At 39.2% G+C, this 1,153,433-nt stretch overlaps 17 protein-coding genes across 28 annotated transcripts; 14 read left to right on the forward strand and 3 right to left on the reverse strand.

Moving 5' to 3' along the window:
* Nucleotides 1-273: 273 nt before the first annotated feature.
* On the reverse strand, nucleotides 274-36,290 carry LOC121504619 (equilibrative nucleoside transporter 2). Of its 4 annotated transcripts, XM_041779569.1 has the most exons (15): nucleotides 34,942-35,169; nucleotides 19,928-20,023; nucleotides 16,312-16,368; nucleotides 15,856-15,937; nucleotides 13,852-13,997; nucleotides 10,395-10,534; nucleotides 10,159-10,293; nucleotides 9,846-9,943; nucleotides 8,305-8,374; nucleotides 6,995-7,024; nucleotides 6,014-6,192; nucleotides 4,159-4,264; nucleotides 3,748-3,833; nucleotides 3,310-3,509; nucleotides 274-3,120 (listed from the first exon to the last, which is right to left on the reverse strand). In XM_041779569.1, exons 3-15 carry the CDS (start codon nucleotides 16,341-16,343, stop codon nucleotides 3,009-3,011), a joined length of 1,416 nt encoding a protein of 471 aa, XP_041635503.1. In that variant the 5' UTR covers nucleotides 16,344-16,368; nucleotides 19,928-20,023; nucleotides 34,942-35,169; the 3' UTR covers nucleotides 274-3,008. The 4 variants fall into 4 exon arrangements, with proteins under 4 accessions (XP_041635503.1, XP_041635499.1, XP_041635502.1 ...); XM_041779565.1 differs by lacking the exons at nucleotides 19,928-20,023; nucleotides 34,942-35,169 and adding an exon at nucleotides 36,177-36,290; XM_041779568.1 differs by lacking the exon at nucleotides 19,928-20,023 and having other exon boundaries at nucleotides 34,942-35,168.
* Nucleotides 36,291-40,148: 3,858 nt separating this feature from the next.
* On the forward strand, nucleotides 40,149-67,623 carry LOC121504981. Its single transcript, XM_041780095.1, has 4 exons — nucleotides 40,149-40,218; nucleotides 64,480-64,863; nucleotides 65,256-65,372; nucleotides 67,484-67,623. Exons 1-4 carry the CDS (start codon nucleotides 40,161-40,163, stop codon nucleotides 67,621-67,623), a joined length of 699 nt encoding a protein of 232 aa, XP_041636029.1. The 5' UTR covers nucleotides 40,149-40,160.
* A 1,721-nt stretch (nucleotides 67,624-69,344) lies between these two features.
* LOC121504774 lies at nucleotides 69,345-83,486 on the forward strand. The gene is made up of 5 exons (XM_041779834.1): nucleotides 69,345-69,519; nucleotides 73,752-74,102; nucleotides 74,206-74,313; nucleotides 80,523-80,629; nucleotides 83,334-83,486. Exons 1-5 carry the CDS (start codon nucleotides 69,462-69,464, stop codon nucleotides 83,406-83,408), a joined length of 699 nt encoding a protein of 232 aa, XP_041635768.1. The 5' UTR covers nucleotides 69,345-69,461; the 3' UTR covers nucleotides 83,409-83,486.
* A 5,937-nt stretch (nucleotides 83,487-89,423) lies between these two features.
* On the forward strand, nucleotides 89,424-93,894 carry LOC121504888 (protein S100-P-like). The gene is made up of 2 exons (XM_041779974.1): nucleotides 89,424-89,626; nucleotides 93,655-93,894. Exons 1-2 carry the CDS (start codon nucleotides 89,489-89,491, stop codon nucleotides 93,793-93,795), a joined length of 279 nt encoding a protein of 92 aa, XP_041635908.1. The 5' UTR covers nucleotides 89,424-89,488; the 3' UTR covers nucleotides 93,796-93,894.
* Nucleotides 93,895-109,472: 15,578 nt separating this feature from the next.
* Nucleotides 109,473-111,817, forward strand: LOC121505001 (protein S100-A1-like). The gene is made up of 2 exons (XM_041780115.1): nucleotides 109,473-109,651; nucleotides 111,557-111,817. Exons 1-2 carry the CDS (start codon nucleotides 109,505-109,507, stop codon nucleotides 111,713-111,715), a joined length of 306 nt encoding a protein of 101 aa, XP_041636049.1. The 5' UTR covers nucleotides 109,473-109,504; the 3' UTR covers nucleotides 111,716-111,817.
* Nucleotides 111,818-116,736: 4,919 nt separating this feature from the next.
* Nucleotides 116,737-117,566, forward strand: LOC121505058 (protein S100-A1-like). The gene is made up of 2 exons (XM_041780184.1): nucleotides 116,737-116,976; nucleotides 117,292-117,566. The coding sequence occupies exons 1-2, from the start codon at nucleotides 116,830-116,832 to the stop codon at nucleotides 117,448-117,450; spliced, it is 306 nt and encodes a 101-aa protein (XP_041636118.1). The 5' UTR covers nucleotides 116,737-116,829; the 3' UTR covers nucleotides 117,451-117,566.
* Nucleotides 117,567-126,950: 9,384 nt separating this feature from the next.
* Nucleotides 126,951-138,249, forward strand: LOC121504738 (protein S100-A1-like). Its single transcript, XM_041779787.1, has 3 exons — nucleotides 126,951-127,149; nucleotides 137,532-137,660; nucleotides 137,975-138,249. Exons 1-3 carry the CDS (start codon nucleotides 126,991-126,993, stop codon nucleotides 138,131-138,133), a joined length of 447 nt encoding a protein of 148 aa, XP_041635721.1. The 5' UTR covers nucleotides 126,951-126,990; the 3' UTR covers nucleotides 138,134-138,249.
* Nucleotides 130,353-132,498, forward strand: LOC121504739 (protein S100-A11-like). Its single transcript, XM_041779788.1, has 2 exons — nucleotides 130,353-130,871; nucleotides 132,243-132,498. Exons 1-2 carry the CDS (start codon nucleotides 130,725-130,727, stop codon nucleotides 132,396-132,398), a joined length of 303 nt encoding a protein of 100 aa, XP_041635722.1. The 5' UTR covers nucleotides 130,353-130,724; the 3' UTR covers nucleotides 132,399-132,498.
* Nucleotides 138,250-142,220: 3,971 nt separating the features above from the next.
* Nucleotides 142,221-143,033, forward strand: LOC121505033 (protein S100-P-like). Its single transcript, XM_041780153.1, has 2 exons — nucleotides 142,221-142,462; nucleotides 142,802-143,033. Exons 1-2 carry the CDS (start codon nucleotides 142,304-142,306, stop codon nucleotides 142,940-142,942), a joined length of 300 nt encoding a protein of 99 aa, XP_041636087.1. The 5' UTR covers nucleotides 142,221-142,303; the 3' UTR covers nucleotides 142,943-143,033.
* Nucleotides 143,034-172,575: 29,542 nt separating this feature from the next.
* Nucleotides 172,576-204,893, forward strand: kiaa0232 (KIAA0232 ortholog). Its single transcript, XM_041778951.1, has 8 exons — nucleotides 172,576-172,807; nucleotides 175,892-176,446; nucleotides 178,733-178,873; nucleotides 186,006-186,075; nucleotides 186,187-186,271; nucleotides 189,556-192,937; nucleotides 195,828-195,936; nucleotides 198,395-204,893. Exons 2-8 carry the CDS (start codon nucleotides 176,210-176,212, stop codon nucleotides 198,409-198,411), a joined length of 4,041 nt encoding a protein of 1,346 aa, XP_041634885.1. The 5' UTR covers nucleotides 172,576-172,807; nucleotides 175,892-176,209; the 3' UTR covers nucleotides 198,412-204,893.
* Nucleotides 198,402-272,692, forward strand: tbc1d14 (TBC1 domain family, member 14). Of its 3 annotated transcripts, XM_041778953.1 has the most exons (15): nucleotides 208,329-208,383; nucleotides 208,529-208,856; nucleotides 217,114-217,864; nucleotides 231,084-231,207; nucleotides 250,543-250,667; nucleotides 251,678-251,760; nucleotides 252,592-252,709; nucleotides 252,940-253,046; nucleotides 256,089-256,169; nucleotides 257,286-257,374; nucleotides 258,917-258,988; nucleotides 263,091-263,219; nucleotides 263,587-263,696; nucleotides 264,377-264,635; nucleotides 265,876-272,692. In XM_041778953.1, the coding sequence occupies exons 2-15, from the start codon at nucleotides 208,808-208,810 to the stop codon at nucleotides 265,930-265,932; spliced, it is 2,154 nt and encodes a 717-aa protein (XP_041634887.1). In that variant the 5' UTR covers nucleotides 208,329-208,383; nucleotides 208,529-208,807; the 3' UTR covers nucleotides 265,933-272,692. The 3 variants fall into 3 exon arrangements, with proteins under 3 accessions (XP_041634888.1, XP_041634887.1, XP_041634886.1); XM_041778954.1 differs by lacking the exons at nucleotides 208,329-208,383; nucleotides 208,529-208,856 and adding an exon at nucleotides 198,402-198,522; XM_041778952.1 differs by having other exon boundaries at nucleotides 208,372-208,856.
* A 1,508-nt stretch (nucleotides 272,693-274,200) lies between these two features.
* ccl36.1 (chemokine (C-C motif) ligand 36, duplicate 1) lies at nucleotides 274,201-276,661 on the forward strand. The gene is made up of 3 exons (XM_041779804.1): nucleotides 274,201-274,359; nucleotides 274,430-274,541; nucleotides 276,227-276,661. Exons 1-3 carry the CDS (start codon nucleotides 274,290-274,292, stop codon nucleotides 276,315-276,317), a joined length of 273 nt encoding a protein of 90 aa, XP_041635738.1. The 5' UTR covers nucleotides 274,201-274,289; the 3' UTR covers nucleotides 276,318-276,661.
* A 28,797-nt stretch (nucleotides 276,662-305,458) lies between these two features.
* On the forward strand, nucleotides 305,459-315,709 carry LOC121504887. The gene is made up of 7 exons (XM_041779973.1): nucleotides 305,459-305,558; nucleotides 305,762-305,865; nucleotides 307,909-308,023; nucleotides 309,884-309,958; nucleotides 312,208-312,335; nucleotides 314,037-314,145; nucleotides 315,165-315,709. Exons 1-7 carry the CDS (start codon nucleotides 305,524-305,526, stop codon nucleotides 315,247-315,249), a joined length of 651 nt encoding a protein of 216 aa, XP_041635907.1. The 5' UTR covers nucleotides 305,459-305,523; the 3' UTR covers nucleotides 315,250-315,709.
* Nucleotides 315,710-317,167: 1,458 nt separating this feature from the next.
* On the reverse strand, nucleotides 317,168-322,877 carry ccdc96 (coiled-coil domain containing 96). 2 transcript variants are annotated; one of them, XM_041779581.1, is made up of 4 exons: nucleotides 322,747-322,877; nucleotides 320,290-320,994; nucleotides 317,683-318,027; nucleotides 317,168-317,598 (listed from the first exon to the last, which is right to left on the reverse strand). In XM_041779581.1, exons 2-4 carry the CDS (start codon nucleotides 320,992-320,994, stop codon nucleotides 317,281-317,283), a joined length of 1,368 nt encoding a protein of 455 aa, XP_041635515.1. In that variant the 5' UTR covers nucleotides 322,747-322,877; the 3' UTR covers nucleotides 317,168-317,280. The 2 variants fall into 2 exon arrangements, with proteins under 2 accessions (XP_041635515.1, XP_041635516.1); XM_041779582.1 differs by lacking the exon at nucleotides 322,747-322,877 and adding an exon at nucleotides 322,463-322,598.
* On the forward strand, nucleotides 322,473-331,213 carry tada2b (transcriptional adaptor 2B). Its single transcript, XM_041779580.1, has 2 exons — nucleotides 322,473-322,962; nucleotides 323,822-331,213. Exons 1-2 carry the CDS (start codon nucleotides 322,513-322,515, stop codon nucleotides 325,028-325,030), a joined length of 1,659 nt encoding a protein of 552 aa, XP_041635514.1. The 5' UTR covers nucleotides 322,473-322,512; the 3' UTR covers nucleotides 325,031-331,213.
* Nucleotides 331,214-332,676: 1,463 nt separating this feature from the next.
* Nucleotides 332,677-339,438, reverse strand: grpel1 (GrpE-like 1, mitochondrial). The gene is made up of 4 exons (XM_041778803.1): nucleotides 339,313-339,438; nucleotides 336,390-336,537; nucleotides 334,855-334,936; nucleotides 332,677-333,867 (listed from the first exon to the last, which is right to left on the reverse strand). The coding sequence occupies exons 1-4, from the start codon at nucleotides 339,378-339,380 to the stop codon at nucleotides 333,521-333,523; spliced, it is 645 nt and encodes a 214-aa protein (XP_041634737.1). The 5' UTR covers nucleotides 339,381-339,438; the 3' UTR covers nucleotides 332,677-333,520.
* A 25,147-nt stretch (nucleotides 339,439-364,585) lies between these two features.
* Nucleotides 364,586-908,011, forward strand: sorcs2 (sortilin-related VPS10 domain containing receptor 2). Of its 6 annotated transcripts, none has more exons than XM_041779627.1 (28): nucleotides 364,586-364,979; nucleotides 526,437-526,504; nucleotides 633,773-633,872; nucleotides 807,372-807,536; nucleotides 810,647-810,720; nucleotides 821,625-821,689; nucleotides 828,718-828,836; nucleotides 835,714-835,803; nucleotides 851,110-851,289; nucleotides 854,677-854,823; nucleotides 859,996-860,098; nucleotides 864,801-864,877; nucleotides 865,093-865,184; nucleotides 877,624-877,731; nucleotides 886,544-886,664; nucleotides 886,766-886,899; nucleotides 886,997-887,116; nucleotides 889,058-889,229; nucleotides 889,310-889,496; nucleotides 890,432-890,565; nucleotides 892,594-892,717; nucleotides 893,952-894,064; nucleotides 895,378-895,500; nucleotides 895,817-895,916; nucleotides 896,017-896,064; nucleotides 897,981-898,083; nucleotides 900,378-900,583; nucleotides 903,090-908,011. In XM_041779627.1, exons 1-28 carry the CDS (start codon nucleotides 364,632-364,634, stop codon nucleotides 903,152-903,154), a joined length of 3,486 nt encoding a protein of 1,161 aa, XP_041635561.1. In that variant the 5' UTR covers nucleotides 364,586-364,631; the 3' UTR covers nucleotides 903,155-908,011. The 6 variants fall into 6 exon arrangements, with proteins under 6 accessions (XP_041635561.1, XP_041635562.1, XP_041635565.1 ...); XM_041779628.1 differs by having other exon boundaries at nucleotides 900,378-900,571; XM_041779631.1 differs by having other exon boundaries at nucleotides 900,423-900,583.
* The last annotated feature ends 245,422 nt before the right edge of the window (nucleotides 908,012-1,153,433 follow it).

The raw sequence follows: 1,153,433 nt of genomic DNA on the forward strand, positions 1-1,153,433 counted from the left end.
ACTCTGGATGGGGAGTGATGCAGGCTGCAGACGTTTTCAAGATGCTATGCTTGATCAGAAATGTCCTTAAGAAATGTTAGAAGTAAAGGCCTTTGCACACTGAGTCTGATTTTTTTTAAAAAAAAACAAAAAAACAAAAAACAAAACAAAAAACAACAACAACAAAAAAAAAACGATCTCTTGTTGCTCTAATTATGTTTGCACACTGATGCAGACAACTTTTTTTGGAAAAGGTTACATTTTTGTGATTTTTTTACATCAGTCCAAGTCATTTAGATGGTGATTGATGATTTAAAACAGCGCCTGCTGCTTCCTTCTCTCTTGCACGCTCATTTTAGTGTTGTTTTAGTTTAGTTTGTTGTTGAAGCTGCTGACAAAAACAGCTGATCAGGAGATGACAATACACTTGAGGGGAAGGAACACATAGCCCAAAGTTTCACTGATAAATAGTGCCAAACACAGACTTTCTCTGGGAAATAAAACCCTTCTAAATGTTTCAATGTATTTTACAACTGAGCCAGCATTTTCACATAAATCTCAACTTTACCCATCTGTAGCACCCAACTCTGTTGGTGCCACTGGCACTCTCTCCTTAAAGGGGCAGTGCTCACTGATACCTCTGGAGGCTAATGCCACTAAAAATGCCAAATACCTTTTAAAATGAAACTCCAAAAAAAGAAAAAATTAAGACCAAACTTGCTGCTGCAACAAGCCACCAGAAGCAAACACTGGGTGATTTTTTGTCTGAGCTTGAAGGAAACTGTAAATAAACATCTGCACACTGTCCACATTGCATAAATATACTGGAAATGTTTATGTTTTTTCCTGCTGTAAGAGAGTACTCTTGTAGATTTGGATGTCAGCATATCTGTAGTTTTAAAGCCCAATACTACTGCTGGTTGGTGCATGTCTCCCCCCTAATATCTGTCCCCCTATTTTCTGTGTCTTAAACGCTCCTATCAAAAAAGGTCCCTAAACAATCTTAAAAACAAAATAAATAAGATTTCCCACTTTTGATACTACTGGTAGTTAAAGTAACAAGTTTAAGAACACTTGGTATGAAAAGTATTCACAACTTTGATCTCAGAAATGTCAGTTTTCCAGCTGGTGAACTTCAACCAGCAGGGGGCAGCAGCAGCCTTCATGATGCAAAAACAACAGAAGCTGAAGTTGAGATTGAACCAGACAAAGGAGAAAAACTGGACTGGCAAACTAACCTATGAGGGAGGACGAGCTGAGCAACTAAAGAGACTCAAAGGAATGTGTAACACCACTCCCTGTAGTCCTTTGGTATCCCTCTGTGGTGGTTTGAGGTGATTTTGCGGTCGTTTCTATGCTCATTGATGTTTGTTTTATGGTCCCTTTGAACCCTTTCACCACTTGGACCAGTGCTTGTTCCCAGTTTACCCATTCAGCGATCCATCCGTGCGTGTTTAACAGCTCATTAACTTTTGGAGTGTACTTTACAGTTGAATCAGAACAAAGATGTTTCTGTCTGTCCTGCTTGTGTAACACAGAGCAGATTTAGCAGGAAATCTAAGGAATAATAAGAAAAATCTCACTAATATAAAACTAAGAGTAGATCCAATGTAACCGTTCAAGCTTTCAGTCAAATCAAATAAAAATAATCCTCTATGAGAAAGCAAAAACACAAAGTAAGAACTGCTATGTTAGATGTTTTCTAGAATGCAGCATATGAAAATGCACAACAGAGTTTAAAGGCCACATTAAAGACAGAAAAAAATCAGAGATAATTGAAAAATATAATGAAAATGAAGCCATCATTTTATCAAAGTGGAGCTGTAACATTAAGGCTGAAATAAGTCTGAGTTTTATGAAAATTTAGGTCCTGTAGTATAAGAATAAAGTCATGATATTTTGAAATCTGAGGCATGATTTCATAAGTCCAGATTGTACACTATGATTAGCCTGTATATCATTTATAAGGGTGCACTAAAATGAGGTTTCTCTGTGACTTTTAAAAAACTTTTGCCTGAATATTTATTACTTTAGGGACACAAAAGTAGCTTAAGAATTAAGAAAACTTATATTTCCACACACTTTTAATGCTTGGCATAGTTGTAAACGGCTCAAAACATGACCTTCTTGTAGCATTTCTCAATGCAGAAATCCCTACTTGCCCCCCAAGAGCATGTTCTTGGATGTTGATCTGCAAAGGGATGGTTCTGAAGTTGACTGTTCTCATGTTCTTCCTCTGTTTTGGATCGATCTGCTCTATGTGGATGGAATCATTTTGACAGCAGAGAGAGCTGAATATTCAGAGGTTATGAAGAAAGACAGGGGAGGGAGATGCAGCAAACATGCACCCAAGCTTTGCAAACTGCACTCTATCACTGCAATTTTACTGTCCAGCAGTTGTATACCCCACAAAGGCAGATATATAGCTAGCAGACCTCAGTCCTAGTTTCTCTTAAGAATAAAGACTTTGCTCCCTAATAGGACTTTATGCTCTTACAATATTAAGACTTTACTCCTCAAAATTAGGACCTCTTCCTCAGAATATTATGGCTTTTTTACTCCTAAAAAAAAACAATTATCAAAACCTCAGATATTCTTTCTTCAATGTGGCCCTTACACTCTGTTTTTGAAAGTATCAGTCTATGTCAGGTTTCCCTTTTTTCTACACAGTCGGCTGAGGAGGATCCATGTCCAACATAAATAATCCTATAAAACATCAAAGGTCCAAACAGAAAAATCAATCCTTTAACCAGAGAGGAAATCCTTCCTAAAGTGCCTCCTGAGGTCAGCAGCAGGTCACATGACCATCCCGAGAAATAAACAACATCCTGTCAGTCTTTAATGGCCACTGATAATTCACGAGCTGCCCTTTCACAGCGTTAGTCACTGCTGCGCACACACAGCACCTGACGAAGTCGTGGAATAAAAAGGAGGTCATAGAGGAGAGGCGGTGTCAGATTTCTCCCTCAGGTGTGTGTGGAGGTACTCTACCGTGTCTATGGAGTGTCTAAATGTGTGTTTGGGTAAAATTAGACTAGAGCTCTGAGAGGGAAGGACACTGCAGCTCCAATGGAAAGACCCAGAGCTAAGAAGAATGTCATCAGAGCACCTGCAGTCTCTCCGTCTTTCGGCTCCACCAACCTGATGAGAGAATGGCAGATATGTGAGGTTAAATAGATCAAACCAAGTATACACATGTGCATTTTAAAAACTTTGAATATCATGAAAGATTTTCAATTTTCAACCCCAATTCTAAAAAAGTTGGGCTGTAAATAAAAACAGAATGATGACATCCATCACCAGCCATCAAACCTGGTTTTATGTACTCACTGTGGAGCGTAGGACATGGAGAGGCAGACGAAGTATCCGCTGGACAGAGAGAAGAGACACATGATGGCGGTGAACGCAGCATCGTGGTGAAAGTAGACGGGCAGGTAGGAGCGACTCTGGACGTTACAGAGCATGAGCAGAGGGATGAAGATGACTCGGGAGATGACCAGCATCGGGAACAGGCGGGACTCTTTAGACGGCTGCAGGAGGAATGGATTAACAATATTTAGATGTTATTGATCCTTCCTTCTGGCTTGTTATGACTGCAGTAACACTATGTTAATATTTTATCCCAAATGATGACCGTTTCTTTTTAAATTAGGGGTTAAATGAAGTTGTTTCAAACCAGACCATGCTTTCTCTGTAATGGTTGCTTGGATCAGCACTCTAATCAGAGAGAAACATTGCTCTGTACAATCAATATCATTCATCACTCACCCAGCGTAACCACGTGGTGATGGTCCGACCGAGCCAGTCGTTGATGTTGAAAATCAAGAAGCAGCACGTGGAGATGAAGAAACGCTCTGAGGAGAAACAAGAGGGAGGATTCATGAAAAAACATGAGAAGTTTATGAGACAAACAGTCTGTTTTGCCTTGATGACATAGATGTTTGTTGTTTTTTAAAGGCCTCGAGACATGAAGTCATCATCATGGGAAAACCAGCTTTCCTGAGGATATTTTGTATCTAAGATAACTGGATAAATGAGCTAAGATGTCAAGAAAACAACCAGAATTTACTCCTTACCTGGCAGAACAGGGCTAAAAACCACTGTATTTAACTGCATCTATTTAGTGAGTATTTGTTGATTTCAGCTGTTTAGTTTAGTTGAGGTGAAGGTGGATCTTACCCCATTTGGTATCTGGAAAAGACGTTCTGACGTCCACCGTGACAGCAGGGAAGACGGACAGAGTGACCGTGAACACAAACGTCACACAGAACGCCATCACCCAGATCTGAAAATCAGAAAACAGAAGAAACATAACACACATTTTCATTGACTTAACCAAATTTTAGGGCAAACATGCTGTCGATTGGTCGGTAAGTTGGCCATTGAGCTCTTGTAAGACAGCGGACAGCGAAGAGAAATACAATGTTATTTCCTGATTCGTTTTGCTGTGTTTATGCACAAAAGAACTTGGAGACACATCGACAACTCCACACACATGTACAGGAAGGATGCACAGGTTTGCAATGAGGTGGTGCTGCAAGAGTCTCTTCTTCTCCCTGTTTCACAGCCCTTAAGCCCGCTGCCTGTGTTTCATAAAGTCTCTTTATCACAGGTAAAAATCTGTTACAGATCGAGAGCAGAGAAAAGAGACAGTAGTGTCTAATCTGGCCGTTTTTTTTTTACATCTCAGTCAATGAAACACTGTAGACTGTCTGAGCAGTAATTATAGTTGGATATTACACAGCAGGGTCTGAAACAAGCAAGTCCTGTTCATTGTTATCATTATAGAAGACAACAAAACCATTGCCTTAAGTTATATTGTATATAATACCGAGAAGTTATTGTGCTGTGATCATGGAAATCATATAAATATAGGCCAGTCCATGCAGGTCAGATCAGAGTCAGTTGTTATTTCAGTAGAACAAAATGAGGTTGAAATAAATTATCACGATGCAAAAAGCTTGTTATGATTATTTTTAAGTGATTTCAAAACTGGGGGTCACAAAACATTGAGAAGGGGGTCGCAAAAGGCCTTCCAAATAACAAAAAAATGTTTTTAAATGATTTCAAATGGCATATTTTACCCAGAGCTGCATAAATATAGTCCGAGTAAGTTAAAATAAAAGAGTCATCTGCTGAGATGAATGCTAAAATAAAAGAAATCTTAAAATGTAATCCTTAAAATGTGGGTTGGTCTGCATACATCTCTCCATTAAGGTGCATGGCTGTACACAACATCATGTGCTTTAACCACCTCCAAGGAGAGTGGGAATCCCTGGTCTCCAGCACAGGGGTCACAGGCTAAAGAGTTTGGAAACCCCTTATTTAGACCAGTCGATCTCAACTGGTTAGCCTCAGCACCCACCTTTATTTCCTTAATGAGAGATGGCAACCCAAGTTTATTATAGTTTTCGATCGATTAGACAAATTTAATGAAAAATAATTGCAGCCTGGATCTTAAACAGCACAAAACGTGAAATATCAAAGAGAGAGGGCCAATCAAGCATGCTTTGTAAGTTTAAATGTCTTTATGGTACAATTTTTTTGAACTGACTAAAAAGGGCTCCACATCCCACTTTGTTTTTTCCTGACCCTCCAGTTGAGAACCCCTGATCTAGACTAATTGTTCCCAGACTTTTCAGCCTGTGACCCCCAAAATAACAGTGCTAGAGACTGGGACCCCCACCATCTCTTAAGGAGGTAAAAAAAAAACAACAAAAAAAAAACAATGTTGCAGAAGACATCATAAACATATTTACATTTTTAGGAGTTTTTGTACACATTGCTTACAATTCAATACAAATATCCCTAATAGCTACAGGTTTCTTTTAAATTGATCTCATTTTAGGGAAATCTGTATAATGATAGATGATTTACACAACTTAAAATCATTTTAAATTTCTCTTTGTATTTTTGGCACGCACTTCTCGGCCCCTTGTTAGTGTCTTTCGACCTCCCCAGGGGTCCAGACCCCCACTTTGGGAATCCTGATCTAGACTACCATACTTCAAAGAAGTTAAATTAGATGAATCACCTTTTTGAAGACCTCCATGACCGAGGCCTTGGGTGGTTCCTTATCCTGATCTGGCTCCATGGACAGGAAGGCGTGTTTGGTGGCGTCTGAGTTTGGGTCCGTCTCCACTTCGTCTGCGCTGCAGGCAGCTGAGCCGTTAGCGTGGCCGTTCAGCTTTCCGTTCTCTGTTGTGCCGCTCTCTGGATGGAAATAAATGATACCATATGAACTGCATACATTAGAGGATCTGCTTTTAGCTTTTATGTTTGAATAAAACCATTTGTAATTGCACAAAGTTTAAAATCAAAATCAAGACCTGGCAAAAAGTAACAATATTTTCAACCACAAATGCAAACATTTTGACGATCCTGTTAACCACTTTCTATTTCTAATGGAAAGACATACAAAGATGCTGCAGTGTTTTCAAAAAGCATGGCTGAGTCACAGTTGTTAGTGCAGGAACTGTAAATATGAGAAAGCAGAAAACCAAGCTAACAGTAGATCAACAAAATCTCAGTCAAGCAAATGTTTCAGCGATGGGACCAGGTGACATATAAACCAGAGACCAGTTAGCTTGCCCTTTAGTGTCCTTATTAAGATACATTAGATCAAACCTTCATTATCAGAGTTTTATAGGCATGCTCTAAATCAGATGAAGGCAATTATTTTATAATCACAACTGAGTGAAATGCAAACAAATGGGAAAGCAATAAATCTGAATTTCACAAATGTATGCGGTGGCATGTGTAGCACGTGTGTTATGAATGACTGTTCAAGTCTCCTGCAGACCAGAACTAATGTGCATGAGACGTGAAAGATGCAGAACACAAACATGTGAACATGGTGGATTTATGTGGAGACTCAGGAGTAAGCATGACACATGTAGCTTTAAGGATCTGCATTTTTATGAACTTTTTATTGCCTATTTATTTATTTTGTTTCACTCATTCTGAAAGTTTAATGTTTATTATTTTTAGTTTTTATATTGCTTTTGCGTCTTACCTTTGTTATATCTCACTACGGTTTTAGATCCTGAAAATGAAGTCATAAAAAAAATGTATGAAACAGATGTATGCACACAGTGGTTCAGAATATTGCTCCATAACAGACAAATGCAGCTTTAAATGAAAAAAGGGTCAGGGTGTCAGACTAGATGATGATGCAAGAAAAAGTCTGACATGCTAGTCTTGTTGAATTGTGGTTGTGGGGGATCTTGGATGAGCTGTTGATTATGTCACGCTTACAAGAGCATCTGTGGTTTCTGATGCTCATAATCAGGCCCGAAGTTTTACGGTGAGCTACGATGGTGCAGTCAGGCCAAAATCTGACTGAACATATGTAGTCTGAGCCGGCCTTTAATACGACAGGTCGGGATGGGCTTGGAGAGAATGTGCACGGCCTTAGGTAGGGTCGTGCAGGAATCTTTGGGCCTAATCCAAGCTTTAAACTGCATTTACATTAATCTCTTCAACAGCTGCCATTGTTAACAGGCTTGCAGTCACTACCGCCTCTTTCTCCTCAGATGACGCTGATTGGTCTGGTCAGTTATATGGCTCTGGTGAGTGAAAGTACAGTGGGGGTCAAGAAGAAGGGCTGGGTTGGTTTCTGTGGTAGTGTGAGTGGTAAAAATCTTCAAAGTAAGCCCAATGATCTGGACCTGAAATGTACTGCAGAGTGGAAATTTGTACAAAGTTGAAAGAAAAGTGCTCTTGATATATCACGTTAAAAAGAATGACCCTGACTGTGGATTGCACAGGATTATGACCCAAAAACATAATGCCTCAGGATAGCAATCACAGTTCACATTTAAGGCCACTTTCTCTTATTTACAGTGGAGTATTTCCATATACAAGGTTTTGTTTGATGCAACCTTTAAGGAAATATTTCAAGTTTGACACACAGTTTCGTGAATTATAGAGTTACTGACTGCGACTCTTTGGGCTTTGTCACAGTCAGAGATTGGGAGCGTGTGTATGTGTTTTTTCAAACAGGCTCTGTCTTTGTCCCGGGCCTGTCAGGACTCTAACGAGATAAATGGAGGGGTCAACTCACTTAACGGGATAGTGTTCCTCCAAATTGATTTGATTTAACTGGACAGAGAGGCGGAGAATCAGCTAACTCAGAGGAAAAACAGACGATCACTCACTGCCACACGAGACTTTATTCATCTTATTTCTACAGATATAGAGAGCGGGTTTGCAGTTTCTAGAAAATGTTTAACCATGATTAATGATTTAATGATTCTTTAAGAAGTTTAAGGATTAAAGGACTACTGGAGTGAAGAGGAGTTTGCTGGAGTAAAAAAATCTCACCTTTCAGAAGCTCGTCTCTGGTTTCTGCCTCATATTTGCTGCTTTTGTTTAGATAATGTTGAGCAAATTCCTGCAGAGAAATAACAAAAACAAAATAGACTTCATTTCCAGCTGAAGCAGACTCAGATGTGTTTTTTAAGTTTTTTGGCAGCGATGGATGCAAGCTGAATAAAGGCAATGCTTTATGACTTCTGCTAGCTGTATCCCAAATTACCTAACCACCTATTCCACCTTCATTGTGATGTTAAATTAAAAACAATAGATTATTCCTAGAGTTTGGTCAAAAACTTCAAAAACAAAATAGCATGAAGAAGTTGTGAATTTTGGAAAAAAGTTCTAAAAAGGTGCTCTTAAACAGGGAACAGAGGAAATGTAAAAATATACAGACACAGACAAACCACTTTAAGAAATAGAGCAAATTTCCTGCATGTTTAATGTCATAAAAACCAAGCTAGAGCTCTGTTAATACCCTTTTCCTCATGTTTTCTTTCTGATAAAATCAAGATGTTTGGTGTTATCTTAAGTTCTTTGTTTTGGCTCATGCAAGCACATTAACCAGGATGCGGCAGATCAGTTGATAAACACAGAGGAGACCCTGGGGAGAGAAAGAGAGTGTGTGGCTCCGTTTCATAAATATCAACTGGAAATAGCAAACCTTTGTAAAATTTTAATATGGGGTCCTGGATTCACTTTGTGCTGCATGGCTACTGGAGATAAGAGGACAAGCCCAAACCCTGAAAAACCCATGCATCATCATCCACTGGACTTGCTGATGTGAGGCTTGCATGCAGCTGCCATGGAAACTTATTCATGAAGCTCCTGCTGCACAGTTTTAGTGCTTACATTAATGCCAGTGGAAGTTCAGAAGTCTTTAGCAACGGAATCAGCAGAGTGCTGGAGGCTCTTAGCAGTTGTTGATCCCTGCTGTGATTTCAAGTGGTCTTCTGCTTCATGACCAAGTTGCCGTTGTTCCTAAACACTTCCACTTTCTATTATATCACTTACAGTTGACTGGATTATCCAGCAGGGATTGAATTTCAGTTGCAAAGGTTGCATCCATTGCAGTACCATGCTAGAAGTCCCTGAGCTCTTCCGAACAACCCATTTAGGATCATGATTGGAAACTGCATGGCTAGGTGTTGAATTTTATTCACCTGTGACAGCAGGTCTGATGGAAACACCTGAGTTCAGTAACTAATAGGAGTGGACAAATACTTCTGTACATATAGTGTATCAAGCATGTTTTATACTTATGAATTTTGACCAGGGGGCTCAGATTTGATTGGGAGCAGTAAAATGATAATTTTGGCGCCTTCTGAGGATTATTTAAACAAAAAATTGTTGGCATCAAGCCTCAGATTAGGCTATGCTCCTCACAACTACTGAGGGCAAACTGGGCTCAAAAAGGAGTAGAAAACTATCCACCGTGTAGTCAGCCTTAATAGTCAGGGTCTAACAGTGAGAGGAAGATACTGTAGGCTCTAGGTGAAATATACTGGATTGTGGGTAATGCAGTCCAGCAGAGCTGTGATTAGACTAACCAGGCGAGGGAGCAGCATGTAGCTGAAGAGCGTCAACAGCGTCCCCACACACGGCGTGATGAAGTAACCCAGCGCTGCTGTTTCAGAATCAGCATCACCTGAGAGACAAAAACACAAATTATCTCATTACGATGAATAAAAACAGTAAGAGAGGAAACAACATGAGGAGTGTGTTTAAATGGAACAGAGGGAGCTGTGTAGCTGGTGGTGTCATGCTGATTTGCTTCAACATTCAATCTCAATGTGTTCTGTTTCCAGGCAACAAGGGATTTAGAACACAGCGGTGATGTGTGTAAGAGTGTGGGTGGCTTACTGCCGATGGCTATTAGCATGGCGATGGCAGCGAAGGTGCCGGCAAGGCCTTGTCCGCTCATGAAGATGGCGCTGTACCTCTGAGGCAGCAGACCGACCAGACCGAACAGACTGCCCTGCAGAACAGCTCCAAATGCTGCACAGAAAAAAAAAAACAAACATTTTATCTATAGATTTATCACGTTCACTGCTCTCTGCCTGTTTCTGTCAGGCTTTTACTCACACACTCAGACTTACAGTTGATGAACCATATCGTTGCCATGGTGATGGAGAAGAAGCCATCTTTCTCCATTGGCACTTTGACCAGCACTGCCGTGAAGATGAAAAGCAGAAGGATAAAAACCAGGCTTCCTGCGATACGGATCCCCTCTGATATCCTGGAACAACAAAACATGTTACATCAGTGATATTCCTTCATACTGGATCAGAAGACTTTGGCTAAACCCTAACCTCCACTCTCAGAGACATATACGTATGTTCCCACTAAGTGTGAAAGAGTTTAGAGCCGTCCCACTCTGAATTTATCAAGTGCTTGAGGGGTCTAATGTTTCACACACTGTAAGTTGTGATAAACTGGTACACGGAAATCATTTCCTTCCAAATAGCTTGATCAGTCAGTGAACATGTGCCGATCCATACTCGAGACTGATCTATACAGCTGTGTCAATGCTTTCCTGTGTTTACAGCCTGCACTGCCTCCAGTCCCATTGTGCACAGCATGGAGGAAGATAACAAAGGCTCACCAGTTTGGATTATTAAAGCAACAAGCTACCTCACAGACACCCAGAGCTGTGACTTTACCACACAGTGCTACAGGCTAGCTGCTCGATTCTATCTGCCACTGAGGAAATACTTTGTCAGTTTTCTAAAGTGCATGTTGTTTTAAGAGACATTGTTAGCAGCATGTAAAACCTTGGACAACAATCACAGCAACAGCTGCTTTGTGCACTGTGGAGCTAAAAGAGAGTTAATGGTGACAGCAGAGGGCGAGTGATGATATCAAAGGGTACAGAGATCGTGGGACAGACTCTAATTGCAATTTTTATTGTTGACTCTACAAAGTCAGGAAATCCTGATGTTGCACACACGATTCCCAGTCTCGTGTTCAAAATATAAGAAAAAAATCTAACAGTGGTATCTGGGCTTGAATAGATGGATTAGTGCATCACTAACTGCAAGCTTGGTGAGGATGAATGAGATCTTCCAGTCCTCCACCATCAAATGTAAACAAATGTACCTGTATTGCAACAGTTGTAAATAAAATTCGCCTGGTGGTCATATGCCTCCAAGTATACAATTGTCAGACAGTAAAAGCATGGAGTCAGGTCAAGAAAAAAGGTTGTAGATGCTTTTTAACTTGTACCACCAACATGTATTCAATTTATCCTTGAGCCAGAGTGTACATTTGCATATAGTTTTAGGAAAAGCTCTTGTTGAGAACTCAGAATAGTCCTGACAAAAAGGTAACGGCATTGAAACTAAGGCCTTGTTTACATGAAAACGTTCTGTTCTGTTTTCTTTTTCAAATATTTCCAGGTTTAGACGGCAACGTTTTGAAAATGTGCACATGAGACTGCAGGAAACACAAAAATGCTGTAGTAAGGTGATTTACTGCACAATAAATCTGTCTCTACAGCAAGATTACTGCACATTCACTGTTTTTGTTGTCATGATAATGTGTGACATTTTTATCACACACAGTGACATGAGAGTAATTCATCAGTAAATCATCTTCATCACCATCGTAGCGCGCCAGCAAAATTTCACGCCACATACAAACACAAAAATGCTTTCCTATACCAGTCTTGTTATAATGACAGTATGTGCTAATACTATTTAATTTTCCACAGACAAATTTGTCTCCTCCAGCCTTTAATTTCTCATGGATTTTCTCAGAAAGTGCAGTGCCTCCTGCTTAAAGTGCAGCAGAAAAAGGAGAGCCTTTTCAGAGCGATATTTCTATTTCCCCTTTTTCAACTTTATCTACTTCTTGGAAGTGACTACAATTATCTTTTTCAACCTTAACACAGAACCTTCAATCCCGTTTCCTCATCAGCTGTGCACTGATGTGCAGCCAGTGGAGACAGGAGAGTCTACGGGCCGTGTTAAAACTTTAAGAAGAAAGAATAAATTTCCAACAAGCAGACATATTTGAAAAAATTGGAGACAGCATTATTATTCTGAAAAGGCTCTCCTTTCTCCAGCTGTGCTTATGAGCAGGAAGTGCTGTGCTCTATGAAAAAAAAAACATGAGAAATTGACAGCTGTAGGAGCAGAAATTGTAGAAAATTAATTATTCTCAGCAGATATTTTTTTATAAGACTGGCTAGCAAAGAATTTTTGTTTTTATGAGTCGTGAAATTTCTCTGCTGCGCTACGATGGTGATGACAGTGATTATCATGATGATTGATAAAAAAAGGTAGCTGTAATCATTTCCTTAATTAAAAGCAAGGCTTTATCTAACAAAACTGCATTGATAGCCCTCCAAACGAGAGTAATGTTTCCCCTTTTCGCATTAATCTGTTTGCACTGTTCTTAATCCAGCTGTCTGTGACTTGACAACCTGAATCACAGGTAACTACATAAGACAGCTCGGTTCAGAGTGCTGCGACACCTGTGCTTGACAACTGACTGCAGCCATGGTGTGCATGTCCATTTTCAGAATGTGTTGTTTTCCATGTATAGGAGGAGATGGAGACCGGGGCATTTTGAAAAACCTTCCACTCTGGAGCCCGTTTCCAGTTTGTTTCATATTCAGGAAGCTAAAACGTTATTCTCGTGTAAACAGACAGCCAAAACAGGCCCTAAAATCCAGGTGTGGTGAAGTTAGATGTTGAGGCTCTACATCTGCTTTAAAGTAAATAAGGCCACGCTCTACCTCATTCAACAGAATGCTACTGACTTTATCACTATGTGCATAAAGACTGATAAGAAGCTAATAAAGTTACAGTAGCTGCATGCTTTCAAGGTCATCTGAGTTTGATTTTTTATATTGTCCTCTCATGCCTCAATAGCAGAAGGCAGAAGAATAATCATATCAATGTTCAAATATTTTCTGAATAGCTCACTGACAAACAACTCCTCTTCAATATTCCTGAGCCAAGAATAAGCTTAATAAAGGATTGCCAGCTGTACTTTCATCTATATATCTTCTTATAGAGATAAATACATCACTATTAGATTGAGGTTGATGGGAGGTTGTATATCATCGGCAGCCAGTAAACCTCCACCTGGACAAAATGAAGCCTACTGATTTCTTTTTCTTTTTTTTTTTTTTAAAGGTTTTTTTTTGTGGGCATTTTTGTGCCTTTATTTGATAGAGGAAGATAGTGGATAGAGTCAGAAACAGGGACAAGAGCAGGGGAGAGACATGCGGTAAAGGGCCTCAGGCTGGATTCGAACCCGGGCCGTCCGCGTACATGGGGCGTGCCTTAACCACTCGGCCACCTGCGCCCAAGCTTGCTGATTTCTAATTAACACCTCAGTTCCACAAATGTAGATCAGAACACCTCCCATGCTGACAACCCCGCCCCCCCATGTTCAGATTCTGAGTCTGTAAATAGAGATTATGGGCTGACTGACATTCCTCTGTGTTTTTGATAATAAAACCTTGGTTTTTCATGAAGTGTTTGGCACATTCCCAGTGCTAACAATAACACACTGTCATGCTGTTTTAACTCTGCGGTCTCTGACCTCTGGTAGAGGAAGGAGTTGAGCAGTGTGAACAGCAGCAGGGGCAGCTGGGACAGCAGGGTCATCCAGTTGTTAAAGTAGTACTCCTTCCCGACCACCACGGTGCCGTTGCTCCACTCTGTTGTGTTCAGGCGAGCTTGGAAATACTACAAATAAAGAAGACACAAGACAGATGTTAGATTATCACCAACAGATGATCCTGCACCCCAAAAATAAATATACGTACTTAATTTACACAAACATAAGTAACATCTATCAAAAGTGGTCTAAAAACGCTAGAGGAGAAAGAAATAGATTTTCTATTGTTCTGAATTGAATGTAAAGAAGTTAATCTTGTGAGTGCAGGAAATGGACTCTGTCCCTGTATGAGATTTTCCATATTAAAGGCTAATAGGATGAGTCAAGTTTAAGCCACCTTTCTATGTAAATACCTACTGTCCTCCTTTTCAACATACAGTATATATTCCCACAGTGTTTCCTACCCAAAGATCACACATACATGTAATTACAGCCACCTAAGTATATTTGTCGACCATTTTCCGCTATTTTTGTATCATATATAAAATTATCTTCTATGCACAAGAGAGCGGCATCCACTAATGCCTGTTAATGCAAGCCCTGTGCTCTAGAATGATGATTGCAATATGTACATAGAACCTGTCTCACAAAGTGAAGTAGGGTAAAAGACCTCAAAAAGCAACATATTATGGTACCAGCTCTAGCATGATGTGTTGCAAATCTCCAGGAAATCATGGTGAGTGCCATTATTCACAAATGGGGACAATTTGGAGCAGTGGAGAACCTTCCCAGAAGTTGCCAGCTGACCAAAATAACCCGAAGAGAACATCAAAGACTCATCCAGGAGGTCACAAAAGAACCCAGAACAACATCAGAACACCTGCAGGCCTCACTGTATTCAGTTCAGGTCAGTGTTCATGACTCAATAAAAAAGAGATGGGGAAAAAATGGCATCCATGGGAGAGTTCCAAGGCCAAAACCACTGCTGACCAGAAAAACACTGCAAAAGCTCATCTCACGTTTGACTAAAAACATCCTGATGATCCCCAAGACATTTGGGGAAATATTCTGTGGACTGACGAGACAAAAGTTGAACTTTCCTGTTCTATCCGGAGTAAAACTAACAGTATTTCATCAAACCATCAGTCCAACATGGTGGTGGAAGTGAGATTGTCTGGGGTTGCTTTGCTGCTTCAGGACCAGGATCACTTGCTGTAACTGATGGAACCATGAATTCTGCACTCTACCAGAAAATTAGTATGGTTATTTTACCAAGAATAAGATGGAATGTCTTTGTTTTCTGTTCCCTCATGATCCAATTTAAGAATGAGCACCCTTTCCAGGAAACTTACTCTAAACTCTGAATTATCATTATTTTATAAAGCCTCCAACAACACAGTGCCATTTTTCATAACTGAGTCATCACTGCCCACTATTTGTCTGTTGTTTGACACATTTCCTTTTACAGCTCTAGTTTTATCAGGAAGCAGCTTAAAATAGCTCTGACTAAAGTGTCGAAGCCTTCAGTGGGACTGGAAGTGCTCATGAGGCCCTACAGACGTCGGTAACATGTTAGTGAAATAAAATCTTTCCCTCCCGGCACGTGAACAGGTTGTTTACACACTTACTGATTCACATAGTTATCCGAAGTCTCATGATGGATCGGGGGGATTTAAGAGGTTCACCTAAGAGCTGTGATCTTTTTAATCCCTGACTACATACCATAGGTTTTAATACATATAGGCTTCAATGGTATAAATGGCTTATTGTCACTTGGACTCATATCATCCGTCCAGCATGTGATCATATAAGAACCTTAAGCTGCAGTGCTTGAGCAACAACTTTCTTGAAGTCGAGTCTAAGACTAATCAGAGAGAAAATGATGAGATACTACTGTCCTAACTGACCCATTTTTATGAAATAGAAGAGCTGAGACGTGTCAGATCTACCACCTTTAAAGGGGCTAAATAATAATCAAAGTTTTACCAGTGAGGCGGTCATGAAGAAGTTCCATGGTAGCAGCGTTCCCAGCCCCAGGATGAAGAAAATGACCCCCACCATGCAGCCCCTGTGGACGGTAAACAAAGGGTGTTATTAGAAATGGGATTTACTGAATAAAACAGGATGCTGCTAAGCAGTATTAAAGTGCACTCATTAAAACCAGCAGGATTTGGTGTCTGAATTTCAACCCAGACTGAATACGCAGGAGTTTAACTTGAATAGAAGACAACAAAGGGGGCTGAAAAGATAGCCAGAGGATGTTTAAAGTCATCCTAAATAATGAGGAGCTTTCAAATGCTGCATCATCGCACGTTTTTGACAACATTAGGTAAAAAACAAAGAGAAACTGTGGTCGTGAGCAAAACCAAGCTGAGGAACTTTGGTCGAGAGCAAACAGCAGGAAGTGAAAGTTTCATGTTTTTTTGCTGATTTTTAACTCACCGGTCCCGCGGAGCATCTGTTCGTTCCTTCATCCTGATGGAGGAAGTTCTCTCAAAACTGAAAAGGCGACAGAAAAAGAAGAAAGGTCAGACACATCTACCAACATGAGCTGTAAGAACTCGTTTACATTATTATTATAAAGCGGCCATGAGAAGGCGGATGAAGACAGTCCAAAAGGATGTTAAGGAAAGACAAGGGCTTATTATTGTCTGGGAATCAAGGAAGTGAGATAAAGTCTCTAACCCTGCACAGCTGGTTTGTTGTTATATATTAACATATAAGTTTTCAATTTCACATAAGCCTCTAAAATCATGTAGTCAAACAAAAGCAGCCACAAGGAATTAGAGAAGTGAACATATCTAACTATCTAGCAAAATTCAAAGACTTCCCACACAGTCCTAGGAAATGAAGCAGGTCCCACCATGCCCTTGGGCAGAGTGTTTAGCTGTGTTTGGATGTTGCCTGCTGAAAAATGATCCCTGCTGGGGTTCTTCTGCTCATGTTTCTAGTGGATTGTTGTTGATGTGAGACACATTTGCACCATGAGTGAAGTTATCCACAGAGTTAGGGTTGCTGCCTGGGACTTTACTAAGGATGAATAGTGTGTATTCTTCATCAGTAAGCATTGCCTTGCTATGAGGCTGACTCTCTGCTCTGTTCTTGCAGAGAGCTTTTTTCTTTTCAAATGTTACTGCAGCCTTCTAAAGTCTCTGAACATCTACTTAAACAATTTAACTGTATGCTTCAAGAGACAAAAAAAAACCTAAAACATTATGACCTAAGGTTAGATTTACACTTCATATTTGACATTACAACTCCTTTAACAAGTTAAAAAGGATCTTACAAAGCAGGGGTTTCCAAACTATGGCCTGGGGCCAAATGCGGCCCACCGTCCACTTTTGATTGGCCTGCAGCAAACTTAGAAAATAGAGTGAAATATGGTCCACATGAGAACATGAAGCTTTTGCTTGGCTGTATTGCACTTCTTTTCTACTTCTTATAAAGTTATGGATGGATTTTGATGAAATTTTCAGGAGACATCAGAAATGGCATAAAGAAGAACTGATTAGATTTTGGGAGTGATCTGGATCATCGTTTGGATCCATGAATTTTTTTTAAAGGATTCTTTACTATTGGGAGACAGGGCTAATGGCGGAGGTCTGTGCTTTTCTAGTTGGATTTGCCATTCTTTCCCAAATAATCTGAGCCAACATCAAAACAGCACCAAACAACAGTTGCTAGAAAGTTTGCACATCTCTCGAAATTGTTCATTTTTGCAATGTAAAAATGGAGCTAATAATTTCAAAACTTTTTTAGATTTTGTAGAATGTTACCAAAATTTACAATTCCATTGAAAAAAACTTGAAAAAAAAACAACAAAAACCTGGATGCATAAATATGCACACCTCTAGACTAATTTCTTCAATAAAACACCTTTCCTAGTCTGTGAGAGTAACCTGAGAGGACACGGTAAAGTCTGTCCAGTTTTACTTACAAAGTTCTCAAATCCATCAGATTAAGGGGTATTTCCTGTGCACAGCCCCCTTAAGGTCACCTCAAAGGATTTTAGCAGGATTCAGGTCTGGGGTCTGCCTGTGCCATCCTAAAACTCAGATAAAGCCTCCTTTTGTAGATTTGATGTATGCTTTGGGGCATTTTCACACCAACAGGAGAAACTCTAGCAGATACTTGAAGTTTTTACACCAAAACTGACAGGTATTTGGAGCTATTTATTTTCCCCCTACCCTTGACTAAGCCTCAGTTTGATCCTCACAGTGTGAAATAAGATGTTAATCTGGATGTATCAGGGGACTATGGCTTCAATTGAGTGTGAGAGATATTCAGGCTAGAAACCAGATAAATAAACTGCCTTTATTTGTGCTTTTGCAGTGTTATTGTTCTATCATGTGTTATAACTGACCCCAGTACTCATGAATCGTCCCCCTGCGGCTGGGAAAAAATGCTGCCCCTCTTTAATGTGTACATTAGTCTGGAATTTCAGTCCACTTCCTGTGTACACACAAACACTAAAAACACACTGTGAAAGGGCAAAAACCAAACCCACAGAGTCACCACCACCACTGAGAAAGTCCAGACCTGCCCCACAACAACGTTGCTTGTTTTGTCTCGTTCTGAGAACTTAAAATACAGCTGTAAACACTGAAGCAATTGTGCAAAGTTCCGGCAGTGGAGTGAGAGAAAAGTAAGAGTTTGTTTTGCAGCTTTAGAGAAGGATGTGGCCTCTCTGACCAATCCTTGTTCCACAGACGTGGACTTCTTTAAATGGATGTGTTTTTGGTTACCGTTTGCTCCACTTCCCTGAAACTTGACATCAGACACCAGTGTATTGCTACAAAAAAAGGAGGTGTGATATTTTCTGCAAAAGCAGAAGTGTCATCACCAAAGCTGCCAAAATTTAACACCATCTTTAAAACAATACAACCTCCATTACTTTCTCCACTGAGCAGACACCGCTCCAATCAGGTTTGCTGATGCTATAATCTGTGATTCAGTCTCTCGGATCTAACTGAGAAAAGCAAAAAACATGCAGCACCCTTATTAAACAGTATAAGTGATGAATCATCCACATCGGTTTCCTGTTACACAGATCAGGCGTGGTATCGATGACTGCTTGTGAAGCACTGGCACACAGTGAATGCGCAGCACTGCCCTCCTGGTAGAGACTGAATGATTGTGCAGAGACTTAAGAAATGAATCACTTTTGAATTAAATAAATGTGAGTCAATGAGAGAAAACATATCATTTCCCCAACATGCAGCAGGCTAACTTACTGTCTTTTTGAATGTTGCAGAGCTGCAAGTTTTAGCTGGTGTTGTGGAGAATTTGTGGTTTGAATTGGGAAAATACTGGCTTCATGACAATCTTGGAGCATTTTCGAAAAGCATGCAACACAAGCAACCAACAGTCCAGTGTTAATTTCGTCGACTAAAGCTATGACTAAAAATGTCCATCAACAGCCTTTTTCCCATGACAAAAACTACACTAAGACCAACAAAAATAGATCTGTGATGACTAAAACTAGGGCTGGCAGCTTCCATTAGATTGGTCAGTTGTTTGGTCGAAAAGCTTTTGTCCAACAAAAATCACCCTGGTCGGCGAGCCGTGCGACTAAAAGTAAAGATTAAAATGTTTTTGAGTTTTGGTTGACTAAAACTAAAAAGGGTATGTAAAGCCAGATTATGTAATAGCGCTGCATTATGAAATAACCCTAACCACAGGACTTAGTGTGGGCTCCAAGGTATGCCCTACTCAACTACCTTGCCCTAACTCTAACCACTCAGTGACCTAGAAAAGGCGGCATTATTATATGATGGATGGAAAATGTATTACATCATTACATAATGCGGCGCTACAGGGTAGAAATGACTAAAATGCGACTAAAACTAAAAGACATTTAATCTAAAGACTAAAACTAAGACTAAAATTAAAAATAGCTGACAAAATTAACACTGCAACAGTGACAAATTAAGCTAACTGCAACTGTTTCCAATTAGAACGCCCTAACAGCTCGTGAGCAAGGCAGCGTGAAGCAGCACGATTTGACAAGCCAGTTTCAACTCAATGCTACAATTCTATGCTCACATTTACATCATACCTGTTAACACTTTTTTACTGGGTCTTTCCTGTATTTTTCGGTGGTCTCCAGCCCACCTTTCATTTTGTCAACTCCCAGGAAATTGTCATGACCATACTGTAAGAAAAAAAAATTACACATCAATAGGTATGTTTTGCGTGTTTGCCAAATCGTCGGTGAATAATTCCAATCCACAATCACAAAAAAGAAAATGTTTTCCCCCCATTTGAGCTAAGTGATGTGGTATAAAATGTGCATTTTTTTGCGCTTTATGGTAACGGTGTTAAAAATGGTATCTAAAAAGATTAAAGGAGATGATGCACGTTCAGTTTCATTTCTCTTCTGCTGATGTGAGTCAAGATTCTTCTGACAACACCATATTTCCTGATGTGGTCATTCACAATAAAAGCACTTAAATAAAAGAACAAAAACAGACTTTTACTGTGAAGAATTTACAGTAAATAGTTTTTTTTTAGACTCGCAACATTTTGTTAAAGGTATGAATGAAGTGCTTGACAGTGTGTACATGCTCTGCTCTCAGTGAGCAGCATGCACACCAGCAAGCACTTAAAAATGTGATTTTAAAACACCTGCTGGTAATACTGTATACTTGTGCTGAGCATTTGTGAAAATAATCTAATCGAAATTTTTTCCTGCAATATTGCAATTTGATATGCGATTATTTAGGTTCCTAATTTTATGTGTTGTTCAACAAACAAACAAGAAATCACTCTATATTATAACAAGCAAACTATTAGATAAGTTAAACTAGAGATAAACAACTGAGAAAAAGTTATCCTATTGCGATTTTGGCCTGTATAGCCAATTTGATATCAATTGCTATATTGAAGGGGATGATCAGGATTTTTGTAAAAAAAAAAAAAAAAAGACACTTGAATGTTTGAATGATGTGTAGAGCATAACAAAGACTGTATCAAACTGGTTATTTTGACACTTTTCAGGTCAAAAAAGTATTGCACCGTCTGCAATTTGAAAATCGCAGCATGCCAAATTGCGATTTAATCTAATTTGCCATTAGTTGCCAAGCCCTACTGTACACTCTGTTAAGATTTGGGGAGGGTATGACGGCATTGAATAGTGAATATTGCCCTATCCAAGTGATAATTTTACACTTTTTGTGATTTAATATAATCTTGATTTTGATAAATGGAGGAGTTGGAGCAAAGTTTAATTCCAATGGATGTTCTTGGGATGTAAAGCCTCATAACAAGAGTGGGGGTTGTACAAAAAGAGCAGCTGTCCTGCTTTCAGACAGCTTCAGACAGCTTATATTTTTATTTACACACGGATAGAAATACAGACACGGTCAGCACATTAAGGTGAAAGGCCAGTATGAAATGACAGTATCGATAGTATTTACCAGCCAACACTACTCCTCATTTTTAATTTGTAGTTAAACCATTTGAATATAAAGCAATCCCTCTATTAGGCAAAAATCTGGATAGAAGTTAACTTCTCTCCATCATTAATGCCACTAAAATGAAAATCCACGTGGAAGGCACAAGCCAGATGTTTAGGCTATCATTTACAAAAAATGAAATCAACTAGAAAAAAATGTTCTCCTGGTTGACCTTTGACCCTGCCCTCCTGTGTTTTGAAACCTTAACGTTAGCAGACGTGGTTGATGTGGATGAGGAAAAAAAAACAAGGAAGAGCTACAAGGTGCTGTGAGAGTTACACGGTTGTTTTTCCTTCATTTTCTCACTCAACCGAGCATGGCAGCTTGTTTCATGCCCATCAAATGCAAATCAGTACAAAACACCACAATTTTGTGCAAACACACATTTTTAAAATAAAAGCACTAGATATTATGACTTTACTGGAAAAAATGAGATTTGCAGGGCAGGAATGACATTTTTCCCAGCTGTCGTGCTGACAGCAAGCATCGGATGCACAGTGATATCCAAAGCTTGCATTCTGTCAGGACACGCTCCTGTTTAATCACATACATGCTGGGTTTTAGCACACTTTCACTCATTACAAGAGGACACTGTTTTCTTTTTGGTGAGACGCTTGGTTACACCGTAAACAGGACACCATGCTCCTTCATGCTGTTCAAAGTAAATCAGCATGGTCAGAAGTCATTACAGTATGACTAGAGAGCATGTTTAAAGCAGCAGAGCAGAGCTCATTAAATTTAGCTGGTAAATCATGGACATAGGCAGCATGATGTGGACAAACAGGTCATAAAAATGATTTGTTTCATTATTAAAAAACAACCCCAGCAGGTTGAGAGGGGATAATAGGACGGCCACAGAGCCTGGAAAGAAATCAATTATATAAAGGTCGTCTGCTGCTTCAAAGATTTCCTTATATAGCTGTGATCGAATAAGAGACAAACAGTCCCAAGAGAATTAATATCACAGCAAGTGTTTTCCCTGCAGACTGTCCAAGGACAAAAACATGTATTTTTACATACAGATGTCTTTTAGAAACAAAAGGCTTAGTTTGTGAGTTTGCTACATAAATAAGACACGCTGCAGTCAACAGAGAAGCCAGGGGTCATCTGTGGTCAGGTTTCCAAACTGACATAACTCTCTCCCTCTTACTGAACCATCTAAGCTACTTAAAACATGACCGATGTGCTCATTTCTTTTCAAAAAAATACAGGGCCACACTTCAGACTCTCTCAGATTTTAAGCTGTAGGGACCCTGAAAAACACAACAAAGCCACAGCTTCTGAAACTAAATGCTATGAGCACAATAGTGAGGTAAAATCAGTAACTCTGCTATTAATTCTGCCTTTTGTTCAGGATTTATTGAGAACAGAAATGCTGTTTTCACAGACCTGTGTTTACAGAATACAAAGAGGAAAAAACAGTAATAAAAGAACAGTGCCATTTGTCACTGGTCCAAAAATAGCAGCAGTGGTGTGAGTTACTCCTCCTGTGAGGTGCTTGGTGTGAATGTCCTCCTTAGTGCTTTTCCTCTATGTTACACTGGTTTGACTTGCCTCCACTCATTTTTCCTGTTTCTGCACTGGAGATCATACCCGGTACCTGGTGCTTGTTTTGGTATCAATGTTAGTGTCAAACCATGGCCTTTAGTCAGCCAAGGAAAAATCAAAATTACACCCGCACACCGCCCAATGAAAAAAAAGAAAAAAGAAAGAGAGAACCTTCCATGGTGTGTTCCTCATTATATTAATATAACAAGTTTTATGAAGCATTACTAACTATTTTATCCACATCATGGTGTACTAAAATAATAGCTGACTCAGAGCTGATCAGCATGACCCTGTCTTTAATCATATAATACCCCTGATCGCAGCATGATAACTTTCCGGCATCATATAGCCTTCCAAACAGCCTCAGATCATTGTGTGTATTCATCTACAAACAATTACCGGAATTCTGTCTCCTATATTTTTGTGTTGAGGAGGTTTAAGATGTTGTTTGTTCCCAAGTGAAAGATGGCTGCACACAAAAACACAAGCAGTCAAATCTACGTTGATGCTCTAAAGTGTCCTCTCTCAGTGGCATAACAAGTGCACAAAAAAAATCTTCCATCCTTCGCCTAAATCAGTTCAGGGGTCGTATTTTCAATCTCATCAGGTGTCTCCTCTTTCTTTCTTTCTTTACAATAATTGCTGCTCACTCGTCATAAGCTTCAAGTCCAAAATAATAAACTCAGGATTTTAGTAATGGTGTCATGAATACAAACAAGAAGAGAACATGGCTGCAGGAATGGAAACTGGTGATACTGTTAGCATAGAAATAGACTACCTAGTATGCAAGTAAAGGTAGAAATCAGGAACAAGGAGCGCTATAGCAACGGATTTGCGCTTGTTCAGTTAAAAGTTTGTTAAAAGTAATGAAAAGTGTTTTTTAAAGATGAGATAAAGGTTGTTATTGTTTCAATAAATTAATAGTCATTCATACATATGAAAATCAAGACCCATCCCTATTCAACAGGACTACAATATGGTGCATTTACAATGTAATACACTTTGAATTTTGCACATATCCTGCACTATAACGTCAGTATTCAGTGTTTCTGTCCTGGGCACTCAGTTTCCACATCACTCTTGTTTGAATTACACACCTCGAGACAATAAAGGCTTCCAGACAAGCACTGTTAAAAAAAGCCAGGCTTGTGGACACAGCTTGATAAAACTAATATTTACATTAAAGTAAGCACAGAGAAATGTTACCTCCTGCTGCACATGAATGTAAAAACAGCCTTATAGTAACAAACTGAGCCTACTTTGTTCTTCCAAGCAAAGCTCAAACATCCAACAACATATAGAGCACACTTCTGTTTGTTGTCTCTTCGATATAAGAAATGCCTGAGGTGGGCAGAGTAACTGGGCTCATTGTTTCATTAAAAACATCATCATGGGCACTGAGACAGATTGTGAGAAAAAATGTCTGTCCTGAATGAACTCTGGGGCAAGAATTTCAAATAAACACACTCTTCAGACGGCTCTCCACTTCTTATGCAAAAGCTCTTCAGAGAAGTTTACCCAGGAGCTTTATTATGGAGCAAACTATCCCAACATATAATCAAGGCTTTTCTCAGCTATGAGAAGTGGTTATGACAGAGCTGCTCGTCTGCAGACGCTGGTTTGTTTAGCTTGTAGCATCCAAAGAAGGCGAGGGGGTTAAACAGCTTGCCAAACACTACGCTATGAATGTACCACTGTGGTCCCACTAATACAGAGAAACGCATTTGTGTCTTACGTCCTGAACGAGGAAAACCTTCATACATTTCTGCGTAGTTCATAACCAAAGTTCAATCTTGCTCAATCCTCTCTGATTCATATTTTACATTTCCACTTATTGGAAGTACTGGACTGTTTGAGTTACTTAAGCAATTACACACTCATGGATTTGGTTTCTCAGTAACAGAATCTAATCTCCTAAATCGTTTTTAATCTCATAAATCAATGGTATTAAATCAGACTTTCTTTGCTTGGCATGTCAACTGAGGGAACTTAAAATCTGATCACACTTCAAGCTTTTTCCTGGCTCAGTATGAGGCGGTGGCGGTAGTAGCGCTAATTTAGAGAATTTTAAAGGTCACATATTTTACCCTTTAAAGACAAGTTTATATTCGTCTCAGAGGTCCCCAAAACATGTCTGTGAAATTAGTTGCTGAAAAACAAGCAAGAAGAACAAGCTGTTTCTGTGTCTGTGGCTTTAAATGTTAATGAGCTGTCTGACTCCGCCTGTCTCAGGAAATGGATGTGGCTCTCCTGATTCTCCTCTCAGCTGCCAGCTAAGAGGAGGATCAGGAGAAAAGGGTGGAACTTTCTCCCAAGTGGGGAGGGCCAACCGAACCTGGGGGGCGGGGCTAACTCCCCACATGACATCATGAGGGGAAAATGTGAGAACAGCTTGTTTTAGCACACATTTTCTGAAAGGTGAAGAAAAAGAGTGGGAGGGAATGGATGTTTTTTTTATTCTTGGGGGGATTGTGGACCAGCCAGGGGCACATATTTTGCTAGAAAAGCCTGAAAAGGTGTACTTTGCATGATATGTAACCGTAATTATTGAAATTTTTAGGTTACTGCCCAAATATCAAACTTATTCCCATATATGTATATCTCATCAAATGCACAAATACTGCATTCAAAGTCAACTCATTATTTTTTTAATTTTTCTTCTGCAACAACCTGTCAGCCAATGCATGAAATATTTCAATATTTCACATTTTATAGTAAGCATCACCAGGTAAGGAAGGGTCTTGAGGTCTTCTGGATATTTCAAGCACTTTTAACACTTTTTCGTCTACCTGCATTCACCATGATAAAATGACGTTTTAGTTGTGTCCTTTGTGTTTTTAAATCTATTTTAGTGTTCATCAGGCATTTTACACAGTAATATTCATTTTAAAACTCAGACTATGAACAGAGTTCACACAGCTGTAGCTTTATACAAGCAGCCTGTAAATATGCAAAATGATTTGACAGAAATAACTAAAGAGGCTTAACCCAACAATAGGATTAATATCTGTCATAAATTATCATGCAGTGAGGAAGTGGCCTTATTTTATTTAATATAATTTCTATTTTTAATCATATCAAGTGTTGGGAAAATGCTCATCGACAGACACAGAGTGATGACATTGGCGTCACACACCTGCCTGCTGCACACTGAACCAGATACAGAGAGCTGCATGCAAGTTTTATGTAAATAATGAATGCAAATCAATGACCATGCTGTCTATAACATAAAAAAAACAACCCACATCCTTATTGTCTTTCTTATCTTTTATTTCAAAAGGGAAAAATGAACATCCAGTTTATCTAATGTAATGAAAGTATCTTAACTACAGTAAGAGAAAAGAAATAAAGTGAAACGGTTGATGTCTCATACATCTGTCCCGGTGGAATCAATGAAGCTTGAGTTTTGTTTATTTAGGTTGTTGGGAGGCAAGAGCAGATAAAAGTAGGTTTATGTAAACAACATTAATACAGGCTAAGTTAAAGAATATAGGCAAAAAAAAAAATATTTATATATTTTTTGAAAGACAACAAGGAGACTTTTCAGTGGGTTAATATTGCGATTTAAAAATCATCAGGTTTCTTTGTAGGCCTGAACAATTAGCAAAAACAATCTAAATGCATTTATTTCCCAATTACTGTGATTGCAATTCAATATGTAATTATTCTTGGGTTAATCTTATGTATTTTTCAACAAATTCAAGCAATAAGTAATTCCATAAATAAGACCATGTGTATTGAAAACAAAGACACTAATTCTAAAGCAAGTTATCCATAGTAACAGGAAACTCACCATGGGGGGGTCAACAAGCTTTAAACTATAAAGGAGGCGGCTGGGGTGGAGGAGGTGAGGCTGGCTCCCAGCCGATTGCAGCTGGGGTGTGACATTTGTGAAGTAACGCTAGATTCATCAGTTTTAGATAGAATGGGCTACCTATTTTTGCTCGTACTGCAAACATGATGTCATTTACTTTGTTTTAGGGAATTATCATTTTTATGTCACTCATTTTGATTAAGAAAAATGTACATAAAACACAAAAAGGAGGATTTTTGTAAGCCATTATAAAGAAACTGACACTTGAATGTTTGCATAATGTGGATAAAACCTCTACTGCTGCAAAAAAGATTTTTTTAAACTGTTATTTTGACACACTTTAAGTTGAAGAAATGGTGCAACTTCTGTGATTTGAAAATTGCGGCAGGCCATATTGTGATTTAATCTAATTTGCAATTATTTTCCCAGCCCTATTTCTTTGTGAGGACAAATGTCATGACTGTTGTTAACCTTGCAAAGCAGATGGATACGCCCGTTTCTGTGTTTCTCACTGGTGAATCCATGTTGCAAAGCTCCCATCTGAACCGTTTGGGCCCGGTTAGAAAGTGACAGGACCAATCAGTGACGAGGGGCAGTACTTTCAGGCGAAGCAGAGTCGTGACGTAAACAAGCAGCAGCAAGAGCTGGTGCAGTTCTGGAGGAAGAGATTAGCGTGGATGCTGCTAAAGCGCTAGTTTTATCAGAACTTGACAACATGTCTTTGTTAAAAGAAGAACAAAGAACAGCAGTGAGTTGTTTCCTTTTCAAAAACGACAAAAGGCGAGTACTTACATGTCTATAGTCGCCATGATTTGCATTATTCTTCAGTAGCTGCGCAGCCCGATAGCAGCTACGTCACGTTTTGTTGCTCTGATTGGCCCGTAGAGATGTGACAGAAAGTTCATCCAATCACATTCTGAGTTTTTTTAAAATCCTCTGCCTTTTCTTAAATGTTTCCTATTGAAGCTTTCCCAAATGGATGTATGAAACAAATCCATCTGGTGTGTCAGGTTATACTGTTGTTAAAATTAAACTAAATGTGCAGGCCTAGGAGGCACCTTTTGTACTGTAAACACCTTCATGTGTTGTGTAGACTCTGGTTGAATCAAATGCTTTATCAAGCAGTTTTATGAATTCTAAAACTCGTGTTCTACAGTGAAGAATATTTCTGTTTTATATACAAACAAATACACAGCCACTCTACTGTAGTTAGAGATGTGAAATTCATCGACTGCTGCCCTAGGAAAATGGCATTCAATGCACATGTCTGAATGTGATTCTGATGAGGGCTGGTGGTATAAAATAAGGCGTGGTGGCTACCACCTAATTTTAAATGCATGAAAGGCTTTACTTTATACTTAGAGGAGAACACTGGCATACAAACCACAGAAAATGATCAGAAACACTGAGTTATTTCCTATAATGACATTCGCGTGCAGACTATAACAGCCACAAGTGCCCTTTAACCACCTGTCAGGCAAACAGCTGAATAATAACCTAAGTAAGTATAATTCCAGTATCAGACATGAAAACAAACACTTCAGGTTGCAGCATTGGAGTTGTGAAAGCTATGAAAAATCTGTAGATTTTCTAAAGCAGACTTAATTTATTAATGTTGTTTACAAAACAGGAGTGGATTTAAACCAGAAACGTCTTTATAAAGACCTTATCAAAACCTTTGGACATTGGTAACGGGTTATGGTTGTCAAGATTTCATAAACTTTTGATTCCTCATGTTTTAAAACAATACAAACTCCATTTTTATAATGACTAATAGAATCCAAAAGTACAGCAGACTGCAGATCTTATGTCACGATTTAACCCAAAGCTGCCACTAAAACAAGAGACAGCAGTCATAGTGCATTCTCCATTTCTCAAGTCCTTTTGGTGTTTCATTTTTCTTATTTCTCTTAAAAACAGACACAAAGTTGCCACCTATACTTGCCTCAAGACACACTGTTTTGGAACAATGCCATTGGGCAATTCACTCAAACTACTCCTACTCCTAGTCCCTTGTCTATATGCACATAAGAAGGCATGGGCAGATCTCACAGCTCTGTACACTTTGTGCATACACTACAGTAGTGCTGGGCAATAAATCAATTAAATCATGTTTTTGGGAAATAAAGATTTTTTACTTTGTTAGTTCTGGCAACCCTGAAAACATAATGATCCATTTTTTTCCTTACATATTGCTAATGTGTAACCACAGTGCTCTCAAATAAAGAAAAACATCCTGCTCAGTTTTAATGATCATATTCATTTCGAATACTTTCAGTAGAAATTGAAATTAAAAGTAGTTTTGGTCTGCTTGCCAACATATTTTTTCTTTTAAAAAAACTGGTTCTGTAGCAGAGATGACAAGAAATCAAATACAGAAATCAATATTCCTACGATGCTCTTATTTACTTGCATACATCATGGAGAGACTTTAGCATTAGGGTAAGCGCACCCATCAAGCCCAGGCACCATTTAAGCCCACTTGCACCTTTAAGTCAATTTTAAAAAAAAGAGGGGCCTGTATAATGCTATACATTATTTTGTCCAATCACATAATTTCTTGATTATATGTCAGTTTTTGTTTGGCACCAATCACATTTGTGGTCATGAATAAGGCTCGTCTATATTCATGCAGTCTCAAAGAGGATCAGATAAAGTTGCCTCAAAACTTTGGTGTTTTGGGACCCCTCAGAAAGAACCTCTTCTCAACCATTTTCAGCCACTGACTTGTTAAGTACATCCATATTATGTAATTTGAGAAATTATTAATTTGTTTTTGTGTATAAACAAGTAGTTTTTGTCATTTCTTACTATTTAGTTTTATGTGAAAAGATGAGTCAAGCTAGCTAGCGTAGTGAGCGAATCACTAGTCAATACATGTAGCCCTACTGATAGATACACTGCTTAAGGATTAAAAATGGTAACTACACAAACTAAGTGTTTTCTGATTCATTTTACATACATCTTCAAATTAAGACACAAAAAGGGTTTGGGTGGGTGAAATATTTTCAGAAAATGTCTTTTTTCCAAGGTGGGCTTAAATGGTACAGTGACCCAAAAAACAGCAAGTGTAAGCAAACTTTGAACAAGAATTCCTTGATAATTCAGAAAGTTTGGCAAAAGAGGGATAACTGTGATGGAAAGTTTTAGAGCATATTTAGGCTACAGGCATTTCTTTATACATTTGTTTCATTTTGGTGAGAACAAACTATCTTTATTTCCCTGGTAGTCACTGTAGAACCATTTAAGCCCAGTGTGCTCCATTTAAGCCCATCTTATGTGTTTCAATTGGAAATAATGAAATTTTGAGGTTTGATAGCTTTTCACTGTAATCCTGTGTTGGATGTTGTCATACCTCACTAACTTCATTAACACGAGTACATCACAGATCACACACTGCCCAGAAGAATTGTTATGTCAGTTAATTTTACATAATAATTTCATTAAAGTGAGAAAAATGCCAACAAAAAGGAAGAATTACAGCAACTGTCCTAAAATCATCAATGTTACAAGCCAAACGTTAAATCCAAGTTCAATAAGATATTGTTGATGCACTGTAATGGCATTTAATACTTTTAAAAACAAATACTTTTTTTTTTATTTTGTCAATACTCAATCAAATTTTGTCAATATTAAACAAAATGTTCAATGAAATGTTAAATACTGAAGCCAATGAAAATTATTTTTAGGCCTGCTTAGTCATGTTTGTGGTGGTCCATTTTTACAAACCAAACATTAAATCCAAGTTCAAAAAATAAATTGTGTTTAACATGTATAACATGTTACTGAATTAATATGTGTTTACTACCTGAAAAATATAATTAATTTTTATATTTCTGTCATTAAATGTGGTTGTGGGCTTATTTGGAACACTGATACTGAAGTACCACTTAAGCCCATGCCAGACTTTTGACTTTATTCATAAAATTTCTTTAATTTGTTGTTTAAAATATGTATAAGTAAATAAATACACTTTCAAATGAGAGATTAATCCTTCATTTTAACAAATGATCATATTTATAAACCATCTTTTTATCTATAAAAAATACGTGAGCTTAGATTCTGGTGGGCTTAATGGGTACACTTACCCTACTTCCTGTCTGCTTCTTAAGCAGATAAAAACTTTCAGAGTCTAAATGTTTGTGTAAATAACCCTCAATAGTGCACTTTAAAGACAAGTTTACAGCTCACACTTTGACCTTTACATTCAGTTCAATTTTGTTACAAATAAACATTAAAAAACATTATTATTATTATTATTATTATTATTATTGTTGTTGTTGATAAAAGTGAAAGAAACCCATTTGAGTGTTTTTCTTTTTCATTTGAAGAAAAAAAAAGATTAAAATCATAAATCCAGTTTGATGTGAAAAAATCGGAGATTCCATTTTTTAACCATATCACCCAGCCCTACACTACTCTATACTTTTGGCACAAATGCAATGCAAGCCATGAGGGTAGTGCATCTTAACGTGAAAGACTCTGCCATTTAAAACAGACTACTGCTGAAAAGCCTTACAATAGACTATGCGTAAAAGGGAAACTGGTTAATATTTGAGTATTTACAGTAGGTCCAGCCACAGGGAGACAGAGCATTCATGCCACTGATACCTACGTTTTGACATGTTTTACTCAGCACTCAGTTGATGTTTATTTATGATGCCAAAGATCTCAACAATCATCCTAAACCTCACGTGCAGGGCAGACCTTGCAGCAAGCTGCTGCAGGAAATGACAAAAACAAAGGCACGCGAAGCTTCAGTTTCAATGGAGACATTTTCAGTGTTTTTGTTGCCAGGCAACCAGAGCACTTGGCAGCAAGAAAGATGCACTCATGAGTTATATCTTGGACTCGTAGTGTTTTTCACAATAAAGTTGACAACCTATGTTGAAACCTATGAATACAACAAAGATGGATAGCTCAGGACACCTTTGAGAGAAAGAATGGAAAATTTCTGTCAAGAAAAACCCAAAAAAGGTGAAAAGAATATCTCAGTCTCAACTACAACTACTGGATAGCTTTAACAGCTAACAACAACTGCCAGTAACTGCGACACAACACTGCCAGATCGACAGGAGACTACTGAATGCTAGCTACTGAGATAGCATGGGGCGGTGCATACAAACACAGCAGCCCGGTACTCGATTACTAGCAGCAAAACAAAGCCCTAAACTTACACCAGAAATGACAGCCCGCCCACTGAGTTTGCATCTTTCCCGATGGAGATATCTGGAGAACGGGGCACTCGGAGACTGAAAGGAGGATGACGCGGAGCAGCACGACAGCCAGTGGGGAGGAGGCAGAGACAGGGCAAACAAGCTGGGCTGCAGGCTAGGCTAAGAGCAGTCCCACACAAACCTGCCCTACCAAGCATCTTTATCCCTGGTGCCCGCTCCGTCGCCAGCAGGATGGACGACGTGAGGCTGCGGATTTCTAACCACCGCTTACACAGCCGTGTTTGCTGCTACAGAGGAGACTGCCAAACGTAATTTCGTTGCATTTTTAAAACGCAATGACAATAAACATCTATTTATCTATCCATCCATCTATCCATCCATCCATCCATCTATCATAAATCAATTTGTGAAAGCACTGGAGGGATGTACCAGCAGATTTCTCTCCCTTTCTCACTCTCAGCCTCTCTTGCACACACCCACTATAGCTGTCATGCATGGATTTACTTTAAAAAGGGGGAATTATAATTAGGCTGCCTTTAATATACCTGCATCAGAGGGTCATGTTTTCCGTTTACTGCAGCATCTGTCCCCTGAGATAGCATTTCCACACCTGTCCTGGCTGTTAGCCCTTAAAAAGGTGTCAGATGAACCCTAGAGGGCCTCTGATTCACTGCTGTGACAAATACTAATCATCCTTACAGTTAGACAAGCCAAGCATGTGCTCATCAGATGCTCGAGGCCATGCAGGAGGCAACAGCAGGAAAACAAGCATAGATACTAGTGTTCTACATGCAGCTCACCTATTTATATGGAGTTTAGAAATAATTGGTGCCTAAATGAAGCCTGGATGCTTCTATGGTAGAAGCCTTTAAGACTAAGGCGGCAGTCAAAATCATTCAGAAATATAAACCCACTAACAACAAGGGGAATCTCCAAAGGGTGCCAAGAAAACAAAAACTATTTAACATAGTTTTATTGATCTTTCACTGGGATATCTTAAGACTTTTGCAGACTTATAGTTGATCATATTAAGAATTTTTTTTTACATTTTTGACATTATTTTCTTGATAAGGGAGGACAATGCAGACCCTAATGATCACCCTATATCCAAACTATCCTGTATGTCAACAATCTCAGCATCAATAGTGAACAAAAAAACATTTCTTTCAAATTATTCTGTCCTAAGTCCTCATCTTTCAGGTTTCAGATTCATGCAACGCGCCACCTCTGCTGTTACAGCCAGTGTCAGTGATATAGTTGCTAATATGGACAAGAAGAGGCACTGTGCCACTGTTTTTATTCACTTCTTATGCCAACAAAAAGTAATACTAGCTTCGACTCATGACCTGCAAATGTTCCAGAACTACCTGTGTGATAGATTACAGTGTGTGAAAGCTGAAAACATTCAGTAGGAGTTTTTACTGTTGACAAAAAGCGTTCCACAGGGCTCAGTTCATACCAGTTATAGTGTCTCCCTTTTCAATGATTGTAATATCTACTTCTATGCTGATGATATGATTTACATTAAGCAACAGTGCACTGCAAAGCGGCTTTTTATTTGCAAAATCCTGCAAAGTGTTGACAAGTTTTGGTCCGAGCCTCAGCTCCGACGCCTTCTCCTCCAACCATTCCTCAGTAAACTTGCATTCACCTTTCATTTAGCTACATCAGGGGTGTAATACAGTTTGTAAACTTTTATGATGGTTAAGATATGCTTAGTGATTGGGTATGCTTAAATGGCTAAATGGCCCTTGCTACTACTGATTCTGCCCCTAAACACTGCTATTATACTGCTATTTACTGTTGTGATCCATCAGGGCATTATAAATCAAATTTTGTTATTATTTTGGTTGCCAATATGTTTTCCATTTACAGCGTTGTCTTCATTTAAAACTCAAATCAATTAATTCTTCTTGTCATGTTTCATGTCAATGTTTGTTTACAGAATTAACATGATAGCCCTGCAGGCCATGGCGAGTTCCATCAGAAAAAATAAATGTAGAAACAAAAGTAAAGAAAAAAAAATAGCCTACAATCTCTTTGGAAATTTAAAGAAAATTACAAAATTTAAGAACGTATGATCTAGCATCCAAGACTTTCAAGGTTATCTTTAAAAGACTTAATTTTTGCGCAAGTGATTTATCAACTTGTAATGTTTTTAGGACACCGCATACACGATGTTGTGATTGTTCCTTTATTATTTGTGCTAATGAGTGTAATTGTAACTTTATTATGTAACCCTACATTGCTGTGAATGAGGAAAAACCTTAATGATTGTTGAGCTTTAAATAAAGGTTGATGATGATAACAGTGACAACAAGAGGAAACGATTTTGCTGTTGTAGCCCAATATAAGAGCTCATAACGAAGTAATTGTTGGGAAGTAAACTAATAAATAATTTAGCAGCTATAGCAGATTAATGAGTAGATACACGACTAGTTTGGCACAGTATACAAGTAAAAAGGCAGTTATTGCACAGTAGTTTATACTTTGTGCAATGAATGAACTCTGACCTGTTTCTTATTATTTCCAGAGCATGTTCTCCTTTAACTGAGAACTGTTTGTGTAATATTTTCCAACTACTCTACCACCAAACATCTAAGGTTTGGTGGTAGAGTAAAAAAAACAAAACAAAACAAAACAACATTAAAATGTTGCTAGGAGTGGCACGATACAAAACATTAAAAAGGACGATTCCGTAAAAAATAGGTTAAGCCCATGACCATATGTTGCATTTCAGCTCACGACACACTTGTTCCTTTTTGTAAATAAGCAGAAAAAGGCTATAAAATCGACATAAACAAATCCAGTTATTTTACCTCCATGTCGGTAACAGAAGCCACGGTACCTGGAGCACGTTTCTAACACATTAGGTCATTTTGATGCCTTCGTCTGAACGCTGCCAGAGGCAGAGGAGGAAACCAGGGCTGTTTGTCCATCATCACTACTACCACAATGAAGTCAAGACCGTAATTTTCGTTTCAAAATACAGCTGAAAATGATTAAACCAACGAAAATAATCACGTCCATCCGTTGAGATGACACCACTGCTAGCTAACATGAAATGAAGACTCACCTTGGATAAACGTTGGTCTCGTCACTGTGTTTTCATGATGTTCCAACGGTCAATTTAAGCACTTGTGATGTGGAAAATGAGAAAAAAAAGGTTGAAACGAATACTAAATCCTGACATTAACTGTATTTGTCGTCCATACACGTGGCAGTGTCTGGACAAGTGTACAATCGGCTACGGTACTTAATCAAATACAAGCTGGTGTCGGTAGGCTTCAACATTGCTAACCTCACTTCCGGTGCGTCTTCCCTCCTGTCTCGCGGGTTTTTTGAAATTACGCAAGCAGGTGGCGGGAATAGCCTCCTCAATTTCCTTTCGTCTACTCCAGTGTCACTGTTGTGGCTCTTTTGTGGCTCTAGTGGCTTGTACTTGGAAAATGCCCCTCATGAAAACCTTACTTAAATATCACTGATGCTTGAGAAAAGGGACAAAAAAGGGTTTCAGCCGTGACATGGCACTTTTGTTTAACTACATTAATTTGAAGTGAATATTTGTGGAGGTTGAGGTTTTCAGTTGCCTGAAGAAACAGTTGTTATACAACTGTTTTAAAATGTCTTTGACAATCACATCGGGATTTTTCAACTCCATCAGACGCACTGTTAAGCTATCTTTTTGACTAAATTTGTTATAATTGCATACAGATTAGAATAAATTGTCAGAGGATAATGCATATTTTAAGTTGACAAAAGTCGGCCGGAGCTGACAGTGGAAATAAAAAAGTGATGGCTTTGTCAGTTTTTAACCCAAGTAATTTTCTGAAATGGCTAGATACAGACAAATGATGGAAATGTATTGTAACGGCCCATGTGAATTTTTTGGTATAGTGCGCCCTCTGCTGGTAGACCTGTGACCTCTTAGTTTTACACACTGGAACTGCAAATGATGGTTTCTCTGTGCTGAATGTTGGATATAGACAGCTGAAAATCAGCATTTAAATAAGACTGTAGTGAACAAATTTACAATTTCTTAAAAAATAATGAATTTGTAATGAAAAAAGTACCGTTAGATGAAAGCTGTGTCCTAAAATAAAATGCTAACAAATGTTTGGCACTGTATTTATTTCGTGGCTTACACCAGAACCACAAAATTAACAATGAGCTAACAGATAAAAGATGCAGGAATCCCTCAAAACACCTGAATTCTCTCTGGTAAAATAACTGATAGCTTCAAATGAAGTGTGGTGGTTTTAAGAAGAGTGATGTAACAGCTGATATAAGTTAGAAAATTAAGCTTCTTACCTCAACAAAAAGTCTTCCTCTGTAGGTATCCTTTCTGTTACATTTCCAGACACCTCAGACAACAATCTGAACATATCAGAGGGAAAAAGGAGCATTTTTAAAGGACGCACTTTGAACGGCCGCATTGCCCCTGGAGGATTACCTTAGTGCTGTTAGCTGTTTCACAGTTCAGCTGAAGTAATCTACTGGAGCAGCTCCAAAACATTTCCCCTATTAATCACACCCAAAGTATGCTGAAAATACAGCCAAGGTCTAAAAATACCAGGAACACCTTTTGGCAGTTTTAACTCATACAAGTAATCACACCTGACTTTAGATGCTGGTAGGCAAGAGTCAGCCTGTAGAGGGAGCTAGAGAGTGGAGATGCAGACATGAAGCCTGTTATTAAGTCAGGATTTTCAAGTGATGAGGTTATTTAATGAATTGACGATTTCCTGAGAGGATGTAGGAAGATGCATGGGCCTAAGCTGACCAGTCAGGATGGGAGGTTAGAGTTTTTCTGGTTAAAGTAGGACACAAAGCATTTACAGCAAGATGACATGTTGTCCATCTGAAAGAACTTTGGATGTCACTGTATCATGCTCTGTCCACAGAAAGGGAACCTGAGAAGACACCTTGCAACATTTTGTCCACAAGGAGGGCACCTTAGAGGGACATTCTTGTGTTTTTGTCCACTGGAAGGGCATCTCTGACTGCTCTCTATCACCTTTTGTACACCATGAGTGCAACCAAGAGGGCACTTTGCCATGTCTGATATGGCACAGGTGTGCACCTTAGAGGGTGCTGTATCACCTTAAGGCCACTAGAAGGGCATCCTTGAGGTCTCTTCATTATGTTTGTCCACCTGAGGGGGATCTAGGGGGCACTTAAGCACATTTTGTCCACTGTAACAGCACCCTAGAGGTCACTTTTTCATGTTTTGTTCACAAGAATGGCACATTTGAGGTCACTTTACTATATTTTGTCCAAAGGATGAGCCCAGTAGATAGTACATTATTTAGTTTTGTTGACAGAAAGGACACTTTGGATTCACTTTACCATGCTTTGTCTACAGACAGGGCATCATAGAGGGTACTTTATCAAAATTTGTCCACAGGAAGAGCACATTAGAGGGTATTTTATCATGTTTTGTCTGCTGGCAAGACGTCTTGGAAGGCTCTTTATCACCTTTTGTCCACTGGAACACATTTCATATTTTGTCTGCAGGATGGACACATTTGAGGTCACTTTACCATGTTTTGTCCACAGAAAGAGCACCTTTGAGGGAGTTCTACCACAAGTGGTGGATTGCTTTCACAATGTGCTGTGTGAAAGTAGCACGTGAAGTATGTTTTAACATGAAAACTGTCAGATTTGATCTTTTCATTGCCTTTACAGCTGCTGAAAAATTTGCACTGACATAAAAATGTTATAGTACTTGTGTGTTCAAGGAGAGCTTGTCCTTTAACATGTAATTATGAGACTGCAACATTTGGACAATAGCTCTGTTTTTCAGTAGCTGTTGTAAATCTAACTGCTGTTTTCCCTTTACAATGATTAAACATTCAACTTTAACTGTGGTCCTGAAGACAGACAGCTCTCCTCCTCCCAGAGCTATTGTCTAAACCTCACTTGGTTTTTGTGCGCTCTGCCTTACATGATGGAGTTATGTCAGAGAAGAACAGAAAGTACCTCCTACAAACCACCAAACCTGAAAATGTCACAACCACAAACTCACATAGCTTTTTGCAGCCGGAGACCTTCTTGTTTGTGATCTGCTATACTCACAGAGATCTGCTGAATTAAAGTAGAATTCGCCTAATATAAGACATTTTCAGGCTTTTTGAAGGGCTTGGACCTGCTGTCCAGGCCAGTAGTTCTTCCTGGTAACTATTATGGACAGATTATAAACCCTGATTCCAAAAAAGTTGGAGCGCTGCTTTAAACGTAAATTAAAAAAAAAAAGAAAATACAACGATTCATACATTTCATAAAGCATTTTATTCATTAAAGAATATAAAGAACATATTAGATGTTGAAACTGAGACATATTACTATTTCATGAAAAATACTAGCTCATTTTGAATTTGATGGCAGTAACACATCTCAAAAAAGTTGGGACGGGGTAACAAATGCTGTAAAAGTAATTGGCACTAATGACACAGTGGGAGGAGCATTTGCAACTAATTAGCTTAATAAGCATCAGGTCAGTAACATGACTGGGTTTAATAGGAGCATTTTAGAGAGGCAAAAACCTCTGTGTACAATGGACAAAGCTAAAAGTCAATATTGGATATCTGTGATCCTTGGGCCTATGATTCTGTACTAGATATCTCTGCATGTGCTCAAGAACACTTCCAGAAATCACTGTCTGTCAACAAAGTTGGCCATACTATCCACAAATGGCAGCTAAAGCTGGATCATGCAAAGATGAAGCCATATGTGAATGTGTGAATCCAGAAATACTACTGTCTCCTCTCTTAAAACGGATTAAGGCAAAATGGAAAACTGTTCTGTGGTCAGAAGAATCAATATACGAAATTCTTCTCTGAAACCATGAATGCCATGTCTTGCGTACTGAAGAGGAAAGAAACCGTCCAGCTTGTTATCACTTCAAAAGCCTGCATTTCTGATGGTTGAGGGTTACATTAGTGCCTATGGCTTTGGCAGCTTACACATCTGAAAATGCGCGATCACTGCTGAAAAGTAAATAGAGGATTTAGAGCAGCATATTCTCCCATGCAGACAACATCTCTTTCTGGGAAGGCCATCATTATTTCAGCAAGGCAATGCTTAACCAGATACCAAATCCATCACAACAGCATGGCTTCACAATGGAAGAGTCCAGGCCAAACTATAGTCTGGACCTTTCAGCAATAGATAACATTTAGGGAATCAGAAAAGGACAAAATCCAGCAAAGTAGACCCAGAGACTGTTGAGAAGCTAGAACCATACATCAGACAAGAATGGGACAACATTCCTCTCCCAAACTGCAGCAGCATGTCTCCTCACTTCACAGATGTTTATTATTACAAGAAGAGGGGATGCTACACTGTGGTGAATATGGCTCTGTCCCTACTTTTCTGAGATGTGCTGCTGCTATCAAATTCAAAATGAACTAATGTTTTTCATGAAATGGTAAAATGTCTCAGTTTTACATCTGATATGTTGTTAATGTTCTACCTGTTTTATTTACATTTTACAATGTGACCCAACTTTTTTTGGAATTGGGGATGTATTAAAATATGGACAATGAACAGCTTATTAACTACAAACTGAGAACTGGGTGGCAGTCAGATGACAATCTGTCACATCCACTTTTAACCACTTCTCTCCCTCATTGTGGAAAACTAACCAATGAAAGCAGACGCCAGTTTACTGGTGAGCAAAAACACTTCATGGTGTGCAATTTATAATTTACAGTCTTCAGTTCAAAACAAGAAACAAACTGCTGAGTTGGTGTTCTAAACAGGTCTCCACCTGGAAATGCCGGGGGAAGGCTTGAGTGATTGAACTCATGATGTCTGAGAATAATCTTAGTCCTTTGCAGGTAGGCAGCACAAAATCATGCATGAGTTACAGCAACAGAACGGCAACTTCTAGAGGCTGTTGCTTCTGCAGCGGTCTTTCCTGTGACATCCAGTGAGAACAATAAACAAGTCCTGTCACCATTACGGCAGCCACCACAACAAGAGAGGTCTCTTTATTTTTTGGCTTTGGAAACTGTTGCAAACATTTAAGGTATTTTAAGAATACAAATGGAAATATACAAATAACACTAGTGTAGTCATTTTAAAAATGAATATGAACATTTTAGTGCAGAAAGTCAACATGCTGTGATATACTTGGCTGCTGTAACCACAATGACACTTCCTGCAGAGCTCTAAGTTGACTAACAGTTCAAACTGAATATAAGGGGTTGGTCTGTGACACAATCATCGAGTGTTTGCAGTGAGGGGTTTGACGTGGAAGAGTTGAGAATCATTGTTCAGAGGTGTGAAACGATGACGCTTTTACTCAGTCTGTTTCTTCTGTTGTGTTTATGTACCTGCTCCTCTTGGGGTAAGTAAAAGCTTCATATAGTCTATTATTGTTTATCTATACATGTTTATCTAGATATTAAAATAAAATTTACCAAGAGAATTTTTGGTCAAACGATTCAAATTAGATTGAAAAATGACTGCTGGACCACCAGCTTCAATAAAACAACAATAAGAACAAATCCAGTGTTTGTCACTGATACTATTAGCCCAGGATATATCAGTGCATTTATAGTGTTGCCCCAGCTGCCCCTATCAAGCCATAATCAAATAAGCTTGTTTCTTAAAAAATCCTTAATGCCATCTCTGAGACCAATCTTGAAGAACAGATCATTTCCTCTACCAGTACGATATACAGTGCTTAACAAATTTATTAGACCACCTGTCATATTTGTCTCAGAGACCATCCAGCATCATGAAATGCTTTAATGCGAACTCTTTCATTTTCAGTGAGCTCTCCACGTTTTACCATTATGAACAGGAATGAGGAATTTCAAACTGAATAAATAACTATAATTTGACATATTAATCAAGAAATAATAATGTGCTTTACTATTTTTTCAGTTTTTTCAGTAAATTTGAAAATTCATGGACAACAATAGCAATTATATTTTAGCATTGAAAATATCATTTGGGTTAAAGAGCCTCTACATATTGGTGTATTAACCATTGCAGAAACATAAAAAATGATTTTGGTAATTACCAATGCTGTTAATTTAGGGCAGCTGTGGCATAAACCTTACTTTGGTTAGGGTTAGGGGGGGTCTAAGAAATTTGTTAAGCACTGTCAGAGGAGAGCACCACTGCCTATACCACAGCACAAACAAATGACTAAATCCAAAACTTTACTTTTCTGTGTACTCAGTATGAATTGAATGAGAAAAACCTAAATCTGGCCACAGAACACCTTCAGAACATATTTATTAAATTGACAAAAGAATCTAAATTTAAAATAGTACAAACACGTAAACAAAAAGTAAAACACAAGCAACGTTGGTTTGACAGAGAATGTGCAACATCTAGACAGAACTTAAGAGCATTGTCAAACAAAAAACACAGGAACCCAAATGACCAAGAGGCTAGACTGGGATATCTCTTGGCCCTAAAACAATACAAGAAACTTCTCCATAACAAAAAAGTAAGACACATGGAAGAAAAATTAGACTGGATTGAGAAGGCCATAGATGATAACAGCTTTTGGAATCTGTGGAAAACATTTCAGAAAAGGTTGAACACAGAGCCTAATGCAATTCAAGACAGCAGTACCTGGAAAAACTACTTTGAAGGCCTGTATAAAAGTCCAGAATGTAAGGGCTTGAATCCCACTCAGATCTCAATACTGGATAAACCTAAAGAATTAGAGAGGGCTGTTAAAAACAACCAGTGTGCCCTCGACTATCCCATCACATCAAAAGAATTACAAGACAAACTCAAAGCCATTAAAAATGGTACGGCTTGTGGTATAGACAGTATAAGCTCGGGAATGTTAAAACACAGTAATGCCACAGTAATACAAGGCTAGTTATGATAAGTTAACTCAAGAAATACAAAAAGACATTGAGAGATGGTCGACTTTACCACTGGATCTTAACTCAAGAACTGAAACCATTAAAACAAATGTGCAACCTAGGCTTCTTTATCTATTCCAAGCTTTACCAGTAGAGGTCACTCAAGCTCAGTTTACCATATGGGACTGGATTAGTGTATATCCAGGTTTATTTGGGGAGGAAAAAAGCCTAGGATCAGGCATCAAACTCTACAGCTACCAAAAGATAGAGGAGGCATGGGTTTACCAAGACTAAAAGAATACTTTTATGTGTCCCACTTGAGATATGTCTTATGTTGGATCAAATCAGACTATGTAGCAAAGTGGAAAGATACTGAAAATAAATTTGGTGAATATCCAATTCAATGCATTATTGGAGATAAAGACATTTATAAGAAAATCAGAAACAATATAGACTCTGTAACACTGTTTTCCCTGAATTTATGGTTCAAAATAATGAAAACTGACAAATTAAAAAAGAAAATAAATATGTTAAAATGGGTAGCATTTGATACTGAGTTCAGACCATCCAGCTATGATAAAGGCTTTAAACAGTGGCTCAACAAAGGAATCACAGCATGGTACACTATAGAGAAGTATGGGGAGTTGTTAAGCTTTCAGAACTTACAAGAGAAGTTTAAATTGGACAAACATTAATTTTTCAGGTATTTACAGTTAAGAGATTATTTCAGGAAGGAAATAAAAAGAGACCCCCCCAGGGAAGTGAATGGTGTGATCATGCTAATACTACAACTACATAAGGGAATTAAAATAAGAGTTATTTCTGCATCGTATCAGTTGCTCATTTTAATCAAAAACTCAACTCAGTATATCAAAGAAAAATGGGAATCAGAATCCCATTTATATAATATATAAATATAGAATATATAAATATTTCAGATGATGACTGGTATGACATGTGGAAAACACACCAAACATCCACCAATTCACGGACACGGAGGAAGTTTTCTAGGAAAAACTTGATTCGTTTTTTTCATTACTCCCAAGTTAAAAAGCAAACACTCCAATAAAAGTTTGCCATGCTGGAGATCTTGTGGAGCTATAGATGTTGATCACTCACACATATTTTGGAAATGCCATAAGATTCTGTTTTTTTGGAAAGCTGTACATAGAACCCTACTAGAAATATTAGGATAGAGTATTCCTGTGAGTTTTCTGCTACTCTATATGTGTCATTTTAACTCACCTGAGGGAACTGTACAAACAAAGGACACATACTTGGTAAAAATATTGTTGATAGCTGCAAAAAAATCTATAACAAGAAAGTGGGGCAGAGCAGACTCACCTACCCAAGACCAATGGCTTGAGACAGTGGAAAAAATCTTCATAATGGAAAAACGGATGCATTGTTTGAGATTACAGGAAGCACAAATGGATGAGAAGTGGGAGAAGTGGACATTATTCAAGACAAAATACAACAACATTACAACAGAAAAGAAAAGGGACGAATAACTTTGATGTTGATTTTGATGGAACAGACATACTGCTACTGGAAACTGAACTCCCAACAGTGTCTATAATGTTATAGATTCATCTGTGTTAACTATTTATTTGATGTAAAGCCAACGTGTTCATCAGTAAGCTGTATATACTAGGGCATCTCAAAAAATTAGAATATCATGAAAAAGTTCAATATTTTTGTCACTCATTTCTGAAAGTGAAACCCATATATGATACCCTTGTCCCTCCCTTTAAACCATCCCAGATGTAGACCCTTTCATCCTCTCAGATATTCTTCTCAAACAGTATCAACATTACAGTATGTTGCTTATATCAGTTTGCATGTTTGTTTACAAAACGCAAAAGCACAAAAATAATAGGTAATAATTCTCAGATCATAGGAGTTGAGAATTACCAACGCTTGACCGGTCACCAATTAGAATATATTTTGAATAATATACCCTTCATAATTTGAGTTGCTGTTTAAGAAGTGATGTTTCCTCATTATTACTCTTTTTGTGACCATACATAAAGATAGAAAGATTTTCTTATATTTTACTGGAATATCGTTACAGCCGTGCAGATCGCCCAGTATACATGTCTGGGGTGTGAGTGGTATGTCTATATTTGATTGGATCACTGCTTGTTTAATTATGCCAAGCCAAATGTCTTTAATTTTACTACAGTCCCATAGCAGATGCATTAGCGTTCCCTCAGCAGAACCACTTTTAATACAATTACTGCTTTCAAGAATACCCATCTTCTGCAGCTGTGTTGGGGTGTAGTAGAGCCTGTTCAAGATTTTAAATTGCTGTAATTTGTTCTTTGTATACCGGAATGGTTGTCTTGCATTATTCAAAACGTCTCCCCATGATAAATTATCTTTAGGAATGTTTAGATCTCTGCCCCATTTCAGTCTAATGATCTCAAAATGATCTGCACTGCTGTCATTTAATATCTCCATGAACCTTCTGACAGTGCCTTTTTTTAACTGGTCATGGTTAAGGAGTTCATCTTCAAAGCTGTGTGTATAAGAACTTAATTTTTCTATTGGAATTTTTTCTTTGATTGCATGCTGTAGAGAGATGTAATTTAGATATTCACTTTTTGGGATGTAGTATTGCGTGGTTAGTTCATCAAAGGGTTTGAAACAGTTGTTGGAAAGTATGTGACAAAGTTTTGTGACCTTTTTTTCTTTCCATCTTCTCCAATTGATGACCTTTTTATTTATTGTTATATTAGGATTTTGCCATAGTGGTTGGTTCACTGATGTTGTTGTGTTAATTCCAATTATTTTTGTACATGATTTAAGAACGTTAAATGATGCTTCTAATGGACTATCCATGAGTTGCTTTGGATAAGATAAAACAGAGCTTTTGTACCAATGTTGAAGTTTTGCAGTATACTTTTCTCCATCTGTTTCCAATCCTTGCTTACAGATGGATTAAGTAGTTCACTGACATGTTGGCAGCCAAAGGACAGGTAATAGTAAAGGAAATTGGGGAGCTGTAAACCACCATTCATGTATGCATTAGACATTCTTTGATAGGAACACCTGACCTTTTCCCCATGCCATATAAAGGTGGAAATAGTCTTGTGCAGGTGGTCAAACCAGCTTTTATGTATTATGACGGGCAACATTCTTAACACATAATTAACAGTCGGAAGGATATTCATCTTTACAATATTGACACGGCCCCATAGAGATATGGGAAGATTAGACCATCGCTCTATTTTTGACATTATTTTCTTCCATATTTCTTTAAGGTTGATATCTCTTGTTAGCTGACAGCTGGTAGTAATTTTGAGACCCAAATATGTTATTTCTGTTGTCTTCCATTTTATTTTTATATTCTGTACACACGTGTGCCTGCATTGTTTGTTCAGTGGCAAAAGCTCACATTTACCCCAGTTTACTTTGTAACCTGAAAAGCAGCTGTAGTTACTGATAACCTTGTTTAGGTGACTAAGGGAAGAATCCACGTCTGATAAATAGAGTATGATGTCATCACAGTACAGTGATACCTTCTGCATTACATTACCGATTTCTATACCCTTAATCTTTTCTTCAGATCTTATTTTTTCTGCCAGCGGCTCAATAATTAGATTGAATAAAAGCCCAGAAATGGGACACCCCTGTTTTGCTCCTCGATGTAAGATGAAGGAGTCTGAGATGAAATCGTTGGTTCTTATGGATGTTGTTTGTCCTATTTATAAAAACGGGGACAAACACAACCCCGGTAATTACAGAGGAATCTGTGTTAACAGTAACCTCAGCAAACTATTCTGTAGCATCTTTAACTTCAGGATACTGTTATACCTTATTGAGCATAATGTCCTGTAAAAAAGCCAAATTGGCTTCTTACCCAACCATCAGACCTCTGACCATATTTATACCTCACACACCCTCATCCAAAATCACATTCATAAACAACAAAAAAGGAAATATTTGCCTGTTTTGTAGACCTCAGAAAGGCATTTGACACAATTTGGCACAATGGTCTGTTCTATCAACTTATTCAGTGTGGGACTGGAGGCAAAGTATAGGACCTAATCAAATCTAAATACTCCAACAACAAATGCTGTGTAAAACTGGGAAATAAAAGAACAGAATTCTTTTAACAAGAAAGAGGAATACATCAGGGATGTAACTTATCCCCTACCCTTGTCAACATCTATATTAACAATCTTGCCACTGCTTTAGAAAAGTCATGTAGCCCCAGATTGAACCTTCAAGGCAAAGAAATCAAATTTCACATGTATGCAGATGACCTGGTTCTGCTGTCTCCAACAGAATATGGACTACAGCAGAATCTCTCACTGTTAGAGAGGTTCTGTCAAGACTGGGCCCTTGACATAAATTTACAAGAAACAAAAATCATAATATTTCAGAAAAAGGCCAGATCCCAAGAATCAAAACATAATTTTACAATCAGTAAAATCCAAAATAGTAATACGTAATAGTATAGTCAATAACTTTGTGGGTTTTTTCTGAAAATATTTTTTTTTACCATCAGTTGTGTTATTGTGATTGTCATCATTTGTTTTATTTTGCTTTGGCAACAAAGGTTTTAACCATCCATGCCATTAAAGCATATTTTGAACTCTGAACTACTGTTAAACTTTAATCACACTGAAGGTAGAAAAGGTGTACAGGTATGCTCAGCAAACACTGTTTGGATAATTATGGTCTTTAAACAGTAGGAATAATTTTTACAGTCGAGTCCTATCTCATAAGTTTGGATGGTTAGATTATGTCCTGTCGCCTTCTGTTTTCAATTCTTACTGCCAGAATTTTCAACGCCCTGTCGTGTCTCCGTGTACACCGCATTTCACATTCTTATGCAAATAATATTTTTCTCAGATTTTCCTTAATAGTCAATCCATGAGAGTCAGCATAATTTTTGATTCATCAGCCGTTACAGCATGATTCAAATTTGATTGAACAAACATCCCCATGATAATGATTTTTTTATATTAAAAAAATCTGTAAATGCACTGTTCCACATTATTATGCAAAGCAGAGTTTTATAACATTTTATAGGTTGTAAAGAACTGGAAATGGTCATTTGTTGAATTTGCAGCATTAGGAGGTCATATTTACTGAAATCAAAGCTATTTCAATCAAAAACATCTTAACAGGCCAAGTTCCATGTTAACATAGGAGCCCTTCTTTAGTATAACTTTCACAATTCTTGCATCCATTGAACTTGTGAGTTTTTGGAGAGTTTCTGCTTGAATTTCTTTGCAGGATATCAGAATATCCTCCCAGAGCTGCTGTTTTGATGTGAACTGCCTCCCACGCTCATAGATCTTTAGCTTGAGGATGCTCCAGAGGTTCTCAATAGGGTTAAGGTCAGAGGAGGATAGGGCCACACCATGAGTTTCTCTCTTTTTATGCCCATAGTAGCCAATGACACAGAGGGATTCTTTGCAGCATGAGATGGTGCATTGTCATGCATGAAGAATTGATCATTTTGCTACGGAAGGCACTGTTCTTCTTTTTGTACCATGGAAGAAAATGGTCGGTCAGAAACTCTATATACTTTGCCAATGCTATTTTCACACCTTCAGGGACTCTAAAGGGGTCTTCCAGCTCTCTCCCCATGACTCCGGCCCAAAACAGGACTCCGCCCCCTCCTTGCTGATGTCACGGTCTTATTGGGACATGGTGGCCATCCACCAACCATCCACTACTCCTCCATCTGGACCATCCAGGGTTGCACGGCACTCATCAGTGAATAAGACTGTTTGAAAATGAGTCTTCATGTATCTCTGGGCCCACTGCAACAGTTTCTGCTTGTGAGTATTGGATAGGGGTGGCTGAATAGTAGGTTTATGCACGACTGGATAGAATCCTTCACCTTGAGGTTGGTGGGACTCCAGAGGCACCAGCAGCTTCAAATACCTGTTTGCTGCTTTGTAATGGTATTTTAGCAGCTGCTCTCTTAATCCGATGAATTTGTCTGGCAGGAACCTTCCTCATTATGCCTTCATCTGCAGGAACCCGTCTGTGCTCTAAATCAGCCACAAATTTCTTCACAGTACGATGATCACACTAAAGTTTTCGTGAAATATCTATGCTCGGTCTCTGGCACCTATATTTTGGGGGTCACGGGCTGAAAAGTATGAGAACCACTGCACTATAGCACAATCACAAACACCTAATTTTATCGTGTTTCATCAGGCAGTCTTGTTGTAACCCAGTCTCAGGACGTCTCCAGCATGGTGGGGGGTAGACTGATCATCTCCTGCTGCTGGAAGGGGGAGTTTGACAGAGGGTCATGTAACTGGATGAAAGATTAAACAAGTGAAGAGGGAGCTTGATCCTGATCACCCTCTCAGCTGGCACCTGAGAGGAGGATCGTACTTTCTTCCAAGTGGGAAGGGCAAACAGAACCTGGGGGAAGTGCTAACTCCCCACATGACATCAGGGGGGTTAGGGTAAGGGTTAGGGTAAGGGAATTTCAGCACACATTTTCTGAAAAGTGGAGGAGGGGTTCTGGTACTTGAGGGGATTGTAGACAGGCCAGGGGCACATATTTTTGTTAGAAAGGCCTGAGAAAAGGGATTTTTGCAAAATATATCCCCTTTAATTGGCCAGTAAAGTTGAACTGTCGGCTGCTGAGTAATGTGAGTGGCACCTCAAAAAACAGTACATGCTATGGGCGTTTTAGCGCTCAGGACACTGCAAACACAATATTTTGATTTGTACTGAAATTGAGCACTGCTAGCACTAAAAACAGCAGCTGTGGACAGAGTGTCTTATAAAGCCCAAGGATGACGATGACCATTAAAGTGCCAACTCCAAAGCCTCCAAAGCCAGATTTATACTTCTGTTCAAAGCTACAACACAGCACACACTGTAGATCTATGTAGTCTTATGCAGAAACATACTTACCCTATGTATCAAGTGAACTGCAAGCCCTATGATTTTTCTGTTAGGTGGTACAGCAGTTTTGCATTACAAAATAACTCATGTTGCTGAATTTCCCCTGTCCTCTCTCTTAAGTGATCCAGCTGTTAAGGTAGAGGAGAGGGTCTGAATATCCTCAGGTGTCTCATTTATTACCCACGCCAATGAAATCGGCAGGAGGTTATGTAAAGGGTTCCGTATCTTTGTTTGTTTGTTTGTTTGTTTGTTTGTGTACAAGATAACTCGAGAACGGAAAGTCGGATCTTCACCAAACTTTCAGGGAATATTGAGATAGTGACAGGGAAGAATCGATTAGATTTTGGTGATGATCCGCTTCGAATTTTGAACACCATAGTAATCAATGGGAGCGTGAGTTCCTCGGTGGCGCTGCTTAGGCGTGGGTCTGCCGCCTCAGATGGCCATTCTAGTTTTATCTGCAATAACTGCAGAAAAATCCACTGCCGCTCAATGTCTATCAGCTCAATTTCTAGCTCAATCTGCTCAGTTTTTAGATGCCATGTCAAACACAAGCAGAAAAACATGGTATTTCTGGCACAACCTCATCACTTTCCAGGGTACATGGTGGATGAAAAGAATCTTGAACGAAACAGACAGAAACCGTTTACACTTAAAAAGTCGATCTCTAAAGCTCTCTCTATGTAGCGCAGTCTGTGGTACATAAATTCAATGCAGAAGTCAGATAAGCCTCAACTTTTGCTCTATCAAGGTCAGTAGTTCTCAGCTGCTCCAGCCTCAGGACCCACAACCACTTCCTTAACAAAGAACCATGACCCAAATTTACAAAAACTTTCCATCGTTCAAATTTATAAAATCAGAAAAAACTTTGGACGATACAACTGAGACCAACAACAGGAAAAACCAAAACTAGAACCAAACATGGACTTTATTACAGCAGCCCTGCATACCCACGTGGTCCTGTATGCGTGCTGGGGATCCAAACATTTTCTACACAGCTCATCCACTGGGGTCGTAGGGGCTAGAGCCTATCCCAGCTGTCATTGGGCAAGAGGGGGGTGAACCCTGGACTAGTGTTAATGTCATCATCTAAAACTATGACTAAAAATGTTTGTCGAAAGCCTTTTTTCCATGACAAAAAATAGACTAAAACTAACAAAAATAGATCTATGATGACTAAAACGGACAAAAACTACGTTTAGTTTTTGTCAGGATGACTAAAACTAGACTAAAATGTAATTCAGTTTTCAGTGGACATTCAAATCTGTGATATTTCTCCACTGTGGGTAAATCAGTCAAAAATACAATACATCTGTATCTCTTCTGTCTCTCAGCTGTAGAAAGCAGGGACCCCAGATTTGACAGGGTGCAGAGAACACACTACTATGATTTGGTACCAGATTTAAGCAAGAAAAGAAGTGCTTGGACTAAAAGTAAAGACTAAAATGTGAGGACATTTTATGGACCAAAACTAGACTAAAACTAAAATGCATTTTATTTAAAGACTAAAACTAAGACTAAGATTAAAAATAGCTGCCAAAAATAACATTGGGCTGGACTAGTCGCCAGACAATTGCAGGGCTGACATATAAAGACGGACAACCAGTCACTCTCACCTATGGGCAATTTAGAGTCACCAATTCACCTAACGAGCACATCTTTGGTGGTGAGAGGAAGCCGGAGTACCTGGAGAGAACCCAAGGGGAGAACATGCAAACTCCACACAGAAAGACCCTGACCAGGAAGCAAACCATGAACCTTTTTGCTGTGAGCCAACAGCGCTAACCGCAGCCCAAGAACAAACAGACTAAATTAAAAGAATGATATGATTAGTTAAGTTTGCAAAGCTAAAAGGTGGCCATAATGTTAGTGGAAATATGTTAACATACGTGACCAAAGCCATATAAAGTTCCTGCAAGTCGGCATTCTGGTGGTTGAGAAAAATGGATACAAAGTTGTTTTCTTCAAAATGATCACTTTTTGTTTTTTTCTCATTTTATGCAAGTTTGACATTTAAACCACTCATTGGATGAAAAAAGTAACACAAATGTGATATTTAAAAGCGTTAATTTTGTGTTTTAAAATGCCCTATTCTCGCAGTTGCTGCAAGGATATTGAGGGGAGGGGAAAGCGAAACTGCTGGGTGATAATATTGGTATTGTTCCCAGTTTCACCCATTGAGATCGACAATAACAAACACCACATGGCTCAAACGCCACCCCCCTCGGCACGTAACTACAGCTGTTTCTAGTTATCACCTTTAACAACAAGCCTCAAGATGCACCCTGCAGCGAAGAAAAGTAGAAGAGACAATGAAGAAGCAGCAAGAATTATCAACAGACTTCAGACAACTTCAAGATCACTCGACAGGGCAAGTTTGATGATGGCGGATTTCCTATGGGAATATTTTGATGAGCGTCACCAGTCCGATTCAGAAGCTTGGTTTGGGTGGACTTTATGTAAATGTGGCTCTATTGTTCATGCCCATCTCCCGGCCTGCCTGAAGGTAGGAGAAGTCCTGAAACTTTGAGCCTGTTTTTCTCAGAACAAACAGAAACTAGAGGTTAACATTCATATGAGCTTATCTTTGTAAAATATGATCAGATTAAGGTGTATGATACACCATTAGAAAGCCTGGAATCTACGCTTTCATAATGTGTAAAAAAATCCAAAATGACCTCAGACGACTTGCAGGACTTTTTACCAGCTTTGGTCACATATGGAAGGATTTTTGATACAGGAACTTAAAGTTCAAATACTCTCTAATTAAGTTGAGGTTGTGCAGAAAAAATGATGCCAAACTTGAGCATGGTAAACATTTTCTAAGCGCTTTATATTGTCATAAGAAAAATATTAACAAATAGACTCATAAGGGTAAAAGGGCTGATGTTGCTGTAACACTATAAAAGTCAACAACTGATTTCTCTCTATCTTTATTATCACTGGATTTAAATGATGAATTAATTAAAAAAAGGTCGGAAAGCAAATGTCTAGAAAAAATAATGGATAAAACAGACTTTACAGTTTACAATGACGGTTACAATGACCTCTGTGTGACTTACAGTTTACAGCAACACTGATATTTTGTGGAAAAAGTACTAACTTTTAGTCCATACTTTTTTCTTTGTAGGTTATGATCCAGAAAGTATCACGATAAAATTGTGGATTGGTATCATACATTTCATAATTTCACTGGCTATCCTCATTTGCTACTGCATCAAGAAGTGTGGACCCGAAGATGAGCAGCAAACACAAGGTAGCCTACAATACAGTGCTCACTTCACAATACAGCAGCTAAATGTTTATATATTATTTACTGATAACTGAATTTATGTCTCAGATGCCTTTGGGAATGAAATCCCTTTCACCCAAATAGGGGGAGAAGAGGAAGAGGGAAGAGAAGAAGAGGAAATATGAGAAGACGGCGATGTCGAGGAGAAAATAGAAGAACATAAGGAATAAGAAAGAAAATAACAGACACACATCTGTAACTCCTGCATTTCTCAAACAAATGGAAAAATCTCACCAATAACTGACCTAATATTAGTCAACATGTATACTTGCACTGTTAAAGGCTTATCACGTTTACTGTCTGCTTTCACACTCTGCTGATTTCATACAACTATTACTTTCTATTCTGTTAGAGGACAACAATCACCATGGCCTTTTTATAAATGTTGAACATGTTCTGTATGGATTCAGTAGACATGAATGTGTTTATGGTGATGTTGCAGTGGTTCATTCAGTGGGGGAGCATAGTCAACATTAAAGCTTGGACCTCCTCTTGTTGTCATTCAGTTTTTATTGTTTAACTCAGTCACTGAAATGATTCATAATGTAGTGAAGTACAATACTTCCTTTAAAAGTATAGTTATCTGGATAGACAGACTTAATGTGCATAAAACAAACAATAATCAGTACAAAAATGAATGAATCTCAGGGCAAAAACATAGAAAAAGTTTTAATCAGTGCAAAAATGAAACAAACTCTGGGCTAAATTGTAGAAAAAAAATTAATCATAGTGCAAAAATGTACAGAAAACATACATTAATCTATGCAAAATGTGCAAACAAGGGGAAACCTCTTGTCCTGAAAAATGAAGGCAGGAGCGCAAAAAAATTGCAATACTTGAGACTGGCTGCAGAAACACCAGAAGTCCCGTACACAACACATGTTAGAAGCCAGTTTTTACACTAGAAATAAAGTGGTTTACAGCCTGGTTCAAAAAAAACAAAATGTGTCTCATTAGCTAATGTTTTCATGTGCTCTCACTGAATTTTTGATTTGTTTTGTACTACAAGTGTTTCAATTATATTTAGGAAAAACCTCACTGTGCGCTGATTGGTGCGTCTCATTTGATTGACAGATAGCTTGATGGGCAGACGCTACCTCCAGAAAGCTGGCTTTAGAACTAGCTTAGCTGACAGGAAGTTGAGTCTGCTGTTATGATGCCACAGATTGGCTTCAATTTTGTAATTAAACAGCTGACATCGCACGGGCTTTGCCCAATTCTTTCTAAGGTCTATCGGTGCAAAAAAAAAACATTGGTTTTACTTCATTTCGAACTCTCGTTCTTTACTCGTAAAACGTGGGTTGGGACCAAAAATGGGCAAACAAATTGATCACATCGCAAAATATGCAAAAAACAAAAAAAAAGTCAGCGCAAAAAGTTGCAAGAAATATACATTAACCTGTGAAAAATGTGCAGCAAAGAAAAAAAAAAATCACAGGGCAAAATGTGAAGAAAAAAAATTAAATACGATGCAAAAATTAACATAAAAACATATCAAAAGCTGCAAATATGCACAAAGACAAACATAAATCAATTTGCAAAAACATACAAAAATACATTAATCAGTGCAAAAATACGCAAACACAAAAATAAATCCCAGTGCACAAATGTGTACAAAAACATAAATTACAGTGAAAAAACTGCAAAAAACATGCATCAATAACCATGTGAAAATATTCAAAAATATATGCGGCAGAGCAAAACATGGGCAAAAAACATTGATCACAGTGCAAAATGTGCAAAATCATTCATTAACTACAGAGCAAAAATGTGCAAAAAACATCAATCACTGCAAAAATGGATAAAAAAAAGTCCAAATGGTTTAAAGAGAGAAGTTACAGGATAAATTTCCCATCAAAGAGGCTTTGAATTTCTTGGTATAGAGCGCCCTCTGCTGGTGTAACTGTACTGGGCTTAATGATAATTTCTTTGTTGAAAATCATCATTTAAATACGACAATTACTTTATTTCTCTAAAAGATATTTAAGTTACAATGACAAAATGCTGTTTTGATAGTAGTTGGTGAATGACTGAATGATTGTTTTATCTGTTTCAAACGTTTTAAAAGCAGCCACCTGCTTGTATAAGTGCACTTTATAAAACAGGATGATTTTAGCCATTAAGAACCTGGTTTAAGAGTTTATTTTATGGCTGCAGATAGTAGTGGCTCTCTGGCTAGCAAAGCCAGCTCTGTTTTGTTTTTAGCTTCAGGAGCTAACCTGTTGAAAACTTTTTGACCGTTTATAAAATGTTCGGTTTTCCATTTTTGTGACAGAAATGAAGAAAAGATAGGTTAAAAAAAAAAAAGTTTCTTACCTTAACAAAAAGTCTTCCTCTGTAGGTATCCTTTCTGTTACATTTCCAGACACCTCAGACAACAATCTGAACATATCAGAGGGAAAAAGGAGCATTTTTAAAGGACGCACTTTGAACGGCCGCATTGCCCCTGGAGGATTACCTTAGTGCTGTTAGCTGTTTCACAGTTCAGCTGAAGTAATCTACTGGAGCAGCTCCAAAACATTTCCCCTATTAATCACACCCAAGTATGCTGAAAATACAGCCAAGGTCTAAAAATACAAGGAACACCTTTTGTGAGTTTTAACTCATACAAGTAATCACACCTGACTTTAGATGCTGGTAGGCAAGAGTCAGCCTGTAGAGGGAGCTAGAGAGCAGAGATGCAGACATGAAGCCTGATATTAAGTCAGGATTTTCAAGTGATGAGGTTATTTAATGAATTGACGGTTCAGTTCAATAGAGGAGGGTTAGAGAGATGTCACATAAAGTGGATAAAACGGGGATTTACAACCCGAATTCCAAAAAAGTTGGGACGCTGTATAAAATGTAAATTAAAACAGTATGCAATGACTATCAAATCTCATAAGCCAATATTTTATTCCCAAAAGAACATGAACAACTAATCAGATGTTTAACAGAGAAATTTTCACATGTCCCAAAAAGATATCAGCTCATTTTGAATTTGATAGCAGCAACACATCTAAAAAAAAAAAAAAAAAAAAGTACAGAGGGGACCATGTTTACAATTGTGTTCTTCTTTTAACAACAGTCTGTAAACATCTGGTGAGTGAGGAGACCAGTTGCTGTTGTTTGGGAGAGGAATGTTGTCCTATTCTTGTCTGATGTAGGATTCTAGCTGCACAAGAGACCTCACTCCTATTTGCTGGATTTTTCCTTTTTTAAGATGCTCCAAATGTTTTTTTATATTCTACAGGGGGGTCAGTTCAGCAGCCGGACTCTTCTACTGTGAAGCCATGCTGTTGTGATGGTTGTGGTATGGGGTTTAGGGTTGTCATCAAGGTCTTCCCTGAAAGAGACATTGTCTGGATGAGAGCATATTTCACTCTAAAACTTCTATCTACTTTCCAGCATAGATAGTTCCTTTCCAGATGTGTAAGCTGCCCACGCTACAGGCACTTCTACTTCAGCATTTCTACACGCATTCTTCTTTGCAAGATACAGCTTTAACTGTCATTCATGGATGGCCAACTGTGTTGACAGACACTGTTATCTGGAAGTGTTCTTGAGTCCATGCAGTGATTTCCAGTACAGAATCATGCCTGGTTTTAATGCAGTGGCCCCTGAGGGCCCCAACATCACCAGCTTCCTATACTGACCTTCAGCCTTGTCCCTTGCTCACAGAATTCTCCAGATTCTTGAAATCTTTTGATGATATTATGCACTGTAGATGGTGGGATATTTAAAGTCTTCACAATTTCACAGTGAGGAACATTTTTCTGAAACGGTTCCACAATTGTGAGACACATTTTTTTCACAGACTCATAAACTTTTGCCCATCTTTTCCTCTTATAGACACTGCCCATCTAAAATGCACCTTTTATACCCAGTCATGTAACTGATCTGTTAACCTAATTTGTAACAAAATTCTCCTCTGGCTGTTCTTCATTTGAATCCCTTAATTCCCAGTCATTTTTTTTGTCCCGTCCCTACTTTTATGAGACATATAAAGGCCATCAAATTCAAAATGAGCTAATATTTTTCATTTCTCAGTTTCCACATCTGATGTTGTTTATGATCTACTGTGAGTAAAATATGGGTTTATTAGCTTTGATAATCATTGTATTCTGCTTCTAATTACATTTTATACAGTGCCCTAACTTTTTTGGAATTGGGGTTATACCTGCTGATGTCTAAAGGTTGAGAGTGGATTAACGTGTGTTCATTGAATTTGCAGTTCCTGAAAATGTTGTATTGAAATAAACACATGATGTGTCAGGGTTTCTTCATAGAACAGCTTGTCCTTAAACGTGTCAGAATGAAACCACAACAGCTTTAAGCCTCACACACTGAGCTGATTCTAGAGAACAGCTGCTGGCTAGTAGAAGCTGTTGTTTTCCCTGTACACTTATTAAACATCAAACTTTAACGTTGGTCCTCCACACATGACGACAGAGCAGCTCTCCTCCTCTCAGAGCTATATTGGTCTTGTAGTTCTCATTTAGTTGTTGTGTACTCTGCTCTGGACGATGGTGTGATGAGAAAAACAGGATGTAACTCAACCACAAACCACCAAACTTTAAGTCATCAAACGAGGTCTACTTTGAGACATGCTATACTGAGCAAAGATTGACCTACAAACAGACATAGAGTCAAGAATTGATGGAGCTTTTGTGATTGCAAATTTTAGATTAAATCTGATGTACGTGCATATTAAATGGGTTTAAATCAAAGAATATTTCCATTCATGGAAAGTTTCTTTGATATGAAAACATTTTAGGGCTTTTTGAGGGGCTTGGACCTGCTGTTAGCCCCCCTGTACGGTCCAGTTAAGTTCTTCCACACTGAGCTCATCAAACCATGTCTTTATAATCCTTGCTTTGTGCACTGAGGTACAGTCTTGTTGTTATAGAAAAGGACCTTCCCCAAACTGTTGCCACAAAGTTGGAAGCATAACAATGTCCAGCAATGTCAGCCCAAACCCTGAAAAACAGCCCCATACCGTTATCCCTCCTCCACCAAACTTCACAGCTGGAACAATGGCAGGTAACGTTCTCCCAGCATCCTCCAAACCACGACTCACTGATCTGACTGCCAACCAGAGGAGCGTGATTGGTCACTCCACAGTCCCATTAGTATGCTTAATTTATACACCTGTGACAGCAGGTCTAATTGAATCACCGGAAATTGATCATTTACAGGTGTGGCCAGATACTTTTGTTGATAAAGTGTACCAGGATCGAGAAGGTGGTTCACGCATTGAGGCCTTGCCATTGCTTGCTGGCCTGGGTTGGCCTGTGCAAACTCCCCTTATGTGGGAATCTCAACTGCATTATGAGGCAGCCGTAGCTCAGACAGGACTTGCACTGTGAACCAGAGGATTGTCATGAACAAAATCAGAGTGCAAGTATGTAGAGATGAGTGTCAAAATCCAATACCAAGAAAAACCCATTCCCTTCTCCCTTCCTTTGTTCTTTTGGCTTCTTCTTAGGGGATGTATTTGAATATCTACATTTTTGAGCCATCTTTTGTTCAGTTCGGTTCAATTAGCTTTACTGGCATGGAACACATCAACAGTTTCATCACCAAAGCAGTGTACAAATTTATAATGATAATGACATCGACATCTTGGTTTAACTTTAAATTGTAATTAAAAACATTGACATTATGTTTTTTAATATGCAGAAAGTCTGTGTCATCGTGGTGGTGTGATTAAGGATCTCCCTTGGTCACAACAGCTCACATAATGTGCTGCAACATTTCCATGTCAATCTTCACCCAGCAGATATGGACGCTTCTGTTCATTGTTCATCATGAATAGTTTTTGCTTGCTGGTGAAAAAGTAGATAGAACTTGGTTGATGTTATTGTATAAAGGACAGGTTGATAAAAAGTCCAGCGCTGTTTCCACCTCCTGTTGGCTGCAGTGGGTACACAGTCTTTCCTCTTTAAGGATCCAGCTTTGTCTATGGCAGGGGTTCTCCAACTTTTCAGCTGGCACCCCAAAATAAAGGTGCCAGAGACCGGGAACCTGCACCGTAACTGAAGGTGGTTGAACAGCCGTGCACAATCAAGAATAGTCATATGCAGACAAAGCTGCCCATAAAGGGGGATAAAGGGGAGAGCTTTCTGGGGCCATGGAGTCAACAAAAATGTTCCATTGTAATATTTTTTACTTGAATAATAACCACAAAGCAAAAATATGGTCTTTTTTTAATTCATTCATGCTGTGGTCTGTAGTCATCTCAAAAATGTAAATCCCTTTTTTAAAATCAGGAATAAAATGGGTTAAAAAGGGCAAAAAAATGGTGGAAAAGATGGTGAAATTAATTATCAGTTGATACATGCACAGTTCCCATAGCGAGGAAATGTCACACATCAAACCACTACCCAAAGTTCAGTGTGCCAAAGAACACAAAGATTTCAGACCCATAGCATTAACCTCAGTTATCATGAAGGCTCTAGAGAGAATCTTGTTACATCATTTACAGAAATCTATAAATGACAAACCCATTCCAGTTGCTTATAAAATAGGTTGTGGCACAGACGATGCTGTTGCTGCACTTACCCACATTATCTCCAAACACCTGGATAAACCCAATAACTATGCAAGAGTTCTCTTTCTAGATTTTTCATCTGCCTTCAGTACAATTCAACCGGAGATTTTAATCTCTAAACTACTCCATCAGGGAGTTAACCCATATTTGATTCACTAGTATGCATCTTTCCTCCTCAACAGAGTCCAGTTGGTCATGGTAAATAAAACCCTCTCCTCTGCTATCACAACCAATGTCAGGGCCCCCCAGGGCTGTGTGAGTTCAGCTCTTCTCTTCACGTTATACACAGACGATTGCCATTCATCTTCAAATAATCAATTTGTAATCAAGTATTCAGACGATACTGTCTTGTTAACACGGCTGAATAACTCAGACAACCTGGGCTTGCATCAACAGGGTGTGGACAAGGTTGTGACATGGAGCAAAAATAACGCTCTGGAAATAAACACCAAAATAACGAAGGAAGTAGTTTTCAGCTCAAAACCCATACCTGCAGCTCCCATTGTCATTAATAATGTCTGCATAAAACAGGTGGAGTCATTTGAATATTTGGACGTCATGATCGACTCATCATTATCATGGAAACATCACATTGACTTCATCTGTAAAAAGACCAAACAAAGAATATGTTTCCTCTGTTGCCTCAGATCATTCAGGGCCTTCTGTTCTTCAACTCTGTCGTCCTTAGTGTCCTGCAGTACTGTAATGCCGTATGGTACGGCTGCCTCAAAGTCACTGCAAAATCTGGACTGAGACACTTGATTAAAATCTGTTCAAAGATTGTGGGCCAACCTCTGGACGCACTGTTTGAAGCTGCCTATCAAAATAACACCATGCGATTGGCTAAGAACATCATCTCTGACCCCTGCCATGTTTTAAACAAAGAATATGTGCTGTTACCATCGGGGTGTCGGTACTCTGTGCCACGCTTTAACAGGGTCAGATTCAAACAGTCCTTCATACATCAGTCCATCCTAAAGCTAAACAAGGAGCTTAATCCACAAAATCACACAAAATCAATGAGGTCTTAATTGGAGTAGACAGTTCTTTGTTAATTGTCCTTGTTGAATGTTATATGTATGTCTGTATTGTCCCTTGAATTGTGTATAACGGAGCTGCTGTTTTGATGCAAAACAAACTTCAGATCTTGCATCTGACAATAAAGTATTATCAAATCAAAGCAAATCAAATCAAATGACATTTTAAAAGTAGCAGAAATTGGTAAAAAGTGGCAAAAATAGGGAAAAGCTGCAAAAAGGCATAAAAAGTGGTAAAAAGGGTCAACAGTGTTGATATTGGCTTAAAAGTGGCAGAAATGGGTGGAAAAGTTGATGAAATGGAATTAAAAAGTGGGAAAAGTTGGTCTAAACTGGCAAAATGGGTGAACTAAGGCAGAGAGTTAGGCAGAAAGTGGCAAAAATGTGTGAAACTGGCAAAAATCTGCATAAAATGTGGTGGAAAGGGGTTAAAAGTGCAATAATGGGTCAACAGAGGCAGAAATAGGTGCAAGAAGTGGTGGAACGGGTTTAAAACTGACAAAAATGCCTTAAAAATTGTATAAATTGGTGGTAAAAATAGGTTAAAAAAAGAAGCAAAAAGTGGCAAATAATAGTGGCAAAATTGGGTGGGAAAGTAGTTAAAAATTGGCAAAAATACATACTTGCATACTTTCAACATTAGAACCCAGTATCAGTTTGACACCATTTTCAGCATTTATATCTTCAACAAATCATAACTAGGGGGCTGTCCATTCTCTGGCTTTGTCCGGGGCCTGTCCACCTGTGTGCAGACTTACATTTCACAGATTTTTTTAACACTAGTTTAATTTCAGCATTAATCTCACCAAATGACCACATTTTTATTGACGTTTAACTAATTATATGCATGTATTTTCATAAAAATGGGTAAAATCTAGTTTGAAATAACTTGAAAAAATATTCTTAGTTTTTTAAAGGCATCTGGCAACACTCTCTCTGTGTCTCATGACCCCCAAAGGGGTCCCACTGGTCTATGACATTTTGTTTCTATGGTGAGGTTTTGTTGAGTCTGTATGTAGACAAACATTTCCTCGGCTGTGGAGTATTCTAACTTTTCCCTATTATGGGACAAATAGCATTCCAGTTTGCTTTGATTTTTGAGTTATATAGTTTTTTGTTGTTGTTGTTGAATAATTTGGTTTAAGCTGGTTGGTTTTGAGTCTGAGGACTCTGCAGGTGAACAGAGTCTCTGTACCAGCTGCCTGGAGAGGCTCCCTTTCTTTTAGACAAGTATAAAATTTAAATGCTCTCTTCTGTATTTTGATGAGTAAAGGATCTAGTTCAGGTTCTGCTCTGCATGCAGTATTTGGTGTTTTCCGTTGGACACGGAGGATGGGTTTACAGAATCTCAATCTGATGTTCATCCCATTTTGTAAAGTCTTGCTGGTGAGAGGACAACAGGACTGGGCAACCATAGAGAGAAATGGGCTTGATGGGTCAAATGGGGTGTTCACAACTTAGAACACATGTTTTTATCCAGGCGTCATTTAGGAAGGATCATGACATTTGGAGAAAATCCAAACAACACCCAGCCCTAACGATGCGTAAGATGTTAAAAAAAGCAGAGCACAAAGATTTGCATCATCTTACACAGCTTCCTTTGTTTCTATCTTTCTTTCTGTGCAGACCTTCAGAGTCTGAACTAGGGGCTGGTTTGTGAAATGTGGTTGCAGTGAGGCGTTTGGTGTTGAACAGATGAGTTTTAGTACTCAGAGGTGTGAAAGGATGAGCAGTCTGGTAATTCTTATGTGTTTTTGTGCCTGCTCCACCTGGGGTGAGTAAAATAAGATTAATCTGATAATATAAAGTTATACGACAGCATTCTTGACCTTGTCATTGAAACTATGGTCTTAAAACAGTAGGACAGGGTTTTATGGTAGAATCCTCCGGCTAATCGCGTTTGGATTACGGATAAATTTGGCCTCAATGGTTCTTAAATTACCATGAGTTGTGAACTTCTCAGGAGACTTGGGAGCACCTCTTCTAGATAAATCTATCATCCATGTTGAAATCTGGCATTCATTGTTCCAAATGTTTTTGGTAAAATATAATTCAACATTGGATTTTGTGCAGAGTTTACCTGACTCCTGTCAGACGTGCAGATGTCTAAAAACTTTTCTGAATTGTGTTGGTGTGGTTGAGGTTATTGGTGATATTATTATGGAAACTTCTGTCCATTAGAGCCATTTGTTACATTTTATTTTTCAGTCACTTTGGTTGTGTTACTGCAAATGGCATGATTTTTGTCTGAATGTTTTATAGTACAACGTCTTCAAAAAACATTCACAAAAACACAATATGTATGTAACATAATGGGTTAAAGCTTCAGTATGAAGAATTTCTGCACAGAAGCATTTATATTAATATAAAAAGTAACTATTCCTATGTTGTATTTTTAACTGAGGTCTTACAGTATCCCAGATATTTCCTAATGTTTTCAAAGACAAAGAAATTATTCATTCTTACAGTTGTGACAGGATGTGTCTTATCATGGCTATCGCTCAGAGTTAAATCACCCAAATTGACCTCAGCATCATGGAAACCCCCATACTCAACATTTCCCATCAATAGGGACCTTTACAGCTACCCACCTTTGCAATACTACTTCTAGTTTTGAATCGAGCACTCTGTTCACTGCTTTTATTTGCTGTTATTTGTCGGTTGGCAGTGCTGTGTAAACATGTTTGAATATGTTTCTGTCTCTGTGCAGCCAAACCGTGTGATACTTTGTTAAACTTCCATGATAAAGTGCACGCTCTAAAACTTTGTAAATAGGTCTGAAAGCAGAGCTTTATGCTCCTCTTACAATGTTGTAGGCCAATCACTGGCACACTGACACGCTGAACCGTCATGCAGTTATTTGGGGAAACACACGCTTTCCATGAAAATTGGTCTTTCTGCATTAAGCATCTAATAATAAGGAAGGTAACAGCACAACGTAAGAAGAGAACAGATTAGCCTACTGTCTGTGAGAGCTGATAGAGATGCGCTGCAGTTTTTATGGCACACAAAATTTCCAGAGATCAGGAACCAATTCCACCTCTGTATGACTTTAAAATAAATAATGTGTAAATAAGGCAGGTCAATATTGCGTTGACATTACTGTTACTAAGCCATAACCAGGAGCTAAATCAGTGTGAGGCTCTTTTATCCATGTGTGGCATCGTTATCATGACATTATCATGGTGGTTTTCTTACAGTTTTCTTTTGTTCAGGGAGGAAACTTTGTCATGTTGGTGCTGAAGTGAACGCATTAATATTAACATTCTTTGAATTAAATGCACTGTCTGTCATTCTTAATATTAAACATGGAGTGTCAGAATCTCTGCAGGTGGGACTTAGATAAGAGTCCTTCCCAGTACTTAAGTTTCTCAAAATGAGGGAGGAATGCATGAATATCACTTCCAGTGTAAACACAGAAGTGCAATTTCAAAATAAGAGGTAAACAGGAAGATGGGCAGACCTGAATGGCGCTGGTCTTTACTCGCCATATTGTTATGGTTTGGGCTTAGAATTTTATGTACTGTGCCTTTAAATCTGTTTATCAACTTCAGTCTTGATCAAAACGACCAAACATGTCAACGTTTTTAGGACTTTAATGCTCTAAATGCTGGTTTAAATTCTTAATGATGAGAGGTTTTTTTCCCTTTACAATACCAAACTAGAATGGCCGTCTGAGGCGGCAGACCCACGCCTAAGCAGCGCCACCGAGGAACTCACACTCCCATTGATTACTATGGTGTTCAAAATTTCGAAGTCCGAGAAAAACCAAACAGGTGCACGGATCATCACCAAAATCTAATCGATTCTTCCCTGTCACTATCCCAATATTCCCTGAAAGTTTGGTGAAGATCCGACCTTCCATTCTCAAGTTATCGTGTACACATACAAACAAAGAAACAAAGAAACAAACACACAAAGATACAGAGCCCTCTACATAACCCCCTGCTGATTTTATCGGTGTGGGTAAAATGAAAATGTTTACATTTTCAATGATTTGTTGCTGTTTTTCTTTTACATTACAGCCTCAGAATTGTCAAAGCTGAGCAAAATAAGTTATTTATTATTATTTTATTTTATTATTAGCTTTTGTGCAGTTTCCAATTTAAAACGTGCCATCCTTATTAGTAGTTATTATCATCATAATTTTAAATCAATAAAAATATATATTGATTATCCACATGTAACTTGCATATTGATTTTCAAAAATGTTTTTTTTTCTTCTTAGCTCCTACAGAACGTTATCTAGTGAGCCTGGAACTTGGTTTATCCAAGGCACTCTGATGTCAATAAAAATCCTTCATTAAACAAATTCCTGTTTAATGAAGGATTTTTATTGACATCAGAGTGCCTTGGATCTTCAGTTTTGACTGCCATCCATATTATAGACTTTTATTGACAAGTATACAGGCAGGTCATTGCTCCCCTTTTTTGAAAACAATTTTCTCATCCATTTCCTTAAGAGCATCTGATTCTTATGACACAGCGTTGGATACTTTGACCCCATATAGCACTCACCCACCCCCTTTTTTTCTACGATATTTTGAAGACTTTTGTCACAGAATGTTTTTTTTTTTTACTTTTTGGTCCCCAAGAGATGAGAGACCAAATTTATTAAAGAAAAAACAAAATCTTGGTCATTATTTTTGCTGTCTGTCACACATAAAGTCTTTGAGTTTTAATTTCTGTATAGTCCCTGACCGGGACGTGAACCTGGGCAGGACAGATTACCCCAAATTGCTCCCACCACTGCATCAGTGGTGTGAGGATTTGTATGCACGAGTAGTTCACAATGATGGCCAGTTTGAGTATTCAGACAAGAAAATCATTACACAAGCTCAGGTCAGTTTAACATTTCCCATAACACAATCAAGAACACACCGGTCTCTTTAAGGGATTTATCTGACACTCATGTTGTAACCAAATCTCCAGACGTCTCCATCATGAAGGGAGCTGCTTATGCTGACGTGTGCCTTGTGTGCTGATGAACGGCTGTATCATGTGTTTTTCTGCTTCTTCATAGGTGTTTCATTTGACACGCTTGTTGTGAAACAAACTCCTGATGTTTCCATCACTGTGGGAAAACCAGTGAACATCTCCTGCTGCTGGAACGGGGAGTTTGACAGAGGCAGAATTAACTGGACGAAAAATCAAATTACTGTTAAGAGGGAGCATTTCTCATATAGTATTAATACCCAAGGATCTCAGCCAAAGAAAACATCAGACTGCTCATACTTGACCTTTCAGTACATCACAAGAGCTGACTCTGGAAGATACATCTGCAGTCTGACGGTGGAGTTACCTGTTTTGTTAAGGGTTGAAGGTGATGGGACTGTAATCACAGTTACAGCCAATAAGAACAGATACGAAAACACAAATGCCAAGAAACACAACGCCATAGTTGAAGGTAAGTTATCAATCCTTACTGCTCAAATACCCCAAAAATTCAACTTTAACCACTGATAGTATGAAAAATAGACATAGTCTTAGTGATGCCATCCACTTGAGTCTGAAGAGGAGTTGGGGCCTGAAAAGCACTTTTAGCACTGGTAGTGCTGAGTTTCAGAGCACTTTCTACCAGCTTTTACAGTTTCTAGGTTACAGAAGTTGTCTTTATCATGTCAGGTTATTATTTTATCTTGATAAAATCACAAAAGAATGTTGATTATTTAGGTCCATACCCTCTAGCGAATCATATTGCTGCTTCAGTGTGACTAACTATTTACATCAAAACTGAAACTCGCCAGAAAAGGTGCAAACTTTCACTCCATGCTGTTTTATCTGTTGGTTATGTTTCAGAGTCTCAAAGCGAGGAAGTGTGGGTTCATCTCCTGAGGTGTCTCCCTCTCCTGACTCTCATCATTTCCCTCTCCTGCATCATCAAGTGGGAATCCAACACTCAGCATCAGACACAAGGTAGAGTCAGGCCTGCCCACTGATTGGGCTGGGCCCCTGAAAAAACAATGAATAGTTCCTCCCCTGTTATGAATTGTGAATGATGTCAGTGTTTGTGTGTTGAATAAGGAGCATTTGTGCTGATTTTGAAGTTGTATTAGGTCACTTTTAACAACTCCCCCCCCCAACTTTGCCACTTTTAACCAGTTCTAGCCACTTTCTGCCAATTATGATCATTTTTTACCACTTTATTTCCACTTTAAACCCATTTTCACCACTTCTTTTGACACTTTTAGTCCATTTTGGCAATTTTCTGTCTCTTTTGATCCATTTTTTCACCAAATTTTTTCCTCTTGTAATATTTTTTTGTACTTTTAATTTACTTTTTTTTTTTTGCCTCTTTTGCCACTTAAATAAAAAAGAAATTAATTGGGTTTTCAGAGAGATGCAATGTTTACATTGCTTGCACTCATAAGTGATTTTGTTAAACAAAAAAAAAAAAAAAACATGTATTATAACAAAACAGCAATTAGAGCAAAAAGGAGATGAAGAGTCAGTCATACACACAAAAAAGCAAAACTAAATGAAATAAAGTTAAAAAATCAATAATACATATTTTTACAGGTCAACAAGATTTAAAAAAGTGTACATTCCAAAAAACCTCTGGGCCCCACACAACCCCCACACCAGCTCTTGCACTAGCAACCTAGGACCAACCTCAGTTACATCCTGTCTGAAATGGGTTGTAAATACACATTCCCCGTATAATACCCATATAAAATCTTTATCTGTTCAGCTATAAGGCTGGTGAGGGAACACCAAATAGTGCAGGAAAGCAGTGAGGGCCAATCATCACATATTTCTGCTCTTTTGCCACTTTTAAGAAGTTTTCAGTTTTTCCAACCCACTCATGCCACTTTTAACATATTATTTTAATGCATTTTCACCACTTTTATTGTAATTTTGAATCCTTCTTTATGACTTTTTTTTGCATTTTTTAAACAATTTTCACCACTGATTTGCATTTGACCACACTTTTTGCCACTATTTTTTCACCACCGCTTTTCACCACTTCCCCCACCTATTATGCAATTTTTAACCCATTTTCACCGCTTCTTTTGGCACCTTACCCATATGCCACTCTAACTTATTGTTTCCACTGCTTTACCCCTTCTAATACTTTTTCACCACTTTTATGTCACTTTTGAAAACTTGTTGCCACCTTTATTCCATTTTTGCTACTTTTTTTTGCCACTTTTCATCCATTTTAGCTACTCTGATACTTTTGATCTTTTTTTTTTTTTTTTTTTTTACCTTAGTTCTGCATTTAACCAATTACACCACTTTTTGCCACTTTAAACAGCTTTTCACAATTTTTTCCCAACCCATTTCTGCCACTTTTAACTTATTATTGGTGCTGCTTTTGCCTCTTCTAAATGCATTTTCACCACTTTTTAAAAAAAAACTTTCAATACATTTTCTCCACATTTTTGGACTTTTAAACCCTTTTTTACCATTGTTTTTGCATCTAACCCATGAAGCTATTTTTGTCCATTTTAACAGCTTTTTACTACTTTCCATCACCCACTCATTCCACTTTTAAACCATTTTCACCATTTCTTTTAACACTTCTAACGCACTTTCTCCCTTTTTAACTCATTTTAGCCTTTTTAATCCATCAAACCACTTTTTTGGCCCCTTTTAATCAATTTTTCCTTTTTTAAAAACATGTGGCTGCCATTATTCCATTTTTACCACTTTTTTAGGTCATTTTTTCAAAACTTGTTGCTTCCATTATTCCATTTTTGCTACCTTTTGCCAATTTTAACCCATTTTGGCCACTTTCTGCCACCTTTAATTAATTTTCACCACTCTTTGTCACACATTTCCACTATTTATTCATTTTTGCCCCTTTTTGCCACTTTGTAAGGAAAAAAGCTCTTTTAAAGGTAATTCTGTTTCAGGAAAAAGGGGGTTACATCTTGAAAGGGCTTTATTGATTAAAAAATCATTTATGATTCTTAGCTAAAGCTCATTTGCTAAGAATGATTATTATTTAGGCAAACAACAATGCAGTATCTACACAGTGAATAACTGTTTATTATGAATTGATAAGTAAATGTGTGCTTCAGATGCTCCTGGGAATACTATCCCTTTAACACAAAGAGTTGAAGAGGAAGAAGAAGAAGAAGAAAGAGAAGAGGAGGAAATACAACGAGAGGGCGACGATGCTGAAGAGAAAATAGAAGAAAATAAGGAATCAGACAGTTAAAGTGAGAAAGACACATATTCCTGGCACAAGTAGAAATATCTATCTTGTAACTTATCTAATATTTGCTGAGATGTGTAGTAAAAAGCTCTCACAATTGACTGATGTCTGCTGGGTTTATATCAGTGATACAGATCTTTACTCTAGAGATCACAAATGTTTGTCAAATGTGGTAAAGAGTTCATGATGTATGGAGGCCTTAAGTGGACTTACTTCCATAATTTTTTTCTTTTTGCCATGATAGGAAAAATGTGGTTGTTTTTTTTGGGACCTTGACTATTTATCACGTTTCATATTCTGAAGCTTAACTGTTAAACAACTAAAGATGTGCATCAGGCTTAAATAGGTCAAGATTCCACTCTCAGTACTTCAGTTATTAGTGTCTCCAATCTCCAGTCACTTACAGAGTGTTAGCGATGGTGATGTAACATAGAGATAAACATGCGCCTGCCCCAACTTTTTTGGAACAGGTTGCAGGCTTCAAATTTGCAATGTCTATGTATTAAAAAAAAAAAATCTAGTTTTTCAGTAAAAAGTATACACGCCTGTGTCTGGAAGGTCCAGTCACTGGTTTATCAGTATTCCTGGCAGCCATTACACCATGTAGACAAAGGAACACTCCAAGCAACACAGAGAAAAGAATAAATCAGTGGATGGATCCAAGGAACTTAATAAGATTTATTTTCCAGCGAGACAATGAGCCAAAGCACACAGAGAAATCTACACAGAAATGGTTTAAAGACAACAAGGTCAATATTCAGGGGTGGCTGAGTCAAATCCAAGACCTCAATCCCAACCAATACCCATGCAACCTGAGCAGTTATGTAAGAAGAAGAAAAATGGAGTAAAATTACCCGGATGTGCAAGCCTGACTGAGACCTATCCACACAGACTCAGAGCTGTGATTGCAGCCAAAGCTGCATCTACTAAATACTGAGGGGTTGAATATTTATACAATCACTCATTTCACATTACATCTTCTTATTTATTTGGCATTACTGTGTATAAATCAGTTTCACCTTGACAGGAAAGAGGCACATTTTTTTTTTATGAAAAAGCCAAATTATACTGACCATGACTGATTTATTAAACCAATAAAGAAGTAGTAGTCTTCAGATCACTCCATGCTGTTTTAATTCACATTTTACATAATGTCCCAATTATTTTGGAGTTTAGGTTTGTAGATCAAACTATTTACTTGACCTACGTTAAAAGCTGGCCCTTGTCCAGATGTAGTTGATGGTCCCTGTGATGGGTTTCTGTGTTGTTGGTCTGTTACAGCCCTGATGTTTAGAGTGTAGCACCCTTTGGTGGTAGTTTAAAAAAAGCATTAAATCACAATGCAACAGTGTTAATCTTTTATTACTTCCAATTTACATTAAAATTAGACAAAAAAAAAAAAAAAAAGGATATTGAAATTTCAGACTCTTTAAGGAAAATCTTAATATATAAACCAACCATATATAATAAACATTTTAGATACTCATGATTTAACTAACTTTATAGAAGACAATTATATACACCTCAGTGCAAACATAACCTTCTTTTCAGTTATGTTAATCTTTCTGAGTGTGGGATGACAGAGACTAAACGGTGTGAAAGGGGACGATTTCAAAGTGTGAATTTCACCCACTTATAGAGAACTTCGGGTTGCCTCCCATGTGAAGGAGGAAGGAACACATGGTGTGGTTTTCACACTTTTCTGCAAAACATAAAGAGGAACACAGAAGAAAGGATGATGCCCGTTGTGCGTCTGTGTTTGTCTGTGCGTGTGTGTGTGGGAAGGGGTTAAAGCAGAGGGGAAGACGAGTCAGCAGTCAGATGTGAATCAGAGAGAAAAGATGAAGCTTCTGCTCAGCAGTCTGCTGCTCGCCTCCTTCTGCACGCTGTCATCCTGGAGTAAGTACACAGCAATCAATCAGTGTGTAACAGCTGTTAGAGACAGGTTTACATTTCTGTAGAAAACTTCTGTTCATGCTCACACTCTTTGGTGTAAAACAAACAGAATTATAGAGAGGCTAAAAATGGCCACGTGAAGTTGATTCAGTTTCAGAGTGATTTATATGAGTCAGGTATTTTGAAATCAACAAAAATCTATAGAGTATAAAATCATTAAATTGTTGGAGTTAGCGCCTGTCCACCTTTACGATCCCAGTATCCTTTGATTCAGCGATTCTCAACAGGTGGGTCAGGACCTAAAAGTGGGTCACGACTAGGTCTCCGAAAACAAAAATAGTAGCAAAAGTCCTGAGGTCCTTATTGGACATGCATCAATACCTTTTATTTTACCCTGTTTTATTGTGAAATTGGGTAAACTTAAATGTTTGATCAATATTTCAACTAGTTTATCACATTTTCTTGTAATAAATGACTACTATTCACATGATAATGAAGTAACTTCTCAAGTTCTCTGGAAAATTGGCAAAAATTGTCACACAATAATGAGGAAAGAGGGTATAAAATTGTCAGTTTTGTCTCTTTTCTTTCTTATATCAGGTTTTGTCCCAATAATGCTCCAAACTGCAACATATTCAATTAACTAAACATATGTTGTTGAAATTTTTTTAGAAACTTGGGTCACGATCTGTTGTACGACTGACTGGTGGGTCCTGAGGCCGGACTAGTTGAGAACCACTGCTTTAAATCAGTCCAAAACAGCAAGTTTTAAAGGTTTAAACTATTTTATAACCCTAACCCTAAGAAAATGAATAAACCAAAAATAATGATTATATTAAAGTGTTTAAATGTGGATTGTCTGATTTGAATCTGGTTTTCTGTCCAGGAGTTTCTATTTTTAACACAAACACTGATTAAAATGTATACTGGGGCTGTCAAGATTAATTGAGAAAATTGTGAGTAATCAACACCCACAACTGGTACGCTAATCTTTTTAATCACAATGACTCTCAGGCTTTGTAGTAACTTCTCCCTGCAGCCACAGTGATTTAAAATCAGTCTACCACTGCTCCTAAAAAACTCAGTCTGAAGTCAGGTGAACACTGAGTTAATCATACATTTTTTTACTGTCCCCTTATTCACAGTATGATCCACAACAAATTCTTCTTATGTGGTCGAGTTCATGTCAGGATTTTAGATCTCCCTATAGACACAGGTCTATGTCCAAACAGGAAGTCAATTACCCTTAGTGTCTGACAAACAACTCTGAGTGCAAAATAATGGACATCTAATATGCAATTAAAAGGGTGCTATTGATTGCATTTAACTACAGAAATTATACTTTTAATCGCGATTAAAAATAAATGACCTAATTTAAGCATATCATACTAAAGTCTATTAAAGCCAGTGCTTTCTTTTTTTGGTCAACAGTCATGATTTAGTAATTTGGTGTAATAAAGAAATATTACTTAGAAACTGATAGTAGGATGTGAGCAGCGGTTTTGGTCTAAAGCTTATTTATTTTATTTCAAATCCTTTTTCAGTGTGTGGAAATGTGCTTTGTGAAAGAGGAGCAGAAAGGAGAAAATGTTTCTCGGCCGTCTAATCGGTGGTTTCAGGGCGCCACTTTAGCGGGTAGAGCAGACGGCCCGTGTGGAAGCCTCAGCGCTCGGGTCATCGGGGTCAATTTCTGATCCTGGCGCTGTCTTCCCTCACTCTCTCCCCTCATATTTTCTGTATTTCTGCAACTATCCTCTCTAAAAGAGGACTAAAAAACAAAACAAAACAAAACAAAAAAAAAACAAAAAACCCAAAACAAAACATAAACAATGTGAGATTTTATGCTTGGAATTTATTTTTGTTCTTTGAGAAAAAAATACAATTAAAATAAATAAATACATAAGTAAATAAATAAATTATATATATGGTCAATGACATACAAAGCTTCATTTAATTCAAAATAAAAAGACTAAATACATGTGTATGAAATAAAATGAAGAAATTCATGACAATATAAAATTTTGCAGTTTTATTTCTGTTATACCACATTTTGTCTCACATTGAAAGTGCACCCACTCATCTAAGCAAAACTGTTATTAATAATAATTAAAAAAATCTGTGATACCTCATTTACCTCATTAGAAGTAAAGTAAATATTCTTAGAGCTTTAAATAATATTGTTTAGTTCATATATTAAACATACTGGTTGCACCACCTGACATTTGTAACTCATTCAAATTAACAGGTAAATACTTTGACCCATATTGTTATGTTTGTTCTTGTTAGAAAGTGGACATATTGTTTCATAATAAATTCAAGACTTAATTTTTTAGCAGTTTTCCACTGGTTCTATCAAGTGAAAGGACAAGTGTTTCCGCCCACCTGTGACTGAAAGTATGTGAAAAGAATCTAAACCGTTTCACTCTGCAATGAGTATCAGATTGAGTCAAAGAAAGATCAATTATGCTACGAACTAATGAAGAACTACAAAATTCCAAGACAAAAGTTTTTAGATGATCTTACTGACTTTTAAACAGTAAACTTTAATAACATTTTCAATGTCAAAGATTTCAACTAAAAGATCATGTCAAAAGACTTCAGTTTGAATTTCTCACAATTAAAATGTTATTTTCAACAGTGTCAGTAGTCTGTGTATTCACTCATACAGTCACACCACCTCACATTTTTTGGGTTTGGAATGCAAAACTATGAAATGAATCATATCAGTAAAATATACTGAAAACATACCCAAACAGCAGGATTCATAAAACAAACTGATACATGCCATTAACTAGTTTATTCTTATCGAAAGGAAAATGATGGATTTAGACACAAAAGCATGCATGTAATTGAGCCATAAATATGAAAGAAAAGTCAGAGGAAACTGCGAAAATAAATAAATAAATACATAAATAAATAAATGCTGGAATGCTAAATACACCTGTGTCTTTGTTTGGAATATGTTTTTATTTGAACCAGAACGTTTCACTGTCTCTGTTTTTTTAACAGACAAATGTATGAAAAACAATGAACTTGCAACTTTTGAATAACTGTATTATCTAAAAAAAGAAACAAAAACTAATATTACAACACCCAGAGCAAAAAATATATCATAAAATAAATAAAATGAAAAAAAAAATTCATGCTAGCATACAACAGCAACATGCATTATTTAATGAAAGTACAAAAATGTTTGATTTTGAAAAGATAATGATTTCAACCACTTAGCAAACTCAGTTGTTCTAAATGACATCTATACTAATAACAGGATTATTTATAAAGAGTACTCAGATGTATATCACAGTATATAACAGATGTCACTTAACTGTGAGTTAGTAGTAAAGGATAGCTAAAGTTCAATTTTTAAAATGTCATTAAAAGGAACAATTTTCATTGGTTACTACAGAAATTCTGAGATTGATCTTGAGGTAAATCTTTTGACAGTCCTAACTCTGATTTTAGCATACACCAACAAAAGACTGTCTGCTAAAATTTTGATGATAGAATAATGGTCAAATTTGTAAAATCAGTTATAATTTCATCTCGTATGAGTCAGTAATCTGAGTGTTTTGTATGGACATACAGTATATATATACACACACCCACACACACCTATATGTGTGCGTGTGTATATACATATATATCTCCAAACACACACCCACACACACACACACACATATATATATCTATAAAAGCATGCAAGCCTTTATTATAGTCATTTTTATCAATTCTTTGGTCATAAAAAGTCATTAAGAGTGTATTGTGTATTCTTTAAGGCTGGATAAATGTCAATATTCAATTTGAATACATAATGATTTTAACAAACAGAGATGTGCATAAGCTTAAGGCATGTCTAAGGCAGGCTGGGCTCAGGCTCAGGTCTAAGGATTCATCACAGGCCGGATGTGCTAAAATTCGGGGCTGGAGACGGGGGGGACCAAGCTCGACACGTGAAGGTCAAACTGTTGACTTTTTTTGTCTGGGTCCTTTCACCCCTAGTGATACATCGGCAGGCTCCGGCTTTTTCTGGACGAAAAATGCACGACCGGGGTTGTGTCAATCCTCCTTCAGTGGTTACTCACCACCTTACTTCAGCCTCAGTTTTGGGTCGAAACATGCCAAAAAGTTCTGCACAGTCTTTTAAAGGGATAAATGTGACCACATGTACAGAAATTGTGCATGTTATAAGTGTATACTAATATGACTGCACCCTGTATTTTTCTGCTTCTTCGTAGGTGTTTCGTCAGACGCTGTTGTTGTGAATCAAACTCCTGATGTTTCCGTCACTGTGGGAGAAGCAGTGAACATCTCCTGCTGCTGGAATGGGGAGTTTGACAGAGGCAGAATTAACTGGACAAAAAATCAAATTACTGTTAAGAGGGATCGTTTCTCATATAGTAATAATACCCAAGGATCTCAGCCAAAGAAAACATCAGGCTGCTCATACTTGTCCTTTCAGAACATCACAAGAGCTGACTCTGGAAGCTACGTCTGCAATCTGACGGTGGAGTTACCTGTTTTGTTAAGGGTTGAAGGTGGTGGAACTGTAATCACAGTTACAGTTACTAATAACAGTACTAAAGAAGGTAAATGCATAAACATCAGTGTCTGACACTTTTACATGAGCATTCAACCAAGATCCTGATTTTTATTTTCTGTTCATTTTTTTCATTGGAAACCAAATTGCAGGTTCAACCAGCGACTCTCCACCGTCTCCTGTGATCATTTCTCTGGCTGTTGTCGCTCCTCTGCTCCTCATTGCTCTCTTATGTGTCTGCATGCTGCGTAGGAAGCAAGGTAAAAGACAAACTGGATCAGTTATACTAAAGAGCTGTGTTTATTCACAAGCAGGTTTACACTGTGATGGGATTTGTCTAGGCATTTTGGTGTACAACGGCACAAAACACCACAAAGAGACTAGTCGAAAAAAAAACTTTAAAGAGCTTTCTACAGATGAGAAACTCACAGAATAAGATAGAAATATCAACAACTTATAAAAGGAGCAATAAGAGATAAATAATGAATGTCAAGCGTAAAAGAAGAGATGTACAGGATGATTGTAAATTCACATATCTTGCAGAAATTTTCTTATTGTAATTACAATAAATATTTTTCAGATTTCTATGTGTTTAAACAAAGAGGTAGGACAGTTGGAAAACTGTGACAAAAGACTAGGGAATTACAGTCACCTGGGTGCATGGGGCACGGCCCCACTGCTGGGCCTTTTACGCCCCTGAAACCTTTTCACATCTTTTACTTAAAAAAACTACAGCCCTTTCATTTATAATGTGTGAAAAGGCAATTATAAGGTGGTTTTATACAGGAATAGCTAAGATATTCTGTGATAAAATATGTCTGATCTTTATTTGAGTGGGAATTATGGAGGACCCGGGGTTGAACCTTGTGGTACACCAAGTCAGTGGAAAATAGCAAGACATTGCTTGCTATTTCATGAACTAATGACCTCTGGAGGACTTCTGCAGATTCTAGACATCTAAAACTATGATTAAGGATGGGTTTGAGTACCTTTACTTTGAAATAGGACAATATATCTTGCCCTAACTCCATCTCAGGTACTGTTTTTAGTCCTATAACTCCCCCTTGTCCTCCAGCTAACCTGATTTTTCCCTGCCATGCTTCCACTAGGCCTAATTCTACTGTTTTTGCTCCTATTGCTAAAATGTTTTTTCAATACCTGTATTAATTCACAATAGGCGTAGGACACCTGTCAATTACAGATGCCCCTCCCCCAGACAAGATAACCTAATAACCATACGATGCAAATCTAACCTGCCCAAATTAGTTTCCCCAAGCACTTTTGCCCTTTTTAACTGTCATTCTCTTTTAAACAAAGCTTTTATTCTGAATGATTTTGCCACCTCTAACGACTTAGATATATTCTGTCTTGCTGAAACCTGGCTCAAACCAGGGGACTCCTGCCCCCAAGTGGAGCTCTGCCCCCCATGCTATAACTTTCTCAGTGCTCCTAGAACTACAGGCCGTGCTGGAGGCATCATAGTGGTTTATAAGAACCACCTCAAGTGTGTCCCTTTTAATGCTGGTTCCTTTCTAACCTTTGAATTACTTTCTTTTAAAATTGATAGTGAAGTCCCAGTATGTTGTATAGTCATCTACCGGCCTCCTAGTTCTGCCTCAGGTTTTCTGAGTGAATTCACACTCTTACTCTCCACTGTTGTTCTTAAATTTGATAAAATTATTATTGTATTTCAGTCCACAACACCTTCCCAGAAACAAACAAGGCAGTCGCGCATCTTCAGTGAGCACTCTGCAGCTCGATTCTCGGCCATCGTCACTGAAAAAGCAGTTCTCAAACATTAATGACACTGTTAATTGGTTTAATGATCAATGTTCTTTAGCCCTTGATGCCATTGTCCGGTTGAAAATCAAACAAGTGCTCCCTACCACTTTAACTCCCTGGATAGATGACTCCATCAGAAGCCACAGAAAAGAATGTAGGAGAGCTGAGCGAAGATGGAGAAAAACAAAGCTTACTGTTCATTACCTTCACATGAAGGAATTATTAACAATACTGAATCAGCTTATTAAAGATGCAAGATCTGCCTATTTTTCCAATCTAATCAATAATAAACACAATCCTAAATTTTTGTTTCATACTGTTAATCGGCTACTGAATCCTGCTCTTCCTGGTTTCACTGCTTCCTCCTCTGATGACTGTGAAAAGTTTTTAGATTTCTTTGTTAACAAAATCACTACTCTGAGAGCAAATCTCAACCCTGTTCATAATCCCTCTAACCAAGTTAGCTGCCCGGTTCGTCTCTCAGAGTTCAGCCCAATCACCATGTATGACCTCTCCAACATTGTCACTCACATGCGCCCATCTTCTGACCCATTGATATAATCCCCACTAAATTTCTGAAAGATGTCCTCCCTGCACTTTACCCCTGTCTTCTCACCATCATGTACCAGTCTCTCTCTTTAGGCTGCATTCTGGATTATTTCAAATTAGCCAGTGTCTCTCCTCTCCTTAAAAAGCCCTCCTTAGATTCCTCAGACTTCTCTAACTATAGACCAATCTCTAAACTCCCATTTATCTACAAAATCCTCGAGAAAGTTGTCTCTCAGCAGCTTCTCCAAGTTGCAGAAGGTCACAGCATCTTTGACAAGTTTCAATCCGGGTTTCGTCAAAAATATAGCACTGAAACGGCACTCCTAAAAGTCTCTAATGACATTTTAATGCGGGCTGACAATGGGGAATTTTCAATCTTGGCTCTGTTAGACCTGCCAGCAGCCTTTGACACAAATGATCCTGTAATTTTAATTGACCGTCTAGCAAAGTGTGTTGGCATCGCAGGTACAGTTCTTAAATGGTTCACCTCGTACCTGTCTGACAGATATTTTAATGTGTATATTGATAAATTTAAGTCTTCCTCAGCCCCCTTGCAATGTGGAGTGCCACTAGGGTCAATTCTAGGCCCAATCCTGTTTTCCTTTTATATGTTACCTTTGGGTGACTTGCTCCAGTCCACCAGTAACACCTCTTACCACTGTTACGCTGATGATACTCAGCTATATTTTTCATTTAAACCCAACCACCCCAACAACCTCTCTGTCCTTCATGACTGCCTTTCTTCTGTTGCTAACTGGATGTCTCAGAATTTTCTCAGTCTCAACACAGATAAAACTGAAATTCTTGTAATTGGCCCTGACCTTTTTTATAAGGAAGTAACCCACTACATGGGACCCCTGGCCACCAACATCAAGTCCTCTGCTAAGAATCTTGGTGTTGTATTTGACAGCCACTTAAAGTTTGACTCTCAGATTACTAAAATAGTACAATCCTGCTTCTTTCATCTCAGAAACATTGCAAAAATCAAACACATATTATCAGCAAATCATATTGAAATTTTAATCTACACCCTGATTTCTTCCTGGTTAGATTACTGTAACTCTCTCTTCTCTGCATTAATCAGTCCTCCATTTCATGTCTTCAGTCTGTACAAAACGCAGCAGCGAGGTTATTAACACACACTAGTCGTCATGCCCATATCACTCCAGTTCTTGCATCTCTTCATTGGCTTCCAGTTACTTTTAGGATCAATTTCAAAATTTTATTAATCACATACAAGGCTCTGCGTGGACTAGCTCCTACATATATAAATGATCTAGTGAGTCCCTATTCCAACAGTCGCCACCTTTGATCATCTGATCAGGGTCTTTTAACAGTCTCCCGTTCAAATTTAAAAACTAGAGGTGATCGTGCATTTGCAGTGGCAGCTCCTAAACTCTGGAACAGCCTTCCTGGTAACATCAGGTCTGCTGAATCTTTTTAAAAAATCTTTACCCCTCTCTGTTTTACTTTTGTGTGTATGTACATGTGTTACAATTAGGGCTGGGTATTGCCACTGGTTTCCTGAATCGATTCGATTCCAATTCTCAAGGCCCCGATTCGATTCGATTCTTGATTCGATTCGATTCAGTATTGATTCATGCAGAGATATTTTAGTAAAAACTCCCATGTTGCTTCTACATTTAAGAGATTCTCAGAGAACTTTAGTTGAAAATAGTATAAAGAATCTTCCAACTAGGCACATTCTTACAAATTTCAGGGTTTGCATCAAAAATTGACCCTTAACTATTAGTATTTACATCACTATTTTACCTCCATGTGGCCCATCCTGGATATGGTCTTTTTTGTTCAGTTTGCCTCTGTCTTTGTAGCTTTTAAATCCATAATGCAGTCAGGTTTGGAGGTTCCTGCAGTGGAGCAGAGCTGTCAGGCTCCATCATGTTTGTTTTTACAGAGATAAGTCAATTATTGCAAGTCCAAGTTGAAACTCTTGTTGTTCAAGAATAAAAATAAGTAAATATGATTGATTATTTTTTACTAATTATTTTACTAAAAACTATTACTAGTAGTGATAGTCACATTTTGGGATCTAGTGCTGAAATGTTTGTCTGTCTGCTGTCTGTGAGGTGTGTTCTATAGACACATGCCTGTGCTCTTTAATTTAAAGACCCACAGCGCTTATAAAAAGAAATATGCATCATGTTATCTAGCATATTATGTACATTGTATGTTGTTGTGAATGTTAAATTATGCTAACTTGATAGAAAATCTACATGAGATGCGAGTTTGTTACTCATGTCTTTCTAAATGACTGAGCGCTCCATCATTTCTGTGCTGTAAACAGCGGGGTCATGCGTATATTTGCGCATGAAAATGAGGAATAGGGGGTCGTAAAATTAAGCACACTGTACGGAGGGGCGCATACGGGGGTTTCACAAATCATTCGGGGTTTCCTCCTCTTAAACGTAGCATCCCAGACGATCACTATTGTGTGTGTGAGTCTGAGCGGTCTGTAGCAGCAGAGGCTGCTGCAGAGGCCAGATTTTGGGCGTGAGATTTAAACCTTGAATTAGAGTCTAAACGTTTTTAGAAGCGGGTGCTGATCAACTTTCAGGCTGCGTGAGTGACGTAAGTCTGAGACTGGTAGCGCGAGGAGTCGACTGGAAAGGAAAAAAGGCACATATAAAAAGACTGATTTTTGGATTTTATGGATGGATATTGGACTTAAAAAAAAAAAGAGAATCGATCTGATTCGGAGAATCGATCTTTTGAACCCAGCCCTAGTTACAATTGTGTTGTTTGTGTTACTTATTGGGGGTATGTTTGTTATGTAGCTTGCTTATCTGTTTGCCTCTTTGGGTTTTGTAAAGCACTTTGTAACTGTGTGTTTCAAAAAAAGTGCTATATGAATAAAGTTAACATTATTATTATTATTATATTGTTTATTGTAGCTGTATAGTTTTTGTAAATAGCACTTTCAGCATTAATGCTCATGTATGATATGCAAGTGGATACTCTATGTATGTACATTTTCAGGAAGCTTGCAGATATGCACCAACAGGCAGATCCAGAAAAGATCCAGAAAAGAATTGCATCGCTTTTTGCACATTATTTAGCTCCAAAAGTGGCAAAAAGACTGCACCAGATCCACAGAGCACACGCAAAGGAGAAATCATGCTAACTGCACACAGCAGCATGGCCCCATGTACATGTATGTGAGTAGTAGGAGGAACAAGCGCAAAATTGCTCCAATTCACCCTCATTATAACTAGCACCCAATCCATGAATAAACACAACATTGGTCCTGGTATGATTTGATTTACCTGTAAAAGGGTGTAAAGAACACTGTAAAGCCTATAAAGTTCTCATCCTGCAGGCACTGTCAGCTCTAAATTTAGAGTAAACATCAGTAGGGTTTATTAGATTTATTCCAGTAAAGCGGCTGCCTTATAAAACTGAGTTAAATAAACTAAATATTCATCAAATTCCCCCCAAAATAAATTACAAATAAATTCCTCCTAATTACACTGAAAATTCCCCCCCCAAACCCCCCCCCCAAAAAAAGAAAATTTCAAAGACAATTCTCAGGACATCCCAGGCAGGTAACTCAGACTTTTATGGAAATTCTGGTCAATCATTTAAAGAAATTCTAATAGGAGAATTTAAACTATGTTGTAGGAAAGCCAAAATGTAACAATGTCCTGTTCACACAGGGTCTCAGGAGGTTAAGGGCTCTTCTATACAGGCAAAGTTGAAAATATTCAGGGACAAAACATGCCAAGCTATTGTTTTTATGGGGTATATAGGGGACCAAGGGTTGAACCCTGTGGTACACCACAATCAAGTCAATGGAAAATAGTGAGGAATGCTTGCTATTTGATGAACTTGTGACCTTCTTGGGGAACTAATGCATATTCTAGTTATCTTAAACTATGACAAATGATAAGTTGCAGTACGTTTACTTCAATATGACACAACATGTTTTTGAAGTCTGGTTGTTTAAAAGTAGCATGTTTAGCATAAATGCTCATTTATATGATTAGTTCCACAGAGATACATTTTCTGTACTTTATGTTCATGTTGTTTGCGTTCCTGCACATTTTCTGGAGGCAGGATGTATGTGGATTGTAAGGAAAATTTGTTTAAAACAGCTCTATTTTTCTATTTTGTGTGATAGGTTCAGCTAAAGCAGCGAGGGTGATCTACGAGGTTCCTCACATCGACTCTGACGTGCCAGACATGGACAAACACAGCACCAGCTCCTCCAGAGGCTCCTCTCAGTGGGTGAGTCCATCAGACTTTTACCTACTTTATGAGGTGGTCTACTTCATTAACAGGAGAAATATGAATAAATCCTGCCAGTTGACCCACATAGATTTTACACACTGTTTTAATAATGTTTTATACCACAGGTTCTAAATATGGTGTGAGAAGGAAAGTGTGAGACAGAATGGGTGGCATGTGGTTTAATGGTGTGAAATATTTGCACCTACTTAATTTTATTTAGTAGTAAACGATCCCTGGTAACCAATCTAATAGTCATAAAAATGTTATTTTCGGGTTGCTGAGTGCATCCAGAGAAGTGCCAGGCATCAATTTTACTTTTTTAACATAAAATGTCATTCATGAAAAGGTTTTATATCAAACATTCAAAGATGAGATGTGATAGCATGTGGGTTTGCACACACAGGATCACAATATTTGTTCTTATCATGTTTGTTAATTTATGGGCCTGTAAATTAAAGATGGAACAAAACATGCTTTCTTCTGTCATTAGTTAAAAAAAATGCAAAGACATACATCTTAATGTTCAAACTGATAAACATGACCTTTTAAAGAATATATAACACTCTGTAAGCATCTGGAGACTTAAGCCACTAACTGTTGGAGTATAAAGGAGGAATTTGAGCCTAATTAAAGGGAAACTACTTAAGGAGGTTGTTCCACATTATTCAGCAAGTCACAGGTTTCATGCAATGTGGAAAAAGAAATATTGTTCTACAGATTGAAAGCGTGAAATAGTGCAATTTCTTACAAAAGGTATGAAAACACTGAATATTTCTGGGAGGCAAATTCATTGTATCACGAGAGCAGCTGTGAAAAATCCACTGATGTGAAACAAACAGGTATTTGAAGCTGCTGGTACCTCTGGAGTCACAAGAACCTCTGATGAATGCCATGCTACACTGGATGGTCCAGATGGATGGGGTTCTGGATGGTTGGTGGATGGCCACCGTGTCCCATCAAGGCTGCGATGTCAGCAAGGAGGTGGTGGAGTGAGGTTTTATGCTGGAGTCATAAGAAGTGAGTTGGCAGGCCCCTTTAAGGTGCCTGAAAGTATCAAAATGACCTCAGCAAAAAATGTGGAGTTCCTAACTGCCCATTTCCTGCCGTGGTATAAAAAGAAGAACCGTGCCTTTCAGAGTAAAACCATTTTCATGCAAGATGATGCACCATCTCATGCTGCAAAAAATCCCACTGAGGTCTTGGCTGCTATGGTCATAAAGGAGGGAAAAATCATGGCGTGGCCACTGTCATACCCTCATTTCAACCCTATTGAGAACCTGTGGAGCATTCTTAAAAGGAAGCTCTATGAGGGTGGACAGCAGTTTACCTCAAAACAGCAGCACTGGGAGGCAAATCTGAAATACAGACAGAAACTAGACATGGACTTAAAAGTTCAATGGAGGACAGAGTTGTTAAGGTGATGTCGAAGACGGGCTCCTGTGTTTATATGGCACTTGATCTATAAAGATGTTTTTGATTGAAATAGCTTTGATTTGAGAAAAATTACCTCCAAAAGCAAAAAATTACAACAGATTTCTATTTTCAATACTTTAGAAACTGTTTTGAAACTCTGTTTTACATAATAATTTTGAACACTGCATTTCAAGTTATTTTGCAGAAAATGCTGTCATGTTTGGTGATTTTGTTGAATAAATCCAGATTGCAATTTAATTGTGAGGACTAAAAAAACCCATTGACTGTCAAAGTACATAGACTATTTAGGAAAAAAAGAATAAAAACAGTATGTGCATAGTAATTTGGAACATGCTGTGGCTGTGAAAAGGGTGCTTTATAAATGAATGTCATTAATAAAGTCATCTTTAATGTTTTTTAAATCAAATATATTTAAGGCAGAAAATTAAAAAAACATAGTATGAAGGAAATTTTGCAACCCTGTTAGTGTAGTGCAACTTCTGGTCGGATGTGTGCTTGTTGGATGTGAAACTTTGGAAAAGTTGACCATGATCCTAAAAAAATATAAGCTGCAGTTATATTGCTAGTGTGAGAGTTTGAATTGACTGGCTACAGACTTGCAAGGGAATTACAGCAAAAATGCATCTAGCATGCACTGTTCCTCAGAGAGTATGTAGGGTTTTATCTGCAATTTCTGACAATAACTGAAGATTTTCAAATATTTGGTGTCTAAGACTTTAAATGCCATTGCTGTGGAATATTACAAGCTTCTATAAGGTGTGACTTTTACTAGAAGCATATGAAAGTGTATAATTCTGGTGATGTGGCAACAATTTATCATTTCTTGACAGCCTTTGTGGGGAGAGGCTTTAGAGTGGCTTCCATTTGTGGAAAACAGTCTGTAAACCACAGGTCAGACTAGTATAAAAAATCCAAAAGCTACCGGCATCTCAAAGATCATTTAATGGAGACGTCTGTGATAAATGGAGTCACATGAAACATGACTGTTTCACTATTTTCAATCTTCAGCCCTTAGAATTATGCTGAAATTTGAAAATTGTCAGTTTGAAACACGAAACTTCAAGTATTGAGACATCTGATGAAATATAACCCACATCCTGTCAGTGACTAAATGTGCCTGTTGTCATGCCTACTGTGACTTATTTTCAGGCCATCTCTTTGCAGCCCTCAGCGTCTTTAATACTAGACACCTCACACATTAATAAACTGCATTTAAACATTAAAAAGCACATGTGTAATAACTGCTTTTCTCTCCTGTGTGTTTCAGTGTCAGGTTCCAGTGTACGAATCCTTCGATTACTTTGAGCGTGGAACTGAACAACAGAACAAAGAAAGCAGATAACGATCAGTTGTTTTCTGTCTCCTTCATTTCAGCATGTGAATACTGTAAATTAATCCATTCTTCTTTAACTGGACTGTATATGACTGTTAATATTTCATAATAAATCACTCATTTACATCATTGTGGTCCGTTATTTTCATTGATGAAATATTGCATACATACGTCTACTATAAGAACATGAGCTGCTTAAACTTTGTCTCTATTGCCACAGGTGACTTAAAGGTCTGTGTGTGCATGATACTGATTTAGTGCAGGTTTCACAATGACTTCTGATCACAGCGAAGGCGCTGGGTGGAAACTGTGGTGTCAAGAGGCCTCTGCATAATAGGTCAAAGGCAGGAAGTGGAAAAAGCACCATTGACAGCACTCTGTCCTTGCTATGTACATTTTCTTAACCTCAAACAAAACTCATGCAGAACATTGTCTTTATTCATGCTATTTCTTCATTTTTTAGAATCCCTTGGCAATGCTGGTAAAACACTAACATACTAACATATGCTAGTCCTTCAAATGTCAGTGCAGTCGAGAAATCAAATGCCACTGTAACCTGAAGTTTCCTCAAAGCAGGTGCCACACAGTCTGGAGGAAATAACAGCCTTTCAAATCAATCTTGGGGTTTCTACAGTATCCACTGCATGCCTACATGATGCATGATAGAAGGCCTCGCAGCTGACAATGCATATCAGAGCAAAACAAAGCCACGAGGTCAGAGGAACTGCCTGCAGAGATCAGAGACAGGATGATTGGGTAATCTACAAAATAAATTCTGCTGCACTGAAGGTTCCCAAGAACACAGTGGCCTTCATAATTCTCAAATTTTTTTGCACTGAGGACTCTTTCAAGAGCTGGTCGCTGGGCCAAACTGAGAATGTAAAGAAGGCCCTTAGTAAGAGAGATGACCAAAGGAAGCCTGTGCTTGAGTTTTGTGCAGACTCCATGTGGGCTTTCAGAAGCTTCCACCCAGCCACTCTGCTATGAAGCCCAGGGGTTTCATTTCTAAATGTTGCGTACGCACAAAGTAGGGTCTGAAGTTTGCACACGCCACTTTCCATGCAAAGTATGCAGACCTGACAGTGCTATGTGCAGACCTGTAAGCCAACTCTGACCCATGCGTACGAACGTTTTGGAGGCAGAGAGAGATTGGTGACACACGGTGAGGTGGAGAGTTGGAGCCAGTTAATATATTTATATGTCTGCAACAGTCCACTATCTACATCATCATTAGCAGACAGTTTAATATTTTACATGCCTAGTGAGACATGTTTTTCTTCTTAATCTCTAAGTCTGTTAATATTTATCTTTTAAAAGCCTACCATACATTTTATTATCAAACTCCCACCATCATTCCCCCTGATGAAGGTGGCCAAACCTTAACTTTATCATTTGAGGTAGAAATCCAAACACGAAGAACGGGAAAATAATGTGGATCATAGCGCCAATACTAATATCTATGTGTTATATTATCCTTGTAATCTCAGTGTGAGTTTAGTTTGAATAATTTTCACTTTGCTGCAAAACACACGGACAAAACAGAGACACGGTGTCTGCTTCACACGGATTCCTCTATGCCCTCTCGACACTGTGCACAGCTGTCACACATCAGAAAATTCTAATTATTAGTCATAGTTCAAGCTGAGCTTGCCAGAATTAAACAAAAGTGAATAAAAAAAATACTTTTTACATCAATCAAACTTTAATTCATTTATGTCCTGTAGTGATCATTAAAAGTTCTTTTATAATATCCAAAACTGGAGAAGACATCTGACATGTGAAGACTAAGTGTGGGCCCAAAACAGATTAAAACTGCAGCAATGCTTTCCAACCAATTTTGCCAATTTTAACACATTTTTGCAACTCAAAACCCATTTTTTGTGCATTTGTATCCCTATCCACCACTTGTTTTGCCACTTCTAAACCAAATCTTGTAACTTTCTGCCTATTGTTGGCTCTGTTGACACACTATTGCCACTATTAATCCCTTTAAGCAGTTTTTAGGCCACATTTCACAATTTGATAGGCCCATTTTTGCCAGTTCCTGACTTTTTCTGCCTCAGCTAACCCTTTTTTTGCCAGTTTATATCAATTTTCATCCCATTTCACCAAATTTCCACCTATTTTTGCCACTTTAACGCCATTTCAGCCATTTTTGAATCCCTTTTACCACTTCATATGCCCGTTTTTGCCACTTTGACCCATTTTTTGCCACTTTTATGTAATTTTTGGCATTTCTAAACCATTTCTGCTACTTTTAAAATCTATTTTCATGACTTTTCCCACCATTTTTGCCATTGGTAACCAGTTTTAGCTATTTTTAACATATTTTAATTCTGCTTTTAACAAAAGGATTTACATTTTTTAAGAAGGCTACTTACTACGCAGATGAATTAAAATGTGTTTCTTTGATAAGACTAATTATTCAGGTTAAATATAAAATACCACAGTTTAACTTTACAATGGACCATGATTTTGCTGGCCCCTAGTTTAGCTGTGCCCCAGAAAGCTCTCCCATTTTTCCCCCCAATTGGCGGCCTTGTCCTCGCATGACTATTCTTGAATGTGCATGGCTGTGTTCAGCCACCTTCAGGTACAGTGGGGTCCCTAGTCACTAGCACCGTTATTTATTTTTTACCTACTTTTATTTTATTTTGGGGGTTGCGGGCTGAAAAGGTTGACAACCACTGGTCTAATTGTCCTTTCATTCACAAGTACCTCCGTTTCAGTGTCAGAAGGTAGACTTCTTTGACTTCCTTCTGGTTGCCTTTGCGGTTCAACGGCAAAAACCTTTGATTTACCAGGACATCAAAAGGCATTTTCATTCCTAAGCAGCTTTGCATTCACTGTTTAATGTTGAATGCAGGCGTGTAAAGTTCGGAACAGGAAGCAGATTTACGTGCATGGATTTGCAGGTGGACCAGGATTTATAAAGATCGAGTAGCTAAGGAAGTGCTCGGGCACAGTTTTATAAATCTGAATCATTTTGGGCAGACACCATTTCTGAGGCTTTGGCTCAGGTACGTTTTTAGTCTGAACTCTACGCACTGTTTTATAAATGAGACCCCAGATCAGTGGAGGTTGTCGGGTTGACGGTTGTCCTTCTGGAACTTTGTCCCATCTCCACACAGGACCTCTGGAGCTCAGTCAGAGGGACCATCAGGCCCTACCTAGGTCACCTCTCTTACTAAGACCCATGGTTGCTCAGTTTGGCCGGGTTTCCAGCTCTTGGAAGAGGCCTAGTTGTGCCGAATTTCTTCAGTTTTAGAGTTCTGGAGGCCACTGTGCTCTTGGGAACCTTTGGTGCATCAGAACTTTTTTGTAGCCTTCCTCAGATCTGTGCCTGTCAACAATCCTGTCTCTGGGCAGGAAGCAGACCCAGTGCAGGACTCTGATAATTAGCCTAGCAAACATCGCCCATCTTGGACTAAATGAGGCTTGTATAAAGTTTGTTCTGCTCATACCCTGCCCTCTCCTGATAACTTGGGTTTGCATCCATCCACGCTAATGTTTTAGCTTTAGTTCTTTGCTACAAATTATTTGCTTAATTGCCAGTATCTCCACAAGGTAACCTTTGTAACAGATACATTTGATCATTAATAATCTTTGGCGACATCTAAGTCTTTGCATACATCATTAAATATGAGTCTGATGGGCACCGAGTGAGTCAGCTGATAAGAGGACAAAAGGCCACAGAAATGCTCCCACACCTACATTATGAAACAAAAGTGTGTGCCAGCAACGTGCTTAAGATGTGAACCACACAACAGCATGATTCTGCTACTTTCTACATGTTAACACAGTCTTTGGAAACCTCATATACAGACACTTTTGTGTCTCATAGATAAGAAGATAAGTCTGCCTGAAATCTGATGTAGCACACCAGCAGCAACAAAACAACTTTATGACCACACTTGCTCTCTACACCCCTTTTCAAGGAAACTAAAGCAGATTAGTGGAACCGGAAAAACAAACAGACATGTACGAACGTCTACCTCTAGTGGTTACTGTCCATTCTCACTGCAGCGCTTCAACCGCTGACCACAACAGACCCAGATGACAGTAGGTTAAGGTTTGTGTGACTCAGTGGTGAAACACGAAGTAAAGATGAGCACCACAGACAGCAATGTGTTTCAGATGTTTGAAAGTCCTTCCAGAATTTTCTTATCTCTTTTACTGTTTTTGGAGGCCAGAAATACCTGATATGGTGGCAGGTTTTAAAAACTAGATGCCCTTATGCCTTTACAGCTTTACTAACAATTGCTTGTGTTCTGTTGTCTCTTATCTTCATGTTACCCCCAATTTGCCCTGGTTAGTTACCTCCAGCCTTAGCTATAGCCGGTGCAGCCATCCATCAGTCTTCTTCGCATATCTGGGGTCGTGGCTAGCATGTTCTTGCACATACTTCACTGTGGGAGACCTTCACTGCTTGACAGGTCTAATGACTCAAATGAAGCATGGAGGAGGAGCTGGGGTGGAGGAGGGTTGCAAAAAGCAGATGTCAGAGGGAGCAGAGAAGCAAAGCCAGGCTGGAGCAGTTTTAATATGGCAGCATGAATGCTATTATCCAGTAGATCAGTGGTTCTCAACCTTGGGGTCCGGACCCCCTTGAGGATCGTGAGACATTGAGAAGGGGTCTCCAGTTGCCCTAAACAAACTAAGAATATTTTTAAATTACACTGTTGCCACTTTACACCAATTTTGTCAAATTTTCCCCCCTTTTCATCATTTTTTTCCCACGAATTTTAACACGTTTGCCATTAAATGCCTATTTTTGTCAGTTTTAAACTCTTTTCACCACTTTTTTTCTCTGCTTTTGCCACTTCAAACAATTTTTGCCACTTATGCTTAGTGTTGCCTTTATTGCTACTATTAATCCATTTAAACCACTTTTTACACCCAGCTTTTCCCATTTTAACCCCATTTCACCATTTTATATCAAGTTTTTGCTAGTTTAACCAACTTCTTCCAGTATCTGCCCCTTTTTTTTCTCATTTACCCTTTTTTGCCAGTTTGTATCAATTTTTCATCCCATTTCACCAAATTTCCACCTATTTTTGCAAATTTAAAGCAACTTAAGCCACATTTTAATTTCTTTAACCATCATTTATGCCTATTTTTTGCCACTTTAACCCACTTTTAGCTTTTTTTTTGCCATTTTTGTCTAACTTTTGCCACTTCTTACTCATTTCCCATTTTTTTGCCATTATTAACCAATTGTAGCAAATTTTATACCATTTTAATTCAGGTTAATTTCACATTAAATATATGTTATGGATATCACAGCTTGAATTTAAAATGGACCGTTGTTTTGCTGACCTCCATGGGCCCCCAATTTGGCTGGGCACCAGAAAGCTCTCTCCCATTTATCACCCCTTTAGTAGCAGTCTTGTCTGCACTATTTCAAATTGTGCATGGCTGTGTTCAACCACCTTCAGGTACAGTAGGGGTCCCCAGACTCTGGCACCTTTATTTTGGGATTTGTGGGCTGAAAAGGTTGAGAACCACTGCAATGGATGATGAGGGCATGCGTAAGATCAGCTGATCTCAATGACACTGCAGCACTTGACTCCGTGGCCTGCCTGATCTAATGCTATGTGCTTGATTTTTTTTGCTTTTGTATCATCACAACTTGATTGCAACTTTACTTACAGCTTCAACAAATGAGCAGTGAGCAGGAAAGAGCAGAAAGCTTGTTCAGTATTTCACTTGCTGAGAAGTTTCCTGAGTATCTCCTACCACTTTCACACATCAGCTCACCCAGAAAATGTTCTCTTTTTTGTGTAGCCTATGTGTAAAAACCATACTGGAGCGTATGGCCTTTTGTGTTTGCAAAGACCTCCTCTTAAATCAACAATTTTTTGTCGTTTTTATGGATTACACTGTAATATTTACAATGGGCGCTACAGGTCTAAGGTCATGTCGACAGAGTCTGAGCCACCACCCTTATTTTGTCCCAACCCTTTTGTTTAAACAGCATAAAAAGAGTTGCGTGCCCCCTCTCTCTTACACCGTCTACTGCTCTGTAGATCCATCTTTTCTCGTAAAGTTGTCTTACTGCTATATCAACCGCCTTTAAAGCTGCAATCATGTCCAGCCTGGAGACTGCGATGGCCATCCTGATGAAGACCTTTGATACCTATGCTGCTGCTGAGGGCCGGAAGGATTCGCTGAGCAAAGCCGAAGTCAAGACTCTGCTGGAGAAAGAGATGCCTGGACTGCTGCAGGTACTGAGGATAATAAATGCATTAGGGTTGTCATGATGGTGATAATGTTATGAATAACTCTAATGAGCCCTAGGTTTATGATAAAGCGTAATTTCTTATTTTGTAAACACCACACAAAGGCAGGCAGACTGCTGCACACATTTGTGCATTTTTTTACTGTACATTTCATAACTGCTTATGGTAGTTGGTTCAAAATACAACTGAAAATGTGTAGCCCACTTTTGCTACTTTTTAGCCACTTTTCACCATGTTCCCTCCCATTTTTGTTGTATTTTGCCCTTCTTTGGCATCTTTTAATGTTCCATTCACAGGTGGAAAAAACTACCAAAATATTGTGCTCAAGAAAAAGTAGAGTTACTCTGGTTAAAACTTACTTGAGTAGATGTAAAAGTACTGGTCTATAAGTCTACTCAAGTAAAAGTAAAAAGTATCATACAGAATCATAAGCCTAGTTTGAAAGGTGTGCGAGGGCAGAATGTTTTAAAGGACAAAATCAAAATTCAGAGGACCAAATGATCAATTAGCAGAAGGGGGTGCTGGGACATTGCCATTAAATTGATGCATAAATGCATTCAGAGTCAAAGTGTGATCATCCCTGTTAAGTTTGGTGATGATTGACAGAAGCACTGCAGACTTATGTAGAACCAAAGAAGCTGGCACACTTCAAATAATATGGAAAGAGGTTTTTCAACTTTCACTGCCCCGCCCTACGATGAAAACCCCCAATATGCACAACTTTAGATCTCCATCTTGTCTAGAATAAGCACACAAAATTTGGAGACGATCTGGTGAAATCTGTAGGTGGAGATCCTTCAGACGTGACAATAGTGATGCTGCCTAAAAGAGCCAAAATATGACCTTTAACTGTCGGTAGTGATGGGAATTTAGGCTCTTTTCTGTGATCCAGATCATTTGGTTCAGCTCAGCAAGAGGAGCTGGCACTTTCGGCTCCAAAAAGGCGCTTTACTAGGGTACTAGATATGTTCATTTGACCTGTCAGTTTTGGCAATGTCATGACATATGATAAATATTTGTGCTGGTATGTTAGTTTTTGTTTTTTTTTTAAGATTTATTTTTGGGCTTTTACGTGCCTTTATTAGAGAGAGGACAGTGGACAGAGTTGGACATAGGGAGGAGAGCAGGGAGAGACATGCAGGAAATAGTGCCACGGGCCGAACTCGACCCCGGGTCGCCTGTGTACATGGTGTGCGCCTTAACCACTTGACTACTGGCGCGCCCCATGTTAGTCTTCTTTTAATTGAAGAAAATATAATGCTGTTATTTTCTGAAATATTCTGTCCCCCAACACCTTGCGGGCCAAATGAAATCTGCTCACTGGCTGGGCTGTATGAAACACCTGATATAAAACATTAATATTATACCATCAAGCTTGTGTCTCCAGTGTGAGATGTGCCCGTGAATGTGTATGCAGAAATATCATTCCTGCTAATCAATCACATCACAGCCAATCACGAACAATGTAAAAGTAAGAATTGCGTAAAATAATGAAAAAAAAAGTTTTAATGATATAAAACAGCTATCAAAGGGGATCCGGCTCTTCTCGTTCACAGAAAAGAGTAGGCTCTTTGAACCAGCCCGTTCACCACTGACCCATCACTTTTTGTAGTGTGTTTGCTGTATATATTAGAGGATGGTCCCAGGTGACTTTTTATTTTGTCTAGATCTGATACATACTTTACATGTACCGATTTTAATGCATGTTGCTCTTATCCAGTCCTCTATGTCTCACTTTGGGCCCCTGTAGAGCCCTTGTGCAATGGACTTGCACAATGGAAGGTTTTCTGGAAGGTTTTTTGGGACTTTTTAGGCACGTCAAGTCCCTCAAATCAAGCCACAAAGTGTCTGAAATATAATATCTAACAACACCAAAAGATACAATAGGGTCCTTGCACTGAGGTCAGTGCTCAGGCTCTAAATATGGACCTCCAACTGGGTTGTTTATTAAGTGGTGCAGGGATGAGTCCTGAAACGCAGAAGTAAGTTACTATATTAGCACTTCCAGTTCCCTCGTCTAAGAGTCTATGGGACTTTAGAATGATTTTTTGGTTAAATGCCTGAAATAAGGTCTGTGGTGAACACAAGCTCAAGGGAGTTTAATGTTTTAACCTACAACATAAAATACATCTGAAACATACCCCACCTTTGAATTGTGTCTCTTTTCACGTTTTAATAAAGGCAGTTGCTAAAAGACAGCTAACAAGGACTACAGCGTTTGTTGGGAAGACCATACGTCATCATCGAAAGTACGGTAACTTAGCATGCCGCTCACTTGTATCTGCGGGTGATGACGTTAAATTCAGTTGCCCTTGTTGTAGTTCAGTATAGCATGACATTAGCTTTTTACTTTTGTCAGATTAACCAACCAGATATGATGCTTATATTATCAATTTATGAAGATTATTTTATGAACAAAAAGTGTAAGTCTCATAAACTTTTATTGGACATAGAGCTTTTTTCAGCAGTAATCCAAAAACCCCCTGAAAAATCCCATAGACTTGACGCCGAGGGAACCCATGCGATGTTAACTTCCGGGTTTGCCTACAAAATTACGTCACGACTGCACCACTCTATTTTAAGGTGTGACCTAACCTAAAGTGCAACCCAACAGCTGTTTTGTGAGGAAATATGGAACCGTTCTCTCCCTATATGCATGTACTGTCATGTGTTGTAAAAGCCAAACGGTTGGTTGTTTTTATGCTGCTGGCAGAAATTTATGACCTCCATTTTAGCATTTATTTTCACACTCAGCACTCAATAATGTTTTTAAAAATGTAACATAAGTACAATACTTCACTCAAAATATACTTAAGTAAAAGTAGTGATTTTTATAAACTACTTAAAAAAGTACTAGTACACAAAAAAGCTACTTAATTACTGTAATTTAAGTAAATATAATTAGTTACTTTCCACTACCCTTCTACTTTATTCTCTGGCATCATGACGTAGCGATAAAAGTCTGACATTATTTTCCAAATATTTGAGTCAATTTGCCTATGCACATTGTTGACATTTGCAAAAAAGGAATTTTGTTTCAGGAAAAAGGGGTTTGCATTTTAATTATGCTATATTGCACTACAGCGAAAATAACATTTATTGTTGTTGCTTTTATAAGAGTGGTTATTATTCAGGTTAAAAAAAAATTCAGGAAAATGTGCAGAGCCTGCTAAAACTTTCAGAGCCCAGTCAGCAGAAAAAAGAGCAATATTTGGAGAAATTATGAATAATATTTGGCAAAGATCCGTATGAGCTAGCTTCCGTATCTTGAAAACAACCGGCAGTTCTGCCCTCTACATCCTTTCCCATCATAGTGAACTACCTCGTTTTTTTTGACAAGCCCATACACAGCTGAAGACTGTAGGTGTGACAGAAGTTTGGAGGCTTACAACCAGGGCGAGGGAGACACGCTATCAGGTCATCAAGCCAAGATGATGCTCTAGTGCTGCTAAAGTCAGCTGAATTAGTGATTACACTGAGAAAAGTTACAATGCAAGTTTCCTACGTGCAATTACTCTGCATGTAGCACATTTGAAATAATTCATTTTTCTGTTTTTAAAAAATCATGACACAAAACTGGCAATCAAAGGGTTAAAATCTTTAAAATATTTAATACCTATAATTAGGTCAGTAGAAGGTGAAAAAATAGCTCAATAAAAGTAGAATAAACTTAGTGTATAATATTTTAAATAGCTACCTTTTTGCTCTTAGCAGCTTGAGTGTGACTAATGATGAAACGATCCCTGGGAAAACACCGTAGAGATTTTCTACTCTGTAACTGTGCCAATGTCTGTTAACCTTGTTGTAAAGTTTAACCATGTTTTTTGTCTTCTTGCTGCCTGTTAATTGCATTTTAAATGCTAATCTACACTTAATATCAAGTTAAAGTCATGTCTGAAACCAAAAAGCTTTTTCAAACGTAGACAAATACAGCTGTGAAAGACAAACACGAGTCTTCACCACTCCACGTACGACTGTCATAGCGCGCTCTTTTTTGGTTTGTTTGTGTGCAGGCGGCGAAAAACCAGTCTGAGGTGGACAAGCTGATCAAAGGTCTGGATCTTAACGGAGACTCTGAGGTCGACTTCAGTGAATTTGTGGTGTTGGTTGCTGCTGTGACTTGCGCCTGCCATGACCGCCGTTCTTGTAAATGAGAACACCCCAAAGTGGGGACGAATGGCACCAACAGTGGGATGAAGTCCCTGCAGTGACTGTCCTGTTTAACATCTGAAATAAATTATTTTCTAACCATTTACCTGCCTGTGAAGTTGTTTTCTAACCCACACGAAATCACGATGGGCAAAAAGTTACATAAAGATCCCTCCTGTTGCAGGAATCTGTCAGCGAAAAACAATGAATAATGAATGGAGTTTTCCAGAAGCCGGTCTGACGAGGAGGTCGAAACCCAGCCAACTATCTGAGGTTTTGGTCTGATTGATGCCAGCCCCACCTTGAACTAAAATGTTTTACTGTACGAATACACCCTGTATAACAATGTTCTCAGACACCTGGATTTAAACTGTATGACTGCCTCCTGACATGTTATCTCTAAGAGACCTCAAATAGCTTTACAATGAGCAGTGTGTTCACAGGTGTGAGCATTTTTAAACTGAATAATGTGGAAAATTCTGCACATTTATGCACTCAGTAGTCAGTGGAAGCTCCTTCTGCACAGATGAATGTGGCACTCATGGGCTGATGTTAAGGTCCAGTTTTCTCTAATAGCAGCCTTCAACTCTTCTGTATTGTTGAGTCTGGTGTACAGTGTACATTTTAGGACATCCTCAGGTCTCAGAATGAGGTATCAGTCATCAGGAAAACCTCTGTCATTTATCAGACCAAACAGACTCATTTGTCAAACTAAACGGCCTCATTACTCAGGAAAACCTCCGTCAGATTAAACGACCTCACTTGTCAAATCAAATGCCGTCAGATTAAACGGCATCATTTGTCAGATCAAACTCCGTTTTGCCTGATGACTTTTATTTTGAAACCTGAGGCTGTTTCCATTTTAACCCATTTCACCACAAATCATTTGCCAGTTTTTTCCTATTTTCATTGTTGTTTACCACTTTCAACCCATTTCTGCCCCTTTTGAGCCACTATTAACCGAATTGTTCTACTTTTTTGCCACTTTAAACACATTTTTTTGCCATCGATGACCCATTTTGGCCAATGTGACTTTTCACCATTTTCATTTCTTGTTCTCTTCTCTAAGCATTTTTACATTTATCCCATTTTTCAGCCATTTTTGCCACTTTACATCTATTTCACCAGATTTACGTTACTTTTAACCCATTTTTGACAAGTGTTTTTTTAAACCACTTTCAATCGATTTTTGCAACTTTAGCCATTATTTCTCCAATTTTATTCCTTTGTTGCTACTTTTTAAACCTTGTCATTATTAACCCATCCCACCAATCTTTGCCACTTTTAACACCTTTTCACCACTTTTGTAGCCACTTATGATGCATTTATGCCCCCCTAAAAAAACTTTTAGCCCATTTTAGCCACTTCTATGCAACTTTGACCCTTTATTCCAGTTTTGCAATACTTAACCCATCACAACAACACATTAAAACCCCAAACCAGGTTTTGCTAGTTTTTTAACCACTTTAAGCCAATTTTTACCTCCACCAAGGAGGTTATGTGATCAGGTGGGTTTGTTCGTTTGTTTGTTAGTTTGTTTGTTAGCAACGTAACTCAAAAAGTCATGGACAGATTTTCAGGAAATTTTCAGGAAATGTCAGAAATGCCATAAGGAAGAACTGATTCGATTTTGGGACTGATCCGGATCACATTCTGGATCCAGGAATTTTTTTAAAGGATTCTTTACCATTGGGGGATAGGGCTAATGGCCAAGGTCTGCGCTGTTACCACTTCACACCAGGAGATGGCGGACATGAGTAACTTCAATCCCAGCAGCATGTTTTTAGTGTGTTTCTATTCAAAGTTCTGGAGTTAATAGAGTTTGAAAGACGCATGCCCGGTCGAGGAGACGAGTGGGAGCTTAACAGAGAGAAAGACAGCGAATTATAGCAAGAATACTCACAATGCTGGGAGGAATAGAGGAATATTCCCCCTCTGCCATGACTTTCAGTCGTCCGGTGAGACCATGGGTGAGACTGTCAGTGCATCTGTTGGCTAGGCAGGCAATGCTTCCACCCTGACAGTCCACACGTAGCGAAGCCAATGCTTTCCTTCACCGTGTTTCCACTCCACCGGGGAAGGAGTAATCGGCAAATTAGATTTTGGGACTGATCTGGATTACTGTCTGGATCCAGGAATGTTTTAAAAGGATTCTTCACTATTGGGAGATTGGGCTAATGGCAGAGGTCTGCACTCTCTGGGTGCCTTTTTAGTTAGAACTTTTAACACCTTTAACACCTTTTTTTATTGCCACTTTTAACCCTATTTCTGCCCCTTTGAGACACTATTAACCAAATTTCAGTACTTTTTTGCCAATATTACTGTTTTTTTGTACACTTTTTTTCACTTGTAACCCATTTTCACAACATTTTTCAGCCATTTAACCCTTTTTTCCACATATTTCATCACTTCCAACTGATTTTGGCTACTTTCAGCCACTTTTTACTCAATTTTATGCCTTTTCCTACTTTTTAAACCTTGTTGCCATTATTAAACTATTTTGCCAATCTTTGCCAAGTTTAACCCATTTTCCCCACTTTTGTAGTCACTCCTAATGCATTTCTGCAATTTTTACCTCAAAACTTTTAGCCAATTTTTGCCACTACTTTGCAGCTTTAACCCATTTTTCCAATTTTACCATTTAATCCCATTACCATGCCCCATACACCCAATTTCACTACTTTTTGTTTAACATCTTGTAACCATTAATAACCTGTTTCACCAATCTTTGCCACTTTCAGCACATTTTCACCACTTTTAAAGTTACTGTCAGTGTAGTTCTGCTGTTTTTTCAATATCTTAGACAATGGATGGATGGATAATTACAGAAAAGATCAAACTATCAAGAAACCTGTTTGTTACCACTGAAAAAAACCCTGGCTTCTTGTCCTTATCATAAATTGAAGGCAAACTCATACAAACTTTATAAAGTGTACAAAAACATTGGTAACAATTTGATCTGCTTAAGTTGCCAATATATTCAACACTCTTTAATACCCTGTGTTCCTGATCTTCAGCCCTATTTTTAACCATGAGAGACAGTGTGCAGCAGTTTGCCTGCATTTGTTGATCATTTTTAAAATAAATTGTTTAATATTGGGTGTTTAGGACTTCTAATTTTATTGTTGTGGTTTCAAACAGCTATCAGTATTATTTGTTTTTTTCTAAGACAGCCTGATCTAGGCATACAGTGCCTATAAAAAAGAATTCACCCCCATGGATGTTTAACACTTTCATACACTTTCAAGTCATTATTTAGTAGATTCACCTTTGGCTGCAATCACAGCACTGAGTCAGACAGGGGACAGTCCTTTTCAAGTCCAGCCATGAATTCTCTATTGGACTGAGGTCTGAGCTTTGACCTGCGAACATTCACCTTGTTGTCTTTAAAGTATTCCTGTGTAACTTTCACTCTATGCCTCCAGTCATTGTCCTGGAAAATAAATCTTCTCCTAAGTTGTAGTTCTTGAGCAGACTGAATTAGATTGTCTTCCAGGATTTTCCTTTATTTGCTGCATTCATTTTACAAGCCTTCCAGAGCTGGCTGCTGAGAAGCATCCCCACAGCATGATGCTGCCACCACCGTGCTTCACAGTGGGGATGGTGTGTTTGTGGTGTGCAGCGTTTGGCATCATGTCTGGTGACCAAAAAGCACCATTTTGGTCTCACCAGACCAAAGAACTCTCTTCCACTTGACTATGGAGTCTCCCATGTGCCTTTTGGTGAACTCTAGTCCAGATTTAGTCTGAGTTTCTTCAACAGTTTCTTTCTCTTTGCCACCCTCTCAAGCTTGAAGAACATTTGTTGTCTGCAGAGTCTCTCCCATCTCAGCTGCTGAAGCTTGTAACTCTGTCAGAGTAGTCATAGGTGTCTTGGTGGCCTCTCTCACAAGTCTCCTTCTTGCACGGTCACTTGATTTGTGAGGACGGCCTGATTTACACATGTGCCATATTCATGTTGGATTTAACTGAACTCTGGGGAATGTTCAGTGCCTTGGATTTTTTTTTGGTATCCATGTCCTGACTTCTGCTTTTCCATACCATTCTATCTGAGTTGCTTGGAAAGTTCTTTTTTTTATGGTGTAATGGTAGCCAGGAATACTGGTTAACCAGTGACTGGACTTTCTAGACACAGGTGTCTTTATACTACAATCACTTGAGGCACATTCACTGTACTAAACATTACATTTTTTTATTCAATTGAAATTACTTTGTAAGAATCTGTTTTCACATTGACATTAAAGAGATTTTTTAAAAAGCCAAGTTATATAGACTACGATTGGTTTATAAAATCAATAAAAGGGGTGCATACTCTTTATAGGCAGTGTAAAGTTGACAGTGTTTGATGCCGTGGCTCTTAAAGGGCACGGCTGTGCCACAGACAAGTTGTTGTTCATGCAAAACAACAAACCAGTTCAACCAGACAAGATAATAAAAAAAAAATATTCACAGACGTGCTCAGTCATATTACTCTTATAGCTCACACCCTGATGCAGCAGAGCATCAGCCAGCAACCACAACTGACGCTGTGACCGTGGACCGAATTGTTTCAAGGCAGCAACACAAAAAGAAAATAAAAGAAAAGAAAAGAAAAAAAAAGAAACGGATAAAGGCTAACAGCTGCAGGAATAATAATAGTTTCCTTTTAAATCAGGGGTGTCAAACTCAATCACTGCAGGGGTCAGGATCTCAATTTAGGTTTAACCTGAGGGCCTAACAGGGTCAAGATTTAACCCAAAACTGTCAACTGTGTTTCACAGGTAATGAATTATAGAGAAAATGAAATGGTGATGATAAACAATTTTAAGATTTCTAAAAAAAAAATGTTAAAATGATTAAATATCACAGCATCAGTGTTACTGTGTGTCCATGTCAGATAAATAAATCAATCAATCAATAAATACATGACTTAAAGGCTCAAAATCTGAGATAAACAGTCAATTTTATAAGTCCTAAAGGTCAAAATACAAAAATAAAAGTCCAAAAAAGGTTTTAAAAGGCAAATATATGAGATAGAGAGTTAAATCATGAGTTTAAAAGTCAAGATATGAGATAAAATACAACATTATGACTCTACAAGGTCAAAATATGAGAAAAAATTCTGGATCAGGAGTTTAAAAAGTGAAAATCTGGGATTAAAGTCAAAGTTAGGAGTTTTAAAGGTCACCATATGATTTAAAATGAAAAAATGTGAACCTAAAAGGTCACAAAATGAGAGAAAAAGTCAAAATTATAAATGTAAAAGGTCAAATTTTGAAATAAAACATCAAATTCCTAAATTTAAGTCATAATCTTGGGATGCAAAATGAAATATGAAATGAAAACACAAATTAGTTTCTTTCCCTCATTCCTGACTTTTTATTTAACTATTTCTTCTCTCTACTTTTTCAGATTTTTATGACTTAACAAGTTGTTAAATTAGTCTTTGTCAGTTTATTTTGAAGATTATGTTTATTTTGAAGTAGGCTACTTTTTATTTCAATTACAACAAAAGATTTCAAATAATATTTTGTCTTGTGCAAAAAAGAACAAATTAGTTGTGCATTTTTTCTCTTCTTGAAAACTCTTACTTCACCATGTCCCTCTCCCTGGTAACTGCAGTCAGTTATTCTAAATATTCAGTAGAGACTAGCAGCATAGAAAACATCACCATGTGTCATAGATTCTTTTGTTTTTGCTTGCTCTTGTGATAAACCCAGTAAAAACTAAAGAAGACATTGTTTTTGTGTGATTGATTTATTTTGTAGAAATAAGTTGAGTATTCCACTACTATGTGAATGTGAGGGTATTAAAATAAATTGATTATTAAGTCAGAGGTGGAGGGTTTGAAGCATTTTTTATGAATAAATTAAGAGAAGCGCCTTTATTTCTCACTTGAGCCCCTGCCCCCCAAAAGAGGACAGGAGAAGTTGGACACTTAATATTCTCTGGTGAAGATTTGTCAGAATGAGAATAAGAGATGTTCTTGTAATCTGCTGTAGCTTTTTCTAATAAAGAGCCGATTAACAGCATTTTAATTTTAGCATAAACTTGATATCCATTAAGAAAATAAAAATCTAAGAGTCTTGACTCTTAGATGACTGTCTCTAACAGTCTGACCCGTATCTCAGTAGTGTGCTGTTTCATATGTACAGGAAGAGGTGTTTTATTAAGAGGAGAGCTGATATTGATCATATTGGTAAGCTTAACATTTGATTGTGAAAGAACACAGCAACCACTTTGAAAGCAGATGAAATAAAATGCCCCACATAAAATGGCACAATGGGCTACATAGTTAAAATAACAAAACCATCCAGTCTAGCAAGGAACTGTCCCATCCTTCATGTTACTGTTTGTATTACCTACACCACATCTATAACCCACATTGAATGTTGTGAAATTCGCTGCAAAAATCTGGATAGCTGTGGTAACCAATGGGCAGCTTTAGTACCCATCCACATGTGTGGGACTGTGGTCTGTGGAGGAAATCTGTGGTTTCTATTAACTCAATTAGTATGGCCTTATCCAGGAGATCAGATCCTGTACAGAACTGCAGGAAAAGCTAAAGATTGTTGCAATCATTTTCCCCTGTGTACCTTTTCAGGTTACAAGAAATTGTTGACTGGGCTGCTGTCCTGTTTTCTTTTTGGTGCACTGATAAAGTCGCAGAATTTTGACCTCGCTTTCGTTATACAACTTGTCTACTGTTTTGGACACATCAACATGTATCTGTGAGCTCTCCATATGAGTTGAATAGTGTGAAAGACTTTGTTTTTTTTGTTGTTTTTTTTTTGAATGGCCGTTGGGGAAAAAAAAGATTTTCAGCCACAACTATGATATTTGCCACTGTTTCATCTTTATCGATAGAGAGATGCCTCATTCCTCCACCACTTACAGACTTCGTCTGTTTGTACCTTTCCTCTTCCTCGTCAAAATCCATCCAGCCAACCTCAATTCATCTCACTTTCCATTTGGAATTTGTATTTCCTGCCCACTTCGATGATCTCTTTTTTGGAGGTATTCCCTCAGTGCCAGAAAGTCTTTGTTTTAGCCTTGAAAGTATGGATTCTTTCCTGGATGGTGATTTTTGTGACAGTGCTGCTTGTCTGCAGAAGGCCACAGTGGAGACTCTATCTCCAACTTTGGGGATGAACTTCGCCAGGTCACTGTCTGTCATTAACGGAATGACAGCCTCATCAATCTGAAAAAATAAAAGATACTCCAAGTCAATAAATAAATGAATTAATACATACAAATGCATATTATAGAATGCCAATGGATATTTAAAGAAAGATAAGAATATAACTATATTGTCGGTAGCCTTAACAAGTAGTTTATTTTCCAGATTCTTGATCTATAATTCCAAATGACCTATTGCCCCATGTCCCTACTAATATTATTACTGTTGCTTCAATTACAGTGTAAATTAATATATTTATTTTACCACTTGGAGCACTCTCAATGCCTATTAATTTCTGGTGACAGCTGTACAATATAGAGCTCTGAAACTTTAACCCTTTAAAGCCTGAAAACACAAATTATAGCCAGAAAATTCTAATTTTTTGGAGCTGAAATGTTCATTTCACTTTCTACTGAAATCCAAAATAATCCAAATTTTTATAAAATGTAACATATACAGTGCTTAACAAATTTGTTAGACCACCTGTCATATTTGTCTCAGAGACCATCCAGCATCATGAAGTGCTTTAATGCTGACTCTTCCATTTTCAGTGAGCTCTCCACGTTTTACCATTTTGAACAGGAATGAGGAATTTCAAACTGAATTCACCCAAATTTGAGCCGGCTCACTGGGCTTCTCTGAGAAGTCAGAAATGAATCAAGCATAACATTCAACCACTAAAACTCATTTTTCTCTTCAGGAATGCAAATAAATAACTATAATTTGACAGATTAATCAAAAAATATTAATGTGCTTTACTATTTGTTCATTTTTTTTGTAAATCAGTAAATTTGAAAATTCATGGATAACAATAATAATTATATTTTAGCATTAAAAATATCCTCTGGGTTAAGGAGCTTCTACATATTGGTTTATTAACAATTGCAGAAAAATAAAAAGTGATTTTGGTAATTACCAATGCTGTTAATTTAGGGCAGCTGTGGCATAAACCTTACTTTGGTTAGGGTTAGGGTGGTCTAATAAATTTGTTAAGCACTGTATATTTTTTGTATCTCATTTGATACATTAGGTGTTTTTGGCAACTGATAATCCACTTGAGGACATTTTTATCATTTAGCAGATTGTATTCAGATGTTTTTTTTTCAGTAATTTGTTGATCATATTGATTAGATAGAAGTATCATAAAGGTATGTATCAAATATAATACAGTAGGATTTGAAGGGTTAAACTTCATGCAGCTGATTTAAACATTACACTGAAGATTGATTTTTATTGATCAAATATTATCTGTGGTAATAATAGATTGAGCAATTTTCTAATCAGTGTTCTATTAGCTGTAATATACCAGCAGTGTAAAACGGACTTCAGCAAATCAGGACCAAGCATTAAAACATCATCAAAGTGTTAACATAATGGTTTAAAGAAATAGCACATTTCATATGCAGGCAAACGTCAGACTGATCAATACTGTAATGAACTTTCAATCTACTGTGATTTTATTGAAGGACAAATGTCAAGAAAACTCTACAGACACCTTCAGTAGTTCAGTCAGAGCAACAACAACAACCTGCAAATCAATACAAACTACATTCTGATCACTGATAGGCTATAGCAAACCTGGGCAAATTATGGCCCGCGGGCCACATCCGGCCCTTTGTGCCTCCCTGTCCGGCCCGCATGAGTCCAATCATAAATTATAACACATAGGTTATTTAAAAAATATTTATGCCATGCATGCAATACAACTGTGTTGCTTTTATTTTGAAAAGTGTTACGTTCATATTACTTCCGTATGGACGCACATGTGTGCATGAGCTGTGAGTGAAGGAGAACAGAGACAAGTGATGCTAGCTAGGTTACCCTCAAGATGTCAGCTCACGCCAAGAAGAGAAAAGTTGACAACGAATGCCGTGTTTTCAACAAGACATGGACTGCCAAGTACTTCTTTACAGAAGTCAAAGGTAAAGCCGTGTGCTTAATTATTAGTTTAAGGTTGCTGTGTTAAAAGATTACAAACTGAATCACCACTACATGACCAAACATGAGGATAAATACAGAAATCTGTCTGATGAAGCCCGCGCAAAGGAGTCTGATGCTCTGGTAACAAAACTGCAAACCCAACAAGGACTTTTTACAAAACGTTGCACACCCAGAGATGAAGCCGTCAGGACAAGTTTTGTAATTTTTTACAAAATCGCTAGAAAAAGTAAGGCCTTTTCTGATGGAGAGTTTATTAAGGAGTGCTTACTGAACTCTGTTGCACTGATATGCCTGGAGAAAAAGGGAGCATTTGAGAACGTGCCACTCTCCCAACGTACTGTAACGAGGAGGGTTGAGGACATCGCTGGAAACTTGGAGCTTCAGCTGAAGAACAGAGGAGCTGACTTTGACTATTTTTCTCTGGCTTTGGATGAGAGCTGCAACTCGCCCAGCTACTCATCTTCTTACGTGGGATAACTGCAGACTTTCAAATCCTGGAGGAGCTGGCAGTCATGCAGTCAATGAAAGGGACAACCACTGGGAGTGACTTGTTCACAGAGGTGAATGCATGTTTGGACAAGTTAGGACTGAAATGGGACAAGCTGGCAGGTGTGACAGTGGACGGTTGTACACATCTAACAGGGAAAAATATTTGACTTTTGAAGAGGATGCAGGATAAAGTGACAGAAATGAACCCTGTGCAGAAATTGACATTTTTGCGTTGTATTATACATCAGGAAGTGTTGTTTAAGTCAGTGTTAAAAATGAACTATATTGTTGATGCTGTAACTAAAATAGTTATCTTCATCAGAGCAAGCATTAAATCACAGACAGTTTGTTGCACTTTTGGAGGAAAATGAGACATAAGCTATACTGCGCCGTCAGGTGGCTCAGCCTGGGCAAAGTACTGAAAAGTGTCTGGGACCTGAGAGACCAGATTCAGGATTTCTGTGTGAAGAAGACATGACATCCCACAGCTTTCAGATGAAGACTGGGTGGCAGACCTTGGATTTGCTGTGGATGTGACTGCACTAATGAATGAACTAAATATCAAACTGCAATATAAGGGCCTTTTTGTGCATGAAATGTACAGTGCAGTGAAGGCTTTCATGAGAAAGTTGCAGCTTCTCTCAAGCCAAGTGGAGGACAACATTCTCACCCACTTGCAAACACTAAAGGAAGCCACAAGATCAGCTGATCACCTCCACAAGTATTCATCCATGTTAGAAGCACTGCATGGAGAGTTTTCAAGGTGATTTCAAGATTTCAAAACAGTTGAGAGTGAAATGCACATGGTTTCTTCTCCCTTCACCTGCAGTGTGGATAATGCACCAAGTGATGTTCAGATGGAACTCACTGACCTGCAGTCTGACACACTTCTGGCAGAGCACTTCAGGTCAGTCTCACTGCTGGATTTTTACTCTTCCCTCAAAGAGGAGAACTTTCCACACCTGAGGAAACATGCACAGAAGATTCTAGTTCTCTTTGGATCTACCTACATATGTGAACAGACATTCTCAGTGATAAAGTACATGTAATTACTTTGTATGTAGCACATTTGAAATAATCGATTTTTCTGTTTTCATTAAAAAAAGAAAAAATAAGCATGTGGCATCATGACACTAACTGGCATTCAAAGGGTTAAAATCTTTAAAACGTGATAATATTTAATATCTATAATTAGGTCAGTAACAGGAGAAAAACTAGCTCAGTGAAAGTAGAATAAACTATTAGCGATAATATTTTAAATAGCTTTATTTAAATAGCTAGTTTTTGCTCTTAGCAGCTTGAGTGACTAATGATGAAACGATCCCTGGGAAAACACCGTAGAGATTTTCTACTCTGTAACTGTGCCAATGTCTGTTAACATTGTTGTAAAGTTTTATTTTTTGTCTTCTTGCTGCCTGCAAATTGAATTTTAAATGCTAACCTACACTTAATATCAAGTTAAAGTCATGTCTGAAACCAAAAAGCTTTTTCAAACGTTGACAAATACAGCTGTGAAAGACAAACACGAGTCTTCACCACTCCACGTACGACTGTCATAGCTCGCTCTTTTTTTGGTTTATTTGTGTGCAGGCGGCCAAGAACCAGTCTGAGGTGGACAAGCTGATCAAAGGTCTGGATCTCAACGGAGACTCTGAGGTCGACTTCAGTCAATTATTTGTGCTGGTTGCTGCTGTGACTTGCGCCTGCCATGACCGCCATTCTTGTAAATAAGAACACCCCAAGGTGGAGACGAATGGCACCAACAGTGGGATGAAGTCCCTGCAGTGACTGTCCTGTTTAACATCTGAAATAGAGGATTTACCAACCATTTACCTGTCTGTGAAGTTTTTTTAACTCACTTGAAATCACGAGTAGCAAAAAGTTACATAAAGATTCCTCCTGTTGCAGGAATCTGTCAGCGAAAAACAATGAATAATGAATGGAGTTTTCCAAAGCTGGTCTGACGAGGAGGTCGAAACCCAGCCAACTATCTGAGGTTTGGTCTGATTGATGCCAGCCCCACCTTGAACTAGAATGTTTTACTGTACGAATACTCCCTGTAAAACAACGTTCTCAGACACCTGGATTTAAACTGTATGACTGTCTCCTGACATATGTAATGTTTAAGAGACCTCAGATAGCTTTACAATGAGTGGTGTGTTCACAGATGGGGTGCATGTTAACCCTCTGCATACTTTTCTCAGCAGCAGACCTGCTTCAGGTCACACAGATATGGTAAATCATATCAAATAATAGCAGCCTTCAGCTCATCACTATTGTTGGTGTGTCTCATCTTCCTCTTTGGGTTCAGGTCAGACCAGTAGGCTGGCCAATCAAACTCAGTAATGCCATGGTCAGGTGCCAAGTCCTGCTTGAAAAGAAAGTCAGCTTCTCAGCAGATGGAAGCACAAAGCACTCTAAAATCTCCCAGTAGACAACAAGCTTCAATATTTAAGTCAGTCGTCTTCCCCATGACTGTGGTTGCGTGTACTGAACCGTGCACAGGCCTGCCAACAGAACTAGTCAGACCCCTGAAACCCCAGTGAATGGCCCCTCATGTCACTGCATGAGTGTTTTATCAGTGACATTGGTGCTAGCATCCTGGCTAACATCTCCGTCATTGTGGTGCTGAAAAGGATTCCAAGTATAATTGAGTTCTGGGGTTAAAATAAATCGTGGCCCTTTTCAAACACATTTTCACCACTTTTTCTGCCCATTTTGCCATTTATAGCCCAGCAGTGCTCATTTTTTACAATTTTTTAACCTATTACACCTCAAGTCTTTTGCCAATTTTCCCTCCATTTTAATCCATTTTTACCACTTTCAACCCATTTCTGCCCCTTTTGAGCCACCATTAACCAAATTTCACTACCTTTTTTGCCACTGATTACGTATTTTGGCCAATTTTTGTGACTTTTAGCCATTTTCATGTCTTGTTTAGCCACTTTGACACCTATTAGCCACTTTTGAGCCATTTTTAACTGTTTTTTTAACCACTAATAACCCATTTTAAGCAACTTTGCCACTAAAAGCACAGTTATGTCCTTTTCAACTTCGAACTTATTTCTTAGCATTTTTACTTTTATCCCATTTTTAAGCCATTTTTGCCACTTTACGCCCATTTCACCAGATTTTATTGACTTGTAACCCATTTTTATCACAGTTTTTTTACTACTTTCAATTGATTTTTGCTACTTTCAGCCATAATTCCCCAAATTTTATTCCTTTGTTACTACTTTTAAAACCTTGTTGCCATTATTAACCCATTCCACCAATCTTTGCCACCTTTAACCCATTTTCACCACTTTTGGAGCCACTCTTAATGCATTTCTGTCATTTTCACCCCCAAAACGTTTAGCCCATTTAAGCCACATCTTTGCAATTTTGACCTTTTATCCAACTTTGCAATATTTACCCCATCACAACAACATGATACCACCTTAAACCAGGTTTTACTAGTTTTTTAATCACTTTTAACACCTTTTTTTTGCCACTTTCAACCCTATTTCTGCCCCTTTGAGACACCATTAACCAAATTTCACTTTTTTTTTTTTTTGCCACTGACCCATTTTAGCCAATCTTTGCAACTTTTAACCATTTCCCCAATTTGTTTAGCCACTTTAAACATTTTTTTTTTTGCTGCTGTGACCCATATTTATTGCCACTTTTTTACAACTTGTAACCACCTTCATTCACATGTTTTAAAGCTTTTAGCACCTATTTGCCACGTTTTCCTAATTTTTAACCATGTTTTGCCACTTTAAGCCCGTGATTTGTATTTTTGTCACTATTAAGCCAATTTTACAGCTTTTTGTTTAACACGGTGTAACCAAATTTGCCATTTAATCCCATTACCATGCCCCATAAACCCAATTTCACTACTTTTTGTTTAACACCTTGTAACCATTAATAACCTGTTCCACCAGTCTTTTAACCCATTTTAACCACTTTTAAAGTTATTCTTAATGTAGTTCTGCTATTTTTTTCAATATCTTAGACAATGGATAAATAGATAATTACAGAAAAGATCAAACTATATAGAAATCTGTTTGTTACCACTGCAAAAAAAAAACAAAAAACAAAAAACAAACAAAAAAAAAACTGTGGCTCCTTGTCCCTGTCATAAATTTAAGGCAAACTCATACAAACTTTATAAAGTATACAAAAAAATATTTTTTTAAATAAATTGCTTAATATTGGGTGTTTAGGACTTCTAATTTTATTGTCGTGGTTTCAAAAAGCTCTCAGTATTATTATTTTTTTTCTAAGATGGCCTGATGTAGGCGTACGGTGCCTATAAAAAAAGAAATCACCCCCATGGATGTTTTACACTTTCATAGATTAAATTTTTTAACAAAGTGACATTACTTTGTAGGAATCTGTTTCCACATTGACATTAAAGAGATTTTTTTTTAAGTCAAGTTATATAGACTGTGATTGGTTTATAAAATCAATAAAAGGGTCAAATATCCAAGGGGTGCATACTCGTCATGACAGTGTAATGTTGACAGTGTTTGACTGTAATTCTTCCCCTCCCAGGAATACATTTGTGCCACAAAGAAGTTGTTGTTCATACACAGCAAACCAGTTCAACCAGACGAAGTAAAAAAAAATATTCACAGACGTGCTCAGTCATATTTCTCTCATGGCTCACACCCTAATGCAGCAGAGCAACAGCCAGCAACCACAACTGACACTGTGACCGTGGACCGAATTGTTTCAAGGCAGCAACACACACACACACACACACACACACCCACACACCCCCCTACACACCCACACACACACCCACACCCACACACACACCCACACACACACACACACACAAACAGATAAAGGCTAACAGCTGCAGGAATAATAATAGTTTCCTTTAAAATCAGGGGTGTCAAACTCAATCACAGCAGGGGCCGAGATCTCAATTTAGGTTTAACCTGAGGGCCTAACAGGATCAAGATTTAACCCAAACTGTCAACTGTGTTTCACAGGTAATGAATAATAGAGAAAATGAAATGGTGATGATAAAGAATTTTAAGATTTCTATAAAAAACAAAACAAAAACAAACAAACAAACAAAAAAAACAGTCAAAATGATTAAATATCACAGCATCAGTGTTACTGTGTGTCCATGTCAAATAAATAAATGAATTAAAGGCTTAAAATCTCAGATAAAAAGTCAACTTTCTAAGTCCTAGAGGTCAAGATACAAAATTAAAAGTCAAAATAAGGTTTTGAAAGGCAAATCTATGAGTTTCAAGGTCAAGATATGAGATAAAATACAAAATTAAGAGTTTAAAAGGTCAAAAAAGAAGATAAAATCCAAAATTGTGATTCTAAAAGGTCAAAATATGAGATAAAATTCTAAATCAGGAGTTTAAAAAGTGAAAATATTGGATTAAAGTCAAAGTTAGGACTTTTAAAGGTCACAATATGTTTTAAAATGAAAAAATTGTGAACCTACAAGGTCAAAATGTGAGAGAAAAAGTCAAAATTATGACTTTAAAAGGTCAAAATATAAAATAAAACGTCAAATTCTTAAATTGAAGTCATAATCTTGGGATACAAAATGAAATATGAAATGAAAACACAAATTAGTTTCTTTCCCTTATTCCTGACTTTTTATCTAACTATTTTTACTCTCTACTTTTTTAGATTTTTATGACTTAAGTTTTTTTTTTTTTTCAATCTTCAAGGTTAAATTTACATTTTTAAACTGGAGGAAATCTGCAGACCTCATCTACTTCTAATTAAAATATGAAAGGATCTTGTGGACCAGGTAAAACGGCAACCAGGGCCACATTTGGACCCCGGGCCTTGAGTTTGTCACCTGTGTTTTAAATGAACAAACCTCAGTTGCATAATGAAATGAGCCACCCTTCTATAAATAAGACCACACCTTGTTGATTGTGTAAGGAGCTTGATGGGCATTGTATGCCTAAAGTAATATGGACACACTTCAAGCCAACACCAACATCAAACAGGCCGCTACCACCCAGCCTTTTCAGAGGAGGACCAGAATTGTCCCCAAACCTGTTTTATCAAAGGGTATTAAAAGAGTCTCCTGCCTCTGCCAGCCACTAAATCTCCTTTGCTCCTGAACAGTGACTATCTCCTACTCTCTCATCAAACATGGACCCAATGAGGGACCCGAGTGCGATGGAATTTTCTGTTGCCTGCATTGTTGGGATCTTCAATCGTTATTCTGGTGGCGCTGAGAGTCTCACCAAGTGTCAGGCCAAGGACCTGCTAAAGGCAGAGATGCCCGAGTTGGTCGAGGTATGATACAACCTTAGGGATTACAAGCCGTAATAATTTAAGTCATATTCCATGTCAAACTTAGAACAAGCAATTTTCATTCTTTTTGTGCTTTACTCAAAACCGTACTTGTTTTTGGTTGTTGCAAACCTCTGAACATGTTTACAGTCAAGCTTTTTAGAGGCACTGATGTTCTCTTATGGTAGATTTTATACACAACAAAAGCTTGAAATGTATTCAAAAAGTCGCATCAGGTTGAATTAAAAAAATGTGTGGAGCTTTAACTCCATGGGGCAGATCCACTAGGATCAAGCTCTGTGCTTGTGGAACAGGACCGGACTCATTTTCAGCTCCGGAGTTATGTGTAAATGGGACATGGAGCTATTTTTGCACCATCGCATGCATTTTGTGTGCAGTTTCCCATTTACATGTGCTCTGTAGATGTGGTGCAGTGTTTTTTTTCTGGCGACCCACTTTTTACAAGGTTCAAGCCATCGTGACCCAACACCGTTGTTTTCCACAGAAGGCTGGTGCTTGCTCTAATTACGTTAATTCATGACTCTGTTTTACAATCAGGAAGAAGCCACTTTACCTTTGTTACAAAGACTTTCTTCAAATGCTTGACCCCTTGGACTAGCGGTGAGATATATAGATGTTTACTAAGTACTCTTTTGGTATCGATCCCTGTAGCAAAGTATCGATACCAAATGAGTACTACAAAATACGTCTCGCCACCGCTTCTCCGGCGAGTGCCTCCCTGCCTCTCTCTCCTCAAGACTGTTTTGGCTTTACTGCCAGTCCAAATTGGAGACCAATCAAACATGCCTTACCTGCTCGCCCGTGTCACATGGCCTCAAGGCCCAATCTGACATGTCGATCCTGCCGCACCATGTGACTTTGAGAACCAATCATTAACAGGTTTCTGCAACTCCACTCACTCGCATATGAAGTCATTTTAAAGTCTGTGATGTGAACCTGGCTGTCTTTCTCACTCAGTGTGGTCCCTAAGTAAATTTCAAAATTGTAAGAAAACATTAAAAAAAACCGAGACCACATGCCAATACCATAAAATGTAAAAAGACCAAATTGTAGAAACATAACAAGATAAATATTTCTATGAAAATCTTTGATGACTTGTATTTCTTACATTTTTGTTTCAAACTAGTGGGTATAGATGGCTAATACAGCCCTTCCATCTTAATTTAAAAACAAAAAAAAAAAGAAGAAATTTGTTATGTTGTGGAGAATTTAATTCTATATACAAGTTTGTGCTATGATTATAGTTTATTTACTTAATTAATTAATTAATTAATTAATTAATTTTTGCTTAACCATTTTAATTTAATTAAAAATTCCCCTAAATGAATTTCTGAATGATCTGAATATGCCTTTTTAACTGCCTGAAATGTGTAACTTTTGACAGTATGCAAGTCCAGTATTTTATTCTTTCTTTAAAAGTATCGGTATCTGTATCAGTATTGATAAAATTACATCAAAAAGTATCTGTATTTTATCGAATTAAAAAACATTGGTATCGTCAGTCTCTACCTAGGACCCTCAGTAGTTGTCTGGTCTGGAACAAAGAGTTCCTCTTTTATTAAGCAAGTATCAGTAACTGTGACTTCAGCTCTTCGGCCTTTCAGTGGCTGGTAGAGCCTTATTTTGTCTTTTATTATAGTGGGGAGGGTGAGTATTAAAGGGTAGAGCGCCCCATGTGGCTATAATGTGTACTGCAAAAGTAAATGTCCCATTGAATACTGTAGTAAAGATATTATGCAAACTAAAAAAAAACTTCCACCGCCCAACTTTGGGACTGAATGCAGATCTGCCCCCATAAGTCTCAAACGCACAACTGAAAAGAGACAAAATGAGCATTCTCTGTTTTACCAGGACTAACATTGACATTTATTTGTGATTGTTCTGCAGGCGGCCGACAGTCGAGAAGGGTTTGACGCTTTGTTTGATTCATTGGATTGTAACGACGATGGTAAAATCTGCTTCCCTGAGTTCATCCAGATGGTGGGGTTCATGGCCACTGCCTTTAATGAGATGTTCATCAGGATGCAACAACAGTGCGGGAAGTGAAGGAGGACAACACCCTGGGGTGGAGTCGGATGGCTCCAGCAGAGAGACGACATCCCTGCAGTGGCTTCTTTGTTTACTAGATAAATAAAGTAATACTCTCCATTTACATGCCTGAGGAGTTTTTTTTTGGTAAGACATGACATTTTGGGTTGAGAAGAGAAATGAAGATAATCTGGTTCTGAGTCTAAAATGTATCAATTAAGAACAATTTAGGACTTTTGACAGTGAACCTGTGACCTCTTTGGGTAATGACCAATGCTGGGGCTGACATGTTTCATAGTAATCTGTTAGAGCAGGGGTTTCTCAACCTTTTCAGCCTTTGACCCCCAAAATAAAGGTGCTGGTGACCAGGGACCCCCAATGTACCTGAAGGTGGTTGAACACAGCCATGAACATTCAAGAATAGTCATGTGGAGACAAGGCTGCCTGTTATGGGGGAAAATGGAAGAGCTTTCTGGGGCCCAGCCAAACTAGGGGCCATCAAAATCATGGTCCATTGTAAAGTTAAACTGTGGTATTTTATATTTAACCTGAATTATTAACCACTCTTATCAAAGAAATGCATTTTAATTCATTTGTGTTGAAAGTAGCCCTCTTAAAGATGTAAATCCTTTTGTTAAAAACAGAATTAAAATATGCTAAAATGGCTAAAATAAGTTGATAATTGCAAAAAATGGTGGGAAAGGTGATGAAATTAGATTTTAAAAGTAGCAGAAATGGGGTAGAAAAGTCAAAAATTACATAAAAGTTGCAAAAAATTGAAAAAATGGGTTAAAGTGGCAAAAAGAGGCATATTAAGTGGTAAAAGGGGATTCAAAAATGGCTGAAATGGCGTTAAAGTGGCAAAACAGGTGGAAATTTGGTGAAATGGGATGAAAATTGATATAAACAAAAAAGGCAGAAATAGCCAGAAACTGGCAAAAAATGGGCAAATCAAATTGTGAAATGTGGCTTAAAAAGTAGTTAAAGGGGTTAATAGTGGTGATAATGGGTCAACAGAGCCAACAATTGGCAGAGAGTTGCAAGATTTGAGTTGCAAGTGGTGGAAAGAGTTTAAAATGGGCAAAAAATGGGTTTTAAGTTGCAAAAATTTGTTAAGATTGGCAAAATTGGTGGGAAAAAGTGATAAAAATGGGTTAAAATTAAGCAAAATTGGTGTCAAGTGGCAGTAGTGTAATCCAAAAATGTTCTGGAGACACTGGGAGGGTGTCTCCAGATGCCTTATGGGGTCTCGACCTCAACGTTGAGAATCTCTGTGTTAGAGTACTCAGATTATTTTTTTTTGGTTCTATTGTTGAAATGGAGCATGTTAGTTTTACAATTCAAGTAATCCTAGTTACTTTTCATAAAATTTATGTCTCATTAACAAATAATATAAAAAGAACTTCACACTCTGAAAGCAAATTACTACATTCAAGTCTTATCTGAAGCTAAAGGTAATGGTAAGATAATCTGGAGACAACTAAATAGTCTAATTAAACCAAAGGCTACCACTTCTTCCAATAAATATGAACTGAAAATAGGAGAAAATATCACCTCTGATCAGGCAAAAGTTGCCAATAAATTCAATGATTTCTTTATCCAGTCTGTTAAAGAGCTTGCCATGAATTTCTCTCAGATAAACTGTGATCCGAGTAGTACAGTGTTTAATGATGATGATGTCAACTCATTTCAGCTCAAGGAAGTTGACCAATCAACGGTCTTAAAAGCAATTAATAATTTAAACACCACCTTCTCTAAGGATATATAACCTGGACACATCATTTCTAAAAAACTATGGTAATATTTTGGTTCAGCCTCTTACTTACCTTATCAATGTTTTTATTAATACCAGCTTATTCCCTGCTGGATGGAAAAATGCTTTAGTCAAACAGTCAAACCTATTTTAAAATCTGGGGATGCTGAAGAGATGGATAACTACAGACCAATTAGTCTTCTTCCAGTCATGTCAGAGAAGATAGTCTCTGATCAACTACTACACTATTTAGAGACAAATCATTATTTACATCCTCTCCAGTTTGGTTTTAGACATTATCACTCAACAGAGTCAGCTAGCTGTTTGTTATTGGAAAACATTAAACAGTCTCTGTATAAAGGAAATGTAGTAGGTGCAGTGTTCCTGGATTTAAAGAAAGCATTCGACACTGTGAACCATGACATTTCTAAACTGTCCTTGTTTAATTTTTCTAAAAGGTCTGTTTCATGGTTCAACTCATATTTAAAAGGTCGTCAACAATGTGTTGGGATTAATAACACAAGGTCTGTTTTTTTTACAAAACTGAAACAGGAATTCCACAAGGAAGTGTCTTAGGCCCTATCCTTTTCAGTTTGTATATTAACGACTTGCCAAACGTCTGTCCTGATGTACACAGTTATCTATGTGTCTGGTAAAACCTGTGGTGCCGCTGCTGATGAATTAACTAAAAACTTACAAAAAATATCAACTTGGCTAAACACCTCTTGCTTGACACTAAATACAAATAAAACACAATCAATCAGTTTTTCCATCAGATAGTTGCCTGATACAGAAACACTGAATGTTGAAATCAAAGGTGAGAGTATTGAACAGGTAACAGAGGTGAGGTATCTGGGGATTATTTTAGACTCTCAGTTGAATTTAAAAAGCCATGTTAAAAAAATCTGCCAAACCATTAGGGCTAATCTCTGTTGTTTTAGGATGATAAGAAACTGCTTGACAAGTAATTGTGCTTTTATATTTTTTAATTCGATGGTACTTTCACACCTTTCTTATGGTTTAACAGCCTGACAACAAATCAGTCAGTGATCAAACCCTTAGAGTGTCTCTACAACCGAGCTCTGAACATCCTGGATAAAAAAACAAATTAGACACCATCACTGTCATGTTTTAAACAAATACAAGATCTTAAGTTTTAGTAATTTTATTAATTTCCACAACGTAAAGTTTGTGTTTAAATGCTGAAATGGACCTGCTCCTCCACCTTTCTGCACATATATAAGGAGACTACAGAGCTGCAGCAGACCCACCAGAGCAGCATCAAATGGAAACTGTGTCATTTCATTTTGCAAAACATCATTTGCTCAGACTGCATTCCCTGTGAAAGGAGTGAAATCCTGGAATTTTCTACCTGAACACCTGAAATGTATCACAAACTTACCCACCTTTAAGAGAGCTACCAAATCCTGGTTATTTCAGCAACAGAGCTGCTCTCACATTTGATTTTCTGTAACATTGTCACTGTTTAATGTGTTTTTTTACTGTCTCTATTGTACCCAGCCATTTTTTCCCTTTTTAATCAACTGTTTTAGCTTTTTATTCTTACAAAAGTCCTTGTAGGGACAGGTGTTGCAAATTAGCATTCGCTACAAACACTATGATACTTGCATGGGGTGCCTGTTCTCAGTTGCCTATGTTTATTGTATCTGTCACTATTAAATAAACCTTAAAAAAAAAAAATAATAAAACACCCATCTAAAAGGTGTGGAGTACAAAACATTAAATGATGCAATTCTAGACAGTGATGTTAATCCCTGGTGGTAACCATGACAACCAGTGGAATAAGAAAAGTTTCTGTTATTTGATCCATTCTGTTGTACTATAGAAACATTCACGATGGTGGTGTAAATGGACAGTACCCCCACTTATGAAAGAGTAAAGCTGGTTAATTTTGTATCTTATATACTTTTATATATAAAAACCTGAACTTTAAGTGATCAAATTACATGTGAGATTTCCATGTATTTCTATTACAGTAGTTCAAGGTAAAATACTACATTAACGTAATTTTTAGAATTATTCAAACTTGTGTATAAAGGTTAAAGTCTTAATTTTATCACTAAATGTAAACTTGAGTTGGTCTTTCACATAAACTGTATTTGTTAATTTAAATACACATTAAGTTAGTTTTATCTTCTCTGAGCAGGAAGAAACCAGAACCCTTCTTGTTGTGAGGCGTCAGCAGCAACCCCTGTCCCACTGTGTGGCCCATACATTAATATTCATCTCTAACTGTCAGTGAGGTTTTTTTTCCTGGTTAAATGAAGGTTGAAAAATAGGTATAATGAATATAAATATAAATAAATAAATAAATGTATATGGATGTAATGGACCTGCCCCTGGCCGGCACCTGACAACCTGGGCTGTGCACGGGGATCTCAGTTTAATATAAATGTATTTCTGCAGATTTTTGTCTCATAATGATCTCAAGCTAGACTTCTACATGACAACTGAAACTTTATTGTCCTTTCCAATCAAACATAAACACTGACTTCAAAACTTAAAGTGTCTTTATGGGTGTAGCACAAGGGGGGAATGGGTAAACAACACCGCTAACCCCTGCACCGCCGTGCTGCTCCTGGCTGCCAAATAATGCAAGTAAATTTAATTTAACCATTGCAAAAATATTGCTCATAAATGTGGAAATCTTGGTTAAAAAATAAATTAGAATTCATAGATATTTGTAAAAATGATGCAACATTTGTTGCTTGGCTAGGCGCTTAAAGGGGGCTCTGTGTAATATCCTTTCTGGGGGCCAAAAATCACTAACTATTTTATACGTTATAAAGCAGAACAGACTGAAATGAAACGCGTACATCCATGTCCTTTTAAAGTTTTGGCCTGTCTCTGTGTTCAGTCATATATTTTGTTTCATCAAAGGTCCAAACTGTCATATTTTTCATCTTATTCTTTTTTTTTTTTTTAAGGGAAATTTGGGTCACAGTTCACATCACAGAAGTGGTTTGTCTGGACCAGATGAGAACCACTACTGCAGGCTGCAGCTTATGCCAGATCAACTAAACTGACTAAATTTGCAGTCTCCAAAACTGCATGGAAAATCATGGAAAATTTGCATGTGAAATACTCCCAAAACAGCAAAACATTTTGTATTACCCCCTCATAATCTGGAGCACCTTGTTGATTATGTAAAGAGGCATAATGGGCGTTGTAGGTCTGATGTAGTGATGACTCACTTTAAGCCAACACCAACATCAAACAGGCTGGTACCACCCAGCCTTTTCAGAAGAGAATCACAATTCTTCCCTAACCCCTCTTATCCAAGGGTATAAAAAGAGTTGCCTGCCACTAAACCTCCTTTGTTACTGAACAGTGACTATCTCCTACTCTCTCATCAACCATGGACTCACCGCCGCAGATGTCTGCATTGGATGGAGCAGTCTGCCTGATGGTTATGACCTTTCAGAAACACCTTAAAGAAGGGGACAGTCTCACCAAGTGTCAGGCCAAGCAACTGATCATGGAGGAGATGCCAGGACTCATCCAGGTAGGATACAACCCAGTGAATGAAAAAGCTGTGATAATTTAAGTCATGTTGTGCTAACTGTCAAACTCAGAACAAGCATGTTTAAAATCAAGCTTTTCAGCTGCACTGATGTTCTCTAATGGTAGATTTTGTGGGAAGAAAAAGCTTTGAATTTACTTAAAAAATGCCCCCTATTGTCACTAGTGGCTAAATTCACCAGCTATTTGGAGCCTGAACAAAAAAAAATGTCTAAAATGAAAGACTGAAAAGAGGCAAAAGAGCATTCTCTATTTTACAAAGTATATATTTATATTTTTATTTTTGATTGTTTTGCAGGCGTTAGAGTGTCAAGGAGGGTTTGAGGCAAATTTCAATAAATTGGATTTGAACGACGACGGTAAAATCTCCTTCTCTGAGTTCGCCATGATGGTGGGCGGCATGGCCTGTGCCTGCAATAAGGAGCTCACCCGCATGAACCAGCAACAACAGCTCTAAAACTGAAGGAGGACAACCGCACCCTGGGGTGGAGGCGGATGGCGCCTGCAGAGACAACATCCCTGCAGTGGCTTCTTTGTTCACTAGATAAATAAAGTTAATACTCATCATTTTAATGCCTAAGGAGTTTTTTTTGTTCAGACATGACATTTTGGTTGAAAGACATATGAAAAGAACCTGTTTCTGGATGTAAAATGTATCAATTAAGAACAATTTAGAACTTTTCACTGTTAAATTTAAAACCTTTGACCTCTTTGGGTTATGACACTGAACATGTGGAAATCCTTTGTTAGTAAATATGGGACTTCATGTATATTTAAGTTCTACATAATTGAAATTGCTCCAGTAGATGTACTGTTATGGCTGAAAATGAATCACACAGAAAATGCATTCGCTAGAAGTATCAAGGAACGAGACACAGAATGCTTGACACAACTGCAGGACACAGCAAGGTTCAGGCAAAATCAGAGTTTTAATGGGAAAAACAGGGTCGGTACACGGGTAGGCAGTTAAACTCCAGCAGAGGTACAAAATCGGCAGGCTAAGGCAAAGGTCCAAAGAACGAAAACAAGGTCGAGACGAGAAAGCTAAGATAATGAAAACAAAGCGCTGGGACGAGGACTATGAAGTGCAACGAACTAGCAGAGAACAGGTGAAAACCGGGTGCTAACATACTGTGGCTAATGAGTGCTAATGGTAAACAGCTGTGGTGATACGTGACAGAGGAAGCAAAACTGACGTGCAGACAAAGGGGTGCGTGATCACCAAAATAAAACCGGAAGTACTGAAACCGAGATGTAAGTGTGCAGAAAGTGACAGAAATTAAAGAAAGCAGAGGAAGACGGAGAGAGTGACCAGACAGAAATAGAGCACCAAGTGACAGACAGCAGACATGACAGTACCCCCCCCTTTAAGGGCCGGCTCCTGAAGGCCCAGGTGCATCAGGGTTGGCTGCGTGAAAATCATGAATGAGAGAGGGGTCGACAATGAAACGGGAAGGAATCCAGGATCGCTCCTCCGGCCCGTATCCCTCCCAGTCGACTAGATATTGGACCCCCCGGCCTCGACGGCGGGCAGATAAGATTTTATTTACTGTGAAGACAGGACCGCCATCGACGAACCGGGGGGGTGGAGGGGGCTTGGCCGGAGGGCAAAGCTGGCTGGTGTGAACAGGCTTGAGGTTGCTGACATGGAAAGTAGGATGTACCCGCATGGACCTTGGTAACCTGAGGCGAACAGAGACAGGATTGATTACTTTAGATATGGGGAATGGCCCAATGAACCTGGGAGCGAGCTTGCGTGACTCGACCCTGAGGGGCAGGTTTCTAGTGGACAGCCAGACTCTTTGACCCGGTGTGTAATTGGGGGCTGTCGACCTCTTGCGATCCGCTGTGGCCTTATAAATGGTTGACTGCTTCAGGAGGTTCCTGCGAGCTCGCTCCCAGGTTTTCCTACATCGCCGAACCAAGGCCAATGCGGACGGGACAGAAGAATCACGATCTGAGGAGGGAAACAGAGAGAAGGGATGACCATGGACGACATGAAAAGGAGAGAAACCTGATGAGGCAGATGGAAGTGAGTTGTGTGCCATTTCTACCCATAACAACTGCTCAGACCAAGCTTCCGGCTGTTGAGAAGCTGTGATTCTCAGTCCCTTTTCCAATTCTTGATTAAGTCTCTCAGTTTGTCCATTAGATTGGGGGTGAAACCCGGAAGATAGGCTGACGGTGGCCCCTAGCATATCACAGAATCCCCGCCAGAACAGTGAAATAAACTGAGGCCCTCTGTCGGAGACAACATCAACTGGGAAACCATGGATCCTAAACACATTTCTCATAAGGACCTCGGCCGTTTCCTTGGCCGAGGGGAGCTTGGGAAGAGGGATGAAATGCACCATCTTGGAAAACCTATCTACCACTGTGAGCACCACCGTATTACCCTTAGAGGGAGGTAATCCAGTGACAAAGTCTAAGGAAATGTGTGACCAGGGACGTTTAGGAACCGACAGGGGCATGAGTTCCCCCTGTGGTCGTTGATTAGACACCTTATTCCTAGCACAGACATGACAGGCGTTCACATATTCAGCAATGTCATCTTTCATCTTGGGCCACCAAAAGTGCTGTTGCACCACATGCAGGGTCTTTTGAATCCCTGGGTGACAGACAACTTTATTGGTATGAGCCCAGTTTATCACCTCCTCTAAGCTCACGCACACCACAATGAACCATATCAGGACACTCATCAGGAATATCAAAATCAACAAGGGCGGCTTTAACCTTGTCCTCTATCTCCCAAGAAATGGCAGAGACAAAACATGATTCAGGTAGGATGGTTTTGGGTGTCAAATTAGAATTTCCCGGGTCAAATATGCATGAAAGAGAATCGGGTTTCTGATTTTTAGAACCAGGACGATAAGAGAGGACAAAATTAAATCTGCTGAAAAACAATGACCAGCGAGCTTGTCTGGAGTTCAATCTTTTAGCAGTCTTCAAATATTCTAAGTTTTTATGGTCTGTCCATACCTGTATGGGCAGTTGAGCTCCCTCGAGCCAGTGTCTCCACTCCTCCATGGCCACTTTCACCGCCAGCAGTTCCCGGTCTCCAATGTCATAATTACGCTCAGCACTGGTGAGCTTCTTGGATAGGAAAGCACATGGATGTAGCTTACCATCCTTGGGGTTAATTTGAGAGAGGACCGCCCCAATCCCTATGACTGAGGCGTCAACTTCCATGATGAACTGCTGGTGGGGGTCAGGGAGGGTGAGCACAGGGGCTGAGGTGAAGCTCTTCTTGAGCTGTTCAAAAGCTCTCTGACAGTCTGTGGACCACAAGAAAGGTTTATGAGGAGAGGTGAGATCATGCAATGGGGCAGCAATGGTACTGTAGTTGCGGATAAACTTTCTGTAGAAGTTAGCAAACCCCAAAAACCGTTGGATTTCTTTACGTGAAAGTGGTGTGGCCCAATCAGCTACGGCCGACACTTTAGCAGAATCCATCTGGACCTCCCCCTCAGCCAGCACAAACCCCAGGAAGGACACTGAAGGTTTGTGAAACTCGCATTTCTCAGCTTTGACGTACAGCTGGTTATCTAATAACTGTTGCAGTACCTCTCTGACATGATGAGTATGAGTTTCTTCATCGGGGGAGAACACCAGGATGTCATCTAAATAAACAAAGACAAACACATTTAACATATCTCTCAAAACATCATTGACCAGATTTTGAAAAATGGCAGGGGCATTGGTTAATCCAAAAGGCATTACCAAATACTCATAGTGTCCAGTGGGTGTGTTGAAAGCAGTTTTCCACTCATCCCCCTCTCTTATTCGTACCAGGTGATAGGCATTTCTCAGGTCCAGCTTGGTAAATACTTTAGCTCCTTCCAGGAGCTCAAAGGCTGTGGAGATGAGGGGGAGAGGGTATCTGTTCTTGACTGTGATGTTGTTCAGGCCTCGGTAATCGATGCAGGGACGGAGAGATTTGTCCTTCTTTTCGACAAAGAAGAAGCCCGCTCCAGCGGGTGATGATGATGGTCGGATTATCCCTGCACTGAGAGAATCTGTGATGTATTCCTCCATGGCTTGACGTTCCGGAGAGGAGAGAGAGAACAGTCTTCCCCGGGGAGGGGTGGCACCAGGTACTAGGTCTATGCTGCAGTCATAGGGTCTATGAGGAGGCAGAGACTTAGCTTTGGCCTTGCTAAAGACAGCAGCTAAATCATGATAACAGGGAGGCACCCCGGACAGATCAGGATTATCATAGTTAGAGGTATTTTGTGAGACAAAACAGGACTCAGTACAGTCTTTACCCCAGGAAGTAACATGTCCCTTAATCCAGTCAAAGTCTGGGTTGTGCTTGGTGAGCCAGGGGTGCCCTAAAATAACCCGGTGAGACATGGCTGGGAACACATGAAAGCTGATGAACTCAGTATGACTATCGGGGAAAGTAAGTTCAACAGACTGAGTACGGTGAGTTATCTTGCCGAGCGGACTGCCGTCAACGGCGTTCACCTCTAGGGGGCGCGGCATTCTGTGTTGGCTCAACCCTAGACTCCTGACGAGAGAGAAGTTTATAAGATTAGCATCAGAGCCTGAGTCAATGAAGATGGATACAGGTACGGAGGCTATGTCAGATTTTAGGCTAGCTTTAACTTCATAATGGGCGGGATTATTAAGAACGATGTTCTGTCTCACCCTTAGTTGAGTGTCGATGCCGTATTTAGTCTCCTTAACATGGCACGTCGCGACTTGATGTCCAAGTTGTCCACAATAGAAGCACCGGCCGTCTCGTAGACGGCGCAGGCGCTCCTCGTGAGGGAGGCAAGTGTGACCCAGCTGCATAGGTTCCTCAGACATGGTGGGAGGAGAGACAGCTGTAGTGACTGGAGGTCGAAACCTGTTGGGTCGGTCTGACGGTTCGGTCCTCCACCCCCGTGGAGGCGACGTCCGGCGGAGTTGACGGCCCCGATCTTGATCCCGCTCAGTCAGCCTCATGTCAATCCTGGTAGCAATAGTGATGAGCTCATCAAGATCCTCCGGAAGGTCCATAGCTACTAACTGATCCTTAATTTTGTCTGACAGTCCTTGAAAAAATGCATCAGCAAGTGCAGCATTATTCCAGTCACTCTCTATGGCTAGAGTACGAAAGTCAATAGCATAGTCGACCACCTTGCGTTTACCTTGCCTTAGCTTGATGATGGACCGGGCGGCTTCTCGGCCTGGCGTGGTATGTTGGAAAACCCGCTCCAGAGCCTTGGTGAACTCAAACAGCGATGAGCAGATGTGAGAACGGCGAGTCCACTCGGCGGTGGCCCAAGCCTCAGCACGTCCCGACAGGTGTGAAATAATAAAGGCAATCTTGGAACGCTCAGTGATAAAGGCAGCAGCCTGTAGTTCAAAATGCAGTTCACACTGAGTTAAAAAAGGCTTGATATCACCTGATTCTCCGTTGAAACGCTGCGGACGTGAGAGCTGGGGACATGATATTGCAGGTATTCCTGACGGCGGCGACTCGGCGGCCATTACGGGTGGCGGCGCGTCAGCTGTGACGTTCGGCGCAGCCGCGGTGGAGACTGCTCCTTCTAGCTTTTGGAGAAGCATGCTAACCTGTGAGCCCAACTCTAACATCATTGAGTCTTGTCTCTTGGCAAGATCACTCAGACCTGAGCACAAGGACGCTAGCTGCTCTTCTTGCTGAGCCAGCCTTTGTCCCTGAGCTCGGAGGGCTTGGCGAACCGGATCCGTGTCTGCTGCGTCCATTCTGGCTAGTTCTTTCTATCAAGGAACGAGACACAGAATGCTGGACACAACTGCAGGACACAGCAAGGTTCAGGCAAAATCAGAGTTTTAATGGGAAAAACAGGGTCGGTACACGGGTAGGCAGTTAAACTCCAGCAGAGGTACAAAATCGGCAGGCTAAGGCAAAGGTCCAAAGAACGAAAACAAGGTCGAGACGAGAAAGCTAAGATAATGAAAACAAAGCGCTGGGACGAGGACTATGAAGTGCAACGAACTAGCAGAGAACAGGTGAAAACCGGGTGCTAACATACTGTGGCTAATGAGTGCTAATGGTAAACAGCTGTGGTGATACGTGACAGAGGAAGCAAAACTGACGTGCAGACAAAGGGGTGCGTGATCACCAAAATAAAACCGGAAGTACTGAAACCGAGATGTAAGTGTGCAGAAAGTGACAGAAATTAAAGAAAGCAGAGGAAGACGGAGAGAGTGACCAGACAGAAATAGAGCACCAAGTGACAGACAGCAGACATGACAAGAAGGGCTTATTTAAACACTGCAGGGTTCAAGTTTGATCCTGAATGTCTGGGAGGATCCCAGAGAGACATTCTAGTGAAAGGTGTGGTTGGGAACCTTGGCTGGGTGCAGAAGTTCTTGTCAGACCGGTGTGTGAGACTATGAGCACATGCACACATTTGCAGGTGGGACGGCTAGCATGCTCATGTTCTTTTCTGGGGCCCAGAGTTAAAAACGAGCGCATGAAGGTTGGCAAAGACATGAGCCATTCTGAATTTAAGCTAGGATTAGAGCCCATGCCCCGCCTTATGACTCATATTAAAAAAACATGACTGTCAACCACTGACTGTATCACGGCACATACAGGTCACCAGGTGTGCTGTAGGAAATTATCCAATTTGACCTCTTAAAAAAATGATTGCAGGAAATGATTGATATAACCTAAGACCTGAGCTTTTTTTGTAATGCATTTTTAGTTTCTCCCACTAATTTGTGATAACTGGGACCTGATAGGGATAAAACCTAAGCCTTGTCTTCGTACGGGAAGTAGTTCTCAGCAAAAAAACAAAAAACGTCTGCATATGAGGACAATAAAAGCCTTTGACTTGTGGGAAGTCATTTTAACAAATGTGTTTTTAAAGCATTGAAGCTGCTCCAAAACAGCAAAACACATCTCCAGATGACCCCGATTCTGCAGAAACACACCGCTGAGTCGGCCATTTTGGCTGTGCAGGCCAGAAGGTGGGGGAGCTGTCCAGTGAGGTGTCAGTCATTAAGTGACGTATGGTATGGTCATTTTTCTGATGGCGGACCACATGGACGTGTTAAATATTCACCAGAAGTTCTGGAGGTCTTGAAAAAACGTTTTCAAAATTATCACAATTATTACAAAAGATCCTCACATTCCCCAAACGGTTCCATGACATTTCTGCGAAAAAAACTTTAAAAAAAATGGAAAAGCCCACAAAAACTTAAATGTACCCCAAACATGAGATATACACATAAATTCCCCCCAAAAACCTTAAAAATTTATGGAAAATAGCCCAGAACCCACCAAAAATATTTCCATCAAAATCCCTAACAATTTCAAAGGGTATTACCCCAAAATTTCCAATAAACTTCTCCTCAACATTATGAATGAATTCCTCCAAAGACCCTAGGAAAATTATGGAAAATTTGCATGGAAAATATTCCACAAAACAGCAAAACTGTTTCTCTAACATTTCCATGAAAATTAAGAAAATATTTAAAAGTTCTTTCCCTCCAAATTCCAAGAATTTTACCCTGAATAAAAGGAAAATTTCCATGGAAAATATTCCAAAAACTCCCAAAATGTTTAAATAATTAAACATGTTACTCAATAAACTGGAGTGATATGGAATCGAGGGAAAGTATCAGACTGTGTGGGGAGCTATCTGAACAACAGGAAACAGTTTGGGAAGATGGGTGGCCATTGTTTCAAATGTTTGAACATTACTTGTGGTGTCCCCCAGGGGTCAGTGTTAGGCCCCAAGCGGTTTCTTCTTTATGTCAACGACCTATCAAAAGTATCAACGGTATGGAAAATGGTCTTGTTTGCTGATGATACCAACATTTTTAGTTGTGGAAATGATCCGAAACATTTATTAAATGTAATAACTGCAGAACACAAGTTAAAAATATGGTTTGATAGAAATAAGTTATCTTTTAATTTACATAAAACAAAAATAATACTGTTTGGGAACTGCAGGTCTAACTTACGAAATCCAGATCCAGATAGATGGGGTTAATATTGAAAGAGTAAATGAAATCAAATTTCTTGGGGTGAAAATAGACGAACAAATCAACTGAAAATCACATATTAAACACGTACAATCCAAAGTGTCAAGAAGCGAAGCAATAATAAACAGAGCCAGACAAGTTTTTGATCACAAATCACTCGACATTCCATACTGTTCTCCAGTTTTACCGTATCTGAATTACTGTGGTAAGGCCTGGGGCAATAATTATAAAAGTACAACATATCCATCATTCATTCTGCAGAAGAGTGCTATACACATCATACATAAAGCTGGATATCGGGATCACATCAATTCACAATTCTTACAGTCAAAAATACTCAAATTCACAGATCTTTTTACAATTTTAAACAGCCCACATACTATTCAAAGCAAAAAAAAAAAAAAGTATTACCATGAAATATTCAACAATTGTTCACTGAAAGGGAAGGGGGTTATAATTTAAGGGGAAATTTTTATTTTAAAACAAGGAGTGTGCGCACAATGAGAAAAAGTTTTAGTATGTCTGCCTGTGGTGTGAGACTGTGGAACAGTTTAAATGTGGAGCTAAAGGAATGTCCAAACATAAATCAGTTCAAAAAGCAGTATAAGGGGCTGATTCTCACCAGGTAGAGGGATGAGGAAAGGGTTTGATTATCACCAGGTGCTTACAGCTTATTTATCTGTTTTGGTTTCTATTCTTTCTTGTTGATCTTAAGGTTAAGTGTAGTTTGTGTTGTATTTCCCTGGAAATACCTGTTTAAATTCCTAAAATATCATCTTTTGGTAGTTTTAACATGTATGAATGGGGTAAAATATGTATTATTATTTGATACAGATAAACCTATCTGTGATTATTTTCGTTACAGTCTAATAAACAGTTATATTTTTGTACTAAGAAGCTCATATAAGAGGTCATATCTTGATACAGAAAGATTTTTGCCACAACTTAAAGATTGTTGCTAGAAGTAGTTTATATTGTGTAGAAAGATATTATTGTTGAAATCAATTTGAACTGTTCTAATTTATTAAGACGGGTGGGATTAAGTAAGATTGCACTGCTTCCCACTCCTTTTCAAACATGTAATCTATCATTAAGTGTTATTGTAATTGTTTTGTTTCATCTCTTTCTTCAAAATTTGTATGTGTCCTCTGAAGGTACATGACCATTTTTCATTATTGTGCTTTTTACATGTTCGAAATAAACTTCACTAAGTAACTACATTTTCCCTAAATTGTTATCCCCCCCAAGATCAATGAAAAAATTACATATATTTAATACATGTATACAGACTCACAAAAGCATCCATAAAAGCTTCAGCACTCAGACTCTTCTATTGTGAAGCCATGCTGTTGTGATGGATGTGGTATGTGGTTTAGCATTGTCTTGCTGAAACTGTCAAGGTCTTTCCTGACAGTGACGTCTGGATGTTGCTCTAAACCTCTCTGCTTTTCAGCATTGGTTGTTACTTTCCAGATGTGTAATTTCCCACACCATAGACACTAAAGCAACTCCATACCAAGCTGGATGGTGCCTCTATAGCCTTTTCTCTGAGTTGCTTTGAGTGTTCTTTTGTCTTTGTGGTGTAATGGTAGCCAGGAATACTGATGAACCAGTGACTGGACCTTCCAGACACAGGTGTCTATATACTACAATCACTGAGACATTCACTGATCCCCATTTCAGTCGCTTGTAGACAAGATCATGTTGATGTGCTGAAGTTCAAACAGAGCATCAGAACTGGTGAAAAAGGTGAATCTGAACATGGCATCAAAAGCCCCTGACAAAGACCTCTCCCTCCATAAACAAGCCCACTCTCATGGATTAGACTGTAATGTGTAGTAATGGGCGTGGCAGACATGTTGACAGTTGGAGCAAACACCTAAATTAATCTTGTTCGTCTCAAATGTGTCATCATTGTTCCCAAACCTGTTCTACCAGCTGCATAAAGAGAGAGTTACCTGCCACTACCTTACACTCCGTCTACAGCTTTGTCCACCTGCGTTCGTCTTCCATCCTTCTCTCTACAACCATGCAAGAGAAAGACGTTTGCATATCCAGTCTGAAGGCAGCTGTGTGCCTCCTGGTCGGGACCTTTAACAAATATGCCGGCACTGATGGATGTGCTGAGTCCTTGAACTTTGCTGAGTTCAAGGCATTGGTGCAGAATGAACTGCCTGAGCTGCTCGAGGTAATGTACACTCTTTGAGATTGTGGTGTGATAAAGCTGGAAAGAGTTTAAAATGGCCAAAAAAAATGGGTTTTCAGTTGCAAAAATTTGTTAAAATTGGCAAAATTGGTGGGAAGAAGTGATAAAAATGGGTAAAAATTAGGCAAAATTGGTGTAAAATGGCAGCAGTGTAATCCAAAAATGTTCATTTTTTAAGGCATCTGGAGACACCCTCCCAGTGTCTCACGACCCCCAATGGGGTCTCGACCCCAACGTTGAGAATCCCTGTGTTAGAGTACTCAGATTACTTTTTTTTGGTTCTATTGTTGAAATACAGCATGTTAGTTTTACAATTCAAGTAATCCTGGTTACATTTCATAAATTTTTTGTCTCATTAACAAATAATATGAAAAGAACTTCACACTCTGAAAGCAAATTACTACATCCAAGTCTTATCTGAAGCTAAAGGTAATGGTAAGATAATCTGGAGACAACTAAATAGTCTAATTAAACCAAAGGCTACCAATTCTTCCAATAAATATGAACTGAAAATAGGAGAACACTATTAAGCCAATTTTACAACTTTTTGTTCCACACAGTGTAACCATTAGTAACCTGCTCCACCAATCTTTTAACACATTTTCACCACTTTTAAAGTTACTCTTAATGTAGTTCTGCTATTTTTTAAATAGAAAAATAGATATTTACAAAAAAGATCCAACTATATAGAAACCTGTTTGTTACCACTGGAAAAAAACAAACAAACAAACAAACAAACAAACAAAAAAAACTGTCTCCTTGTCCTTATCATAAATTGAAGGCAAACTCACACAAACTTTATAAAGTGTACAAAAATCATTTTAAAATAAATTGCTTAATATTGGGAATTTAGGACTTCTAATTTTATTGCCGTAGTTTCAAACAGCTATCAGTATTATTATTTTTTTTCTAGGACGGCCTGATCTAGGCATACAGTGCCAATAAAAAAGAATTCACCCCCATGGATGTTTTACTCTTTCATAGATTACATATTCAATCATGGTCAATATAATTTGGCCTTACAATTTGGATGTAAAAACACTTTTATATCGCAGTGAAAACAGATTTCAGTGACTGCATAAATATTTGGCCTCTCCAAGTCATTATTTAGTAGATTCACCTTTGGCTGCAATCACAGCACTGAGTCTGTGTGGATAGGTCTCAATCAGGCTTGCACATCTGGACGCAGTAATTTTACTCCATTCTTCTTTGCAAAACTGCTCAAGCTCTGTCAGGTTGCACAGAGGACAGTCCTTTTCAAGTCCAGCCACAAATTCTCTATTGGATTGAGGTCTGAGCTTTGACTCGGCCACTCCACAATATTCCCCTTGTTGTCTTTTTTATTTATGGTGAAATGGTAGCCAGGAATACTGGTTAAACAGTGACTGGACCTTCCAGACACAGGTGTTTTATATTACAATCACTTGAGACGCATTCACTGCACTTAATATTACATTTTTTTAACAAATTGACATTACTTTGTAGGAATCTGTTTCCACATTGACATGAAAGAGATTTTTTAAAGTCAAGTTATATAGACTGTGATTGGTTTATAAAATCAATAAAAGGGTCAAATATCCAAGGGGTGCATACTCGTCATAGGCAGTGTAATGTTGACAGTGTTTGACTGTAATTCTTCCCCTCCCAGGAATACAGTTGTGCCACAAAGAAGTTGTTGTTCATGCACAGTAAACCAGTTCAACCAGACGAAATAAAAAAAATATCCACAGACGTGCTCAGTCATATTCCTCTCATGGCTCACACCCTGATGCAGCAGAGCAACTGCCAGCAACCACAACTGACGCTGTGACCCTGGACTGAAATGTTTTAAGGCAGCAAGACACACACACACACACCCACACACACACCCACACACACAACAGATAAAGGCTAACAGCTGCAGGAATAATAATAGTGTGGTGTTTTTACTTTGAAATTCTAGTATTATTTTGGCAACTTCTGGTTTCCGGAGCCTTTGTTACTGGCGCTAACTTGACTCTGCTCTTCCTGAGGCCTTCACCCCCTCCCCCTCCTGGTGCTGTGGAAAGCCCACACCTGCAGCGAGTTATTCATCCTCCGCTGACTACCTAAGACCGGCTGCAGCTCTCAACAGCGCCTGAGTTTTGCCAACCCTACCTAGTGGTAACGCCGACTCGAGCCTCACTCACAGAACTTACGAGTAACATTTGAAAATTTTCCAGTGCTTGATTTTTGACCTTATTTCTAACGTGTCTCTCCTTCTCCTTTCCAGTGCCTCACTCCCGCTCACAGCCGCCAGCCCTAGCACTCTCTTTACACTGCCTAATATTCCCCTGGACCTCTGGATTCCCCTGTGCACAATACAACTGTTAAAACTGCTCTACCACCTCTGCTTCTGGGTTCAACCACACCAATCCACACAACAAATAGTTTCCTTTTTAATCAGGGGTGTCAAACTCAATCACAGCAGGGGCCGAGATCTCAATTTAGGTTTAACCTGAGGGCCTAACAGGGTCAAGATTTAACCCAAAACTGTCAACTGTGTTTCACAGGTAATGAATTATAGGGAAAATGAAATGGTGATGATAAAGAATTTTAAGATTTCTAAAAAAAAAAAAAGTCAAAATGATTAAATATCACAGCATCAATGTTACTGTGTGTCCATGTCAAATAAATAAATGAATTAAAGGCTTAAAATCTCAGATAAAAAGTCAACTTTATAAGTCCTAGAGGTCAAGACACAAAATTAAAAGTCAAAATAAAGTTTTGAAAGGCAAATCTATGAGTTTCAAGGTCAAGACATGAGATAAAAAACAAAATTAAGAGTTTAAAAGGTCAAAAAAGAAGATAAAATCCTAAATTGTGATTCTAAAAGGTCACAATATGAGATAAAATTCTAAATCAGGAGTTTAAAAAGTGAAAATATTGGATTAATCTCAAAGTTAGGACTTTAAAAGGTCACAATATGTTTTGAAATGAAAAATTGTGAACCTACAAGGTCACAATGTGAGAGAAAAAGTCAAAATTATGACTTTAAAAGGTCAAAATATGAAATAAAACGTCAAATTCCTAAGTTGAAGTCATAAACTTGGGATACAAAATGAAATATGAAATAAAAACACAAATTAGTTTCTTTGCCTTATTCCTGACTTTTTATCTAACTATTTCTACTCTCTACTTTTTCAGATTTTTATGACTTAAGTTTTTCTTTCTTTTTTTTTGTCTTTTTTTTTTTTAATCTTCAAGGTTAAATTTACATTTTTAAACTGGAGGAAATCTGCAGACCTCATCCACTTCTAATTAAAATATAAAATGATCTTGCGGGCCGAGTAAAACTGCACGCTGGGCCGCATTCAGTCCCCGGGCCTTGAGTTTGACACCCGTGTTTTAAATGAACAAATGAATCTATCTCTATCTCTGTCTCTATAAATCAGACCACACCTTGTTGACTGTGTAAGGAGCTTGATGGGCGTTGTACGTCTAAAGTAATGTGGGTATTAAAAGAGTCTCCTGCCTCTGCCAGCCACTAAATCTCCTTCGTTCCTGAACAGTGACTATCTCCTACTCTCTCATCAAACATGGACCCAGCGAGGGACCCGACTGCGATGGAACTGGCTGTCGCCTGCATTGTTGGGGTCTTCAATCTTCACTCTGGTGGCGCTGAGAGTCTCACCAAGTGTCAGGCCAAGGACCTGCTAAAGGCAGAGATGCCCGAGTTGGTCAAGGTATGATACAACCTTGGGGATTAATAGCTGTAATAATTTAAGTCATATTCCATGTCAAACTTAGAACAGGCAGTTTTCATTCTTTTTGTGCTTTACTCAAAACCGTACTTGTTTTTGGTTGTTGCAAACCTCTGAACATGTTTAAAATCAAGCTTTTCAGAGGCACTGATGTTCTCTTATGGTAGATTTTATACACAATAAAAGCTTGAAATGTATTCAAAAAGTCTTATCAGGTTGAATTAAAAAAATGTGTGGAGCTTTAACTCCATGGGGCAGATCCACTAGGATCAAGCTCTGTGCTTGTAGCACAGGACCAGAGTGGGACTCATTTTCAGCCCAGGAGTTATGTGTAAATGGGACATGGAGCTATTTTTGCACCATCGCATGCATTTTGTGTGCAGTTTTCCATTTACATGTGCTCTGCAGATGTGGTGCAGTGTTTTTTTCTGGCGACCCACTTTTTACAAGGTTCAAGCCATCGTGACCCAACACCGTTGTTTTCCACACAAGGCTGGTGCTCGCTCTAATTACGTTAATTCCTGACTCAATCTTGTCCTGATCTGTTTTACAATCAGGAAGAAGCCACTCTACCTTCGTTACAAAGACTTTCTTCAAATGCTTGACCCCTTGGACTAGCGGTGAGATATATCGATATTTACTAAGTACTCTTTTGGTATTGATCCCTGTAACAAAGTATCTATACCAAATGAGTACTACAAAATACGTCTCACCACCGCTTCTCCAGCGAGTGCCTCCCTGCCTCTCTCTCCTCAAGACTGTTTGGCTTTACTGCCAGTCCAATTTGGAGACCAATCATCTTAATTTAAAAAAAGAGAAGAAATTTGTTATGTTGTGGATAATTTAATTCTAGTATGCAATGCAGTATGCAAGTCCAATATTTTATTCTTTCTTCAAAAGTATCAGTATTGGTATCAGTATTGATAAAATTACATCAAAAATTTCTGTATTTAAACATTGGTATCGTCAGTCTCTACCTGGGACCCTCAGTAGTTGTCTGGTCTGGAACAAAGACTTCTTCTTTTATTAAGCAAGTATCAGTAACTGTGACTTCAGCTCTTCGGCCTTTCAGTGGCTGGTAGAGCCTTATTTTGTCTTTTATTATAGTGGGGAGGGTGAGTATAAAAGGATAGAGCGCCCCATGTGGCTATAATGTGTACTGCAAAAGTAAATGTCCCATTGAATACTGTAGTAAAGATATTATGCAAACTAAAAAAACTTCCACGGCCCAACTTTGGGACTGAATGCAGATCTGCCCCAATAAGTCTCAAACACACAACTGAAAAGAGACAAAACGAGCATTCTCTGTTTTACCAGGACTAACATTTACATTTATTTGTGATTTTTCCTCAGGCAGCAGACCGTCAAGTAGGGTTTGACTGTTTGTTTGATAAACTGGATTCTAACAGCGATGGCAAAATCTGCTTCTCTGAGTTCATCCATATAGTGGGGGGCATGGCCACTTCCTTCAATGAGATGTTCAAAAGCATGCAACAGTGCCAAAAGTGAAGGAGGACAACACCCTGGGGTGGAGTCGGATGGCTCCAGCAGAGACGACATCCCTGCAGTGGCTTCTTTGTTTACTAGATAAATAAAGTAATACTCTCCATTTACATGCCTGAGGAGTTTTTTTTGATAAGACATGACATTTTGGGTAAAGAAGAGAAATGAAGAGAATCTGTTCCTGAATCTAAAATGTATCAATTAAGAAGAATTTCGAACTTTTCACTGCGAACCTTTGACCTCTTTGGGTAATGACCAATGCTGGGGCTGACACGTTTCATAGTTAATCTGTTAGAGCAGGGGTTCTCAACCTTTTCAGCCTGTGACCCCTAAAATAAAGGTGACAGTGACTGGTGACCCCCACTGTACCTGAAGGTGGATGAACACAGCCATGAACATTCAAGAATAGTCATGTGGAGACAAAGCTGCCTGTTATGGGGGAAAATGGAAGAGCTTTCTGGGGTCCAGCCAAACTGGGGGCCATCAAAATCATGGTCCAGTGTAAAGTTAAACTGTGGTATTTTATATTTAACCTGAATAATAACCACTCTTATCAAAGAAATGCATTTTAATTCATTAGTGTTGAAAGTAGCCCTCTTAAAGATGTTAATCCTTTTGTTAAAAACAGAATTAAATACGCTAAAAATAGCTAAAATGGGTTGATAATGGCTAAAAATGGTGGGAAAGGTGATGAAATTCGATTTTAAAAGTAGCAGAAATGGGGTAGAAAAGTCAAAAATTACATAAAAGTTGCAAAAAATTGAAAAAATGGGTTAAAGTGGCAAAAAGAGGCCTATTAAGTGGTAAAAGGGGATTCAAAAATTGCTGAAATGGCTTTAAAGTGGCAGAAACAGGTGGAAATTTGGTGAAATGGGATGAAAATTAATATAAACAAAAAGGCAGAAATAGCCAGAAACTGGCAAAAAATGGGCAAATCAAATTGTGAAACGTGGCTTAAAAAGTAGTTCAAGGGTTTAATAGTGGCGATAATGTGTCAACAGAGCCAACAATAGGCAGAGAGTTGCAAGATTTGAGTTTAAAGTGGTGGAAAGAGTTTAAAATGGCCAAAAAAAAAGGGTTTTCAGTTGCAAAAATGTGTTAAAATTGGCAAAATTGGTGGGAAGAAGTGATAAAAATGGGTAAAAATTAGGCAAAATTGGTGTAAAATGGCAGCAGTGTAATCCAAAAATGTTCATTTTTTAAGGCATCTGGAGACACCCTCCCAGTGTCTCACGACCCCCAATGGGGTCTCGACCCCAACGTTGAGAATCCCTGTGTTAGAGTACTCAGATTACTTTTTTTTTTTGGTTCTATTTTTGAAATGCAGCATGTTAGTTTTACAATTCAAGTAATCCTGGTTACATTTCATAAAATTTATGTCTCATTAACAAATAATATGAAAAGAACTTCACACTCTGAAAGCAAATTACTACATCCAAGTCTTATCTGAAGCTAAAGGTAATGGTAAGATAATCTGGAGACAACTAAATAGTCTAATTAAACCAAAGGCTACCAATTCTTCCAATAAATATGAACTGAAAATAGGAGAAAATATCACCTCTGATCAGGCAAAAGTCACCAATAAAACCAATGATTTCTTTATCCAGAGCTTGCCATGAATTTCTCTCAGATAAACAGTAATCTGAGTAGTACAGTGTTTAATGATGATGTCAACTCATTTCAGCTCAAAGAAGTTGACCAATCAACGGTCTTAAAAGCAATTAATAATCTAAACACCACCTTCTCTAAGGATATATAACCTGGACACATCATTTCTAAAAAACTATGGTAATATTTTGATTCAGCCTTTCACTCACCTTATCAATGTTTCTATTAATACCATCTTTTTCCCTGATGGATTGAAAAATGCTTTAGTCAAACAGTCAAACCTATTTTAAAATCTGGGGATGCTAAAGAGATGAATAACTACAGACCAATTAGTCTTCTTCCAGTCATGTCAAGAGAAGATAGTCTCTGATCAACTACTACACTATTTAGAGACAAATCATTATTTACATCCTCTCCAGTTTGGTTTTAGACATTATCACTCAACAGAGTCAGCTAGCTGTTTGTTATTGGAAAACATTAAACAGTCTCTGTATAAAGGAAATGTAGTAGGTGCAGTGTTCCTGGATTTAAAGAAGGCATTCGACACTGTGAACCATGACATTTCTAAACTGTCCTTGTTTAATTTTTCTAAAAGGTCTGTTTCATGGTTCAACTCATATTTAAAAGGTCGTCAACAATGTGTTGGGATTAATAACACAAGGTCTGTTTTTTTTACAAAACTGAAACAGGAATTCCACAAGGAAGTGTCTTAGGCCCTATCCTTTTCAGTTTGTATATTAACGACTTGCCAAACGTCTGTCCTGATGTACACAGTTATCTATGTGTCCGGTAAAACCTGTGGTGCCGCTGCTGATGAATTAACTAAAAACTTACAAAAAATATCAACTTGGCTAAACACCTCTAGCTTGAAACTAAATACAAATAAAACACAGTCAATCTGTTTTCCCTTCAAACAGTTGCCTGATACAGAAACACTGAATGTTGAAATCAAAGGTGAGAGTATTGAACAGGTAACAGAGGTGAGGTATCTGGGGATTATTTTAGACTCTCAGTTGAATTTAAAAAGCCATGTTAAAAAAAATCTGCCAAACCATTAGGGCTAATCTCTGTTGTTTTAGGGTGATAAGAAACTGCTTGACAAGTAATTGTGCTTTTATGTTTTTAAATTCGATGGTACTTTCACACCTTTCTTATGGTTTAACAGCCTGACAACAAATCAGTCAGTGATCAAACCCTTAGAGTGTCTCTACAACCGAGCTCTGAACATCCTGGATAAAAAACAAATTAGACACCATCACTGCCATGTTTTAAACAAATACAAGATCTCAAGTTTTAGAAATTTTATTAATTTCCACAACGTAAAGTTTGTGTTTAAATGCTTGAATGGACCTGCTCCTCCACCTTTCTGCACATATATAAGGAGACTACAGAGCTGCAGCAGACCCACCAGAGCAGCATCAGATGGAAACTGTCTCATTTCATTTTGCAAAGCATCATTTGCTCAGACTGCATTCCCTGTGAAAGGAGTGAAATTCTGGAATTTTCTATTTGAACACCTGAAATGTATCACAAACTTACCCACCTTTAAGAGAGCTACCAAATGCTGGTTATTTCAGCAACAGAGCTGCTCTCACATTTGAGTTTCTGTAACATTGTCACTGTTTAATGTGTTTTTTACTGTCTCTATTGTACCCAGTTGTTTTTTCCCTTTTTAATCAACTGTTTTAGCTTTTTTATTCTTACAAAAGTCCTTGTAGGGACAGGTGTTGCAAATTAGCATTCGCTACAAACACTATGATACTTGCATGGGGTGCCTGTTCTCAGTTGCCTATGTTTATTGTATCTGTCACTATTAAATAAACCTTAAATAAATAAATAAATAAAACACCCATCTAAAAGGTGTAGAGTACAAAACATTAAATGATGCAATTCTAGACAGTGATGTTAATCCCTGGTGGTAACCATGACAACCAGTGGAATAAGAAAAGTTTCTGTTATTTGATCCATTCTGTTGTACTATAGAAACATTCACGATGGCGGTGTAAATGGACAGTACCCCCGCTTATGAAAGAGTAAAGCTGGTTAATTTTGTATCTTATATACTTTTATATATAAAAACCTGAACTTTAAGTGATCAAATTACATGTGAGATTTCCATGTATTTCTATTACAGTAGTTCAAGGTAAAATACTACATTAACGTAATTTTTAGAATTATTCAAACTTGTGTATAAAGGTTAAAGTCTTAATTTTATCACTAAATGTAAACTTGAGCTGGTCTTTCACATAAACTGTATTTGTTAATTTGAATACACATTAAGTTAGTTTTATCTTCTCTGAGCAGGAAGAAACCAGAACCCTTCTTGTTGTGAGGCGTCAGCAGCAACCCCTGTCCCACTGTGTGGCCCATACATTAATATTCATCTCTAACTGTCAGTGATGTTTTTTTCCTGGTTAAATGAAGGTTGAAAAATAGGTATAATGAATATAAATATAAATAAATAAATAAATGTATATGGATGTAATGGACCTGCCCCTGGCCGGCACCTGACAACCTGGGCTGTGCACGGGGATCTCAGTTTAATATAAATGTATTTCTGCTGATTTTTGTCTCATAATGATCTCAAGCTAGACTTCTACATGACAACTGAAACTTTATTGTCCTTTCCAATCAAACATAAACACTGACTTCAAAACTTAAAGTGTCTTTATGGGTGTAGCACAAGGGGGGAATGGGTAAACAACACCGCTAACCCCTGCACCGCCGTGCTGCTCCTGGCTGCCAAATAATGCAAGTTTAATTTAACCATTGCAAAAATATTGCTCATAAATGTGGAAATCTTGGTTAAAAAATAAATTAGAATTCATAGATATTTGTAAAAATGATGCAACATTTGTTGCTTGGCTAGGCGCTTAAAGGGGGCTCTGTGTAATATCCTTTCTGGGGGCCAAAAATCACTAACTATTTTATACGTTATAAAGCAGAACAGACTGAAATGAAACGTGTACATCCATGTCCTTTTAAAGTTTTGGCCTGTCTCTGTGTTCAGTCATATATTTTGTTTCATCAAAGGTCCAAACTGTCATATTTTTCATCTTATTCTTTTTTTTTTTTTTTTAAGGGAAATTTGGGTCACAGTTCACATCACAGAAGTGGTTTGTCTGGACCAGATGAGAACCACTACTGCAGGCTGCAGCTTATGCCAGATCAACTAAACTGACTAAATTTGCAGTCTCCAAAACTGCATGGAAAATCATGGAAAATTTGCATGTGAAATACTCCCAAAACAGCAAAACATTTTGTATTACCCCCTCATAATCTGGAGCACCTTGTTGATTATGTAAAGAGGCATAATGGGCATTGTAGGTCTGATGTAGTGATGACTCACTTTAAGCCAACACCAACATCAAACAGGCTGGTACCACCCAGCCTTTTCAGAAGAGAATCACAATTCTTCCCTAACCCCTCTTATCCAAGGGTATAAAAAGAGTTGCCTGCCACTAAACCTCCTTTGTTGCTGAACAGTGACTATCTCCTACTCTCTCATCAACCATGGACTCACCGCCGCAGATGTCTGCATTGGATGGAGCAGTCTGCCTGATGGTTATGACCTTTCAGAAACACCTTAAAGAAGGGGACAGTCTCACCAAGTGTCAGGCCAAGCAACTGATCATGGAGGAGATGCCAGGACTCATCCAGGTAGGAAACAACCCAGTGAATGAAAAAGCTGTGATAACTTAAGTCATGTTGTGCTAACTGTCAAACTCAGAACAAGCATGTTTAAAATCAAGCTTTTCAGCTGCACTGATGTTCTCTAATGGTAGATTTTGTGGGAAGAAAAAGCTTTGACTTTATTAAAAAAATGCCCCCTATTGTCACTAGTGGCTAAATTCACCAGCTATTTGGAGCCTGAACAAAAAAAATGTCTAAAATGAAAGACTGAAAAGAGGCAAAAGAGCATTCTCTATTTTACAAAGTATATATTTATATTTTTATTTTTGATTGTTTTGCAGGCGTTAGAGTGTCAAGGAGGGTTTGAGGCAAATTTCAATAAATTGGATTTGAACGACGACGGTAAAATCTCCTTCTCTGAGTTCGCCATGATGGTGGGCGGCATGGCCTGTGCCTGCAATAAGGAGCTCACCCGCATGAACCAGCAACAACAGCTCTAAAACTGAAGGAGGACAACCGCACCCTGGGGTGGAGGCGGATGGCGCCTGCAGAGACAACATCCCTGCAGTGGCTTCTTTGTTCACTAGATAAATAAAGTTAATACTCATCATTTTAATGCCTAAGGAGTTTTTTTTGTTCAGACATGACATTTTGGTTGAAAGACATATGAAAAGAACCTGTTTCTGGATGTAAAATGTATCAATTAAGAACAATTTAGAACTTTTCACTGTTAAATTTAAAACCTTTGACCTCTTTGGGTTATGACACTGAACATGTGGAAATCCTTTGTTAGTAAATATGGGACTTCATGTATATTTAAGTTCTACATAATTGAAATTGCTCCAGTAGATGTACTGTTATGGCTGAAAATGAATCACACAGAAAATGCATTCGCTAGAAGGGCTTATTTAAACACTGCAGGGTTCAAGTTTGATCCTGAATGTCTGGGAGGATCCCAGAGAGACATTCTAGTGAAAGGTGTGGTTGGGAACCTTGGCTGGGTGCAGAAGTTCTTGTCAGACCGGTGTGTGAGACTATGAGCACATGCACACATTTGCAGGTGGGACGGCTAGCATGCTCATGTTCTTTTCTGGGGCCCAGAGTTAAAAACGAGCGCATGAAGGTTGGCAAAGACATGAGCCATTCTGAATTTAAGCTAGGATTAGAGCCCATGCCCCGCCTTATGACTCATATTAAAAAAACATGACTGTCAACCACTGACTGTATCACGGCACACACAGGTCACCAGGTGTGCTGTAGGAAATTATCCAATTTGACCTCTTAAAAAAATGATTGCAGGAAATGATTGATTTAACCTAAGACCTGAGCTTTTTTTGTAATGCATTTTTAGTTTCTCCCACTAATTTGTGATAACTGGGACCTGATAGGGATAAAACCTAAGCCTTGTCTTCGTACGGGAAGTAGTTCTCAGCAAAAAAACAAAAAACGTCTGCATATGAGGACAATAAAAGCCTTTGACTTGTGGGAAGTCATTTTAACAAATGTGTTTTTAAAGCATTGAAGCTGCTCCAAAACAGCAAAACACATCTCCAGATGACCCCGATTCTGCAGAAACACACCGCTGAGTCGGCCATTTTGGCTGTGCAGGCCAGAAGGTGGGGGAGCCGTCCAGTGAGGTGTCAGTCATTAAGTGACGTATGGTATGGTCATTTTTCTGATGGTGGACCACATGGACGTGTTAAATATTCACCAGAAGTTCTGGAGGTCTTGAAAAAACGTTTTCAAAATTATCACAATTATTACAAAAGATCCTCACATTCCCCAAACGGTTCCATGACATTTCTGCGAAAATTTTTTTTTAAAAAAATGGAAAAGCCCACAAAAACTTAAATGTACCCCAAACATGAGATATACACATAAATTCCCCCCAAAAACCTTGAAAATTTATGGAAAATAGCCCAGAACCCACCAAAAATATTTCCATGAAAATCCCTAACAATTTCAAAGGGTATTACCCCAAAATTTCCAATAAACTTCTCCTCAACATTATGAATGAATTCCTCCAAAGACCCTAGGAAAATTATGGAAAATTTGCATGGAAAATATTCCACAAAACAGCAAAACTGTTTCTCTAACATTTCCATGAAAATTAAGAAAATATTTAAAAGTTCTTTCCCTCCAAATTCCAAGAATTTTACCCTTAATAAAAGGAAAATTTCCATGGAAAATATTCCAAAAACTCCCAAAATGTTTAAATAATTAAACATGTTACTCAATAAACTGGAGTGATATGGAATCGAGGGAAAGTATCAGACTGTGTGGGGAGCTATCTGAACAACAGGAAACAGTTTGGGAAGATGGGTGGCCATTGTTTCAAATGTTTGAACATTACTTGTGGTGTCCCCCAGGGGTCAGTGTTAGGCCCCAAGCGGTTTCTTCTTTATGTCAATGACCTATCAAAAGTATCAACGGTATGGAAAATGGTCTTGTTTGCTGATGATACCAACATTTTTAGTTGTGGAAATGATCCGAAACATTTATTAAATGTAATAACTGCAGAACACAAGTTAAAAATATGGTTTGATAGAAATAAGTTATCTTTTAATTTACATAAAACAAAAATAATACTGTTTGGGAACTGCAGGTCTAACTTACGAAATCCAGATCCAGATAGATGGGGTTAATATTGAAAGAGTAAATGAAATCAAATTTCTTGGGGTGAAAATAGACGAACAAATCAACTGAAAATCACATATTAAACACGTACAATCCAAAGTGTCAAGAAGCGAAGCAATAATAAACAGAGCCAAACAGGTTTTTGATCACAAATCACTCGACATTCCATACTGTTCTCCAGTTTTACCGTATCTGAATTACTGTGGTAAGGCCTGGGGCAATAATTATAAAAGTACAACATATCCATCATTCATTCTGCAGAAGAGTGCTATACACATCATACATAAAGCTGGATATCGGGATCACATCAATTCACAATTCTTACAGTCAGAAATACTCAAATTCACAGATCTTTTTACAATTTTAAACAGCCCACATACTATTCAAAGCAAAAAAAAAAAAAAATGTATTACCATGAAATATTCAACAATTGTTCACTGAAAGGGAAGGGGGTTATAATTTAAGGGGAAATTTTTATTTTAAAACAAGGAGTGTGCGCACAATGAGAAAAAGTTTTAGTATGTCTGCCTGTGGTGTGAGACTGTGGAACAGTTTAAATGTGGAGCTAAAGGAATGTCCAAACATAAATCAGTTCAAAAAGCAGTATAAGGGGCTGATTCTCACCAGGTAGAGGGATGAGGAAAGGGTTTGATTATCACCAGGTGCTTACAGCTTATTTATCTGTTTTGGTTTTTATTCTTTCTTGTTGATCTTAAGGTTAAGTGTAGTTTGTGTTGTATTTCCCTGGAAATACCTGTTTAAATTCCTAAAATATCATCTTTTGGTAGTTTTAACATGTATGAATGGGGTAAAATATGTATTATTATTTGATACAGATAAACCTATCTGTGATTATTTTCGTTACAGTCTAATAAACAGTTATATTTTTGTACTAAGAAGCTCATATAAGAGGTCATATCTTGATACAGAAAGATTTTTGCCACAACTTAAAGATTGTTGCTAGAAGTAGTTTATATTGTGTAGAAAGATATTATTGTTGAAATCAATTTGAACTGTTCTAATTTATTAAGACGGGTGGGATTAAGTAAGATTGCACTGCTTCCCACTCCTTTTCAAACATGTAATCTATCATTAAGTGTTATTGTAATTGTTTTGTTTCATCTCTCTCTTCAAAATTTGTATGTGTCCTCTGAAGGTACATGACCATTTTTCATTATTGTGCTTTTTACATGTTCGAAATAAACTTCACTAAGTAACTACATTTTTCCCTAAATTGTTATCCCCCCCAAGATCAATGAAAAAATTACATATATTTAATACATGTATACAGACTCACAAAAGCATCCATAAAAGCTTCAGCACTCAGACTCTTCTATTGTGAAGCCATGCTGTTGTGATGGATGTGGTATGTGGTTTAGCATTGTCTTGCTGAAACTGTCAAGGCCTTTCCTGACAGTGACGTCTGGATGTTGCTCTAAAACCTCTCTACTTTTCAGCATTGGTTGTTACTTTCCAGATGTGTAATTTCCCACACCATAGACACTAAAGCAACTCCATACCAAGCTGGATGGTGCCTCTATAGCCTTTTCTCTGAGTTGCTTTGAGTGTTCTTTTGTCTTCGTGGTGTAATGGTAGCCAGGAATACTGATGAACCAGTGACTGGACCTTCCAGACACAGGTGTCTATATACTACAATCACTGAGACATTCACTGATCCCCATTTCAGTCGCTTGTAGACAAGATCATGTTGATGTGCTGAAGTTCAAACAGAGCATCAGAACTGGTGAAAAAGGTGAATCTGAACATGGCATCAAAAGCCCCTGACAAAGACCTCTCCCTCCATAAACAAGCCCACTCTCATGGATTAGACTGTAATGTGTAGTAATGGGCGTGGCAGACATGTTGACAGTTGGAGCAAACACCTAAATTAATCTTGTTCGTCTCAAATGTGTCATCATTGTTCCCAAACCTGTTCTACCAGCTGCATAAAGAGAGAGTTACCTGCCACTACCTTACACTCCGTCTACAGCTCTGTCCACCTGCGTTCGTCTTCCATCCTCCTCTCTACAACCATGCAAGAGAAAGACGTTTGCATATCCAGTCTGAAGGCAGCTGTGTGCCTCCTGGTCGGGACCTTTAACAAATATGCCGGCGCTGATGGATGTGCTGAGTCCTTGAACTTTGCTGAGTTCAAGGCATTGGTGCAGAATGAACTGCCTGAGCTGCTCGAGGTAATGTACACTCTTTGAGATTGTGGTGTGATAAAGCTTTGACATGATTGCTAAAGTGTGCTGTTCATGAGTGTACCACTATATCTGAACACATGTTTGTAATTCCTGCTTTTTGTGGGTCTTTTTAAGTTTGCCGATGTTCTGTACGGTTTGTTTAGGGAGATTTTGTGTGACTAAATGTTCAAATATTTCTAAAAGACCCACCCATTCTTACTTCCTGCTTCAGCATGAAGTTATTTTTTATTTCTATCTCCAAATGGCAATGTAGAACAAGGAAAAAGAATGACTTGAAACTTCCACGAACATGATTTAAAATGGCTTAAATGTTGTTTCGAACAGAACCCAAACTGCCAAAAAGAAATGGACGAGGTGTTCAGCAAGATGGACAGCAATGGAGACAAGGCCGTTGACTTCCAGGAGTATGTGACGACTGTAGCTGCTCTAGCATGCATCTTCCATGAGCTCTGCCCCAAGGTGTGAGCCGCCGCACTCTTGGGTGGGGTTATAAAAGGCAGACAAAGAGATAAACTCCATGTGATGATTGTTTTAACGACTGCAATAAAAGAGCTTAACAACAGTTGCATGTCTGAGGTGTTTCCATTACATGAACTCATGAGTGATGAAGGGGCATTCACGCCCAAGTAAAAAACTTGAACATTATTACACAGGAGGCGACACATTACCTAAATAAACAGCAGGTATGTTTAGTTCATGCTGTCATGACATACTTCTATGCTCTTTTGACTGCAGAAACTCTCCCTATGAATCTTTTAAGGAAGGAATCAGTGTCTAAATTTAGCCCTGGACTAGATCTAAACTTTTGAAACCTGCTCAGGTGGTCATCTTTTCCAGGCCCAGGGTCTATGGGAAATAGAGAAGAACATCCTACTGGAGTGAGCTGTTACTCTTGTTTTCTCAGAGTTGTGCCTGCTGCTGTCAGCACAACTGAAGCTAAATTGCCCTCTATGTTTTAATGTAAAAACTCCAATTCCAAAAAAGTTGGGACGCTGTGTAAAATGCAGAAAAAAAAAACACAATGCGATGATCGTCAACTGTCAGACCTATATTTCATTCACTTTAGAACAGAAACAACATATCAAATGTTGAAACTGAGACATTTTAACATTCATTTTAAAAGTACAGCTTTATTAGGATTTGATGGCAGCAACACATCTCAAGAAAGTAGGGACAGGGCCATGTTTATCTTGGTGTAGCATCTCCTCTCATTTTAATAACAGTCAGTTATCGTCTGGGGAGTGAGGAGGAATGTTGTCCCATTCTTGTCCGATGAAGGATTCCAGCTGCTCTTGGGTCTTCTTCTATGATGCTACAAATATTTTCTTTTGGTGAAAGGTCTGGACTGCAGGCACCTGGACTCTTCTACTGTGAAGCCATGCTGTTGTGATGGATGTGGTATGTGGTTTAGCATCATCATGCTGAAATAGTCAAGGTCTTCCATGAAAGAATATTGCTCTAAAACCTCTATCTACTTGTCAGCATTGATAGTGCTTTTCCAGATTTGTAAGTTGACCATGCCATAGGCAGTAACGCAACCTCATACCATCAGAGATGCAGGCTTTAGAACTGTGCCAGGATAATAAGCTGGATGGTAAGAAAAAACAGTCTGCACATCAAAAAGCTCCCACTTTCAGTCAGGTGATTATTGTGTGGTAAATTTGCTAAATTTGGTCATAGTTAGCTTTGGAGGCACCTCTTAAAGAAAAAAATCAATATGACAGTTTTTTTTTACCGTAAATCCTTATTTTTGGGATATAAATTTTTGGGCTTGCATTAATCACGATTAACTACAATCTACAATTAGTGCAGTGTTTTTTACAATTGCGATTAATCACATGCTTTTTTGGGTGACTTTTAACAAACTTTGGCTAAGTCACTGCAGCCTCTACCTGCAGTCACAGTGATGTGAAATGAGTCCATCACTGTTCCCTAACATCTCAGCAGACAAGTCACCCCAGGGGACAAGTCAGAGTCATCTGAACTGTCAGAATTTTGTGCTGTTCTCTTATTGGCAGAAGTACAAAGAGAGCATTAGTTCAGCTTAAATGGTCATTGACCCAAAGTTTATTAAGGATTACATATAAAGTTTACAAAATGTCACTGGTATTATGAAACCATCACCTATTTACTGTTGACTTATTTCCTTTCAAATCCATAACAAACTCCTTTATCCATGGTTAAGTTCATGTTTAAGTCTTCAGTCTAACCACTGAGCAGGTCTGTATCCTAACAGGAAGTTACACTTAGTTTAAGACAGTAGAAAATCCAAAAATGACACAAAAACAGTTCTAAATGCAAAATAGAGAAACTTTAGAGTGGGATTCAAAGGGTGGGATTAATCGTGATTAACTACAGATATCCTGAGATTTATCTCAATTAAAAATTGTAACCTTTAGACAGCCCCTGTATGTTACTGTATGTCTCCATTACATGCAAAGATGGCATGTGTGCATCACATGTGGACAGTCAGGATTACATGAAGATCTTCTTGTTTCTATTTCTAATGTATGTCTTGTGTACTTTTGTATATATATATATATATATATATATATATATATATATATATATAGTGGGAATATGCACTGGCACTGAATTAAACAGATATATTTCTCTTATTTGTCTGACTTGTATATCAGGTTGGCTTTGCAAACATGTTGTTGTTGGGTTTACCATACTCATAGGATCCTCTGTTTATGTACTTTTGGTGTTTCAAATTGAAATAGTTATGTTGGGATAGCTGATGTTTGTGTTCATGTATTTGTGTAAATGCATTTACAAGTCTGAAGAAGAGCATGCTGGCTCAAAACACTGCTTGATTTTAAATAAATGCTTGAAATGGGAACTACTTGGACATTTTTCCTTCTCTTTAAGTTCTTTTTGGATCCAGCATCCAGTTTACTGATGTGCCTGTCTTATTTTGATTTTCTGACAAGGTGGGGTTCCTCTCCTCTTACGTCTGTAGCACAGGGAATCCATGGTAACTAAAAAGAATTTAACATTTGGATTAATGTGACCACAGAACAGTTTTCCATTTGGCCTCAGCCCATTTTAAATGAGTTTTAGTCCAGTTTTTCACAGATGAGTAACCTGCTGAATTATTACAACCTGTTTTTTTTGTTATTAATGTCTTGCATTCTTCAGCCAGAGACTTGTAAATATTTTTTATTGATTAGTATAAATTTAGGGGATTTGGGTGGTATCCTCACACCTAAATGTGTCAGATATTAGCAAGACATAAACTGAACTACCAACTGAATCACCAACTATACATTAGGCTTCTTCTTCCTTTTTGTCAGTGTGTTTCTTATTTGTTTTTGTTTTACTGTTTATTTTCTCTGTGTTTGTCTTTTGCTCATGCACTGTAATGTTATACAACTTCTTTAAAAAAAAAGGCCATTTAATGCAAGTATGAGGGCATGAGGCTGCAGGGCTGTGTGCAAACACAGAAGGCACCTACAAAAGTCAAAGGAGAAGCAAGAAAGAGAAGAAGAGTCGTGGGAAAAGATGCCAAATTACAAAAACTGAAATGATCACACACTGGGCGCCAGTTTAGAAATACTGAAGTAGCTCTAAAGAGGATGTAGTGCTGCTCTTAATGAAATCCAAACAGGTTTAATGACATGAAATTCAGTAAAGAATACTAAATATAAGCTACACACTACTTACACCACTGTCGTTATTTATCTAACGTTCATTTGTATAGCAGCATGTATGAAGCAGATAAACCATTGCCACACACTACTTTATTATAGCCAGAGCTAATTTGCAGGGCCCGTCCCTAGCTGGACCTTTAAAATTCCAGAACAAATACAAACAAAATGACCTCAGTGTTAAAGTACTAAACACAGAATACACAAAATGCATAATCTCACAACGACACAAAACAAGAAAGAAGTACAAGATCATCGATGACTAGAGGACTAGGACCTCCTTAAACCTCAGGGGTCCACAATCAGGCCGGCGTAGTGTCATCATTTGCTATTTTGTCACATGATAGCATGCAAACAAAGCTTCATTTTGCACCGCAAACACCTTGTGCAGCAAGTGTGGTTTTGCTGATACTTTCGTCTGTATCATCTGCATACATAGAACACCTGCTGCTACACATGACTGTGGGAACTCACTGATATACAGAGGCGTGTCAGGAACAGAGCCCTTCAGAAGGATCATTTCTCATTATCGATGATTATTCATTGTTTGTGGTCTAAGACACTGGTTCCCAACCTGGGGTCTGGGAGGCTTGATAAAGCAGTTATTAAGTAGTTTATACAACAGTCTTTTGATAAGGCCTTTTTAGGGTTTTACCAGTGAAACTATTACAATCTATGTTGATTTTTGACAGCAGTGTGTCACTTTTTCTTCTCTCTAAGGTCCTGGGGGTGCTTCACTTTTGTTAGGCACATACACCGAAGTATGAAAGTTTCTGACTGACCACTTTCTTCCATGGTACAAAAAGAAGAACTGTGGCTTCTGTAGCGAAACTATCTTCATGCATGACAATGTTGACCTGACACGCCAGATGGCATTTATTTCACACATCCATCTGGAAAACCTTTGATATACAGCGTTTGGGAAAGGGCAGAGCCTTTGAAAAAAACTTGGAGGGTGATTGGATGAACATTCTGTCTGTCACATCTTTACAGGTCAATCAGAGCAACAAAACACGTGACGTCGTTGCGGCTACTGAGGAGTAAACTCCATAGAGAACTGCATAACGTGAACCATGGCGACTGTAGACACTTCAGTACACGACTTTTGTCGTTTTTGAGAAGAAAACAAGTCAATGCTGTTTTTTGTTCTTCTTCTAATGAAGAAATGTCATCAGGTTCTGATAAAACTGGCGCTTTAGCAGCATCCACGCTAATGTCTTTCACCATAACTACACCAGCCTCTTGTTGCTGCTTGTTTACGTCATGACTCCACCACGCCCGAAAGCATAGACATGACATACGTATATTATGTCAATGCCCGAAAGTACTGCTCCTCATCGCTGACTGGTCCTGTCATTTTTCAACCAGGCCCAAACAGTTCAGACGGGAGCTTTGCAAGATGGATTTGCCAGTGTGAAACATGGAAACCATGCAAGGTTATGACAATGCTCCATCTCATGCCGCGAAGAATATCTCTGTGTCATTGGCTGCTATTAGCATAAAAGGAGAGAAACTCATGGTGAGGCCCCCATCCTCCTTTGACCTCAACCCTGTTGAGAACCTTTGGAGCATCCTCAAGGGGAAAGGGGTGGGAGACAGTTCACATCAAAACAGCAGCTCTGGGAGGCTATTCTGGCATCCTGCAAAGAAATTCAAGCAGAAACTTTCCAAAAACTCACAAGTTCAATGGATGCAAGAATTGTGAAGGTGATATCAAAGAAGGGCTCCAATGTTAACATGGAACTTGGCCTGTTAAGATGTTTTTGATTGAAATAGCTTTGATTTCAGTAAATATGACCTCCTAATGCTGCAAATTCAACAAATGACCATTTTCAGGTCTTTATGACTTATAAAATGTTTTGAAACTCTGTTGTGCATAATAATGTGGAACAGTGAGGGTAATTTCTAATTTTTGAAAAAGTTATCATTGGAAAGGCTGTTCAATAAAAGTTGAGTTATGCTCTAATAGTTGATGACTTGAAAATTATATTGACTGTCATTTGCATTGACTAGTTAGGAAAATCAGAGAAAAACGTCATTTGCATAGTAATTTGTATGTGAATAATTTGGAGGGGTCCAAGGAAAAATGGTTGGGAAACACTGGTCTAGGAGACAGGATTGAAGTCATTGTAGAGCTCCAACAGAGAAGTTAAATTTTGACATTCTATGGAGCAGAATATCTCGATTTGGATATTGAAAGTCTTTTAAAAGTCAAGAAATACATCCCTTACCACCTCATCTTTATCTGGAGAGGATTTAAGCTGATCTGTAAAAAAGCAGTATGCAGTCTCAGTTGATCAAAGCTGAGTGTACACTGTATGAATTTCATCTGATTCAACCATGAATTTCAAGTTGCATGACTCCCTTGGAAGTTGCACCGTCTTTTAGTCAGATCGTTGCGTTGTGCATGGAGGATACAACATCAAACCACGACCTGGCTACGCCCCGACCAGCCGGGATTTATGACGTTAGATATTTTGGTGTTACAGCTCCACACACTGCCCCACAGTGAGAGCAGAACCACGAGCAGAATCCTCAACTTGGGGGCATTTTTTTCCTGTGTAAAGTGTACAAGTGGACTTCCAGCTGATACGAGTGGTGATGCTGTTTGTGTGGGATAAAGAGAGATATAGTTGAAGAGACAGGGACTTTTTCAAAGGGATTGCCACAGATTTCTGTCACAATCCATCCCAACTTCAAGTGTGAGCAGAAGAATAACTGCAATAATATGACAGTTAAACAGATGAAGTAACCAGAGGTGAATTGCTTCTGCAGTCATTGCACATGGACATTTCATACCATAAGTGTTGAAGCATGGAAAATGTTCTGCAGATAGTCTGATAACCTCGGTCATGTTGAAACAATGCCTCAGCTTCCTGTTGAACTAAAGGGGCTTCCATATGAGAATACACAAACCACACTATCAGTTTTAAATCAAGATAAATGCTTCTCATTTCTTTGCAACAGGAGAGGACACTTGCAAATGTTCAAGTGAGGTGGTCAGAGCTGTGGCTTTGTATCTGATGTAAGAGTGTGAGCCACGTACGCACTGAGCACGTCACCACTTCACAAACATTGCCTCACAGACATCTCGGCAGTCACACGCAGGGGCTGTAACTGTTTGTAACTCCTGTAGGCGGGAAGCACAACACAATGAGGATTAGATACAGACAGATGAAAGATAAGGGACTGAGCAACAGGTCTGCAGAGAGAAGTAGACAAAAAGCATGGCTGGTGGTGTTTTTACGGCCTTCAGCTTAAAGAAAGTTTAACATACAAAAACATAAGTCAGACCAATCATGAGGCCCAGTTATGACATGAAATCGCACCATTCTTACCCATTAATCACACGCCATAGTACAGCTCAGAGATTACAGCGAGGTTACAGCATCACAAAAACAAACAGAGGGATTTAAAAACTCAGAAACACCAGAGTGGAAACTTGTGGAAGCGGCTCGTTTGCTAATCCGAGCTGCTCCATAATCCACCTCTGCGTCTTTAGGTCAGGTCAGCGGTCGATTAGCCCACCAACAGGGAGCGGTGTCCCAGTGACACACTTTCACCAGGAGGGCCAGTTATGCAACATTAGAAGGACTCTGCTGCCCTCTAGTGGCTGCAGGGAGTCCATCACATAAACCTGACGTTATCAGCACCTTTGCCTGTGTCATCAGCACAGCAGGTGCAGAGATGAAGTTCAGTCATAAATAAAGAGTCACTGTTTGAGCCTCTGCTGTATTTTTTTTATTGAAGTTTAAGTGTCTGCAGGATGAGCTCAAGGCCTTCTTGTCCTCTCAGCGCTGGTTGTGAAACTCTGCCGTGTAATCGGCTTGTACGGTCATCTCTCTCTCTCTCCCTCTCGCTCTCAGATTGTGGCATTATGTAGGCTTACAGGGATTAGGTGGAGGAGGATGGAGCTCTGGAGTCAGGAGATACAGGTGGAAGAAAAAGGGTTGTGGGACTGAGAAGTATTTAGTATATCATGGCTCATGTATGCCACATTTTATCACTGAGTCAATGTTATGGGCATCAAATTGTGTTAGTGGAGCAGAAAGTGAAATAAAAAAAATTTGTAGCTTTACAAAGTGACAAATACATTTTTTAAACCCCCTAAAAACATATAAAAGCACACATTTTCAAAGTAAAGTTTGTATTTTCCATGAACAAAGCCTAAAACAACATATTAAAGATACTTGTCCATTTACTTACTTGAACGTTTACTTGTACATTTTTTCATCAGGCCCAACCATGATTGTAAGTCCTGTTACCACTGCATTTATTGTCATATCAAGGCTACAAATCCAAATTTTACAAAGTTGGGACACTGTGTAGAATGTAAACAAAACAGAAAACAAAAAAAAAAAACATTTCCTACCTATATTTATTTGAATACAGCATAAAGACATGATATTTGATGTTTAAGCAGACAAAAATGTATTGTTTTTGGGAATAAACCCATATTCTCAGTGACTTTAACATCTTCCAAAAACGTTAGAACAGGACCATCTTCTTGTCCATCCTCACTTCATTGATAACTGTCGCCACAGTCACGCCGAAGGCATGAACAAACTGCAGCCTATCATTCGCTCTGCAGAGAAGGTGATTTGGCTGGAATCTCTCCACGACCTGGACTCTGAGGTGTGCAGGTAAAATAGCAGCCTACCCTGGACTTCATGAGGCCCCTCCCCTCTGGCAGGAGGCTGAGATCCATTGAGACCAAAACCTCCCACTAATAGTGATAATAAAATACAAGAAGTAAAAAAATGGGATGCTGGGTAATTATAGGTCAGTCCAACATGTAGCATACTTAAAGCTTGAGTATGTAACATTCGATGACAACCGAGTAGAATCAACGCTACTCCCCCTCCCTTCCTGTTCTTCCCCCTGTTTGAGCTCCGTAGCTCCACCTCTCTACTCACATACCTCCTTGCGAATGTGCATGTCCGCTGAATCGAATGCTGACAGTGGCAAAGCTCTCGAGTGATTTTGCTCCGCTTTTCCACTGAAATCAATGGCCGGATTACAGGCAAGAAAACAGTTTGTTTCAGTATGAACAAATTCTACATAAGACTGAACACCGCCGGTTACTCCGCCAATGTATCAACTTCTCACTGAGCTGAGAGGCGGAAGCGCACCTACTATAGCGGCCAATAGGAACGCTCCCTCTGACCTTAGCCTTGATTGCTGCAAGTACTAGCCTCCTCATTGGCTGGAACATCGTCCCTTGCTGGTTTTCTTCAAGTGAGAGTGCAGTGCGAGGAGGCGTTGCAGAACTGTGTTATTGTGTAGACAGATGGCTTCAATAAAAAGACCCTGACAGGCTGTGTTGTTTTTGTGGGCATTAGACACTAAAAATAATTCACTTACTACAGCTTAAAAGTCTTGAATTATATCAAAAGTTTCTTTATTGTTTTAAAACACTCCAGAGAAGCAGTTACCATGTTAATCTATAAATCATGACTCACTCTATAATGAAGAAAACTATATATCTATAAAGAGAGAAAAATTTTCCTTGCATCATAATGTAACAACAGATGTAAAATGTAATAATTTATTACAATATGCACAAATAGTTGTTCCATAATGCACTTAGCATTTTGTTACATTAAAGATCAGTCATTACATTATGAGTTTTTATTACATGTTTTTGTTACATAAGGCATTTTTGTTGTGTTTGAACATTGAAATGTTGTTACGTTATTACAATGTTATGTTTTTACGTTGTTATGTTGTAAAGTTGCTATGTTATTTTAGTGTTACATAGTTACAGTGTTTCAATGTTACATTGTTGCATTGTTATATTGTTACAAAGATAGTTTCAAATTGCTACATTGTTAAATAGTTTAGTTGTTATATTGTTGTGTTGTTACATTGTTATGTTATTATGTTTTTACAATGTTGCAATGTTACAATGTAACTTTACAACGCTACATTGTTATGTTGTTACAATGTTACCTTGTCATGTTACATGGTGATGTTGTTACAGTGTTATGTTGTGTAATATTGTTACATGTTACAATGTAACAATGTTACTTTGTGCCATTGTTACAATGCTACATTGTTACAATCTTAAACTGTTAGGTTACTTTGTAACATTGTTACATTGTTGCATTGTCACATTTTAACATAGTTACAGTTACATTGTTACATTGTTTCATTGTTATAATGTTATATTGTTACGCTGTTACAATGTGATTGGTTACAGTGGTTACACTGTTTCAATGTAGCATTTTTACACTTTGACATTGTTACGCTGTTACAATGTTACATTTCTACATTGTTACAATATGACATTGTTACAATATTACATTTTTACATTGTTACGATGTTTTGCTGTTACAATGAACACTTAAAAAATTTAACAACACAACAATGTCACAGTGTAATAATGTTACAATGTGAAATTGTTGCACTCTGTGACATTTTTGCAATGTTACATTGTTACAATATGACATTGTTCTGTTGTTACAATATGATATTGTTACAATGTGACATTGATTCACTGTGGCATTGATACATTGTTGCAATGTCACAATGTTAAGTTGATACGTTGTTACATTGTTACTTCATCAGTTCTTACAGGCCTTAAGAAGAAAAGAACCATCCAGATGGTTTTCAATGCAAAGTTATACAGCCAGCATCTGTGATGGTGTGGGGGTGTCTTAGTGCCTATTGTATGGGTCACTTGCACATCTGTGAAGGCAGCATTGACCCCTTAACGCCTGTTGTCGCATATTTGATACATACTTGTATGATACCTCTACCTAATCAATATGCTCAATAAATTACTCCAAAAAACTTATGAATGCAATTTGATAAATGATAAAAATGCCCTCAAGTGGATTATCAGTTACCAGAAACACCTAGTGAATAACATGAGATACAAAAAATATAACTGTAAAATTTAATGGAAATTTTGATTTTTTTTTTTTTCAATTTCAGTAGAAAGTTAAATGAACATTTCAGTTCCAAAGAAATAGAATTTTCTGGCTATAATTTGTGTTTTGAGGGGTTAAGGGGTTAATCCTGTAAGGTTTTGGAGCACATAGCTTCAATCCAGCTAACATGCTTCAGGGACATCCCCACTTATTTCAGTAAGACAATTGCTGGCCCTCACAGTCCAGGATCCTCCCTCTGTAGGAAGGATCTTTCTGAGTCGGAGACAAGAGTCCTCCCTGCCAACCATTAAACAAACATTTGGAACAGTTTAGCAAGTGTGCATGATTGCTCCTGTCCCACCTTTTTTGGAACATGCTGCAGGCATCAGACTCAGGATGTGTGTAGAATTCCAGGAAAACCAAAAAGTTTTTCAGTTTGATCGATAAATATCTCTTTTTTTTTTTGTGGTGTAATGGTTGAATATTTATTTTTTAAAAAAGGGTTTAAAATCAGTGTAGTGTTTTTAATGACATTTTATATAATGTCCCAACTTTTTTAAAAATTTGGGGAAAAATATCACTTTTTTGACACAAAGCATTAAGTTTTAGTAAATCAAATATTTGTTAAACCTATGAATTAAAGTTTCAGATTACTGCAGAATGATTCTGGACCAAAGGTTTTTCCTCAGGCCTCAGACTATTTGAATGTTGGATGTTTATGATCTGAAGTTCAGCTCGGCCCATGTGAGGAGGTAGCGCTCTCATGAATACCTCGTACTGTGTTCAAGCTGCACGTCTCTGGTCATATGAGCAGCCGGGGTGTCTGGCTCATCTCGTGGACTGATGATAAACACACTGCCACTCTTTGTCTCAGATCTTAAACTCACTGGGTTTTCTAGTCCCAGGAGGCATCATCAGGTTTCACTGTCGGGGCGTTACAACTCGCTAATTGACTTTTTACTTTTTGAGTTATTGGTTTAATGAATATTCATAATGTCGGCTGGTCAGTGGTGAAAACAGCTGGACTGGCACATGCCCCTTAGAGCACTGAGGAAACTTAAGTGAAGGAAAGTTATACGCAGTTAGTTTAATTAACAAAATGCAACATTTTAAAAAGTTGATCTATTATGACTTTCAATAGGAAGTATGGCATCTATCTCATTAACACAGAGCTCTCAGCTCTCAGCTCTCAGCGCTATGTCATGGATGTTTCAGACTAGTGTGTTCTTGATGCAGATGTAACTTAAGCAGCAGGCAGTGGTTTTCTCTGTATAACCTTTTAATGCCTTTATTTATAAAGGAGGACAGTGGATAGAGTCAGAAACAGGGATGAGACACACCAGACTTGAACCCAAGCCGCCTGTGTACATGAGGTGCACCTTAAACCACTAGGCCATTGGTTGATACTGACTGCAAAAAGTGGCAAATATAAGAGCAGCAAGAATGAGAAAAAGGTGGCAGAGAGGGAAAAAGTGACAAAAAACTAGATTAAAAGTGGCAAAATCGATGACAAAAATGAGTGACATGTGGCAAAAACAGCTGAAAATTGGTCTCAAAAGGGTTAAAAATTGGGTAAATCAAGCAACAGTGGTGTAAAGTCCCCCCTAAAAATGCAAACATGGCCAAAAAGAACGACAAAAATGCGTCACACATGGGTAGAAAAGTGGCAAAATTGGATTTAAAAGAGCAAAAAAATTGATAGAATGTTGCACAGTGGCAAGAATGGATTGGAAGTCCTTAAAAAGTGGTCAGAAAGTGGCATAAAGAAGTGAAAATTGGCAAAAACAAATTGGCTCAAAGAGAAAAAAGCAACAAAAATGTAAAAAACAAAGATGTAAAAGAAGTAACAAAAATGGGTTACCTGTCATAAGAAATGGGTAAAATGTGGCAAAACTGGTTGAAAAGTCCATGTTAAGTGGCAAATGGTCAAAATTTGGAAAAAAAAGAGCAAAATATGGGTGAAATGTGGCTAAAAAGTGACAATCATTGGTCAAGATGTGGCCTAAAATGGTGAAAAGCAGCTAAAATGGGTAGAAAGTGGCAAAAAGATGATGCCAAAATGTTTGGAGAAAGTTATAAAATGGGTTAAAAAGTTCAGAGAATAAACCATTTCAGTGTCAGAATCCAATAATAGCTCCACGCTCTCTTCAGCTGTTAGCCAGGATGCTAGCACCTATGCTACTGATCCAGCACACACGCACTGACATCATAAATAATCAGAACCAGAGAGGGCCAACTCTGCGGGCGGGCCTGGTGAGGTGCCCTGATACTCTGCCTCCCACTACTCCCTCATTTTCATGGGGACAGAGGAAAGAGAAATGTTCCTCCCAAATCTCCCTGCATCTCCCAGCTGTTAGCACCCTTTAACTGCCCTGACAAATGCTGGGCTTCAAACCTACCTCCTATAAATTTCCCTCCCTCTGACCTGCAATGCTCTCCTCCTCATTATGTCTCCCTTTCTTCGGCTCCTGTTGCTAAACTCTTTATATGCCACCATGCATACCGGCCACATCTCACATCCTGTAAAGATTGTTTAATGAATGAAACCAAACTCGCCTCTGGCACTTTTTACTGGTCATACAAATCCTCCTGATCATGTTGGTATGTGCTCATAATGTGATCTTTGTCAACGTGAAACTAAGAGTGAAACCGACTTTATGATCACATGGACGATTTGATTTAGTTTGATAGGCTTCAAGAGTGTGAAATGTCCCTTTAAATGTCAGCAGTCAAAGCCATGTGAGACGCCTGACTCCACCACAAATAGATGCTGAGTCACTCTTTATTATTACACATGACTGGAATAAGTGGAGTGTTAATCATGCTTATAAAAGGGAGGAGGACACGTTGATGAATCTTTTTAAATATCCAAAAAAACCCGTCTCCCAAGATGGACCTGTTGACTGTGAATGGACTGAAGTTTGTGTACGGGCTCACAAACAGTTGTGAGGGATTAAACAACATAACAGGGAGTTCCTGTCATACCACACATTCCTTTGAACTTAGTGTCACAGAGGCCGTGTCAGCCCAACAGGATGCTGCTGCTGCTGTGTCTGCTCTGAAGACTAAAGTCCCGTCTGCTCGGTTGGATCCTGATTTGTGAGCCCCCACATGCCTCTGCAGACAGTTTGTGTGATAAGATTTGTTGCGTTGTCTTTATCAACATGACCGAGGAGCTCTGAGGTCAGATAGTGGCAGAAAGAAAAAACAAACAGGTCTCACTGGTGGCAGACGGTGTCGGCTCAGTGACTCCTGACCTGCACACGTGATGACGGGATTATGAGGCCAAAGGAGATGTGCAGGTTTGGCTCTAGTTTATATGCTCTGACCTGAGCTGCTTTCACATCAATGCAAAACAACTGGAAATTTTCCAAACGGACAATTTGTTCACCCTGACTTTAGACAAAACTTCTCCTACCAGTGTCTATGCAAAGATTCTGTTTGAGCTCAGGTGGAGTCTGTAAAAATGCAGCAGGAATTATTCGGAAAAATGAGGCATGGGCGAGAAACAGATGCAGTTCTCATGCACATACTGTAGATAAGCTGCTTCATATGTTTACCTCTAAAACCTGTGTCCAGTATGAGCCATGATTTTACTTCATCTGATGGTGCACGCCCTCTTTTACTGGCTCAGTTTCTGAAAGAGAAGGAAGCACACTGAGAGGAATGGTCGTATAGATCGGTGGTTCTCCACTGGTCTGGCATCAGAGCCCATTTTTCTAAAGAAAAATAAAGCATTTTGGACTTAAGATGGAAGGGCACACTAGAGCAGTGGTTCTCAACCTTGGGGTCAGGACCCTCTTGGGGGTCGCAAGACACCAAGAGGGGGTCTCCAGATGCCCTGAAAAAATAAAGAAATTTTTTTAAATTACACTGTTGCCCCTTTGCACCAATTTGACCAAATTTGAACACCTTATCATTATTTTTTTCACACACATTTTTGCCATTTAACACTTATTTTACCCATTTTAAACCCTTTCCACCACTTTTTTTCTGCCAGTTTTTGCCTCTATTGACCAATTATTGCCACTATTAACCACTTTCAACACCAAGTTTTTCCCGTTTTAACCACATTTCACTACTTGATATACTAATTCTTGCCAGTTTAACCAACTTTTGTCAATATCTGCCTGCTTTTTCTTTCTCAGTTAACCCTTTTATGCCAGTTCATTTTTTCATCTCATTTCACCAAATTTCCACCCATTTTTCCACCCTTTTACCACTATTTATGCCTAATTTTGCCACTTTAACCTTTTTTTGCCATTTTTATCTAATTTTTGCCACTTCTAACCCATTTCTGCTACTTTAAAATTCCAATTTCACCACCTTTTCCACCGTTTTTTTTGCCATTATTAACCTATTTGAGCTATTTTTTACCCGTGTTAACTCTTTTTTCAACAAAAGGGATTTACATTTTTAACAGGGTTACTACAACACGATGATTTAAAAAAATATACTTGTTTTTTGATAAGAGTGGTTATTTTTTCAGGTTAAATATAAGATATGGATACCACAGCTTAACTTTACAATGGACCATGGTTTTGCTGACCTCCATGGGCTCCCAGTTTGGCTTTGCACCATAATGCTCTCCCATTTATCCCCCCTTATGGGTGGCCTTTTCTGCACATGAGTATTCTTAATTGTGCATGGCTGTATTCAACCACCTTCAGGTGCAGTGGGGTCCCCAGGCTCTGGCACCTTTATTTTAGCGGTCACAGGCTGAAAAGGTTGAGAACCCCTGCACTAGAGGGTTGTAACGGTTTTGATCACTCTCTGTGTATCTAAGACAGTGGTTCTCAAATGGTGTGGCAAGGCACACTGTTTTGCCTTGAGGCAAATTTAGGTGTGCCTTCAGAATTAGTGCAATTTTTCTTTACTACTATGCAACAAATGACGCCTGATGTTAGTTAATACAAGGCATGGTAGTCATACACCCAGCTGTGATCAGCTGATCCTATTTATTGCCTCCTAGCTCCCACAGCCAATCACATCTCTTTCTCTCAGCATAGTGGTGTGTTTCAACATTATGCCCATCTCACTAATCCCTGCGTGCATTAATTCTGCTGCTGCAGCTGCTGGCAAACCTTCACCTCCTCCACCCCAGCCTCCTCCCTTATAGATTAAGGCTTGTTGTACCCTCATATTCAGATTCATGCTTGGGGGTTTCTAGCCATGCACTCCCTGGAAAATCAAAGCAAGCTGCTTGACTAACCCAGAGAGCATCTTTTGTGCAGAGCCTGCTCCACCAAGTAAAACTGCATGTCCATTTTGCACTAAAATGATTGAATTGGTGCTTTACCAAGTTTTAAAGAGGCTATTTTGTATGGTGTACCTTGAGATTTTGGCTGGATCTAAGATGTGCCTTGGGCAAAATAAGTGTGAAAACCACTGATCTAATATTACTCTCGGATGTACACTCAGTGGCCACTTTATTAGGTACACCTGTAGAATTGCTTGTTAACACAAATAGCTAATCAGCCAATCACATGGCAGCAACTCAGTATATTTAGGTGTGTGCACATGGCCAAGACGACTTCAAACCGAGCATCAGAATGAGGAAGATTTAAGTGACTTTGAATGTTGCATGGTTGTTGGTGCTAACGGCAATCAGTAGAGTTGTCTGCCAAAACCACAATTAGAAAGTTTCTTGGTAGCATCCACAGTCAGGCAGGAGTTAACCAGTCTTTGTTTACTTCCTGTTTTTTCCTGCAAGGAAATCCCACAATTAAAGAACATTTTCCTTATGCGTCTGCTCATAAATGTCCCCATATGAACATGCATCAAACTTGAAGTAATTATGCAACAATGAAACGAGCTGAGCAAACAAACCACAGGTGTGTGAAGACCCTATGATGTGATAAAATCAGATTATGTAACCTGATCTAAAACTGGATGTACTCACACGGGACTGTTACTAATAACACAATACGACTCAGATGTTAACAATAGTTGATGGAAACACCTGTAAAGAAGAAGTAGAAACCATGTCTCAGTTTCCTTCAATCAGAAAAGCTCTCATAATCTGGGTAAATCTGCTTTATTCCAATCTTAAAGTCAACCTACAATATGTTCCTCAGTTTAAAGGACAGAACCAGGATGACTTTGTGAACTTGCTGAACCTGTCAGTGCGCGTTCACCGTCTGCAGACAGCAGACAGGTTAACAGCTCGCTGTGAGGCCGACTTATTTGCATTGAGAGCACATTCATGCCTGTGCAGCGCTGATAACAGGCTCTGTGTGGACGGACTGTGACCGCATGATGTAATCCACATTTCGCTGCTTTTACAGACACTTGTCTGTGACGTCAGTCAAACTCAGTAGCTCTGCACCGTCCTGTCACGCAAACAGGCCGGCTCTCTGTCTCCTTATTCACACACGCCCCACACACAAAAACTCACAGTGAAACACATGACAAGGAGACTTTGTCCTCCTGTACCGTCAGCAGAACCGCAGAAGTCCATCAGCACACACACATTTACACACCGTAGGAGTCAGACAGCATATCTGAACTAAACTAACACTACTTACATCCAAAGAGATCCTTCAGTACACATGAAGGCTCAGTTATATCACGCTGTGTTCACTGATATACATACAACCCCAATTCCAAAAAAGTTGGGGCGCTGTTTGAAATGAAAATAATAACAGAATGCGATAATTGTCAAATCTCATAAACCCATATTTTATTCAAATAGAAAACAAACAGAGACCGTTGCTGTTGTTTGGGAGAGGAATGTTGTCCCATTCTTTTCTGATTCTGATCAACAGCCCTGGCTCTTCTTTGCTGCATTTTTCCTTTTATGATGTTTTCTATTGGTGAAAGGTCTTTACTTCAGTCAGGACTCTTCTACTGTGAAGCTATGCATCTCTGATGGATGTGACAACCCCATACCATCAGAGATTCAGGCTTTTGAACTGTGCACTGGTAATAAGCTGGTCAATCATTTCTAAAAAAAGAATCTACAAGTATGATCCATATGACCACAGAACAGTTTTCCATTTTGCTTCAGTCCATTTTAAATTAGCTTTGGTCTAGAGAAGACAGCACCATTTCTGGATCCAGTTCACATATGGTGTCGTTTTTGTATGATCCAGCTTTAACTGTCATTTGTGGGTGGCACGGCCAACTGTGTTGACAGACATTGAAATGTGGAAGTTTTCTTGAGCCCATTCAGTAATTTCCAGTACAGAATCATGCCTGTTTTTATGCAGTGACTGCTGAGGGCCCAAAGATCATGAGCATCTTATACTGACCTTCAGTCTTGTCCTTTGTTCACAGAGATTTCTCCAGAATCTCTGAATCTTTTGATGATATTATGGACTGTAGATGGTGGGAAATTCATTGTTCTTGTTAAGGAACACTTATCTGAAATTGTTCCACCGTTTTCAGACACTGTTTTTGCAGATTAGGGAACCTGTGCCCATCTTTACTTGGGAGAACTTCAACCTCTCTCATGCTAATTAACAAAAGTAGTTGCAAAGTGCTCCTCCAGCTGTGTTTCATTAATACCACTTCCTTTACCAGCCTTTTGTTGCCCTGTCCCCACTTTTTTGAGATTTCCTGTTGCAATCAAAATTCAAACTAATTCACGTGATATGTTGGTGATGTTCTATAGTGATTCAAGTATGGGAGATTTAACAATCATAGCATTCTTTTTGTTTACGTTTTACACAGCGCCCCAACTTTTTTGGAATTGTGGTTGTAGTATCACACCAGAAAGGTTGTGGCTGATTTTAACACTGTCAAAGAAGCATAAAGCTTCTCTATAGGTGTTTACACGTGTATTTAAACACCAGCTCTGCCGTCTTTACGTCCTGAGACTTTCAGTCAGACATTAATGTCTCTGTTTCCTCTGAAGATTGGGCGTGTTTCATTTAAATAAGATTCTTCACTCTCTGATCTGTTTGTAAGCTTTTACATGAGTTATTGTCTTCATCTGCCTTTTTAAATGTCGACATAACTTCCAACCCCTTTAGTAACATCAGGGTGAAGTGTCAGATAGCTTTGTGAGGCTCTGGTTTTAAGCTCCGATGTCAGTCCTAGCACAGTGTTTAAATACAGCTTTAATACCCTCAGGTTATGTATAGACGTGATTTTGTGTGATTAAACTGTAGGAAGAGAACAATGGCTGTGAGCCATCAGACTGATTGATCTCCTCTGACCCGCTGATTGATTGCTCAGATCAAGAGATAACTGTGTCACAGAGAAAACATCGCTTCCCATAATGCACTTCTTTCTTCTTCTGATCAAAGACAAAGAGGATCATACGTGTGAGCACTGAAGATGACCTTTAGATGAACAAGTGTATCAAACAGATTTCACAGAAGAACTCAGTGAACGGTTTGTGCTGCTTCAGTGCTGGTTTAAAGCTTCACGACTGGTACAAGCTCACTGAACTTGTTTTAAGATGGTAATGAACCTGTAACAGGTTTGTTTTAATCCAAACTAGATGAAAACATCCATAAAATGTGGAATATAAATCACTTTGGTATATATAGAGTGATGTGTTTTAGGGGAGTTTTCCAGAGGGAAAAAATGCAGTCCAAAGTCCACAGTGGGAAGTTTCTATCTCTCTTTTAGGACCGTCTGTTTTCACTATGGATAGCTAGCACTCCATGTACACGGCGTTCCAAATTCTTATGCAAATGAAATTTTTCTCAGATTTCTGAAATAGTTGATGCAAGTGACAGTCAGTATGATTTTGAAGTCATCAACTGTTGGAGCATAATTCAAATTTCACTGAGCAAACCTCCCAATATACAGTGCTTAACAAATTTATTAGACCACCCTAACCCTAACCAAAGTAAGGTTTATGCCACAGCTGCCCTAAAATAACAGCATTGATAATTACCAAAATCATTTTTTTATGTTTCTGCAATGGTTAATACGCCAATATGTAGAAGCTCTTTAACCCAAATGATATGTTTTTAATGCTAAAATATAATTATTATTGCATCCATGAATTTTCAAATTTATGATCACGATTAAGTTTTCAGGAAATATCTAACATTATCATTCCTTGTCCAAGTCAATGCACTATTTGAAGCTTTTTAGCAGCAGAGATCCTTTTTCTTTTCCATATTGCTAAAACCTGTGGCCTGCTTAATAATGTGGAACCTCCTTCTTAAGTAGTTTTTCTTTAATTGAGCTCATCTGGCAAACTAATTTTCACAGGTGTTTGAGAATGATTTCAGTGATCCAAAGAGCCCTGAGACACAACACCATCCATGAGTTTAATTGAAAAACAAAAAATTGAATGCTTATGACACTAAAGTCCAATTTACATAACAATTTGGAACATGGTGTACACTCTAGATGCAATGTTGAGAACATGCTCCAAAAAGGTTGAGACAGGAGCAAAAGAAGACTGGGGAAGTCGTGGAGGACTTAAAAAACAGTTTTATGTATGTTTTGCATCAGTTTATGTGGGACCACAGATCAAAATTGGTGACTCACTTAATCTGGTGCAACCATGTTTTCATTTATGATCACTGTCATTGCACACTGTCTGCTGATAGAAAAATAAACCAGACTGTTAAACTGAAAGGAGCACTCCTAAAAGGCTCACTCAATGATGAGGTTAGGTTCTCAACTTTGCCAAAGACTCTGTTCCTCAATGTTCCTCAATGAACAACTGCAAGGAATTTAGAGATGTCATCGTCTACACTCCTTAACATCATCAAAGATTCCGAGAATTTGGAGAAGTCTCTGCATGGAAGCAGCAGGTGAAGCTGGAGAAACATGACAGCAGAACCAGCTCCCCCCAAGGTTGCATTCTTTCTCCTCTGCTCTTCTCCCTGTATACCAACAGCTGCACCTCCAGTCACCCATCCACCAAGCTCCAAGAAGATATGACCCTCATCACACTCATCTCTGGTGGGGATGAGTTCACCTAGATAGGAGGTGGACCATTTGGTGACCTGGTGCAGCCAGAACAACTGACAGTGCTGGCTGTAGACTTCAGGAAGGACACTGCCGCCCACACTCCTGCCCTAATTACCCTCTGTGACTCCTCAGTTTCCACTGTGGACTTTTTCTGCTTCCTGGGGACCCTCATCACCCTTTATCTATCAGTTGGATAAAGGTTGAAAATGATGTTCGCATAATGTTCCAACTTTTTTTGAATGGGGCGTGTGCTTAACACTATCAAAATGCATGTTCACCAGCACACAGAGCTTCACCACTTCCTTTTTTTCTCTGTAGAGTTTTATCTCTGCAAGACACAGCATGACTCCAGTGAATAATAAAACAGAAGAGGTGAACTGGTGTGTTAGGCTCATGTATGTAATACAATCAGAGCAGCCGATCCACAGTTTGTTTTCATTCTCTGTCTGAATAGCCTGGGGTCAGGTATGGTATCCTGGCTGGGAGCCAGTCAAAGCATTGCGCAACAGTAATTTCAGGAAACAACATCAAGTGGCTGTCACAACAGTCTGTGTGAGCGCGCTCACAAAAAACATGCAGCCAGGCGTGCACGCGGCATCCAGACAGAGAGCAGACGGAGGTAAACAGCTCTGCAGACAAGAAACAAGAAGTCATGTGGCCTTGTTTTGGAGGCGGGGTTTGTTTCATCCACACATGACCCTGATTGGTCCCTTTGTCTAATGCTTCGAGCTGTGATTGGTCCTTTCAAGGGCAAGAATTTAAACTCTGTAGAGGGATTACAGTGGTGAGAAGTGTGTCAACATAACAGAGGGACAGAGAGGTTGGAAATATGAACCAGCCAGAGCTTCCTGGGAGGATTTCTGTCATGTGACTGTCTACTGATGATGAAAAAACTTCATGGTGCAATGATGAAGATTATCTTTATTTACCGACATGAAGTCCGGGTGTTGAATGGCTTCCAGCAAGTCTTAACAAACCAGTTCAACAAGACAAGAATAGAATAATTACATAATAACCAGGTATTTAATCTAAAAGAAGACCTGATCTTACCCTGAAAAATGTATAAAACAGGAGTTTAAAGTTCACAGAAAGTGACTCAAAACTTCACCCTATGTGACAGGGTCTAATATGCACCAGTCAAAATTAAACAAAACTACCCAACAACTATCTGATTCACAATTATCTCAGCACACTTTCCTTTTTTTTTTTCTTTTTTTTTTCTTTTTGCATTCTCCATAACCATTCTGCTCATTCATTCTCCTAGTTTGAGCAGTTTAAACTCTCCGTTTTGGTGTCCTCACTAGCTGTGATTCAATCGTTCTATCCACCTTATTCCTAGCCCCCATGATTCTTTGCATGAAATATTTGCACAACTTCCAGTCCTCGTTCGTCTGTTTCACCTCAAACGGGATAATATTATTATTTCTCCCCTCTCTACTAAAGAGTACAAAGTGATGACAATATTAGACAAGCTAACTTTATTAGCTTGAAGTTAAGAGTTGCTTGTTGGCTGTTTTGGTTGTTAAAGTGAGCTGTAACTCTTTTTAAGCTTCCCTCATGACTCAATTGAGCTCGCTATTAATGCAACTTAAATACCATATACAGCTAAATCTTTATCTGTTTAAAAGCACCAAAAACATTACTTTACATTCCTAGATCCTGCCTGATAACACTTTGGTATTTTTTTTAAAGGTTCTGCCGTCCCACAACTCAAAAAAGTAGGGACAAGGCCATGTCTACCATTCTGTAGCATCCCCTCTTTAAACATGCGAGAAGTAAGGAGATCAGTTGATGGAGTTTTGGGAGAGGTATAGTATTGGCACCCCTGGAATTTTTTCCAGAAAATACACCATTTCTCCCAGAAATTGTTGCAATTACAAATGTTTTTGGTATACATGTGTTTATTTCCTTTATGTGCATTGGAACAACATGAAATATCTGAAGAAAAAAGACAAAATTGACATAATTTTACTCAAAACTCAAAAAATGTGCCAGACAAAATTGTTGGCACCCTCAACTTAATATTTGGTTGCACACCCTTGGGAAAAAATAACTGAAACCAATCACTTCCTATAACCATCAACAAGCTTCTTACACCTCTCAACTGGAATTTTGGACCACTCTTCTTTTGCAAACTGCTCCAGGTCTCTCAGATTTGAAGGGTGCTTCTTCCAAAAGCAATTTTGAGATCTCTCCACAGGTGTTCAATGGGATTTAGATCCGGACTCATTGCTGGCCACTTCAGAACTCTCCAGCGCTTTGTCTCCAACCATTTCTTGGTGCTTGTTGAGGTATGTTTGGGGTCATTGTCCTGCAGGAACACCCATGACCTCTGACGCAGACCCAGCTTTCTGACACTAGTCCCTACATTGTGGCCCAAAATCTTTTGATAGTCTCAGATTTCATGATTCCTTGCACACAGTCAAGGCACCCAGTGCCAGAGGCAGCAAAACAACCCCAAAACATCTTTGAACCTCCACCATGTTTGACTGTAGATACTGTGTTCTTTTCTTTGTAGGCCTCATCCTATTTTCTGTAAACAGTAAAATGACGTGCTTTTCCAAAAAGCTCTACCTTAGTCTCATCTGTCCACAAAATGTTCTCCCAGAAGGATTGAGGCTTACTCAGGTACATTCTTGCAAACTCCAGTCTGGCTTTTTTATATCTATTTGTCAGCAGTGGGGTTCTCCTCGGTCTCCTGCCGTAGCGCTTCATCTCATTCAGATGACCATGTATGGTCAGAGCTGACACTTTTGCACCCTGAGTCTGCAGGACAGCCTGAATCTGTGTGGAAGTTGACTGAGGATGTTTATCCACTATTCCAACTATTATTCGTTGCATTCCTTTGTCAATTTTTCTCTTCTGTCCACGTCCGGGGAGATTAGCCACAGTTCCATGGGTTATAAACTTCTTGATTATATTACACACAGTGGACAAAGAAATTTCAAGATCTCTGGAGATGGTCTTGTAACCTTGAGAGTGTTCATATTTTTCTACAATTTTGCTTCTCAAGTCCTTAGACAATTCTGGGCTCCTCTTTCTCTTCTCCATGCTTGGTGTGACACATACAGGCACACAACACAAAGGCTGAGTCAACTTTTATACATTCTAACTGGCTTCAGCTGTGATTTCTAGATTGCCAGCACCTGTTACTGCCACAGGTGAGTTTAAATGAACATCACATGCTTGAAATAAAATGATTTACCCACAGTTTTAAAAGGGTGCCAATAATTTTTTATGGCCCATTTTTGAGTTTGTGTAAAATTATGTCAATTTTGGATTTTCTCTTCTGTTTTTTGTGTTGTTCCAATGCACATAAAGGAAACAAACATGTGTATACCAAAAACATTTGTAACTGCAACAGTTTCTGGGAGAAATGGTTTATTTTCAAAAAAATTCCAAGGGTGCCAATACTTTTGTCCATGACTGTAGATGCTCAACAGTTCTGGGTCTTCTTAGCGTGAATTTTTCTACTGTGAAGCCATGCTGTTGTGACGGATGTGGTATGTGGTTTAGCATCTTGCTGAAATAGTCATGGCCTTCTCTGAAAGAGACGTCTGGATGCGTGCATATGTTGTTCTAAAACCTCGATCTACCTTTCAGCATTGATAGTACCTTCCCAGATGTGTAAACTGCCCACACCATAGGCACTAATGCAACCCCATACCATCAGAGATGTGGGTTTTGAACTGTGAACTGATAACAAGCTGGATGATCCCTCCCCTCTAGGGACATACATTGATTCCAAAAAGAGTTTCAGATTTGGATATATGTGCCCATAGAACAGTTTTCCATTTTGCCTTAGACTGGTGAACCTCTGCCCTTCTGTACATCTGAGAGACTCTGCCTCTTTAATACGCTCCGTATTTTTCCAGATGTGAAAGCTGCCCACACCATCTGCACTAATGCAACCCCATACCATCAGAGATGCCGGCTTTTGGAGTGATAACAGCTGGACGATCCTTCTCCTCTTTGGTCCACAGGACTCAGCATTTATGATTTCGAGGAAGAATTTCTTATTTTGATTCATGTGACCACAGAACAGTTTTCCATTTTGTCTCAGTCCATTTTAAACAAGCAGATTGGTGAATCTCTGCCCATCTTTACTTCTGAGATGCTCTGCCACTTTAACATGTTCCTTTTACACCCAGTCATTTTACTGACTTGTTGCCAGTTAAATTACAAAATGCTGCTCCAGCTGTTTTTCCATTAGCACCATTTACTTTTTTAACCATATGTTGCCGTCCCAATTTTTGAGATGTGTTGCTGCCATAAAATTCAAAATGAGCTTTATGAAATGATAAATGTCTCAGTTTCAGCATCTTGTATGTTTTTTATGTTTTATTGTGGATATAATATGGGTTTATAAGATTTGCATTCTGTTTTTACTTAGATTTTGCACAGCTGCAGCGCCCCAACTTTTTTGGAACTGGGATTATAGCTTGCCTTCTCTGTTAACCTTATAGTGGATCTTCAGCTGGAAATGGTTGGTGACCACTGGTGTAGCTGGTGTAATGGAAATGGGGCACCCAGATTTACTAAAACACAAGTTTAAAGGCAGATTAATTTCATTAAGAGTTTAAGAAGGGCTTTTCACACAGTGGTAATGGATTTAAACAGAGCTAGTTAACACAGTGCCGGGGCTTCAGCTGTTTTTACTGAGGTACGTTTACAAAAAAACCATCTGTTAGAGGATGTGTGCCTCAGATGGACTCAGAAGTTGTGTATTCTTCCACTTTTGTTTGCATGTTTTGGTTGATATATAGAAGACTGGTGGCAGGAAAATAAAATACCAGCAGCATTTTTGTGATCTGTAAAAGCATTTTTAAACTTTCACACTCATGTTTTTGTCCTTGTGAGCCAAAAGCATGAAAAATTAACACTGCTAGCCTCCGTCTGAAATGGTCCTGAGGTTACGTCAGGACACAGGGACAATGTAAACACCAGAGCATGCCACATGTCTTATGTTATCTAGCTCCAGTGAGCAATAAAGGATTTACCTCAGTGACCCACCCTCCACGTGATGGACCAGCCCGACCTCAGACAGCCCCGTGAACTCCAGGTAAAGGTGTAAGACTAAAGCTTTGTGGGAGACATTTCACTTTCACATCCACGCAGTGAAATCAGCCGTAGGCCTCTTATCCCTCTCCCCTCCCCCATTTTCCCTTCAACCCCCTTCCTGAGAGAGGATTACAGGGCATCTTTTAACCATGCCATCTGCTCCAAATTGACTCTCAATTAATGCCGGCAAACGAGAGAGCTGTCCGAGCAGAGAGCGGGGCAGATTGATGTAGATGGTGATCGAGGAGTCAGAGCATGTTGTGGTGGCTGGGGTTCAAATAAGGACATAAAATCCAGCAAAACAGGCCGGGGACTGGCTCGCTTCAACATTAAATCAAAACGACAGGGTGGTATTGATTTAGTTTTCACCAGAGGAGATTACATTTATCACGACAAATTAGGTTACTGCATCAAAAGTCAAGAATTTCACTTTTCAAAACTGCCTTATATAAATTTTATAAGAGATATTAGCAGTTTAATATACTACTCAGTCTTAACATAGCTGACATTTCACAGCAAAAAAGATTGTTACTACCAGTGCTTGCATCGCAAATTATTTTTTATAGTACATAAATAACATTTAAAACCCAAATTATAATTTCAGGAATCTGAGAAGGAATAAAAGCTTTGTCTCTGAATGAAAAGTGGCATAAAAATTTGTTTTGATTTTTTCTTTTTCTTTAGGTGTCTGTTCTTGTATTTATGGTAAATCCTACTACCAGTACATTAAAGTTAAATTAATAAATACTGTCTGGAGCTTAAACTGAAGTCAGTGTTAAAAAAAACTTACTGAATGGTATCAACCCCATTTCCAAAAAAGTTGGGGCACTGTGTAAAATGTAAATACAAACAACACAGTGATTTGTAAGCCTCATAAACCCATGTTTTATCCACAATAGAACATAAACAACACATCAGGTGTTGAAGCTGAGATATTTCACCATTTCATGAAGCTCATTTTGAATTTTATGGTACCTCAAAAAAGTTGGGTCAGAGCTATGTTTACCAGCTTAAACAGTCTGTAAACATCTGGGAAGTAAGTAGACCAGTTCCTGTTGTTTGGGAGATGAATGTTGTCCCATTCTTATCTGATTTAGTATTCTAGCTGCACACAACAGTCCTTGGACCTCTTTGCTGGATTTTTCCTTTTACAATGCTCCAAATGTTTTCTATTCTGCAGGCAAGCCAGTTAAGCACCTGGACTCCTCTAATGTGAAACCATACTATTGTGATGGTTGCGGTGTGTGGTTTAGCGTTGTCATCAAGGTCTTCCCTAGAAGAGATGATGTCTGGACAGGAGCATATGCTGATCTAAAATCTCTATCTACTCTTCAGCAGCCTCCCACGCCATAGGCACGAGTGCAACCCCATACCATCAGAGATGCAGGCTTTAGAACTGTGCACGAGCCTGGTGGTCCCTTTCCACTTTAGCCCACAGGACAAGATGGTGTTCAAAGAGAATTTCAAATTTTGATTCATCTGACCACAGAACAGTTTTCCATTTTGTCTCAGTCCATTGTAAATGAGCTTTGGACCAGAGAAGACAGTGGCATTTCTAGATCCTGTTCACATATGGCTTCTTCTTTACATTACCTAGCTTTAGCTGTCATTTGTGGATGGCAAATGTGGATGGAAGTATGTTGACAGACAGTGATGTCTGGAAGTGTTCCTGAGCCCATGCAGTGGTTTCCTGTTCAGAATCCTGCCTGTTTTTAAAGCAAGGCCGCTTGACGGCCTGGAGCATCCGATCCTGACCTTTGGCCTTGTCCCTTTCACAGAGATTTGATGATGTCATGGACTGGAGATGGTGGGATATCTGAAGTCTTCACAATTGTACACTGAGGAAAAGAAGTTTTTGAAATTGCTCTACAATTTTAGATGCAGTACTTTGCAGATTGGGGAACCTCTGCCTCCTTAAAATGTTCCTTTTATACCCATCCATGGTACTGATATATTGCCAATTAACCTGATAAGTTGCAAAATGCTCCTCCAGCAGTTTTCCCATTTGTACCACTTACTTTTTAAACCTTTTGTTGCCCCATCCCAACTTTTTTGAGATGTGCTGCTGTCATCAAATTCAAAATGAGCATCATAAATTATTAAAATGCTACAGTTTCAGCATTTGATATATTGTTTATATTCTATTGTGACTAAAATATGGGTTTATGAGAATTGCAAATCACTGCATTTCTTTTGTATTTACATTTTACACAGCGCCCCAACTTTTTGGGACTTTAATATGTATACTTCTTTCATTTAAAGTGCTACAATTTAAAACCAAATGTGAAACGTTTTCCTGAATTTCTCCATGGTGATAAAGTTTCCCCATGGTTTCCCTCTCTGACTAAATGATGCTCTGTCAGTGTTGGTTTACAGTGTTTATTCAGTGTATTGATAATGAAAACCCACAAACCACTTCCTCATTGATCAGATCTCACTGTTCCAGAGGGTCAATTTATGTTTAGCCTTTGGCTGCTCCGCTCTGACTCCTGATAAAAGCAGAGCTCAATATTGGCCTGCAGACTGGCCCTGAGGGACTCTGGGAACTGTAGTAAAGTCACAGGTATTGGCCTTACAACACATCAGCTGTTGAATACACACACTGTGCCTCATTCACACTGCATACACACCCCTCACACACCCTCCCGCTCTTTTGTTTTTCCTCTCACACACACGTGGACAGACTTCATGCCGGCTACACAGCCAGCAGTGCAAACAGCTGGTCAATAGGCCTCGCCTCATCTCGTCCCAGAGGTCGTAACCCTTGGGCTAAAGGGCAGATAAAGTGTGCCGCTCTATAGAGCGCTGATTGGGGGCAGGTGGTCGGGCTAAATAATAGGCCCCACCCCCAACATGCATGTGGTAAATGGTAAGAGAGAGGCTTTGAGAGTCAGGGAGAGGTGGCGGGTTCATGTTGCAGTATACTCGAGGATTAGTGGGACTATAAATAGAGCAGGTAATGGAAACACCAAAGTTGTAGTAATGTAAGAAGTTAATAGAGGTAGTACAGTAGGAGCAGCACTCACAGTAATGATACTGAGACTATAAAGCTGCAGGAATACTCAGCTGTGGCCCAGTAGAAGATCATTATGTAGAAAACCAGATTTTTACTTTGTAGTGTGGACAGAGAAGCTGCTTGTAAATGCACTGAAGATTTTTAGGGCTCAGCAAAATATGGGAATATTAAAGGAGGCAGATCTTTTACTATGCATTTAAAACAAAGTCTAAATAAAAAGGATAAAGTCAAACTTTCAAGAAAATAAAGAAAAACATCAAAACACAAGTTTTGTGCATAAAGTTGAAAAAAGTAAAAAGACTTAAAATGCTGTGGAAAAAAAGTATTTACCCACTTAGGGCCATTTTGGTAGGCTGGCCACTCCTGGAAAGATCCCCACTATTCCAAGTTTTCTCCAGTTGTAGATAATGGCTCTCACCGTAATTTGCTGGAGATGTGCAACACATAATGCTAAAGATGGTGACACAATGTGTTGTTTTTTTGAGCTCTTTTAGCCTACTTCACTTTGTCAGACAGGCTCTATTTAAGGGATTGCTGGAGTCAAAAGGTCTGGCAGTAATCAGGTCTGGATGTGGCAAGTGAAATTTAACTCAGCTTTCCAAAAAAATCTGGTTAATCACAGTTTATTCTTTATTTAACAAGGGGGAAATGACTTTTTCTCATAGGACTAAATAGGTTTGGGTGGCTGTCTTCACCTAATAAATGAAAATATAGTTTAAAAACTGCATTTTGGGTCTACTCAGGTTGTCTTTGTCTAATATCAAAATTTTACTGAGGATAAAAATTTAAAAACAGAAGGGAAAAGTACACAAAACTCAAAGGATCAATCATAAATTCTATATTCAATAGAGAGGTGGAAATAATATTTCAAGAACAAAGTGAAAACCTTGAGAATCAAGCCATTTTGAAAACAAAAATCCTAATAATAATAATGAAATATCAGAAAAAATGTCAAAATTAGTGAAAAAATAAAGTATAACTCATGGATAAAGTCAAAATGTCACAGATCAGGTTACAACATTCAAATTAAAGTCAAAATTTTGTGTAAATAATTCATTACTCTCAAAATTATGTTTCAACTTTATTCATGGAAAACACTTATTAAGCTTCAATTTAGTTATATAATATATAAGTCACATAGGGGCAAGTTCTGAGGAGCTGTACTAACTGGTAATGTTCATAGAAAATGTATTAAATCAAAGCAAAAAAACTGTGCTCTGTACATAAAAATCGCTTTGCCTCATGCTTCTAAATTCACATTTGTTAAAAATGTTCCATTTAGAATGAATTGTGTTTCTTCTAGGCCTGTTTGATAACGTTTAATTGTGTGACTTATGAATTATCAAAACGAAGACTCAAAATGAATAACATGTTTTATTTCAAGTGATGTTTTTAACCTTATTCATATATCTAATTATCTTACTTTAGTTTGAGTTTAAATGACAGAGCACTAGTTGTGCTTCTGATGCAATACCCCGTGCGGAGGCATCAAATCTACGCGAGTAGGACGGCAGAGGTTTGACTTGTTGCCTAGATACGAACGCGGAGGGTGGCGCATTCAAGGAGTCCTCGACTAAGTGAAACTGGATTTTATATCGGCCATTGTGGTTCTCTGTGAGTATCGTTATGGATGAATGACCTTCCTCCCGCTTGAGCCAAAATGTCCACGGTTGCCTGACGCTGTTGAAGAAGCAGTGGATGTGAAAACAGCGCCATTTCTGTCGGCGTCCATGATACGCTATGCTACCGCAGCGGATTCCAGAGCTCGAGCTCGGATCGGCAGCGGGAGAGAAATAGCCGCTCCCCTTTCGCTGCTCCTCTTTACTTCAGCGCACGGCAGGTAAGGAAACTAGCGAAGTTATTGTGAGTTTTTGTTTAGTGCTGTTCTGTTTCTATCTGTCTGTGATGCGTTTTGTGTTCTGTCGGCTTACTCTTTGGCTGTATGACGATATGGCGTACATTTTTGAAGGGAAAACGTCTGGTAGCCTGCCGGGGCAGCTGCTCCTCCTCCCCCTCGGTCACAACAACAAGCCGAGTCGAAAGCTAACGTTAGCCGACCCGTGTTATAAATTTGCTCGAACGTTTTAAACCGTTACCTTGCAGTGACAGTTTTGGTCTAACGTTTGTAACACTGAAAGTTAAGACTCGGCCTAACGTTCCCGAGTTGCTGTTAGCCACCGTTTAGAAGCAACCGCCGGTGTATCGCTTGAAAGAGTGACCGTGTTAACTGGTGACTGTAAGCCGAATGCGTCGAACGAACGGAGATAACATAAAATGTCCTCCCGAATGCCTCTTAAATTTAGATTTAGCTACATCCTACTAATTATTTTGACATTAACATCATAGTAAATTACTATTGAGGGTTTTTTTGTACTCGTTCCGCCTTCAACATCTGTAACTACGAAAAAACAGAGGCAGTCGGCTGAAAGTCACCAGTTAACACAGTCACTTGCTAAACCGTAACACCATTCACCTGCCAGACACCAGTGCCAATCTAACGTTTACTTCACGGAAACATAAGGACGTCAAGCTCTAATTAATTCAAGCAGCAGCTCTTGTCTGATTTGTATTGGGTTGTCAGTAGGCACAAAACATTAAGAAACTGCAAAATGTCAGGAGACGATTAGCTTTCAGTGGCTAACTTGGCTAACTTAGCTGATTAGCTAAAGGTCGGTGGTCCTGCTAACCTTGTCGTTTGACTGCAAAGTGAAGCTAGCTTATCGGCTTTAACACTAAAAGTCACTGCAATGGCAGTTGAGACGGACGCTTTGGCTGTTTGTGTGCTTCGTTAACATAACAATTACATTAATACTCGATTTTCAAAAATGTCCCCGGCTGTCTTGTGCTGCAGTCGATTGTCCAGCTATGTAATGCCTGTAAACCGTACATATTTGCACAGCGTTACATCACACCTTAAGTTATGTAGGCTACTCGCCACCAACGCTGCTTGAACGTCATTATTCTGCTTTCTTTTATGCCGTGGTTGCATTAAGTAATTGATTTCAGGATGAAGTTGTGATCAGTGCAGTCACGAGCTAGCAGCCGGGGCTACTGGGCATACAAGAAACAGCTGGGTTGTAGATACTGGTCAGCCATATTTTGCATTTATCAGTGACGCTAGCTAACATTTCAGCGCTAGTACACCTTCCTTTATTTATTGGACATAGTGTTCCGCGAAAACATGACAGCTAAATTGGTATGGTTGCATACTGCAAAGCTTCTTATCTTGCCCTTTTGACGTCTCTTTCTGGTAACCTATAATGTGCCACTGTTGAGTGACGACCGGGCCAGCCAATCAGATCGGTGCAGCCTCCATTTGCTCCTCACGTCGGTTCACTAATCCACTGCTGCCATATGACACACATGCACTTGACAGCAAGCGTTCCCCTGCCCCTTGACTGCACGCCTGTAAGGATTATACTGTAGCCTGTGTTTATTGCTTTTTATGAGACTAATCTGATTTTATTTAGATAATATGCGAAACTATGGCGCTGTTATTCGAGATGGTCAAAGATTAACACCATAAAGCAATAATGAGCAAAGTGAAACTTCCTGTTGTAGTCCTTTTGCAAAGCCTTACAATCATTTGGAAAGTTCAAAATAAGGTAGGGACAAGTGCTACTGGATTATTGCTAATATCTGATATTTCCAAACTAATTTTTGCTGTTACTGATACCAGTATACACACATTTTAAATTAGCTTATAAAGAACACCAAGTCTATCTTGTGCTAGAATTTTTCTGTCTTTTCTATTGTGTAAATCCATCAGCCTTTGACTTTTCAAAATAATTATACATGTTATCCTTTATTTGAACACAGGCTAATGAATATTATTTTTTTCTTAACATGTAAACTGTATGTAAAACAAATCTTCAACATGGGTTGCTCAGTACTGTATTTTGCTGATATCTAATGTGACAATATTTACAAATATTAAATATATTTACAAAAATGTACTTACTTGGTTATCAAGGACAATTCAGAGAGTAATGAAAGTTTTGAAGTTTGTATTTTACTAAAAACATAAAAATATCAAGAAGTATAAAACAAACAAAACCTAAAGTTTCTGGAGGGCTGCTTTGAAAACAATGGTACTTCTAAGAAGTACAGTAGTGGCACTAGTGAAAACTGTTTGACTTTTCTGCTGGTATTTTTGTAGACATTTCAAGTACTTCATATTTAAAAAATAACTGCAGCCTTTGACATGATGATTTTGATTACATTATTTCTGCAGCACTAGCTGATATCAGTATTCGAAAGTAGTTCAGACCTAAGGCTTGAGTCATTATAAGGCAGAATTTAAAGTTTAGGCATGAACAAGTTGACAAAGTTAAGTCCTTAAAACAAACTTTGAAGTTTCAGGAATGAGGATGAACAAAGTAAAAGACTTCAGCTGATGTTGGTCCAACTTAAAACTTAACATATTTATTTGTTCAAATGGCCAATAGTAATATTTACTATATATGTTTTAAATATCAGCAGAAATTTTCGTATCTTTTGATACAATAATAAACATTTAAGTTACTACCAGCCCATACTAAGGATGCATGGTGTTTTTTTTTTCCCCCATTATCGAATATGCTGATATTTGCAGACTAATCTGAGCCAATGCAGATATTCATAAAAATACGAATATTTAAATTTAGTTCAGAACTTAAACTTCATCCATTAAAATCCACAATTTAATATTTGAGGATGAACACACTTTCAAATTTTTGTCCGTAAAGCAGACATTAAAGTGTAATGAATGTTGATAAATTAAAAAAAAAAAAAAAAATATATATATATACTTTTTTGGTCCAGCCTAACTACTTACTTTTAGAAATTAAGTCTGAAGATATTATCCTTCAATACCAATATAATGCTGATAATATTATGCATTACTAATCAGTATTTTTCATTTTCCTGGCTTGCTCTGTTTCAGGTTGTGCCGGTGAAGTAAGACGTAGCCCCAGTATGGACCCTTCCAACTAAGACGCAAACACACTGTGTGTTTTGCTCAACAGCATAAGCCATGCCTGACGAGTAACCCCCCCTTTTTTTGCTAAAAGCAATAAAAAAAAAAAACATCCTACATGCCTCCCCATGTAGAGCCCCTTCAGTGCGTCCTGCTGGAGTGACTGCCCCCCTCTTCCCAAGGTTCTGCCTCGTCCTCTCTTTGTACCCTTCTCCACGGACCACCCTTCAGTAACTACCAAACATGATGCTGCTCCACCTGAGAATGGCCTACACCTGAGGTCCCATGCGTCCAGTGAGCACCGATTCAGACGGTCCTGCTCCTCCTGAAAACCTCTCTTGCCCCTACCCCCTCGTGGGCCCCCTGCCTGCCTCAGAGATGTCCCTGCTCCAGTCCCTGGGTCCAGTGCAAAGCTGGCTCGGCCAGGAGCTTGAGAAGTGCGGGATTGATGCCATGATTTACACCCGCTACGTGCTCAGCCTTCTCCTGCATGACAGCTATGACTATGACTTGCAGGACCAGGTGAGCTTTTATTTTCAGTCAAATACAAAGATGAGGAAACATTTTATTTGTTGTGTTACTCTAAAAGGGAAGTGATTGTGTGAATGCAATGATATTATGTACACCAGTTTGCCAGGAGAGGTTGAGAATGCAGCTTTCTCTGACATCATGACACTTGTACCTGTAAATAGTTCTTATTTTTTATTTGAATAATTGTTACAAGGGCTTTGAGCATTAACACCCTAATAACAGTAGATTAAGCTTAAAATCAGAGCATTGACTCATTTAAAACGGTGTGCCATATTGTCCTTTTAGGGGCGCCATAGTCAACCAATCATCTTCTGCTGGATAATTCTCACTGTAGCATGTTCTAGCTTCCACAGTGATGTCAAATAAGGACACTGTTGTTTCTGTGAAAGTGTCATTTCACAAAAAAATGCAGAAATCTGAATGGACAAGTCAAAAGAAATCTTCAGCTTATAATACCAGATATTTCCCTATCTAAATTAATCAGAGATCATTGGCTGCCATTGAATCATTTTGTACATGCACTTCTGCATACTTATTAATATTTTAAAAGTGTTAAACAGTATATTTTACAGAGTTAGCTGCCTCCTACCTTAAAGGCAGGTTTTTAGACCACACAGGTGTCAGTGCAGGACTGATTTTGATCATATTTTGTGCCTTTGATTTAAAGTAGGGGGCTGAAGTAAAGTACAGAAATCCATGATGTATTTGTTTTTTTAGGAAGTGAATGTGTTGGTACTGGATTAGATATACATCTCTTTTACTTCATTTGATTCCTTAATCAACACACTGACAATATTCTTAATGCCAGAATTGACTTAAACTTTTTTTTTTTTTTTAAATATAGAATAGTTTTTAAATGTGCAACAAAAAATGGTTCCTTGCAATTTGTTTATAATACCAGTGTTGCAAATGAGCAAGTACAAAGAACAATCTGATACCAGAGGAGTTCGTAACAAAAGACATACTTATTATTTATAAATGGCATATGAGTGTAATCTGTACTGTATAGTCTGGTTTAAGTTAAGCCCCTTTTATGATGGGAATAAATACAAAATGAAAATGACACCCAAAGGACTTTCTTTTACTATCAAGACTGATGGTCTGAACAGGAAAAAGCAACGTATATGTAGGAATGAATAACAGTAGTCTTGTCTAGATCTTTTTTGCGCATATTACCCCCTCAAAGTGCTTTGGAGTGACAAGACTATGTCTTATGTAATTATTGGTTTTATTGCCTTCTCTGTTTGTTTTGGAATGAACAAAACCTCTGCAGTTAATTTAGCTCCTGTTTCAAAATTGATAAGCACTAGACACCTTTGTTAAAAAAACAAAAACAAACCAAAAAAAAAAAACAAGAAAAAGTTGTGCAACCACCATTGCTGACCGCTGAAATTAGTTCCTTTTCGTCAAAAACAAATAAATACATGCATGGTGGATGCGAAAGTCATTGATAAACAAATTGCACAACTTTGCTTTACCTAACTGTTCTGGAGTGGTGAAGAAGAATTGATTTCAACTAATTGGATTGACTGGTGTATTGTCTGGCACACTTGGCAGTCCTCCATATAGGGCTGCATTGGAAGCGTTGTTTTTCTTGTATCGAAGTCACAGGTTACAGAATTACAGCATAGAGATGCTTGTACACATTATTCACACAGCCATAAGTCTAAACTAAGCAAGTGTATTTGTCTTATTTCCAGTCAGAGTTTCTAATTACATTTATTTCAAGCCACATTCGTCTGGAAAATTTAGACAAACATCTAATTTCAGCATATAACACAAAAATAAGACCCGAGTTGTTTTAACAAGTAAAAATATCTGCCTGCTGGACAAGCATATCTTACTTATGTCTTGAAATAAGATGTAGAAACAAATGTCAGTAGAATATCTCAGTATAGACCTTCGTCAGGCAAACCTGCATAATGACAGTATAGTACAAAACGTTGCAAATTAATTACTTTTCTCAGGTTAGACGGTGTTTGAGCATTACCTTTGAATTTTTGTATGGGACATGTTTCTCTCCAACAAATCTATTTTAGGAATAAATGTCCAAAGCAGTTTTTTTTTTGGTTCTATATCAGAAAAAGAAACTTTATCCGGGCTTGTTAGATGGATGTTCTCAAATATAAATAGTTATATATTTTGGAGAAGAAATTGGATTAATACACTTTATTTGATTTGAGTTTTTGCAGTATGTGTATTCCATATTAACTCCTTTTTTACCGCTCAAGATTTTTTTGTTCTAATGTGACTTCTGTTTTGTTTTGTTCCAAAAAGGAAAATGACATCTTCTTGGGCTGGGAGAAGGGAACTGGGAAGAAATGGGGCAAGAGTAAGAAGAAAGGAGGGACAGACCTGAGTCTTGAGGAAATGAAGAAGCAAGCTGCTGTGCAATGCCTCCGCTCTGCATCTGATGAAGTAAGTGTGACTGTTGTAATCATGCCATTCTCATTGAGTAATTTTTAATTTTCTTTTTCTTAATTGTAGATTAAAACATTTCCACACTTTCAAGGCAGAATCTCTTGTGTATGCTTTTGAAAAACTTATGAATGAAAACTCTTCAACACAGAAACAATGAAGTTGTAATTGGTCTTCTTATGATAGGAAGTTGTTACTGTAGTATTCTGCGTTGCTTGTTTTGGTGCACTCATGCAGATATGATTGCATAAATCACGGTGAATAGACGCTGAATGAAGCTATACTGGTGTAAAAGGCCAAACCATTGAGCATGGGAAGATCCTCATTGTCACTATGATGTCACCTCATTTCAGGGACTTCAGTTAGTCTTTATAGGAAAGGTTATGTCGAGGTCAGTTGTTTAAAGTTATTTCATTCAGGGTTCCCACGTGTCCTGGAAAACCTGGAACACAGTTGACTAATTTCCAGTCGTAGGAAACTCATGAAAATGAGAGAAAAAGCAAAATGTCTTGGATGTTTATTTAAACATTTTCCTGATTTAACATCAGAGTTTCCTAAAAATGTATAGCTGTAGTGGGATTTCCATTCTCCAGTGTTATGTCTGGTTGGGGCATAAAACACATGACTCAAATGCTGGAAAAAGCGCTTTGAATACCACCAAAAAAGTCTGGATGTTTTGAGGAGTTTGAAAAATGGGCATATTGATAAAATGAAATGCATCTTCTTGCAGTTGCAACACATTTAGTGAATAAACAGTGACAACTCTGGATTAATATATCAAAAAGCACAGAGGGATTCAGACCAGAGGAAACAATTCTAGAAAAAGTTGTTCAAACTCTCCATTTCTGTACATAAAATCTTCCTTTGTTTTGTTTATCCCCTCACTCTCTTCCACCACAGTCTTTGAATCATAATGCTGTGCAGTTTTGAGCCCTCTTCACCTACTGCTTGGTTTTTGACATTTGATACTCAGACAACAAGGGTAGATGGAACTGGCATAAATTTGCATTTTAGTTTGCAGAAATAATAGAAAAATATGTTAAATTTTGCATTAAATTTGTGTGGAACACCCAGGATTATCATCTGAAAGTCTAAATTATGTCAAGGAACATGTCAAACAGTTACGGTACTCTGTGGACTTGAGCATTAAGAATATTCCACACACTGTAAACACCATCAGATCAAATCATACTGAGGCATCGGCAGGCTGGATTGCATTAAGTTAATTAAGCTGCAACAGTTGACTAAAACTTCAAATACTGTAACAAAGCATTTGTTTTAAATGTATAAATATGAGTCACTGCTGGCTACTGTAGTTTTTATTCCATTTATGGATTAAAAGCGTTTCCTCATTTTATTTAAAACTTTAAAAGGAGATGAGAAAAGTGCTACATTAAATAGTTTTTATTCAGTTTAGCATTATTAAACTAAATCTAAAGAGAGGAATAATTCTAAATTCCTGTTCCTGTTTGGTTTGGTTGCCTAAGGTAATGTGCTAGTGACCTTGTTATGCATGCAAAAATGCAAAGTTTGTTATGAATCTGGTTCACAGTGCTGGTTTCACATGTGTTTTAGGTATTGTTGGTAGAGTTTAATGAATGAGACACCATGGTTGAAACCATGAATGGCAACCAAACTCTGAGTGATTCAAACACCAGCAGCATGGTGAACAGTACAGCCCAATCCCAATGTCTACACTCACACACTCACTGACTTTGAGGCGCGTTCCCGCTAAAGCCTGATTTATCCTTCTGCATTGACCATTCAAAGTTCTGTGTCGAGGGAACGTGTCGCTCTGCAATTCACCGCAGGGAAGACGTTTGTGGAGGTGGTCTGTACGACCACTAAACGAGTCAAGGCTGAGAACTGCTGGAGATGACGTTTTGACCGATCACAGCCCTTGTGGCCTGCATTGCCGTGACGTGTAGTTAGGATTTTTTGAAGGTGCTCGTCAGGCTACAGCGTAGGGGTCTGTGTCAACGCAGAGGGCTACACATAGCTATGCCGTCGACGCGACACAGAAGCATAAATCAGGCTTAAGTCTGTGAGGGCTTACTGCTGTCCCACTGTCAAATCATAAAATGCGTGAGGGATCTCTTGCTGACTTTTTGAGCCCCTCATGCACCCGTTCCGTGAGTGGGCATCTGTGCAGACTTAGCGTGAGGGAATTACCCATAGTTCATTGCATTGTGACGTATGACAGGGATTCTTGGGGGACGCCTGCAGGTAAACGCTACAAAATTGAAGTGAAAAGAGCAGAATTGTAAAGAAAAAAACATGGAAGGTGCAAAAGGGGTGGACGTTGCAAAATAGAAGTATTTTTCCTGTAAGTATATAATATAAAACAGCATTCATCCACTGAGAAAAGAGATATAGAGGTGAGGCATGCTTGTTTTTATCTTTGTTTTAAGCTCTGCAAGATGCCGACTGTCAACAAAAAACAAAGGGCTGTCCAACTCCTGTTCCGATCACTTGTAGCCCTTGCAGCCTCACTCACTCAACCACTTTCCAGGTGCAGTTAGTTAAGTCAATGAGGGCTCAGGGCTCAGGGTTTAGGGAGGAGATTGAGATTCAGCCTACCTTTCTCTCTCTCTGTTGCTAGCCATTGCCTCCACATAGTGCTGCACTGTTCCAGTAAAAAGGAACTTCCCCCCGACATTAAATATGTAACTTTTGTAGTGATGTCTCGTAGCGCTGTTAAAGACCACGTAACATTACTATTTCAATATTTTACAATACGATTTTTTCCGATATCACAAAATCTGCCACGATACAATTTCGATTCGATACGGGGCCCAGGATCGATATCAGGCAATTTTGTGCAAAAATTTGACACAGTTACAGAAAAAAAGCTGTTTCTGCTGTTTAAATTATTGACAGGTCTCTGTATTTAATAAAAATATGTCTTTAAAAAAAACAACAAAGACCTGATTACCTCTAAATTAGGAACACAACTATGCACATTTGTGTTAAAACATGTTGATTTAAAACGGCAAACATTTTCAGTACCAAACATTTTATTACCTCACATCCCCAGATCCCTCTAAAGCACAAATAGCTATGGACTTTTTCTGCAACCCTTTATAAGAATGATCAAAATGTTTGGCCTGTGTTCCCATTTTAAATTTTTTTCTTAAACTTATTTACACACATGTGGACTTCAACAGATATTTCTTCTTTATATCAGCCCTTCGTACTTTACACGTGGGCCTGTTAATGTGAAAGATAAGTTCATTTAGTTTATTCACCTTATGAGATTTAAATGAGGTAAAATATTGGGCATATGATGTTATATAATGATTATTTATCATTTTTTTATCTATTGCAACCTTGATTTTAATAAATGGAAAGGTTAGACAGAATATTAGAGGAAAGTTTTATTATAAAAGGCATTCCTGTGATGCTTTATAACAAGAGCAGGAGGTGGGGGTATACAGACAACAGCTGTCCTGCTTGAACCACGTTAAGTTTGGACAGCTTATATTTTCATTATAAATCTAACATGAGACAGTGATGTGAATAAGTGTATCAAAGGAGATATGCAGCAGCGGACTTTTTCCCTTCTGTGTATCTGCGGTCTGCTGCAGACAGCACTCGCTTCCTCAGTCATAACAGGTGGAGTGTTTTTATCCGTGAACGATCTCATACGGCGGTTATATACAGATACAGACGTGGATGTAGTTGGCAAACTAAGGGGAGAGATCGTCCTGCAGTAGCGTCTGTCTGAAATATATCCTCACAGCGGAGAGAGGAGGGGATGTCCTCTTTACCTCAGTCGCGAAACTTTAAGCCACGGCTGCTACTTAGTTAGCTTGCGGCTAGCTGGTCGAGGACGCTACCTGTGGCAGAAACTGTCAACAGGCATGCGGGGGGAATTTAAAAATAAAAGCGTAGCTTGAAGCATCCATTTAGATCGATGTTTTGACTTTCCATTGATCTGATTGGATCATCAATCAAACAATCGATATATCGATATACATCGATCAGTCGTTACACCCCTAATATTTGTACTTACAGCCAGTATATTGGTTGTAAAAATTGACTGAAACGATTCTGCCAATACCAACATCACGCTGATAACATCTTGCACACCTAGTTGTAGTAAACCGTTAGAAGTCGTTGGCCATTAATACTCCCATCAAAGCTCAACTCTAACTTTAGAGCCAGACTTAAGGTTTTAATCAAAGTACTGATAATTTCCAAGAAAGGAAAAGACTGATGTACGCCGTTTTACTTTTAAGATCAAGAACGTGTGCCAACACAGTGTAGTTAATGTAATAAGTGTTTATTCCTCATCTTTTTTGTTTAATATCCACCATCACATAAAGCAAAAACATTTTGTATCTGCCTAACTGATGAAATAATATGTAGAACTCAATAACAAGATGAGTGACAGCTGTAGCCCATGGCTCCCTAGCAATTTCTTTTATGTTATAGAGAAAAATGGGAGGAAAAATTTGGTTATGAATGCCCAAACCATTATTGTAACATGTTTGCATATTAGTAGAATTAAATCCTATCTTCAGATGTATTTGAGTCATTCGGTGATCAATTTGTCATCATTTATAAGGATGTAGGAGTTTGTAGTAGCCATGGAGTGTACATTTTTTGAATTAGACTTCCATAGAAAGAAATATTGGTATGGACACAATGGGTGCTGTAATACAAGCTTAACTGTCACTGAAAATTTCCAGAAAACAGTGGCAACAGTGTTGTCCTTCCTTATAGTTCATGACCCTTTGACATATTTTATTGCATAACTTTATGTTGTAGGAAAAGCTTCTTAGAGATTTGCTGATAAATTCATCTGATGCCAGCAGTAGTAAGGGAGGTTTGCTTTAGTGAGAATGAAACTGACTGAACACATTAGCCATTGGGAGGGCAGGAGGAAGGGTCTGCAAGGCAAGAGGAGGAGGAAGAGGAGGAGGAGGAGGAGGAGTGTGGAGCTCCTCTCTGGGGTCTGGACTGCAGTCTATTTTTTAACCAGCACACGCTGCACTGGATTGCAGCAGTGAGCAGCAGAGTTGGTCGGCTGTCAGCTGACCAGCATTAGCACAATGATGCAAGAGGAAACACAGGGCTGGAGAGAACTTTGCTTTGCTGTTTGTCAGGTGGCATGGTAAGAATTAACATTTTCTGGAGAAGTGAGCAGGAAGTGAACGAGTTAATGAGCCTGGCAGGGCTGGCACTAGGACACTGTGTTGGATTTGTTTAAGGCGATTCTCTTCAGTTCCTACGTAGTCTAAGCTAGCATTCTAGACATGTTTGACTTGTTTGGAACCTTTGTTTATGTCATTCATCTATCAAATTTCTCTATTTGAGAATTCACTGAGCTAAACAAGATGTGTTGTAAGGCAGTAACTTTATCTTTTGCTCTGCTTTTTTCATTTGTTTATATTTTAAAGGCATTTCTGCACCATGGCTAAATTTAGCACTGTCATAGACAAGCTTACCTGAGCTCTTTCAAATCAGCTGGCCGGACTTTTGTCAGCCCTGTGCCTTTCGTTCTTTCTTTGGCATCATACTCAGGGTCATATAGGCTTTTGGGAACTCTGCATTCCTACCTGGAACTGTTATGTTAATTCCCTGTTAGACAATGAAACATTTGCTGATAAGTCTGCCTCTATTCACTTTTGATTAGATCACCACAAGTGTCTACAATTGTTTTGATGCAAATTGGCCCTTATAATATCAGTTTCAGTCATATCAGCCCAACAAAACACATACACTGTGACTGACTCTCAGTACTTATCTATTCTAGACATTTAAAAAAAAAACTAATTATGATATAATTGCTATTAATTTCAAAATTTCTTCTGTGTTGGTGCAAAATGTAAACAGACTGGGAGTAAATAAGGTTTATCTTTTTAGATGTAGGCCCTAAGGATGTGAATGATTAGCTGGCCAACTATTCAGTGGAATAATTTCCAGAATTGTTTGAGCTCCAAGTTGTGTTCCTTTTTACCTGCTTGTGTCAAAAGGGGATCTTGGGTCCATTTCATAAAGCAGGTTTAGTAAAAATCTTGAGTCTGTTAACCCTTAAGAAGATTCTGTTTCATTTCAGAATTCTTTGATTCATTCATTCTGTATCTAGCAAGTTGATCACATTTATTCTAAATATAAATCTTAATATATGTGTAAAGATACTAAACTGCATTAAACATGCATTTTCTTTTTTTCTTTGAACATGATATGCTATAGACAGCAAGCATAGATGACAAGGCATCTATATAGTTACATTTATATTGGTGAATTTAAATTTAAAAAGGATGAATAAACTGACCAGGATAAAGGTGAAAGAGTAGCTATTTGTGTTTTAAACAACATTATGCTGAAGATTAAACTAGTGCACAAGTTGTGCAAATTTCAAAAAAAATCTTCGAGCTTCAAGAATAATGGGCAATGTCCAGATTTCTTTCATCAAAATGATTTATTCTGAATGTCAAATGTCTGTATGCTTTACGAGTTATCATAATCTTAAGTAACACAAAGCTAAGGTGTTTTTGTAAACATTTTAATAGAATGTATTCAGACTGTCAGATCAAATGAGGCATTAACCTATTTGAAATCAATAAGTATGACTAATGAAAAAGCCTAAATTTAAACCTATTTAGGTCTGATGTAGACTATCATACTTCAAAATAACAGATCTAACCATCGACTAAAATTATAACTTTATTAATTTATCACTTTAATCTTGTTCATTTACAACTTAAATCTAAGAATATAAGACTTAAATAAATGTGTGACAAAAAAATCTTTTGGTATTATTGTTTTTATCTCTAGTTTCTCTAGTTCTAGTTTGAGAAGATAAAGTACATGGACCTTTTGTTGTTACCTGTTGTGCTGTCATGGTGAATCATTGTGTCTGGGCTCCATTGATGATGACTTGTCATGGTCGTGTTTCACTCTGAGCTCTGCATGATCTGACTCAGAATTTATTGAACAAACCCAAATTTGCTGTTCTGAAACTGATAACTCAGGGAATTTCATCTGAGGATAGGTCAACTCAGAGCTCAGGGTTAGTATCTGAGTTTGTTGAACTTCCCACATGAAATGGGCTCCTTGACACCAGCAATCAGAATATTGATTTGTGATCCTCAAAGGTCTTTTTTCCCCCCTTTCTATGCAGAACTCTGGAATTGAGAGCCTGGTTGAAGAGCTTTGCTCTAAACTTAAGGACATCCAAAACAAACAGAAAGGTATGGTTGGCAGTCTGTATTTTCAGATTTAGAATGATTTATGATGACAAATAAAGAGTGAAACTTGTTTAACAGCTCTGCTCTAAAAGTGTTGTTATATCAACTTTACAGAGGAAAAACAGATTCAGAAGAAATCTGATGGCGCCCAGTCTCCAGAACGAGCTGAGTCCCCCTCTTCAAAGGACCAGGTGGAAATGTAAGTCCAGTTGTCTCAATACCTGAATTAGTGTTGATACAGTACTAGTGACTATGGATACACAAAACTGGAATTTTGCTGAAATGCGGATGTTTACAAATTAATTTTAGCCAATACTGATATTGACATAGCCATGTAGTCAAACTTACAACTTCAATCCATCAAACCCACTATGGATTTAGAAGATGAATAAAGAAACAAACCTCAGTCCATAGTGCTCACTTTAACATAGGAATAAGAAAGAAAAAAAAAAAGACTTAAACTGATGTAGGCCTGCCTCAAACTCCACAAACATATCCATGTGTACAGCTGATATTTACAGAAGACATTTTTCATATCTGCCAATACTGAGCATGCTGATGAAGCTCACCCCACTAGTTACTGTCAAATAATGTTGATGCATCTTATGCATCCTCCTAGACACTCAAAACTGGTTAATAAAGTTTTATGTTTTCTGCACATAAGATGGCCACTGAGCATGGTCAAAATTTAGACAGTTTTATTGTAATAAAACACAATATAATAATGTTTTACCAAATATGGCACATACCCAAAATAAAATATTTTCCTCTGAATCATCTTTAATCATTTAAAAGAAGTATTTACAGTGATTCCGGTGTTTTCTAATTTCCTTATTTTGGACATTTTTTGAGCATCAGTGTTCTTACAGGGATGTGGAACTCAGTTAAAGGCCACTGGGTGGGTACTTATGCCCAGCTCAGACCTAAGAGTCACAATGAGGCTGGTTGAAACTTGAAACTACTTGTGACCAGCTCTCCTGCGATGCTCTAATAGCTAAGCAGTTCACAAAGCTGCGACTTTAGGAGACAAATCATGTCAATAGCAACGACTTTCACAGTCACTTAGTTTAAAGTGAATATCTCTTATATTACTGCACAAAAACTCTGTCTCTATAAGAGAGGCAGTACTGCATAGTCACCATTTTTCCGTGCATTTTTCTTGTCAAAATGTTAGGAACATTTGTAACATATACAGGTGCAGGAGAGTAATTCTGACTAAACCCCCCTTGTCATCACAATTGTTAACCTAACACGCCAGATGGATCCGTTTCACACATCCATCTGGTAAACCTTCCATTGATGGTGTTTGGGAAAGGGCAGAACCTTGGAAAAAAAAAATACTCTGAGGTTGATTGGATGAACATTCTGTCTGTCACATCTTCACGGGCCAATCAGAGCAACAAAACGTGATGTCCCTTCGCCACTACCAAGGAGTAAACTCCAAAGAGAACTGCATAACGCGAACCATGGCGACTGCAGACATGTCAGTACACAACTTTAGTCATTTTTGAAAAGAAAACAACTCACTGCTGTTCTTTGTTCCTCTTTTAACAAAGAAATGTCATCAAGTTCTGATTAAACCGACGCTGTAGCAGCATCCATGCTTAGCTTTTTTGCCTCTTGCACCGGCCTCTTGTTGCTGATGGCTGATTGGTCCTTTCACTTTTTAACCGGGCCCACACTGTTCAGATAGGAGCTTTGCAAGAATGATTCGCCAGTGAGAAACACAGAAAAGGGCAAATCTATCTGCTTTGCAAGGTTTCACAGTCATAGTACAGCAGTGAAATTTCATGGCATATAAACAGAAAAATGCTTTACTAGCTCAGTCTTGTTATAACAAAGATATCCACTGAGAATAAATTTTCCACCAAAACATGTCTGCAAGTGGTAAAACAAGAGCCTTTTCAAAACTTTCTAATTTCTATTTCCCTTTGCACATTATCTGCTTTTTGGACATGATTATATATATATCTTTTTACATGTTTTCACAAGGAAACTTCAGCCCGTTAACACTCCTATCTCCTGAAGCAGTTAATGGAGGAGATAGGAGTGTTTAGGGGCTGAAGTTTCTGTGGAGGAAAAACAAAGGTAGATGTATTATCTCCAAAATTTATTGCATGACTTAATCTTACAAAATTAGCACTTACAGCATTTTAAAACAAACATCTTGCAACTATCTGTCTGCAACTTAACAAGCTGAATTGCAGGCAACTGCATCAGACGGCTTGGTCCAAGCTGTGATGGCAGTGACTTTTGCCTGTGACAAAACTGATTCTTTGTGGTACAAATATTTAGTCTGAACTGGACTTTACAGAAAAATGTTTATGAACAGGAAACATCCTCGCTCTTTTTCTGACACTGACACTAACATGTGGATCCTTATGAGAGACTAAAGGGATTTTACAAAGCTTATTTGCAGTCTGATGAATGAAACAGTTACTGGTGATGTCTGTGAAGCAGAGCAGAAGCAGGCAGGAAGAAGCGCCTCTTCAGCAGCAAAATCCTGACATTTCTGTTTGCTACTGGGCTGGGGATGTTTCTGATTTCTTTTGCACACAAGTACTGCGAAACAATTAAAAATAGCATCAAATTTCTCTGTATCACTGCTTTGTTTTTCAGTTGTGATGCTCCTTCTCTCTTTATTCTCTCTCTTTATTGTCCAACACTACAGTACACTTCCTGACAGCATCTTCAGGTTGAAAATATGAATGTACAGGGCTTAACAAATTTATTAGACCACCACCCAAAGAAGGTTTATGCCACAGCTGCATCATGAAGTGCTTTGATGCGGACTTTTTCATTTTCAGTGAGCTCTCGACGTTTTACCATTTTGAACAGGAATGAGGAATACCAAACTAAATTCACCTTTTTATACCCAAATTTGAGCCAGCTCACTGGGCTTCTCTGAGAAGTCAGAAATTAATTAAGCATAATATTCAACCACTAAAACTAATTTTTCTATTCAGGAATGCAAGTAAATAACTATAATTTGACATATTAATCAAGAAATAATATGCTTTACTATTTTTCATTTTTTTTGTATATCAGTAAATTTGAAAATTCATGGATAACAATTATAATTATATTTTAGCATTAAAAATATCAGTTGGGTTAAAGAGCTTCTACATATTAGTGTATTAACCTCTGCAGAAACATCACAAATGGTTTTGGTAATTACCAATGCTGTTAATTTAGTGCAGCTGTGGCATAAACCTTACTTTGGGTGGTGGTCTAATAGATTTGTTAAGTACTGTATATCTGCTTTTTTCCATAACCTTGGTACATTTTGGTTGTATCAAATGTAACTATAATAGATACTGTGGTATTAAAGCATGTTGTATTAAAAAGATTGACGTATTTAGGTTTTGACAACTTTAAATGTAAGTTAGTGTTTTCAAGTGACTGCAGAACACACCTATAATTTGCTTATCACTGCTGAATGTACTCATGTTATTCTTTTGCCTTTCTTTTCTATTACTGCAGGTATTATGAAGCCTTCCCTCCTTTGTCAGAGAAACCTGTTTGTCTCCAAGAGATCATGACGGTGTGGAACAAGGCTAAGGCTTGCGCTTACTCAAGTTCATCATCTTCGGCAGCCCCACAGACCAGCACAGACACCTCCTCCCCTAAAGATTGCAACAGCGAGGGCGAGGCTGCAAAGGAACGAAACCCAGAGGCGTGTGGTACCATCACTACAGTGACCAATGAGAGAGGCCAGCAACGACGAAGCAAGAAGGAGAAAGAAAACAGATACCATGGTGGAGCAGCAGCAGAGGAGAAGTCGACCGTCCACTCAAAGAGACAGACCAGACACAGATCTGAGGGCAAATACAGACCCAGATCTTGGTCGTCTGGCTCCAGCGAGGCGGGCTCAAGCTCAAGTGGGAACCAGGGTGACTCCAAGTCATCCAGAAGCAAGGCAGTTAGAATACGGCACAAATCCAGGGAGGCTGTGAAGAACAAGAGAGCACGCAACAGTGGGCAAGTGAAGCTTCAGGTGAAGGTCATCGACAAAGAGGAGCGAAGAAACGCAGGAGGGAGCAGTAGCAGCGCCACAGGAGGAGCTGCCAAGCAACCACAGCTTTACAAAAAGGGGAAGCGACCGCTGAAGGAGATTCGTAAAGATCCAGGCTGGAAGGAAGCGAAAGAGTCCGGAGTTGAGGCCAGAAACAAAAAAGAGTACATGGAAGAGCCACTTTGGTACACTGAGCCCATCACAGAGTATTTTGTACCTTTCAGCAGCAGACAAAGCAAGCTGGAAACGAAATATCGAAGCAAGGTCGACTCTCCTGATGGCTTTGCTTTGGCAGCCGACATGGAGAGGCTGCCGGAGAGAATCCAGGGAATCTGCATTGCCAACGAGAGCTACCAGAGAGCGTACCTAGCAGCAGGCTCGTTTGTGGATGGGCACTTTGTGGAAGGGCCTGGCGAGGCAGAAGACGAACCTGCTGAACTCACTGGGACCTCAAGCTGCCCTCAGCCCGAGGATAGTAGAGATTTAGATGACAAGCATCTGTCTGAATTCACTCACTTCTATGAAGTGGATATTTATCAATCCATACTGGATACTAGTGCCTCAGACTCGATACAAGAGAGTCGGATCCTAAGCATGATTCGACAGAAAAGCAAAGAGCAAAGAGACGTTGAGGCAGAATGTTGTTTAGTGTTAGATGGCCTTGAGCAGCAAGGGAAAAGTGCAATACGGGCAGACTCACAGGAAGCTTCGGGATCTGTTGGATTCTTAATGGAGGATCTTGAAACCATGGCTCAAGTGTGGGGATGTTATTCGCCATCTACTTCAGAAGATATAGATGGAGAAAGCTTTGTAGGAGACTCTCCCATCCGGCTCTCTCCCCTCCTCGATAGTGTTTCATTCACACTGAGCAAACTATCGGGGCATCTGGAGGAGCCGCCTGTTCCTGAAGCCACCCGTGAACCATCTGGTTTGAACTCATCCTGCTTCTCACTTTTCGAGCTGCAGTATGACAGCCCCACTTTTCCTTTTCCCCGCGACTCACTCACCGTTGGTCATGAAAACAACACAGATTCTAGTAGCTGTCTCGACCCCCATTCTAATAAACAGTCTCGTTTGCTAATATGGACCAAAAATAGTGCCTTTGATGAAACTGAACACTGTTCGAACCTTTCGACAAGAACTTGCAGTCCGTGGTCACATTCAGAGGAGACTCGTTCAGACAACGAGCAAGGAAATGTTCCAACAGAGGATGCTGCTCATATTGGCAACGAAGAGATTGATTGTATAATCCCTCCGCTCTCTGGTACATATCTGGAGGACGAAATCTTGGAGTTTTTGCAAGAAGACTCGGGGCGCAAGTGTGAGGAGGTCAGTGTTAAAACAACAACCAATCAGACCTTCATCAAAAAGTCAAAATTGGAGTCCATTTGTGGGATAGCATTAGAAGAAGACGAGAGTAAACAGTACAGCACTGGCATGTTTTCGGACAACACAAACCAACACAGTGATGACTACAGCTCAGGGATAATAAAGGACATTTGGACTGCAATAGGAGACGACAAATCTGTAATGTCGAGGCAAGGAGCAGAGAAACCAAGGGAGGGGCTATTTTCAGATGAACCAGGCGGTTATTGCTGCAGCTGTCTGGAGGTGCAGGCAAAAGGAGGTCCAATTCAAGGACCTCAGAAAAAAGCAGTGCAGCGGTCAGAGTATCACTTGTGGGAAGGCAAGAAAGAAGAGCAAGACTTAGCCAAAAACAAACTCTGCAAGGTGGATGCTGCCGGGGATTATATGACTCCGTCCAAGCCCTGGGACTTAAACTCTGACAAGGAGAATACATCGTTCATCCTGGGAGGGGTTTATGGAGAGCTGAAGACACTAACTGGCGATAAGAATTGGGCTGTTGTGCCGCCAAGCGACAGCCAAGAAAGCTTGCTAACATGTGCTGCTGCAGCTGCTTCTGCTTCTAGCTCAGACATGCTCACCATCACTGGCACAGATGTGTTCATGAACACTGGCAGCTGCTTTGCTCCTGGACACAAGCCCTTGTGGAGGCCTCTTGTGTCCTTCGGGCAGACTGACCAGGCTATCAGAGGAGGCGGGGATGGATTGAATAAGGGATTTTCTTTCATCTTCCATGAAGATTTGCTCGGATCTTACGGAGGCTTGCACAGTGAGGAGCAAGGTTTGGAATATCCGTTCACATCCTTCAACCTGAACAATCCCTTCTCCCAAGTCCTCCATGTTGAGTGTTCCTTTGAGCCTGAAGACATGGCATCGTTCAGTCCGGGGTTCAAGCCCAAATCGATTCTTTGCTCGGACTCTGAGAACGAAGCCTTTCACCCTAGAATATACGGCATCAACAGGACGCAGTACAGGGCCATCCGCATTTCCCCCAGGACTCATTTCCGACCAATATCGGCCTCCGAGTTGTCTCCTGGTGGAGTGAGCGATTCTGAGGCTGAGACTGACAAAGAGGAGATGAGTTTTCCCGTCCTGGCGCCGGTGGACGTCTTTGATGATCCTCAGGCTGACCTCAAACCTCTTGAGGAGGATGCAGAATGTGAGGGCCCTTATTATGGGAAGTCAGAACTGGAATCTGGTAAATTCTTACCCAGATTAAAGAAGTCTGGCATGGAGAAGAGTGCCCAGACCTCTTTGGATTCACAGGAGGGTTCCAGTACCCTTCTGCCAATCGCTGAGCAAGAGATTTGCTTAGACTGCAAAACGGCAGCGGCTGCTTCAACTGCAGGTGGAGAGACGGGTGTCTCAGTCTGCAAGATTCAAAAGGAGGAATCTTCAGGAGAAAAACAGTCCTGCTTATGTGCACCAGCAGGTCAGATCCCCAAGTATGGGATCACTTATGACTTTGTTGGAGAAATGCCAGAGGTGAGGATTTCCTAGAAATGATATTTTTAGGCTGGCCACACACTAGACAATTTTAAGTTTAAGAATGTGAGACCATAGACAGGACATAAGGACAGTTTCAACATATTTTTAACACTATAGTCCTGTGAACAGGACTAGAAATTTATGTGATCAAATGCGAATTTAGTGAAAAAATAAATCTAGAAGATGTCTGGCTTCAACAGTTAGCTGTCCTGGCATGCCTTCTTTTTTGCTCTGAAAAATTGTGCAGTGTTTATTTTGTCGACTAAAACTATGAATAAAAATATTAGTTTGCTACATTATTTTTTAGTGAAGGAGACTAGTCTAAGACTAGTGAAAAAACTATAGACGAAGAAAACTAAACATACTTTTATCAGAGACTAAAATGTTTGTGCTGATAATCCTCCACCGTGTGTGTAATCGTTAAACACAAAGTGATTAGGTAGAGAGCATTTAAGGTATGTTGGTATTTTATCTATTTATTTTAAATCAGTTTAAGTATTGATAATGCATTAGTGTGTTATATATTTATTGTAATTTTACAATATGGCTTATTTAATAGGTCAAAGAAAATGGTAAAGACTAAAATGCAAGGAAAATTTTGTTGACTAATGCTAGGGTAAATGTTTTTGATAGGGGTACACAATATTGGGTTATGCTGATATGCGTAAAACTTAAGTCCTTAAAACACACAATTTTAAGTTCAAGGATGAACAAATAAACAAATTTCAGTCATTAAAGCACCTTAAAGTCTAGGTAATGTTGATGAGTGGGAAAAAAAAGCCTCAGCCTATAGTATGTCTGATATAGACACATTTTTAGTCAGAATATGTTCGTAAATATGAGCAGAAATGTTCATACCTGTAAATGCTGATAATTCACATTTTAGGCTAATATCTGCTGATACCAATAACATGCCTTTAATATCATGCAGCCCTAGTTTTTTAGTTTTTCATTGACCAAAATTAGACTAAAAATTTCTGGAGTTTAAATTAAAATCAAACTAAAACATGAATGTTTTAATCTAAAGACTGCTAAATTTAAAATAGCTGCCAAAATAACACTGCAATTAAAGCACATGTGTTGTTGCCATGGTCCCACAATCTTGTTTTTGAACAAAGTTGTCTTGGAGATTAGATCTGTTTATGTTTACTTCCATGTTTGTGAGCTTTAGAAATATGCAATATCCTTTTGCCTCTCAGTGTTCTCACTCTTATTGGCTATTGCTGGTAGTCAGTTGTAGTCTGATCTGGAATCATAACTATCAAACATGTTTGATATTGTAATTAATGATTATTTGAATGATAATTAATCTTTCTGATTATTTTTATTTCCATCCCTTTATTCACAATCAGAGCACAGTAATACCAGAGCAATTGGAATTATATAATATTATGAATAAATTATTTATAACCTGTTACCCAATGGACTAGCCACAGTCTGTTTTATGGAATCTCCCTAAGGGAAAAATAGTCTTCAGTGTGCAGATAGTGTTTAGCTGTGTTGCTCTATTAGTCCTGTCTGTTTTGCACTGCATCATTTGTGCATCTGTTAACTCTAATACGGTAGTTGATCTCTCAGAATGGAGTGATGAGATACTTAAAGCCCTCAAGTTGGGCTGGTCTCCTCTGCCTGTCACCTGTTGCTCCCTTAATAAGAAAACTCTGCAGTCAAACCAGTGCTCCACATGGTTTATCTGCTTAATGTTGCACTACCAGTTTTCTTCACATGCGTGGTTATGACCTAAAAAAATGGACAGAGGTTACAAAATGGTGCTATCCCATGCTGGTGGGGGTTGTATTTTTTCTGAACAGTGAAGGTGAAGCAGCCCAAGCAATATAAAGCAAATAGGGATGAATTTTCAATCATGTTAGGTCTTGTGCTATGTGTGACTGTGGTAGTCACTGCACCTGTGGTAATGATATCCCATGTCTTAGCACTTTGTACTGGTATCAAAGTTGCCCTGGTATATAAGCCGTAGCCAACTTTCTAAAGGTTTATTTTATGTCTTTATTTAAAGAGAAGGAGGGTGCATAGAGTCGGGCAAGACTTGAACCACTTAGGTCATCTGCTCTCCCAATAGCAAACTTTTGAGATCTTAAAACAAGTATGAAAAGTGGGGCTTACCAGATTTCATGGTAAATGACTGCTTAAGTGACGATGGGCTTTGCTACATCAAACGTTTTTTGTAAAGGGAAGCCTTTAGCTATCAAAAGTTATTGATATTCTGACCTAAGGCAGACATTGGTTATTCATTGCTTGGCCAAATTATGGTTAGAAGTTGGTTAAAGCTTGTTGTCTTGTTGGCTCTTATTCACCTGCTCCAAGCACACCTCTCCTCTGAGCTGCTTGAATTGTGACGGACATATGAGCCACACAGTGGAGGAAAAATATGGATTTTGAATGTTCAGTTCATCAGAGTTTTTATGACAAAGTTCTTCCCATAGGTCAGCAGTGTCTTGTCTCTGTGATGGGAACATGGTCATAGATGAACATTTCTCCCTCATGTTTCCTGTAAATCATAAAACTCTTTAACAAGTGAAAGTACATTTTGACTGTGTGTGACATAAACAGCTCTGCAGTAGAGGAGGTGACATGATAATCCTGCACCAAATCAGTAAATTCATTGCCAATACTTTTATCAATTTATGGATTTGCTGTTGCTGCCCTATTTGATAATGATGATCCCACAGTTGGACAGAGAATCAGGCCTAAAATCGTCTAGTGTGTAGCCAGTCTTACATGTCAATTTAATGTGATCACTCTGAGAGAGAATGTAATAAATTGTTGACCTGTGTTTCATAATCTGCTCTGAGCTGTCAGATGAGTTCCACCTGAGATGTGTCAACGTTTACTGAAACTCTAACCACTTCTCGTTTGTCTTGTTTAGTTCCCTCTGTTAAATGTAAGTGGACAGGGAGGAACTAGCAACCAGCAGGATGAGTGCTGGTGGCAGAACACACTCTGTTCCCCCCTTTTCCCTGGATCTCAGTGTACAGGTAAAACACAGAGTTAACTTTTACTCTGAATTCATTGTGTTTCTGTTACTCTAAGTCTTTGGTGTTTATGAAAGGGGTGATAACATCTACTGATGTGTAATAAGAGAGTTTAATAAACACAATCATAATCGGACAGGAAGACACTTTACTATTCAGATCTGCTCAGACATCTTGAAGAGGCAGAAAACTGGTGTGAAAGTGAAAAACAATAGCATAGAAAATAATCCTTTTTAGTTGAAAAAGTTTTTACAAAAGGAAACATTATCTTGGGACCTTTCTTGTCTCAGAAACTTCTTCATCTGGTCATTAAAAACACAACTAAGCAGGACAACATTTGAATAATAAGAGAAAAAATAGTCCCATTATAAAAGAAAAAGGATGTAGAGTTTTTAGCTTAGATGGTTTAGGCCACACAAAAAAGGAAACCAGGAAGGAAATGAGAACGAGTCATATTTCCTCTGCAGGACCAAGAGCATGGCTGTCTTTTCTTTGGTATTTACTTCATACTGAAACAACTTGACTGAGATGAGTTTATCTGGTCACCTGAAACATTGGAGAATTTGGATCCCTGGGATTTAAAAATTGCAGCTTACATGGTTTATTATCAGCTCTTCGACTTCAATTCATGAACTATGTTCACTTAAAAATACAGTCCAATAAACATCAGCCATTCTCAAAGACCAAGACTCAAATTAAGAACAACAGGATCAAAAACAGCAAAAATGAACAAATGACTTCCAAGATTATAAGCAAATGGAGCCCATGGTAGAAATGACTGTTTAAACTGAAGAGCGTGGCTGGATATTCAGTTTTACTGGCTTCTCTACCGTGGACTCTTATCTACTAATAATCTGGCAAGTTATTTGTTTATTTTTAGCTGTTTTAATTCCTATCTCTTCATCATGAAGAGCACATAATTCTGGTTAAAATATCTATTATGTTTTAGCCTGTCATTGGTTAGAATATTTAGACATTTAATCCCTCTCTTTAAGAACAACAGGTGTTTCAGCATCCATGGTGGTCTCCCACTTCCCTGGTGCATTTCATTGTGTGACTCTGGAGTTTTTAACAACCTGTTTAGATCCAACACTCTACAATAACAAACTAAATAACAGGTCCAGGCAGCACTAGACCAGTATCTCCTGTTTCTTTCAAGGTAAATTTGCATTTTTTTAGTGGAGTATGATGGTTTCAAGGCGAGCTGTTTCAGGGTTAGGTTTCTACTCCCTTGAAAGGTTGGATTGCAGGTTGTCTGAGAGTTGCAATCTACTTTACAAAACTTTAGGTATTTGATGCCAAGTTTTATTAACCTACTTTGACCTAAGGTCACCTCCAAAAAACACCCTCAGAGTAGTGTTTAAATGCAGAGTTCCATTGTTTACTAAAATTGTTATTTCTCAGCTTCAGCAGTTAGATACGTTACAAAAAAAACATAAGAAAGCTTAATACGTTGACTTTAACTGTAAATAACGGCCTCTGACCCAAGGTTCATTAGCATTTTTTTTTGTATCAATTAAGCGAATCAAAATTGTAAACACCTCCTCTTCAGACACCTCCCTTATTCAGTGAGACTCTACAGGTGGATCTCCACTGACACCATAATTCTGGTTGTTTTCAAATGTATTGTTTTTCTTGTCTGATTTGCTGTTGTGTGGTCTGGCAAAATACTGCTGGGGTCAGCCTCTATGTAAATCCACTTGGTGATCAACCATCATTTGTGTCACAGCTTGACTTAAAATCTTCTTTATCCATCAACTTTTCCTCATGAAAACTCAAGAGACTAAACCCAAAACATGTTTTATCTGATTGAGCTAAAGGTTTAGGTTCACCAGTATACTTACACCTAAATCCAGCCTTAAAGGTGTATAAAAACACAAGCAAATGGTCTAAAAGGGTGGGCAAGTTAAAGTTAAAATACTGTGATTACAAGAGCCTGGAGCCTGTAAACGATATTTTACACTAAAATGGTGTTTTTAGTGGTTTTATTTGCACGATTTAAAATAGGATAAACTAAACAACAATGAGTGCATCATGTTATGTGGTTCTATGATTGCGGAAAACTAAAATCATAATCGCAAATTGGCATCAGAAAGGCAAGGAAAGATGCTGTGGGACCCAGGGCAATACAACGCTGTTGATGCAGACGCTGTGGAAATGGCCAAAGTTTAACCTCCTTGAATGTTGTCATATTGTAAAATACTAGCAACCAGTAAGTATGACCTTGTTGGGTGCTTACATGAACAAAGTTCAAATGGCAATTATATATCTAACCTGTCAGTGACAATGAAACCAAAAGCAGAAATATCTGAGCTTCATAGACTCCTGTATGTGCTTAAAAGCTTCAAAAAACATCAGACACAGGAGCCAAAGGAAACAGCAGATACAGTGAGGAGTTAGTTGTAACATGGATGCGCACGTGTGCAACAATCTAACTATTTGCATGACTTCTTTTTTCCAGGGAGCAGCAACATTTGAATACTCCAGTTTTGCAGAGGACACCTGTCGTGGAGGGGGCCCTCCTCTCCTTTTGTGACTGGACCTCTACCAGCAAAGATTCAGGGTCATCTCAGAGCTGGAAAACCTAACGTAGGCTCATTTTCTGAGAACACCCAACCAAAACACCCCACACATAACCCTGCTGGTTTTCATTTACTAACTTAAAAACCTTGTGTAATCAATCAGATCAACAAAAAGTGAGTGAAAATAGGAAAACTCAAAAAATATGTTCTGTCTTTGAGTGATGCCATGTGCGGAAATGCATTTTAGGCGTTTTTAGAATTTGTTTCATTTGATTCTTCTGTACACTGGTCCTCATTCGAGTCTCACCATTGGGTAGTTGGGACAATCTTTTGTTCTATCCTTGTCAGTTTTGTTCCCACCATTTTTGCTTTTTGAACTAGGATACTGGTAGTTGTTGGTGTCTGAATGGTTGTGCATGTGTGTTCGTCCAGCCAGTCTCACTCCTCCTTTTCTGATGTTGTGTGAAAAATGACTGCTATCGCATCCTCTACTTTCCATCTTTGTGTTCAGAAAGATTATACAAGGATGTTGAGGTTTCTGAGTTGTGTAAGAGTTTGAGAGTTTAATTTAAATAGTTTGTTTGGACGACTTTCTGAATGTGAAGTAGAGAATGTGTGCAGCTTTCTTCTAAATATCCCCAAACATCCCCTCCATGTGTGAAAAGTTATCATAAATGAGTCTGATTTTTGAATGGTGATAGTCTTGCAGAAGCTAGTAGTAGACTTAGTATGGTTTGTGAGGCTAAAATAAAAAGAAAAAATCTTTTAAAAATAAAAAAACAGGAAATCAAAAATGAGTTTTGTTGGAAAAAATACTAATAATCTACTTGAAATGCAATGCTGTAAAAGAACCGAGGGGAAAAAAGAAAAAAAGTTTGTGTTTTGCGGTAAAGCCCCATCATGAAAAGACAAAACTACAGCCATTTCTGCAGACACCTTTGTTGCAACTGAACTGTTTTATTTTTTGTAATAATTTCTATGGTACAAACTATTGGTGCTATAAATATGTTCAATTTGAAGTTGCAGTTCCATAAATACGGCTGTGATGGGTAGGAAGCTTAGTTTTGTTTGTAGTCCACAAAGTCAGACTCCATGAATATCTTTTTGCGAAAAAAATTGTGAAAAGAAGAAAAAAGTTTCTTGCTAAATGTGGCTTGGTTTTTTTATTTTAACGTAACCTCTCAGTTGTCAGGCCTGTAACGACAAAAATTGCAGGTGTTTTAATCTCAATTTTCTACGCACCTTTTCAGTTGGTTGTCACTGAGCAGGAAGGACAAAATCAGCATCGATAGATGGTAAATTGACCCTTTGTTTGCCCCGGCCTCCTTTGTTACTGTTACTAAGTTAGACAGATTTTGTTGCATGGCTGTTTAATAATTTGATTCTTTTGTAAACCTTAGTGAAAGGTAAAAGATGCAGTAGGGTGTCTGAAGATGACTCAGAATCTCTGCAAACTTGTTAAAATTGTTGAAAATATTAATGATGTCTGATGCAAGAGATGTCGACTGACGTTGTCTTGGAGATCCACAAGTTTTTGTTTTGCAAAAGTGATAAACCAGATGTTCCACATCCTTTGCTGGCATTATCAAGTTAATCTTAGCTGATTTCATACAGCTATTTAAGTGTAGTTAAAATCTAAAACCTCAGTCCTTAGAGATCACATGAGATGCATAAATCACCTTAAAACACACTTTAAAGTGTAAGGAATTATGATGAATTAAGAAGAAGACTTCAGCTGATGTAGGTCTGTTGGTCTAGCCTAAGACTCCACAAACTTATTTGTTTTATGGCCAGGATTTACAGATGATATAGGCAGATTTTTAAAGTAAAAAGTGTGTTATAAATATTGGCAAAAATGCTCCCATCTGCAGATACTGATGTTCTACCCCCATTAGGCACCATCCAAGAGTTGATTTACTGCTAGTATCGGGGAAAAACACGGAACAATACCCAACCCTAATGCAATAATATTGCGTACTAAAAACTGTAAACATTACAGGTTGTTTGTAGATTGCATCTCATTATAGCAGAGAGCTCCAGGTGGGGGTAGGAATCTATTGTTGCATAGAGAAGCGCTATCAAAACGCGAAACCTGCCTGTTGGTTACGGCTTGGAGACCGCTGCTTTTGCGTCATGAAAAAGTGACACATTTTTTTATACGCTGACTTTTGGGCTTCATTGTGGTCACATGACTGCAAGCAACCTGTAAAGATGAACTGTGGCTATTTCCAAAGACTGCTGTGCAGTCAAGTTTTGTGTTGTTGACAAAATGGGATTCTGTTCCGAGCCCAAACTGCTCAGTGTTTCATGGCATAAATTTGATTGGTTGAAAATGTTCAGGACTTTGGGTTGGGTTGCTTTGGTGTAAATCCTAAAGCTAGACTAGTAAAGACGCACCGCCCCCGATCATACTTTTGCCTGTCATATTCAATTTTATAACACTGGTTTGTCTTTGGTAGATATCGATATGAAATCCACAGTTAGGAAGCAGGATGGAAAATACTCCTGGATTATGATGTGACTATCTTCAGTCGCTCTTCCAGACACCCTGAGCAGACCCTTTCACCTGTTCAAATAACAAAATTAAGGTCAAAATTTTACTGTGACAGAAAGAAAAGACATGACCTGGATGAAAGCTTGTCTAACTGAAAGTAGTAACAGTTGCTTTGAGAGGGGGCTCTCTGATTGGTTGTTCAGCGGACCAATCAGAGAGCCAACAAAGGGTCGATTACTCATGCTGCACCAAACATAAAGCTAAACAAGTTGTGGGGTGATGGTCAAACCAAAAACATGATCAGCATAATTACACTAAGGTACAATGCTTTTCTTTCCATATGAGGCGTGTCTTTTATTTTTTAGGTTTACGATATATCGTGTTGAAATATTGAGTAACGTCTCACTGTGTGAGTGTGCGCGTTTGTTGGCTACAGAACTTGTGAAGGTTCAGAATGAGTGGAACTAGAACTTTATCTCAGAGAAATGTGAATGTGTGCAGAGACGTACATTCACTAAATGCAAATGCATCAAAAACATCCCCTTAAATATAAACCGTTGACGAATTGAGTACTAAATACTTGCTGTGTTTCAGTTCTTATGACCTGTGCTTTCATTAATACAGGAATTTGAAGCTCCTGAAGATGCAAATGTTAGAGATCGACTGATATGGGATGATATGGTTTTCCAGTTTTCCAGTATGTGTAGAATTTATTTCCAAAAAATGACAAGTGTGAAAATTTAAAAGAAAGCTGTCATTGGGTAGATAAGCAGCAGAGCAATACTACATCTGTAGCAGTGGCTAAAATTCAATTTAAGAACATCAAAGGTTAATTTTTGCACCACCTTCTACCACAGAAAAAAAGTCCTTTAAAAACTATTGTGGATGTTATAACCTGGAAAGATGAAAATCTGGCCCTCAACTAATCTTTTGTCAGCTATTTCTTTTTTTTGCACATGCCCTAAACAACCTATCATGGAAACCCTCATCACATTTTCTTTTTGCTCACTGCAGCTTAAAGGCATTTATTCATAAATGCCTATCCACCTTATTCATAGCCCCCATGATACTTAGTGGTCCCCTCTGTCTAACAGGGATTTGGTATAACAGAAGCTAATTCTGATTATGTGAGCGATTTAGAGATTAAGACTTGTAAGTAATCTGTTACACTTGAAACACGGTAATATTATTATTCCTCCACCTTCTACTGGAGAGGACAAAATGAGGTAAATGCCTTCAATAAGGTGAATTTAGTTAACTTTATTAGCTTCATATCAGTGTTTGCATAGTAATAGGGACAGTTTTCTTGAAGGAGGTGGGACTAGGGATGAGTATCGAAATCCGATACCATCATAGTACCAGTTTCAGATACCAACCCTAATGAATTACAAGTCAGATTTTGGTGCTTCATTTCGGTAGCTCACCACTCCAAAGGAAGGCATGAAAGATGTTATTGGAAGAATTTACACCCGTTTCCTTTACTTGTTTGTGAAATTGGCGTCTTATTTTTGAATCATGGACGATGCAGAGATGACTTTTAAAACACTCTTCTCTTAAAAGTTTTGGTTCAAGCACCCTTTAGGCACCGGTAACTTTGAATATTAAAAACTCAAACGATAGCCAGCCCTAGGTGGGACATGGCCTTATCCTCTTTAAAGCTTTTGATTCTAGACTGGATCGGCATCAGGATCCAAGACCTCCTCGAGAGAACCCGTGACCCAAATTTTCGAAAAATGTGCAACCACTCAAGTTTATTTATGAAAAATTGTTGCTGTTTGGACCTTAAATGGGGAAAAAAACCAGAACAAAGAGACAAGACAGGAGTAACAAGTTTAGGAAGTACATCATTACAGAAGGACATGCATGCATACATGTTATTTTACTCCATTTTCCCAAGACAGCACTAAAAATTGGTTATTTCTCAAGTATTTTTTCATTATCTTGGTAAAACCAGTTGTGTTATACAGAGGAAAAAAGACAAGAGATCTAAAGAAAGATACAGAAGTTTACTTGTCATCATAGGAAAACTTAAAAAAATATGTGTGTAAATTTACTGTATGTCCACTTAAGCATTTTTACTGACACACATTTGTGAGACACTGTTTGGCCCCTAACCACTGCTTTAACGAAGATGAGCCCATTCAGAGCTCTCTTTCGTTTGTTGGGTTCTTCACCAGCTAGTCCCTCTTTAAATGTGTGAATAATATTAATATCCATGATTGACTTGGTCGGCTCTTCTGTTCACTACTTCTAAAATTCCCTATCAATAATGAATATTTAAATAATGACATCCCTGATGCATTCAGGAGTAACGAACATGTGTAAAACACTGTTGTTAGAGAAGGATATTCAACTATAAATGCACAAACAGGGCAACGGGAACCAGAACCTGGGCTAAATTGAGGATTTGTGCTTTTCAGAACCTCAGAGTCACTCTCCTCTGTGATTAACGTGTTTTTGCCGCTATCGTTACTTCACCAGACGTTCCAACCACTGTCATACCATGCACTTTTTCAGGTTTTTTTTCACAAGTAAAGCTTTACTGACTTAACTTTTTATTACATTTATATTGATTCTGAAACCACGTTTGCATTAAGGCCATTTCACATTACATTACGGCATTGCATTGCAGAAGTGCGAGAGAGCAGCAAGAGCTTCAGAAACCTCTATTACTACCTCTGATGACGTTTTCTTCTCTAAAACTGTTAAATCAGTCGGCCTCTAACAGATGCATCATTGAATTTTTTTATCTACCCAATATTTTAGTGGCTTCAATTTTCAGTAAAAGTATAGACGTTAGCCGAGCGACTAACTCGTGACTCTAGCTGACAACTGAAGCACAGATCGCTGAAATCGTCTTCTTTGGTTTAAATAAAGCTAAGTCAGCAGCGAGCAGACGCTGTAATGCACTGTCGCAGGTGAAGGTGTCTCTGTCACAGGCATGGCTTTACAAACAGCTTCCTTGTTTAAAAAAAAAAAAAAATGCAACGATTGTATGTCCAGGTTCGTTCGATCCAACGCTGACTGACCCCCAAGTAGCGGAACGAGAGGTACTCCAACTTCAGGGTCTTTGTCACCTTTCTTTGACCGTCATCAGACACTCAGGAATTTTTTAATACTGCTTCATTTTAACACTCAGACCTGTGACAGTGCATCGATGCATTAATGTAAAACCTTTCTTTGATTGTAGGGCAGAAATTATTGAAGCAAACCACACACGTGGCTGTCATTGGTTTATAGTTCACGGGGAGGAAAAACAAACAGAATAAGCCATCGTGGGTTGCATAAGCAATGCTGAGGGTTACACAAGAGGTCCTATGCAATACCTTGGCGCATGTAAACATTCAAGAGTATATGGAGAAGAGGCATTCAGTTAATTTTGCATGTTTGATTTGGAGTGAGGGATACGAGAGAAAAAACAAAGGAATGTCTCTAAAAATGCAGCATGCAAACATCACACTCCATCTTTCTGTTGGGTTAACTGAAATATTTTACTTTAAAATACAAGAGGTTAAATCAGATCGAAAGAATGTTTCGACTGTGTGAATCTGTGAGTGAATGTGTCACAAAAAAGCACTTAGGAGTTGAAAGGAATGCATCACACCTTTCTCCATTTGATTCTTCCATTTTGATAGGCTGTGTGTTTAAAAATTAAAAACAATGACGAGAAAATGCATTCAGTGAGGGGTCTATATGCATTTGGAACGACACAGAAAGCAGAGTTTCAGTTGGTCTGAAGAACATATCCAGCACTGAAAAACTTCCTCGTCTTTTCATTCCCACCCAGACGCCCCTCCACCCTCCCCCTCCTCTCCTCCACGGTCCTGAATCCCCCGCCTGTCCCCAGTAGCTCTGTTGTTCTGATTTCATGTACACCCTGAGTAAATTATTTTGTTTCATTGTGGATTTTCTTAACATCTAATAAAGGAATAAACCAAACCTCACACGCTGGACTTCACTGGCTTTTTCTTTTGGCTTCTTTACTTCAGGGTGGGCAGCCGCAGCCATGTGGCCTCTCTCTGAGCGGAGTCCATGTTGGATATCAAAAAACTTTGCTTTTCTTTGCAAATACAAAAGCAGTGATTTTTAAAGTATTCATTTAAATGCCCAGGAATGAAAATGCAAGATGCAACCCCCTTCTTCACTTAAAGTGTCCTTCAGGTCTAGTTTAGTTTTTAAAAAATGTGACCAGAAAAAACTGACATCAAAAGTATCTGCAGTGAAAACATGGAAATCACAAATCAGACTTTTTTCCCCCATAATTTCACTTTTTTGCAGAAAAACTAAAAAAACTGTTCTTGAAAAACTCTTAAGTGCATATGAAAAATACTTAAAAATGTGAATATTATGTATTTTGCATTAAATAAGTCACTACAGTCATCTTTAAGTCTTTTTCCGATTAAATGAAAGATCATCTGACCCCTCCTTCACTCAGAGTAGTACCCAAGTCAGTTTTAGATGTCAAAAACATGTAAACATGATGACAACCTAATAACAAATTTGACATCAAAATGTGAAAATCAAAAGTTTACTATAATAAAAACGTTCAATTCTGTTTTTTTTTTTTTTTTTATTGTTAATTACTGCGCAAACAAGTAGAAACAAATAATGATCTGGAAAACCTGATTAAAAAAGCTACCATCAAAGCATGAAAAACACCCATAATTAAAATGATTGATTTTACTCTATGTTCACTGCTTTTTTTTTTTTTTTTTGCAAAAATTAAGAAATGCATAAAGAAGATATGCATGAAATGTACTATGGAAACATTAATATTCTGTATATTGTATCGAAGAAGTAGCATAAATCAGCTTCAATTTTCTTTGGATGTTTAAATTTTCATTGTGTGGCACCCTTATTTAACCAAAATGCCCTGAAGTCTATTTTTAGATTTCAAAAATCCTGGTCATAAATCTGTCATGAAAACAAAAAAAAATCTTGAATTTCCCATGATAAAATCATAAAATTGTTGCATATGTGCACATCTTTACAAAAAACAAAAACAAAACAAAAAAAAAAAAAAAAAAAGAAAGTAAATAAAAGTTTTTTAAAAACTCTTAAGTGCATAAGAAAAATATACCTAAAAACATGACTTTTTTGTACATTGCATTGAAGAAGAAGCTTCAATCAGCTTAACTGTCTTGAACTGATTAAATTAAGCAGCATGTGCACCCCTACTTCACTTAAAGTAATCCTCAAATCCATTTTAGGAATAAAACATGTAAACATGAGGAAACTCTGACTAAACTCTGCCATGAAAACATAAAATGTTTTCCCATTATAAAAATGTTTCATCCTGCTTTATGTTCTTTTTTGCAAAAAAAAAAAAAGCAAATAATTTTAAATGCATAAGAAAGAAAATTCAAAATAACTGAAAACATAAATATTAAGTATTTTTTATTGAGTAGCTTTGATCAACTATAACTGTCTTAAAATTGATCACTGAGTTTAAAAATATGATCATTTGATAAATGAAGAACATCATGAAGACTGTCATGCAGATTTCAACTCTTTATCGCTTCAGCAGGGGAATAAAATACAATCTAAGTGGCCCTCTGAGGAATCACAGTTGTCCATCCCTGCTCTTCTTAGTTTTACATCATGTTGGCACTAGAGGGCAGTGTGAGGAAGCTTTCTGTCATCACATCATTATGAGTCAGGATTGTGTTGGTTTTAAAGGTTATTTTTTATATTTAATAAAAGAAAATACTGACTAAAAGTCTTACTTTTTAGGGTAGGTATCCAAACACCAGTTTATCGCTAGGGTCTGCCTATGATATGGCATCCCAAAGACAATTGATAGGTTTGATTTGATGTTAAAATCAATAATATTTCATATAAAAACACAGCTGGCCCATTTTACAATGTGGTATATCTTAAAAGTGGGCATCTTGATACTCTAGATCTTATAATTATGAAATAAACGTACATTTCTTTTACACAGGAGTCAATCTTTCCAATCTAAGATCCATGGACATCATCAGAGTACTCAATATCCACATAATCTCCCAGAGAGGAAAAGAAACAACTCATTTTAGAGGAAAAAAATGACTCATAGTCAATTTACAGTCAATTTAATTTAATATCACCCCTATTTAAGGTCATACAGACTTCAGTGTACCAAAGTGAGAAAAGTAAAAGAATTAAACATACAGTGCCTATGTCCCAAATGCTCCACATCACCACAAACACACCATCCCCACTGTGAAGCAAGGTGGTGGCAGCATCATGCTGTGGGGATGCTTCTTGGCAGCCTTAGGCGGCTTGTAAAGATAGAGGGTAAAATGAATGTTGCAAAATGTTAGATGATCCTGGAGAACAATCTTATTTAGTCTGCAAGAGAACTACGGCTTGGGAGAGGATTTATTTTCCAGTAAGACAATGAGCTGAAGCACACAGAAAGCTTCACAGTAATGGTTTAAAGACAACAAGGGGAATGTTTTGGAGAGTCAAACCCAGACCTCAACAGAGGATTTGTGGCTGGACTTGAAAAGGACTGTTCACACCTGATCCATGTGCAACCTGACAGCTTAAGCAGTTTTGCAAAGGAGAATGGGTTAAAGTTGCAGTGTACAGAGGTGCAAGCCTGACTGAGACCTATCCACACAGACTCAGTGCTGTGATTGTAGTCAAAGTTTACTCTACTAAATACTGACTTGGAAGTTGGTGAATATTTTTCTGCACTTATTTTACATTGCATGTTTTTGTTTGACAGTACTAGAAATCTTATCCATACTTCTGCCCCCCCCCCCCAAAAAAGCAACTTCTGCTCAAATATAATACACATATCATTATATTTTCTTCTCTTCTGCATGGCATATCCAATAGACAGACTGATTCCCCCCTCAAAAAAAAAAAAAAAACTATTCCGTTTAGGTTCCCTGAAGCAATTAAAGTAAAATTGAAAATCAGGCATAATTCATCATTAAATTAATATTGTATTTCGATATGTAAACGTTTAAAAATTCAAAATAGGAAAAAACATGTGTTGTCTTATGAATCATGGTTTAATTTTTTTACCTTCTTGTATTTAACTGTTATAATTAACCACTGTGTTTGGCCGGAAGTCTCCTCAAACATCATAGTTGTTTTGATACCAAGTTTTTATTTTCTTTACGGAACTTAAAGACGATTGTTCCTGATATTTGCGAATAAAATAAGAATTTATTTGCTTGATTCAAAGAACTAAACTTTATTATAAAAATAATCACTCTTAACAGTAAAGATGATACAGTTAATTCTCCAAAATCTGTGATTTTTATCCTAACGTCTACGTAACGTCAGCGTCTCTTACAGGCTGCGTGGTCGATTAATAATGCCTTTATGTTCAGACAACAAACAGGTGAATCCATCGGCGGTGAACAGTCTTGACTCGATTACTCCGCACTCACGGCATAACTTTGTTTTAAAATGGCGGCGGAAGCGTCGAGCCAGGTATGAAATGTGAACGATGCCGACTTAACTTATGCACCCTGCCTGTTTTAATGCCTTGAATAGTGTTAGAGAAGTGTTTTACCCCCTGATGTGACGCTGTAGGATTAAAATATGTATCTCTTACGTTAACTTATTGTTGTTGCAGTTGAGGAAGCGCCGTTGAAATCAGAGAGTTGGCCGCGTCATCAGCAGCAAGTGCAGTTCAGAGTTAGTCCAGTCTGACGTCCGCCTGCGTTAACCGGACTTTAAAGGTGGAAAATTCCGCTCTCATCCTGACTAATGGCTTAAATACGGTGCTACTTGTGCTCACGGAGCTCCGTTGAGGAGGCAGGGAGGTGATGGTGGTTCGGCTCTAAACTCACAGCATCATCATGGACCAGCGGAGGCTACCTGCCGCCCACCTGTAGCATCAACCGGCGGCAGCATGGCGAACACGAGCCACAGCACCGAGGACCCAGGAGATGGACGCTGTGGTGGGTTATTATGACATGCTGACACTGGTTTATTGTATATTTAACTCAGTAAACCCACATATAAAAGGAATTGTCTATGAGCAGCTCCCCATCCCGGCCAAACCCGGTCTAAAAAATCTCTCAATGAACTCATCCCTGAATAATGTCACTGTACACAGCTTATGAACGGTAATGTGTGTCATTTATCAAACATTTAAAACTAGCCTTCAGTTCGGCTGGGACTTATCCCACAATAGTAGCATAATAATTAAAACAAACCAGCCTTAAATATAAATTATTATTAGATTAATCAATGTTCATATGGCCCCAGCCATCACATCTTTAAACAGCTAGCCAGTGATGTCATGTTTATTGATCATTTAAGATCTGTCTTAAATTCAGTAGAAATGTAGTAAACCAAATACTTATAACAAAACATTTAAATTATTTAATCAAACCAGCCTGCTTTAAATGACTCTGTAAGTTAAAAACAGCCTTGAATATTGTTGGATAACAAATAAACAATGGCAAATGCACTCTGGGAATACTTAAAAACTCATGCAAGAGTATTAGGGCCAATATGTTTTAAAAGGTAAACTAATATTTTTTAAATAATTAAGTTATTTACTTGGGATCCAGTCACAAGTCAGAAATCTAACAAATAAAGTCAGAATTCTGAGATTAAAGTCAGAAATGTGAGGAATAATAGATATTCTCAGATTAAAGTCAGACATTTATGGAATAAAGTCAGAATTCTGAGATTAAAGTCTGAAACTAAAGGAATAATGTCAGAATTCTCAGATTAAAGTCCGAAATTAAAGGAATAAAGTCAGAATTCTCAGATTAAAGTCAGAATTATTTCATAAATGTCAGGATTCTGACTTTAAAGGCAGAATTTAATGCCTGATTTTGACAAAAAAAAATACACAAATAAAAAACAGAACTTTAACCTTGAAGTTATAAATATGACTTTTATTTTATAATTCTGATCTTAAATTCTGACTTAAAATTCAGAATTAAAGTCAGGATTTTGAAAAAAAAACAGAGAATTCAGGGATTAATGTCTAAATTATTTCTTTAATCTCAGAACTCTGAATTGAAAATCAGAATTTTCAGTCAAATTTTTGGCAAAAAGTCTGAATTATTATCTTAAAGACAGACTTAAATCGGAATTCAGAGATTAAAGTCAGAATTAATTCTTTGATCTCAGAATTCTCAATTTTAAAGTCTGGATTCAAAGTCACATTTTTGACAAAACAACAGAGATTAAAGTCAGAATTCTGACTTAAATGTCCTTAAATCTATTTATTTAATTATTTAAACTTCACAATTAAAGTCAGAACACTGAGATTAAAATATTCTTTCTTTAATACCAGATCTCTGGTGTGAAAAATCAGATTTGAAAGTCAGATTTTTTTCAAAAGTCAGAATTATTGGCCTGAAGACTGAATCCTGAGATTCAGGTCAGAATTCTGTCTGGGAAAAAAATTGGAGAAAGAAAATTTGAGTAAAAACTAAGAATTCTGAGTAAAAAGTCAGAATTGTAAGAATCCTGACTTTTTTTTCTCTCAGGATTTGAAAAAAATATTGTGTTAGAAAAATAATGATGTGTCCAAATTCTCTACTGGGAAATTTTGTGTTTTATTAATTCTATGAAAATAAGTAGTAAATAAATTGGATGATGAACCTCAGTATAAAAACTGAATTTAGTGATTTCTTAGGTAGTTGAAAAGTGTTTAAAAATAAGCATTTAACCATAGATCAAATTTAACCACTTAAATAGTCTGAGGCATCATTATGCTAAAATAAAGCTAGCCGCATTCCGTGGAGACGTTGAACCCTTTTATTTGTGTCAGTAGAATACAACAAATGTAGCGTACGTTTCTTATTCCACATTTACAATTAACAAGCAGAGATCAAATCGATCCTCAACAATCTTTTCATTTCTCAGCAGCATCCTGCTCAACTAATTTCTATCATTTTTTTTTTATTTGTTTCGCATTTAAAACATGAAACTTGTCCTGTAGCATGCTTTAAAAAATACATCTGACCTGGAATGAGGCTCAAAATTGTGTGTAGGCCATGAAACCAGGGCCTACTTAGATATTTCTCATGTCATGTGTCTTGTATTATGTGCATTCCACCAAGCAGTCCAGTGTTCTGCTGATGAAGGCTTTTTGAACCAAGGGGAACAGCTTCTTTCATGGCAGAATAGGAGCAGTTTGCTTACTTACCTTATATGTTTTGTTTCCTTTTGTTCCTTTCTGCTATTAAAAATGATAATAATAATTTGATGACTCATAGAGGGAGATTTTCACTTGCACTTTGAATGGGTGGTGCAAGCAAAAAAGCCTCGGTGGGGTTTGATAGGACTTAGGAGAACAAGAGCATGTGTGACTTTGTTGGTGTGGCTTTGTGGTTCATTGCAAATGTTTTTACTACAGAGTGTTTAAAAACCGGATGTGTGGCTTTGCAGGTTCATATTAATATCACACTTTAAACCAGTTTCTCAGCAGGGCAGTGTAGTGATAATAAGTCTTTTGTACAGATTCCATCATGCATTAACCTGACATGCCAGATGAATGTGTTTCACACATCCATCTGGGAAAGCTTCTCTTCTGTCTGTCACATCTCTACGGGCCAATCAGAGCAACAAAACACGTGAGATAGCAGCTATCAAGCTGCGTGTGCGCAGCTACTTACATATAACGCGAAACATGGCGACTATAGACATGTAAGTGCTCGACTTTTGTTGTTTTTGAAAAGAAAAAAACTCACTGCTGTTCTTTGTTCTTCTTTTAACAAAGAATTGTTGTCAAGTTCTGATAAAACTTATGCTTTAGCAGCATCCACGCTAATCTCTTCCTCCATAACTGCACCAGCTCTTGCTGCTGCTTGTTTAAGTCACGACTCTGCTGCGCCTGACAGTACTGCCCCTTGTCGCTGATTGGTCCTGTCACTTTCTAACCGGGCCCAAATGGTTCAGATGGGAGCTTTGCAAGATGGATTCGCCAGTGAAAAACAAGGATGTGGGCCTATCCATCTGCTTTGCAAGGTTAATCATGCATTGGTTACCTCAGGAATGTCGCCAGTGTAGGGTTGCCAAAAAGTGGATTTGTTGCTCTTTCTTCTAAATTTTAAGAAGTATTTTGAGCTCTGAATATCAGGGCTGCATTGGGAGCACAACATTAAAAAGGTGTGAGAAGATTCATGTTGGTTTTTACAACAAAAAAGACCAGGAACACTCAGCCCAACAGTTGGATGAATTTCTTCTTTACAGTAGAGCCAAAAAAAGATTGACAGGAAATTAACTGACTTTGTTGCATGAAAATGTAAAGAAATTCTGATGTACAGCGGGCATCTAGGATGAGACAAAACACATACTCTGTTCTTTGCAAACAAAGTAAGCTTTCTTTTAATAGAGCACTTCTCCCTGCACAGATTAAGCAAACCCAACCTACTACAATGGAGAAATGTGGATTTTGAATGTCCAGCAGTCCAGCACTCACATTTTAGTCCCATTGATTCAAACTACTTATTTTTCTTCATGATTTTTTTTATGAAGCGGTATCTATTTTAATCTAGTCTTAGTCTCATCTTCCACATGGATAAAGTAAGTTGGAAGTTTTTTAGTCATAACTGATGAAATCAACACTGGCTGAGTGCTTAGCATACATGTGTTTCAACTATTATCCAGGAGCCAAATGCATCCTGCAGTCCACTTTTGATTGGTCAGCAGGAAAATCTTAAAAAACAAACAAACAAACAAAAAACCTAATATGGCCCACATTAGAACATGAAGCATGTGCTTGACTATATTGTACTTCTTAGTTTCAAGACAAGGTGGTGCTCCCATGCTAGCTCCGCAAACAAACATTTTGACAAATATACATTACTGAAAAAAAAGGTCAGCCTCTTCAAAACATCCAGCCTAGATTTTTGAAATTGGGTAGGTATGTGCATCATATCCGGACCTACAGAAAGCCTCTTGGACCCATGTTGCTAATCAACAGGAAGTCCACCATTTTAGTTTTCAGGTAAAATCTGGAACTCGGTAGCACTCTTGAAGGGTCCTGTTATGATTAACTTTTTCAAGGGCGTTCATGAGAAGAGCCCAAAATTTGATGTGCTACCACAGGAGTCTGTTACAAAAAAAAAAGTTCAGCTTGTGTACAAAACCATTCAAAGAGAATGTCGTGGTATATCCTTAAAGTCTGATGTCTCGCCATGGCACTGAAGGTCAAAAAACAATGACAAATAACCCTAACCCTAGTGGCCCCATGGTACGATATTATCACAATGCTTGGGTCATGATTTGATATTATTGCAATTTTGCAATACATTGAGTATTGGAAAACCATATATTACCATCCATTGCTATCTACTCAGTTTTTACAGCTGATCTTTTAAGCTGACTGTTGAAATGTCTGTCAAAGTGCCACCTATTGTGAAGGCCTATTATAAGCTGCCTTAATGATTTAGTCAGTTACTCTGTTGTTAAAACTGGGTGGTCTCTCTCCAAAGTTTTGTGGTAAATACTTTCTGATGGGCATCAGTGCTGCAGCCTATTTTGTGGCATGCCAAACACCGACATGCAGGAAGGTGCGAAGGCCTGTTCAGTTCTGCTTATATCTCAGATTAATGTGTTTTTTTGTTTTTGTTTTTAATGGAAACTTAAGGAAATCAAAATGATAAAGATATCTAGATTCATAATGCTCTAATGGATTATGGCAGAATACAGTACTACCAATGGCGTTCCAGGGTGGAGCTGGTGATAGCCAGTGCCCCTGAAAATCTGTATGTGGCTCTCATAGGAAACATTTTGGGCACCCTTGGCAAGCATGTTTGAATTCAGCGTGTCTGTTGGCAGCCCTTAACATCTATTCATTTTAATGGATTAGATAGGAATTATTGTCTGCTATCTAAACATCAATGACTTGAATTCTGGTCCTTTTGCAGTGGGGGCTCTTTCAAACCCTCTAAACCCCCCTGGTTATGAGCTTGTACCTGTAGTTGTAGATTATTTCCACAGTGGCACAGGATCAACCTGTTGCTGTGTTTTGGGACAAAGTCTAGCAGCCGGGCTCACATGACGTCCTGTAGGTCAGGGTTTAGAGCCCGGCGAAGAAGCTGGCTTTGTGCTCCAATGCTTAGAAATAACATTCAGCTTGACCTCAGGAGTTCATTTATTTACCTCCTTACATACAGCATGAACCGGTCAGTATGGAACAAGGATTCAGGATGTTAAATCATGATCCAGAACATCACCAATGAGAATTAGGAGTTTGATTATTGGAGCCTGAGAGCTGAGACTCACTACCTTTAGCTTAGCTCCCCAGCTGCTGTGGCCCCGTTCACATTACAGCCTAGACTCCAGTTACAGCCTGGTCACTGAGGGATTCATTTTCACCCAGAGAGTCTTCCACACCTTTTCTCTCTGATGTCAAAACAAGGAAACTAGGGATGCACCATATTATCGGTAGATGTTGGCTTAAAAAACAAAGTATGGGGGCTAGTGGTTAGGTTGCACCCCATGTACGTGGGCAGCCTGAGTTCAAGTCTAGCCTGAGGCTCTGTTCATTCTCCTATGTTTCAATTTTGTTTCTGGACCAATCCACTGCCATATCTCTGTGATAAAGGCAAAAGCCCCTGTGTAAATCTAAAAACAAGTGAATTGTCAGCATCGCCAATCTATCTGCCAAAATTTACAGCTTATATTTTGGCTTTAAAAATCTGCATATCATTTTTAAATATTGTTCGTATGAATAAATAAGTTAGTGGAATTTTTGGCTTGGCCAACTGCTCTATGTCATCTGAAGTCTTTTTCATTATCATTCAGTTTTTGGCTTGGCCAACTGCTCTATGTCATCTGAAGTCTTTTTCTCTTTCATTATCATTCTTCACACTTTAAAGTGTGCAATTTAAGGACTGAAGTTTGGGTCTGAACTACATTAAAAAAATGTATAGGCTAAAAGTAATTTGTAAATATCAGCATATCTGATATCTGTAAAAATCCAATATTGTGCATCCCTAAACAGATGCATTCTTTGTTATTTTAATGATTGATATGGAAAATACTAGTACATTAAAAATGTACAATACTGGAAAAACTGACACTGACATTTTTTTCTTTCTGCAGTATAAAATGTGACCAATCCTACTGGTCCAACACACATACAGTGCTGTTTGAAAGTTTATGAACCCTCCAAACATGGTCATTATTTCTTGAAAAAATAATAAAAATAACCTTATAATATGACCATCCAAATCCCAATTTGTAAAGCAGACCTTCAAAATAAGGGACACAGAAAAGAAGATTTTCTTCTTGTTTTCCTTTTTGCCGCTACTACTACAACCAAACATCTTCTGTAACCACTAACTGATGTCTCACTTTGCTTTTGGGGATTTTTGCCCATTCCTCTCAGCAGAACTCAGCCAGATGAGAGGAGTTGGATGGACGTCTGGCATGCACCCGCCATGTCAGATCTTGCTATAGCATTTTCATGCGAGGTCTGGACTTTGACTGGGCCAATCCAGAGTGCAACTCTAATTTCTCTTAAGCCATTCTTTGGTAATTTGCTGGAATGTTTTGTGTGTCGTTCTCTTGTTGCATAACCCATTTCTGTCCCAGTGCTGGCCGGCAGGAGATTCTGGTCAAGATTTTGTTTGAATTTGTAGGGAATTCAGGGTTCCCTGAATAATATGGAGTCGTCCATGTCCAAGCCCAGACCTTCACATTTCTACCATCATGCTTTACTGTGGGAGAAGGTTCTTTTCTTGATATGTGGCATTAGCTTTTCTTCAAACATGGCTCCTGTGATTGTGGCCAGATAATTCAAATTGTTCCCATGCTCTCTGGAAAAGTTTAAAGGGAAACTTAGTTTTTTCTCTTGGGAGCGGAGGCTTCTTGTTTGAAACTCTTCCATGTAGGGCTGAATGACTTTGGAAAATAATCTAGTTGTGATTTTTTCTCCAATATAGCGATTGTGATTTGATATGCGATTATTCCTTAACTTGTTTTTTTCCCTAAACAAAGGCTGAACAATTATTTAAAAATATCTAAATCTGATGATTTTGACTCGTACTGCAAATTGGATATGAATTGTTGCATCAAAGGGTTTTTGCTATTCTCATATTGAATAAGAAATAAGTACAAAAATGAAGAAGGTAGGATTTTTTTGTAGACCATCCAAAAAAATGGCACCGGAATGATTACATGATATGTCATTCATAACATCTCTGCTGCAAAAAAAAAAAAAAAAAAAAAAGTTTAAAAATGCTTTTTAAAACAAATTTCAGGTCAAAGAAACATTGCACCTTCTCCATTTGAAAATTGCAGCAGGCTATATTGTGATTTAATCTAATTTTTGATTAATTGACCAGCCCTACTCCCATGAATGCTGTGTCTATTCGTTTTCGCCTGATTGTAGATGCATGTACATTTATCCCAGAGGCTGCCAGAGGGGTCTGCAACTCTCTGGAGGTGATGTGTGTGTCTTAACTGGTTTATCTTTTTTCTGGCGCTTCTTGGTGAAAGTTTTGATGAATGTCCACTTCTGGGCAGAGCTGTGGTGATGCTGAGTACCCTCCACTTGTAAATGGTTTGTCTTCAAGTGGATGGATGGAGCTGGAATCTTTTGGAGATGGTCTTCTAGCTTTCACCAGACTGATGGGCTGTCACCACTTTCTTCCTGATGTCCTTGGATCTCTCCTTCCCTTTGGCATTGTTGATCTGTGTGCTTTACGCCTTGGCATGACAGTGGTTTGGTTGTTTTTCTCTGTCTTTCAATCAGTGCTGCTCAAAACCTTTCCTAAGGATGTGCAGTTTGATTGGTCTACATAATTGATTACTTGCGTCCACATGTTTTTCATTGGAGTCTATTACCAATTTACCAATTCAGCTGTGGTTCACTTGTACATACTATAATTCCAGTTCACATAGTCTGCTGGCTGCAGACACATGGAATTGATAAACATTAACCTGACATTTCATATACTGTATAAAACTGGAGATAATAAATCAGAAAATAATGGTAAAAAAAACCCCAGAAAAATCTTAAATACTCCAGGGGTTCACAAGCTTTCAAGCTGCACCTTGATTGGAGTCCACCTGTGGTATGTTAAATTGATTGGACGTGATTTGGAAAGGCACACACCTCCCTATAGGAGGCCTCACTGCTGACAGTTATTCATGTCACTCTGCAGAGATGACGGTATAAATTTGTGTTTTGTACTGGTACTGGATGCAAACAAACTCAGTCTTCTGTTCTTTTTGTAGGTGTTTCTGGAGGAACCATAGTGGAGAACGGTTGCATAGTCAAAGACCTGTCTGCCTCAGACCTCCATGATCATATGAACCATCACTGCCATGTTCCCATCATGCACAGCGAGCCCATCATTCCCACCTTCACGCCAACCTGCTCCTCCACCCCCATCTACTACAGCAGCCCCCAGAAGAGCTGCTCCGACCTGAACCAGGACTGTCACAGCTTGTCCTCTCAGGACTCAGGGATCCCGACTCTGGAGATCAACCCCCCAGAGCCGATCCTCCACGCCAGTCATCGCCCTGGAGATGGTGCCCTTATCTTGGACTCCCCCCATGACTCACCTGCAACTCTGCCGTTGGACGATGATTCTTCTGACAACACCATCCGCAAATCCTCCACCTTTCCCCGCAGCGGCTACGACTCCATCCGCCTCTTCAGCCCCGCCCTCAGATTATCCACCAACACGGGCATGAGCATTGGGGGTGGAGCCTTGAACCGCAGTGATGACATCTCGGTGTGTAGTGTGTCGAGCATGAGCACCGAGCTCTCTGTCTCCAATGAAGACATCCTGGATTTCACTGTAACCTCAGACTCTAGCGCCATTGTTACTTTAGAGACGGACATCAGCCATGACGCTCACTTCTCAGACGTGACCCTGTCATCGCCCCAGGGGAACCTCAGAGACTTCTGGAGTCCAGGTTTTTCAGGACAGGACGAGGGCAGGCAGAAGAAACTGGGACCTTTGGCGAGTTTATTCAACAGGTGAGTCTATTCTCAAGAGGTACTTTTATTTAGTCTAAGATCAAGCCAAAATTTCAAGGCACACCAAATCCATATCTATACAAAATTGCCTATTTAAAACATGTTCTAGTAAATCGAGCTTATAGCATTAGTTCAACTGATCTCAAGCAAGCCTTCAGCAGCTGATAGCCAGCTGATTTTAAGCACGCTATTTGCTAATCGCACTCATGCTGCCATTCTTAAATTGCTCTAACCTGGCTATGCTTTGCTGCTCCCTCTCCAAGCCATTTTTTACAACCCTCCTCCACCCTAGCTCCTCCTTCCCAGAACAGTCACATATAAATAACAGCATTAAGTGCAAACTTACAACTGCCAATAAAGAAAAACTTTTTATGACTGTAAATCATATGTGTTTCTTGACAAAGTGGTCCTGACTGAACTTAAGTTATTGTATAGTTGCAGTAATTATGTATGGTTGTACAAATTGCTATGACACACTAAGACTTGGCTCAAGGCACACCAGTGTACCTTGCCACACCATGTGAGAACCCCTGGGCTAAACTATTTAATGCAGTGCACGCTTCATATCAAAACAAACTAGCATGCAGAGAAAGTATCTATTGCCAGCATGACTGAAAGCAAAGATGCTGAATTTTTTCAGGTTTCTTCAAACATGTAAGCCATTCAATATGCAAGCCGTGCAAAAAACAAGGTAAAATACTGCAGCAAGACACGTGACAAGAAACCAGGCCTATTAGCAATAAGCATCAATAGTTAGCCCCACTACATTGGGACGGTTTTTGCTATCTCATCCTACACTTAATGATGCTGCAGTCGCAAAAGATTTCTAAATGGCAACGCTTTTATACTTGATTTGCAAAGACATAAGCCATGCAGCATACCTGATAGTCAAGGTTTTAGTCAGCTGCTTATTGACAGTAAGTAACACTGTTTAATCCCTATTTGTGAGTTCATTCCTAAAACTGCAGCAGCCGTGTTTATGCACATGTAAAGCAATAAAACATTCAGGTAAATACAAGTGGGTTTGCGGTAAAGTGAACTAAAATACTGGTTATGCATTAATGTGTAACATCAGACTGTTTTTTTCCTTCTCATCACTGATTCCCAGCAGCAGAATTTCACAGCACATACAAACAGAAAAAGCTTTGTGAGCTCAGTCTTGTTATGACTAAGATATCAGCTGAGAATATATACGTATATGTTTATTTTTTCCTGACATATTGAGCTCCTACAGCCTTGATTTCTCATGGTTCAGCTCATATAGTGTAGCTGAAAGAGGAGGCCAAAGTGTTTACAGGCTGATGTTTCAGTACCAAAAGTTAAACAGAACCAAAAAAAAAAAAAAGATTCAGTCATTTCCAAAATTCACAACATGACTTTATCTTTTAAAGAAACTACTTGGAAAAAATATTTGTTGGTTTTAGTAGCCTTTGCACCCAACCCTGTGCCCAAATGTAGGTGGAGGCCCACAAGGTGGTAGCTCCATGTTCTGTCTAAGGGCTGAGCCCAACTGGGCACCATACAGGGAAGCCAGAGGGCTCCCACCCCCACATCTAGCTCCAAGGGGATACTTTGGTTTCCCTTATCCAGGTGAGGCACCTCTAATCCAAAAGTGCCAGTCCAGCGGGTTTTGTTGAACTGCGTAGGCCGGACCCTCTCCAGTGTCCAATTTGCCTTGGGAGACCCTACCAGGTCTAATGCCTCTTACAACATAGCACCTGGGTTCATAGGGTCACACAAACCCCTCCATCACAATAAGACTTGCCAAGCTTAATCACAAACACCATCAGAGGGTTTGTTTCCATCAACAGCAATTTTCTGAAATGCTCTTGTCACATCTTGAGCTTATAAATGTTTATGATCCAAAATCAACATGCAAATGGCATTTTGGCCTCTTTATCATGATGAGAGGCATAGTGGCTTGTGGTTTGTTTTCTCCTCAGTGTGAAAAGGATATGTTTTCTCAGCGTTCCTCGTTGTTCAGGTCAGGTCTTCTATGGTAGCACATGCCAGTTCAGTACTCCGTTGCATCAAACTCACTCTTGTACTGCTCTGGCCTCCTGATGACAATCGCCCAGACCTGCTCCAGATGTATGCCCCACCTCTCTAGGTATCCTTCCAGCTGACCCCTAAACATCAGTCTTGTTAATGATACCCAAAGATGCAGCGATTTATCCTCATTGATGCTGCCCGCATTTGTAAAAAAAAACAAAACAAAACAACAATTCTCTTAAAAGAAAACGTAAAAAAGAAAAAAATACTTTCAAAAGCTCTGAAAATGAAAGTAGAATATACACTGTTGTAATCTCTCAATGGGAAATGTAATTTTTACACTGTCACTGTCCGTGCTACATCCTCATTGGCTCAAACACATGCAAATGCAAACTGCAGTGATGGAGACATGACTGTCTGAGCTGTTGGGATGTTTTGCTTAAGGACACCTCAGCAGTACTCAGGAAGTGAGCTGGCCCTTTCTAGCTAGTGGACCAGTTTCCAGACCCTCAGATTCCCAATTTGAAGTCACAGACTGAGCTACTCCTGCCCTGCTATATTTGTTCTCATTTACACACACAGACCTCTCTCCTAATACTCATTTACATTCATGAGTAATGGCCATTACTTGGTTGTTTTAACTAGTGATAATGTGTTTATAGAGAAAGATATGAGCACATAGAGTGGTTAAAGTTCAGTATAGCCAGTGAAAAGTTCTATTATCTGGTACCAAATTTAGTTTTAAACTTATGAAACACATAGAGACAAAGACGTTTAAGTTTCCTTTAATGAACCGTGAAAAGTTTTACAGCAGCTCATCAACCTGTCACATTTGTAATTTCAAACCAACCGCTGGGAGGAAATTCATTAACAGCTGACACATGCTGTGTTGTTTTATGACACGTGTGTTTTTATGTGGATAGGTGTGTTACTGGACCAGACTCAAGATTTTAACAAGGCAGTAAGGGCTGCTTTTACAATGAGATGATGAAACCTGTTATTGTAATGGAAAAGCAGAGCTGTAAATGATAGAAACGAGCTGTAAAACCATCTACAGCCACATGTTTATTGCTTAATTCTTCCTCAGATAAATAAAGCATGAAATATATTAATGCCACGTCGAACTACATGCTGCGTAGTCACATTTATGATGCACACAGTGGTTGCTGATAATACCTGGCAGTCCACAATAGTCTTGGATTTTCATTAATGTTCCAGATTAAAAGCCACAATCAAAGCAAAACCACAGCTATGAGAGTGGAAAGCTCTGACAAACTGTTCATAAAGTGACTGTTACTACAGACTCACGGACAGATCTCTCCATGGAGTTGTATGCTATAATACATTGTCTCTCCATTCAACAGATCAGAGTTTGTCCAACAGATCACCTCTTCCGTCCAACTAACCACACTGAATACCAGCAACTACTTGGAGCTAAAGTCCTGACAGCAATGATTGAGTAAAATTTGGCTCCTTGTTGACATTTCCTTTATATTATTGCAGCTTTGGCTGTCTGGCTTTGGTTAAACTCAGTATTAACCCTTTTTTTAAATTTTTGAAGTTGTTTAAGCCCACAGTCAGAATGTCATCTAAACTGTAGTCACCTGCCACTAGAAGCTACTATAGTTGCTCTTAAAGGGGACCTATTATGCAAAAATCACTTTTTCAGGCTTTTCTAACAAAAATATTTACCCCCGGTCTGTCCACAGTCCCCTCAAATACCAGAAAAATCCATCCTCTTCCACCCTCTCTTTCTCCACCTTTCAGAAAATGTTTGCTGAAACAAGCAGATCTCAGATTTTCCCCTGATGATGTCATGTTGGGAGTTATCTGGCCCCAAGATTTGGTTGGCCCTCCCTGCTTGGAAGAAAGTTCTGCCCTCCTCTCATGATCCTCCTTTGAGCTGCCAGCTGAGAGGAAGATCAGGATAGCAACATCCATTTAGTCACATCCATTTCCTGAGAGGGGCGTGGTCAGGGGCGGAGTCAGACAGCTCATTCATATTTAAAGCCACAGATGCAGCGCTTTCTAAGAAGGGCTGAAACAGAGGGGTTTTTTAGACATTAAAAAATCCATCCTGGAGTGTTTTTTAAGCAACAAACTTCACAGGCATGTTTTGCGGACCTCTGAGACCAATATCAGCTTGTCTTAAAAGGGCAAAATATGTCCCCTTTAATGACTTCTGCCTTTCCTTTTATTGCAATGTAAAAAATTGCTAACTGCCAGCACTGATGGGGTTTTGTTGGAACAGTGCAGTTTAAAACTATGTTGATCTAGAAAAAGAGGATAAAAAAATGTTATACTCACATATCTGAAGCACTGAGTGACAGCATTTGGCTCAGGAATGTGGACGTTACTCTAAAAAGAGGATCATAGTGTTAACGTGGCAGAATTAGCCGTATTTAGTGACAAAACCTCACACTGTTTTCAGGATGTTTACTTGACTTTGGAGTCGGCTGGCGGATGAAATTATATTTTTCGTTAAACCCTTAAAGAGTGTTAAAGCCAGTGCTGCTTTTTGAAATCATTACTATTACGATTGTTTTTGTCTTTCTTTGAACTTTTTTAAAATCAGGTTAATTTTGTTCTTTAACTGGCTTACAAAATTATTCAGTGTATTATAATTATTATCTGGTCGGATCTTGATTGAAAATTATTGCAAAAAAAACCAACAACTTTTAAATATAGTATTACATTGCCATTTATATTTAGTGTCCATTTTTGGTCACAAACACTTTGGGTGTAACAAATTAAAATCTTTATATTTAGAAAAAAATAATAAATATAAATCAATGTTGTTACTCATTTTTAAGAAATTCAAGGTTGTGATAATCTTCACAGAAATGTACTTTGCATGTAGTATATGAAGATTAGCCTAATACTTTTTGTGTTTCTTTTATATTATTATTTTTGCTTTGGTCCCCAAGAGCCTCAATGTAACTATTTGTTTACACTACCCCAGGGTAAATCAGATGGGGAATTATTAGCTTCAAGCTTGCAACAGCCTTCCTTTCTTTGCTTTTCTCACCTTTTTGTGTATATGAGTGCTCACTCATATATAAATTGTCAACACGTGTAAAGGTGCCATGATCGGTACAGCATTACTTCTGTTGGTAGCTCTGGAGGGATTAAAAACCATACTGCTCTACTTTCATGATGACTGTTGAAAGTGTTACAGCTGGATTACAAAAGCTGACATTGCTTAAAGTCGCTTTACAAACCTTTCTTAGGCAAACATCCCTGAAACTCTCCAGCTTTTTGCCCTACATTTAATAAAAAAAATGCCTTTACATCTCTGCATTTCCTGCTTTTTTGTTGTGCTAAGGTGATCAGTGACACTCGTTAACACCTCGCACTTTGATTGGGTTATCTTATCCCTCCAAAGCTGTCACTCAAAAAGAATAACAGTAGCCGTTCTCACTCATTTAAACTTTCTTTTCACCTTTTCCCTTGATAGTGTAAGTTTTACATAAACCTCACTTCTTCTTTTCACCCTTCAGTCTTGTTATCTTGCTTGGCTATCTCTCCTCCCTCACATGCAGAAGTTACTCATTCCCTCAGTGCCCGTCAGACTTCTTCTCCTCCCATCTGTGAAGTCTGGCCTTTCTGTGACTCTTCCTTTCACAGTTTCACTCTGCCTTTACATTCAGCTGACTCCTTCTACCTCCCTGGATCTAAACTGTCACATCTATGGACCTGAATGTGGACTGAAGGAGAGCTGCCGCTTCTTTAGGGTTTTATTGTTCTTCATTGTTTAACCTTTAAATCAGAGTTTTAGGATGGCAGCCCCATCTCTCCTTCTGTACATTGACAGGTAAGATAACAGACATCATTGGCGTTAAAATAGTGCTTTGGTTCCTTTGTATATTTCGTTTTTACTCACTAGAAAAAAAACCACGAGTTTGAGCTTTTACTCCAAACATCCTTGTCTTTGAATGAAGTCTTAAAAACAGCTCTAGACCTGCTTGCTGGGTCTGTTATGATGCCAGAGAAACTCAGTGAATGCTCTTCTTGCTCTAGCTTGTTTGGTATTTGTATGCCGGGTTTCCTCATTGTTGTCTGAAGCACATTTGAACCACAGAGACTCCTTATCACCTTTCTACACACACACACACGAGTCGCCACAAATGTTTGGAAATCCTAAATATTCTTCCTAGACTTGAACTGAGCATCCTAACAAGCCCTTCTGCCAGCCCTCTTGGATTTTCAAGCTTTTCCACTTGAGCAGCCGACCGGAGCTGCAGCCATTCAGCCGTCACGTTGAGGCACATTCGGCTGCACTGAATGCAAATCATGCTCTTTGTTTGGTGGCTGTTTGTTTGTTGGCATACAGGGAAACTAAAAATATGTTCTGATGAACTCTACAGTAAACTCTGATGTTTGAGGTGTGACTAGTTTGGTCTCTGCAGTGAAGCCTAATCTCTGCACGCTAATCTATGCAGGATTGTTTTTATGGAGGTGCAGAGGTCACTTGAGTTCATCTTTCCTCTGCAGTTCAGAGAGAGGTTAAACATTATCTTTTCACCTCAGCTAAGCCCTGCTGTGCAAATATTTTTATTTGATAATTTTATGTTTTATTATATGGACAGAAATCCAGTCATTCACCAAAGTATTAGCTTTATATAACAGGAAGAAAAGGATGAAGTCATGATTTTATCAGGGAAAAATGGCTCGATATTAAAAGTTTTGAGCACTGATTTCATAAGATATAAGCAGGATTATTATGAAGATAAAGGTTTAAAACTATAGACCTTCTGCATTAAAAAATGGTGTAATGTGCTAGAATTTAATTTTACTACATTTTTTTATTAATGCAACAGTTTTACATCATTATATAACTAGCAAAATACATGAATTAAATATGATCATGTATTAATTTAAACATGCATGGTTCGATATTGACTGCATATGTTTAATTATGAATATAGATTTAGCACTCATCCTTAATGAACCTTTTCTAGTTACACCATAATGCGTGTCATTTCTAATAAAAGCCCCATCTGAACCAGGGATTTCATCCAGTTAATGTGTTTGTAGCTTATATTTAACATCCCCTACTGGTGTTAGAAATGGCGTTAAATCTTCCTCTTTTGGTGCCGTTTGGAGCAGCACTACATCTACATGAGAACTACTGAAGTATTTCAGAGTATTGTGATTGTTTCTAAAGTTAGTTTTTAAAGTGATGTCCTACTTTTTCTCCTTTGACTTGTGCACCTTCTGTGTTTGCACACTGCCCTGCACTCTTATGCCCTTATATGGGCATTAAAGGGTTGTTTCGCAGTGCTAATTTGGAGAGCACCTGGTATTCATCAATTACTTAAGAACGTGTAATGAATCCCACTTATGGTGGGACAAACATAAGTAAAAGTCCTTGAAAGATATTGGTGAATGAAGACCTATGATAGTGATCATCAACTGGTGGCGTGAGGGCCACATCAGTCCCCCCAAAGCTTCCCATCCAGCCCCCTAGAACATCTTTGTATTAAGAATAAGTTAGGGGGAGAAAAGATGACGTGGTTTATAGGGTGTCTGTTGTCTTAAGATACCTACAGCTATTAAATCAACCCCTCCAAAAAATAACTTTAATATTCAACTGTTGAAAATCGTAATGCCTCCCTGCTGGAGGCAGAGTGTTTTTGGGTCTATCTGTCTGATCAGGCCATCACTGTTAAACACGATTTCTCAGGAACACTATGAAGGGTTTTCTGCACATTTTGCACAGTTGTTCTGACCTAAGGATAAGGGTTGAACAGATTATCTACCTTTACTATTGGTGCTGATATTTGGCATTTGGCCGATTATCAGGATCTGCATTTTATTTCACTGATAATCAATAAAACCACTGAATTAAAAAGTGTACTACTTTGGCTCCACTGTAAGCTGTGCCTTTCCCTTTGGTTTGATTTTCATTCTCCACAGTCTCACCACATGCCCTGTAATAAAATATGATTGGCTTTATGTCACATTAGTACTAGCCAATCGCCATTCAAGCCTGGGTACCACTGACACAGTGAGCCTCTGACATCACTTCCTGTTTCCCTGCTTCTACTGTGCTGCTCTGTGTTGTTTCTCAAGCTAATAAAACCAGGGCTCAATTGTTTATTTTCCTTTGTTTTTTTTGATCATGCAGTTTTTTCTTTTGCCACTTTTTAAATCATATCAGTGCATATCAGTTCCAAATATCCCTTTTATCTTTTCTCATCGTAGGTTGTTTTTCTGTTTTGTGGCTGTAATATTTTCTCTACACCTGTGATTTTACAACTTTTTCCTCTTGATGCGAGGATTCTGATTTCTGATTTTCTTCTCTTACATGGCCCTAATATTTGTAAATAATGCATACATTTTATCATTCATTATTTAATGAATAATTCCCTGATTTGATCTGGTAATTCTAGTCTGAAAAAAGCTTTTCAGGGCTTTCTTTGATTGTTTCTGGCGATATAAATAAGTTAGCTTGGTAGTGTAGGAGATGGAAGCACGTGCATGCGTGTCTGTGATACAGATCTTAAAGATCAGCATTGTTATCTACAGCGTTTTTCACTGATTATCAGCTATATGGAGCCTGATCTGATGTTTTTACATCAGCTGTCACGTGTTTTTAACTCAAACAGCACAGCAAAGAGAACCTGGGCACTGACTGTATAAACTCTGCTTTTCTTTTTTTTTAACCCTTTCTGTGAATGCAGGGAAATCTAATATTCAGCATAAATAGCTGATAAATAATAAACTAACAAGCTTCTATTACATGTCAGCTTTCAGTGAGTATTGAAAAACATATTTTATATTACTGTAAGTTTATCAAAAGCTCAAATGAGGGAGGAATGTTCTTTGAAAACAACTAATTTAGACAAAATAAGGTAGCCCTCATGCACTAAAACAGTAGTTCTCGATGCCTCAGGACCCTCCTGGAACTCCTCAATGAGAAATCTTGACCCAGATTTTCAATATCACTCAACCAATCAGATTGATGCATAGAAAAAAAAAAATAAAGTTTGGACTTCAAACAGCACAAACACCATGGAATAAAGAGACAGAGCAAATCAAACATGTTTTAAAAGTATCTCAATGTCTTTTTGGCAAGGCTGGACACAAATTTGCGACCCACTGAAAATGTCTCTGCGGCCAACCTTTAGGTCCTGACCTGCCAGCTCAGAACAAGTGCACAAAAACAACAAACATGAGTCATAATACCAGAATTTAAAGTTTATTATGATACGAGCAAAAATAAAATGATCGGTACTTGTTTTGATTCCACAACAACAACAAAAAAGTAAGTCTCATTTACACAATGCTGTGTCATTTTTAGGGCGAAACTGAACCTCAGGCCTCAGGTGAAAACCTCTTTATATGTGGATGTAGTAGTACTGATCTACTACAGCTACTGCCCTCTACAGGTTAAAATCATCTACTTCAAAAGTTTTTTTTTTTTAATTCCTACTGGCTGGTCAGATGCTCTGTGACCTAAATACGTAGCGGAGCTCAGCAGTCACCACCCACTTTTCTCCTGAACGTTCAGTTCACTCTTAGCAGCCCACAGCTATAATATGAGGCTTCAGCAAGAGATGTTGCTTTGACACTTGAGGATTATGGGTAATGTCATCAAAAGATGTTGATAAAATAAAAGGTTGTTTCTCGTGCTTGACCATACATCGCTACCTCATTTAAACCATATCTGTGGAAAAAGGATCGTTAAGCTCACTGGTCCTGGCTGAGCATGTAAAGGCAGGATTATCCAATCAGAGTCGTCGCTGTGGCACTCTAGGATTGTGGGTATTGTAGTATTGTTGACTGAGATAGCTCGTTGTAAGTGTACTTTAAATAGCTCTGACATTGCGGCTAAAAATCAAACCTGAAACTCAGCATGGACTGAATGATGCAGTGGCTGATTAGGGACGGTAGAAGGAGGGAGTGGGTGTGGCTTATCCTCCCTAACTCCCAGTCCTGTCCATGATGATCTAAAGGCTTGTTTAGATGCACCTCAGCTGATTCTCTGGGTTAGTCACTCTTTAATCACCAAAAATGCAGAGAAACTCTTAGATACAGGCTAAATTTCAGTTCCTGTCTCTTCTGTTTAGTAGGGCTGAAAGTTGTTTTTTACTGGACCTCTGTATTTCTACAGTGTGTTAATAAAGATAACAGAGAAGGCATTGTTGTAAAACTTAATATTTTATCAGAGGATATTGTTAGAGCTAAAAAATGTCCTCTTAACAGCAATAATGCAAAAAGATTACAGAGAGGGATACAAAATGTGATTTACGTGTGAGTCGTTTATTTTCCCATCATGCGTTGCACAGCACATTTATGGTGAAGCATGCAGATTGCGTTTATTTGAATAGATTTATGTATATAGTGTGCATTAATGGGCTTTGTTTTACACAAAATAATGTCATTTTGAGTTCCTTTAATTGATTTTAATTGCGAAGCCTCATCTATTTAGGGTTTTTTATTTACCTTAAAGGGAATATTAATCACAGAGCAGCAGGCTGCTTTTCACCACCTGTATTTGCTCTCGCAACATGACGTGGCATTTCATTTCTGTGTTGTCATTCCACTTCTTCATTAGAGCCTCAGGTCGACCACAGAATGAGGAAATGCCTTCCTCTGCATGATCTGTGAGTGCAACAGTATCTGTGGAGTGGAAAATATGCAGCATTGATGTGAAACGTGCAGCGGCGAGAGAAACAACACAGAGGTGTTAACAGAGTAGAGTAAATGATGTTGGAGGTGTGGCCATACACAGCTTTGTGAATTTAGATTTGTCTCTGTAAAGACTTCAGTATAAAGAAAAAGGTTGTTTAAAGGTGTCAAAGTTAACAGATGAACTGTCTGTGAGATGTAGTTAATGTTTCACAATGCGAGTCAGCACAGTGATCAGCTGATCACGGTCTTAAACTTTGACCCGTTACACTTACTGTTGTCTATAGGATATTGCATAATTAGACTCTAAAAAGCTTAAAAGCAATAAATGGCAGTTATTCTAATGGTCAGTGGTATAAAGAAGTAGCAGTGCTTTAAAAAAAAAAAGAAAAAAATAATAATCATCAAATCACGCAAGAATCAACCTACCATTGTCGTTCTTACAAACTTTGAAATGTTAAAGTAAAGATGCAAGAACTTGCAACCATATATTTAAAGTGCAGACACAAGTAAGCTGTAATCTCTACTGGTAAAGTGCCTATCAAAAGTATTCACCCCCCTGATTTTATGAATCAATCATGCTCAATATAATTTGGCTTTTTAACAACAAACAATGGGATTTCCCTAGATTTTTCTACATTCATTTTACCCTCTACCTTTACAAGCCTTCCAGGGCTGGCTGCCAAGAAGCATCCCCGCAGCATGATGCTGCCACCACCGTGCTTTACAGTAGGGATGATGTGTTTGGCGTCTTCTCTGATGACCAAAAAGCTCCATTTTGGTCTCATCAGACCAAAGAACTCTCTTCCACTTGACCATGGAGTCTCCCACGTGCCTTTTGGCAAACTCTAGCCCAGGTTTGATCTTTCTCTCTGCCACTCCCCCATAAAGCTTTGACTGGTGAAGAACCCAGCAACAGTTTTATGCAGAGTCTCTCCCATCTCAGCTGCTGAAGCTTGTAACTCCTTTAAACTAGTCATAGGTGTCTTGGTGGCCTCTCTCAGAAGTCTCCTTCTTGCTTGGTCACTCAGTTTGTGAGGATGGCCTGATCTAGGCAGATTTCCACATGTGCCATATTCCTTCTTTTTCTTGATGATGGATTTAACTGAACTCCAGGAATGTTCAGTGCCTTTCTATATCCATCGCCTGACCTGCTTTTCAATAACCTTTTCTCTGAGTTGCTTGGAGTGTTCTTTTGTCTTCATGGTGTAATGGTAGCCATGAATACTGATCAACCATTGACTGGACCTTCCATACTCAGTCTTTATACTACAATCACTTGAGACATATTCCCCATTTCACTAACTGTGACACTACTAGCACCACTTGGCTGTCATGGGTCTTTACTCTTCTACCTGAACAGATTGTAACAGCATCACTGTTAAGGTTTTTGTTACTACTAATTGAAAAAGTTCTAAGTGAGATCAGCAGATGGCGGAACACTTGATGACGACCATCTCCCAAACACAGCATCCTGCAGCAGGCACAACCCACTATCAGCAAATTTATCCTCTAGTCTTTAGCCTGTGGCTGTTTACTCTTTCCTGTCATCACCTCCCTGAGGGCGAGCAGAGAGACGTGCATCAGTCAGTGTGTCAAAGATCACATTGGAAGAGAACTTAAACCTCTGCAGGGTCTACAGAGTAAAAGATAGGAGGTATAAGCCAACTTATTTTAACTCAATACACACCAAGATGAAGCCGTCTCCTCATAGTGTGACTCAGTTCAGACAACAGCAGGATATTATAGACTCTCTGATGCTACAGCTCTTAACAATGCATGTTTATGTCACATGACCTGACCAGAAGAGGCTTTTATCTGACCAGCTATTCATGTCTTTGCATGGCTCCCCTCTATTCATGCTTGAATTAAAGCCCCAGCTAACAGCTCCTTGAAAACAAATGAATCCAATTACTGGTTTAAAGGTACAGAGAGCCCTGCTGCACTGTTGTATTTAAACGCTAGGTGATTTTAAACATTTGAAATTTTTAGTTATAGGTGCAGAACAAAGAGTCTGGTGGTAAAATGTTTTATTCTTCTTTCTAGCAGCTATAATGCTTCACATTTGCTGTATTTAGCCTGCTGTTTAATATGTTCTTTGTTCTATTTTTCTTATTATCTTTCCACTAGACTCTGATGAGAAAACGAGGATTTAACCAGAAAAATGCAAAGTTTGTTTACACCGCTATCTGCCACAAAGCCAGCCTTGAATTTCACGGGACATTGTACTTGCTTGACCAAAAATATGTGCAAAAACGGATAAAAAAAGGTTCTGTCCTTCCCAAACCTCATCTATGGGGTGTTGGCATGTCAGTTTCTTTTCAGCTATCCTGCTTAATAAAGGCAAAAAACCATACAAACTAGTATATATATATTTTTAAATAGCATTATTGTCTGCTTTGGGATATCATTGTAAGCTAGGGATATAACAGGCAACCTGTTTGTCTTAAAAATAAAGTGTAAGTGCAGCTCTACAGGGCACCGATGCAACCTGATAAACATGGCAATCAGTGCTCGATTTCCTGCCAGTCCTCCTCATTATAATGACTCCATTTCTGTGTTTTAAAATCCCTCTTTATGTGTCTCTCAGGAGCCTCTTTGCCAGAAGGGTGAAGGACAGTCAGCCTGTGGAGCAGAGAGATCCGGGCTGGAAGCTGTTTGGAAAAGTCCCACCTCGGGAAACTCCCACTAAGGACCCCAAGAGAATACAGAAGGTAGAACCCTTGTTTTTATGGACTGTAGTGTTTTAAATAGGCTGGTTTCACATAGGTGCAGGGGTTTCTGCCTTAAAATCTTCCCTCTGTGCTCCCTAAAGCAAACCTCATCTGTTTACTCTGTGACATCTGAAGCTCCGCTCGGCTGTGTTTGTGTTGAACTCTGGGACAAATATTAGTCGAATGAGCCAACAAGAGATTTGTGTTTGTTTACTGACCTTCTGTTTGGTTTTCAGTGTAGTTTGTCAGAGATGATCCCAGACACTGTTGCCCTCCTGACTCAATTTAACCCGTACGTTAGTCGACTCTGATTATGAAATGGGTTAAATGTTTGGATGTTTTGGGCCTTTAACAAAGAATAAATGATACAAAATGTCTAAGATTAGATGCAATTTATCACCCAGAAGATTAAATTTGAAGAGCAGGAACTACTACAATCTCCTGAATCACTTGTTTTTAATCTTAATAGGAATGGGTGTTTGACCTGAATGTCTTATTTTTGTTTTTCTGGCCTAATCGTGGTCTGCCAGCTGTGGTTTGTGTTGCTGCAACCTCTGCTGCCTGACCCACATCTGAAACACCTGTACAGGAGCTGCGGATGGTTTTGGTTTGTTGAGCAATAAATGAGAGCATAGTAAACAAAAACAGGAGCTGTGTAATGAAGAAATGACTCATTAATCTATTAAAACATGCTTATCTTTTCTGGGCTTTACGCCAGGACTTTCTGTATTTAGATCAGAGAGTTTTCCAGATTTAAACACAATTTTCTGACCTGAAGAGATCCATAAGGGCAGTCTGTTTATTTGCTGTGCTGTTCATTTTTTATACAGTGTGTTCAGCAGTGTAGTTGTGCCTACAGGGTTGATGTATTTTTGATTTATGCCGCATGTTTTTTATGGCTCATCCTGAAAAGATAAACTCCCTGTGTTTGGCTGCTCTTGCATGTAGCTTATCTGACATTCAGCCTTTTATATTTGCACATTGACTTCCGACTCATGCTTCTTGACTTGAGGTAGTAAGCATCATAAAACAACCCAGATTCAAAAAAGTTGGGCCGCTGTGTAAAATGTAAATAAAAATGTAAACCCACATTTTATGGGTGCGATGTCAGTGTACTTTGGATTATTTTTTGATCGATCACAGAACAGTTTTCCAGTTTGCCTCAGTCCATTTGAACCATCTGACAACAGCTCTGTCGTATTTGACAAGACGCAAATGTTATTACTTCTGCCAAGGAGTTTATGTGATCGGGTGGGTTTGTTCGTTTGTTTGTTTGTTAGCAAAAAAACTCAAAAAGTTATGAAGAGATTGTGATGAAATTTTCAGGAAATGTCAGAAATAGCATAAGGAAGAACTGGTAAGATTTTGGGAGTGATCCTGATCACTGTCTGGATCCAGGAATTTTTTAAAAGGATTCTGTACTATTGGGAGATAGGGCTATTGGCGGAGGTCTGCGCTGTTACCACTTTACACCAGGAGATGGCGGACATGAGTAACTTCAATCCCAGCAGCATTTTTGGGTGTGTTTCTATTCAAAGTTTTGGAGTTTATAGAGTTTGAAAGACACACGCCTGGTCCAGGAGACGAGTCGGAGCATAGCAGAGAGAAAGACAGCGAATTGTAGAGAGAATACTCACAATGCTGGGAGGAATAGAGGAATATTCCCCCTCTGTCATGACTTCCAGTCGTCCAGTGAGACCATGGGTGAGACTGTCAGTGTGTCTGTTGGCACCAGCAGACAATGCTTCCGCCATGACAGTCCACCCGTAGCGAAGCCAATGCTTTGCTTCACCTCGTGTCCACCCAACCGGGGAGGGAGTAATCGGCAAATGCCGTGGTGGGGGGCATATGGGGACAGACCCAGGAATTTTTTAAAGGATTCTTCACTATTGGGAGATAGGGCTAATGGCGGAGGTCTGCACTCTCCGAGTGCTTTTCTAGTTCAGAGTTAAATAACTATTGAACCAGAAATTGTAGACACTTCCTTGTTTTTCCTCTGAAATCCTAGAGTAGTAGTAGATGGCAGCATTTCTGGATCATGCTCACATATGGCTTCTCCTTGCAGCTTTAGCCTGCATTGTGGATGGGATTGGAAACTGTTGACAGACAGTGATCTCTGGATGTGTGCCTGAGCCCATGCAGAGATTTCCAGTACAGAAGCATGCCTGTTTTAAATTTTGTGCTGGTCTTGTGCACAGAGATTTCTCCAGATTCTCATAAAGTCCCTGTAAAGAAGAATCTGAATTTTTTCTGTAAACACATAAAATATATTGAAATTTGGTTGCTTGTAAAAACAAGCCTGAAACTGTGTCTCACTGAATAATGAATTTGTTTTCTAAAGATTTATTTTTGGGCCTTTAGTGCCTTTATTCGACAGAGGAGGACGGTGGACAAAGGTGGAAATAGGCCGAGGGTGGGGAGAGACCTGATGCAAAGGGCCACAGACGTACATGAGTCGTGCCTTAGACCGCTAGGCCATCTGCACGCCCACTGAATATTGAATTTGATCAGTGAGAAAAATCTACGTCATGTTCATTTTCAGGTTCATTTAATGTGGGCTGAATTTGTGGGCTGATGACGTAGTCAGCCCGTGTATAACCCCACCCCTACAGCACACAGCAATATAAAAGCACTGCTAGCATCTTTGGTTCTCCTGCTGGATTTCAAGTAGCATTTATGATAGCATGACAGACTGCCACCAATGCATCCTTCCTTGATGTAGAAATATGTGAAGCAGCTTCATTTTATTTTCAAGATTTTCAGTAAATAAGGAGCTAAGAGGCAAATGGATTGATTTTATTTTTTTTTTTTTGAGGAGGCATCATGACAGAGTGCGGATTAACAAGGGCATCCGCATCTGCAGTAGCCACTTCTCTCAGGACAGTTTCATAAACCTGCATTGGAGAAATATGGGTTTTATTTATAAATGGACTTTTCATGATTTTAAAATGGATTTTTCAAAACTTTGGGATGATTTTCATTAGTCATATTTGGCCTAGTGGTTAATGATACTCCCCTCTGCCATACAACAAACAAAAAAGAAAGATTTGTTTTTGCTTTACAGCAGGGGCCATCAACTCCACTCACACAAGGGCCAGCTTTTTCTTGACAGACACTGTGGGGGCTGGACAGTGAAATAAACTAATCTAAAATCAATGGTTCCATCGAATTAACATCCTTGTAAAATATTTTCTTTTTTTCTTTTAAAAATGAATGGAACTTTAAGCTTGTGAGGCAATATACTTATCACCTCTTATATACCTTTCACCTATACTGAAGCTAGCCACAAGGGGGCGATTGAGATATTTTAGCTACATACTTATGGAGCCCTCTTGATGTCTATCATTGAATGTGATGCTAATATGCTGTGTCCTGATAGATCAAATGCACATGCAGGAAATAGATCTTTAGTGTAGATTCTCAAAAAGGAAAATTGCACTCTCAAAGAGCCTTTAAAACTGCAGCTTTAATCAAGACAGGAATAAGTATTTTCTTACCATGCCAAATTACAGCAGGACAATACCTATTTGCTTCTTGTTTGAAAAGTTGCTAAGTTGAAGGTTTTATTTAAAATTTAAGAGAAAAAGTTAAACGCTAGCATGAAGTATTTTTCCTTCTCAAATTTTTGGAATTTAATTTTCTTCCGGAGGCCGGATGGGAAGCCATTGGGGGCCTGATGTGGCCTCCAGACCTCCAGACCTCCAGTTGATGATCACTGCTTTACAGAGTCTTTAATCTTTAGGTGACATTATTGACTGTAGATGGTTGGGTACTCGAAGTCTTTGCAGTTTTATGTTGAAGAACATTTTCCTGAATTTTTTCCACAATTTTCAGGCACAGTTTTTGCATATTGGTGAACCTCTGCCCATCTTTACTTCTGAGAGACTCTGCCTCTCTAAAATGCTTCTTTTATACCCAGTGTTATTTCTGATCTGTTAGCTTAATTTGTTGCAAAATGCTCCTTCAGCTGATTTTCATTAGTACCACTTACTTTCCAGCCTTTTGTTGTACCGTCCCTACTATTTTAAGACGTGTTGTTGCAGTCAAATTCAAAATGAGGCTATATTTTTCATGAAATGGTAAATTGTCTCATTTTCAATATCTGATATGTTGTTTATATTTTATTATGAATAAAATTTGGGTTTATGAGATTTAAAAATGATTGCATTCTGCTTTTATGTACATTTTACACAACTTTTTTGATGGACAGCACATAATGCAAACATAGAGCTTGATTTATACTGCTAAATAGATGACTTTATCTCCATGTAACTGACTCTGAAGCGTTTAAAGCAGACTCTAAGCTGAGGCCAGAATGCGGCCTTGAGCCTGTGCTTCAGTGTTTGTGTTGCTCGATGAGCTGAAACTCGAAATGTCAAGGTCTTTGAGAGCACTCTGGTAGATAGCCAGCTGGTGCATGAGTGCTCTTATTTTCCCACCAACATGCAATCTGCAGACAGAGACAATTTACAAGTTAAGGAGCACGACAGCTCTCTGCTGGTAAAACAAACCAAAGAACAAGATGGCAGCAGGCTGTAATTAGAGCCTGTGGAAACCTGTTATTGTGCCGCTAATGACCCCTGGAGAGTCTGCTCTGTGCTTTGGTGCTGTGTTTAAAAAACTTGCTTCATACAGCTTACATATCTGCTCTTAAACATGGCAAACTATGGCTTTTAATAGCTCGTTTTATGTTGAATTTGTACACCCAGGATTGTAGAGTCGGTTAGGTGTGGGTGCAGAAACAAACCCTGGTGCACACACCCACACACACTCCGTATCTTGAGTCCATCTCCTGTGTTTGTAACCGTATATCAGACCTCAGGAGTCGACTAACAAGGCTCGCCTTTCAACCTTTTGTCTCCCCTCTGCACAGCTCTTTAAAGGAGCGGTCCGTAAACCCCATTAGTGTGTGTGGAAAGCTTTATTTGTTTAGGTTATTGTTCAGCTGCTACGAGACAAAGTGTGCTATTTCCACCTGCAACCTTTCCCCTTTCACAGGAACGCTGTGGATCCAGTTTATAATGTAATTTACACCATTCTGTGCTGCTGGGAGTCTGGGGACTCAGACGTATCTGCAGGCCTCTCTTTAATGTGTGTAGTAGTAGCTGGGGTAAATCACACAGCGGCAGCCTCGACATGTTGTAGAAAGTGGGATGTGAAATTAAAACTGGCAAAAGTTCCCAGGAGAGGCTTTAATTTTAATGGCAAGTCATTAAAACCCTGAAATAAATGAGGTGTTTAAAAAGCCAATTCATCATGGTTTGCATAAATGGAGCTTGCAGCTGTAATTAAATTTAAACCTGTTTATATGTGATTACATGAATGAAGTACCACTCAGGGTTGAAATGTGTCTTTTGGCTCAAAATTGGACACAGATATTAAAACTGAAATTGAGTTTGATGATATTAATGAAGACAATAGAGCAGGGTTCATCAACTATATTTGTACAAGGGCCAGATTTTTCCTTGATGAATGCTTTGGGGGCCGGACTTTCAAATAAACTTAAATTAAGAGACATTTTGGTCTGATTAAAATCCTTAAAACCATGTTTTATTTTATTTCGAATGTATGCAATTTTCAGCCTCTAAAAGTAAGATCAGTCCTTATACAGCAGTGGTTCCCAGCCTTTTTCCCTTAGGGCCCCTCCTACCTGTATTTAAGAAAACCTGAGCCCCCCCAGGACTGACTGAAAAAAAAAAAAGTGATCCCTTGTGGCCAAAAGTAACATTAATTATTTTACCCAAAAAACATTGTATGAATTATTTATGTTATATGTCCGTTAATATGTGCAAATCTAATTTTAACAACCTCAGGGCAGACAGTGCCCTGAGATCTCTGGTGCCCCCCCTAAGGGGGTCCTGGACCCCAGGTTGGGAACCAAGGCTATACGGCATCCAGCCACAGGGGGGCTATTGAGATATTTTAGCTGGATGCATCAGGGCTGTTATGTTCTCCATTACTGAGTTTGACGCTAATATGATGCGCCCTGATTGGAGGAAAAACCTATGCAAGAAAAACAGAGGGGAACAGAGTATGTGTTTTATCTCATCCCAGGTGTGCCAAAAATCAAGCGTACAGCTTTAATTCAGGCAGGTCACTGAGTCAAGCGCTGTATAGTCAAGATCAGCTGATCTCATGCAAGCGCTCATCAGCTGACTTGCATTTGATTTGCTCTAAGTGCCCTATTTTGGGTATTTGCACTCATGCTGCCATATATATTCTGCTCTAACCTAGCTATGCTTTGTTGCTTCCTCTGCAAGCCACTTTTTGCAACCCTCCTCCACCCAAGCTCCTTCTTTATTCTGTTGTAGTTTATGCCTGATCTGCTCTGTTTTTTTTTGCTGCTTCTCAGGCATCATCAGGCTTTCCTTGTTTGCACAGGAAAGTCAGGAATGTGTGCCAATCTTGCTTGGTGGATCCTGGAACAGCCACACTGCCAAACAATAACAACATTAAGTGCAAATTAATAAGTGTTGTGTATTTCTTCACAAAAAGTTCCTGACTGAAGTAATTTAAACTATTATAAAAGACCCGAAGAAAACTTGTTGAAATGTTCCTCAGAAAGTATTCGAATTGTAACAGGCAGATCATAAAATCATAGGCAAGTTTGATAAATAAGCAGTTTGAATGGCATAGAAATGATTAGCAGAGATTTTTGTCATAAAATCTTTTAAAACATGTTTTGAAAAGCTTGCACAGTGCTGACAGGAGTCAGAGAGCAGAAAGCTGAAACCTGATCCATTGCTCTGAGGTTGATTAGAACGTCTGCCAGGACTCAGCAGAGCGCAGAGCTTCTCTCAGTGCAGCGATGGTGACTAATAACACACGGCGGTGCTGATTTGCTGACACACAGACAGAGCTGATGCAGAGCAGCGTCACTGCTCAGAGAGAGAGAGATAGAGGGGGGTTGAAGTGATAGAGGGGTATCATGCTGCTGCTGCATCCTCTCCAACGCCGGGTGTGTCCCTCCTTCGGCAACCTGTCTGTCCCTCTGCCCTCCTTTTTCACCTCCTCCTCCTCCTCGTCTTCTTGCTCCTGGGTGCCCGGTTGCCAGGAGGAGTGAGCAGCAATGACGCTAGGCTAAGGTTTTGGAAACCAACCCCCCTCCTCCTCCTGCATCCCACCGGAGGACTGCTGGTCTGTAAGGAACTGCAGCGTTCATGGTGAGTGAGCATTCGGAAAGCGGGTGACCCAGTGTCTCTCTCCTCGTCTGTCTGGCAGAATCAGAGGGCATCGGTAGTCGGAGCGTGAAAGAGAGGCAGTGGAGGAAGAGGACAGCTCGGGTTTCACATAATCGCCTCTTTCAGCTTGTTGTAGCTCTGCGCTTTGTACCGAGTTCATCATAGTCAGGTTGTCTCTAGAAATCTGATTTGGCTTAAGCTTGTGCCGATAGCCTAAATTCCACCTCGACACATCTCGATTGCGTGCAGCTCGACAAACTTAGTGCAACAGAAGCACGTGCAGCAGTGTGACAACGATGTCTCCTTCTATTTTGGCTTTTTGAGGCATGTCAAGGGATTTCCTCCTTCAGATATCTCTGCAGCAGTTAAAGAGACACAGCTCAGTAGACAGACTGTCTCAGTGGGACTCATTTTTCAGGATTATACCAGAGCCTTTCCAGCTCCTCTGTTTCTCTGGATATTGCTCCTTTCCTTTATTTAATTTAAACAAAGATCGACAAGTCTAACTGAGACTCCCATGTGGCTTTAATTGAAAAGTTGTCGTGCTTTCTGACTAAAAATAAGTCAATAAGAATTGAGTTATTGTGTGAAATTCATTCAGTAGTGTTTAATTACCTTAGCAGTATTGAATCGGACCATGAAAGGGTGTCAGTCCCTTTTTCTATCACTGTGAGTAACCAGAGATAACAGTGTGACTAAAGAATCGATATAGCCTACATTCAGTGGATTTGCTTCATTGTGTGGTTAATCTTTAAATAGGCACAGCACAAGACATTGTGATTGAACTTTCAGAGATACACTTGATGCTTCCAACATGAAAATATCAGCATAAATCTGTGCAATGGGCAGAAATGAAGAGTAATCTGATGTCAGATGCTCTTATGAGTATGTTAAAAGCTGCACCAAACTAGTCTAAAAGAAGCATGGTTAGATATAAGGTCAATAATTTGATTTTAATAACAGTTGTCTCATTTTAGCCCCTTTTAAACAAGCACTTCACCACTGAATATCATGTTGGGGTGGGTATGCATTAGCAGTGTTCCCCCTACCACTCATTCTCAATCCAGTTCCTTTAAGATAAGAGCTGAAAAATACAATATTTATGGTATTTTTACCATACAAACCCAGTCCCAAAAAAGTTGGGGCACTGTGTAAAATGTGAATAAAAACAGAATGCAATCCTGAAACTGAAACATCTTAACGTTTCAGGAAAAATATAATCTCATATTTAATTTGATGGCAGCAACAACTCTCCAAAAACTGTGTAGCACCCACTCTTCTTTTAACAACGGTCTGTAAATGTCTAGGAAGTGAGGAGACCAGCCGCATGGTTGAGGAATGTTGTCCCATTCTTGTGTGGTGTAGGATTCTCGCTGCTCAACAGTCCTGGGTCTTCTTTGACAAATTCTCCCTTTTATAATGCTCCAGATGTTTTTGATTGGGGAAAAGTCTGGACTGCAGGCAGGCCAGTTCAGCACCTAAGCACTGTGAAGCCATGCTGTTGTGATGGATGTGGTATGTCAGGGGTGTCCAAATTTTTTCCACTGAGGGCTGCATACGAAAATATATAAGGATGTTGGGGCCACTTTTACATGCCTCACCTTGAGGATAGTACAATGAATGATTGGGTATGCTTAAATGGCCAGTTAATGGCTGACAAGGCAAATAGCCAATTATTTTAAGGATTTTAGGGAGGACTAGATGTGTAAGCTGCCTCCGCCATTGGCACCAGAGCTGCAGGCTTTAGAACTGTGCCAGGATAACAAGGTGGATGGTCCCTTTCTTCTTCAGTCCTCTGGATGTGGCATCTTTGTTTTACAAAAATAATTTCAAGTTTTGATTCATTTAACCACAGAACAGTTTTCCATTTTGCCTCAGTCCATTTTAAATGGCCCAGAGAAGACGGCAGCCTTTCATCATCCTGTTCACATGTGGCTTCTTCTTTGCGTGATACAGCTTTAACTCGAATTTATGGAAGGCACAGCTAACTGTGTTGACAGACAGTAATTTCTAACAGACTATAATACTGACCTCTTTCCTTGTACCTTTCACACAGAGACGACCAGATTCTCTGAATCTGTTAATATTATGGACTGTAGATGGTGGAATATTCAAAGTCTTTACAGTTTTATGTTGAGGGCCATTTCTGAAATTGTTCCACAATTTTTAGATGCATTTTTGCACACTCAGCCTCTTTTAAAAGCTCCTTATATACCCAGTCATGTAACCGATCTGTTGCCAATTTACCTAATTAGTTGCAAAATGCTCCTCCAGCTGATTTTCCATTAATACTACCTACTTTTCAAGACTTTTGTTGCCCTGTCCCTACTTTTTGGGATGTTACTGCCATCAATTTCAAAATGAGCTAATAACTCAACATCTGATATGTTGTGCCCGTTGTGAACTAAATATGGGTTTATGAGATTTGACAATCACTGCTTTCTGTTTTTATTTACATTTTACACCGCAACCCAACTTTTTGGATATAATAAAAGTTGGCTGCACCAGCTGAGACCCTGGCAGGACTGGAGGGTTTGGCAAAACTTTTTAACCGCTTTTCTTCTTATTATGAGAAATGTAATGATCCATCAGTGTGGATCAGTGCATTGATTGGCCACTAATTATCCAGTCAAATTGATAGAAAGTAAAAACATGAAGCTACAATCTAATCTTTTAGCTATGCTTTTATTTTGAAATTTCTGTGACAGTTTCTGCCCAGCTGTCTTCCTAAAGTTTCAAACAAACTAGCGGTAAATAGAGAACTTCTAACAGCAGAGAACCAAGATTAAAAAGACAAAGACGATATCCACTCCTCTCTCAGATTCGTGGGTATACTTGGAAATATTATGTTTGTTTAGCAGAATTCCTGTCTTCTTGATGTTTCATGCCTCTCACTTTGGTCAAATCCCCATAAATGCCTACCTGGCAACACAAACAAGCAGCTCTAGTGATCTAAATTTGAATAAAACCTCTCAATAATGACTCAAACTGCTCCTATTGCTCTGCTTCTGAGGTGAAACTTCCAACTTTCTGCGTGTTTCCTTGTAGCTTACAGGATAGCAGTCATACCCCATGATTACCTGCTGCCACAGCAACCAGCTTTGTCACGCTGGCTCTCAGTAAAGTTCTCCAGTTTCCTGGCGGTGATGTAAGAGCTCTCTGCGTGCCTCGCTTCATGGACTGACGGCCAGTGGAGCCTGCTGCTAATGGCCAACATGATGTAAAGCTATAGATGCAACAAAGGAAGCACTCTGAGGATGCCAGGTTGCGTGTAGCAGCGCACAATGTGGTCTTAAAAAAGTCTCTTTTTACTAAATTGTGGATTGATGCATATTCATAGCGTGCAAAAAGACGAAAAATGGGCCAGAGAAGAGAAATTGCAGTTAAACTGTGCTCCGGTGCTGCTTTAGATAGTTACCTTAATGCATCATATCTGCATGAAAACACTTCCTGCTCTCTCAATAATGCAGGCAGTGAGATGAAAGGCCACAGCGGGGTGTTTATTCTTGTTTCACTGCATGCCAAACTCTGCTTTTAACTGGAAACAGCTTCAGGCAGCCCTGAGGTGTTTTCCAGAGCCCCTCTAGCGCTGAATAAAATGTGACTGAGTGTGACGGCTCTGTGCGGTCTGCAGATGGCAGGTATGTTTGTCTAATGGGTTACTTGTTTGTTAATCAGATCTGTTACTCATGGATCCATTGTGTAAGGTGATATTTATAAATAAGGTTAACTCTAAAGAGCCTCCATCACTTTCACACAACTTTTAGAAATCTGCAAGTTCAGATGTAGGCCTGGAAAATATGGCTTCAATATATCCTGCTGAGGTGTGGCGATCTGCTGCTAACTAAAGCATATTTTAATACAAGCATTCAAGAAAATAACAATACAGACTTTTATTGAGATGAACTTGGCTGAAATAGCGAGTACTGGTAAGTTTATGCAGCTACTGTATGTTTAGAGCTGCGTCTCTGACCTCCTTGGAATGCCAAGCCAGTTATTGCTATTTTTGGTCTGCCTGTATTTTTTATGCCAAAATGCCTGTGGAGTCTCAACCCCATTAAGCACAATCAATTTATAGAAATCTATATTTTCAGGACAAGCTGGACTATCAGAATATGTGGGCTGCTTGGATGTCAGATGAATGTATCAACAGTTATAGGACCAGCGAGACCAAGAAAAATAACAGAAACTGAATCTCATAGAACTGTATACAAATTACACCTAGACTAATCATGATTTTAACCATGATTTCCAGCTGGCCCTGATTGGTCATTAATGCAAAAAAAAAAAAAAAAAGGAGAAATTAGGGCAACATGATAGGCCAACAGGTTAACAGGAAGTTATTGTCTTTTACTTCTGGTGTCAAAATGGAACAATGATGGCAAGACTGCTTAGTTTTTCATTATGAAAAATGAAAAATCAGTCATATTATGATGGATTTAGCAATGTAGATTTGTAGCATGACAGTTTTAAGTAAATGCCACGCTTTGTGCCTGGATTAAAAATGTTCCGGAAGTGATATAAATGCCAGGAGCACTCTGTAGATCAGCAAAAAAGGTACGCTTCTGATCACAAGTTACAACATAGAGATCCTTCTTATGGTTCCTGAGATATTCTAAACAAAGGATGCGCTACTGCTTTGGATCCTCGGCAATCCCACAGGGTTTGGAGGGCTTCTTTGACCCATCAGCAGGGAGAATAACTCTTTTATCTGCAACATCAAGGCTAAATGCTCATAAGTTTGGAAAATGTAGGACACAGCGATGTTGCATCGGCCCTGATCATTTTATGTTTTGTTTGTGTTGCATCATGGATGCTGATTTTCCCCAATGTCAACACTGATTCAGCCCAGAAAGAAGAGCTAAAATATTTAGGGTCCCCATGAGTGTGTGACACCCTAGTTGCAGATATTTAAGGCTAATATTTGATTTGTGCTGCTGATACGTATGCTTGATATAAAGGCAGATATATTATCGTGCATATATTATGGTAATCAAAGAGATTATGTGGCTCTTTTTTAACACACCAGGATAAAGTATCACCATTTTACCGCCAAACCTCACAAGACGTCTTTTATAGCAGCTCAAGTTGTTCAAGAGTTACTGAATAACCCCTCATATTACCAGTTAATCCAGGCTGAACTTTGTTGTTGATCAAACCAGACTCTTCTGTTGTTTTCATGAGTGAATTGAAGATAAATTGGACCTAAACTCTCGCTGTCATGGCCAAACTGAACAAAGCTCCACGAGGAAGAGTTTCGCTCTGCTTCCTGCCACCTACACCTCTCTGTCAAGCCTCACACACCTCCCCCTGTCTCGTGTTTCACCTTGTTGCTAACACCTGCAGCCGTTGAATAGATGCCAAATCGCTCTCCTCATCTTGTCTCTGCAGTATCAGCCCATTCTCAGGGTGAAGATGTCCGCTTTTCCCTTTAAGTACCCTGCAGCTGTTCCTCTGTATAAGGAAACCCTGTGCATTTTTATTGAGTCTTAGTTAAACATGCATGCCTACATTCATTGTGTTGAATTTTCTTGGAGATTTTTAAATGCCTCACAAAAAAGCCTTGGATTTGAACAGAAGGCCCACAGGCAAACAAAACCATGAAGCTTTTAGCTTCACAAACACAAATGCTTTTTTTTTGTTTACCAGAGTATTTAAGCTGACGTCTTAACTGACACGGACTTAAACATGAGAGGCTTTTTTAGCTTTGTTTGCACAAGTGTCATCTTATTTGCACTTGTAATTAAATGCCTGTAAAAGGGGTTTAAAAAGCTTTGAAACCTCCTTTAAAAAAAGAACAAAAGCCTGGTAAAGCCAGCACTTATAAAAGTGGTGATTTGCCCCCCAGTGTGGCTCTCCTCTCTCTCCTAGGAGTCCAATCTTACCCATGAAGCCCCTTGTCCCTCTGCAGTGGTGGCTGAGGAATAGTTTTCCATCAGCACTTTGAACTTCCGGCCTCACTTTCCCCATGTTTCATTTCTACATCACATTAATTCCCAAGAGATGCTTCAGGCTTTCTAATCTCAGACTTTTCCATCTCCTCTCCTCTTTACACCACTCTGCTCTCACCTCTGTTTTCTTTCCTTTCATCCTGTTTGAACTCTAGCTGCTTCCGTTCAAGGTGAAAATAAGACCGTATCCTGCTGTGACTTTGAAACATGGTCGCCTTTTTCAGGACCTTTTTGCAGTCTTTGCAGTCCCTCGTAACGTAGGCTCAATACAGTAAGTGACACCTAAAAGAATGGATCTTGAGGTTAAAGCCTAAGATGTTATACTTGGAGCCATAATCCAAACCTACATTCCTCTCCACAAAGCCTCCACATTGCAACAGTAAGAATTGTGTTTTTAACATAAGACCAAAGGGGTCCTGGTCTTTATCTGCAGACCTTTTTTCACCATACAAGTTGAAACAGGTTGTTTGCAGCCACATGATCCTGATAATGTGTGAAAGGTCAGATGGGATGCAGGAAGTGGAGAAACGTTTACATAGTCCTGTATGTAAGTTTAAGGCACGTAGGGCACCAAGGATTCATCTGGGGGCCTGATGTGCCACAGCCCAGAGCTGGAGAGAGGGAAGGCCGCTCTGCAGCCAAGGTCACGCTCAACAACATTCCTTTTGTTAGGTACTTTTCACCCCTTGTACTACACCCAGACACCATCTGTGGTTTTTCGGGCCCTTGAGACATCTACAGCACAGCCAGGGGCTTGTGGCGACCCTACTACTCGCCCGGACGATACCTTTGGCCGTGCTTGCTCACCACATCCACCCTTTATTCTGCCCTTTGACTTATTTTTGCACAGATTATCTTCCCGTGCCCCTGGCTAAATGCAAGGACAATTAGAGTACACCAGGGCTGCATCAGTCTTTGGAAAGGCGGATTTACTTGTTATTGCACACCAATAAAGCCTCAATTTTTGGCCCAAACATACCCAGAAGTTCTGCACAGTGTGCACTGGTTATGTTCTTGTACTGAGGTAAGAGTTCCTTTTAACAGCTTTTCTCCCTCATTCTGGCTTGAACATGCTTTTAACTGAAACAGTTTCATACTATTAACCAAATTACCCCCTTGGCTCTTTTTTTGAACTGCACAAGCTAGCTCATGTTTGAGTGCCAGTTTCTTTGCTCCCATTTTTGCCATACTTTAATCCAGGTTTGAAAGTTAAACTGTTACCAAATGAAGAGCTGTTTTGGAGCCACAAGACTGGCTCTGAGCCATATGATTCAAATCACTAAAAAGAGATGGATTTCCCATCATAAGGCTGGAAGGACATCAGCTGAACCAACGGTTGAAAACAACCATACATGGTGTGTGGCACCATTCATCCAGGCTTTAGTCAGAGGCTTTTATTCCATGTTTGCCGCAGTTTCTCTGTTGAACTTTTTAAAACTTTTTGCCTGAAGGTGTCCATACTTTTAGAACCCAAAAGTAGAAAAAAACAGCACAAAATGTTTGCATTTTGATAGCACTTCTTTATTCGTAAATTTACATCTTCTTACCCCTATCTCTTCTTCACTGTTATATCAACCTGCAAACAGCCTACAGGGGTAGAGCAGCAACTCCTGTGCTCTAAAAAAACTAAAATTATTAACTTTTAATAAAGTCTTTTGATTTCCAGCAAAATAGAGCTGGGCTATGTGGCCTAAAATTCATATCACTACAATTTTTTTTTGTCCCTTCGCAGTGATAGTATTATATCACGGTATTATGAAAAAAAAGAGATGAAGCATTTTAAAAGCATGTTCTGGTGCTATAACCCTCTTCTCCTCCTCAGATCAGCTCATGTCTGAGCATAAGATCACAAAAAATGATTTTATAAGTCTCCTTGTCTTCACTTCTTTCAAGCTGCACCTGTAGTTTTAAGTTTCATTTCTCTCCTGCTGTGGTGTATACTAAAAGAACCACATTTTCTGATGTGATAAAAGCACTCAAGGTGAACTACAACTGCAGGCTTTTATTGTGAGGAATTTGTTGAAAGTACCATGTTTATTATTGATTTAACTTTGCGTTAGCTGCAGTGCTAGCTGCAGTGTTTGCAGCTGCTTCTCAGACTTCATTGAGCCCACGTCTTTTAATCAGCATGGACTTAAAGTAAGCAAGTAATGATTTAAAATACAGCTTTAAACTGGTTTTTAAGGCCTTTGTTATACGAGTTTTGTCTTAAGCCAGCTTCTATTAAGGCCCCAGACAGGCCGAGAGACGCTTTCCAAAGTGAGGACACTAGCTGTGTGTTGCTGTTATTACAGATGTCAAACTTGGAGAAGATAGACGCACGCTTTACCTCATTACTGTGCTTCACATTAATGACACGGACACAAAGGTGGCATTTAGCTGGTTACCTGGCTGCTCTTTAGTATCAGAGTGAAACCTGCAGATGATGGACTCAGATGGAGCTGTTGTCTGTCACATATCACTCTGCTATGGTAACAGCAGCATCAGCCGTGCCTTGTGTGTTCACCACATCACAACACATGCATTTAAATGCAAATTGGTTGAGCAAAAATCCAGAGATTTTACCAGTGAAAGTATTGATACCAGTTTTTCACCCACCACTACAGCGAAGTAATATCTAGTTTTGGTCAAAGTGTCTTACTCTCTGACCAAAGACTGTGGGGTTTTTTTTGTCCTCATGGATCTTTGCTGTAATGTTCTCAGACACCGGAAAAAATCTGAGCATGCCAGTTCCAACAGTGTTGAAGTTGGCAGCTGGGACATTCTATTGATGAGAAGAGGGCGGGAACTTAGCAGTAATGTACACATCAGAACTTGGAAAGGGTTCAAGTTTATCAAGATGTTTCACATATCTACCTGCTTATTTCTAAAGCCAAGGTAATCATACCTTTGGTTTATAATTAGTTGACATTTCCATTCAATGTTTACCTCCCAGACAAACAGAAAGTAAGCATGTTCTACACGGGATCTATGCAATAGCTAATACCTCGACAAATGTTACATGTTGTACCATATGTTGAGGTATTAACTTTCGTCTTTTTCCATTGTAGCATGCTGACTTCAGCACAGCATTGCAGAGCTGCTATCATCTGTTCCTGCTACTATTCTTTTTGTTTTATGTCTCTTTTATTGAATTTTTACAAAACTTCACTCCCTGAACTGCTCCATTACTCAGGGTTACTGCTGTGATCATTAATTCATGCTGACTTTATGTCTTTTTATGCCCCCCCACACACTTTTGTTCTGCACTCCTCCTCAAGCACAAAATTGAATCTGATTCAATTACCTTTATTTGTCCCTGAGGACTAAGAGGAAGGACGCTCTGCTACAGGAGGCGGCGACACGGCGGCAGATTAATAACACGAGCTGCGTCTCTCACATGCTCACTCCTGCTGCATGAATACATCTCCAGTCTTTATTGTGGCCTGTGCAGATCAATGTGGACCTCCATGTAGCAGCAGCAGCTTTAAGCTGATTGCCTGCAGCGTGCATTATTAAAAAACACCAGAGGCCATCTTGGTTGCTCGTATTGCACTTGCCCTATTTACAGTAACTTCCTAATTAACTATTTAGACAATGAAGCATCTTCTCTGAACTCTGTGTTCTATAAGCTCCCTCTCTCTGCTACAATCTAACACACTGAACCTGTTAGTCAGCTGAGGGTTGACCTTTTGTTAAACTGCTCTGAGGCCTGAGCTCTAACTCGTCACATGACCTCCTCTTCTGTAGGTCTGTTTAACACTCCCAGAGGTGCAGCAGTCATTAGACACCAGCTGACAAACTCTCACAGGCCAAAAGAGCAGCATCACACTGCTGTCAAGTCATTTCTAAGGGTTTCTGTGTGACTTAAAGGAGTATTCTGGTGTTTATAGATGTAGAGATCTGTTGGTTTTTAAAGGAATGAAATGCACCAACTGTTTTGGAAGTCCTTCTCTAGATTCATGAGTTCAAAGGCACAAAATAGATTATCATTTCTGTAGAGTAAATTAACTAGAAATTCTTGTTTTTGCCATTTATGGTCTTAGATTTTAACTTTAACTTTTGACACATCAAGTAGGGCTGAAGATCAGAGGCCAGCTCTGTAAGGTCTCAATGCAAAATTTAGCATGTTGGCTTATCAATGCTACTATCAAGTCTTTTAGGTTCTGTGACTTTACAAATTTTTAATGCATAACAGAAGCAAAAACTATCAATTTTTGCATATGCTTGCATAAGCATATGAGTATTGTGCATTAGAATAAACCAAATTGCAGTACCTTCAACTGTCACCTTTGGAAAAAAAATAAAATAACACTAGCTCTGTCTGAGTAAATGCATACATCTTTATTAAAAGAGGTCCATAATTAGTGCATGCCTTTTTTGAAATTGCCGTCAATTGCATGCTTTATTGTCCCTTTAGGGTACTTCAGGTCAGCGCCTCCCTGCAGCCACAGTGATGTAAAATCAGTCCACCACTGCTCCTTAATGTCTAATTTACCTTTCAAACCTCACAGACAGCTCAGAGATCCAGGCAGAAGTCATCTCTGAACCTTCTGTTATCCAATACTTACCTTTTTATTTTTCCATTATTTCCTTTTCAATCCAAAACATGTTCCTTTTCCATGGTTAAGGTTATGTTATAATCTCAAAATACACCAGCACTAACTGAAGTGCCTAAACAATCATTGCCTTTTATTTTCTTTGAACAAGCCATCGCAGTGATTTATGCTACTGCTCTATTCCTAGTGTGGCTGGAGTGTTTCCCTGAGAGAACAGCTGTTTTGTCCATCTCAGCTGCTGTAGTAGCAGCTCTGCTTGACAGCACAAAAAAAAGACATTTAACACCATCTTTTGTAAAGGTGAAATTTTAACTGGATATTTTAATTTGGTTTTGGCACTTCCTGCCCTGTTTGATCTCCTCTGGCTGAATTTATGCACAGGTCTCACGCATAAATTTGTCTCTGGTCCGTTGCCGTGCTGGAGTGGAGACGGACCAAACACTTACCTGGTGGAATTCACCTCTTACTGTCAGTCTCATTGTGCTATCGTATAGTGTATAAGGGACACGACTGTCCACCACAGCTGCAATCGACTGGTCGGATAGTTTTCTGGCATGTTTGTGATTTTTGTCTAATTCAGCCACAAATTTTGAGTCACACTTTGAAATCGGGCCGACTTGCTCCCGACTGATCAGATTGATTTCTGGCGTGTTTGATATTTTGGTCATACAACTCCAGACACTTCACAGTAAGAGCAGAAACGCAAGCAGAGTAAACAACTCTGGGGGAATGTTTTCCTTTCTAAACTGTCAGACAACATCCTAAATTACCATGACAACAGCTGGAATGACTTCCTGATGCACCCCTGCTATGATGAAGGAAACACGAGCAGGAATTATTCCAACCCGCGAACCTGCAGTTGACATGAATGGTGATGCTGTTTGTGTGTGATAGAGAAAGATAGCGGGAGAGAGAGAGTGGATATGACTGGAAACACTTCACCCTCAGTGTATGAGACTTTTTTTTAAAAGGAAACAAGACAGCCTACAGTGTGAGCACTTAGGATGCTGTCTAACTGTCAGACAGCATCTTAAATCACCATGGCCACAGTCAGAATGCTTTCTTGATGTGCATTCACCTGGACCACAAATGAGCAGGAAATTGGCCTACCTGTGGGGCTCCAGCTGACACTGAGTATTTGTTGTTATTCAGCTGCTTGTTGTGTTTGCTGGCAATGCTGGGAGAAAAGAACAGTTTTGTCAGAGTTTGTAGAAGTTTAGGTGAGAAAACAAGACAGTAGATCTGACTTCAACATCGTCTATGAGACTTTGAGAGGTGGAAAGAGTACAAGACTATTGCACTCAAGTAAAAGTGCTCTTCCGTTGGTTAGAGTTTATTCAGGTAGAAGTGAAAGTACAGTAAAATCTGATATTTTTTTTATTGATGTGCAATAAAGAACTACACAGTGACAGCTATCTGAATGTGGAGACTTTTCACAGCAAACTCCATTGACATTTGTGTGAACAACTGCAAGCACCAAATCCCCCTTTTTGCTCATCCTTTCTCCACTTTGAATGTATGCAAATGTTTCAGCACTCTTGTTGCCAGCAGCGTTTTGAGAATAAATATAGTCTGTAGCAGCTGTTTTCTCTGTAAAGATGTTTTAATTGAATCTACTTTCTGAGGCTCTGTTTGTAAATCGTGCTTTCTTTCTTCGTTTTTCAGGAATATGAAACAAAGAGTGCCAGAGCTGGACCCGGCAACCCGACGTCTCCCAGGAAGAGTGTGAGGAAAAACTTGGACTTTGAGCCGCTCTCCACCACCGCGCTTATACTGGAGGACAGACCTGCGTATGTAAACAGAAACATGGTGTGGGTCTATAGGGTGGGATTTTTGCTCCATATCGCCCCATCCTACATGCCTCATTCTCTCTGAGTATCATAGTAGTTTTCTTTGAGGCAATAAAGCCTCCTCTGTTGTCTTTTTATCTCTTCATTCCTTCTTTATCAGCTCTGCTCTCTTCCTCTACCGGGTCATTAGACTCCATTCAGTATTGTTCCAGCTCCCTCTGTGTCTCTGCTTGTTAGTCGCTGAAAGAGAAGTGCTGTTGAAAGTTTAATAGCTCTCCTCCAGCTTAGCTCTATTGCACAGCTTCTTTAAGGTTTTACCTCCACAAAACCTCCGCTGGAGAGCAAGCTGGATGAAAACAGTAGGATGATTTTAGACAGATTCACTGTTTGAACACAAACTGCTTTTTTACTGCTTAGTTCTGCATGTGATCCCTCTTCAATGTCTCCCCCTGCTGGTGAAAATGTTTAGAAATCTCCACACTTACAGGCTCATGGTGATTTACCTTCCATAAATCATTTCTTACATGTTGAGCTTAGTGTATTTGAACTAGAATTTATACAGCTTCTGGCAGGCGGTATTCCTCTCTCCCTGCATGCTTGTTTGCTGCTGTGTTTAGCTTTTTTGTTTCCATTCTGTCCAGTAGAAATGGACAACCTTAGCATAGTAATTGACTTTCTTTATTCTGACTTGATCTCATCTTGTTTTTGAAAAAACAAAAAAAATCCAGCCAAAGGCCAAGTCATGCACATCCTTAGCCTTCACGGATATCTTTAGACATAGATACTTTATTTAATAACTGATTGAAAAATTACAATTGTTCCAATAAAATAAGAAGAGCCACGAAATGTGCAGCCAATAAGTTGTGTTTTCTGTTTAAAACTGTATTTTAAGTTCAGGTACTCCCTTTTTCCTTCAGTGTTTGTTTTCTTCTCCTTATGCCACATTAATAATGTAAGTTAATCTCACACAACTCATGGATGTTAACCCTTTCTCTGCATGTCTGTTTCAGTAATCTGCCTGCGAAGCCAGCAGAGGAGGCCCAGAAGCACAGACAGCAGTATGAGGAGATGGTGGCCCAGGCCAAGAAGAGAGGTGAGAACATCTGAATGATGTAGTAACGGCATCACAATTTTAAATTTCAATATAATACCAGTTTAAATCTAACACTACTGATACAATTTTGATACCACACCAACAAAAATAATCTTCTGGACACTAAAAACGAATGACTTAAGTTATTTTTAGCATTTCCAACCTGCATATAAGAAAGGTTCATTTAAAATGAACACATAATAAAGGCAAAATAAATTAGATTTTCCCAAAAGTGAATAAATAACATTTTAGCTTATGAGATGCAACAACATTAGAATTTTATATTACAATAATCATGACCTAAAATATCACAGTAATCAGTATTATCACTGGGTTGTTACAAGTCACTGGAAATCTACAAAAGTACAAATTCATCATTTCAAATCATCTCATCATGTTTGTTATTCAAAACACTTTAAATCTTATCAAGGATAGAGGCTAGGACAGAGGGCCAAGCAGAGAAAGACACATCTTCAGCATCTGAATCTTTAACATGTCTGTGCAGAGATTCTGGTGTGTTCCTACTTCTTTAGACAATCAGGAAATAAAATCTCTCTTCGTATCACCACTCTGTTTAGTCCAAAGCTGCAAAGCTGCTCTCCTTCTGTGCTCATGGTGTTGAAATACTAATGTGTATTTTTTTTCTTCTTTTGGTACTATTAAACTGAAAATTAACAGAAGAAGAGACGTAGACTACCTTATATTTGAAAACTATTCATATTTTCCTGTGAGGCATGCATGCGCCCTGGTGTCTCTTCAGTTTTGTTTCCTTTTTGGTGTTTTTCCTCTTTTACCATCTAACCTCCTCTCTCTCTTCTCTTCAATCTGCAGAGATGAAGGAGGCTCAGAAGAGAAAGAAGCAGCTAGAGGATCGCTGTAAACTGGAGGAGAGCATCGGCACAGCCGCCCAGACCTGGAACCTGGAGATCTTACCCAACTGGAGCACAATGTAAGTTTATAGGACTAAGAAATGATAATAAATACTTAGGATTCCCCATTTGAGCTCTTTTGCTGCAAATGCAAATGACAAAACCAATCATCTATGAATGAGATCAGCATTATGCTGTTAAATTTGAACACAACTTGATGGTGTTTATTTTCAGTTCATCTGCCATTGGTTTCCCTTGAAACATTATTTAGAAACTCACAGAGCTTTCTGTCTTTCTCACCCTCCTGCAGGTGTACCTCCCGACGGGTCAGAGATCTGTGGTGGCAGGGCATCCCACCCAGCGTCAGAGGGAAGGTGTGGAGTCTGGCAGTGGGCAACGAGCTTAACATCACACATGGTACGTTCAGGGAGTTTCAGAAAACACGCATGTTTTATTAGTAATGAGGAGCTGGTCATATAAAGGTGTGAGTGTACCATAAATACAGGTAAATGACCTGATAAAGCCCCCTTGTAGCTGCCTAAATTATCATAAATATACATGACATGCCATGTCCCATAAATACAAATAGATATGAATTTATGTCAGTGTCGCTATAACTGATAATTAAAAATTAACAGCAGACAGATCCATTCAAACGTTAGCATGGTCTGATGATTCCCTGCAGCTCTAGAGGAAGTGTGCAGCATTGCAATGAGTTCTGAGGTCTGAATGGAGATTACGTTCACACGCTCACTAAGGAACTTCAGAATCTCTCGGCTAAAGCTCCTCGGGGCGTCCTGCTGATAAGCTCTCCCTGGTTGACTGCTGAGCTGGCTGGCTTTGTACTGCTCAGCCTTTTAAATGGAGCTCAGAGCTGTGCATTATCGCTCTGCAGCTCTCTGCTTTAAAGTCGTCTCCTCTTAAAGTAGCGGCTCAGTTACAGATTAACCTCGTTTTAATTAAAGATGGTTTATTAATGCATCTAATACTGCTGCTAATATTTCTACCAATGCTTATGTAAGTACCAAGGCCTTGATTGCTAGTTTTTCTACATGAACAGCTGAATTACTTCTATATTCATTTTTTAAATTTAGCCTTTATTTCACCAGGTAGTCCCTTTAGATTAAGATCTCTTTTTTGAGGGAGATGTGGCCAACAGAACACCTGTTCCAACAAGAGAAACATCAAAACGTGAAAGACAAAGAAAATAATAAAACCAGCTTAATGATGAAACTTTAAACCATTTAGTTTTAAGGCTGTCTAAAAAACACACTCTTAGATTTTAGTATTGTTTGAAAACAGCCTCCAAAAACCTGTGGCTTTTTGTTGGTATTTCAGCATTTACTAAAATCTTTCTCGGTCTCTGTGACAAAAACAGACATAAAATAAAACCGCTTAAAAGCCTAAAAATGTGACTCTAATGTAAATTTATGCATATGCCCAATGGCTGGGCAATTTGGCCAAAAAACTAAACAGAAATTAAAGACTCAAAAATGTTTATGTGTAACACACAGTCAACAATCATTTTGTCAAAAGTCTTAAAAATATTCCCAGTAGTAGTAGTATTCCCAAAAGGTCCTTGCGCTTTTTGATAAAGTCTTCTTTTGAAACATTGTTCAAAGCAGTTCCTGTCTGCAGAGACACAGAGGGACACGTCACAGGCTCTCTGTCTCTCTTTCTCTCTATGATGAGCTGTTCAGGCCGTCTTCTACATGCACAGTTTGGCAAAGCATGACGCAACGACAGAACAGCCTGCTACTGGTCGTCACAGCCATTGTGATAACTAATATAGTAGATAGCACTAGCCGCTAGCAACAGAAATTCAATTTAATTCAAACAACTTTATTTATTCATTAGGAACTTCATTTGTGTAAATGATTGATAATTGATTAAAAATTTGATCTAGAAAAAAGCCATTCAGCATCAGAGTTACTGGTGTGGATTTAATAAAAAAAAAACAAACAAAAGCCTCCATAGGGCAACAAAGGCAGGGATAGTATTTTACAGAAATAGTGGTCTGACATTAAAAAATCAACATTTTAACTTTATAGCAAAACTCAGACGAGCTGTGAGACGCGTCACTGCATGCATTATAGACGTATTAAAAAATGGTATATGGATAAATTGATTTCAACAAAGAAAAATCATCTGAAAAACCACAAAACCAGTCTCTGATGCTAGAGGAGAGACAGGTAGAGCTAGCATGCTATAGTCAGAGTTTCTAAGGTTCTCAAACATGAAAGTGTATCAATAAAAAGGAAACGTTTAATAATCACCTTTTGCACTGTTATCAAAATAATCCCCTCATTTTGGTAAAACCTGTAGATTATACTTTTTAATCTTTGGTTTCCTGTAAGGTTAGCTTCAGTTTATCTTTATTTTTTATATGTTAAAGCAGTGAACAGTCCATGCGATCTGTGTTTTGTAGGAAACTACTCATTTTACAATGAACATGAGAAAAACAAAAAAATCAAGCTGACATGATGTGAGCTTCATAAAGGAAATATATATCTTCTGTTGTTAATCAATAATCTTTGATTTCAAACTGAATTTACACCACAGATTGTTTCATAGAAATTCACCAAAATGCAGAAAATTAAGTGTATTCTCAAAATTTCCTGGGAGATGACCCGCAGACCCTTTAACTGACCACTTGGATTAGACAAACCTTTCACTGATTTGAAACATGAGTCTGAGCCTTTAAACAAGACAAGTTTACATCTCCCACTTTGACCTTTAAAGGAACATCCAGTTCGATTTTGTTACCTATTGTTGATAAGAATAAAATAAAAACCTGATCGATACGTTTTTTTCATTTGAAAACTAACAAAAAATTAGTTAGTTATTAAGCATTAAGTAATGCTTCATAATCATTTTACAGAAACAACCACAGTCAATTTAATCTACTTAATTTGTGTTGAAAATAAAACTTATTAAAGATTACCATACACTCGAATGTTAGCTTCATCTTTTTTTGGCAACTTAGTTTCTTTTCCTTCATTGTAGATTTTCAGGTTTTCTTCATATTTGCAGTTAATCATGTTTGAATTAACTCATGGGCCAAATAGAGAGAGACTTTTGGCTGCATGTGGCCCACAAGCCACCTGTTTCCCACCCTTTCTTTATAAGACAAGACAACTGATGCAGAGCTTTCCGTTCTGTCTCAGTAATCCCATTATTTCAGTCCTGTTTCTCATCACTAGAGGGCAACAATGGGTCAAAGCAGAACTGTGAGCTGTAAATGCACTGCAGCAAAATCAGAAAGGCTTTTCTTAAACACAGAGGCAGATTTGTTTCCTTTAATCACACCCAGAGCTGCAGAGAAAAGCACGGAGCGGTAACCTTTAATCACCTGAAGTGTTTTCCGTCCACTCATCATGTCCTCCTCTCTCAGAGCCTCAGTGAACCTCCTTTCTCTCTCATATTGACTCGTCTCTGTGCTGTTATGTGTCCCTGCAGAGCTGTATAACATCTGTCTGGCTCGAGCTAAAGAGAAGTGGAAGACGATGCCAGCGCCGTCCTCAGACACTGAAACTGAAGGTAGACACTGAACAGGAAGTTTGGTCATCGACATACTGACAAGTTAATCCTGTCCAAATTAATAGAATAATTGGTATTTAGATTAAAGATTATTCTGCCACTTACTTTTCTATATATTTTAAAGGCTAATTTCAGTATTTTGCCCTTGGCACTGTTATTTTACAAACCCATTTCCAAAAAAAGTTTGGACAAAATTTAAATAAAGATTTTGATGAATTTCAAAACACTGAAACCCTATTTTTTTGACGACAACAAATACAATGTTGTAACTGACAAATGTTGATTTTGGAAAAGCTGATGCCAGCAACATGTCAGGTTATAAGAGCTGCGGCTGTGCTCCTGCAGTACCTGGCGTGCTTTTCCAGGCCTAATCCAGCTCACCACACACTGAGGCCAGGCTTGTTAGAGGCCATGTGGAGGGGTCAGCTGGGAAGATACCTGGAGAGTTTGGGCACGGGCCTGGACAGGGCCATGGTTGATGGGGCGAAGTGTTGAACTTCTAATCTTCCTACAAAAGCACACATAAACCAACACAGCCCCGTGAACACATGACATAGTCTCATGACACATTTAAATTTTGACAAAATTAATAAAACTTGAAGTCTGATGTTTTTATCTGTTGTGACTCTTCTTCTCCTTTCCCACGCTTTAGAAGGAGAGTCCGTAAGCAGAGACATGATCAGAGATATTTCATTAAAGAACCATTGTTGATGTGAATTAAATCAAGACCAGGATCCTGAACTTTTCTAAACAAAGTTTGCTGGAACACATTGATACGTTGAACATTATAGAAAAAGATGATTTTCTTTTTCCATCTCATTTAGCTCACAGTATTCAGATTCTTTCTTCCTCACTCCACACCTCCATACCTGCCAGTTTCAATGTTTAGTGGTTATGTACTACATTTTAACTGTGCAAACAGGGATCTGTGGCTTTTTGGCAAGTTATATTTAACATATGTCATTGGAGAAGCTATCTTTAATAAGTTAGTAAGATTTGATAGTCCTGTTATTTAAGTTTGTCATTTTTAAAAGATATCTATCCTTTTTGTTTGAATTTGGTGCCTTTTTCTATCTACTATACCCAATAAACCCTTTTCCGTTCTCCTTTTCTCAGATGCTGGTTCATCGGACCGAGAGTCGAGTCTGGAGCTGATAAAGTTGGACATCTCAAGAACGTTCCCACATTTGTGTATCTTCCAGCAGGTTGGTTATAAAAGACCTTTACAGCTGAAGTGTTTTAGATCACCTTAAATTGTTTTTTGTTACTGTGTGATCTTGACTGTCATTGTGAGAAACATCAGGGCTGTTACTTTAATTGGTTTAATGAATTGTATCAAAGTGAAATAACTGACCCTTCGCTAAGCCTCTCCCTAAAACGGCCACTGTCCAATCTTAGGTTAGCAACAGTAACCATACACAGGAGGCCTGACACGCTTTCAGCAGACACTAGTGTACCGGAGCAGTGAGCTTATGGACCTCCAAATCTTTACAGTGGGGTGAATTTTTGATCTCACAAAGCCCAAAAACGAGAGGAGAGATATAAGATATGAATAAAAAAAAATTAGGTGGCGTGAACAGCAACTTAGTTTAGGTAACAAATGGCTAACGTTAACACACATATATTAAGAGCTAACTCATCATTAGCTTTAAATGTAATCTTAAGTTACTCTGCCGTACAGTTTTGTTTCATTGTTTTGTCCCGAGGGGTCATAGATTTCGGTCCGAGTTCTGACCCGAGTCACAGACCGTAAAAACTGAGCCTGATGGTAAACCAGAGCCTTCTTTGCCTTGCTAGCCTGCCTGTTTACACAGATACATATGATTAGACTGTGAAAATGACTATAAGAAGTCATTTTTTCATCTATATGTATGTAAGTTGTTTAAACAAACGTAATAAAAACAATCTGTTACAACGCACACGCTGCTGCATTTAACACATAAACACTAGCCCGTTAGCTCCTACCATATAACAGCCAAATAACATCCTCTGGAGAAAACAAACTATTACAACAAATAGCTAACCTGCAGTCCATTCTCATCAGACACCCCATTAAAACTCAGCATTTCAGTAAAACTGGGGTCTTACCGTCATATTCTTCAACTGCAGCTGCTTTTTACTCAAAACTATGAAATCCAACCATGGTGGTTTATGTGGAGAAGAGCAAGATACAAGTCCACTGTGGATACTTCTGTGCTGTCCTCTAATCGATGGATCGGCTGACAGTGGCTGCTTTGTGTTTACGTTGCTAATCTGTCTGCAGTCCTCCAGGTTTCAGCTTCATTATTTCCTCCTTTATATAAATCAAAATCCATCCATACTGTTATTTTCCTGCTTAGTTGTCAGTAGTTTTTACATCACCCAAGATAGTTTGCATGATGTCCCCAGTCTCGATCTCATCAACATTTGCCGCCTTATTAACCATGTGCTAGCTTATGTGTTAGGTATTTAGCCTATCTGCTCTCACTCTGTCAACTAATTACATCATGATGTAGCTTTCAAGCTATTTGTGGACATTTCTGTCTGACATTTTCAAACACTTTTAGCTACAAATTCAATAGTATTTCCTTCAGAATACCCTCTATTTACACAGTGAAAAACGAGGTATTCAGCACAGCAGATGTGAAAGCTTACCCGGCGTAGCAACAGTAACTAAGGGGGCAGGGCTTAGTGAAGGGTCAGTTGGGAATCATGCCTTTTTGGCTTGCTTGTTTGACTGTCTTTGTTATTTCTCTGTTTATTATCAGGGCGGGCCATATCATGATGTTCTGCACAGCATTCTGGGAGCATACACGTGTTACCGGCCAGATGTTGGCTACGTAAGTCAAAGTCACAAACACGCTCATGTAAAACATAGCATTAAAGCTTATGAGAGAGTGGTGAAAAATGTATTCTCTAAAGTATCAAGCCTTTTTCATTGGATTATTTCAAAAATTGACCTTTAGCTTGCATCAGAGTAATACCCATTTATCTAAAAAAAGAACATGTAAATGAGTTATCAATCATGCTATGCTTCAATAATGCTTCTGTAATGCTTAATAAAGTCTTTATATTGTAGTGTTTCAAATTCAAGTTTGTTCGCTAATGTTAGATTGCCCCCTTGTGGACAGAATTGATATTAAAAAGCATGCTTAAAGTCACATCAGCTAAACCTGGAAGTTTATTTTAGTCCAATTCTAACAGATAAAATAAAAACAGATTATGATGAAGAATGTCGGCCGTATCGTTCACGAGTAAGCAGACGGCAGAGTTGTACAGTAGTACGTCTCATTTATCATAAAGGTTAAAAGTGACACAGTACATACTTTAATCCCCCACAGAACACCTCCACAGTTTATTATTAACACTTGAAACCAAAGCTTGACGATGGTGTGGATGACTAACAGCTTCTAGTATCTAATTTCCACCTAGGTGTAAGAGTAAAACCTCTGAGTCTGCAGTGAAGGAACAACAGGTGATTTTTAACCTGCTATGTTTGAATGATGGAGGATTGAGGATTTTGTTGCGTCTCTTCTTTACTTGGTTTGTAGTAGAAATGGGCAGTTATATGATAAAACAGTATCCCAGGTTATTTAAATATAGCCACAGCACATACTAAGGGTTTGAACAGAGGGAATGCACGCAGCTGCAGGTGAATAAATGAAATATAGGTTTAAAATTATCATTGTGGTTCGCTGTTGTAAATTTACACCTGTTTCAAAACTGCTGCAGACACCTAAAGACGCCTCAAACCAGCTAAATGTTCTCTACATCTCTACAGCGCAATGCGGAGTGGTTTTAGCGAAACTTTCCCACTGTGTGTAGGTTTGATTTCCCAGTTTGTAAACCTCAGTGTATTTTTCCCTTTATGCAGCCTCCTCTTCCTCCAAGCAGAGTCACTAATCTTGTTGCTCATATTTGCAAACCACCCCAGACTCACATTGTGCATCCAAATCCTTTTTATGGTGCTGAAAATCTTATAAAATATGAAAAAATTTCAAACCAAGCCTTTGAGATTGCAGTAAAAGTGTGAAAGTCTCTTATTTAAAAAACTTTTTCAGTTAAATAAAGCTTATGTTGTCACCCCTGTACCTCCTAACAGCCACACCGCGCTCAAAATATGCTGCGGTTAGCCCCACGCTCTCTCTGCTAAGGTAGAAATGACTCTGACTTCCTGTACTGACCCCAACCCAGAGCTGTTAATCACACGATACATGCAATCATCAGTATTTGCAGGGTTTTTCTGCATGTGAATGCAGAAACATTTTGTCTCTTTGTGCCCAAATGACAGCTGGGGAAGTGTAATTAGGTCAGGCTAAAAGAGAATACACACTTCATGAACGGTCAAAGGATGAGGATGAGGTTGAAATTTCTAGAGTTAAAAAAAAGTTGGGCCTGATGTTTAAATACAAGTTTTGAGTTGACTTCATTCTTGACATTTTGAATTGTTGTCAGCTTTTACTTAATCCTTGACGTTTAAACTTTTTCGCAGCATTCCAACTTTTTGTCATTTTGTCTTTTAATTGAAACATTTCAGATTTCTTTGTCACGTTCTCAAGCTTTTTCTTGACATACAAGCTATCCTGCCTTTATTTCATTGAATCTCTGTGAAAGGCGTTTCAATAGAATAATTAAAAGTCGTGTGAGTCCTGAACCACTGAGCTGTAGTAAGAAAATGAAAGATCTGCCACAGACATCATGTTGTGATCTGTGTTTTGATCTTTTCTGGGTTTTATTTACTGTTTTTATCACTTTTTTATTTTCTTAAATGTTTCTATTGTGTACTTTTCCCCTTTATCATTGTGTTTTGATTTCCTGCGTGAAGAACCTTGAACTTCCTTGTTGCTGAAATATGCTACACGAATAAATGTACCTGGCCTTGTCAACATTTTTGCAACTTAATTTCTAAACATTTAGTTTCAACTTTTATTCAACATTTTGATTTTTTGTTCCGTCATGTCAGCTCTCTCATGTCATTTCAACATTTTCTGTATCTATTGAAACTTATTTCAAAGTTTTAACCCTTTAACCAAACATTTCAATTTTGGTTCTTAACATTCAACATTTTTCTCAATATTTCAACTTTTTCTTAACATTTTAATGTTTTACTTTAACATTACAACTTTTGTCCTTGACCTCCAACATTTGTCTCAACAGTCTAACATTGTCTTTATACTATTTTTTCTCAACATTTTAACCTTTTAACTGGACATTTCATCTTTTGTCCTTAAAGTTTAACATTTTTTTCAACATTTAAATGTTTTTTAATCCCTTTCAACTTTTTTCAACATTCCAACCTTTTAAATCAATGTTTCAAGTTTTCTTTTTTAAATTTCTTAACATTTCAATCTTTTACCCCAACATTTTAATTTTCATCCTTATGCTTTCAACTTTTTCTGAACATTCTAACATTTTTTCATTTTCTATTCCAACTTTTCTCAACATTTTTATTTTTTAATTCAATGTTTCAACTTTTGTCCTTTACCTTTCAACTTTTTACTCAGCATTCGAACATTTTCTTTATGTATTTTAACTTTTCTCAACATTTTAATCTTTTAACCCAAAACTTCAACTATTATCCTTAACTTTTCAACTTTTTCTCTACATTTCCTCTTTTCTCACCACTTGAATGTTTTTCTTACCATTTTGACCTCTTCCCTCAATATTTCAACCTTCTTCCTCACCATTTTTACCTTTTTGTCAACGTTTTAACTTTTATTCACAGCCTGCAAAATGTCTTGCATAACATTCAAACTTTTAGTCAAAAAATTTGGCATAAAGTGTTTCAACCTTTCTTTTACACATTCAACTAATCTCAACATTTTTCTTCTATCAAATTTGTATGGGCTTTTAGACTTTTTCTTCATTTAAAATTCTCCTTGACATTTTGACTTTTAGTCTCGACATATCAGTCTCTCTTGCCTTTTTACATTTTCTCAAAATTTAGATTTTTTTTGCCACTTTTGTGAACTTTTCAACCTCTTGACTCAACATTTAAATTTATTTATATACAGTTCAGCTTTTCTTTGGATTTAGATTATTTCTTTTCATTTACACTTTAATATTTTAACTTTCTTTCTCTACATTTTAACTGTATTTCAGCCAATCACTTAATCTTTGTTTCTATGGTGCCAGTTCATAACCAATGTTATCTTGAGACGGCAGGTCTTTTTTTGACCATTTAGATTTTTTTCCCTTAAACTCATATTTTCATTATGCGGTTTCATCTTTTCTCAAAACTTCGATTTACTTTCTCGAAACTTTAACTTGTCCTTAAACTCCTTAAACATTTTTAAAGAAAATCTCATTTAGACTTTCATTCTCACTATTTTGCCTTTTTCTCCCCATTTTGGATTTTCTTGTTTTTATATTTTCTTTCTAGATATTAAAGCTTTTCCTCAACAGTTTGACTTTTTCTTCAAGTTTAGACGTATGTCAACTTTCTTCTCATTATTTATTTTTTTCCTCGAAATTTTGGCATTTTAGTCACTCTTTTTTGACATTTCAGCTTTTTCCCCCTCAGGATTGTAACTTTTATTAAGCTATAGATTTGACTTTGCTTTTCATCTGTATTTTTTGTAACCATTAAAACAAAAAAAAAATCCAGATCAGATTAACTTTTTCTCAACATTTCAGCCCCTGACATTTGGACTTTTCTTAAGGTTCATAATGAAGGAAATTTTTTATATCCCTTACGCAAATACTCTCCCTTTGACTGCTGATTTCCATATTAAATTAGATCAGCGTTAGTTTAACAAAAGAGAGTAGCATCTTACTTTTAGTGGAGGTCAGTTTGTAATTTTTAGTCATTTTTTGTGCTCAAATTAAGAGATGGAAGAAGAAGTAGAATTATGGACAGTTTATACTGAAACTCAGCTCTAGCTGTTAACAGTGCTGTATCACAAATTTTCTTTGTTTTTGTGTATTTTTTTGTGTGCATAGGTGCAGGGAATGTCGTTTATTGCAGCGGTCCTCATCCTGAATCTGGACACAGCCGACGCCTTCATAGCTTTTGCCAACCTGCTCAACAAGCCGTGTCAGATGGCCTTCTTCAGAGTCGACCACAGCCTTGTCAGTAAACTCACAAACTCTGTGCACACAAAAATGAAATAAAGAGGTCAAACCACAAATACAACCACTAGAGAAGATGTAGTATGATCCTCCAAATATGTTGCACATTTAGATACTGTATATAGGTTATTTCTTCCTGTATAAAATCAGGACAAAAGGGCTCCTGTTAATCCTTTAAACTAGGCTTTGACCAGGATGCATCTTGAGTTGACACAATACCAGGATTTTGACACCATACTAGCTATTATTCATAGTCAATAACCACAGTAATCCGTGGTCCATCTCTACAGATGACTCACTGACCTGCTGATCTAACACAGTGTGGTTTTTGAGTGTTTTTCTCTGAAGACCTCCCCTCTCTCCACAGATGTTGACATACTTCTCTGCATTTGAAGTGTTCTTTGAAGAAAACCTACCAAAGCTCTTTGCACATTTCAAGAAAAACAACTTGACCCCTGATATTTATTTAATCGACTGGTGAGTCTCGGCTTTATTTCCTCACTTCTTCTGCTCTGCCACACTTTAAAAGCCCTTATTCGAACCATGATGTCAGTTGACAGCTTCTTTTCTCTCCATCCTGTGTCACATGTCGTCGTGTGGAAACACGCAGCTCACATGAGCCTGTCTCACTTTCAGTCTGGTTTATTTCTGAGAAAACAGGATGGGCTGGTGGTGAGGGGGGGGCCTGTGTTGGTGGTCTCTGCCCACTTACAGATGAGACTTCTACTTTTCTATTTCTCACCTTTATCACTCGTACTACACCCAGGAAATCAGTGGATCGAGCAGCTGATGTATTTTTAGGCTAATCAGGCCCACTTTTATCTTGTGTTCTTGTTAAAACTGACAGATATTCACAACGGCATCCAAAATACTTTAAATGACATTTTTTTCATCAGCATCCTTTTTTGTTTGATTTTGCATTAACTAGAAAACTATATACTTTTGCAATTTTTAATATTTGAATACTTTTTTTGATACCAAACATAAATGATACCACCTTCATTATTTTGAAGAATAATTGGATTAAAAAATGCCAAACTTTCAAACAAAGAAAACGTATTTACTTGCAAAATGTTATTTTTCTATTTAGCTTACACATTGTATAGGAGTTTGCTTTCATACTGTAGTTGTAATAAAAATATTTCCCTGTACTGTAGGATCTTTACGCTGTACAGTAAGTCTCTACCGTTGGACCTGGCGTGTCGGGTATGGGACGTGTTCTGCAGAGATGGCGAGGAGTTCTTGTTCCGCACGGCGCTCGGCCTGCTGCGTCTCTACCAGGACGTCCTGACCACCATGGACTTCATCCACATGGCTCAGTTTCTCACCCGCCTGCCCGACCTCATCCCGGCAGAGCAGCTCTTCCAGCACATCGCCTCCATCCACATGACCAGCCGCAACAGGAAGTGGGGGCAGGTAAGATGTGATGTGTAGAGCGAAACATCTCTGCTGCAAGTGAATAATATGAAACGGGTGTTTTGGCTCACATTTCAGGCTACAGAAATATTGTACCTTCTGCAGTTTGACAGTTGCAGTAGGCCATGTTTGCTATTGTAATCTACAACCCAAATTCCAAAAAAGTTGGGACACTGTGTAAGCTGTAGATAAAAGCAGTGATTTCCAAATCTCATAAACTCATATTGTATTCACAACAGAGATTAAACAACTCACCAGATTATAAACTGAGAAATTTTACCATCTAACATAAAAGATTAGCTAATTTTGAATTTGGTGGTAGCAACACATCTAAAGATGGGATGGAAAAGTAGGCAGGGCTAAGGGAAACCAGCTTGTGGAGCATTTTTCAACTAATTAGGTTAATTAGCAACAGGTCAGTAACAGACTGGATATAAAAGGAGCATTTGCAAGATGCAGAGTCCTTTAGAAGTAAGGTGGGCTTTTCCTCTGGAAGCCCTCTGTTTTGCCATTTTAATGCCTTTGTAGCCCTTACTGAGGCTTTTCTAGCAAGCCTAGAACTTGGGTGACTTTCTGGGGTCTTCAGAGATTAAATCCACACCAGTAACTCAGACACTGAACACAATATTTTTAATCCATATCTGCCACTAGTTTGGCATTAGCCACCATAACGTTTTCCCAAAATGAATGTTGCATGTGTTGTGACAACCAATGGCAGGCTGTTCCTTTGTCATGTCACGCTTTGTTAAACTGCATGTGTATACACTTAAAAACAGGTTTAGAGCTTGACGGTGCACCACAGGGTTGAAGTTTTACAAGCTTTTTAAGACAAAAAGTCCAGGAGAGACAAAATGGTTAAAAACAGCTCAGGGATCAGAGAGTTTAAAACAGGCATGATTCTGTACTGGAAATCCCTGCATAGGCTCAGGAACACTTCCAGAAATCATTATCTGTTGACAAAGTTGGCTGTGCCATCAACAAATGACAGTTAAAGGAGCCATATGTTGCAGGATCCAGGTATACCAGCATTTTCTCTGGTCCAAAGCTCATTTAAAGTGGACTGAGGCAAAATGGAAAACTGTTCTGTGGTCAGGTGAATCAAAATTTGAAATTGAGATGTTCAGCCAAGGGTGGCAAAGTGTGTGTCGTTAGATCCAGTTTTAATTGAAAGTGAGCCCCAGTCTGAAGCCTGTTTAAATTCTCAGATCATGTATTCACCCCTTCCTTCATCCTTCCTCAGGTCCTGCAGGCGTTACAGAAGGATCAGGAGCGGTGTAGCCCGGTGCTGAAGCGCTGAGCAGAAGCCAGAGCAGAACCATCGCACACCAACGGACTCTACAAGTAAAACTTACCAGGTTAGACCAACCTGAGAGAGCCCGAGAGATGATCTGTGCTCTAACTAGACCCAGGACCCTGTAGGACGGGGTCTGTCAGCAACAAGGAGGGTGTGACGAGGAATCCGAGGCCTTATTTATCTCCCATCAACCCCTGCTCTGCTCAGAGACCCAGCAGAGGAGCTGAAAGTGTAGCTGGAGGAGGATGAATGTAACACACTCCCACTCTCATGAAAACCAACCTCCTCGACTTAGATTTAACTCTCTGCTTAGAACACTTTCTAACTACAACCTGACTCCCTTTTTCTTTATATTTGGTGAATTCTACACCAAAAAACACCCACATGAGTCGCAGTCTCTAAAATCTGCGAGATCTAAGGATGACTGTGTTAAAGTGAAACCTCAGTTTGTCTCTTTCTGTCTCTGTTTGTCCTGATTTTGTCTTTTCTGCACCTTTTTTTCCTGAAAACTTCAGGCATTCCTTCATTACTTTGATTGCTTTTATCTCTGTTTTTCTGGTCTGTACAGATGTGTTTCCTCATCCGATCCAAGAAATCATCTGAGTTAAAATCCATGAAAATGCACATTTCTTCTCTTGAAGACAAGCTTAGTCTCTCTGAGAGCACCTCATTGTTACATTTAATTTAATCCCTCTAAGAAGAGATTTAAAGCTGCCTGTAAAATGTCTTACAGAGTATTTATGTCGATGAAACTGGAGTTTATAATCTAGTGTTGCTGTTGAAATGGATGCGCCTTGCTTGTTCTTTCTTCAAGCTTCGTATCGGCGTTTTTATTTTTCCCGGTGATCAGTGTGAGCGTGCTGTCTTTAAACTCTGTGTTTATTTAATATTTATCTAGCAGGACGTGTTCCAGTCTAATGAAGGCTCCTATACTTGATTTCAACATGCAGGCATAGACGTACGTTTGCAGCGTTATTCGTGCACTTACAGTTTAATCTGAAGGATAAAAGTGTCCACTAGAGGCAAATAACTTGACATGAAAATGTCCAAGGAGCAGCAGCTTTTGATCCCACAGCAACAAAAATACAAGTCTTATGTCTGAAAAATTTTGTAATTTTTAGTTTTTAGGTACCAAATCTTGCAAAAAATCTCCACAAATTGAAGCATTGCTACAGTAGTTGTGCAGTTTAGACAGTCTGGGGATGTTGTTGATGGATTAATTCTTGTCTTACCACCTCTCTTATAAATTAAATGTAGTTTTGCTAAGGCTTTAGCACTTTTCGATGCTGTTGTAAGAGATCTAGCCTAAAAACTGGTACCATCTGAATGCAATGGGCAGTTTCATGCACATAAAATAATCGCGGGATTAGTTTGATGCTGCAGAAAACTTAAAATCATGATGTTTTGCAGAATTTTCAAAACTGTCAACCAAAGTTTGATTCGGAGTGAATCCAAAGCACAAAATATATGTACAAATTTGACATTGCTTCACCCATTGAATGCCAGGCTGTCAGTTGAAATCAAATTGCAAATTTGCACCTGTGGCAAAAGTCTATGATGTATGAAAGCCCTGAGCAGACAAACATCAATGCATTTTACTTAACTCAGTGCTGTGATAATGAAAAAAAATTGTTTTTTCCCTTGAGATCTAGCATATTTTTCTTACAGTGGGATAATGAAAGTGCTTTTCCATGATTATGTGATAATTTCTCAAAATCTCGAGATAAAAAACAAAATGTATGCTATCCCTAGAAAACAGACTAAAGTCCAGACTGAAAGGTTTTTTTATTCTATACTACTGAATGGTTGAAAATTTCAGAAATTTGGGTTGAAATTTCTCATTTAGGAGGTCGAGGAGACCAGTTGAAAAGCTCTAGTTTTTTTCTCTAAATGGGACCATAATTTACAAAATGCAAAAATCGCTGTATAGGTTCTTTGCACATGGCATCACGCAGCAGTAGAAAACTCCCTTGGGGGGTCAAGTTGTGATTTCTGCATTGATAAAACACCAACAAATAGTCCATGTTTTGAGCTGTTTGTGACTGTAAAATGTTCAAAATGTGGAAATATGGACATTCTTGAGTCTTCAGCTACTTTTGTGTCCTGACTGTAGTGAAATATTCAGGCAAACAAAAGAAAAGTTTTTAAAAAGTCACAAACAGCAGCAGGCAGGAATTAAAAAAAAAACCTCTGTCTAAAGCTTGGACGAACAGTAACACACAGCACTCTCATATGGTCTGTTTCAACAAAGTGGTGTAGTTTGGTTCTGTCCAGTTTTGTAACAGTTTGGCACATTTGAATTTGTTTCCTCAGCTGCAATCTCACCAACCTCAGGTCTCACTCGCTGTGACAGAAAATCTCTTTTGAGAGATCCAGATCATTTGACTTGGCTAAAGGAGAGCTGGTTGTTTGGCTCACAGACGGCTCTGCATTTGGTTCCAGTTTGGCTTTTTTAAATGTGGATTAAATAATGGAGGAAAGGAAACTGGAACTCAAACGGGAGCTGTTTTGTACAATAGGCTCGTTAGTGAATGGTACATCACTCAGTCACTCACCCCACAAGGTTTACTCAGGTTTATGTTTGTGACAAAATTAGGGTTTTTATATGCTAAAGGCGCTCTGCTAGCCTCTTAGCTCAGTACAAGACTCCTCTAGACTCTTGTCTCCCTTCGTCTGACTAGATGATGCTAGACACTAGGAGGCCTGCAGGGCTGAGTAACTGGTGATAATGATCGCCACCATGCCCGGTAAATCAGTAAAACTGTGGAAAACTGTTTTGTAGTGTTGGAATTGTACTAATGCCCATAGAAATGTTCTGACGATAAAAGCAGCATAGATATCTATTTAGAGCTGCGGAGTGCAGACCTTACTCTGTTCCCATTCATTCCTAATGGCTGTCCCCCACTGCCTGACCCACAACGGACATTTGGGATCCGTGTTTCGGCCATCATACCAGGCGCATATGTGCTTCATGTTTGTCCCGTCTCTCTGCTGTCAAAGCCCTGCCATTCTTTTTAAATTTAACCCCAATAAAACTCCCTCCAAAGACGTGCTAAGCAAGGCTTTTGCTTTGAAAAGCACAAACATGAAGTGCTTCTAGTTTAGTAGAAGTTTAGTGAACAGCTTTATTAAACAGATGCATTTTAGCTTGGGGCCTTCATCAGGGTCGTCAAGAAACAAGCTGCAAGCATTTTCTACCATGTGCATGTACATACTTGCCACAACAAGATAGATATGGCTCTGTATTTATCATTGTCCTGCCACAAGTCACAAATAGACGAGCCCCCTATTCTCCAGATTCTCCACCTGTGAGAGATGCATTTCAGATAAGATAGCATTTGATGTCCCTTGTAGGGAAATTCATATTATATATAATCTGATTCACTTTACTGACTCAGTAGCCATGGCTTTATAGCTCATATGTCTGCATGCTCTCAACTCATGACTAAGAGAGGAAGTGGTCTTTCTGAAGCAAATTACCTACAACCTTTACTACATTGATTCACTGACCGGACAGAGTTGCTACATCTATTTGTTATGCATAAATTTTTATCTCAGTACATGGCTTGTGTGTCTAAATAATCAGATTTGTTTTAGTTATAACCTTGAGAGGAAGTGGGCTTTCAAAAAGCAAATTACCAGTGTCATTGAACAACCTTTTCTGCCTTTGTACATCATAGATGCAGCTGTAGCTGACTGATGTTTTTGTGAAGCAACCAAACCACAAAACCTAAGTTCGCTCTGTTTTTATCAGTATGCATCTTTCCCCTTCATCTCACCGCAAAGTGTGAAAATATACAGATCGGAGGCAACAGAAGGTGTGTTAACGATATAAACGATACATCAGATCATTAATGAGTTCATCAAACCCTGAAACAATCATTCTTCTCATTATTTAAATATCCCCTTGCGTCAGGATTGTATTTGTGTGGGTTGGCTGCTTTATTTGTCCTCTCTTTAAACGTTTTAGTTCAATACAAACAGGCAGCATCATCAGTGTCTTTTAAATGGGCTTTGATTGATCAGTAGATTATCTGATAGTGAAAATGTCTTGATTGTTGTCAATTGATTGTTGTTGTTGTTGTTGCCGGTCAGTTCCTTAAAGTGTAACCTGGTTAAGTCTCAAGCTTTGTGGCTTCTGTTCTCAGAAGTTATTGGAGGCTGCATTCACAATGTGGTTTTTATGTTGCTCCATCCTGGCCAGTTGTGGGTGGGGACTGTCCTTAAAACAATATCAGAGTGACATTTCAAAGCCAACATCATTACTGGGTTAAAGGGGATTTAGTTCCATTTAAACATGGCCACTTTCTTAATCATTTAAAGGTCCAAGTTAAGAGAATTTGTAAAAATGTGAAGGTCCCACTCACATGAGGTAATCCAAGCAAACTAGAGCCCTAAGTCCAGTGAGTTTGACTAATGTGAGTGCTCTGTAACACAGCTAAGCATCACTTTGGCCATGCTTTTGAAAAAGACGTGACGTATCATTGATGTGACTTTCTCTAAAACAAAGGTTGAGACCAGTGTTGAGAAGCACTATCAAAATGCGGAAGTTTGGTGCTTCTTTTTATTGCTGTTTTTGTTAAACCGTCCGAATAGGAAAAAACAATTGGAGGTAATTTTGAGTCCTAAAAGTAGTGACACATTAAGCTCAGAAAACTAGGAACAGAGGTGGATTAAAAGCCACCGTCCTAAAGCCTGGCGGAAAAGTCAGACAACACTCTCAAGCAGTCTGGTTTGGTTCAGCACAGTTTGGATGATAAACTCTGATCTTGCTTGCTTGCTCCAAAGCTTTCGTGCATCGTTTGTCAAGCTGCTAACAGGGGGGTGGGCCAACCACGACCTGCCTACAGCCCAACCAGCTGACACGACTGGTCTGATGGATTTCTGGCATGTTTGATATTTTGGTCATACAGCTCCACACACTCCTACAGTTAGAGCAGAATCCTCAACTTAGGAGCATTTTTGTCCTTTGGAAACTGTCCGACAGCATTTGAAATCCCCATGAAAACAGCAGGAATTACTTCAGAATTTTTATCGCCTGTACTCGCCTTCACTTGTACAGTGTGAGCACATAAATCATAAGTGATGGTTGTACATCAAAGGGATTCAGTCACACAGTATGAGCTGATAATCCACCGTGACTGTTATAGAGTCTTTTGGCTCCCAAACAGCTCTTCATTTGGCACCAGTTTGGCTTTTAGATATTGATTAAATAATGACAAAAATGGAGGAAAGGAAACTGGCACTCAAACAGGAGCCAGCTCCTTTGGTTCACAGAAGAGTTGGCTTTTTATGACAAAACAAGGGAGAAAAGCTGTTTAAAGGTGCAGCTAGCCTCCTAGCTCAGTACAAGACAACTCAAGACTCTTCTCTACCTTTTGGCTGGATATGGTGATGTTGATCACCTCTAAGCCAGGCAATTCAGTTAACGTGGGGGAAAATCACTCTTTTTTTTGCAAATCTTAGGGTTTGAACCCAATGTAGGTACATTTTCGCAGCTTTCAGATCCATTTAGAGCTTTAACTCACTAACTTTCCTCCATTCCTATTGATTCATACCTGGTGTTCTTCACTTCCTGCCCCTATCTGACATCATGTGACTGCAAACAATGTGTAAGCATCAGGCCAATCAGCCTTGGTACAAAAAAAAAAAAAAGTTGTCTGCTGCTGCGGGTCAGTCATCCTTTTCTACTGGAATCAGCCGTGGTAAAATGCCCCAAACTTTGGAATAAGTCTGTTGGTCAAAATAGTAGTGCTGTGTTGAAATTTGTGTAGAAATGAGCAGGATTGAAGTTAGATAGCTATCTAATCAGGAGAGGTTTGTTTGCACTATGATGCGTTTAATGTCGTCTCGGTAAAATGATGGTTAGTTGAAGGTAAAGAGAACTGTTGAAGTCTTCATGAAAGGGAGGTCAGGGTGAGAAGCTTTAGTAAATCTGGTGGTTTGAAGAGGAAATGTCTTTTATATCTATGGAAAGTTTAAAAACTTTTCTAAATTAGAAAATTATCAGGAGCGATATTTATAAGGACCCAGGACAAGGAGAATCAATAAGGGTGTGAATGTTTAGAAAAATGAACAATCCCTGTCCCTACATGAGTGCTTTCTTTTTCTCTCGACCCCTCTGAGGCACAAATGAAGTTTTAAAACAGGAAGTGCTTGTTTTTAGTGAATCCTCACCTCAGCTGCGTCTGTTTCAGTGTCTGCACCGTCTCTGCAGCCTCTCTGATCGCTCTTCTCAATGCACTCCTCCCTCCCCACCTCCATGTGGTGACGCACCGCAGGACTGCAATAAGCTTTTTGCACATTCATGGCAGCCTTTCAGTCGTGCCTCGCATCATCACTTTAAGTAATTGCTGGCAGGTTTAAACGGGTCTGTCTTTTATTTTGATCAGCTGATAATTCTAACTGGATTATGTGGGTTTTTTGTGTTTAATTTCCAGTGTGATACCTGTCTGGTAGTTGTTACATTAAAGGCTGGCCTGTGTATTAATCCTCCCGACACTACATGCATCCTTCACTGGAAACACTGTACGACCCATTCACACTGAATTTGACTATTAAATGTAGTTTGTTTGATTTTGCTGTATCTGTGTAGTCCTCTTGGTTTGTTTTGCATCGTCTGTTTTGTGTTCCCTGAAGAGACCCTACTGTAGAGGACTGATAGACAAACATGGGGTCAGCGGAGGGTTACCATGCAGCTGTATCTCACTTGAAATGTATATAAACTATGGTTTTAATAAAATAAAGAGCTGTACATATTCAACAGAGGAGCAGCTGTCTTTGTTTACATCATATCAAAGCTGTCTCTAACTTGCTACAGGATGCCTACAGTTCCCAGAAGGTCTTGGATGGAGCAGTTTCTGTTTAACTTCCATCCACTTTCTTCAGCTTTTCTAGGGTTGGATCACGATGGCACGGCTGACCTAGATGTTTTCCGGCTCCTCCTAATGGATCCCTGAGGTGTTTCCAGGCCAGATTGGATGCTCCAGTGAGCTCTGGTGGCCTCCTGTAAGTAGGACATGCCTGAAAGACTTCCAAAGCCAGTTCCAAAAAAAGTTGTTTAAAATTAAAAAAAAAAAAACAACACAATAATTTGCAAATCCATATTTTATTTACAATAAAACAAACAATGTATCAGATGCTGAGACATTTCAACATTTAATGAAAAAATATGACCTCTTTTTGAATTTCATGGCAGCAACACATCTCAAAAAGTAGGAACGGAGCAGCACAAGGCTGGAAAAAGTAATTGGGCTTAAGGAATAATAGCTGAAGGAGCAGTTTGTAACTAATTAGGTTAATTGGGAACAGGTCAGTAACATGACTGGGTATAAAAGGAGCATTTTAGTTGAGCAATTTCCTCAAAAACTATCTAAAAATTGTGGAACAATATCCGATTTTTTTTTTTTTTTTCCAACATAAAATTGCAAAGACTGAATATCCCACCATCTGCGGTCCATAATATCATCAAAATATTCTGAGAATCTGGAGAAATATCTTGCCACAAGGGACAAGGCTTAAGTTCAGAGTCAGGGGCTTATGATCTTGGGGTCCTCGGGGGCTACTGCATTAAAAACAAGCATGATTCTGCACTGGAAATCACTGCAAGGGTTCAGGAACACAGTTGGCCGTAGCATCCACAAATGACAGTTAAAGCTGGATCATGCAAAGAAGCCGTATGTGAACACAGTCCAGAAACACTGCCATGTTCTCAGGGCCAAAGCTCATTTAAAATGAACTGAGGCAAAATGGAAAACTCTTCTGTGGTCAGACGAATCAAAATTTGAATTTTTTTTCATGAACCCCGTGTCCTGTGAACTTAAGAGGAGAGGGACCATCCAGCTTGTTACCCTGGCCCAGTTCAGAAACCTGCATCTCTGATGGTATTAGTAGCATTAGCAGGTCTGCTAACACCAATCTTATATAGGCTATATCCTTTACCAAACATTATAGTTCATGTGCAAACTGTTGAGGGTCTTATGCACAGGCAGAAAGTGTAGTTTTAAGGATAAATCATGTGTATTGTAATTGCAAGTCAGTTTATAATCATAGGTTCTGGTTGGGGGCAGATGAGCTATTACACAGGGTTTTTTTTACAGCATCATCCTCTGAGCTACATCTCTCTAACCACAGCTGCATTTCCTGCATCTACCACTCAACCTTTCTTAAAGCCGAGTGGAAAGTTTTTGTAATCGGCAACTTCACAAACCACCACCTCCCCCTCCACACCAGTAACACCTTTTTTTTTTTTTTAATCTTGATAAGTAACCATCACAGCCAGTCGTGTTTAGATCCCTGTTGTTGCAGGTAAAGAGCAGCCGAGATCTTCATCACATCCAGGAATCTAGTAAATCTTCATCATGAGGAGCGCTCACATCCTCCTGTTGTGCATGCTGGGAGCTGCTCTGCTCTCCTCCGTCCTCAGCAGCAGTAAGAACAAATATTTATTTTTGTCATTGTTAGATGATCTGATCAGTTGTAACCTTGTTTTTTCCTTCAGATGCCATCACCCCTGATAACTGCTGCTTCCAGTTCTACCCCAAACGACTGGACAAAAAGCTGGTCCGTGAATACTCTGTGACTGATGAGCGCTGTCCCAAGAGAGGAATCATGTAGGTGTCCAACGTTTTCTTGTTTATGAATTAAATAATCATAGGATTAAAAAAAAATCTTTTTACTTCATTTTATTCTATTTCTATCGAGGGTGTTTAAATTTTCCCGTTACTCCCTTTCCTTGTACTAATCCTTTTTTTGCTTTATAAGGTTTACTTTATTATAGTTACAGACCTCTATTCTGTTTATTGTGTGTATTTTCATGCCTTCTTTGTGTTTTGATGTTCACATTTTAAACCACTTAGAGCTGTGTGCTTTAAAAATGTTTTCGACTGTTAGTATTCTTTAATTATTTTGACAGTATCACTGCAGCTCTTTTAGGTCCTAACTGTAAATAATACAAACATATCATGGCTGTCAAAAAATACATATTTAACTGTGGTTAGTTTTGATGAATTTGGATTAACTTCCTTTTTGGCCCATTTTGAAATTCCACCTTCTTGCATTAAAACTGTTTTTGTTTGGGATGAATGTCTGGAATTTTGTAGAAGTTTAAGTAAATAGCTTAAAATGTTGGGACTTTGCTTTGAAAAAAAAAATCGAGAATTTTCCTGATATTTTGAGGGATATGTTTGTTTCTCTTGGAGAGAGTAGGAATTTCATTTAAAAAAAAATTGGGAAATTTCCTTCAAAATTTTTCTGTAATTTTTGTAAAAACTGTAGGTTTTTTTTTTTTTTTTTTTTTTTTTTTTTAGATATTTTGGGGAATTTGTCTGGAATTTTTTTGACTTTTTTAAGGATTTGGAGATAGTTCTCTGTAACTATGGCAGAGCGGATCAGCTGTTCCTCCGCCACTCAGACGCAGAATTTATGGCACAGTATCCCGTTTTCTTTTGGAGTTCTCCAGGTAGCAAAACCGGGTTTCTCAAAAACAGGATATCCGGTTTCTGAAGATGTATACATGCACAAAGACATACCAGGATACTCAGAGAACCAGAGAGAAAACGGGATACTCAGCCCATGTAAACACACTCAATGATGACAGCCCCTATTGTCAGAAGTCCCGCCCCTTCCTGTTTTGATTGGCAGGTGAGGGAGAAGTGGCAGTGAAGAGCACAGCACTGTTCCAAAAATTTGACTGTTTGAGCGCTTTATAAACACTGAGGCCGTTTTTAAAACTTGGAAATTCTAGTTGGATACTTTATTGCAAATGCACCCTGAACTCGGATTCTGACTCAGAAACTCGAAGCAACTTCAGTACCCCAAGTTACAAACTCAAAGTAATTGGGTGTGATAAATAAAGGGGCATTAATCTGGATTAACTGTATAAAGCCTGGGAAAAAATGGTTTTGGTCGGAAACTTGAATAAACTTAGTTTTTAGGATGAAAGCTTTTTCCTCTAATGTCGATTAGAGGGAATCATGACCTTCTTATTTTCCAACACAAGCTTTCTGCTGTTGTCTTGATTTTCCACTAAATAACAGAAAAGTTTAGATATCAGTATCTGACCCTGAAGGAGTATTGATAAATGTTTTGGTGGTCCCTGATCACACTTTACATCATACTGCAGTCTTTAATAACTCTCATCCCTACTCCCAAATACACAGATGGATGAAATAACAGAATGATGAGTAAGGTCGGCATCAGCTGCCTTAAAAGAATGATTTAAAAAATAATTATTTCATGGCTTAAATCTTGTTAAGAATCAGCTCTTATATTTGAATTTTCCCTTTTTCTCTTCCAGTCTGGTTTTGAAGAAGGGCCGCAGAGTCTGTGTGGATCTCAGTGCCCCCTGGGTTGAGGGCATCATGAGGCACGTGGACGAAAACTACTAAACAAAAACCTCCTTTTCATCAGCCTGAGGCGTCTGTTTCTACATCACCCATTAACAATACTGTTCCTATAACAGCGGTATTAATGTGAAAGCATTTTATTCAATATTAAGTTTAGTTTTAACTCTGAATGGATCATTAACAAGCATATTCCTCATCTTTTTCATTTCTCTTAAAAGATTTTTTATTCCACACCATATTCCAAATATTTCAATAAAAAGATCTGTCTTAAAAAGGCCTCTTTTTGTTTCTTTCTTGAACTGGTTGGAGGCCACATGTGTGCAGTTCTCAGTTTCAACGTCTGACATGTTTATGTTCTATTGTGAATAAAATATAGGTTTATGAGATTTGTGAATCATTGCATTTATTTTTTTTTCACATTTTACGGAATTGGGGTGTTTCACTAAGAAATACTCCTAACAGGGAAAGTTGTTTAAATTGAATCTGCTTCCTGAAAAAAAAACTTATCTGGAAAACAGTAGATTGAATTATGACCTTGATAGTTACAATTCAAGGTCAGGGAGGCACTGATGAAGTTAAACACCACACACCGGGGGACTGGTTGGACTAATGAGCATTTGCAACAAACCTAGATTTGGCACATGCCCTCTGATTGTCAGAGGGGTACATTTGGGATAAAGTCAGGCTTAAAGGGATACTTCAACATTTTGGCAAATTTGCCCCTTGCCATAATCCCTATAGTCTTAGTAAAAGGTTTGTTACCTTCAGTTGTCGGTGCTATTTTTAGATCGGCCGCTGCCGAGTTCGGACCTGCTGTGCCAACTCAGTTTAAGCAGACGGTATTCCAGCTTTCCCTCATTAAACTCATCAAATACACAATCCAACAACTCCAAAACACTCTCATGGACATGTTGTGACCTGCACATTCACCACGCTATGAAATAATAACGTATAATTATGTAACATTACGACACATAAGGCAAATACTCGGAACTATTTTTGAGTGAACCACCAGGCGGAGTGACACAGTGCAGCAGCCGTGTCTGGAGTGTAGTTCTGGCTTTGCATTTAACTTTAAAACATCTCCGTCTTGCAATATTCCATGATTATTTCATAGTGTGGTGAATGTGCAGGTCACAACGTGTCCATGAGAGCATTTTGGAGTTGTTGGATTGTGTATTTGATGAGTTTGATGAGGGAAAGCCGGAATACCATCTGCTTACATTGAGTTGGCACAGCAGGTCCGAACTCGGCAGTGGCCGATCTAAAAACAGCTTGCACCGACAACTGAAGGTAACGAACCCATTACTAAGACTACAGGGATTATGGCAATGGGCGAATTTGCCAAAATGTTGAAGTACCCCTTTAAAGTTGTGCAAAGTGTGGCCAACCTAAAGGAGTTCAAGTTTCTTGGGAAGTTCATCAAGAGGGAGCGTGAAATGTAGCATTAAGATAGCTGGATTAGGGCAGCATCAGCAGTGCTGTAGATGTAGCTGAGCTTAAAGGCTTTAAATTTACCAGATGATCTACATTTGAACCTTCAATGATTATCTTTAGCCTTCACATTGAAAGAAGTCAGCTGGGATGGTACAGGTATCTAGACACTGCCTTTTTGAAGTCTTCAAGGTATTTCTACTGGCAGGAGACCTCCAGAACTTGCTGGAGCATCCAATCTGGCCAGGGAACACCTCAGGGATCCATTAGGAGGAACTGGAAAACATTGCTGGAGAAAGGAACCTGCCCCTGAGGGTGCAAAGATCATCAGCATCCAGTTTTGACCTCCAGCCTTGTCCCTTGGTCACAGAGATTTCTCCAGATTCTCCAAATCTTGTGATGATATTACAGACTGTAGATGGTGGGATATTTAAAGTCTTCAATTTAACTTTGAGGAACATCTTTCTGAAATTATTCCATAATTTTTAGACACAGTTTTTAGCAGATTGGTGAATATCTGCCCATCTTTACTTCTGAGAGACTCTGCCTCCTTAAAATGCTCCTTTTATACCAGTCATGTTACTGACCTGTTGCAAATGCATCTAATAAGCTGCAAAGCTTTTACTTTTCCAGCATTTTGTTGCCCTGTTCCATGTGTTGCTGCCATTAAATTCAAAATGAGCTTCATGAAATGGTAAAATGTCTCAGCTTCATCATCTGATATGCTCTATTGTGAATAAAATACGGGTTTATGAGATTTGAAAGTCATTGTCTTTATTTACATTCTACACAGCGTCCCAACTCTTTTGGAAATGGGGTTGTAAAAACAACAGATGATGTCATGCAGAGGCCTCGTGTAATTGTTGTCTGATATCTTCGACTGCCTCGACTGAAACTTAACATAATATCACTAAATCCAACATTCTTTTCCCTGAAGCAGATAAACACTGTTTAAGATGAACACAGCATTAAAATAACATGTAATTATGTATCACTCTATGACTTAACTAACAGATGCAGAGCTCTTTTTACAGAAATTGAACTTTAAACTTTGCATTTTGTTATATTTATATATTAGATCAGCACAAGTTTGAGTTTTAAGATGAGCTCGATTGTTTGATCTTGATTAAATATGTGCGTCATTAATCGTAGATCTCTGTATATTTTGTGGTTTAAAGATAAATCAAGCATTGCTTCAAACATGTGCAATGCTAAGCCTTTTCCCTCTCAGATGTTTTTATTGATTATGTAGCATTTACCCTTTTCTCTGGATGGAGCTCAGTCAGCCTGCAGAGACGCTGACATGCAGCGGACCGTGCAGGTCGCCGTGGCTCTACTGAACATCATATGGATCCTTTTCTTCCTAACAGCAGATCCTTCTAAGACACGCTGAAGAAAATTTAGATTTTATTATTGTTATCTTTATGTCAGTGCTAAATAAACCACCAGTAATATCAGTAATAAGTGCTTATTTGTTGTTAACATTGTGGTGTGTGTGTGTGTTTGCAGTGCCTGTGCAGAGGAGAAGTTCAGATGAGGATGTCGGGGTGTTTGGAGAGTTTTGCATTCAGCTTCCAAAAGTCGACATCTCCTTTAATAAAAGCAACAACACCAACTCATCTGCTGGTAAAAGTCTTTAATTCTATCCACAGACACTAAACTACTAAATAAAAGGTTTTTATTCAGTTAAACTGATTTTTAATTACATATTTTTGTTTTCTAGAAACTCTGATTTCCTGGATGACGGCCCCTGCAGAAGCAGAAACTCACATCCTATAAGTGAACTAGTTCAGCTTTAACATTGTAGGTATCTCCTGGTGGTTTATCGTTAAAGCGATAGTCTGAGCAGAGCTGGCTGGGCTCCTAAAAACCAGAGAATGGACCCTCCATGGTTGGGATTTATTGATATCAGTGCATGTGTGCTGAATCAGTAGAACTGGTGCTCATGTTACTCTGGTTTCTTCATGTCACGTCATTATGGAGCAGAAGAGTGTCAAGATATCATTGGCTTCTGATTTTTAACCACCTTTCACAATTTTCCATCCTATTTGCTTCTTTTTAACTCATATTTGCTGCTTTTATCAAACTTTGAATATTTGAATTGTTTGTTTGTTTTTTTGCCACTGTTGTTCCATGGTGCCACTTTTTAATCACTTCTCACCATTTTCCTCCCATTTTGCCACTTTAGTTTTCCTCTTTTGACCTGTTTTGCTAATTTTAACTCATTTTTACCTCTCTTAAACCACTTTTCACCATTTTACGACTATTTTTCCCCTTTTTTTGCTTCTTTTAGAACCATATTTGCTGCTTTTACCCAACTTTTTTGCCTTTTTCAATCATTTTCAGACATTGTTTGACCTATTTAACCCTTTAAAAGCTAGTGCGTCGCCGATGACATGCTGTTGAAGCACATTTTGCATGACCATAATTGTATGACTGTTTAGGTTATCAGAAAAATTCACAAAAAAACACTGCTGCTGCGGGCTCTGGGTCTGCACATTGCGGCTCAGATGCGGCCGGTGCTGCAGCTGCCTCTGCTCCACCGGTTGCTGCTGTTTCCACCTCCTCGGCGGCAGCTGCCTCTGCCCCCTCTCCACCCGCTACTGCTGCCTGCTCTCCATCCCTGTTGGTCTCATCGCTACCTGCCAACCCCACTGCTGTCTCCCCCGCGCCCGCCGTAAGCAGTCCCACTTAAGTGTTTTTATTTCTGGCCCCACCCCCACCTGTGACCGAGGTGTGGGGCGTTTCAGCAGGCTGCTAAGCCTTAACACTTGGCTCTCCTCTGCCTGTGGCTCCCATAACATAGGTTTCATTTATAACTTTGACTCCCTGTGGCAGAGAAGGCATCTCTTCGGGGCTGACGGGCTACATCTGAACAGCTCCGGCAGCCGTCTGCTGTCCTCCAATCTGGCTTACAGCATCCAACATGCCCGCTCGTCAGCCCCCTCTCACTGCCATGATCCCACACCTGCTGACCGGTTAATTAGAGATTGATGCCCCCCGGTCCTAGTCCCCATAATTTCAGTTCTTCTTTTAGCAATAACATACAGTTTACTGGACTTGGACCCTCTAACTCTCCTAAACAATCACCTATTTCTGTCATTATTACCCCTAGAGAGCACACCGACTACCACCATTTTAAACCATCCTCAGGCGCAAATCTGCATAATCTTAAACCCATACTCCCATGTAGCCCCCTGGCTCATTCCCCCCAACCATTACAAACAACACTGAATATGGCACTTTTAAATGTTAGATCTCTTTTAAACAAGTCTTTTCTTATTAACGACTTGATTTTAGATAATATTGGTTTTATGTTTTTAACTGAAACCTGGCTCAGCACTGATGCACCTGTAGCCCTTATTGAAGCCTCCCCCCCTAATTACAATTTTTTATATTCTTTTAGACAAGGAAAAAGAGGTGGGGGGACAGCCACAATTCTTTTAGCATGATATGGTTTTAAAGAAATTGTATTTAATGAATATACATCTTTTGAGCATCATTCCTTTGTTTTTAGCAGTCCTCCTATTCTATGTTTAACCATCTACAGACCACCTAAACATTGTGCCTCCTTTATGACAGAATTGCTCTCTTTTATCCACTCCAAATATGACAGAATTATTATTTTAGGTGATTTTAATCTTCATGTAGACTCTTTTAGCTTGGAGTTTTTAAACCTTCTTAACTGTATGAATTTTAATCAACATGTAACACAGCCCACCCACAACAGAGGTCACATTTTAGATCTAGTTATTCCTTATGGCCTGTCAGCATCTGTGACCTCTGTTGTGGACGTGGGCTTGTCTGACCATTTTTGTGTCTTTTTTAATGTGAATGATTTTAAGCAGCAGGAAATACCAGTGCGTACTGTCAGGAAGCGCTATCTTACTGCTGAAGTGGCTGCAGATTTTATTGGCATTTTAACTGATATCCCCCCAAATGTTTTACTGTCCTCTTGTAATTTTATTGTGAACAATTTTAACAGTAAACTTAGGTGAGCTCTGGACACTGTGGCACCAATAAAAATTAAAAATGTCTCATCCAACCCAAAGCCCCCATGGAGAAACAATAATATTACCAATCTGAAAAGAAACTGCAGAAAAGCAGAACGGAGGTGGCAAAAAACAAGCTGCAAGTTAATTATGAAATATTCCGTGCACAATTAAACATCTACCACAAAGCAGTTAAACAAGCAAGAAGGGAACATTTTTCTAAACTAATTCATGACAACCAAAATAATCCAAAAATTCTGTTTACAACAATAGACCGTTTAATCAACCCTGTTTTTAACCAATTTTACGACCCAGATTTGTCATGTGAAGACTCTGCAGTCTACTTCAGACGTAAAATAGATTTTATCAGATCAAACCTTTTACTTTCTCTGCCTTTTAATTTTAGCTCATCCAAGTCTATGCTTTTAAATGAGGAAACACTGGAGAGTTTTGTCTTGGTTGATGCTGAGATGCTTGATAAAGTTTTTAAACAACTCAAGCCAACTACCTGCCTTTTAAACCCCATCTCAGCATCCCTTTTTAAAAACTCTTTTGACTTTTTAAAACATGACATTCTTACCATTTTAAATTATTCTCTTCAGACAGGTGTATTCCCCTCTGCTTTTAAAACTTAACGACCTCAGGTCCAACATGGATAAGAAATTACCTTCTGTTTTAGTTTTATTGGACCTGAGTGCAGCTTTTGATACAGTCCACCATGACATTCTTTTAAACAGACCATGATTTTATTGGCATCTCTGGCACTTCTTTTAACTGGTTTAAATCTCATCTTACTGACAGAAAGTTTTATATGAATCTTGGGGAGCGCTCTTCCAAATTTTATGACATCAAGTGTGGTGTTCCCCAAGGTTCAATTTTAGACCCTACTCTTTTTAACCTTTATATGCTATCTCTAGGAAATGTCATCAGCAGGCACGGCATCAACTTCCACAGCTATGTTGACGACCCTCGTTGCCATGTCTCCTGATGACACAGGGCCTCTTGATGCCCTATTTAACTGTATTTTAGATATTAAATCATGGATGGCAGAAAACTTTTTACAGCTCAACCGGACAAAACCCAGGTTTTAGTCATTGGTGCAGGGGACAAGAGAGAGAAACTGGCCAGCAAACTCAAGGCACTAAAAATTTAAGTTGTCAATTTAACAGGCTAAAAATTTAAGGGTTTTATTTGACTCAGATCTTAGTTTAGAACCACAGAACCTCGCGATATCACCAAGAAAGCATTTTATCGTTTAAAGAATTTAGCCAGAGTGCAACCGTTTCTCTCTCAAGCCAATGCAGAGACATTATTCCATGCTTTTATTTCCTGTAGAATTGATTATTGTAATACTCTCCTTTCTGGTCTCCCCAGAAAGAATATCTCATATCTTCAGCTCCTCCAGAACTCAGCTGCTAGAATGCTGACAGGGACCAGAAAGAGAGATCACTTTGATTGGTTTTTAAAATCTGAAAAAAAGAAGACTGATTCTTTTATATTTTATTGATAATGATTTCTGCAGATTTCAGCAATATGGATTCAAAATAAAGGTCCTATTTTGCCATTTTTAACCAATTTGGGCCATTTTTGCCTACACTTTGCCTCATTTTGCCACATTTATGCCACTTTTCACCCATCCTGATTTTAATGCACATCATGGCTTAGCTAGGAGGTCTGACATTACTTTCTGTAATCGGTCAGTGTGTTCATACACATTGTTAACATTACCAATAAAAAGTTTTTTTTTAATGGAAAAGGGAAAATGCTAATTGTACTAGAGCATTAATAAAATTATTTTTTTGTTGCCTTGATAAGAGTGGTTATTATTCAGGTTGAAAATAATGATGGTGTTACGTTTCCCCCCAAAGAAATCACAAATTTTATAAGAAAGGTTGCTAATGGGGAAACTAACAAAAAACTGCATGGACAAATCAGAATGGGTCTTGGGTTTCTGAAAGGTGGCAGGGGATTGTTTCTCCACACTGCTACCAACTAAGTCAAAAATAATAGAAGAACTAAAAAACTGCCCCCAAGTAAAGATTGGTGGGAGTCATTTTCAAATAAGGGGTAAGTGAAATAAACATATTTTTTAATTTTCCCCCTCACACACAAACAAAAAGGCCCTGAAACAAAGTTTTCTCTTGTCTTTAAATTCAAAAACAAACAGAGAGCCAACTAATGGTGTTGACCCTCACACACTCATAACCCAACCCAAACTGAGCAGCAGCCTGCTCCCTATATAGCCTCCCAGCCCTGCTGATTACCAGCAGCTCTTAGCTGGGAGCAGACACCTCTGGTGCACCAAGTTTGCCTAAACAAGCAGAGTGAATTTTCACTGAGTTTTTGTGGGAAAAAAAAATCATCCAGTTTCTTAAAAATTTAAGAATTCATAACACCTCCCCCCTAAAAGACAACAAATCTAACAGATTTTTAAGATGAGACGGTCAGTCTTCCAACTGAGCTGGACCGCAGTTATCTCGACATTTCTGATGAAGTGTTTCCTCTCGTGGCCACCGTGGTGGAGGAAGACGAGTACAACCTTGACTCTGAGCCTTCGCCTTCTCCCAGTGAGTCTTCTTCTTAAACCCTTATAGATGATGTGAAATAAAAAGTTAGACTAAGGGTGTTCATGTCAAAAAAAATGACATTAAAAACAATATACATCAATGTTTTTTAACTTCTTTTGAATCATTTCTTTCTCCTCGTTCACACAGCTCTTAACGGACAGGAGGTAGAGATAGAGACCTGCGTCAGACTGCTAACACCCTACCTGCCCATTCCCCCTGATTTCCTGATCATTAACACCTGCTGGTGCGGTGTGTGTCATCCCTCTCTCTCACCGCACAACATGCACGTCCAATTCCTCCTAAAGTCTGACCCTCCATGTAATGCACAGAATGACAGAAGCTGTGTTCAGAATTATTTTCCTGATCATTGTTCGTGAGTGCCAAAGAGCGCAGCGCTCCATCAGCTCTCTCTGAGAGTTCGTTTTTACTCTGTTTGCCTCTCTGTTCCTGTCCTTGTCCGTAAATTAAACGCTTTATAAAAAGAGGCCAATTTTTATGGATAGAAGGAATTTCCCCTCAAATATCAGACTGATGGTTCAGTATCTCTGTGCCAGTGTCCTTTCCTGTGCGTCATGACGCGCATCAGAGCAGTGGAGACGCTGATACTGTCTGCAGCGCTATGAGGAGCGTTAAAGCTTCTGTGCGCACTTAAAGAAATTAGACTGTGCCTTGTTTACTAACATAAACAGTTTTAGTGCAAAAATTAAATTCAGACCTGATCCCAACACAGCCATCTAACTCAGATCTTTTAGTAGAGCTAACAGGATCATTCTGGTTAAAAGCTGCTGCAGGTGCTCTTGAAATATGTCTGTAATTAATTATTTCCTAAAGTGTTTATAACCCTAAGTTCCTGACACTGTTTTGGCATTATGACAATGTAAATCCTGTGTGGTGGATAAGTTTATCAGTCAGAGGTGGAGCCATGGGGGGGCTTGTGGGGTCTATGCCCCTAATGTTAACCCAGAAGCCCTGAATCTTTACCTCTGGTGAAAGTATGTTATCTCTGATAACTGATGAATGTAAAAAGAACTATCTTGGATTTTGATAACAGATTGACCCTGCTGATCACAACGTGGAAATTTCACTCTTGTTGCCAAACTGAAAAAACCCAAATCAGATGTTTTTTTTTTTTTGAATTTGAAAAGCTTAAAAGCACGATCTACAACATAAATAAAGTTAATGACAAATTTGATTAATTGTCCCATTACTATTTATATTTTTATCAATATCGTGATAATATCGTTATCGTGACATTTTTTGCCCACGACAATCATGAAGTGAAAATCTGATATCGTGACAGCCCTAATATATATATATATATATATATATATATATATTTACTGTCGGCTTGGTTTCTACTGTCTCGGTTTTGGGTCAGGTCTGGAAATAAAAATGTGTCCTCTCTTCCATTTAGTGCAGACTTGTGTGTATCGATGTATCACAGAATATCAGATTTATGCGTTTTGCTGCTGTTAATGCAGCAAAATAATGTTAAAGAAAATGTCTGATAGTTGTTTTAAATGGCCGGAATTCTTGAGGACTGCCCGTTGTTTTGACCTGGGACAAAAAAGTCTAGTGGAAACGCTGTGTTATACATATGACCATGTATGTGTTTCCATACATACATAACGATTAATCAATTAATTGATCGTTAACATTATCGATGCTCGAGGTTGGCAGGTTTCTTCCAAATGCCCATCCCTACTACAGACAGGAGAGTATTTAGGCTTTGTGACAATGCATAGTATTCACAGACATTTTTCTTTCCACAGAATTACAAAACCATCAGCGACAGACTCTGCTTCTGGATCCAGGATGATTCAAATGCTTAAGAGAGTCCACGGGATTTCAAAGATTTTGAGCCAGACCTCGCCGACATGTAACGCCTTTAATATAAAAATAAAGCAAAGAGTAGATTTAGGATTTCAGATCATCAAACAGATCTCAGACAAAGACAACCCAAGTAAATACAAAGTGTAGTTTTTAAATGATGATTTCATTTATTAAGGGAAAAACAATCCAAACCTACTTGGCCCTATGAGGAACCACACATGCCCCCTAAACCTGATAACTGGTTGTTCCACTTCTGGCAGCAACAACTGCAATCAGGTGTTTGCAGTAACTGTTGATGAGTCTTTTCTTTTAAGGCCATGCCACAGTATCTCTAAAACATTATTTATTTTTAAGCCAGTCAGTCAACAATGTTTTTCTGGGTTTTTTGTGACCTTCTGGATGAGTCCTCAATGTGCTCTTGGAGTCATTTTGGTAGGCTGGCCACTCCTGAGAAGGATTACCATGGTTTCAGGTTTTCTCCACTTGTGGATAATGGCTCTCAAGTGAGTCATCCAGGTCTTTTTATTGTTCTGGGTTTTTAGTGGCCTCCTGGATGAGTCCTCAATGTGCTCTTGGAGTCATTTTGGTATGCTGACCACTCCTGAGAAGGTTTACCATAGTTCCAAGTTTTCTCCACTTGTGGGTTATGGCTCTCATTGTGGGTCCGTGGCGTCCTAAAGCATTAGAAATGTCTTTGTAACCCTTTCCAGACATGTCAAAGTCTACAATACATTGTTATTGGAGGAAGAACTACATAAACATTAAATAAAAGGGCATTTTAATGTTAGTTTGGTTGAATATATAAAAATATAAGTTTTATATTTCTCTGTACATTTTTGGCATGACTAAATGTTTAGACAAAACTTCTGATAGGGGCTCACATTAAAAGAGTTTGTTAGCTACACCTGATAAATTAATTGGAGACAACAGAAAAACATTTGCTATTTCTGTTCATCACGTCTCAGTGGCCAAAGTTTATCAAAGTGACCAATGCCCAGTACCAATGTTAAATCAATGCATCCTGCATTCCATTGTAGCTTATTGTCTGCAGCACTGGGGATAAATGTCTCCATGGTTAATATGTAAACTTAGCACAAAAAGTACAGAAATTTGTGTTTGGTAGATTATTTCTTTGTTGTAACAATGCTTCTTGGCAATAAATCTTAAACCGTTGTCAGTTGCACACTGTTGCTATCCAAATGTATTTAACAGAGAATAAAAAAGACACCTATTAAGCTCTAATGCAGTGTGTGTTGTGTGACAGTAAATCACACCTTCTATTTGTGATAACCTCTTTGGTTTTGTGGTGAAATGGTGAGTCACACAACCCTTCATCATGGAAAAACACCTATGGACAGATCAGACTTTGTGTTTTAGCTGTGGTTTTATGTTCTGCAGCACAGACGTGTCCCTCACAGACAGTCCATCAGAAACTCCCAAAGTACATCTGTCAAGAGAAACATGCATTGGGTTGCAAAGATCATCGTTGCTCTCCTGAACGTTGTGTGGGTTTTCTTCTTTTTGCAACCAGATCCTTTTTCAGGTAAGAAGTCATAGCAGCTGGAAACTTAAACTTTTTAGAACTGTTTAAACTGCAAGATGTGCCAGAAAATCATGATTATGTACCTCCTTACAGCCCTGATGTTTGTTTGATTTACTGGAGCAGTTTTTCATGACTTTGCCAAATTTGTGCAAGAAACTTTGAATTAGATCTGAGCATTTTTTGTGAGATGCCCAGAAATCTGTGATATCCTGAGACCCTTGTGCTGGATCTGACAAACTTCTGTGTACTGATAAGTGAATCTCCAAAGACCTGGTAAATTTTTGTGAGATGCCAAAACATTTTAAAGTCCAGGAATCTTGCAAAGGTTTTATATGGACTTATGAGACCAGAGAAACTTTTACATAGCTGGGAAACTTTTAAGAGACCTGATACAAGAAGCTTAAAGACCCTGTAAAGTGATAATAAATCTGTTTTTTGATTTGTTGTATGACAGGCCAGTGTGTTATGAACAGAGGTTGTGCTTGACTTTTTTGGCTTGTCTGTCATTTTGACAGAAAGGGTCGCAAAAATTCTGTCATACCATTTTATAATTTTCTCTTTAATATCTGTAATACAATAAAATTTAATACAACTTTATTAGTTGTGTTTAATTAATGAAGACCCCTTTCCCAACTCATACTTAAAGAACAATCTTTGATGTTATGCATTTTTAATGGAATTGAGAGAAAGATGAACACAGTAGCACAGCGTTTACTCCTCATCATTTTATGCAGTGATGGTGGAGCACAATCTCTGTTTTCAAGCAAGCAACTATGAACTGCGCCATTTAAAATATCCCGTACAGTTTTAAGAATATTTTCAATATCAAGATGTTGTAGTTTGATGACCATACAGTCATGGATGAAAGTATTGGCACCCCTGGAATTTTTCCAGAAAATACACCATTTCTCCCAGAAAATTGTTGTAATTACAAATACTTTCGGTATACACATGTTTATTTCATTTATGTGCACTGGAACAACACAAAAAAGTAGAAGAAAAAAGCCAAGTTACAAGATAAGTTGTTAAAAGGCTGCTCTGTGGAGCTGTGCGCATTTTTGTCTGCTCCATGGGAGTCGTAATCCGAAAAAAAACGTCATGCACTCAGACCTTGCACACTGAGTCAGGTGGGTTAGTATTTACCTTGACTGCGAAAATTCATAGAACGTGGCAAATAGTTTTGCACTGCAAGCCTGTGTCTCTGTCACTCCTTTAAAGTCCAGCTGGATCCATTCATCCTGACCGAGAGCTTTATGCAGCACAAGGCCATGTGTCATGGCACTAAGACAAGTTGGAGAGATGGACAATAACTTTTTAATTCTGTCTCTGTTATGACCTGTGGGTAGGCTACAAACGTATGCCTTTATCTGTTATATTTCAGTGGTTGATATCCACATAATACACAAACTACGGTGTTTAAAGTGAGGTTTCAGTGTGAGAGAGGGAGAAAGATGGGGAGTTGTTGGGCGGGGGTGAGTTAGCAAGAACGAATAAAGCAACAGGTGTTGATCTCAATCATCATCATTCACCCATCTTTCTTATATTTATATATATATGGTTGATATCCACATAATAAATAAACAAACTTTGGTGTTTGAAGTGAGGCTTCAGTGCAAGAGAGAGAGAGAAAGGGAAGGGCGGGCGGTGGTGAGCAAGCAAGGACGATTCAGCAGGAATTGGTCTGAATTATCAATCACCCATTTAATTGACTTGGACTTGGAAATTTCACATAAAATCCAACCTATTAAAAAAACAAAAACGAAAAATGAAAATTTCGGCGGCAGTGTGCAGACATGATTATAACAACATGAAACGGGCTCATTGTGCAAAGGCTGTTCACTCTGCATGCCGACCTGTATTCATCTGTGACATATGAGACACCTGCAGGCCTCTCAGTGTTGTCAGCATGGAGACCGATGCGCTTTCACTAATCTGCGGTGTCGAGGTCAGTGAGAGAGCCCACTGGCTACAAGATTTTTAATAGACTCAATAACCTCCTTGATAGTCCATGTGTGTAAAATGGAAACGGTCTATGCATCTGTCTCTGTGTGTGCCCTGAAATGCAGGCTCATCCTCACCATTTCAGTCCATCAAAATGACGGACAGCCTTCAAAATTCTCCATCATCCTCCAAAAAAATCTGTCGATGACGGAGAACTTTTGGTTAACACGACCTCTGGTTATGAACCACCAGGCCATATTTCGATGAAATAAAGCATCTCTAAGTTTAGAAAATTAAGCTTCAAATCATCAGAAAAGGCAGTAAAATCTGCTCTAGGATGGTGTGGGCGTGTCTGTTGAATGAGCTGAAGCCACGCCCACTCGCAAAAAATACTTTCTCATATTTCAAAAAATGCTTCTACCTGAATAGATGAATACTGTCTGCTGTGCTGGAACTGTTAGACCTCAGTAACAGCTACCAGAGAAACAATCACATTTATGTCATGAAAGACAGTTTAGCCTGAAAGGGGACATATTTTACCCTTTTTTAGTTTATATATTTCTCAGAGGTCACCAAAACATGCCTGTGAAGTTTTTTGCTAAAAAAAACACAACAGTAACAGATTTTGAATGTCTAAAAAGCCCTCTGTCTCAGCCCTCTCAGAACGAGCGGTTTCTGTGTCGGTGGCTTTGAATGGTAATTAGCTGTCTGACTCCACCCCTGACCACATCCCTCTCAGGAAACGGATGCAGCACTTTTCTGATACTTCAGGGTGGACAGACCAGGGACAAATATTTGTGTTAGAAAAGCCTGAAAAAGTGATTTTTGCATAATATGCCCCCTTTAAACCTTTTTTGTTGCCAGATTACAGTGAGAAATTTGTGCAAAATTCTGAGGAATTGTTGTGGGAGTGTGTAGAAGTATGGTTCAGTTCTTTTTTCACAAATGTTAATCATTCTGATTGGATCTCATATTACTGTTATGCTGATGACACACAAATATACCTGTCATTTAGATCAGATAATGTAAGTTACCTGAACAGTCACTGAATACAGGCAGGACAGAGCTGATGTTATCTTACTCTGATCACACAACAAGCAAATTAGAGCCATTCATTTGGTACTGGAATTCTCCCATAGATTAACCTTGCATAGCAGATGGATATGCCTTTGCCTTTTCTCAAATGTTTCCTATTGAATCTTTCCCAGATAGATGTGTGAAACAAATCCATCTGGCTTGTCAGGTTACCCATAGATTACATTTTTGCCCAATCTCTTTCTTATTGTTGAATCATGAACTCTGACCTTAACTGAGTCAAGTGAGACCTGCAGGTCTTAAGAGGTTGCTCTGGGTTTTTTTGGGTCCTCCTCTATGAGTTGTCAATGTGCTAAATTTAGATTGATTGAGTTCGACTCAAGTAGAAGAGTTAAGTTGCTTTTTTCTTTCCAGTGTTTGTGCAGAAAAGAAGTGCTGATGAAGAGATGATGTTTGTAGAGTTCTGTCTTCACCCACGGTCTAATATAGACAGGAAATCAACTCATTCAGTCATCAACACCTCAAATAAAACCAATGACACCATCAACACAACAGATGCAGGTAGGTCTTAGTGCTTGTATTTTTGGAGATAATTTGACTCAGTAATTTTCACTAAACACAGCATCCCTTCCCTTCTGCCCATCGTTTTCTGAAACCAAATCACGTGTTATGTTTTTTTTTAAAACGTGAAAGATACATGGGTCTGTTGAGCTTTACTTTTCAATGTCTCTGTGCAGAAGGTAAGTTCCACATACAGCCAGTATCGTTGTCTTCTTCTACAACTCACTTGTATTATCAAGTATTGACAATATGTGTAGCTCACAGGTCTAAACATTACCTTGGCAACCCCAAGTGGCTTAGCATATTAACTACTCCTATCACTACAACATGGTGTAGTTCTTAAGTTTTTTATTAAAGAAAATATTTAACCCATGTCTCATTTCCCTCTTCCATTTAATTATTATTGATAATTGCAGTAGTATATATCAGTTGCAAAGTGGCAAAATACATTTTTGCTCCCAGATTGTGTGCTCTTTTAGAAAAATGTTTAGCCAATGTGGCAGGAAAAACCTCGATCAGAATTCTGACTTTAATCTCAGAGTAAGAAAATAGAATCTCTTTCTTTAAAAAGATATGCAGTGCTTAACAAATTTTATTTTATTCATTTATTTATCCTTTATTTTAACAGGGAGGACCCACTGAGACCGAGCTCTCAAATTTATTAGACCACCACCCAAAGTAAGGTTTATGCCACAGCTTCCCTAAATTAACAGCACTGGTAATTACCAAAATCATTTTTTATGTTTCTGCAATGGTTAATACACCAATATGTAGAGGCTCTTTAACCCAAATGATATTTTTAATGCTGTAATTATTATTGTTATCCATGAATTTTCAGATTTACTGATTTACAAAAAAAAAGAAAAAATAGTAAAGCACATTATTATTTCTTGATTAATATGTCAAATTATAGTTATTTACTTGCATTCCTGAACAGAAAAATTAGTTTTAGTGGTTGAATGTTATGCTTGATTAATTTTTTTCTGACTTCTCAGAGAAGCCCAGTAAGCCGGTTCAAATTTGGGTATAAAATGGTGAATTAAGTTTGAAATCCCTCATTCCTGTTCAAAATGCTAAAATGTGGAGAGCTCACTGAAAAAGAAAGAGTCCACATTAAAGTTTAAAAAAAATTAGGTTTTCTCGTTTTTATGATAGGTGGTCTAATAAATTTTTTAAGCACTATATATATATATATATATATATATATATCCGTCTTAATGCAGAGTGTACAGCTCAGTGTAATGTGTAAATGAAGAGTGGGATTACAGGAATATAAAGTTGTTGTCCATGTGCTGGTCTCCAGGTGTCTCTGCTTCAATCTTTTTTTAACAGCAGGAATGGAGAGGAATTTTTCGATGCCTGACGTTTACTCCATCAAGAAGGCCAAACTTCATCCAGACTGTCAGTGCAACAATTCGCATATGCTACAGGAAGATTCTATGTTTTTGTCTGTAGACTTCAGACCTCCAGCACCAGGATGTAAACCCATGCTAATGTAAGTCAGGAGATGTTATTTGGTCCTTTAATTAGCAGCCTAATGCTATCAGCTGTTTTAGTGGTAGTAGTAAGAAGACTAGAAGGGTAGAAGGCTGGTAATCACAACATTGTTTGTACAAGCAGCATTTCTAGTGTCATTGAATCTCATGTTTTCTTTTGGTTTAGGTTAAAGTTCACTGATATGGAAGTGTGTAAGGATGTAGTGGACATCTTTGCTCCCGTTTCTCTTAATAATATGTAAGTTTGGGATTTTTTGACTATTATATAAACACTACATTGCAAAAATGTCATTACTTTTTTCCTCCCACATTTAGACCCCTGGATGAGACAACTCCAGCCAGTCCTGATGAGCTGGAAGTGACATTGTCAGATGTTACTACAGACTCTGAGTTGACTGGAACCAGGATCTCAGTGGCTCCTGACCCGGATGAGACAACTCCATCCAGTCCTAATGAGCCAGGAGTAACATTGTCAGATGCTACTACCGACTCTGGGTTGACTGGAACCAGGATCCCAGTGGCCCCTGACCCGGATGAGACAACTCCATCCAGTCCTAATGAGCCAGGAGTAACATTGTCAGATGTTACTACCTACCCTGGGTTGATTAAAGCCAGCATCTCAGCAGCTTCTCTTTCCACAAACATCCATCATCCACCAGTCATAGTCCATAACGAGAATTATGAGAACAAACCAAAGAACAGTGGAAGACGTGAGTCAGTGTCCCCAACATGGCTGCATCTCCAAAAACATCATCTTCATTTCTACTCCCTGAATTGGTTTAGCGCAGTGATTGCTAAATTTTAATTGCCTGAGGCACACCTAAGATCAAGACAAAATCTCAAAGCTCACCATGTCTTGTATTGGTACAAATAAACCTCTTTATAAAATGTTAAAACAACTTCAGTTGTTGTATATTGTAGTAACAGTGTTATTGTAGTAACAAGATTGCAGTGTTAATTTTGAGAGCTATTTTTAATTTTAATCTCAGTCTTAGTCTTTAGATTAAATGCCTTTCAGTTTTAGTCACATTTTAATAATTCCTACCATTATAGTTTCAGTCTTGTCTTAGTCCTCTAAAGTCCTCACATTTAAGTCTTTACTTTTAGTCCAAACATTTATTCTCTTGCCTGAATCAGGTACCCAATCATGGTAGTGTGTTCTAGCGCTCTGTCAAACCTGGGGTCCCTGCTTTCTACAGCTGAGAGGCAGAACAGATACAGATGCTTTGTATTTTGACAGATTTACCCACAGTGGAGAAATATCATGGACTTTGAATGTTAAACAAAAAACTAAATGATATTTTAGTCTAGTTTTTGCCATCCTGACAAGAACTAAACTTACTTTTAGTCAGTTTTAGTTATCAAAGATCTGTTTTAGTTGCTCTTAGTCTGGTCTTTCACATGAAAAAAGCTGTCACTGAACCTTTTTAGTCATAGCTTTAGTCAATTAAATTAACACTGCACCAGCGTGGCTTGCCACACCATTGAAAAGAGACTGAGTTAAAATTGCTAATTCATATTTTTCTACTATAACGTATTTTATGCAAGTCTTAAAGGGAGTTGTTACTTAATTGTTTTTGATTTGATTTAAAAAAGTGGGTGGGTGGGGCGTGGATGCGCCGCGCTGTGCCGGACTGCGCCGTGGACGAAAATTGCAAAATGCCCTGGACACACCCCGTTGGCGTGGCGCAGGTGCGGAGCAGGGCAGGTGCACTGCGCCTACGCCTGGTCTACGAAAATAGAGTCCTATATGTCAGCTCTGTGATTGACTGGTGACCAGTCCAGGGTGTACCCTACCTCTTGCCCAGTGACAGCTGGAATTGGTTCCAGCTCCTCGCAACCCCAAACGGGATAAGCGGATGGATTGATGGACATTGTTCCACCAATTATAGAGATACAAGCATAAAGCTAATTTGTATTTTGGTAAAAACTGCACTGATACTAACCTTGCAAAGCAGATGGATTCAACTGTTTCTGTGTTTCTCACTGGTGAATCCATCTTGCAAAGGTCCCATCTGAACTGTTCAGGCCTGGCTAGAAAGTGACAGGACCAATCAGCGACAAGGGGCAGTACTTTCGGGTGCGGCAATCTAAGCTAACAGTGACAAGAGGCCGGTGCAATTATGGCGCACCACATTAGCGTGGATGCTGCTAAAGCACCAGTTTTATCAGAACTTGACAACAATTCTTTGTTAAAAGAAGAACAAAGAATAGCAGTGAGTTCTTTTCTTTTCAAAAATAAAAAACAGTAACAGTCTAAAGGTGCCATGGTTTGCCTTATGCAGTTCTCTATGGAGTTTACACCTTGGTAGCTGCTATGACATCACGTGTTTTGTTGCTCTGATTGGCCTGTAAAGATGTGACAGATAATCTTTTTTCAAAGGCTCTGCCCTTTCCCAAACACTGTCTATGGGAGGTGTACCAGATAGATGTGTGAAACACATCCATCTGGCGTGTCAGGTTACACTGATGCCATTTTGCTTTATGTAAGCTTTGATCTGCAAAACCTTTTAGTTGTGTAGTACACAGTATTCCTCTCATTTGTAGTGTCTTGCATGAAAATAAAATGTTATGCAGTTTGTATATTTGTATTTCCATGGTGCATGACTGGAGATTCAGATTTCAGTGTGTCCTCTAGTTCTCTGACTTTGTTACCTGATAAAGATGTTTCAGAATGTTTTATTATTCATGCTCTTAGTTAAATGGAGAAGATTCTCATAATGGTCTTTGATTGGGTCTTCCATGCCCTGCATGTGTGGCTTAACAATGGTGGGATAGAGCAGAGGAAGTAAGGAGTAGAGGTTATTCTAATGTCAAACAAATATATATGAATTTGTAATCTTAATTGGATTATCCAATCATTTGTAACTATGTGGCTTTTTTTCTTCAGATGCCCTCACCCCTGATAACTGCTGCTTCCAGTTCTACCCCAAACGACTGGACAAAAAGCTGGTCCGTGAATACTTTGTGACTGATGAGCGCTGTCCCAGGAGAGGAGTCATGTAGGTGTTCAACGTACTATTTCAGATTTATTCTGCACTTAAAATGCACTGTTTGAGAAGAGTGTCTTGTCAAGTTTACTTTAAGTTTTCTTGTTTATGAATTAAATATTTGTAGGATTAAAAAAAATCTTCTTTTTACTTCGTCTTATTCTATTTCTATTGAGCGTGTTTAAATTTTCCCATTTCTCTCTTTCCTTGTACTATTCTCTTTTTTGCTTTGTATAAGGTTTACTTTATTATTACAGACCTCTATTGTGTTAATTGTGTGTATTTTCATGCCTTCTTTGTTTTTATATTCCACATATCAAACCACTTAGAACTGCTTTTTTGTGTTAAGCTGCTTTGAAAATGTTTTCGACTGTTAGTATTCTCTAATTATAATTTCAGTATCACTGCAGCTCTTTTAGGTCCTAACTGTAAATAATACAAACATATCATGACTGTCAAAAAAAATACATATTTAACTGTGATTAATCTTGATGAATTTGGATTAACCTCCTTTTTGGCCCATTTTGAAATTCCACTTTCTTGCATTAAAACTGTTTTTGTTTGGGATGAATGTCTGGAATTTCGTAGAAGTTTAAGTAAATTGCTTAAAATGTTGGGACTTTGCTTTGCAAAAAAAAAAAAAAAAAAAAAATCAGGAATTTTCATGATATTTTCCTCTGCCACTCTGACGCAGAATTTATGGCACAGTATCCCATTTTCTTTTGGAGTTCTCCAGGTAGCAAAACCGGGTTTCTCAAAACCGTGATATCCCAGTTTCTGAAGGTGTATACATGCACAAAGAGATACCAGGATACTCAGAGAACCAGAGAGAAAACGGGATACTCAGCCCATGTAAACACACTCAATGACGACAGCTGCAGACCTGAAAACTACCCTTGAAAAAGACGAGTCAGATCGATTTCTCTTCCCCTATTGTCAGAAGACCCGCCCCTTCTTGTTTTGATTGGCAGGTGAGGGAGAAGTGGCAGTGACGAGCACAGCACTGTTCCAAAAGTTTGACTGTTTGAGCGCTTTATAAACACTGAGGCCGTTTTTAAAACTTGGAAATTCTAGTTGGATACTTTATTGCAAATGCACCCTGAACTCGGATTCTGACTCAGAAACTCGAAGCAACTTCAGTACCCCAAGTTACAAACTCAAAGTAATTGGGTGTGATAAATAAAGGGGCATTAATCTGGATTAGCTCTACAAAGTCTGAGAAAAAATGGTTTTGGTCGGAAACTTGAATAGACTTGGTTTTTAGGATGAAAGGTTTACCCTCAAATATCGATTAGAGGGAATCATGACCTTCTTATTTTACAACACAAGCTTTTTGCCGTTGTCTTGATTTTCCACTAAATAACAGAAAAGTTTGGATATCAGTAACTGACCCTGAAGGAGTATTGATAAATGATTTGGTGGTCCCTGATCACACTTTACATCATACTGCAGTCTTTAATAACTCTCATCCCTACTCCCAAATACACGGATGGATGAAATAACAGAATGATGAGTAAAGTCAAAGTCAAAGTCAAAGTGTCTTTATTGGTCTCCCGTAACGTCGGCATCAGCTGCCTTAAAAGAATGATATCAAAGATAATTGTGTCATGGCTTAAATCTTGTTAAGAATCAGCTCTTATATTTGAATTTTCCCTTTTTACCTTCCAGTTTGGTTTTGAAGAAGGGCCACAGAGTCTGTGTGGATCTCAGTGCCCCCTGGGTCATAGGCGTCATGATGCACATGGACAAAAACTACTAAACAAAAACCTCCTTTTCATCAGCCTGAGGTGTCAGTTTCTACATCACCCATTAACAATACTGTTCCTATAACAGCGGTATTAATGTGAAAGCATTTTATTCAACATTAAGTTTAGTTTTAACTCTGAATGGATCATTAACAAGCATTTTCTTTGCCTTTTTAATTTCTATTTAAAAGGTTTTGATTTCATGCAATATTCCAAATATTTCAGTAAAAAGTTCCCTCTTGAATATGTCTATTTTTTCTGTCTTTAACTGGTTGGAGGCCACATGTGTGCAAGTCAGTTCATGATTTATACAACTCTGATTCCAAAAAAGTTGGGGCACTGTGTTAAATGTAAATAAAAACAACACAATGATTGTCAAATATCATAAACCCATATGTTATTCACTATAGGACATAAACAACAAATAAGATGATGAAACTGAGACATTTTACCATTTCATAAACAGTATTAGCTCATTTTGAATTTGTTAACATCTCAAAAAAGTAGGGACAGGGCCATGTTTACCATTGTGTAGCATCCCCTCTTCCTTTAACAACAGTCTAGAAATCTGGGAAGTGAGGAGACTTGTTTAAGTAGCACTCTCTTAACAATGCAAATGCAGAGATTTTAGCATTTCTTTGTTCCCCATAATCATATAGTATTAAGGGAATATTTACCAAATATTCTTTTAACATAGTGCACACCCCTGGATCATGTGGGCAACACAGAGACACACAGCTGGCACACATACACACACACACAGCGCTGACGCGCTGATCCTTCATGGTCAGAGAGGAGCTTTAAGAGGAGAAAGTTCTGCTGTTTATCCTCCAGTATTCTGAAACTTTTACCCTCAAAAAATAGAAGACTGAGGTCTACACCACTGACATGATTTTTTGGGTTCCTTTTAAGCTTTAGATGGGCGTGTTTATCAAGTTTTTATCCATGATTTGTGCTCTCTATGTGCTTTTTCTATACTCAGCTTTTCAAAATTGTTTAAATAAAAAAAATTCAGTCCTGATATGTCTGTTCTCCATTCTTTACTGGGTGATTTCTCAGGAGTCAGCTTTGTGCTGAACAGTTAGAGACAGTGAGGTAGAGGTCTTAATTCAAATATATTCAACAAAAGGCCTTCACTGATAGAAGGAGCATTTGTTGCTCTTAAACCTCAATCTATTTACTTTTAGCTTTGATAGTTCCCTTCCAGATGTGCTGTAGACCTCTACAATGGGGTGACCTTGATCATGGGGCAGCAAGTGATTAGTTTGTGGTGTATAAAATTTTAATCTATCATCTCCAGAAATGTTTTTATTTTAATTATCTTTTTATTTTTTATAATTTTTGATCATTCTGATTCTGGCCTGGGTAATGACTGCTACTTCCCATTCAATGGTCGCCTCCACAGAGGTCTACAGCCAGATCCTCTTTAAAGGAATTTCAAAATTTGATTATCTGGCCACACAACAGTTTTACACTTTGCCTTGTGTTGTGTGAGTAGGTGTGGTTGAACCCAGAAGCAGAGGCGGTAGAGCAGTTTTAACAGTTGTATTGTGCACAGGGGAATCCAGAGGTCCAGGGGAATATTAGGCAGTGTAAGGAGAGTGCTGGGGCTGGCGGCTGTGAGCGGGAGTGAGGCACTGGAAAGGAGAAGGAGAGACACGTTAAAAACAAAGTCAAAATATAAGCACTGAAAAATTCTCAAAAGGTTACTTGTGAATCTGCGAGTGAGGCTCAAGTCGGCATTACCACTAAGGAAGGTTGGCAAAACTCAGGCGCTGTTGAGAGCTGCAGCTGGTCTTAAGTAGTCAGCGGAGGATGATTAACTCGCTGCAGGTGTGGGCTCTCCACAGCACTGGGAGGGGAGGGGGTGAAGGCCTCAGGAAAAGCAGAGTCAAGTTAGCGCCAGTAACAAAGGCTCCGGAAACCAGAAGTTGCCAAAATAAAAGTAACATTTCAAAGTAAAGACACCACACCTTGGTTCATTTCTTGAATTTGAATTTTTATTAAGAACAGAGCCATAACATTCCACATCACAACTTTGCCACAAAACACTTCCTGCTCCTATTTTTGTACAGAAAAACAAACCTAAACAAAACTAAAGCTAAAAAGGATGTATGCAACACAACAACAACAACAACAACAATAATAATAATAATAATAATAATAATAATAATAATAATAATAATAATAATAAATAAATAAATAAATAAATAAATAAATAAATAATCCGATCCAAGTCCTCAGCCCTTGGCACATTTTCACAAATAGCACACCAAATAAAGATGATTAAAAAACAAACAAACAAACAAAAAACAATAGAACACAATTTAATTAAATTAAATCTTTTTTTAATAAAAACAAATATTTCGACATCAGACAACTATGTACACTTGAGTAGCTCAACAAAAAATTTGAGGTGAGAGTGACATAATTTTATCATCTGTGATCAGTTAAAGTAGGATTCAGTGTGTAGATATATCTAGTCCAAGGTGTCGAACAACTTACAAATGTCTCTTGTTCGAGTCTAAGCCTGAAAGTGAGTTTCTCCATTATGAAAATATCATGGATCACATCAAACTAGTTCTCAACTGTGGGTTCTACTGTTGACATCCATTTTCTCATGAGAGCTTTTTTACTTGCTAACATTAAAATATTAAACAGATATTTATTTAAAAACCCTCAATAGTCTCAGGTCTTAGGCCCAGGCACAGAGTGACAAAATTATAAGGAATCTGCACTTTAAATGCTTTTTCCATTATACTCCTGATTTGATTCCAGTCATTCGCCTCAGTCCATTTTAAATGAGCTTTGGCCCAGAGAAGATGGTGGCATTTCTGGATCCTGTCTATGGCTTCTTCTTGCATTTGTGGGTGGCACAGCCTTCAGTGTAGACAGACAGTGATTTCTGGTAGTGTTCCTGAGCCCATGCAGTGATTTCCAGGGCAGAATCGTGTCTGTTTTCAATGCAGTGCTGCCTGAGAATCCAGTATCAACCTTTGACCTTGGCCCTTGTGCACAGAGATTCTTCCAGATTCTCTGAATCTTTTGATGATATCATGGAGTGTAAATGGCGTCATATTCAAAGACTTTGCAATAGTACATTAAGCAACCTTTTTTCTGAAATTGCTCAGTTTAGACAGTTTTTTGCAGATTGGTGAACCTCTACCCATCTTCATTTCTGAAACACTCCACCCTTAAAAAAGTTCCTTTTATACCCAGTCATGTGACTGACCTGAGATTTGAGATGTGTTACTGCCATCAAATTCAAAATGAGCTAATATTTTATCTATATCCAAGGGGGCAAAGGGTGTACCAGATGCAACCTTCAGACCAAGACTGAGATGACCGTGACCTGGATGAGTGAAAACACAGAAGTATGGAGATTTTATTATCAAAGATCTGTTTTTAGCTCATCCCGTCTTCATCACAGAAAAAAGCGTTGCTGACTAAAATCTTTGCTCATATTTTAGTCATGAACCTTTTTTTTCATGACGAAGACAGGATGAACAGATTACTTCCAAGGAGTTGGCCTGGTATTGCAACACCCTTTCAGCACGTTCTTCCTTCCTTTGCAGCTTAAAGATCAGATTATGAACTTCCTGTGAGGTATTAAGGTTAAAGTTGTCCGGCCATATTTTACTAAAGCTACCTGGAGGCGTCTTAGAAGTACAGATTCAAGATGGGCCTCTTCTTCATCAGTCAGCTACTTTTGACGACTCTTCTTCTTCAAACGACCGTAGAAAGTAAGTCCAGAGGCTGAGTTCTGACATTTATATTTTTCTAATATGGGAGTTTGCAGGGATAACTACAAATCTGTCTTTAGTTTGGGTGAAAAAGGACTGGAGTTTTAGAGGTCTTAAAGTTTAAATACTTGTTTTCTCCAGATGCAGAGTCAACACTTGAGCCAGACGATTCTTTGTATTACGGCGAGTTCTGCCTTCATACTTCTAACCCCCATTGGACCACATCAGCTACCCAGCAACCCACAGAGTCCAACAGCGGGAAACCCAAATCCTCAAAAGAGAAGCCAAACAAGGAATCAACCCAACCTTTGGGTGATGCTCCAGATGCTTCGTACAATACGTCCACTCAGTCAACCACACAGCCCTCCTCTGAATCCACCAAACAGCCGACCCAAGAACCACTAGAGGAAGTTGTTATGGAGGAAATCAGAAACATAGCGATGGCTCCTCTGGGACTGGGTGAGACTTTTCCATCTATTTTGGGCTGTATTTTAGCTTGCTTTAATGATTATTGCTTTTTCATTCCTGGTTTTTATCCTTGCATGATCTTGTCACAATGCTGTATGACTGCAACTTCCTGTGAAATTTTATTCATAAAACTTGTGTTATTTTAAACCCAAGAGCAGTTTAGGTGAAAAAGACAAGCGAGAAGTTAATGGATAAACAGACTGCATACAAAATGTAGTTTCTAAACGAAGGTTTTTATTATTAAGAGGGAAAAAGTCCAAGCTTATCGGGTCCTATGTGGAACTGCCAGACCTGCTTAATAAAGAAATCCCTTAAATAGAACCTGACTGACAAAGTGAAGTCGACTAAAAGGTCTCAAAAAGCAACACATCATGGCACCATATGTAGAAATTACAGTCTCTGACATCTCACAGTCTGGAATGGGTTACACAGTCAGTTAGAAGGCTTTAGGACTATAGTGAACCACAGTGATAGCCATTATCCACAAATGGGGAAAACTTAAGAAGTGGTGATCCTTCCCAGGAGTGGCCAGCCTACTAAAATGACTTCAAGAACGCATCAGTGACTCATCCAGGAGGTCACAAAAAACCCAGAACAACATCTAAAGACCTGCAGGCCTTGCTTGAGAGCTATTATCCACAACTGAGGAAAACATTTTGCCCAGTCTCTTTCCTATTGTTGAGACATTAACACTGACCTTAACTGAGTCAAGTGAGGCCTGCAGGTCTTTTGATGTTCTGGGTTCTTTTGGAACCTCCTGGATTAGTCTTTGGTGTGCTCTTGGGGTCATTTTGTTTGGTCAGACACTCCTTGGGAGGTTTGCCGTTGTTTCAAGTTTACCCCATTTGTGGATAATGGCTCTCACTTTTTTTTTTTTTTTTGCTGGAGTCCCAAAGGCTTATAAGTGCCTTTATAACCCTTTCCAGACTGATGGATGCAAAATAGCTGCAGTTTGTCTTTTTTCAGGTAATCTTTGACTGATATAGATTTTTTTTGATGATCTTTAATATTTATTGTGATAAATATGCAAAAAAATACAAAATGAGGAAGGAGGCAAATAGTTTCGACAGTGCTGTACAACATGTTTAAAAGACTCTAATGTTGATTTATAAAATGAAGATGCAGGGCTCCTTTTAAGGACGTTGCTGTTTGCCTGTTTTCTCCTTTAAGTCTTTCCTTGTCGCTGTGAGAAGATTGAGAGGAGTGTTGATGCTGGCATTGACCAGTTTAAGGGCATGCTGATCCTGACTGCCACAGAAATGTGCAGCAAACGTCAATTCATGTAAGTAAGAGTGACATTTAAAGTGAAATTGTTGAATATTTTCTCACACCATTGGTCAAATGTTTTTGCAACATGTACAGTGCGTTCACTGGCTAACCATCCAGTGAGAAAATACTCATGCACCTCACAATGAAAGGATATACCAGTCCTATTCCCGCCCTCTTTTACTGTGAAGCCATGCCGTTGTAACTTGTGAAAATCCGAATCCTGTATGCACCTCGAAGTGTTAATGGTGCCTTCACAAATGTGCAAGTGGCCCATGCCATGGGCACCAATACACCCCCACACCATCACAGATGCTGGCTTTTGAATTTTGCATTGATAACAATCTGGGTGGTCCTTTTCCTTTCTTCTAATTTTAAAGTAATTTTTTGGATAAATTAAATGTGCAGCTGATTTCCTTTCATGATGAAGGGAACTTTTCCTCTCTTTTTAATGTTTTGCAGTGGGATTAAAACAGATGGACAGGAAGTCTGTGTGTCAAAATCAATCGCAAAGGCTTTCTTAAGAAACAACCTGTAAGTACTTCTGAACTTCTGCTCTTTTACCTAGGACCCTGTGGTGATTTTTTTTTATTGGTGATAATGTGCACAAAGTATGCAAACACAAAACAGCAATATTAAACATTGAACAAGAACGCAACCTGACAAAAAACAAACAAACACACAAATAAAAAAGACCATACAGCTGTATGTCTTTAGCGTTAAATAATATGTGATGTGGTAGGGAGTCCTAGAAACAATAAAAAACAATCAAAAATATCGTCATCTTGTTAATTTCTCAATGTTTTACATTAGACGGCACAAATGGATGAATAATAACAGTAGATTAAAAAATTAGAAAGATGCAAGAAAAACACAAAAACAAAAAGACACACCTGTAATGACCAAGGATGTTATTGTATTATAATAATAATCACACTTATAGTGCTAATAGTAGAACTAGTAATAATAATAATGACATGACTACTACCACCACCACTACTACTACTACTGCTAAAAATAATAATAATGATAAAATAATAATATTGTTAACAATGGATGACAAAAAAGAGAAAACCTAGCTAGTGGTGATAATCATCCTCATCCTCCTCCTCATCATCATCATTATCATAATCATAATCTGCATCATCATGACAATCAGAGCAACAAAAAGGTAATTATAAAGTCAGTTGAGTTAATTTCCCAATGTTGTTGATGGCACTAATAATCACAGTTGTTATGGTAACAACAGTTAATAATACAAAAATAATAATAATCATTGTTATAATCATCTCACCTCAATAATAATAATAATAATAATAATAATAATAATAATAATAATAATATTATAGTAGTAGTAGTAGTAGTAGAAGAAGTAGTACTATTAGTAGTAGTATAACTACAGCTACAACTTTGATCATTACAGGTGTTTTTTTTTTTGTTTAGTTTTGTTTACTTCTGCATCTTTCTCTTTATTCAGTATTTACCTATATGTGCCATCCAAAATATAAGGAAATTATTGCTTTATTATCTTCATACTCGTTGCTGTGTTGATGATGATAATAATGATGACGATGATGGTGATGATTATTATTTAACATATATATTATGCTGACATTATGAAGGCAATATGATAATGATTATGCTGATTCTTATTATTGTTATAGCTGTTACAGTTGTCACTGAGGTGATATGATAACGATGATTATTATTAGTATTATAGGCTTATTGTGTTTAGCATTGCTGCTGTCATGTAGCCCCTCCATGTGTTCCACCAGAAATGTCAGTAAATGCTTTACAACAACAGAGGTCCCCGGGTAAAACTTATCCTGTGCAAACAGGATGTCAGCTTGATAACCTGTAGTTGAAATGGACATTAGCAGTCCATCTACATTGGAAATGCCATTGCAGTCATTTAACCTGTACACACTTTTATACCTCATTAGTGCTGACTCTTGACATTGAAAACTCAGCTCTAAATAGTATATCTGCTTATGTGGAAATGTTTGAGTCAGCAAGTTCTAATCTGATAAAAGCATTTCCTGACTGATGAGCGGACGTGTCGTTAATCTTTTCCTGTAAGTTCACTTGTTGACACGAGCATTTTTCTCCTCCAACCCACAGTCGCAGACCTGAAAAACCACCAATAGACAGTATCTCTGGGTCTTCAGCCCCGCTGGATATAAACACACAGGAACCCATAACCGTCACACCATCTCTGGCTGAAATGACTCAATCCACTGATCTAAATCCACAAGATTTAGAAAACGAATATTATTATAAAACTGCTGATCCGGTCTTAGATGTACATCCCCCACATGGTAAGGACCCAGCGCCTGTAAGGCCTTTGTGAGTAATCGTACCCAAGCCTGTAGCAAGTCAGTGGAAGCTTTCAGAGGTGGAATTGTACACAGCTATTATACTCAAAAGTAAAGTTACACTGGTTAAAGTTTACTTTAGTTAAAACCCACTCAAAACTAAAAAGTAGTTAGTAGTTAGTGTAAAGTTTACTCTGAGTCTGGATGATAATACTGTTTCCTGTTGTGTGGCTCCACAGTGAGTGTTGAGTGTTTATCCTGCCTGAACCAGACTGATCTGAACAAAGGTGACCTATGGTTTTGGGATTCCCTGGATGTGATGATGGAACAAGATTCCTGCCCTGCTTCTATCCAGTAACAGTTTATACGTCTTGACTTGACTATTGCACTCCTAAAAGGACAGTTTAATAACTTGATCAGTATCTTTTGTTTTCAATGTGTTTAAAACAACCCAGGGAGTTTTATTAGAGCTTCCAGTGGACAGGAAGTGGAAGGTTGAACGATGATCTCTCACCTGTTAAAGGAAATAACCTTCAGTCCTCTGCTTCTGAACACAGTGTCACCCTGAAAAATGGCAGTTCTTCCTGTTTGACCTCAGTGGAGCAGCTCTTTGAGATAGCGCTGACAGAACTGCATGAAGAAGGCAGTCCGACTGATGTTGGTTTGTATAAATCTCTTCTCCACTGAATGTTATTCCTTCACTCAGATACGTCATCAGATGCCTTCTTACCAGCAGTCCAAAAACCAAACAGTATTCATAAAGAGTGAAAGAACGAAGCAAGATTTCTAAATTCTGCTGGGAAATGACTAAACAGTTATTACAGAATTTAATGGGTCCCTGAAAACCCCAGAGAACAGGTCCTGCCTGGCTGTTATTGATGATCAGTGCACTGGGTGTGGAGCTGGAATCCTGGTTAACAGGATGTTGGTATTATTGTTTTATGCTACTTTTTAACCCCTTTTCATCACGCCTTCTGCCTGTTTTTGCTGCTGCATGTTGCCCCTTTTGCCCCATTTTCTACCTATTGCCAATTGTTGCTTCTGTTTTGCCTCTTTCTTTCATTGCTTTGTTGCCACTTTTTACACATTTTTTTTTTTTTAACCACACTTTTGCCAGCTTTGTGCCCAATTCAACACTTTTTCTTTTTGGCCACTTTTAACCATTTTTGCAGCTTTTTCCCCATTATTGCCACTCGCTCTCATTTTTGCCCTTTCATTGCACTTTTGCCTCTTTAGCCTGCTTTTGACCCTAACTTTAATGAATTTTTACAAAATTATTGGCACTTTCTTGATTCTTTTGTCCACTTTTACCACCGTTTTAGCCACTTTTAATCAATTTTTCACCTTTTGCCCATTTTAGCTTCTGCTTTGCCACTTCTTCTGATCACATTTGTTGTTTTTTTTTTGCTACTTTTTCCCATTTTGTCCCTTTTGTTGCCACTTCTAACCCTTTTTGTTGCTTTTAAACAATTTTTTCCTTCTATTTTGCAACTTCTTTTGGCACTGTTAGTGCACTTTCACAAACTTTTTGTTCAATTTGACACCTTTTGCCTCTTTAAACACTTTTTTTTGCCACTTTTAACCATTATTGCCACTCTTTCACATTTTTGCCTTTATTTTGCCACTTCTTTTTATAACTGTCATTGCAGTTCTACTTTTGACCCTGATTTTAGCCAGTTTTTACCCTCTTTGCTGGCTTTTGCCCATTTTTGCTGTTTTTCATGCCCATTATTACAACTTTTCTCTCATTTTGCATCTGTTTTGGCACTTCTCTTTGGTACTTTCATTGCATTTTGCCCCCTTTTAGTCCCCCTTGCTTATTTTTGCCACTTTTTTGCCACTTTAACTCATATTTGCTGATTTTTTTTCCCTAATTTTTTCACTATTTTTCTGCTTTAACTCATTTCTGCTACTTTCATCTATTCTTGACACTTCTTTTTTTTTTTTTTTTTTTTTTTTTTTTTTACAAATTCTTGCTGGATTTACCCTTTTGCCACTTTTTTGCCACTCAAAGCCTATTCATTCATGGTAACTAGTTTTTTTGTACCTTTTTTGCCACTTTGTTTTGAGACATTCATTGCACTTTTGCCAGTTTTTGCTTATTTTTATTCTTATTTTGGCTTTAACCCATTTTGCAGCATTCCTCCCATTTTTGATACTTTTTGCCCCTTTAAAACATTTTTTTCTGGGGGTTTTCTTGCCTCTTTTTCCCATTTTTTTTTTTATCTTGGCACTTCTTGTGGCACTTGTGGCCCTTTTTTTTTTTTTCTTTTAGCTGTTTTCGTTTCTGTTTTGCCAAATCTTTTTTGGCAGTTTATTGAACTTTTGCTGCTTTTTCCCCACTTGGATCACTTTTTTTTTTTCTTTTTTTACTTTTAACCTTTATGCTGTTTTTCACCTATTTTTGCTGCTTTTGCATTATGCTTTTTTTTTTTTTTTGCCTCTTTTCAGAATTATTCAGTCATTTCCATCAAAGTGTCTCAGTTTTTTTCTACTTGGTTTTCTGGCATCCTGATGATTGTGCATTATAACTTAGCTATGAAGTCTGACGTTACTTTCCTAATGGTTTAACATCACTTATAAAAGGGTCATTGAGGTGTACATTTTGAAACTGTGACCCCAGAGAGCTCTCCCCTTTATCCTCCTTTATGGGTGGCCTTGAAGCATCGGCATCTAAACTGTTAAAACTTCCCTCCTTTTAAAGCCACTGATGGATGTCGCTGCAAAGAGACGGAGAAGAAACTTCCAGATGAAACCTCACCCGTCACAAGAGCAAGGATCTGGCGTTCCAGCGACACCTGTAATTCAACTCAGATTATGTAGGTGTGAAGATTTGTGTTTAAGTGTGTTTGTGTGTGTTACTCATTATTTGGGAGAGTGTGAGAGGCTGGCCACATCTCTGCTGGATAAAGTCAGAATTCTGAGATTAAAGTGACTCCTTCTGAGTAGTCATAGGTGGCCTCTCTCTCTAGTCTCCTTCTTGCACGCTCACTCAGTTTGTGAGGACGGCCCGATCTAGGCAGATTTGCACATGTGCCATATTCCTTTCATTTCTTGATGATGGATTTAACTAAACTCCAGGGATGTTCAGTAGCTCTGAAATGCTTTTGTATCCATACCCTGACTTATTATTTTTAATCACTTTCTCTCTGAGTTGCTTTGAGTGTTCTTTTGTCTTCATGGTGTAATGGTAGCCAGGAATACTGATCAACCAGTGACTGGACCTTCCAGATACATCTGTTTGGCTCCTTCACTGCCTTGGTTGGTTAGTTGAGCTGATGGTCAGTCCTAGCTTGGATAATGTTAAAGGGATATTTCAGTATTTTTTTAAGTAGGGTTGTCTGAGGTACTTGACAATAATTGTGGCTTTATGCTGCAGTGATTTCAGAGAGTGTTGTCCCAAATTTTGCAAGCTGAAGATAGGCCAGATAACAATGCTGGATCACCTGTACACTATTATGAAATTTTTTGAGGTGTTTTACTTTCCACCCAGAAAGCCTGTGTGTTTGCACAGCTTTAGCTACTGGCTTTGTGTTCTTCTGCAGAACACAGAGGTTTTCTGGGCGAATAATAAAACACTTCATAATATTTTCAATATAGAATACAATTCAGTCAACATTGGGTTTTTTTTGGCCCATTTCACCTCAAACTAGTTGAATTATGCAGTGAAACTGTACCCATATGTGACCAAAGCTGGTAAAAACTCCTGCAAGTTGTCTGAGATCATTTTTGAGTTTTTTACACATTATGAAATCATAGATTCCAAGCTTTCAAATGGTGTATCACACACCCTAATCTGAGCATATTTTACAAAGATATGCTCATTTGAATGTTAACTTCTAGTTTCTGTTTGTTCTGAGAAAACCAGGTTCAAAGTTTCAGGACTGCTCCTACCTTCAAGCAGGCCAGGTAATGGGCGTGAACAATAGAGCCACATTTACATAAAGTCCACCCAAACCAAGCTTCTGAATTGGACTGGTGACGCTCATCAAAATATTCCCATAGGAAATCCGCCTTCATCAAACTTTCACTGTCGAGTGATCCTGAAGTCATCCCAAGTCTGTTGATAATTCTTGATGCTTCTTCATCGTCTCTTCTACTTTTCTTCGCTGCAGGGTGCATCTTGAGGCTTGCTGTTAAAGGTGATAACTAGAAACAGCTGTAGTTACGTGCCGAGGGGGCTGGCGTTTGAGCCATGTGGTGTTTGTTATTGTCGATCTCAATGGGTGAAACTGGGAACAATACCAGGCTGAGTGGCCAATTATCACCCAGCAGTTTCGCTTTCCCCTCCCCTCAATCTCCCTGCAGAACTACGTAAAGAGGGCATTTTTAAACACAAAATAAACGCTTTTAAATATCACATTTGTGTTACTTTTTTCATCGAATGAGTAGTTTAAATGTCGGGCTTGCATAAAAAGAGAAAAAATGAAAAATGATCATTTTGAAGAAAACGACTTTGTATCTACTTTTTCTCAACCACCGGAATGGCGACTTGCAGGAACTTTATCTGGCTTCGGTCACATATGCTATGCTGTATAGCCTAGCTTCTCCAAATGCATGCAGACATAAAAGTAGCAATCCCTGAGATTTTGGGAATGAGTGATTTAGAGTAAAAAATGTATTAAAATGGCAGTCAAGTTTCTGTGATGCAAACTAAACTTACGCTTTTGCTTTTCCAGAGAGACACTGATGGACGGCAGAGAAGTGTGTGTGAATGAAACCAGCTATTTAGAGTACTTGGACTTCAGTCATTCGTAAGTAAAGCACCTCTAACACAGATCATACTTATGTAGACTTGATTTAAATTATCACACATTATGTGATTTTACTTTGACCTGACATTTTTTAAAACAAGTCATCTGGTTTAGGAGTCATCCGTCATGTTTGGTGCAATTCTCTTTCATGCTCACTCAGTCACTGTGATCAGTGCAGAAAGTATTCAGACCTCCCTCACTTTTTTCAATTTTGTTACCTTGCAGCCAGAAGCAATAAAAAACATTTTTATTCTCACGAATCTATGTTTAGTACCCCATCACATCAAAGTGGAAACAGAGTTTTAGAAATTTTTGCAAAGATATGGAAAAAAAAGAAAAATCACATTGGCATAGATATCCTGACCATGTGCAAAAACACTAAATTTAGCTCAGGTTCCTCCCATTTCTCTAGATCCATCGCTGCAGCTTCCACTGATCTGGGCTTTATGGCAGTGTGAACTCATGGAAGTCTCTCCTCAATGTTAAACACATAAAAGCCTGCCTGATGTTTGCAAAAAGCTCCAAATGAAAGTCAGGCAGGCTGTAATGTGTTTTGCACTGAGGAGAGCCCACATTACCTGTCAACAATCCTGCTCTTTTGACCTCATGGCTTGGGTTTTGCTCATATATGCACTGTCAGCTGTAAGGCCTTCTATAGAGAGGTGTGTGCTCTAATCAGTTTAATTTACCACAGGTGGACTCCAGTCAAGGTGTAGAAACAGATCCAGAGAAATGGGAGGAACCTGAGCTAACTTGAAGTGTTTTTCAAAGGGCCTGAATACTTAAAATAATTTGATATTTTAGGTTTTTTTTCCCCATATATCAATCATTCTCTTCTGCTTCTCCGAGTTTGAGCCACTTTGCCAAAGTAGGTCAACCCAGATGTCTCTCTCCCCCCAGCAATGTTTTCTAGTTCCTCCTGGGGGATTCTGAGTCACTCCCAGGCCAGATCAGATATAAAAATCCCTCCAGCGAGTTCTGGATCTGTCCCGAGGTCTCCTCTCAATTGGAAGACCTCCACAGGAAGGCACCCAGGAAGCATCCTGATTAGATACCCAAACCTCTTCAGCTGGGTCCTTTTGATGGAAAGAGCCCAGAAACCCTCCTAAGAAATCTCATTTCAACCACGTGAACCTGCAATCTCATTCTTTCTGTCATTACCCAAAGTCCATGACCACAGGTGAGGATTGGGACATAGATCGACCAGTAAATCAAAAGTTTTGCCTTTCAGCTCAGCTCCCTCTTTGTCACAACGTTACGGTACAACGCCTGCAAAACTGCTGACGCTGAAATCTGCCTGTCAGTCTCTTGGAGGTGCTTATTCTCATACCAACCGCTTTGCACTCAGCCACAAACCGTCCCTGCTGGAGGTTCCCAGCCAAGGAAGCCGACAGAACCACATCATCTGCAAATAGCAGAGATGATACTGATGCCAACACGCAATGGGAATGTGTCCCTCCGTGTCCCACTGAGGATCAGCACCTCATTGTGGTGGAGGGATTTGTGTGTCCTAGTGAACCCAGGAGCTACGTTGCTGGGGGAATTAGCCCCTGGTAGCATTTCCCAAGGCAAATTGGTCCCGGGGAAGTGCCCAGATGAAGAGTGATTCAAGACAGCCCTCATGATTTGGAGCCTACAGTCTGGGGTTACCTCCCTCAGAATAGTGAGACCCCCTGGAGCCCAATCCAGGCTTCATTCCATGGGTCCCGGACGGGCTTAGCCTGACAAGACATGAAACCACTACCAGGCAGGCAAAGGCGAGGCCTAGGACTACTGATGCCCAGCAGCATAGACTGGTTTTGGGTTATTTTTCATAGACTTGTAAACGTTTCTAAATTTCTGTTTTCACTTTGCCATGATCGGGTACTGAGTGTAGATTAAATTAGAAAAACTAGTTTTAACAGACTGTAGCATCAGGATATAACATAACAAAATCTAAAAAAGTGAAGGGGGTCTGAATACTTTCCTAAGGACCTGTATATGCATATGGGGACTGTGTAGTTAAAGGTGGTAAACATGCTTGAATAGTCCTTGTAAATACTAGGAAATATAACCCTGGCATTGCCACTGCCGAGTAAACTATCTGGGATTTGAGCCTTTCAATTATGAAATGAAGAAAAGACATTTCTTTGGTAGCTTGTCAGATGATGGTAATTTCATTGCTGGTGTCTTGGCTCTAAAGGAACATATTTAGCATTTCCTTTAAGCTGATTATTTTTTTTTTTTTTGATAAATGTCTCATTCAACAGCAAAATCAGCACCCCCATTGAACATGGAACAGCCGGGGTGAGGATTGACATTCTTCCTGGGGAGAAACAGCAACCTACACAACTTGAGGATCGATCTTTATTGATCAGGGGAACAGAGGAAGAACGTTGTGAGTTTCAGCTTGTGCAGAGCAACATAACATCGCATTTATCCTCAAAACACACCAATTTACCTTTCTCAAACAGGGACAGGGACATGGACAGTAACACCAAATCCCAGGGTATTTGAAAATATCCACAGTATTGCTTGAATTACCGTCGTAAAGACAGTTCTGTGTCATGAGCGAGTATTTATGCCTTAAGAATGTGTCTGTCTCTAGCAGCAGCACCACTACCTGAGTGCTAAATGCTTTCAAAGTGATGACAGAACTCCTGTTAATGATGGAGCACCAATCTGTCAAACACTTAAGCAAGAATGAAAAGGACTCGCTCATATAAACTTGAATGTTACTGCGTTTGCCCCTGTTCTAATCCTCTCTAAACTTAAAAACATTTTAATTTCTCTTTCTAGTAGTAGATCAGTGATATATATTAAATAACATTTACAGTTTATTTCTGATTAAAAACACAGGAAACATTTGCAATGATTTTCTAATCTCATAAAGCAGCAGCACATCTTAAAAAAGAGAGTGCGTAGACATTGAATATCCCACCATCTAAAGTCCATAACATCACCAGAAGCTTCAGAGAATCTGGAGAAATCTTTTTGCTCAAGGGGCAAAGCTGAAGGTCAATATTTGAGGAAAATTTTCAGTTTCTGTCAACACAGTTGGCTGTGAAACACCACTAACTTCTCTGGGCCAGAGCTCATTTAAAATGGACTGAGGCTACATAGAAAACTGTTCTGTGGCCAGAAAATCCAAATTTGAAATTCTTTATGAAAACCACGGACACTGTGTCCTGTAGACCAAAGAGGAGAGGGATCACCCAGCTTGTTACTAGCACAGTTCTAAAGCCTGCATTTTTGATGGTATGGGGTTGCATTAGTGCCCATGGCAAGGGCAGTTGAGCAGCTTGAATCCTACATCAGCCAAGAATGGAAAAACATTCCTCACCCAAACCTCCAGCAGCTGGTCTCCTCACTTCTCAGATATAATAGAAGAGGGGAAGCTACACAGTAAACATGACCCTGTCCCTTCTTTTTTGAGATGTGTCACTGCCATCGATTTTACAATGAGCTTCATAAAATATGGGTTTATGAGATTTGACAATTGTATTTTCATTGACATTTTGCCTGCCACAGTGCCTGGAATCAGTTATGCTGTGTAAGAGATGTTCTTCAAATCAGTGTTAATTTTGTCGACTAAAACTATGACAAAAACTATACGTCCACAACCTTTATTCCATGACAAAAACTAGACTAAAACTAACAAAAATAGATCTGTGATGACTAAAACTAATGACTAAAACTAGACTAAAATATAATTTTGTTTTCGTCGGACATTTGATATTTCTGCACTGTGGGTAAATCTGTCAGAAATTTGGGACCCTAGGTTTAATATAAAACACACTACCGTGATTTGATACCAAATTTAGGCATGAAAATAAATGCTTGGACTAAAAGTTCAGCCTTAAATGTGAGGACTTTTTATGGACTTAAACTAGACTAAAATGTTTTGGGTTTTCATCGACTAAAACTAGACTAAAACTAAAAAGGGTAGAAATGACTAAAGCTAAAATGCATTTCATTTAAACACTGAACTAAAATTAAAAATAGCTGCCAAAATTAACACTGCTTCAACTCTTGTGATCAGATTAAAAAGATGTATTTAGTCTTTACCTACTCTAAAGGTTGTTGTCTGGCTTCACAGACGATATCGTTTGCCTTGGCTGTGTTTCCCCTGACTGGAACGACTTTGACCCGCAGGATGTTGAAAGTTTGGTGATGACAACAACTCCTGGCTGTCCGGCTCTGGTTGTGTAAGTTTCTGACCGTTCAAACTTTTTTTTTTACACTGAACGTAAACTTCTGTCTTTCTGACTGTCAGACTAATATGGAAGCCCATTTCTGTCACTTTAAAAAGAAAAATGTGGAAGTTGGGCAATTTGGGAAAAAAAAGAAGGATCGTAAGTCATAATTATGACAGAAACCTTTTGATAGACTTTTTCCCTCATATTTTTATCTCATAATTTCGATTTTTTTTAACATAATTATGATTTTTTTTCTAATAATTTTCATCATGTAATTTAATCTTTTAACGTCATAATTTTGACTTTTTATCTCATTATTAGGACTTTTATGTCATAAAAAATTTTTATCTCATAATTGTGACTTTTTATCTGATAATTTTGACTTATTTCAAAATCATGACATAATTTTAACTTTTTATCTGATAACTATAACTTATCTCATAATTATATGACTTTAATCTCATGATTATGACTCATTATCTAATAATTTTGACTTTTCATCTCATAATTTGACTTATTATCAAGTTATTATTACTTTCTATTTCATAATTATAACTTTTTATCTAATAATTTTTCATTTTAATCTCTTTATTTTGACTTTTTCTGAACTCATTTTTATGACTTTAAAAAATTCTAATTTTTAGAATCATAATTTTGACTTTTCATCTCATAATTATCACTTTTAATGTCAAAATAATGTCTTTATCTAATAATTTAGACTTTTTATGCCATAATTTTGACTTTTTATGTCATATTTTTGTTTTTGATATCATAATTGACTTTTTATCCCGTATTTTTTACTTTTTATCTCATGATTCCAAATTTTTATCTCATAATTTTGACTTTTTATCTCACAATTTCCATTTTTTTCTCATAATTTTGACTTTTTAATTTATAGTTATGACTTTTTTTCCAAGAATTGCCTTACTTTCATGCTTTTTCTATTTACTTGGCAGAAATGGGCTTCCATACACCCCAGATTCAAAAGAAGCTTTCCTGAAAATTTATATCTATCCTGTGATTCACAGAGTCAAAAGGAAAACAAAACACGGCTTCTGCGTTGTCTCATCTGATTCTATGTTTGAGGTTCTGCTGGAGAAACTGGACATCTAAGCCAAACACAGCGAGCCAGACGGCGTTCTCTGATTTCTCTTTGATTCTACAGGAGGATTACAGGAATTAATTTTTGAGACAAAATATAATCAAGTTTGGAGTATTTTAATTGTAAGCCTTTGCTTTTCTTTGCACTGAGATATACAACCCAAATTCCAAAAAAGTTGGGGCGCTGCTTAAATCATTTAAACTCACATTTTATTCACAATTGAACAATATCAGATGCTGAAACTGAGACATTTACTATTTCACAAAAGTATTAGCTCATGCTGAATTTGATGGAATTGGTTCTTTGCAGATGACATCATGCAGCAGCAGAGAACTCCTCTTGGGGGTCAGGTAGTGATTTCTGCATGGATAAAATGACCCCCAAAAGACCATGTTTTGAGCTGTTTTTGACTATGCCAAGCATTCAAAGTGTAACAATATAAAAATTCTTAATTCTGAAGCTACTATTATGTCATGAAAGTTGTGAACTATTAAGACAAAAAAAAATAAAGTTTTTAAAAATGTAACTCTGATCTTACCTGTGTTTCTCAGCTGATGCCTGAACCTCCAGCCTTGCTTGTTGTGACAGGAAATCCGTCTTTTTTTAAAGTTGCAAATCCTTTTTTTTTTGACTCCCAAACTGCTCTTCATATGTTACCATTTTTTTTTTAAAATGTGGATTAAAAAACAGGAGCTAGCTGACTGCAGCTAACATAAAAGAGTTACTTTGTAGCACAGGCTCGCTGACTCTGTTGCTTACCTCACAAGGTTTATTTAGTTGATAGTAGATTGCTGTTTCAATTAAAAGCATGTTTGTGACAAAACAAGACTCCTCTAGATGCCAGGAGGTCTGCAGGCCTAAGTAATTTGTGTCATCCACACCAGGTAAATCAGTTAAACTGTGGTAAAAATATATATTTTTTGTAACATGTAGGGCTCATATTTACTGGTTGTAGAAATTTTATGATGGTAATAACAGCCTAGAGGTCCGTTTAGAGCTTTAAAGTACTAACTTTCCTCTGTTTCCATTCACTCCTAATGGCTGTCGCCCACTTCCTGACCCCAAACGGACATTCAGGATCACATGGTTGTCACTGGCTTTTAAATACATATAAGGATTAATAATAAGAAGTTAGGTGAACAAATTACTTAATATTTGAGATTTTTGCATGTTGTACTTTGAAAGAGTTGTTTTAAATCTGTCAAATTTATTAAAAAGAAAACTAAAATTAAAGAGAGAATGCTCTTTGACTGTTCAACCTTGTCATGGTTTTTTAAAAAATTGATTTTTATGGTCTTGGCTTGACTCAGTCTCAATCTTGACTTGGTCTTGACCTTCAAAAGTCTTGGTCTTGTCTTGGTATGGTGAACTCTGGTCTTGGGCAAGTCTTGGTTTGGGATAGTGTGGTCTTGAGTACAACACTACCACTTCCAGCATGAATGAGGAAGTGCACTTTCAAGCGCATTTCTCCTTCATTATGAGATATCTATGAATGAAAACACAAGTTAAATTTGCTGTTTTGAAAACATACTTCATGAGCCGCCATTTTTATGGAACATTGAGTCCTCAGTTCAAAATAAATAAACAATGCAGCTGAGCGGAGTGGGTTTGTACTCATCCTGTTGTGTGATTGTTTTGAGTGAGAGCCCACTGGTGTCAGAATTTCTCATTACTGTGTATTTAAGTTGCGCAATTGGTTATCTAAAGCTATCAAGATTAATTGCAGTAATCAGTTAACTAAGAATCAGAAATTAGTGCATAATCACGCTTTAGTGTCCTTTTCAGCATACCTTGGTTAAGCCATGTAAACATCTCCCTGCCAGTAATGTTAAATAAGTCTAACACCACTCTTAAATATAATATTTTTCTCAAGTGAAAAGTCATCTGCACCTTGTGATATCAAACATTTTCTTTTTACTGTCCCCTTTATTTACTTTTCAATCCATAGCAACTTTCTCTTTCTGTGGTTGAATTCATGACCAATAAAAAGCAGCTTTGCATACAATCAGGAAACAGTGAAATTATCACATTTACTCGTCCCCTCATTGGTCGATTTGTCTCCAGCGTTTTCCTCCACCTGCCACAGACAGTCTTAGCTTTAGTCCCTCGAGTTTTTCCTCCAGGAGGTCTGAAGCCTCTACAGTGTCTTCAAAGTCCAGCAGCAGGGCCCTGTTCCCCCGCAGCCCACAGCGCTCCTTCAGCCTCAGGTTTTCTATCTGCAGATTGTTTCGAGCCTTCTTCATCCTGGTCAGGAGCTCCCTCTTCCTGGCCAGTGTGGCTTCCACCTCAGCCAACTGCTCTTTCTTGGTCTGGACCTCCATCTGGCTCCAGGACAGCTTCTCCTTCACACTGGACAGCACCTGAAAGCGCAGAGGAGAACTACATCATGGCCCTCTTTTTCAAAGCAAAAGAGAGAATAACTCCCCATATATGACTCCTCCTACCTCCAAGCTGCTGCTGATCTTTTTCTGCATCTTCACTGATTCCTCATTCTGCTTTTCAGTCCGTCTCCTCTGCTCCAGCTGTTGGGCCTGCAGACGCTCAAACTGGAGCTGGAGCGGGTCCCTCTGCTCGTCTTCATGACGTAGCTCCGCCTCCAGTCGGTTAACCTTAACCCTGAGATTGAGGTGCTTCAGACGCAGCTTGATAAGCTCATCCTGATGGAGCTGCTCGGCTGCAAGACTTGACTCCACTTTAGCCTGAGCGGCTTGTTTACCAAGGAGCCGGCTCAGAACGGAGACTGCAACGTCCTGCTTCAGTGCCATGAATGCTCGCCATTCATTTTTCACCTGAGAACAAAGATAAGACACATTTTAAACAAGCCAGATCATTAAAACTCACTGGTTCTCACATTTTAAACATAAAATAAAGCTATTTAAAGATTTTTGGTTGAGTGTTAAAAGAAAATGACTTTATGAGGATTTCTGACCTCATGTAACTAATATTGAATTACTTTTCAGAAGAAAAATCTTGAAATTTTGGAGAGTTAAAAGCATATTTCTTGTACTGACAGCATAATTCAGCCTGTTTTTTTAAGATTTATTTTAGTTCCTTGTTGGGTAACTTTCTTTAAAAGTAATACTCGTGGCTTTTTAACCAGATATTAAAACACTTGGTTGCTTTTCAATTGTTTTTACCTTTCTGACTTACTGAGAAAGGCACAAAAATACCTTTGCAGCTGTACTGTCCTCAGTTTTCACAAATGGCAACAGACCACTCTTCTATTTCTTCTTCTTCTCCCAAAGACATCAAAACATTTTGGCATGTCAATTTTATCCAGGTTTTTCAGCAACACTATGAAAGATTTTGATTTCAAGCACTTTGGCGCTCTCTGGAGGTCTTAGAGTGCAACTGCACAGTGGTGAAACAAAGCTGTCAAGTTCCCCCAATAACACGGGTGGACTCAGAGGGGGGCAAGGGGGGCAGTCGCCCCTCCTAATGAGGAAATGTCTAAAAATGGATGAGTGCCCTCTTAATCAGTGGTTCCCTACCTGGGGTCTGGGACCCCCTAGGGTTATCAACTCCATTTGCACAAGGGCCAGGTTTGTCCTTGATGGATACTTTGGGGGCGGGACTTTCAAATGAGCTTAATTAAGAGACATTTTGGTCTGATTAACACACTTAAAAAATGTTTTATTTTATTTCAAATGTATGCCATCTTAGAGTAAGATCAGTCGCTAAACCATAGCCAGCCACAAGGGGGCAATTGAGATACTTTAGCTGAATGCATTGTGGCTGTTATGTTCTCCATTACTGAGTTTGATATGGTGTGCTCTGATTGAAGGAAAACCTGTGCAAGAAAAAGATCTTTAGTTTTGATTCTCAGGCAGGAAAAGGTTGAAAGAAAATCATAGTTTTAACCAAGAATTTACTTAAAGTATGTGTAAGCATGCATCATAATTTGTAGAAATGGGTGACAGGTGGATTTCTAGCAAACATTTAACCAATTCAGACAATTTTTATCAATCTTGATTATTTTGGTGCTTTTGTAGCACTTAGGGGTCCACAATCCTGCCGGCGTGATTTCATCATGCGCTACTTTTGTCATATGACAGCATGAAAACAAAGCAACATTTTGCATTGCAATCACTTTGTGTGGAAAGCATGACATTCAGGCTTTCTTTCACTTTTTGTTTGATGTCAATAGGCCGAGTAAAACAGGAAATACGATCATTCTAATGTGATATAAAATTAATGTCACACATAGGGGATAGTGGACCATGATGTACAGGATTGACAATATTTTGTTTTTCATAATTTCAGCAAATTGTTACTCCTTTTTAAAAATGGCAATATATTGTTTTAAATAACAATGTTTAAAAACCCATTTTTGTGGGGTGTTGTGTTTTTGGAGGTCCTATACAGTAAATTGAATTAAAAAAAAAATAGTTTTCATTTTATAAAGTTGAGGTGGTGCCTAAAAAATAGACAGAACATGAGCATGGTATACATTTTCTGAGTGGTTTATTTTGTCAAAAGAAAATTAACAAAATGGCAAAAATCACCAGTGGACCTCTGCAGGAGAATTTAAAAAAGATACCTTATATACATCAACCTATTTTTCTCTGCATATTTCTGAATTCAACAATGTTGTAGAGGCCGGATGGGAGGATATGGGGGTATGATGTGGCCCCCTGGCCTCCAGTTGATGATCTCTGCCCTGGGGGCTTTGTAAAGTGTAAGGATTATACTCATTGTACATAGACCACCTGATTTTAAAAAGCAAGGGGGATACCTGGCTCCTTTTAGCTAAAGGCTAGTGTGTGGACTGGTGCTTTAAAGGTAGAGGTAATCCCCTTTTGGCAAGAGAACTGGGACCTGCTGCCAAGGTTACTTAGTGCAGAAAGCAGGCGACTGGCACTCTGAAAGTTACTCTACTTTTAGATTAACTTTGAATCAATTATTTCAAGGTGGAAAATTGAGACACAACTACATATGCTTGTATGATGAACTATGAATTACTAAGTGTGTCCTGTTCCATATAAAAATGAACAAGAAAAGACTTAAACCAGGATCAGGCTCAAAACCAGAGTACTAACGAGCACACCAACCTTGTCCAGCTTCTCCTGGGACTGTACCCTCAGCTCCTCCTCCTGCTGCTCAGCAATCTCTGTTTCTGTGTTTATCTGCTGCTTCAGCTCCGTCAGCATGTCCATGTACCTCTCATACTCCTGCAACAGCTCCGGTACCTGCTTCTCTGTCTCCACCTGAACATCGACCCCACCTTTCTTGCGGAAATACTCCACCAGCTTCCCCTGCAGCTGCCTGCTGCGCTGGATTGCCTTATCTCTCTGCTCACACAGCTCTTGGAGGAGTTTAGTGTACTCTTCATAGCTGATTTCTTCTGCAGGAGTGTGCTCCTCTTCTTCAGCCTTGACTTCCTCCTCATGTGGACTGGCCGTCTCTTTATCAGGGGTCTCCAGATGCAGTCTGGGAGGTCCATCTTCGCCAGTACTGTTATTATCAAAAACAACACTCTCTTCGTGTGCTGTTTGATTTTCATTGGCAGAGCCTATCTCAACATCTAAGTCATTTCTCAGGTTTTCTTCTGATCCAGAGGCAGCTGTGTCTTCACCATCTGCTCTCACACTTTCTAAGATTTCTTCATCAGGATCTGAAGCCACTGTGTCAGCCAGGATGGTTTCACTGCCATTATCAGTGGTAGGGACAGTCTCCTGGTTGGTTAAGTCTGCTGACACCACTGTTTCTGCATCATTCTTTACATAGTTGCCTTCATTTTCTGGCTGTACGTCCATCTTTTATGAAGAAAAAAAAAGAGATTAATGATAATTTTATCTACAGATGGATGAAGCTACATCTCCTTAAGCTTAAATGTATTCAACCTGGGTAGTCAGCATTAATTGCAATGTATTCTGAGATCCATAACTGGTGCATGAATGGCATTAATTAAAAGTGATATCCTGACAGGGCTGACATACAGAGACAAACAAGCAGGCATGCTTACACTCACAACTATGGGCAATTTAGAGTCAACAGTTAGTGGAACAAGCATGTCTTAGGTCTGAATACATAAATGTAGTGAGCATGCAAACTCTACACAGAACCAGGACCTTTCCTGCTGTGAGACAACAGTACTAATCTTGCATTGCCCTACAGCCCCATCCCCTAAATGCCTGTTATTAAATACTTAAGCAACAAATAATGCACAATTTATGTTCTCTTTCCTGTTTCCCTCTTATTAAAATGTTTTGAGCCTTTGTTTTTTTAATATCAATGTGGTAGGTGGGCCCACTGTACTAAGACAGTAATGTCTGTGTTTATATCCATACAGCAGTTTTATTCAGTCGGCTCCAGAGCTGAACGGTGCTCGTTCTGGGAGGTGAATGTAATAAAGTGGGCTAATGCTAAGATCCAGTGTGTATGCATTGTTGTTATAAAGCAAAGCCTTTCAGGGGCCCTGCTATTTCTATAAACCCTGTTTTAAGCCATTTTAAATTCAATTTTGAATTAAAAATACAACAGATTTATCAGAATTTTGCAATTTAATGCTGTTCCTCCTTTAGGAAATACCTAGAACATCTAATTGTTCTAAAACTTATTCTGTTGAAGATTAATACTTTAGGATTCATACATCTGCCTCCTAAAAGGATCAGAAACTGTCTGATTAGTATTAAATTAATGTATGAGAAGGAATCTAGTGTTCATATTTAGAATTGGTAATATTTATGTTAAACAAAAACATAAACTGTAAGATACACGCTCCCAGGCTTTTTAAATTTGGGACTTCTGAGATAACACAGAGGGCTAATTCCCTTTAAGCCACTCCTGGTCCCTCCTAGAATGTAGAGCACTTTGGAAACCTCAATCTGAGTTATTGTTGCCAATGTTTTTGTGCAATTTAAACAGTGGGCTGGAGTTTGTCTTATTTTTTCCGTAATTAATCATAATTAATGAAAAATAACCCAATATTGAGTGTCTTTGGCTTCTTTTTTTCTTGCTGTTGTATCAAACAGGTTTCAGTATTGCTTGACTTTGACTACAATCATATAAAAGTTTATAATTCTGGCATTGTGACAACTATTTGTTAGTATTAATGCAATTCAAAAAGCTCAACTAAATTAAAAACAAGTAATAAATCTTAAATGGACATTAGAAAACGACTAAAAAGAGAGACGGAACAACAGAGAGGGACATAAAGCGCTTATTTGTAAAAGCTGACGTAAGCTAAAGTTGAACGTGTAGGAAAAAAAGGGTAAAAATTACCTGAGACCGTTTTAATTTCAAAGATTTTGGCTCGTGCCCTTCTTTAGTCAATGAAACTGTTCCGTTTTGTTTCAGTTGTCCTGGTAACAGGGAGCGAGAGCCAATCAGAGGCGTCCCGACCCTCGCTCATTAATATTAACCAGCAGGATGTGAGTAGGTCGTGCGGCGGTGCTCCCTGTGCGCAGGCGCGGAGTTCTGCCTCCAACAACAAGAAGCAGGAGCCAGGCAACATGGCCGACCTGGGGAAGAAGTACTGCGTTAACTGCCTCGCAGAGGTTACAAACCTGCGGCTTCGTTGCACCGACTGCCCGGACATCGAGCTGTGCCCGGAGTGCTTCTCTGCGGGAGCAGAACTCGGGAATCACCGCAGATGGCACGGCTACCAGCAGGTCGACGGCGGGCGGTTCTCCCTCTGGGGTCCCGAGGCAGAGGGAGGATGGACCAGCAGGGAAGAGCAGTCGCTGCTCGATGCCATCGAGCAGTATGGATTTGGAAACTGGGTACATCACTTTTTAAGTTAATTTACTTAGTTTATCAACACAGCACACACATTCAACTAACAGGGGTTTAGTTTAAGGTTGAAATGTGTAAATTCCAGAGTTAAAAGTGAACAGTTAGTGGTATCAACGGTAATGACCCTTATAAAATCTATCAACGTCGTACCGCCGCGACGACCGAGCACGAGCGATATAACTGAAGAGATTCAGTCAGAAAAGAAGAGTGCCACTTTATTTTAAATATATATAAAACCTTAGATTAGGCAAAGAGTCTTGCATAAAGAATAGGAGTTAGTAAGTAGAGACGTAAATATAAGAGGTAAGTAAACTACTATTAGTCCTTGAAAGGTTGGAATTATTTTTCATAGTTTCCTGTTTTGTTTTTGTTAACTGAGTGTTTGTTACTTATCTGATGAAGGTGGAAAACTTTCCCCAGCTACCTTTCAGTATGCATGATTTTACACAAACTATATAAATAACTTGAAATAATGACTTGATTCAAATGTCTGTAAATTTACACAGAAAACATCCTGACTTGCTGGGTCCCTTAAAGCTGCAGGTTTTCCTGAATAAGTGAAGGAACAGGGAGACCTCCCAAGTTTGCATTCACACATGCAGTTTGCCCAGATAAATTCTTGAAAATTTCAGGAGTTGTGTACAAGTGGGAATAGGACTCAAGAAAAGCTGGGCTAATGATAAAATCCCTGTTAAAAAATAGTGAGAATGCTCGTTATTTCACATATTGCTCGTTATTCTGTTCACCTCATTTCATATTGATTGCAGGATTATCTGCCATGTAGTCTGTATTTTTTCATCTTTTTTCATTAGACCTCCTCTTATTCATGACCTTTTTGTTTTTTAGGAGGATATGGCTGCTCATGTTGGAGCATCCAGAACTCCTCAGGAAGTCATGGAGCATTACGTCACCATGTACATCCATGGAAACCTGGGTAAGGCGTGCATCCCCGACAGTATTCCCAACAGGGTGACGGATCATACCTGTCCGAGTGGGGGGCCTCTATCACCCAGCCTCACCACCCCGCTCCCTCCACTCGATATCAGCCTGGCTGAGCAGCAACAGCTGGGCTACATGCCGCTCCGTGACGACTACGAGATCGAGTATGACCAAGATGCAGAGAAGCTGATCAGCGGGCTGTCGGTGAACTATGATGACGAGGACGTGGAGATTGAAATGAAACGGGCTCATGTTGACATGTACGTACGCAAGCTTCGAGAACGGCAGCGACGCAAGAACATCGCACGAGACTACAACCTGGTGCCTGGATTCCTGGGCCGAGACAAGAAAGACAAGGAGAAAGAGAAACCAGGAACACTGGGGGTGATCGGCACTGCTGCTGGAGTGGGCGGGGTGGGAGCTGGCAGTGGCACAGCTGGATCAGGATCCACGACATCAGCAGGATCAGGGCCTGTTCCGAGTACGCCTAAAAGGAAGATCACCAAGGAGGAGAAGGAGCAGAGGGTGAGGCTTAGAGGGCTCTGCCAGTTCATGGCCCATCGAGAGTTTGAAGAATTCTTTGAGAACATGCATAAAGAGCGAGCGCTGAGGGCGAAGGTGCGTGAGCTGCAGCGCTACCGACGGAATGGCATCACCCGCCTGGAGGAGTCGACAGAATATGAAGCGGCGCGCCACAAACGAGAGAAACGCAAAGAGAACAAAAGTGTTGTCACTTCCAAACGTGGCAGCGGAGGAGGGGGTGGGTTGGGCTCTGGGATCGGACTTGGAGGAACTGGGGGTGGTGGAGGTGTCGCTGGAGGAATGGGCGTTGGCGGTGGAATCAAAGAAGAGAGCAAAGATGGCGAGTTTTCAGCGATTGAGAACCTCACTGGCTTCGAGCTGCTGTCAGACAGAGAGAAGGTTTTATGTAACTCCTTGAACCTCAGCCCAGCACGCTACCTGACTGTCAAAACCATCATCATCAAAGACCACCTGCAGAAAAGGCAGGGCATCCCCGCTAAGAGCCGGCTGCCCAGCTACCTGGACAAGGTGCTGAAGAAGAGAATCCTCACCTTCCTCACAGAGAGCGGCTGGATATCCAGAGACGCCTCTTAGCTAACATCTCTGGACGGTATGAGCTGATGATCCACTCCACAGGGAGGACAAAACTGCTGTCACTCACCTTTTTTTTTTAAAGGTGAACTTGTAAATATGTACATGACAAGAAAAGAGGATGCCCCACTGGAAAACATATTTTCATACTAGGGCTGGGAACAAAATGAAGCTTATATTTCTAAGTTGGAATGGGACAACACTGTGGGTTTAAAGTACTTTGTCTTTGCAAACAAGCGTTAATAAGTACTTTGTAAATTTGAGTGTTATTACATCAGATTTATTGAAGATATCTTTGGGGAAAGACAGAAACAGGACTAAAGTTGGATAAAAAAAAATGCTGGAGATGTTGAAGGCATATAGTAGGTGAAAATTTCACAGAATGGCTCTCCACTTAGCAACTTGAATCACCCAACTTTTTAAACAAAACAAAAAAATCTCAAAAAAGTGTCTAAAGCACAGCTCAGAAAGCAGCTTAAAGCCTCCCAGTTTACTCTGCTGCAACTAAAGGAGACGATGCATTGTTTCCATTGCAACAACTCTCACAGTTGGTCAATCCAAAGCAACTCATTTATGAAGTTACCACACATTAAATCTATCTCTACAAGACGGACAGTATTTTGATTTAAATATTACTTCCTGCATTTTTATCACATTGATAATGCATACATATATTACATGTATAATTCCCCCTCATCTCCTACTCATATGTCATTACCATCCTAGCATGGCAGCCAAATTTTGCAGCACATATAAACACAAAAATTCTTTACTTGCTCAGTCTTGTTATAAGTATGTTTTCACTGACAAATTTAGCTCCTTAGCCTTGAATCTCTCATGTATTAGCTCATACAGTGCTGCCTACCTGCTTACATGCACAGCTGATGTTAGGTATAGGTGTTTTTATTTTGCAGAAATTTCAGTTTGGAAAGGTTTAAAAAAAAAAAGTATAATCATTCCTAGAATTAATTGTATGACTACCCAACATAATAATCTATTTTGAAAAAATATTTTTTTGGCATTTATAGATTTTTAAAACCAGACTTCCATTTATTCAAAATTTTCAGCTTGTAACATCCTGCAACCTTGTGTCTGCAACTTACAAACTCAGCAGCAGGCAACATCATCAGACAGTTTGATTTTAACTGCAAAGGCTTGGTTCAGACAGTTGCAACATTAAGAAACAGTCTTTGTGAACCCTGAATCTTTCTTAATAGTGAATGCAACATTAGGTGATTTGACTGTTATTGCATCAGATTTATTGGAGGTATTTTTGGAGAAAAAGAAACTGAAATGAACTGAAAATGTCAAAGCCGTATGCTGGGTAAAAAATTAACATAATGGCTCCCCTAGGTAATAGAATTAATGTGTACACTGTAGATGATTTTAAAGATCCGTCAAAATTTTGCATATTATTTGAAGCAGAAATTTCCTCCAAGATTCAGCAGCTTAAATCGCCTAGTATTTCAAATCAAAAATCCTTTTCTTTTTTCATTTGAGAAAAGGAAAAGCAACATTTTAAAACCATGATGCAGCTTTGTAAAAGCCAGACTAAAACATAATAGGGATGTGCAATGAGTTTCCCATTTCAAACAGTCAGTTTATTCAAAAAAACTGCAGATTTTTGTGACCATCATATCAGTTTAAAAACACTTTTTTTTTTTTTTTCACATAATTTTTACCGACCCTTTGTTGTGGTTTATTATCATGTCCATATGGTGGCTGTAGAACTTCTGAAAACTTTTTGCCAACCACCATTTCATAAGAAAAGAAGAACACAACACAACTATAGTGTAACAAATCTAAGAGGTGCTAAGCTTGTAAGACATGCTACTTTTCCTTCTTTTAACTTAAGAAATGGGCGATTTCACTTAACTTTGAGATGACCAATTAAACCATCTATTTAGCCTTGTGTTGTCAAGTTAAATAGATTGTTTCTTTAGTTAAGATTTGCCAAACATAGTGCTAAATCTGTTGTGCATTACGTGTTAGCATCAAGCAAACAAAGCCAGATCTCCATCATGGTCTATCCCCTAGAAATTGTAAAAAAAAAAAAAAAAATGCCCATGACAGTAGAAGAGAAATTGCCCTTGAAATGCACACAAATTAAACTTGAAAGCAGCAGTTCAAACTAGACTGACAAAACCCACAATTTCCACAGGGCCCATGTCTGCAGCGCCCTGCTCCAACCAACAGTGTTCACCTTCCCTGTTTAGAGCTGCAACTGGATCACAAAATCACAAGTACACATTGCAATAAAGAAAACAATAAACAGCATGTTTCATTACCGTAAAGGGTTGATTTGCTGTTTGATTGTACACTGTGTTGACTATATATTGAAATGGTGATGGGATAGACAGTGGGCAGCCTGTATATGGTGTTATATTTTAAGACTAAGAGGATGCTTTGTGCGTTTCCGTGATTGTTTTCCTGCTTGGGTTGATCTGCTCTGTGCTGATTGACGTGCCATGACAGCTCTGCTGAAAATAGACTCTTGCACAAAGCAGAGCAGAAACCAGATGACAGATCACTGAAAGATTGACTAGAACAGGCGTGGTCTGTGCCGGGGTGCACAGGGCAGACGGAGCGCTGCAAAAACGGGCTACGTGGAAATTAGGGATCAAGCCTGACACACACTAAAAGATTTTTAAAGCTATGACTGATTTTGAAATTATGAGAGACCCCCATAGGCCAATAATGACGCTCCTCTAGTTGGTGGTGTGCGATGAGATGATCAACAAATCATACACTTAACAGATTATTTTCACTGACGAGTTACCACTTTAAAATCTTGCACTGTCAAATGTGACTTTAGGGTAAATAAGCTAAATGTGGCTAGCTGTTTGCTACCTGCTACAAGTCTATCTAGCTTTATGTTTCATATTTTCTATTGCCATTGTGGCTGTGTTTGTTGTGCTTCCTCATTTGCTCAGTTTGCTTCCTGATTGGCTTTGGCTGTGAATATTTAGAAGCGGCTCCAATCAAATTGTAGAAACTGCAAAAGTCAAGAAGTTGCTCCTTCATTTCTGACGTCCATCTAACTTTTGCATCTCATGTTTTCTATTGTCGCCGGCTGGGTTTGTTCTGCTTCCTCCCTCGCTCAGTTTGCTTCCTGATTGACTATGGCTATGAGTGTGCGTCCGTTCAGTATTAACATGCGGCTCCAGTCATCTTCCATGCATATCAGAGAGGAAAGAAATCACTGTTAACACTCCTCACCCCACAGGAAAATCTGGCAAGATAATCTGTAGAACCTTCCAGTAATGGGGTCTTTGCAGACTTTGGTAAGAAGGGGGAAATCTTCCCAAAAATTGGCACAATAATGTTGTTATCTGCTTAAGATGATTTAGCAAACAACATGAGAAGTAGCTAAGGGAATGACAGCTGTTGATTGTGGACTGTCATTTTAAATTCATGAGTTTGAATTCACCATGTCTTTTTTTGGGGGTCCAACCATGTTAAGAAGCAGCCAAACCTCTTCTTTTTACTTATTGTCCTTCTAGATGCAAACTATGTTAATAAAACTAGAGCTGAGGTTTAACAAGGAGAATTAGACTAGTAATTTACCTATACAGAACTTCACAGATGGTCTTTCTAACAGATACCTGCCCTCATTCAGAGTCGATGATTTTTGTCAGTAACCCCACATTTGTCTTGAAGGCAGCTGTGGTGACTCATTTTCATTTTCTTCCTTTTTTTTCTCTGAGCGGAGCTGTGGCCGCAGAGCTATTTAAATGTAAATGAAGTTATTGAGTCGGCTGTTATTTCTCAGCAGGAGCAGGGGCTCTACAATCATAAAGGAGAGAGGCGTGTGAATATGGGTTTTACCTAAGCTGGAATATGTCCTAGATTCATATTTGTGCCTCATTAATTTGACTGAAACTGCTGGAAAATTTGACCTTTTTTTTAGTTAACATGCATAATAACTAGTGATAGTGAACATCTCTCTTACTGTCAAGAAAGCCTGTGAAAGGACTGAAACCAGCACTAATCTTTACATGTGTAGCATGTTTTCAAAAGCTGAAAGCAGATACATGAACACGTGCATTTAGATATTTCCAAAGTGAATGTTTCTGCTACTATATTGCACGGAAAATATGTATAACCTTGGCTGCAAATTGTCCTCAAATGCACTTTTATTCCCATTTGAGCCATTTTTTATTCAAGAACCGGATGAGCAACCCACCAAGCTATGAAAAATAGATCATTTGCATGCAGTGACACTTTCTTTATGAAGGGCTAAGTCTTCTGAGTGCTGCACACATGGTAAGAATATTAAATTTTTCCGTTATGGATTGGTGATACACCTTTAAGTTTTCATGGGATTTGCAGACAGTAAGAAAAACTTGCAGTTTTCAAATTAAAAAAGGACTTAATTTGGCTGATTTTCTGCTTAAGATTAGTGTTTGGCATTCTTGCGCCACCATTATAGGATGTCAAGGCTCAACTTCACTTTTATGCTTTTGGGTTTTTTATTCTGCTCATCTGAATGTTTTAGCTTGACTTTTCTTCAATATCTTCTCTGTATTTTGTACGAAATTGAGACATTTTGCACCCAAAATGTTCCCTTGTTGTAGACATCAGGCCTGATTTACCAAGAGTGGACTGCAGTAGCTATTTGCTTCACAATTTGTGTTTAATTTCCTCCTGCTGTCTACATCATCTCAAGGTCTAATTCACAAAACAAACAGTGCAATGATCAGATGCAAAAAAATGCCCCTAAATGTGTCTTGCTCCGTGTAGTTTGAATGTTTAGAGAAGCTATCTGCATCTTTACTCTGCATAGAGCTGAGAGCGGACTTTTTGACTGTATAGTGGGGCTAAACCTGAAAATAAAAGCCATGTTATGTTTGTCACAGCAAGGAGTGAAGAGGGTTTGAGAGCGAGTTTGATTCTTATGTTGGGCATTCTACTCCAAATGATGATGCTCTCTGATCGCTCTGTGGTCGGTAGTGTCTTGATGTATTTTTAGCACCAGCACAATTAGAACCTTGCTAGAGGTGATACCAGAACAGCACCAGGTATCATCCTTGAGAGAAAATCAACAAAAAAAGAAACAAAAAGAGTCCAGATGAGTAGAGCCAGTTAGTGGATAAGCACCTTTCGAGGATGCTTTTAAGCATTTGACAGTATCTTATGAAACAAGTATGTTTTTTATTTTCTGCACAGGTTTAGCAGGTGCAAAAGCCTTGCAGTTGTGTTATGAATCAGACCCCCAGTCTCCAGAATTAGCATCGTGGTGGAAAAATGGAGAAGGATACAAAGATGTAGAACAGCACTTAATACTGACTGTATTTTTTTTCTCTTTGTCAAAATGTTTTAGGCAAATTGAAGCTGAATTCTTATGTTATAAATGGAAAACCTGGTAGATTTCCAGGATTTCAGACTGTAGAGCACATTGGCTAGAAATACAAAGAAGCAAATTCCCAAGTTGATATCTCAAAATGTTCAGTTCTGTCTTTTAAACACTCAAGTCAGCCACCTCTGCTTCATGCTGCTGTTTCTTTTATTAGTGCTGCTGTGTCAAAAACAATAGTGTTCATGTTCTGAATAGCCCGTTAGTAAAGACTATAATGCACCAGACAGCTTATCTTCCATTTTAGAGGAAGTATGAGCATGAATGAAGTATTGTACAGTAGAAAAAGTATTTTTTAGATCATATACCAGCGTACTAAGCCCAAATCTAAACCAGAGAGTTCTAGAAAGATGACTTTTGTCATCAAATTTAACCAAACAACTCAAAACTGTCCTTTAAATCTGCCGTCTCTCTGTTGGTTGAATGTAGGCTAATGGATAAATTTTGAATTCTCTGATAGGCTTTTTGTCTGCATGTACCAAATGTTCTACATTGTTCCAAAATGGTGTGTTTTGGTGTAAAAGAACAGAAAATACAGCTTTTTCTATTTTTCCCCTGGTGTGGGACTGTTTTTTTTCTAAGGGGAGGGCTTGGTTTATAATGCCACAAATTGTAAATAGTTTTGTAAGATAAATCAGGGGGAAAAAATTGAACTGACATGTGAAATGTACAGTATTTTGTGTCACAGATTTTTTTTATATAGCTTTTGTAATAAAATAGATTTTGGATTACAAAAAGGCGTTTTCCTGGGTGTTGTGATGGCATGCTGATGACTGTTTTGTTGTGCTGTTACTTTGTTGATGCAGATAAGGTATGGAGATGTATTAAAAGTGCAGATACTTTAACCTTTAAGTCGTCCTTTTTTCTTCTTTTAATTATTCGAGGCTCTTTAAAGCCTTGCTGGGTAAAACTAGCCCAGTCAAAATTAAAATTCAGCTTCAAGTGACAAAGAAAGGGCTTGTTGGTCAGGTCTGAGGAGTTCCACCAGAGCAGCATGTCAATGAGGCTTCATCACCAACAACGCTTTCATTCATGCTTTATAAGATGCAGAATAAACCTTTGTCCTTTCAGTTTTTATATGTAGAAATTATGTTTCGTGGTGTTTTTACAAAGAAACATCCAAAACTAAATCTGATTTAAATGCTGTGTACTGGAGGTGTCATCAGAGTTTAATTTGAATTAATCAATGTGCCTTCTTCTCTCCCAAATAATTATTGATGACTAATGTGCATTTATAGGCTTTGCAAGAGCAGACCAAGATGGTTCAATTACTTATTTAAAATATGGTTGATTTTAAGATAGGGCTGATTCTTACATTTCCCTATTTTGCATTTTAAACAATTCTTCTATTTTCTTAAACAAAGGGTAGTCAGCTCCTGTTCTGGACCTGCCTTTATTTTGAAAGAAAAAGAATTTTTGGGTGGATTGAGGATTATGGCATAAACTTAACCACTGAAAAACTTTTAAGGATGATAAAACTTTACATGGATTGAAAAGGATAAAAGGGATAAAAGGGTGAGTGTTTGGTAACACAAGGTTCAGCTGGCTTTTTACTTGTCTGAGTTTTACCCTCTACCTTTACAAACCTTCCAGGGCTGACTGCCAAGAAGCACCCCCGCAACATGATGCTGCCACTACTACTGTGCTTCACAGAAGGGATGGTGTGTTTGGCATCTTCTCTGATGGCCATAAAGCTCCATTTTGGTTTATCAGACCAAAGCACTTTCTTCCACTTGACCATGGAGTCTCCCACATGCCTTTGGGCTGACGCTAGTCCAGATTTAATTTTTTTTCCTTCAACAGTGTCTTTCTCTTTGCCACTCTCCCAGAAAGCTTTGACTGAACCCACGCCTCAGTTGTATTCAGAGAGGTTGTAGGTGTCTTGGTGGCCTCTCTCACTATTCTCCTTCTTGCACGCTCATTTGGTTTGTGAGCTGATCAAGGCAGATTTACACATGCCCCATATTCCTTCCCCCATTTCTTCATGGTGGATTTAACTTATCTCTGGGGGATGTTCAGTGCCTTTGTTGTTTCATCCATTTTGACTTATACTTTTTCTTATTAACGTTTTCTCTAAGTTGCTTGGAGAGTTCTTTAGTCTTCATGGTGTAATGGTAGCCAGGAATACTGATCAACCAGTGACCAGACCTTCCAGACACAGGTGTCTGTTGATTTCTAAAGTCAGTAAAAGGCTGAAACATCCAAGGGTTTTAGTACTGTGGTCGCAGGAAAATACCGCAGTTCATATTCAACACTGTAGATGTGTAAAAAAAAAACAAAGCTTAGTCAGAGGTACTTTTCAAACTTGGTCTCTTTATTCTGATGCTGTGAGACTGGACAAATGTCCATACACATTCTCACGTTTTATCACAGCACTGTCAGTCCTGCAGAGCTGAAAGGTGATGATGTACTGAGAGAAGCAAACTTACCGGAGCCTTACTGGTTTGAATCTTAGAGCCTTTAAAAATGCCAAGTCAGTACAGTAACATTTCAGACTTCTCTCCAGATCTTAAGGACCTGTTTCCTTAATTACTCACAAAACATGAGTTTATTAATTTAAGATTATTAGGGTTTTAGATAAAAACTGGGAATGATACCAGCAGATGAGAATTAGCAGGACTTGATTTGTGGATGGATTTTAACTTCGCATTACTTCTCCCTCTATTCTAGGTAATTTAGCAACTCTGTAAGGCTGGCTACACACTAGATGATTACAAATCTTGGTGTGTGATTTCGACAGTTTCTTTGTGCTGTTTTCTTGACTTTAGAGTAGTTAACTTCATACAGATATAATCTACATTTAATCATGTGTGAAATTATTCTCCTAGAAACATGACTAGTGTGTAGCCAGCATGAGAAGCCCCGCCCACTTCCCCTCTGGTATTTATTTTAAACCTTATGTTTCTGTCTCTGAAGTGACTGACTGAAATGTTGTGCCTCTTAAAAACCAGTGGAGATCCAGGTACAAAGTCCAGTTCAGTTTGGGTCCTGTCACTGTGAGGTACCTCAAGGTGGGCTGATGTGAGAAAGGAATTGTGGGAAAAGGTGCGACATCGGTGCCTTGACCAGTCTGCCGTACCCGAGCTCATCCATCGCTCAGGCAACAAAAACAAATCCCACTTTGTCAGTTACATTTTCTAGGGGGCTTTGGCCACGCCCACCAACGCTGGCCTGAGGGTGCGACCATGAAGCTTGTAGCCCACTTTGGTTACTACGGCGACGCTGCCTGGTTCTTTACCCTCGACGGGGGCGTGGAAAAGCGCCTCGTGCTCGTAGGGGTCGAACTTCTGGCCGTCTGGGTTGAGTTTGACCAGGCCGTGTTTGGTGAACACCTTCTGGATCTGGACCTCCGTCATCACCAGGCCGTCATACAGGTTCTTCAGGTGAGGGTTCTGACTCGTCACCTCCTCCTTCGGGACGCTCTCTGTGGCTTTTTCCAAGATGTCCGCCACCTCGAGCAGGTCTTTACAGAACCCCTGGATCCCTGGGTATATTCAACATATAAGTACAATGTTACATCAGATTTACTCACTTAAATTCTAGCAGTTTTTCTACCGTGTTGATTTAACAGCCAAAGATTCACAATGAGATGCATTACAACTTGTGACTGCTTACAATGAGCCACTCTACAAGCCTGCTACTTCAAACTGCTGCTGGGGATGATGTATTGTTTACATCACAGCAACTCTGTGCTTCAGTCTCCACTTCTGCTTTTCATGCCCATCTTACTGCCATTTATGACTTCTAGCATATGTCATAAATGAGGAAAGTGATGGTGGCAAAATTGCATTGCTTTTGCCCAAAAAAAGCAAAACAATAAGAGGGTCCAGACTTTAAAGAGTTCAGGGATGCTTCAGCAGAATACCAGGGAGCTTGAAACACAAGAGTTTGGTCATTTAGAGGAATTAGTGTTGCTTCTATAAAGAAAAGAAAGTCGCTGACGGCTGGTGATTAGGAACGGATATCAAAATCTTGGTGTGTAAAAACCTGTTCTGTATTTTAAAAACCGGGTTGCGTTAGCCAAGTGGTTCCCAACCTTTTTTCATTTTTCTTCCAGGATTCTGCAGCACTGGACTGATCAAATTTTCAGAAGAAAGTTGGAATAATTGGCCAAACTAAAAGGCTGACCAAAATGTTTAAGACTTGGTTGATTTTGCATTTATAATTACAGCAGTGACACAGCAACTGCCTAGGGGGACTGATGTTTATTTATAAGAGCCACAAAATGTTTGTCAGAATATTTAAATCTTTATTTAAATATTTAGCATGGGAAGCACATTTCTAAGATCAAGTATTTCATGGCAATCGTCAGCCTAAATTGGCCCTTTGCTGTCATCTAGTGGTGGAAATGTGGAACTGCCAGATACTTGCTTACCGCCCAGAGTGATTTTCCTCAAGGATATGTCCTTGGCGAGTGATGTTAGTTGTGATGTAAATGTTAAAATATGAGAAAAGCAAATTTAGTTCTTACCGTATAATTTAGCGTCCTCTATCATCTTCTGACTCCTCGTCCTGAGGTTTTCTGTGTCTGCCAAAGCCCGCTTGTACTTCTCCTGAGGACAGAAACAGGACCAACAGGCTTAAAACACAAACATCACATCATGAATCTCCAAGCAGCAAACTAAAATTAACTATCATGTACTTTAAGTCTTCAAGTTAGGATAAAAATCCCTTATTCTAAGTAAACAGGTCAGTGTTGTTAGGCTATATCTTCAGTTAGTTTTTGATTCAATCGAAGGTGAAAGAACTTGACCATGATGTTAGATGGAGACTAGTAGTGATGCCAGTCAGATATGTCGTCTCTAAAAGCCCCCTAAGCTTGGATGTCACCCCCAGCTCTGACTCCAAATGTCAATTACATGCAGCAAAAGCCTGCAGTTATAAAACAAAAACAATTTCTATGAACATAGTCCTGCTACAATAGATCAAAAACTTATCATGTACTTAAAAATGCACCCTATAGAACTTTAAATGTACACTGTACTGGCAGGGGCCAGGTCAAATGAGTGTTGAGGGTTTTAAAAGTGCCAAGACTTTAAATTTGAGGCAATTCAGTAAAATTCAACAACACTGACACCTGTTTCGATTCTAGTTTGATTTAAAAAATAGAAGCCCTTGACATCCAATATTGGGTCATTTTTTTGTTTCGGATTGGTAAAAACTGCAAACAACTTTTGCACACAGTCTATATTAAACAAAATATTGACAATATTTCTGTATGGTAGCATTACTTATGTTTAAGTGCAGTTTAGACAGTACTTATCTACACTGTGAGTCCAAATCACACTGAAGTTAAAAGCTGTGATATTTACACTTCTATGAAGTTTCACTTTTACTTAAAAACATCCTAGAGTGCCAAAGACTTAACTGATTGATAAAGACATGTTATATCTCATTGTGTATGGAAGTGCAGAGATATGCGCTTCATTATGGCACTGTTGTAGAAAAGCACTATGAATTGATTTATTTCTCTCTTATTCACCTATTAAATTAATAAGATGCAGTGTTTTTATACTACTGATAGTTAAAAGAACAGAGAATATACACATTTAAAACATGTGGGATTGAAAACTATCACACATCTTAATAGTCTCTGGATCTCTCTCTCCTGAAACAGCTGCGCTCCAGGCTTAAAGCTGATGCATGCTGCAGGAAGAGAGGCAATGCTGGCTTTCCTTTCACTCAAATTGGCAGTGGTAAAGTATTAAAATGATGTATTGCTACAAAACAAAAGGCTAATTATTTAGTTATTTATTTGTGGCTGCCAACTGTTAGTCAAGGCTGTAGTTGTTAGCTTTGTCTTGTTTCAGAGTTAGGTCCTGGTCTACAATGTGGAGTAAGGGAAGTATTTAGCCTGCAGAACCTAATCAGAAACCAAGTGGGGATTTCTGCATTGTTTGCACAGACTTAATTTCAACTTGTGAAAACAAGAAGTAGCCATGGTGTAGGTGTTGAAATAACTGTAGCAGGGATGCCATCTAGAAGCGAGCCTGTCTGCACTCTTACTGTCATGTCTTTGAGCTGTTCCTCCAGCTGGGTCTTCTCCTCCAGTAGAGCTTTCTCTGCTGAGCTCTGCTCCGGTTTCTCAGCCTCCTCCTCCGGCCCGTGACCGTTCTTCTGCTGCGTGGCTGTGCATAACAACCTCGGAGATGCTCTGGATGAGAGGGATCAAATTATTACAAAATTATGTTGCTTAAATATTAGGAGCCTGATTCTTCTGATGATCCCTGACATCAGGGGGGTGTTTGTCTATCTGAGGGTTGCCACAATACCTGTTTTTTCCAATCTAATCAAATATTGATAACTTTCAGAATACTGCTGCAAGAGAAACACAATTAAGCAGTCAAATTTGGGTATTTTCTTGTTCTAATAATCAAAAAGTGGTGGCAGATTCTTGCAAACTGTCCAAATTGAACAAAAAGGCCAGGAAAGTTTCAGTATCACCAATGCATTTGTGCAATTTAGGCGGTGCTACTTCTGTCTGCTAACTTTTGTGGTGCGACCCAGGCAGAACCAAAATGCAGGGATGCTTGATTTTGGATTTTTGTTAATATTTCCAAACTCATTTTAGCAGATACAGATATATTGATACACATTTTTCTAAATTGTAGAGAACGCCAAATGTCTCTTGTGCAAAGAGATTCGTTCTGATGCCTTTAGGATGTTGTGAACTGTCGTAAATGTCATTATATGATTACTGCTAATTTGAATACAGTATAATTACACTGGTTTAAACCATTTAAAATAGTTTAATTATGTATTCCAATGAAAGCAATATAATGTTGTTAATTCTCTCTAGCCTACAGAGAAGTGTGGACACAAGACACCAGACAATTAATTTACTGTCATATGGAGCTTAACAAGATTAGATGTTCTTTAGTAGTAATAGAGGCATTAACCTCCTGAGACTTATTTGGGGTCTGTAGGACATTGTAAGTTTAAAGCTCAGCCTTGTCTTTAGACAGGAATAAGTTAGGTTTTTTAAAAAGGTATATTTTGGATCTTTTAATGCCTTTATTTTATTGAGGAGGGCAGTTGATACAGTCAGACACAGGGATGAGAGAGTGGGGGAGAGGCATGCTGGAAAGAGGCCACAGGCTGTCCACATACATGAGGAACGGCCTAACAGCAACAAGCCCCAGGAATTCTTTTTGACGAAAAACTATGTCCAAAAATCTCCCAAAGATCCTGTTTCTGCAGAAAATACAGAAGTGGGTTGGTTTAAGATGTGTGTCGAGAAGTTGGTCAGTTGTAGGGGGTCTTCACTCAGTAAGAAATGGTGTCAGTAATTGAGAGGTATGGTGGAGTTGTTTATTTTTTGATGATGGACCTCAAGGTCTTGTTAAGGCAAAGCATGAACAAAATTTCCACTTGGATTTCTGAATTTCTTGGAAATTTATTTTTGATTCCAAAATCCACACAATGTAAAATTTCAAAGAAATAAGCTAAAATTACTGCGGAAATACATCAACATATTTTTAAAGTATCCCATAAAGTGACCAAAATTTGGTCATTCAATTTCTTCCCCTAGATAATCAAGAATTTCCAAAAAGTTTTAAAGCAAATCCCCTAAAATTTCTCATCAAACTCCCAAAAAGTTACAAATGCAGTCCCTGAAATTTCAGAAAGCTAATGGAAAATTCCCGCAAATATCCCAAAAAGCCCTGAAATTTAATTAAAATTTCCAAGAAAATATAAAAAATAAAAAAAACACCTCTGAACTATTCTATACTGAAAAGAATTTCAAAGCTAATCCCTAAAAATAAAATTAAACTTCATGAAGAAAATAAGCATTTTCCAAATCCAATCCAAATTTATTTAAATATCCATGATAATACCAAACATCTCCTAAATCTACACTTTTGAAAAATTCCCAAACTCAAATAAATTACCAAAAAATCCGAAACTTCTGTTGAAACACTCCAGAAGATACATACATAGATATTTCCAGTGAAAAAAACTTGAAAACTCCCAAGCAAATTCCTCCAATAAATCTAAACAAATCCCCTGTAATTTCCAGGAAAATCCATAGCATATTTTCTTAATATTTGAAGCAAATTGCTTCAACTTAAAAGGACATTCTGGACAGTTATCTCAATAATTCAAAAAGCAGAACTTGTCACTAAATGGTAGGACAAATGTATGTTTCCATATGTACTGGGTCTTGGAGGTTAAATTGGTAGATTAATGAACATGGTTTGGTTTAGGCTTATTCTACCGTGGTAAAAATTGAGAAAATAACGGACTTAAGGCCCACAGTAACTATAAAATTCGCTTAAACTGATAAAAGAGAAGCATACGTTAACGTTTACACAAACAAATTCTCAGTAACTGATCGCACAGTATACTTAAAGGATCACTATCAGGTCATTTGGCTAAGCTAATTTGCCGGTGTAACAGTTTAAACAGTGACCGTGCTAACCTGCGACTTTCATCCGGATGCGACTGGTTGTCGTAGAGTGGTCGTAGCGAATTCGTCTTCCCTTTTTACTTAACAGGCACAATTATTGTCTTTATGTTTTGTATTGAAATATTTGAGAGATATGCGTCCATTAGGACACTTAATATCATAAACATCTGTTGTAACTGGCGCATCCGGATGAAAGTCGCCAGTTAACATAGTCACCAAATTGAAGCATTACACCAGAATGTCATGACATTTCATCATTGTTATAAACAGTGGCACACAAACAATGACATACGGTTAAACGCTGGTTATGCTTCCGCTTGAGCCACATTAACTTATAAAAACACCTAAATAATCAGGTAACAGCTGTATTTTTCACATAAAGGTCAAGCTATCGATGCTAACTCGCTAGCTTCTAACGTTATTGTGCCGGTTTAACAGACACCTGCAGCAAACACTCGCATCTAGCATGACCGTACAAGGCTTTCTTTCATATAAAGGGTTGGCAGCGTAATATATTACCTTATGAGTGCAGGTGAAGCTACTAGAGAGTAGCTCTGTCTCACTGCTCGTACACACCAGCTCGCCATTTCTCTCTGTAGTAGTGCAGGGAAAACCTACTTGTAACACACGCTGACGGAACGCTCAACCTGCTGTCATTGCTGTGGAGTCTGAGCCAATCAGAGAGCAGTAAGAAGAACGCCTCTCGCGTTCGACCAATCATATTTAACGAGGAGTTTGACGACTTCTTAAAGTTTGGTTGAGGTAAAGTTAAAGGTGAAACGTGCCCACGTGAGCAAGGACAGTTTTTAAACAAGCTTATCCAACAGGAGGTTACTCAACTTACATGTTTTTGGTATCAAACGATATAACTGCTTTTATATTTAAGTGGTAGTTGACGAAAATACCTAATCACTTCAACCAGTACGTACAACTTTTTCAGTGTTAAACCCCCATAACAGAGTATAAAAGCTACTTCAACTAAATATGGCCAGTGATCATGATAAAAAGGCTGAAATTGCCTGCCTGTAATCTGACTAGCAAAGAGCAACATGTGGAGTTCTGCTTCTTGCCTGCTGACTTATGTAAGCCAAGTGTTAATCCTCTGCACAAATGCACTTTTGTTTTATGCAGCTCCTTCTTTACCATTTTTATCCATATCTCTAACTAGTTTGGTGATGGGCAGCTCTTTGAGAACTGGTTTGGTTGTCATTGCTCCAAGCTTATTACAACCATAAAAAGGGCAAACAAAGCCCACAGTAGAACAGTTGAGATGGATTTAACACCTTTTAAAACATTTTAAGGGATTTTACACACAAACCACAGAGCTAAACTTTTAATATACCATTAAATCTGTAGCCAGGTTGGTTATGACCTAAGTGTGAAAATAAAGGACTAAGCTATTCAGCCCAGGGACAGGGACAGGCCCCCAAGGTCATTTTTAGTGGCTCTTTAAGTAGGCCACTTTTGTTGAAAGATGATCCACACACGTTTTTTTTTATGAACTAATTGAATAGCCCTGGTATAGGATGTGATTTTTTGTCATTTTGGTTCTATTTACCAACATAATAGATTTTAAATGGTGCTGCACAGTTCATTTAACTGCACACAATGTCAGGCCGTGCAATTACGTGATCACATAAATGGCTGCAGTTTTTTGTCTTCAGATTTACTTGAAAAGTCTGCAAAAGTGTTTGCATAAAGTTTGCAATAGTGCCACTGTAACACTTTGTTGAAGTACTTTTATTTTCAAATAGGAAAAACTTTATAGCCTCTGGTAATATGCAAGGACATCCAGAGCTTGACTGGGGTTGTGTCGATCCTGACTCAGGTGGGTCTACTCACCACATCTAAACCTTACTTTAGCCTCAGTTTATGGCACAAACACCCCTTAAAGTTCTGCAAGGTGCTGCACACTGATCAGGCATATCACGACCCCTGACAGGTGAGGAGAATAACGGTGATTATCTCTTTCAATGACGAAATATGTAGTTCTGATCAAACTAATAAAGTGAAGGCAAATTTATTCAAATAAGACCGTTAAAAACAACAACAAAGAGATAAAATCTCCACCTATGAAACTATGAAACACACCAGCTGGTCTCTCTCTACATGGGTGTAATATCATTGAATGTAGAGTTCAGGATGTGTGAAATTCTGATGCTCTGCTTTTGTATCTCTTCACAGGGGCTGAAGAAAACCAGATCAACATTAAGCCTCCATGTGAAGGCTCTCTGATGGAAAACAGGCAAGCAGCAATGCAAGGGAGGTATAGAAAGCAAAATGCCTCCTCAATCAAAATTATTCAACCCCCATTACAATTTATGTTTTTTGTGAAAATGTACAGACTTTCTGCTTTTTGCAATAAACAAATCAAACAAAAGGAACTAAAATAGCTCAACACAACTAATGCTTCAAGTGGTTTCTCCAAATCCAACTGAAAATGGTGCTCATAATGACTTCTCCAGTCTTAAAACTATTCAACCCCTTTGTGGTAAGCATCTTTAGTACTTAGTAGCAGAGGTGGAAAAAGTACCAGACTATTGCACTCAAGTAAAAATAGAGTTACTCTGGTTAAAATTTACATAAGTGGAAGTAAATGTACTGGTCTACTCAATCTAATCAAGTAAAAGAAAAAAGTAAGTCATTTAAAATTTACTCTAAGTACTGAGTACTGGGTAGATACTTTTGATACCTAAGGGGCTTCCCACCCCAGCACATGTCAATAGAGGTTTTTGTGATCCATATGCAGATCAAGGATCCTAGGTTGAAAGCTGTACAAGGGCAGGATGTTTAAAGATGTCTTAAAGGACCAAATCAAAAATCTGCGGAGGAAATAATCAATTAGCAGAAGGGGGTGCTGTGACATAGTGATGAAACTGATGTATATATGTATTCAGAGTCAAAGTGTGATCATCCCTGTTAAGTTTGGTGATGACTGACAAAAACACTGTACAGTTATATAGAATCAAAATAGCTGGCACACTTAAAAAAAAGATGGATATAAGGTTTTTGGGCCCTGTTCACAGCCCTGCCCTATGGTGAAAACTCACAGTCTGTACAAGTTTAGAGTTCCACCGTGTCTTAAATAAGCACAAAAAATTTGGAGACAATCTGATGAAATATGTAGGTAGTGATCCTTCAGATGTGACAACAGTGATGCTGCCGAAAACAGCCAAAATATGACCTTTAACTGTTTTTAGTGCAATTCCTGTAAATATTAGAGGATGGTCCCAGGTGACTTTCTATTTTGTCTAGATCTGATACAGATGTGAAGTGATTTTCATGTATGTTGCTCTTACCCAGTTCCCTATGTCACACTGGGGGCCAGTTCCACCAAAACACAAACATTTTCCCTTGGGAACAATTTTTTTCCAGTGTCTGAAAAATAATATCTAAGAACGCCCACAGATGCAAAAGGGTGCTCGCTGCGAGATCAGTGCTCAGGCCCTAAATATGGATCTCCAACCAGGTTGTTTACCATGAGGTGTGACCTAACCTAAAGTACAATGCAACAGCTGTTTTGGGAAAAAACATGGAATCATTCTCTTGCCATGTTTATATTCTGACCGTCGTGTGTTGTGAAGCCACAAGACTGGACTCAAGACTCTTATATTTTACTCAGTACTCCATGCTTTTTAAAAATGTAATTAAGTACAATACTTCACTCAAAACACACACACAAGTACAAGTAAAAGTAGTGATTTCAAAACTACTCAAAAAATTACAGTAATTTGAGTAAGTGTAATCAGTTACTTTCCACCCTTGCTTATTAGAGCGCCCTTTTGCTTTGATGACACTGCAAACAAGATGCATATCCAGACTCCAGCTTCTGCCAGTGTTCCTGAGGAATCTTAGCCCAGTCCTCATGTGCAATGGCCTCCAGTTCAGTCATATTCTTGGGTCTGCATGCTGCAACCACCTTCTTCAAATCCCTCAAGAGATTTTAGATGAGGTTCAAGTCAGGCAACTGTGATGGCCATTGGAGGATCTTCCAGGACTTCCTCTGTAACCAAGCCTTTGTGGAATTTGAGGTATGCTTGGGATCATTGTCCTGTTGGAAGGTCCAAGCTTTAGTTTCCTCACAGAAGGCATGACGTTTCCTACTAGGATTTCCTGATATTTCAGTGAATCCATGTTACCTTCCACATGCTGAAGATTTCCAGTGCCAGAGGATGCAAAGCAGCCCCAGAGCATCACCCAGCCACCAGCGTATTCTTCATTCTTCTTCCCCCAGACATACCGCCGATCCATCGAGCCAGAAAGTTCCAGTTTTGTGTCATCGCTCCACAGAATAGGATCTCAAAACCTCTGTGGCTTATTTAAATGATCTTGAGCATATTGGAGCTGACTTTTCTTGGCTTTTGGGTCAGTAGCGGTGTGCGTCTTGGAGTTCTGGCATGGAAACCGTGCACGCTCAGTACACCTCTTACTCTACTCACTGAAACCTGAAATGTGTTTGTTTGGTTGCAAGAATGTTTTTGTGCAGCTCAGTCAGCTGCAGGTTTTTGATGGGTATATTCCTCTTCTATGGACTTTTCTTATTAAATAGATGGATTTCTTTAAAGATTCAGAACTGTTTGACACTATTGATCTCTAAAATAAACAGATTGTGTCATTGTAAAAAACACAAAGTATCAAAAATGATACAATTTTGGAAGCCTTACTGCAAATGCAGAAGTGGACCTCTCCTTTTTTGAGAGGCGAGCAAGTAAAATAAAGAGTATTAGTTTGACATGTCAGTTATTAAATCTCAGTTTGATTCTGCTTTCCCCAGTCCCGTTGGAGGAACACTCCTCAGGGGGTTAATAAGCAGAGCAGACAGGTTGGCTCGGCGTCATTAGGAGGAGGTTTGTCTGGTGAGGTGAAACACAGATCTGTCATGTTCCTGCTTTGATGAGGCCGCTCTCTGTCAGACTTTGATGTCCGTCAGTAATGAAGCTTTTTAAAGACGTCTGAACAGGAGAGACTCTCAGCAGTACGCTGCTTATCAAGCAGCTCTGATGCTTTGATAAAAACAGACTTGTCTATGTCTACATCTCTTTTTTAACAAAGGTTCTTATGATGTAAGAGGTTATTTAACCCTTTTTCCAACATAAACAGGCTTTAAACAGGCTAATGATGTCCGTGACATGTCTTTGTCTTTATTTAAGAAATGTCTCTTCCTATGTGAGTATATTTATAAAGAACTTTCAGGCATGTTAGAGGCTGAAGTAAGGCATAGATGTGGCGAGTAAGCCACATCAGGCAGGTAGTAGGGTTGCCACGAGCCCCTGGTCATGCTGTGGATGTCCCAAAGGCCCAAAAACTACTAGAGGTCTCCAGGAGCATTCAGGGGTTAAAAGGTCCTGTCAAAGAGATGCTGTTGAGCTTGACCTTGGCTGCTGAGCCACACACGTGCTGACATGTGTCAGGCTTGACGATGCGATGCTTCCAGCTGTGTGGCAACAGTTTAGAGAAGGCCCTTTTTAAATCCAACACGACTGTTACCCAGGCAACAGAGACAGGACTATAAGGACATGGTTCGATGAGAGATGGACGGAGAGAACTTATCAATAATTGAGCTTCTACTTTTTTTTTTTTTACCTTTTTTGTACATTTTTATTTATTTATTATAAAAACTGTCACTAAGTTGAATTAGTGGAGGCCAACTCAATTTCAACTGATGCTAGCTCATCGAACCTCTATGTGGGGTGCACATTTAAACACATGGATCCAGAAATCAGATTAACCATTTATTGAAGATGAATGGATGGATGGATGGATGATTTTCTGTACAAAACAGATATAACAAATCAAAACATTGCCACGCACATATCATGATTAAATTAAGGCTAACAGGGATCAACTTACAATAATTTATGCATCCAATATGTTACACAAGGAGTGAGGAATTGCTTCAGCTTCCTGCTAAACAAACATAAATTAGTGCACTGTGTCAAAATAAACTATTCTCTTTAAACTTAGGTAGGAAATGTACTCACTCATATGTGTCCTTTAAAGTAGACTAACAATTCTAAATCTCTAGGTCTTCTTTATGGTTTCAGTGGTCAAACTTCTACCTTTGGTGAAAGTGACAATCATAATTAAAAGGATGCACTTATTTGGCAAACAAAATAAAAAGTGGGATAATTAATCGAACAAACTTACTTAAGTGCTGTGGGCGCATGGACAGAGCAGGCTCAGACAGTAACCACACCCATCTCTTATATAACCTCTTGAGGCTCCTCCTCCCTGCTCTGCCATAATTGTCTCAGTAGGACTGAGGATTTTAGATTTTTAACATTTATTTTACTTTATTTATTTAATTATTTTACTTCTTAACTCATAATTATTATATCATTATTTCATCATTCAGAATTTTTTTTTCCATTTTTCTCATAATTTGACTTTTTAACTCATAATTATGACATTTTATCCCATTTTTTATTCTGATTTCAAAATTATGACTTACTGTGTCATAATTATGACTTTTAATCTCCAAATATCTACTTCTTAATCAATTTTTTTGTTTCATCTCAATATTTTTCCTTTTTTACTCAAAAATCTCAATTGTTTTATTTATTTCATAATTATGACATATTTATATTTGATAATGTTGACTTCAATCTGATATTTTGACTTTTTTATATAATGTATATTTTATATATTTTAATTGTTAATAATAATAATAATAATAATTAATTGTGATTGTTTCTGTTAGCTTAATTTTTCCTTTTATTTCATAATTTGGATTTTTTTTCCCCCATAATAATTTCTTGCTATGTCTGGATTTTTTTTTTTTTTACTTTTTAAAAAATTGTGATTTTTTTGTACCACAATTTTGACTTTTTATCTCGTTATTTAATTTTAAATTTTATTTTACATTTTTTTTTCATCATTCTGACTTTTCATCACACTCATATGACTTTTAACCTCTTTTTTAAATCCTTTGTATTTGATAGTGTTGACTCCTTATCTCATAATTCTGACTTTTCATCTCACTATTTTGACTGTAGTTTTTTTTTCACTACACTACTCTTACATTTTTCTTTCTCAAGTGTCAGAAATGGACAAAGATGGTCACCAGCATCAACGGTGCTGTACATCACTTTGAAAAATCACTAGAAAGAAAAGTTCTGAAATTAATTGCAAAACTACAATAAAATTATAACTTTAAAAAAAATCTACATACTGAGATATTTCATGAGTTTGGTGTGGAAGAACTTGACTGGCCCTGATCTAGACCCCATGGAGCATCTTTAGGATGAGCTGGAACAGAGATTGTGAGCCAGGCCTTCTAATCCAGCATCAGTATCTGACCTCATGAATGCTCTACAGGATGAACGGGTGCTTTGGCCTTGTCCCTTGTGCACAGAGATTTCTCCAGATTCTCTGAATCTCTTGATGATATTACAGACTGGAGATGGTTGGATATTTGAAGTATAGCAAATTCACATTGAGGATTTTTTTTCTGAAATTGTTCAACAACTTTAAGACTCAGTTTTTTCACAGATTACCTCTCTAAAATGCTCCTTTTATACCCGGTCAGGTAACTGACTTTTGCAGATTAGCTTGTAATGCAGGGGTCATCAACTACATTTGTACAAGGCCCAGCTTATGTCTATGCAGACACTGTGAGGGTTGATGCATTAAATGAACTAAATAAAAGAAACATTTCTGTCTAAATATTTATATTTTCTTTGTAATGTATCTTATTTTTAGCCTTTAGCGCTGAACTCAGTCCCTATTCACACAGTTAAATCTCTATACTGCAGTGAGCCACAAGGGGGCGATTGAGATATATAAGCCGCATGTTTCTGGGGCTGCCATGTAGTTTGATGTGAATACGCTGTGTCCTCATTGGTGGAAAACACATGAAGGAAAAATATAACTGTTAGATTTACGCAGAAATCTGCTGCTTTAATCAAGAATGGACTTTTGAGTAAGTTTGTCATCTTATCTGCTAATAATAGTTAATCATTTTTGTAAAACTGATCAAACTTTAAGCCAATCTTTTAAAAAGTGTTTCAATCTCACTTATAATTGGAGTTACTTTAATATCTGTAGGGATCATGAAAGGAAAGAAAGAAAAGACACCCTAAATACAGAAATATATTTAATCCCTCAGCACTTCTCCTCAGTTGATTTGAGCTTCTGGGGGCCAGATTGGAAGCTGTGGGGAGCTGATGTGGCCCCCAGTTGATCATCAGTGCTAAAAATGCTTCTCCAGCTGTTTTTCAATGGTACCATTTACTTTTCCAGCCTTTTGTTGCCCTACTTTTTTGAGATGTGTTGCTGCCATCAGACTTAAAATGAGCTAATAATTTTTCATGAAATAGTAAAACATCTCAGTTTCATCATCTGATGTGTTGTTTTTGTTCTATTGTGAATAAAATATGGGTTTGTGAGATTTGGCAATCATTGCATTGTTTTGATTTACGTTTTTCACAGCGCCCCAGCTTTTTTGGAATCAGGGTCCACCTCTTGCACGTGCCTCGCTGTCTTCATCAGCAGACATGGTTTATTCCAGTCTTCCTGACATTAAACAGCCTTTATAAAGAGCATGTTTTTGTCTTTGTTGGCTTAAAGATGACTTTATTAGTTTTGTTGTTACCCTTGTAAATATTTGCTTTATAAAATGTTCCAGTGATGACTTAATTAGCTGTTTTTGATTATTTTTGTGTATCATTTTGCCTTTAGTTGCTCCCTATAATTAGAATATTAGATGTAAAAATAGCCTGAATCTGCATTTTTCATCTGTGATGTCTCTTTTAACTAGAGGAATATGTTTGATAATCCTCTCTCCTCTCTCTGATCCATTTTTCATCCCCTCTCCCGTGTCTTCTCCTCTCTAAAGTTTGACTGGGAGGCCATGATGAGTATGTTTGTTTGGGGCTTATCTGGGTTAAGGATTTAGTCCTTATGAATAGTCATTGTGAGCTCCCAGCCTTGGGGATGTGGCGGCAGATAGAGCTGTCTGTTTGTTTACCAGAGAAGCTGGAACGGCTCGGTGCCATGTAAAGGCAGAAACGAGGAGGAGGAGGGCAGACAGAAGTGAGTGAAGGACACCCACACTGATGACTGATGGAGGAGGAGAACACCAGAGCACGCAGGAATAAAAGCCTCAAATCAAAGCCGCTGATAGAGAAGAAAGGTTGAGAGCCGTGGATGTTTTTATTCAGAGAAATGCAGCAGACAACATAGTCAAGGTTGTTCAATAATTCATGTTGGGGGATCTTCTCCTGTTCGACTAACAAGACCTTCAGAGTATCACCAAGAGGATGTTTGTTTACATGGATCAGATTCAGAGCAGGGAGACGGCTCACTGGGGTCAGCTGATTGCCACAGACACATCAATGGCTGTGACACACAGACCGCCAGCGGGGGGCGTCCTAACACTTGTTTCAGAGAGTGGCCTTGGAGTTTAATGGCTCATATGTGAGATGAAGAACAAACAGAGCTGTGAGTGGAGGATCCTTTAGTTTAAAAACATCCATCAGAGAGAAAAAAACACACAAAAGAAGTCTTCCTTTTTTTTCTCTGAGATTCATGCAGACACAACAGGAAACAACGAGAGAGAGAGGGATAACAGAGAGGCTCGGTCACCTATGGGAGAGCATTTCTGACTCTTTATAAAGAATATGAAAGCTAGGTACTTATTGATAAGACAAATAACCACAGAGTAAGTTACACTTATAGAAAAATAATGTCAGAATGATGGTAAAAAAAATCTAAATCTTGAGATAGTAAGTCATTATTACAAGAAAAATTTTGAAGACGAAAGTCAAAATTATACATCGGTCATAATTATGGCCTTCTAGGCCACCTGTCTAAAATTTGATTATTTTGAATTTTAATATCATAATTATGACTTTAAATCTCATGATTTGTCTAAATCTTGTGATTTTGACATTAAATTGAATGACTTTAACTTTCATTTTCATAATTTTGATTTTTGATCCCATAACTTTGATCTGTTATCTCATATTTTTATTTCAGCCTCATAAGTTTGACTTTAAATCTCATATTGTCATTATTAAATCAATTATTTTAATATTCTGATTTTAAATCTCATAATTTTGATCTTGAATCTCATAACTTTGACTATAAATCTCACAATTTAGATTTATAATCAAATAATCTGATTTTTGATCACATGATTTTGATTTTCTCATCATTTTTACTTCCAAACTCCTGATTTTGCTTTTTGATCACATAATTTTGATGTTGGATCTCATTATTTTTTACTTTAAAACTCATGATGTTGATTTCTTGATCACATAATTTAGATTTTTATTCTTATGATTTTTACTTCCAAACTTATGATTTTGATTTTTGATCACATGATTTTGTTTTTGTACCTTCTGATTTGTACTTTCAACCTCATGATTTTGATTTTTAATCACATAATTTGGATTTTGGATGTCATAATTTTTAAGTTCAAACTCATGATTTTAAATTCTTAATCACATAATTCTGATTTTTATTCTTATGATTTTTACTTCCAAACTCATGATTTTGGATCTCATTATATTTAACTTAAAACTTATGATTTTGCTTTATGATCAAATAATTTTGATTTTGGATGTCATTATTTTTACATTAAAACTCATGATCTTCATTTCTTAATCACATAATTTTATTTTTATTCTTATGATTTTGACTTCCAAACTTATAATTTTGATTTTTGATCACATGATTTTGATTTTGAATCAGATGATTTTGATTTTGGACCCTCTGATTTTATTTTCAAACTCATGATTTTGAATTTTAATTACATAATTTTTATTTTCAATCTCATAGTTACACTTTAATGTCATAATTTTGATTTACTAGCTCACAATCATGACCTTGTATCTCATTACAATCACTTTTAATTTCTTAATTATGATTTTAAAATAAAATAATTTGGACTTTTTATCTCATAAGTTCACTTTTAATCTTGTACTAAGGACTTTCTATCTCATAATTTTGATATTAAATCTCATAGTTATGACCTTCTTTCTCAGAATTTTGACTATCTAATGATTATGACATTAAATCTAGTGATAACAACTTTTTGTTTCAAAATAACGAATTTATTTTATCATTTTGACTCTAAATCATGTTGTTTTTCTTCTTAGCTCATTTGCTTGACTTTTTAATCTCAATGTGACTTTTTGTGTTATAGTTCTGGACTAATACTCATGATTTTGATCTTTTGTTCTCACAATTAGGCCCATAATGCTCTCTTCTTGGCTACTAATTTTATATTTTAACTCATAATTTGCCTTTTTGAGTCAAAATTCTGACATTTTCTCTAATGATTATGAACTTTTTTCTCATTTCACTTCTTTGTCTTGTAATTTTGACTTACCTCTTTAAAGTCGAGGTGCTGTGTAACATGGGGCCCTCAGGCAGCACTGCATTAAAAACAGTCATGATTCTGTACTGAAAATTACTGCATGGACTCAGGAACACTTCCAGAAATCATTATCTGTCGACACAGTTGGTTGTGCCACACAAATACAAGTTAAAGCTGGATCATGCAAATAAGAAGTCGTATATGAACATGATTAAACCACCACCATATAAACTAAAGAGGAGACTAAAGAGGAGAGGGACCATCCAGCTTGTCATTCTGGCACAGTTCTAAAGCCTGCATCTCTGATGGTATGGGGTTGCGTTAGTGTCTCTGGCGTGGTCAGCTTACACATCTGGAAAGACTCTATCAATGCTGACATGTAGATAGAGGTTTTCAGAGCAACATATGCTTCCAACCGGACAATGTCTTGCATATTTCAACAAGACAATGCTAAACCACACACCTCATCCATCACAACAGCATGGCTTCACAGGAGAAGAGTCTGGGTAAAATGATCTAATATTTTTTTAAGAAGTGGTAAAATGTCTCAGTTTTACATTCAGAGCACATGTCTGCTGTAGATCTGGTTTTTACTCCAAGGAGCCGCCTATATGGAAGGTTGTCTATTATTCAATATAATTCAATCTACAGAGTACGTGAGGAAAAAGAGTAATGAGAGGGAAACATGCAGGAAGATCTGTTCCTATGCATTCTCTTATTGGACTAATTTTTGACAAATTAAAATAAAGATTAAGTGCAGAACATCTCAGGGGAATGTGAAGCGTGTTTGGTGTTGTTGAAAAGATGTAAGATAATAAACAGAATCAATCAGGAGTAAAGCCATGGCTCTGACGGGTATCACCACTGTAGAGGACGCAGACAGCTGCTGAGAGTCCGTCTCCTGCAGCTCTCCTGCGGCTCCCTAAAACTAATTCACATTAATCTTCATAACACCCAATTATCCGTGAAAATTTCATGACGAAGAAAGCCACGTTCAGCAGCAGCATGCTAACGAGCCGGACCCCCCCGCCATCCAAGGTTTACCTCCCTCTGTGCTGTCTCTGTTTCAGATGATGCAAGAGCGGCTTTATTCATCAGTTTCTCTCATCTGCACGCTCACAAACACAGACTCATATAAACAAGAAGGTGCCACGAGCAGACACCGAGAAGGGCCATGAAATATTTACTGAATTTAGTTTTCAGGGGAGGTCATGCTGAGGAGATGTTCTCTGAAATCTAACTCTGATTTTTAAATATTCTCACTAAAGGACTCTATAGGGTTCACTCCTTATATCTCACAGGAAGAAATACAGTGCAATCATTCTCTTTCGATAAAATAATGGTGACTCTTTATGCACATACATGACAACTGTAGATGTAGAATATGTGGTCCTCCTCCACCACAGTCCGTGTGAAAATCAGTTCATTGTGAATAATCATGGCCACATCTGAGGCACCTTACAACCGCCTAATGGAAAGTTTAGATTTGAACATTTCCAGACTATCCTGTCTGATGAACCTTAAAGAATCTTTGGCAAATTTCAAATCAGAAAGAACTAAGCCTACATCCGCCTAGCTTCAGAGCAACTTATAGCACAATATCTATCACACTGGTCATATCTACATTTGACAAGAAGTGACATTGCGCAGCACTTCCCCTGTTCCCTGATCCATTATCCAGTCCATAACTGAGGAGCGTAGGGGTTAAGATGCACCCTTGCCTCAGCCAACTTGGAAGAAGTCAGAGGTGGAGCCACAACACTCCACAGCTCTGTCTGTACCAGAATATAAGGCAGATATCAGCTGGATGTGGCATCCCGAGGAGTTGAATGCCTTCAAGAAATCAACATTGGCTTCAAACAACCCTTGAATTCCTATAAAGTGCTCAGTGAGGGCCCGAAGTGCCAGGATGCGGTCTACCATAGACCTCTTAGGTGTAAAGCCCGATTCCTCAGGCAACTAGTCTTGGAGCAGCAGATTACAGATCCGGTTCATTCTTCATGTAACACTGGCTTTGTTTCTTCTTTGAACGGTAGTTGTGCTCAACTGCATGCTGATGACTCTTTTGTGTATAGTTTGGCATACTTTGTACATTTAGCCATCAAAAGCTGGTAGCTTGCTCTAAATTTGCTCCCAGATTCTTTAAGAAACCACAATTCTTGATAACTGGTTGTACTAAACTGCCCATAGGTGTAAGTTTGAATATTTTTCTCAACATGTAAACCCTGTAAATAACTGGCAGCAAGTCCTGGATGAACCCTGTCTACCAGGGCTTAGCTCTGATTGATGGATGGATGGATGGATGGATGGATGGATGGATGGATGGATGGACCCAATCTACCTGGGATTGGCTCTGATGGATGGATGGATAGATAGATGGATGCATAATGGATGGATGGATGGATGGCAGAATGGGTGGATGGATGGTTGATGGATGGATGGATGGATGGATGGATGGATGGATGGATGGATGGATGGATGGATGCATAATGGATGGATGGATGGCAGAATGGGTGGATGGATGGTTGATGGATGGATGGATTGATTGACCCCGTCTACCTGGGATTGGCTCAGATGAATGGATGAATGGATGGATGGATTGACCACTTTTACCTGTGATTGGCTGCATGGATGGATGGATGGAGGATGGATGGATCGATTGATCCACCCTTTCTTAACCCTTCCTGGGATTGGCTCTGATAGATGGATGGATGGATGGATTGATGGGTAAATGGATGGATGGATGGATGGCTGGATGGATGGATGGATGGATGGATCATACTTACCTTGGATTTGCTCTGATGGATGGATAGATGGATGGATTGATGGGTAAATGGATGGATGGATGGATGGACCCTATCTACCTGCGATTGGCTTGGATGGATGGATGAGTGGATGGATGGATCGACCCCTTTTACCTGTGATTTGCTGCATGGATGGATGGATACTAAGTAAGAGTAGCCAGATGTTTCTTGCACGCAGGTCGCCACTTCAAAGCAGATAGGCAGCATCAGATCAGGGTGCAGCTACTGTGGGCTTGCAGCACAGTGATTAAGTGAAGAAGTCTATTGTAGCTTATCCAGGCAGATCAGCAAAGACCTGTTTTCAAGTAGACCAACTCCGCTGGAGCCTGCGCATGTTCTCTTTAAGCTCGGCCAGCTCCATTAACTTTATTCGTGGGCCTGAGCCTGAGCCCACATTTTTGATTAGTTGGATTTTTAATTAAAGTTTAAATTACGATTCTGAGTTGTTTTAACAACAGAAATCTGTTCTGATGAACGTCATTGAGGCGTTACAGACGGGACCTGTCTATTGATGATAAACAGAGCAGTGAGGATGAGGAGCAGATGCACACTGAGGGCAGGGAGCTTTCTGGAGATCATAAGTCAGTTAATAGACAGTACACATTATTCATCACTCACTCCATTGGTAAACAGAGCTGCATTAGAACAGATAATTGACTGAGGCATTTTCTATTTTCTTCGTCCTGTGCATAATTGTATAATTGGGTCACTTTTAACAGCTTTTCTCCCTTATTATGCAAAAACATACATTTAAAGAAAACAGTTATATGTTTATTCAGTAAAACACTTGGAGTTTAATTTTTACAGAAAAGAACTTGTAAATTCAAGAAACATGCCTAATTGACTTGGGCAGCATGTCTTGTAATTTGTGCAGGAGGAATAGACATAAATAAAACAGACAAATACAGGAAGATCAAGGGTCTGATGGGACATTTTTGACTCCCCTTGAACTGGACCAGCTTCTGCCCAGGGGAAGGGGAAGAGATCTTGGCCTGACCTGGCTCCATCCTGTGGGCTACGTCAGACCAGACTTGGGCTTGGGCATCTCAGGAATCTAATGCCAAGTGGGTGAAAATATAATTTTAAGAGATAATCTGAGGCATAAACAGATCCCCTGATCTTACAGCTTCAATCCCACCTAAACACAGTTTAATGGATGTTCCACCGTCATAATGAGACGTCCAATGATTGACCTCACTGAACTCCTCAGGAGTAATTACCTCAGTTCAGCTTCCTTTAACCACTCATACACGCTCACCCTCCCCACTTTCACTCACCCTTCAAGTAGTCCATATCTCCTCTTCCACGGTCTAAAAGGTGTGACCGTGTATTAGGGACCACACGTGGCCGTCCCTTCGCTTCGTCCCCCAGCAGACGGGCCCTCGTGCGCCCCCAGTCACACTCTGTCACCACAGATTAAATCAGGGAGGTTGATGTCTCACCCTGGCTGATAGAAACACTCTCCAACACTAAGACGTGAGGATCTCTGAGTGCCACTGGTGCATGAAGAACAATGCTGCAGTCATGCTCGCAAATGTGCACAGATATTTTCATGTTTAGGACTTCATGCATGGCGACATGTACAAGGTAAAGTATGTTACATTTGTGCATGTTCATGGATGATAGGTTGATATAGATAAAAGCTTTGCTTTAGGCACAGAAAATGATCCACACGTTCCTTTATTTAGTCTGATGTCATAGTCGGTCTTAGTGCACACGACTTTTATATGGCTTGAGTCTTTTGATTTTATGAGCTTTTAACATCTTTTATGTTTGATGGTCCGTTGAGTCTGTTTGTCGCCTGTCGTAAACTCCGTTTCTCCTCCGTTGTTAATCTCTGCTGGTGTTCTGAAGTTGCATTGACGTCCACTGTGTAGCAGCATCCAATCAGAGAGTGATATCCAATAAGGGGGCGTGTCTTTGAGTAAAAAGAGTTCCGGGAAGCCTGCTCTTATGTGTTTCTGCTTCAGACCAGTAAGGGTCTTTGGGACGGTTAGATCTGAAACTACTTCTGGTTTGATTAAGACCGAGGACCGATGAATAAGCAACAATGCCTGTCAATCATGCTTTAGAAGCTTCCAAAGCCATGACATCATCATCTGGGCTTTCCCAACTTGTTTAAAGGCATAGTGATCTATTATGTTAACCTCTGACTTTGAAAAAAGTCATTAAAAAAATCTCAATCTCATTATTCTGGCATTTACCGAAGAGAGATAATTTTGGTAATCCTAACTGACCTAAAACAGAAAAAGTTCAGTCTGATTTCATGTCAAACAGTGAGGAAAAAAAGGTTATGTTCTTTTTATACAGTGTATACAGTCTGAGTAGGGGTTCATGTGCTCTTCGTCCAAGTCTCTGAGGAGGACCATGTGTGAAAATACTCTGATTTGGGTTTGGACTCTGCTATTAAAATCCTTCTAATAAAATCCTAAAGGAGTGCTGACTCGTCAGTTTTTGTATGTGTAATGAAAGTGGCCTCATTGAAAATAGACTCGGCACGAGTGGAGCACTATGCCCACTCTCACAGAAATACAAAATTGACAAAGCCTGAGATCTGCTGGAAAGCTGCACAGACAGACCTTGTAGAAACTGCATGTAACACTTGCAGGGCTGTTTAACAGAACTTAATAAGACCTCCTAAAAGCCATCAGACCATTACACTCTGAGGCAGCCTAACTTTGAAATTGTTGAAGAAAATGATGTCCATATCTGTATTTCTGAGCTGTATCTCTACAAATAGTTCCGTTTCAATTACAGCGCTGCCTGACTGGAGGTGGTTAAATCCTCTGACACAGCATTTAAACCGTGACAGCTCGATATAACTCTCCATTAAAACTCAGGACAACAAGTTCTTCAGCAATACGCTGATACAATCTTTCTTCCACACTTTAAAAGGCTTCAGCTCCGTTAACTTCCAGCATCTTTAAAGCCTCTTCACCGCAGCTATAAACACGAGAGCAGTTTTATACCGCCTGAGTTGGATGTAAATTTTGTGCTTTGGGGATGGAGATACATTTCCATTTGTCAGATTTCCCAAGAGAGCCAGGCCACTTTCCAACATCCTTCCCGCCCACAACTCTCACTTAATCAAACGCACCCTCCCCCGGGGTTTCATTTTCAACAGAGCTAAACATCCAAACGTGGCACCAGAGTCTCGTGGCGCTTCCCCCTCCCCACTACAAACCCTGCAGACCCAAGGTAGAAAATGCTTCCTGCTGCAGCCACAATGATTAGAGCACGTTTGTTTACCGTGCTTTCTTACGGGAGGGAGAGGGGATGAAGGTAGAGAGGGGTGGGTGGGGAAGTCAGTGCAGGGGCTGGCATGCTCATCTGTGGGGACGGGGGGAAATTACACGCTGTCATATCAAGAAATGTAGCAGGGAATTATAACTCCATCAGGTTATTTCATGCTCAAGGTTAGTCCAGTGTCTGCAGGTTGGGCCAGGGGAAGAAGACGCCATCTTGAGTTGATATCCTTACATGACCCGGGACCAGAAAGATTCAGCCAATACCAAAACCTAGGGATACTCGCACTCTTCTTTTATCAGAATGCCCTACAACTTCATCACCCAGAAGGATGTAGCAACAATAGCCAAAGGAAGCTGATCTGAATGGAAGCACATCAAACTTTGACAAACTTTTTTATCGAGTATGCAGCACTATAAGAAGTCAAAACAGAAAAGTTGACTCGGTCCATCAAATCTCAACAATATTTTTCTTCTTGTACCTTCAGGGCCTCCATACACATTCAGCAGTGCCTTTATGGTGTGAAGATGAGACAGGCTGTTAGGTTCACTCTGCTCCAAGCGTTTTGATATAATTCAGCTGTTTTCATGGCCGGCATGAATCACCGGTGGACTCAGAGGAGGGGGGAGTCTTATTGGTTGTAAAAACACTCGAGAGAAAGACGCAGTGCTCTCTTTGGTGCCCTCTAGGGGACAAATTTGACCAAATGCCCTCTTGGATGCTGTGCTAGTGGACTTCATTTGATATAGTGGCTCTTTAGTGCCTTCTGAGTTGCCAATTTGACAAAGTGCCAACTTTGGTGCCATATTAGTGGATGCAATTTGACTTCATATCCTCTTTGGTGCCCTGTCAGTGGAAAAATGTTGACCAAATGCCCTCTTAGGTGCCATGCTAGTGGACTTCATTTGACATAGTGCCTGCTTTGGTGCCATTTTAGTAAACTAAATTTGATGAAGTGTCCACTTTAGTGCTATATCAATGGACAAAATTTGACTGAATACCCTCCTGGGTGCCCTGTTAGTGGACTTTATTAGACATAGTGTGCTCTTTGGTGCCCTGTAATTGGATATATCTGACCAAATACCCTCACTAACACAGAGTCATCAAATTTAACAAAGTGCTTACTTTGGTGCCGTTTTGGTAAACATAATCTGACGAAATACTCTCTTTGGTGGACAAAATTGAACAAAATGCTATATGGGTTACCTCAGTGGCCAAAACCTTACTCAGATGATCTTAGGTTGTGCCTTCTTTTATGACCCGAAATTGGGCAAAGTTTGACAAAGTGCTCTCCTTGGTGCCCTGTAAGTGCACAGATTGGACAGAATGCCCTATTTGATAGTCTCTAGGGGACAAAATATGACAACATGCCTTCTCTGGTGTCCTCTAAGTGGATGAAATGTGACAAAGTTCCTTTCTTTGGTGCACTGAGAAGGGCCTTTTCTAGAAAAAAGTTCTGTCTAATCTCACAAATTTGACAAAATTTCTCCTTTAGTACACTGTGAGTGGACTTAATTTGACAGAACAGCCTCTTTTTTGCCATTTAAATATACAAAATGTGATCAAATGTTCCTTTGGAGCCCCATTAGTTAACAAATTAGTTTAAAGGCCCTCTTATGTGCCTTTTCAGTGGACAAAATTCCCTCTATTGCATATGTAGTAAAAAACTGTAATCTTCTTGGTAGTAGATTAATCTCAGTGATGTCCTGCCTTGTGCTTTTTATGCGAAATAAATGCTAAATAGTTAATTTTTTTGTTTTATTTGTGGCGTAGCCGTTTTAGTTATATTGTAAAAATATCTGATCTCAGCTAGGTCTTATTAATATTTCACTATAAAAGTATTCATACTTTTGAAAGCTGTCGCCTCATGCACAGCCTACAGCAGGTGCCCCTTTCCTAATTTTCGCCCCTGTCCCTCAAAAACCCTGAGCTGCCACTGGCATGAATCCTTGAGACAATCAGGAGAGCTTTAGAAGGATGCAGTTTGCATTATCTGTTCATTCAAATATCCGTTCAGATCTGTTGTTAAGATTTTATCCACTCTCGGCTCCTGTACCTCTCTTTCTCCTGAACACCCACCTGCACCGGGCTATGAAATATTTAAAGTTTAGGAGGTGTAATTACAGGCAGCATCCTGGCTGTCAGGGTCATGGAGGGTGCACTCTCTGCCATCATCTCTCTCTCTCTCTCATGCATGAAGACATTAAGCAGAATATAGGACTGCTTTCAAGATCACAGGTTAATTTTTAATTTAAAGTCCTGCCACATCAGCCTGGCTGTGTTTTGATCTGTGACTTCTGTAGCATCACATGTAGGTACAGTTTTCATTTTCATACATATTATTCATGTTGGCTGAATTATTTAGTGTTTTCCAGGCGCATGCATTATTTACAATGTTTTCTGCTGAATTATTTTGTCAAAAAATGACAAAATATTTTAAAAATAGCTCAAAAATAATCATTTGACGCATCTCCTTTCATTCCTAACCCAGTTGTGGATCTTAGCTTTGCCTGGAGGGGTTTCTCCCTGCCAAGTAAAGTCCCTAAACTTCATTAAAAGTCAAGTTTGTTGATTTTAGAGAAGCTGTAAAGAAGTCAGAGAGGGAAGCATGTACTAGAAATCAGTATGATGTCACTGTGAGAGTCTTTTCTTGTCTTTCCCGTCACTCTGCTGCACCTCCTGCCCTCACAGCCATCAAATATTCAAACCGTCTCTGCTCTCGTTCTGCCGCTCTGGACACCCGAGTGCACCGATCTCAGAGCAGCTGAACCGACAGCGTCAGGCTCCCTCCATTTATTCCCGAACGAACAACAACAGAAGGACTGTGACGTGTAAATAATTAAGAGAGATCACCTTTCAAACACTGATACAGCTCGCAGGTCATAAAACCACAACTGTCCTTTAAGGAGATGATCTGCTGCAATAATAATGGCCAACCTTGTCTGCTCTGCACACCTGCAGACATCTGCTTTTATATCATTAGATTGTACATGCAGAGGGATTTCATGATCTAACATGAAAGTTTGACCAGTGGAAATTTATTTCTGTCAATCTGTTCAGTTCAATAAAGTTGAAATGTCCAAAAGGGAGGCCACTGCATGGTAGTGACATATCAGCACAACAAGGGACAGAGCCAAAGGTCAAAGTTGGTTGCTTGGAATCTTGGGGCCCTTGGACAGCCTTTAGAAGAAGCCATATGTGAACATGATCCAGAAATGGCGCCATCTTTCTACTAAAATGGATTGAGGCCAAATGGAAAACTGTTCTGTGGCCACATGAATCAAAACTGGAAATTCTTTTTGAAAACCACAGACAGGAAGAGGGTGCACAGTTCAAAAGCCTGCATCTCTGATGGTATGGGGTTGCAGATGTTGGGACGGTTTGTGGCTGAGGGGGAAGTGGCTGGTCGAAAAATTAGCACCTCCAAACCCAAGGCCATGGTTAAAAAACAGTGGATTTGTCCCTCTGGGTGAGGAGGTGGAGAAGTTCAAGTATCTCAGGGTCTTGTTCACAAGAATGGACCATGAAATTGACAGGCAGATTGATGCAGCGTTGGCAGAACTGCAGACATTGTACCAGACAGATGTGGTGAAGAGGGAAGGCAAATCTTTCAATTCCAACCCTCACTTATGTTCATGGGCAATGTCTGAAAGAATGAAATTGCAGGAATAAGCGGTGGAAATGAGATTCCTCAGGAGGTTGTCCGGACTCAGAAGCTCAGACATACAGGCATGTCTTCCGGGCATGTCCAACTGGAAGGAGACCCCAGGGCAGACCCAGAACTTTCTGGAGGGATTATATAGCCCATCTGGCTTGGGAATGCCTCGGAATCCACCAGGAGGAACTGGAAAACATTGCTTTGGAGTGGGACGCCTGTGTTGACTTGCTTTGGTGGCTGCCACCTCAACCCAGCCCTGGATTAGTGGAAGAAGCTGGATGGTTGGTGAACTGGCCTGAAATGGCTTAAAAATGGCTAAAATTGGTTAATGATGGGAAAAATGGTAGAAAAGGTGGTGAAATTGGAATTTTAAAGAACATAAATGGGTTAAAAGTGGCAAAATTTTATAAAAGTGGGAAAAGATAACCAAAAATAAGTTAAAGTGTCAAAAACAGGCACAGAAAGTGGTAAAAGGGGATTAAGAAGTGGCTGAAATGGCCTTGAAGGGCAAAAAATGGGTGGAAATTAGAATGGGATGAAAAAATGATATAAACTGGCAAAAATTGGTTAATAGTGGTAAAATGGGCAAATGGGGTGTAAAAAGTGATTGATAGAGGCAATAATGGGTCAATAGAGGCAACAACAGGCAGTGAGTGGCAAGAACTGGTTCAGAAGAGGCAAAATAGGCAGGGAAAAGTGATGTTAAAAATGGCAAAAACGTGCTAAAATGGGCAAAATTGGTGTTAAAAGTGACGAAAAAGTGTTAACATTTGGTAAAATCGGTGTGAAGTGGCAACAGTGTAATTTAACAAATATTCTTGTTTTTTAATGCATCTGGTGACCCCCTCTTAGTGTTTCAGGACCCTCCAAGGGGGTCCCAGCCCCAAGACTGAGAACCACTGGCCTATGGTGTGGACAGCTTATACATCTGGGAAGGCACTGTCAATGCTGGAGGTTTTAGAGCAGCATATGCTCCCATCCAGACGTCTCTTTCAGGAAAGGCCTTGACTATTTCAGCAAGACATTGCTAAACCACATCCATCACAACAGCATGGCTTCACAGTAAAAGAGTCTGGGTGCTGAACTGGAAAAATCCAGCCCCAGGACTGTTGAGCAGGCAGAATCCTGCAGCAGACAAGAATGGGATAATATTCCTCTCCAGAAACTCCAGCAACTGGTCAACTTCCCAGACGTTTACGTTAACAGACGAGAGTTTGCTACACAGTGGTAAACATGGCCCTGTCCCTACTTTTTTGAGATGTGTTGCAGCCATGAGGTAGTATTTTTAATGAATGGTAAAATGTCTGGTAAGATGAATGGTAAAAGTTTCACATGAACCCAAACAACCTCAAAATATGAAGTTATTTTTTCCAATAAAATTAAGATTTTTTTTTTTTTAAAGAATTATAAGACTTTACTCCAACAATCAAAGATTTTTTCTATAACGTGGCACTTATTCTCCATCATAGACATTAAATGTGTACATTTTTGCTGATTTAAGGCTTTATTCCCACTAGAGATGCCTATTGAATTGGTTTTATATTTTTCAGTCTGTTCATAACTGTATGATGATTTCCAATCTATGAATCCTCACATTGTGTGCTTCAGTTTTCCTTACTAGAGGAAATGACTGAATAAGGATGACTTTAGTGCTTCTTTTATGAGGTTATGCTGCCACCTGGAGGTGGTGCTGTTTTCCACCTACTCTATTAGTGAGTCCAGGTTAATCCTGTTTGCTACGTAGATCTCTTTCTCTACCTGCTGCACCTTTATGATCGTTAAATGCTAAAAAAAAAATAGTCATCACAGGTGCGTTGTGCTCACAGGTAAATGTCTGGAGGAAATAAAGGTAAATCCTGGTTATTTGACCTGACAGTAACATCCAGCCCCCTCCAGTCCTGTCCCATTGAGTGAAGTTAATCCAGCCTCTAACTATAATTGGATAGGAGGATGAGCACACAGGAGAGCGATTACTTAGCCAGTGACCTTTGACCTAGAGTCCAGCTGGTCAGCCACACGCAGACACAGAGGAGGAGGAGAGAGCCCACAGCATGCAGATCAGCCTCAGTTTTGTTGTCTTCCCCTAAATGACGTGTTTTTAACCACTTCTGGTAGTTTTTATCTCCTAAATTGGGAGCAAAGATCAAATTAGAAATGCAAGAATTAATTTAAAAGTTGAAACAAAAACAAACCCAGGGAGAGTCTGAGCAGCAGTGGCCTCAGAGCTGATTGACTGCAGAGTGACCGGAAAGATTTATGAATTATCCTCAGGTCATTGTTCCTCTGGCTTAGACTGATAAAGACTTGAACTTGAGCGTATTACTACTCACTGGTTAGTTGCTGAGGCTTCTGCAGTGTTGTCTTGTTATGTTTCTTGTTATGTTCTGAGCTAATGCTCCTTTTCTTGGGTTAAATGATCCAGGTTTCACTTTTGGCATCAGCAGGCTGTTCACTCTGACAACAACAAAGCGTGTTAAGTCTGTCAGTGCCACTCTCACTGTAATAAGCTCCAAAACGCTCAAACACAGCCAACTATAGATTAACAACATGGGCAGAGCTAGGGCTGGGTGACATGGCTGAAGCCCCAAAAGTTTTCCCAAAGCCCCAAATCACTCAGGGTGGTCAGAGTGTGATGCTGCTAATTCTAATAAGAGATTATTGCAAACAAAAACACCAGAACATTTAGAATATATCACCCTGGTTTATAAATAGCAGTCAACTTTTGGAGTTTAGGCCCCAGTAAAGGAGCCTTCCTACATACGTATTTCCTGCTAACTTTCAAACATTTTTGTCCATCTTGATTCATTTTGCCTTATATTTTACCAATTTTTGGCCTTTCTTGATAAATTTTATCACCATTTGATGGCTTTTCATCGACTTTTCTGTCCATTTATATGACTTATAACCTTCTTTATACACTTTGAAACACTTTTTGCCAATTTTTACCCATTTCAGTCCAATTTCCTTTGTTCATTTTTTTTTTTTTTTTTTGCATCTTCCAACCAATTTTTTTTAACCATTTCTATCCCATTTTAAATCCATTAACACCAATTTTGCTAGCTTTCAACCATTTTGCCCATTTAAATTCACTTGACCTCTTTTCTAACCAGTTTTTACCACTTTTAACCAATTTAGCCAATTTTCACCATTTTGCCACTTTTTACCTGAATTAACCTATTTCCTGCTAAATTTCAACCAATTTTGTCCATCTTAATTCGTTTAGCCATATATTTTACCCATTTTTGCCTTTTTTGACAATTTTTCCACTATTTTACTTCTTTTCATTGCCTTTTCTGTCTCTTTATGCCACTTATAAACCATTTTTGCTGCTCTCAACCCATTTTAATCCCAGTTTCTGTCCCTTTCTTTGGAATTATTGCCATTAACATTTTTTTTCTTGCCAAAGTTCAACAATTTTGTCAATTTTTAACCCATTTTGCCCAAATTACAATATTTTTTCCAACCTTTTTAACCATTTTTCTGCCAATTTTTTCTAATCTCGCCCTCCTTTTAACATGATTTTGCAATTTTTGACAAATTTGTATTAACCCATTTTCATAGCCTTTTCTTTTTTATTCCACTTGAAACCAATTTTACCAATTTTGCCCATTTTTACCGATTTTGTCCCTTTAATTCCAGTTTCTGCCGCTCTTAATCTTTTTTGTGCCATTTTCATCCATTTTACCTTTTTAATCAGTTTTTTGAATGACTTTAAACCCGTTTCTACCTTTTTTTTTTTTTTTTTACCCATTTCACCTCTATTTAAACCCCATAAATCACTTTTTCCACCCATTTCTGCCCTTTATAACCAATTTCTGCTGCTGTTTTTGGCACTTATTTAATATGATTTTCCTTTAAAGTTGTCTCACTTTCTTCCACTTTTTTTCTGGCATCCTGACCCAAACTATCACAGCTTTATTTGATAATGGACCATGAGTTTGCCAACCTTGGGCCCCCAGTTTGGCAGGACCCCAGGAAGCTCTGCCCTTAACCCCACATTATGGGTGGCCTTGATGTTAATAAACAAATAAATATATTTTTAAATGCTCACTAGTTGTTGTAAAACTGGGTTGGCATTAATGAAATTTAGGATGAACCCTGTTTTATTTACCTCCCTGGGCCCCGGCAAGCTCGCCCCCCCCCCCCAGCTGGCCCTGTTTTAAGGTTGCTTGAAACCAGTGTGTGTAGCCCTTACTATCAAAGATGACTGCCGCAAGATCATCCTAGGTTTGGGTAAATCCCTGCATATTTAACACTCTTTGCTCCGCCCCTGCTAATTATATATATTTACCTTAATTAGTGGTTGAACTAAGAATGAAGAAACTATTTTAATCAGTCAGACTAAAGCAGAGGATCAGCTGAAGATAAGAGTGGAATTATGTCTGAAAGTTTCAGTTAATTCTCTCCAAACAGCTCTCCCTGAGGTCTGAGAATGATGGAGAGACAGTCAGAACTGTAAAGCCTCCTTTAATCTGCAGGCTCCTGAGGGCCCCTCACAACAACAGTATTAGACACTGGTGCGTCTGTGGCGTGCGTCATATGTCACATTTAGACTGTGGATTCATCGTGTGGTGGCACTGGAGATTGTTGCAGCTGAAGGCCAGCAGATGGCACCACTGCGCCGTCCTGTGGATCCCTTTGGCACAGGGACGCGTCCACGTTGTTCCCACTGTTTGCCTTGCTCTTCCTCCCCTCCCTCTCTCTCTCTCTCCCTCTCTCGGCGTACAGTATACACCTATCTATCTTCCGGAGCATCAGCACTCTCTCCATCAGTTCCCGCGATTCGAGCGCTACTACGGCGCAAAGCATGGCATCTCTGCGCCCCGAGAACCCGCTCTCCTCCGCTGCGCACCTCTGCGTCTTTCTGCTGACCGCCTCGGCCTGGATGGCACTGCCGGGACCCAGCGGAGCTTTAACCCGGCGCGGCGGGGAGGAGGAGGACCGTGTGTTGGACATGGGCGGCGGTGGACGAGGCTCCCCGCCGGGCTTACCGAGGGATGTTGACGAGGAATCCGTCAGCGTGGAGAGCTCGGGCCGCTTCAGGAGGGCTCTGTCCCGGGATAAACAAATGTCTCTGCTCAGCAGTTCGTTCGTGCTCAAAGGGGATGCGACCCACAACCAGGCGATGGTCCACTGGACAGGAGAGAACAGCAGCGTAAGTACCCGATCCCCGTCCCGTCTCGAGCCGCTGTCTGCACCACACATCCCCTTTGTCACCTTCCTCCACCCATCACTCAAAACACAGCACCACAAAGTAGTTATTGTCTAGGCAGGGGGCTGCTGCTGCTCGCGGAGGAGGAGGCGTGAAGGTTTTACGCATCCAGGTGGTCCAGCTGTACGCGCCGTGGATGCTGTCAGACTCCGGGCTTTGTTCAGAGATCAGGAGTCTTCTGACATTTTCACGCACAAGGATGCACGCTGAGTAGTCTGGTGTGACATCACATAGTGGCTCAGGTTCACGAGCACCTTTGTTGTGGTCAACCTGCACGCGCTGCGCAGTGAAACTTTGAAAAAAGCTCTTTTGCTGAACTTTCCTTCATGTTTGATAGGGATGCGCTAAACTGGATTTTACTGATACCCTACAGGCAGATATTTCCAAGCATTTTTTTTTATATTGAGTCATTTTTGTGGATTTCTGTCATCACTTGCTCTCTTCAAATGAATTTAAAGCCAACGCATGATGCATCTTTGTAACCCTGAAGATGCTACCCAGGAGAAATGATGGCCATATCATTTTGAAAGGAGAAATTGGCTACAAATTAGTTTTAACTGGTCCAGTGCCTTCATTTTTGTGGTAATATTTGGGTTATCGGGTCAGGCCCTTTGGGTGATGGGAAAGGCCATTTCATTTTGTGGATTTATGTTACTGTAATTGCTTAAGATGCATTTTACTGGGCACTTCTGCCATCAGCAGCAAGCAAAACAAAACTGAAGATGCTGCCTATCTATTTCAGGAGAGTAGACGGTTCTTATCATGTTCAGGGGAGGAATGGTCTGTACTAATGCGGTCAAAAATCCTGTTTTTGTCCAGTAAGATGTTGGGTATTTTATCAGTAAATGTGGGTTATCGGTACAGGTCATTTTTGGAGGTAAAGGTATGCTGCTGTATGAGCCTACAGTGCATTTTACTTGGCCTTTATAGTTAGCAGCAGGCAAAACACAAACATGCAGCAAAATCCAGGCTATGTGCAAAGTTGTTTTTAATGATGGCTCTGAAAGATTCAAAAAGCATCTCTATTGAAGTTTCTTTCATTTATAGTGATGTACAATACTGGATGTTCACTTATACACCACATGCACCTTGATTTGTCCATTCCAAGTTCTCTCTATTTATGGATAATGGCTCTCAAGTGAGGCCTCTGGGTCTGTATGTTTTCTGGGTTCTTTTTTGACCTTCTGGATGAGTCGTTGATGCGCTCGTGGAGCAATTTTTGTAGCCCTGCCATTCCTGGAAAGGTTCACTTTGGTTCCAAGTTTTCTCCAGTTGTGGATAATGGCTCTCAAGTGAGGCATCAAGGTTTTTACATTGTTCTGGGTTCTTTTGTGACCTCCTGGATGAGTTGCCAATGCACTCTTGGAGTCATTTTGTTAGGCCTGCCCTTCCTGAGAAGGTTCACTGTGGTTCCAAGTTTTCTCCACTTGTGGGCAATGACTCTTAAGTGAGACATCCAGGTCTCTACATTGTTTTCGTTCTTTTGTGACCTCCTGGATGAGTTGTTGATGCACTCTTGCAGCAATTTTGGTAGTTTTCCCACTCCTGGGAAGGTTCAACACAGTTCCAAGTTTTCTCTATTTGTGGACAATGGCTCTCAAGCGAGGCATCCAGGTTTTTAAGTGTTGTTCTGTGTTCTTCCGTGTCTTCCTAGATGAGTCACAGATGCACTGTGTTAATTTGGCTGGCCACTCCTGGGAAGGTTCACCTTTTTTCCATTTGTGGACAATGGCTCTTAAGTGAGGCCTCTAGGTTTTTCTGGGTTCTTTTGTGACCTCTTAGGTGAGTCGTTGCGCTCTTGGAGCAATTTTTGTTGGCCTGCCACTCCTGGGAAGGTTCACCGTGGTCCCAAGTTTTCTCCATTTGTGGACAATGGCTCTCACGTGAGGCATCCAGGTCTGTAGATGTTGTTCTGGGTTTTTTTGTGTCCTCCTGAATGAGTCACCAGTGCACTCTTGGAGTCATTCTTCTAGGCCTGCCACTCCTGGGAAGGTTCACAATGGTTCCAAGTTTTCTCCGTTTGTGGATAATGGCTCTCAAGTGAGGCATCCAGGTTTTTCAATTTTGTTCTGGGTTCTTCTGAGTCCTCCTGGATGAGTCATAGATGCCCTCGGAGTAAATTTGGCCGGCCACTCCAGAGCAGTTCAAGTTTTTTCTATTTGTGGATAATGGCTCTCACCATGTTTGTCTGGACTCCTAACGCCTTAGAAATCAATTCGTAACCCTTTTCAGACAAATAAATGCCAGTGACTTTAGAAGGCAATGACTTTTTCCACATAGAGCCATTAAGTTTGGAAGGCTTTTAATAAATAAAATCATCATTTAAAAAACTGTATTTACTGGGGTTATCTTTAGCTTATGTATAAAAATTATATTTCTGATTTTTATTTCAAGAGTGACAAATATGCAACAAAATAGAAGAGAAATCAGGAAGGGTCTAATCCTTTTTCACAGCCCTGTATTTTGGTTTTAAGGGTTCTGCACACATTAAAAAGCCCCTTTACTGAACTTCTCTTCATACTAAATAGCATTTTAATGAACACAGGCCTCCTTTGACTCAAGCAACCCCTTTTAATAATCAATTAGTGACCTGGGAAAGGTCCTCTGACCCCACTTTGAGGACCACAATAATAAGCACTCATGTGCTAACCTCGGTGAGCGTTAGCATGCAGGAGCAGTCCGAGGACGCGCCTGTGAGCGCACAGCGTGGAGACGAGGAGCGCCCACTAAGCAGACGAGCCGCTGTGCGTGATTTAGTCACACAAAGCCATGACTGAAATATTGATGGAGCCTTTTTGTCCATGAATTTTGCAGCGCCTTGTTTATTTGGCTGCTCGTGTGGCTGCTTGTTACGCCTTATCTGTCACTGTCTGCTGCTGAAGTAGTGGCACTAAAGTCGATTTCAGACAGATGTTGTACCAGTTTCACTCAGAAAGAAGTCCCACTGGGATTGAGCTGTACTGTTAGAGGAGATGAAAATAGATCATACATCCAGTAAAATCATTGTTCTTAATCCTGAGACACTGAAAGAAGCCTTAAAGAACAGCTTCATGTGTATTTGAGTGATTTCATTAGAGATTAAAGTGGATAAAGTCCATTTACTGTATAAATATGGTTGTAATTCGTCCTTAGGGCCAGGTCAAGTGAGCTCAGCCCGGCTGTGTAAACAGCAGCCGTCTTTGTGATGGTATTGACAGAAGCAGGGGGGTTGGCGGCTGTTTGACTGGTGGTGTCTGGTGGGGACATCACTTGCAATCAGAGGCTTTCTGTCAGCGTTACACATGGCTGTTTTTATTGGCTGTGGCTGCAGGCAACGCTGGAATAAAGAAATTATAATGTGACTGTATGTGTAGCAGCCGGCAGACCTCACATTTGTTGGAGTTTTGTCACAAATTGGAGGGTAAATAATGTCAACAGAGGCATTCACAGGCAGCGTATTGGTTTATTGACTACATTTTAAGACGCTCAGGGCACTTTCACACATTATGGTGGAAAAAGTTGAGTTTAAAAAGCCTCACTAAAGTTTCTTCATGCTCCTTCAAGAAAAGCAAAAGACCTGCTTGTTTGAACCCACATTACTTTTAAAACACTGTTAAGGAGTTTGTAAGTGACTATTATGAACTTTGAAGCTTAACAATTGCACTCATTTTATCCTTTTCTTTTACAGAACCATTTTTGTGCAAACACAAATCAGCCCAGAGCCTCTGAGTGGGTGTTTTCTCATGGCAGCAGCTGATTGACGTCTAATAGCTGGAGATGCTAGAAATAGGCAACAAAAATTACAGTTATGATAAAGTAATTTTTCCCATTTTCTAACCACGCTCATGTGGCGTTACTCATGTTCTGTGATGATTTAAATGAGCTGGATCGACTCTTGCATGCTGAACATGGAAGCACATTAGCATGGCTTGTTACGGGCAACAGTTATTCCCTCCCCTTTCACTTTTTGGTCATGCTGTTATTAAAAACCCCCCCCCCCCCCCCCCCCCCGCTAAGTAATTCACAGTTTTTCCATGGCTGTTCCTCTGGTTTTCTAACAAAAGGTTGGATTGCTTTAGCAGTCTTGGGTCCATTTGTGGTGACAGAAAATGGTTTAAGAATGAAAGAATTTGTGGTTGAAATTTACCTAACCTGGCTGAAATGTTAAGAGCCACCAATTACAGATGACCTTCCAGAAATTTGATGTTGGATCAAACCTTTATAGAAGAGGAAATACAGCGTTGGTCCAAAGATTTGGTATTATCTCAGTTTTTTACAATTATTTTTTCTGTTACCTGGTTCCAGAGTGGCTCTACTGTAAGATGGCTGCTGTTCCTGGATGAGTCGTTAATGAACCCTTGGAGTAATTTAGTTAGGCTGGCCGATCCTGGGAAGGTTCACCACATTACCAAGTTTTCTCTATTTGTGGATAATGGCTCTCAAGTGAGGCATCCAGATCTTCAGATGTTGTTCTGGGGTCTTTTGTGACCTCTTGGATGAGTCATTGGTGCACTCTTGGAGTCACTTTGGTAGATGTGCCACTCCTGGGAAGCTTCGCCACAGTTCCAAGTTTTTTCCATTCGTGGATAATGGCTCTCAAGTCAGGCATCCATGTGTTTAAATTGTTCTGGGTTCTTTTGTGACCTCCTGAATGAGTCACCAATGCACCCTTGGAGTAATTTGGTAGGCTGTTCGCTCCTGGGAAGGTTTACCACAATACCAAGTTATCTCCATTTGTGGATAATGGCTCTCAAGTGAGGCATCCAGGTCTTTAGATGTTGTTGCGGGTTCTTTTGTGACCTCCTGGATGAGTTGTTGATGCGCTCTTGGAGTCATTTCGGTTGACCTGCCACTCCGGGAAAGGTTTGCCAAAGTTGCAAGTTTTCTCTATTTGTGGACAATGGCTCTCAACTGAGGCAACCAGGTCTTTAGATTTTGTCCTGGCTTCTTTTGTGACCCCATGGATGACTCATTAATGCACTTTTGGAGTAATTTTTTACCTGCCACACCTGGGAAGGTTCCAAGTTTTCTCCGTTTGTCGACAATGGCTCTTAAGTGAGACATCCAGGTCTTAGATGTTGACCTGCACAGCAGGTACATGAGTTTGGTTGTCAGTAATGCCTCAACGGTTGATCCTTCAAAGTGTAAGGTCCCTCTTTAGGATGAGGACTGATGAATAATGGGATTGCAGTACTTTGGCATTTAGGTCTGTACATATAAGCCATAAAAAGTGACATTCTCGTTGTGAACTTTCTCCATCTACACCTCCTTTTTGTGTTTAATCGAGGCGTAGGGCCTCCATGGATCTTTGCCCGAGGCTCTGCCAGTCTGGGAGCTCTGAGTCGGACTCACCTTCAGTCGCCTCGGCGTGGGTTTGTACTCTGAAAGGTCATTTAGACGCAGTCCATCCCAGCCTAATAAACACAGACAAATGGTGCCATTCAATTTCCCCTCAGCTGACATTTATGAGCGCTGTGCAGATTGATGGCAGAGAAAAATGAATCTCTGCCTCCCCTCTTGTTCCACTAATTCCATTAGAGGTTTGAAAAGTAAGATGCTGCTGAAAGGGTCAATGGTGTGGAGGACTTTAGTTGTCAAATATGTCTTAAAGATGGGTGATTTTCTCTGAAAACCTTTAGGCTAATCACCACATCGTTTCACTCAGACTTCACAGCTTTTGTTTCTGCTCTCCTGCTGATTTTTGTCTCTTTTTTTGGGATGCAAATGTTTTGACAAGAGGATGCATTCTTCTTTAAGCATCATTATTAGAAGCTTTGTTATTGAAAACAGCTCTTGTGTGCTGTCATCTGTCCCTGAAGCAGCAACAATCACTTTTCTTCTCTAGGCCTTGATTGGACGATTTATGTCTGAGGACTCTCCCTGGGGTGTTTCCAGGAGAGTCCTTGAAGAGCAGAGATAGGTGCTGGAGTAGGAGCAGATTCAGGATATTTAAGGTAAACAGAAAAATAAATGCATGTGGGATAAATAAGAATGCATTCCCTTCAGGTGCTGGAGTATAAACATTGTAAAAATCCAATATTATGGAGGTTAAAGGCCCCAGCTTAGGCTGTTTGATCGTATTTATGAAGCTGAGAATATCAATGCTGAAAGAAAGTCTAAAAAGTGACTCAAAAACGAGGAAGGATGATTTCTGTATCACTCAACGTGTCATCCAGATCATTTATGTGTCTTTAATCATACACAGAGAAGTTTTTCTCTTGTTTAGTAAAAGTCAAAGAGGGATGAAGACAGCAGGTTTGTTTATCAGAGCGTAGATATGAAGGATCTTCCTCATCCATGCGAGACTGTTCAAGAATTCAAGACTTCTCTATTCTTCTTTTTGCTTCTTCAGACTTTTTTTTTTTATAGCTAATGATGCACAGAGGCTTTCAAAGAAAGTGCATAACCTTCAGCAGCGATTACAGCCTTGAGTCTTTTCACTATGATGCTATAGCTCTGGACACCTGGAGGGATTTTCTGTCGTTCTTCTTTTCCTCTCAAGCTCAGTTGGGCTGGATGGGGATCGTTGTGGACAGCCATTTTCATGTCTCTCCAGATATGCTTTGGCTGGGCCCCTCTAGACTCTGGCTCCGTTCTAGAGTCTCAGAACTTTGGTGCTTTCCTGGCGAACCAGTCTGCATTCACACCAGCTTAAGAAGAACCAAAGTGGGAGGACAGGTAAAAGTAAACACAAAACTGACAAAATGGGGGTTTAGCATTGAATACCTGCAAGCTCGGCAAACTTGCTTCTCCTTGTACGACTCTCCAGCTTCACCTGGAGTTCTGTCAATGCCCAAACCTTTTTGTCTCTTCAGCAGACCACTTTTTCTCCATTTTCCTCTCGTCTTCACAACCTAGAGCATGACACGCCCACTGATGAAGTCACAGTTTGGCAAGAAAGAACCAATTGATTTTGGTTCCAGCTGAGAAAAAATTAGCTTCGGGAACCAGCAAGGAACTGTGCGCCAGTCTAAAAGGCCTAACAGAGTTGTCCCTAAGTCACTCCTGTGTTGTCTTAGCTGTGTGCTTAGGGTCTTTTTCATGAGGTCCTGAGTGCTGCGGAACAGATTTTTATTGAGAATATTTCTGTCCTGTGCTTACTAGTCTCCTAGTCCCTGCTGCAAAAAAGAAAAAAAACACCCCCACAGCATGATGCTGCCTCCACCAAGCTTCACTGTTGGAAGGGTATTGGGCGGGTGATGAGCAGTTCCCGGTTTCCTCTTGACTTGACTCAACTTGGGCTGCACAGCGTTTAGTGCTGTTTCACAGTTGCATTCATGATGTCGGGCTGTTGCATAAAGGCTGGTATTATTTTTCTATTAGGTAGTGCTTGAAAGATTTACAAAAATGCCTGCAAACAGCCTTTTAAGTTTACAGTAGTACCACTGAATTTGTACTTTTTAATCATAGCTTTATTTTTAATAAATTTCTTTTTTAATATTCAGCAATTTTGAAAGCAGTACTGTAAAAATGTATTTTTTATGCTCTGTAATATCTTTATATTGTGAGTCAATGCAATGGCAAGTAGCATTATTATCCACTTTAGATTCTTTGCAGATGATGTCACACAGCAGCAGAGAACTCCCTTGGGGGGCAAGATGTGGTTTCTGCATGGAGAAACTACCAAAAAGGCCATGTTTGAGATGTTAACAGCTATGTCAAGCATTCAAAGTGCAAAAATATAAACATTCTTTTTGTGTCCCAAAAGTAGTGAAATATTCAGGCAAAAAAAAAAAAGGAGAAACAAAGCCTGATGTATGCCCTCAGCTGATGTCCATCCAGTCTCACTCGTGACTGGAAATCCAGATCATTTGTTTGTTTTGCTGGATCTATTTGGCTTATTAAACGTGGATTGAGCGACAACAGAGGAAAGGAAACTGGCACTCAAACGGGAGCTAGCTACCGGCGTTCACATTAAAGAGACGATTCGTCGAACAGGCTTAATCATTCTCATCATTACTTGGGCTCTTACCCCATGAGGTTTACTCGATGACAGTCTATCACTGTTTCAATTAAAAGCATGTTTGGGACAAAATGGGGATTTTTTAATATGTTAAAGGGGCTCAGCTAGCCTCTTAGCTCAGTTGACTCCTCAAGACTAAAATCAATTTACTGTAAATTGTAGGGATCTCACTCGGTGTATGTAGAAAGTTTCTGATAATGATTGCAGTGTACAGATCCATTAGAACTCCAAACCCTCGTCTGTTCCCATTCATTACTTACAGCCTTCCCCCACTTCCTGGATCATGTGACTGCAAACAACCTTTAAGTGCAACTGCAGGTTATTGACAAGTCACGCAGCACTACTTTATTCCTCTCTCTGTCTGTGCCAATGATACTGATAGTGATTCTAAAATATAGACAGGATTCTTCTAAGTGTCGCCTTTCCAGACAGCCAAAGATGATGCCTGTATGTTGAAGCACTTAGAAGTAGCAGCGTTTCTACTGTAGGTGTATGACCATGGTTGTCATAGTCCTTTTTGGAGTCAAATGCTGGGTTCTACAGTTAATGAAAGGCAATGCAACTGCACATTTTGTTGTTCCATGCATGCGTTTTGGGGAAAAGCATCACTGTGTGCAGCTAGCTGGCTAAACAGTTAAAGTTGGATCCCTTAGTCTAATTATTTGCAGTTTTGATCTAGTAAAGTGGATGAAGTAGTCAGGTGCTAACTTATTTACCAAGACTAAACCGAATGACACCATCAGATGTAATCTTGTTTGATAAACTCATCCAGGGAAATCCTTTAGAGAAGCTAAGCTGCATTAGTCTGACTTTGTTTTCGTTATGATTTCAAACGTCTGATTGCCCGTTCTCCTCCGGGACGGTCTGAAATGTTGAACCGACAGTTACATCATCGGGACCGCTTCAAACATCCTGTAACAGAACTACTCAGAACGGATTAAACATGCAGAGTATGTTCAGCTGATTTAAAGATTGCAGCTCTGAGGACATGACCTGATAGTAGGATGTTATTTATTATGAAGAAGAGGATGTAGGATCGTTGTTCATGGACGTAGGAATAAAGAACGCCATCCTGTAAGGGGACCCAGGATCTCAGCCTTGTGAATAAAGAGAGCCTCCTCTGCTGAAAGCTTTCTTTTGTTGCCGTCTCTCTCTGAGTTGTTGATCCGCCTGAGGGGACTCTGAGATGTGTACTCTCTATTTCTGTCTCCTCTCTGATACTGTGCCTGTGTTTCTGCAAGGAAACAGCCCCTACATTTAATAGCATTTGTCTATTTTGTGTGTATCGATTGTTTCAGACTGTACTCAGCGCACACACCTCTTTAAATTTCTAAGTGCGCGCTCGCCTCTCCCTGCTGGCCCGTCCCACAGTAGCCTAAGTGATTAATGAGCAGCAAAAGGGCCGCTGACAGTCCAAACTCTCGCCTCGCCTTCCACCCCTCCAAAGGGGAATTGTGGGTAATTCCTGCCACTTCCTGGTTTAAGAGCCCTCCTGGGTGGGAGTACATTTAAGCAGAAGAACACTGGATTTATGGACTTATGAATGTTGAAGGATTTAGAGCATAAAAACAACATGAAAGTGCATCACTTCATCCGCCACGTGTGCATGGATTAGTGGGTCTGACCTTGGTGGAAGACAAGAGGCTGATAGAAAACCAGACAGCTTAACTCAACCAAAGAGAAGGTAATAGCACTTAGTTTGTGGGGTTAACTCAATATTTATGTACAATAACAAGATTAATGTGCAGCACTGGAGCACAGGGACTGGCTGGAACTTGATCTGAGTCCTAAATCTGGGGTCAGGATTTGATTTAGCATCAATTTTTGATGAAAACTAATTCCTAACTCACAGCACATCAACTATTTCTAATGAAGAGGTGATTATTTCAGTGTCTGCTCCAGTCTGCTGTCCACTACGGAGCTGGAGATTAACATTTGACACTATAAAGCCTAATAAAGAATGTTGATGATCATGTATTTTAACCTACTTTTGTTGCATTTTTATCAGCTGATTTTAGGCTGAATAAAAGCAATGGTTTGTCTTTCTGCGACATATGTCCAGCATGCATTGGGGCAGTTTTTAGCTTAGTGCAAAGCAGTCAGGATGAGGGTCAGCACCTCCAAGTCCAAGACCGTTGTTCTCTGATGGAAAACGGTGGATAGCTCTGCCTTGGGTGAAGAACTTCAAGTATCTCAGGGTCTTGTTCAGGAGTGACAGGCTGGTTGGTGCATCAGCAGTATTGCAGGTGGACAGTTGTGATGAAGAGGGAGCAGAGCCAGCTTTCGATTGACCAGTTGATCTTCATTTCAACCCTCACCTATGGTTGTGAACTCTTGGTAGTGACCGAAACAATGCAAACATTCTACAACCCATCGCTGAGGGAAGCATGCAGTAACATCGTAATCAAGATAAATCTCCAAAGCAAGCTCTCTAAACAACAACACGCCATTATTTTCACAGAACGGTCATGGAGACCTGAAAATCACACTTTGACACATACTTTGTTGCATTTTGGTATCAGGCCTTCAACAGGAAGTTGTGTAGTCCGTTAAAGCACCCTCTGATGTTTTTCGGCATCAAGTCTTCATTAGAAAGTCATGTTGACCTCAAAAACAGACTTTGATGTATTTCTCACTGCATACACACCCCTACATAAATCTTGCCCAGTGCATACTAAAGCGAGCCTGTTGGAGTGATTTCATGAAGATAGCGATTATTTACATGTGGATAAATGAAGCTTAGCGTTAGTTCATGCAGGTCACGGTAGTCGTACGCCCCACTGTGATCAGCTGACGGCCAACTGATCCCAATTTTCACCTTCCAGCTTCGACAACCAGTCACAGCTCTTTCTCTCAACACAGTGGTCCATTTAAAATGACATACCTCCCACTGATCCCTGCTTGCATTAATGCTGATACATCACACTGCTGCTGCTGGCAAAGCTTCACCTCCTCCACCCCAGCTTCCTCTAACTAGTACTGCACAATTTGGCAATAAGGTGCATTTGTGATTATGATATAACAGAAATGGTATGTGTCTACTTGCTTTGTAAGCAAGGAAAATGCAAAGAATAATGATAGTCAAAGGGAACATATTGTACCCTTTTAAGACAAGTTTAGATTGGTCTCAGAGGTCCTCAAAACACACCTGTGAAATTTCATGCTGAAAAAACACTTTGATATTGGATTTTTGTACGTCTAAAAATCCCTCTGTTTCAGCCCTGCTCAGTAAGAGCTGTTTCTCTGTCAGTGGCTTTAAATGTTACTGAACTGTCTGGCTCCGCCCCTCTCAGGAAGGGGATGTGGCTCTGGAGAGGAGAGGAACTTTCTTCCATGCAGGGAGGGCCAATATTCTTCGTGGGATTGTGGACAGGCCAGTCGCACATGATTTTGTTAGAAAAGCCTCAAAAAGGAGATTTTGATTGGCCAGGTAACCTTTGTAAAAGAGATCTTGATCTCAATGGGTCTTTATCTGGTTAAATAAAGGTTGAATAAAATAAATAGATTTTTGCACAATATGTCTACTTTAAGATGTGTTTATCCCAACTTACAAGATTTAAATATTCAGTAGTATGAAAAATACAAACATGAAATTTTTACAGCACTGCTTTCAGAATAACTGAATATTCTTCCTCCATTGAAAAATAAAAAGGCAATTCTACAAAGTGTAATAGCAGCACTGTTGTAACTTAATAGCTTTTTTGCAAACCTTTCAGGTTATCAAATGCTTGCAGGGATTTTGATTCTTTGTGAAAATTTCACCAAAAAGCATTTGAATTGAAAATAAATCCAGAAACAGTAAAAGACGGATGTCATCCTGACACTCCAAACATCTGCACCTATAGTTTTCTCTGTCAGCCTGCTCTCCAGCAGCTCTTCATCCATCTATACGGTATTTACTCCATCTGTGTGCATTTGGGTGTCAGACAGCACACGCCACATCACGCAACGCTCCACCAGACGGCTCTTGTACACTGATCTGATGGCGGCAGTTAACACCGCTGACTCTGAAAACCTCTGCCAATTAAGTTTGTCCTTGTTATTCGCTGACATCATCAGTCTCACTGTATTTGTCCTGGCCTACCTATACGCCTCACCTTCCTCTTTACACTTCATTTCTCGTCCCATTTGTGATGAATATTAGGTGTTACAACCTTCTACCCTCACTCCGTCCCCTCAGGTCACACCACCTCCACATCCCAGCATCGTATCACACAATTAGGCGGAGGGATTATCCGCCTGCAGCCTACATCTAATCTAAACACAGCATTGGCTGAATTTAAATTGAGTGTTTAGAGGGAACCATAATGTTTTATAATCAGCCTTTGTTTGCATGAATCAATCCTGCCTCATGCAGGTGTGTACACACACATGTATGAGCCGTAACAATAGCCACCCTCTCTCTCTCTCTCTTTCTGCAGTCACACAGACTATCTAGGTCTCCAGGGTCCTGACTTAATGTGAAAGGCATTTGTTCACGCTTCACATACTGAGCAGACAGTTCATTTGGCCCCTGGTTGTTCTGCACTGGAAAATTGTTTGCACATGTGAGGGGAGCCTTTCTCCTCGTTTATCTTGTCCGTCCTCGTTCATCCTGCTTAAAAAGACACTCCAAAACCCACACTGTAAATCATCAGGCTTGTTTGCTCTCTCCTCCTACATCTCTCCTTAATCTGAATCCCGGCCCTGATTTAAGATTACAGCGTACCGATGACACCAGGACAGATTTTAGCAGCATCTCCCCATGACATCAGGACCGGTGACTTCCTTTCAGGGATTATAATGATTGATGCCTGCCACTCTAGATTTATCACCGTCATCTGCTGACATTAATGGAAATGCAGATTTAACAGGAAAGTAATTTACATTTTTTAATATGACAGGTCTCTGGGGATTACACTCTTTTTTTTTTTTTTTTTTCAATTTGGTCATTGAAATGTATTTTTTTTAGTTCCTCATCATATGTGTTTTCCAACAAACACAAGTAATGAATCATTTTACATTAACTCCAACATACAGGGCTTAATGATTTTGAAAAAGATATCTAATTTTGATTATTTCGACTCACTGCAAATTTGAAATGGATTGTACTGAAGTACCTGTACCTGACACGCCAGATGGGTTTGTTTCACACATCCATCTTGGAAAGCTTCAATAGGAAACGTTTGAGAAAAGACAGAGGCTTTGAAAAAACTCCAACACAAGACAAAAATCCCAAAAGAAATTATGAAAATTTCATGCTGTCTCGTGAAAAAGGAGTAAAATAAAATGCATGCATGTGTGTCCTTCTGTAATGATATGCTTTTAAACACACGCACACACACACACACCCACACACACACCCCCACACACACACACACACACACCCACACACACATATATATATATATGTTAAGACTAGTTTCACTAAAAAGACCACTTTTTTCTTATTTTTGTGAAAGAGAGTCTGTCAAGCAAAAAAGTGATTTAAATGTTATAATTTTGCCTTCAATGACATAAAAGACATCTGAAAATTTTATTACAAATGTTATTTTAATGTAAAATAAATAACAATGCTTCCAGTCACTGTCATGCCATTCACACTCTGGAACCTGCATGTGACCCCCCCATACGCCCACATCCTCTCCTGCTTGCGTGTCCCCTGGCACTACCTGTAACTTATAGAAGTAATATAATAGCTATATAATATGTTTTATATATATAATATATAATCTATAATATAGAATTTTTTTGTTTGTACCTCTTTTCTGCCAACAGACGGTGTTGTAGAACTGCATCGGTCTTGCTCTTCTCTCAAGTCTGCTTCTGAAATCACAGGAGCACATGAGTGATGGTTTCATTCGATAAATTTGGCTGAATAAACAGTGGGTTCCTAATGTTAACTTACCTCCATCGCTCTGGGATGGAGAACAAGATCCGCTCTGCTGGGTTGGAAAAGTCAGTCTCTGAAGTGTAGTCTCTGTATGTATCAAGCTGGCGAGAGGCTGCCATATTTCTCCGACGCACGGAGGAGACCTCGCCACATTCTTTAGCATCTTGGCTGGCATAGGCAGATGAATGAAAGCGCCAATCCCTGGATTCGCTGTCGTTAAGTTCAGTGTCGGTTTCGGTGAGTAAGTGATTTCTCAAGCAAAAGTTGAATATTTCTTCCAGCCTCAAAGTTAGAACTTTTAGCTTAGATTACCTCCGTAACGATTGCTCTGCTCTTTGACCCAAGGGTCTCCACCTCTGATCTCTGTGGCTTTGAACTACCGTCTCTTCCGACTGTAGTGTTCCGACTACGTATCCCAGAAGCCCTAAAATTACTCACAGGGAGCATGAGAGCACCCCCTTGTGGCAGCCGCCGAAAAAACACTTTGACGTACAGTGCTTAACAAATTTATTAGACCACCTGTCATATTTGTCTCAGAGACCATCCAGCATCATGAAGTACTTTAATGCGGACTCTTTCATTTTCAGTGAGCTCTCCACGTTTTACCATTTTGAACAGGAATGAGGAATTTCAAACTGAATTCAATCAAATTTGAGCCGGCTCACTGGGCTTCTCTGAGAAGTCAGAAATTAATCAAGCATAACATTCAACCACTCAAACTCATTTTTCTGTTCAGGAATGCAAGTAAATACCTATAATCTGACATATTAATCAAGAAATATTAATGTGCTTTACTATTTTTTCAGTTTTTTTGTAAAATATCATTTGGGTTAAAGAGCTTCTAAATATTGGTGTATTAACCATTGCAGAAACATAAAAAGTGATTTTGCTAATTACCAATGCTGTTAATTTAGGGCAGCTGTGGCATAAACCTCACTTTGGTTAGGGTTAGGGTGGTCTAATAAATTTGTTAAGCACTGTATATATACGTCAATGGCACTCAATGAGTTAATGTTAAAATTTACATGGGCATGAAAAAGTCAGTCAACTTTCAGAGCTCAAATCTGATCAAACATGGCAGGATAATCGCTGACAGTTGTGTTTGTGAGTCTTGTGTCTGATCTGTGGGCACAGAAACAATAGAGAGACATAAAAGCTCCGGGGATGATTGAGCTCATCTGCGATAAGATCTTCATCCAACTCCTTTCTCTGGTTTGGCCTCAACGTTGGCATTCGACCACCCTTTGACTTGGCGGTGAGCAGCATTTCCTGCTTTGGTAGGGTGGTTGCTGTGCTAACAAGACCTTGGGAAAATGGATGTAGCAGTATGCTACAGTAGCTTCCAGTCTAATTAGAGTTTAGTGACGCCGGTGGATGCTGAGTTTGTCTGGCAGCAGGTCTGCTGGTTGTTTCTCTGCAGATGAAGTCGACATTTTTAAAGGCTCAGTGTAAGCCTGTTTGTGTACGTCTGGTTGTGATTGGGATGGCGCTGGGGGGTACGGGTTACCAAGCGACAACCAAAACAAGGACTTGGCAGAGCGTGACGCAGAAGAAAGCCCGTCATCTGTTTAAACATCCCGGGAATTCTCTAAACTTTCTTCCCTTTGTTACGCTGCAAAAACATCCCCAGCGTGTGCTCATTGTTTTACCAGTTCTGTCCCCTCTAACCGTCCTCCCTGATGTTTTGTGTTCCGCCTCGTCTTCTGAAGCAGTTTGGCAGAAAGTTCCTGCTCCTGTTGCCTCGGTGACAGACACAGGAATCTGGTTGGGCCTTCCAGTGGTTTGGTTCCTGATCTGAATTCAGAGCAGCCCCTTTCTCTCAGGTCCTCCGGTGTAAATACGTCACTCTTTGTCAGATTGTCAGGAGGGAAGATGACAGTCGACTTTTCCAGAACAAAGGAATAAATTAAGTCAACTCAGATTTATTTTTATGGCACATGAGCTGACCAGAGGATTTATAGATGGAGGCAAAAACCATAGAGATGTGTACTATTAATACAACTCTGATTCCAAAAATGTTGGGACGCCATGTAAAATGTAAATAAAAAAAGAGTGCAGTGACTGTAAAATCTCAGATCATACCATTTCAAGAAAAAATTATCTCAATTTGAATTTGATGGCAGCAACACATCTCAAATAAGTAGGGACAGGGCCATGTTTACCATTGTGTAGCATCCCTTCTTCTCTTAACAGCCTGTGAACGTCTGGAGAGTGAGGAGTTTTGGTAGAGGGATGTTGTACGGGGGTTGAATAATTTTATTGCAACTGTAACTTTTTAGGTACAAATCCACAGAATGTATGTGAAACCACACATCCTAACTTAAACATGTACTCACCCATGATAGAAAATCCTTGAATAATGCAGAAATGAACAGAAAATCAACACCAGAAAGGCAAGATAGCCTCTTTGAGTCAAATGCCATAGTATGTGGATTTTGGGGTTGGAGAAATTCTACCTGTTACTTCGTTGGACTTACATTTTATTTTATTTTTTAGATTTTTATGGCTTTATTGATAGGTTAGGACAGTGGACAGAATCGGAAACATGGCTGAGAGAGCTAGGGAGAGACATGGGGGAAAGTGACACAGGCTGGATTCGAACCCAGACCGACCACGTACATGGGGCGCGCCTTAAACCACAAGGCCACCTGCATCCCAGGACCTGCATGTCTGAATGCATTTAAAAAGTCCAGTTTTAGTTTGACTTACATAATTAATGACTTAATGACTGACAGCTTAACCTGGCAAAGCAGATGGATACCCCCATTTCCTTGTTTTTCACTGGCGAATCCATCTTGCAAAGCTCCCATCTGAACCATTTGGGCCCGGTTTGAAAGTGACAGGCCCAATCAGCGACGAGGGGCAGTACTTTCAAGCACAGCAGAGTCGTGACGTAAACAAGCAGCAGCAAGAGCTGGTGCAGTTATGGAGGAAGAGATTAGCGTGGATGCTGCTAAAGCGTGAGTTTTATCAGAACGTGACAACATTTCTTCATTAGAAAAAGAGCAAAGAACAGCAATGAGTTGTTTTCTTCTCAAAAACGACAAAAGTCAAGTACTTACATGTCTATAGTCGCCATGTTTTGTGTTATTCCTCAGTAGCTGCGCACACACAGCTCTATAGCTGCTACGTCATGTGTTTTGTTGCTCTGATTGGCCCGTAGAGAAGTGACAGACAGAACGTTCATCCAATCATACTGTGAGTTTTTTTCAAAGCCTCTGCCTTTTCTTAAATGTTTCCTATTGAAGCTTTTCCCAGATGGATGTGTGAAACATATCCATCTGGTGTGTCAGGTTACTGACAGCTTCCTTCGTATCAAACCCTGGACTTTCCCCAAACTCTTTACTCAGAACAAAAATCTTTTATATCCAAAATAAATGTGATGATTCATTGATTCAATTTACTCTACCAAATATAAAAACCACTACCTGGTTTATGTTTTTGACTTCTTGCACCACAAATATCCAAATATCTTAAACTACCATCATATTTAATCCACTGAAACCTTTGGCAAGCTTGCCACACAAATTCCAAACATGAAACTTAAATGTGAATTGCTTGTTGAATCCTCTCCTAACTCCAGGTTTCTCCGAACCTTAGAATAACTTCGCTGAGAAGAGTTCACCTGACAGTAACATATGTACGCGCATATCTTCTGGCAGTCCTCCCCTCAGTGAAGCCTTTGTATGTGTTGTATGTTGCGCTGCGTGTGAGGGGGTGGTGTGAAATGCGTTCCCGCCTCGCCTGCAGCTACTATAGGAGCAAAGCAGCAGCTCTGCCTATGGAGCCCCTGGGAGAGTGGTGAAATACGGCCCAGCAGGGATTCCTCGGTTTTTCACCTTCACAGGAACACATTTAGAGATTGGATCTTCTTCTCTTGTGGCTAAGCCGTCCCTGCTTTCTATCAACCCCCCTCTCATGCGAACCCCCGCCTCACATGGGGTATTTTCAGTTTCAGTCTTAAGCCAACTGAACAAAACCAGCGTGAAGCCTTCCATACGAGGCAGGTGTCAGAACAGAGGGACAGATCCAGACTGTGTGAGTCCTTGTTTATGATTGGAGGAAGAAGAAACAAAAATACACTAAAAACACAGGAAGGGGCTGAGAAGGATATTATTTATCATGCTGGAAAATCTATTTAAGGACTTAACTAAAGATTGAAGAGTCAAAATTAGATGTTTGATCAGACAATGAGACAATTACCGCTGATTCTGGATCAGTTATCAGGACTTTATCGTATATACATTTAGAGAAATGTAACTTTTGAAATTTTAATTTCATGGAAGTTGTGGCATATTTTTGTACATTTTTGAGAAAATTCACTGAAATTATTTTGGATGTATGGGGCATTTTTATGTAGTTGTAATATGATGGAATTGTATTTACATTTTTTGGAGGTATTTGCTTTGAAATCTTCAAGTTTTCACAAGGAAACAGGAAATGTATTTTTCAATGGAATTAAGGAATTTGTTGGGATGTTTTGGGGAATTTTCCATGATTTTCATCTAATCTTAGGGTATACGTATTTCTGTGTTTTGGGGGATTTGCTTTGAGATTTATTTAAACAACATGTAATTTTTGGGGATATCTTTATAGTAATTTAGGCTTTATAATAAAGTTTCACTGAAAGATTTGAGAAATATGTGAAGACATTTTGAGAAACTTATGAAGAATACTTCTCATAAATTTTAAGGTAGTTTCTTTGAAATTTTCTGGAATTTGTGTTGATATTGGACATAAAATTTTGGTCAAAATGAATCCCTTCAAAGCCAAGGCTTAGCTTTTAATCTTATCCGATCCTACTTTTTCTAAATAAGTGTGAGAAAGTAAAACTGTATTCCCAACAAAAAGTGAGGTCTCAGGAGGTTGATGACCAAAACTTAAATTCAAACAGTAACAAAAAACAAAATCTGCTGGACTCTGTTGGTCCATGATTGCTCCGGGCCAAAATCTCTCCACTATTACTGTCTGATTTCCACTGAAACTTGATACTAATATGTACAGTGAATTTAGAATGAGTCCTTGATAGTTTGGTGATCCTTTATCCTATAATCTAGTAACCTGGCACGCCTGATGGATTTGTTTCACACATCTCATAGACCTCATGGAAAACCTCTCATAGACAGTGTTTGGGAAAGGGCAGACCCTTTGAACAAAAACTGGGAGGGTGATTGGATGAATGTTCTGTCTGTCACATCTTTATGGGCCAATCAGAGCAACAAAACATGAGACATAGCCGCTGAGGAACAAACTCCACAGAGAACTGCAAAACGCAAACCATGTACCACCTGTAGACAGGTCTACAGGACTTTTGTCATTTTTGAAAAGAGAGCAATTCACTGCTGTTTCTTCTTCTAACAAATAAATTGTGTCAGGTTCTGATGAAACTGGCACTTTAGCAGCATCCACGCTGACGTCTTCCGCCATAATTACTCTGGTCTCCTGTCGCTGTTCATATACGTCACGACTCCGCCGTGCCTGAAAGTACTGTGATGCTGTGACGCTGATTGGTCCTGTCACTTTCTAACGTGGCCCAAACGGTTCAGACGGGAGCTTTGCAAGATGGATACGCCAGTAAGAAGCACAGAAACGGGCAAATCAATCTGCTTTGCGAGGTAAATAATCCAGACCAGTTGTACTAAATGTGGGGGTCGCAAGATGCCTTAAAAAAAGTTAAGAATAATTTTTAAAAGTTTTTTTCCCACCAAATTTTGATACTTTTATTTGCCACTTCTCATCAGTTTTAAATTCTAAACCAATTCCTGCCACTTTCCACCTTTTGTTGCCTATGTTTACCCATTTTTGCCACTATTAACCTCCTTTTCAACTTTTTTTTGCTCATTTTAACCACATTTGACTATTTGTTATACCCATTCTTGCCAGTTAAACCCATTAACCCATTAACCTCTTTTTGCCGGTTTATAACACTTTTTCCCACTTTTAAATCCAATTTCACCTTTTCTTTTTTTTTTTTTTTACCACTTTTATCTATTTTTTTTTACTACTTATAACCCATTTCTGCTACTTTCAAAATCCTATTTCACCACCTTTTTTCTTTTGCCATATTTTACCCATTTAGATTCTGTTTTTAGGAAAATTGATTTACATTTTTAAGATGGCTATGCACTGTGGCACAAATTGATGAGAGTGTTTATTATTCAGATTAAATGTAAAATATGGATATTACAGCTTAACTCTACAGTGGACCATGGTTTTGCTGACCTCCATGGCCCCCAGTTTCGCCGGGTCCCAGAAGGCTCTCTGCTTTACCCCCCCCCTCGTCGACAGCCTTATCTCCACATGACTATTCTTGAATGTTCATGGCTATGTTCAACCACCCTCAGGTACAGTGGGGGGTCCCCGGTCTGTGGCACCTTTATTTTGGGGGTTGAAAAGGTTGAGGACCCCTGATCTAGACTAACTGGTCTCAATAAATCCTTCAGAAAGCTGAAGACATTTTCTTTAGCTTAATGCAAAAATCATGTTCCAATCTTCATATCATCTTCTCTCTCATTTTTTATGCACAATCAATATTGGTACAAAAACTTCTCCTGAACTGCAGCCTGAAAACAAATAATCTGTTTTATGTGCTACATCCTTTTCATCCCTTATTTGCATTTCATATTTCCCATAATGCCGGAGTTTTATTCCTCTCTAAAGAAACTTTTACAAATGTATTCTCATCTCTGCACGCCTGCAGCCTTTGCTATCTTTAGAGATGATTTTAAAAATCCATACCAAACAGCTCACAGTCCTTACCTGCATATTAAAAACCACATAATTATGGCCTTGGTTTGCATTCAGCTCTATTTTTAGCCTTCTTCTTGTTGACTGACACCTCGTCTTTGTAAGTCTCTCCCTTTCTGCTGCAGGAGACTGAAATCACCTGACGCCGCCGCCGCTGTGACAAGCAGCACTCCAAACAATAATTCAATTTGTCGCTGCTTTGCATCTTTATTCTTGCTCACAGGCACGCATCTCCTTTCAGTAACACTAAAGTAAAGCAGAGACAGAGGGCGAGAGGCATAAACGGAGACAGAGAGAGAGGGATGGAGGGACCCGAGTATGTTTCATTGTTCCAGAGTCAGATCGCAGCGCACGGCCTCGTCGTTCCCGTGTTAGACCAGGGCTGTTTCTGACAGTTCATTTGTTAAAAACCACCCATGCTGAGTTGAGATGAAAGAGGCCTCAGAGTAGAGTTATTGCTTTTTCATTCTCCTCCCTTCTTTCCTTTTCCTTCCTCCCACACACTCACCCGCTCCGTCACCTGCTCCCCCGACACACCGGTGCTCTAATTGCTATCAACATGACTCACAACATTTTTTTTCTTTTCTCTACAAGGACAGGAACTATTACTGGCAAGCTTCACGTCTGTCAACACATGCTAATTCTTGTTTTTCTGCTTCCAGACGTAGGTGTGTGTAGGTGTGTGTGAGGTTGGCATGAGCTCGCCATTCCTGGTGAAACTTTGGTGGCAGAGGCGCCTTCAGACAGCAGACGGAGTTGGTTTGAGTTTGAGCTCCAAGAAAAACTCCAGCGGGCTGGGAACAGAGAATAAATGCAGCTTTTAGAGAACAGGAGTCTGGAAATAACTGAACATTTCTGCTTTTTAACATTTTAACTCTGAAATCACTTTCACTTGCACTGAGCTGAATTGGTTCAATGCAGAATATTCACTCCTTTCAAAAAGAGCCTCTACAGAATCCTCAAATCCAGTTTGACTAAACAAACTGGAAGATGGTGAGCAAATCCTGTTCAAACTGGCTTCAAGTGAAAACAACTTGTAAGCAGAGCATTCTTAATTTTTCTGAGAAAAACGAAGCTTTTCAAATCTTGCATCACTTCAACACAATCCAGGGGTTCCCTTAGAGCAGATGCATCACAGAAAGCAAAGAGCTGTTAATCTATAAATTTATTAGTTACATTTACTTCTCACCTCTCTCTTTGGACAGTCTTTAAGGGCAAAGACTCTGAAACCATTGCTTTTAATCACAAAGACTCACATTTCAAACGTTGATCTACACCAGCGTTACTCAACCCTGCTCGACCAAAGAGCCAAACTGTTGCAGGAGTCACAATCTAAGAGATGAAAAGTGGCGAAAAACGGTTAAAATGGCAATAAAAATGAGTTAAAGGTGGCAAAAATTGCCAAAAAAGCAGCAAAAAGTGGTAAAAATGGGTGAAAAGGGGCAAAATAAGCATAGAATTATAAAAACTGTGAGATAAAGGGGCAAAAATGGTCAGAAATGGTCAAAATTTGAAAATAGTGGCATTTAATTGCAAAAAAAGCAGCTAAAATGGGTGAAATGTGGAGCCTTGCAAAGCAGATGGATACGCCTGTTTCCGTGTTTTTCATTGGTGAATCCATCTTGCAAAGCTCCCGTCTGAAACGTTTGGGCTTGGTTAGAAAGTGACAGGACCAATCAGCGATGAGGGGCAGTACTTTCGGGCGTGGCGGAGTCTTGACGTAAGCAAGCAGCAACAAGAGACTGGTGCAGATATGGCGGAAGAGATTAGCGTGGATGCTGCTAAAGCACCAGTTTTATCAGAACTTGACAACATTTCTTTGTTAAAAGAAGAACAAAAAACAGCAGTGAGTTGTTTCCTTTTCAAAAACGACAAAAGTCGTGTACTGACATGTCTACAGTCACCGTGGTTCGTGTTATGCAGCTATCTATGGAGTTTATTCCTCAGTAGCTGTGCTCGCACACCTCCATAGTGGCTACAACGTCACATGTTTTGCTGCTCTGATTGGCCCGTAGAGATGTGACAGACAGAACGTTCATCCAATCACCCTACAAGTATTTTTTCAACAGCTCTGCCCTTTCCCAAACGCTGTATATTGGAGGTTTTCAATCCATCTGGCATGTCAGGTTATGAAATGTGGCAAAAAGAGGGAAAAACGTTGCATTTAATGGCAAAAGTCAGCTTAAATGGGCTAAAAACGTGGCAATAAAGGGGGAAAATTGCACGTGGCGATTTGGACAACAAAACAGCAAAAAGTAGCAGAAATGTATAAAAAGGGACAAAAGGTTGGAAAATGTCAGAAGTTGATGAGAAGTGACACAAAAAATAAGTTAAAGGTGGCAAAAAATGCTCAAAAAGTAGCAACAATATGAAAAAGTGTCATTTTAAATCAAAAGGCAGCCAAAATGTGTCATGATGGGGTACTGAGTGTAGATTAATGACAACAACAATTGAAAAAAGTTCTGGGGGGGCTGAAAACCATCTTTTCTGGCTGAAGCGCCTTTAAAATGAACTGAGGCAAAATGGAAAACTGTTCTGTGGTCGCATGAATCAAAATTTGGTATTCTTTTTGGATCTGTGGTCCAAGGCGAAGGACCATCCAGCTTGTTATCAGTTCAAAAGCCTGCATCTCTGATGGTATGGGGTTGCATTAGTGCCGATGGCGTGGGCAGCTTAAACATCTGGAAAGGAACTATCAGTGCTGAAATATCTGATATGTTGTTTATGTTCCATGTTGATTAAGTGAGATCTTTAAGTCATTTTAGTCTGCTTTATTTACATTTTACTACTTACTTTTTTGGAATTGGGGTTGTAAACACTTACTCCTTACTATAATATGACGAGTTATAGCTTCCCTTGGCTTCACCTTTCCTGTGATTGTTATCAAAGAGAGAGCCACACCCCCCTGTGTGAGAGAGGGGGTTTTAATGCATGTACTTATGTATTTATACTGATAAATTTTTATCCACCAATGGGAGGCTTTAGGAAGGTTTGTGATCCTCTGATTTTATGGTCCACTCCTTTGTTGTTGATGCTTGTCTGACTCTCCTCTTGTTTCTTGGTGGTCATACTTCAGAGAATAAAACTTCTTCAGAGAATGAGTCATTTGATCTTCCGGCCTCCTCTGAGGCTAGACCAGCCTGTTTGTTTTCACTATCAAAACTTTTTTTTTCTCCCCCCGCCGATAAAGAAAGACAGGTGTGGGAATGAAGGAGTGTCGGAGCCTCTTTGGAATAACGTGTGTAAACAACACTCAGGTAATGAGATTCTCCTCTCCGCTTCTATCATGAGCCACTCCACAGCTGAGGAGGACAAACAAACCACCATCCCTACGCTGCCTTTCATGCACACATACACTCTTCCTCCACTCCTCTTCTGCCATCTCTCCTCTGTGAGTTTGGACAGGCTGTTTGTATGCAAATACGCCGCTTGGAAGACGCTCATTCGAGAAAACCCAGCAGAGGTTTAGAGCTTGCGTGCCGAGGTGAACAAAACTCCAGCAGGGCAGTAGAAGAGGCTTGTTTGCTCTTTTTTAAAATTGATTGTGCGTATGAAACAACAGGCCCGACTGGTTCTCTCCCTTCTTTCTGTGGTTAATCCCCTTTTTCATTATCATCCTTTTCTTTTCGTTCGCCTCTGAAAAACAGCTTAACGCCAAACACTGCAAAACGCTCGCCCATTTCCGGGGTTGTGGTGTTCCCTTTTCTTTCCATGGGAAAAGATCTGTAAAGCTGCTTTTGCTAAGAAGTGCGTGTTGTTATGTGGGATGATTGTGCATCATTGTTGGACATGTCAGCGCCTTTGTGATGTAATGCACAAAGACTTTTACAGTGTAATGTAGCTGCAGTCTGAATAATACCATCAACCAGGCTGCTCTGCTTTGTGTGAGGGTCCCTCATCACCCTGATGGGTTTATTTCTGCTTTTGAAGCCAGCTTATTGAAAATAGCCCTCACACAACAGCCTGATCAGGTACATTACCCCCTACATGATACTGACTGTAAACCAGACTGGATTATTCAGGACCCAGATTTAAGATTAGACCTGAAACTCATTTAATTCATGATGTACAGAATCAAAAATTAGCTTTTCAAAGTTGTTTTGTTTCGGTTAGAGAGCACTTGGGATCCACAGTATTGCCTGTTTAGTACAGATATGTGCAACCTCAGTTCCAAAAAAGTTAGGACACTTCGTAAAACAAATAAAATGAAAATGCAATGATCGCCAAATCTCATAAACTTTAAATTTATTCACAATAGAACATAAACAACATATCAGATGTTGAAACCAGTACAAGAAATTATTCGCTCATATTAAATTTGATGGCAGCAACATATCTCAAATATACATGCATACTTACCATTGTGTAGCATCCCCTCTTCTTTTAACAATTAACATCTTGGGGGAGGAATGTTGTCCCATTCTTGTCACATGTAGGATTCTAGCTGCTCAACAGTCCTGAGTCTTTTTTGTTGGATTTTTCCCATCATGATGTTCCAAATGTGTTCTACTGGTGAATAGTCTGGACTGCAGGTGGGCCAGTTCAGGACCTGGACTCCTCGACTGTGAAGCCATGCTGTTGTGATAGAGGTGGTATGTGGTTTAGCATTGTCTTGCTAAAATAGTCAAGGCCTTCCCTGAAAGAAACATTGTCTACATGGGAGCCTCTGTCGCTCTTATACTTCTATCTGCTTTAAGCATTGATAGTGTCTTTCCAGATGTCCACACCATAGGCATTACGCATGGGCTAGGCCAGGGCGATATGGCCTAAAAATCATATCACAGTATTTTTCTTGCCTTTGATGATAATGGTATTATATCACGATATTACAAAATTAAAAAGATAAATCTTTTTAATCCAAATTCAAGTGTTATTAACCCCTTTCTTCCCTTAAAACAAGCCTTTGATGGCATACTCAATTTATCTTCAAGTATATGAACACAGAAAACATGTTTTTGTTTTTTTAAGTCTCTCTAGGTTTACTTCTGTCTATCTGCACTCTAAATTTCTCATTTCATCTCTAACCTGATGAGGTGTGTTAAGCTGCTAATGACTTGAACAGGTTTCCTAGTGAAGGTGTTCACAATAAAAGTGTTTCAGAAAAATAACAGCCGCGGTCTTTTATTTTGAAGAGCTTGACGGAAGTATTGTGTTTAGTATTGAGTTAGCTTAGCTTTGGCTGCCATACTGGAGAATACGGCTAGTTTACAGCAGCTTTTCTGACCTCTTTTAACATTGCAGCCTGGATCTTTGACTCACTGTGGACTTAGAAAAGAAAGTCATAAGTTAAAATAGACTTTTAAACGGTTTTTTATGCCCCAGGCAGGCTGACAGAGACAGCACACTGACTTAGCTGCGGTATAGCCGTCAGACTTTGAGAGGAAAAAACACGTGTTTTTGCCTGCTAACGCACACTGAGGCAGATACGATGACGTCATTAACAAGCATTACGGCGATTGGTCAGTAGAGTCCAAATCTCTACCGTTGGCCAGATTTATATAATTTATACCATCAACCGCATATACCACGCACCCCTAGCCTGGGCACAACCTTAAGCCTGAGTAAGAGCCAGGAGTTATGACCAGCTTAAAGTTCTACCCTGCACATCAACTGGACTTAAGCTCTGTTTGAGTTACGCCTGGGTGTAACTTCTACACCCAAGGATGGAATAGGCGTAACTTTAAAAAATCTGACTTAGATAATGGATTGTGAATGGTAGGCACTCAACCATGGCCATTAAACGAGGGAAACACAATGGAAGCGCTCTTTGTTAACTGATTTTTCCATAGATAGGCTGTAAGTGAATCTGTAAGTGAATACAGACAGTCAGCTGATATAAAAGCTTAATTTTAGCAGACTAGCTCTGTTTGATTACAGAATAATATCCTCTCAATCAAGGGTTCTCAACCTTTTTAACCCACAACCCCAAAATAAAGGTCCTAGAGACCAGGGACCCCCACTGTACCTGAAGGTGGTTAAAGACAACCATGAACATTCAAGAATAGTCATGTAGAGGCAAGGCCGTTCATAAAGGGGGATAAATGGGAGAGCTTTCTGGGACCCCGCCAAATAGCCTTCTTAAAAATGTAAATCCCTTTGTCCAAAAATGAATGAAAATGGTATAAAACTTGCGAAAATGTGTCAACAATGGGACAAAATATTGAAAGAGGTGGTGAAGTTGAATTTTAAAAGTAACAGAAATGGGTTAGAAGTGGCACAAATGGGCGTTAATTTTGGTGAAAGGGAGTTAAAATGTGACTGAAATGGCTTTAAATTGGCCAAAATCTGTGAAATGGGAATGGAAAAGTGATATAAATTGTTCAAAAAAGGGTTAACTGAGAAAGAAAAAAAAATAGGCAGATATTGGCAGAAATTAGTTAAACTACCAAAAGTGGGCATATCAAATGATGAAATGTGGTTAAAATGGGAAAAATTGGGTGTAAAATGGGGTTAATAGTGGCAATAATGGGTCAACAGAGGCAACAATAAGCTGAAGTTGCAAGAATTGGTTTAGAGGTGGCTGAAATAAAGGAGTAGAAACAGTTTAAAACTGACAAAAATAGGTGTTAAATGGCAAAAATGTGTTAAAATTGGTGGGAAAAAATGATGAAAAGGGGTAAGAAAATATGACACAATTGATGTAAAGTGGCAACAGTGTAATTTGAAAAAATATTCTTCGTTTTTTAGGGCATCTGGAGACCCCCTCTCAGTGTCTCGGGACCCCCAGGAGGGTCCCGACCCCAAGGTTGAGAACCACTGCTCTAAATAGCCTATGAGATGTGTCACTGAGGCGATGCAAAGCGGAGCTGTTCCTGCCCTGCAGGTGTTGAATCCTTCGCTGTGTACCAACTTTTCTCCCTCATTAGGCTGCTAAAATCATCAGTTTAAAGAAAACAGTGATGTAGTATTCAGTGAATAAAAGTGAGGTGCTGAGCACGAGGGGCATTTTAGTTGCAGCGTGAGGGAAGTGTGTTTCTTGGCAACTTTCACCTCTTGACAAACATTCACGTGAACATGCGTAATGAGAATGATGTAGCTACAACTTTTCTATGCTGTGCTTGCACTTGGTGTAAAGTTGAACCTAGAAGTCGGTTGTAGCTCCGTCAGATGTAGGAGATACGACAGACTTAGGTTATGATCAGCAGGGGCACTCAACCCTAGACATCCAAATTTGAAATCTGATTTGGAAACTGCAAATGCCGCGTTCTGTGGACTTAAGAGGGAGAGAGACCATCAAGGTTGTTATTAGTGCATAGTTACAAATTGCTCCTACAGCTTTTACTTTTCCAGCCTTTTGTTGCCTCATGCCTGCTTTTTTGAGATGTGTTGCTGCCATCATATTAAAAGTGAGCTATTATTTCTCATGAAATAGTAAAATGTCTCTGTTTCTGATGTGTTGTTTATGTTATATTGTGAATAAAATCTGGGTTTATGATACTTGACGATTGTTATTTTCTGTTTTTATTTACATTTTACACCGCGTCCCACTTTTTTTGGAATCAGGGCTGTAATTTAAGATCTGACCCTTGTATTTGATGTCCTCCTATAATGATTTTATCTTGAGACCCCTTGGAGCACATACAGACATCCACAGCCAAAACAACTTGCTTTCAAGGAACAGAAGACGAATCTGATTCTGGTTCATTCTGACTGAGCTGTGGGTTTTTGCAGCTCGTCTTCTTCAGACTGAAGTCTGCAAAGCTGCTTTTTGAGTGACATCATCCGTAAGATATTTGGTCACTGTCAGACGTGACCTTGTTTCTGCACCCGGAGGCCTGAGCACAGTAAAGTCCGGCTCAGACTGAGCGCCATCAGAACAGGAAGTTCTTTAGCACACGTCTGATGACAGCTGTATCCTTGGTGATGTAACACGACACTGCGCCTCTCTTTGATGCGAGCGTGCATATATGTATTTATATGCACGTGCATGTGTGTGTGGGTGATGCCGTTTCTCTGTGTCCGTCTCTGTTAGTCCCATTCCAGTGGCCCATGGAAAGAGGACATTCTTTTCTGCAGCGTTACAGCCTTGTTAAACCCTTTCCCCTGGCTTCCTTCGCTGGTAAACCTCATCTCTCTCACAGCCAATTTCTCTGCCGTTCCTCCTCTCTCAGCTCTCCAGTGAAAAGCAGTCACTCAGCAGCCATTCAGGAGGAAAGAACACAGTGTTTGATTGGTGTTTGTTAACTCTTTCAGGCTACTTTTCATCGGCAGTGTTTGCAGACTTCATCTCTGCGCAGGTTAAGCTGCTCTGTTGGGGACTGGATTGTCAAATGGAAAGATAAAGTGAACTTTTCTCCCTTTCTCGCACTAATAAATCCTTTTACTGGAACTGGCCTCCAACATGGCAGCCTCCTGCCAAAAAGCTGCCCTTATTTCCCAGTCAACTGCCGCCACCGGCCCAACTCTCAGCATGTCTTGACACACTGGGTGGGGAGTATGTACGTTAAAGAAAAAAAAAGGGGGTGTTATGGTTCTGGCCTGCGTCTCTTTCCACATCCGTCACAATGGCTGCCAAAATCCCCATGACCTCATTCTCATTAGCACGGCTTCAACTACAAAAGAGTGAGGCTGCGGCTCACCGGCGAGGAGCACCGGTTCTGAATGGACGACGCTCGCTGCATTTTTAAAAAGGGTTAGGGTTTGGAGATTGTTGCTCGCCCCGGAAAGCGTGCACACAAAGTCTGCTGGCGTGTAAACATGGCGGATAATTATGCAAGCAGGTCTGTCGTCTTAGCGTGAGCCACAGGACTCCTCTAAGGTCTCTCGAATTAATTAGCTGTGGACGCTTTCAACGCGACGGAGAAGTGGTGCACCTTGGAGGAATGCAGTTGTGTGGAATGTTTTTAACTTGGTTTTCTTGTTTTAATTAACAAGTTGTGGCTCAAGGCTGACAGCGGGGAGGTTGAGTCAAGGTTTAGAGACAAATAAGTTTGTAGAAAAGCACTCTTTATATTTGGGTTTTCAGATTTTTTAAGTTCAACCATTCATAAATCCTGGCACCTTTCAGAAGCTGCACCAGATTAACTCCTCCTCTTTTGTGCAGCTGTTTTTTTTTTTTTTTTTTTTTGCACTTTTGTTTCAGCAACAGTTGTAATAAGAAAATAGAGTGGACCTTTTCCGACTTGGATGCACTACCTATAAGAATTCATACCTATAAGAGAGAAACTGAGGGAGACGGCAACTCCTTTTTCCTCCTCTTTTTTTTAATCTTAAAAATATACAAGGATGCTGGCATTTAGTGCATCTCCATTTCTCTCTGAAAATCACCAGCTACCATAATCACTCATTAAGCCAAAACACCAGGACAGTTACGCTCATGCTTCTCATACTGACCTGATGTTACAATTAATTGTTGATCTCTGCTCTAGTGATGCACAAAATCATTGACATAGTATTGGTTGAAGCAGATATGGAGGTTTCTGCAGACATTTATAAGCAAGGATGCCGTGAAGGTTAACAAAATATTAAGAAGCTTATGGAACATTGTTGTATTTTCTCTGTAATTGGACACATGACCTGTGTGGGGTTCATCCACTGAAAGGCCAGCTTGGAGGACACTTTGTCCCATTTTGTCCCATGCACATGAAGTCTAGAGGGCCTTTGTCACATGTTGCCCCATGTACATGGAACTTCAGGGCACTTTGTCATGTTTTTTCCCATGTGCATGAAGTCTAGAGTACACTGTATCACATTTAATCCCATGGACATGGAGCCGAGACAGCAGTTTGCCCTATTTTGTCCCATGTACATTGAGCCTAGAGGACACTTTGTCACATTTTGTCCCATGTACATTGGACCTAGAGGACACCTTGTCCCATTTTGTCCCATGTACATGGAACCCAGTGGGCACTCTTAATTTCACCAAGATTTTTTTTCGCTTGTTGCGTTTTATCTAGGGTACCTTGGATGGCACTTTTTAATATTTCATGTTCTACGTATAGGGGTATCCATGGACACTTTTCCTGCAATTCTAAGAACATAATGGCACCTCTTTGCTTTAAAGTGCTGTCTACAAACTGAAGTTTTAGGTCTGAACAACAGCTTTTTGTTGTGATTGCAACAAGTATGCAAACTTGTTGTTTAATTAGCTGTACATAGTTGTTTATATAGATATTAGTATTGACTTAAATGAGTTTGGAAATGAAAGTATATTGGACATCAGCAAAAAAATCCAATTTTGCATCTCAAGTTAATTAGTTGTGTTTTGATCATGGATTTAGTAACCGTCTTTCTTATTACATGTTTGTAGTTTACATCCCACACATCAGGAAGCTTTACATAGTCTGAGCTCTGTGGTGTGCCCTCTAGTGGTGGCAGTAACATGCATTGTCAAACAAAGGGTTAAATTGTCAGTATAATTATGGCCTTAGGTCTGCTGATGATTACATGTTTGGCAGACGAACAAATAGAGAAACAGAAATCTTTCCTGGTTCTGTGTATAAATGATTGTTATGAAACCTCTTCAGTTTAATAAAAAGCCTTTTAATGCCGTTGTTTTTGTTTCTTCCAAAGATCTCTAGTAAACTAATATTTTCCCTTTCTCACAGAGTTTCTCCATCATTCTAAAGGGAGAAACGCTGATAGATGTAAACTTTAACTTGACTGCCTGGTAAAAGCACAGAACTGAGAGGCTGTAATTTGAGTTTCTTATGCCTTTTGGAATTACTAAATTAGAGCCAGAATCTTCTTACAGTTTGCGTGTTTCTAACCTTAGGAGACAGTAAAGATGAAAAGAAAATCATCAGGGCTGCTGCCGGGGAGAGAGGAGATAAAATGGCAAAATGAAGGATGATGAAAAGGTTCCCCTCTTCAAAATCTCCCTCCCGGAGAGGGGATTATCTCTCTGGAAATATCTTCATCTTCAAGGCTCCTCTGTTTCTATCTCTATCTCTTTTACTTTACGTGTGCGGTGGAGGTGGGTGGGAGGGGAAGATGTCTGCATTTCCCGTCTGATTTTACGCTCCAAGACGTGAAGGCTTACCTGGGAGGCATCTTAACAAGAGGTGAGATCAGACCTGCTTCACCTGAACTTTGACCCCTGCCAGATGCCGTGTCTGCTTTGTTAAAGAGGAGCGGCTTCATTGGCGTATTCAGGCCATCACCACTGGGAAGAGTGGAAACACAGGGAGGGAAAACAAGCAATGCACTGTGGGGAATTTTGGAGGGAACGACCTTATTATGCGGGTGACGCTTGCTGCGTGAAATGCTGATTGGCTTCAATTAGCCTGTTGGCACCTGCACAACATGTGTGTCCCAATGGTGCGAGCTCCATTAGTGCCATGATGATTCCTTATCTGCCGGTTATTACCATGAGAGAGAGAGAGACGGGATGAGAGCGTGATGTAAATGATGCTGAAGTGGGTGAACACCTGTGTCCATTCCATGGCACTGAATGATAATCAGGGTGAGAGACGAGGCAACCAAACTGTCATGGAAATAGTCTAATTATCATTGAAAATAATTAAAAGGCACCAAAATGCTAAATATTCATTTTAGTTTAATATCTGTATGTGCTCCAGCAAACAACAATCACTTAATTTTAAGTGATTATTCCCTTCTTTGTTTATATTAAAATAAGATTTTATACTTATCCAACACACGAGGCCGACCATAAGGGGGGATGAAGGGAGAGCTTTCTGGGTCCCTGCCAAATAGAGGGGCCCATGGAGGTCAGCAAAACCATGGTCCATTCTAACGTTAATCTGTCATAACAATATTTACGTTTTAACCTGAATAATATCCACTCATATCAAAGCAACAAAGAATTTCATTTATTTATGCTGTTGTACAATAAAATGTAAACCCCTTGTCTTAAAATAGAATAACCTGAGAAGAAGTAGAAGTAGAAGAAACTGAGACAGATCTTTTCGGAAAAAAATAAAATAACTGTGAAAAGAGACAAAAATGGGGGAAAAGTGGCAAAAAGTGGCTGAAACAGGTGAAAAGTGGCTAAAATTGGGTAAGGTGGCAAAAAGAAATGGAAAAAAATGCATGAAAAGTGGCAAAAATGGGAGGAAAGTAGCAGAAATTGGTAAAATAGCAAAGGGTGGCCAGCACAGTCAAAAATTTGTAAAAAAATTTTGCAAAAGTGGGTAAATTTGGACAAAAAGTGGCCAAGACAACAATGCAAAAATGGGCAAAATGTTGTTAAAACGGATGTAAAGTGGCCAAAATGGGGTGAGCTGGCAAAAAATGGGAAAAAGTGGTACAGTTGGAGGATAAGGGGTTGAAACTGGTCAAAGTAGCAAAAAGGAGGCTTATATAGGAAAAGGAGTAGCAAAAAGATGTGCCCAAACGGACTGAAATTTCTTGCCCGAAAATCATGTTTAAATATCGATATCCGTATCGGCTAAAATGAATCTGTAAATGTTGACATATCGGATATCGGCAAAAATCCCATATCGTGCATCCCTATTATTTGACATAGTTTTCAGTGATTTTTAGTGTGTTTAATTTCAAACTTGATGAAATGATCTGTAATAATGAATCTGCACCTTTTTGGATTTTTTGCAAATCACCACAATACTACGATAATGCTGATAACCGTGATATTTTACATCATGATTATCCTGATCTCCAGGTATGATATGCTTCTTTTGCTATGTCTGACAGGACATCTTTGACACCCCTCGAGTCCTAGCCTAGGGATTCTGGCCTAGCCCTATTCCAGGCTGCAGGCCGCATTGGGCCATCAGGATTCTGGGTTTTGTTGCTAAGTTAAAGGTCATTTGGAAAGGTTGTGCATGTTAAGTCTAGGGCTTAAATGGACATCGAAGAAACTACTGGCTTTTTTTTACACCACCTGGGCTTGATGCTTGCTACTTTCTTTTGCATGGCTTCTTCCTGTCCCAACTACCAATTTTTAAGTTAATAGATTAAATAACAACAAAAAGGTTTGTATTTTTTGTTGCACATTTCGAAAGTCCTTGGCTGTAGCTATGTTTTGTGTTGTTGACCTGTCTAAGAATGAATATTAATGTTAATTTTAATTTTGCAGCTGATTTATTTCCCAGTTGCAGGATGTGTCACATAAGGATTCAGAATATGGTTGAATCATGCATCAGTGATGAAGGCTGAATTCATAGAATATCTGCACTGCAGGACTGGAGGCAGAGCAGGTAGCCTCCCTGTTGTCACCAGTGGTGCACACAGAGTTAATCTGCGGCACAATGGCATTGAAATGCAGATGAATTTCCCACACAGCGCAGGGACAGGTAGAGCAGATAAGTCTGAGCTGTATCGCTCCAGTGTGGACTGGAAATACTCATACCTTAACTATTTCTCCCAACACCGACCCCTCCTCACATTCCTACATTTCCGCTCTGCTCCGACCTCTATTGTAAAAGACGTCCCCGCTTGCTTTTTCAATTTGAGACACAATTCGGCGGGCGAGATAGAGCCCTGTGTCAGGGTACAAATCACTGCAGTGTGTCGGAGAAATTGAATTTCCCATGAATACATGATTGGCTGCGATGTGGTCCCCGGCATGCGCGGCAGCTAATCCTTTGGAGTTGGTGAAGGTGGAGGTGGGTGAGCGGGCGCACACATGCACAGAAACACACGTATGTGAAGCTACACTTCTGAGAAAGAGAACCCCAGAGAGCAACAATCACAGAGTCGCAGCAGGCGGCCGCCAGCTGCCTGTTTGTGTGTGACTTCAGAGCACGCTGCGCTCACATGTCGGCGCGATTACAACCTGCTGCTTCTGTATGTGTTTACTCCTATTCCTTTCTGTGTGGATTTTGTATGCTGTTGCCCTTTTCCCTGCTCAGACCACTCATAGGCCGCTGTAGTGTAACGGTGCAAAACTCCAGTGTCACGCCCATCATCTGCTCTCATCACAAGAGTCTCTTGAATTCATCCCCCTCTGTGTTTCACATCTCCTTGGTCATTCATGCTCCACACAGCGAGCTGAGATAATTTCCACATTTTAGGAAACGCTTATGAGTGTACATTCAGGCAAGCTAATGCTCGCATGTCAGACAATGGCTGGTGGGTGAGTCACTCAAGAACATCTGATTGCACAGATGCAAAAACAGCAAACACAAGGAGAGAGCAGTTATTTACCTCAGAAACCACCGGAACCATTAAAGGATCTCTTCAATCTATCGGCTGCAGATATCTCAAACATTAAGGTGCTGCAAATCATGTAAAAGTTCTCTAGTTGTGCATAACCATTAACTTTGTCACCTTTTAATCCACTCTAAGAAAAGTGATGCAGACACTAGAAACAAATAGTCTCCGTGGGGATGCATCTTTACAACACCTGTATTAAAACACATTTTTTGACATTTTGGGATTATCCCAGAATAGCCACTGGATGTTAAAGCCACAATAAAACATAAGAAATCTCTAAATGGACTGATTATATTCAAGCCCATGAACTAGGCCAAATTTTTCAACATGTGACCCTGAAAATAAGAACATAACAAAAGAAAACTACAGCCTAAAAACCAGGAAATTCTTTAGTGTAGTAAGTTATAGTAGGAAAAGCTACACTGTGTGGGCATGGTACACTTATTAACCTCCTGTGACTCGAGCTTTTGTTTGGAAAGCATTTTTAATTTCTCACACGTATTTGAGATAAATAGGCTATGATAAGTTAGAACATCAGCCTTGTCTTTGAACAGGATTTTTTTTGTAGATTTTCTTTTTTAAGTCCTAACAGTTCCCCTAAAATATCAAAGAAATAACCTAAAATCTCTATGTTGTTCTCAAATTTTAAAAATGTCCCATCAATAGTACCCCAAAGTTTCTTTAAACAGTCCTTAAATCTTTCAGTGAAACTTTATCGTAAAGCCTAAATGTTCTGAGAAAAAAATTTCATCTAATTTGCTAAAAAGCTTCTAGCAAACTCCACAAATATCAAAGCAAATGTCCCCTAATATTTTTTACATAAAAATAATATTTAAATAATACATTCCCAAAAATTTAACGAAATGAACTGTCTAAATAAATACCTGAAAATTCAAATGACAACCCTTTCCCCTGAATTCCCAGTCCAAATCCCAAATTCCCATGAAAATGCCCCCCAAAATTACAGCAATTGACCAAAATCTTCCAATGAAACTCTCCAAAATATACCAACATATCCTCATAATTTACTTGAAAATATTTGATAATTTTCCGACAGATTCTCCAGAATATCCAAACCGCTAATCCTCCAATCATTTCAAGCAAATTTATGAAACCTAATTGGACTTTCTGGACGATTATCTGAAAAATTCTAATAACAATAATTATTACTGTGTTGTAGGAAAGCCAAGATAAAATGTCCTCATATGAGCATTCAGAATCTTCTAAAGGAGATTAATGCAGAGATGAAGTCTGTGCATCTATAAAGAACTACAATTCTCTACATTATTGTTGTCATGAGAAAATATTTTTATTTCCTCATAAATCTCGCCTCATGTAGCCACTCCCCACTCTTTATCTGGTATATTTCCATGGTTGATATCTGCACGATGCAAGGACAAATCACGGTGGTTAAAGTGAGGGTTCAGTGCAAGAGAGGGGGAGAGAAATGGAGGAGGACTTGGACTGATGCAAAAATCTGCATAAAATAGAACCTGTTAACAAAAAATGGAGATGGAGGCTTTCCTGCCTCCTAAATAGAAAGCCTCTGCTTCTTGACATCATTTAGTTGCAATACAGCTTTTGTTGGTATGTTTATGTCACATGTAGGTTGTGTTTTTTTTTTTTTGTGGGCACCCTCATGATCAAGCAGATCAATGTCAAGCTATCCACCCATACATTTACTTTGAAGTGTTGTAGAAGGAAATGGAAAGGGAAGAGGACAGAAATGGCTACAGCCTTTAAAATCCCTAATGGTTTTGCTATAGCTTGCTTTGCAAAGAACTAACCACTTTCCTGAATGGTGCTGATGTTTCTGTTCACAGTTAGCATAAGAATTAACTGAACTGAGGGAGGTTCATTACAGTTTAAAAGAGCATTATAGACTAGGGTTTCAGGCCTGTGTTTATAAAAAATGATAGGTAATTAGTTTAACCAATTTGAAAAACTCATGCTGGCTAATTTGATAAACGATTTCAACCGTTAAACCATGCACATCCAAGACAGGATTGATCCATGCTTTCATATTGGTAACACCAATTTCTGACTCTGTCTCTGCTGAAGTTTCTAGTTTTGGGCTTGTGTGAATTGTAGCCTCAGTTTTCCATTCTTAGCTGACAGGGGTGTTAACCCGTGTGATTTTCTGCTGCTGTAGACCATTCCCTAAAGATGGCTATGCTTCTGAAATACTCAGACCAGCCCATCTAGTACCAACAACCACGTTCATTGTTGTGATTGGTTGATAAGCTTTTTATGTAAACAAGCAATTGAACAGGTGTACCTAATAAAGTGGCTGGTGAGTGTATTTCATATTCATCAGAGAAAGCTCCCATACAAAGTGTCTGGAAAGGGCAGGACTTAATGAAGTAGCAGACATGGATTACTCTGTAAACTCAGCAGTGTTGTTTACCAACAGTGCTTGTTGGTGGATCAAACTCATGCCAAGGCCGGTGGCTCTTTGCTGTTGTTTTAATGAGTTAATGCTTCACCATTAGTTGTCATTACAAGCTTACAATACAACGATACCTCGCTCATTACTACCACCTCGTTCTCCTCAAATGGCGCTGATTGGTCAGGTCAGTTCTTAGATCCGGCCCAGTCCTTTCAGACTGGAGCTTTGCAAGACGACAGACATGGAAGCTGGACAATCCTTCTGCTTTGTAAGGATATGAATTAATCATGGATTCAGCTAACAGTCAAGATCAGGCAAACATCCTGGACTCTCATTATTCTATTCTGACTTTTTAAACCTGTTTGTGACTTTAAAGTCACTTGCTGGGCCTTCATTGGTGCCGTCTCCTTCATGTCAACATCTCTAACCAGTGTTCATCAACCAGCTCATAAATCCCACTTCCTGTACTCTGATCGTTTACTCGTGTCTTTCAGTAAAGCAAATGTTTTCAAACGTCGACCCTGGGGTTTAAATCAGACGTCTGCTCTCTGCCAGATTTAATATGTATGAAGAGAGCGGCTCTGCATGTTGCTGCAGTCAGCTCTGCTTAGGCATCGCCCTCAGCAGCTTCCAACGCCAATCATCATCATGCAGGACGAGTAGACTGACCGTTTGCCCACGGCAGACTTGTTTACCAGGCAATACTTGACGGAGCGGAATATCAAATCGGAATGAAGGCTGCTGATTCCCTCCTGAGCGGAAATTTAGGAATATATTAGTTAACACCATGAATCTTTTATCATATGGAGAGGTTTGTAGGAAGATTTTTCACCACATCTTTTTGTGCTGAAGTGCTAATTTTCAAAGTAGCAGGGATATAGGAAATTTAAATATCCAAATTGTTTTCTGCCTTCTTCCTCTCCCTCCCAGAATCAGGTCATTTAAAATGCAAAGGAAACGGTGCAGTTGCAGCGCTTCCTCGCAGGGATTTTCCCCCTCATTTCGATCATGTGCAGTGAACCTCCGCCAGGGTGAAACTTAATATATTTCCGCAGGGGAGCCAGTTAAAGGAGTTTGAAAAACTTAGTGTCAGTGTGTTTGTGTGTTCGCCGCTCAAAGGTAATTGGGCTTGATTGGCTGAGCGGACGGACAGGGGAAACTGTCCAGAGCCTGGGAAATTCTGCGTTTGGATGTAGCTGCCAAGGAAAACCAAAACTGAAAAATGAACTGGCCTTAGGAAACCCGCAGAGCATCCTATCATTATTCCTCCACAGGAATTTTAAAACATTAGTAGGAGGAAAAATCCAAACAGGACATTCCATATCATCGAGGATTTAGTAAAAGCGCCTCATTTAGCTTCCTTCCTCATCGCCCATCCTTCTGTCTGCTTTTTTCGCTGTAGTGGGCTTTGCTTCCCGAGCTGAGAAATTTATCAAGTTTTATGATTAATTTTCAACCCAGATAGGGTGAGACAGTATTGATTATATCATTAATGTTGTTTCAGCAGAGAGATAAATGCCAGGTATCATGCTCAGTGAAGACAGTTTGCAGTAAGAACAACCAACATTAATATGCCTATTGACCACAGTATTTAAAATGTTTAGAGTTATTGAAGATGGATATTTATTACTGTTTTACACGGCAACAAAGGAGTAGTTCTAGACACCCAGCATTGGGCGATTCATTGTTTATGAGTCCTACGAGTTGTGCAAAATAGCAGAAATTCAGTAACAATATTTGGGGAAATGGCTGGATTGAGCCTGGAGCAAAGGTTCCCTTGCCATGTCCACCCACTTTTCTCACTATAGATCGTTCGTAGTCATGTGATCCCAATGATGCGTACATTTAAGAGAAGAAGGATGGGGAGTGGAGGAGCGTTATTGCATTAAAGCTAAAGGTTGTTTGCATTCACATGATCCTGAGTGTCCTTTGGCATAGACATAATATACATAGACGCCTCATTGACTGTGTTTGCCCGCGGCCGCAATACGTCCACCATGTTGCCAGAGGCAAGATTGCCTCACAAGCATATTCAAGTATACGAGGGAACTCGGGATTTTCTGAGTAAAAAGCACTCGCGTTCACATAAAACGGATTTTGATTTATTATTTTTGTACTCAGTGGTCTATATCCATGTGTGGCGATAACGGCACCCACTGAAATGAATGAGGTCTCCAAAATAAAACCATCTCATCTGACAGTAGGCATTGAATATACATGATAATATTGTGGTTCCCCACCTTTTTTCCATTGAGCCCCTTCACATATCTAAGAAGAGCTTTGCATCCCCAGGTCCCACACTGAAAAAACTGACATATTGCTGTCAAAAATACACATACATTTGAATTGTTTTCGTTTAGAGCCAAATACAAAAGCCCAAACCACAAGTATTATTAGCAAAAGACCTCAGTATGAACCATTCAAATGGATTTTATTATTTTAGGTATAGTTTGAGTGAACCTAATCTCAACAACCTCAGAGCGGACAGGCCATCGCGCCACCCCTGAAATCTCTGGCGCCCCCCAAGTGGGTCCCGGACCCCAGGTTGGGAACCAAGGTCTTACTGTGTTCTCCTTTGTGTCAAGTTAATGTGTTAAATTATTATTTTTTAATATGTTATACATGACGGCAGCATTTGTAAAAAGCCCGTCAGTGTTTGTAAAAGTCTGCATGTGAGTTGGTGGGTGTTAAGCTAAGGAGTGCTGGTGATGGTACAGAGACGGAAAATTTAGTCAGTTTAGTTGATCTGGCATATGCTACTGCAGTTTGATATACTGTATGTCTGTTAATTATAGCTAAATAAAGGTGGACAACATCTGTCTATAGAAATATCTCTCTATTTATCTATCTATTAGCCAGTACAGCTTACAATATAGCTTAAATTTTAATAACTTTTTAAATAACTTTCATTTTACTGCTAAAATTAAGAAAGCAGATTCTGTATCTGTTTTACTCATAGAATCGCATCCATTTATTGTCCAACTTTTTTTTTATCAGTACTTACATGAATATAGATCATTAAATATAAAATGATTCATTAAAATCAATTTATGTGATTGTGCTTTTATTACAAAAACTCACATACTCCTTTTCTACTTGTAGAAAATAAAATAAAAGAAACTGAAGCAACTTTAATCAATAGATAACTTAATATCTGTGAAACTGGCAACAAAGGGTTGAAAGTAATGAAAGTGGTTCAAAAAGTGGCAAAAATGGGCAGAAAAAGTGTTGAAAAAAGGGTTAAGAAGTTTCAAAAATGGGTTAACAGATGGGGTGTTCAGACTGTCCAGTGGTTAGGCCACATATCTATGTCCATAGGCTGCCTGAGTTTAAGTCTAGCCTGTGGCTCCTTTCCTACGTTGTTATCCCCTACTCTCTCTTATCGCTGTTTTTTTATTCTATCCTCTGTCCTCCGTAAATAAAAGCATAACAAGCCCAAGAAATTATCTTAAAATGGGTTTAAAGAGGCAAAAAGGGGTTGAAGAATGGCCAAAGAAGGGTTAAATTGCATGTAAAGAGTTTGTGTGTTTAACGTGTTACTGTTGTGGTGCCTGAGGATGTTGAATGAAGTTACAACAGATTAAAGCCATTTAGCACCATCAAAAACACCTTTTTTTTTAAACTAAATGTATTCAGGATCAATGTGTGATCATCCCCGTGAAGTTTTGTGATGACTGAAATAAACACAAAAAATTTACAAGGCATTATTTGTGCTTTTTCACTGTAAAAAAGTTACGAAAAGTAGTGCAAGTTTGGGCCCCTTTTGCAGCCCTGCCTTGTGGTGAAAAGCCCCAAAACACACAACTTTAGATCTCCAGTTTGTCTTGTATGAGCAAAAAAAATCTGGAGTCAATCGGACTAAATCCCTTGGACTAGTTCGTTAAAATGTGCAACATGTTCATTCCCTTCTTTATACATACAAGCACCAGTTTTCATGCATGTAGATCTTAGTCCCACATCTAATGTTCGGGGCCACCATGGGGCCCCTGTGTGATGGATTTGCACAAAAGCACTAGAATAAGTAAATTCCCATAGGGGGACAATTTCTGGAAAATTTGGTGGTTTTTAGAACATGATAAAGCCCCCAAAATATTCTCTCTACCGAATAAGGCCTACAATTTCAATAGGGTCCTTGCATCTTCAGTGCTCAAACCCCATTGATTCAGTATTGGGTGTCCATGACTTCTACTTTTGCTGCCATGGTATCAAACAGGCTTCAATATTTTTTTTTATTTTCATAGGAATCATATCAAAGTTGACAATTCTGCTACTGCCACAACCATTTGTTTCTTTTGGTGAAAAAAAAATTATGTTTGTTTTGCCATTCTGGTAGAAGAACATGGAGATATGAATTCCCGTGCCAGCAGACAATGGCATGAAACTTGGCACGTCTGGGAGACCAGCAGGGAAGACAATAAGAGAAGTGCACGCAGTGAAAGACGGAGTAAGAAACCTGTAAGAGGTTTTCAGCGATGCCCAAACACAGAAGAAGAGGGGGCCTGTTAATCTGATAATGGCCCCTCAGCAGAATGACTCTTCCTGGGCTGCATTGTGGCTTCACACACAGTCATCTATCAGGCCTCGACTCTCCTGTAATTACATATTCTTCATGTGGGTACGACCGGGGCAGCGGACACACGGCGGAGCAAAGAGAGGGCCGGTCAGCACATCGAAGCGTGGGATGATTGGAAAAAAAGAATCAAAAGAGGTTTTTTTCTTCTCTGAAGGCATTGAGATATGAAAAGGGAGGGACTGGAGGTAACCAGCCTGTTGTGTCCGAACTGTGATAAGACAGGAAGGATTTCAGAGGCGGCTTTCCTTTTTTCTTTTGTTGCAGAGGTGGATTCATGTAGTTTCTCATGTGTGCTTCACTTCATTGGGTCATTTCAGGCCAACTTCAGCCTCACTTTTGAACTTGAGGCCAGCTTGTAGACGGTCATGGTGTAAGAAAATGCGCAACATACAGGTCATGGACGAAAGTACTGGCACCGCTGGAAGTTTTCTAGAAAGTACACCATTTCCCCCAGAAATTGTTGCAATTACAAATGTTTTTGGTATACACGTTTAATTCCTTTATGTGCATTGGAACAACACAAAAAATCCGAAGAAAAAAGACAAAATTGACATAATTAGAAAAAAATGGTCCGGACAAAATTATTGGCACCCTTTTAAAATTGTGGGTAAATCAATTTATTTCAAGCATGTGATGCTCATTTAAACTCACCTGTGGCAGTAACAGGTGCTGGCAATCTAGAAATCACATCTGAAGCCAGTTAGAATGTATAAAAGTTGACTCAGCCTTTGTGTTTTGTGCCTGTGTGTGTCACACCAAGCATGGAGAAGAGAAAGAAGAGCCCAGCATTTTCTGAGGACTGAAGAAGCAAAATTGTGGAAAAATATGAAAAATCTCAAGGTTACAAGACCATCTCCAGAGATCTTGAAATTCCTTTTTCCACTGTGCGTAATATAATCAAGAAGTTTATAACCCATGGAACTGTGGCTAATCTCCCTGGACGTGGATAAACATCCTCAGTCAACTTCCACACAGATTCAGGCTGTCCTGCAGACTCAGGGTGCTAAAGTGTCAGCTCTGACCATACATGGTCATCTGAATGAGATGAAGCGCTACGGCAGGAGACCGAGGAGAACCCCACTGCTGACAAAGAGACATAAAAAAGCCAGACTGGAGTTTGCAAGAATGTACCTGAGTAAGCCTCGATCCTTCTGGGAGAACATTTTGTGGACAGATGAGACTAAGGTAGAGCTTTTTGGAAAAGCACGTCATTTTACTGTTTACAGAAAACAGAATGAGGCCTACAAAGAAAAGAACACAGTACCTACAGTCAAACATGGTGGAGGTTCAAAGATGTTTTGGGGTTGTTTTGCTGCCTCTGGCACTGGGTGCCTTGACTGTGTGCAAGGAATCATGAAATCTGGAGACTATCAAAAAAATCTGGGCCACAATGTAGGGCCTAGTGTCAGAAAGCTGGGTCTGCGTCAGAGGTCATGGGTGTTCCAGCAGGACAATGACCCCAAACATACCTCAACAAGCACCAAGAAATGGTTGGAGACAAAGCGCTGGAGAGTTCTGAAGTGGCCAGCAATGAATCCGGATCTAAATCCCATTGAACACCTATGGAGAGATCTCAAAACTGCTGTTGCAAGAAGCACCTTTCAAATCTGAAAGTCCTGGAGCAGTTTGTTAAAGAAGAGTGGTCCAAAATTCCAGTTGAGAGATGTAAGAAGCTTGTTGATGGTTATAGGAAGTGATTGGTTTCAGCTATTTTTTCCCAAGGGTGTGCAACCAAATATTAAGTTGAGGTGCCAATAATTTTGTCCAGCCCATTTTTTGAGATTTGAGTAAAATTATGTCAATTTTGTCTTTTTTTCTTCAGATTTTTTGTGTTGTTCCAATGCACATAAAGGAAATAAACATGTGTATACCAAAAACATTTGTAACTGCAACAATTTCTGGGGGAAATGGTGAATTTTCTGGAAAACTTCCAGGGGTGCCAATACTTTTGTCCATGACTGTATGACTATTTAAGATTGCAATAACAATATAGCGCCAGTTTTTTATGCCTGTCTGCTGTTTATACAATACTAGTGTCCTCTGACGTCTCTCCTGGATCCAAAATTAACCCCAGAAGGCCAAATGCCATGTCACTCGTGTGGATTCAGGTTCATCTTCAACCAGCTTTAAGTAGACGCTGCAGGTTTTTCTTGGTTGCCACTTGGTTCAGGCACAGGTGAACAATAAAACCCATGACATGTCCTTTGTTTCGGTCGACTGTATTTAATCCTTCCGGACGAGACAGGATAGTGGATCTGACAGCACCCATTGGTTCCACTTTTCTGTCAGAGCTTGTATCAGATTCATAGAGACAGAGTGCTGGTAGACCCTGAAATCTGCTAAAATGTGCGGAAAAGGAGGATTTCTCCCATCTTTGGATTGATTTAGAGCTGCTGTAGACTCACACATGTACTGTACGCTGTAAGTTCCAGGTCCCATGATCAGCGTTGCTCTCTCTGAATTCCACGCCATGCAGGGAGGAAGTGGCTTAATCGAATTGTGCACAGTAGCATTGACCCTGGTCGGCTCCGTCCTCCCCTCCTCTGTTAGTGCCTTCCATCTGAACTCTCTCAGTCCAGTAGCACTTTCCAGCTCCACTTTACAGCCTTTTCCCAGCATGAGATGTTGTATAGAGCTTTGTGTGCTGACCCTTAAATGGGAGCACATCCTGGACAAGACTGAATCCCTCTTTGTGAACTCTTCCTCGGGGGTCAGATTCAGCCAGACAGAAGAGCCAGATTGTTGCATGTGAGCTGTTTCCAGACTGTTCACCTCTGAGGGGATGTGACCCTGGAGGACGCGGCGTGTTCTCTCTCCCAATTTGTCAAAAATGGCAGCTTTGGCTGTTGTGCAATGCTTAGAAATTACAGGCATCCTCTGGCATCATATCTGGGCAGTGTTCTCGAAGCTTATCATTTTGATGTTCTAGTTTGGTGACATAGGGTGAAAAGCATGGAACTGCACTTTAAGTGGCAGTAAAAGGTCTGAAACAGGTCAAAGAAACAGTGGTGCATTCATCCAGAAGATCTCAGCTCAATTCTCCCATGAAACCAGTGTGCAATAGTGATGTTTTTCCAAGTGCTCTGCAGAATTTATTCAGGACAGGAGAAGTCTTTATTAGGGATGTGCATTTGAATAGAAATCACTTTACAGAAGTTACAGGCAGTTGTTGAAAAATTCAAACTTCTTTAAAGTGCAATGCATTTCCAAATTTTTATGGTTTGGATGCTGCAATTAACAATTTGACTTGATAAACAATATATTTAACTGCTTATAAACTGGCTAGATAGATTGTTTAACTGATTAATATTAGTATTAAATTAGAATGAGTTTAAAAAAACAATCTAAATATGTTGAGAACTACAAATTAACTTTCTTCTGTTAGAAAGTGACAGGACCAATCAGCGACGAGGGGCAGTACTTTCTGGTGCAGCGGAGTTGTGACGTAAGCAAGCAGCTACAAGAGGCCGGTGCAATTATGGCGGGAGACATTAGTGTGGATGCTGCTAAAGCGCCAGTTTCATCAGAACTTGACATTTCTTTGTTAAATGAAGAACAAAGAACAGCAGTGAGTTGTTTTCTTTTTCAAAAATGAAAAAAGTCGTGTACTGACATGTCTACAGTCACCGTGGTTTACGTTATTCCTCTGTAGCTGCGCACAGGCACCTCAGTTGCAGCTACGTCACGTGATTTGTTGCTCTGATTGGCCCATAAAGATGTGACAGACAGAAAGTTCATCCAATCACACCCCGAGTTTTTTTCAAATCCTCTGCCTTTTCCCAAATGCTTGAAGGTTTTCCAGATGGATTTGTGAAACATATCCATCTGGCATGTCAGGTTACTGCTGTAGCCAGAGTCAGATTTGAACATGTGCAGAGAAAGTTTTGTATGGTCAGAGACAGATTTCAGCCTGGGCAGAGAAAGTTTTGTACATTCAAAGAAATTTTAGTCCATGTCCAGAGAAAGTTTCATGCAGACAGGGAAAGTTTTGAGAAATTAGATTGGCAGTTACAAGCAAGCAGAAGCAACCTGAATGAAAGGAGAAATATTTGAGCACGGATGGTGAAAATTTAAGCAAGCAACTCAAGATTTGAGACCAACTAGAGATTCTGAGCACAAGCAGAGAAAATCTAAGATCAAACAGGTCATTTTTAGCACAAAGGCAGGTTTATAATGAAAGTTTGAGCCCAGAATCAACAAGTTGTGTCCTTAAAACTTTAAAATGCAATCTTGAGTTTTGCAAAAAAATACTCTGACTTCCTCCCATAATCCAGAAACGCTTTAGGCTGTTAGGCACTCCCTTAAATTGTCTGTAGGTGTGGGTAGATCAATGCAGCTCGAAGCACTACAATGACGGTTGTTTGAGAGATGCATAGATCTGAAAGCACAGGGTCAGGATGGGTTTCCATGTTTCTGAGCTGTCGCTGATAATCACTGGAGTGGTTAAGCTATTTTAGGTGACTACCAACAAAAGCCTCTCTTTTGTTGAAACTTCCAGACGCTGTGATTGCATTGACAAATTTTGGATAATTAGTTATGTATAGAGATGCCAAAGACAGGCTGTTTGCTTTTGGCGTTCACCTTCTCTGCAATTTTTCCACGGTCATGAAGCTTGTTTTGTTCTGAAGTGAAAAGATATTTGCGGGGGAACAAAGGCAGTGCATGAATCTCCCAAGTAGCTGAGCAGCTGTGGAGCTTTATGTGATGTCATGTCAAAGGATTTGTGAGTCACGCTGTGGAGAGGGAGAAGCAGATTGTCTTCATGCACGGAAATCCGCAAAGGCTGACTGTGCTCACCTCATCCAGGTGCGTCGGTTGAATCATCCCCGCTGGAAAAAAAAAACTTTCTCCTTGACGAAAGATTAAAAAAGTATGCTGAATCAATTTCCACACATTTTTCTGCAGCTGCTTATGAAACTTCTTACATTAAAAAGTTTTTTTGCATAGCTTTCACCGTCCTTTAGAGTCTGCAGACCTTTTCAGTGGGAGCATGCACATATCTGCCCTGAATGTCGTGAACCTTTTCATTTGGCGACTTTGACTTTAGATCAAAGCCATCTGTGGCCCTCGGAGCCTCGGTGAGTCACGGCCTGGACGGCGCTGAAAAGCAGCTGTTGTTGTTGCTGCAGCTTTGTGCGAAGCAGAGAGGAAGTAAAAGGATCGGTCTTGACCTTTGCTGGAGACTGTGCCGGCTCTCTCACAATGCCCTGGAAACTTAACACTGCCTGTGACATTTACTGTCTGTGGTGGAGTGTAGCCACTGTACTGCAAAGAGTGAGGATGGACATGAATGAAAATCAAGAGGAAAAGGCTGATGGCACCATAGATGACAATGCTTCAATCAACAAGACAAAGTTGACCTCCAGGTTTTGATATATTCACTTTTTGCCGGTCCATATTCAGATTTTCCTCCTAAGAAACATGTCTTAAGGCATAATTGTTCCATACCATGCCCAAGTCCGATTGCCCCCCCCTCCCTTCTCCCTGATGGTTTGCTTTCACGTGAACAACATTGTTCTACACACTTGCATATCAATTTGTTCACATTTGTGCAGACAGTGCAGTCTATCCTGCAGGCCTTTTGGGTGTTTTTATTATTTTTAAGACACCAACAATGACTGTCTTCATACCTCCACATCTATTGTGCAGCTCTGAATGGTTTAGGAAGAGATTGGACATAGAAATGCGTGATAATACGGTATCAGGGGTTATGTGAAAATAGCCACAGTACTGCTGTGTTACCGTCATGAAGATGGCAATGTGAGCTCATGTTTATAGAAAATTCGTAACCTTTTGAGACCGACGTCGTTGTATACAACAAGAAGAGGTGCAGGTTATAAAAAGTGAAATAACTTTTGAACCATAAATTGTAGCCATGTAGCTTTTTCTGCTCTGGAAGCCCTCTGTTGTGCTGTTCTAATGACACTATCCATGCATTTATAGCCCTTAAGTAAGCTTTTCTGGAGAGACTAGAACTTGGATGACTTTTAGGGACACTAAAACATTAAATCTTCACCAGTAACTCTGACATTGAATGTTTTTCTTTTTGTTTTTTAACCAATTCTTCAATTGTTTCTGCATCTAGCTAGAGAAAGGCATCAGCTAACGTAGGTGTGTTGGTCCAGCCTAAGGCTACGTTCATACTGCAGGACTAGGGATTAGTATTGAAAACCGGTACTGACACATCCGATACCTACTGGTCCAGATTACAACACAGATAAGCTACATCAGTGTCTTCTTTTAAATCCCTTTTAAAAATATATCCTTATCAGAAAGCCATCTTGTGAATTGTGTTTTATTCATGATCTTGTCTATGTGATTGTTTTTCCACTGGTCAAGGTTTTTAATATTTTATCCCATTTTTCCTTCCTTTTTGTTCTTCGATTTAGCCTATCAAATTACTACTACTTGTTCTGTTCTTTTATTTTTAAATCAATAATTATTTTTCTTTTTATTGTGTTTTTCAGTGATAAACTGATATTTTTGTGAAGCACTTTAAGATTGTTTTGATGAGTGCTATTTAAATAAACATTATTATGATTATATTTCTGTTATATCCATACTTCATTTCAAGACCCTGTGAAATGTAAAAAATACAGTGAAGTTAAGTTAAATACAGTAAAGTTATATAGTTTGTGCGATTTACGCTTTCAGTAACACTGACTTTTTCTATCCCATGTACGACTGGCACCTTATAAAGACATTTCTGCAATTTTTTTTCTCTTAAAATTAGCGATTGAGGTACAGTATAGGCACCAGCACCGTTTAAGAAGTATCTCTGATCTCTGTGCTTGCGTGTGCACGCCGGTAAGTCTTAGGCTTAGTCCAGCCTGTTCCCTGTGTAATGTGGTTTTTAATTGCGTGGTGGTGATAATGTGTACTGGGGGAAAATATTAGGAAGGTTTAATGGTATCAAAATGGTGGGATACCACCCAATTAAGGAGCACCTAGTACTTGGGCATGGTTGCATTCACTTCTCCTGCATCTACATGTAATACATGTGACCAGATTCAGGCACACTACCTGAGCTTGTGTTCCCACTACAGCTTTAAGTAGAAAAAAATAAGAGCTTGTGCTCTTTAATGATCGATTGTCATTATGTCATACAATCACAGAACTTATTTGAGCAATACGGAGCAAAGTCATATCTCAGTTTTTTAGATTTGAAGATGGAGAGCAGAAGCTGAAGACTGAAGGCGTTTTCCAAACACTGACACATGGATGTTTTTATCCTGTTTGGTTATTTCAGAATGTGACCTTTGACTAATGGAAACCTCTCTTCTTTCTGCTTCTTTTGCATGTCTGACCTGTCCCTGACCTCCTCCTCCGTCACTCAGGTAAGAGATTTTTTTACTTTCTATGTTTTCAGCTGCTGAGGCAGAGTGATGCTGCAGACTGTAGTGTTTTAACCACTTTATTTTCACTGACTTCTGTTAACTGAGAGTTTGCTGATTTCTTTTGATGTGCTTACAAAACCTCTCAGATTTGTCCTGGTCAGATTTGAAGTTGATTTGAAGAGCAGAAGGGCACCCAGCAGTTATTTTGGCATTATGAAACTGTTGGGACGTTTTGTGGGCGTTCCTCTCGATACTGACTGAATCTATCTGATGTGACAAGCTCCCTCACACACAATGGTCCTTTGTAGAAGCTGGAAAGAGCCCTACCTTTAAAAGCCTACCTGTCCGGTAACACCTTTAATTAATGTGGCCGACCTGAAAGGTCATTGCTAATTATGACAGAGCTGAGCTGTGATGAAAGCACCCATGAAGGGACTTAAAAACTGGAAGCTCTACTCTGGAGGTATAAATAGTGTGATTTCATGCAGCAGCACCATCTGATAGTCTCACTTTTATGTGAACTTTTGTGCCTCGTGTTTGCTGGAGTTAAAAACACCTGCAGGGTAAAAATGTTAGGCTGGGAAACGGTACATCTTGAGTCTGTTCACTGTCCTTTATTGTAATCTGGCGGCCTGTGTGGTTGCCAGCGTCTCCTTTATCTGCCGTTTGTCTGCGGGGTTCTCCTTCCTCTCTCCCAGGAGTGTCATCACGCCTCTCCTGTAACTTCACACCCAAACAGAAAGGGATGCATTCACACCCATGTGGAGTTGTGTTCTGCTGTACCATATAACCTTAGATCCCAGCCAGGAAAATGGCCCATCACTAAAGTGGTGTTTTTGCATACTGTGATGTCATTTCTTGGAGGAAAGGCTTGGTATTTCATAATTGTGACTTTTTAACTCCTAATTTTGACTTTCTCTCTCATAATTTTTAACTTTCTCTCTCATAATTTTAACTTTCTCTGTCATAATTTTGACATTTTATCTCATAATTTCAACTTTTTATCTCATAATTTTGACTTTTTATGTCATAATTTTGACTATTTGTCTCATAATTTCAACTCTTTATCTCATAATTTCAACTTTTTATCTCATATTTTTTGACTTTTTTATCTCATATTTTAAACTCTTTATCCCATAATTTTGACTTTTTGTTTCATAATTTAAACTTTTAGCCATTAATTTTGACTTTTATCTCATAATTTTGCCTTTTATTTCATAATTTGGATGTGTCTCTTGTAAATGAGATCCTTAATCTTACCTTAATCTAAATTTTTTTTTTTTTTCCTTTTTTAATGTGAATATTTTGAAGACGTTTTTTCAAAGGACTACTTTTTACTTTATGGTCTCAAAGAGATGGCAACAAGTTTTTGCAAAAACTAAACCTTAGTCATTAATATTTACTGTGTGTTATACATAAGAAACTTACTTCTTTGGTCTCTATAGTCCCATAACTTTTTTTAGATTAAAGTGAGATTTCTGCTACACACATATTCTTAAAGTCTGGGTTGCCCTGAAGAAAATGATATCTAGAGACTGACTGTGCACCACATGCTTGATGTTTTACAAGTTCTTATAGACAAAAAGTCCGGGAGAGACACAGTGGTTATAGGTTAAACTATAGGTGCAGTAGCAGAGGTGTAACAAGACTCAAATAAAAAATCTGTGAGTACAGCTTACCCCTAAATGAGGTTTTAGAAGCTGTTTCAAGCATAACCCCCCCCTCCTTCTTTTGTGAAAGAAAAGAAATGTCTTCTCAGTCATACCAAACATCTTTCAGGAGCCCAGATTTTTTTAAAATAATGATTTTTGCTATCTTATTTAAATGTTTATTTTTGTAGCGCAGCAGTGTTTAGTGTTACAACTTCCATGTAATGTGCGGAAGCATTTACTCTTGTCCTTGTTTGATCCTAACTCTTATAAAAACTCTTGTGGATGTAGCATGAATCAAACCTCAACACGTGTGTGTAGCGCCGTGTCCTCCCTGTGTAGTAGCATTTACAGGCATGTGAATGAAACCGAATCCCTCCATGCATGTAAATGGAAAAATTGTTTAGTTGTTGGGTTTGATCGCCTGAAGGAGGGACCTGGAAATGTAGCAGCAGTCAACTGTGACAATTGGAGGAATTGAGAAGGAGAGTGAGAGGTGGAGGAGGAAATATTTGACATGAATAATACACCTGCTGTTCAAAGGAGGCAGCGTTACCTGCAGAAACGCTCCTGCTGGTGCTGTAGCTGTTTGAATATGCAAGTAGGAATTACAGCCACAGCTCCTGTGTGGATGGATATACCATGTTGTGCTGAAAGAAAACATGCAAACAGACCTGTGAAAATAAAGCGATGTGTCCGCAGTGAGCTGAAACAGACCAAATGCTGTCACCACACCGACACGGAGGTGAGCAGGGATGATTGATGATCTGATAACAAAGAAATGATGGAGTATCTCCAACCAAGGCAAGCTCTTTCTCCATAACAGCTACAAGCAGTGGAAGAGAAGTGCAGTGTTATATTTCAGATAGGGCTGGGAAATATGAACCAAAAATCATAGACTGATATTTTCTATCTAAATCACCAGGCACATGTCTCATTTTTTTCTGTAAACAATAAAGAGTAATACTCAGCAGTACTTGTATTTCACTCATATTTGTACGAAAGCATAACTTGCATTTGCATGAATTGTCAAAATGTCCTCTACTCTTAGATTCAGTGTGTTTCAAAATGATAAAACCTGTGTTTTAATGATCATTGCTATCAAAAAGTCACAAAAGCTGAAAGATCTTTGGTCATGTTTCATATCAAAAGAGTTAGGGCGTTGTGCAAATCGCACAAATATGTTGGACACATTTGGAAAATGCATTGCTCCTTACAAGTATCAAAATAAAAAAAAACACTGATTAAAAGGTGTGGTGTGTCGCTACATCTGTAAGAAGGCACAACTTGGTACTCAGGTGTATTGCATAACCCAATGATTAGGGATGCAAAGTACTGGATTTTTGCCAGTGTCCGATACGCCGATATTTCCAAATTCATTTTAGCTAATGCCAAAATCAAAACAGATAAATAAATGTAGTTAAGACCAAAACTTTCAGTCCTTAAAACCATTTTACAGACTAAGGAATGAGGTTTAACTGAGAAAATGTACTTTAGCCTACATACTCTAGGTCTGTTGGACCTGACTAGCCATCCAACAACTTACTTATACATACTGCTGATATTAGGAGCTGATTTAGGCTATTTACAATGGATATAGGCTGATATTTACAGCCTATGGAGGCTGATATATCCTGCCAATATATAGACTGATATTTAAGGCCCATTTGTACAGCTTATATAGGTTGATGTAGCCTGGCAATATGGACTGGTAACTACAAATCATACCAACCTATATTTTCAGCTAACATAGGCTAATTTTTGCAGTCATTAAAGACTGATATTTACTGCTGATATAGGCTGATATGTGCAACTGATATATGTTTATATTTACGGTTGATATAGATCATTATTAACAGCTGAAAGAGGCTTTTAAATACAAACCAATAAAGGCGAATTTTAACAGCCAATATAGGCTGGTATTTGCAGCTGATATAGTTGAATATGTTCCAACTGAGTATTTACAACTGACATAGGCTGATATTTAATGCTGATATAGGCTGATATAGGCTGATATTTATAGCTGATATTGGCTGATATTTATGGCTGATAAAGGCTGATATTTACAGCTGATATAGGCTGATATTTACAGCTGATATTGGCTGATATTTATGGCTGATATAGGCTGATATTTACAGCTGATATAGGCTGATATTTACAGCTGATATAGGCTGATATTTATGGCTGATATAGGCTGATATTTACAGCTGATATAGGCTGATATTTATGGCTGATATAGGCTGATATTTACAGCTGATATAGGCTGATATTTATGGCTGATATAGGCTGATATTTATGGCTGATATAGGCTTATATTTACAGCTGATATAGGCTGATATTTACAGCTGATAAAGGCTGATATTTATGGCTGATAAAGGCTGATATTTATGGCTGATATAGGCTGATATTTATGGCTGATAAAGGCTGATATTTACAGCTGATATAGGCTGATATTTATGGCTGATATTGGCTGATATTTATGGCTGATAAAGGCTGATATTTATGGCTGATATAGGCTGATATTTACAGCTGATATAGGCTGATATTTATGGCTGATATAGGCTGATATTTATGGCTGATATAGGCTGATATTTAGGCCAATAAAGGCTGATATTTATGGCTGATTAAGGCAGATAAGTACATCTAAGATGGACTGGTATTGGCAGTGGATATAGGTCGATGTTTACAGACAGCATAGGCCAATATTTACAGCAAGTATGGGCTGATATTTACAGCTGATATTTACAGCTAATATTTACAGCTGATATAGGCTGATATTTATGGCTGATATAGGCTGATATTTACAGCTGATATAGGCTGATATTTATGGCTGATATAGGCTGATATTTACAGCTGATATAGGCTGATATTTATGGCTGATATAGGCTGATATTTACAGCTGATATAGGCTGATATTTATGGCTGATATAGGCTGATATTTATGGCTGATATAGGCTGATATTTACAGCTGATATAGGCTGATATTTATGGCTGATATAGGCTGATATTTATGGCTGATATAGGCTGATATTTATGGCTGATATAGGCTGATATTTACAGCTGATAAAGGCTGATATTTATGGCTGATATAGGCTGATATTTATGGCTGATATAGGCTGATATTTACAGCTGATATAGGCTGATATTTATGGCTGATAAAGGCTGATATTTATGGCTGATATAGGCTGATATTTACAGCTGATATAGGCTGATATTTATGGCTGATATAGGCTGATATTTATGGCTGATATAGGCTGATATTTAGGCCAATAAAGGCTGATATTTATGGCTGATTAAGGCAGATAAGTACATCTAAGATGGACTGGTATTGGCAGTGGATATAGGTCGATGTTTACAGACAGCATAGGCCAATATTTACAGCAAGTATGGGCTGATATTTACAGCTGATATTTACAGCTAATATTTACAGCTGACATAGGTCACCATACAGCTGATATGTTGGTCTTAATTACTGGTAGCAATTTACTTATGCTGGTAATTAACTTTTTAAGCTGACACCTGCAGATACAGATCCCATGCTGATAATATCATGGATACCTGTTTATGAACTAAAGGCCTGTCATATTTTCTTTCTGTCTTGAATGCCTGGACCTGGATCATTTGTACCAGTGTTTTAAGTAGCTCCTGTTTTATAAGGTATCCCATTAACATTGGTGGTTTGAGGGACACCAGAACTACTCCTGTTGTCGCTTACTTTCACAGGGGTCAATCTTTGATGTGAATACCTCTACTCTAGCAATGGCTGAGGCCTGCTGCATTATAGTGTCGGATCTTCCTTCTGTCTGTCTATCTGAGCCACTCTGATGAGTAGGATATTTGAAGAAGCCTTTGAGGGATCTTGGAAACTTTGCACAAATGTTCACTCTGAGTCAAGGATAAGGTCATTAGATTTTGGAGGTACAAAGCCAAGGAAACCCAGCCCTAGCCCTTCATCTGGACCCACGATTGCACTCTGACTTTCCAGCAACTATTTCTGATAGATTATCTTGCAGTCAGTCATGAAAGCAATATTTTCTTACCTTTAATGTTTCTAAATATATCAGTATCTTTAAAACTTGAAACATTCCCCATCCCAGAGTGGAGGGCATAGTTTTATGATATCTCGAGTGTCCGTCTCCTCATAAAACTCTCCATGAGAGACAAGCACAGAGGTGTTATGAGGCCTCAGGTCCTCCACATGCTGCCAGTTCGCCCGGACTCTCCTGTGGCGTTTGGCTCTCGGAGGCTTAATAATGAAGCTAATGACTGTCACTAGTGTTTGATTAAACCTGTGCCCCTGCAGCCTGGGGGCTCAGGTGTACTCGGCTGTAATTAACACATGGTAATTAATTTACTCAGGAGCTTGAAGATGATAAGGCCGCCCCTGAGGTTGGAAAAAACCAACTTGTTCTGGAGATAGGCTGAGCTACGTCACCAAGCTCGAGTGCACGTCCGACATGAAGCAATGCTATCAGATTCCAGGCAGCTGAGTCACTTTAAACCTTTCCATCTCTTGCGGTATATCCGATAATGTGAGTCATCCTTCTGGTATTACTCCTGAAACTTTTGCATTCAAAGCATGAGAAAGTTTGCCGTGGCTTAAAAGTTTTCCCACTTTGTTTAATCTGCTCTGGATGATTCTGCAACTGCAATTATTGTTGAATTAGTTCCCGAAAAAGAGAGAGTGTCTTCCATATAGTGCAACTGGTTTCAGAGATTTGGAGCTATAAAACAGCATCATGATACAAACGAGAGTTACACCTCATTTCAGTCACCTGAAGCATGAAATTATCTCACCCCCATTGGCAGGTTTTCTAGGAAAAACAAGCAGCTCTTTATACAGCTTAATTTATTTCTAAATTACATGACATGTCATTCACAGTGGTGATACCTCACCTTCTGCTCAGAGACACAATGAAGAACATCCTAGACTACCAGCACAGGGCTTAACTCTGACTTTATAAGGTCACTGTGATAACCTCTCTGCAGGATAAGAGCTGAGGGTCAAATGTTATCACCAATTAAGTGTCTTCTCCTTCCCTTCACTCTGTAAATGGCTCAGGGTTTGAATTACATGACGGTTTTTAGAGTAGACGTGTTTTCTGGTGTGCACCACCACTTCCTTAGCCATATGCATGTGGATTTTAAATTGTAAAAGCACAGTCAATACCAGGGTTACTGCTCGAACATGCTGCAGACATCAGTAACATTTCACACAGGCTCAATAACAACATACAAATATCACAAGTTTAACAGCCTAATCAGAAGAGATGGAGATCAAAACCAGTCCTGTAGGGACCTGATTCTGCACTTTTCAAAACCCAAGCATGGATAACTTTCTAGCACTGGTGGACTCAGTGGAGTGGTAGAGGGGGCAATCACCTCGTTGATGCCCTGATGTTTGAAAACCATAGCAAAGTATCCCCTTTTATGTCCCGATGTTAGATAAACACATGAAGTACACTTATAAGTAGCCTCTTAATTGACAAATTTGATTGTTCTCCTAATGGACAAAATTGACAAAGAGGCCTCAAAGTACTGTCTAATTCAACAAATAAGACAAATTGTCCTCTCAGGTGCCATCTAAATAGACACATTTTATGTTGAGCCCTCTTAAATGTTTTGTAAATGGCTTAAAGTTAACAAACTAACTCTTAAGTGCCTCTTAGTGAACAAAGTTGACGAAGGACAAAATTGGACAAATTTGCTCTTGAGTTCCCTCTAAATGGACACATTTAACAAATTGTTTTTTGAATGCCTTATATATAGACGAAATTTGACAAAGTGTCTTAACAGCTGCCCTCTAAGTGGACAAAACTTGACAAATTGCCACCTTAATGCCCCATAAATAGACAAATTTGACAAACTGCCTCTTTAGTGCCCTGTTGATTGACAAAATTGACATAATTCTCTCAAAAATGCATTCTCAACAGACACAATTTGACAAAATGCCTTTTTAAATGTTGTCTTAATGGAAAAAAATGACAATTTTCCCTCAAAAAGGCCCTCTAAATGGACAAAATTTAACAATTTCCCTTCTGAGTGTTGTCTTCATGATAAAATTTGACAAATTGCCCCTTAAGTGCTGTGTAAATAGAAAAATTTGACATAGTGTCTTAACAGCTAGCCTCTCGATAGACAAAACTTGATGAATTGCCTCTTTAGTGCCCTCTGATCAGACAAAATTTTGCACATTGCCCTCAAAAGTGTTAAATAGACAAATTTGACAAATTGCCCTCAAAATAGACAAACTTTGACAAAACGCCCTTTTAAGTGTTGTCTTAATAGATAAAATTGATCAGATTGCCTCTTTAGTGCCCTCTAAATAGACAAAATTTAACAAAGTGTCTTAACAGCTGCCCTCTCAGTGGACAAAAATTGATGAATTGCTTCTTTAGTGACCTTTATATGTACAAACTTTGGCAAATTGCCCTCAAAAGTGTTTTATAAATAGACAAAACTCCACATATTGCCTCTTCAGTGCCCTCTAAATAGACAAATTTTATATTGAGCCCTTTAAAGTGTTGTCTGAATAAACAAAATTGACACCTTGCCTCTTAAGTGCCCTCTTAACGGATAAAACATGACAGTTTTCCTTCTAAGTGTTGGCTTCATGGATAAAATTTGACAAATTGCCTCCTGAGTGCCATCTAAGTTGACAAATTTGACATAGAGCCCTCAGGTGCTGTGTAAATGGAAAAAGGTTAACAAATTGCCTCTTAAGTGCCCTCTGAATTGACAAAACTTGACAAATTGCCTTTTAAAGGAGTTGTATTTATAGCCAAGAATTAGACAAATTTCCACTTTAGTGCGCTCTATATAAAGACAAAATCTGACTTTGAGCCCATGCATGTACTGTCTTTATGGACAAAATTTAAATTTACCAGTAATTTATATTTGGCAAACAGCCCTCATAACTTTGAGTTGACATTAAATGATTCTGGCATCATTTCTTTCAGGTATTTAAGTATATGATAATATGGAATTATTCACTATTTACTTATTTGTTAATTGGCGTCTTTTTCTGCCGAAAATTGTGACCATTTATTCTTTTATCCACCTGTGAAAATGGCCTTAGACCCTTTAATACTGGCTCAAACTCTGCCCCCTAGTCCATGTTTGGGAAGAGCATGAACCTTTTCAAAGAACCTCCAGAGGTGATTGGATAAATGGTTTGTCTATTACATTCATTATAGGCCAATCAGAGCAACAAGTCATATGTCGTGGTCACCATCCGCTGCTGCAGGCGAGCTTGACGGGTGCTGGTGTTGTCGTTCACTATCAGTGGAGCCAGGTGAGAACTTACCAGCCAGCACTGTTTACAGGCTTGCAGTAACTACGACTAAACCATGCTCTTAGCTACTGACTATTTGTCCTCAAATGATCTGGATTTGTCCATTCATTCTCTGATTAGAAATAAGCCAATCAGACTGAAGCTTTACATGATGGATCTACCTGCATAGTCCGGCATGGTGCCATTGCAGAAGACTCCAATAGTGAAGTCTGATCCCACCATTATGGTGCTGCAATCATAATAAAGGAAGGGGTCGTTCTAACGTTGTCAGTCACCATGAAAAAACAAACCAAAACACTTTTAATGGAGACAGGCAACCCAAAATACATCAATCTGAACTCTGATAGAAATAAACTGGATTTTCCTTTTACAGATGCTTTATTGTACATGATTAGATGGCTTGAAGTGAGCTGACTTCAGAGATTTATGTGTTTGAAAGCTGGTATTGATGGCTTCCTGCTAGATGGTGGAGAATTAATCAGATAATGAAGTGAACATTTCAATAGAAAGACAGCCCTATCGAGTTCTATTATACTGAATTCACTCTCCAGCTCCGCAGAGAGCCATTAACGTGTGAGCTCTGTACCACGGCTTTCTGCTGCCGCGCAGACCCGGTGTCCCTGCTCAGTCTACCGAATATCTCTCTCACGCTCATTCTCTCTTCTTTCTCCGCCCTTTCTATTTCCATCTGAACTCTCCTTCCTCCTCCTATAGCGCTCTGTCTCCCCTTTTATTCCTCCGCTGCCTCCACAGAGACCCTTTTCTTCTGCCTCGCACTGAATCTCTTCATCAGATAGTCCGATATCTGCTGGTATGCTTCTTCATCTTTATTTGCCGTTTTGTTTTGGTGACACTTTTCTCTCTTTTCCTGGCTGTTTCCCTGTGATCGGGGGAAACAAACACACCATGAGCGTCCATAAACACTCACACAAATGCACAATCATAGTCTGTGGTGGATAGATAAGAGGTGTGTGGAGATTAGCCCGGGGAGTGTTGTCTCAAGCAGGCCAAAATGAAAGAGGATACAGAGGGAAACAGCAGGTCTACAGTATTAGTGAAACAGATAGTGGCTTCATGTACGCCTCAGCTGATAAACACCTCAGCTAACACGCACCAGGAGGGAGGCTACGACTGTGGACTCTTCTTTAACACCTGTATATTTTAGATAAAGCTAAGGCACATCATCAGTGGAATGGGTAACATAGATTCAAGCTGATTTAAGATGCAGATCACCTTAAAGTACAACATCAGCAGTGTGATCCTTTAAAATATGAGGCCAGTGAGCAGAGGGATCCTTTAACTGGGGGAGCTCTATGTAGATCATGCATGCCCATACATAAAATAACATTTCACCTCAAAATACAACCTGAATTAAAAAAAAAGTTGGGACATTGTGTAAAATGTGGCTAAAACCAGAATGCAATGATTGTCATAAACCCAAATTTGATCCACAATAGAGCAATCGGCATATCAGATTTTACCATTTCATGAAAAATATCAGCTCATTTTCATTTCATGGCAGTAACACATCCAAAAAAGTAGGGACAAGGCCATGCTTATTGTGTAGCATCCCCTCTTCTTTTAACAGTGAATATCTTGGAAGTGAAGGGACTAGTTGCTGGAGTTATGGGAGAGGAATGAGACTTTTGGGTCTTCTTTGCAAGACTTCCTTTTCTGAAGGGGAGGCAGTCCAGTTCTCTTTTATTATGAAGCCATGCTGTTGTGATAGACATGGTATGTGGTTTAGCATTGTCCAAATAGTCAAGGCCTTCTCTGAAAGAGATGTCTGGATGGGAGCACATGTTGCTCTACAACTTCTTTCTACTTTCCAGCATTGATAGTTCCTTTCCAGATGTGTAAGCTGTCCATGCCATAGGCACTAATGCAACCCCATACCATCTGAGATGCAGGCTTTAGAACTGTGCCAGGTCAACAAGCTGGTTGGTTCTACTTCTCTTTAGTCTGCAGGAAACAGCATCCATGATTTCCTAAAAGGGAATCTCAGTTTGGTTCATCTGACCACAGAACAGTTTTCCATGTTGCCTCATTTTAAATGAGCTTTGGTCCAGAGAAGATGGAGGCATTTCTGGATTGGGACCTCTATCTACTCTCCAGCATTGATAGTGCCTTTCCAGATGTGTAAGCTGTCCATGCCATAGGCACTAATGCAACCCCATACCATCTGAGATGCAGGCTTTAGAACTGTGCCAGGTCAACAAGCTGGTTGGTTCTACTTCTCTTTAGTCTGCAGGAAACAGCATCCATGATTTCCTAAAAGGGAATCTCAGTTTGGTTCATCTGACCACAGAACAGTTTTCCATGTTGCCTCATTTTAAATGAGCTTTGGTCCAGAGAAGATGGAGGCATTTCTGGATTGGGACCTCTATCTACTCTCCAGCATTGATAGTGCCTTTCCAGATGTGTAAGCTGTCCATGCCATAGGCACTAATGCAACCCCATACCATCAGAGGTACAGGGCCTTCTCCCTTTTGGTTTACAGAACACAGCATCCATGGTTTCAGAAAAAAAATTCAGATTTTGATTTATGTGACCACAGAACAGTTTTCCATTTTGCCTAAACCAATTTGAAACGAGCTTTGGCCCAGAGAAGACAGTAGTGTTTCTGAATCATGTTCATATATGGTGTCTTCTTTGCATGATCCAGCTTTAACTGTAATTTACTCATGGCATTGTAGGGCTGAACAATATGGACAAAATTATTTATGCGATATTTATATCTTGGATGTTCATTTCCCAATATAGATACGATAACGATATATCTTTCAGCCCTATGGCACTGTGAACTGTGGTGACAGGCAATGATTTCTGGAGGTGTCTGAGCCGATGCAGTGATATCCTGTTCAGAATCCCTGCCCGTCTTCACTTCCGAGAGACTGCCTCTCTAAAATGCCCCCAGTCATGTTACTGACCTTTTGGCCATTAATCTTATTATCTACAAAATGCTCCCACTGATGTTCATCATTAGTACCACTTACTTTTCCAGCCTTTTGTTGCCCTGTCCCAACTTTTTTGAGATATGTTGCTGCCATCAAATTTAAAATGAGCTAATATTTTTTCATGAAATGGTAAAACGTCTCAGTTTAAACATCTGATGTGTTGTTTATGCTTTATTGTGAATAAAATATGGGTTTATGAGATTTGAAAATTATTGCATTCTGTTTTTTTGTTACATTTCACACAGCAGCCCAACTTTTTTGGATTGGGGTATATTTAAAGCTGTTTTGCTTAGTGTTTTTACCACTTTCTAGCACTACACTGGTCTGGTCTTGTTCTTATAGACAAAGCCCCGGTATTTCAGGTCATGGTAGAACCTTGTGACCACTGCGTTTACCTCTGCGTTCACCTGTAAAACCCTGCCAGCCATCACCACAGCATCATACATGATCAGACCTCACATTGCCAGTTTCATCCTGCAGCATGGAACAAGATGCTCTTGATTTGGGTTGTTGCTTCAGGTGTTGCCAGGTGGAATCTCGAGGTCATTTTCAGCTCCAAAAGAACTCACAGTGTTTGCCAATTCTCTGCCCTCGACATGAAACCTCGTGTCTCCCTTGACACATGAGCCTGCATGAGACTTTTTCTTGTGTGCCTCATCACCTCGTCTGTGTGAGCCGAGCCTCACTCAGCTGCAGATCGATACTCGGCTCTGTTTTCACACTCGCAGAGGCTCACAGGTGCCTCTGTGTGGGCAGGGGGGGTTTGGAACAGCATCTATGGCTTCACAAAAACTTGTTAAAATATGTTGAGCTACAACTTCTGTCACAACAAATTTATGGCTTCATTCATTAGCGGCGACTCCCTCTGGGCCGCTCATTGGACTTGTGCTTTGGTGAGCGCTGTCTCGGCTGTGGTTCTTGTGTTTTTATTGAGCTGCATCGAGGCAGGCGTCCAGCAAACCGCTCCCCTCTGTGCTATTTATTCTATGCTCACAATCATGTCGAATAATATGGCTTAACTTAGCATTGTGGGTAATTAAGTGCTCTGATTGTCTTTGCGTCGTTGGCGTGTTTCTTGAACAATGCATTGCCTCCCGCCCCCTTACAAAAGCATAATACTTGGGTGTTCATCAAAGAGCGAGCTGCCAAAACCGTCCTCATAGCTGAAAAACATCCATTCTCTGGGGGAAGCCTCGGCAGGTGGCAGTGGTCCAATCCTACAGAGCCTGGAGGAACAGCACATCCTGGGTGGATGGAGCTGCCAGCTTGCTCTGTCTGTCTCTATCCACTCCCAGAGCTCCGTGTAGGTAACTGTGATTACCTGAACATTACACGGAGAGTGGAAACACTTCAGCTCCTCTTTTATTTAGAACAAGAACACATATTGGGAACATGTTTCCAGTAATCAAACTGATAAGTGCCTCCAAAAATGTAATACATGGACTCATTTACTGGTGTCTTGTAGCCAGATATGGAAAAATATTCCACCAATCAAAAATCAACCAAATATTCAGTCTTCAGATTGAAATCACTGAACCTGGGGGAAAAAAGAAAAAAAAGTCACATGATAGAGATGCAAAAACCAGCAGATTGTTTATTACATTTTTTATTTTAAAAAAAAAGTGAAAAATACAGCCCAAATTCCAATAAAGTTGGAACAGAATACAATGATTTTTTAAAATCTCATAAACCCAGATTTTATTCACAATAGAAGATAAACAACATATCAGATGTTTAAACTGAGACGTTTTACCATTTCATGAAGCTCTTTTTGAATCTGATGGCAGCAACACATCTCAAAAAAGTTGGGACAGGGCAACATAAAGCTGGAAAGTAAATGGTACCAATGCAAACATCTGGAGGAGCATTTAGCAACTAATTAGGTTGCTTAGCAACAGGTCAGTAACATGACTGGGTACATAAGGAGCATTAAAGAGAGGGAGAGTCTCTTAAAAGTAAAGATGGGCAGTCTTAAAATTGTGGAACAACTTTTGAAAAATGTTCCTCAACATAAAGTTGCAAAGTCTTTGAATATCCTACCATCTTTAGTCTGTTTAGAACACGGAGAGAAGAAATATCTGTGCACAAGGGACAAGGCTGGAGGTTGGTTTTTGGATGCTGGTGATCTCTGGGCCTTCAGGCAGCACTGCGTTAAAAACAGGCATGATTCTATCCTGGGCTCAGGAACACTTCCAGAAATCACTGTCTGTCAACACTTAGATGTGCCATCCATAAATTCCAGTTTAGGCTCTATCATGTAAAAAAATGACGGCATATGTAAACATGATATAGAAATGTCGCTGTCTTCTTTGTGCCAAAGCTCACTTAAAATGGACTGAGGCAAATGGAAAACTGTTCTGTGGTCAGATTAATTAAAATTGGAAATTCTTTCTGGAAATTACATGTTGTGTCCTGTGTACTAAAGAGGAGAGAAAACATCCAGCTTATCAGACCACAGTTTTATAGCCTGCATCTCTGATGGTATGGGGTTGCATTAGTGCCTATGGCGTGGTCAGCTTACATCTGGAAAGGAACTATCAATGCTGAAAAGTAGAGAGATGTTTTAGAGCAACACATGCTCCCATCCAGACAAGGTTGTAATAGTTTCGGATTTTTTATAAGTTTTAATTTTATATTTAGTTTAACCTGCCATTTAAATTTTCAGTTTAGTTTTAATTAGTGTCTACTGCTGTTTTTTAGATTAGTTTTTATTTTGCAAAAATGCTTTGTTTTGGTTTAGTTTTTACTAATTTTAGTTTAAGTTTTAGTTTTCTCTGCATTGTGGGATACCTGTTAGGGGCGAGACTTATAGAGCTCTTCACTTTTCACTTTAATTATTCAATTTAAATGTTTGTATACAACTGAAGACCTAAATCAACAAAGTGTGAATTTGTCCTCAATCAAATCAGATTATTTTACTCTCTCCAGGCATGGGTGTTCATGTCAGTCAGTATGCTAGCGTCAAAGACTGAAGCTAAGGAACTTTTGTCCCTAATTCTGTTTCATTTTTTATCGTTTCGTAAGCACACTATACAGTTTTAGTTGGTTTTCATTTTATTTGTAAGGCTTAGTTTTTATTTGGTCTCAGTTAACTAAAATGATTTTTACAGTTGAATTTTGGTTATTTAGTTAGTTTTAGTTAACTATAATAACCTTGCATCCAGACTCCACGCTTTCAGGGAAGGCCTTGACTATTTCAATGAAGCCTCATACCACATCCATCACAACAGCATGGCTTCACAATAAAAGCGTCCGTGTGCTGAACTGGCCTTTCATCAATGGAAAACATTTTGAGCATTATAAAAAAAAAATCTGACAAGGAAGACCAAGGACTCTTGAGCTACTAAAATCCTGCATATGACAAGAATGGGACAACATTCCTCTCCCAGAACTCTAGAAACAGGTTTCTTCACTTCCCAGATGTTTACAGACTGTTGTGAAAAGAAGAGGGGATGCTAGACAATGGTAAACATGGCCCTGTCCATACTTTTGTTGTGCTGCCATCAAATCCAAAATGAGCTTCATGAAATGGTAAAATCATCTGATAAGCTGTTCATGTTCTATTGTGAATAAATTACTGGTTTATGGGATTTAATAACCATTGTTTTTATTTACATTTTACTCTGTGCCCCAACTTTTTTGGAATTTAGGTTTATAATCATACTTAAAACATGTAGACTGACCTGGACTTTAGAGTTAAATTTTCTTTGAGCATCATCAAGAATAATGCTTATCAATGACAACTACACAATTTCTGCAAACCGCTTCATTTTGGAGAAAACTTGTACTATTCATGCTAAAAAAAATCTACAGTTTTACTGGCAGTAATCAAGATTTTCCTCTTTTTTCTTGCTTGTTAACTATTATAGTTTGCCAGAATGCTTACCACTTTTTTGCATTCATGCCTTAAAATCTCAAAGGATAATTTCAGTAAAGTAGTTGTGGTTGATTCTTGATGAGAAAAGATACTTTAGTGGGCGTATAGTGTAATTTATATTTATTTAGACCTCATTCTTTTAAGATTTTGACCAGGTTTAAAAAAAGTGTTGTAGTTGAAGTTAATTTCAAATTAAGGACTTAATATGTCTAAGGAAAACCAGGTGTTCTCATATTTCTGCTCTGGTATGTTCATATTGTAGTTGTTTTGGGGATATTCTGTCAGATTTCCATTTTCTTGTTAATTATTCTACTACACTGATGCTACACTTTGTCTGCCTGATCTGAAATAGTAGAAGAAAGGCACATAGCGCTGCTGAACACCCACTGTGGGAGCACAAAGCGTCTTTTACTACTCAGTCATTCATCTTCCAAAACACAGACAATAGACGGCGGTGCCAACCAGCTCCCTTCCTCCTCAGGGCTACTTGGCTTTGATCGCTGTCTTTCCTCCCAGTTGTCTTTGCTTCTATCTGCCCCGAGCGAGAATATCTGCGTTCCTCAATCTGTCCTCTGCTGGGACGTCTGCCTGTTTTGTCTAGACGCTAGGAGGGATGGTGATACTGGGGTGTGTTGTCGGGGCTGTGATAAGACTATCTAAGCTCTAATGTCCTGTTTAACACGTGCCTTTTGTGTTAGAAGATGACTTAATCCTTCAAGTAGCGACCTCAGACTGAAAGGGCATGTTTGTGACAGATTGGTCCGAGGAAATGGATCAAAGTGAACATTTCCACTCAGCTGTCCTGTTTATCGCCTCCTCCGCTCCCAATTTCTGTGGTTACCCTGCTTCCTTGGATTACTGCGCTGACTCCAAACTGCACATACCATCCGGCGGGTCAGCGGTTCTGGAGGGAGTCCTAAACCTGAAGGCATGCCGGGTATGCGGCGCTCAACGTCTCCGAAGGCGTGTGAGACCCGGCAGCTGTCCTCCTTCCCACAATCCTTCACCTGCAGCCGTCCCATGAGGTTGAGACGCACACAGATGGACATTCATTCTTCTGAATATAACCCTCACAGCATACTGTACATTTCACTTTACATTGCCGAGGGAAGGGACAGATGGTGAAAAGATCACGATATGAGAAGGGGGGATATTAGTCTGTTATTCTGGAGGAGAGGAGGGTATCTTTGGTCTTCTGTTATTGTCTAAATACCCTTACAATAAGCCACATTCAGCCATCTCATTCTAAAATATAGAAATCAAAATTAAAGATAAGGCTTGAATTCCTTGAGGTAAGTAAAAATTGTTCAGTGTTTTGAATTGAACTCTCCAAATCTAATACCCCATTTACACAATGCATCAACAGAGATTTGGGGCCTTTACTGTCATTTGGACACCGGGGTAATTCTAAATGCTTTGTGTGGACGCACTTCAACAAAAATGGATGATATTTGATAGAAGACTGCACACAGAGGTGCAGAGGTTATTTGTCTCAGATCAGTAATAAAACCTGGACTTTTGGTTCCAAACCAGCTCTTCATTTGGTACCATTTTGCCTTTTTATGTCTTCAAAAGAACAACAAAAAGAACCTACTCGTCTATGACTGACACATCAATCGCCTAACCATGCAGTCATTTGTAAACGTTATATCCTAAATGGGTGGTTTTGAAGAGTGAAGTGACTTCAACGTGGTACTGTGATGGATGCCACCTTTGCAATAAGACGGTTCAGGAAATTTCCTCCCTGCTGGAGAGGAAAACCGCGTAAAATCACTGAGCTGATGCTAGTCAACGCCAATGCCAGACTGTGTGGCGGGACCTTCATGAATGGATGTCACCAAGTCCAATGCAGAGCGTCAGGTGGAGTGATGTAAAGCACACCGACACTGGACTGTGGAGCAGTGAAAACGTGTTCTGTCAAGTGATGAATCCCACTTCTCTGTTTGGCAGTCAGATGGGTGGGTGTAGGTTTGGTGGATGCCAGGAGAACATTTCCTGTCTGACTACATTGTGCCACCTGTAAAGTTTGGTGGAGGAGGGATAATGGTATGGGGCTGTTTTTCAGGGTTTGCCAGGGCCCCTCATCTCCAGTGAAGGCCGATCCTAATGCTTCAGTATACCAAGACATTTTGGACAATGCTATGCTTCCAACTTTGTGGCAGCAGTTTGAGGAAGGCCCTTTTCTATTCCAACATGACTCTACCCCAGTGCACAAAGGAAGCACTATAAAGACATGGTTTGATGAGTTAAATGGCAAAGAACCGGACTGGCCTGCACAGAGCCCTGATCTAAATACCGTTGGGATGAACGGCAACCTCCGGTCCTGAAAAATGAAGCCAATGCAGAAGTGCAAAAACTTGCAATGTGGCGATTGTCCACCGGCTGCAGAAACACCAGAACTCACGTACACAACACGTAAAAAAGACGTTTTTTACACTAGAAATAAACTGGTTTACAGCCTGGCTCAAGAAAATGAAACATGTCTCTCTGATTGGCACGTCTCAATTGGTTGACAGGAAGCTTGACAGGCAGACGCTACAACCAGAAGGCTAGCTTTAGTGGTAGCTTAGCTGACAGGAAGTCAAGCTCAGTGGGCGGGCTCTTGTCTGTGTTAGGGTGATCTAGAGTTCGGTTGAGACAGCAAATTCAATATGGAGGCCACCATGGATTGGCTTGAAAAGCTGTTTGTACCCACCTGTTGTAATCCAATGGCTGATGTCACACAGGCTTTGTCCAATTCTTTTTACAGACTATGATTGGGACAGAGATTGTGAGTTTGTCCAACATCACTGCCTGAACTCATAAATGCTCTACAGAATGAATGGGCACACATTCCTACATAATGTTGTGGAAAGCCTTCCAAGAAGAGTGGAGGCTGTTATAGCTGCCATTACAGCCCCTGCTGGTATAATTGTCAGGCAGCAACAGGACTAAATGTTTCTTGTTTTTTATCTGTCTGATGTTTTAAAAAGTTACTTTTTAATGAAGGTATTAGGCGGACGGTAAAAAACAAAACAGTCTGAGCCTGTCAGTGGAGAAACTAAACTTTTAGCTGAGGTGCTTTCACTGAAGATTTCTCTGCAGCTCATTTCATAGCTGATGCAATCTACTGGAGCAATTTCATAAAACTATGTGATTCTGACAACACAAGGGCCAGAATTTTCCCTTTAATATGTCAGATGAAACTTTGGAAAATGTTTGAAATTATCAGCTCAGGTGTGAAGGCTCCTGCAGAATTAGCTCACTTTAGGGCCTCAAAAGTCAGTAACTTTCCATGTCTGTACATTTAGGGTGACTTTTTTCTGTCTTATTGGTCATATGACCTCTAAAGTGAACAACAATTCCTCTCACTAAGACTGAAAAATAGCAGGGAAACAGTTTAGAGAGGGCATGATCAGATCAAGTTTATCCGTCTGTTAGAATGGTGTTAATGAGAGTTGTAAAGCCTCGACAGCTGAGCTCAAACTCTAATATAAAGATGTAAAGGCTCCTTTCATTGCTCCGAGTCACGTACGAACATTATTCAGCTCTGCAGTCGACATTGTTGACGTGTTTACAGTGAAAGAAGGAGACTCGACATAAAGAAAGTTAGAAACAGCTTAACTTGCAGAAATATTTATTGCCGCTTCAGATTTTCTGAGATTACCAAACAGTCTCACAGAAGACGATCATAAACAGCTGAAATCTCTGAAGTATGCAGATTCACTCGATGTGTTTGGAGCTCAGTTCTCCTCCTCGGGCGGCATTCAGCATTTATTGATTTCTGCACTTCTGAGGTTGTAAAAAATATTGCAAGCACGGTGCTTTCAGGGTTTTTCTGTGAATGATGAAGCAACGGTGAACTCGGTGTCATCTCAGAAGTTTTATTTGGAGGAAGTGCTGGATATCTGGGAGGAAGTTCTGCTGATTAAAATTCAGAGCTTTATCTGTGGTTAGGGCTTGAATATGTGATGTGTTAAAACTTATGCTGAGATCAGACTGCACCAGCTTTTGTCTGTTATGATGATCATAGACAATCACAGAGACGACTCTGTGGTCCCTGACCCATCATCATGCCTGGTGTAATGACATAGTAGCCTTTTACTGATGCAGTTACTAAGTTCCTGCTACTTCTCATCGCAGCTTCTCTTTTCCAGTAATTCTCTCGATGACGCATCATAAAAGCAGGGATGTTGTTGCCAGAGCGTCATAGACATTTACCTCTTCAACTTGACCTTACCTTTAACCGTGTAGCTCCAAAGTGTGCAACCCTAATTCCAAAAAATGTTGGGGCAATGATCGTCAAATCTCACAAACCAGGAGTTTTCAACCTTTTCAGCCCGTGACCCCTAAAATAAAGGTGCCAGAGACTGGGGACCCCCACTGTACCTTAAGGTGGTATAACTCAGCCCTGATCATTCAAGAATAGTCATGGGCAGACAAGGCCGCCCATAAGGGGGGTAAAGGGGAGAACTTTTTGGGGATCTGTGGAATCAGATTTAAAAAAACAATTAAAAAAAGTAGTGAACTGGGATGTTAAAAATAGCAAAAATGGGTTAGAAGTGGCAAAAATTTAATAAAAGTAGAAGAAAATAAGCAAGAAGTGGCAAAAATTGGTTACAGTGGCAAAATGGATCCAACACTTGGATTAAAAAAAGTGGCTGAAATAGGTTAAAAGTGGCAAAAATTGGTTAACTGAGGCAGGAAAAATAGGCAGAGATTGGCAGTAATGGGTTAAACTGGCAAAAATGGGCATAACAAATAGGAAAATGTGGTGACAATAAGCAAAATTGGGTGTGAAATTTTTGAAAGTGAGTTAAAGTGGCAAAGACGAGTCCATAAGTGGTTAAAATTGATTGAAAAGTGGCAGAAATAGGTTTAAAGTGGCAAAAATGGGTGTACATTTTTCAAAAGTGATTCAAAGTGGCAAAAACCGGCACAGAAAGTGGTTAGAAGGGATTAAAAAGTGGCAGAAAAAGGATTAAAGTGGCAAAAATTGTTGGAAAATTTGATGACATGGGATTTAAAGTGGGAAAGTGGTTTGAACTGGAATACATGGGTTAACTGTGGCAGAAAAATAGGCAGAAATGGATTAAGCCTGCAAAATGAGCTTAAAAATAGTCGAATGTGGTTAAAATGAGCAAAAATGGGAGGAAAATGTTGCAACAAGGGGGTTAAGTGGGTCAACAAAGGCAACAATAGGTAGAGAGTGACAAGAATTGGTTTAGAAAAGGCAAATACGGGCAGAAAAAAGTGGTGGAAATGGTTTAACTTTAACAAAAATGGGTTTAGACTGGGAAAAATGTGTTAAATTGGCAATAATTGGTGGGAAAACTTGATAAATATGGGTCAAAATGTGGCAAAACTGGTGTAAAGTGGCAAATAATAGTGAGAAAATTGGGTGGGAAAATATCCCTTTAAAAATATTCTTCATTTTTTAAAAGTATCTGGTGACCCCCTCCAAGTATCTTGGGACCCCCACGTTGAGAACCACCGTCCTAACCCCATATTTTATTCACAGCAGAACATAAACATTTTAGATGTTGAAACTGAGACATTTTACCATTTCATGAAAATGTTTTTATATACTAGTTTCTAGTTGTTCTGTCCTTGCTTGAACGAGGAGTTTGTCCATCTAGGAGTATACCCCAAAGCTTTCACTCCTGTTCAGACTAGTGAGCGTTTTAATGACTGTTTCTTCCCTCCATTCATTTATAGAATAAATATAGTTAAAGCCAGTGGGTCTCATATAAGATACAGTGTCTAAAAACATTATAAACATTTTGATCAAAATGTGTTAATAGTAGAGAAGTCTACACTCCCACTCAGCACCACAAAACATTTTAATTATCTCAGCGTTTGGACTAGAGGTCGTCTTCAGGTCCAAGTATGGTAATTTAAACTTTATATGACATTGAGTAGGTGGTCAGGATTTTCTCCTTTTTAGTGCTTCATTAGCTGCTGAGAATAACAGTCTCCCTTTAACATCTCTGCCAATTTAACAATAGATTTACAACAGGAGTATCAGTCTGAAACATGATAATTAGAGTATGTGAAGCCAGCAGGTAGTTCTTCATGTGCAGGTGTTTGTTTAACAGGTAACAACTGAAACACCTGCATGCCTTCATTATTATTAGCACAGAGAACACAATGGCAACAGACACAAACAGATGCAAACAGCTGCTGACACCTGATCCAGCTGTGATCATCAAAAGCAGATGCCGCAGGAGAAAGGATGTTAAAATATGTATTTTCTTACCTTTCTCTGAGCTTTGTTCTTTACATCTCTGTTTTTATCAGTCTCTCCATGCTTATTTTTTCCTCTAACAAGTTGGCTTCAGCTTAAAGACCAGGACAACGTAGCAGTAGCAGTAAATACCGGTAAAGTGCTGACACATCATTGGCAGAAGCCACATCAGCAGGGGCTGGTACCAGTTCCTAACTGCTTCCTGGGTCACAACCGAGGAGGTAAAGAACATGAGGAGTATACCTCTTAATGAATAAACCTATGAGGTGTTGGTTTGACTAAAAACACCCCACAGTGAAGACAACAGGCGTCAGGCAGAGGACAACAGAGTGAAAAGACTACAGTCTGAGAGCTCAGCTACCGTATTACAGCTAATAGATGCTCAAACTCCAATTTAAATCATCACAGTGGAGGACGGTTTCAACCTTTTTTCCATTTATGAAGTGTGGCTTAAATACCAGACTTTAGGGTATGTCCTCTTTGCAAAGTGAAAAATATTGGCTTTTTTTTTTTTTTTTTTTTTTTTAACAATAGAGTTTAAATCTATGATCAGTAATCTATCAGTCCTGATTCTCTTAAATGTACAACTTTTTAAACTAAAACATTTTGGGTTTTTTTCTTAATTTTAAAACTTTTCTTTAGTATTTTCTTTAAAATGTACACCTTTTTAATAATTAAAAGATAGTTATTATTTGTAAATTTTAAGCTTTTAGAACTTAATAATTTTGAGGATTATTTCTCATAAATTTATGACTTTATATTCTCATAATTTTTCTCATAATTATGTGACTTTTATACTCAACTTAATATAATTCTACATTTTTTCTAACAAGAGTTGATTCTTGTAAATGTTCAACTTTTTAAACTTGAAAATTAGTTTTTATTCTCCTGAATTAATGACTTCTTTATACATAAAAATGGGGAGTTTTTTGTTCTGTAAATGTAAATATTTTTAAACTTAGAAATGCAGGGTTATTTGTCCTCATTTTACAACTTTTTTAACTTAGAATGTTATGTTTCTTTCTCGTAAGTTTAAACTTTTTCAACTTCAAAAAGAAGACGTTTTTTCTCATAAATGAATGACTATTTAAACATACCGATAATGAGTTTTTTGGTAACTTTTACTTTTACAGTCCCCCAATTAACAGGTATTTAGGTGGTAAATATATGGTAGTTTATATAGTGTTACAGGGTAACTACCACAGGTAATAAATTGGAAAGTATAGAGACTCCGCAGCCCAAGTTTAGACATTAACCTGGTAAATATATGGTAAATTAAATTCTGTTATTGGATAATTACCACTGTATTAAATAAGGAAGTCCAAACAAGCTACAGCTCAAATACTACATTTATATCTGGTAAATATATATGGGTAACTAAAGTGTTATTGGTTTAATACATTTATTATTGTGGTACTTTTCCAATTTTACTTTATAATGTACCAGATAAATACTCAGTATTTCAGTTTTGGTTTCTCTTACATCTTATTTCTTCATTATAGTAATAATTACCATTAACAGTGTTATTAACCATGTATTATTACAAGGTAAATATCTATAATTTGAGCTACAGTTTCTCTGAATTTACCTATTTATTCCAGAGGTAATCACCCAAAAACACAGTATGATTAACCATGTATTTACCAAGTAAATACCTAGTAATGAAGGGACTATAAAAGAAAGAGTAACCACAGGTGTCAAAAGTATTCGTATTCTTTACTCAGGTAGAAGTTTAGATACTAGGGTTTAAAAAGACTTCTGTAGAAGTAGAAGTATCAACTCAAGCTTTTCACTCAAGTAAAAATGTAAAAGTACTGGTTTCAAAACTACTTAAAGTATAAAGGTAAAAGTAATGTAAGGGGGAAAAATGCCATTAAGGACAAAAGCTTAGGCTGCACCAGAGGGGCCTACAGTGCAGTACCCCACCTCCCCAAGAAACACTTTTCTAAAGGCCATAATGACTGTAATGTTATATTAAAATGTTAATGTTGAAAAATTTGGGATGCACCTGTTTCAGCCGCATTTATGCCCATTGAAAATGAACGCATTTTAGTACAATGCAAATACATTCAAGAACCATATATGTGTGCTACTGAGCATTAACGTGAAGATATGATGACTAGTTGCCTTTAAGTATTGGTCTTCCTGGCTACCAACCTCCTCATTGGTGCTTGGTTGGGACATTTGGCTCGAGTTCTTGAGTCTCTGCCACGGACATCTTCATACTAGGCTATGTACGTCTGCTATTTCCTTGCTGGAGTGTGATGTTATTTGTGTTGTGCACAGGTGTAATAGATCGCGTACAAACCAATAGGGTGTTGGAATGGTATCATGTTTATACTTCTCATCCAACCACAATCAGACTCACTCTATCCTGATGCCGTGATTTATCTGGATAGGTGAAATGAAATAGGAGTAGATGAGTAATGAAGAGTAGAGTAACGAGGCTATTTTCAAAATGTAAGGAGTAGAAAGTACAGATAATTACTTGAAAATGTAAGGAGTAGAAGCAAAAAGTATTTGTACTTAGTTACTTGACACTTCTGAGAGTAACCAGGCTTTCACTTGACTTTTGAAACGTAAAGATTTAAGAATATTTCTGCTAAATTCACAACTTTTTAAGCTGGAACATTTTGAATTTTTTCTTGTAAATATACACTTTTTTTAACCAGAAAATGCAGATTTTTTTCTTAGATATTTACAACATTTTTATCTGAAAATTTTGAGTTTTTTATTTGAAAATTAACAGCTCGTATTTATTTATTTTTATTTATTTTTATTTTATTCTGACGGGCCCTTATTTGCCGTTGTAGATGGCTGTTGGTTTATCTCTTTGTCCAACTTAAATATCGTGTGAAAAGACTTATGAGCTGTAGATCAAATCTTCCTCCATCCATTGGTCTAACTATTACTTCACTGATAGACAATGTCAGCAGAGGGTTTGTTTTATTATTTTGTGTTGGACAGGTATTTCAGTAAAAGGATCTTGACAGAAAAGAAGACCTCCATGTAAAATAGAAGATGAGTGCCTACACGGCTAAGCTGGACTACATGACTGGACTTTCAGACCTTCTAGAGCCAACTGTAGAGTGGAGCTTACTTAAAAAAAATAGTAACAAAAGGTGAAATTTGAAAGTTTCAGAGAAGGATGCGGCCCTGTATCTCTGCGTTAATATATCCAGAGCTCGACTCCACAACCAGCTGTGACAGTTAGCAGCTTCAAACAGCCCAGGAGGACACAGTGGATTGTGTGGGAGCAGTCTTGCGTGCTGTCTCACATTCATGCACGCCATGCTAATGCACCGGGACAGCGTGTGCATCAAGGTGTGGCGTTGGAGCGCCTCTGCTGCATCGTGTTCGGCTGAATGAACACCAGAGGTGTGGGATGTGTCACGCTGCGAGGTGACAGGAAGCAGTGTTTAATTGAATTTCTGCATATTGTGTGTAAATCGGAACAGAGAGACTGCAGGATGTTAAACAATGCATGTGGATGCTGCCAGCCAGGATGTATATGAGCGCGGATGCTAATTTGACAGACAGGCAGCTGCTGGTGAGCCAGGAGAGGCTAATGAAAATGTGCTGATGCTGGACTGCAGCCAGTTAAAGCTCGACTCTAAATGAACACGAGCTGGAGAGCTGCTGCAAGATGTTTCCCTCAGGCACTGACTGGAGTTCGGAGCAGAAAAAGGTCAGCTTTACACTCACTGGAACGCATGCAACAGTTTGTTTTGACTTCATCGCACCTGGCTCTGCAGGAAAAGAAGGCAAACATTAGCATCATCTAGCCATCCTGGGAAAGAGAAATGTGTTTAAGAGGGCAGAGAGAATTCAGAGAAGACTTTCTGGATTTAAGGACTTACTTTGCATGACGAAATGTCTCATAGCAAAGTGGAGCTTGCAGAGTTCTGTCTATCCATGGACCTGAAAAACAAACATGTCCTATAGTATCAGGATTTTCAAATGCAGCATCCAAGACCCACAGTTTCAGCTAAAGTCATCTACCCTGAAATTTTTAAAAATGAGAAGAATATCATGGAGGGAGGTGGGAGTAGACTTGCACACTTACTCCTTCCTGCTGTCCCTAATCAGCCACATTATCGCTCAGTCTAGACTGCTTTTTAGAGCTGATTATTAGCCTTAATATCAGATCTATTCAAGGTAGACTTATCACAGGCTAACTGAATGTGAAACAATGATATATGGTCATGTAGAAGACTCAAGTTTTTATATTAGCAACCTCCTCCAAAAGCCACTGTTAAGGTTAAAAGCATTAAAAGAATCAGTCACCAGAGTCAGTAGTCAATAAAAGATCTTTATTAACTGTAAACGTGTAGACGCAATGCTGTGGAAAGTTTTCACACCAGACTAAATCGAGGATGCCATGAGCATCTAGATAAGACTGCAGTTCTAAGAGTACAGCTAAAACAAAAACATGTTAAATTTAGCTCGACACAATTATCTTTACTCACTTTTGCAAGGAGCAAGGAAAAAAAGCTTCATTTAGTAAGATTTCTTACATGCAAAAGGCTTTTCCCCCCAACTCTGTTATCTAAAATTCTAAGTTTTGGTAAATTCTAGTAAATTTACAAATTAAAAAAAAAAACAAAAAAAAGGTTTTCCATCTAGTACTTTACAACTTTTCACTTCAAAATTCTGAGCTTTTGTATCTCAAATCTTAAACAATATCAACTCAAGATTGTCTACCTTTTTGTAAATTTACAACTTTTAAAACACTTAAATGTCATGTTAAGTCTGTTAAAATATACACATTTTTAACAAAAACATTTTTTATATTTAATTTCTACTTTTAAACTGATGAAAAGAAGCCCAGCTTTATCCTTGTAATTTTGCACTGTAGATATACAACTTTTAAAACTCAAACTTTTCTGGTGTTTCTTGTACATTTTCAATTTCTTCTTTTCTTCTTCTTCTTTTCTTCTTTTTATATCTATGAGATTGAAATGTTGAATTATTTCTCTTAAAACAGGAGACATTTTACCTCTATATTTTTGAGTTTCCTTGTTAATTTAAGACTTTTTGAACTTTTTTTTTGTCTTGTATTTATGATTTTTTAAAACTTCCAAATTTTATGTTATATCTCTTAAATTTACAACTATTTCACTAGAAGATTCAGCTCTTCTCCTTAAAAACTTTAAATTATTTCTTTTATTGTCAATTATTATTTCTTTAAATTAACATTTTAACCCAACAATTTGAGATTTATTTGTTAATTTACAACTTTTTAAACTTTTTTAATAGTGTTTCTCTAGTATTTATAATTTTTTAAACCTCCCAAATTTGGCATATTTTCTCTTAAATTTGTAACTATTTGACTTATAATTTAGCTCTTCTTCTAAAAAAGCACTTTAGATTATTTCTCTTAAAATTAACATTTTAATTCAACAATTTTGAGTTCTTTTTTAATTCACAACTTTTGAAACTTTAATAAAAGTTTTTCTTTGGTGTATTTATAGTTTTCTTTTTAAGCATTTCTCTTAAATGTACAAATATTTGACTAACAGATTAAGCTCCTCTACTGAATAACCTTGAAATAATTTCTCTTTTAATTGACAAATTAACAATTTTTGAGATTTCTTTGTAAGTTTACAACTTTTAAACTTCTTCCAAAGTTTTTCTCTGGTATTTATATATATTTTTAGAAACTCTCTCCTTAAGTTTTTTCTCTTAGATTTAAAACAATTTGACTAAAAGATTTAGCTCTTCTCCTAAATGAACTTTGAATGATTTTTCTTGAAGTTAATGACAATTCAACTCAACAATTCATTTTTGTTTCTATTAAATCTATGACTTTTTAAACAAAAAAAAAACATCCCTTTTTCATGACTTTCAAACTTTTAAATTTTACGTTTTTTTCTAGAAAATATAAGTATCCTCTTTTGTAATTCATTTCTTTAGGGTGGTTTTAATACCCCAGCCTAGGGAGCTATACATATAGCTCTTTGCTCTCATATGGCTGGAAAAGACTGCTGTATGGGTCTTGCCAAACCCTTTTCCATCCGTCTATCGGTCCATGTATTACTTCATAGAGAGGGGGTCTCTAGCTTCTAGCTTTGTGTTGCTGCCTTTGCAGATGTTTTAAAAGATTTGATGTGGCGTTCATGGTCGTGGACTTTTACATTTCTGTGTACCCTGCTACACCTAACACTGATCCTGATACATGTTTCACACAGCATTCACTACAGCAGCTTTTCTTTACTGCAGAGACTCAGAATTAATGACTGCAGTTGTAAGACCACGGTTATCTCTGAGATGAAGAGAAGCTTCGAGATGGGTCAAAACTTGACATTCAAGGTCAAACATCCAAATTTCCATTATTGGTCTTACAAATAATCAGTATCAGTGTCCACTCTGAAAAACAGACCTCAGTAAACCCTTAAAACCTTTCTGTTTTCCTCCAGGAGAGTTATTTGTATTCTGACGGCTCGGCTCAGAAACATTGGTCAGAAAGTTTGTCTGGAGTGGGTGCACAGATGAGCCGTCCCTATGATTTCTGTTCATTATCATGCAGACATGACTTTGTCTTTAGTGCCGTGCATTCATACTCACACTCAGATCTTATGTCTGTACACTTCCCAGCATGCACACCTTCATCTGACCTTCTTGTTAGCACCACACTCATAGCTCCGTCCTCCTGGGTTTGACTCTCATCTTTCTCCTTGTGTATACAGCCTGAGCATACAAACACTCTGTCATCCATGCTTTCTTCCGAGCGACGCTTATTCCCCAGCTTCTCCTCCTCTCTAAACTCTCTTTGAACAGACGCTGACGCAGCGCGCTACAGGACATTAGCGTGGCAGTGAGCTCTGTTAAACCCATCAACTCACATGTAGCTTAATAAACACTCTGCTGGTCCTGCCCTCCTCTCCTCTGCCCTCTTCTCTCTGCTCTTTATGTTTTAATTTACAGAGTCGCAGAGGTGCAAACAACAACAACAGGGCCATAATTAGAGGGAGCGACTGGGGGGCCAAGTCTTTACCAATCTACATTTATTTACAGCAGTGATGAAAACGACACTCAGTAGTCCTCTAATGAGGATTTTATTCACTCTTTCTGCTGAACTTCTCTTCTTTTTTACTCACTCTCGTTCATCACTTATCAGGGCCCGAGCACACAAAATGGTACTCACTGGGACTCTTTGGTGCTCTATACAACCACAAAATATTCAACCCTTAAAGAGCTTTCAATCTAGGATGGTGGAGCAGTGATGGGGAGAGAAACAGCTCTGATTTTAATACCTGCTTTCATTTGGTGTTAAGTTGTACCCCAAATGCCATTTTATAAAAGGTGTGCAAAAAAGCTGCACTAGCTTTCATTGGATCTGCCCCTTAAATTTTTTGATAGAGTGTACAACATTGATCAACATTGTTGAACATCCATTTTTGGCTGACCACTGATGTCAGCCCCACACATGGGTCTGTATGTGTCTGGCTGACTGAGTGAGAGATGATACTTTCAGAGACATGCAGAGTTACGCTAATGGTAGGGATGGGCATCAAAACCAGCTCTGTATTTTTCAAATACCCGTCAATCAAACACGTTTGAACTTATCAATACTGCTAATCAGTCTGACAGACTCTGTTATGTAACAGTACATCAAATCAAGCCCAAATGCGTCACTTTCAACATCTGGCTTAAAGAAAGAAAGTCTGTCTGCCAGTCCCATGCAATCATATCTGCCTGCACTGGAGGTAACATACACTGATAACAATAGCTTCAGCTGCTACAGGACTATTTTATTCTTCATCAGTTGCTGAAAAGTGCTCTCAAACTTTACAGCAAGTTCTGTTAGTTAAAAATGTTAATGGTCAGATATTTTACCACTTTAAGACAAGTTTATATTGGTCTCAGAGGGCCCCAAACCATAACTGTGAAGTTTTTTGCTGAAAAAAAATCTCCAAGATTGGATTTTTGCATGTCTAAAAACCCCTTCTGTTTCAGCTCTGCTCAGCGAGCTAATTCAGTACCTGTGGCTTTAAATGTTAAAAAGCTGTCCGACTCCGCCCCTGACCACGCCCCTCTCAGGAAATAAATGTGGTTTAATGCATGTGGCTCTCCTGATCCTCTTCTCAGCTGGCAGCTCAGGAGAGGAGGGCAGAACTTTCTTCCAAGCAGGGAGGGCCATCTGAACCTGGGGGCGGGGCTAACTCCCCAGATGACATCATGGGACTTTTCTGATTCTTGGGGGGATTGTGGACAGGCCAGGGGCACATATTGTTGCAATAAAGGCCTGAAAAAGTGTATGTTGCATAATATTTAACCTTTAACCCAGTCTTGTTACCTAAAACTCTGTAGCGCTGCATAACCTTGCTTCCTGGTCCGTGCCCCCTGCATGCTCTCTTTAAAGGGGCAATGCACACTAAAATCTCTAGAGGCTAATGCTTCCAAGTTCCTCATACAACCCAAGTTAAAAATACTGAAATATTCCTTTAAAATCTATCAATATTGCAGAGGTCCCATGCACACCTAATGTTAAAATGTCCCAAAAATGTTTGTCACCTTTGTGGTCACACACTGCATCAGGGAGGAGGGTTATGATGAACACCAAAATGCATTCTGGGAAAGCCTGTTAATAGTTGGTTTACACAGGGCCATAGACCTCCTCTGGTGCTTCAGTCATATTATACTTTGAGCAAATATTTCAACTAGACCAAAGGGGACAGTGTTTAAAGGTCTAAAAGTGTACTATAATATGCCCCCTTAAAATTCTTAAGAGGAAATAAAATGCTCTGGTTTCAGATAAACTTCATTATGTAGAAACAATGCAGCCAGAGCCTGAGCTGTCAGCCACAAGTATAAAGTGTGTCGAGTGAGTCTGTTTTTATTTAGGATGGATTCAAACACAATTGTGTAGAGAACAGGCTTGCATTTCTGCGGCTTTAAAACTCCATTTTTCAATTTCTCCTGACTGATGAGTCTCATTGAGGCTTGTGAGTGGCTTCATTTATCCCTCATTGGTTTTTGACTGATTGCATTAAACTCCAGCACGTCTGACAGAGGAGCAGGAAAAACATTTAATAATGCCAGAACTTTAATAAAATTCATGTGCCTGTCAGTGGTAGAGCGAACTTTAAGCTTTTTATTTTCATCTCGGGGTGCTGTGACGTGGCAGCAGAGAGGCTAAGTGAGTAATACGAAAGGAAACAGGTTTTTACAGTTTATACAGAGAGTTTACTCTCTTTTTATGCTTTTTACTGCTCATAACACTTTAATGTTTCCTGCTGACTCTGACATTTTTAGTTAGCTACCATGAACACTATTTAGTGTGTGTGCCTTTCACAAGCTTCAGCAGAGTGTTTGTGTTTGTGAGATTATACGACAGTGATAAATTCAGCCGTTTAACTCAGCCGCAGGGAAACAGTTTAGACTGTGGAGGGGTCACTCAATGATTGCATTTAGTATGAAAAGGACAAAATAATGCTTATGCAGTACACAGAGGTTTAGCTTTGAGTCCCTACAGGATGGGTGGGGGGTTAGGGATTGTGATACGAGGCTTGATGTCGCAAAAACTCTTAGTCCAATCAAGCGAGGGCCGTAAGCAGCACTGCACCTTCATGGATGTACACCAGATTCTACAGTACTTTGTCTTTTTAGTTTAGATTAGAGAACATGTTGAGTTGGAGCAGTGTTTTTGGTTTGTTTATGGTGAAATTGTTAGAAATCCAGGTTATAATTTAGCATTTTTAATTTTGATTGTAGTTATTACACTTTTAGAAATCAGGCAAGGAATTTCCAACCATGTAAACACTGATTTAACAAAAATAGACAAATGAGAATGTCAGAGAGAATGAGCTTCATAGCAAGGAGCTTATAGGACTTAACTGCATTTCTCCAACATTGGACATTTGGTTTCTACCACTAGGAGGACACTCTGCTTACTAATGACAAACCTGAAGGGCACTTTATCACTTATTGTCCTCTGTAAGTGCAGTATGGAGGGCAATTTATCAGGTATTGTCAATTTAAATCTCCATATAGGGACACATTGAAGACCTCTTTGCTAAGTTTGTCTATTTATCTGGCCCTTTTGTCTATAAAGAAGACCCTTAAGAGGCACCTTGTCAACTTTGTCTCGGTCTTTGTCTCTTAAGAAGTCCTTCAAGTGGGCACTTTGTCAGCTTATGTCTACTAAGAAGGCCTTTGATAGGGCACTTTGTCAACTCAGGTCTACTTAGAGGGCCCTTAATAGGGCACTTTGTTGACTTATGTCTACTAGGAAGGCCCTTAATAGGACTCTTCGTCAACTTATATTTATTTAGAAGGCCCTAAAGTGGGCATTTGTCAACTTATGTCTACCAAGAGGGCCCTTAATAGGGCACTTTGTCAACTAATGTCTATTTAAAGAGGGTCCTTAAGTGGGCATTTGTCTCTTTCCATCTTTTAACAAGGCCCTAAAGTGGGCACTTTGTCAAGTTATGTCTAAAAAGGCCCTTAAGTGGGCACTTTCTCAACTTTTGTCTTTTAAAAAGGCCCTTAAATGGGCCCTTTCTCAACTTATCTCTATCAAGAACCTTAAGTAAGAACTTTCTTAACTTCTGCCCATTTAGAAGCCCTTAAATAGGCACTTTCTAAACTTTGTCCATTTACAAGGCCCTTCGCGGAGCACTTTGTCAACTTGTGTCCTTTAAGAAGACCCTAATGAAGGCATTTTGATGTTTAGAAGTCCCTTTGGAGGACACTTTGTCAAATTTGGTCTTACATGAGTGCAATGAAGAGGAAATCTGTAGTTTTTTTGTCTATTTAGAGAACTCTTAAGTGGGCATTGTGTCAACTTTTTTCCCATTTCGAAGGCCCTTAAGAGGCACTTTGTCCAATTTTGTCTACTGTGAGGGCCCTTAAGTTGGAACTTTGTGAACTTTTGTTTATTAAGAAGACCCTTAAGAAGGCACCTTGTCAATCTTTTTCTGATTAGAAGGCCCATAAGGGGATATTTCCTAACTAATAAGAGGGCAGTCTTAAAATTCTCTTTTAAGACGGCCCTTAAGAGGCACTTTGTTAAATGTCGTCCACATTGAGAGTACAAACTCAGGCACTTTGGCCAATCTTGTCCCCTCAGAAATGGCCAAAGGGGGCACTTTATCATGTTTATCTTTCAAGAGGGCACCTTTACAGTGACTTTTGAAATATCAGGACACAAAAGGTACCAATCATCTCCCTACCCTCCCATCTGAGCTCACCAGTGTGTTGAAAGATTGGCTCCCTCCAAGAAATAAGCGGAATCACCATTGTATGCACTGATGGGTCATTTCTGTTAACGTCAGATTGTTCACAGTTTTGTTGCCCAGCTCTAACCCAAGCTCCTCTTCCATATATAGAGCGTCCAAACATCAGGCCATAACCCTGTTAAATTCTTATCCAGGTTAATCTGTTTACACACATATTTGCAGCGCTCTGATTGAATCATGAATGACCTTAAGTGACAGCTCTCCTTCTCTGTGGCAGTCCCTGCATTTTCATTGCAGAAATAAATGATCCTCGCAGTGATCTTGTCTCTGCTTTTGACAAACAGCAGGATGTCACAGGCAATTATCCCTCCACTGTAATGAATCGTGATCGTCAGGACGAGGTGTTAAAAAGCACTGACCCTGAGAAATGAATTGATGTCGCCAGCAGGGTCTAATAAATACACAACCAAACTCCAAGAGTGAAGGAGAAACTGTGAGAGTGCTTTCCAAGGTGTTTCAACACTTTTCAAAGCATTAGAAACTGTGTCCTCTTTATGTAACACTTCCTGAATCTGCATTCAGCCGATGCTCAAGGGAACACCAATGCTGTGGTTGGACTTGTGCCATCACATTAACACATTAAAGCATGTCGTCCATACCGCCACCTAAGTGGAGATGACGCCAGCAAACACGCTGGTATTCTAACATATGGAAATAAAGCCGACAAACGAGGTGGAGAAGCAGCAGGGCGACAAGGACATCATGCTCGTTAAGGCATCGCAGGCGACTACAGAGGGATGATGGATGTTTGGTGGTAGATTAGTCATGTCTGCATTAATCTGCTCGCTGGCACTGCAGCATAAAACAACAAATTGATATAAAACGCTGATCTTGTTTGTGTTTTAGGAGAAATATGAGAACTGTTAAGTGACTCAGACAGCTGAGCATGTTGGCTTGTCAGTATGTTTGAAATGGGAGATTTGTCGTTCTTGTTTTCTTTGAATCTGAGGCAGAAACATGCTGCACACACAGAGAGTCAGTTTATTCCCATGTACAGTACAAAAAAAGAACAAAATCTTTGTGCACCAGGGCAGAAAATGATCACAAATAACACTGACGAAACCTATACAAGGAGGAGATAATAGTCTGTGCTGGGTGGTCAGACCTGTCAGAAGAGTATAGGTATAGCTGCTGGCTGTTTTATAACTTAGTTTCTGAGAATCTCAAGTCATAGTAATGCTCATACTGTATGTCATAAAAGAGTAGAAACACCTTGTAGCCTGCAGCTCCTGTAATGATAACGGTGGAGGGATGATTGTGCGATCATGGTTAATTTTTCTCTCTACTGTTCGTGCACATATACATTATTAACCCTCAAATTCCACATACTCAGTCTGCACAGCAATGTCACGGCCATACCACATCAATCCACATAGAGCTGATCAATCCAAACACCAAAAAAAATGTGCAAGGCAGCTTCAAAAGACAACACAATGTTCAACAGATCCTATATATAAAAAAAAAAACACCTGGACAAGGTGCTGCTGATGGCAGAAATCCTCTTTTAGAACACTTTAATGTAGATTCAAAACTAGAAAAACTTGAGTTTTGATTTACAGTGCTTAACAAATTTATTAGACCCCCCCAACCCTAACCAAAGTAAGGTTTATGCCACAGCTGCCCTAAATTAATAGCATTGGTAATATCAAAAATAATTTTTTATGTCTCTGCAATGGTTCATACACCAATATGTAGAAGCTCTTTAACCCAAATGATATTTTTAATGCTAAAATAGAATTATTGTTGTTATCCAACTGAAAAAATAGTAAAGCACATTATTATTCTTGATTAATATGTCAAATTATAGTTATTTACTCGCATTCCTGAACAGAAAAATGAGTTTTAGTGGTTGAATGTTATGCTTGATTAATTTCTGACTCAGAGAAGCCCAGTGAGCCGGCTCAAATTTGAGTGAATTCAGTTTGAAATTCCTCATTCCTGTTCGAAATGGTAAAACGTGGAGAGCTCACTGAAAATGAAAGAGTCTGCATTAAAGCACTTCATGATGCTGGATGGTCTTTGAGGCAAATATGACAGGTGGGCTAATAAATTTGTTAAGCACTGTACATCCATCAACACAGAGCTTGCAGCATGAGATGCTTCCAGTTATGTGGCTGACATTTTTCTGTGATGTGACTATTGTTCTATTGCATATGACACTTGGTTGTAAATCATATCATTCAGTTGGGTAAGTAACACTGTTGGAGTCCCACAGCCAACAGTTTAAAGTCAAGGCAGCAAATGGCATTGAACCTGGGCCAACCGTATACATGGGGCGCAACCTGATGCCGAGGCTATCTGCAGTCCAGTACTCAGTACTTTGAGTAAACTTTAAATGATCTGCCTTTTACTTTTACTTAAACAGATTTTTAGACCAGTACTTTTACTTCAGTACAACAGTCCTGTTTTTCATTTTTTATCTCCACTATTGTGACTTAGAGTCCACCATCTATTACTAACTATAATACACTATGAATCCTATATTAAAAAGCACTAGGACAAGGTGCTGCTGATAGCAGAAATCCACTCTATTAGAATCGGCCTTGCATAATTGAGCATCTGCCTCGAGTGTCACGCTGGTGTATCTGTGATGACAGCAGTGTTACCTGTAGCCTGAACGTGCATGCAGAAGACAGACAGACTTCCACCTCTGGTAATATGGCTAGGATTCCACCATCTGCTGTTAGCAAGAATAGTGAGCCCCCTACTTTTACTCAACACTGACATTTTAGTCTTTTCTGTAGTGAAAACTGAGTTTTTATCAAAGATCTATCTTCAGCTTGTTATAGTCTCATCTCCCTCCGAGATGAACAACTTAAGTCCTGATTTTGTTGATAAATTAACACGTTTCAACTGTCTTTCAAGCACAAGTTTTTAAGTTTGCTGTTTTTCATGCACCATATTTACTCTCATTGCAGTTGTTTTGACTCTGCCTGTTTCTGTCATTGCATTTGTTATGAGCGTTTGCTCCTGAATCAGCAGCATGTTCAGTCTAATTAAAATGGCTTGGGCATTTCAGTTTATGTACACCGGATTTCATGTGCGACCAAGAGAAAACAGAAGTCAGCAGCATTTAGAATAATTAAATGTATATCACAGAGATGTTTGGCAGAGCTCTTGGCCTAATTTTTTCACTGATGAAGCTCGTTACTTTATGAAAACTTGTGTTGTGTATGTAGGATGTTATAAACAGTCATGAATCAATAAAACATTTGTGCTATTTTTAGTTTTGGAGGAAAAATCAAGTTGACTCCGCTGGCAAAACAAATCCAGCTCATCAGAAAAGTAGACTGGCAGAAAAGTAACCCAGAGATCCAGACCAGACTTTGCGCCTCCTTTCAACAGTCGTAAACTTTCCTCGTTTGTATAAAAGTTTGTGAGGTCGGACAGGGCCCGTGTCCAGACCCTGTAGGTGGGGGAGTGGGTGGGTTTATTGTACCCTGCTTCAATTCGCCCCATTTGGCGCTTTCAAACTTGACCGGCTGGACATGTTAAAAAAAGCTTTCACTAGAACACTGCCACCAGGCCAGCCGCACAGGAGGTCCCTTTGTGCTTTGTTTCAGATCTTTATTTTTGGACGTGGATGGCTGGTTGGACCGAGCGATGGAGGAGTGGGTGTGAGAGGGGAGGCAGGGGGGGAGTGGGGAGTGAATGGTTGGAAACAATAACTTCACAAACACATGAGGAGGACGTGAATGTTCAGGGTTGAAAAATCTGTCTCCATGCTGATATATGAAAGGAGAATGAAACTGTTTTAAACCTTCAAATCAACCAGGACCGTACCAGACTCAGAGGTTCATCAGCTGAAGTCTGACTGGCTGTTCAATGCTTGTTTTGTTGATTTAGCACATTGACTGTTTAAGCTTGATTGATGCAGGCTCTTGGTTTCTAAAGAGGGGCCCTAAACCTGTAGTTGTTTTGAATGGCCAGCAGGGGGTGACTCATATGGTTGTAGCCTCCTTTAATGTTAGTGTATACCACTGTAAACATTTTCCCAAAAAGTTTGTGGTCTCACTTACAGTAATGTTTTTGAAATGCTAATGTGCTCAACCAACCAAAACAGACAAACAGTAAATCACTAGAATGACAGAACTCCCCATACTCCCACTGGCTCAGTCAGTTATGCAACTGGCAGGTAAGTCCCACAACCGGGGAAACAAACCAAGGTTCAAATCTCAGGAAATCCTCAAAAACACTAACAAAACATTCGTCCACGTGTTTTGCTTAACTACTAGTGCTGTGCGGTGGTACTGTTGCCTCACAGCAAGGTTCTTGGTTCAAATGCACGTTCTCCAGGTGGATGTGTGGGTTCTCCCCAGATACCCTGGCTTTCTCCCGTCTCTGAAAACATGCTCCATTAATTTTGTCTACTAAAACTATGACTGAAACTAGTTATCAATAGCCTTTTTCCATGAGAAAGACTAGACTAAGACTAGCCAAAAATAGATCTTTGATGACTAAAACTGTAAGAGTAAGAGTAAGTTTAGTTTTCTTCAAGATGACCAAAACTAGATTAAAATGCAATTTAGTTTTCGTTGGACTTTCAAAATCCATGATATTTCTCCTCTGTGGATAAATCTGTCAAAATACAAAGCATCTGTTGCTATTCTTCCTCTCAGCTGTAGAAAGAAGGGACCCCAGGTTTGGCAGGGTGCATAGAACATGCTACCATGGTTTGGCACCAGATTTAAGCAAGAGAATAAATGCTTGGACTAAAAGTTCAGACTAAAATGTGAGGACTTTTTTTGGACTAAAACTAGACTAAAATGTTTTTGCGTTTTTGTTGACTTAAACTAGACTGCTGTAAGACTATAAATGGTAGAAATGATTAAAAAAAGACTAAAACTAATAGAGAGAAATCTTGGTTGTTCGTCTTTACAGTATATGTCAGCCCTGCGATTGATTGATCTGTCTAGGGTGCACTTAACCTGGCACGCCAAATGTATTTTTTTCACACATCCATCTGGTAACCCACTCACAGACAGTGTTTGGGGCCCACGTGAACCCTCACTGGATGGATAAACAACTCAACATAAGAAGCTTGCTGTCCTGCTGCATTAGAAAGAGTCCCCACAATCAAAATCCAGTCAAATATTGAGCCTAAATTTGCTGTGGCAATGCATTTTTGCAAAGAAATTATAATTATTGCTATATATAGAAAACTGTCTGCCAACCTTTGACCTTTTTTTGACCAGTTTGGAAGTTCCTTACTCTGTCTACAGCCTACATTAGCCAATGAGGGCCAAGAGGTTTCCACCTCTCTTGTAGTGCCACCTCCCCACAGACAAAGTCGCCATATGGGGCGGGTGCAGTAATATGGGGTCCTGGGGCCACTGCAGTGAGCCATCAGGTCCATGTGTGACCAAAGTCAGAGGGCTCAGTAGAATTTAAAGAATTTATCTATTCAGGTGATTAACTTTTACAAAGATTTTTCTGAAAAATACAACTAGGCTAAATATTACACACTGCACCTTCAAACCATGACACCAGCTCTGTGCATTAAACCAAATTAGTGATAAAAAGTTGCAATTTTCTTGACGTGTTTAGTCGATCCTAGGACTAAAATTGCTTTATTATCATTTGAAATATAATGAGATTTTTGAAAGTAGGCTTATGGTTTTATTCCTTTCAAATGGACTCATTTCTATATGTGACTGATAAAACCAACACTAAGGAGGAAATCTTCACAGCTCTGAGCCTCATATACACTGATGAACCCCTAAACCTAACCTTACTCTGCATTTCAAAGTCGATGCACATCTCCTTAACACTATGAAGGTTGATATGAGACTCCTGAATAACGAGTCTTCTTCTCCTGGGCCCCCTTGGGCATCAAAACCATGCATTAGAGCTCACCTAAACAAGCACGAAGCGGCTCTGTAACCTTTAGGCGATCTCACATCATCCCGGTCTCTGGTGATGTGTAAAGCTAACTGGAATAAAGAGCAAGAAGAAAATCAAGGTGGTGTGTCTTTGATGCTACTTTGGCCTGAATATGTAAACTGCACGAGGTTACGCTGAGTTGCAGGTTTGCAGCTCGGGTTATGTGACCCTCAGGGAGCATGGCGTCGTATCTGGGTTGATAAGACTCTGCTTTAGCCGGGAGCAAACAAAGCGAAGGTTGTGAAAGTGAGCGTGTGGGGGGGAAGTGCGGCAAAGGAGGGGAAAAGTGCTGGCAATTATGGACACAGAAGCTGGAAATATGCACAAATACATAACCCACATGCTTTTAGGTTATATCACACATGGAGATAAGGTTTTCAGGGTTAGTTTTTGTTGATAAAATGTTCACAATCAAGCCTTTTTAGCAGCATTTCCTCCCACTCTGAGGGAGTGTTTCATACACAGACATGACATGAAGTCAGTGAGACACATGTGCGCTCATAATCAATCTTCATCTCCACTTAATCACACCCTGCACACCTCAGCCTCCACCCTTCTCCTTTCATGTGGCGCTAATTAAGTAACAGTGTTGCTGTTAATTAATTACTCGCCCGCGCTGAAGGCCCCCTGCTCGTTTGGGCAAATTAACGACGTCCTCATTATTGTTGCTGTCTAAGGAGCACCCTGGGTTTGGGTTGAGCTAAGTGCGTGTGGGTTGCAGCTGCCAGTGTGTGTGGAGGTTGCAGGTGTGCTGAGTGTTGGAGGAGCAGGGAGGGATTGGTGGGAGGAAGAGGGGTAAGGTAGTCAAAGTGTTCAAACGGGAGGAGAGAGAGCATCATGGTTTGCCAGCAGCCTCCACTGAAAAAAGACCCGGCATGTAGGAAGAGCAGAGCGGAGTGGTGCTTGTGGCACACGCCAGAGGTGGTCCAGAGTGTGCGCCGTGGAACTGCACAGATGGACAGGGGTCTGACTGCAAACTGCACATCTCTGAGACCTCTCTGAACTTTAGTCATAAACAAAGCCTGGCAGTTACATTTATGAACCACTTTGCAAACTTACAAAGAAACATTTCATGAATAAGAGACAAAAGCTCAGAGGTCTAACCCCAGATCCAAGGATTTATAGACCGGTTTTAGAGGTAGTTATGGTGCTTCACTTTAGTGTTGTTAGCTTGTGCAAAAGCTAACATAGATTCACTTGATTAATGTTACTATGTGTGCCAATGCTGCTATGTTAGCCTTAGCTAAAACTAATGAAGCTGAAGCGAGGTGCTCTTTGCATAACCACTACTAAATTGGGTCTAGCTTTATTAAGCATAGCATGATTTAACATAGCTAATGTGGTTTTCTTGCCTTGGCTTTAGCTACATAATATCTATCTATCTATCTATCTATCTATCTATCTATCTATCTATCTATCTATCTATCTATCTATCTAGCTGTGTTTGCTTTAGCTACATTAGTTTTGTTGCTATGGTACCTTGCTCATTAATTTTAGATTTATCTATGTGAGCTATGTAGCTCCATTATCTACGTAGCTTACTTAGCTAATGTAACCTCACTAGCCTTAGACTTAACTACATGTAGGCTACATAAGCTAGATAAGCTACATTGCTGAATCTAAAGACAACAAAGCTATCTGTGGCTACATTACCAATTTAGCTCAGCTTACGTAGCTTACATATTATTGTAATAAATGTAGCTTCATCAGCCTTAGGTTCATTTCTGTTACACGTCTATCGTAGCTAACATAGCTTCCATAGCTTTCGATTCATCTCTGTTTGCTACATAGCTACATAACCTACAGAGCTTGCAAAGGAAATATAGCTTCGGGAGCTTTAGATTTAGCTATGCAAGCTACATAAACTAGGTAAGCTATGTTGCTAAATCTAAAGCTTACAAAGCTACATTAGTTCTGCAGCTACATTACTAACCTAACTTACGTAGCTTACATACTAATGTAGTAAATTAAGCTTCATAAGCCTTTGGGTTATTCTGTGTTTGCTACATTACCTACACATCTTTTAAAGCTAGCATAGCTTTGCTAGCTTTAGATCCATGTTTGTTAGCTACATAGCTACATAAACTACATAGCTGCATAGGAATATATTTGTGAGCTTTAGACTTATCTTTGCTGGCTAAATAAGCTATATAGCTTATATAGCTAACATAGCTTTGTTTGCTTTTGTTTGAGCTACATTAGTTCATTATGTAGCTTACAAAGCTCATGTAGCTAACTGAGCTTTGTGAGATTTATGCTGTGTTCCCATTACCTCTGAGGTCGTATGTCGTAGCTGGCGATGATGTCATCATTACTGAGTTGAATGTCCTCTATTTGCCATGAGTTTGTAACCTGCCATACCAAAGTCACTCCGTCTTTGCGAGTAGGAATCCCAAGGTCAGGGTGCCTTTTTAATGAGATATACTATGATGCATCCACGTCTGTTTTTTATGCAGTGTGCACTGAAGGCCCCAAGATCACAAGCATCTAGTACTGACCATCAGCCTTGTCCTTTAGTCACAGAGATTTCTCCAGATTCTCTCAATCTGCTGATGATATTATGGACTGTAGATGGTTAGATATTCAAGTCTCTGCAATTTAACTTTGAGAAACATTTTTCTGAAATTTTTTATTTTTGTTTGTTTTTCTTTTTACAATTTTTAGCTGCAATTTTTCATGGATTGGTGAGCCTCTTCTTTTCTTTACTTCTGAGAGACTCTGCCTCTTTAAAATGCTCCCAGTCATGTTATCAATTTAGGTTTTTGAGATTTGACAATCATTGCATTCTGTTTTTCTTTTTCTTTACATTTCAGACAGCGCCCCAACTTTTTTGGAATAAGGCAGTCTGCAAAATGTGAAAACGCTCTTTTAAACTTTTGCCAATAAGAGTCAGATTCCCTGAGTTCCATGAAGTATAAAAAGGAAGAAAGCCGTGTTTAACCGCAGACTTTAGCGTCTTATTTGTCAGACCACTTTAATGCTCTGACTTTTCAGTCTTATATCATCTCTTTGATCATTGATAATGGTTGGCGGCTAATGATCGAGCCTCTGAGAAGAAAACACTCATCGTCTCATAGATGACTCACTGACACCGTCTCCGACCTCCGTGTTGTGGCTGTAGAAATGAAAGACAATCTCCTCGGAGGAATCAATGAAATATTCTATTAAACTGTGAGCCGTGCTAAGATCTCTGCAGCCTGTTAGCTAATAACACCATGAGGAGTGACAGGCCGTATAATGCAGCAGGTTATAGAGCCGCTGTGAGAGGCTGCTGTGTTGTGCTGCTGTGGATGTAAGCTGTGGCTCCCCTCTGGCCTTTCACGGTGCTCTAATCCTCTCTGCACCTCTATCAGGATGGCTCAGACAAGACGAGGTCAGAGGACAGCGGCTAATGCAATCATATGATTTAACCAGATAGAAAACAGCGGCGAGAGCGTGTGTATGCATTCAGACATCCACGCTGGCACTGAGGAAACAAATAAAAAGTGAATCCTGTGACATGATGCAATTATAAAACAGGGTATCTCTGCTTATTAAAATGTTCAGTTTGGACCCAGAGGCAGGCAGAGCTGTATTAATATCACTGTGGTCAGTTATAATCTATGAAACAGTGTTTGTACACAACCATGAGGGAGCTGTTTGCATTATTAAAGCACTGAGAAAATAGATGGATGGGTTCAATTCATTCATTGGATTATTCATAGGTCTACAGGGGAAAAGTTAAGGAGCAATTACGTCTGAAAACAAGTATAACTTTCCTTTTTTAATCCCCAAATTTGTAAAACAAGCCCTCATAATAGTAGTTTCATAAAAACCTCTTCTAAGTAGGGCTCATAATCCGTTTTGAAAGTCTCTCCTTTTGTGCCCAATAGAAAGCAAAGGATGCTCCACTCCTCATTATTAATAATGTATACAACTCTCATGCAAGTCCTATCAGGGCAGGGAGCGATTAATAATGGAGCAGCGCTGTAATTACGTGGCGCTCTTCATAGATATTTTCAATTCACTCTTGGCACTCCTCTGCCTCGTCTCTTTACCGCTCTCTCTCTCTCTCTCTGTTTCTATCTCGCCATCCTCCCCGCTCCGCTCTGTCCATTTCTCTTTGTGTCTGCTTCTTTAGGTTTAATCCAATCTGTTCTCATCAGCATCAGCTTTTATCTGCACGCTCAGGATGACATCACCGAGGAGGAAACCAGGGCGGGTTTTTGCTTAAGTGCATTCAAAGTCTTTTCACCTCCTTGGTATCATCTGGTATGAACTACAGCCTCACTGGAGTGGGTTTTTCAGACTGCTGTAGGACTGATTTCAGAGAACAAACTCCACCAATCATTGCTGTTTGGGATCAAAGCAGATCAGTGGAGATTTTAGACCATGTTCCTGTGATGTCACGCTCAAGCTGGGAGTATCAAATGTTATGTTTTACTGTAATATTTCAGACTAATCATGATCTTATCAGAATGAAGCTAACATTAGCACTGAGTAACATCCATTAAGTCTGGAGGAAACCAGGCACCGCTCATCACCTCTCCAATACCATCCCAGCAGTGAGGCATGTGGTGGCAGCATCATGCTGTAGGGGTGATGTGGCCCTCTGTGCCATTGTTCTTACAATATTTAGCTGTAAAACTTACAAAAATTGGCAAGAAAAACAGCTTGCACCAGAAAGTGTGCTTCGGTATCAGCCAATTCCCAACGCTCTGGTATTAGAATCAGTATCAGGAAGTTTGGATTCCACCTCCCTGAAGTTTTTCCATCTTTGCAGTTTGGAAGGATGCTTGAACAGCTTTTTAGATCTGCGCCTGTCAAAAATGTTGTCTCTGAGCTCTGCAGGCAGTTCCTTAAGACCTCATGGCTTGGTTTTTGCTCTGGTATGCATTGTCAGCTGCGAGGCCTTTTATAGAGAGGTGTGCTTTTCCCAGTCATGACAAATGAGTTTAATTTATCACAGGTGGACTCCAATCAAGGTGTAGAAACATCCCAGCAATGATAAAGAGAAATGAGAGGAACCTGAGCTACATTTGTATACGTTTGTATACTGTTAATACTTTTTTGATAAAAGGATATTACAGTTCTGTGTTTAAAAAAATGACAAAAAATTATTAAATTCTGTTTCCACTTTTAGTGTAGATTAATGAGTATAAGAATGTTGTGTTTTTAACTTTAGTATCAGGCTGCAACATAAGAAAAATGAAAAAAACAGAAGGGAGTCTGATTACTCTCTGAATGGAATGTACTTGCATAAATATTTAAAAGTGGGTTTTTCATGATGTATCCCCTTTAATGTTAAGAAATGTTGAATTTTAAAGCCTTAGTCTTGCTCAATTTTGATCAAAGTACTCTCTTTTTCATTGAGGTTATCTCTGTACTTTGCTCTATCAGCTTCGCCTCAACCCTGATCATACCTCAGTCCTTACTGCTGAAAAACGCCCCCCACAGCATGATGCTGCCACCACCACGTTTCACTCTTGGGTTGGTTTAGAATCGAGGCCAAACAGTTCAGTCTTGGTTTCAGAGAATCTTGTTTCGCACAGTCTGAGATTCCTTCAGGTGCTTTACTCCAAACTGTGAGTGGGCTTTGCATGACAACATTTTAAAAAGTGGGGTATGAAAACTTTCTGAATGCCCTGTATGTGGGAAATATTTAAAAGTTGGTTTTTCTTGATGTATCTTCTTTAGTGTTAAGATATGTTGCATATTGAAGTCTTACTATTGCTTGATAATGATCTTAGTACCCTCCTAGTCCCCCAGTCCTTACTGCTGAAAAACACCCCCACAGCATGATGCTGCCACCACCATGTTTCACTGCTATGATAGTTTAGAACTAGAACTCTTGTTTCTTACAGTCTGAGAGTCTTTCAGCTCCTTTTTTACAAACTCTGAGTGGGCCTTGCAGGAGCATAGCTAGAGATTTTGGGCCCCCGGAAAAAAATATGACACAGGGCCCCCCTTAGCCTGCTAGCCACACAACAAATATTGCACTCTTTTAAAAAATATATATTTGGGCAATAATTTCCCCATTTATGAGCATTATTTTTTACTATGGTTGAATTAATTTTACTCACAATATTTTGCAGTGCTGGACTACACAATTTGGACATTTTTAAGGGAGGAGCAGGGCCACACCAATATTGTATTTTACTCTATTTGATATAAATTTCAGTCTGTTGGCTGATTCATTTAGTTGCTTTTGATTCAATAATGATACTAGTTAACAAGAAAAAAAAAAACACCCTTTTCATTGCAGACTTCTCAAGGGCTCCTCCCTACTGTGCGTCCAGAAAATCAGTATCCTTTCTCCCCCCTGCGCTACGCCCATGGGGCGTTACATGACAATATTTTAGAAAGTGGGGTCTGAATACTTTCTGAATGCACATGCAAAACATTAAAAAGTGCATTGTTCATGATACATCTACTTTAGTGTTTGACAGTGTTGTATTTTTATTGCTTATTCTTGCTTGATTATGATCTTAGTGCTCTGTTTTGACTGTGTAAAATACTTAAATCACTCTATGGTAGAATAGCCTCACTCCAACTAGAGCTTTGACTTGTTTTAAGACCTCCTAGCAGAGCAATGCATCAAAAACTTACAAAGTCATTGAGCTGATTCTTCTCCGCAATCATAAAATTAAGCCTTGTCATAGCAGCATGATGCATCTTGTTTGAGCTTGTCCTGTAAGTTTCTTTGATTCAAAATTAATGATTCACACTGAATGAAACACACGAGAGCCAAGCAGGTCCTTCAGACAGCTCTCTGTGGTCCATCTTGAAGACAGCAGAAGAAGAAATGACACCGTCTGAGTGGCTGTAGTCCGTGCAGCTCTTTGAAAGAGGCCAAAGTGAGCAGACGTCTGTAAAGCGGAGCGCATTTGTAAAAGGCGTTTGTTCATTTATCAACATTTTCCTCCTCCATTGTCCTCCCATCAGTCCCAGCGTTTTTTGTTTTCATTCCGGTCCGTTCCTGTCCTCTCTCCCACCCTAACCTCAATTTCCCCTCGTTCCTCTCCTCGGCTGCCTCTTTCATTTAATCTGTTATGAATTGTTTTTGTTGTGGTTGGCAGCGCCGAGGCGGCCATGATGATTACAGGTGTCCTTTCTGCAGGAGCACAGGCAATTACAGAAGTGCAGGAAGCGTCTGCGCTCACCAGTCTGTGTTAAGAATTAAGTGTCAGTATGTTTCCGCATTCAATTACACAAACTTTATTTTCAACAAGCTCTGACGTAGAGTTGAGTCTCTGTGAGGGAAAAAGCTCGTCTGGTCTCTATTAGTCGACTTTTGAACTCGTCTTTCAGCGAACAGAACGAGAGAAAAGAGTCTGTCAGCGTTTATTATCTGTGATGTTCGGATCTGTAGAGGAGGGATTGGATGTGATGTTAAAGGTGACTTTGAGAGTCGGATTATCAGAGGATTCAGTTTGATGCTGTGTAATTGTGTTATACTTGATGAAAGACTTCTTTAAGTTCATCCCTAAAGCTTGAACCACAAGTTTTCAGAAGACTTCTTCAAACAAACGAGCACTTTCTTTGATTAAAGTTACTTTCCTCATCTTGGCAGTATCAAGCAAAATCCTCTCTTAATTTTACTTCTTAGAATAATTTTCAATATACATGAAGACTATGAGTAAAGATGCCCTGATTTATGAGAACCCAGTTATTAATGGAGAGTTTTCATGATTTGTAGATTGCAATAAATGCTTGTAGTAACTGATCTGATTTGTTGTGGTTTCTGCAGCTGAGAGAGTTAGTGTGTCCTCTTGTGTAAATATATGACTTGTGAATCATTCAGCTTCACCTCCCCCACCCCAGCTTCCTTTTTTATAGCTTAAAGCTTGTTGCCCCCTCATATTCCAATTCATGCTAGTATGGATTAATTGCTTCTGAAGCACTGTGAATCACATTAAACTAAAATGCAGCTCCTTGCAACTTAAACGTCACCGTCACGTGTTCAACTGTAAAAGGAAACGTAGGTTTTGGTCAAATACATTTGCTTTGCAGGGTAAATTGCACCTCACCTGAACTCACACCGTATCGCATTATACCATATGGTATTGCATTGAACTGTACCATATTGTAAAGCGGTGCTTCTCAAATGACCGCAGTACTTAAACACAACTTTTGTTTCATCCAGACTTCCATTAGGCAGCTTTTTAAATCGAAATTTAGCCAACCTGAACTAATGCTATACATGCAATTCACAATTTACTGTAGCCACGTTTTAAATAGGCAATTTTGTATAGATATGAATTCGGTGTGCCTTGAAATTTTTATCATTTTTCAGTGTGCCTTTGGCAGAAAAAAGTTGAAAAGCACCATTGTAAAGTTTTGTATAGTATCATATTGCATTGGTTGGTATCTTTTTGTTTCGTTTCATATTGTGTTGCACTCCACTACAGTGCAATTTGCCATATCTTATTGTATCATAAAATATATCGTTTCACATCCTATCATTGCATTGCCTTAATTGGTATCATTTTGCACCACATAGCACTGTACAGCATTGTAGCTTTTTTTGTTGTACCATATCATATCTTGTTTTTCCGTATCTTGTCTTATCGGATCTTGTCATGTCATATTGCACATATTGTTGTACCATATGTTATATATCATATCACATCACACAAAAAACTCCACAACAGCACACCCAGTTGCATTATGTTGTATTGTATCATATCATACCCACTGATATGCACCACACCACACCCCATTGCATTGCAGTGGATCAGATCCCATTATATTTTGTTGTATTATATTGGATGGTATCGTTTTGGATCATATCTATTCACATCGAATCACGTCATATCACATTGTATTGCATGGTTTGGCATTGCATCACTTGGTATCCTATTGCACCACACAAGACTGTACCAAATTGCATGTTATGGCGTTGTTTCAAATTGTGTTGTACTGCATCATATCTTGACCTGTTGTATCATATCATATCACATTGCATCACACAGTATCTAGCCTATATGATCCATTGCATTGCATTATATCACATGGTATCAGCTGATCCCATTCACAGATAAACGATGTCAATCGCAAAAAAAGTTGCTGCAAAACAAAGATCATTGGCTGCATTTTTACTGCTGAATCTCCAGAGGTCTAGAGAAATGTTCATTTATGAAGTCTCTTAGGAGACCATTATATTCTTTCCCCATTTATTGGGCATAATTCAAAGAATTTACAGCTATTTGAGGATCTGGAATCAGAAACACAGCATGGGGTTAGTCTCAATTCAATCAATTTGAAAAACTTTATTTGTCCTTAAGGAGGGAAGTGCAAGAATCTCGGCTACCCTGCCAAAATATTCCTATTTTTATGACATAAAACCATTGTTATTACCCTTCTCACCATCTATTTCCTTTAACTTTATGGAGTTTTATCCACACTTATTAATATTTTCTACTTTTTTTGTTCCAGTCTGGTTGCTTCCCTAAGACTAACTGTCACAAACATCCTCGTTGCTATGGCAAGTCTGCACATTTCTAGTTTCAAGCACCATGTGTCTACCAGATACAGAACCCCAGTACATCTGAGGTTACTTTTGATGTCAGTGTGTGTTTATCTCACCAATTGTCCTCTCCACTATCACAGCAGTCATGTAATCAAGCCGTAATGACTCCATAAATAACCATAAATACTGCATCCATATCCTCCATGAGCTCTGTCAACCTCTTCCTGCAGAGAATACTTATTAGTTGATTGGTGGGGCTGTCAGCTTCACTTCCTGTCGGAGCAGCTCTGATTGGCTGGCACAGTGACAGAGGGCGACAGCGGGTTGACGGGTACATCAGGAGGAGTAGGAGGAGGCATTTGCACTGAGGGTTGAGGGCATCGTTTCCAAAAATAGCTGTGGGCTGTGACAGGACAATGACGGGGCTGTGTGAGTGTTTGCATCCTGTGAAATCATAATAACAGAAGCAGAAGGATCCCTGCCCTATCATTAGGAATCTCCATGCACAAGGGAGGCTCAATAATAGCTCAGGCAGCAGAGATGGTGTAGAGAAAAAGACTGAAAAATGAAAGAATAAGTCAAAGAAATGAGTCAATCCTAAAGACAAAGAGAGGAAGATGTTGTTTTCCACATATGTGCACAAACACAACACATCAAACACTCCCCTACTCTAAGCCCCCATCTGAGGAGCCGGTCGATGTTTAAAACTGGGTCTGGGTGTGAGCTGCTGCAGAGAGAATCAACACATCAGTGATTGATTTCCTCACCTGCTCAGGGAGAGACAGACGGAGGGAGGCAGGTAAATGATGGAGAGATGAGACGAGAGAAAACAGAGGCTGTGGAGGGTGGGGGGAGGCAGACAGTGGGGGAGGAGGAGGATGTTGGTGAGCTGGAGGAAATCAGAGCAGGAGTAATGAAAGGGCAGCAGGCCCAAAGGGGGATATTAGTAGAAGGAAATCAGCAGGTTTGAGAGAAATTAGAAGATGTGTGAAGCCTCTTCATAAAAGTTTTCTCGACCTCCCTGAAGTTTCTCAGTTTGGACGGATGTTTGAACGCCTTAGTGTTTTTCAGTGCTTTAATAATTTTGGAAAAAAAATGGATTTCATTGCATTTAGTGTGTATTACTGTAAAGTGGGGGTTATTTGGCTCTCAGTGGTCTTTATTAGCAACATATTTTGTGATTAGGATCAACAATGAATGCACTAAATCTTTAACTGCATGCTTTTTTGTCCACTCAGGTGCATAGTTAAGCTACAGCAGCTGGATACTTTCTGCTTGGCTGTGACTGAATGTCAGGACATTCCTGCTCTTTGAATGTCTCATTTCAGTGTCCTACCTTTAGCTACATCTACAGTAGACACGTAGGCTTCAGCTCACACTATTGTGATCATGTATGTGCAAAGGAGGGCGTTGGGAGTGCTTGAGCACCTGCCCGTTTCTCTCAAATTTAAAAGTTTTTCAGGTCCTCTTTTTAAAATGTGTTGATTTTATTTTGAAAGGGCAGATATAAAGGACTATATTCCCCATTAAAAAAAGACAAAATAACAAAGTAAATATGCTATCAGTAGAATAAAGTAGCAGATGATAGTTGATGTCACATGATGACCTTTGACCTTAGGTCATCTGTGGTGTGCTCAATGCAACTGTGAGTTTTTGCAGCGCCATCAATAAAACTTTTATTTAAAGGATACATATTTTATCCTTTAAGGAAAAGTTTATTTTGGTCTCAGAGGTCCCAAAAACATGCCTGTGAAGTTTGGATCTTTGCATGACTAAAAAACCTCTCTGTTACAGCCCTGCTCAGAACAAGCTATTTGTGTGTCTGTGGCTTTAAATGTTAATGAACTGTCTGACTCCGCCCCTCTGAGGAAATGGATGTGGCTTAATAGACGTGGCTCTTCTGATCCTCCTCTGAGCTGCCAGCTGAGAGGAAGATCAGGAGAGGAGGGCAGAGCTGACTCCCAACATGACATCATGAGGGGAAAATCTGAGAACAGCTTGTTTCAGCACACATTTTCTGAAAGGTGGAGAAAGAACGGATGGGAGGGAATGGATTTTTCTGATTCTTGGGGAGATTGTGGACACATATTTTTTATAAACACCCTAAAAGTGTATTTGCAGAATATCTGACTTTTAATAACATTTTTTGTTGAATAATTACAAATCTTATATACAGGGACGATTTTTGAATCTGAACCTTGAATGTAAGTTAACATCTCTTATAAGCTGATGTCTCTAAATCATTTACATCGAGTAAAAACCGAAGCTACTTTAACGTTTAACGTTCATGTTTTGAAAAGTTAACGGTTTAAACCCCTGAGCACTCTGGCTCCCATTGATTGTGGATGACATCATTGAAAACAAATTTGAAATCGCTTGAAAAGTCGTTCGGTGTGAAGCCAGCATTAGCCTCAGCTAAAGACTGTGCTTTTATGTTTACTGGGATGTATTGGATTTTAGAGAGTCATTGTGTACATGCCCTCCGACTTATTTGACAGAATAAGCACTTCACAGGTGCCTCCTAGCTCTAAGTCATGGTTTCAGACCACACTGATGTTGAACTTGTTTAAATTCTAGATCTTAAGGTTAATGCCATGAAAGACATCTCATTGGCTACGTTCACACTGCAGTTAAATGTGACCTGAATCTGATGTTGTTTTGCTCATATGTGACACATCTGATTTTTTTTCTGACAGTGTGAACAGTACAAGTCAAATTATATGTGATCTTTTCAAATCAGATTCAGGCTACTTTCACATGTGGCTTCAAATCAGAAACGTATCTGATTTTTTGGAATTTAACTGCAGTGTGAACAGCCAAACAAAAAAAATCAGATCTGAGAAAAGGAAGGAAAAATTTCTTCAAAAATCCAAGATTTAATGTGGTAGAAATGTATCTCTTTGACATGAATTACTTCATAAACACATCATTTAGTTTTCTTATCAGACTTGTATCTCTTCCAGTGACACCTGAGACGCTGTACAGCTGTTTTCAAAGGCTGCGTCTTACCTGTCATGACATAAATGACCTTTAATGACCCAAAAGTGATGGCACTTCTATACACCTTTGGTTTTATACAGTAAGACAAGTATCTAAAGAAGGATACGTGTGAAAAAGAAGGAAAGCAGCTTTCTTTTCCAACCACAAACCACCAACTTTGGATGTTTTCCCAGAATGCCCCCGAATGATTAAAATCCAATAATTGGCTGCAAGCTGGCGTAAAACCACCTTGTTTGCTTTACACTTAAACTGACTAATTGCATGGATATTTTGTTTTACTTTGCAGTGAGTTGTTATTGTGAGCAATCTGTTTTCAGGCTTAAGTCTTGACACCTCCTTTAGCTGTGTGCTAGAGAAAAAAAAAGCTCATATTGATCAGAGATCATGGCCAAAGGCTTTCCAATTAATCATCTGGTGGCTGTCCTGTTTCTGTGCACGTTGGGTTTTTAGTTTCTGTACTGATTCTGATTCTGTTGGCTCTGTGAGAAAGCTTTGAAGAAACTAAATGTGCTGATGCATGTTCAGAGCCACGCCCTGTTTACAGCCAGTTACCCTCAGCGTTTTGTTTTCAGAAGGGTGAAATGGAGGATGGCTCCTGTGGGAGAGCCAAACAAAAGCTTTGTACTTCGGCCCGCTCTAAATCATTCATGGCAGCGTTGTTGCTGGGACGCTGGATCGGGTTAGATCCTGACAGGTCGACATTAGCCCGACGCTGCCCTCAGCTAACACCCAAACCTGCCCAGCTCTTCTTAATTTATTGTGACTGCTGTCTTCAGTCAAGTGTGAGATGAAATAGCTGAGCTCGACGTCAGCTATCAGAGAGAGAGGGAGGTGTTCATAAATGTCTAATGACCACACCTGCCGTCTGTCTGTTGTTGCAGACAGAGGCCATGTGAAGAAATGATTTAGAGGTCAGAGGTGTGGTTCAAGACATGGATATGCATTTCTACAATGCTGCATTTTTCCTAACAGTGTGATATAAGCAAGCATCAGCTGCAATATCAGCTTGATCACAGTGATTTCTACTGTAGTTTCCTGACAGGCTGAAAGCTATGCAGTGTGACGTGGCAGGCTGTTTTTGCCCCATCGCCCTGCTCCTGTTTTCCTTTGGCCGAGGATCAAGGAAAGAGGGAGGTGAGAAGGCATCAGGAGTGTCTGACACGAATGCATGGCCATTCCTTGGGTGCCGGTCTGGCACAGTGGGTGGAGCAGGCACCTACATATAGAGGCAATAGTCCTCAATGCTCTGGTCACTGAATCAGCTGACTGTTGGTAAGTTGTTCTTGATTTGAAATGTTGTGTTAGTTTTAAGGCAGATGTAACAGAACGTTCAACTTTTGTCTGTTCAGTAAACATTATATTTTTCAAAAGTCTTTAAGATCATCAGGGTGTTTTTTTTTTTTTTTGTCAAATGTGAGACGAGCATTTTTTTTTTTTAAAGTCAGCAGTGGTTTTGGCCTTGGAACTCTCCCGTGGATGCCATTTTTGCCTCACCTGACACACCAGATAAAGTGTTTTATATCTCCATTGCATACATATATTTCACATTTATTGGTGAAAGCTCCCATAGAAAGCATTTGAAAAGGGAAGGACGGTCTCTGAAGGTGGTTGTGCAAACGTTTTGCCTGTCACAACTGTTATGGGACAGTAATTTTGGTTAACAGACCACTCCTGGGAAGGTTATCTAAGTTTTCCCCATTTGTGGATAGTGGTTCTCACTGTGGTTGGCTGGAGTCTTGGTGTCATTTTGGTGTTCCGGCAAGTCCTGGGAAGGTTCACCACTGTTCTAAATGTTCCCATGGTGGATAATGGCTCACACTGTGGTTAACTGGAGCCTTGAAGTAATTTTGGTAGGCCGGCCAGTCCTGGAAAGGTTCATCACTATTCTAGGTTTTCTCCATTTGTGGATAGTGGCTCTCAGTGTGGTTGCCTGGAGTATTGGAGTTATTTCCAGCCACTCATGGGAAGGTTCACCTCTGCTCAGAGTTTTCTCCATCTGTGGATAATGGCTCTCACCTTTGTTGGCTAGAGTCCCAAAGCCTTAGAAATGTCTTGTAACCCTTTTCAGACTGGTGTCAGTGACTTTGTTTCTCTTCTGGTCTTGAATTTCTTTAGTTTGCAGTATGTTGTGTTGCTTGATGTTTCACTTTTTCACATAAGGCCAGATACCAATGTGGTTTTGATGGTTTTACTCATTAATTAAAGAAATCATCATTTAAAAACTGCATGTTGGGTTATCTTTGACTCTGTTAAAATTTGTTCAATGATCTGAAACATTTTAGTTTGACAACTATACAAAAAATAAGAAATCAGGAATACTTTTTCACAGCACTGTATGCAAAATGTGTCTCTGCTCACCTAAAAAGTATATATTTCTTTGTTAGTTCAGCTCTGTCTCTCATAGATTGTGTGACACTCAGCACAAGCTGATCAAACGTACAACTGTTGTTCTTCTTTTTAGTGATTTACTATGGTTACACATCTCAACCCCTGCCATCTTCCTGGTGACTCAGCCCATGTAAGGAACTCAGTTAGCTGCTGCTTGTATTTCTGTGCCACAGAATGAAGGTTACAGACTTATTGTCTGCCCACAAAGGGCTCAGAGTGTGTGTTACCTCAGTGTACGTGTACGCTTGTGTACATGTGTGCGCCTCCATGGCTGGCGTGATATGTTTGTTAGTTGGGATAACCTTCAACCGCTGCCCAGCCAATCGGAACAGGCCCGACGTGCCGGCTGCCTCATTTCTGGCATGTTTTTTTCTCCCCTTTTTCTCTTGATTTTTTTTCTTCCTTTTCACTTGTTTTTCCTCTGTGTGTGCGGGTACCGTTAAAGGCGTGACGGCAGCGGCGTTGTGGAGCAGGTTTGGATGTTAACACACAGACAAAGAGACAGAGGACAAACACAACACACTGCCTTTTATTCACGCACACTTACACTCACACAGGCTGCCTTCAAGGTCATGAAGGAGCGCCGTGCGGGGAGGTAAATAAGTGATTATTGTGGTGAGAGCAGAGATGAGTGCGTGGCTTTCTCTCTTGTTATGTTAATGCAATGAGGGAGAGTGTGGAGAGTTATTCTGAGGCTCAGTCTGGACGTCAAACCGCAGCCTGGTTACACATGACCTTTTTAGACATGCCTGGATGCATATGAGACATTCAACAACACGTAAACACAGCCTAAATAAACATGCTCGGATGGAGATGAGGCATATAGCTCATCGTGCATGCAGATACAGGCCTGTTTGTTGCATACATAACCTTCTAAGTACATTCATGACATATTCCTATCAATTAGCACTCATCAGATTTCATTGAGGACTTGGTGAAATGATGCAAACGTGATCAATGACAAGTTATTGAGTTAACAGAACTCGATTTTGCATGTTTTTTTCCTCATCAAAACAAAATTAAAAACAAAACAGAACAGGAATGAGAATTTACAGTAATATCAGCCCCCAAGTACCCCAACCCCAGTTCCAAAAAAGTTGAGATGCTATGTAAAATGTAAATAAATACAAAGTCAATGATTGTCAAATGTTATAAATCCATTTTTTATATAAAACATAGAAGATAAACAACATATCAGATGTTGAAACTGAGACATTTTACCATTTTGTGAAAAATATTAGCTCATTATTGATTTGATGGAAGCAATAGATCTCATAAAAGTAGGGACGGGACCATGTTTACCATGAAGTGTGGAGACATGTTGCTGGAGTTTTGGGAGAGGAATGTTGTCCCATTCTTGTCACATGGAAGACAAGTCACCCAGTCATGTCACTGACTTGTTGTCAATTAACCTAATTAGTTACAAAATGCTCCTTCAGCCTTTTTTCATTAGTACCACTTACTTTTCCAGCCTCGTGTTTCTCTATCCCTGCTTTTTGGGATGCATTGCTGCCATAAACTCAAAATGCATGAAATGTTAAAATGTCTCAGTTTCAACATCTGATATGTTGTTTATGTTCTGTTGTGAATAGAATACAGGTTTGTAAGATTTGTAAGTCATTGCCTTGTATTTTTATTTACATTATTTACAGCGTCCCAGCATTTTTGGAAACTGGGTTTTATTTACTGTTGATCGAACAAATGAATTACGTTCTGCAAACAAGACTTAAAAAGTGTCAGCCTGTGCCCCATGCCTTCTCTGTTCTGATTAGTTGAGGAGGGATAAGTGACTGGTTGTTTTTTTCACAATGCGACCCTTGACTCATGAAAATCTTTCTTCTCTCTGCTTCTTTTACATGGCTGACCTCTCCCTGACCTCTTTAAACATCCCTCAGGTAAGAGATTCTTTTTATGTCTTTTCTAAAATCAGCCTTTCCTCTGTGGGTAATGGTAGTTTCTGTCAGGTTTCTGTCCATGTTTGGAGAAATGCATTTCATTGTGTTGAAAACCAGGAGGATTCATCCTTGTACCAGTATTTGCAGATCCATGTACACTACACTCATATATAAGAGGAAAGTAGATGTAACTTGCTTCCAAACTTTCTCCCTCATCCCAGAAATCTCATTACTGGATGAGATATGTGGATTGAATCAGACCAATTTGGCCCTAATGGGCCCACTTAGACTCACGTTCGATACCACAGGCCCCTGTAATTGGGGAGAGTTGTTGCTACTGATTACACAGTGCAGACCGGCTCGTCTTATTTAACCCACAGAGTGGAGGTAGAACTATAAACAGACACGTGTCTGCTGTGATGAAGCAATTATTTACATTGAGTGTGTTTCTGTGTGGATGCTAATTTGCTGAGTTTGTTTATATGTGTAATTATGTGTGTGCCTTCAGTCAGTTTGATTAATGTTGGCATTCACTCTCTCTCTCTCTCCTGTGTTTGTGTGTGAGCTCAAACACACACGCGTCAATATGAGTGTGTAACGTGTGCGTGCCCGGCCTCTGGAAGTGTCAGATTAGCGGATTAGAGAAGGGGGCCTCCACCAGGGGACATGGAGAGGAAGAAGGAGAGAGGAGAGGGGGGTGTTGGGAGGGTCCCATTAGTGCTCCCATCTCAACCCTCCTCCCCCCTTTCTCTCCCCTTTTACTCGCTCGATCATCCTCTTTTTTCTGTTTCTGCCTCCAAAACCCCAGAGCATCCCTAAAGCATGATTTTCTGTTTAAATCCTCGATCCTTCCTGGTTTATCTCTAATCTGTCTCTCCTTACACTGCTTCTATTCTTTGAGGGTTGTGTATCTCTCCTTTATAAACTTGATTAATAAGCCTTAATCCAATTCAGGATCAATTAATTTCAAGACAGAGTGATTTGTTACTACACACTGTGGTGTTGAGCGCTGTAATTCAATCAGAATTGTTGATCAAATCAACATTATGTGCTCTTACATTTAGCTTAGCTAAAACATTCAAAGTCTCTGAAGCAATAGATGTACTTTTTTAGTTTTGCTTTATGACAGACAGCTGGACGAGTCCTAGCTTTAAACTTTATCAAATAGGGAAGTTTTAAGCCTATAGCAGCATAGGCAAGGGCTGGTCCAGACCTGAATGAACCCCAACTATCTGCTTTATCAAGCAGAAAGTTTTAAGTCTATAGCAGCAGAAATAAAGTGTAAAAAAACAACACAAAAAGCTCTCCATTATGGGAAAGATGCTTTCGTTCTTTGGCCGACCTGCTTCAGTATGAGTTTGCTGTGGTAGCTATTAGCTCAGATATGTAGCTGTGGGGAAGCGGCAGTTTAATCCTAACTGGACCACATTTCTTTTTAAAACAAGATCAAAGAGTCACACCGACGGCTTGAAAAGTCCTGCCCTTCCCAAACACTTTCTATGGGAGTTTTCCCAGATCAATGTGAAATATGTTTATGCAGTAGATGTAAATGGGTCAATGATAATCTGATTGTAAATTTATACAAATCCAAGGCATTTCAGAACAATATAATGCATCTAAAAGGTGAAGAGATGTCACTAATTTGCATAAGTAAATCTTTCCTACCCTGCTTTATTACCTTCTTCTTCTTCTTCCTGTGTGTTGCTACTCACTTCACCTGCTCTTTTTCTTTTTTGGTCAGCCCCTTCACCAGTAAAAATCCAAAACCGTCAGAAATAGAATAATCAGCCGAGGTTTTGGATGAGCTGCAGCCTTGGCAATGCCAGATCACGATCACTGCTGTTGGACAGTCCACAGTAATAATCCATCTCTCGCTCTCTACCCCTGTCCAGTGATTAGTAATTGCATGCAGGCCTTGTCTAATCAGAATCCAACACTCGGAGCCTTGGACCGGCTCTGAGTTCTCCCACATGATAGAGTGATGCATTCAGGAAGCACACAGTGAGACAGAATTCCAAAATAATAAAAAAAAACCTCTTGTACTTACACAGTAAGTCATGCTGAAGTGAAATTGAAGCTTTTAGCCCCGAGCCACAACAAATCTGGAGATCTCAGCATCCAGCGAGCGTGCTGAAAGCTCAACACTGCAGAGAATTTGGTGTTGTAAGTGATTTTGGCAGCTCAGAGATGTTTGAAGTGATACGTGTCTGTAAAGAACACGGAGGAGGAGCAGGGAACAAAATATTTCTGCTAAAGCACAGAATGCAGACACTGGGAAGCAGAGATTTGAGGACAGCTGGAAACAGAAAATAGCTTTTTCATGTCTCTTTGAAGATTTTAAGCGGAGGTTTCATGGTGCATGGATAGATTCTAAAACGCTGATACTGAGCCTGGTTTATAAAAAGTGATTCAAATGTTGAAGGATATTTATTGAAATTGAAAAAATCTGCGCTACTCTGCATTTTTGGTAGGGTTTTTTTTGTCATTGGCGTAGTTTGTTGTGTTGAATTTCTTGGAAAAGAGTGGGGTTATGTCCTGATATGGTGTCCATGCTCACCATTCCTTGTCAGCTCATTCAGTCTTTGCCATACTTTGGTGTATTCTAAGCAGCCTAGGTCTTGGAGTTTGCATTGTTGTTGAAGAGCAGGTCAGTAGAGAAAACCTGTTGCTTCAAAAATAAAAAATCTCCAAAAACTCTGTTCCAGTTCATCCCAAAGGTGCTCCATACTGAGGTTAGGGCTCTGTGTGGGCCAGTCAAATTCTTCCTCCATCAATCCATATCTTTATAGTCTTTGCTTCGTGCACAGGGGCGCAGTCATGTTGGAATAGCAAAGGGCCTTCCCCAAACTGATGCCACACGGTTGGAAGCATAGCATTGTCCAATGCTGAAGCACTAAGACTGACCTTCACTGGAGATAAGGGGCCCAGCTCAAACGGTGACAAACAGCCCCATACATTATCCCTCCTCCACCAAACTTAGTCGTTGACCCCTCTCTGTGATTTTACGTGGTCCTCCGCTTCGTGGCTGAGCGTCTGATGTTCCTAAATGCTTCCAGTTTCTAATAATATCACTTACAGTTGACTGTGGAATATCCAGCAGGGATGAAATTTCCCAAACCGTCTTATTGCAAAGTTGGCATCCATCACAGTACCACACTTGAAGCCAATGAGCTCTTCAGAATGACCCATTTAGGATCTCAAATGTTTGATTATGGAGACTGCATGGCTAGGTGATGATTTTATACAAAAGAGGTTCCCAAGTTCCTTTGGCGTCTGCTTGAGGCTGCTTGCAGAAGCACCAGAAGTCCCATCAACACCGGTTACAAAATCTTAATACCAAAACAACATGTTGACAGCTTGGTTAAAAGAAAGGAAAATGTCACGAGTTACAACAGTTCTTACGTTGTATTATTTAACTGTGCAGGACCTGATCACTGTCTGAACACATGACAATCATGTGATTTAAAGACAATGTGTGAGGGATGAGGGTGCTGCCAATGTGGCAGATGCTTTAGCAGGAACCAAACACGGTGCGATCATATGAAGCATCAGTGTGTGCACGCGTCTGTGTGAGTCCCATATGGATCTAAGCTTCACACATGTTCCAGACTTCAGCTTCTCATCCCAAAGTACAATCTGCATCAAATGTATGCATGCAGGGAATATATTCTAACCCAGTTTAAGTCTTTGTTTGCTGTTCATGTGTTGACTCCTCGATGATTCAAACCCACAAAATAGGGCACAATTCTTCCTGTTTTCTTTGATCAATCCACGTATAAAACCAAAGTATTCACAGCTTATTTTCACAAACAGCTGTCCTTCAAAGGTGATTTTTAAAGTAATCATGTGTGACATTTTATTTCAATAGCCTCTATTATGGTTCTTTCAAATTCACCCAGACAGCACACAAAAGTTGTGTCCCAGTTCGTGATGCTTTCACAGTACATATTTTTTCTAACAATTCAGTAAGAAGATGCTAGCCATTAGCAGGAGGTGCTGCTGGATAAGACAGACTAATGTAGAGAAAAATACATTAGCCTCATTTAATATAAGGGCTGGCTATAAAAAAAAATGTTCAAACTAGACTTAGGAGGGATACAGAATCTTGAATTTTAATACAGTTTTAATTAAAATCAAATGATAAATGACCCAAAGCTGCTAAATTTAGATTTTTTTCCCAACCAGCACGTAAGAATTTGCTAAACAGTAAAAATAACAAATTTGACATACAAGGCCAATTAAATCAGATTTTCATGCAGAATTATGTTCCAAAATCAATATTTTCTAAATGTATCATTAATTGAGCAGAAAGGGTGTATGCAGATAGTCTGTTCATAATTTCTACTTTTTTGGTCATTCTATAAGTGTTGAGTGTTTTGAAGCTGTCATCAGTTGACAGAGCCGTCACTGTCTCTCTCCTCTGCTCTCTATCTGTCTGTAACATAAAGACTAATAAAGACACTTGTGCTGGTGGATGCATCCTTTACCTTCAGTCAGACAAAATCCTGAATCCTCCTTTATGCAGGTGCAGAGGTTTTGGTACGGTTCTATCTTCTTTGAAGCATAACCCCTGAAACAATCAGGAAATAACATCTCCGTATTTCACCGCTCTGGTTAAAGGGCAGGACTCAATCACAGCTGTCATATCTTTAAATATGAATGTATGGTACTATGCAGAACTTTTAGGCATGTTTGGGCCAAAAATTGAGGCTGAAGTAAGGCGAATAATGGCGACTTAGCCCACCTTATAGCACCATCAGGTGAGCAGGACGATTGGCACAACCCCAGTTGTCCTTTGCATGTCCTTACATTTACCAAAAAACGGCTATTCCTGACACCACATGATCTAACACATGAAAGTGATGTAGATTCAGTATACTAGTCAGTCATGAAACTTGCAGGGAAACCAGGAAAGAGAGTTGATATTTTTGTTGGAGAATAATGAATTTGAATAAGTTGGAAGTAGTTTAAATGAGATTTTTTTTGGGTCAAACCCAAAAAGTGTTGCACATGCATGATCCAATTACATTAATACAAAAGTTTTAATTCTGCTGGAGATCTCAGGATTATTGAGACTTGAAATGAACTGATTCCTTCTCTTCAAACTTTGCAGAGTTAACATTTGTTTTTGTCTTGAGCTACCGTGCATACCCTAAAACTGTATTTTTATATTACTCCTGTTAGCAAACAGACAGTGTAGATGCAGGATCTCAATCTGATGAATCACGTTGCTGTCTGCGTGTCATTCCTAGCATGTAAATGACTTGGATGCACAGACTTGGATGGGAATCCTCCGGTGCTTTTGCGTGGAAACGTGTTTTCCCAGAGTCCTCGGCTGGCAGATTTTTATGCTGAAATGTCAACATGCTGAAATGTCAACTCCCATGTTCTGCTAGATAAACTCATTCAGTGGAGTGAAGACAGAACTGCTGATTGTGGTTAATAAAATAATCCTGCTGTTTTAAAGAAAGGTCTTTTCCTGCAGGGATTCTTCCTTAAATGTTATCAGGCACTTCCTGAAACAACATCAGCCTATGTGAGCCAAAAAGGGTTTTTTTATTGGCCAAACTTTAAGGAGTACATTTGCCCCTGAAAGGCCATTAAAGCAGAATTCTGGTGTCCATCTTTCTCTGTACAGATCATTTTCTTAATTTCCAGAGACCTGAGCTTTTGTTTAGAATACATTTTTATTTCTTCCACTTATTTGGGATCTTTAGGACTTCAGAAATTTAAAATCTCAGCCTTGTCTTTGACAGGAAGTAGTTTCGACCAAAAATGATGTCCGCAGATTTCCTGAAGGTGCAGAAAATACAGCACTGAGGTTTTTAAAGCAGACATTTTGGCTCAGCCAGTTGGTCTTCAGACAGTCAGAGTCAGTGTCTGTCATTGAGAAGATGCTGGAGTCTGGTTTTCTTCTTATTTTGATGATGGAGCACATGGGCATGTTAGGACCAAGCATGAAGAACATGTCTACTAAAAGTCTATAATCCACACAAATTCCCCTAAAATTCCAAAGAAATGACCAAATTATAAAATGTTCTAAAAAATTTTTTTTAATGTATCCAGAAAACTGGCCCAGATTTTCTTCAAATATTCACCAAATGTTTCAGAGAAATGGTATCAAAACATTCCAATTAAAATATCCCCAAAAATCCATTTAAATTCCTGAAAAATGTTACACAAATTAACCCCAACATTTTTTTATCAAATCCCCAGAATTTATAAAATCATTCCTCAAATATTCTATCAAAATGTCCAAAATTTACCCTGCAAACCAAAAAGTTTTTTTTTTTTTCCAATTTCAAAGACCAGTCTTCAAAATCTCCTTTAAATTAAAGAAAATTTATTCAAAACCTCCAAAGAATTTATTTGAAAAATTATTGAAAATATGAAAGGACCATCTGAGATTTAAAAAAAAAATTAAAATCCTATGAAGGTCACAATTTTTTTTCCCCCACATTAAATTTTCCACATATCACTTCAGTCCACTTCATTCCATTTCAAAGCAAATCGTCCACAAAAATTCCAATGTAACTCTCCAAAATATAAAAACATATCCCCAAAATTACCATGAAAACACTTTTAAAAAATAAAATGCCCCAAGTATTCCTCAGATGTTTAAGTTAAACTCGATCATAAAGCCCAAACATTCCATTAAAAAAATCCCCAAAAATTCTATCTGTATTCCTGGAAATTCTCTCTCAAAAATTCTGACCAGTCTCTCCACAATGCATTCTTAAAAATTCCATGAAATTTAGGGAAAAATATTCAAACCATCCTAATCATTTCCATCAAAACTCTTGAAATTCCAGATGAATCCCCCCAAACATCCAAACTTCCAAAACTATACTGAAAATACCAAGGAAAAAAAAAAAAAAAGAAACATCTTGTGTTACTCTCCAGATGAAAATACTTCAAAATTCCCAAGCAATTTCTCCAAAATATACAAACATATTGCCAAAATTGACCATGAAAATTCCTGAAGGTTTCAAAGTTCATTCTCCCAACTTCTCAAGCAAATTACTGGACTTTAAAAGCACATTCTGGCCAATTATCTCGGAGAGAGTTACAGCAGAAATGATTTCTGTACTGTAGGAGAGCTAGAATGTCCTCATATGTATGTGCAGGTCTTAGGAGGTTAATGCTGTCAGACTCCTCCAGCAGCAGTCTGAGCCTGTCATTAGTAGAAGCTCTCACTTCTCTTGGATGGAATATTTGTCTCTCTTTAATTCCAGCCACTCAAAGCAGGGTGAAGAAACCTGCTCTATCAGGTCCTCAGAGTTCATTTCCCTTAAGTCATTTAGACACTGTAATATGTACATATAAATAGGGTCTAGGTAAAAAAGTATTCCTCTGTGTGGGTGTCAGGGTGGAGAGCTAACAGGCTAAACAGCAGGCAGAGAGCATCACCTGCCCCGGAGCAGAGGCAGATCAGAGACGAGCAGCCGGCTGGTGTCCGGCTGGTTAGGGGCCGCGGGGTTACAAAGCAGACGCTCTGAGCAGAGTGGGGGTAAACCTCAGCGTTACTCTGCCAACACAGCGACGGCCTCCTACGTTTCTATAGTTTCAGCTCTGCGGCGTCTGTTTTAATGTCTGTCTTTCACAGGTCCTGCTCCCGGCACTCTAAAGTGACGTTTTTGAGCAGCTACAGTAGGACTGAGAGCTCCTATCAAAAGCCTGTGTTTGTGCATTTGGCCGCTGTCACTCATGTCGTGTCTTGTTAGTGTCTCTGTGTCGCTCTGAGATGCACAGTCACTTTTCATTTGCTCCTCAGCCTGCTCCCTATTTTACTTTTCTTTTTTTATGTAGCACACTTTCTGCTTCTGTCAATTCAATTTCACCTCAGTCTGCTGCACTTTATTGGCGTGAAAGTAAAGAACAATTTTGCAAGAGCATCAGGATGAAAGACAAGCACTTTAACATGAAATCCTTTCTTTGGAGCAGGGTTGGGACCCTGCTGCCTGGTCTGAAATGAATTTTTGAGCTTCTGTACAGAAACAACAGAGAAAAAATGAATTCATGTCTCCTTTGGGCAGGGACACCTTATTGTTATGCCTCTATGACTGCTATAGCCAGAGCACAAGGCAATATGTGTTCAGGCTGTCTGTCCTTCTGACTCTGTATCTGTTTGTCAGTCTATCTGTTAGTACAGGGCCTCCTGGTGGATGAAGCATCTCAGGGATGCTCAGGACGTTTATTGAACACTTGAAGGTCAGCAAAATCATGATCCATTGTAAAGCTGCCGTGTGTTATATAGTACACAATCGTAAGAATGCCAGACATTAAAGCTGAAGGAACAGAAACAAAGTTAAGGAGGAAAGAGTTCAAAAATTGAAAAAAGAAAAGGTTCAAAGTGACATAAATAAGTGACACAAAACTGCAAAAAAAAAGAAAGAAATGGTGAAAAGGGGTTAACATTGGCAAAATGGGATACATGAATGAAAAACAATGTTGAAAGTGGTGAAAAGAGATTAAAGAGTGGCCAAATTGGCAAAAAGTTGCAAAAAAAGGTTAAGAGTGGCAAAAGGGTACAAAAATTGCTAGATAAAGAAGTAAAGAGGGTTAAAAAGTCACACAAAAGGCAAATATGGGCATAAATGTAATAAAGAGGCAAAATGAGATATATAAGTGAAAAACAGTGTTGAAAGTGGTGAAAAGAGATCAAAGAGTGGCCAAATTGGCAAAAAAAAAAGTGACAAAGAGGCAAATATTGGCAAAAAAAAAAGTTGCAAAAATAGGTTTAGAGTGGCAAAAGGGTAAAGGTTAAAAATGACAATGAAGTGGTTGAAATGAGGAATAAAATGGCAAAATGCAAAATGGGAAAAATGGATAGAAAGTGGTGAAAAGCCAATAAGAAGTGGCAACAAAGGGAAATAAATCGCATAAATGTATTAAAGAGGTAAAAATAGGTTAAAAGTGGCAGAAAAGTGCAAAAAAAAAGATGAAAAGTGGTTAAAAGTGGCAAAAATGGGATACATAAATGAAAAACAATGTTGAAAGTGATGAAAAGAGATCAAAGAGTGGCCAAATTGGCAAAAAAATGTGACAAAGAGGCAAAAATTGGCAAAAACAAGTTGCAAAAATAGGTCAGAAGTAGCAAAAGGGTAAAAAAATTGCCAGATAAAGTAGTAAAGAGGGTTTAAAAAAATGATTTAAATGGATTAAAAGTGGCAAAAAAAATGGCACCAAAGTGTTTAAAAGGAGGATTGAAATGGCAAAAAATGCGAAAATGGGTGGAAAATGGGTGAAAACCCATTAAAAAGTGGCAACAAAGGTAAATAAATGCCACAAATGTATTAGAGGCATAGGCGGCAAAAATGTGGCAAAAATAGGTTAAAAGTGGCAAAAGAAAGGGAAAAAAATGGTGAAAAGAGGCAATAATGGGATACATAAATGAAAAACGATGTTGGTAGTGGTGAAAAGAGATTAAAGAGTGGCCAACTTGACGACAAATGTGACAAAGAGGCAAACATTGGCAAAAAAAGTTGCAAAAACAGGTCAAAAGTGGTAAAACGGTACAATAAATGCCAGATAGAGTAGCAAAGAGGTTTAAAAATAGGCATAAAGGGGTTAAAAGTGGCAAAAAAATGGGTAGAAAGTGGTGAAAAACCATTAAAAAATAGCAACAAAGGGAAATAAATGGCATGAATGTATTAAAGAGGCAAAAATAGCTTAAAAGTGGCAAAAAAGTGCAAAAAAGAGCCTAATACAAGAGTAACAAGGGTTAAAATTTGGCATCAATGGTTAAAAGTGCCAAAAGCTGGCAAAATAGTGGTGAAAATGGGCAATAATGGAATACATGAATGCAGAATTGCATTTAAAGTGATGAAAAGCGGTTTAAAGTGCCAACAAAGGGAAAATTGGCTTAAATGCAATAAAGAGGCAAACGGGCAAAAAGGTGGCAAAAATGGGTTGAAAGTTTATAAAGGTGCAAAACTGCCGTTTAAAGTAGTAAAGAGGGTTAAAAAGTAGCAAAAAAGGCCAAAATTGGCATGAATACAAAGAGGCAAAAATGGGTTAATGGTTTCATAAAGGTGCAAAAATTGCCGGATAAAGCAGTAAAGAAGTTTAAAACTGGAAAAAACACAAATTATAATTGGGAAAAAATGGCTTTGGTCAAGAGTAGAGTGTTTTTGACCTTCTGTTCGCTCCTTTGTTGTGAACATGATCTCTCTAGAACACGTGGACAGGCGGTGTTCCCCACAGTATGATGCTGCACATGGGCATCCACCATCCCTGCCTCTTTGTGTATGTTTAGGTGTTTTGTCTCTGCTCTTTTGACAGTATTCATCAACAGTACGCCGTATAAAGACACTGACAACATCACTCATCTGAGGAAATGTTTTATTGTTCTTCTGTATTCACAGCAGAGCAGGTGAGCTGGATGTGTGCAGGTTTGTTGTCGATGAAGTAGCGTATCACAGACATTATTCTAAAGTACGGGAGTATAAGGGGATAATAACTGCAAGAAGCTGCAGAAGAATGTTGTAACAAGCACATATTTTAAGTTGAGACATCGAGGCTTGATAGGTACATTATGTAAAGGACGCACCAGTGGATGTCTCTGCCTCTGCAGGCGGATTGCGACATTCCAACCCAAGTATTGTGAACGTGGGATTTTCTTCAGATTTTGCACAGATGTCTTGTAAAGTTTGTTGGCCAGTAGCCAAAGGCCATTAGGCCTCATGTTCATCTCTTGCTTGTGAAGTCAATACGTCAAGAACTGTAGAGGCATTTTTTGACTATTTTTTACAAATGCGCCATCTAATAATCCTATACCTCACAGAAGCATGGAACCACGCACCCAACCAACCAGCTGTTAGCTCTATTGTACATGCTATCCTGCTCTTTGATGTATTTTACCTTCTCTGCTCCCCTCACTGCCTTGTTAAGCTCCTTCCTTTGTTCTTCTCATCATCTCTGTCATCATCTGTCGTCTGTATGCAGACAGCAGTCTCTGCTCAAGCAATCATGGATTCTTTTTCATGTTCCATGTGATTTTATCGAGCTGGCACTCTGACATGATGTTTGCATTCAGTGTGTATCTCCTGTGCTGTCCTTGATTTGATCTTGTGCATATAAATACTGTATGTGTGGGTTGTATAGACAAACAGGTTGTCACAAAAGTTTTCTGCCTTCTGTTGTTGTCAGCGGTTGACAGTTAACCTCCATAGAGTTGTGCTGATAAGGCCATGTGTGCTTACAAATGATCTTAGAGCTAGGGAATATGAGGATACACAAACTCTGCAAGGAAACTTTGTTCATTGTTTGGTTACTGGCCTGCTTGACATGAGTTTGCACTGAATTAAGGCTTCGTTTGTACGTCCTTGATATTTGTTACTGGTTTTGATTTGAATTGCTTTTAATCCATGAGTTATTATTGATATTTATAATTTAAATCTTTGTTTCTCAACTGGTTGGGTCACGGGACCCACAGTCAACTCCTCAAGGAGAAATGCGACTCAGAATTTGGAGTTTTTTGGTTAGTGAGATTAATTTAATAAAAATAAATAGAGCGTGGGTCTAAGACAGTACAAAAAGTATAACAAAACAATGAAACAGGACAAAACATGCATGTTTTATAGATTCTCGTAGACAAGTTGGCACAATTTTTTTTCCCAGCACACATCCGCGACCTACAGGAAGGGACTTTGCGACCCACTTTTGGGTCCCGACCCACCAATTGAGAACCAGTGCTTTAAATCATGGAGCGCCATCATGATTTCATGTGTTGTTTTCATATCAAATCATTAATGAAAGTCTAGTGTGCAGATCTAAAGGGTTAACTCTGGGCTCCTGCACACTTGACACCTTCAAATACAAATCTCAGTTCTAAAAAAGCTGGGACGTTGTGCAAAATGTGAATAAAACAGAATATGGACTCTTTTCAATCTTTATGCAATTAAAAAAAGCACAAAAACAAGATATTTAATGTAAAAATGGATACTGAAAGTGCACATGCATTCTGAGTGTGATGCCTGAAACATGTCCCAAAAAAAATTGGGACAGGAGTATATACTTACAGCCCCTTTCCCCCAACACTCTTTAAGCTTCTGGGGACTGAAGGCACTAATTCAAATGCAGGCCAGTCTTGTATGCTCACTCTTTCATTGTGAAGCCAAGCTGTTGTAACTTGTGCAGAATGTGGCCTGGTGATGTTTCTTTAAAATAAGCAGGGACCTCCCTGGATGGAAACGTACTTAACAGAGGTGCAGGTGACCCATGCCACAGGCAGATGCTTCCTTTTAACCCTCGGGCATCACTTTAATTTACTACCCTTTAAAGCCATGAAGGACAAAAATGTCCACTTCCAGAAAACTGCTACAAATACTTAACAGATTAATATTTTTTTTCTCCTTTTTTAGATCTCTTGAACAACTTCAGCTGTGTTCGAAACTACCAAACGTTCAATCATTTTGAGGATTTTAACCCTTTAAATGCCAGGTTGATTACTTCAAGATCAAAAAATGTGGTTTGAATGGGAGTCAATGGGACGTTTATGTCCACAAGTGACTCAAAAGGATAGTCAATTTTAAAACCGGATGCAACACAAAAACTAATAATGCATTAAAGTCAATGTTTTGGCTAATGTTTGACATACCCAGGACTAATTTAAAAAAAAAAAAACACCCCGATCCCCAACATTAGTTTTCTGGAAAACTGTTTTGTGTGGGGGGTTTTTTTGTTTTGTTTTTTTGTTTGTTTTTTTTTTAGAAAAATTATGATCATTCTGTAATCAAACTGGCATTTAAAGGGTTGAAATCTTGAAAATTATTCCATAATCAATGTTTTTGATTAGAACTGAAGTTGATCAAAAGATTTGACCAAAAAAAGCAGAAAAAAAATTAATGTATACAATTTTATTGGTGTTTTTGGAAGTGGACGTTTTTGTCTTTAATCACTCGAAAGGGGCGTAAATTTTAAATTGGATGCTACACAAAAACCAATGATGCATCAAAGTCAATATTTTGGCTAATCACTTTTTTAAAACTTTTTTTTTTCTTAAAAACAACATTGACTTGAAGTAATCAAACTGGCATTTAAAGGGTTAAGATCCTCAAAATGATTGAATTTTTAGTAGTTTTGAGCACAGCTGAAGTTGTTTAAGAGATTTATGCCAAAAAAAAAAAAAACAGAAAAAAAATATTAATCTGTTAAATTTTTATAGCAGTTTTTTGGAAGTGGACAGTTTTGTCCTTAATGACTTTAAAGGGTAGTAAATTTGTTTCACAGTGTTCCCCTGACCTATTGGAGCAATTGAAATTTGAATTCAAAAATTTGCCTAGAAAGAAACTGTGTTTCAAAAAATTAGCCTATATGCACTAACACAGCCAAAATGGTGAGCAGAGAAAGAGGAAAATGGACAAAAATGTCCTTAGTGATGCCTGATGGTTAAACTTTGCGTTGATGACAGCCTGGATGGACCTTTTCTTCTTGTGCATGGAGGACTTGACAGTCAAATGTTGACTAGTCAGACCACAGCACGCTTTTCCACTTCAGGTCAGTCCATCTGAGGAGAGCTGGGGTCCAGAGAAGTCATAGAGGTTTCTGGATGTTGCTGATAAAGGTTTTATGTTTGCATGGTGGAGTCTACACTTATATTTTTAGATGCAGTGATGTGCTGTGTTAAGGGGCAATGGCTTTCTGTAGTGTTCCTGAGCCCGTGTTGTAGTATCCACTGCAGCAGGCATTCCAAAACCTTTTGCCTAGTAACCCCCAAAATAGCAGTGCCAGAGACTGAGACCCCCACCATCTCTGTGGATGGTTAACATTAGGTTGCACACAGCCGTGCACACTCAGAAGTAGTCGTGTGCAGACTCACATTTGGAGGATTTTTTTAAAACATGGTTTCAGTGTAAATCCCATGTAATGACATTGGTTTTGTTTTAAATTGAACTAATTTTATGCCAGTAATTCTACAATAATGAGTGAAACATATCACTGGAAATCATTCTAACATGCTTCTTTGTGTTGATGATGGTTTTAATGCAGTATTACCTAAGGGGTCAAAGGTAACGGGTATTCAGTGTTCAGCCTTGCTTCTTTCATGCTGAGATTTCTCCAGATTCTCTGAATCTTTTGATTATATTTTAGACTGTACACAGAAAAACCTGCATGCTCAAATTAACACTATCAGAGTTAATACTGACACTTCCACAGTGTCGGTGAGGGTCCAAACCAAGCAGCAACCTGAAAAATGAAGCCAGTGCAGAAGTGAAAAAATTGCAATACGGCACTTCTTTGCAGTGTTAGAAGCTTACTCTCTCTGTGGATCATTTTGAAACTATTGAAGTGTTTTCCTCATGTTGATGCTGTGAGGTGTAAATATTTATATAATGTGCTGTAACTGATGAGAAACAGCACACCACCTGTTTCTGTAGACCACCCGTTGCCACAGATGGGAACTTGCCGACTCAGTGGACAACTTCACTCATGGTGCAGAAGTGTCTAACATCAAAAACAACAAAAATCCACCAGGAGGAAGAGCAAAGGAATCCCAGACAACAACTAAATACATCTTCAACATATCTAAACACTTAGCAGCTTAATTGACTTTACAGAGTTGGACTAACACTGACTACTAACTCCAACACTGAAGGCCATTTCATTTCAGAATTGAGTTAAAGTTACACTTTAGGGGTTAAAATCAACTCATTTTAACTACTGGAAATGTTTAATGGGGACATTTCTGCGCTTCAGGTTTGCTGTAGATAGTGAAGAACCTAAATGACTTTAACTGTTGGACTATTTCCTCACACATTCTCTGACAAAAATGTCGCAGGAGCCTGTCTGCTCTGACCATGTCAAAATTAGATAAACATATGTATTTTTTAAATGAAATAAAGCATGATTAGAAACGTGATGTAGGAAGTCATAGTAGGGTCGCCCTTAAAGTAGAAAAAAAAAACAAGAGGATCTGTGAAAAGTGAAAATTTGGGGATAAGAAATGCATTCCCTGGATTATAAAGTGGAGATTTAAAAGAAAACAATCTCAGAATTTATGAGTTTAAAAGATGTAAATTTCAACGAAAAAACAAAATTTCCAAGTTTATTAAGTCTGGGTTTTCAAATATGTCAATTTAAAGTCAAAGCAATACACAGTTTTTGTTCAAGCTAATTTAAATCTGTTTAAGTAAAAAAAATGAAAGTTTTTCTCTTTTTCTTCTTTATTATAATTACTTTTTTGTGGTCCTAATATGCTGTATAATAATAATGATGATAATAATAATAATAATGATAATATTAATGGATAGTTTGTACTTTTTATAGAGCAATGTCTGGCCTATTATGTTGGGATTTTGTCAATGAAAACAGTTAAAATTAATGTATACTTTTTTCAAGTGGGTCCAGGGGGGCTTCACTTTTCTTAGATACAGGTAGGGGGCCCTAAGGAAAAAAGGTTGGGAACTAATGATGTAAATGAATGGCTGAGCCTTTTGGGAGCGCTCCTTTTAAACCCAAAGTTGGTGCTTTTCTCCTGTTACCAATTAACTGGTTTATCAGTGGAATGTTCCAGGTGAAACTTGAAATTTCCTGGTCTTTTCTTGCCCACGTCCCAACTTTTTTGGAACATGTTGCAGACAACAAATTCCAAATGTGTTTGTATTTCTAAGTTAAGTCAGTTTTAACATTAATTATCTTGTCTTTGTGCTGTATTCAATCAAATATAGGTTGAAAAGTATTTGTAATTCACTATTCTGTTTTCCTTCACATTTTACACATGTGTCCCAACTATTTTGGGATTGTGCTTGTATGCCAGTGGGCAAGAAACTATTAAAACCAACAAGCCGTCTTTTTAATTATGGTCTGTAACAGTGTAGCCATTAAATTGTCCTTTGAGCGTTAGCGCTTGATAGCCTTCAACCATTAGTTTACCTGTAGAGCAGTTAGCATGGAGCTAAATTGGTGTTTGAATAACAGGCAGGCTGAGTCCTGCAGGGCAATTACTCAGTCCACAGTGGAGCTTTTGTGTCATTAAATCATGCAGATATAATCAAATACAGACACTGTAAGACAAAAGTCACCTTTTTAATCACAAATGTGGTTAAAAAAACTCAAATTACTTTAAATTACTGCAGAAAATTTAGATTTGCTCGTCACTGTGTTGACTAGAAGCACATTTATTCCCTTTTTCCTTGCTCACACACCTCCTGTTAAATTAAATACATGCAATTGAGACATTGGTAGCATGCACAAGGAGGCTTTCCTGCACGGCTGCCGATGTTTTTATCATGTGCCTGCACGTGCACAGCGGCGCCTCTCCCAGACTGGGGGAGAACAAAGAGCAGCCAAAGAAAGGAGAGGAAATGTCTGGCTGCTCAAAGTCGTCCTTGAATATTTCTATTCCAGGTGTGTCTCTTTTAAGGTGAGACAAAAGAAACGGCAGACACTCTAATCAAAAATGGGGAAAAAAAGTCATTCCAGGCAATAAAGACTCTATTTACAGAAAGCTGCAGCTAAATGAAGGGCAATTTCTCCCATTAGATGAGTTTATTTCCCCTTTTTTCTGCCATGTTCCACATCTGTGTTCCTTCAAAACAAAGACTTATGAATAATGAAAGGCCTGCATGTTAGCTTGGCATCCCTCTCACAGCCTGCCAAGCCCACAACGACACCCACAGCCCACCGCCATGTTTATGGATGAGATGTCGCGCCCGCCATACCGCAGGGACAGGTCGCAACCGGACCCTGCAAAAATATATAAAAAAGAACATCCACCATCTGCAGCGCTGACATTTCCCACACCAGTGAGAGAGCAGGAGCATCTGGTGCTCACCTCTCGCCCGCTGCAGGATTTTGATGTTGTCGTGGTGTCATGCCGCCATGTGGTTTGTGTGCAGGTAGCGGTGTGAGGCTGCTGACACGTGTAGGATGCAGTCGGACTGTCTTGTTAGTGTGTTTTTGTGTATGTGAGATGAATTTGAGCATCTTTTTCATAAGCTGTGATGCTGTTGTTACCTTAGCTTTGTTTTATGTGCAGTTTAAAGGTTATGTTCTGTCTAAAGGGTAAACATAATGAGCTGAAACCTCAACTCGTGCATTTTTACTCAGTTTTGCTACTAAATATATTTATTTATGACTTTCCTGTAACTTCTATGTTCTGTTTTTTTAAGATACCACGTATTGATGTATTTTTGTTTCAGAAATGGGGAAGGATGATATTATTTATAATGAAAAAATGATTTAAACAAAAGATGTGAGGCCTAGTGCTCAGCAAAGATGAGCAAAATGTGTTTACAGTGAGAACCACTCAGAAATGATTCAGTTTTTAAGGCTCATATATAACCTTTAAAAAAATCAAAATATGTATACATGTTTGGCACCACAGCATCAAAAATAAAAGTTTTAATCACCCAATATTTAGCTGTGTTGTTTTTAGCAGGGATAATGTTATGTGAATTTTCTGGCTGATCCATTTCCTGTTTGAAACCAGAATCAAAAATTTGGAGAAACTCTTGTTATTTCTTTTTTTTCTTTTTTTTTTTTTTTTTATGACAAAAAAGGGAAACAAGCTGTTTTTAATTTTTTTTCACTGTTGTCACAAAAACGGAAAAAAAAAACTTTTTTTTAATCTTTAAAAAATTTTGATTTATTTTTTTAAAATTCCATTACTCTTATTCTTGTTTTATGAAATACTTGAGGAAAAAGAAATCACGTGACCCATTGGGAAAGATGAGCATTTCAAAATAAAAGCCCTCATGTCAATATTTAAGCCTTGAAGCCATCCACTGTGTTTTACAGAAAATAATAAGCCTATTTGTTCTACACAGTACTTCAAAAAGTAATGTCAACAGTAAAAGTACTGGTGATTTAATTGACTACAACAATAGAAAGAAAATAAATTAATCTAAATAGATAAGCCTGGACTGCTTGAGGTATTTATCCATGTACACAACAGGAGTCAGATTTTCAATTTATGATTGCATTGTTTGGTGGAAAGGTTAATTTGCTTGTTTTTGTACACACTAAATGACAAAATAAATAAATGAATAAGAGCAGCAAACAATAAACAATCAAGCTAATAGGTAAATATTGGCTTGGACGGTTTGAAGGGACATATTTTCCCCTTTTAAGACAAGTTTATATTGGTCTCAGAGGTCCCCAAAACATTCCTGTGAAGTCTGTTGCTGGAAAAACAATCAAGTCATTTTGGCACGTCTAAAAAAAACATCTCTGTTTCAGCCCTGCTCAGAATGAGCTGTGTCTGTGGCTTTAAATGTTACTGAGCTGTCTGACTCCGCCCCTCTTGGGAGATGGATGTGGCTTAATGGACGTGGTTCTCCTGAGGAGAGAAGAGGGCGGAGCTTTCTTCCAAGCGCGGAGGGCCAACTGAACCTGGGGGCGGGGCTAACTCCCCACATGACATCATGAGGAGAAAATCTGAGAACGGCTTGTTTGAGCACACATTTTTCTGAAAGGTGGAGAAAGAGAGGAGGAAGGGGAATGGATTTTTCTGGTGCTTGAGGGGATTGTGGACAGGCCAGGAACATACATTTTTGTTAGAAGGGGCTGAACATTTTTTTTTTTTTTTTTTTTTTTGCATAAGATGTCCCCTTTTATTTTTGACATGTAGGCTTTTATTATGAAATGTTCACCTTTCCCAAGAGGTCATATGACTTCCTTTTCTTGTTTCATTAAAACAAGAAACAGAATATCAGGAAAAAAAAGAAAAACTGTTTTTCTTTTCTGTGAACACAGTGAAAAAAATAGGAAAACTGCTCATTTTTCCATTTTTTGTCAAAAAATGGAAAAAGAACAAGAAATCAGCTTGTTTTATCTTTTGTTTTGTTCTGTTTTTTCTGTTTCCTGTCAACAATAAAAATGGAATAACGAGAGTTTTTCCTCAATTTTTGAGTCCGGTTTCAGCCAGGAAATGGATCCGCCAGAAAATTCACTGACCTTTTTTTTTTTTTTTTTTTTTTTTCTTTTTACAGTAAAAAAATTTGTGCATAAATCAGAATCAGCTAAAATGAGTTTGAAAATATTTGTATATAGATATTGTCATTATTTTGCACCTCTAGAGTTGTATCCCCACCTGTAGCCATTGATCTCACCCTAGAGTGCACACAGTATGACTGTAGTCATTACTCAGACACTGGCTGTCACCTGATGCTAACTGGTGGACCAATCACAGAGCGCTGGAGTCTGCATCTTTATGATGATGCATAGCAGCATTTTGATGAAGGCTAAGTGCGTAGACCTCTGTAGATTTCAGGGCTGTGCAGACATGGTGCATGCTACGGCAAATTTTCAGTACAACTGAAATTACACCATTTAATTTGACTTTGGTCACCTGTAACGACCCCTTATTTGAATTTGCACCATTAGACTTGACCTTATTATTCATATTGAAAACTTGGAGAAAGTTACATCATAGACAATAAGTTTCATTATAATCTGTCAAGAAGTAGAATCCATTTTAAGTTGGTACCAAAAATATTCGCCTTATTTTCCCTTTGGAGTCTGCTGTTTTTTAAAACTTACTTTCTTGGATAAAACAGGCCAGGAAGAATCTCTTAATTTCTTATATTTTCTACTACTTGTAGTCAAACGACAGCTGGACACCCTGACTTTTTGTAGAAATGCACCTACAACCAAATGTTCTCGTAGTGCCTCCATCCAACAACGTTTTAAGGTCATCTTCACAGCGTGCATCACAATTGTCCATTGTACAAGTTTTAGCACACCCAAGATGCCCTGCTATCCCTGCCAACATCAACCTCTCCTTCATGCTGTGCATTCAGAGGCTTACATCAGCCTTTGGCTGAAGCCTGGTTTACAGCTCACCTCATACGGCTCGTTTAATGATGCACCACCTTGCTTACTTCACAGGCTTGGCCCAGGAACAAAGATTTCTAGGTTTGAAAGGCCTTTCAGTCACCGCTGAGGGCGCTTGTTTTCATTCTGCTGTGACAGACAGCGCTTCTCGGCCGTGTGTCAGAGTACATTTAAGTTTCTGGGTGGGTGAAGCAGCCAGGCTGTTTAGACTTTAACGCTTGCACTGACCTCATTCTTCAGCTGGGTGGCCTCAGCCTGAATAGAACAATTACACAGAGAGGGAACATGGAGAAAGAGGGGAGACCTGAGAAAACCTGAAATCTGTGAGAGAATCCAGACTTTCTGAGAGTTCTTACAGTGGCACAAAGAGCGTCTGACTTCATTTGAGTGTGCGTGCTCTAGTGTACAGGTGTGTTTGTGTGCGGCTTCGTTCCTCGTCCTCCTTAGAGGCTAAATGAAGTGTGACAGGGCATTAAAGAAGGAGCAGAGCCGTGGGTCTCTCTGCAGAGGAGACGCAGATAGGAGGGGGCAGGAGGTTGGATGCAAAGTGTTGGTGTGTGGGGTGGTTAGATTAATAGCAAGAAGGTGCTGATGGCTTGTGACAGTGGTTGGGGTGTGGGTCGGTGGCTTAACGCGGCCTCTTTTAAGACCTGGCTGGAGGTCAGGGATTTAAGAGCCAGCAGGGATACCAATGACTGAGCACGTCTAGACATTACCACTCAGCATGCTTACAGAGGCTGTCTGTGGTATAGATTCTCTTAAAGGCTTCTTCTGTAGTTTTTCTTCAGCTACACCTCAAGGATGGATGGACATCAACTATGTCTGCCAGCTGCTTTTTATTTTACCTAATTCTCCTTTTAACACAGATCTATGTGGTCTGAATGAAACGTTTGTGCAATGACATTTTAAAGTAAACTTTCAACTCACTAACATGATTTAAATGCACACACAAGTCATCGAGTTTCACCTGTGGAGAATCTAGAGAATAGAGGGCTCGTCTGTTTTTACTGTGAGCATGTTTTCTTCCAAAATAGACAGAAAAATGATCAACAGAAAGCCAAATTTACATTGTTTAAGCAGATGTTTTTGTCAAAATTTGCAGAATATGTTTGCAATTTATGGCGGACAGAAGCTAAAAGGGATTTGTCTTATGATGTTGTCCCATAAACCCTAACTATTAGTGAAACTTTCTGGTTCCACACCTGTACAATATGTCAAAGTCAGTTTTTATGCACAGTATGACGAGGCTTCAAGTTTGTGATTTTCAAAGTAAAAGTCCAGTTTAACCTCATCTTAACCCTTTTGGTACCACCATCATTTCAATTATATTTAGGAAGCTACCTATCTGTCAACCATGAGAGGAAGTCAAGCTCAGTGGGCAGGCTCTTGTCTGCTGTTAGCAGACAGCAGTTGAGACAGTGATTTCTATATGGAAGCTGCCGTGGATTGGCTTTGAAAGCTGTTTGAGTCCTCCTGTTGTTGTCAGTGTATGGGTGTATCCTGTGTCCTGTCCTGTGTGTCGATCAAATGAGATGCGCCAATCAGTCTGTAGTGAAGACATGGTGTCTGTGGTTTCCCAAAAGAATTTCAGATTCTATTTATGTGACCACAGAACAGTTTTCCAAGTCACCCCAAGTGTTTTTTGGAATTTAGGTTGTACTTTTAATGAGAAATAAGTGTATTTTGAATGAGGAGCCAAGAGTGAATAAGACATCCTCCTGCTTTACATTAGTTTATGAGCTCTGTTGCTTGTACAAAAAAAGTAGTGTACCTAGGCAGAAGTTTAGTCCAGAAGCCAAAAGTGCAATCTGATATAGAGAGCAGATTCGCTGAAAATCTGTCATTTGTCACCCTAGGAGCTTACATCAACTATTCCTGGCTAACTTCCTTTTTTTGTTGCGTCTTTGGTCCAAACTTGGCTCCCATGGGCCACTATGATGGATTACACCGCAGTCCAAAGTTTATCATAACTCAGAAAGTTCTGATCCCCCTTTAGATGAGCTAAAGCAAACCAAGCACATCGAGTAAACAGAGAATTTATTCACAGAGTTTGTGTAAGGAAAACTAAAGTGTCGACATGTTTACACTTTTCCATTTCTTTTCCCCGTGCAGAAAAACGCTGCCTCAACTGCATTTGTGCTGATAATGAAAAATGGGTTTGTTTCCATAATGACTAACTGAGCTAGCTGCCACTATCAGCAAACAATCCTCAAGTACAACCCCAAACAATGGAAACTTCACCACACAGCCACCTATTTCCCCCCTATTTTCATTCTGCTGCTTGTGTTAACTGTCAGCGGTGCAGTGTGACAAACCCGGCCTGCTCCTGCATGTGTTTAGTCAGCGCTCAAATTCAGCATCATTTCTCGACAGTCAAAACTTTCTCCAAACTTTAGAAAAACCTCCAGAAATGGCTGCTGTGATTCCTCTGAAGTGAGCCAGTGTTAGTTTGAGTATATGTGAGGTACAGATGCAGGCTCTGCCAGGCTGAAAGAAGACTTTATTATTGTATCGTTACAACCCCGCTAACCCCAATTAATGTGTCTCCCATAAGAGAGGAGCGAGGGAGCGACAGGAGGATCTCATGAGGGGAGACGGGCCCGGTGTTGAGAAAGCAAGTCCTGCTTCAGCTGACTTGTAATGAAGCGTCGCGGCCAAACAGCACCAAACTCAATTAGCCGTGTTAGCGCTCCGTTGGGCTGCACCTACGTGGTCTCACTGATGTATTTACAGAGCCCTCTGTCCTCACAGGCCCTCTGGACTGCACACTGGGGATGCTGCTTCAAAGTTTGTTTGGACTATGCGGTCAGTACATTGCGTTCATCATCATTTACACTTTTACTGATCATTGGCTCTGCAGAGAAAGACCAATTCTACTGCTGCTGCTTCTCCAAAAACTTCTTCTCCAATATGCTCCACATCCTTTTTTTAAGAGAGTGCAATCTCTCTTGTTTTGATGATCAGAAGTATATGTAACCAGAAGAGGCACCGTCTGTGGCTGATGACACATAGATAAATTTAGGCCTGAGATTTGGGACTGATTCGCCCCACCCATAGACTAAAACAGGGCAACCAAACTTGTTCCACTAAGGGCCACATACAGATATATACACTGTATTGCCAAAAGTATTCACTCACCCATCCACATAATTGAAATCAGGTGTTCCAATCACTTCCATGGCCACAGGTGTATAAAATCAAGCACCTAGGCATGCAGACTGTTTCTCCAAACATTTGTGAAAGAATGGGTCGCTCTCAGGAGCTCAGTGAATTCCAGCGTGGTACTGTGATAGGATGCCACCTGTGCAACAAGTCCAGTGGTGAAATTTCCTCGCTCCTAAATATTCCACAGTCAACTGTCAGTGGTATTATAAAAAAGTGGAAGGGATTGGGAACAACAGCAACTCAGCCACCAAGTGGTAGGCCACATAAATGACGGAGCGGGGTCAGTTGATCCTTTGGAGGTCTGTAGCGCGTCAATTGCTCCAGACCTCCAAACTTCATGTGGCCATCAGATTAGCTCAACAACAGTGCGTAGAGAGCTTCATGGAATGGGTTTCCATGGCCCAGCAGCTGCATCCAAGCCATACATCACCAAGTGCAATGCAAAGCGTTGGATGCAGTGGTGTAGAGCATGCCACCACTGGACTCTAGAGCAGTGGAGACTCGTCCTCTGGAGTGACGAATTGCGCTTCTCCATCTGGCAATCTGATGGACGAGTCTGGGTTTGGTGGTTGCCAGGAGAACGGTACTTGTCTGAGCTGGGCTTGGCCCCTTAGTTCCAGTGAAAGGAACTCTGAATGCTTCAGCATATGAAGAGATTTTGGACAATTCCATGCTCCCAACTTTGTGGGAACAGTTTGGGGATGGCCCCTTCCTGTTCCAACGTGACTGTGCACCAGCGCACAAAGCAAGGTCCATACAGACGTGGATGAGAGAGTTTGGTGTGGAGGAACTTGACTGGCCTGCACAGAGTCCTGACCTCAACCTGAAAGAACACCTCTGGGATGAATTAGAGCGGGAGACTGAGAGCCAGGCCTTTTCGTCCAACATCAGTGTGACCTCACAAATGCACTTCTGGAAGAATGGTCAAAAATTCCCATAAATTCACTCCTAAACCTTGTGGAAAGCTTCCCCAGAAGAGTTGAAGCTGTTATAGCTGCAAAGGGCGGACCGACATCATTTTAAACCCCATGGATTAAAAATGGGATGTCACTTAAGTTCATATGCGATTCAAGGCAGGTGAGCGAATACTTTTGCCAATATAGTGTATAAGGATGTTGGGGGCATTTTAATATCCATGATGTGAGGTATATGAAGCTGGCTGTTCTGTAACCCCCCCTCCCCAGCCCTTTCATGAGCCGACATAGCTGGCAGGAACAGCACACATTCCTGTTCCTCCTGTGATGATAAGGAAAGCCTAAGGCAGGGAGAGAAGCAGCAAAACTCAAGAAAGCAGGCATCAGTGACAACAAAATGACATGGATTAGTTTAGAAGCAGAACAAAGGAGGAGCTGGGGTGGGGGGAAATAGAGGATCATTTCCAGGTTTTTGGGTGTGCGAATCAGATCTGTCTTTTTTAAACTTAAACTGGACTAATTGGAGCGTAGGTGACTAAAAGTTATCACATTGTTACATTGGGATTGAAAGACTAAAGGCAATAGTTGCCTGGCGTAAAAGTGTACTCCTTCCTCATGCACCACAACACTACTTCTTGCATTTAACCTTATACCTGAAAGTGGGTATCTTTTTAACAAGGTAATATTTTTTACTCTAAATGAGCCTTCTTTCCCCATAACAAACATTCAGAAGAGTTTAAACTAAAACAACAAAAACCCAGAGGCCGATAACTTCACTCTCTTTTTACATAGTTAATATATCTGGAAATGTCTAATATATTTGCATTAACTGCAGCTTTTTATACCTTTTCACCCAGAGGCAGTGCTCACCTACAGCCATCACATTGCTCATATTCTATTCCCATCATTACTGCCATTTCTCCTCTATTCTCTCTGCTGCGGTGGGTGCATCGTAGTTAACATTATAGGCGTACTTCTAAAAGAGCTGGACTGAAATCCGGTCAGATGTCACATGAATAACGTGTATTGATCACATCTAGGAAGAGGCTGTTGTCAGTGGAACTACATCTACAGTAGATATAAGTTTGAAACTTCAGGTTAACAGTGATTATTTCCCATCTGACCAAGGTGTTCTCCATTTAAACTCGGCCTCCCCTCACCCTGCTGTTTACGCTGATAAGCTATTTCTATTCAAATGTGTAATTTCCATAACATTTCCCCCTGGCTTTGACTGCCGGTGTTGTAATAACCCCGTTCATTTCCAGGGGAGTAAACAGCGCCCTCTGAAACGACATTAACGTCCCCTAATGACACGGTGGAGAAATGACGATGCCGGAGCCCGAGAGTCAGCAGAAACTGAAAACATGCTAAACAACAACCAAACGGGTGTTCCTTTACAGATCATTTACACGCTGAGGTTTAGGCTAAACTGTGTTTGAACCCACTGTAGAGTAGTGTACATGGATTAATAATGTATCTGCTTCATGTAATTAGAGCAGCTCCTCTAATACATTCAGCCAAATGAGACCCTGGGAGTATTTCTGCTGTGTTTAATGTTGCATTCACTCACCACAGCCATCTTTATCTTCCATTAACAAAACAATCAGATGGAGCTTCATGCTAATAGCTGAGTTTGTTAAAGCCTATATTGTTCTCAAAGTCCTGGGTTAAATCACACGTCTTTAAAAGTGCCCTCAGTCTTTAACGCTTACGCTTATGCAGTCGTAGGCTTTCTACAGGCTTTATTTTGTTGACTCAACACAGCATGCAGGATGTTTGATATCGCTGGAAAAATCATCATTTTGTTAACGGCACTGGTTTTGTTAGAAATGATAAACCTGGGTGCCAGTGGTTTAGCAGTCATGCCTCATGTTTGTAGGCTAGTCTTTCAAGCAGGCGGTCTGGGTCCAAGTCTGACTTGTGGTTCCCATCCTGCAAGTCTGGTAGAAACCTATGAATTTATGGAGATATTGATAATGCAAAACTGTGCGTGAATGCATGAATAAATCTGCAGTGTGGAGGAGCATATTAAGTACAAAAGCTGTACCACACTGCTGCTGCCAGAAAAGCTTAACCTCCTCCACCCCAGCCTCCTCCTTTATAGCATAAAGCTTGTAAAGCATGCTACTATGGATTAATTGCTTTTGCACTTTATTGTTTATTATATTATATTGTATATAATACACATTGTCATAACAGCATCTATCCACATGGGAGTTTCTGGCTATGCATTCCCTGGAAATGTACTTATTATCTCAGGAAAACTAAGGTTGTTCTCACACCTGATAGTCCGGGGGACTTGGTCCATTTTGGAATGGAAATTGCCGCATTGTTGCATTTTTCTTTGGTTTGCATTCACACTTCTCTTGGTCAAACGGACCAAACCGTCTGAACACCTACAACCTCTGCCCTTTAGGGGCACTGTCGTCACAAACAAACCACGACCAAGAAGAAAAGAAGGCGTAGAAGAAGACCTGGACCTCTTAAATCCATCTCCTTCTGCTGGTCTTTTTTTTTTCACATGAACAATGAAAAAACAACAAAATTACGCTGTCTTGGGGCATTACAAGCAGCCAGCAAGGCAGTGAGCTGTCCAGCCTGTCGTTCTGTACATGAGACAAATAAATCAGCACCGACTACAACATGTTGTTATGGCTACACAGACGCCGAGCGAGGTACCGACATGTATTTAAGTGTATTAAATCACATAGAAATCCGTTAATCATTAAGAACTGCACCAGGGTTCGTTTGGAACCCCTGTTTTCAAGCTCACCAGAACCTGCTTGTTTGGTCCACACCAGAGTTTGTGTGAGCTTTGACACCACTCCAAACTCGAACTCGGACCAGAGTTCGTTTAAAATGCGCCCTAAGTGAAACTACATGAATGGATGTGTGCTTAGAACTTCATGACTATGAGTCTGCTAACTTTTATCCTCTTTATGTCCTTTCTCTCGATCTACAAAAACAATTCAGAATATTTAATAATGAATAATTTAACGAGATTAGACTTCATAAGAGGGTGCATGGAAATATTAGCAATTGTTCAAATACATTGCTTGATTTCATCAGCTGACATTGCCTGCTTTCCCTCATTCATCACATTTAATTTAATGATTTGTGGCTCCTGTACAATTAAGTGTTCTTCCAAAATCCCCAGATAGCTGAGCTTATGAGAAAACATCCCCCCCAAAACCAAGAGAGCAACAGGAATGTGAGCAGAGGGAGGAGGGGAGACAGAGGGAGAGACAGAGGGAGAAGGACAGGGATTATGGTAATGCTGCAGTAACAGCTGTTCAGCTGTGGCGAGCAGCTGTATCCACTGAAGGGGGATGAAGCCCGAGCCAGGACAGGAGCCTCTGACCACGCCGCCATGACAGCAGAGGAAGCCAGAACAGACAAAGAACACAGAGCTGCATGCAAATTAGAGGTGGAAATAAACTGAAGATAGTTGAATTTATTAAGATTCATCTGTGTTGGAATAAAGAGGAGAATGTTCCTTTAGTCTGAGTGTAGATGAAAACAGACAAAGTCGAGTTAACTTAAACAAGTTGTTGGAGCATCATCAGAGAAACGGTTAAATCATGTCCTACTCCACGGGGAAACTCACTATGGTTGAAATCAAACATCTTTTCTGTGCTTTGGTCAAAATATAACATACACCCCTAATTCCAAAAAAGCTGGGACATGGCCGGAAATGTAAATTAAACTGAATGCAATGACTGCTCACTCCCATAAACTCAATTTCATTCACAATACAACACATCTCAAAAAAGTAGGGACAACAACACCTCCCAGATGTTTACAGACAACAGTCTGTAAACATCTGGGCAGTAAAGAGACTGGATGCTGGAGTTTTGGGAAAGGAATGTTGTCCCATTCTTGCCTGATGTAGGATTCTAGCTGGGTCTTTGCTAGAGTTTCCCTTTCATGATGCGCCAAATGTTTTCTATTGGTGAAAGGTCTGGAATGCAGGCAGGCCAGTTCACTATTGTGAAGCCATGCTGTTGTGATGGATGCGGTATGTGGTTAAGCATTGTCTTGCTGAAATAGTCAAGGCCTTCCCTGGAAGAGACGTTGTCTAGATTGGAGCATATGTCGCTCTGAAACCTCTACCTACTTGTTGGCATTGATAGTGTCTTACCACATGTGTAAGCTGTCCAAACCACAGGCACTGATGCTACCCCACACAATCAGAGATGCAGGATTTAGAACTGAAAACAAGATAGACTAAAGCTCCTCCTCAGTCCACATGAAACTGTGTCTGTGGTGTCCAAAAAGAATTTCTCATTTTTATTCATCTTGACCACAGAACAGTTTTCCATTTTGTCTCAGTCCATTTTAAATTAGCTTTGGCCGAGAGAAGACGGCTACATTTCTGGATCCTGTTCACATATGGCTTCTTCTTCGCATGATCCAGCTTTAGCTGTCGTTTGTGGATGGCAACTGCCAACTGTGTTGAAAGACAATGATTTCTGGAAGAGTTCCTGAGCCCATGCAGTGATTTACACTCCAGATTTGGAGTAAAAACAAAATACTTGTGCCCTACAATAAAGATTGCAGTTAGATTCTTTATGTTTGCCTCTACAAGTCAACCATGCCAACTGATGGGCAGCAACTCTTTGCCAGCGTTGTCAAGTGGCAACCCCTCTTTGCTGGTGTTCCGTATAGTCTGTCCCATGACACCTCCGTAGGACTGAACAGTGATCTCCAGCGTCCTAGAGCCAACCCTGCTCCATGCTAGCTCTCATCACCCACCGTGCCAACACGGAGACGTTCTCTGCCTTACCTATTCTTCCACATGACCTTCAACAACAGACCAATGCTTCAGAATCACGTCTGTTTTTATGCGGTGCTACCTGAGGGCCCCAATACTGACTTTCAGCCTTGACTCTTGCTCACAGAGATTTTTTCTGGATTCTCTGAATCTTTGCCGATATTATGGACTGTAGTTGGTGGGATATTCAAGACTCTGCCTCTCTAAAATGCTCCTTTTATACCCAGTCGTGTGACTGTTCTGTTGCCAATTAACCCAATTAGTTGCAATGTTCTCCTTGAGCTGTTTTTCAGTAGTACCACTTACATTTCCAGCCTTTTTTTGCCCCGTCCCTACTTTTTTGAGATGTGCTTCTGCCATCAAATTCAACACAAAATAATTTATTTTCCTTGAAACGGTTAAACATCTCAGTTTCAGTGTCTGATATGCCGTTTATGCTCTGTAGTGAATAAAATGTGGGTTTATGAGATTTGACAACTCATTGCATTCTATTATGGCGTCCTAACTTTTTTGGAAATGGGGTTGTAAACTAAAGAAAAAGCTGTATCCACTGAAATAATCAACCTTGATAATCTGGCTTCATTGTGTTTGATCAAAGAAGACCTCTGAGAAATATGAAAATAATTCAAAAGAATAAAAACGTTGATATTGTTTAGCTCTTGGATGCAGCAGACAAAGGAGAATGTGTGAGGAGCAGCATCTGCTACTATTGTGTGGTTGATGTATACCTTATAGAGTCTGTGAGGGAGAGAAGAGGGAAATTGCTACCATCCGATGACCAGATGAGGATATATGGAGTCAGGACCTGTGCATATGGACATATTATACGTAAGAAAGGATGACTGCATTTTAAAACCAGTGTTTATCCATGCTTTTTCTTCCTTGTTTGTAGAAACATTGTCTTATACCTTAATGCTATGGTAACCCACCTTGGCCTCTCTCTCTGATGTTTATTTCCTCCCTCTAATATCGCCGTCTTGACAGATTTTATTGGCCCTTTAGGAGCCTGGTACAACATCTGTCCACCTGGAAGCAGACAAGAGCCTCTCGTACATCCACTTAGTCCATCTATCGTCTTGTTATTCCCACTTTCAGATGCTTCGCTTGTCTGCTGGAGAGCAGAAACATCCGTGTTTTATTATGCAACAGGCTGCATGAAAGCAATGGAAACATCACAGATAATCAGTCTGCGTCTGTATTCAAAGGCGTCCACTCCATGTGTCTGTTTCAGCACTTCACCACCATCTGGAGGTAATATACTCTCCAGATTAAGGGCAGTTTACCCCCAGTCAGTGATTGTGGAGAGCCTTGTGTGACGGTTAAAAATTACTCTGAGGCTTTATCATCAAACTGGCTTTAAAAACACGGCTACTTGTTGGTGTTTTTATTGATTTCTCTAGCTTCAAGTGTTGTTTAGAAGCTGTTTATCGACGTGGGTTGCTGATTTTATGCTCTTTTTTGGAAGGCAGGCTACCTTAGAATCAATCATAAGGGATAAAACAGTAAATAAATGGTTTTCACTGCAGTATTTGCTGCTTTAGTTCTACAGAAAAGCCAATTGTAATGGTAAATAATAGAAATGCATTTGGTAGGATACAGACAGGTCTATGCTGACAAACTGTCAAAGTTCTTTGGGGTGAATTTTAGGGAGAATTATGATGAGAAGTGTAGCCTCAGCCCAGGTTTTTCTCCACAAACTGAGCACAGAAATCAAAATCAGTCAATTTGTTTGTTGTACTTAGAATACTTTCTTGATATATTTATCAAACTTCTGCATTTTTTCCTGTGCAATCGGACATATTTCCCAAAGATAGTATTTTACATTTTTTAATACTGACGCAATGCCAAAGCCCCCTTTTAATGCCTCATTTCCAAAAAAGTTGGGGCACTATGTAAAATGTAATGTCGAATCTCATAACCCCATATTTTATTCACTACAGAACATAAACAACATATCAGATGTTGAAACTTAGACATTTTACCATTTCATGAAGCTCATTTTGAATGACATGTCTCAAAAAAGTAGGGACAGGGCAACTGAGGGCTGGAAAAGTAAGTCAGCTTACACTTCTGGAAATTCACTATCAATGCTGAAAAATAGATAGAGCAGTGTTAATTTTGTCGACTAAAACTATGACTAAAATGTTTGTCGACAGCCTTTTTTTTTCCATGACAAAAACTAGACTAAGACTAACAAAAATAGATCTGTGATGACTAAAACTGACAAAAAACAAGTTTAGTTTTTGTCAAGATGACTAAAGCTGGACTGTAGTGATGTAATGTAGTTTTCATCGGACATTAAAAATCCATGATATTTCTCTACTGGTAGTATATCTGTCAAAAAATCAATGCAGCTGCATCTATTCTGCCACTTAGCTGTAGAAAGCAGGGACCCCAGGTTTGGCAGAGTACATAGAACACACTACCATGACTTGGTACCAGATTTAGGCAAGAAAATAAATCCTTGGACTAAAACTAGACTAAAATGCTTTGAGTTTTCATCGACTAAAACTGGACTAAAACTAAAAAGGATAGAAATAACTAAAATGTGACTAAAACTAAGACTAAAATTAAAAAATAGCTGCCAAAATTGACACTGAGATAAAGGTTTCAGAGCAACATAGTCTCCCATCCAGACGTCTCTTTCAGAGAAGGCCTTGCAGACAATGCTAAACCACATACCACATCCATCACAACAGCATGGCTTCACAGTTGAAGAGTCTGGGTGCTGAATTGGCCTACCTGTCAGTCCAGATCTTTCAATAGAAAACATTTAGAGCATCAGAAAAGGAAAAAATGGCAAAGGATGCCCAGGGCTGTTGAGCCAGTAGAATGCTGCATCAGACAAGAATGGGACAACATTCCTCTCCCAAAACTCCAAACTACAGAATGTTATTGAAAGAAGAGGGGATGCTGCAGAATTACATTGTGTAGATATTTTACACAGCATCCCAACTGTTTTGGAATTGGGGTTGAACATTCTTACTGGTTTAAGACCGCCATAGTAAGGGAATCCCTTTGCACCCATGACATTGAACTTCCATCTTTGGTATTTCCCTCCGCCTGTTTCACATCCACCATGGCACAGCATTCTCACCTGATGGTGAGGTATTTTAATTGGTGCTGCATCAAAGAGTCCCTTGCCAAATGCAATCAAAATGTAAATGGTTCAAAGTACCGTACAGTGTTGAACATGAGCTATGGTACCAGTATGGTGGATTTTTTTTTTCCTTGCAAGAAATTCCACCTATTCAGTATTTTCCTTAGGTATCAGACATTTGGTGTGAACAAAGCCCTAACTGGAGGTAATTATTCAACTATGTAAGAAACTAGTGCATGGCTCAGACCAGAGTAAATGAATTATAGATGTGAAAACGCCCTTAGAAATACCAGATTTCTCTGAAGGAGCACAAACACGTTTTACAGAGAAATGCAAAAATAAAAATCAGTGCTGACCCCTCGGCTCCAGCAACTATCCAAAAGGCTAAAAGATGATTGTATAATAAGGTTTATTCCACTTTTGCCAACAATCTAAAGAGAAAACTTAATCCAGTAACTTTTCTTCTTGGCTCAGCTCAGAGAAAATAGCTAGAAGACCTGATTGGACGCCCACTGGGTCCTACCTCAGCTGAGGCCTGACAGCCGTGTTTAGCCTCCTCCTCTTACATCAGACAATTACTGTACACTTCTAGGTGGGGTCGTGAACCTCATCAGGCTTCGTTTTCAACACCAGGACTGATTACTCAGAGCCAGGTTAAGTTGGGTTTCGGGTCCCTGCGGTGCTGTCGAACCTCATCCCTTCGTCGCTCAGATCGATGGACAGACTTGAGGGTGAGAGGGTTCGTCTCAATCCTTCAGCTTCATCGATTACCCACCATGTTCCTGCCCTCACATTCCCAAACTCCCTGTTCTGTTTTATTTCTTTAGTCAGCCATCTTTCTCTAACTATCCTTCTTTCTCTTTGTTCCGTGGTCTCCTTTCAGGTCTTTGTTTTCCCTCTCACCATCTTCTTTTTATCTCCCACTCTTATCCCATATCTCTTCATTGCATCGTCTCCCTCCCCCTCTCATTTTTACTCCCAGAAGGCCCCGGGGTTCCCAGCAGTGGATTATCACACATCTAAGGATCTCAGCTTCCTCTCTTCTGTTGGCCAATTATCTGTCAGATTGAACAACAGTCAATCAGCTGGAGTCTCCGCGGGTAACATCATGCAGGGATATGTATTTGTGGGGTTTTGTGGTTGAATTCATGTCGATGGTACCCGTTTTCATGGAGGAATTACAGTCATGTGTTACCAAAGATAGCCTGTTGTTGTAGATCCGACCCCATCATTAGAGAGAAACGGGGGCGGATGCACGTGCGTTGCGAGAGCATCTCCGTCCCCGTCAGTTCCTCGTTTCTTCCTCGGAAACAAACAAACACCAAAAAAGCGCCAATTTGATCACAGCCCAATTATAGCGATCGCGGGGATATTCATAGGAGAGCAGAGGAAGCTTGAAAAGAAAACCGCAGAGACGCCAAGATCAAAAACAGAAGATGGAAACACCACGAGGCCTGTAGGACATGAAAGACGGCGAGGGAATGACAAAAGATGGGTGAATAGGTAAAAGTAGGGAGATAAGGAGAGGAAATGTGGTTGAAAAATGACGGACATTTCAGATCAAACACGAACAGAATGAGCTCATATTTTTATTATTTATAGCAGTAGCTGCAAATCAACTCTTAGAAACATGCTGTCACTATTTGGACTGATATCAGCATCATGACTGTCTCTTAAAATGATGGCACAGAAAACATGATGGTGCTCGGTACGCTGAAATAATAGTTGATAATTTAATTTTACTCCCTGCATTTGCTGTCCAGATGTAAGAAATATGGAATAGTGCAAAAACAAATGAGCTACCCCACCCCTGTCCTCCAGGCTACTGCTGGTCTTCAGCCATATGAAGAAATACATTCAATCTAACACACCTGCGGGCAATTTAGTGCCACCAATTAACTCAACTTACACTATATTGCCAAAAATATTCACTCACCCATCCACATAATTGAAATCAGGTGTTCCAATCACTTCCATGGCCACAGGTGTATAAAATCAAGCACCTAGGCATGCAGACTGTTTCTCCAAACATTTGTGAAAGAATGGGTCGCTCTCAGGAGCTCAGTGAATTCCAGCGTGGTACTGTGATAGGATGCCACCTGTGCAACAAGTCCAGTTGTGAAATTTCCTCTCTCCTAAATATCCCACAGTCAACTGTCAGTGGTATTATAACAAAGTGGAAGCGATTGGGAACGACAGCAGCTCAGCCATGAAGTGGTAAGCCACGTAAAATGATGGAGCGGGGTCAGTGGATGCTGAGGCGCATAGTGTGCAGAGGTCGCCAACTTTCTGCAGAGTAAGTTGCTGCAGGCTTCCAATCTTCATGTGGCCTCCAGGTTAGCTCAAGAACAGTGCATAGAGAGCTTCATGGAATGGGTTTCCATGGCTGAGCTGCTGCATCCAAGCCATACATCACCAAGTGCAATGCAAAGTGTCCAATCTAGTGGTGTAAAGCACATCGCCACTGGACTCTAGAGCAGTGTAGACGTGTTCTGTGGAGTGACCAATAGCGCTCCTCCTTCTGGCAATCTGATGGATGAGTCTGGGTTTGGCGGTTGCCAGGAGAATGGTACCTGTCTGACTGCATTGTGCCAAGTGTAAAGTTTGGTGGAGGGGGAATTATGGTGTGGGGTTGTTTTTCAGGAGCTGGGCTTGGCCCCTTAGTTCCAGTGAAAGGAACTCTGAATGCTTCAGCATAACACGAGATTTTGGACAATTCCATGCTCCCAACTTTGTGGGAACAGTTTGGGGATGGCCTCTTCCTGTTCCAACATGACTGTGCACCAGTGCACAAAAGCAAGGTCCATAAAGACATTGATGAGAGAGTTTGGTGTGGATGAACTTGTCTGTCCTGCACAGAGTCCTGACCTCAACCCAATAGAACACCTTTGGGATGAATTAGAGCGGAGACTGAGAGCAAGGCCTTCTCGTCCAACATCAGTGTGTGACCTCACAAATGCACTTGTGGAAGAATGTTCAAAAATTCCCATAAACACACTCCTAAACCTCGTGGAAAATCTTCACAGAAGAGTTGAAGCTGTTATAGCTGCAAAGGGCGGACCGACATCATATTAAACCCTATGGATTAAGAATTGTATGTCACTTAAGTTCATATGTGAGTCAAGGCAGGTAAGCGAATACTTTGGCAATAGATTGTACATGTCTTTGAACATGCAACTCTGCATGGAAAGGCCCTGGATGTGAATTCAGGACCCCCTAACATGATTTGCTATGATGTATTTTGATGCACTGTATTGTCCCTTTAAGAAAATTGGTCTCACAATCCAGTCCTGCACATCCGTAAGGGGGATGGGCGGCTGTTGTTCAGTGGTAGTCTTTTTCAACCTGGGAGTCTGGGGTTTGATCCCACGCTATCACATGTGGAAGGGTCAAACATTTAACCCCAATTAACTTTTATTGCTCTGTCAGCGGTGAGTGGATCTTTGTGAATATGAACAATGGAGTTCTCATCCAGTCACCCTCTGAGATTTATTTCTTTATTATTAAAGGTTCTTCCCTTCTAGGACGCTGTCCATGGGGCGTTGCCCATACGGGTTTGAAACACATCCCATGCAATAAAAATGTGTCTATCTGGTGGGTCAGGCTCGGCTTTCCCATCTGCAGTGGAAACATTGTAAAATAGTCATGAGAAACCAGTTCTTTAGATTATTTGGTCCCCTTTGTTTGCACAGGCTTGACAAACAGATGACAAGCCTGCAAGTCTTTCATTGATTAAAACCTAAAGTTGCCTGTGATGCTCTGTTCATTAGGACTACATTGCATAAAAACTGCAATGCACTCAGCTAATGATCTACCAAGTTGTTTCCAACCACTTTCACATCCATTAAAAGACAACTGTTGGGATAAATTCTGATCAGTTAGACTTTTCAAAAGTCTGTAGAAGTTTTCCTGTCTTGCTCCTTTTGATCTGCTCTACCCATGCTTTACATTCTCATTCTTCCCCACCCTGTTTCCACCTTCAGTGAACATATAAAGGCATAACAAGGTCAAAGTGTTTCCCCTAGTGACTCCTCTGGTACCCACGTGTGCCCCTTCTCCACCCTCCCTGGACAGATTGTGTCGAGCGAGGTCAGCAGTCATCTTTTTGTGCGGACGGCGCCAAAGGCGAAGCCGAAGCTAAGAGCCATGTAATTGCCCTCCCCTCCTCTCCGCCTGAGCGGTTTAATGAATGGTGGCAAACTACTGTTCAAATGGTAACGAGTCTGTGGGTCAGCGGCTGGCCCCACGATAAAAAGGGGTGGTCAAGGTCCAACACAAAAAACGACTCCAACCAGATGTGACTGCTCAGCGAGCGCCGCTGTCCTGAACCATTAGCACGGCCATCAGGAGGTTGGGGGTAATGGGGAATTATTTGGATGAATGAAGCACTTTATTTTATAGAGCGTGCATATGTGCGTAGCCAAGCAGGCAAGGACGCCATGGAGAGGCACTCAAACGTCCTTGTGAGAACCAGCTTGGGTTTAAGAGGATGAAATAAGAATATACAGCCTCATTTTCACATCTTTGCCAAGGTTTGGCTCATTATTGGATAAAAAAGAGCACTGATATCGAGCCCTGTCAGTTTTATGCTCATCAGTCCATTTTTTATCAGTCTGACATTTTCATCTCTACAAAAACACAAGTTAAGTTTTGGGTTTTTTTGGAAGTACAGCATTAAAAAAGTATGAAAAAATGGAAATAAATCATCAGCCTTGTTCCTTTAGAGCAGGGGTTCTCAACCTTTTCAGCTTGTGACCTCCAAAATAAAAGACCCCCACTGCACCTGAAGGTGGTTGAACACAGCCATGCACAATCAAAAATAGTCATGTTTAGACAAGGTAGTCTATAAGGGGGGATAAAACCGAGAGCTTTCTGGGACCTGGCCTAACTGGGGGCCGATGGAATCAGCAAAGTCATGGTCCATTGTACAGTTAAGCTGTGATATCCATGTTTTATATTTAGCCTGAATAATAAACATTCTTATCAAAGCCATTTGTTCCGTATATAGCCATCTTTTCTTAAAAACAGAATTAAAATGGGTAAAGTGGGAACAAAAAGGTGGTGAAATGAGATTTCAAATTAGCAGACATGGGTTAAAGTGGCAAAAATTTGATAAGAGAAGAACAAAATAAGCAAAAAGTGGAAAAAATGGGCCCCATAAGGGGTAAAAGGGGATCAAAATGGCAAAAAATAGGTTTGAAGTGGCAAAAAATTGTGGAAAATTTGGCAAAATTGGATGTTAAAGTGGGAAAAAGCGGGTTAAACTAGCAAAAATCAGCATAACAAATAGTCAAATGTAGTTAAAATGAGCAAAAATGGGTGTAAAAAGTTGGAAGAAGGGGTTAATAGTGGCAATATTGGGTCAACAGAGGCAACAATAGGTGGAAAGTGGAGGCTGGAAGGGTTTAATATCAACAAAAATGGGTTTAGAGTGGCAAAATATGTGTTAGAATTGGCAAAAAGTTGGTCCAAATTGTGCAGATTTGTTGAAAAGTGGTGAATAATACTAACAACATTGGATGGGAAAAAGGCCTTTAACAAATATTCTTAATTTTTTAAGGCATCTGGCGACTCCCTCTTAATGTCTTGAGACCCCCAAGAGGGTCCTGACCCCCATGTTGAGAACCACTGGTTTAGCTAACTGAAGAATGAAAATTTGAAAGTGTCTCTCCCATGTTTTAGATTCAGGGTTTATTGACTGTTTGATTGAAGAGCAGCTTAGAGGCTGGGATCTGGACACTAATCAGTGATGATAAAGACACCTGATCAGAAGTTACTCCCTTACTTATGGTCTGGGTTATTTTTGTTCTTACCGGCTCATGCAGCCTGATAATCCCCACTAATGTTCAGTATTTCATCAGTCTGTCCACAGTATTTTTATCACTACACCAGTGTTGATAAATGAGTCAAATGTAATATTTTTACTGAAGATTTGCATAAAAACCTTCTGAACCTTATGAGGTAGAAATAGTAGCTAAGTGTTAGTCATAGGTAGGCAGAGTGGAGGCTTTTTGAACGTCACATTTTGATTTTAAATGCAGGAAAACATAAATAGATGCTCTTTTTTTATTAGAAGGGACTCTGACACTGGCAGAGATTTTTCCCCCTTTGAGATGCCAATGATCAGAGCAATGATCCAACATACTAGCCTACAGACTTTCAGAGACGATAGAAGCCTGACCAGGCGTTATCCCTTCTATAATCAGAGGAGTTTACTGTGGCAGCTTCTATGATATGAGGGACTGGTGCTGCTGAAACTGTCCATAGTGACATCTAGAGATGCTGTACAACACAGGTGTCAAACTCAAGGCCCGGGGGCCAAATCCGGCCCCTGGTACAGTTGTTTCTGGCCCGCAAGATCATACGATCTTTCTATTATAACTATTATAACCAGAATGAGGTCTGCAGATTTCCTCCAATAAATGTGTAAACTTAACCTTAATGATTTAAAATATCATAGTTAAATTATAAAAATCTGGAAAAAGTAAAGAGTAAAAGAAAGATAAAAAGTCAGAAAGGTGGGAAAAGAAAGTTATGATTTTGACTTTTTTCATGTTTTGACCTTCAAGGTTCACAATTCAAAAATTCTAAGTTATATTTTTACCTTTTAAACTTGTGATTTTGACTTTCTATCTCCTTTATTTTCCTTTTAAAACATTATTTTGCCTTTAAATTTCATGTTTTGACCTTTTGAACTAATAAGTTTGACTTTATCGCAGACTTTGAGCCTTGAAACTTACTATTTTTGTTTTCATCTCAGAATGATTTATTATCAGTGTTGTTTATATTTTTTTCATATTTTACTAATGGTGAAAATGAGGTTGACAGTTTATGTTTAAATGTTGACCTTGTTAGGCTCTTAGGTAAAGCCTAAATTCAGAATCCACGATTGACTTTCACAATCCTGGCCTTAATAGTCCGACCCTCAGGTCTTTCATCTGAGCAAATCTGGCCCCAGACTGAATATGAGTTTGATTCCCCTGCTGTAGAAAATCTGCCTCATTCACCAACAGTTCTTTGAGGAAGTTTGTCTGTAAAACTTTCACACTTTGTGTAGTTTGTGCTGTGGTTTGGCTCCAGCCAATGTGGATGTAGGCCAGTTTGCCACTTCTAGACCAATTCTTCCAACTTTCTGCTATTAGTAACTGTTGACCAATTATTGCCATTTATTTTGCCAATTTTTGCTCATTGTAACCACATTCGCTATTTGTTATATCCTTTTTTGCCAGTTGAACCGATTTCTGCAAATTTCTGCCTGTGGCTCTGCCTCTGCTTACCCATTTTTGCCAGTTTAAACCACTTCTTCCCACTTTGAAATCCCATTTCACCAAATCTCCCACCTAGTTTTGCCATTTATAACATTCCTGCCACTGTTATTCACCTTTTACCATTTTATATGCCAGTTTTTGTCACTTTTATCAAATTTCTGCCTCTTTTAACCAATTTCTACTCCTTTTAAAATCCCATTTCATCACCCTTTACTCCAGTTTTTTCCATTTTAACCCATTTTAATTCTGTTTTGAAGAAAAGATGGCTATATACTATGGCACAAATGACTAAAAAAGATATTTGTCACTTTGATAATAATGTTTATTATTCAGGCTAAATATAAAACATGGATATCACAGCTTAACTGTACAATGGACCATGACTTTGCTGATTCCATTGGCCCCTAGTTTGGCCGGGTCCCAGAAAGCTCTCGCCTTTATTCCCCCTTCTAGACCACCTCGTCTGAACATGACTATTTCTGATTGTGCATGGCTGTGGTCAACCACCTTCAGGTACAGTGGGGGTCCCCGGTCTAAGGCACCTTTATTTTGGGGGTTGTGGGCTGAAACCACTGGACTAGAGCAAGGTATTTGCTCTGCAGTTCACTTCTTGTGTGGATTGCTACTCAGGCAGAGTATGTGTAATTTGAGGGGTGACACTTTGTTGCATGAAACTAATCATAGGGTCATCATGGGTTATCCAGATCAGAAAGTGCAATAGTTGTGGAGAGTGTTTTTCAAATGTAGTCATTCAAAATGTCTGACTAACATTAGGAAATCTGTAATCATCTAATTTAAACAGGGGTAGCCGTAACGATAACGAGCTTTAGTTCCCTTTAGAGGTGTCTCATAAGTGAAAGTGTTTCTCTTTGGCTTCTGTTGTAGTTATAAAACAGCATCTTTAAAAGCTGCAGAGTCCACAATTTGAGCTGATGTGTAGCATAATGTAGTCTTTAAAGTGCGGCCAAGCTGCCAGGGTTGATTATAAAGCCGTTCAGAGCTAGAACAGGAGCCAGCTTCCTCCAATAGAGGGACAAAAACGATGCTCTGGTTTAAACACCTCCATTCTCTGATGTCTGACTCCATGTCTGATCCTGTACTGTGCCCTGCTGTAGCAAATAAAGGTGAAATTGCCCCCTCAATAATCTTAATGCATATGGATTAAAGTCAAGGTTAGAGATAACACACCAAATTAAAAGCTTCATGCACAGACGGGTGTGAATCTCCATCGCTGTCTCTCTGCAGGAGTGACAGAGGCGGCGTCAGAGTGTCATTACAAAGTCATTCTCCACATTTAACCACTGTGGAATTTACTTTTCAGTCCAGAGAATATAAATTGGTCTTCATCTTTATTTTTTGGGAAAATGAGTCCCCCCTTTGTAATGGTGGCTCTGATGAATTGTTTATGTGTGTGGTCCGTTTCTGGAGAATGCGAAGCAGCCCCTCAGGGATGAGTCGGGGGGGGTGTCGCACACTTGGATGGAGGACTTGTATCTCACTGTTTTCACTTTAAAAATGAATGAGTGCTTTCTCTCTGCAGAGTCTCCGAGTCTGTCTGTCTTCACCCCCCCTCCCCGGTCCTTTTATGTCTTTAACTCCCTCCATCGTCTCCTCAAAAGCTGATTGATAGCGCTCCATTGACACCCGGTTGACGGGAATGTCTCTGGGACAAACAGCGGTTGTCAGGCTGGAGTTCATGGTCGACTTGGCCTCGAGTTCGACTCTCAATGGGGTCTCTTGTCGCTTTAGTGCGAAGTCATCCAGGGGTCCTGACCGCCATGTTGACTTTCCCCCAATAAAAGCCATTAGGATCATTGTCCAAACAAGAAACCCACAGAGGCTCAGTATTTACTCGTGGTGTTACAAGGTGGCCACAATAGAGGAAGGCTTCCTTAAAGAGCTCAATTAGTCACTAAATCCAATGAAACAGGCAAAACATGGTCACTCACTCCACACCTTGACTAATTTTCTCTCTTGATTGCTGATTTTGCTGATGATACTGTGGTCATTGCAGAGACTGTAGACGTCCTTATGGGTCTCTTGACTTCCTGAGTGTGGGTTAAAGTATTGGGATTGCACATCTTCTTGGCCAAAACAAAGATCCAGGCACGTGGGGAGGTTTTGGATGCTGCATGGAATCTGTGCCCATAGAGGGTGAGGGCGTGGAGGTTGTAGAGCAGTTCATCTACCTTGGCAGCGTAATCTTTCAACTGGACTTGCCCATGGGGCCTTGGGAGGGATAGAGTCTTTCGTTGTCCTGGTCTTACTGCCCTCTTGTGAGGCCTGGGCATTGACTGATTTCCAGAGGCGCTGGCTGAACTCCTTTGTGAGGACTTCTCTTCAACACATTTTTGGGTATCATTGGCAAAACAGTGCGTCTTTGGTGTCAACAGCAGTTGTTTCGAGAGGAATAAATCTTCACTGTAGTGAATGCAGCTTCATTTTTGTTAAATCAAACATTAGCAAATGTTGTTAGAAGCTGAGAGTTATAAATTAAGCTAATACTCAGTACCTGTTGCTCTGTTTGTGGTATAATAACGTGACAAAGTGAAATTTGTCATCAGTGTTTCAAACATGCTGTTCACTGTCTAAATGCCTTGTGGATGTGCTTCTTTCTGTATTCATTCATAATTAATTCCTCATACAGATTTTGAGATTTAATAAACTGAAGAGTTGACAACTTGAGTCATAAACAGCAATATCAATCTAATTCCCTCCTTTTAAGAGGGATTAGTTGGTGAAATAAGATTTTCAGCAAGCCCACAAACTAAACAGAGAAATGTTAAAGCTCTGACTGGGCTCTTCATCTTATCCAAAGGTGATGTCCAAAGTCCTTTAAAGGTCACATATTTTACCCTTTTAAGACAAGTTCATATTGTTCTCAGAGGTCCCCAAAACATGCCTGTGAAGTTTGTTGCTGAAAAAACCTCCAGTATTGGATTTTTGCATGTCTAGCCTTTCTCAGAATGAGCTGTTGCTGGGTTTGTTGCTTTAAATGTTACTGAGCTGTCTGACTCCGCCCCTGACCACACCCCTCTCAGGAAATGGATGTCGCACTCCTGATGTAACAATGTTACAGACGCCAGACCAAAGCCAGAAGGGTAACCCACTGAGCTATCCAGCATCTCAGCTGGAAGCCAAAAAAAGATCAGGAGATGAGGGCGGAACTTTCTTCCAAACGGGGAGGGCCAACCGAACCTGGGGGCAGGGCTAACTCCCCACATGAGGTCGTGAGGGGAACATCCGAGAATGGCTTGTTTCAGCACACATTTTCTAAAAGATGGAGAAAGAGAGGGGGGACGGGAATGGATTTTTCTGGTACTTAGGGGGATTATGAACAGGCCAGTGGGACATATTTTTGTAAGAAAAGCCTGACAGTTAGATTTTTGCATAATATATCCCCTTTAACAAAATGTGATCATCTATTACTATAGTGATAAAGCTGATAAAGTTAGCTAAATATGCTTGTCTAGGCTATCTGAGGTAATTTCTTCACATGATCCTCTCTAGTATAGAAATAATTATTATACTGTCTGAGGTGTAACAGACAAAGTTTACATATTTTTATCTTGCAATAACTCTAATAATCATGTGTAGCATCTCGTTTCAATGCAAAGTCCCATTCAGACAGAACAGACCTAAGCTGCACCCATATTTCACAGGGGCTAGCAATGAGGTTGATAGAGGGGATAAAAGGGGAGAGCTTTCTAGGGCCTTGCCAACTGGGGGATCATGGAGATGGCAAAAGTGGGCAAAAGGTGGCAAAAATGGGTTAAAAGAGATGAACTTAACATGGCAAACTGGGCAGAAAGTGGCAAAACAAAGACAGAAATTGGTTAAAATTGGTTACAAAAAACAAAAAAAAAGAAAAAGTGGCCAAACAATGGGTCAAAATTGGCAAAAACTTGTTGAAAGTGTCCAAATAGTGACATAAATGGGTAACAAGTGGTCTAAAAGGGTTAAATTTTGTAAAAAGGTGGTAAAAATAGGTTAAAAATTATTTTAAAAAGATGGCAAAATAGATCACAAGTGGCAGAAGCTTGGCAAAAGGGTTAAAAATGCTATTAGGTGGTAAAAAGGGGTTAGATGTGATGAAAAAATTGGCAAAAAATGGCCAAACAATAGCAAAAGTGGGCAAAAAGGGGGAAAAAAGGTAGCAAAATGGGTTTAATGTGTCAAAAAGTTCCAAAAAGTTGGCAAAAATGAGTCAAAGTAGTAAAAATAAGTGGAAGAAATGCCTAAAAGCAGCAAAATGGTTTAAGTTGTCAAAAGTAGTGGCAAATAAGGGGAGGTAAAATTTGTTAAAAATAGCATGAGTTAATAATTTCAACACCATCAAACCAATTATAGCTTGCCACGCTTTTCGGCTCTAATTTAGGGGACTGGTTGCCAGGATGCTAGCACCAATGCTACTGATCCAACACATACACTGACATCAACAAATCATAACTGAGGAAGGGCCCATTCTCTGGGGTTTTTCAGGGGTCCAGCCAGATCTGTAGGCAGGCCTGGTTACAGTACTTGCCATAAAGTTATAGTAATCATGTATGGTACAAATTCCCACAGCACACCTAGACTTGCCTTTAGGCACCCTAGTGTGCCTTGCCACACCACTTGAGAACCACTGGTTTAGAAGAAGCTTAAAAGGTGATGGAAATGGGTTAAAGCTTAGCAAAATTGGTCTAAATAGCAAAAGTGGGTAAAAAAAAGTGGCAAAAATTGGTCCAAATTATGCAAAAGTTGATGAAACGTGGCAAATAATAGTGGTAAAATTTGGTGGGAAAAATTGGGAGGCATCTGGCCGGCCCCTCTCAGTGTCTCAGAACACCCACGAGAACCACTGCTGTGTGGTATGCTGCTGAAAAACTTCAAATCATCAGCACTGAACAGCTAGCACACACGCCACATGCCAGTGCAGGTTAGTAAGGCAGCTCTACTCACTAACTGCAGCCTGCATCCTTCATCAGGCACATGATACATTTGCTAACCCCTGTCTACAGTGAAAAATCTTTGATTACAGCTTTCTAAGTGAGTGACATGTCAAATCGCTTCCATGAGGAGGAGACGGGAAAAGCAACTGTGCCACTAACATGCATCGCTCTGTCAGCACTGAGAGACTGAGGTTTGCATCATTCATCCAAACGCCAATGCCAATAAAATATTCTGCCTCTCTATCCCCATGCGGACTCCGTCTTCAAGTCCTCAAGTTCTGCTCGATTGGAAAATGATTTTTCTTTGGGGATAAAGTGGACAGAGCAACGATGTATTCGGCCATAAATCAGTCCTGGCGGGAGGCAGAGGGAGCGTTTATTTGGCAGCGGCCAGCCTCGCCACATTGACAAAACTGCTGAACAGCACTGCAGCCAGATCCTTACACTGCCTCTGGTGTACAGTAGCGTCAATTTTAAGCTACAATTTGGCAGCGTTCACCTACAGCTCATTGGACTAAAGGGCAGAATTGGCATGGATGGAGAGCACAACGAAAGCGGTCAGAAAAAATACTTGTTTTTCTTCAATTCAGTGCCATGCCTGTCAGTTGTTATTCAATACAAATAAATCACAGGAGCACACTTAGAGTCAAAAAGCATTGGGAAACATGTCAAGCTGTGGCAGAAAAAAGTCTGGGAAAACATTTTATTCATGAGCAGTGTTAGAAAAAATCTCCTCTGACTGTTGAGATTAAATGTGAGGTTTGGTGAAGAACTCTGAGGAAGAGTAGTTAGAAGAACAGGAGCGTTTATGTGTGATTGATGAATTTACTCTTTCACATGCTTAGTGCACATGGTAGCAAACAATGCATGGACTAAAGTATTCATTACATCAGCAGGCACTGTAATGAAATTGGCCAAATACTTCAGTCCACATAGTTTAGGTCAGAGAAATTTACAGCATCAGGTAAGAGATAAAAACGTGAAAAGAGAAGCTGTCAAAGAGGCTCTTTTTGTGTTTTCTCGTCCAAGCTGGCTGCTAACACCACTGCAGAGGAGTGAAAAAGCAAAGAGAGCTTCAGCAGCAGCAGGAATAAGAATAAGCTGCACACTTGCATAGTTCAAGAGTCCTCTTAGAATCCCTATTATATCTACTGAACAACTTTTGACAGTGCTGACCCACTGCACAAATTCAATCTGACTAGAGAAGAGCCAGCCATCCCGGCTTAAATTTAGAAGTCTTTTAAATGCAAACTGCAGTCCATAGGCTTTAATTACTACTCATGTGCTCACTCTTCCTTCAGTCCTCTAGGAAAATGCTTCTTTACTGAAGTAAAACAATAAGGAGTCTTAGTGTTTATCACACGAGTGCTAAACATGATTTATATAACACAGGTGAACTGAGTTCCACTAGGACGGAGGATCTTCCTCTTCCTCTTCCTCTGTAGGCACTATTCACTCTTTTTTCCTCTCTTGCTCTTGTTGAATGAACACTGGGCTGTTCCAGTACATTTTTATTAATATCCTGGGATCAAGGCTGCCCATAAGGGGGGATAAAGGGGAGAGCTTTCTGGGGCCCAGCCAAACGTGGAGCTCATGGAGGTCAGCAAAATCATGGTTCACTGTAAAGTTAAGCTGTGAAAACCATAGTTTGTTTATTTTTTACATAACAAAATTAAAATTGCAAAAGTGGCATAATGAGTTAACAGAGGCAACAAGATAAGCAGAGAGTGGCAAAAATAGGCAAAAGAAATTATGAAATGCGGTTGAAATGGGGAAAATGGGAGAGAAATGTTTATGAAAGGGGTTTAATGGTGGCAAAAATGGGTCAACAAGGGCAACAGCGAGGGGAAGTTGCAAAAATTGCTTAAAAGTGACAAAAATGGCTTTAAAGTAACCAAAATTGGCAAACTAGGTAGATAAAAATGGTCAAAAATGGGTTAAAAGTTGAACAAATGGGCAGAAAAGGTGGTAAATGGGATTTTAATTGTAGCAGAAATCAGCAAAAAACAGTAAAAACTATGTTTTAATTGAGGTTAAAGTGGCAAAACCATGCAAAAAAAATGATGGCAGCTGGCAAAAACATGAGAAGAAAGTGGTGAAAAGGGTTTAATGGTGGCAAAAATGGGTCAAAAGTGGTAACAACAGGGAGATGTGGTTAAAAAAATTGTGTTGTTGTGGTGTTAAAATTGGCAAAAATGAGCAGGATTATTTAGTGGAATGCAATTTGAAAGGTAGCAAAAGTTAGTTGATAGGGGCAAAGGTGGGGTACGAAAGTGGTGAAAAATGAATGGTTAAAAAGTGCATAAAAGGAGTAAAAATGTGTCAAAAGTTAGTTTTATGAGGCAGGGATTATTAAGTGGAATGGAATTTTGAAAGTAGCAAATAATAGTTTATAGTGGCAAAGGTGGGGAAAGACAGTTGCAAAAATGGATTGTAAAAAGTGATTTAAAATAATTCAAATGTGGCAAAAATTGGGTTTAAGTGGCAAAAATGGTAAAAACAAAAAAGAGGCCACGGATGTGTGAGAAATGGGGGAAATAAGTTTATTATAGTAGCAGAAATCAGTTAAAAACAGCACAAATGGGTTCAAAGTGGCATATATGGGCTTTGCAAATGATCAAAAGTGGTTAAAAATTGGCAAAAATTGGATAAAAAAGTTGTTAAGAGCATTGGGAAAAAAATGGTAAATTAGGTGGTGAAATTGGATTTAAAAAGTTTCAGAGATTAGCTTAAAGTGGCAAAAATTGGCTGGATTATTTAGTGAAATGGAATTTTAAGGTTAGTTAATTGTGGCAAAAGTGGGGGAAGAGGGTGGGAAAAATTGATTTTGTGTGGAAAAAGAGGAAAACATGGGCAAAATTGCACAAATTTGATAAATAGCGGCAAATATAACTATGCATTGATACTATCAATAGTTAAACCATGGGGAGAACCTGTTCTTTGGGTTTCAGGGGCCCAACCAAATCTACAGGAAGGCTTGTCTGAGATGACAGATTACCATATTATGAAATTACTGATCAAATTCTTCATGCTCTCTCTGTGCTTTCTTTGGATGTGTTTGTGACATTATGAGGGAGGAAAGCTGTTGATCAATGGCACTCTTAACCAGACCCTCTCAACTAGCACACAATAACAACTGCATAGAGGTAGACAAGAAATAAAGGGAAACATATATATCATGCAAACTACTCAAAAACACTGAATGATCATTTTAAACAGTTTATTGAAACTTAAATAAGGGTTGTTGATATTTTAGTTGCAAAAAAATGGACAAACAGCACTACAGATAAGGTGTCACGGTAGGCAAAACATAACTACGGGCAGTGGCTACATATACCATATGTTCAAACTTGGACCACAGTTAGCTCCAAAGTCACAGTTAGCACATGCATACTATAAATGCATATGTTTACTGCATGCATGAGCATTAGTCTAACTGCAGTATGACTGCAGATAGCTGCGATAGATATTTATTTATAAGAAGAAAGTTTTTGCTCCTAGTGATGAACCCTGGGAGAGTTATCCATTCATTTTGTTAGATGGACACAAACACATCCCCAAATGAATGCTAATGTAGCTTCATTAGGTTGGAAGTGCAAATTGGCATCTCTTTTTTGCACACCAAAACAATTTCACGAGTTAATGATGTGTTTCAGATGTTGTGTTTTCAGCTTTTTCCCCTTAAATTTTCGTCTTGGGGCTGCAGCATGAGGGAAAAAAAAGCCCCATGTAAGCGTGCAGCACAGCAGATCTGATCCTCATGTGTAGGGACTGGTGCTGTTACTTTGCCTTTCTGCCTGCATGATGAGGGTGTCAAGCTTTGCACCAGTGTCTCATTAGGAGAAGGACAGCTGTGCAGAGGCGGACAGCCTGTTTCCAGAGACACCGCTTGAGTCACAGAAGGCCAACGACCAATCAGGGAACACTTTCTGCACGCTGCATGAGTCAGAAAGCCTCACGAGTCTGATGCTTCTCTTATGGACGCTTTCTTGTCCTCATCAGCAAAGAAAGTTTATCTGACAGTCAGAGGAGAGGAAAAAGCAGGTTGTAAGCTGTCACATCTTTCTGTTCGAGCTGTTTCAGAGGCTCTTATCAGCGCCGGGAAGCGGGCTGCTGCTCGGGGAAATGTCCTCTGTTCCGGTTTTCTGGACTCTGTAAACATCGTTGGAAGCCGGGATTCAGCAGGGCTGAAATTTCAGTGTTTGGGTCCCTTTGAGCAAAGCGCCTAGAGACTTCTCTGTGCAACTTTTATGGCTGTATGTGTTGTGGAAATTGGTCTAAACTTCTTAAAACTGCGCTGTTCCCTGCAGAATTAACTATGCGGGAAATAAACTCAGTTAAAGACCAGCCTTTTTTCAGTGGAAGCCTTGTAAAAATGCTTGGTATTTCTTTCTAAACACTAACTGTGCTTAAGGCTGTGCAGACAATATGGTCACATCAGGGCTTGATGCCAGAGGGGAGCTTTTATGGGGCTAAATGTTGTGACATATTCAAGAACATATTAGGGCCTGCAGCCAGGTTTCTTATTAAATCAGCTGCGAGACACAGAGCAGCTTTCATCGTATCTGATGAAGAAATCAACCAGATGTTTACCTCCTCAACTTGTTAGCTGTCTTACATATTCCCAGGGGCCACCCAAGCTCCCTGCTCTGCATGACAACAAAATACCAGCAAATGTGTGGCCCTGAAATTACAATAAATCTAGTGCCAAGACCAGAGAAGATGTGCTGATAGAGGCTGTGTTTGCCCTCTGCATGCATGCTTCTGCAGAAGAAGCTGTAAGATTGACATACAGCAAAGTCTAAAAGAGCTGCTGGACTGAGTTAAGGAATTCTCACTTTGCACTCAGATATAAAACTGCTTTATAAAGAATGCAAATCATTATAACACTCTCTTTCAGACCATGTAGTCGTGCAGTCATTCAAATGTAGCATCCCCTCTTCTTTTAACAACAAACATGTGGATTTAGGAGACAAGTTGCTGGTGTTTTAGGGGAGGAATGTTGTCCCATTCTTGTCTGATGTAGGGATCTAGCTGCTCAACAGTCCTGGGCCCTTTCTTAATGGATTTTGCATTTCTGGTCTAGACTGCAGGCAGGCCAGTGCAGCATCTGGACTCTTCTACTGTCCATGCTGCACTGTAAAACCAAACAAGTTGAACTGGTTACCACAAAATTTTTAAGTTGTGGAAAAATATTTTTTGAGTATGCATTACCCGTACATTTATGTTGGGTCAACTTGACTTAAGAAGCTTAGCGTTGAGTCATGCAGGACACCATAGTCAAATGTCCAGCCATGATTGGCTGACAGCCAGCTGATCCAAGCAGCTCCCACAGCCAATCGCAGCTCTTCCTTTCAGCATGGTGGTGTTTTAAAACGTGGCGTACTTCTCACTGATCCCTGCTTGCATTAATGCTGATGCAACATGCTGCTGCTGCTGGCAAAGCTTCACCTCCTCCACCCCAGCTACCTCCTTTATAGCATAAAGCTTGTTACACCCTCATATTCAGAGTCACGCTAATATGGACTAACTTCATTGTGTTCAGTACACATTTTCATTGATTTATATATCCATATAGGGGTTTTTAGCTATGCAATCCCTGGAAAATCAAAGCATGCAGCTTGACTCACCCAGGGAGCATCTTTTCATTAGAGCTTTCTCCATTGAATAAAACTGTAAATCCATGCTATAAAAGGCTGGATAGCTCAGTGATTTACATTGCAGACTGTGGTACGGGAGGTTCAAATCCCATTCAGAGCACATTCAGGAACAGCCAGGAACACCAGTCCAAGTTGTAATTTGCTTTGGATAAAAGTGTCTGCTAAATTACATTGTAAATTGTAAAATGCTAAAATGTATGATGAGTGTCCCTGACTGAATTCAAGTTAAACTACAGTGTGGAGAGTTAATACACCTAAAGATTCTGTTTAAATACAGTTCAAGACAACATGTTTCAGTATTTTTAAATCTAGTTCTTCTTCATTCACTGAAATTTTCTCCTTTTTCCTACATACTTTAATCTTGAATATTTATGCCACTCAAAGTAGGCTAAGTACAACTGTAGGGGACAATGAGTGAAAGCTGCACATTCAACCCAGAAGTCCTGTATATCGTGTTCTGTATACTATCCATTGTATATTATAGTTGCTTTCCACAGGTGAGACTTCTCTGTCTCAAGCTTGTATGACTTTGGGCCGTCCCAGACAAAAGATGACCAATCATGGTGATGTATTTGTTCATGGCTCTAACATGGTGGTCCTACGTCGCACTGTGAGACAGGTTGACAGACAGTTATTGTCATGGTCTCGTCAAAGATAGCCTTGGATAAAGTTCTGACAGCGTCAGCAATTTAGGATTACCATCTCACTATGTGACTGCCACTACCTACATCGACTCACCAACCAATAGGAATGCAGCAAAAAATGACATAACGATAAACTCAACAATGGCGCCGCAAAACAAACAAGAATAGAGACAATACCAAAGAGTTTGTGGTTTGTGCTACAATTACAACGGCTTTGTTGTCGCTTTGCTTCATTTTTTTAACAAGGCACAAGTGGCGTAGATGGATGACGCACACTGATGACGTTTATTTCTTACTTAGCGGTGAACATCGTAGCCTGCGATTCAGCTGCGTTTATCAGGAGTTGTCGTCGTACAGTCTGCATCAAACTCGATGTCATATGAGATTCATGTCTCACTGTGTAGCATGCCAGAAACTTCTATGACTGCTAAAAATGATCAGTCGGTAGGAGGCTTAAGTCAAGCACTTCACTCGTGCTGCAAAAGTGGCTATTGTCCAAAGGCATTTTGGGAAACTCTGCAGATTAAGGGATCATTGTACAATAATTTGAGTTCAATTGCAGAAAAATACTTCAACTGTTAATGTGTGTTGTGATGCATGTGGTATGTGTCTTGCTGTAATAGTCAAGGCCTTCCCCGAAAGAGACATTGTCTGAAACCTCTCTCTACTTGTCAGCATTGATAGTTCCTTTCCAGATGTGTAAGCTGCCCACTCCATAGGCACTAATGCAACCCCATACCATCAGCGATGCAGGCTGGATGGCCCCTCTCCTCTCTAGTCAGCAGGATAGAGCATCCAAGGTTTCCAAAAACGACCTTCAAATTTTTACTTATTCGACCACAGAACAGTTTTCCATGTTGCTTTAGTCCATTTTAAATGATCACTGAGAAAAGCAGTGCTGCCTGGGGTAGTGTAGGATCATGTGTTTGCCATTTCTTTATGTTAACAAAATCACACTGCCAACTACTGGCCTGGCATGCATACTACACTGTTTTTAGATTTCTTATGGGATCATGTTCACAGTGGTCACTTTCCAAAATTTGAACACAGAAATTGATTCAATTGGCTTTATTAGAGCAGACCTTGCATTGGAAAGCAAGCACAATAGCTTTGATTGATTACCTTTCCTCCTCCAGATGATGCTGTTGTCTCTAAAGCTGGTTTTACAGCTGCATCCTGAGGCCATCAATGGAGTAAATCTCAAACTTTTCCTCCTAACAGTCAGTATTGTCCTACAAAGTGTAGAAATATGTCCCATTTTGAAACCAGCAGAATTTAGCCTACAGAAATATCAGAGAAGTCCATATTTCAGAGCTGTTTTGCCTCTGAGAGCAGCCACCTTCTACACGGCCTGCTGTCGGCAGCTGCCTCTGGGTTCGACCTCGCTGCCTGAAGGCAGGCCAGGCTTTTTCTCTCGCTCCACTACCTAGCTCTGTGAGCCTGCCTGTCAGTCACACCCTCAGGCCCCACCGTGCTGCCTGACCCACTGGCACTCTCGCCATGGCAACGCAAATCCCAGCAGAGCGAGCTGTCAGGATCAGGAGTTCTCAGAAATATGAAAGACAAGAGGCTGTGATCCAGCGTTCACACCAGGGATTTGAGCTGCCGACCTCAACGTCTTGGTCATATAAATGATGCTTCTCTACCTTTTATTTATTGGATTTTTTGTGACAAATAGTCATAATATTGAGAGTGCCCTGCAGCCCAAAACAAAGCATAAAATAAAGGTTTCATAACCAAAACACCCAAAGGAAAAAGATGCTTAAGCCAAATTCATAATTTTGCTTGCACACACAGAGCAGAGAAATGCTGAGAAAATCACAGTGTGAGCTCTCTTTAAAAATCCAAGTGGCACATGACAGATATTTGTACAGGGTGATCGTTTTTCCAAGCACCCTCAAACGCACTCAGCATAAAAATCTGCAGCAGTGCAGATGGAGTTTCCTACAAATGAAAAATGACTGCAGAGGAGAGATTTATTTAAAATGTTTGACAAAAAAATGATCACATTCATTCAGCTATTTACTGATAATTGGTGCTTTACAGTTATTGATTAGAAGAACCTAAACTCAGTTTTGTTCCCAGATAGTGATGTTTACCCCCACGATGAAAATAGATAAGAAAAACAATATTTTCAGATGGAAAAGAACACCTATGTTTAACTTTAACAGTAACCTTGCAAAGCAGATTGATTCACCAGATTCCATCTCTGTCATCAGGCAAATCCATCTTGCAAAGCTCCAATCCGCAACATCTGTGCAGAACTGAAAACAGTTTGGACTAATCAGCATCATTTAAGGAGAATGAGATAGTAGCTGCAGGTCAGGTTTTGTTGTACTGTGTGTGGTTAGCAGTGGCTGCCACCAGTGTAGCTGTTAGCACTGATGTAGCTACAGTAGAGTGTTGGTTTTATCAGAACTGGCAAAGAACTGCGCAGAAAGCTTTCCATGATGGAAAAGATGTTAACACTCTTTGGAGTGAGTTTGCAGTTATCACAGGTGGATTAGATTGTTCTGTCGAAGCCGGGGTGGTGTATACAATGGCTAACACCACTGCAGCAATTAGCTTGGATGTAGCTGTAGAAAAGCCCAGCGTAGTCAAAACTGGACTACATTTCTTTATTAAAACTAGCGCAAAGAAAGCTTCGCTTAGCATGGAAGATGTTTTTGCACGTCTCCTGCTTCTGTATGAAACTTTGCTGGTCAAGCACTACTGGAGCACTAGCCTGGAAAGCTGGGCCTAGCGCTGGAGCTGCTCATGTCTGCTACCTCATCTTGTCTTGTCGCTCTGATTAGCCCATAATAAATGTGGCAGAATCACCTTGTAGAGACCTTCTTTATTGTAAAGTAGTCTGTCTCTGCTAGAATTTACTTGTTGGCCTTAATGTGATGGTTTAATGGTCTAGGACTGTTAGCTTCGCTCATAGCAGCCCACAGCTCATATTTGTGGCACTGCTAATGAGATGTTACTGTTACACACTAGGGTTGTGGGTAATGTAGTGCTGTTGAATGAGATCCAAAATAAACCAGTTTTTTCTTAAAATAAAGTGGATAATATACAAACTTATATTTTTAAAATTATGCCTTCTATTGGGCTGCTAGGCGACACAGGGGTTAGCGCTGTTGCCTCACAGCAAGTAGGTTCCTGGTTTGTTTCCTGGTCAGGGCCTTTCTGTGTGGAGTTTGCTTGTTCTCCCTGTGCATGCATAGGATCTGGATACTCCGGCTTCCACCCACCACCTAGATACATGCTCGTTAGGTTAACTGGTGACTCTAAATTGGCCGTAGGTGTGAATGTGAGTGTGCCTGGTTGTTTGTCTCTACATGTCAGCCCTGTGACTGACTGCAATGACAGCTAGGATAGGCTCCAGACCCTCACGACCCTGAACTGGATAAGCAGTGTAGAAAATGAATGAATGTCTACTTTCACCATTTAGACCATCTTTTGTAACAAAAAAAAATAACTGGGCTGTAGAAGACCTAGGCATTATCCACTCACTCATTACTTTTTCTGACTCTGTCTACTGTCCTTTCTCTACAATAGCGGCAAAAAAGTTCAAAATGTTTGGTGCATTAAGGCAGTATCAGCCAATCAGAGACTTTGCTGTGACACTCAAAGATCGAGGTTAATATAATGATTTCGACAGATTTTGCAAATAAAGCATGTTTTTCTCAAAAGGCTAATTTAGCTCAGTTGGCAGCACGGGTGCCAACATGCTGAGACCACAGTCCTCAACACACTGGTCGTGGGATCGATTACCAGTCTTGGCTCTGTTTGGTGCATTCCTCCCCTGACTCTCTCTCCCCATGTTTCCTGTCTCTCTTCGGCTGTCCTTTCCAATAATGGCAAAAGACCCATGAAGTAACAAAAAAAAGGAGTACATTTATCATTATTTCACACTCAGATTGCTAGTGGTAAGTTTACCTTGAATGGTTATGACATCATGGCTAACAATCCTGTCTAAAAAGCAGCATAGACTGAATGATGTGGCTGATAAGGGACAGTAGGCAGGGCTTGAGTGTGTCTTATTCCCTCTCCTTCCCATCCCTCTCCATGATGGTCTAAAGGAATTTTTTTAAAAACACAGTTAAACTCATGGGTTTAGTTTCTCTTCAAAATCCGGAAGTGAGCAGTGTAGAAGAATGTTTAATGTGTCATCAGTTAATCTCAACGCGAGTTAGATTATGACACCGGTTCTGTATAGTGGACTAAACTAGTGGTTCCCAACCTTGGGGTCGGGACCCCATTTGGGGTTGCGAGACACCTAGAGGGAGTCACCAGATGACAAAAAAAAAAAAAACAATATTTTTTTAATGTTTTTTTCCCACCCAATTTTGTCACTATCAATCGCCACACATTTTCATCACTTTTCCTCACCAATTTTTGCTAATTTTAACCCGTTTTTTAAATTTTTAATCTGTTTCCAGACTTTTTTTTTCTGACTGTTTTTCCTACTTCCAAACCAGTTCTTGCTGCTTTCTGCCTATTGTGGTCTCTGTTGACCCATTATTATGGATATTTACCTATTTTCACCCTTTTTTGCCCATTTTAAGTACATTAGACTATTTTTATGCCCAATTTTTTGCAAGTTTTACCCACCTTTGCCAAGTTCTCTGCCGTAGTTATCCCATTTTGCCAGTTTAACCCACTTTTCCCCACTTTTAAATCCCATTTCACCAGAGTTTCCACCCATTTCTGCCACTTAAATCCCCTTTCACCACTCCTTAAGCATATTTTTGCCATTTATTGCTGCCTCTCTTATCTATTTTTTGGCATTTTTGGAACACTTTTTTTCTACTTTTAAAATTCCATTTCACCACCTTTTCCATCATTTTTTGCCATTTTAACCCATTTTAGCTATTTTCAATCCATTTTTATTCTGTTTTTAAGAAAAACAAAGCAGATTTAAGACTATCTACTACGGCACAAATTAATGAAAAAGATATTTGTTGCTTTGTTAAGAATTGTTTTTATTCAGGTTGAATATTAAATATGGCAGTTGCAACTTAACTGTAGCGTGGACCATCATTTTGCTGACCCCCAGTTTGGCTGGGTCCCAGAAAGCGCTCCCATTTATCCCCCCTTATGTGCGGCCTTGTCTGCACATGACTATTCTTGATTGTGGCTGTGTTCAACCACCTTCAGGTACAGTGGGGGGTCCCTGGTCTCTGGCTCCTTTATTTTGGGGGTCGCAGGCTGGAAAGGTTGAAAACCACTGGACTAAACAAATCATAGAAAGGTGACATGTAAGTTACATCTCTGGATGTGATCTGTTAGTTCTGGGACTTTGAAAATAAAAACATGGAATCAGGTTTTTCATGATCTTTTTTTTTTTTCAACTTTATTCATAAAACATGTTTTGCAGTTAAAGTCATGAAATAACCTGACTGCAAATATTACAGACTAGGAAATATTCAATAAATTAAACAGAACACAGGACAGGGGTCTGATCTAGGATCAAATTATGTGTTAGAATTAGTTACATGAATGGTGGCTCACTTCAGCTTTGTCACCTTTAGCTAAAGCTAACGTAGCTACGTAATAAATGTTACTACACAAGCTAATGTAGTTAAGTTTGACCTTTTAGCAAACAAAGCTAAAGCTGATACAGCCATGTAGATAACTTACCTGTGTAGCCTACATAGCTGCTTTGTGACTTTAGCTTTAGCTACATTAGCAACAAATCTCCTTCCTCCATAGCTAAGTCAGCTCCAGCAAAGTGAGCTTTGGCACACTTAGCTAAAGTTAACATAGCCATGTAGATGTCTTTCCTATGTAGCCAACATAGCTGCGTTGTGACTTTGGCTTTAGCTACATTAGCTACATTGCTCTGCCATCCGTAGCTAAGTCACCTCCAGCAAAGTGAGTTTTGGCAAACATAGTTAAAGTTGACATAGCCATGTAGATGACTTACCTATGTAGCAGACATAGCTGCGTTGTGACTTTGGCTTTAGCTACATTAGCTACATAGCTCCACCATCTGTAGCTGATTCAGCTCCAGCAAAGTGAGTTTTGGCAAACATAGTTAAAGTTGACATAGCCATGTAGATAACAAACCTATGTAGAAGACATAGCTGCTTTGTGACTTTGGCTTTAGCTACATTAGCTACATATCTCCACCATCCGTATCTATGGCGAACCAGCAAAGTGAGCTTTGCAAACGTATCTTAAGCTAACTTTTTGTATAATCATTTAAGAAAAGATTTAATTTTTAAACCACTGGAAGCATGGCTTCATGGGTTTGGACTTAGATGGCTCAAATTAACACCTTAAACATTTAGTTGCTCGCATTCCTCCCAAACGATTTCTGAAACCGTTACTTAGCTCATGTCTAAATGCTTCTCTCCTCTCCGTCTTGTCTTGCAGGTTATCCTCATCCTGACCAAGTACTACCACGCTGATTCCACCAAGGTGCTGGAGAGCTCACTGTGGAGGTAGGCCAAAGTTTACACCATCTTGCTGGATGTCTTCATGTCATGTCTGGCCTCAGACTCGTGCTGACCTTCCACTGGCGAGGTTGGCACATGTTGGCTTGTCTCTCTGCCGCGCTTCCTCGAAGAGACTAGGGCGATACAGAGTGCCAGGGCGGTCAGAACATCAGCAGGACTGGAGTAGGGGACCGGAGAGCGGCGCTGTGAGGCCGGAGCGGGCATCTGTCTGTGCAGATAGGATATCAGCACGGCACAGGGCGGGACGGTGGGCACCGGCAGTGGCAGGGAGAGGGGTCGGTCACGCTGGCAGAGCTTGATCTATTTAGCAGAGGCGCTTTTGCCAAGAACACTTCACATGTCTCTTTGGTCAGGAAAGCAGCCATGCTGCTCTTTTTCAGGATTTATCTGAGGCTGCATATATTCTTATGGAATATTAATTTCCTCTTCCTTACACCTCCTGGGGTGCTGCAATGTAGCTGAGCGTGTCCTTCTCGTAGATAAGGGCAAGGCAATTTAATTATATTCCTATTTGCTAATAAAAACTTAGAAAATAGACAAGACTGGGAGCATAACACTGGTTTAAATTAGCCGTCTAGGAGGCATTCACACCCAGCAAAACGCGTCTGATGGTGGTGCTTAATTCATGCCATTCACCTCAGTGAGCGCTCCATGACTTCAAAGCTTCAGCCTCTCATTAGCTCTGACTGCCTGTCTCCCTGGAGGACCGATATGAATAATGCACATATTTTCTCCTTCCCTTGTTGATGTTTTAATTGTTGCAGCATAAGAATGATACAAATTCATGACTGGACAGCCCACTTTTTTAAAAAGAAAAAGCACAATAAGTGGTTGAGTTAATCTGATTTGAACCTTAATTGGCCGGCTGCCTGTCGGTGTCATTGCCTAAAAAGCAGAATTAGCATGACATTAGCATGTTTCCATGAGGCCCTGTGCTCCAGGCTCTCTAAAGGCTGTATGTGTGGGGTGTACCTCAGGTCCTTGTAGCTGTCAGCGTGGACAGACTCACTCCTCTGGCCTTTAGGCTTTGAAGTCCCAGGGCTGCTGGATCAAACGGGGAAGATGGGCCAAGATGAATGGGTTCGCCGTCTCGCCCTGTCAGGTGGCGTAGATCAAGATGCCAGGGTTTCACACCGGGGGAAAGTTAACAGCTCAGACGGAAGGAAAAGTTCTAACGGAGGCTGAGATAATGGAGGCCGGCCCGGATTGGTGGTGGTCTGTAGAGACTTTCAGAGAAAACAAACAATCTGTGGCTGTTAGTCAGAGTGGTGGATTCGACCCAAACGAGCGGGTATCTGTCAGTCGGTCATGTCTGAAGGGGTAAAAACATCAGGTAGATCTCTGAAATTGAGGTGTTTCTGCAAGCAGCTGTGCTGAACACTATAGTTAGTGTCTCACAGCTGCCTAACCTGCTGTTACATGAAGGCTTTTACATTGTTGTTTCTTTAGTTTTTATCAATTTATTCTGATGCAGTTAGACTGTGCAAAGCAATGGAGTCCATTCCATTTGGTTGTTTGCAGATGATGTCACGTCAGGAAGCAATTTTTTATAGAGAAGTTCTAGCAAATTGCAGAATTTCGGGAAAGATTTGAGCCAGGTTGGAGTGCTTAAAGTAGAGACATGTTCAGGCAAAAAGCCTCCATCTCTAATCTGGAAAAGTTGAATCAGACAGCAATCATAGTCCACACAAGCAGTCAATTCTGGTTCTGGTTCAGTTTGGAACCTTTTCATATGTTTTTTTAACCGTAAACCTGCATCTTGTGGCATTTATCTATCATATATTATTTTATATTATCTATTTAACCCCATATGAGTATCCCCAGTGAAGCAGAGCTGAATTCTGTCTCTAGTTTGGACAGATGGACCAAAACATGTGCAATTGAATTGCCAAGATAGGCTAAAAATGTAGAATTTGAGGGTTAGGACCAGCCCTTTTTTTGGTAATGTTTACAATGTGCATGAGCAAATTGATTAAAAAATTTGGAGAGAAATGCCAGACTCCATAGCTAAGCCATGATGTGCACAAATGTTAGGATACCAGAGAAAAAAAGTAGAGGGAACTTAAATAACTTTAAGGGGGAATAATCAAAGTACATACAATTGGTTAAACAATGCAAAAAAGGATCAAGAAAGGCAAAAGGGACAACAAATGTAAGGGAACATGGTGGAAAGTGGTTAAAAAGTGGGAAAAAAAATGGGTTTAACAGACAAAAATGGGCCAACTAAGGTAATGAAAGGGACAAAAATGTAAGGGAACATGGTGAAAAGTGGATAAATAGTGGGAAAAAATGGGTTAAAGGGACAAAAATCAGTCGATGAAGGCAAAAAGGGACAAAAATGATAGGGAACATGGTGAAAAGTGTTTAAAAAAAAAAAGTGGCAAAAATGGGTTAAAGGAACATAAATGGGTCACGAAATGGTGAAAATCGGTTAAAAGTACCAACTGAATAACACGGGCAAGAAGGGGGAAAAAATTGTGAAAAGTGGTTAAAATGTGGCAAAAATTGGTTAAAAGATGCAAAAATGTGTCAGGAGAGGCAAAAAGGAGCAAATGATGAATGGGTAAATAGTGAAAAGTGGAGAATGACTAGCAACAATTGATTAGCAGAGGCAAAAAGGGGCAAAAAATCAATGGGAAGATGGTGAAAAGCTGTTGAAAATGGCCACAATGGGATAGAGTGGGAAAAGAAATGAAAACATGGGCAGAAACAGTGATAAAAAGAGATTAAAGAGTGGCAGGAGTAAGCGTTGTCTCAAAAGGATGGTAGACAAATGCAAAATTATGACTGCAAAAGTTCTATAGGCCATCATGAAAGAACATATGTCGAAGCATCTGCATCAGTCACAGTCTTCAGGTATTTACCTCTCCATATGTCCAAAGTTTAAATAAGATGTGCTCCAGACACCTCTTACACTGATCCATGCTCTGCTGAGTGTTAGGTTACCAGCTCATTTCACCACATTTAGTTCTATGTCTGTGTTTCTCAGTGTTCTGTGGAGAGTTTTGTCTATCTCTGTATTTTGACGTCTGTCTTGGCTCCATTCTCGCCTCTGCCTCTTACACCTAAAGTCTTTCCTTCATTCTGTTATGACTGGACCAGAGTCCTCTTCAACACGACTGATGAAAGAGCTCCAAACTTCCTCCTTCTCTCACTTGTGTCGTGAGAACTAATCTCTTGATGAAGGAAAAGTGAGCGTCATCTCAAGGACCACCGAACACTTCACCACGCAGGTGATGTGTCTTTGAAGCAGGCATGCGGCAGCATAAGCAGATTTACCTGAGGATGACTCAGATTTATCCATGAGAGCTCTTAGCTCTGTTAGCAACAGGTTTTCTGTCTTTAACTCTTCTGAGGTCTAGCAGCTCTGCTGTGTTAAAATCCAGTCAATAATTAATACGTTAGCTGCAGTGTCTTGTTTTTTTCTCTTTAGCTGAGGTGTACATCAGAAGTTAAAGGTCTGGACCCCTGAAGTGAGTTAAAGATAGGCTAGGCTGAAAACTTAAACGTCCTGCTGTGTGCCTGTGTCTGTGCTGTAGCTAGACTTATGTATGTGCTGCAAACAAGTTCCATTTCAAAGTCTTATGAAAGAATTCAGAGGAGTTTCTAAGAAGAAATACCGCTGTCATTGCCTCCTAATGGAGAGATCCCATCACCTGAAGTGACGTGTAATAAGAAAGATGGCAAACAGGGGCCAAAAAAAAAAAAGGTGAAAATTGCTTAAAACATGGCAAAAATGGCTTAAAAGAGGCATAAAGAGATTAAAAAAATAGAAGTCACATGGTGAAAAGTGGTTAAAAAGTGGCAACAAAAAGTGATTAAAAGACAAACATGGGACAAGTAGGGCAAAAAAGAGACAAAAGTTATTAAGGACCCATGGAGAAAAGTTGTAACAAATGAGCAAAAGTGGGTTAAAAGAGGCAAAAGGGGTAATAAATGGTGAAAATTGGCTCAAAAGTGGTTAAAAATGCAGAAAAGGATCAAGAAAAGGATAAAGGTACACAAAATACATTGGAATATTGGTAGAGAGTGGTTAAAAAGTGGCAAAAAGGGGTTTAAAGAGACACATATGGGTCAAGTAAGACAAACAATAATCAAAAGGTTGATGGGAACGTGGTTAAAAGTTGTTAAAAAGTGGCAAAAAGTGGTTTATCAGAGGTAACAAGGGGCAAAAAAAAAGATGAAAATCTGTTGAAAAGGGCAAAGATTGGTTAAAAGTTGCAGAAATTAGACAAAAAATGCACAAGAAAATGGTGAAAAGCTGTTGAAAATGGCTACAATGTGATAAAGTAGAAAAAGGTGGGAAAGAAAATGAAAAAGAAAGGGCAGAAACAGAAATCAAAACAGGTTAAAGTGTGGTGGAAATAAGTTATTCAAACATCAGAGCCCAATTTTTCAGCTCTAAAACTGAATAACTGTTAGGATGCTAGCTCCAATGCTACTGATCCAGCATACATGCATTGATGTATCAATAAAGCTGGGGAGGGCCCATTTTCTAGGTTTGTCAGGGGTCCGGGCACTACTGTGGGTGGGCCGAGGTGGAAATTTCTGTGGGATAACCTGGAAGATGAGGAGCAGAAGACGGTCTAAGAGGCTGTTTGGTGTCAGCATTGTGTTTGATTACATTAGTTAAGTTTCTTAATACCACCTGTACTTTCTGGGCTAATTTCTGTCATCCGACAATAAATCACAGCTAAATTAGCTCAGGTCAAACAGACTTTCCACTAGCAGCATTGCTGTTGATATAACAGTGGCCGTAGATGAAAGGTGTAGGTTATTACCCAATCACAGCACACTGACATATAAATGCACATTCCTGCAGATTTCTGCCCCTTTATTCAAAGTAGCAAGAAGCACTTTAAAAAAATTGAGTATGCATTTTTCTGTCCTGGTTTATTCCAGATTATCTTGTAGCACTGTAGAGGGATCTGACCGAAGCACAAGATTTTCTAAGTAGTTTTTAAAATTAATTTTCTCACAGTGACAGATGCTGGAGAAGTACAAAGTCCCACCATACTCTCTTAAAGAAGCTTAAATGAGATTTTAGTCTTATCCCATATTGTCTTACAGTCACCTGGTCCAGACTCCTGCCTTAAGTAGATCAAATTCTGATCCAGGTTGAAGTAAACGGAGGAAAGGTGTTTGTAGATTAGGGAAAGCAGTGAGGATTTGCTACAGATTTAGCAAACAGCGTGATGACTCCCGGCTGACATAAACTCTTCTTAAGACTCTGTTGCTCCGAGTCAAGCTATGAAATACTCAGTAAACCTTTCTGATCCTCCAACTGAAGGAGCAGATGTAGACTTCGCTGTGGTGAGGGCTCAGAGAAGGAGTTTCTTATCTGCAGATGACTGTAGAGCTTCAAATATGAGGCTGGAGAGTTCTTTTGGATGACTTTGACTTGGATGATAATTCATTCATTATCAGGCCAACAGATATTGTCCTTACTTTGAATGCTCCAAAGGGCTAAATCCTACTTTATATGTGTTTTACCTGATAGATTATAATCCTGCTTCATAAGAGTTTAAGAAATTAAAAGGGACGAAACAAAATACTGGCAGATAAAACTGATATGGGACTAAGGGGTTGAGATGGCATGCTTTTTTCCAAAAACAGAGAAACTTCCACACTTCAGCGTCTTTATAATTGTGTTGGGCAGATAACACTATTCTGGCTGTCAGTATTAAACAGCAGCCTTCGATTAAGCTCTGAAATGACTGAATATGATTTTTTAAATTGCATTAATCACATGCTATTGATTTTAAGTAGTTGCACCATAGCTAATATGAAGACCTCGCTAACTTCCAACCAGCCAAACAGTCCCCAAAGTCATCCACAACAATATTGATGATTTCATGAGTTTACTTCAAAGTATACTTTTCATTTTAAACTGCAAAAAAATACAAAAAGCTCCATTAATATTCTACAAAAAAATGAAATAAGACATCTAAACATGAATCTGCACAGCATTAGCCTATTAGCGAGGTGGCGCTAGCTTGTTAGCATGTTAGCATTAGCTTATCTGTTAGCTGGATGCTGCTTCAACTGGCATCACATAAACTCAAAAAAAACGTACAAAAAATAGCAGGTAAGTCGACATAAACATGGTAAACATTGTTCTCACTGGTAGACATCATTCTAGCATGCAGAAAGGAAATAATCTACGCTCAACTGCGCAGTAATGGACCACGGGAATGCCAAATAACGCTGCTTCTGTTTTAGACAAGAAGTGCAGGTAAAAATACTTAAGAACAGAAAATAATGCTCCTGACTACCACAAGATGCCATCATTATGTTATAAAAAATAACATCAACACTACTGTGTAGGTAGTCCTCTGTTGAATAAAGGCACTAAGAAACCCCAAATAAATCTTAAAAAAAGAATAAGCCATTTAATGACAAGTAAGCTGCCTGAGGACACCGTCAGGCAGGATAAAGGATTGACACAACCCCGGTCATGATCTGTATGTCTTTGCACATTACCAGGACTAATGGGAAAATCATCTGAAGACAAGATAATACCCTTAGGGCGTAGTACGGCGTGGATGTGGTGAGTAAACAGGGCCTATAGTTCTGTCTTGGCAGATAGTAGAGTTGCAATGAGCCCCTGGTTGTGCTGTTGATGTCCCCAGGGCATGAAAACTGTCGACGGTCTCTGTGCGTACAACCCAGGGCGAAGAGGCCCAGACAGAAGCAATGCCATGGAGCTTGACCTTGACAGCCAAGTGACACAACATGTGTGCTGACATGTGTCAAGCTTGACCCTGCCACCACCCCTCTTGACCCCTGTCATGGCACATCAGGCCATGTGAAAAATCCTTAGAGCCCTTAAAAAACTTAAGCACATGACTGTATGTCATACTGAACAACAGTCAAGAATATGTTTAAGTCACCTCCCAACAGAAAGTCTTGAATGAAAGATTTTTTTGCCCACTACAAAATGTTCCAAGCTTTCAGTGACATTGACCAATGAGAGCACAGAACAGTCTGCATGCACAGCAGTCACAAATGTAAACAAACCCAATGGCATAGGGAAAGAAAAGTGGTTAAGTTTAGGCTTTAACTTCCTAATGTACTCACCCAGTGGTGGACTATTACTGGAAAGGATGACAAATTAACCCCAAAAGGTAAAATCATCCACTGTTGACATACTGTTCCTGCGTGAACTCACAGTTCTCCATGTGATCTCTGCTTCCAGTAGGCGAGGTTGCTCGCCTTCAGTCGGAGCAAACCTGCGGCGCTTCGGTGCATGGCACAGTTGTTCTATGTGGAAATTTCGGGTTACACAGTAGTAAAGTAACTATAAATAAACTGCTAATGGTGTAAATACTCTCCTTTTAACTGGGGGACATTGCCGAGTCATTTTGTACATGCACTCCTTCATATATCGTAACCCTTAATGGGGCAAGGAACCATTTATGAGGGGAAGATTTTTCCCAGCCAATCAGTTAAGATCAGTCATCATGAGTCCTTCTTTTATGAGATATCGGAAGCAGGCTGCAATTTTCTACAACTCTGCCCTTAAAAGTGCGTTTTTTAACAATTAGAGAAGATTTTTTTCAGAAACGGACCTCCACGTGAACATAAGAAAACCGCTCTGATTTTTGTTTCATCATTTTAACCTTTAAACCCTGTTTATCCATGAGAACCCTTACATACATGTATATGACCCATATTCTCCTGCAGTAATCGAACGCTCACAGAAACAGGGAATGGGTATGAGAATCGGGGGAGGGGGCATTCATAATTCATGCTGTCTTCACACATCTTTTGAAGAGGTGAGGGGGGCTGGTAGCCATCGCGCTGAGGGTAAGGGGGGTGCGGCTGCTCCATAATGGATGAAGAGATCATCTGACAGGCCAGTTCTCCCAGTACAGTAGATTAAACATGGTACACTCACAGATACTGGTGTTAGGTCTGTCATACAGACTCGGTTTGTCAGATATGTTAAACTGACCCATCAACCAGATCCACAGAGTTTCATTTATATTTATTAATGCAAATATATATGAACCAAACATAAATAAGAAAATAAAAAAGCTATTTTATAAAGCTGCAGCTGAAATGTCATAGCTTTAATCAGCAGTTGAAACACCAAATATGATTTGCATTGTGAATCTTGTTCTTCGGATAAAGCACCATGTTACTGAGCTCAAACCATCTCAGACTGGTGTGTAAAACATGAGTGGTTCATGGTGCTTTGGCCTCTACAGCCACAGGATCTCTATCTCATAGAGGACCTTTGGGATGAGGGGAAAGGATCAGCGTCATGGATGTACAGCTGACAAATCCGCAGCAGCTGCTTGATGCTATCATGTCAATATGGACCAGACTTTTATTGTTTTTAAAGAAAAATAGTGTAAATTGTCACCATTGTCTATGCTGCGTCATTTTTGCCCATTTTATTTCAATGGTGGCAGCAAAAAATCTTTAAAAAGTAGGGACAGGGCCAACTTTACCATTGTGTAGCATCTCCTCTTCCTTTAACAACAGTCTGTAAATGTCTGGGAAGTGAGGAGACCAGTTTCTGGAGTTTGGGAGAGAAATGTTGTCCCATTCTTGTCTAATGTAAGTTTCTAGCTGCTCAATAGTCCTGGGTCTTCTTTGCTGGATATTTTTCTTTTCTAATGCTTCAAAAGTGAAAGGTGAAATGTCTGGACTGCAGGCTGGCCTGGTTGAAAAAAAAAAATTTGGATTAATCTGACCGCAGAACAGTTTTCCATTCTGCCTCAGTCCATTTTAAATGAGCGGTGTTCCTGGATTGTGTTCACATATGGCCTTTTCTATGCATGAAAAATCTTTAACTTGCATTTGTGGATGGCACGGCTAACTGTGTTGACAGATAATGATTTCTGGAAGTGTTCCTGAGCCCATGCAGTGATTTCCAGTACGAAATCATGCCTGTTTTTAATGCAGATCATCCAGTATTGATGTTGGCCTAGTCCCCTGCACAGAGATTTCCTCAGGTTGATGATACTATGTACTCTAGATGGTGGGATATTCAAAGTATTTTTCTGAAATTGCTCCACAACTTTTAGACCCAGTTTTTCACAGATTGGTGAATCTGCCCATCTTTACTTCTGAGGGACACTGCCTTTCTAAAATGTTCCTATAAACCCAGCCATGTCACTAAGCTGTTGCCAATTAAGCTATTTAGTTGCAAAATCTGGCTCATTTCCAGCCTTTTGTTGCCCTGTCCCTACTTTTTTGAGACGTGTTGCTGCCATCAAATTCAGAATGGGCTAATATTTTTCATAATAAGTAAAATGTCTCAGTTTCAACATCTGATGTGTGTTTATAAAGTTTGAAAGTTTGAAAATCACTGCATTCTGATTTTATTTACGTTACATAGCGCCCCAACTTTTTTGGAATTGGGGTTGTGTTAAAAACCGGTGTGCATCATTTCAATGAAATAACACCTCAGTTTAGCATTAAATTTAGCAGGAAATGTGAATGTTTTTGGTGTTAGTATTTGCGGAGTATGTAGGAACCATCATTCTTAGTTTTTATGCAGATAGGTAGAAGAAAGACATTTCTGATATATGGAAACTGGTCAAAATCAACCTCAGCAAGGTTAAAGCGTTTCTGAAGGCAGTCTATTAGGAGGCCTAATACTAGAAAGGTGTGCCTAATAAAGTGGCTGGTAGTGTGTATTGTGTGTTATGTTTCTGAAATTTGATGTTTGCTTGATTTTTTGGGGGGGAAACATCGAAAGAGAGCAGAGCTCATCAGACAGCTCGACGTCTACATCTCCTCCTTCTTTGTCTGTCTCCTCTTTTATCACCTTTCTTTCCCTCTTCGTACAAACTTAAACCCAGAATAGATGTTCTCTATCTTTATCACAAACCCACTCCTGAAATCTGTGCCTTGAAGAAACAGAGCAATCAGAGATGATAGATAGTGATGATAGAGGGAGTCGAAGCTTTGATGATTCCTGTAGGAAACTGGGTCATGATGAAGTGTTTCACAAAGTAAATTAAGTCATTTTTAAATAAGGATTTCACTTAGAGAAAAATTTATTTTTGTTAAAGATTTTGTGGATTCTTTAGATGAGTAAGAGCCACATATTTGAGTTTTTAGAGGATTAAAATGCTACACAAAGAGCTGAGAAAGCTCTTTCTTGTACTGTGGAATAGTATTTCAAAAATTGGAAGTTAAAGTACTAAATGTACATATTTTTACAGAGATATCAACTACTGAAACATTCTCTAAAGCGTGGGGGTTGATAACAACTTATGAATGAGTTACAACAACTCCTAGTATACTTATTAATAGAACTAGTGCTTTGAGTTTTCTTTCTTGTAAATGCAGAACCATCAAAAATGTTTCAGATCATCAAACACATTTTTGTATCAGACAAAGATAAAAACATGCATCCAACCCCCCCGTCCCTATGTGAAAAAGTTACTGCCCCTAAATCTAAAAACTGGTTGTTTCACCCTTGGTGGCAGCAACTGCAAGCAAGACTGTGCTATAACTGTCAGTGAGTCTTTGACATCACTGTGGAGGATTTTTGTCCCACTCTTCTTTGCAGAAATGTTCTAATTCAGCCACATTGGATGGTTTCCTGGCATGAACGAACTGTTTAAGGTCATGCCACTGCACCTAAGTCCAGACTTTGAACAGGCCACTCCAAAACTTTCTTTTTTTTTTTTTTTTTTTTTTTTTTAATCCATTCAGAGGTGGACTTTCTGATATGTTTGGGATCCTTTTACTTGAGCTGGAGGTCACCAACCTGGTAGAGAGCAGAATTCATTATTTCATCACTAAAGTGGTCCAGGTCCTGATGCAGCAAAGCAGCCCCAGACCATCACACTACCACCACCATGTTTGAAATGCTGTACTAGTTTTTCTCCAGATGGAACAGGAAAGTTCAACTTTTGTCTGGTCAGTTTACAAAATATTTTCCCCAAAGTTTTGAGGATTATCAGGATGTTTTTTGTTAAATATGGAATGAGCTTTTGACTTCTTTTTGGGTCAGCAGTTTTGGTCTTGGAACTCTCCCATGGAGGCCATTTTGCCCAGTCTCTTGCTTATTGTTAAATCATGAACTCTGACCCTTACTGAGTCAAGATAGGCTTGTCTTTAGTATTGTTCTGGGTTCTTCTGTGACCTCCTTGGTGAGTCGATGCACTCTTGGAGTCATTTTATTAGGCCGACCACTCATCGGATAGTTCACTCATGTTCCCAAGTTTACCTCATTTGTGGATAATGGCTCTCACCATGGTTGGCTGGAACATTGGAATAATTTTCGTCTGCCAGCCACATCTGAGAAGGTTCACCAGTGTTCCAAGTTTTCCCCATTTGTGGATAGTGGCTCTCACTGTGGTTGGCTGGAGTGTTGGAGTCACTTTGGGAGGCCGGCAACTCCTGGGAAGGTTCACCACTGTTCAAAGTTTTCTCCCTTTGTGGGTAATGGCTTTCACTGGGGTCCCAAAGCCTTAGAAACCTTGTAACCACTTCCAGACTCACAGTTGTCAATGGCTTCTGATCTGTTATTGAATTTCTTTAGATGGCTATCAGGTTTGCCTACTTGTGATTTTTTAGCTGCTTAAACTGAAACCTTTCCAGTTTTTTCCATGACTTTGATGCAACATGAAAGCTATGACAAGTGTTATATTCACATACTGAAGAACTTCTTTCCTTTTTGGAAAATATATTTCTTTTCTTGGTTCCCACAGGTTAGATAAGAAGACTGATCCCACTTTCATGCCTGTTCTACATCATCTAACACTCAGATTTACAACCAGAGCCTGTCAGGAGGAAACAAGCATGTAGAGTGGATGCTCCTTGATCAGTAACACTTGTTTGCATGCATTTTGCTGCAGCAATTGCAACCTGTTCTATTGAAGCTTTTTTCTGCAGCAGTACCAACTTTGTTTTTTAACTTTAAAGTCTTTTTGTTAAAAATATGGGGCGAGGAATAAATACAAATGCTGGAACTCCCCCTCAGTGCTGCATTCAGTCTTTGTTTTACTTTGTTTTAATGTTTGAAGCTGTTACTTTGAGTTTTACTGGCTGCAGGCTCATATCCTACATTGATCCCTCCTCTATCTGCTTTTTTTAGTCCTGGCTGTGCACATGCTCACATTTATTCCATTATTACAAACGTGTTGATGATTAGCCCTCCCTGGAGTCCGGATCATGTTCTCCCAAAACTAACCCAGGAAACAGAGCCACAAAGTAGAAACATACACTTTAAGGCCTAATCCAAACGGCATGTCTAATTCCTCTCCTCCCTTTTCCCCGTCTTTCATTCATGTTTCCTCTTTTGTTGATTTGGTCCACTTTTCTGCCTTTTCTCTGCTGTAAATACTTCATCTAGGCAAGAGCATCGTCTTCCACAATCTTAACCTCCCTCCTCAATGCATAATTCACAGCCTGGGTAGAGAGAGAGAGAGAGACTACCCCCCAGAGAGCAGGCTGTGTGTCTTCTCTAAAACTAAACTGGTTTGATATATAAACCAGTAAACAAGAATGTAAAGGATCTGTATAGACGTCTGCTGGGCATTATGGGTATATAAAGAAACTGTGAGAAGCAGGCTTGAAGATCTTTTTCAGTGTAAATCTTCTGGGGAAAAAGAGAGATAGAGAGAAGGAATCAATGAGCAGCTCCAGTGATGGATAATTCACCGTGTTTGTGTCGAGCTGCAGCATGTCTGAGTATTTTCTCTTCACTTTCCTCCTCGTTTCTCTCCATAACCATCTCTGTGTTTTATTTATTGTCATTCAATTACAAAAGGACGTCTTACTCACCCTCTTTTTCCTGGGAGGTGTTAAACAAAGGTCACTCAATAGTAGCTGCTGCATTTACAGTAAAACAAAGTAGGTTTTTATTGCTGCAGTTTCATAACACAGGCAAGCTGAGGTTAGATTAATAGTAAGGCAGTGGAAATTGAGCTTAAATGCAGGGATAATTTTCACATAACAAGGGAGAAAAGCTGTCAGTAGTGGCCTTTGTGTTAAATGCTGTGAGACATCCAGGAAGGTCGCTATTAACAGCTTTTCTCCATCGTTGTGGGAAATTTAGCCATGAAACCAAATGCTACTGTACTGTTTGGTAAATATACCTAATGTTCCATGCACCGACTTGGAATGTCTGTGCAGAGATTCCCCCTAATCTGGCAACAAGGGTGCTGACTGGGTTGCCAGGTCTGCGGTTTTCCAACAGAATTGGGCTACTTTTTATGTGTTCCCACAGTTAGATTTCTATGTCACGGAACACAACCAAAGAGCCGCTGTGCCACGCTGGCATCCAGACACACAGAAACAGCACGCCTGCGCACATACAAGCAATTTATGTGGTGCGGCGAAGTTCTGCTGACTTATTTTTAAGTTCAGCATTGGGCTTGTTTTTGGGCCAGGTTTTATCGGCCACTGGGCTGATTTTGCCACACAGACTTGGCAACCCTGTGTCCTGAGGACTTTGCCCTTTCACCTTCACATGATGTACAGCTTGTCTAACAGTGTAGCATCAGGAGTACACCCCAGTGCAGGGCTTTCATTCATAGGTGTCTATGTGCAATAAGGGCATGGGGGTGCAAACCCTGCTCACCAAGGCTCTGAAGTTAAGGGATGCCAACCCCTTTTCTAGTGTTGTACTCAAGACCACACTACCTGAGACCAAGATTGAGACTGGTCTCAAGACCAAGACCATTCTCGAGTACTACAACACTACCCTTTTCAGCTGCGTTAGCAACTGACATGGCTAATTCAAACTGTTAACTGCAAGGCCTAGATCAACCACAGACTTGGCCTTGTTCATGGAACAGCAGGTTTGCTGGGCCAGTGTTTACAGTATCTGAGCATCCAGACGACAATCAGAGTCTTTCATCCCTTGGTCCTGCTAGTTTTACTGTACCCTTGTGAGGCCTGGAAGCTGGCTGATATCCAGAGATCTTGGCTGGACTCCTATGTGACGACTTCACTTCTGCACATTTTTGGGTATCATTGTTAGCCCGTGCGTCTAATCTTGATGTGCTCAGGAGAGCGGGGATGGGAAGGGTTAGCTGCCGGATACGGGAGCGGCAGCTGCGCTTTGCACCTGGTGTACTGTCCCAGGCTTGATCCTGCTCATGGCATACTGGGTGCCTGGGACCTGATGACTGGAACCAGACCTCAGTGACGTTCGTGAGCCTTGAGGGAAGGGGCTTGGGGCTGGTGCAGGTCTAGATCTCTCTCTAGGTTGATGCTGAAATGTGCCAAACAGGCATACGCTTCCATATCTGGCGTGAAATACGCCTTATGGTGTGTTGATTTTACTGAACAGAGTCAAGAGTAGAAATCAAGAAGTAAGAAGCATAGATGGGCGGAGCTGGAAAGCACATCTGCTATCTAAACTTATCCATGAAAAAAGGAATTTGCAATGGATATTAAAGGAAGTAATGGAACAGTAAAAAGGTAAATGTGGATGAGATTCAAGATCTTTGACAGTGTAACATTTCCCTGCCTGAGACTCAAAACATAAGCCCAGTTTCCTGAATGAGATTTCACCAATCATGACACAGCATATTAGAATCGAACCCAGTCGAGGACAACTTGACAGCCCCCAAAATACAAGGCCAGAATATCACAGCTGCCACCTAGTGACTGGACATTGATAATAGGTAAGGTACATTTGAGAGAAAAGATATCTTAAGTAGACCAAAACCTTTATTCATATTAGGTTATTTTAAATCAAGTCCCCAAAACATCTGTCAAGGACAAAGCTGGCTCATGTACAAATGTAGCTGATTACCCCTGGTCTACCTTATTTAAGATATAAATGGGCCCAATTCTTTCTTATTTTAAATTTTCATTTTATTTGGAAAGACAGGACATTACAAAATTCATTGCATATCACATTTGCATTGTCATGAACTGACCTGGAATCCTTGTAAGTATTGTATCCACCCTTTCCTGTTGGAAATTAAAGAGACATGTTACAAAACATCTTTTCATTTTGCACTATGATGGAGAGTGGCAACCTTTCTATACTATAGATACTGTATATACAATTTCAATCTATTTCTTTATGGCATTTTGCATTTATATTGCCCTTGTGCATGCAAGGGCTTGGTCCAAGTACCTCTCCCATGGTCCACCTCTTGCCCAAAAACAGCTGGGACTGGCTGGGATAAGAAGTGCAATATTTTTTGCCCATGCTTTTTTAAATTAAAAGAGCTATACCAGTTTTTGTTGATGCAGGCCTTTTGGGCATATGCCCACTTAATTTCCCTAAAAAAAAAAACAAAAAAAAAAGATAATAGAATAGCATTTTACAGTTTCAGGTTCAGCAGCTTTCACAGTATCATGCAGGATGTGTAAATTTTGCACATTGTCCAATAACAGATCATTAATCTGTTTGGAAATGAGCTGACAATCTGATTGGACCTGAAATCAACTGGAAAATGAGACAACTGTGCAAGCCTGCAGAGAACATCCTGTTATTTCATCTGTGTATTTCTCACTGTATATGAGTGTTTCCTCTCCTACAGAGCACAGTCTGCAGAGTAGAACTTCTATAAGTCGTGCTCATGTTAGGCCGTGTTTTTGGCATGTGTCCGTGTTCATGTGTGGGAGTGGGATCGTTTTCACACCGCGGCCGTGTGCCCAGCCATCTGGAAGACGTTTCCCATTTTCCTCAAACATTCTTCCTGCGAGGACGGACACCGGTCCACGGCTGCTCACAGCTGGAGTCCAGAGAAAGAGAGAGAGAGAGAGAGAGAGAGAGAGAAAGAGAGAAAGAGAGGGAGAGAGCTCCCGGTGGATCTCCTCCTGACTAAACTGCGAAAGCATACCCAGAGGAAACAATAGCTGGCAGAGAGTTCACAGCTGATATCTACTTCTGACTCCTCACACAAACACACTCTCTCTCCTTCCTCCTTTTTTATCTTTATCCCAATTTCACGGTCTTGCTGGAAGCTTCTTTCCAAAAGGACGCTCTGACTTCTGGACCACAGAGAAGCTCAACAACAGAGCTGCAGAAATACAAGTACAACTTCTGTACCTGCACTTGTGCTTAGATTTAAAGACCCTCAGAATAAACCCAAGGTGGAAGGACTTTTCAGGGTTGTTTGTGTGGATCGTGAACTCTACAAAATCAACAAAATATCAGAAGTAATGTGTAGGAATGTAACACTTCACTTTGGTCATGGTTCGGTTTGTACCTTCCGGTTTGGGGTCGTAGTTTGGTTCAAACATGGTAAAAATGAACAAAAAGTCCTGGATGCATTATCCTAGTTCACTCTATTTTGAAATCACTGTGGTCTAAGTTATGGTCTGTTCTGTTTTGTACTGGTCAGAATTTCTGGTGATAGTTGGCAGATTAAACTAAAAAGAGGGAATTTAAGCAAAACTAGACTGAGTACCTGGTGGTCGTATGCCTCCAAGAGGTATGTAACTGCTGGACACTGAAAGTACAGAGGTGGTTTTCCAAGAATACTTGGCACGGTTTATGACCTTTACTTTATTTTTTGCTTTTTGCAATGCTTAGTACATAAAATGCTTCAAAACTTTTGATAGTGCGATATGTGTGCTTAATTGTGATTTGTGGAAAATTTGTGTTTTCATTGTGGACTTTAATTAATCACAATTAATGCATTAGTCATGACAGCCCTAGTTTAGACACATCTTAAAATGGATGTGTTAGTCCACTGGCACTCAACCGCATCCTACCAAAGAGCCAGATTTTAAAAGAGATACTTTAGCGAGAGTCACGATCCAAATCAGGGATGTAAGGAAGATCACAGATCAATTAATCCATAGTTGAAATGAAATTGCAATGGGCAATAAGCTATAAAAAATGTCTCTATAGTGTCAGAAGAAACAATATGTCATCAATACTGAGCATATACACTATATTGCCAAAAGTATTCACTCACCCATCCAAACAATTGAAATCAGGTGTACTGTGATGGGATGCCACCTGTGCAACAGGTCCAGTTGTGAAATTTCCTTACTCCTAAATATTCCACTGTCAACTGTCAGTGGTATTATAACAAAGTGGAAGCGACTGGGATTGACAGCAACTCAGCCACGAAGTGGTAAGCCACGTAAAATGATGAAGTGGGGTCAGTGGATGCTGAGACATGTAGTGTGCAGAGGTCGCCAGCTTTCTGCAGAGTCAATAGCTACAGACCTCCAAACTTCATGTGGCCTTCAGATTAGCTCAAGAACAGTGTGTAGAGATCAAAGTGTCGGTGGTGTAAAGCACGCCGCCACTGGACTCTAGAGCATCAGAGACATGTTCTCTGGAGTGATGAACCGCACTTCTTCATCTGGCAATCTGATGGACGAGTCTGGGTTTGGCGGTTGCCAAGAGAACGGTACTTGTCTGACTGCATTGTGCCAAGTGTAAAGTTTGGTGGTGGGGGGATTATGGTGTGGGGTTGTTTTTCAGGAGCTGGTCTTGGCCCCTTAGTTCCAGTGAAAGGAGCTCTGAATGCTTCAGCATACCAAGAGATTTTGGACAATTCCATGCTCCCAACTTTGTGGGAACAGTTTGGGGATGGCCCCTTCCTGTTCCAACATGACTGTGCACCAGTGCACAAAGCAAGCTCTATAAAGACATGGATGAGAGAGTTTGGTGTGGATGAACTTGACTGTCCTGCACAGAGTCCTGACCTCAACCCGATAGAACACTTTTGGGATGAATTAGGTCGTTTTCACACCTGATAGTCCGGGGCACTCGGTCCGTTTTGGAACGAAAATTGAAACGTTGTTGCACTTTCCTTTGATTTGGTTTACATTCACATTGCTCTTGGCCAAACGGACCAAACCGTCTGAGCACCTACAACCTCTGCCCGTTAGGGGCGCTGTCATCACAAACAAGCAGCAACCAAGACGAAGACAGGGGGGTTTGAAGAAGAGGAAACCTCAAATCTGCCAGTCTTTTATTCCACATAAACAATGACAAAACACAGAATTCATGCTGTCTTGGGGTTCCTGCTTTTGCATTGGGGCATTATGAGCAGCCATTGAGGCGGTGAGCTTTCCAGCATGTCGTTCTTTACGCGATACGAATAACTCAGCACCGGGTACGACATGTTGCTATGACTACACAGACATCAAGCGAGGTACCGACATGTATTTGAGTGTATTAAATCACATTTAAATCTGTTTATCATTACGCTTTATTCCACTTCATGCCTTTGGTTCACAAGTTGGTCCGCTTTGCTTTCACACCTCAACTGCACCAGGGTTCATTTGGAAGTGGACCAAGACCCCCTGTTTTCAAGCGGACCAGAGTGCGCTTGTTTGGTCCGCACCAGGGTTCGTTTGAGCTTTTACACCACTCCAAACGAACCGGACTATCCGGGAAAACAGACCAGAGTTCGTTTAAAGCGGACCAAACAGCTCTGGTGTGAATGCTCTTAGAGCGGAGACCGAGAGCCAGGCCTTCTTGTCCAACATCAGTGTGTGACCTCACAAATGTGCTTCTAGAAGAATGGTCAAAAATTCCCATAAACACCCAGAAGAGTTGAAGCTGTTATAACTGCAAAGGGTGGATCGACGTCATATTAAACCCTATGGATTAAGAATGGGAGGTAACTTAAGTTCATATGGGAGTCAAGGCAGGTGAGTGAATACTTGTGGCAATATAGTGTATTTGTGACTGAAGCCAGATAAAGTTCCTGCAAGTCGGCATTCCGGTGGTTGAGAAAAATGGATACAAAGTCGTTTTCTAGAAAATTAACATTTTTCGTTTTTTCTCATTTTACGCAAGTCCGACATTTAAACCATTCATTCGATGAAAAAAGTAACACAAATGTGATATTTAAAAGCGTTAATTTTGTGTTTTAAAATGCCCTATTCTCGCAGTTGCTGCAAGGATATTGAGGGAAGGGAAAGCGAAACTGCGGGGCGATAATTGGCCGCTCAGTCTGCCATTGTTCCCAGTTTCGCCCATTGAGATGGACAATAACAACCACTGGACTCACACTGGGGCATTTACTGCAGTCCTGTGGCTTTATTAATAGATAAGAGATGCTTTATAATCTGTTTTCAACTCATTATTAACTCTTTTGCTAAACGGGGAGGGGCCTCATATTGGTCTTTGCCCTGGGCCTCCAAATGAATAAAACCAACCCTGCCTCACACCTGCAGCTCTCCCACCGTGCCTCATTCTGTAGCCTTGGTTCTGCTCTTTTGGCAGTATTTATTATCAGTAGTACATTAAAGATCAGATAAAACACCCACGTTTGGACAAGTTTCACTAAATATGTCATCTCAACGTGTGATTTGTGTGTTTGGGTCGTTGATGATAACACATATCAGCATAATCATTATAAAATATGGTTGTGAGAGCATCAGCAGGAAGTGGCTGGAGAAAAAAGTTAAAACGAGGGCACAGGAAGCTTCAAGAGCATGAGACAGCACACCTCAATGGATGAACTTACTGAACACCGGCGGACTTCTTCTGATCTCTTCTCTTGCACACGCTCCTCCGTCAAGCTGTCTTATGGAAAAATACTGACAAAGTAGTTTTTAAGTTTCTAAACATAAAATAATCAATTTCCTGACAAAGAATAGTTTAAAAAAGCGACAGAGCAATTAAAAGAAGGCAGTAAAAAGTGAAGGCAAGTTAAAATTAAGAATATTAGTCTTATTTTGGAGCGTTTATTGATGTTTAACCCCATGGCAGCTCTTTTATTCTTCTTTTATTCCTTTGTGGTTTCAAATAAGAAAGAACAAGAGGGTGAAGATGTAAGACAGAGCCAAAAGAGAGCAAATCAGGGTTTGGATGAGCGTGTGAAATGTTAATTGCCTTTTAATAAAACAACATGCCAGAGTTTCACAGTTCAGAGAGGGGGAAAAAGCCTCATCAAGACCACACAGTTTTGACAGCCAGAGAGTGTAGTCATTAGATGCTACAGAAGGCTTCTTTTTCTGCTTTTTGTCCTCGCTGTCTTTTTCTTTCCGCACTTTTGAATTATACAAGCAAAAATGTTTCCCTCAATTAAATCAGAAATCTTGGAGATGGTGGTCGAGGGGAAAGCTCATGGTGTGTCGGAGATGAGACAAACTTTCCTGGCGTCGGGTTTATGACGATCAGCAGAGGTCTGGGGGGGGAGTTAGACACACACGTTAGACACACACGTGTTTAAGGCCTTCTATATTTTTATGCAGAAGTAACACAGAAAAATGGGACTATTTTGCTTTGATGAGACCTGCAGCAGGTAAATGAGGGCATAGCAAACACAAATAGAAACCCACCTACAAAAAGGCTTGTTAACTACCTTCTATAATAAAACAACAGATGTATATTTGTGAGATAGTAACTCGCTGTTTGTTTTAGTCTAATTAAAGCACCCATGTGTTTGGACAGACTCTGATCGTATAAATGAAGCTGTCCCTCCACAGCTGGCCTTTTATAAAGTCACAGCTAAACAGCTTTGACTGCTGAAGCTGCAGCTCCATGACTCCTCTGTGCATTTTAATATCAAGACTGGAGCCAAAGCAGGACAGTTGGCATTTTTTGTGCTGATTGCATTGGGTGGCAAATAAAAAAGCATGAATATGACACTAGATAGATTGTTGAACATGTTCATAGGATATACCTCACATCAATCTGGACAACAACCCATAGACAGTATTTGGGAAGGAAAAACCCTTCAAAGAAAACAGCCAATCAGAGCCATTTTACCACTGTTTGCTATAAGTAGAGCCAGTTTGTGAATTAAACTAAACCACACCCATAGCTATCACCAAAATCAATGGTGTGGGCGTGTCTGTGGAAGCCACACCCACTCACAATACTCTCAAATAAAAAATGCTTCTGATCAGACCTCAGCTGCCTGGCTTTGTGCCAGAGCAGACAGTAGTTGGGGATTAAATTTACTGTTTTCTGGCACAAATCCCTCAGTTATGATGTTGTAAAAACCTCTTGACATGTGGCTGACAAATTTAAGAAATTTACCTCACAATGAACAAAAACACAGCATGTATCTGGCTGTTAACGTTCAATGAAGGCAGTCGCATCAGCTAACAGCAGACTGTACTGAGATTAACTGCTCTGCAATTTTATATCATTGTAGTGTTAGGGGGGTGGAGTCATTCCCCAAAGAGACTAGTGATGTCCTGGGTTCCTTTATTTGCCCTGCTCAAAACCAAGCCAGGAGAGAGATGAAAAACTTTGTAATGGTCTCAATCCCAAATTCAGTCACAGATAGATCTGTGTCTTTACATGTTTACAGCAGCCTTATTCCAACATATCTCGTGTATTAAGACATAGAGTTTGGATTTCACTTTCTGGGGACTTTAATTGTAAGAATTTAACACATTTTCAACATTTAAAAAGCCTCTGTTGCTGTGATTTTTTAAAATGAAAAACATTGTTTTTCATTAAAAAGCTGAAATCCTTCAGAAATAAAATTTCCCAAGACTGTTTTGTTAAACTGTTAAATGGAAGAAAAAAATATTTTCAGACATTGAACACAGGCTTTGAAATTTGAACCAATCAAGACCAAATCAAAATCAGTTGTTATATCGGGAAATATTGCACCATTGCCCTTAAAAAGGTTAGCGTATCTTATTATATTTTAGCATATCATATGGTAGTCATGTATTGTAGGACATTACAGTAAGGGTTCTCAACCTTCTCAGCCCGCGACCCCAGAAATAATGTGCCAGATACTGGGGACCCCCACTATAGCCAAAGGTGGTTTAACTCAGTCATGCACACTCAACAATAGTCATGTACAGACAAGGCCGCCCATGAGGGGGGATAGAGGGGAGAGCTTTCTGGGGCCCAGCCAAACCGGGGGACAATTGAGGCCAGCAAAATCATGGTCCATTGTACAGTCAAGCTGTGATATCCATATTTTATATTCAACCTAAATAATGGGTTAAACTTGCAAAAGACTGACATGGTAAATATTGAAATGTGGTTAAGATCAGCAAAAATGTGAGTAAAAAGTTGCAAAAGGGGATAATAGTGGCAATGATGGGTCAACAGAGGCAACAATGAGTGGAAAGTGGAAATAATTGGTTTAGAAATGGCAAATAGTGGTGGAACGGGTCTAAAATTCACAATAATGGGTTCAGAGTGGCAAAAATGTGTTAGAATTGGCAAAAATTGGTGAAAAAAAGGATGAAAATGGGTTAAAATTGTGCAAAATTGATGGAAAGTGGCGAATATTGGTAATAAAATTTGGTTCAGAAAAATCATTTAGAAAATATTCTACATTTTTTTAAAGCATTTGGCAACCCCATCTGAGTGTCTTGCGAACACAAAGGGGGTCTCAACCCCCATGTTGAGAACCACCATATTATAGTACAGTTTCTTATATTGTATAAATATCATTTTGTAACATATTGTGATATGTGTGATACACATGTGTACAAATACATAAAGCAATTTTTGGCTTTCAAAACTGAGTGCTGCTAGGGCACAGGCCCTCAAACATGCTGCATGCTTGTCATCACCTTCATAGCACGGTACTTTTACAGATGTTTGAAGGTATATGTAAACAAAAATGCTTTGCAAGTTCAGTGTTGTCATAACTAAGATAACAAAGCATTTTCCATGGGAAATATTCAGCTACTTCAGCCTTAAATTTCTCATTTATTAGCTAGTATTGTGCAGAATATCAAGTGTCTTTCAGATGTATTAATTTCCAAAGTTTACAGCATAGTTTTCTTTCATACACACTCTGATCCCGTTGACTGTTTTTTGTGTTTATAGCCTTTTTTTTCCCCATCCCATTCATCCCTCAAATAAACAGCTGCTGGTGACATGTCAGGTGACAGCAGCTGTCCTGGTTCGAGCTGAAATTTTACACTTCTGCAGCTGACTTATATATTCTCATTGGTCTGCAGATTTTTGGTCTGAACTGAGCTTCCAAATATTTTTCAGCTGTGTAACTCTGACCCAGCTGTTCTTCTGTGCATGGCCTTTCTAAATGAAAAAACTTGACCCAACTAAGTTGTAAAAATGTTTTAGTTTGGTTAGTATCCACAGGGCTTTGTTCAGATATTTTCCTTCAAATATTACAGAAAAAAACAAACGAGTAGTTTGACTGCAGCTATGATTTTGAGGTGTCAACAGGTGATTACTGACAGCTGCTGGAGTTGAGTATTGCCTGCAGATTTCTATTCTGTGCTGGAGTTGTGTGGGATTAAGAACTTTTTAAGGCAAATATTGGACTTAAGTTTTGAAAAAGAACCTTCACTTCCTTCTATGCCATGATTTTGTGCTGTATTTGCAATCTAATTTATTGTGCACATGCACCATTTTATGTGGAATTAGTGTGATGGCAATCAAAGCATGACATGCAATGCCCATGTGGTCTGCAGAAATAGTCATAACTGCAAACATTTGCATTTTTATACATTAAATAGCTATGAAAATGTATTACCCCTTAGGTTTTTTGTAGCTCTTAATGATGCTCTTTTTTTTTAGTTTTTCTCACCAAATATCAAGATGCTTTTAGGAGCTTTATTTTCTCGCACAGTTGCCAATTTTTAGATAATTTATCTCAGCTCCAAGTCTTAGTCACAACCACCGGCACGACGCTGCCTTCACCTGAAATAACTCCTCGTCTTAACAACTGTGCACCGTTTGAGCTCAGCGGTAGAGCTCTGTAAAGAGAGCAGCTAAGGACAGTGTTTGTATCCTCTGTTCTCAGGATGTGATGGAGTTTGGAAGTGAGCAGGGGGTGTCAACAAAGACACACAAAGACACGCACGGACAGTGACAGCACAGCGGGCCCGCTCTGTTTTGTGAACTGACTTGGCAGCCTCTCCGCGGCTCCATCATCAGTAACACTTTAGTGGTCACGGAGAGCTCTTCATAAACTCTTATTGCTCTTTTATTTATGAGCCCAGCATCATCAGGACAATGAGCCTTTCAATAACACACCACGGATAATTAGCATAAAACAACGGCCATTATCGCGTTAATGATCTCGTTAAGTTATGCACTGTGGGACCGTCGTATGAACCGCTCGAGTCGGTCGGGGAAGACATTTCTGTTTGGCTTACTTTATGGCTTTTATTAGCTGAGAGCATGGGTAATCAGTTTTTGTAACATTTAAAGCTACATTAGAGGGGGGAAGTGAGGTGAAAGGAGGACGACGGGAATGTTAAAGAATATTTAGACTTTAACGACTATAAAACTACTAAAAAATAACTCAGAATATGGAGTAAAAGAATCAGACAGAGGCTCTAATTTTTAACACCTAAGAGGACAAATTGGCCATGAATGTCTATGTTATCACCCGACCTGACTCATCTACAATCCCCAATTACAAAAAAGTTGGGACTCTGCTTAAAATGTGAATAAAAACAAAATACAGTGATTTGCAAATCATTTTCAATCTATATTCAATGTGCAAACATAATCTTTATCTCCCTTTTTGAAATTAAATGCCAGTTCTGAATTTGATGACCGCAACACGTTTCCAAAAAGTTGGGACAGGAGCATGTTTATCACAGAAAAGTACTTTTTCTTCCAAGGGTCTGCAAACTGAAGACACCAATTGTTATAGAAACTCTTTCCCATTCTTGCTTGGTGCTCTTCTGAAGTTGCTCAACAGTGCACATTTTCTTTTGTTACATTTTGCATGTCATAATATGCCATATATTTTTCAGTATTTATTATATTTAATGTTTAGTTCCTGCACACCGAGAGCAAAGCTAGCCAGAGTCAGATTTCTTGTTGTGTAAGCATACTTGGCCAGTAAAGCTTATTTTGATTCTAGTATATTTTCAATGGAAGACAGGTCTGGAATGATTGCAGGCAAGTCTAGGCCCTACACTCTTTGACTGTGAAGCCATGCTGTTGTAACTCCTTCAGACTGTGTCTTTGCTTTGTCTTGCTGAAATGAGCAGGGACGTCCCTGAAGCAGCATGGTCTATGACAGCATGTGGGTCAGATATTATGCAAAACACACTTTCTCAGGCTTTTCTAACAAAAATATGTGCCCCTGGTCTGTCCACAATCCCCTCAAGTACCAGAAGAGTCCATTGCCCCCCTCTCTCTCTCCACCTTTCAGAAAATGTGTGCTTAAACAAGCTGTTCTCTGATTTCCCTTCATGATGTCATGTGAAGAATTAGCACCGCCCCCAGGGCCCTCCAGTTGGCCCTCCCCGCTTGGAGAAAAGTCTCGCCCTCCTCTCCTGATCCTCCACAGACACAGAAAAAGCTCGTTATGAGACGCTGTTCTGCACAATATAAACATATCTTAAAGCAGAAAAATATGTGACCTTTAACATATGTTATGTAACGCAGGATTAAAAGTGCTAGGGACCCATGCCATGGACACTAATACACCCCCACACCTTCACAGATGCTGGCTTTTGAGCTTTACATTGTTAACAATCTGCACGGTCCTTTTCCTCTTCAGCTCAGAGGACTTGATGGCTGTTATTTCCTTAACAGTTTGAAATGTGGACTCGCCAAACCTAAGCAAACTTTCCAGATGGGGGAGTCCATGTTGGATGGGCTCGGGCCTAGAGATGTCGGCAGGGTTTCTGGATTATGTTGATATAAGTTCACAGTTGTCTTTGTATGCTTCATTTTTGCGACTGTGAACACAGAGCTGATGTGACTTTCCAGAAAGCTCCTGTTTTGTCTCACCTGTCCAAAGGACATTCTCCCAGAAGCTTTGTGGCTTGCCAGTATGCATTTTTGGCAAATTTCAATCTGGCTTTTTTATGGTTTGCTTTCAACAGTGCCTTCCACCTTGGCTCAATCAGTGACGTTTGGTGCTTTCTGACACAGATGTACCTTGACCTTGGAGTTAACCTCTAATCTCTTTGGAAGTTGTTCTATAAGCCTGTTGCACCAGCTACGTGTAAGTTCTGCCATAAGTTATGGTGTGAAGTCCACACTAAACCCTACGCTGGAACTAGTTAAGTTCTAACTTAAGTTGTGTATTTGTCTATTTGTTTATTTGCACCACAGAGATGTGAGGTTGATCTTAACTAGTAGAGAATTACATGTTACTTGTAGTACACACCTTAGTTTAACATGTCCCTATTGTCACATTATTTTACATCTATTCTACCATCATTTTAGTTCAGGCCAGTTTTATTAGTTTTGTATTGATTCTGTTTAACCACAATTCAAAAGCAATGTCTGATTTTCATTAGGTTATTTTTAGAATGTTTTGGTTGCATGGCAACACAGTTGTGGAACTGTTGTGAAAAACATCATTAGTTTCAAATGTAGACAGAAGTTTAACCTAACTGTTGCAGCTACAGGGAGACAGGTGCGATTTTAATCACTTGTTAGTGAAGGTAAGTCCATCTCTGATGATAGTATAGGTGTCACTTATGCTGCTTTTGTTGTCTTTGACCAAGTCTTGTAAAAGCAGAAGCTTGTGAGTCTTTGCCTGTTTATTTAACATCATACTAAATATGAATCTACTCTTTTAAAGAAGTATGTGGTTTTCTTACAGCTGCCTGTTGAGATATATTTCATTCAAATGAATGTTTTTAATATTTAGCTTCAACTTTTGATGAAGCTAACTGTAAAGCTAATTTTGTAGCCTTATGACTCATGATGCTGGTGCTGCTCGGCATCAGTCAAACACATTAGTTGTAGAGGAGACTTTAAAATGAGAGTAGAAGACATAGAAACAAATTCTGCATCCAACAACCCAACATTTTTGATGCCTTTTTTAATTGAAGGTGTCCTTTAATTCTCTCCGTTTTATCACTGCTGCTGCCTTTACTCTGTAACAGTTGGTTTAATTAGAATACATCCCAGTAAGAAGGATCTGTGCTAACAGGTGAGTTATAGGGCTATTTATATCTGTTTATTCAGGCTATTTTATTTTACTGATTGAGTAGTCAAGCTACCGTGGAGGGACAGCAGCTGGATGCTACTCTAGCATCACCCTGCTCTCACAGTGATGGAAGATAACACCACTGCTCCTTAAGGCCTCATTTCACCTTTAAAAATTCACAGACAGCTCAGTGGATGGATTGCAAGCCATCCTCACCTTGTGATATCAAATACTTCCCTTTTTACTGATCATAATTGATGTGTTTATTCACTTTTCCATCCATGGTCAGCTCTTTTTTTCCCATAGTTAAGCAAATTTAATTTCCAACCTGAAGCTTCACTAATTCTTTCAAAATTAAGGCATGCTTTTGTCTGTACTGGGTGTAAACTAGTAGCTTAGGACAGTACAAATCAGACAGCTGATCCCAATTATAGCACCCCAGCTCCCACAGCCAATCACAGCTCTTCTTCTCAACACAGCAGTGTATTTAAATATGGCGTACTTCTGACTAATCTCTGCTTGCATTAATGCTGATACACCAAGCTTAACCTCCTCCACCCCAGCCTTCTCCTTTATAGCATAAAGCTTGTTGCACCCTCATATTCAGATTAATTCATCTATGAATTAATTTGTTTTTAACTAATTTTAAAGTTTTCAGTATGCATAATCAATAATAAAGACACTAGGAGGAATTTCATCCGGATAAAGTGGATTAAACAAAAAAATTTGAAATGCAAAAAAACTGAATTTTAAATGTGCTGAAATGTGACTCTAGCTTGCAAAATTCAGCCATTTATTGTGATTTAAAAATATCAAAATTTGACAGTTTTGCCACTTAAATGATAAAAATGACTTTGTATTTCCAAATAGAACATCCAATAGGAGGAAATCCTGATGGCAGACCATAGCAGAAAGAAGCCTCTCGATTTCTCCACCATCAGGTACATTACTCACATTAAATTGTGGGGTTGTTTTTTAATCCTAGCTTCCTTTGTCTGTATGCATCAGTGAATGTTTAAGAGCAGCTTTTTTATCATGTGTCAGGAGGAGAGGCAAGGCTCGAATTAACATGAGGATCGACATCATGAAAGAGGAATTGCATTACAACCTCAACACTTTTGCTTTGGAAACCTACAGAATGAATCAATTTATCATGAATTCACTTCTTGATCTAACAGCCATCCAAAGTCGGATGTTTGACAGGTTACAGGCTGTGGAGAAATATCTCAGTGACGTCCTTCAGTTGGACTTGGAGGAGGATAATAAAGATAAAGAAAATCCTTCTGACCCAGACCCAGCTGGCTTCTCCAAAACATCCTCTAAAACCAGCGACATTCTGGAAAGTTTACAACCAGCAGAAAAGAATGGAACACAACAGGATCTCACTGACGCCGCCATGATGGCTGACCACAGCCAGATGCAGTCCAAGAAGGAGGAAAATAAGTACGCGTGCCTCATGGTCCAGGAACAGAGGAGCGAGAAGGAGGGAGAAGGAGTCGCAACAACAGACGAGGAGGACGAGCTGGTGTGGAAGAAATGGATGGACGAACGGGAAGGTAGAGGAAAACTTCACGAGAAAATACCCACAACCACACAGGATACTGAGAAACAGGAATCAGCAGCAGCGGGGCGTCCCGTACCAGAGAAAGAAAAGGAGACAACTGGGAATGTAGGGAAAAACCTCATGAAAATGAAGACGTTTCTCTCTAACCTGGTGGCTCCTGATTCATCTGTGAAGTATGAGAGATTTGAGGATGAGGACTGAGAGACTCAACTCAATAAAACAGCTGTTTTCATGAATCTCTGTTTGATTTTTGCTTAATGAAGATGCATGAACAGTGAAAGAGATGAGCCACTTTGTAGCTATTTTGGGAGAAATTTGTCCCTTGTATGCACAGATCTACCTCACCTGCCAGCATGTCCTTGTGGGTTCCACATGAGTTATATGTGGGCTATAGTGTGGGTCCCATGTGGGTTTGTCGGTGGGTTCCATGGTGGCCCCACCTGTGATTGCCCATGTGCACATAAATATTTGAATGTATTAAATCACATATAAATCATCAGGCTTTATGCCACTTCCTGCCTTTGGATCACAAATTGGTCTGCTTTGCTTTCACACCTAAAACGAACCGCACCAGCGTTTGTATGGAAGCGGACCAAGACCCCCTGTTTTCAAGTGGACCAGAATCTGCTTGTTTGGTCTGCACCAGAGTTCGCGTGAGCTTTCACACCACTCCAGATGAACCGGACTATCTGGGAAAACGGACCAGAGTTTGTTTAAGGTGGATTAAACGGCTCTGGTGCAATGCGCCCTAAATCAGAAGTACTGGCACTGACAGAAAACCGCAGTTAAAGTGAAACATTCTGATAAAAGCCACTGGCTACAGTGGCTAGTTGGAGCCAGTCTCGTAGTCGCATCCAGCCGCATTAGGCTAGTCAGCGGACGTTAACATGAAGCTATGCTTGTGCATGTTTGAAACATTTTGTGCCTTGGTTTAAGGAGATAAAACTATTTTGCTTCAGTAAAAGCTCTAAATATCATAATATTTGCAAGGGGAGCCTGCAACTCAAAGGGCAGGATGTTCTATGTCCAAATCCACACCAGCAGCAGCAGACTCACCGGGACGTCTGTGGTAATTAACACAACTGTCCCATTACTGTTCCATAGCGATTGAGATGATAAATCCATACATCTGCGCATTCCTAAAATGATCAGTAGCCTCCATTTTAGTAGACAATTCATTCTCTGTGTTACAGATGATCATTCTTAGCAGATTCCAGTCTTATTAGTGACAGGCGGCAGTCGCTGTCCACTTTTGCCTTACAGGAACTATAAACATGGAACTATTTTGTCTCTATGACCAAGTTATTTTATGCACAGTTCTATGTGCACCAAAAGCCCCGATGTGAAGAGGATTTCAGCGTTTTGGTAGAAGCCAGGTCAGGCCTCAGTGTCCTGCTCAGAAATCCTGTGAGCAGTGGGGATTGTTTTTGTTCCAGCGGGCAGTTAGCATGCTGGGCATCTCACTGTGAAAGTGCCCCATTACGTAACTCCAGCCAACACTCATCAGTGCCAGAGAGGTGGCATTTGGCGAGACAGTGGCAGCAGTACCCCCCCCCCCCCCCAAATGTGCTGAGGGTCCTGATCCAGACAGCTTCAGAACAGGACAGAGGAGGGAAAGCAGTCCAAGGTAACAGCCATGATCCATGAACCAATCTGGAGGGAGGAAAGCAGTGACATGTCGGCAGCTGATGGAGGACCGGTCCAGGGTTGGGGAGGAGGAAAAGAGGGATGAGGCTCGGGGTCTTTTACCCATGATCACTCAGAGTTGCTGGGCTCTCCGGCTGGCGGCAGGATTAGCTGAGAAGAGGCCAATTTAACATTTGGCTGAGGAGGCAGTGAAAGAGAGAGCAATCAATGGAAACAAATGTTGGGTGTTACTATTGTTGTGGAGCTCTGTGAGGGTGCTGAAATCATCACCAGGACACTTGGTGGTGTTAAATACCATCATTCATCATCTAAATCAGTGCTGCTCACTCAGTTTTCATACAATGTGCAGACAGGAAAAGATGATAGGCATTAACCAACAATAGAACAGGATTTTATCAAGATGTGAAAACTTCACCACAGTGCTGTGTAATAGTAATGAAACAGAAGCTCACTCTCTATAAAAGGCTGTTTCTGCAGCTGGTTTCAGCCTTCATACCTTGTGAAACTCAGATTAGCTGGAGGAATGATGGTCAGGACATTGAATATTAGAGCGAGAAGCTGAAAATCCTGGTCGCTGCCACGTAGAAAGAGAATTATTGAGTGAGAGATGAACTCAGAGAGGTGTGAGTGTGGCCCACTGTATGAAGACTTGGATGGCTGCAGGAGAGAGTCAGGGTCAGAGCAGCTCTCCTCCCACCGCTGACCCCTCGGGGTGCACTTGTCACTCTCTTTGACACACTCACTTCCTCTCAAACACACACACATGCCGAGGTGTAGTTTGATTTCACTGTTGCCCGAGGGGAGAGGGTGAGAGGAGCACTCTCAGTCCTGTCTGGCTGTCTCAGTAAAACATGAAACCCTTGTATGGCGCCTTTTCAAGATGGCCGCTCTCACCTTACAGACCGCCAGGATCTCTGCTCTTGCACATACACACACTGGTGGGGGGGCAGAACACCTGGCAGACCAGGCCAGACTCTGACACCAGCCAAGGACTGCACATAGACTTCATTTCCCAGGGGGCCCAGCTGCTGCAGGCTTTCCAACCTTTCTGTGTCTGGAAGGAGGAAGTGCTCCTATTATTGTTGCCATGACTACAGGCAGCACACATCAACAGTGAAGAAATACAGTGTGAGAGATATGGTAGAATACAAAATGATTTGATAGGATCAATATGATAAAGTACTATACCAGTGGTTCCAAAGTGAGCCATGCCCCCCCCCCCCCCAGGGGGTGGGGGGGTGGTAAGACCAGGCAAAGCAGCACCAGCTGATGACTTCAACACTGTAGAAGAGGAGCAGTTCAAAGACGTCACCTCAGATTCAACAATGTTACTGCAGATCTGTAGCACCAAATAAGCTCACAATAGTCACTGAAATTATTGCAGGACTGGGTGTATAAATCTAAGATGTTTGTTCTTGTTTTTTTTATTTTCATCTGCAGAGAGCCACATTATTAAAACTCAACATTTTTAGGTTTTATGTTGTAGTAAATTCTTAAAAAATAAGGAATTTGTAAGCAAAAATTGTGAATGACTGTGTGTTTGTCATGCATTTTTATGTATTCACATGTTGATATGTAAGGTGAGGAGTAGGAGGGTCTGAAAATATTTTCATCAGCCAAAGCGGGGCTCGTCAGAAAATGTTTGGGAACCACTGTACTATACTTTATAATATGATCTGATTAATACCATACTAGAGTAAACATTACAATATGATAGGATAAGACACAATAGAATTGGATACAATAAGATACGGTATAATACAACCTGATACAATATGATACAATTGGATAATATACAATCAATACAATATGATCAGTATGATACTATACGGTCAATACTATAGGAAATGATACAACCTGATACAATATGATAGGAAAAGATACAATCAATTCAATATGATAGGATACAACATGATGAAAAAAGATATGATGAGATAATACACAATCAATGTGGTAAGATCAGTACGATGCAAAACAATATGATTGGATACAACATGATACAAAACTAGAAATTAATATGATACGATATGAGGATACAACAGGACACAATAAGTACAATACGATCAATACGATCAACATGATCAGTACTATAGGAAATAATACAACCTGATACAATACGATAGGATCAGATATGATCAATACAACATGAAACGGCAGGATAAGACACAATCAATACGATGCAGTACAATATTATAGGATACAACAGGATACGATAGTATAAGATAAAATCAGTATGATACAGTAAGATCAATATGATACAAGATAATTCAACATGACACAATATGATGAATTAAAATATGATTATTACGATACAATCATTAGGTTGATAGGATACAACACAATACAATACGAAAGGATAAGATAAGGTGTGATCGTTATGATAGGATCAATACGATGCAGTACGATATGATGGGTTAAGATACAATCAATACGATACATCAATTTGATACATGATAGGATTCAATACAGTAGGATAACATGATTATTATGATACGATCATTAGGTTTCTTATGATACAATACGATATAATAGGATAAAATACAATCAATTCAATACAATACGATCAATCAATATGATCAGTACCGTAAAACAGGATACAACACGATACAATCTGAAATGATAGGATAAGCCACTATACGACAGGATCAATGTGATGCAATAATATATGGGAGGATACAACAAGAAACAATACTATAAATCAATATAATACAATTCAACAGGATACAAGCCGATCAATAAGATCTGATCAGTTTGATACAGTCTGATACATATGTTATTATATGGCATTTTACAGTATGATCTTTAAGGATATGATCTGGTACAATATGCTAGGATACAATATATAATGGTATGATGTCACGCCATGTGATATGACCATATATGGTACGATACAATACCATACATTATAGTAAAATTTCATCAAACATGCAGCGGTATGGCATGTTACATTTTATAACAATATTTAAGTATATTATGCAATTTTATTCAACACAGTAAATCAGGATACAACTGGACAGTTCTAGATCTTTTATGATTCTGTTAGATAGTCCATGGTAGTTCCTGATATGAAGAAGTGTGATACAATGCAAAGCATTTGAGACAGCATGGTACGGTATGGTACAGCACAATATAGAACAATATTGAAGCTTGTTGTTTCAGTAGAAAAGAGCTTATTCATTCTTCCTGGTTTGGATCCTGATCGGTCAGGTCCCTTCAGTGTGGAGTTTGCATGTTCTCTCTGTGCATGCTGGGTTATCTCTCAGGGTACTCCAGCTTCCCCCCACAGACAAAAACATGCTTTTAAGAATAATCAGGAAATGCCGGGTTGTTTGTATGTCAACCATGTGACTGACTGGCACCCAGTCCAGGGCGTATCCCTCCTTTCATGGGAGCTGGGGCTGGCTCCAGCATCCCACAACCCTGAATGGTGTAAGCAGTGTGTAAATAGATGGTGTTTCATCATGACCTGCAAATACCCTGCAGGTTAAATTAAATTAAAATAAATTGTATGGTGGACTATGATATACAACTCCATACTGTAGCATACCATACCCCATCTTTACCAAACACCCCTACTTTCTCTGTATTAAGAGAGATCTGGTCTGTCTCTGTTGCCATGACTACAAGCTGCCCAGATCAACAACAACAACAGCAGCAGAAGCAGCTCTCAGGCCAGGCGTCCCGTGTGTATCACAGTCATTTGAACGCCGTCAGCTGTGTAAATACAGTGCGGGAAATCAAAACTGCAGCTGACAGGAGATTTAATTATACCTGACTGCTGGGCCATCGCTTTTTTTTTTTTTTGTCAAGGCGACTTATGATGGCTGCTTATGTTCATTCACTTTCCTCGCTGTCCCCGGCCAAATTAAACCACACCACTCTGACTCTGGAGCCCACCGGAGAGGGAAAGAGAGGGACCGTACCTTCATGTGAAATGACTTAACACGATTTAGGGCTGAAGGGAGGGCCTGACTTAATCTAGTTGGAGCTTCTTAGCAGCTTTTCTCATTGGCACGCAGAGGGGGAGGGAGCTTTTAATGGTGTTTTAATTAAAGCTGCATTTGGCTCGGCTTACAGAGCAAGACGGTCTCCTCATCCTCAATGTGTGTCTTCTCCCTTCTGCTTCTATGTCTCCTCCTTCTGCCCTGCAAGAAATATCTATTTCAATAACTGTGTTTTGTTATTGCCAGAAAGCACAGAGACATGTTTTTTAATTTGAGCAATATTACATTTTGGTACGTCTGGACCTGTTGAATCCCAGTCCTACTCATATGAACCCAAAATTTTACTGGGCTGGTGGAGCTGCGGCTATGTTTATACATGTTTTTGTTATCAGCTACAAGCATCATCTGCATCGGGTTTTAGGGAAATTCTGCCGCAAACTGACAGACTAAGGGCTGAATTGCTGCAGTAGATTGCCTCAGCCAGCAGCCATAAAACAGACCGTCATGGCTGCAACACAGTAGCTTAGGGAAAATGTGCAGAAAAACATATGTGAAAAACAGCATTCATAGGCCGACACTTCCAGGAAGTGATTTACGGTTGAAACATTTTTCTCACAGACACAAGTTCCTCTCATCTACCACATACACAGTCTCTTTTCCTCTCTCTTCCCTGAGGTAAAATGAGAAATAATAATCTGCTATTACCATGTAGGATCTGGAAATGTTCAATGTGCATTTAAACAGATGAAAATTGTCTCTATATATTATTTCCACAAAGTGCAACGATGCCGAGCTCCATCCTGATGCAGTTTCACCTTATAGGAAGCTTAAAAGAAGTTACAGACTACCTCAGTGCCTAAAATAACCAACAAACACTGACTAACTTCATCTTTTTAACATAAAAAGCAGTGAAAAAAATACACATTTTTAATACCCTTCTATGTTTTTAATTGTGCCTGGTGGTTATCCATAAACTTTCTAATTTTTATGACAGATCTACACCCAGAAAGAAGAATTAAAGTGTTTTTAACTTATGCCATTGTGGATTACAGTACAGCCAGCAGTTTATTTTTAACAGTTTTACTTTAAAGAAGATCACACTGCAGCATCACGCGGCACTTGTGCCAGCGCTGTGCCAGGCCATAACGCGTAAGTTTCTGTACTTGTGTTCGTCATTTTCCAGATTTTCACAAAATCATTAGCAGAAGTTCTGTCATCACTTTTATACTGTAGCATCTTCGCACACAGAGACGGTGGTGCGGCTGTTGGGAATGACATTTACTCTCAAGTCATTTTTCATAAATGTGCACTCATTACGCAGCACCATCTTCATGACTATTCTTCCCCCTAAGGGGTCCATGATCTGGCTGGCATGATTACATCATCTGCAATTTTTGTCACATGACAGCATGAAAACAAAGTCATGTTTTGCATTGCAATCATTCAATGAGTAAAGCTTGATTTTTAAGATTTCTTTCCATTTTTGCTTGATGTCAGTAGGCTAGGTAAAACAGGAAACATGATCATTTGAATTTGATACAAAAATCTAATTTACACATAGGGAACAGTGGACCATACTGTACAGGACTGGCACAGTTTTGTCATAATTTCAGCATTTTGTAATTCAATCTTTGGTCCTGTATCTACTACTGTAAGTTAAACTTCAAAAAATATAGTTTTCATTTCATAAATTTGAGCAAGTGCAGAAGAAATGATACCAACCATGAGCAAGGTGTACTTTGTGAGTGGTTTTTATTGTCAAAAGAAGAGTATTAACAAAATAGCAAAATAGCCATGGACCCCTTAGAGTTAAATCAATACATTGGCTGTTTTTTATACCCCAGGATGTGGTATCACCGTATTACCACCCATTCCTCCAGGGGACACAATGACCATGTGTCCACTGGCCCAATCAGCTGCTCCTGACTGGTCAGATGGATTTCTGGCATTTTTTTTATATTTTGGTAGTATGACTTAGTGAGCTTCCACAGTGAGAGCAGAATCTTAAACTTTGGGGCATCTTTTTCCTTTTCAGACTGTCAGACTGCATCTTTAACCAACATGAAAACAGCTTAAAGGCCTGTTTGATGCCCCTTGATGACAGGGAATATTTGTTATTTAACTGCAAGTTGTGTTTGCTGGTGATGCTATGAAAGAGAGATAGATGGCAAGAGTTTTTGTTTTGTTTTGTTTTGGGTTTTTTTTTTTTTTTTTTGCTGTTTGAAGCATTAAAACAACACAACAGTTGTGACTTTAACCTTGGTGTGAGAGACCTTTCCAAAGGAAACTCCACCGACATTTGTCACAGAGTGTGAGCACTCAGGTCATACACAAGCATCTGACTGGAAAGTGTGAACACATAAAAATGTAAGCATTGGTTGTGTGTCTTGAATGATTTAGTTGCACAGATGAAGCTGACATTTCTTCACAACTGTTATAGAGTTGGCCTGAAATTGCACATTGCACTTCTGGTTGAAGATAGTGGTTGGTAAAGATTTTTTTTCCAGCAAGTTTTCATTTTTATTGGTAGTTAGGGTGATCTACATTTAGAATTCTCCATTAAATGTTAATACAATTAAAGGAAAATTTCAGTAATTTTAACCCTTGTTACTCTTTCCGTTTTTTCTCTCAGAATCAGACATGGATAGAAACACAGATCGACACAGCAGTAGCAGTCATGAGTGGGTTTGTGAGTCTGTGTCTTAGGGTTAAAGGTCTGAGCTGAGCTGAAGGTGTTATAACTAAAAGGTGGAGGTCAGTAAAGTTCAGAAGATTGTGCTTTACTATCACTACAACCAGAGCTCCCCATGAAGGGTGTAACACTCCTGCTCTGTCAGTCAGTCGGTGTGAGACCTCAGTGTGAATGTCAGAGAGTGAGAGAGAAAAGGCCACTGAACACCGACTCTGACAAGACCACCCAAAAACACAAACAGCTCATGCTGGATGCCTGGCTGGAGACAGAGACATCTTCTTCATCTTCATCATCCATGCTGTACAGTTCAACAGTTCTCTAAAATTATTCAAGACTATTTCACTGACCCACATACACTACAGTTGTGCTTAAAACCAAAACTCTGAATCTGTCTAATTGTCCAACACATTCATTTTTATTCACGTTAAAGTTTTCTGGACTACAACAGACTAATAGATGACATAGAGCTCTGTAAGGGTGTAAAGGTCCACATAGTGGTCTCAGTCTGTCTGGGTACAGGACTTCCATTGTGCTTTATACTTACTTCTATGTTTTGCAGATGCATAATATATATGTATATATGTATATGTTTAAATCAAACTTCATTCTTTAACAAAATCTGGCAGCTTCATTCATGAAAATAACCACATTGCAAACATTACAGACAAAGCAACGCTTCACATATAAACAGAGATAAAGCTCAGAGGTCTAACCTTGGAGAAATGTAGACCTGTTTTAAAAGTAGATACACCAACATGGCTCACTCTAGCTTTGTTAGCATCATCTAAGTCTTACTTAACTTTGAATTGAACGTTACTACTACGGCCCACTGTGGGAACCACTGCCCTCATCTAACTGAAAGTTCAATCCGATTTTATTTTGGCAGTTTTGGCGCGTGTTTCCATCCTGACATATGCAGCCTGTCCAAGCAATGGTGTCCAAAAGGGAGCTACAGTCTGCTTGCCACATTTGACAGCTGTGTTTTATTGATAGTATTAATGAATGCGTGTTGGATGCTACTTTGCTACTTTTTGGCCATTTTGCTAATGTTTTGCTACTTTTTGCTACCTTAAACCCATTTTTGCTGTTTTTCAAAATTTCTGCCTCTTTTAACGTATTTTTTGCCAATTTTCTGCAATGTTTGCTGTTTTTCATCCTGTTTGACCATTTTGTCACTTTCCATCCATTTTTGACACTTTTTGTTATTTTTGCTTGATTTTCATTTTTGAAAGTTTGCATTTTTTATGGCCTTTTTGACACTATTTACTCTCTTTTTGTCACTTTTAACCCATTTTCGTCACCTTTTCCCATTTTATGCCATTTCTGCACTTTTTGCATCTATGTTGACACTTTTCACCCTTTCTTGCCCATTCTACCCATTTTTATCATGTATATGTTGCTGGTTTTAACCCATTTTGCCACTTCTAATCCATTTTGCCACTTTTAATTCATTTTGCCTCTTTAACCATTTTGGCCCTTTTTTAACAGTTTTGACGCTTTTAATCCATTTTTGCCACTCAGTTTTTTATGCTTTATTTTCTGGTTTGTGCACATCATGGCTTAGCCTTAAAGTCTGATGTAACATATCCAAAAGTTTAGCTCATTTTGCCCATTTATGTTGGTAACATTACCAATGAAAAGGGAATTCTGTTTTAAAGAAAGGGGTTTACATTTTGAAAATAGCTCTATTGTACTACAGTATAAATAAATGAATACATAAAATCCATTTTATGTCACTTTGATGGGACTGATTATTATTCAGGTTAAATGTAAAATATGTTTTATCACAGCTTAACTTTATCACCTTTATGCATGATTCAAACTGCCAGATGTTATTCATTATCATAGTGATAAAATACAATAAAACAGCAAATTTCATTATTATTTATTAGTCATTGTTATTCTTTTAGAGACAGCTGTGTTGGCCTTCACACACAAAGATTTGACTGTATTCATAATCGATCTCTTGTGTGCACGCTAAAAGTTTTCAGAAGACGTGGCAGGACTTGCAATGTGTTTATATATAGAAATGCTAAGATCTAAGCCTTATAGTGTAGGTTTGTGGTGATGCATTGTGGGAAGGTGTTTCTGCTACATTCTATATGTGCTGTAAACATGTTTGTGTATGCATGTATGTGGGTGTTCATCAACAATGAGCGGTTGTTTTGATCCAAACGTGAAGGGTTTGTGCGTTTTGCATGCATCTGCATACGTTCAGTACATTTATATTCACGCTGCTCCTCTCTGAGAAAATCATTTCTATGTATGTGTGTGTGTGATATAGCTGTGAATGTTTAATGTGTTAATCCCCACACACTCCTTAGGTTTGATGTGTTTCATGTGTTGTATTGTGCTTGTGTGAGTGTAAGGACTGGGTTGAAAGAGCTGCAAACAGAATGCTAAAGCTTTCAGGGGGTTTCCTATAAATGAGGTGGCGGGGTCTCACGCTGCATTATCAGTATGCTTGAATACATCTGCTCCATCAGGAAGTGTTGCAATTGCAAACATCACTTTGCGCCTGTTGATGATGTCATCAACCTTGCACAATTTTGTTAACCATCCATACAGACTGCTATATTTAATGAATTTCCTTGAAACTCGTTAGAATAAAGATTAAATTCACTGAAGGCGTCTCAGCTCCATCGCTATACAGAATAGTTACTGCTAAAGGATGTAATCGTCATAGTTTCCCTTACCTCTCAACCTCCTGTAATGCTAAATATTTAATTTCCATTCAATCGTTATATTAGCATGTTCTCTTTTCAAGTTCAACTCTATAGAAAAATCCTCTGACCTTCAGTAATAATTCATCTTGGCTGGTTAAAATGATATAATGAGAGGCTTTTAAATGAGGGAAACCATATATCTCTGATTCTAGGGCAGATTAAGAGACATTTGTAGGGTTTTACAAAGCAAACCAAACCAGGGTCAGACATTTATGAAGTTAGTAAAACTTTAACTCCATTATGCAAGCAGAACTTGGTAATTAAATGATGGTGTTTTCACAATATTGTTGGATACCGTGCTTAAAGCAGGATTGCTCCCATTCTCCTCTCCCTGGTGGGTTTTCTTTCAAATCTTTCCATGCATAAGTTCACTTGAATATCTACACAGCCCACAGTAGGTTGTCAGGTGGTATGGGAGCATGTGCCGGTTTGGTAGTTTGCTCTGCCCTGCTCTGCTCAAGCCTCCTGCTACAGAACAGCCACGCCATTTGAGAACCACTACTTTAGAGGTTCCTTGGCATTATTCTGGACTTGATAGTGTTTTTCAAGTCAGACTTCTTTTCTGTCACCAAATCTGAGCACCTCCATACTCTGTCATTACTCACCGATTACAACGCTGAATCCCTAATGCATGCCTTCATCACTTGCCATCTAGTTTATTGCAATGCAGTCCTTCCTGGGGTACCCAGAAGACCCTGGAAAGGCTCTAGTTCATGCAGAACCCAACTGCCAGGGTTCTTACTTGCAAAAATCCCTGGCAGCATGTCACCCCCCACCTTCATCCATCTTCATAGTCCCGGTGAAGTCCTGTTTCAGGGTTAAGAGATATCCATGATGCTACAACCTTGGACATGTTAAAAGTCTTGAAGCCTAGCCTCATCATCTCAAGGCCTAATTGGCGGACTTGTGCTTGTCTTGTGTATTTCTGATGCCAAGAGTCCTCTGGTCCCTTGCAAGGCCATTTAAGACTTGACTTTTTCATTTATATTATACTATCATTATTAGTAGTGGTAGTACATGCTGATGAGTACCCCAACATAGTAGTGCTCATACTGATCAAATGAACTGAATGTTTGGGTGAGGTATTCTTGGATCAGGGCTCAGGTTCCTAACAAGTTAAACCACCCTTAAAGTCTTGGTCAGACATGTATTTTCCAATGAATGCTTTTCTCCTCAGATTTTGATGATTTTTCACTTTAAATGGTTAAAAAACACTCGAAAAAAGCTGAACAAAACCACAAAGTCAGCTTGTCCAAAAACATGAAGAGGGTGGTATATTTTAATTGGAACAAAAGGAGAGTATTCTACCTCATCTGAACTTGTGTCAGGCACAAAATCAACATTTCTCAAGCCCGATACTTCTGGTTTCAGACCAACAAAGTTAATGAAATGTTAAACAAGTTGTCAGACAGAAAAATGAGTGGTTTCAATGTCTTGTCCAGGTATTTAGACCCAAAAGCTGTTATTCAGAGTCTACAGTGGTCAGTGTTTTTAGGGAAGCATTCAGTCTGCAGCAGCACATGGCAGTTATGCAATCACCAGAGGGTAGTGTAAGACGTTGCAATAAGTAGTAATTATATAACGAGCACTCCTCAGAGATAAAGTCATTTGTTCAAAGGAATTTATCCTGTTACTTAAGTCTCACATTAGTGCTGAATTTGAAGAGCTAAAGATGCCTAGTGTCTGATTTTTATGGGGGTTTTAATATCTTTTACTCATTTAACATTGTTCTGGTCCATAGCTTCTAGTCATGGGACTGGTGTGCCTACCAAGGGTGCATCCATGTAGATGTCACCTGAAAGCTTTAAATATGCCTTTATGTGTCATGTTTTTAATGGTATTCACAACCTGTGTTGAATGAACACCTGGAAAAATAATTGTGTCAGAGAATCTCTGATGTATAGGAGCTCTACATTGATATAAGGTGACCCTTGTGGCTGTAGAGTCTTGTTATTGCCTGTTTTTTTACAAGACTACTCACACATTCACACCTAGAAGCTCCAGTATAACCAGAAATAGACTGAGCGGTTACACTGGAACAGCTGGGGGTGAAGGGCACCTCCACCTAATGAGCTCCCATCATCAGTACCAACGCCCTGCAGCTTGCATCATCCAGGTTATTCCTGCTGGTCTCAGGATCAAAGAGGAAACCTTGGTCCAAGCCAATATCCTGATTATTATAGAAGATATACACATGACATAAATCTGGAATACATGGCACATTAATGTTTGAACCGCAGTCTTTCTGGAGGTTTCCTAGAGTTGATTTTGTGTAAGCAACTCAGTCAGGTTCAACAATTAGGCAAGAGACTTTCTCCACAAACTGCTCTATAGTATGTTTTTACATCCCCAATTCCAAAAAAGTTGGGACATTATGTAAAATATAAGTTAAACAGAAGGCAATGATTTGCAAACCTCCTAAACTCATTTTTATTCACAATAGAGCGTAAAGAACGTATCGGATGTTGACACTGAGACATTTTACCATTTCATGAAGCTCATTTTGAATTTAATGGCAGCAGCACATCTCAAAAAAGTAGGGACAGGGCCATGTTTACCATTGTATAGCATCCCCTCTTCTTTTAACAATAAAACTCTGGGAAGTGAGACCCATTGCAGGGAGAGGAATGTTGTCCCGTTCCTGCCTGATGTAGGATTCTAGCAGCTTAACAGTCCTGAGTGTTCTTTGCCAGATTTCTCCTTTTCTGATGCTCCAAATGTTTTCTATTGGGTCTGGGCTGCAGGCAGGCCAGTTCAGTACCCAGACTCTGCTGCTGTGAAGCCATGCTGTTGTGAAGGATGTGGTATGTGTTTTAGCATTGTCTTGCTGACATAGTAAATGCCTTCCCTAAAGGGGCCGTCATCTGGATGGGAGCATATGCTGCTCTAAAACCTCTATCTACTTTTCAGCATTGATAGTTCCTTCTAGATGTGTAAGCTGCCCACGCCATAGACACTAATGCAACCCTATACCATCAGAGATGCAGGCTTTAGATAATTAGCTGGATAGTCCTGCTCTTCTTTAGTCCAATTGACACTGCCCATATGGAAAAGATATAGAAAGATTTTACTTAATCCCTACATCTTTTATCTGAAGTTTGTAAGAAATACACATGGCAGTCAAACTAGATACAAGATCCATGTAAATTTCATGTGGTAGGAAACTTCTACAATTTTGTAACTTACAAGAACCACATTAAGCAGTTGTTCAACATATAATATTATTAGAAGATATTAAATGATCAAACCTATATGATCTTGGCAACCACCAAAATACCTTACAAGTGCTGAATTAAAGGAGCAGTATGTAATATTTAGCCTAGTAGTATTTAACAAAATAGACTTGGGAGAAAATTGAAACATAATTAAGCTGGCCTAAATTACAGTTTAATCATCTTAGTATGTAAAATTATTGCTTTTAATTGATCTAGAACAAGCCTATTTTTCATTTATACAATACTACACACTGCACCTTTAACATTGTTAGAACCTATGTAAGAACCTATTGAATAACAGAAAAATCTTAATTATGTGTAAACCACAACAATGGCATTCAGTATTCTGACCCCTGCAGTTTTGTTATGCTCCATCTTTATGCTACAGTCTTTGTAATATGTTTTATTCCCATTAATCTACACTTAGTTCCCCATCATCAGAAAGTGAAAATAGGATTTAAGAAATTTCTTGTAAATTTATGAAAAATAAAAAATTCTGAAAAATCAGACCCTTTGCAACACTGTAAATGTAGCCCAGGTTCCTCAATTTCTCTGATCTTTGCTGAGATGTTTCTACACATTGATTTGAGTCATCTGTGGTAAATGAAACTGATTAAACATGATTCTAAAGGCACACACCTCTCTATAGAAGGCCTCACAGCTGACAATGATATCAGAACAAAAACCAAGACATGTGGTCAAAGGAACAGCCTGCAGAGCTTGGAGACAGGCACAGGTCTGTGGAAGGCCACAAAAGCATTTTTTTTGCACTGAAGGACCCTGAGAAGAAGCTGAGTGATACAAGAATTGAATCCAGAGGGGAGCATGAAGATTCCAAGATGGATCCTGATGAGAATCACATTTCCAGCTTCTCAGCTGTTATTTGATAGCATCATGGTAGAAAACATTGGGGAGGCTGGCCACACTACAGAGGAGGCATCATCTTAATAAGAGGTAAGAGATGCATTAACTATGGCATTAGTGAACCATGCCCTTTGTTTAAAGAACATAACTTCAAAAGAATTTGTATGCTTTGGAAAATACATAATAGATCATGTGTTGGCTTTCACTGTCAGCAATTAAAAAAATTTGTGTGTTTTGGCAACAATAAATTGGAAACTGAAACCAGGTCACTTTATGTCCATGTTTCACTGAATATTCACATTGTTATGTAAATGTTTTTTCTTTTATAATTAACAGTCCAAGAACAAATCTAAAATAAAAGACACAAACAACTCATAAAAATTCCAAACTACTTGCAGGAATTCCACAGGATAAACACTGCAAATCACAAGAGTTTTTTCTGTCCATATATAACTGATGAATAATGAGATTGATCAAAACACTATAAAATTCTTAAGTGGTGCTATGAATACAAAAAATGATGCAAGAGTAATCTGAATTAATGAAAAGAAATGATAGTGCTCACTATTCAGATCCTTTTTGCTTAATGACACAAAATGTGAAAATGATGATAAAAATATTGTTTTATTTACCAAAACACTGTTGTTGAAGACATTTTTTAAAAATGGACTCATGCAATAAATAGTATGTACACATACCAACACATTAGGAGACAAGTTTGGTTGATATGTCTGATAAATGATACATTTGTATCAAAAATCTATTAAAAGGAATCAGCTATAATAATGATTGTGATCCTGAGATCAAACAAAAGTGATATTGTTTTTCCGTGTTTCATCCCAATTTAAAAATTCAAATAAACGTGTCAAATATTAGTTAATGTATGTGCAATAATCAAACTTTAAAACAAGTAAAAACAGAACAAAATGTATTTTAAAACTACAGAAGAGGATGAGGACCATTGGAAAAAAATTTGATGCATATTTTTAAGACTTGTGAGTCAGAATTCTGAGTTTAGAGTCAGAATCTATATTTAAAGTAAGACTTCTGAGATTACAGCCAGAATTCTATATTTTAAGTCAAAATTCTGAGATTTACGCATGGATTAAAGTCATAATTCTGTGTTTAAAGGTACAAAAAACAACATGAGCTCAAGTTTATGTACGCGGTGTAAATTCAAACTCCTGACCCCGCCCATCCGCTGGACGGTTGATGAGAGGAGAAAGCAAACATGGTAAGAAATTGAATAACACGACTCAGAAACGTATTTCATGTTAAACTGTGTTTCCCGGTGTTAGGTCATACCTAATGGTGATAATATAAAAACACAAAGGGAGAGAACGTCGTCACAGTACCTGGTCTGAAGCCTGGTAAAAGCCTGCATGCTAATATGCTATTCTTTGCTCCAGTGACTCAGCTAACTCCGGCTAAATGGTGGATGTTTTTGATATCTTTGGTGCTTACGCTTCTGAAATAAACCCGGTAAGGTTATGCTAAAAATGTTCATGGTCTAAAAGTAGGTTTAGGCGCGATGCTAATTTTCGCTTTGCTAATCTCTATATACTTCAGTTAACCACGTTAGCATCAGAAACTCCGCTAGCCGCGATGCTAATTATTGCTATGTTAATCTCCATTGACTTAAGTTAAAGACGTTAGCTTATGAAAGTCCGCTAGCCGCGATGCTAATCCTGACATTCTTCTATCCCATCGTGCTTAACTTGGTAGCATCTTTGAAACTGAAGCTTATAGAGGGTTTAATGAATGTTGTTGATTTGTACACATGTTCTACCTGAACTTCATATCAAAGAAAAGTGATAAAAAGTGTTTAGTGTTATTTGCTGCTGCTGGTCTGCAGGCTAAGTAGTTTGTGAAATCTAATGTTAGTGTGTTAGTAATGCTAGTTACTATTTTAGAGATGCATCAGTGACTATTTTTGTGTTGTTAGTTGTGTTTTCTATTATATGCCCAAGCTATTATTGAGTTTCTATTGAAATAATTAAATTTAAAAGCTAATTTATTGTGGCTGGTTTGGATTAAAATTCTGATGTTTAACTTAACAGAACTTAACTATGAGATTTTGAGTTAGAGCATTAGGTTTAATTATAAGCTTATGGACAGAAATGCCTATATTATTAGCATAGAAATAATGTTATGATGACATTATTTATAGGCCATTAGTGAGAGTGGTGCCAAAGCCAGATCACAATTGTAGGGTTTTAAAATTAAAAAGTAGCCTTCACATGCATATTAACCTAGAGTAATGTGTATTTTCATCATTTTAATCATAAGATTAAATCATGTGATCCACTTATCTTAAATATAACCAACCAATTCAAGCAAACAGATGATATAAATAACAGGGCTGTGTCTAATACAAGCACACCGGTACCTTCTGTAGATATTAAAGAAGGCCCAGGTTACCTTTTGAGGAGATATAGTTATATCCAAACTTTGATTACTGACACAAAGTTGAACAGTCTTTTGTGAATGGTTTAACATGTTTATGGTGTTCTGGATGTCTCAAACACGACCCCCTCCAACTAAGTCTTACCATGACCAGTTAATTGTGGTGCAACTATGGTATAACCGTATAAGCAATGCATTTACATTATGAAAATATTGCTTCAACACTTAAAGGAGCCCAGATCACCAATTTGAGTATACATTCAGTCATACTGTTCATAAAAAGTAGTCAGCTGTTTAAATGCATGTATTTTTCTTTTATTCCCTAGCCATTTCAAGACAACCTGCGAACCGAATTCACTGCTCAAGAAGAAGAAGCGGTAGAGCTGAGATATGACCATATTTTCCAGTGGCAGTGTAGCAGGATGGCTCTACTATGCCAGTAGGCATTTCTCTCAAGGTAGATCAGAAAAACTATTATGACTGATTATACAGGTTGGTTTTGTTAAAAACCTGGCTGTTTCTTTTTTCCTTTTGTTATTCATTTTGGTTTTATATCTCAGTGATTCTATTTTCCTTTCTCTTGAAGCCCTGATGCCAAAGGCTCCCCTCAGGACAGACCTGGCAGGAGGGTTCCTTGGGGAATATGGTCAATTACAGCTTTGTCCAGATCATGAATTTCCAAAAATGACTGAATGAACTCAAGCTGGGGATCAAGGACCTGGAATCTAAATTCAAGGTATCACCTATTCATTTAACTTAGAGAACCAACTACTAAAACCGTTTCTGTAGAGCTCACTGTAGGCTTTATTGACTATATTTTACTCTCTTTATAAGAGTTAAACAATAAAATTCTTTGTTTTTAATCTGCTGTGTTAAGATGTACCGAACATTCTTGTTAGCATGAAAAATATTATTAATATGGCTGCACCTCCCAAGAAGTCCAAACTGGAGCTTACCACACCTTCACTGATCTATTAAAGTTTTCTACAGCCCAGGCCCAGTTCTTCATCTGCCATTTCATCATTCTCTCTTTCCAGATCTACACCATCCAGTTCCATATCTGCCTCTCCATCACCTGAGAGCTCCCAGTCCTGTAAGGTAATGTTTTGTTTTGTTTTTTAAAGAAATGAATAAAGTCGACTAACATAGTAGATCTACCATTTGTAAGATCTATGTTTTAAATCTGAGGGGCTGAACAAATCATACACTAACTATAAATATTCACTTTATGTCCTTATCTAAATAGGCGGGGATCCATCCTCCGACCAGAGTGATGGTTGGAAAAACTGCTGGCTGCAGTCTTCCCAGTATCAATACTGCTCTTGAGCAACCTCGGGGGCAAAACAAGGTGGAGGAGATGCTCGTCTACCACTGGACAAAAATAAATTGGATGCTATATGAGGTATGTTTTATGCTTTTCATTTTATTCTTAACTAATAATCTTTGTTTCTGTATATTTTCAGATTTCAGCTAACTATACTAAGCTTTTGTATTGTTTTGTTGTTGCTTTTGTTTTGATATAAATATAGGTGCAGTTCTTCAAAGGTTGCCACTGGGACTGCACTCTCAAGCATCTGAAGCACGATCAACGCCGAGATCATCCAACTCTGCTCTAAAAGTAAAACCCGTGCTATACCAGCAGCTCCCCATTACTGGTTTGTTTTCTCTGCCGTTCATGCAGGCTCTGAGCAAATACTGGTACTAACTACAAACTACTAAAAATATGTAGAGCATTTAAATCATAGCATACATTGCTTTGTGTGGCTGTTTTCACTTAATGCAGAGTGTGAAAAAATGAGTGTAACTCATAGTTTCAAAAGAGTGAAATTGAGTGAAAACAGGCCCCTGATTGACCATACTAAAAGTTTGAACTATTCCGTAGGTAATACCAGCATTTGTGCAGATCTACTGATTGTTTATTGCTCAGGACTCTTTTGTGCATATGCTCTTAATGTCTGCAGATGTCATGTGTGTAAAAATATCATGATATTTATACTTTGTTGGCTAATTTTGTAATGTAACTAAGTCAGGGTCTCCTTTCAGACTATGGTAACTGCTGTTTTGTTTACTGCTTTAGGCACTGCATCACTTGCTAGTGTATGTCATTCAATAAAGACTGTTAAATTCGAATTTTGCCGGACAGCAATTTTTAAAATATTACAGATATATAAGGACTGCATTTACAGTTTATTATTGTGTTGTAGAAATTAAGTTATGTCATTTAGATATGGTACTCCATACAGGGTTTATTGTTACAGTACAATCTTTAAAAGAGTTGTTTAAATTGATGTATAAAATGTACATTTCTATGTGGTATTTGGACTGATAGACACATACTGTAAAAAATTATACAGAAAGCAAACATTTGATGTATGTCTGATATAACTGACATACAAAAGTAGCATGTATAATGTTGTTTTTTCATTTTAAAAAGTATACATTTTATATATGGATGTGTATTTTTCAACTGGTGGACATGTACAAATTTTATATAAAACAAACCTTCAAAGAATAGTTTTCATATAAAATAGCTACACTTTACATACAAAAAACATTTCTAATTGAATTATTCATATATAAAATACATGAGTGTTTTTACTGAAATTTGATAAAATATGTACGTAATACTGGAGAAAAAAAAAAAACTATATGGACCACATAAGAAAAATGTAAATTTTAATGAAATTTCCTTATAGATAACATATATAATGTTATTTTAGTCCTATTTAAACCTTATAGTTTTGTTGTATGAAAAAAATGCAGAAGTGGCCACTTTCAGGAGTAAATCATAAAATGAGACATACAAGTCTTACAAAACAGGCACTACATGTATTATACACACATTTAGTACTTAAAGCAGTGAATCATTTTACAAGTTTTTTTCTATTTCTTTTCAGTATGGGTGCACCCTTGGTGTTTATAAAGAATTTCAAATTTTTAATTGTGTGACCACAGAACAGTTTTTCATTCAGCCTCAGTTCATTTTAAATTAGCCATTTTTGGCCCAGAGAAGATGGTGGTATTTCTGGGTTGTGTTCATATATGGCTTCTTTTTGCATGATGGAGCTTTAACTGTCATTGTGGATGGCATGGCAAACTGTGTTGGCAGAGGGATTTCTGGAAGTGAGCCCATGCGCTGATTTCCAGTCCATAATCATGCCTGTTTTTAATGCAGTGGCCCCTGAGGGCCCCAAGATCATGAACACCCAAGATTTAACCTACAGCCTTGTCCCTTGCTCACAGAAATTTCTCCAGATTCCCAGAATCTTTGATGATATTATGGACTGTAGATGATGGGGTATTCAAAAGTCTTCACAGTTTAACGTTGATCAACATTTTTCTGAAATTTTTCCACAATTTTTAGACAGTTTTGTTGCAGATTGGTGACCCTTTGCCCATCTTTACTCCTGAAAGACTCTGCCTCTCTAAAATGCTCCTTTTATACCCTGTAAAGCCACATTATATAATAACCCTAACCATAGGACTTAGTGTGGGCTCCAAGGTATGCCCTGCCCTACTACCTTGCCCTAACCCTAACTGCTTAGTGGCTTAGAAAATGTGGTGTTATTACATGATGGATGGAAAATATATTACATTATTACATAATGTGGTGCTACACACCTAGTCATGTTACTGACCTGTTATTATTAACAATTAGTTGCAAAATGCTCCCATAACTGGTTTTCATTAGAAACACTTACTTTTCCAGCCTTCGCCATCAATAATTGAACATAAACAAGAAGTTTTTTAGGAATTGGGGTTGTATTTTTTTGTATTAATCTTTTCGAGTTCTCTGTAAACAGAAATTCCATTGCTTTTGTAGCCTCTTACAATGTATTTCTTTTTACACCAAAAATCAAGTCATATTCTTCATATGTGAAACCAAACTTGAGTCTAATTCTGTTTCTTCCTAGTCAATGCCCTTGGCACACTCTCGCTTAGGGGTTATCTCTGAAATCTCAAGAGGCTAATGCCAAATAAAAACAAAAAAAGCAATGATACTCCCCTGAATGAATGTGTCAATCTCAACACTCATTTGGGTGATATGGTTCATGATTTTGATGGTTGAAGATAAGGACATGATGCCAAAGACTGAATATTTGTTCCAAATGTTGACCTATGGATGATTTTATCTTGTTTTATTTTTTATATCACATTTTAACCTTTGACTCATGGAAACTCTCTTCTCTCTTCTTCTTTTACATGTCTGACCTGGCCCTGACCTCCCTTTACATCACTCAGGTAAGAGATTTTTTTTACTTTCTATGTTTTTAGCTGCTGAAGTGATGCTGCAAACTGTAGAAGTCTCTCTGCCTTCTGAGGTGCCTGAAAAACTCCTCCCCTCATGATAGTCCAGGATGTGCATCAAATACATAAACCAAGATGTACCTTTGCAGTGGATTTCAGAGACTTTATGGAGGTTGGCTAGCTTGGCTAATGGGCTGTTTTCATTGGTTTGACCCACTCTGTTTTAATTCAGCCACATTGGAGGTAGGGAAAAGCCTGTTTAAGGTTAAGTCAGAGCATCTCAATCAGATTTAAAGGTGCAGTGTGTAATATTTAGCCTAGTAGCATTTAGCAAAACAAGCTCGGTTAAAATGAAACATAACATTTATAAGTAGATTGATCTAAATTAGTGTTGACATCTGATAACACATTTTTTAAATTTATGTTTTAAATTAACTCAGAATAAGCCTTTTATTCATACATAGGATGGGTCCCCTCCAAGGGCGCTGCCATCTTGAATTTTTGCATTTTGCCTGTTTCCATGGCACCATAGAAGGAACCAAATAACAGTTAAGCATGTATTGATTTTAAAACTTCACTGGTTCCCACAGTTATCACCAGAGAAATGATCATCACAGTCCAGAATTGACTGTTAGATGTTGATAGTCCCAATTTTACACACTGCACCTTTAAGTCCAGACTTGGACTGGGCCACTTTCTTAACCCATTCAGATGTGGACTTGCTGGTGTGTTTAGGATCATTTTCCTTCTGACCCAAGTGTGCTTGAGCTGGAGGTCAAAAGGTGATGGCCGGACATTCTCCTTCAGGATTTTCTGGTAGAGAGCAGAGTTCATAGTTCCATCAATTCAAGTGGTCAAGGTCCTGAAGCAGCAAAGCAGCCCCTCCACTACCAGCACCATGTTTGACTGCTGGTATTTATTTATATATGTTATTTTGATGAGATGCTGTTTAAGTTTTTTTTTCCCGGGTGTAGCAGGAAGTTCAACTTTTGTCTCATCAGTCCACAGAATATTTTCCCATAAGTCTTGTGGATCATCAGGATGTATTTTGTCAAATGTGAAACGTGCCTTTGTGTTCTTTTTGGTCAGCAGTGGTTTTGGCCTTGGGACTCTCCCATGGGTGCCGTTTATGCCCAGTCTCTTTCTTGTTGTTGAATCATGAACATTGGTCTTATCTGAGTCAAATGAGGCCTGCTGGTCTTTCAAAGTTGATCTTGCTGAGTTGACGATGTGGTCTTGTAGTAGTTTTAGTAGGTCAGCCCTGAGAAGGACCACCACGGTTATGGGTTTTTCTCCATTTGTGGATAATGGCTCTCAGGTGAGGCCTGCAGGTCTTTAAATGTTGTCCTGGGTCCTTTTGTAACCTCCTGGTTGAGTCGTTGATGCTTTTTTGGAGTAGTTTTGGTAGGCCGGCAACTCCTGAGAAGGTTCACCACTGTTCCAAGTTTTCTCCATTTGTGGATAATGGCTTTCATGTGAGGCCTGCAGGTCTTTAGCTGTTGTTCTGGGTTCTACTGAGTCCTCCTGGAGGAGATGTCAATGCACTCTTGAAGCAGTTTTAGTGGGCCGACTACTCCTGGGTCGGTATTTTTCCCCTATTGTTGGTAATGGCTCTCATTGTGGTTTGCTGGAGTCCCAAAGCCTTAGAAATGGCTTTGTAATCCATCTTTTCAATTTTTTTTTAATCATTTCATAATTTAACAATCAACATCTCTGAACAACTTTCTGAAGAAAAAAAACCCTCAAACATGCCTTTTCAGTTTATGTTCAGAGTTACATGAAGGAGATCAGTCAGTCATCCTATCAGAATTTTTTGTCTCTGCTGTTGCCAGGCAGGATAATGATTTCCTTAAAGCTCTGTAATTGCTGTGTCCTCAGCAAAATCTCAGAAGGTCTCTGTATTCCATGATTAAGATAATATTTGTGATTGGCAATAGAATTGGCCAATCACAGCACCTCTTTCTACTTGGCTTTGTTATCTTTGACTTGGTGACAGCTTCCACCTGCTCCAGGCGGCAAAAAATCAAAAGCTTGCTTAAAGTAAGCTGAATAGGCTAACTAGTTTTCTTGCTTTCTCCTCTAAAACCCTATTCTTTACATGCTTGCCGTATCATCTTTCCTGAGTCCCTTAAACATCCTTTGCTGCTCTCTTTCCTTCGCCTCATCCTCTTGATTTGGAGTGTCCCTCTTGCTCTCTCCGACGGCCTTTTGCTCCACGCAGATAGAGCGCAGACACTCAGAGGCATCAAGGTTAATGCCTCTCCCCTCTCAGCCTCCTTAATGCTTCAGAGAGGAGTAGAAGAGGCAGAGTAAAGAGGCAGGACAGCTTGTTCATTTTTAAGTGGACGGGGGATTGCTGCTGAATGAGAGCATGGCTCCGCTGCAGCCACAAAACACATGTGGAGCGCAGAGCCAGGGATGAATGAATAGATTGTCTTCTGTCATGGAGATTTGACTTTAAAGGAACTTGAGATTTTTCACTGGAGGCGCTCATCTGCATGGCTGAGGTGATCTGAAGCGCATTATTGCGTCTCTCTGTATCATTTGGATTTCATCTCCGAACAAGAAGCCTTTCAGGGAAACAAAAAGCCCACAAAACCCCCCAGACAATCAGAGAGAGATTGCATAATGCTCATTTGGCGGACGGCGGGGACATTTGGCTCCGATTTGGCTCCTCTTTAACCCGCAGAAAAAGAAAAATCAGCAAGGATTTGAGCTAATCCTCTTAGCTCGATGCTTTCTCTCCCCCTGCCGACTGGAAGACGAATGTGAGCTCAGGCATTCGGACGCCCTGACTCAGCCAAGCCCAGCTCCCCCTCAGCATATTTTAATTGTGAAATGGATAGTGATGGCTTCCTGGTGATTTGTTGGCTGAGAAGGGCTTTTCCCATTCTGCTGGGTTAGAGATCCTGCCCGAGGTCCGAGCCAAGAAAGCCAACGGGAGACACAAACTGCCCAGTCATCCTCTGCTGCCTCCACATCCATTCATCTTCCTGCAAAACGTCTAACATCCTCCTGTCTTTTTTTGATTTTTCCTCTGAAACCCCAGTGAATTTAAAGAACAAACAGAGAGATCTTAAACATTGCAGCAGTTTTAACACAAAGAATGCTCTGGTTCTTATTTCCTCTCTTTGTCTTTACTTCTTTCCATCTGTCTTTGCTGATTCATTTCATAGCTTTTTGAAATATGCCTACAAGCCTTTACCATAACTCCCACTCCTACATAAAAAAACCTTTACTTCTCAGTGCAAGAAGAAAAATGAATAGAAGCAGCAACCAAGGGAACAAAAGAAAAGTCAGAGTTAAGGATATTTCTTAAGGACTAGCTTTCATCTGAAACAGAAACTACCAGCTCTGAGCAGCTGTGATTATTGATGATCAGTAAATGTCAGCAGAAAAGCTCCTTATCAGATGTAAAGCATTACTGGGGAGCAGATTTAGCTTATTGACTATGATTTCCTCATGCACACAGGAAATGTTTCTGCAGGAATGATGGGGTGTGCAAATATACACAATTTACCACTAACCTAATCCAGTAATTAGAAATCAGATCGAGTTAAATTTGATGTTAGTTTATCACATTTTTCATGTTATTTTGTATGAAAATATTATGCAATCTTGAATCATATTATATTGCATTGCATCATATTATATTGTATTAGATGTTATTGTATTTTAGTGTTGTACATCATATTTTACATAACATATGATATAGTATAGTTTCTTTTTGTACTATATCACATCACAATTTTGTATCATTTTGTATTATTGTATCTATTTGTAAGAAAAGTGAAGAAAAATGAATACATCGTTCATGGATTTGCCTTTCTTTCCTGTGTAGTGCTGCTCAACAGTCTTCTTACCCCAATCTGATTAAAATAATGAGATACTTATAGGTTGTTTCCAGATGACATCAGTGGGAACTCTAGATAAGAGGGCAGGAAGGGATTTCCGCATAAGCACATACACAATGCCAACGTTTAAGAGAGTCTGGCTGCGGACCACATCCACCTGCAATCCATGACAGTAGGACACCATCTCTGTCAGAACAGAAATCCATGCTAAAACTTTGAATGAGATAATCTGATTGAACTTCCAGTTAGAGTAAGGGTTAAGGTAAGGTTTTCCTTGACAGACCTCAAGTACTAAAACACTACAAATAAATACCCCTTTTTGCAACTTGGTCAGAAAGCAGGAGTTTCTTTTGAATTGTAGAGTTAGGATACCAAAAGTTAAAAGTTAAAAACCTACAAAATCTAATTACAAAACATTTAATAGAAAGGGTAAGCCAGAAAAAAAAGGTTTTCCTCCATGAAAACACTAATGCTCCTAGCATAGCTGAGGATAAAGCTAGTAAAGCTACTGTATGTAAGCTATGTAGTTAATGTAGCTACATAAGTAACGTAACCTGAATAAAATCTACGAAGCTATGTTAGCGACGTAGGTATGTAGCTTGATAACTGACACAGCTAAGTTAAAGCATACAAAGCCATGTCATCTACATGAACTATGTAGGTAATGTGGCTACATAACTAACATAGCGAAGTTAAAGCCTATGTAGCTACGTACGTAAGCTGTGTAGATAACGTAGCTACATAACTAACATAGCAAAGTAAAAGCCCATGTAGCTACGTACGTAAGCTATGTAGGTAATAGCCTTTGAGGCTATGCTAGCTTTGTAAGCCACGTAGGTAATGTAGCTTCATAAGTAATGTAGCTGAAGCTGAAACATGTACATCTGCCTTAGATTATGCTACATTTGCTCAAGCTAGATCTGTTTTAGAAGTTAATACTCAAACGATGCCTCAGTTTAGCCTTGCTAGCTTCAGGAAAAGCTAATGTAGCTTTGCTAGCTATGTAGTTAACGTAACCATGTAAGCCAATGTAGTTGAGTTATCTTAAGTTATGCATGTCAGGTCTATACATAATTAAATCCTGGATTAGACCTTTGACCTTTTTTCATGTTGTATTTATAAAATGCTGTTTAGTCTGCAATGGTTGTAACGTAGTTATTTCATGAATGTTTGTTTGCTCCGTTTCCTTACAACAAGAAGGTTCCTGGCCACTTCCTGGCCAGGGCCCTTCTGTGTGGGGTTCGCATTTTCTCCCAGTGTATGCGTAGATTCTCTCCGGGTACTCTAGCTTCCTCGTTAGGTTAATTGGTGACTCTAAATTGGTCGTAGTGAGTATGAGTGTGCCTGGTTGTCTGTCTCTGTATGTCTCAGCCTCTCGCCAACAGCTGGGACAGACTCTAGCCCCCTGTGACCCCGATCCATAGAAAATGGATTGATGGATGGATTTTATCATTTCTAATCTGTCATATTGTTTAAAAAAATTGAACCACTGAAAATAAGCCATCTTTTGCATTGTGTTTAGTGCAGTCATTGAACCCTTTCCCCTTGGAGACAGTCTTGTGTTTGTTTACCCATGTTTGTTTACCCTGGGCTGGTGACCCAAACTGACTTTTTTGCTCTTCATAACATGTTACCTGGCTTCAGCAGCGCATCAAAACAGTAAGGTAGAGAACAATTTCCTAGAAGAATAGTTGGGAGTGAAATCCACCTGCACAGTCTTATTTATAAAGTGTAGAAATGTTTTGAACAAAGCACCCTTTTGTAGCTTTTTTCCTCCTCTGTACCAAGCTGATGTTTGTTTAAAGGTACCTTTGAGCATGCTGTTTTGAGGCTTGTTTTCTCTTTTATAACAAGCTCTTTGAAAGTTTTTCCCTGCTTGAGTACACATAAATAGGCTAAGGGACAAAAGCTTCTTGATCTACTTAAAAAAAATGTAAAAAATAACAACTAAATTCAGCATTTCCATATGAAGCGAAGGGAGAATTGGCATCCAGCTGTCGTTCCTATTTTTGGTGCTGTGCTATAGAATAGTAAAATGTAAATTCCTAATAAGTGGTTGATTAAAATTCTATATTGACACCTTACAAACTACTGCCATCTGTCATCATTACAGAGCTGGCAGTCAGCAGAGAGGAACGTGATTCAGTAAAGGCAGGTTTTATTCTCTAACATGATGTAAAATGACATAATCTCCCATTACCCTCAGAGATCCACCTCTATTTAAGGTTACTGCATGTGTCGAGTCAAAAGTTCACGTCTGTGTGCGTGTGAGCGCTGAGTAAAGCCGTTTTTTTCTCAACCTGCTACATGTGAAGTCTATTAAGCCTTCAGCATGTCACCTTGGCCTATAAATCTTAATATTCTGCAGTTTTACCAGACTGTTTCGAGCCTCAATGGTAGGAGAACTCTGCTGGGTCTTGTACGTAGGCGGAGGTGAGGGACTAAGGTTTGGGGTGACTTTAAGGAGGATTAAATCTATTAATGAGGCAGGGCATGAAGCTAATTCAGTCGTGTTTTTAGATTTGGAGAGAAGATGAAAATGCAGGCATTTATACTATGATAAGCATTCAGAGTAACCATTGAATTCAGAGATGTTATTCATGTAAAACCCATTTTGTTGATGTAAAATTATTTCATCTCTTTCATAGCTCTGGGCAAAAACACGATAGAAATCCTTCAATGGTTTCATCATGTTCAATGGAGTGAAAATTACATCTTATTTATGCCCACAAAGAGGATAATACAGAGGATTTCCTCCAGTCAACACTTAGATGGAGGTTTAGAAACTGGCCATATCACTGAAATCACACAAGTATGACTGTAAAATAGGACTGTAAGCTTTGACTCAGTAAACATGATGACCCTGTAGGGTCAGGAATCAACAAATTTGATGTGTTTAACCACAAGGGTTGTGCTGTTTTATCCCTTTAAAGTTTACCGTCATTACACCGCATCCCAAAGTATTATGCAAATTGGATTTTAGTGTCATAAGCTTTAAATTTTTTGTTTCTCAATTAAACTCATGGATGGTATTGTGTCTCAGGGCTCTCTGGGTCGCTGAAATCCACCTCACACACCTGTGATAATTAGTTTGCTAGGTGAGCCCAATCAAAGGAAAACTGGTAGGCTCCTTTAGGGTCCCTGATGGTGTTAAAATGACCTCGGAAAGGTATATAGAGTTTCTGAATGACCGCTGTTTTCTATGGTACAAAAAGAAGAACCATGCCATCCACAGCAAAATTATCTTAATGCATCCTCAAGCAAGAGATCTATGAGGGTGGGAGTTTCAAGCAGAAACTCCCAAAAAACTCACAAGCCCAAGGGATGACAGAGTTGTTAATATGTCCTGTGTTAACATATAACTTGGCCTGTTAAGAAGTTTTTGATTGAAATATCTTTTGATTTCAGTAAAAATGACCTCTTAGTAATGCAAATTCAACAAATGACCATTTTCGGTTCTTTAAAACCTTTAAAATGGTTTGAAACTCTGTTGTGCAAAATAATTTGGAACAGTGCATTCTGATTGTTTTTTATTATTATTATTTTTGAAAAAAGTTATTGGAAAGGTTGTTCAGTAAAATTTGAATTATGCTCTAAAGGTTGATTTTATCATCGTCATTTGCATCGACTATTCAGGAAAAGATAAGATAAGACAAGATAAGATAAGATAGACTTTAATGTCCCCGTAGGGAAATTTATTCTGGACTCTGTCCCACAGTTACAAAATCAATAAATACATACATAAAGATCATACAGAACACGTAACATTACATCCTGTAGCAGCAGCATATCCATCCAATAATTTTCTACATCTACATAAAGAGAAAACTTCTGGCAGCAGTGGCATACTGGAATATTGCACAACACGTCAGAGAAAAATTTTATTGCATAACAATCAAAAACGTGCTGTGAGGTGGCTTTCACACTAGGGGCCCGGCCCCGGATCCGAGTGTACTTGAGCCCAAGGGTCCGGCTCATTTTGGTTCAGTGTGAATGCAAACAAATTGTCTTGGGGAAGTTGTATCATGCGCCCTTCAAGTGGACTCTGTCACGGTTCGGATGAGATGAGAATGCAACCATGCCCTGATTCGGGACAGAGTGTCGTATAGCTATATGACATCATCAATAAAAGATGGAAATCATCAGAATGAAGTCAACAAGCGGTCTTTTATGACTCGCCTTACGGATGAACGCAAGGTGGACTCAGTGACATGAGATGCAAAGGCAGTAAAAGTGATTTATGATTGGGAGTCTGTGCATTGAGTTGTATTTTTATGTTGACGGGCTGCTTTGATCCTCGTTCTGGCTGTCTGGATCGACTTGGTTTGGCAGCAGCCAATACTGAAATCAGACTTGTAGCAAATCTCCAACAAAGTGGTACAGCGACCGCTTCAGGGACACGCCAAAGCCAGACTGGAGTGAGGGCAGTGGAACTGGTCTGACTGACTAGAGAGGGAGGGATTTACTCCACAGTACGATTTGCCATTGTATGTAGAACTTGGAGGTAAGACAGTATAAAATCCAAAGTAAAAGTGTGATGAAGACCAGTTTCTACTGGGAAATCTTTTAGCTTAACTTTCATTCTTGATTGTTTTATTTAGTCTGAGAACCATCTATATGTGAACTCTGTAAAAGTGTAGCTGCTGACACATACATCAAGGATTCACAATGTCAGTGAGTCATTTGTACATGCACTCCCACAGTTTTTGTATATGGCAAGAAGAGACACAGGTTACACGGGTCACAGGTTAAAGTTAAATAACTTTTTAACCATGAATTGTTGCCACTTACTTTTGAAGCCCTCTGTTTGACCATTCTAATGGTTCTATCCTCGCCTTTGTAGCCCCTGCAGGCGCTTCTCTAGGAAGCCTGGAAATTTGTTGACTTTCCAAGGTCTTAAAAGATTAAATCCATGCCAGTAACTCTGACATTGAAAACCTTTTTGTCCATTTTCTAAATCTGTTTTTCAATCGTTTCTGCTGCTAACTTAGCATTAGCCACCGTATTGTTTTGTCTTTATAGTCCCATATTTATTTATTTATTTATTTATTTTTATTCCAGTGACACAGATACTCGAAAGCCCAGGTTGTCCTGAAAAAAGGATGATCAGAGCTTGACTTTTACAAGCTTTTTAAGACAATAAATCCAGAAGAATGTATAGTAATTTCATTATGTATCATGTCAGGTCAGGTATTGGAGCCTTGGCTGGTTCGGCACTTTGCTGCATCAACCTTGGTCCTGTACTGCTCTGGCCTCCTGATAGCCACCATCCAGGCCTGCTCCAGGCTCATGCCCTAGCTGTCCAGGTATCCTCCCAGCTGCCCTCTCCACACCACGGTCGCCCTTGGTGTCACGACCAGCCCCATCCACATGCTCACTGCAGTTTAGAAAAGCCAAATACACTTAAAGTAAGAGGCATGCTGTATAAAAAAGGTAGATTTTACCTCTTAAAAAAGTTGAAATTTGTCAGTTATCTGCTTTTTACAATTCAGTCACTATTGATCTGTTTTGTACACTAAACTTTTTCCAACTTCTGCTGCCCCTAAAGAAACGATATCAGTGCTTTTCTCTTAAAGAAACCTTTTTATATCTCTACATCTCCCTCTGATGAAATGCTCTGGATTTTGGATTGAAAGTTTGAATGTATGAAAGCAAAGGCCTTGGAGATGAGACGATTTCTTCATAGCCAAACATACAAGTTCAAACAGCGGTAAATAGTTTAAAGTCAATAAAAAGTTTTTCATCTTATGCCATATATACTTGAGAGGACTTTACAAAAACTTTAAAGAGACTTAAGAAGGCTGTTTGACACCCACTCACATCAAAAGATGATGTTTCAGCAACTCAGAAGTTTTAGACGGAGTGAGATTTTGCAAGGTCTTAAAGGGTCACAAGTTACAAGAAAGGTTGCTGCACACTTATAAAACCAAATTTAAGCCTCTTTAATAACTTTTTTTGCACCATGTACTGTTGCTTTTTGGATTTCGTCTCTGTCCATTCCCAGTCTTTTCAATCTTGAAGTCTTAATTCCTTTAAACTTGCATTTGCATCCCTAAAACAATGTTGCAAAGTACATACGATGTTAACCAAGTTTTTCAGTCTTTTCAGTTTTTCCTCTTATTCCACCATCCTGGAGAACCATGTGTTCATGTGACGTCTCTCCAGTGTTGGACAGTTTGTAGCTGCCCATTTAGTGAGGAGACTGCTTCTATTGGTTGTTGCACCCTCCAATTGTATTAACCCATAAAAGATCCTAGAGACATTTTGTGCCATTCAGTTTTTTTTTTAAGCCATTTTAGCTGTGTTGAATGTATATATCTCAAATTTGCTAGAGGATATTAATTTTAGAAAAACTTAGAATTGTTTCATAAATTAGCAAGAAATAGCAAAGCTACACAAAAACTGATGCATTTGATCCTGAGGACAAAAAAGGTCCTATTGGAAACCATTGAAAATGTCATTTTTGATCCAACATTTATCTCAACATAAACTAATGCATTCCTTTATGTTGAGATTTCATTTTGGACTACTGGCTTTCAATTTTTAATTTTCAGATTTGTCCACCAGACAGCACTACTTTCTACCATTCAAAGCGTGCCGTAAAGTTTGACTATTTTCCACAAGGATGGTTTGCTCCTGAAATGATACGTGTGTGTCACTATTGATGTTAGAGAATGGCGTTAGTGTGTAAAACAGTGTGTGGCTGCGTGTGTGTGGGTGTGCATATTTTAGATGAGTTTCTGTGATTTTGTTCTGTTAAAAACAGTGGAGTTTTCTAAACATACTGGCCTTTAAAGGGTTAAAATCACCCAAATGTAATGGTTAATATTAATTCAGGTTAAAGTAGTTTTAAAAACAGACTTGTTCAAAATGGAAAACAGTTATATTTTATAATATTTTGCAGCTGATTTCAGGATCTAGCATTTTTTTGTCCTTAGGACCACGAGTGTGAGTTTTGTTTTAAATCTGACACAACAAAAATGAAATAGAATAAAATAAATAACAATAAATCAAAATCAGCATTCCTGCCAATCACTAACCCATCTCGGTGGACTTTTGTAAACTTACTGGCATCTAAAGGGATAAAAAAAACCCAAATATAATTTGTAGTTGGTAATTATATTTCAGGCTGAAGTAGTTTTGAAACATTGACTCATTTAAAGTGGAAAAAATGTTGGTATATAATACTTTTTACGGATAATTTTAGGGAGCATACATTTCTTGTTCTTAGGGCCACGAATGTGAGTTTTGTTTTAATTCTGACACAAAAATAATAATGCATCAAAATCAGCGTTGCTGCCAATCACTGACACATCTCAGGGCCCACTAATAATAATATGAAACCAAAACATCTAGAAATGTATTTAGGGAAATTATTATTTTTCTTATTCTTATGTGGATTTGTGTTAACATACCAACCTTTAAATGGTTGAAACCCCTCAAATATAATTTATATTTGATATTTATCTTTCTGGCTGAAGTACTTTTAAAAGATTGATTCATATAAAAATATGTTAATATATAATATTTTTACAGCTGATTTAAGGGGGTTTACATTTTGTCCTAAGGACCACAAGTGCATGTTTAAATTAAGTGAATAAATAAATAATAAAGATGCATCAAGTAATATTAATAATTACGTACTCCTTAAAATGTATTTCATAAAAATTATCATTTTTTTTTTTAAATGAAAAACATGGTTTAAACATTGTCTTGGTGACGTGGAAAAAATTATTAGATAACATTTTTTTCAGCTGATTTTAAGGAGCAACATTTTTTCTCTTTAGGATAATGAGTGTGATTATTGTTAAAAATTGGACACTGCAAAAAAAAACAAACAAAAAAAAAAACAAATTCATACATAAAAAATCAAAGATGCCTCCAATCACTGAGCCATCTCAGGACCTAGTAATAATAATAATCAAATACTCCTTGAAATGTATTTTATAGAAATTAATTTAGTTTTTTTGGATGTAAGACAGTGGACTTATGTAAGCATACTGGCCTTTAAAGGGTTAAACCCCCCCTTAAAATATTACTAATATTTGATATTTATATTTCAGGCTGAAGTAGTTTTAGAAGACTGACTTGTTTAAAGTAGAAAAATGTAATATTTTTATATACAGGGGTTTTTTTTGTTTGTTTTTTTTTCTTAGGCACAAATACATCAGATATCAAAGGAACTCTTTACGGTTAAGCATATCTTATTCAATTGCAATTGTAAGACAGGGAAACGACGACTTAAAACAATTTGGATTACACTTAATCACCACAATGCATACAACAGTGGAGATCACTGGAGCAAGCCTCAACACCAGCAAAAATCAGCAGATTTTATCTTGAAATGTGAAGCTTCAGGGTCATAATTCATTGAATTCATTCGTTATTACTCGGAGGACTGTGATAAAGACAATAAAATATTCTGAGCTCAGAATAAAAAAGTTTTGAAATGAGAATGTCCATCCTCTGCTGAACTTGGATTTAAGGTTAAGTTTCGACCTTTAAGTGTACTCTCTAAATGTCATGATTCTTGCTGTTTCTGTACACAGGTGGGACTCTGGCCTTGGCTTGGGCAAGAAAATAAAGGTCAGGGAGTCGCCAAACACGTCAGAATCCTGCTCTCTATAACATAAAGCTGCTGCAAACTCAAGCTAGAAGTTTCAGTGGTATCTTCTTTTTGAGCAGAGATAGACAGAAGGATTAAACACCTAGCAGATATCACGGAAAAAGTAGAATTTCCCTCCAGTAAGAAATCTGTATGCACATTATATTCAATAAAGGAACTCTCTAACCTTCATTAGCCACCTCCTAACCCTCCCTGCCTATCAGAGCATCTCTACATGCTCCCCTGAGCCGCTGCTTTCACCTCTCAGCGACCTCCTCCAACACACTTCCACCTGGAGCCTAATCCGATCCGACACCGTGGGCATGTCGGCCCTCGGCCCTTCAACCCCGCACTCAGCCCAGACCCATCCAGCCTCCCTCCTGGGTGCTGTATGCCAGCCGCGCTGTGAAAGCCTTCTTATTTCAAGGCTACAAAAAGCCTCTTCATCCCTAACCAAGAGAGGCAGAGCGATGGAGAGGGCACTCAGACACGGAGAGAGACTTTCTATCCTTATAAGTCCTTCCTGAAAGGCTCGGATAACAAGGAAAATATCGAACAATTTAAAAAAAAAAAATTGGTTAAAGTTGGTGTAACTGGGTAAGTTGAGCTTTGTTGTGTGTGCGTTTTTCTGTGTTTGGACAGGATATTGTGTGGAGTGGAGGAGCAGTAGGTGAGCTGAGGTCAGGGTTTGTTGGAGTTATCTTTGAAAGCTGCAGGAGAGTCCGCGGGGAGCGGAGCAAGAAAGCAGAAGAAGAGTTCAGGGACAGACTGTCAGAACCGCCTCTGGCTTAGAAACTCAAATCAAAACTCTGCCATCAGAGGAGGATAAAAAAAACCCATCAGTGGGAGCTTCTGATACACTCACCGCTAAAAGAGAGGGCAAAAAGACTTTGTGCATGTGTGAGGTGACAAAGTGTTCCCTGAGTGATAATTACCCATCAAAATATCTTGTCTAATCAGGAACAGTGGATCAGTCAGAGACAGTTTCTAACGGTGACCTCTCAGAACTGGAACTCGCTAGAGTACTGGTAGTTCATTAAAGAAGTTAAAAAGCCCATAATTAAGGAGGAGTGTTTTTAAAGGCTGCATGCTTACACAGTAATGTGTCAGTGTGCACCTGGGAGAAAAATGGGTGTGCAATTTGCCAAAATACAACCACAATTCCAAAAAAGTCGGGACATTGTGTAAAATGAAACTAATAACAGAATGTGCAAATCTTATAAACAACCAGATGAAAACTGAGACATTTTGAATTTGATGGCAGCAACACATCTCAAAAATTGGGACAGTCAAAACAACAAAAGCAGCTAGAGGGGCATTTAACAACTGATTAGGTTAATTGGCAACAGGCCAGTAACATGACTGGGTATAAAAGGAGCATTTTAGAGAGGCAGGGTCTTTCCAAAGTAAAGACAGGCAGAGGTTTTGCAAAAATTTTGAATATCCAGCCATATACGGTCCATAATATCGTCAGAAAATTCTGAGAATCTGGAGAAATTGCTATAAGTAAGGGACAAAGCCAAAGCTCAATACTGGATTCTTGTGATCTGGAAATCTCTGCGTGGCTCAGGAACACGTCCAGTTCTCCATACTATCCACAAATGCAAATTAGGTGCATCATTCAAAGGAGAATTCATATGTGAACAGGATCCAGAAACGTTGCCATCGTCTTTTGGCCAAAGCTAATTTAAAATGGACTGAGGCAAAATGGAAAACTGTTCTGTGGTCAGATTAATCAAAATTTGAAGTTCTTTTTGGAAATGGTGGAAGCTGTGTCCTATGGACTAAAGAGAAGAGGCACCATCCAACTTGTCATCAGTTCTAAAGCTTATACGTCTGGAAGGGAACTATCAATGCTGAAAAGAAGACAGAAGTTTAAGAGCAACATAGGCTCCCCTTCAGACAAAGGCTTTCACCAGCAGAAAACATTTGGAGCATCATGAAAAGACAAATGCAGCAGAAAGATTCAGAACTGTTGTGCTGCTAGAATCCTACACCAGACAAGAATGGGACAACATCCCTCTCCCAAAACTCCAGCAACAGGTCTCCTCAATTCTTAGATGTTTATAGACTGTTGTTAAAAGAAGATGGGAATGCTACTCAAGCGTAATATGGTCCCGTCCCTACTTTTTTGAGAGGTGTTGCTGCTGAGCTAACATATTCATGAAATTCTAAAATGATTCAGTGTTAATTATCAAATCTGGGTTTATGAGTTGGACAGTCATTGCATTCTGTTTTTAATTTACAGTGTCCCAACTTTTTTGGTCTTGGGGTTTTTGCTGGCATGAAAAGCTCATTATTGTGGGTAAAAGAGCTGCTGTCTCTCTTCTCATGAGTTGAAAATCTACTTTTGGTTTCTGTATCTCTGCCTTGATTTTAAAGATGATAGCACACATGAATCAGTTATTTAGTTGTTTTTTAAAGATGTACAGGAAATCAAAGATTGCTTTGGCTAAAAGGCTTTTAATGGAAATGTAAAGATTGAGTAAAAAATCAAAGGTAAGATTAAAACAGACTGAGATCTTTGCTGTGATTACATGAGCGGCTGCTCTGATCAATCTCCATCTCATTAAGAATTGACTGAACGGCGGTCTAAACTGGATAAAAGGCAGACTGGATGGAAATCTGCTCCAAATGAGTTAATGATGATCACATGATACTCGTCTACGTGACCCTTTTGATCTCTGCTTTAGATCTTACTGACAAAATAATCAGACGTCTCTTTCACATGTTTGTGTTGGTACTCTCCCAAACATTTCGGCTCTTTGAATGCTTTAAATCATTTATAAATGTATTCGCTCTGCTCCCTGAGGAGGAGTGTTGGTCCGGTTCATCAAAGACGTGTCAAAAACTACAGAGTTACATGAATCCTCCTGGTCTCCTACTGTAGAGCTGCTTGTTATTTGTTGCCACTCGATAACTCCACTCCATGTTTTACCCAGGGGATTCTTAAAGTTTGATTGTATTTTTATGTGTTATACTCCAGTCTTACAAAACAACAAAGTGGAGGCGGTAAGGAGAGGGCTGAAAAATCTATAATAGTGCATTATAGTGAATAAAGGAGGGGAGGGTGACAGGCTGTGCAGGTATCTCACTGTTTTTAACCAGGAGTCAGCATAGTGCCATAAGAAAATAATTCCGCAAAATCAATTAGTTTCCCTCTTTTTCCCAAAAAAAGTGCAAACCATATTTGAAATTTCTTTAATCTTTTATATTAAGGAACCATTTTACCTCAAGGTCACTCATAAGGGGGATAAAGGGGAGAGCTTTCTGGAGCGTAGCCAATCAGGGGGCCCATGGGGATCAAGAAAATTGTAGTCCATTGTTAAGTTAATATGAGATAACAACCAAACCAACCACCAATTTTAATGGAACCAAAAACCAAATAATAATTTCAGTTATGTATGCTGCAGTACAATGTAGCATTTTCAAAATATAACTCTATTCTTAAAACAGAGTGACTGTTTTTAATAATGTCAACAATGTGGATGGGCACATTGAACTAAAGCATTAGGTAAATAATATTAGACTTATAGCTAAGCCACAATGTGCACAAAAGTCAGGATTTAGTTCAACTTTAAGGGAAAAATAGTTAAATAGCTGCAAAATTAAGGCAAAAATGAGCAAACATGGGAATAGGTTAAATGAGGCAACAATGGGATAAAGCAGCGAATATGGGTTAAAAGAGAAAAAATGAGGGGCAAAAATGTGGGGGAAATAGTGGAAAGCAGTCAAAAAGTGGCAAAATGTGTGCCTCAAGTAGTGAAAAGGGGTTAATGATTGCAAAAATTGACTAAAAGTAGCCAAAATGGATGTAATGTGTAAAAAAAGGTGGCAAAATGGGTGGAAACACTGATGAAAACGGGGGTTTAAAAGTGGCACAAATACATTGTTGAACATCAGAACCCAATTATGGTAGGACACTTTTAGTTATAAAGTGAAGTAACTGTTAGCCAGGATGCTAGCACCAGTGCTACTGATCCACCACACATGCACTGATGTCATGAAGGAACCTCATCTGAGGAGGGCCCAGTCTCTGGGTTTTTCTGGGGCCCACCAGATTGGGGTGCCCACGGAGGTAAAAAAAAAAAAAAAAAAAACATGGTCAATTGTAAAGTTAAAATGGGATAACCATATTTTATATTAAACCTGGATAATAACCACTTGTATCAAATCAATGATAAAGGGATTTTAATTATCTATGCTGTAGTACAACATAAAATGATCATTATGTAAACTCCTTTTCTTAAAACAGAATGACCTTTTTCTGGTAATTAAAACAATATAAATGGGCATGTTGAACGAGACCATTAGGAAAGTAATATTAGACTGTATAGCTAAGCCATGGTGTGCACAAAAGTCGGAGTACCAGAGAATAAATTAGAGGGAACTGAAATAACTGTAAGGGAAAAATAGTTAAGCAGTTGCAAAATTAAGGCAAAAATTGGTTAAAGTGGTAAAAAAAAATGACATGAGACAACAATGAGAAAGCAGCGAATATGGGTTAAGAGAAATTTGATAGTAAGTGGCAAAATGGGTCAAAAGTGGCAGTAAGGACAAAAATGAATGGCTGAAGTAGTGAAAAGGGGCTAGAAATAGTAAAAATTTACAAAAAGTGGCAAAAATGGGTGTAATGTGTAAAAAATAAAGGTTGTAACATGGATGGAAACAATGATAAACAGGGTTTAAAAGTGGCACAATTACATAATTTGAACATCAGAACCCAGTTGTAGCTTGACACGCTAGTCAGCTTTGAAATTAGGTAACAGTTAGCAAGGATGCTAGCACCAATGCTACTGATCCAACTCACATACACTGATATCATCAACTGGGAAGGGGCCCATTCACAGGGGCCCGGTCTGTAGGCAGGCTGGACCGTGCTCAACGCACTGGTTTCAGCACTGAATCCCAATCCTAGTGCCTATTTCAAAGTATAACATGCTTTCCTGTCCACTGAAGGCCCCAAAAATAAACTTTTAAAGAGAGCAGTTCCATCCAGTTTTACTGGTTATTTATGCAGTTATTTGTCATCAAAGGCTTGAGCTTGGATACCCATCAAAATATAAGTCCAATACAATAATGGACTGGCTTATCAAGGTAAAGAAAGAAGTTATTTTAAAACACGGAAAGTAAAAAGATAATTGATGGGCAGTTAGTACTACACAGATGCAATCTCTGTCAACAGCTCTACTCTACCCACAATCCTTGGGGACAAAAAAACGTCTGTGATAGGCCAAGCCGTCTTTCCACATTCTTTTCATTCTGATGCTACTGAGCTAAAAAGTCTAAGTTTGATTTTTTCATCCTGCATTTAAACACTTCAGGCTTCCTTGATTTAATTTTCTATGAGTGATGTGTTTCTCTGGCATTTATATGAAATGTCTGAGTTGTTAAGCTGCAGCTGTCTTCTATGATAATGAGAAGCAAAGACTTGTATTGGGATGAATTTGGCATAAAAGGACTGTGTTGACTGTCAAATACTTATTTGAACTTCAGTATGACGACAGTAGCAGAGAGCAGCTGCTGCTTCGAGAGAGACAAAGCCAGCCCCGTTCTTTAATCATCCTGGACTTAAGATTAAAAAATGCCAGTTAAAACACAATTGTAGCAGGTAAAGATGTTCGTTCCTGCAGCACAGGGCGCTGAGACAACCACTCCAAGATATAGCCCGTACCTGTAGTTTTAGAATGCAGCTGCTTGTATCTGTGTCTGACTTTGAGAGGCAGAAATTGGGGTTAAATTTACGCTGTTTTCCATCGCAAATCACTCTGTTGTGGTACTTTCAGTAACAGTTTACCAACATTGCTGCTAGGCTGGGAAAAGACACCAGATACCAAACAAAACCCAGTATTTATCTGGCAGCTAATTTCCAATACAGGCATAGATATTTGCAAAAAAAATCAAATGTATTAAGACAAAGTGCTCTTACAGCAACTTTAATCCAACATATGTATTGTGGTTAGAGATAGACTTCTGACTGTGCTTCACAGGGACTTTAACATATGAATATTTTAGAAGAAATATGATAGTTTCTCCTTTTTTTTGCTGTATAATCAAACTTTGAACAGCAAGGCCGTCTGATTTTGGGCTTAAAGGAGTTCGTATTCATGGTGCAGTTTGTTTAAGCTTCGCTGGTTTAGATCATACATTGGCTTGATAACTTTGGATCCGTTGAAAAGTTTGATTCTCCCCTAATGAAGCAATTAAATGTTCTGGTTGTCAGTGAAGAGTGAGCGCCATAATATGAGGAGCATAATTAGGAGCTATTTCTGACACTCCTCTGTTCAGCATCATCACAGACTTCAACATTTCATCCTCACCGCCTGATTCTGAGCGGCTGCTGATCGAACACGACTCAGCGGCTGTGATTGAAGTGTTTGCGGTAAACGCTGCTTGTATGTCTTTTTTTTTTTCTGCCTTTGTGTTGAGAAATGAGAAGAAACAGCTCTTAAATGAAATCGAGGCGTGCAGCCATCATGCTCCGGAAGCAACAAAGCAGCGGGGAGAACGAGAGGGATTGATTTGATTACCTGCCACTTTGGCCACACGCTTTCGTTTGATTGGAGGAACTCATCCGAGCAAGCAAAGTAGGCTCTGGTTAAAAAAAGACTTTGACCATGCTGCTGAAGTCTCTGAACAGTACACGACTACTCTTAACCCTTTCAGTCTCAGACGAAAGAGAGGGGAAAGTACTCTACTTTGAAAAGCTGCTTGTTAGCGACTCTAACTGACCACAAACCTGAATGCACTGTACTTTTTGAAGTTATACTGGCATGATTTAGAAGAAAACTTACTCTTAGAAGTCATATTTATCGTGACTAGGGCTGTCAGCATCAGCATGTTTGATATGAAGGTAGAAAATCTTATGTAGGGCTCCAGTGCAGTGCAGGTCTGATGGCTAATGTGGAGAATTAGGATTTCCAGTGGGCCGGGGGGCGGGGGTTTAGGCCACGAGGGACGGCATGCAGTGAAAGTAAACTGATCATACAGGCTACAGTCTTGGGGTGTGGGCATGACTTCTCACTGTTTGAGTAGTGTTTCCCCTCCTCTTGTCTTTCTTCGTCTTCCTCTTTCATTGCATCTCAGTCATGTTCTGTCAGCCAATCAGTGCACTTGGTTGAGGAGGTCCATCTGTGTCCATCTGACCAGAAGCATAAACTTACTTGGTTCCTTAGCAGAAATGAACTAACTATGACTATGACTAATTTTTGAACTGTTTTATTCACTGATGAATACCGTGCTACACTGGATGGTCCAGATAAATGGAGTTCTGGATGGTTGGTGGATGGCCACCATGTCCAAACAAGGCTGCAACGTCAGCAAGGAGGTGGTTGGGTGATTTTAGGGCTGGAATCATAGGAGGTGAGTTCCCCCTTTAAGGTGCCTGAGGGTGTCAGAAAGACCTCAGCAAAAACTGTGGAGTTCCAAACTGCCCATTTCTTGCCATGGTATAAAAAGAAGAACTGTGCCTTCTGGAGTAAAATCATTTTCATGCAAGACAGCGCACCATCTCATGCTGCAAAAGATACCACTGAAGCCTTGGCTACAATGGTCATAAAGGGAGAAAAAATTATGATGTGGCCACCATCATCCCCTGGCCTCAACCCTATTGAGAACGTGTTTAGCATCTCTAAAAGGAAGTTCTATGAAGGTAGACGGAGGGCAGTTTTCCTCAAAACAGCAGCTGGGCGGCAATTCTGGCATCCTCAGAGGAAATACAGACAGAAACTATACATGGACTTACAAGTTCAGTGGATGACAGAGTTGTTAAGGAGATATCACAGAAAGAAAGCATGCTTGTAACTTAACTGGTACTTTACCCTTATCTTAAGACATTACAAATTACAAACTAAAACAACAACATGAGAACATTGCTTAGCTTAATTGTCAGCCTTAACTGTGTATCTGAACATCAGTTTGTCATTTTGTACATGCACTCCTTCATATTACTAATATATCATAACAGTTTGGGTCCATGTTTCTTGTTTGATAGTATTTTTCTGTGTTGGAGGTAGTGATCAAAAGTGGTCAAACCCACCTATTTGGGGTTTCCACTAAAGTATTATAAACTCCACATCAATCTTACGAAGCTGTTTGGCCACTAGTTTATCATACATGAACAAACCTTCCACATGACCCCTTACATTGCTGGTGAGTTTAGAGGCAAAAAAAGAAACAGGACCTTGGAAAGCCATGCATCTTTAAGAGTGTCCTCCAAGGATGTTATTTCTTTGGTAATTTGGCAGCAGAGTGGACTGTGCCCTAATGCACAATTTCAACTGTTACAGCATAAAAATTTAACAGTGACTGAAAGAATAAGCATTTTCTTGCTGTCATGGTTTCAGACCACAGTGGTGGAGCAGTTTGCAGACTTAAGAGTTCTGTTAGCACATAAAGTCTTTGCCCAGAGTTATTCAGGCAAAGAGGGAAGCATGCACTAGAGGATATGTTTGCAATCTGTTACCTCTTGGGGCCTTTTTTGCAAGTTAGTTTCCTACTTTTCAAAAATCATGATGACATTTTTGTTACTAGTGTAGTGATACAAACTGAGAATGTGATGGCATTGCTGGGGCAATTTAAAGGACTTAATCTAAGGTGTAATAAACAGTAGTCAGCCTCTAAACTGCACACAAGAACAGCCCTATAAAGGTGGATTGGATTGTCATTAATCCAATACTGGAGGCAGTGTGAGCATCAGTGACAAGCAAAGTAATCTGCAGAAAACATCAGAAAACCTTCTCCTACCTACCACACACAGTCAGATGTGGGCTGGATCTCTACACAGACTCCTCTGGTGTTTGTGTGAAAACATGCGCTCCTCTTCTACTTCACAGACAAGTACATCTGTTCATTCCCGGGAGGATTCGCCTCCTGACACTGTCTCTCACACACACACGACGACACACACAGGTCAGAGAATCGCTGGTGGTCCCAACTGTCCGTTTCCCTGGAGACACTGACAGAGCTGGTCTATCTGTAGGAAGCTGTGCAGGCAGCAGAGAGAGAGTTCACTGTGGGTTCATTGGCCTTAAATTGCTCTGATGATTGTTGTTTGAAGCAATCAGGCTCAATCAAAGAACAGGTGATAGCACATAACATGTCACATCCAATACAGAATGAATGGTAAGGACTGATTTGTGTTGATTACCTTTGATATTGTAAATTGAAAGGTAATGATGGCAAATCTCACAACACAAATCAAGTGTTTTCTCATTCTGGACTTCTGCTGCCCTTTTTGAAACAATGGACTATTTGGCTCCTCATTATTCCCTACTCCTTTTTTGTGCCCCATGAATTTAAACATTTCAGCTTAAGTATATGCTGTGATTGAATATTTTAGCTGTTTCACCTTGAAGCCAGTTCCTTTGGCGCTTCATCTTCGTATATAAAATGGCCCTGTATTACTATGCATGCTCTGCAAAGTCTTATGTCCTCCCTATGCCTGCTGTTAGGTTCAGAAAAGTACCCTAAGCCTAGAATCAAATTGTATCATATCGTACTGTATCTCACCCTCTTATTTTGTATCACATTGCATTGCATCACTTCATCTTGTATCTTATCGTCAATGTAGCATAACATAGCATAGCACATCATAACTTATCATATCCTAAGCTATAGTCTTGTTTTGTATTGCATTGTCATAACATATCATATTGTATGGTATGGTATTATATCATTAGATGTTGTATGTAATTGTACTCTTGTGTGGAATTATTTTGTATGGCTTTGCTCTGCATCACATTGCTTTGTCCAGTAACATATTGTTATTGCAGCACAAAATAGCAAAGCGCATTATACCTTGTCATGTCCTAACTCATACAACTATTTTATATTGTATAGTATCATAACATGTTTTGTATGGCATATCCTGACTTATAGTATTATATTAACATAACGTAACACAATGGGACAAATGGTATTGTATGGTAACAAACCATATCATACAGGATTGGTTCTGATCATACAGGACTGTATTGTATCATAATGTAATGCCACATATCTTATTGTATCGTATCGTAACACATCTTATTGTATCGTCTGGTCAAGTATTGTAACATATTTGTATCATGAAAGATCAGTTCAGGAAATGTAGGACTGTATCGCATCATGATGTAACGTACCATACCATAACACAACTCAACGTATTGTACAGTATCTTATTGTATCGTATTGTATCATAACATATCTTATTGTATTGCATCATAACGTATCATACCAAATCTTGAGGTACCTTACGCCCGTTTCAGTGTTTTGCTGCTTGTGTGTGTCGTGCGTGTCAGCTCCGGCTCTTGCTGGTGCAGCTTTCACACAGGGCGCGAGTTTGCTGCGTGTCAGCCGCATTTTCCTGCTCTCAAAGCCCTGTCCTTCCTCACGAGTTTTACCTGAATAAACCCCCCTACATGCTTATTGATATAGCGTATTGAGGAAGTGTGTCGGGAACTATTCAAAAATAAAAGCATTCTGTACAAATGAACGGAGTTTCTCTACAGAAATACTAAACCGGGCTTTTACTTTGAAAAGCACAAACCAGAAAAGCATTCATACTGTGTTTATCTTTCCTGCAACATTCTGCCAGTGTGGAGACAGAAAGTTTCACTAATAGTAGATCTTTAGAGAACAACTTTATCAAACAGGCGCATTTAAGCTTGTGGCCTTCTTCAGGGTTAAGAAACACATTGTAAACATATTCTATGTGCATATTTGCCACAATGATGTAAATATGGCTCTCTATCGTTTTTCTGTCTAATATGGTCACCAGCCGCACACGGTGCGTGCTCGTGCTCATGCTGGCAGTCTGAAAGCCCTGACTTGTTAACATGCAATCAAACTGAAAATCCACCTGTGTCGCAGTCAAGACGCGCGCGTCACACTCCCAGTCTGAAATGGGCTTTATTGTATCATATCGTAATGTAAAGTAACGTAATGTACCATACCGTATCAGAAGGTAATGTAACGTTCCGTAACGTATCTTGGTGTATCATATGGTATCTTACTGTATTGTATCATAACGTAGTGTATCTTATTGTATCATATAGTAACGTTTTGTAACATATATCATAAAAAATCAGTTCTGATCGTACTGTATAGGACTGGATCGTATCATTTCAAATCACATCGTTTTGTATCTTGTTATTATATTGTATCATATAGATTGGATCATATTGGATCAAATCTTTTGAAATGTACCATTTTGTATTACACTGTAACATAGCGTATCCTAATGTTTCACATGGTACTGTATCATTTCGTGTCTTATTTCGACATATCCTGTTACAAATCATACCTTTTTATCATATATTTTGGTATCTTTTTATATCTTATGACATTGTGTTATTTGATGTCATACTGTATTGTGTCTTATTTTGTCAGTTTGTGTAGTATTATGGGTAAATACAGCTATAGATATTCTCTTTTCTTCTTTTTTTTCTAGTCTGCATAATTTATTTGCGCATTGTGTTGCAGTCATACTTCATTGCATTCAGTTGATGATCCTGCCGTAGCCTTTAGGGGAATTTATCTAACTTTCCTGCCATCCTAAAACATTTTGAATCACTTTCTCCATCCCCCCACATAAATGCACCCTTAGCTTTATTTTCTGTTACCTCTGCATCGCCTCCTGCACTGTGATAATCCTCTCACCTTGGCTCTGCTTTTATCCCTGCATCTTCAACTTTCTGATCCTATCCTCTGCTTACGGTTATAGTTTGACAAGCCGCAGAGTTATTTAGCCTCCTCATGCTGCCGGCTGATTTTTTACAGCTCCCAGGAGGGAAGCATCTTCTCCTATCAGGTGATGTCACTTTTGATTTCACGCCAACAACTCTCTTATCTTATTACTTCACGCTGCTAAAAAGCATGCTGTCTGCAAATCTGGCATTATATTTCTGCTCGTCCGATGAGGAGGCAAGTGTGCTTTTAAATGCAATTAAACAAATGAGATGACCGCCTACATCTGCGGCCATCCAACAGCGGCAGCTCATTTAGCCAAGGACGAGCAAACGTGGGCAAATCCCACTCCCAATGTGCTTTCTGAGAGTTTCTACACAACAACGAGCAAGAGAGGTGATAAAACAGCGCTGGCTCACCCACCTCTGAATGCTTTCTGTATAATTGGAGACAAGATGGTGTCGGCAGGTTGTCGAGGCCAAATGGAGGCAGAGGTGGAGAATCTCAGCACCATGGACAGCTCCACAATGAGCAGGGTGTCAGAATGTGAGCAGAAGAAAGAGAAACTCACATATGAGATTCACTGAAGGAATTATACAACAATGAAGTGATAAATTCAGGATGAGTATGGCTCATATATGCTCTGTGTAGTCTTAAAAGAGCATAGAAATCTAATTTGTCTTCACCTTCTCCCCATTTTCACTCCCTTAAATCTTTACATCAAACATGCTTGTGACGACATAGCTGAGACTCTCTGGGACAGTATATTTACATGGCTAATGTACGTGTTATACAGCAAGAGCTGCATTATGTTTTATTCTTTTTAGCAAACATTACATCACAGATTCTAAATCTCCATATGCTTCATATTAATGTGTAATTATATATATATAAATGTATTAACAGGCACTGGGCAAATATTTAATGTTGAACACATCATCAACTTCTGCCTTGATGTAATTGCAGTGTAGAGAATAAATTAACAGGGTTTTTTTTTTTTGTTTCATAAGTTTGGGGCATTTGGATACCAAGTGATAATCCTTAATGCATTCTGTGGATGGCCCTCAATGTTGTGGTATCTGATGGCTCAGACTGCGTACAGAGGTGGTATAGGGGGTCGTTAACTGGATTGGATTGTTGTATCGATAAAACCTGAGCCACAAGCATTAAAGATGTTGCCATCAGATGACTTGATTTGCTTTTTTCTGCTAGAAAAAGCATACCACTGAAGCTTTGTATTTTAGCATTATACACCACTGAAGGTATTTACTTTTACATTGTATACCACTGAAGGTATGTACTTTTGCATTGTATACCATTTAAGGTATGTAATTTTGCATTGCATATCACTGAAGGTATTTACTTTTGCATTGTATACCACTGAAGGTATGTACTTTTGCATTGTATACCACTGAAGGTATGTACTTTTGCATTGTATACCACTGAAGGTATGTACTTCTGCATTGTATACAGTGGAAGGTATATACTCATGCATACAATGCCACCACAGCTATGTACTTCTGAATATTATACCATTACAGCTATGAACTTTCGCATTATACTGTATACCATTAAAGTTATGGACTTATATGCCAGTACAGCTATATAACATGAGAGCTATGTATTTTGGCATTATATACCATGAAAGCTTTGAACTTTGGTATTATATACAATTAGAGCCATGAACATTAGCATTACATACCATTAGAAACATGCATTTTTGCATTATATACAATTACATCTATGTATTTTAGCATTAAATACCATTACAGCTATGTATTTTGGCATTATATATCATTACAGCTTTGCATTGTAGCATTATATACAATTAGAGTCATGAACATTAGCATTAAATACCATTAGAGCCACACATTTTGGCATTATATACCATTAAAGCTATGTATTTTAGCATTATATACCATTACAGCTATGTATTTTAGCATTATATATTATTACAGCAATGTATTTTAGTATTATATACAATTAAAGCCATGAACATTAGCACTACATGTAATTAGAGCCATGCATTTGGCGTTATATACTATTACAGCTATGTCTTTTAGCATTATATATCATTACAGCTATGTATTTTGGCATTATATATCATTATAGCTATGTATTTTGGCGCTATATACAATTAGAGTCTTAAACATTAGCATTACATACCATTACAGCTATGGACTTTGACATTACATACCATTAAAGGTATGTATAGGCAAAATATACCATCTGTGCTACATACATAGCTGCATAATACATCACTGAAGCAATGAACTTTTACTTTTATATACCATTACAGGAATGAACTTTGGTATTATATACCATTACAGGAATGAACTTTAGTATTATATACCATTACAGGAATGAACTTTGGTATTATATACCATTACAGGAATTAACTTTAGTATTATATACCATTACAGGAATGAACTTTAGTATTATATACCATTACAGGAATGAACTTTGGTATTATATACCATTACAGCTATGAATTTAAGTGTCATATACTATCAAAGATTTGTACTTTGACGTTACCATTACAGCTATAATCTTTGGCATTATCAACCATTATAGCTATGAACTTTGCTATTATATACCATTGCAACTTTGTCCTTTGACATTATATTCCATTACAGCTATGTATTTTGGCATTGTATACCTTAAAAGCTATGATCTTTGGCATTATACACTATTAAAGCTTTTTAATTTGGCATTATGTACTATTACAGCTATAATCTTTGGTATTATCTACCATTATAGCCATGAACTTTGCTATCATGTACCATTGCAGCTTTGTCCTTTTGCATTATATACCATTGAAGGTTAAAGCCAAGAATGGTGGTATGTGTACCACTAAAGCTCTTAACATTATTCACCACTAATGCCAAGTCTTGTCATATCATGTCATAAAGGCCAAGTCCTCTAAGGCTATGTACTTTAGCATTGTTTACCATAAGAGCCAAGTTATGTGATAACTTATGTCTTTAAAGCCAAGTGTTGTGGTAATATGTGTCATTTAAGCCAAATCCTATGGTACTTTATGCCATAAAAGCCAAGTCTCAAAGGCAAGTCAAGCCAATCCCATGGCATTATACACTGAAAGTCATGTATTGTGCTTGATATACCTCTAATTCGAGATCTTTTTCATTAAATACCTTTAAAGCCAAGTCCTTTGATATTGAATACAATTAAAGCCAAGTGCTGTGGTATGATATGCCATCAAGTCCAAGTACGGTTGTATTATATTTGATTAAAGCCATCAGCTGTTGTATTATATACCATAAAAGCTGTTTTATTTAGCTTTGTATACAGATCAAGCTGTGTACTTTAGTATTATGTACTATTAAAGCTATGCACTGTGGTTTTACATACTAATAAGCCAGTGTCATTTTTATCTCATCAGTCTTATCTTAGTAAATGTGATGTGAGTAAAATAAAAAAAAAAAAAAAAGGAAATTCTGGTTAGTTCAACAGGCTTAAGTTGAAATCAGAGGCCTGAATTGCCACATTTAGAAAACCTAGGCACATAATCCAAACCTTTATTAGCACTACTGAGTGTTTTCTTCATCGTTATGTTTAGTGTGTATTTATTCAGTCTTTGGAGGTTCATTATTTGATCCAGATGCTGAGGAGAATTTCTCCTGATTAGTAGAAATAATTTACAGCCCAGCTCGTGTCACAGCTGTTTGTGTCTGACAGTGATTGATTTCACCGCCGAGACTGAATACAAATGTCACACAGACAGAAAACAAACAGACGAGAGGGACCAACAACAGCAGCTGGAGGGCTGTAAATAAAGTCTGTAGGCTAATTAATCTATGGACTAATTGATCACATTAGTTTTACTCGATCAGCAGTCGTCTGTTTGTGGACATGAGCTGATTAACCAAAGAAAATCCCAAGTTTAAAAAACAGTCACTGTTGCAGGAGGAAAATGAGGACAGTCTTGCATCAGAATAAATAAATGCTAAAAGTCTTCCCTTTTTCTTCCCACACAAGAGTGCATTGACATTTTGAGAAGCCTGGCCTCTCCACTCTCACTTTGCTTCAATGCCTTCCTCTCTCACACATGTATAAAATGACATTTTTTAGGGTGGCTCCTGCTACCAGCAGCACCCTGCCAGCTGTGGGTCACATCCTTCTCTCTGTGTTTTTAATGATGTGTCCCCTTCCTTCATGCTCAGTGGAGATATTAATAGTGGAGGTTAGTGGGTTGAACGCTCTGAGCAGCACAATCTGCTCCAGCTGAAGGAAAGCGGGTGCTGTAAAGATTACCCCATGAGTTAGGATTGCTTTATGGGCCCGTAAACACATTCATTGCAGTGTGGCATTTAGACGTTTAAGAGCCATCTCTGCAGCTATTTATTTATTAAGAGGTGCATGTCCTTCACGGTGATGCGTTTTAGGGTTATAGCATCAGATGGTGCCACTTTAAAACTTCAGTTACAGATCCCTGCAGGGAGGTGCATGCTAACTTGGACTGAACTCAAAGACTGCATATGAGAAGTGGAGGAAGCCTTCTGTGAAAAAAAAACAATCTAGCTAGTATTCTCTCAGCAGTCATCCAGAGGCCCTCCACTTGTTCATAAAGAGGTGTATGAATATGTTTTCTATCAGAGACCTAGCCTCCATAGCCTCTGTAGACTTCACAGATTGATCTGACTTTACACAAGCTGCTCTACAACCATAATACCAAAGAAGTTGGCACGCTGTGTAAGATGTAAATAACAGAATGGGGTGATTGTCAAATCTCATAAACCCATATTTTAGTCACAATAGAACATCAACAACACATTAACTTGCCAGTTTGAATTTGATGGCAGCTCAAAAGAGTTTGACAGGGCCATGTTTACCATTGTGTCGCATCCCCTCTGCTTTTTACAACAGTCTGTAAACATCTGGGTAGTGAGAAGACCAGTTGCTGGAGTTTTGGGTGAGGATTGTTGTCCCATTCCTGTCTTCATGATTCTCCAAGTGTGTTCTGTCAGTAAATGATCTGGAATGAGGCAGGCTGAAAGAGACATTGTCCAGATGGGAGCATATGTTGCTCTAAAACTGCTATCTGCTTTTCAGCATTGATTCTGCCTTTCCAGATGTGTAAGCTGCCCACGCCATAGGCACTAATGCATCCCCATACCATCAGAGATGCAGGCTTTAGAACTGTGCCATAATAAGCGGGATGGTTTCTCTTCTCTTTAGTCCACAGGCCCAGCACCCGTGGTTTCAAAAGAAGAATTAAAAATTTTGAATCATCTGACCACAGAACAGTTTTCCCATTATAAATCAGCTTTGGCCCAGAGTAGACAGCGGTGTTTCTGGATTATGTTCACATATGGCTTCTTCTTTTTGCACGATAAAGCTGTGCCAGCTGTGTTGACTGTTTTTAATGCAGTGCTGCCTGATGGTCCTAAGATCACCAGCGTCCAGTATTGACCTTTAGCCTTGTCCCGTGCGCACAGAGATTTCTCCAGATTCTCAGAATCTTTTGATGATATTATGGGCTGTAGATGGTGGGATATTCATAGTCTTCAGGGCAGTTTTTCTGAAACTGTTCCACAAGTTTCAGACAGAATTTTTACAGATTGGTGAGCCTCTGCCCATCTATATTTCTCAGAGACCCTGCCTCTTTAAAATGCTCCTCCAGTTGTTTTTTATTTGTACCACTTACTTTTCCAGCCTTGTGTTGCCATATCCCAACTTTTTTGACATGTGAAATTGTAAAATGTCTTAGTTTCAAGATCTGATATGTTATTTATGTTCTGTTGTGAATGAAATACGGGATTATGAGATTTGCAGATCAATGCATTCTGTTATATCCATCTTAAATAGTGTCCCAACTTTTTTGGAATTGAGGTTGTATTTATCAGTTCATGTATTGGTTTAGCTAACATAACTAACACCAAAGAACTTCAACAGTTAACTGAAAAATAAATTGATTTTTTCAGTAAATGGATAAACCAATATTTTAAAGTTTTTTTCTTCGAGTATTTCCTTTTAAGAGTTTGCCAGTTTCAAATTGGTATGCAATTAATCCTGGGATGGGTTTTGTCCATGAAGGATTCACTTCATACATCCTTTACTGGCCACAGAAAGTAGGATGAAGTTCCAGCCACAGATTATTGTACTTTTTTAGATTTTTTAAGGCCTTTGACACTATTGACCACTAGGTCTTATTGCAGAAGTCAGCTGATACCAGGTTTCACTGAAGCTCTAAAATTGTTTAAAAATCTGAGCATATCACAAAACAAACTGACACTGCAGCTGATATTTGGACAGATCTGATTTTAAATCCGGTGTATTACAGCTTAACAGAGTGAGTTTAATGTACTCTATATAGTCTCAGTGTTTGTGGGTGAGTGGGTGGGGATCTTAGGTGGTGACAGATGATTAGGAGATGCGCTCTCGCAGTGTTCAGTGTGCTCGGCCCCCTGGGATACCGTTTGCTTCTCTCTGCCCACATACTGAAATCAGCGTCTGCTCTCTGTTTCTGTATCCTCTCTCTCTCTCTCTCTCTGTTCGAGCTGAAATGGATTCAGTATGAGGAGAAAAGATGAGCTGTTTGGATTATAATGCTAATTCTATAATGCTAATTCTGCCACCTCTGCACAGTTTGATGAACTCTGACATCTGTTCTCTGTGCTGTTTTTCCTGTGGGGGAGAGAACCAGTGAATATGAAATAAAGCCTTTCTAGGGGACGGTGGCACAGTTTTGTAATTCACTTTTTTATGAAATAAGAAGAAAGTAGCTGATAAAGGTAGTTAAAACACAGAAGCTCCCATTCTCAGCAAGCTAGTATTCCTTTTCTTGTCAGTGGAATCAGGGGGGTTTCAACAGTAATGCAACTAGAACTTTTGGTAACACTTTATTATGGTGGACCTTAATTACCTAGTCATTTTATGGTAAAAAGTGTACATATCTAGTAATTTCTCACGAATCAGGTAGTATTTACCTGGTAATAACTTGGCATTTTACTATGTAATAACTCTGTAATATTAACCCTTCAAGTCCTCTGTTGTTTTTTAAACATTTTGTCCCACCTGTACTTTTTTCTTAAAGAACTTGTAAAACATCAGCCCTGTGGTGCAAAGTCAAGCTCCAAATAAGATTTTAATGTGTAACACATCGTAAACAATGATGAAGAAGAATTTTTTTTTTTTTTTTTTTTTTTTTTTGCACGAACTTGTTCTCCCATCTCTTGGTGACCAAAAAGTGAAAAAAAAAAAACCCCAAAACAAAACGAAAAAAAAAAAAAAACAATCATATGACAGGAAATCTACAAAATATTCACATATCAACAAAAAAGTCTTTATTTGTATTAGCTCTATTTGTGCCATTGTTCAAAGCAGTTCCTGTCTGCAGAGACACAGAGGGGCACGTCACAGACTCTGTCTCTCTCTCCATTATGAGCTATTCAGGCTGTGTCTTTGGTTAGCCTGCAACAAAGTATTCTGAAAAACAGTATTACAGTTTCTATGAAATGTTTGGCTTAAAGTACCACCTTATTATCAAAAAATTGCCACAATATTTCTTGGGTGAAGGTCAGGGTAAAATACCACCTAATTACCAGAGAATTTCCACAGAATTACTTGGGTAAGGTTGAGGGGGTAGGGTCGTTGTTGGATTCAGGGTAAGGATCAGGGTGAATAACACCAAAATATCAGAAAATTGCCACAATATTACTTGGGGTAGGCCTAGGGGTAAGGTAGTTGTAGGGTTAGAGATAGGGTCTGGGTAAAATGCCACCTAATTATCCAGAGAATTGCAACAATAACACTTTGGTTAGGTTGGGGTTAAATACCACCTTATTACCAAATAACTGCCACAGTATTGCTTGGGTTAGGGTTCAGGGTTGTTGCAGGGTAAGGGTTAGGGTCAGGGTTAAATACCACCTAATTACCAGAGAACTGCCACAACATTATAAACAATTCCTTGATGATAACATAAGCACTAGGGAGTTACTAGATAAAATATTAGATATTGATACTTATTACTATGAAATTACTAGGTAATTAGGGCCCACCATAATAAAGTGCTACCAAACTCTTTTGTCAGCTTCATACAGCTCCTATTTTAATCACTAAAACAGTCCTGCCCAGAATAGATACAGATGTGAAGATGACTTTTTCCTTTTTTATAAAACAAATATGGAATCATGACCTTTTCTGTAACTTAAGTTGTACTCAGCTTATACGACTCCTTTTTTTCTGTTGCATTGTCTTTCCAACAAACCTTACAACAGTATTGACAGTACAATCGATAAGGACTTGGGTCAATAAGGAGAGTAAGTAGGCGGTATCAGTATCGATTACCATTCCAAATGCGCTTATGTTGAAATTAATGACCAAAAAGGCTGTAGTTTCCATGCTTGGCCTGTAGTTGGTAGTGTGACCTAGTATATAACAACATCTGCGTGCACATAAACTCTCATTTCTACAAGTGATGAAGTGTAGACACAAAAATGGCTCAAAAATGAGCATCTGTGAGAGCGAATGATGATATGGAGTTGCTTTTTCAAGTAAACTACAAAGCGAGTGAGCAGAGTATACAGAGCTTAGGAGTCCAACATTGCTTTTGTAGTCCACCTGCTTATGCAAGGCTATTGACTGGAATTGTAATGAGCCTGAGCAGAAATGATGAGCTGCATTTTACAAGTTTACATGACAATGCTTTGAGCAGACAGGGACAGTGAAGTAGGATCAACTGTATTGAGGCCTGATCACATAAAAACGGCATGACTTTGTCTCATGTAAAGAAACACTGAAATACGTGGGAGAACTGTGATTCGACTGTCGTTTTTGTCTCATTTGCACAAGTGAAGCATGTGCAAAACCTGCGCCTGGTATCAGCTGATTAGTCCTGCACTCATGTCAGAGTTGGTTACTTTGATAAATTGGTTCATCCTCTGGTGGCTCCTCCCATGAGGCCTCACCTTTGACATCCAGGCACGTGTGGGCGTCTGATCCTGTCAGGCTTTTACACTAAGGGTTAAAATGCTGAGATTAGAAGAAGAAAGGGGAAAATGGGGACAAAGAGAGAGGGAAACGTGAGATTCAGGTTTGCTCTTGATAAAAAATTTACAAGTAAACGAAGCAAAATGCAGTCAAGTGAAACTAAAGGTGTTATTTTATTGGTACAAAGAAGGGAAGAATCAATGAAAAGCATGTAAATCACTCTTTGAATCCATAGCATGGCTATCCTTTTGTTGCTGAATGTCTTGCTTGAGGCTTTGTGGTTATAAGTTATACATACAGCTCAACCCCTTGACACTTCAAAGACACCTTCCCCCCGTCCTTGGTCTTATTGTCTCTACGTTTGCTCTTGATCATCATCAGAAAGGCAGCGTGTTGGCCTTTCGCTGGACTGCTGTGAGAAGCCCCTGGGCAGAAGGCAAGCGTGTTCCCAGCATTAAGCCACGGTTAGCGAGGAGTGGGCAGGCCCGTGGTCTTTGAAGTCAGGACCCCCAGAGGGATGTCAGGTGATGAAAAGAGATTCAGACCAGTTGGTTTTAATTAAACTGTTGTTCTGGAGCAACACAATCGATCCATCTTCTGCTCTAACAATCAAGTTTGAAGCTTTGTACTTTCAGTGTGTGTGACTGCAGGGTGGTGCTAATGAGGGATCTGGAGATATGCTGTTTTATTTCTGCATTGATTCACCCATAAATTAACCCAACTCATGCTGGATACACAACAGACCAGGGGTTCTTGACTAATGGGTCGGGACCAAAAGTGGTCCGTTTTCAGTGTGTGCGAGAGAAAAAATGTTGGCATGAGTCTTGACACAAGGAACGGACATACTGTACATCCATGCATTTATATTTACCTGTTATTTAGCGATAGAAGGCAAATACTGTCTGTTTTCTGAAGATCTTGACATATTTATCTTCTGATTTTGGGCAATCTGCAATGATTTGCTTTTAAACCTCCTTTGTTTTGTTCTATCTCTTTGTTTATTTATTACATTAGACAGTTTTATCCATGATTTTGCACCGATTTGACCCCCAGCAGCTGAAGAAGCATAGCCACATTTAAGACTTGAACCAACTGATGTGTGTCCCATTAATCCTAAAGTTTGTGGCGTCACTTCTACTGGACTCCTGCTTTCCCAATCTTTGAAAAATGCAAATCGGTCATAAACCTTCTTCTGTTAGTTTTCATTTGCACTTAGCTGGGATGGTATTAGTTAGAATCAGCAAAAAACTATCATTCCTCACAAGGCCGCCCATAAGGGGGATGAATGGGAGCAAAGTCATTTAAAGTTAAGCTGTGGTTACAATATTTTCTTTATTACCTGAGGCAACAAAATTTATTTATTTTTTTATGCTGTCGTACATTTTTGCCCTTTTCGAAGTGTAAACCTGTTTTCTTCAAACAGAATTTCCTTTTTATTGGTGATGTTAGCAATGTGGATAGAAAGTAATGTCAGACTTCATAGCGAGGCCACAGTGTGCACAGATGTCAGGATGCCACAAAATAAAGCAAAAAGCAGCAAATATGGGCCAAAAGGAGTTGCAGAAATGGGCAAAAAGTAGCAACGATGGTTTAAAGGTTGCAAAAATAAAGTGGCAACAATCAGTTGAATAGTGAAAAAAAGAAAAGGCATAAATGGGCAAAAACAGAGGTGAAAAGTGGAAATAAAGGGCAAAAGAAAAACGCAGCTAAAAATGGCTTAGATTGGCAAAAGGTAGCAAAAAGATATTGCAGAGACAGGTGAAAAGTAGCGACAATGTGAAAAATGGGCAAAAAGGGTTAAAAAGAAGTTGCAGGAATGAGATAAAATTGCAAGAGTGGCAAAACACTAGAAATATGGGAGAAAAAGTGTGAAAAGGGGCAAAAATACCCAAAAAGTCACATATTGGTGAGAAGTGGCAAAAAATTGGTAGAAATTGGAAAAAAGTTTAAAAAAATGGCAGGTAGGAAAAAGATTGCAGAAATAGGTGAAAAGTGGAAACAATGTAAAAAATGGGCAAAAAGGCCGAAAAAGTGCAAATATGTGCAAAAAGTGGAAAAAAGCAGCAAAGAAAGTGCCAAAAATGGGCAAAAAAGAGCAAAAAAAAAGGTACAACAATGGGGGAAAAGCGACAAAAACATTGGGTCCAAGAGTCCAAATATGGGCAAAAAGAAGTTGCAGAAATGGGCAAGAAGGGCCAAAAATGTCTAAAAAGTGTCAGAAAGTGGTGAGAAGTAGCAAAAAAAATGTGTCAGAAAGTGGGACAAAAGGCAAACAATGGTTGGTAGGAAAAAGATATTGCAGAAATAGGTGAAAAGTGGCAAATATGTGCCAAAAGTGGCAAAAAGGCAAAAAGCAGCAAAAAAAGTGCCAAAATTTGGCAAAAAAATTGCAAAAACAGTACAATAGGCAAATAATAAAAAAAAAAATGGCTCCAAGGATGCAAACGATGGCAAAAAGTGGTAAAACATGAGAAATATGGTGGGAAAAAGTGGTGGGAAGTGGCCAAAAAAACAGAAAAAATTTGGCAGAATGTGGGAAAAAAAGGCAAAAAATGGCAGGTAGCAAAAACATTTTGCAGAAATAGGTGAAAAGTGGCAACAATGAGAAAAATCGGCATGAAATTGGCAAAAAAATGTAAAAAAAAAAATAAATAAAAAAAAGGCAAATAAGATGGTCAAAGGGGGCAAAAAGTGCAAATATGCTCCATGAGTGGCAAAAATAAGCAAAAAAAAGGCACAAACTGGATAGAAGTCAATAAAAAAATTACAAAGATTGGCTGAAAGAATTTTTTTTAAAAGAAGATGGATGAAATCGGGTGAAACGGGTCTAAAAAATACCATAAATAAATCATTCAAACATCAGAACCCAATAATACTAACATTTTCCACCTTGTACAGAGGGAACTGTTAGCCAGGACACTAGAGGACAATTTAAAGAAAAATGATGATCGAAACTCTAAAGAATCTGCTGCTGCTCTGAGAACAATGCTGACTCTGGATTCTACTCCATCTCCAGTTGTAGTTTTTGCTGTTTTATCTGCCCTTTCTTCTCTTCACTCATAAAACACAAGTCAAACTCCACAGCTTCTACTGCACACAGACCCACCCTTATGTCGTATGATGTCTGGGAGATTGTAGCGTTCAGGGTGCATGTCCCTAAGGGTGCTGATGGGGATGTCATTGTGATAAATGTCCCCATTTACGGCTCTTCCTCCTCCTGCTCAGCTGGGACATGGGTACATGAGGGTGCACGGTGGGCGTTACAGAGACGGAGTTGGGATTGGGGAAACAGGAATATTTTAGTCATCTTAGCTAATCAACATTTTTGGCATCTACAGTGATGCCAGAAATTTAAATCAGGAGTCTGTTTGTTTCAGCATCTTAATGAATAATAGTTGGAATTTCTTCATTAGCTTAATGGCTTCAACGAGCCTTCAGGGCAAATTTCCTCAACTGAACTATGTCCGTTAAAATTTCTCATTTTTGCCACTGCCAGGCTCTGACTGATGAACGTATTTGCATATCAGGATGCTTTTGTTTTTAAGTAAAACCAGCAGTGACATCGCTCTCATCAGAGCCACCAGACTAGAATAGTAATTAATACTGCTTTAGATGAAGTACACAAACACTGGCAAAGATAAAGAATGAGTGACGGATAGCTAGTTAACATACTCAAAACCTGCAAACTTACTATCTAAGGAATGAGTAAGAACCAGCAAGTTAACCAAAAACACACTAGCATGTTAACCTGGTAATAAATAAATCACTAACTGATAGTGTTAGGTAACTCTGCTCATTTTGATAAACCTTATTGAAAAGTTTTAGCTGTTATTTCTTTAATGCATGTCCATATGTTGTACTAGTTTGACTTGGCTTAACTCTACAGGTGTACACATCATTTTACAGTATTTACTTTGAATGTACTTCTTTAATGTACAAGTGATGCTGAGCAAAACTGTTGTGGCGTCCAGCTTGGCAGTCATAGAGGACATTGAGACCACCGGGGTCCTGGTCTGAAGCTTTATCTCACAGAAGGGGGACACGTTTAGTTCCAGACATGGTTTCAAGCAGCAAGACTAAATAATGGATGCTCGATGTAAGTGGAGTATCAACTTCAGCAGATTTTCACTTCTCTGCAAATATTAACATTACTGCCACATTTAACTGCCGATATATCATCTCATTTTTGCCACTGTTGCCTAATTACCCACTCTTTTTTGTCACTATGTGTATTTTGTCCTTTTTTGCTACGTTATAGCTATTTACAGCTCAGTTTGCCACTTCTTTTCTTTTTTTCCATTTCTAACTCACTGTTGCCACTTTCACCACTTTTTTAAATCACTTTAAATTCATTTAGTCCCCTCTTTATCCCTCTTTTGCCACTTTTTAGCCTCAAACCGCCCATTTTGCAACTTTTTTTGGTCACTTTTAAAACATTTTTGTTCTCTCTCTTGCCCTTTTTGCCACTTTGGCCCTTTTTGCAACATTTTACGTTCACTTTTAACCCATCTGTTTGCCATCTGTGCCTCCTTGTAGCCACTTACTGCCAATTGTGTCCACTTTTGGTAACATGTTGCCCATTTTGCCATTTCTAACTCAGTGTTGGCACTCTTGCCACATTTTTGTCACTATATCCATATGGTGCCCTCTTTATCCCTTTTTTGTCATTTACCGTTAGTTTTTAGCCAGTTTGGCCCATTTAGCAACTTTTTATGGTTACTACTAATCTTTTTTTTTTTTTTTTGCTTCTTTTTAGCAACTTTCTGCCCACTTTTGTCACTTTTGGCTACATTTTGTGCCTTTTTAGTCACACGTTGCTGATTTTTGCCACTATTTTTGCCACTTATTGCTACTCTTTAGCCACTTAACACCCACTTTTACCCATTTTGCCATTTTTTTGATGATCAGTTTCAACCCATTTTTTGCCCTCTTTGCCACCAAATATACATTAATCACCAATTTTTTAAAAACAACATTTTAGACTCATTTTATTCCTCCTTTTGCACTCTTTTTGCCACTCTTCCTCATTTTGCCTTTTTTTATGGTCACTTTCAACCCTTTTTTGCCCTCATTTGCCTATTTTGGCCACTTTTTAGTCCAGTGTCGCCCATTTTTACCACTTCTGTCTTATTGTAGCCAGGTTTGCTCATTTTGCCATTTTTTGTCAATTCCAACCCACATTTTGCCCCCTTTTTTCCCTTTTTAAACACTTGCCACCAATTTATATCTTTTTTGCCAATTTGCCACTTTTTACGGTTATTTTTAACCCTTTTTGGACCTCTTTTGCCACTTATTTTAGCTACTTACAGCCCATTATTGCACTTTTAAACATTTTGCTGTTTGTCACTATTAACCAATATTTCCCCTCTTTTGCCACTTTTAGCCACTTACTGCCCTTTTTTTGCCACTTTGGCCAATTCAGCAGCTTTTACTGTCATATTTGACCCATGTTTTGCTCTCATTTTGTTCATTAGAAAAGGGGTTGCCATTTTGAAAAAGGCCATATTGTACTATATCATAATTAAATGGATCCCTTTTATACCCCCTTATGGGCCTTGTTCAGGTGGATATAGACACGTAATTCTATGTTAGGACTGAGTCCCTCTTTAACCAGAAGTAGCCTCTAGATAACCATCTTAAAAGCCACTAGACTCTCCTTGCGACAAGCATCAGTCTTGACCTCACATAACACCTGAATCTCACCTGTGGAGATAAAGAAAGAGGCACATTTATATCAGCCAGCAGTGTTGAATGCAGAGCCCCCGATACCTCCTCAGCATCCTCCTTTTATATCTATAGAGCACACTCCTGCCTCTGCACTTGGCACCACTTCACCAAAGTCCCATTTTGCCACGTCAGAGGGCCTTGAAGGCAGCACGCTGTGATTTAGCAGAGAGGACTTTTAGGAGATAATGTACTCTATTGTCCTGTGCTGTAAAGAGTGGGAGTAGACACTTGTAGATGTGGAGCTGATGAGAGCTGACAGTCACGGCTGCTGTTTTATGATGGATCCAGCAGGTCTGTTTATGCTGCAGTCATTCATTCTATACCATGGGAGTAAACCGGCTCATTTGCATTACAATCACAATACCTGGCAGTAGAAGGTGGAAAGATGTAGGCTACGTTTGTGTTCAGCTTAGTCACTGATGCTTCAGCAGCCATTGGCAAATTACATCTGGAAGAGTGCCATGCACCACCAATAGTCTGAGCACGCGGGCAGAAGGCCAGGATACAGTGATTCATGCTGGGTAAGGGCACTCCACAGTGGCGGATAACCTCTTCAAGTGCACTAAACCACTGGAGCGTATTTATCAGGGCTGCCATTTGAAATGCTGAGTGTAGAAGTCTCCTCTTTGCATCTTTTTTTAAAGAAAATTACACAATAGTCTTTGCAAAGAAAAAAAAGTTGAGACAAGGTATGAAAATTCAACTGGGAGCTTTCCAAAGAGGTTATCCTCATACTTTATAACTCCAGGTTCCACGGTGAGTCTGACCTCCTCCTGTCAGCTTTGATGACGATCTGTTTGGTCCCTTTTGACAGGAACTGCAGAATAAAAGAAGGCTAAAAAGACATATGGAGGTTGCCTTGGCCTCCAGGTTTCCTTTATAGATCTACCTTCTTTCTGCATCTCATGCTCATTGCTTCCCAGGAATAAATCTGCATGCATAATCACTCAGAAAGTTTGCAGCCATAAAAGGAAACGTGTATTTATAAAACACGAGAAATAACCAAACTCCCCGGATCATAACAAAACTTTGCCTCTCCCAGCGAGCATAATTAACAAAAAAGTTAACGAATACAGGAAAAAATCCTTGAACAGAATTCAATCCTGCTGTGGAAAAAAAAAATCAAACTGTTTGGTCGAAGTTATTCCCCTCTTATTCCTCAACACAGGGTCAACAGCACTGGTTTTCATTTCTATGCATTTACTCATCAATGACGAGTGCATTATCAGTGAGCTGAAAAGACTATTAGTCAAAAAAGCACAAGGCCATCTCAGACTCGATAACCACAACTACTCCCAAGAGCTCTTAACTCCACAATCAGAGCCTGGTGCCATTCAGATCAACTCATACAGAGAAACACTTCAATCTGTGTTGCTTGGTTCTGGAATTTGACTGGTAAATTAAAGATTTTTAAACAAAAGACTCACCTTTAAATGCTTAAAAGTTTCTAAAATGTATAGTTTGCTTCAGGAGACTGACTCAGACTCAGAAGTTTTGAGCAGTTGCATGAGAAAAAAAATAACATAAAGAACAAAGACCTGCATTTCATTTAGTGTTGCAAATTATGTTTATTACTTGAAATTGAGGTTACATTTTCATCTGAACATTTGTCTTACAACATTCTGTCCTAAGATCCAGTCATTTCTTATTCTTTTTCTGTATTCTGATCAATCTAATGCACTTGGATACCTTTCCTGAAACCTTTCAGTTTCTTTTGAATTTTCAGTCATGTGCATAAGTTCAGGCATGCAGAGGATTCATCATGAGGCTCGATGTGCCATGGGACAGTACCCTAAGCCAGTGGTTCTCAAATAGTGTGACGAACCAAGTCTTGGTGTGCTGTAGCAATTTGTACAAGCATAAAGAATTACTGTAACTATACAGTTACTTTCAGTCAGGACCACTTTGTCAAGAAACACACGATTTGTGGTCATAAATAGTTTTTCTTTATTGGCAGTTGTAAAATTTCACTTATTGCTGTTATTTATATGAGGCTGCTCTGTGAAGGAGGAGCTGGGGTGGAGGAGGGTTGTAAAAAGTGTCAGCAAAGCATAGCCAAGCAAGAGCAGTTTAAATATGGCAGCATGAGTGTGATTAGCCAATTAGAATCAGTCAGCTGGCTGTCAGCAGATGAGGGTTTGTGTGAGAAAAGCTGAAGGAGGAGCTGGTGTGGAGGAGGGTTGTAAATTGTGGCAGCAAAGCATAGCCAGGTTAAAGTTTAAATATGGCAGCATGAGTGTGATTAGCCAACAGCGTGCTTAAAAGCAAATCCGCCGGCCGTCAGCTGACGAGGACTTGCTTGAGATCAGCTAATCTTGATTATATAGCAGTGCTTGACCTTGTTTCCTGCCTGAACTAATGCCATATGCTTGACTTGCTGTAGCATGTTTTAAATAGGCATTTTTGTATATATATGGATTTGGTGTGCCTTGAAATTTTGGCTTGATCTTAGGTGTGCCCTGGGCAAAAAAACATTGTAATCTATTTCCCTAGGCTGTTCCTACTCTCCACATACACCCCTAAAGCCTCTTACAGCCTCCTACTGTGCATTTATAACAGTCTGGCATGCTGCACTGTGAGAAATGAATCTCATATGACATCAAGTTTGATGTGTGCAGACTGTACAATGACAGCTTTCACTAAACATGGCTAAATCGCAGGCTATGACCTACGCTGGTATGCAAGAAATAGGCATCATCGATGTGCGTCATCCATCTACGCTGCCGGTGTCGTGGTAAATAATGAAGCAAAGCAACAACAACTGTTAGAAAAACATCTGAGATCAAGATTTACCTCCTTACTGGAATCCCACAAACTTCTGCACTTTATTATAATCTCCACTCCCATAGCTGCTGTTTGTTTGTTAGCGCCAGTGTCCTGTTTATCACTATGTCATTTCTCGCTGCATTCCGATTGGCTGGTTAGGCAACGTGATGTGAGATGGCATCCTAAATTGCTGACACTGTCAGAATTTTATCCCAGGCTATCCTTGGTCGCAAGACCAGGACTACAGCCGTCTGTCAACCTCTCACAGTGCTGTTTTAGAGCTACGACCAAAGATGTCGCCACCATTGATCATCTTTTGTAAGGGACAGCATGAAATCATACAGTGTATACCAGACTTTACGCCACCATACAAGTGTGGACTTCATTATTTTTCATCAGATTACTTTCCCATGACCCTGGTATAAGGACATCCAGAGCAAGATTGGGTTGTGTCAATCCTCCAGTCTGCCCCATCGGGGTGATGGGTTCACTGTACACGACAGTAGCTGGGTTTCCATTACAGTTTTTCACAAAATATAAGCGGTATTTCTTAATTTTTGACAATGTACAATTGCCCTTTGAAAGCTTTTCCACTGAAGGGAGTTTTGGGTGTGAGCCTTGCAAAATCTCATCTCCACTGCAAGGAAGCTGGATGTTTAAAACCTGTTGCATGTTGGTAAGGTTAAGATCTACAGCTGTTGCCAAAAGATGAAAGCAAGGTATTTTAGTTCAGAGGCAAAGTCCATGTGTATGGCAAAAGCCACATATAAGGGTGTAAGTATGATGTTAACAAAAGGTCTCGTCTCCTCTTCTGTCAACACGTACCACGCCACGTTGTCTCAGAGCGAACTGGTCATGTGACCCCATACGTTACATCCTGTGACTTCATGTAAATGTGGAAAAAACATTTCCATTGCCCTTTTGTGATACATTTCTATATCAAAGCATCTGAAAAACCTCATGAGAGCGTACAAACTTTGTAGCAATATTTAAGAAGTTTTTTTTTAAATTCAGGTGTTTCCATTAGTTTTTAATTGCGCTTTGTTAGATTTTGCACATTTCTAAGGGTAATGCAAACACAGCTAGTGTGGCGTTCCTGGTATCCAAGCATGTGGATGGGTCTCTGGGTCTTTGGTCCTCCCAGTCTTCCTGGACGTTGACAGACGCTGGCTGAACTCCTTTGTGGCAGCTTCCCTTTGGTGCATTTTTGGGTATCACTGGAAAGACCATGCGTCCAAGGATGGCATGCTCAGCAGAGTGGGGGCTGGAAGGGTCAGCTGCTGGATATGGGGGCAATATCTGGGTTTTTATGGGAAACTGGTGCGCTTTACAAGCCTGATCTGGCTCATTGCATATGGAGTGCCTAGAAACTTTGGGGGTGGCCATGTGCTTCATGGAGGGGATAACTAGGCGCATTCCTAGAAAGATGGGGCCATCAGGAGGCCAGAGCAATGCAGGACCAAGTTTGATGTGATGAATTGCCAATCCAGCATTTGCTCCCCTGACCTGATAGGCTTAACTAACAGTTAATAAGTTTGTTCCTAGGTTAATTTGCAGTTAGTTACTCTTATGTTCCCCCTTAAATTAGGACTTAATTATTCATTTGTTACCTTTTTTAACCCAACAGCCTGTTACCCATTTGTTCTCTGGTTAACAAGAGACTCCTCCAGTGGACCTGCACCTTTAAAAAGACACTTCAGCTTGTTTGCCCTTTCTCAAGTCGTTGCCAGAGTGTCGGACACTGCTGCTGTTCTCATCTCAAGGCTGAGAGAAGTTCAACAGTAATATTTTTGTTTTCCCATCAGCACCGGTTCACACCTCACTCTGAACAGCAGAGGCACTCAGCGCCGATCAAGGGTTAAAAACTGTATTTTACCGTCACAGCCCAGTCTGGAAATGTCTCATGGGAGCACAGTAATCTTTCCCTTTGGCATTTTTAAAGTTTCCCTACAACTCTGCAGCAGCTTTTCTGCCTGTGAGATGTGATGGATTCGTAGAGGATGTACTTTATCATTGTGAATTCCATTCTGCAGTCAATAAAGGCCGACTTTGACACAATCAGGCCAGAGCAGATGGCCATAAAGTCTTTGTCCAGGCTACACCTGAGACTCCCTGAGCTTTACCATCCATAACCATGGCACTACGGTGAAAATAAACAGATAGAGGTGTCGCCTGATGTGTGAAAAACAGCTGCAGACGAGTGGAATGGTCAATCCTAAAGGAAAGATGTAAGCCGGAAAGAGGTCAACATTCATGGCCTGTCCATGTGTGAAGCAGATGGGATCATACCTCAACGTTTCATTGTCTCTAGTCACAGCGATGCCTCATGAGTCTGTATTTCTGCAAGTTTACTTTCCCAAAGAGGAAAAATGGGACCTGACTTGTTGAAAGTGCAATCAGTCAAGTGGTATTTATGATGCTTTGCTTTTAACGACTGTAAATCTGCTTTAGCACTAATGGGAGTCATCGCATAGCAGTAATTTTAAACACAAGCCATGGCAGAAACCTTTCCTGCGATAAATCGCCTGCTTAGTCTCGGCTCTTTCCAAAAGAAATATAGATTGTTATGATCGCTAATGATCAGAGCTTTAACCTGCTCTGGACAAAATTTGGCAGTAATGCTGAGCGATTCGCTGGCAGTGAAGCTGGTTTGTCTTGTGGTTCATCACTCTTGTCACTGGACTGTCTTAGGATTCCTCTGTGTTGTCGGAGGACTCTGGCTTCCTTCCCAGCTGCCCTCCAACTGCTAGTTGGGCTCCCTGGGATATCTGTATGTCAGCCAATCACTGATGAGTGCTGTCAAATCCAACAGCCGGGCCGTCTGGTTGTCTGGGTCCGCCTCGGTAGTCGGCAGATTTTAGACCACCAGCATGTTGAGATGATTGTCTTCTGACTAGCTTTAAGGCTTCATTAGCTTTGCTTAAACAGAGACCCTGACTGCAGATATCTCTTGATTTGCACGAACAGTGAGGCGCCTTACAGGTTACACATTTTACCTCTCAGTTGTGGCAACACCACAACACTATGTGGATGCATCATTGCCATGCATACCTGGCAAATTTACACTGGTGAGGTCAGAAGTCAGCTGCAAATTGCCTAAAGTGTATTTGGACTTATGCATCCTTTTATCATCTTTGGCCTTATTCACTTCCTGCAAATTGTAAAGACTGAGGGTCTGAATCACTAAAGGATTGCTGAGCTTTTGGGCATCTAAACCTGTGCAAGTACAACCAAAATTCCAAAAATGTTGGGACACTGTGTGAAAAACAGAAGGCAATGATTTGCAAAAGAGCATACACAACTTATCAGACATTGAAACTGGTGAATTTTACAGGATCATGGAAAAATATTAGCTTATTTTAAATTTTAAGGCAGCAACACATCTCAAAAAAGTAGGGATGGGGCAACAAAAGGCTAAACTAAAGTACGTAGCACTAATGTGAAAAAGGTGGAGGAGTATTTGAAACTAATTAGGTTAACTACTGGCAACAGGTCAATAACATGACTGTGTATTAAAGGAGAGGCAGAGTCTCTCAGAAGGAAAGATGGGTTTGTGAAAAACTGCAGCTAAAAGTTGTGGAACAGTTCCAGAAAATTTTTTTTCTAAAATCTTGTCCCGTCTTGGCGGACAGCCTGGCCACTCCACAAAAGTGATCCCGACAGCTCACCGTATGCTGACGTCACCACTGTCTCCACGACTGAGACTGAGTTCACAGGTTGTCAGGGGGGCGGGTCAAAGAGCATCAGTCACTCTACAACAGAAGCGCTCTGTGTGATTGTAGCGGCCTTTTGCTCATTAAAAAGGAAAATAAACAACAATTATGAATTTGATTATGGTTAACACTCATTGATGTATCAAGAGGAGGATAGATAGGTAGAACTCTTCTGTTGACAGATGTCAGGTTTCATGTCACTGACGTCAGGTCAGGGTGTCAAACTAGACGACAATGTAAGAAACATTCTGACATGCTAGTCTTGTAGAGTCCTGGTCGTGGGGCGTCTTGGACGCATTGTAAATTGGGTCACACAACAAGACCGTCTGTCCTTCCTGACACTCTAATTCTGGCCCGAGTTTGACGATGAGCTGCAACGTTGCAGTTGGGCAAAAATCTGGCTGAATTTGTGTAGACTGAGCCGGCCTTTCGCGCCTATGGCATGGACGGCTTACACATCTGGAAAGGAACTATCGATGCTGAAAAGTAGATAGAGGTTTTAGAGCAACACATGCTCCCATTCAGACAATATCCTTTTCAGGGAAGGCCTTGACTATTTCAGCAAGACGATGCTAAACCACATACTGCATCCATCACAGCAGCATGGCTTCATAGTCAAAGAGTTCAGGAGCATCTTAAAGGGAAAATAAAGCATAACTTCAACTTCATAGAGACGTGATAAGCAAATGAGTTTGCAGTCACCATATTTGGGTTTTTCCTGACATGGATACTCAGTAACAGTGCGTATAGACTTTATGAAACAATAAAAGATTGGACATAACACTAAGACGACAGAGGGATTACCTAGACCCTTAAACAAAGGGTTTTGTTTAAATCACAGCACCAGTATGATACACCTGGCTTCCTCTAGCTTTCTGGAGAAAACACTGCTTGATACTAGGTGATGGCGTACTCTGTAATGTACTAATCAAACCTTTCCAGCTCCACAGGTGCTCAATCAAGGCCCTAATCAGTGATTAGATGCACCTGTGAGGAACCCGTGTTTAGGGACTCACTGTTCATGTCTCAATTTGCAAGGAGAAAAGTGCAAGATGGACTTAAAGAGCGCCTGGCGAGAAGAGAGAGTCACTTTGACTTCACAAGAAAGACAAATGGGAAGCAGGCAAGATAAAAAGAAAAACAATATACATAGCAGATTCAGGAAATTAAAGTATAAATCGATAGGTCTTAAGTTTGTAAAGAGTCGTAAATGTCTACAGATCTGTGCAGCACTGCTGGGATTGTTTAAGTAGGCCGGTGCATGTCTACAAAGGGCTTTAAAGGTGAAAACAAGAGTCTTGGAGTGGATATAGAGGACTTGGTTAAAAGTCTGACTGCAGCTTGTTGCACTAATTATATGTGATGTTTAGCAGAATCCAATTCCATCTCTTCAGTCCAGTCAGATTATCGTTAAACCTAGAACAGGATCTGACTGCAACACCTCTCTTGAGTTTGAGCCCACCTTAGGGGTTCCTTTAGGTGAATCTTTAGGTCGTTTTATATCCACTCCTCCTTTCTTTCTACTTTTTATATTCCGCGTCCGATCACCTCTCTCCATTTGTCTTCCTGCAGACGTCAGGTTCTGGGAGCAGCCTTGACGTATTAGGACATTAAATCTGAATCAGCACCTGTCGCCGTCCTAAAGTGCTTCCACATTCTCTGTTTTCTCAAGCGCATCAAGGAAAATACAATTTCACCGGCAGTGTCTGTCTCTGTCACATCCACGCTCAGACACTTCCAGCTCTGTCTTTTCCTTCCCTTTCCCATCTCTGCTCTTATACCTCCGTCTTCTAGTGGTTTCCGTCTCTCCTCTGTTATTATTTCGCCTGTATGGCCTCCGTCTAATGGCCTGTGTGTGGGAGCTTGTTTAAAGCATGAATTGAATGTTTCTGCCTCCATGTCATAAAATGATGGGACCAGGAAGGATTCTAAAAACCGTTTCTGCAGACTGAAAGGCCTTGACGATTTTAATTGAACGAGAGGTTTCTACAAATTTAACCAAATTGAAGTTCAGAAGTGCCTTCTTAAAGGAAATAAACCAAACAAAGCAGACAAAATGAAGACGAGGCTGAAGGACATCCCCATAGATAAATACAACTGCAATTCCAAAAAAGTTGGAGCACTGTGTTAAATGTGAATATAAACAAAGTGTAATGATTGCCAAATCTCATAAATCCATATTTTATTCACATAGAGCCTAAACAGCACATCATATGTTGTAAGAGACATTTAACCTTTTCATGAAGCTCATTTGGAATTTAATGGCAGCAACACATATCAAAAAAGTCAGGACAGGGCCATGTTTACCATTGTATTGCATCCTTTTCAAAAATCCAACACCTCCAAAACCTCTAGGAAGTGAGGTGCTGGACTTTTTGGAGAGGAATGTTGTCCCATTCTTGTCTGATGTAGGATTCCAGCCGGCTCCTCTCTGCCTGTTTTTTCCTTTTATGATGTTCCAAATGGTTTCTAGGAAAGGTCTGGGCCAAGGTTATAAAAGTTTTTGAGTTTTTATAAGTTTTTATTTTACTTTTAGTTTAAAATTTTAGTTTTTATTAGTTTTTTTCTTCTGGCTTGTAAGTTTAGTCTGCAGAAATGCTTTAATTTAGTTTTATTACTTATTAGTTTTAGTGTTAGTTTTAGTTTTATTGGCAATATGGGGAACTTGTCAGGGGCCAGACCTAAAAGGCCTCTTAACTTTTCTCTATTTATTCAATTTTTATGTTTTTTGAGACCCAAAATTACCACTGTATAAAGTATTTCCAATCTAAATCAGAAGATTTTACACTGTCCAGGCATGGGTGTCCATGTCAGTCAGTCTACTGTTGTCGAAGACTAAATTAAGTAGATTTCGTCTTTAATTTTATTATATTTTGGTTAGTTTTGTCGGCACAGAATTAAGTTTCAGTTATTTATATATATATATATATATATATATATATATATTTTTTTTTTTTTTGTAAAGTTTTTATTTAGTTTCAGTTAACTAAAATTATTTTTACATTAAAATTTTAGATATATAGTTAGTTTTGTTTTGTTTTGGTTTGTTTTGTTTTTTTTTTGTTAGTTTTAGTTAACTATAATAACCTTGGTCTAGACTGCAGGCAGACAGACTGTTATCCTGTGAAGCCATGCTGTTGTGACGAATGTGGCATGTGGTTTAGCATCATCTTGCTAAAATAGTCAAGGCCTTCACTGAAAGAGACGTCTGGATGGGAGCATGTTGCTATAAAACCACTATCTGCTTTTCAGCATGGATGGATGCATTCATCCTTTCCAGAAAGAATTTGCAATTTTGATTCATCTGACCACAGAACAGTTTTCCATTTAGCCTCAGTCCATTTTAAATGAGCTTTGGCTCACATATTGCTTCTTTTTTCTTTGCATGTAGCTTTACCTCGCATTTGTAGGTGACAGGCCAACAGTGATTTCTGGAAGTGTTTCTGAGCCCATGCAGTGTTATCCAGGACAGAATCAAGCCTGTTTTTAATGTCTTGAGGGCCCGGAGGTCTTTTTTTTCTTACATAATGAGACCATAGAGTTCATAAGGTAATGAGAGTATTTGATTACTGTAAAATCTTAATCCCTAATTACAAGGAGGGTGCCACCTTAGACTGGTCACGACTGCTAGTCAATCACAGGCCTGACATATAGATAAGAAGCTGCCATACTCGCACCTACAGCCAATTTAGAGTCATCAATTAACCTAACGAGCATGTCTTTGGACTGCAGGAGGAAGCTGGAGCACCCTGAGGTTTCACTATCTCGCTATGGACAATAAATAATGCAGCATATGGAACAGGAAGTGAAGGCTGGAAGTCGTCAATAACTGGTTGATTGGTTATGAGACTGATCATTTAAATTTTGCAGACATTAGTAACACTTCTGCAAATAGCAAGCAGATGTCAGTAAGCTAAAAACATATTTTAAAGGGGCAGTAATGATAATATATTTCTGCTTCATATGCACACCCTGTCTGAGAGGATCTAGACATTGTTAATGGTGCAACTGTGATACTTGAAAACCTGTATGAATGCTCTAATATCCATTTTGCTTTTGCTACAGGCAGCTGTGCTGCCAGTTTAAGAAATAGGTTAGACTTTTGTTTTCACCAAACCCTCACCCCTCTCTCTCTCTCTCTACACTCCACTGTCCCCCCTCTCCACCGCTCCTCCGCTCTGTTTCAAAGTAATTATTCCTCATTAATCTACAATCACTCCCCACCACTCTATTAATCCAAAGGTCTGGATGGCAGACAGTACAAAACGAGCCCTCTTATTAACTCAACATCATTATTCTTTCCATATAAGGTGCCGGGGCTGCTGACTTTTCACTGTAACCTCCACCCAACCCCCCGAATTAGCCTTATTAGTGCTGAAACGTCTTCCACCTTGCCCTCTGACTCTCCCTCTGCATGCATGGCAACAATTTTCAGTTTAATGTTTTTCACACTAGAAAGTCCTTTGTGTAAAAGATGTTGGTTCTAGGCAAGGCTTTTGAAGAATACACTGCTGAATCCGCATGAATACAGGAAAAAAATTATGTTATTCAGCCACCTCAAGAGCTGCAGCTATTATTTGATTAAATGAACCAAAGTTAGTGTGTTTGGATGTGTTTCCATTTTATCTTAAAGGTGCAATGTGTAAAATTTTTACACTGAAATGCATTTATTTATTACATTTATTAATCAAATCTTCTTGGGCATTGAATTAGCTGCATACAACTTAAATTCCCAAAAAGTTGGGGAGCTGCATTTAATGTAAATAACAACTAAATGCAATGATTTTATTCCCAGTAGGACATAAACAACATATCAGAAGTTAAACTGAGACATTCTACCACTGCATGAAAAATATATCTGCTCATTTTGAATTTTATGGCAACTCTAAAAAGTTGGGACAGGGCCATGTTTACAATTGTGTAGCATCCCCTCCTCCTTTAACCTGAATGTCTGGGAAATAAGGACACCAGTTGCTGGGGTTTTGGGAGAGGAATGTTGTCCCATTCTTGTCTGATGTAGGATTCTAGCTGCTCAACAGTCCTGGGTCTTTTTTGCTGGATTTTATATGAAAGGTCAGGACTGCAAGCAGCACCTGGACTCTTCTATTGTGAAGCCATGCTGTTGTGATGGATGTGGTATGTGGTTTAGCATTGTCCGGCTGAAATAGTCAAGGCCTTCCCTGGAAGAGACGTCATTTGGATGAGAGCATATGTTGCTTTTTCAGTGCCTTTCAGGTGTGTAAGCTGCCCACAACACAGGCAATAATGCGACCCTATACCATCAGAGATGCAGGCTTTAGAACTGGCCAAGGATGACAAGCTTGATTGCTTTCTCTTCCTTAGTCTGCAGGCCACGGCTTCCATGGTTTCCAAAAAGAATTACAATCTTGACTCATTTGACCACAGAACAGTTTTCCATGAAGCCTCAGTCAATGTAAATGAGCTTTGGCCCAGACAAGATGGCTATGTTTCTGAAATTTGTCCGCATATGACTTCTTCTTTGCATGCTACTGCTTTTATCTTGTATTTGTGGATTTCTGGCTGACTGTTTTGACAGGCAGAGATTTCTGGAAATGATTTTCAGTACAGAATCATGCCTGTTTTTAACGCAGTGCCCCCTGAGGGCCCCAACATAACAAGAATCCAATTTTGACCTTTATTTGTGAACCTATGCTCATCTTTACTTCTGAGAGAATCTGCCTGTCTAAAATGCTCCTCCAGCTTTTACTTTTCCAGTCTTTTGTTGTCCCTTCCCTACCTTTTTGCATTGTCAAAATTAGCTTTTATTTTTATAAATGGTAAAATGTCTCAGTTTTAACATCTGATATGTTGTTTATGCGCTACTGTTAATACAATATGAGTTTATGATACTTGCTTTTGCATTTGATTTTACAATTTACACAGTGTCCCAACTATTTTGGGATTCGGGCTGTGCGTTTTATCAGGGGGTGGGTTGGGTGGAGTAACAGGGAATCATTCCCATGGTTCCTACTACCCTCAACATCACCTTTTGTTATTATTTTGTTGATGGTTGCAGATTTTACCCACCATGCATTTAAATCCTCCTCCACCTTTGGTCATTCCAGCCAGCGGATGTAAAGTCACAGTCTCCATGGCAACAGACTCATTTGACAGAAAGATGGAGTAGGGAGTTTGAAAAGTCATCGTCCAGATGTTGAGAAGTGTTTCTGGGCACCAGGCCCACCCCGACCCCGGCCGCTCATTACCCGGCTGCTCATGAAGGGCTCTGAGTGTGTGATGGAGAGAGAGGAGGCAGTGTTACACTCAGATTAGCTCTGGTTATCATGAGGAGCCATACAGTGGATGTGCATTTATTCTCTCAGAGGAGAAGGAGAGCTAGTGAACAGCATGTTGATGAAATAATGACTTTGTTAAACATCATTCAACAGAGTTCAGTCTTTGTTATGACTCACAAGCACTCTAGTAAGTCTTATTATAATCATGGAAGAGCAACGCTTCTCAGTTAGTCTCTAAATAAATTTATTAAAAAGCTAACAATTTCCATAAAAAGCCACTCAAAGCTTAGTTTAAACCTCTCATCTGTCAGAGCTACACATTTAAACATATCCATGTTGATTTTCTCCCTCCAGGCAGCTGCTTGTTTAGATGAACCAGCAGTAATTCATACTTCTCAACCAACAGTGATAAAAATGGCCGTTTTTGGTTTATAAAAAGTATTTCTCTTACTCACAAATCAAAGAAAATATTCCTCAGATAGGTCAAAAATGCTTCCACAAAGCCTTTTTCCGACAGCAGCAGGAGGTTTTTGGTGCTGTTTCCAGTAAAAACACAAATAAAATCCAAAACATTTTTATTAAAGGCATCAAAGGGCAAACAAACAGTTTGACAAAATCCAGTAGATAATCACTGAGAGGAAAACCTGCATCATTCAAAGTTTGCTGCCAGCTTCTGGGTTTGTTTTGGAGTTTCCCAAAAAATAAGTTTAAAATCTTTGTCTATGGGTTTTTTTTTTTTATTTAATCAGGCTATATTAGGAGGCAAAGGAGGAATCATTCCTATTCCAACAGGAGATGCTTAGAAAAACTATCAAAATGTAGAGCAGGAGTTAGAGCCTTTATAAGTGCAATTCAAACCTTTCTCATGATATCAAACACACATGTTCCAGTAGAGTGCATGGCATAAGCTCCAGCAGGCTATGGAGTCAAGCACTTCTATATACTGTATAACTGAGATCAGCTGATCTCAAACAAGCCCTCGCCAGCTTGTGGTCAGCTGATGTGTGTTGAACCATGCTATTTGCACTATGCTGCCATATTTAAACTCCTCTAGCCTGGCTATGCTTTGCTGCTCCCTCTCCAAGCCACTTTTTACAACCCTCCTCCACCCCAGCTCCTCCCTCTCAGAACAGCCACATATTAATAACAGCAATCGGTGCAAATTTACTGAAAAAGAAAAACTATTAATGACAGTAAATCATGTGCATTTCTTGACAAAGTAGAGTATACAGGTTTTTTAAAATTCAGTTAATTTTGAACACTAAATTTTTTTTATTTTTTTATTTTTTTTTGCAGGGTGCTAGAACACATCACCATGATTTGGTACCAGATTTAGGCACGAGGATAAATATGTGGACTAAAGTAAAGACTAAAATATGAGAACCTTTATGGACTAAAACTAGATTTAAAATGTTTTTAGTTTTTGTTGACTAAAACTAGATTAAATCTATAAAGGGTAGAAATATCATAACAAAAATATCATAATTGAGAGAAAGAGAGACAGAAAGCCTGTGACATGTCCCTCTGTGGAACTAGCACATTAAGAGACAACTGACAAAGTGCAAGCAATTTTTTTGTAAATATGTGAATGTTTTGAAGATCTCTTGTCTCAGAATGATTATCTTTTCACTTTTTGGTACTTAAGAGTTTTTATTTCCATTTATTTATTTATTTATTTTAATCTTTATAGTCCCATAACTTTTTAAAATGGATTTGACATTACTGTAGCACACATGTTCTTAAAGCCCCAACTGTCCTGGATAAAGGAGCTTGTCTGTGCACCACAGGGTTGATGGGAGTTTAAAAAAAAGGTAAAAACACCTTTTGGCTCAGATATTTGAGTTATTACTTTTATTATGATGAGTTCACTATGTGGTCCTCAATGAAGAGCTTCCGATGTGGGGAATAGAAAGAAGGGAATGCGTTTGTGATTCAGACAAAACTCAATCCGCTCATGCATTTTGTTTTCTTTTCTAGTATCAGTACATCCTTGCTAAAACTCAAACTGATATGATGTGAAGAAGCATGCTGAATGAGGAGGTAATGCTTGAATAAAATAATTTTCCTTCTTTGTGATAAATTTAAGCTTTTGCGATTCATTTTCTGTGAATGCTCATGTTTCAGTAGTAATGAAATTGTGGTTTATTGTGCAGCACTTTCTTGTGTTTTATCAGTAAGAATAAAAGAAATGAGTCCACATTTAAAACCCTAAAGGCTTACCCTCCTCTTGACTCATTAAGGCCAAGTCTGACAGCTCTGTGTGTACTCCTGCGCTAACACCCTGATGATCCAGCCTCCCCGAGGGCCTCCTCACGCCAGGCCCCACCTCCAACTACAAGTGGGCTTTTTGAGATAAGCACTGAGCTCTGGCTGCTAACACAGCCATCACCTCAGATCTGTCCACGTCCTCGGAGTGATCCCGGGTTAAACACCTCACACAGGCCGGCAAGGAAGATGAAAACACTCTGCAGCTCTCTGCTGAGAAATAGCCCTCCCCTGCTATGCCACTCCATTTTCTCCAGCGGTATCAGAGCACTCTGGGAGAGCTGATTGCTGAACGGCCTGGTGGGGCTTCGAGCGTGTGTGTCATTGTGAGTGTATCAGTGGTTGATGGCCCACTGTGTGAAAAAAGTAAATCCTCTCATCCTTAACCAGGCCGACGTGCTAACTCATCCTTCTTTTTCATCAGACCTCTTCTTTCAGGCGCCCTCCTGTTGGACGCTCAAACATCGACTACACGCTGCAGCTTTTCTTTGCTTGGGCTCTGAATTATCTTTAGAAAGCTGCACACAAAAACAGCCATATTTGTAACATTTGCATTTTTAGAGTCTTGTATTTATGAACGTGTGCACTATTTTCCAAGTCTTTAATAAGATGAGCAGAAAACTTAGCTTTGGAAATGCTTACAAAACAAAGCGTAACCCCTGCAGACGAATACGTTCAATAAAAAAATTGTCCACAAATATTGTCTTTATTTCAACTAACAGGCTGACATTGATTTTCAATGTGTCTGACAGTATTACAGACAAGATCCCTGCAGAAATACACGTTTTATGTCAAAGTTTGTCTTCATCCAGGAAAAACATGAAATCACTGTTTTAAAATGCTCCAGACTGTGCCATTAAAATAATAATTTACCAGGCAGCTCATGAAAGATTCTGGTCTTTTTTTTACAGTAATGATGTTCCATTGAAGATATAGCTGCGATAGAGTGTGATATTACAACCCAAACAAACAAATCATCTAAAAAAGTTGAACTGGATGGAGATGGTGAGAGTGTTAGCTTGTTATTTTTTGACAGATGATATAGGATTCATTCTCAAAGTGCTGCAACCCTGTTGGATTGCAAATGACTATAAATGATTTGACTTATCAGCTGCAGTGTAAACGCCATCATAGCCATAATGTTACTGCTGCTGTTCACACGACTACTGGAGTGTTGAGAGTCAGCCAGGTATGTTGCAGCTGCTGCTGGGTCAGTTGAGCTCTAGCTGCAAACTGCTCCAGGTCTGGTTTATGGAGTGCAGAGACAACCTATTCAACATTACTTTAGCTCTCTTGTTGTGTTTCACATAGATCCAACTTCCCTGAATTACAAAGGTGTGAAAACACCCCTACTGTTGGAAGTATAACAGATAATACAGTACTACTTGGTCCGACATGGAGGGAGGATACGGCACCTGGGCTGTTGGTTGATGCTTTTATTGATTCCTTTTGAAAGGGAAGACCAAGGACATGTACATTCATGTGCATAAGTTTTAGGCATGCATGTTGGGACAGATTCCTCAGGGGGCTTTATGTGCCACAACCTTGGGCTGGAGAGAAGGGCAGGGTTGACCAAAGTCAAGCTTGACATGTTGGCACACATTTCAAGGTCAAGCTCGATGGCATCTCTTTTCACCCCTGGTGATAGCCAGCGTCTTTTTTGTTGTTGTTGTTGTTGTTGTTGTTTTTTTAAAGATTTATTTTTGGGCCTTTATTGGATAGAGGAGGACAGTGGATAGACTCGGAAACAGGGATGAGAGTGGGGGTGAGACATACAGCAAAGGGCCACAGGCCGGATTTGAACCTGGTCGACCCGCGTACATGGTGCGTGCCTTAAACCACTCGACCATCGGCGCGCCCCCAAATGCCAGCAGTTTTTGGGTCCTTTGGGCATTCACAGCACAACCACACTTGTCAAAACCCCACTCCCCACCCAGATGGTAGCCTTGGCCATGCTTACTCTCCACATCCAGCCCTTACTCCACCCCAAAGGTGTGGACTTTGTTGTTCCCCTGCCCCTTGTGACGTGCAAGGACATCCAGAGCACAACTTGTTGTGCCAGTCCTCCTTCCTGTCCAGTGGTGCTCCCAGGTGGCTTACTTGTCAAATCTACACCTTACCCCAGTCTCATTTGTGGGCCCAAACATGCCTAAAAGTTCAGCACTGGACTAAAGCCAGCTCTTTACTTGAGACATTTATATCAGACAAATACTGATTTTGTTGCAGTCACTTTAGCTTGTAAGGAAGCTGCTAGTTAAAGGAAACTACTTTTAAAATTCATTTTTCACATTACCGTAGGACTCAAGCAGCAGGAACTCAGGGTCGAGGATGCAGGAAATCTTAAAATCTATTCCCTTAATATATTGAAATGCATATTTTGTGCGTTCATCTCTGTTCTTGCATTACGTGTGCTGGATTAGTCTCTTCTGTTTATTCCTGACAGGAATTTGAGACATTAATTATCCACAAGCGGTCACCTCTCTGCAGCCTTGCTGAGCTCAAACTTGTGCCATTTTTCAAAAGCTGTCACAAACAATCACCTTCACTGGGCTCGGCGGGTGTGACTGAGGAGGACTGGAGAAACAATCCAGCAGCCATAGCCATCAATCTCTAGCACATACACAGCAGCCTGTACCTGCTCTTAAAGCTGCCAGATTTGGGGATAGGCCGGTACTTCATTGCTTGCCTGAGGCCATTTTGAGGCTGCACCGTCGTGGCAGTGACAAGTTGTCCAGCCATTTTTGATTTGTCACCGAGCTCAGACCACAGACCGCAAAGTGGTAATATGATGAACAGAGAGCTCATAGAGTGCCTTAAGGGCAGTTTTAGGGAATAGGCAGGTCAGACTTTGCAGGGCTTTTTGCAGATTTAATCTCCTCCCGTCAATGAAAAGGGTTTTCATGGAGCTGCTGTTGGTTTAATACCCAGAAAACAAAGAGTTTAGCGAAAATGCAATCCAAAGAAGTTATAAAACCAGATGAATTCTCAATTTAATGTACATGCAACAATGATTTCAGAGGTCCTATTCTCTAAAGCATTACCAAAATGTGTTTCACTACTGATATTGTGAGATTTGAGACTCATAAAGCTAGAACAACCTCCAGGTTTCATGCCTCGATGAGGTATAGATATCCTGCTGGATCACAGGGAAAGGATGGGGTGGTTTTGGCAGTGTGATTCATACTGATCTCATAAACAAGGGCTAAACATGAGGCCCAAAGACCTTGGTGTTTGACCTCCATCTTCTAATCAGTTCATCCTTAAGTCAGAGTGAACAGTTGTGCAAAGTTTGGAGAATTTGGAGAAGAGTTTGGAAAGAACATTTAAATTAGCAATGGCTATAAGCTCTCATAATTCAATCCAACTCACTGAAATGCTCTAAGAGTATCCTCACTAACTCATCACTTCACATTCTGTCTGTTTCCAGGTCTACAGACTACGGCACCACCTACACCAAACTCAATCTGATGCCGGGGACTACCATTGTAGTGACCAGCTTCTACATCTGCCCGACTAACAAGAAAAAGGTAGGAGGATGTACCCATTTCATCGCTCTGTGCGCCTTTGTAGAAGCAGTGCTGTGCTGCTCCTTCAAAGCTGACAATTTTTAGAGGAAATGAGAAAGCTTTGCTCTTGTGTGTTATCGAAAAAGCGAGCTAGAGGCATGTGAATATTTGCACTGGCAGGCTGGATGAAAAGTCTAAGTCATCTCATTAAAGATGTGTGATTTAAGGAAGGAATCCACTGAAATGAAAGACAAACTGCTGATTTGAATTAGATCAGACTCTGGCTTAAAGGCAGCCAAAATATAAATTTATACTAGTATTACTAATGCTGTATTTCTGGAGTAAGAATACACCAATGTTTGATCATTTTTCAAATATTTGAGCTCACAATAGGTCCAAGAAGTTTTTTTAGCAAATGCAACAGGCCCCTATGATATATATGATTAAAAAGCCTCTGACCCAGCTTTTACCAAGACCTCCACCATCAGCTCTGGTACTGGCTGAGACTGACTAATAAACGGGCTAAAAAAGACACCATGGAAGATATTCACCAATCTTTTTTCAACCCAAGAATGATTGGAAAAAAGGCTGGAAGCAAAACATTACATGCCAGATTTTCCTTGGTACAGTCTGAATTAAAAGGCTCATACAGCATTTGAAAGCTGCTTTAATCACATAGACTTTCCTTTGTGGTAAATTATACAGAAGCAAATTCAGTTGGAATACATTTATGTTTTTTGACAGGGCAATGATTAGCGCATGTGGTGGTGCTTAATTTTGTTGATCTTCTAATTGCAGTTTGGCTACGTGCACCATTTCTTCCCACGTACCAGTTATTCAATCCAGAGTCATCTTCTGAATCTCAGAGGAAAGAAAAAAAAAAAAAAACAGGCAGCACATAAGCTTAAAAGAAAGCCAAGAGGTACAGTAGGTGAGCTAAGCTGTGATTCGACTGGATTGCCAACTGTGTCGGCCAGTTTAATTGGCAGGCGTTATCTCAGGGGTCCAGGGTTCCTCCAATCGATGAAAAGATAGAGGGAGATTAGATGTAGTCACTTTTCTCACTTTCTGCTTCAGTCTCCCGTCCAAGAGTGTGCACCGATCTGCCATCTCATCTTCCTCGCACATACACACTCAAGGCCAGACAGCATGAGAGCATTTAATTGCATAGGAATGGAGTCATCTTAATTTCCCTCAGGGACAGGAGAGGGATGGATGGAAAGAGAGAGAGAGAGAGAGAGACTGGCGGTTAGAGCGTGTGTTGTGACACTAGGATTTCTGGTAATATGAGCCAGAGATCAAGCTGCTGCTTTAAAAACACCTCCAGGCCTGGCAGGAGAGGACTGATGGAGGTTCAGGTTCACCGCTGGAACCTGAACTGATTTGTGCTCGATGCGGTTGGTGTGTATACGTTATTGCTGCTGCTGCAGAGTGGGTGTGCATGCTGGTGTTAAATGCAGGTTGATCTCACTCCATGTTCTCATCCCTATGAATGTGCTGCGGTGTAATTCAGAAATAACCCATGTTACCATGAGCTAATGTAGGGGTCCTTTTAGCTCCCTGTATCTAGTGAATTTACTCAAAATTCACACATCTTCTGCAACTTTAAAAGTTCACAACAATTCCTCTGACAGTCCACTATGCATGATATAAAGTGATGTAAGCAGCGTAAGTATGAGGGAGATGCTGCAGGCTTCATACTCAGACCATTTCACACTGCTTACTTTGAAGAAATAAAGACAATGGACCTCAAAAAACACTAGAGAGTGCATTGAAACAGGTGCTGCCTTTTCTGTAACTTTATGTTTTGCCTTATAGGGGATACTATCTGTGGATTATTTTCTGGGCTATAACCTAGGGCTAAATTGTGGGCAACATTTTGCATTATCCTTGTGCTGCCTGTGTGCTACCTCAAAGCCAAACCTTTATCATATGGGCTGCATTGTGGGGTTCCTTTAAAGATACCTTTGGATTTCCATGCATGCTGATTTATGAGCTACCTTTTGTGCTACTTTGTTGGCTAGTATGGAGTACCTTGTTTGCCACATGTAGGCTACTTCTGGGCAACCTTGTGTGGTCCCACGTGGACTAGTTGTGCACAATTCTTCCCCCTTTTGTGGCTCTCTTGTGGGCCACCTTGTGCACTTTGTGGCTTACATATTTGATTAAATTGTTTGCAAACTTTTAAGACAGCTTGTGGGCTACTTTGATGCCATTTTACCTTGTTTGCTACATGCGAATAAGTGCTACCATCTGGACTTCCATGTAGGTTACCTTGTCCACTACCTTTGTGCTACCTTGAAGGTCACTTGGCTACCTTTTGAAGCAACGTGTGCTGCTAAGGACTACGTTGATGCTAATCTGGGGGCTGGCTGTTGTGCTACCATCTGGTCCCCATAGTTTACCCTGTACACAATCTATATACCACCTTTTGAGCTACCTAATGGGCTAGTTCGCAAACTACCCTGTGTGCTACCTTGAAGGTTACTTGGCTACCTTTTGAGACTATGTGTGCTGCCACGGACTAGCCATTTTGGGGGCTAGCTGTTTGCTACTTATGTGCTACCTTCTGGGCTTCATTGTAGCTTACCTTGTGCAAAATCTGTATGCTACCTTTTGAGCTACATGGCATACTAGTTTGCAAATTTCCCTCTGTGCTACCTTGTGTGCTACCCTAGTGTTCTAATTTGTAGCTTTCTTTGTGAACTACAAAGTTGTGCCACCCCATACAGTCTCTACTACTTTGTTGGCTACCTTGCAGGTTGTTTACATTGTTTGCTACATGTGGACCATCTTGTGGGCAACCTTTTAGGACAGTGTGTGTTTTAAAAATTGGGTGTGCTACTCCAACAGGGTCGCTAGGATGCGATTTGGATCAAGAAAACTTGAAGGGGAAGAGGTATAGATATGCTATGAAGACAAAAATCTACCAAAGACAGTTTTTGTAAAGATAATATACAGATTACTTTTAAAATGCCTTTATTATTGAGTATAAAACACATTTTCTTCAATGCTTTTCTCTTAATTAATTCTTACTCTCCTTTGTATCAAATATGTTCACTGTTACTGTTGATGTTGATTATAGTTGATGCAGAACCTAAAGGACTGTTTGCAAAAATAGCGAGATTATTAACTGTGAATTAAAACAAGGAAGTTGTATTCTTCATTTTAAGATTTACCACATAGAGAAACTATGGTATTTTGCATAAAAGGCTGTCTTGCCAGGGACTAATGCTTCATTGGGTCCTTGGCATGACAGAGTTAAGGAATCATGCATTTGTAAGGTTTGGCATAAACTATTGAATGAAGATTGAGTTGACCCACTAATTGCACATACTGCGTGTCTGCAGTGTTGCTTTTGTGCAGCAGTTTCGTTACAACCAACAGAGCGTGCCTCGCCCCCCAGATCTGTTTCTAAACTGCAGCTGAAGATGAGCAATCTCAAGCTCCAGGACAACATTGACTTCATGTGGAAATTGCGAGATCACAAGTCCAGTGTGAGAGTATGTAAACAACAGGTGACCTTGCCTTTATTAGGTTAATTTACTGTCCACTATTGATGTGGAGACCTGCAGATTTACACCACAAAAATCAACTTCTTTACATCCATGGAGTTGTGTTACCTCTGTGACCCTCTGACCGACTGATGTCCCATTGCTCGTGCCATCAGTTGTGATATTATTTTGATAAAGTGACAAGATTTAAAGTCAAGAGTCCGTGAATTGTGTTGTAATAGATCAGATACTTTGTACATTTTCATTTCAGTTTGGATTAAACTCCAACTTTTTTAATTGTTTACTTCTTGCAGTCATATGTGCAGTGTTGGTGCTAGGTAGGTAGCGCTGTCATTAGCTGGAGCTTGCATGTACAGAGCCAGGATGTGTTGAACTTGGCGCTGCTGTTTGGGTATAGAGCAGGGGTTCTCATCCAGTCCAGCCATAGGACCCAAAACCACTTCAGTTATGTTCAACTGGGACCAAAAGTTGGATGGAACAAAACATGGTTAAACAGGAGTCAAAACTTTAGCAGGAAATGCATGCAAACATTCTACATCACTCTGTTCTAGTTTTATAATACAGACTTCAGTAGAATTTTATTCTCATAGTAAAATCAACTTTCCTGAAGATATTTCCATCCAAGATAGCAGGGTAATTAAGTCAAGATTTCAGGAAAACATCCAGACCTTACTCCTTTTCCAGCAAAACAGAATAAGATTTAAAAAATATGGACAAATTCTATAAACCATAGATATTTTGCTAGAGTATTTCCACAAACAGATCACGACCCACTGACCCACCAGTTGAGAACAACTGATGTAGAGCAGTGGTTCTCAACTGGTGTGCCTTGAGCCAAGTCTTGGTGTGCTGTAGGAATTTATACAACCACACAAAATTACTACACCTATACAGTAACAAAAAACAGCAGAACAGGCATAAATGACAACAGAATGACACTGATGCAGTCAGAGGTCGAATAAAGGAGGAGCTGGGGTGGAGGAGGGTTGTAAAAAGCAGCTTGCAGAGGGAGTAGTAAAGTGTAGACAGGCTTTGGATATGGCAGCATGGGTACAATTTGCCAACAGCATGCCTAGAGTGCATCAACTTGCCGCCAGCTGACGGGGACTTTTGTTAGATCAGCTGATCTCAATTGTAAGGCAGCGCTTGATTCATTGGCATGCCTGAACTAACACTATTTACTCGATTTACTGTAACATGTAAGAGGTTGTTTTTTAAAGATATGGTTGTGGCGTGCCTTGGGCAAAGAAAGATTGAAAACCACTGATGTAGAGGATGTCTCCATGTACGCATTGTGGGAGCTAGCATGGAGGGCTTAGCTCTCTTAACAGATCACTGTAAAGTCCTCTTTAGGTGTTGTAGGACCAGTTGCACAAAACACCAGGGAATGGAGGTTCCCACTTGACAACCCTGGCCAGGTCTTGGCTTTATTGCTGGCTGTCAATCAGCACGGTTTACTTGTGGAAGCAAATAGCATGGATTTAACGAAGTTTGGGGACTTCTTCGCAGTCGCTTATCCTTTTTTTAGGGCATTCTTCAGATCTGCTCTATGCGGATTGATGTTGGAAGCAGGCTCTGCTGAAAATGGTCCCAATGTGTTATATCTTGTGCAGAGCAGTGTGCAGCGGTATTTCTGGCATGCACAGGAATTGCAGAAATTGCCTAGAAAGGGAGTAATCCAGAGTGCAGGGTAGACAGAGTATGTGGTAGGTTTGTCAGTATGTTTCTATGAGTTTATTTTCCTCTTAGTGTCCAGTTTATTGGTGACCACATTTGTCAGTTGGCCCTACATGCACACAGACCTATGTTAGTGTACTATAATCAATGCCGCTAAACAGCAAATGGTGGGAGTGTAAGCTCTGTGAGGGGATTACACTCTGTGAGAGGAGATCACACAGAAAAAGGTGTGAGGGGCCCGGTCTAATCAATAGGACTTGAGGCAATTAGAGAGTTGAGTCTTCAGACAGAGACAATGTCACCCTCCCTTTCTCTCTTCTGACTCCGCATTGAGAGCTTCATTACAGATCCGCTTTGGACCCTTTGTCTGAGAGGTCTCCCAAGGACCCTCGACGCACTTCAACGCCAATGGAGTAGTAAATAAACTTTCAGACAGGAGCTTCAGCATGCTCTCCTTTGGCAATTTTCTTTTACTGTCTGAGCTGTCAGCGTGGCCAGTGTTTGCACAAGTCTATTTTCTTGTTGAGTGTTGGTCTTAATGAAGGTTCAAGTACATTCTCAGAGGGATTTTAGCACCCAAACTCTCCTACTTGGCCCATTACTACTGTCTGCACGCTGCCTTGGACTGTAGGAATAATCCAGCAAAAAAGGAGTCAAATAAATCAGAGATAGATGTTTGTGTAAAATCAGATCAAGCAACAAAGATTAGCTGAACAAATTAAAACTATCCAAAGGACTCCACTGTGTTTTGAATTTGACGGGATTTCTTTGTCCATTAATGGCTTATCCTAATCTGATCCCCATCCAGGTCTTACTTTTTTAAGCCTTTTTGTGCCAGCATCACTACAACTCTGTGGATTATAACACTTCTGAAACATCTCTGCTTCAGCAAATTCCAGATCAGTGAGGCATCACCTGGATCAGACAGAGGCCTTCAAGCTGAGAGACGTCGTCCTCTGGTCAGCAGGGCATCTCTTCTCCGAGTACAGCTGATGATTTCTTTCCTGATGTCTTATCTGATTAATGGGAAAGTCTTATTTCAACTTGACAGGGCTTCTGAGAGCAGAAACAGCTTTTACGTGACACCAGGAAGCAGGTCTAGCCTCAAAGACTTGTTAAACTCTTGTAAAAGTGTGCGCTATGACCCAAAATTCATATCATGGTATTTTAAAAATGCAAAGGAGAGAAGTTGGAAGGTGGGTCTCCTCTAGTAAGAACAAAGCAGAAAACAAAATACTACTCAAATGAGGCTTGGCGTTAGTTCATGCAGGACATGGAAGTCATTATGTGCCCAGCTGTGATCAGCTGATGGCCTCCAAGCTCCCACAGCAAGTCACAGCTCTTTCCCTCAACACATCAGTCAATGAAGTAGTACGTCCTTCTTACTAATCCCTGCTTGCATTACTGCTGATGCACCACGCTGCTGCTGGCAGCTGACCTCCTCCACCCCAGCCTCCTCCTTTACAGCATCAAGCTGCTGCACCCTCACATAGAGATTCATGCTACTATGAATTAATTGCCTCTGAGCAATTATTTTGTATTCAGAATGCATTTTTCATTTTTCATGCATTTTATTTTTTTGACTTTTTTTTTTTGTCTTTTTTTATTTTTTTAAGCTTTTTGGTCATTTATTTCAGCCTTTTACGCCTTTTTTGTTATTTTTTTCCCATCATTTTCCTCCATCATATTTTTCATTGTTTTTTAGATTATTTTTCATTGTTTTTTGTCATTTTTTGGTCATATTTTGTTGGGTTTTTTAAACTTATTTTTGTCTTTTTTTATATTTTTTTTTTTTTTTGTTGTCTTTTTGTCATGTATTTCGTATTTTGTTGTTGTATTCTGGTCATTTTGCCATTGTTCTTCATTATTTTTTGCTGTTTTTTTCATTACTTTTCAACATTTTCTCCAGCATTTATTTTCTCTTTTTTTTTTTTGTTCCTTTTTTTTTTTAACTTTTTATCTTCATTTTTTTGCATTTTTTCAGCATTTGCATGTCTAGCCAAAAGTGGGTTTTCATCTGCTTCCTGGAAAGTCAAAGCATGCGACTTGACTAACCCAGGAAGCATCTTTTCAGCAGAGCCTTCTCTACCAAATAAAACTGTAAATCCATTTTGCAATAAAATGGTTGAATCATGATGAGTGTTCCTGACTGAATTACAGTAAACTGGATAAATGTAATTAATTACTTTCCACCTCTACCCACAAGGTTTATTTGCTTCTCAGTAATTCTGCATTCTCCATTAAAAGCATCATAGTTTGAAAAGTGATTAAAGAGCTTCTTGGTTCAGGACTAGACTCCTGCACACCTTTGTTTGGCTACATGTGGTAGGAGGTCTGCAGGATGAAAACAATTCTGATACTTGATCACCTCCACACCAGGTAAATGTGTTAACCCATATAAAGTCACTTCAAACCCAATTTTTGTAGAAATGTTCCGATAATTGCAGCGTGCATGTCCAAACTAACTTTCTTATTTCCATTGATTCCTACTTTTCACCTCCTGGCCCCCATCTGACTTTTGCATATCACTGAGGTCACATGGGTGCAAACAACCAATAAATATGCATTGCCTAGAAAAAATTTTCTACAAATTGTTTTGTGAACTATTTTCATTTTTGCAGGGTTTATTTTATTGAAGCTGGACAAATAAGCTTAAGACTTTTGGGATTCAGTCCCCAGCTAGGGACTGTGAAGAGAAGAAGTGAAATAGGAGAAAATTCAGTTAATTAGTGAGCTCAGCACTGACAGCACTAAAAATATTGCTCTAAGCAGAGTGATACATCATCCACTGGAGACAGAATCTGTTTATAAGATGGGAGAATTCCAACATTATTCTTTACTTAAAGCAAAAGGAGTAAAAAGTAGAGATAATGACTTCAGAAATGTCTGGAGGCCTCCTCTTTTTCCTTTACTGATTTTTCTCTGCTCTCTCTGCTCCTTGTGCTCTTCTAAAATCATTTCCAGCTTTGAAGTTTTAGGAAAATGTCGAAGTTACCGGATCAGTGAGAGGGGGCTTCGAACAGGATGCACAATGATTAGCAAAGTCTGTTCTACATAAATGTCTCGAATCCCCTCACAGTCCCAGAGGTTTGGGTTTTAAATAGCTTCATTAATTCTGTCTCAGAGCAGAGGCAGGAAGCAGCATCGATATCTTTTTGCAGAAGACTTGTCAAAGACCCCTCATCCTCTCCGTTAAAGCATTTATATTTCATACGAGTATACGTGCTGCTTTTAAAACCTTCTTTAGTTAGATTTAGAACATTTCCTAATTAGTAAACCGTTGATTTCCCTCAGCACTTCCTCCGCGTGCTTAGCTGTGACAAGGCCCCTGAAGCTGATGGCTCACTCTCTAGTTTTGATTTTGCTTCCACAAAAAAATGAAGAAACATCCCAACGGCAGCTCTCCAGTGCACTCTCCTAAAAATAAACCTGGACTATATTTTACTTTACCCTTCTGTGGCTGCAAAGGGCAGATGAGCAGGGCAGGAAGTCAGAGATGAAGAACAAGAAAGGCATCAGTACTAAAAATGAAACCCAGGGAACACATTTGGAAAATTTTTATCATAATCCTGCGTCAACACTCAGATAAAAGGTGCCTTAACAGCACTGATGTCAGGGATTTTATAGAGTGGCATTACAGCCTTACTATCCTATTACAAAGTTAGAAAAAAGCATGGCTTGGGCTTCCATAATAATCATCTATAGTCCTGCTACTTTGATGTCACAGTAGAGATTGACCCACTTTAACAGTAACTTTACATAAAAACTCCCTTACAGGACCTGATTCATGAAAAGAAGATTTTTTTGTTTTGTTTTCTCATGTGGTACAATTGAGACAAAAAGACAAACATTGAAACACAGTTAGAAGTGAAGAAAAAGACGTGATTCAAAGTTTAATAACTTTTGGATCATAATATGGTGCCTCTTATTTTTCCACTGAAAACCCTCTGTTGCGTAGGTCTATCCACGCCTTCATAGCTCTTATAGAACATTTTCTAGCAAGCCTGAAACTTGGCTGACTTTCCAGGGTCTTCAAATGTTAAATTCAAAGTTGTAACTCTGAAATTGAAAGTATTTTCATCCGTTTTTTTAATCCATTTTCGATCGTTTCTGCTGCTAGTAGTGAATTCTTTCCACCATATTGTTTGTTTGTATCCCACAATGCATTGCGACTGGGCTGTGACAGCCAAGGGCAGGCTGTTCCATCGTAACGTCATGCTTTGCCAAACAGTGCCTGTGCAAACACGAAAAACTGGAGAAGAGAGCCTGAGTGACTCACAATAGAGAGAAAAAGACACAGAGAGGCCGTGATGTGTCCCTTTGTGTCTCTGCAGACAGGAAATGCTTTGAATAATCACTCAAATTCCCAAAAGCGCAAGGATTTTTTTGTAAAAATGTGAGCATTTTCAGGACTTCTTGTCACACAAATATAACTTTTATTTACAGTTTCATTGTTTACTGTGTCACACATAGAAATCTTTGAGTTGTAATTGCTGTAAAGTTTTAGTTTTTATAGTGTTAGGAATGATAAGCATCTTTTTTTTCCATTTTTTTTCTCTTGGTAAATTGTTTGGACTGGTTTTCTTATGGGAAATGAACAATGGGTTAGGCTTTGTGAAACATAGCTTGATTGTCCAACAGTTGAATGCACCATGCCAGCGAAGCTGTGGCTGTGTCACCTTTTATTGACGTCACAAGACGTCAGGTAGAGCGAGCTGCCACCGAGAGAATGAGAAGACGCCAACTCGGACTCTACAGCAAACTCAATCCCACGGACTTGAATGATACTAGCTATTGTTCTGGAGTTATAAGCCAAATGAACTAAAACGGAACTCAAAGTAAGCTTGGGCTCGCCGGACATTGCAAGGCTTCAAGAGCGAACTATGCGTCCAAAAAACACTGGCGTGCAGATGAGCTCCTCGGGCTTCCATGTCCTGTCATGAAAACCAGTCCAGTATTTCTTCTTACCATCTTTTCCCTTTAGTACACTGGATGTTGGGGCTTTAGTTTGTACCTTTATTTCCCTTGGTTTAGCCTGTAACAATAGTCACCTAACTTTCTAAAATCCAAGCAACATTACTGCAGCACACATGCAGTATTCTTAAAGCCCAGATCCTGAAACAAGACTGGGTAAAAACCTAGTACATGGCTGACAGCAGCTACCAGCGATGCCTGTTGAGATGCCTGACTGAATTGTGTGTTTTGACAGAGTGAGGGGAGAGAAGTAGCTCTGCCTACTCCCCCCGAACAAGTATTCCACAGCGCTAAAGGCAGAGCTAACCTGACTGACTCAGACTATTCCATATATCCATTGCATGGATGTATTTGACATTCATCTGGGAAAGCTCCCATAGAAAGCATTTGAGAAGGGCAAAACATTCTTTAAAGGTGATTAAAGGAACGTTCTGCGACAAGACAAAGCAAGGTTCATCAGACAGGCTACCCCTGCTGTAGGTGTGGATGGTGGAGTCCTTTGGTGAATAAATCTCTGCTGAGACCAATCGGGAGACGTTCAAAAATGTCTTCTCTGCCAAGGCATAGTTTTGTTGTGGCCCTCAGTTCTTGTTTTAAAGAAGTGTTAATTTCTACCATGACTAAACCCAACTCATTGACAGCCTTTTTTTCCATGACAAAAGCTCGACTAAGACTAACAAAAATAGAACTGTAATGACTAAAACTGACAAAGAGTAAGTTTAGTTTTCGTCAAGATGACTAAAACTAGATTAAAATATAAATTAGTTTTTGTCAGACATTAAAAATCCATGATATTTTGCTACTGGTGGTAAATCTGTCAAAAAAACAATGCAGCTATCTATTCTGTCTCTCAGCTGTATAAAGCAGGGACCCCAGGTTTGGCAGAGTGCAGAGAACACACTACTGTGATTTGGTACCAGATTAGGTAAGAAAATAAATGCTTGAAGCTTTTCAAAGTAGATTTGCCTGATGACAGAGATGGAGTCTGGCAAATCTATCTGCTTTGCATGGTAAACGTCTCAGCTTGAAGCTTTGCAAGATGACAGACATGAAATCTGGACAACCGGTCAGCTCTGTGAGGTTAACTCTGCCATGCTGCAATTCTGTAAACAAACATTTTGACAAAAGGAATGCATCGATGTACTTAGCTATGACTAAATTAAATCAACAATGCTAAATTGTAAACATATTTGGAAATCTGGGTTTATAAAGCCCTGAAGAACAAGACAAGCAGTTCTAATGGCACTCATTTGCTGCCCTCTGCTCCGTCCCTTTAAAATGTGATCAGCAAACACAAAATCCTTATTGGCTGTTTATCTAGCCTACATCACTGCTTCAGTGGGAAGCAGTGATGTAGGCTATTTATGAAGCACATAAACTACTCGTGTTAATCCGCATTACATTGGTTCTATCATAAAAGTGAGGGGTTTTAAAGTGGCCCCATCATCCTTTTATTTTTCTCTATGTGGCCCTTGTGAAAGAAGATGGACGCCCCCGGTCTAAACTTATTCAAAAGTGGTATTTTTTGACAAAGTTTCTTGGTTTGAAAGAAATAATTTTCTAATTTCTAAAGAGCATAAATTAACTGTTGTGAGTGCAGAGAGTTGCTACAGGGTGAAATACAGTTTCACAAATGCTAAATAGAAAAATAAAAACTCCTAGGTTTGCTGCAAATTGACAGAATATTTTTTTAAAAACACCTTTATCACCTCCTGAGATGGAGAAGAAGATGGGCAAAAAGGAACAAAGCCTGAGAGAACAAGGTGGTGAGAAAAAGAGGAGTAAACACAGATGAGTGAAGAGGTTGAATAAAGACTGATGTGGAGGAGAGTAACAGAGTGAGTGATGGAGCAGATTTACTGTCAGCTCTTCACTGATTGGCAGTTCAAAGAACTTCAAAGAGAAAGGAGAGATATTCAGATGTGGACATATTATGTTCACATTATATCCTGTCATAAAAAGCATTCTCAGACGGACTATTCTTTCCTTTGAGTGACAATGAAATCGCCGTCTGCTTGTCTCTCTATGATCGCTCAGACTGTCACCTGTGTTCCCCGCTTTCATGAGGGAAAAATAAAAGGGAAAATGGATCATTTCCACTGCAAATTTCCCGTCTTTGTCCAGCGCTATCATAGAGGAGACGGCCTTGAAGGTAATTATGAACAAGATGACGTTAGAAAGCTATTCAACAGTCAGAGTCAACACTGTGCTAATGGAAAATGACCTGAGGTAGAGAAAGAGAAGATGAATGGAGCCAGAGGAAGATTTATCACACTTTTGTGGCTCTGTTGGTAAAGTTTTATGCTTTTTTAAATCTTAGAGAGATACTTAGAGAAACTCTCATGGATGTTTGGGCCTGGTATTGATCAGCCTTTGCAGAGATTACAGATGAAGTTGGACCAGAAAAAGAGGCTTATCTGTGCAGATGTGCTAATGATTCCACTCATCCAAACTTTACTCCACTATGCTTATTTTATACTAATATGAGTTTCTGCTGGTGCTATGCATAACTTGAGCGCCCTCTACTGTCTCTGCTGTGGCCCTCCTAACTGTTCAGCCCATGTGTTGACAGTTTGCATCGTCTTCCTAAGAGCTAACTGACTATAGGATGCAATCTTCTTACGAACATCATTATCCATGTTGGATGACCCTGTAATTATTACCATTAGTTATGGAATACTCATACTGACATACTGAGGGTCTTTAAATTCTTTTCTAATCATGAACGATTACACAGCAGCTCTGGTATGCTTTGAAACTGAAAATATCATAGTTAAAAAATCATTAAGAAAGCCTATGAAGAAAATGTTCTCATTCAAATCCTTCAAAATGACAAATAACAAAATCCTTTCACTCCTTGGGTCATGAAGAAACTCATTTTGCTTAGTTTTACTGTGCTGGAGAAGCACCACTGGATTTGTATTTATTTATTTACTTATTATATTTATAATTATAATCATAATTATAATTTCAATCCCAACATTTCTTTCCAATTCTGGGAATAAAGTCAGAATTGTGAGAAAAAACTTGAAATCCTGAAATCTAATCTGAATTTTAAGAATTAAAATGATGATTCTGAAAAAACGTCAGTGTGATTAATCGAGCCAGAATTCTAACTCAGATCTCAAAAACCTGACTTCAGATTCAGGAGTCTGATTTAAATCTCAGGATTCCGACTTCAATCAGAGAATTCTAACTTTAATCTCAGAGTTCTGACCCTAATCTCAGAATACAGACTCTAATTTCAGGATTACAACTGTAATTTTAGGATTCTGACTCTGACCTTTGAATTCTTACTTTAATCTCATAACTCATACTTTAATCTCAGACTTCTGAGTTTAATCTCAAAATTCTGACTTTAATATCTAAATTATAAATTTAATCTCAGGACTCCGTCTTTAATCTAAAGATTCTGGCGTTAATCTCAAGATTGTGAATGTAAGCAAATAATTCTGACTTTAATCTCGATTACACCTTTACTATCAGGATTCTGAATTTAATGTCAAGATTCTGACTTTAATCTCAGACTTCTGAGTTTAATCTCAAAATTCTGACTTTATTATCAAAAGTCTAACTTTAATCTCAGGACTCTGTCTTTAATCTAAAGAGTCCCGCATTAATCTTAGGATTTTGACTGTAAGCAAAGAATTCTGACTTTAATCTCATAGTTCTGACTCTAATCTCCCGGTCGAGGAGACGAGTCGGAGCGTAACAGCGAGAAAGACAGCAAATTGTTGCGAGAATACCCACAATGCTGGGAGGAATAGAGGAATATTCACCCTCTGCCATGACTTTCAGTTGTCCGATGAGACCATGGGTGCATCTGTTGGCACCCGTAGTGAAGCCAATGCTTTGCCTCACCATCCGGGGAGGGAGCAATCGGCGAATGCCGTGGTGGGGGGGCACATGGGGATGGATCCAGGAATTTTTTAAAGGGTTCTTCACTATTGGGAGGTAGGGCTAATGGCGGAGGTCTGCGCTCCCGAGTGCTTTCCTAGTTCATACTTTAGTCTTAGGCTTCCGAGTTTAATCTCAGAACTCTGACTTTAATATAAAAATTCCATCTTTAACCTCATAGTTCTGAGTTTAATCTCAAGATCCTGATTTTAACCTCAGGATTATGACTTAAAAATCTGAATTCTGTATTTAATCCTAGGATATTCAGTTTCATCTCAGAGTCCAACTTATATCAAAGAATTCTGATTTTAATCTTAGAATTTTTACTTTATCTTAAAATTCTGACTTTAATCTCAGAATTTTAACTTTTCATCTCAAGGTTCTGACTTGTTCATCAAAGAATCCTGGCTTTAACTCTATAATACTGACTTAAGTCTCAAAATTCTTTCTTCAATCTCAGAATTTTCAGAATTAGAAATAAAAGTTGTATTGTCTTCCATGAGGACTGGAAGCTCCTGACTGTATTTAAGAGTGAAACACCAGATGAGAGGATTGTAATGATCAGTTTTAACATCCTGTAGGAACTGACAAAAGAAAAACGTCCTAGTCTTATTTTCACAGGAGTATTTGCTGTCATTGTAGCTCCAGGCTTCTATCAGTGCTGGCATCTTTGGAGCAGCTCAGTGGAGCTGAACTGGTAAAAATGCTCTGACTGATACAGTAGCCTCAGATCTGTCCCTTCTGTGCTGCTCTTGCGTGTTTGTAAAAGCCTGAGCACGCATATATCTGCCGGTTTCATGGCTGGCCGATGTATTCAGCATGAGATGTCACTTTGTCCCTGTCCATTACCGAGGATATTTTTGTTCATGCGACTTTTCTCATGTCAGTGCCATTTGGAAGTTGCTGACACTTCAGATAAGACGGCCCTGATGTGACTTTCTGTGTGATTAATCGTCAATAATTCAGGCGGTTTACGGGCACACTTTGGTGGAGCACTTTGCTCCGTCTCCTGGGCTTTAACCAAGTGTTTGTCCGTGCTTTTTAAAGAAACCAGCTGTGTGAAAACACTTGGAAATAGAGCGTTAGACTAGTCTCTAGAGGGCGGCTGATGAGAGGAGTAGGGCTTGAGGGCCTCAGCAGGAATTGTAGGTTTTGAAACAAAAATAAAACACATGCAAAGTGACCTTTCGACACAGCTTGACGCAGAAAAGCTCGTGTTCCAGGGCTGAATCCCAAACCGCAGCGCAGCCACATGAGAAGCAGCCTTTCCCCCGTGGCTTCCTCTTCCTCCATCTCCGCTCTCCCTGCAGCCGCGTCATGTGTACCGTAGAGAAGCAGCCTTTGCTTCATCCTCTGCCCAGACACTGATCTGGGACCTGTGCACAGGCTGATAAGAAGACTTGCGCGTATGTTGCGACTGTGAACCGAGGAGAGTTGGAGGCAAGTTAGAGCACAGAAGCGAGCACTAATACTTGCTGGAGGGTTATCGACTTCTGGTTCCACTACAGTGCTTCGCTCCACCCACGCAGTCATATGGAAACTGTGTTGGACTTCTGAGCCTGCACGCTTCATTTGAAGTATCAGGACGGCAGGTGTTAGGGCAGAGAGATCAGCTGAAGGAGGAGGAAGTAACTGATTTAGAATGAGACGAAACACTTAATATCATCAGCGCAGCCAGAAGAAAAGTGTTAGATTGGATGTAGCTCAAAAGTACGTACATGAAACAATCTGGAACACTTCATGCAGTTTCTGGAGGATTTTTCTACCAAAGTTAAACTGAATCCAGACACCGTATGAGGCAGATATCAGAGGCAGGAGTCAGGTCGTGGTGGGGCCACACTTTCTTTGATATAATCCAGCACATGCTGTTCTCTCTGTCTCTTACAGAGCTTATCAGAATTCACTGGCTCAGCAGAATATGCTTCTTTTTTCTGTTAAAGGATACAACGAACACCAGGAATAACCAGGAATATCTTAGTATGCACAATGACAGGTGCTTAGAAATAAAGATGTTTATGTGTTGACATATTGTCTGATTATACAGTGAGTTTTGTTAACTGTTTAGTTGGGTTTCATCCATTCTTCAACCCAATTTCCAAAAAAGCTGGGGCGCTGTGTTAAATGTAAATTTGAAAAATGATTTTTAAATCTCATAAACTTCTATTTACTCACAATAGAGCATCAAAAACATACCAAATGTTAAAACTGAGACATTTTACCATTACATGACAAATATTAGCTCATTTTGATATGGTAGCATTTCAAAAAAATAGGGACAGGGCCATGCTTGCCATTGTGTAGCATGCCCTCTTCTTTTAACCTGAACGTCTGGGGAGTGAGGAGATCAGTTACTGGAGTTTTGGGAGAGGAATGCTGTCCCATTCTTGTCTGATGCTGGAACTTTTGTTTTATATTGCACCAACTGTTTCCTGCTGGATAAAGGTCTGGACTGCAGGCAGGCCAGTACATCACCTAGACCAGTGATGCTCAACATGTGGCTCTTTGGTGATGATTTGTGGCTTAATGTCTTAATTTAAAATATTATTCCCCCAGAAAACCTTTAAACAGGGAAACTCTGACATCAGAAATTATCCATTGCATGTCACATTAATGAGATTGTTTCCTGCACTTATACAGTTGGCCTTACATGTCAACTTTAATTTGTTTCTGTATATTTCCATTGCCCTTATTTTCCTTTTCTTTTTTTTTGCGCCATTATCCATTTTTTTGCCACTTTAAGTCAGTTTTTATAGCTACAAGCCCATTTTTGCCACGCTTTTTCCACTTTTTACCCATTTTTACCACTTTTATGCTTTTTGTCCTTTTTCACCTGTTTTTTGCCTCTTTTATCCTGCCTTTAGCTTTTTGCATTTTTTTTTTACTCCTTTTTTGTCCTTTTTGCCACTTTTCACCCATTTAAGCTGCCTTTTGCCATCGAATGCCACTTTTTTATTCACATTTTTTCCACTCTTTGGTGCTTTTTGCCCATTTTAGTCACTTTTCACTTATTTTTTTTTCATGTTTTTGACCATTTTTTTGCCACCTGTAATGAATTTTTTGTCACTTTTCACCCATTTTTGCCACAGTAAACTAATTTTTTGTTACCACTATAACCCGTTTTTGCCACTTTTCACCACTTAGATTGTGGCTCTTGCAAATATATTTTTCAACCATCTGGCTCTTTGGTTGAGCAGGGTTGAGTAACACTGACCTAGACTCTTCTACTGTGTTGTTGTGATGGATGTGGTGTGTGGTTAAGCATCGTCCTGCTGAAGTAGTCAAGACCTAGGCTGACAAAGATGTTGTCTGGATGTTGCTCTAAAACCTCTTATCTACTTTTCAGCATTGATGGTTTCTTTCCAGATGTGTAAGGTAGTTTGTATACCTGATAGTCAGGGAGACTTGGTTCAGTTCAGAACTCAAATTGTAACATTGTTGCACTTTCTTGTGGTTTGGTTCACATTCACATTGCTAAAACTGAGAATGCCAGCAGTCAAAAATGTCCTTTTAAGCAGTTTTATTAGGGTAAGGCACAACTGACACCCAAGAATGCCAAGGACATTTTTGAGTGCTGATGTTTGCAGTTTTGGTAAGTCTTTTTTGTCGTGTACAATTTAGAATTTTATTGCTGGGAAGGGGAGCGGTGAAGACAAAAAGGAGACGTAGAAGAAGACGAAACCAGATCCATCTACTTCCACCGGTATTTTTTTCCACATTCAATACAATGAAACACCAAATTTATGCTGTCTTGGGATTTCTGCATTTGTTTTGGGGTCTTATGAGCAGTCAGTGAAGTATAGCAACTGTCTAGGATGTTGTTCTTAACATGAGATGAATAAATCAGAACCAAAGAAAAAGACGGATCAACATGTGAGTGAGAGACTATGATGGTTTGCTATGGCTACACAGAAGCCGAGTTAGGTACCGGCATGTATTTGAGTGTATTAAATAACATATATAAATCTGTGTCACTTCATGTCCACTTAGCTTTCAAACCTCAAACGATCTGCAACGGGGTTCGTTTGGAAGTGAACCGAGTGCTCTGTTTTTAAGTGAACCAGAGTCCACTTGTTTGGTCCAAACCAGAGTTCGTGTGAGCTTTCACACCACTCCTAATGAACTGGACTACCCAGGAAAACGGACCAGATTTTTTTTTTTTTTTTTTTTCCAAACAGCTCTGGTGTGAATGTGCCCAAAGCTGCCCACGCCATAGGCATGAATGCAACCCCATACCATCAGAGATGTAGGCTTCAGAACTGATAACAAGCTGGATGGTTCCTCTCTAGGACATGGCGTCTATGTTTCCAAAAAGAATTTCAAATTTTGATTCATGTGGCCACAGAACAGTTATCCATTTTTCCTCAGTCCATTTAAAATGAGCTCTTTCCAAGGTAAGACTTCTTGATCGTGTTTACATATGGCTTTTTCTTTGCGTGATCCAGCTTTAACATGCCATTTACTGATGGTATGGCCGACTGTATTGATATTTTCTGGAAGTGTTCCCGAGCTCATGCAGTGATTTCCAGTGCAGAATCATGACTGTTTCTGATGCAGTGCTGCCTGAGGACACAGAGATCATGAGCATCCAATACTGACCTTTTATTCTTGTTCCTTGCTCACAGAGATTTCTCCGGATTCTCAGATTCTTTAAATGATGTTACAGACTGAAAATGCCCTCTCTCTGCCTCTCTAAAATGCTCCTTTTATACCCACTCATGTTACTGACTTTTTGCCTATTAACCTAACTAGTTGCAAAGTGCTCCTCCGGCTGTTTTTCCTCAGTAACATTGACTTTTCCAGTCATTGTTGCCCCGTCCCTACTTTTTTGAGATGCAGTGCTGAATGAGGGCTCAAAGATCCAAGATCCAAAATCACTGAATTTTAGACATGAGATTTAGATGTGATTCATTGCAATTAACTATGGAAATTAAGCAATGAATTAAATTTAAAAAACTGAACAATCATGAGTTCAGTTTAAAAGATGCAGACATTAGAATAAGCATGCTGACACAGAGAGGTGTGTTGAGATAAGCTGCATTCAGGCTGTAAAAAATGACCAGCACATGGCAGCGGACATATTGATCTGTATATCTGACGTCAATGATCTGATTATCTGCTGTTTACATGGAAATATTGGCTGTGTTCCCCAGAGGCTGAACCATCATCTGATGATAGCCGATAAGTTCCAGATCGATTTGAGGTGACCAGGTCCACACTCCCAGTCAAACAAAGTGTTTAATAACGGCGTTTTGTACCCAGCAGCCCTCTTTGCCTCAGGGCCGCCTGTCAGCGCTCTGCGACCTTGATCCCGTCTTTACATCGATGAGACTCTTACCTTCACATGCCAATCATGTCCTGGGCACTCTGCTGTTGCTATGCTTTCTCCCCCGTCTCTGACAGAGCATATTCCACCCACGCAGACGCTGCTACAGGTCCCTGCAGAGCCTGATAAATCATTTCACCACAGTCCATTCAGATTATGGCATAACATTAGCTTTGATCATCTTTGACCCAGCATTGATCGCAGCTATTGACCCATGCGTTCTGTCCAGCTGGGCTCTTGTGTTTGTCCCGCGGTGACACGGCGGAGGGCCCGCAGGGATCGGCGCTGCTCCTCTCAGCCCTTCATAGGCTGGGCTAAATGGATTGACCTGACCTGGATCCACCAATTTGAATCAATAGGCTGCAAGCCAGAGCAACTGGCTCTTACCGCTATCTGCTGGAGCACCCCGGAGGGAGGGCGGACTCTGAACGCTCTGTCGTGCAGGTTTTGCAGGGATGTAAATGCCACCTTGTGCTTGTCTCTGAATTTTAGAGCTGTGTGTGTTTGCTGCAGTCGAGTTTAATGGAGCTTGGTAAATATTTCAATGCAGCTGAAGTAGACCGAAGAGAATATAAGAGCAGGGGAGACATCAGCAGAGAACAGAAGGGGCGACAAACAGTGGGAGGAGAGTATGAAATCAATATTTCTCAGCTCTTTATGTGTCACATAAAGCGTTATGAAACGTATAAATTAATTTGACTTTAGAGATAATTCAGATCAGAGGTTGCATGCTGTGCAGAGGCTGCCTCTGCCAGAGAAGAGACATATCAGCTCTGACTTTAACTGGCCTAGTTGTTTAAACGTGGAGTTTCTAAAAATAAGTACAGCTGTCGCTAATCCCTTTATTATGTCCCCTCCTGATTAAAGCAAGCCAAGTTTAGCTCTACAAATTCAATTTTTAATGTCTCCCAGTAGGTTTACACTCAGAGCTGTCACAAAAACACAGCAGCTGGTTGTGTTTTTTATGAATATAGACAGTCAAATACTACAAGCATTAGTACTAGCCTGGCTGGATGTACTGCCAAACTATGAAAACATGCCAGACAGGCTGCCTAAAACAGTGTCATACATATTAATCAATAGAAAACAGCACTTTTTTCTGCCGCACGCATCCCAGCAGGCATTTCTTTTATCAGTACATCTTTTACCAAAACTGCTGCAACACATATGCAACCATATCTTTGCAGCTCATCTAAAAATGTAAAATCCTCTTGGAAAATCTCAATCCTAATTCCAAAACAGTTGGGGCGCTGTGTAAAATGTTAATAAAACCAAAAATGTAGTGATTTCCAAATCTCATAAATGCATATTTAATTCACATAAGAACTTAAACAACTTATCAGATGTTGAAACTGAGATTTTTTAAATCATTTTATTAAAATATAAGCCTATTTTGAATTTGAACAACACATCTCAAAAAAGTAGGGACAAGACAACAAAAGGCTGGAGAGTAAAAGTTAAGTTAATAGGCAACAAGTCAGTAACATGGTAGGGTGTAAAAGGAGCACTTAAGATGGGCAGAGTTTCTTAGAAGTATGGGCATGCATGCCGGAGGTCATTGGATGCTCGTGATCTTGAGGCTCTCAGGCAGCACTGCATTAAAAACGGGTGTGATTCTGTACTGAAAATCCCTGCATGGACTCAGGAACACTTCCAGAAATCATTTCGGTCTGCAGAGTTGGCCATGCTGTCCACAAATGACAAGTTAAAGCTGGATCATGCAAAGAAGAAGCCACATGTGAACAGGATCCAGAAGCGTTGTTGCCTTCTCTGGGCAAAAGCTCATTTAAAATGGACTGAAGCGAAATAGAAAACTGTTCTGTGGTCACATGAATCAAAATTTGACATTCTTTATGGAAACTATGAATGCCATGTTCTGTAGAGTAAAGAGGAGAGGGATCATCCAGCGTGTTAACCTGGCACAGTTCTAAATCCCGCATCTCTGATGGTGGTGGTTGCATTAGGGCCTATAGCGTGGGCAGCTGACACATCTGGAAAGACACTATCAATGCTGACAAGTAGATAGAGGGATAAGCGCATTTGCTCCAATCCAGACAACATTTCTTTAGGGGAAGGTCTTGACTATTTCAGCCGGATGATGCTAAACCACACACCACATCTATCACAACAGCATGGCTTCACAATAGAAGAGTCCAGGTCCTGAACTGTAATATGGCTCCGTCCTCCCTTTTTTGAGATTTGTTGCTGCCATGAAATATTCTTCATGAAATGGTAAAACATCTCAGTTTCAACATCTGATATGTTGTTTATGTTCTGTTGTGATTGAAATATGGGTTTATGAAGTTTTAAAACCATTGCAACCTTGTCCCAAGTTTTTTTGAAGTGTATTTGTCCTTATATCTAGGTGCAGGTGTTGGCAGAAAACACAAATTTGGCAGGGAAAAGTAAATTCCCCACACACCAGAAGAAGAACAAGAGGGCTGAATTTCTTCTTTTTAATTAGATTTGAATTTCCAAACAAGCATGGTTCTATATTGCAGAGTGTTTTGGAACAAACCTGATGCAGCCATGGGCTAAGCACGTTGTTTGTTTGATAATGAACATTTTAATTCCTCTGTTACTTTTTCTTCTTTTTTATTGCTTGTTTTCTTCTGCATGTATTTGCAAAGAAACTTTTTCAGGTACCCAGGAATATTTACAGAGTAAGAGAGGATTCCTGGCCTCCTTTGGGGTGCAACATTTAGCAGAATTTCTAATCACTGCTTTCATTTTCTAAATTAAAAAGCAGAACCTGTACCAGGCGCCTTCAGCCCTGCTTACATGTAGAGGAGACAGGAGTGTTTGAAGGCTAAAGTTTTCACATGCAAAGTATAAAACAAAGTAAGCCAAACGGAAGAGCATGACAGCTTGTTAGCATTAGCATTAACATTGGCAGAGTTTATTGCTGTTTCTGCACGGGGGATAAGTATATTTGGATTTTTTTTTTTAACCAAGAAAATACAAAAAAAATAAATAAATAAATAAAACAAACCTTGTTAATGTCACCCCCTTTGAGTCAGTATTTAGTAGAGTCACGTATGGATGGTCTGGGCTTTGACTCGGCCGCTCCAGAACATTCGCCTCATCGTCTTCAAACCATTACGGTGTAGCTTTCGCCGTATTCTTCGGGTCATCATCTTGTTGAAAAATAAATGATATATGAAATAGATACCAGCACATGTTTTTTAGTAGATAGATCTTCTCACAAGCCGGATAAGATTGTCTTCTGGGATTTTCACACACTTTGCCACATTCATTTTACCCTCTACCTTTACGAGCCTTCCAGCACCAGCTGCTAAGAAGCATCCCCACAGCATGATGCTGCCACCACCATGTTTCACAGTTGTGTTTGTGGTGATGTGCAGTATTCGGCATCTTGTCTGATGGCCTTAAAGCTCCAATTTGATCTCATCAGACCAAATTACTACCTTCCACTTGACCATGGAGTCTCCCACAGGCCTTTTGGTGAACTCTAGTCCAGATTTAATCTGAGTTTTCTGATATTCAGTCTCTTGGAAGTGTTTTAGTATCCATCCCCTGATTTACACTTTTCAATAGCCTTGTCTCAAAGTTACTTGGAGTGTTCTTTTGTCATCATGGTGTAATGGTAGCCAGGAATACTGATAAACCGGTGACTGGACAGGTGTATGCAGCCTGCTTTTGCAAATGTTTCCTTCTTTCTTTCTGTTTTGATTCTTTCTTGTTAATAATTCACTGTTTTTCATTTCTCACTCTCCCCTCACCTATACAGGGAATTTCTGTATATCCTTCACTCGCGCCGTCATAAATATTAACAGTGCAATAGATGCTATTTATATTGCCATTGCCCTCCTCCCTCTTTGCCCTCATGCTTTATTTTCTTGCTCATCTTTCTCCCTTTTCATCCGCCCCCGCCTTCCTGTTACTCTGAACAAGAGAGCCAGGCAGAGGAGATTGATTGATCATGATGGGTTGTAAGGAGAATATGAGGCTTTACAGACAAATGAGGAGGAAGAGGAAGAAGAGGTGGATGAATTATGGTGAAAGGCCGAGACGGGGCAGGAATGTTATTGCCCTCTGCTCAATCTGTGGATGCGTGCGCAGCAATGTAGGAGTTTTATGGCGGAAGAGATCAGTGGGATGGAGCGATAAATGAGAGAACAATAAAAGTTTAGCAGGAAATGACTGGAATCGTCAGGAAATAATTCATTGCATTGTAAAATTTGACAGAGCTGTGTAGGCTGCGTCTTTTTCTGTGTTGGTTGTTGATAACTTCCCACAGCTCTCCTCTCTGAGGATTATTCTCTGCTCTTCACTCCTGCTCTACACTTCATAGGAAACACAGAGAATAAATCCATAAACTTCAAAGAGAATGTAAGTGTTAGGGTAACGTGCAGAAATAGCTGCAGCTAATTTTAATCCTTCGTCCTCAGGCGGTTTCATTATTCTTAAACTACATTAGTCACATTTATTGTCAGGTTTTACTCCATTCTAGCAAACACTTGGTCATGTCAGGCCAAGCACATGAACTACATCTTGACTTTCCATGCTAGTGTTTCCATCTTTTTCTCTGCTTGAATGTAATGCATGTCACAGTGGATTCCTTAAGGCTTGTATCTATGTTTGACAAAGCCATATGGGCCGAGTTCAAAGAAGCTTTTCTGCAGCAGATGTTACATCACTGTCAGGATGATGCAATGCAACAAGTAGCAAAACATGACTGCTGTTCACTTTAGTACTTCACGGCACACTAAATGGTTGAAACTATTTTCTGTGTAAAAAAATGGACAATGCATTTCTACCTCTTCCTACAAAAGTAAAGCCAAAATATCCCACTGTGACAGAGGGCTTTTAAGAGGGCTTGTTTTTCTATGTGTTAGTTAAGACAGGATTTGAAAACCCTAGGCTTAAACCAAGGAGTGTACCTCAAGATTCTGGACCACCAGAAAGAAAAATACACAGGGCCTTAGTGAACTGCCCTCTCATCCACTTCACAACCCAAAGACAAACCTCCACCTTCCCTGCTTTCTTCTCTTACAACATCCTCATTTTCTTGATTGCTATCCTTGCTATTTATGCCTCTATTATCCTCATCTTGATCTCTGCCCTGCTTTTTTGCCTCCATCATCCTCTTAAATAACTTGAAGAATAACTTTGTGACGAGTCGTTTTCTTCTTCTGCCTCTTTTCTCTTTCTTTTTCTTTCAGGCACCTGATTTAAAGTGCTTAGGTGGTATTTCTCCTCCAATTTAAAGTCACCTTTCTTCTCTCCAACAAAAAACTAACTAAATAAATACAGTCTCTCTCACCACACTGGTTAAGCCCTGAATCCACAGTAATGTGAGAAAAGTCCACCACTGCTCCTATAAAAACCTAGACGGCTCAGTGGACACATGAGAAGTCATATGCACCTTGAGATACTGAGTATTTGACTTTTCACTGCTCGTATGGTTGCGCTTATTGCTGTCATTCATATGTGGCTGTTCTGGGGAGGAGGAGCTTGGGTGGAGGAGGGTTGTAAAAAGTGGCTTGGAGAGGGAGCAGCAAAGCATAGCCAGGTTAGAGTAGTTTCAATATGGCAGCATGGGTGTGATTAGCCAATCACATGCTTTAAAGCAAATCAGCTGGCCGTCAGCTGATGAGGTCTTGTGTGAGATCAGCTGTTGAATAGCAGTGCTTGCCTGAACTGATACACAATGGCTGCCAGTGAAGAGATTAGCATGGATGCAGCTTTAGCAGCAGTTTAATCAGAGTTGGACAGCTGAAATGAAAAAAACAAACAAACAAACAAACAAACAAAACAACAACACACTAAGCACCTTTCCTGCTCCTCTGGCTTTGGCAACTAGCTCCACTGATAGTGAACATCAGTAACGGCTGCATGTTGAGGTCTGGTATGCAGTTTACCCCTCAGCATTGGCCTATTATGTTGCTGTTATTAGTCCGTAATAATTGTGACAGAAATAAATGTTTATCCAATCACCTTTAATTTAAATTTTAAAGGTCCAGCCCTTCCCAACCACCATATATGGGGTGTTGCCCCTATGGATGTGAAATACATCTCATGGATATGTATAGTTATAATGATGGCACTCAAGTTTTCAGTTGGTAGGACTAAAGTTTGCTGCTCTTTACCCATCATCCCCCTAAACCTCTAAACTTTTACTTTCTGCCCCAATAAAGCTTAAATATATTGAACAGCTCTGGTGCAATGCTGCTCTCTGTGAAATAAAACCCTAAAAAGAGCTCCATGACATCATCTGGGCTATGTTTTCTGACCTAACAAAGATCCCCCTGAACCAAAAGCCACAAAACATCTGAATCATTCATGAAGTTTTTATTTTTGCTACAAGCTCGATGTTTACTGCAGCTTCCAATACTCTGTGTACCATCTCTCTGCTAATCCTCAGACTGCTGTTTTGTTGCTCTCTGCTGCAGAGTTTCTCTGTTTTCATAACTCAACAAGCTGAATAATTTACAATAATATGAGAGCAGACATAAATTCATATTAAGAAGCTTCATAATATGACTATTAAAGAGACAGAACTGGGTAAAATATAATCAGAAATATTTCCTCCTTCTGTTTTTATTTTTCTTATACACATACTCACTTTTCCATCCACACCCCAGCCAATTCTCCCATTCACAGTCTTCTCTGAAGCCTTTTTTCCGTCTCTTTCTCAATTTTTCACTTATCTTTCCCCAATTCCACAGTGAGGGAGAGAGAGAGGGGGACAACAGAAACTCAGGCTGAAAGAGAAAGAAAGAGAGAGACGTAGGGGGGGAAAGGGAGAAGTGATGAAAGCCAAGATCTAAAACTGGAAAATTGATCTTTTTCTTTGGGACTCCTCTTCTTTTGACTGCAAGCGGCACTGAATATAAATTGATAAATTTGCCGGGCTGTACTTGCCATGACACCAGAGGCAAGCTGGGAATAAGATACGGTACCAGGCGGAGAGACAGAGAGAGGCGGGGGGGCGACAGAGGAAACTGTGTCAGAGCTAACCATCTACGATAACATCCAACGTTTCTGATTCTCAGTGATGAAGAGTGATAATCTGAAAGTTTATTTTTCAAATATGTCAAAGACAAAAACATTCTTCAGTTCCCTTTACAGATGTAATATTTTCCAGCAGTTTTCAAAGCCACAGGAATTCTTGATTTTATAACTGAAATACGAACCGCTGTGACGGACTCGACTCAAGTATCATTGCAGTGGAAATGCTCATGTTCCCTTAAAGGCTGCTACATAAAGCTGACGCTCTGTTGCTGTACCTCAGTCATGTTTGTGCTGCTTACTTGTGACTGACCACAGTTATTCTCTGCAATCAGCTGTAAGTTCATCAACCAAGATTGACCCACAAAGAACTCCATCCCCATGAAGTTGCAGCACCAATAAGCAGTTTCAGGTCAAGCAGACATGGCAAAAACCCAAAACCATGACAGATAATGTCCAAAAACATCTCTGCATCGATGGTTTTCAACTTCTTTTTTTCCCCAAGGCATACCTACGATGAAGTCAAAATTTTTGAGGCACACCAAAACCATATCTATACAAAATTTCCTATTCAAAACATGTTCCAGTAAATCAAGCATAAAGCATAAGTTCAGGCTGGCCACAGAGTCAAGCTGAGGCCAGACCAGTTGAAGACCACTGCCCTGGACTGATCCCTTGTCTTGTTGCCATTGTTTATAGGCTAACAGTCATTTCAACAAAACCCCGCCCATAGCTACTGCCTCGTTCTCCTCAAATTACACTTTCTGGTCCAGTTATTATCTGACCAGCCAAAAGCCATTCAGCTTCAAAGCTTGCTTCTGAAAATACTTTCATATAACAACTCTAGACCATCGATGTTGTTAGAGATATTACTCCAGTCATAAAGTTGGGCTGCTTTTGTTTCATGCTCTAATATCATGCCATCTTAAAGTGACAGTAACTGCCCTCCTGTGTGGAAAGACCTGCTTTAATTTTGCAAGAAAATAAGAAACTTCCACCTCCACCCCAGCTCCTCCCTCCCAAAACAGCCACATATGAATAACAGCAATAAGTGCAAATTTACAACTGCCAATAAAGAAAAACTATTAATGACTGCAAATCATGTGTGTTTCTTGACAAAGTGGTCCTGACTGTCCTGACTGAAGTTATTGTGTAGTTGCGGTAATTATGTATGGTTGTACACATTGCTACTACGTCACACCAATGTGACTTACCGCACCAGTTTGAGAACCACTGCTCTAGATTAAGCTCAAAAGATACTGAATATGCTCAGAGTATAAAATGGTAAACTCAAGCCCAACAAACTACAACAGATGGGGATACTGACCTTAATGTGACACTATTGATAAATACCACAATGAAGTATCCAACTTCAGACATCTAGAAGTTAACTGCTTTCAGCAGCTTAACATCCAAACACTATTCACACTGTGTTAAATAAACTGAACCAACATGGTTCAGATATTCTTGGTGTCTTTTGACGTCCATAGTTAAGCATGGTTTTAGTCCCAGGGTAGTGACAGCACGCTGAAGACTCATTAGTTTTTCTCCATTTTACTCCAATCAAAGAGGAAACCAAGAATAGATCGCTCTCATCATTACTTCTTTATTTCCAAACTATCTGTGCAACACGGGGGAGCGAGCACTTCTTAATTTGTCACACTGTGTTTGTGTGCGTTTGTGTCATTTTCAGGTAGATTTTCTGGGAATAATCAGCCCACGTCTGGGCGAAAATAAATATAATTGGAGACACATTTGCAAACACATTAATGGAAACCAGCATGAAGTGTCGGTGTTAAGAGCGATGATTAGCACATGAGCGTGGTTAGGGTGTTTTCACACTTCTGAAACAAGTGTGTGTTTCCTCTAAGCCCGGTCCATTTGGCCGTATGTGACCACAACATTCTAACTCTGACTCAGCACCAAACAATTGAGAAAAGGTGGATTAGACGAGGTGGTTTCAGCTCACTTTGCAACCCTGAAATGGTTTGTTTGCAGAGAAAATGCAATTGACTAAGTGTCCTCTGTGGTGCTGTGGTGCTGGATGAAATTTGATAAAGTGCCTACTTTGGTACCCTCTAAATTCACAGATCTGAAGTTTTCCACCTTATCATGCCCTGTTAATTGACAAATTTTGACAAAGTGCCCTCTTTTGGCCCTCTAATTGGACAAAATTTGATAAAGTCTGCTCTTTTGGCCCACTCTAATCGTATATATTGCAGTGATTTGCCCTCTTAGATGCCCTCTAAATGGACGAACTTGGACAAATATCCTTCTGTTTCACATGTCTAATAGTGAACTAAATTCTGTGCTAGTGTCCCACCACATTCTCAGGTGTCCTTTTTATTATTTTACCCCCTGCCCCTCAAACAGAGTCTGCCACTGCCAGCATGCTGCAGAACCCTCCATTATTGCATGTGCCGATTATTCACAAGTTTTTTTTAGCTTTGATTTTTTTGTGAGCAGTGCCAAACCGTTGATAAATGTGCTCATCTGCCAAAATGTTGAGGTCGTGAGCTCTTGACTGTCCCAGGGCAACCCATGACTCATTTTGTAAGTCTGCTTACTAAATAGTTAGACCAGGTGTCTTGGAGCCATTTCGCTATGAAAAGTGTGCTTTGTAATGTTTATCTACGTAGCACGCTGTGGCATGATAATGTAAGAACGGCCTCGGTGGTGCAGGCTTTGACCTTACAAGAAACCATACCAAACATTCTCTCTTCTACTTCAGCGATCATTCTCACCTGTTCAGAGCAACAGTAAATGAAAACGCTCTTCTGCGAGGATAAATATGACCAGTCACTCTGACAGTCTGTTTCAGACTAACAGATGATGTCTGCTTTAACCCTGCTTCAGTCACCGTCAGAGCTCCAAATTGGTGTTATTTCATTTTTGGAACAGCTTTTGAATGCATTAGCCTCAGACAAAGACATTACTTCACCGCTGTGATACACTGGAAAGGATTTCTTCCCTTTTTTGTTATTGCTATCTGCATCTAAGGAAATACATCTGCAGCCTAAATGTGTCAGTTTGTCTGAAACTGCAAGTTTCCCCCACAGCATCAGCACAAATCAGTGCGTCACATTCCCCTCAGCTTAGTCATTTTGCTCCTTTATGGCTCTGACTAAAATACTCTTAGTATCAGGCAGGACATAAAGAGTCTGGTCTGATTCTAGTTTCCAGTAGAGAGGGCCTATGTTATTTTATTAGACACATGGCTTTGAACAGAGTAGGAATAAGTGACTCTGAGGTTACTCATTAGAAATAAATAATGCTAATCTCCCTGTTTTAGTGCTTTAGGGACATCCAGAGTGTATATATGATGCTAATCACATTTTTTTTTTTTTAAGAGAAGTTCAACAAACTATGGTCTTTTAAAAAATTAGCAGAAATAAATCCTTAAAACCAAGCAATTGAACACTGATATAAATTATGCAAAACTTTTAATATGGTAATGCATTGTTTTCAAGGTTTCTCATTCATATTTTAATTCATTGGAATGGTTTTAAGAGTTTTTGCCTAATTGACTCTAAACTGAAGGCCTTTAAAAAGCTAGTGAACACTTGACCATTTTTATTCAGCTGTACACTGAAGAATCTGACTGCACTATGATAAAACACATCAATGCCGGTGTTATTTGCACCAAACTATTAAAAATTTGCATTTTCTGGCTTTTAATTAGCTCAAACAGGCATCGGCTTTGAAAAATCTTTTCTGAAAAGGCATGGCTTTTGGGTCCTTTTGGGTACTGACTCACCAATTGGTGACTTCTTTAGAGGATGAAAATGTCTGTAATGGGGCTGAAAGTAACACGGATTTTCACCTTTAGACTAAGAAACAACCTAAATTAGCTGCCACGGTTCATTCTGACAATAGTACCTTAAAACAGTATACTGTATAGCAGTGATTTTCAACATTTTTTGCCCAAGGCACACCTAAGATCAATCCTAAATTTCAAGGCATACCAAATCTATATCTATACAAAATTGCCTATTTAAAACATGCTCCAGTAGATCAATGTATAGCATTAGTTCAGGCTAGAGGCAAGCACTGCTATGTAATTTAGATGAGCTGATCTCATGCAAGCTCTCGTCAGCTGATGGCCGGCTGATTTGCTTTTAAACACGCCATTGGCTAATCACTGCCATATTTAAACTGCTCTAACCTGGCTATGCTTTGCTGCTCCCTCTCCAAACCACTTTTTACAACCCTCCTCCACCCCAGCTCCTCCTTCCTAGAACAGCCACATATGAATAACAGCAATAAGTGCAAATTTAACATTGCTGATAAAGAAAAACTAGTTTTGACTGCAAATCATGTGTTTCTTTGACAACATGGTCCTGACTGGAAGTTGTCGTATTGTTGCGGTAATTATGTATGGTTGTACAAATTGCTACAGCACACAGAGACTTGGCTCAAGTCTTTGTCATCTTTCCTGAATTCAACTTATTTCTTTAAAATAAAGGGGTGATGGTTGTAAGGAACACCCCGAGTATTCCCACTTAGAAGGTTTCCTTTTTGATGCAGTGGGGATCATTACAGATGAATATATGGGTGCAATTCTGCACCAACGCTGCAGGTCGATTTCCTCCATTCATCCTCGGATCACTATATTCCATTTTTCTTCTTTCTCTTCCTGCAGACTTGTTTCATTTCTTTTTTTTTCTCATTTTATTCCTCCCAACTCTCCAATTTCTCTTACTGTCTTTCTATTGTCTTCCTTCAATCTTTTCTGACTGTTTTCCTCTGTGTCGGCTCTCCACATGCCCCTCATTAGTTTCCAGATATCTGTGTGCCAGGAAGGTGAGCGACGGGTTATTATTTAATCCCTTTGTGTCTGTGTTATTCATGGTGATGCACTCGGAATAATCTGTCCACAACCTGACAGCACAAACCGGATCTAATTGGGTCCAGACATGCAAAAACAACCAAACTGGAACACAAAGGCAATGGTGCTGATGTGAGGGGAATCTAAATCATATCAATCAATGACTTTGTGCTTAGACATGTGCAGGGTTTGTCTTAAAATTGGATGGCAAGGCTTCAGTCACTTTCATCTCCCAGGGGTGACTACCCTTTTCATTCTCCTATATCTGTGTTCGAGGCTGTTTTATCGCTTTTCTCCTGCACACAGTTATCAGTAGGCTGACCTTGACTGTAAAGATAAGTTGGAGCTATCCTGGAGTCTCGAAAATCACACCAAATCACACTGATAAAGCAGTAAAGAGAGCAGCTCTGCTTTTATACCAGCATCTCAGAGCTGCAGACATTTTTCTAGTGCTTAGTTAGTCGGAGGCCTAATCAATATATTGACCAGGAACACATTAGGCCAATAAATGCTTTCTATTAAAGCTAAAACAACCCCTCAGTGTTGTCTACATCCTCCTTACCACAACAGATCAATAGCTTCTTTACGCTGCACTGTTAAGAATGACGTCAAGATGAATTATGGGCATGCGTCAGAAAGGATCAAACTGAACTAAAATTGCATGCAAAAACTTAAAAAGTCTCTCCTACATTAAGACCAAATGCAAACGTTCTGAGTTACATCTAGTGCACCTGTTGCAAAGTTGAACCTAGAAGTGAGTGGTAGCTGAGTTAGACGTAGGAGATAAGACTGATTTTATTTACGCCCAGCTGGTGCTCTCAGCTCCTGGAGTTCACATACTCTTTAAGAATCTCCAGAGTTGGTTTGAAAATATACTAAGAAAGGAGGAAAAACACTGCAGTTTTCTCAAAGTGCTGGAGGGGAAGAGAAGCTCATGGGGCTTCTTCGCACATTCTTAAAGAGAAAAGTCCTTCTAAATTCTTTCAGTTTCTATTTCTGCTTTCAGGGTTTTAAATGTGGGAATAAAACAGTGAAGCTGTGGCCTGCATTAGAGTCAGGGCTGTTGGGCCTCACTGGCATCCATATTCAGGCTAGAGGTTTGACCATAGACCTGACTCACCAGATAGATCTTTTCACACACTGGTGACTAACAAAAACATTAGAATATCATGAGAAAGTTCATCCTTTGCTGTGATTTGATTCAAAAATTCCATATGTTCTAGATTCATCTCATACAAAATGCAATATTTCAAGGCATTTGTTGTTTAATGTTGATGATTATGGCTTACAAGTCACAAAAAATCAAGAGTCTATCAAATTTTTTTAATATAATAAAACACCAATCAAAATATGATTTATAATACAGAAACATCAATGGTCTGGAAAATTCTGCTAATTTAGGGACTCAGTACTTGGTTGTGGATAAATCACTGCATCTATGTGACGTGTCATGGAGGCGATCAGTCCGTGGCACTGCTGGGTTGTTCTGAAGCCCAGGTTGCTCTGGTAGCAGCCTTCAGCTCGTCTGGATTGTTGAGTCTGGTGTCTCTCATCTTCCTCTTGCCATTTTCTCTGAGATTCTCTATGGGGTCCAAGCCAGACCAGTTGGTTGTCCAATCAAACACAGTAAAACCATGGTCAGCTTTCCAGTTTCTCGTAATTTTGGCCCTCATTGTGGCAGCCATGGAATTGTGGGTGGGCCTTATGGGCCTTGGCCCACCCTAATAGTTTGGGGATAACAGAATTTCTTTGCTTTTACTTTTAAAACTGAATGGAGCAAACTATTCGGGTACATTGTCCAAACGATGCCGGCCCCGCCCCTTTCTGGATGAATCCGTTCCATAAAAATGAACAGCAGTCAATGCAATCGACTGGTTCATTAGGTATTTAAAAGTTTGAAATATGAAAATCCTAAAGTTAAATGGTCATTGGGAGCCTCAGTCCAATGGCTAGTGAGATAAACATATAATGTCGGACATTTGTGTCATAAACTGACTTCTCATACCTTATGTGTGCTGGATCTGAACACTAGAATGTGGTTAATAAGTTAGTTAATGTGTGAAACGCTGTTAACAGGCAGACAGACACAAGTCATTCAGAACACCAGTCCAACATTTGCCTGCTTTAGTCCTCTCTTGTTTCAGGCAAAAGGCACAAAACCCTTCTTTGACACTCTTTCATCATTTCAGAATGCCAAAATATGCCTTATATTATGGCTTTTTAACTGTTTTAGGCACAAAACACAACAAAATGGCTTTTAATTGTGTTGTGAATGCTGTTTTCTAACCTACCACCAATCTGAGGGCTTGTTTTCCCCAAATGGGGGTGCAGTCACTAAGGAAAATGGGAAGTGATGTTGCACCTTTAAAAAACTAAAACACACTTTCCCTTTAAAACATGCAAACTTGTGAGTATGCAGCTATTAGGGGGAAGTCATAACCAACCATGTCTGGCCTGAGAGAACAGCCTGCTCTTTCAGCAGGGACCTTCTGTGGCTTACCCTCTTTGTTGATGATGACTATTATTGTCTATTGGACAACTGTCATGTCAGCAGTCTTCCCCCATGATAGTGGCTGTGTGTACTGAACCAGGGCTGAAATGCACCTGTATACATGGCATGGGATGTATTTCACATCCATCTGGGCAGCACCCCATAAATGGTGTTTTGGGGAGAACAAACCCTTTAAAAAGCCTAGGAGTGTTGCTGTCACTGTGATTAACCGGTAGTGAAGGTGATAGACCAATTGTTAGTCCAAACAGATGACGTTGCAGGCACGCACCATGACCTCGACAGATAGCAAATTTTGGTTGTTCACTATCACTGGAGCCAGTCGGTAAAGAGTCTTGTTTAAACCTGTTTGGAAAGGAGCTTTTTTCAGGTTCTTTGCTCTTGTTTTAATAAAGAAATGTTAGCCACTTTAGCTGCATCCACACTAATCTCTTCACTCGCCACAATTGTCTACAGGCTTGCAGTTGCTTCTACTAAACCACACCATAAGCTGTTACCTCTTTTTCTGCAAATGACACTGATTTATGCAGATAATCTCTGACCAGAAACAAACATTCCTGATTTAAGCTTTGCAAGATGGATCCATCTGATGACTGACATGGAATCGAGCAAAGCAATCAACTTGTTGGTGTTGTCTGATCCAGCCTTCAGAAAAAGGGTTGTTGCTCAAAACAGGCCGTAAATGTCTCGGATGATTCCCCTGTTCTGTTTAAAACCGTAGTCGTTCCTGCTCCCCTCTTCTCCCTCAGCTTGTCATTATCTTCATCAGTCTCTCCTCACAGTTGGACTGACAGGTCCCCTCCCTCATGCTTTAAGCCTCCTCTTCTGTTCCCCAAGTCTGTGTGAGGAGGTGGTTTCACATCATCACCTCAACATCACTGCACTTCCATTCTCCCTCTCTTCATCTACAGTCTGCCTCTTCCTCCTCTTCCTCATCATCACACCATGTGGTTCAAACTTTAGAGGAAAAGGAGGGGTGTGAAGACGTAACACGAGCCTAAACCAAAGTGACAGTTTGGTGTCAGGGCTGGGCGTGAAGTCCGTTTGAGAAATGTCAGCGTGTTGTATGTGAAGGTGCTCACCGGTGGGCAGAGTGTGAACATAATGGATGACTGGCTTCAAGCGCCGGCTGCGAGCTGTCGAGATGTCCGTCTCAAAGGCTGCCCTTCCTGTTGCCCTGAATTACATTCAAAGGTTCTCGTATTGACGCAGGTTGGAAATGTTATTTCAATTTTCTCTTTCACTTGGCTCTCTTGCACTTTTGCACTTTTGGTGATTCAGTAAAGCAGAGCAGTCTAAAGTCGAGATGAACGATCTCTCTGCACGGAGTGTGTGAGAGAGAAAAAACACTTCTGTTTACAGCTTATGCTAGAAAGATATAATCTGAAACAAGGATTTGACGATTTTATTATTGCATCATGCAGAAACAATATGCCAAGCCCAAAGAGGCTTACAGGACTCCATAAACAGGACTGAAGCCTGTGAAAAGACATCAGTCTTTTAAGTGGAAAAATACTGGTAATGATTAATTCAGGTCAGTTTTTCGGTGTGGCTTTTTCCACTCTCTTAACAAGGTGGACTTTTCTTTGAAAGTCTGAAATAAAGCTATTTTTAAGAGATAATTTCTATGACAAATCTTCAGTCCTTAAACTCATAGTATGTAACATTCTGCCATTAGAGGGCTCTCGACTTTTACAGTACCACAATATGATGAGTACAGCCCAGCAATGCGCATCTGTGCTATTACTTTTTGATTTGAATGAAGGACACAGTTTATGAAAACACCAACTCATAAGTGTAAAAACTAAGCAGAAAACCAATGTTTTATTTTCATTCCTAATTTTTTTTATACTGAGGCAAAAAGTGCACAAAAAGGCACTTCCCTATTCATGCTGGAAGCGGTCCTAGAATGTGCATGACTCTGGGATCCAAGGATGTGCATGCTTTCTGGTGTGACTTCCAGCATGAATGTGAAAGGGCACTTTTAACTGCTTTTCTCCCTTATTATGATATGTGATTATGAATGAAACCTGAACATCAGTTTTCTGGTCAGTTAATATGCATTGTAAGGTGTTGTTTTTATTGAACAGAGTCAATTCATAACAAGAAATACTAGTGAGAATGAGGCCACGGAGGTGGGCAGTGCTCGTCTGAACTCACTGGAATTACAAAATGTAAGGGGTTTCCATGTTACAGAGGTGAGTTCTAGTTACTGAACACCAATGACAGCATCCATCCTGTTACAATTACAAAATGTAAGAGTTTCTCTGTGTTTGAAAACTTGCCTGAAAAGGTCGAGTTGTTGTGCAGAGGGAAGTTAATGCATCCCAGGGATAAAAAACAACATACTACAAAATTTAAAAGAATGAAAGCGGATATTTCAGTGCAAAAATTCTACATATATCTTAAACTCGTTGTTGTCGCTGATTGAGTTGGTTTACTTTTATTGGCTGTTTATAGACATTATCATTGATATATATCTTTGTTTATAGTAACCTTACACACAAGATAGATTTTTTTCATATAGCCATTGCATGGATATTTTAACATTCACCCACAGAAAGCGTTTGGGTAGGGCAAGACCTTTCAAAAACTTCTATGAAGGTGATTGGACAAAAGCTTTGTCTGTAGCATTCATTACGGGCCAATCAGAGCGACAATGTAAATTAAGGTAGTAAGCATGCACAGCCCCATTAGTAACCTGAGCTCACCAGACAGGCACTTCTGACTGGGAGAAGTGCAAAAACATAATCTCTTCCAAGAAAAGCTTTCAGTGTGGCTCTTTGCTCTTGTTTTAATAAAGAAATTGGTCCAGTTCTGATGAAACTCACACTTCATCTGAGCTAATCGTTGCACCGTTGGCAGCCATTGCTACTGGCTTCCAGTACAGCTAAACCCCCCTCCCCATACTGACCTGCCACAATTTTGCCAGGTTGGAGCTTTACAGGATGGATCAGCCTGATGATGGACAGGAAATCTGGCTGATTAATCTGCTTTGCAAGGTTTTAATTACAGGACAGCACTAAGAAAGTGCTAGAAGCTACAGTCCTCGTTCTGTGTACATTCATAATCCTAGAACGCTACACTGACATCTCTGATAGGTGGAAGCCATTTTTACCCCAGAAACTTCCACATTTGGCTGCTACACTAAATTTTAGTCTGGAAAGTGGTGGTATACCCTGAACCCTAAAACATGTATGTTATCAACATTGTTTTAAGAAAAACAAGGTTTATTAGCAATCAGGAGGAAAATAACTACACAACCCACAATCGTAGAGTGTCATAACATTATCTCTGATTGGAGCAATCCTTTACATGTATTTTTTAACTATCAGCTATTTCTGAGGTTAACAGTCATGAGTGGGTGGTAGCTGTTGAACTCTGTAGTGATGAAAGCTGTCATTAGCCAATAGGAAAATTCAGTTGCTGTAGGCAGTTTCAACCTGTAGAGGGCAGTCATGATGCAAATTTGAAACATTCAAAGTAGAAATTTAATATCTTATATTCTCATGCCTGACTCTGTTGATAAAGGTGGTCTGACCATGTCGTTATTTTTGAACAGGGAACATGTCATCCAAAACAACCCAACTTAGGGAAAAATGTTCTGGATAAAAAGATCAGCAAAGTGGGATTTGTAGACTTGGGATTGATTTGCGTCAAACCAGAGCAGAAAATGACTGTTCTTTATAAACTCACTTTGGTTATTTATTCATGTGCTCCCAAGTTGTTGAACCTTTTACCAAAGTTTTAATAAAGCAGGGAATACTATGAGTTCCCCTCCAGCAGTCATCTCCAACTGTCAGATTCTGTGAAGTTTTGAAACTGTTTCTTCTTAGCTGTCATAACAGGAACCTTTCTTTTTAAATATATACTCTCCTGAATTGTTTGTCTGAATGAAAGTAAATAACATCTCAGAGAGATTTGATATTCATCACTTTTTTAAAATGTACTGTAAGTAGTGAAAGTTTTTGATTATATAAAAAGTTTGATCAAGTTCAGAGACACTCCGAGGGTTTCAAGGCTGCAAATTCTGTTTTGTTGAAGTTTTGAAGATTTGACGCCTTGCTGAAACCCTCTATTCATAAAAAATATCCACAGTTAGGTTACAAAGGTAGCATACAGTGTATGATAAGGATTTTTCTTAAAGCCTCAACTAAAGTCCAAAAGCTTTAGAATGCAGAAATAATTCATTCTCATTCTGCAGATGTCCAGACATGTTAGGACTGATTAGCTACTCCTTAATTATCTCTAATGTTAACAATTTATTGTCATATTAGTAATTAATAATTTAGCTATTTTAAAAAGAAGTCCAACCACAACTAAGCTGCAACCTCTAGCTTTCAAAGTCAGCCTAGTGGATGTTTAAGGAGCTTTTTCTGCACTCCTTATGTTACCATCTATTGTCACCATGTTTATAGTTTACATCTCACACATCTAGTTGTGGTACACAGCCTCAGCTCTCTTGAGTGTCCTATGAAGGTTTCCTCTGGTAACATGCATCCTTTAGACAGACCACAATTCCCCAAAAAGTTGAGGCACTGTACAAAATCTAAATAAAGCACAATTCAATGACTGTCAAATCTTAGAACCACCTATAGAACATAAACATCATATCAGATGTTGAAAATGAGACAATCTAGCATTTCCTAAAAATATTACTCATTTTAAATTTGATGGCAGAGACACATCTAAAAAAAGTAGGAACAAGGTCATGTTGAACATTGTGCAGCATCCTCTCTTCTTTGAAAAATAAACGTCTGAGACATGAGGAGACCAGTTGTTGGAGGTTTGGGAGAAGAATGTTGTCCCATCCTTGTCTGAGCTACTTAACAGTCGTGGGTCTTCTTTGCTGTATTTTTCTTCCATGATTCATGATAATTGTTTTACTTTTCAGCATTGCTAGTGCTTTCCAGATGTGTAAGCTGCCCGCGCCATAGGCACTAATGCAACCCCATACCATTGTAGAGGCAGGCTTTTGTACAGTGGATGGTTTCTCTCCCCTTTAGTCTAGAGGACTCAGCATCTGTGTTTTTCCCAAAAAGAACTTCAAATTTTGACTCATCTGACCAGGGAACAGTTTTCCATTTAGCCTCAGTAAATTTTAAATTAGCTTTGGTCCAGAGAAGACAGCCCCATACTGGATGCTGTTCACATATGGCTTCTTCTTTGCATGATCTAGCTTGAACTTGCATCTCTTGATGACATGGCCAACTGTGTTGACAGACAATGATTTCTGGAAATGCTCCTGTGACCATGCAGGGATTTCCGCTGGTTCTGTGACATTACAAATAGAGAAATGGGAACTGGAAGTGTCATTTATTATTCTAAAATGCAAACAAATATTTGTTCAAAGTAGAATATTGTTAGGAAAATCATGTGAATTTTGGAAATCTTTACACCTATCTTCCTTTATGAATTTACTAGTGTTTTCTAACTGTTACAGCCTTATTATCGATAAAGGGATGAGGAATGTCTCCTTAAGTGAACATTATTACCATTTTTTCATGCCAAGACCTGCTTTATAGTGACGGCCATGTTTTATGGACTGATATACAGCAGATAGCTGCTATAAGAGTCTCTGTGGTCTCTCAGACTGGACCCATGTGGTGCCGGCGTCTCTGCTGAATGGGGGAATAAATAAAAAAAGCGAGTGAGGCCGCTTCATGACGCTGTGAAAAATGGTCCAATTTGTTGTTGAGTTGAAATCAATGGGACAAGCAGAGGATGCTGGGATCTGTCGCCACAACAACACTTCTCCCGCAGCTGTTGCCTCTCGTCTAACCCCCTCCAGACACCCTCCTCTCTCCCAGCATGCACTTCTTTCTCCATCTTTCTCTACAGGGTCAGCGTTGAACTCGATGGCTTTGGTTTTTCTCTCTGTGATTCATCTCATTTAAGCTTTGGTGTCTTTCTCTTTTTGTGATCATTTTATTCTCAGACAGGCCTCTATTAATGAATTTATCCTTGTCAAACACGTCATATTCCTTTATTTTTCGTTTTCAAATAAACACTGAAGATTACATAGAACTGCTGTCATTAAAAAGAAACATAGCTGCCTTTTTTTTATGCTCTTATGCTCCATCACATGGGCACGATGTATGGCAGCAGTACTTTAATGTTTATTCTAACTGGAAATACATCCAGCTTCTCTAGGTAAATAAACTTGACTGGAAGAAGCAAAGCGCCATAAATGAGTTTGAGATGCTCTTTGGCTTGCACACATGACCCCTTTTTCCACAGTCGTCCTGTTCCTGGTTTCTTCTGTGGTTCCACTGGGTTAGGAGCAAAGACACAGGGAGATGACAAGGTATCAGGAGTGACTGACAGGATTTACGTCCTTGATTTTCTTTCACATTCATAACTCAACAGAACTTCTTAGCTTGCTTTCCTGTGATGATAACAGCACATTAATAATAATCACATCCATGATTGAAAGTTGTGCTCTGACTTTGTTAAACAGAGACAAAACTATTAAAATGGCTGCAAGTTAAATGTTTGTCAGGACAAAGTGCTACCCTTCAGTTTTCTGCATTTAAAATAAAAAGCCCAGTTGCCATTTTTCAACAAAGGAAAGCTGAAATTCATAGATGCAGGTACAAAGAGAGCATGCACTTCTATGAGATACATTATCTGACGCCGTTAGGACAGCCATTTCATCCAAGGCTGCACCCAACCTTACTCAGATGCCTGCTCTTAAGTCCACAAAACATGCAAAAATGTTCTAAATAAAATCAGATTTAACCTTCTAGTTAGAGTTATTTAGATGTTAAGACTACAAAAGTAATAAACCTGACCTCCAAAACCTAATTACAAAACATTAAATGTAGGCATTTAAACAGTCTGCTTGCAGGAAAAATGCCCATCCCGCATGAAAAGAGGCTAATTCAGCTAATGAAGCTAAAGCTAACAAAGCTACTGTAGCTTACGTAGCTACAGTAACATTCAGATGCCAGCATAGCTTTGTTAGCTTTGGCAATATTTGCCAAAGCTAACACTGCTTAAGCTACAGCTAAGGTTTCTATGTTACTATGTAGCTACACAATCTTAAGATACATTTTGCTAGAGCTAACTGTGCTAGAGCTAGCTTATGTAGATTCACTATCAAATTAAGCTACATTTAATCTGTTATCTGCTAAGCTAGTGTTGCTACATAAGCTATAGCTACGTAGCTAAAGCTAACAAAGCTACTGTAGCTTATGTAGCTACATTAACATTTAGAGGCCACCATAACTTTCTTGGCTTTGGCAACATTTGTTAAAGCTAACACTGCTAAAGCTAAAGCTTTGGTTGTGATGTTACTATATGGCTACCAAAGCTACACAATCTTTAGGTACATTTGCTAGAGCTAACAATGCTGAAGCTATAGCTTATGCATTTTATCTACGTTATTTACTTAAGCTTCTGTTGCTACATTAATTCTAGCTACATAGCTAAAGCTAACATAACTAAAGAAAGCCTAATTTCTTGTAACTACTTCTTAAATAAATATGTTGTGCTGTCAAATAACATCACTTCTACAATGAAGGCGGTGTACCACTGCCGTGTCAGACTGGCAGTGTGTTTTGCTGCTTGCAGCTGCCGTGGATAGCTACTCTGACATGCACCATCACGGCTTTGATATCAGGCATTAATTGTGCTGTGTGTTGACTTTCTCTCCCTGCTGTCACAGTCCTTTCAATCTTTGTGAGTTTAACCTCAATAAATCTCCCTTCAAGTGACATGTTTCAGTGTTTAGTGCCAGAAAAATTCAAAGTCACAGCAAACAAAGCGGGTTTCTTCAAAGAAATGCTGAACTGAGCTTTTACTTTGGAAAGCAGAGATGGGAAGTGTACTCATATTGTGTTTATCTTTCCTGTCACACATTGTACTGGTATGGAAACAGAGCTACCATTAGCTTCACTAATAGAAGTTTAGAGAACAGCTTTTGATGCATTTCAGCTTGTGCCTTTATCAGGATCATCAACAACACATTGAAACCATATTCTGGTAATGCTGATGCACATATTTGCAGGCAGGTAAATATATATCAGGCACACCAAATCAATTTCAGTTTGTAATTTTTCAAGCATTTTTTGTGGCAGCATAGCATAGCATTATTCGGCGTCAGGCTCCGGCGTCATCACTCCTTATCGATTTATCTTGCACGCAGAATTGAGGAGTGATGAGACAACGTCTTAAACCCCCAGTAGGAGCCAACAGGTGGATGCTGGGGTGGAAGTGGGTTGAAGTAAGAGCGCAGTGCTGATCCAGGACAGCAGGCAATTGCAGAGTTGAGGAAGAGACCAGAAATCTTGACGGCTGAATTAGGAGGATGTGAGTCACAGGATTTGATTAAGATGCATGTGAGGTGTGAATCATAGTGCTCATAATTACTGACCTGAACTACCTCATTGTTCACATATCTATACAAAATTACCTATTTAAAACATTTTACAGTAAATCTAACATATAGGGGTAGTTCAGACAGGCCACGGAGTCAAGCACTGCTATATAATTGAGATCAGCTGGTCAAGCCCTGGTCAGCTGACGATAAGCTGATTTGCTTTTAAGCACTCTATTGGCTAATTGCACTCATGCTGCCATATTTAAAGTACTCTAACCTGGCTATGCTTTGCTGCTCCCTCTCCAAGCCACTTTTTACAACCCTCCTCCACCCCAGCTCCTCCTTCCCAGAACAGCTAAGTATGAATAACAGCAAAATGTGCAAATTTTAAGATTTATGTATCAGTGTGAACTTTGAAAGCATGTTTATGATAACATGAGGGGGAAAAGCTGTTAAAGTGTAGTTTGTAGCTAATTGTCCCCTATTCATTCTTATCACCAGCAGCTCCAGAACACCAAGAGAGCCTCAAAAATGATGAATGGGCTGTTGTTTAGATAAGAGATCATCACTGAGGATGTCTTGTCAATGCTTAGTATAGATGCAGCACTGAATTTTAGTCACTTGGTATCTAAATTCCCAAAATCTATTGTAAATGCAAACGTTTTTGACATTTGCACAGGTTTTATAGGTGTAAAAGCTGTGTAGTACTTTAGTGAATCAGGCTCTCAGTCAGCAGACGAGACTAAGAGAGGCCCTCAGACATGAATCCAGTCCCAGCCCTACTAACTGGCAGCTCCACTTAAACACAAACAAGACACTACAGCACACTGATACAGTATTTCTTCTTTATCCCTCTCAGCCAACTACCCACACACACTCACACTTGCAAATTAACACTCTTGTGCTGTTTATCATCTGATTCAATTAAAGCGGTGGAGGCGAAGGGATCAGAGCCCGTGGGACTGCATTTTAAACGGCCACAAAACAAATGAGCTGAGGTTCAGCCGCTGACATTTAAATGAGAGTAATGAGGCTGCTTGTCATCGCCACTCTGCAGAGCAGCAGCAGCGCTCTGTTTTCTTCTTCTCTGTTGCTCAACTTTGCCTCAGCAACTTTCAATTTCTCTCATCCCTCCCATCAGACCTATCTCGTGATGGCAAACGTTGAATTTGTGCGGGTGAAAACGCTCCATCTGCCTCACCTTTCCCTCCCCCCCTCCGACTGGATGTTTATTCTCCTTTCATCGCGTCGTTCATCATCGCTCAGCGCTGGCAGAGGAGATGCAACGTGCTCTGTCTGGTTTGCAGATCTCAGGCAGGCTGGAGTTTAGCACAACTCCCCAAACACATGAATCATCAGCTCTTATTTATTCTGCTGTTGGACGGCACTGACAGCTCCTTTTGGAATATAATGCAGTTTAGAGCCAATAAAGGCGACGGACTTTGAATAAAACCCAGCTTTTTTTGTGAGGCTGGGCTGTAAAACTTCACAACCGTCACAAACAAACAACATTTACAACTCTATCAAAGGCTATGAGTGATTAAAGTCAACTCTGTGAAAGCTGACTATAAAGTTTAATCTCCTCTTTCACTTATTTAACCACTGATGAGCCCTCTTTATCATTTGTTTCACATCTTACCCAAGATTTAATAGATTTAATTTCCTCTAACCCTCCGTCTGGCTTAATTTGTGCTACATAGCACCCACTTTTCTTAATTTGTCTGGTTACTGGTTCAGCCACTACTCAGCCCAACTGAGAGGAGACCCTGGGTCAAAGCCACCTCTTAAAAGAGGGTTTATACAACCCAAAGTCCAAAAAAGTTGGGACACTGTGTCTTAAACCCATATTTTAAATCAGATATTTAAAACTTACATTTAACCATTTTATGGGGCTCATTTTGAATTTCAATGGCAGCAACACAATTCAGAAAAATAGGAACAGGGCCATGTTGAGCAGCATTGGAGGTTTGGGAGAGGAATGTTGTCCCATTCTCGCAGCTAGAAAGATTCTAGCTGCTCAACATTACTGGGTCTTCCTTGCTGGATTTTTCATTTATACTGCTGTCTTTTATGCTGGACTCTTCTACTGTGAAGCCATGCTGTTGTGATGGATGTGGTATGTGGTTTAGCATTGCCTTGATGAAGGAGGCAAGGTCCTCTCCGAAAGAGGCGTTCTCTGGATGAATAAAATCCAGTGCAACCAGTTGCCTTCAGAAGTCACCTGATTAGTGAATGAAGTCCACCTGTGTGTAATCTAAACTCAGCATAAATACAGCTGCTCTGTGAAGGCCTCAGGCTTATGTTCGAGAACATCAGTGAACAAACAGCACCATGAAGACCAAGGAACACACCAACACATATTCGTGTTGGCCACTAGGTGTCAGTAGTTGCTGCTTAGCAGGAAGTGAGCTCAGCTGTATTACATTAGACAGTCTGCAAAGAAGACTGTCTTTCTGTTATATTTGCAGGTGAGGGAGAAGTCTACAAGCACCAGAAACATTTGGATTAAGTTTCCGTTTCTGTGGGAAGTAAGTTTACATGTTGGAACTGTTGTTTTGGCATAAAACGAGGATGTGAACTACCGCTAGCTTTCAAAGCTAATTTTAGCATGTGTAGCACGCTAGCTGTGTTTAGCATTTGCCTGGATTAAAACTGTTAGTAGAGATTCCTGTGTATTATTTATAATAATGTAAAAGTTTGACATGTTTTAAGCACTTACCTATTGATCTCTACATTCAGCATTTTAGAAATGTAGTTATTATCTATCTTAGTAATGGACATAAGACAAATATTTTAGTCTAAACTGTGCTCATATTTCTGTTATAAGTTGTGATTTAAAGTGAAGGAAAGACTGAAAGATTGATGTTCTCAACTAGAAGTGTATTGTCTTTGAATAAAGTAACCTTAAATAGAGGAAAAATAACTGGTGAATGATGCTCCAAAAAGTTTTATTTTATTTGAGGCTGTGTAATACACAGCGCCCCAACTTTATTGGATTTAGGTAGAACTCTGAACAAAAACATGTTGCTCTACCAGACAATTCCCACTTCTAAATTCATATTTATTTGCTTGCAATGCCTTAAAAACTTGAGAGATAAATAGCGGGAAACACAAACAGCAGGCCTGCTTCGAGCTGTGACGGCCCGGTCCACACGGCTGCAACTTCACTCGGAGTTGTTCTGAATCAGTCTTGTTGCCGTGCAAGTTTTAAACTTAACATTCATAACATTAAAACAACATTGAAAACAAAAGAAGTTTGAATCAAACATCAACCAATCAATAACAAGTCAATTGCAGCACCATTATGGGAAGAATGTTTATGTTGCAGGCAGGTTGCCATGGCAAGAGCTGTCTGTATTCATCAATGGCGCATTCCATGTTCTGTGACATCATAGACTTCTGTGATGTCATACATAGAGCTGATAAAGTCTAGTTAATGCACTACTGAGCGCTCATTTATTATTCAGCCACGAGAGCAGACAGTGATTTTTTCAGCTCGCACGTTTTTGAAGACGCTTTAAGAAATGGAGACGACTGTAACAAAAACCTCCAAGAAAGGTCGCAACAAGACCAGTAAGAGTGTGGTCATGACCGACTGGGATATGCGGTCTAAAATCAGAGGCTGTTTCCCTGCAGGTCTAGAGCAAAATGATAACGACCTCAGAGATCTGGATTTTGAAATGCCCAGAAAAACAGCAGAAGAGACCGAAGTGAAAATGGACATCTCCGAGTTTCCAGAGTTGCTGAGTAAGCCGTCAAAAAGGGCAACTGAGCGACAAGATGTTCAAGAAAATGTCCTGGATGTAAAAAGTGCAGAGACTCCAGCTCTGGAGAAACCAGAGTCTGCAGAGACTCTGGAAGAACCACGGTCTGTTGCTGCAGAGTCCACATCCGTGGATATTTATAACAGTGCACAGAAGAAAAAAAGGAAGAAGAAGAAGAAGAAGTCGCCACATATCGAGGAATTGGAAATGTTCCCGTGGCAGCCAAGCCACAAGGAAACGGGACACCCTGCTGGTCTGGATGATGACTACAATGAAGACCTCAATGATATGGGCTTCACGTGGTCAAGTAGGCGTCCAGTCTTGTTGGAATTAGACAAGGTACCAAACGTACAAGCAGAGCCCACTATACAGGAGAAGGAAGGGAACAAAGATCTGGACGCTCAAAATAACAGCGCAGTGGCTCCAGATCCACAACCTGCAGGATCTCTGGAACAGAAACCAGAGACACCTGAAATCCTTCCTGAAGACGAGCCTGAGAAAGTGTCTGCAGTAAAACCTCAGGCTGCAGAGAATCAAGGAGATCTGCAGTCCGCTGCTGCAGGGAAAAAGTCAGAGTGGTCTGACCACCAGAGCCATGAGGTCAAAAAATCATCGGCTAAAGGTGGTAAGGTCAAGAAGAGGAGCGTCAAGGACAACAGCAAGAAAGTCCAAAAGACCAGGCCTGCTCTCATCCTTCCCTCAGATACAGAGGAAGAGGTCCCTGCAGACTTAGAGTTCGGCTTCCAATTTCCAAGCAAGCGTTTGAGGTTGAAGGAGAACGCAGGAGTGGAAGTGAGGAGAAATGAGGCTCCCCTTGAAAGTGACACTGAAAAGCAGAGAGTCAAAGAGGAGTTCCTCACTCAAAAAGAAGAGGACTCTGGACTATGTCTCCTGGCAGTAGCCAACATCCCTGCTCCAAACAACGAGGTCCTGGAAAACAAAATAAGACAACTGGAGGAGGAAAAGTCTCACCTCCTGGCCGAGTTTTCCAGAGAAACCGGCACTCTCAAGGCGGCTCTGAACCAGACCCAAGAAGAACTGGAGCAAAAGAGCCGCCAGTGGGAGGAGGAGCGATCCCGCCTGGTCTCAGATGGACAGGAGGAGATCACAAAGATAAAGGCCTCTATGGAGCAGGCTAAAAAAGACCAGAAGCTCCAGAGACAGAAATGGAAGGAGGAGAAGTCCCGACTCCTGGAGGAGCATCAGGAGACTACCAGCAGGATGGAGGCAGCCCTGAACAACGCCAAACAGGAGCTGCTTGACAAAACCTGCTCTTGGGAGAAGGAGAGGTTTCAGTTGGTTGCTACTCAGACGGAGGCACTGCAGTTTCAGGACCAGGAGACCATTAGGAGCCTCAGACGCCAGTGGGACGAGGAGAGAGCACGTCTCCTGGCTAAACACCAAGAGGAAAGTTTAAAGATGGAGACTGCTCTGAGCCAGGCTCAGAAAGACAAAGAAAGACAGCGACAACAATGGGAGGAGGAACGCTCGATCCTCTTGGATGATCAGGACATCAAGACCACCAGGATGCAGGAGGAGCTGACCCAGATCCAGATGGACCTGACTGAGCAGAGACAGCACTGGGAGGAGGAGCGAACACAGTTCCTCACAGAGACCTCGAGCCTGAAGGCCGCACTGAAGCAGGCCCAAGAGGAGCTGGAGAAACATCGGACGGACTGGCAGCAGGAGAAAACCTCTCTCCTGGAGTCTGTCAACATGATCAAACAGACTCTGGTGGAGAGGGATAGGGAGAGAGCTCAGACCGCTGATCGTTTAACAGAGAGAGTGAAAAAGCTGGAAGATCAGCTAGAGGAGACTCAGAGGAGAAAGAGGACATCTTGGAGGAAAAGGTTTCTACGTCTTTTCACAAAAGAGTCTGAAGCCCCCTCCTCATCCTCCAACAACCTCCACCAGTGACCTCCACCTCTCTTTCTTTTAACTTTTCTGAATAAAAAAAATAAAAAAATAAAAAAAATACAAGGTTCTCGTTTAGCTTTTGATGTCACATTTAAACTTGTCAATAAAAATGAGCCAATAAAAGCAGGTAAAAATCACTGCTGTTTATCTTGTAATTCCCTCGTTGTTGGTTTTTTTAAAACCTGCACAAAGGTTAGGTCTAATCTAGGGTTGCCAACCGTCGGAAATACGGAATCGTCCCGTATTTGACACTTAAATGCTGCGTCCCATTTAAGGTCATTACAGGACGCAATTTGTTTCTTATTTTCATCCCTAACGTCCTGCTCTGCCACTGATTGGTTAACACCTGTTGCATTTGTACGTTGGATTGGTCAGCTAAGACAGAGCCAATCAGAGGCAGAGGAAGGTAGTTTATAGATTTCTTTTTTAAAACTTAATTGAATAAAGGCAAATATTGTGCAGGACAACTTTCGTAACCTAGGTGGTAAGACGTGCTCCATAGTCGAGGTTGTGACACTACCAGACCCTAATGGTGGAACATAGGAATAAATGGTTTCCTATGTGGTTTTTAAACTCTGTCACTCCTGACTGACAATCAGTAAATTCCTCATTTACATCCCCCTGTTAATAACGCCTCCATGGGTACGCCTCAGCTGTGAGCGTCCTCCACTAATGGTCACCAGACAGACTCAATTCAGCCTCACAGGTCACCGTGAGCCACTGAGAAGGGCGGAGAGGGTCAAATGTATGCTTTTCCAGCAGCCAATCAGCTCTAACCTTAGACCGTATTTTGCAAGAACCAGCTGGCAGAGCATCATGGGACCTCATTAGCGGTCTTGGGTGGTGGCGTTGGTCGCTCATGTGGCGTACTGTTCATAACACTGCAAAAGTCATTTTTGTGAGAGACAGTGTGAAAGCAGTCATGGGGTTATTGTGTATTCAGACATTCAGAGGTGGATGTTAAAGGCAGAGACATGTTAATGAAGGGGGGGTTGTTTTATTTCAGAAATGTGTGACTTGTTATCCGCTCGCTGCTATTTGTGACTTACACATTTGTATACATTTATGCCAAACATTCCTCGCTGCATTCGCTTCACAACTTTAGGTGAGTTAAAAATGTCAAAAACACATTTTTCCCTTTGAAAACATCTCCATTTATGAGAGGAGTCTGACAAAATGACAGTTCCCCTCTTTGCCTGAAGGCAGACTTCATACGACACCAACTTTGTGGCAGCTGAAGTTTGACGGCTCATCACGATGTGAGCTGCATGTCATTTCACTCGATGCTTAAATCACAAGTAAGAGAGATATTCTTCTAATGTGGAGACGGGGGGGCGAGGATATTATAAATTCATCTGTCAGTCTGAATAGTTGATACGCAGCTTCTATAGAGGGACGTTCAAGGTTAAGTTGTTTCTGGTCATAGAGAGGCTCTTGGACAGTAAGGTCTGATGACATGCTGGTAGATTAACCAGTTACAGACTTAAACAGACAATATGATATAAATGCTATTATGCAATCAATGCCAGCTGAGCCTAATTAAAGGGAAGCTACTTAAGTTCCACGTTATCAAGCAAGACAGGTTTTTATGCAATATGGAGCTGCAGATGAAAAGCCTGGAGTAGTGCAGTATCTTGCAAAAGGTATAAAAAGACTAGATATTTGACGGATAGAGGTATACTAAGGAAAGTTTCTGTAAGGCAAATTGAAATCCACTGATGAGTAGCAAACAGGTATTTAAAGCTGGTGTCTCTGGACTCCCAAGAACCTCTGGATGCAGGATCCTCCAGAGGCTTGCTGATGTGTGTAAATCTGTATTTTAGCCACCCCTAACCAGTGGCCACAAGGAAAACTATTGCAGTAGACTCAAGAATAGAAGACTAATTTTCAAACAGTTTAAACCACTGATGAATGCCATGCTAATTCTGGATGGTTGGTGGATGGCCACCATATCCCATCAAGGCTGCAATGTCAGCAAGGAGTTGGTGGAGCCTTGTTTAGGGCCGGAACCATGGGGAGAGAGCTGGTAGGCCCCTTTAGTGTCCGTGAAGGTTTGAAATAGACCTCAGCAAAGTATATAGAGTTTCTGACTGACCACTTTCTTCTATGGTACATAAAGAAGAACCGTGCCTAACAGTAAAATTATCTTCACACAAGCAGAAACGGTTGCAGAGGGTCTAGAAGTACATGAGAAGACTTATTTTCAAACAGTCTTGTTTATTGATGAGTGCTGTGCAACCTGGATTGTCCAGATGGATGGAGTTCTGGATGGTTGGTGGATGGCCACCATGTCCCAGCAAGGCTGCCACATCAGCAAGGAGGTGGTGATGAGATATTCAGGGTGGAATCATGGGAAGTGATTTGGTAGCCCCCTTTAAGGTGCCTGAAGGTGTCAAAATGACCTCAGCAAAATATGTGGGGTTCCTAACCACCCAGTTCCTGCCATGGTGTAAAAAGAAGAACCGTGCCTTCTGGGGTAAAATCATTTTCCTGAAAGACAACCCACCATCTCATGCTGCAAAAAAATCCCACTGAGGCCTTGGCTGCTATTGGCATAAAGGAAGACTAATCATGGTGTGGCCACCATCATCCCCTGACCTCAACCCTATTGAGAACTGATGGAGCATCCTTAAAAGGAAGCTCTATTAAGGGTGGACGACAGTTTACCTCAAAACAGCAGCTCTGGGAGGCAATTCTGGCATTCTCGAAAGAAATACAGACAGAAACTATACATTGTTCAATGGATGAGAGCGTTGTAAGGTGATATCAAATAAAGGGACACTGCATTTTAAATTATTTTGCAGAAAAATGCCCTAGTCATCATTGGTAATTAGGTCAAATGAAATTCAGAATACATTTTTCAGAAATGAAAACTCATATTGACTGATATTTATGTCATCTACAGATGCTATAGTCTTTGATACATTAGCTGCAGGTTTGACACCAGGGGGTTTTCTAACTTCATGGGTTTTGTCTTTTCTTTTTTGTTGCATATCCTTGCATCCTGTCTCCTCAACTGATCTAGAACTTGTTCTCCCTCTGCCACGAGGAAGACCCCAGGTTTCACCTCTTCGTTGTATGAATACCTGAACACCAGTGTTGGGGGCAGTGCATTGATAAGTAATCTGTTTGGGTAGTCAAGTTACTTTTTTGTTTTGTAATTTTAATTGTTAGTTTTGTTGTTGAAGTTATCCGTTCTAGTGAGCCCAAAACTTCAGTGACTTTTCAGGGTCTTTAAATATTAAATCCATGGCGCTAGATCCGATAATAAGCGTCTTTTTGTCCATTTTTAATCCATTTTCAATCATGTACTTTGGCTTTCTTCTGCCATATTTGTTGAGGGCAACATGAGAACAACTAGATGCAAAGCATTGTGGGAGTTGTAGTCGACCAGTTGCTTCTCTACTGCTTAAAGGAACGGCACAATGAATCTAGCTGCAAGAAAACGCATTGACTTTCTCTTGTATTTATTTAGATATTTTGAAAACTGTTAATCACAGAATGTTTATTTTTTCACAGTTTTGTCCCCAAGAGATGGGAGAACAAGTCTATACAAAGAAAATGCTTTGTCACTATTGTTTACTGTGTGTTATTAATGAAAATCTTTGAGTTTCAAATCCTGGTTTGTTTTTTTTATTTTGTCTTTAGAGTCCTATTACTTTTTCATAATCCAAGTGACATTACTGTTGTAAATTTATTCTTAAAGCCCAGGTTGTACTGAAAAGAAAGATGTGTAGAACTTGACTGTAAACCACAGGGTTGATGTTTTACAAGCTATTTAAGACAAAAGTCCTGGCGAGACGTGATGGTGACAAAAATAACTGTGAGCTCTAAGGGTTAAAGGGAAGTTTTAGTGCAGAGAGAGAACGAGTGAGAGAAAGGGAGCTGCAGTCACTGCTATCAATAGCCAGTCCAACATTTAGATGACTAAAAGACCAAAAAATCAAACCTGTATGGAGTACTAGAGTCAATTTGAAGCATGCATAACACATGCAGCCGTTTTGCATGAAAAATCCGACTCTGTATGCCAAGGCCTTTCCTCCTAAATTTTCCCCTGATCCTGTCTTTGTTGAATAAATCTATATCCCTTGCTGCCAGATTGTGTTGAGCTCTAATTGACTCTGACATGGATTTCTCTCTTGATTATTTTTACGGGTAAATCAAGTGGAATTCAGTTCAATTAACCTCATGTGTGCCCTTTAGCTGCAGTTCACCCTGTCCTGCTCTCCCTCTTCCAGGCTGAATAATCACCATCCCTGGCCTCGCCGATGCTGCCAATGAGTAAAAATCAGCATATGAAAGACGCTCGCTCTGCCGATCATGATCTCCTGCTATGCTAACCCAGGTGCCGTGAACAAAACACCAGGCAATTTGTGCGAGGTGTGATCTCCTTCAAACCCAGTTTGTTGATGCTCATTTGATTCAGAATCGCTCCGCCGGTCTGCAGACCCTCCGGCATGTTTTATTGATGCTATGAATAAATAAGCAAATTAATAATGAAACAAAAGTATGCTTTTTTTAATGCATCAGTGCACCATGGCTGTGTTTTGTGACTGTTAGAATATGTGTGTGTAAGCAGGCAGGGTAATGAGCTCAGGGATATGCTGCGTGAAAAAGGATAGAACGGTGACAGCATATTGAATGGAGATGAATGCGAGCTATGAGGATGACTGGCAGTGCTAACAACAGAGCAAAGCGAGACGGGCCTCTGATCCTCTCCACCTCGCAGCTCAAACACGAGCTGCTCCCTGACAAGCACACAGATCAATAATTCAGAGCAATCAGCTCACAGACGCTTCATATTCCCTTTAATTGGCTTGTGTGCTTGATTTTAAACGCACTAAAAAAAGCTGATTGAATAGGTTTAAACAGTGGTCTAGATGTGGCAGACAGAAAGGCCTGAACACTGTTAAATGAGGATTAGATTGAACTTTGTTTAACAGTGAGCTGCTTTGATTTCATGTCAGAGCCATTTGAAGTGCTGCCTTCGACAAAGTCGTCTTTAATTTCCTGTAGTATCAATCATACAGTCACGTTTAAATGATGTGTTTTGTAAAGAACTGGACTAGATTGTTTATGAAGTTACATTTAAAGCCAAATTAATACATTTTAGGGTCATACATTAGGGAGTCCAGCATATCCAGAAGTGAACCAATCCTGCTCAGACTTCTTTTTCTGTGTGCTGCCTCTGTTTACTCTCCATATACCAACCTGAAAACTGCACAGGGAGTTTGCACACTACCAGTACTCTTGGTAGGGGAAACTTCAGATAAAAGGGAAAAATAAAGACTAAAATACAACTCTATTTCCAAAAAAGTTAGGGCACTCCGCCCAACATAAAGAAAAACAAAATGCAATGATTGTCAAATGTTATAAACCCATATTTTATTCACATGAAAGCATAAGCAACATATTATAAGTTAATGCTGATTCATTTTACCATTTCATGAAAATATTAGCTAATTTTGAATTTGATGGCAGCAACACATCTCAAAAAACTTGGGATAGGAAACACAAGGCTGGAAAAGTAAATGGTACTTGTAATAAATCAACTGGAGGAGCGTTTTGCACTAATTAGCTGTATTGTCAACAGGTCAGTAACATGACTGGGTATAGAAGTCTGCATCTCAGGCATCGGTGTAGCTCACTGGTTAAGACAGGCTACCATATGGAGGCCATAGTCCTCAATGCAGTGGTCTCAAGATCAGTTCCGGGTTTCTGTGCATGATTGGTGCATGTCTTTCCCCATCTCTCTCCCAGACTTCCTCTCTTTGGCCACCAATAGGAAACATTTGGAGCATCATACTACATTAGGTGAGAATGGGATGCTACACAGCTGTGAACCTGGCCCTGTCCCTACTCTTTTGAGAGTTGCTTCTTCCATCAAATTCAAAATGGGCTACTATTTTTCATGAAATTGTAAAATGTCTCAGTTTCAACATCTGATATGTTGTTTCTGTTCTATTGTGAATATAATCGATTTTTTTTTTATTTTATTTTTTTTTTTTTTAAGATATCACAATCATGCCATTCTGCTCTTTTACATTGGACAGAGTGTCCCAACTTTTTTGGAATTTGGGGTTGTACATCTGTCCATTTGGGAGATATATATTTTTTTCATTTTAGGATGCTTGTCCATGTGTAGGATTGTCCATATATGATAGAAGAAATCTAAGTTATTCATCCAAATGTAGGACAGTTGCCCATATGTCTAAAAGTAGTACTGTGTTGTGCTGTGTATTGTTGTGTTTTTTCCACCCTGATGGAGCTTTATTTTCTCTGGATGTCTTACTGTTTATTTTCAGCGGTGTCTTGCAGTTTCTCGTGGATCTTGGTGACTCTTCACTTGTTTCAGGGTCATTTAAGTTGCTTGTAACTCCGCAGCTTGTGGAGAGTAGGTGGCATAAACAAGAGGAAGTTGAGTACCGCTACCATGAGACCTCGCTGCACAATAAACGTCTCACTGTTTCTGTCCAGACTTCAGTCTCCGCTGGGACACAGCCCACCGCCCTCAGCAGCGCTGCAACAACTCCCACCAGCACACAGCTCTACAGAGTGAAGCTACTTTGATTTCCTTCCAGGAATTTGTTTTCTTTGCTGGAAAACAAGTTCTCTGAGGCAGAGGGACCCACTGGTGCGCTCTGCATTTATTTTGTCTTTGTTTGTTTCCCTGTGATAGCACCCTATAAATCTTACTTTAGCATTTCACAGTGGATTTATACAAGCAGGAGAGCATCCTTCTATTTAACAGTATCATAACAGACTCCTTCTCAATACTCATGAAGACAAAATCAAACCAATGAGCATTTTATCAGCCACCCCAAACCCTGCTAAGAGTGTTTTAAGCTGGAGGCACTGATAGCTTCTCTAGGGCTCATTTCATGGTGGGTAAGCCTCCACAAACGGCACACAGTATTCATGTTTGCTCTCACTTAATTACTGCTTTTGTTGTCTGATCACTAAAGGCACTAAAGTGGGAAAACCCAACAGCGCAGCGTCTAATCGGAGTTTAACAGCACACGAATGCTACAACAGATCCCAGATGCCCCTTTTCAATTAAGTCACCAGTGAACACAGATCAAATGAGTGTAAACACAGCAGAACAAGAGTTTTTCTCCTCTGATCAATCACTCAGCAGGGATTCAGAGAGCAGAGTTGACTCTATTTCCACCAGACGATGCTGCGGACCCCAGTTTAAGACTTTATGTTCAGAATAAACAGGAAAAACTTACTGAGAATGTAGAACCAGAGGTGGAAAAGTACCAGACTACTGTACTCAAGTAAAAGTACAGTAACTCTGGTTAAAATTTACTTTAGTAGAAGTAAAAGTACAGGTCTGTTAATCTCAATTAGAAGTAAAAAAGTCATTTAAAATATACTGAGTACTGAGTAAATACTTTTGATACCCATGGGGCTTTCAAAGTGAAATATGATCTGTCCTTAATGTACAATAACAACAGGAATCTAGTTTTTTTTTTTTTTTGTAGGTCTGGTGATGATCCATATGCAGATCAAGAATCCTAAGCCTAGGTTGAAAGTTGTGCAAGAGCTGAATATTTATTAATTTTAAAGGACAAAATCAAAGTTCAGAGGAGGAAATTATCAATTAACAGAAGGGGGCGCTGTGACATAGTGGTGAAACTGATGCATAAATGTATCCCGAGTCACAGTAGGAGCATCCCTGTTAAGTTTGGTGATGATTAGGGGTGGGACAAAAAATCGATACACTGAAATATCGCAATACTTCCTGGCGTGATACTGTATCGATATTTAATTAATTAGCTAATTATTCACTTTGCTGGTGTGGTAGTTTGTGGTTTAATTACACCCCCTGACCGCTAGTTGGCGGCAGGCATCGCCAGCTGGCAGTTGACTCTTGCCTCTTCTCTCTTCTCTCTTGAGACAACGAGATCACGCGAGACTTCTGGTCTGCGTGAGTCGGTTGCTTGTACCTACCCAGCAGAGCGACTTCTGCTGCATTCATAGTGGATGTGTAGACTTATTTTGGCTTCCAAAACATTAAAGACAGCACAAACTTAGACAGGAGTTAGACAGTCGTTTGCAAGATATGCCACGCCAGAGTAAAATACTGAGACAACACAACAAATCTACGGGTTAGGCATCATCGCGTTAGCCCTACAGCTGACGGCTAACGTCAACAAACAAGCCCTTTGAAGCTACCGCTGGTCTCTACTCATGCGACCATAATCACAGTCGTATTATTTGTAAGGACCTGTCCCGTGTAGTGTCATTTAGAATGACGGCTTCGGTAACACAAGAAAGAAACACTGGCCTGTCACATCATGCCCTCCACAAAACACAGTCCATCAGTCCTTAAAGCTGGACGTGACGATCAGCTCATCTCCCATAGTCTACCTCCACAAACACGTTATGTGATGACATAAAACACTGATAAAATATGAAATAGAAAGGATTGGAGTACATTCAGTCTGTAATAATTTATTCCCCTTTTCTTAAAAAAAAATCACGGTAGCATTTTAATTCAGTGCAACAAATGGGGAAAATCCTCATCTTCAGATTGAACAAAGATAGGTAAAATGTGAGATGATGCAGGACTATATCTTTTTTGAATAGCTTAATTCTACATTGTTAAATTCGATAATAACCTAAAATTACATAAGTTATACATATATATACTTTACACATATGTATAGACTTAATGCACTTCATATTCAGTATTTAGCTCAGTCTGTGTCAAATTCTGTGAAATTGATACTAAATTGTTGTGAATAATTTGAGAAATCCTGCACTTGACCATTTTATAACTATTTTGAATTCTCTAGTTAGACATATTTTGTGATTTATCGTTATACAATTTTCTTGCAATATATCGATTATCGCTGTATCGTGATAATATTGGTATCGTGGACCATGTATCGCATATCGTATCGTATCGTGAGGTACCCTGTGATTCCCACCCCTAGTGATGATTGACATAAATGCTGTAGAGTTACATACAATCAAAATAGTTGGCACACTTCAAAAAATGTGGAAAAAAGTTTCTCCAACTTTAGGTCTTGTTTACAGCCCCGCCCTGTAGTGAAAACTCACAGTTTGCACAACTTAGGATCTCCATCATGTCTAGAATAAGCACAAGAAATCTGGAGACAATTTGATGAAATCTGTGGGTGGAGATCTTTCCAATGTGCTGACAATGATGCTGCCCAAAACGAGCAAAATATGACCTTTGGCTGTTTGTAGTGTGTTTCCTGTACATATTAGAGTATGGTCCCATATGAGTTTTTTTTGTTTGTTTGTTTGTTTTTTTTTTAGATCTGATGCATATGTGAACCCATTTTCATGCCTTTTGCTCTTACCCAGTTCCCTATATCACACTTGGGACCCCTTTGGGGCCCATATGCAATGGACTCGCATGATTCCACCAAAAGACAAAAATTTAACCTTGGGAACAATTTTCTGAAAGGTTTTTGGGACTTTTTAGGCATGTCAAGGCCCCCAAAATAAGCCATCAAGTGTCAGAAAAATAATATCTAAGAACGCCCACAGATACAACTAGAAAAACACTTGGACAGCGCAGACCTCCGCCATTAGCCCTATCTCCCAGTAGTAATGAATCCTTTAAAAAAATTCCTGGATCCAGACGGTGATCCAGATTACTCCCAAAATCGAATCAGTTCTTCCTTATGCCATTTCTGACATTTCCTGAAAATTTCATCAAAATCCATCCCAAAGTTTTTGAGTTATGTTGCTAACAAACAAACTAACAAACCCTGCCGATCACATAACCTCCTTGGTGGACGTAATAAGGTTGTCGCTCAGAGGTCAGTGCTTGGACCTCCAAGCGGGTTGTTTATAAGGTGTGACCTAACCTAAAGTACAATAGGCACTTTGGAAGATGCTTTGCTTCATGTTTAATGAAATTATTTTTTATGCATCTAATACTGAATGTTATAAAACTTTCTAAACTTTCCATGTACAAAATGTGCACTACACTGAGTACTGTGGGGAAATTATGAATAAGAGTATTTAATAAGTACCTGCATCTAGTAAGTAACTTGCTAATTTTGCAATCCAGTCAGGGTTGAAACCAGGTGGGACAGGGATGGTGACAAAGGTTGCGAAAGATTTGTGCACCAATTCATAACAGTAATGTTAGCACATTTATAAAAGAGAAGGCCTAGACCTAGAAACGCTATTTTGAAGGGGAAGATTTTACTGCCACCCCTTGTGACTCTGGGGGCAGAAGTGGCATTTGAAATTGAGTGATGGGTAAAAGTTAGATGTAAGACTGAGCCTTCATTTCCTGCCATTGCAAACTGAAGTCGAGTTTGCTTGTCTTACCATGTCAACTTATTTCCTCCAGAGCAGTTGATCTTTTCCCACCTATTGCTGTGTTAAAGAGCGAAGTAGCTCATTGTTACCTGGATTATAAATTATGGTGCCCAAGGTATTAAGGTGAACCTTAATCAGAACCGGCTTCATTGACTGTTTTCTAGTTAGCACTACTATCTGTCTTTTTCAGCTCCATGTTAACAGCCTTTTTACCCAGGCACAACTTCTTTCTCTCTGTTTAACAAATGCAGCGAGTTGCCGCACAGTAAACACGTTCATTTATCGCCTGCATTTGATATATTAAGTCATAACAAGCAGTGATATAGAGCCCACTTTAAAGCATGCAAAGCATTCATCATTAGATTGTGCAGTGATGCTCCTCACTCACGGACAATATGTTCAGTAGCGGGGGCGCTTTGAATCTCACACACACACACATGTAACAGGTCATAAATCTTCCCTGCTTTGATGTGAGTAATACATTCTCAGCCCTCGGTTCATCCTACACGCCTGCCTCCGTGTTAATTGATGTGAGCTTCTTTAGCGCTGGCTGCTCTAGGGCTTCCCTGGTTTGAGTAAAACTAGCAGGGGGTCGATTTAATGATGTTGATTTATGTATGTGCTGAGCTGTAGGTGTTGGTAGGCTGTTAGTACATTGCAGAGGACATTACAGTTTATTCGATCATCTTTCTGTCCCCCCTGAGGCTCAGCTTGCCCCGTATGTCCCAGCACAGCCTCCGTAGAGGAGTGGAGGATGGCTCTGCGACCTGGAGTTTGACTGACTTTGCTTCTAATGAGCTCAAATTAGAGAAAATGTTCTTGACTGCCAATCAGCTTGACCTATAAAGGCCTTATAGAGTTCTCAATTTACAGTGTCTACAGTTGAAGTTGTCCATGACCTTGTCTTACTCTGGATTCTGACGGTCAGTCGTAACTCTCTGCAGTCTCTAGTTTCTGCAAACAGTTTCTGCTCCCAGTGCAGTCCCATTCATAGACTGTCTCAGTGTTTTTTCATCCCAAGTCATCAGATACCAATGATTTATCTTGTCAACGAAGCACAAGTTTGTAGGAAATGACAACCTGAAAAATGAAGCCAATTTGGAAGTGAAAAAGCGAGAGACTGGAGGCAGAAGTCACATTCTGACCACTTATACAGTAGAGATTAATGTTACCCAGTGTTGGTCAGAACAGTTCCTGTCTTCCTGGGCACGCACTGTTGAAGTTTTTCAATAAGTAGTCCGTTTTGGTCTTGAGAAGGATATGAGTCATGCTTAATTTGAGGTGTGGTTAACTTCACTACAAACCAGTGCACAGTAGCTTGTAAAAAGGCTTTAAGCTTGCCTTTGCATTATCTGTTTCTAGGATGATATACATGACTGTTCCATTTAAATGTGTAAATCACCACAGACTGGCTTAAAGAGCAGTAACCAACAGACTGATGGCAGTCAGACTTCATGCACTTCTCCATAGAGTCTATGGTAGAACTATGACAAGTTTGCAAAACCAGCTCTTAGCATTTCTTGTTTCATGGATCTGCAGACAACCGCCACTTAATTTGTCAAGTAAAAGAGTAACAAATCCATGAAGTTTTAGCTGAGGTGCATCTACCCTAGAATTTCAAAATATACTTTAATAGCATCCTCCTTCCTACTGTCCCTTATCAGCCACAACATTATTCAGTCTGCTGCTTTTTATGTAACTGTTATCTGCCATAATGTCTTGAAATTCAAGGTTGATTTGCCATGAGCTACCTCGGTGCAAATCAATGCTATGTGGTCATGTAGAGCATTGGTTCCCAACCTGGAGTCAAGTACTGATTAAAACTATGATAAAGCTCTTTTTGAGTTGGCTATACAAAGGTATTTTGATGAGGAAGGCATGCATAGGGCTTTTTTAGGGGGGGAGTTAGATTGCTTTTGATGTCATGCCCCATCTTGGGTCCTTGAGAAGCTCTGCTTTTCTTAAACTGATGAAGAGAACACATGAACACATGTTATCGATCTTGGTTTAGGAACAACATGATTTATTTGTGATCTCAGGCACCAGCACGACATTACCAACAATCCTAGAGTGTCACAGTGACATTTCTGATTGGCCGATCCCACCTTTACATATAAAACTTCTGTCTGCTTCTGCCACTGCTAGGGAAATTAGCCCTCAGCTATTTTTAACCAATGTGTCTCGCCTGGACTTTTTGTCAAAAAAATGTAAAACATCAGCCCTGTGGTGCTCAGTAAGGCTCTGAACATACTTTCTTCCAGTACCTGGGCTTTGATAAGGCCACACTAGACCACTAGCAAGAGTAACAACACTCCACAAGACTCCAGATTGGTTAGAGATCCCACAATACTGAATAATTTCAACAGAAATGGGAAAGACAAGGTGCTGCTTTGTACTTCTAAATGCATAGTTAATATCAACAATCATGAGAAAGTTTGTGGTTTCTGCAAGCTTCCAACATCCCTGCATCATCCTACAACCTGAGCAGCAGTCTAATCAGCCGCATTGAAAAGGCTTCTGTATTTTTGAGCCATTTAAGAATGACTTACAGTGATTGGTGTGATGTACGACTTTTTGAAAAGTCCATAAAAACAAGGTTATCATCTTCAGAAACTCCCCTCAGAAAATAAATGAATGTCTTTGAGGGAGGAAGCAGGTTCATACCAGAGGCATAAGGCCACAAATTGGCTCAACAATGGTCTCATTTATTTGAGGTAATTGTACCAATTCATCAGAGTTAACTTACCAATAATATATTAAAGTGTAAGAATGATTGCACCTTCAAGGCCCCCTGAAAGAAAATTTAACATCCCAGATATCTGAGGTAATTACTTCCTGTTTGATTTTTATTCTTCTGCAGACTCTGCAATTCATTCAGGCAGTTTGGGCTCTGGCAATGTATCAAATTAATGCTGGAGCTGAAAGTACCAAAGCACATAGTGACTGGAAGTGAAACTGCCAGAAAGAGAGAGTGATTTCAGGAATTTATGAGGGATAATGAACATTATCACATATTTAACCCTGACAGGATGATGTGGGCAAACCAACCAAGCTAGTAGACATTTGATCTAATCTTACAGGGATAGTTCAGGGTTCAAGGCAGGGAGCATTAGCACTTTCACTACCTGGAGCTTGAATGTGCCGAGCCTGGTTGGGTTGAAGGTGGTGATACTGATTGGACTGTGAAGGCGGGGCTGGCTCTGGGACACTGGAGATCACTGTTGGGGGACTGAAGGGGGGCCCATGGAACAATCCTGGCTAAGTCCTGGCTTAACCATCCACCAGTCTGCAAGCTGCAGCTTGTTTGTAGGGGCTGATATTAAGGGCTTATCGAGCTGCCTTAGAGGCAACTCCTTAACAGTATCACTGTCAAAGAAATCTTTCCTTTGTTGGAATGAAACCATTAAAGATTTACTGGTGCTAACTGGTCCAATAATAACCGCCTGAGTTGTCCAAGCAGTAGTTCCCAAATAATGTGCCAAGGATTAATGGTGTTCCTTTAGGTAATTCTTGGAGTGCTTGGGGTAATTATTACCATGACTATACCAGAACTAAAGACACTGCAACAAGTCTTAAGAAGGCTGTTTTACATGGATATGAATGTGGTGGGCCTTGGGATTTTGCCATGACACTGACTCTTGGAAGATCTCCTTGTTTCTGCATCTGTAGCAGTGTTCTTTTGCTCTCTCTTGCATTGTGTGATGAACCGAGCATAATGTGTCACTTATGGCTAGGCAAGTAATTTCACATTACGTTAAGTGCAAATTATAACTTTTTTTTAGCTGATTAGTGTAACTGGAGTGGTAGAAGGTAGTCACAAATTAATTTCATGCGGTAAAAGTGTGTAACTGGTTAACAGAATGAGGCTAACATTAGCAGTGCTAGCACCACAGACCTTCAGTCGTCATTGCAGGTTAAGGCCACATTACTGTACTGACTGTCTTTATGTAATTATTGTGTGAGTATAAACACAGTCCCTGGACAACATTTGCCCAATTTTGTAGCTCAACATAGTGCTAAACTGTACTAAACTAATTCTTAACATTTTAGAAAAATGATTTTTGAGGCACAATCCCGATTAAGTACAACATCTAAACTGTAACACAGCTGCCCACCGCTAGAAAACCCTGTCTGTAAAGAACCTTTCTAAAACTTTTCCCCCTCTGGTATGGTGTGAACTCCATCTGACGTCGTGGCTGAAGCTCCCTCGGTTAAGCTGGGGGGTTTAAGCACAGCAGCCTTTGGGACAAACTTCCCTCACTGACATGGAAACTACAACTTTACTCTCCAATCTCAAACTTTATGTAGCTAAATTTAATGTCACTAGAAGAATCAGTGCCTACATGAATAACAGTAGGCAGATTCATTAAATCACTCCTTAATATGAGAGGAAAACCAACATATTTGGTGGCCTTTTTAAATTTTTCTTAATATCAGTTTGAATTTAATGAGATGGGTTTTAAAACACTTTGCAAAATTAACACATAAACTGCAAGATTTAAAGGTTAGATCAACACAGCAAAGCTGGAGTGTTAAAGTCTCAGTGTTAAATGTTTCAGAGACTCCTAAAGTAAAAATTTAACTCCATCCTGAGTGGAATCACTTTCACTGTTGGAGTTATTTGCAAGTGTTCATCATCAGTTCAAGTCCAACTCTGTAGACAGTAAATGATCTAAACTCTGCCCACTGCCATTTCAAATTGGCATGGATTTTTCCCAGCATGCCCTTGGGTATAGTGCTTTAGATGCGTTTAAATGTTGCCTGTTATACAGGGAACACTGCATTGTTGGTGTTTTTGATCTTAGACACATCTGCACCATGAGAGAAGTTATCCACTGAGTAAGTTACTTCACAGCTACAGCCTGCATGAAAGGCTGGTGTACTGATCTACAGACACATAACTGCCATAGGTGTTCAAAAAAAGTTGGTGGCAGTCTTTATGTTTGGAAAATGTATTGCAATGTGGCAATAATCAAAATTTGCAAATATGCCAAATTTGCCTGTGCTTACTCAGACAAATAAGTTAGCTTACTATTAACAAGCTGAGATGCAGTGATCAGTGGTGAATTTTACCATCATGATTCACCTAAAATACTCAAAAACAAACCAGTTTAATTGTAGAAATGTTTGACATTGATTTTGGAGATTCTCACAAACATGTGACATGGATTAATAGTACTTAAATAGTACTCAAAGGTATTTGAACAGATCTTAGCTTACCACAGGGGCAGCATGCTGCAGAGTGGCCACAAGCAAACATGCAAGTCTGCAGAAGCCCAGCAGAGGGTGCTCATGTTACATAAAACACCAGTACAGGTGGAAACCTATAAAGGCATTTCATTAAAAGCATTTACACAAAAATTAGTAATATCAAGACAAAATTTGATAAGTAACGCAAGACAAATCATTAACACTGCTGCATTAGCAGCCTGTTATCTTGCAATGCAAAGATCCTGCTAAGATTATGGCTTTATCTGCCAAAATTTGATCTGATTTTCATTTGTTTTACTCTGACTTGCACAATAAGCATGATGAGAAATAATCTGTGAAAAGATCTAGCTGTATTTTGTTGTCAAAAATTGTATCTTAGTTTTTAGTATAAGGTGAAGAAGATGTTTAAAGTCTCCACATTTGAATAAATAAACACAGTCAGCTGGGTTGCCAGGTCTCCTCGTGTCTCTTTTAGTTTACCCTCTATGTCTATATAACTGATATTTTACTGTTTTTCTGCTCATTTTCAGCCTCTGTCAATCATATCCATGTCTCTTTTTAGTTTTTCTCTGTGGTCAGTCAGGGCTGATGTGAGCAGTAAAGGCAGAGAAGTCTGAAGATAGGAAGTGAAAAGGAGAAAAAGAAGGAGGTGGAGAAACTTAGCGGTGGCTAATGAGGGTTCATTAACTGGAGCTAATTGGTGCTTTAACCTCTGGCTGCGGCTGTCATGAAGCTTCTCTTTGCCAGCAGGGAGACTCATGGGAATCAGGGCGGAGCAGACGTTCTGTCCTCCGAGGATCATTTTCACCTTCCCTCTCTTTTTGACACATTAGAGAGAAAAACAGTATTTATCCTGTGCTGGTTTGACAGACGCCCGTCAAATCGGCTTAATTTCAGAGAGTCAGTGTCAAAACTGGAGGGAGGTGAAGCTGGAGAGGAATAGGAAAGGAAGAAAGGTGGTGAGAGGAAGGGGGGAGGTGAAGATTGGAGAGGTTTGATTTTGCATCATAATATCAGGGAGGCTTTCTCCTCACTGAGGCAAAGGCTTAATCAAATACAAGCAGGGATCCTGGGTTCAGATGGGTTTTTTGGTCTCTTTTGCAGGCTGGCGGGCCAATCAGCACAGCTCAATGGTTTGATAGATGGTTGGAAAGGCCAATAAATGAGCTGCCAAGGCACAAATATCAGAAATGGAGGACCTTTTACCAAGTTTCTCATCCCATAGCTGCAGACCAATACACAACAGCAAAACTCAAACAAACCTCATCAGTTCAACAATGATGATTTATTCACAGATTTATTTGGCAACAATTCTGAAAATCATAATACACATTCTGCTTAAAACAGGTGGCTTTGTAACATTTTTATAGAGCAAGTGAAAACAACAGGCTAATAAGGTCCATATATAAGACAACACACATCTGATGCACTGCTGCTGGTCTGCAGTGAAACATTATGCACCTCGCCTGCTGTCTTCAGTTGACTTGAAGCACTCAGGCTCATCACACAGCAGTAAATAGACTAGTTGACTGGTCTATGCAATCCCTAGTACCTACCTACAAGCCCGCCTACAGAGTTAGCCGGGCCCCTGAAAACCCAGAGAATGGGCCCATCCCAGTTGTGATTTATTGATGATATCAGTGCATGTGTGTTGGATCAGTGGCATTGGTGCTGGCATCCTGGTTAACTTTTTACCTTTTAACCCATTTTTTGTTGATTCAGCCCTTGTTTTGCTGCTTTTGCACCCCTTCTTAGCCAACTTGAGAAAGTTTTAATCCATTTTTGCTGCTTTTATGCCCCTTTAGAGCCATTTGTTGCAACTTTTTACTCACTTTTACATCTTCCTCTGACCATTTTTGAACCATTTTGTCACTTTTTGCCCTTTTTGACACATTTAATCCTCTTTTGCCCCTTTTTGCTCACTTCGGTTAAATTCTTCTTGCCACTTTTCTTAATATTTCAACTTGTTTTTTGCCACTTTTAACCATTTTTTGCCATTTTTCACCCTTTTTTGCCACTTGTAATCCATTTGAGAAAGTTATATTCCAATTTTGCTGCTTTAATGCCACTTTTTTACCCAATTTTTTGTCTTTTTTTTGCCAATTTTGCTGTGTTAAGGGCCTGTTCTAGCCTATTTTGCCACTTGTTGCTCACTATTGCAACTCATTATTGACACATTTCACACTTTTGTGCTACTTGTAACCCATTTGAGAAAGCTTCAATCCATTTTTGCTGCGCTTTTATCCACAATTTTAGCAATTCTGCCACTTTGTATTGATTTTTGCAACTTTTTCTTGCCACTTTTGCCACATTTTGTTGCTTTTATGCCTCTTTTAACACATTTTGCCACTTTTTTCTTACATTTGCAACTTCTTTTTGCAGCTTTTAACCATTTTTGCCTCTCATTGCAACTTATTTTTGTCACTTTTAACCCAATTTTGCATGTTGTATCTTTTTTGGTAATTATTCACGTTAAATCTCTCCCGTTTCCCCCCTCATGGGCCACCATGCCTAACTCTGTGTTTTGTGGTTGCTGTTTGAAAGTACACCTCTTTTTAAGGCTGTCCTTTTTTCTATTTCTAGGTCTTCTCTAGTTTGTTATCCTTTTTTATTTGTGTAATTGGAATCAGTTGAAAAACCCTAAAAAGATGTCATGAACTTAATCCTATCTGCAGCTTTTAGCATCAGGTTGAATAAGCTTTGGTCTGTCTGAGTTGCCCTTTCTCGTACATCTCAAGCTCCTTTTTACTGTCTGTTTAGAGTTAAAGTTGTTCGTATGGACCGTATATAGCACCAGGATGGCCAACAGCATGCACATTTGAGAGGGTTATGCAGGCTAAGTGCTGAACAGTATCCGTCATGATCTGTAGGCCATCACTGCTCAGAATTAAAGACCCTAAAACAGTGTATCTGTGTGCTGACTGCTCCGTTTCTCCTAAGTCTTTTTATGTTGTGCCCCTGAGAAGCTTTTCTTGTTTGGAGTGTGCTCCCTTTTGCAGCTTTAGGGTCCTATGGAAAGCTTTGCAATTCAAAGCTAAGTGCATGAAAATCCCTTGCAGATGGTTTAATCTTCAGAGCATAAAAACAATTCCACAAACATGACACCTGCTTGGATACAGCCCTGCTCCTATATGGTTACTGTGCAAAGTTATCATAATTAAGTTGACAGTTATTTGCTTTATGTATACTGTTGCACCTTTGCAGTGGAAGTATTTTATCTTCCATTCGTCTTCTCATTTCTGTAAGTCATTCCAAACAGTAAGTATGAGAAACTCATTTATACTTTACATCCACACACACACACACACTCATAACATTTACATAATCATAATAGGAAAGCAAAGCTTTGTAATCATGCATTGTTTGCCAATGATGTTTACAGCGCTGCAGACAGTCAGACATCATTACGGTCTAAATACTTTGAATTAAATTAAGCAAATGTGGTCGCTCAACGAAATGGATTTTCAAATGAATGTCACAGCGAGAAACACAAGTGCATTTCTCTTTTGTTAGAGGAATGCTGAGCTCTGACCAAAGCTGCAGATTCATTCGCTTATTCAGGGGGAAAAGAAACATGCCCAAAGAATGACTACAATGCAGAATGAATGCACTTTTAATTAGACGATGGTAAAGAGGAGCTGAGATGCACATTCAGCTCGAAGGTAGGGCCTTTTGATTAAAGCATAGCTCTCATATTAGTCTTCTAGACTTTGGATATTTTGCTGAATCATCAGGACAGAGGTTGAAATAATGAATGGAATTAAAAAAACATCCTAGCATCCTAATTAGACGCCCAAACCTCCTCAGCTGGCTTCTTTTGATGCAAAAGAGCAGTGGCTCTACTTTAAGATCCTTCCGGATGTCCAAGCTCTTCACCCTATCTCTGAGGTTGAGCCCAGCCACCCTCCTGAGGAATCTCATTTCAATCACTTGAACAAGGGATCTTATTCTTTCGGTCATTTCCCAGAGTTCATGACCTTAGGCGAGGGTTGGGATGAAGATCGAACGGTAAACTGAGAGTTTTGCCTTGCTCAGCTCCCTCTTCAACATGACGGTGTGGTACAATGTCTGCAATACCGCAGATGCTTCACCGATCTGCCTGTTGATCTCACAGACCCTTCTACCCTTACTCATGAACAAGACCCCAAGGTACTTGAACCCCTTCACTTGGGGCAAAGACACTCTCCCCACTTAGAAGGAGCAACCCACAGTTTTTCGACAGAGAAACCATGACTTCGGACTTGGAGGTGCTGACCCTCAGCCACAAACAGTCCCAGTGCCTGCTGGAGGTCCCCGGCTGAAGAGGCCAACAGAACCACATTATTTGCAGAAAGCAGAGATGGAATTCTTAGATCACCCAATGGATGAGTTCTTTTCAGTATTAAACGGATGCAAGTGTGACTTTAAAGGTCATGAAACGGACCTTGAGATCTATGAGAAAGGGCATTGGAAAAAAAAAAAAGCACTTAAGGTAATGGAAATCAATGATTAAGGATGCTGAAAATGAACACTTAAGCCCAACTTCAAACAGACACCACAGTTCACCTTGTAACTGGGGTAGCCAGAAACAGATGCCAAACAGATGCTACTTCATGTTTCGTTTGGATACCAAATATCTTGGTTTGGTTGTCTCTTATGCATTAAAAACATGGTGCACAAGTTTTTAAAACATAGAATGTAAATCCTGTCATGTCAAAACAACAACAAAAGATGACGACTTGAGACCATAGATAATGTGTATTAACTAACAACTAACCCGTGTTTTGAGGGAAAAAAGCTGTTAATTTTGGCGTTTTTGGTTTATGCTGCAAGCTTCCCACAAAGTACTTTGTGATCACCCACAGATTGCCACTTTTACCCGCTTTTCTTCCCTATTATGTAAACTTTATGAGTGAAACCAAAACCTCAGTTTACAGTTTAGTAAATACACCTTACAAAGTGCAGTTTTCTTGAAAAGAATCCTCAGTTTAAAACAAGTAGTAAACCAGAGAGACTGAGATTGGGTGATTAAGATTGGTAAACGAGTTACAGCAATATATGAGCAATGTCCTGTTGCAGTTCCCTCTAGCCATCTTTCACGTAAAATCTAGCATTTCCAAGCTAATGATGAACAAGTTTTGCAACTATTAAAACCAAGGATTTCTCCAGAGAGTATTGAGGTAATGTAAGAACTAAACCAACAATAGCAAATACAACTGAAGTAGTCATTTTTGGTCATTTTTGACATTTCAGTACAACAGAAAACCATAAAAGCTGTGACGTGGGGGCATGTTGTTGAATCAAGTTATGTGTTTGCAGTTATCTTAAGGTTGTTTATCCCATTATAACTTCCTTTGACCGATCATTGTCTGATTTAAGTGAACCAATTCAAACCAGATCCTTTGTCATATATTCAAAATTTTGGTTGTATATGGGTCTACAACTAAGAATAAAAACTACTTCCTGTTTAATGGTGAACTGTGCACAATAGTGAGCCTGCCAAGGCCACCTCTTTTGAGTTCAGTGCATAAACTGATGGATTTTTTTGTGATTATGGTGTCTTTTAGCAGCACACCAAATCTGAATTGAACTGGATGAACCCCCTTGGAGAAGTTAATCCATGAAGGACCCATGGAAATGGCCCAAAACACCAATTTTGGCTATTTAATTCAACATGGCAGGTTTTTTGTTGGAGTTATGGTATAGATCAAATAGGCTTTTTTGTTGGTGTCATCAATCCAAATATGCCTACCAAATTTTATCCATGTAGCTGAAAGTAACCTTCATTGGGACCCCATTTGAAAATTTCAAGAAGACTCTATTCAGCCACGAAACCATCAAAATATCATTTTGCGAGGGCTGATATGCTTGCAAACTTGAGCAATTTCTTGTCTTGTCTAAGTGGTCCAATATGCAATTTTAGGTCACAAAGACATAGTGAAAGAAAAATAATTCCTTCTTTGACATTGGGGTTGTCACGCCATTGGTGCCTAGCACTCTAATTATGTCTCTCCAAGCAAGAAAGCTGAAGTCTGTATTATTTAAAAGTCTTCATAGGCCTGTAGAAGCGTTTGAAATGTAGTTGATAATGCAAAGAGGAAGTGGGTCTAGATACAGAGATATAAAGTCACAGAGGAGTGCTGCAGTAAAAGAGAAATAGAAGGGGGAATTGCCCTTTATGCGCATTAACATAAATCATAAATTACCCGCGCAGCAGTATATGTCCTCTTAATTAATTTCTTTGTTGAATCACAACGCTGTGAGTCAGTGTCTGTCCCAGCTCGATACAACCTCGCTCTGACTCTTAATGTGCGTTTTACAGCCCGTGTGCGAGTGTTTTCTCTGGTGGAAAAGGTCAGCGCTTCCCAATTAAACCCAATCTCCAGACATGCAGCAGCCGCCTCAAGGCATAAAGCTGCTTCCCTACCAAAATATAACCTCTCGCTTTGAGCAGGAAGGAGCAGTGTCAATGCTCCTGTTCCTCTTTGTTCTTGGGGCATTCGTGTCAGCTCTCTATAATCTCACAAGGGCTGGTGCCAGCCAAAACAAAAATAGAGAAATGAGAGAAGGTGTTGTACAATGACAAAGAATTAGAGTGTAAGTGAGGAACTGTTCCTTTCAGAGTAAAAGAACCATCCAACAATGAACACTCATTTATAGGATGACGCACTTCATTAAAAATTTTATAAATGCTGCATAAATCAATTCTTTCATTAACTTTAGATTGGATCTTTAGGTGAAGATGGACCTTATAACCTGTGGTCTGTGGATTGTCATCCGGTCATCCTAGCTTTCTGTCCCATAAACTCCTCTCTCCCAGACATCCCTTTCGCCAGCAACATTTTCCAGCTCTTCCTGGGGGATTCTGAGGTATTCACAGGCTGTTGAGACATATAATCCCTCCAGATAGTCCAGGGTCTGCCCCAGGGTCTCCTTCTATTTGGACGAGCCTGGAAGCAACCACAGGGAGGCGACCAGGAGGCATCCTGAACCACGTTAACTGGCTCCTTCCAAAGCAAAGGAGCAGCAGCTCTACTTCAACCTATCTCTAAGGGTTAGAGTTCATGATCATAGGTAAGGGCTGGGACCAAGATCGGCCAGTAAATTGAGAGCTTTGCTTTCTGACTCAGCTGCCTTTTTACCAAAACGGTAAGGTACAATTTCTGCAATACTGCTGATGCTGCACCAATTTGCCTGTCCATCTCAGTTACCCTCACTCCTGACTAAGACCTCTATGTATTTGAAGTCCTTCACTTGGGCCAAAGACACCCTAGCAGAGAACCATGGTCTCAGACTTGGTGGTACTGGTGGGCAAGACAGTGTGGCATTCACAGTATCTGAGCATATGGACAAAAGAAAAAGTCTCTTGGTCTTACTTTTGAGGCCTGGACACTGACTAATGACCAGAGATGCTGCTGGACTCCTTTATGATGACTTCTCTTCAGCACATTTTCGGGTATTGTCTTAAGCTGATGTACTCAAGAGCGAAGAGATGGTAAGGGTCAGCTGCAGTTCCACAGGCACCTGGTACACTTTCCTAGGCCTGATCCAGCTCCCCGTATACTCTGGACCCAGTGGGTTGGACAAGACCTCAGAGGTGGCCAACTGTGTTGTGAAGGGGTCAGCTGGGAGGATACCTTTAGAGTTGGGGCTTGAGCTTGGTGCAGGCCTTGATGATGGACATCATGAAGCCAGAGCAGTACAGGGACAAGGTTGATGCAGAAGAAGTGCCAAACTGGAATAAGCTTCCATACCTGAGATGACTGGAGCAAATGCTCTCCATTTGGCCAGCTTCAGGATGCACATTGTTGGCTTCAGGGTAGCAAACCAGACATAAGATGCAAAACATGCTCGAAAAGTGGTAACCTGGATGTGTATGGATTTTGTAACACTACAAGAGCGTCTGTCATTCCTGAAGTTCATATTCAGGCCCAGCATTTGACGTTGAAAGGAACTTCTAAATCAGGCTAAATTTATTCCTTCTGGACTGGCTTTTTGAGGTAGAGTCAGGAGCTATGACATCCGGAAGATGCTCGGAGAAGAGTAGCGTCCCCTTTGCATCCAGTTAAAGTGGTTCAGGGTTCTGATAAGGATACTTGCTGGCTGCCTGCTTGCAGAGGGAAAGTCCAACTCAGAGGAGACCCTGGACTAGGCTAGAACTCGCTGGTCTTATTGTGTATCCCTTCTGGCCAGGGAAGGCCTTGGAATCCCTTAGGTGGAGCTGGAGAAGAATACTGAAAGAGGGACTGAGTTGACTTGCTGAAACTGAAGAACTCTGAATGAGACGTACAGAAAAGTCAAGAACAAAGAGGGCTGTTGTGACTCAGCAATTACTGGCTTTCACTTCCTGCTGGTGTTTAACGACCAGCTCTGTGAATGTCATTAAGACTGTTATAGATGCTGACTTATGTTGTTGTGCTGTTAGAAAGCAAATCAAATGTTTTTGAGCAACATTGTCCTCGCCATGCTTTGCTTTAAGCCCCTGTCCACCCACAGGCTGCTCCAGACATGAGGTGGAAGTTAATGACACAGCAGACACCTCTGAATAATTGATCGCCACCTTCAGACGGGATCGGCATGTTTTTGTCAAGGAGGGTTCAGTTTTAGAAGCAGCCCCGCCTTTGTCCTAAAAAACTCAGCGTGACCCTCCCTTAGCTTCACACCCCTCGTCTCCCTCTGCTCTCACCCTCTCATCCCGATTACACACACTCACAAACACACACAGTGAAGGTTACTGCTTTGTCTTAAAAAAAGCACAGAAGTGATCAGGATTGGCTGCAGCACCCGTGTTTGAATTAAAGATTAAATTTGATGTGCTAAAGGAGAGAAGTCAGGAGCGATAACTGTAGCTGTAAGTTCTCCGTTTGGCCCCTGCTGTGAAAATGTGGACGCATAAATAAAGTATGTATCACTCTGCTCTTTAAACAGCTGTCTGTGTGCTCCTCACTGAGGCACAAAGGTATTAACCTCCATAGAAGAGCGGTTAAGTGGAACTTTCTGCAATGATGTAGCCGTTTCAGCTGGGTTAAACAGAGGTCAAAAATCACTCAGAGCTGCTTGCTTTGTGCTTGTGAGCTTTTGCCTGCATTGACTCAGAAATTACTCCCAAGCACCTCGACCAAGAAGTTATGTTTCTCTGTGACCTTTGCCCATTTTTAGGAGCAGAATTACAGAAAAACTACTGGTGAGACTTGAATGAAACTTAATGGAAGTGTGCCATATGAGCCAAGGAAAAACCTTAAGAGGAACCAAACCCACTTTTTCAGATTAAAATCTATGCACATGGGAATTGAGTATTACTGTTGATAAGTTAGGGCCCACATCTTGACATTTGAGTTGTGTTGAAATATGCATAGTTGAAACCAGACAGAAACCATCTAATCTTATATATGGTGCCATCTGTCATCACCATAAAGAAAAAACAGGTACTGCTGACTTTTTCCCTGATTGTTAAGTTCACTAGTAGCAGCCGACCAATCAGGGACTTTGCCGTGACACCCTAGGATTGTGAGTAATGTGGTGCTTTGCCCAAGAATGAAATTAAGCCATCCATCTTCTTACACTTTTCCAGGGAAGATAAGTCAACCAAGACAGCCAACGCAACTCTCCCTCTGGGGGATCCTGAGGCGTTCTCAAACCAGACAGGATATATGGCCCCTCCAGTGCATTCTGGGTCTTTTTCCAGGTCTCCTCCAAGTCACATGTGCCCCGAAAACCTCCAAAGGGAGGTGTCCAGGAGGCATCCTAATCAGATGCCAGAACCACCTCAACTGGCTCCTTTCGATGCGAAGGAGCAGTGGCTTTACTCCGAGTTCCCTCTGGATGTCTAAACTCCTCACCCTATCTCTAAGGCTGAACCCAGACACCAACTTCGGCTGTTTGTATCCGCGATCTCATTCTTTCAGTCATTACCCAGAGTTCAGGACCATAGGGGAGGGTTGGGAGGAGGATTGACCAGTAAATCGAAAGCTTTGCTCACTCTTCACCAGAACGGTGTGGCACAATTCCCACAGAACTGCTGGCTGCACCAATCCACCTATCAGTCCAGCTCTCTCTTTTGTTGTTTTGTCATAAAATGACTGTTAAGTTCAGTAGTAGAGGGAGAATATACAAATTTTATAGGTATAGGCAAGATGAACCAATCAGAGATGTCGCATTGACACTCTAGGATTATGCTGGTGCCCAAGATTGTGAATAGCTCTGTTTCTCTTGAAATGAAGTGAACATATGAACTCCATGACCATATATCATCTTTTCACTCCAAGCTGGCTTATGCAAAGTCTTTCTTGAATGGTTATGCTATGGTGAGAAATCAAACCTTGAAAGCAGCATAGTGTTCTGAATTACCGCCTTGTAGGCAGCAGCACAGTAGTAGGCTTTATAGACTTTGTTCTGGCAGTACCAAGGCAGCTAAGAGAGCCTTTTGGGGTCCTTAATGTGTGCTCTGTATTAGTGCTTCCTTTCTAGGACTGAACAGCAAATGAGTACATACGTTTCTGTAAGCTGCCTAAGAAACTTGTTACATCACCTTTTGTCCATTAATATGTACTGCTTTGTGTTATAATGCATGTTCAGCATTGATTGCTTTATTGTCTAATAGAATTAGCACCTTGCAAGCAATTATGTTAGGAGTTCAAGCTAATGCTAAGCTAATACGCTAACGTTTTAATGTTAGTCGTTGATCTAATGGTGCTGTGTGGAAACTGAAGATCAGATCCCACTGCTAGCATTATTTTAGCGTGCTAATGCTAACTCGCTAATGCTATTATATCTATGTCAGTATATGTAGTGTGCAAGTTAATGGTTATTCAAGTTGAATGCTTGTGCATTGACCCCCTGCTTTTGCTTTGTTGTCTAATTACAGAGACAATTTGACTGTTCATTCATGAATAATTAAAGTATAACAGAAAATTATCCTGCTCCTGCTGGTGCCCACAGCTGATGAAAAGCCAGCCCAAGATTTCAAAGAAGCCTATACTGACATATCTCACCGTCTCCAATGGCATAGACTGAATGACGTTGTGGCTGATTAGGGACAGTTGGTAGGAGGGAGCAGGTGAGTCTTATTCCCCCGTTCCTCTCTGCTCATTCCATGGCATTTTGAAGACATTTTTTGCAATTCCAGACATGCACCTCAGCTGAATCTCCAACATTTAGTAACTCTTAAAATTCTCAAGTTGTTTTGACTTTCTAAGTGGCTCTAAGTTTCGAACCCTCGTGCTGCTCCTCATCATGATCACTGAAAAATAATACTGTCAGCAGAGGTTCTCATTTTCATATTGATTATGTGAAGTATGGTGTCAAGTATAACCCAGACTCTAGCTTGTACTCTCTACAGCGTGAGGCTCTTTTACATGCATGTCTTCAGTATGTCAGACACCTTAAGATTCATCCTGACGGGCAACTGAGTATTGGCAGCTTGTGTTCAACATGCAGGAAATGAAGCAAAGCTGCTTGAAAAGGCGAGCCGTGTGCTCCTAGTGCTCACATGCGATGCTCTGTAATGTGACAAAGAAGTCTGACCCTGACGCACTCTAGATCTGACAGTCTAGGTGTGTATTCAGACACAAGACAGTCTCCATTGAGTGTGATCAGCAAAGTGAGGCAGACTGAAGGAGCTTTTGTTAGTGGTTGACCTGTGAGGGAATATTTGTGAGCGGCGCTGACACGTGCAGGCTGGTGTCAGCCGTCTGTCTGGGGATCAGCCTGCATCACATATTTACAGGGATTACCATGGATCTCTGTGTCTGCAAACACTATTTTAGAGTAAATGACAGATAGGAGGGTGCGGGAGATGCTGTGTACACATCTACGGCATCCTCTTAGGGACAGAAAGTACACTTGAAGAGACAGCTGAATGTTGGTCACAGACTAAAGAGAGAAAGAAAAGTGAACCATTCATTTTGAATAATGCAGTTCCATTGCACTTGATCATTTAATTTGCTTTTATTTCTTTTGTGACATTTTCCTTATTCATTTTTAAAACACTAGACACAACGCATTCTTGAGATAACTTTCACAAGCAGGAGATGAATAAGAAACGATGACCTTGAGGTATCCGATTATGTTATGTAGATGTTTGAACGGCAACAAGAAAGCAGGTTACTAACCGTATATTCTTCGATTCTTACAGCCAGTGTGCCTTAGTAATAATGCTGCCAAGTTGGCATATGGCTGACTGACTGACAGAGCTGATTGATTGGTTGTTTGTGTAAATCATGCAGCCACTCCTAAATTATCCTCTACAGCTGGTGCTGATTGACAGGTGGACACTCTGAAGCTAATTAAGGTTGGCGTTAATGCTCGCATATGATTGGCAGAGGGACGGCTCTCAGTGACAGCTTCTTATCAAAATATGCTCGCTCACAAGGAAAAGCAGAGGTTATCATGACACTCAGGGATATCTGACTTTTCAATGATTATAGAAGATAATTTTTATAAACGTTTATTAACCATTAAGGTCAGAAAACTCGCTGTGTAATGGATAAAAGTCTTCCTGCATGCATGTACACCCTACTGCATTAACATCGATGCCTTCAGTATGTCACACAAGATAATATACAAGCACATTTAGGCAGGCCTGGACCCCTAAAACCCCAGAGAATGGTCCTCTCCCATCAGGATTTATTATATCAGTACGTGTGTGTTGTATTGGCAGTGTTGGTGCTAGCATCCTGGCCATCAGTTTGGAGAAGATGTCAAGCTCTTATGAGGTTGTAATGTTGGAATTATTCATTTACGCCACTATTTAAGCCCTTTTCACCACTGTTTCTGCTCAGTTTTTCCACTTTAGTCCATTTTATCCCTTTTGCCTCTTCAACGCATTTTTGCACATTTTGGCCCATGTTTTTGCCATGTTTATCCAGTTTTTCCACTTTAAGCCCTTTTTTCAATTTTAACTCATTTTGGCTACTTTAGCCTTTTTTACTGCTTGCCTGGCAATTTTTGCACCTTTATGCTGCCTTAACCCATTCATGCCCATGTTTGCCCATATTTGCAATTGTACTAATTAATTTGACTCTTTCTTTAACCCTTGTAACTTCTTTATCGGGCAGTTTTTGCAACTTCGTGCTTCTTTTAGCCATTTTCAAGTTTTTTTCCCATTTCCACCTCTATAACACATTAAGTCCAATTTTGGCCCTTTGCCACTTTTAACCAATTTCTTCTACTATTAGCTCTTTTTTCAAATTTAACTACTTTTGGCTACTTTTAACCCTTTTCACTACTTTGTTATTCACTTTTTATGACTTAGCTGGCATTTTTTTGCCACTTTTTTTGCATGTATTTGCTTCTTCAACCCATTCATGCGAACTTCTGCCCACTTTTGCCCCTGTTAACCTCTTTTCACCACTTTTTCTTGCCATTTATTCCACTATTTAAACTTTTTTTTGCTCATTTTAGTTCACTTTTTCAGTTCAACTAATTTCTGCATTCAGCATTTTTTGGAACTTTTAGCCACTTTAAACTACCAACCAACCATTTTTTTTCACCATTATTGCTTTTTTAATACATTTGTGCCCGTTTTTCAACATTTTAGTCACTTTTTCAGACTTTTAACCTATTTGACCCCACTTTAACAAATTTTTGCCACTTTTTAACTGAGTTTCACCACTTTCCACCCATACTTGCATTTATGTATCCCATTTTTGCATCTTTTAACCAGCTTTCACCAAGTTATTTTGCCATCTTATGCCACTTTTAATCAATTATTTTTGCTCTTACAGTTGCCTCTGCTACTTCTGCCCCACTTTTGCCTGGGCCCCAGATAGCTCTCCCCTTTATTGCCCCTATGGACGGCCTTGCAAAAGTTTTAATGAACACGTATCTTAGAGAAACCTTCATGTCCTTCAACTTAAACATGCTGAAGTTGTAAAGAAGTAAAAACAAGCTGCACAAACACTCCTCTCCTGCTCTTTCATTGGCTGATAACGCCGTCATTGCATGCACATGGCTATATTTTCTCCCATCCACTATGAGACCCATTAGTCTTTATTACTGCATAATGCTGATTGCAGTCATCATAACACCCTCTGCTTCATTTGCACAGTCTGACTCAGACTCTGAAACACTGTTTTCAAGGTGTTTTATTAGTGAGCAGGAAAATATGATCTCATCACAAACAGCTAAGCTTTCATCTATCTCATTTATTCTCCATCTCACTCTTCAAATAGATTTCCTGCGAGGTGAATGAGCTGTTATATTTATGAGATTTTTATAAAGATATCAAATTACGAAGTGAGTTTTGAGACAGACTCAGAGCTAATGAACAAGATGAGTGGAAAATAAAGATCTAGCTCATGTAGTCGCTGTTTTTTTACGTCTCTTTGACCTCCTTTTACACATTTATTAGGAGAGAAAGCTGCTGAGCTTAATTTGATTAAACGTGCAGCTGTATTTCTGTGATTTCCTTGATGAACAAAGCTCTGCCTTTGTTAGCTTGCCTTTAAACCTGTGAAGCGCCGTGGTACAGCGAGGGTGCCAGGCAGAGAGAGAAATGAAAAGCAGACTCTGGGCTGGAGATAACAGTGTTTGTTTGATCAATTTCACATTTCTCTCCCCCTGGGTTTTGCTGTTATTGTTTGTCACTATCTGTCAGCAAAGAGAGAGATACATTTCCCCTCGATGCAACCTGTGCTAACACAGAAAACAGTGCTATCTATTCACTGTGCTGATAGCTGGGATACACGCGCTGGCTGAGATACACCTGCAGCTTGATATACTGTCATCACAAAGGGAGGGACACGGCACGATCAACCTGTTAGAGACCCACGGGGCATGTTCCTATTGTGCAGCCTTTAGTGCAGAGAGACAGTGCACGGTAATGGAGGAGAAAACCGCCAAGCCTTTTCAGACCTGACATTGCAGTGGGCCCAGTTCCTCCTGGTGCAGAACATCAGGCCTAGCGTGTTAATTTAGCTGCTTTTTGAGATTTAGTCTTTGGACAAAAAGGGGGAATTACAGTACTCCCCCTTCCAGTCTTCTTATATTTTTGCATATTTGTCACACTTAAGACTCTCAGATCATCAAACAAATTCTGATATTAGAAAAAGATAACCTGAGTAAATAAAAAATGCAGTTTTAGATGAGTATTAAGGAAAAAGCCATCCAAACTTACCTGGCCCTATGTGACAAACTAATTTCCCCCCTTGTTAGGTCATGGATTTCCTGTGAATATCCACATTTTTTGTAAAGCTCTATAGTCCAGTTTCACTTTCCAAAAAAGATGAGAAACAAAGTCACTGGCACCTATCAGTCTGGAAAGTCTTTCAAAGACATTTCTAAGTCTTTGGGACTCGGTACACCCCAGTAAGAGCCATTATACACAAAAAGAGAAAACTTGGAGCGGTGGCAAATCACACCAGTAGTGGCTGCCTACCAAAATAACTCAAGACTCCAGTGGGAGCCGTTATCCACAAATGGGAAAGACTTGGAACATTGGTAAACCTTCACAGGAGTAGTCAGCCTGCCAAATGACTCCAAGACTCCAGCCAACCACAGTGAGAGCCATTGTCCACAAATAGGGATAACTTGGAGCAGTGTTGAACATCCCCAGGAGTGGCCATCCCACCAAACTGACTCTAAGAGTGCATGACCAACTCATCCAGGAGGTCAGAAAAAAACCCAGAACATCTTAAAACTCGCAGGCTTCATTTGACTCATTTAAATTTAGTGTTTATGATTTATGAAGAGACAAAAGTAATTTTTTTTTTTTTGTTTTACATCTGGAGTAAAATTAACACAGCATTTCATAAAAAGAACATCATGCCAACAGTCAAACATGTTGGTACTGTGATGGTATGGGGTTGCTTTGCTGCTTCATGACCTGGACTTGCTTTAAATGATGGAACCATGAATTCTACTCTCTACCAGAAAATCCTGAAGGAGAATGTCTGACCATCAGTTCATGACCTCAAGCTCAAGCACACTTGAGTCATACAGCAGGGCAATGATCCCAACACACCAGCAAGTCCACCTCTGAATGACTTAGAAAAACTAAATTAAGGTTTTGGAGTGGGTTAGTCAAAGTCTGGACTTGAATCTGATTGAGATGCTGTGGCGTGACCTCAAACAGGCCATTCATGCTGAAAAGCCCTCCAGTGTGGCTGAATTAAAACTATTCTGCAAAGAGAGGGGGCCAATAATTTCTCCACTTGCACAGGCACTTTAGACAGCATGCTATATGTCATCAAAATAGGACCACAAACTTACCAGTCTCTGCAAAAGTAGAGCATGGTCTGAAGGGTGAAACGTGTTTTTCCAATGGAGTCTTGGTGCCTTGAAGAGGACGATGTTAAAAACAGTTTTTACCTTAACAGAAAGATCCATCACTGTTGGGATGTTTTCTGTCGTGTTGTCGGACACTTAGCAGTGACAAAGATAAACACTTTGACTTGTCTTGGAGGTAAAAATTGCAGCCTTTGCTGCCATTTAATGACACCAGAATTACTTCTAAAGGGCCACAAAAGTTAGAGACATTGCTCTCTGAGAGACCCAAACATTGTTGAATTCGACCAGGCTTTGTTCAAGTACCCGTCTTTAAAGTCCACAGTTTGAAGGATGCCACTCAACAAGAATGGCCACAGCAGTCTGCTTCTCCTGGTTTCTACCCACTCTTTGCCATGAAAGACTTCATTCACACTGTGTGAGAGTATTACTGGAAAAAAACACAAAAGACATGACTGCTTCTTGATAATGAAAATACTCGATCTATATCTTATAGTCTACTCACTGACCCTAAAAGCCCAAATGTAATTGCACAATCAGAGGCTGGGCTGTGATAGATGTTCTGAGATGTAAGCACGGCCGGATGCAGCAACGATAGCGATTAGATCAAAACTAGACAAAGAGGCAAACTACTGTGTGCTGAATTATTAGCCATTAGCGCTAGCCGGGGTGCCCATTAATCTGAAAAAGTCAGCTCAGCTCTATGTGAGACAGGGCCACGGCTCGTTAAATCAACATGTCTTCATTAGCCGGGGTTTCAAAGGGCCCAATGGAAGCATTAGAGCTGTGATTTATTCCATTTATAGTCTTTGTCCTGGCCCGGAGATGGGTGATCTTCTGAGTTCTTTATTGCTGTAGCGCCCAGAAAACAAAAGTCCCTTTTCTGGGTTTCCTTTATCAAAATAAGTGTCGGGCCATTGGAGGCTCCTCTGCATCCTCATTAGCTGTTACCCCAAAACTTTTCTTCTGCTGCACAGCCAGATACTTACAGAGAAATTCTTCTTGATCAGAACAATTTTGCACAAACACTGTCCCGGGTCTTCCCCCATTTTTTAACCCAGTGACAGCAGGGATTGGCTGCATCCTCCAAGGATGAATGGTTGAGATGGATTGACGGATGTGTGGCTTTAGAATCTGAATGTCCTCCTTACATTTTATGATCCAATATTTATTTTAATTGTATTGTGATTATAAAGCGTACAGAGCACACATACCCTCCAATAATCCTGGATTAAAACTACTGAAGTGACTAAAATACATTTAAGGACGGAATAATTTTGCATAAAGAAGACTTTCCTCAACCAGAGCTTTTTGTTAAAGACGGAAATTCTCACTGAGTGTGATAGTTTTTGGCTACCAAAAATAATGAGTAAGCTTGGACTGTATGTATACAAAGTTAATGCAGTATTATGCAGAATGATCTACATACTCTGGACTTCACTTTCAATGGCATTTCAAGGTGCCACTCTTTCCCATTTGAATATACTTTTATTAAGGGTTGTCACCATTAATGGCTTAATTGAGATGACATTAGTGACCATAATTACAACTCGTCTATTTTTATAACGGCGTAGGTCGTGTTCTAGTCTGTCATTTTAGGCACATGGTTGTTAAACTGCCATAGTGGGCAGTTGTAGGATACTATTCCCCTTAGAGTCTTCCTTCTCCCGCAGTGATGGAACAAGACACCGCCCCTCCTTTAAATTTGCAATTTTATCTTAAAACCTTACACATCTCAGTGATCAAACATTTCACTTATTACCATTCCCTTTGACTATTTTTATTTACTTCATAGTCTGTAGAAAGTTCTTCTTCTTACTAGCTAGTGCACATTCAATCTACCCAAAGTCTCTGTCAAAAGAAAAAAAAGGTTTATATCCAAAGCAGAAAGTAGATTAAGACAGTACAAATTGCATTAAAAATATATTAAAGAACACTTTAAGAAAATCCCTTAGCTTAATTGTTAACCTTTTCTGACACTACAAGCAATTTTTTGTCTGAATGATCCCCGTGTGTGGTGTCAAGATGACTATTTTAGTGCTCCAGCTTGCACTGTATCCTCCCAGGCCTTGAATCATAAATATAAAACCCATTTTACACTGACGATTCCTGGTTGGCCTGGTCCTTGTTTAATCATTTTTGCTGTAACTGAAACACATGCCAGGACAGCTTATTGTGTAGGGGAAAGCAAGTTGTGGATACTCATAGACGTCCATGTTTATTTTTATTTTTAAGTCATGTCATGGCACAAGATTCTTTGAAATCTTGTGCGTGGAGAATCTTCACTGTGAGGTCATTAGCAGGTCAGCAGGTGTGTGGTCTCCAGTAGTCTGAGGGTCTAGCTGAAGGCCACAACAAGAGCCATTATCCACAAATGGGGAAATTTTGGAACAGTGTTCAACCCTCTAAGGAGTGATCGGCCTACCAAAATTACTCCAAGACTTCAGCTAACCAGAGTGAGAGCCATTAACCACAAATGTGGAAAACCTAACAAAACATCGGTGAACCATCCCAGGATTGGCCTGCCCACCAAAATGACAATAAAACGCCAGCAAACCATAGTGAGAAAGTTAATAATCGAACAAAAACAAAGGGAGGCAAAGCAGGTAGTGTTACTTTATGTTACTATACTCATCAGTGGCATTAGGGGTCTCCTCATAATTATGACGGAGATTAAGATGTGTTATGTGTTGGGGCACTGGTGCCATAGTGGCACGCCCCACATATGCAGTAAGCCCAGTTCAAATCTGGCCTGTGACACTTTGCTGCATGTCTCCCCCCAGCTCTTTAACCCCTGTTTCTAATTCTGTCCACTGTCCTCCTCTGTCAATAAAGGCATAAAAAGCCCAAAATTGAAATGAAAATCTTTAAAATGTGTAATGTGCAATAAATCTTCCAAAAACCCTCTATGTGCTATGATCAACTGACAGCTAACTGATCCCAACTATCACCTCCCAGCTCCCACAGCCAATCACGTCTCTTTCTGTCAACACAGCTGTGTATTTAAATATGACGTATTTCTAACTAATCCCTGCTTGCATTAATGCTGATGCACCACACTGCTGCTGCTTGCAAAGTTTCTTCTCCTCCACCCCAGCCTCCTCCTTTATAGCAGAAAGCTTGTTGCACCCTCCTTTTAGGATCTATACTGCCATGTATTAAATGCTTTTGAACAAATTTCATTGTAAAGTGAAAGCATGCTGGTTGACTAACCCAGGGAGCATCTTTTGAGCAGAGCCTTCTCTGACAAGTAAAACTGTACATCCATTTTGCAATAAAATGGTAAAATGTTTGACAAGAGAGTTCCTGAACTATCATAAGTTGCTAAACAAGGGCTTTCTGTGAGAAATTTCACCTTCGATATATACTGTTAAGTGTGAAAGGAGGACAGTTAGCAAGACACAGAAAGAAATCCTCAATTGATAGTGTTAGGATAAGACCTTTGGAGAAGATGATGGTTAAAAAAAAGAAGCTTTGAGCTTGGACCTGACTGGACGGATATTAAGCTTTAACAGACTGAATTTAGGCAGCTTTGAGTAACTTTGGAGAAACCTAAGCAAAAATAAACCAGTAACCATGATACACATGTAGTCACACAACTGCATGCTGGATTGGTGCAGCATCAGCACTGATGTTGGCATTGTGCTGGACTGTTATGGCAAATAAGAAGCCTTTGATTTACCAGGCGACCATCACGTGTGGTTGTGAGCTTTGGTTAATGACCAAAAAATGAGTTTTATGGACACACAAACCGCTGACATGAGTCTCCCTGAAGGACGGCTCCGCCTTGGAGATATGGTGAGGATCTCAGACATCCAGAGTAATGCCTTGCTTTGCAGAAAAAGGAGCAATTTAGGGTGGTTTGGGCATCTGATCAGGATGCCCAGTTGCCTCCCTTTAGAGGTTTTCTGGGCATGTCCAACGAGGTGGAGACCTCAGGAGGGATCAGAGGGATTACATAGTCCTTCTGGCCTGGGAACGCCTTGGGATTCCCCAAGAGAAGTTGGAAACCTTCGCCATAGGATAGACATGGGTCCATTGTTGTCTTGCGTCACCATGCCCACCTTGGATGAGCAGATAAAGCCGGTTGGATGAATGGGTGTCGTGATGAATATTTTCAGACAAGCTGCCGTATTAGGAGATATTGAATACTCGATAAGCCTTGCATTTAATTTCTGCATTGCTTGTTTAGCCAAATCCCTGTCAGACTCTGAATTAATGCAAAGCCTTTTCCTCTTCACATTTTTTCAGTCAACACTTCATATCTCTTTGAAGGTTAATGTTCCTCGCCCACCTTTGTACACATCTCATGAAAAGACACCAACAAACAGCTCTCACTGCATGTTTCAGGTGTCAACAGGCAGAAATACCTCCCAACACATGATCTTACCTCATACAAGGCTGATTTATCGGGCCTCGTGGCTGGCAGGTTGGAGATTAATGAGCTGGCCGTCGAGTCCACGCATTCTCCACTCCACAGCTCCACGTCTCTGCAGCGTTATTGGGTTTTCTCTCTTAGTAAAGGGAACAGAAAGCATTTGAGTGAAGTGCTCGGCTGAGATATTCTACCATCACCTCCTCCATTTTCCTCCTCTTCATGTGGCGGAGATTGTGCCCGTGCTGCAGGTCGCTTTCATCTGCTGGGTCAAAGCGGTTACGCCTTTAAGCATTGACACTCGACGAGGTGATAACAAAGTCTGAAGAGTCATGGTCGGGTTGTCAGAAGCCTGAAAAAGCCTCGGCGAGGGGAAGAGTCAGAGGAAGAAAGTCAGAGTTTGATGATTCTGATTTTTTTCCTGACATTTTGGATCAATTATTTCTGGGAAATGATGTTTTAGGATATGTGCAGCTAGAAGATAATACAGATGCTCAGATGGTAATACTTCTGTTTGAGAAAACAAGCTGTGACGTACGCAACGTGCCAAGAGAACAACTTTTCTCCCTTTTTGGCTTTTGAGGGCAAGTGGTGGCTGTGTTCTCTTAAATATTTCAGCGCTGTCAGCGCTGTTAGAGGGAGGTTATGTGACGAGCAGAAGTGAAGTGATGGTGGGAGTGATGGCAGCAAAAGGACTGAGAGGGAGGAAGGAAACCGCTGCTGATGGTGAACTTCAGCTGAACTTTGTCTGGGTGGATTAAAGCTGCTTCATCCCGCTCACCACCAACACAACAAAAATAAGCCCATCATGGATAATTTGTTAGAGATGTTTTCTTCGGCTCCTGTGTTTTATCTCTGCTGTCAGCGCCTGTTTTACCACTGATGGTTTTAGAGCAACAAAACTGATATTCAGAGACAAGTGTGCACCAGAAATCCAAAACATGTAGGCCGTTTGTGCTTCAAGGTAAAAAGAGAGAAACATTTACTGAGCTAGAACAGGACACAGGACTTCAACACTGGATAGTATAGAGGTTTTAAGGAATAAAAAACACAGCTAACTTCTTACTAATTTCTTTACCTTGGTTTTCATACTGACTTCAGCCTCATTTTTGCATCTTCTTCAACTGACTGCAAGAAAGCCACTTCAGGTTGCAGGTCAATGGCTTGACCACAGTACATCATGTTGCTGAAACTGTTCTTGTTGAGATGTGCATCTACAGTTGAAACCAGAAGTTTACATACATTTCCTTAGTATTTGTTGGCATTGCCTTTAAACTGAATGACTTGGGTCGAACATTTTGGTATCCCTCCACAAGCTTTTCTCAAGAGTTTGCTAAAATTTTGTCCCATTCCTCCTGACAGAATGGGTGTAACTGAGTCAGGTTTGTAGGCCGCCTTGCTCGCACACACCTCTTCAGCTCTGCCCACAAATTTTCTCTAGGATTGAGATCAGGGATTTGTGATGGCCTCTCCAAAAAACATAGACTTTGTTGTCCTGAAGCCACTTTGTGTTTTGCTTCAATTTTTCTACATAATGTTCTTTCCTTATAATGCCATCTATGTTGTGAAGTGCACCAGTCCCTCCTGCAGCAAAACATCCCCACAACATAATGCTGCCATCCCCATACTTCCCAGTTGGGATGGTTTTCTCAGGCTTGCAAGCTCCAAGTGTAATGATTGTCATTACGGCCAAATAGTTCAATTTAGTTTCATCAGACAGGACATGTCTCCAAAAGTAAGCTCTTTGTCCCTGCGTGCATTTTCAAACTGTAATCTGGCTTTTGTAATGGCTTCTTCCCGGCTGAGTGGCCTTTTAGTACATGTCGGTACAAGAATCATTTCACTGTGGACAATGACACTCTCTTCCTAGCGTCAGCCAGCATCTTCACAAGCTCTTTAGCTTTTGTGCTAGGTATGATATGCACATTTGGCACCAAAGCACGTTCATCTTTTGAGACACAGAACCCGTCTCCTTCTTGAGCGGTATGATGGACATTCCCATGGTGTTTATACATGAGTATAAGTGTTTGAATAGACGAACGTGGCACCTAGCATCTGGAAATTTTACCCAAGGTTATGTGTCTTTTTGTACAGTGTGGTTTCAACTGTAAAGCAATTAAAATTCCCTGCAGTCTAGTTCAACAAAATTTCTTTAAGTAAATAGAATATCATTTAGTTTAAGCTGTAATCTGATTTGGTGAGGTTCATAATAAACATTTATAACAATATTTTATGAACTACAGGAAATAGAATTTCTGTAAAATGATAGATGATAGTTAGATGGTTATTCTTTCAGCATGGACGGCTGCACGGACACAAACTGATGTGGAATCGTGTCACCAAAACCTCTGGAGCATTCATATTGTACCTACGAACCGAAATTCTCCCAAAATCTTGGGGAAATTCTCTTCAAAAACCTTGTTGGTAGCATGTGTTGACATCTAATGCATCCGAGTCAAAAATTTTGGAGACGTGCATGGCCAAGGGAAAATTTCTAACATGGGAGCCCTGCAACAGCAACCTGACATGCCAGATGGATGTGTGGTAAACCTCTAACCTTCAATTTCCGCATACAGCGAACACACCGTGAACCACGGGCGAATCGTACTGCGGAGCACATCACTCCCTCTCTAGTCTATCAGAGCATTTCCACAGCCGGCGTTCCAGACCAACAGCGGCGCGTGCCTGAACTGACACTTCGATCCGCTTCGTTTGAGATATGCTGCAGGTCTATTTTACAGCGCTGGCCGCTGCCAAACGGTGTCAATACTGTCGATCAGAAAACTCCAGAAGAAGCAGTCACTTGTGTAGAATATCCAGTTCTTTCAAAATACAACAAAATGCAAGGACTCCAGATCATTAATCATCACTATATCAACATTTCGTCTCATCCTGCAGCCAGAGCAAAGGGTCACTGGCAGGTCAGTGGGTCACAGAGCTACAACGGCGCCATTGATGAGGAATAGTTAACTTTTGAGGACATTTAGCCAAAGAATTTTACATAAAACCACAGATCCTTTAGCAAACATTCACCTTTTAACTTCCTAATGTACTCATCCAGTGGCGGAGGCAATAATATTGTGGACTTTTACTGGAAAGGATGATAAATGAACCCCAAAAGGTAAAATCATCTGCTGTTGACATACTATTCCTGCATGAAATCGCAGTTCTGTGAATCTCTTCATGTTGATCAGGGCTGCACGCCACGGCACAGAGCTCTAGACTCGCTTCCAGTGGGCAAGGTCGCTCGCCTTCAGTCGGACCAAACCCACGGCACTTTGGTGCGCAGTGCAGTCGTCCTGTGTGGAAAAATTCATGTGATAGACAGGGCAGAGCCTTTGAAAAAAAACACTCAGAGAGTTATTGGATGAACGTTCTGTCTGTCACATCTTTACGGGTCAATCAGAGCAACAAAATATGTGACGTAGCCGCTACCGAGGTGTAAACTCCACAGAGAACTGCATAATGTGAACCATGGCAACTGTAGACATATCAGTACACAACTTTTGTCGTTTTTGAAAAGAAAACAGCTCAGTGTTGTTCTTTGTTCTTCTTTTAATGAATAAATGTCATCAATTTCTGATTAAACTGGCGCTTTGGCAGCATCCACGCTAATGTCTTCCGCTATAATTACACAGGCCTCTTGTTGCTGCTTGCTTACGTCACGTCGCTGATTGGTCCCGTCACTAACCAGGCCCAAATGGCTCAGATTGGAGACAAACAGGGCATGCCTGAGGATTTTATAATGCGTTTGACATGCAGAAATAAATCAATAATTTCAAGCATAAATCAGGCTTAACCTCTAAAGTGGTGCGTGTTCCATCCATCTCCACTCCATCATAGCAACAGAGCAGGTAGAATTAAGTTTTAGTCAGTAGTGATTTTCTACCAACTCGGCTGCGCTGTGTCTCTGATACTGCAACTGGTGCCGTCCACAGTAGAAATTCGGGAGTTATACTTTTGCTGGATGCCGGTTCATGGCACATCAATTCAGCACAGGCAAGGCACGAAGTATAGCCAAAACCACGCCACGTTTTTGTCTGGCTACCTGCCTAGCTTCACTACTTGATAGTCTGAGAGCTGTAGCTAACAAAGGTTTTTTTTTGTTTTTTTTTTTACCAGTTCAAAAGCGTAGCCAAACTCCTTCTTCTGAAAGCATTTGGAAAATCTGGACTATTGCTATCTAAAGTTCTAAGTGCTTAAAAACATTTCCACTTAAAATAAGCATGTATCTGAGAAGTTTAAAGCCAGATCTTCCTCTCTGCCATCTGGAGATTTCTGCTCCTAGAGGTGAGTCAGGGCTTTCTATTTACTGTGAATGAGGATGAAGCATTGTTAGTGGGAGCTTTACGCCTCTCTAAGTAAACTATAATAATTCTCATTCTGTAGGGATCAAAGATGCCAAAAAAATCCTCCCCCTTCCTTTCTCTTTATATTGAAAAATATCCCCCTGTCGGCAAATCTTCTTCTCCCACTTGTCTTTGTTTGACACACACCTCTTTAGGAATTTATCCCCTCAATCGTGCCTTGTCATATCATCCCTCTGCGGCGAGACGGCTGTCACCGAGAAAGAACAGGAGGAACACAAACGGAGGAGCTTGACTCTGAGAGAGAGGGAGGGTGATTTACGGAGCTGCGTACATCTCAGTCATTCGTTCACTTTGCATCTCATCTGAGCTCGTGAGTGTGTGGTGTTTACTGTGATGAATAGCTGGGATTCTCTGCTCTGAGGCTTAGTCTTGCTTTGAAGCTTCTACAGACTAAGATCACATTCTTTAGAGGACAATATATTTATACGTAGGTTTGGTTTACACAGTATATAGCCAAACCATTTTTGTCTACATAAGAAACATAACCCTATTCTGATCTTCATGTGTCTATTCCAATGGCAGAACTTGAGACTCAGTTACTTGAATGAACGACAGCCTGCAGACAGATTGCCAGGGTGTACCCTGCCACTCACCAAATGACAGCTGGGATAGTCTACTGCCAGGACTGGACCAGCAGTCTGGCATACAGGGCAGTATCCCGGTGGGCCCAGTGGGCCACTCTTTAGGGCCAGTAAGACTTTTTTTTTTTTTTTTCTGTTGTGGTGTATTTTCTTGAGTAAGAATATTGGGCCCCTCATGTGCACGTCTGGCATCAAAAGTCATTTGAAAGGAAAATGGACATCACATAATTTGTTTATGGAGTTTACTTCTCAACTTCATAGTTGGGGGTGTCAATTGCAAGGTTCATTTTAAGGTCAATCTGCACATGTTTTGACACATTTGTTAGATAAATTGAGGGTCTGAACCTGGTTTGGTTATTTCCTGTATGACAAGGGGTAAAGGGCTGGTTTGCAGGACCAGCCCTCTGAGTCCAGGACTCACTCCAGCCTCCAGGGACCCAGTATGGAAAATTGGATGGATGGATGGATGGAAGTCTCTCTCTCGTTTATGAGACATCTCTGTTGTTAAGTTGCAGCTGAAAAAAAGTTTACTAAACTCTAACATTGGATGCTAACAGACTGACAGGATTAAACTGTTGCTGCTTGGAGAGAGACAAAGCCACAATCTCCTTCTTTTAATCATCCAGGACTAAAGAAAAGTAAAATATGGATTTAAACACACTTCCAGCATGTAAGACATTTGCTCCTGCTGCATCTGGTTCAAGTGAAAAATAAACAAGCATTCCAGCAATTAGCCGGCCCCCTGGCCTTATAGTGAACTATGGCCCGAGCACAGCTGCCTGGATCTGTACCAGAGCAGAGGGACCGGAGTTGGTTACTATTTTCTGGCACAAATCTCTCAGTTAAGTTCCATACTCTTAAACACCATGTGCTTTAGAATTAAAAATCTCTCTCAAATGATCAGTGGAATGAAAAAGTAAAGAAGCTTCACAATCTGAAGTCATATTTTTAGCCAAAAGAGTAGAGCAGTAGAGTACAAAGTAGACAGTGTTGAGGAGCCTGTTTACCCTGCATTGATCATCGAGGACTTCGGCTTCCATGCTTCATTGCAAAGCAATAGCCAGGGTTAGAAGCACCGTGTCTTTTGAGTTTTGCATCTTTACATATGTATGCCCATCCTTGCTATTTTTTAGGAACATGATATCTCAAAAATGCACTCCCCAGAAATCTTTAAGAAATGCCCGCTCAAGAATAAAGGCTCATAAGGCATATAATGGTTGGGTAGTATTTCTAGTTACTTTTAATATGAATGCTCAAATATTAAATGCAATAAATGAAATTATTATGGTATGATCAGGCTTTGCATTTCAAATCACCAATCTTGTGGTCTTTAAGAATTTCACCTTCAGGGGTTCTATCAGTCAATCATTGTATTGAGGAGTTCACTCGCAATATCAATGACATGGACTTACCTTCTCTATTTTTTGAAAATGGATAGATCTTAACATCTCCATATATTTCCCAGCCCTACCCTCAGCTACTCAAATATATAGGATGAAAACATGCTGACAGTAAATCTACGGCCTCTGCACCCTCATCACTTTGGCTATTAGCTTAAATACACAGAGAAATCATGCGCCCATGGCAGGTATGGGTGCCTGTGAAGGACATGTGTTATAATACATCTGCTGTGATGGGCTGAGATTGCTGCTCCATCGACCTCTCACAAATGGGAGTAATGGCTAATGACTGAGGCAGGCAGCTGAAGATGCAGGGCTCATTGCGCTCCAGCGCGGCCTTTCGGCGTGAGAGTTTCCACCTGCTGAGTACTCCTCATTCCAGGAGCCGTGTTACACAGTTAAAGAGGCTGACATATGGATGTTTTCATCTTATTTTATTTCACAATATGACCTTTGACTAATGGAAATCTCTCTTCTTTCTGCCTCTTTTACATGTTTGACCCATCCCTGGCCTCCTCTTACATCACTCAGGTAAGAGCTGCTTTCATTTTCTCTGTTTCCAGCTGCTGAGGCTGAAGTGATGCTGCAGACTGGTGTGTAGCAACATGGCAGTTTACTGACACCAAGCATGAGCATATGAACGACTTGTTTCCTAAAGGTGTACAGAGGTTGTCAACTTCTGCTGGTGTCAGAGTTAAGACCTTTGACAGTTTAGCACAAGCTCTTCTGCACTTTGTCCATTTCTTTAAGTATCTTTTCAGAGTTCATAATCAGGGAGGTTGTCTTTTAATTTGTAAACTACAAGGAACAATACATTAAATAGGCTGGATACACATCTGTCCTGGTTGTAAAATAAACATAGTGACATCTTGTTAATCGGCAGGTAGCTACTCCATAAACCATACTGTGGTTTATAGTCTAGTTGACTGCAGTGTAAAGATTAGATGACATGTATAGTTATTGCCTGATATGATAGATTTAGGCTTTCAGGACTGGACTGGAATGAATAATTTAATCCAATGTAGTGTGTTTTCTGAATGACTATCAAGGCAACATCTTGGACACCTTACAACGTAGCATGTTTGATTTGACTTCCTGCCTTCTGTGATTTTTCCTGATATTTCAGGGCCATTTCTGGCCTAATAGACTCATTTATTGTGTGATCCTATCTTAGCAAAAGACCTTTAGCTAAGAATTGGCTTCGTTTGCTGGTAGGCTGGTTTGGTCTGGTTGTTTAGTTAGGAAGTTCATTGGTTGGTTGGTTGGTCGGTCGTTCTGTTGGTCAGTTTGCCAGTCGATTCATTGGTTAATCAATGGGTTAGCCAGGTTGGTTAGCCAGTTTATTGGTTGGATTGTTGGTTGGTTGTTTTTTGGTTGATTAATTGGTTGATTGGCTACATTGTTGGTTGGCTAGTGAGTTCATTGGTTAGTTGGTCAGTTGGTTGGTTGATTGATTAGTGGGTAAACTAGTTGGTTAATCAGTTTGTTGGTTGGTTGATTGGTTAGTGGGTAAACTAGTTGGTTAGTCAGTAGGGCTGGGTATTGTTAAGAATCTCACAATTCGATTCGATTTCGATTCTTTAGGTTGCGATTTGATATTGATTCAATTCGATATTGACTTAAATGCTTCAATGTTGATTCAGTAAGAAGTAGAAATACACAAATAACCTGTTCTTAATAATTATTTTCATGCTCATGTGAACATATTTGGTAAGTTACCTCACATTTTTGAGCAATAAAACATCTGAAAATAAAAGATTTGCACACTAATAACTTAATTGTGCATATGGAGTACAAAAGTAAAAAGCATGACAGTTCTGTATAGACACTGAAAAAGTAAAGTGCATATAAACTTAAATAATATTTCGTTCCTCTTGGAAATTGTGATAAACTTCACATAGCATGGTCATGGTATGTTGTTGTTTGGTCGAGTGCGGCCTCCGTCCATACAACGCGAATCACACACACAGTGACCCCCACTGGCCAGGAGGTGAATCGATTCAGAGGATTTGCTGAATTGATATTGAATTTTTTTTTGGGGGGGGGGGGTATTGCGATGCATCGATTAATCGATATTTTTACCCACCCCTATTAGTCAGTTTGTTGGTTGGTTGATTGGTTAGTGGGTAAACTAGTTGGTTAGTCAGTTTGTTGGTTGGTTGGGTTTTGTGTAAGTTAATTGGTTGGCTGGTACGATTTATTTGATATGGTTTGTTGGTTTGTTAGTTGTTTTATTTTTTTGGTAAGTTAATTGTGTTGTTGTTGGGTTGGTTTGTCAGTTGGTTAGATAGTTCATTGGTTGCTTGGTTGGTTGTCTGGCTGGTCTATTGGTAGTTTGTTGGTTGGATGGTCATATGGTTATTTGGTTGGTTGGCAGGTTGGTTGGATGGTCAGATGGTGATTTGGTTGGTTGGATGATTGATTGATCAGTTGGTAAGTTAGTTGGTTGGTTTGTTGGTTAGTCAATTCATTGTTTAGTTTTTGTGTTTTTTGGTCAGTTAATTTGTTGGTTGGTGTGTATGTTGGTTGGTATTTTTGGTTGTTTGGTTTGGTTGGTTGGTTGATTGATTGATTGATAAGTTGATTAGTCAGTTTGTTGGTCCATTTGTTAGTTGTTTGTTTTTTTTTGGTCAGCTAATTGGTTCACTGCCTTGTTAACTGGTTGGTTGATAAATTGGTGGTTATTTGGTGTACAGTGCTTAATAAATTTATTAGACCACCCTAACCCTCACCAAAGTAAGGTTTATGCTACAGCTGCCCTAAATTAACAGCATTGGTAATTACCAAAATCATTTTGCATGTTTCTGCAATGGTTAATAAACCAATATGTAGAAGCTCTTCCACCAAAATGATATTTTTAATGTTAAAATATCATTACTATTGTTATCCATGAATTTTCAAATTTACTGATTTACAAAAAAACTGAAAAGATAGTAAAGCACATTCTTATTTCTTTATAGATATGTCAAATTATAGTTATTTACTTGCCTTCCTGAACAAAAAAAATAGTTTTAATGGTTGAATGTTATGCTTTCTGACTTCTCAGAGAAGCCCAGTGAGCCCGCTCAATTTGGGTGAATTCAGTTTGAAATCCCTCATTCCTGTTCAAAATGGTAAAACGTGGAGAGCTCAGTGAAAATGAACGAGTCCGCATTAAAGCACTTCATGATGCTGGATGGTCTTTGAGACAAATATGACACGTGGTCTAATAAATTTGTTAAGCACTGTATGTTGCCATTTTAAGGCAGTACTGTTAAGAACTCTTTTGCATCATCCTCTTTTGAAACAAATGGTTATAACTGCCTCATGCATTTTAAGTGTGGCCATATAGTGGACAAAGCCTTGCCATATCATCTTTGCATTGCACCAACTAGACCTATAATCTATTGAACCAGTTTTCAGCACAGCTCCTTTCATTTAGTATGGACTGTATATTTTGCACCAAAAGCAACTGAATAAAAGCTAAAATCCTATTGCTATTCAGTTTGATCCCTAAACCTTTGAGCCATTCAGCCAAAGATTAATCCAGAACCAGTGTTTGTTAATTCAGGGCTCCTGAGTTTTACCAACACGGTGGCATTAGCAGGAAAAGCCTTTGTGGTGATGCAGACTTTTTATTCATGACGTCTTGAAGGTAGAATGGAGAGAATTAATGGTCCTAACCGTTGTTTCGATTCCTCTTTATCAGCCTCCAGCATTTTCTCTAACCTTTCTGCATGAAACACATCCTTCCTGCTCATCACTGAGAATGATGAATTTCATCATTGCACAGAGGCAGTAATCACTGACTCCAGAACTGTGTGCTTTCATCATTTCTAATTGGCTAATAAATTACCTCCGCTGATGAAAAACGGTGTGAGTGTGCAAACTTGGGATCAGACGCATTTTGTCTTACAAAGTAGCAATGAGTTTTGGTAGAAGGAGGAGAGAGCGATTTGAAAATTCATAAAAAGGAAAGAGGGAGCTTTTCATTATTGATTGATAAAACGCAACAGAGAGCAAGAAAGGATTATGAGATTTGAAGATAAACCGCTGCGTGTTTAATTTAGGGGACAATTAAAGCGACATATCAGTGGTGCTACACGGCTGCACATTAGGCTAATCCCCATGGAGACTGGTGTAATGTTTATTTAGACACCGCCCCCCCCGGGACCAGGACGTGCTGAGGGATTTGTAAGACGACGCTTCCTGCTTTGAAAGAAATCTAACGCTCACCACAGGACGTCGAGTAAAGCTGTGTTTGTTTGAGGGGAATTAACTCCGTCTATATGTTTGTGGCCATAATTATTTCACTTTTTGAGGGATTCCAGCTCTGTCATGTAAGCTCTAAATCCAAGATGTCTGAACAAATGGCTTTTCAAAAGCCTTCATAATGCTGGCTCGAACAACAAACAGAGTCTCATTGTTGGGGGTTTAGTTTAGACGAAGATGAACTGTAAATAATGGAAAAGATGATGAATTTGCAAAAATAGCCATGCTTCTTCAATCCATCAGAACCATTTATAGCTTTGACACGCTCATGGGAAGGCCTCCTTAATACTCTACACTGTGGAGAAGCAGACAGTTCCAGTTACCACCATGTTTAACTGCTTTTATTTTCAATGAAAAAGAAAGCCCAGAATCATTACAGCACCAGAACACTGACTGACAGCTGACAGTGATCCTGGTACTGTGGTCAGGTAATATGAGCTAGCTAATATTAGCTCATTTGCTCTCACCTATGCTTTAATGATGAGGATTTCTTACCCCTCACTTCCTAAACAGCAGCTTTTAAAAGACTTCCATCCATGGTGGCAACTTTGGAGGAAGGATTTTCCTGTAGTAGATATTCCAGTATGTAAACATCACCAAAGCCGAGCTCTGGCTTGTCTTCTGGACATTTGCCAAGTCAGCAGTCTTCCTCATGATTGTGGTTGTGTGCACTGAACCAGAGTGAGAGGATGAAGGCTCAGGAAATCTTTGTAAATAGGACTTTTCCATAGTATCCTAATATCTTAAGATAGTGGATTTTGATTTTTTGTGAGCTGTAAGCTGCAATCATTAAGATTCAAACAAAAAAGTCTAGAAATGTTTCACTTTGCATAAGATTAATCTAGAATATCTGAGAATGTGTCTGTCTGTAGGGGAAAAAAAAGGGAAAAAACAACTTTTTCTACAATAATCTAATTTTTTTAGATGCACCTGGATGTGCTGTGTAAGGGTCCAAAGTGACAAAAACTTAGAGTTTAAACAAATATCTCCTGTTTTCTGCAGTTGTCTGGTAAGGTTGGGGGTTTCACACAGCCTAAAGATACAATACATATCCCACTGGGCAGTTTCCATGTCCTACAGAATTGTTGCAAAACTGTTTGCAAATGCAAATTATCTGTACACAAATCTGCATCTGATTTAAAACCACAAATGAAAGTGGCTTAAATCTGATTTGAAAAGGTCAGCTTCAATGGGACTAATCTTGACTGTCAGAAAAAAATCAGATATGAGTCACATGTGATCAAAAGAATCAGATTCAGGTCACTTTTAACTGCAGTGTGAATGTAGCCAATGAGTACGTTTTCTGAACGAATGCAAAGAATAGAAATTGTCATACTTTTTACATATTCTACAAATCCAACTCTTAAAGATGCTGCAGAAGTCAACAGCATCACTTATGCTTACTTGTAACGACTTGAATCATTGTTCAGCTAGTAATAAAGGTTTCAGTCAGCTGTTTACTAATTAAGAGTCATGCTAGTTAACTCCTACTCAACCGATCACTAGAGAAAACCTAATATTTTCTGAAATGTGTGCAAATTTAAAGCAAAAAGGCTGATTTTAAAATCAGAGAAGGTTTATAGTAAAGTGAGACTAAGAGAGATTACAGAGAGGTTCATTTTAAGTCTTAAAAGTTAAATATTTTATTTCTATTTATTAGTACCTCAGTGATAATTGATCTGTTATTGGTTTAATTATTTAATAGATCTCTGAGGATCTTAAATTTGATATTTTAAATTGTAGGATGCTTAAAACTATGACTTTTCTATGAGGTTATTTTTGTTTCAAAGCTAATTACAAATGTGTATGCATTTTTGTACACAAATCTGCAAATGCATGGATGGATTTGCAAATGCGTGCATATATCTACACATGCACATGGAAATGCACGCAAACATTTTGCTAATATGTAAAAAGACTGGCAAATTTGTGCAAAGATCCAAGAATGTGTGCACAAATATGTAGACTAATTGTCTAATCAGTTTGTTTGGTTCAGGCAACTAAAGAAGCAGACTTCAGTTGTAATTGATTTGCTGTGAGTATTGTTAATATTCGAAGCAAAAAGAGAGTCTCCTGAAAAAAATGCAAATTATACAAATCTGCAGTTCTTCTTTGCAAATCTTTGCATGCATTTGCAGATTTGTAACCACATTTGTGGATTTGTGCACGCATTTGCAAATGAATCTTTGCATTTGCAATTAGTTTTGCAACAATAATACCTACATACACAAGGAGCGAAGGCGCCTGCGTCTGTGTTCTAACGGACACACCTGGAGGGAAGTGTAGAGAATCGAGACCCACCTCAATTACAGTATGTTTACCATTCAGGTCCTTTACATCCTATTTAACATATCTGATGCATTACGTCCAGCTATGCTGCAGATATAGTGAGGTAAGTGACTAGAAACTGTAAGTAAAACTAAGGTTCACTGCAGCAAAGCTACATTCAAGAGATTCGTGCCTAATGTAGCTAATAGCATCCGACTCAAGTCCAACTAATGGTTGCTTCAACATGTAATTACTCCCCCTGCAGCATTTCTTGCTGTATTCAGTCGCCTAAGTCTATAAGTGAAAGGCATAAAAACACTTACAGTTAATTTCAAAAGCCCCATGATGTGCAAGACAAATCTGGCCTATGTTGAACTATACAATAGTCACCCTTTCAAGGCCTTCTTGAAGTGTTAGCCAAGGGCCATGAGCATTCTATTTTTGGTCCATCTGTTCAAAACACTCTTGTGAGCTAGACGTCTCAAGAATGTCTTTTGATTCCCTCCAAACTTAGCACAAATATCCACTCAGGATGAACTGATTTAATTTTTGAGATTATAGATCCAAAGTAAAGATCATTGTGTTTCATTTTCAGCTATTGTTTAGGGGGCAATAACTTAGAAATGCAAATGTCATTTTTTTGCTTTAAGGATACCTTGCAGAGGCATGAAACCTCCTGACACTTCTGTCTACTTTTCTGTCTTTTTCTGCTCTTTAAACTTAATTACAGCTCTGCAAAGTAAAAAACATCAATCTCCTGCAAACAAGCAAGCGACCCAAACCATTACCGCTCAAAGCTTTGTGCCGAATGTTGCACTAAGTGTCAAACAGCCAACAACACTTTAAATACTCCCACCTGCAGTCATGTATGGCATGGGTTTCTTTAGTTCTACCCTGACAAGAAAATTAGAGCTAAAAGAATGGATTTCTGTCACATATAAGCCAGACAAAAGGGAAAAAGTATATTTTTTCAAGTGTAATACACATACACAGACTGTAACTGTCTAGTGTGAGTATTTGAATTGAGGTGAGAGCACTTGAACATCAATTCAACATCATTTTTAATGTATTCAAACAAATACTAATGCCTTTTTGTGTGTTTTTTAGTATGAAATCTTTTCATACTTTGTCTATGATGTCTATGGTTGCATTACTGTCCTTTGCCAGCTGAAACAAACATGTTTGCTGCTGCTGTGCTTGTTGTTTCGATGATTTGACCCATTCTGAAGTAAAGCGAACACCCCCTCCACAGAACGGGGTGATGGGGGTTGTAAGCCACGGAGACAGAGTGGATGTAGACTGACTGGCAGCAGGCTAAAGGCCGAGCTTTTTTCCTTTCCTTCAATTACATCCCCAGCAGGTGATTGTATGCTTAGCTGGTAATCCTTCCCTCCTTCCATCCCTCATTCTTTCTGTCAATCCCACAGTTCATTTCTCCCCCACTGCTGTCCCTCTCCTTTTAATTTTACCCCCTGCTGGTAAGACCACCAAGGCAGGTGGAGGTTAACGGCGTCTGATCTTGAATGTACTGTTATTATTGGTGCGTGCATGTCAGCATAAACTGTACACCAGCATACACAAGGTAGAGCATGTTAAGTAGAAGTTATTCTACGGCTAAAGAGGAACCTTTATGTCCAGAATGTGCTGGGGAAACAGAGTTTATTTCATGGCCTTACTCATTTCTAATACCAATCACTCTGAAGTAGTGTGTTTAGAGAAAAAGTTCAGTTGATAAAGGTTAGAAATGTGCTGCCATCTTTACTGACCCACGCCATTCCCACGAAAACAACTTTAATAGACTGATGTGTTTCAGCTTGTAGCCTTTGTGAGGGTTATCAAGGCCAGATGACAACTCTTTGGTTGAACATTTACACAGCTTGTAGTCCATGCAGTTACTGTAATGAACCAGTGAGTGGGGATTAAAGAGTGTCACACTAAACAAGCAGCTGTATGAAGCCTTCATTATCGGCTACACTGTACTGCTCAAGTCTTTATGAATATTGCATAAAAGTGCAGCTTGCAATCTTCTGAATGTGTTTAGAAGTCAACCAAAGTTTTGACTTCACAGCGTCATACAGTATTGAATTTGACGGCACAAACCGGCCATGTGTAGTTGCTAACTGGTAATTAGCCTGGTGTCTTGTCACGTGTAGATGGAGCCTGCTTTTGTCATGTTTTGCACAGCTGGCACATCGCATGACTCGTCCAGCTTTGGATTTACTGGTAATTAAAGAAACCTGAAATTAACTGTTGCTTTCAGTCTTGTTGAATGCCCATGAACATTCTCATCCGTACTACTGATTATGGAGCTATTATTGTTGCAAAACTGTTGAAAAAGGAAAGATGCATTTGCAGATGCATGCAGAAATCCACAAATGTGTGCACTGATCTGCAAATGTATGCATACATCTGCAGGATGATAATCATTTATATAATTTTTTAAGAGTTCTTGTCTCAATTCCCTGAATTAGCTCAGAATGGCTAAGCTGCACAAAAAACAACACGTTTGTTCCTAAGGCCCAAAAATGTCCCACTGAAAACCACTGAAAATGCCATTTTTGATCTCACATTTGTCTTAATACAAACTAATGCAGGTTTTTGTATTAAGATTTCATTTTTAACTACCTGCTTTCAATTTTTAGTTTTTAGATTTGACTACCAGATGGTGCTTTCCCTTTCTATGCGTGCAGCAAATTTTACTTTTTACTTTTTTCTTCTCGGATGCCTTGCTACTGAAATGATAAGAGTGTGTCACTGTTGATGTTGGATAATGATGTGTATGTGTGTGTAAACATACTGGTCTTTAAAGGGATGAACTCAAAAATATAATTAATATTTGATGTGTATATTTCAGGGTGAAGTAGTTGTAAAGACTTGTTTAAAATCGTATATCATTTTTACAGCAGTTTTCAGGAATCTGACATTTTTTGTCATTAGGGACAAATGTGTTGGGATATTAAAGGAACTCTTAATGGTTAAACAGATTTTCTCTGGTGAGCTCTGCGTCTAAAACCTGTTAACCACTCTGACCAGTCCATCAGACATTTTATAATTAGCTAAAATAATGATAACAGCATCCAGCTGTGATCCAGGGTCTGAGACCTGCTGGGTCTGTTGGCTTCCTGCTGATCTCAAAAATGTCTCTGACCAGCACTTATCACAACAAGGAGCTGTCAGAATGAAAAAGCCTCTTTTCATTCAAACAACTCCACCTGCCTTCACAGAGACAGACTGTCACGTAGTTTCCTCTCAGAGAGCGAACATAAAGAAGAGTGACGACAAAAGCAAACACACTTGGAACAATCCTTCACTTCTTTAAAGCAAACTTTCTCCAGAGAGGGGGATTTATCCTCCTTGTGTGGGGGAAAACACCACAGAGCACCTCTCCATGTTTGAAACAAATTGCCCAGCAGGCCGATAAGGGACTCAGAGCGACCACAAGGACTCGATGTAACAAGCGTCCCTTTCTCTGAGTGTGGCCGAGTGTTCAAGGACGATGATGGTGAATCAGCGTCTCGTTCTGCTCTGGTTGTGATGTGGTGAGGACAGGGAGGCGTCACAGAAGGACAGAGCTTGAAAAGAAGGATGACGGTGGTTGGGTTTGTTTCTTCTTGACTGATGTGCCGTGTTAGAGTACAAACACACGCTGGGCCTGTTGGAGCCTCTGCACTTTAGGAAGGCTGCTAGAGTCTTTTATTTAAGACCCCAGAACATCTCAGGGCATGGAAGGAAACACTGGGGCCATAGAGGAGATAAATACTAAAGGTAGGTGTATGTTAGAGTCCAAAGGAGCAGACAAATCACAGAAAAATGAGCCGAGCATCCCAGGACACCCTGCTATGAGAGAGCTAAAATAACGTATAAAATCAATGATCTATTTATCATTCTGTCTGTTAGAGTTTATGTTAGGGAGGCTGCCCGCCCAGAATTTTAAGAAATAAATAGACACATTAATCAAAATGAAAGAAAAGAAAAAGCAATCTGAAACCAACATTTGTCAGATGAGTCTGTTTTATTCCAGCATTTTTATTTTAAAGACAACATCTTTAGTATTCACTGAGCAGTCTCCAAAATCTTCATATTCTGAGCCTTCACTTTGAGGGAATTCATCTCAGTAAAGCCTGCTTCTTCTTCATTAAAATACTGCAGAAACAAGCTTGATATGCACCTCAGAAGAAATTAAACTTCAACCCACCAAACACACTTTTTAATGTACAACCCCAGTTCCAAAAAACATGGGGCACTGTTTCAAATAAAAACAGAATGCAATGATTGTCAACTCTCAGAGAGAAATAATAATAATAATAATAATAATAATCATCATCATCATCATCATCATAACAATAGTGATTAAATAATGTGGCACAAAAGTGGCAAAAATGAGTTTAAAGCCAGGCTATTCAGTTGGAGGCCCTGGAGCCAAATCAGTCCCCCTAGGCCTTTTTTGGCTACTTAAAGATACATTATGTATGATTTCTGCACTGAAATCTCTATATTTATTTCAAACAGGACCATTTCGAAATACGGACCCCCACCAAGGTTATTATAGTTTATTAAAACTAACCAACTGACTAAAACCAAAGTTTGGGAATCATTTTATTTAACTGAAACTAAATTAAAACGAATCTTACCAAAAAAAGAAAAACTAAAACTGTATAGTGCACTTCAAAACTGACTAAAATAAAATAAAGATAGAGACAAAATATCCTTATTTTAGTCTTTGACTCAACCATACTGACTGGCACCTACATCCAAGTCCAAAAATTGCCTAAATTGATTGGTTGAGACTTTACACAGTGGCAGTTTTATATCTGGAGTTGTACTCAAACATCAGATTTAAATAAATTAAATGATAAGTGAAAAGAAGCGGGCTGCATGGAGGCGCAGAGGTTAGCGCTGTTGCCTTACAGCAAGAAGGTTCCTGAGTCTCTTCCCGGTCAGGACCTTACTGTGCGGAGTTTGCATGCTCTCCCCCATACATGCGGTTCTCTCCAGGTAGTCTGGCTTCCTCCCAGAACCAAAAACATGCTCATCAGGTTAATTGATGACTCTAAATTGGCTGTGAGCGTGAGTGTGCCTGGTTGTCTGTCTCTGTATATCAGCCCTGTGAACGACTGGCAACGAGTCCAGGTTGTACCCCGCCTCTCTCCCAATGCCAGCTGGGATAAGCTCCAGCCCCCCTGCGACCCCCAACAGGATAAGCGGTATAGAAAATGGATGGATGGGTGAAGAGTAGCCTGTTTGAATATGTTTTTAAAAATGTATGAGTTTCATTCAGCCCTGACATTTATCTGAAAAAAAAGCTAAAACTAACACCAAAACTAATAAAAACTTTAAAAAACTAAACTAACAAACCAGCAATAAATAGTAGTTAAAACTACATTGAAAATAAACATAGAGAGTGAAAATGAAAAAAAAAAAACTAATGAAAAATCTAAAACTATTACAACCTTGACCCCCACCCCCCACTCACCATTTATAGGAAGTTCAGACCAGCACTGCTCAGTGCCACCCACTTCTACATCCTAGTTCAAGTTTTGAATGTAGGACTCTGTTCACTGAAACATCTCCTCATAAGGTGTTCTTACTAAACCAAAAAATCAGCATTTGGTTTTCAAAGATACATTTCTCATAATGAGGGAGAAATGATCTGGAGAAAGGTACTTCCATGTTTGTGCACCCTGGGACCGTATCTATTGTTTTCTGTTAAGTAAATACGCCGTATGGTGTGACCAGAGGGACCAGGACCACTTGCTGTAAATGATGGAACCATGAATCCTACTCTCTACCAGAAAATCCTGAAGGAGAATGTCTAGCCATCAGTTCATGACCTCAAGATTAAGCACACTTGGCAGGATAATGATCCCAAGCACACTGGCAGTGGACGACAACAAACAAAACAATAAAATGAAGGTTTTGGAGCAGTCTAGTCAAAGTCTGGGCTTAAATCTGCTTGAGGTGCTCTAGCATGACCCTGAACAGACCCCAAACCCCAATGTTGCTGAAATAAAACAATTCTGCAAAGAAGAGTGGGCCAAAATCCTTCACATTAATGTGAAGGACTCACTGCCAGTTATCACTAATTCTTGCTTCCAGTTGATGCTGCAAAATGTGGCACAAGCAGCAGTTAGGTTTAGGCAACAATGACTTTTTCACATATGTCCAGGGGTGGCTTTCTCTTTTAATAAATTAAATCATCATTTAAAAACTACCTTTCATATTTACTCAGGTTATTTTTGTCTAATATGAAAATTTGTTTGATGTTCTGAAGTGTGACAAATATGCAAAGGGTTAGGATTAGGAAATACTTTACACAGCACTCAAACTTATTGCGTTGTGCTGGTTTAAAGTGATAAAATGTGGCAAAATTGAGCAAAAAGTTGGAAATTGGGTTAAAAGTGGCAGATAAGGGTAAAAAACATGAAAAATTGTTAAAAGTGTCATAGAGAAGAGGTGAAAATGGGTAACAATTGATGAAAAAGGGACAAAAATTAGTTAAATGTGATGAAAAGAAGTGGCAAAAATGTGTATTTACAGAAGGTTAAATGGGGCAAAAGTAGCATGAATAAATATCAACATCCAAACCTAACAATAACTTGCCACACATCTCCAAAATGAAGCAGCTGTTAGCCATGATGCTAGCACCAATGCTACTTATCCAGCACATGCACTGATATCATCAATAAATCACAACTGGGGAGGGCCCATTCATTTTCATAAAGTTGTAGTATTAACGTATAGTTGTAAAATTCCCAAGGTGCACCTAGACTTGCTTCACTATTGCCACACCGTTTGAGAACCACTGGGAAAGAGACAACATACGAGTTTGTGTTTTGCAAATCCTTGCCTTCAGTTTTATTTACATTTTACACTGCGCCCCAACTTTTTTGGAATTTGCATTGTACATGGGGCATATGCTCTACAAGCTGAGCTAAACCAGCAGCCCCTTTAAACAACATTAGTCAGGATACAGTGCAGTAATAGCTCCATTACCTATGGTGTAAATTAATACTATGATACAGTCAGGCTTTGTTTTTTGTTTTTTTTGTTTTGCTTCTGGGGTTGAACCTTCGCCTAAGCTTTAAGATGTCAACAAAGGCAACAGAAGATGTGGACATCTCAGCTTCTTTCCATTGATGTTTGAATTTTAGTAGATTGATATCCAGTGTTGTCTCTGTGGTCTTTCTACACTCATACAAACCTGTAGGAAGCAGTAAACTCTCCAACTTATACTAAAACACCTCATCTATAAACACCTGCAAGTTTAATAAAGCCAGTGCACCTTAGCTAGCAAAGTGGGAGTATAAGTGATGCAAGAGCATGCAACCTAACATCGCAGTCCTAAAACTCACCTAATCGGACTATTTATGCGGAAAGCTCCAGGTAAGCATCAACAAAACTCTTTTTTGGCCCTCTAGGTTGCCCTTTTCCCTGTTTTAATCTCAGTTTGGTAAAGATAGAGTAGCCTCTCATTACTATGAGAGCTTACATGTAATTATGTTTTTGCCTGCTAAAACCCCCCCCCCCCCCCGACAGAGCTGCTGTTTAGCTCTCCAAACGAAGCTTGTTTCTCTTTTAATCCAATCCCAGACACTCCCCATAGCCGTGACCTGTTACCACGGTAATCAATAGCCAACAAATTTCACACCAGCGCCGAAGATTCAGCAGTGAATTAGAGCAATTATGTTGGAGGAGGAAGAAGGAACAGAGTGGAGCTGAATGTGAAAACAAATAAGAAAGGCTGAGTCACTCTGAGAGAGAGAGAGAGATGCTCCTCTAGGAGGCTGATCAGACTTTTAATTACTCTTTGATAAGAAAGAGAACAAATGCCATTCTTACTTGTTTTATGGGGAATAATTCCTGATATTTCAGGAGAATTTTTACTCTTTGACCGTTGAAAACAGCAGATTGGGAACAGGCTGTTATTATCCTGTTTATTTTCTATGGTGTTGCTCCTCTTTTTGGTACTTTATTCTTTAAATTATATGTTTACTAAGACAAAGGAGAAACTTTCAGGCCTTCTTCTTCTATTCCTGTAAATATTTCCATCATTGCAGTGCTGTCTTATTGTCTTGGGGTGATTTTGTTTAAACATAGTGTGTCTGTAGTCTTGTGTTTTATGTTCATACATGGAGAGCAGACTTCAGCAGGAGGTGTTTACAAAATTAGCTCAAACAGCTGATTATGCTTTCAACCCTTAACTCTGATAATGTTGGGATACCAAAGCTGATATGTTTTTGCTTTGCAGGTGTTTGATTGTTTACCAAAGTATTGACTAATTAAAAATGATTTTGAAGACTTTTTGGCATATTATGCCTTTATTGTGAGGGTAGGACAGTAGATAGACTCAAAAACAGGAATCAGAAAGACATGACAAACTATAATAACATATAAAGTATAATAGCATAAAAAATGACATGCTAATGGCGTAAAACCACTAAGTTGAACCAGCAACCTGACAACTTTTGTTTGCTGCTGATGGGGGATTTCATTAAAAGTTAAATGATCAGGTCACTTACCTAATTCATCATCTGAGAAATGACTGTAGTCAGAAGGTGATGGTGGGAATTTCCCTCTGGATTAAAAAAGAAAACATCCATCCATCATCTATAAAGTCATCCATCCGTCCATCCTGCCATTCATCAATTTAGCTGTCTGTAAGCTGCTACTGGATGCCTTGAAATTTCCCTCAGGATTAATAAAGTATCTAGCTATCCAGCCTTCTTTCTATCAATCCATCAATCAACCATCATCCATTCTTCGATCCATCCATACATCCATCCATACATCCATCCATACATCCATCCATACATCCATCTTCCCATCCGTCTGTCCATTCATAAAGCCAGCCATCGTTTCATCTAGCCAGCAATCTACCTATAACTCCTTCCGTCCTGCCATCAATCCATCCATCCATCCATCCATCATCTATAAAGGCATCCATGCATCCATCATCTGTAAAGCCATCCATCCATCCATCATCTATAAAGGCATCCATCCATCCATCATCTATAAAGACATCCATCCATCCATCCATTCTGCCATCCATCCATCCATCCATCCATCATCTATAAAGGCATCCATCCATCCATCATCTATAAAGGCATCCATCCATCCATCCATCCATCCATCCATCCATCCATCCATCTACAAAGCCATCCATCCATCCATCCATCCATCCATCCATCATCTATTAAGCCATTCATCCATCCATCCATCCATCCATCTATAAAGCCATCCATCCATGCATCCATCCATCATCTATAAAGCCATCCATCCATGCATCCATCCATCCATCTATAAAGCCATCCATCCATCCATCCATCCATCATCTATAAAGGCATCCATCCATCCATCCATCCATCCATCCATCCATCCATCCATCCATCTACAAAGCCATCCATCTATCCATCCATCCATCCATCCATCATCTATTAAGCCATTCATCCATCCATCCATCCATCCATCCATCTATAAAGCCATCCATCCATGCATCCATCCATCATCTATAAAGCCATCCATCCATGCATCCATCCATCCATCTATAAAGCCATCCATCCATCCATCCATCCATCATCTATAAAGGCATCCATCCATCCATCCATCATCTATAAAGCCATCCATCCATGCATCCATCCATCATCTATTAAGCCATTCATCCATCCATCCATCCATCCATCCATCCATCCATCTATAAAGCCATCCATCCATGCATCCATCCATCATCTATAAAGCCATCCATCCATGCATCCATCCATCCATCTATAAAGCCATCCATCCATCCATCATCTATAAAGGCATCCATCCATCCATCCATCATCTATAAAGCCATCCATCCATGCATCCATCCATCATCTATTAAGCCATTCATCCATCCATCCATCCATCCATCTATAAAGCCATCCATCCATCCATCCATCCATCATCTATAAAGGCATCCATCCATCCATCCATCCATTCATCATCTATAAAGGCATCCATCCATCCATCATCTATAAAGGCATCCATCCATCCATCCATCCATCCATCCATCCATCCATCTACAAAGCCATCCATCCATCCATCCATCATCTATTAAGCCATTCATCCATCCATCCATCCATCCATCTATAAAGCCATCCATCCATGCATCCATCCATCATCTATAAAGACGTCCATCCATCCATCCATCCATGCATCCATCATCATCATCTATAAAGCCATCCATCCAACCATCCATCCATGCATCCATCCATCATCTATAAAGCCATCCATCCATCCATCCATGCATCCATCCATCATCTATAAAGCCATCCATCCATCCATCCATCCATCCATCCATCATCTATAAAGCCATCCATCCATCCATCCATCCATGCATCTATCCATCATCTATAAAGCCATCCATCCATCCATCCATCCATCATCTATAAAGCCATCCATCCATCCATCCATCCATCCATGCATCCATCCATCATCTATGAAGCCATCCATCCATTCATCCATCCTGTCATCTATCTATCCAGCCATCTATCCATTCTTTTATCCATCCCTCCATCTATCCAGGCTACCAGCTCTTCCTTTTGTTTAAGTGGTGAATTTGGTTCTGTTGATTTGTTAACATCAGAATGGGCTACACAGGTCATGCCTAGTGATACTCGAACACCTGCCGCTACCTCCACAGCTGGCCATCAGGATTTGTTTCCCGGAAAATTACATCTTTTATTTTGCTTTAGAAGTCCTTTCTTCTTTAGTTATGTCCTCCTGTGTACTTACATCCTGATTATCTTGGTTGTTTAGACATGATGCTGTGCCAACATATCCTACCATTGTGTGCAAGTTTGTGTCTGTAAACTGGGCTGTCGTTGGCTCATGAGAGTGGGAGGTGGGTGTTTTATGAGGCCACAACTGCTGATTGATTGACATAAATTTCGGCTATTCATTGTGCTTACAGGATGGATACAGTACTAAGCCGGCAGAGCTGCAATTGGTTACTCTGTATAGTATAATATTCTCACGTAGGGCTGTGGCTGAGTCTGTAGACAGGTAGGGGACAGGTGCTGCTGTCCACCAGGAGGTTAAAGCTCCATCTAAACTCCATCTCTGTGCCGGTGTCTGTGCTGACATTAACCGTAACTTTCCTCTGCTCTGTCTGTCTCAGCTTTGATCTATTAGTTTGTGAGCCTGTGGAGTTTGAAAGATAGAGACATAAATCTTACTTTTTGTTTGTTGTCTTGACTTTCCCCCAACTAACAGACGCCTTGGAGTTGGATTGAACAGTGTGCAGCATTTTCAAAGCTGACACAATATAAGAGACTTCAGTGTAACACGCATTCTTCATGTTGCATCATTAGACATGCGTCACGCAGACAAAAGACGCTGTAAAGACACAGTGGGCGACATGAGAAGATCTGTGGAACAAATGTGATGAAATTCCTGCTTCTGAAGAGAGCAGATCTATGTCAGCACCGCTGAAATTCAACAGTGGTGGTGACGAGCTGACGTGTGTGGAGACAGTAACAGTGTGTGGGTTTACTCTGGACTTCATGGGTGCCTCTGATAAAACCACTAATGTCTGCAGAAGATGTTTGGTGTTTGGAGGATGAAAAAAAATCTTTTACTGCCATAAAGAGACTTAAAATAATACTTTTGTTGGTATGATTTTAAGACTCTCTATGACAGTTATTGTTGATGCCCTGATAGAGAGTGATGTAATGTAATCAGTCAGGCTAATTGAATTGCCGGTCAACCCATATGAAAGCATTGTGATCTGAAATACAGCAGATTGAAAGAAACTCTTCTACTTTGTCTGCTGCTAACTTTTTTGTATATTCTACTAGTTAAAGATATTCATCTAATGTTAAAATCTGTATAAAAGTCCAGATGCAGAAGATGCAGATGGCCTAAAGATAAGGTTGCACCCCAAGTACTCGGGTGGCCTGGGTTCAAGTCCTGCCTGCAGCCTTTTGATGAGTAAGGTAACAATCACATTACGGCAATGTGCCAACTTTTACGTTATCTGAAACTGAACATCAGGAATCCTGCTTTGAAATTGTTGGGTTTTTTTCACTAACTTTAACCCTTAGGGGACCACAATCATTCTGGCATCATTTCATCATCCGCTATTTTTGTCATATGATAGCATGAAAAAAAAGCCACATTTTGCATCGCAGTCACTTAATGTAGAAAGGGTGATTTTTAAGCTTTTCACAGTTTTTGTTTGATGTCAATAGGCCAAGTGCAACAGGAAATATGATCATTTGAATTTGATATAACAATTAATTTTACACTGGCAGTGGTATTTTTTTCCAATAATTTCAGCATTTTTTCATTTATTTATAAAAGTGACAGTAAATTGTTTTATATCATTTTTAAAAAAACATTTTTGGGGTTTTTTTTTTTTTTTTTTTGGAGGTCCTATAGCAAATAAAGTAAGTTCAACTTAACAAATATGTAGTTTTTTTCCTTATAATTTTTTAATTTTACATTTTTAAAATAAATTTAATTTGTAAGTTACATTTTTATATTTTCTATTTTGTATTATTTATTGTACTAATTGAATGCTCTTTTTACTGTCTTGCATGCTTTGTTTACACCACTCTTGCTGCTGAAGATTTGGAATATCCCCTTGTGGGACTAATAAAGGAATATTTGATCTTATCTTATCTCTTTATTTTATAAAGTTGAGGCAGTACAGAAAAAAAATGATGCCCAACATGAGGTTGGTGTACATTTTCTGAGTGGTTTATATTGTCAAAAGAAAAAAAAAAACAAAACGGCAAAATAGCCAGTGGACCTCTAAGGGTATATATTTCAGTGTAGCAGATGCAGTTTGAATGATCAACTAATATATTGATTAAATATTTGGATAAAAATGAAAAGAAAATAATTAGTCATGATATGGCCTCTGCACATTAATTCCCATTAGTTTGACAAAGAAATGTATTGTTGAATTCAGTGCAGATAACATTACAGTCATATCAATTTTATGTTTTGATGAACAGTCAACAGATGCATCAGTTTGAATGAAGTTGATGCAAAGAATTATGGGTTTTTTGCTCTCTCCTTTGATAAAGGGTGGTCCAATGATTCCTATGATTAAGGAGATCATAAAGGAAACAATGAAGCCCCTTGCTTTAAGAGAAGAGAATTTTAAACAGCCTTTATTATGGCAGATAGTAAAATACCTTGTAGTTTGGAACCTTAAGCAAAAACGAGTATTTGAGCGGACCCCCTAATTAGAAAAACCTGCCAAAAATAACACCACTATGACCCAGTCTATTAAAGCATTAATGCTAACTCTTCATTTCAAAGATAACTTCATGAAAAGAAAATGTAGGATGTGGTGAGAAACTTGAATAAATAGTTTTTGGTGAAATTTGTTTCATTAGAGATATGAAGTGATGTTATCTGTTTCCTAATGCAGCTGAGTTACTGATCTAGGAATCATTGGCTTTTATTGATTAGCTATAGGTGGAAAAGTAGTAACTACTGCTTTGAATTTGCAGTGTCGTCAACAGAGCTGGAAAAAGTACAACACTATTGTACTCAAGTAAATTACACTTACTTGAGTTGCTATGGTGACAGTTTACTTAAGTAGAGGTAAAAGTACTGATTTCAAAATGTACACAAAAAAGTACTTAGTTCCAGTAATTTGAGTAAATGTAATTAGTTACTTCCTACCGCTGTGAAAGGCTATTTGCACTGATGGCCCTCTGAATAGACTGAATAATATTCTTTAGGCTGAATACTTATTGAATTTCCTCTTGGGACGTTTTTTTTCTACTGTGCTGTTAAACAAAATAATCCAAAGCATGTTGTTGACTGAATAAGGTTGACTTTTGTGCTCCTTTATCAGGTTACACTGCCACCTATAGGAGGTCCCAGTGCACTACAAAGCTAAGTAGACTAACTAATACTGAACCAGCTTAACTATGATCAGTATGAGCTGTGGCCTAACTCACTCACATTGTTGTTATTAGTAGCAAAAACAAAGCCTGATGGGGCTTTCCTGCCTGTAATGGTGATCTGATGGGATCTGTTCAATTTCCCACTGAAAATTTTTAAAAACAAATAAAAATGAATCCCTGGATGTTAAAAATACGGATTTTTGTAGATTAATGCTAATAAATGCTGAATGTTAATTCAGAGGCATTTCCTTAGATGAACGCAGGCATGGAGGGGAGAAGATGAAGAGCATGTTTATGCATGTTAGCGGCAGATGTGCAGTAAATTTCACGGTTTGTGTGACGACATGCTAATTGAAATGATCCTCAGCGTTCCTGCTGTGAGGAACACAATCATATTGGACACGCATATCAATGAAGCGCAGGTTAACAAACACATACACCTGCCTCTCAGAGGCACAGTCACTGAATACAAAAGACTTATTGGGCTCCACCTGATGCTGCTGTGTGGTTTTGCAGCTCTGTTATCATATTACAGCAGCACTCTTCCTATCCCAACACCTCTTACTCTGACTCTACAACACCGTTATAAACATGAGGACATGCAGTAGAGCTGATAAACAGCTTTGATCAAACCTTCACATGGTTGATTTAGACTATGTGAACTCACTTTATTACCATTTCAGATTTATTTATATCAAACTGTTACAGTAAACAGGAGGGTAAACTCTGATCACATTCATATTTAACTTTTTTTATGGGAACACATTAATGATGTTACCAGGCTACACTTAACTGTCTATGTTTAAAGCCAAGACCAAACATTGCTTGATTTAAGATATCACATGTAACCTCAATAAGAGCCATGGAGTTAATGTTCAGAAATGTTTAGATGTGTCTTCAGTTTTTCATCAGATTGTTTCTAAAGTCATCGTCTCGTTGGCCGTCAGCGTCCCTCGTTCAAACACAGAAAGGAAGAAGAGTATAGACTCGCTCGCTGGGTAAACTCCTGAAACAGTCTGTGCTTTCACAGGTTTGGTTCAGGTTTATCTACATATTCAGGCTGTCTGTCCTCACTTTATAGGGTTTTCATGAGTGTGGCTGCAGACGAGTGGGAATGTTTTTTCAAAAATGTTCATCTGCTTTCTAAGATAGAGGATCAGGGAGACTGGAACAAGCTTGATATCCAACTTTTTTTTTAATTCAGGTTTTAAAAAGTTAGAATTCAGATTTGAAAGTCAGAAATGTAACCCTTTTCCTCTGAATTCTGTAAGAGTCGATGAAATTTAAATTATTTAAAATATGAAATTCAAGCAAAACTTTTTTGTGAGACAGATCCTGTGATAAAAGCATGAATGCTGAGTTTAAAGTAATTATTTGAATTTATGCTCAGAAGCCTGATGTTTTACTCAAAATACCGACAGTATGTATAAATGTATCACCCATTATAAGAAATGTATTAATTCAATCATTTAGCTGTGTAACTTTTTAAATAAAAGAGATCAAATTCTGAGGTCACAGTCAGAATTCCAACTTTAATCTCAGAATATGAAAAAAGACAATAAAAATATGAATTCTGACTGTATATGTAATTGTATCTCTAATAATTAGAAAAGGTATAAGAAAAATTAACTAAAATATAATTTAAAAAAAAAGGTAGAATTCTGTCTGTTATTGTAACATCACAAATTAATATAATAAAAGGAAAAGGTTAATATATATATATATATATATATATATATATATATATATATATATATATATATATATATATATATATATATATATATATAATGAAGATATTATTATCAGGATTTTGACTGTATTAGTAATTGTGTCCCCAATGATTACAAATATAATGAAAATAAAAACTGTAAAGTATAAAAAATTACAATTAAAATGTAGTAAGAATAGATAAAAGTCAGATTTCTGACTGTATCTGTAACTTTAACTCCACAGATTAAAATACAATAAAAATAAAAACAATGAAAATATAAAGATTTCGAATTAAAATATCACAAGATTAATGTCAGAATATTTTTTTGAAAAATAATAAAAATATAAACAATTAAAAGATTTTAAAATCATATAATTTAAACATGAAAAATAGACTATATAAACATAATTGAACCCATTTATACACATTTTTATACATATATGTATAATAACTTATAATTTGATAATATATTTAATCAAAATTAATTGAAGAATTCCTTACTTAATCTCTGAACTAAAGAAATCTTAGCGAGTGACTTTTTCCTTAGAATTCTGTTTCCTTTTTCTTTGATATTTTTAGATTTTTGTAGAATTCAAGTTTTTTTCTTTGACTTTGATTTTTTTCTTGATTTTTTTAACTGAATTATGACTCTTTTACTTAGAAGTCTGTTTCTTTTTTTCTTTTTTTTTTTCTTAAGTATTTTTAGATTTTTGTAGAATTGGAGAGTTTTTCTCTTTGACTTTTTTCATTTATTTATTTATTTATTTCATTTATTTATTTCATTTATTTATTTATTTATTTTTTGGGGAAGAAAAAGTGTCTCAGTTAGATGTGTGTATAATAGCCCTAATCTTTTTCTTTAGCTGCCTGCTTAAATACGGACAACATGCTTTAATTTAGGTTTGCTACAAGTGTTGATCGTGTTGATGGCATAAAGCCTGAATATAAAACAACACAGCAGCATCTTCCAGGTGTAGTTTCTGCAGGGTTTTGTCATGGTGTGTCTCTGTCAGGTCTAGCAGATGATGATGAGAGGGGTAAACGTGGTACAGCTAACCTGATCCTGGATTGTAAAAGAATGAGCTCCTTATTCTCATCCAGTTTCAGACTTTCAAACAGGCAGGCTCTTGATTTAATGTCTCACTGTTAAACTAACTTTCTCCTTTATTCATGAGGGGTTTTGTCAGATTATCCAAACATTGTTCTTCCACAAAGAGCCGTCCTCTCACCATCTGAACCCCGTGTTTACCCCTCACCCTTCGCCGTCTGCTTTCCCTCAGATTTCCCATCAGCTGTAGCAGCGTTCCTGCACTCTCACCCACGGCGTTGCATTATTCATCGCTGCAGCCCGTGAATTAAACCTGGGGGGATTCGCCTCACAGATGCCCCCTTTGCCCTCCAAACCCCCCCACAGGGAGCCTCCCATCCTGTCTGCGGCTGTTTAGCGCACGGTTTAAATCTTTAATAGCATGACGATCGTTTTACCCAACTCAAGGGCTGATGGGACTTCTGGGGAGAGGAGAGGGGGGTTCATCACATCAGGGGACTATCTAAAGACGGGCTGTCATTAGGGAGTCATGGCAATCAGAGGAGGGAGGAGCTCCCTGCCATCTTGATGCACATTTTGGGAAACTCTCAGCGGGCCGTCTGCTTTGATCACTATCATTTCCCCTCCGTATATCTGCGCCGTATGAGCGTTTGGCAGGCTGTGCTTAGTCAATACGTGTGTTTATGCTAATGCACTTATGTCCTCTGAGTTTTTAAGCAACCGTCAAGGTGTTTACAGCTTCCAGACATGGCCGAGCGTTTGTTTGAGCATGGAGCGCCTGCTGTGAGCTGTTTATTTATAACCACAAACAGCAGTGTGGGTCCAAAGTGGGCGTCGGGGCGACCATCATGTCAGAGAGCGGTCCAGCCTAATGATAAGCCTGCGTTTCCTCAGGATCAGTGCAGATGTGTATTGAAATTCCTATTTACAGACGGTAATCTCAGGGTTGAAGGAGGGTGAAGGAGAGCAGGCGGGGAAGGAGATGAGAGGAAAAATGAAGATGACTGTGCAGGCCTGAGGTTTTTTTTACATTCAGGAAATGATGGAAGAAATGCATTATGGTTAAATTTGACACCAAGGTGAAGCAAATGATGTGAGAAACAGACAAAAAGCAACAAGAATATTAAAGAGTCTGTTGATTTGAAACTGTTTTGCCTTCCAGGGTTTAATAAAAATAGCTGAAAAAAATGATCAATGCCAGAATTTCACATCAAATAAAGCTTTTAAAATGCTAGAGCTGCACAACTTTACTCCCACAGAATGTAATTTCTACCACCAGGGGGCTTTCTTTGAAAAATGGCCTCATTCACCAAAATCCTCCTTACACAACTTAAAGTTTCTTCGAGAAATCTATGAAGGAATCACGGCATGCTCTTAAACTGACGTAAGCTGAAGGCACATGCATTAGCATAGGGAACACCTCTTTAGTGCCCATATAAGGGCATGAGACTTCAGGGCAGTGAGCAAACACAGAAGGCCCACAGGGGTGAGAGAAGAAGTCACATATCAATAAATTCAGAACAAGCTGTTTCTGTGTCCGAGGCTTTAAATGTTAACAGGCTGTCTGACTCCGCCCCTGACTCCACCCCTCTTAGGAAACGGATGTTGCTCTCCTGATCCTCCTTTCAGCTGGCAGCTGAGAGGAGGATCAGGAGTAGAGGGCAGAACTGTCTTTCAAGCAGGGAGTGCCAACTGATCCTGGGGGGGGCGGGGCTAACTCCTCACATGACATCATGAGGGGAAAATCTGAGAACGGCTTGTCTCAGGACACATTTTCTGAAAAGTGGAGAAAGAGAGGGAGGGATTGGATTTCTCTGATTTTTGGGGGGATTGTGGGCAGACCAGTGGCACATATTTTGTTAGAAAAGCCTGAAAAAGTGTGTTTTGCATAATATGTGACCTTTAAGACATGGTTTGATTAGTTCAAACTGGCCCACACAAAGCCCTGACCTCAACCCCTTTAAGCACCTTTGGGATGATCTGGAACGGAGATTGCAATCCAGGCCTTCTCGTCCAACATCAGTGCCTGACCTCATAAATGCTCTACAGAATGAATGGGCTCAAATTCCTACAGAAACACTCCAAAATCTTGTGGAAAGCCTTCCAAGAAGAGCTGCAAAAAGGGGGCCAACTACCATAAAAGTACATTTATTTAAAATGTTGTTACAGTTTCTGTTGGTTAAATACTTAGGTGGATGAATACTTGTTTCAATCCAGAGCAGTGGTTTTCAGACTGTTTTCACCCAAGGCACAACCGAGATCCGAGTCAAAAGTGTCCCTTTTTGCAGGGATGAGTGAGAAGCATGTCATATTTAAATGCACCGCTGTGATGAGAGAAAGAGCTGTGATTGGCTGTGGGAGCTGGGAGGTGATAATTGGGATCAGCTGGCCATGAGGTGATCTCACGGCTGGGCATACGTATATCCTGCATGAACTAACGCTAGGCTTAATTTATAGTTTCTTCAGACATTGTAAAGTTAAATTAATGATTCATTGTTATACAAATTCCAAAGGCATCGCTGGACTTGACTCAGGGCACACCGGTGTACCTGTTCAGTCTGTACATCACTTTATGGGTTTTGATGATTTAAAAGCATTGGTTCATCTCATTACAACAGTGAAAACCAGCTGTTTCTCTGTTTGAAGACTATATTTGAGGTAATTTAAGAACACAACTAAAATAAACATAGCATAAGCTCTGCCCTTTATAAAATTAAAACCAACATTTCTGCAGAAACATCTTCATATTTCATGTTAAATACAGATGCTTTTAACCGTGCAGAGAAAAACATGCATGTCTCTTATCCCTTAAATTGCTGCAGACACACAGGAGGATTAGAAATGGATTTACCCAACACAATCAGAAGGGAAATCCTCCACAGATCCAGATGTAAATCTGCTAAGGATTTTCCGATTGAATCTAAAACCTTTGCAAACAGCCAATAAATCTGAAGGGTTATGTCACCATATTTTTGGGATGGAAGAAGTTTGGATACTGTCCAATCAAATTTATAAGAGGAAAAAGCTCCTGCACCATGATGAATGGTATCATTTAGGACTGAAGGACATAATCTACCTTTAACACTGTACATTAATGCATGTTAGACATTTTTAAGAGGTCCTGACACTGGAAGGATTACCTCAGTAATCCTGTTATGTGTGTCCTTACCAGTCACTGAGAGCAGATTTATGACAATCAGAGTAATCCGTCACTTAGGGTGTAATGCAGCCACCACTCTGAAAAACACTCCTGTGAAACCTTGACAAAGCAGGGATTTCAGACTCTCTCCCTCAAAAACATTACTGACATCTTTTCAGTCACTTTTTAGATGCTGTAGTAGCTCTGTGACCCTCTGACCTCCTCGTGACCTTTGTGCTGCAGGATGGGATGATGGGATTTTGAAAGCATGATGGTTTGTCATTCATTTGGACCTGGTTCCATGTTTTTTCTGCTTCTATCAGTGATCACACTGGAACAGTTAAAGGGTTGAATTTCTGTAAAGGATGTGTGGTTTTATGTAAAATTCTTTGGTTCTCAACCTCGAAATTTAACTTTTCCTCATCAGTGGTGGCAAAGAAGCTCTGTGACCTCCCAGTGACCTGTAGCTTTTGCCACAGGGTGATTTTAAAACTTTTTGACCTTTTTTTCCACCTTTAAGGAACTTTCCACCCATTTTTGCCGCTTTGCAACATTTAACCAGTTGTTTTGCTCTGTTAGGCCAACTTTGACACTTTTCAGTGGCCCATTTTTGTCACTTCTTATTGCCACTTTTTGCCCATATTTGCCTTTTGTTGGGACTTTCCGCCCCTTTTTGCCTTTTTTTTTTTTTGCCTATTGCATCCAATTAGTGCCATCTTTTTCTCTTTTTTGCTTATTTTTTGCCACTTGTTGCCAATTTTCATCCTTTTCTGCCACTTTAGGCCCAATTCTGCCAGTTTTATTCCCATGTGTGGCTCATATTTGTCACATCTTTTTGTCACTTTTTGACCATTTTTGCCATTTTTAGCATTTTTTCACTAATTTCTGACACTTCTTTTCCAAATATAACACGTTTGTCTTTTGCATCTAATGTTGCCACTGATTCTACCTGTTACCTGATTCACCTTTTATCAAATTTTGTTCCTTTTTACATTTTTGCAACCTTTTGCCACTTTATGCGATTTTGACCATATTTGCCATTTCTAGGGATTTTACACCCATTTTTGCCATTTTCAACACATATTGCCACTTTTTTGCTCCTTTGGTACAAAATTTTAGCGGTTTTTACAACATGTGGCTCATTTTTTCATGCTTTTAATCCATTTTTTGCCACTTTTTGATTGTTTTTATCATCTTTACACCAATTTTTACCATTTCTTTGCCTAATATATCCTAATATAATCCAATACATCTAATAATATATCCACTGTTTGTGACAAGTTTTGCCACTGGTTCTACCTTTTTTTCTTTTGACATTTTCCTGCCCATTTTTGTGAGTTTTTTTGCTACTTTCCACACATTTTGCTACTTTTTTTCCTAATTTGACCATTTTTTGCTGCTTTGATGCCAGTTCACTACTGTATTTACCACATGTGGCTTAATTTTGTCAGCTTTTTAGCCACTTTTAATCTATTTTTGTCACTTTTTTGCCACTTTTGACCATTTTTGCCACTATTTACTCATTTTTCTGCAATTTTTGACCCTTTTTTTGCCACTTTTGACCATTTTTGCCTCTTTCTTTTTCCAATTTTTGCCACTTTATGCCACATTGTTATTTCTCTTACTCAGTTCTTTCCCTTTAAGCTGTATCCGTTTTTTTTTTTTTTACTTTATTTTCTGGCATCCTTATATTTTTGCACATTATTGCTTAGCTATAAAGTCTCACATTAGTGTCCAAATCTTTTAGTTCATTGTGCCTATCCATATTTTTAACATCACTAATAGAAAAGATGATTCTGTTTTGATAAAAGGGGTTTGCATTTTTCAAAAAGGTTGTATACTACTTAACAAATGAATAAAATTCATTTTTGTTGATGGTCTTGCTGGCCTCGATTGGCCCCCAGTTTGTCGGTGCTCCAGAAAGCTCTCCCCTTTATCCCCCTTTAAGGATGGCCTAGGTGTGGAAGGAGCAAAAACACTCACCTGGATGTGGATCTTTTAAATTTAAAACTTCATATCACAATGAAAATGTAGCCTTTATAATGGAGCTTAGACCTTATTTTATTCTAATTAGCATTAGTGGCAGCACTCATCTTTGTCATGATGACAGCAGACCATGATGAAAGCATTAGGGCCCTTTTAGAGGACATGATTGACTTTATACTGATAAGATGAGGTAGTCTAAGCTAGCTCTGGAGTTTGTATCGGTCTTTGCTGCTTTGTGAGACAGTGTTGTGGTGAAGCACAGTCAGATAGGGCAGAAATGATCCAGTCACCTCATTGGAAATCGTTCGTTTGCTAATTACAGTAATGAATGGAAGCTTTGTGAGTTCATATGAGGTGTGAGCTGATTACATCATCTTTAATGCACCCTTCTCCCTCCTCATAAATCCCCCACAATCCTGTTTTCTCATCTGATTTCATTGTTGTGGCTGTCAGCGAGTTATTCCCATGATGCACTGGTACACACTCACACAGTGACAGTAATGAGAAGTGACCCTGCCTCAGATACGCTGTCGTAGCCGCATATTGGCCGCTCGGCGTCTGTCTGTCTCTCTTTCTCCCCCCTCACCTTGGTTACCCGCTCCTTCATAAATGTGGGATTACGCCGTCGTCACATTCTCCACCCTCCTCTTCTCAAAACTCATCTCGTCTTCCGGCCGTCGCTCCTTCAATAAACCTCGGGGTCCAGCTAGAAGGAGGAGGAGGGGGGGCTATGAGAGGTCACAGCTGACTTTATTAAAACACGGGTGTCTATTAATCTGCAGTCCAAATCACACAGAGAGAGGAGGAGAGGGGAGTATAATAAAGGAAGAAAAAGGGTGAAAAGGAGAGGTTGGTACTGAAGGAGAAATCAGAATGAGGAGTGCTGAAAAAAAACCAGAAATATTAAGAAGAAGGAGCAGGAATAGAGCAGAGAAATGAAATATTACAGTCACATTCTCCTACAGTGAGGTCACATGATGCTATTGTATGTAAATGTGATTACAGCTGTGCATTATCATTGCATCATTTAGCCACACAAATACACAACACTCCTTATTTTCACATTACTTGTGCTGTTTTCCATAAATGTGTGTGTTGCTGCTGAACCAGCAATATAAAAAAAAGAAGTTACGCAAATCAGACTCCTCATTAGCTGTAAGCTACTTTTACTAATTAGATCAATTTGTTTGACAGCAGCTTTATCAGGTGATTTAGTGTGCAGGATGTTTTGCAGAATGACAGATCTTTAAGGTTTCAGCAGGGGTTCAAGCTGCTGCTGCAAACATTTTCTTATTAATGTAATATTCAGGGTTTTTTAATGCAAAAAAAGTCTTTAGGCTGCGTAAAGTATGGGTCTTTTTCAAAATAAAATCCTAATGTTCTTTACAGTTCTGCCTGTATTTTGCCACATGAAATGATCCTGATTGACCAAAATGCAGTTTTAGAACCAATCAGTAATCAGTGTCTGTTCTACTCTGATAGACTTTGACTGCATGCATATGTTAGACATTGTGCAGCATTGCACGCTTTTATCATATCGTACAGTATAGTATAATATCGTATGGTATCAAATTGTATTGTAATGTAAAGTATTGTGTCTTACCATATTGTATCTTGTATTATATCATGCCATAGCATATTACACAGTATTGTATCATACCGTACCATGCAGTATCCTATCATAATTTATCTTACTGTACCGTATTGCAGTGGTTCTCAACCTTGGGGTCAAGACCCCCATGGGGATCGCGGGATACTGAGAGGGGGTCTCCAGTTTACCTTAAAAAAATCTACGAATATTTTTTAAATCACACTTTTGCCACTTTATACCATTTTGTCAAACTTTGTACCCCTTTTAATCATTTTTTCCCCACCAATTTTCACAAATTTTTGCCATGTTACTCCTAGTTTTTCCAGTTTTAAACTCTTTCCACTACTTTTTTTTTGCCTCTTTTTGCCACCTCTAAACCAATTCTTACCCCTTAAGCTGAACGTTGTCCCTGTTACCATTGTTGCCAAAATTAACTCCTTTAACCGCTTTTTACACCCAGTTTTCCTATTTTAACCCCATTTCACCATTTGATATGCCTGTTTTTTTCCAGTTTAACCAATTTCTGCCAATATCTGCCTATTTTTCGTTTCTCAGTTAACCCTTTTTTGCCAGATTATATCAATTTTTCCATCCTATTTCACCAAATTTCCACCCATTTTTTGCCAATTTAAAGCCATTTCAGCCACTTATGAACTCCCTTTTACCATTATTTATTCCCAGTTTTTATCTATTTTTTGCTACTTCTAACCCATTTCTGCTACTTTTCAAATCCAACTTTATCAACTTCTCCACCATTTTTGCCATTACTAACCCATTTTAGTTATTTTCTAAACATTTTAATTCTTGATTTATCAAAAGGGATTTACATTGACATTTTAAGAAGGTTGTTAACTACACAAATGATTAAAAAAAGAGATGTGTTTCTTTGAAAAGAGTGTTTTTTCAATTTAAATCTGAAACATGGATATCCCAGCTTAACTTTACAAAGGACCATGGTTTTGCTGACCTCCACATGACCCCACTTTGGCTGGCAACAGAAAGCTCTCCCATTTATCCCCCTTTATGGACGGCCCTGTCTGCACATGACTGTTCCTGATTGTGCATGTCTGTGTTCAACCACCTTCAGATACAGTCGGGGTCCCCGGTCTCTGGCACCTTTATGTTCGGGGTCACGTGCTGAAAAGGTTGAGAACCACTGCTGCATTGTATTGTATTGTGGTGCACATTTTATGCTTTTCTGTGTTTGAATTACAACAAAGTCATTCTCATCCATCACATTTATACTCTGCCAGTCATCAATAAATATGTTTTTATATTTAACCCTTAGAGCTCACGCTGCACGCCCCTTTGTAAAATGCTTGGTAGACACTAACTTGTCTTTTTCCCTGTGAAAGCTTTGTGTTGTGCTTTTCTAAATATGTTCTTTATGCATTCATAGCTCTTACAGAACATTTACTAATGAGCCCTGAACTTGGCTGACTTCCCGGGGTCTCTTAGGACAGCGTTGTCATACACAACAAGAAGTGACACAGTTTAGAAAAACACTGATAACTTTTGAACAATAGGGCATAGACACTCTGTTTTTCCTCTGAAATCCGACTTTCCTGTCATTCGTTTTTTACCCTGGATGTCTCCATTTATACCTGAGGAATGCCCCCCCCCCAAGGTATGCTTGACACCCCTCTGTCTGTTTTGTATCCAGGCGGATTAGACATCACAATTTAAAACACAAAAGGACCTTTTGATTCAGTCTTGGGCTCCAGGTTTTACACCTAGTCAGAAACTGGCACAGTCACCTTAGTTGCTTCGTGTTTACATATGTAGTAAAGTCGACATCTTCCTAGCCCTATCGTTTTCCCATGTCTGTGGGGGGGTTCCATAGAAAAGACAACAGTGGGGTGTGTTGGGGAAAGAGATGAGACAAAGAAGACAAAATTCCTTTACAGTGGGTAGCACCATATTTGTTGAGGGCAATGTTTACATGCAGTGCATTGAGGGAGGGGCGGTCCTCCAATACCAAGATGTTGCATTTCGACTGCTTAAAGCAATGGCACAAACAAATCTAACTGCAAAAAAGTGCATGGACTTGTTTGTGTGCATGTAGATATTTTGAAAACCGTTGGTCACAGAATATTTATTTCTTCTCTGTTTTGTCCCCACAGAGATGGGAGAACAAGTCTGTGCAAAGAAAATGCTTAGTCACTATTGTTTACGGTGTGTTATCAATAAAAATCTTTGAGTTTTAAATTTCAATTTGTTTTTCTTCTTTTGTCTTTATAGTCCTATAACTTTTTCAAAATTCAAGTGTCATTACTATAGTAGATATATTCTTAAACCCCAGGTTGTCCTGAAAAAAAAAAAGTGTAGAGCTTGACTGTGCACATCAGGGATGATGTTTTACAGGCTTTTTAAGAAAAAAAGTCCAGACAAGACATCATTGTGAAAAAATAGCTGTGAGCTCTGAGGGTTAAGAAATAATGATGATGTAAAATTTTTCACTCTTTGATACTGCAAATTATATCAAAGTTGCAAATAACTCAATTAATGTTTCCAGAAATCATATTACCCTTATATTTATCATCTCCGACTCCTTAACTGGAGTTTTGTTCAATCCTTAGATATGTCGACACCCTCCAAAGTTCATGACAAGCAGACATGTTAGACCAGATAGACCGGAGGATTAATCTGCACTCCCAGGGTTTAGAGTTCCCGCCCCCTCTTCATGTCTTTGCTCTGCTGAAATCAGCGACAGACGGCCGGTGTCAGCCGCAGTTTTGAGTGAGAGCAGGGAGGCCAATCTGCCGTAATGACTGTTTGATGATGGCTCTATTTAATTATCATTAGCCTGATCACACAGACCCCGTCCCCTTATGGATCCCACTGGAGCAATGAGGCAGGTTTTTACGTCAAGTACTGAGGGGAATGGAGATATTAAAAGGGAGAGGAAGAGAGAGGGATTAAAGAGATAAAAAGGGATGTGAGAGGAGGCGGGAAAGCAGCGAGAAGAAAAATTCTCAGTTTTACCTGAAAACGCCAAAAGAAGTGGTTTGAAAAACAAGAGGATGACAAAGAAGCAGAGAGCGTAATGGAGGAGAGGAGAAATTAGTCTGATTGTAACATGAGTCTGATTAAACGAGTGGCACACTGCGACTCTTCACCCTCATCCCTCGGCTTATTTACTCGGCTCTGCTCCGCTTTATGACATGCCTGCAAGGGTAAACAAAAGAGACTCCCACCAGCTCTCACTCACATACACTCCACTGTACACACTCAGGAGTCAGAGGATTTCCCAGCATGCACTGAGCACCCACTCTGCCTCTGAGTCCTCAGTGTGTATCCTGATGTAGCCTTGAGCTAACGCTAAGCACACATTAGGAAACTCTGAAATACTTTAAAGGACCGAAGCCTCACTCCCGCTCACATCCACTGACTTTAAAGTCACAGGATCAGTGGGGCCGCTGTTTACAAAATCACAGCCTGTTGTTGTTATTTCCCATCATGCACCTGGTGGAAGAAAAAAAAAATCACTTATCAATAAGACACTTTAAATCTGGCATGATTACAAGGCAACAAATAAACACCTAACTGCAAGATATGTAACTCGGTTTGATCGTTTTCCAATGGATAACACAAGAAAGCAGTGTTGGGAGGTCAAGTTGGAGCAGAACGCCTGGCCTGCAATCTCTGTTCCAGTCTCCAAAGGTGCTGGATTGGGTTGAGGTCAGGGCTCTGTGCGGGCCAGTCAAGTTCTTCCACACTAAACTCATCAAACCATGTCTTTATCATTCTTGCTTCTTGCAAGGCTGTCCTTAAACTGTTGCCACACAGCTGGAACCATAGCATTGTCCAAAATTTCTTTGTATACTGAAGTATTAAGATTGGCATTCATTGAGATAAGGAGATAACCCTAACCCTGATAAACAGCTCATACCATTGTCCCTCCTCCACCAGACTTCATAGTGGCACTCCATCCAGCACTTGTTTTTAGTCTTGGTGATGTGAGGCTTGTATGCAGCTGCTCAGCCATGGAAACCCATTCCATGAAGTTCCCGCTGCACAGTTTTAGTGACCTCAGCAGTCGTTGACCCCGCCCTGTGATGTTACGTGGTTTTCTGCCTCATTGCTGAGTTGCTTTTGTTCCTAAACGCTTTCACTTTCTAATAATTAAGTTTCATTTCAATCAAAAACAAATCAAAGCTTTCCCCGATCGTTAACCAAGCAGATGAAATAACTGGAGAAACTCAAACTCAACTGTCAAGCAGTTAAAAGGAAAGCCATTCACCTCACAGCAGATCCACACTCCTAGCCAGGAAAAACAGTTCCTAAAATTCTTTATTCCTACCAGCATAAACATCTGAAATAAAGAGTAAAATTACCCCTATAACTACTGCTTTCACTACTCATATAAGGCATATATGCACAAAGTATTTCAAATAAATCTTTCTATCCCTTTATTGCCTTTTTCACCCTGCTTTCAGGAATGTATTTGTTTTGTGAAAATAATCTAATTGCAATTTTTCCCCAATATTGCATATGCAATATTGTATATCTGTGATTTTTTTTGGCTCATATTGCAAATTTGCTATCAATAGCTATATTGATGGGGATGATAGTTATTATTTTAATCTTATTTCAAATAAGAAAAACATAAACATTAGTGAAAAAGGAATTTTTATTGTAAAAACACTTGAATGTTTGCATAATGTGCATAAAATCTCAACTGCAAGGAAGTATTAAACTGGAATTTTGACACATTTCAACTTTCAGGTGTGCTTTGAAATAAATTGTTAAATAAAGGGACTCCTTTTACAGCCTTAAGTAACTTCCCTTACTCCAGCTGGAGTGGTATCAACTAAGCAAAACCTCCAGAACTCACCTGTTAAAAATCCACATGAGCAGGTGCAGGTAGGAGACAGTGAGAGGAGCTCGCCATAAGGCAGAGAGCTGGCAACCTGATGTGAACATTTCCTGAGACAAGCTGTGGCAGTCTCTTTGTATTACACTCCTACTTCATCTGCACAGCATGCACAGTTCACTGTGAGGTCTTTCAAAATAGCTAGTACACCAAACAAACGCTGAGGTTGTAGAGAAGATAATAGTCCTTAAAAGTCAATGTGGATTTATGATCTCTTGTCAAACAGAACAGGCAAAATGTGTGATGTCAAAAGTCTAAAGAAAACTTTTCAAACACAGAGAGGTGATTCGAGAGTCTAGCAGGGCCCTGCGGGAAAAAAGTCCAGTGTTCATCAGCTTTATGCTGTAAGTAATCAATACCAGTATTACCAATGAGTTTTATCCGCGACCTGCTCTGCCGTTCAGACTCTACGCCAGCATTAGCCTGTATAGCACAGGTTAGCACTGGAGCTGCACGAGTCTACCACCTAACTTTGCCTTGTCGCTGAAATTGGCCTGTCACAACGTTCACCCATCCACATCCTGAAATTTCACAAAAAAGTCATGCCCTTCCCAAACGCTTTGTATGGGAGGTTTCCAGATAGATGTGAGATATAACCACGCAGTGTAGATATGAAACAGTCTAACTGGGGTGTCAGATTAGCAAAGAATTACAGTGAAAGCTTCATAGTGCACTTTTAAAGTCACATTTACAGCTTTTACTTTATACCCAAAAGGGAAATCCAGTTCCTTTTTCATTCATTCATATTGGCACTACACTTTTAAGTATTATTTGGTGAAAAAATCAGAGGAAACATGCCTTGTAAAGTTGTCTAGTGTGCAGCCAGGCTCACCACAGTGCCATGAACCAAATAAATATTCTGCTGAGATTTAAATGCTCTACACATGGGAGAATAATGACGAATTCATAACAACATGATGCAGGTTTGTAGGGAAGTCTGTCTGCAAGATGCCAAGGAAACTGCTTTTAAAATGCTGAAAATGCTTTTTATAAAAAGAGTTTGGATGAGCCATCTTTTAAAGAAAGCTCCAGAGGTAAGGAGTATCTATTGTGCGAGCTTAAATGCTTCATGCAAATTTCTCAGATTGGTTAATAATTCTGACTTAACTAGCTTTATGAACTCACATTTCAGTCAAGAACACTGATGTCATACATTTTTTTGCAAAAATGGATCTACAGTTTTCCTGTAGGCTGTGCTCAAAAGATGCCCCCTGGATTAGTCAAGCAGCATGCTTTGACTTTGCAAAGAGAGCATAGAAGCCCCCATATGTACAGATAATGATAGTGCATACTGAATACAATAATATTAGTTCAAGGGTGCATCAAGCTGTATGCTATGAAGGAGGAGGCTGGGTTGGAGGAGGTTAAGCTTTGCCAGCACTAATGCAGGCAGGGATTACTGAGAAGTATGACATATTTAAATGGACCATTGTGTTGAGAGAAAGAGCTGTGATTGGCTGGTGGAGCTGGGTGTTCATCAGCTGATCACAGCTGGACATATGACTACTGTGTCCTTCATGAACTAATGCTGAGCTTCATTTAAAAAAGCAGACTTCTCGAGTTTGCAGTGGATTTGTCCATAACCTCACCATGTGAAGTCCTGAGACTTACCTCAGAACATGCAGCATGCTCTTTTTTACCTCTGGGATCACAGGCATAGTCATAAATAGCTCAAACATGGCCTTTTGGTGGCATTTCTCTGTGCAGAAATAACTTCTTGCCCCCCATCTGGATCTGGTCATCTTGGACATTACTCTCCAGAACCTATAGAAATGTTTACAGGTTTTTCAAAACACATTTCAAAATTCTGTTGGAATTTTTATAAAGAATTGAAGAAAGCAAAACAACAGTTTAAAGCAGCAGCCTCTCCATGTTTGAGCAATAAACCTTTCTGCCTGGCCCTAGCTATAAATAGAGTCCAGTAATAAGTATGCAGTGGACGTAGAAGTTAAGGGTGGGGACGGTTTTGATTTATGATGCCACATATGATTACAGGCAGAATACATGGAGGGGAATGAGCGTTTCCCAAGTTAACTACAAGAAAAGAGCTCGTTTGGAGACTTCCTGGGGCTCTGAAATGTTTCTCCTTCCTTTGAAGAGCAGATCGAGTCGTATGTGAGGGTGCGGGAAACACCAATTTAACTGTCACCCTGGTAAAATGTGAACAAACGGTCTGTTAAGCATCTTTCTGCTGTTTGTGCCGCCATCTAAGAGCTAATACATGCAGGTAGAAGCAGCGTCGCACATTTCCCTGGTGTATGCAAGCCGAGGGTTTTGTACCCACTCACTGCCATTGATTCCCAGTAATCCACTAACAACTGTTTACTGTAGCGGGGCGCTGGAGGCTTTACACTGTGTCAGCCCACGCCTGGATGTGCGGCGCTGCTCACAGGACCATCTATCAAGCCGCTAATACAGAAAGTCAGCTAGTGCAGCAGTTTTTTTGTTTACCGAGCATTGGAAAGCTGAACGCAGAGAAATATTGTACACGGTGTATTATGATTTAGATTGTGAAGCCTTGTGGGTGTTAAAATGGCTTTTGTGACTGTGTCATATTGTGTTTGTGTGGTCCAATATCACACTATGACAACTTTTTCAAATTCATTCTCCCTCTGTGGACATGAGGTTGCTCCACTCGGCCTCTTACGCTTTCATATGTCATAAAACTAGATGAAACCGGCCATGTTCTCCTAAAACGAGATGGACTGTTTACCCTGTTTGTCGAGCCTGATATCACTCAGAGTTGGAAAAAGTTTGAGAAAGAAAATAGTTCAGAAGAAAAGAAATGTTGGAAGCCTCAGGAGTGACAGTACAAAGAGATCAGCCCACCCACGATGGAGGAGAGGGAAATAGAAAGTTCATTAAAAGTTCATCAGCAAACAAACAATCAGAGAAAGTTCAGAGGTAAGGAAGAGTCAAATTTAGAAATCATTAGATGTGCTATTATTAGAGAATATACAGTATTAAGTCTGCAGGGATAAGCTGGTTAAAGTGAAGTATATGCAAACTGGTCAAACAAACTGTCTTAGAGCACTATTGTCACAAATCAAAGCTTTTTCAAAAGCTGCAGAGATGTCAGCCTTGGTAGAAGTTATGCAGTTTATTCCCTTTATATTTAACATAAGTAATCATTAACAAGTAATATCATAAAACAGCCTGTATGAAGTGTGCCCATATTGGAAATCTCCCAGTAAAAAACTTTCTTTTTTGACTGCTGTCAACTCTGAAAACTTCATGTAGGTGAATCAGCACTTCACAATAAATGCCCACAGGGCAAAGAAGGGCATTTTGGCAGGTTATTCAATAAGCCTTCCGAAGTCCAGGAGGCCGTTTGCTCTAGCTCAGGCTATCTTGGATCCATCTTACCATGTCAGAACACGATTCTAATCCTTCTTCTTTCTCAGCTAAACAGACTGAAGGTAAACCCTTTTGATGACTTTCTTTCTTTCTTCTCCATAGCCGACAAAATGAATTATTTCAATTACATTATTCTCTCTTACTCAGAAGTTGTTAATAACAATTAAAACCTATCATAATACCGGATCTGATCTTGTGAAGTTGGACTGAACGAAATGTTTTACAAGCAGGATGCAATAGTGACATCAGAGGGTGTTTAATGTAAGTCACATGACCTGATGTGTGCATGCAGAGTCTGTGTCTGAATGTAATAACATTCAGGTCACAGGTGAAGCGACTGCCGTCACAGATACACCAGCATGACTCTTGAGGCAGACATTCAATTATGTAATGCTGATCTTAGTGAGTGCTACATCCTGGTTCGTATCTGTCCTGTTAGCAGCACTGAGACGCAGATTGTTTGCTTTAGCACTCTAGATGCGCCCCCTGGAGGATGTGAAGGTCACTGCAGCTCAACAACATGCTGGAATCCTGTTTAATCAATCATTTAACTGATGGGGTCAATATGTCATACCTTACAAATGTTGTTACTTTTTTCTTATAATACTGACCTTTTATCTCATATTTAAGGCTTTGCAAAGACTATCTCAGGATTTCTCCTTTCAGACCTATTTTTGATATTCTGTCTTATAGAACTTTACATAATTTTTACTTTTTGAATAATATCTTGACATGACATTAACTTTTTATCCCAAAATGAGGGCTTTTTTCTACAATGAATATGAGTAACTATAACATTATTTTTACTTTCTAATCACATTTTTTTCTTTTAACTCATTGTTTCTACTTTTAATCACCAATATTTTGTCTTTCATTCAAATGTATTAATATTACATTATTATTTTCTACTTTGTAAACCATATTTTTTATTAATTAAAAAAAACATTTGTCTATTAGTATGAGTAAGCAATCTTATAATCTTATAATTATTGCAATCTTATAATTTATGATTTTCATATCTGTTTTTGACTTTTTAAATTCATTATTTTTTTCCTCACAAATATGACTTAATATTTTTATACCTTTCTACTTTTAATCACATCTTCAACGTTTTATTATATAATAAACTATTTTCACCCATAAGTTTAAGTTAGAATTTCATTACTTCTACTAAAATTCATATATTTTATTTTTTTTGTTTCATAATGTTGATTTTTTTAACCATAGGTATGAGATAGTATCTCATAATTTTAATATGTCATGATATTGTTTCCCCTTTTTCTTACATTTTAATTTTTTCTAAATCTCATGACAATATCATGACTTTTTTTTTTTTTTAAGAATTTTTTCTCCTTTGACTTTTTTGTCTGAGAATTTCATTTTTCATTTCATCTTGCTGAGTTTAATCTATTAGTATGAGATATTGTCTTATTTCTAGTCTTATATTTTTGGCTGACCTCTGAGGTCAGCCCTGCAGAAAGCTCTGTCTGTGTCTGACTGTCTGACTGAGTGATGCGACTTTCAGAGTCATACATACAGAGTTGGGTTTAGTCGTACTGAAAGCTGTTGGTAACCGCTGCCTCCACTGTGGTAAATAGAGCCATACATACATACAGAGTTGTGCTGTAGATGGGGTTTAGTTGTACTGGCAGACCTGCTGACCTGCTTCGGCATGAATGTGTAATAGTTACCGGGAAAGGGTAAGTTGTTGCGAGTGGCTGCTAGTGAAATGATTAGCTTGGACTTAACCACGACGGTGGTTTTGTCTGAGGGACAGCGTGTCTTTGCTAAAACAAGCCCAGAGAGCAACACTGAAAGCTTTCCACGATGGAGGAGATGTTTTTGCACTACTCCCCGTCTCTTTCAGCATAGGTTTGTAATCATTACAGCAGGCTCATCCGGTAAATCCAGGTCCTGCTGCCTTGGTAGCTGTTAGCTCTGATGTCCCTGGGACTGGACCACATTTCTTTTTAAAACCAGAGCAGAGAGCCACAACGAAAGCTTGTCTTGGCAGAGAAGAGGTTTTTGAACGACTCCTGTAGTGATGTGTACCCTCACCGCACAAAACAGCACACTATAAAGGGAGGATGTTTTCTCCTCACTGTATGTGCGTGTGCACTGTTAGTGCATGTGTTTGTCTGTTATAAAACAAGCCTTGAATTGGCACTGAGGACGAGCTGCCATCTTTCACAGATGATGTCAAACAGGTTACTTCTAAAAAAGAATACGTCATAATTATGAATATGGTGGTCTTCCTCTTTAAGCTGGATAAAACCAGCTTTATTTATGTTTTTATTGAGTAAGTAAGAGCAGCAGTTTGTCGATCCATCTGATTAAAGTCTATTTATTGTTCACAGACTTTTTTACTCTTTGCCCTCTGAGGAAAACGTTCAATATTGGCCTGTTTTGTTTAGAAACCATGAAGTGTGTTGTTCGTTAAAATAAATTACACCGCAGACTTTGAAAGTTAAATTAGTCCCCGTTCAGCCGTTACCTTTCTGTGAGGCCGACACCAGCAGATTACTAATGGAGGAGCCGAGGAGAGAGCCATTCTGTCTCGCCCACTCGGACACTTGTAGCGAAAGAAGTGAAGCAGAGACGGTTCTCTCTGGATAGGGGTCTCACCCGTCCGCTGTAACGTCTCCTCTGCCGTCTCATTATTCCATCTGTCAGAGATGAGGAGAAATAGAGAAATAGAAGAGCAGAGATGGGGCGGCACTATCACGCTCAAGGATGAAGGGTCAATAAAAACAGATGGCGTTGAAAAAGGCGTTTTGAAAAGCGTTTTGTGATGCTGCGAGGGAAAAGAGTGAGATTCCATTTCAGAGAGCAGAGGTTACTTCTACCTCCTGTCCTCTCATTGTTGTCACGTCTCTCTTCTGCTGCGTTTTTAAGTGGTCATGGCCACTCAGGAACACTCTCACTGCTGCAGGGCCGTGTTGACAAAGCAGAAAGAAGACTACAGCTGCCAAACGGTCCAAGTCGTTGCCTCTTTTTCAGTCGGATTGATGAAACGATAAGTCTTTTGTTGTACAAATCGTTATAACGACTGTTTGTTTGGCCAGGGATGAGGCTTTAACAAGGCTGAGCTCTCTTCATGGCGTTATTTGTTGGATTAACAGGAGCCAAACAACTCTTCATGAACAACTTTAACTGCTCAAACATGACTCGCCTTTTTTTTTTAAAGAGATGCCACTTAAATAAAAGCAGGTTACACCAGTTAGTCAGCTTTTTCTATGACCGTTCACTGCACTAGTAGCAGCAAACAGTAGCAGATAACAGCAGGCTTAACCAATCAGAGACGCCGCTGAGTTGATCTGAGATTGTGTGCTTTTGCCTAATATTGCTGACAAACCTTACTTTTTCTTACACCCTGGTTCCAGAAAAGTTGGGATGCTATACAAAATATAAATAAAACAAAATGCAATGATTGTTAAATCTCATAAACCCATATTCTAATAGAACATAATCAACATATCAGATGTTGAAACTGAGACATTTTACCTTTTCATGAAGCTCATTCTGAATTTTAGCAGCAACATGTCTAAAAAACGTAGGTACATGGCCATGTGCACGAGTGCTGGAGTAATGGGAGAGGAATGCTGTTCCATTCTTGTCTGATGTAGCATTCTAGCTGCTTAACAGTCCTGGCTATTTTTTACGAGATTTTTTCTTTTCTAGTGCTCCAAATAATTTCTATTGGTGAAAGGTCTGGACTGCAAGCTATTGTGAAGCCATGCTGTTGTGATGGATGTGGTGTGTGGCTTGGCATTATCTTGCTGAAATAGTCAAGGCCTTCCCTGTAAGAGACTTTGTCTGGATGGGAGCATATCTTGCTCTTAAACCTCTATCTGTTTTTCAGCATTGTTAGTGCCTTTCCAGATGTGTGAGCTGTCCATGTCATAGGCTAGTGATCATCACCTGGCAGCCCAGGGGCCACATCAGGTTCCCCAGATCTCCCCTATCTCGCCCACAGCAGGGGGGTAGGTAGGGATTTTGGGCCCCAGAAAGGATACGACACAGTCCCTCCCTTAACTGGCTAGCCAAGCAACAAATGTTGCATCATATACAGTGCTTAACAAATTTATTAGACCACCTGTCATATTTGTCTCAGAGACCATCCAGCATCATGAAGTGCTTTAATGCGGACTCTTTCATTTTAAGTGAGTTCTCCATGTTTTACCATTTTGAAAAGGAATGAGGAATTTCAAACTGAATTCACCTTTTTATACCCAAATTTGAGCCGGATCACTGGGCTTCTCTGAGAAGTCAGAAATTAATCAAGCGTAACATTCAACCATTAAAACTAATTTTTCTGTTCAGGAATGCAAGTAAATAACTATACTTTGACATATTAATCAAGAAATAATAATGAGCTTTACTTTTTTCAGTTTTTTGTAAATCAGTAAATTTGAAAATTCATGGATAACAATAATAATTATATTTTAGCATTAAAAATATCATTTGGGTTAAAGAGCTTCTACATATTGGTGTATTAACCATTGCGGAAACATAATGATTTTGGTCATTACCAATGCTGTTAATTTAGGGCAGCTGTGGCATGAAACTTACTTTGGGTGGTGGTCTAATAAATTTGTTAAGCACTGTACATAAATAGAAATATATATGAATTTTAATGTATTTGTGAAGCATAATTTCCCTATTTAAGAGCAGTATTTTTTCTATGGTTATACTGTATTTACTTGCATTATTTTGCAGTGCTGGACTATAGCATTTGGACATTTTTAAGGGAGGAGCAGAGGCTCCCCATAATTTATTTTACTCTATCTGATACAAATTTCAGTTTGTTGACCCATTTATTTTGTCACTTTTGATTCAATAATGACACTAATTACTAAGAAAAATAGATAAAAACATACTTTTCATTGCAGGCTCCTCAAGGGCCATGTCCTACTGTGGGCCCGGCTAAGCAGTGCCCTTTTTCCCCCCTGTGCTATGCCCCTGGCCCACAGAACGTTATCAAAATCATAACATGTCCAGAGGAAAAAACTGTGTTGTGGTTTTTCAGGTGTCTTTTGTTTCTCTTTTAAATAAACCCCCTACAGCTATTAAAATAACACAACAGCTGAGGTTGAGGTGGAAACACATCTAATCAGGAATGGCTTTATGTTTCATCCATTTTTCAGAAATGCACCTGTCAGCCACTATTAACAAATTTAATGCGTGTTAAAAGCATATTTGTCAGTCCATTCTTGATTTAACCCTTTAAGACTAGAGGTGCAATGATACACAAAATTCATGGTTCGGTTTGGTTCGATATGTTTTTGTCAGGGTTCGATACTTTTTTGATGCAAAAACAGAGAAATTTCCATGCCTTTTTTAACTTGTTTATTGAAAATTAAATGTATCTGGTGCAGCTATACCTGACACATGTTCTGCTGTGCAGAACATATCCGCTGAGCTTTCAGCACAGAGCGCCTCATCAGAAGTTGATAAAATAAATATAAAATTGCGTATTGTTCGATTCAGTGGTCCGCACTGTATTGAATGGTTCAATACAGATACATGTATTGTTGCACCCCTATTTAAGACCTAACACATCACCGACGACGTACTGTTGAAGCACACCATAATTACATGACTGCTTGTGTTATCTGAAAGATTCTAACAGTTTCTGAAAGCTGAGAAATTGTGCTTCACCGCCAAGATGTGGTTATTACTGTAATTTCACCTGTTCTTGCTAAAAATCACGCATAAAGTTCCCCCTTTTTGTAGTTCTTCACTTTTAACTGTTAAACACTATTAACATGATGCAAAATGCAAATGCCACATATTAAAAGTTGGAAGTATTGTGGGAAAATGGGCAAAAACACGACCTCACATGACATTTTCTGGACCTTTATGGTTAAACTAAGAAGAAGAGTCTAGAAACTCAGGAGTTAAAGTTAAAAAAAAAATAAGTAATACTGCCATTTTCTGTTTCAACTTTGGCTTTATGCGTTTTTAGAATGCAATTTTCCTGCTTGGATTATTCACTTATCACTACACCGCATGCTAGCATCAAAGTCAACATAAAACATAACAGCCATAGAAATATTCAGCTAAAATATCTCAATTGCCCTCTTGTGGCTGGATATAAAGGGACTGGTCTCACTGTTAGAGCCTAAAAATGATGCACATTTGAAAGAAAATGGAAGTATTTGAACAAAAATATATTATTTGGACCATTTTAACAATTCCTTTAGTTTATTTGACACTTTGGCCTCCAAGCTGTCCCATGTACAAATGACCCCTGCCATAGGCACCAATTCAACCCCATACCATCAGAGATGCAGGCTTTAGAACTGTGCCAGGATAACAAGCTGGATGGTCCCCCACTCCTCTTTAATCCACAGGACACAGTGTCAATGGTTTCCAAAAGTAATTTCAAATTTTGAGTCATCTGACCACAGAACAGTTATCCATGTTACCTTTAAATGAGTTTTGGCCCAGAGACGACGACATTTCTGGATCCTGTCCACATGGCTTCTTCTTTTATCCAGCTTTAATTTGCATTTGTGTTTCTGGAAGTGTTCCTGAGCCCATGCAGTGATATCTAGCACAGAATCATGCCTGTTTTTAATGCACTAGCTCCAGAGAGCCCCAGATCACCAGCATCTAATATTGTAGAACATTTTTATGAAAGGTTTTAGACACAGTTTTAGATAAACTTGCCAATCTCTGCCCATATTTGCTTCTGAGAGACTCTGCCTCTCTAAAATGCTCCTTCTTCATGCTGCTGCTCTGTTGTTAATTAACCTAATTAGCTCAAAACAGTCCTTCAGCTGTTTTTCATTAGCCTTTCGTTGCCTTGTCCCAACTTTTCGAGACACGTTGCTGTCATCCAATTCAAAATAAGGTAATATTGTCATTAAATGGTAAAGTGTCTCAGTTTCAAGATCCGATATGTTGATTATCTTCTACTGTGGATAAAATCTGGGTTTATGAGATTTGACAATCATTGCATTCTGTTTTTATTTGCATTTTACAAAGCACCCCAACTTTTTTGGAATTGGGCTTAAAGACAAGGAAGTTACATGGGTAAAGGTAGGTTTAACCTGTCAGAGATCATGCTCTGAAACCCAGTAAGTTGGTGAGTCTACCTGTGGCTCATAATCAAATCTAAAAAGCAACACGGACTGAAAGTTTAGAGCATGGAGTCCATATGACGCCCCCTATCCACGGATCCATGTCCTCTGAGTGCCTGTGTTTTATACGTTATCAGTACAGCATGCTAACAGTCAGAGATCTGACACTCTGTTCCAAGAAGCGTGAACATTTTCGCGGCTCTCCTGCCAGCAGCAGCAGTGTGCCAGGACTCTGACACACACTCTCACTTTATCCCAGTGGTTTATGGCTGAGCAGAGTCAGAGAGCTGCTGCAGCTCTGGAGCCAGTTTAACTGATGAAACAGAGAAGTAATGGCAACATAATGTGAACATTACATAACAGACTGTAATGAGTAGACGGCATGAGATATTATGTAAAAGTGGGCTGTAATATCTGTAAAGGCAGTGACATTAACAATACATGACATAATCCTGATGATTTTGCTTTGACATGATTTGGAGTTAACTTTTCATCCATCTCCCTGATGAAGCTCACCCTTTAAACTGAATATCTGTGATTCTGAAAGTTTTTAGTGAATATTGCACTGACATTCGGGCATTCAATGCAAACAATTCAGTGCTATCAACTGTAATTATTTCATAATGCAACTGCTGACAAATAAATCTCTTCTTTCTGCTTCTTTGCATGTCTGATCCATCCCTGACCTCTTTAAACATCATTCAGGTAAGAGATTCCTCCGTGTTCTGTTTTTAGCTGCTGAGGTGGAAGAGATGCTGCAGACTGGGGTGATCTTTTCAGCTCAGACTGGCTACACATTAGACCAGTGGTCTTTATCAGGGCCCTAAGTTGAGTTGCAGAACTGTTTTTAGTTTTTAGATCATGCATGTATACTTTATATTTTGCACAGATTTGCTCTGATAACCATAGACTGTAGAAAATATTGGACGAAGTCTGAGTAGGTTCAGGCAATTTGTAACTGAAGGGAGCTTCTGAGTCCAATCTACAGTGACTGCCAAATTAAAGCATTGTCTCACACTGACCTTAGATCAGTCTTTATACAAGGCAAAAAATTGGAGCTTATGTAGGTCTTCATCCTCCTAACACCTACATCGCTGGCTTGCAGTTATATCAGCTATACCCCTAATAATGCTTAGAAACCCCTGGCTGAGTTGCTGTTGTTCCTAAACTCTTCCACTTTCTTATAATATCACTTACAGTTCACTGTGGAATATCAAACAGGGATGATATTTCACCAGCTGTGTTATTTCAACGTTGGCATCCATCACAGTACCACCTTTGAGGTCACTGAGCTCTTCAGAATGACCTGTTTGGGATCATTAACATTTGTAGATGAAGTCTACATGGCTAGGTGATGATGTATTAACCTTGAGGCAACAGGTCTGATTGAAACACTGAAATACAATAACTAACAGGTGTGACCAAATACTTTTGTCTATATAATATACTTCTTATGTCCTCAATGGCAGATGGAATGCATTATTAGCTCCTGGCAATAATGCAGATGTGGAGAAAATGGCAAAAAGTTAGTCAAAAGTGGCAGGAAGTGGTGAAAATGGGTTATTAGAGGCAAAAAAGTTGAGATATATTATTTATAGAGGTAAAAACTGGCAACTATGTTTCTTAAGTGGACATAAATGGATGAGTGGTTGCAAAAAAGTGTCAAAATGGGGAAAATTGAAAAAAATAAATGGGGTTGAAAAGGCAGAAAAAAATTACAATGATATAAAAATTGTAAGGACTGGCAAAGAGGGGGTTATTAGTGGCAAAAGTTGTTGATAGTGGCAAAAAAGCTGGTAAAATGGGTTAAAACTGTCAAAACAGTGGTAAAAATCTGCTAAAAGTTTTGGAAATCTAGAATATGGATTATTGGCAAAAAAAAGTCTAAATGGATTAAAAGTGGCAGTTACTGGTTAGAGTAGATATTTCAGGCAAATAACTTATAATAAGCAAGTAATAAAATAATAAAAGTGGCAACAAAGTAGTGAAATTTAGTTCATAGTGGAAAAACTAGCAAAAATGGGTTTAAAGAAAAAGGGGTGAAAAGTTGCCAAAAACGTGGCAAAAATGAGCTAAAAATTGTCTAAAGATTGGGGGTAAAAATGGGTTCAAATTGGCAAAAAATTAGTAAAAATTGAAAAACATGGGTTAGTAAGGATCAAAAGGTTTGAAAAGTGGCAAAAAGTAGGGAAATTTGGCATGCCGGTAGTCGAGTGGTTAAGGCGCATGCCATATACGCAGGCAACCCGGGTTCGAATCCGGCCCATGGCACTATTTCCTGCATGTCTCTCCCTGCTCTCTTCCCCGTTTCCGACTCTATCCACTGTCCTATACAATAAAGGCAAAAAGGCCAAAAATAAATCTTTAAAAAAAATGTAGGGAAATTTGGTTAATAGTGGCAAAAGTACTGGCAAAATGAGTGAAAAGTGGCAAAAAGCAGCAGAAATTTGCTAAAAGTATATTAAAGTATTAGAAAAGGGTCAAAAGTGGCAAAAATAAAAAAGGTGGTAAAAAAGGGTATAAAATGGGTAAAGATTGGCAAGGGTCAATTTTTAGTGACATAAAGTGTTAAAAGTGGCAAGTAAAATAGTGACATTTGTTTGATAGCGGCAAAAAAGTGGTGTAAATGGGTTTAAAGTAGCAACAAGTTACAACAAAGGGTAAAAAGCTACAGAACAGTGGCAAGGATTTTCCTAAAGTTGTGGAAAAAATGGCAGACAACGGGTCAAAAGTGGCAAGAAAGTGATAACCATGGGTTTAGAGTGGCAACGATTGGTAAAATTGGGTTTTTAGTGGCAAAGGTGCTTAAAGTGGCCAAAAGTGGTAAATTTGGTTAATAGGGGCAAAAAAGTGGCAAAAACAGGTATGTAGTAAGTGACAGACATTGGGTAAAAGATGTGGAAAAAGTGGCAAAACTCTGCTAAAAGTTGTGGGAATTCTGAAAACAAAGGGTCAAAAGTGGCAAAAAAGTTTTGAAAATGGTTAAAAGGGGGTAAAAATGTCTAAGAAGTGGTTTTTAGCAGCAAAAATGCAGAGGAAATTGGTTTAAAAGTGGCAAGAATTGGCAATAATGGATTTCAAGTGGCAAAAGCCTACTGTCCTACTATAACTCCCAAAAGGAAGTGTACAACTTAGTCTTTTCACACCAGTTTGTCTATTCATGAGCCATTTTTGACCCCAGCCCACCTTTTGAGGACTTGTGTGTATTTGGAGGACTATAATGCTGTAATGTGTTGAACCCTTCCTCACTCACATATCTTAAAAATCAGTAAAAGTTTGAATTCATATTAGCATGTGCCAACCCTTGATTATCCCTCCTCCTCCTCAGCAAAAACTAAACCCATCATAATGATAAAGAGAATTTTTGATGAGGGTTTTCATTGTGTGCATGTTAGCTTACTATTTTTAGCACTTAGCCGGAAGCTAACTTCTTAAAAAGCTGCAGGGATGACTGCAGGACCGCTGTCTTTTCATGTGATAATTAAAAATGTTTAGAAACGTTCCTAGAAAGTTTCTTTACAGCTGCATTCATCCACACCGCCTTTATCTGAATCTTATTCATTTTTCCACAGGTGTGTATTCCCCTCAGGTCTGACCTCCTCATTATAAAGTCTCACCTCTCCCTCTCACCTTTCCACCTCTCTCCATCCCTCCACCGTCTCTCTAATAACCTCACTGTGCTGAAGGGTTCGGTTCATTCATCTAAGCCAACAGTGAACAAACAGACAGACTAAACACCTCCTCAGCTCCTCTCTCTTTGTCTCATATGTGCTGTCGTCAGAAGAGCGGGCTTTTGTCTGACTGTAGTTAAAAAGCAGAGAGATAAGACCTTCTTCTATTCAGAGGAATCTTTATTAAAGTTTTAGACCACCAGATTGGTCTGTGTACTCATGAAGTTCTCGTCTCTGTACAAAGATATGAGCTCAGAGCCAAAGTCGAGGTCGCCGAGGAGAAACAATGGAAAGTTAGAGTTTGGCTCTAATTATTCTCTGGGGATTAAAGTTGAGGAGGTTTCTAAGGCTGCTCTGACTCAGATATTGTTCAGTGGAGTCAGAATTGTCCAGTCAATACAAAGCTTCGACTATTTTTCTCTTTCTCAGTTCAGCAGTACACCAAACTTTTATATTGTTCTACATTGTTCTGCTGACTGTGTAGAGCTCGCTGTGGAGAAACTGCAGCTTCATTTTAAGACTTCAGAAGGCTTTTATCAGTCTGAAACTTGTTCTCAATGTCAGCAACAAAAATCTACTCTCCAAAGTGATCCACATTCAATGGCAGCAGAGCTGAAATAGGCTCAGTGTCATAACGTGGTATTTGGTTGATGAATCATTCATGTTTAGCACCATGCTCAAATCTGACTGCAAAGTTTTCTTTCCTCCTAACTGTAGCCAAAGCCGCACATAAGGGGGGATAAAGGGGAGATCTTTCTGGGGTCCTGCCAAATGGGGGGGGGCTGATGGAGATCAGCAAAATCACGGTCCACAGCAAAGTTAAGCTGTGGTAACCATATTTTCTGTTTAATCTGAATACCAATGTACACAATTTAATCAAACAATAATTAATTTTAACCCCTTTTCTTAAAACAGAGTGATCTTTTTCTAGGTAATGATAACAACATGGATGGGTACACTGAACTAAACTATTTGGAAAGTCAGGTCAGATGTTTGGATGCCAAAAAAAAGGGAAAAGGAACTATCACAGCTTTAGTTGAAATATAATTTGATAATTGCAGGTGAGGAAATGCAAAATGGGTTACAAGTGGTAAAAAAGTGTTGAACTTTAATTTGGTTAATAGAAAAGGGTTATTAGTTGCAAAAAAGAGAAACAAATGTGCAAAAAAACTGTGAAAATTAAAAAACAGAGTTAAAAGCAGCAAAAAAGTGGGGGAAAATGGAAATGACACACAAAAATGAGTTTTTAGTGGCAAAAAAAGGGTTAAAAAATGGCACAAAAGGCAAGAATGGTTAAAAGGTTAAAAGTTGCAAAAAACTGGCAACAATGTGCAAAAAAAAAGTGATAAAAATATGTTAAAAGTGGCAAAAGTTGGGAAATTTGGTTAACAGTGATTAAAAGGTGGGTTACATTGGCAAAAAATTTCAAGAAATGGAATAAAACTGGCAAAAATGCCTTAAATTGGGTTTGAAATAGTAAATAGGCATTAAAAGTGGCAAGAAATTGGTTAAAAGTGGAAAAACAGGCTATCAAAGTGTTAAAGTGACAAAAAATGTACACAAAATTGGTTTAAAGTGATAAAAAAAGGATATTAAGGTGTCAAAAATGGCAAATTGATGTTATATGTGTCAGAAAATGGCAGTTACAGTTGTTCAATTTGACAAAAAAGTGGCAAAAATGTGCTTAAAACTGATAAAAAGGTGAGAAGTGGCAAAAAAAAAGTGGTGAAAATGGAAACTAAAAACATTTTTAGTAGCTATAAGACGTCAAAAATGGCAAAAATACAGTTACAATGGCTTAAAATTGAAAAAAAAAAGTGCCAAGAATGGGCAAAAAAAAAGAAACCTGAAAAAATGGCCAAGGTCTCAAAAAGAGTGGTGAAAATCTGAAAAAGTGGAATTTACTGGCAACGATGGGTTTTTATTGGCAAAAAGTTGTCAAAAGTTGCAAAAAGGCACATGCATTTGGTTGATAGTTTCAAAAAAGTTGCAAAATTGGTTAAAAGTAGCAAAAATTGGCATTTGAAAGGGTTAGAAAGTAGCAAAAAAAAAACCTTAACCTGGGTTAAACATAAATAGATGTTAAAAATGGCAAAACCTGCAGTTACAATGGGTAAAAAGGGGCAAAAAAGGTAAAACTCTGCAGCAGTGTTTGAAAATGGGTTAACAGTGGCATAAATGGTTTATCGGTGGCAGGAAAGGCTAAACATGAGTAAAATGTGCCAAATAGTGTTCAAAGTGGCAAAAAAATGTTATGAAATTAGTTTAAAAGTCGCATAAATGGGTGGGAAAGTGGTGAAAAGGTGTTAAAAAGTGTCACGCTTAGTTTCAACATCAGAACCTCGTAATAGTACAGCACACATTTCGACTCTAAAATGAGAAACTGTTAGCCAGGATGCTAGCATCAGTGCTAATGATCCTTCACACATGCACTGACATCATAAATTAATCACTGCTTGGGAGACCTCCATTCTCTGGGATTGTCAGGGGCCCAGCTAATTCTGTGACCAGACCTGCAGCTAATGGAGATCGCCAACAATTCACAGAATGATTTTTATATTAGCTGTAGCTTTGATTCAAATTTTTAGCATGCTGTACTATCTGAAACTCTAACGTTTAAAAAAAATCGCCCTACTGCCTCAAACATTAGCAAGCTGCTATGTGTACTCTGGTGTTAGATTTGATGAAATTAACTGATTCTGATGGGAACTCTAAGAAAATAAGTGACTCCTGAATGAAAAATGTTTTATTTAGGTCTGTAGATGAATCACCAGATGACTAGAAACACTGTCAGACACAAAAGTAGCAGGTATTATTGGAAAAGGACCATTTGTAGCAGTAGAATCTCCTGTTACTTCCATGGCTGGAGCTCATATCTGCTCTAAAGTGGAGTATTTGACATGTGTTCCTGCTCTACCTCCTCGTAAGCAGCTATTTCATCATGGCTGGGTTTGCTAGCTGTGAGCTTTTTCTGACAGAGGCTGCTGGAATGGAAGCGGAGAAGACAGCAGCAGCAGAAATAATGGTCGTATTAGTCACCCAGCGCTTGTACTGTACAGTAATAAGGAGCTCTATTTTTAAGACGCATCAGGAGGATTGAAGGGTGGTATATCTTCTAAAGATGTCTTTACACTCATAGGTCACATCGTATCTCTTCTCAGATGTCAGCCTGTCCGTGTGAGATGTCTCTGAGTTTTTTTATTAAAGCGATTCTTTTCAAAATGTCTCCTCTGAAACCTCCATCCTCCTCTTCTCTTTTTAAAGCTCTCCGTCTCTTTGCGCTCCCATCCATCGTCTGAATGTGAGCCATTACTGGTCAGGAATGAAAAACTGTCTCCTTTATGTCACCTTCCTTCAGATCTCACTGTAATTAGAGCGCTTGTGTAACACAGAGGTCTTTAAATTGTATTTTAAAGTGTCAAAATGCTGCGTGTAACAGCTTGGCATGGACTGATGCAGCTGTCTACTGTAATTAGTGATCTAGCTGACAGGATATGAGGGAAATGTGAAAATACCTCCATTAAAGTCATTCAATATGATGTCAATTAGACACGGAGGAAGATAATGTCAGTCATTTTCAATAAGAGGAGCTCCTTAAAGTGACTCATATTTTCTCAGCACTCAAAAAGCACTGTGCATCTTTTTAAAATAGGAAGTAAAAGCACAAATACGTGGACTTTATTCTAAAATTAGGTAGACTTTCTGCCTCTGTTGCTACATAAATCAGGTTTCAGGACACAGCAAGAATGCTAGTCAGTATGCCAATCCAATTTTTTTTTTTTTTTGTGCATTTTTCTCTTTGGTCATTTTGCGTTTACACGGCAGTATTGTAAAGTGGGCCAAAGCATCATGGGTGGTTTAACCATTCAGCAACAGTAGCCAGTTACTTCGTGGCCAAGAGGCCTTAAGATCGTAGGTGAGCACAAAATGGTACTGGTAATGGTAAGTGGTACTACTAGAAACACTGCTTGCGGAGCATTTTGTAACTAAGTAGGTTAATTAGCAACAGGTCAGTAACATGACTGGGTATAAAATTGGGCCCTTAGGCAGCACTGCTTTAAAAAAAGACAATAAATCTCTCCGCAGGCCTAGTAACACCTCCAGAAATCAACATAGTTGGCCATGCCATCCACAAATGACAGTTACAGCTGAATCATACAAAGAAGAAGCTTTATGCGAACACAATCCAGAAACACAGTCATCTTTTCATGCCAAAGCTCATGGACTGAGGCAAAATGGAAAACTGTTCTGTGGTCAGATTAATAAAAATTCGAATTTTATTAAACCATGGACATGTCCTGCAGTCTTAAGAGGAGAGGGATCATCCAACCTGTTATTAGCACACAGTTCTAATGCCTGCATCTCTAATGGTATGGGGTCGCATTAGTGCCTCTGGCATGGGCAGCTTACACATCTGGTAAGGAACTACCAGTGCTGGAATCAGGGGCGTTTTCAGCTCTCTGCCAAAAAAACAAGATTGTAGTAAAAGTGTAATGGCACTGATAGCTGATTGTTACATCTACAAAAATACAACTCTGAGACACAGAATATTTGACAGTATCTCATGTTTTATTACAGGAAATAGCAGAAAACTCATGCACTGTTTAAATTGTCCTAAAAAATTGGCAATATTTTCATATTTCAGGGAATATCTTTCCAAATGATTAAATTTTCATTATTTTGATAATCAGTGGTATCAAAAGGTTAAGAAACATCATGATCTCCAGTCATGATCTCCTCCCCTGCTGTCCCCAGTGATAGAATATGTTTCCCAGTTGGCTCCATCCTGCTCTACTTCTGGGGTTTTTGTACCCACCTCTTCGTCAGTGACCCAGCACTTTGTACTTTGGTCATTGTTTGTTGGTGAATACAGTTTTATTGATGGTGATGATGAGATGCTTTTTTAATGTAATGTCCCATGATAGGTTGTTTCACTGCTGATGTTTATCATTGATAAAAGCTTCCATGTGCATTGCCTCTAACAGTGCATGGCAGTGCATGTGTCTAATTGGACTTGACAAACTTCCTGATGTCGTTTCCTCTTGTCTAGATCTTTGCTTGTAATTTTCTTACTCTCAGATGTTGGACATCGGTTAGGGTTAGGGAGGGTCTTGGCTGTCTGATCCAAGCTGTGGGCCAAGGGTTAGGTTAAGGTAGGATCTTGGCTCTTTGCTTCAAGCTGAGGGCCAAAGGTTAGGGTTAGGTTTAGGTAGGATCTTGGCTCTTTGGTTCAAGCTGAGGGTCAAAGGTTAGGGGTTAGGAGTGTTTTGACTCTATGGTTAGTTAGGGATATGGAAGGTTTGGTTCATAACAGAAGAGTCGGGGTGCTGAACCGGACTGTTGAGCAACTAGAATCCTACATCAGACAAGAATGGGACAACATTCCAGTCCTGAAACTTCATCAGCTGATCTATTATGAATAAAAAATGGATTTATGAGATTTTCAAATCAGTGCATTTTATTGACATTTTACACAGCGCCCCAGCTTTTTTGGAATTGTTTTAATTAGCTTTAATACTGTGCATGAAAGATGATGTTGCAGCCTTGATTGCAGCCTTGATTGATGTTGCAGCCTTGTGCATCACACAAACAGTATGTTTGATCAGAGCTCATTTTTTAAAACCACAAAGTTGCACAATAGGGCAAAGAAACTATCTTTAAAAGTGGCAACAAAGCAGCATTTCCTCTGTTCTGTGAGGTAAAATAACTGCTTTGTCATTGGAGTGTGGTGGCTTTGAAGAGAGTGATGTAACCGCTGATTCTGGACCGAAAAAATCATCTTGGTTTGGCAAAAACGGTCCGTCTCAGCAGGGATCCTTTCTGTTATACTTTCACATGCTGAGACTAACAATGCGAGCCTGTCAGTGGTGTAAATTAGCATTTTGGTAGACGTGCTTTGATCAGGGGTATTTGTTATGAAAGACTTTTTATGTTTTAGCCTGTACTGTTTCACAAGTAACGGCTGAAGCAATCAACCAGAGCTAGCTTGAAACTTCTTACACCTGTTAATGAATGTCATAATGCAGAATAATAAGGCCAACTTGTTCATACACAGGAATTCCCCTTAAAAGGAAAGAAGCAGAGTGAACGTGACGCAGAGACTGACAGTGAAGAGAGACACAACGAAGAATGGTGTGTGTTTTTGTGTGAGTGTGTTAAACTGCGTGCCCCAGATTCCCTCTGTTATCTGTGAGCTGCTCCCTCCATCTGAAGCCTCCCAGAGTGCAGAGATTGTGACTGACAAGAGCTTGGATACACTCCCCTCTCTCTTTGTGTCTTTCTTCATTCATCCACAGCTCTGGAGCAACTCATCCAGCCGGCTGATGAGTGCAGTTCTAATAAAAAAAAAGTAAAATGAGATGCAAATGAGGTTAACATGACTAACTGAAACACCATGAGATCAGACAAATAAAAGAAGACTGTATGTTCCCTGGCCTAAAATAGCCCACAATGAGTAAACAATGCATTTTTAAGGCGGATTATTTCACCCCTTATCGGAGTCGCAGGCCTTTCATAAATCCTGCAAAATGCAGAGGCTGCATTATGTTTTGGGATTTTAGACCAAAAGTGTTATCACCACACCAGATATGCTCTTTCAGCTTTTCTTCTATGTGTAAATTGAGCAGCTATCTAAATTAATCTATAATTGACTCTGAAAGTTTCCTGTTGATGGAGGAAACAAACAAACAAACAAACAAACAAAAGGAGCTGGGGTCTTTTCTGGTGCTTTTTAACTTCACTGCTGCATAATTTAAGACGCGGTGACCAGAGAGTGCACTCTGTAGCTGTTGGGAAAGCTCAGCGTGCCGGGAAGACTCCAAGAAGCTTTAAATCCTTATTTTTAGTTTGGTTTCGCTCCTAACGTGTTTGATTTGGTGAAAACGAGCTAGAGCCTATTTGCTAAGTTGGTGTGGTTTGTTTGCACCAGTGTTAATTTAAGAGCAGACCAAACAACCTTACCGAGTCTGCTCAAATTATCAGTAAATGAAGGCTAATTTTCAGCTGTGTCAAAATCGCATGCTGTGACTGAAGTGCTAAAAGGGGTAACAGTTCACAGAGGTAACAGTTTGGTATGTAGCAGCCTGATGCTACAGTTGGAAAATTCATTTTTGTTCTCATTAATCTACACTCAGTACCCCATCATAACAAAATGAAAACAGAATTTTAAATATTTTTGCAAATGTATTAAAAAAAAAAAAAAAACTACAACATCACATTCACATAAGTATTCAAACCTCTTTATAAAAACACTATGACTTTAGCTCAGGTTCCTCCCATTTCTCTGGATCTTTCCTGAGATGTTCCTACACCTTGATTGGAGTCCACCTGTGCTAAATTGAATTGTTTTGACATAAAGAAGGCCTCAAAGCTGACCATGTGTATCGGAGCAAAAACCAAGCCATGATGTCAAAGGACCTGCCTGCAGAGCTCAGAGACAGGATTGTTGACAGGCATAAATCTAGGAAAAGCTTCAAAAAATCTGCTGCATTGAAGGTTCCCAAGAGCACAGCAGCCTCCAGAATTCTCAAATGGAAGAAGTTTGGTTCAGCCAGGACTCTTACAAGAGCTGGTTGCCTGGCATGACTGAGCAATTGGGGGAGGAGGGCCTTAGTAAGAGAGGAGACCAAGAGCCTGATGGTCACCCTGACTGAGCTCCAGAGATCCTGAGTGGAGACAAAGTTCCACAGGGACAACCATCACTGCAGCACTCTATAGACTCTCCTCAGTGCAAAACTCATAAAAGCCTGCTTGGCATTTACATAAAGTTTGAGATCATATTGTAGTTGATGGCTTATCCTAGCTTATCTTATCGTACCTGATTGTATCTTACCATATGTTATCCCATGTTACGGTATCTTATCATATGTTACCATATCATATCTAATCTTTGTTGTAATTATTGTATTGAATCTTAACCTGTTGTTTCTAATCATATCATATCTTATTGTAATTATCATATCTTGTCTTATTATATCATATTGTGTCTTATCTTATTGTATCGTATCATATCATAGCTTATGGTATGGTATCATATTATGTCGTATCGTACCAAATCGAATCTTATAGTATCTTAAACGTATTGTGTCATATCTATGGTATCATATCAGATCATATCTAATTGTATCATATCTAAATGTATTGTATCTTTTGTTATCATATCTTTTGGTGTCATATCTTATCGTTTTGTGACTTCTTGTAATGTGTTGCATCATATTGTATCTTACAGTATCTTATCATATCTTATACTGTATCATATCATACAATTTGATCTTATGGTGTCATATATTGTACCGTATCGTGTCATGCTGTATCATATCCTATCATATCTATCGTACCGTGTCGTGTTGCGTTGTGCCATGTTGTGTGGTATCATATCGTTTCATGTCATGCTGTGTCATATCCTATCATGTTGTATCGTATCATATCCTATGGTATTGTATCGTACCGTATCCATTGTGTCATGTCATGTTGTATCGTGTCATATTGTCGTATTGTATTGTATCCTATCCTATCCTGTTCCATCCTATCGTGTTGTATCGTGACGTCTCTTGTTGTTTTGTGTCTTATTGTATCGTACTGTGTCCTTTCTTAGCATTTTGTACCTTATCATGTCATATCATATCTAATAGTATCATAACTAATTGTATTGTATCTTTTTGTATCATATCTTATTGTTTCGTGTCTTATTGTAGCGTATTGCATCTTATCGTATCTTACCATATTGTATCATATCATATGATATGATGTATGGTATTGTATTGTATCGTGTCGTGTCACATTGTATCTTATCATAATGTATCATATCATATCTTAATGTATCGTATTGTGTCGTTCTTTTCGTATTTTATCATATTGAATCGTATCGTATCCTATGGTATTGTATCATGTCTTAATGTATTGTATTGTGTCCTTCTTTTCATGTCTTATCATATTGTATTGTATCCTGTCCTATCATATAGTGTCTTATCGTATCTTATCATTTTCTATCTTATCATATCGTACCATTGAGTAGCATATCATATCATATATGTTATCTCATTGTACTCTGTTACGTCAAACTGCTTTGCACTCATTTGCATTGTGATTTATTTGGTATTTTGCAATCTGAGGCACAGGGATTCTTTACAAGTTACATAGAAATGCCCTGACTCTGAGGCTTGTGAAACCCTAGTCTTCTGCTTATGAACTAATAACTCCTGTAGAAGGCATCCAGATGGTCTAGAACTTTCTGATGTGAAATTACCCCAAGTACATTTGGGCAGTTTATTTTACAGTCAGCAGAGTAATCAAAACATACAACAATACATACACAGACTCCTTAACAGGCACAGATTACCAAACGTGCAGATGTAGGCCACTAAGTGAACAGGGACAGATCAGATCAAGTTATGAATGAGGCCAGTGGAACCCAGAACTCTTATGTCGTCTTTGTCTGTGTTGGGGAGGCTAATACAAATAATTTAGGGATTCCTTCACTGAGTGCTGATCCTTTCTTTAGGGCACAAGTAATTCAAACTCATCTACCATTAGTTTGACAACACCCACAAAGTTCATTAGATGGAAGTGCTACTATGGAGGGGGAGTTATTATTTCTCTCTGAAACCCTGAGCATTTTAAAGTTCACGTTCTCCTTGACTGGGTCTCCTCCCCGATCTATTCCCTCTCTCTGTCTGCTGAAAGCTGTTTGCCTCAGCTGTCTCCAGCCTTTCTTTGTCTCTCTCCCTCGCTTTGACAGATCTCTTTATCTTCATCTCTCCTCCAATATCTCCTCCTTCTCCCTATGAGGCTCTCTCGGTATCCTTCTGTAGCTGTCGATGATAGACGTGGGGTCTGAGCTCTCCATTAGATGACAGTGACAACGATCAAACCTGAGGAAAGCTCTTTTCTCCTTTTTTAATTACGTTCTTCAGTCAGGTATGGGAGAGGAGAATGAGAGGGAGGAGAGGAACCACTGAGCAATTACTCTAGACTTAATTACATAAAAAACACACCTCTGTGCCTGAAGCTGTGAGAGAAAGAGCTTTACTTTATAAGGCCCGACTTTCCTCTGTTACTAATGGCTGCCATTCAAGTGTCAACCTCCCCCGTATACACAAACCTCTGTCACACTCTGTGTGCCATTGTTAGCATTCATCTCCATGACAACTCTATTCTAGTCAGGGGAAACAATATTATAATGCCAGAGTGATACACAACAAGTGATGTGAATTTAAAATCTGCATCCTGGTGATTCAGATGAAATATTTAACTGCAGAAGCACACCAGACCTCAGATAGATTAGAGCTTCTTAATGAATATAACTCCTGGACTAACCTTTACAAAATCACAGCATGCTGGCAGCCGTTCATTACTGTGCTCTTACTATGAAAAGAAATGCACTGCAGATTGCATAACCCGTGTAACTGAGCGCCAATTTAGAGCCATCAGTTGTAACAGTTCATGCCGAAGGCAGCCGCTCTGCCTGTCCAGCATGTGAAAAGAGAAGTGACGTGATAAAAACACTGATACACTCTGGTAAGAGGGTGTTTGAGGGTGATGGAGACAGTGGTTGGAGGTGTTTGTAAAGGAAAAGTTGAAGTGCCAGTGCAGGAAACAAAAATACCAAACAGACTGTTTAATATGAACCCACTATGAATGGAGATAGACTTGATTCACCTTGCATTTGCATATGGATGCTTGTAGTTCATAAGCACTCTTAGGTTGTTTGCACATAGTCAAGCCCTGTTTATGGAGAACCTCGGTATACAAATGCTGTCTTTTAGCATTTGAATATGTTATTTTCAGTCATGTGGTCCCGAATGTCCATTGGGAGTCAGGTAGTTGGGGCAGCCATTAAGAATGAATCAGGACAGAGGAAAATCTGTTCTAAATTACTCTCTATGCTGCATTTAGCATCAGAAAAATTCTACATACACTGAATATGATTCCTGTATGTAATTCCTGTTTGAGTGCCAGTTTCCTTCCCTCCATCCTTAGTCATTACTTAATCCACATTTAAAAATCCAAACTGGAGCCAAATGAAGAGCCGTTTTGGAGCCAACCAACCAGCTCTAGTGAGCTGAGTCAAGTGATCTGGATCTTTCAAAAAGGCAGATGTACTGTCACAATGAGAGAGACTGGACAGACATCAGCCGAGGAAACATGGTAAGATCAGAGTTAAATGTGCTAAAACATGGCAAAACTGCACTGGACCAAACCAGACTGTTTTGCAGTAATGGATCATACACTAGGCTGGGCAATTGATTGAAAATGTGTTCAATTCGCATAATGTCCTTCTGCAATTTTCAAAATGCAGAGGAAGCAATATGTCTTTGTCCTGATGCAGTTTTTTGATGTAGAGATGTTAATGCTGGACCTATCATGCAAACATTCAACTTTTCAGGAACACAGTAAAAAAAAATCCAACTTTTCTTGATTTGCACATGGTGTTCCTATTACAACTGAGACATTAAATCATTATTCTCTTTAATTGAACAATTCATATGAAGTTTGCAATATGAGCCAAAATAAATGCCACTCAAATTCTTGCAAAGATTGTTCAGTCTTAGCTTAATCTGTCAAATGATGCTCAAAACATGGCCTTTTTTATGAAATAACTTCATGTCAGTTTTCCAATGCTGTGTGATTTCATCTTAAGACCCTATAGGAATGGAGAAAAGTTATTATATCAGAGCTCTAGGTGGACTTTCATGCTGCAGTTATCAGAAAATTTCTACTTACATGATTTAAATATCTGTCAAGGGGGCAAACAGAAAAAAAAACAGTTAACCCTTATTTGCTCTCACTGTTTCATTGGTGGCATGTAAATGGGTAATGGCATTTGAATGGGATTAGCTGATGGCCAGTTCTCCATAGCAACCATTGCTGTACAAACTCAAGTCCATTACCAAGTCCATTTACTTGATTGAGGTTCTCCAAAGGACTCCAAAGGGCGTCTTCAGTTGAAGTTCAGAACTGGAGAACGCTTTTGGAGGACTGAAGAAACCTTTCGGAGGAGAGGCCCACATAGACGCTTAATTCCTTGATGAATCAGTCACAGGATAATTTCCTAGTCCTGGTGTTGCTTGGTGCATGCCTTCCCCTGCTCTCTCTCGATGTTTCTTGTCTCTTTTAAGCTGTCCTTTCAAAACTGGTAAAAAGCACCCAACCCCCGGAAATATTATTTCCAAACAAGAGCCATTTGGGAGCCAAAATACCGTCTCTGAGCTGAGCCAAAAATTCTGGAAACAAAAGCAAACTCAAGGTTTACCATTAATAACTGTTCTGATTAAAGCCCAACTGCTTGGTGGAAACAGACTATGTGTAGTGCTGCCTGACACTGCTAATCCAGCCTCTAGAACTGTGGTTCTCATTTGGTCTGGTGTCAGGACCTCCCATCACTTCCTTAACAACACGTTTCTTAAATTTCCTGATCATGACCAGATGTTTTGTTTCAGTTTTTTAAGAGTATGTTTGGGCCTTGTTGCCTTTATTCTGATAAGCCAGCTGAAAAAAGACAGGAAATATGGGGAAAGAGATTGGGTAAGACAATCCCATTATCAGTACGTTGATGACTTTAGCTTCAGTATATGGGCACCTGCTCTCATCACTGAGCCAAACTGGTGCTATAAACAAATGTGTTTAATTAAGAATTGGGCTTTTTGAGATGGAACATTAAACATGATGAAACAAAGAGATGGGGACATATCCTTCAAAATAAAAGCACATCTTCGATTTTTTTGCCACATTTTTTATGCAGCAACACATCTACAACCCACTAAAACTGAATTTGCTGCACATTGTTGGGACCCAACCCACCAGTTAAAAATCAAGGCTTTAGACAGAGTCCATGTATGCTGCCCTTTCACCATGAGCTTTTTAAACTTCTTTGCTTGATTGTGTAACTTCTTTCAGGACTCAGAGGTAGCTTTTCCACAATTTAACAGCTGGCACAGTCATAAACAGTGCAAAATATTGACTTCTCTATGCAGAAATTCCATCTGGACTTCTTTGATGTCATGTGACATCATCTGCAAACAACTTATGCTTGCCTACGATAACCAGTTTTACTGAAGGAAAGGCTACAATCAACTATTTGATGTGTGGGAGGTAAACTATAAACATGGCAACACTGGTAATTCTAGGCTAAAAGGTAATATATCTAACATTAATAAACAATACTAACATTGGATCTGCTCAGGGATCTCATGATTAGTGTAAGCACTGTTAATCCCCAGCTTCATTAGTTTGGCATTATGGTTGAAAGAGCAGCCATGTTAACCACCATAGATATCTTCATTGTAGCGGCTATTGAAACAGAACAGGCCATGCAAACATTTCTTTGTCATTAGCACATCAAGAAACTCATCAAGTATGTATGCGATTTAAAAGTAGTCTGGTACGAACACCTTATGGGCTGAAACACATCTCTTTGGTTGTGTGAAACTAAACTATTTGATGATGACAGTCTCCAAATTGTATGTTAAAAATGACAATTGCATATTTTCCTGTTGCAAAGTCTTTCTAAAATTACTTGGCTTGTCATGCAGGACATCCATACTAATATCCGACCTGCTTTATTCAGCCCATGCTTGAGGGGGCTGGAGGTTATCCCAGCATACTTTGAGTGACAAGAGGGGTGCACCCTGTCCATCACAAGTCCTATCACATAAATACACGAACAGACAACGGCGTTCACTCGCTGCCTCCATCAGGAGTTTGAGTCGACCTTCTTACTTTGAGATGACTTTGCTCCACTCTGAGATCACCCGCTCCTGTTTCAATCACTGAGAAAAGTCCAAACTCATCAGGAAGTGTTGTACAAAAATGTGAACAAATAACTTCTATCCATGTTGTTGATTACTGCAGTCATTAGGGAGCACTGTGAGGGCTGAGATAAGATTGAAAGAGGCCAGTTTCTGCTGCTGATTCATCTTGGATAGAACAACTTGGTTGATATCTTTGTACAGCATGTGTTTATCATAGTTTACAGACTATTTTAAGAACACTTTCACTGAGTTTAGCAGATTAGGTTGCCTTAAATTTATGCAGCTCCCTTAAGTCTGAAAATCTCAACAATATGTACTGCATTCGTTTAAAGATGTTGAATTATTTATAGTTTTGTAGAGGTGCTATATTGATATGTTTTACCACGTTTGCTCAGTGTTTTAGATAAAAATCTGAGATTTACATGAGTAGCAACTTCAGCATTTATTTACAGCACTGCCTGGAACAATTATATAGATTCTTTTGTCAATAAGAAAAACTGTGCAGCTCTTTTATAGATTAGTTGAAAGCCTTCGATACTGTGGACCATGATATTGCGAAAGACTGTGATACATTTGTCTATCAGTGCAGTTGGTTTGTTGTTTGAAAATTATTTATCTAACAGATCGTTTGTGCAGCCCGAGAGATTTCCTTATAAATATCTTCAAATTAACAGTAATGTGCCTCAGGGCTCAGTCTTGGGAGTACTATTATTTACTCTTTATATCAGTAGCACTGGTCACAATGTTCCCAATCTAAAATTTAATGTATATGCAGATGACACTGTCATTTACTGCTCTGTTCCTACACAGCATCAGACTGTCGCTTCCTTACTTCTAAGAAAAGACGTGTTGCTGCCTCTGATTGATTACGGTGATGTTCTATATATGCATGCATCTCTCAATGCCTTAAACCTTTGGATACTGTGTACTATGGGACACTGAGGTTTATAAAAAATCTTAAGTCCTTAGCTAATCCTTTTATTCTGTATGATCAAGTTGGGTGGTTTTTAAAGACAAAATCATTGGCATATCCTTATGTATCCGGCCATACCCAATCTGCTCCCATTGTACTTGTGTGATTTTATTTACATACACAATATACAATAAGTAACAGACAAATGCATACTATCATGGCATGTAGCTAGTAGCTACGTCCTGTGTCAGTTCCAAAATAACATATGGATGCCTTCACAGACAGGAACAATTCTTATAGTTATTTTTAAGCCATAACTTTACAAACAAGTAAAGTGTGTTTCACAAATATGTGGCAATTCAATAACTAATACAATAAGTAACAAGACAAATGCACACTGTTCTAATTAGAAAACCCAACTATTAAACAAGTGAACACCATATAACTTTAGCTTTGTTAGCTTAAGCTAAAGCTAAAAAAGCTGTGCTAGCTATATAGTTAATGTCACAATGTAAGCCAGTGTAGCTCAGTTATTTTTCAGCAATGTCAGCTTTAGCACAATTAGCTAAGGCTAATGTAGCAATATAAACTACAAAGCTAACTTTAGCTATGTAGCTTAGTTAGTAGAGGTATCCATGAGAGGTTTAGCTTTAGCTATATCCCTGGTCAGTTCCAAAATAACATATGGATGCCTTCACAGACAAGAAAAAATCCTGGTGATTCACTAACTAAAACAATAAATAACAAACAAATGCTTTTTGTTTTTCTAATAAAAATCCCAACTATCAAACAAGGGCATGGGCTCTTTGGCGTTGTTAGCTTTAGCTTAAGCTAATATAGCTAAGCTAGCTCCACAGTTAACATTACTATGTAAGCTAAAATAGATGTTATTTTTAGCCGCAGAAATTTTAGCAAAAGTAGCTAAAGCTAATATAGCTACATAAGCTACATAGCTAATGTTAGTTACATAGCTTAGTAAGCACAGGTATCCATGAGCTTTGTGGGGCCTAGCTTTAGCTACGTCAGCTCTAAGAGTAAGTTATAAACATAACTTATGCAGCTAATGGAGCTACCTAAGCTACATTGGTGGTGTTAGAATGTTTTCATGGAGGACAAGCTGTTTCCTTGATAGCAGACTGTTTAGTTGGTTTTATTAAATGTTTTGCAGGTCAGGTTTTTAACTTTCAGTATCCTAACCCTCACCTTAACCCTTACCTTAAATCTTACCTTAACATAACCCAAACTTTAATCTGATTTCATTATGAAAGAGAAAGTGTCACAGCAACAGTCTGCTAGAGGGGGGAGGTCTGACAGCTATGGTCTGGTCTGGTCTGTTCAACTTGAACTGCTCCAGTGAAAATAGACTCAGTGTTTTTCTCCAGCAAACCAGAGTGAGGCGGCTCCCCTGGAACACAACAGAGATGGATCCCTGCATGTGCTGTGAAAATGCAAATAACCAGTAAAAAGAGTGGACAGATCACTGGGCAATGTGGAAATCTGGCTAACAGCAGACTGACTGACACAATTAAAAGCATTATGCTGCCAATACCCTCTCATATAGCACACACGACTCTGCCAGCCCTGCCCCATCAGCTCCGGCTGGTAGAATTCAATTACCACTTATCACCAGTGACAGGGAGCATCGGCCTGACTGGCATACATAACCCTGCTGCTGGACTATACACAAATGCATCCATACACAGTAGAGAAACTTGACAGACTAAGGAGATCCAAAAGCACAGGGAATCTTGCCACATCTCAGAGGACTGAAATAAGGCTGTCCTGTTTTTGATCTCTCGTACATAATCAAATCCTGCTGCTGATTGGAGGCTGTCATTAAGTGTGATGTCTGCTGACTGTGACAGCAGTTGAGGTAGTTGGACTAACAAAACAGTTGCTGTTAAAAGAACCTTGATCAGATTATACTTTAGTTATTTACATAACTGGTTTATTTTTAACATGACTTTTATTTATTTAATGAATAGACAAAAACATTTCTATTTGCCACAAATTAGAGATAAAGTGCTGTTAAAGACAATGTTGTTTTAGTTGCTTGTTAGCTTGACAATTTACCAGCTACACATAATCATCATAGACAAGGGGTGTCGAACTTAGTCACAGCAGGGGCTGAATTCTGAATTTAAGTCTAATTTAAGAGCCTCACAGGGTCAACACTTAACCATAAACTCTCAACCTCATTTTCACCATTAATGAATTATGAGGGGGAAAACTTATCACCGATTATAGATCGTTTTGAACTAAAAAAAAAAAACTGTCAAAATGAAATATTTAAAGGCTAAAGATCTAAGATAAAAATTCAGACTTATAAGTTCAGAAGGTCAAAACATGAGATTAAAAGTCAAAATAATGTATGAGAAATAAAAAAGCTAAAAATTTGAAATAAAATTCTATTCTATGAGTTAAAAAGGTCAAAATAATGAAATATAATTCAAAATCATGAGTTAAAAGTGTAAAATTTGAAATAAAATTCTGTATTATGAGTTTAAAAGGTCAAAACAATGAGATAAGATTTGAAAACATACATTTAAAAGGTCAAAATATACCATATGATTCAAAGCCCTGAGTTTTAGAGGCGTGAATTAGGGATACAATTTTAAATCATGAGTTTTTAAAAGTTTTAAATGTTAAAATATAGCTGTTTAAGTCTTAAACATTGGTTTAAAAGTTCAAAATATGAGATGAAATTCAGAATTGTGTGTTTAAATGGTGAAAAATGACGTAAGTTTAGAAATAATGAGTTTTAAAGTTTCAAAATATGAGACAAATTTTAAAAACATGAGTTTAAACGATAAAGATATGACATAAAAATTTGAAAACATGAGCCATAAAGGTCAAATATGAGACATTATGCAGATAATGAGTTTTAAATGTCAAAATATGAGATTAAGTTTAAGAAAACATGTAAAATATGAGATTCAAAGTCAGAATTAGGAATAGACATGGTCAAACAGAGATAAAATTCAAAATCATGTGTTTCAAAATATGACTTTAAATTTCAACTTGTGAATCTTGAAGGTTTTTAAAAGGAGAGAAAAAGTCAAAATGATGAATTGAAAGATCAAAACATAAGATAGAATACAAAATCTTAAGTTTAAGTCATAATTATGAGATGCAATATTGAAAGTATGAAATGAAAACACTAATCAGCTTCTTGTCCCGCGTTCCTGCTGCTTTATCCAATTATTTTTAGTCTTTCCTTTTTATTTTTATGACGGATAAAGGATATTTTAAATCATCAAGGTTAAGTTTACATTTCTATACTGGAGAAAATCTGCAGACCTCATTCCACTTATAATGAAAATATGATCTGATCTTGCGGGCCTGGTATTACTGGGCCCGATTTTGCGCCCAAGCCTTGAGTTTGACAACACTGCCATTGACTTCTAGTGTTGGCAGAAACATTTACTGTCATGTGTATAATGCACTTATTTTTGTTTTAATGCTTCAGTGGCGGTGATCACCAAGGCTAGAGGCATTGTGTTTCTAGATACATGCACATTTAATCTTCTTTTTAGATTTTTTTAAGAATAACATGTATACCTATTAATGTGGTCAGCAGTGATACATCCTCACACTGAGCTTCTAGTCATAGGAAGCAGTCCACAGGTGTGATTTACTTTTTTACTGTATATTTCCGTTGACTGCTTTGGTTGCTCTCTTGGCTCCATCATTCTACAGTTTGAACCAGCCAGAGAGTCATGTACAATAACCCCAACTATATCTTATCTACTTGAGCTTCTAATTGCTATTTTCCACAGTGAGGTCAATTATCAGCACCATGGAGAGCTCTCAGGATGAAATGATCAAAGCTCTCAGAGACTGAAGAGCATTCGTGGTCACCCCATGCGCTCTAACAAGGCTGGAAGTATAAAATGTGCTCGTAGCTTCAAATTCAATCACCACTGAACCTGCCAGTTACAGAAATGGACCCGAAATGGGCTCAAACAAAAACACGAGGGTGGATAATGATCTTAATTGCCGCAGAGAGGTTTGATAGTGTCTGCGTGGGAACAAAAACCCATTAGCTCGATCATTTCACAACAGTGTTGCAGGGCACTTGTGTGCTGGAGATAATTGATTTGAACAGATATGGAGTATTTAATTGGCTGGCTGACAGTGTTTGGGGAAATTTGACGTGAAGTGGGTTTTTTAATAAGGAAAAAAGAGAGTTAACAGCAGTATGGAGGAATGTACAGAGGTGAGAGTCTATTTTTACCACTGAAGTTCAACCTACCAGCAATATTTATCCTCAAGCCACATTTACCTGCTGAGGAAACAGGACTCCTCATTATTTGGATATTTTTGGTTTACAACTGTGCTCTTACAGACCTAAGTGGACGGCTCTCTTTGAAACACAGAAGTGTACCCCAGTATAATGCTGCTGACTCTTAGCAGGAAGTGTATTATGTTTAATCCAATTTGTTTCTTAAAATAATTTATTATTTTTGTCCAGAGTACCAAAATAACATATGGATGCCTTCACAGACAACAGTAATTCTCATTAACAAGATTCATTAAAGTCACAAGCTGGGAAAAATGTATTCATAGTATAAGTTACAAAAACAAAAGATTGCCCTTTCAGTAGCTTTTCAAGATTACTGTTCTGTAAAATAGCGGTTTGGTTTCATGGAATTTCACATCATAAGGGAGAAAAGCCGTTAAAAAGTGCCCTTCATAGTTGAAGGGATAGTGTCATAAAATAAGGCAGAAAAGCCATTAAAAAGTGCCCTTCATGGTTGAAGGAAAGTTTCATAGAGAGTTTCACAAAATAGTAGAGAAAAGCTTTTAAAAATTGCCCTTCTTGGCTGAAAGATTGTTTCATGGTAAATTTGACAAAATAAGAGAGTAAAGCTGTTAAAAGTACCCTTCCTGGTTGAAGGATAGTTTCCTGGAGTTTCACAAAATAAGGGAGAAAAGCTGTTAAAAGTGCCCTTCCTGGTGGAAGGATAGTTTCATGGAGTTTGAAGAAAATAAAGTTGAAAAGCCGATAAAAGTGCCCTTCCTGGTTAAATGGAGTGTTTCACAAAATAAGGGTGAAAAACCGTTAAACCTGTGCTTTCAGTTTTGAAGAGAGAGTTTCACAAAACAGGGAGAAAAGCTCCTTAAAGTGCCCCTCCTGGTTAAAGGATAGTTTCATGTAGTTTCACAAAATAAAGGAGAAAAGCCGTTATAAGTGCCCTTCATGGTTAAAGGGTTAGTGTTACAAAAGAAGGGAGAAAAGCCGTTAGAAATGACCCTGCTGTTTGAAGGGATGGTTTCATGGATTTTCACATCATAAGGGAGAAAAGCCATTTAGAGTGTCCTTCGTGGTTGAAGGGATATTTCAGTATTTGTGAACTTGGCTTGTAGGAGTTACTCTGCAATAGTAGTGGTATTAGCCTCTAGAGAATTCATTGGCACTGCCCCTTTAAGAAGACTTTCTCGTTATCCCGATAAGGAAGCTAGCCTACACAGTATAACTGAAGGGTACAGATGGATAAATCTGGTCCAGAAAACAATGTTGCAGCTTGATTGTACTCTAAATCAAAAATGTTTAAGTGTTTTATTGTTCACCCTGAAAGCCGCTGTGTTTGGCACTATTTTGCAGTCTAATGCAGGGGCTGTCCGGCAGCCACGACAGCATGTCCGGCAAAAACATGAAAAGAAATGGTCCTTCACTCAATATTATTCAGTGAAAAGAGTAGAGTTACATACTTCCTCTTTTTCCCCTTGAGTGTTGTCATTTTCAAGGTGTACAATCCAGGAAGTCTTCTGGTTTACAACAGTCTTCTTTTATATATTTTCAAAATATAAATAGCTTATTTTTTATTGTTTGATGTACTTTAAAAAAAGATTTGATTGGCAGTGCTATCTCACTTGAATTCTAAGTAATCAGTCTACGAACAAGTTCAGCTGGTGTTTTTTTATAGCAAAGACAAAATGAAAATCAATGGGACACATCTTGAAAAATGTTGGTTTCTTAAGATTTTAACCAAATCCAAGCTCTTAGATAAGGATTTTCCTCCCACATCAACAGCTATAGAATTCTCACAAGAGACAAACAGCTCTGTAAAACACTGAAATAATGCCCCCTTTAAAGATTATCTGGATTTTTTTTTTTAACTTTACTGCCTGAAAACACAAAGTGGTAAACAAAACCAACTTTCTCAATAGCGTCTATTAATCATCACTGGTGAAGGAAAATTCTAACAAATGGGCTGAAAACAGAAAGAGGAAACTTCAGCAGTGTCGAATAAAATGTACAGCGGTTTTTGGATCAATGGAGCGTTGGCAGCTCATCACACTGCATGCTTTTCTATTTCTATAACAATGATTTTCAATTAGAAGACTTTCTGCAGCTTAGAGCGCACGTCGCTCTGAAAAGTTCAATTGTTTTTTTCTTTGAGAGGAAAACACTTAAAGCAGATTAAAAAGTGAATGGAGGAATGTAAAACTCAACTCTTTTTTTTCAAGTTTGCATATAAAACTTCCACAAACTCTCACATCGCCTCAGAGAGGAGATTATAATACCTTTAAGAGCCCGAAACTGGGGATGGGTTTGTGAATAAGCAAGAGGAAAGTAAAGTCTTAAAACTGCTCAAATTGAATATCTGCTCTACATTTATTCTTAGTTTGGTTTTATTGGAGTCTGTGTGGAAAGAGAGGCGCTCAGAGACACTGAATGTGAATCAAATATTCTTCCTAGCTGGGAAAAGTGTGATGTAGCCCACTTTCTTTTCAAAACTATTTATTATTTAAGAGAATTTAGCCTCTGGTGCACTGACTGTCTGCTTTAAAGAGGGACACTTAGAGAGAGTACAAAAATGAGACCTGTTTAATCATCCAGATACTCCATTATTGGACCAAAATAGAAATATCTTAATAAACTTTCAACACTACAAACAGTTTTAGGCTGTTCTAAATCCCTGTTTGTACTTGTGAAGTCTGAAGTCATGCACTGGAACTCCTCTTTATCTTATAAGAAGTAACATACAAACCTAGTTATCTGTTTGATACTGGGCTCCACAAATCAACTAATTTATATTGACCAACTGGCAGCAAAGAGCCAGCACTTCACCAGGATCTGCAAGTGGAAACCCTCCTTTGTTGGTGTTAGAAACAGTCCTAACCTAACTTTTGTATTCTGTATTTACCAGTTAGTTTAAAACAAAAAAGGAGGGGACCTCATCAACCTAGGACAGTACCATACAGGACTAGCTGCCAGCTCCTCCTGATGAGGGGTCAGTAGTCCCCATGTGTGGGAAATCTACAGACAAGCAAAGCATCAGTATAGCTTCTCTGCAGATGACGTTAAGCTGCAGAGAGCTCCAGATGGGAGGCGGGTAGTGATTTCTGCATAGAGAAACTCTACCAAAAAGACCATTTTTGAGTTGAAAAAGCCTCAGTCTAAAGCCTGGATGAGCAGTATCAGCCTATGATATGATGATTATGCTCTATTTGGTAAAACTTTATTTTAGTGTGCCTGACTAGTCATAAGCGTTTTCATCCTGTAATTTCTCTAGATAAAGGTGGTAAATACTTTATAATATTTTGGCATTTTACCAAGTTAAACTCAGTTATATTAAGGAAGTATTTACCCAGTTATAGTATATTAATTGTCAACTACTATCCTATAATATTGTGACAATTATATGGTATTAAGATGGTAATTTACCCTAACCCCATCCAAAAAAATCAAACCTAAATGTTACCTTAACCCTAGCCCCCTAGCCTTAGAAATTACTTGAAACTATTGAGGAAGAACTCACTTTTATTAAGGTGGAAAAAATAAAGAAATTACATGGAAACTGTGAAGAAACTTACAATGTAAATGATTTTTTTTTTTTTTTTTCTAAAAAAAAAGTTGGTAAAGTACCACCTAATTACCAGAGAATAGCCCAGATGTTGCGAGGGAAAGAATGAGGGTGAAATGTCAGCAAATTACCAGAGAATTGCCACAGTATTATGAGGGTAAGGATGAGGGTAAAATACCACCTGATTACCAGAGAAGTGCCGTGATATTACAAGGGTAAGGGTTAGGGGTGGAAAACATGGAGGTTTAAAACTTTTACTGTGTTCAGGTGTATTTTTGTACTCTTATGTCATAAAAATGTTTCTTTTGTGAAGGAAAAAGTTAAAAATAGGTATTTTTTATTATCTAAATAGGTTGCTGAGAAAATTTATAGTCATATTTGATTGACAAGATTAAAGCTGAACTGAGTAGGCTTGAGGTCGTTAAATTTTCACATATTTTTGGATTGTTTCAAAATGACATACTCTCTCTGAATGATAAAATTCATATTCAAAAGAACAAGAGTGCAACACTGCAAAATGTGCATAAGAGAGGAATCATTTAATCTGCATTGTTTATTTATTAACAGAAAAGAAATCACCCAAAGTCATTGAAGAGGACTTTTGTCGCTGCTGTGGTTCCAAATCTAACACTGTTTGTCTTTTACTAGCCCTATTTTATGTGATTTTCTTGTCATTTCACAGGTTTGTTCATAAAAACTCATAAAATATTGAACCCACTTCAGCTGTGGGGTTGTGTGTAAAAGCTGATGTTTTAAAGGTGTGTGCAGTGGTGTTTGTGTGATTGTTTCTCCAGCCAACACTTGAGATTTTCACAGCTGAGCCCCTCACTTCTACTGTGGAACAAATGTAGCAGCTAATATGTATAATGCACGAGGCCTCCTCTAATGCACTGAAGCTTTAGCTAAGGTGGGAGAAAACACTCTCAGACCTCTCATCCCTCCGATCCAACACCTCTCAGGACAACCTGTCGCCCGTGTTCTCCTCCCTGATACTCCGCTTCAACCGAACGCGTCATTTCTCACCTCGCCTTCACAGACGTGTCAGTGTGAGGAAGAAGATGGTGCTGCTCTCTCTGCAGGCTGCAGTTCATTCTTTCAATCTCTTTTTTTATTAACCAACTGGGAAAAATAGGACAGAGTGGAGACAATTTCTGTTGTTTTCATTGTGAATCAGCTTGTTGGAGGGATTAACGTAATCCAGTGACATTTGTTGATTCTAGCTTTAGTCTGACTTGTTTGAAGATATCGACAAAAGCAGGAGTGCTCGGGAAACAAGAGGAATTATCTCAGCGCAGTCAGAGATGAATCCAAGTCTGAGGCAAGCAAATATATGAACATCTCTGTCAATACAACATGGTATAATGAAATAGTCAGTGTTATCCTGAAAAGACCTCTGAAACAATCGTTAGAATGACTGTCATTATTCACCGTTGCTGATTAGTAACGCCAGGGTAAGAGAAGAGTTAGAGTGACTTCTGAAGTCACAACCTGAGGAGAAGTTCATCTAGTAAAGAGGTAAATCCATGTCAAACTGCAGCTGTCTGCCAAAAACCCAAGAAATAAACTAGAATCTGTGTAGAATAACGGCCTAGACAGCATGTAGGCAAGGATTTTTTATAATGGAGATTTCCCTCCTCTGTTTAAAAAAAAATCCCATCCACACATACTACATTATTAAAGCCACTTTCATCAACATACATGAAAACAAAAAGAAACTGCATCCCCCTCCTTTCTGTCACTCACTGCATTGTCCTCTACTATTTTTCTGCATCCTCCTCTTCTATTTCTGCATCTGCCTTTTCATTTTCTGCCTCCTTCTCTTTACTTTGTGCACTCTCCTCTACTTTTTCCGCATCTCCTCCTCCCTTTCTGCATCTCTTCTTCACTTTCTGCATCTTCCTCTTCTTTTACATCCCCCTCCTCTTTCTGCATGCTTATCTTCTTTTTCTGCATCCTCCTCTTCTCTTTCTGCCATTCCTCCTCATTTTTCTGCATCTTTCTCTTCACTTTCTTCTCTTCTTCTCTTTTACACCCCCCTCCTCTTTCTGCATGCTTATTTTCTCTATCTGCATTTTTCCTTGTCTCTTTCTGCATCTTCCTCTTCTGTTTCTGCATCCTCTTCTTCTCTTTCTGCATTCTTGTCTTCTCTTTCTGCATTCTTGTCTTCTCTCCTGCATCTCCTCTTCTTTTTCTGCATCCTCCTCTTCTCTTTCTGTATCCTTGTCTTCACTTTCTGCATCTCCTTTTCTATTTCGGGATCTCCCTCTTCTCTTTCTGCATCCCCGTCTTCACTTTTCTTCACCTTACCCTCCACTTTCTGCATCTTCCTCTTCTCTTTCTGTATCTTCTTCTTCTTTGTCTGCATTCCTCTCTTCTTTTTCTGCATCTGCCTCTCCTTCCTGCATCCACTTCTTTTCTTACCGCTTGTGCTCTTCACTTTCTACGTCTTCCTCTTCTTTCTGCATGTTGTTTCTCTCTTTCTTTCTCTTCCTTTTCTGTCTTTCCTCATCTTCCTCTTTTTCTGCATCTTTGTCTTCTCTTTTGCTTTATCTCCCTCTTCTCTTGCTGCATTTCCCTTATTTGCTTGATTTGTCTTACTGTTCTCCCTCTTCTTTATCTCCCTTTTTCTTTTCTTTCTTTCTGCTTGGTCTTTCTCTCTTTCTGCATCTTTTTCTCTCTTTCTGCATCTTACTCTTCTCCTTTTCCTCTTCTGTCTTTCTGCTTCCATCTTCCTGTATCTTCTTCTTTTTCTACATCTTCCTCTCCTCTCTTGCTTCATCTCTCTCTTCTCATGTTTCATGTTCCTACTTTCTCTTGCTGCTTTTCCCTCTCTCACCTGAATTATCTTACTTTTCTCTTTTTCTGCATCTCCCTCTTATATCCTCTGCATCATAGGCAATTTTATATCCTTTATGGAGTGCATGGGCACCCTTAAAGCACCCCTAACTTATAATACCACGAGCTAGTGCCCGATCAGATTTTTTTTTATTTAAAAGAGATGTAGCAAATGTCTATTTCAATTTTAGCAAGCAAAACAGTAAATTGTAAATGATAATTCCATGTTGGGATGCAGAGGAAATGAATGGCTTCCCTATAGAGGTCAGACACCTTATAAATTAGTTATACAAATGCTTCACAGTGAGATATTTATTTTGTTTTTTAGGCCCTTGTCTTTGACATAATTGTCATTTAATTGGGAAAATGGCTCATATGATTCACTGTAGAAAAAAAATTATAACAGAGGGCAGAATAGAGCTATAGTGTGAAAAGCCCTGTATTCAAAACTCTACTGATATCACAGCAGGATGGTATTAGCACTGATGAATGAGCAGGCTTACGGTAAAAATATCTGTTGTTTTTGATGAAATAAGCGGTTTGGCAAGACGATGAACATTTCTATGAACATTTCCAAGAACTTGTGTTGTGGTTTACTGAGGAGCTGAGCACCCTTAAAGGTCAGTAAGACCTGTCCATACACGAACGCTGTAAACGGTTAACAGCACCCAAACGTCCCATCATCAGACGTCCTCTCCGTGTCTCTGCTCTGCTTCCCGGGGTCATTGTTCCCCACAGACCTCGGCTCAGTGAGCTGCCATCACTCAGGTTCTGAGTCCCAGTGGAAACCAGAGCCACAGTCATTTACATATGTAATTGAGTGGAAAGCATTGTGCTGTGAGCTGCGAGCTTCTTAATGTGTGTACACAAACACGTCAGTGAGTATGGAAGGATAATTATGATTTATTACAACTGGGCCTGATTGTTTTTCTACTGTCCGTCTTCTTAATCAATCATCTTTACTGTTGTAACAGACTAAAATCTTCAACTGCAACAACTTAGGATCAAACCTGACGTCCTGTTAGTGCTGATTAGTAATCGACAAACCGTCACAATATTAGACCAAAAGCTAAAGTATAAATACCCAACAGTACTTCACCAGCTCTTAGAAGAGCATCATAACTGAATAACTGAAACATGTCATGAAACCAGGTGGATGCTGTAAAAATAAAAATAAAAATATAATCAGGAACGTTCTTGTCACAGATTTAACCATGTTTTTGCAAAATGGATCAAGCAGCATGCTTTGACTTTCAAAGGAGTGCATAGCTAGAAACCCCCATATGGATACCTACATTAATGGCAATGCATACCGAATACAATAAAATTAGTTCAGAGGCAATTAATAAATAGTAGCATGAATCTGAATATGAGGGTGCAACAAGCTTTATGCTATAAAAGAGGAGGCTGGAGTGGAGGAGGTTAAGCTTTCCCAGCAGCAGCAGAGTGCATAGGCATTAATGCAAGCAGGGAATGAGAAAGATGTCTTATTTAAATGTATCTCTGTGTTTAGAGAAAGCATTGTGATTGGCTGTCGGAGGTGGGAGGTGATAATTGGGATCTGCTGACAGCAAGCTGATCCCAATAGTAGCATGAATCTGAATATGAGGGTGCAGCAAGCTTTATGCTATAAAGGAGGAAGCTGGGGTGGAGCAGCATGGTGCATAGGCATTAATGCAAGCAGGGATTAGTGGGAAGGACGTCAGATTTAAATGGACCTCTGTGTTGAGAGAAAGAGCTGTGATTGTCACAGGGAGGTGATCAGCTGATCACGTCTTCCTTGTCCAGTATGAACTTATGCTAAGCTAAATGGCTATTGCTTACTAATGTTGCAATATCCTTTCTTCTGTAACATATCATAGTTTTTTAAAATCTTTTGCACGCCATTTTACCACGCAGTCATCCGCGAATTCAGTGGTTTAATATGTCAGTCATAATCTACCAATGTCTATGAGGATTTGGCTTTTTGGCTTTTTTTTTTTTTTTTTAGGGAGTTTTGACCTTGTTGTGGCCTGAGTTTGTTTTTAGGAACTAAAAAGACTATTTTGATGCTTTTTTACTCACTCTTGGCTCTATTTACATTCAAATATATGTTTTAATCATTGCAAGAAGTTTTAGACATTTGATGCTCAATTAAAATGATTGTATCTTGAAGCCCCTTGGAGGTAATTTCTCCCCAGTGGTAAAAGTGCTCATGCTACAGCTGTTGTGGTACAGTCATATTCATTCAAAGCAGCCATGGTAGGATCACCCGAACTTTATAAGCGAATCCAAAAAACTGAGTCCAAATGTCAGTTTAAGAAAGAGAAATCTAAATAAATGTGGTTCTTTGGAGGAGAAATTTGTTTGATGTATCAAAGACATGTCCCATTACCCTTGTAGAGCTTTTAAGAGCTTCATGTATGATGCTATCAGTCCCTTGGGCTCCCCTCTCTTTGGCTTTATCATCATTCTGTGCTTATGTACAGTTGGATTTTCTATATTTCAGGTGTGTTTGACTTCTGAGCACGTGTGTGCATCATGAACAAGCTTTCTCCATTCTCAAGAAGCGCTTTTATGGTTGCATTCAGACCCTGTAACATCTCACAGATGAGACATGCGATGCAGAGATAACGTACACAGTCATTCCTATCCTCTTTTGGCTGCACATCCTCCTGCTGCAGCTGCACGCCAGCGCTCCAGCGCTATTCTGAGCTTCTTAGTAGATTGTGTAGTTTTATAATAGATTACAGAGTTGATTCCCTGTGATGTGTCAACACAGCAGGACTCCCTCAGTGATCAGCTCCACTGTGATCCAGTGATCATCAAACATCACAGCGTGCCTCGCTGCTGTTTAAGTCGTTTTAAAGAGTAAAACGAGGAGAGTTTTGCTCCTATAAGTCACTTTAATGTGTCACACTCCGACAGTCTCTGGAGCAGAAGCAGGAAGTTTAGAGTCTGCTTTTATCTGCGCTGTACAATAGCAGCTCTGTGCTTCCCAGAGCTGAGTGATTACTCTGAGGGAACGGTGTTGGAGGAAGGAAATATCAAAGTGTTTTTAACGCAGGGGATCACAACTGGAGCTACAGGAGGGGGGCTGTGGAGTCTGACTGCCCTCCCACAGTCTTTTCTTCTTCTGCTTCCGTGAAAAGTTTATCAGAGATTATCTGAGTGGAGCTGGAGTTTCAACTGTATGAAGGCTACTTACACTTTGACAAGAGTGCCACTTGTTGGAAAGTGATGTTACTGCGGGTGGGGGGACTGTGAGGGAGAGCATCTATGCAGTAATAAATAATCCTACTTCTTTAAGCATTTTTCAACCTTTATTCCTCTTTTTATCAGGATTGTTCATATGTCAAAGTTGTAATTTTTCCTGTATTTACGTGGTCAAACTTAACTGGAACAAAACCAGCACTGTCATTGGTTTAAGTTTTGCAAAAATGTGCAAAATATCTCAGCAGTCACAGATGAAATAGCTCTCATATGTGCAGAAATATTTAACTCTTTTATTTGCATGCACAACTTTTCAACAGATTAAAATTATTTAACACAATACATGCCACAACTTTTATACAAAGAAAAAAAGGGTGAACATGGGAAAACATGAGTGATAATACTTAATATATCCAGTGAAACCAAGCCAAACAGGCACCAGAGGCACATCAGAACAACAGAAGACAGATTTAAAGATGGAAAACAAAAGACTGTACAAAGAAAAGTAACTTTTGATGACAAACCATGTTAGCCACATAACTGTGATGGGATTAAGATCTAAATTAACATTTTTAACCACACTTGTCACATGCTACTTTAGGTGCACTGTAGTTAAGTCTTTTAACAGGGAAATAGCTCAATACTACTCACTGTAGCATCTTCCTGCTCTCACAGTGATGTAAAATAAGTCCACCACTGCTCCTTAATTTCACGTTTGAAACCTCAGAAAAGCTCGATTTAGAAGTTATCTTCACCTTGTGATATGAAACATTTACCTTTTGTACCTTTTCCTTTAGTTTTGCCCTTTTCCATCCATAGAAAGTTCTTTTTCTGTGGTTAAGATAATGTTATAACTTTCAGTAAACCTGAGAGTTTCCTCCAGAATTAAAGCAGGCTTTTATCCAACTTTCGGCTAGATTCTGTGTAGTTAGTAGTGCGGGACACAACAGCCAATCACAGCCCGACAAGCTGCTCAGGTGAAGTCCTGGCATGTTTGATATTTTGGTCATATGACTGCAAACAAATCCACAGTGAACAAGGCCTACCATAAGAGGGGATGGAGTGATCGATTGATTGATTGATTGATTTATGTCACTTTCTTCAAAATGTAAACCTCTTTTCTTAAAATAGAATGTCAAAAATGTGTTGACAGCAGCAAAGAAATGGGTGGAAATTTGCATAAATGGCTTAAAAATTCTAAAAACAGGAACAAAAAAAGAGGTGAACAGAAGTCCTAAGTGCTAGAATGAGTGTCACAAAGACAAAATGAAATTAATATTGGCAAATATAATATGCGGAAATGGGTAAATAGCAGCAACAGAAAGGGAAAAGTGGCAAAAAATAGTAAACAGAGGCAAAAAGAGCAGACAGTGTGGTGGAAATGGTCTGTTAAGTGGTTTAAATCTGGCAAAATCGGCAGAAAAGGTGGTGAAATAATGGATTTAAAGAGGCAAAATGGGTTTAAGTTGGCAAAATTAGGTTAAAGGTCAAAAAGGGGTAAACAGGGTAAAAACATTGAAGAAAATTAATGAAAATTGGCGAAATTAGACTGAAAAGTGGCACAAAGACCCAGTTTTAGTTTTACACACTCGACAGCTCTAAAAGGAAGCAACTGTTAGCCAGGATGCTAGCATCAATGCTACTTATCCAACACACATGCATTAATCTCATAAACACAACAAGGGAGCGCCCGTTTTCTGGGTTTGTCATCCAAACTGGAAGGCGGCCCTGATACTGAGTGCTAGGCCAGAGGCAGATTCTCCAACGAGGAGAATCTGCACTAGGTGCTGTCCTGTAACACCACTTCTTGTGATGACATCACTCACGTATCCTTACGCCATTTACTACATGAAGTAGTGCCTAGCATTAGATTACATATGGGAATATGTAGTTTAAGTTAAAGAAGATCTCAGGTGAGACGGGCATAAACACAAAAGTAATGTAACTAGTTACTTTTTGCTGTAGTTACTTAGTGATGTAACTCATTACATTATTTAGAAAGTAGCTCATAATGTGCAATGGATTACTTTTTTGAGTAACTACCCCAACAGTGGATATAAGGAGGGGGGACTCAGGGAAAAGGATTGTGATCCACTGATCTAACCTACATGTAAAACCTATTAAATGGACTTAAATGTGCAAAAACACTGAATGATTCGAGGTAAAGTCTTTTGAGATGCTAAAGACGGAGTGGTGCTTGAGCAAAACTGCAAGAATTGAAGTGATTTCCAACACAATTACAGCTTTACAAGAGAAAGACTGAAAGGATGAAGGCTTAATGATTGCTTTTGCAAATATTTGTCTCTTTATCTTTTTTGCCTTTTCCCTGCACGCAGCACAACCACAGTGGAATCTGGCTGCAGAGAGGATGTTGTCTGCTGCCACTGAAGGCTTTTGATTGATCTTTTATCATGCCACCAGCATGCCATGTAGAATTTAGAAGTTGTTGGTATCTCTTAAATTTAAGTGACAATGACTTGAATGTTTTACCCAGTGACATGTTTAATATAACCTCCCTAGCTGATATCTTAATATTTATTAGGATGATATTTTAAAGCCTGAGCCCAAACAGGACTTTTCCCACATGCCTCTTGTCCAGCTGTATTTTTTTTTACCCGTGTTTGGTGATGTGATTCAGGTGGACAGCTTTGTGTTTGTGTGTCCTTAAGATGTCCATCAGAGCTCAGCTAGGTCAAACTGGTTGGCTTCCTTAAAATAGAGACAAACTGGAGGAGGCAGGTTGACCTGATTGGCTGAGACATGAAGAGGAAGCATTTAAATGCAGTCAGAGCTACACATTGCTGCTTTGACATGCTGCTAAAATCTCTGGATTGTAAACTCTTGAGCTCAGCTATGGCCGGCAGCAATTTTAAGGTCAGAAATCCAGGATTATGGATGAGAAAGTATTTGTTTAAGGCCTAAATCCACTGCCATAACTCTCCCTTCTCAGAGTAAGCCGCCCTAAAGCAAGGCACTACACCCTAAGCTTTCCTGTGGTTGTGCCGGACTTGTAACCATGAGCACTGTACGCCTCTCCCTGCAAAAATGAACAGATCTGAGTGTAAGGAGGAAGAGCATAGTCCTCTGGCAGCTAAACCAACGCTGGGCTCTTTAATTGACCATGTAGCTCCAGAGAGTGTTCAGGACACAAACACAGCTCTCAAGTAGAGCAGGCGTGAGGCACGCTACGCTGCCTGCTTAACTGCAGTCATGAGCAGAATACTGAGCAGGGTTTGTGTTTGCGTGCTTTTTTAGCAGCATGTGTGTCTCAGTGTGATCGAATTCTTCTTTTTTATTGAGCATGAAGACGAAATGAGTCAGCTGCAGCCTCAGCGTTCACTGTGTGTTGTTAGTGTCAAGGTTAGGTAAGTGGGAATCAAACCTTTATGAAGCAGTAGTGAAAGGACAGATTCAATTAAGAAGATGTCAATGAACGTTAAAGTTTAAACACTAGGAACAAGAAATTAAATCAGCCATTTAAAAGGGAAAAGATGGAGCTGCTAAATTAAGGAATATAAATGGCTTCATAACTTCTTGTTGTGAATATAAGTTTAAGATTCTGAAAGTTTACTGCATTTTTCGTTAGCTTGCGCTTTCTCCAGGAGGTGTTATACTTCCTGCCAGGAAACATTTCCCCTTAGAGTTCAGAAGATTCAGTTTGTGTCCTGTGAAAATTTCAGGTTGCTTCATTATTTTATCCCTAACAGGACAGTTCAAAGGTCAGTCAGTCTGATCCCAGCTCCTGCAGTCTAAATGATGGGCGTCCTGGGGCATCAACCTCAAATTTTCCTGCTCATACAGGGTGTGAATTTCTGTGAATTGGTCTACTTCCTGCAGGCTCGTTGACCTTTTTATTCACCTCTGCCGTCAGTGTGACAATGCATGAAAATCCCTTACACAAACCCTGATTCCAAAAATGCTGGGGCATCATCTAATACATGAACAAAATCACAATACAAGGACTTTTTGTCACCAGTTCAGTTGAATACAGTGAAAGAACAAGATAGGAGTCTCAGTCCTTGGGATTTCAAGAAAGAGCCGGGAGATCTATGGGAGTTGTCTGTGTTCCCTTTGGGATGCCATAAACAGCCTTAAAGTTGTTGTCCTACGTGGATTTCCAGTGCTGATGACTGCAACATGTCTCACTTTTCATACAGTGACAGTTCATGTGTTTTTTTAAGTATGTTACACAGGAAATGTGAACATAACTGCGCCCAAGGACAGGTGTTATTACCTGGCTCAGGTGGTCCCTACAAAGAAGGGAGACAGCACTATGACAGAGTTTTAAATGGGTCTCTATTTGACCAAATCAAATAAAACATTTTATCAAACAATTTTAGAACCAAATTAGATGGAGTCAGACCAAACTAAAGAATTTTTAATGAGGCAAATGAGAACAAATTATACTGAATTAAATATTTACTCTATGTCATAGGCATCACAACAGGGTATTTGACAGGAAGTAGTCTGAGTCCATTTTTAACGTCTCCTGTCTCTTCAAAATCTGTCATATCCACACAGCAAGGGCACATATCCTCTGAGCTACACTAAAAATGCAGAAGATGTAAAGTCTTGTTGCTGTCTTGAAAATAATAAAACAATCCATTGTAGAAAAAGTCTCAGAATGAACATCATAGTCAGAACAAAGCATGTACAAATGTCGACTTTGGTGGTTGCAATTGTTGTTTTCTTTATCTTCCTCTTGGTGCATTTTAAGCCAACTATGCACAAACAGACACATATTATACCTGATGATGCACATATACAACTGTGTTGGCTACTGAACAAGCAACCATGCCAATTATTGAAGTATAGAAAGAGACAATGTTGGGTTTCCATGTCATGTTCTAAGCTTCATAATGCACTATATATTTGGAGCAGGAGGCATGTCGAGATTGCATGCTGGCCAGTTTAGGCCTCATTCTCTTTTCTTGTGAAGCCATGATGTTGTAAGTCATGCAGCATGCATCTTGGCATTGACTTGCCGAAGTAAGCAGGGATGTTTTGAGTAGAGATACCATGTGGAAGGAGGTATAAGTTGCTTGAAAACCTTTCAGTATTAATGATGTCTTCACAGATGTGCATGCGACCCATGCCATGAGCACAAATACACCCACACACCCTCACAGATGCTTGCTTTTGAACTTTTTATTGTAGGTCGCGAACTGACGTTATTATTTCAGAAATAAATCTGAATGTGGACTTGTCCATCTCAGACAGACATGGGCCTAGAGAAGTGGGCAGGGCTTCTGGATTACTGTGTTAACTGGCATTGGTCTTCTGAAGTGTTCCTGAGCCCATGTTGTAAGATGAGGGTCCAAAGGTCAGGATCATTCAGGGTTGTTTTTGCCCCTTGCATGCAGAGATTCTGTGAATCTTTTGATGATATTATGGGCTGTAGATGTAGCGGAGAACCTCCTGCTCTCATCGACTGTGAACAATAGAGCCTTTCAGTGCAGTTTAGGCCTCATTTTCACCACCAGCAGTTGCCACTTGGACAACACTTACCTAAAAAGCTGCTCTTGACACTTCCCATCATCTCTCTGGCTTTTAAAGACCATGTCTCCTCCATCAGAGTCCATTGATCACCTTTATTGGTTGTCTTCCTTTAGGTGTCTGGGACCGTGATTGGTTGTTTGGCAGGTCCAAGTGTGCTCCATGTTTAATGCCTTTACTTTATGAGCCATAAAACTCCATATAGATAATCAATACTGTGTCACCATGTTCTGAGCGGCATGTAAGGTTGATGGGAAGTTTGCGTGTTGAGGAGAACAGCCTTGAATAAATGTACATGCATGGCCATGCATGTGTTTATGGTCATCACTTTTCCAGTGTTGGCAGGGAATTAATATGCACAGGTATTGATATAAGGAGTCCCTTTGCGCCTTCCCCTGACTGCTGACTGAGCGATGAATACAATTCAGGTGATTAACCTTTAACCACATCACCTCTCACCTGTTTTCTTCCTCTTGTTTGTCTCTCAGGTGGTGCTGGTGGGCTCCTCCATAAATGAAAGAGATCAGATGCTGTTTATCAGCACGGATGAAGGCTCCTCCTTCCAGCGCCAGTCCATCTCGTTCACCCCGGACACGCTCATCTTCCACCCGAAGGAGGAGGACAAGCTGCTGGCCTACTGCAAGGAAGGCAGGGTGGGTATCACAGCTGTGCACAAACATGGAGATAAATATCTTATTCTGGCACTGAAAAATTAAACAAGAAAACAGCAAAGAAGCAACACCACAGAGGCGTTTCTGCTGTCAGTGCAGCAATGCATCACTTTCCACAAACACCAGCAGAACTCAAAGTTTGGAGAAAACCTTAGTATTTAGTATTTAAGAGTGTAGCTGTAGGCAAATATTGATACATGAGTCAAATAAACATTTAAATGTATACTTTAATACTGAGGCTCACAGTGGTTATCAACAAATCTTTGAAATGTTTTCTTCAGTATTTCAGAGACTCTCTGGGAGATTTGGCTGAATAAGAACTGACTTATCTTTAAGTTGAGCCATCATCTATACATGTTATTAGAGATGATCTATCATGGATATAATTAGAAAAAACTGAGATGTTTAAAAAAGTTAATTGAGAGAGAAGCAGGAAAAGAGATTCAAGAGATTGTTAAAGCATTAACAGGTTATTATCCATATTTATATTAGCCTCCTCCTTAACTGATGTGATAAGCATGTTCTGCAAGTCAAGAAATCAACATGGCATCACTTTTACACCTCGACTTCAAATGGTTGATCACTGAGGCAAAAGCCTTGTGTTTCTGGATGTAGCCCAGGGAGTCATATTTTCTGGCATATCTATTTTCAGACTCAAAAACTGTGAGGAATTCATTTTTTGTTTTTGTTTTTTTTAAATTTGACGGGAAATGGGGGAAAAGGTAGAGGTAAGCCATTTTCTCTCTGTTTTTTTTTCCGCAAAAAATGAAAAGAAAAGAAACAAGAAAAAGAAAAGAAAAATGAGCTGTTTTCTTATTTATTCTTTTTGTAATTAAAATGAAAGAACAACAGAAAAGCAAGCTATTTTCCTTTTTTAATTAATGACAAAATAACTGAAAAAAATATTAAAATTAGCCATTTTATCTTTTTTTTTTTGGTTTTTGACAAAAAATGGGAAAAATGAAAAAAAAAAGCTTTTTTCTTTTTTTCCGTTTTGATGAAAAATAGGAACAAAAAACAAGCGATTTTCCCCTTTTTTGACATTTTCTTTAAAAAGCTAAGAAAGGAAAGTAAAGAAAAATAAGCTGTTCTCTCACAACAAAAAACAGATAAACAAAGGCTTTGTCTTTTTTTCATTTTAGACAAATAACTGAAAAAATTGAGAAATTAGTCATCTTTTCTTTTTTTTTTTTGTTTTCAAAAAATGGGGAAAAATGGAAAAATTAGCTGTTTTCTCTTTTTTTCATTTTTGACAAAAAAAATAACAAATGAGGGAAAAAAAATTAACCAGGACAAAAACATTTCACAAGGGGCAAAAAGTGAAGAAAAGACATTTAAAGTCATAAAAAAAACGGCCAAACAATGGCAAAATGGGTTAAAAGTAGCAAAAAGAAGTGTCAAAAATGCCAAAAGCAGCAAAATGTTTTAAAGGTGTCAAAAGAACTAGCTTGCCACGCTTTTCAGCCCTAAATCAGGGAACTGTTAGTCAGTATGCTAGCAACAATGCTACTGATCCAACACACATGCATTGATATCAGTGAATCATAAATGGGAAGGGCCCATTCTCTGGGTTTTTTGGGGGCCCAGCCAGATCTGTGGGCAGGCCTGGTTATCATGAAGCTGTAATAATCATCTGGTTGTACAGATCCTCATGGCACACCTAGACTTGTGGCACCATTTGAGAACCACTGCCCTCAAGGGTGCTTTTCCACATTTTATGCATTGGAATGGTGCCCAAAAGAGTATTTTCCTATTGTCCTTTAGAGGTGCACCCACAGAGAACTTTATAACATTTTCTCTGTTGGAAGGGCACCCTGGAGCTCACTTTATCAAATCTTGTCTAAAGGAGGAGCACCCTAGAGGGCATTTTGTCATATTTTATCATCAGGGCATCTGAAAGAACACTTTCAATGATGTTTTTCTACATATCAGGACACCCTGCCTCCTCTCTGAGTCCACCAGTGAGTCTTCACATGTGTTAAACAGATAGATCTCCTGCATGGCTGTCCACGTCTGTTTTCCATTTTTCTCTCTGTGGAGGGGAGTTAATTGCTTTCGTTTGTTCTAACATGCATGTCAAGAAAACACAACAGAGATGTCTTAATACTGCCGTCATATGTATAACTAATGTCCTGTTGCTGGGAGGATTCTCTCGCTGAGAGTGCAGAAGTGGTTTGCTTTGCTTTAATTAGCTTCGCAATTAAATGTATGTCACAGATATACCAATTACTGGTGTTAAAGGTGTGGAAACTACACGTGAAGTGTCATCATAATTGAAGTTTTCTGTTTTTCCTACTTGGATGTTGCTGCACAAGCACATCTCCAAACAGAAATGTGAGATTTATCATGAAAGGAGGCCAAAGATATACATTAGGTTCAACAGTTCACAAGCTTGAGTCAGCTCAACTCCTCCCCAACTTTATAAATTCACACGTAATTAAACAAGCAATTCAATTAGGTTTTAATCTGTTCCATACGGGCAGGCAGCATATGGAGGCGAGAGATCCACTCAAACAGAACAAAAAAATAATTTAGCTGGAGGATGATGGGAGACGCGTTGCTGCACGTGTAAATTAAGAAGGTGTGTGAGGACAGGGGCAGATTTCCAACAAGGTCACAGCTACAATTATCTGATAATTTTCTGATGATTCTGCAAGAAAAGTTCACCTCAGGGGTATGTGGACACAATATATCACCTTTGAATAGAAACGTTTGCCCGTGCCGAGTTTCAGCGCTGAAATCCTGCACTGTTCCTCTCTGAAATCAAGGATCTTGTGGGCAGGGATCAATAGACCTTCATTATGGCTGCGATCAATGCTGTGCAACTCACAGCTACAAACACACAGCTCATAAAATATTAGGGCGCTCTTGCACCAAACCTGCTCTGATTAATTATTAATGGAGTTCGGTTTTAACGTAGTGAACCGTGAAATTCAGCAGCATGATTGGGTGAAGATTTTTCCAAGTGGGCCATCCATTTATCCTTTATTGTAACAGATTCAGCTGGGCTTTAATACGCTCTATAATTTGTTGTTACATGCTCTGAGTTTGTTTTTCTGTCTAATTGTGGCCTTTCTTGTTTTCATGTGCAGCTCTTCGCATCCACAGACCTGGGACGGAAGTGGACCCTGCTGCAGGAGCGGGTTACCAAGGACAAAGTCTACTGGTCAGTTGAGCTTTATTTCTATTGGAGGGTGATGGAGTCAGTTCAAAAAGAGTTTCAGCTCATGAGGAGCAGAAACCAGAGGATGTTTTAGTCCCTGTTAAACAGATGTTACATAACAAGTCATCCTTGGTTACATAGAATCATGCAAGGCCTTTCAACCCAGACATAAGTCACTTTACAAGTATGCAAGACTGAATTCATGAATAGTGGTAAGAAAGCAGCAAGGACTCCTTAAAGGTGAAGTGAAATACCTATTCAGCAGGGCTGTTATGATAAAAGGTATGAGCAAATCTGATTCGAAGACAACCCCTATTCCATAAAGGTTGGGGCGCTGTGTAAAATATCAATAAATGAAATCAAAGAATTAGTGGCAGCTACACATCTCAAAAAAGTTGGGATAGGGCACTGTCTGCCATGGTGTAGCATCCCCTCTTCTTTTAACAACAGTCTGCAAACATCTGGGAAGTGAGGAGACCAGTTGCTGAACATTCCTGGATCTTCTCAACAGGCCAGTTCAGCGCATGGACTCTTCTATTGTGAAGCCAGGCTGTTGTGATGGATGTGGGATGTGGTTTAGCATCGTCTTGCTGAAAAAGCATATGCTACTCTAAAACCTCTCTCTGCTTTTCAGCATTGATAGTTCCTTTCCAGATGTGTGAGCTGCCCATGCAGCTTTAGAACTGAACCAGGATAACAAGCTGGATGGTCCCTCTCCTCTTTAGTCCACAGGACAGAGTGCTGTGGTTTCCAGAAAGAATTTCAAATTTTGATTCATCTGACCACAGAACAGTTTTCCATGTTGTCTCAGTCCATTTTAAATCAGCTTTAGCCTAGGGAAGATGGCAGCATTTCTGGGTTGTAATCACATTTGGCTTCTTTTTTGCATGATATAACTTTAATTTGCATTTGTGGTTGGCACCGTGAACTGTGTTGACAGACAATGTTTTATCCATTCTTCAGAAATCCACCTGTCAGCCATTATAAGCAAATTTAATGCATGTTGAAAATTCATTCTTGATTAAAGGGATACTTCAACATTTTGGCAAATTCTCCCATTGCAATAATTCATGTAGTCTTAGTAATAGGTTTGTTTCCATTAGTTGTAGGTGCAAACTGTTTCTAGATCTGGGGGACTGATAAACCAGCTGCACAGCTAACGCTATGGAAGCAGACGGTATTTTTTGCTTTCCCTCATCAAAATCATCAAATACACAATCCAACAACTTCAAAACGCTCTCGTGGACAAGTTGTGACCTGCACATTCACCACGCTATGAAATAATCATGGAACATTACGAGACGGAGATGTTATTAAGTTAAATGCAAAGTCGGAACTACACTCCAGACATGGCTGCTGCACTGTGTTACTCCGCCCAGTGGTTTACTCAAGAAATAGTTCCAAGTATTTGCTTCATGTGCCAGGTTAACAAGCTGGATGGTTCTGCTCCTCTCAGTCCACAGGGCACAGTGTCCATGGTTTCCAAAAGGAATTTTTGATTAATCTGGCCACAGAACAGTTTTTCACATTACCTTTAACTGAGCTGTGTCCCAAAGACAGCAGTGTTTCTGGGTCCTAATCACATATGGGTTCTTTTTGCACGATACTGCTTTAATTTGCTTGTGAGGATGGCACAGTGAACTGTGTTGACAGATGATGTTTCTGGAAGTGTTCCTGAGCCCCTGCAGGGATTTCAGTGCAGAGTCATGACTGCTTTTAATGCACCATCCAGTACTGACCTTCAGCCATAAATTTCTCCAGATTCTCTGAATCTTTTAATATTATGGACTGTAGATTGTGGGATATTCAAAGTCATTGCAATTTTACATTTAGAAAAAAATTTCTGAAATTGTTCCACAACTCATCTTTACTTCCAAGAGACTCTGCCACTCTAAAATGCTACTTTTATACCTAGTCATGTTACTGACCTGTTGTCAGTTAACCTGATTGGTGGAAAAATGCTCCTCCAGCTTTTACTTTTCTAGCCTTTTGTGTCCCTGTCTCTACTTTTTTGAGACGTGTTGCTGCTGTCAAATTCAAAATGAGGTGATATTTTTTAATGCAATGTTAAAATGTCTCAGTTTTAACATCTGGTATGTTTTTTGGTCTATTGTGAATAAAATGTGGTTTTTTAATATAATATAATATAATATAATGCATTCTGTTTTTATTGGCATTTTATGTGGTACCCCAACTTTTATGGAATCTGGGTTGTATCAGACTTATGGTTAATATTTAGTTTTTTTTTTGTAGTTTTTTTAAGTGGGCACAATATTTAAAATCATGATAAGAGAGTTTTCATTGCTTATTTTGTCCACGGCTCTGTCCAGTTTCTGATTTCTAACCGTGTCCCTCATTTTTGAGCACCTTCTTTTCCCTTATTAGAGCTGCGATACAAGGGCTAGAGGTGAAATGATTCCCTACAAAATTACCTTGAAAAACCCTGATACATCATCAATAGTTGTCAACGACATTTATGTAAACATAGTACAGCAATTTCTTCATTGCCTCTTTAGTATAAATTGAAAATTATGCATTTTCACTCATATTAACAATGAAACTACAACGTTACACATCTAAGCAATATTTTCACGATGATCTGCATTGCATTCTAGCAAATTTTTCCCCAGCTCTTGCTTTAGTGTGTGCCTCTTTAACATCTCCATTGAAGGGCCATGTAGCCCTAGCACTTCAGGCATGACATCTTCTTTACAAACTTAGGGGAGGGGTTCAGTGGTAGGGGTAGGGGGTATATGGGGCCGAACTGGTTTCCTGTTTAGTTGGATTTCATTAAAAGCTTCATCAAAATAAATTTGCTCTCCTGTTGAGTGGATTTGTTTATTTTCGGACTATATCCTGATCCCATTTTCCCATCATTTACGCAGTATTTCCTCAACAATAAAATTCTATCTGCAGCTTCCTAGATGCTAATAAATCAGTTTAATGTTCGACATAATACAGGAAACTTCTGCTCCAGTTTTTCTTAAATTAGAAATCTGAATTGGATTTCAGTGGTAAGAACTGCAGTTTATGCAGCAGAACCGTTTTATGGATGAATCCTGTGATGGTTTTGTGGTTACGCTGACAGAAAAAGTACCCACAGCAGGCGGAGTTATATGACTCTCCCTGTGATAATTTACACCCCCCTCCTTAATTTACCTTAATCCCATTTCTCCTTCTAATTTCCACTCCCTGTTCTTTCAGCTCCTCTTCCTCCCTGTTCAATCTGAGTTACTGTAAAATGATGTATTCAAGCACTTACCATCCAAACACTTTTACTGCTCCAGTCTTACAAACTCAAGGTCAGGAAGGCTTCGCAGGTTCCCGTTAGTTTGTTTCCCCTCAGCACCGATAGCAAATGAGCTGGTTCTCACGGCCAGACGTGTCTGATTTATACCGCCAACTGTAACGCACAAATCATCCACACTCCACGCTGTAAAAAATGAGAAGGTGGAGAGGAGAAAGAGAGAGTGGTGCAGAGGGAACAGCCTTAAGTGTTTCTTATTTTAGACAAGAGGCGTACTCTCAAGATCAGAGCTCTGTAACGATAAATCTGACTTTAAACTGAAGTTTAAGGTCACATTAATACAGACATTAGTGTTTATCTTCACTAAAAGCATGTGAATAGATTTACACTTGGGGAGAACCATTTCAAAGGTTAGTGGAGATTTATATTCCTATTTACCAGAAATTATTATCACCCAGATATGCCAAGTTCCTCCTCTCTACTAACCATATTTTGAATTTTTTAAGGTCATTAGTTCTGTTTTACAGCACACACTATCCTGGTTTGATGTAACCTTTGTGAATTACTGACAAAAAGCAAAGTGTGCTAATGATCAAGTGCAAACATACTCTGTTCCCTCCTATTTGCTCTGATAGTACGGCTTCTTACATCATAGTCATGACCACTGAAATGTTTTTAAACTTCACTACACACGACAGAGAGCATCTCTTATTTAATTTTGTTTCAGTATCAGAAATTCTTTCTCAACACAGATTTTGTCTCTGATAGCTTCACACTCAGTGTACAGGTATTAAGAATTAAATTAAATCTAATGGAAAAAAGTAGAAAAAAACTAAAATTTAAAATATGTACGAGCTCTTTTAGGTATTATTTCTAGTGTATACAGGTGTGTGTGCGGTAATAGTATGCTTACAAAACGTAAAAATGGTGCAAGAATTCTGACCTGAGCAGTCATCAGAGTGACTGTGACTGCTGAGTGGTCATCAGAGTGACTCTGTGACTGTTAAGTGGTCATCAGAGTGACTCTGTGACTGTTGCCTGGTCAACAAAGTGACTCTGTGACTGCTGAGTGCACTTTAGAGTGACTCTGTGACTGTTGAGTGGTCATCAGAGTGACTCTGTGACTGCTGAGCAGTCATCAAAGTGACTGTGACTGCTGAGTGGTCAACAGAGTGACTCTGTGACTGTTGAGTGGTCATCAGAGTGACTCTGTGACTGTTGAGTGGACATCAGAGTGACTCTGTGACTGTTGAGTGGTCATCAGAGTGACTCTGTGACTATTGAATGGTCATTAGAGAGTGACTCTGTGACTGCTGAGTGGTCATCAGAGTGACTCTGTGACTGTTGAGTGGTCATCAGAGTGACTGTGACTGCTGAGTGGTCATCAGAGTGACTCTCTGACTGTTGAGTGGTCATCAGAGTAACTCTGACTGCTGAGTGATCATCAGAGTGACTCTGTGACTAATGAATGGTCATTAGAGAGTGACTCTGTGACTGCTGAGTGGTCATCAGGGTATCTCTCTGACTGCTGAGGGGTCATCAGAGTGACTCTGTGACTGGTGAGTGGTCATCAGAGGGACTGTGACTGCTGAGTGGTCATCAGAGTGACTCTGTGACTGTTGAGTGGACATCAGAGTGACTCTGTGACTGTTGAGTGGTCTTCAGAGTGACTCTGTGACTGTTGAGTGGTCATCAGAGTAACTCTCTGACTGTTGAGTGGTCATCAGAGTGACTCTCTGACTGTTGAGTGGTCATCAGAGTGACTCTGTGACTGTTGAGTGGTCATCAGAGTAATTCTGACTGTTGAGAGATCATCAGAGTGACTCTGTGACTGTTGAGCCGTCATCAGAGTAACTCTCTGACTGTTGCCTGGTCATCAGAGTGACTCTGTGACTGCTGAGTGGACATCAGAGTGACTCTGTGACTGTTGAGTGGTCATCAGAGTGACTCTCTGACTGTTTAGTGGTCATCAGAGTGACTCTGTGACTGCTGAGCAGTCATCGAAGTGACTGTGACTGCTGATTGGTCAACAGAGTGACTCTGTGACTGTTGAGTGGTCATCAGAGTGACTCTGTGACTGTTGAGTGGTCATCAGAGTGACTGTGACTGTTGAGTGGTCATCAGAGTGACTATGTGACTGTTGAGTGGTCATCAGAGTGACTCTCTGACTGCTGAGTGGTCATCAGGGTATCTCTCTGACTGTTGAGGGGTCATCAGAGTGACTCTGTGACTGGTGAGTGGTCATCAGAGGGACTGTGACTGCTGAGTGGTCATCAGAGTGACTCTGTGACTGTTGAGTGGACATCAGAGTGACTCTGTGACTGTTGAGTGGTCTTCAGAGTGACTCTGTGACTGTTGAGTGGTCATCAGAGTAACTCTCTGACTGTTGAGTGGTCATCAGAGTGACTCTCTGACTGTTGAGTGGTCATCAGAGTGACTCTGTGACTGTTGAGTGGTCATCAGAGTAATTCTGACTGTTGAGAGATCATCAGAGTGCCTCTGTGACTGTTGAGCCGTCATCAGAGTAACTCTCTGACTGTTGCCTGGTCATCAGAGTGACTCTGTGACTGCTGAGTGGACATCAGAGTGACTCTGTGACTGTTGAGTGGTCATCAGAGTGACTCTCTGACTGTTGAGTGGTCATCAGAGTGACTCTGTGACTGCTGAGCAGTCATCGAAGTGACTGTGACTGCTGATTGGTCAACAGAGTGACTCTGTGACTGTTGAGTGGTCATCAGAGTGACTCTGTGACTGTTGAGTGGTCATCAGAGTGACTGTGACTGCTGAGTGGTCATCAGAGTGACTATGTGACTGTTGAGTGGTCATCAGAGTGACTCTGTGACTGTTGAGTGGTCATCAGAGTGACTGTGACTGCTGAGTGGTCATCAGAGTGACTCTGTGACTGTTGAGTGGTCATCAGAGTAACTCTGACTGCTGAGTGATCATCAGAGTGACTCTGTGACTATTGAATGGTCATTAGAGAGTGACTCTGTGACTACTGAGTGGTCATCAGAGTGACTCTGTGACTGGTGAGTGGTCATCAGAGGGACTGTGACTGCTGAGTGGTCATCAGAGTGACTCTGTGACTATTGAATGGTCATCAGAGTGACTCTGTGACTGTTGAGTGGTCATCAGAGTGACTCTCTGACTGTTGAGTGGTCATCAGAGTAACTCTGACTGTTGAGTGGTCATCAGAGTGACTCTGTGACTGTTGAGTCGTCATCAGAGTAACTCTCTGACTGTAGAGTAGTCGCCAGAGTGACTCTGTGACAAATAAAGAGATGCAGTTTTCACCAACTCTTTTTCGGCAGCCTTTTTTACTGCAGCTGAACTTACTGCTAATTTTTAGCTGTCTTTTTGATGTCATCAGACCAAAGGCGCCTCTTTTTTTTAGATTTGTTTCTTAAGTTTAAAAAGTTGAAGTTATTTTCATGATTACTGAAACTTTGCACATTAATTGCTCAGCTCCTTTAAACTTTTCTTTATTACCTTTAACTCTGCCTGGCTTTTACAGATTGGTTTTGTCTTGTTTTCACAGGTCAAGGAGCTGCTAGAGTCATGTAACTCTTTTGTGAACCAGGCCTTCAATATTAGACTACAAATACACTCAAATGTATACTTTATCCAAGCTATAAGATGAGAAATAATACTTCCTCTTCTTAATAAGGTGCAGATGTTTCCTAGTCTGGTCAAACCTTTAGGAAGTAAGGTATTATTTTAACAGTGGACACTTGATCTTTGATACTCAGTTATTGAGCCACAGTGCTGTATTTTGCCTCAGGTAGAATAACTCCCAGCAGATTCCCACTCATGTATTCAGGCCTGCTCATACTGTAAGGCTCTGACCTGCTGCTCCTGTTGAAAACAGTGTGGACATGTCTGTGCATACATGGATGTGTGTGGTCAGAGAATTCAGAGTGAGCTGGCTGTTGGCTCTGGCCGTGGTCTCGCCTGTGGCCCCCCACTCATCAACATGACCAGGGAGCAGGCGTCTGGCAGCCAGCTCACATAAATCACATTAAAAGCATCACATTAAAACCAATCTGCCGCTGCTGCTGCTGCTCGGGTGGTCCAGCCAAGCAGGCTCCCGTGGACCCTGTTTTTGCAGCTGTAAAGTTTGTGTTTGTCATCCTGGATGAAAAGAAACAGCAGTTTTTGAAATTGAAATGGCATCTCACAGGAGGATAACAAAAGCAAACATTTGAGGAGTGGCGATAAAAATGAAAAGCGTGCAGATAAAAGCATAATCGAGCTGGGACGAAACGGAATTCCAACCCAGGGAGGATGTTTTTGCAGCATGTTGCACTTCCTCCTTCTCTTCTCTTCTTTGTTTGTCAGCCCCTCTATCTCTGTCTCTATCGTGTTTATCAGTCATTTCATTTCCTCTCAGTCTGACGTCTCTCACTGCTCCGACCAAAGCTGCAGGAAATCCCACACACTCAGCTGCTGATGAAGGTCTAACTGGACCAGAGTTAGTGAGATGAATTAATGATGGACTGTCGGTGTGGAGCATGCTCTCACCTTCAACGTTTTTCATTTACATTTCAAGTATGGCGACACTTTTATCCACAGTGACCTGCACAGAGTGAGAAGTCTGAGTTTCCTTGTCGTAGTGAAGGACATTTTATCACATCATGAATGGCTCTTTTGTAGTCATTGTGCTTCCTGCATCGCTCAGAGCCACGCACTCAGAGAAGTCAGCCGTCATAAAAGTAATTCAGTTCACTCCAACCTGTGGAAACAAACCTTAACCTATTCGTAATCTTCCTTTATACAACCCTCAATTCCAAAAAAGTTGGGGCGCTGTGGTAAATCTCAACAAAATAACAAAATGGAAAACTGTTCTACAGTCAGATCTACCAAAAATTAATATTCTTTTCAAAAAATCACATTGCCCTGTCCTGTGGACCAAAGAGGAGGGAGGCCATCCAGCTTGTTTTCCTGGCACAGTTCAAAAAAGAGAGAACCAGCGGACTCAGGTTGACATTTGTTTTGGCTACATGCAGACAATGGACGCCATCCTGCAGACTGCTTTGGATGTTTCTAGTACTTTTAAGATGCCAGCAATGACCCTCTACCTACTTCTACATGTGCTGTGCATCTCAGAGGATCAAATGGGACATTTAGAAAGACATTTAGAATTGACTTTACAGCTCTACTCTCTGACAGGTGCCTTGTACTTGAGCATGTCATGTCTGAGCCAACCTCTACAAGTGGTACAGTATGTTTGTACGTTTGCTGTTCTCAGATTTTCCCCTCATGATGTCATGTGGGGAGTTAGCACCGCCCCCAGGTTCCGTTGGCCCTCCCAACTTGGAAGAAAGTTCTGGATCAGGAGAGCCACATCCATTAAATCACATCCAATTCCTGAGGGGCGTAGTCAGACAGCGCAGTAACATTTAAAGCCACAGGCACAGAAACAGCTTGTTCTGAGCAGGGCTGAAACAGAGGGGGTTTTTTTAGACATGCAAAAATCCAAAACGAGAGTGTTTTTCAACAACAAACTTCACAGACATGTTTTGGTACCTCTGAGACCAGTATAAGCTTTAACTTTTAAAAGGCTAAAATATGTGACCTTTAAAGTTAACTAAGTCAAAGTAAAGAAATTCTAAACCTCTGCCTTTCAACAAAAGGTCTCACCGGCCTTTTAAGAACTTCCCATAATTTTAGTTTTTTTAATGTAAATTAAACCTAAATGCAGTACCTTGGTCTGTGGAAATCAGGGGAGGTGGGAAGGGATAAGGGGAACTCCATCAGGTCTGCAGCTGTCATAGCATTAGTAACAGCAATCCTCAAACTCCAGACAGACTTTCACCTCTTCAACTTCTTGGATGGGCTGTGGAGAAAGCTCCCAGACTTTGTAGTCAGTCCCATCGGTTAAAAAAGTAATCCAGTGCTGAAGTCTGTGTTGAAATCGGCTTGATAAACTTAATTGTCCCACTTAACGAGCTAACAGTATGATGATGTGTTCACATCAGCTGGGACATTTGCAGACTAAAAAAGGATATAAATATGTCAATATATAACAATAAAAATAAGACAGTGTTTGATGAAATGTATTTATTTTTATTTAAGATTGGTATTCATTGAAGACCATTTGGAAGGAGGTTTCGGCATTATTATTAATTTAAATGTAATTCAAAGCCTATTTATATTAAAAGCCTGTGTATCTATCTATATCTTTATCTATATATTTTTTTAATGTAAAAAAAAAAGAAATTCTTTGTTTTGTTTGTTTAAATCACTGTACCGAAAACGTATCAATCTATGACTTCAAAACCAAGGTACGTACCAAATTGAAATCTTTCATATTAAAGATTTAGAGCTTTAGATGTGAGTTGCGTTATGCAGATATTAAAAAGATCCAGACCAGGGTGTCGGTTTAGCTCAGCTGGTAGAGTAGGTGCCATATGCAGAGGCTGGATTCCTGAATGGACTGGTTATAGAATCGATTGCATTGATCCAGGATCGACTCTCTCTCCAAATATTTCCTGTCGCTCTTCAGCTGTCCTGTCAAAATAAAAGCAAAAAGTCCCAAAAACATCGTCTTAAAAAAAAAAAAAAAAAAAAGCAAAAGGACCTAGAATTGATCCTTGCTATTTTTTCACTCTCACATTCATATTTCCCACAAGAATTGGTCTTGAAGTATTTTTTTAAACCAATTCAAAAATTAAAAGAAAGTGTTTTGCTTATGTCTTTTGATCTTTCAGTTAAATTTTGTCTATTTTTGCTCAGAGTAATGTGATTTTTTTTAATGCTCCTTCATGATAGAACTCAGTGTTAGTCTGAAATTTGTCTTCATCGCTACAGTCTGTTACATTTTTAACATCTTTAACCTTGAAAGATTCACAGACATGCGAAAAAAAATCATAAAAATGTAGTTTTACTTGTAATAAGTTAGGATTATTGATGAATTTTGGAGCCTTTGGGTGCTCTACATTTCTAAAACACTCAGAAAGGTCTGCAGGATTTGCTTCCATTTTATCCCCTGCTGTTAAAAAATAGAACCTGTGAAAAGTCAAATAGAGTAGATGAGTTCATTTTTACTGGTATCATCACCTGTGAAGCTCATAAAGAGGCTTTATCTTAGGTTGTTTTGATGAATTCTGCTAAAGTCGTATATATTCACTATCATTTTAATAGAGCAGCTCATACAGATCACCTGAAGAAGAATGACCCGCGTTCCCTTACGTACCTTCTCCTGGGATCCATCTCCCTCCCCCGTTTCTCCTCAGCTGCTAATTGCTCGTAAAGTCTCTTTATAGGGGATGTAACGAGGTTTTAAATCTCCGCTCTATCTTTACTGCGCTGTGGAAATTTCACAGACTCCTCTGCTGTGTGGTTTACTGCACGCTGAAGAGCACGGGACTGAACTGTGAGTCAGAAGGCTTCTAAAGAGGAGAGAGGGGGGCATAATTTTAGAGGTTTAAAGCATGTTAGGGAGGCTTTTTATGTCTGAGAGGGAAGAGCCGAGCCGTGTTTATTTACAGGCGGATCATGAACGTGGTTTTAGGGAGGTGAACTCACAAAAAAACACCACATTTGTAATGAGAATTTTGTTACAGTGTTTTTAATGTAAATAAAACCTGCAGCTGATGTTATGTGACAAAAGTGTAAGAAATGCAGTAATAAATAACAGATCTTCTTTTCTGTGTTTCAGGTCCGTGTCTGGAGTGGATGTGGATCCAGATCTTGTTCACATGGAAATGCAGGACACAAGTGGAGGTACAGCTACTTATAACTTTTAATCTGACAACAGTCCATTAATGTTGATCCCTAATCAATAGAAAGTCAACTCCTCAATCTGCCTCATCATCTTTAAGCTGCACCTTTGTTTTGAAACAAGTCCGGCGTGCTTGTTTGTTTTTAACTCTGTATACATACGTTCCTGAATTTAAAGACAAGCTAGTATAAAGTGGTAATGGCTGACATCTAGTAGCTGAGATTAAGAGGATGAGGAATATATTAGATATAGACTAAACTGTGCCGGGCCTCACACTTTATATGCTGATTCCATGTTGATTGCATGTTAGGCCCCATCTAGAGATCCTTGCAACTGCCCATGTTTACTACAGTTAGGATCTATGTTGATCCCTAGACATGGGGCCTATATGGGTCTCTTATGGGCAGATCCACACTTGCAGTTCACATTGGCAATCACAGGTAGGGCCACCATGGAACCCATGGACAAACCAACATGGGACTCACACTGTAGCCCACATATAACCCATATGGGGCCCACAAAGACATGCTGGCTGGATAGTGTCTGCAGCTTAATCCCACCATGGATGCATTGATTGTAGTACAGTGTCGATAGAAATACAAGCTGCCCAGACTTACTGCCAAAACGGCCAGGGTGACTGTAGTAAACGTGAAGCATGAAGTTAGCTAACACTTTTCAACGCTCAAGCAATCAACTCTCTGCTGGCACGTCAACCTGGAAATATTTAAAAGTCTGCAGAGTTTAAACAGAAAGAATGAGAACTCCAGCTTCCTGACAGAGTTAGTCAGAAAGAATTAGACAGTGAAAAAAGACATTTTAATAGATGAGAGATGGGCTATGATAAGTTCATTTTGACAATTTAAACCACTGTGTCTCGTATGATTATGTTCTGTTGCTATCGTTAAATATAGTAGTCTTCTTCAAGACAAATCATCTATCTGTGCAGGGAACATACACTATATGGACAAAGATTTTTGGCTGAACCTGTTAATTATTGAACTCAAATGTTTCAAACAGATCTATTGCCACAGGTGTATAAAATCAAACAGTCTCAATCTAAATGGGTTGTTCTGAAAAGCTCAGTGACTTCAAGTGTGGTACTGTGATAAATTCTACCTTTGCAATAAGATGGTTTGGCAAGCTGCAACCTCCAGTCCTGAAAAATGAAGCCAATGCAGAAGTGCAAAACATTGCAATATGACGAATGTCCACTTGAGGCTGGCTGAGAAACACCGTAAGTCACCGTTTTTACACTAGAAATAAACTGGTCTATAGCCTGGTTCAAAAAATTAAACATGTCTCATTAGCTAACATCTTCCTGTCAACACATTGTACAGGGGGTGAATTTTTTCTGTACCACAATCGTTTCGATTATATTGAGGAAAAACCTCACTGCACACTGATTGGCGCATCTCATTTGACTGATAGATAGCGTGACAGGTAGAGGCTACCACCAGAAGGCTAGCCTAAGTGATAGCAAACAGGAAGTTGAGCTCAGTGGGCGGGCTCTTGTATGCTGTTAGGTTGATCCAAAGTTCGGTTGAGACAGCGATTTCAATATGGAGGCCGCTACGGTATGCTTCAAAAGCTGTTTGAGTCCGCCTATCATAATCAAACAGCTGATGTCACACAGGCTTCGGCCAATTCTTTTTACAGTCTATGGCTGTAAGCAATATAAGAAAATATAAGTATATAATATAAGAAAGTGGAAGCGTTTAGGAACAAAGTGGAAGACCAGGCTGTTAAGGTGCATGGTGCATAAAAGTAAAAGTAGCTGAAGAGTTCTGAACTTCTACTGGCATTAATGTGGAGCAGTGGAAACGTTTCTTTGGAGTGGCCAATCATCTCTTGCAGTCAGATGGGTGAGTCTGGGTTTGGCAGATGTGGGAGAACGTTACCTGTCTGACTGCATTGTGCCAACTGTGAAGTTTGGTGGAGGAGGTGCAATGGTAGAAGGCTGTTTTTCAGGGTTTTGACTAGGCCCCTTATCTACAGTGAAGGCCAGTTTTAATGCATCAGCATACAAGACATTTTGGACAATGCTATGCTTCCAACTTTGTGGTAACAGTGTAAAGAGGGCCCTTTTCTATTCCAATGTATTCCCGGTGCATAGAGCAAGGACTATAGAGACATGTGTGGAATAACTTGACTGTCCCACAGAGTCCTGACCTCAACCCCAGTGAGCACCTTTGGGTTTGGGTTTGGGATTGTGAGCCAGGCCTTCTGGTCCAACATTAGTGCCTGACTTCCCTAAGAAATATATGAGATTTTGAGGTACTTGCAAATTTTTTGCAAGGCATTCATATTTCATAACTCCTGTCCAAGTCCAGACATTATGGTGTTTGCAGAAATCTGTCTTTGCTTTCAGATCTGCTGATGTCGACTAACCTTTCTTATCCATGCCGGTTTGCTCTGATATGAAATGTGCCCTGTATCATGTAGTCTGGTTTCTACTGACACCTTTTGGCTTCATTATGAACTGCACCATAGGAGAAATGTACTGTATTTCCTGAGTACCATCCCTGCATTTGTGTACACATTCTGCTACATCTGCGTGGAAATGTAAGGTTTTGGCAAATCAGTAGAACAAGATCATTTAAAGGATAAGCATCCTCCCTGCAGCTGCTTGTAGGAGGTCTGTTTTCAAAGGGTTAACCCACACACAGGCACAAAGATGCTGTCTGAAAGCTGTCAGCAGGAACAAGTCTGTCTGTGTTTGTGGAGGCTGGAGCGACAGAGGCTGTCCGTCTGGGCCGGCTGCCCAGGCACGAGAGCTCTTCCTGGGGCCGTGTAGCGACACATGGTCCCCCCCTCCTGCTTCACATCTCCTCCCTCTTCCTCTCCCGGCTCTCGTGCCCGCTTAGATAGACAGATAGGCAAGGGGTGTTCCAGAGCGATCAGGCATGCCCAAGCAATCTGTTCGCCACCGTGTCACATGTGGTATCGCCAAGGTTAAACGATGGTGTGCTACGAAGAATGACATGGAGTTTGGGGAGTCTCTACCGAGGCGGAGCACCGTGCTAGAGCTGCACGGTAGAGACAGGACTCCAGAGAAAGGGGAGGTCGATTGATTGATGAGCCATGTGTGCAGGGAGGCTTGTAGGGAGTGTGGATTTATGTGGAAGGAGGCGTGAGTGTACCTAGTTCATGTGCCGAAACCCACAGCTCATGTGGAAAGAGACAGAGGAGACAACCCAAGACCTCCAAAAGTGAAGAAATGTTAATAATCTGTGCTTCAGAGTCGGTATAATCTGATGAAATATTCAAGGATTTCTTCTCCTTTGTTTATTTATAAGTGGCTGTTCAGTTCTGACACTTTCCTTTGTCATACCGCCTCCTTTGCAGAAAAATATGAGCGTGTTTGCAGGTCTGTGTGAGCCACAAGCTGGAATTGAACACTTAGCCCAATCTAATGGTTTTTTAATGAGTTCCTCACCGTATGCTGCTTTGATTAAACGTCCAGACTTTTCAATAAATTAGCTAGTCCATTTGTTGGAGCAGACACCTTTTCAGCTAAGACAAAGCAGAAGAAGAAAGTATGAAGCCAGAAAAGAGGACAGACTCCGGTTTGTTATGCCTGCTTATATTCTCTGCTAGAAGTTATCACACACATTTAGAAAGATGCTGATGAAGTGTCCAAGCAGTGAGCTGGGTGATATTTTAAGGTACCATTTTACATCTAGACCTTTGTTTAATCAGACTGAAAACTGCTTTGAAAGCTTTATACTTGTCATGTTTAGTAGACGGAAAAGAACATCATCACTGACTGCCTTTTCAAGCTTCCCTGAACCTACAAGGCTGTTAAACTGATGATAAATGCAGACAGAACTACTCCAGACTAAGGTCTACATGTAGGAGGTTTTCCTCCTCTGCTTTCAAAAATGACCCTGTCCACATGCAATGCTCTGAGACAGTGGTTCTCAACATGGGGGTCAGGACCCCCTTGGGGCTCGTGAGACACTAAGGGGGGTCTTCAGATGCCTTAATAAAACTAGGAATATTTTTTGAATCGCTCAGTTGCCACCATACACAAATTTTGCCCATTTAACTTGTTTTTAATTGTTTCCCCATGAATTTTGCCCATTTTAACACATTTTATCACTTAAACCCAATTATTGTCCATTTTAAACCCATTCCACCACTTTTTCCGCCTGTTTTTTCCACTTTTAAACCAATTCTTGCCCCTTTCTACACATTGTTGCCTCTGTCGCCTTGTTATTGCCTCCATTAATCACTTTTTACCACTTTTTACACTCATTTTAACCACATATCTAAACTTAAAACAAAAAGTAAGGCAATTTGTGTTTGGTACATTATTTCTTTGTTGTAACAATGCTTCTTGGCAATAAATCTTATACTGTTGGAAAGCCTGTTTATTACGCTTTTAAATGATGCCACATTTGTAAGGCACATGCATTTGTGGGATGAGCAGCAGAGCTGAGTATGTGGGTTGTGCCCATGTAGTTTCTACCACGTTTAAACCAGTTCTAGCCACTTTCCACCTATTGTTGCCTCTGTTGACTCATTGTCCCCTCTATTAACAATTTTAACCCCTTTTCATGCCCATTTTTGCCCATTTTAACCACACTTCACTATTTGTTCTGTCCATTTTTGCCTGTCTAACCCATCTGCCAATTTTTGCCTATTTTTCTGCCTCAGTTAACCCATTTTTGCTGTTTTTAATGAATTTTTTATTACATTTCGCCAAATTCTCCACCCATTTTTGCCACTTTTAAACCCATTCCAGCCAATTTTTTAATTCCCTTTTACCACTTTTTATGCCTGTTTTTGCCACTTTATACCATTTTTGCCATTTTTGGCTAACTGCTGAGATCTGACTGACTGACTGAGTGAGTGATGCTACTTTCAGAGTCATACCATACAGAGTTGGGTTTAGTTGTTCTGAAAGCCCTTGGTAATGGCTGCTTCTACTTCTGGAAGTACCTCAGATGTAGCTTTAGCATTGCATCCGTTTCACTAGAACTGGACCACGTCTCTGTATGAAATAAAGGATACAACACTAAAAGCTTTTCATGTTGTGAAAGGTGTTGTTGCTCTTCTGCCGATCTGCATCAGCTTGATTCTGTAATAGTTACAGTAAAGGGTTGGTTGGTGCGAGTGGTCATATACAAGGCCTGTTAGTGGAGTGATTAGCTTGGAATTAGCCAGGATGGTGGTTTTGTCTGAACTGGACATTATTTCTTTTTTAAAACGTGGTAGCGGTTAGCTCGGATGTCGCTGTAGTATACGCAGAACTGGAACACATTTCTTTTTAAAACCGGTACAGAGAGCTACATCAACAGCTTGTCTTGGCAGAGAAGATGTAAATGCTTTAAAACTTCACCTTGGAAGAAGTTGCCCAAAAAGTGTGGCAAAAAAAACTTGTAAGGTATCTTGTCAGCTTCAGAATATGAAATGCACCCAGATGGTAAATCATCACTATATCAACAGTACGTCTCATCATAAGGCGCAAAGTACAGGATACTGGGAGGTCACTACGATGCCTTCAATGAGGAAAAGTTCACTTTCGAGGTGGAAAACCACAGAATTTTACATGAAAAAGCACATTCTTTAAAGAAATCCTACCTTTAGGCCATCTGCGCCCCACACCTTAATTTCTGACATCTATCTAACTCTATACTTCACTTTTGCTATCACTGCCATGGCTGTGTTTGCTGTGCTACAGTCAGCTTGCTTCCTGAATGGCTGTTTACCTGTTTCACATCACCATTCTGCTCATGCCTGCTCTTCTATCCTCAGTGTTCACCCACACAACAGACGCTGTGATTGGAAATATTGTACATGTTTAACATTTTTGGATCAAAGCAACTCTGATTGTCTTTCAAGTGGATTTAAGAGGAAAAGATCAGTTTTTACACACCTCATACCAGAGGAACATCTGTCAAGATAATCTTGGGTACCATCTTGTAATCAGGCTTTTACTGACTTGGGGTGGAAGGGGGGAATTAGAACAAAAATTGGCACGAGTGTCTTGTAGTTTGGGCCAAGATTGATAAATCAGGAGGCAAAACAAATAACCTTTTTGTTCACTCTACACTTGGGCCCTCTTCCTTTTTTCTAATCATTCAGATTGTAAGAGGACACTTATTTCATACATTTGCCCCAAAAAATGAAGATCTATCTTTAGTAAAACTTTCAACAGCAGAAGCGATAATCATGTTTTATTTTCACACTCCTAACTTACCTTGTATCACCAGTCTGTGGGCTAAAAATATGAACTTCATGCATGACACCTAATAATCTTATAATAATCAGATATTCAGAAAGATTGCTGAGCACATCCATGCCCCAAAGAGCTTTCCAGCACAGAGCAGCAGAGCCCGTATTGTGGGATTCTTTGGGGTTTCCTGAGATGACCGTTTTCATATCACAGCCACATGTGTTTGTAGTCAGAGAGCTTTAGAGATGAATTGGCTGATGTGCTGTGGCTTCATGGTGAGAGTTAGAATCAGGGAGAAAGAATAAAGAATACCTCTAGGTCAATCCAAGGTCACATCCACTCACACAAAGCGTGGATCTGTGCCGCCTGCAGCAGCTCGCCTCTCCACAGAAACATGTTTGTGTATGTGTGCGATTTCTCCACGGCCAGCGTGTCACCTCTGGGAGGAGACTCACGGCTGAATTGGAGGAGCGATGTTGCTGATGCAGCTGCTGGTTGAAATTGAATACTGGGCGAGCTTTGAAACAGGCGCTAACCTCTCCGTGTGTCTCTGAGAGGATAATCCCTCCTGGCCATTTGGAGGCTGCAGTGGCTGCATGTCTGTGGGGAGGCTGTCATATCTGATAGAGTTTGGAAAATGATGTCTCAATTTTTCACTTCCACTGGTTTTTCTGACATACTTTTAAATCCTAGTCGACTGACTCTCCCTGACTTCATCTGGAGATTGTTTTATGTAAATGTACTCACTAGATTCAAACTACACTCCTCTCATAAAAGTACTGACACAGCGGGAACATGAACTCACATTTCTCCAACACTAACCTTGTTTTGTGTTTTTTGTCCCTTCAGGTTACCTGTACGTCACCTGCCTCATCCAGAACTGTTCAGACAAAATGGTGACGGCTCAGTTCCTTGGAAAAATCGACCACAACTCCCTTCTGGTGCAGGATGACTACATCTTTGTCAAGGTAATGATCAGCATAACAGTAGAGGGAAGAAGGGAGAAAATATCCCCAAAACTGGGTTTTATTTTACATACAAATAACTGGATTCTTTTCATGGATGCAGAAAAAAAGCATCTTTATCAGTCAGGATGAAGTCAGGGAATAAGATAAAGTGAATTCAATTCAGTTTTCTTATGTTGCAGCAAGATGCGACAGTCCAAAACAATATTTTTATTCTTATTAATCTACACTCCGTACCCCATAAAGACAAGGTGAAAATATGATTTTAGAAATTTTCCCACAAAAAAAAAAGCTGCAATAGTAAGTCTGCACACAGATTTAGCTGGGCCCCTGACAAACTCAGAGAACGAGCCCTCCTTAGCAGTGATTTATTGATACCAGTGTATGTGTGTTTTATCAGTAGCATTGGTGCTAGCACCCTGAAAAACAGTTACTTCATTTTGGAGCAGAAAAGTGTGTCAAACTGTTACTGGGTTCTTATAATGAAAATATTTATTCGTGCCTCTTTTTAACCACTCTTCCTAACCAATTTTGTGTCTATTATTTACCACTTTTCATCAACTTTTGCACAATTTAGCCCCATTTTAGCCCCCTTCAACCCATTTTTACCACTGTACACCAATTGTAATTCATTTTCATCACTTTCTCCCACCAATTTTGACATATTTTTTTCCAATTTTTGCTTTTTCTCCACCCTTTTTCTGCCAGTTTTGGCCACTTCTAGACCAATTCTTACCACATTAGGCTTATTGTTGCTTCTGTTGACCCATTATTGTGACTATTCACTCCTTTTACCACTTGTCATTCCCATTTTCATCCAATTTAACCACATTTCACTATGCATTGTGCCCATTTTTGCCAGTTTAACCAATTTCTGCCTATTTTTCTGGCTCACATAATCTATTTTTCCTGTTAAAACCACTTTATCCCACTTTTAAATCCCATTTTACCAACTTTTCCACCCATTTTTGCCACTTTAATTCCCTTTTAACCAGTTTTGACTTACTTTTTACCACTTCTAACCCATTTCAGCTACTTTTAAAATGCCATTTCACAACCTTTTGGCATTTTTAACCCTATTCAACTTTTTTTTTTTTTTTTTTTTTTTTAGAGAAGGGGTTTACATTTTTAAGAAGGTTATATCCTACAGCACAACAAAGACATGTGTTCCTCTGATAACAGTGGTTATTCAGGTACAAAAATATGGTTATCACAGCTTAACTTTACAATGACCATTGTTTTCTGACCTCCTTGGGCCCCCAGTTCGTCTTGGCCCCAGAAAGTTCTCCCTTTTATCCCCCCTTATAGACGGTCTTGTCTGCACATGACTGCTCTTGAATGTTCATGGCTATTCAACCACCTTCAGGTACAGCGGGGGTCCCCGGTCTCTGGCTCCTTTATTCTTGGGGGTCGCAGGCTAAAAAGGTTGAGAACTGCTGCTCTAAAGAAAACAGGGGCACATGGAACTGTTAGTCATTTACCTTTCTCATAAATTATTAATTGAAGTAATATGGAATCAATTAGTCGTCAATTAAAAAACAAAAATCAGATATTTGCTGGTAGCAGCTTCTAAAATGTGAGGATTTTTTATGGTTTGAAGTCATGAACAAAGTCATACAAATGATGTGAATAATTGTTTATTCTGTCCTTTTATCAATGGTGGGGTGGTGGAAGGCCTTATCTGACCTAAACTACCTCAGATAAGCATAAAGTTGCATGACAGTGTGGGGCAGTCCTTCTGTAGACCAATACAGAAGAACTGTTCCCAGCATGCTCTAGGAGAAAACTGGCCTTTATACTTCATACTAGATGGACATTTTTTACTTTTTCCAATACTGTTGAAGTTCAAAGGTTGTTCACACAAACTTGATTTACTTCCATTCAGTATTTCTACATTTCCATGGTTTTGTTGGGTATATATTCAGTTGTTGTGTTTGCACACAGTGGGAGCTGCAGTCTCCTTCTCTGATAAACTCTACTGCTCAGATAACATACACCAGAATGTAAGAGAGTTTATATTCAGGACATTGTGCTGAATTAATCTTGCCTTGTCTATAATTGACTTGCCATGCAGTACAGTACTGTACGCTGTGAGGAGGCCCCTGGCTGAATTCTATTTGCATGTGATAACTGCAGAATATACATGAGCTGGCAGAGCGGAGGATTCCCTAAGGTGTGGGAGAATGTGAGTCTGTACTGTACGTTTGTGGATGTATACCACTGTGAGCTGGTGTGTGAGGGGAATTAAATCCTCATTAGGCAACAATAGGCTGCTCCATTATCCTCTGGGGATTATCCTCCCAGTTCAGCCAGTATGACTGACCTGCTAGAGGCCAGCTTGGGACTGACGTATGGACTGAGAACTCATTCTAAGCTGTAATTGTTTTCTCATCACTTCACCAGAATCAGCAGGGATTTGCCTTTTTATCCCCTATATGCCTCTAAAGCATCATTTCCATATAAGGAAACAGTTTGTTTTTCTTTCTTTATTAGGTTCACACCTCCAGTTAAAGGTACAATGCATGAAATATTGCTCTGAAAAGACAAAACCGCTATTCTCTTAGGTGGTTAAGTCTGAAAAGCCAGAGAAATCTTTAATTTCTGTAGTGGTGATGGGATTCATGTTAGCTGCCAAGGTGGGGGGAAAAAGTTATCTCATCATTCAGATTGTGAGAGGACACTGATTTCATTCATTGGCCATTAAAAATCAAGATTAGTGTGTAGTCAAAACTTTCCAGATGCATCGGAGAGGGGAGAACGCAGCCAAGGTCAAGCTGGACCAAGGTCAAGCTCGATGGCATCTCTTTGCCTTTTCACCCCCATTAATACACCTGGAAACCTCTTTTTGGTTTTCAGGCCCTTGGGACATCCAGAGCACAAACAGTCTTGTGGCAACCCTGCTTCCACTCGGACAGTACCCTCAGCCGTGCTTGCTCACCACGTCAACCCCTTACTCTACCCTAAAGGTGTGGACTGTATTTTAAACGGATTTTATTCCCATGCCTTCAGTAGTCTGCAAGGACATCCAGAGCACTACTGGGTAGTGTGAATATGAGCCCTGAGATTGACTGGCTACCAGTCCAGGGTGTATCCCACCTCTCGCCCAGTGACACCTGGGATAGACTCCAGCCCTGTCGCGACCCCCAACGGGACAAGCGGTATAGAAAATGGATGGACGTGAAAATGAGATGTTAATCTAGATTTGTCAGGTGAATGAGGCCTAAAGTAAGTGTCCAGAGGTATATCTGATTAGAAATAAGATGGACTGATGTCCGAGTTTTTGCAGGTGAAGCTATTTGTTGTTTTAGCAAGTGCGTCTCCTTATTATCACACTAATGAAGTTGAAGAATAGCATATCAGTGCTGGTCTCACCTGGTCTTGATGAAGCCCGGCCAATCTGAGACCAAAACAAGACCGAATAAAACTGTTCTCGAGTCTGCGACAAGACCAAGACATTCAAAATGTTGTCTTGAGACCAGTCTCAAGACCAAGACTGTCCTTGAGTACTACAGCTCTACTACTGGGCTTGTGTCATTCCCCCTGCCTGCCTGATGGTGCCCTCTGGCAGCTTACTTGCCATATCGACGCCTTGCTTCAGCCTCAGTTTTTGGCCTAAACATGCCTCAAAGTTCTGAACAGTACTGTATTTATGTGCAAAGATATAAAGGGGCTGTCAGTCGTGGTGGTTCCTTTAAAGCAGTTCTCTTCAGAGGTCTTTTTGGCGCATCCAACTGGGAGGAAACCTTGATAAGGAACCCAAGAGTCACTGGGGAGATTGTACATCCTTTCTGGCTCCTCAGGAGGAGTTGAAAAATGTCTCTGGGAAGAGGGAAGTCTGGGTTGACTTGCTGACCCACCCCCAGAGGAGCAGAAGAAAATGTATGGATGGAGTCTGTCCTCTAGCATCCACAGATTCCATGCACTGAAAGACAAAGATGTTTCTGTTAAAAATAAAGATTTTCTTCGTCACTAGAGAAGTCTTTCTCTGCTGGGATTATCTCTGTAATGTTGTCAGAGACTGAGAATAACAATCAAACCTCTCAGTGACAAAAACACACTCTGAGCGAACTTTTCTGCTCGTCTGTTATCGCCTCGAAGGATTACCATGCAGCCTTGATGCAGCCTCAGGCTGGGCTCGTCAACTGATGTGGTTCCAAAATTATTTGAATCTACATGTTATCTACATGACACGCCATGTTAAAAGGGGCCTAGATTCAAAAGCATCCTTTTTAGGCAGGCGTTATTTTTGCAGTTAGAGCTGTTTTAGAATCACATCCACACGCTTTGCCTCCTCTCTCAGCCGTTCTTTAGAAAACGATTCCTTTTGAAAACACACTGATAGCGCTCCCTTTGGGGATCTGACTCTAAAAACAGCTTTCATTGTTTCATCACTTTTTCATCACTGTTCAGCATTAAAAAAAGCCACGCCAGTCTTCTTTCAATCACAGACGGTGGTTGTAATCACAGCTCAATCTGAAAACACACGATAGCGCCTCAGATATCGGATGAGAAAAAAACAAAAGCTCTCCCCACAAAGACCAAAATAGAAACGCTGAACACAAAGTTTTACATCAGATTTTCAAAGCAGCAGCTCCAAAAAGTTAAGCGCCGCTCACCTCACAAAAAGCAGTGACAGGGAGCGCATCTCTGAAGCCGTCGCTCAGGATGTGACACACTCACTTCGTGTTAATGTCGCTGTCAGTCATCGGCTCCGTCTCTGTCACCGAGCTTCCTCTGCTAAAGAGGCGTCTCAGCTGTTTGGGGATTCTGGTTCAGCAGCCTGAGAGCTCTCCGATCAGCTTGATCAGCAGGGGGGAGGCAGCATGATTCACTCTTTTACCCACAAGGTCTCGCTTTGAGAGGTGAATGCCAAGGTCTGTGCAGCACGGGGGTGTTTTTTTCTTCTTTATGCATGTACCTTTCAGCTTAGAGTGAGTCACAGAAAACAGATGGCGATTTCTGCACGGTGGTCCATTTTGACTGCTTCATTTAGCTGGAGATGCTTCTTTTTTCTCTGCTTTCTGCAGCTTGTTTAAATGTCTTACTCCAAATGTTCTTTTTATAGAAAGAGACCTTTTCCGTTGAAGTCCCAAGGTGCCCTATTTGGGTTTTTATGCCTCTGTATTATAGTCAGGATGTCCTCAAACTTTACACAAATGTCTACTATGACTGAAAGGTGATTTGACCTTGGCGGTAAGAGGTTTTGGCCCCATATTCGTTTCTTTCCTGGTGTGAGTTGACGATTCTGCAGATCATGTTAAAGGGGACATATTACACAAAAATCATTTTTCAGGCCTGTCCACAGTCCCCTCAAATACCAGAAAAATCCCTTCCCTTCCCGCTCTTTTATCCTCCACCTTTCAGAAAATGTGTGCTGAAACAAGCCATTCTCAGATTTTGCCCTCATGATGTCATGTGGGGAGTTAGCACCACCCCCAGGTTCAGTTGGCCCTCCCCACTTGGAAGAAAGTTCCTCCCTCCACTCTTGGAGAGGAGGGCCACAGCCATTAAGCCACATCCATTTCCTGAGATGGGCGGAGTCAGGGGCGGAGTCACACAGCTCAGTAACATTTAAAGCCACAGACACAGAAATAGCTCGTTCTTAGACATAAAGAAAAAAATCCTTTACCAGAGTGTTTTTTTCAGAAACAGACTTTTTCTTTTGTTCAACATGATATGATAATTTTATTGCTTCCACCACTATATTATGCAAGATACACTATTTCAGGCTCTTCTAGCAAAAACATGTGCCCCTGGCCTGTTCACAATCACTCCAAGAATCAGAACCCCACCCCACCCCCACCCCCTTTCTCCAGCTGACAGGAAATGTGTGCTGAAACAAGCCGTTCTCAGATTTTCCCCACATGTTGTCAGGAGAGGAGTTAATTGCCAGCTGAGAGGAGGATCAGGAGAGCCACATCCATTAAGTCACATCCATTTCCTGAGAGGGGCGGAGTCAGACAGCTCAGCTCATTCTTAGACATACAAAAAACCTATACAAGAGTGTTTTTTTCAGAAACAGACTTCACAGGCATGTTTTGGGGACCTCTTAGGCCAATATAAACTTGTCTCAAAAGGGTAAAATATGTGACCTTTAAGATCTCCAATTTACCTATTAAAGCTGCTCTGTATCCAAACAGGAAGTCACTCACCCCTAGTTTAAGACAGTAGAGATTTTTTAAATGGCACAAAACAGTTTAAATTGCAAAATAGGGGAATGTTAACATGCTTTAAAAATGGTGTGATTAATCATTATCAACTACAGAAATTCTGAGATTTATTGTGACTAAAAATTGCAATCTTTTGACAGCCCTAAAAGAATAAAGACTAAATAAGAAAAAAACTTTAAGTCAAGATGCTGCAGGAGTTGTGAAGTGAGTGCTGTCTGCAGACATGGTCTGACATTCAATCTAAGCTTATCTAAAAAATGTGGGGTTCAGCCATTGTAGAGTAGGTAAACGTCTTTCATTTGAAAATATGGTTCATTCTGGAAGAACTTTTTAAAAAATACTTTTAATCACTTTTACTTGAGTAGTTATGATGTGTCCATCAGACACAGACAATGTTGGTTTGGCAACATTACAACACAGGACCAAAAGCTTATCAAGAACACATCATAGGTTCACCACTGCCACAGGTGCAGGACGTTTCCAGTGCTGGAAAAAAAGCATCATAGACTGTTTTCATTCCTTCCTTCAGGCAGATATTTTGCCTATTTCTGTTGGTTTTATGGGATGTGGCAAAATACATTTCATTGCAGTGACTGTACATTGCACTTTTTAATGTATGTGACAAATAAAGTTGAGTTAAGTTGAATTAAAATGCCAAAACTGTTACTGATTTCTCTCTCTCTCTCTCTCTCTCTCTCTCTCTCTCTCAGGTCACCACAGGAAACCGCACCAAGCATTTTGTGTCGTATCGCCGCAATGAGTTTGTCCAGATGAGGTTTCCTAAGTACGCCTTACCAAAGGTCAGTCCATGTTTTACTCGTCTCTGTTTCAGCTCAAAGAGCAGGAAATCTGCATCATCTGATGCACCATAATCATGAACTTCTATGTTTTCTTTTCCTTAGAGCTTTATTTTTAAATGTTGCTTGGTTACTCATAGAAACAAGGGAAACAACACTTTACTTAATTCAGTTTCCTGTTCAGATTTTTGTTTTCTCCCCATGTTTTTGACTCAAAGGGTGAAAAGAGTCGTATTTTTTTTACATTTTTTAATCTGTTTAAAGGGACTGAAAAAAACAGTTGCTCATATTTATCCTCTCTGTTCCCCTTACTACAAGTTAATTTGTTGTTTTCCTGTAAGAAAATGCTTGCAGGTGAAAGTGCTGGTATCATTTTCTTATTTTATTATTACCATCCCCATTTTTCCTGTAGAAAAAGTACCGAAAAATATTTGTAGATGTTTCACAAAACAGAAAAACTGTATGCTTCCATTAGGACCAGACTGTTTCTGAGAAATATGGATGCAATAAAAAAGTTTTCCCTACTTTTTCAAACCTGCACTTGAGACATAAATACAGGTAATGTTAGGGTACTTACTCAGAAAACAAAATGCATATCCTGTTACACCCAACACTAAACACTGGAAAGAAAGCATTTCAATGGGACTTCAGAAACAGAGCACCTGACTTATTCTTCACCTTAATAATTTACTTGACAACATCATTTTTTACCAAATAGAGCCCAATATATGGGAAGATGGCCTGGCCTTGAAGCACTTTATCACACACGTACTGCCCCCTGTTTGATTTCTTCTTTTTTTTTTTGTTTTTTTTTTTTGTTTGTTTGTTTTTGCATATTTGTCACACTTAGATATTTCAAATCAGCAAACAAGTTCTGATATTTGACAAAGATAGCATGAATAAATACTAAAGTCAGTTTTTAAAGATGATTTCATTTATTAAGGGGATAAAGCCATCCAAACCTACCTGGCCCTCTGTATAAGAGTCATTGCCCCCCAAACCTGATAACTGGTTGTTCCACCCTTTGTAGCAACAACTGCAATCAAGCATTTGTGATAACCAGTGTTAAAACTAAAACTAAAACTATTCGTCGACAGCATTTTTCCATTCCAAAATCTAGACTAAAACTAACAAAAATAGATCTGTGACGACTAAAATCAGCAAAAACTAAGTTAAGTTTTTGTCAAAATGACTAAAACTAGACTAATATGTAATTTAGTTTTTGATGGGCATTCAAAATCTGTGATATTTCTCCATTATGGGTAAATCCGTCAAAATGCAATGCGTCAGTAGCTATTCTGCCTCTCAGCTGTAGAAAGCAGGGACCCCGGGTTTGGCAGAGTGCAGAGAGCACACTACCATGATTTGGTACCAAATTTAGGCAAGAAAATAAATGCTTGAACTAAAAAGTTAGGACTAAAATGGGAGGACTTTTTATGGACTAAAACTAGACTAAAACTAAAAAGGGTAGAAATGACTAAAATGTGACTAAAACAAAAATGCATTTCATTGAATGACTAAAACTAAAACTTAAATTTAAAAAAAGCTGCCAAAATGAACACTGGTGATAACCAGTAATGAATCTTTAACACCACTGTGGAAGAAGTTTTACACACTCTTCTTTGCAGAATTGTTTTATTTCAGACACATTAGAGGGCTTTCCAGCATGAATGGCCAGTTATAAAATGTCATATAAACTGTGGCAAAGTTAAAGCAAGAGCCCCCGGTCTTTAACATGCCCTAAAGCAAACATTGATATCTTAAACACTATCTCTACATGTGTGTTTGTTTGAATGTTATTCTGATCGCAGAGCGTAATTATTTTTAAGGTCATGCCAGCATCTCAATCAGATTTAAGTCTGGACTTTGACTTGGCCACTCCAAAACCATTTATTCTGTTTTTTTTAAGCCATTCAGAGGTAGACTTGCTGATGTGTTTGGAATCACTATCCTGCTTCATAACCCAAGTGTGCTTGAGCTTAAGGTCATGAACTGGTGGCCAGACATTCTCCATCAGGATCTTCTTGTAGAGAGCAGAATTCATGTTTCCATCAAGTACGGCAAAGTGTCCATGTGTGACCATGACACTACCACCACCGTGTGTGACTGTTGGTATGCTGTTCTTTTGATGAAATGCTGTTATTTTTTGCCAGGTGTAACAGGAAGTTTCCCCAAAATCTTGGGATCATCAGGATGTTTTTAGTCAAATGTAAGACAAGACTTTGTGTTCTTTTTGCTTAGCAGTGGTTTTGGTATTGGAACTCTCCCATGGATGCCATCTTTGCCCAGTCTCTTTCTTATTGTTGAATCATAAACCTTAACTGAGTCAAGTGAGACCTGCAGGTCTTTAGAGGTTGTTCTGTGTTCTTTTGGGACCTCCTGGATGAGTCGTTGATGTGCTCTTGGAGTCATTTTGGTAGGTTCGCCACTGTTCCAAGTTTTCCCCATTTGTGGGTAATGTTTCTCACTGTGGTTCACTAGAGTCCTAAAGCCTTAGAAATGGCTTTATCACCTTTTCCAGACTGATTGGTGTCAATGACCTGTCGAGTGATGGGACAATTACTTATTCACATAGGGCCAGGTAGAGTTGGATGGCTTTTTCTCCTTAAAAAATGAAATTGTATTTTGAAAATTGCATTTTGTATTAACTCAGGTTGTCTTTTTCTTCTCTTCTTCTTCTTTTTCATTGGAATCAAACGTTAGTACAGCACCAAAACCCAAATCAGTCCTTTGCTCCATACCTCTCATAAAATATTAACCACTAACCATCGATCCAGACGATCCTGTGTCACTAACAAAGCATAGACGATAAATGTGGATCCTTCGCTGTCAGCATCTGGTTCACAGGGGGTCGTTTTAGTGCGGCACCCACCTACTCACTTATCGACCTCCTCTGATTGAAACCAGGGCCTTGGGAGAGGTCTTCTTGCATTTTTCAGGCTCACATTAAGTAAAGAAAACCTTTCAGACAATCTCTGCCATCAACAGGCTGTCAGAGGAGACGGTGTGGGGTGTTTTCAGCCAACTAACACTTCAGGAAATGTATGGAATTACTCTTGTTGGACTTCATCCCACCACTTAGGGGGATCTTATGCCTCAATTGTTTGACTATTTCAGCTGCAGCTCTCCGTGATGCTCAAGGAAGGTGACACAGATTGAATTACACATTTGCTCTACTTCTAACCAGTCAGGACAGTAAAGATCGATTCGATTCAGTGTGGCAGGAAAAAGTTCTGGATAAATGACTGTGCATGAGCGTCTGTTTAAAAGTCCGCCCTAGTTACTCCCTCTCTCTCTACATGTGTCCTTTTACTTGGGTGAGCAGATAGGTCACATGTAGCGCTGCTTTTAGGTCGAGGGACGCAGCGGAGGAGGGAAGGAGTGAGAGACAGACGAGTGTGAGAGAAGGGGGGAGTGTTTTTCCACTGTGAATAATTGAAAGGCTGGAGGATGAAAAATGCAGAGGCCATCAGAGAGAGCAGTTTGGCTCTCTCCTGTGAGACCTGACCCGAGTTATGGATTAACCACACATACACATGCACACAGCTTGCTGAGCTGTGAAATCACAGGTAATAATCGTTCCCTTTTGCTCTTGTGCGACCCTTGCTGTCTGTCACCCCCTGGTGTTTAATCACCTTTAGATTTTTAACACTTTGTCCAACCCTGTAACACTTCATGCCCGGGTATGCCGACAGGGTGTAAGCAACCTGCGCTATGTGCTGCAGCAGAGCACTGAAAGCATGTCGATTCTCTTAGGGCTGTTATTTATCATGTAAAATGAGATAAAAACACAACATCTTTCTTGCAGTTGGTGGCACTCAAGAAAAACATGTAATACATGTCTAATACACATTTAAATGTGTAGAGGGGCAGACCCTGATCATACATGTGAGATTTGATGCAAATCAGAAGTTTCATATAAGAGTTACAAAATGGCTAAATGGCCCAACTGTGTCACTTCCTGTTGCCAGTAGGGGTGGGCCACATCAAACTGACAAAATTTGCCTTTGAATACGTAGAAGGGCAGATTTTGATCCTACATGTGAAATTTGAAGGCAGTCAGATGTTTGGTATGAGAGTAGTGCATACTTCCTGTCAAATTGGCGAGATATTAAAATGCTCACCATCGCCAATGAGACATCCTTCAATGAAACATAGCTGTGCTGTAGCCAATTGTTGAGGCTCTTCTTTCCCATTCAGAACTAAATAGAAAAAGCACAATAAAAGAGGAATGAAGAAATGACCCAACTGTGTCACTTCCTGTTGCCAGCAGGTATGAACCAAAGTCTGTGATGGGAGTAATTCATTCCATAATTAATTCCCTACCTCCGTCACTGTTCGCGGTGTTTTGACCACCCAGATACCCCCACCACGTCCCCTCCTTGGTGTTCGCCGATTACTCCCTCCCTGGCCATGGTGAGGCAAAGCATCGTCCCTAGTATGTGCTGCTTGTGGACTGTCATGGCGCATGGACTCCTTTTCGGTGCTCACAGACATACTGTCAGTCTCACCCATGTTTTCACCAGACGACTGAACGTCTTATGAGAGGGTGAATATTCTCTATTCCTCCCGGCGTTGTGAGTATTCTCGCTACAATTTGCTCTCTTTCTCTCCATTACGCCCTGACTACAACCGCCACTTCCACATCTCCTTGACTGTGGTTGTGTCTTTCAAAACTCTCTCTCTCCAAAACTTTAAATAGAAACATACCCACAAATGCTGCTGGGATTGAAGTTACTCATGTCCGCCATCTCCTGGTGTAAAGTAGTAACAACATTAGGTACCATATTTGCAGATAGAGCCTGTTTAATTCAGCAATGTTGCTGCAATTTTGTGACTTTGGTGCTTAAAGAGTTAAAAGTTGAAGCTCCAGTCACAGCCCCACCCTATGGTGAAGACTCATAGTTTGCATATCTTGAGGTTGTCTAGTATGAGAATATAAAATTGTGACTCAGTCAGATGAAATCCCTCAGAGATGTTTGTTAATATGTAACTTGTGAATAGCCCAAAAATGCCAAAATTTGATCTTCAGCTGTTTATAGAGCATTTCTTGTACATTTAAGAGCATGGCCCCAAGAGACTTTTTTGTTTGTCTAATCATAAGAGGTATATGTACCAATTTTCAGGTACGTAGCTCTTACCCAGTCCCCCATCTAATTTTGGGGGTCTCAAAGGCTACAATTGCAGAGGCCTTCCAGGTACAATATGCACAGAATTAAAAAAGAGCTATTGTTTCATCAGGCTATTGTTGTCACGGTGGCATATATTTTTTATCATGTGTTTTTCATTAAATTTTATTACATTTTCATTAAAGCTAAAGAAAGCAAAAGCCGTGTTCTGGATCTGATTCTTGCTCTAATATTTAAAAACTGTTGTTATATCTTTAAGGATCGATGTTTTCTGCAAGAGTGAGTGTTTAAGAAAGCAAATCTTTTCAAAGGTAAAATGTGTGGTCCGACTGTACCAAAGATTTTTTTTTAAACGGGATTTAGTGTGAATACTGGCCACTGGGCACAATGAGGATTTGGTGATTAATGGGGTCTGTTAGTGTGTGAAAAGGAATGAGCTCAGAGAGGAGGGAAGCACCGAGAAGAGGCTATTATGTCACAGCTGACTGCAGAGGGAAGTCTGGCATCTGATGTTGTCCGTCCTTTTAATGAAATGAGGAAGACACTTCTCACATCATTATGTTCTGAGTTTGAGTGATGTTGCAATAAGACGGGGGTGATGATGGAGTGTAATGTGTCCAAAATAAACTCTTAATGACTGAATGTGACTTTCTACAAGGGGCATGGGAAATTACCCAAGTAAGGGGCTGCCTTAGAGCCCAGTCTTTCAAAGCACATGGTTACCATTAGACTGATGACTAGGTGTCATCAGTCCATTACCTGTGTGGTTTATCCCATTTAGGGCGGGGAGCTGGAGCCAATCCCAGCACTTTCCAGGCCAGAGGTATAAAGGAAGGCCAGAGGTGAGGTATGCTCTAGATTGGAGCTTCCTATGAGGGAACAGCACTGACCACTGCACCAGTTCCTGTAAATTCAAACACTGGTTAATAGGGTACCATTCTAAAGACAGTATTGTATTTTTGACATTGAACTTTGGGCCTTGATCAGTGTGTTTTGAAGCCATAGACGCAGCCATATTCCAGGAAAAGGAGCATAGGTAGGGATCCTAATTGTTGCTCTGAAAAAAAAACATGCTTTAACTGGTACAAACTGGTAAAAAAACAAAAAAAAAACCATCATAGCAAAGTTTTTGGATAGTCTTTAACTACAACTAAAGGCTTTATCTTCTTTTACTCTGAATAGTTTTTTTTTGTAGTCGCATGATCCCGATGACTTGCAAAAGTCAGATCCAGGAAGTAAAGAACAGCTGTAAGGAACCAATAGGAAAGCCAGTACATTAAAGTGGTGGCAGACCTGCATGCTGCAGTTATTAGAAAATTTCCACATGCATCACTTATGATCCCTACACTTCTCAAAACTGGGTTTTGTCCCAAGTGTTTGAATGATTTTCCTTAAAGTCACAAGAGTCTTTAGGTGTCTTAACTGAGTTAAGACACAAGCTGCACCCTTTTAACAGCTTTTCTCCCCCTTATTTTGTCATAGACAAGCAAAGCTTTTCATGGAAATACTGACGTCCTATTGAGAAAGTTACCCTTGTTGGGTAAGCCGGTGGTTCCCAACCTTTATACTTGAAACCCCCACCACTTGTATCATAAAAAGTTAGACCTCAGGACCAAGATGGAAAAAAGCATACACTGCTGTGAAAGGTTAGCATGAACTTGATGGTTTTTCAGTAATAAAATTCCACTAAAATAGGTCTATACACATTTGTCACAACCAAAAGACTGTTTTTATGAACCATCCAGTGTGACACACTGATTTTAGTAAATATATGCAAACCCAACTTTGAGATTATTACACTTTTTTTTTCCAATTTTCATCGATTTGCATTATTTGTGCCCATTTTTTGCCTCTTACACACTGTTGCCACTTTATTCCAATTTTGCCAAATTTTAACCCGTTTTAATCACCTTTTCCATCATTTGTTGACACTTTCAAGAGGTTTTTGCCACTACAATCCAATTTCACCACCTCTTCTGCCCATTTCTTACACTTTTAAGATATTTTTGTCACTTTTTGACCCTTTCCACCACATTTTTCTGCCAGTTTTGCCACTCCTTAACCAATTCTTTCCACTTTCTGCCTGTTGATGCCTCTGTTAAGCCATTATTACCACTATTAATCAATTTTAATGCCCAATTTGACCATATTTCACCAGATGTTATGCTAATAGTTGCCAGTTTTAGCTATTTCTGCATATTCCTGCTCATTTTTCTGCTTCAGTTAACCCATTTTTGCCCATTTAAACCATGCTTTACCACTTTTAAATCCAATTTCACCAAAATTTTCACCCATTTTTGCCACTTTAAAGGGGACATATAATGAAAAAAAGCCACTTTTACAGGCTTTTCTAACAAAATTATGTGCCCCTGGCCTGTCCACAATCCCCTTAAGTACCAGAAAAATCCCACCCTGGAGTACACACAGAATATCTAGTAGAGGCTTTTTCAAGAAACTGGCACAGGTCACTGGGTTGTTGCCGTTTTATTCAAACAGGGTAAGCCGAATTGGAGCCACTAACCCTAAAACTAAACATTTTAATCCACATTTAGCCTGTTTCATGGTGGCGTCAATGTGAGAAAACATATTAAAAAGCAACATTAGACATCAGAGGACATTCATTTGAGGTTTCCAGCATCTGGTTCACATTCTCACTTCACCTTCACCTCCGCTCGTCTGGACCTCCTGTGTTTCCTTCCCTTTAGCTTTCACATTTCTGTGTATTACCGCTGACTAATCATACCTCGTATTATTACTCATTCCTCTGGTTTGTTTCTACCCTCTCACATTCATGTGTAAATTACTCTTCAGTGTGTCATTTTTTTCTCCCCCTCTTCTCTTTTCCCGGGTTTTAATGCTTCGTTAACTTCAGTCAGAGGGATGTTTGAAACGCTGAGTCGAGGTTGTTTATGCTTCCAGTGGCTCCTGCAGCATCCAGCGCTGTCTGTGATATTTTACCCCCTTTGTCTTTGGGCCGGCTCAGCCCCGCTGGTCGTGACAGAGATAGATGGAGAGTGTTTGTTTCCGAGGGCATGATGCAGCAACAACAGGAGGAGAAATCCTGCTATTTCATGTCAGGGTTTTGGCTTGAAGGAAAAGGACACTGCTCTTGGAAACAAAGAGGTGGCATTTTCAGAAGCACACTAGCCTGATGGAGAGAGTCTTTGTGACAATTTGGCTTTTTCTAGAGGTTATCATGCTAAATTTAGCTCTGTTAGACAAGGTGAAATGTAAAAGTGAGGCTCAGAAGACAGTGACTTCAGAGATTGAAGGTATCCAGGAACATCCATCCATTCTTTAGCTGCACCACTTAGTCTATTCAGGGTCTTAAGGGGGCTGGGGCCGATCCCAGACGCCATGGGGCAAAGGTGGACCACTCAGTCAATCACAGGGCTGACGTACAGAGGCATGGGGAAGACTGCTGACCTGACTAAGGTCCAGAAACCATTGATACCATTCACTAGGAGGGTAAGCCACAGAAGGTCGCTGCTGAAAGGTCAGGCTGTTCTCAGAGGCTGTATCAGAGCAGATTCATGGAAAGTTGGCTGAAGGGAAAAGTGAAGTAAGAAAAGGTGAACAAGCAACAGGAATGAGCTCAGCCTTCAGAGGACTGTCAAAGAAAGCAGATTCAAGAACTCAGGGGAGTCTCACAAAGAGTGGAGTTTTTAAAGATTCAAAAGAGACATAATGGTACCAAATCAAGAGCCTTTGGTAACCAGAAGATGTATTAGCCTACTTGGCTGAGCCAATGATCTGAATCTCTGAAGAGGACCAGTTATCAGGGACATAACTGTTGTTCAGGGACAAGCTGGTTCTTAGAGCCAACTCCATTTGTGAGCCATGAGAGCTAGCTCCCATTAAAATGCTGCTTCCCTTATTTCTTATTTTTGTTGTTTTAAAAACATGAAGGCTGTATGGTACCAAAGAGGAGCCAAAAGATCACTTTTATTTCTAAGCTCTGTCAAATGATCCAGATCTATAAAAAGAGTTGCAAATGGCATTACTCCTTAGCAACGCTGAACGGGCATAAATAAAGCCATGCTTTTTGTTTATTAGCAGAATCCCAAAGATTATAACAGGTGACGGGGTCAGTCTCTTTTCTGGCAGATCTATTTCCTGATTGAAACCAGACTCTTAAATCAGGAGAAACTCTGGCTTTTCTGGGTTTTTTTTTTGTTTGTTTTTGACAGAAAATTGAAAACAAGCCATTTTCTTTTTCTTTTCTTTTTTTCATTTTTGACAAAAAAAAAAAAAACAGCCATTTTCTTTTTTTTTTTTTATTATTTCTGCCATTAAAATAGAAAAACAAAAAAAAATCTAAAAAGATTGTTTTTCAATTCCATTTTTTGTTTTCTTGTTTTAATGAAACACTTGAGGGAATGGAAATCACGTGACCTATAGGTTAACTGTAACATTTCAAAATAAAAGCCCTCATGTCAAAATTTTAGCCTTCTACTGTGTTTTACAGTTTAATAACAGGCTTATATGCTCTCTACAGTGCATCTAAAATAATGTCAGTGGTGAAAGTACTGGTCATTTAATGGGCTATGTTAAAACTAGGAGCAAAATAAATTAATATAAATGAATAAGCCTGGACTGCTAGAGGTATTTATCCATGTACAGCAGAAGTCAGATTTTTTTAATTTAAGATTGTATTGTTTGGTGGAAAGGTTTATTTATTAAGTCAAAAATGTTGTTTTTCAAATTTTTTTTTTTGACAGAAATGAAAAACAAAAGAAAATGTCTTGTTTCATTTTTTTCTTTTTCTTTTTTTTTTGACAAAATCAAATAAAAAAGAACACAGCTTGTTTTCCTGTTTTTTAAATTTTTTTGGTCAAGAATGAAAAAACGAGACAATGGCTCGTTTTCTTTTTTAAAGTTAAAAACCGAGAAAATGGCTTGTTTTTTTTTTTTTTTGTATATTTTTTTTCAAAAATGAAAAATTAGAAAATAGCTTGTTTTTCCTTTTTTTTCCTTTCATTTTTGTTGAAAATTCCAAAAATGAGAAAATGGCTTGTTTTTCAGTTTTTTTCCCATTTGTTAAGAATTTAAAAAAGAAAGAAAATGGCTTGTTTTTTCATATTTTTTTCATTTTTTTGTCAAAAAAAAAAAAAGGCCACAGCTTTTTATCCCGTTATGTTAATTTTTTGTCAAAAATGAAAAAAAGGCTCGTTTTTCTCATTTTGTCCAATTTTTGTCAAGAATTAAGAAAAGAAGAAAACGGCTTGTTTTGCTGTTTTGCATTTTCTGTCAAAAATTTTTAAAAATGGAATAATGAGAGTTTTTTTGTCTGAGTCTGGTCTAAACCAGGAAATGGATCTGCCTGAGAATACACTGACAAAAGGGGCAATCTTTTACTGTGCACAACTACACAAAGAGTCTACATAAACAGTCCAGTCTGGATGAAGATATCCCAGTCCACCTCCGTATGCAGTCTGAGCTCCTGGATCTCAGACTGTTTTCAGTACGCACTGAGGTTCATCTGCAAAGAGCATTCAGGATTACCTCATGGTATCTGAACTTTGTTAATGCTATGTATAAAGGGAGTCTAAAATGCGTGTGTTGTCTACAGGATTTTCTATTGCTGATTGTGAAACAGGCACAAAACTAAAAGTCTTGGTAGAACTGGTGGAAATCCAGATAATATTGATCTTAGAAACTTTTCTCTTCTCAGGCCGTTTGAGTCAGACTTTATCTTTCAGCAGCAGTTTCTTTTCTTTGCTTCTCTCATCTTGTTTTTCTTTCATCAACTTGTTTGCCAGCTAAAGACAGATCTGGCTTCTGTTTGAAGATGGATTGTTTTTATAATTGTGCCACGGCTGGATAGCAGTTTCTTCCAAACACTGACACCAGTTTCTGCTTGTTGAACACATTTGTTGAAAGTTTTAAAAGTTCCCCAAATTCAATATTGATTCGAGTCCTTCAGAACATCTCTGCAGTTTCCAGACTTTGGTTTCAGAGTAAAGCTGGCGCTCACTTTGAAGTTTCTTTACAGTCTGACAAAACGCCTCAGACGTAGCACAGACAGTCTCACACAGTGTAAAACAGCGATCCTATAGTACACGCTGCAGCTCACAAAGGCAAACACTTTGAATCATTTCAGCCAAATCCATCCTGTTAAGTTTGTGTTCTCATACGTCGGATCACTGAGTGCACAGGAAAGCCTCTTTCAGCTGCCATTCATCATAATCCTGTTCACCGCTGGAGTCACACATTCAATCTGAATAAGGACCCAAATTCAAACACGCGCTTCAGCTGCAGAGTTTGAGCTTAAATTTAAGGTGTGAAGTGAAGGAAGAGGAGCTGTGGAGATGTAATGGAAAGGATAAATCTGATATAAACAGAAATCAATACAAGAGAAGAAAATCTCCAAACACTGGGAGATTCAAAAGATGGAAATATGAAGGAATAACTCATGAGCATCAATACTTTTTCATGTTTTTTGGTTTGATTCAATGAAGAGATAAAGAACAAGGAAATGTGATGTGACAGAATGAAGGATTATATATGTACAAACTCTGTTTCCAAAAAAACTTGGGACATGTGTAAAATGTCAAAAATGACATGTAGTGATTTTTTAACCTATTTTAAATAGAACACAGCACAAAGACAATTTATTTGATGCTCAAACTGATCATCTTTATTGTTTTAAGGCCATATACACACCCTGTAAACATTCTGGGACTGAAGACACTAGTTGTACTAAATTCTTTCTGGTTCTTGCTCATCTCTTGTGTTGTGTAATGTACCATACGTTTTCAATGGGAGATATTTTGGACTGCATGCAGGTCTGTTTAGGCCCAGCTCTCTTTACAGTGAAGCCATGATGTTGTAACTCATGCAGAATGTGGCCTGGCATTGTCTTGCTAAAATAAGAAGGGGACCTCCCTTAAAAAGACTACATTTTGCTTCAAAACCTGTATTTACCCCTCAATATAAATATACCTTCACAGATGTGCAAGTGACCCATGCCGTGGGCGCTAATACACCCATACACCATCACAGATACTGACTTTGGAACTTTGTGTTGATACGAAGCCAGGGGAATTTACTAGTCTCAAAATAACTTGCTCCAAAATGTGCAGATGTAGAAGTGACCCATGCTGTGAGCACTAACACACCCCCACATATTCACTGCTGCTGGCTTTAAACAGATCGATAACAATCTGGATGGTCCTTTTCCTCTTTAGCCTGGAGGACTTTATGACTATTATTTCAACAGCACACTTTTCTACTTCAGGTCAGTCCATCTTAGATGAGCTCAGGCCCAGAGAAGTGGGCAATGCTTTAGCATCGTCTAAGGGGTTACAGGTCAAAGCTGGCTTTCAGTGTTTGTTTTTGGCCTTGCTCCTTACATGCAAAGATTTCTCCAGAGTCTCTGAATCTTTCAATGATATTGTGAACTATAGATGGTCAAATTTCTAAATTCCTTGTACTTGCACATTGAAGAACGGTGTTCATAAACTGTTGAACCATTTACCTTTTATACCCACCATGGTACCAATTATACCTGTGGAATATCCAGGTGTTTCTGAGCATTCCCAACTTTACTTGTCTGTTCTTGCAATTGTCATACCTTTTTTTCTTTCAGATGCATGAGGAGTGATAGATTTATGTGATATCTCCCCATCATATCTGAGGTTCTATTGGCCCAAAAGCAGACTTATGTGGGAGTCACTGGTTTAGTGTAGAGGTGTCAAACTCAAGTGAAAGTTACCCATCAAATCTGGATAAACAGGGTTTCAAGGAATAAAAAGCTGCAAAAAAGGCTTGAATTACTTGATGTAATAAAAGTTTCTGCCAATCCTGCATGTCAACTGAACTTTAGTCCTCTTTTACCGCTTATAGCAGGGGTGTCAAACTCAAGGCCCAGGAGCCAAATCCGACCGGTGGTACAGTTAAACCCGGCCCGCAAGATCAGATCACATTTTTTATTATAACTGGCCCACCAGTATGAGGTCTGCAGATTTCCTCCAGTATAACAATGTGAATATAACCTTGATGATTGAAAAATATCCTCATTAAGTCATATGAATTGGAAGTAGTAAAGAGTTAAAACAATTTGATTAAAAGTCAGGAATGTGGGGAAAAAACTTGTGTTTTCGTTTCACATTTTTCTAATTTGCAGTTATAGTTTTGACTTTTAATGTCATATTTTGACATTTTCAAATCATAATTCTGACCTTTATCTCATTTTTTGACCATTTAGATTCACAATTTTAATTTTCAAGTCATATTTTGACATTTTAAACTCTTAAAACCGAATTTTATCTTAAATGTTGACATTTTCAACTCCTAACTCAGAATTTTTATCACAAATATTAACCTTTTCTATTTAAAATCCTAAATTTTTAGCTCCTCTTCGGACCTTTATAACTCAATATGTTTAATCTTATCTCATATTTTGACATTTAAAACTCATTATTTAGAATTTCATCTTATATTTTGACCTTGAAAACTCTTGATTTGGAATTTTATCTCATATTTTCACCTTCTAAACTCTTGATTTAAATTTTTTTGTTCTCATATCTTGACATTTTTAACCCCTAATTTAACTTTTAATCCCAAATTTTGACCTTATGAATTCATAATTTTACTTTTTTTTCTTATCTTTTGACCTTTTAAACTCATTGTTTTGAATTTTATAACATTTTTTTTTTACCTTTAAAACTCCTAATTTTGATGGGTTTTTTTGTTTTAGTATTTTAACTGTTAAAGACCACAATTTTAACTTATGGCTTTTATTTGTTTGTTTGTTTGTTTGTTTATTTTTTGTAAATCTCAAAATCATTTATCATCAATTTTACGTTTTTTTCCCCTTTAATTTGGCACTGGTTAGACCCAAATTCAGAATTCGGTCCCTGTTGTGAGTGAGTCAGACATCCCTGGTTTAGTAAGATTGTTTAATGGCATTCTGCAGCCGGCCTGTCTTGACATCATATTTATGCTCTTCCTTTTATTGTAAAACATTCTACTGTAATAGATGAGTGAAAATGTAAACTTAGAATGCTGTAACTACTAAGCTGATCAGTACTTCCCTTTACCTCAAAGCTTCCTGCAGGCTAGATGAGACCTGCTGCTGGGTCACATATCTATGCCGACATGTTACATTTCAGTCTTACCCCTAAAACCCTCAGGATTAATTTGGACCACAACCTGACTGTGCTGTGGTTTTGCTCATGCAGAACTGCACCAGTCTGTCCCAGTGGTATCAGAAGTAATCCTGTGGTCCACTCTGTCCCCTTTTTGCCCCCGTTGCAAGATGACTGGTTGTGAGATTGCCTGACACTAACCTTAGTCTTAAACCCTCACAGGATACTGATCGAAGAGATCCACCGGCCTCCGTGGCCACCCGTTAGTACCACAATAAATCCACTGGCCGTGCATACGACTCTGTTCCTTTCTGTACTTGCAGCATAATTGCTCTCTTGGCATAGATGACAGCTTGTTGGCTGCCTCAGAAACATTTATGAATATGAAAATGAGAGCACAGTTTCCAATAATGTTATGACTCTTAGCCAGGACCATAAATCTCAGCCTAACTGAGCTCTAGTGTTTTTTCTAAGTGAGATGGCAAGGCGTCGATGATTAGAGACACACCTTTGTGGGCGCTCTCCCCCCTCGCTCTGACGGCTTTATCTCCAAATGTTATGTTAATGTAATCACTAACGCTGAGAAAGTGCTGAGTCGCTCTCCGCTCCGTCGTTACAGTCTTTCAGGAGTGATGAAGTCATTTGCATCGGAGGCTCACGAGGTTTGACAAGAACAGCTAACAAGTTTCCTAAGCTGCCAAAAACCGTTTTTGTGAGGATAAAGTGTCCCCTTATCTGCTGCAGTTTGTCGCTGTGACTCTGTTTCTGTTTTTATCCGATAATACTCGCAGGCCTCACAACAAGTCCAACTTTTCTAAATCTGATGTTTTTACTCCTTTATCTGTCCTCCTTTCACCTCTTTCATTACTTTTTCTCCTTCAACTTTTTAGTGTTTTTTCTGCTTACATCTTCTGACAGGTTTTTACTTTTTCTACATTTCTCTTCCTTCATTATTATCATCCTGTTTCCCGTCATGTTTTTTTGACCTGGATGGCCTGAATTGTCTGTTTTTCTCCAACTATTTTATCCCTAAAATACTGATTTGGAAAATGCTAACTTGTCTTCCTCTTCTCCATGTTTCCCTGCAGGATGTTCAGATCGTGAGCACAGATGAGAACCAGGTCTTCCTCGCCCTCCAGGAGTGGTACCAATCAGACACTTATAACCTGTACCAGTCGGACCCTCAGGGAGTTTACTACTCCATCGTCCTGGAAAACGTCCGCAGCACCAAACAGCCAGAGGAGAACGTCCTCATCGACATACTCGAGGTGAGCTTCATGTGTCTATGCTGTCATTTTTCATCAACCAGTCAGTCTCTTCTTAGTACTGCATGGTTTAAAGACAGTCAGGCTCCTTCCAATCATAAGGACTTCTTCTCTACACCAGTGAACTAGACTTAAGAGACATGTTATCCACTGCTCCTACAGTGTTAAAGCAGAATAAATACGGTTATGCAAATGTTATGTCTAATTATTTGTCAGAAATATCTTACAGCACCTTTTACAAGTCATAGTCACCCATCAAATCTGGATAAACAGGGTTTCAATGAATAAAAAGCTACAAAAAAGGCTTGAATTACTTTATGGAAATAAAAGTTTCTGCCATTGCTGCACACAAATTGTACTTGAGTCTTCTTTTACTGCTTATAGCAGGGGTGTCAAACTCAAGGCCCAGGAGCCAAATCCGATTGGTGGTACAGTTAAACCCGGCCTGCAAGATCAGATCACATTATTATTAACACACCCACCAGTATGAGGTCTGCAGATTTCCTCCAGTAACAAAAAAGAAAATGTAACCTTGATGATTTAAAAATGAATAATTTGACTCATATTTGGCCAATAAAGCTCATCATTTCAAATTTTGTCTCATATTCTTACCTTTTATTCTCACAATTTAAAACTTTGTCTGACATTTTGACAATTTAAATTCAAGATTTCTAACTTTTTCTCATATTTTGACCTTTTATACTCACAGTTTGAAATTTTGACTCATTTTTACCTTCAAAACTCCTGATTTCTGAATTTTATCTCATATTTTGACCTTTAAAACACAGGATTTCAAATTTTATCTCATATTTTGACCTTTAAAACACAGGATTTCAAAGTTTATCTCATATTTTGACATTTTAAATTCAACATTTCCAACTTTAGTTCATATTTTGACCTTTTATACACAATACACTTTTATATCACAATTTGAAATTTTGACTTATACTTGGCCTATAAAACTCATCATTTCAAATTTTATCTCGTATTTTGACATTCAAAATTTATGATTCCAAATTTTATCCCATATTTTGACCTTTTAAACTCACAATTTTAAAATTTAGCTCTGATTTTTTACCTTTAAAACACAGGATTCCAAATTTGATCGAATATTTTGACATTTTAAATTCAAGATTTCCAACTTTATCTCATATTTTGACCTTTTATACTCACAATTTAAAATTTTGACTCACATTTTGGCCTTCAAAACTCCTGGTTTCTGAATTTTATCTCATATTTTATCTTTTATAATCACAATTTAATATTTTATCACAAATGTGTCATAACTTTAATTTTGTGTTTTGACATTTTGAACTCATAAGTTTGACTTTTTATCTCAGATTTTGAGCCTTTAAACTTTAGACTTTGACTGAAATTGCAACAAGGTTGACAGTTTATGGTTAAATTTCAACCCTGTGAGGCTCTCAGGTTGAAACTAAATTCAGAATCCGGCCCCTGCTGTGACTGAGTTTGACACCCGAGTCTACTACATGCTGCATCACTATGAAGTCAAAAACATCAGCCTTTGATTGTCACTGTACTCAATATGTCTTCTTTCTCTGAAATCTTTGGTTGCTTGCTCAGATTTCCAGGGCTCATGCTCAAACTATTCTCCTCACAGTCAAGTTGCTTCTACTTGTTAGTGAATCTGGCACTTTCTGATTTTCCAACATGAACACAGTCATAGGACCCAGCAAAAGTTTTGCATGCTGGCAGAGAAAGTTTTAAGGATGTGCACATAAAGCATAGAAAGCTTTGAGCGTGAGCAGATAAAGTTTCATACAGGCAGAGAGAAAGCTTCAAATGTCAGCAGAAAAAGATTTATATACATGCAGAAAAAGTTTTGGATACATGCAAAAAAAGTTTATTGTGTGCAAACTGGAAGTATCACAAACAGAAGGGTAGCTCAAAACTTTCTGTATGCTGGTACAAAACTTTCTCTGCTGTTTCTGCTTTCACTGCGCATGCTCTGATTGGACTCAGTACCCTCTATGGAAAAGCTCAAACCTTTTTCTGCTTGTGTTCACAATTTTGTCCAAACATGTGAAATTTTCTCTGCTTGAGCTCAAATTTTTTGCAACTTGTGCTCAAAACTTTCTCCACACACAAACTTACCTTTCTCAGCTCTCACTCAATACTTTTTCCATGTCCTCATGCATACACAGCCTTTTTTGCTTGCACTCAAAATTTTTTCTGCATGCCTAGAATCAGAAAATCAATGAATGGCATTTTCACAAACAGGTAGAAGAAAACCTGAATAAGAGGAGAGTGGTTAAAACAAGAATGCAATAGTTTTTAGCAAGCAACTAAAGATTAGAGACATTTCAAGCACTGAGAAAATGTAAGCACAAGGAAGCAGCTTTGAGCACAGAGGCACGTTTTAATGGAAAGTTTAATACAAAATCTGTGCCCAAAATCAAAAACTTAGGGACCTAAAAGACACCGAATTGGACCCATGAGTTTTGCAGCAATGATGACTCCATACAGAAGTGACATTACTTCTCAGCTGCAGTTAAAAGTTGATTATTGTTTCTCCATAAACATGTTACTGATACCAGCCTTGGCTCTGCTATCATTCTCTGTTTTCTAGTAGTTAAGCTATTCTTCATCTTGGTGTCATCTCTTAGTGTTTTGGCAAAGTTTAGATAAATGGGTACAGACAACATGAAGCAAGTCAAAGGAAAAGAATGAAAGAAAGGGGAAGTGTAGTAGGAAAAGAAGATACGTTGGGCCATGGAGGCACAGGCCGTCACTGCAGAACTCATTTCCTCCTCCTCCTCCTCCTCTCATCCGCTCGGGGCTGCACTCTCATCCCACTCTGTAGATAGAGATGGAGCAGGGAACAACATGCAGGGATGGATGAAGTCTTCAGGGCAGAAAAAGCATAAAAAGGTAGAGAAGCACTGAAAAGAAGACGGAGGAGGGTAGCTCAGTATCCAGAGAGAAAACATGCAGGGTTATACTTTAACAATTACCTTGTTTCTCTCCATAAACATCAGGGCTACATAATAGATAGCACAGGGAGAGGTGGGAGTCTGCGGACGGAGACATGTCTGACATACCACCTCGCTCTGTGTAAACGCGTGTGTGCACCGTCTTCATCATGGTCTTCTGTTTAATGTTTCAGCTTCAGAGCCTGTAGCGATCACACTCACAGCTGCAGGAAACATGCAGCATGGATTGATTTCAGTGAATTAAACTTTTACAGGCCTGCAGTTTCTGTGTCAGTGGTTCCTTTCAGCCTTTGAAGGAACACTACATGGCTGACAGTTAAAGGCACAGCCCTTTATGTTCTGGTTCATGTTCTAAATGTTGCTGTCAAATGGGGAATTACATATCAGTGTTAGACTATGCTTTTGAATGAACCCTAGCTGTTTCTACATCCCCCAGGTTCGTGGAATCAAAGGAGTCTTCCTGGCCAATCAGAAAATCGATGGTAAAGTGACGACTCTCATCACCTATAACAAAGGAAGAGACTGGGAATATTTGGCTCCACCCACTACGGACATGAACGGGAAGCCGGTCAGCTGCAAAGCGGTAAGCCCTAATTTACTGGTCTCCTTTATTTACTCTCAAAATGGAGTTACATTTTAGTGTGACCTTATTGAGGCTACTGTGACATATGTTACTCACGATTTCAGCCTCACAACATATGATTCTGGATTTACTACATGTCCAAAAAAACAGGTCTAGGGATGCACTCACACTAGGCATAGTCACCCCCTACCATGCTGAAGCATGCTGGCCTGTATTTACTGTAAAATCTGGTGTATAACCTTAACTTTTGATGCTTATTTCTAATCTAAAAGTCATCCATCCATCTGCTTATCTGGGTTTGGGTCGTGGTGGCAGCAGACAGAGTAAGTCCACGTAGACATCCTTCTCCCCAGCAATGTTTTCCAGTTCCCCCTGGGGGATTCTGAGGAACTCCCAGGCCAGATGGGATACATATATTCCCTTCAGCAAGTTCTGGGTGTGCCCCGGGTTCTCCTCCTAGTTTGACGTGCCCGGAAGATTTCCACAGGGAGGCGACCAGGAGGCATCATGATCAGATGTCTGAACCACCTCAACCGGCTCCTTTGAATGTGAAGGAGCAGCGGCTCTACTTCGAGATCCTCATCCTATCATTTAGGCTGAGCCCAGACACCCTCCTGGGGAATCTAATTTCGACTGCTTGAGCTTGCGGTCTCAGTCTGTCAAGCATTACCCAGAGTTCATGACTATAAGTGAGGGTTAGAACGAAGATTGAACAACTCAGCTCCCTCTTCTCCACAATAGTACGGTACAACGCCCGCAATCCATCTCATGGTCCATCCTACCCTCACTCATGAACAAGACCCCAAGATACTTGAACTCCTTCACTTGGGGCAGAGACTTATTCCCCACCCAGAGTAAGCAAGCCACTGTTTTCCACTGGAGGACCATGGCCTCAGACTTACAGGTGCTTATTCTCATACCAGCCGCATCGCATTCAGCTGGCGTTCCCCAGCTGAGGAAGCCAGCAGACACACATCATTTGCAAACAGCAGAGATGAAATTCTGAGATCCCTGTTGGAAACCCCCACCCCGACCTAAAGTCCTGTCCTTGAAAATCACAAACAGAATCAGAGACGAGGGCCAGTCGGAGGAGGAGGCCGGGCACACACCGGGAACAGGTCCGGCTTATATAAAAAAAGTCCTAAATATGCCAATATAAAGTGCTGAGACATGCTACATCATTACCACAAGTGCGTGCAGCTGCCACCAACACACAAGACCTAACACCATTAAAAATTCATCCCCACTCATTGTGTTTTGGAAGCTCTCACTTCAGCTCCACTGCTCAGCATGTGCTAGAACATTGTTTCTCAACCTTTTTGTAGTCAAGACATCCTTGCCTCTTAGAAAGTGTTGAGGCCATTGTGCTGCATTTTTTTGTGTCCATTAAAAAATACTGTAATTGTTGTTATTATTATTTCTATTTTTATTATTATGCTGAATGTGTAAATGCTAGCAACATACATTTTGTTGCTTATGGCCATAAAAAAATGTAATAGAATTTGATTTTTTTTCCAACTTTAATTGCATAAAGTTTATAATTTAGTTAATCAACATAGAATCCAAGTAATTAAAACATATTTGCAATATTTTTATTAATTTTTTTTAACAAAATAAGGGTAGGTGTCAGTGTGTGAGTTTTGAGCACATGTAGAAAAAGTTTTGTACACTTGCACAGAGAAAAATCAGATTGGCCTAGATGAGCCTATATCAACTAGTCATGCTCTAAAGACTTTAAGATGTACTCAGAAGTTTTGCAACAATAATGACTCCATAGATTTACATGAAATTCTGAAGGTCCTGGGGAAGATTTTTTGACCTTGCTGGAGCCCCCAGAGTGCTCGTTTCTGTGGTTCATTCACTACTATGCCGAACTTTCCAACACTTCATAAACCCATTAATCTAACGTATTCTTCCCACACAGTTAGAGACATGCTTCTGTGCATTCAGGAGGTCATCAGTCTCTGCTGGTCTCTGTTGAGCTGTAAGCCAACAGATAAAGCTCACCGTGTTTTCCTGGTTCACTGACACATTAGATAACACATCTACTCTCTATTTATGTCTATCTGTGTGACTCTTTGAAATAAAGCTCTCTCTCTGAGTGATAGAGGTGAATCCAGGTGAGCAGATTTCCTTTCTAAGGTCGTTATGTTGACGTATAAATGAGGAGGTCAACACCAGAGTGAAAAAACATCACTTTGTGTATCAGCGATGGTAAACAAGTCTCGAGCTGATGGCCATGTCTCCTTTCAAAGCTGTCAGCTGTCAGAAGTGATGGTTCAAATAAAGGATCAGAGCTTCTCTCTGCGGCACTGTCTCCCTATGTCAGGTGATGCATGGATATCAGACTGACGGTGACTCATTGCTCCTCGCCGTCTCGACCCGCAGCGGTAACTTTTGACAAGATGAATGGAAGAGCTAAGCAGGCGTCTCACACACATTCCTCAAAATACAACACTCATCCCTCATCCTTTAACTTTGTGTTCGTTTCTGGAAAAAAATCCCGCCTGACAAGCCTCCCGGTTTTGACTGATTGTTGCTGGTAAAAGATTGCCTCTGCAGATACAAAGTTTGAACATTTTCCTTTGTAATTGTGTTTGCAGTTTTGGAAGTTCACTTTAAATGGCTGCAAGAGTACGTCAAAATTTGGAGGAGTTTGTATTGCATTTTCTCAATTTTTTGATCCAGCTTCCATCATCATTGATTTATGTTGTATTGTTACCGTCGGTTTTATTGTTGCAGCCAGGATGCTAGGCTATGCAACGCTACAGATGGCTACGGTTTTCCATGCAATTTAGGGAATTTTCACCCAGAAAGCCTCCATGTTTGGCACTATTTTGCAATGCAACTTGTGTGTCGTGTGTTCTTCTGCCTCAGGGTGTTGTCATCTCCTGACCAGCTTTTCTGGTCTGCAGGCTTCAACAGAGACAACAACAAACCTTCTCCAATGATCCAGCTCGATTAAGTGAATTTTCAGAAATTTGGGTCATCATTTGTCATTAAAGAGACTGAAGAAGAAAATGGAGGGACCCTAAGAAAGACTTTACAGGTCTTTGGAAGTCACTCTTAATTGCTAACTAAATAAACTAGGCACTTGTCGTTCATGACTTGAAAATTTAAGCGTTATTTTTAAATGTACTTTATCACACTCTGAGTGCATTTTCAACAGCAAGACCCACTGCACATCATTTCCTCTGTGTGCCATTTCCCAGCGCTAGCTCTTAGCATCGGTAATGTTTACAATGCTGTGGCTCAAACGCCTACTGCCTGCAAGGCTGTACATAAGGAGGGATAAAGGGGAGAGGTTTCTGGGGCCCAGCCAAATGAGGGGCCCATGGAGGTCAGCAAAATCACAGTCCATTGTAAAGTTAAGCTGTGATAACTATATTTAATATATGATCTGAATAATACCCACTCTTATCAAAGACACAAAAAATGAACGTAATTATTGCTGTAGTACTATATATATATATATATAGAGAGAGAGCTAATGTTAATGTGTATGGGCAAATCAGCTAATGTTTTTGGAAATTAATGTCGAACTTCATAGCTTCATAGCTAAGCAATGATATGCACAAATGTGAGGATGCCAGAGAATAAAGGGGTCAAATGTGGCCCTTCGTCCATTTTTGATCAGCTAATGCATTCGCCCGTTTTTGTGTTTTTCACTGGTGAATCCATCTTGCAAAGTGCCAGAAAGAAGAAATCCATCTGGTCTATCAGGTTAGCAAATTCTAGAAATGAAATTAAATATGGCCAGCATGAGATGATTAAGCTTATGCTAAAATGTATTGTACTTTTTTAGTTTCAACGCTAAGCAGTGCTACCATGTTTATTCTGTAAACAAACATTTTGACAAGAAGATATCTTGATTGAGAATGTCCTGATGGATTACTGCAGCAAATAGCAGCACCAATAGCATTTCAGGGATAGAGCCAGCGGTAGCCAGGGCCAAACAGGGCCTCCTGAAATCTGATTGGCTCCCCGTAATCCTGACAATGACTATTTGCCTTGTCAGCCATTTACAAGCTGTTAAGGTGAATTAAATCTCTAACTTATATTGGATAAGTCTTTCTTAAATATCCTCAAGGCGAGGAATATGAAAGTGGCCCCACCATTCTAATATATCTCTGTATGTGGCCCTCATTGAAGAAAATTTGGACAACCCCTGGTGTGCTTGGACTTTGCCCAGCTTACCAGGACTTCTCAGCGTTTGACAGTACGCTCTCCTCTCCTCTCCACATCTGACGGCTTTTTACATGAGTGATTCATGATAGCATCTGAATAGCTGTGGCGCACGACACACTTCCTGTTTGTTAACCGGGGATCATTAGACATCAGTGAGTCATTTTGTACACTTGCATATTTCTTAGTGTTGATCAGTGTTGAACAGTCTATTGACAGAGTCAGTACTCTGATGCTCTCTTCTAGCCCTCAGTCAAGGTTTTAGACCAGACAGGTGTGACAGTGTATCGTTCGTTAAATAGTCAATGTAAAAGTCAACATCATAAAATCCATCTCTCTGACTTGGTTTGGTTCCCTAACTAACACACTAGTTTCAAACGCTTTCACACATATAAAAAAATCTGTTTCTATATAAGTTAATAAATGCCTGATGTGGAAAAAAATGATTCCTTAACCCGAAGGATTGCCTCACAGCCATAATGGCTGTTCTTTGTACCCATTCATCATTTAGACCCCACATGTGTTTGACTAAGCTCTGGGTTTAAAAGAAGTGGACTTCATCGTGTTATTCATGATACAAAGTTAAATGTTATCTTTTAAAGAACAGATTTCCTTCAGCCCTGCTTATGAAATATTAAAGAACCAGGATCAAGATCTGCTCTTCCTCTCTTTTTGTCCAGTTTTATTCTTTCACTTGAAATGAATCAGCAGCTGTTAGAGACTTGAGCCAATGTTATATTTGATTAACAGCTCCATATTCCCATTACTGGTCTGTATTTGCAGCAGGATTATCAGGTTTCTGTGTGCTAAGACTCATTAAACATGACGGAGTGGGGGCTGTAAGTCCACCTTCTATCTCAGTGAAGTGATACTCTGACTAAAATGTTCTTCAAACATCGTCTTAGATGGTGGAACAGTGTGCAGACGGTGGGAGAATGACACTTTTATCCTCACATTAAATCTTGCCGTCATGTTTCTGCTCTGTAGCCGGACTGTCACCTCCACCTCCACCTGCGCTGGGCAGACAACCCCTACGTGTCCGGGACGGTCCACACCAAAGACTCTGCTCCGGGGCTCATCATGGGTGCTGGTGAGTCTCTTTGACCTTCTCTCCTCATGACATTTCTAAAGCTTTTTACTCTCCAGACGCTGTGTGGGCTGCATTCCACCAACAAGGATAAACTTTAACACTATGATGCAACAAACTTTAAAAGTGGATTTAAACTCAGGAAACTCAAGAAAAAACACATCTTTTTTAATCTTCATTTTGAAACACTTAGAGTTGTACACTTCTTTTGAAGCTTGAGCAGCCATATTGCTGATGATTCACAAGGTATTCTGGGAGATTACCCATACCAATTGTTTTGTCTCTGGAAAACATCAGTTTAAATGGCCATGTCACCCCAGCACTTCACTCTAGCACTCCAATCCTGCAAGAAAAGTTGTGTCTGGGAAGAAGCCATTACTCCAAAAGCAACATAGAAAAGCCAGGTTATAATGTGCATATGCACACAGTGACAAAGACCTTAATTTTTGGAGGCATGTCCTGTGGTATGATGAAACTAAAATGAAACTGTTTGGCCATAATGATCATCGTTACATTTGGAGAAAAAAGGGGGAAGCTTGCAAGCCTGAGAACACCATCCCAACTGTGAAGTAAGGGGGTGGCAGCATCGTGTCGCGGGGGTGTTTTGCTACAGGAGTGACGGGTGCACTTCAAAAATAAAGAGCATTATGAGGAAGAACATTATGTAGAAATGTTGAAGCAAAATCTCAAGACATCAGCCAGGAAGTTAAAGCTTGGGTACAAGTGGGTCTTCCAAATGGCCAATGACCCTAAGCATACCGCCAAATTAGTTAAAATGTGGTTCAAGGACAACAAAGTCGATGTTTGGGAGTGGCCATCACAAAACCCTGATCTCAATCCTAGAGAATATTTGTGAGCAAAGCTGAAGAAATGTGTGTGAGCAAGGCGGCCTACAAACCTGACTCAGTTACACTAATTCTGTCAGGAGTAGTGGGACAAAATTACAGGAAACTCTTGTGAGAAGCTTCTGGAAGGATACCCAAAACGCTTGACCTAAGTCATACAGTTTGAAGGCAATGCTACCAAATACCAATAAAATGTATGTAAACTTCTGACTTTGATGAAAGTTATTCTGCTCTCCTTGGCTGTGCCAGTTTAGTTTTGCTGGTAGATAAACAGTTGTTTGTGAAGTGAGCAAAAACTGTAAAAACAAAGAACATAGCACGTCACGAAACAGTGTTAAAATAGCATTTTCACTGCAGTCAAACAGTTTAACATGTCCTTACATGATGCTCTAACTAGCACACCATCTGCATTAATCTCACACAATTTCAAAAAAGGTCTGTTAGCTTGATGCTAGCATATAATTAAAAATCCCATATACCAACTAACAAAAATTAGCATTGTGATCGATTATTTTTTAACTATTAAAACGTAAACTTTAACTCCACATTCCTCAATGCACAACATCAAAATTAGTCCTAAATAACCAAACTTATAGGCACATGTTTCCAACACCCTTAAAAAACTAGCTTAGACAGCTAACATTAGCTGATATTAGCTGACTCCAGTCGGCCACTTTGCTGCCACGGCTTCTCTCTGGACTTAACTATGGTAGCCATGGAAGGACAAAAAAGTCAGACCTCAAAAACAGCTTAACTGAATACAGAACTGTTATGATGTCATAACATGACCCTAGAGGGTGGCAAAAGGTAATAAAGATTCATCTCTCTCATTATTCTTATTCTTAGCAAATATAAATAATGTTGGTAATCCTGACTGACCTAAAACAGGAAAAGTTTAGTCGGATTAATGTCAGACAGTGAGAAAAAGAAGGTTATGTGCCTTTTATACAGTGTATGTAAACTTCTGGTTTCAGCAGTAAATAAGGACTGTGGGAAGTGGCATGAATAAGGACTTCTACTGATTAGAAGTATTAATAAAGGTATCTTTAGCCTTAACATTTATTCACAATCTCCATCCTTTATTACAGCTAAATCTGAATCTGTTGCACCAAATCTTAAAACTTAAGTTCAAATATGATCAAGTATAAACTTTAAATTAACACATGAAGAGTTTTGTTTTTGAAAAGATTTCTGCCTTTTAAGATGGATGGGTGAAAATATTTATTTTGTTGCATTACAAGAGGCCCTATCAGCTGATAACAGTGTCTTTGACAGTGTTTTGGTCTCATCTGCACATGCATGTCTTTGTCTCTGTGTTTCTCATTGAGGTTTGTTTTTTAATGGATCTCCTCTAACTCTCGATTACATGCAAACCGTCCGTATGACTGAGCTAAAAAGTGGCACTCCTCTAGAGACAATCTTCCATTTACCCCAGAAGAGCTCTGACACGAGTGTTGACTCCATCCGTCTGTGATGTTGGAGGATAAAACCACAGCACTTCATGCCTGAGCTCTCTAACACACAGAGGAATCCACTGAACCAACAGTGATTTTACTTATTGAATACTTCACCGTGTCTGTTTGTGAGCGGGGGAACGAGACATTCAGGTCATGCTTTTATTCTCTGGTGAAGCATGATTCAGCTGGGAGAAATACAAGACAGAGAAGAGAAGGAAGACTGTGCTGTGTTTAATTTGGGAGACACTGGGACAAAAATATTTACCAAGATTGTCAAAATCATAAAAGTCATGACAACTGAACCAAAATGATGTTTTTTAATAAGGACTGTGGCCTTCAGGGCTCTGAAAGGACATCTTGGTTCTGCTGGTTCAGGCTGGAGTAGCAAAGAGTTCAGGCCATTAATCCCTGATAATTGGACACCTCATTAGGCATTAACACTTACATATAAGTTGTTGACATATAAGCTGTTACATGTAAGTATTTACGATGCATTTGACAGTGAAAGCAAAAAAAAAAGTTTTTTACATAAACGCTTATTGCACATATATCTTTAGTTTGTCACAACTTTTAGAGCAGCTGAGAAATCCACATTTATCACATCCATGTACTCAGCAGCTCTCAACGTTTGGGTTGTGGGACACTCAGAGATGCCTTAAAAATGAAGAATTTTATTCAATTAATTTCAGGTGTGTATTTATATGAAAAGATGTGCATAAAATTAGTTAAATGGAAAATTAAAACATGGTCATTAGGTGAGATTTATGCTGATCTGCAGATAGATTTGACTGGGCTCCTGATAATCTCAGAGAATTGGCCCTCCTCAGCTGTGATTTATTGATGATATCAGTGCACGAGTGTTTTATCAGTAGCATTGGTGCTAGCATCCTGAATAACAGGTACCTAGTTTTGGAGCTCAAAAATGTGTCAAACTGTTATGGGGTTCTGATGTCAAAAGTGTCTACTTGCACCACTTTTTAACAACTTTCCCCACCCAATATTGCCACTATTATTTGCCAATTTCTATCAATTTTTGCACAGTTTGGATCAATTTTGCCTCATTTAACCCTCTTTTGCCACTTTATGCTAATTTTGCCAATTTGTAACCTTTTTTCATGACTTTTTCCCACCCTTTTTGGAAATTTTAACCCATTTTTGCCAATTTAAACCAATTTTTGCAAATTTTAAACCCTTTCCAACACTTTTTTCTCTGTTTTTGCCACCTCTACACAAATTCTTCCCACTTTTGGCCTATTGTCGCCTCTGTTGACCCATTAATGCCACTATTAACGCCCATTTTTACCCATTTTAACCTCATTTCACTCTTTGTTTTGCCCTTTTTTGCCATTTTCACCCATTTCTTCCAATTGCTGCCTAGTTTTCTTTCTCAGTTAACCTCTTTTGTCAGTTTAAACCACTTTTTACCACTTTTAAAACCCATTTCTCCATATTTTCGACCTATTTTTGCCACTTCAAACCCACTGCTGCTACTTTTAATCCATTTTTACCACTTTAAGCTAATTTTTGCCACTTCTCACCAATTCCCGCTACTTTTAAAATCCCATTTCACTACATTTTCTGCCATTTTTTTCCTTTTTTGACTAATTTTAATTCTGTTTTTTAAAAAAGGGACATATATTTTGAAGAAGGCAATATACTATGGCACGAATGAGTGAAACAAGATATTTCTTGCTTTGATAAGAGTAGGTCAACTATAAAATATGGATATCACAGCTTAAATCTACAATGGACCAGGATTTTGCTGACCTCCATGGGCCCCTTAGTCTGGCTGGGTCCCGGAAATCTCTCCCCTTTATCCCCCTCATGGGCATCCTCGTCTGCCCATGACTATTCTTGAATGTTCATGGCTGTGTTCAACCACCTTCAGGTACAGTGGGGGTCCCCGGTCTGTGGCGCCTCTTTTTTGGGGTCGCGGGCTGAAAAGGTTGAGAACCCCTGCTGTAACTCATATAAAATAAAGGTAGATAGAAGATCATGGCAAAAGTGGACACTGTTGACTTCTAATGTCAACTTTCATTCAAAAAAGCAGGTATTTTAGTGAAATTCTACTGCAGTAATGGTGGCGTGTCAGCTCATCACAAGCCTATCTGACATTGTCTAGACAAATCTAAATGTCTTTTGCCATTTTTCAAATCCTGTCAGGTTTATAGAGTCGGCTACATTCACTCTTCCCATGTGAGAGGCTGCAAAAATAAAAGTGATAAAGATTTAAAGTGGAAAATCCTCCGTCCGGAGTTTTCTTTGTTCTGTTTCTCTCTCTCCAGTCTCCTCTCATCTGTTGTCCTTGTGCTCCTCCTTCTCTTTGAATCTATTGTTGTTTTTTCACGCCTCACATGAGCTGCCCTGTCTGATGAAACTTTCAACTCCTCACCTGTCCTTCAGGTAACCTCGGCTCCAAGCTGGTGGAGTATAAGGAAGAGATGTACATCACCTCGGACTGTGGGAAGACGTGGAAACAGGTACATTGTATATATATCCTCCATGGATTCTCCTTTTTCCTTCTTTAAATTCAGCTCCTCACCTTCCCTACACTCCACATGCTCTCATAAAACTTACATCAGTCCAGTCTTTGTGTTCCCCACAGTGTGGCTTCTTCAATTTTACATGTTTCTGTCCAGTAACACCTCTAAAAGCTTTCATGTTTTCTGAAAGATCTTGTTTATTTCTGTAAAAGGTTTTCGAGGAGGAGCATCACATCCTGTATTTGGACCACGGTGGAGTCATTGTTGCCATAAAGGACACCTCGATCCCCCTGAAAATACTCAAGTAAGATCGCTGACGTGTAGAAATGCTAATGTCAGACCTTTTTAAATCATTGGAATAAGTCACTATACTCTTCAACAGGTGTGGTGCAGGTTGAAGAGTTAGAAACAATTTATAGCTGGTTGTTCAACAAATTAAAGGAGAAATTTTTCCATCCAACCTCGATTGGGAAAAAAACCTTTCCAAATAAAAAAGCTTTTTATCGAAGTTTTGAAAAACCTGCTCATCCATTACTTTTAATTGAATTACCCTGAGGTTACAGTGTATTTACTGGATCTCCAAAATAAACCATTGAAAACCTAAAATTTTTTCTGACAACAAAACACTAAGGAGAGGAACGCTGAAAGCTTTCTGTGACAAAAAAGATGTTTTCGCTCTACTCCTGGTCTGCTTCGGTATGGGTATGCAATCATTACGGTAGTGTTGTCCGATGTATCCAGGGCCTGCTGTTAGCTTGGATGTGGCTGCCAGTTTCGTGTTAACTGAACCAGTTTTCTTGTTAAAACCAGAGCAGAGAGCCACACTGAAAGCTTGTCTTGGTAGAGAAGATGTTTTAGCATGTCTCCTGTAGTGATGTGTCCCCCTCCTGCACAAAAGAGCACAGAATAAAGGGAGGATATTTCCTGCTGCACCATGTTTGACTCAATGTGTGTGTGTAGGTGCATGTGTTTGTGTGTGTGTGTATGATTTTTAAACAATCAGAAGCGATTAAAGAAAAGAAGGAGGGGTGGGGGAATGACGTTGCTCAGGGCTCCATCTCCACTCAAGGCCGGCTCAGACTACACAGTTTTTTGGTCATTAATGACAGCATCATGTCTAACTATGCAACAAAAATCTCTGTTTTGGCTGGAAACTTGTCGTACAAATCTGGCTGAATTTGTGTAGTTTGAGCCAGCCTTCAGTCTCCACAGAAAGAGAGAGAGAGAAAGAGAGCGAGAGGACAAAACGTAACTATATAACCAGTATGTAACCAGTAACTATATATCCCTTATAAATAAGGACTGGTACCAGGTTGTGTAACATAGCTTTCATACAAAACATAATGTAGAATTTAGTCCTTCTTTAAGTTTTATGGTTATTTATTGTCCCCATGCTCTACTCTGCCAGAACACACAATTCAGCAGGCCCCCCAGATCGTTGCAGTCAGCCATATACTAGGTTTTAACCTCATCTTTTTTTTATTTTATCAGATAGACATTTCATGTTATCTTACCCTAAAGTAAATATCTGTTTTTGTTGTTTCCCTTTGATTCTCACCCTGAGTGCATATGCAATAAACTTTTTTCAGATTATTATTTTTTTATTACTTCTTGTCTGTTGGTTTCTCAACCACAGCCCCCTTTCCTCTGTTAACCCATCATAGTATGAATTCTCTGGCAAATTTACTGCTTTTACAGAAAGTTGTGTTACATCTCATTTTTACACCCAGAAAGCCGCTGAAATGCGAGATTAGCTTTGTGCTCTACTGCCTCATCGTATGTGATCAGCTGTTTGGGTCCAAAATGCCAGATATACTGTAGCATATAGTTGAGCCAGCATTGTTTTTTGGCCTGCTTTTCCCTTAAACTCACTAAATAATTCAGAGAAATTATGTGGCGCTATATAGCCTAGCTTTTCACAGCAATTTCTTATTAAAGGGGAAACACACACTAAAATCTCATGTTCATGGCACTACTTTGGCCAGGTGCCTCATACGACACAACTTCAAAAGATCTGAAATGTCCCTTTAAGGCACATTTTTACCTCCGTCAAGGAGGTTATGTGATCGGGTGGGTTTGTTTGTTTGTTTGTTTGTTTGTTTGTTTGAAACAACTCAAAAAGTTGTGGACGGATTTTGATGAAATTTTCAGGAAATGTCACAAATGGCCATGGAGTGATCCGGATCACCGTCTGGAGCCAGGAATTTTTTAAAGGATTCTGTGCTATTTGGAAATAGGAATAATGGTAGAGGTCTGCGCTGTTACCACTTTACACCAGGAGATGACGGACATGAGTAACTTCAATCCCAGCAGCATTTTGGGGGTGTTTCTGTTCAAAGTTTTGGAGTTTATAGAGTTTGAAAGATGCACGCCCTGTTGAGGAGACGAGTCGAAGTGTAACAGAGAGAAAGACAGGGAATTGTAGCGAGAATACTCACAATGCTGGGAGGAATAGAGGAATATTCACCCTCTGCCATGACTTTCAGTCATATGGTGAGACCATGGGTGCTTCAGTCATGGCAGTCCACATGTAGCGAAGCCAATGTTTTGCCTCACCGTGTCTCCACCCCACCGGGGAGGGAGTAGTCGGCAGATTAGATTTTGGGAGTGATCCGGATCACCGTCTGGATCCAGGAATGTTTTTAAAGGATTCTTCACTATTGGGAGATGGCGGAGGTCTGCGCTCTCTGAGTTCTTTTGTAGTTATTGTTGTGGAATAATCAAATTTAGATACTAAAATAATGTGTAATGTAGACTTTTGATCTAAACTCTTTGCACCTGGGTTCGCACCAGGACTTAGTTAGCAAAATGTAGATGAACTTGACCCAAACTACTGAGGGCCAAATGCTTTAGACCGTTGGTCTACTGGTTGTGTATTGGGATTGAGTTTCCTAAGAGGAATTATGACCCAATTTTTAAAAAAATTTCTTACCTAAATGGACCCAAATGGAACAAATGTACTTCAGCAAAGGGACATCATTATGAAAGAACATGCACACATTGAATTTACTCCGTTTTCTTGAGGCAATATGGAAATGTAAAGGGAGATTTAAAAAAAGGCAGAAATATTGGGACAAATGCTAAAATTTACTTACCTTTTGCCATCTTTTTTTCCTTGTACGCATTTCAGACCGTCTGTAAAGAGCTTAGCAACCCACTTGTGGTTTCCAGCCCACCAGTCGAGAGGGATGTCAAAGGCTGATTTTTTTAACTCGAATTAACAACCTACAACTTCAGTTGAAAAAACTTAATTCAATCACTCGTAAGCATTTGAAGATTTTCTTTCAAGTAGGTCTAACAGCTTCTTTTTTCAAAGTGTGAGAAGTGACCCATAAAAGCTGAAATATAAATGCATGACATGTTGGTTCAGGCTTCAAAGCTCCACATCAGCTGAGCGGTTCTGTATATTTTCATAGCAGAGTCAAAGATCAGTTAGTTCCCCAGTCCAGCAGTGTACCCTTCAGAATCATTTAAGATCATCTCTCTCCTCTCAGCTCACGCAGACCTTTTCAAGCTCAGCACGATGTTATCTCATCGACCTTAATAAATAAGGATGAAATAATGAGAAACCACAGATAAGAGAACATCCAGGAAAAAAAAAAACATTTATCACCCACCCAAATCAAATGACCTTTCAGACGGGCGCTCATTCGTCTCTAGGTGATAGACCGCTGAGCGCTGTCCTCTCCTCCCTCCTGCCTCAGATAAATCAATAGCACCAAAGGCTCCTGGTGCAGTTTGGAGGAAACTCTCCCAGCAAAGAGCCGTGGAAGTATGAGCTCAGATTTTCACACTTCATTAGGCAAAATGAGCGTAATGTTTTCAGCTCATCAGGTGCTCAGATTCCTGGCTTTACAGACACTCTTTTGGAAGCATAAAGTCTCCTTTTATTGGAGTTTCATGACCTCCAATAATTCACTCTTTCTCTAAACTGCTCCATAATGGAGAACACATTTCAGCTGTGAAGACTAAAAAAAGCATTGTTCCAAGGCCAAGAGGCTCAGGATAGGAAAGCAGTGTTATTCCAACATTTTGCACACTGATTTATGGCATCTACAGCGCTCCTCTCCGTATGACGCCTTCACTAATTAGCTGTCGTAATCGTCTTTATTGTAAGACTGCAGCTGCATTGTTGTGTTGGCTGTCTGTTCTTTTGTCCGAGGTTATTTTAATGTTTGACTTCAATCATTAAAAGACCATTTAATAGCCATTTAAAGCCTAATCCTTTCAATAAATCTTAATTTTTATTAATTATGGTCAGAAAAGGTTTTAAAAAGTCAAAATGTGTAGCCATATTTCTACAGTAATTTGATTTTTTTCCCCCCAGCTTGCTTACAGTGTTGAATAAAAGTGGTATAAACATTAATACAGCAGAGTCTTATTGTCCTTTAACATCTGATCTATTTACCAAAATTTCTAGTGCCATTTATCAGTGATTTAATGATACAATATGGTACTCTAAAGAGGATTGTATCATCAGTGCCTTTCTCCAGTCATTTCTCCCTCATTATGAGAAATGTATCAATGAAAACCAAATGTTGAATTTTTTTTGTTCAGAAATTATATATAATGTAGCTTTAAGGGGTCACAAAAATGGACCTAGGGGACCCGATTTGGCTACTGGGCCTCAAATTGAATAGCCTGGCCATGTTGCATCGTAATGGACTTATTGTTTTGTATCCTTTCCTGCCCTGTTGTATTATATCATATTGTATCAGAACTTATTGTATGGTGTTGAGTAATATTATTTGTATTGTATCGTATTGTATTTTGTCATACTCATCATATTGTTTCTTATCACATGAAGTTGTAATCCTGTAGTATTGTTTTGTATCCTATTGCATGATAACGCTTCATGTTTGGGTGCATGCCTTTGTACTAAGTAAGTGAGCAAAGTGTGTTCACACTGAGAAGGGTTCTTCAATGTAGTTTACTGCTGGTGCTGCAAAACCATCCAAGGATTAGCTTATGTAATGGCTGACACTTCACACCCTCAGTGAACATCATGTTGTTGACATAGCAGATATTGTACTGCTAGCATGCTAACGGGCTAGCTAAGGATGCATCAGATAGCTAATGTCTTATTAGCAACAGCAGCATATATCAATCAATTAAAAGGCATTTAAGGCAAAATATGTTCATTTTCTTTAGGGGAATGATGGTCAAATTAAATGTAAGTGGCATAAATTTAATAGAAGGTGAAAACAGCAGTCTGATTTTGGCCTGTTTACAACTTGCAATAAAAGAAGAAGTAGAAGAAAATATTAAAGGCTGTTTAACCTTTGTCATGTCCTGGAAGTGCAGAATGGCAGTACACAATTTGGGGCAATACTAAGTCAGTGGCTGTGTCCGAAATCACTCCCAATTCACTATATAGTGAATACACCATGTTGTAGTGAGCATTGTTATTCACTATATAGTGCACTCATTCAATCCCATAATGCATTTTGAAAAGTAGTGAACAACCGATGCTCAATAGCCCAGCAATATTTACCATCATGCATAGCGGTTGCTGCTCTCAAACATGATGGACGAATGAGAGGAGCACAGGAATATATATAAAAACTTCAGTACTTTTTTGTTCGTTGGTTTTAACCAAATCTGTAAGAAAATGTTAAAGATTTAAAACGGTGTAACTCTGAGGATTACAGACCATCATCTTTAAAAATAAGTTAAATTACACACAAAAATGTACACTAGTTTGGCACTAAAGACACAAGCTTTTTATCTATTGGTTTTTTATTCTTTTGGGGGAAAATATATCACATTTAGTATCGGTTTTCAGTGAAATTCTTAATTTCGAACCCTAGCCATTGTCATCGAAATCTACTAGCCGTTGTTGCTAAATGTTTTAATTGTGAGATGATGATGACGTCATTTCCCGCAGCCGGAGTAGTGTCCGAAATCATTTTTGTATTTTGCAGTTGAGACCACTATATAGTCCACTATATGCTGCTCACTATAGAGTGGATAGGGAGTAGGGAATGAGTGAGCGGTTTTGGACAGAGCCAGTGTGATTTAGTGCTCTGTACTAGATTTAAGTCTACTGTAATACACCATACTTACATAACACACTAGTTGTCTTGCATAATGTTGTGTTTTGTACTATCCCAGTGGTTCTCAAATAGTGTGGCAAGACTGGTGTGCCTTTAGCCAAGTCTTGGTGTGCCACACTAATTTGTTCAACCATATACCATTTTGTCAAGGAACAAGTGATTTGTGGTCATAAATAGTTTTTCTTTATTGGCAGTTGTAAATTTTCACTTATTGCTGTTATTCATATGTGGCTGTTCTGGAAAGGAGGAGCTGGGGTGGAGGCAGGTTGTAAAAAGTGGCCTGGAGAGGGAGCAACAAAACATAGCCAGGTTAGAGCAGTTTAAATATGGCAGATTGAGTGCGATTAGCCAATAGCGTGCTTAAAAGCAAATCAGCTGGCTGACAGCTGACAATGGCTTGCTTTAGATCAGCTGATCTCATATAGCAGTGCTTGACTTCGTGGCCTTCCTGAACTAATGCTATACTGCTCTACTGTAACATGTTTTTAAATAGGCGATTTTGAAGATATGGATTTGGTGAGCCTTGAAATTTTGGCTGGAAGTTTAATGGTTGAAAACCACTGTACTATCCCGACTGCATACTGTAGCATATCTTAGCCCTTACTGTGTTCACACGCTTAGATAAAGCTAAGAGAGATTTTAAAGTCTATGGTTTACAGGCTTTAAAGTTACAGATATATGCAGCCTATGTTCTGAAAATGTATGTTATAGTGGTTTTAACCTTGTCTGCTTTACTGGTGTAGTTGGAGCTTTAGTATAGTAGTTAGGGCAAAATGAATGTTTTGTGGCGTTCCTTTTACACGAGTCTGTGTGGCTGAGTTTTAACACCCCAGACTGAAACAGGCTGAGTTGACACAAAATCAGGGAGAAGGAGAAAGAAAAGAACAGCAGTACAGAGATGAGGACATGGCCATCTGTTGTAAGAGAGGAGTCTGGAGACTGGATGGTGCTTGTCTCAGTTAAGAATCCTTCTTGACTCCAAATGCCTCTCAAAATGAAGCCTTATGATACTCCAAAAATCTCTGCACACCCTCCGAACACGACTTCCTCCTCCACTGGGCCATGGTTTTGATTCCTCCTAATAATTACAGCGTGTTCCTATGCGTCAGAAGGTTATCTACAACATCGTGTCTCGAATCAATGCCTTTCTGACAGCCTCTTGAAAAACAGCTCATCTTGACTTTTGACAAATGTTCATGTCAAATCATTTCAGATAATTCTCCAGCTCCTCTCCTCGAATCACTCAAAGTCAGAGGAGTTATTTTACCCTGGGTAACTCGCACAATGCATTCATATCAGTTAATTAAGAAAAGCTAGCGGGCTGAGAAATGAGATGCCACCACAACACGCTGCCTGGACAGGATGGTTTTCTGTACATTTATGATTTATGAACGTTTTAGGTTTCCTCACGGAGCTGGAGAAGTGGAGTAAAGGCTGATGTGTGGTGTAGAGCATAATTATAACTTAGGCCTGCTAATCTATTTGATTACAGGGTTATCACTCCGTCCATTTCTAATGACTCCGTGGGTATTAGCTGCAGGAAATGAGATCTATGTAATTGGATGGGTTACTGAGGACGGCGGCATGTAGAGGGCTGCCGCCTGCATAGGCGGTTTATATACTATGCTTAAGGGGCATTCACCTTCCAAGCAAGTGTCCACTATGGTCATCCCTTGGTGGAAAACCCTCACTGTATCTGCCCTGAATGACCACAGGTAAAGTCAAGACAAAAAAAACTCAAGGTCAGAGCCTTTTCCAGGCCACCCAGGCTGCTTTTCCAAACTTTTCCCCGAGAACTTTTAGTCTGTTAATTGTCATTGTCGTCTCCTCGCGATAACTTATCAGCGCCATCAGATAAGCTTATTCTCATTCCCACGTCAGCAATGTCCATTCAGATGCTTCAGATACCCTTCAGTGTTTCTGTGACAGACACCAGACATCACCTAACTTTGTTTTGCTTTTTGATGACAGCAATTCCAAAAAAGTTGGGGCACTACAAAAAATGTAATAAAAACAGAATGCAGTGATTCAAATCTCATAAACCCATATTTTGTTCACAATAGAACATAAACAACATGTCAGGTGTTGAAACTAAGACATTTTACCATTTCATGAGAATTATTAGCTCATTTTGAATCGATGACAGCTCAAAAAAGTAGGGACGGGGCCATGCTTACTGTTATGTAACATCCCCTCTTTCTTAAACTGTCTGTAAATGTCAGGGAAGTGTCTAGACCAGTCGCTGGAATTTTTGAAAAGAATGTTGTCCCATTCTTGTCTGATGCAAGATTCTCACTGCTTAGCAGTCCCAGATCTTTTTTCTTTTCTGATGCTCCAAATGTTTTCTATTGGTGAGCTCAGGACGTGGACTCTTCTAGTGTGAAGCCATGCTGTTGTGATGAATGTGGTTTCACTGAAATAGTCAAAGCATTGTCTGGTTGGGAGCATATGTTGCTCTAAAACCTCTCTCTACTTTTCAGCATTGATAGTACATTTCCAGATGTGTAAGCTGCCCACGCTATAGGCACTAATGCAATCCCATACCATCAGAGATGCAGGCTTTACAGCTGTGCCAGGATAATGAGCTAGATGGTCCCCTCTCCTCTTTAGCCCTTGAGTTCCATAATGTATTTCAAATTTTTATCCATCTGACCACAGAACTGTTTTCCATTTTCCCTCAGTCCATTTTAAACAAGCTTTGGTAAAGAGAAGATTGCAACATTTCTGGATCCTGTTCACACATGGCTTCTTCTTTGAATGATTCAGTTTTAACTTTCATTTGTTGAACTGTGCTGGCAAACAGTGATTTCTGGAAGTGTTCCTAAGCCCATGCAGTGATTTCCAGTACATAACCAAGCCTGTTTTTAATGTAGTGGACCCTCAAGGTCCCTTCAGCCTTTTTCAGCCAACTGTTTTGAGACGTGTTGCTGCCTTTAAATTCAAAATTAGCTAAAATGATGCCTCAGTTTGAATATTCCATTGTGAATAAATAATGGGTTCATGAGATTTTACAATCGTTGCATTCTGTTTTTATTTAAGTATTCCAACTTTTTTGGAAGTGGGGTTGTATATAATTCTACTTTTTCTCCTTTACTTAGTTTTGCATGATACCCACCAGATATCTTTGGATAACGTATCTTTGTCCCCTAGATGGTCTGGGCCCTTTTGGGTGCTGCCGGCCACCCAAACAGGGATCGGGTTCATGCGCCTCATTTCAGGCCTGTCCCTACTGCCAGGGAGCACAGAGACAAGAGGAGGATTAGCAAATAGGTCCTTTGCAACAGAGTTGTGTGGATCTGGTGGCCTGGTTGGACCTGCAGTTGATGAGACAAGGACTGTAGTCTTAATATTTCAGAACTATTTTAGACCCTGATATCTTATTTAAAGATGTTTAACAGTGGCTGTAACTGTAAAAAATGAAAAATTAGATAAAAATAATGGATACAATGAGAGCTTCAGTGAGATTGTAACTCATCCCATGTTCCCACCTCAGTACTCCTGATCAAGTGCTACATTTATTTTAGAAAACTTTCCAAATCATCAGAACCATTCCCCCTCTGATTCTGCCTTTGGGGACATGTTGAAGAGGCTGTTACACAATCTGACAAGCGTTCCTGTTTTTGGTGTACAGAAGTCTTTATCACAGAAACAGAGCGGTGGCGTCTCCGTTCTGTTCCCATGTAGCTGTTTGTTTACCTGCTGATTATCACGTTGTCGTCCTTGTTAGCACATCATTATCCCACACAGCCTGCAGCGCAGACAGCACACTGCTCGATTCCACATTGATCCCCTCCATCACACAGTCACATTTACACAGCACCGCTGCTGCTGTTGACTGCAGGAGTCATCAGCAGTGAGAATAAAGCAGAGCAGATGGCTCATTTTGTCTGCTTCTAACAAATAAACCCAAACACTGTTACACAGAAACACATCCCATTACAAGGGAGGTTAAAGCCAAACATGAAGCTGAGTTAGACTAAAGAAAACTTTCTACAAGTGGATGTTTTCTCATTCCTCTGTTGTCCAGGATGGAAATAAGTCAATTCAAGTTATCCTCCATCACTTTTTAAACATAAGCTTTTGTGTTTTCCAGTTACAGCACAAAGAAGATTTATTTAACCCAATTGACTTAAGTCACTCTGGCCAGGTCAGAAATGTTAAAGTGGAGATATCTCAGGCCTGGAGCTGTAGATGTGACTTTTTAATGAAACAACACATGCATGTGAACAAACTCTTCCTCCTGCAGCAGTGGTTCTCAATCTGGGGGTCGGGACCCGCAAAACACTGAGAAACGGGCACAAGATGCCTTAAATATGGTGAAGAATATTTTTTAAAGTTATTTTAAACTGTATTTCAGAGCAATTTTTATGGAAAAGTATGCCTAAAATTAATTAAATGTAAAATCAGTTACATTTTGCACAATTTTTGCCCAATTTTGTTTCTTTTTAACCAATTTTTATCACTTTTTCCCACCAACTTTTGCCACTTTGAACATATTTTTGCCACTTTAACCCCTTAAAGCCTGAAAACCGAAATTATAGCCAGAAAATTCTAAATTTTTGGAACTGAAATGTTTATTTCACTTTCTACTGAAATCCCCCCAAAAAATCAAAATTTCCATAAAATGTAACATATATAATTTTTGTATCTCATTTGATACATTAGATGTTTTTGGTTATTGATAAGGGCATTTTTATCATTTTTCAGATTGTATTCAGAAGTTTTTTTAGTAAGTTATGATCATATTGATTAGATAGAGGTATCATAAAAGTATGTATCGAATATGATACAACAGGCTTTAAGGGGTTAATCCCATTTCTGCCACTATTTAATCATATTTCACCACTTTTTCTGCCAATCCCTTCCACTTCTAAGTATTTTTTCACATTTTATGCCATTATTTGCAGATCTTGCAGATCCCATTTTTCAACCTCGGTAAACCAATTTTTGCCTGTTTATAATCCCATTTCACCATTCTTTTCACCTATTTTTGTCACTCTAAACCCATGACTGCAACTTTTTAATCTAATTTCACCACCTGTTCTGCTTATTTCTACCACTTTTAAGCCAGTGTTGCCACTGTTATCCCTTTTACCACATTTTAAGCCAGTTTTTGTCACTTTTAACTCATTTCTGCTACTTTTAAAACCACTTTTCACCACTGTGACCATCAATTTATGCCTTTATATTTATTTATTTATTTGTTTGTATGTTTGTTTATTTTTGGGCTTTTTGCACCTTTATTGATAGGGTTGCAGGGGATATTGTTGGAAACAGAGGAGAGAGAGTGGGGAGAACCATGCGAGAAAGGTCCACTGGCCGAATTCAAGCACCCGCGTACATGGGGCACACCCTACACCACCAGACCATCCGCGCCCCTTTATTGCCGTTTTTAACCCTACATGACTATTCTTGACCAGCATGGCTGTGTTCAACTACCCTCAGGTACACTCAGGGTCCTCGGCCTCTGGCACCTTTTTTTGGGGGGTCGTAGGCTGAAACGTTTGAGAACCCCTGCTCTACAGAGCAGTAAGGTGTAAAAGTAAAAAATGGCTCAGGCTTCAACATTTGTGTGAATGAAAACAAGGTAGCATTCCTACTCATGTGACTCTAAACTACACAATGAGCAAATCTGAAGGGAATCAGCAGGACAAACACAACTCTGGAGTCTGCCACTGCTGCTGTAGTCCATCTACTCAGTCATTGCTGTTGAATGAAATTGTAATACACATGTGCAAAAGTCTCCATTGTCAACAAAGCTGCATATTTCCAGTTCAAACTCTGATAGAAATGGTGCCGTTTTAAAAAGTCTGCACTCTAACAATCCGTTTTGAAGCTTTCCATTTTCAGCGACTTTTGCATTGTTAGCACTATAGCCTCACAGTAAGAAAGTTCCTAGTTCGCTTCCCAGCCAGGGCTGTTCTATGTGGAGATTTGCATTTTCTCCTCATGCATGTTCAGCACTGCGATTCTTGCAATCTTGCCTCTCACCCAGTGACAGCTGGGATAGGCTCCAGCCCTGCCAACGGGATAAGTGATGTAGAAATGAATGGATGGATGTTTACATGTCAATAAATGATCAAAATCCAACAAATCATTACCCATTTTCAGCTGAATTTGGTGTGGAAACATGGCCTTAACTGCCTTAGTAACCTTTCAGTTTTAGCCTCCTGCCTTTCTTAAGATACAAAAATACACCATGGACTTGTGGAGCAGGTATGGGATTCCCTTTTCAAAGATTTCAGAGCTCTTTTTGCCTATATTTTTACAGGACAGTTTAAAAGAGACACACACATTGACTAATGCAGCTCACCATAGCAGACTTCCCTGTGTGCAAGACACCTGGTCTTCAACAAACCCAGCACATGTTTCTCCACTGTTCATCTCTCTGCTCTGGCTTTCCCGTGGTAGAATGAGTCTCCTGAATACAGATGGCTCACACTGTCCTGTTCTATTTCTTGGGTTGTTGCACCCAGCTATTTGTGAACTACCCAGCACTCAGTACTTTAGTCATTATATGTTGAAAAAAAAAAACAACTTCAATACGCTATATGCCTCTTGCACTGCATGACAGCACCTACCATGCACCAAAAAGTGCCAGGATCAGGAATCAATACTGCAACCAGTGCAGTGAGGACTGTCGCCTTTGTATCTGGGAATTTATGCACTTTCTTTGTTTTTTCACAGATTTAGCATTGATGAAGGACGGACATGGACTGTACATAACTTCACCAGCACCTCTGTGTTTGTCGATGGACTCCTGAGCGAGCCAGGAGATGAAACGTTGGTCATGACGTGAGTAGAATCAGAAAATCAGCAAAAGAAATGTTTCTGTCAGAGCTGTAAATCCATGATAAAAGTACAGTCTTTATGTGTGCAGCTGCAGTCTATTCACCACTACAATGGATCAGAATTACAACAATCATTGTGTAACTGAAATGTGGACTGAAATGTAGGCTTTTAAGTACCACATAATCCTTTAAGGCACCAAAGACAACATGTAAACAGCCATTTTTGGGTGAAATTGTTGTGCAAACATCGTTTTTAAAGCCGTATAGAAACACCTGGGGATGTGAACTTTAAATATTAGTATGTAAAGCATGTGCAAGTTACAGTAAGCTAAATCAAGGAAGCACTACAGCACGATAATTTAACCGTCTTTGTGCACTTGAAGTACATTTCATCCTCCCGTCACACTTTCTGCTCTGTGCTTGGCTCAAATAAAATATCTAAGAAGGTCAGACAAGGCTCCCTACACAGCATCGAAGTGTGCTCAAGTTTCTCTCCCATCACAACAATTCCCTCTCGATCTGTTGGAGCGCGACGCCCAATTCTGGAGCGCTAACAGCCACCGGCCTCACTCCTGATTTCCTGCAAAGCCGTCCTCTCTCTTCACCTGGGAGGGTTTGATTGCCGTTACAGCAGAGGTTGATGGGAGAGGAGGCTCGTATCTGCCCTCTGCCCTCCACTTCTGCCTGGCTTTTCTCCACTCTGACATTTTATTTCTATGTTTCTGCTCTGTGTTTGTAAACTCAGTCTCGCTGCTTTTTGTTTGTGTGTCAGCCGGGCTCTTTGTCTGACTCCAGGAGGCTCACAATGGTGCGAAACTCTGGGAGAGGTTCTTTTATCAATAATCACATGTCAGCTTGACAGTTTCAGGCCAATTTGACGCGATGTTGGCTGTCAGTTTGATTAAATATAGAGAGGAAATGATCAGTAATCGCTTACGTCTTTGCTTTGTTGTATCAGTTTGTCACCCAGTCAGTTCCTATCAATCCATTGTGAAATATCATGATAATGGAAAGGACTGATTTGACTTTTATTAGGCCCAGAGAATTGCAAGGTCTACAGCACATTCAGAAAAAGTTGAAAGTCTTCAGTAAACAGGGTCACGTCATACACCATAATATGGATCTTTATTGGCATTGGCATTGACCTTTTCAGTATGTCTGCAATCAAGGAGGCAGTACTATGAGAAATGCTTTAGCATATTTTAGCATATTTTACACTTCTGACTGAATGATTTGCTGGAATCGAAGGCTGAAATTCCTAACTTTCCTAACTTTCACAGGGACCAAATGGACAGGAGTGTTGATTTAGTGCTAACAGCCTGTGAATAACTTGCCCGTTTTGGTTTTGTCACCCAGGCCAAGACTGAGACCTCCAGTTTCCACAAACACCAGCTGCACAACAATCCGCTTCCTAAGTCAAGACAGCGTGGCTGCGTACCGCAGCTCTCAGATGTCCTCTGACTAAACAGTCTGATTACAGGGAAAAAAACTGAAATTTTCCATAAAACCACATATCCTTTGTACCATCTATGCAGAAGCAATTAAATCATGGAACCATGTTGACATGAACAGCAAATCAACCCCAGGAAGGCAAAATAATCTGCTATTTACATACCCTATCATGTGAACTCCCATGATCTTGTGATCCCAAGTCTCAAGCTACTCAGGATCGCAGTGCAGCTGGTGTATGTGGAAGCTGGAGGTGACACAATGGATGCAAAAGGTCAACTGTTTCAGGCGGTAAATATCTTTATGGATATTCAAAAAATTTCAGTTTTTTCTCAGTCGTCCCCTCTTGAAGGGCTCTAATGTGAGATGTCACCTCTGTCAGGACAGATACACATTAAAACTTTTAAAATAAAATTCTATTAAACTTCTTGTAAGGGTTACAGTAAAGGTTAGGATACCAAACGTTAAAAGTCACAACCCTGATGTGCAAAACCTGATTTCAAAACATTTAATAAAGCTGAGTAACAGTCTGATTAAAGGAAAAAAACTTTTCCTCCATGAAAACACTGGCACACTGCTAATTTGGCTAAGGCTAAAGCTAATGAAGCTAGGTAAGCTATGTATGCTACATAGGTAACTTGGCTGAATACTGTACACCTTTGAGCGTAGGGACCCATAAAAAAAGGCTGTAGTCCTTGAGGCACTAGTCCAGGACTGATTCCTGGTCTCTGCACTGTTTGGTGCATTTCTTTGCCCTCTCTCTCTCCCACCATATTTCCTGTCTCTCTTCAGCTGTTCAAAACAAAGGCAAACAAACCCCCAAAAAATATCATTAAAAAAAAAAAACACATTTATGCAAATCGGCTATATTTTATTCTTGTAAAGAAAATCTACATAGCTAACGTAGCTGAAGCTAACAAGCCTATGTTAGTGACGCTAGCTTATGAAATGCTTGCTACATCTAATGTTGCTGAGGCTAAAGCTACATAGCTACAGTGGTGTATGTAGTAATGTTAACTAAGTAGCTAGAGTAGCTTTGTTAGCTTTAGCTAAAGCTAACACAGCTAAAGAAAACCACTGTTCATCTAGCTACTTCCAAAATGGGTTTTAACATAGTTGAAACCCTGATTAGACCCTTGTTTTATTTATGAATCGTCTGTAATGTTTGCAGTGTGGTTATTTCATAACTGTTACAGCCAGGTTTTATTTATGAATAAAATTGAACCACAAAAAATACCTTCTATAACAATACATTCAATGTACAGGCAAATCATGTCACTTCCAACCTGACAGAGGTTGCATCTCACAGTAGTAGTCTGCAAGAGGGGGCATCTGAGAGCTGCAGTCTGCAGCCAGACCCCTCTCTGGGAAGTGCATTGCGGGGCAACATGCTCCCTTTCCAGTCAGTCTTTGCAATTCTACTACCCACTCCTCCCAGAAGCGCCACTCCATTACACTTCACTAGATACCCGCCAGGTCGGTTTTCAGTACTTGGTGCAACCAAACTGCATCAATCCACATAGAGCAAATTGATCCATACAGCTGGAAAAGCATGCAACGAATCAAGTCTATTTCAAGTATAAAGTATAAATCATCACATCACGCCTCATTCCGTGGCTCAAGCAACAGGACCTCAGGACATCTGGGGGTTTACAGAGCTACTACAGCACCACTGAGGAGGTGAAGTTCACTTCTGAGGCGGAAAACCAAGCTCACATCCTTTGTACCATCCATGCAGAAGAAATAAAATCATGGAATCATGTTGAAATGAGTTCAATGCAGTTCAAGGATTGCAAAATAATCCGCCATACTGCCTTGATCTCAAGTCTCAAGCTACTCAGGACTGCATGGTGAGGTTGCTCAATTTCGTTTGGAGCAAAACGGCTGCGCGTTGGATCACAGTGCAGCCGGTGTATGTGGAAATCTGAGGTGAGACATCAGATGCAAAAGATCTACTGTTCCAGGCTGTAAATATGTTCATGGAAACTCACAGAACTGCAGTTCTTATACTTCTGCATTGGCTTTATATTTCATCTCTGAAGGTTGCAATAAGCGCTCCTAACTGAATGCATTTGTCATATTATTATCTTGAACTGGAATGAGATGTTTCTGTCATTTACTCAATATCTCCTGAAGCAGAAATCCTAATCCTGCCGATTGTTTGGCGTGAAAATCATTAGAATTCAGAAAATTGAATATGGGAACAAAGTGTCAGCTATCAGCAGCTTCCAAAAGTTGATAGAGGCTTCAGGAGTTCTTATCGTAGAGAAAGACGGCCTCTCCCTCTGTCTCCTCCTCAATCTTTCCATCAGTAAGTTAGCCAGAGTGAGACTTGTCACATCATCTCAGACTCCAGCTTTAGCCCACAGATAAGGCCGGGCTTCCAGCTGTAATCCGCTGAGAAGGGCAAAGAGATGGTCAAACACGCACACACGGACAGCCGGTCGAGGTTTGAAGAGTCAAAGTTTCTCACCATTATCTGTCGTGTGTCAGACGCACACACAGCCAGCGTATACAACGGCCGTCCTGCTCAGCAGAGATAGGGTCGTCGGCCAAGGAGGAGTGTCGAGGGCAGCTCATGGCTGACAGATTAGCCAGGGTCTATTTCCTCGCCACTGAGTTTCGATTTTTGACAGCGCAGCCTGCCATCCCATAATGAAGTCTTTGAGCAGTGACTTAGCACCAAGGACAGGTGGGGGAGTCGAGATGGTCGCACTCATACTAATGACAGCTGGTCAAATATCAGTAGCTGGACACTCTCTTAGTGGGCTCACACTGCACATGCTGCTCGTTCTGCGGCTGATGACCCATTTTCACTCCCTTTGTTCCCTGAATTACAACAAACAGAAAAGAAATCTCTGCTTCTGATCTCATTCTGCCCTGATATTCCAGTGGAAATGGCTGGCAAACACCTTCTGAGCTCTGTATTTTAATGAGAAAAACCAAAGAAACGCATTTCCCACAGTTAATGAACGCTGTTCATTCTTTCCTCTCAGCTGATTGCAGTGATTGTTTGTCCACTAATAGAGCTCTTAAAGACGTGGAGTGGCCATCAGACAGAGAAAACACTGCCAAATTAACTCTGAGGCTGCAGGGAATTAAAGCACAAACAAAGCAAAAGAGTTGGTTTTTACACTTCATGCTGGAACTAACAGCCGTAATAGGGCTGTGTGCTGGACAAACAGTGACTCTGCAGAATGCTGGGCATCACAGGGAAGTCAGTGGACTGGGATATTAGACTTAAACAAGTCTGTTCAACCAAGTTATACAAGAAACATGTCAGTGTACACCAGGGACATCTTGACATAACATTTGGAACTATTTGCACCATAAGTACAGCAGTGTAATTCCCCGTTGCAACACCTTTATTAAGGTTAATTGACAAGTGATGACCTCAGGTGACCAGGAGTGATCAGCACAGATGCAAAGGTCAGCAGAGATAAGGTAGATGTGGGTTGGCAGATAGACTAGTCACAAAATATACTATTAAGCCAATGTTGTTACATAAAAGTTCCTAGTTTGTATCTCAAACCACAACCTCAATTCCAAAAAAAGTTGTGGAGATGCTTAAACTGTAAATTAAAACAAAATGCACACTAGTACATAAGCAACATCAGATATTTGCATCTAATTAGGTTAACTACCAATAGGTCAGTATAATGACTGGATATAAAGGAGCATCTTAGAGAGTCTCTCAGAAGCAGAGGCTCACCAATTGGAAAAAAAAACACATCAGGAACAGTTTTAAAAAAAAAGGTCCCGCAATGTTAAAATGCAAAGACTTTGAATATTCCACCATCTACAGTCAATAATATCATCGAAAGATTCCAAGAATCTGGAGAAATCTCTGTGAGCAAGAGACAAGGCTGCAGGTCAGCATTGGATGCTCATAATCTTGGGGCCCTCAGGCAGCATTCCAGTAAAAACAGTCATGGTTCTGTACTGGAAATCACTGCATGAGCTCAAGAACACTTCCAGAAATTCTTGTCTGTAAACACAGTCGGCCATGCCATCCACAAATGCAAGTTAAAGCTGAATCATGCAAAGAAGAAATATGTGACTACGATCCAGAAATGCTGCTGTCTTCTCTGGATCAAAGCTCATTAAAAGTTAACTGAGGCTAAATGGAAAACTGTTCTGTGGCCACATAAATCAAAGTTTAAAATTTTTGTTGTAAACCACAGATAATGTGTCCTGTGGACTGAAATGGACAGAGACCATCTAGCTTGTTTTCCTGGCACAGTTCAAAAGCCTACATCGCATTAGTGCCTATGGCAGGGGCAGCTTACAAAACTACAAATGTACTATCAATGCTGAAAAGTAGAGAGAGGTTTTAGAGCAACACATGCTCCCATCGAGGCAACATCTTGACTATTTCAGCAGGACAATGCTAAACCACATCCATCACAACAGCATGGCTTCACAGTAGGAGAGTCTGGGAGCCGATCTGGTCTGTTTGCAGCCCAGACTGGCAACATTTATCTCCCAAAATTCCAGCAACTGGTCTCCTCACTTCCCAGACATTTACAGAGCTTAAAAGTTTACCCTAACTGGGTTACTTAGAGGAAGCAGCAAAGCTACAACTTCTGAAAGGTGTGAATGCTATCATTTTGTACATGCACTCCTACATAATCATTATGTCAGTATTTAACAGTGTATTTGACAGAAGAAGCACTTTTAAGCTACCTGGATCTTTATATTTAGGTCTATTCAATCTTGTTCTCTGTTGTTGTTATACTAATTCCTACCAATAGAGGCCAATATGCAGTACTTCTCTTCAACAAAGGGTTAAAATAAGTATTTTTAAGCTATTTTCATTGTTGTAGATTTTGATTAATCTTATGCAGGTGTTTCCTTAAGTTTTTATTCTTGTCTAAATTTGAGGCTTCCTCTCTAGGGGTCAGAAAAGTTTTCTAAAATGCTTCAGTGCTGTGATTTATTTGTACATTAGTTTAAAAAAAGTTTATGTTATGCAATTCCCCAAATCAGAAAGGGTGACCCAACAGTAAATATTACCCTGGGTCATCAACAAACTGTTTCAGTTTTTTTTTCCCCCTTGTTGGTTCAAAAACATAACTAAGTGAAATACGAGTGTGCTCACCTTCAAAGAAAAATAAGAGACTAAAAGACTAAAGAGCAGCAGAGACCCTCTCTCCCAGAAGAACACAGGCAACAAGGACATGAAGCCTGAAACATCAGTGTTTGTGATTCTACCGCCAAAAACATCCATCAGTCCCTCAGAGACGTCAGTGAGGACCGCATTAGTCATGCTCACCTCGCTCCCAACAGAGTGGTGAAATACGTCACGCACTGGAGCCTGTGTCAGACTCGCTGACTGGTGTCATACTGGTCTGGTTTCAGAAAAACACAGGGGAAAAGACAGCCAGGATCAGGAGAGGGGATGGTCAACATGAGCTGTACAACACCGCCCTCTAGTGGTGAGGAATAGTAGCTCAGAAGAGGATTCAAGGCTTTGCTGCTGTTTTGATGTATTATTTATCCTCTCAGTGGAGTTATCACCCATGTGTGCAGCATAATGAGGTAAAGATTATCAATATGTTGGAGCTCATGGAGTGATTGAATGTGAGGAGAACATGTTCATAGTTTGTCAAGAAGTATATGATACCTCGTACACTTGTGTAGTTTTCTGATTATTTGTTATTGGGCTAGTTTGGAAAATATATGGAATAGTGTGTGAACAAGCTGGAGGAACATTGAAATTCTTTTCACGTATCTTCAAGGAGAGTTATTGCAGATATCTTACTTGCACACTTACTATGTCTATGGATAAAAATCAGTAAATTACGGCATTAATAGTAGTGGAGAAAGTCAGATTGTTTGCATTTACTGGGCTTTGAATGAAGGATGAGGGATGAGTGTTGTGTTTCAGACTGCAGATCTGCAGCAAGGTCAACATGCATAGAGATGGGCTGATTTTTCATCAAATGTCTGCGTAAATATGCATTTAAATACACTGATACTTTAACCCAGTGATAATCAACGTGTGGCTCCTTTGTGATTATTTGTGGCTCTTTTATGTCTCCATTTGGAATATTTTTCCCCCAGGAAACTGCGAAAAAGGTCAACCTTTGGCCCCAGAAATTATCCATTGCCAGTTACATTAATCAGTTTGTTTCCCACTCTTGCACAGTTGGCTTTTATTGTCATCCTTTATGTTTTTGTCTGTATATTTTCATTGCCCTTATTTGCAATTTTTCCCCTTTTTCCTTTTTTTCAACTTTTAATTGATTTTTACTGCTTTTTATCCCACGTCTGTCGCTTCTCTTTACCTACTTTACTCCTTTCCCTTTTTTAATACCTTTTTTGCCATGTTTTTACTGTTTTTTGACAATTTTGCCACCTTTAACTAGGGCTGAATGATTTAAGAAAATAATCCAATTGAGATTATTTTTACCAATATTGCAAATGCAATTTAATGTTCAACTTTTTTTAAGTTACTCATCCAACACAAGCAATAAATTATTCTACATCTAACCAGAACAACATTAAATAGATTAAACAGGGTGGCACAATTTTGAAAAAAAAAATGCCCAATTTGCAATTATCATGACTCATATTGAAAATTCTATATTAAATGTTGCATTAAAGGGAATTATCTTTTTTTCTCTTATTTTGAATAAGAAAAAATTTGAAAAATAAGAAAAGTAGGATTTTTGTGAACGGTTCTTAAAAATGACACTTAAATGCTGGGTGGAACATATCTCTGCTGCACAAACATTGAACTAAACTGGTATTTTAAATTTTGCACCTTTTGCGATATGAAAATTGCAGTAGGACATATTGCGATTTAGTCTAAAATTAAATTAATTTCTCAGCTCTGCCTGTAATTCATTTTTGTTTTCCATTTGCCATCATGCCTTTCTTTCCCTATTTTAGCAGTTTTTCACCCAGTTTTTGCCATTTTATGCCTATTTTGCCCCTTTTCACCCATTTTTTTAACCACTTTCTTGCTGCTTTTCAACCATTTTAACTTGTTTTTATTGCCACTTTAACCCATTTTTGCTACTTTTCATTACTTAGACTGTGGCTCTTGTAAAGGTGTTTTTAAACAATTTGGCTCCTTGGTTGAGCAGGGTTGAGTAACACTGTTCTAACCCTTTGCCTGCATCAATGTCTTTTTGACTCATATGCATGGGTTCAGCTGGTGCAAAAGCACCAGTCCTGTGATTTCAGCCCAGTTTGAACAGTGGCCATGATGGGGAAATAAACATGAATGTTTGAGTTGGTCTCACACTGATTGTATGACAACACACTGACAAACACTTCAGCATACATCTGTTGCATCTAATGTGACAGTACTGGGGTAGTTTACTATCTGACCATTTCTCGGTTTTGTCTGCCCACAGTGTGTTCGGCCACATCAGCTACAGGTCAGACTGGGAGCTGGTCAAAGTGGACTTCAGGCAGTCTTTTCCTCGTCAGTGTACAGAGGCTGACTACGACTCCTGGCAGCTCACAGACCTGCAGGTTGAAACATAGACACAAATGCCTTAAAAGCACTTTAATACTCACTGAATACATTCATCTGTCTGCAACCAGGATCTTTATGTTTCCATTTTCACTCTTAGGGAGAGAAGTGCATCATGGGCCAGGAGCGGAGTTTCAGGAAAAGGAAGGACACGTCATTTTGCATCAAAGGAAAAAGCTACACGTCGACTCTGACCTCCAAACCATGCCAATGCACGGAGAGAGACTTCAACTGGTGAGCACTGACTGCACAGATACATCACTGAAAGCTCTTATTCTACACTATTAATGATCATCATTTCTGTATTATCGACATGCTTCTCTGTGTGTAGTGACTATGGCTTTGAACGGTCCCAAATGGAGGGGAAACGCTGCTTCGCTGACTTCTGGCATGATCCGGATTCACCACCTGAAGACTGCCATCTAGGACAAACCTACGAGTCCAGCACTGGGTCTGTATATGAGGGGAAACATTTGACACGACAACACTGACAAGAGAGTACCTGACTCAGTGATGGTTGTACTTGAGTGTTTAGCTTAGCCTACCCCAGCAATCAGCTGCAGAGGGAATGAATCATTAGGATACTGATTAGACAAATAATACCTAACATATCATAAGGTCATTTAAAAGTGTTACTTTGCCATGTTCAAAGCTTTACATGTAAGAGCAATCTTTTGAAATGTTGCCGGTTTGAAAACCTCAATTCTAAAATGTTGTGCAAAGTATGAAAGAAACAGAATACAATAACTGGAAACCTGTCAACCTATATATTCAGTTGAACACAGCACAAAGACAACATACCGCCTTTTTGTAAATGTCTGTTTTGATATCTAACCATATGGACAAAAGTATTGGGCCACACCTAGCCATGCAGTCTCCAGTTGCAAACATTTGTGATCCTAAAAGTGACGTTCGAAGAGCTCGGTTCGTGAAATTTCATCCCATCTGGATATTCCACAGTCAACTGTAAGTGATATTATTGGAAAGTGGAAGCGTTTAGGAACAACAGCAACTCAGCTACGACGCAGAGGTCCACATAAAGTCACAGTGCAGGTTTAACGACTGCTAAAGACTCATTCATGCTCTACGTTTAAACTGCATACGGATACAGACAGGCCTTTCTGTCCATACTCTGCTTTCATTTTGTCAATTTTTGTTTGTTCTCTCAAAGCTAAAGAATCTAGATCACACGTTGCAATGCTGCCACCAATCATGGGACACTGTTGAGTAATGCAGCGGACAGTTCAACCCAGAGTGGCAACCACAACAAAGAAGAAACCTATGAAAGAATTTAGTCGAGTTTCCTGAGGAAATATAAATGAATATTTAGTGCAAAACTGAGTAGAGGATGGACCGTTCTTTTTTCACTCTATGGGACAGACAGAGAAGCATCAAAATAGCTTGTTAAGAGACAACGATCTCTAGCGGATTCGTTTTTCAATATCAACTCCAACACAATAAACGCACACATAAAAGTCCCCAATGCTCTGCTGATTTCATAGCTGAAGACTTCTGAACTTCCACTGGCATTAATGTAAGCACTAAAACTCAACGGGAGCTTCATGAATGGATTTCCATGGTTGAGCAGTTGCATGCAAGCCTCACATCATTAAGTCAAGCGCCAAGTTTTGGATGGAGTGGTGTGAAGCACACTGATGACTGTGGAGCAGTGGGAACATGTTCTGTGGAGTGGCCAATCATGCTTCTCTATTTGGCAGTCAGATCGGTGAGTCCGGGTTTGACGGATGCTGGGATAACGTTACCTGACTGACTGGATTATGCCAACTGTGAAGTTCTGTGGAGGAGAGATAATGGTGTGGGGCTGTTTTTCAGGGTTAGGGGTAGGCCCCTATCTCCAGTGAAGGCCAATCTTCATGCTCTTGGACATCTTGGACAATGCTATGCTTCCAAATTTGTGGCAGCAGTTTTGGGAAGGCCCTTTCTTTTCCCACATGGCTGTGCCTCAGTGCACAAAGCAAGGACTATAAAGACATGGTTTGATGAATTCAGTGTCGAAGAATCCAACTGGCTCCCACAGAGCCCTGACCCCAACCCCACTGGGCATCTTGGGGATGAACTGGAGTGGATATTGCAAGCTAGGCCTGACCTCATAAATGCTCTGCAGAATGAATGGGCACGAACTTGCACAGAAACACTCCAAAATCTTGTGCAAAGCCTTCCAAGAAGAGTTTAGACTGCAAAAGGGGGCGAATTCATATCAAAGTACATGTATTTGTATACGTCAATACAGTCTCTGTTGGTGGAAGGGTCAAGCTGCTGAACACTTTTGTCCAAAAATACACTATTTTTCATTTGTTTTGGACTTCTTTTTGAAAGACTGGGAATGCACGTCCGTTCTGATGCACTTTCATTGTTCTTTATCATCTTTCAGCTACAGGAAGGTGATCTCTAACACATGTGAAGGTGGGATAAACAAGCAGCAGAGCGCCAAACAGCACAACTGTCCTCTGCTGCCCCCTAAAGGACTTCAGGTTGGCATCAAAGGGCAGATGTTAGCCGTGGCACCCGGTGATGACATCACTTTCATCGTGCATCAAGAACAGGTGGGCAGAAGAGTTATTATAAGGTCGTACTTAAATTCCTTTCATTTGTTTGGCTGAAGTTGTTATTACCTCTGAAACAGGGAGACACCAGCAGCACAAAGTACCAGGTGGACCTCGGGGACGGGGTCCGGGCCATCTACCAGAACCTGACGGTGACCGATGAGCCCATCCAGCATCGATACGAACATCCGGGAGTTTATAAGGTCACAGTGACGGCGGAGAACATGGCGGGGCATGACGAGGCGACCATGTACATCCAGGTCACAGGTAGGACTCTACAACATCTGTGAAATCTTCATGAATTAGTTTATAAATGATCTCTTTAGAGGAATTTATATTTTTTACTACAGGTCACTAATGCAAGTGTTTGATATTTGAGTCTAGGCTCCAGTTCAGGTGTTAAAGTCTGAGGTTATTCCAGTTCTGCAGCTCTGGTTTGCTGCACTCTGTAACCTCCACACTCTTCGTCTGGCCTATTTTCTTTTTTTTTTTCTTTTTTTTTTTTTTTTTTTCAAACCTTGAAGAAATAAAAATGATGAAAACATCTCTTCACAGCCACTTCAATCTCCTCTGATATGTCTTGCTTTCTCAAACACTCACCCCCTGCTGTTAAGGAGACAGCTCTGAATCTCACTTCATTTTTTATTTCCCAGGTAAAAATACTTCCCTGCTGCAGAGCGACGTCTGAGACTTCAGTTTTATCAGATGAGACAAATCTATTGTGTTGCAGTCACAGGGGATTTGAGGATCTTCTATATTTTATTTTGTCTTTTACTTTGATATCACAGCTCTGCCTTTGTGCTCTTTTAGAACTCAAAGAGCTGCTTCCTTTTATTTTTAAAGCTGATAATGAAGACTCTTGAGGGAGACTCGCTGGGAGCTTATCTTTTTTAAAATCTAGATTAACTGGATTTATATGTACATTTTTATGCCTTTGTGTTGGTAATAGCTGAGGCAGTGTTCTTTCAGGTTGTCTGTCCATGCATTAGGGCCATTACTATCATCAAACATTGCACAAAAGCCTGCTATGACACAAGGATGACCTGATAAGATTTTGGAGCTCAAAGGTCAAGGTCACTGAGCATATTACCAACAAATGGTATTTCTGATACTCTCGCTTTGCTATTGTCTCTTTGTGACTTTTACCATTTATCTAAAGATGTAAGTTTTGATTTCTCACAATAATTTTTCTTTTGTTGCAGCCCCACTGCAGGAAGTTCACCTGGAGGTGGTTCCCATCGCAGGAAGAAACCAACAGGTGAATTTGACGGCCATTGTGCTTCCTACTGAAGCAAACACGACCGTTTTCTACTGGTGGATAGGAGACAACCTGCAGGTAAGATGCATACCAACTTTATTCATTTTCTACATTTTAATTCATGATAAGCCAAATTAATCAGATTTGATCAACAGTACTGTGCAGAACTTTTAGGCATGTCTGGGCAAAAAATTGAGGTTGAATTAAGGTGTAGATGTGACGAGTAAGCCCGCCTTAGGCCACCATGAGTGGGAAGGAGGATTGGCACACGCCGGTTGGGTTTCTTGATGTCCTTGTGTTACACTAGGAGTCTAATCTGTTGAAGAAAGAAAGTCCACACCATTAGGGTGGAGCAGGCCTGCCCACAGAATTGGCTGAAAAACCCAGAGAATGGGCCCTTCAGAACAAGCATGTGTGTTGGATCAGTAGCATTGGTGCTAGCATCCTGGCTAACAGTTACTTCATTTTGAAGCTGAAAAGTGTGTCAAACTATTATTGGTTTCTGATGTTGGAATTATTTATATGTGCTACTTTCTAACCCATTTCACAACATCTTCCACCAAGTTTTGCAACTTCCTGTTGCAGGTTATCAACCATTTTTGCTGCTTTTAACAATTTTTTGCTAATTTAAATCTTTTTTTTTTTTTAAAGCTTTTTGCCTTTTTATCACCTTTTTTGCCCATTTTAAACCATTTTGCCAATTTCCATCCAGTTGTAGCACCTTATTGATATTTCTACACCATTTTGCCAATTTATACCTCTTTTGATGAATTTATTTCATTTTCCATCATTTTTTGCCACTTTTACCATTTTGCTTTTTTTCCTTTCTGTTGTCACATGCTTTTACCCCTTTTGACCCATATTCAACACTTTTTGCCCATTTTTGTTACTTGTAACATATTTCTTCCTCCTATTTTACCAGTTCATGCCACTTTCAACCCATTTTTCCTCTTTTTTTCCACTTCTTTGCCTCTTTCCCAATCAGTCAATTATTTTCCATTAAAGTTGTCTCAGTTTCTTCTACTTTTGGATGGATGTTTGTGCACATCATGGTTTAACTATGAAGACTGACATTACTTAGCTAATAGTTTAGTTTAGTGTGCCTATCCACCCTGTCAACATCACCAATAAAAAAATGGCAATTCTTTTTTAAGTAAAGGGGTTTATTTTTTGAAAATGGCTATTTTTTGCTACAGCATAAATGAAAAAAATGTTGCTTTGATAAGAGTGCTTATTATTCAGGTAAAAAATGGATATGGTAATTACAGCTTCGCTTGATAATGGACTATGACTCTGCTGATCTCCATGGGCCCCACTGGGTCCTGCAAAGCTCTCCCCTTTATCAATCCTTATGGGCGGCCTTGGGGTAGAGTTGGAGTAGCAAGTAAGCATGGCCTAGGACAGGTGGTTTTTACATTTATTTTGCCTAAGGCACACCTAAGATCAAGTCAAAATCCCATGGCACACCATATTCATATATATTCAAAAACAGCCCCTTTAAAGACATGTTAAAGTTCCTTTAGTTGTTGTATTGCTGTAGTAATAATAAGATCGTGCAAATTCCCACAGGACAATTTAACCAGCCTCGTGTGCCTTGCCACAGCATTTGAGAACCACCGGCCTCATGTGTCGCTCTTGACTCAATTGGCCAATCATATTTTAGAGGAGGCCCTCGTCAGCCTACTGGCTCATCCCTTGGTCAGGATGAGAATGAAGCCATAATGCTTTTTCTTATTCATCAGGGCATTATAAATAAGATATTGTTATTTTGGTTGCCAGTCTGTCAATAAAACACATTGACGATGCGCCTTATCAGCCACAGTTGGCCCTTGGGAATTATAGTCTGGACCCCCCAGTTGATATCAGCTGATCTGGGCTTAGCTTATGAGTGCTTCACTAGCTTCACCAGCTCGTCTCATAGCATGTCAGTCTTCTTTTTAGGCCATGCATTTAAATTTTTAGCACTAAATTGACCACAACAGTAAATATAAAAGATTGTACAGAATAACAAAGGACTTAAACTTAGCATTAAGCTCTTCTTTATCTGAAGAAAAAGCATCCACAGCTGGCTGTACTGACAGATGACATGTCACTTTCTTCCAACAGCCGAAGCTGACTCTGCAGAACAGCCTTCTGACTCGGTTCACAGAGACCGGAGACGTTTCAGTCACCGTCCAGGCTTCTAATGGACGATCCATGGTGCAGGACACCAGGACCGTACGAGTCTACGGTAATCAGCGGCACAAATTTTTCAGCGACAAGTCTTTGTCTTTGTCAGAAGATAGAGTTTGTTTTCAAAGTTAGAATTAGGACAATGAAAAGATGAGTTATTCTCAGTGTATGATTCATTCATAAAAGAGACAAGCAGGCTGTGTGACACGTCCTCTATCTAAATCTAGTCTGATCTCATGTGTTGGTAAAAAGTGTGTCACAGTAGAATTAGATCAGAATTTTTTTAATAGCCATTGTGTTTTATTTAAGAGCTCCAAGAGTTTATATCTTCACGAGTGACGGTGTAGCTCCTGAAATAACACACTCATCTAACATTAAGTTTGTTTGTTAAAGCTCTTGTGAGTCTGGTTATGTAAGGGCCTGGAATTAGAGTTGACACATCTCTATGAGCTGCTAAAGCAAACAAGACCATCAGAGATTAGAATGACTCTTATAGCTAATGCTTTTCTTTATTGTTATTTTTATGTCTGAAACTGCAGCTAGGGAAGAGTTACTGTAGATTTTCCCCTCTGGAAGTATACTGCACACTGTACAATACACTGTTAAACAAGCTGGATGACAATTTAATGGCAACACCTTCATATTCAAGTACAAGACAGAATCAGAAAGATATATGAGGTCCTGTTACCTCCCTAGTGCTCAGAGCAGATGCAAATAGAGATAAAACTACTTCACTTTCCCATGCGGACCTCTAAAAGCAGGGCTGATCAGAGTTCCCACAAATCTTACGAAGTAAGATTATGTTTAAAAAATATCTACTGTTGTTAAATACTAGTCCAACTTTTGTGGAAAAATGGCATGTTTGCAGAGCAGAAATATTTCACAAAGGTCTTCAAAATATGTAAAACTTTATTTCAAAAGGTGTGCAGCAACCCTGCAAAAGTATATCAATACTAAATCATTCATTCAAAAAAGATGTAATTCAAGCAGAGCCATAGATTTAATGAATGGACAAGAATAAAGAGATGGGATGGATGCATCATTTGGGTATAGAGTGAGCTTTTGTGTGTCTGAAAAATTTAAGCATTTATAAACATGTAAACTGGCAAAATTTTTGGTAAAAACTATACAATTGTGTCAATTAGCGATCCTGAGAAGACAGGTGTTGGATTTTTTGAAAATGTAGTGAAATTGTCCAGAAAGGTGGGAACGATTATTAAAAGCTGTTTAGATGTATGTGGAGTTTTGCATCATGACTGTGATGTTCTCTAATTTGTTCCTTCTGATCTCAGATAACTTCCAGGTGATCCCTCTGAGCTTCAGCAGAAACCTGGACCGATTCAACCCAAACATCCCAGAGTGGAGAGAAGACATCGGCCAGGTGGTCACCAAAATACTCACAAAGGTAGGACTTTAAAGGGTGATTCACTGAAACTATATAAGAAGTGAGACAAAGACAACAATTTATGTTTTATGATAAAGTCATTAAAGAGCATTTCTGTCAATAAAAATATGAAAGTAACAGTGATGTTGAAACATTTTTAACCTGTAGTTAATCCCCAGATTTTGATAGTTAATCATGGATGATCCCATTTTAAACACATTCACAATTCAGTTATTTTGACTTTCAAAACAAATTTTTAAGTCCGTACCACTGTGAAGCTTACCAGTGTGATGATTAGTGAATTAAATTAAGTCAAAGAGATGCATTTTATGATGCTGACTTGTACTGTAGATTAATGATTTAAATGAGTGTTACACCAGTGTGGTCTGAAACCATGATTAAAGTCTAAGAGACAGCTTCAAAGTGTTTTTTTTCTGTCAAATAGGCTGTTTAACTGTTATACTTGAAGAAATATGCAGGGGTGCAGCAGTACAAAATGACTCACCAGTGTCCAGTAACTATTAAGACAGCATTTAGACTTTCAGGAGGTCATGTTTAGTTGCTTTCTCTGTGTCAGTAACAGATTGGTTAACAATTAATTACGGCTGTCAATATTAATAGTAATTAATCAAGGCCCACGATTAGTCCACTGATTCTTTTTGATCACGATTAATCGCGTGCTTTATTTTCCCTTTTAATACAATTTGGTTGGGCCACTTAAGAGTTTCCCTACAGCCACAATGATAGAAAATAAGTCCACCATCACTCCTTAATGTCTCATTTTATTTTTAGAAAATCACAGACATCTCAGTGGACAAGTCAAAGTCATCTAAGCCTTTTTATTGTTCTTTTATTTCATTTTCAATTCATAACAAGATCCTTTTTTCACGGTGAAGTTCATGTTAAAATCTACCAATAAAAGTATGTTTGTATTTAAAAAAGTCAATTTCCCTTACTTTTATACAGCAGAAAAACAAAAAAGTGACACAAAAACAGTTAAAATTGCAAAATAGTGAAGTTTTGAAGTGCGAAAACAAGGGTGTGATTAATTGCGATCAACTACAGAAATTCTGAGATCAACCGCAATTCCCAAAACTAGAAAAGCACTTGGAGAGCGCAGACCTCCGCCATTAGCCCTATCTCCCAATAGTAAAGAATCTCTTAAAAAATTCCTGGATCCAGACGGTGATCTGGATCACTCCCAAAATCTAATCGGTTCTTCCTTATGCCATTTCTGACATGTCCTGAAAATGTCATCAAAATGTAAAGAAAATATAAAGAAATATAAGAAGTGCATCTTTATAACCTGACTGACCTTTAATTGGTGTCCCCAGATCACAGGTGTCCCTCAGGAGTCACTGGTTACAGTGGTGAAGCCGGGCCTCCCCACCACAGCTGACCTGTACGTCCTCCCACTGGACAGCAAACCATCTAAGAAGAACATGTTTGTAGACAAGGTACACGTATGAAGATTCACATAGAAACCCACTGATAAGGATATCTAATATCCTCCAAATGTATTTTTAGATTAAGTGGTTTTTGTGTAAAGGTGTCTTTAGTTTCATATAGATGTTTTTTATCCTACAAGCCTAGTTGTCCCCAGTTTGTTGGAGTTAATCTGATTAGTGAACAGTTATGTCTGATTTAAAAAAAAAAAAAACAGACAATCCTGCAACATAAGTGAACTGCATGGCCAGCAGGGAAATTTAAACTCTTATATCTTGTGTTTTGTTTTGTTTTTTTCTAATGTCTTTAATATTTTTTTCTCCTCAGCGTATCCCAGCCATCATGCAGGCCTTTAATGACAACAACGTCAGCTTTGTAGTGCGGGGAGGTCTGAAAGTGATGGTGATGCTGGCAGACCCAAATGCAGGTACTTACACCTAATCGTACCACTTCTTTTATTTTCTGATTTTAAACACTAAAGTTTCTGATGGTTTTTAATGATAATTGCATGCTGATTTATTTCCAAGGGCTAGGTCTTATTGCTAATGGCTCCACAGCTACAACAGCAGAGAATGGTGCGTTCATGAACCACACGCCTGCAGCTCACTGTTTGGATCTGACTTCATATCTCCTTAATACCTGTGTTCTTTAGTATGGAGCTATTATTGTTGCAAAACAGTTTGCAAATGTGTACAAAGATCTGTACACAAATATGCAAATGTGTAGGTAGATATACAAATATAACAGATCTACAAATGTGTGTACAGATCTGCAAATCTATAAAACTTTTAGCAAATTTGTAGAAAGATCCACTAACACTCGCACAAATCTGCAGATGTGTAGACCAATTAGTAATTGTAGACTTTTTTATTTTGGTCCGGAAAACTCTTTTGCTTGAATTTTATATTCACAAAGCATCAATTACAACTGAATTTCGCCTCACACTTGACTTTTGCAACACTTGTGCCGCACACTATCCGCAAATTTGTACTCAGATCTGAAAGTGTGAGAGGAATGGGGTTTTATTGCCCTCAACGCATACTCACAGGAAAGCCTGCCTTCCTCATAGTATAGGCATTGATATATATGGGACCAAACACCGCAGTTTAGACCTAATAAAAGCTCCATATAACATCAACTTAAATGGAGAAAAATTATCACTGCCTCCATCACCAGCCATCATGTCTATTCTTAATCCCCGGAGTCTTAATATTATTCAAATATATCAGCATTGCCTTCCCTCCGTGTGATGCCTGTGCTTTGAGGAAAGCAGCCTTGCCTGTGCTGAGGGCAACAAAACCCAGTGATTTCACACTTACAGATCTGAGTACACATTTGCTGATTGTGCGCATCAGTATTGCAAAAGTCATGTGTGTATGACAGCCAATTAAGAGGCTGACTTCAGCTGTAACTGATGCTTTGTTAATGTTTTGACAACTTAAAGCAAAAAAAGTCTTGAGTTTTCTGAGACAAAATAAACAACCACAGTTACGAGTTTGTCTAAACAATTGCAGATTTGTGCAAGCATTAGTGGATCTTTGTACAAATTTGCAAATGTTTTTACAGACTTGCAACTCTTTGCATGTATTTGCAGATCCTCACACACATTTCCAGATCTGTGCACACATTTACAAGTCCGTGCACGCATTTGCAGATCTTCACACACAATTGCATATCTACCTACACATTTGCATATTTGTGTACAGATCTTTGTATGCATTTGCAAATAGTTGTGCAACAATAGAAGCTCCATTACCAACCCTTGTGGATGATGCATTAACAGGGACTAATGTACCTGATTAAGTGTCTAATTAGTTATAGCCCTTAATTATTTTTGTCTTATCAGCCTTGCCTGGATTAAATTGACTCTCTTTTAGAGAGCCTTATCATTTAGCACAGCTCAGATGATAGTCAGTCTTTTGCTCCCTTACAGCTCTTCAGTTCAGAATTATTTGCTAAATAGTATGTAACTCTGTCCTTTAAAAGGTGGTTTATGGGAGAAAAGCTGTTAAAAAGGCACTGCTAGCCTCTTAGCTTGTGTTTAATTCACCAGCGGCATGTAGGGATACCCAGCCTCAGTAACAGAGCCACAGAAATGATGCGATAAAGAGACATGTGCTGAAGTTTAGTAACTTAGTATCCAAATACCCAAATCGGACCATTAATCCCTGATAATTCATCGTCTGAACAGCCCTTTCTTTTCTGGGTCCCTTAACAAATCCAAAACCTCTCCAGTTTAAACCCAGCTTTGCTGTTCTGCTTCATCCAACATGTGTTTTATGTGATGGTCTCTTTTCTCCCGGAGGGTGTCTTCTACAAGAAAAAAGCTGCGACTTGTTTGTCTCTTTGCTGCTGCAGAATTTTTAACCAATATCTTCTTTTTCTAACTTTGCTTTTTTGGTTTCACTGAGGGAAATTGCTCTAAACTAAACATTGCTGCCATTATGCCACCAGGATTGTTTTTTTAACATATTTTATTTGTATCACCAAGGCTACCATGGAGCAGCTGGAGGTCCAGGTGTTTGGGCTGGGGCTATCATCTTCTTAATCAGCCTCATCGCCACCGGCTCCTTCATCCTCTACAAGTTCAAAAGGTGAGCCATGACATTTTAAAGAGCTGTGACGTAGAGTAAAAACAGAAAGTGCGAACATTCCCACTAGAGAGGAGGTTATGGGCCTGGTTTAGCTGAAGCAACTGCAAGCCTGTAAACAAAGGCGGCCTGTGGAAAGATTAGCATGGAGGCAGCTATAGCAGCAGTTTGATGAGAACTGGACAACAACTTTAGATTTAAAGAAGAGCAAAGGACCACAATGGAAGCAACCGGCTCCACTGACATAAAAACAGCTGCCTAGAGTTTGCATTATGTTGTTACTACGCCAAATACATCCTGTTTTGTCGCTCTGATTGGCTCGTAATGAATGACAGAGCATTCGTGCAATCACTCTTTTCGTTTAGTTTTGAAGGTTTTGTCTTTCTCGTACAGGGGTGTTGCTCAAAAGGATTAAAAAGAACCCATGCAATGGATAAAGAAAATCACTTATCTGGTTTTTGGAAGGGTTATAAAGGACCCTAAGCTGACAAATGACGTAGCACAACAGTTCTTGCTTTTCAGATGATTTTATATACAAAAGCAAACTCAATACTTAAAAGAAGCCCCCAATAATATTACAAAAATGTTGTGAAATGTATCACACTACACTGACTAATTTGATGTGCTTAAAACAATTATATATTTCAAAAGTCTGCGTGTATACCACTTTACAAACATACAAGGGCAAACTGAAAAGTTCATAGGCTGACCAGGAAGAAACTTGGCATGCATTAAACTCAACCTTTCTTGATATTAACGGCATGGTTTCCTTCCGGATAAACCCACACTGAAGAACTCACTCAGAGCTTTGAAAAGCAGCTCTAGAGACATTTCGTAAATATGGATAAAATGCGGTACCATGGTGTTATTAAATATCTGCAGAAAAAGGGTTTAGCCCCCAAGGACATTCATGCTGACATGGTCGCTATTTGCAGAGCCTTGAAGATCACCCAAGGTCTGAACGTCTTACCACCCAAGAAAACGTAAACCGTCTTCACTACATGGCGATAGATAATAGACGTTTAACTTTGAATCAGATAGCTAATGCTGTAGGTCAGTGTTCATCAACTGGAGGCCCCAAACGGCTTCCTATCGGGCCCCCAGAGAATTATCAAATTCGGAAAATATGGAAAAAAAATGCATGCTTTTGTTTAACTTTTTTTCTTGAAGTTTAGATAAAACCTTCGCACTAGCAACTTATCAAACAAGAAGCACACAAGTGTATTTATGTAATTTGGCATGGTAAATGCATACTTAGCATTCTAATCTTGATCAAAGCCGTTTTTTTTTTCTGTGTCAATATTTTACATTTAGCTGTCTGAGAGCACAGTTTCCCTTTCTGAGAATTTACACGGAAGATCTGTTTACTGCATGTGTTTTTGGCCATTAACAACAGCCTGTTAGCATCAAACTCAGCTCAGAAATATGTAGCAGAAATATCTTAATTGCCCCCTTGTGGCTGTCTGCAGTATAGGTGATAGGGACTGGTCTCCCTGTTAAGGGCTTAAAGCTTCATTAATTTTGGAAGGAGAAGAGAAGAGAAAAATATATTTTACAAGAATATGAGACCAAAATATGAATTTTATTTTAGTTTATTACAATGTCTGGCCCCCACAGCGTCTGTTGAGAGAAAGGGGCCCTTGTGCAAATGGAAATGATGATCCCTGCTGTAGGTGAACAAGTAGAGATCGTTCCATGGGTGCCACAGCTTTTTGCAGGGGGAGACTATGTTGAAAAATTTACAGTATCTGGTCAAATTCAACCATTGCATCATGGTCAGCCTATGATCTTTTCAGCGCCCCTCATAATGAGTCATTGTAGAATAATTCCATTATTTATATTGATATAAAGGGCTTTATGAAGTTTGGGATTGTGCTATGACATTAAAAAATGTATTTTAAAAATGATTTTTAGTCATTGTTTGATCCCTTTGAGCTGCAAAAACATATGATCTAACCAAATACAGGCAAAAAAGCAGAAATTAGTGGGAAAATGCAGGGTACTGCAAAATTCCTCTGCATCCTATTGTCAACTTGCTGATTACAAGTAATAACCTATTGAAGCATACATTGAACCAAATCAAATCTTGCTCAAAAGCACCGTATCCTCCATCCTGGTAGCTTGCATGGGACGTACTGTAATGTTTTGTGTAGCTGCATGACTTCTCTTCACATCAGTGTCACACCAGCAGCACCTCCTTGTGTCCCGAACACAAACTTCCACCTTAAGTCACTTAAATTAAACCATGCAGTTCAAAAACTACAGCCCCATCTTACAAAAACCAACAAATCCCACAGTCCTTTGCTTAGGGCTGAGGATGCCTATCCCCCGCTGTTTTTCAGGAAGCTTCCGGGCAGCCGCAACGTCTACGCCCAAATGCACAACGAGAAGGAGCAGGAGATGACCAGCCCCGTCAACCACAGCGAGGACACGCAGCACATCATCCAGGGCGAGGAATTCATCGACGACGACCTGGACTCGCAGACTCTAGGTAACGCAGGAGGTAGCCCCGCCTTCCGTTCCCTTATAAGGACTACCACTAACCACTGCTACTAAAACCCAAGCCACTAACACCAGCAGCTAACACACACCAAGGTACTGGAGGACTTCCCCTTTTTAATTATTATTACAGAAAATGTTCACTTCTTAACCTCCCTTTGTTGATCTAGAGGCATCTCATGTCCATCACCAACTTTCACCAAATACAGTCATAAATATTTCATTTTATTGTGAATATGATAGTGTCAGAAAATTTTACTGTCACAGATTGAGGTTTATTAATCATTTACAAAAATGTGTAATTGCATTTAAACTTTAGGAGTGCATTCATGGAGGGCAAAAAGAGTTCAGGAATGTGGCCGCTACCATTGACCACTACACGGTGCTGCAGTACCAGGCATTTTATTTTCCATCTCTCAGAAACAAGGCATTTTTGTATCATCTTACAACCACAGAAGAACTGAGATATTAATTTAAAATGTACATGTTTGTCGTTTTTTACCCTTATACAGCATTGTGACATAATTTAAATCAGTGGTTCTCAACTGGTTGGGCATCAGGACCCACCACTATCCCCTTATCAGAAATCGTGTCCCAAATGATTTAAAATTTTTTGATTGCTTCAGTTTATTTATGAAAAATGTTGCAGTTTAGACCAGTGTTTCCCATCCATTTTTCCTTGGAGCCCCACATACATGTACTCAAGAAAAGCGGAGCCCCCCAAGGACCCAAAAGAGAAGACAAAGCGACACCCTGCCACCAATTTCAACAAAGGTTTTAATTGTTTCACTGATGCATAATTTTCTTATCAAAAGACCTTTTCATAAACTACTTTATAACTGCTTCATCATGGTTTTAGGCAGTATTTGCCAATCTAATTTTGGCAGCCTCAGAGCAGATAAAGCCTCGTGCCTCCTCTAAGATCTTTGGTGCCCCCCTGGGAGTCCAAGACCCCAGGGAGGGAACTAATGGTCTAAACCTTAAGTGAAAAAAAAAACATGACTGAACAAAGAGACGGGCAAACTCAAACATGTTAAAAGTGCATAGATACATATTTTTGTAATGAAGAAACTCACTTTCAAGACTCAAACAAGAGAAGTTTGTAAATTGTTGGACACCTTGGACTAGATATATCTACACATTGAATCCTACTTTAAACGATGGAATCTATGTCATTCTCCTATCTAATTTTTTGTTAAGCTACTCAAATGTACATAGTCGTCTGATGTTGAAACTTTTTTTAATGTTTTAATTTGATTTAATTTTATTATAATTTTTAAATTTTTTGTTTATATAGTGTTTATTTATTATTATTATTATTATGTTTACTTGATTTATATATATATGTATATAAATCAATTAAACATTATATATATAAATATATAGATATATCTAGATCTAGATCTAGATCTAGATATATCTATAGATATATATATATATATCTTATTTGATGTGCTATTTGTGAAAATGTGCCGAGGGCTGAGGACTTGGATCTGATTATTTATTTATTTATTTGTTTATTATTTCTCTGAAAAAAAGGAACAGGAAGTCTTGTGGCCAAGTTGTGCTGTGGAATGTTATGGCTCTGTTCTTAATAAAATTTGAATTTAAAAAAAGTGCATATATACAAAAAACATGCATGCATACTTTTTTTTTTCTTTTACATTTTTTTGCTCTCTTTTCCCAGGACAGCATTCAATCTTAGTAAATCTGTGAGGAATTACCTTGTTATCTTGGGAATAACAGCTCTGTTATCCCAAAAAAATTAATTAAATCAGTTTGGAGAATAAGATTGGAGGCTGAAATGTACTTGTTATCACAGGAAAAGTAAGTAAAATAAAAAAGTATGGATGTCTGTCCACTATGGGCTTCCATACATTACAGTTTTGTCGCCACTGTTTTCTGGGCACTTGTTCGTGACCTACTGGAAAGAGCTCTGCGACCTACTTCTGGGTCCTGACCCACCACTCGAGAACCACTGATTTAAATCACTAATAAAAGAGCCAGAACTCAGTGATGTTCACATTCTGATAGACCAGACGTATACAGTAGAGGAGAATCCTTCCCCTACACCATTGCCAAGATGAAAGTCTACAAAATTATGGACAGTTTGATCTGATAGTTTGATCATTGCTTATGCAAAACTCTTCCTATTTTCTAGATCAAAATTGAAATGATGAGATGCTATCAGTGCTACTGTGACTTTCGATCATCGTTTATTTTAAAGAGCATTGTGGCAGCATGGTAGCAGGCATTAAACAAAGCTATGAATGTTGAGCAGTTCAGTTTATAGACAGAGCATTTGACCAGGACTGGAACACAATGGAAACCATCACACAGAAAGACAGTTTAGACTTTGTTCCACTCCAAAACCAGACTGCTAATATGCCGCTATGACATATGTTCCAGGTTTAATGGTGATTATTTAACCAGTGAATTCAAGTGTCTCCAAAATGCGCTCTGTGTTCTTTTTCATCACTAATTTCGTCGTCCTGTGTCTTTATTGGCAGGCAACCACTCAGGTGTGGTCCTGAGCATCAACTCCAGAGAACTGCACAGTTACCTGACCAGCTGATGGCTGCCATGGCAACGCTAACGAGCTAGCTCAGCCTAGCCGGCTAACGAGCACAGGGACTCCACTCTGCCTTCCTCCTTTTTTCTTCCCCCCCTTTTTTTTCTTTGTTTCTTCTTCGTTGGACACTTCACCTCCACTCCATGGCCTCCTCAACCTCCTCTGCTCCAGCTTTCGTGTTTTTTTTTTTTGTTTTTTGTTTTTTTCTCTGGAGAAAGGACTGTTTCCCCCATCTTAATCTCCTTTCAATGGGAGTCTTTACTTTTTATATTTCACTTTGTTCCTCTTAACACTTGGCGCAGCAGCCCTGGAGACAAGCACTGACACCCTCAGAGGACAGAGGTCCTGAAGACGTCACACTAAGAATCCTCACTTATCTGTGTTTTTGAAGAAAAACATGTGTACGTTCTCTGTTACTTATCAACACTCAGAAAGCATGACTCACTGCGCTGGTTTCATTCACAGTCAGAGAAGGTGTGACCGTCTTTACAAGGATGCAGTGTGCACAAATGTAAAGTCAAATTCACCATATTCACAGGGTAGAGTTTTCCTTTGACTTCCAGCTGATGTAGAGGATGACAGAGTAAATCTTTCAGTATCTCATCATGCACATCCTACCCTGCCACTGATTGGTTCAAATCTGTTGCCTTTGCCCGTTTGGAGGGGTTACGCCAACTCCAAACACTCCTCCAAAAAAAAAAACATTCCTCCAACAAAACTAAATATTTGATTTTTTTTTTTTTTTTCAGTTAAAAAATGTTAGTGTAGATTTTTGTGTAATTTTGCAAAATTGTAGGTAATGTGCAGAACTTTTAGGCATTTTTGAGCCCGAATTAGAGGCTGAAGTAAGAGGTGTAATGGCGAGTATGCCCACCTGAGGCCACTATGAGGTGGGGAAGGAAGATCGACACAACCCCAGTAGCTCTGGATGTCCTTGCATCAAACCTGTGCAACATAAAATTAATCTGGTGAAACAATAATAAAGTCCACACCTTTAGGTCAGAGTGAGGGGTGGATGTGGTGAGTAAGCACAGCCTAGGGCAGGGGTTCAAGAACTTTTTAACCCAGGACCCCCAAAATAATGGTGCCAGAGACCATGACCCCTACTGTACCTGAGGGTCCTACTGTAACTGAAGGCCCTACTGTTCCCATGGCCCTAGTGTACCTGAAGGTCCAACTGTACCTGAAGGACTTGCTGAACCTGAAGGCAGTACTTTCAAGAAGGCCCTGCTGTACCTGAAAGCCGTACAGTACCTGAAGGCCCTACTGCACCTGAAGTCCCTTCTGTACCTGAAGCCCCTATGGCACCTGAAGGCCATTCGATACCTGAAACCAGTACTGAACCTGAGGACCCTATGGTACCTGACAGCCCTTCTGTACCTGAAGGCCGTACTTTATCTGATTGCCTGACTGTACCTGAAGGCCCTACCAGGGGGTCGCAACCCCCGCTCTAGTAGTATTAGTGTGGTTGCCATGAGCCCCAGGTCGAGTTGTGGATGTCTCAAAGGTTGGTGGTTTCTGGGCATAATGCCAGGGGTGAAAAGGCTCGGACAAAAGAGATGCCATTGTGCTTGACCTTGGCTGCACACACGTGTTGACGTGGGTCAAGCTTACAACACTCTACAGTACTTCCCCCATAATTTACCTAAGTAAAACAAGAGCTTTAAAAACACTTAGAATCCAAGCACACTTACACAAAAACCTGCTTACTTATACTAAAAGGAGAAAATGTAAACTGTCCTCTAGCTCATGGTGGTTGTGGCCCCAAGGACTGAAGGGCATTCTTTTTATTAATCTGAGCCCACAGTGAACTAAAGTCAGAGGAAAATGGCTGCTGTGTGACTATGGTGAATTACAGCTAATTTTTTATATACTCTTGCTCTCTTTTGAGTTATTCTGTCCTTTTCCCCACAATGACTCTCTTCATAGGCAATAATATCCTCTCTCTGTGGAATGTAGGATTTGATAAACCCTTGTGGACTGCATATGACAACATACAAACACAAGAGGGCGTTGTTGCACTTTCTGAAATCCCCTCACAGTCACAAAGAGAGATCAGAATAAATACTGTAAGCTCACCTTTTCAGACCCCGCTCCATTCATAGACTTCACATCAGAGGAGTTTGTAGGGTGGCGTTTATATCAGCGCCACCTTTTTTGTCCATCCCATGGTGCCTAAAACAGCAGATAGGAATCTGCTCAGTAACATTACCTGTTAAGTTTATTTATTTCTAGAAACAGAATGCCCCTCCCTCCTCCTCCTCTCCCTCTTCCTCCCCACTTTCCCCGGGTCAGAGAGACTCCTGGAGACAAAGGTCGCTGTCATGGAGGGAAGGTGTAGTTGATATTTTACTGAATCAGCCTATATTAGGCATAGCCCGCGGTGGATTCATGTCTCCTCAAAGGTTTGGTTTGTTGTGTGTAAATGTGTAAATATGAACAATCTCCACTTTGTATATATAGTCCCTTTGACATGTGTGAGTGTTTTACACTTCTACCAAATTACACAGCCATTTATTTTGGAGTGAACCTTCACTGAGTCGAGTGAAAAATTCTCACTGTTTACAATCCCTCAACGCCACTGTAGGGCTGGGCAATATCGACCAAAAATCATGCCTCCATCTCTTTTACGTGAAAGTAACATATGCCAGATAGATGACCATAATAATGAATATCCAATATTGGGAAATTTTTCTTTGTTTTCTATCCAAAATTGCAGATGAACTCCAATGCACTATCAAAATTGTACAAAAGCATTGGCAACATGTACAGGTGGTCAAAATTGTCTCCACTTTTAAATACCATGTGTTTTACAATGATCAAATCTCACTAAATGCATCAGTCCTTTGTATCCAAAAGTACAGGAACATAACAGTCATAAGTCATATTTATGACCAAAAGAGAGAAAGCAATGTCCAAACTGCAAAAATATGTTGGCAACATTTGGAAAAGTGGTTAGAACTAGCATTGAGTGGAGTAAATCCTTTCCTCTGACCAGTTCTACCCATCCATCTGTCTTTACCCAGAGTTCATGACCATAGTTGACGGTTGGAAGGAAGATTGACCGGTAAATCAAAAACTTTTCTTTCCGGCTCAGCTCAATCTCCGCCACAACAGTCGCAACACTGCTGATGCTGCACCAATCCGTCTATCAATCTTGCACTCCCTTTTCCCCTCCCTCGTGAACAAGACCCCAAGATACTTGAACTCCTTCACCTGAGGCAGAGACTCAACCGAAGGAAGCAATCCACAGTTTTCCAACAGAGTACCATGGCCTCGGACTTGGAGGTGTTAACACTCATCCTTGACTTGTTGTATAGCCTAAATGAGCCAAGGGAAATTCAGAATAAAGAGCATTCTGTACAAACAAGGTGGGTTCCTCTACAGCAGTGGTTCTCAACTGGTGGTTTGGGGCTCAAAAGTGGAAAATAATGTGGCAAGAAGTCTATGTAGTCTTATATATGTCATTTTCTTTGGAAAACAATGCTCTTTTTTCCAAAATAGAGAGGGAAATTCTCCATAAATCTTCCTGCTTTCTCAGCAGTTTGGAGAAAAATAAGATGCATGCATGCATGTTTGCTTTGTCCTGTCTCTTTGTTCGACCATCTTTTGTTCCGTTTGGGTTCAAAACTGTAACTTTTTTCCTCAGATACACTTGAGTGGTTGGAAAGTTTAGGGTTAGGGTTAACCCTAAGGAGGTTTTGGTGAGTCTGGATGTCCAACCAGTTGAGAGCTACTGCTCTACAGTAATGCTAACCAGTTTTAAATTTTAAAGTAGCAGCCAGAAGTTCTGTGTTTATCTTGCCCATTGAACTGATATGAGGAATTAAAGCTCCTCCAGTGGTTAAAGTTAAGACGTTAAGAGAACTTTATCAATCCAATTCTGCTTGTGACCCTCGTGAGGAAATGGAGGAGATACATGTCAAACAACTTATTTAACTACCAATTTGGTCATGCAAATCTGCTTAAACAGGGGAAATATGTCCCTCTATCATTTTCCATTTTTGGCCAAGAGATGAGTGCAGCTAGCAGTAAAATTAGGCGAGCCCTCTATTCTCTAGATTTTTAGCACGAGATGAGAGTAAGAAAGTCCTGACAAGACAAAAACTGTCTTACCCTGCATGTCTGAAATGATATTGATATATCTTAATAACTAGACTTATTGCCCAGCCCTACACCATTGCCTGCTTCACATACACTCCTTTTTTCTTCCATTGTAATCTCATGTGTAAGATAATTATTTTGGTCTTCATTGTTAACTGAAAATAATTCATTGTCTTATAGAGATCCTCACAACTACACAGTGGAAACTATGTATATGGATATTTTTGATACACTTGTCATTTTCTCAGTACGTGTAAACACTGGCTATGGTTTCTGTTGCCTTTTGCTGATGTTTTTATGGTTTGTTTGATTGCACTAATGATGTAAGCAGAGCTGTGGACACGTACATGGACAGCCTGAATCAGCAGGTCTTTGGATATGAAGGCCTTTAAAAACCTACCAATAACACGACACCATCCCTCAGTTTGTCTTATATTTGATACAAACAGACCACATCCACTCCTTCTGGTTTACGCTTCATCTTTTGTACATATTCTGCTCATGGTCGACTTGTTCTTAGTTTTCTAGTGATGTGTCGTCATTGTATCGGGGGAAAGTGGGAATTATGAATATTCCAGTATAATAGTGAAGGAGTTTCACAGCTGATGGCACCAATCAAGAGGTTTTGACCACACTGTTTTATTTTCTCTTCTGTTCTTTTCTCTGGTACATTCAATTTGTTGATTTTTGCTATTAAAAACAATTGTGTGTCCTCATCAGGGAGCATTGTGCACTCACCCTGCATCCTGGAATAAATCACTCCCATAACTTGTACGTGTTCTGGCTTTGTCTGCATATTATCAGCTTTATCATTCTGGTTTTAAAGACTGCACTATTTTATGCTTCTGCAGCCTGTTGGACCAGCTGTGCAAAGTCCTATCTTAGACCTAGGTCACACATAGGTAGTCCGTTCTGAAAATGGAAGTGAATAATCAATTCCAAACACACTGCTACATGCTGTGAAGAGCACACCATGTTTGTCCGTCGCTGTGCAGGCGAAGCAGAAGTTCATGGATAAATAACTATTTGCAAACTATTTTGATGAAATACAACCTGAATTCCAAAAACTTTGGGGCCCTGAGTAAAATGTAAAAACAATGCAATGATTGCCAAATCGCATAAAACCATAATTTATTCACAATAGAACACAAACAACGTGTCAGATGTTGAAATTGAGACATTTTACCATTTCATGATAAAATATTTACTCATTTTAAATTTCTCAAAAAAGTAGGGACAGGGCCATGTTTACTCCCATTCTTCTCTGATTCTAGGTGTCCAGCCAGTCTTCGGTCTTCTTTGCCAGATTTTTTGTTTTAATAATGCAGTAGCAAAAAACTTACAGAGCATTGAGAGCAAACATAGAGTATAGTTATGTCTTTCCTTAGCCATAAGGTTTGCTCTATCTAGCAAACTTTAAATTCACAGTAATAAAAAGTCATTGTACATGAATAAAGCCGTCAGTTTATGAAGACAAACTTGTTACATATCAGTAAATTATACTGTTACAAATGAGGGTCATGTAAAAGCTAAGATTTTATAGGAGAAGATAATGTGACAAGATAATGTAATCTTTGCAAGAAAATGTGAGCTTCTTCAGTTAGCTAAAAATACTGTGAGAAAAACCTTTTGTAATTTGGATATTTATGTGAATTTTGTAGAACATAGATTTTCTTGATAGTTGTCATTTTTTATAGGAAAAACAAATTGAATTACTATAAAACTGTAATTCTATGAAAAAAGTTAGGACATCTAAAAGCAGAACTTTGAATAATACAGGACAACAGTTCTAAATCAACAAGTTAAAGTAATTGTTGTATTCAAATATGAATTTGAATATTTATTAAAGAAAATGCAATATTTGTAATGAGAAAACTTGTTAATTTTTAAAATTAACTTTCTCTAAATAAAAATACTTTCTCTCCATAGCTCTGATTTGAAAAAAACTTAGAATTAATATGAAGCTGTATATTTATGTCAAGTTATTTAATCTTATGACAAAACCTTTTATTTTATTGGAAAGATGGTTTAAAACAACAAGATGAAGTTTTTTGTGTGTAAAATATGAGTCTCTTCAAATTAATAAAATAAGGTAATTTTATACAACTAATAATTTAATGAGGAAAATGTGTTACATTTTGGATAATCATGTACATGTCTGAATAAAAATATTTTATCTGGATAGCTCTAATGTTTTCAGAGAAAAAAATAAAATGACTATAAAGCAATAATTTTAAATTTTATAAAGTTTTTAAATTTTATAAAAATGTTTACATTTTATGAGACAAATGGGTTAAAACAACTAGATAAAGTTATTTTTGTGAATATAGCATGAATTTCTTAATATTTATGAAAATGTTTCACAAGTTCATGAGAAAACTTGTCAATTTTGGATAATTAAGTAAACCTAGTAAAAGAAAACCATTTTTCTTGATACTTGCAATTTGTTGGAAATAATATTGAAATAACATAAAGCATTGATTTTTTGTGAAAATGCATTAAATGAAAATTAGTAACATTAAAGACAAAATTAAATTGCAATACTTTTTCAAAACTTGATAATTTTACCTCTCTGTACATTTTGTATACAAATTCATTAAATCATTTTGTTTTTAAATTAGTATTGTTTTTCTTGTCACATACCCAACTGAAATATTTTCAAGATATTTCTCTGTAGAGATGGCTTTTATCCACACGCTGTCTTTAATGTTAAATAGACTCACAGGAGTGCACTACAGCATGTTGCTATTAGAGTGCAGAAATTATATTGATAGTGTTGATCATTTGGATTCTTTTTATGAAAATTTCCTCTCAGTGATTATCAGGAGGGATAATTTTCACATTTCACAACCAGTGCATCTTTAAATTTACCTTATAACCAAATTTCAGTGTTGAAGTCATGACAAAGATGTTAACTTAGATGTTAGTTTCGAATTTAGTATCTTTATTTTTAAACACCCTGGCTTTTTTTTAAAAATCCCAGTCCTGTACTTAGTGCTAAAGATAAATTAAAAGTTAGGATTAACTGCCATCTTGATTGTCAGTTAAAAATAACAGCACTGCTAGATTTCAGTTTCAGAGATCACTTCTCTCTCTTCTTTTCTTCCGAGTACTCGTTCCTTCCTTGTGAAACACTTTCCCATCAGGCTGTTCTTTCCACTTTAGACTGACCCCACCCAGTCCATCCCTCTTCAGCCTCTCTTGGAGCTGAGTACACAGAGAAAACAAGTATAAACAATGATCAAATGTGCAGTCTTTGCTAAAGGTTTGCTTTTGTTCAATCTACATTACCTTGTTCAGGATGTCTGCCTTCACAGCAGGGTCATTGAGATCCACAGAGGGGTCGTCTGGCTGTATCCTCAGCTGTATCCTCAGCTTTACGACCTGTGTCTTCACTGGTGTACAGACAAGAGAAAATACATGCTGTGAAACTGGCCTGCACAATAAATTTAACTCTAATAGCTTAAATGTGTGTGGAGGCAGACGTGCACCAAACATGTCGCGAAATTATGTGAAGTAAATTTTGCAGGTTTGCATAAATTTGGCTAAAATGACAAGGAAGGTTCTAGGGCTGTCAATTTGGGCTGCAACGATTCGTCGACATAATCGTTTGTGTGGACTATAAAAATTTGTCGACGCGGGAATTCAAGTGGCGACGCGTCGTATTGTTGTTTTTTATATTGGTAAAATCTAGTACCGGCCGGTAAGGACTCATCTGTACTTGCAGTTCACTACAGGAAGTGGTGGGGGCAGTATCGCTCCCACTGTTTACATTATTCACAGAAACTGAGAAGAAGAAGTTAAGCATGGCGGAAAGCATGGAGAACGCACCAAAAAGCCGACCCAGAGCTTCTAAAGTTTGGGAACATTTTACTGAAAAATTGGCGAAACAAGTCAACTGCAAACTGTGTAAAGTCAAACTCTCGTACCATGGCAGCACTACGGCAATGCACGAACACCTGAAAACGTAAACACACTGTAGCTGCTGCATCTTCAAATACCGCAAGTTTGCATGTTGCATGAATATCTTTTAGATCTTTTGCATTTAGTTACTGAGCCCTTTGTGCTTCAGGCACGAGGATTAATTCCAGTAGCCTACTTATAACGTACGTTAATCAGTCGGTAAACCATCTTTGATATTTGTTAGGGTAATATTTTTTTCAGTAACGCTATTTAGTGTGCAATTTACTTTAGTTATCAGTTCAATACTTTTATATTAGAGGAAAAACAAACCTTGACGATGTAGCAAACTGACATGTCATGTCAGTTTGCTAAACCGTTAAGTTTTCACAGGTGTGCATGCATAAGAAGGCAAGGTAAAACAGGGATCCAAAATAGTATGCTATATAGCCATGATTAGTCGACCAATCGCAACAATAATTGCCAGATTAGTCGACATAAAAAATAATAATTTGTTGCAGCCCTACTGTCAATATTTATGTACAGTCCTATTCGAATTTCATTTGTTATTTTTTGTACAGATTTCAAATTATATTTGAATATTTATGCACATTTTTTATCAATATGTATGTAAAACGTTCAGTTGCTTTAAAGGGATACTTCAACATTTTGGCAAATTTCGCCCATTGCCATAATTCCTATAGTCTTAGTAATAGGTTCGTTTCCATGAGTTGTCGGTGCAAGCTGGTTTTAGATCTGGGGGGACCGATAAACCAGCTGCACAGCTAACGCTATGGAAGCAGACGGTATTTTTTGCTTTCCCTCATCAAACTCATCAAATACACAATCCAACAACTCCAAAACGCTCTCGTGGACAAGTTGTGACCTGTACATTCACCACGCTATGAAATAATAACGTATAGTTATGTAACATTATGACACATGCAAGTACATGCAAGTTACAAGTACAGAAGGACGAACATGTAGCAGTAAAAACTAATTTTAATATTTATCTCCCAATTTAATGTCAATATAAGACACCTGGGTGTGCCTCTCTACTATATCCTGCTCTCAGCATTGCAGCTGCAATAGCCCTAACAGCACCTGTACAGACAGCAGATTTTGAGAGGCTATTTTCTGCACTCAAGATTGTAAGATAAGATTGAGAACATGATAACAATTCATGTCTACACCAGAATATTGCAAAGTTTATAAAGACCCCCCCTGCGCAACAGACTTAAGGAGAGGCACCTGGATGTATGCTGTAAGGTGGCCATTAATGGTCCAAACCAGGAATTCTTTGAATAAAAAGACTGCCTCAGGAGGTTCTACAAAATTAAACTAAGCAGGGCCAAATGGTCTGCCACTGGCTGTGCCTTGTGCAAGTAAATGGTGGTTAAGCTGCCATGTAACCAAATTAAAATCTTAAAGCACATAAAAGATAAATGAATATGCTTTAAAATAATACTTGTCATTTTTCTAAATTCATGTAATTACAATTCCCATAAAAGACCGCTAGTAAAACACTTGTTTGAGCCAGCTGAAGGCATGGTACATGTGCACCTGTGAGCCCACAATCAGGTACCATCACCACCTAATATTAAGCCAGGAAAAACCCTGCATTTAACTTTAAAACATCTCCGTCTTGTAATGTTCCATGATTATTTCATAGCGTGGTGAATGTGTAGGTCACAACTTGTCCACGAGAGTGTTTTGGAGTTGTTGGATTGTGTATTTGATGAGTTTGATGAGGGAAAGCAAAAAATACCGTCTGCTTCCATAGCGTTAGCTGTGCAGCTGGTTTATCGGTCCCCCCAGATCTAAAACCAGCTTGCACCAACAACTCATGGAAACAAACCAATTACTAAGACTATAGGAATTATGGCAATGGGCGAAATTTGCCAAAATGTTGAAGTATCCCTTTAATCACCATGTAGTTACACATTTGTCCACTAGAGGACCCTCCAACATTACATCACAGATTGCAATGAAGAAATAATGAGCTTAAAGCAAAAGTAGGTATTGTTAATTTTTATGTACGTTTTTAGTGCAAACATAGCCACCTGCACCATTTAGAGCCCTTTAACAGGTTTTTGGTACTGATGGTCGACTTTAAAACAAACAAATTGATCAGAAGTTAAATGTCAAACAAAAATAAATGAAATTGCGCAGCTTACAGCGGTGATGACATAACTTTTATAAGGAATAGTGATGCACGATAAGTATTTTTTTGAACTGATAACGATAACTTCCTACTCCTGATGGCCGATAACCAATAAGAACCGATTTTTTTTTTTTCAATTGTTGGTTTTAAAAAATAAGTTTATTTGATGTATTTCTGCACACCTGGGAATGAGAAGGGGTTAATATGTAGTGAGCAAAGATATTTATAACTAATTTCAACTTATATCACATTTACATCAAAAAAATTCTGACTTTACAGCTGTTTTTTTAGTTAAACATTTGTGTGCCAAAGTACAACATACACAAACAACTGACATACATTTTTCCCCTTTTCCCTTGAAATAAATTTAAGTGTCTTGACAAGTGGCCAAATCTGACATTTCATTTAACTTAACAAGAATTCAGCTGACTTATGTCAAATCAGACATAAAACCAAATGATAAAAGGCTGCCATGCTTAACAAATGGAAATGTTTGGAGGTCTGGGTTTTTTGTTTTGCTGCATAAGTTAGAAATAAAGAGAGCTGTTGTTTTACATAAAGATTGAAAATACACACTGACATAAGTCATATCACAGATAGGTTAAAATGTAAAGTCCACTGTGGTCTGTGGCTAAACTTCTGTTCCTAACGTTGATCAGACTGAATGAAACCACGTCAAACAGAGCAAGCAGGGATACGTCTATGAAAGTAGCGATGGGTCAGGAGATGTCAGAATGATTTTGTCATTATTAGCGTTGCCTTTTGGCTCTGACAAACTTTCTGCAGTTTCCAGTGCCTGCTCAATCAGCACTCTGCCTCGTCTTAACCTTTGGCTTGGTCCTAATGCCCGCGGCTAACACTAGCGCCTTTAAGTTCCCTATCTTCTGTATTTTCCAGCAAACACGAGCAATAAATCATTCTATATTATATCCAACACAATATTAAATTAAACAAGGGCTGAACAATTGTGAAAAAAAAAAAAATCTAATTGCGATGATTTGGACTCATATTGCAAATTAGATAGAAATTATTGTAGTAAAGGAAATGATTTTTGTCATCCTCATATTTAATCAGAAAAATAGACAAACATGAAGAAAGTAGGATTTTTGTAGACTATTCTAAAAAATGGGTCTTAAGTATTTGCATGAAATGTAACACATAACATCTCTGCTGCTGCAAAAGAAGTTTAAATCCAGTATTTTGACTGAAATTTTAGGTTTAATAAATATTGCAGCTTCTATGATTTTGAAAATTGCAGCAGGCCATATTGATATTTAATGTCACTTTCGATTGATTGCCATCAATCGAAAGTGTGAATCGGAATGTTATTGATTCAGGCAGTAGTTGGTGATACCTAGCTGTATCATTGTTGCTTTAAGGCACAGATGTCAAACTCAAGGCCCGAGGGCCAAAATAAGATATCCTTGTTATGTTAAAAAAAATCCAAAAAAGGAGTAAAAATATTTTGATAAGAAATCAGGAATGTGGAAAAAGAAATTAATTTGTGTTTTAATTTCACATTTTTAATTTTGCATCTCATAGTTATGACTCAAACTTAGGATTTTGACGTTTTATTTTGTACTGTGAGCATTTCAACTCATGATTTTGACATCTCATATACACTGCTTTCCACATTATTACGCAAATGACATTTTTCTCTTATTTTCTTAAATATTAATGCAAATGACAGTCAGAATATTTTTCAAGTCATCAGCCATTAGAGCATAATTCAAATGTTTTTAAACAAACTTCATAATGATAACCATTATTTTTTTTAGAAATAAAAACCTCAGAATGCACTTTTCCACATTATTAACAGGGTCCGTTAAGGTTTTTTCCTACTTGCCCTTCAGGGCTAGTGCTTCCCAAATCTACTTGCCCCATCTAAATTCCTACTTGCCCTGTCCAAAGGGAACTTTTTCTGGCTGTCAATTGCATACATTTTGTGCACAACATACTTAGAACCAAAATCCATTGCCTGTCGACTGTGGAAAGCAATAACACTTCTTTCTTAAGAAAACTGTAACTATTAGCTATGTGTTAGCTGTCTGGAAATTATATTTAACTTTGTACAGATCAGTTCAATGTGAAAGCTGCACCAGGTTGTTTTCCGAAGAAATTCAAACTCAGGAAGTTCATATTTACAATACTAATAAGGTAATAATACAAATTCCAAAATTTTTTTTTCGTAACTGATGAAACCAACTATTCTCAGAGGAAAATGAAGTCAGCAAAACACTGGCACTAGAGAGGTGGCGAGGTCTGCTACATATGCACCAAGTATAAAATGGTGCTTTTCTTGTGTTTTTATTTGGTTTATTCATCATGAAACTGAAGAAATTTTGCCGACACGTGAAAATCAACCAGTTAAGATTTTTCTTGTTTGATTAAAATGTCTTCCCCAAAACTATATAGTGTCCCTTTAAAGTGCTATTTCACAGTTCCACCCTGTAACTGTAACAGTCAGACCAGTGGTACTCAATCTTATTCTACCAAAGAGCCACATTGAGCCACAATACAAACCGGGAAGGTGAATGTAAGGTAGATAATAGATCAGTTAATCTGTAGTTGAAATTAAATAAAACTGTGGATTTGTGGATAATTATGAGGTTAAATGGGATGCAAATGTCTGTATAGTGTCAGAAGAACCAATATGTCACTGATAATAAGCATATATTTATTTTATTCATCAGTGGCATCAGGCTAAAACTTTGTATCTCAATTTTTCCTGATTTTAATTTGTTTTTATACTTAATATTTATATCATTTTGATAAATTATAAACTTTTAATTCCCTGAAAAGTGGTGAGATACCAATCTTTGGCCCAACACCAGCATTATGAAAGTTCCACCTGGCCTAAAGATTTGTTAAGATATTAGAATGTGCTGAGTTCGAGCTCTGAAATGCTTTTCAAAGAAAATGATGAATGATGGTTGGCTATCTGGATATTTATATCTCACACTGGGGCATTTATTGGAGTTCTGTGGCTTTATCAACATAAAAGAGATGCTTTCTAATTTTTTTCCACTCAGTACTAATTCTTTAGTTAAAGGGGGAGGGGCCTCATGTTGGTCTTTGCCCTGGACCTCCAATTGACTAAAACCAGCCCTACAGCTCTCCAGACACATCGTTTCACCCTGCCTCATTTTGGAGCTTTGGTTTTATTTTTCTACTCTTTTGACAGTATTTATGATCATTAGTACATTAAAGGTCAAATAAAGCACACACATTTGGACAACTTTCACTAGATATGGGGTTATCTCTGCATGTGATCCGTGTGTGTTATGCTCGTTGATGACGCGCATCGGCATAATTGTCAAAAGATATGGGTGTGAGAGAGCATCAGCAGAATGTGGCTGGAGAAAAAGTTCAAACGAGGAAATGTGAAGCTTCAGATTAAATAAGACAGCAGACCTCGGTGAATGAGCAAACTGAGGAGACCCGCCACTGGCAGACTTCCTCTGCTCTCTTCTCTTATACACGCTCCTCAGTCGAGCGCATCTGACGGTGATAAAATACGGATTTAAAATAATAAACATTTAAATTTGGAAGTTAAAGCCTGTCTTCTTTATGTGGGTAACAGATTTATTGATGTGACCTACCATGAATCTTTACTAATGACAGTGTTTACCTTCACAAAGGTTTTTAGTTAAAGTTTGTGCAGCTGTCTGCACGTCAGCTGACACGCTCAGCCAATGGAGCTGCCGAAAAGTGTCAAATAGTGTAATGCCTTGGACAGGGTATGAAAACATTAGATATTTCATGAAAAATTAATCGTGATCACTGTACTGTGAAGAAATGTGTAGCTGATTCAGAGCACAGACAGGTTCCTGCAGATAAAGGCATAATGAGGAATGATTCTGCCAGAAAACTTCATCAGATTAAGAGAGCAGATGCTAAAATGCCTACAAAGCAGCAAACAGGTATTTGAAGCTGCTGGTGCCTCTGGAGTCCCACCAACCTCAAGGTGTAGGATCCTCCAGAGGCTTGCAGTCGTGCATAAATTTACTATTCGGCCGCCCGATCCCAAGCTCATAAGCAGAAACAGTTACATGAAGACTCATTTTGAAACAGTCTTGTTGACTGATGATTGCCGTGCAACCCTGGATGGTCCAGATAGAGGAGTAGTGGATGGTTGGTGGATGGCCATCATGTCCCAACAAGGCTGTGACATCAGCAAGGAGGTGGCCGAGTCATGTTTTGGGCCAGAATCATGGAGAGAGAGCTGTTAGGCCCCTTTAGGGTCCCTGAAGGTGTGAAAATGATCTCTGCAAAGTATATAGAGTTTCTGACTGACCACTTTCTTCCATGGTAAAAAAAAAAAAAGAAGAGCAGTTCCTTCTGTTGCAAAATTTTCTTCATGCATAACAATGCACCATCTCATGCTGCTATTGAGAACCTTTGGAGCATCCTCAAGCTAAAGAGCTATGAGGGTAGGAGGCAGTTCACATCAAAACAGCCAAAACAGACTTCAAAAACTCACAAGTTCAATGGATACAAGAATAGTGAAGGTGATATGAAAGAAGGGCTCCTATGTTAACATGTAACTTGGACTGTTTAAGATGTTTTTGATTTAAATAGCTTTGGATTTCATTGAATATGACCTCCTTAGGCTGCAAATTCAACAAGTGACCATTTTCAGTTCTTTACAACCAAAAAATGTTTTAAAACTGTCGTGTTTAATAATGTGGAACAGTGCATTTTGAGGTTTTTATGTTTAAAAAATAATGGTTATCATCATGAAGTTTGTTCAAAAACATCTAAATTATGCTCTAATGGCTGATGACTTGAAAAATACTCTGTCATTTGCATAAATATTTAGGAAATTAAGAGAAAAATGTCATTTGCTTAATAATATGGAAAGCAGTGTAATATTTTGAGCTTTTAGATTCATAATTCTAAATTTTAATACATATTTTGACCTTTTTAACTAGTTACTTTGTATTTTTTTTCTCATATTTTCAACCCCAAACTTTGTAGTCATTACTCCATAGTTTGACATTTTAGACACAATTTAAATTTTTAATCATATTTTAACTTTTATTTCATGATTTCAAATTTTATTTTACCTTCTGACCATTTAAACTCATTTTGACTTTCTTTTGAATGTATTTGCCTTTTAAAAAAAACATTATTTTTCAATTTCAGTGTCATGTTTTGACATTTTTGAAGTAATAAATTTACTTTTCTTAGATTGTGAGCCTTTGAACTTATCTTTTTAACTTTTTAAATGTCAAAATCATTGTAATCAGTGGTAAGTTTTTTTTCTCATATTTTATTACTGGTGAAACTAGGTTGACAGTTTATGGTTAAAGTGGTGATGCTGTTAGGCCCTCAGGTTACACCTAAATCCAGATTCTGGCCCCTGCTCTGATTAAGTTTGACACCCCTGCTTTAAGGAAAGCACTAATGTCTGTCACCTACCTGGCTGAGGTTCGCTGTAGCACACAGATGGAAATTTAGCTCCACAGTCTTGTAACTGCCATGTTCCTGATCTCTGCAAAACAGCAAGTCCACATGCCCCACTCTGGGAGCCTAACTGGTTTTCACCGATATCCCAGTTTGTGAATGAGGAGTTACTCCCATCAGACCAGGAGACATCAGTATCTCTGTACAAACCAATCCATGCAAAGGATCCATGTGACACCAGGCTCTGGATCTCCTGGTTCTCAATGTCGTTCCTCACAGTAGCCAGGTCCATGAAGTTCTCCCTGCAGTACCTCTGAGCACTGGTCCAGTTCAATTGATTATTAACATAGAAAAATTTTGGATCCTCTTGTGTTCCTGTAGATGGAGTCAGGATGAGATTTTATTTTTCACAAGTCATTTTTTATTAGCCTTTTCAAGAGAAACGATATGTCTTGCATGCGCTGTCCTTACCTTTGTTACAAACAAAATAGTTTCTATTAAAACATGGCAGGTCATACCATCCATGGGTGTAAAAAAGTACACAGACCTCAGTGTCTGACTCATAATCTGGTTTACCCAGGTACCAGTTTCTATATCCAGCCCCTGCTCCAGTGTAGTTGTCTGACCACTTCCAGTTAATTCTACTGTACACTCCGATCCAGACCTCTGAGTTAATACCGGACAATAAAACGGTCTTGTTGAATTGTTTCATTTCTTCATGGCTCTCAATGGTGGCCAGGTCTGTGTATGTCTCTCTGCAGTACTCCTGAGCTTCAGTCCAATTCATAGGATCAGCAACATAGTGGTACTGACGGGCAAGGCATGAGGAGATGCTCCAGCCTGAGAGGAGAAGAAGTTCTTAGTTTGTGTCTCTTGTATTCACATTCAGTGTGTGTCTAATACAGTTTAAAACCACGATGAGACTCAGACTTTAAATTGGCTTAATAATAATCCGATTAGGTTCATTAGGTCTTCCGATTTGATTCTACTAAAGTTTGATATAAACAGACCTCTGGAGTTATCGTACCTTGACAGTTTCGGCTGCGCTCTGCTGCCTTCCTCAGAAGTGTCACATGATGTGGCTTAATAATATATTGTTTGTTTGTCTCAAAACCATGGTCTATAGATTTTTCTTAAAGCTGGGATGGTATGCCTTTGTCCTGATACAATTTTATCATGATTCTTCAGTGCAGATGAGCGTGGCTGGAGGGTCTAACAAATGTGGTTGCAAAAATTAAAAGTGAACACCCTTTGAAAAATAGATCATATTCCTGTAATGTAGCAGTTCAGCTTTCAGCCATCATTAGGCTACTGTGTAAATGATGGAGCTTTATTTCTTGCTAGAATGTGAAATACCGGACATGTCAAAATGAATAAGTGTCCTTTTACTCCTAACGGCAAATTGGAAAATGAAAATAAACTAAAATTTAAGAAATGAAGTGTTAGCACCAACGTTTCCTGGAAGAGGAGCCAGGGGTGTGGCGAGACGCTTATCTCACCAGACCAGACAAGATTTCACTTTTTTTTTTAAATTTTGTAAAAAAATACATGGGTGGATAAAATGTCCTTTATGCAGTTAAAAGTCATGATTGCAAAGCATTCAGGTCTATTCAGAAATGTTTAAACTAACTCCTCTTGTACTGAATAGGCTATCAGTGCTTCCACACAGTTTATCTTGTCTAACTCTGACTCAGACTGTACATTTAAATGCTCTTCAAATCAAACCTTTCATTTTAATAGTCTACCACATCTTTTATTTTACTACACTCTGCACTCATTGCTACAACTACAATTATAATGATAAAAGCATTTAGATTGTTTTGAAAGTAATTTAAAACTATTTACAACAGATCTAAATATAAAGAGCTGCATCAGCAAAATTGAGTATTTCTTATCTTCTTTAAGTTCATCCATATTTAAAACACTCAAAAGAAATCTTGAATCTTGGTGTTCATGTGATTCTTTGATATTTATAATTATTTATTTCTGCATGTATGAATGACAGGGTTGGAAATGAACTTTTCTACCTTCCTGCCACATCAGGAGTAACTTTAGGACTGTATCAGACCAATATAAAGTGTAAAGTTTATCTTTGCTGTCAAAAAGGCCTCCCCACATGCAAATGAGTCTGACATCTGAAAGATTTAACAAAAAAATATATATATATATATTTAGGAAACAGTTTATTATAACATATAACATATTTATAATAGGTAAGGATGTATCTTGGTATCTTGGTAAATGTTTTTTATGATTGATTGTCCTCCACTGACTTTATCTACTCATTTTCTCTCTTCCATTCACACACACTGCATGTCTCTGTCTCCTCCTGTTGTCTCTATTCCTGTGAGATCGCTTGTCAGTACTCCTATGTTTATAAAGGTTGATGAGTTTCTGTCATAATCTGCATGTGGAAGAGGTTTATTTGTGAGCGTAAATAACAGTCATAAATATCACCAATAGCATCAGGCACTATGACAAACATGCACACAAGGAATAAAAAGACAAAAAGGGATCGTCCTCCAGTTTATTGATCCCTGATGATTGAATGTTAAAATGGTCGTCAGGTGACCACTCAAACTGATCCCCTCCGATATTCACGGCTCACCCGCCCCCACACACCTGTGAGAGGCCGTACATTTTTCTGCCTACTGTGGTGAGAAGGTCAGGAGGGAGTTGGTGCGGACATGAGCTCAACTGTCACTGATTTTAACCACGTTTCCCACCGGTTTGTCAGTTTGCAGCCCTTTAGATGGGGGATTGTAGTATTTTCTTGCATTGCAAGTGTCAGACTTGTTGAGGGAATTAAAAAAATTGTCCACAATTGCTAAAATCTCCCGCTGAAATCAATCCAGCGATTGTTTAACTCTCTCAGAAGTAAAACAAGCGGGACATCGGTTCACACACAATTTTAGTGGATAAATCAGTTGCATTGGAGAACTCTCTCTCATGATTCTGAGTCAAAGCATCCCAGCAAACATTAGACCCCAGCTCTGACACGGGGAGGAGAGGGCGAGGCTCTCTGGTCAGTGAGCGTGTGGGTTTGCTCAGCTCTGGTCATAGAGTCAGAGGGAACGAGCAGAAAACCAGGACTCAGAATTCAAGTACATTCATGTAAAAAGATAAATAAAACTAGAAAAGCACTTGAAGAGGACAGACCTCTGCCATTAGCCCTATCTCCCAATAGTAAAGAATCCTTTAAAAAAATTCCTGGATCCAGACGGTGATCAGGATCAGTCCCAAAATCTAACCAGTTCTTCCTTATGCCATTTCTGACATTTCCTGAAAATTTCATCAAAATCCGTCCATGACTTCTTTAGTTATATTGCTAACAAACTAACAAACCCCGCCCATCACATAACCTCCTTGGCGGAAGTAATAAGGCTATTTAGTTTGTTTATTAAATGGGATGCCGTTGGGGGAGTGGGGCATCTCCCTAATAGAATGGTAGGGCAAACACTGCTGAGTGAAAAAATGGTTTGCATTTTAGCAGTAATTGTGCAGCCCTAATTTTTCTCTAGTTCACTCAGATCCAAAAACACATGACCTATTAATTAAACTATCAATTCAATTATTAAAGAATTAGCCATCAAAAATTAACAAAAGGGAATTTCCTGACCTGTGAGACACAAGACTCCCAGCATGATCCTCTCCATCATGGTGATGCGCTGTGGACTAAATGGGACAGCAAAATAATCTGTTGAGATCTCTGATGCTGAAAAAGACACCTCTAGCTCCACCTCTCTGTCCACAGGCATTTAACAGTCTTCATGCAGAGACAAAATGCAACTTTTTTATCCAGCTCATTTTTCCCTTCATTTAAAGTAATGTCATCAGCGTAGTCTCAATAAAAACTCAAGAACAAACAGAACTCTATGGCTAAGGTCATGTGAAACATATTGCTTACCTTTGTTTTAGAATAACATGATGCTGGTGGTGTTATTTAAACCACAATGACTCTTTTGTCCTTCTGAAGTTAAAGGAAAACAAACTTTATTGAGCACTAAACAGAACCAACAGCCAGGCCAGCCATACTTTCTAAATATTCAAATGTAACTCCATCATAAAGCAGAGTAAATGTAGAGCTGTCTGTCTTTCACTGAGGTGAGGGTTGTCATAAATAAATGTATTATTTGTACAACCAAACTCCAGAGGGTTAATGTTTACTGCATGATAACCATGAGAGGAGAGGAAGTCAAGTCATGTTTCCATCACAGGATTTCACACTGTTAGGATCAGGGTTCACATGGATCCTTGAAAAGACTGAAAAAGTCTAGTTTCTACTTCTGAGAGGTCTTAAATTATAGATGGTACTTTAATGAATTGATTATTGAAATAGCTGCTAGTTGCAGCACTGAGCACTATGTACTTTTAGTTGAACATTTTCATTGTCATTAAAGCATTAACATGTTTAAAATAACCATAAAAACCCTATAATGTAAATTAACAAAGATTTTCTATTATGAGGTTGTCAAAATCTTTCATACATGCATACCTCTTGATTTAATAATTTGATATCTGTATCTGATTTATCTTTATTGACGACCTTGGTCCCTGCTCTGCTTTCCAGTGGACATTGCAGAGCTTTAGCTACACAGATGGTGCTAGAGATTACAAAGGACAAAACAAGAAGGCAGAAATCACAGAGGCAGAACTTGTGGATCTGAAAGACTTTAATCAAAGAGTAGATCTGCAGACTTTTGAAGATGAAGACACTTGACACGAGTTCTCATAGGATTTGTTATCACATGTGTTACATCAGTAATCATCTGATTACCTACAGGTAATGTTAACGGTTAAGTTAGGTCAGGTTGAAGAAGCTAACAAGAATAAAGACGAGGGAACATTGTCGTAGTATACAGTAGTATAGCAATAGTATCAGCAGCTGTTGTCAACATCAACGTTAGCAGGCTACCCACACAGGTGTGGTACAGTTTTAACTAGGGATGTTCGATACCACTTTTTTTCAGACCGATACCAGTGCGAGTACTCACTCTTGAGTACTCACCGATACCGATACCGAGAACCGATACCACCAGTACTTTTGATACATAAAATTTCAATTAACACAATTGCAGATAATATTTTAAACAAAGACCTTTCTTTGATTTCTGAAAAAAGGCGGCACAGTCACTCTGCAGTAGAGTGTTAAAGTGGAAAATAAAACACAAACAACTCTCTCTGAGTTTAGGGTTTGTTTGTAATAAATTAAAAGTACAAAATAAAACTAAAAACTCTCTGAGTTTTAGTATTTGTGTGAAATAAGCTGAAGTGCAAAATAAAACAGGTTTAACTGTTAACTCTCTCTGAGTTTTATTCAAAGGTGCAAAATTAAAGCAAAGAACAAAGCTTTAACCTTTAAGCTGCTTAACTGTCTAGTTGTCATCTGAGGGTGAAAAGACAGGTGACAGGTTCTTATTGAGGTAAAGAAGCGTCTCTGTATTCATCATCTATTAATCATCATCCATCCCACGCACAGTCTGGCTGATGAGAGCCACTGGACTCACACTGCTGCTCCAAATATCAGTGGTGAAGCTAATGACTGGAGCGTTACACAGGCTGCTAACATGTTTTTTTAACAGAGTCGTGTACCTGTGGCATCACAGTCCTTACGATTGTGGCTCGAGAGGGAACTTCATACTTTGGCTCCACAACCTCCATGAACCGTCGGAATCCCATGTTCCCCACAAATGACAATGATAAGCTGGCGAGTGCAGTCATTTCTGCGAGTACCTGTGTTATTCGTGATGCCCTCAGATTGGTGATCTTCAGTTTTTCCTGTCTTCTGTAGAGTTTGCCGTAAAGTTGTCTGTAGGAGTTTCCTCTTTTCCAGCACAACAGCTTCAACCTCTTTGTGTTCGTTCTCATGTTTCACCCTGAGGTGTTTTAGCAAGTTACTAGTATTAAACAAACTAGTCTTCCTACCACCTTGTGCAAGTTTTGCTCTGCAGATTTTGCATTCTGCAGAGTTTGGGTTGTCTTTGTTTACGTCAAAGTATTTCCAATCTGGCGAAGTTTTGGTGAGAGGAACAGCCATGTTCACGGGTTCATTATTGTCTAAAAACATAAACAGGACGTGACGCACATAATGATTCGCCGTGGTGTCAAACCGCGGCAGTGTAGCGCCCACTACTGGCGAGGAGAACTTACTTGACATAAGATTTTTTGGCTTGAGTATTGGTGGCTGGCATCGGCAGCCTTCACAAGTACTCCATACATTGAAATAACGCCGGTATCGGCCCGATACGGATACCTGGTATCGGTACTCGCCCATCCCTAGTTTTAACAAGCAAATGTGTATACTATGATCTGTGAAAAAAAGATGAATGAAAAACTGCAGCAAGAGAAAAGCAAACGTTCACTTCCAATTCAGAGCTCTAGAACAGGATTGTCACCCTCATTAGAGTTTGAGCTGGTCTGGGACCTTGTCAGTAGAGGTGCATGGACTCTGGGTCTGTGGCTGGACAGTACTGTAATATTAAGTACATTTTGTGAATCAGAATGAATGATATCAGTTCCAAGTATCAGTTACCTCATGTGTCATGTCCATCTATTTCGTGCTCTGTTTGCATTGTTAATATCCTTCCCCTGGTGCTGCCATGTTTGTTGTACTAACTTCCTCCTGCTCTATGACCATCACCTCTGCCGACCTCACTGGACAAACAATTGATTTTATTTTTCCATTATCATAGACTTCAGTTCATATTAGAATTAATTTGAAAAAAATTGATGTGAATTGTATGTGAAATCAAAGGAATCTCCACTAACATCTCTGTTACCATCAGATTAAATTCCAAAGAAGACCACTTACAGTTCCTCCTCTGTGCACGTCACAGAGTCAACACGTGTTGCTGTCTTTATGCAAAAAGGTTCACCACATTTCTTTCTATTCTCTCCCCTTCATTTAAAGGTGCAGTAGGCAACTTTTTGCTATCCAATGCTAATTTTTTTCTGTCTATTTAGATCAAATATTCGTATACCCATAGGGAGCTCTTAATTAGAGGAGTAAAATGACACTATTGCGAGATCTGTGTTTCCATATGCCTGAGTATTACCGACCAATCAGATTGGCCTCCGACTTCTCTACCCTGATTGGTTGAGGGGCAGAGCTTACTCCCTTGCCCTGATTCGTCTGGGAGCTCTCACCGCATGACCACACTGAACAAGTAAACAGTGCTGATAATAATAATAATAATAATAATAAATTTTATTTAAGGGCGCCTTTCATGACACTCAAGGTCACCTTACAAAAAGTACAATACATAATGGTACAGCACATAATGGCTGAAAATGGCTGACAGTGGTTACTCAAGGAACAGAGACATTTGTCTTTTGCTAACACAGCTATCAGCATACCAGTAACAACACGACTAACACACTGCAAACGCTTGGAGAGAAGAGGACACAGCAGGAAATAAATCAAGAGTAAATATTTGCACAGCATGCCATCTGAGGAAGCCTGGGAGCTGGAAAGTTTAATTTCAGATGCAGGGCTGACTACTTCTCTCCTGGACAGGTAACTGGACTTTTTCTTTATCATGCTATGTTGTCTCGCAACGAGAAATATAACTATTCATATAAATGTCCCCTGCTGTATGATGTAGCTATGTTGAGGCCTGCTAGCCCACGGTGTCACGTAGCCTTGTTGACCGGGGAAATGTCACTGCTGTTGAGGGCTCATTACCCCGAGTTAGGAGGATTTATTGGGGAAATTCAGGACTATCTGGACACACATTACACCCATTATGAAGCGTTGTTCCAGAGCCCGGGAACGCATCTTAGATTGGTAAAACCGGGACTTATTCTGAACACCTTATACCAAGCAAAAGTGGCGAAATTCCCGGGGGCTCTTTACCTCTCACTGTGCTTTCTTCCTTTCTGATATAATAGGTACTTGAATGACTGAGACGAGCTGCTCTAACTCAGATATTGGATCTTCCATCAGATTTCTGACATAGAATGTGAGGGGATTGAACAGCCCCTTAAAATGATCAAAAATTCTCTCTCATTTGAAACATTTAAAGGCTGATGTAGTATTCCTACAGGAAATGCATCTGCGAGACAAAGATCAACTTAGACTTAAAAGACCATGGGTTGGTGACATTTTCCATTCAACTTTTAATTCAAAATCCAGGGGGGTTGCTATTTTACTTAATAAAAGAATTTATTTTACCACTTTACCCCCATTATATCTGTCAAGAATGGCAGATATTTAATAGTTGCAGGTCATTTATGTCACAACCCCATTTTACTAGTGAATATCTACACTCCAAATTTTGACAATCTAGATTTATGAATAGACTTCTTGCTACTCTACCTTTCTTGGATACTCATCTTTTAATTCCAGCCAGAGACTTGAACTGTGCAGTGTATCCTGTCTTGGACCACTCCAATTCACACATCCTTACTTAGTCTTCCATATCTAAAACAATCTCTGACTTTATGCTCCAAAATAATGTACAGATCCCTGGAGATATTATAATCCTCAAGCTAGAGTTTATTCTTTTTTTGCTCTAAAGTGCATCAGTCCTTTTCACACATTGACTATTTGGTTGTTAAGACCGATGTCACACTTTGAGCGCATGTCACTTCCGGGTCCAAGCCACAAGAGCCCCCTCCGCCTCTCACTGTAAACAAACTATGGCTGAGCCTGTAAACATATTTACCATTACCTCCTTCTTCACAGATGATCCTTTGAGGGTTAAAAAGGGTCTAAATGCCTTCAAGTCCAATAGAATTTTTAGTGTAACGGCTCTCCCAGGGGGTATAATTAAAGGTAAAGTCCAAGCGTCCATGAAAAAGAAAATGTACGATGTCGAGGGGAGTTAGGTAGGATAGCTAGCGTAACGCTAACCCTTCTGGCTTTTATCATTGTATGCTACGTTCCCTGGCCTTTCATGTGCCATGTTCAGGCTAAAACAAAAAAGCCACCCCCTGGGCCAGCTAGCTAATGTTAGCTAATTACAGATGTATGCTAGGACAATATAAAAAGCACTGGTGATGTACAGATGTTAGGGTTGGTGTGAGGGGATAAGTTGTATTCAGTACAGGTGCATGTAGAATGCCAGGCAGCGAAGTACAGCACCTGCCAGTGCCCAGTCAGCAGAGACAACTGCCATCATATGGCAGCCTTGCTCATTTGGGTGGAGAAAAAGCACAGACGTAGAGTGTGTGTGGAAGAGGGCAAACACACTGAAATCTGATGAGATCATTGCCAAGAGAGTGTCTGTGATGACACCACCCACATCACTAGGTAAGTAATTAATGTTCATTTGCATTGATTATTTGTAGCACAGGCCCTCCTATCTTAGTTGGCCACTCAATGTTATTTTCTGAATCATTAAAACATTGGTGTTAAGCTTAAAGGTGTGCCATTAATTAATAGTGCCAATAAAGGGCTGTTTTGAGATAGCATTCTCCTTGAAACTTTCTCAGTTACTTTATTACCAATTTCACTATGCATTTATACTATTATTTCAACTGGAATCAAAAGACCTGTAACCCAGGAGGACAAAGAATGGGCTGCAGCATCCTTGTCACAGCTTGGACGTTTTACTGGGATGGGGTGGCTCTTGAGTCCAGAAACACCTCAGGTAGGACTTCTGCCTTTGGTCCTTTGTTTTGGACACCATGTTAACAGACACACTATAATTATACAACATAAAACCGGCGACAAATCGGCTAGGTTGAAATCATCCCACCACACTCAATAATTTTGTATATTGTTAAAGGTTTCATTTCTCATAACTTGAATCAGGGGTGTCTTAATTGGTGTAACGTGACATTAAAAACAAACATGAAATGGTATAGGTCAATGACCAGAGATCAGATCGTCTGCTTTTTTTCAAATGTATTTTGTATAGATAATAGTAAGTCTCTGACTCTGTGCATAACTTTAAATCTAGGCTGTCCCTATCAAGAAATTTGATGGGCTGGTGACCAGTCTAGGTTATGCTGAAGCTGAGGACAAGGTTCTTTATGTGTTGTCCTCAGGCTCAGTTTTCTGAGCTTGTAGATTGGATATTTTCACTTTTTTTGTATGCCACCATTGTACAGTGAAGTATAATACAGGGTTGATTCAATAAACTATAAAATATCTTTTAGAATTTTTTGAATGAAAACAGCCAATCTACAAGCTCACATATTGCAAAGTTTTATGAGCTTGTATCCTCATTTCAGATTAATTTCAATCGAGGTACGAGTTCAAAATAATCAATATATTGATTTGAATCATATTGCCCAGCCCTATAGTATACAGTAGCACTATATTGAGATCATGATGAGACTACTTAGATTTTGGTATCAGTTACTTAGATTTTGGATATCAGTATGTGCCATGTGTTATAGTAAAATCGTGTCATTTTCTGACCTAGAATGATATTGTTGCTCAAATCTAGAAAGTAGCGCTTCCAAAAACAGGACTGTTGCAGCATCGGGTAAGCCAGTGAAATATTGGACTCTGTCAGGATTGGAGGAAAAAGTTTGCTTTTGTTTCTCCAATTGTTTTTTCAATTCGGCATTCTCTTTTCTCAACATGTTATTCTCTGTCTCAAGCACCACAAGGCTGTTTTTAGCACTAGGGCTCTCTGTTGAAGTACGAGGGATCTCTGCAGTGGCAATGTGTAGTTCATCTGTTCCTTCATCATCACCACTGGTTGTGACCATTTTTTCTTCCGTTTGGGCGTATTGCTGAGGTAGCCTGGAAAAGTCTTCCCAAAACATATTGGCCCAGCAGCTTTGCTATTCAGGAAATGCCAACTGCACACCCTTGAGTTGCCGTTTGGGGTAAAGTTTTCACGCCTGTAAAAGGAAGGGGGGAAGAAAATCATTAATACTCAATTTAGATTATTTATTCATGCTTACAACAACTACAGTGGCACAATCATTGGCAATGAAAAACTTAAATGTTATACTCCTTTTAACACTATAATTAGTTTGAATTGGTCAACCGCGGTTGTTTTTAATGTGCTATATAAATAAAGTTGAATTGAATTTGAAATATGTAATTTGTTTGATATGTATGGGAAAGAGAAGCAAATGTGAAAAGTTAAAAATCTAACAGTGTAGATGTTAAACTATTGTAATAGAATGCAGTAGTAAGAAACTGAGCACATTTTTTAGGAATATATGTAACGTAAGCATGCTTAATCACATAATTACCCATTTAGATAAACCAGAAATACATAAGATAATGCAGATTGTCTGGTTGTAGCTGACATAAAGCCTTCAGTAACTCATCCCTCTTAACAGCCAGGGGTGAAGAGGTAAACACTACACCAAAGCTAAGTTTACTCCCCACTACACCATGATTAATACAACTGTGGTGAGCTGACAAGCATCTTAAAATTCATAAACACATGGATCCTTGACAAGGAGGACACTTTTGTAGCCAGCTGACAGAGAAAAGTTAAAGTTCTGTCAAGTATGTGACTTTACGGACATGAGCTAACATTAGCGCTGACCTTTTTCTCCAACTTGTAACAATAGACTGCATATAACTAACCTTATTAACTGCAGCCATTGTCCTCTTTTTCATTGCAAGGAAAGCGATCGAATGACAGTTGAGTCATTGTTTTAGTCTCCGATCTATTCGAACATCGCAGCACACAGCACTGCGACATTTTAGACGGTAGGGCGTTTGGACCCAGAAATAGAATTCCATTCTGATCCATTATTGATCAATAATGTTTTTGAAAGTTTTTATTATTCCCTTTATAAATCTGAGTCGTCATCTGATACAGCAGAAATGACTTCATTTTTCAAAAATGTTGATATACCAACAGTTGATTTTTCTGTTGCCAATAGACTTGATGCACCTTGAAGTTTGGAGGAAATCATGGTTTCTATTAGAGCTATGCAAAATAATAAAACACCAGGGCTGGATGATTTCCTGTAGAGTTTTTAAATAAATTTATAGATAAATTAGCCCCTCTCTTTGGATCTGTATATAATGAATCCCTAGAACGTGGTACATTACCTCAAATTCTTACCCAGGCATCCATATCCCTTCTGTTGAAGAAAGGTAAGGATCCCACATCTTGTACGTCTTACAGACCTCTGTTGCTTCTAAATGTTGACTTTAAGATTTTGGCTAAAGTACTGGCAATTTGTCTCGAAAGTTTTCTTCCTACAGTTATTTCAGAGGAGCAGAATGGTTTCATCAAAGGGCGTCAGCTGTTTTTTTAATGTTAGAATTCTTTTAAATGTATTTTTTTTTTGGACACTCCCCTAACAACCCCAGAAGTTATCTTGATTGACACAGAAAAACCGTTCGATCGGGTAGAATGGCAATATCAATATCTATGGCACTAGGCAGGGTTGTCCCCTTTCCACCTTACTTTTTGCTCTAGCTATAGAACCCCTTTCACTTGCTTTAAGATCCCTTCCTCCATTTGGTGGTATTTTTTGGTCAGGCGTAGAAATGAAACTTTCCCTTTATGCAGATGACCTTCTCTTATATGTTTCAGATCCCTTGACAAGCATTCCACCAATTTTATCCTTGATAGAGAAATTTACTTCTTTTTTAGGATATAAAATTAAAATTTTTGAGTGAATGTTATCCTATAAATTCATTAGCTTTAATTCTTACACAGTCTGATATTCCTTTTAAATTCAGTCCCTCTGGCTTTAGATGCTTGAGGATTAATGTCACCTGCACCTTACCATTACTTTATTCTAAAAACTTTGCTTCCCTATTCAATCAGGTTAAGGCAGATTTCCAAAGATGGAACTCTATCACTGATTCATAGAATCAATGCAGTGAAGATGAACACCTTGCCCAGATTTCTTTTTCTATTTAAGTGTATTCCCTTTTTCTTACCCAAGCAATTTTTTAAATCTCTTGATCAAGTTATTACCTCTTTCTTGTGGGACGGTAAATCCCCCAGAATAAAAAAGTCATTACTGCACAAATTTAAATCTGATGGTGGCCTTAAATTACCAAATTTTCTTTATTATTGGTCAGCCCATATTCATAAACTAACCTATTGGCTGCAATCTCCTGAACTGCTTTGGTGTAGGCTAGAGACTCAGTCATGTGTCTCATCTTCACCTGCTGCCCTACTTACATCTTCACTACCTATAAATCCTTCTAAGTTTACAAGGAACCCCATGGTGCTTTCCACTTTAAAGATCCGGTACCAGTTTAGGTGCCATCACCTTCATTTTTGATGCCTATAGTGAATAATCATCTTTTTCCCCCATCTCTTATTAATACCTCCTATATATTGTGGCAGAACCAAGGTATTGAAGTTTTTAGAGACCTTTATAAAGATGCCGCTTTCATTACCTTTTCGGAATTATCCTCTAATTTTAATCTACCCACATCCCACTTATTTCTTTATTTTCAAATTAGACATTGTGCCTCCTCACTTTAACCATGCTATTCTTCCCTCCCCTCTACCCAGCCATAGGATGACTTGTTGGTTTTGAAACCCCAACAGAAATCTCTGATATCTAATATTTGTGGCAAGCTCATGGGCTTTGAAGATAGCCTGTTTATTAACATTAAAAACGCTTGGGAACATGAATTAGGGGTGAATTTGACTCATCAGTGGTGGGATAAAGCTGTGCATTGCATAAGTTCAATAATGCCTTGTGCCAGGCTGCAGCTAATACAGTTCAAGGTGTGGTGATTCTGTGTGCACTTGTTTGATTTTGAAGGACTTCGTATCCGGTTTTTGCTGCTTTGTGTTATCTTCACTCTTCCCAGAGGCTTCCCCTTCCCCCATGGTGCTGAGGCTGATTTACCGCACCTGTGGCTGCTCCGCAATCAAGCGCGCTACTCCTCTGCAGCAGACTGATGCCTCAGCGCCAGAGTATTGTTTGCCTCGCTCAGCGGTACTACGGCTCTCCAGTGACTTACCAGTGAACACCCTCGTAGGATCGCAAATTCTCCTGTTTTTTAGAACTCATTTTTGATCATCTTGTCTCTCTTTTTTTTTTCCAGTGCCTCACTCCTCGTCTCACGTCAGGCCTAAAACCCAGCACTTTCTCAGGAAGCCTCTCACTGCCTCTCACCTTCCCTGTGGATCTCCCCACCCCTGGACCTGTGGATTCCCCCCTCCTCTACTACACATTAACCAATAAATCTGTTAGAACTTTGCAACTCTGGTCTGCATTCTGGGTCCACCACACACCACCATCACACATGGTCTTGCTTTGGGTTCATCTACCAAACTTAGATCTGAAATATATCTTAACGTTCCAGATCAATGTGATAGATGTCATGCTTCCTCTTGTAACTTTTGTCACGTTTTTTTTTTTTTTTTTTTTCCTGTCCTAGACTATATCATATATATATATATATATACTTTGGAGAGATTATTTTATGACCTTGTCAAAAGTTCTAGGAATTCAGGTTAAAATGGACCCCTTTATTGCTATATTTGGAATCTCACTTGATCAAGTTCAGCTTAGTTCCTTGCAATCACAGGTATTAGCTTTTACTTCTGTTTTGGTGAGGCGTTGAATCCTACTCCTCTGGGAGTCTTCCAGACCCCCTTCTTTATCAGTGTGGCTTAATGATGTTATGTAATTTCTCAAATTGGAGAAGATAAGTTTAACAGTGAAAGGCAGTTCTAACAATGGCATTTTCTTAATTATTTTCATTCATTGCCAGTCTTTCCTCTAAACTGGACTCCCTCCCCCTTTTTTCCCCTCTCTTTTTGAAATTTAACATTTATTGTTTGTATGCTTAGTACATAATTTCCATTGACATTTAACTATTTGGTGACTACTCTATTTAGAACATTGTATCTGATTGTTTAACAAAAGGAAATTGGTTTATTATAATTTTGTTTTAATGCAGAGAAAATGTTCATTGTTTTGTTAAAAAAAAAAAAAAGGTAATTGTATATTCTGAATTTGGATCATTGTATTTTGCTCTGATTGTATCCCAAATAAAATAATAATATTAAAAAAGAGTCCTATCTTAGGCCTAGGTCACACATAGGCAGTCCATTCTGAAAATGGAAGTGAATAATCCATTCCAAACACACTGCTACATGCTGTGAAAAGCACACCATGTTTGTCCTTCATTGTACAGGTGAAGCAGCTCACTCTCCCTGACATGCAGACCCATGCAGGACAGACATAACCTGACAAGCCAGATGGATTCGTTTCACACATCCATCTGGGAAAGCTTTAATAAGAAACGTCTGAGTAAAGGCAGAGGCTTTGAAAAATCCTCAGAGTATGATTGGGTGAATGTTCTGTCTGTCACATCTTTACAGGCCAATCACAGCAACAAAGCACGTGATGTAGCCGCTAGCAAGCTGCGCATGCGCAGCTACTGAGGAATAACGTGAACATGGCGATTATACACATGTAAGTACTCGACTTTTGTCATTTTTGAAAAGAAAACAACTCACTGCTGTTCTTTGTTCTTCTTTTAACGAAGAAATGTTGTCAAGTTCTGATAAAACTTGCGCTTTAGCAGCATCCACGCTATAACTGCACCAGCTCTTGCTGCTGCTAGTTTACGTCACGACTGTGCGTCACCTGAAAGTACTGCCCCTTGTAGCTGATTGGGCCTGTCACTTTCTAACCAGGCCCAAACGGTTCAGATGGGAGCTTTGGAAGATGGATTCGCCAGTGAAAAAAACAAGGAAACAGACGTATCCATCTGCTTTGCAAGGTCAGGACAGACATGGACCTACTACTACAAAAATTGATAAGTCCATGGATGAAAAAGTATTTGCAAATTATTCTGATGAAATACAACCTGAATTCCAGAAACTTTGGGGCCATGAGTAAATTGTAAATAAAACAATGCAATGATTGCCAAATTGCATGAAACCATATTTTATTCACAATAGAACACAAACAACATGTCAGATGTTGAAATTGAGACATTTTACCATTTCATTAAAAATATTTGCTCATTAAAGATTTCTCAAAACAGTAGGGACAGGGCTATGTTTACCTCCTTTCTTTAACAGCAGTCTGTAAACGTCTAGGAATGAGGAGTTTGGGAGAGGAACATTTCCTGGAAGAGGATCCATAACTCCTAGGGGTGTGATGAGACGCTTATCTCACCAGACCAGACAAGATTTTACACTTTTTTAAAAAATTTTGTAAAAAAATACATGGGTGGATAAAATGTCCTTTATGGGGTTAAACGTCATGACTGCAAAGCATTCAGGTCTATTCAGAAATGTTTAAACTAACTCCTCTTGTACTGAATAGGCTATCAGTGCTTCCACACAGTTTATCTTGTCTAACTCTGACTCAAACTGTACATTTTAATGCTCCTCAAATCAAACCTTTCATTTTAATAGTCTACCACATCTTTTATTTTACTACACTCTGCACTCACTGCTACAACTACAATTATAATGATAAAAGCATTTAGATTGTTTTGAAAGTAATTTAAAACTATTTACAACAGATCTAAATATAAAGAGCTGCATCAGCAAAATTGAGTATTTCTTATCTTCTTTAAGTTCATCCATATTTAAAACACTGAAAAGAAATCTTGAATCTTGGTGTTCATGTGATTCTATGATATCTATAATTATTTATTTATGCATGTATGAATGACAGGGTTGGAAATGAACTTTTCTACCTTCCTGCCACATCAGGAGTAACTTTAGGACTGTATCAGACCAATATAAAGTGTAGAGTTTATCTTTGCTGTCAAAAAGGCCTCCCCACATGCAAATGAGTCTGATCTTCTCATTTTCTCTCTCTTCACTGTTACTATTCACACACATTGCATGTCTCCATCTCCTCCTGTTGTCTCTATGCCTGTGTGATCTTTTGTCAACACTCCTACGTTTATAAAGGTTGAAGAGCTTCTGTCTTAATCTGCATGTGGATGAGGTTTATTTATGAGCATAAATAACGATTATAAATATCGCCCATAGCCTCAGGCGCTACGAGAAGCAAACGGCCACAAACATGAGAAACAAACGCCCTCTAATAGAATGGTAGGGGAAACACTGCTGAGTGAAAAAATGGTTTGCATTTTAACACTAATTGTGCAGCCCTCATTTTTCTCTAGTTCACTCAGAATCCGAAAAATGTGACCTCTGAATAAAGTTACAAATTTAATTATTAATGAATTAGCCATCAAGAATTAACAAATGGGAATTTCCTGACCTGTGAGACACAAAACTCCCAGCATGATCCTCTCCATCATGGTGATGCTCTGTGGACTAAATGGACAGCAAAATAATCTCTGCTATCTTCAGATAATTGTAGTAATAGACACCTCTAGCTCCACCTCTGTCCACAGGCATTTAACCCCTTAACGCCTGTTGTCGCATATTTGATACATACTTTTATGATACTTCTATCCAATCAATATGTTCAATAAATTACTCAAAAAATCTCATGAATACAATCTGATAAATGATAAAAATGCCCTTAAGTGAATTATCAGTTACCAAAAACACCTAATGAATAAAATGAGATACTAAAAATATAATTGTTAGATTTTATGGATATTTGGTTTTTTTTTTTTTTTTTTTTTTTTTTTTTTTTAAATTTCAGTAGAAAGTTACGGGAACATTTCAGTTCCAAAAAATTAGAATTTTCTGGCTATAATTTGTGTTTTCAGGCGTTAAGGGGTTAACAGTCTTCATGCAGAGACAAAACTTAACTTTTTATTTCCAGCTCATTTTTCCCTTCATTTAAAGAAATGTCATCAGCGTAGTCTCAATAAAAACTCAAGAACAAAGACAACTCTATGGCTAAGGTCATGTGAAACATATTGCTTACTTTGTTTTAGAATAACATGATGCTGGTGGTGTTATTTAAACCACAGTGTGTTGTGTGAGTAGGTGTGGTTGAACCCAGAAGCAGAGGTGGTAGAGCAGTTTTAACAGTTGTATTGTGCACAGGGGAATCCCATGGTCCAGGGGAATATTAGGCAGTGTAAGGAGAGTGCTGGGGCTGGCAGCTGTGAGCGGGAGTGAGGCACTGGAAAGGAGAAGGAGAGACACGTTAGAAACAAAGTCAAAAGTCAAACACTACAAAATTCTCAAAATGTTACTCATGAATCAGTGAGTGAGGCTCGAGTCGGCGTTACCACTAGGGAAGGTTGGCAAAACTCAGGCGCTGTTGAGAGCTGCAGCCGGTCTTAAGTAGTCAACGGAGGATGATTACCTTGCTGCAGGTGTGGGCTCTCCACAGAGGGGAGGGGGTGAAGGCCTCAGGAAAAGCAGAGTCAAGTTAGCACTAGTAACAAAGGCTCTGGAAACCGGAAGTTGCCAAAACAATAGTAGAATTTCAAAGTAAAAACACCACACAATGACTCTTTTTTCCTTCTTAAGTTAAAGGAAAACCAACTTTATTGAGCACTAAACAGAACCAACAGCCAGTCCAGCCATACTTTCTAAATATTCAAATGTAACTCCATCATAAAGCAGAGTAAATGTAGAGCTGTCTGTCTTTCACTGAGGTGTCATCATAAACAAATGTATTATTTGTACAACCAAACTCCAGAGGGTTAATGTTTACTACATGATAACCATGAGAGGAGAGGAAGTCAAGTAAAGTTTCCATCACAGGATTTTACACTGTTAGGATTAGAGGTGGGAGAAAAAAATCTATGCTTAGATGCAGAGCGATTCAGAGGTGGACGATTCTGAATCGATTCATAAATTTCCAATAATCAATTATCCTAATTTTAAGTGCCGTTTAATGGTTGGAACAAAGAGCGGAACTGTTATTTGCAGCACGTTTTCACACTGACACTTTAAAGGGAGCACATAACAAAGAAGCATGGGTGGCCGGGAGATCAGACCAGCTCCATGTGGTGTCAAACTGCTCTTTGGAAGCACTTAGGCTTCTATAACATCGTCGGTGTAATTGGACAGGAGCCACGCCGTACGTAAGCTCTGCCACGCCAAATAAAAAACACTTTGGGGACACAATGAAGATTAGAAAACATACAGATTGCTTCCACCCGGAGGAGGAGGGAAACCTGCTGTTGTAAAAGTGCCTCTGCTAACCAGGGATAAGTCGAACATGTCCTAACAAAGCTCCCAACCTCCTTGGAAAGGGTGAAGCAAATCAATAAACCATGGCTTTCTAGAGCTGCTGCATACGTTGGAGCACGGCCATCCCAACGCTTTACAACGAAACCAAAACAGGCCATGACATCGCTGATGTAAGCGGGTAGGATAGCAGTAACGTGATGCGTGGACATTAATTGCCACTAAATCTAATTTAACAATAACCGCGTATTTTATCTCTGATGACTGGACGCTAATGTCATACGTGCTCCAAACAACAACAATGAATGAGCGCTGAGCTGTAGAGCACATGTCTGCAAGGGCTAAGGAGGATGTAAAGAAGTACTGTAGCACACTTGCATCTTAACTTAAGATCAGCTCGGTCTTACACAAGAACTTGTCAATTTGCCCTTCACTCACTCACAGCAAACGTGCTTAATGTTTGCTGTGTTTTTTTTGTTTGTTTTTTTAGTTCCTGTAGCCATTAACCTCACAAGCTGTTTCAGAAGGACATTATTTTTGCCCCTATTTTCTTCCAGAGAATTGTTGCAGGCCAAAGTCTTATTTATTTGTGACTAATGGCAGCCTTTTGTTAAGCTAGTGTTAGTTATTACAACACAGGTTTGAAAGCACTATTGTTAAATACTGCTACATTATTTTATATTGCATCGTTTTTTTGTTTTTTTTTTATAAAATGGCATTTTTTTCTTTTGGTATAGCAAAATATTTTTGTTTTGTCTGAATGCTTTATTACTTGCATGTAACAGCCAGTCACAGACTAACAGTAGATTGTCTGTAATAAATGACATTTTATGTTTGTAATTGAGGTTATGTTACAAGGAAAGGAGGCATCAAACTTTGTTTTGCAATTGTAACTTTCTAGTTTACACAAATCTTCCATTAGTTTAATAAAGGATAATGGAAGTAAATGTTTCTCTTTTTCTCTAACTACAAATGTAATGTCTTTATAAAAAGTCAGCAAACACAATGAGAACAACAGATATGTTGTTAAAAAAATATGCATCAAAGTACATCAATAATTGATTTAGAATCGAATCATAGCCCTCTGAATCATAATCAAATCGTGAGGTGCTTAAAGATTCCCATCCCTAGTTAGGATCAGGGTTCACATGGATCCTTGAAAAGACTGAAAACATCTAGTTTCTACTTCTGAGAGGTCTTAAATTTTATTCATTCATTCATTCATTCAACCTTTATTTAATCTCGAAGAAATCATTGAGGGTGTTCCCTCATTTTCAATGATGTCGAGAGTACAACCAATAAAATGCATCAAAAAGTGATACAAAGAATATCAACAAAACAATTAAAAACAGTTACATTCAAAAGCAGAGTAGTTCACAATCATAGTTTTAAACTGACCAATAGGGACAAGCGCTTGCAGTTTAAATGTTTGTTGTAAAGCATTCCAAGTGAACGCAGCAGAGAAGCTGAAAGCGGTTCTTCCAAATACAGTGTTTGCTCGAGGAACATCAAGCATCAGGAAGTTACTGGATCTGGTTGAGTACTGATTGTGAGACTGATTTAACAGAGATGTGATATATGATGGCATATTACCAAGTAGGGCTTTGTAAATGAATAAGTACCAATGCCTGTCACGTCTTACAGACAGGGGTGCCCAGCCCACCTTTTCATATAGAGTGCAATGATGAGTGGAGTAGCCTTGACCAGAGATGAATCTGAGGGCTGAGTGATAAATGGAGTCCAGGGGTTTAAGAGTAGAGGCAAAGGCGTTCCTATAAACAACATCCCCATAATCTAAAACAGATAAAAAGACAGCTTCAATGATACGTTTCCTACTTAACAATGGGAAGTTAGTTTTATTCCTGTAAAAAAAATCCAATTTTTTGTCTTAACTTGCTGGCCAGGGAGTCGATATGAAATTTGAAGGTGAGTTTTTGATCTAACCAAAAACCAAGATATTTATACTCAGATACTCTTTCAATGCTGTGTCCTGTTAAAGTGGTAATGTGAACATTATTGTCGTTGATGTCTGTGGCTTTGGAGAAAAGCATGAATTTGGTCTTACTAGGATTGAGAACCAGTCTTAAATCAAACAGAGCGTGTTGTAATTAATTGAAGTTTTGCTGGAGGGTTTGAATGGCTGAATGTGCGGTATTGGCAAAACAATATAAAATTGTATCATCAGCGTAAAGGTGGGTGTTACAATCTATTATAGAGGATGTGATATTGTTGATATATATTGTAAATAATAAAGGACCCAATATTGAACCTTGCGGTACACCTTTTGAAAGAGGCAAGTACACAGAGCAACAATTATCAACAACAACACATTGATCTCTCTGTGAAAGGTAGTCCTGGAACCATTTACAGGCTAGAGAGTCAAAACCAATTTCTCTTAACCTTTCAAGGAGCAAGGAATGGTCAACAGTATCAAAAGCTTTAGTTAAGTCTACAAATAAAGCAGTACAGTATTTCCTCTGGTCTAACTGACAAATTATATCATTTGTGACAGAAGTGACTGCAGTGATGGTACTGTGATTTGTTCTAAAACCTGATTGGTGTGGATTTAATACATGATTACTGGAAAGGAAGGATTTGATTTGCTTGTTGACTAATGATTCTAAGATTTTTGCTAGGCAGGACAGTTTGGAGATGGGCCGATAGTTATTGAGGTCAGTTTTATCCCCACCCTTGTGTAATGGGAGAACATGTGCAGTCTTCCAGACCTTGGGGAAAACCCCAGTGGAAATAGACAGATTAAACAAATGTGCAACTTGCTCTGCAATAATTGGTGCACAGAGTTTTATGAAAAAAGGATCAATTTTATCTTGGCCAGTTGTTTTCCTGCAGTCTATATGTTGAAGTGCGTCTCTGACAGCAGAGGAAGTAAAGGGCTGCAAGCTAAATAGAGAGGTAGGGTTTGTGGAGGGAGCCTGAGACAGTGGCTGACTGTTTAAAGCAGAACCGGAGTAAGTGGTGTCAAACTGGTTACCAGCAGCAGCAAAGTGTGTGTTAAAAACTTGGCAGATCTGTTCTGGTTTGTCTATGATACAGTGATTATATATAATACTTGAAGGAACAGTTGATATTGGGTTGTTTTTAATTACATTAACAGCTTTCCAGAACTTTGATGGGTCATTATAAGCATTAGAAACAATATCTATATAATAATTAGCTTTGACTTTGACTTTTAGATGGTACTTTAATGAATTGATTATTGAAATAGGTGCTAGTTGCAGCACAGAGCACTATGCACCTTTAGTTGAACATTTTCATTGTCATTAAAGCATTAACATGTTTAAAATAATCATTAAAACCCTACAATGTGTGTCCTGCCTCTGGCAGTGAAGTACTGTGAGCAGTGTTTTAGCACCTCCTAGTGGTTGTTAAATTAAAACAGGAAATAAGTTAGTAAACAGGAAGTTGTTACACAAGGAGGCTGCCATTTTTTCTCTACATGCAGTCTGAGGAGCAGACGCGTCTCATCTGCTGCCATCCCTTTGTTTAAGCTTTTGAAAGCATCATCTGTAAGTTTTTACCTTATGTTATTTACCTTATGTTCATATTCTTATGATATTAGATGACATTTGTCAGGGAAAGCTTGTTTAATTTGTTCCGACATTGCACTGTTAGAAATGTGGCATGCGGGTGGAACACACATTGGTTATAGATGACGAAATGCTGTGAGAGCAATTTTTGATTTAAAGTGTGAGTTTATTGCAATATAAAAGAAAACTCATTAAAGTGATAGACACTTTTAAGTTTTAGTTTAAGATTCATTTTGTATGAAGCAGTAAGCTAAAGCTACTTTGTCATTCGTTGTTTTCCTATTTCATGTCTTTACAGTTTCACTCTTGCTTCATAAATGCATCAACCGCATCTTATTAAAGGGCAAAAATAAGATGAATCCTGACTCTACTGCATTTATTGAACGGAGTTTGGCTTGCTGTTAATTTGTGTCGCCACACAATGAGAACAGTACAATGTGAATTAACAAAGATGCTCGTACACAGATGGTGCTGGAGATTACACAGGACAAAACAAGAAGGCAGAAATCACAGAGGCAGAACTTGTGGATCTCAAAGACTTTAATCAAAGAGTAGATCTGCAGACTTTTGAAGATGAAGACACTTGACAGGAGTTCTCACAGGATTTTTATCACATGTCAGGGTTTCCTCCAGGATTTTTTGAAACTGTGGGGGAGGGCTCCCCCACCCACTCACCCCCCCACCCCCCCAACCCGGGAAAAATAAACAAAACAGAACAAAAAACATTATCACAACTTAAAACTTTTATACATAAATTATTTATTTAACACAAATATATTTTAGCCTTATCTAATGGCACAGTTTGCAGCCAGGCTGAGAGCACTTAATTTTTCTTGTTTTCTTAAAGAAGAGCTCCAAGGCTCTGCTGTGTGGAAAGTCGGCCACAGGTGGCCCATTGATGCTGAGTAGCATGCATGCTGCTAGATGGTCCTCCTGCAGCTTGTTCCTTAGGTCTGTCTTCACCTACATACAAAAACAATTAAAAGTGAGGGGGGTTTGCGAAATTGAGAGAAACCAAACCATGACTGACTTACAGTTTACCATTAACCAAATGTATTACCCTGTTCATTGTTGAGAAATCTCTCTCACAGTTCACTGAGGATACAGGTACTGTGAGGGCAATGACTGCTAGCTTGCTTAAGCATGGGTACAGCTGTCCCCAGTCATTGTTTTGGGATGCCAGTTTCATCATTATGTTGAGCTGGTCCATATTCTGTATCATATTATAGATAACACTGATCAGGATCCCTCTAACATTGTTCTGTATGATTCCTCTGTTGATTTTGAAATTGTCATTTTACCTTGAAGACTCCAGTCAGCATATGCTGCTTATATGAGGCCCATTCTTGGAGTAGTTCAGGATTTTCAGATTTTGTAGGAATTTTGCTGACATGGTCCAAAGATGTCCTGTGTTGACCTCATAATCTTACTTGGCTGCCTGGGGTCCCAGCACATGAAAGGCTCCCAGGATGCCCAGCTGTTGAAACCTTCTGTCTAAGCTATCTTTAGGCCACCCAGATAAGGTTCCATTACCTATACATGAAATGAAAAAGAAAATTAGTAACTTTTTTAACTGATAGATTGAAAACCTTATTGGATTCCCCGATTATAGTATTTAATTTCAAAGCAATCCAAAATATACACTGCATCCGGAAAGTATTCACAACACTTCACTTTTTCCACATTTTGTTTTGTTACAGCCTCATTCCAAAATGGAATAAATTCATTTTTTTCCTCAAAATTCTACACACAACACCCCATAATAACAATGTGAAAAAGTTTTTTTGAAATTTTTGCAAATTTATTAAAAATAATAAACTAAGATATCACATGTTCATAAGTATTCACAGCCTTTGCCATAAAGCTCAAAATTGAGCTTAGGTGCATCCTGTTTCCACCGATCATCCTTGAGATGTTCTTACAGCTTCATTGGAGTCCACCTGTGGTAAATTCAGTTGATTGGACATGATTTGGAGAGGCACACACCTGTCTATATAAGGTCCCACAGGTGACAGTGCATGTCAGAGCACAACCCGAGCTTGAAGTCAAAGGCATTGTCTGTAGACCTCCGAGACAGGATTTTCTCGAGGCACAAATCTGTGGAAGGGCACAGAAAAACTTCTGCTGCTTTAAAGGTCCCAATGAGCGCAGTGGCCTCCATCATCCATAAATGGAAGAAGGTTGGAATCACCAGGACTCCTCCTAGAGCTGGCCGCCCATCTAAACTGAGCGATCGGGGGAGAAGAGTCTTAGTCAGAGAGGTGACCAAGAACCCAGTGGTCACTCTGTCAGAGCTCCAGCGGTCCTGTGTGGAGGGAGGAGAACCTTCCAGAAGGTCAACCATCTCTGCAGCAATCCACCAATCAGGCCTGTATGGTAGAGTGGCCAGACGGAAGCCACTCCTTAGTAAAAGGCACATGGCAGCCCTCCTAGAGTTGGCCAAAAGGCACCTGAAGGACTCTCAGACCATGAGGAACAAAATTCTCTGGTCTGACGAGACAAAGATTGAACTCTTTGGCGTGAATGCCAGGTATCATTTTTGGAGGAAAACAGGCACTGCTCATCACCTGGCCAATACCATCCCTACAGTGAAGCATGGTGGTGGCAGCATCATGCTGTGGGGATGTTTTTCAGCAGCAGGAACTGGGAGACTAGTCAGGATTGAGGGAAAGATGAATGCAGCAATGTACAGAGACATCCTGGATGAAAACCTGCTCCAGAGCGCTTTTGACTTCAGACTGGGGTGATGGTTCATCTTTCAGCAGGACAACTACCCTAAGCACACAGATAAGATATCAAAGGAGTGGCTTCAGGACAACTCTGTGAATGTCCTTGAGTGGCCCAGTCAGAGCTCAGACTTGAATCCCATCGAACATCTCTGGAGAGGTCTGAAAATGGCTGTGCACTGACGTTTCCCATCCAACCTGATGGAGCTTGAGAGGTGCTGCAAAGAGGAATGGGGCATCACTAAAATCACTAAAAGGTAAAATCTCTGTTGTCTACAATGTTCTGTTAGAACATCATAGCTCTTCCCTGATCCTACTTGAGAATATTGGCAAAAAGATTTGAGATGTGATCTTAGTGAGGGCCAGTGGGATACTATGTGTCAAAATGTATTTATTTCACTGTCTTGTAACAAAATATCTGAACAGAACAATAAGTTTATTTACAGGATGTACCTTACTCTGCTCCGCCTAAGCAAGATGTTTCCAAACTTACCCCCTAGATGTCATCATTGTAAAACATGTATAGGGACAATTATGCACATCTTTTGGGAATGCAGAAAGCTAAAACTCTTCTGGAAAGGACATGCATGACCTGACTGTCAAGGTTGTGGGGACTTTGCTAGACTGTACACCAATATGTTATATTTTCGGTACAGAACTGAACAAGACACTGGATCCCACACATACTAGTAAAAAGAGGATTGCTCTAATATCCTACATAGCAGAGAAATGTATTCTGCTCAACTGGAATCAGCACAGACCCCCCTACATTTAACCTGTTCAAACAAACTTCGAATGAAACTTTACATCTGGAACAACGCACATACACCTTAAAAAACAAGGGGGATGTTTTCCTAAGAATATGGCAACCGCTTATGGACCTCTGACATCCAACATGGCTGGTCATGCTTGGACTCTGAGTACAAAAGAGACAATGTACTGTGCCCATTGTTTATTTGTATCTATGTGGTTTACAAGCTGGTGTTTCTGTTCTCATTTACTGTGACCGTTTTTTTGTTTGTTTTTTGTTTTTTTGCTCTCTCTCTCTCTTCTCTTCTTTAGACTTTGTTTTCTTTTTTTTTGTTTTTTGTCTTGTATGTTTATAAAATGCTGAAAATAAATGAAAAGATAATTGAAAAAAAATATAGATTTATCTGATTCAATTCAAAATGTTTTGTGTGATTGATTACTTCATTTTTTAATCCAATGTTTTACTTTTTTCAGTGTAGGGTTATGATGATATATGATGCTGCAAGATGCTTTAATTGTTAATTTTTCTGTAGATTTTGATGACTGGCAGGGTGCACTGACTACAGCCCCATTGATCAGAGGGATAGTTGAATTAGGGAAAAGTTGTCCATCTAAGGTTGCAGGGAAAAATAATCTATTTAAATGACTGTGTCTTCAAACCAACCTTTTTAGTTTTTGAGTATGCCAGTCAATACGTATTTATTAGCTTGATAGTATAGGATTTAAATGCATTATGCCAGAAATCAATAGTGATGAATACACTTATCTGAGAGGCACAAGACAAACAGCATGCTCCTCTCCATTACTGTCATGCTCCTTCTTGTGTGAGAAGCAACAGAAACTCGGCTTATGTCAGTGGTATCAAAATGCAAATTTAAGTCAATTCAACTCCAGTTCCTTGTCTCTGCAATAATGATACTCATTATGCATCAGGGCTTATGGTGGGTAATATGAAAATTTAGATAGTGTTGTGGCATGCAAACCTTTGCTAGTCATGTTTTCTCCTTTTATTAAAAACAAAGCAGCATTTGCTGGATTTAAACCTCATATTTCACTAAAATTTTCAATATGGAAATATATAATCAGAAACTGTTGTAATGCACGCATCAATACAGATGTTATTGACTCGGTATGGCCATAAATGCTGGGCTGGGAAGTGGAGGCAAACACTGAATTACATGGTACAGCCATGGCTTCAAGTGAAACAAACCAGCATGGTTGACACAGTTGATCACCAGCAAGATTGAAAGCAAAGATACAGATTATTTGTTTGTTTCAATGCCAGAAAGTCGTGTGGTGGACATGAGTCGTGCAATATGCAAAGTGTGCAAAAACAGCACAACCAACCTCCATCTGCACTTCACAAGACACCACCAGTAACAGTGACACACACCAGTGTAGCTTTGAGATGAGTGTCCAGGATTATACACAGAGGTGTTAGGGGTGTACAGTGATATTTGTGGTGGTGGGTTGCTGGGGGGCGGGGCAAAAAAAACATGGACTTTGATTTGGATTTGAATATAAAACTTTCATTTAATGTCAAATATAAACAAACAAAAAATAAACTAAACATCAATACATTTAAATAAAAAATACAATCGCTTATCTAAATATGAAATTAGGTTGAATAAATAAAGTAGGTTACTTAAATCAAAAGGAGTAACAATTTTGTTAAATTTTGTTACTTAAGAGTTTGCACCCTGTCACTTTACGGGGCTTCCAAAAAAAAAAAAAAAAACATATGGCCTAAAATTGATATCTCGATATATTTTTTCTATATCCTGTTAAACAATATATATTGCAATATTTTGAAATGGCCTCTCAGTAGCTGTATTTAATTCAGGCCCAAATGGCACTAGTTTGGTGATTAAAATAGTGTTCTATTGGATTTTTAATAAAAATGTTTGCAGAAAGTAAAAATCAATATAAAGTCAAATTTAGCAGTTTTATTTTGAAATGGACTTCACTAAATCTTTTACTAATAAAATTACATAAATCATGAAACACTCTGTTTTTTACAGTGTATGGAAAGTCCTGAAATGTGTTCTATGTTATGTTTACTGTTGCTGATTATGAAATGATTATTTTCTGCATTAAGGGTTAAGCAAACCTACTCAAAACTCACCAATCCTGCTTGCAGTAAATGGCCATAACCCTGCAGTCTAGTCCTCCATTCAGGCTCACAGCTGTAATTATATAAGTCTGTTATCTGTGCTGGTGAACGCTGGACCAGTTTCTGACAAGTTCATAACATGAGGGCGTCTTTAGACCTTATTCAATAAACTCTCCTGTGTGATAATGGGGGGAAAAGCTTGTCTGTAGGCAGGAACATTTTAAGTAGTTGTTGTCGGTGTTTTGAACTGTAAGGCTGAGATAAGTCTCCGTAGTTGTGAAGAAGTGGATCGCATTTTTCCGCTGCTGGGCCGTCTTCTCTCTGACATGTACGACTCTGGCAGTGAGTTTTCAGCAAAATGTTCGCACCGTATTCTGGGTTAAATGTCTTTATGAGATTTTTAAAATCCTGGCTTTTCAACAACACTGGGCTCATGTCTTTATCAGTGTGTTGTGATACTGCCGCCGTTATCTCAGAGTCATCTGGTGGCGTATTTTAACGAATACCGCGTAAGTTAGACCTCTTCCTTTTCAAAGTTGAAAGACTGTTCAACACTGCAGATCCAGCGCTGTTTCTCGCTGTCCGTCTTAAAAGGCATCTAACTAGATGCTTACTTGCTGCGCTACTCTGTTTACCTTCTTCTCCCTTGCTTCTCTCGCCGCTGATATAAAAATACACCCGACCGCATGTGCAGGAGTTTTCTGGATGGTGGAGGAGAAAAAAACAGCTCTCTGCTGTGAGAGATGCATTCATGGACAATGGGAGAAGTGAAATTCCAGCGAGAAATGCACCCTGGTGTCTCAAAACTTACACATAATTTATATTCGGATATTTGCAATATAGTAATTTTAACAATACGCTACATTCACAGCGCGAAGGCAAACAGGTAGCGCCAGAATCTATTTGTGGCAGGCCTCATTTATTTGTGGCGGTCCACCAGTGTCAGCCCTAGTTTGTGTCTGTTTGTGCTACATCTGGTGTTAGTATTTTAGCTACTCTTTAGCCCCACTGTGTCAACAGGTGAGATTTATGAGCTGCTGTTGTACTTAATCACTTTCCTCCAAAGCGTGCAGACAGGCAGTCATTTCCAAAGTTATCTGTCCTTCATTATAAGTCCACATGACTTGATTTCTAAAGTGGAAAGCTGTAACTGTAAGATGTTTGGGTAATGATTCACAGAACACAGCCAGCTACCCAGTGAGCACCTATGGCCACCGTAACTCTCGTGCAAAGGTAAAAGGCCAGGCCAGGTTGTGTGAGATGAAAGCATGGTGGAATGAGATCTGATAACAATCAGCAGAGGCTCAATGAACCAAACGCTAACATTAAAACCAGTCCAAAGACAGATTCATGCTACATTTTTACCAATCAGGTCTCCACGGACCAATGCACTCAGACCTTTGACGTTAAGATCATTAAGGTTAATTGATCCAGAACAGTTTATATTGACGGCTCATTTAGGCTCTGTTTGAAACTCCTATTTATAAAGATGTACATCCCTGTTTGTACTCTACATTTTGCCCTTTTTTGGTTCATTCTTTTAAAGCTTAAGTATACGGATCAAACATAGCAATACCCCAGCTAATCATAGGGCAGTTTAATTAGTTTTATTGAAGTTTCATTCCACCGGTTACTGATGAGATCAATTAATTATCGCTGGAAAGCCTGTTTATTTCCCTTTAAATGGTGCCACATTTGTAAGGAACATGCATTTGTGGGATGAGCAGCAGAGCTGAGTATGTGGGTTGTGCCCATGAAAAATTGGCCAAATCAGGCAGTAGGACATCAATGAACTTTACCCTCTAACCCTTGCATACTGAAAAGTTTGGGCTCTGTCTTGCCTCAGCATCACCTGGCTTACCCAAAAATTCTCCTTACACAACCCCAATCCCAAAAACATCAGGGCACTGAGTAAAGCATGAATAAAAACAGAATTCAATAATTGTCAAATCACATAAACCCATATTTTATTCACAATAAAACACACAATGTTGAATCCAAGAGACAATTAGGCAATCCCATCTAATCTATTGCTGTGAATGTATTCTAGCATTTAGGGGTGTAACGGTACAAAAAAATTTCGATTCAGTACATGCCTCGGTTTTGAAGTCACGGTTCAGTACGTTTTCGGTACGGTAATTGCAGAGAATAATGTCAGTGCTGCTGGTGTTGTCTTTGTCCACTGTTGTATTTTACTGGGGAAACAAAGTGTTCCTAAACAGGACACTGTTATCTGGGAATATTCAGGCTGTTGCTGTCGTTTGCTGTGGTTGTGTGGTTAGGAGAGTGAGGCAGTGAGTTGCGCTCTGGTTTTCTGTCTGTGAGGTTCATTGCACATGTATTTGTTCGGTACACGTCTGTACCGTACCAAGAGGCCTGTACCGAATTGGTATGGTACGAATACACTTACCTTTACACCCCTACTAGCATTAATAAAATATTCTACACCCAAAAATATTAGATAACCTACTTGTTGAAAATGCAACATCAAGCATCCAAACTGTAATGAACTACAAAAGTACAGTTGTATTTCATCCACAGAGTGGGAACTTGTCATTTTTTTTCTTCTGAGGACAGGTTTCCTCCCTGTGGAAGACTTTCCCATCTGGCTGCTCTCTCCACTTAAGGGTGGCTCCAGTTAATCCGTCTTCCTTCAGCTTGTCCTGGAGCTGTGACACACAAATGGAAACCATCTCTAAACATTTGCTTGAATCTGCATTGTTTGTTTGAATCAAGCATTAGTTTGACCTGGTACCAACAGGAGGAAGGAAAAGAAGCACAGTCTAACAAACAGAAAACAGGTTCCCAACAATTAAGATTTAATTTCATCCTCTTTAAACTAAGACTCAAAATGCTGCTTTTTAACGTGGAAGCCTAATCTAACTGAAGATAGCTCTTAAATGACAACAACCCTTCATCAAGGAGACTTTAAAAAGGTTTAAATATAATTTAGTTTTCATTGGACCATGAAAATCCATGATATGAGTGAGCACAAAAACGTAGACATGTTTTATCATGTTTTATGGTTGATAAAACAGTGGCCTGTCAGACAACAAACCTAAATAAACTTATTATCACTTTACAGGTTCTTTAACCACTCTACTTGACTCTACTGTCATTGTGCCGCATTATTCACCTGTAACTCTCTAACAAAGCTCTTAAATATGCTCACAGCCTGACAACAAATTGAGCAGAGACCTACAGAATTAAACAAACTGTGTAATAACTGTGTATAATTGAAATGGCTGCACACCTGATTCAAACAAAACAGAACAGGATTTTCTAGACTTACAGTTCAGCATGGTGCTGATATTGTCCCTTTCATCCAGAATCCAACATAATCCGGATAATTCTACAGTAATGCTGCCCTCTCTGCAGTCTCACTAGCGTACCAACGTGCATACAGGAAAAGAAGGACAAACACTGCTGATGCTTTGAGGGGCGTCTTTTTTCACTCTCTCTTCGTGGCCACAGAAGAGAAAGGAAATATGGATTTTTTTGTAAGCAACGGATTACTTTTATGAAAAGTTACTTATAATGGATTACTTTAATTGTAAAACTAACGTGTCACGTTACTCATTGCAACAAAAAAGTAATCGGAGTACTCTAATGGATTACTTTGTAATGCTCTACTCTCAACACTAGACTTTACCTGTCATTAACTTGTCTTTACTCTTGTCTGGTGTGAACACAACACAAGACCAATGCTCTATTTTCACAGGATTAATTTTACCTGGGAGACCTTTAGTAATTTATAATAAGTGGGCGGTTCCAAATAGCTCTTAGGAATATTGTTGTCAAAATTTACACTGTGACTATCCCAGTTGTTCCAAAAGTCTTGCCTTTTTCAGGATTTGTGCTTTCACAGCAGGGTCATTCATGTCCACAGAGTCCTCCACCTTGAACTTCAGCTTCATCACCTGCTTCTTTGACGCTGTGCAGAAACACAAAACAAAGTTTGATGTGGAGTTACTGTGTAATACCAAACTCTGCAAAATTACTTTTTTATTTGGCACTTCAGTTTATCAGCAGTTTAAGATGATCAATGATCAAACATTATTTCTTTCTCTTTTAAAAGACAGTCTTTCACTTACGTGAGGCGTGGCACACAAATGGATATTTAGTGTCACAGGGCTTTAGCCTCCATTTTCCAGCACTCTGCATATTCGCAGCAACGCATAGAACAGCGCTGTTGCCCAGTGGGTTTGAACTGCCTTCCCAGTTTGTGTATGTGGAGACGGTTCCATCAGACCAGAAATTATCAGGATCTCTGTGCAGCCCAATCCATGCCTCGGTACCGCTTGGCACCAAGTCCTTGACTTTCTGGTTCACAGTGTCGTTCCTCACAGTGGCCAGGTCTTTGTAGTTCTGCCTGCAGTACCTCTGAGCACTGGTCCAGTTCAACTTGTCAGCGACCAAAAAGAATTCAGGATTCTGTAGAGTTCCTATTGCTAATATCAACAAGTTTGTTCCTTTTTATTGTTGTCTGGGTTTTGACTTGCAGCTACTTCTAATTTGCTACACATGGTACCCCTCCATTACTCATTACTTATGGATAGTGTTTGTTGTTTCCTGAAAAAATCATGCAAGAAATAATTTGTGACTGCTCAGTTTTGTCACTTTTTTAAAGGAAGTCCGCATCTGTGTGATTACTTCGTAATCATTTCTCACTTAAGATACCGAGCACATTCATACCTCACACATCCCATAAAGTAGCAGTGTCTGAGTTCATCCACTTAAAGCAAAAAAAGGCTGAAAATGCACCCTACCACTGTAACAGATAGCTGGGTATCCCAGAGAGCAGTAATCATCCCACCATGTTCCTTCATTTCCAACCTGCCCACAGTACTGGTTACCATAAATAAAGTCAGGTTCCTTGTTAGGTTGCCAGGGTCTGTAATCAGCCCCACTCTCTGAGTCGTCTGACCATTTCCACTCAATTTTATGGTACAGGCCGATCCAGACATAGCCAGAAGATGAAACCGTGGATAGGAAGTTGTTGTTGTTTTCTGCGTTTTCGACAGTGGCCAGGTCTGTGTAGGTGTTCCTGCAGTAGGTCTGAGCTTCAGCCCAAGTCATGGGATCAGCGACGTAGTGGTACTGACGGGGAAGGGATGAGGAGCTTTCCCATGCTGTGAGGAGAAGTTTTAGCAATGTCATCATTCAATCATGCTGCATACTTTCTTTCTGCTCTGCAGTCTGTTTTCTGTCCTGCAACATCTTTGTAAACACATTTAATGTGTGAATGATAGCCCCTAATTGTGGATTTTAAGCAAGTTTTTACAGGTTTTCATAGATTACAGCTGAGAACTGCTGTATACTATTGAAGCCCAGCTTTGCTTTTTCTCTGTCTTTTGGACTGAGTGAAGAAGTGACTGACATATTACAGTAAATGTTTTGAACAACCAAAAATAAAAACATCTTGTGGAGAAATTCTTACACCACTTCTTAATATCATAAATGATGTATTTGACCAGCAGAAAAAAAGTACATCAGCCAAAATAAATTGACCTACCTGAGAGGAACAGGAGACTCAGAAAGATCCTCTCCATCATCTGGTGCTCTGTGGACTGAGATGATAGTCCACAGTAACTCTTCTGATATCAGTAACACCAGTAAACAAATGTAAGAAAATTCATCTCTAGCTTTCCGCTCCGCTCCAGCCAAGTTAATGTCATAAAGTGCCTATGTTTTTAGTGCATGATATGGAAATATCAGAGGAGGTGGTGGCATGCAATGTCCTTGTTCAATACACTTCTACTTTTCACAGTGTAACACTCAGTGCTTTTACAATTAACATTTAACACACAAAGGCTTCTTTTACTGAAAACAAGGAAATCCTGTAACACTCAGATGTATTTAAGGATGATAACGATATCAGTTATGACTAAATACAACCAACAAATTCCAACAGAAGAAATCATTGACATGAAGCAGTCCATTTTTAATAAGCTTCACATTTCTCAACAATATATATGGGTGCTGTACACTAGGATACATGAAAAATTAATAATACCTAAAACACAAATACTGCTTGACTCTTTAATGATTCAGATTAAGTGAAAAGTAACAAACTATGTCATTTAGTCTGTATCCCTTCACTTACAGGGGAGAGTGGGGTATGACGAGCCGGTGGGTAAGTTGACCCACCCCCTGTTTCAGGGGAACAGTAAACAACTGTTGGCATGTGTCCCTAAATTTAGAAAGCAATTATCAATTCTCTCTGCCTGTGATGAAGAGAAGCAGATGCCACAAGTGGTTTGTATCTTTTTACACAAACACACACACAAAAAAAACTGTGTGTCAAAGTAAATTTTCTGCATTTCAGGTATAATGACCTTTATAGCAAAGCTGATTTTCCCAGGTCTAAAATAGTGTATTATTGATATTCATCGTTTACCAAAGTATAAAACCATGTGAATCATTTGGGGAAAGATTAGCCTGAATAGAAAAGCTAGCAACACTTTTCTAAAATGGTGTCTTCTGGGCAAAGTGGAGCCGTATGTTGAGATGTACATTGAGCCAGTGGTTCAATTTACTTCCCCATAAGTCTGAAAAGTTACATTAAGGTTCTGAATCATGAAATACAATTTCAGTGTAATGTAACACAGCTGACATGTCTGATCATATGTTAAACATTTTATAAAATCATCTCAAGAATGCACAAGAGGAAAACCAACTGGGGCTGAACACCTGGAGAGAGCAGTGAAGGAAGTCAAAAGTGGAAAGTCAATCAGGGGAAAGTTGAATAGGTGGTTTTGATGGTGTGTTGGTCTCACTCCATTTGTCTTGAAGTTTAAGTGGATGTTGTGGATGGCCTTGAATGCATACAGAAGGATTTTGAATTCTATTCTGAATTTAACCAGGAGCCAGTGGAGCTGCTGTAGGACGGGGGTTATGTGGTGAAATGAGGGAGTTTTAGTGATGATACAAGCAGCTGATTTCTGAACGAGTTGAAGTTTATGGAGAAATTTGTGGGGGACCAAAGAGGAGAGAATTACAGTGATCAATATGGGAGGTAATGAGGCTGTGGACAAGAATAGAAGTGGTATGGGGGGGGTGAGGGAGGGGCAGAGGCAATTGATGTTGCCTAGATAGAAATATGCAAACCGGGTAATATTACTGATGTGAGCTTGAAATGATAGGGAGCTGTCAAGGATGACACCCAGAGGGGAGGGGGAGACTGAGGAGCTGTCAATTGAGAGGGAGAGACTGTCAGCTTTGGATAAGGTGGATTTTGTGCCAATGAGTAGGATCTTGGTTTTATCACTGTTTAATTTGAGGAAGTTTGAGGTGAACCAGGAATTTATTTCAGGTAGGCAGTTGGTGAGGGAGGGGGGTGGGAGCGAGGAGTTGTGCTGGAGAGGTAGAGCTGGGTTGGAAGATTCTTATTGTCCATATGTATGTTAAAGTCTCCTAACAGTATTACATTTGGTGAGAGAGTGGATAGATGGGTGAGCAGAGCAGCAAAGTCATTTCAAAATTCACTGTTTGGCTTGTGGGGGGTGGAGGGGGTAAACTGTAGCAATGATTGTGGGAGTGGGTCCAGAGAGTTTGCAAGCAATACATTCCAAAGAACTGACGGTAGGCACAGACACTGGCAGGACTTTCCAGCTCTCACTTCATTGTGAGACCTCCCCTGCGAACTGAGCCACAGGGCTGACAGATGTAAACAAACCTCGCCGGAGCAGTCATTGAGGTGGGAAAAATCATTGGGCTGTTGCCATTTATCAGTCAGACAGAGGAAATCAAACTTACGGTTGGTGAGGAGATCCTGGATGAGATGTCCCTTGCTCATGAGTGAGCGGATGTTGAGCAGACCAAAGTTGACAGGACTGTTGTTGTGACTGACAGCAGCATTAGCTGACCTGGCTAGGCTGGCTAACTCGCCATGTTCAGCAGTCCTGCCGATGTTTCTGGGAGGGCGACGAGTGGTGGACCAGAGGGACTGTATTTCTTTGGAGCTGTCGAGATGGAAGGAGCGGCGGGACCCACGATGGATGTATCTCTGGCGAGGCAGGAGTGCAATGTCCGGGTGGAGGTGCAGGACACCTGGTGGAGGGTCAGCCAGGTGACAGCGGAATCAGAGGAGCTCAGCAGCCATGTACTGGAGTATACCAACCACAGGACGATGAAAGAGCGACAGGAGAGTCCAGGCTAATGCAGACCAGATATAATACTTACTGACCCACATATTGTGTGCAGTAAAAGCCAGGACGGGTCGCGGGGCTGGTTGGTGTGTCAAACAGGTAGCCTGCTCACACACAAAACACGCAGGAGAGACAGCTCAAAGTTGGTAGCCCGAGGGTTACTGAGCCAGGAAAACCTCACTTAGATTAAAATTCTGCTTTACAAAAAAGCTCTGGTCAAACTTTTCCAGCATAGTCTCCAGCAGTACTGAGCACGTGCAAAGAGATAGATTTGCTTTGACCTCATCATGCATACATAATTAGCCATGTGCTTGCCCTCTGAGGAGGTAAACAATCCCAGCACCGCAGGACAGTAGATGTAATAAGATTAGGTAACTTTTGGTTTATATTAACACATTCTCGCAACATATCTTCTTGGTTACACAAAATGTAATATGCAAGTATTCAGTATTTACTTATCTGGTCATTTGCACGTTTTCTGCCAGACATTTTGACCGGTTATATTTTTATTTGCCTGACTTCTGCCCTTTTTACCGGCTAATGCCAGCTAATGGAAACTCAGGCTTAGCAGCCGTGGGCACCCCCTTGTAGTCAGAATGGTACGATCTTGGTTACATAACAACATTCGACTACGAGGTTCATATTCGAATCAGACTCCTCTGAATCAAATTGTCAAATCTCCGACTATTCCAGGCCACCCCTACCTTTAATCCATCTAAATGCTACCATAAGTTTCAGAATTTCAACACCCTTAAAGGCAAACCCACCCCTTCTCAGAGTAGGGGTGTGTATTGGCAAGAATCTGGTGATAAGATATGTTTCTCAACACAGGGGTGTGGATATCGATATATTGCAATATATTGCGATATTTTTGTATTGTAATTGTATATATACATATACACATGAAATTCATTTTATTCTGTACTGTCCATTGTATCATGATCTACGGGAAACTTTGTTTAGTAAAGTCCAGGATCATGGTCTTGATTTAATTTATATGGACGAGAGTACTTTAATGAAATATCTTTTTGATAATGTCTTTGCTTTTTCTGACTATCTCTTTAAAGCATGGGAAAGGAGAGGAAGAGTTAATTGCAACAGATAAATGTATCAGACTGTTAAGAGGTGTATAAATTTCTTTTGAATATATATTTGATTTTGTGTGGAACTATGCTACTTTGTTTGGGGGGGGGCTCTGTTGGTTTATAGTTTTGGATTATAGTATTGCTGGCCTGATTCAGGAATATTTACTGTTTTGTCAGTTAATGTGCCTGAATAATTCCATATGGTATGCGTCATGTAAATGACCAGACATGCAAATAAAATATTCATTCATTCATTCATTCATTCATTCATTCGTAAGGTTGGGTGGTCATTGCTCTCAGAGAGACGTGACCTGCATACACACGTTTATTTACAAGGCTCTTATTGGGATACTTCCTCCTTACACCTCCTTCGTGTTAGCCTGGTCCTCTGGAGTTCATAACACCCGCTCTAAAGACTGGCTTACACTCCAGATTCCGAGAGTTCACTCTGAGCTCGGCAGATCTGCCTTTAGCTTCTTTGCTCCATCTGCTTGGAACTCACTACAAAGCACTTTAAAAATCAAAGAACTTGTTTCTTTGGGTCATTTCAGATCATTAACTCAGAATTTCTTGTCCTCTGATTGCACCTGTTTGACTTTGACTTTGGTGTTCCATTTCTAATTGATATTATGTCCTTTATTTCTTGTTACTGTACTTTATATTTAGAATATGTTTGTTTCATTTGTCAAATTCTTCATTGTTTATCATGCATTGTTCCTTTATCTGCTCAACATCATGGTTAATTAGAGCTGGCCCTAAATGATTTTCGAGTCTAAATAAAGATTATATGAAAAAAGAACAGGATGTCACTCAAGTTCATATGTGAGGCAAGGCAGGTGAGCAAATACTTTTGGCAATATAGTATATATGTGTGTGTGTGTGTGTGTGTGTGTACAATTTATACGTGTATATTATATACTTAAAAAAATAAATAACTGTAATTTTAAGTTAATATAGAATGTAACAGAACAGAATTAAGCTATTAATAAAAATGTATTAAAATTATATGCATTATATGGTCCTGCATCATCTAGTGTTTGAACTCTTTCTGCAATCTGAAGATGAGGATTTTTCCCATTTGCTGTAATGAATTAAAATGCTTTTAGGATTTTTAAACAAAAAGTGGAAAAATAAATCAATATAGAGTAAATGTACTCAAAGCTTTTATATTTCATGGTACATCAGCTTGTATGTATTTATGTAATGACAAGGTGCTCGTGGAGGGAGACAAACTGATCCTCATGTCCGGCTGTAAGGACTGATCGACTGTGATGAGAGGAGGGCGTGACGTGACAGGCCAGTGTTTTGATCGTATTATGGAAGCCTTCGTTCTTAATGACACAAGATGGCGCAGGTCCTTACAAATAAAACAAAGTATTGACTGTATTTATGGTTGCATGAATAAATATCAGTGGTAGCTTTAACACGCTTCTTTCACGTTAGCTGTTAGCTGTTATGCTATCGCTATGTCTCGCTTTCAGATTCATCTTGTTGTCTGGGCATTTCACTCTGGCGTGGCATATCTTACAAGCAACTTGACTCCTGTCTATGTTTGTACCGTCTTTGATGTTTTGAAGGTTGTTACGACCAGCTCGTTGAGGGTAAAAGGAAGTAACATAAAAACCAGATGGAGTTGGTAAATTAAAGGTATTTATTACAAAAGTAAAATTGTGCTTAACAAAGGTGAGCTAAAATGAAAGGACTGCCGAGTGCTGCTCAACTAACAACCAAATAAAACAGAATCTAACTAGTGTTTGAAAACTATCCAAATGTAACAAAAGAACAGCACCCCTAAACCTAGTGTGACTAAACAAACTTAACAAAACCTACATGTGAGTGTGAGCCTAAACTAAACTACAACCTGACCCAGTGCATCAAAACGAATACCTCAAACAGAATTCTAACATAAATTCAACATTAAACATTAAAAGATCGATCTTTGGATTTTATAGATCAATCATTAAAAAAAAATAAAAAATTGATCTGAATCGGGGAATCAATTTTTTGAACCCAGGCCTAGTAATTAGTTCAATTCTGAGAAACAAGTCAGAATCATGATAAAGTCAAATTCTGATATTAAAGTCAGAGTTCTGAAAAAAGTTGGAATTCTGAATAATAATCAGAATTCTTAGATTACACTGCATTTCAAATTATTTTAAAAATAATGTTTTTTTTCTGATTTTCCTAGATAGTCAATGCAAATGAGTCAGTATGATTTTCAAGTCATCAACCGTTAGAGCATAATTCAAATTTATTGAACCGCCTAATGTTAACAATTTTTCTTCAAAAAGGAACATTCAATATGCACTGTTCCAAATTATGATGCACAACAGAGTTATAAAAAACATTTACAGGTTGTAAAGAATCAAAAATTGTATTTTTTTTTATTTACAGCATTAGGTCATAAAACGCTATTTACATCAAAAACATTTTAACAGGCCAAGTTCCATGTTAACATAGGAGCCCTTCTTTGATATCACCTTCACAATTCTTGCATCCATTGAACTTGTGAGTTTTAGAAGAGTTTTTGCTTGAATTTCTTTGCAAGATGTCAGAATATCCTCCCAGAGCTGCGGTTTTGATGTGAGCTGCCTCCCACCCTCATAGAGCTTTAGCTTGAGGATGCTCAAAAGGTTCTCAATGGGGTTGAGGTCAGGGGAGGATGGGGGCCACACCATTATTTTTTCTCCTTTTATGCCCATAGCAGCCAATGACACAGAGGGATTCTTTGCAGCATGAGATGGTATGAAGATAATTTTGCTATGGAAGGCATGGTTCTTCTTTTTGTACCATGGAAGAAAGTGGTCAGTCAGAAACTCTATATACTTTGCCGAGGTCAGTTTCACACCTTCAGTGACCCTAAAGGGGCCTACCAGCTCTCTACCCATGATTCCTGCCCAAAACATGACTCCACCACCTCCTTGTTGATGTCGCAGCCTTGTTGGGATTTGGCCCATATAAGCCACCCCTGATGATGCATCTTTACAGCACAGGGCGAGGCGGTGTGTAGCACATACAACTATCATCAGCCATGGGAGGGTGTCTTCTAGCTGCTTGGCCACCCCATTCACTCTCTCTGTTTCAGGACAAAAATGTGTTATAGGTCAATGACAAGTAAGAGTTGACAAGATGAGCAATTCAAAAACCTTTTAAAAACTTACTATAGATAGATAGATAGATAGATAGATAGATACTTTATTCCATTTTAGACATAAATACAATAAAAAGTAAAAAGACTAAGTTAAAAAATATTGAAAAACATTTGGAATGTATATTTTACATTCCTATTTGTTTCATATAATTTGAGATGAAATTTTGCGCCTTTTTTTTTAAAGGTTAGAGTCTCACCAGCTATGACAGCTGCTCCATCTGTCCCTAGGCCATAGATCTTCTGGGTTGGAATGTTTTCTTTGTGAGGACCTCCCTTATTGCCTCAACAATAGTGTCATCTCTGCCATCGCAGACTGTCACCAGGTCCAGAAATTGGCTGTAAAGCAACCCCTCCTTGTCCATGTTTCTGATGAAGAGGGACATATTAAATGTCGTTCAAAATAATTTTAAGCCTTATTTGTCTTCATACTCCGAAAGAAGTTATGCCTAACATGAACATCCAGCTACTTCTTGACAGACACATCCATAGTCTTGTCCACCTCCAGCCCAATTACCACAGAGGCCCTGATTGTCCTTGAGGATTGGCTCTTCAGCGACAGTACTCAGGATCTCCAGCATCTCATCCACAGTTCTGTGTGATGTGTAATTTGATGTCTTCCCAATCTTAAAGAGAACAAACTAACGTGTTAAACCTTATGAAATTTGTGATGATGCTGATTAAAGAAAGGAAAGCATTAATATTTACCCTTTAACTTTTTAAAATACTGGCAACCAATCAGTTCAGCAAGGTCCAGGAGGTCAGCGTAATTTGTATGGTGAGCCTGTTCCTTTTTTGTGAAGTGGTAGAGGCACTTGAAGCCACCCATTACTGCCTCATGTTCCATAATAACAACAGGGTCAAAGGCAACCAGCACTGAGGACCCTTTTCAAAGGTGGAAAAAAAAAACGGGAAAATAATAAATATTCAATAAACCCTAAGTGATATATTAATGAATTTCACCTTGAACCAGTTTGGCATATGCCTTCACACTGTCAGGATGGTTCTGAGCGGCAGCATGCTTGTCCAGGTAGTCACTGCAGAACAGCTAACAGCTGCATCTGACCTCAATAAAATGGCCATGTGGACACCCCCACTTTGGTGCTTGCTTGTGTTGCCGGCACAAGCGGCTGTACATTCCTATGGGGACAAGATATTATGATTTGTTTTACTTTGAGAAGTGGTGGCTATGACTGTTTAAACATCTGAGAGACAACCCCCAAACTTCTCCATATTTTAGACGGGGTACTCACCATGGTCAGCTGTGTAGTACAACCACGGTTTAAATCTGGGGTTCTCCATCCGTGCTGGATCAAAACCAGATTGCCTGTGGGTACTGGACGGGCCGTGGCGTGCTGTAGCAGCAGACGATCTTGCTCTCCCTGCACTGCTTTGTGCACCTACCTGTGCTACTGGTGGAGTAGCTGCACTCTTATCACTATGACCCTGAACGTCTCTACTTGCCACTGGCCTTCTACCTGAGGTTCCCTGCCTCACTGCCTGTCTTGTCTAATAGGATATACAGTCAATATACGGACAGTACAGCAGCCCCAGCTCTCCCCTAACTTTACCCAACTAACCTCCCCCTCACCACGGTCATCATCACTGCGCTTTCTTTTAATCAGCCAGTCTTTTATACTCATCTGGAAATTAAAACGTGATTTGACCAACAAGCAGTTATGATTGACCTGTATCACCCACTGCCCAGTGTTAATTTTGACAACCATTTAAAATTTAGTCTTAGTCTTTCAGATGAAAATGCAAATGACAAGTCATTTAACACACTCTTATTTTAGTTTGTTTTTTCTCAACATTAGTTCAAAATATTTTAAATGCATTGTTTCTCTTGTCTTAAACCAAAACATCTTATTGATCAGAGGCCTGAGGCGGTTCATCAGAAATGAGGGTCACTGTCAGTGTGTGTGTCTGTTAGGGTTGCCAACTTTTGTGCATAAAAATAAAGGATGCCCCACAATCCTTAGGGCCACAGCCACCACGGGCCAGAGAAATGGGGTGGGGGGGCTGTACCATTACTACAATTACCATTCTCTGAGTTTTGTCATGTAGGCCAACGTGTACTTTTTGGCGTGTTTTTAAAATTACATATTTTAATCAGGTAATTTTTGAGGGAATTAATGTACTTATCATACACAGCATATGCTTCTAAGTAAAATAATTAAACCTAAATTTGATAAAATGGTGGTCCAAACTTCCCATCACTTATGTTACAGCTATTTGATCTCTGCTGCCACCAGTCAGTAGCACATCTGTATGACCTCTAAACACATTTTTGCAGCTACACTTCAACTTATATATAAAGGTGTGCTATCAACCTGGTTGGAGACTCATATTCTATGGCTGTTTTGAGTAACATTTGTTTTGTTTGTTTTGCAAGATAATTTGCAAGATAATATTTCACATTTTAACCCCACCTCAAATATCAAAAGTAATTATGTATTACTCATCTAAATATGCTGTAAGTGAATTAGTTTTTAAGTTAAGTGAAGTAGAGACCAGTTATTTTACGTCTGCTTGAGTAAATTTAATTCAAAGATACTGCATTTTTACCTTAGTCTATTCTTTCAGTCTTTCCTCCCCTTAAAACCAGTAATTAAAACAGCAAAGTGAGCACATAATGAACAAAAATATTTGCCATCTGTCCCTTTCTATACTAAGAAAAAATAATAATTAGATTTTTTGTTTTGTTTTGAATGTAGAGATCGTTATCTATCCTTCGAATATCTTATTTTACATTATTATGGGAAATACAGAGAAATGTTAACTGACATTTTTAATCTGGGTGAAAACTATAAGTTAAAACATATATAAAAACATAGTAAACAGTGCTTAACGAATTTATTAGACCACCCTAACCCTAACCAAGGTAAGGTTTATGCCACAGCTGCCCTAAATTAACAGCACTGGTAATTACCAAAATCTTTTTTTTATGTTTCCGCAATGGTTAATACACCAATATGTAGAAGCTCTTTAACCCAAATGATATTTTTAATGCTAAAATATAATTATTATTGTTATCCATGAATTTTCAAATTCACTGATTTACAAAAAAATGAAAAATAGTAAAGCACATTAATATTTCTTGATTAATATGTCAAATTGTAGTTATTTACTTGCATTCCTGAACAGAAAAAACGAGTTTTAGTGGTTGATTGTTAAGCTTAATTAATTTCTGACTCCTCAGAGAAGCCCAGTGAGCCGGCTCGAATTTGGGTGAATTCAGTTTGAAATCCCTCATTCCTATTCAAAATGGTAAAACATGGAGAGCTCACTGAAAATGAAAGAGTCCACATTAAAGAACTTCATGATGCTGGATGGTCTTTGAGACAAATATGACAGGTGGTCTAATAAATTTGTTAAGCACTGTATTTTCTCTAATGACCATTTGATCCATCAAAAATCAGATTGGCTAAACTTCTATCATACCAGCGTTCTTTCTTCACATGGGGACTCATGTCTGACGCCACACCCCCTGCATCCTTATTTCTCCTCTCAAACCAAGAGGAGCTCACAGGCTGACGGACGGAAAAACCTCATGATTCATGAAGTTTAAGATTCATGATGCCCCATGAACGGAACTCCCATCGAAACAGGCTTAAAAAGGTGTTATTTCTGTATCTGCCTCAGGAGATTTGTGGGAATAAAGATCTGTGACACCACAGTTTGACTATTTTGGACCCTGGGTCTGTGTGTTTCTCAGGATGCATGTGTTTTTACGCCTGCCAGGCCACTGTGCTCCCCAGAAAACGCTTGACAGTACACACTGTGTTATACTCACTTTCACCACCGCTGTCCAACCAAGTGTCTTATTCTCCCGCTCACTTCCGTGTATACATAAATGCTTTTGCACCACGAGTGTCTGAAGCTGTCACCGCTCCCTCCCGCTTTCTTTTGCGAAGAGAAGACCTGCCTTACTCGACCTCTGATTGGCTCTGTGTTTTAGCTGACCAATCCAACTGACAGATGTAACACTTATTAGTCAATCACTGGCAGAGTAGGACGTGAGGGATGAAAACACGGAACAAATGGCGTCCCGTATTAACTCAAAAGGGGGCGCTGCATTTAAATGCAGCAGCAGTGGTCAAATTTCAGCAGCGGTGGTGCATATAGGGGAAACACTGAAAAGCATTGGCAATATGTCCATGTAGTCAAAATCGTCTCCACTTTTAAATACCATGTGTTTTAAATGATCAAATCTCTCTCAATGCATCGGTCCTTTGTATCCATTAGTACAGGAACTTCAAGATCTTAAGTCATACTTGACCAAAAGCAAGAAAACAATGTCCAAATTGCAAAGATATTTTGGCAACATTTGGAAAAGTTGTTTGAACTAGCATTGAGTGGAGTAAATCCTTGCCTCTGACCAGTTCTACCCATACATCTGTTTTTTTTCCGCTTATCCGTGGCCAGGTCACGGTGGTAGCAGGTCAAGCGAGTCAACCCAGACATCGTTCTCCCCAGCAACACTTTCCAACTCATGCTGGGGGATCCCCAAAGGGGTCCCCAGATAATCCCTCCAGCATATTCTGGGTCTTTCCTGTGGCATCCTCCTAGTCGGGCGTGCAAGGAAAACCTCCAAAGGGAGGCGTACAGGAGGCATCCTGATCAGATACGAAGGAGCAACAACTCTACTCTTAGTTCCCTCCGGATGTCTGAACTCCTCACCCCATGTCTAAGGCTGAGCCCAGAAACCCTCTGGAGAAAACTCCCTCAGCCACTTGTATCTGCGAATTCATTCTTTTGGTCATTACCCAGAGTTTGTGGCCATAGTTGATGGTTGGGAGGAAGACTGACCGGTAAATCGAAAGCTTTGCCTTCCAGCTCAGCTCCATCTCCACCACAACAGTAGCAAAACTGCTGATGCTGCACCAATCCGTCTATCAATCCTGCACTCCCTTTTCCCCTCACTCGTGAACAAGACCCCAAGATACTTGAACTCCTTCACCTGAGGCCGAGACTCAACCCCCACTCGAAGGAAGCAATCCGTGGTTTTCCAATGGAGTACCATGGTCTCAGACTTGGAGGTGCTAACTTTCATCCCAACGGCTTCACACTCGGCTATAAACAGTCCCAGTGCCTGCTGGTTCCAGACTGGTTGCAGTCCTAGCACGGGCCCTTCTGATACAGCCCTGTCATTTTTTAATAAACCTCCCTACAAGTGACATGACTTGTTGTATAGCCTAAATGAGCCAAGGGAAATTCAGAATAAAGAGCATTCTGTACAAACAAGGTGGGTTTCTCTACAGCAGTGGTTCTCAACTGGTGGTTCGGGGCTCAAAAGTGGAAGATAATGTGGCAAGAAGTCTATGTAGTCTTTTGTCAAAATTTCTGCTTATATATGTAATTTTCTTTGGAAAACAAGGCTGTTTTTCCCAAGATAGCAAGGAATATTCTCCATAAACCTTCCTGCTTTCTTGACAGTTTGGAGTAAAGTAAGATGCATGCATGCATGTTTGCTTTGTCCTGTCTCTTTGTTCGATCATCTTTTGTTCCAAACTGTAACTTTTTCCCTCAGATACATCTGAGAGTTTGGAAATATTTAAAAAATTTGGTCGCAATTTCTCTTAAGGAGGTTTTTGGTGAGTCTGGATGTCCAACCATTTGAGAGCTACTGCTCTACAGTAATGCTAAACCAGTTTTTAATTTTAAAGTAGCAGCCAGAAGTTCTGTGTTTATCTTGCCCATTGAACCTATGTGGGGAATAAAAGCTCCACCAGTGGTTAAAGTTAAGAGAACTGTATTAATCAAGGCTTTTCTGTTTGGGGCCCTTATCAGGAAAGTGAGGAGACAAATTTCAAACAAATTCTACAGGTTGGACATGCAAATCTGCTAAAGCTGACTAAATATGGCCATCTATCATTTCGAGTGCAGCTAGCAGTAAAATTAGGCGAGCCCTCTATTCTCTAGATTCTTGGCACATAAGATGAGAGTAAGAAAGTCCCGACAAGACAAAAACTGTCTTACCCTGCATGTCTGAAATGATATTGATATATATCTTAATAACTAGACTTATTGCCCAGCCCTACACCATTGCCTGCTCACATGCACTCCTTTTTTCTTCCATTGTAATCTCATGTGTAAGATAATTATTTTGGTCTTCATTGTTAACTGAAAATAATTCATTGTCTTATAGAGATCCTCACAACTACACAGCGGAAACTATGTATATGGATATTTTTGATACACTTGTCATTTTCTCAGTACGTGTAAACACTGGCTATGGTTTCTGTTGCCTTTTGCTGATGTTTTTATGGTTTGTTTGATTGCACTAATGATGTAAGCAGAGCTGTGGACACGTACATGGACAGCCTGAATCAGCAGGTCTTTGGATATGAAGGCCTTTAAAAACCTACCAATAACACGACACCATCCCTCAGTTTGTCTTATATTTGATACAAACAGACCACATCCACTCCTTCTGGTTTACGCTTCATCTTTTGTACATTTTCTGCTCATGGTCGACTTGCTCTTAGTTTTCTAGTGATGTGTCGTCATTGTATCGGGGGAAAGTGGGAATTATGAATATTCCAGTATAATAGTGAAGGAGTTTCACAGCTGATGGCACCAATCAAGAGGTTTTGACCACACTGTTTTATTTTCTCCTCTGTTCTTTTCTCTGGTACATTCAATTTGTTGATTTTTGCTATTAAAAACAATTGTGTGTCCTCATCAGGGAGCATTGTGCACTCACCCTGCATCCTGGAATAAATCACTCCCATAACTTGTACGTGTTCTGGCTTTGTCTGCGTATTATCAGCTTTATCATTCTGGTTTTAAAGACTGCACTATTTTATGCTTCTGCAGCCTGTTGGACCAGCTGTGCAAAGTCCTATCTTAGGCCTAGGTCACACATAGGCAGTCCGTTCTGAAAATGGAAGTGAATAATCCATTCCAAACACACTGCTACATGCTGTGAAGAGCACACCATGTTTGTCCATCGCTGTGCAGGCGAAGCAGCTCACTCTCCCTGACATGCAGACCCATGCAGGACCGTTTAGACACAGACATGGACCTACTACTACAAAAATTGATAAGTTCATGGATAAATAACTATTTGCAAACTATTTTGATGAAATACAACCTGAATTCCAAAAACTTCGGGGCCCTGAGTAAAATGTAAATAAAACAATGCAATGATTGCCAAATCACATAAACCCATAATTTATTCACAATAGAACACAAACAACATGTCAGATGTTGAAATTGAGACATTTTACCATTTCATGGAAAATATTAACTCATTTTAAATTTCTCAAAAAGTAGGGACAGGGCCATGTTTACCCCTTTCTTTTAACAGCAGTCCCTAAACGTCTGGGAAGTGAGGAGTTTGGGAGAGGAAAGTTGTCCCATTCTCTTCTGGTGTAGGATTCTAGCTTTCCAGCAGTCCTGGGTCTTCTTTGCCAAATTTTTTGTTTAAATAATGCAGTAGCAAAAAACTTACAGAGCATTGAGAGCAAACATAGAATATAGTTATGTCTTTCCTTAGCCATAAGGTTTGCTCTATCTAGCAAACTTTAAATTCACAGTAATAAAAAGTAATTGTACATGAATAAAGCTGTCAGTTTATGAAGACAAACTTGTTACATATCAGTAAATTATACTGTTACAAATGAGGGTCATGTAAAAGCTAAGATTTTATAGGAGAAGATAATGTGACAAGATAATGTAATCTTTGCAAGAAAACGTGAGCTTCTTCAATTAACAAAAGATACTGTGAGAAAAACCTTTTGTAGTTTGGATATTTAAGTGAATTTTGTAGATTGTACATAGATTTTCTTCATAGTTAAAAGTTTTTATAGGAAAAATACATTATTGAATTACTATAAAGCTGTAATTTTATGTAAAAAAAAAAGAAGTTATGACATCCAAAGACGGAACTTTGAATAATACAGGACAACAGTTCTAAAACAACAAGTTAAAGAAATTGTTGTATTCAAATATGAATTTGAATATTTATTAAAGAAAATGCAATATTTGTAATGAGAAAACTTGTTAATTTTTGATATCAACTTTTCTAAATAAAAATACTTTTTCTAAATAGCTCTGATTTGAAAGAAAAAACCTTAGAATTAATATGAAGCTGTATATTTATGTCAAAAGTTTTTCAATCTTATGACAAATCTTTTTATTTTATTGGAAAGATGGTTTAAAACAACAAGATGAAGTTTTTTTGTGCTTAAAATATGAATCTCTCCATATTTATATAAAAAAGGTAATATTATATGACTAATAATTTTATGAGGAAAATTTGTTCATTTTTGGATAATCATGTACATGTCTGAATAAAAATATTTTATCTGGGTAGCTCTAATGTTTTCAGAGAAAAAAAATGACTATAAAGCAATCATTTTAAATGAAAAGTTTTTAAATTTTATAACAAATGTTTGAATTTTATGAGACAAATGGGTTAAAACAACTAGATAAAGTTATTTTTGTGAATATAGCATGAATTCCTTAATATTTATGAAAATGTTTCACAAGTTCATGAGAAAACTTGTCAATTTTGGATAATTAAGTAAACCTAGTAAAAGAAAACCATTTTTCTTGATACTTGCAATTTGTTGGAAATAATATTGAAATAACATAAAGCATTGATTTTTTGTGAAAATGCATTAAATGTTTGAACAGAGTTTGAATTTTATGGGGCAAAACTTGTAAAACAAAGAGATAAAGTATATAAGTATTTAAAACATGAATTTTTGAAAAAAGTCAATTTTAAAAAAAAAATGTAGAACAACTATAAACCTTTAATTTTATGGAAGAAATAATTACACTATGTGGAAAGAAAAAGTTTTAATTTTATGGGATAAATGTTCTTAAACAACAGGTTAATATAATTTCAGGTGGAAAAATAAATGTTGTCAAATCAAATTTTTTGGAAGGATGTAATTTTACATGAATAAAATAATCAGTTTTTTGGAAAAATTCAATCTATTTGAATACTCACTTTGCGTAAAAGTTAAGTTCTTAAATCATTTCTTGTGGTTTATGAAATGGTTTTACCTTTTTTTCAATGTGGACTTCATCATGAATTTTTTTTTTTTTGCAGTTGACCTTCAGGGCCACCATACACAAGCTGGGAGGCACCATCTAATTGCTTATTAACAACAGTTGTGAGAAACAGAAAAGGGCTTGGTTGCTTTTTACACAGCGTCATTGTTTATTTTATCTGCTAAATTAGGAGTTATATTTAAAAATTATCAAGAAATAAAGTGAAGAAAATATGCGTGGACAGAATTACAACAGCCAACCAGGAGCACCAAGGACCGTTAGGCAGACAGGCACCAGTTAACACTGGTGCAACACCAGTAGCTAAAGAGCCAGTTTTTGAGCGCCATTTTCCCACAATATAGAAATTAATGACAAAACGTATTATTTATGCAGTATTTAGTAAGTTTGGAGTGCACATTTTCAAGTCGTCTTAACAAAAGGAGCAGACAAAATACGTTAATCCTTATTAACTTTTCACAGCAATGCATGCAAATGAAGACGGAAGAGACCCTGATGAATGTGATTGATGATGGAGGAGGAAAGCAACTGCCTTAACTGCTTTTAGACTACTTTAAGGTAAGAAAAAATTCACTATCATAGTTAACAGTAGCAGTGTAGTCTGTATTTTCCTTCCTTTTCCTTGTTCTCATGCAGTTACAGTGAAATGCTCTGCCTCTTTGTGTAATAGTTTATTTGAATAGTGGGGGCTGAGCTGTGATTTTAGCCAAAGTTGTGAGCATTTCATCGTCCATCTGTAGCAGATGTCACGGTGTTATGCATAGCTGTTTGCACTGGTATTTTCATATTCAAATGAACACTTTAAAGCATGAGGACTTTTTTTTTACAGTCCTCTTTGCATATTCTGCTGAGATCATTGTGGATTTTCTGTCTGTGGCTGAGCAGTGCTCTCCAGGTAATGTTTTTGTTGTAGGCACTGAGGCTGTGCTATGAAATGTGCATTGTAGCAGTATAGCCTGATTGATGTAGCACTGAGGAATTTAGACATCCAAGAGTTGTGCATACCCAACTTTGCATTCCCGGTGTTACTTTATTGTATAGTGTTTCATAGGGCTGAGCGATTATGGCAACAATGAAAATCACTATGGTGGAATAGATAAGAATATGGTGCTGCATCATAGTCTAGGTAATTAATTGGAAATTAAGCTGCTTGTGTTATACAGTCGGCTCTGTTGGTTTTAGTTTTCCCCTGGTGCTTCAGTGTTGCACACTGGATGGCATGGTGTCATGTGACTACTACTTCTTCTTTATTTTTTGTTTCCAGGCAGGCTACATGCCTTGCATGTTACGTGACTACACAGCCAGTAGTGTGTTTTCAAGGGGATGGTGCATAATAAAGAGAGAATAGTAAAGGGGGAATAACATCCAAACTAATCGAAACAACAGGTTTACATTGTTCAGAGCACAGATGTCAAACTCAAGGTCCGGGCCCGTGGAACAGTTAAATCCGGCCCGCTAGATGATCTCATATTTTTGTTATAACTGGCCCATCAGTATGAGGTCTGCAGATTAAGTATATTAAGTATAAAAATGTGAACTTATTCTTGGTGGTTTAAGATATCCTTGTTAAGTCAAAAAATCCAAAAAAGTAAGGAGTAAAAATATTTTGACAAGAAGTCAGGAATGTGGGAAAAGAATTTAATTTGTGTTTTAATTTAACATTTTCAATTTTGCATCTCATAGTAATGACTCAAACTTAGGATTTTGACGTTTTATTTTGTACTATGAGTGTTTCAACTCATGATTTTGACTTCTCATATTATATTTTGAGCTGTTAGATTCATAATTCTAAATTTTAATTCACATTTTGACCTTTTTATCAAGTTATTTTGTATTTTATCTCATATTGTCAACTCCAGACTTTGTCGTCATTACTCCATAGTTTGACATTTTAGACACACAATGTAAATTTTGAATAATATCTTGACTTTTAATTTCATGATTTCAAATTTTATTTTATATTTTGACCTTTTCAACTAATGTTGACTTTCTTTTGAATATATTTGCCTTTAAAAAAACATTTTTTTTCAATTTCAGTGTCATGTTCTGATGTTTTTGAAGTAATAAATTTACTTTTCTCAGACTGTGAGCCTTTAAACTTAAATTTTTAACTTTTTAAATTTCAAAATCATTATTATCAGTGCTAAGTTTTTTCTTCATATTTTATTGCTGGTGAAACAAGATTGACAGTTTATGGTTTAAAAGGTGATGCTGTTAGGCCCTCAGGTTAGATTTGAATCCACAATCCAGACCCTACTCTGATTAAGTTTGACACCCCTGGTTTAGTGGCTATAAATGTTGGCTCTGATTATTTTGTAATTAATCGCCCAACACTAGTGATTTGAATCTCATACAAACATTGCAGTTCTGCAATGTGACTAGCATGTGCACATGTGAATTGCATGGGAAAATAATATTAAATGGGCTGCAATGCAATTTAAACTCATTTCAAATCTTCAGAAAATATCCCCGCATTGATATCGACACTTTAAAATCAGATACAATAAGCAGATTTAGTCCTTTTAGAATATCTCCTTTACAGTATTAAAAAAACTGCAGGGAGCATTAGTGTTTAATTATAGGGACACTGGAAGCAAACATTAATCTAACACACCAGGTAGACTGTTGCATACCTCCATTGCATGAATATATTTCACATTAATCTGGGAAAGCTCCCATTGAAATGTTTGGGAAGGGCAGGACTTTTTGAAAATTCCCAGAAGGTGATTAAAGGGATGTTCTGTCCGTCACATTCAGAGCAACAAGACAAAATGAAGCTGTCCGCATCACTACTCTTCAGCAGACAGGCTACCGCTGCTGTAGATTGTTAATGGCGGAGCTTCTCGGTAAATAAAACTGATGCCAAAGACAGTCAGGAGATGTGCAAAAACATCTTCTCTGCCAAGACGAGCTTTTGGCAGCAGCCATTGGATACACCGGCAGACCCCACCCGTAATGATTGGTTAACGATTCTGGCTGTTTTTGCTTAAAAAAAACATCACAGCTCTTTGTTTTTCTTGTCCTATGGCCAACTGAAATCTTTTAAAGATATTCCTCTGCATTATTATGGCTGACAGTACAGATATGGCTTTTATTCACGTGCTGTCTTTAATGTTAAATTGACTCACAGGAGTGCGCCGCAGCATGCGAACGCAGAAATTATATTCACAGTGTCGATCATTTGGATTCTTTTTGTGAAAATTTCCTCTCAGTGATTATCAGGAAGGATAATTTTCACAACCAGTGCATCTTTAAATTTACCTTATAACCAAATTTCAGTGTGGAAGTCATGACAAACATGTTATTTTAGATTTTGGGTTGAAATTAAGTGTCTTTATTTGAAAACATCCTGACTGTTTTTTAAATCCCAGTCCTGTACTTGGTGCTAAAGATAAATTAAAAGTTAGGATTAACTGCCATCCTGATTGTCAGTTAAAAATAACAGCACTGCTAGATTTCAGTTTCAGAGATCACTTCTCTCTCTTCTTTTCTTCCGAGTACTCGTTCCTTCCTTGTGAAACACTTTCCCATCAGGCTGCTCTTTCCACTTCAGACTGACCCCACCCAGTCCATCCCTCTTCAGCCTCTCTTGGAGCTGAGTACACAGAGAAAACGAGTATAAACAATGATCAAATGTGCAGTCTTTGCTAAAGGTTTGCTTTTGTTCAATCTACATTACCTTGTTCAGGATGTCTGCCTTCACAGCAGGGTCATTGAGATCCACAGAGGGGTCCTCTGGCTGTATCCTCAGCTTTATGACTTGTCTCTTCACTGGTGTACAGACAAGAAAAAATACATGGTGTCAAACTGGCCTGCACAATAAATTTAACTCTAATAGCTTAAATGTGTGTGGAGGCATACATGCACCAAACATGTCGCTAAATTATATGAAGTAAATTTTGCAGGGTTGCATAAATTTGGCTAAAATGACAAGGAAGGTTCTAGGGCTGTCAATATTTATCTACAGTCCCATTCGAATTTCATTTATTTTCAGATTTCAAATTACATTTGAATATTAGTGCACATTTTTTCTCAATATGTATGTAAAACGTTCAGTTGCTTTAATCACCATGTAGTTACACAGTTGTCCACTAGAGGACCCTCCAACATTACAGATTGCAATGAAGAACTAATTAATTAAAAGCAAAAGTAGTTAATGGTAATTTTTATGTAAGTTTTTAGTGCAAACTCAGTCACCTGCACCATTTAGAGGCATTTAACAGGTCTTTGGTACTGATGTTGGACTTTAAAACGAACAAATGGGTCAGAAATTAAATGTGAAACAAAATAAAATTGCGGCATTTACGGCGGTGATGACATCATGTTTATAATGAACATAACATTAAAAAAATGTTGGTGCCATCTCGTTCCTACATGTTTTTACCTAAAACCACAAGGCAGTCCATGTCTTCTTAATCAAGAACAGAGCATTTTCTGTTCACTATCGTCCAGGCCATGAAGAAAACCCTCTTGGCCCTGACGGAGGTGACCGGAATGAACAGGTAACATGCCAGCTGGGACAGGAGAGGATGCCTGAACTGGAATGTTTTTCACCATGACACTGTCAGTGGGCCTCTCAGTTTTACTCTCGTACATCAGCATCTCTTGATGTAACGAAGCCTCACTTGCCAAATCACCGCCAGCGTGAACACCACCGTGGCGATAAACATCCCCAATGGCGGCCATTGGCGCCATCTGTGTTTTGGTGTGAAAACTTTATTGTTCATCATGACACGTGACATGTGACGAAACATTTGGTTCTTACACCTACATATGGGTGAAATAGAGGCCAAGGAGAGAGGGGAGTGACTCGGGAACAATTGTAAACAGTAAAAATATTTTAAAAGACACGTTCGATTAGTAACTTCAGCTTTCGAATATTAATGAGTTTTTAAATATTCAAATTATATTCAAACCATGGAATTTGTTCCAACAGCCTTAGAAGGTTCCTTGTAAAAGTTCCAGTATTAGTTCTCTGGCACGCTCTGGCATATTAACACAAAACCTCTACATGAACTGAAATCATATCAAATTGTATATTTAATGGTATCAAGACTAGAGCTGAACAATGTGGGAAAATAATCTAATTACAGTTTTTTTCCCCCAAATATTGAGATATGCAATTGTTCTTTAAGTCCCCCATCTTGTGTATTTTCCAACAAACACAAGCAATAAATCATTCTATATTATAACCAACACAATATTAGATTATGGTAAGCGTACCCATTGAGCCCAGGCATCATTTAAGCCCACTTGCAACTTTGAAGAAAAAAAAAGAAGGGCCTGTCTAATGCTATATCTTATTTTGTCCAATCACATAATTTCTTAATTATATGTCAGTTTTTGTTTGGCACCAATCACATTTGTAGATATTGAATGAGGCCTGTCTATATTCATGCAGTCTCAAGGAGGCTCAGATAAAGTCGCCTCAAAACTTTGGTGTTTTGGGACCCCTCAGAAGGAACCTCTTTCCATCTATTTTCAGCCCCTGACTTGTTAAGTACATTCATATTATGTAATTTGAGAGATTATTGATTTGTTTTTTTTGTGTATAAACAAGTAGTTTTTGTCATTTCTTACTATTTAGTTTTATGTGAAAAGATGAGTCAAGCTAGCTAGCGTAGCGAGCGAATCACTAGTCAATACATGTAGCCCTATTGATAGGTACACTGCTTAAGGATTAAAAATGGTAACTACACAAACTAAGTGTTTTCTGATTCATTTTACATAAATCTTCAAATTAAGACACAAAAAAGGGTTTGGGAGGGTGAAATATTTTCAGAAAATGTCTTTTTTCCAAGGTGGGCTTAAATGGTACAGTGACCCAAAAAACAGCAAGTGTAAGCAAACTTTGAACAAGAATTCCTTGATAATTCAGAAAGTTTGGCAAAAGAGGGATAACTGTGATGGCGAGATTTACAGCATATTTAGGCTACAGGCATTTCTTTATACATTTGTTTTATTTTGGTGAGCACATATTATCTTTATTTCCCTGGTAGTCACTGTAGAACCATTTCAGCCCAGTGTGCTCCATTTAAGCCCATCTTATGTGTTTCACTAGGAAATAATGAAATTTTGAGGTTTGATAGCTTTTCACTGTAATCCTGTGTTGGATGTTGTTGTACCTCACTAACTTCATCAGAATTGTTATGTCAGTTAATTTTGCAAAATAATTGGTTTAAAGTGAGAAAAATGCCAACAAAAAATTAGAATTACAGCAACTGTCCTAATATCATACAAGCCAAACATTAAATTCAAGTTCAATAAGATATTGTTGATGCACTGTAATGTCATTTAATATTTTTAAAAACAAATACTTTTTTAATTTTGTCAATATTGAATCAAATTTTGTCAATATTAAATAAAGTGTTCAATGAAATGTTAAATATTGAAACCAATGAAAATTAGTTTTAGGCCTACTTAGTCATGTTTGTGGTGGTCCATTGTTACAAGCCAAACATTAAATCCAAGTTCAGAAAATAAATTGTGTTTAACATGTATAACATGTAACTGAATGAATATGTGTGTACTACCTGAAAAATAGAATACATTTTTAAATTTCTGTCATTAAATGTGGTTGTGGGCTTATTTGGAACACAAGTGGGCTTAAATGGTACTTCGGTACCTATTAAGCCCATGCCAGACTTTTGACTTTATTCATAAAATGTCTTTAATTTGTTCTTTAAAATATGCATAAGTAAATAAATATGCTTTCAAATGAGAGATTAATCCTTCATTTTAACAAATGATCATGTTTATAAATCATCTTAGTATCTATGAAAAATACATGAACTTAGATTTTGGTGGGCTTAATGGGTACACTTACCCTAAACAAGGGCTGAACAATTTTGAAAAAAATATCTAATTGTGATGATTTGGACTCATATTTCAAATAAGATAGGAATTATTGTAGTAAAGGAAATGAGGATTTTTGTCATCCTCATATTTAATCAGAAAAATAGACAAACATGAAGAAAGTAGGATTTTTGTAGACTATTCTAAAAAATGGATCTTGAATGTTTGCATATGTAATGTATAACAGCTCTGCTGCTGCTGTAAAAGAAGTTTAAATCCAGTATTTTGACTGAAATATCAGGTTAAATAAATATTGCAGCTTCTATGAATTTGAAAATTGCAGCAGGCCATATTGATATTTAATGTCACTTCCGATTGATTGCCATCAAGACCCTGTGAATCGGAATGTTATTGATTCAGGCAGTAGTTGGTGATACCTAGCTGTATCATTGTTGCTTTAAGGAAAGCACTAATGTCTGTCACCTACCTGGCTGAGGTTCGCTGTAGCACACAGATGGAAATTTAGCTCCACAGTCTTGTAACTGCCATGTTCCTAATCTCTGCAAAACGGCAAGTCCACATGCCTCACTTTGGGAGCCTAACTGGTTTTCACCGCTATCCCAGTTTGTGAATGAGGAGTTACTCCCATCAGACCAGGAGACATCAGTATCTCTGTACAAACCAATCCATGCAGAGTATCTATGTGGCACCAGGCTCTGGATCTCCAGGTACTCAGTGTCGTTCCTCACAGTAGCCAGGTCTGTGAAGTTCTCCCTGCAGTACCTCTGAGCACTGGTCCAGTTCATAGGATCATTGATATAGACAAATGTAGGATCCTCTTGTGTTCCTGTAGATGGAGTCAGGATGAGATTTTTATTTTTCACAAGTCATTTTTTATTAGCCTTTTCAAGAGAAACGATATGTCTTGCATGCGCTGTCCTTACCTGTGTTACAAACAAAACAGTTTATATAAAAACACGGATTGTCAAGCCATCCATTGGTGTAAAAAGATACACAGACCTCAGTGTCTAACCCATGATTTGGTTGACCCAGGTACCAGTTTCTATATCCAGCCCCTGCTCCGGTGTAGTTGTCTGACCACTTCCAGTTAATTCTACTGTACACTCCGATCCAGACCTCTGAGTTAATACCGGACGATAAAACGGTCTTGTTGAATTGTTTCATTTCTTCATGGCTCTCAATGGTGGCCAGGTCTGTGTATGTCTCTCTGCAGTACTCCTGAGCTTCAGTCCAATTCATAGGATCAGCAACATAGTGGTACTGACGGGCAAGGCATGAGGAGATGCTCCAGCCTGAGAGGAGAAGAAGTTCTTAGTTTGTGTCTCTTGTATTCACATTCAGTGTGTGTCTAATACAGTTTTAAACCACAATGAGACTCAGACTTTAAATTGGCTTAATAATATATTGTTTGTTTGTCTCAAAACCATGGTCTATAGATTTTTCTTAAAGCTGGGATGGTATGCCTTTGTCCTGATACAATTTTATCATGATTCTTCAGTGCAGATGAGCGTGGCTGGAGTGTCTAACAAATGTGGTTGCAAAAATTAAAAGTGAACACCCTTTGAAAAATAGATCATATTCCTGTAATGTAACAGTTCAGCTTTCAGCCATCATTAGGCTACTGTGTAAATGATGGAGCTTTATTTCTTGCTAGAATGTGAAATATTGGACATGTCAAAGTGATAATGTGTCCTTTTACTCCTAACGGCAAATTGGAAAATGAAAATAAACTAAAATTTAAGAAATGAAGTGTTAGCACCAACATTTCCTGGACAAGGAGCCATAACTCCTAGGGGTGTGGCGAGACGCTTATCTCACCAGACCAGACAAGATTTTACACTTTTTTTTTTTTTAAATTTTGGAAAAAAATAAATACATGGGTGGATAAAATGTCCTTTATGCAGTTAAAAGTCATGATTGCAAAGCATTCAGGTCTATTCAGAAATGTTTAAACTAACTCCTCTTGTACTGAATAGGCTATCAATGCTTCCACACAGTTTATCTTGTCTAACTCTGACTCAGACTGTACATTTAAATGCTCTTCAAATCAAACCTTTCATTTTAATAGTCTACCACATCTTTTTTTTTACTACACTCTGCACTCACTGCTACAACCTTAATTATAATGATAAAAGCATTTAGATTGTTTTGAAAGTAATTTAAAACTATTTACAACAGATCTAAATATAAAGAGCTGCATCAGCAAAATTGAGTATTTCTTATCTTCTTTAAGTTCATCCATATTTAAAACACTCAAAAGAAATCTTGAATCTTGGTGTTCATGTGATTCTTTGATATCATAATAATTTATTTCTGCATGTATGAATGACAGGGTTGGAAATGAACTTTTTTTGCCTTCCTGCCACATCAGGAGTAACTTTAGGACTGTATCAGACCAATATAAAGTGTAAAGTTTATCTTTGCTGTCAAAAAGGCCTCCCCACATGCAAATGAGTCTGACATCTGAAAGATTTAACAAAAAAAAAATTACCAGAAAATTATTTAGGAAACCATTTATGTAACATGTAACATATTTATAATAGGTAAGATTTGTATTTTGGTAAATGTTCTTTATGATGATTGATTGTCCTCCACTGACTTTATCTTCTCATTTTCTCTCTCTTCACTGTTACTATTCACACACATTGCATGTCTCCATCTCCTCCTGTTGTCTCTATGCCTGTGTGATCTTTTGTCAACACTCCTACGTTTATAAAGGTTGAAGAGCTTCTGTCTGAATCTGCATGTTGATGAGGTTTATTTATGAGCGTAAATAACAATCATAAATATCGCCAATAGCCTCAGGTGCTACGAGAAACAAACGGTCACAAACATGAGAAACAAACGCCCTCTAATAGAATGGTAGGGGAAACACTGCTGAGTGAAAAAATGGTTTGCATTTTAGCAGTAATTGTGCAGCCCTAATTTTTCTCTAGTTCACTCAGAATCCAAACTTGTGTGGAAAACATGTGACCTATTAAAGAAACTACAAAATTGATTATTAATGAATTAGCCATCAAGAATTAACAAAAGGGAATTTCCTGACCTGTGAGACACAAGACTCCCAGCATGATCCTCTCCATCATGGTGATGCTCTGTGGACTAAATGGGACAGCAAAATAATCTCTGCTACCTTCAGATAATTGTAGTAATAGACACCTCTAGCTCCACCTCTGTCCACAGGCATTTAACAGTCTTCATGCAGAGACAAAACGCCACTTTTTTTATCCAGCTCATTTTTCCCTTCATTTAAAGTAATGTCATCAGCGTAGTCTCAATAAAAACTCAAGAACAAACAGAACTCTATGGCTAAGGTCATGTGAAACATATTGCTTACCTTTGTTTTAGAATAACATGATGCTGGTGGTGTTATTTAAACCACAATGACTCTTTTTCCTTCTGAAGTTAAAGGAAAACGAACTTTATTGAGCACTAAACAGAACCAACAGCCAGGCCAGCCATACTTTCTAAATATTCAAATGTAACTCCATCATAAAGCAGAGTAAATGTAGAGCTGTCTGTCTTTCACTGAGGTGAGTGTCGTCATAAACAAATGTATTATTTGTACAACCAAACTCCAGGGGGTTAATGTTTACTACATGATAACCATGAGAGGAGAGGAGTAAAGTTCTAATGGTGAGAGAGTCTCTTGCGCTTCAGCCCCTCCACTCGTGGAGGTCGGTGCTCACAAAAGGACCAGCAACAATCAGAGGTGTTTCAGTGGGTAAACCAGGTAAACCCAATGAAGAAGCTAGAGCACACGAATCACTTGAGGACGTTTAATAAGGTGCAGAGGACTAACGTTTCGACGTGCACTGCGTCTTCATCAGAGTCAAACAGTACTGGTGCAGTTTGAAAACCTTAAATCCCCTCCTGAATAAAGAGTTACAACACTGATTGGTTGTTTGAGGTGGGACGTCAGCCCGCAGTGGACCAATACTGTGACAGCACTCATGTCAAACTATCTATTCCAAACAGGAATATGTGAACATACTTCACAACAAATATATACAAAGTATACAATATTTACAAAATACATAGACCGACAATGTAGACGGTAAAATGTAACATACTAAGCGTAACAAATTCACATATTACAAAAAACATGAGAGGCTAAGTTCTTCATTCAGTCCAAATGGTTCAACTGTGTTAAGGGTGTATATCCAAAATGCCTCCCTCCTGAGGAGCTTGTTGACAATGTCACCACCCCCCAGGGAGGGAGAGATTTTCTCAATGCCCCAGAAGCGGAGGGTTGCAGCGGAGCCGTGATTTACCTGTTTGTAATGTCGTGCTATTGCGTAGTCCATATTGTTGTTGCGGACGGCTGCTTTGTGTTCTGCTATGCGTGCTTTGAGGGGACGTTTAGTCTGACCGATATAAACCATACTGCAGGGACATTTGAGCATGTGGATGACGTGTGTGGTACTGCAGTTTATGAAAGAGTTTATGGGAAATCTTTTACCTGTCCGGGGGTGACAGAAGTGTTTGGTATCAGAGGAGTTTGAGCATTGAGCACAGTGACCACACCTGTGAAAACCAGAGGGAGGAGCAGGCAGCCAGGTGGCTTTGTGAGGGGATGGTGTTGTTGTGTGGACCAGTCTATCTCTAAGGGAGCGGGCTCTTCTAAACGAGATGAGAGGGGGTTGTTCACAGATCTGCTTTAGGGCCGGGTCACTCTGTAAAACATGCCAGTGTTTCATGATGGGGTGTTTAATTTGGCCAGCGATGGGGGAGAACTCTGTGGAGAAACAGGGGCGTGAGGATGTGGGGGGGGCGCTGTGATTTCTCGAGGAGGCGGGGTCTGTCAGAGCGCACCGCCCGCCGATAGGCTGCTTTGATGACGTCTTCCTTGTAGCCTCTGCTCAGAAAGCACTCGCTTAGCTCTGCTGCTTTGCATTCAAACTCATCGTGTGTACTACAGTTTCTTTTCAGACGTAAAAACTGTCCTGTTGGGATGTTATTGATGAGTTTTTGAGGGTGATGGCTGTCGGCTCTGAGGAGTGTATTTCTGCTTAGTGGTTTGCGGTAAATTGTGGTCTCCAACCCTCCTTCATTGTTTTTATAGATGGTTAAGTCCAGAAAGTTTATTTTTTCTTTTGAATGTTCAACGGTGAAACGTAGATACTGTGTGGTGGAGTTAATATAGGCCAGAAAATCATTGAGTTCGTAGGAAGTGCCAGTCCAGAGAAACAGAATATCATCTATGTATCTTTTCCAAAGTGAAATCTTGGGGAGAAATGAATTATTATTCACATTGTGAATGTATTTATCTTCCCAGAACCCCATGGTTAAGCAGGCATATGATGGTGCGAAAGAACTACCCATGCTCACCCCTTGTTTCTGTAAATGATAGGAGCCTGCATATTGAAAGTAGTTTCTAGACAGGACAAGTTCCGTTAAGGTGAGCAAGAATTCATTTGGCGGAAGAGCATTGGAGTGTGTGTCTAGATAGTATTTAAGTGCTTCCGTGCCTGCTTCGTGCGGGATACATGTGTATAGGCTTTGGACATCACAGGTAACTAAAATGAAGTCCCTGTCGCTTTTAAATGATCCCAAAATGTTCAAAACATCTGTGGTATCTCCTAAGTAGGAGGGGAGATTTAGCACAAATTTCTTGAGGAGAAAGTCCAAATATTGAGAGAGGGGTTCAGTTAGACAGCCAATGCTTGATACGATTGGTCTCAGAGGTGGATTTTGTAGTGATTTGTGAATTTTTGGAAGGCCGTAAAATACGGGACAGACAGGGTGTTTAACTGACAAGAATTTACTTTCTTTTTCTGTTATCCAGCCTCTTGAAAAACTCTGTTGTAAGACCAGGTCGATTTCAGATTTGTAATCAGATAATGGGTTTTGAACCAGGGGAATGTAATGGTTAATGTCTGTAAGTTGAGATTTGATCCCACTGTAATATTGCTCACGACTCATTACTACTATGGATCCCCCTTTATCTGCAGAGCGAATAATAATGTCATTTCTCTTTCCAAGGTCATTCAGACATTTAAATTCAGTATTTGATAGATTATATTTCTTATTATGTGTTTTCTTAACGATGTTCGTAATGTCTTTTTCTACCAAATTGCTGTAGGCTATGATTGAGGGATTGAGATTCGAATGAGGAACAAAACTAGATTTCTTTCTGAAGGGTGTAACCTCCCTGTCAGGTGGATTTGTATCATTAGCAGTAGAATTTTTCAAGACTACATCACCATTAGTCAGAACACTAGATCTAGGGGAGAAAAAGTGCTTGAGCTGAAGAGACCGGAAAAACTTGAATGTGTTAACTTTTAATTTGAAAGGATCAACCATGTTGGTGGGACAAAAAGATAAACCTTTACTTAAGATGTTCGTTTCGTCTGTGCTCAGATCTGCTCCGGATATGTTAATTACTGTCTGCTCCGGTTGCGTTGAGAGCGACGTAGGAGTAAAGTTCTGTTTCCATCAAAGGATTTTACACTGTTAAGATTAGAGGTGGGAGAAAAAAATCGATGCTTAGGTGCATTACGATTCGGAGGTGGATGATTCTGAATCGATTCATAAATGTCCAATAATCGATAATCTTAATTTTAAGTGCCATTTAAAGGTCGGAACAAAGGGCTGAACTGTTATTTGCAGCACGTTTTCACATGGACACTTTAAAGGGAGCACATAACAAAGAAGCATGGGTGGCCGGGAGATCAGACCAGCTCCATGTGGTGTCAAACTACTGTTTGGAAGCACTTAGGCTTCTATAACATCGTCGGTGTAATTGAATTGGACAGGAGCCACGCCGTATGTAAGCTCTGCCACGCCAAATAAAAAACACTTTGGGGACACAATGAAGATTAGAAAACATACAGATCGCTTCCACCCGGAGGAGGAGGGAAACCTGCTGTTGTAAAAGTGCCTCTGCTAACCAGGGATAAGTCGAACATGTCCTAACAAAGCTCCCAACCTCCTTGGAAAGGGTGAAGCAAATCAACAAACCATGGCTTTCTAGAGCTGCTGCATACGTTGGAGCACGGCCATCCCGACACTTTACAACAAAACCAAAACAGGCCATGACATCGCTGATGTAAGCGGGTAGGATAGCAGTAACGTGATGCGTGGACATTAATTGCCACTAAATCTAATTTAACAATAACCACGTATTTTATCTCTGATGACTGGACGCTAATGTCATACGTGCTCCAAACAACAACAATGAATGAGCGCTGAGCTGTAGAGCACATGTCTGCAAGGGCTAAGGAGGATGTAAAGAAGTACTGTAGCACACTTGCATCTTAACTTAAGATCAGCTCGGTCTTACACAAGAACTTGTCAATTTGCCCTTCACTCACTCACAGCAAACGTGCTTCATGTTTGCTGTGTTTTCTTTTGTTTTTTTAGTTCCTGTAGCCATTAACCTCACAAGCTGTTTCGGAAGGACATTATTTTTGCCCCTATTTTCTTCCAGAGAATTGTTGCAGGCCAAAGTCTTATTTATTTGTGACTAATGGCAGCCTTTTGTTAAGCTAGTGTTAGTTATTACAACACAGGTTTGAAAGCACTATTGTTAAATACTGCTACATAATTTTATATTGCATCATTTTTTTTTATAAAATGGCATTTTTTCTTTTGGTTTAGCAAAATATTTTGGTTTTGTCTGAATGCTTTATTACTTGCATGTAACAGCCAGTCACAGACTAACAGTAGATTGTCTGTAATAAATGACATTTTATGTTTGTAATTGAGGTTATGTTACAAGGAAAGGAGGCATCAAACTTTGTTTTGCAATTGTAACTTTCTAGTTTACACAAATCTTCCATTAGTTTAATAAAGGATAATGGAAGTAAATGTTTCTCTTTTTCTCTAACTACAAATGTAATGTCTTTATAAAAAGTCAACAAACACAATGAGAACAACAGATATGTTGTTAAAAAAACATGCATCAAAGTACATCAATAATTGATTTAGAATCGAATCATAGCCCTCTGAATCGTAATCAAATCGTGAGGTGCTTAAAGATTCCCACCCCTAATTAGGATCAGGGTTCACACGGATCCTTGAAAAGACTGAAAACATCTAGTTTCTACTTCTGAGAGGTCTTAAATTTTAGATGGTACTTTAATGAATTGATTATTGAAATAGCTGCTAGTTGCAGCACAGAGCACTATGCACCTTTAGTTGAACATTTTCATTGTCATTAAAGCATTAACATGTTTAAAATAACCATAAAGACCCTATGACATGAATTACCAAAGATGATTTGTTATAAGGTTGTCAAAATCTTTTATACATTAATACCTCTTGCTTTGATAATTCGATATCTTATCTGATTTATGTTTTTTGATGACCTTGGTCCCTGCTCTGCTTTCCAGTGGACATTGCAGAGCTTTAGCTACACAGATGGTGCTGGAGATTACACAGGACAAAACAAGAAGGCAGAAATCACAGAGGCTTAAATTGTGGATCTGAAAGACTTTAATCAAAGAGTAGATCTGCAGACTTTTGAAGATGAAGACACTTGAAATGAGTTCTCAAAGGATTTTTATCACATGTCAGGGTTTCCGCCAGGAATTTTTGAAACTGTGGGGGAGGGCTCCCTCCCCACCCCCAACCCCGAAAAAAACCCAAAAACAAACATTATCATTAACAAAAACATTATCACAACTTAAAACTTTTATACATAAATTATTTATTTAACACAAATATATTTTAGCCTTATCTAATGGCACAGTTTGCAGCCAGGCTGAGAGCACTTAATTTTTCTTGTTTTCTTAAAGAAGAGCTCCAAGGCTCTGCTGTGTGGAAAGTCAGCCACAGGTGGCCCACTGATGCTGAGTAGCATGCATGCTGCTAGATGGTCCCCCTGCAGCTTGTTCCTCAGGTCTGTCTTCACCTACACACAAAAACAATTAAAAGTGAGGGGGGTTTACGAAATTGAGAGAAACCAAACCATGCCTGACTTACAGTTTACCATTAACCAAATGTATTACCCTGTTCATTGTTGAGAAATCTCTCTCACAGTTCACTGAGGATACAGGTACTGTGAGGGCAATGGCTGCTAGCTTGCGTAAGCATGGGTACAGCTGTCCCCAGTCATTGTTTTGGGATGCCAGTTTCATCATTATGTTGATCTGGTCCATATTCTGTATCATATTATAGATAACACTGATCAGGATCCCTCTAACATTGTTCTGTATGATTCCTCTGTTGATTTTGAAATTGTCATTTTACCTTGAAGACTCCAGTCAGCATATGCTGCTTATATGAGGCCCATTCTTGGAGTAGTTCAGGATTTTCAGATTTTTGTAGGAATTTTGCTGACATGGTCCAAAGATGTCCTGTGTTGACCTCATAATCTTCCTTGGCTGCCTGGGGTCCCAGCACATGAAAGGCTCCCAGGATGCCCAACTGTTGAAACCTTCTGTCTAAGCTATCTTTAGGCCATCCAGATGAGGTTCCATTACCTATACATGAAATGAAAAAAAAAATTATTAACTTCTTTAATTGATAGATTGAAAACCTTATTGGATTCCCTGATTATAGTATTTAATTTCACAGCAATCCAAAATATACTTGCCTGCAGGTAGACTGCTGCTACAAAGCGGTAGGTGCAACAAAAACCATAAAGTCCCTTGGCTACAGGGCATTTGTTCACCTCAGTCTCTTCAGCCAAAGCAGCCAGGACGGCCGGTAGGTTTCTCTGCAACGTGGTGATTGCCTGGTGTTAAAGGTGCAGTGTGTAATATTTAGCCTAGTAGCATTTAGCAAAACAAGCTTGGTTGAAATGAAACATAACATTTATAAGTAGATTGATCTAAATGAATGTTGACATCTGATAACACATTTTTTAAATTTATGTTTTAAATTAACTCAGAATAAGCCTTTTATTCATACATAGGGAGGGTCCCCTCCAAGGACGCTGCCATCTTGGATTTTTGCATTTTGCCTGTTTCTATGGCACCATAGAAAGAACCAAATAACAGTTAAGCATGTATTGATTTTTAAACATCACTGGTTTCCACAGTTATCACCAGAGAAATGATCATCACACTCCAGAATTGACTGTTAGATGTTGATAGTCCCAATTTTACACACTGCACCTTTAAGACAGCCAGCGGGTATCTTTTACTTCCTGAAAAATATTTTGGTCATGTCATGAGAAAAAAGCAAGCAAGCAACAAAGAAAATGCATCTGTGCAATCTATAGTGCACAGTAACAGCCACACTTGCATCCTTATTACAAGATACAAAAAATTACGTGTTTTCTGTTATCTCACCTTCACTTTCAATGCCTCCAAGCCCAGGAACTGTGCTGCAGTTTTTAGAACAGCAGTTCTGTTGGCACTTTTATGGAAATAAAGATGGAGCTGCTGCAAGTGGTCCCTGACAGTGGCCATATAGGTGACTTCAGATGAGGCATCTCTGCATGCCAGGGCGAGGCGATGGGCAGCACATGCAACTGGCAGCAACCAAGGGAAGTCATCCAATAGCTGCTTTGTTACACCGTTTAACTTCCCTGTTTCAAGAATAAGATCAGTACATGCAGTAACAAATTCATGATCAGAACCCTGACTAATATTTTACTTTCTTATTTTGCGAGTTCATTCCAGTCATTACAGCAGCTCCATCTGTTGTTCTTAATCCACACAGCCTTTCAGTAGGAATCTTCTTCTTGTGCAGCACTTCCTTTATGCTTGCCACAGTGGTATCTGCCTTTCCATCACTGACATTAACCAGGTCCAGGAACTGGTTGAAAAGCTGTCCTTTCCTTAAAACATAAACAACAAATACATTGTAAAAATAAGGAAATATAGTCAGTCAGAAATAATTTCATTTTGAATTTATACCTGACATGCAGATCCAACTGTCTTTTCACAGAGACATCTGTGCTTTCATCCACCTCCAGCCCAACAGCAATAGAGGAGTAGATGTCTGTGAGGATTGGCTCTTCCACCACAGTGGTAATAATCTCCAGCATCTCATCAATAACTACATGAGACCTGTCATTTATTTGTTTCCCAGTCTAAGAGTAAATGAAATAAAATATTCAGTACATTTCATATATAGATTTTGCTCATCTGCAGCATGAAATAATACAAATGTGACCAATCACAGTAACATTACCTTGAGCTTTTTGAAACAATCACAGCCCAGCAATTCCACCAAATCCAGAAGAGCTGGGTAGTTGGTGTGGTGTGCTTGTTCCCTCTTGGTGAGGTAATACAGGCATTTAAAGCCACCCAGGATTGGCTCATGCTTCATGTTCATTTCCAGTTCAAAGGCTGCCATAACAGAAAAACCTATACAAAGCAGACAGAGAAAGGTGCAATCTATGATATCTATTCAAATAAAAAGTTATGGCAAAGACATTTTAGCATTAAGCTATTATGACGTTTAACTAAAGGAACTTCACCTTGTGACAACAGGGCTTGAGACTTAACACTGTTTTGTGGTGCTCTAACCCCATATGCCTGTCAAGGTAATCTACTCTGTAGACTTGGCATCCTGCCTCAATAAATGGAAGCTTAGGCATTCCTGATTTTTGGGGTTTGTTTGTGTTGCCGGCATAACCGACAGAACATTCCTGCAGGCATTGCTACAGTTAATGCTCAATTGAAATTAGATTAAAAGAAAAGAAGACTTTTAGTGATACTCAATACTCACCCTGGTTGGTGTGATACAGCCATGGACGGAACTTGTCTCTTTCTGTCCATTTTGGGTCCCGGCCGGATTCCCTGTGCTTATTTTTTATCTTTTCTCTCTCTTCTTCCCTGCTGCTCTCTCCTGCCACACTCTCCTGCTCTGCCCCTCCACTTTTCTCTCCCCCACTAGTCTTCTCCACTGCTTCTGACTGTTTAGTAAACAGGCTACAAGTGTTAGATTCTTTTACATCACTAATATCACGCAGTTAACATTGGGAACATTTAAATATTACACTTGTCATGGTACTCATCAATATCACTTCTGTTCCTCTGAATAGTTATCTTACATCACCTGACTCTCTCCGTCGGGTTCCTTAGTCTTCCTCTGAAAATATTTTAATATTGGCTTACTCATCTGAAAATGCAACCAAGAATGAGTCATTACAGAAAACCTGACATCGTCCTCTTTTGACGTTAACATTAGGGTCATTTTCACAGGCTTGAGCAAAATATTCGTTAAATTTATTCTTGCTTGGATACCTTTCTCTCACCCTTTTCTCTCCCTTTACTCCGCTCTGTTGTCTCTTTGCTGCCACTCTCGAGCGAGCTGCAGTAGAGCCGGACAGGAAGTTGAGACTCCAGTGTTCGTTATTTGTAGAGCAGTGTCACATTTCATGAGTACAATTCAACACTCGTATTATGGTCTGTAAATGTGTGCAAATATAGACTTTATGTTTTTATGGATCCATTCATACTATGTGATTTACATTTGAGACATCTGAAAAAAAAAAATCATAATTCTGAAGGCATATGGCAGCTTTTATTTTGGCGTGGCAGTGCACCACAATCATTTACATGTAGCGGAAACCCTGCATGTGTTACATCAGTAATCATCTGATTACCTACAGGTAATGTTAACAGTTAAGTTAGGTCAGGTTAAAGAAGCTAACAAGAATAAAAACAAGAGGGAGCATTGATCACAGACAGTAGTATAGTAATAGTATCAGCAGCTGTTGTCAGCATCCATGTTAGCAGGCTACCCACACAGGTGTGGTACAGTTTTAACAAGCAAATGTGAATACTATGATCTGTGACTAAAAGATGAATGAAAAACTGCAGCAACAGAAAAGCAAATGTTTTCTTCCAGTTCAGAGCTCTAGAATAGGATTGTCATCCTCATTAGAGTTTGAGCTGGTCTGGGACCTTGTCAGTAGAGGTGCATGGGCTCTGGGTCTGTGGCTGGATAGTACTGTAATATTAAGTACATTTTTGTAAATCAGAATGAATTGTATCAGTTCCAAGTATCAGTTATCAGTTTCATAAATTACTAATGAATGGTATCACAACAACACTGAAAAACCAAAATGGTTAGTCCCTAACAACAATATTTATGGTTATATCAGGCCCTGATTTTCACAACTGTTACATCTCTATTTTTTCACTTTACAAGCAAAATTGCAGGCGTTGGGTATAAATATAGTGTCTATTTTATTAACTTTATTTTTGTTGATTCAGTTTTTAAACAGAGAACAAAGAATTGTCATGGGTGTTAAAATTATTATTACAATCACAGTTCTTTTTCATACACCTTGGAGTACAAAGGCATATTTTCTCTATGTTGTTTAGACATAATTCATTGCCTAAGAATAACAGTAAGTCTTTCCATACAGTATATTTCATCTATTATTCCCAGTCGCTGGGCTGATGTTGATGCAACCACTGATGCAACCTGCAACCACTTGTGGGTGGTAGCTTTCCTGCTGCATGCCAATAAATATTTATCTTTAGGTGGAAAAGACTCGAGTATATTACCAAGGTACAAATGGGTAGTCCAAATCCATCCCCATTATCTAATTAATCTGTGTTATGGCCCCCCACCAGTATGGTTAAATTTTTAGGCATGCTCAGAATATATGAAAATTATTGGCAAGGGAGGTTCCACATTGTCTCCAACAAAAGCCCCGGCTCTGTAGGCCTGTTTGTAATGCAGTCTAAATGCTATATCTTAATATTAAAAATACCCAGGCTAGTTTAGATCTCAGTCGATTACACAGCGTAGTATACTAAAATATAGGATTAACCTTAACCTCTGATTTACAGTCAGACAGCAGCACTGCTAGGTGTCAGAGATCACTTCTTTCTCTTCTCTTCCTCCGAGTACTTGTTCCTTCCTTGTGAAACACTTTCCCATCAGGCTGCTCTTTCCACTTCAGACTGACACCACTCAACCCGTTCTCCTTCAGTCTGTCCTGGAGCTGAGTACAAGGGGCAAAACAAGATGAACATTGATCAGATCTGTGGTCTACTTTGACTGCTTGCTTTTCTTTCCTCACTATCTACAAAGACGCTTAAAGAAGCAAAACAGGAAACAACCCTGAGTCAACTTTATGAACATCTCCATCTTTCTTTGGGTGGATTTTAGAGGCTTACCTTTTTCAGGATGTCTGCTTTCACAGCAGGGTCATTCAGATCCACAGAGGGGTCCTCTGGCTTCATCTTCAGCTTTATGACCTGCCTGTTCACTGGTGCTTAGATGAGGAAAAAGAAAATGCTGTAAAAAAAGCTGGTTATTTAATTTTTAATTTTGATTGTTAATTTAATTTGGTTGCTATGACTTTGGCCTTCCAGTGATCAATGAAACACTGTTGACTGCAATAATGTGTGGACATTTGGGAAGAAAATAATGGGCTCAGTGTGCAAAGACTTTAAGGATGTGTGACGGCTCACTTTTTATCAGTCTTTGCTCCAGAAATCTTTATGTACATGTGCAGCATGAAGAACACACAATGTAACTAAGGATCATCACCAGTCACATTTTGTTTCTGAATTTAGTCAATAATGTTGACCACTAGTTTTATCCATAGTTTTCTGTAAACTGGCTTTGGTTACTTTATTAAATACTGTAATCTCTCGCTACCACTCACCTGTTGGGCTGCCATAGCACACAAATGGGTGTTTTGTTTCACAGGGCTTTAGCCTCCATTGTCCTGATTTCTGAAGATCTGCAGCAACACATAAAACGGTCCTGTCGCCTAATGGGTTTGAACTGCCTTCCCAGTAGGTAAACTTGGAAACACTGCCATCAGACCAGTTGTTTTCAGGGTCTCTGTACAGCCCAATCCAAGTCCAGTCCCCAAGCGGCACCAAGTTCTGGTTCTCAGTGTCGTTCTTCACTGTAGCCAGGTCTATGTAGTTCTCTCTGCAGTGCCTCTGAGCACTGGACCAATTCATTCTTTGATCGACAAAAACAAAGTCAGGATCCTGCTGTGATCCTGCAGTTTTAAAACAAGAAATCTGAGTGTTTACAAGAAGCTCACAAAGACATTTTCTTTTCTTTTTCAGAATTAATGGTATTTCTTACTGTTGTCATACCTCTGTAACAGATAAATGGATATTCGAGATAGCAGCGATCATCCCACCATTTTCCATCGTGAATGTCCACACAGTACTGGTTAGCATAACGAAAGTCTGGCTCTTTACTAGTTTCCCAATCCCTGAAATCAGCCCCTCTTCCACTGTAGCCATCAGACCATTTCCAGTTAATGTTACTGTACATGCCAATCCAGACTTTTGAGCTGAAGCTAGAAGATAAAACTGTCGTCTTGACTTTTTCCATTTCCTCAGTGTTTTCAACAGTGGCCAGGTCTGTGTACATGTTTCTGCAGTATTTCTGAGCTTTAGTCCAAGTCATTGGATCAGCAACAAAGTGGTACTGACGGGCAAGGCATGAGGCGACGTACCAACCTGTGAAGACAAAGAATTCTTGAGTCTGTTTGCTTGTATTCACATGAGTAGAATGCAAGATCCTTTGCTATAACGATAGTTATTTCCTGATCCCTGATCATACCAGCTGTTTCCTGACATATCATGCAATATGGAAAGAATATATGTTCATGGATAAACAAAAAATCTAATAAAAGTGAAGTATTTATTAAATTGTTGCCAAAAACAAACAAAAGAGAATTTCTTTACCTGTGAGACACAACACTCCCAGCATGATCCTCTCCATCATAGTGACGCTCTGTTGACTATGTGAAATCAAAAGACGCTCCACTAACACCTCTGTTACCATCAGATTACATTCCAGTGAAGGACACCTACAGCTCCTCCTCTATACACGTCACAGAGTCAACACGTGTTGCTGTCTTTATGCAAAAAGGTTCACCACATTTCTTTCTGTCGTCTGTATGGTTGAAGTCATGTTAAACACCTTTGCTAACCTATTTTTCTATGTAATGAATGATGTCTCTTATTTGAATCATTTTGAAATAGCGCTACGTGATAGGTAGGGTGGCCATTTCCACTTCACCAAAAAGGAGGACACTTTGCAGCATTTAGGGAAACATGAATAATTGCACCATATAGGACTTGTATATTCTCCAATACAAAAGAATTTTGTCCATAACAACATGATACAGTGATTCTGAGTTACTCTATACATTGAAAGACAATTTGAACTATGATATATCATGATATATATGTTAAAGAAGAGGAAAAAATACTCCTGTGAAGGCAGAAAGTATTTGGCCACAGTGTTTGTATTTATTCAATACACTGGTGTCTGTTTCAAACACTGACAATTAAGATGAACCTGTCTTGCTGGCGTCCACAGTTTCACAAAGCAGAACATTTATGGTCTTAAAATGTGCAAATTGAGTTTAAATAGAAATAACTAAACATATATGTACAAATGCAAAAAAAATACACATTTCAGTTCTTAACCAGCATAAAGAACATGTTTTATGTAAACAAAAAAAAAAAAAAACAGTTGGCAAACACTGAATTGCTCACAGTTAAGTACTTCTGATTCAGTCTCCTGAGGACTTATCTTTGTGTTTTCTATGTGTTTGTGTGCAGCAGCCCACCTGTATTTTAATAGTTCTCAATATCTTGTTGTTCAAATTGGCTTTCAAAAACCAGACTGTCCGCCCTACAACTGGACACATGGCCACCCTAGTGAGAGGACGATCCCAGATTGTGAAGAATCAGCTCTTTTTGTTTTAGGTCTGTGCTTCCTCACCCCCTCCCCTGCTGCTTCCCAACAAAGCGGTGATTCATGGCTGGAAATAAAACTGGAACTTAAGGCTAAGTTTTAAATAAGATTTCTAACTGTCCGATATCAGCTGTGCCATGGTTTTCTAAACCATCAGTGTGCAAAATCAACATGTATTTGCACAGTCTGCACAGAGTTTGCAATCTTTTCGTTAGCTGCACCCCAATGTTGACACCAGATTCACGTAGATCTGAACAAAACAAACAACATGTCTGAAAATATGAATTGTTGCTTTTATGCACCTATGAAGTTGGAGATAATGTTAAAAAAAAAAAAGAATTTAAATTTGGGATGCTTTTTCAATACCACCAGGACTCAGAAATTAAATACATTCATGTAAACAAGATAAATAACATACGGATATTTAGTTTGTTTAATAATGGGACCAGTAGGGGTATGAATCTCTCCCTATCAAGACAATTCAATTTGAGTCTTGATTCACAGACCACAATTCGATTCACTAACGGTCCATTAAAATACAGAACAATTCAGTCCGATCCGATTTGATTCACTTTGGTCCGATTTGATCCAGTATGATTTGATTATTGAATCAAAATAACTTTTTGCTTCAACAAAAATTTGCAAAAAAGGGAAAACAAGATAATTTCATAATAATAGAAGTTTATTTGATCTTATATGTAAAACATACTAAATGCCAAGGTTCCTGTGCTAAAATTCTGAAATTTTGTTTAAGAAAGTTTTCATCACACCCTGGTGTTTTACTTTAACATTAAATTGGGAGATAAATATTAAAATGAGTTTTTACTGGTACATGTTCATCCTTCTGTACTTGTACCTTCCTTAGCATTATTAATCCTAATAACAGCACAAACTAAATATTAAATCTTCCCAAGAAGCACAAATTGAAACGCATTTAAAGTCATAATCTCTGTTGAGATCTCTGATACCATCAGATAATTGTAGTAATAGACACCTCTAGCTCCACCTTTCTGTCCACAGGCATTTAACAGTCTTCATGCAGAGACAAAATGCAACTTTGTTATTCAGCTCATTTTTCCCTTCATTTAAAGTAATGTCATCAGCGTAGTCTCAATAAAAACTTGTCTTTCACTGAGGTGAGGATGGTCATAAACAAATGTATTATTTATGCAACCAAACTCCAGAGGGTTAATGTTTACTGCATGATAACCATGAGAGGAGAGGAAGTAAAGTTCTGTTTCCATCACAGGATTTTACACTTTTAGGATCAGGGTTCACACGGATCCTTGAAAAGACTGAAAAAGTCTAGTTTCTACTTCTGAGAGGTCTTAAATTTTAGATGGTACTTTAATAAATTGATAATTAAAATAGCTGCTAGTTGCAGCACAGAGTACTATGCACTTTTAGTTGAACATTTTCATTGTCATTAAAGCATTAACATGTTTAAAATAACCATAAAAACCCTATAACGTGAATTAACAAAGATGCTCTGTTACAAGGTTGTCAACTTTTTTTTTTATACATTAATACCTCTTGCTTTAATAATTAGATATCTGTATCTGATTTATCTTTATTAATGAGGACAGAGCTCTAGAATAGGATTGTCATCCTCATTAGAGTTTGAGCTGGTCTGGGACCTTGTCAAGAGAGGTGCATGGGCTCTGGGTCTGTGGCTGGTTAGTGCTGTAATATTAAGTACATTTTGTAAATCAGAATGAATTGTGTCAGTTCCAAGTATCAGTTATCAGTTTCATAAATTACTAATAAATGGTATCACGTCAAGACTGAAAAACCAAAATGGTTAGTCCCTAACTACAATATTTATGGTTATAACAGGCCCTGATTTTCACAACTGTTAGATCTCTAATTTCTCACTGTACAACCAAATCTTCAGCTTTTGTGTTTAAACATACACCACTTTCCACATTATTAAGCCAATGACCTTCTTCTCTTTTTTCCCAAAATATTAATTCAAATGACAGAGTATTTTTCAAGTCATCAGCCATTAGAGCACAATTCAGATGTTTTTGAACACACTTCATAATGATAACCATTATTTTTTTTTAAATAAAAACCTCAAAATGCACTGTTACACATTATTAAGCAGGCCACAGGTTTCAAACAATACCAGAAAGAAAAAGGATCTCTCTGCTGCAGAAAAGTGTCAAGTAGTGTAATGCCTTGGACAAAGAATTAAAACATTAGATATTTCATGAAAAATTAGTAGTGATCATCATTGTTTTGACATAATTCATTGCCTAACAATGAAAGTAAGTCTTTCCATACTGTATATTTTATCTATCATTCCCAGCCACTGGGCTGTTGGAGGATCAACCTGCAACCACTTGTGGGTGATAGTTTCCCTGCTGCATGCCAACAAGTATTTATCTTTAGGTGGAACAGTCTCAGGTATTTTACCAAGGTACAGATGGGTAGTCTAATCCACCCCCATTATCTTAATAACCTGTGTTATGGCCCCTGCCAGTATGGTTCAATTTTTAGGCATGCTCAGAATATATGAAAATTATTGGCAAGGGAGGTTCCACATTGTCTCCAACAAAAGCCCCGGCTCTGTAGGCCTGTTTGTAATGCAGTCTAAATGCTGTATCTTAATATTAAAAATACCCAGGCTAGTTTAGATCTCAGTCGATTACACAGCGTAGTATACTAAAATATAGGATTAACCTTAACCTCTGATTTACAGTCAGACAGCAGCACTGCTAGGTGTCAGAGATCACTTCTTTCTCTTCTCTTCCTCCGAGTACTTGTTCCTTCCTTGTGAAACACTTTCCCATCAGGCTGCTCTTTCCACTTCAGACTGACACCACTCAACCCGTTCTCCTTCAGTCTGTCCTGGAGCTGAGTACAAGGGGCAAAACAAGATGAATATTGATCAGATCTGTGGTCTACTTTGACTGCTTGCTTTTCTTTCCTCACTATCTACAAAGAAGCTTAAAGAAGCAAAACAGGAAACAACCCTGAGTCAACTTTATGAACATCTCCATCTTTCTTTGGGCTTTCTTTCGGCTCAAACAGCACGCCTAAAAACATGAATTGTTGCTTTTATGCACCTATGGAGTTGGAGATAATGTTAAAAAAAAAAAGAAGAATTTAAATCTGGGATGCTTTTTCAATACCACATGCTTTCATAATACGCCATCTGTTATTTTCATGTCTGCCGAGTGATGACAGCCTCACAGCCCTCCACGAAAAATGACACCCATACAATACATAAAAATGATAAGAAGAAGAATTTTATTGATGATCATTCAAATATAGAAATAAAAATTAAACAGACTATAATAGTTTTAAAATGTCCTTGGTTTAGAAAATGTATTGTTACACCACTAACTTAAATATGTAACCGGTCCCACATGGCTAGGAAATTACCCAAAAATATGAAAATAGGTTAAGTCATTCCACTTTACAAATCAGGTGATACGCCTTTTTTAAATTATGGACCCATCTTGCTGTTATCACAGTTCTCAAAAATTCTGGAAAAAACATTTATAAAGAGGCTGAATGACTTCATTTCCTAACAGAACATACTCTGAACAACAATATGGACTCAGGACAAACAGAACCACTTCACTTGCAGTAATACACAAATATTACAGAGAGAAACAAATACATAGCAGGGATATTTACTGATTTATATCAAGCATTTTACACAGTTACCCATTAACTACAATCTAGATTACAGAGGTACAGTATCTAAGGACTGACACACAATTGGCTAACCAGCTACTTAGGGGACAGGCATCAGTTCATATACATTTATGGCTCAAAATTAAAACCTTTTGAAGGTTATGTTTTGGGTGCCACAGGGTTTGGTACTTGGACCATTTCCGTTCATGTTGTATAATAACTAATAAGAGCGTATAATGATCATAAATTTCGCCAACAGCGTCAGGTGCTATGAGAAACATGATTTCTGAATCAAGGTTGAATTTCATAGTCAGAACTCTGTCTTTTTACAGTTCATCTTCTGTGAACTTTTTCTTTCCTTGTGGAAGACCGCCCCATCTGGCTGCTCTCTCCACTTCAGGGTGACTCCACTCATTCCACTTTCCTTCAGTCTGTCCTGGAGCTGAGATACACAGATGGAAACCATTTCAAAACATTCACACAAAGTGCAATGCAAATTAGGGTTGGGTATTGTTTGGGTATTTTCTGATACCAATGCTAAATCAATACTCTTTGAAACATGTTGGTGCCTATATGGTGCCTGAAACAATACTTTTAGAGAAAAACAGTGTTGAAAGTTGGCAGGAAAATAAAAGCTATCTTTGTTTCTCAAAGGTTTTAGAGAAATATCTTTAGAAGATGCAGTAAAACATGGGATAAGAAACAGAAACGGGTGTGACTTCTTTATGTATGAGGCTTGAGCAAAATTTATAGACTGGCATGAGTGAAACGAGTCCTCAAATCGAAGTTTGTTGAGTATTAAGATACTCAACAAACTGACATACAGTCAAACATAAGATGAAAGAAATACCCCAGCGGTTTGACAAATTATAAGTTTTCATGTTCTTTTGTAGAATCACCTTTTTCAGGATGTCTGCTTTCACAGCAGGGTCGTTCAAATCCACAGATGTGTCCTCTGGCTTCACCCTCAGCTTTATGACCTGCCTTGTTGTAACTGTGCAGAAACACAGATGCTATTTAAAGGATACTGTTTGATAGAAAACTCAAACTTAAATGTGCACTAACTCTGTAAAGCTTGAATAGTAATTTAGAATTAGTTCTTATTCAAGGATCTCTCTCATCCACTAAAGAACAGGTAACCACTCACCTGTACCGTAACACACAAACGGGTATTTATTCTCACAGGACACTAGCTTCCATTTCCCTGAATTCTGCAAATCTACCACGCCACATACCACACTCATGGAGCCTAAGGGGTGTGAACCGCTAGCCCAGTTGGCGTATGAAAAGAGACTTCCATCAGACCAGTAAATGCTGGGATCTCTGTGCAAACCGATCCATGTATATTCATCACTTGGCCGCAAGCTGTCGATCCTCTGGTTCTCAGCGGCACTCCTCACAGTGGCCAGGTCTGTGTAGTTCTCCCTGCAATAGCTCTGAGCGCTGGACCAATCCAACTTTTGATTGACATAAACAAATTCAGGATCCTGTTGTGTTCCTGCAGAGAAGTTTGAAGAAATTGGAAAACTTTCTGACCAAAATAAACTTCTTTCAAGACCTAAATATTAGGGATGTAAGGTTACACTCAGTCCATGATTTAAGTTTGAATCTGGATTTATTTCTGTAAATTAAATCATTTAAAAAAAGTATATATTTTATATATGTATCGAGAGAGAGAGAGACACACACACACACACACACACCCCCCCACACACACACACACACACACATACACCTGCTGCTCTCAGGTCAGCTAAAAAACATTTATGTTGAATAAGTGGAATTAAAGGTAGGCAGCACCCCCTACTGTTCAGAGTGTAGATACACAAACTGGGCTGTATCAGTTTTAGTCCACCTTTATTTAACTCCATTTTTAGCTGATTCAGGATACATCTTTACATCCCTACTAAATATTTTTTTTCAGAACATACACAAAGGATATACAAATTTATTAGACCACCCTAACCCTAACCAAAGTAAGGTTTATGCCGGAGGTGGGAGAAAGTCATTGTTTTGCAAGTCTCAAGTAGCCTAAGTCTCAAGTAAAGACGTGCAAGTCCAAGTCAAGTCTCAAGTAAAGACAAGTTGAGTCAAGTCCGAAGTCATAGGCTTGAAATTTCCGAGTCTTTACAAGTCATAAGCACTGTTTACCAAATAAAATGCCATTTTAACAATGTAACAATCTATTAAATTTGACAAATACAATGAACACATTTTGAATTGTTTTGTTTTTTAAAATAAAATAAGACAAGATAGAACTTAATCACACAGAAAAAGAGTGCTGACATGGCATTCAGGATATAATCAGTGCTAAGCGGTGCAACAGCAAATAAACTTCTGAAGACGTTGTACAGTCATTTTAACTCATCTAATGTGAGTGTATGTGCGTGTCTGTGGGGTGAGTGTGTGTATATGTATAGGTGTGTGAGTGGATATATAGGGTTTTTGTGTGTTTGTAAGTGAACATGTTTGACTGGTCAACATTAGGTTTAAGGTGTTATAACCAGTTCTTAACCTCAAGTTATGTGTTAAGTTATAAGACCTCAAGTTATGTGAACACAATGACTGCCTCCTAGTGAATACACAGAAAAAAGGAACTGATGAATCATGGGTGTCTGTTTGGGTATTAATATTTAATATTTGCACATTTACTGTTGTTCTGTGACTGTTAACTTAAAGTTATGCTTTCCATTTTTTTTTCCTCTCATTATTATTGCTTTTAGCTAAAGGGGGAGGGTCCCCATATTGGTCTCTGCCCTGGGCCTCCAAATGGCTAAAGCCGGCCCTGCCTCACACCTGTAGCACCCCCTCACAAATCGTTCTGTCCTGCCAGTTTGTTGCTTTCATTTTTCTGTTTCTGCCCTTTTGACAGTATTTATCATTAGTATGTTCAAGATCAAATAAAACACACATGTTTGGACAAGTTTTACTCAATTATACATTATTTCTAAATGTGATCCGTGTGTATTTGGCTCGTTGATGATGATGCGCATCATAAAAGTCATCATCAAATACAAGTATGGGAGAGCATCGGCAGGGAGTGACTAAAGAAATGTATTAAAACGAGAGCATTAGAAGCTTATCTTTGAACACAAGACAGCACACCTCTATGAATTAACTTAATAAAGACACACGCCACCAGTGGACTTCCTCTGCACTCTTCTACACGCATTCCTCCGTCCAGCATGCATCCAATGGTAGTAATATGCAAGTTTTCATTTGAATTTGGAAGTTAAAGGCTGTCTTCTTTGTGTGGACTTATATTTATGGAGGATTTCGGGAGGATTTTTTTAAAGTAAGCCTTTGAAGAGCTGCAACTGGTGACTAAAGAGCCACATGCTGCTCGAGTGTTGCAGGTTGAATATCACTGCGTTGGGTGAATACTTGGAATGGAGGCACATTTTACTCAACACACTCACTGAAAATCTCAATTATTTTCAAGTCAAAGTCCAAGTCGAGTTGCAAGTCTTTGATGATATTGTCAAGTCGAGTCCAAAGTCATTAAAATTGTGACTCGAGTCCAAGTCGCGTGACTCGAGTCCACACCTCTGGTTTATGCCACAGCTGCCCTAAATTAACAGCATTGGTAATTACCAAAATCATTTTTTATGTTTCTGCAATGGTTAATACACCAATATGTAGAAGCTCTTTAACCCAAATCATAATTTTAATGCTAAAATATAACTATTATTGTTATCCATGAATTTTCAAATTTACTGTTTTACAAAAAAACTGAAAAAGAAGTAAAGCACATTATTATTTCTTAATTAATATGTCAAATTATAGTTATTCACTTGCATTCCTGAACAGAAAAATGAGTTTTAGTGGTTGAATTTTATGCTTGATTAATTTCTGACTTCTCAGAGAAGCCCAGTGAGCCGGCTCAAATTTGGGTATAAAAAGGTGAATTCAGTTCGAAATCCCTCATTCCTGTTCAAAATGGTAAAATGTGGAGAGCTCACTGAAAATGAAAGAGTTCACATTAAAGCACTTCATGATGCTGGATGGTCTCTGAGACTAATATGACAGGTGGTCTAATAAATTTGCTCATAACTGTATGTGCACACATACTTGGCCAATAAAGCTGATTCTGATTCTGATGTTTTATATTTGCAGCCTGGTATGGCGTGAATACCCCTTAAAATCTGATTTTTAGCCCCCTAAAAATGCTGAACTGGATTTGTACTCTTTTTTCTTGTCTTTTAAACAGACATTTAACATTTAAAATGTTTATCTACCAGTCTGCAGGCAAGTTATTAACTAAGTAAAACACTGAACCAGAGTGCCTGCAGGTTTATGCCCTGCATTTTAATATGCATTTAAGTGTTACCTTGTTTTTTTTTCTTTTATTTTTTAATTCCACCATGTTGGAATGTTACCACTTCCTGTATCCACTTAATTTGAAGAAAATCAGTTTATTTGCAATGACGGGTGACAACCTAATTGCTGTAATGTCTCAGTGAGGTCTGTGATTGGTTGATCCTTACTTTACCAGTGAATCTTCTATGAGTGAAATTAACACTTTAACAAAAAATCTGTTGAAATGGGGGAAACAATGGTAAGTGATAATGTAGAAAATACAGCCTAGAATATTCGCATTTGTGGGCAAAAGCATTACCTTACATTACCCACCATCCCAGAGTAAAGCAGTGATGTCTTTGATTGGTGGAACTGTGAATTCTGACTGAAGCTGCTACTACTGAAGTAAACGGTCGTGGATAAAGTGAGCAGTAACCTTTGACAAGATTTGTACTTGAAATACTTTGTGTTCACATGTTGAGCTTAAGTCCCTTGCTGACCCTTCCTGATTAAATTATTTTTTCCTTAAGTCCTTGCTAAATCTTAAATGCCTAAAGATGGAAACAAAAACAGAAAAAAAAATAAACAGGTTTAACTTCCCAATGGCCTGTACCATCAGAACTGAACTGAAAACTGGGACCAAAACCCCTTTTTTCCTTCCTACCCTCTTACCTCTGTAACAGATGAATTTAAATTTGTCAGAGCAGCTGTAATCCCACCATCTTGCATCTCCTTTGAGATCCACACAGAACTGGTCTCCTGAATAAAAGTCAGGTTCTTGTTCTTTAGCCTCCCAGTACCTATACTCAGCTCCACTGCCAGTGTAGCCATCAGACCATTTCCAGTTGATGTTACTGTACACGCCGATCCAGACCTCTGAGTTAAGACCAGAAGATAAAACTGTCTTGTTGAGTAGTTTTGTGTCTTCAGGGCTTTTGATGGTGGCCAGGTCTGTGTACTTCTTCCTGCAGTAGGTCTGAGCTTCAGTCCAAGTCATAGAATCAGGAACATAGTGGTACCGACGGGCTTGGCATGAAATGCTCCAGCCTGAAAGGAGAGCATACCTGTTTAAGACTATCAATTATTTGAAGTTATTTTGTATATCTCTTAATATGATCATACAATATTAGGGTTAACATGATATATGATGCTGCAAGATGCTTTTTTGTGAATTTTTTTGTTGATTTTGACGACCAGCAGGGTGCACTGACTACAGCCCCATTGATCAGAGGGACAGTTGAATTAGGAAAAAGTCATCTATCTAAGGTTGCAGCGAAAAATAATCCATTTAAATGATTGTCTCTTTAAACCAACCTTTTCAGTTTTTGAGTATGCCAGTCAATACTTTTTTATTAGCTTGATAGTATAGGATTTAAATGAATTATGCTAGAAATTAATAATGATGAATACATTTACCCGAGAGGCACAAGACAAACAGCATGCTCCTCTCCATTACTGTCATGCTCCTTCTTGTGTGAGAAGCAACAGAAACTCGGCTTATGTCAGTGGTATCAAAATGCAAATTTAAGTAAATTCAACTCCAGCTCCTTATCTCTGCTATGAATTCCTTAATTGTTTAATACTCATGCATCAGGGCCTCTCTTTGGGTAATATGAAAAATTTAGATGGAGATTGTAGCATGCAAACCTTTGCTAGTCATGTTTTGTTCTTTTATAAAAAACAAAGCAGCATTTGCTGGATTTGAACCTCATATTTTGCTCAAAAATTAAATATAGAAATATATAATCAGAAACTGTTCTAATGCATGCATCAATACAGATGTTACAGACTGGATATGACCAGAAATGCTGTGATGAGAAGTAGAGGCAAACACTGAATTACATGGTACAACCATGGCTTCAAGTGAAACAAACCAGCATGGATGACACAGTTTATCACCTTCCAGCAAGACTGAAAGCAAAGATACTGGTTATTTATTTGTTTTAATGCCAGAAAGTCGTGAGGTGGACATGAGTCATGCAATATGCAAACTGTGCAAAAACAACACAACCAACCTCCATCTGCACTTCACAAGACACCACCAATAACAGTGACACACACCAGTGTAGCTTTGAGATGAGTGTCCAGGATTATACACAGAGGTGTTAGGGGTGTAGATGTATCCTTCTCAGTATGGTAAAATTCAAATGTCAATTTACAGGCTACGATTCCATTCACTGACAGTTTATGAAAATACAGAACAATTCAGTTCAGTTTGGTCCCATCGGATCAATCTGGCACAAACTGATAAAGGAATCAAAATGAATTTTTGCTTTAACAAAAATGAGAAAAAAGGGAAATACAAGCTCATTTTAAATAGTCTTGGAGTTTATATAGAAAAGAGACTAAATCCCTGTGACTGTGGATTCCTTGATGACCGAAGTGTTTATGTTTGAGTTAGGGCTGCAGTAATCGATTCTTGTGATCAAGTACTCTATTGATTCTTCTGCCTCGAGGAATGTTTTGAATCGAGTCACTCTAATTATTTAAGGAATTGTGTCAGCCCTAGTTCGTGTCTGTTTGTGCTACTTCTGATTGGAGCATTTTAGCTACTCTTTAGCCCCGCTGTCTTAACAGGTGAGATTTATGAGCTGCCGTCGTACTTGACGGCTTTCCTCCAAAGTGTACAGACGGGCAGTCATTTCCAAAGTTATCTGTCCTTCATTATAAGTCCACATGACTTGATTTCTGAAGTGGAAAGCTGTAACTGTAAGACGTTTGGTTGATGATTCGCTACAGCTAACTCTCATGTAAAGGTAAAAGGCCAGGCCAGGTTGTGTGAGATGAAAGCTGCTGAGCCAGAGCATGGTGAAATGAGATCTGATAACAATCAGCAGAGGCTTAATAAACCAACATTAAAACCAGTCCAAAGACAGATTCATACTACATTTTTACCATCAGGGCTCCACGGACCAATGCACTCAGACCTTTGATGTTAAGATCATTAAGGTTAAATGATACAGAACGGTTTATATTTAAGGCTCATTTATGCTCTATGTTTGAAACTCCTGCATATAAAGACATACATCCCTGTCCGTACTCTACATTTTGTCCTTTTTTTATCCGTTCTTTTAAAGCTTAAGAATACAGATCAGACATGGCAATACCCTGGCTAATCGTAGGGCAGTTTTATCAGTTTTATTGCAGTTTTATTCCACCAGTAACCGATAAGATCAATTAATTAAAAGTCTGCAACTTTGGCTCTGCTGCATGTGTTTCTTCCGCCTCTGGCCCCGATCATTTTTTCAATTGTTGATTTTAAAGAAAGTATATGTGATGTATTTATGCATATCTGGGGGTAAGAAAGAGTTGATATGTGGTAAAAAAAAAATAAAAAATAAAAAATAAATGAATAACTGAATAAGAGAAGATGTGGAACATTTTTCATGGGCACAACCCACATACTTAGCTCTGCTACTCATCCCACAAATGCATATTCCCTACAAATGTGGCACCATTTAAAAGGGAAATAAACAGACTTTCCAATGGTATAAAATTTATTGCAAAGAAGCATTGTTACAACAAAGATATAATGTACCAAACACAAATTTCTTTACTTTTAGTGCTAAGTTTATATGAATTGACCTTCCTGAGAGAAACAGGAGACTCCTCTCCATCCTATGCTGCTCTGTGGACTGAGCCTGATAGTCCACAGTAACTCTTCTAGCACAAGTAATAGTGGTAAGCAAATCTAAGGAAATCCAACTCCAGCTTCATGTCCCAGCCACTGAAACAATCCAAAGTCATTTATCTGTTTCTCCACTGAATTTTATGAGGCATGATGCTATGGAATTATCAGTGAAGGAGGCGGCATGCTAAACATGCCTCTCCTTTTCATTGGAAATGACTGCTCTGGTCCTGAACATTTCTAGTATTTATAGTATTATTTGGTTGGTTAGAGTATATTGCTCATTCGGATTTCTTGTTTTTGGTGAACTAGTTTTTGACAGATTTTTTATTTATTATGTTTTGTTTTTTTTTCCAACCATAACTGAGTCATCTGTAAATGTACAAGATAGACAGTAGGGGTGGGTAAAAATATCGATTAATCAATGCATCGCAATATTTCCCCCTCTAATTCAATATCAAGTCAGCAAATCCTCTGAATCGATTCACCTCCTGGCCAGTGGGGGTCGCTGTGCGTGTGATTCGCGTTGTATGGACGGAGGCCGCACTCGACCAAACAATAACTAACCATAATCATGTTATGTGAGGTTTCTCACAATTTCCAAGAGGAACGAAATATGTAAGTTTACATGCACTTTACTTTTTCAGTGTTTATACAGAACTGTCATGCTTTTTACTTTTGTACTTCATATGCACAAATAAGTTTTATTGTGCAAATTTTTATTTTCAGATGTTTTATTGCTCAAAAATGTGAGGTTACTTACCACATATGTTCACATGGGCATGAAAATAATTATTAGAAAAATGTCAGCAGGTTATTTGTGCATTTCTACTTCTTACTGAATCGACATCGAAGCATCAAAATCAATATCGAATCAAATCGATATCAAATCGAATCGCAACCTAAAGAATTGGAATCGAATCGAATCGTGAGGTTCTTAACAATACCCAGCCCTGATAGACAGGCAGTAGGACGTAAATGAACTTTTCCCTCTAACCCTTGCTTACTGAAAGGTTTGGTCTCTGTCTTGCCTCAGCATCACCTGGCTTACCCAAAAATTGTCCTAACACAACCCTAATTCCAAAAACATCAGGGCACTGAGTGAAGGATAAATAAAAACAAAATTCAATAATTGTCAAATCACATAAACTCATATTTTATTCACAATAAAACACACAATGTTGAATCCAAGAGACAATTAGGCAATCCTGTCTAATCTATTGCTGTGAATGTTTCTAGCATAAATAGAATATTCTACACCCACAAATATTAGATAACCTACTTTTTGAAAATGCAACATCAAGCATCAAAACTGGAATGAACTACAAAGTACAGTTGTATTTCATCCACAGAGTGGGAAGTTTTCATTGTTTTTCTTCTGAGGACAGGTTTCCTCCCTGTGGAAGACTTTCCCATCTGGCTGCTTTCTCCACCTCAGGGTGACTCCACTTACTCCGTCCTCCTTCAGTCTGTCCTGGAGCTGTGACACACAAATGGAAACCATCTCTACACATTTGCTTAAATCTGCATTGTTTGTTTGAATCAAGCATTAGTTTGATCTGGTACCAACAGGAGAGAGGAAAGGAAGCACAGTCTAACAAACAGAAGACAGAAAGGAAACACCCCAGTGTTCCCAACAATTCAGTTTTAATTTCATCCTCTCTAAACTAAGACTCAGAATGCTAGTTGACTGTTATTTCCACAAAGAAGACTAGACTAAGATGACAAAGAATAGATCCTTGATAACAAAAAAATCTGACAACACTCAAGTTTGGCTTTCATCAACACGATTTAAATGTAATTTAGGTTTTTGTTTAACCATGAAAATCCATGATTGAGAGAGTACAAGCTGTTAGGGTGAATCTGTAGCTAGTTTGCCTTTCAGCTCTAGAGAGCAGGGTTTTGCAGGCTGCATGGAAAACACAAGTATGATTTTGCACCAGATTTAGGCAAAAAAAAAAAGACATTTCTTGTCTTAAAGTTTTGTAAAAGTGTATTGACTTTTTATGAACTGAGACTGGCCCAAATGATCCATAACAGTTAGGTACCACTAAAGGTAGGAATGGCTGAAATGTGGCCTGAACTTAAAGGCATTGCACTTTAAAGACTATAGTTGTGTTCAATCGCCTATTGGCACGTACCTAATCACACAAATAAAGGAAGGTTACTCACTCAATTATTTTTACTTTATATGAATAGCTCACTCCACTCATGTCAAATTGCATGTACATGAGTGCCCACAATGTGCGAGAGGGAATGGGCTTCCTTCTCTCATCCAGCATCAGTTAGTTGTCAACAAACATGGCTGAGCCTGATTAAATTCAGAGGATTGCTGCTTTTTATCTGCTTTGACAAAGCAAAAGACGAATGATGTCCATGCTTAACAGGCAATCTGACCTCCTTTCTCACTTTCCTCCAAGTGAGCTCCTTTTTTATTCCTGTGCCAGTAGAAGTGGCACATTGTGTCACATAGCTCAGGGTAGCCAAAGACAGACATCACAAGTTTCTCCTTCATTTTACAGTTGAAAAACCCTCCTTCCCCCAGGCTGGTCCTTCAGAGATCCCCTGGTGATGTGTTTCACGTACGTCGCCAGAGGATCTCAGACCTGATTGGCCATTGCGCCTTGAGTTATTTGCTTGAGTTTAGATTTTCCAACTCGAGCTAATAAATGAATGGTGCATTGAGCCCATTGCGAATTTGCCTCATTTGCTTGAATAATTCCCTTGATTTGCACCACACATTTTCCCAATCCGAGCTGCACATTTACTGTGTTCACGCAGCCTGAGGCAAATATGCGTCTGCTTGCATCTTTACATTAAATTTTGCAGAGATGCATAGCATTACTTCTGAAACTAACTCGTTAGATTGCTGCATTACATACTCAGAAAGGTAATTGGTTTAGTCACTGAGTTACCTACTGATAAATTAATGAGTTAGAGTAGTTTTGTGTTACTAGATTTTAAAGAACCTTTAAAGGGAAATCCAAAATTTGTGTCTGAACAAACTAGATATGTTGGAAAATGTTGGCTGTAAACATGTGAAAACTCAAAAATCTTCCCGTAAAACAAGACTTCACCTGTAATTAACTTGACCTTACTCTTGTCTGGCATGAAAACAACTTAAGAGCAATGCCCTACTTTCACAGGATTAGTTTAACCTGAGGGACCTCTTGTAATTTATAATAAATGGGCAGTTCCAAATATCTCTTAGAAAAAGGTTTAAAATGGGCGTCAAAATTTACACTGGGACAACCGCAGTTCCAAATGTATTAGTCTTGCCTTTTTCAAGATTTCTGCTTTCACAGCAGGGTCACTCATGTCCACAGAGTCCTCTGCCTTGAACTTCAGCTTCATCACCCGTTTCTTTGAAGCTGTGCAGAAACACAAAAGAAAGTTTTTGTAAAACAAAGCTCTGCAAAATTAACTTTTTTATTAAGCTCTTCAATTTATCAGTAGTTTATGATTAACCATTGTTATCTCTTTCTCTTTTGAACCAGTTTTTCACTTACGTGAGGCGTGGCACACAAATGGATATTTAGTGTCACAGGGCTTTAGCTTCCATTTTCCAGCACTCTGCATCTTCGCAGCAGCGCATATCACAGTGCTGTTGCCCAGTGGGTTTGAACTGCCTTCCCAGTATTTGTATGTGGAGACGGTTCCATCAGACCAGGCATGGTCAGGATCTCTGTACAGCCCAATCCATGCCCAGCCCCCTCTTGGCACCAGGTCATGGACTCTCTGTCTCTCAGCATTGTTCTTCACAGTGGCCAGGTCTTTGTAGTTCTCCCTGCAGTGACTCTGAGCACTGGTCCAGTCCAGTCTTTCACTGACCAAAAAGAATTCAGGATTCTCTGGTGTTCCTGCATTAGTTAGAGTAACAGGAAATGTTTAACCTGCAATATTAACGAGTTTGTTCCTTTTTATTGATGTCTGGGTTTTGACTTGCAGCTACATCTAATTTGCTACACATGGTACCCCTCCATTACTCATTACTTATGGATAGTGTTTGTTGTTTCCTGAAAAAATCATGCAAGAAATAATTTGTGACTGCTCAGTTTTGTCACTTTTTAAAGGAAGTCCGCATCTGTGTGATTACTTCGTAATCATTTCTCACTTAAGATACCGAGCACATTCATACCTCACACATCCCATAAAGTAGCAGTGTCTGAGTTCATCCACTTAAAGCAAAAAAGTCTGAAAATGCACCTTACCTTTGTAACAGATAACCGGGTATCCCAGAAAGCAGCTCACATCCAACCATGTTCCTTGATCATCAGCCAGCACACATAACTGGTTACCATGAGAAAAGTCAGGTTCTTTTGGAGGTTGCCAGGGTCTGTAATCAGCCCCACTCCCTTCGTAGCCGTCTGACCATTTCCACTCAATTTTACTGTACAGGCCGATCCAGACATAGCCAGAATTGAAAGATGAAACTGTGGACAAGAGGTTGTTGTTGTCGTCTGCGTTTTCGACAGTGACCAGGTCTGTGTAGGTGTTCCTGCAGTAGGTCTGAGCTTCAGCCCAAGTCATGAGATCAGCGACATAGTGGTACTGACGGGAAGGGATGAGGAGCTTTCCCATGCTGTGAGGAGAAGTTTTAGCAATGTCATCATTCAATCATGCTGCATACTTTCTTTCTGCTCTGCAGTCTGTTTTCTGTCCTGCAACATCTTTGTAACACACATTTAATGTGTCTCTTGGGCTGAGAGAAGTGACTGACATATTACAGGAAATGTTTTGAACCAACCAACCAAAAAAAACATCTTGTGGAGAAATTCTACACCACTTCTTAATATCATAAATGACCAGAAGAAAAAATGTACATCAGCCAAAATAAATTGACCTACCTGAGAGGAACAGGAGACTCAGAAAGATCCTCTCCATCATCTGGTGCTCTGTGGACTGAGCATGATAGTCCACAGTAACTCTTCTGATATCAGTAACACCAGTAAACAAATGTAAGAAAATTCATCTCCAGCTCCTTGTCCCAGATATTGACACAATCCAAAGCCAAGTTAATCTCATGAGGCGCTGAAGTTTTTGGAGCATATCATGGAAATATCAGAGGAGGTGGTGGCATGCAATGTCCTTGTTCAATACACTTCTCCTTTTCACAGTGTAACACTCAGTGCTTTTACAATTAACGTTTAACACACAAAGGCTTCCTTTACTGAAAACAAGGAATTCCTGTATTTAAGGATGATTACGACATCAGTTATGACTAAATACAACCAACAAATTTCACCAGAAGAAATCATTAACATGAAGCAGTCATTTTTAATAAGCTTCACATTTCCCCAACAATATATATATATGGGTGCTGTACACTAGGATACATGACAAATTAATAATACCTGAAACACAAATACTGCTTGACTCTTTAATGATTCAGAATAAGTGAAAAGTAACAAACTATGTCATTTAGTCTGTATCCCTTAACTTACAGGGGAGAGTGGGGTATGACGAGCCAGTGGGTAAGTTGACCCACCCCCTGTTTCAGGGCAACAGTAAACAACTGTTGGCATGTGTCCCTAAATTTAGAAAGCAATTATCAATTCTCTCTGCCTGTGATGAAGAGACGCAGATGCCACAAGTGGTTTGTATCTTTTTACACCAAAAAAAAAAAACAAACAAAAAAAAATTTTGGGTGTCAAAGTAAATTTTCTGCATTTCAGGTATAATGAGCGTTGTAGCAAAGCTGATTTTTCCAGGTCTAAAATAGTTTTATCCATATTCATCCTTTACCATGTTAACCATTTGGGTAAAAATTAGCCTGAATAGAAAAGCTAGCAACACTTTTCCAAAATGGTGGCTTTGGGGTGAAGTGTAGCCGTATGTTGTGGTGTAAATTGAGCAGTGGTGGACAGAATATTCAACTCCAGTATTTGAGTCAAAGTATTGATACTCGTGGTCAAATCTTACTCAAGTACAAGGAAAAGGTGCTCTGTGAAATTTTACTCAAGTTAAAGTACTAAGGTACTTACTTTTAAAAATACTTAAGTATTCAGAAGTACAAAGTACATTTTCTAATATCAGTACATTGCTGTATTGTTTTGTCAGTGCTTTTACAGAAGCTTGTAACTCTCTGAGACCACCTAATGATGTACTGACTTACATGTAGAACCATTTTGCTACAAAAAGTCTATAAAAACACCTGTAAAAACTTCACCAGAAAAATGCAATTAAAACAGTGACAACTATTGTCATTTAAATTTGCACTAGTTTTTCAGCTTGAGTTTCTCCTGCCATCTCTATTGCAGAGTTTTGTTTAAATGGAGGCGGGAGAGCTAGCTACACAGAGCGAGGATGACGTAGCCTATTTCTAAATCCATCCCAGGTGTGAGCGGTGACTGTGATTGGTTCCCTTCTGTGAGGAGCACAGCGTGCGGCCAGTTGTATTTTAGAAAAGAAAAAACACCAACATCTGACTACAAAGCGATGCTGAACCTAAATGGAACGAGTAACGACAAGCTTTCTAGAAATGTAGTGGAGTTGAAAGTACAATATTTGTCTTTGAAATGTAGCGGAGTGAAAGTCATAAGTTTCCAAAAAAAACAAATACTCAGGTAAAGTACAAATACTGAAAAAATGCACTTAAGTACAGTACTCAAGTAAAAGTATTCTGTTACTGTCCACCACTGAAATTGAGCCAGTGGTTCAATTTACTTCCCCATAAATCTGAAAAGTGACATTAAGGTTCTGAATCATAAAATACAATTACAGTGTAATATTACACAACTGACATGTCTGATCATATACATTTTATAAATTCATCTCAAGAATGCACAAGAGGAAAACCAACTGGGGCTGAACACCCCAGTTGGTATGATATGGAGAGAGCAGTGAAGGAAGTCAAAGGTGGAAAGTCAATCAGTGGAATGTTGAATAGATGGTTTTGATTGAGTGTTGGTCTCGCTCTATTTGTCTTGAAGTTCAAACTCAAACTTTTGAACTGGCTTGTTCTAGCAAGTCTAAACTTGTAAAAACTTCAAACGTGAAAGTACAAGAAATATTTCTAGAAGGAGTAATGCTTTATTCTTTCTGCCAAGCACTGAGTTTGTTTGTTTTACCCTTATTTCTGCAAAAAGTTGTGAAATGTGTTCACTAATGTTTTAGGTTGTTTTAGTCAGGTTTAAGAAAATAAATAAGACTGTAAAGTGAAAAATCTCTTGTGACATGACTCTTACTCTGGTTGAAAGTTATGAAGTCATATGGTCAATTAACCCCCAGACTTGGCTTAACTTACCCCTAACCTGGGGCAAGTTGAGCCACTGGAGCACTTTATTTTGACAGGATATATTTTCCAGGCTCTTTGTCATAGATGCGTCCTTACAATTTCCATTCATAGTAAACATCCTTAAGTAAGAATACATCTTTTCTTTCTCTCTCTGCTGCATTTTTCCTTGCCTCAGTGATAACATAAGTAAACAAAGGCTCATCTTATCCCCTTCTCCCCTAAGTCTGTAAGTCCTCTAAAGTCATTTAAACCATCTAAATACCACCATAAGTTTCAGAATTTGAACACACTTAAAGGCAAAAAAAAAAGGGTGTGGGGGTGGGGGGGGGGGCAGAGCTGTGGAAAAGGACTTGGACCACTGAAAAATAAGACATAAATTGTTTAATTCTGAGAAACAAGTTAGAATCATGAGAAAAGTCAGAATTCTGATATTAAACTCAGAGTTCTGAAAAAAAAGAATTCCTAGTAATAATTAGAATTCTGAGATTACACTCAATTCAAAATATTTTGAAAATGATACTTTTCTCTAATTTCCCTAGTTGATGCAAATGACAGTCAGTATAATTTTCAAGTCATCAACCGTTTGAGCATAATTCAAATTTTACTGAACAAACTGCCTAATGACAACAATTTCTCTTCAAAAAGGAAAAAAACTCAAAATGTACTGTTCCAAATTATGACGCACAGCAAAGTTGCAGAACATTTATAGATAGTAAAGAATTGAAAATGGTGATTTTTTTTTTAATTTACAGCATCAATCAAAAACAAAAACATCTTAACAGGCCAAATTACATGTTAACATAGGAGCCCTTCTTTGATATCACCTTCACAATTCTTGCATCCATTGAACTTGTGAGTTTTTGGAGTTTCTGCTTAAGTTTTCTTTGCTAGATGTCAGAATATCCTCCCAGAGCTGCGGTTTTGATGTGAGCTGCCTCCCACCCTCATAGATCTTTAGCTTGAGGATGCTCCAGAGGTTCTCAACAGAGTTGAGGTCAGGGGAGGATGGGGGCCACACCATTATTTTTTTCTCTTTTTATGCCAACAGCAGTCAATGATACAGAGGTATTTTTTGCAGCATGAGATGGTTTATTGTCATGCATGAAGATAATTTTGCTACAGAATGTACGGTTCTTCATTTTGTACCGTGGAAGAAAGTGGTCAGTCAGAAACTCTATATACTGTGCTGAGGTCATTTTCACACCTTCAGGGATCCTACTACAAGCTCTCTCCTCATGATGCCGGCCCAAAACATGGCCTCGCCACCTCCTTGCTGATGTTCCAGCCTTGTTGCGATTTGGTGGCCATCCACCACCAGTACTCAATTCATCTGGACCATCTAGGGTTGCACAGCGCTCATCAGTAAACAAGACTGTTTGAAATGAGTCTTCATGTATTTTTGGGCCCACTGCAACCGTTTCTGCTTGTGAGCACTGGTTAGAGGTGGCTGAATAGTAGGTTTATGCATGACCGTAAGCCTCTGGAGAATCCCCTTATATAATGGTAGGGGAATCAGTGGATAACTAATGTTGCAGTCATTATAAGATTAGGACATTATCAGAATATGGAATCTGAGGTACTGAAACTAAAGCAATAAGCATGTTATTTTTGTTCATGCTTATCAGTAATCAGGGTAAAGCCTTTGGTTGAAATAATGTGTGCTTGATTTGAGCTTTGGCTTGGCTTTTTACCTTTTTTTAATTAAGTGATGAATACAGTGGGAAACATAGAGAAGACATCTCTTCAACTCTATAATTTCTTTCAAGACTTTACACACTGGACTCCAACAACAACTCCCAGTACACAATGTTAGTTCTCATCTTGTTTCTGTTTATTTCCACAAAATATCAGGTAACAGGTCCTCTTCTGAGGACAAGTTTCCTCCTTGCGGAGGACTTTCCCGTCTGGCTGCTCTCTCCACTTCAGGGTAGCTCCACTTAATCCATCCTCCTCCAGCCTGTCCTGGAGCTGTGACACACAAATGGAAACCATTTCTACACATTTGCTTAAATCTGCATTGTTTGTTTGAATCAAGCATTAGTTTGATCTGGTACCAACAGGAGAGAGGAAAATAAACACAGTCTTAAAGGCAGAAAACAGGTTCCCAACCATTTAGTTTTAATTAAATCCTCTTTAAACTAAGACTAAAAATGTTGGTTTTTAATGTGAAAGCCTAATCTAATTAAAGATAGCTCTTAAATGACAAATACCCTTCATCAAGGAGACTTAAACAAGATTTAAATATAAGTTAGTTTTCATTGGACCATGAAAATCCATGATAGGAGCAAACACAAAAACGTAGACATGTTTTATTTGACTGATATTTGACCTGGCAGTTGAAAACGCAGTGGCCTGTCAGACAACAAATCTAAACACACTTATCACTTCACAGGTTCTTGAACCACTCTACTGGACTCTACTGTCATTGTGTCATTGAAAAGTTACTTATAATGGATTATTTCAATTGTTAAAGTGGGGGTATTAGGCCTTTTTTCAAGGCTTTACACCATCTCTCTGATACACACGTAGTAGCTTTACTTGGTTTACAGCTCAGAAAACTCATGTTTCTCACTGGTGTTCTGAAAAACCCTTATTTTAACCTCAGTCTAAAACGCTTCATTTTTGCTGCTGTCTCTTTAACATCCCCCGCTCCACGGACCTGCTTTCCTCCGATTGGCCGATTTTCCGGAGGCTGGCCGGCGGCAGGACTCAATGTTTTGTGCCCGCCCCCTTGAATGTGGCTAATGTTGTTATGCTAGTAGTTGTAAACTTTAAATGAACCAGTCCGACTGAGTAAAATATGGCAAATTTTGATATACGTTCGTACGTGTTAGACCCGGAGTCTGTCCCTGATATTTTGGAGAGAGGGGGGAAGAAAACCAGCGGCAGCGAAGGACTGAGCAGGACATATCTGTTTGGTAAGTGTGTTTAGTACAGTTTAGTACTGTGTTGCTACGGCTAAAAGGCCTTGTGGGGGCGGTCTGTTCCACTTTGCCGGCAGCACGGATGAACCACGAACCAGCCAGGAGATCCTCTTTCGATGACTTCATCAGTTTGCTCCATCGAAATCTCGTCTCGGGAGAATCTCAATGAACCGTTTTCATCAGTTCACATGCTAATTCCAAGATTACTGCCACATATGTTTATCTTGCGGTTTGAAAATTTGCATATGTGGAGTATGGACACCACACATTGTGACTTTATATTCATGTTTTAAAAACCAGAAAAGTGGGGAGCAGGTGGCCTAGTGGTTAAAGGTGCTCCCCATGTACACGGGTGGCCCAACATTATCTCTTTCATTTTTAAAAGACAGTCTTTCGCTTATGTGAGATGTTGCACACAAATGGATATTTAGTGTCACAGGGCTTTAGCTTCCATTCTCAAGCACTCTGCATATTCACAGCAGCACACAGAACAGCGCTATTGCCCAGTGTGTTTGAACCACTTTCCCAGTTTGTGTATGTGGAGACGGCTCCATGAGACCAGGCATGGTCAGGTTCTCTGTGTAGCCCAGTCCATGCCCAGCCGCTGCTTGGCACCAAGTCCTTGACTTTCTGGTTCTCAGTGTCGTTCCTCACAGTGGCCAGGGGCCTTATGTACAAAGACTTCCGTGGATTTCATACTGAAACATGGCGTACGCTCAAACCCAGAAAACGTTGTACACAAACATCCAGATGTGTGAATCTGTGCGTAAGCATGAATCCAATTCAATGAATCCATTTCCTAATGATGCACGATAACTATTTTTCTGAACCGATACCGATAACCCATAATTTCCTACTCCTGATGGCCGATAACCGATAATAACCAATATATTTTTTTCAATTGTTGATTTAACAAAAGAAGTTTATTTGATGTGTTTATGCACATCTGGGGGTAAGAAGGGGTTAATATGTAGTAAGAAAAAACATTTATGACTCGTTTTAACTAATATCACTCATGTTTTCAAAAAACAAAGAACCCTTTTGACTTTTATAACTGTTATTATAGTTCACTTTTTTTAGTTAAACATTTGTGTTCCAACTACAACATACACAAACAACTGACAGACGGTTTTCCCCCATAAAACCAAATGATAACAGGCTGTTATGCTTAACAAATGGAGATATTTTGGGGTCAGGGTTTTTTTTTTTTTTTTGTTTGTTTGCTTAAGCCAGAATTAAAGCAAGCTGATGTTTGACATAAAGGTTAAAAATATGCACTGACATAAGTCATATTAGAGATAGGATAGGTTAAGAATGTAAAGTCCACTGTGGTCTGTGGCTAACTTCTGTTCCTAGCATCATCAGACTGAATGAAACCACGTCAAACAGAGCAGGCAGGTACACATCTATGAAAGTAGCGATGGATCAGGAGACTGTCAGACTGATTTTGTTGTAGCGTTGCGCCTTTTGTCTCTGGCAAGCTTTCTGCAGTTTTCAATGCCTGCTAATGCCCGCAGCTGAGGCTAGTGGCTGCTGCTGCTTCGTTTTACTGTCGTTAGGATGATGACTCTTAAGTGACTTATAAGATCCGTCGAGGACTTCTTTCTACTCTTTGCGACCTTTGCAGGGCGAAGTCTACACACACGGTCGAGTTATCCTACCCGTAAATACTGAATAACACCACCGTGTTGTTAGCATTTTAGCACAGGGGCTGCTACTTTCTCTCCTTCTTTGGTGCTTTAATAGCAGGTCATGTACTGCGGCGCTACCTGCTGTTTCGGAATGTGTAGTCTTGTGAGAAAGAAAACAAATGCCAGCACTGCTGTGCTGACAAAAATATATATGTTATCGGGGCTCATCGTAACGATATCGGACCGATAAGAATGACGTAATAATTTCCTGTTATCGGCCCAATAACTATCGGCCCGATAACTATCGTTCACCCCTAACATTTCCTTTGTACATCCCAATCAACCTGGAATTGGGCACATATGTTGGAGTACCTGACCCCTCTCTGTCCACACCCGCATTTAAATATGCAAATCATATTTAAATGGGCCCTGCACCTGAGATTCCACTCTCTGCATGATCAGAAAATTAAAACAAAAGAATGAGTAAGACGGGTAAAAAGAAGCATCACAGGGATTAATATTAGGACAATTAAACAAATATATTTACTCACCAAGAAGCCACCCATCACGCACAGTGCCAGCTTGTAGTCTGTTCCCAACCATGCTGTTACTCAGAATGTACGACTCCTGCGTTGAACCACCTCGCCACAATGTTGGTTAATTGCATTTGCGCATCACATATGATCTGTACATTGATCGAATGAAGATTTTTCCTGTTGACATAAACTACATCATGTGATGACGCTTTAATAGCAATGTGTGTGCAGTCAATAGCTCTGATTACATTAGGAAAACCGGCTCTCGCTGCAAATTGCGCTTTAATGTTGACCTGTTCAGCTGCATTGGCTGATGAGCCAGTTGTCATCATGCACCGGTAAATCCTCTCTGCACTCTCTGCCTTTTGCACCATTTACAATGTCTTCTAACACTGCTAAAGCAGCCATTGTTGTTGATGGTATTTTCAGCACCACTTTGCGCATGCTTTTATATCCACTTGTGTAATTGCAGACACGTGGGTGTGTTAATTGTTCATCAGTTAACACACCCGCGTGTGTGTGTGTTAATTGTTCATCAGTGTTAATTGTTTATGTGTCTCTGATGTGCACATCACATTTATATATTATAACAGTTTCCCAGCATCACCTTTAAGTGTCACCAATGGATCCACAGCTGTAGAAACGTGCAGACGCTAGCCATGAAGTTGGCATGAGGCACCGCACATTTCCACGGTAATTTCACTCTTGATACATCTGAACTTTGCAGTGAAAAAAAACGTACGCCACATTTTTGTGCATACACACCCTTAGTACATGAGGCCCCAGGTCTTTGTAGTTCTCCCTGCAGTGACTTTGAGCACTGGTTCAGTCCAATTCTTTACTGACCTAAAAGGACTCGGGATTCTCAGGTGTTCCTGTATTAGTCAGAACAACAGGAAATGTTTAACCTGCAATATTAACAAGTTTGTTCCTTCTTATTGATGTCTGGGTTTTGACTTGTAGCTATATCTAATTTGCTACACATGGTACCCCTCCATTACTCATTACTTATGGTGTGTTTGTTGTTTCCTGAAAGAATCACACTAAAAAAAATTGTGACTGCTAAGTTTTTTCATTTTTTTAAAGGAAGTCCACATATCTGTGATACTTATTAGTAATCATTGCTGACATACGATATTGAGCACATTCATACCTCACACATCCCATAAAGTAGCAGTGTCTGAGTTCATCCACTTAAAGCAAAAAAGTCTGAAAATGCACCTTACCTTTGTAACAGATAACCGGGTATCCCAGAAAGCAGCTCACATCCAACCATGTTCCTTGATCATCAGCCAGCACACATAACTGGTTACCATGAGAAAAGTCAGGTTCTTTTGGAGGTTGCCAGGGTCTGTAATCAGCCCCACTCCCTTCGTAGCCGTCTGACCATTTCCACTCAATTTTACTGTACAGGCCGATCCAGACATAGCCAGAATTGAAAGATGAAACTGTGGACAAGAGGTTGTTGTTGTCGTCTGCGTTTTCGACAGTGACCAGGTCTGTGTAGGTGTTCCTGCAGTAGGTCTGAGCTTCAGCCCAAGTCATGAGATCAGCGACATAGTGGTACTGACGGGGAAGGGATGAGGAGCTTTCCCATGCTGTGAGGAGAAGTTTTAGCAATGTCATCATTCAATCATGCTGCATACTTTCTTTCTGCTCTGCAGTCTGTTTTCTGTCCTGCAACATCTTTGTAACACACATTTAATGTGTCTCTTGGGCTGAGAGAAGTGACTGACATATTACAGGAAATGTTTTGAACCAACCAACCAAAAAAAACCTCTTGTGGAGAAATTCTACACCACTTCTTAATATCATAAATGACCAGAAGAAAAAATGTACATCAGCCAAAATAAATTGACCTACCTGAGAGGAACAGGAGACTCAGAAAGATCCTCTCCATCATCTGGTGCTCTGTGGACTGAGCATGATAGTCCACAGTAACTCTTCTGATATCAGTAACACCAGTAAACAAATGTAAGAAAATTCATCTCCAGCTCCTTGTCCCAGATATTGACACAATCCAAAGCCAAGTTAATCTCATGAGGCGCTGAAGTTTTTGGTGCATATCATGGAAATATCAGAGGAGGTGGTGGCATGCAATGTCCTTGTTCAATACACTTCTCCTTTTCACAGTGTAACACTCAGTGCTTTTACAATTAACGTTTAACACACAAAGGCTTCCTTTACTGAAAACAAGGAAATCCTGCAACACTCAGATGTATTTGAGGATGATAACGATATCAGTTATGACTAAATACAACCAACAAATTTCACCAGATTTCATTTCATTTCACCAAAAATCATTACCATGAAGCAGTCATTTTTAATAAGTATTACATTTCCTAAAAAATATAAGTTCACCGTGCACTAGGATACATGACAACTTAATAATACCTAAAACAACAATATGGCTAGACTCTTTAATGATTGGGAATAATTGATAAAAAAAAAAAAAATTATGTAATTTAGTCTGTACCCATTCACTAAAACGTTTAAAAAAATTTTGATTTTTTTTTCTCAATTCTGAGAATAAAGCCAGAATTCTGAGATGAAGTTAGAGTTCTGGGATTTAATTTGGTATTCTGAGAATAAAGTCATAATTTAGGCTTTAATCTCAGAATTCTGGTTTACAAAGATTTTTTTTTCTTCAGCCGTATTTGCTTCATCTCCAAATAATCAAGAAAGGCTGGCAGTTGGACATCAATGAACTTTTAACTCTAACCCTTGCTTACTTACAAGTATAGGCCCTTTCCTGAGTCAGCACCACTGGACTTTCTTGTAGTTTCTACAATCTCTGTCTGCAGAGTCATGTATACACCACTGTTTGCCTTTGCTGGCACATATTCTTGCTCGCTTGATGTGTTCTTGAGAGGTGCTCAGTGCAGCACACCCCTGACAGCTGAAATTATTAAAACATTAGATCAGAACAAAGATTTCAGTGCTGCATTTTGGTGCCGTGCCCCTTCAAGGCACCCCCACCTGTCCAGCTGAATGGCACAGAATTCATTGGACTCAATTCATGTAGGCACACACTAGTCTTTTTAGTTCAATAGCACAGGAACATCTGCTGTTCATATCGTTGCAGGATAATCTCTCTGCTCGCACAGGAATTTGTTTGTTTGAGTTGTCTCTGACACAGCACCAGTGGATGTGTATTGTCACCACTGATTATTTTCTTATACTCTTCCCAGTTAGCATTGTTTGAAGATCCATCCAACCATTTTCCACACGGTTTACCTCATTCAGGGTCGTGGGGGCTGGAGCCAATCCCAGCTGTCACTGTGTGAAACAGGGCTTTCAATATTTATCTAGAGTCCCATTCAAATTTCATGTATTATTTTTTAAAGATTTCAAATTATATTTGAATACACATTTTAATTGATATGTATGTAAAGAGTTTAGTTGCTTTAATCACCATGTAATTACATATTTGTCCACTAGAGGACCCTTCAACATTACATCACAGATTGCAATGAAGAAATAATGAACTAAAAGTAAAAGTAGTTGTTAATTTTGATGTACCTTTTTAGTGCAAACTCAGCCACCTGCACCATTTGGAGGCCTTCAACAGGTTTTTTTGGTACTGATGGTCGACTTTAAAAGAAACAAATGGGTCAGAAATTAAATGTCAAACAAAAATGGATAAAATTGCACTGCTTACGGCGGTGATGACATCATGTTTATAATGAACAAAACAATATAAAGAGATGTTGGTACTATCTTGTCCCTGCATGTTTTTACCTGAAAACACGAGGCAAACCACATTTCCTGGATCAAGAACAAAGTGTTTTTTGTTCACTCTAGTCCCAGCTGTGGACAAAACTCTCTCCGCCCTGACGAAGGTGCCTGGGAGAAACAGGTAACGACTAACAGCTGGGACAGGAGAGGATACCTGGAACAGAACGTTTTCCACCACGACAGCGGGTTACTGTCGTGGGCATCACGGTTTTACTCTCATACATCAGCATCTCTTGATGTAGTGAAGCCTCACTTGCCAAATCACCACCAGTGTGTGCACCACCTGGGGATAAACATCCCCAAACATCCTCAATGGCAGCCATTGCTGTGCCTCTGTTTTGTTGTGAAAACTTTATTGTTCATCATGTTACGTGTCATGTGACAAAACATTTGGTTCCTACACCTACATATGGGTGAAGTAGAGGCCAAGGAGAGAGACTCGAGAATGATTATAAACAGCAAAAATATTTTAAAAACACACTCAAATAGTAACTTCAGATTTTGTATATTAATGAGTTTTTAAATATTTGAATTATATTCGAAGCCCGAAATTCGTTCCAACAGCCTTAGTGTGAACGGCAGGGTACACTTTGGACTGGTCACCAGTTAATCACAGGGCTGACGTATAGACACAAACAACCAGGCACACTCACACCTACGGCCATTTTAGTGACACTAATTATCCTAACGAGCTTGTCTTTGGTGGTGGGAGGAAGCCTGAGTACCCGGAGAGAACCCACACAGAGAACATGCAAACTCTGCACAGAACGACCCTGACTGGGACGCGAACCAGGAACCGTCTACCTATTAGATATTTGTCAGACTTACTGAAGCCTATGGTACGATACAACTTTAGCGTTTTAATTCATTTATGTGAGCACGCTACAGCATTCTGATACTGAGGTACTGAAACTCAAGCAATGAGCATGTTATTTTTGTTCATGCTTATCAGTAATCTGGGTAAACCCTTTGGTTAAAATGATACATGCTTGAACAGGTTTAATGTCAGGCTCCCTCTATCAGCAAATGGTCTACTCCTGCATTATCAAGCTGTTTGTTTTCTCATTTTATGTTCTTTGGATCTTACTTTAGCTCCAACAGAAATTTTACCTGGTCCACATTTTCCTCAATCTTTGCTGTTGCAGTTTTAGAGGAGACTTGTGTGTTTCTCTGCAGTTTTCTTAGCTTAGCTTGGCTTGGCTTGCTCAGCTTAGCTTTTTCTTAGAGAAGACATTTCTTCAACTCCATCATTTCTTGAAAGACTTGAGACACTGGATTCCAACAACCACTACCAGTAGACAGTGTAAGTTCTCATCTTGTGTCTGTTTATTTGCACACATTTCAGGTAACAAAAACCCTAACCCTAACTGCATACACAGACAATCCCATCTAATCTATTGCTGTGAATGTATTCTAGCATTAATAGAATATTCAACACCCACAAAGATTGAATAAGCTACTTTTTGAAAATGAAACATCAAGCATCAAAAACTGTAATGAACAAAAAAGGTACAGTTGTATTTCATCCACAGAGTGGGAAGTTTTCATTGTTTTTCTTCTGAGGACAGGTTTCCTCCTTGTGGAAGACTTTCCCATCTGGCTGCTCTCTCCATCTCAGGGTGACTCCACTTACTCCGTCCTCCTCCAGCCTGTCCTGGAGCTGTGACACACAAATGGAAACCATTTCTACACATTTGCTTAAATCTGCATTGTTTGTTTGAATCAAGCATTAGTTTGATCTGGTACCAACAGGAGAGAGGAAAAGAAACACAGTCTAACAAACAGAAAGGAGACACCCCAGTGTTCCCAACCATTTAGTTTTAATTTCATCCTCTCTAAACTAAGATTAAAAATGCTAGTTGGCTGTCATTTCACAAGGATGATTAGAATTGTGACAAGAACTGTGACAAGTTTGGTTTTTATCCAGGAGACTCAAACTTTTTTTAAATGTAATGGTTTTTGTTGAACTATGAAAATCCTTGATTGAGAGAGTACAAGCTGTTAGGGTGAATCCGTAGCTCATTTGCCCTTCAGCTGGAGAGAGCAACAATACCAAGTTTTGCAGCCTGTTTAGAAAACACAAGTATGATTTGGCACCAGATTCAGGCAAAAAAGTAAATATCTTGTCTTAAAGTTTTGACAAAAAGTAATGACTTCATGGACTTAAACTGGACCAAATGATCCATAATGGTTAGGTACCATTTAGGGTAGAAATGACTGACCCAAATTTAGCCATTGCACTCTAAAGACTAGGACTAATGGCCTGTATGCACAGGATTAGTTTTACCTAGGCACTTCTAGTAATTTGTAATAAATGTGTGGATGCAAAGTGTTCTTATTTCAAATGGCTGTCAAAATTTTCCAAAAGTCTTGCCTTTTTCAGGATTTGTGCTTTCACAGCAGGGTCATTCATGTCCACAGAGCCCTCTGCCTTGAACTTCAGCTTCATCACCTGCTTCTCTGACGCTGTGCAGAAACACAAAACAAAGTTTGATGTGGAGTTACTGTATAAAACCAAACTCAGCAAAATTGCATTTTATTGAGTACTTAATTCTATTAGTAGTTTAAGATGATCTATGATCAAACATGATTTCTTTCTCTTTTGAAAGAGCCTGTCACTTACATGAGGTGTGGCACACAAATGGGTATTCAGTGTCACAGGGCTTTAGCCTCCATTTTCCACCACTCTGCATATCTGCAGCAATGCATAACACAGTGCTGTTGCCCAGTGGGTTTGAACTTCCTTCCCAGTCTGTGTATGTGGAGACGGTTCCATCAGACCAGGCATGGTCAGGATCTCTGTACAGCCCAATCCATGCCCAGTCTTCAGCTGGCACCAAGTCCTCGACTTTCTGGTTCTCAGCATCGTTCCTCACAGTGGCCAGGTCTTTGTAGTTCTCCCTGCAGTGACTCTGAGCGCTGGTCCAGTCCAAGCCTTCATCTACCAAAAAGAATTCAGGATTCTCTGATGTTCCTGCATTAGTTAGAACAACAGGAGATGTTGAAACATCCAGAAAATTAAACATTTGTCATAATAGACATGCAAACTTGTTCATCTAATTTGATCATGATATTATGTGTATTCACTCTTAATGAATGGTAGAGGTATCATGCATGCTAATGTATGCACATGGGCCACCATAAAGGCATGGAGAATAGATCTCGGAATCACTGTTAACATTAATTTCAGGACAAAAATGTGTTTCATATCGATGTCAGTTGGGGCTGCTCGAGGATGATCTCAGATTCTGAAGACATAGAATGTATTGTGGCAGATGCAGATATTGTTTTTTGAACTGCTACAGCCAACATTGTTTTGCTTTCCATTGTTTTAACCAGGGATGTCCTGAACCCGATCACATGTATCGGATCGGGCCCATACTAAGCATTTTTAATTGATTGGTGATCGGCAATTTGATCCGATCGGCCCAGCCGATCATTTACGTTAGTTGCCATAAATGGAGCATAATTTATGACAGGCTGTAAACGCGCCAGTAACAACAAAGCACCGGTTAGCTCTCGTGTTAAAAATGTCAGCGGTGTGGAAAAACTTTAAACTTGAGAGTTTAAACAGTCTAATGACCACTTGTAGCATCTGTAACACGACCATTTCACGAGGTGGTAGCAGCAGAGCTGCGTTTAACACTACAAATTTGATCCATCATCTCCGATCAAAACATGCAGCAGAGTACGGGGACTTTACAAGAACAACAGGCAGCTTCACCGAAGATACACACTCTCGACTTTAACTGAACAGACAAGTACCCTCGAGGGAGTGATAAGGCAAAAAGAATAACAGAGAAAGTGGTCGAGTTCATCGTGTTGGACAACCAGCCCCTCTCCGCGGTGGAGAATTTGGACCCATGCAATGCCCTGCCGTCTCGACATTACATTACTGACACTGCTTTACCGAAGCTGTACAAAAATGTACGTGATAGCATACTAGAGAAAGGCAACTTCACTGCCGTTAACTTCACTACAGACATTTGGAGCTCAGTTGGTTGCCCCATGTCACTGCTGAGTCTCTGAGAAATAAAAGTGAGGGTGGGGGGAGTGATGTAGCAGCTCTAGTTGCACTGTAGAAATTGCACTGAAATTACCAGAGCCTTGTATTTGGGTTTTATTCCTGTGTTAATGTTTTGATTTACATCTCAGATTAAGCTGCTACATTTTAAAAAAGATTGTTGTTTTGAATCTGTATGATTCATATGTTTTTGATCCTATTCAAGTTAAACTGTTTACACCACTTTGAAGTGGAGTTGGGATGTTTTTGATTCATTTTTTAGTTCAGTTTTGTTGTGACTAATAGAGTCAAGTTAACTTCCAAGTGGGATTATAATATTTAAAATTCATTTATTGAATTCATATGTTATTTCGACTATTGACTCTGTTACACACCTAACTGAATCTGAGGTTACTTGAGTTCACTTTTTTGACTGCTCGGGTCATTCAGCTGACCACTTTAAGTGGATTTTGATTTTCTGATTGAATACTAAACACTGCACTAAGTGAATATGTGAATTTATTTTTTGACAGAAAATTAAAGCAAAACAGCTATTACACCATTCAGAGCAGAAATGTGATTTTATGTTTTTTACAACAATATTGGCTGTGCTGAGTTGAATGGAGTAAGTTTGAGAAATCTAGTAGTAACAATTGAAACTGTAATCTAGGTCATTATGAGTATCAGATCAGGACTCAGTATCAGCCGATATTCAAAATTAAAAGATCAGATCGGGATCGGAGGCCAAAAATGCTGATCGGGACAACCCTAGTTTTAACTGAGGTATTTACAACCCTTTCCATCTCTCTACATGAGGTTTACCTGTCATGATAACGTTTGTATAGAGGCAGGTGGGTAAAGTTTGTAAAGATCTGAACATTGATTATTGTTGAGAAATATTTAAAAAAAACCTATAATTATTGATTTCTATGTATTTCTTTAGCCTACTTGCATGCTGCTGCATGATCTGAGCCTGCATCTCTGATAGAAAAATCCCTCCAATCGTATATACCCAAATGAGGCTGACAGCGGAAAATCAAGTAAAATGCGGTGTTTTAATCTTTGCAAAGATGGTGCAAACAGTGCACAGTGATGAGAATGCAGCAGTAAAAATTACTGGTATCTCTTCACGGTTCTTATATCCTTCAGTTAATGAGTTTACATTCTTTTTAGCAAGCAAAAGGCTTCACCTCCCTATTTTCAACTTCACCTGTCTACCTCAGAGTAACAGCAGAGTAACAGAGTCTTAATTATGTAAGCACAAGGCCAAGAAGGCCAGCATAATTTTTAGTTAAACACAGAGTGCAGTATTTTCCCATCATCATGAAGGTCTTGTGATTAGGGGGTGACAGGGTGTGAGTAAAAGACTACACAGTGTATCTCAGAATGATGAGTCATACACAGTTTATGCAAAAGCTGATACAGCAACTTAAAATGACGAGTCAACAACATGATTTAGAAGTGATTATAACAATTTTTCTATCAAGCTCCCTCCTCTCCTTCATTGTGAGCAGTAGACAGGTACAAGTGTGACACATAGCCTAGGTCAGTGGTTCTCAAACTGGGGTCCGGGGACCCCTGGGGTTCTGGAATCACATCTTGGGGGTCCGGGAAATAATTCAAAATAAATTACTTAAGGAATGCCATATCAATTAAAAGCAAATAAATACATAAAGGGACCACAGCACCATAAAACAACCATACTAAACCAGTGACTCCCACTTAAGTCAGCTGTGGGCCAATAAAAACTCAGATATGATTGTGACACATCACATAATTATCACGTGTCACTTATCAGTCACTTTGCTCAGGACGCATTTGGTGTGCTGGTCAAGCTAGCAACAGTGGATAAATATCTAAACATCCACCTCATCAAGTGATGCTATGCCCAAACCAGCTAAACTAAGAAAATATGATGACAGCTATCTCGAGTTTGGTTTTATTGAGAACAGTGACGAAAAGCCAACATGTGTTGTGTGTCTTCATGCGAAGCCATGAAGCCCGCCAAGCTAAAGTTTCATCTGATAACAAAGCACACAGAGTTAAAGGACAAAACAAAAGATTTTTTTTGATGAAAGGCTGAGGAATACATCTGCCGGAAAACCTGAATGGTAAACCTGACCACAACTTCAGAAAAAGCACAGAAGGTTTTCTTGTTTGGCTGCTTAAAGGACTGCAAAAAGAAAGAAGCCACAATCACTTGGTCAAGAGCTTGTATTTTGGTTGAAGAGTTTAAAATCCAGCATCAAGGAGTACAAATGGCAGTTAACATATGTTTAGTCATTGTGAGGGTTATCTGAGGGTATTTTCTGCCCTGTAAGGGCTCCCTAGCCCTGACAAGTTTGAGAACCCCTGGCCTACGTCACCACTCAGGAATAAATGTTTTCTTGACCACTTTATAAATAAAAATTATGTTTGAATAACATACAGTCAGTACTCTACTTCATAACCATGTCTCAGATATTGATCATATTCAAAGTTATCTTACTTTGGCAGTCTATAAACAGGGCTGAAGTAACTCTGATATAAACATCCATATGATCAGGCTACTTGAGCACACCTACAGCTGTAGGAGTTCTGTCTGTAGTCTATATGCATAAAATGTGCCTATAAAGTAGATTTAAAAAAAAAAAACCACAAGACAACAATCATGATGTTAAAGTGGCGCAGAAACTAGTTCCATAAAATAGATCAGAATGCAGGAAAATAAATGTTTGGCCCTTAAATATTCAGATACCTCCAGACTCTCTTACCTGATGGTGCCAACTATGAAATGGCAAATTTTAAAATATTAAATATATTGAACAACAGGCTGTTGCAAAAAAAAAAAAAAAAGAAAAAAAAAAGACTTGAACTGTAAACACAGTATTTGTGCATTTAAAAGCCATATGAGGAACAAGATTACTTTCTGGTCATTAACTTACAGATTTGTCTTAAAAATGGAATGAAAAAAAAGATAAAATTGAGGTTGTAACCAAACCATAAAAATATTGCAACATGTCTCATATCAACCACCCCTAATGCCAGTCTGATAAATTTATGTTAGACTCAAAAATGTTCTTTTAGTACAGTAGTTTAAAGGTTATTTGAAATACTGCTCATTTTCTTTAAAAGATAAAACCTTAAAATAAATCTGAAACTATTTTCTGGATCCTAGATCTCTGGACGTATACAAATGAATTGTAATCTTGTACAAAATTCATAGTTCTGCAGAAAGATGCATGCCTTGCATGAAAATCACAGCCCTATAATTAAGACAGCAGTGTTTTTAAAGATACAGGGTATTAGCTGATGTGAACACTCACACTTCAGTGCCCCTGATTGTTAATTGAAGGCAAAAAACATCATTTGCACTTACTTCTTCTCTCCTCTTACCATTGTAACAGATAAATGGATATTTGATATTGCATCCATCATCCCACCATCCTCCATATCCAGTATCCACACAGTACTGGTCAGCATAGAAGTCTGGTTCTTTGCTCTTCTCCCAGCTTCTAAAATCAGCCCCACTTCCTTCGTAGCCATCTGACCATTTCCACCCAATGATACTGAGCATGCCGATCCAGACCAAGCTACTGTTAGATGAGACTGTGGATATAAGGCGGTCCTTTTCTTCACTGTTTTCGACAGTGGCTAGGTCTGTGTAGGTGTTCCTGCAGTAGGTCTGAGCTTCAGTCCAGGTCATGGGATCAGGAACATAGTGGTACTGTCGGGGAAGGCATGAGAAACTTTTCCAGCCTGTGAGGAGAACACAGACTCCTCTAAGTCAGTGGTTCCCAAAGTGGGGGTTAGGGGGGTTGCGAGACACTAACTAGGGGTCGCAAAGTGAAAAGAGAAATTTAAAATGATTTAAAGTTGTGTAATTCATCTATTATTGTAAATAAAACCCTAAAATGGGATCAGTGTAATGTAAACCTATGGCTGTTAAGTGATATTTGTGCTTACTTGTAAGCAATGTGAAAAAAAAATCTTAAAAATGTAAATTTATTCACGACGCTTTCTGCAACATTGTAATTTTTTTTTACCGCCTCCAGAGACGGTGGGGGTCCCCAGTCTTGGGAGTCATGGGCTGAAAGTTTGAAAACAATTTTCAGAAATTTTGGCCCATTCCTCCTGACAGAACTGGTGTAACTGAGTCAGGTTTGTAGGCCGCCTTCCTCCCACACGCCTCTCCAGCTCTGCCCACAGATTTTCTCTAGGATTAAATCAGGGCTTTGTGATGGCCTCTCCATAACACTGACTTTGTTGGTGGTGTGATTCGTGTCATTGTTCATTGGAAGACCCAGTTGTGCCCATGCTTGAACTTCCTAACTGATGTTGCTTCAATATTTCTACATAATGTTCTTTCCTCATGATGCCATCTATTTTCTGAAGTGCACCACTCCCTCTTGCAGAAAAACACCCCCACAACCTGATGCTGCCACCCCTGTGCTTCACAGTTGGGATGGTGTTTTCTGGCTTGAAAGTTCCCCTTTTTTCTCCCAATGTAACGATGGTCATTATGGCCAAACAATTCAGTTTTAGTTTCATCAGACCACAGGACATGTCTCCAGAATTTAAGCTCTTTGTCCCTTTGTGCATTTGTAAACTGTAATCTGACATTTTTATGTTGCTTTTGGAGTAATGGCTTATTCCTCACTGAGTAGCCTTTCAGCCCATGTGGGTACAGAACTGGTTTCACTGTGGATAATGGGACTCGCTTAACAGTTTCAGCCAGCATCTTCACAAGCTCTTTAGCTTTTGTCCTCAGGTTGATACGCACATTTGGCACAAAAGCACGTTCATCTCTGGGACACAAAACCCATCTCTGTCCTGAGTGTTATGATGGCTGGACATTCCCTATACTTGTGTATAAGTGTTTGAACAGATAAACGTGGCTCCTTCAGGCAAAAATTTTGGAAATCCCAAGGGTGAAATAGACTTATAGAGGTCTACTATTCTCTTCCTGATTTTTTTTTGCTGATTTCTTTGGAATTTTTGATGCCATGATGCTACACAAGAAAGCAGTGTGTTTGAGGTGTGCCTCTCATTAACTCAAATGTTGTCATCCATCTAAGTGTCAATAGCCATGATATCAAAATCTGGGCTTTCCCAAATTGTTTTAAGGCATGACATTCTTAGTGTATGTAAACGTTTGACTTGTAAAAAAACAATAAAAAATTCTCTATTTTTTCTGGCATTTAGCAAATAGAAACGATTTTGGTAATCCTAACTGACCTGAAACAGGAAAAGATTTAACATCAGAAAAAAAGGTTATGCATTTTTTTTATATAGTGTATGTAAACATCTGGATGTATGCGGTGATTGACTTGGAGTAAGTAAGGAGATTCATGCTCGCGAAACCAGTTTAAGAATGTACAATGGTTTCTAACTGGTGTCAGTTTTTATTTTCAAATGCAGAAGCCCTCTCATCAAGTGAATGACCTAGTGTTTAGTTTTATCAGGCATATTAATATATATTACAACAAATTACTTTGAAAACAAACAAAAGAAATCTTTTGGAGAAGTTCTTATACTTCCCCTTCTTCACATCGTATTATCCTAAGTGATATCTTTGACCAGAACGAAAAAAAATGATCAGCTATATGAATTGACCTACCTGAGAGAAACAGGAGACTCAGTAAGATCTTCTCCATCGTCTGGTGCTCTGTGGACAGAGCGTCATAGTCCACAGTAACTCTTATAGTGTAAGTATCACTGGTAAGCAAATCTAAGGAAATTCAACTCCATCTCCTTGTCCCAATCCAACAATCCAAAGTCAAATTTATCTGTTCATGCACTTAAGTTTATGAGGCATGATGTTATGGAAATACTGATGATGTTGGTGGCATGCAATGTCCGTGCTAAACACACTTCTCCTTTCCATTGAAAATCACTTCTCTAGTCCTGGTCATTCTAGTATTTATTATTTAATGGTTAATGTAAAAGCTTATATCCACAGTTCCCAGTCATTGCTAAAGCCATCTGTGTAGTTGTTGTCATTGCTCTTTCCCTTAATTTGGCTGAGTTTTGATAATTTTCACTCCCACCTATTTCATTTCGATATCTTAATTGTCTTAGTTTTCTAGTTTTTTTCATTGGTGAACTAGTTTCTGTCAGATTAATTCTCAACAAATGTTTTCAACCATAAGTGAATCATCTGTAAATGTACAAGGGACAGGTAGTAGAACATCAGTGACCTTTACCCCTTGCTTTTTCACATGCTTGGCTCTGCCTTGCATCAGCATCTGCCGGCCTACCAACAAATTCTTCAGGATCCAGAAATGCTGCTATCTCCTTTGGGCCAAAGGCAATTTTAAATAAAATCAGGCAAAATGGTGTCGAAACTCATTTGAAATTCCTTTTGGAAGCCATGGATGCTGTGTCCTGTGGACTTAAGAGGAGAAGACCAATCCAGTTTGTTATCAATTCAAAAGCCTGCATCTCTGATGGTATGAGGTTGCATTAGTGCCTGTGGTGTGGGTAGCTTACATATCTGGAAAGGCAGAACCAATGCTGAAAATATTAAGAGGTTTTAAAGCAACATATGCTCCCATCAGACATCTCTTTCCTTGACTATTTTAGCAAGACAGTGCTAAACCACATCCATCACAACAGCATGGCTTAACAGTAGAAGAGTCCAGGTCCTGAACAGGCCTGCCTGCAGTCCAACAGAGAAGACCTGGACTGTTGAGCAGCTAGAATAGTACATCAGACAAGAGTGGGAAAACATTCCTCTCCCAAAACTCATCTGGCAACTGGTCTCCTCACTTCCCAGACGTTTAAAAACTGTTGTTAAAAGAAGAGGGGATGGTTCGCCATGGTAAACACACCCCTGTCCCTACTTTTTTGAGATGTGTTGCTGCCATCAAAATGAGCTAATATTTTCATGAAATGGTAAAATGTTGCAATTTCAACATCATGTTGTTTTTGTTTTATTGTGAGTGAAATATGGGTTTATGAGATTTACAGATGATTGCATTCTGTTTTTATTTACATTTTACACAGCACCCCCACTTTTTTTTTTTTTTGGAATTAAGGCCCCAAAAATCCTTTCTTAAGAACTATCTTGGCTATTGTTAAAATTTAGATTTTTATAAATACTCATGAAATTTCTTCCCTTATTACAAGGTTCAGTAGAATCGAACTTTGCTTTCTCTCTGTGGTTCTTAAACAGCAGAACCTCCTGAACTCTTCTAATTAAAGTAAAGACACTTGACTGAAACAACTACCAGTACACAGCATTAGTTCTCATCTTGTGTCTGTTTATTTGCACAAATTTCAGGTAACAAATATAACTTGGCTGTTTAATGAAACCCAGTGGCCCCATGAATCCAAGAAACAAGTAAAAAATAGAAGATAATAGAAAAGTTACCAGAAAAAAAATCCATCCTCAAATCAAAACCAAACATATGCACCAAGTAAGCAGTGTGGCCCTGCACCCTTCCCTTGACTGATGTTCTCCCTATTTTATCCATTACACCCCATCGCCTAGTTGTGATGCCTGGAATGTCCTCTCTCATTGGCACAGGAGAAAAAGCCTCTCCTTCATGTTTTCCTCATGCTCATGATGTGCCAGGCATGAGTAGTTTACACTACATAGATGGGCAGTCCCATCTAATCTATTGCTGTGAATATATTCTAGCATTAATAGAATATTCTACACCCAAAAATATAAGATTACCTACTTGTTGAACATAAGCCATCAGTAACAGTGATCATACATAAGTACAGTTGAATTTCATCTACAGAGTGGGAACTTGTCATTGTTTTTCTTCTGAGGACAGGTTTCCTCCTTGTGGAAGACTTTCCCGTCTGGCTGCTCTCTCCACCTCAGGGTGACTCCACTTACTCCGTCCTCCTCCAGCTTGTCCTCGAGCTGTGACACACAAATGGAAACCATCTCTAAACATTTGCTTAAATCTGCATTGTTTGTTTGAATCAAGCATTAGTTTGATCTGGTACCAACAGGAGGGAGGAAAAGAAACACAGTCTAACAAACAGAAGACGGAAAGGAAACACCCCAGTGTTCCCAACAATTTAGTTTTAATTTCATCCTCTCTAAACTGAGACTAAAATGCTAGTCCACTACCTGTATTCTATGTGGAAGCCTAAACTAACTAAAGATGGGTTTTAAATTACAAGAAGTCTGACCGCACATACGTTTAGTTTTCATCAAGGAGACTTAAACAAAATTTAAATGTAACTTAGTTTTTCATTGGACCATGAAAATCCATGACATGAGAGAGCACAAGCTGTTAGGGTGAGTCTGTAGCAGGGATACCAGGATTTACAGGCTGCATGGAGATAACAAAAGATTTGGCACCAGATTCATCCAAAGAGAATAAATGTTTTCACTAAAAGTGTTGACTAAAAAGGTTTTAGAGACTCAAACTGGACCAAATGATCCATAAAGTTTAGGTTCCATAAAGCTGTAGTTCTCAGTGTTTTTTCAGTGGTGTACCCCCTAAACAGCACAAAACTTATTTGGCCTAAAACAAAGACATTAAACAGTGCTGTGACAGTCTGATATATCAAACTTTGTAACTGATCAACACTACCAAATTTGAAATATTTGTTGTATTTCCCCCAAACATTTCACATGTTAAAAATACATGACTAAATTCATGGCAACTCTTCTCATCACTAAATGTGGGTCTTCAAACTAATGTAGTGAAAACAGTGACTGGACAGGCATTAAACCGTTTAAAACCATCAGTGTGCACAAACACTGCTCAGCTACAGCGGTCTCTCTGGGACTATTTAGAAATAAAAACAGAGCCAGAAGGAACTAAAAGCCTGTAAAGAAATATTAACTTAGTTATATAAAAGACAGCTTAGTGGTGCCTATGAGATCATAATGAAGATCTCTTCTCAAACTGAAATCATGAACTTAGTTAGAGAAAAACATTGCCTCACAAAAAAAGATTAACCTATTTATAAATGAAGTGACTGTGAATACAGTGATAGACAGGAATGTGCCAGTGTGGGTCAAACCATCCTGTCATGGGAAGACTCAGGAGTTTTTAAGGTAATTAAATTTAGTAGCCTACAAAATATAAAACCCAGTTTACAAACTCAAGGTCCTTGCACACCAGGCACATTTTTTTGTGCAAATAATTCACATGAAATATTTATTTTTCGAAACTGTAGCAAGTCAGTGCAAAAATTGAGGCAGATATTTTTGGTAGGTTTCACTACGACAAGCACACATCTGGCCAATCAAAATACTCGCTGGTGCTGAGTTTTGAGGAGCAAAAATGTGCATGTGGTTTTTGTCGTTGTTTCAAAAGTCTTGCCTTTTTCAGGATTTGTGCTTTCATAGCAGGGTCATTCATGTCCACAGAGTCCTCCACCTTGAACTTCAGCTTCATCACTTGCTTCTTTGACGCTGTGCAGAAACACAAAACACAGTTTAATGTGGAGTTACTTTGTAATACAAAACCCTACAAAATAAAGTTTGTTATTGATTACTTCAGTCTATCAATAGTTTAAGATGATCTATGATTAAACATTGTTATCTCTTTCTCTTTTGTAAGACAGCCTGTCACTTACGTGAGGTGTGGCACATAAATGGATATTTAGTGTCACAGGGCTCTAGCCTCCATTTTCCACCACTCTGCATATCCGCAACAATGCATACCACAGTGTTGCTGCCCAGTGGGTTTGAACTGCCTTTCCAGTCTGTGTATGTGGAGACGGTTCCATCAGACCAGGCATCATCAGGATCTCTGTACAGCCCAATCCATGCCCAGCCGTCAGTTGGCACCAAGTCCTTGACTTTCTGGTTCTCAGCGTCGTTCCTCACAGTGGCCAGGTCTTTGTAGTTCTCCCTGCAGTGACTCTGAGCACTGATCCAGTCCAAGCCTTTATCTACCAAAAAGAATTCAGGATTCCCTGATGTTCCTGCATTAGTTAGAACAACAGGAGATGTTAAAACATCCAGAAAACAGCTGAACAATATGTGAAAATAATCTAATTGCACCCCCCCCACCCCCCCAACCAATATTACAAATGTGATATCAATTGCTGTTTTGAAGGGGATCATCTTTTACATATTAGTCCAGTTCTGATGTAGAGATGCATACATGAACAAGAAAAGCAGGATTTTCATAAAAATATAAAAAGGTAGAGTTTTAGTTAGTAGTTTTTTTCCGAGTTATTTACAAGTCTTTCCACATGAGGTTTGCCTGTTGTGAGAACGTAATCATGATTGAAACCTTACAACATCAGTGTCTTTTTATGGAGGGAGAGGTAATACCAAAGGGTCCAGACATTGGTCATAATTCAAAGATGCTTTGAACATAATCACTGATTTCCATACATTTCTTTGGTCTAATGCTGCTGCATGATCTGACCCCGCATCTCCCTCCTCTCTCTTTCATCGTGAGCTGCAGACAGGTACGAGTGTGACATGCAGCCTACACTCCACAAATAAACATTTTCTCACCCTCTTTATAAATAAAAATCAAGATTATGTTCAAATAACATACAGTCAGTACTTTACCGCATAACCATGTGTCTAACACTGTTGAAATGAGCCTGATAAATACTTCAGTAGATTAAAAAACATCACAAAAGAGGACACAAAAATCATGATTTAAAAGTGGCACAGAAAATGCAGAAACTTGTTCCATAAAATAGATCAGAATGCAGGAAAATGAAAAATTGTCCTGAAATATTTTGGGATAAGACCTCTAGACCCTCAAGCCTGATGAGTCTGACTTTGAAAAGGCAAATTTTAAAATATTTGATGCATTGACTGACAAAAGAAAAGATGTATAAACACAGTATATGTGCATTTAAAAACTGTACGAGGAATACCTTTGCTTTCTGGTCATTAACCAAAAAAATTGTCTTAAGAATTGCATGAAAAAAAAAACATGATAAAATTGAGGTTGTGATCTGGCGATAAAAAAATCATGACATATTTCTCATCTCATCCACCCCCAATGTCAGCATGACATTTTCAGTCAAAGTTAAACGTGTTATTTTAGTCACATAGTTGAAAGGTGAAATTATAAATGATTATAGATCCAAACTTCAATCAAAACTCAACTTTAGAGGGGTTGACTGATATGTTTTTTCAGGGCAGATCCTAATTATGATCATGCCACTGATAACAGATAAGTATTAATGATGACAGTTAAATCAGTGTGACAAAATTAATCCAAAATTGAAGAAAACTAAATAATTGAGAAGTTTCTCTATGGATGTGAGCAGTGATCACCATGTCAGTGACAGCCAGGGTTGAGCACTCACGTGATTCCTAATCAGCCACAGCTAGTGATGTGGTTGAACAGTAGGTGAGACCTTGGAGAGTGATAGCATAGCCCAGGAGTGTGCCTCCCCTAAATGAATGTAATGTATGCTGGCCCCCACCCCAAAAACACTGGGATTAAAAAAAGACAAGAAAAAACTCTATGCTTAGACATCAATGTTTTATCTTTAGAAATTTTTATCAGTTTTGACGATTATGTCTTAAATTATTTATAAGTCTTTCCAAGTCAATTGTTTTATTGGCTTTGGAATTAAACACTTCTTTTTATCATGCTGACCTCTTTGTGTACACTGTTCACTAGTGTGTATGTGCACACTGCTACTTTATGACACCATGCCCCAGTTGGGCCACCGAAGGCAAAGAAAAGCCCCAAACATGCATCTCTTTCTCATTTCCTCTTACCATTGTAACAGATAAATGGATATCCAAGATAGCAGCCATCGTCCCACCATTCTCCAGCTTCACTAACCAGCACACAGTACTGGTCACCATAAGAAAAGTCAGGTTCTTTTTGAGGTTTCCAGGCTCTGTAATCAGCCCCACTCTCTTTGTAGCCGTCTGACCATTTCCACTCGATTTTACTGTACAGGCCGATCCAGACATGCCGGTAGCCAGAATTCGAAGATGGAACTGTGGAAAAGAAGGTGTTGCTTTCATCTGAGTTTTCAACGGTGGCCAGGTCTGTGTAGGTGTTCCTGCAGTAGGTCTGAGCTTCAGTCCAAGTCATGGGATCAGCGACATAGTGGTACTGACGGGGGAGGGATGAGGAGCTTTTCCAGCCTGTGAGGGAAACAGACTCCTCAAAGCATCAGCTGTTTCATCATCTATTCATGCTGTAAAACTGCAGATTTGGAATCAAGATGATTCTCACAAATGACATTTGTGTTGATTTTTGTCATGAGTTTTTAACAGCTTTGTCACAGACATTTTCTTTGTTAATTGCAGTCGCTTAATTTTCCAATCTGAGAAAGTTTGTGGACATTTTTTTTTCAAGACAAGGATTGCACTATTAAAGTCTCTAGACTATAGTTGAACTTGTTTGGAACTTGCTTTTTATGGTTTACGAACTTGACAGCTGTATTCTGGTCTTGTGGGCAGTGCTCTATGGTGATTGGTAAATGATCAGTGTTGCTGCTGAGTCAGATAGGATGACACTTCATTGATCCCTTGTGGGGGAATTTTATCACAGTAGCAACATAAATGAGAAAAGCCTTTTAAATGCTTAAAACCAAAACAGTACAGGGCACACCACAGTCTCCATAGATGTTCAATAGAGCCTGATGATTCAAACATGAATGGATAAATTAAACTGCTTAGAATTCTGTCTGAAAGAGTCAAAAACTCCTACTCAGGTATACCCACATTAAACTGAATGCTGTATTGGAACCATGTGGAGTACAAACAAAAACGAGGTGTCTTTAGAAAGGTTACACTCTGAGGTTTCCTCCCAAACTGTCAGATTCTCTGTTGCTGCTACTGGTATTGAGTCATGCAACATAAACAGATTTTTTCCCAGTCTAAAATGTATGGTGAAACAGAGGTCTGTAATGTTAATAGCTGGGAGGTATTTGCAACTCAACTGGAACAAAGCATGAAGCCTCAGCTATTTCAGGTTTAATACTGATGACAATAGAAAAGGAAATGAGGATTTTACACCTGTTTTTATGAGGAAAAGTCCAGGTGATTAAAACTGCAAAACTCCACAACGAGTCAAAGTTGCCAGACATTTTGGTATATAGCATTGCTTATAATGGCCTGGAAAAGACAGCAAATACAGGGGACTGCAGAAAACAACAGTGACAAATTTAAAATTATACAAAATGGTTCCATTGATCTTATGTAGTCCTATTTTTGGACTACGAATTTGACCGGATTTAGATTTTGTGGTCTCTTCCTGATGCAGCAGGACTTTTTGATGGATTATTATGATCAGGAGAGAACAAGAGACTTTTATTATTGTTTGTTTGTTGTCTAAAATGTGTCTTAATTGTGGATGCTGTGGTGGATTTTATCCTGACATGGTTTACATGGTAAGAATCCTGAGAATCAGATCTTTCTGTTGGTGTATTACATGTTATATTTACATTGTGTAAATATTTGAATAGCTGCAAAAATATCTGCCGGCCCACCGATGGGCCCCTAGGAACTTTATGGGGCAAAGATTGGCAGATGAGTAAATTTGGCAAAATCTCACTATGAATTTTTCGGAACATTTCAGAACTTATCAGCTTCTTAAGATTCTAAGTGCTACATTGTAAGTGTTCTGCAGAAAAAGGCCGGTTGTCCTCTGTCAACCATGAAGATCATCTTTATTCTGTTAGGCTCAGCAGATCAGAGGTGCTTTTAACAGATAAATATTTAGCAAACCTGACAACTGCCTACATTCTGGTCCTGCTGTTTTAACGGTGCATTCCTATTATCAGCAGCAGCTTCTCCTGGTTGGTGTTTATGTATGGTCTATTAAAGCCATGGGTGTGCCAGTCATTTATATTTCAACGCTGTACGTCTGCACTACCATTTTTGACAGTCACATATGCTGAACACAGTGAGCTCCCGTAGAATTAATAGTTTCACTGGCGGAGCTGATCATTTTAATGTAATTTGATTAAGGTACATAGAAAGACACTGCTTTTCCCCATTCTAACAGATCACAGTAGGCTACATCTTTAACTACTTCCATGCAAAAAGTAGAATCAAAAACATGAATTTACTGACCTGAGAGGAACAGGAGACCCAGCAAGAACCTCTCCATCATCTGATGCTAGTTGGCCGTTAGATGTGATAGTCCACAGGACTGCTAATATAAGAAACACCAGTAGGCAAATTTATGAAAATTTCAGCCCCAGCTCCTCGCCCCTGTTGTGGAGAAAATCCCAGTCCAGTTTATGTATTCATGTACTGAGTTTTGTGATGGATGTATTCACTGAAGTATTGATAATGACTTTAAAGCGTCCTTTTGTGTTCACATCTTTGTAACTGTCCCTGTAGTTTTCAGCATCCTCTCCTTCCTGTAAAGGGTTTGTTAAGCTGTTCCTGACTAGAGCACATGTCCTGATATGGGTGTGTATGATAAAAGCAGTTGAGGTAAAATAACAACTACAGACTTTATTGTGAAGATCTTGGTGGAAATGACATGTTTATTGTGTTTACTGTGTGTTTTCTAGTGATATGATGCGTATCACGATACAGGGGGGCCAATATGATATACTGCTATACTATGATGAAGGCGGTATGTTGTGATTTTTGTAAAACTTGTCTTTTGCAGTTCCTTCCTGATTACAGTGGTTCATATATATTGTTCGTACATATATTTCTTCTTGAAATCTTCAGTTGCTTCTAATAGAAAGGGTGAATCCTGATTAAAGGTGGGAATCTCTGGCACCTCACGATTCAATACGATTCATAGGGCTATGATTCAATTCTTAATTGATTATTGATGCATTTTCATGTAATTGTTTTTTTGTTTACATTTCTGTTGTTCTCACTGTGTCAAACATAATAAAACCATTACATTTGTGTTTAGAAAAAAGATAAAATTTCAGTATCCTATAATGGAAGATGTGTGTAAACTGGAAATTTACAATTGTACTGAACCAAAGGTAGCAGCATCCTTCCTGTAACATATCTGTAACAAACATAAAAATGCCATTTTTCTTTTTAAGATTTATTTTTGGGCCTTGTCATGCCTTTATTTGATAGAGGAAGGACAGTGGATAGACTTGGAAACAGGGAAGAGAGTGGGGAGAGACATGCGATAAAGGGCCACAGGCCGGATTCGAACCCCGGCCGCACGTGTACATGGGTAGCGCCTTAAACCACTTGACCATCTGTGCTCCCAAAATGCCCTTTTTCAAGGATGAACAACTAGTAATCTAACTCTAACTCTTACGTGATGCGTGTCGGAGTTCCACCTTTTTGTTCCTGTTATTCCACAGAATTAAATATTGAAATTATTATTGATCATGGATTATTGGACATTTATAAATCGATTTAGAATCTTCCACCTCCACATCATGATGCATCTAAGAATTGATTTTTTCCTCCCACCTCTAATCCTGATGTGCTGAGGTTTACTATTCTCAAATTAGCTGGACTGCTTTAAGTACCTTCTGCCTCAGGCTTTAATATATATTCATTTATGAAGCTGTCTGGGAAAAGCTTGCCCCTTAAAATATTAACAATGAAAACTGCAACCTGTTTTAGATGGACGTTTGACAAAGAAAGCTTCTGCCCCTTCTGCTCTGACACTCTACTACCTTGTTTTACATTGCAAACCGCTGTTGCTCTGAACGTTTCTAAAAGCAAAACCTCCTAAGTCGGTTCTGTCTTCATACAAATGTGTGATGCTGCTTTCCTTGGAGAGATTTTAGAAAAGGAGATCTCTGACAATGGTACAAAGCTGTCTCATTTCAGATATAATAAACAGAAAAGGAAGATTATAGCAAAGGTTTTGGATACGGTCACTGGTCGTCAGGAGAATGTTTCTGCAGACTGGATTTTGTAGCTCATTCTTGCCAACTTCCCATTTGCACAGATTCAGTTCTTAAATTGCTTTTTCTTCATTCCACTTGTTTAGAGGTGGTTTTATCTGATAGGTATGAAATTTTTCACATCCACAGTTGGTATTTGTACGGTCTTTGTTTTCTTCAAACATGTCAACATGACTTACAGACGTAGCAATCCTATGTTAAAGATCTTTAGGATAAATATGCCCCTTAAAATGTCACTTTATCAATTGAAAAGATGATTAAACAAAGAGAGGTTTTGCAATCATTTATAAATGAACACTTGGTTTCGGCCATGCTGATGTCAGATGTTTTGATAGTTCAAATGCAACGGCTGTCTGAAGAAGGTTGAAGGTGATGCTGTGGATAGCAGGAGTTCAATCAATCAATCAGTCAATTAATCCATCTTTTTTAATGGTGCCAACTTCTAACATGTTATCTGAGGGTATTTTAAAAAGGGCTACGCCTTGCTCCTTGTTCTGGTCTTTTAAATGAAGTAGAACTGCAGAGGCCAGAACGAAGCAAATGCTTTTCACAGACAGAACCTCGAGCAGAACCAGAATCTTGTTGTGTAGCCACCTACCCCATCTGTTTTGTGGCTTGGAGTGGGATAGTGAGACAAGCTCCTAAGGCTAATATGCATCCCTTATTTGTACAACCCCAAATCCAAAAAAGTTGGGGCACTGTGTAAAACCAAAGATAATAACCAAATGCAATGATTTGCAAATCTCACCATCCTATTTTACTCAGGATAGAACATAAACAACACATCAAATGTCAAAATAGGACTCTTCTCCTGTGAAGCCATGCTGTTGTGGTGGATGTGGTATGTGGTTTAGCATTGTCTCACTGAAACAGTCAAGGCCTTCCCTTGAAGCGACGTTGTCTGAATGGGCGCACAGTCACTCTAAAACCTCCATCCACTTTTCAGCATTGATAGTTCCTTTCCAGACATGTAAGCTGCCCACACCATAGGCACTAATGCAACCCTCTACCATCAGAGAAGCAGGCTTTTGAACTGTGCCAGGATAACAAACTGGATGATCCCTCTCCTCTGTAGTCCACAGGACATGGCATCCATGGTTTGCAAAAAGAATTTTAAATTTTGATTCATCTGACCGCAGAACAGTTTTTCATTTTGCCTCAGTTTATTTGAGATCAGACCCAGAGAAGACGGCGGTGTTCCTGGATCCTGTTCATATGTGGCTTCTTCTTTACATGATCCAGCTTTAACTTGTATTTGTGGATGGCACAGCGAACTGTGTTGACAGGCAGAGATTTCTGGAAGTGTTCCTGAACTCATGCAGTGCTTGAAACGTTCATTCTCGGGGATGAACCAATTAGATTTCAGAATCATTACCTTGACATTTTATGAATCTCATTACTAAAACAAACAAACAAACAAAAAAAACCCTAGTCTTTTTATTTATCTACCCCTGTACTTTCAGCAACTGGATACCTTGAGAAAAAATGCCACATAGTTCTTCCAGTTATGTTTGATGATGATGCTCTGATGTTTTTTCAAAGAAGGACTTGGTTTAGGTTGCGTGTGTGCCATTCTGCTCTTGCTCAAACTATACACAAAAGAAAGTCTCTTAGTTTGAATGCAGGTATACGATTTACATTGATTTGCCTTAAATAAAATTCTCTGCCAGTTTTTTCATCTTTAGCATTTGGGTTTGGAAAGAGTTGAACAATGGCTCTAAATCTTAAAATCTTTTATCCACAGAGGAGCACATTTTGAATTGATGTAAATGATTTCAAATGTACAGACATTCCTGCAAGCTCTGCAGCCTTTACATTATGGAAGTTGTCCTAGTTTATGTAGGATAAGATTTAAAGGATTATCCTGTGAAAACGCAGAAATGCAAATCTTGATCAGTCAAATCGTGGCTTACCTCTGGCACCAGTCTTGTCACAACATTTCAAACCTCATTTTAACAATAACAAATGTAAAGTCTTGTTGACACTGAAGCCCCTCTTGTGCTGTTGAAATAAAATAATAATAGACAGATTTATTAGTTATTTATCACATAAGGTAATGACTTTAGTCTGACACCTCTGATACCTGTCAGCACTGCAAAAGGAAGGAGTAAAAGCAAATTCACAGCATTACTCGTACTGAGCTCTGGCCTTGACCTTACTCAGTCCACAGACTGGCTACTGCATGCAGGGAAAGGAGTTGTTGAGCTGTCCGCTGGTGTCATAAACAAAGACTTAAAAGAACAACACAAAACAAGATCCAGCACAACATGACTAAAGACTTCAGACACACTCAAGGTAAAGGATTACTTTAGAAAATTACTGTCTTAGATTTAGGGTTTAATATCATATGGGGTTTTATTTTCCAATACCAGTGCTAAATTGATACTTTTACAACAGCACCAGTACAGAAACGGTGCCTGAATCGATACTTTGAAGAGAAAAAATGATGATGGTCAATAAATATGGTCAATGATCAATAAATAAATACAGTGGCAGCATTAAACTTTAATCCATTTAATTAATTAGACCTTACTAAACTCTGAATTGTATTTGTAACAGATCCACCCTGTACTCTATACTAAAGTTCTGACTGACTTTTCTTTAAGAGTCTTTTAAAATTGTTAGTCCTACTAGCACTTAGGCCTGTGCTCAAAAATCGACATGGTAATATATCGTTACTTGTTGGGATGGGTACCGAATTCCGAACTTTTATAGGTACCAAGTTCCGTTGGTACTCCCGAGTACCGATAAAATCAAACGGTACCATGTTTCGGTACCTAAACGCATCCTTGTGACTGCAAGAGAGTGGAAGAGTAGTCAATTTTCCATGCCGGAAACGAACGCAGCATTGCCCACACAAGGGTAATGACATCGGTAAGAGCTCACTGAATCAACAAAACAAGCATGGCTGATAAGAAGCAGTCGAAGGTAGTGCTCAACTTTTCAAAATACGATGCAATTTACGTTGTAATATTTGTGACATGAAGTTCAACGTTTACCACGGCAAAACTTCTAACCTGAGGAAGCAGTGTGATGATTGATGATTCAGATCGGCTCACGCTGTTTCCTGTTCTCTTTCTCTCTCTCGTACTGAATCCTCACGTTAAACACCATGATTTGCCCGTTTATCATGTGGATATCAACCATAGAAATACAGTAGACAAAGGCATACATTTGTTCACTCAGTCACCTAACAGACACTGGATTAAGGCATGGTACGGATTGCCTCGAGTGAGTGCGTCCTAAAAGTTGCTCTCCATCTCTCCAACTTGGCACATGCTGGTGCCGTATGAAGTGCTCTGTCAGGATGGATGGATCCAGAGTGATTTTGAAGGAGTGACAGAGCCACAGGCTTGTTTGCACTGTTTATTTTCATTGCAGAATAAAACAATTTGCAACATTCTATTAATTTTTTTGCTGTAAATGCAAATATAACGTATTGGACCCAGTGTGCACGGTTCGGGTGTGTCACTTTTTTCGTATTGAAGCTCTGTTATGCTTCTGTGTGGACGGCAAATGATTGATTGATGAGTAAGGAGCATACTCTGCTCTAACCAGGGAAAGATGACATCTTAGTTTTGTTGGAAAAAGAACTGCAAGAGGAAAGAAGATGGGCAGTAGCCTACATGTAATTCATAGTAGACGAAGTAGGTTGTTTACTTTCATTTGTGATTCTTTAATTGGTAAAATTTTATACCTATATTTATTTATTCAGTTATTTTTACTCCATACTCTATTGTTCATTTGTTTTTGACTAATTCTCCCTCCATGGACCCCAGTGCACATTTTTCCAAGAGGGGAAATTAGAGGAATAGGAGGTAGTGGGGCTGGCTTTTAATTTGTGCAATATAAAGAAAAAACACTGGGTAGTTATAGTAGTTTAGGTTTTCAGTGTTGGAGTTATATGAAATAACAGTTATTGTTGACCAGAGCGAGTAGATATGAGCATATCACTCCAGTGCTGGCCTCTCTTCACTGGCTACCTGTTCATGTTAGAGCAGACTTTAAGGTGCTGCTACTAACATATAAAATTGTAAATGGCATTGCCCCTTCTTACCTATCAAATTTGGTAAACCCATATGTCCCTACTCGTGCCTTGCGTTCTCAGGGTACTGGGCTTCTTAGCGTCCCAAAGGTTCAAAAAAAGCACCGCTATTATGGAACAGTCTACCTGTTGAAATCAGGCAGGCATCTTCCATCGATGTATTTAAGGCAAAGCTGAAGACCCACTTGTTTACTGTTACATATGAGTCTTAAATTGTTTGTTTTACTGATGTCCATTTGTATTGTCTCAGTATGTTTGTATATGTGGATTCTCTGATGTTTTTATTGTCAAGTTGATTTTATCTCTATGTACAGCACTTTGCCTGAAAGTGCTTTATAAATAAATATATTATTATTACTATTATGATGTTACATTACAAACAGTGTTTGATGTTTTAATACATTTGATATTTGATAGTGTTTTAATACTGAGAAATAAATATCTAAAATTCAGAAGTTTTAAGGTTATGTAACATTTATTATTGCATATTATTCACACACAAAAGTACCGAAAATGGGTACTGGTACCGGTTCACAGGTACCGGATTGGTACCGTACCAGTTCAAAAGTGAAAGGTACCCATCCCACACGATGCAACCCCAGCGCGCGTCTCTAAGTTGGTACTCGGACCGGGAACATGGATAGTGTTTATCTACAGCCAGCAGGATAAAAAAGTATATACTGGATTATTCCAGGTTCTTCTAGAAGTGGGGTGTCCAAATTATGGCCTGAGGGACAATTGTGGCCCACTGTTCGTTTTTGGTTGGCCCACAGCTAATTCTAGAAATAAAATGAAAGACGGCCCACATTTGAACAGGAAGCTTGTGCTTGACTATATTGTACTTTATGGTTTTAGTACAGGGCGATGCATCCATGCTAATTCTGTAAACAAACATTTTAACAAGAAAAATTTATTGATTTGAGTTTTTTGTGACTAAATGAAGACACAGTAATGAAAAACATGTTGGCAACCAAAATAATAGTATGTGGATTTAGAAGGCCCTGATGGATTACGAAGGCTAATGGCAGTACCAGTGGTGTTTCAGAGGCAGAGCCAATAGTAGCCAGGGCTAACCAGAGCCCCCTGATATCTGATTGGCCCCCAAAATCCTTAAAATGATTGGCAACTTGCCTTGTCAGCCATTAACTATCCTTTTACGCATACCCAATCACTAAGCATATCTTAACCATCCTGACTGGTTTTACTAACTCTACTATCCTCAGGGTGAGGCATATGAAAGTGGCCCCACCATCACTGTGTATTTTCATATGCAGCCCTCAGCGGAAAAAGTTTGGACACCCCTGTTCTTGAAGGTAAAACACTTCAGAAACACCGATCTCCACCCACACACGACACCAGACTTATTAGTAGTTAGTAAAAATAGCTGGACTCACTGGGCTGATCTGAGTTATCCAAACCAGCACTGAATGACGCTTTAAACTCAAAGTTTCCCTCAACTTCTGATCAGAAGATCATGAGCAGCACTTCATGCTTTATTTGTAAAGACATGACCCGAACAGCAGTGCTCTTAATGGCTTCTGGCAGTTGCTTGAGGAGTGTTAGTAATGCTGTTTAATCCTCACATGTCTGTTCATAACAGAAACAGCAGTGCCATTTTATGCTAAAGTAAAGAAAAAGAGTCTTGCAAACTGAAATGGGCTTATAGTAAGTGAAACCAAAATATTGTATGGAAAGTATGAGCGGCAGAGACAACAGAGTGGGCTGTTGTTAGATACACAGTTAAAAAGCACTGCATTTGAATATTGGTAGCTAAGTGACTGTAAATAAACTATTTTACTTAGATCTCGAAGGATCTCACTTTAACTGTTTTAAAGTGTAAAAATATTTAAACTTTCCCTTTTCTGTTATCCTCTACAATAAAGAACAGCTGCTGGTGTTAATTCAGCTTAGGACATGTTTATTAAGACATGTTCAAGACCCCAAATCAGCATGTCGTGCAATACGTTTTGTCTCAAGAAGCTGGGAGAAATACCCAACCCTGCTAGCACTTACAAATATCACCTTGCAATTTTAACTACTTATTTGTTAATACAACTTTGTTCTATTTTATTTTGTAATTTTATTTCAATTTGAATCATAGAGTTCAATATTTAACTTATCAGCATCCAGTGCTATCCACTTTAAGTTTCTCTTTCTTAATTAGCAGATGAGACCTCTTTTTTCAGCACTCTAGTTTATATTTAGTTTTCATTTTCTGAAAGAACTGGCGAGACATGTTGAACTTTATTTTGGTGCATTTGCCCAGGACTATTTCTGAAGCTCTTCTCTAGAAACTTGATAGTATGGTTAATCTCACCAGACTGTATGCATGCAGCTGTTTTGCCTTTAATTAACGACTTGCCCTCCATAGGTTTATAGTTAAGGCCCTAAACTCACCTGGACACTAGAGGGCAGAGTTGCACCTTTCGAGCACCTCTGTTGGAAACATACTGTTAACTGACTTTTACTCAAGACCACAGAATTTTGCCTCATTCATTCAAAAATTGTTTGTGCAGTTCATGGATAAAAGACATTTTTTAAGTAGTTTGATCACTTGCAGATTCAACAGCTTTCATAACTTACAACCCAATTTTTGAATCCCATTCTCAAACATGTAACACAATATTATTCGGAAGGATAGTACATTTAACCTAACGTAATCATGACAACAGAACATGTTTATTTCATTGATCAGGTTGGGAAATTGTCAACTTATAGTCAGAATAACATCCTACATGTTTTATCCTGAGACCAGATTTATTAAGGCAGTAACCTCACACAGACACAAGACAGCAGTGTTGCACTGTTATTCTTTCTCTGCTACCAGTAGCTTATAGTAGTGTTGTTGGAGTTGGTATGTATTTAAAAATGATGATGAAGTATTTTACAGTTAATAATCGTAGAATTGGAAGCTCTTGCAACTTGCTTTTGAAGCCCTAGCCCATCACCCCTTACTAGAGAGGAATGTTTTGAACAAAAGTATATCACATTTTTATTGTTTGACATTCAGAGCATTCAGAGAGAATTCAGACCTCCTTCACTTTTTCAGTTCTGCAGTCTGATGCTGCAGTGGTTTAGATTCATTTTATTCTCATTAATCTACATTCAGTACACCATAATGACAAAGTGAAAACATCATTTTAGGAATATATCACATTGACATAGGCATTCAGAGCCTTTACATAGTTCTTTGTTGAAGCACCTTTGGCAGCAATCACAGCCTCGAGTCTTTCTGAATATGCAGCAACAAGCTCTGAACACCTGCACTAGGGGATTTTCAGCCATCCTCTCAAGCCCAGTCAGGTTGGATGGGACCGTCTGTGGACTGCCATTTTCTTGTCTCTCCAGAGATGTTGGATGAGGTCTCTGGCTGGGCCACTGTAGAACATTCACAGAGTTTCTCCCAAACCACTCTGTGCTGTATTGGCTGTGAGCTTAGGGTCATTGTGCTTAGGATATCTCTGTACTTTGCTTCAACCCTGACCAGTCTCTCAGTCCCTGCTGCTGAAAAACACCCCCACAGCATGATGTTGCCACCACCATGTTTCACTGTTTGGATGATATTGGGCAGGTGATGAGCGATGCCTGGTCTCCCCCAGATGAGACATTTAGAATGGAGGCCAAACAGTTTATATGTCATCAGATCAGAGAATCAAGGTCTGAGAGTCCTTCAGGTGCTTTTTCAGCGTGAGCAATCACATGTTTTGCACTGAGGAGAGACTTCTGTCTACCTACTCTGTCATAAAACCCAGGCTGGTGTAGGGCTGGAAGTACTTCTGGGTAATAATGCAATTCAAGCACATTTCAAAACACATGTAATAGCCGACCTGTTTCTCTGTAAGAAAAAGCACCAGACCAGGATTTTTTATCATGAGGTTGACTACTTAGTGACTTGAGTGTGACCCCTTTCAGTCTTATCTGCTCCACCCTACCTTGTTCTTTCTAAAAAATAAACAAAATGGTGATGTTACTTTACATCAAGAAATGAGCTACCTTGCCTAACACTGAGTTTTCATACCTGCATTACATTTCTAACACAAGTATCATAAAAGTAATGAGCTCATTTAGACACTAGATAGCAGTGTTGCACCTTTCCTACCTGGAACTGGACTGATTTCTTTTTAGCTCTTAAACTCCAGAACTCCAAACATGTCAGGTTATGCGTTACTCCTGGGTAATAATTCTGTTCTTCCACATTGATGTATATTCACACAGTACAAAAACTCATCAAAGCACATGTAAATAAAAATGTTAAGTTTAATTTGTTTATTAAAATGGACTAAACCGGTGACAGAGATTTAAAACCTTCACTGATTGACCTGACAGTTATCCAGAGCACTGACGAGCATCACAGTCCCATTCTGGTGCTTTCTGTCTGTCTGTCTCTCTCTCCCTCACTTTCACACATGTCGGGTGATATGGTAAATTAATATTTAAAATTTAGCGTCCTCATGTCTTGGTTACAGTGTGTTTTGAAAAGGCTTTGGCTTTGGCCCAGGGATTAGCAAAGACTACGTGTTGATAAACAGATACAAATCAAACTGAAGCACATTGAATCAACAGTGACCATGTATGTAACATATAGTAGTGTTCAAAATTTCCTGGTAGAGGAGCATAGTGGTTCATTTGAGACCCATCTTTTCTGAGTTGTCTATTACCTTTGCTTTTCAGAAATACGGAGTATGCAAGATTTCTTATTAGATTACTTGAGTAGTGGACAGAGTAATCTATAGCTGGGTGTTCAACCTCTTGGCCATGGGCTGGTATCGGTCCATGGGTCATTTGGTAGTGGGCCTTACTGGTTTTGTTTTCTTTTTATTGACTGTCAGAGTCTGAAAGATGTTTTATTTTGAAAATGACCAGATTCTCTTCTGTTATGTCATCCATTTGGCACATTTTTCACTCATTCTCCCTGACATGCAGATCCATGCAGGACCGTTTAGACACAGACATGGACCTACTTCTACAAAAATTGATAAGTTCATGGATAAATAATTAATTGCAAACTATTTTGATGAAATACAACCTGAATTCCAAAAACTTTGGGGCACTGAGTAAAATGTAAAAACAATGCAATGATTGCCAAATCGCATAAACCCATATTATTCACAATAGAACACAAACAACATGTCAGATGTTGAAATTGAGACATTTTACCATTTCATGAAAAATATTTGCTCATTTAAAATGTCTCAAAAAAGTAGGGACAGGGCCATGTTTACCTCCTTTCTTTTAACAACAGTCTGTAAATGTCTGGGAAGTGAGGAGTTTGGGAGAGGAAAGTTGTCCCATTCTCCTCTGGTGTAGGATTCTAGGTGTCCAGCAGTCCTGGGTCTTCTTTGCCAGATTTTCTGTTTTAATAATGCAGTAGCAAAAAACTTACAGAGCATTGTGTGCAAACATACAGTATAGTTATGTCATTCCTTAGCCATAAAGTTTGCTCTATCAAGCAAACTTTGAATTCATAGTAATAAAAAGTAATTGTACATGAATAAAGCTGTCAGTTTATGAAGACAAACTTGTTATATATCAGTAAATTATACTGTTAAAAAAGAAGGGTCATGTAAAAGTGAAGATTTTATAGGAGAAGATAATGTGACAAGATAATGTAATCTTTGCAAGAAAATGAGAACTTCTTCAATTAATAAATAATACTGTGAGAAAAACCTTTTGTAATTTGGATAATTAAGTACATTTTGTAGAGCATATATAGATTTTCTTGATAGTTGTCATTTTTATAGGAAAAATACATTATTGAATTACTAAAAAACCTGTAATTTTATGTAAAAAAAAAAAACAAAAAAGGATATCTAAAGACAAAACTTTGAATAATACAGGACAGCAGTTCTAAAAGAACAATAGTGAAGGAGATAACCACAACAATTGTTCACTTTGTGATACAAGCATGAAATTTGGTATAGTTATAGCCAAAGGTATTCCAAAGAAAACTGGATATGGAGGCATCCTGAATTTTCAACATGATGCCCATGGCAGCCATTTTTCAAAATGGCCACCGATGATAACTGTTTTCTCATCAATTTTCTTATCAGGGATGATAAAGGATGATGAAGAATTAAAAAAAGAAGAAGAATTACTGTGACAGTAGTTGTGTTACAGACAGTGTAATAGAGTGGATGTGGAAGCACAGCCAGGGCACACTGGTGACACCACTGCTGTGAAACTCAGCATGGGGTGTCGGCTAAATACATTAGCCATTAACGTCAATATTTCTGTAGTCAGTATCAATCTACTCCTTTTAGTCATAGTTTAGTGGTAGCGTAGTTTAGTTTCCTAAATGCTATCTAATGTTAGTCCCATATCTAGTTGATATTGTGCTTATTTAGATGTACAGTCATGGACAAAAGTAATGGCACCCCTGAATTTTCCCAGAAAATACACAATTTCTCCCACAAATTGTTGCAAATACAAATGTTTTTGGTATACACATGTTTATTTTCTTTATGTGCATTGGAACAACACAAAAAAGCAGAAGAAAAAAAGCCAAAATTGACATAATTTTACACAAAACTCAAAAAAATGGGCCGGACAAAATTATTGGCACCCTCAACTTAATATTTGGTTGCACACCCTTGGGGAAAAAAATAGCTGAAACACTTCCTATAACCATCAACAAGCTTCTTGCACCTCTCAGCTGGAATTTTTGACCACTCTTCTTTTGCAAACTGCTCCAGGTCTCTCAGATTTGAAGGGTGCCTTCTCGCAACAGCAATTTTGAGATCTCTCTATAGGTGTTCATTGGTATTTAGATCCGGACTCATTGCTGGCAACTTCAGAACTCTCCAGCGCTTTGTCTCCAACCATTTCTTGGTGTTTTTTGAGGTATGTTTGGGGTCAGTGTCCTGCTGGAACACCAATGACCTCTGACGCAGACCCAGCTTTCTGACACTAGGCCCTACATTACAGCCCCAAATCTTTTTATAGTCAGATTTCATGATTCCTTGCACACAGTCAAGGCACCCAGTGCCAGAGGCAACAAAACAACCCCAAAACATCCTTGAACCTCCACCATGTTTGATTGTAGGTACTGTGTTCTTTACTTTTTCTTACTCAGGTACATTTTTGCAAACTCCAGTCTGGCTTTTTTATGTCTCTTTGTCAGCAGTGGGGTTCTTTTCGCTCTACTGCCATAGCACTTCATCCCATTCAGATGACCATGTATGGTCAGAGCTGACACTTGTGCACCCTGAGTCTGCAGGACAGCCTGAATCTGTGTGGAAGTTGACTGAGGATGTTTATCCACCATTCCAACTATCCTGTGTTGATTTCTTTTGTCCATTTTTCTCTTCCGTCCACGTCCAGGGAGATTAGCCACAGTTCCATGGGTTATAAACTTTTTGATTATATTACACACAGTGGACAAAGGAATTTCAAGATCTCTGGAAATGGTCTTGTAACCTTGAGATTGTTCACATTTTTCCACAATTTTTCTTCCTAAGTCCTCAGACAATTCTGGGCTCTTCTTTCTCTTCTCCATGCTTGGTGTGACACATACAGGCACAAAACACAAAGGCTGAGTCAACTTTTATACATTCTAACTGGCTTCAGCTGTGATTTCTAGATTGCCAGCACCTGTTACTGCCACAGGTGAGTTTAAATGAGCATCACATGCTTGAAATAAAATGATTTACCCACAGTTTTAAAAAGGGGACAATCATTTTGTCTGATCCATTTTTGAGTTTTGTGTAAAATTATGTCAATTTTGTCTTTTTTCTTCTGCTTTTTTGTGTTGTTCCAATGCACATAAAGGAAATAAACACATGTATACCAAAAACATTTGTAATTGCAACAATTTCTGGGGGAAATGGTGTATTTTCTGGAAAAATTCCAAGGATTCCAATACTTTCGTCCATGACTGTAGTTAGATAGCTGCACCTGAATTGACAGGATGTGCCAGCGCAGGAGAGCCTATCCAAGAGTAATGGGGCTTTACATGACTTCATGTGGTTACTCGGATGGTGTACAGATCGCACAGGAATTAAATGGCACTGAATGAACGATCGGGCTAGGTGTAGGTCAATTTTTACATCTGAACCTAGTTGTATCCCATACCTGAATGTGTGTTTCTGCGGTAAGGTGGTAAAAGGATAACCCCTCGACCTTTACTGTTAGACAGTGTGGATAAAATTGTTGAAGAACTTCAAACTTGAGCATCTTGATGGTTAAAGACCATCAGCTTCTTGGATAGCTAAGACTGAATGGACACTCTGTATTATATGCCAAGAAGACAAGGCAGAAACATTGACATTGACAACACAAAACATTGATCTGAAACTTCATTCAAGTTCCAAGTTCATATACAAATTAGTGTAAATTGTACATAGTTCTTTTACTCTTGTGATCAAAAACGTTGATAGCAAACTCAATTCAAGTTTCAAGTTTATATAAAACTTAGGGTAAAGTGTAAATAGTTCTTTCGGTCTTGTAATAAAAACCACTGATCTGAAACTTAATTCAAGTTTCAAGGTTGTATAAAACGTAGTGTAAATTTGAAATGGTTCTCTTACTCTTGAGATCAAAAGAATTGATCTGAAGCTTGATTCTGAGGTTTCTCTAATTTTAATAATAAACAAAATATAGCAGGTAGGACTTTTGTTCAAACTGTATCAATTTCAGGCTTAAAAAACAACACCCTCAAACTCAATTTTCATTCCATCTTTTCAAATTTCTATGTGTCACATGAAATTGCAAAAATAAAACAACCCATTTTTAAGCCACACCCATTTATAATCTAAGCCCCGCCAATTTCTTACCTAACCTCCACCCTCTCCAATGGTGTGGTAGACAAATTAAACTAATTAGGTCCTTAATATCAGTAAATATCCATTCATGATAAGAAAATTGATAAGAAAACGGTTATCATTGGCGGCCACTTTGAAAAATGGCTGCCATGGGCGCCATGTTGAAAATTCAAAATGCCTCCATATCCACATCTTTTGGGAATACCTTTGGCTGTAACTGCACCAAATTTCATGCTTGTATCACAAACTGAACAATTGTTATGGAATTTCTAGTTAAGCTGCCCCACTACCAGTTAAAGTATTTGTATTCAAACATGAATTTGACTTTTTATTAAAGAAAATGCAATATTTACAATGAGGAAACTTGTTGATTTTTGATATTCACTAACTTTTTCTAAATAAAAATACTTTTTCTCAATAGCTCTGATGTGAAAAAAAACTTAGAATTAATATGAAGCTGTATGTTTATGCCAAAATTTATTGGAAAGTTGGTTTAAAATAACAAGATTAAGTTTTTTTGTATTTTAAATATGAATCTCTCCATATTTATATAAAAAAAGGTCATTTTATAAGACTAATAACTTAATGAGGATAATGTGTTGATTTTTGGATAATCACATATATTTCTGAATAAGAATTAATTTTCTGGATAGTGCTAATGTTTTTCAGAGAAAAAAAATGACTATAAAGCAAACATTTTATGTGAACATTTTTTAAATCTTAGAATGATTAAATTTTATGTGACAAATTGGTTAAAACAACTAGATAAAGTAAATTTTGTGAATATAGCATGTTCTTAACTTAATAGCAATGCATGCTAATGAAAGAACTGACCCTGACCCTGATGAATGTGATTGACGATGGAGGAGGAAAACAACCACCTTACCTGCTTTTAGACTACTTTAAGGTAAGAAAATTATCAATCATAAAATTATTAATAATATTTAACAGTAGCAGTGTAGTCTGTATTATCCTTCCTTTTTCCATGTTCTCATCAAGTTAAAGTAAAATGCATTGACGTAGTACTTCTTCAAATAGTGGGGGCCAAGCTGTGATTTATCCAAAGTTGTGTGCATTTCATCGTCCATATTTAGCAGATGTCACAGTGTTATGCATAGCTGTTTGTGCTGGTATTTTCATATTCAAATGAACACGTAAAAGCATGAACTGGGTGTTTTTACAGCCCTCTGTGCATATCAAAATCCCCCCCCCCCCAAAAAAAAGTCAAAGTCATCTTTGTTGTCAATTTCAGCCATATGTACCAGACATACAGAGAAATTCGAAAAGACATTTCTCTCTGGCCCCTAGTGCAAAAAGTATAAACAACATAGAAAAGTATAAACACAAGTTAAAAGAAACATGAAAAAATTTCCCCTTGTGGGACTTACAGAGGAATATCTTATCTATATACATAAGTTGAAATAAACACTAAAAAGTATAAACATAAGTTAAAAGAAACATAGAACTACTACTAAGTATATGGCTGTAACTACCATTGAGGACACCAAGGTCATGTACTCGGAATTTTTTTCAAGTGACAAAAAGAAGGCGATATAACTGACTGCAAATATACTTTGTGTCAGACATCACTTACACCTCTACATCACTGTGTGGTAGATCATCCTCTCGTAACTATACGATCTTTGGTCATCGCAGTGGTTTGTGGGTGGGCTGCCTCAAAAATCCACCAGATTTGTACTGATTTCTAATGAACAGACCGCTACAACAGAGTCCAGCCAAGGTAATGCAATACAAGTTCACTTTACATCAGTGGTGTAGTCTATGTGATACGTAGGTATATGCCGTATACTCACTAGAAAATGTTTATGATTTCCATATGCCCCCTTAATGTGAGAGGATACGTTATTTAAAAGATAGAAGAAAGTTTTTTTTTTTTTTTTTAAAGATTTATTTTTGGGCCTTTTCATGCCTGTATTTGATAGAGGAAGGACAGCGGATAGACTCGGAAACAGGGAAGAGGAGTGGGGAGAGACATGCGGTAAAGGATCACAGGCTGGATTTGAACCCGGGCCGCCCGCATACATGGATAGCGCCTTAAACCACTCAACCATCTGCCCTCCCTAAAAGAAAGTTTTAAAAGATAATTTTGTGACAGCTTTCATACATTGGTTAATTCATAAAATCAGTGATACTCAACCTGCTCAACCTGGCTCTTTCAGTGACCAGTTGTGGCTCTTTAAAGGCTTCCTTTTAAGAAAATCCTCCTGAAATCCTCTATAAAGGTGAAAACTGTCAGCAGTAAAGACTCATTGCAGTAAGTCATATCAGTAAATCTAAGTTCACACAAAGAAGACGGACTTTAACTTCCAGATTCAAATGAAAACTTGTGTATTATTACCGTCGGGTGTGTGCTGGATGAAGGAATGTGCGTAAAAGAGCGCAGAGAAAGTCCGCTGGCAGCGCGTCTCTTCAGTAAGTTAATTCATAGAGGTGTGCTGTTTTGTTCAAGGTTAAGCCTCCAATGCCCTCGTTTTAACACATTTCTTCAGTCACTCCCTGCCGATGCTCACCCATACTCGTATTTGATGATGACTTTTGTGATGCGCATCATCATCAATGAGCCAAACACACACGGATCACATCTTAAAATAATGTAAAATTGAGTCAAACTTGTCCCAACGTGGGTGTTTTATCTGATCTTAAAAGTACTAATGATAAATACTGTCAAAATGGCAGAAAGAGAAAAATAAAGAAACAACCTGGCAGGACAGAACGATTTGTGAGGGGGAGCTGCAGGTGTGAGGCAGGGCTGACTTTAGTCATTTGGAGGCCCAGGGCAAAGACCAATATGGGGACCCTCCCCATTTAGCTAAAAGTAATAATAATGAGAGGCTTGCAGGCCTATGTCCATAATTTTTTCTCAAAAGCCCTGAATCTTTAAGTTTGGTAAAAGTATATTATTGCTGAGTTATGACTGATGAATGTAAAGAGAAATATCTTGGATGATGATAAACAGATTAGCCCTGCTGATAGTTAATAGTAGAGTTAAATGCTACCTAGGAGCAGTTTGCTCTACTGATATAACAGTAGAGCAAACTACAAAAAAATACAGGAGGTAGTTTAGATGCCATTATTAGTGCGATAAAAAGCAGCATTGTTTTTATTTTATTTGTTTATTTATTAGGACTGTTGCTTCCTGATGAGTGATCGAGGGGGGTTTCAGAGTCCAGAGAGTTTATGGGGTAAGAGGTGGGAGGGTTTTAAAGTCCAGAGTTTGTAGGGGCAGAGGGTAGAGGTGGGAGAGAGGGGAGAGAGTTCAGCTTCCTGACAGCCAGGTGGACGAAGCTGTTTGTGAGTCTGGTGAAGCGGGCATGTAGGCTCCAGTACCTCCTCCCAGAGGGCAGGAGGCTGAAGAGACTGTATGAGGGATGGCTGGAGTCACCCACAATGCTAGTTGCAGGTGAGGCGCGTGTTATAGATGTCCAGGAGAGAGGGGAGTGGGAGTGAAACACCAATGATCCTTCCAGCTGTGTTCACTAAGTACTGCAGGGTCCTCCTGTTGTGCTCAGTGCAGCTTCCGTACCACACAGTGATGCAGCTGGTGTTGTTGTATGTGGCTACCTGTTTAAACACTTCCCAGTCTGTAGGGTCAATGCAGTCCTGGAGTGCAGAGGAAGCCCCCTCTGGCCACACCCTCACCTGTTTCCAAACCAGTTTGGTCACTTTCACCATTGGCCTGTAAGCTGGTCTGAGCATGACTGTGATGTGGTCAGAGAGGCCAAAATGGAGGAGGGGAGATGCTTTGTATGCTCCTTTGAGGGTGGTGTAAACAAAGTCCAAGGTGTTGTTCACTCTGGTCTGAAAATCAACATGTTGATGTATGTTTGGGATCACAGCCTGAAGGCCTGCATAATTAAAATCTCCAGCAAAGATGATAAATCTGTCTGGGTGGGCTGTCTGTTGCTCACTGATGGCCTGATAGAGTTCACTTAGTGCCTCACATTTTACAGTGTTATTGTTAGTTGGAGGGATATAGGCTACACGGTGACCAGCAGAATTGCTGTAATTTCCTGCGGCAGGTAAAACGGATGGCACTTCATGATCATAAACTTAGCCAGCGGTGAAGAGTGTTTGCAGACCACCACAGCGTCCCGACACCAAGCGTCACTGATGAAAACACAGACTCTGCCGCTGCGGGTCGTTCCTCCGTTGAGGAGGGGGGCTCGAGGGTCAAATCTGGTCCGTGGAACAGTTAAATCCAGCCTAGATGATTTCATTTTTGTTATAACTGGCCCATCAGTATGAGGTCTGCAGATTTCCTCAAGTATAAAAGTGTGAACTTGTCCTTGGTGATTAAAGATATCCTAAGATTTAACGCATCCTGTCAAAAAATCCAAAAAAGTAGGGAGTAAAGATATTTAAAAAGAAGTCAGGAATATGGGAAAAGAAATTAATTTGTGTTTTAATTTCACATTTTCAATTGTGCATCTCATAATTAGGACTCAAATTTAGGATTTTGACATTTTATTTTGTACTATGAGTGTTCAAATCATGATTTAGATTCCTCATATAATATTTTGAGCTTAAAGATTCATAATTCTAAATTTTAATTCATTTTTTTTACTTTTTTAACCAGTTATTTTGTATTTTATGTCATATTTTCAACTCCAAACTTTGATGTCATGATTCCATAGTTAGACATTTTAGACTCACAACTTAAATTTTGAATCATATTTTGACTTTTAATTTCATTATTACAAATTTTATTTTATATTTTGACTTTTTAAACTCATAATTTTGACTTTGTTTGGAATACATTTGCCTGTAAAAAAACATTATTTTTCAATTTCAGTGTCATGTTTTGACGTTTTTGAACTAATAAATGTACTTTTCTTAAATTGTGAGTACTTATCTTTTTAACTTTTAAAATGTCAAAATCATTGATCATCAGTGCTCAGTTTTTTTTCATATCACCAGTCACCTAACAGCGGTGATGCTGTTAGGTCCTCAGGTTAGACCTGAATCCAGAATCCGGACCCTGCTCTGATGAAGTTTGACACCCCTGGTTTAGAGGCTCTAAATGTTGGCTTTGATTAATTTTAGTGATGCACGATAAGTATTTTTTTGAACTGATGACTGATGATTCCCTACTCCTGATGGCCGATAAGAACAGATTTTGTTTTTTTAATTGTTGATTTAACAAAGTAAGTTTTTTTGATGTGTTTATGCACATCTAGGGGTAAGAAGGGGTTAATATGTAGTGAGCAAAGATATTTATAACTAATTCTAGCTAGTATCACTCATGTTTTTCAAAAAACAAAGAACTATTCTGACTTTATAACCGTTATTATAGTGAGCCTTTTTTTTTAGTTAAACATTTGTATACCAAGTAAAACATACACAAACAACTGACATAGGTTTTCCCCTTTTCCCTTAAAATGAATTTAAGTGTCCTGACAAGTGGTCACATCTGACATTTCAATCAAATTCAGCTGACTCATGTCAAATCGGACATAAAACCAAACGATAACGGGCTGTCATGATTAACAAAGAGAGATGTTTTGGGGTCTGGGTTTTTTGTTTGTTTTGCTGCATAAGTCAGAAATAAAGAGAGCTGATGTTTTACATAAAGGTTAAAAACATGCACTGACATTAGTCACATCAGAAATAGGTTAAAATGTTAAGGACAACGGGTTCTGTGTCTACACTTCTGTTCCTGATGTCGATCAGACCGAATGAAACTACGTCAAACAGAGCAGGCAGGGATACGTCTATGCAAGTAACGGTGGATCAGGAGACTGTCAGACTGATTTTATTATAACTTCGCACCTTTTGGCTCTGACAAACTTTGTGCTGTTTCCAAAGCCTGCTGAATCAGCACTTTGCCTGGTATACGCCATTGGCTCGGTCCTATGCCCGTGGCTGGCTAGTGGCTGCTGCCACTTCGTTTTAACGTCGTTAGGATGAAGACTTTTAACTGACTTCCCAAAGTGGGGCACGGGCCTGTGAATTGTGACTGACGTTTTGTTTTTATGTTCCTTTAGACTCAACAATGTGCTTGCAATAAAAGTTCAAGACATTGTATTTTAGACTGGAGTGAAAAAGGAGCGCCACCTGCTAGGCAGGGGAGCCCCGAACACTCATCCCTTTTGCAACTTCCTAACAGTGTGGGATGTTTTTCTGCTATTGCTTAAATCAGACAAAATCCAGATCAAGCTGGTCATTGAAAATGATCTGAGACTGGTCATTTCATAGTTGAACCCAAGACCCGAAAAGGTCTGGAGTAGTGATGGGTCATGCTCAAAAGCATCGGCTCTCAGAGCCTATGCTTTGTAGTGAATCAGAAGAGCCGGCTCACATAGAGTGAGAGGCGGCCCCCTTTTTTTTTTTTTTTTCCTCCTTTTGCTGCTTAGCTCTTAAAGTGCTCAGCCCAAGCTCTGGTCAAAACTGTGTTTTGATTGGCCAGTATGGCGGCCAATACCTGACTTCAGAAAAAGAAACAACATGGATGTCTGTCGATACCGTCTTGCTGTCTCTTCACAACAAGTGTCGTGGCATGTGTTACAGGTGAAGCAAAAATCATAATACAAGAGAAAGACTTGGGATGAAATCATGGCTGAAATTAAGTTAAAGTTGCGTTCATGGTTGTGAGCGGTGAAAGTACATATGATCTGGCTGTGGCGCTACCCGGTCTGCTCGCTCTCATTGGTTGTTGTGGGTTCCGTCAGCGGCACTACAACCTAGAATCATAAGTATCAAACGTGTTTGATATGAACGATTTGGAATTTTGGAGGCTACGACGCGATTTGGTGCAGCAAAACAATCCTGTTGACACCACACACATGCAGACTACTCAGACAAACAGTCATTTGCGACGAGGCTCCTCTTGGGATACACCCCCACAATGTCATGGCTTAAAATCCTGTAGTGCGTGACCGGCCTTAGTTTTTATTTTCAGGGAATCTCCTCTTCTGAGTCTGATTTTAGACTCTGTTTAAGGTGATGGTTGTTATTTCTACAAAATTCTGAGGTTGTCTGTAGTGGTATATTATTTAAAAATAGAAATCTGTGGAAAAAAAAAGGTGACTGATAATTTCTTTGTCCTACTTTAACATAATTTGACACATTGATGATACAGGGAGGGGTAGGGGGGCCTGAGAATGTTTTCATCTTTCAAAAGGGGGGCCAAAAGTTTGGGAACCAATGACCTTTAAGATCCGTCAAGGACTTCTTTCAACTCTTCGGGACATTTGCATAGCAAATTCTACACACACTGTTGTGTTATCCTCCCCGTAAATACTGAATAACTCCACTGTGTTGTTAGCCTCTCAGCGCTGAGGCTTCTTCCTCTTCTCTGGTGCCTAACAGTGGGTTGTGTACTGTGGCACCTACTGTTTTGAAATGTGTAGTCTTGTGAGAAAGAAAACAAATGCCTTTATTATCGGTGGATTTTATCAGTTAATATTTTATTATCGGGATAATAAAAATATGTAAGATAAATGCAATATCTTACATATTATCAAGATATATGCAAACCATGCTGGTTTGTTTCACTTGTACCATGTAATTCAGTGTTTGCCTCCACTTCCCATCCTAGCATTTATGGCCATATTGAGTCTATAACATCTGTATTGATGCAGGCATTAGAACAATTTCTGATTATATATTTCCATATTGATTTTTTGAGCAAAATATGAGGTTCAGATCTAGCAAATGCTGCTTTGTTTTTAATAAAAGGAAAAAAAAATACATGACTAGCCAAGGTTTGCATGCCACAACCTCCATCTAAATTTTCATATCATTGACCACCAGAAGCCCTGATGCGTAATGAGTATCAAACAGTTATGGAATTCATTGCAGAGACAAGGAGCTGAAGTTGAATTTACTTAAATTTACATTTTGGTACCACTGACATAAGCCAAGTTTGTGTTGCTTCTCACACAAGAAGGAGCATGACAGTAATGGAGAGGAGCATGCTGTTTGTCTTGTGCCTCTCAGATAAGTGTGTTCATCACTATTGATTCCTGGCATGATGCTTTTAAATCCTAGCTAATAAATACATATTGACTGGCATACTCATAAACTAAAAAGGCTGGTTTGAAGAGACAATCATTTTAACAGATTATTTTTCGCTGCAACCTTAGATAGACGACTTTTTCCTAATTTAACTGTCCCTCTGATCAGCGGGGCTGTAGTCAGTGCACCCTGCTGGTTGTCAAAATCAACAAAAAAATCAACAATAAAAGCATCTTGCAGCATCATATATCATGTTAACCCTAATATTGTATGATCATATTAAGAGATATACAAAATAACTTCAAATAATTGATAGTCTTAAACAGGTATGCTCTCCTCTCAGGCTGGAGCATTTCATGCCAAGCCCGTCGGTACCACTATGTTCCTGATTCTATGACTTGGACTGAAGCTCAGACCTACTGCAGGAAGAAGTACACAGACCTGGCCACCATCAAAAGCCCTGAAGACACAAAACTACTCAACAAGACAGTTTTATCTTCTGGTCTTAACTCAGAGGTCTGGATCGGCGTGTACAGTAACATCAACTGGAAATGGTCTGATGGCTACACTGGCAGTGGAGCTGAGTATAGGTACTGGGAAGTTAAAGATCAAGAACCTGAATTTTGGTCATGAGACCAGTTCTGTGTGGATTACAAAAGAGATGCAAGATGGTGAGATTACAGCTGCTCTGACAAATTTAAATTCATCTGTTACAGAGGTAAGAGGGTAGGAAGGAATAAAGGGGATTTGGTCACAGTTTTCAGTTCAGTTCTGACGGTACAGGCCATTGGGAAGTTAAACCTGTTTATTTTTTTTTCTGTTTTTGTTTTCCATCTTTAGGCATGTAAGATTTAGCAAGGACTTAAGTAAAAAATAATTTAATCAGGAAGGGTCAGCAAGGGACTTAAGCTCAACATGTGAACACAAAGTATTTCAAGTACAAATCTTGTCAAAGGTTACTGCTCACTTTTTCCGCGACCGTTTACTTCAGTAGTAGCAGCTTCAGTCAGAATTCACAGTTCCACCAATCAAAGACATCACTGCTTTACTCTGGGATTGTGGGTAATTTAATACTTTTGCCCATAAATATGAATATTCTAGGCTGTATTTTATACATTATCATGTATCATTGATTCCCTCATTTCAACAGATTTTTTGTTAATAAAGTGTTAATTTCACTCATAGAAGTTTCACAGGTAAAGTAAGGATCAACCAATCACAGACATCACTGAGACATTACAGTGATTAGGTTGTCACCTGTTATTGCAAATACACTGATTTTCCTCAAATTAAGTGGATACAGGAAGTGGTAACATTCCAACATTGTGGAATTAAAAAACAAACAAACAAGGTAACATTTAAATGCATATTAAAATGTAGGGCATAAACCTGCAGGCACTCAAAATCTGGTTGAGAATTTTATTAAGAGTCAGTAACTTGCCTGCAGACTGGTAGATAAACATTTTTTTAACTGTCTCCACACGGAGACGAAAAAGATCCTTGAATAAGAACTAATTCTAAATTACTATTTAGACTTCACAGAGTTAGTGCACATTTAAGTTTGAGTTTTCTATCAAACAGTATCCTTTAAATATTCATCTGTGTTTCTGCACAGCTACAACAAGCCAGGTCATAAAGCTGAAGGTGAAGCCAGAAGACGCTTCAGCAGACATCCTGAAAAGGTGATTCTAACAAAAAAAAAAAAAAAAAAAAAAAAAAAAAACCATGAAAAATCATTATTTGTTAAACCACGGAGGTTTTTCTTTCATCTTATATTTGACTGTACAGGTACATCTCAAAAAAATAAAATATCATGTAAAAGTTCAATATTTTTTGTCACTCATTTCAGAAAGTGAAACCCATAAATTATATAGACTCATTACAAATAGAGTGAAATATTTCAAGCCTTTTTTTCTTGAAATGTTGATGATTATGGCTTACAGATGATGAAAACCCAAAATTTGGTGTCTCAGAAATTTAGAATATTACATAAGATCAATTAAAAAAAACATTTTAATATATTAATATATTTATATATATATATATATATATATATATATATATATATATATATATATATATATAAATAAACATCCAAGATATCACGTCTGGCCCTCGGCCTTCTGTCCTTGAAAAATGTTGGCCCCCAGGAAAAACTAACTGAAGACCCTTGCTCTACACAGTATGTAATATACAGGATGGGGATTAAATAATAGAGCATTGTTATGGCCCCAGCTACACCCCCTCTCCTATGTGTGTACAAGTAGAGTGTAAAAAGATTTCCATCTTAAATCATGAGCTTTATTCAGAATTTTGATGGATCTTGACATTCTGGCTGTAACACTGTGTATGTGAGATTTCTAATTTAGTTTACTGTCAATACACACACCTCAAGATCTATTTATACACACTGTTTTAATTTCAACCTTATTCATTTTAATCTTCAAGTCAAAGTCTAATGCAGGATCTCCAAAAATTATGCAAAATTTTATTTTTACCAAGGCCGAGTGATAATTTATTAACATCAAACCATTTTATCATTCATTCTCCACTGTATGCAGAAGTTGTTTTAGATGTTCCCCACTGAAAGAGATTGTTGAATCATTAGCAAATAACACTCCAGTAACTTTGAAACCAAACCATATTGTATTATGAGGGATGCACAATAATTATTGGTATCAATAAATTAACGGCTGATATTGCACTTATTTTACATATTTTTATTATTCTGATAATCAAATATTAACCAATAAAATCCACAGATAATAAAGGCATTTGCTTTCTTTCTCACGAGACTACACATTTTGAAACAGTAGGTGCTGCGGTACACAACCCACTGTTAAGCACCAGAGAAGAAGAAGAAGCCTCAGTGCTGAGAGGCTAACAACACGGTGGAGTTATTCAGTATTTACAGGGAGGATAACACAACAGTGTGTGTAGAATTTGCTCTGCAAAAGTCCTGAAGAGTGGAAAGAAGTCCTCGACTTTCACAAGTTTTATCATGCGCCATCTACTAAGCTTACACATAATCATATAATTATACAATATAATAATATTATATGGCGCTACTTTTACCTTTCCAGCTTTACTTTGATGATATGAAATAATGATGACAACATTTTTACAGTGGAACTTGGAAAGTGTATTAAGCACGGTAGGACCTGGCTTTCTCCTGATATATTTTATGTATAGTTATCCTGTTTATTTATTTTAAGAGAAAAGAAAACAGTGCGCATTGGATTGTGGGTAATTCCTTTGAACAGAGGATACACATGTGCATCCATAGAAATTCTCTGTTTGAAGGACTCAGTCCTTGGAAAATTTCAAGGATCCTCGAGACTGGAGCAGTCCTCCAACGGTAGTCGATGACATAGTATCCTTCAAAAAAGGCCGTCTGAGGATCCTTACTTGGCTTTGAGAAACAGCTACAGTCTCCTGATCTACCGCTACTTTCATAGATGTTTCCCTGCCTGCTCTGTTTGATGTGGTTTCATTCAGCCTGATCGACATTAAGAACAGAAGTTTAGCCACAGACCACGGTGTCCTTAACATTTTAACCTACTTCTGATATGACTTATGTCAGTGCATACATTTAATATTTATGTAAAACACCAGCTCTCATTATTTCTGACTTATGCAGCAAACAAAATAAAAGAAACCCAGACCCCAAACATCTCCATTTGTTAAGCATGACAGCCTGTTATCATTTGGTTTTACGTCTGATTTGACATGAGTCAGCTGAATTCCTCTTCAGTTGATTGAAATATCAGATTTGACCACTTGTCAAGATACTTAAATTCATTTTAGGGGAAAATCGTACGTCAGTTGTTTGTGAATGTTGTACTTTGTGTCTCTCGGTAGTATTTGTGTATTACTGCAAGTGAAGCTGTTCTGTTAAACCTGAGTCCATATTGTTGTTCACAGAGTATGTTCTGTTAGGAAATGAAGTCATTTAGCCTCATTAGAAATAGTTTTTTAAGAATTTGTGAGAACTGTGATAACACGTAACATTTGTAACGTGGAATGACTGAAGCTACTTTCATATTTTTGGGTAATTTCCTAGCATGTGGGACTGGTTACACATATACGTTAGTGGTATAACAATACATTTTCTAAACCAGGAACATTTTAAAACTATAATAGTCTGTTTAATTTTTGTTTCTAGATTTGAATGATCAAAAATAAAATTATTGTTCTTATCGTTTTTATGTATTGCATGGGTGTCATTTTTCATGGAGGGCTGTGAGGCTGTCATCACTCGGCAGACATAAATAACAGATGGCGTATTGTTAAAGCATGTGGTATTGAAAAAGCATCCAAAATTTAAATTCTTTTTTTAACACTATTTGCAACTTCATAGGTGCATAAAAGCAACAATTCATGTTTCTAGGCGTTTGTTTTGTTCAGATCTACGTGAATCTGGTGTCAACATTGGGGTGCAGCTAAAGAAAAGACTGAAAACATGCAAATACATGTTGATTTTGCACACTGATGGTTTAGAAAACCATGGCACAGCTGATATCAGACAGTTAGAAATCTTATTTAAGACTTAGTCTTAAGTTCCAGTTTTATGTCCAGCCATGAATCACCGCTTCATTGGGAAGCAGCAGGGGAGGGGGTGAGGGAGCACAGACCTAAAATCTGGGACTGTCCTAGCAGGTAGCCCTATTTCAACATGATTCAAATAAGAGACATCATTTATCACAGAAAAATAGGTTAGCAAAGGTGTTTCACATGACTTCAACCATACAGATGACATAAAGAAATGTGGTGAACCTTTTTGCATGAAGACAGAAACACGTGTTGACTCTGTGACGTGCATAGAGGAGGAACTGTAGGTGTCCTTCATTGATATTTAATCTGATGGTAACAGAGATATTAGTGGAGATTCCTTTGATTTCACATAGTCAACAGAGCATCACCATGATGGAGAGGATCTTGCTGGGAGTGTTGTGTCTCACAGGTAAAATTTTCTTTTGTTCGTTTTTGGCTGCAAATTAACAAATACTTAACTTTTATCTGTTTTTTTTTTTTTTTTTGTTTATCCATGAACATATATTCTTTCCATATTGCATGATATGTCAGGAAACAGCTGGTATGATCAGGGATCAGGAAATAACTATCGTTATAGCAAAGGATCTTGCATTCTACTAATGTGAATACAAGCAAACAGACTCAAGAATTCTTTGTCTTCACAGGTTGGTACGTCGCCTCATGCCTTGCCCGTCAGTACCACTTTGTTGCTGATTCAATGACTTGGACGAAAGCTCAGAAATACTGCAGAAACACGTACACAGACCTGGCCACTGTTGAAAACACTGAGGAAATGGAAAAAGTCAAGACAACAGTTTTATCTTCTAGCTTCAGCTCAAAAGTCTGGATCGGCATGTACAGTAACATTAACTGGAAATGGTCTGATGGCTACAGTGGAAGAGGGGCTGATTTCAGGAAATGGACACCTCCTCAAGAGCCAGACTTTTATTTTATTAACGAGTACTGTGTGGTAAATGGCCTTGATGGACAATGGTGGGATGATCACTGCGATATCCTATATCCATTTATCTGTTACAGAGGTATGACAACAGTAAGAAATACCATTAATTCTGAAAAAGAAAATAAAATGTTTTTGTGAGCTTCTTGTAAACACTCAGATTTCTTGTTTTTAAAATGCAGGATCACAGCAGGATCCTGACTTTGTTGTTGTCAATCAAAAAATGAATTGGTCCAGTGCTCAGAGGTACTGCAGAGAGAACTACATAGACCTGGCTACAGTGAAGAATGACACTGAGAACCAGAGAACCCAGATCTTGGTGCCATATGGTACTTGGGCATGGATCGGGCTGTACAGAGACCCTGAAAACAACTGGTCTGATGGCAGTGCTTCTGAGTTCACCTACTGGGAAAGCAGTTCAAACCCATTAGGCAACAGGACCGTTTTATGTGTTGCTGCAGATCTGCAGAAATCAGGACAATGGAGGCTAAAGCCCTGTGAAACAAAACATCCATTTGTGTGCTACAGCAGCCCACCTGGTGAGTGGCAGCGAGAGATTACAGTATTTAATAAAGTAACCAAAGCCAGTTTATAGAAAACTATGGATACAACTACTGGTCAAAAGTATTGACTAAATTCAGAAACAAAATTTGCTGCCAGATTTGACTGGTGATGATCCTTAGTTACATTGTGTGTTCTTCATGCTGCACATGTACATAAAGATTTCTGGAGCAAAAACTGAGAAGAAGTGAGCCCTCATACACCCTTAAAGTCTTTGCACACTGAGCCCATTATTTTCTTCCCAAATTTCCACACAATATTGCAGTCAACAGTGTTTCATTGATCACTGGAAGGCCAAAGTCATAGCAACTAAATTAAATTAACAATTGAAATTAAAAATTAAATAACCAGCTTTTTAAAAACATTTTTCTTTTTCCTCATCTAAGCACCAGTGAACAGGCAGGTCATAAAGCTGAAGATGAAGCCAGAGGACCCCTCTGTGGATCTGAATGACCCTGCTGTGAAAGCAGACATCCTGAAAAAGGTAAGCCTCTAAAATCCACCCAAAGAAAGATGGAGATGTTCATAAAGTTGACTCAGGGTTGTTTTCTGTTTTGCTTCTTTAAAGCTTCTTTGTAGATAGTGAGGAAACAAAAGCAAGCAGTCAAAGTAGACCACAAATCTGATCAATGTTCATCTTGTTTTGCCCCTTGTACTCAGCTCCAGGACAGACTGAATGAGAACGGGTTGAGTGGTGTCAGTCTGAAGTGGAAAGAGCAGCCTGATGGGAAAGTGTTTCACAAGGAAGGAACAAGTACTCGGAGGAAGAGAAGAGAAAGAAGTGATCTCTGACACCTAGCAGTGCTGCTGTCTGACTGTAAATCAGAGGTTAAGGTTAATTCTGTCCTTTGATACATATATTACGCTGTGTAATAAACTGAGATCTAAACTAGCCTGGGTATTTTCAATATTAAGATATAGCATTTACACTGCATTACAAACAGGCCTACAGAGCCGGGGCTTTTGTTGGAGACAATGTGGAACCTCCCTTGCCAATAATTTTCATATATTCTGAGCATGCCTAAAAATTGAACCATACTGGCAGAGGGCCATAACACAGATTAATTAGATAACAGGGGTGGATTTAGACTACCCATTTGTACCTTGGTAAAATACCTGAGACTGTTCCACCTAAAGATAAATATTTATTGGCATGCAGCAGAAAAGCTATCAACCACAAGTGGTCGCAGGTTGATCCTCCGACATCAGCCCAGTGGCTCGGGATTAATAGATGAAATATACTGTATGGAAAGACTTACTTTTATTCTTAGGCATGAGTTAGAAAAATGTACAGCACTTTGGAACAAATGAATTATGTCTAAACAACATATAGAAAATATGCCTGTGTACTCCAGGGTGTATGAAAAAGAACTGTGATTGTAATAATGATTGTAACACCCATGACGAGTCTGTGTTCTCTGTTAAAAAAAATAAATCAATAAAAAGAAAGTTAATAAAAAAAGACCCTATATTTAAACCCAACAACTTAAATTTTGGTTGTAAAGTGAAAAATTAGAGATGAAACAGTTGTGAAAATCAGGGCCTGATATAACCATAAATGTTGTAGATAGGGGCTAACCATATTGGTTTATCAGTGTTGATGTGATACCATTCATTAGTAATTTATGAAACTGATAACTGATTCTTGGAACTGACACAATTCATTCTGATTTACAAAATGTACTTAATATTACAGTACTATCCAGCCACAGACCCAGAGTCCATGCACCTCTACTGACAAGGTCCCAGACCAGCTCAAACTCTAATGAGGATGACAATCCTGTTCTAGAGCTCTGAACTGGAAGAAAACGTTTGCTTTTCTCTTGATGCAGTTTTTCATTCATCTTTTAGTCACAGATCATAGTATACACATTTGCTTGTTAAACTGTACCACACCTGTGTGGGTAGCCTGCTAACATGGATGTTGACAACAGCTGCTGATACTGTTACTATACTACTGTCTGTGATCAATGTTCCCTCTTGTTTTTATTCTTGTTAGCTTCTTCAACCTGACCTAACTTAATCGTTAACATTACCTGTAGGTAATCAGATGATTACTGATGTAACACATGTGATAACAAATCCTGTGAGAACTCCTGTCAAGTGTCTTCATCTTCAAAAGTCTGCAGATCTACTCTTTGATTAAAGTCTTTCAGATCCACAAGTTCTGCCTCTGTGATTTCTGCCTTGTTTTGTCCTTTGTAATCTCCAGCACCATCTGTGTAGCTAAAGCTCTGCAATGTCCACTGGAAACCAGAGCAGGGACCAAGGTCGTCAATAAAGATAAATCAGATACAGATATCAAATTATCGAAGCAAGAGGTATTAATGTATTAAAGATTCTGACAACCTAATAGAAAATCTTTAAGTCACATTATAGGGTTTTTATGGTTATTTTAAACATGTTAATGCTTTAATGACAATGAAAATGTTCAACTAAAAGTGCATAGTGCTCTGTGCTGCAACTAACAGCTATTTCAATAATCAATTCATTAAAGTACCATCTTAAATTTAAGACCTCTCAGAAGTAGAAACTAGACTTTTTTGGTCTTTTTAAGGATCTGTGTGAACCCTGATGCTAACGGTGTAAAATCCTGTGATGGAAACATGACTTGACTTCCTCTCCTCTCATGGTTATCATGTAGTAAACATTAATCCTCTGGAGTTTGGTTGTACAAATAATACATTTGTTTATGACTACCCTCACCTCAGTGAAAGACAGACAGCTCTACATTTACTCTGCTTTATGATGGAGTTACATTGGAATATTAATGCACAATTACTGCTAAAATGCAAAACATTTTTTCACTCAGCAGTGTTTCCACTACCATTCTGTTTGGTGGGCACCCCACCCCCTCAACAGCACCACCCGCCCCCCCTTGAATGTCGAGTCAATTTTGTTTCATAGTGTTTTCTTTATAGAACCAGATCACAACAGAACTCATCTAACGTATACCTTTCCTATTGAGCAGGTCTCTACCTGGTCTCTTCATTGAACAAACTAAATATCCTTATGTTATTTATCTTGTTTACATGAATGTATTTAATTTCTCAGTCCTGGTTTTCTGCTCGTTCCCTCTGACTCTATGACCAGAGCTGAGCAAACCCACACGCTCACTGACCAGAGAGCCTTGCCCTCTCCTCCCCATGTCAGAGCTGGGAGCTATTTGCTGGGATGCTTTGACTCTGTATCATGAGAGAGAGTTCTCCAACGCAACTGGTTTATCCTCTAAAGTTGTGTATGAACTGATGCCCCGCTTGATTTACATCTGAGAGAGTTAAACGAGCACTGGATTTTGGCGTGAGATTGCAGCAATTGCACACAATATATTAAATTCTCACAACAAGTCTGAATTGTAAAGCAGGCAAATCCTGCAATCCCCCGCTTAAAAGGCTGCAAACTGGCAAACCGGTGGGAAACGTAGAGAAAATCAGCGATTGTTGAGCTCATGTCCGCAGTAACTACCTCTCGATCTTCTCACCACAGCAGGCAGAAACACGCTGTGTCGGTTTTTAGCAGTTTGACTTTTCTTTGTTTTAATTTCTAGGGTGCCAGCCAGGGATAAACCTGGCAAAAGTCAGTTTTGGTCCTTAAGTCACCACTTAATTTGAATAACCAACACAAAGGATGTAAAAGTACAAAACTCAACAACCCGATATTTTAAGAAATAGAAACCTGCACCAACTTTCTCAGATAATAAAGTTTGTATTAAATTGAAAAAAGAGAAATAAAACCCACACATAAAAAAACAATAATGAAACAAAGACCCTTGAAGCAAAATGTGTTAGTTTTCTCACCAAACAACTCAAAAAAACCTTTACAGGCTCTTATTTTTTTCAGTTCATTGAATCCCCTCACCCCTCTTTAATTCAGTTCAGTCTTAAATGTAATTCAGTTCAGTTCGAAAAAATATATGCTGTCATGCAATAATAAAAACAGCGTTACTCACCGTCAGTCTCAGTCAACCACTGTCTGCTGTCAGTCAGTCAGCTGCGTCTGTCAGTCTCCACAGCAGTCTGCACCTTTTTCTGCAGTTGAGTTGAGTAGCGTTGACTTGAGTCAGTATTTGCAGGATTTTAGGTGAATATGTGTTCAACGAGGGCCTAACTACCCGACTTTTCAAAATTTTCTGCAAGATGTGGCTATTCGTGACGGGCTTCAACCACAAGACTGACAGACAGGCGCCTTCCCATGATGAGCATGACATCATTTGTGTGCGTCCCCGTTTGCAGGAGCGGATTCCATCCACCAATTAAGAAGGGGGGGTGGGGGGGTGTGGATCGTTACACCATACGGTCCCTCACAGGTGTGTGGGGGCAGGTGAGCCGTGAATATGGGAGGGGATCAGTTTGAGCGGTCACCTGATGATCATTTTAACTTTCAATCATCAGGGATCGATAAACTGGAGGATGATCCCTTTTGTCTTTTTATTCCTCGCATGCATGTTTCTCACAGCGCCTTGCGCTATTGGCAATATTTATGACCGTTATCTATGCTCATGAATAAACCTTGTCCACATGCAGATTACGACAGAAACTCTTCAACCTTTATAAACATAGGAGTATTGACTAAAGATCACACAGGGATAGAGACAACAGGAGGAGACGGAGACATGCAGTGTGTGTGGATAATAATAGTTAAGAGAGAGAAAATGAGTAGATAAAGTCAGTGTAGGACAGTCAATCATAAAGAACATTTACCAAAATACATAATCTTACTGATTATAAATATGGTATGTGTTACAATAAACTGTTTCCTAAAAAGTTTTTTGGGTTATTTATTTGTTAAATCTTTCAGATGCATATGCATGTGGGGAGGCCTTTTAGACAACATAGTTCAACTTTACATGTAATATTGGTATGATCGACTTCCGGTTTGGCAATGAAGGCGATGGCAGCTTTAAACGTGAGCTCCTGCCAGTTTAAAGTAAAATATACTGTCCCACAGATAGAAATCTTAATTCACTGATAATAAGTTTTTGTAATGATTGGGAGAAGTATGCAGAATAGACAACAGGCAAAAAACTCCAAGGCAACACAAGCGAATAATCTTACACAGACGAAAACTCTGCCAAAATAAGAGGACTCAAGCAAGATATAAAAGATGACTTTGCGACATTCAAGGAAGAAGTTAAAGCTGACTTCAGACAAGAATTCAACACATTTAAAAAGGAAATAGAAAAGTGACAGCCAACAACAAGGGAATACAGGAGCAGAAACAAAGTCTTAAAACACCCATCGGGTAACTTGAAGAATGGAACATAGAGGGGAAAGAAGCACTGCTGTCAGCAGTCAAAGAACAGAGGAGTTTAAAAGAAAAGATGACTGGTTTGGAGGAAGGAACACGGAGAAACAATATACGTATTTTCGGTGTTACCGAGGGAGCAGAGGGGGACTCTGTGTCTCGCTTTGTGGAGGAGTTACTACAGAGAGAGTTGGCACTGGATAATGGCACAAGTCTCCAGATTGAACTTGCACACAGAGCACTTACTGGGAGACCTGTCTCGATCCATTATTGTTAACTTTGTTAGGTTCGAGATAAAGAAAATTCTTCTCAAGAAAGTATGGCAGAAGCGCATCAGAATCAACGGTAAGCCAATATTTTTTGACCAAGATTACGCAAATGAAGTGGTGCACAAACGCAAATCCTATGCCGAAATAAAGAAGACTAAAAGGAAAGGGGATAAAATTCCAGACTCCGCTGATGGGGATTAAAGTTCACTGGGATGACGGCCTTCAAATCTTCTAAAGTGCACAGGAAGCAGCTGGAGACATGGAAAAGAGAGGGATCAGTGTGCAGGTGAGAGACAAGGAGGAAGGAGAAACGATGGAGGACCAAATACACAGTGTACTCATGGCAATGATCAGGAGGAGCCCTGACAGGATACAGATCGGCGAGTCAGAGAGCAAAGAAGCTGCAGGAGTTTAATGAGGATGAGATGAGGACAACAGAGAAAACAGGAGGAGGCTGTAAGCTTGACATGCATTTAGTTTTATTTAGAACTAAAATGAGAGACTCTTAGATACAGAATGTGTTAGTCTAAGACCTCAGTGAAATCTTTATTTTCTTATTCACTTAACTAACTTTATGATCAAAAGACTTTTAAGGTCATATATATTTAATGTCACTTGTTTTTGTTGTAAAGCAATAGTCATCCTGCCTACTAAAAAAGTACAACATGGCGATTGAATTTCAGCATGCTTAATGACAAAACGATGCAAAGAAAAATAAAAAGCGATATCAACACATACAGAAAAGAGAACGATAATGGAGAAATAGACCCCACCATCTTGTGGGATGCTCTGAAAGCAGTGATGAGGGGAAAAATAATATCCTATATGGCTCATCTTAAAAAAAACTAAGCTAAAAGAATACAGTGATAAAATGGGAGAGTGTAGAAAACTAGAACAAGAACATTAAACCACTATTGATCCAGAAAAGCACAGAAAAATTAAAGAGGTGAAGAAAAAAATAGATGAAATCTTAAAGGGGGAAGTGGAGAAGAAAATCAGATTCCTTAAACGAAACTACTATGAAGGGAGACCAAAAGCCACAAAATCACTTGCTAGGCAGCTAAGAAACAAACAACTAAGCGCAATACATGAAATTAGAGAACCCACAACTAATAAACTAGTGGATAAACCAGAAGAGATAGAAAAAGTATTTGAAGACTATTATAAAAACTTCACTCACAACCTGTGTCAGGTGATGAAGAGATGATTAGAACTTATCTAAATACATTAGATTTACCAACAATAGGGGAATCCCAAAATGCATTTTTTTTTGCTCAGAGATTACTGAAAATGAATTGGAAAATTCAATGAAGAAACTAAAATCCCATAAGGCCCTTCGAAGTGATGGCTTTCTGCCTGAATAGTATAAAATCTTGAAAAAGAACTAAACCCAATTTTACTAACTTCACTTAGTCAAATTTTAAAAACGGTGCCATGCCCCCCTCATGGAATGAAGCCAAAATAACAGTGATCCCCATAGAAGGCAAAAATAATGAGCTTTGTGAAAATTACAGACCTATATCGATACTAAACTGTGACAATAAAATATATACAACTGTTTTATGTAATAGATTAGAAAACTTTATGCAAGATCTAATTTATGAAGACCAATCCAGCTTTATAAAGGGAAGACAGACACAAGATAACATAAGAAGGCCGTTACATGTAATTAAAGAAATACAAAAAAAGGGAGGGAGCGCAGTGCTTATCGGTTACTGTTGGAATAAAACAGCAGTAAAACTAATAAAACTGCCCCATGATTAGCTGGGGCATTGCCATATTTGATCTGTATCCTTAAGCTTTAAAAGAACGGACAAAAAGAGGGCAAAATGTTGAGTACGCACAGGGATGTACGTCTTAATACGTAGGAGTTTTAAACATAGAGCATAACTGAGCCTTAAATATAAACCATTCTGTATCAATTAACCTTAATGATCTTAACATCAAAGGTCTGAGTGCATCTGTCTGTGAAGCCCTGATTGGTAAAAATGTAGTATGAATCAATTTTTGGACTGGTTTTAATGTTAGAGATTGGTTTATTGCGCCTCTGCTGATTGTTATCAGAGCTCATTCCACCATGCTTTGGCTCAGCACCTTTCAACTCGCACAACCGGGCCTGGCCTTTTACCTTTACACGAGAGTTACAGTAGCCGTAGGTGCCAACTAGGTAGCTGGCTGTGTTCCGTGAATCATCACCCAAACGTCTAACAGTTACAGCTTTCCACTTCAGAAATCAAATCATGTGGACTTATAATGAAGGACGGATAACTTTGGAAACAACTGCCTTTCTGTACGCTTTGGAGGAAAGCCATCAAGTACGACAGCAGCTCATAATCTCACCTGTTGACACAACGGGGCTAAGGAGTAGCTAAAATGCTAACACCAGACGTAGCACAAACAGACACAAACTAGGGCTGACACAATTCCTTGAATAATTCAAGTGACTCGATTCAAAACATTCCTCGAGGCAGAAGAATCAATAGAGTACTTGATCACAAGAATCGATTACTGCAGCCCTAACTCAAACATAAACACTTCGGTCATCAAGGAATCCACAGTCACAGGGATTTAGTCTCTTTTCTATATAACCTCCAAGACACTTAAACCAATTTAAAATGAGCTTGTATTTCCCTTTTTTCTCATTTTTGTTAAAGCAAAAATTCATTTTGATTCCTCTATCAGTTTGTGCCAGATTGATCCGATGGGACCAAACTGAACTGAATTGTTTTGTATTTTAATAAACTGTCAGTGAATGGAATCGTAGCCTGTAAATTGACATTTGAATCGTACCATATTGAGAAGGAGACATCTACACCCCTAACACCTCTGTATATAATCCTGGACACTCATCTCAAAGCTACACTGGTGTGTGTCACTGTTATTGGTGGTGTCTTGTGAAGTGCAGATGGAGGTTGGTTGTGTTGTTTTTGCACAGTTTGCATATTGCATGACTCATGTCCACCTCACGACTTTCTGGCATTAAAACAAATAAATAACCAGTATCTTTGCTTTCAGTCTTGCTGGAAGGTGATAAACTGTGTCATCCATGCTGGTTTGTTTCACTTAAAGCCATGGTTGTACCATGTAATTCAGTGTTTGCCTCCACTTTGCATCTTGGCATTTATGGCTATATTGAGTCTGTAACACCTGTATTGATGCATGCATTAGAACAGTTTCTAATTATATATTTCCATACTGAATTTTTGAGCAAAATATGAGATCCAAATCCAGCAAATGCTGTTTTGTTTTTAATAAAAGGAAAAAACATGACTAGCAAAGGTTTGCATGCCACAACCTCCATCTAAATTTTCATATTACCCACCAGAGGCCCTGATGCACGAGTATCAAACAGTTATGGAATTCATAGCAGAGATGAGGAGCTGGAGTTGAATTTACTTAAATTTGCATTTTGATACCACTGACATAAGCTGAGTTTCTGTTGCTTCTCACACAAGAAGGAGCATGACAGTAATGGAGAGGAATTAAATGAGCAGGAAATATTCCTATCCACTGACATAGAGGTGATGCTGTTTGTGTGTGTGTGAGACAGAGAGAGAAAGCAGGAGAGAGAGAATATGACTGGAAACACTTCACCCTGAGACTTTTTTAGAGGAAACTGCGGGTTTCTGTCACAGTCCGTCCCAACTTCAGGCGCACAGGCCGTGCGCGATGGTCATGCGTCGTAAGCGATTCAGTTGCACAGTATGAGATGACATTCTGCCACGACTGTTGTATGGTCAGCTTGAAATCACACAGTGTATAACCAACTTTAGAGTGAAGAAAGAACAGTGCATCCTCTGCTCAGCTGTGCTCTTGCAGCTGTCTGTCTCTGTGCCTAGCTGAGCTAACCTCATTGATATGTTTGTATTTTCTAATGGTACAAGATCAGGATCAAATACTGAGTATTTAAAAGTTACAAGGACTGTTTTAAACCTGTCTGGCTTAAATCTGCAGCTCCTTACTCATATATGCTGTAGTGTTAGGGTTCATGGTTTCCTGTCACTTGCAGGCTGCGAGAACTCAGAGCACAACATAAATCTACTGCTCTAACCAACCTCCCTTAAATGTGTAAATGTGCCTGCTGTATTTTAGAAAACAACATAGAGAGAGAAGCCGTGTTGACTTGTGAGACTCACCTATGGGGGCCTTGTGTGGTTTGAAGAAAAAAACCCTCCTGAAAATGCATCCTGAATAATCCCACAAGAAAAAGAAACAATTGAAATCCTTGAGAGTGTGTACGGTTACTCCAGCAAATTTAGCGGCAAAGTCCCACCAGAGTCGAAGATATGGTTTTAAAAAAAACTTTTCAATTTTATTTGCAGCTCAGTTAAAAATGTTTCAAATCACTCAAAAAGCCAGACTGACAATCAAGTTGTCAGATTTAACAGATTACATGTAAAAGTAAATTCATCACCAACAAAAATGGATTACATGAACATTTTTGAATGATTCCATGGATGAAAAATGATGGAAAATGATGGAAAAATCAATTTAGAAGCAAAAACAAATATATTGGTTCAACATGAGAATATAGGTACCAAAAATTCAAAATGGTTGAAAACTCACGAGTTGAAACCACAAAAGATAGCTTTTGGTTAAATTCAGTTCTCCATGCTGGACCATAGAAACTGTTTAATTGGCTGACACCTTCAGTGAGCAAAATGCCAGCATGGGTCTCCCCGACTTTTGATAGCCGTTGGGTAGTACTTGTTAGCTTCCTGTCATACCTTCTTGTTGCAAATAAGTTTCCTTTCAGCTTACAAGTAGTAACAACCCTTAACTGTTTGTTCACTGATAGGAGTTATCACTGATCACCCACAGAAGGTCTCAGGACTGAAAAACAGGTACACACCAATCGAGCCAACAGGTTGGAGTCTGCAAGAGACCTGATGGACAACCATGGGCCCCTTTTTTTTTTTTTTTTTTTTTTTTTTTAAACCTGGTTCTGCTGACATATCTTCATGGAATGTCCCACCCTTTTGAGTTGAACTTTAGACACAGTTTTGAAGTTTGCAGAAACTAAGAGTTCACCAAATTATCTGAAACCAAGGGTTCACCAAGTTCACAGAAATTGAGAATTCAAAAGTGTACCAGGTCTGCAGGTGCAGCAGCAACCATGGTCTATTTATTGACGTGTGCACATACAAAACTAGAGAAGCTTAATTACATAGAAAATAAAATAAAACAATCATCCTGTTAAACCCAACTTTGGTTAAATATTCCAAAGTTTAAAAGAACAATTGATAATTAAACTGGGATTAAGACTAATTGTTTTTTCCATGAAAATTATTTAATAACACTAGAAGCTGATTCTCTTAACACCCTCCCTTGTTATTTAATTATTTTCATAAATAGACAACCTAAAGCTGAACAACCATAAACAACACCTTAACAAGGATGAACTTAAAATGCCATAAATGTCAATGTAAGAACACCACAAAGATGCCCAAAATACATGCAAAAATTTGTCTTAGACTGATTTATAAAACTTTCTCATCAAGTATGACCAACATCTCTGATCTGTGCCCGATAATTTCGAATGAAATTTTCTGTGAAACCTGTATAAATCAGGATCCAGTTAATCCTTTGCCACAATCTATCAAACCTATATATAATTTATATTTTTCCTAGCTCTATTTATATATACCAACATATATATCTGCTCAGTTCATACCATACACCTACATAGACACACATACAGTATCCCCTTATCAATGTATACACACACCTACTCTCATTTATACATTTACATCTACATATAATCATTTATGATCATTTTTTATTGTTCGGATCAAAATCCTGGTTTTGTTCACTAAATACATCCTTTTTCATAATTAGTCACTTAAACAACACCTCCCTGTACAAGGGTCCCAGTGAATCCACAACTGGAAATGTCATCTTTGGGTAGAGACAAATACGGCTCCATTCTCAGCCAAGTCACAATTTCTGCTTTTGGTCCAAGTCAAGCAGATCAAAAGTGTTCACTTCTCTAGCTTCAGTGTAGGGGAAACTATAGCCATTGGCTTACCCAATGGGCAACCCAGGGCTGTATAAGCTTAATCCAGTGATGCAATTTTGAGAGGGGGCACCGTTCAATACAACCCCCGTACCCATCGGAGAATAGGGCCAGGCTCCAGCCTGGTCCAGAGTAGGAGCTGATCATCAGGGTCTGTAAATCCATCCCATGTGTCTGAGTAGGGTGAGGTTAGAGGAAATAATTCCTCTGGAAGGGTCCATTCAGGTATGAGAGGATCCTGAGGCTGCTCCTCTTTCTCAGAGGACGTAGCGTCAGAGTCCTCCCTGCCTTAGGGTCCAGGAGTGGACACCAAGGAGAGAAGCGAGGCAGGGTTGGCACCATATCCATGTTGATCAGCTCCGGATACTTCTTGTCTTAAGATGAGGCTGAAGACGAACTCTTCAGGCTCACCAGGATCACTTCACCCCGTTTGCTTCCAAAGCTGGGTCCCTGGGCCCTCCTGCGGTTTTCCGCCTTGCCTTGTCCTCGGTGTGGTATCTCACCACTGGTATCCATGCTCTGGCAGACCTCCTCACTGGAGCCTCAGATCTGTAGACAGGGATTTATACTCCACAGGACAAATGAGGATGGTATGTAACAAATCCCTCAGGGGAGATGGAATCTGATATATCAAACTCTGTCAACTATGTAAATTATCTGTAGTATGCACGGCATCTCTGTCTCTGTAGGTTAGCAGTGTTCTATATTGCAAAACTATTTCAGGACAACTGTTCTCCCAGTTCCCCTCAAGAAATACTTCAATTTCAATCTCACTAAGATTCTTTTATTTTGACTGATATTCTTAATTTGTAACACTGGCAAGGGTTGTGTGTCTGCAGGGGTGGATATTTATTTGGGCAGGTCAGAGTATCCCTCCTGTATACACCATTAAAGGGCATATAAAAAGTACTAGTTTATATATATATATATATATATATATATATATATATATATATATATATATTTTTTTTTTTATATATCTCCAGTGCTTAACAAATTTATTAGACCACCACCCAAAGTAAGGTTTATGCCACAGCTGCCCTACATTAACAGCATTGGTATTTACCAAAATCATTTTTATGTTTCTGCAATGGTTAATACACCATTATGTAGAAGCTCTTTAACTGAAATGATATTTTGAATTTTTAATTATTGTTGTTATCCGTGAATTTTCAAATTTACTGATTTACAAAAAAACTGAAAAAATAGTAAAGCACATTATTATTTCTTGATTAATATGTTAAATTATAGTTATTTACTTGCATTCCTGAACAGAAAAATTAGTTTTAGTGCTTGAATGTTATGCTTGATTAATTTCTGACTCACGGCTCACTGGGCTCTCAGAGAAGCCCAGTGAGCCGGCTCAAACATGGGTATAAAAAGGTGAATTCAGTTTGAAATTCCTCATTCCTGATCAAAATGGTAAAACGTGGAGAGCTCAGTGAAAATAATTAATAATAATTAATAAATTAGTTAAGCACTGTATATCTATATCTATATATATCTATATATCTATCTATCTATATATTTATATATATATGATATAATATGATGTAAATAAATAAAATTAATAAAATTAAAAGAATAAATATTAGTGCTTCAAGCAAAGTTAAAGAAACCAGCAAGTCTTTCACTGTTTGTCTAACAGGGCCAGTCAAACACTCAAGAATTAGCTTCTGCATGATTAATATTACAAAAATGGTCTACCTATGTTACAGAAAGTATTTTTATTTCGTTTTTTTTTTGAAACTATTATTATTTTGCACAGTAAAAGGATATATATAGGGCAAGAAGAGGCCAAAAACTCATGGAGCCTATTTGAAGCCTCCACCTAAATAAAATTTCAAAAAGAGCATAATATTAAAGCAACTCAAGGTGAGCATGCAAGCAATAATCTAAGCATGTTTAAATAATAATTCTGAACATACAGTAACATTAAAAACAAATACAAAACATGAAAAAGTAAGTGTACGGCGTTTATGAATACTTGTGTGTCAGATTATTGTTGAGTACAAAATCTGACATTATACCTGTACTCACATCAGAAAACTAAGACAACAAAAAAACTTGAATTTAACAGAACTAAGAGTCACAAGTAATAACACAACAAAGTGCTCTGGGATGTTGTTTTCATATATCAGGTGGCTTAAGAGTATACATAACGGGGAAAGAAATGCCTTTTGCTAGGTTCTGACCAATAGTAACAAAGAATCATTAAATTTTTTTAGCCATATCAGCTGGGTTATTAAAGAAATGTTCACCACCACTAAAGGCAAAAGCTAACACTGGGGCTTTCTTGTGCGAGGTAATTTATCACTTCCTGTGTATTTTTAGTATAGACACTTAGGAACATCCTTAGTCTCAACATGTGCCAGAAAATGCTGAATAAATGTGCCAAATGGATGGTATAACAGAAGAGAATCTGGTCATTTTCAAAATAAAACATCTTTCAGACTCTGACAGTCAATAAAAGGGAAAAAAAAATAAGTAAGGCCCAGAACCAAATGACTCAAGGACCGATACCAGCCCATGGCCAAGAGGCTGAACACCCAGCTATAGATTACGCTGTCCACTACTCGAGTAATCTAATAAGAAATCTTGCATACTCAGTATTTCTGAAAAGCAAAGGTAATAGACAACTCAGAAAAGATGGGTCTCAAATGAACCACTATGCTCCTCTACCAGGAAATTTTGAACACTACTATATGTTACATACATGATCACTGTTGATTCAATGTGCTTCAGTTTGATTTGTATCTGTTTATCAACATGTAGTCTTTGGTAATCCCTGGGCCAAAGCCAAAGCCTTTTCAAAACACACTGTAACCAAGACATGAGGGCGCTAAATTTTAAATATTAATTTACCATATCACCCGACATGTGTGAAAGTGAGGGAGAGAGAGACAGACGGACAGAAAGCACCAGAATGGGACTGTGATGCCCATCAGTGCTCTGGATAACTGTCAGGTCAATCAGTGAAGGTTTTAAATCTCTGTCACTGGTTTAGTCCATATTAATAAACAAATTAAACTTAACATTTTTATTTACATGTGCATTGATGAGTTTTTGTACTGTGTGAATATACATCGATGTGGAAGAACAGAATTATTACCCAGGAGTAACGCATAACCTGACATGTTTGGAGTTCTGGAGTTTAAGAGCTAAAAAGAAATCAGTCCAGTTCCAGGTAGGAAAGGTGCAACACTGCTATCTAGTGTCTAAATGAGCTCATTACCTTTATGATACTTGTGTTAGAAATGTAATGCAGGTATGAAAACTCAATGTTAGGCAAGGTAGCTCATTTGTTTATGTAAAGTAACATCACCATTTTGTTTATTTTTTAGAAAGAACAAGGTAGGGTGGAGCTGATGAGACTAAAAGGGGTCACACTCAAGTCACTAAGTAGTCAACCTCATGATAAAAAGTCCTGGTCTGGTGCTTTTTCTTACAGAGGAACAGGTAGGCTATTACATGTGTTTTGAAATGTGCTTGAATAGCATTATTACCCAGAAGTACTTCCAGCCCTACACCAGCCTGGGTTTTATGACAGAGTTGGTAGACAGAAGTCTCTCCTCAGTGCAAAACACGTGATTGCTCACGCTGAAAAAGCACCTGAAGGACTCTCAGACCTTGATTCTCTGATCTGATGACATATAAACTGTTTGACCTTCTTTCTAAATGTCTCATCTGGGGGAGACCAGGCATCGCTCATCACCTGCCCAATATCATCCAAACAGTGAAACATGGTGGTGGCAACATCATGCTGTGGGGGTGTTTTTCAGCAGCAGGGACTGAGAGACTGGTCAGGGTTGAAGCAAAGTACAGAGTTACAATGACCCTAAGCTCACAGCCAATACAGCACAGAGTGGTTTGGGGGAAACTCTGTGAATGTTCTACAGTGGCTGTCCATGGATGGTCCCATCCAATCTGGCTGAGATTGAGAGGATGGCTGAAAATCCCCTAGTGCAGGTGTTCAGAGCTTGTTGCTGCATATTCAGAAAGACTCGAGGCTGTGATTGCTGCCAAAGGTGCTTCAACAAAGAACTATGTAAAGGCTCTGAATGCCTATGTCAATGTGATATATTCCTAAAATGATGTTTTCACTTTGTCATTATGGTGTACTGAATGTAGATTGATGAGAATAAAAATGAATCTAAACCACTGCAGCATCAGACTGCAGAACTGAAAAAGTGAAGGAGGTCTGAATTCTCTCTGAATGCTCTGAATGTCAAACAATAAAAATGTGATATACTTTTTTCAAAACATTCCTCTCTAGTAAGGGGTGATGGGCTAGGGCTTCAAAAGCAAGTTGCAAGAGCTTCCAATTCTACGATTATTAACTGTAAAATACTTCATCATCATTTTTAAATACATACCGACTCCAACAACACTACTATAAGCTACTGGTAGCAGAGAAAGAATAACAGTGCAACACTGCTGTCTTGTGTCTGTGTGAGGTTACTGCCTTAATAAATCTGGTCTCAGGATAAAACATGTAGGATGTTATTCTGACTATAAGTTGACAATTCCCTGACCTGATCACTGAAATAAACACGTTCTGTTGTCATGATTACGTTAGGTTAAATGTACTATCCTCCCTAATAATATTGTGTTACATGTTTGAGAATGGGATTCAAAAATTGGGTTATAAGTTATGAAAGCTGTTGGATCTGTGAGTGATCAAACTACTTAAAAAATGTTTTTATCCATGAACTGCACAAACAATTTTTGAATGAATGAGGCAAAATTCTGTGGTCTTGAGTAAAAGTCAGTTAACAGTATGTTTCCAACAGAGGTGCTCGAAAGGTGCAACTCTGCCCTCTAGTGTCCAGGTGAGTTTAGGGCCTTAACTATAAACCTATGGAGGGCAAGTCCTTAATTAAAGGCAAAACAGCTGCATGCATACAGTCTGGTGAGATTAACCATACTATCAAGTTTCTAGAGAAGAGCTTCAGAAATTGTCCTGGGCAAATGCACCAAAATAAAGTTCAACATGTCTCGCCAGTTTTTTCAGAAAATGAAAACTGAATATAAACTAGAGTGCTGAAAAAAGAGGTCTCATCTGCTAATTAAGAGAAACTAAGGATAGCACTGGATGCTGATAAGTTAAATATTTAACTTTATGATTCAAATTGAAATAAAATTACAAAATAAAATAGAACAAAGTTGTAGTTGTTCAGTTGTTGAGCCTTTAAATGGTCTCACAGTCTGGGTCAGAAGGCTACACAATCATGGGGGAGACTGCAGACTTGACAGATGTCCAGAAGACAGTCATTGACACTCTCCACAAGGAGGGTAAGACACAAAAGGTCATTGCTAAAGAAGCTGATTGTTCACAGAGTGCTGTATCCAAGCATATTCATAGAAAGTTGAGTGGAAGGAAAAAGTGTTGTAGGAAAAGGTGCACCAGCATAAGGGATAACCGCAGCCTTGAGAGGATTGTCACGCAAAATCCATTCAAGAATTTGGTGGAGCTTCACAAAGAGTGGACTGAGGCTGGAGTCAGCGCATCAAGAGCCACTACGCACAGACGAATCCTAGACATGGGCTACAAATGTGGCATTCCTCGTGTCAAGCCACTCCTGAACCAGAGAAAACGTCAGAAGCATCTTACCTGGGCTGTGGAGAAAAAAACTGGACTGTTGCTCAGTGGTCCAAAGTCCTCTTTTCAGATGAAAGTACATTTTGCATGTCATTTGGAAATCAAGGTCCCAGAGTCTGGAGGAAGAGTGGAGAGGCACAGAATCCATGTTGCTTGAAGTTCAGTGCGAAGTTTCCACAGTCAGTGATGATTTGGGCAGCCATGGCATCTGCTGGCATTGGTCCACTGTGTTTTCTGAAGTCCACAGTCAACGCAGCCATCTACCAGGACATTTTAGAGACCTTCATGCTTCCTTCTGCTGACAAGCTTGATGGAGATGCTGATTTCATTTTCCAGCAAACTGGCCTGACCTGAACCCCATAGAGAATCTATGGGATATTGTCAAGAGGAAGATGAGAGACACCAGACCCAACAATGCAGATTACCTGAAGGCCGCTATCAAAGCAACCTGGGCTTCCATTACACCTGAGCAGTGCCACAGGCTGATTGCCTCCATGCCACGCCACACTAATGCAGTAATTCATGCAAAAGGAGGCCCAACCAAGTATTGATTGCATAGAAATCAACATACTTTACAGAAGCCTGACATTTCTGTTTAAAATATCCTTTTTTTATTGATCTTATGTAATATTCTAATTTTCTGAGACACTGAATTTTGGGTTTTCATTATCTGTAAGCCATAATCATCTATTTCAAGAAATAAAGGCTTGAAATATTTCACTCTATGTGTAATGAGTCTATACAATATTTGGGTTTCACTTTCTGAAATGAGTGACAAAAAATCTTGAACTTTTTCATGATATTCTAATATTTTTAGATGTATCTGTATAATGATGGTGGGGCCACTTTCATATGCCTCACCCTGAGGATAGTAGAGTTAGTAGAAGCAATCTTATGATTGTTAAGATATGTTTAGTGATTGGGTATGCTTAATAGGATAGTTAATGGCTGACAAGGCAAATAGCCAATCATTTTAAGGATTTTGGGGGGCCAATCAGGTATCAGGGGGCTCTGGTTGGTGCTGGCTACTATTGGCTCTGCCTCTAAAACACCGTTGGTACTGCCATTAGCTTTCGTAATCCATCAGGGCTTTCTAAATAAACATACTGTTATTATTTTGGTTGCAAATATGTTTTTCATTTATAGTGTTGTCTTCATTTAGTCACAAAAAAACTCAAATTGATAAATTCTTCTTGTCAAAATATTTGTTTTTAGCATGGATGCACCGCCCTGTGCTGAAACCAAAAAGTGCAATACAGTCAAGCACAAGCTTCCTGTTCAAATGTGGGCCGTCTTTCATTTTATTTCTAGTATTAGCTGTGGGCCAATCTAAAATGGACAGTGGGCCACAATTGTCCCTCAGGCCATAGTTTGGACACCCTGTTTTAGAAGAACCTGAAATAATCCAGTATGTTTTCTTTTATCCTGCTGGCTGTAGATAAACTCTATCCATGTTCCTGGTCCGAGTACCAACTTAGAGACGTGTGCTGGGGTTGCATTATGTGGTCGGATGACTCCTGCCATCTAGTGGCGTTTTTGTAGACTGCACTCTCAGGGATATATTTTTAAAGCTGCCATTATAGCGTGACTGCCCATATCCATCCTGTAAAATCTGTATTGATGTGTTCATCAGCAAGGTGCACATGACTAGGGATGGGTACCTTTCCCTTTTGAACTGGTATGGTACCAATTCCTGGTACAGTTATGAACTGGGTACAGTTATGAACTGGGACCGGTACACAACCCATTTTTGGTACTTTTGTGTGTGAATAATATGCAGTAATAAATGTTATATAACCTTAAAACTTTTGAATTTTAGTTATGTGTGTCTCAATAGTAAAACAATATCAAATATCAAATATCTCAAAACAACATCAAACACTGTTTGTAATGTAACATCATAACTGTTATTTCATATAACTCCAACACTGAAAACATAAACTGTTATAACTACCCAGTGCTTTTTCTTTATATTGCACAAATTAAAAGCCAGCCCTACTACCTCCTATTCCTCTAATTTCCCCTCTTTCAAAAATGTGCATTGGTGTCGATGGAGGGAGGATAAATTTAAAACAAATTAACAATAGAGTATGGAGTCAAAATAACTGAATAAATAAATAAAGGTATAAAATTTTACCAATTTAGGTATTACAACTCTCCACTCTCTTGCAGTCACAAGGATGCGTTTAGGTACCGAAACATGGTACCGTTTGATTTTATCAGTACTCGGGAGTACCAATGGAATTCGGTCGGTACTTATAAAAGTACCAAATTCAGTACACATCCCTACACGTGACGATATATTACCATGTCGACTTTCTGAGCTCAGGCCTAAGTGCTAGTAGGACTAACAAATTTAAAAGACTCTTAAAGAAAAGTCAGTCAAAACTTTAGTATAGAGGGTGGATCTGTTACAAATACAATTCAGAGTTTAGTAAGGTTTAATTAATTAAATGGATTAAAGTTTAATGCTGCCGTTGTATTTATAAAAGTATTTTAGTGCCATTGACCATCATTTTTTCTCTTCAAAGTATCGATTCAGGCACCGTTTCTGCACTGGTGCTGTTGTAAAAGTATCAATTTAGCACTGGTATTGGAAAATAAAACCCCATATGATATCAAACTCTAAATCTAAGACAAGAATTTTCTAAAGTAATCCTCTACATTGAGTGTGTCTGAAGTCTTTAGTCATGTTGTGCTGGATCTTGTTTTGTGTTGTTCTTTTAAGTCTTTGTTTGTGACACCAGCGGACAGCTCAACAACTCCTTTCCCTGCATGCAGTAGCCAGTCTGTGGACTGAGTAAGGTCAAGGCCAGAGCTCAGTATGAGTAATGCTGTGAATTTGCTTTTACTCCTTCCTTTTGCAGTGCTGACAGGTATCAGAGGTGTCAGACTTAAGTCATTACCTTATGTGATAAATAACTAATAAATCTGTCTATTATTTATTATTTTATTTCAACAGCACAGGAGGGGCTTCAGTGTCAACAAGACTTAATAACATTTGTTATTGTTAAAATGAGGTTTAAAATGTGACAAGACTGGTGCCAGAGGTAAGCCACGATTTGACTGGTCAAGATTTGCATTTCTGCGTTTTCACAGGATAATCCTTTAAATCTTATCCTCCATAAACTAAGTGACGACAACTTCCATTATGTAAAGGCTGCAGAGCTTGCAGGAGTGTCTGTACATTTGAAATCATTTACATCAATTTAACATGTGCTCCTCTGTGGATAAAAGATTTTGTTTTAAGGTTCAACTCTTTCCAAACCCAAATACTAAAGGTGACAAAACTGGCAGAGAATTTTATTCAAGGCAAATCAATGTAAATCGTATACCTGCATTCAAATTAAGAGACTTTCTTTTTTTTGTATAGTTTGAGAAGGAGCAGAATGGCACACACACAACCCAAACCAAGTCCTTCCTTGAAAAAACAACAGAGCATCATCATCAAACATAACTGGAAGAACTATGTGGCATTTTTTCCCAAGGTATCCAGTTGCTGAAAGTACAGGGGTAGATAAATAAAAAGACTACAGGTTTTTGTTTTTTTGTCATATTGAGATTCATAAAATGTCAAGGTAATGATTCTGAAATCTACACTGAAAAAAGTACAACAATGCTGTTGTTGGGTTGATGTAATTTTTTGTTTTATAACAGCCTAACATTTTTGATTTATTCATTAAATCTAAATCTTCTAAATTATCTTAATGGTTGAACCTATATTTTTTAATTTAAACTGGCAGCTGGACACCAAATTAAATTCTGTCACTGGATCAATGTATTTGTATTGCATTAAGCCTGCTGTGCTGTGCGCATTCGTAACAACATCCCGTAGGTCCCGAGCGGCTTTGAAAAACACTTGATGCAACAGCAGCCGTCACTTTCTGAGTGGCTCTCCCTCTACACTCCAGCACAGGCATCCAGTGAACAGACTTCGACTGAGACGAAAGTGCCAAGTTGGTAACAGAAAGGAAAAACATAAGCTTTGTGTGCAGTTGAATTCATCAAATATAATTTATCCTTAGCCTTCACAGCTCCCTCAAAGAGACTGAGCTTATTGCTGAGGTTTATCTCCAGAGGTTGCAAATATGACAGCCCAAGTTCAGAGACCGTCAGCTTCTCGTTTCCTGATGTTCTTGTTCTTACATGGTTGCAATTTCACTGCAGTATTTTAAAGGGGACTTATTATGCAAAAATCACTTTTTCAGGTTTTTCTAACAAAAATATGTGAAGTCTCTTGATCCTCCTCTCAGCTGGTATCAGAGAAGCTGGATAGCTCAATGGGTTACCCTGCTGACTTTAGACTGGGAGATTGATGGTTTGAATCCCAGTCAGGTCCTAAACTTTGAATAGAAGTGCCTGAAACATCAGGACAGTGACATCCATTTCCTGCAAGAATCCTAAACTACTGTTTTTTCAGCAATAAACTTCACAGGCATGTTTTTGGGGACCTCTGAGACCAATATAAACGTGTCTTAAAGGGCAGAATATGTCCCCTTTAATACATTTCTGCTCTCCCATCGGGCCAAAGTAGCAATAGTTTTCAGGAAAAATGTGTTGAGTTGACTTTCAAGACATGGCATGGCAGCACAGGGGTTAGCGCTGTTACCTCACAGCAAGAAGGTTGCTGGTTCGCTTCCTAGTCAGCGCCTTTTGTTTGCATGTTCTTCCTGTGCAGGAGTGGGTTCTCTCCGGGTACCCCGGCCTCCAAAAAAGAAATGCTCATTAGGTTAATTGGTGACTCTAAATTGGCTGGGATAGGCTAAAGCCCCCACCACCTGCAACCCCCCCAAAACAACAATTATTTCTTAATTGAAACAACCTAAAAATATTACATTTCTACAACCTTTATAAAATGGTTGTATGAACTTAAACATGTTTAGTTCAGATGAGTGGAATATTTATATCAGTTGATTAAGAGAAATTTTTATTTGTAGTTTAGGACAATCTGAAATAATTAGGTTTGCTAAACCCTTAAACATAGTTTCTATGAACTTAAAAAATGTACATTTACCTAATTAAAAAAAATTTAATTGATTCAATTCAAAATGTTTCATCTGATTGATTACTTCCTTTTTTTTTTTAGTTCAACCAATGTTTTACTTTTTTCAGTGTAATTGGTTCATCCCTGAGAATGAACATTTCAATCACTGCTTGGACTCAGGAACACTTCCAGAAATCTCTGCCTGTCAACACAGTTCACTGTGCCATCCACAAATACAAGTTAAAGCTGGATCGTGTAAAGAAGAAGCCACATGTGAAATGGAAAACTGTTCTGTGGTCAGATGAATCAAAATTTAAAATTCTTTTTGTAAACCATGGATGCCATGTCCTGTGGACTACAGAGGAGAGGGATCATCCAGTTTGTTATCCTGGCACAGTTCAAAAGCCTGCATCTCTGATGGTTGCTTTTACGCCTTCCTTTTGCAGTGCTGACAGGTATCAGAGGTGTCAGACTAAAGTCATTACCTTATGTGATAAATAACTAATAAATCTGTCTATTATTTATTATTTTATTTCAACAGCACAGGAGGGGCTTCAGTGTCAACAAGACTTAATAATATTTGTTATTGTTAAAATGAGGTTTAAAATGTGACAAGACTGGTGCCAGAGGTAAGCCACGATTTGACTGGTCAAGATTTGCATTTCTGCGTTTTCACAGGATAATCCTTTAAATCTTATCCTCCATAAACTAAGTGACGACAACTTCCATTATGTAAAGGCTGCAGAGCTTGCAGGAGTGTCTGTACATTTGAAATCAGAGCCACAGTGTTTTGCAATGTAAAACAAGGCAGTAGAGTGTCAGAGCAAAAGGTGCAGAAGCTTTCCTTGTTAAACGTCCATCTAAAACAGGTTGCAGTTTTCATCGTTAACATTTTAAGGGGCAAGCTTTGCCCAGACAGCTTCATAAATGAATATATATAAAAGCCTGAGGCAGAAGGTACTTAAAGCAGCCCAGCTAATTTGAGAATGGTAAACCTCAGCACATCAGGATTAGAGTTGGGAGAAAAAAATCACTTCTTAGATACATCATGATGTGGAGGTGGAGGATTCTGAACCAATTTATAAATGTCCAATAATCCATGATCAATAATAATTTCAATATTTAACTCTGTGGAATAACAGGAACAAAAAGGTGGAACTCTGATATGCATCACGTAAGAGTTAGAGTTAGAGTTAGATTACTAGTTGTTCATCTGTGAAAAATGGCATTTTTATGTTTGTAACTTCAGATATGTTACAGGAAGGATGCTGCTACCTTTGGTTCAGTGCAATTGTAAATTTCCAGTTTACACACATCTTCCATTATAGGATACTGAAAATTTTATCTTTTTTCTAAACACAAATGTAATGTTTTTATTATGTTTGACACAGTGAGAACAACAGAAATGTAAACAAAAAAACAATTACATGAAAATTCATCAATAATCAATTAAGAATTGAATCATAGCCCTATGAATCGTATTGAATCGTGAGGTGCCAGAGATTCCCACCTTTAATCAGGATTTACCCTTTCTATTAGAAGCAACTGAAGATTTCAAGAAGAAATATATGTACGAACCACTGTAATCAGGAAGGAACTGCAAAAGACAAGTTTTATAAAAATCACAACATACCGCCTTCATCATAGTATAGCAGTATATCATATTGGCCCCCCGGTATCGTGATACACATCATATCACTAGAAGACACACAGTAAACACAATAAACATGTCATTTCCACCAAGATCTTCACAATAAAGTCTGTAGTTGTTATTTTACCTCAACTGCTTTTATCATACACACCCATATCAGGACATGTGCTCTAGTCAGGAACAGCTTAAACCCTTTACAGGAAGGAGAGGATGCTGAAAACTACAGGGACAGTTATAAAGATGTGAACACAAAAAGACGCTTTAAAGTCATTATCAATACTTCAGTGAATACATCCATCACAAAACTCAGTGTATGAATACATAAGCTGGACTGGGATTTTCTCCACAACAGGGGCGAGGAGCTGGGGCTGAAATTTTCATAAATTTGCCTACTGGTGTTTCTTATATTAGCAGTCCTGTGGACTATCACATCTAACGGCCAACTAGCATCAGATGATGGAGAGGTTCTTGCTGGGTCTCCTGTTCCTCTCAGGTCAGTAAATTCATGTTTTTGATTCTACTTTTTGCATGGAAGTAGTTAAAGATGTAGCCTACTGTGATCTGTTAGAATGGGGAGAAGCAGTGTCTTTCTATGTACCTTAATCAAACTACATTAAAATGATCAGCTCCGCCAGTGAAACTATTAATTCTACGGGAGCTCACTGTGTTCAGCATATGTGACTGTCAAACATGGTAGTGCAGACGTACAGCGTTGAAATATAAATGACTGGCACACCCATGGCTTTAATAGACCATACATAAACACCAACCAGGAGAAGCTGCTGCTGATAATAGGAATGCACCGTTAAAACAGCAGGACCAGAATGTAGGCAGTTGTCAGGTTTGCTAAATATTTATCTGTTAGAAGCACCTCTGATCTGCTGAGCCTAACAGAATAAAGATGATCTTCATGGTTGACAGAGGACAACCGGCCTTTTTCTGCAGAACACTTACAATGTAGCACTTAGAATCTTAAGAAGCTGATAAGTTCTGAAATGTTCCAAAAAATTCATAGTGAGATTTTGCCAAATTTACTCATCTGCCAATCTTTGCCCCATAAAGTTCCTAGGGGCCCATCGGTGGGCCGGCAGATATTTTTGCAGCTATTCAGATATTTACACAATGTAAATATAACATGTAATACACCAACAGAAAGATTTGATTCTCAGGATTCTTACCGCGTAAACCATGTCAGGATAAAATCCACCACAGCATCCACAATTAAGACACATTTTAGACAACAAACAATAATAAAAGTCTCTTGATCTCTCCTGATCATAATAATCCATCAAAAAGTCCTGCTGCATCAGGAAGAGACCACACAATCTGAATCCGGTCAAATTTGTAGTCCAAAAACAGGACTACATAAGATCCATGGAACCATTTTGTATAATTTTAAATTTGTCACTGTTGTTCTCTGCAGTCCCCTGTATTTGCTGTCTTTTCCAGGCCATTATAAGCAATGCTATATACCAAAATGTCTGGCAGCTTTGACCCGTTGTGGAGTTTTGCAGTTTTAATCACCTGGACTTTTCCTCATAAAAACAGGTGTAAAATCCTCATTTCCTTTTCTATTGTCATCAGTATTAAACCTGAAATAGCTGAGGCTTCATGCTTTGGTCCAGCTGAGTTGCAAATACTTCCCAGCTACTAACATTACAGACCTCTGTTTCACCATACATTTTAGACTGGGAAAAAATCTGTTTATGTTGCATGACTCAATACCAGTAGCAGCAACAGAGAATCTGACAGTTTGGGAGGAAACCTCAGAGTGTAACCTTTCTAAAGACACCTCGTTTTTGTTTGTACTCCACATGGTTCCAATACAGCATTCGGTTTAATTTGGGTATACCTGAGTAGGAGTTTTTGACTCTTTCAGACAGAATTCTAAGCAGTTTAATTTATCCATTCATGTTTGAATCATCAGGCTCTATTGAACATCTATGGAGACTGTGGTGTGCCCTGTACTGTTTTGGTTTTAAGCATTTAAAAGGTTTTTTTCATTTATGTTGCTACTGTGATAAAATTCCCCCACAAGGGATCAATGAAGTGTCATCCTATCTGACTCAGCAGCAACACTGATCATTTACCAATCACCATAGAGCACTGCCCACAAGATCAGAATACAGCTGTCAAGTTCATAAACCATAAAAAGCAAGTTCCAAACAAGTTCAACTATAGTCTAGAGACTTTAATAGTGCAATCCTTGTCTTGAAAAAAAAATGTCCACAAACTTTCTCAGACTGGAAAATTAAGCAGCTGCAGTTAACAAAGAAAATGTCTGACAAAGCTGTTAAAAACTCATGACAAAAATCAACACAAATGTCATTTGTGAGAATCATCTTGATTCCAAATCTGCAGTTTTACAGCATGAATAGATGATGAAACAGCTGATGCTTTGAGGAGTCTGTTTCCCTCACAGGCTGGAAAAGCTCCTCATCCCTTCCCCGTCAGTACCACTATGTCGCTGATCCCATGACTTGGACTGAAGCTCAGACCTACTGCAGGAACACCTACACAGACCTGGCCACTGTTGAAAACTCAGATGAAAGCAACACCTTCTTTTCCACAGTTCCCTCTTCGAATTCTGGCTACCGGCATGTCTGGATCGGCCTGTACAGTAAAATCGAGTGGAAATGGTCAGACGGCTACAAAGAGAGTGGGGCTGATTACAGAGCCTGGCACTCTTATAAAGAACCTGACTTTTTATTTAGTGACCAGTACTGTGTGCAGGTTGATGACTATGGAGAATGGTGGGACGATGGCTGCTATCTTGGATATCCATTTATCTGTTACAATGGTAAGAGGAAATGAGAAAGAGATGCATGTTTGGGGCTTTTCTTTGCCTTTGGTGGCCCAACTGGGGCATGGTGTCATAAAGTAGCAGTGTGCACATACACACTAGTGAACAGTGTACACAAAGAGGTCAGCATGATAAAATAAAAAAGTGTTTGATTCGAAAGCCAATAAAACAATTGACTTGGAAAGGCTTATAAAAAATAGTTGAAGACATAATCGTCAAAACTGATAAAAATTTCTAAAGAGAAAACATCGATGTTCAAGCATAGAGTTTTTCTTGTCTTTAATTAATCCCAGTGTTTTTGGGGTGGGGGCCAGCATACATTACATTCATTTAGGGAAGGCACACTCCTGGGCTATGCTATCACTCTCCAAGGTCTCACCTACTGTTCAACCACATCACTAGCTGTGGCTGATTAGGAATCACGTGAGTGCTCAACCCTGGCTGTCACTGACATGGTGATCACTGCTCACATCCATAGAGAAACTTCTCAATTATTTAGTTTTCTTCAATTTTGGATTAATTTTGTCACACTGATTTAACTGTCATCATTAATACTTATCTGTTATCAGTGGCATGATCATAATTAGGATCTGCCCTGAAAAAACATATCAGTCGACCCCTCTAAAGTAGAGTTTTGATTGAAGTTTGGATCTATAATCATTTATAATTTCACCTTTCAACTATGTGACTAAAATAAAACATTCAAGTGTCTGACTAAAAATGTCACGCTGACATTAGGGGTGGATGAGATGAGAAATATGTCATGATTTTTATTGCCAGATCACAACCTCCATTTTAAACTTTTTTTTTCATTCAATTCTTAAGACAATTTTTTTGGTTAATGACCAGAAAGCAATCATATTCCTCATATAGTTTTTAAATGCACAAATACTGTGTTTATACATCTTTTCCTTTGTCAGTCAATGCATCAAATATTTTAAAATTTGCCTTTTCAAAATCAGAATCATCAGGTTTGAGGGTCTGGAGGTCTTCTCCCAGAATATTTCAGGACAATTTTTTTATTTTCCTGCATTCTGATCTATTTTATGGAACAAGTTTCTGCATTTTCTGCGCCGCTTTAAAATCATGATATTTGTTTCCTCTTCTTTGTTTTTTAAACTCTGTTTAAGTATTTATCAGGCTCATTTCAACAGTGTTGTTATAAATCATAACGACTACTAACAGAATCCTACAGCTGTAGGTTTGCATAAGTTGCCTGATCATATGCGTTTTTATATCACAGAGTGACTTCAACCTTTTTACAGGCTGCAGAAATAAGTAAACGTAAACATAACCCAGAATTTGATCAGTTTCTGTTTCTGTAATTAGATTATTTTCGCAAGTCATTCAGCCCTATTCTCCTTGTCTTTATGATGGCCTGTGTTGTTTGTCTATTCTGAAAAATGTTTAATTTTCTGGATGTTTTAACATCTCCTGTTACTCTAACTAATGCAGGAACACCTGAGAATCCTGAATACTTTTTGGTCAGTGAAAGACTGGACTGGATCAGTGCTCAGAGTCACTGCAGGGAGAACTACAAAGACCTGGCCACCGTGAGGAATGACGCTGAGAACCAGAAAGTCAAGGACTTGGTGCCAACTTTCGGCTGGGCATGGATTGGGCTGCACAGAGATCCTGATGATGCCTGGTCTGATGGAACCATCTCCACATACACAAACTGGGAAAGTTCAAATACACTGGGCAGCAACACTGTTCTATGTTCTGCTGCGAATATGCAGACTGCTGGAGAATGGAAGCTGGAGCCCTGTGACACTAAATATCCATTTGTGTGCCACACCTCACGTAAGTGAAAGGCTGTCTTTTAAAAGAGAAAAAGATAACAGTGTCTGATCATAGATTATCTTAAACTGCTGACAGACTTAAGTACCCAATAACAAACTTGATTTTGTAGGGTTTTGTATTACCAAGTAACTCCACATTAAACTGTGTTTTGTATTTCTGCACAGCTTCAGAGAAGAAGGTGATGAAGCTGAAGTTCAAGGCAGAGGGCTCTGTGGACATGAATGACCCTGCTGTGAAAGCACAAATCCTGAAAAAGGCAAGACTTTTGGAACAACTGCAATTGTCACAGTGTAAATTTTGACAACCATTTTAAAGCTTTTCCTAAGAGATATTTGGAACCGGCCATTTATTATAAATTACTAAAGGTCTCCCAGGTAAAACTAATCCTGTGAAAATAGGGCATTGGTCTTATGTTGTGTTCACACCAGACAAGAGTAAAGTCAAGTTAATTACAGGTAAAGTCTAGTATAGAATAGTCTAGATTACTTTTTTGTTGCAATGAGAAACGCAACACATTAGTTTTACAATTAAAATATTCCATTAAAAGTAACTTTTCATTAAAGTAATCTGTTACTTACAAAGAAAACCTTATTTCCTTTCTCTTCTGTGGCCTCGAAGAGAGAGTGAAAAAAGAAGCCCCTCAAAGCATCAGCAGTGTTTGTCCTTCTTTTCCTGTATGCACGTTGGTACGCTAGTGAGACTACAGAGAGGACAGCATTACTGTGGAATTATCCTTATTATGTTGGATTCTGGATGAAAGGGAAAATATCAGCACCATGCTGAACTGTAAATCTAGAAAATCCTCTTTTGTTTTGTTTGAATCAGGTGTGCAGCCATTCCAATTATAACAGTTATTACACAGTTTGTTTAATTCTGTAGGTCTCTGCTCAGTCAGGCTGTGAGCATATTTAAGAGCTTTGTTAGAGAGTTACAGGTGAATAATGTGGCACAGTGACAGTAGAGTCCAGTTGAGTGGTTAAAGAACCTGCAAAGTGATAATAAGTGTTACTGTGTTTTCAACGCAAGGTCAAATATCAGTCAAATAAAACGTCTACGTTTTTGTGCTCACTTATATCATGGATTTTCATGGTCCAATGAAGACTAAATTACATTTAATTCTTGTTTAAGTCTCCTTGATGAAGGGTTTTTGTCATTTAAGAGCTACCTTTAGTTAGATTAGGCCTCCACATTAAAAAGCAGAATTTTTAGTCTTAGTTTAAAGAGGATGAAATTAAAACTGAATTGTTGGGAACCTGTTTTCTGTTTGTTAGACTGTGTTTCTTTTCCTCTCTCCTGTTGGTACCAGATTAAACTAATGCTTGATTCAAACAAACAATGCAGATTTAAGCAAATGTGTAGAGATGGTTTTCATTTGTGTGTCACAGCTCCAGGACAAGCTGAAGGAGGACGGAGTAAGTGGAGTCACCCTGAGGTGGAGAGAGCAGCCAGATGGGAAAGTCTTCCACAAGGAGGAAACCTGTCCTCAGAAGAAAAACAATGAAAACTTCCCACTCTGTGGATGAAATACAACTGTACTTTGTAGTTCATTCCAGTTTTGATTCTTGATGTTGCATTTTCAAAAAGTAGCTTATTTAATGTTTATGGGTGTAGAATATTCTATTTATGCTAGAAACATTCACAGCAATAGATTAGACAGGATTACCTAATTGCCTCTTGGATTCAACATTGTGTGTTTTATTGTGAATAAAATATGGGTTTATGTGATTTGACAATTATTGAATTCTGTTTTTATTCATGCTTTACTCAGTACCCTGATGTTTTTTGGGAATTGGGGTTGTGTTAGGAGAATTTGTGGGTAAGCCAGTTGATGCTGAGGCAAGATAGAGCCCAAACCTTTCAGTAAGCAAGGGTTAGAGGGAAAAGTTCATTTACGTCCTACTGCCTGTCTATCTTATCCAGAGGAATCAATTATGGTTGGAAAAAAAACATAATAAATAAAAAATCTGTCAAAAACTAGTTCACAAGAAATCTGAAAAAGCAATATACTCTAACCAACAAAATAATACTAGAAATACTAGAAATGTTCAGGACCAGAGCAGTCATTTCCAATATAGTGTCATGATCCAGGTTCTGATTTGTTGTGTTTTTGAGATTCTCTAGTGTTTTCCTGTGTTTATTCTGTAAAGTTCTGTTTAGTTCTTGATCCCTCATGTTTTCCTTGTTCTGTGATTTCCATGTTTTTAGTTTTACATTGTACTTATGTTTTCTAGTTTGTATATTTCTGGTGTTTAGTTCTTAGGTGTTCTTGTAGTCCTTGTGTTTCTGTGTATTTTGTGCCTTATGTTAGTTCATGCTCATGTTTAGTTACTCCTTGTATTTCATGTCTAGTTTATTCCTTGTTTCATGTCTAGTTTTACTCCTCGTGTTTCATGTTTAGTTTATTCCTGTGTCTCATGTTTAGTTTTACTCCCTGTTTCTTGTGTAGTTTATTCCCTGTGCTTCTTGTTTAGTTATTCCATGTTTAGAATTACTCCCTGTGTTTCATGTTCAGTTTTCCTTCCTGTGTTTTAGTTTCCCTCCTTGTGTTTGGTTCTTTGTATCCTCCTGTGTTTCCTTTGTTCAGCTTCTAGTGTTTAGTTTTGTCATTCAGTCCTCGTGTGCTTCTTGTGTTAGGACTATGTTTCCTGTTTTATTTTGTAGTTTGCCTTTCCTTGTGTGTGATTCCAGTTTTGCTTCCTGCCTGAGTTTCCCTCCACTGTGATTACCTTCACCAGTTCCACCTGTGTCTGATTGTCCACACCTGTCCTCCGTTGTTAATCACTCCCTGTGCATTTAAGCTCTCTGTCTCCCTGTGTCTGTGTCGGTTCATTGTAGATGTCATCCCTCGTTGCTATTCCTCGTGTTATTCCTCGTGCTCTTGTGGATTTTGTTTTGTTTCATAGACTTTGTTTCCAGTGTTTTAGTTTCCAGTAGTTCTTTTGTATTTTTTTAAATCAGTTTTAGTTTATCTGCATTTTGGGTCCTTCTCCTTTTGTTTTTTGGATTTTGCCTGCCTGAACCTTGTGACAAAAAGGAGAGGCATGTTTTACATGGACGTTGCATGCCGTCTCCTTCACTGATATTTCCATATCATCATGCCTCATAAAATTCAGTGGATAAACAGATAGACTTTGGTTGTTTCAGTGGCTGGGACAAGAAGCTGGAGTTGGATTTCCTTAGATTTGCTTACCACTATTACTTGTGCTAGAAGAGTTACTGTGGACTATCAGGCTCAGTCCACAGCAGCACAGGATGGAGAGGAGTCTCCTGTTTCTCTCAGGAAGGTCAATTCATATAAACTTAGCACTAAAAGTAAAGAAATTTGTGTTTGCTAGATTGTCTTTTTGTAACAATGCTTCTTTGCAATAAATCTTATATCGTTGGAAAGTCTGTTTATTTCCCTTTTAAATGGATCCACATTTGTAAGGAACACGCATTTGTGGGATGAGCAGCAGAGCTAAGTATGTGGATTGCGCCCATGAAAAATGTGCCAAATCTTCTCTGCCAATGCCAAACAGCTGATTCTGCCATTGACTCTTTGGTGTTTGGTGGATTCGATGATTGAAGTTTGAAGAAAAAAGACATATTGGTAATTTAACAATTTATTCATTTAAGAAAAAGGAGCCTCACAGCCACAACAGCTTGGCACCTCCTCTTCATGCTGGTCACCAGCCTGGTCACACATTGCTGTGGGATGGCATCCCATTCTTAAACTAGTATTTGTCGCCAGTCAGCCAACGTGGTTGTGTTGGTCACTCTGGTATGAACAGCACATGCTGATCCCACAAGTGTAAAATGGGGTTAAGGTCAGGACTGCTGGCAGACCATTCCTTCCTCTCCACTCCCAAATTCTGGAGGTAGTCTCTGATAAACCCTGCTCTGTGGGGGCGAGCGTTGTCACCTTGGAGGACAGAATTCAGTCCCAGACTGTGGAGATATGGGATTGCCACTGGTTGCAGAATCTCATCTCGCTATCTCTCTGCATTCAGATTGCCTCCAATGATGACAAGCCTCTTTTTTCCAGTGAGGGAGATGTCGCCCCACAGCATCACACTGCCTCAACCAAAAGATGTTACTCTATCGGTGCAGCAATCAGCATAGCATTCTCCTTGTCTTCTCCACACTTTGACCCTACGATCCAACTGCAGTAGGCACAATCTAGACTCATTGCTCAATATAATGTCTCCACATGTTCAGGACCCAGTGCACTTGTTGCCATTAGGCCTCCTGGCAGCCCTATGAGACCGGAGACTGGCTGCTTGCAGTCTGTTTCGGATTGTCTGGACAGAGAGCCTCTGGCCATATCGTCCAGCAAACCTTGACTACAAATCTGTAGGAGACAGCCTACGGTACCTAAGTGCTGACAGGGTGAGGGAACGGTCTTCTTGGGATACCCACTTCGCGGCCTGTCTCTGACATTCCCCGTTATATGGAACTTGGCCTTCAGTTTGGAGATGGTTCTAGGGTTCACTCCAAACAATGCTGCGACTTGGTTTTACTGAGCACCAGCTTAAAGTTGCCCTATCGCAGTGGCCCTATCCAGATCAGTCAAATGTGGCATGCCCATTCTTTAAGCAGATATCTACTGACCACTATGGCAGGGCCCATGCTCACAGGTGCAGCCAATCAGGCACCTGATTGGCTGCACCTGGGGGTACCAGAAGCTCAGAGCAAGAGTCAATAGCAACAGCAAAATAAGCTGTCTGGCATTGGCAGAGAAGATTTGGCACATTTTTCATGGGCACAACCCACATACTCAGCTCTGCTACTCATCCCACAAATGTTTCTTACAAATGTGGCACCATTTAAAAGGGAAATAAATAGGCTTTCAAATGGTATAAGATTTAATGCCAAGGAGCATTGTTACAACAAAGAAATAATCTACCAAACACAAATTTCCTTACTTTTTGTGCTAAGTTTACATATATATATATATATACAGTGCTTAACAAATTTCTTAGACCACCCTAACCCTAACCAAAGTAAGGTTTATGCCACAGCTGCCCTAAATTAACAGCGGTGGTAATTAGCAAAATCACTTTTTATGTTTCTGCAATGGTTAATACACCAATATGTAGAAGCTCTTTAACCCAAATGATACTTTTAATGCTAAAATATCATTATTATTGTTATCCATGAATTTTCAAATTTGTTGATTTACAAAAAAAAAAAAAAGAAAAAATAGTAAAGCACATTATTATTTCTTGATTATTATGTCAAATTATAGTTATTTACTTGCATTACTGAACAGAAAAATGAGTTTTAGTGGTTGAATGTTATGCTTGAGTAATTTCTGACTTCTCCAGAAGCCCAGTGAGCCGGCTCAAATTTGGGTGAGTTCAGTTTGAAATCCCTCATTCCTGTTCAAAATGGTAAAATGTGGAGTGCTCACTGAAAATGAAAGTGTCTGCATTAAAGTACTTCATGATGCTGGATGGTCTCTGAGACAAATATGACAGGTGGTCTAATAAATTTGTTAAGCACTGTATGCAGCCAAGGTTGAGCTTAACGGCATTTCTTTCACCCCTGGTAATACGCCTAACAACCACAGACAGCTTTCAGTGCTTTCTAGTGCTTGGAACATACACACAACAGCCAGGGGGTCGTGGCAACCCTCCTGCCACTTAAGTGCCACATCTACCCATAACTCTGCCCTATAGCTGTGTTTTTTGTTCTGTTTTCATCAAATTATTGTCCCATGACCTTGGTAATGTACAACAACATCCAGAGCATGACCTGGGTTGTGTCAATCCTCCTTCCCACCAGATGGGACCCTCAGGTGGGCGTACTTGCCATTACACTCCTTACTCCAGCCTCGGATTTCAGCCCAAACATGCCTAAAACTTCTGCACAGTACTGTATATAGTAGGGGTGTGAATCTCTCCTTCTCAAGACGATTTGATTCGAATCTCAATTCACAGACTACGATTCGATTCACTGATGATTCATTAAAATAAAGAATGATTTGGTCCGATCTGATTTGATTCAGTTCGATCTGATTCAATCCGGCACAATCTGATTATAGAATAAGAATAACTTTTTGCTTTAACAAAAAATAGCAAAAAATAGGATAACAAGATATTTTCATAATAACCAGAGTTTTTTTTATCTTATTTATAAAACAGACTAAATGCCAGGCCTCCTGTTCTAACATTCTGAAATTATGTTTAAGAAAGTTTTCATCACACCGAGGTGCCCAGGTGTCTTACTTTGACATGAAATTGGGAGATAAATATTAAAATGAGTTTTTACTGCTACATGTTCGTCCTTCTGTAACTTCCTTAGCATTATTAATCCCAATAACAGTACAAACTAAACATCTACTTTTGGATAGAAGCACAAATTAAAATGAATTTAAAGTTTTGCTCATGAATTTAGAACAGCAAGAGGGAAGGTCGGAATGTGAAAAGGACGATCAGCTTTGATAAGTTTCATACTAAGCCGGTGCATCCGTCGGACCCCAAGAGGACTAAAGTAGTGTCAGCGGATAATGTGAACGTTGATAACGTTAATAAAAGCGTGAAAAACTAAAACTAGTTCACACTTAACAGCATCAGTCAGGTAAAGAAAGCGAGAAAGGAGGCCAAGGGATCGAAAGAGGGCTGTTTAAGCAAAATAAACAGATAAGCTCATGTTTGTCATTTTATACTCTGCTACTGTGAAGTCTATACTATCATTCAGAGGATTGATACATTTGATGATTATATAAATATCTTTGCCGTTGCATGAATGCAAGGTTGTGTGCGAGTGTGCATTTATGCTGTAAAAGATCTAATTGTTCATGTTTAAACTAAAAACAAGTGTCACATGTGTTAATGTGGCTCTGATTCATGATTCTACTCTCTCATAGATATTTGCAGTGATTATCGTGATTCGTGATTGCTCTGGTTTGTCCTTCTGACTGTATGGTTCAATGCAGTCTGTGACCCAGTGATCAAAGATGCTATTGTTTATTGATCAAGCCAAAACGCGTCTTTCCTTCTGCACACCTGTATGTGACGTAGACAAACAGACAGCAGCATAGAGACAGTAGATGAAGTGGAGAAGGTTTCATCCATAGCTGAACAGTAGGCTACTACGATATCCTGCATTAACTGTATGACAGCAGGTGTAAGGAGTGTTTTGGTGAATGAAGAAGTAATGATAATGATTATATCAGTATCATTAAAGATGAAAATAAATAATCACTGGCTGATAGCAGCACTTATAGATAAAAATATGTACACAGTTGTTTCTAACTTTCTAAATCCATAAATGCATCAAAATGAAAACTATGATTAAAATGGCAAGTAATAATAAATTAACTACCAAGTGGAAAGTTATCAGTGAGATCAAACATATCAGTGGATGGCCATATACCTTTGCTCAATCAGTTATGTCGATAGACAAAGACTTAGGCTAACTGACTGTGTCACCTTCATTGGAAGGTTCAAATGTGTTTTGCGGCTCTTCGAAGATTTTCTGGAAGGGGGTGCGACTGAAAAAGGCTATTTCAACCAAAAAGGTTCCTGACCCCTGGCTTAGGTCATTATGCTTAGGATATCTCTGTACTTTGCGTCAATTCTGACCAGTCTCCTAGTCCCTGCTGCTGAAAACCCCCCCCACAGCATGATGCTGCCACCACCATGTTTCACTGTTTGGATGATATTGGGTAGGTGATGAGCGATGCCTGGTCTCCCCCAGATGAGACATTTAGAAAGAAGGCCAAACAGTTTATATGTCATCAGATCAGAGAATCAAGGTCTGAGAGTCCTTCAGGTGCTTTTTCAGCGTGAGCAATCACGTGTTTTGCACTGAGGAGAGACTTCTGTCTACCTACTCTGTCATAAAACCCAGGCTGGTGTAGGGCTGGAAGTACTTCTGGGTAATAATGCTATTCAAGCACATTTCAAAACACATGTAATAGCCTACCTGTTCCTCTGTAAGAAAAAGCACCAGACCAGGATTTTTTATCATGAGGTTGACTACTTAGTGACTTGAATGTGACCCCTTTTAGTCTCATCTGCTCCACCCTCAAGAAATGAGCTACCTTGCCTAGAATGAGTTTTCATACCTGCATTACATTTCTAACACAAGTATGATAAAAGTAATGAGCTCATTTAGACACTAGATAGCAGTGTTGCACCTTTCCTACCTGGAACTGGACTGATTTCTTTTTAGCTCATAAACTCCAGAACCCCAAACATGTCAGGTTATGCATTACTCCTGGGTAATAATTCTGTTCTTCCACACTGATGTATATTCACATGGTACAACAACTTATCAAGGCACATGTAAATAAAAATGTTAAGTTTAATTTGTTTATTAAAATGGACTAAATCAGTGACAGAGATTTAAAACCTTCACTGATTGACCTGACAGTTATCCAGAGCACTGACGAGCATCACAGTCCCATTCTGGTGCTTTCTGTCTGTCTGTCTCTCTCTCCCTCACTTTCACACATGTCGGATGATATGGTAAATTAATATTTAAAATTTAGCGCCCTCATGTCTTGGTTACAGTGTGTTTTGAAAAGGCTTTGGCTCTGGCCCAGGGATTAGCAAAGACTACATGTTGATAAACAGATACAAATCAAACTGAAGCACATTGAATCAACAGTGACCATGTATGTAACATATAGTAGTGTTCAAAATTTCCTGGTAGAGGAGCATAGTGGTTCATTTGAGACCCATCTTTCTTATTTGTCTATTACCTTTGCTTTTCAGAAATACTGAGTATGCAAGATTTCTTATTAGATTACTTAAGTAGTGGACAGAGTAATCTATAGCTGGGTGTTCAGCCTCTTGGCCATGGGCTTTATTGGTCCATGGGTCATTTGTTTCTGGGCCTTACTTAGTTCATTTCCCTTTTATTGACTGTCAGAGTCTGAAAGATGTTTTATTTTGAAAATGACCAGATTCTCTTCTGTTATGCCATCCATTTGGCACATTTTTTTTGGCATTTTTTGGCGCATGTCGAGACTAAGGATGTTCCTAAGTGTCTTTTTCCCCATTTGACTAAACACTCATTTAAAATTCGTTTAACTGAATAAAGAGGAGAAAATCCTTTGAAACAGTCAAACTCCCACATGGTCATTGTGTCAAAGCGTTAGCCTGATAGCATACTCTCTACAGTGCAGCTAACATTACAAGATAGCTCTGCCAGCCTTTGTTCCTCTTTGCAGATTAATATTGTGCTTTGATATGTGACTTATTTTTCCTTAGGTTAAGTAGTTACAAACAGTGATTACTTTAAAAAAGTGTCATACTGTGCTGTTCCTACTACACACTAACCACTGAGCTACCACTGAGCTTCTCATATTTACCTCTAGTAATGTGCCGCTGCAAAGCTCTGACAGGAAAGCAGCAGCCATTAACTAAAGCTACAGCGGCCTCTAGTGTTGGGAGGTTCATTTCAGTTTAAAAGAGCAGTATGGACTGGGATTGATAGGTTATTAGTTAAACTGACTCGTACATCCCACGCCGGCTAATTTAATGAACAAATTTAACCATTTAACCATGTACATCCCAAATCAAGACACTTGTCTCAGTCACATGACCCCCAAATTTAAGCTCACGAGCCGGCTAAAATTAGTAAAAAACATATGTCACTGGAGAGCTTCTTTGCAAAGGGTAAAGGCTCAGTGAAGAGTAAAGTAGAGCCTACAAATGCAAGGTTTTTCCTGCATAATAAAATAACAGGCGGCGGCCGCCAGCAAATCTGTGCTGCCTCCAGCTCGCAAAGCCCTGACGTCATGAAAAGCTGTATTTTTCTGACAAGCATTACAGCAGGTGGATGACATCTTTAACTGAAATTATGGTATTACGCCAATTGGGCGGCACTGGGCCCAGGAGTTGCTGCCAAAACTGCCAAAGAAGAAGAAAAGAAACGTGAGTTTCCTCAAATTTTCTTCCCAACAGTGGAATGCATCGAACAGCGTGGATAAACGCTGCGCCACACACTCAACGCTGCACCCTGTGTGTTTGTGAGTTAGCTAAAGACACAAACTAGAGGAGACTTTAAGCTTTAATAATAAACACAGGGCTTTATCATCTCTGCATTTCTTCCCCCACTTAATGCTGTAGAATAGGTGTATGATAGTGCGCTGTCCTTATATATGTACACACTTCCACTGTTTCTGTCTGTCACGCAGGCTGGTTAGAATACGTTTATACACCAGTAATGTCCTTTAATTTAAATGTTTAAACCCCAGTGTGTCATCACAAAGTCTGAGCATTAATCAGACATATCACTGAACAGGACATATGGATCAGTATTAGTGGATTCAAACATGATCAAAACTCATCTAAAAAGACAGAAATAAGGAGGGAGGCAGTCAGGTATACGATGTGAAGCAACAGCTGAACTGAACAGTCACTGATTGTCTGTATTTGTTTTTCTCACAGAGGAGCATGCCCCCAAACTCTCAGAAAGGTCGGTGTTTTGTCGATTTCTGCGCTGCAGCAGCATTTTTCAACATAGCAGCAGAAATTTTCAGAGCACCGGTCTGTGATAATACCGACTATCATGAAACCGGTCCGTGAAGGAAAAAGGTATGGGACTGGTGATCTATCGAATACTATATTACAAAAACAATCGATTACTGCAGAAATATATGCAAAGTACGATGCATTCAGGGTTTTTTGCTGTTGCTAATTAGAACCCCAGTTTCTGGCCAGACATTATGCTTCAAACAGACATTGGTATACAAAGCATGCATCACTCTGAAGAAGAAATTTTGTCTTTCTTCAGTCCAATAATAGCTCTTCACAGGCAGCTAAATCAACAATGAAACATTTATTCAGAATAAACTTGAATTCATTCATTCATTCATTTACTTCTTGCAAAAGAGATTTTTAATCTCAATGAGGTTTTTTTCCTGGTTAAATAAAGGTTAAATAAAAATAAAATAAAAAAATTTATTTAAGTCCTCGGAAAATACATTGAGGGAAAAGCCTCATTTTCAATGGTGCTGAGGTATACAGCAGAGCAGGTACAGAGAAATCAAAACAAATACAACAACAACAATGACAGAATATAAAATAAGTGACATCATTTACAGATAAAGGCATAAAAGAATTAAACTGTTAAAATACTAAAAGCAAAAACAAGTAAAATCAATAAGATCTGATATTAGAGCCTGGAAGTGTCAGTGGTATTAATGTGGTCAGTTTAAAATGTTTCTGAAGCAAGTTCCAGGTATTGGGTGCATAATAACTAAAAGCAGATTTTCCTAACTCTGTGTTTATTTTTGGAACCTTTAAGGTAAGCCATGAGTTTGAGCGAGTATGGTGGCTTCCCATGTTGTATGACAGCAGATTGGAGAGATAAGGGGGGAGAGTTTTTAAAAGTGCTTTGTAAATGAATAAATAAATATGCTGGTCTCTTCTTATTGTTAAAGCAGGCATGCCGTTTTTTTGATATAGATGGCAATGATGAGCCCCATAGCTGTCCCCAGTAATAAATCTCAAAGCTGAATGATAGACTGCATCCAGAGGTTTTAAAGCTGTACTTGGTGCATGACTATAAATAACATCCCCATAATCCAACACAGAGAGAAAAACTGCTTCTATTTTTCTTTTTCTTGTAAACATAGGGAAGCAAGATTTATTTCAATGAAGAAAGCCTAGTTGTTGTCTTAGTTTGGATAAAAGCACATCAATATGATTTTTAAAAGTAAGTTTTTCATCAAGCCAGATACCAAGGTATTTATACAATTGTACTCTTTCTATTATAGTGTTGTCTACAGACTGAATTTGAACACTATTATGGTCGATATTTTTTCCATTTGAAAACAATCCATTTAATTTTGGAACAGTTCAGAACCAGTTTTAACTTATGCAGATGGTTTTGTAAGATGTTAAAAGAAAGCTGTAGATTTAGGGTAGCATCTTGAATGGTGTCGGCAAAGGAATATAAAATAGAGTCATCAGCGTAAAGATGGAAATGGCAATAATGCAATGAGGCGGTGATTTCATTAACATAAATACCAAATAACATTGGTCCGACTACTGAATCTTGGGGTACTCCCTTTGTAACCTGAAGAAAAGATGACTGAATATTATTTATTTTTACACATTGAAGTCTGTTGGAGGGGTAATTTTGGAAGCACTTTAAACTATTTGCTTCAAAACCTAATTTGTGAAGTTGAAATAGGAGAATGGAATGGTCGACTGTGTCGAATGCCTTAGACAAATCAACAAATAAGGCTGCACAGTGTTTTTTATTATCTAGAACTGAGACAACTTCATTAATAACCAGGGAGGTGGCTGAAAAATAGTACTTTGTTTTGGCCTGAATCCAGATTGAAATGGGCTAAGTATGGAGTGTGTGCACAGAAATGATTTTAGCTGTTCATTTACCAGTGATTCAAGTATTTTTGAAAGACAAGGAAGTTTAGAAATGGGGCGGTAGTTATTTAAATCAGAGTTATAGCCGCCTTTATGGAGAGGACTAACATAGGCGGTCTTCCAGACTACAGGAATGACGCCAGAAGAGATGGTAAGGTTGAAAATATGGGTTATGCATACACTGATGAGTTGTGCTGAGAGTTTGAGAGCAAAGGGGTCTAGCTTGTCGTCACCAGTTGTTTTATGGACATCAATTTTTTGCAGAAAATCAGTAACTAATGCAGTACATACTGGAGTAATAATAAAAGACTGTCCAGTTCCAGTACTTGGCACAGGGGGAAATGTCCTGCAATTGTCTGACAGACCTGCTGCATCAACACCACTGCTCTCAAATATATGGCGAGATGATGTAAAATGATCATTAAATGCAGCACATATTTCATGCATATCAGTTATGTGAGCTGAACCATTTAGGACATAGGTGGGTACAGTTGTGCAAGTGTTTTTAGAAGTTGATTTTTCTACTTTCCAGAATTTACCTGGGTGGTAAGAGGAACTGGTAAAGGACTGAAAGTAATAGTCTGACTTGGCTTTCCTGACAGCCATAGTGCATTTATTCCTTATTTTCCTAAAAGAAAGGCAGTCTCCAGGGTCTTTTGTGCGTCTTGCCAGAGCCCAGGCCTTATTTCTAGAATAAAATAAAAAAGAAAGCTCTGCTGAGAACCGAGGAGTGGAGTTTCTTCTTGTCCTTATCTTTTTAAAAGGTGCATGCTTATCTAAAATAAAGTAAAAAACTTTACTAAAGTAACTTAAAGCCAGCTCTGGATCAGGGATTTTAAAAGTGTCAGTTATTTGACTGTTATAGAGGTCATATAAAAAAGCCTGATCATTAAAACTTTTTAATGTTTCTTCTCACAACAATGTGTGAATTTGTTTTGGTCTTTTTTGTATTTCTTATACATACAGTAGGACAATGGTCACTAATACCTAGGTCAAGAACACCAAAAGCAGGGTATTTTTCAGGTCTGTTTGTTAAAATTAAATCAATTAAACTTGACTTGCTAATGTCTTTTAAGTTGGGATGAGTGGCATGTAGAATGAGCTGGGTGAAATTGAGACAACAAAAAAAAGCTCTTTCAAGTTGTTTGAGGCTGAGGTAAGCCAATCTAAACTGAAGTCTCCAAAAACAGGGACTTCTTGGGCAGTGTATGGTTGGATTAATTCAGCCAGCTTTCTAAGGGCCTCTTTTGGGGCAGAAGGAGGTCTGTAGACACCAATTACAACTACTGAGGCATTATGTGCAAGATCAATTTTCAAAGAAATGAATTCAAAATACTTGGGAATTGAGATTGATAATAGCACAGCTGCAGAAAGTGATGACTTAACATAAACTGCGACACCACCTCCTTTACCAGATCTGTCTATCCTAAAAGTATTATTTTTAATATTGCATATATATATTGCATGCATTTTAATATCGCAATATAATTTTAATATTATTTTTTTATTAAGTATATTAAACTCATTAAAGGAAAGTGTTTTTGTTTTTTTCTCAGTTACGGCTTAGAGCTCACTAAAACCAAATCCATTATCTTAAAATACACGGTCTCTTTTTAAATGAATTACTGCATCAAAGAGACATAGTATGGATAAATTCAGCCTGTGTCCTAACTTGGGTGTTATGAAGACCAGATAGCTCTGATAGCAGCCTTCAGCTTGTCTGGATTGTTGGGTCTTGTGTCTCTCATCTTCCTCCAAGCAAGCCAATCAGCTCAACGATCAAACACGGTAATACCATGGTAATCAGACCAGTTTCTGGTAGTTCTGGCTTCACTGGGAGCATGTGAAAAAGAAATCAGTATAGCCATAAAGTTTCTCAGCAGATGGAAGAAATGAAGTGCTCTAAAATCTCTTGGTAGAAAGCTGACAGCGTTGATGTTTGACCTGCACAGAAGACCAGCACCAGCACAGGACATGAAATCCAAAACCATCACTGACTGTGGAAACCAGTGTGGTTACACTACACTACTTCATAGTTTTACAACTTTATTAGTCAGTATTGTGTACATGCATGCAATTTTTATCGACTAATGCTTCGTCTAAGTCACCACAAAAGAAACCAAGCTCGATTGCATTACATTCTCAGAACTCGGTCTTCTCTCTCTTTTTCATCTGAGGACTTTCTTCCTCCTTGTGGAACACTTTGCCGTCAGGCTGCTCTCTCCACTTCAGGGTGAGTCCACTTGATCCGCTCTCCTTCAGCTTGTCTTGGAGCTTGGGGTGCACAAATGAAAACCATTTCAAACATTTGCACAAATCTGCATTGTATGCTGAAGTTGGCATTAGTTTGACCTACAGTCTATGAGGCAACACAATATAAATACAGTCTAAGGGAAAAATGTCCCAGACATTAAGGACACTCACCCTTTTCAGGATGTCTGCTTTCACAGCGGGGTCATTCAGATCCACAGAGGAGTCCTCTACCTTCATCCTCAGCTTTATGACCTGCTGATGTGTTGCTGTGCAGAATCAAAGACGAAAGCTCTCCTTAGATTTATTGTTTTATTTTAGTCTCACAAGTGTGAAAAAGTGATGACTTTACACAGATATGGATATACAAATGCATCTAATGCATTCTTTTTTAAGCATTACTTTGATATCAGCATAAATCTCACCAAATGACTGTGTTTTTATCTTACATCTAACTAATTTTATGCATATATTTGTATTAAAAATGCTAAAATATAGTTTCAATTATTTCAAAATATTATTTGTTTTTTTAAAGCATCTGGCGACCCCCTCTCAGCGTCTTGCGACCCCTATGTTGAGAACCTCTGGTGTAGACAGATGATCAGTGATTTATAAGCCGACCACAGCACCTTTTCCCTCTCTCTCACAAGTAAAAACACACTCACAAGTGCAAACACACATCAATGAACAGATGCTTCTGTTAAAACCACTCCACACTTTTATAGCACTAGTAGTGCACACATTAAGACTGTAGAAGAACAAAATTAGACACTTAAAACGGTAGGAACTATGACAGTAATGTCCCTAAGAGTCCTACAACACATCTGCCAAAGAACAAATCCATGAGAGCAAATTTAAAAGCAACAGTATTCAATTAAAGCAGCCTCCTTATTGCTTTGTGTTTTTGGAATTCAGCTTTTATTAAAAAAAATATATAGATATTTTTGATATTAAAACTGGTGCGTCTCTGACCTATAGCCTACAGGAGCAAAGCTTATGATGCATGAAAAGAAACAGCAGAGGAGAAAGCAGATGATGAGATGGAGATTGCTTGTGTTAATATTTATTAAAATCTTGTGTTTTTAAATCATTAACATGGAGAAGAAATGAAAGAAAAGTTTAGCAGGTATGCAGAGAAAATCAAAGCAAGTTTGCAAGTTACTGCAATGACTGAAGAGCTATCCCAGAGACATTTCAGAGTAGAAACACCATTTGAAATACAGGTAGACTCACAACATCTCTGTTTTGTGATAGTGGAATTTAGATTTTCGTGAGCTTTAATCATCAGGATTAAAATGAAAACGGTCTTGAAATGTTTCACCTTGTCTGAGTTGAATCTAGAACACATGGAAGTTTCACTTTAAATCAAATCAAAGCAAAAAACAAACTTTTTCAAGATATTCTATGTTGAGATGCACCTGTAGTTTAATTAAAGTTTTTCTCATTCATTAGTAAATTCTCTCTACCAAAGACATTAACACTTACCTCGACTGTGGCATACAAAAGGGAACTTATGTTCACAGGATACTAGCCTCCATTTTCCTAAATTCTGCAAATTTGCAGCAACACAGGCCACACTCATGTTGCCTAGTGGGTTTGAAACATCGTCCCAGAACATGAACGTGGCACCACTCCCATCAGACCAGTAAAAGTTGGGATCTCGATGCAACCCAATCCATGCCCAGGTATTAATTGGCACCCGATCTGCAATATACTGGTTCTCAGCATCATTCCTCACATTGGCCAGGTCTACGTACTTCTCCCTGCAGTGCTTCAGAGCATTGGGCCAATCCAGCAGGTTAGTGACAAGGACTAGCTCAGGATCTTGTTGTGTTCCTGCAGACATTGTTTGAGAGCATTGAGAAGTGATTGGTTAAATCCAGGTACAGTATATCTCTGATGAGTTGAACAGCAACAACTTCTATTCAGTTGTGTTTGAACTCGTGCTTCATTTCACCTGTGTCCCAAATGGGTAACCTGAGTCTTAAATAATCTGGACATGTTTCCTTTTCTTTCTCTTGTCTTACCTTTGTAACAGAAAAATGGATATCTCTGATGACAGCCATCGTCCCACCAGCCACCATCTCTTCCAATAACAATACAGAACTGATCATCGCCTTTATAAAAGTTGGGCTCACCACCAATGTACCAGCTTCTGTAATCAGCCCCATTCCCTTTGTACCCATCTGTCCATTTCCATTGGATTTCACTGTACAGGCCGATCCAGACAGCAGAGGCCATGTTAGGTGAAACTGAGGATAGAAGTTGGCCCACTTCGTCACTATTTCGGATGGATGCTAGGTCTGAGTGTGTCTGTCTGCAGTAGGTCTGAGCTTCAGTCCAGGTCATGGGATTGGCAACATAGTGGTACTGACGGGGGAGGCATGAGGCGGCCTTCCAGCCTGTGAGGAGGAATCAGAAAATTCTGTTTGAGAAATTCCCGTCATTTTCATGCTGCAAAATTGTGTGTGTGTGTGGCTGCACCTGTAGATAAGCACTATCCTTCCCAGTCTGCACTTCTATGACTGCTGCCATCTGCTGGCTTTTTTGTTAAAAGTACCATGAAGGATGTTATAAAATTGTCGTCACACCGTCTACGGCCATATGGATTCTGTAAAATTGGCACTGATACGTGTATTTGCAAGGGGCACGTGATGATATAACGATTTTTGGAGTGCAGGCCTAAGCAGCATACGGGTTTTTCCATACCGGTTTAACATTTAAACTTTAAAGCAAGGTTGTTATAGTAAACTACAAACAACTAAATAACTAAAACTGAAATTCAAAAATCATTTTTGTTAACTGAAACTAAATAAAAACTAAGCTTTACCAAAAAAATAAAAACTAACTAAAACTGTATCATTCCCTTACAAAACTAACTAAACTAAAATAAAAATGGAGACAAAGTATCCTTAGTTTTAGTCTTTGACAAAACCATACTGACTGGCACCTACACCAGAGTCTGGGGAGAGTAAAATTGCCTGATTTGATTGGTGAAGACTTCACAAATTGGTAGTTTTATGTCTGGAATTTGGGCTGTAGTCAACCAAAGAAAAAATATTTGACCAAAATTGCACCCAGGCACCAACTAATAGGTTGGTCATTTAGGTAAAAACAAAACAAAAAATGAAAAATAAAAATAAAAAAATCACCAAGTTGGGAACCAGTTTAATCCATACAGGATCCTCACTGCACCTGCTTGGTACTCTAAATGATCCTTAAATGAACATAAAAAGCCATTGGAAGCATTAATATGTTTTTAGGCTCATCACGTCCAACTAAAAAAATAATTAATTGGGAGACGATCAACACGCGCCTGCTTTTGATCTCCGTGGACCCAGCACAGTAACTCTTTAAACTCATACACCTACAAATAACATCAGATCATTGTTTTTCATTCAATTATAATGGTAACTATTAACAGGATCACTTAATCCAGCCTGCACCGTGGCATTTACGACCATAAAGCAGACAGCATGCAGCATTTATTTACGGAGGTGAGAGGGAAAAAGCTCCCTCGTCGGGACTCAGTGACCAGCAGACAGCTTGTAAGTTTGCCTAAGGCACCAAAATGGCTAGAACCGGCCCTGTATTCAACTGCTATGATAGTATTAGAAGGTTATATGATTGACTTTGTTTAGGTTTGTCATCTCTTATCAAGTCATATGTTAACAGTAATAATGGACTTTATTTGGGCTAAGCAACATTAACTAACATTTACCCAGAGATTTTACCATCATTTCTGTGTGTGGGTGTTTACACTGTGTATTTGTCTGTTTTTCTTTTTTTTTTAACTTTTCATATCTATTCAACTCTCTAAATAGTTCCATAAGAACATCAGAATTTGATCAAATACATTTCTTCTGCTAACTTGGCAACTGACTATGTTTGGGTACCACTCTCTACTTCTGTGCCTCTAAAGTTAAAACTGGAGACTTCATTTTGCAGATTCTTTTATCCAGAGCAACTCAACATGTCAGACTTGGCACAACATGAGCACTGATTTGGATGGATGGAAAGAATGCAAATTCAATGCCAAGAAAGAGTTTCTCGTCTGACAGGCAGGGATGCAATTCACAGAGTGTGTGAGGCACATGTATTTCTGTAATTTTATCAATAACATCATCAATACCCTCAATATAAGCATCATCAATAGCATAGACATTATACTGCAAAGTATATTGTTTATGCTTTGCAGTACTTTATTGTCAGGCAAAATGTTCCAGCTCCAATCCTCAATGACTGTGTCAAAGTGAACTCTCTTTGGACTAATCAGAGTCAATTAAGGAGAATGAGGCAGTAGCTGCAGTCAGTTTACCTCAGATAAAGCTTTAGTATAGCGTGGGTTTTACAAGAACTTGACCATGTTTCTGTATGAATAAAAAAACACTAAAGGCTTTGCATGTTGGGAAAGATGTTATCACTCTTCTGACGACCTATTGCAGCATGTTTTTGCGATCATTACAGATGGGGTTTGCCGGTGTATCCAGTGGCTGACCGTAGCTGTATGAAAGCGGCACTTTAATGGGAACTGAACCACCTTTCTCTTCAATACAGGAGCAAAGAGCCACACTGAAAGCCTGTCTTGGCAGTGAAGATGTTTTTGCACGTCTCCTGACCTGGTTTGGCATCAATTTTATATATGAAGAGGCTCCGCCATTAAAATTTATGGCAGTGATAACCTGTCAGCTCAAGAGAGCTCAAGTGTTGTCTTGTCTCTGATTTTTTTGTGTTATTGTTTTTTCTATGGGAGCTTTCCCAGATGAATGTAAAATATAATAATGCAATGGGAAAATAAACAAACTATCTGGCATTTCAGGTTAATTTTGCAGAAATGACTTAAACAGGCAACCACACCTGGCTAGCAAGAGGGTATAATTTTTTAAAATTCTCTTTTCATTGAAGTTTATATTGGAACTTGAGTACAACTCCCTATTCCCTTAAGCTTTTTGAACAAAGGATTGCAAAATAAGTCGTGATCACATCAAAATGTACTTGCCTGAGAGACACATCAGACTCAGCAAGATCCTCTCCATTATAATGGTGCTTTGGGGCTTTTCGTCAGTCTTTGTCACTGAAAGGAATCTCTTCTAGTGTCAGTGACGCTTGCATTTAACAGATCTGCTGCACAGCACCTCTGCCCTCTCCCAGAAGCCTCCCACTTACACTCCCTTTATTCCAGTTGCCTATCAACCACTCCCACTTTATCAGTTAACTTTGTACTGTGTGTAACGCTTCATCTCGCCAATCAAACCTGTATCATAGCCTCTTCTTCTAAATCAGTTTACCTCTCCTGCAACCCTCCTGTAAAGAGGTTCCTGTGTCATCTCTCAAGCTAGCTCAGCCTGACACCGTGTGATGTGTTGGTTGTCATTTCAAGCATCCTCTTTGTTGAGCAGTTGTATCTCAGCTCATTTATGTGTAAAGGGGAATCATGGTTGTATCCTGAGGTGTGGCCAGCCACACTGATGGTGCATGTCCGTCAAATTATCAGAAACTGAATTGGCCTTTGAGAACCACATGACTGGGCTTAAGGGAATGCTAATTTTCCCAAAGCTTGTCTCTCCATTGAAGCTTGCGTCATCTAATTAAGTAAGGGTTGGTCCAATTAATGCACATTGAAATGATGCGTACAGCTTGTGTAGAAAAAAATGAAGAAATAGTTGTTTCCACCCTCATATTATTGTTGATTTACTTCTACCTACAGCACCACCTCAAAGAGCAGTATGTAAGGGTAGCCTGGGTTTGACTTATGAGCTTCCTCACTGCACAGACCAGAAAGGAGAAGACGGTATGCAATCCTCTGGTCTGGAGCAGGACCCCCTATTATGGTTGAACCAAGGTCTGGCTGCCTGGTCCAGGGGGCAGTTTCATACATATGATTTTAGTTCAGATACATCTGAAAAGTATGGACCAAACTACTGGAGTAGAATTTTTCTTTTGCAGCTCTTTAGGCCATCCTTTTTGGAGCAAACCATGCGAACGTTGTTGAGACTGCAGTGATACAGAACAATCCAGATTGCTTTAAGACCAGCTCCTTAGGCTCTTGGAGGGAACATAGGCATATAAATGTGTTCCACTCTTCTGCTTCCACTACTGCAAACCACACTGAGAGCCTTTAAGTTTGCATGTAGCCAGACATTTTGCATGAATTTGGCTTCAGAATAAACACAGTCACATTCTGATTGATTCTTTTGTGTGTTTAGAGTTTTAAACGAGTTATGAGGAGGCTTCACACTTTAAATGAAACTAGAAATAAGTTTGCTAATGACCACATTTTTGATCTTTTACTTGTGCTATTTTATTTCTTAAGATGAATTCAAATTGTTTATATGCATGAAATCTGTGCTGCATTTTGGTTATGTAAATAGTTGTTTAGTTTTTGTCTTTTACATGAGATTAAAGGAGGATTATTCAAATGAATACTCAAATGTCCAGATCTCAGATAGACAAGCCATGGCTTACCTCTGCTACTGGAAGACTCCGAACATTTCTAAACATGTTTGTAATGGTGACATGGACACGTGTAAAACTGGAGGAGCTGGACCTTACCTGAAAGACTGAGCTCCCTTTACTGAGACAGTGAATTTTCCTACCTTACCACATTTCTGATGCAAATATCATAATAACAAAAAGCTCATTAAGACCCAAGAAAGCTGTGTTGAGCCTTATACTCTAAACCCCAAACAGGTCAGGGAAGACATAACTTGTGGGTGATTTTTCCCACATCACATTGTCTGTATGATGTATCCTGAGACAGTTCAACACTGTGTGTATAGCAACTAAGTAGGAATCAATTTTTAAAATTGTATTTATTAATTTAAATGGACACATCCAGTGAGCATCACTGCAGTGGAAAACAAAGTATAAGCCATGGGTTCAGGTTTCTTCCACCAGTAATAGGGATGAGTGCCAAAATCTGGTACCATCGTGGTACCGGTGCAAATGCATCTGACGTCTACCAAACCAAATAAACACACAGATTTCAGTGCCTCTTTTTGCTAGCTTACCACCCCAATGCAACCCTGTACCATTCCAAAGAAAGGCACAGAACACCCTCTGGAGTTAATGGATTTCATAAAGGCCTATATTTATCTTTTTTTATAGAGTAAGAGCATCTTTGTGGAGAAATGTCTCTGCTCTGCCCTTTATTTACTTGAGTTACTTTGAGTTTTTCTTATCCCATGTTCAACTGGCATCTTATATATATCTTAGATATTCCTCTGAATTATTAAGGCCTACTGTACTGAGACGACTTTTATTCAAACGTGGTCTTTAATGATTTGTTAATTTACCTGAGTGCGCTACAGCATATCGCTCTTAAAGGTGCAGTGGGTAATATTTAGCAGTATTTAGCTGAAGAAAATTGCTTTAAAAATCATGGGAAGAAGGGGGCCTGAGAAGGCCTCCATGGAGTCCGCCATCTTGGATTTCTGCATCTTGCATGTTTCTACAGTACTCCAGAAGGAAACAGATAACAGAAATGCTGGTTGCCATAATTACTGTTACGTTTGAGTATTGCAGTCTAGAACCTGATTATTTGATAGTGATAATATTTCCCTGTTCTACACTTTTAAAGTGCGAATACAGTGTTGACGGTACCAATCATTTTGATTCTGTTAAAGAAATGTCCCTTATTTTAATGATCAGTATGGATTATTGTTGGTTGATAGTCATAGCGGAGGGACAGATCATCAGTGAGTGATGGGCTTGAATGAGGGAGAGCGCTGCACTGTGCGTCATGTGGTGAGCTTGTCTCAATAGAAAGGATAATTTATAAATGATTGGATCATGCAGGAACTGTGTGCACTACTTCCTGTCCTTTCTGTGTTTGTTTCTTTTCAGTCTCAGTCTGAAATGTTTTTAAAGGTTGAAAGCACGCAGAGTCCTCTCAGCAGGATCAGATTGATGGAGAGGAAACATTCCTCTGCTGTAATTGATGTTGGCCTCTCTGTCCTGCAGCTGGCTCTCAGTAAATCAAAGATGCCTTTGCAATTCTAAGTATTTTTTATGTTGTTGACCATTATCATTCTATTTACTCCCACAGCTATAGTCTTAGGCACCATTTAGGCACTGGAACCATTTTATAAGTAACGATTTAGGACTAGTGTCACGAAAAACCAAAACAGTACCCAACCTTTATCACTAATCTGCAGCCCCTGTTGGACTTTGAGGATTATTCAGAGGCAGTAGTACACTAGTTCTTCATCATTCTAAGGCCAGCCACACACTAGACGATTTTTTAATCTGAAACGATTTTAAAACCGTGAGAGACCACAGACTTCAGGACAATTTCCAAAGATTTTTTATCTTTAATCCTCTGAACGCACATATTAGATGACTCAGCCAGACTGTCAGATCACTGCAGACCACACACCTGCCGACCTGCCTACGACCTCACGTGATCATGTGACTTCAGAAAAAAAGAAAAACAAAACATGGATGTCCGTGATGCTGTCTTGCCGTCTCTCCACAACAGGCTGTCCTGGCGTGTGTTACAAGTGCAGCAACAATCATAAAACAGGGGAAAGACTCAGGACGAAATCCTGGCTGAAATTAAGGTACCGTTGTGTTTATGGTTGTGAGCGGTGAAAGTACGTATGATTCGTCTGGTGTAGTGATGGGAAGTTTGGCTCTTTTCAGCGAGCCGGCTCTTTTGGCTTGGCTCCCAAAGAAGAGCTCCCGAATGGCTCTTTATTTAGAATTTTTTGTAGTCCTTTATTTAACCTTAACTTCGCAAAAAATAATGGTTAGTGTGTTAAACCCTTTTGCATTCAGTGTTTTTATGAGAAGCCTTATAATTGCCTAATTTTGTGCATTTATTCTGTTACAAAACCAGTCTTACTTTTAATATCTTAAACAAACTTTTTTTATTGCACAAATTAACAAAAAAACTGCAAACAATTCCACGAAACAGAACCAGAACCAAACTCAAGCAAACAGTATAAATGTCCTCAGTGCAGGTTGGCAGTCAGAAAAATCAGATGCCTCAGCTTGGAGCTCATTGGGTTAGGTGTATTTTTATTAATTAGCTTCCTGGGGTTAGGTTTAGCATTTAAATTCCACTGGTTAGGGCTAGGGTTAGAATTAATTTATGTAAACGCGTGTTTGCATATGCACAGTACAAATTGGGTTTCCGGGACGGATCGGGTAGCGACACCCCCCCTCTCTGTTTGCACATAATGGTATAATCCTTTATCCTCACATGTGAAGCTGGCCAATCAACACAACGTTCTGACCAGAGCTGGGGCTGAGCACTATGAGAGCTAAGCAGCGAAAGGAAAAAAAAACTGGGAGCCGGCTCCCACTCTATCCAAGCCGGCTCTTCTGATTCACTACAAAGCATCGGCTCTCAGAGCCGCAGCTTTTGCGCATGACCCATCACTGGTCTGGTGACGCTACCCGGTGTTCTCGCTCTCATTGGTTGTTGTGGGTACTCCGTCAGCGGCACTACGTCTTAGAATCGTAAATATCAAACATGTTTGATATTTATGATTCTGGGTTTGGGAGGCTACAACACGATTTGGAGCAGTAAAACAATCGTATTGACACCACACACATGTGGACTACTCAGACAAATAATTGTTTGCGACGAGGCTCCAGTCGGTATACGCCCCCACGATCCTCTGGCTTAAAATCCTGTAGTGTGTGGCCGACCTAAGCAGAGAATGTTTCCTGCTTTAATCACTGAAAACCTCCTCACATGACATCAGCATTAATAGAATTTATTTAGAGGACAATTACATTTCAGTTGCACATTTCAGTTTTATTTATAAATGATGCAGTTTTCCTGAGTCTACAAACACAAAATCTGATTTCACAAAATCTGGAGTGTAAGTGGTGCAGTGATATTTGTTGTTGCAACGGCTACATTTTCGGCAGTATAGTTGATATCGAAAATCACACTAAAAATATGCTGAAAGAAACCCTGAGGAAATTCTCTGATGTTTTGAAACAGATCCTTGGTTCACTGAAGGATGGTCTTATTGTGTAAGGCCACTGAGGAGGGCTAGTGGAAACCATGTTCTTATTGTGCTCAGAGCCGTGTAACCATCTAGACAGCTTGCTTAGAGTTGACTCAAACGTAAAACAGCTATGGGGCACCAGTTTAGTGGAGTGCTTAGAGCAGACACCCATATACAGAGGCTTTAGACTTCAACTGCAGCATACTGGATCCATTTCAAGGCTATTTACAGTCTGGTTATGTTACTTCTTTATTACTAGTGCCAATGCTAGGTCATTTCTCTATTGTTTCCTATCGACTAATACAATCTATGTGATCACCACACGACAATGAGGATTGATTTAAACTTTCAGAACTCAGTCTTCAGTCTCTTTTTCATCTGAGGACTTTCTTCCTCCTTGTGGAACACTTTGCCGTCAGGCTGCTCTCTCCACTTCAGGGTGAGTCCACTTGATCCTTTCTCTTTCAGCTTGTCTTGGAGCTTGGGGTGCACAAATGAAAACCATTTCAAACATTTGCACAAATCTGCATTGTATGCTGAAGTTGGCATTAGTTTGACCTACAGTCTATGAGGCAACACAATATGAATACAGTCTAAGGGAAAAATGTCCCAGACATTAAGGACACTCACCCTTTTCAGGATGTCTGCTTTCACAGTGGGGTCATTCAGATCCACAGAGGAGTCCTCTACCTTCATCCTCAGCTTTATGACCTGCTGATGTGTTGCTGTGCAGAATCAAAGATGAAAGCTCTCCTTAGATTTTTGTTTCATTTCAGCCTCATAAGTGTAAAAATGTCATGACTTTACATGACATGTTGTTAATATAGTTTAATAATAGTTAACTGTAAACACTGAGATTTTTGTGTGTCTGAATTATAAATTTAGACTGTTTAAGAATTGTTCACCTCTTTTTCTTTTTCTTTTTTTGAGCAGGGCAAATTTAGGAACCCTTGACATCACTGGTCCCCATGTTGAATTACTCCACACACACACAGACACACAAAATAAATGACTTCGGCTCATTAATTCTACTTTGTGGCTCCACAGACACTTGCTGAGTCATGGCATTGCATCTTTAAGCTTTCACATTGAATTTCCCTGTTTATGAAACAAAAATTAGAGGTAAATATTTTAGTCTTGAGTTATGGTTGTACAAGTGTTTTTGGTGTGCCCCATTAGATTTTCAGGTCTCAAAATGGGCCACAGCATACTCAGATTCTATGGTGGCTTAAAAAAAGAGTTGAAACATAGAAGTGTTGGAGACAGAGGATTCCTCCATTCAGGTTGTATGTAGCTTTTTTGAGGGGGCGTGGCTTCAGCTCATCCAACTGACACACCCACACCATCCTAAAGCAGATTTTATGGCCTCATTTTTCATGATTTTGAAGCTTTATTTTATACACAGAGATTTTTTTCATGATGGATATTCGGCCTGGTGGTTCATAGCAGAGCTGCTGTCATATGACAAATTTAAAATACTGATTTTTTAATCACTTTAAAGGGGCTTTAAGAGTATAGTGTCTCTTTTCTCTACTGAAGAACAGTGAACCACTTACCTGGGCCGTAGCACACAAACGGGAGCTTGAGTTCACAGGATACCAGCCTCCATTTTCCTGATTTCTGTAAATCTGCAGTCCCACATACCACACTCATGTTGCCCAGTGGGTTTGCAGCGGTGTCCCAGTTTGTGAATGTGGCAGCACTCCCATCAGACCAGAAGATGTTGAGATCTCTGTGCAACCCAATCCATGACGACACAGGAGGTTCCAGCAAGTCATTAATTATCCGCTTGTCAGTGTCATTCTTCACCGTGGCCAGGTCTGTGTACTTCGCTCTGCAGTACTTCTGAGCCCTGACCCAATCCAGCTGCTGGAGTACAAGAATGAGTTCAGGTTCTTGTTGGGTTCCTGCAGATATTGTGTGAGAGTTTTGGGAAAAGTTTAGTCAAAGTAAACTGAGATATGGAGTCATCCTTGCCAGGTCTCTCAAATGGACCAATTCATTCTTTTACTGACAAGCACAAATTCAGGATGTTGCTGTTTTTGCACATATTAATTAAATGGGAACAGTCTAGTAGAAATGTTTCATTCTGAGTACTATAAACCTTTGTTCAAGGCTGACATCATTCCCTCTGCCATCATGCCAATGCTGGCATACCCTCCACTGACTTCTGATCGATCATTCTTATCTGTGTGCCACCCCAGAGTTATCCAACAGTTGTTGGATATTTACTAATAGTGCAGCTTCATCCAAGAGTAACACCCTGCACTAATAAACAAACGTTATCCAAGGATCTGAAAATATGAATCCTCCAGTTATTTGGAGGCTGAATGGTGGTGCTTTTTTTTTTGGATGTTGCATGTTCTTTCTTGCATGCTTGAGATTCCACTGGGTACCCTTGCTTCCTCCCACCAACCTTCAATACAGGCTTGTTATGTGAATGCTCATTGGCTATTGTGTCTTACCTTTGTAGCACAGAAATGGATATTTACGAAAACAGTAATTGTCCAACCAGTTGCCATCATCTCCAGTAGTAGCACATAGCTGACCACCTTGATAAAAGTTGGGTTCGCCATTGTACCAGCTTCTGTAATCAGCCCCTTTGCCTTTGTACCCATCAGACCATTTCCATTGGATTTCACTGTACAGGCCGATCCAGACAGCAGAGGCTGTGTTAGGTGAAACTGAGGATAGAAATTGGCCCATTTCTTCACTGTTTCGGATGGATGCTAGGTCTGTGTGTTTCTGTCTGCAGTAGGTCTGAGCTTCAGTCCAGGTCATGGGATCAGCAACATAGCGGTACTGACGGGGGAGACATGAGGCGGCCTTCCAGCCTGTGAGGAGAAATCAGAAAATTCTGTCTGAGATATTCTCATCATTTTCAGTCTGCAAAATTGTGTTATTTGGCGTTTTCCCTCCAGTGTTACAAGATTGTTTCGGTGCATCAATTCTGTTTTTTGCATCATGCACAAATCCAATTGTACCATTTAAATGGCCTCCCTATATTCCCTGTTGAGTCTGAACAAGTTTCTGTTCAATAATTTGAAGACTGCATCCATGCTTTCTCCCAAACTCATCACAACACACCATGGTTTTTGTACGGTGGGGGGTAAGGGCACACGGTCTAAATGAAACAAAACGGCTTCAATAAGAGAAACGCTTCAACCTTAGAGACACAATCAAAAGTCCAAACGAACTTCAAAAGGGGAAACACGATGCAACTAACAAAACGCTGTCCAAGAATCACAAACAAATTCATGAACAACAAATGCGCTTCTAATACAGACATGTCAAAAAGCACCTGGCCTCCAAGGGGTTTCTAGCAGGAAGAGCAAAAGGGAGAGACGGAGAGCTGAAAGGGAGATCGAGCTGAGGACGGACTTGTTATCGTGTTTTGAAAGTCACTACACGATAATAATACTTGTTACCAGTTATGTAGTCAAATCAGGGTGTGAATCGACTGGGGGATGGGGGAGATTCCCCCGTTTTGGTTCTGACTTACCCCCTCTTGTAAAACATTTTCATCTACGGGGGTACAACTTTTATCCTTATCCTTATCAATAAAACATTTTTATTATAATTTGATTGTGCCATATACCAAAAGAGGGGCCCAGCCCTCACGGACTTACAAGACACTGAAATACAAAACAAATTAAGAGCAATCGAGCAATGACGAGAGCAACTCATCACAGTACATATCAGACAGAAACAAATCAAATCTTAACATAATGTTGTTCGTTGGCTGTTAGACCTTACACTCCTTATTAGACAGCAACTTTTGTCAAAGATAAAGTGTCCTCTTATGCTGTTGAAAGGCATTCAGCACAAATTGTGCAAGGTGAAAAACTGTGTGTAAAAAAAAGTAGGAGTCTTTCTACATCAGACATAGAAAACAAATCAGGACACTCATTCCTATGTTTTATGACATGAATGAGGCTCATCCTTAAACGGGTCACAATGAGCCATTTCATGAGTTGCAAATAAAGAAATTTCTCAAACATGCTGCTGCTGATAGTGGTTAATCATCACACAGATACAATGCATTCAGAATGTTTTCAGACCACCTTTGATTTTAATATTTTTGTGTTGCAACCTGATGTTACAGTTTGAAAATATATATACTGTATATGTATTCATTAATCTGTCCTTAGTACTTGCCATGACCAAGTGACAGGAGAATTTAAGAAATGTAAATTTAAAACTGTAAATTTAGTTCAGGATCCTCCCATTTCTGTGGATCTTTGCTGAGATGTTTCTACACCTTGATTGGAGTCCACCTTTGGTAGATTAGATCGATTAGGTGTGATTTGAAAAGTCACACACCTCTCTATAGATGGACAGCCTCCTCTATCTTATTAAAACCAATAATTTTTCTAACGAGCAGCCACACCTGCCTAATCAGAGGGACTGTCTTTTAACTGAAGTTTAGTGGTCAATATTAGATCTTCAGTACAACTCCCTTTCCACTTCAGTATTTAAGAACAAATTATTACATAATAAGTCAAAATCATAACAATAATTACTTACTTGAGAGACACATCAGAGTCAGCCAGATCCTCTCCATCACTGCAGGCTGTTTGTCAGTCTTTGTCTTCCTCTGTTCTCTTTGCTTCTCAACCACTCCCACTTTAGTTCGGAAGTTAGAGACAGCACAATCACGCATGCGTATACTGGCTAGTAGTGAGAGAAGATCTGATTTGTTTTGAGCCAGTTCTTGAGATGGGTATAATCCTAAGGGTCAGCACCTCAACAGCTCATTGGACTGGACTTCATGAAATCCCACACAACTTCCATACCATGGTGGTGTGCTACTCTAAAGGCAAACACATGACTGCAGTGCAGAAGTGTCACAGTTAGGTGACGGCAAGTCGAAGTGGACATTTCAATGTGTTATTCCACAGATATAATCTTTTTTGTTGCAGCTTTATAGGCCATCCTATTTGGAGCTAACAATGTGGAAGTAGTTGAAGTTTGCAGTAACACAGAACAATCCAGATTGCTTTAGGACCAGCTCCTTCAGCTGGATCACAGGCACATTAATGTGTTCCACTCCTCTTCTTCCACTACTGCAAACCACTCTGAGAACCTTTTGTTTTGCATGTAGCCACATATTTTGCATGAGTTTGGCTTCAGAATAAACACAGTCACATTCTGATGGATCCCTCCATTCAAGTAGAGTGTGTGTTTAAAGTTTTGAAAGAATTATGAGGAACCTTTACACCCTACATTGAACTAGAAAGTATGTTGCCAATGATGACCTTTTTGCAATTTTTTTCATTGATAACATTTCCTGAGATAAGTTCAACTCGTTTATATGCAATAAATCTGACAGGCATTTTGGTTATGTAAATAGTTGTCTAGTTTTTGTCTTTTACATGAGATTAAAGGAGGATTATACAAAGGAATACTCAAACATCCTGATCTCAGATAGACAAATCATGGCTTACCTCTACTGGAAGACTCTGAACCTTTCTAAGTTTATTTGTAATGGTGACATGGACACATGTAAAAATGGATGACTTAGGGTGAATCCCATTTCAACCCCTTAACCCTTCCCCTTCGTCTACCCCTTCCCCTTGCCCCTTGAATCAGAGTGGTAAGGGAAGGGGTGAAAAACTTCCCTGAAGAAAAGAGACGCCACTTGATTGCAGTGTAGTGATAGGAGTAGTTAATATGCCAAGCCACTGGGCGGTGCCAAGGTAATGTTTAGACCTGTGAGCTACTTATATTGTCAATTCTAGATAATGCAAGTGAGTAGTGGAAGAAGACGGCACTGGCTGTATGTGTTTACATGGAGACATTGAAAAGTAAAGTTCAACAGACCCACGTATCTTTCATGTTTTAAAGAAAAACATAACACGCAGTTCATCATCACACATTGCCGATAAACAGCTGCGTCATTGGAGGTGACTATAAAACCTCGACCATATCGTTCCTACTGTGTTGATCTTCTCCACTTATTTATACAATTAGCAACCCTCGTTTACATATGTGGACACCAAAAATACAATAAACTTCAATCCTCAGTGGCTAAAGATTGAATATATGAGAAAATAAAATTGTTGTCTTTTCTATAAACATTTGGCTGAAAATATTTTTTCATTTATGCGCCTCCGTCGTAATCTGTTGTGCCATTTCGCAACTGAACGCAGTGCATGGAGGGGAAATTCATTATACCCCTTGGTTTCAAGTGTGGTCCTGAAAAATCTTCATTTCAAGGGCTATGTAGCCCTTGGCCCTTAGCCCTACCCCTCGATTCAAAAGAGAATTGGGACACCACGTCACCTGACGTGAACGCGCAAAACCAAGGGGTAGGGCTAAGATAAGGGCTAAGGGGTAGAAATGGGATTTACCCTTAGTTCCAGAGCTGACCTGTTCTTTTTGCAAGAAAACAGAATGTATCAGGATTTTTATCATGAGGAAGACCACTTGATTAGTACTTAAATCTGACCCCTTTTACTCCCATTGGCTCTACCTTACCTTAAAGAATGAACTCCCTTAAATGAGGCCAACAACAAACTAGATGATTTTCAACATGGCTTTATAAACGTGGGAGACCACAGACACGAGGACAAGTTCAAACGATTTTTCATTGTTTGATCCTTTGAGCACACACACTAGACGACTCATCCAGACTTTGCGTCCACTGAGACCAAATACCTGCCCACTTCTTGTGATCACATGACTTTAGAATAAAACCCAACATGGATGTCTGTCTATACCCTCGGCTTGGCCCTGCAGTTAGCTGTCCTGGCATGTGTTACATTTGCAACAAAAAAACTGATATGAGGGAGGGTACAGTTGGGTTTTTGTTCATTTGCAATAAAAGTACGCCTACGTAGCACCTGGCTGGTGATGCTACCAGGTCTGCTTGCTCTCACTGATTGTTGTGGGTTTTCCATTGGAGGCATTACAACCTGGAATAGTACATATGAAATGTTTGATGATTATGTTGACACCACACTCTTGAGGATTTTTCAGACACATAACCATTTGTGACATGCCTTCACTTGGGCTATGCCCCCACCATCATCAGGGGAGGCAAGTCTGGCCTCAAATTGGGCTTAAAATCCTTTAGGGGTGGCCAGACTTAGATCCCAAATTTTTCTTCCTTTTTCACAATTTTCAGACAAATATCATGAATTCAAAAATCTCATAAAGATCCAAAAAGCAGGGTACCGCCATCCAACTAAGTTTTTTTAGCCTTTTGCTCCTAAATCCTCCTGGACATGTAAGCTAAGACTTTCTTTCAACTACAAATGCAACTTAAATTGACTTCTCCAGTATCAAAGTTATTCAACCCCTGAACAGAATCCCTCACAATAGTTCAAATATGCAACACCAGAGTTGTTTCAAGCACACCTGATGCAACTAATCGAGGGCTTCATTAGTTTCACCAGGTTTGCTTGAGCTGGAACTTGAAATACCTGAACTGTGAGGGGTTTGTTGACCGTCATATTTGACTGCATGTTAGAAATATGGCAAAGTCAAAAGAATGGTCCAAAAAGTTAAGATAAGAGATCATTACCCTTTAATTAAAAGAAACAGGATACAAAAAGATAGCAAAGGCAGTGAATGTTCATAGAGACACTGTTGGAAGTATAGTTGACAAGTCCAGAGTTACAGGAACAGTGGTTACACTACATGGATGGGGCAGAAAAAAGAAGCTATCAGTGGCTGCAACCAGCTATCTGAGATGGCAGGTTGTGAAAAACCCTCGAGTGACTGCAAAAGACCTCGGACAAAACTTGGAAGCAACAGGGACTGAGGTTTCAGTGAGTACAGTAAGGCGAGTACTGAACATAGACGGTTTCCATGCCAAAACACCAATAAGTTACCCACTACTGACCCAAAAGACCAAGAAAAGTCAGCTCCAATATGTTCAAAATCCTAGAGGTTTTGACCTCTATGATTCTGAATTGGCTAAGATTCCTCAGGAAGCTGGTGTCTGGCTCTGCATCTCTTTTGCAGCAGGTCAGAGATGCAACAGGGTGGGGTTGAATAATTATAAGACTGGAGAAGTCATTTTAAATGGTATTTTCAAGTGATTTTGGGGAAACCACTTTAACATTAGTTGTGTTGAGTAATTGCAATTGCTTTTTAATTTGTCTGTTAAAGCAGGAAGTTTGGAAATTTCCATAAAAAACCTGATTCACAATGGGGGTTGAATAAGAGTTTTTCATTGGACGGTAAAATCTCCTGACATGAATTTAATTCAGCATTTTAATCATTTATTTTGAAGAAAAGTACATTTACATTTCATTAACACACTTCACACAGTTCTGATAAAGGATGCAATCATGTACGACAGTCTGCGCTAAAAAATATGAATATGTATGTTTAAGAGGTATAATGATATTTGCATTCACACAGAGTAGTTACATTTTAGTTATATCTATGCTATATGCTACTGAACAAACCAGTAATGAAGGTACAGCAAACCACATGAAGTAGAAGTACATGGTGTAGCTGGTAGATCCACCTGCTTCTTTAGAACAGTTTAATCAAAGAATAAACCTGTGTCCAACAACTTTTCTCTTCTTTTTAAAAGTAGAGAGGATAAAGACATTGCTAAAACTTAAAGGCTGCATTTAAAGCTACAGTATGTGTGCATATCCAGTTACAGAGAAGCCCACTCTCAAGTGTGTTTTAAAAATGCTCTAGCCTTGTAACAGTATGTTATTTCACGCACACAGATATCAAGGAACAAATCACAGGCCATTCCAAATGATACAGATAAAACAAACTAACTTGGACTACAATCACAACAAAAAAGAGTCAAACTGTTACATAAACCACCATCTGTAATGTAATCCACAGCAATGTGAGTTTAAAAATGTTAATTCTTCTATTTGGAAGTCAGTTGTGAGAGATAAAGAAGTTCAGGCTATTGATATCCAAGGGGGCTGCGTGCTGCAACTGCAAAGGCAAGCATAAATAAACCATCCACAGTTTTTAAAACATTAAACTCTTCTTGACCCCTTTTTTTGAGAAATTTAGATGGTGGATGCCAATGGACACACAATGTGGAAATAAATAATGATTGAGGCCCCTTTTCTGCACATTACCTCACATTGATATGATAATAATTGTGGATTATTATTTTTATATTTCCTGTTAATGATGGGGGAACATAGGGCATATGAGATATGCAGAGCTAAAGAGAGTTTCAACTCAAAGCATTTTGTTAAAGGATTGCTTTGGGGAAGGCTGGATGGGATTAAAAACAAATCCTGCACAATCCTACATCACTGGAAAAAAGTAAAAGTTGACACTGGGAATCAGAAGAAGACATTCTTTTGATGTGAGCTGCAGTGGAGCTAGCTTTTGGTAATAGAGGCATGCTCAAAGCAATCCTTGATCATGGATAGTTTGGTACAAATGCCTCATTCATCTGACGGCATTTTCTTAGTGTAAGGCCATTGAGGAGGACCAAAGGAAGACATGAGCCAGGTCACCATGTAGAAAGCTGGCTCATGACTAAAACTAAAATATTTTGGTTTTTGGTTGATGGAAAATTTTATTACACTCAGCTTTAAAAGGACCATCTGCCATGATCTGGTATATCACTACTGCTATATTATATTACTGCACATTTTCATAATAGTTTGTGGTTCTTTGGTTTGACTTATCTGGTCAGTATTGTATGGATGCAAGGTCATTTTCCCTTATTTTCACTGATTAATGCATTCTGTGATCACCACAAAACATGGATTGGAGGAGACACAAAGTCCAGTTGATTTAAACTTTCAGAACTCGGCCTTCCGTCTCTTTTTCATCTGAGGACTTTCTTCCTCCTTGTGGAACACTTTGCCGTCAGGCTGCTCTCTCCACTTCAGGGTGAGTCCACTTGATCCTTTCTCTTTCAGCTTGTCTTGGAGCTTGGGGTGCACAAATGGAAACCATTTCAAACATTTGCACAAATCTGCATTGTATGTTGAAGTTAGCATTAGTTTGACCTACAGTCCAGCAGGAAACAGGATAAAAATACAGCCAGGAAAGGGAAAAATGTCCCAGACATTAAGGACTCTCACCTTTTTCAGGATGTCTGCTTTCACAGTGGGGTCATTCAGATCCACAGAGGAGTCCTCTACCTTCATCCTCAGCTTTATGACCTGCTGATGTGTTGCTGTGCAGAATCAAAGAAGAAACATCTCCTTAGGTTTTATTTCATTTCAGCTTCATAAGTATAAAAATGTCATGACTTTACATGACATGTTGTTAATATAGTTTAATAATAGTTAACTGTAAACACTGAGATTTTTGTGTGTCTGAATTATGGATTTAGACCGTTTGAGAATTGTTCCCCTCTTTTTCTTTTTTCTTTTTTTGAGCAGGGCAAATTTAGGAACCCTTGACATCACTGGTCCCCATGTTGAATTACTCCACACACACACAGACACACAAAATAAATGACTTCAGCTCATTAATTCTACTTTGTGGCTCCACAGACACTTGCTGAGTCATGGCATTGAATCTTTAAGCTTTCACATTGAATTTCCCTGTTTATGAAACAAAAATTTGATAAATTAGAGGTAAATATTTGAGTCTTGTGTTTTACAAGTGTTTTTGGTGTGCCCCATTAGATTTTAAGGTCTGAAAATGGACCACAGCATACTCAGATTCTATGGTGGCTTAAAAAGAGTTGTAACACAGAAGTGTTGGAGACAGAGGATTCCTCCATTCAGGTTGTATGTAGCCCACACCATTCTAGAGCAGATTTTACTGCCTCATTTTTCATGAATTTAAAGCTTTATTTTATACACAGAGATTTTTTTTCATGATGGATATTCGGCCTGGTGGTTCATAGCAGAGCTGCTGTCATATGACAAACTTAAAATACTGATTTTTTAATCACTTTAAAGGGGCTTTAAGAGTATAGTATCTCTTTTCTCTACTGAAGAACAGTGAACCACTTACCTGGGCCGTAGCACACAAACGGGAGCTTGAGTTCACAGGATACCAGCCTCCATTTTCCTGATTTCTGTAAATCTGCAGTCCCACATACCACACTCATGTTGCCCAGTGGGTTTGCAGCGGTGTCCCAGTTTGTGAATGTGGCAGCACTCCCATCAGACCAGAAGATGTTGAGATCTCTGTGCAACCCAATCCATGACAACACAGGAGGTTCCAGCAAGTCATTAATTATCTGCTTGTCAGTGTCATTCTTCACCGTGGCCAGGTCTGTGTACTTCGCTCTGCAGAACTTCTGAGCCCTGACCCAATCCAGCTGCTGGAGTACAAGAATGAGTTCAGGTTCTTGTTGGGTTCCTGCAGATATTGTGTGAGAGTTTTGGGAAAAGTTTAGTCAAAGTAAACTGAGATATGGAGTCATCCTTGCCAGGTCTCTCAAATGGACCAATTCATTCTTTTACTGACAAGCACAAATTCAGGATGTTGCTGTTTTTGCACATATTAATTAAATGGGAACAGTCTGGTAGAAATGTTTCATTCTGAGTACTATAAACCTTTGTTCAAGGCTGACATCATTCCCTCTGCCATCATGCCAATGCTGGCATACCCTCCACTGACTTCTGATCGATCATTCTTATGTGTGTGCCACCCCAGAGTTATCCAACAGTTGTTGGATATTTACTAATAGTGCAGCTTCATCCAAGAGTAACACCCTGCACTAATAAACAAACGTTATCCAAGGATCTGAAAATATGAATCCTCCAGTTATTTGGAGGCTGAATAGTAGTGTTTTTTTCAGATTTTGCATGTTCTCTCTTGCATGCTTGAGTTTCCAATGGGTACCCTTGCTTCCTCCCACCAACCTTCAATACAGGCTTGTTATGAGAATGCTCATTGGCTATTGTGTCTTACCTTTGTAGCACAAAAATGGATTTTTACGAAAACAGTTACTGTCCGACCATTTGCCATCATCTCCAGCAATAGCACATAGCTGACCACCTTGATAAAAGTTGGGTTCGCCATTGTACCAGCTTCTGTAATCAGCCCCTTTGCCTTTGTACCCATCAGACCATTTCCATTGGATTTCACTGTACAGGCCGATCCAGACAGCAGAGGCTGTGTTAGGTGAAACTGAGGATAGAAATTGGCCCATTTCTTCACTGTTTCGGATGGATGCTAGGTCTGTGTGTTTCTGTCTGCAGTAGGTCTGAGCTTCAGTCCAGGTCATGGGATTGGCAACATAGTAGTACTGACGGGGGAGACATGAGGCGGCCTTCCAGCCTGTGAGGAGAAATCAGAAAATTCTGTCTGAGATATTCTCATCGTTTTCAGTCTGCAAAATTGTGTTATTTGGAGTTTTCCCTCAAGATTGTTTCAGTGCATCAATTCTGTTCTTTTGCATCATGCACAAATCCAATTGTACCATGTAAATGGCCTCCCTATATTCCATGTTGAGTCTAAACAAGTTTCTGTTCAATAATTTGAAGACTGCATCCATGCTTTCTCCCAAACTCATCACAACACACCATGGTTTTTGTATGGTGGCCAGTAAGGGCAAATGGTCTGGAAAAGCCAGACGCTCTCTAAAAGAAACAGATTGGATTTAACAGGAGAACTGCTTCAGCTTAAGAGACACAATCAAAAGTCCAAATGAGCTTCAAAAGGGGAAACTCGATGCGACTGACAAAACGCTCTCCAAGAATCACAAACAAATTCATGAACGACAAATGTGCTTTTAATACAGAAACCCGGTTTACTTCAGGTGCTCCAGTTTCCTCCCCGTCCAAAATCTTGCTCATGAGGATAACTGGTGACTGTAAATTGGCTGTGGGTGTGAGTGTGAGCTGTGATGGTTGTCTCCGTGTGTTGTCTCTCCACCTCTCTCTCTTTTAACCTTTCTCAGTGAGAAAATAAAAAAATACAACATTTATGTTCATCTTTTATTTCAGATTTAAAATAAATCTGAACCAATAAAAGTTTTTAAAGTAATTATTACTGCTGTTTATCCTGTGTTTCAATTCTTGATGTTTTTTTTTGTTTTTGTTTTTTTTAAACCTGCACAATGGTTGTGTGTAATATCACACACTCACACAGAGATCTGTTTCCTACGTGGGGAGCTGTCTGTAGAGCTTTGGGTCTCAACCTGAGGCCTGGGGCCCCTTTGGGGTGCCCAAAGATCTGCTCTGAGGATGTGAAAGTTAGATTTGAACGCATGAACTAAAATCATGATAAAACACATGTTAATAGTTTATGCAACGGTATGTTGCATAGTTTATGCAACGGTATGTTGCAGTGCGGTATGAGCACTTCTTTACTCCTGTGGGTCTTTGGTCGGGGGTCAGCTTTTCTTACATACAGGTAGGGGAGGCTGCAAGGACAAAATGCAGGGAGTCATTGCTGTAGAGGTGAACTCACTGGCTCATTGATGGACACTACTCTGTCAGCCAACAATGAGGCCATCTCTGATACATCATTTAAAAATGCAGCAATAAACAACATAAGAATTTCACTGATAACGTTTGAATACATACAAAGTTTTGAGTTTTTGAACAAAATAATGGTTCATATTCTTGAACCACATCATTTCAGTCAAAAGAGACTGAATATGAGTTAACATGAATTTATTTACAAGTGTGTGCAGAATGAGCAACTCTCTCTCTCTAACAACATGTTTACCTCACAGCTGGCACTGAGCCAGGTGTTGCAGGCATAGTTTCAGACATAAAAGCCCTCTGCAATTAGTAAATGTGCATAATTTCTTATTTTTCCATGCTCTTGGTGGCTTGTTGTCACTGCAATGTTTGGATGGTTCTTATTCCTATGTTTTATGACATAAATGAGGCTCATCCTTAACGGGTCACAATGAGCCATTTCATGAGTTGCAAATACAGAAGTTTCTCAAACATGCTGCTGCTGATAGTGGTTAATCATCACACAGATACAATGCATTCAGAATGTTTTCAGACCACCTTTGATTTTAATATTTTTGTGTTGCAACCTGATGTTACAGTTTGAAAAAAAATATTTTTTCATTAATCTGACCTTTGTACCCTGCCATGACCAAGTGACAGGAGAATTTAAGAGATGTTTTTAAATTCATAAAAATGAAAACCAGAACTATCCCACTGACATAAGGATTCAGATCCTTTGCTAAACACTGTAAATTTAGTTCAGGATCCTCCCATTTCTGTGGATCTTTGCTGAGATGTTTCGACACCTTGATTGGAGTCCACCTTTGGTAGATTAGATCGATTAGGTGTGATTTGAAAAGTCACACACCTCTCTATAGATGGACAGCCTCCTCTATCTTATTAAAACCAATAATTTTTCTAACGAGCAGCCACACCTGCCTAATCAGAGGGACTGTCTTTTAACTGAAGTTTAGTGGTCAATATTAGATCTTCAGTACAACTCCCTTTCCACTTCAGTATTTACGAACAAATTGTTACATAATAAGTCAAAATCATAGCAATAATTACTTACTTGAGAAACACATCAGAGTCAGCCAGATCCTCTCCATCACTGCAGGCTGTTTGTCAGTCTTTGTCTTCCTCTGTTCTCTTTGCTTCTCAACCACTCCCACTTTAGTTCAGAAGTTAGGGACAGCACGATCACGCATGCGTATACTGGCTAGTAGTGAGAGAAGGTTTGATTTGTTTTGAGCCAGTTCTTGAGATGGGTATAATCCTAAGGGTCAGCACCTCAACAGCTCATTGGACTGGACTTCATGAAATCCCACGCAACTTCCATACCATGGTGGTGTGCTACTCTAAAGGCAAACACATGACTGCAGTGCAAAAATGTCCCAGGTGGGTGATTGCAAGTCGAAGTGGGGATTTCAATGTGTTATTCCACAGATATAATCTTTTGGATTATATCTGTGGAAGCAGTTGAAGTTTGCAGTAACACAGAACAATCCAGATTACTTTAGGACCAGCTCCTTCAGCTGGATCACAGGCACATTAATGTGTTCCACTCCTCTTCTTCCACTACTGCAAACCACTCTGAGAACCTTTTGTTTTGCATGTAGCCACATATTTTGCATGAGTTTGGCTTCAGAATAAACACAGTCACATTCTGATGAATCCCTCAATTCAAGTAGAGTGTGTTTAGAGTTTTGAAAGAATTGTGAGGAAGCTTTACATCTTACGTTAAACTAGAAAGTACTTTGCTAATGATGACATTTTTGTATTTTCTTTCAGGAATATCATTTCCTGAGATAAGTTCAACTCGTTTATATGCAATAAATCTGACAGGCATTTTGGTTATGTAAATAGTTGTCTAGTTTTTGTCTTTTACATGAGATTAAAGGAGGATTATGCAAAGGAATACTCAAACATCCTGATCTCAGATAGACAAATCATAGCTTACCTCTACTGGAAGACTCTGAACCTTTCTAAGTTTGTTTGTAATGGTGACATGGACATGTGTAAAATGGATGACTTAGTTCCAGAGCTGACCTGTTCTTTTGCAAGAAAACAGAATGTACCAGGATTTTTATCATGAGGAAGACCACTTGATTAGTGACTTAAGTCTGACCCCTTTTACTCCTTTTTGCTCTACCTTACCTTAAAGAATGAACCCCCTAGAATGAGACCAGCAACAAACTAGATGATTTTCAACACGGTTTTAAAAACGTGGGAGACCACAGACACAAGGACAAGTTCAAATGATTTTTATTGTTTGATCCGTTGAGCGCACACACTAGACGACTGAGATCACTGAGATCACACTCTGAGATCAAATGCCTGCCAACGACCTTGTGTGATCAAGTGACTTTAGAATAAAACCCAACATGGATGTCTGTCTATACCCTCGGCTTGGCCCTGCAGTTAGCTGTCCTGGCATGTGTTGCATTTTCAACAAAAAAACTGATATGAGGGTTGGATTTTTGTTCATTTGCAATAAAAATACGCCTACGTAGCACCTGGTCGGTGATGCTACCAGGTCTGCTTGCTCTCATTGATTGTTGTGGGTTTTCCATTGGAGGCATTACAACCTGGAATAGTAAATATCAAATGTTTGATGATCATGTTGACACCACACTCTTGAGGATTATTCAGACAAATAATCGTTTGTGACATGCCTTCACTTGGGCTATGCCCCCACCATCATCAGGGGAGGCAAGTCTTGGGCTTAAAATCCTGTAGTGGTGGCCAGACTTAGATGTCAATTTTTTCTTCCTTCATCACATCCCTCAGACAAATATCATGAATGCAAAAATCTCATAAAGACCTAAAAAGTCAGGGTAGCACCATCCAACTACATTTTTTAGCCTTATGCTCCTAAACCCTCCTGGACTTGTAAGCTAAGACTTTCTTGTGGGTGATTTTTCCCCTCATTTTGTTGTCTGTGTGATGTATGACGAGACAGTGTGACACTATGTGTATATCAACAAAGCCAGAGGCAGATTTTTAGTTGTTTTCATTAGAACATCAGTTCATATGTAAATGACATTGTAACGGCAATTGCATTCAGATTTCTTTCATTACAATCTTGCAGCCCTTGTTCCTGGCTACACCTTTAGGACTCTGAGGCAATAATATTTGAATCCTGCATCATGACCAAGCAGAAAATGTTTCTTGATCCAGTCATTTACAGTTGCAATCAAAAATGATTCAACCCCCATTACAAATCAGGTTTATTGTGAAAATGTACACACTGTCTGCTGTTTGCAATGAACAAATCAAACAAATGAATTGAAATAGCTCAACACAACGACTGCTTCATGTGGTCCCCCTAGAGTTATTCAACCCCTGAACAGAATCCCTCACAATAGTATTATGCAACACCAAAGTTGTTTCAAGCACACATGGCAAAGCCAAAAGAATGGTCCAAAAAGTTAAGATAAAAGATCATTACCCTTAACAAAAAAAGGAACAGGATACAAAAAGTTAGCAAAAGCACTGAATTTTCATAGAGACACCGTTGGAAGTATAGTTGACAAGTTCAGAGTTACAGGAACAGTGGTTACACTACATGGATGGGGCAGGGATGGCAGGTTGTGAAAAACCCTCGAGTGACCGCAAAAGACCTCCAGCAAAACTTGGTGGCAACAGAGACTGAGGTTTCAGTGAGTACAGTAAGGCGAGTACTGAACCTAGATGGTTTCCATGTCAAAACACCAAGAAGTTACCCACTACTGACCCAAAAGGCCAAGAAAAGTCCAATATGCTCAAAATCATACAGGTTTTGGCATTCTGTTTTCTGGAGCAATGAAGCAAAACGGGAACTTTTTGGCCTGATGGATCAGTGGTATGTGTGGAGGAAGAAGAATATGCTAAAATGAACACTGTGCTGACAGTTAAGCACAGTGGGGGCTTGGTGATGCTCTGGGGCTGCATTGCATCTTCTGGCACTGGAAACCTGCAGCATGTGGATGGCAAGATGGATTCATTTAAGTATCAGGAAATCTTATGAGGAAAAGTCATGCTGTCTATGAGGACAGAACGTATGCTAGGGCTCAGAGATGCAACAGGGTGCACTACTAAGTACTGAAGATGCTTGTCATGAAGGGGCTGAATAATTTTAAGACTGGAGAAATTGTATTTTCAATTGAATTTGGAGGAACCACTTGAACATTAGTTGTGTTGAGCAATTGCAATTTTTATTTTTATTCGTCCATTGTAAAAAGAAGGGAGTCTGGAAATTTCCATAATAAACCTGATTCGCAATCAGGGTTGAATAAGGGTTTTTGATTGGACTGTAAAATCTCCTGTAATGAATGCAATTCAGCATTTTAAGAATTTATTTTGAAGAAAATGACATTTCATTAACACACTTCACACAGTTCTAATGATAAAGGATGCAATCATGTACGGAAGTCTGCGCTAAAAAATATGAATATGTATGTTTAAGAGGTATAATGATATTTGCATTCACACAGAGTAGTTACATTTTAGACATATCTATGCTATATGCTACTGAACAAAACAGTAATGAAGGTACAGCAAACCACATGAAGTAGAAGTACATGGTGTAGCTGGTAGATCCACCTGCTTCTTTAGAACAGTTTAATCAAAGAATAAACCTGTGTCCAACAACTTTTCTCTTCTTTTTAAAAGCAGAGAGGATAAAGACATTGCTAAAGCGTAAAGGCTACATTTAAAGCTACAGTATGTGTGCATATCCAGTTACAGAGAAGCCCACTCTCAAGTGTGTTTTAAAAATGCTCTAGCCTTGTAACAGTATGTTATTTCATGCTCAAAGATGTGAAGGAACAAATCACAGGCCATTCCAAATGATACAGATGAAAAAAACTAACTTGGACTACAATCACAACAAAAAAGAGTCAAACTGTTACATAAACCACCATCTGTAATGTAATCTATAGCAATGTGAGTTTAAAAACATAAATTCTTCTATTTGGAAGTCAGCTGTGAGAGATAAAGAAATTTAGGCTATTGATATCCAACTGCACCGACAAGCATAAATAAACCATCCACAGTGTTTTAAAAACATTAAACTCTTCTTGACCCCTTTTTTCGAGAAATTTAGATGATGGATGCCAATGGACACACAATGTGGAAATAAATAATGATTGAGGCCCCTTTTCTGTTTTACAAGCACATTTTTTTTCACATTCATAGACACTGTATGATAATAATTGTGGATTATTATTTTCATATTCCCTCTTAATGATGGGGGAACATAGGGCGTATGAGATATAGATATATTTGAGATAATCATTTCTAGCACCCCTGTAATCAACATTTTTTTTTAACTCAAAGCATTTAGTTAAAGGATTTCTCTGGGGAAGGTTGGATGGGATTAAAAAAACACATCCCATCCAATCCTAGTGACAACCTGCATCACTGGAAAAAGTAAAAGTTGACACTGGGACTCAGAAGAAGACATTCTTTTGATGTGAGTTGCAGTGGAGCTAGCTTTTGGTAATAGAGGCATGCTCAAAGCAATCCTTGATCATGGATGGTTTGGTACAAATCCCTCGTTCATCTGATGGCATTTCCTAACTTTTATTACTCTCAGCTTTAAAAGGACCATCTGCCATGATCTGGTATATCACTACTGCTATATTATATTACTACACATTTTCATAATAGTTTGTGGTTCTTTGGTTTGACTTATCTAGTCAGTATTGTTTGGATGCAAGGTCATTTTCCCTAATTTTCATTGATTAATGCATTCTGTGATCACCACAAAATGTGGATTAGAGGAGACACAAAGTCCAGTTGATTTAAACTTTCAGAACTCGGTCTTCAGTCTCTTTTTCATCTGAGGACTTTCTTCCTCCTTGTGGAACACTTTGCCGTCAGGCTGCTCTCTCCACTTCAGGGTGAGTCCACTTGATCCTTTCTCTTTCAGCTTGTCCTGGAGCTTGGGGTGCACAAATGGAAACAATTTTTGCACAAATCTGCATTGTGTGCTGAAGTCAGCATGAGTTTGACTACAGTCTATGAGGAAACAGGATATTAGAGGGATATTTCAGGATTTTTGAAGTTGGGTCGTATGAGGTGCTTGGCTATAGTGGTAGCATTAGCCTCCAGTGATTTCCGTGTATTTTGATCCTGTTGTTATTACGAGCTCGGAGAGAGCCGGTGCATAGCGGCTGTAGATGGGAACATGTTGTCCGCGTGAATTAACAAGTTTTACGAAAAAAAGAGCCAAGGAAATATGTTGGCTCACCTGTGCGCTGTGTCGAAAATGTACACAGGATTGTGGGGCTGTGAGGAATTGTGGGGCTGTGATGGCTGTGATGGCTGTGATGACGGTGTGAGACGGGAATCCTCGCGAGACAAATGGAGATCCATCATGGTGGCGCTCTATCACTAGGAAACACCGGTAGCTCTAAGAAACTCTTACAAACTCCTACAAACTACTACCTAAAAAACTCTGGATCAGCTGGAAAACTTTGTGGACGAGTACTTCTACAACCTGTGCGTCATGAGTCCTCCACAGAAACAACCCCGGCGGGACTGGTCCACCGAGACCGATGACGACGGAACTACAACCATTGAGGTCAGTGTACTCGAATCCATAAATCAAAAACTGTCAATCTTGGAAATACTACACTCAGACATAAAGGAACTAAAAGCCAGTCTCGAATTCACTCAGTCACAGCTCGAAACGTTACAAGTTGAAAACAAGGAACTCAAACACTCGGTCAGCACACTCACAGCACAAGTCCAAACCATTTCAAACGAGAACAAAGTCATGAAAGAAACTATACTGGACATACAGAGCTGCAGCATGCGCGACAATCTCATCTTCTCAGGAATACCTGAACAACCTCAAGATAACCAAGAGCAAGTAATAAAAGAATTCATGCAATCTGCTCTCAAACTTACACCAGAAACCATCAACAAAATCACCATTGCCACCATAAAAAACAACAAACCCAGACCCATTGTCGCCAAATTTGAACATTTTAAGCAAAAGGAACTCATCAAAAGTCGCGGAAGGGAACTAAAAGGAACCGCTTACGGGATGAATGATCAGTTCCCGAAGGGTATACAGGAAAGGCGAAGGAAACTTCTCCCACTCCTCAAACAATTCCGGGAGAAAGGAAAAAGAGCGACACTGACTGTGGATAAACTATACGTTGATGGGCAGCTATACCGGGACGCGATGGTGACCACATGGCTGTGATAGTCTTCTCATTATTATTATTATTTTCATTCTTCTTCTTATTATTATTATTAATTTTGTTCCATTCTTAATTTGGTCTTTCTTCCCACTTTTCATTATTATTATTGTTGTTATTGTTATTATCATTATTATCAGTTTGGGAGCATCTTTACTATCCTGTTTTATTTTACCATAAACATTCCTCTCAATATAATTTAACACTTAAGGAGAACACCTAGTTTATACCCAGTTGTCTCTGAACTTACCTGCCATTAGGCTTAAATTTTGTGAATAATGTCCTTTTTACGTATTTTTGTTTGTCTCCTCTGGTTTACTTCTTTCATTGTTTGTCCCATTTGTTTATTTTCCCTCTTTCATTGTTTGTCCCATTTGTTTATTTTCCCTCCTCTTCCTCCTCCTCAACATCACACCTTCACTACCTGGAAGATTATACAGTGTAAAAGAACCTGGCAGTTCCACAATATATCTTTCCCTTTAACAAACCGAATGTCCACAACATTAAAATTTGTCAGCTGGAATGTGCATGGCATTAACTCACCAGCAAAAAGAACTAAAATCATGAATCATCTAAAAAAATTAAAGGCAGATATATGTTTATTACAAGAAACCAAATTATCAGACAATGAACACAATAAACTAAAAACACAACATTTTAATCAAATATTTTTCTCTACATACAGCTCCAAAAAAAGAGGTGTTTCTGTTCTCATTCACAAAGATACACCACTAATTCACAAGCACACCATAACTGACTCAGAAGGACAATACATCATTATCAATGGAACAATTAATAACATCAGTATTACAATCACAAGTATTTATGGTCCAAACACAGATGATCCAGCATTCTACCACAGCTTCTTTAAATCACTACAGGACTTCTCAACATCAACCATAATCATAGGTGGAGACCTCAACACAGTCATTAACCCAACAATAGACAGCTCAACAAACACACACCACACCAAAACCTGGCATTCAACACAAGTAATCAAACAATATATGACAGATATTGGTCTTGGCGATAGTTGGAGGCTACACAACCCCTCATCCCGAGAATACACCTACTTTTCCACAGTCCATAAATCCTTTTCACAAATTGACTATTTTCTTACAAACAACTCTTCAATGGCAGATATCTCCAACTCCACCATTTATCCAATCATCATATCTGACCACGCTCCCATCAGCTTCACACTGCACAATAAAACTAAAACAAAAACCAGCTCAAGATGGCGATTCAACACATCACTACTACAAGACTGCGAATTTGATTCATATTTCAAGAAACAATGGACACTAGTCATGGAAACAAATGACACAATAAATACTTCATCAACTCTCATCTGGGAGACAGCCAAAGCAGTACTAAGAGGAAAAATTATGTCGTACTCAACATTTAAAAAGAAGAAAGAACAAGAAATAGAACAAAATTTGGAGGAAAAAATTAAACAACTACATAACTCATATGCAACTAATCCCACAGAACATATACTTACAGAAATTAGAAACACAAAAAATAAAATTGACAACATTATTCATAAAAAGACACAATTCATGCTACACAGACTCCGATATAAACATTTTGAACACAATGACAAATCTGGAGAATATCTAGCCAACCAACTCAAACGCAACAAAGAAAAATCGCTTATCACAACTATTACAGACTCAACAGGAAACGTCACCAATGACCCACAAAGCATAAGTAACACATTCAGACGATATTACTACGACTTATACAGCAACAGTAAAGAAAAGGATCCAAAAGAAATAGACAGTTTTCTAAATAATATCACACTACCATCATTAACAAAAGAACAGTCAGGCATCCTAGACGCTCCACTTACTCCCACAGAATACGAAAAAGCACCGCAGACCATGACAAACAATAAAGCCCCTGGACTTGAAGGATACCCTTCTGAATTTTATAAACATTTCTGGAACACAATATCACCACTTTTTGTTAGAATGGCAGATGGAATTAAGAACAATCAATCAATTCCATACCACATGAACACAGCACTAATTTCAGTATTACTCAAACCAAATAAAGACCCAACTCACTGCTCAAGTTACAGGCCCATTTCACTTATTAACACCGATATCAAAATAATCAGCAAAGCACTAACAACTTGAATCGAATGAGTCATTCCATCTCTCATTCACCCAGATCAAACAGGATTCATTAGAGGCAGACATTCATCAAACAACACGCGCCGTCTATTCAATCTCATTCACTCTTCTCACCAAAACCAACATAAAACAGTCATTCTCTCACTAGATGCAGAAAAAGCATTTGATAAGGTTAACTCATAAAAACACTGGAAAAATTTGGTTTCAGACAATCATTTATTCAATGGATAAAAACACTCTACAACCAACCAAAAGCAGCAGTTATTACAAACAATCTCATCTCACCACACTTCACACTTCACAGAGGCACTAGACAAGGATGTCCACTATCACCATCACTATTCGCCCTTTTCATTGAACCACTAGCCGCAGCAATCCGTCAAAATAACAATATCACTGGTATCCACACTAAAAACATAACTCACAAAATCAGTTTATATGCAGACGACATTCTTCTGTTCATACAAAATCCCAATAACTCAATCAAAGAACTTATTAAAACCATCAATGCATACTCCAACATCTCAGACTACATGATAAACTGGAACAAATCCACCACCCTCACAATAAATGTAGATACATCCCTTATCACATCACACATACCCCAATTACCACCCACTACTGGCAATATCACATACTTAGGCATACAATTCTCCACCAAGCTGTCAGAGTTGTTTCATCTGAATTTCACCCCACTTTTAAAAACAATACAGGACGACATAAACCGATGGATGACACTACCGATTTCAATTATAGGACGCATTGCCAAAATAAAAATGATGATACTGCCAAAACTTAATTATTTATTCACAATGATCCCCATCCAACCCACATCAAAATGGTTTAACACACTGGACACAACAATAACATCATTCTATTGGAAAAACAAAAAACCCAGGATAAAACTAATCACACTACAACAGTCAAAACTACAAGGAGGCCTAGAAGCACCTAATTTCCATCATTACTACCTATCCAATCAGTTACAATACCTCACCAAATGGATCCACTCAACCCATCACCATCACCCCTGGCTGGATATAGAACAGACAGACTGCCAAGACATTTCAATCAGAGACCTTCCGTTTATCAGTACCACAATCAAAAAACACAACTGTTTCAAAAACCCAGCAATCGCAACAACTCTGACAGCTTGGTGGAAGATCAACAAATTAAGAAACACATCATACTCACCCACAAGCCAAACACCCATATGGAACAACCCCGACTTCACTGCCAACAAATCACCCCTAACAGGAACTAAATGGAAAGAAAAAGGAATCACGCACCTCCACCACATCTTCTACAACAACACCTTGCTAACATTCCAGCAGCTCACTGACATATATAACATTGACAAGAAATACTTCCTCCAATATATCCAACTCAAAGAGTCAATCAAAACGAAAGTAAATATCACAAACATCCACCTAGAACATCCACCACTATTATACAGCATCAATAAAACAACACAGTCAAAGAAAAAAATACTCTCAAAACTATATAAAGTCATATCCTCCAACAACGACCCACATCACATACCAATAAACAAATGGGAAAGAGACCTCAATATCCACACTAACAGTCAATTTTGGAACACAGTCTGCACCAACATATTCTCCATTTCCAGCAACACAAAAATTCAGCTAATACAGTAAAAAATCATCCATAGAACACACCTCACACAGCACAAGATGCACATCATGGGACTCACTGACACAGACATTTGCACTCACTGCACACTCAACACCACTGACGACCACCTCCACGCACTCTGGCTCTGCCCATTAATTCACAGCTTTAGGAAACAAATAACCACCACCCTATCCCAATTCCTTGGCCACAACATCCCACTATCACCCTCCGTTTGCATACTTGGAAACTTAGAAGAACTAAACACTAACTCGAAACAAATCACAATACCCCTTCTTGTAGCCCTAACTATTGCCAAGAAAACAATACTGCTCAACTGGAAAAACAGAAAAAACATCACAATAACACAATGGTTAGATCTCTTTACACAACATATATCAATGGAACAACAGTCAGCAGCTCATAAGAATCAATTACAAGAATTTGACAATATATACTCCACAGTTCTCACTGCCATCTCAGTACCGGTGAGTTAATGCCACAGCATAAGGATACAAAGGCTTGATCACGTGGAGGAGAAGGGAAAATAAATAAATAAATAAATAAAATAATTAAATAAATAAAAATAAATAAATAAATAAATAATAATTAATAAAAAGAATTTGAAAATGGAAATCTATCTGAACCTAAAAGGAAACCTACCATAACAAACACATCATGAAATACCTGCCAAAATGCCACTCTGTCTCATGCAAGATCACTTGGTTGCTACACTGTTTTGCCTTGTTTCCCCTCTTTGTCTTTCTGCTCTTATCTTTTTTTTAATTTATTTTTCTTTTATTGTCATTATTATTATTATTCTGTTTGCCTGCTTTCTGTCCTCTTTCTTTTCCTCCTTGATTTTTTCCCTTCTTTTTCCTTCTTTTTGTCCACATCAATTTGTCTCTTATTTGTTTTCATCATATGTATATAATTTTGTAAATCAACACTACAACTTGCCACCCGTTTATCTGTCTGTTCACGTATATTTGTTTGTATGCACTTATTGGTGAATAAAGAATTAAAAAAAAAAAAAATGTACACAGCTCTTTATTTCTCCTAAAAACCCCCTCTGTGTCAGGCACTAACTTACGATGCAGCTTTCGCCATTTTGTATCCTTCGTCGCCGCTCACTGTTTACTTCACACATCTGCTAGTCAGCTGTGTTGATTGCAGTGTAGTGGGGTCAAGCATCGGTCACTACAATGCATTTTTGGGTTTTTTAATCTGTTTTCTTTAGATTCAGAAGATGCAGCGTACGTGCATTTATCCAGACTGTTTAAACAAGCACACCTCCTGGACACCATACATATCAGCCATTAGAGGAAAAGGCAACAGTCATAAGCTTACCTGGATGACAAATTTCCATTCGGCCCTCCAAGTCGGAGTCTGTTTTTCCAATTTATCTTCGGAAAGGTGAAGAAGGTCTGCAAAACACCGGCAATTAGGCAGGGAATTCTGGATGGAGCGTGATGCAGACCGCAGGCGTCTGTGAGCCGCTACCCTCTGATTCAATTATGTCCTGAGGAAGTGTCACAACTAAGTCCCACTCATGACAACAGCAGCTCTCCGAGTGGGTTGGCATGGATTCACATTTTCCACACCTACACCACCAGGTAACTCAGGATCTCTCCTGCTCTAAAATTTCAAATAGGGTTCTCTGGTCTCTCTTTAAGCCCGCTGTATAAGTCTTGTCTGTATCCATCTGTGTAAGTTCTTCTTCAGTGTACTCCGGTTCATACAAATATCCTCTCGTATCCACAGTAAACGGCACATCATCATCACTCATGCCGAAATCGCTCGTTAACTTTGTTTTAGCTTGACGGGGTGTTATTTTTCCTGAAGAAGTCTGCAGACCCACACAGCTGACTAGCAGATGTGTGAAGTAAACAGTGAGTGGAGGCGGAAGGATACAAAATGGTGAAAGCTGCATCATAAGTTAGTGCCTGACACAGAGGGTTTTTTTGGGAGAAATAAAGTGCTGTGACGAACACAGGCGAGCCAACATATTTCCTTGGCCCTTTTTTTCGTAAAACTTGTTAATTTACATGGACAACATGTTCCCATCTACAGCCGCTATGCGCTGGCTCTTTCCGAGCTCGTAATAACAACAGGATCAAATTACACGGAAATCACTGGAGACTAATGCTACTACTGTAGCCAAGCACCTCATACGACCCAACTTCAAAAATCCTGAAATATCCCTTTAATGCAGTCAAAAGGGGAGAAATTCTGATACTCAGCCATTCAGAAACCACATATTTCCTATTGTTTATGGCACTCACCTTTTTCAGGATGTCTGCTTTCACATTGGGGTCATTCAGATCCACAGAGTCCTCTGACCTCATCCTCAGCTTTATGACTTGCTTCTGCATTGCTGGACAGAATCAAAAAAGCATTTCTGTTGATTTGTCTTTTGATTCCAATCTCACAAGTATCGACTGCACACAGGTACAATTTAATATTTGTCATTTGCAAATTGTGGTGTAATCACCCTTCTCTACTGAAGAACAGGTAACTTACCTTGGGTGTAGCATACAAATGGGTACTTGACTTCACAGGATACCAGCCTCCACTTTCCTGATTTCGACAAATCTGCAGCCCCACATAACACACTCATCTTGCCCAATGGGTTATAAGTGTTGTCCCAGTTTGTGAATGTGACACCACTCCCATCAGACCAGAACATGTTGGGATCTCTATACAACCCAAACCATGCCCAATCTTTAATCTCTATCAAGCTCACCATCCTCTGGTTCTCGGCATCATTCCTCACTGTGGCCAGGTCTATGAAGTTCTCCCTGCAGTATCTCTGAGCACTGGACCAATCCATTTTTTCATTGACGAACACAAATTCAGGATCTTGTTTGGTTCCTGCAAATATCATTTGAAAACATTGGGAAATGTTTTATCCTTAGTCAGCTCTTTATACACTTGATTTACATCTGAAACATTTCTTATCAGCAGCATGTCCAAAGCCCTGTCGAGGCTGGCACAGCCTCATTTAAAATCTGAACTTGAAACATGGAATCGCAAATACGACCACGTGATCCACGGATCAAGACTTTCATCATCAAATAATATGGCAACTGCATAGTTGGGTTGGCATTGGGTTGTTGGCACTGAATAACAGAAAGCCCATATCAGGGAGGGATTTTGTGCCCTGTTCGTCCCACCGCCCCCAAATTGCATGAGCGGTTCTTCACTGGGAAATGGTTTGCCCCATCTTTATATGTACAGTGTCGTCAAAAATATTCTGCACCTTTTTTTATTTTTTCATCTTTTTTACTCTTAGATATTTCAGAACAATGAACAGTTTTAGTATTAGACAAATATAACCTGAGTTAATACAGTATTTAAATGATGATTTCATTTATTAAAGGGGAATACAAGCCACTAACACCTACATGGCCTGATGTGGAAAAGGAGTAAGTCCTCCACAGGGAAAAGGAATTTTGACTGAGGTTCAAGGGAAATGACTTTTTCCACATAGGGCCAGGTAGGTTTGGATGGCTTTTTTGCCTTTTTTATCCAGCTAATATCCGTGTCAGTTGTGGTATATATATAATTTTTTTAAATTTTTTATTTTTTTATTTTTTAAGTTTTTGTTTGCACTCATGCATCAACCGATCCTTATACAAAACTGTGACTTAGGTTGGGGACTGAAGTCAAAATAGTCTGGATGTGTACCAGTTTTTGTTGTCTTACCGTTGTAACAGAAAAATGGGAATCCAAGGTAACATTCATCATCAAACCAATTCCCACTATTATCAACTTCAGCGCAGAACTGATCAGCTTTATAAAAGTTGGGTTCTGAAGAAATCCACCATCTGTAGTCAGTCCCATTCCCTTTGTACCCATCTGACCATTTCCATTCAATTTTGCTGTACAGGCCGATCCAGACAGTAGAGGCCGTGTTAGGTGAAACTGAGGATAGAAGTTGGCCCATTTCTTCACTGTTTCGGATGGATGCTAGGTCTGTGTGTTTTTGTCTGCAGTAGGTCTGAGCTTCAGTCCAGGTCATGGGATCAGCAACATAGTGGTACTGATAGGGGAGGCATAAGGCGGCCTTCCAGCCTGTGAGGAAAACACCAAAACTTTATTTCAAACAACTGAGATATCCCAACATTACACTGTGTTCCAAGTTATTATACATATACTATTAGTTCATTTTTTCATAAATAGTCAATATAATTGGCAGTCAAATGGATTTTTCATTGCTCAGCGATGAAATTGCAATGAAATTGCAATCTGGATTTAGTTTGCCATAATTAACAATGATGACAGTAGCATTTTTGCAAAATAATTCAAAATGCAGGAAATGCAGGAACCCTATATTTTGCTGAGGTCATTTTGACCCCTTTCTGCCTACTCACTTCCTATGATTCCAGCCCTAAACATGACTCCACCACCTCCTTGCTGACATTGCAGCCTTATTTGGACATGGTGGCCATCCACCAATCATCCAGGACTCTATCCATCCGGACCATCCAATGTAGCATGGCATTCATCAGTGAATTAAACTGGATGAAAATAAGTCTTCATATATTTCTGAGCCCACTGCATTGGTTTCTCCATGTGGGCATTGGTTAAAAGTGGCTGAAATACAGCTTTACACACATCAGCAAGCCTCTGAAGGATCCTGCACAGAGAGGTTCTTGAGACCCCAGAGGCACTGGCTTCAAATGCTTCTTTGCTGCTCATCATTGGATTTTTAACAGCTGCTGTCTTAATACAGTGAACTTGCCTGAAATATCCAGTGCTTTTAAACCTTTTGCAAGATACTGCACAGTTTCAGGCTTTTCATCTGCTGTAGTATCTTGCTTTTTGTCCCTCATATATTGTGTGAAACCTGTGACTTTTTAATTATGAGGAACAACCCTCTTAAGTAGTTTCCCTTTAATTAGGCTCAGTTGGCAAACTAATGACCAAACCTGTCTGAGATTGATGTCAGGGATGCAAACTGACAAAAGATGAAGCACAATTGAAAAATTGAATTGAACATCTAAAAATAAATGTTTGTTTATTTGGAATAGCATTTTCATAATAGTGTGGAGCACTGTAATGTGTGATTCATTCAGTCTTTTCTCTATTGTTAGATGACTGCATGATATAGTTTTTCTCTTTAGCTGCCAGTGGATAGTGGACAAATATTATGCAGGTGCTTTTCTAGACTTTTGTTTATCTCATTATCAATGCCACAATATCACCATTTATAAACAAAATCCTTTCACAAAAAAAAATCTGAAGATTCACTTTTATTCCTTGGCCTTTACTTGCTTTAAATACCTAAATCAATTTACATCTGACTTGTTTATTAAATGGATTTATTTGTATATATCTGTTTATATGCATGATTGCACGTTTGCTTACAGGTGTCTATATATATATATATATATATATATATATATATATATATGTATATGTATATATATAATAGCATGTCCATACATTTCAGGAATTGCACTCTCAAAATGTTCTCACAAGTAAATTTGACCTTGATGATTTTGTATTTTTAAAAATTAAATTTTTTTTTTTTTTTTTTTTTTTTTTGCAAACTTAACTGACACTATTCATGGTGCTTGTCAAATGTATAGTTATAATGTTAAGTTAGTTTTAGTTTGGAATTCAGTGAGAGTGAAAACCTAATTTGTCATTGCACGGACAAGCAGCTTAACAATATCTAAGATATTTGTTCTTATTGAAGACAGCATTTACCTTTCGATGTGCAATCTCACCCAGCTATCAAAAGAGACTCTGGGTTTTGTTAGATTGATTTGTGCAATGAATATTTTTAAACCAATCAATAGATTCCTTAAACCTCTCCATTGTTTCAGAATGCAACATAAAATTATTTAAATCAAGAATAAATCAATATTTAGTTCACTGACCTGAGAAGCACAGGAGACTCAGCAAGATCCTCTCCAACATCCTATTGCTCTGTTGACTGTATTGTCAGTGTCTGTGACTAAAAAGACACTCCTCTATTGTCAGGGGGCCTCTTAGGCAAATCTAGGAAAATTTACCGGGAGCTCTCTGTACCTTTTACCAACACAGCCCAGTTGAGCTTTATGCTTTTATGATTAACTTATTTAAATATTGAAATTATCTCCTTGGTACATAAAGCATTAACAACCAAATGAACTAACAATCCTAGTAGCCACAACACATGTGACAGCCCTACAGCGAGTGCATTTTTGTGATAATTTTTCTTCCAAAGTTCTCCACAAAGCACAAAGCGAACTTTTATTCTTCTCTTCAGGGGCAAAAACCTTTATTTTTTGTGAACTGATCAGAAAACAAATGGCTAAAGCTCTCAGTGCTCATGAAGCAGAGTTTCAGCAAGATTTTGATTGTAGCCACACTACAATAGTGACCCTGACGGCTCACCGTATGCTGACATCACCACTGTCTCTGCAACTGAGTGCAAGTTAACAACAGTGTCTGTTGCTGTACAACAGAAGTGCACTATGTGATTGTAGCAGTCTTTTGCTTGTAAAAAAAGGAAAATAAGAAACAATTATGGATTTGTTTATGGATAAGTATGCAGGGATCAAGAGGAGGACAATATGGAATGGCTTCTTCAGATAGGACTTAGAGTATGCATGTAATTATGCAAATAAAGTAAAATAAATCTGCACATTAGTTTTAGGGAATAAAGGGGATAGAAAGTGGTAAATCTTGTAAATGATGATGCAAAGGTAAGGAGCAAATGTTCTCCTGTTGTTAGACGTCAGGATCCACATTATTAACAGGTCAGGGTGTCAAACTGGACGACCATGTAAGAAGAATTCTGACATGCTAGTTCTTTTTTTTAATCGTGGTCATGGGGAGTCTTGAACGTGTTGCTAATTGTATCACACTTCAAGATGGTTTGAGTTTTGACGATAAGCTGTGACATTGCAGTTGGGCTAAAATCTGGCTGAATTCGTGTAGTCTGAACTGGTCTTCAGATAGACATTTGTTTTAGATCGTCACATTTGACTGATGACCTCCATTTAACAGCAGTAAAGTTTATATAAACAGAACCACTGTGATACAGCTTCATGTCTGTGCTAAAACAGGACTGAGGACATATTTGTATTTCTGAACCTGACCCAAGACAGACAATAAAAACCGAGCATACATTAAAACTGAGTAATTGTTACCCTGTTTTAACAGCCTGTTGGACCCATATTCAGGGCTTTACATTTACACTCGCCAACTAGCCAAATGCGGGTAGATTTCATCCATGGTGGGTAACAGAGTGACTCTAACTGGCCACAGTGGTGGGTTGAATTTATCAGTGTGTCAGCTTACGCTTCACTCTTCTGTTAGCCCTTATGATTTAGATGCTTGTTGCAGTTAGGAAGTTTCACACATACGTGGCTCAAATTTCCCCCAAAATAACTAAAAAGTGGCTTGTCTCATCATCAGTTCATGCATTTTTACGCAGCACAAGGGGCTTTCATGCTTTCCAACAATGACTCACACAAACGCCACACTCACACACATACACTCACACACATGCATGCTAGCATGTTGGTAATGTAGACTGAAGTCTTCTATATGTCTAGGGAAATTTTTTCAGAATATTGGAGGCTAAACATAGATCTGAGCATATGTCTCACTCCAAGACATGTGTTACACTCCAAAACAACATCAGCACTTAGCTTTGCATTAGGACCTTTGGCTTTAAGTTAGCCCTTTAGCACATTAGCTATTATAACATAGAACTAACAAATTGCCTAACAAATAACTTACCAGTGCTCTGTTAACTTGACACCACCTTGAAACTCTGCATCACAAATATAAACTAAGTCTTGCCGTCAGCTGTCCTGTATTAGCCTCATAGACTGATGAACTCAACTGTAACCTCTGTTAAAAAAATAACTCCAACTATCATGGTTTATTTGGAGTAGTCATTAAGAGAGACATAAGTGTCCACAGTAGGTTCAGTACAGTCCTCCTCTGATTGATGACTCTCCCCACACTGCTGTTGATTAGCCACGAGCATGAACTCCCAGCTACAAGTTCACTACATCTCTCTGTTGGGTCCAGGCCCGTCTTTGTACCGGCTGCTGCACTGGTGTTTATGCCACTCAGCTATTGACAGTTCCCTTTGTTTCAGCTTCTCTATTACCTTCAGCAATGACTGACCCAAAATCCTTCCTTACTATTGATTTCCCTGCAAAGTTTTCAGTAGCTCTAAATTTATCTGGAGATAAACTTTGTTTGGCGTCATCCTTGTTGATCTAAAGAATATTCACGTCCTAAATCAGCCATGTGCTGTGTTATGTACAACCCTCAGCACTGAATAGAGTAAGCTGTAGTGAATTACTTCAAGTTTATATTAATTTGTGTTTATATTAAATGATTATTGAAATGTATCCTCTAGGTAACACACTACTATTCACTAAATTTACTTACTTGTGAAATTGGCCAAAGCCCAATTATGCTGGCTAATGGAAACTCTGTCATGAAGATTTAAATAACATTAAGGAACTACAGAAATGTGGTCAAAGTAAACATTGATTTTTATTAGCTCTGGGCTAAAAATCTTGATTCCAGATCAGACCTGTGACTTGTCTACCCTCTTTTTTTTTTTAATTTGTATTGCTCTATTCTATTTGATGGTGTTTTGATTTTTGTATTATCTCAGGTTTTAGTCCGTATTTGCTGGCTGTATTTCAATTTGTAATTGTAATGTCAAACTCTGGTTCTATTTATTTTCTTTACAAAAAAAAGGAAAAAAAACATGGCAACAAATTAATCTTGGGAAATGTTCCACATAGGATGCAATGCATGTATTCTTCATTGGAAGAGGAAAGAAAGATGCATTTACCATGCCTGGTAAGAACGGCCGGTAAGGACACATCACAGCAGTCAAGTGACGCTTCTGAGGAAATCTGCAGACGACAGTCAACACATGTCAAGGTAAAAAAAACATCTCCTATTTTTCTTTGTCTTTTGTGGTAACATGACAAACTGCTCCGTAAGCTGGTAGAGGTTGTAGAGAGACGGCAAAATGTCTTATGACTGATCTGTCAGACTTTAAATGAAAGTAGCTGTGGATGACAGTTGTGTCACTGAAAATACAATATACATTAGACCAGACTTAAGAATTTCAACAACATAAAAACAAACATGTTTGATATTTTCATAACACAAGACTGATAAGAGACTGCCTTAAAACTACTCAGATCAAGTTTTAAAGCAACTTTGAAATCACTTCAAAAGTCGTTACATGTAAGTCCAGCGTTACATAAACCTCCCAAGTTATTTCATTGAAAGGCCTTTATTAGTCAACACCTTACCAGCTTCAGCAGTAGCAACCTAACGCAATGGATGAGAGGAATGAAACTTAGTGTCATCTTTACATACAGTGACCATAACTACACCTTTCTCTGGCCTCATGCTGTTGTGGCGTAAAAGGCAACACACAGATGTTATACAAAAACAAGAGTCAGATAAGTGCAACCTTAGGTGATATTTTTAATAGGTACAAATATGCAGAGTTACACAGGTACAAATGACGAGAGACCCCGAAACACACATACATGACTTGAATAATTATAGCATTAAAGGTTTGGTTAAGGGGAGTCACAGGGCTTTGTTGTGTGTGAACATGCTTATGTTTGATCACAGAATGAAACTTACACTTTCCAGCAATGTTTATGGCTTTGACTCTCCACAAAGGCTCATAATTTTAAAACAATACAGAAAAATGCTAAAATCTATGTTACTCATTTTTGACAGGAGGATCTTCCCACTGATAAGATGGATTGTTTAAAATTTGTATCTGATGGAAAAAAACATTCAACATTTTCAGTCTGGACGTTTTCCTTCCTTGTGGGAGACGTTCCCATCCGACTGCTCTCTCCATTTCAGAGTGACTCCACTCAATCCACTCTCCTTCAGCCTGTCCTGGAGCTATCAAACACACAGTAACGTTAGTTTGACCTACCTAACAGTCATAAACCAACCAAAATATGAGAAAGACATTAGTTAATCAACACTGACCTTTTTCAGGATATCAGCTTTAACAGTGGGGTCATTCAGATCCACAGAGGAGTCCTCTGGCTTTATCCTCAGCTTTATGACCTGCGTCTTTGGCGGTGCTGCGAAACAACAAAAGGCTTGCTGTGAAGATACTGTTTGACATCAAAAACCAGAAATGCAATCCAGCATTGATATAGAATCTGTGAAGAACATTTAAACATTGTCATTTAATACCATAATCTTTGTACCACTTATGTGGGCTATAGCACACAAACGGTAATCTCTCTTTACACCAAACTGGCCTCCATCCCCCCGATTTCTGCATATCAGCAACACCACATACCACAGTCATGTTGCCTAATGGATTGGAGCCAGCAGCCCAGG

The sequence above is a fragment of the Cheilinus undulatus genome, linkage group 22 (assembly GCF_018320785.1).
Source record: "Cheilinus undulatus linkage group 22, ASM1832078v1, whole genome shotgun sequence".
Classification (NCBI taxonomy): Eukaryota; Metazoa; Chordata; class Actinopteri; order Labriformes; family Labridae; genus Cheilinus; species Cheilinus undulatus.

Excerpts from the sequence above, each read along its gene's own strand:
- LOC121504738 (XM_041779787.1), top strand. The coding sequence starts at position 126,991 with ATGCAAGAGAAAGACGTTTGCATATCCAGTCTGAAGGCAGCTGTGTGC. Across the intron at positions 127,150-137,531 it reads AACTGCCTGAGCTGCTCGAG|ATGTCTGCATTGGATGGAGC; the intron begins GTAATGTACACT and ends TCACCGCCGCAG. Across the intron at positions 137,661-137,974 it reads AGATGCCAGGACTCATCCAG|GCGTTAGAGTGTCAAGGAGG; the intron begins GTAGGAAACAAC and ends ATTGTTTTGCAG.
- LOC121504619 (XM_041779565.1), bottom strand. The coding sequence starts at position 36,271 with ATGCTCCTTTTTCCCTCTGATATGTTCAGATTGTTGTCTGAGGTGTCT. Across the intron at positions 10,535-13,851 it reads AACTCCTTCCTCTACCAGAG|GATATCAGAGGGGATCCGTA; the intron begins GTCAGAGACCGC and ends TTGTTGTTCCAG. Across the intron at positions 8,375-9,845 it reads ACATGCTGCTCCCTCGCCTG|GAATTTGCTCAACATTATCT; the intron begins GTTAGTCTAATC and ends ATTTCTCTGCAG.
- LOC121504739 (XM_041779788.1), top strand. The coding sequence starts at position 130,725 with ATGGACCCAGCGAGGGACCCGACTGCGATGGAACTGGCTGTCGCCTGC. Across the intron at positions 130,872-132,242 it reads AGATGCCCGAGTTGGTCAAG|GCAGCAGACCGTCAAGTAGG; the intron begins GTATGATACAAC and ends ATTTTTCCTCAG.
- LOC121504887 (XM_041779973.1), top strand. The coding sequence starts at position 305,524 with ATGATGGAACAAGATTCCTGCCCTGCTTCTATCCA. Across the intron at positions 308,024-309,883 it reads TGTAATTCAACTCAGATTAT|AGAGACACTGATGGACGGCA; the intron begins GTAGGTGTGAAG and ends TTGCTTTTCCAG. Across the intron at positions 314,146-315,164 it reads GGCTGTCCGGCTCTGGTTGT|AGTCAAAAGGAAAACAAAAC; the intron begins GTAAGTTTCTGA and ends TGTGATTCACAG.
- ccl36.1 (XM_041779804.1), top strand. The coding sequence starts at position 274,290 with ATGAGGAGCGCTCACATCCTCCTGTTGTGCATGCTGGGAGCTGCTCTG. Across the intron at positions 274,360-274,429 it reads CTCCTCCGTCCTCAGCAGCA|ATGCCATCACCCCTGATAAC; the intron begins GTAAGAACAAAT and ends TTTTTCCTTCAG. Across the intron at positions 274,542-276,226 it reads TGTCCCAAGAGAGGAATCAT|TCTGGTTTTGAAGAAGGGCC; the intron begins GTAGGTGTCCAA and ends TTTCTCTTCCAG.
- kiaa0232 (XM_041778951.1), top strand. The coding sequence starts at position 176,210 with ATGCGTCCAGTGAGCACCGATTCAGACGGTCCTGCTCCTCCTGAAAAC. Across the intron at positions 186,272-189,555 it reads TCAAAGGACCAGGTGGAAAT|GTATTATGAAGCCTTCCCTC; the intron begins GTAAGTCCAGTT and ends CTATTACTGCAG. Across the intron at positions 192,938-195,827 it reads TTGTTGGAGAAATGCCAGAG|TTCCCTCTGTTAAATGTAAG; the intron begins GTGAGGATTTCC and ends TGTCTTGTTTAG.
- LOC121504981 (XM_041780095.1), top strand. The coding sequence starts at position 40,161 with ATGACGCTTTTACTCAGTCTGTTTCTTCTGTTGTGTTTATGTACCTGC. Across the intron at positions 40,219-64,479 it reads ATGTACCTGCTCCTCTTGGG|GTGTTTCATTTGACACGCTT; the intron begins GTAAGTAAAAGC and ends GCTTCTTCATAG. Across the intron at positions 65,373-67,483 it reads CACTCAGCATCAGACACAAG|ATGCTCCTGGGAATACTATC; the intron begins GTAGAGTCAGGC and ends TGTGTGCTTCAG.
- grpel1 (XM_041778803.1), bottom strand. The coding sequence starts at position 339,380 with ATGGCGAGCTGGTGTGTACGAGCAGTGAGACAGAGCTACTCTCTAGTA. Across the intron at positions 334,937-336,389 it reads AACAGCTCAAAGACATGACA|GAGAAGTACAAGCGGGCTTT; the intron begins GTAAGAGTGCAG and ends TTCTGTCCTCAG. Across the intron at positions 333,868-334,854 it reads AGAGGACGCTAAATTATACG|GGATCCAGGGGTTCTGTAAA; the intron begins GTAAGAACTAAA and ends GAATATACCCAG.
- LOC121504774 (XM_041779834.1), top strand. The coding sequence starts at position 69,462 with ATGAAGCTTCTGCTCAGCAGTCTGCTGCTCGCCTCCTTCTGCACGCTG. Across the intron at positions 74,314-80,522 it reads CATGCTGCGTAGGAAGCAAG|GTTCAGCTAAAGCAGCGAGG; the intron begins GTAAAAGACAAA and ends TTTGTGTGATAG. Across the intron at positions 80,630-83,333 it reads CCAGAGGCTCCTCTCAGTGG|TGTCAGGTTCCAGTGTACGA; the intron begins GTGAGTCCATCA and ends TGTGTGTTTCAG.
- LOC121504888 (XM_041779974.1), top strand. The coding sequence starts at position 89,489 with ATGTCCAGCCTGGAGACTGCGATGGCCATCCTGATGAAGACCTTTGAT. Across the intron at positions 89,627-93,654 it reads AGATGCCTGGACTGCTGCAG|GCGGCGAAAAACCAGTCTGA; the intron begins GTACTGAGGATA and ends GTTTGTGTGCAG.
- LOC121505033 (XM_041780153.1), top strand. The coding sequence starts at position 142,304 with ATGCAAGAGAAAGACGTTTGCATATCCAGTCTGAAGGCAGCTGTGTGC. Across the intron at positions 142,463-142,801 it reads AACTGCCTGAGCTGCTCGAG|AACCCAAACTGCCAAAAAGA; the intron begins GTAATGTACACT and ends TGTTTCGAACAG.
- ccdc96 (XM_041779581.1), bottom strand. The coding sequence starts at position 320,994 with ATGGACGTACAGCCAGAAAATGAAGGCAACTATGTAAAGAATGATGCA. Across the intron at positions 318,028-320,289 it reads CCCAGGAGAAGCTGGACAAG|GTGAAAAATGAATGGCGAGC; the intron begins GTTGGTGTGCTC and ends CTTTGTTCTCAG. Across the intron at positions 317,599-317,682 it reads AGATCAGCAGCAGCTTGGAG|GTGCTGTCCAGTGTGAAGGA; the intron begins GTAGGAGGAGTC and ends CTGCGCTTTCAG.
- LOC121505001 (XM_041780115.1), top strand. The coding sequence starts at position 109,505 with ATGGACCCAATGAGGGACCCGAGTGCGATGGAATTTTCTGTTGCCTGC. Across the intron at positions 109,652-111,556 it reads AGATGCCCGAGTTGGTCGAG|GCGGCCGACAGTCGAGAAGG; the intron begins GTATGATACAAC and ends ATTGTTCTGCAG.
- LOC121505058 (XM_041780184.1), top strand. The coding sequence starts at position 116,830 with ATGGACTCACCGCCGCAGATGTCTGCATTGGATGGAGCAGTCTGCCTG. Across the intron at positions 116,977-117,291 it reads AGATGCCAGGACTCATCCAG|GCGTTAGAGTGTCAAGGAGG; the intron begins GTAGGATACAAC and ends ATTGTTTTGCAG.
- tada2b (XM_041779580.1), top strand. The coding sequence starts at position 322,513 with ATGAAACTGTTCCGTTTTGTTTCAGTTGTCCTGGTAACAGGGAGCGAG. Across the intron at positions 322,963-323,821 it reads AGTATGGATTTGGAAACTGG|GAGGATATGGCTGCTCATGT; the intron begins GTACATCACTTT and ends TTTGTTTTTTAG.
- sorcs2 (XM_041779627.1), top strand. The coding sequence starts at position 364,632 with ATGGCATCTCTGCGCCCCGAGAACCCGCTCTCCTCCGCTGCGCACCTC. Across the intron at positions 828,837-835,713 it reads ATGACTACATCTTTGTCAAG|GTCACCACAGGAAACCGCAC; the intron begins GTAATGATCAGC and ends TCTCTCTCTCAG. Across the intron at positions 900,584-903,089 it reads GACTCTAGGTAACGCAGGAG|GCAACCACTCAGGTGTGGTC; the intron begins GTAGCCCCGCCT and ends CTTTATTGGCAG.
- tbc1d14 (XM_041778953.1), top strand. The coding sequence starts at position 208,808 with ATGGCGAACACGAGCCACAGCACCGAGGACCCAGGAGATGGACGCTGT. Across the intron at positions 263,697-264,376 it reads GATATTTATTTAATCGACTG|GATCTTTACGCTGTACAGTA; the intron begins GTGAGTCTCGGC and ends CCTGTACTGTAG. Across the intron at positions 264,636-265,875 it reads GCAACAGGAAGTGGGGGCAG|GTCCTGCAGGCGTTACAGAA; the intron begins GTAAGATGTGAT and ends ATCCTTCCTCAG.